At 45.7% G+C, this 982,006-nt stretch overlaps 1 protein-coding gene across 1 annotated transcript; it reads left to right on the top strand.

The window, feature by feature from the left end:
• The first annotated feature begins 175,623 nt into the window (after positions 1-175,623).
• LOC138285009 (uncharacterized) lies at positions 175,624-772,627 on the top strand. Its single transcript, XM_069224423.1, has 23 exons — positions 175,624-176,037; positions 203,520-203,626; positions 246,654-246,698; positions 269,059-269,212; positions 296,156-296,227; positions 345,792-345,880; positions 363,523-363,679; positions 368,439-368,516; positions 405,959-406,050; positions 413,805-413,910; positions 489,866-489,945; positions 512,267-512,335; positions 523,139-523,199; positions 532,779-532,795; positions 582,953-583,010; positions 626,675-626,767; positions 639,413-639,473; positions 663,369-663,482; positions 706,850-706,907; positions 711,945-712,013; positions 747,832-747,895; positions 771,847-771,918; positions 772,002-772,627. Exons 1-23 carry the CDS (start codon positions 175,981-175,983, stop codon positions 772,080-772,082), a joined length of 1,854 nt encoding a protein of 617 aa, XP_069080524.1. The 5' UTR covers positions 175,624-175,980; the 3' UTR covers positions 772,083-772,627.
• Positions 772,628-982,006: the final 209,379 nt, after the last annotated feature.

Raw genomic sequence — 982,006 nt, 5'->3', positions numbered from 1 at the left:
CTCTAAATTAAAGGAAACTATGAAGGGGGGTCAGCCTTCAGGGCTAACAGTCAGTACTCAAGAAGGAGAAGGGAAAATACTCCAATCGTTGGAACAAGAGGATACCCAGAGAGATAATGGAGATGTTGGTGAAAGATCCTCAGTAACCCCGCTTGGGGCATTCATCAGAGAATTTTTGGGGAAATATTTTAAAAAGTCTCATTACATGTCACATGTGTTAGAGGGAAATAATATTTTTGATTCTAACCAGAGAGAAATAGAACGATATATAAGGAATGACTTTCAGACCTCAGAATCACTGCAGATAAGGATATTTTCCTTTGGGGGGGGAGGGGCAGAGGAGGCTATTGGGGGGAAGGCTTTTCCAGAACCCAGGCAATCCTCATGTCCATGTCTCTCACCTCAAGTAAGGGATGGTATAGGCTGGAAGAGAGATCTGCGTCTTGCTCTGTCTCAGAGAGAAAGGAAGAGAGGGAGGACCTTGTGGGAGGTCTAGGGGAAGAGACAGAGGGGAAAGTAAAATGGATACATCTTTACCGCCCTCCCCGTTGGATAGACAGTCTGCATTTGCTTTAGACACCACTGCCATACCTGCCGAATCATTACTAGATGAAATGTTCCTAATGCAAAAAAGTTACTTGCAATTCTAGAGGTTCTAACGGCAAATAATAGTTTGGGAAAAACACATAAAAATCAATTACAGGGGATAACGGAGGAGTTGAAATACATCAATAGCAGCATGCCAGTACTGGTTCACCCTGTACCAGAAAAGAGGGATCAAGAAACATGTATCCCTGATCAAAGTATAGAAGGAGGGGCTGAAGGTGTAATAAAGACATCAAATCAGCCATCTGTATATGTTTCTAAGCAACCAGTACTGGTGATAAGAAGGAGCCAAGGATGGGGGAGGAAAAGATATAGACCCCATAGACTTGATCATAACCCGCAAAGAAGTGGAAAAAATAAGCAAAGAAACATTAGGAGCGAAACATCAGCAGAGAGAGGGAAAGGTAACCCAGGATAAGAAATTGAGGATAACCCAAGGACAAGGATGGGAAGCAGTAGTCCCAGACCGGGAGAGTACGCCACAAACGTTATCCATTGTACCTCTCAAAGAGGATAGCCAGCGAGTAAAACGAAAAAAGGATATCCAAAGACAGGTAAGAGACTGAAGAAGGGAAAGTAGGGGATTAGAGGGGGAGAACAATGTAAGGAGATTAGTAAAAAGTGGGGGAAGTGGAAAATTAGATAATTCAGTTGCCCAGTGAAGAGCAGGGTTTTGTTACCATCAAAGGGACCTGGGAAAGAGAGAAAAATGGATAGCCCCAAAGGAAGTATGAGTAGGTGGATATATTTGGAGCTGTGGGGAAGGGAGACAGGGAGAAAATGGCGGAGAAAGTTAAATCCCTTGAATCGGACGCACCTCCTAAAAGTAATGGCCTTGTGTCCAAGCCTATGTGAGATTGAGTCTGAAGAAATAAAGCAACTAGGATTCATCTTAAACTCGGAAGGGGCGGAGGTTACAAAAGCGCTCTTCCACTCTGAATGCGTTAAACAATCGGTATTGCAAGCAGAGGTGGAGTTAATGAAGGACGGCATAAGGTTGGTGCAATTAAGCGAGACAGAGGTTGAGGAAAGAAATAGTAGAGTCCTTAGGTGTTATGCAGGCCTGCACCCAAATCAAGTGCAGTGTAACTTGGTACGTAATAAAAATCAAAGATCGTGTGTGGATGGCAATAAGGGCAGATTAGGTGTAACTATAGTCACTGAGTACAATGATGCAAAGTTGAGGAACCGCTTTGAGCCTCTTGTAAATTCCTATGATAGTTATAGTGGGGGGGAATTGAGCGATGCGGACTAGGAACTAAGCTCTTCGCACAGCCATCGGGTTTTTTCCTGGAACTTAGGAGGCTATAAAAAACATTTTAAACAAGATTTATTTAAGGGAGGGTTGGGAAAATGGGATATAATGTGTTTCCAGAAAACGTGGTTGTGCAATGAACACGAACTAGTAGATAGTTTAATGAGGCTCTTTAGGGGAGCAACCCGGCAAGGTCCAGGCCGTCCGTCAGGGGGCCTAATAACTTTGGCCTCAACCCGAATAGTGAATAGGCTTACAGAGGTAAAAACTAAATGTCGCTGGCTATTGGCAGGTCAGGTAGATCTCTATAATATGATTGGAGGGACCAGATAGCTTATGATAATAAATGTCTACATAAAACCAGGGAATACATATGACTATGATATCCAGCGGGGTTTGTTTGAGGAAGACTTGGAATCACTATGTATAGGTACGGCAGTTCACCTGGTTTTAATGCTGGGAGATTTGAATCATAGACTTGACCCTAATAGCAGTGATAAATGCATAAGGAGCTGCTTGAAGCTGCCCAAATCCCATATAGCAACTTTCCAAATGTAGAATGTTCTGTACAGGATTTGTCCCTAGTAAGAAATCTAGGATCCCTAGGCATGGTTTGTATAAAATGACGTATGAATACGGATCGCCCAGCAAAACAGACCTTTCATACAGACAACCAGGCATACCCTTTTGACTATGCTTTTATAAGTACTTGGCATTTTGGAGACGTATTGGACTTCAGAGATGAGCACATAGAGGGCAGTAATCCTTGGCCCTTGCGGGTAACAATCCGGTCAACAAATAAAGCCCAAAAAGATAGAGAAAAGGCGCTGATAGTGCAGGTAGAGTACCCTCGTAGGACAACTACCCGAATCACAGAAAGCAGTTTAAAAGCGCTTAATGAAATGATAGTAAATTATACAAACATCAGAATGGAGAAGGAACCAAAAGACATGTTTAAGGGTTACAGCAGGGGAATTGTGCTAATAGTTGACTGTTTAAAAATAAAGTTAAAAACAACGCAAGAGGAAAAGATGAAGGGAAAAACATGTAAGATCAATAACAACATATGGTTTAATCAGGATTGTAGGAGACAGAAGCAGAAAGTGCAAAAATTTGAAAGGGAATATAAGAAAAGACCCTCTACTGATACAAAAGAAAAGCTCTGCCAAGCAAAGCAAATTTATAAAACAATTATAAGACAGAGGAAATGGGCATATATAAATAGGAATTGGGAGATAATGACTGAGGTGATAAGAACACAGAACATTAGGTGTTTTTGGCAGTTGATAAGGGAGGGGGAAACTACAGGAACCATGCGGTGCTTAGTTGGAGAAGAGGACTGGAATAAACATCTGTGTAATGTATATAAAGGAACTGAAGCTGAGGAAGAATACGGAGTTACTAGGAAGATAGGTAGTGACCTGAGATCAGCTTTTGCCCTACAAAATATAAAATAAACTATTGTAGCACTTAAATTAATCAAAGCTGCGGGCTCAGATACTCTACCAGCAATGATAATAAAAAATAATATTGACTGGTGGACTAAATTCTTTCACACTGCGTTTCATAAAATCCTTGATTATGGCTGTTTTCCTGAAGATTAGAAGGGTGCCATTATAAGACCAATTCATAAAAAGGATGACCTTACACAACCGAAAAACTATCACATAATACGTTTAATGGATGTAGGCGAAAAGGTATTTACAAAGTTATTACTGGGGTTAATTAAAATATGGGCAGAGGAAATGGATTTGATACCAATAGAACAAGGTGGCTTCAAAGATGGCCACTTGACAATTGACCACTGTTTCAGCCTGTGGTCATTAGCAATAACATGCTAAAACAGTTAGGGATTGATTCGGATTTATTATTTCTCCTTCAGCGTTTGCACTTATAAAACTGGGCCCAAGTCATTTTAGACATGAGGGGTTCACTCTCAAAAAAGTTCCCCATAAGGAATGGCTTACGCCAAGGGTGTGTTCTGGCTCCATTATTATTTACTATATTTTTGTCAGATTTACCAGGGTTGTTGAGGGAGGCTATGCCCAAAAATTAACAGGACACATATCTCCTGCTTATTACATGCGGACGATCTAGTGATAATGGATATGACGGACCTAGGGCTACAAAGAAAATTGGATGCGTTTAACTCTTATTGCCAAAGGAAAACAATGGTAGTAAATATGGATAAAATGAAAATAATGTCAATAGGGAAAAAGAAGAGTGTATTTTCCTACTATTTGGGAGGAGAAAAAGTAGAGAAGGTAAAAAAATATCAATATTTAGGTATGTGGTTTGATTCGTAGCTGAGATGGAAAGATCATATTGAAGCTCTAAAAAATAGAGCTCTAACATCGGTCTGGGGTTTGAAACAGTTTAGCTGCAAATATGGGGGACCCTCTCTTCGGCCGGTTATCCCTGCCTTTAACTCTATGTTACGTCCTCAATTTCAATATGGGATTGAAGTGTTAACACACTCTGGGAAATTAAATTGGGAGATAGAAGAAATCGCATGTGTAAAGCATAGGCTATCATTACCCCCTTCAATCACGATACAAGCTATAAGAGCAGAATGTCAGATGACGGCATGACCTACCAGGGACTGCAAGCTTCACTGAAATTTTGGTTAAGTATAAGAGATGAGGGAATCGCTAAGATTGCAAGAATGTGTAAAAAAGAAATAATAACAAGTGAATTACCCTGGGCATTACAAGTGAGAGGACAGTTAGAAAAGATTTGTGTCTTCTTAGGCGTATCTGGTAACCAGTGGTGTGGAGATCAAATTCCGAAGCAAACTTTACGTATAATGGTAATGGAGAGGGCAAGAGAAGTAGATTTGAAGTATTTGGAATGTAAAATCTCTACCCAGTTTATGGTATGTGAATGGAGGAATCCTGATAGGTTACCTTATAGAGAGGCCCTAACCAACCCTAGATTAAGGGACGCAGTGCTACAGTTTAGAATCGGGTTAAACCCAGGGTATAGGGACCGAAAAGCAGAAACTATTCTTAAGGATGCACAGGGCCTCTGCACAGGTGGCGTATTACAGAACTGCAGCACCCAACATATACTTTTGGATTGCCAGTGGTTTTTAGAAGTACGTAAAAAGTTTTTAAAACCAATTTTTAAGGAATATAATATTATAAATCAGGATCTAGTGCTTAAATTACTAGTAGACATGAGATTTTTTAATGTAATGTGTGCACTAGGCCGATTTTTTATTGGATAACAAGAGGTTTTAATTGGCCTTATAGGGTCCTGTAAAATGTAAAAAGTGAAGTGGAACAAAAGATGGCATTTTTTAGATGAACGAAGAGTCTATAAATTGATTGTTTTAAAAATTATATGTATTGATCGTAATATAGGACATTTGTTTTGTTATGAGGTTCAAAACAAAATGTGGTGTCACTCTATTTAGAATTTGCCCTCATGGAAATTATGAGAACTAAAGACTTATCAGAATTATAAGCGGGATTGTGAGTCTGCACGATTCACTTTGTAAAATTAGTAGGAAAATCAAATTTCAATTTGAGGTTAGAATAATTAATTGTATTATGTACGGAGGATATGGTAAATATGACCAGGAATGAACCAAGAATATTGTATGGGAATGTATTATGTAATAGATAATTTTATTGAATTATTGTACTGTTTATTGTGTTTTATACTTTTAAGGTTTTAAGCCAAATAAAGAAATTATATCATCAACAAAATAAAGCTAAAAAAAAGAAATCACACATGGACACCACATCATTTAAATTGAAATACTTTGCTAAAACCAAATGACACAAATACGGAACGGACAGTCATTAAAACATTAATCTGTGTCAGCACAAATAAGCAGCCCATTCTGAATCTTTAATTTACTCAAAGCACATAGTATTTCTTGAGCGGACCGCTGCACACAGTAACAGACTTACCCTATGGCAAGTCTCTTCATCCTGTAACTCTACCAAAACGTGACTGGTGCAGTACTGACATTTTCTTATTCTCAGGAATGGAACTTTTGTGTACAACTTATAATATCCACAAAAGAAAAGGAAGTGAATCATAGACTGTTAGGCGGAATTGTTACAAGAACATATTTTTATTTTAAATCGAGCGTGGTCTGATAACCCTTTGAGAAGCATAATACTGTATGATGCCTGCCCGAAAATGGAATAGCAATGGTGGTATGCCAAAGATAGCTTGCAATAGAATCCTTAGAAATATGTTGCAAATAGCTTGCAACAGACACTTTCTTTTCCTCCTCTCTCATTCTTTCAAACTGGGCATGATCGAGCAATACGGCCTGTACTTGTTTTTCCCAGGGAGAGGACAAGATGTAGTAACAGAATCGATATTCATAAAACAGATTTCTTCTAAGTATTTTTCACAAAGGCCAACTAAGGTAAAAAGAGGCCTCTGTTACACGCCAATCAGCCACTATACTTCTTGGTAAAGATGCCTCTTCTGTGCGTAAAAAAGACAGACACAAGAGAGGAGGGCCGATTCGAATATAGTCACTCAGATATGTTGAGGCCAATTTCTTATGACACATAAATGGGATTCTGATACCAGTGCACTTCTAAAAAAACGGTTCTCTTCTTTCTGTAAAAAGACTGGATCACCTATACCCCAAATTCTTCCCCATACCCCACAATAGGAGTGCACTGGGCTGAGTATACCCGGGAGCATTCCTGATCAAACCAACGGCAGGGCTGGCGTACCTGTTTATTAGGTGCGAGTAGTGCCTGATCTTTCAACAGAGCATCCCAAAGGAAGCCATCACACACTCTGTGCCATTATACTTTGCTAAACACTCCATGAATAGAGCTCTATTCTCAGCCACCAATTTATGCAAAAACAGCAGAGGGTCAGACAGTTTCCAACGCACTCTAAGATTATCTGCAGATGGCGTTAAATTGCTAAAACCAGGAATTCTCTCCCAGAATGGCGTTTGAAATATTATTTATAACGGGTTGTGGTCCCCAAAATTAGAATTAATAACAGAGCCATGTTTCAACAGACTCACCAAATTCCTAGAAAGGAAAATATAATCAACTGTTGTAGAGGTATTCCACCACCTATAGGTCGGGATAGTGCCCGCTTCCTTCTTCATCAGGTTATGCAAATCTGAACAAGCAACTAGTACCTCCAATTCCTTTCCTCTTACTTCTGATCTTGTTGGGGCCGCAAACCCATTCTCTGCACTATTAAGGGGCAAGCTCACATTAAAATCCTCTGCTAAACAGAGATACAAATGCTGACCTTGTTGAGATTTTTGCACCACCAAGCCTATTACAAAATCAAATAGGTCATGAAACTTCCGATTGGTTACGTTAATAAAATCGCTATTATAAAAATGTACTAACAGTAACGGCACTCCACCCTTAAACCAAAGAGCCTGGAAATTTTTAAACTGCGTTTTCATAGGTACAACACATCCCCTAAGCAATAAATTAACCCAAATAGAGGGCCCTCCCGATGCACGGTCATAGCTTGTTGGTAATGCCGATGAGCTATAATATGCAAAACCCTCAAATGCTATTGGATTAATTTCCCAAGTCTCTTGCAGCAGCGTAATGTCATATGATTTTATAAATGAAACCCAATCCGGTTTGGGTAGCTTAGAGCGAAGGCCGACAAATGCCCCAACTCAGGATTTTTAGCGTTGAAGTTCTAGCTGGGGGAAGCAGAGCTACAGATGTTACACTGGAGCAATGTGAGGCAGATACAATGTTGTTAAACACACCAACTAATGAGCTGCAAGGCACAGGGATGGTGCTAGAGCAGTCCAACTCTATTAGGTTCGTAGGGGCCACTTCACAAACAGAAGGAGCTGCCAATCCCTTTGGTATAACATCTAATTTAGCAAGTACTGGCAGTGGAGTCCCCACAGACAACCTTGGTACTGAAAGTCAACCAATATCATTTAAATCTGCAAGCACTGAGAACCTATTACTGCAAGGTACTCCCCACAGGAATCTAAGCTCTGGGTCAAAAGTAGATCGTTGCCGCAGGTATCTAGGTGGCTTACTAAAATGGATCAGGGGCACAGTCACAATTCTGGACCTGGCTGTAGTTTTGAGGACATGTGGCACCCACAAATCTCTAATGCTATATGATACCTAAAATTGATGACAACACAGTCTTCAGCTGTTTTTCCTAGAATGGCCAATCCAACGAACTCTCCGTACCATTCGAATTTTTTGACTTTTTTCAGATTTTAAATTCCTGTGTGTACTTAAGTCACTGTGGGCCAGACGTAGCAAAGGGTTTTTCCCATTCTTTGTCAATGGGAAAATGTGTTCGCACATATGACCCTTTGTTCCGTAGCACCACCTACGAATCCTCCTGGCTGCTTGGGGTCACACACGCCAGGATCAGAACATAAAGACGTGTACGGAATTTATGACACAGGTTTTTTTATTTTTTTATATCTTTTATTGCTTTAGAACTGTGTGACAACACATATACGATGGAACAACCCTACAAACTTGTGAAATCCCCCTCCCCCTACAGCACAGTCGATCAATTGCATGAAATTACGTTAGACCAATTCACAAATAAACAGCAGAATTATCACATTGTACAGCATCCTTGTAATATGTTACTTGGTTTGTGTCTCAGGTACTTTGTTCTGTGTTCCATATTCCATGTTCTCTATTCCACATTGCATCAGCGTGCTGGTGAGATTCCAGAATCAAAGTCAGTTTGACTCTGGCTCTGGACTTGTCAGGACTCTTCTTGCTGTTGTGGATCTTTATCTCAGAATAAAGAAGAATCTACAATTTGGACGTACGGTGTCTTTTCCGTTATTTTCCTGTACTCTGCACATCACCCACGCTAAAATCCTGCATGAGCAGCGTGGTGAATTATGCAGGGTCCGGCTCTGAGAGAGTATTTTCAGCATCAGAAGTAGGAGTGTCGGGTGCTCTCAAAGTGTCCAGTATCACATTCCACTGCTGAGCACTGTCTCTAGTTATTAGACCCCAAGAGCCTCCCTCAAAAGCACCGCCCCCTCGACCTCCGCCCATTTGATCAACGCATTTCTCCATCGGTTTATCTGGGGGCCTTTCGGATCTTTCCAATGCGAGGTTAATTCTCTCCTTGCTAATATCAGGCCCAGGCCTATGAACCGATTTGTAATTTTATGCTTGCTGGGGCGTGGTAAATCCCCCAAGGCCACTACAATGGCAGATCAGGGTAATGTTCTATCCGTACAGGAAGAGAGTGTTTTAAATATCTCCGTCCAGTAACCCCCAATCTGAGGGCAACTCCAGAGCATATGTAAAAGTTCCACTACCAGTTCTGCGCAACGAGGGCAAGTGGCATTTTTCACACCATAAATCTTTGATATCATATAGGGGGTTAAATAGGCCCTATGAAAGACATATAAATGTATTAATTTAAACCTGGCATTCCTGGAAACTGTGTAAATATGAGAGGTTATTCTAGTCCACTGTGCATCATCTAGAGTAGTGCCCAACTCCCCCTGCCATTTGGTTTTAAGTTTACTTAAGGGGAGACATGTGCTGGTTAACAGAGAGGTATATATCCCTGATATCAGCCCCCGCGGTCTCCCATAGTGCATAATAGGTCACAAGTGAGATGCATGGGGGGTTCCGCTAACCCCGTGCCCCATTGCTTACGAAGAGTTCTGACTATCGTATTATAGGCGAGGAACAGCCCCGGCGGGAGCTGGAACGTTTCTTGTAGTTCTGCATAGGTACATAGCTTCCCATTGTTTTATAGAGCCCCTATGGTGTAAATCTGAAATGATATGAGTCGGGCGATGCCCCCTATCGTATGATTTCCTGCGACAGACTTCAAGCAGGTCAGGGGGGCCTCTGGTGAGTATGGAGCCCTGGTGTGCGTTCTCTTTAGGTATTGCTCCCAGCAGTAACGTGAGGACTCCCATTCTAACGGCAGCGGCCAATTCTGTTTTTTGGGGTTTAGTAATATGCCCAGAATTCTATCTCGGGAACAGAGGGGCCCTCAGGGCCTCCACCACCGGAGGTTCTCTGAGGAATCGCGCCAGCCATTGGAGTTGACCCTCCCAGTAATAAAATTCGAAATCGGGAACGGCTAAACCACCCTCCGTCGTCGGTCTCTGGAGAGTGTGCAACGCAATACTATGTCTGCTGGGTCCCCAAGTAAATCATGTAATCAAGGACGTGATTGCTTTAAATACTACCCTCGGTATTATGAGTGGAATGGTTGAAAAGTAGTATAACATTCTAGGCAGCACTATCATCTTAAGTAGCGCAACCCTCCCAGTGACCGTTAGCGGAAGCGTCTGCCAGAATGTCATGCTGTTTCTGATGCCCCTAAGTGCGCTCTGTATATTCCCCTCTAGTAGATCTTCAGTGGAGTGATAGATATTAACCCCTAAATATTTGAATGTGAACGGGGACCACGGGATGCCCCGGCTGTCCGCGGGCTCTGCAATGCTCCTGGTAGCCGGAAAAATGGACGACTTCCCCCAATTAATCCGGAGCCCAGATGCAGCACCAAAGTTGTCTAACATTGTCATTGCTCCTGGTAAACCGGCTTCCACATTCTGAAGAAAAAGTAACATGTCATCCGCATATAGGGCAATATGATGTGTCCAGGTATTAACCGTGATACTTTCATAAAACCTCTGGGATCTAGCCGACTGGGCAAGAGGTTCAACCGCTAAGGCAAAGAGTAGAGGTGACAGCGGGCAGCTCTGTCTGGTGCCCCTACCTATGGCAAAAGAAGGGGATACTGTACGGCCTGTGCGCACTCGCGCCGTGGGATTTGTGTAAAGAAGCCTCGTCCATTTAACGAAACCTTCACCCAGTCCCAGCTGCAGCATAACTCGCTCTAGGTAGTCCCATCGCAGGCTATCAACATCTATCGAGATGATCACTGCCTTAGATGCGTCAGAGGGCAGGACATGGAGTAGCAAAAGCAGTCGTCTAATATTTTGGGCAGTGCTACGCTGTGGGATAAATCCCAATTGGTCCTGATGGATCAACGAGGACATGTGCGGTAGAAGTCTATTAGCCAGCACCCTACTGAGTATTTTATAATCTAAGTTCAACATAGATAGTGGGCGGTATGAACGAACATCCGTTGGGGGTTTGGTGGGTTTCAAAAGAGGGATCATTATAGCTTCCGTAGTGGAAAGAGGTAAGCTATTATTATTCTATGCCTCCGCATATAAGATGCTGAGTTGGGGAGCTAGTAAATCCTGGTACGTAAGGTAAAACTCCAGGGGGAGACCATCAGCCCCCGGGACCCTACCTTTGGCCATACTTTGAACTGCAGCTTTGATTTCTGCAAGTGATATGGGAGTCGCGAGGGCCATTCTGTCCTCAACTCCTAATGTAGGGAGGTTGAGGTTTCCCAGTTCTTGTAATTGAGCGTCGCTTAATATGGCGGTGGGAGGGGCATACAGCTCAGAATAATACTCATAGAAGGTAGCATTAATCTCTTTCTGTCCATACACTTTAGCACTCGGGGTGACCTCCAGCTCTACCACTATGGTTTGTTGCTGAGGCGGTTTAACTAACCAGGCCAGGAGGGCACTTGCCTTATCACCCTCCGTGTGCTGTCTATGTAAAAATTGCTTATAATCAAAACGGGACAGTCTAAAGTTAACTTCCGCTATTTTAGCCCTTGCCTCGTCCAGTTGTGCCGATAGGTCAGGCTGAACCGGGTATTTGCGTTCGAGATCCCTAAGAGAATCTTCGCTCAGTCTCCAACACCTTTCGGACTCCCACAGTCGTGCCAATACAATAGCCCCTAATCACTGTTTTAAAGGATTCCCATTCGATGGATCTAGACGAAGCAGTCTCAGTGTTATTCCTAAAATAGTCAGTGATATGCTTATACAGTAGAGCCCTAAAAGCTTCGTCCTCAAGGGATTCGGGCTCTCAGGCGCCAAGTGGGAATCAAAGGTCTCTCACTGCACCAGGTCAAAGAAATTAGCAAGGGGTTATGATCAGAGATGGTGCGGCCAAGATACTCGGCCTTCATCACCGCAGACTGCACATCAGGAGATGCCAAAAAGGTGTCAAGTCGGACGTGCAAATCGTGGACTGGCGAGTAAAAAGAATACTCTCTGCCAAGGGGGTTAAGTTTGGGCCAACAATCCTGTCTCTGCCACTGCAAAAAGTACGACGCAGTTTTATGGATTGGGGATTGCAACAATGGTGGGTACGATCTATCCATTGTAGCATCCATTACACAATTAAAGTCCCCACCCAGTAGTGTAGTGCTGGTGAGGAGTGTACTCATGTCCAGCGATAATCGATCCAAGAATTTCCCCTGGTCGTGATTTGGGGCGTAAAGTCCTGCAAGGGTTACTTCCCTCCCGTCCAATCTTCCAGAAATTACTACATATCTCCCCTCCGTATCAATCAAGGTATGGAGAGCCTGTAAAGGGACGCCTGAGCGGATCCATATCAACACTCCCCTTGCAAACGGCGAGTAAGCAGTGGCGAAGATTTGTCCCCTCCAACGCTTCTTCAGGGCTTTAACCTCCTGCTCTAATAAATGGGTTTCTTGTAAAATAGCTATGTGCACCCCCCGTCGCTTAAGAAAATTGTGGACCTTGTATCTTTTGGACATGTTATTTAGACCCCTAACATTCCATGTGAGTATCTTGTATTCTGTGGCCATGATCTAAGGAGGTACGCGGAGGTGATCGGCAAAAGCCGCCCCATTGCAACCCATGGATGTACATTTACAGAACAGTAAGCTGAGGTGGGAACTGTCTAGGCCGTGAAGTAGTTGTGCGTAATATACCCTTATAACAACAAAAACAAAAACAAAAACAAAACCCCTTTGCAACTCCCTCTCCCCAGGACCGGTACCTACAACTCTCCCTGTCCAAACCATTACACTCATTGTAATCATAATTAACAACCTATAGGAAGGAGGTGCGCCAGAGACCAAGAGGCAGTGCCCTGGACCAGTCCCCGGGCCCAACAACATGGAATGTACAGATCAGGAAGTGACACCCAGAGACATATCGCCACATGGTCGCGGGTGAGACCGCGCAAGGCCTCCGTAAAAAGTAAGACCATACTCAGATACCAACCCACTTGATTGCTTACTACTCCAGTGAGATCATATAAGCTCATCCACCGTCCTCGGGGTGATTGGCGGCAAGCTGATAAGAGTGTCTCGGGAGGACACTGAGGAATGTTCGCAGCTTGAATCGACATCCGATGCAGCATCCGGGGTCCGATGCGTATGGAAGTCCCCTTCACTCAACGCCGCTGCCGCTTCCACCGCATCTCGCATCGCCTGAAGTGATTGATGTCTCAATGGGGCCGCTTCTGTGGTCTTCCTCCGCGATCTACTGCATTTCCCCCCAGGGGTTCGAAAAGGTCGGTCGCGGACAGTTCTGCAGGAGATGTTCAGGGATTCCAGCCAGTCCACCGCCAATTGAGGGGTGAAGAAAAAATGGGTCTTATCATCATATTCCACTCGAAGTTTAGCCGGAAAGAGCATGGCATATTTTATACCATGCTCACGCATGGTGCGCTTAACTGCAAAGTACGATGCCCTCTGTGCTTGCGTCTCTTTTGTAAAATCAGGAAATATCATGATTTTTTGGCCATCCAACTGAATCTCCCCTTGCTGGCGAGACTGCAACAGTATGTAGTCCCTATCTTTATGGTGGAGCAATCTGGCGATTATCGGCTGCGGTCTGGTTTCCGGCGGGGGGAGCCTGCCGGGGACCCTGTGGGCTAGTTCCACTGCGAAAAATGCTGAGAGGCCCTCCGGGGCTACTGTGTCTCTGAGCCATTGTTCCAAGAACGTTTCCATATTAGCTGCGATGGACTCTGCTCCCTCCAGGACCCCCACCAGTCGAATGTTATTCCGTCGGGCCCGATTCTCTGCATCCTCCGCCCTCGCCTCCAGTGTGTTCAACCAGGTGGCCAAGTCTATAAGTTCTGAGGACAAGGCTTTCTGCACCGCGGAAACCACTGCCAGCGTACTCTCATGTGAACCCACTGTCTCCTTTAGTTTACAGTGGTCATCTCGCAAAAAGGAAAGGTCTGTGGTAAGGTTATCAATCTTGCGTTCCAATGCTTTGCGGGATTCTTTAATGGCATGCAGCACTGTATCCAGAGTTGTTTCGTGCTGCTCATGACCAGCTTGTAAGCCCTTGACGGAGGTTGGGAGTGGGTTCCCAGTGGGTGAGGAATCCTCCACCGGCGGCTTGTCACGTTTTTTGGGTTTTACCATTGTAACAGGAAAGCAACTCGCCGCAGGCAGGCGATGATCGTTCAAACTAGCAAACGGTGACACTGTCCGCCAACACCGTCCAACCTGGGTGTCGCGTTTCCGCAGTTCCTGCACCCACACAGGGGGAGCACTGAAAAAGAGCCGCTGTACCAGGTAGCCCGCCCACGAGGACGTCCCCCAGCAGGTAGGTATGTGCTGGTCACCGGGAGGAGTACTCGGAAAATGCAGTGACGCAGAGCAAAGATCCCGCCTCCAATAGGACATCGGTCAGCGAGACCCACACAAAGTTCCGGTAAACGAGGGAGGGTGCAGCTCCAGCAGCCCCGCTCCCCCCCTCCAACGGGGCAGCTACGGTGGAGGACTGTCATCTCCGGCGACAGAGGATCACCGGGATACATGAGGATGAGGCCCCAGACTCTCCTACATGTGCCGGCAGTAGCCCCCGCCCCGGCAGGCAGCCTCCATAATCTCGCCAGTCCCACGACAGCCGGAGAGCGGACCGCAGTGGAGCTACCCCTCTCCTTCCCGAAGTTCCAGGGGTTCCGCTCCTCCCCCACTCATCGCCGTGTCATTCAGGGTCCGCCGGCGCTCCACAACACACCACCACTCCCGCCGCCGAGAACAAAGGGCCCAGCCCCCTCGGGGCACCCTGATAGGCGGCGCGGAGGTCCTCAACACGGCGGGTCCGCCGCACGCCCCCAGCCGAGAGCTGCAGCCATTTTAGGTCGCGGCAGCCGCTGAGCAGTCAGGGCGATCCCGGGCAAAGCACACATTAAAGGAGAAGCGTGGCGGTCCCCACCGGGGCCGGATGTCCTCCGACCACCTCACCTCGATTTTTGGGACCTCCGAGCGCGGTTGCGACAGGATATATGCGTCGGGCCCAGTTCGTGGCCCAGGAGCGTCGCAGTATACGTGCCGCCCCATCGACCTCAGGCCACGCCCCGGAATTCATGACACAGGTGAGTTATAGATTTGTTCCTATACATAATTTCAATATGACGTTTTGTTGCCAACTAAAGTATTTTAGTAATGCCATGTTTAAAAATGTGAACATTTCTCACAAACCTTGACAGTGCTCTTTTTGTAAATCTCTTCATCATATGAAATTATATTTTTATCAGTGATCCAGTATAAGGGCAGGAAAAGGTCTAGGAGTATAGTCATATATTTTCCCTTTGTGACAAAATCTCTTTATTATTAGTTATTCAAGAGAGTGTTACAGTGAGGAACACTGCTTGTATGCTATCTGCATTGGTGGGTTGGTGAACTAGTCCCAGCCAGAACAAACGCAGCCATGCAGAATCTAAAAGCATCCGGATGACAAAACCATTAAAAAAAATAGCCAGAAATCAAGGTGAATGCTGGAGAAGGTGTATGGCAAAAATCCTGTTATGAAGAGTGAAGTCTGAATCCCCAGATGGAAGACTTGAATGGATGTGGACAGAATTTATGGCCAAGCCACCTGCTATGCCTTATGTGGTGCTGGAGACAATCAATATTAAAGTCCAAAGTAGAGGCACTCTAACTCAAAAGACCCTAATGCCTTAAGAAGTAATGCAGAGTAAGAGAAAGATAAGGCCTCAACATACAATCAGGGCTTGCAGCATGGCATTGTGTTCTACGCCGAGCCCCTGATTGGCTGGTATGAAAGCAGTGTTCCATAAACCACTGAAGAGATGACACCTTGGCCACCTAATGGAAAGAGGTGGCAGGCAATCATGCAACAATTAATTAAGAAACTCTTCATCATCTGAGTCATCTTCTTCTATCCAAGACCTCTTAGTCTCTTTAGGCTTATTAGAGTCCGTGTCTGTCTTACAGGTGGCTTTCTTCCCCTGTGTCTCGTCTTCTTGTGTTATTGCTGGGAACAATTTGAGTCTTTCAACTATTCCCCTTCTCCACATTTTGCTCTCATTGTCCCATCTAGCCTCAGCTAAAGTCTTTTCTGCCCTCTTCATTCTCCTCTCACATTTTTGCTGTCTTTGTCGTATGGCCATTAAATCCCAGACTGTTAATGCCTCGTACTGAGCTGGCCTCAGAGGTGGCTTTTGTACACTTGACATCCAAATTTTCTAAAATTCTCGTATTGAACGTTCCGTGTTCTGGAAACGCTAAACATCCCTCCTACTCTGTTAGTTTGCACCACTGTTTCATCCATAAGCAAGGCGCAACTCCCTTTTCCTCCATTACTATATAAGCTGGAGTACCCTCAGGCGGTGTAGGCTCCCCCTCACTCGCCAAAATGTATGCATCTCCTTTCAGAGCGCTCCTAAAAGCCTTGATAAAATTAATCTTTGCTTCTTTTCTTCTGTTTTGTTCTTAATCAGGAAGTGACTTTAATTCCCAGGACACTCTTCACCTGCCTTTCTCAACCTATTGCCTCTCACGGACAGCTGCCAATCGGTGCGCAACCCCTCTCGGTAACTGACCTATCCCAGCACGGCACTGCTGATGTCACACTCACACACTGCAGCTGACAAAGTCTTGCGGCTTGTCTTCCTCACACTGGATTCACACCAAACTAATGCAATATTGCGAGCACCTTTAACAACAACAACTCAAATTTGCTGGTTTACTACAGGAAGGGTACACAATCGCTTCAGAACTTTACAGAGATTTCACTTGAAGCCTCAGCCGCTAATCTCTCCTTCTCAGCTCCCACATTCGCAAGCAGAATTTGACCCGCAAATCCTACTCTCGACTTGTCAATGGTTTGTCCTAGAGAACTTTAGAACTTGCCAAATCTTTATCGAAGTTTTCCACATACAATTTGACTCAAACTCGACTTGTCAATCACGCCCGATTGACCTATTAAACCGCACAAATTACACCACAAACCCAAGTGTCTCCTACACTTGTCAATATACTCCGGAGTCTTAGACCACGACGGGTCCGTACATTACCAACCAACCACGTGGATAATTTTTTAGCATAAAGCGCAACACTCACATGAAGTACGCCGACTTCCCTACTCTCATACTGCGGAGTACACCCACTCCTGCTAAAACAACATTACCTGGCCTAAACACACACAAACTTCACAAAACACCTGCAAGAATTCATAAGCTGAGCAAGCGCAAATTCTACACCACATATGCTAAAACGCCGAGAACATTCCCAACTCACTTAGGCAGGCTCTGAGATCCCGGGAAAATCATGGGGAATTTAGAAACACATCATATCTCCAATTTGCATGATCTCAGAAAAGCTATTTAAACAGTAATTCTCCGTCCTAGGGTCCCAAAGGGCCAAACCGTCGCTCTGCTACCAGAACTGTTAACGCGTCCTTCTATGACAATTTATTACACATCATGACTCGTTTTAGGCCAATGAATCTTTTGAGCCAGTTGAGAGACACCTTAGGACGAGATAGCTAATCAATATGTCAATCAATACATCAATAATGTCATCAATATTTATTACAATAATGCATTTCACTCTAGTCAAAGACATTAATCAACACAAGACACCACCATGACCTTGCAGTCATGATTAACCACACCAGTTTAATAGAATTGTATAAGGTTTATTCCCTATTGATTACAATTCTAAGAGCAAGTGTGTTAATTTCAAAAGCAAAACACTCAGTAACATTGTCATGATTTGGCAACTCGAATAAGACTTAATCAAAGCAAGGAACGCAATTATTAGAACATAACACAGAGTCAACATAGATCAACTTCATCAGAGTGTCATTAACGCGTCAGTTCAACAAAGCAAAGATTCAGTAATTTTGTCTATTTGCGTCAGTATAGTGAACCCCTGTCCTAACCACTGATTACCATTAGCATGTTGGGCTTCATGCAAAACAATTTTGAACACCACTTTGGAAAACGTCTAACTATGGTCCCTGTCAAAAGTAAGCAGTTGGTATCTCTAAAGGAAAAGCAAACAGACAATCACAGTTTCATTGTCATATAGTTACCCTCCAAGGTTTGGGTCAGCACTCAGGTTCGGTCTTGGTCTTCAGGACATCAGTTGATTCGCCATCAGTCAGAGACTCAGCTCTCGGGAGAATAGGGGCACTTCCCTCATAAGGAGGTAAAGTGTAAATGGGCAATCTAAGGAAGAGGATGGTTTAAGTAAAACCATATAAGTCACCAAACAGAGTGACAAAGTTTCTGGATCAAATCGATAGCATTTCCCTACCCAATCTCAATGGCTACCAGTGTCATAGGTTTTTATCCCTTTTTCGTTGTACATTCCCCTAAAACTTGATTGGACAAATGTTGCACTCCACTATCTTTAGCCAATTAAAAACAGATTATGTCATTAAATCTTTCACCCCACATTAGTTCACAAGCAGTTTATTGGTCCATATGATTGAAGTCTTCAGAGGTAGCACGTCCGGTATGATTTCATCCTTCTGTAATTCTTTGCACATCTTTTGGTCAGTAGCTCCATTGTCTGTACCGGTTTGAACAACCTTGTATATTACACTAATCTACACTGTTGCATTTTAACTATTACATTTCTGCAAGCAATATGAATTTCATGGGAACGGATCTACTATAGTTACATTCAGCTTCTAGTTTGAAGGAAAACAAAAGTTCATGTCCTTTTGCAAGTCAGCACGCTGCATGTTTAGAAAAAACACATTTAATATGAGAGGCAGGCAGCTAGGCCGCGACTCATGCTAACTAAGGCCTACAAGATTTATTAGCAAAAGTTTTAATAACATAATCATTAATAATTAGTATAAAACCAGATCTAATATAAGAATTCATAAACATTAATCATTTCCATTAGTCCCCGTATACATTGGCGGCCACTCCCCGTGGTCACATTTCAAGTGCACATTTAGCAAAATATACTAGTACAGTTTCTATGCGGCATTATCACACATTAGTTCCTAAACATTTTTGTTAATATAGATTATATAAGCTACGCTCTCTCGGTCCTTTGGTGAATGCCAGTCCCTTATAGCTATGGTGTGACAATATTGAGTCTAACCAGCTGAAAGACACCAACCAGCACTTGTTTCATCTGCGCTGCTGCTAACTTTCACTTGAGTTGCTGGTGGCGAATCTTTACCTCCAACCCCAAAAGGTCTTCTCTGATCTGAAGAACCCAATAAGTGGTCTTGATCCACTAACATGAAGACATACAAACCCTGCAACAAACAGACAAATACTTGTGAGCAAAGAAGGGTCACGACTACATGACACATTCACAGCATGAGAACAAACAATATGCATTTGTACATAATTACTCCAAACCTTATCGAAAAAGGGTGTCCACGGAACCAATGAAATGCAATGTACTGGTGGTGGTGAAGGAGTTCAGTATGGCACAATGGAACAAAATGGACCTTGTGGTCACTGACCTTAAACTCCTAATTGTAGACTTTCACATCATGTGTATATGTGTTGCGGCACTGTAAAAACTACAAAAAAAGATTTCAGAAGATACAAAGATGTTAAAGGCAACAGTTACGGACTTCAGTCTATGTCACTGCAACAGGCAATAAAAGATAAAGAGATTGATGGATGGTGTAGACGCAAAAATATTCACGTTGTTGAGAGTCCACTAGAGGGTAGATGGGCAGAGCACTTAAATATTTCTTGAAGATCTAATCCTTAAACATCAGTACCCAGGGGGGCTGTCTAACATTTTTAATGTAGAAAGAACCCATTGGACTCCAGTACAGAAGCCTTTTTCCAGGAGATCGCCCAAGGGCATTTATCACATACATTTTCAACTACAGAGACTGAGACACAATTGTACAAGCGTCCAGAATGCAAGACCCATCAATACATGAAGGTGCCATAAGTTTTCCATTCCTACACTATATGCAAGCTGGACAAAAGCAAAGACGCAACTTCAAAGTAGTGAAGAAAAAACTCAGAAAGAGATAACTTAAATATATTATGCTTTTTCCTGTGTGGCCTATGCATCATTTCTGTGGGTAGAATATGTAGTTCCCTGAATCCAGGTGATGTTTTGGAGTGGTTGATGCCCTTGCCCATAGTGAAGCCTGGAAAGGCCAAGATGGAGAGGGAGGTGTAACCTATAAAATGTCAGGATGTGTACAATAATTCTCACATGCACATAGTGGACAGCGAGGGTGGGTCTGAAACCAAAACACAACAGGCCAGAATCAAACCAGGAACCAATACTGCGAATGGTAAACAACATGGATGTTTCAACGTACAATCTGAAAGAAGGTGAGGTGCAGCTACTCAGCAGAGGCCTGTCGTTTGTCCCCACGTAGAGGAATGAACTTTTCCGAAAGACACTTCAGCTTTTTTGTTTTTTTCGGAACAATTAAAATACTTCTCTGAAAAGGTTGGATTTAAGAATGATGATGCAGATGTTTCTGGATTATGACTCCCTTCTACATTTGTTTCCTGGCAACCATGAGTCGACAGAGAAAGCGTTTTCTTAACAAGGGTGAATGTCTTATTCAAGAAAGTGTGTTCCTAACAAAGGAGAATGTCTCGTTCAAGAAATAAAATAAGTTCAGTCGCTTAGTACAGGAATCTAGAAACATGAAGAGACTGGCCAATATAAGTGGGCTCATAATAAAAACCAGCCGATAACGGTGGAGATATGTTTTTCATCATAAGAACACTTATACATTTATCTATGGCAGTACAAGTCCCATCCAAAATAACTTTCTTTAATGGATGCAATATATTGATGATATTTTTATGATCCTAAATCATTCACATTGTTTTTTAATTGGTTAAATTCAAGATCTGATGAATTGAAGTTTATCACATCCAGTAAGGAAGAAATAATATGTTGGGATATATTGATCAAAGCAGATTCAGGGATCCATGACACTTGTGTACCTAGGAAAGAAACCGATCGAAATTCTTTGCTACACTGGAAAAGTGACCATCCTAGAAATGTATAAAATAATCTGTCTTTTGGTCAGTTTACGTATCAAAAGAAATTGTATAAAGTCAGCAGATTATTTTATGGAGGCACAGAACTTTTCTAACTGACTAGTTCACGCAGTTACCCTGAAAGACTAGTGAGGCAGGCTTTAGAAAGAACCTAGTATAATAACAGAGATAACCTGTTTGAAAGATAACATGAAAAGTTCAATTTCACGACAAGCATGTGTAACTACCTTTCGTAATCGAAGCAATTAAATAAGCCATATCAATGGAAAGAACTGGATTTTATTGTGTTCGGGGAACTTTAAACTCCCACTCCCCTTAGTACACATTTAAAAGATCAGAAAATATAAGAGATAAACTTGTAAGAGCATATTTTGAAGCCTCGCGAAGCACTGATAGCACTTAAAGACTTGGATTGGAGCAAATAGTTGGTCACTTCAGATGTTCATATTGTGCATCTTGAAGGACTACTCGCAATATCAAAGAATTCTCAGTTTCTAACATCAAGTAGAATTTATATAATTTCACATCTTGCCAGACACGAAATATGACATAAAGTAATGAGTGCCCATGTGGTCTGATGTGCGTCAGAAAGACAGAAGAACAAGTAAAAACACACATTTTGCAACGTCAGCCATGCGTTAGGTACTGGGTGATGAAGGCACCACTGGTTGAGTATTTAATGAAACTAGGCCATAGGCCCACAGAAGGATTTTAGTTTTTCATAGATTCCGTTTGCTTCTTCTAAGAAGGGATGTAACATAGAGAAAACGCTGGCCTTTAAAGAGAAAAAATGGTTGTGGAGATAGAATTTAGTGAAATGTGGCACTGGTGTGACATTATTTGTCAACTTTGTAATATATTCTGTAAATTAATGGCATCATTTGTCAGGTGCTGTGGCTAGACGCTACTTAACCTGCATGGGATGGACTCTTACTGCTCAGTGATCCAGATATACAGTTGATTACTGCACAGGATTTTTTATTTCTACTTTTCACATAATCATCTTATTCTAATCAAGATGTAAGAAAAACTTTGTTGTGCTTTCTTTTGAGGCATATTAGGACGAAATTGTCTTTTGTTTATCTCTGCTCAACACTCCTTGCCAATATGAATAGTTTCTAATTGACTTTGTACTGTATGAACTGCTATATTTTTCACCTCATTTTTAATTTAGAGTGGAGGGGATCATGTTTTGTGTAGCAGACTAATTTTGGTGGAGTGTGTACTTGTGTATTTGATCGTTTAGGCTGCTTTACCTACAGGCTAATCACCTTTCTGCTGAGTGTGGATCATGCAGAATGTCATTTTCTTTTGTGGAGTGTGGATGGTGTACTTCTTTAATATGGTCTTAGATATTTTATTTTGAAAATCGGACAACATATTGCACATCCTTTGAAATTCTTTGAATTATGTAATGTGTGAATGTTGTTCATCCATAAATAGTTTCTGAATATCTGCCTTGTTCAGCTTACGTCATTCAATAATTAAGGACCTTTGGAACGCTTTGGCCCAGTTGGTTTTAATAATACAAAATACAAGTTGCTGGTCTCTGACTGAAAGATTGAGTCATTTACAAACGAAGTGTAATTCTGTTTCGTTGCTACGTCTCCCTTTTTGCTTTTGTGTGCTACACCGTTGTTGATTTGTGCACCTAAATATGGCGCTATGGTGAGCCTTGTAGAGTGCCACCCAGCTTCTCATATATATTGTATTCTTTTCGCACCCGAGCGACGGTCGTGCACAGAGGGTATAAGCAAAGGTGCAGGGCGGTCGCCCAAGGCTACTCCTGCAGTATAATATGTGTGTGTGTGCAAATACTGAGCGATTATTGACACGCCACAAGGGCATAGCATCATGTCTGAGGCCTCCTAAATACTGGCAATGAGGAAGTTTGCACAACCCAAAGCCACCAGCATGAGGCTCGACCTGAACCACTGGCTATATGTCCTTGGACCACCACTGATTGCAGCATGGTGCAGCATGCAGCGGCAGCTCCTACCTGGTCCTGGGGCCCTTTGTTTCTGCTGTGGAGTGGACAGCCCATGCGGATTACCATGGTAAGTGAGCCCTGCCTGCCGGCATACCAGTGCAACGCCGGAACAAGCATCTGCCTCCAGGCGAAATTGTTGGGACCACAGAAGGCATACTGAAACCTCACATGAGCACCACGGGTAGCGAGCACCAGTGGCTGTGTATATGAGGCATCAGCACGCTGAGGAGTGCGCGTGCTGGGTGCTGTCCACCGTACAAGGGACATGGCCACATTGGACCATGCTGCAGGAGGATGGCAATAGGCCACAACTAGGTGTGCATGAGTGGCAGAGGATTGTAACATCCATTGCATGCAAAGAAACTGTTTTACTCATGACCACTGCCTTTAAGTACTATAAATATGCTTTCCAGAGATACCGAGTGCTCAAAGACTATTTGGCTCACCTCTGTTGCTCCAAGACATTGTGCCCGTCATTGCCTCAAGGCAATCCTGCATAAGGCACTGTTCAAGGATGTCCCCTGGGCTGTGTATTTGGGGACTTCAAGAAGGGAAGAGAGGTTGTTACCGACCAACACCATCCATGTGCTGAAGGGCATGCCAATAAGTTCCCCACATCGAAGACGGCACGCAGCGGCATGGGACAAGAAAGCGGAAGAGGGCCCCAGGTCATAGCATCTGCTAAACATGGCAGACCAACAACAGAACCAAGCAACGCAGCCACCACTCCCCTATGCCCACTCGTCAGTCACAATGCACCCTCCCTTCAACAAACTAATGGACCTAGCCACAGTGGCCCCGAGATGCCGCTCCTAGTTCTGATGACTTCAACACTACTTCAATACCACGTGTGATACTGATGGGGCAGTTAAAATATTGCTATTGCCATATTTTGGAGGGGTGGAACTGTTTGAGACACTGCCCAACACAGGAGGGGATGCTGACTTGGATGCCACCGTGGCAGCATTGAATCAAAACTTCAACGCACAGCTCAGTGCTGACTATAAGTGATTCAAAAAGCAGCAGGCCCAACAAGCATATGATGAGTCAGTCAACATGTTCTACATACGCCATAGGAAGCTGGGGAGCATGTACATCAACATCGATCAAAAGGAGGAGATCTCTGCCCATCTAATACACGGGGATAAATCAGCAGTGCTCAGACAGCTTATCCTGCGCCATCCAGGAATATACCTGGACGACAACCTGGTCTTTGCTAGGTCAAATGAGCTATCAAATAGCCAAGCAGACAACATGGAGATGGCTCTTCTGAGAGGTGAAAACCCTGCATCATCTACACGTGCCACACAGGTGAAAAAGGAACATATCAATGCCATCCAGCTCATGCATGACCCCTCAACATGCCAAGACAATCAGATGACAGGTGCAGCAACTGCAGACTTGAACACTGCACCCCAAATGTTTGCCCTGCTCAAGGAGATGCATGCTCCCGGTGCAGGCGAATAAGTGAGTGAGAGGCAGAATCCCAGGCTGGAAATCCAGGCAAGGACAACGGACGCACTACAACAACTGTCCCTTGATAAACGAGAGACAGAGGTCCTGTCAGAGAGCGGCACCCCGGAGAATACAATGACAACAAGGTGTTTGTAATCTCATTTGCAGGAAAAGGATGCACCCAAAGGAGGCTGCCCCCCATGGGCACCGCACAGATTGAAAGAACATCAATAGGAGCCCTGATAGACACAGGGGCATCAGTCAACATAAAGGACTCAGCCCAGTTACAGAAACGAACACTACACCTCAATTTGTCCCTTACCAAGTCAAGAACCTTCACATGCAGCGGGACGCAGCACCTGCCCCTGAGAGGGATGGTGGAGGTTGAAATAGGGAGTGAAGGATGATGGGGGTGCCCCTGATTTCAGGTCACCGAAGGGGACACAGGCACACTTCTAGGGTGACACATGGCAAAAGACCTAGGCCTCGTTTTCTTTGCCAGGCAGGTACATGAATCACATGCCACTGCCATCATGCAGGAGTTTTCTCAGCTGTTCAGAGGTCTGGGGTGTCCCAAGGGCAAGCAGGTCTGTTTCCATATTGACAAGACTGTAAGACGAACAGCGATACGGCACCAAAGAGTCCTTTTCACCTGTGGCCGGTGGAGAAAGAACAATGAGATCTTGAGCAGGAGGGGGTCATCAAAAAGGTCACTGGTCCCACGCTGGGGGTATCCCCACTGGTGATTGCACTGAAACCTAGACAGCAAGGGGCAATCAGGCTGTGCACAGACATGAGACTCGGAACAATGCCATCCGGCGGGAGCGATACATCACATCAACCATGGATGACATTGTGAAGGACCTGAATGGTGCACTATGGTTCTTGAAACTGGACCTCAACGCTGGTTACCACCAGCTGGAGCATGAGCACACCAGCCATTACATCACTACATTCCTGATCCACCTGAGTCTCCAAAGGTACCGGCGGCTCAACTTCAGCATCTCATTGGCCAATGGGTGGTTCAAAACACCAGAAGAGAGACCTTATCTGAGTTGATGGGAGTGCTGAATATAAGTGATGACATTCTGATCCTTTCAGAGACCCTTGAAGAACATCATGAGAGGCTGAGGGCCACTTTGAAGTGGCTAGCAGGTTGTGGGCTGACATTACCTAAACAGTAATGCTCATTCTCTACAAACTCTGTCAACTTCTTCAGCTACATGTTTTCGAGAGATGGTCTACAGAACAAGGTGGAAGACATTCGTAGTGCATTAGTTCCCCAAAATGCCATGAAAGTAAGGAGTTTCCTTGGTATGGCAACATACTGCGGCCTGTTTATCTCAAACCTGGCCACCTTGGCAGAGCCCCTGAAAGCCCTGAGGTGGGCCAAAGGTCCTTGGACCAGAGACTGATGAGCAGATGCTGCCTTCTGCCAAGGTAAAGGATACCTCCTTGTTGATGCAACAATGGTGTATTTCAACTCTCAGCATGGGACTGAGCTTCTGGTCGATGCCAGACATGTAGGCCTCTGGGATGTTCTTCTGCAATAGGAATCAAGGCTTGTGGGTGCCCACTGCCTATGCGAGCAGAGCACTCTTGGACAGCGAGACCTGGTATGCCCATGAGAGAACAAGAGCCCTAGCCATTCAGTGAGTGTGTCGTCATTTCCACTTGTACTTATGTGGTGTTATGAGCATCACGTCCCACCAAGTCCTTAGTGCCGCAACAGGGTTACACACGCCTTGCCATTAATGTGTCAGCAACATGTTATCTTTTTTTCAGTTGTGCCTTGGTGATAATTAAGACTCTACTCCTAGTTTTCCGTTTTTACTTATTTTTACAGATAAATACAGGCATAAAACAATGCATTTCCTGTCTACATTTATTTTTAAAGGTGGAAAAATGCAGAATATTGGGCTTCTTTTGAGTCACATTTCATACTATCTTTCCTCATTTCCAGCTGAGCAAATAGATGGTGTGAGGAGTTACCAAAGGGACGAGAGTTCCTTAAATAACAACACATGTCAACATCCATTTATAGTATAATGCTAATATCTACCCACAGGTGTATTGTTATGTTATATTTGGATGCTTAATTTGCTTAAACTCGATAGATGTCAAATTACGAGTGGAAGGTTAGGGACAGATGTAGCAAAGGTTTTTACCCCTTCTGTGTCTATGGGAAAAAGTGTTCGCACATATGGCCCTTTGTAGTTAAATAAATGTGGAAATATACCATTTTAGTACTTCATTTATTGACAGAACACAACATAAATATGATTAAATACTGATAAGATGGCAAAAAATGAATATGGATAAATACAGACTGAAATGTTAAAAAAATAAAAATAAAACTGGAAGCCCTAGTGATAATGGATGTCTCCATGCTCTTTAGTCTTATTTGTTCATGTGCCATAAGACTGGTGGCAGTAGTAGGCACCACTTTATGTTTATTCCTTGTATTCAATGAATATTACTGCATACTTTTGCTTCTAACCTGTTAAGGTGTTCATCGAAAAATGATTGACATTTCAACCACGGAACACTGTTTGCACGTGTATATGTGCAAACTGTTGATCGCCTAATTACTAGCAAATGGAAAAATCAGCAATGTGCCCAGTGCTTAATTTGCAAAGCAAAATACAAATGATGGACGGAATGCGGAGCCAATCAAACATTCACCCCAGTCATAGACGTGGGACCCTTGCTCACTGTGTCACTGGATTCAAGCTAGCCTGGCTGATGAAGGGTGAAACCCTGAAACCGGACCCAGAATGCTTGTTTCCGGTCCAGGGAGGACCTGGCTTGACAGTTTGGGCTGGACTGTTCCCATGAGGAACAGGGTCAGGACTGATTTGCATATGGCTGGGTCCAAACTGGGGTGGCATAGTGAGCAAAAGAACGATGGATTAAACCCAGATCTGTGACTGGGGGCGACTGTTTGCATTGTTCAGCACTCCGTCCATCATCCTTTTGTGCTGCTAAAGTTGCCCTAAGTGGGAAGGGTATGCCCAGACGTGGGTCCCTTGCTCACTGTGCCACTGGATTCAAGCTAGCCTGGCTGATGAAGGGTGAAACCCTGAAACTGGTCCCAGGATGCTTGTTTCCGGCCCAGAGAGGACCTGGCTTGGCAGTTCGGGCTGGACTGTTCCCATGAGGGAACAGGGTCAAGACTGATTTGCATATGGCTGGGTCCAAACTGGGGTGGCATGGTGAGCAAAAGAACAATGGATTAAACCCAGATCTGTGACTGGGGGCGAGGGTCCATCATCCTTTTCTGTTGCGAAAGTGCTTAATTTGAGCTGGTGGTTTCTGGGGCGGGGCACCGACACTTATTTTAGGGGGCCAGCACTTATTTTTCTACCTCAAGCATTTACTGTGAGCAAATGACACATTTGGGGAAGATGGAGGAAGAGAAAAACGAAAAAACATCAAAGGTAGAAAGCTGCAAGAATGAGCTGAAGGGACAGGGAATGACTGTAAATGGATTAAAGAGGCCCAAGATGGCTTCTGGATTACACTGCCTTAGTATTCCGTGCTCGCACATTTAATTGCAGCAGCCACATGTTTCAGAGGAGAGCTTGGGCACCGGCACAATTTCATTTACAAATTAGGCACTGAATGTGCCTGACTTTACACCATACTGGCAGCACATGCCACATGCCCCTCGCCCAACCCAGTTGCGATTATTTAAACTGCATTGTACAGAAACTCACCGCTTAGCATCCTTGGATCTTCAAGCGTCACTTACCTGATTCTCATCACCTACCTTCTAGCACAGCAGCAGCAGCATTCCTCTGCCTCCAGCCCATCTGACTCGGCTCTCCGCATCACTTCCGAAGGGCCTCATTCTGCAGCCTACCATGGTACCTGAAAGAAAAGCACTATTACCCAACTCATCTCAGACAGCTTTTCCCCCATTGCGCTCCTTGTGCTGTCGGACAGTTAGCTTTACATGTAAAATCATTATTTCCTATAATAGTCGCTCCAGCTAAGAACTGAGTATTGGACATTTGGCGGGTTATAAACATGACTATTAGTGAGCCTGCCATTCAGTTTGAACGTTTATTAGAGCATATCCTGTGCTTGACTGCTGGCCTGATTCCTGCTGATATACTGTTTTTCCCAACTTGTCAAATCTGTATAGTAATAGCCTCCAAGAAACCGAGTTGCTGCACACTTTACTCATTGATCAATAGACTTGTATGTTGATTGTGAAACCTGAAATATGTTTTGTGCTGAATTGTAAGCAAAACTTTCTCTAATAGATATATTTAACTGCAGAGTACAACGTACTGAATATAATCCTGCTCAATCCTAACATGTGGTGAACCTGTATCCAGTACCTAGAATTCCCACCCTCCTAACCTTGCAATATCTGAAATAGAGAAGCCTGACTCATCGAAGAATCAGTATTCTCTTTCTCTCTCTTTATCCCAACCCCGCTTCCCTTTGGGAACTTTCTGGGCACAATTTGTATTATATTGCTACTTGGTTAGTGCTCCTCTGGAGTTGGGGATTATAGTTGCCCCATCTGAACCACCTGGAGATTCAGGTGAGTGGCTCGCAACATGTGGGCATCAGTTTTGTGTGGTCACGGAACCATTGAGCCCTCAGTTCAAAGGAATAGTGCAGCTAGCACCCCCACAGATTGAGTCAAGGGCAGTGCATTTGCAGCCATAATAGATTGAAGTGATCTACTACCTCAGAGTGAACAATCCAGCAGACTACTTGTCCCAGCATCCCCAAACACCAGAGGGGGGAGAACAGACTGATGATGACGAGGGAGCCAAGGATTTTGTGTGGATGGTGGTGAACGAGTTGTGCCCTAAAGCATTGCAGATTGAAGAGAACAAGGAGGCTACCATGGCAGATAAAAGCCTAGTGAAAGCAAAAGAGGTGCTGTCCCGATAGCAATGCCGCAACTTCCTTGACGGCTTGAGGTTGCTGATGCTCTCAGAGCAAAAAACAAGAAGCCAGCTGTGGAGAGTAAGGGAAGAACGAAGCACCAGCGAAGAAGGGCTGCTGCTCTGGGGTCAGCAGATTGTGATGCCTAAATGTCTGTGGGCCAGAGTGGTCGGCCTGGCTCATCAATGTCACCATGGCCTAGTCAATACCAAAGCTTGACTGAAAGACAAGGTGTGGTTCCCCAGGAAGGATATCCAGGTGGAAGAGAAGATACGTGGGTGCATTCATGCGCCATCACCACCAGAGAACCCCTAACTGTACCAGTACTCAGGAGGAACCTAGTTTGAAACCTTGGTCAAAGGTCAGCATGGACTTCAGGAGCTTCCTTGAGGGCTCACTCAATGCAGTGCTGTTGGAACCTCACACAAAATTCCCAATTGTTGAAATTGTCTAGTCAACTGCATTTTCAAAATCGAAATTGATCCTGGATAAGGTGTTTTCCCTATTCAGCCTTCCTGAGGAAATCAAGATGGACAATGATCCGCCATTCCAAGGGCAAGAGTTTCAGGGCTATCTAGCTTCCCTCGCCATCAAACACAGGAGAGTAAATCTCCAATGGCCTCAGGCCTATAGCGAAATGGAACACTTCATGCAAACATTAAATCGAGCCCTCCACATAGGAGTGGTATAAGGCAAGGACTCTGAATGTTGCCTCTCATGACACTTGCATATTATCACTTTATGACAAAGACATTTCAGTGTCCAGTTTTTAATTTATGCTCTCAATTTTTTTATTTACTTTACTTTACCCAGATGATGGATGAACTGTTGACACTGTCATGCTTTTGTGACAACGACATTTCAGCTACGTGTTCTGTTTCCAGGTCACTGTTTAATTGGACTTGGTGTTTAGCTGGCACTATCATGTTTTGATTTGACTGGGGGTTAGAAGTCTGATTGATATTGTTATGCTTTTATGATTTTTTACCACCATTTTGTACGAGTTATAAGGGGATGTCAAACATATTAAATTTGTTTTATTTATGGGTATATTACCCTCCTTATATTGTTTAATGCTGTCTAACTCTCTAAGGAAACGGTATCATCCCACCGGTTTCCTGGGACCGCACAAAATGACCGACCAATTTTGAGCCAGGTATTCAGTCCTACCATTTTGTTTACCACTTCACACAGCAGGTATCTCTAAGGATTACAAGATCACACGATAATAATTCACTGATCTGGCGCCTCTTCTTTAGCTAGGTAAACATTATCAGACATTGTTGCATGTTTACTATGAATCAGGGGTTAAATAAGGGGGAGCACCATTCCTACCTGATTAACATTAGTCACTCACTGCACCTCGGTGAGCTCAATGGGTGATTATCTCACTAGTTGCACCAGTTCTGAATGACCGATTGATCTTTAGAATCACCCTAGCTTTGGGAAGCACTCTGCATATTTTGCTAAATACTCTGTTATCCTGAATTCCTGATGTAAAACCGCTCTGGGACCCTTTCTGATTTCCCATGACTTACACTGATTGACCATTGTGTGAACGCAATTCACCATCCACCATTAAATTGTTTACCTGAGCCTTCTTAAGATCAGTCTCAACTTTAAGATACCTCAAGTCTAATTTTCTACAAACCTTGGATGTTTAGTTCTGATTTTACGGGAGGTTTATGGAATTTTATTGGAGATTTTCTTAGTTTCTAGTGAAAGAAAGTCTTGATTTTATTAAAGACACGGAGGCGAGTATTATGCTATATTTTCTTGCCTTTATTTCAATTGCAGCCAAGATAAACTACAACTCCCAGCATCCTAGGCAGGAGAACTATAACATGTTGTCATAAAGGAAAAAACGACCAATCACATGAAAGTACTGTTATAAATGACTTGACTGGGAGAAAAAAGTCCTCTTTTCTTGCTTGAGTAGATAATAAAATTAAAACAAAGTAAAAATTAGGACAACAATATAAAAAGCCATAAGTATAGTGAAAAGGTTTATGAAAAAGTGTATAACTTGTATAGCCTTAAGGCTGAGGTCCAGGTTGGTAAAACCATCTTTGTGATTCTTCATGAACATGCTGGAGGAGACAGAAGAAAATAGACGGAAAAGGTGAAGAAGTGGGGAATGAAACTCCATCCTACAACGTCTGTTTAGGAGCAATGACCGTGCCTAAGAAAACAAAGGGAGGGTTAAAACATATGTGGTGGGATAATACTCGCCTCTGTGTCTTTAATAAAATCATGACTTTTTTTCACTAGAAGCTAAGAAAATCTCCATTTTATTACAAGACCCGGAGGCTCCTATTATGCTAGTTTAAAGCATAGAAACTACAGAATTGGCAACATGAGAAACAGGTTTACACTAAAAAGTCCTAAAAGTTGAGACATTTGACCAATCAGCTGATTTGATAATGTCATCTCGGCACAATCCAGACCAAAAGGCTTTAATGCCGTAGCACCTCTATTAGAATGGGCTCCGAAAACGGAGCTATTAATGCCAGCCAAATTCATGATCCATTTGACCCAACGGGCTAGAGTAGTGGAAGAAACAGAATTATGATGACTTTTAAAAGAGATGAGGAGTTGAGGTTCTGATGGCGTTCTCAAATCTTTTGCCTTTGAAATATACTCTATCAACTTCCAACAGACAGTTTTGGGAGTTCAGGAAAATAAGGATAAAACACTGACCTTAAATTTGTTTTAGTTGTTCTGCGAACCTGTTAACTGTTTAATAAGCTTTCCTTTGATCGGCTAAGGACGCTAATAAGATTAACAATTAATTGTATCTGCTGAAAAGGGACTGGCACCCCTGTCCATACACCAACTATTCCATATTTTCCAGGCCGATGTGTATGCTTTGGATGAACCAGGATCCCAGGCTTGGTGGATGAACTGAGCAGCTTCTTGCGAAATTCCTGTGGTTCTCCGGAAAGACCCAAACCATCCAAGTCAATAACCATAGAGATTGGTTGATAATTAGATTGTGAGGTACACCCTGGGGATTTTGAAGTAGAAAAACTGGGTAGTCTATTGATAACGCCAGAGCTGAAGGGAACCAAGGTTGACCTTGGCAAAAGGGGGTTGATCAATAGAACCCTCGCTCTTTGACGTCGAATCTGTGCCAGAACTGGTGGGACCAATCCTGAAGAGAGGCATCCGTGTCTAAAGCTTAGGGATCTAGTCTCCAACTGTAAAAAGTAAGAAGTTGGGTATTCAAACATGAAGCAAAAAGATCCACTGAGAAAGTTCCCAACTTGGAAGAAAGCTTTCTGAAAATTGTAGGGTGAAGACGCCAATCGCTGGAGTCTTGAAAATACCTAGAACACCAATCGGCTATTGTGTTAATGTATCCTGGAAGATATTCCGCTTGAAGAGATATTTTTTTTTGGAGACAGAATTCACACTGACTTTTGGCCAGTTCGGCTAGAGGTTTGGATCGTGTGCCTCCTAGCTTGTTTATGTAGTGAACCGCTGATAGATTGTCCATTCGAAGAAGTATGGAGCAACTTACTCTGTCCTTGGCAAAGGTTCGGATCGCAAAGGAACTTGCAAGAATCTCTAAACAGTTGATGTGAAACGATAAGTCCTCTTTTGACCATACGCTGCCAGTCCGGAAGTGACCTCATCTTGCGCCCCAACCAGTCTGACTTGCATCAGATTCTAAGGCAAGATCTGGTGCTGTAGAAAACATTGCTCTTCCGTCCTATGGTTCTAGGTGGTCTGACCACCATAGGAATTCCACTCGAGAATCTTGATTTAAGATAATGAGATCCCCATAACTGAGACCCTTTTGAAGATGTTGGATCTTTAGCCGTTCAAGAGCTTGATAATGAAGAGAGCTGGTAAAAATAGCCCGAATAGAGGAGGCCAGAAGCCCTATTGTATGAGCTAACATTCTGAGAGTTAGCGTTGATCCATTCAAAACCTGGAGTATTTCTTTCTTTATATTGGAACCTTTCTCCTTTGGGAGTTGAAGAATAGAATTGTCTGAATCTGTAATGAAACCCAGAAACTCCATCTGACGTGATGGAATCAAATCTGACTTTTCTTTGTTGGTTTGAAAACCAAAATTTTGGAGTAGAGATATGAAGTCTGACAGATGATTGGTTAGAACAAGCTTGTCTTGGCGTAGTAAGAGAAAAGTGTTTAGATAAGCTAATAATCTGACCCCTTGTTTTCTCATATAAGTTATGACTAGTTTCAGAACCTTGGTGAAGCACCAAGGAGCTGAAGACAGTCAAAAGGGACGGCTTTTGAACCGATAAAATGTGTCTTCCCACTGAAACTGTAGAAGCTTCCTGAAAGAATGGTGGATCATGATTGAAAGATATGTGTCTTGGAGATCTAGACATACCATACAATCCTTTTCCAATAAAGAATCTCTGAGATGGAGGATAGTCTCCATCTTGAATTGATAATACATGACATAGTTGTTGAATGATTTGAGGTTTATAACAGGATGGAATTTTTTGTTTTTCTTTTGGACTAAAAGTAAAGTGCTTATAAAACCTCAAGGATGAGGGGAACACAGTTCTATTGCCTGTTTGTGAAGGTGGGATTGGATCTCTCGTGTTAAGAGATGTTCCTGCTCCTTTCAAAAAGAGAGAGGTTTTGGAAGAGACTCCTGAACTGGAATCAAATAGAGTTCTACACAATAACTGGTTACAGTTTGCAGAACCCATGGATCTGATGTTATCTTTTTCCAGGCTGAGAGAAAGAAACGTGTTCGACCACCCACTAGACATAGGCCAGAACATGGAATGCTTACCTGAGTTCTGGGATCCTCTGCCTCTATATCCACGGTATTTGTGGTATTGGTTCCTCTGTGGATAGAACTGTGGTTTGTAGTCTTGTTGAGATCCAAAGGAGCCTCTGGTCTGATTGACCGTGCCTCTTAAGACATAGTGGCCAGCAAAGCGGCTCCTGCCTTTGTCGACTCTGCCAAAAACCCGACTGTTGAAGATCTTCTTTAAAGATGTCTGAGCCTTGTCAATATATGCAAAGGTGGCTACATATTTGCTGAGATCTTTTATAAATGCGTCTCCAAAAAGCAAACCATTAGCTTCTTGGAATGTCTTCTTTGTGGCAAAATCGCTCAATTTGGGATCGATCTTATGGCGTAAGCTTTTGCGTCTCTCTTGTGCTATAGCTGAGTTGGCATTCCCTAAGAGGCATATCGCTCTCTGCGCTCAATTAGATAAAACTACTGGATCAAAGTTGGTGCCCTCAATTCTAGCCTCTTCTGCTAAATCTAACATTCTCATGAGAGGACCAGAAAGGTCTAATAGTCTTCCCTGAGAAATGGTCCAGGCTCTGCCCACTCCTTTCTTGGGATCTTGCCCATATTTTGTGAAGAACAAAAGCATACTAGGATCTATTGACGGAGTGGCAGTGATATTATTAGGTAAAGCAGGTCTAGGACATTCAGAAAGAAGTCTGCTACGTGACAATTTGTCAAGAGGTTGTCTTAATTTATTTGAAACATACATAGCTACATGTTCACAAGGAGACCACTCCGTAGGATTGAGGTGACAGATAATCGTAGGATCAAACATTGGTTGACCTGTAAAATCCAAAATTGTGTCAGGTTTGTTTGTATTATTGTTTGATGACTCTCCAAATTCAACAAGAGAAGTTTTACGCCTATTTTCCATAGATCATTATGTCTGGATCATCCTTATCCTTATTGGAATCACCCATATTGTCATCTGTGTCTCTTAACTGTGTTATTTTAATAGGAAACTGTTGTTGACTCGAAGTGCCAGGCTGAGAAAAAGATTGTAGTGAAGGAGACTCATTGGGTGAAACCGGATTGTCTGCCACCCATTTCTTGGCCTTTTGTGAACTAGTAACAGAGGCTTTTTTGGCCAAAAATTGTTTCATAGAAGCTTCTAATGTCTTGGAAAAATCAGTCATAGAATGTGATACAGCTTTCTGGACAGAACCTTTAATAAATTAATCTAAATTATCCTTGAATAATTGTGCCTCTTCTTCCTCAGAAAGAATTTCCATTTTGATAAAAGTGATTATTCTTATAGTTCAATAATAATTGTTATTGTGAGAAATGAGGGCACCAAATTGTTAAAAGAATTACTTGAGGAGATTAAACCTGAGCCCAAGTATTAACTCTGTGGAAAATGAAGGAAAGAGACAGTCCACACGATGTGACACACAAAGAAGGCGTGTTCAATAAGGAATCCGGAACAACAAGATAGAGGAACTGGTTATCGTAGAAGAACACCGAGTAGGAAGTGTTGGTAAGAAGGTGTTGCGTTTGTGAAAAAAGGAAGAGAAATTCTTCACAGATAAGAACCGCATACTTTGAGGCGTAGGGAACGTCAACGGACTTTGAGGTGAGAAGGAGAGCAGTTTGCAGAGTGTGCTGTCAACCGACAGTGTCCTGACTAAAGTATTATGTTTGATATAAATGGCGAAAATAAGCCAAAATAAGCGAATAAATAACTATTAGGTGAGCATTAACAATAAAATAAACATAAAGTACACATAAATGTCGGTGCCAGATTAGACAAATAGTAAAATGTCATGAAATGATATTGAAAAGGTGTAGGAAAGTCCTCCTTTTTGCCTGATCACCCCCACTCTTTTTGGATAGGTACTGGTGGTTACTGACTCTTGGCTGTGCCCTGGGTACTGCTAACCAGTCCCAGGGCCTGTGCTCTGTGTAAAATGGATATGCAAATTAGGCTAATTATAATTGGCTAAGTCAACCTACCTATAAGTCCCTAGTATATGGTAGGGCATGTAGGTTTAGGGACCACAGCATAGGTGGTGCACACCTAGGTGCACTGCTGAGGTGCCCAGTGTCATTTTAAAAGCAAGCCTGCCTTGCTGGCTGCTTTTAAATTAAAGTTATATGCAAATTCGACTTTGGAATTAAAGGTACTTCCAAAGTCTTAAACTACCTTATTTTTACATATAAGTCACCCCTAAGGTGTGCCCTATGTGCCCCTAGGGCTGGGTGCCATGTAACTATAAGCAGGGACTTTATAAAAATAGATTTATAAGCCCTGGTGAGGTAAAAACAGCCAAATTCGTTTTTCCCTCATTGAAGTAAATGGCCTTCATAGGCTAGAATGGGCAGACTTTATTTTAAATTTTAAAGTCTCCTTAAATGTTACATACCAAGAATTTGGTATCAAATTAATTGTTGTAATAAATCCCACAACTTCCAGTTGTTGGATTTAATATAACTTGTTCAGGTAAAAAGTTTAGACTTTACCTAAAAAGTTGCCAATTTCAGCTCTGCATTGTTTTTGCTGCTGTGCTCTGATTGGCCAGCCTGCAGCAGCTTCTGCCATACTGCCTTGATGAGGTGTGAAGTGGCCTGGCTTCACACAAAGGAATGTGCTTGGGGGAGAGAATCTCCCCTCAGCAGATGGTGAGGCAGAAAGGGGGAGGGCTGCCAAACTGGTCTTCAAAGGCAGAGAAGGACATTTGCAGCACCCAGCAACACCCCCACATCCTGCAACCCCAGACAATTAGGTGCCCCCTTGATTAGATTAGGAGAGGGCAGGAGAGGGGTGTGTTTATGATTTTTAGCCACACCAGTGGGTGGGCTCAGCCAGATGTAACCTCCAAAAATCAGATTCATCCATGTTGGATTTTTGGAGACTGTTGCCTTCTGGGATGGATTTTTGCCACACTTCCCAGGAAGTGGTCATCACAGGGGGACAACCCTGTCCCTGATTGGAGAACCAGGGCCCCCCTGCTTTTCACCCAGGAGCAGGGATAAAACTGGCAGACCTGCACCCACACCTCAGATCCCCACCAAATTTCAAGAAGAAGGAACTAAAGGAGAAGAAGGACTGCCCTGCTGGACCCCTGGCCTGCACCTGGAACCTGCACTCAGAAGGACTGCACCAGCTGCACACTTGGGCTTCACCACAAGAAGGACTTTGCCTGGCTTCAACTGGTTCAAGGAGGGACTCCCTGTTTGCTACAGGTGAAAAATTGCTATCCAGAGTCCCCTGCACCAACTCCTGAAAAAGTGACCAGCTGACCACTGTCCAGTGGCCAAAAAGGAGTTTGCGCCAGGTGCATTCTGGGAGTTGAAGTCCGCACCCCCCAAGGACCATCACAGAACTTCTGGACCCTTGGGGTGAGCTGTGGACCCCAAAAGAACATCTGGGTGAAGCCCCAGAAGTTTGGAAAAGATTTGAGAATTTTTGAAAAAAAGCTCCAGAGAGGGACCGACCCGCCGCGGAAATTCTAGCCGGCTTGCCTCAGCCGCGACCCGGCCTGACTTCGTGGTTCGTCCCGGTAAAGAAAAACATCCGAAAAAGACACTAAGTCCGAAGGTAAAAAGTTGACCGGGACCTCCCAGCCATCGTATCCGAGAAGGGCTCCACGGACGTCGGATCAAGATCCAGGTTTACCCCGGTCGGAGGATTTTCATCTCGAAAAAACGACTAAGTCCGAAGGTAAAAATCACCACCGAGGAAACCCACATCGCGTATCCGGACAAGGGCTATAGGAGGTCGGATTCAACTGGCAGGTTCGTCCCGGTGAAGAAAAACTTCAAAATAAAGACTAAGTCAGAAGGTAACTTTTTAACCGAGGCCTCCCGCGACTTGTAGCCGAGCAGGGCTCCATCGCGATCGGCCTGAAACTTTGACTTTGCCCCGGTCCTGGTGCAACCAGATGACCCGATTGGCGCTTTTTGTTTCTAAGCGCTAGAAAAATAATAATTCTTTAAAAATTCATATCTCCGGTTCCCCTGAACCGATTTTAATCGTTTTTGTGTCATTTTAAAGATAAAAATATAAACTATTTTGTTTTGGATTTTTAAACTGTTTCCTGTGTTTTATTTAATTACTGTTTTGTGATATTTGAATGCTTTACACACTGTCTCCTAAGTTAACCCTTGACGCTCGTTGCCAAGCTACCAAGGGTTGAGCTGGGATTAATTTACTGAGACCTAACTGTACCTAGGTGGAGGTTAGTGGCTTGTTGCTGGGTGTAGGTACCTACCTGCCCTTACCAATAACCCATTTTCCAACATTTTTGGTGGCAGCGGTGGGATCCTGTACTTGTGTTCAGTATCACGTTACAGTTTTGAGTAAAACAAATTAAAAATCCTTTAAATTGTCTTAGTGCAAAAATTATTTTTTTTAATCTTAATTTTTTTTTGTTAATTTGGATTAATTTCAATTATTGAATTTTTGTAATTTTTCTAAATTCTTGTTTCCAATTTTTGCAAAAAGTTTTTGTTGACACAAAACTAGGGAACCATGGAGCTTGATCTGGCTAGCCTACCCACACTGACAGTAGTCCAGCTTAGGGGGTTGTGTATTGAAAGAGGGTTGCCTGCAACCACTGATCTCAGGAAGCAAATCCTGATTAAATCCCTGACAGCATGGGCTGAGGCCCAAGAGCTAGGCACAGAGGAAGCTCCAGAGGAGGAAGAAAAAGGGGAGGATTCTAACTCTAACCTCTCAGGGGAGGGAAGGCATCTGAGCCTAAGTGAGGATGAGGAAGAACGGTCCTCAGTAGATACAGTCACTAGGGGCAGACCCAAAGCTAGTGGTAGGAAGGGGGTCCCTTCAGGAGGAGAGAACCCATCCATCAGAGAAAGAGAGCTGGAGGCCCAGCTAGCATACATAGCTTTGGAAGCAGAGAAGCTGGCCCTAGAAAAGAAAAAGTGGGCAAGCAAAGAGAAAAGAGATGGTGGCAGCGATAAAGAGGCTGAGGTGTCCCTGGGTGGGGGTTTTGCCCCCAGATTACCCAAAGGGGTGGTTCCTGCCTATGTAGAAGGGGATGACATAGATAAGTGGCTGGGGGCCTTTGAAAGGGCCCTCCAGATGAGGAAAGTCAAGCCTCAGTACTGGGGTTCACTTCTTTGGGAGTTAGTTCCCAACTCTGGGAGGGATAGGCTCCTAACCATGAGTGGGAGGATGCAGACTCATACCCCAGTATGAAGTGTTGCTTGACTAAAAAGTTTGGTCTGACCCCAAAGCAGTATAGGCTCAAGTTTAGGGACACCCAAAAGACAAGCACCCAGTCCTGGGTGGACTTTGTGGACATTTCAGTAAAGGCATTGGAGGGCTGGATACAGGGCAACAGGGTAAGTACCTTTGAGGGGCTGTACAATTTGATTATGAGGGAGCACCTTCTAACTAACTGTGTCCAAGAGAGGCTCCGCCAGTATCTAGTAGACTCCAAGTTGACCAACCCCAGAGAGCTGGGGGAGGCAGCAGATGACTGGTTAAGAACTAGAGTTAACCAGAAACCCCCAGGGGGTGATCAGAAAAAGGGAGGACATGGTTCTTCTCAGGGGAAGAACCAGGGGAAAGATGATAAAAAGCCCAAAGAGTCCTCACAAGAGTCCCCAAAAACTTCTCAGGGAGGGGGAGCCCCGAGCCAATTCACTTTTAAAGGGAAAGGGTATCAGGGAAAGAATTATGATCCTGCTAAAGCAGGAAGGTTTCAGGAGCTTGCTAAGGCCGGCAAGTGTTTTGATTGTCATCAACCTGGACATAAAAGAGGAGATGCTATCTGCTCCAAGAAGCCCCCCACTGGTGGGCAATCCCAGGGGATTGCTAGTGTAGGGTTGGGGGTGGAAGTTGGCCCAGGGGTGGAATCAGGGTACACAGAGGTCACCTTACTATCCGTGGGTGGGGTGGACATTGCAACTATGGCCACCTTACCTCCCATCGTGGAGAGGTATAGGCAGAGGCCTAAAGTCAATGGGACTGAAGTGGAAGCTCTGAGAGATACAGGAGCCAGTGTGACAATGGTCACAGAAAAGCTGGTTTCTCCAGAGCAGGTCTTACCTGGTGTCTTCCACCAGGTGACTTATGCAGATAGCAGAACCAAACTCCATCCCATGGCTATGGTGAGTCTGGAATGGGGAGGTGTGACCGGCCCTAAAAAGGTAGCTGTAGCTCCTGCCCTCCCAGTAGAGTGTCTGCTGGGAAATGATCTTGAAGCATCTGAATGGTCAGAAGTGGATAGAAGGGTCCATGCACAGATGCTGGACCTCCCTGAATGGGTGTGTGCTGTGACCAGGTCACAGGCAGCACAACAGGGAAATGCTGGACACTTGGACCCTGGAACAATGGGCCAGGCCTCCAAGAAAAAGAGAAAGGGGATTGCCAGCCCCAACAAGTACAGAGGGTCAGGAAGAATCCAACCCTGAGGGGGAGGATCTGAACTCTGAGGGAGGGACACTTTCCCTGCAAACTATGCCTGATTTGGCAGAACTGCAAGGGGCAGGTGGGCCCACCAGAGAAGATTTGTGCCAGGGACAAAGAGAGTGTCCCACTCTTGAGGGCCTGAGGCAGACTGCTGCCAGGCAAGAACAAGGGGATACCAGTGGGTCCCACAAGGTTTACTGGGAGGATGGAGTTCTCTACACTGAGGCAAGGGCCCTCAAACCAGGGGCTACTAGGAGAGTAGTGGTCCCCCAGAAGGATAGAGAATTCCTCCTTACCTTAAGCCATGATATCCCCTTAGCTGGACATTTGGGACAGACCAAGACCTGGAACAGGCTGGTCAACCATTTTTATTGGCCCCAAATGTCAGAAAAAGTCAGGGAGTTTTGCAGCTCCTGTGTCACCTGTCAAGCCAGTGGCAAGACAGGAGGCAAACCAAAGGCTCCCCTGATACCACTGCCAGTGGTTGGGACTCCCTTTGAGCGGGTGGGGATTGACATTGTTGGTCCCCTAGACCCACCAACTGCTTCAGGTAACAGGTACATTGTGGTGGTAGTGGACCATGCCACCAGGTACCCTGAGGCAATACCCCTCCGGACAGTCACTGCTCCCACAGTGGCTAGGGCCCTACTTGGTGTGTTCACCAGAGTGGGATTCCCAAAGGAGGTGGTCTCAGATAGGGGCACAAACTTTATGTCAGCCTATCTGAAAGCCATGTGGGATGAGTGTGGTGTTACTTATAAGTTCACCACCCCCTACCACCCACAGACCAATGGTCTCGTGGAAAGATTTAATAAGACCCTGAAGGGCATGATCATGGGTTTGTCTGACAAACTCAGGAGGAGATGGGATGTCCTCCTCCCATGCCTGCTGTTTGCCTACAGAGAGGTGCCACAGAAGGGGGTTGGATTCAGCCCCTTTGAGTTACTGTTTGGGCACCCTGTAAGAGGCCCATTGTGCTTGGTGAGAGAGTCTTGGGAAAAGCCTCTCAAAGAATCCAAGGAGAATGTGCTAGATTATGTGCTAGGCCTGCGGTCACGCATGGCTGAGTATATGAAGAAGGCAAGCAGAAACCTGGAAGCCAGCCAGGAGCTCATGAAGCTCTGGCATGATCAAAAGGCTACCATGCCTGAGTATCACCCAGGACAGCTGGTGTGGGTTTTGGAGCCTATGGCTCCTAGGGCACTTCAGGCCAAATGGACTGGGCCCTATCCAATTCTGGAGAAAAAAGGTGAGGTCACCTACTTGGTGGACCTTGACACCCCCCAGGAATCCTCACAGGATCCTGCATGTAAACAGGATGAAACCCCACCAGGACAGGGCAGACATGACCATGCTAATGGTCACTGATGAAGGGAAGGAGGAGGAGGGTGAACCTCTGCCAGACCTCCTGTCCTCAAAGGCAAAAGATGGGTCAGTGGAGGGAGTGGTACTCTCTCCCAAATTGACAGACCAGCAACAAAAAGACTGTAAGCAAGTTTTGGGACAGTTTGCTAGTCTGTTCTCCCTGACCCCAGGACTCACCAATTGGTGTGTCCATGATGTTGACACTGGTGACAGCTTGCCTGTCAAGAACAAGCTGTACAGGCTGTCTGACCAGGTCAAGGCCAACATCAAAGCTGAAGTGGCTAAGATGTTGGACCTCAAGGTAATTGAGCCCTCTGATAGTCCTTGGTCCAGTCCAGTGGTACTGGTGCCCAAAGCTAATCCCCAAGGTGGGAAGAAAGAATTGAGATTCTGTGTGGACTACAGAGGTCTAAACGCAGTCACTAGGACTGATGCTCACCCCATACCTAGAGCTGATGAGCTCATTGACAGGTTGGGGGCTGCCAAATTCCTGAGCACATTTGATCTGACCTCAGGATATTGGCAGATTGCCTTAAGTCCAAGAGCTAAGGAGAGGTCAGCATTTTCCACACCAGAGGGCCACTTTCAGTTCAAGGTGATGCCCTTTGGCATGAAAAATGCTCCTGCCACCTTCCAACGGTTGGTGAACACAGTCCTATCTGGGTTGGAATCTTTCAGTGCAGCTTATCTGGATGATATAGCTGTATTTAGTTCCACCTGGAAGGACCACCTGGTCCACCTGAAGGAAGTGCTTCAGGCCCTGCTTCAAGCAGGCCTGACTATCAAGGCAAGCAAGTGCCAGATAGGGCAAAGCTCTGTTGTGTACCTGGGCCACCTTGTTGGTGGAGGCCATGTACAACCTCTCCAGCCCAAGATCCAGACTATTCTGGATTGGGAGGCTCCTAAAACCCAGACTCAGGTCAGGGCCTTTCTTGGCCTGACTGGGTACTACAGGAGGTTTGTTCAGAATTTTGGGACCATAGTGGCCCCTCTGACTGAACTTACCTCCAAGAAACAGCCCAAGAAGGTCATTTGGACCCCAGAGTGTCAGAAAGCTTTTGACACCCTAAAGCAGGCTATGTGTTCAGCACCAGTGTTACTGGCCCCTGACTATAGCAAGGAGTTTGTAGTACAAACAGATGCTTCAGAGGAAGGGATTGGGGCAGTGTTAGCACAAGTTAATGAAGAGGGCCATGATCACCCAGTTGCCTTCATCAGCAGGCGACTACTCCCTAGAGAGAAAAAATGGAGTGCCATTGAGAGGGAGGCCTTTGCTGTGGTCTGGTCCCTGAAGAAGTTGAGGCCTTACTTGTTTGGCACTCACTTCCGTGTACAAACCGACCACAGACCTCTCAGATGGTTGATGCAGATGAGGGGGGAAAACCCAAAACTGTTAAGGTGGTCCATTTCCCTACAGGGGATGGACTTCACAGTGGAGCACAGACCTGGGACTACCCATGCCAATGCAGATGGCCTTTCCAGGTTTTTCCACTTAGCTGATGAGGACTACCAGGGTGTAGGTTAGTACCCATCACCTTTCATCGGGGGGGGGGCAGTGTAGGAAAGTCCTCCTTTTTTGCCTGATCACCCCCACTCTTTTTGGATAGGTACTGGTGGTTACTGACTCTTGGCTGTGCCCTGGGTACTGCTAACCAGTCCCAGGGCCTGTGCTCTGTGTAAAATGGATATGCAAATTAGGCTAATTATAATTGGCTAAGTCAACCTACCTATAAGTCCCTAGTATATGGTAGGGCATGTAGGTTTAGGGACCACAGCATAGGTGGTGCACACCTAGGTGCACTGCTGAGGTGTCCAGTGTCATTTTAAAAGCAAGCCTGCCTTGCTGGCTGCTTTTAAATTAAAGTTATATGCAAATTCGACTTTGGAATTAAAGGTACTTCCAAAGTCTTAAACTACCTTATTTTTACATATAAGTCACCCCTAAGGTGTGCCCTATGTGCCCCTAGGGCTGGGTGCCATGTAACTATAAGCAGGGACTTTATAAAAATAGATTTATAAGCCCTGGTGAGGTAAAAACAGCCAAATTCGTTTTTCCCTCATTGAAGTAAATGGCCTTCATAGGCTAGAATGGGCAGACTTTATGTTAAATTTTAAAGTCTCCTTAAATGTTACATACCAAGAATTTGGTATCAAATTAATTGTTGTAATAAATCCCACAACTTCCAGTTGTGGGATTTAATATAACTTGTTCAGGTAAAAAGTTTAGACTTTACCTAAAAAGTTGCCAATTTCAGCTCTGCATTGTTTTTGCTGCTGTGCTCTGATTGGCCAGCCTGCAGCAGCTTCTGCCAGGCTGCCTTGATGAGGTGTGAAGTGGCCTGGCTTCACACAAAGGAATGTGCTTGGGGGAGAGAATCTCCCCTCAGCAGATGGTGAGGCAGGAAGGGGGAGGGCTGCCAAACTGGTCTTCAAAGGCAGAGAAGGACATTTGCAGCACCCAGCAACACCCCCACATCCTGCAACCCCAGACAATTAGGTGCCCCCTTGATTAGATTAGGAGAGGGCAGGAGAGGGGTGTGTTTATGATTTTTAGCCACACCAGTGGGTGGGCTCAGCCAGATGTAACCTCCAAAAATCAGATTCATCCATCAGGTGTGTGGAATTTATTAAAATATCTACTTGTCCAGGGGACAGGTTGCTTCTCAAATCTACTTGTCCTGTAAAAAGATCTACTTGTCCCTTTGGTGCCATGTAGTGTGGCGACAAATTATGGCAGCAATTAATAGCCTCTCTGATTATGCCAGGGCTACTACCATAGCAGGGCTTGAATACTTGGAGTTTCAATCCCTACTGTAGCAATTTCCTTATTTTGCCACCTTTCTGCAGATCTGCATACTGGGGCTGGAGGAAGCAGTAAGCAATAGTTCCAGGGCTGGAATGCCTTTGAGTCTGCAAACCTACTAACCTGCATGTTTTAAGGATTTTTACCAGCTTCTCTCTAATATTTTCCCATAATAAGAAAGGTTGGACATTTACTCCTGACCATGGCAGAATTAGAACTTCTTCCAGGGTTAGGAAGAAAGTGGCTGGAGGGAAAATGAACTTGCAAATGCTCAATAGATTTTCACATGAGCAAATCTACACATCGTATTTACCCACGCTAAAATACAGTTCACAAATATTTTATAGGGGTACGACATATACCATGGGTGCACTTTTGTGACTTTCTTTAAGAATTTGGGGCCACAAGTAGGTAGGTTCAGATTTGTGACCTGCAAATTGTGAGTCGCAAATCCGAATGTAGGATGGTGTTCTTGACACCATCTGTGATTCGCAAGGGCTTCGCAAATGCCCACATCATGAATAATCATGAGGTGGGTCGCAATTTGCGACCCCCTCACGAATGGTGGCCTGCTGGAGAGAGCAGGCCACCATGTCTGTGACTGCTTTTCAATAAAGCAGTTTTTTTTTGTTTTTTTTTGTAATGCAGCCCGTTTTCCTTAAAGGAAAACGAGATGCATAACAAAAACGAAAAATGAAACGTTTTCGTTTAATTTTTTCAGAGCAGGCAGTGGTCCGCAGGACCACTGCTTGCTCTGAAAAAATGTTTACAGTGACATTCACAATAGGAAAGGGGTCCCATGGGGATCCCTTCCCTTTTGCGAAAGTGTTAGCACCCATTTGAAATGGGTACAAACTGCGATTGGTTTGCGCCCGCGTTCTCGGTCACAAAACAATCCTACATTGCACTGCGAGTTGCAATTAGGAAGGGAACACCCCTTACTAATTGCGAGTCGCAAACCCGTTTTGTGATTCGGTAACCAGGTTACTGAATTGCAAAACTGGGTTTGTGCATCGCAATGTGCTTTTTGCACGTCGCAAACAGCGAAAGTCGCTGTTTGCAACATGCAAAAAGCTACCTACATGTGGGTCTTGGTCCCAAATTAGGTCTGGTGTTAACAAAGACATTTTGTTTTTATTAAACTTCTATTTCTCTCTCTTTCGGCTGGCTTTACTGTGAGTGATCGCATTCTGCTCTTCCACAAGGCGCATATTGCCACACAAAGTAGTTTTGTTCAGTGTCAGGAACTACAGTGGCAATCAGTGACGTAACGAAACTGGAGGGTGCCCATTTGCAAAGAACATGGAGGAGCCCCCTCTCCAGACTCACTCAGGGCAGGTGCTGTGCTGACGGGGCCCCCTGGAGGGCGGCTGCGGGGCCTTTGTTATGCCGCTGGTGGCAACGTGTGCTTTAAGAGTTCAAAAACGTTTTGGGGGGGTTTTGCCAATGTTTGTTATAATGTTGAGGTTCCTGGTAGCTCCCACAACAATAAAGTGTTACAAAAGCCATGTCAAAACAAGACACGCATTGATGAAACTAAAAGACTTATAAAAATATGTCAGATCAGTTGGCTTTGTCAGTGTTTGTTTATTTTCATGCTTCCCATAATCGTGTTGAAAATGGTTACATTGATTTTCCATTAGAAATATTTTTGGGAAATACTAGCATGCATCAACACATTTTACTAAATGACACTTCATTTGCATATAATCAGAGAGCATTCTGGGAGCATTATACTTAGCCTCTTAGCCTAAACTTTTCAAACATGTGTGTACACGTTTTTTTTTTTTTGTACTGGAACCAACGTCAGTAGTGAAGTGTGACCTTTAAACATTTATTTACAGCACGCACCCTAATAATGAAGGCTTTCAAATAATGAACCATAAATACAAGTTCGAACAGCATTATCTTTTGGAAACACATTACCTCAACTGCAGAGAGTTCAACTCTCTGTAAATAGGCAGCCAAAGGGTTTGTGCTGCAGGGGGTTGGGCCTACTTGTCCCAAGGACAAAGTAAACATAAAAACTTGTTGCCCTTGACCCCAAACAAGATGTCCCGGGCGTCGGGCGATAGGAATTCCACATCCCTGATCCATGTTGGATTTTTAGAGACTGTTGCCTTCTGGGATGGATTTTTGCCACACTTCCCAGGAAGTGGTCATCACAGGGGGACGACCCTGTCCCTGATTGGAGAACCAGGGCCCCCCTGCTTTTCACCCAGGAGCAGAGATAAAACTGGCAGACCTGCACCCACACCTCAGATCCCCACCAAATTTCAAGAAGAAGGAACTAAAGGAGAAGGACTGCCCTGCTGGACCCCTGGCCTGCACCTGGAACCTGCACTCAGAAGGACTGCACCAGCTGCACACTTGGGCTTCACCACAAGAAGGACTTTGCCTGGCTTCAACTGGTTCAAGGAGGGACTCCCTGTTTGCTACAGGTGAAAAATTGCTATCCAGAGTCCCCTGCACCAACTCCTGAAAAAGTGACCTGCTGACCACTGTCCAGTGGCCAAAAAGGAGTTTGCGCCAGGTGCATTCTGGGAGTTGAAGTCCGCACCCCCCAAGGACCATCACAGAACTTCTGGACCCTTGGGGTGAGCTGTGGACCCCAAAAGAACATCTGGGTGAAGCCCCAGAAGTTTGGAAAAGATTTGAGAATTTTTGAAAAAAAGCTCCAGAGAGGGACCGACCCGCCGCAGAAATTCTAGCCGGCTTGCCTCAACCGCGACCCGGCCTGACTTCGTGGTCCGTCCCGGTAAAGAAAAACATCCGAAAAAGAGACTAAGTCCGAAGGTAAAAAGTTGACCGGGACCTCCCAGCCATCGTATCCGAGAAGGGCTCCACGGACGTCGGATCAAGATCCAGGTTTACCCCGGTCGAAGGATTTTCATCTCGAAAAAACATCTAAGTCCGAAGGTAAAAATCACCACCGAGGAAACCCACATCGCGTATCCGGACAAGGGCTCCAGGAGGTCGGATTCAACTGGCAGGTTCGTCCCGGTGAAGAAAAACTTCAAAATAAAGACTAAGTCAGAAGGTAACTTTTTAACCGAGGCCTCCCGCGACTTGTAGCCGAGCAGGGCTCCATCGCGGTCGGCCTGAAACTTTGACTTTGCCCCGGTCCTGGTGCAACCAGATGACCAGATTGGCGCTTTTTGTTTCTAAGCGCTAGAAAAATAATAATTCTTTAAAAATTCATATCTCCGGTTCCCCTGAACCGATTTTAATTGTTTTTGTGTCATTTTAAAGATAAAAATATAAACAATTTTTATAAATTGGTTTTGGATTTTTAAACTGTTTCCTGTGTTTTATTTAATTACTGTTTTGTGATATTTGAATGCTTTACACACTGTCTCCTAAGTTAAGCCTTGACGCTCGTTGCCAAGCTACCAAGGGTTGAGCTGGGATTAATTTACTGAGACCTAACTGTACCTAGGTGGAGGTTAGTGGCTTGTTGCTGGGTGTAGGTACCTACCTGCCCTTACCAATAACCCATTTTCCAACAAAAGGTAATACTTATCTTGGCTGCGAGCAGCAAGAAAAGAGGACTTGTTGCTCCCAGTCAAGTCATTTATAATAGTACTTTCATGTGACTGGTTGTTTTTTCCTTTATGACAACATGTTGTAGTTCTCCAGCCTAGGATGCTGGGAGTTGTAGTTTATCTTGGCTGATATTGAAATAAAGGCAAGAAAAGATAGCATAATAGGAGCCTCCGGGTCTTGTAATAAAATTGTATTCACGCAAGGATGCGATTCACCATCCATACATAAGTTTTCACAAACTCGCACATAGTGGTGGTGCCCTTCATTGAAGAAATTTGACTTCTGTCGTCATGCATGTGGTTTAACCTGAACTTTTCACCTGAATATTTGAGATTGTTAATCATCCCGTTTGTGTATTTTCATTCCATAGGAAATTCTTGGCATGTCTATTTCATCTTCGCATGAACACAGCTCACCATAGGGCCATGGTCTTGTCATTGACTTGTTTACACCGGTTAAGCTAACTCATCACCCCATGTTTTGTTGGCATCACCTTTGAAACCCTGAGCACTCTATTCCTGTTTATTGGGGTAGAGGTCATTTACCCGACTTTACAATATCCCCTTTTTCATAGGACAAAACCTGGACACTTTCCTGCATCATTGTGGAACCTTTCCATTTTGTGGATCATTGTTTGTTATCTACCACTGAGTTTCATGGTTTTCAAAGATACACTTTAACCCAGGAGTATGCATAAGCATTCTTTTGAATAAGAAAATTCTCATGATTATCTTGTCAATTATCAAAAAGGGATTAACTGTTGCCATTATTATTTCTTTTATCCTGAAGAGAAAATTCACCTCCTGATGAAGGACCAGGGGTCAGAAAAGCATTTAGTTTTTTTTTTTTTTTTAAGTATAATTTTTGGATGTGAAGTTATGCACACGAAAAGAACTGTTGATTGAAATGCAAAGAACTAATTCCATATTCATATGAAATATGGCAATACAAACCACTTCAGGTAAAATATCTGAAGAAACATATTTCTTAAAGCATACATAACCTGCCTAAGGTACTGATAAGGTGTGCGGAGGGAGACATTGTTCCAGGTTGACATAGTGCTTACACTGAATTGGAGCCTACATTTTTGATTAGGGGATGATATCCCCCCAGCACCCTAAACATTTAAAGATTGAAAACATGCCAGAGAACCACAGTGTGCACTGAAACACATTAATTGCCTTCACAGGTTCCTCAGAGTCTATAGACAAACTCCTGATAGCGCCACCAATTGTGCTCCAGCACATATTTGTCACGGTTTCGGGCGGGTCTGATCAGGACTTTGGTTGGGACACCCCTTGAGGTCACCGAATATCCTAAAGAGGTAGTACACCGGGGCAGAGGAGCAGCTAAAGGCATACACGGAAAGGACAGCTATGGATAGGCACAGGAAACAGGAAAGTAAAAGCAGAGCAACCCTTGTGTGAACAAACAGGAAACGGATTACCAGTGGACAAACACGCTGGGGTTGTACACAGAGTAAGGCGCAGAACCTCCCACAGTGACAGGGAATCTCAATGCCTCTGTGCAGTTTGCTCTTACAGATAGTCACCCTGCCAGCCCCATAGAAAGGAGGCAGCAGAAGTGATTCTGTCTCTGGACCCTAGAGCACAAACAAGGATAGTACTTACATACACAGGACACGCTCTTGTGGGTCCAGCTGGAAACACAGTGGCGATTCCTGAGAAAACAGCAATAGCACACTGTCACTGTTAGGCACGAAATACAACGTATAACACTGGACAAGGATGGGGGCTGGAATTGCCTCCTGGAAACCAGGAGCCAACCCCAGTACACAGGAGGACACGTATACACTGGTGAAGACTGATAGAACACTTACCAGACACAAAGAACCAAGAAGAAACAGAAACAGAAGGGAACAAACAAAGAGGCAGAGGCAAGAACTAGGAACAGGCTCAGGCTGAAGCAAAGGTGGGTCTAGGACTTGAAAACAGGGCGCAAACGTCTGGCTGGGACAGACAGAGACAGGACTGGGAAACTGAGAACAGGCTCTGGCTGAAACAGGCAAGGACAGGACTGGAATACAGGGAGTAGGAAATGAGCAGTAAACAGGACTGGGAAACAGAGAGAAGGTTCAGGCTAAAACAAGGCAGGAGCAGGGCAGAGAAACAGGGAGCAGGCTTTGGAAGAAACAAACAGGTACAAGGCTAAGAAGTAGGGAGCAGACTCTGGCTGGAACAATCAGGAGCAGGGCAGAGAAACAGGAAACAGGATCAGGCTGGAACAGAACAGGAACAAAACTGGAACACCATCCGACAAGGAGTCGGAAACATAAAAGGAATTGAAGTCCGATGCACGACGGGGAGCTTGAGGAAATGGCTGCTTATAAGCAGTTCCAAGCTGGGCTGCACAGGAGAGGTTTCAGGTGTGTGTGGTTTCGGACACTTGCAAGTCCTGGAGGAGAGGATCCAGTGAAAAGGAGCAACTGGACTTCTCCCATTGAAAACAATGGGAAACAGAATCCGGGTTTTCCTGACTACCAAGCTGTGCATTATGGGATTTGCAGTCCCAAGAAGCAAATGTAGTCCTACACAAGTGTACCATGGAGAAAAGAGAAACAAACAGGAGTCAGCAAGGGACTCTAGATAGGTGTTCAAGGTGATTCCCAGGCTTCTGACAGTCCCCTTACAGCGCCCCCTGGAAATGGGACGACCAAGTCGTAACAGTATACCCCCTCCCACCAGTCTGCTCAAGAAGAGAAGGCGATCCTTTGGCTGAAAAAAGTTGAAGAGGAACAGCCACAGCAAGAAAATCCAACACCAACCTTGGTGGATAAGTTTACAGTCCTGCCATAGGTAAAACTTCCAATGAGCAAAGCATGTATTAATACCCATATGGGCTCCGATGTCTTTCCTCTCTATTGTTCGATTGATATGGGAGGAGTGCATGGAGTTGGTTTCTGGTGAAGTAGATTCAGGAGCAAGGAGATCTGGAATGGCATTACGGGCAGTTATCTTTATGACATTAGTTTCCTGTTCAATACTTTCCTCTTTGGAGGAGCTGATTGGTGTATTAGTAACTGTCAGGTCTGTAACACCTTCTGACAAGCAGGATTTGTCTGTTTCTGCAGCAGTATTTGCATCGATTGTGGTCTGAGGCTTGCAAAGCATAGAGACTTGGGAGACATGGGTAACTGGTGTTCTCAAGGTAAACATGAAAAAGTCAGAATTTTCTTTCATCTTGGATGACTTCGGAGTATCAATTTCAGGAGGAACAAGAGTTTTCATGTCTTTAGAAACTGGATTAACATCTGAAAATGTAGAAGTTCCACAAACTAATTCTTTAGGGTGATCTTCAGACAAGACTGGGATTTCTTCATTGCAAGTGCTCTGTGGCGTGTTCGTGGTATCAGAAACGGTTTCTTTGCAAGGTGTTTCTACTACAGGTAGTTGATCTTCAACTCTGTTAACATTGAAAGGTTGTTCTTTGGAAAGAAATAGAACTGGAGTCTCTTCAGAAATCACCTTTACACTGTTACCTAAATTTCCAGCTCTAGCCTTTGAATTGATGATGGTTTCTTGCAATAAAACACTAAGAACAGTACTTATCATCAGATCTTCGAATACAAGATTCAAATTCAAGTCTTTAGTTTTAGTGGGACATATTATATCTTTCAGTACTTGAGCTTCGGTTTCAGATTGCTGGTTTTCAGGAGTCTTTAATTTCAGAGACACAGCAGGTGGCATTGGTGTGGCTGATTTTACATCAAAATCAGATACCGGTAGATCAGAGATCTGTTCTTCACTAACCGTTGAACTGGAAACAGGAAACGCAGTTGCAGGGAACAGCAACTCAGAATCAGTGGTTGAGGCTGCAACTGTGTCCTGTTCTAGGAGAAGGCTCTCATTTCTTATGGCAGGCTGTTCAGTTTCAGATTGCTGGCTTTCTTCCTTGTCTGAAATCTCCACGGTTTGCTTTGACACAGAAGAGATTTTTAAACTTTCTGAGAAGTCCATTACATTCTTAGTAATTGCGGGTATTTCTTCACGGTCAGAAAAATCCATTAATTCACTTGAAACAGGAACTGTCTCTTCATTATCTGAAAATTCTATGATATTGTTTGAAAGGGCAGGAGTATCCCCACAATCTGAAAATTGTGGTGTGTGCGCCATTTGAACAGCACTATCTGCAGGTTTGTTCACGGCAAGGCAGGAACCACTGTCATCACTAGATTCAGATTCTTCAACACTGTTGCACAACTTGCCATTAATCTCCAGAAAAATCATATCTTGGTTTCTTAAGGTGCAGCTATTGGAGTCTGCATCAGAACTCTCTTCTTCCTTTGGCTTTATTTGTTCTGACAGAGGGGCTGAGACACTTCCTTCTGAAGACTCTGATCTATCCTTTGAATCAAGAGGTGTCAAATCTCTCAGAGATGTCAGAGATTCAGTCAACTGCACAGGGATATTCTCTGGAAAACTACAAGCTGAGAGAGAGTCTGAAGAAGAGGCTGATATATTTATAACTGGAGCAGTCTCTTGACATTCATTCATAGCAGGGAAAATCTGCTTTATAGCAGTCTTTGGAGAGGCACATGAGGTAGCATACTGTTCTTTAAGCGAAAGCTGGTGATCATTTTCTTTTTTCAGGTTTTCAAATTGCCTTGCAGTAGTTTCCATCAGCTGCTCTGTTACTTCTTCTACCTTACAGATAAACAGAATGTCTGGTTCTGCCAACAGTGAAATATGCATTGATGAAAAGAGCCCATGTGCAAGATTTCTTGTGTATGTTACAACATATTCATCATAGAAGTCTGATATCTGCCTTTTAATCTGCCAAAACTGCTCTTTTAGTGTGTGTATGTCCATATTGTTATCAAACCCACTCAGAATAGAAAAGGGGTTAGCAGAGCTTTTAGGGATTGAGACTGGTATATTATCATCCAGTTTGGGAAGAGCACAAGCTTTTTGAATTGAACTAAGGAATCCCACAGTCTTTACTGATCCCTTTGATACAGGTTCTATCCTGCTCACTTGAAAGCACTGAGGGACTGGTAGATCTTTACACGAGTCAGCACAACACTTAGGAATTGAGACTGATGTACTTTCATCCAATTTGGGAGGAGCACAAGCCATTTGAGTTGAACTAAGGAATCCCACAGTTTTTACTGATCCCTTAGATACAGGGTCTAGCCTGCTGATTTGAAAACTCTGAGGGACTGATAGGTCTTTATAAGAGTCAGCACTGCACTTTGAATTCTGAGAAACTGGCCTAGATGGGCTGAAGCACTCAACAGAAAACAAGGGAATCGGTAGTGTGGCTTCTTGAACAGTGTCAGGGTTCTTTGTTTTGGCAGAGTGCTGGAAGTGAACTTGGGATGCACTAGCATGAGGCAAGGAATTAACCCTCTTTTCTTGAGAGTAAATGTCTTGTGCAGAGGTAGCAAAAGCACTTCCACGGTTAAGAACATTCTTACTGGCTTCAGCTAATAGGTACTGCAAAAACTCATTACGTCCTTGTAATTCTTCTACAGACAGGGACTGGGGGTCATAGCCACAAATAACATAATAGTCTATCATTGAAAGATTAGCAAGCCACTCAGTGTAGTACTGAACTTGCAATCTTTGATTTTCTCTAACAAGTCTATCCTTTAAACTAAGGCCTTTTTTAGAGGTCTTCAGAGAATGTCTAGGTTTAGAAAGGGGTGTCCGAACATGACAGGAAAGCATTTTAGGTCTGTGTGTGCCTTTATTGCCTGGGGAGCTTGACATTTTTGGTTCGTGCATTCTGTCACGGTTTCGGGCGGGTCTGATCAGGACTTTGGTTGGGACACCCCTTGAGGTCACAGAATATCCTAAAGAGGTAGTACACCGGGGCAGAGGAGCAGCTAAAGGCATACACGGAAAGGACAGCTATGGATAGGCACAGGAAACAGGAAAGTAAAAGCAGAGCAAACCCTTGTGTGAACAAACAGGAAACGGATTACCAGTGGACAAACACGCTGGGGTTGTACACAGAGTAAGGTGCAGAACCTCCCACAGTGACAGGGAATCTCAATGCCTCTGTGCAGTTTGCTCTTACAGATAGTCACCCTGCCAGCCCCATAGAAAGGAGGCAGCAGAAGTGATTCTGTCTCTGGACCCTAGAGCACAAACAAGGATAGTACTTACATACACAGGACACGCTCTTGTGGGTCCAGCTGGAAACACAGTGGCGATTCCTGAGAAAACAGCAATAGCACACTGTTAGGCACGAAATACAACGTATAACACTGGACAAGGATGGGGGCTGGAATTGCCTCCTGGAAACCAGGAGCCAACCCCAGTACACAGGAGGACACGTATACACTGGTGAAGACTGATAGAACACTTACCAGACACAAAGAACCAAGAAGAAACAGAAGCAGAAGGGAACAAACAAAGAGGCAGAGGCAAGAACTAGGAACAGGCTCAGGCTGAAGCAAAGGCGGGTCTAGGACTTGAAAACAGGGTGCAAACGTCTGGCTGGGACAGACAGAGACAGGACTGGGAAACTGAGAACAGGCTCTGGCTGGAACAGGCAAGGACAGGACTGGAATACAGGGAGTAGGAAATGAGCAGTAAACATGACTGGGAAACAGAGAGAAGGTTCAGGCTGAAACAAGGCAGGGCAGAGAAACAGGGAGCAGGCTTTGGAAGAAACAAACAGGTACAAGGCTAAGAAGTAGGGAGCAGACTCTGGCTGGAACAATCAGGAGCAGGGCAGAGAAACAGAAAACAGGATCAGGCTGGAACAGAACAGGAACAAAACTGGAACACCATCCGACAAGGAGTCTGTAACACAAAGGAATTGAAGTCCGATGCACGACGGGGAGCTTGAGGAAATGGCTGCTTATAAGCAGTTCCAAGCTGGGCTGCACAGGAGAGGTTTCAGGTGTGTGTGGTTTCGGACACTTGCAAGTCCTGGAGGAGAGGATCCAGTGAAAAGGAGCAACTGGACTTCTCCCATTGAAAACAATGGGAAACAGAATCCGGGTTTTCCTGACTACCAAGCTGTGCATTATGGGATTTGCAGTCCCAAGAAGCAAATGTAGTCCTACACAAGTGTACCATGGAGAAAAGAGAAACAAACAGGAGTCAGCAAGGGACTCTAGATAGGTGTTCAAGGTGATTCCCAGGCTTCTGACAGTCCCCTTACAGCGCCCCCTGGAAATGGGACGACCGAGTCGTAACAATATTCTATTCCAGAGACTGACTCATGACAACATCCCAGTGGGTCCGGGTTGGCTACCTATGACTTGGATTTTGTGGCAGCGCAAGAGAAGAGAGAGCAACTAATCATCGCACAAGCTTGCACCAACGGGCAGTGATGCCAAGTCAAAGAGTGGGGGATCATATCATGTGGGATCGCCACCCCAGGTGGAAATTCTGTACTCCCTTTGGGAGAACCTTGGAAGTTGATAGAGATCCAAGGAACGATGATCACCGTCGAGCGTGGACTCACCAGGATAGCCAGAAATGTATCCTGGTTTAAGAGAGTGCCCGCCCTTGTTGGTGGACAGGACAGTGACTCCGTAGAAGGTGAAGGGGTGAGCCTGGGCAGCCTGGCAACACCAGACACTACCAGCCAGAGCACTCCAGTGCGTGTCAATTGCCAGAGTGTCTGGAACCCCAGTCAGGGACCTGCAGTGGCAAGTCCACCAACAAACGTAGGCGCCCCAATGTAGGCGGACAGCATCAGTATCATCCCAGCCAGCGGGAGTGAAGAAGGGATCCAGAGCCAGATGTATGGACTTCGCCCCACCTCCGCTCCAAGTCAGAAGTTATGTGACTATGGGGGGCATTCTGACCTCGCGCGTAAAAGGCGCTTACCGCCGGTCAGAAGACCGCCATAACACCGCCGCGGCCGCGGTAAACCACCACGGTCATTCTGACCCGCTACTTGAAAACCTCCAAAAACCCGACATCCACAAAAGTCCGCCACACCAAAGGTCAGCGAAAAAATGGCGATGACCAAACCTCCACCGTCACGCCAACAGAAATAAGCCCATGCCATTCCGACCCACCAATCCACGCAGCGGTCTTTCTACCGCGGTATTCCATTGGCGGTACACACCGCCGCGGTCAAAATACACACACCTTTACAAAACATCCCCACATTGGACAATTTGAAACACACACACCTGAGACAAATATACACACCACTCCCACACACCCAATACAAAATAAAACACACACCCACATCACCCACAACCCCCTACGACCACAATTGCGAATCAAGGACAGAGAGAGACAGCACTGCTTAGAGTAGACCATCACACAGAGGCAAATCACAACATCACCCACACAATTACCACGCACAAAACACCATACACCACCACACACATTACACTCCATAACACATACACCACCCCTCACCTCATCCACACCACCCCATTGCACCCCAAAGACACCCCAGGTTCTCTGACGCAGAACTCAGGGTCATGGTGGAGGAAATAGTCCGTGTAGAGCCCCAGCTATTCGGAGCACAGGTGCAGCACACCACAATAGCTAGGAAGATGGAGCTATGGCAAAGGATAGTGGACAGGGTCAACGCGGTGGGACAGCATCCACGCAATCGGGATGACATCAGGAAGCGATGGAACGACCTACGGGGGAAGGTGCGTTCCATGGTATCAAGGCACAACATAGCGGTGCAGAAGACTGGCGCCGGACCCCCACCTACTCCCCCAGAATTTACAGCATGGGAGGAGAAAGTCTTGCACATCCTGCCTCCTGAGGGCCTCGCAGGAGTATCTGGAGGAATGGACTCTGGTAAGTCAAATCTTAACTACTACTTCCCACCCCCACCCCACCTGCATGCCAGCACATACCCCCACCCTCACCCCCACCCCCATCACACCAACTCCTTGCAAAAGGCTCACCATCACAACCCACCCATCCCAACACCAAGCCCTGCATGCGACCACAAAGCATGGACACCCATCACCAAAGCATGGCCACTGCACACACACATCACCCCCACAAGCCACCCTCACAAAAGCCCCCACAAGGGAATACCTGCACTTGGGTACACGGACACCCACCCATCACACGAAATGCCACACACAGAAGCTATAACCATACCTTAATACCCCTGCAGGACCCGGACGCTACCACACCGCCACGGAGGGTCCAGAGATGTCCATCACACCCCCAGATGAGGCCCCCGGCAAAGACAGCAGCTCTGTCTCCCTGGAGCCAGACGACCAGCCCGGCCCATCGGGGACCTCTGGACAGTCGGTTCCCCACAGACAGCCACAGGCTACAGCAGACCTAACCCCCTCTGGGAACACCAGCACAGCTCCCACCCAGTGGGCCCATGCCTCTGTCTCCAGGACACGTCAATCAGCGGTGTGTCCGCCACTACAGGGCACTCAGGTTGACCCACCACCCCATCAACCACAGGGACCTGGGGGCAGTGGTAGTGGGCACACCGTCCAGGGGACAGAGGCCCAGGGAAACAGGGGAACTGGGAGGGCTGCTGTGCGACAGGGGGGGGACAGGCCCAGGGAACCCACTCTCCAAGAGGCCCTCTCCTCCATCATGGGAGCATACCACCACTCCCAGGAGACGATGGCGACGGCACTGGCCAGGTTCCAGGAGATCCAGGCACAGCAGGAGGAACGGTACATGGGGTTCAGAGAGGAACTGAGGAACATTGGTTCCGCAATGGGGACCATCGTCCTGGCCCTTAACCAGATAGTCACCACATTGCGGGACCATGTGGCACCACAAAGGGCCCCTGTCACTAGCCAGGACCAGGAACCGGCTACCACATCCACCGGCGCTAGTGGACAGGAGGCCCCCACACAACGACAAGCCACCAGAACCCCACCTCCTGCTGAAGAACAACCACCCCGCAAGCGGAACCTGAGATCTCACAAGAAGACAGAGTAGGATGCCAAGACCCCCGCCAGCATATGATATCCCCTGATGTCATCCCACTGTCCCACATTGTCACCCTGTCCAACCTTAAACTGCCCCTGCTCCATCCTTCCACAGGCATATGGACAATGCACCTATGAAACTGAGAACTGGACTCTGCCATGGACATTACTCCACCCCCACCCATCACCGTCTTACAATCATGTACCTATATGTAGCACTTGAAATAAATCACTCATTGCACCTAAAATAACAGGAGTCTGCTTGTATTTTTCACAAATGTATTACACATAACGGTGCAATTATGTTCAGTTACATTGTGATGACAACATACCAATGTCAATAAGCTTTAGTCCATGGGCAAACAAAGCAGTAGTCATGCAGTCGGTCATACAGCTCTGAAAAGGGAAGGGAAAGTCACAATTAACTTAAAAGGAACTGGGGGGAAACACAGACAGTAGAGACGCAGGAGGCCTTAAGTAAATGTGAAATGGCGTGGTTGATCCTTACCTGTGTGCTACTGAAAATATTGTTGTATCACTGTATCCCTGTTGTCTGTGTCGTCCCCGTCGTCTTCCTCCTCTTCACTCTCCACAGGCTCCACAGCTGATACAACACCACCATCTGGACCATCCTCCTGCACAAAAGGCACCTGGCGTCGCAAAGCAAGATTGTGAAGCATACAGCAGGCCACGATGATATGGCACACCTTCTTTGGTGAGTACATTAGGGATCCACCAGTCATATGTAGGCACCTAAACCTGGCTTTCAGGAGGCCGAAGGTCCTTTCTATGATCCTCCCAGTTCGCCCATGGGCCTCATTGTACCGTTCCTCTGCCCTGGTCCGGGGATTCCTCACTGGGGTCAATAGCCAGGAGAGGTTGGGGTAACCAGAGTCACCCAATAACCACACACAGTGTCTCTGTAGCTGTTCCATCATATAAGGGATGCTGCTATTTCTCATAACATACGCGTCATGCACTGACCCAGGGAACTTGCCATTTACATGGGAGATGTACTGGTCAGCCAAACAGACCACCTGGACATTCATCGAATGATAACTTTTTCTGTTTCTGTACACCTGCTCACTTCCACTGGGGGGAACCAAAGCCACATGGGTCCCATCAATGGCACCAATGATGTTGGGGATATGTCCAAGGGCATAGAAATCACCCTTCACTGTAGCCAATTCGCCCACCTCAGGGAAAATAATGTAGCTCCGCATGTATTTCAGCAGGGCAGACAACACTCTGGACAAAACCTTAGAAAACATAGGCTGAGACATCCCTGATGACATGGCCACTGTTGTCTGAAAAGACCCACTTGCCAAAAAATGGAGTACTGACAGAACCTGCACCAGAGGGGGAATCCCTGTGGGTTGGCGGATGGGGGACATCAGGTCTGGCTCCAGCTGGGCACACAGTTCATGTATAGTGGCTCTGTCAAGTCTGTATCTAAGTATAATATGTCGTTCTTCCATTGTCGACAGGTTCACCAGCGGTAGGTACACGGGAGGATTTATCCTTCTCCTCGCAAGTCCCAGCGGACGGTGCCTAGGAAGGACAACATGGAGCAGAAAGTCATGCAAACCACAGGTTCGTTCATACAGCTTGCACAGTAAAAGAATCGCAATGCATTGAAAGGCTTGTATGAGTGGCAATGCACGGCCTAGGCCTGTGTGACGCAGTTGAAATTATGCCATGTGGGCCCTGGAAATGGCGGCTGCCTGACCTGTGAAGTGTGACAGTGGGATGTGGGGTCAATGCGCTGGCGTGGCACACCGTGGCGGTCGAAGACCGCGGTGCGAAGCCGCATTGGTTAACATTGCACCCTATGGGTTTCATGAGCCAATGACGATGTGCGCCGGCGGTCGCGGTACGCACCGCCGCGGTACGCACCGCCGCTGGCGTGACCGCCATTTTCTATCTGATTAATCACTCGAGACCTGATCATCCACAGGAGAGGACCTATACTGCAAGTGCTGCTGTGACCTCGGTCTGGGAGATACTATGGCTACTGCGACTGGGGAAAGGGCCCCTGCCTTCACATCTGAGGAATTGGAGAAACTTGTTGATGGGGTCCTCCCCCAGTATGCGCTACTCTACGGTCCTCCAGACCAACAGGTTAGTACACAGGGTGCACGCTGAATGGGCTATGCCTGTGTTGAGTGGGGTGGATGTAAGATGGTGGGGAGGGGAGCGAATGAGGAGCGCAACGCACGACAGATGGGAACAGGTGCCACATGGCAAGGTTGGGGAGGGGGGGCCACTCACATCGACCATGCAGAAAAGTTATATTTCCTGTACATGTCAAATAGGTCAGCGCCCATCAGAAGATCGACATTTGGCGTGCCATCGCCAAGGACGTCCGGGCCCTGGGGGTCCACTACAGACGGGGCACTCACTGCTGAAAGAGGTGGGAGGACATCCCCCGCGGGACCAGAAAGACCGCTGAGTCTCTGCTGGGGATGGCCTCCCAACGTAGGAGGGGTGCCAGCCGCCAATTGACCCCCCTGATGTCCCGGATCCTGGCAGTGGCCTACCCCGATTTGGATGGGCGCGTGAGGACATCACAGCAGACACAAGGGGGTGAGTATCAGCACATTCTGCTATCTTTGCGCGCAGTGGAGGTGTCTGGGTTGGGGAGGAGGGCTGTGGGTAACTCAAGGCCAGGGCGCTTTCTGTAGGCTAGTCCCCTCCGTTAGGCATGGCCCTGTGCCCCCGCCCCCCACCTCTGTAGGGTGCCAAGTACAGCTATCCATGGTCCTGCATCACCCATGTGTGCATTTGTCGTCCATAGACCTGTAGGCCTAGTCACAAGAACTGAGTAGTGTACCCCGATTGCGCAGCGTAGTGCAGGGGGCTTCTGTGTCTGTCCTCTCCGACAACGGTGTTGCCAATGCATGCACTCAACCTGTCTTCATTTCTCCCCCCCACCCATTTTCTTTTCTTCCTGTGCATGTGTGCATTAGCATCATCAGGCGGAGGAGAATTGGCATCGGCGCACGAGGGAGCTGCATCTCACATGGCCCCGGAGGGCCATGCAACCGACTCCGAGTTCACCAGTGAGACGGAGGGCGAGGGGAGCTCCACAACGGGGACCCGTGGAGACGTCAGCGACACCGACACGTCCTCGGAAGGGAGCTCCCTTGCGGTGGCGGCAACATCCGTGCCCACCGCCACAACAGGTACAGCCGCCACCCAGCGCACCAGCCCCGCCCTCCCAGCAGCCCCTCAGCCTTTGCTCCGTGCCCGCTCACCCAGGAAGGTGGGCATCTCCTTCGCCCCAGGCACCTCAGGCCCTGCCCCAGTTACCCCTGCTGCCCTCAGTGAGGAGGTCATTGACCTCCTCCAGACCATCATTGTTGGGCAATCTACCCTTTTGAATGCCATCCAGGGTGTAGAAAGGGAGGTGCATCGGAGCAATGCATACCTGGAGGGCATTCATTCGGGTCAGGCTGCCCATCAGCGATCGTTCAACGCTCTGGCCTCAGCACTGACGGCAGCCATTGTCCCTGTCTCCAGCCTCCCTCTTCTAACTCCCTCCACCCAGGCCCAGTCTCCTGTTCCTCAGCCTATCCCATCCACACCATCAGACCAGCCTGCACACACCTCAACACCCAAGGGCAGGTCATCCAGACATAAGCACCACAGATCCCACAAGCATTCACACAATCAACATCCAGATGCAGACATGCCAACAGACACTACCACCTCTGTGTCCCCCTGCTCCTCGTCTCCCTCCTCCCTCCCTGTGACGTCTCCACTCACACCTGCATGCACACCACCATCAGCCAGTACTTCCATCGCCAGCACACCCTCCATTACAGTCCGCACACGTGCAGTCACCACCCCCACTGCCATTTACACGTCCCCTGTGTCCTCTCCCACTGTGTCTGTCACCTCCTCTTCCAAACCACACAAACGCAGGCAGCGACCCACCCAACAGCCATCCACCTCACGACAGCCTCCAGCACAAGCACCTGCACCCAAAGACAGCACACTTGACTCTCCTACAACCACATCCTCTTCCTCCACTCCCATACCCACTGCACCTACCCTTCCCATTGCTCCTAAAAAACGTTTCCTCTCCAAAATTAACCTCTATGCATCACCTGACCCACCCCCTCCATCTGGTAAGAGTCGAAAGAGCACCTCAGCCACCACCAGCCCTGCATCTAGTATCACCATAGTGCAGGGCTATTGGAGTCCACCAGCTCCTAGGGAAGGAACATCGCCCAGCAGCAAGGGGACAGCCAGCCCACCTCCTGGGAAGAGGACAAGAAAAATTAAGGGCCGGCACGAAAAGCCTGAGACGGCTGCCACCAAGGAGAGTGGCCTTGCCCCATCACCTGCCACATCATCTAAGGGAGGCAAGGGCCAGAGAGCTGCAGCGAAGGAGGGCAAGGGCAGCAGGGCGGAGAAGACATGCAGCAGGCGAGCGCACCAGGAGGGCCCCACCAGCCCCATACCGGGTGTGACGGACGACACCCAAGGGCCCAAGACTCCATCACAGGAGGGCCCCGCTACCGCAAGGTCGGAGGGTGACTAAGCGGGGAGTCTTGGCCAGGTCTGGCTCCCTTGAAAGACAGGACAAGCACCGCTGAACAGGGCCCGCCGTGAAGGGCACTGCTGAACAGGGCCCCGCCGTGAAGGGCACCGCTGAACAGGGCCCCGCCGTGAAGAGCACCGCTGAACAGGGCCCCGCCAAGACAGGCACCGCTGAACAGGGCCCCGCCGTGAAGGGCACCGCTGAACAGGGCCCCGCCGTGAAGAGCACCGCTGAACAGGGCCCCGCCGTGAAGAGCACCGCTGAACAGGGCCCCGCCAAGACAGGCACCGCTGAACAGGGCCCGCCGTGAAGAGCACCGCTGAACAGGGCCCCGCCGTGAAGAGCACCGCTGAACAGGGCCCCGCCGTCTCAAGCACCGCTCCGCTGGGCCCTTCTTGTCAAGCACCGCTCCGCTGGGCCCTTCATCTCAAGCACCGCTCCGCTGGGCCCTTCATCTCAAGCACCGCTCCGCTGGGCCCTTCATCTCAAGCACCGTTCCGCTGGGCCCCGCCGTCTCAAGCACCGCTCTGCTGGGCCCTTCATCTCAAGCACCGCTCCGCTGGGCCCTTCATCTCAAGCACCGCTCCGCTGGGCCCTGCCGTCTCAAGCACCGCTCCGCTGGGCCCTTCATCTCAAGCACCGCTCCGCTGGGCCCCGCCGTCTCAAGCACCGCTCCGCTGGGCCCTTCATCTCAAGCACCGCTCCGCTGGGCCCCGCCGTCTCAACACCGCTACGCTGGGCCCTTCATCTCAAGCACCGCTCCGCTGGGCACCGCCGTCTCAAGCACCGCTGGTCCATTGACAGTGCCGGTTCTGTGTCGAGCAGGTGTTCATGAAGCACTCTGGGCACCATGCCTCCTCCAATACCAGTGGAGTCGGTTATCCATCTGATGGACTGTGGCTTTGCACTCCCCAGGATTGAACAGTGAGCAACCCTCCCACTGTAGAGACTTGTGAGACTGTGGCTTTGCACTCCCCATGATGGTACAGTGGGCATGGAGGCCCCTCGTGGATCTGGCGTTGTGGACTCATGTGGCTGAGGTGCCCCCCTTTCCCTTCCCCCTGAGGTGCCTGTTGTTTTATCATCTGATGCCCCTGCAGTGTTCTCTCCAATGGTATCAGGTCTCCTGTGTGGGCTTTGCCCATGTGTTTGTACACATTGGCCCACGGACTATGGATATTTAACAAACTGTGCAGGACTTATTGACTATGTGTATACTTTGCACTATGTTCATTATTTCTTTTGTATATTTCATATAGCATATTTACCATGACTTCAATGAACCTATTTTATATATAAATTTAAAACTTCATTTTAATTATGTCTTTGCATTCTTCCGGGGGGTTTGGGGGTGTCACTCTGACTTGTTGCTCTGCAGGTATTGGGGGGGTGGGGTGGGGGGGTGGGTGTATCGCGTATGTGTGCGCACGTAACCTTTCCTCCTCCCCCTCCCCTGTGTCGTAGGTGCAGTACTCACCGTTGTCGTCTGCGCCGGCGTTCGTACTCGTGGTAGATGAACAGGTAGACAATAGCTGGTAGGATGTTTAATTCGGGTTCCATGCTGTCCAGATTCCTCGTGGAGTGTGTGGAGGTGAGCGTTTTCCCGTTCGTAGTCTGTTTCTGTCGTGTTTTTATCGGCGGGGCTCCCGCACCGGAAAAGGTGGCGGATTGGTGAGTTGTGATAGGGTGGGTGGTACATTGTCTGCCGCCTGCCTGTTGGCGGTGACCGCCGCGCTGTTTGTCTGTCCCGCCGTGGCGGTCGGAGTGTTAAAGTGGCGGTCTGTGTTGGCGGTTCCCGCCAGGGTCAGAATTGCATTTTTTGGACCGCCTGCCTGTTGGCGGGTTGGCCGCCGCTTTATCACCGACCGCCAGGGTTGGAATCACCCCCTATGTCTGTTCAGTAGGAAAACATAGACTGAAAAGTGCATTCAAGTAAAACTGTGATGTTGGGTGCCATCCACCCTTTACCCTTTACTATACATTGTATCCTTTTCGCATCCCAAGGGCCAGGTGCAGCTTGAGGGTATAGATGAAAAATGCAGCGCAACCGCTCAAGGCCACTCCTATAGTATAATGCAAAAGTGTGTGTGTTAATTTACTGAGCAATTATTGACACGCCACAAGAACCTAATATCGAGTCTGAGGCTGACTAGACAAGCACAGCTCAGGTCTTTGGTTGTCAGCAGCCCATATCGTGCACGGCCACAGGCAGGCACTTCCGCTCAGTTGCTTTTGCTGCTCATAATTAGAGGCGTGTTCGTGGGTAAGTCTTACGTATCTTGAACCTCCAATGAAAGTGAAATGGACTGGTTTTGCTACTGTTATCGGAGACTAAGGGCCTGATTTAGATCTTGGTGGTATTACTGCTGCCCCGCAGCAGACCAGAGTACTCCATCAAGTCGACGGTGTTCCAACTGCCCTATTTAGATCTATTGTGACTGAGCCGCTGAGCGCCTCGACGGAGGGCTCCTCTTGGCCGCCAGGCTGGCAGACTCCTGACAAACACATTTAGATGTTATAGTTCTACAGGTGGTGTACTGGTGAAGGATTGCTGATGGAGGGAGCACGTCACGGGACCCAATGTACATCATACAATGGCAATGGTTATGGAACAGTGGTAAGTTACACACACACGCACACACACTGTACCTTAGCCATATGTGTTCACCTGCACAACACACTACAAACACCCTATTAACCCTAGCCATTCCACCACAACACTACATGTACATGCCGAAAACAAACATTGCCATACAACATACACACACTGTTTATATCACACCCACATACAACAGAATCACAACAACCAATACAATTACACACGCAATTACAAAAACACACTTACACCAAAGCTCAACTATACATATCACAACAACGACCGCAACAAATCTACAACACTCACCTGAACGCTGCACACAGCAACACAACACAGTGATATGCATGTCCTGACTTGCATTCACAACTGGAAGCATCACATTACACTGACGGGCCCCTTTGTGACATGCACACATGGACACATTTTACAATGTGATGTACAGTGTATTTTGGTGCAAGCATTTATATGTTAATGAATATTTACACCAAAATAATATTTGTGTAATGCAGCAGATATTTGAAAGACAGGTGTATTTCCAATGATGTTTTGCATGACATATTCATGTCACCAGTTGCCAAGAAAAAATAACACTGTGTCATATATATGACTGCCCTTGTTCCGAGATGATGTCAAGTGCAAACAAAATGTTCACAAGTAATATGTAATGCTTAACTTCTAGTCCGGCGATTGCAGGGTGTTTCTTTCGTGGTCCAGTGGCAGCAGCAACGGCAGGTCTTGTCCAGCTGGAAACGGAAGTGGAAATGGGGAAAAAGTTATCTTTTTACCTCATTTCTTTTTCGATCCACCAACTCAAGTGTGGAGGTATTCCTGCCACAGTTTGCTTTGCGGGAAAGCACATCCAAATCTGCCCAGTGGGAAGACTGGCTAGAGTCCACCGTCAGCTATGGCACCATCAACGCAGTTGCGAAGTTCTGGCAGACTCAGAAGAACTCAGGCGGGTTATCGGCTACGGTCCCGACAAACATCTCAATAGGGAGGGCAGTCCGCCTAGTAGGCAGAGGGGTTTTCTGTTGGACAAAAAGATGGTGGCACTTAACGCCAAGATCTAAATCAGGCCCTTACTCTGATTTTGTTAAGCTTAGTGGCATGTTCGTGCGCATTAGTTTGAGGTTACCATGCACACACTGTGAGATCTGGCTCTCTTTTTGGCACTGAGGGTTCATTATTGGTTTCTGTTTAAACTGTGGGAAGTAGGATTTCAGTTAATGATACTTTTTGATTCAGAATACATAGGTTTTAGCTCTGACTTTAGTTAATGTTACTTTTTGATTCAGAATACAGAGGATTTAGCTTGCAAAATGCTTGACATTTCGGTTTATGAGTGAGCAGTCGTCTTCGGCGCTCAAGTGGGTCTCTGCTGCTTTCTTTTCATAGACTTCATACTGTAAGGACACATTCTTGAATATGAATCAGAACGCATCTAAAAGCTTACTGGTTAGCTATGGAAGAGGTTGAAAATATACCCTGGGCATAGTAATTGTGAATTATAAAAGAGACTGTTATCACTCTTTGAACCAGGTCATTTCTTTCACCATGTAGCAGTTTTCGCGATAAATCGGCACACAAATATTTTTCCCTACAACATAGGTGCTCTGTCTATTCTTTCTGCGTTCTCTTCACTTTCTTCCTATTGACATTGATGGTTTGTTTTGGAATATAAAAAAAAAAGATTCTGGGGCTTAAATATGTTAAGAATGTAATCGGGTGTATACAGAAATAAAACTACGTATGGCTGCAATCATAATGAATAAAGACAGTAATTGATGATCATAACTGTCTCTATTGTCGTAGTACCTACCTGAATAAATATGAAATTAATAATGTTATTGTTGAGAATGGTTGAACTATGAAGGAATGAAACTAGGCCAGGGCGAATTTAAAATTTTGCATGTGTAATTTGTTGAATTCCACATTATGGGGTTTATGTGAAAACATTCACTAGGTACGCAACTTCGGGTAATTACGCACCATTCTCTGTATTACAGACGGCACAATTTGCTATAAAACTTTACCACAAATGCACTGGAACAAAGGAACACAAGTGGCTGCTGTTCACAGTACCTCGATTTAATGCGTCCTTGCAGCAAAAATTGACACGGCGACACATTTTGTGCTAAAATGTTGCACAAAATGTGAGATTTGGATTGTGCGCAATTGAAAGTAAACCTTATTGACATGGCTGTTTTATGAAAAACAGCAACCTCTGTTCCTCTCTGGACTGTGCTATGAGGAACTCTGTTTAAGCCTCTCGTAGTTTGTTCTTTGGTTGTTTTTAAGCATTTGAGTTTATAAAATTGGTAAGTGCTATACGTTGACCAAACGCAGGTGGGGAATTTGGTGTCCACATTTTTTGAATGTATAAACCATATTATAAGATTATGACCATTACTAAATAAATTCCTCGCCCCTTGAGATATGTTTGATCAAATCAGGCCATAAGGGCCCTTTTAATTCCTTTTGATGCCTGTACACAGCAATTGAGAGCTGAAAGGTAACCCATTATTCTTTGCAAAGGTCCACTCTGTGGTACATTTGTTTAGTCGTTTTTAATCCATATGATTTTTTGTTGGAGTTACAGATTATGCAGCAATGGGTGTAATATGTGGCTAATCTTGTAGATCCACAATTGTGAAAAGATGCAGCTGCTGCAAAACCACAACATCGCCAGTGGGCATGCCGATTCTGGAGTTGATAGACATCAGGAACAACTGGTTATCAAAAAGCTAAACACATTTAAATGTTTATTGAGAATCCCACCCCATTCCCAAATGATAAGCAACACTTGCTGATGAATTGTTGACTGAAGCTTTAGGGGAGGAATTAAATGTATCCTATGGTTGAGGGGTTCCTCAACCTTTAAATCAAGTGTTAGTTGGCAATGCTTTGGCTTGGCTGCTATGAAGGTTTACTTCTGTGACTGACTGCCGTCACACAATGTGAATTCAAATTCTTTTTAGTTATGTTTTCTAGTTTACTACATCTTACACATGATTTAATTGATGTTTTTATACGTAATAAAACTACAGTCATTCCTGTTCAAACAAATGTAAGCAGTTGTTTTGCTTTCACTAATGACCGAGCTGACAAAAATCTCTGGAATGCATTTCTTAGTTCAGAGAAGACATTTATTATTACTTCACCACGAGGTTCCTACAAAGAGATTAGTAGGCCGAAAGCACATTTAAAAATAGTCACAGCATTGAAAGGAAAATATATCAAAATGATTCTCAACTGCAATGTACACAGCAAATATATGTTATTATATTATAGCATAATTGCAAAACAAAGAATAAAGTAAAAATTCATCACCGTAGGGCCTGCCAAGCTCTTCATCTTTCTTGTGCCAACAAGAAGATGACCCTGTTCAACCACGAGAATGAGATATCCACCCTCACGGCACAAGTGTCGGGCATTTGATGTCCAATCCTGACCGAGGTCTTGAAAATTCCCTCGCTACTGAGCAGGGCCACCTTTTTATAGCTTAAACAACAGAAGGCTCTCTCCTCTCAGATGGAAATATTCAAACATGCTGGCTACTGTAGGTCACAGTTGGAAGAAAAATTTTGAAAACTAGCCAGCATTTCAAGGCTGTCCTCCCAAGGCCACACCGTTCCTTGCACTGAAGAAAACAAAAAATATGTACTTTCATATCATGCTAACTAACTAACTGTTCGGTGAGAGAAAATACGAAAAACAGGCTCAGTTTACCATGTGGAAAAACACAGCTCAACTGCAGTGTCTCATCTGCAATGTCTAATGCCACGATAAAGCCAATAGGCAGCTAAACAGAACACACAGGGGGTCATTCTGACCTCGGCGGTAAAAGCCGCTTACCGCCGGTCAGAAGGCCGCCACAATACCGCCGCGGCCAGCCGCCACAGACATTCTGACCCACAACTGCAAAACCTCCGAAAATCCGCCCTCCACTGCAGTCCGCCACATCAGCGGCCAGCGGTAAACTGGAGAAGACCAAACCTCCACCGCCACGCCAACAGAAATACGCCCATCCCATTATGACCGGCAAATCGACGCGGCGGTCATTCAACCGCGGTATTCCATTGGCGGTAGACACCGCCGCGGTCAAAATACACACACCTTTACAAACCCCTACCACATTGGACAATTTGAAAGGCACACACCTGAAACACATACACACACCACTCCCACACATCCAATACCATATAAAACACACACCCACATCACCCACAAACCCCTACCAACAAAAACCAGAGACGAAGGAGAGAGAGACACATCAGAGAATAGATAGCCAGACACACAGAGGCACACCGCAACATCACACACACCACATAGAAGCACAAAGCACCACACACCAACACACACATCATCACATACACCACCCCACACCTCATACACACCACCCCATGGCACCACAAAGGCACCCACGCTTTTCGGACCAAGAACTCCGGGTCATGGTGGAGGAGATCATAAGAGTGGAACCCCAGCTCTTCGGCTCACAGGTCCAGCACACCACCATAGCAAGGAAGGCGGAGCTCTGGCAGCGGATCGTGGACAGGGTCAACGCGGTGGGACAGCATCCCAGAAATCGAGAAGACATCCGCAAACGATGGAACGACCTACGGGGGAAGGTGCGCTCAATGGTCTCGCAACACAACATTGCAGTGCAGAAGACTGGCGGGGGACCCCCACCCACTCCACCCGAATTCACAACATGGGAGCAAGAGGTACTCAACATCCTGCATCCTGATGGCCTCGCTGGAGTACACGGAGGAATGGACTCTGGTAAGTACAAGGCCAACCACTTCACCCCCCCCCAGCATGCTAACCCCCACCCTCACCCCCAACCCCCCAGCACACATCCTCCCTGAGAATGTCTCCCCAGCACAACCCACCCAACACCAACCCCTGCATGCCACCCCCAAACTATGGACACCCATCACCTAAGCATGACCACTGCACATACCCATCACCCCCCCCCCCCACAAAACACCCTCACAACACCTCCCCCAAGGGAATGCCAGCACTGGGGGACAAGGGCACCCATAAAACGCAAGCTAATGCACACACAGAAACAATAACCATACCCTCTTACCCCATGCAGGACCCGAACGACAACACACCGGTCAGGAGGGACCAGAAATGTCCATCCCACCCCCGGAACAGGCCACTAGTGATGACAGCAGCTCTGTCGACCTGGAACCTGACGACCAGCCCGGACCATCGGGGACCTCTGGGCAGTCGGTTCCCCTCACCCAGACAGAGGCCACTGCAGACCCAACCCCCTCTGGGAACAACCGCACAGCTCCCACCCAGCGGGCCCATGCCTCTGTCTCTAGGACAGGTCAAGCAGCGGTGTGTCTACCACTACAGGGCCCCCAGGGTAACCCACCAACCCAACAACAACAGGGACCTGGGGGCAGTGGTAGTGGGCACACCGTCCAGGGGACAGAGGCCCAGGGAAACAGGGCAACTCGGAGGGCTGCTGTGCGACAGGGGGGGGAGGAGAGGCCCAGGGAACCCACTCTCCAAGAGGCCCTCACCACCATCATGGCTGCCTACCACCACTCACAAGAGACGATGGCGACGGTACTAGCCAGGTTCCAGGAGATCCAGGCACAGCAGGAGCAACGCTACATGGGGTTCAGCGACCAACTCAGCAACATCTCAACCGCTATGGGGAGCATAGTCCAGGCCCTGAACCGCATAGAGGACACGTTTCGGGACCATGTGGCATCACACAGGGCCCCTGTCACTAGCCAGGAACAGGAACAGCCTACCACCTCCGCCGGCGCTAGTGGACAGGAGGCCCCACCACAACGACAGCCCACCAGAACCCCACCTCCTGCTGAACAACAACCGCCCCGCAAAAGGAGCCTGAGATAAAAAAAAACGACAGAGTAGGATGTCAAGTCCCCCGCCAGCATCACATACCCCCTGAAGTCCTCCCACTGTCCCACATTGCCACCCTGTCAAACCTTGAACTGCCCCTGCTCCATCCTGCCACAGGCATATGGACAATGCACCTGTGAGACTGAGAACTGGACTCCGCCATGGACATTACTCCACCCCCACCCATCACTGTTTCACTATCATGTACCAATATCTATGCACTAATAATAAATCACACATTGCACTGAAATCAATCAGGACTCAGCCTGTCTTATTTACAAATGTATGACACATTACATATCAATTACGTATTGTGAACATTGTGAATTACACATACCGAGGTAACTTAGCATTAGTCCATGGGCCAACCAAGCCGAGGTCACGCAGTGGCTCATACAGCACAGAAAAGGGAAGGGAAAATCAAACATCATGTTCATAGGTCTGGGGGGAAACCGACAAAGTTGAGATGCAGGAGGCTTTCAGGAAATGTAAAATGGCATGGGTGATTATTACCTGTGTGCTACTGGAAATACTGTGCTATTACTCTGTCCCTGTTGTCTGTGTCGTCCTCTGAGTCTTCCTCCTCTTCACTCTCCGCAGGCTCCACAGCTACTTCAACACCACCATCTGCACCATCCTCCTGCAGGAAAGGAACCTGACATCGCAATGCCAGATTGTGAAGCATACAGCAGGCCACGATGATGTGGCACACCTTCTTTGGTGAGTACATCAGGGATCCCCCAGTCATATGCAGGCACCTAAACCTGGCCTTCAGGAGGCCAAAGGTCCTTTCGATGATCCTCCTAGTTCGCCCATGGGCCTCATTGTACCGTTCCTCTGCCCTGGTCCGGGGATTCCTTACTGGGGTCAGTAGCCAAGGCAGGTTGGGGTAACCAGAGTCACCTATTAGCCACACACGTTGTCTCTGTAGCTGCTCCATCACATAGGGGATGCTGCTATTTCGCATCACATACGTCGCATCATGCACTGACCCTGGGAACTTGGCATTTACATGGGAGATGTACTGGTCAGCCAAACAGACCACCTGGACATTCATCGAATGATAACTTTTTCTGTTTCGGTACACCTGCTCATCGTCTTTTGGGGGTACCAAAGCCACATGGGTCCCATCAATGGCACCAATGATGTTGGGGATATGTCCAAGGGCATAGAAATCACCCTTCACTGTAGGCAAGTCACCCTCCTCTGGGAAAATGATGTAGCTCCGCATGAGTTTCATCAGGGCAGACAACACTCTACTCAAAATCTTTGAAAACATAGGCTGAGACATTCCAGATGACATGGCCACTGTGGTCTGGAATGACCCACTTGCCAAAAAATGGAGGACTGACAAAACCTGCACCAGAGGGGGAATCCCTGTGGGTTGGCGGATGGGGGACATCAGGGCTGGCTCCAGCTGGGCACACAGTTCATGGATAGTGGCACGGTCAAGTCTGTATCGAAGTATTATATGGCGTTCTTCCATTGTCGACAGGTCCCCAAGCGGTCAGTACACGCGAGGATTCCTCCTTCTCATCCCAAGTCCCAGCGGACGGTGCCTAGGAAGGACAACATGGAGCACAGAGTCAGCCAAACCACAGGTACGTACAGACAGCTTGCACAGTTAAAGAATGGCAATGGGTTGAAAGGCGTGTGTGTGTGGCAATGCAAGGCCTAGGCCTGTGTGTCGCAGTCAAAATTAAGCCATGTAGGCCCTTGAAATGGCGGCTGCCTGACCTGTGAAGTGGGACAATGGGATGTGAGGTCAATGCGCTGGCGGGGCACACCGTGGCGGTAGGCGGTCGAAGACCGCGGCGCAAAGCCGCATTGGTTAACATTGAAGCCTATGGGTTTCAGGAGCCAATGACGAAGTGCGCCGGCGGTCGCGGTACGCACTGCCGCGGTACGCACCGCCGCGGGCGTGACCGCCATTTTCTATCTGCTCAATCACTCGAGACCTGATCATCCACAGGAGAGGACCTATACTGCAAGTGCTGCTGTGACCTCGGTCTGGAAGATACAATGGCTGCTGCGACTGGGGAAAGGGCCCCTGCCTTCACGTCTGAAGAGTTGGAGAAGCTCGTGAATGGGGTCCTCCCCCAGTATGCGCTACTCTACGGTCCTCCAGACCAACAAGTGAGTACACCGGGTGCACATGGAATGGGCTATGCCTGTGTGGATTGGGGTGGATGTAAGTTGGTGGGGTGGGGGGCGAATGAGGAGTGCAACGCCCGACAGATGAGAGCATGTGCCATATGGCAAAGTTGGTGGGGGGGGCCAATCACATCTAACATGCAGGTCATTGATGATTTCCTCCTTTCCACCCTGTACATGTCAAATAGGTCAGCGCCCATCAGAAGATCGAGATTTGGCGTGCCATCGCCAAGGAAGTCCGGAACTTGGGGGTCCACAACAGACGGGAGAGGTGGGAGGACATCCGCCGCGGAACAAGGAAGACCGCAGAAACACTGCTGGGGATGGCCTCCCAACCTAGGAGGGGTGCCAGTCGCACCATGACCCCCCTGATGTCCCGGATCCTGGCGGTGGCCTACCCAGAATTGGATGGGCACTTTAAGACATCACAGCAGACACAAGGGGGTGAGTATCAGCACATTCTCCTATCTTTCTGCGCAGTGGAGGCATCTGGGTGGGGGAGGAGGGCTGTGGGTGACATTAGGCCAGGGCACTTTCTGTAGTGTAGTCCTCTCCCTTAGGCATGGCCCTGTGCCCCTGGCCCCCACCTCGGTAGGGTGACAAGTACAGCCATTGAAGGTCCAGCATCTCCCATGTGCGTGTTTGACGTCTCTTGGCCTGTTGTCCTAGTCAGTAGTACTGAGTAGTGTACCCCGAATGCGCGGCTTAGTGCATTAGGCTCCTGTGTCTGTCCTCTCCGCCAACGGTGTTGACATTGCATGCACTCAACCTGGTATTCTTTTTTCTCCCCCCACCCTTTCTCTTCATCTTCTTGTGCATGTGTGCATTAGCATCATCAGGTGGAGGAGATTTGGCATCGGAGCACGAGGGAGCTGCAGGACACAAGGCCCCGGTGGGCCCAGGAACAGACACCGAGGGCACCAGTGATCCGGAGGGCGAGGGGAGCACCACGACGGGGACCGCTGGTGAGAGCAGCGAAAGCGACACGTCCTCGGATGGGAGCTCCCTAGCGGTGGCGGCAACATCCGTGCCCCCCGCCTCTACAGGTACAGCCGCCACCCAGCGCACCAGCCCCGCCCTCCCAGCAGCCCCTCAGTCTTCGCTCCGTGCCCGTTCGTCCAGGAAGGCGCGCGTCTCCTTCGCCCCAGGCACCTCAGCCCCTGCCCCTGTTGCCCCTGCTGCCCTCAGTGCGGAGCTCATTGACCTGGTAAGGACGCTCATTGTTGGGCAGATGACCCTTTTAAATGCCATCCAGGGTGTGCAAAGGGAGGTGCAACAGAGCAATGCGTACCTGGAGGGCATTCATTCGGGTCAGGCTGCCCATCAACGAGCGTTCACTGCTCTGGCCTCAGCACTGACGGCAGCCATTGTCCCTGTTTCCAGCCTCCCTCTTCTTACTGCCTCCAGCCTTTCTCTGTCTCCTGTTCCTCAGCCTATCCCATCCACACCATCAGACCAGCCTGCACACACCTCAACACCCAAGAGCAGCTCATCCAAACACAAGCACCACAGATCCCACAAACACTCACCCAAGCAACACCCAGATGCAGACATGCCAACAGCCACTGCCACCCCTGTGTCCCCCTCCTCCTCGTCTCCCTCCTCCCTCCCTGTGACGTCTACACTCACACCTGCATGCACCCCAACATCAGCCAGTGCTTCCATCACCACCTCACCCTCCAGTACAGTCCACACTCGTGCAGTCACCACCCCCACTGCCATTTACACGTCCCCTGTGTCCTCTCCCACTGTGTCTGTCACCCCCTCTTCCAAGACACACAAACGCAGGCAGCCACCCACCCAACAGCCATCCACCTCACGACAGCCTACAGCACCAGCACCTTCACCCAATGACAGCACACCTGACTCTCCTACAACCACCTCCTCTACCTCCACTTCCATCTCCACTTCTCCTACCCTTTACCTTGGCCCTAAAAAACTTTTCATGGCTAACCTTGACCTCTTTCCCCCCGATGAGCTCCCCCATCCATCTTCAAAGAGTCCCAAGAGCACCGCAGCCACCACCAGCCCAGCTTCGGGTGTCACTGTTGTGCATGGGTTCTGGAGCCCACCCTTTGCCAGCAGTGACACATCGATCAGCAGCAAGGACACGTCCAGCCCCCCCCCCGGCAAGAGGACCCGCAAAAACAAGGGCCGCCGTGCGAGGACCGACAGGGCTGCCCCCAAGGAGCAATGTGCGGCCACTTCACCACCCACACCATCTAGGGGAGGCAAGGGCCCGAGAGCCCCATCAAAGGAGCGGAAGGGCAGCAGGAGCGCGGAGAAGGTGGACCCCACATGCCACATCCCAGCTGGGAAGGAGGACACTAAGGAGGCCAGGAGACCGTCCCCGAAGGGTCCAGAAACGTCATGGTCCGAGAGCGACTGAGCAGGGAGTCCAGGCCAGGTCTGGCTCCCTTGACCTGCTGGATGAGCACCGCTGAACAGGGCCCGCGGGGCAGAAGAGCACCGCTGAACAGGGCCCGCCGTGGTGAAGAGCACCGCTGAACAGGGCCCGCCGTGAAGATAGGCACCGCTGAACAGGGCCCGCCGTGGAGAAGAGCACCGCTGAACAGGGCCCGCCGTGGAGAAGAGCACTGCTGAACAGGGCCCGCCGTGAAGATAGGCACCGCTGAACAGGGCCCGCGGTGAAGAAGAGCACCGCTGAACAGGGCCCACCGTGGAGAAGAGCACCGTTGAACAGGGCCCGCCGTGGAGGAGAGCACCGCTGAACAGGGCCCGCGGTGCAGAAGAGCACCGCTGAACAGGGCCCGCCGTGGAGAAGAGCACTGCTGAACAGGGCCCGCCGTGAAGATAGGCACCGCTGAACAGGGCCCGCCGTGAAGATAGGCACCGCTGAACAGGGCCCGCGGTGAAGAAGAGCACCGCTGAACAGGGCCCGCCATGGAGAAGAGCACCGCTGAACAGGGCCCGCCGTGGAGGAGAGCACCGCTGAACAGGGCCCGCGGTGCAGAAGAGCACCGCTGAACAGGGCCCGCCGTCTCAAGCACCGCTCCGCTGGGCCCTTCTTCTCAAGCACCGCTCTGCTGGGCCCTTCTTCTCAAGCACCGCTCCGCTGGGCCCTTCATCTCAAGCACCGCTCCACTGGGCACCGCCGTCTCAAACACCGCTCCGCTGGGCCCTTCATCTCAAGCACCGCTCCGCTGGGCCCTTCTTCTCAAGCACAGCTCCGCTGGGCCCTTCTTCTCAAGCACCGCTCCGTGGGCCCTTCATCTCAAGCACCGCTCCGCTGGGCACCGCCGTCTCAAACACCGCTCCGCTGGGCCCTTCATCTCAAGCACCGCTCCGCTGGGCACCGCTGTCTCTCCACCTCTCCGCTGGGCCCTTCCTGTCAAGCACCGCTCCGCTGGGCACCGCTGTCTCTCCACCTCTCCGCTGGGCCCTTCCTGTCAAGCACCGCTCCGCTGGGCCCTTCCTGTCAAGCACCGCTCCGCTGGGCCCTTCCTGTCAAGCACCGCTCCGCTGGGCCCTTCTTCTCAAGCACCGCTCCGCTGGTCACCGCCGTCTCAAACACCGCTCCGCTGGGCCCTTCATCTCAAGCACCGCTCCGCTGGGCACCGCTGTCTCTCCACCTCTCCGCTGGGCCCTTCCTGTCAAGCACCGCTCCGCTGGGCCCTTCCTGTCAAGCACCCCTCCGCTGGGCCCTTCCTTCTCAAGCACCGCTCCGCTGGGCACCGCCGTCTCAAACACCGCTCCGCTGGGCCCTTCATCTCAAGCACCGCTCCGCTGGGCACCGCTGTCTCTCCACCTCTCCGCTGGGCCCTTCCTGTCAAGCACCGCTCCGCTGGGCACCGCTGTCTCTCCACCTCTCCGCTGGGCCCTTCCTGTCAAGCACCGCTCCGCTGGGCCCTTCCTGTCAAGCACCGCTCCGCTGGGCCCTTCTTCTCAAGCACCGCTCCGCTGGGCACCGCCGTCTCAAACACCGCTCCGCTGGGCCCTTCATCTCAAGCACCGCTCCGCTGGGCACCGCTGTCTCTCCACCTCTCCGCTGGGCCCTTCCTGTCAAGCACCGCTCCGCTGGGCACCGCTGTCTCTCCACCTCTCCGCTGGGCCCTTCCTGTCAAGCACCGCTCCGCTGGGCCCTTCTTCTCAAGCACCGCTCCGCTGGGCCCTTCTTCTCAAGCACCGCTCCGCTGGGCCATTCATCTCAAGCACCGCTCCGCTGGACCCCGCTGTCTCTCCACCTCTCCGCTAGGCCCTTCCTGTCAAGCACCGCTCCGCTGGGCCCTTCTTCTCAAGCACCGCTCCGCTGGGCACCGCCGTCTCAAACACCGCTCCGCTGGGCCCTTCATCTCAAGCACCGCTCCGCTGGGCACCGCTGTCTCTCCACCTCTCCGCTGGGCCCTTCCTGTCAAGCACCGCTCCGCTGGGCCCTTCCTGTCAAGCACCGCTCCGCTGGGCCCTTCTTCTCAAGCACCGCTCCGCTGGGCACCGCCGTCTCAAACACCTCTCCGCTGGGCCCTTCCTGTCAAGCACCGCTCCGCTGGGCACCGCCGTCTCAATCACTGTTTATGGTTCACTGTGCCCACCATGCCTCCTCCTTGACCAGTGGAGACTGTCATCCACCTGATGGACTGTGGCTTTGCACTCCCCAGGATGGTACAGTGGGCAGCCCACCCACTGTAGAGACATTGAGAGACTGTGGCTTTGCACTCCCCAGGATGGTACAGTGGGCAGCCCACCCACTGTAGAGACATTGAGAGACTGTGGCTTTGTACTCCCAGGATGGTACAGTGGGCATGGTGGCTCCTCGTGGATCTGGCGTCGTGGACTCATGTGGCTGTGGTGCCCCACCCTTCCCTTCCCCCTGAGGTGCCTGTAGTTTTTACATCTGATGCCCCTGCAGTGTTCTCTCCAAGGGACTCAGGTCTCCTGTGTGGGCTTTGCCCTTGTTTCTCAAAACTTTGGCCCACGGACATGATGAATTCGTAGGATGTGCAGGACTTGTTACTTCAGTTATACACTGATGTGTATGTCATTAGTTTTGTTGTGAATATCTTTCATGGTTGTACGATAATTTTCAGGAGCTTTTTGGTACATAAATATTTATTCCAAATTTGATTATGTCCTAGCATTTTTCTGGGGTGTTTGGGTGGTGTCACTGTGACTTGTTGCTCTGCATTGGTGTGTACATAGTTGGGGGGGCGCATATGTGTGTGCCCGTAACCTTTCGTCCTCCCCCTCCCCCCTCCTGTGTGTCGTAGGTGCAGTACTCACCGTTGTCGTCTGCGCCGGACTTCGTACTCGAGGTAGATGAGAAGGTAGACGAGAGCAGGTAGGATGTTTAATTCGGGTTCCATGCTGTCCTCCTTCCTCCTGGAGTGCGTAGTGGTGAGCATTTTCCCGTCCGTAGTCTGTTTCCGCCGTGTTTTTATCGGCGGTGCTCCCGCCCCGGAAAAGGTGGCGGATTGGTGAGTTGTGATAGTGTGGGCGGTACATTGTCTGCCGCCTGGCTGTTGGCGGTGACCGCCGCGCTGTTTGTTTGTACCGCCGTGGCGGTCGGAGTGTTAAAGTGGCTGTCTGTGTGGGCGGTTCCCGCCAGGGTCAGAATTCCATATTTTTTACCGCCAGCCTGTTGGCGGGTTGGCCGCCGCTTTAACACCGACCGCCAGGGTTAGAATCACCCCCACAATGTGATCTGCAACTGGTGAACACTGAACAACTAATATGCAAAGTGGTGCAACACAAAGTCAGTGGTCAAACATAGCTATTTTCAGTAAAGCAGTGTAGTCTCCATCTTTGAATGGTTGCAAGGGTGTTAGTGGCACAAATTCGGTGATGAAGGCACTTTCCTGCTACAAAATAGATTAAGCAACTTGTTGCATTGTATCAAACAGTCAACTACAAACCTTCTAGGAGACAATCCGGCTCACCTTGTGACAAAAATTTAGAGCCATTGTATGAGACGAAATAAAATAAACATGAGGAATTGGTCCTTTTCTATTCAGGATTTATAACACATTTTGATAAGAGAAATACCCAGACTCATTCAGGTATACAAACATGCCATCTTCCACCAATGCAAATAAATCCATACTACCTGACCAGGGGGTCAGTGGGAACCACACACTTATCAAATAAATTATGGTAAAATCAATATGTGTGGTTTAGGGAGCTAAAGCGTGGAAAAAGCATTTGTGCATGCCTGCATTTGTATGTGTAGCTCATTAAAGCTAGATCCTTTGGCTTTAGCAAAGTGTTTTTGTAACATGAAAAATAGATGACGATGAGGGGGGAACGCAATTACACATCTTTCTCTAATGCACATAGCTCATTCTCTAGGATTGACTACTTCCTCCTAGACAGGAGCTTGGGTCCCCAAATGCTGAATACCAACATAAGGACTAAGGTCTTAATGGATCACTCCAAGGTGACAATGCGCCTTTGCTTGACTCTCCTCCTGATGCTAAACACAAAATCCCAGGGCGATTAATGAAATGGCATTCCAAGATCTAGCCTTGCACAAATCCATCTGTGAAATGTTTGAGAACTATTTTATAGAAAACGGAAATGGGGAGGTCATGTGGAACACACTTTTGGATGCGGCCAAAGTGGTCATTTGAAGCAAGCTTCTCTGGCATACACCCCGTTTTAACCGAAATGCCACCTACAGTAGAAGAAAGCAGAACTTGAGGCCCAGATATGAGACTTGGAGAGTAGTCACAAACAAACCGTCTCCCAAATGAGTGTATAGAGAATTGTGAGCCACGCAGTAGGAGCTAGAACATCTCCTGATTAAGGCAACAGCAGAGAAAATGTTATATATTAACCAGAAGTAAAACAAAGCAGTCAAGCTCTTAGCAGATAAACTGCGTAAACACCAAACTATAAATGTTGTTTCATACATTATGGATGCCAGATGGGGTAGCACACAATGTGACACCTGACATATTGAAATTATTTCACTCCTATTATTCAGGCTTGTTCTCCTCTCTGCCCTTAACCTAGTCAACTCAAGACTCCTACTTGGTGTCCATAGCTCCCATAACAACGGACAAAGTCAGGAGTGCCATAAAATGGCTCAAGCCTAACAAAGCACAAGGCTGTGACGGCCTTCTCTTCAACATCCTTCTATAGGGCATATAGGGGGTCATTCCAACCCTGGCGGTCGGTGTTAAAGCGGCGGCCAACCCGCCAACAGGCAGGCGGTAAATAAAATGGAATTCTGACCCTGGCGGGAACCGCCAACACAGCCCGCCACTTTAACACTCCGACTGCCACGGCGGGACAAACAAACAGCGCGGCGGTCACCGCCAACAGACAGGCGGCAGACAATGTACCGCCCACCCTATCATGACCCACCAATCCGCCACCTTTTCCGGGGCGGGAGCCCCGCCGATAAAAACATGGCGGAAACAGAGCACGAACGGGAAAACGCTCACCTCTATACACTCCACGAGGAATCTGGACAGCATGGAACCCGAATTAAACATCCTACCAGCTATTGTCTACCTGCTCCTCTACCAGGAGCACGAACGCCGTCGCAGGAGACAACGGTGAGTACTGCACCTACGACACAGGGGAGGGGGAGGAGAAAAGGTTACGGGCACACACATACGCGACACCCCCCCCCCCCCCAAATCCCTACACACCAATGCAGAGCAACAAGTCAGAGTGACACCCCCCAAACCCCCCGGAATAATGCAAAGACAAAATAAAAAGATCATTAAAATTGAAGTATATTATAGCATATTTGAAGTTAAGTGAAATATGAAATCTATAAAATAAATATATTACAACATGAACAATATATATAATACATAGTCCAAAAGTCCGGCACATATTGGCAACATTCCATTGTTCATGGGCCAATGTGCATAAACACATGGGCAAAGCCCATACACGATACCCGATTCCATTGGAGAGAACACTGCTGGGGCATCAGATAATAAAACGACAGGCACCTCAGGGGGAAGGGAAGGGGGGGCACCTCAGCCACATGAGTCCACGACGCCAGATCCACAATGGGCCTCCATGCCCACTGTACCATCCTGGGGAGTGCAAAGCCACAGTCTCTCATGTCTCTACAGTGGGTGGATTGCCCACTGTACCATCCTGGGGAGTGCAAAGCCACAGTCCATCAGGTGGATTACAGACTCCACTGGTTATGGAGGAGGCATGTTGGCCAGAGTGCTTCGTGAAGCCCTGCCCGACACAGATCCGGCCCTGCCAATGGGCCAGCGGTGCTTGAGATGAAGGGCCCAGCGGAGCAGTTCAGAGACGGCGGTGCCCAGCGGAGCGGTGCTTGAGTTGAAGGGCAAGCGGAACGGTGCTTGAGATGAAGGGCCCAGCGGAGCGGTGCTTGACAGGAAGGGCCCAGCGGAGCAGTTCAGAGACAGCGGTGCCCAGCGGAGCGGTGCTTGAGTTGAAGGGCCCAGCGGAGCGGTGCTTGAGTTGAAGGGCCCAGCGGAGCGGTGCTTGAGATGAAGGGCCCACCGGAGCGGTGCTTGAGATGAAGGGCCCAGCGGAGCGGTGCTTGACAGGAAGGGCCCAGCGGAGCGATGCTTGAGATGAAGGGCCCAGCGGAGCGGTGCTTGAGATGAAGGGCCCAGCGGAGCGGTGCTTGAGATGAAGGGCCAGGCGGAGCGGTGCTTGACAGGAAGGGCCCAGCGGAGCGGTACTTGAGATGAAGGGCGCAGCGGAGCGGTGCTTGAGATGAAGGGCCCAGCGGAGCGGTGCTTGACAGGAAGGGCCCAGCGGAGCGGTGCTTGACAGGAAGGGCCCAGCGGAGCGGTGCTTGAGATGAAGGGCCCAGCGGAGCGGTGCTTGAGATGAAGGGCCCAGCGGAGCGGTGCTTGACAGGAAGGGCCTAGCGGAGCGGTGCTTGACAGGAAGGGCCCAGCGGAGCGGTGCTTGACAGGAAGGGTCCTGTTCAGCGGTGCTTCTCACGGCGGGGCCCTGTTCAGCGGTGCTTCTCACGGCGTGGCCCTGTTCAGCGTTGCTTTTCACTGCGGGGCCCTGTTCAGCGGTGCTTCTCACGGCAGGGCCCTGTTCAGCGGTGCTTGCCTTGGCGGGGCCCTGTTCAGCGGTGCTTCTCACGGCGTGGCCCTGTTCAGCGGTGCTTCTCACGGCGGGCCCCTGTTCAGCGGTGCTTCTCACAGCGTGGCCCTGTTCAGCGGTGCTTCTCACGGCGGGGCCCTGTTCAGCGGTGCTTCTCACGGCGGGCCCTGTTCAGCGGTGCTTCTCACGGCGGGGCCCTGTTCAGCGGTGCTTGTCTTGGCGGGGCCCTGTTCAGCGGTGCTTCTCACGGCGGGGCCCTGTTCAGCGGTGCTTCTCACGGCGGGGCCCTGTTCAGCGGTGCTTGTCTTGTGTTCCTAGGGAACCAGATCTGGCCAATAATTCCCGCTCAGTCGCCATCCGACCTTTCGCTTGCGGGGCCCTCCTGTGCTGGAGTCCTGGGCCCGTGGGTGTCCTCCGTCACACCCCAAATGGGGCTGGTGGGGCCCTCCTGGGCAGCTCGCCTGCTGCCGGACTTCTTCGCCCTGCTGCCCTTGCCCTCCTTGGCAGAATCTCTGGGGCCCTTGCCTCCCTTTGTGGATGGGCCAGGTGACGGTGCAAGGCTGGTGTCATTGGGGGCAGCCGTCTCAGGCCTGTCGCGCCGGCCCTTCTCTTTTTTGGTTCTTTTCCCAGGGGGTGGGCTGGCTGTCCCCTTGCTGCTGGGCGATGTTCCTGCCCTAGGAGCTGGTGGACTCCAATAGCCCTGAACGATGGTCCTAGTAGGTGCAGGGCTTGTGGTGGCTGAGGTGCTGATTGGAGGGGGTGGGTCAGTTGTTGGAAAGAGGTAAAGGTTGGAAAGGAAAATCAATTTAGAAAGACAGGGACGGGTAGTTGTAGTGGGTATGGGAGTGGAGGAAGAGGATGTGGTTGTAGGAGAGTGAAGTCTGGTGTCTTTGGGTGCAGGTGCTTGTGCTGGAGGCTGTCGTGAGATGGATGGCTGTTGGGTGGGTGGCTGCCTGCGTTTGTGTGGTTTGGAAGAGGGGGTGACAGACACACTGGGAGAGGACACAGGGGACGTGTAAATGGCAGTGGGGGTGGTGACTGCACGTGTGCGGACTGTTCTGGTGGGTGTGGTGGTGATGGACGTACTGGCTGATGGTGGTGTGCATGCAGGTGTGAGTGGAGACGTCACAGGGAGGGAGGAGGGAGACGAGGAGGAGGGGGACACAGAGGAGGCAGTGGCTGTTGGCATGTCTGCATGTGGATGTTGCTTGTGTGAATGCTTGTGTGATCTGTGGTACTTATGTCTGGATGAGCTGCCCTTGGGTGTTGAGGTGTGTGCAGGCTGGTCTGTAGGTGTGTCTGGGATAGGCATAGGAACAGGGGAGTGGGACTGGGTTGAGGAAGTTGGAGGGGGAGGCTAGACACAGGGACAATTGCTGCCGTCAGTGCTGAGGCCAGAGCGTTGAACGATCGCTGATGGGCAGCCTGACCCGAATGAATGCCCTCCAGGTATGCATTGCTCCGATGCACCTCCCTTTCTACCCCCTGGATGGCATTCAAAAGGGTAGACTGCCCAACAATGAGCGTCTGGAGGAGGTCAATGATCTCCGCACTGAGGGTAGCAGGGGTAACTGGGGCAGGACCTGAGGTGCCAGGGGCGAAGGAGATGGCCGGCTTCCTGGCCGAGCGGGCACGGGGCGAAAGCTGAGGGGCTGCTGGGAGGGCGGAGCTGGTGCGCTGGGTGGCGGCTGTACCTGTTGTTGCGGTGGGCACGGATGTTGCCGCCACCACAAGGGAGCTCCCTTCCGAGGACGTGTCGGTGTCGCTGACGTCTCCACGGGTCCCCGTTGTGGAGCTCCCCTCGCCCTCCGTCTCACTGGTTAAGTCCGAGTCGGTTGCAGGGCCCTCCAGGGCCATGTGATGCAGCTCCCTCGTGCGCCGATGCCACTTCTCCTCCGCCTGATGATGCTAATGCACACATGAACAGGAAAACCAAAAAAAAGGGGGAGGAGAAGAAAGAAAGACATGTTGAGTGCATGCATTGGCGGCACCGTTGGCGGAGAGGACAGACACAGAAGCCCCCTGCACTACGCCGCGCACTCGGGGTACACTACCCAATTATTGTGACTTGGCCTACAAGTCTATGGACGACAAATGCACACATAGGTGAGCCCGGACCATGGATAGCTGTACTTAGCACCCTACAGAGGTGGGGGGTGGGGGCACAGGGCCATGCCTAACAGAGGGGCCTAGCCTACAGAAACCGCACTGGCCTAGAGATAGCCACAGCCCTCCTCCCCCACCCAGACACCTCCACTGTGCGCTAATATAGCAGAATGTGCTGATACTCACCCCCTTGTGTCTGCTGTGATGTCCTCACGCACCCATCCAAATCGGGGTAGGCCACCGCCAGGATCCGGGACATCAGGGGGGTCAACTGACGACTGGCACCCCTCCTACGTTGGGAGGCCATCCCCAGCAGAGCCTCGGCGGTCTTTCTGCTCCCGCGGCGGATGTCCTCCCACCTCTTGCGGCAGTGGGTGCCCCGTCTGTTGTGGACCGCCAGGGCCCGGACGTACTTGGCGATGGCACGCCAAATGTCGATCTTCTGATGGGCGCTGACCTATGTGACATGTACAGGGTGGAAAAATAAATATCATCACTTTTCTGCATGGTCGATGTGAGTGGCCCCCCTCCCCAACCTTGCCATGTGGTACATGCTCTCATCTGTTGTGCGTTGCACTCCTCATTCGCTCCCCTCCCCACCATCTTACATCCACCCCACTCAACACAGGCATAGCCCATACTACGTGCTCCCTGTGTACTTACCTGTTGGTCTGGAGGACCGTAGAGTAGGGCATACTGGGGGAGGACCCCATCAACAAGTTTCTCCAATTCCTCAGATGTGAAGGCAGGGGCCCTTTCCCCAGTCGCAGCAGCCATTGTATCTTCCAGACCGAGGTCACAGCAGCACTTGCAGTATAGGTCCTCTCCTGTGGATGATCAGGTCTCGAGTGATTAAGCAGTTAGAAAATGGCGGTCACGCACGCGGCGGTGCGTACCGCGACCGCCGGCGCACATCGTCATTGGCTCCTGAGACCCATAGGGTTCAATGTTACCCAATGCTGCTTTGCGCCGCGGTCTTCGACCGCCTACCGCCACGGTGTGCCACGCCAGCGCATTGACCTCACATCCCATTGTCACACTTCACAGGTCAGGCAGCCGCCATTTCAAGGGCCCACATGGCTTAATTTCTACTGCGTCACACAGGCCTAGGCCTTGCATTGCCACTCATACAAGCCATTCAATGCATTGAGAATCGTGTACTGGGCAAGCTGTGGGAACGTACCTGTGGGTTGATTGACTCTGTGCTCCATGTTGTCCTTCCTAGGCACCGTCCGCTGGGACTTGCGAGGAGATGGAGGAATCCTCCCGTGTACAGACCGTTGGTGGACCTGTCGACAATGGAAGAAAGACATGTCATACTGACATACAGACTTGACCGAGCCACTATACAGGAACTGTGTGCCCAGCTGGAGCCAGACCTGATGTCCCCCATTCGCCAACCCACAGGGATTCCCCCTCTGGTGCAGGTTCTGTCAGTACTCCATTTTTTGGCTAGTGGATCATTCCAAACAACAGTGGCCATATCATCAGGGATGTCTCAGCCTATGTTTTCTAAGGTTTTGTCCAGAGTGTTGTCTGCCCTGATGAAATACATGCGGAGCTACATTGTTTTCCCTGAGCTGGGCGATTTGGCTACAGTGAAGGGTGATTTCTATGCCCTTGGCCATATCCCCAACATCATTGGTGCCATTGATGGGACCCATGTGGCTTTGGTTCCCCCCAGTGGAAGTGAGCAGGTGTACAGGAACAGAAAAAGTTATCATTCGATGAATGTCCAGGTGGTCTGTTTGGCTGACCAGTACATCTCCCATGTAAATGCCAAGTTCCCTGGGTCAGTGCATGACGCGTACATCATGCGAAATAGCAGCATCCCTTATGTGATGGAACAGCTACAGAGACACCGTGTGTGGCTAATAGGTGACTCTGGTTACCCCAACCTGTCGTGGCTACTTACCCCAGTGAGGAATCCCAGGACAAGGGCAGAGGAACGGTACAATGAGGCCCATGGGTGAACTAGGAGGATTATAGAAAGAACCTTCGGCCTCCTGAAGGCCAGGTTTAGGTGCCTGCATATGACAGGTGGATCCCTAATGTACTCACCAAAGAAGGTGTGCCATATCATCGTGGCCTGCTGTATGCTTCACAACCTGGCTTTGCGACGCCAGGTGCCTTTCCTGCAGGAGGATGGTCCAGATGGTGGTGTTGTAGCAGCTGTGCAGCCTGTGGAGAGTGAAGAGGAGGAAGACGACGGGGACGACACAGACAACAGGGACACAGTGATACAACAGTATTTTCAGTAGCACACAGGTACAAATCAACCACGCCATTTTACATTTACTTAAAGTCTCCTGCCTCTCTACTGTCTGAGTTCCCCCCCAGTTCCTGTTAACTGAGTTGTGACTTTCCCTTCCGTTTTCAGAGCTGTGGGCCCCACTGCGTGACCTCTGCTTTGTTTGCCCATGGACTACAGCTGTGTGACAGTGGTATGTTGTCATCACAATGTAACTGAACATTTCTGCACCGTTATGTCTAATACATTTGTTCAAAATACAAGCAGACTCCAGATTTTTTAAGTGCAATAAGTGATTTAATTAAAGTGCTACATTTAGGAACATGATTGTAAAACGGTGATGGGTGATGGTGGAGTAATGTCCATGGCAGAGTCCAGTTCTCAGTCTCACAGGTGCATTGTTCATATGCCTGTGGAAGGATGGAGCAGGGGCAGTTCAAGGTTGGACAGGGTGACAATGTGGGACAGTGGGATGACATCAGGGGGTATCATTTGCTGGCGGGGGTCTTGGCATCCAACTCTGTCTTCTTGTGAGATCTCAGGTTCCGCTTGCGGGGTGGTTCTTCTTCTGCAGGAGGTGGGGTTCTGGTGGCCTGTCGTTGTGTGGGGGCCTCCTGTCCACTAGCGCCGGCGGAGGTGGTAGGCTGTTCCTGGTCCAGGCTAGTGACAGGGGCCCTTTGTGGTGCCACATGGTCCCGCAATGTGGTGACTATCTGGTTAAGGGCCACGACGATGGTCCCCATTGCGGAACTAATTTTCCTCAGTTCCTCTCTGAACCCCATGTACTGTTCCTCCTGCAGTCTCCTGGAACCTGGCCAGTACCGTAGCCATCGTCTCCTGGGAGTGGTGGTATGCTCCCATGATGGAGGAGAGGGCCTCTCGGAGAGTCGGTTCCCTGGGCCTGTCCCCCCCCTGTCGCACAGCAGCCCTCCCAGTTCCCTTGTTTCTCTGGGCCTCTGTCCCCTGGACGGTGTGCCCACTACCACTGCCCCCAGGTCCCTGTTGTTGTTGGGGTGGTGGGTCAAGCTGGGTGCCCTGTAGTGGTGGACACACCGCTGATTGACGTGTCCTGGAGACAGAGGCATGGGCCCGCTGGGTGGGAGCTGTGCTGGTGTTCCCAGAGGGGGTTGGGTCTGGTGTAGCCTGTGGCTGTCTGTGGGAACCGACTGTCCCGAGGTCCCCGATGGGCCGGGCTGGTCATCTGGGTCCAGGGAGACAGAGCTGCTGTCATCACTGGGGGCCTCTTCTGGGGGTGGGATGGACATCTCTGGACCCTCCGTGGCGGTGTGGTGGCGTTCGGGTCCTGCAGGGGTATAAGAGTATGGTTATTGCTTCTGTGTGTGGCATTTCGTGTAATCGGTGGGTGGCCGTGTACCCCAGTGCTGGCATTCCCTTGTGGGGGCTTTTGTGACGGTGGCTTGTGGGGGTGATGGGTGTGTGCAGTGGGCATGCTTTGGGGATGGGTGTCCATGCTTTGGGGACGCATGCAGGGCTAGGTTTTGGGATGGGTGGGATGTGATGGTGAGCCATTTGCAAGGAGTTGGTGTGATGGGGGTGAGGGTGGGGGTATGATTTGGCATGCAGGTGGGGTGGGGGGAATGAAGTAGTGGAGATTTGACTTACCAGAGTCCATTCCTCCGCATACTCCTGCGAGGCCCTCAGGATGCAGGATGTGCAAGACTTCCTCCTCCCATGCTGTGAATTCTGGGGGAGTAGGTGGGGGTCTGCCGCCAGTCTTCTGCACCGCGATGTTGTGCCTTGATACCATGGAACGCACCTTCCCCCGTAGGTCGTTCCACCGCTTCCTGATGTTGTCCCGATTGCGTGGATGCTGTCCCACAGCGTTGACCCTGTCCACTATTCTTTGCCATAGCTCCATCTTCCTGGCAATGGTGGTGTGCTGCACCTGTGCCCCGAAGAGCTTGGGCTCTACACAAACTATTTCCTCCACCATGACCCTGAGTTCTGCGTCAGTGAACCTGGGGTGTCTTTGGGGTGCCATGGGGTGGTGTGGATGAGGTGAGGGGTGGTGTATGTGTTGTAGAGTGTGGTGAGTGTGGTGGTGTATGGTGTTTTGTGCGTGGAAATTGTGTGGGTGATGTTGTGATTTGCCTCTTTGTGATGGTCTACTCTATTCTGTGCTCTCTCTATCTGTCCTTCAGTCGCAATTGTGGTCGTAAGGGTTTCTGGGTGATGTGGGTGTGTGTTTTATATTTAATTGGGTGTGTGGGAGTGGTGTGTGTATGTGTCTCAGGTGTGTGTATTTTGATTTGTCCAATGTGGTAGTGTTTTGTAAAGGTGTGTGTATTTTGAGCGCGGCGGTGTGTACCGCCAATGGAATACCGCGGTTGAAAGACCGCTGCGGGGATTTGTGGGTCGGAATGGTATGGGCGTATTTCTGTTGGCGTGACGGTGGAAGTTTGGTCATCGCCAGTTTCCCGCTGACCTTTGGTGTGGCGGACTTTTGTTGTTGTCGGGTTTTTGGCGGTTTGCCAGTTGCGGGTCAGAATGACCGTGGAGGTTTACCGCGACCACGGCGGTGTTATGGCGGTCTTCTGGCCGGCGGTAAGCGCCTTTTACCGCCGAGGTCAGAATGAACCCCACAGTAACATAACAGCCCTCCCCCCACTAACAACACTAAATAACTCCTTCCTGCAAGCAGGAAGACTTAAGCCGACGATGACCAAATCCATCATAACCCTACTATTGAAGCCAGAGAAAGACCCACATCTTGCGGTTCCTATCGAAAGATAGCCTTACTGAATTTTGATGTGAAAATTTTCGCATTGATCTTGGTCACCCACATACATGACACTTAGCATGTAATAATATTACCAGAATAATCCAGCTTCATCAAAAGCCATCAAGCGATAGACAACACTAGGGCGGCATATAACATAATTAGTCCAGCAAGCAAACAAAACATGCAAAAGGTCGTTCTCTCTCTTGATGCTGAGTGGATTGAGGGTTTCTAAAAAAAAAAAAGTACTGACTGAGATGGGTTCTTCTAAAACTCATGACAAATTACATCAACCCCTCAGGGAAAACAAGATGGCTCTGTTTGCAGACAACGTGCTTTGCTTCATAGTAGACCTGGACACATCCATTCCAGCACTTGATTGCAAACTCAACCAATTTGAAAATGCTCTGCTCTGGGGGTTTCAGAACCCAACCACCATTCCAAACCAATTTTACAAGGACTTTAGTGAAGCGATAATTCGTTCCGGTATTTGGAATCACCCTGACAAATGACACTCAACACACTTATGAGGCTAAATTTCTGGTTTATATAGGTGAGGGAAGCTGGGAATATCTTAACTATTGCGTGTAACCAGTGTCAAGATGAATTTTCTCCCACAGCTTCTATATGTCCTTGTTAGAAATAGGGTCTTTGGTTGGCAGGCAGGTTACCCCCTGTCCAAGCAAGGACCCTCACTCTAGTCAGGGTAAGTCACACACAATCCAAATTATCCTGTGCCCACCCTCTGGTAGCTTGGCACTGAGCAGTCAGGCTTAACTTAGAAGGCAATGTGTAAAGTATTTGAGCAATAACTCATGCAATAAAACAGTATAACACCACAAAAGTACACCACACAGTGTTTAGAAAAATGTATAATATTTATCTGGTTAAATGCAGGTCAAAACGATCAAGATTCAATAAGTACACGTTGAAATATCACTTAGAAAATAATAAAAAAAGAGTCTTTAAAAAGCAACAAGTGTCTCTTGCAAGCACAAAGCATGTGGTTTGCGTTCAAATTCTCCGCAAAGGACCACAGAGGAGGAGATGTGTGGAAAATGGGGAGGTGTGCTTCGGTTTCTCCAGGCACACACGGATGATGTGTCGATAATTTTCCACTCGGGGAAGTCTTTGCGTCGATTTCCAGCGCGCGGACTTGGATTCTCTTCGGGTTGCGGGATTTTCGGATGCCCCCGGGGATGATGCGGAGTAATCCTGGGCGTGCAGGACGAAGTCACAGGAGCTGCGTTGATCCGGTGGACGATGCGTGGAAATTGCTATTGCATGGCAGGTGCTGCGTCAATTCTTCTTGCAGGAAGTCGGGCTGCGTTGTTCCGACTCAGCTTTGCGTCAGTCCAGTGGGCCGTGCATTGAAGTTCTGGTCGCAAAGCTGGCGCTGCATCTATTTCCTCTCGTGGAGCCGGGCTGCGTCGTTCCGGTTCGGCGTGCAGTGATTTTCTCACCACAATGCAAGCAGTGCGTCTAATTTTCTGCAGCACAAGGAGTTCTTTGCAGGAGAAAGACTATTTGATCCTGAGACTTCAAGGAACAGGAGGCAAGCTCTATCCAAGCTTTGGAGAGCACTTCTCAGCAGAGCCTGAGGGCAGCCAGGCAGCAGGGCAACAGCAGGACAGCAGTCCTTTGCAGAAAAGCAGTCAGGTGAGTCCTTTGGGCAGCCAGACAGTTCCTCTTGGCAGGTTGCAGGGTCTGGTTCAGTGTTTCTTCACCAGTAGTATCTTGTCCAGAAGTGTCTGAGTTGGTAGGGCCAGAGACCATGTTTAAATACCCAAATGTGCCTTTGAAGTGGGGGAGACTTCAAAGAGTGGCTTAGAGGTGCACCAGGTCCCCTTTCAGTTCCATCCTGTCTGCCAGGGTCCCTGTAGAAGGTTTGGCAGTACATTGTGTGAGGACAGGCCACTGTCCTTTCAAATTTAAGTGTTAGGACCTTCACCCTCCCAGCCCAGGAACACCCATTCAGTATGCAGATGTGTGCAGGTGTGACAGAGCATCCTGTGTTTGGGGTTGTCTGAGTGAAATGCACAAGGGAGCTGTCAAGTAACCTAGCCAGACGTGGATTGTAAGGCACAGAAGGATTTAAGTGCAGAGAAATGCTCACTTTCTAAAAGTGGCATTTCTAAAATAGTAATATTAAATCCAACTTCACCACTCAGCAGGATTTTGTATTACCATTCTGGCCATACTAAATATGACCTTGTTACTCCTTTCGGATCAGAATCTACCACTCAAACAGTATATGAGGGTAGCCCTAATGTTAGCCTATGAAAGAAGCAGACCTCACAATAGTGTAAAAACGATTTTAGACATTTTACACTACCAGGATGTATAAACTGCACAGGTACATGTCCTGCCTTTTATCTACATAGCACTCTGCCCTAGGGTTTACATAGGATCTACCTTAGGGGTGACATTTGTAGAAAAAGGGGAGTTTAAGGCTTGGCGAGTACTTTCAAATGCCAAGTCGAAGTGGCAGTGAAACTGCACACACAAGCCTTGCAATGGCAGGCCTGAGGCATGGTTAAAGGGCTACTTAGGTGGGTGGCACAATCAGTGATGCAGGCCCACTAGTAGCATTTAATCTACAGGCTCTGGGCACATGTATCACACTTTACTGAGGACTTACAAGAAGATTAAATAAGCCAATTGGGTATTAACCAATGTCACCATGTTTTAAGGGAGAGACATTATGCACTTTAGCACTGGTTAGCATTGGTAAAGTGCGCAGAGTCCCAAAACCAGCAAAAACAGTGTCCAAAAAGTGGAGGGAGGCAGGCAAAAGGTTAGGGGTGACCACCCTAAGGCTTTCAGGTCTAACTGTCCTCAAAGCACTCCCCCTTTGGTACCCTCCATCCATACTCCCAACAGATAAAAAACAAACTCCACCCTTTCCTTTCAGGTAACAAATCACCAAGGGTTTTGAGATTCATACTCTACAAGAAATCACCCGATGATGGAGTGGGACTCCCCAACACCGCTTGATATGTGCAAGCTGCACAGTTAGGGCCTGCATAAGACTGGCACCAAATCCACCACATCACACTTAGCACTGTAGTAGAACAACACGACATCATAACTTCTTTGTCTCAAATGCTTTGGCTGGCACTCAAAAACAGACCAAACTCAAACACTTTACTTCATTCTACAGCAATCCTTTTAGCCTACTGGGAGACTATTTCCTGAATGCATGGCCCTATTATCTTCCCATCACCAATGACCCCAGTCACTCACATTCCCAACTTCCCACCTGGCATGCCTGACCTGCACTCCTCCCGGTAGAATGAAAGGATCCCATTACAACTGTGCATTAGCTGACAGATACTTACATCGACCACTTTAATCTTTAACAATGCAACGAGTACAGATTGACCCAGCTATTACTCTGGTTAAGAGGCAGAGAAATCCAGTCTAAGGCACTAAGAGACAAGAAACCATTTGAGCTTCTACTTCACAAAAAAAAAAGCAAGGGAACTTATCTCTTACACACAACTCTCAATCAATCACATACTGTGCAACCCCTCACATACACTGTAACATGGAGTAGGGACCTGGGCCAAGAGATACCAGAGGACACGTGGGGAAAGGTGTGGACTAAATCAGCAAAGTCATCCATTTGTGTGTATAAAAAGATAATGCTTATAAACTGCTCACCAGATGGTACTTCACAAATACCCCATATAAAGCCATGAATAAAGGCTCAGACCGCTGCTGGAGGGGCTGTGGGGAAAGAGGTGACTTGCTGCACATACAGGGGCCCTGGACAATGGTCCACACTTACTCGTGGGAGGTGATCCAAAAGGTGGAAATGATCACTAGAGTGAAACTCCCAATGGAACCCCTCATTCTTTTGCTGGGAGCCCTGGGAGACAACTCGACATATCCACTGACAACCCTAACAGGTAGACTTATAACTCATTTACTTTTGGTCGCCCATTTAACTTTGGCATAGTTTTGGAAACAGGCTCAAACTCCCCCTTACCCATTTGGTGGATGAAGGTGTAGTGGGTACATGCCAATGAAAAATTAACTACCTTAATATATAACAAACTCCAATAAATTCAACATTACCTGGGGACTGTTCTGCACTTTAATGAAGACAGAAAGGAGATATAGAGGAGGCCCCGTTGGTAGACCAACCATCCTCCAACAATCAGGAGTGGATGGCATGTTATTTTTTTATGCAAAGGCATGATGTAAAGTATGTTGTACCCGACTAACCCACAATTGTAACTGCAATAGAAGGCTGTTGCTTTTGTGATGTGAGGGCAGTTGCACAGCAAACTAGAAGGGGATTATGGTGTAAAAGAGAAGCCAAGAGATGACTATTTAAAGGAGGTCAATATAAAGGGGTACGTATGTGAAGCATACCAGGTAGGCAATTGGCACTCTTCTGAACTTTTCATGGTCTTAACGGTTTAGTAATGTAAGAGAGATTATTGATTTCAGTATGTTTGGCTCTTTGAGCCCCCTCTAAGCACTTACAACTGGGGATGTTTTTATACTGCAAGGCATGGTACTGATAATTAGCGAATCCCACTGTGTGAAGGTGTTTGGCTTAGACTTGCTCTCCTTGGTTGAGTCAGGCCTTTTTGCGTGCAACTCATCTGTCTTGCTATCTTTTAAGTATTCACATGCATGTTCTAAGGTGTGGGACATTTAGATTTCACCTAAAGTGTTGAGAAATTTCTCTCATACAAAGTTTATTACCCTATCAGGAAATGTATTTGCAAAAAGTCTGTTTCTCCAAAATGTATTTTGAGAGACAGTTAAATGCAGGTTTTGAAAAATTGTAATCAACATTTTCAGGTCTCTTGAAGGCAGGGCCTGCACTGCCTCTATGAGGCATGATGCATCTCATCTGTGGGCTTAGAACACGCCTACCTTTTGTAATTTGTTCCGTTGCATGCCCTTTGAAATCCTTGCTTTTCTGTGGGCAGTTGCTTACATTTGTCTCTACTTTTGGTGCACTGCTCATTCCTGTAGAGACGGCACCTTCCAACACTGTATTTACATATAAATAAATACTCAACACACGTCGTTATGGGTTTTAGTGATCGTGGCCAAGGCGGTCTGGTAGCATGTATTCGGACGGACACGACCCGCTGTGCCACTCCGTATTGCCTGCCTCGCCTCCCTCGGACACGCCCTTTATTTTTATACTACCCCTGACGACATCAGGGCAAACCAACATAAGCAACAAAACGGGGAGGGGAAACACATTGGGGCATGTAATAATGAGACCCCTTACCACTCCCACTGATTGTAGTGTCAGAGCACCAGTTGCGTCACTGGTGCGCAACACTACATTCCTCAAAAAAATCAAACAAAAGAACAACACACACATTAAGGAGTCATCCATCGACAAGATGATCACACAGTCTTACAGAAGGAGTCGGGTTGCAGCGCAAATTGGATTTCATAGCATCTGACCTTCTGAGGACTGGGCTCTGACTGAGGTCACTACAGGAGACATCATCATGGACAGGAACCTTCCCTATACTGTCTGACACAGGCAAACAGGGATCACCACCAGCATCTACATCATGTATGGACTCCAAATCGTCATTCGCAATTGGGGAGCCTGGGTCTTGAGTGTCGCCGGCCGGAGGATAGAATCTCTTGAATAGAGATATGTTACAGGTGGCGACGTCAGCTCCCCGCTGCGCCATGACAGAGGATCCGTTCCGACGACCGATGGTCCAGGGAACTGTACCGAAAGACATTTGGAATTTACTGCCAGGCGATAGTTCCTTCAGCAGCACCTTATCACCAACCTTGAGGTCGGAACCCACAGCTCGTCTCCTGCGGCTTGCGTAGTTGTTTGTTGCCGACCGTCGCTCGAGGACTTGATCACGGTTTATACTTTGAGGGACCCAGGACCGGTGATGTGGGATGGAGTCAACCACTGCTCGTCTGAAAATCACATGTCCAGGAGCTCGGTTGGTGGTGGAATGAGGGATCTGGCGATAATTACGTAAAAATGAATAAATGGCATTGTCGCTGCTCTGACCACTTGTATGAGCGATGCGTATCACTTTGTTTAGGGTTCTCATAAAATGCTCCACTTCCCCATTGACTTGGGGCCACCAGGGCGTAATCCGACGATGTCGAATGCCAGTTTTCTTAAAGTACTCAGCCGTTTCACAACTCTGAAAGGGCGGGCCATTGTCGGTTTTAAACTCAGCGATGAGACCATGGGTGGCTACAATCTTCTTCATGCGAGATATCACCATTTTAGCTGTGAGAACAGGTATGATCTCCACCTCTGAATATTTGGAGAAATCGTTGATCACAAACATAGTGTGGCGACCATCCGGGAGGCTCCCAAAATCGAGACTGGCCGACACCCATGGTGTATCTGGGCTGAATTCAGTCTCAACTGGGACTGGGCGACTAGGCTCTCCAGAGGCTTGGCACCACACGCAGGATCTTACCACTTCCTCCACTTGCTCATCAATGAGAGGAAACCATACTTTAGATCTCAGGCAGCTCTTTGTCTTGACCACGCCCTGATGACCATTGTGAGCCAGCTGCACCACTCTTGTTGTGAGAGACGACGGTACGACCAACCTGCACCCTCTGAGCAGACATCCATCTGCATCCACGGTAAGTTCATCTTGAACATTGTACAAACTTCCGAGAACGAGCTGGGAATCAGAATTTAGACTTGGCAGTTGTTTCTTCACAACGTACCATTGATTTGTCCAGATAGCAGCTAATGCCTTTTGGAGGCACTCGTCACTTGCTGTAGCTTCGACTATCTCACTGACTGAGAGAGGCAATGGTCTCCATCGGTCTGAGACGTACTTGACGTACTCCTCCATTTCCTGGGCGTCACATACCTCTTCGCCTGAAACTGTTTGCGGGTGTCCGGATAGATAGTCTGCCGGATTCTCTGACTCAGGGCGATACTCCAACCGACACCTGTAGTCCTGTAATTGGAGCATCCACTTCTTTATCTGGGGAGGAGGTTTTGACGCACTGCCGTTGATCAATGGTAACAAGGGTTTGTGGTCAGTCGTTACCACGAAAGGGCGTCCATAGACGTAAATGTGAAAATGTCTACAACCCCAATGCACAGCAATTGCTTCTTTTTCTATCTGAGAATATCTTTGTTCAGTCTCAGTCAATGATCTGCTGGCATACGCTACTAGGGACCAGCTCCTGCTATCTTGTTCCTGGAATAACACAGCACCTAAACCTTTTGGACCCGCATCGACTGCAACCTTAGTCTCTTTACTGAGGTCAAAGTATCTCAGGGTGGTATCGCTGGACAAAGCGTCCTTGATGGCTTCAAACGCTGTCTGTTCAGCCGAGCCCCAAGTCCATGGCTCAGATACTTTGCTCAGATTCCAGAGTTGCTGGGTGAGAGTTGATAAGTCTTTGATGAATCGGCCACAATAATTCACCATTCCCAAAAAGCTTCTAACTTCAGTTACGCATGTGGGCGGAGGTGCATCTTTGACGTCACACACTTTTGCTGGGTCAGGTGCAATGCCATTGGCCGAGAAGATGTATCCAAAAAACTGTATTTTGTCTCTCAAGAATTCGCACTTACGGCTATGCAACGTCTTTGATTCTCTGTAATACGCCTCTGAGGCAGGAATGATGTTCTGCAATAGTAGGTGCGTGTATCAGAATGTCGTCACTGAAATGGAGTGTCCCTGGCAGATCATCTAATAGTTCATGTATCACATTTTGGAAGACTTCAGCGGCACTGGAGATTCCAAAATTTAAATGTTTGTACCTCCTCAGCCCTACACGGGTGGAAAAGGTCGTGATGTATCGTGACTCTTTTGACAATACCAGTTGATGGTACCCTGATTGTAGGTCAAGTTTTGAAAACCAGCACAACCTGCTAAGTTCACCAATGATGTCGTTGATCGTGGGTGTCAAATGCCATTCACGTTTAATGGCGGCGTTAGGGATGCGCATATTCACACAAATGCGGACTTCTCCAGGTTGCTTGGGTTTGCGGGCAACAACAATAGGCGAAACCCACGGAGTTGGCCCTGTCACTCTCTCTATAATCCCGCCTTCTCAAGGTGATCTAACTCTTTCTCTACTTGGGGTCGGAGGTGAAACGCAATGCATCTGTGGCAAAGGGCGACAGGTTGCGCTGTCTTGTCAATATGTAGTTGCACCTCTTTGGTCTTCAAACATCCAATCCCTTCAAATACTCCTCAATACTGGCTCAGAAGCTCTGTTATTTGACTCATGGTGTATGCTCAGTGCGAATGTTACTACCTCTAAGTCTTCAGCAGGTTTGCAGCCTAGTAACGCGTCCTTTTTCTGTCACATAAACCTTAGCTAGGATTGTCTTGGACTCATGGGTAATGGTAGTGTTGAACACTCCTTTCAGGGCAAGTGGCATGTTCTGTCCATAGGCATATACTTTGACTTTAGCTTTGGTCAGTACTGGAATCGGGGTCATTTTGCAGTGTTCTTCCACAGCTAGAATGTTGATTGAGGCTCCTGTGTCAACCACCGCCAGAACCTCAGGAGTGCCTAACTGGACTTGGCATTTCGGTAACTTTGTAGATAGACGAGAAGGGTTTCCAACAGTGAATACTGAATGAACAACATGCACTTCGGCTTCATCATCATCCATGTCGCTACCGTGTTCAGACTGGCCTGTCGTACGTTGATGTAAGTATTTCCGGTTCTAGTTTTGCTTGACCTACACACTTTTACAAAGTGGTTTAGCTTCCCACAGCTGGCACACTTCTTGCCCCTAGCTGGGTATTTGGACGGTCTGTGTGAGGGTCCGCCACAGTACCCACATTGCTTTGTCAGTGGTTTGTTTGCACAGTACCTCGTCTTGCTTGTGGTTGGTGGCTTCTTCCTATATTTGTCCCTGCAGGGCAGCTTCCATATGAGACGCTCAGACCTTGGATAATTTTGTGCGTCCCATTTGTAGAATGTCGGGTAGGGACCTTCCAGACCCCTCCAGGATACGTTCTCTAAGTTTTATTGACAAACACCCTTGATTAATTTGCCCTCTTATCTCTTCCGCTTCGTCAGCGAATCTGCACGTACTGGCCAGATCTCCTAGCCTCATGTGGAAAGAGTCTATTGATTCTTCTGCCTGTTGGCGGGCTTGCCTAAAAACAAACCACTCATAGTCCGTATTGGCCATGGGCTCGAAATGTCTATTTAGGGCCGCAATTAGAGAGGTGTGGGTTTTGGGGGCATCTTCAATTAGGTTTTTAGATATTTTGTAGATGTCTTTTCCTCCTAAATGTAGGATCAAGGCACGCTTCGGAACGTCTTCTACCTTGGTGGCCTCAAAATATAGTAGGACCCTCTCCACCCACTCTTACCACCTGGGGGCCTGGGCAGACGGGGCCCCATCCACGATGAATGGCTCAACGGGTGGTATGGTCGACATGACAGCGGTAGGTAAGTACACTTATAGTGTGCTGATGTAGTCTTGGAACCGAACCACTATCTCTAGTAGTCACTGGGCTGCTATCAGCACAGACAGCTTTGGAGGCAGTGGGGGTGCACAGTCACTGCTTGTGGCACTCACCAGGCGTCTGCAGACACAGGTGGGCGTGAGGCTGAGCTGGGACGTGGGTCCCACGTCGAGCCGTCGTGCTGTGGGCTGGAATTTTCACAGATGCCCCTTCACAGTGATGAGGAGTAGCTGGGGGCCAGCTGCTGCAGAGGAACCGGTCTTAGTCTGAAGCTTCTGGATGCAAAAAAAAAAAAAAAAGTATCAGGAGCAGCGCGAGGGCTGAGCAGGACGTGGTGGGCGGGGCAGCCGAAACAAGCCGTGCCACCGTCAGCGTGTTCAGGCCAAAGATACACAGGCTGCCCGTCACCAAAAAGAGAATTGCGAGGCCTCCGCGATCCTCAGCAGCGGCAGGGATCCTCTAGCGGGGCATGGCAGGAAGACAATGCCTCCACGCACCAGCCCACGCAGCACGAGCACCGCTACTGAAGCGGCCGCCACAGGGCAAGAGAGGGCGGCGGTTCGCACCACACACCCTCATCTCCAATGTAGTGTTGCCACTATCCGACACTGTATTTACATATAAATAAATACTCAACACACGTCGTTATGGGTTTTAGTGATCGTGGCCAAGGCAGTCTGGCAGCATGTATTCGGACTGACACGACCCACTGTGCCGCTCCGTACTGCCTGCTTCGCCTCCCTCAGACACACCCTTTATTTTTATACTAGCCCTGACGACATCAGGGCAAACCAACATTAGCAGCAAAACGGGGAGGGGAAACACAATAGGGCACGTAATAATGAGACCCCATACCACTCCCACTAATGGTAGTGTCCGAGCACCTGTTGCGTCACTGGTGCGCGACACTACATTTCCCACGGGGACTGCTCCTGTTACTTGTAGGCTTTCACGATTAGGCCATTTGACTTATGTTTGTGCACTATTTTTTTTTTTGCAGCTCAGCCTTGTGGAGCAGCAGAAGTAAGTGTTGTACAACCCTGCATGTGAGCCTCCCGTAGGCTCTCACTGCCTTGCGTCCCCTTTCAAATCGCACAAAGGCAACAATAAACAGCAGGCTTTCCCCATTGTTTTACAAAGTTTTTAAAACTCAATGTGTGTCTATTTTATGTTTGGAAGGCACAGAGAGCTAACGCCGAGATTCTCACCACGTTCCCCAGTTCCAAAGTCTGCAGCTCCGCATGTTATGCAACATCGTCTATCTGAGACAATCGTCTTCTTTAGGGGGATTTGTCAACATTTCCCTCAGTTACCTTCCCACCATGCACCCACTCTTAACCCATTCTTCCATTTTGCTTTTCTGAGTGCCTCTTTGAGCACGTGGGATGGGCGTTCCCTTCATTACACAGAAGTGTGCCGTTAGGAGGTGGACGCAAGCAATCATGAGGATAGCGCTTTGTTGCTTTTCAAGACTCCAAAGCAAAGAGAGCGCTTCCCTAAACAGAGTGCATCACTAAGTAAGAACTTCATAAATACAGTTTCATGTAGCAACTATTCCAGATAATAATCACATTGGAAAGGCACGGCTCTAGCACAGGACAAGCACATTCACTTAAAACTGACCGAGACTTGCATCCAGAGTCTCTCTCCAGGGCCGTTCTGTGCCTGCCATCACAACCTCCACACTGTGCATAGCTTATCTCCCTCACTTGGACCACAAATCTTCTCAGGCTTCTTGTTTGCCTTACTTTTATGTACTTTTACCACTGCTCCCACATTGGTGAACTGCTATGAAGCAGAAGCGTGGACATCGCGTGTGACACTCTGCTCCTGCAAGGAGCTAAAATGAGAGTGCTCCCGGCCAGCTCCAGAAAGGTATGTATGAGCACGTTACTCCATGAATTGAGCAGCAGACTGCCATTAATCAACGTAAAAAGGCAATATAGAAAAATAAATTAAAGCCTGTTTGGATTTCTTTTTTAGCGGCCCTGATGACAATAAATGCCCGTAAATGATTTAGCGGGAAAATACCAATTCATGAAATTGCTCAAAGCTGGAGGCTTGGTTTGTGGATGGCGCCACCAGTTTGAACTGTGGTTCAATGTGTGCCCCCCAAAAAATCAATTATGTATACACCACTGGTCGTAATTCCAGGTCCTCTGGTGGGTGAGAACACCTTACATGATCTGAACAACCTTGAAAATGCTGCTGTGCTTCCATTTGATAATTTCATCCTGCAAAACTGTGTTTAGTAAACCCTCTCAGTATTTATAAGGCCTATAAAAGCATAAAAGCATCATCCTATACGACACGTTGTGTGGCTAAAATTCGACTTGTTGCTTTGTTGTTTTCCTGAAGCCTTCCTGCCCTTTCCTTCTTAACTGGGAAACCAATCTGCCTTACCCCGCTGACGTGTGTAATTCTGCGCCTCATTCCCTGTGTTGCCCATCTCTAGGGTACTGTATTCCACTTGTCTCTCCTCAACACCGACCTAACTCGTTACCCTTGCCACATGCCTCCATGGTCTATGTCAGTCAGATCTTAGTGATTATGTCACATTCAGTGTACAGTACTTCAGCAGTTTATATTTGGTAAAGGATGTGAATCTATCCATATTTCTTTATTAAGGCAACAGAGATCAGCACAAATTCTCAACTTTCCATTCTGCTTATGAGTTACCACCAATGGCGACAATTACAACGATGAATCAATGGGTTCAATAATTCCTCATTTGCATAAAGAATCTAACTCTTTCTCAAGAGCATGTCGAAAACTGAAAGGAACATTTCTCATTTTGTGCTATACAGCTCTAGCTCCGTCTTTCACTTTTATTTTGTGTTTGTACTCTTTAGTCATCCCAGACAATACATGCAGAACTGTGTTCAAAATATTCTCGAAGTCTATATTATCTCTGACGCTTGCTCTTTTGTACCTGGTTTGAGAATAATGCCAAAAAGTAATTGGTGAAACCACCCTAAGATGTTCAATACGTTGTAGGCTACATACATTTTCCCAGCTATTCTCCTCCGTTTAAATTCTAATACAGTTTCAATATACCCACTTAAATCGATGTTGCTTCCTTCATAAGACACAGCTTTGTAATCAGGTGGCAACAATTGGTTAGTTGGTAACACACTGTCAAATAACTCCTGGGTTATCATAAAAATGCAGGCCTCCAGAATCCACTAACAATTTTAACATGTTGTGACAAAGCATAATCTCCACATAAAGGTCTATGCACATGTCAGGATCACCAGTTCTAATTTAATCACTTTTAACAACCAGGAACATGTCACTCAACTCTCTTCCTACTTTAAACTCATCCTCACTTTGCACACAATCCTCCACTATGCACTATGGCTGTTGTTTGTTTTTGGATGATTGACACACTTTTGCAAAATGTCCGGCTTTATAACAAAGTCTACAAGTTACATTTTTAGCAGGACATTGCTCACCTTTCATATGTGTGTGGTTACCACACCGAAAACATAGTTTGTTGTGAAAAAAATGACTTTGGTCTGTCAACCTGTTTGTATTCTCTTAAAGTTGTATTTTCATTTGTCTTAACCGCAGGAAATTAATTTGAACTTTTCCCCTCCAGTTCTTTAACTGACACTTAAGAGGTCTCAATGCTTAAGCTGTTTTAATAGTAACTTCTGAAGGATTACCCATTGAAATTAGTTTTTGTTTAATGGTTTTGTCATTGCAGTGACAAAAAAATTGGTCTCTCACTAACTGATCAAAGAAAACTTCAAACTGACTGTCAGACACTAGATTCCTCAATGCATTTATATAAGGTCTACATCTTGTCCTGGATTCTGAACCCTTTTAAAAAACTTGTGACGGGTTACAACCAAACGTGGTTGCACAACAAACCTAGTCTGTAGTTTCTTTCTATCTCCCGATATTCATCTAGCCCTCTATATTTTCTAACTCAGGCAAGTGTTTTAGTATGGCTCTGCCCTCAAAACCCAAGAAATGAAGTAGAAAATAGTTCTTCCTCTCAGGGCAGAACTGAAGCGCCTCTATGGCTCATAAATTAGTTTCAAATGCATTTGACCATAGTTTCTATCTTACTGGAGGATTACCTGGTGTTTCAAGAAAATGTGGTGGCAAGTTTACAGCCTGCATATTTGTTGATTAGTGACCTGTGATATAATATACTTAAGTAAGAATCCACAATACAATTTCTATATAAAGATATGTGCAATTTTGTATTTTCAAATTTGTGTAACAAACGTTGATGAACTATAAGAGAGATGACTATACACCTGAGCTGTTTATTTTGTTTATTTTTTTAGCTATGCAAATCAACGTGATTTTGTACAGATGAGTTGAAATGTCAAAGCAAAGTCCGAATCTGTTATGCAGATTAGTGTTGCAGCCAGTAAAATGTATTATTAAGTGCTGTGCGAATCAGCATGTTGATGAGTTGCACGTATAAGGATGAAGCTTTATAGTTGTACTGTGCCCATCAGCCTACAAGCACGATCTCGCAGTCTCCTGTAAAACAGAGACGACATCCAAAAGGTTTCTCATCCCCTAATAATATATACATATATATATATATATATATATGTATATATATATATATATATATATTATTTTTTTTCAAGCTGTGCGGATCAGCTTATGCGCGATTCGCACTCTGAGGAAAATCTGTTTGAAATACAATAATAGTTGTTCAGATCATAAATTAAATGTACTCATGAAATGGCTGTACACCCACTGAAATGCATATAACGCTTTGCGTTTCAATGAGATTAACGTCTGCACATACTCCTAAAATGGCCACTCAAACTCTGAAATGCATATGATGTATTACTTTTCAAAGACGCTGTGCGCTAGTGAAATTCTATTTCAGGACCGGAGGCAAGGATTATGCAGTCCTTTCTTCACTTTTATTATAATCAGCAAGTTCAAAGTTCAATCATAAACGTTCAAAACTTTAAGTCCCATGACGCTAAGCACATAACCATGACATCCGATAAACCAAGCCACTGTCCGTATTAATGTCCAGATGGGTAGACGGGAGCAGTCCTTCCTCTTTTTTCACTGCTGCCCGTCAGTGAAGTCCTCGCTCCTTCTCGTTCTTCACGGGGGTTGTCGGGGATTGCCTTGCAACGCGAGCGCTTATTGCCTTGTTATTTTCATTGTTTTAGTACTGTTCTGGTGTTACGCTGTTTGCTTGTTGACATTGTTGGCATTCCTGTTATTCCTGCTGTCAGCATACGCGTGGTAGGCTGCGGCCTAAGCGCGTGGTGCGGTGTCATTTTGCACCACCAGGGGTGCACTTGCGCACTGTTCTACCTTCTACGATTGTTAAGATTGCTTCAGCGCGTTGCATTCTACCAACATGTGTGGGCCTGTCAGAACCCGGCCCTCGGATTTTGATTTTCTTGGCTCCCCAACCCTCGCCAAAACCACGCTGTGGTAGGTGCAGGCTGAGCTTGCTTGACATTTTCCCTTTGGGAACCTTAAGGTTTATGGTGAAATGTACTTCTAGAGCACGGCGAGGGGGCTGGCCTTCATACCTTAGGCTTGGGCAATATAGGTGCTCTTACCCCTGTTCTTATTGACACTCCTCTGGGAGTACTCTATTGTTATATATATATTTTTGGGCTGGCCCTGCGGTACAACCCCAACTTTATATCCAAGAAGTCTGCTATACACACATATCATTTTTCTTTGCTTGCCCTTTATGTCCCTGAGTGCACCCTACATGGAGTCCTTTGAGGACCATGCCTATGCACCCTCTTAAGGGACAGAGGAAGTCTGGCCCCCTCAACGCCAACGTCCGGACGGAATGGATAAGCTCCTTTTGCAGGCAGTAGCTAAGGATTTAGCACCCCTGCAGGATAGGGTGGATAGATTAAGGGACCAGGTGTCCAAGACCCCTGGGATTTTTGGGGACCCAGATTCTTGGGCTGGTACCTCCAATTCATCCTCTTCCTCTAGGAAGCGTTACACTGGGCACCTGGAAGGTTTCACCAGGTTGAGGGAAGCTTTTCTAAAGAGTGCGCAGACGCTTGCACCCGTACCCTGCCGGGAGGATGTTACACCCGGAGAGCATGGCAGCACTGCTGCCCTGGAGATGGATCCCTTTTTGGGATCGCCCGTTCCGCGGGGGTGACACTGATGATGAGGGCTCATCAGATGAGGGCCGCATTTTGGGCAGACCTTGCCGCCCATCCGCAACCACCTCTTGCATGGAGGAGGAAGGAATGGATGATTTGGATACGTATGATCCGGAGGACATTTATCATCCTCAGTCCTCTGAGTGGATTCCTGCTCCCAAAGTTGCAGCTTACGTTGGCAAGGCGATTCGCCATCCTTTGGAGAAGGAGTTTAGAGCCCACCTTCTGGCGGAATGTCCCAGGCTGGCGCTTGAGGACAAGGTGGCAGTTACTCCTTCTTTAGATCCCAAACTGTGCACTTTTTTCTCTAAATATATGCGCAACCCCAAAAAATGGATCGATCACTCCTGGCAGGCTTGCCAGGATAAACTTTTGGGTGTCCTGGGGCCTTTGACAAAAATCATTGAACTGGCTGAGTCAGCCAGGGTATCAGGAGAGCCTTTGCCAACGGATTTGGTCACAGAGTGGGCTCAAACAGTGGTTTGTCTGCTTGGGAACGCGAATTGCACCATCTCTACGGAGAGGCGTTGTTCCCTCTTAATATGGATTGACCCCAAATTGGGGGAATTAGCTACCTTGGAGGCAAGTGGGGTCGCTCAAGGCAATCTCTTCGGGAACCCTTTTGTGAAAGATTTGGGGAGGTTCGTAGCTACTTTTCAGCTCTGGGCAAGGCACAATCATCTATGCATAAGATTTTTCCAGGAAAGCTTTTCTCCGGGACCAGAAGATGAAGGGGTCGCGCCTCCGGCCGTTCCCTGCATCCAGACCCCTCCAGATCCCAGGGGCACTGCAACAATGGCTGGAACGATGGGAGACAAGGTGTTTCTTTCCCCCAACAGAGGTTCCAATAGTGGCCGTCCCTCACGCTTCAACAGAGGAGGTTCCAATGCTCCTGGAGGAAGCAGCGGTGAGCACCCCCCGTTTATTCCCCTCAAAGTCTGGGAGGTAGAATCGAGCTATTCTTAGAGAATTTGGCACGGATCACTTCCGACCCTTGGGTTTTGGAGACAGTGGAAGGTTTCCACACATAATTCTATGGGACCCTAATACAGCCGGTGAGACCTCCTCCCAGGCGATTAAATTTTCAGGAATCTCAATTAAGAGACACAGAGATACAGCTTCTTCTGCTCAAAGGGGCCATTGCCCAGCTGAGCTTTCATCCGAGGGGTTTCTTAAGCAACATCTTTTGGTCCAGAAGAAGGACAAAGGTTTTCGTCCTCTGTTAAACCTCAAGGCATTCAACGAATGGGTGGTTTATCGCCATTTCAAGATGAAGGTATCCATCTCCTCAGAGATCTTCTTTATGAGGGGGACTGGTTGGTCCGTTTGGACCTCAAGGACGCTTACCTTACGGTTCCGATCTTCCCCCCTCACCGGCGCTTTCCACAATTTCAGTGGTGGGACCTAATTTACGAATTCAGGTGTCTGCCTTTAGGCCTGTCGTCAGCACCATGGTGCTTCACAAAGTTACTGAAACCGGTACTGGAGTACCTGAGGACCCAGGGTGTCAGACTAATTATTTACCTCGACATACTTTTGATGGATCAATCCCGGTCTCAACATTTGGTTTACGTGAACATGACTACTGTCTTGTTTCAGGATCTCGGATTTGTGATCAACGCAGAGAAGTCTATGCTTCCCCCGTCGCAATCCCCAACCTTCCTAGGATTTGTAGTGGACATTACATCGGCAAAACTGAAACTCCCAGAGAACAAGATATCCAAGATCAAGAAAGAAATATCCAAAGTGCTCAGGAGAGACAGGACTTCCTTCCACCAGATAGCCAGGATTGTGGGCCTTCTGTCTTCCAATATTCAGGCTATCTTTCCGGTCCTTTACACTACAGGGCCCTGCAAAGATTGAAGGCGTCCCATCTCAGGAAGGGACACACGTACTCTGCACTGTTGGAGCTTTCATCGGAAGCTCGTTGGGAGATGCAGTGGTGGTTGAACCACATGGAGGCATAGAACGGGAAGGCGATCTTTGGCACTCTCCCCGACCTGGTGATAGTCAGATGCCAGCAGACTGGGTTAGGGAGCCCGGTGCGGTCAAATTTCCATGGGGGGCCTTTGGGCATTGGAGGAGCTGAATCTTCATATCGCCTGCCTCAAACTCTTAGCGGGTTCTTTTGCGATACGATCCCTGACTCACGACAAGGTATCCTGTTGTGTCCTACTTCGTCTGGAAAACATCCCAGCCGTCCAGTACATAAATAGGTTGGGAGGCACTCAATCCAGAGTCCTGGCGGGACTGGCAAAGGATTTTTGGCTTTATTGCTTGCAGAGACAGATCGCGGTAACAGCGGAATATCTTCCGGAATTCAGAACAAGGTGGCCGACTGGAACTCCTGCTACCTCAGGGATTCCAGTGATTGGCAACTGGATCTTGCGATCCTTCGGTCTCTAATGGATCGTTGGTGTCCCAGTGGGGTAGGTCTGTTTGCCTCACGACTGAATGAGCAGCTTCCAATATACTTCAGCTGAGACCAGACCCGGGAGTGACATCGGTGGATGCTTTTCTGCAGGATTCGTCAGGAAGTCAGGGTTATGCTTTTCCTCTATTTCTGCTGATCCCCAGAGTGGTGGCACAGGTCAGACATCAAAGGGCGTCTTTGATTTTGATCACTCCAATCTGGAGGGCTCAAGCGTGGTTCCCCACACTTCTGGCATTGTCGTGGATGGCTCCTCTCAAACTTCTGCATTTCATGGGAATCCTTCGGGACCCAGCAGGACATCCACACCCGTTGTTGGTTCAGGGGCACCTCAACCTCATGGCTTGGTGGATTTCAGGGGACGTTGGGAAGACTTCCACCTTTCACGGGACGCTACTGCCCTTATCAGACAGTTGTGGGCTCCGGGTACGATCAAGCGATACAAGTCAGCCTGGAACAGGTGGGCTCGTTGTTGTCTGGAGAGGAAGGTGGATCCCGTGGGGGCCCCCGTTACTCTTCTAGTCAGCTTCCTAGCAGAACTGTATACTTCTGGGTTAGCATTTTGTACAATCAATTCTTTTTGTTCTGCTATTTCCGTGGGCCACAGCCAGGTTAGTAATTTACCGGTTGGGGAACACCCTTTGGTAAGTAAACTGCTCAAAGGTGTTTGTTTGTCTAGACCTACGGTACCTAGATGTTCTGGTTTATGGGGTGTCAATAAAGTTCTCAACTTTATTTCTTCTTGGGCGGGTAAACAGTTTTTATCCAGGAAACAGATCTCAGCTAAACTGGCGATGCTTTTATGTCTCATTTCCTGCAAGAGAGTTTTAGATGTGCGTGCTTTGGATATAGCAGAATGGGTTTACACTCCAGAGGGGGTTACATTTACCATTTCAAGAAGGACTAAAACGAGTGCCAGGTCGTTTTTGTATTCCAGTTTTGAGTCTCATCCTAATCTTTGTGTGGTCAGATGTCTTAAGACGTATGAAGGACTGACGGAGAAGTCGAAACCTCCGGGAGAGTGAGACAGTTACTGATTACTATTAAGAAGCCATTTAAGGTGGTGGCTTCTCCTACTATAGCCAAGTGGGTAAGATGGTTCATGTCAGAGGCAGGAATAGATGTTCAGCTCATTCTACCAGAGGGGCGATGGCTTAGAAGTCCATTCAGGTAGGTGGTAGATTAAAGGACATTATGAATGCGGCGGATTGGTCCTCTGAATCGGTTTTCAAGAGGTTCTCTTTTAAACCTATACATGAAGCTGCATCGTTGGTGATGAGTAAGCTTTGAACTTGCATAATTCTCGCCTCCGGTCCTGAAATAGAATGAAAAAATGTCCTACCTTACGTGAAGGAAACACACACAACCCACAATCCTTTACAACTCAAATAAATTGACAACAGAGAGAGAGAGAGGCATCAAGAGCACCCACAGAACCAGAGCCACAGAACACCATCACCCATACACCATCCATGCACCTTACAGTACACACCCCAACACATCACCCCACACACCCTCACACACACACCACGCACACTACACCCATGGCACCACAAAGACACTCAAGGTTCTCTGAGGAGGAGCTAAGGGTCATGGTGGAGGAAATCATCCGGGTAGAGCCACAGCTATTCGGATCACAGGTGCAGCAGACATTCATTGCTAGGAAGATGGAGCTATGGCGGAGAATCGCGGACATGGTCAACGCCGTGGAGCAGCACCCCAGAACAAAGGATGAATCAGGAAAAGGTATAACGACCTACGAGGGAAGGTATGTTCTGTGGTAGCAAGACACCAGATAGCTGTACAGAGGACTGGCAGTGGACCTCCACCTCCTCCCCCACAACTCACAACATGGGAGGAGCAAGTCTTGGCAATACCTCATCCTGAGGGCCTGGCAGGAGTAACAGGAGGACTGGAATCTGGTAAGTCAACTCTTTACTACTTTCAACCCCCCCTACCTGCATGCCATCACATACCCCACCCCTACCCTCACCCCCATCACTCCACCACCTCACATACACCTCACCATCACAACCCACCCATCCCAATAACAAGCCCTGTATACACCACCAATGCTTGGACATTACTCACAGCCCTGCATGGACACACATCACTAAAGCATGCACATTAGAGAGAATCACCTAGCCCACAAAACCACTACTCACACAAGACAAAGCTAACAGGGCAATCACAACCATACAGGGCAACACACCCAAGCACAAGATGTCACACACAGAAACAATAACACTGTATTTACATCCCCACAGGTCCCCCACCCAACGTCACAGGAGAGGCCACCAGCACCCCTCCCCCTGCAGAAGGAGAACCACCCCTCAAACGGTCCCTGCGATCCAGTCTGAAGCCAGAGACTATTGCCAAGACCCCCGCCAGGAAATAGGACACTCCTCATTGTCACCCTTGTGTCCCACGCTGTCACTCTGTCCACCTTGAACAGCCATTGCTCCACTTCCTATGCCCCCTTGGACAATGCACCTGTGATACAAATAGACTGGACTCTATGCTGGACTTTTCTCCACCATCACCCCAGCCCACTGCACATACTCCTCTACTTATTAGCACTTAAATAAACACCCTTTGAAAAAATACAAGTATGGAGTATGCCAAATGATTTAACTATATATTAATTTAACAAGTTTTAAACACTGCAATACAACTGTACAGTAATGTATACATAAGAATGACCTGTAGTTGGCTACAGTCAACACACCAGGTGCCAGAGTGGGGCACAGATATCTGAAAATAGAGATGCCAAAGGGTACAGTAAGTGTCCATAGAAGTGGGAGAATTTGCCTGCCATGTACAATGTCAAATACAAAACTGTCAATGTAAAGTGAAGTTACAGAGTCTTACCTGTGTGTCACTGGAAATACTGTTGTATAATAGCTGTTCTGTTGTCCTTATCCTCATCCTCTGCCTCCTCATTTTCACGGTCCACAGCGCCCACTGCTGCCACACGCCCATCTCCAGCCTCATCCTCCTGCAGAAAAGGCACCTGGCGACGTAAGGCAAGGTTATGCAACTTGCAGCATGCCACGATTATCTGGCACACCTTCTTGGGTGAGTAGTACAGGGAACCACCAGTTAGATGGAGGCATCGAAACCTGGCTTTCAGGAGGCCGAATGTCCTTTCTATGATTCTTCTTGTTCGCACATGTGCCTCATTGTAACGTTCCTCTGCCCTTGTCCTGGGATTCCTCAAAAGGGTCAGTAGCCATGGGAGGTTGTAGTAACCATAGTCACCTGCAATTATCAAGGGATACCTGTTAGCCAAACACTAACCTTTATGGCCAACACCGTACCCATGCACCAACACCAACTGGGTGTGAACCATGGGCTCACCTATTAGCCACACCTGGTGCCTCTGGAGTTGAGCCATCATCACAAATGGGATGCTGCTATTCTTCAGGATATAGGCATCATGCAAAGACCCAGGATGCTTAGCATTGACATGGGAGATGTACTAGTCTGCCAGGCACACTATCTGCACATTCATCGAGTGAAAGCTCTTTTGATTTCTGAACACCTGTTCATTTCTCCAGGAGGGGGTGGGGGAAGGGGAGGGGAGAACAAATGCAATATGTGTACCATCAATAGCCCCAATTATGTTGGGGATATGTCCCATTGCATAGAAGTCAGCTTCCACTGTGGCCAAATCCTCCAGCTGGGGGGAAACAATGTAGCTGCGCATGTGTTTAATCAGGGCAGCCAACACTATGTTCAGCACTATTGAGAACACTGGCTGAGACATTCCTGCTGCCAAGCCCACTGACACCTGGAAAGAGCCACTTGTCGAGAAACGGAGTAAAGATAAGACTTGCACAAGAGGGGGGATCCCAGTGGGGGGACGGATAGCAGATATCAGGTCTGTCTCCAATTGGGCACACAGCTCTGCGATTGTAGCCCTGTCCAGTCTATAGGTGAGGATAATGTGCCTGTCCTCCATTGTTGCCAAGTCCACCAGGGGTCTGTACACGGTGGATGTCTCCATCTCCAATTCATCCGCAGCAGTTATAATCTAGGGGGCAAAACGTTGAGCAGCTGGTCAGTATTCCACATTTCCAAACACTACACTGCATTGCATGTTGTGACTGTAACAGTATATTGTTGGATAGGCCCAAAAGGTGCCAAGGTGTACTGTGACACAGTTATGTGCCATGGCCTGCCCCCCACCCCCCTGTGAAATGGCGTCCGCCTGTCCTGTGTGGATGGACATGTGGACATGAGGTAATGCCGCTGACGTGCGCCACTGTGGGAGGCGGTAGAGTACCGCCGTGCAACTCCTCATTGCTGGTCATTGGACCCTACGGGTAACAGTGGCCAATGGTTATGGACGCTGGCTGTGACGGTACGCACCGCCGTGGACGTCGCTGTCATTTTCTATCTGTTCACTCACTTGCTACCTGACCTTCAACAAGAGAGGATCTACACTGCAAGTGCTGCTGTGACCTGTTTCTGGAACCGACCATGGCTTTTGTCACTGGGGAAAGGGCCCCTGCCTTCACTGCTGCGGAGTTGGAGAGACTGGCGGATGGGGTCCTACCCCAGTACTGAATGCTGTATTGGCCTCCAGACCAACAGGTGAGTACACTGTGAGCACGATGCAAGGGGCATGAATGCATGGAGTGCTGTGTGTGAGGGCCTTGGGTAGGGGGGGTTGGTGAAAGGGTTCTGGACAGCGTGCTGCATGTGTTTGGCCATGTCTGTGCGTAAGGGGAAGTGAGGGCTATGGTGGGTAATGAGTGTAACAGGCCAGATGGTATGACTGATACCTTTTTCTATGTTTCTTTTCCTGCAGGTCAGCGCCCATCAGAAAAAGGGTATATATCGTGCCATCGCCAAGGACGTGCGGCACTGGGGGTGTACGGTAGGCGGAGCACCCACTGTCGCAAACGGTGGGAGGACCTGAGACGCTGGGCAAGGAAGACAGTGGAGGCCCAGATGGGGATGGCCTCCCAACAAGGAAGGAGTGCCCGTTGAACCCTGACCCCCCTGATGGCCTGCATACTGGCGGTGGCCTATCCGGAACTAGATGGGCGCTTGAGGGCATCACAGCAGCCACAAGGGGGTGAGTACAGTGCCCATCATTACAACTTATACCTGGTGGGGTAGTATCTGGGTGGCAGATGTGTGTCTGGGGGCCCCTAGGCCAGGCCTGACATTGCAGTGTAGGTCCCATGTTGAGGAGGGATCTGATGTGATATTCCTCCTACCTAGCTTGTAGGCATCCACTACTGGGCAGGGCTGTGTGGGTCCCAGGTATGCTGTAGTTGGCGGTATGTGTCCCTCCCCATGCCCTGGCTGGTCCTCCCACCGATTGCGACAGTGGGTGCTCCGCCTGCTGTAGACCCCCAGAGTCCGCACCTCCTTGGCGAAGGCAAGCCATATACCTTTCTTTTGATGGGCGCTGACCTGCAGAGAAATACACACAGGTAAAGGTATTAGTCAAACAGTCCTGTCTGTTACACTTATGGCCCACCATACCCCTTCACATCGCCATTTGCATACACAGAGCCCAGCACACAAGCTGCATGCCGCCCAGGGGACATCCACCAACCCCCCCACCCCCACGAGGCGCAACGGCGCACGTCAGCGGAATTACCTCACTTCCAACTGTCCCTCCACACAGGACAGGCGGACGCCATTTCAGAGGTGGGGGGGTTAGGTCCTGGATTATAACTGCTTCACAGTTCACAATTGGACATACAGGACAAATGCCACTCATACATTTCAAATTAACATCATGCATTGTACTGTTGTGGCTACGATGTTCAGTTTGTGACCAGCTCCTCACTCTTTTAACCCATAGATTGCTAGCACTGCGGATGAATAGGAGATGGAGACATACCCCTGTGTACAGACCCCTGGTGGTCTTGGCCACAATGGAGGACAGGCACATTATCTTCACCTACAGACTTGACAGGGCCACAATCACGGGGCTGTGTGCCCAACTGGAGCCTGACCTGATATCTGCTATCTGACACCCACTGGCATCCCCCCTCTTGTGCAAGTTCTATCAGTGCTCCATTTCCTGGCAACTGGTTCTTTCAAAGTGACAGTGGGCTTGGCAGCAGGATTGTCACAGCCAATGTTCTCAATTGTGCTGACCAGAGTGTTGTCTGCCCTGATTAAGCACATGTGCAGGTACATTGTTTTTCCCCAGGTGAAAGATTTGGCCACTGTGAAGGCTGACTTCTATGCAATGGGACATATCCCCAACATAATTGGGGCAACGGATGGAACACATATTGCATTTGTCACCCCCCTTCCCCCCGGCAAAATGAACAGGTATTCAGAAATCAAGAGTTTTCATTCCATGAATGCCCAGATGGTGTGCCTGGCGGACCAGTACATCTCCTATGTCAATGCTAAGTATCCCGGGTATGTGCATGATGCCTTTATCCTGAGGAATAGCAGCATCCCAAATGTGATGGACCAACTACAGAGGCACAGGGTGTGGCTAATAGGTGAGCCCTGGTTCCCACCCAGTGGATGTTGGTTTATGGGATGGTGTAGGCCTAATGGGATAGTGTGTGCCTGAATGTTGTCCCTCCATATTTGCAGGTGACTCAGGTTACCCCAACCTATAATACTACAGACCCCTGTGAGGAATACCAGGACAAGGGCAGAAGAACGTTACAATGAGACACATGGGCGTATAAGAAGGATAATAGAACGTACCTTTGGCCTCCTGAAGGCCAGGTTTCAGTGCCTCCATCTAACTGGTGGATCCCTGTGCTACTCACCCAAGAAGGTCTGCCAGATAATCTTGGCATGCTGTATGTTGCACAACCTTGCCTTGAGATGCCATGTGCCTTTTCTGCAGGAGGAGGCTGGAGATGGCCGTGTGGCAGCAGTGGACCCTGTGGACAGTGAGGATGAGGAGGCAGAGGCTGAGGACAACATAACTGCAGTGATCAGACAATACTCCCAATGACACACAGGTAGAACAGTGTTACTTCATCTTTCATTGACATTTTCTTGTTTATTTTTGTCACTGGCATGCTGTTATTTCCCACTTCTATGCCCACTCACTGTACCCTTTGGTAACTCATTTGCAGATATTGGTGCTCCACTATCGCTCCTGGTGTGCTCACTGCAGCCAACTACATGTTTTGTTTTTCCAATGTGAACATTACTGTACAGTTGAATTGCAATGTTTGAACCTGGTTAAACAAATACATACTTAAATCATTTGACATACTCCATACGTATTTTTTCAAAGGGTGTTTATTTAAGTGCTAAGAAGTAGAGGGGCAAGTGCATTGGGCTGGGGTGATGTTGGAGGAAAGTCCAGGGTATAGTTCCGGTCTATTGGTAGCACAAGTGCATTGTACAAGGGGGCATAGGAAGGGGAGCAATGGCAGTTCAAGGTGGTCAGGGTGACTGTGTGGGGCACAAGGGTGACAATCAGGAGAGTCTCATTTCCTGGTGGGGGTCTTGGCAATAGTCTCTGGCTTCTGCCTGGATCACAGGGAACGTTTGCGGGGTGGTTCACCTTCTGCAGGGGAAGGGGTGCTGGTGGCCTGTTGGTCCTGTGGCTCTGCCTCCTGTCCACTAGCAGCAGAGGAGGTGGAGGGCAGTTCCGATGTCTGGCTAGTGGCAGGCGCCTGCTGTTGTGAGGCTGCCCCCCTCATAATGTTGGCCATGTCTGCCAGCACCCCTGCAATGGAGACCAAGGTGGTGTTAATGGCCTGCAAGTCTTCTCTGATCCCCTGGTATTGTCCCTTCTGCAGCTGCCTGTTCTCCGGCACGTTGGCAAGGATCTGGCCCTGTGTATCCTGGGAATGTTGGTATGCTCACAGGATCTTAGTGAGTGCCCCCTGGAGAGTCAGTTCCCTGGGCCTGTCCTCCCCCTGGCACACAGCACTCCTCCCAGTTTCCCTGTTGTCCTGTCCCCTTAACCGTGTGCCCACTGCCACTGACCCCAGGTGCGTGATTGTCTTGGGTATGAGGTGTGCCCTGGGTTCCTTGTAGTGGTGGGCACACTGCTGACTGACGTGTCCTGGGGACAGAGGTATGGTGATCAGTGTAGGGAAAGGTGCGGAAGACATTGTGACGCGAAGGGCTAATTAGTTTGAACAGTGTAGATGAGCGTGATGCCGCAGAAACCTGAAACAACGTGGAAAAGTCCACAATGTCGTTTTCAAGCTTGTTTTCCAACATTCCATAGAAAAAATTATCCGCAGCTGCATGTGTAAGAAGCAGCAAGTGTAGGAGAGAGACGTGAAGGTCGTTCTAACCCTGAGAAAGGGAGTACAGGAAAAGGACGGAAAAAACAATGGCTAGTGAACAGCAGAGCAGCCAAGGGACATGTGCTGATAACATAGCTAGAAAATGCAAGAAAGGGATAGAATTCAAGCTTCATGTTATTTAAGCACTGAACCACGGGTGAGGGGATTGAAGCTCGCAGATGGAGTTGTGCAAGCTGCCATCCCCCAGCCCACATCGCTGCCTCCCTGGTTGTGCTGTTCTTAGACCGTGACGCTCAAGGGGGAGGGAGGTCCGAGCAGGCGGTAGAGGGCTTCCCAGCATTTGTGGATAAAGTTAAGTTCCAACCAGGGATGAAAGGCCTTTGTTTCTCTGCTTTATTCTGATTGATGTTTATAATCTGAAGTATTCTGCTCCTTCATACTTTGCTTTTTTCCTGAACGTCTTAATGTGAACATGCTGCAGTAATTGAGATATGCGTTTCGTATACAGTTAACCAAATATATTTCTGTCGATGAACTCTTTGCTCATATATAAATAGATGCCCTTCATCGTGTGTTCATAGTTAGATAGATGCTCTTTATTGCTGGTTTTCATTCTACTTCGTTGATGTGCCAAATGCTTATATTTTACTGAAATTCTATTAAAGCTAAGTTGTGTTCATTATTGGTGTGTGGACCTTCATCGAGCGTCTTTATTGACTTATATCGAACAGATCAGGTGTCAAGCAATCACCTGGATAAGACATATGGGTACGCTGGGTGGGTCCTGTGGTGGTATTTCCTGAGGGGGGAGGCTCTGTGGTGGTGTGTGAGTGTGGCTGGGTTACCGACTGTCGAGAGGTTCCTGATGGGCCAGGTTGGTCATCCAAATCCAGACGACCAGAGTCGCTGTCATCACTGTGGGCCTCTTCTGTGGGGGGACTGGATATTGTTGGTACCTCTTCTCCGCTGACATTGGCTGGGGTACCTGTGGGGATGTAAATGCAGGGTTATTGTTTCTGTGTGTGACATATTGTGCATCGGTTGGATGCCGTCTTTGGTTGATTTCGCCCTGGCAGATTTCACTTGTGTGAGTTGGTATGTCGTGGGGTAGCTGATTCTCTCTAGTGTGCATGCTTTAGTGATAGGTGCCCATGCAGGGCTGTCAGTGGTGTCCATGCATTGGTGGTGCATGCAGGGCTTGGCACTTGGATGAGTGTGATGTGATGGTGGGGTGTGTGGGAGGTTGTGGAGTGATGGGAGTGAGGGTGAGGGTGGGGGTATGTGATGGCATGTAGGTAGGGGGGTAGTATTAGTAAAGAGTTGACTTACCAGAGTCCAGTCCTCCTGCTCCTCCTGCGAGGCTCTCAGGATGCATTATTGCCAAGACATGCTCCTCCCATGTTGTTAGTTGTGGGGGAGGAGGTGGGGGTCCACCGCCAGTCCTCTGTACAGCTACCTTGTGTTTTGCAACCACGGAACGCACCTTCCCCCATAGGTCATTCTACCTCTTCCTGATGTCATGCCTTGTTCTTGGATGCTGTCCCACGAAGTTGGCCCTGTCCACAATCCTCCGCCATAGCTCCATCTTCCTTGCAATGTACGTCTGCTGCACCTGTGATCCGAATAGCTGTGGCTCTACCTGGATGACTTCCTCCACCATGACCCTTAGCTCCTCCTCTGAAAGCCTGGGGTGTCTTTGGGATGCCATGGATGTGGTGTGAGTGATGTGTGAGGATGTGTTGTGGTGTGTGCTGTGGATGGTGTATTGGTGATGGTGTTCTGTGGCTCAGATTGTGTGGGTGCTTCTGGCTTGTGTCCCTCTCTGTTGGCAATCTTTTTTTGTTGTTGAAAGGGTTGTGGGTAACGTGGGTGTGTATTTTATAGTGGTCTGAGTGTGTGGGTGTGGTGTGTGTACGTGTATGTGTGTCAGGTGTGTGTAGTTTGAATTGTCCAATGTGGTGTAGTTTTGTAAGTGTGTGTGTATTTGAGCACGGCTGAAAGACCGCCGCGGTGATTCGTGGGTCCTGATACTGTGGGCGTATTCCTGTTGGCGGAACGGTTTGGTACCGCCAATTTATCAATGACCTTTGGTCTGGCGGACTTGTGTGGGTGTCTGTATTGTGGCGAATTTCTCAGTGTGGGTCATAATACCCGAAGTGGAATACCGCTGCGGTCACGGTATGTTGGCTGCTGTCAGCGCAGCGGCAGGCGGCATTTACCACCAGGGTTGTAATGAGGGCCTATGTTTTTTAAGTATATAGCACCATGAAACACTCTGCTGGTCTTCACACAGTGCCAACATGCGGTTAACTGCTATAATACATTGCCAGTATTTGTAAATAAGTGCTGGGCCGAATATCAGAAAACACCATCACAAATTAAGCACTGAATGCAATTGTATGTGGCTAAGGCAAACGTGGTATATAGTATTAAAAAGTCTGGGTTAAAGGTGTATTCAAAATATGTCATTATGCATTCAATGATAAGGAACATTATTTTCTATACAGACTTTACCACAAATATGCACCTATTTGGGCTTCAATCATTACCAAAAAGTAATTAGTGGCTTAGAGATTAAAAGAAAAAAAAAACAGTAGTACACTGGCCTGGCTGCGGCTATCACTAAGGCCTGGGCAGGGTTTCCACAGGAGCCAGAAAGGCGCATACTAAATCAATCCCTGCCGGACTTGGGGGAGAAGGCAAACTCATCACCTGCTTATATACATTTGTTACCGAAAACTGCAGACCGCATTCCAATGTTGAAATCGCAATGGAAAGGCAATCTAGGTGTGCAATTGTGGAATTGTGAATGGATGTCTATCTTGAGCAATTGCAGAAGGGTCACACGCAATGCTCATCTGAAGCTGATTCATTAGAAGTGTGTACATAGAATTATGTCACACTGCACTGGCTGCACAGACTGGACTCTCTTAAACCTGAGCACTGCCCCAAAGGCAAGATCGCAGTAGGGACTTATATTTAGATCTGGTATGTGTGCCCGGGGTGAGGGAATTCTGGGGCGCAATGGTCAAGACACTGGGGAACCTGACTGAGCTACAATTACAACCAACAATCATCACATTTACCTGTTAGGTCTGGTGACCCAGGCAAAACACTAAATCATACAATTTGGTTTGGCTGTAGCCAAGAAATGTATGGCTCTACGGTGCACTACCCACCTATAAACAATGGCTTTGGGAATGTGTGAGATTGGTGTGCGCTGAATGTGGCGTGTGTCACATTTTAGTGTACAGTGCAACAGGACAAGGGAATAGGATGGAATTGGACGTGGTAGAGATTTGTTTAAAGCAGGAAATGGAGTATCCTGCAGAGGAGCACTATGAAGAGCCTGTAGGGGGGTGACTGAATGATACAGGAACAGAACTAATGAGGTGAGGAACATTTTCGTGTTGAACCTACACACACACACATATCTACTGTCCGGATGCTATATACAACTAGATGGCGCTATGTGACAGCTGTGGCATTTCCTTCTCATGGTTGGGGATGTGTGGGGAATATGGGAAGTTGTACTGTTGTGTTCACGACAAACCCAATAAAAGAAATATGAAGAAAAAAAAACTGTAAACAGGCTAAGGATGTGCCAGTTTTATTGCGGAATTGGTACATCTATTGCTGCCTTCCAAGAAACTGCCCTCTGGCTTCTTTTTCTACCAGAGCTCTATGCTCCTCATTCTTAGAAGCACTTTGGGACTCCAGGTCTCCTGAAGGATGGTATATATTCAGCTTCTCCAGGTACCTAGGCTATTCCTTAATGGCCACTGCTCCCCTAATTTTCGCCTTCTTTATCCCTGAGATTTTGGATATATTCTCCTTCAATCAGGACCACTAGGTAAGACTCCCATAGGGATACAGCTGATTGAATTGGACCTATATTTACCTTAACCCCTTCTGTGCCCAGAACGTAATGGTTACGTCCTGAGGCACAGTGCTTGTGTGCCCAGGACGTAACCATTATGTCCTGGGCACACAGCCCAAAGGCAGGGATGGAAGGGGAAGCCCTTCCCCTTTCACCCCCGCCCCCCTGTAATGACGTCAGCACGCAATCGCGCACTGAGATCATTACACAGTGCCGTTCGCACTGGAAGCCATTTGCTTCCAGTGCGACGAAGGGAGAAACAGGCGAGTTTCTCCTCCGGAGGGTGGGGGGTTTGGGACAAAGAGGCACTGGGGGGGGGGAGGAAAGGCTTTTCCTTTCCCCCAGTGTCTCTTGGAACATTCCTGCTGCCCGATCGCATTGCGATCGGGCAGCAGGAATGCCCACTAGACGCCAGGGAGTTTCTTTTCTTGGTTGTACTTTGTTGTTTGTGCGTCGGGGAGCCGCCCCTTGGGCAAGGGTAGCTCCCGTTTGAGGGCATGTTTGTGTGGCCATTTCTGCGGCTAATTATTTTTAGGCCGATCTGCTCCCAAGGGGGGCAAAATCCACTAGATGCCAGGGAATTATTTTACATTTTTTTTTATATTTCCAATGTTTTGCGTTGGGGAGCGGCCCCTTGGGCAAGGGTCGCTCCCACTTGAGGGCATGTTTCTTGTGGCCATTTCTGCCCCCATTGGGGGCAGATCGGCCTATTATTTTTAGGCCGATCTGCAGAATCCACTAGACACTAAGGATTTTTTTTGTTTTTTTAATATTTCCAATGTTTTGCGTTGGGGATCGGCCCCTTGGGCAAGGGTCGCTCCCATTTGGGGGGCATGTTTCTTGTGGCCATTTCTGCCCCCCTTGGGGGCAGAACGGCCTATTATTATTAGGCCGATCTTCCCCCAAAGGGGGCAGAATCCACTAGACACCAGGGATTTTTTGTGTGTGTGTATAATTCTAATATTTTGCGTCGGGGAGCGGGCCCTTGGGCAAGGGTCGCTCCCATTTTGGGGGCATGTTACCTGTGGCCATTTCTGCCTCCCTTGGGGGCAGATCAGCCTATTATTTGTAGGCTGATCTGCCCCCCTTGGGGGCAGAAACCACTAGAAAGCCTGGGATTTTTTTGTGTATTTTTATATATGGGGGGGGGGGGGGGTCACCTTGGGCAAGGGGCGCCCCCCAAAGGGGGCATTGAGCTGTTGGCCATTTCTGCCCCCTAGGGGACAGATGGGACTATTTGTTTAGGCCCATCTGCCCCCAAGGGGGGCAAAAGCCACTTAAGACACCAGGGATAGTGTGTGTGTGTTAGGGGATGGCAGGGCAGCCCCTTGGTGCTTTGGGGGCACATGTATCAAGGGCCTTTCTGCCCCCCGGGGGGCAGATTGGCCTATTATTTTTAGGCCGCTCTGCCCCCAAGGGGGGCAGAAACCACTTGAACACCAGAGAATTTTTTTATATTTATTTATGTGGGGGGTGTCCCCTTGGGCAAGGGGGGCATTGAGCTGTTGCCCAATTTTGCCCCCCCCCCCCCCTTGGGGGCAGATGGGCCTATTTTTTTTTTAGGCCCATCTGCCCCCAAGGGGGGACAGAAGCCACTTAGGCACCAGGGATAGTGTGTGTGTTTTTTTTTTGTTTGTTTGGGGGGTGGCCCCTTGGGCAAGAGTCGCTCCCCATGGGGACACACTACTTAAAGTATTTTCTGCCCTCCTTGGGGAAGATAGGCCTATTTTTTAGTAGGCCCATCTGCCCTTATGGCAGAATCCACTTAGGCACCAATTTCTAAATGCTTGATGGTTGGGTGTTTGTCAATTGACGAAGTATTTGTATTTGTGATTTTAAAAAAAAATCTCTTTTTTTGCTCTAGTTCAAAGCTTTTGCTTTTTTTGCTGTGGCTCCTTACAGTTTTGGCGGTGGTTGACCTGCAGTTTGCATAGTTGCATGTTTTAGGTAAGGAAAAACAATTTACTCCGAAGGAGTATTGTTGCCATGCATGAAAGACATGTTTGTAGGTGGTGTACTAAATGCATGTTTGTGTGTGAAATTGTCCTTAGATTTGTGCAAAATGATATTTGTGTTGTCTTATTTCTAATTTGCTTTTCTTTCTTTCTTTTAAGTGGGAGATCATTGGTGATTGCTGTGTCTGTGCAGAGTAGTTGCTGGTGACTCAAGCTTTTTCAGGCAAGTGAGTGGTATAGTTTTTGAGTTTATAACTCTTACAGATAAAGCTACACTTTATTACTTATCTTACACAGGGCTGGTTGTTGGTGGTGCATTTGTCCAGTTAATTTTCGTAGGAAAGATCATGGCTAGCCGCACGATGACCGCTCAGCAGGTGGTTGGTATGCTTTTTGAGTTATTGTCTGATCATGATTATGAGACCGACTCTGCATCTGAGGCAGAGGAGGAAGTGAGAGATTCTGGCAGTGAAGTTTCTATCAGAGAGGAATTGTCTGATGAGGAAGCCACACTCAGTGCAGATGAAGGGCCTGTTTTAGAGGAGGACACTGATGTGCCATTAGTGCAGCAACCTCAGGTTGAAAGGTTTGCCGTTAGAAGACCTGAACTCTGGGTTGCCCCAAACATGGAGCAGCCAGAGTTGCCTGCCTTTACTGGTCTACCGGGGTGTAGAGTCAATACAGATAACTTTTTGCCTGTCAATTTCTTTGAGTTATTTGTGGATGATGTGTTTTTGGAAGAGATTGTAGAGCAGACTAATTTGTATGCGGAGCAATATTTGAGGGACAACGCTGCTAGACTTTGGCCACACTCTAGAGCTACCCAGTGTATTCCCACAAATTTGGAGGAGATGAAAAGGTTTTTGGGTTTGACTCTTTTAATGGGGTTGATAAGGAAGCCATCACTGGCTTCTTATTGGCCTACTAGTCCCTTGATGGCAACAGCTATATTTCCTGCAACCATGAGTCATAATCAGTATTTTTTTCTTCTTAGGATGCTGCATTTTATTGACAATGTATTAGACCTGCCACGAGATCACCCTGATTTTGACCGTCTTTTTAAGATTAGGCCTGTCCTTGATCATTTTGTAGATCGTTTTTCAGAGGTCTATGTTCCAGGCAAAGAAATAGCTGTGGACGAGACTTTGGTCCTCTTCAAGGGTCGTTTGGTTTTTAGGCAGTACATTCCTAGCAAGAGGGCACGATGTGGAATTAAATTGTATATGCTGTGTGAAAGTAGTACAGGATATGTGTATAATTTCCGTGTCTACACTGGTAGGGATTCCAGTATTGACCCCCCTGGTTGTCCTCTCACTTTTTGAGTGAGTGAGAAAGTTGTGTGGGAACTCGGTAGACGATTGCTCAACAAAGGTCACCATTTGTATGTAGATAACTTTTACACTGGAGTGCAGTTGTCCAAGGAATTGTTTAGAGTGGACACTGTTGCTTGTGGCACAATTCGTTGTAACCGGAAAGGCTATCCAAGGGAGCTTGTCTGTGAAAAACTTCAGAGGGGACAGTGCAGTGCCTTGCGGAATGATGAGCTGCTAGCTTTGAAGTTTTCAGACAGGAGGGATGTCTACATGCTAAGTACCATCCATGATGAGAGTACTTCCCCCTTGACTGTTTGGGGCCAGGTTGCTGAAGTGCGCAAACCTGTTTGCATTTTAGATTATAATAAGCACATGGGACATGCACATGGGAGGTGTAGATAGAGTTGATCAAAGGTTGGAACATTATACTACTATTCATAAGTCTTACGTTTGGTATAAGAAGTTAGCAATTCACCTCTTCCACTTAGCAACTTTTAATGCTTTTATTGTGATTAAGGATAGGTCTCCAGAGTCAAAAATGACATTTGTGAAATTTCAGGAGTCAGTGATAGAAAGCCTTATTGAGGTGGAACAGGCCAGAGTTCCTAGAGAAGCAGTGATGGAGGATGTAGCTAGATTGAAAGATCGCCACTTTGCTGAGCACATTCCTCCCACACCCAAAAAAGACTTTCCAGCTAAGAAATGTAGAGTGTGTTTTCGAAGAGTTATCCGGAGGGAGACTCGAATGTACAGCCCACATTGTCCATCAAAGCCTGGGCTGTGTGTGGGTGGTTGTTCCAAGAATTACGACACCCCGAAGAATTTCTGGGAACAACCATGAGTGTAAAATGCCTGTTTTGTATTTTCATGTGTTCAGTTTCATGGTTGGCATTTCTGTCATGTACTTAGTTAGAGCTTTTGTGTTTGTAGTTTTGTAAATATTTCTAATTAGTTAGTGGTTTCTTTGTTTAAAAATAAAAAATAAAGTGATGCCATTGTGTGTGGAGTGGGGCTTGGCTGACGGTGTTCATATTGACTTGCTGTTGGCTACTGCAACACACTGCCAGCCAAACACCAGTCCAAACACTCCCATCAGCTGGTGTGATTGCTGTATCAGGCATGTGGGCGTATGTAAGTGATGGGCCCTTGAGTGTCGCTGTCTGTCGATGCGACTGTTGTAATGTGCTGGGCCCGTCGCTGGCAGGCGTGAATGGTCTTGTGCATGTCATGTATGAAAGGTGTGTGAATAGACTGTAAAGCGGTTGGTGCCTTGCCGTGGCTTTACAGCTCACGAGCTGTGAGCCATTGGTTTAGTTTTTTGGTCTTTCAGTTATTAACAGTGCATTTCATTTTTGTGAAATATCTTGTTAATAAAATTTGATCCACTGAACCATCACTCACCCTCATGCCAAATAAAACCCGTATGTGTGGTAAAAATAACAAAACCTGCTCCGCTGTAATCAGGCGTCGCAGCACACCTGTGACACGCTAGGTGCTTCGGGTGGGACCCCGATGATGAAGCATGCCACCAACTTAGTTGGTGGGTGAGGGGTCTTTTTAACATACCCTAAGTGCGTTTCACAATTTTAGTGTTTGGAACATCACATAAGTATGTGGACACACCAAAATGATCTATTGTAAAACTACCTGTGTTTGGGATGGGGTGGGGGTTGGGTGGCACCTATGGTTTTGGTCCCGGGTGCGGCCTTCATCTAGGGAAACCTACCAAACCTAGACATGTTTAAAAAATAGACACCCCAAGGAGTCCAAGGAGTTGTGGCTTGCCTTGATCCCCCAACATTTTCTTACCCAGACTCCTCGGCAAACCTGAAAATTTGCATAAAAAAATCATATTTTTCTCACTTTTCTTTGTAGGATCACCGCTGCCGCACAAATTTCCTACCACCCAGCATTCCCCTCAGTCCCCCAAGTAAAATGATACCTCACTTGCATGGGACCCCAAAGCAGAGTCAGCCTAAAAGATGTATAAAAGAAAAATGTGTGCTTATCAACTCGCTGTGCTATCCCCTCAATCTCTACAAGTTTTTGGCCTTTTTCTATTGCAGGCACCTGGCCCACCCGCACAAGTGAGGTACCATTTTTATCGGGAGAGTTGGGGGAACGCTGGGTGGAAGGACATTTGTGGCTCCTGTCAGATTCCAGAACTTTCTGTCACCGAAATGAGAGGAAAAAGTGTTTTTTTGGGCCATATTTTCAGGTTTGCAAAGGATTCTGGGTAACAGAACCTGGTCAGAGGCCCAAAAGTCACCCCATCTTGGATTCCCCTAGGTATCTAGTTTTCAGAAATGCGCTGGTTTGCTAGGTTTCTCCAGGTGCCGGCTGAGCTAGAGGCCAAAATCCACAGGTAGGCACTTCGTAAAAAATACCTCTGTTTTCTGTGAAAAAATGTGATGTGTCCACGTTGTGTTTTGGGCCATTTCCTTTTGTGGGCGCTAGGCCTACCCACACAAGTGAAGTACCATTTTTTATTGGGAGACTTAGGGGAACGCTGGGTGGAAGAAAATTAGTGGCTCCTGTCAGATTCCAGAACTTTCTGTCACCAAAATGTGAGGAGAAAGTGTTTTTTTGGCCAAATTTTGAGGTTTGCAAAGGATTCTGGGTAACAGAACCTGGTCAGAGCCCCACAAGTCACCCCATCTTGGATTCCCCTAGGTGTCTAGTTTTAAAAAATGCACTGGTTTGCTAGGTTTCCCCAGGTGGCGGATGAGCTAGAGGCCAAAATCCACAGGCAGGCACTTTGTAAAAAACACCTCTGTTTTCTGTGAAAAAATGTGATGTGTCCACGTTGTGTTTTGGGCCATTTCTTTTCGTGGGTGCTAGGCCTACCCACGCAAGTGAGGTACCATTTTTGTCGGGAGACGTGGGGGAACACAGAATAGCAAAACAAGTGTTATTGCCCCTTGTCTTTCTCTAATTTTTTTCCTTCCAAATTTAAGGCAGTGTGTAAAAAAAAGACGTCTATTTGAGAAATAGACGTGCTAGCATGGGCACCCCGGAATTCAGAGATGTGCAAATAACCACTGCTTCTCAACACCATATCTTGTGGCCATTTTGGAAATACAAAGGTTTTCTTGATACCTATTTTTCACTTTTTATATTTCAGCAAATGAATTGCTGTATACCCGGTATAGAATAAAAAACCATTGCAAGGTGCAGCTCATTTATTGGCCATGGGTACCTAGAGTTCTTGATGAACCTACAATCTCTATATATCCCCGCAACCAGAAGAGTCCAGCTGATGTAACAGTATATTGCTTTAAAAAATCTGACATCGCAGGAAAAAGTTACAGAGTAAAACGTGGAGAAAAATTGCTGTTTTTTTTCACCTCAATTTCAATATTTTTTTATTTCAGCTGTTATTTTCTGTAGGAAACACTTGTAGGATCTACACAAATGACTCCTTGCTGAATTCAGAATTATTTTGTCTACTTTTCAGAAAGGTTTAGCTTTCTGGGATCCAGCATTGGTTTCTCACCCATTTTGGTTACTAACTGGAAGGAGGCTAAATGCACAAAAAATAGTAAAAATGGGGTATGTCCCAGTAAAATGTCAAAATTGTATTGAAAAATTGGGTTTTCCAGTTCAAGTCTGCCTGTTCCTGAAAGCTGGGAAGATGGTGATCTTGCTACCGCAAACCCTTTGTTGATGCCATTTTCAGGGGGGAAAAAACACGAGCTGCTTTCTGCAGCCCTTTTTTCCCATTTTTTTAAAAAAAAATAAAAATTCACTGTATTTTGGCTAATTTCTTGGTCTCCTCCAGGGCAACCCACAAAGTCTGGGTACCTCTAGAATCCCTAGGATGTTGGAAAAAAAGGACACAAATTTGGCGTGGTTAGCTTATGTGAACAAAATGTTATGAGGGCCTAAGCGTGAACTGCCCCAAATAGCCAAAAAAAGGCTCAGCTCAGGAGCGGGGAAAAGGTCTGGCAGCGAAGGGGTTAATAAACAATAGTAGGGACCAGGCTATGTACTACTTCCTTATCTCTCAATTCCCACATATCTAATCTACATTCATCCAGCCTATGATTCTTTCTGGTCACAAAGGTGGCAATAGTAGTAAAATGTCAGACATGCCCCTGGAAAGGAATGACACATCCCCAAAATCTTCCACAATGTTCTGCTGAAAAATGTCACCTCAGAAAAAAAGGAGAACTGGGACATGTTGTGGTGGTTTTCACTCCATGTATCTTACAGGCTTAGAACTTTGGTAAATCCACCTAATTAGAATACTTTTAAAAATTACTACCCACACATTCTTTCAGTATACTGTATTTCAGAACTACACATAGGGGGTCATTCTGACCTCGGCGGTAAAAGGCCCTTACCGCCGGCCAGAAGTCCGCCATTCTACCGCCGCGGCCGCGGTAAACCGCCACGGTCATTCTGACCACCAACTGTGCAACCGCCAAAAACCCGACATCCACGAAACTCAGCCTCATCAGCGGGCAGCGATAAACTGGAGATGACCAAACCTCCACCGCCACGCCAACACAATCACGCCCATGCCATTCTGACCCACGAATCCACGCGGCGGTCTTTCAACCGCGGTATTCCATTGGCGGTACACACCGCCGCGCTCAAAATACACACACAGCTCCAAAACACTGCCACATTGGACAATTCGAAATACACACACCTGATACACATACACACACCACTCCCACACACCCAATTAACTATAAAACACACACCCACTTCACCCACAAACCCCTACAACCACAAATATCTGAGAGAAGGCGCAATACACTGAGAGAGAGCACAGGGAACGCAAAGCACAACACACACAGGAACACAACATCCTCACACACACCACATCTACGCACACATCACCACACATCACCACGCACATCACCACAAACACCACCCCACACCTCATCCACACCACCCCATGGCACCCCAAAGACACCCCAGGTTCTCGGACCAAGAACTCAGGGTCATGGTGGAAGAAATTATAAGGGTAGAGCCCCAGCTCTTCGGCACACAGGCGCAGCACACCACTATAGCAAGGAAGGCTGAGCTATGGCAAAGGATCGTAGACAGGGTCAACGCTGTGGGACAGCATCCCAGAAATCGGGAAGATATCCGAAAGCGATGGAACGACCTACGGGGGAAGGTGCGCTCGATGGTGTCGCGACACAACATCGCTGTGCAGAAGACTGGCGGCGGACCCCCACCCACACCACCCCAATTCACAGCATGGGAGCAAGAGGTAGTAAACATCCTGCATCCTGATGGCCTCGCTGGAGTACACGGAGGAATGGACTCTGGTAAGTCGAATCTCAACTACTTCACCCCCCCCAACCACCAGCATGCCAACCCCCACCCCCACCCTCACCCCCAATCTCAACCCCCCAGCACACATCCTCCCTGCCAATGTCTCACCAGCACAACCCACCCTAAACAACACCAACCCCTGAATGCCAACACAACCCATAGACAGCCATCACCAAAGCATGACCATTGCACATACCCATACACCCCCCCCCACCCTCACAACACCTCCCACAAGGGAATGCCAGCACTGGGGGACAAGGGCACTCAAAATGCACGCCATGGCACACACAAAAACAATAACCATACTCTTTCACCCCTGCAGGGCCCGAACGCCAACACACCGCCACGGAGGGTCCAGATATGTCCATCCCACCCCCAGAACAGGCCCCCAGTGAGGACAGCAGCTCTGTCGACCTAGAACCTGATGACCAGCCCGGACCATCGGGGACCTCTGGACAGTCGGTTCCCCACACACAGACACAGGCCACAGCAGACCCAACCCCCTCTGGGAACACCAGCACAGCTCCCACCCAGCGGGCCCATGCCTCTGTCTCCAGGACGCGTCAATCAGCGGTGTGTCCGCCACTACAGGGCACCCAGGCTGACCCAACACCCCAACAACAACAGGGACCAGGGGGAAGTGGTAGTGGGCACACCGTCCAGGGGACAGAGGCCCGGGGAAACAGGGCAACTGGGAGGGCTGCTGTGCGACAGGGGGGGAGGACAGGCCCAGGGAACCGACTCTCCAAGAGGCCCTCACCACCATCATGGGAGCATACCATCACTCCCAGGAGACGATGGCGACGGTACTGGCCAGGTTCACCGAGATCCAGGCACAGCAGGAGGAACGGTACATGGGGTTCAGCAATGAACTCAGGAACATCGGTACCGCTATGGGGACCATAGTCCAGGCCCTCAACCGTATAGAAACCACATTGCGGGACCATGTGGCACCACAAAGGGCCCCTGTCACTAGCCAGGACCAGGAACAGCCTACCACCTCCGCCGGCGCTAGTGGACAGGAGGCCCCACCACAACGACAGGCCACCAGAACCCCACCTCCTGCTGAAGAACAACCACCCCGCAAGAGGAGCCTGAGATCCCAAAGGAAGACAGAGTAGGATGCCAAGACCCCCGCCAGCATAAGATACCCCCTGATGTCATCCCACTGTCCCACATTGTCACCCTGTCCAACCTTGAACTGCCCCTGCTCCATCCTTCCACAGGCATATGGACAATGCACCTGTGCGACTGAGAACTGGACTCTGCCATGGACATAACTCCACCCTCACCCATCACCGTTTTAATATCATGTACCAATATCTAGCACTAAAATAAATCACTCATTGCACTGAAATCATTCAGGAGTCAGCCTGTATTATTTACAAATGTATAACACATTATTGATCAATAATGTTCAGGTAATTTTGTGATGACAACATACCGATGTCAATAAGCATTAGTCCATGGGCTAACCAAGCTGAAGTCACGCAGTGGGTTATACAGCACTGAAAAGGGAAGGGAAAATCAAACATCATTTTAAAAGAACTGGGGGGAAATACACAAAGTAAAGATGCAGGAGGCTTTCAGCAAATGTTAAATGGCGTGGTTGATTCTTACCTGTGTGCTACTGAAAATACTGTTCGATAACTGTGTCCCTGTTGTCTGTGTCGTCCCCGTCGTCTTCCTCCTCTTCACTCTCCACAGGCTCCACAGCTGCCACAACACCACCATCTGGACCATCCTCCTGCAGGAAAGGCACCTGGCGTCGCAAAGCCAGGTTGTGAAGCATGCAGCAGGCCACGATGATCTGGCACACCTTCTTTGGTGAGTACATCAGGGATCCACCTGTCATATGCAGGCACCTAAACCTGGCCTTCAGGAGGCCAAAGGTTCTTTCTATGATCCTCCTAGTTCGCCCATGGGCCTCATTGTACCGTTCCTCTGCCCTGGTCCGGGGATTCCTCACTGGGGTCAATAGCCAAGGCAGGTTGGGGTAACCAGAGTCACCTATTAGCCACACACGTTGTCTCTGTAGCTGTTCCATCACATAAGGGATGCTGCTATTACGCATAACATACGCGTCATGCACTGACCCAGGGAACTTGGCATTTACATGGGAGATGTACTGGTCAGCCAAACAGACCACCTGGATATTCATAGAATGGTAACTTTTCCTGTTTCTGTACACCTGCTCATCGTCTTTTGAGGGTACTAAAGCCACATGGGTCCCATCAATGGCACCAATGATGTTGGGGATATGTCCAAGGGCATAGAAATCACCCTTCACAGTGGCCAAATCAACCTCCTCAGGGAAAACAATGTAGCTCCGCATGTGTTTCATCAGGGCAGACAACACTCTGGACAAAACCTTAGAAAACATAGGCTGAGACATTCCAGATGACATGGCCACTGTTGTCTGGAATGAGCCACTTGCCAAAAAATGGAGGACTGACAGAACCTGCACAAGAGGGGGAATTCCTGTGGGTTGGCGGATGGGGGACATCAGGGCTGGCTCCAGCTGGGCACACAGTTCATGTATAGTGGCTCGGTCAAGTCGGTATCGTAGTATGATATGGCGTTCTTCCATTGTCGACAGGTCCACCAGCGGTCGGTACACGCGAGGATTCATCCTTCTCCTCGCAAGTCCCAGCGGACGGTGCCTAGGAAGGACAACATGGAGCACAGAGTCAAGCAAATCACAGGTACGTTCACCACAGCTTGCATAGTACACGATTATCTATGCTTTGAAAGGCGTGTATGTGTGTCAATGCAGGGCCTAGGCCTGTGTGACGCAGTACAGATTAGGCCATGTGGGCCCTTGAAATGGCAGCTGCCTGACCTGTGAAGTGGGACAATGGGATGTGAGGTCAATGCGCTGGCGTGGCACACCGTGGCGGTAGGCGGTCGAAGACCGCTATACGAAGCCGCATTGGTTAACATTGAAGCCTATGGGTTTCAGGAGCCAATGACGAGGTGCGCCGGCGGTCGCGGTACGCACCGCCGCGGTACGCCCCGCCGCGGGCGTGACCGCCATTTTCTATCTGCTTAATCACTCGAGACCTGATCATCCACAGGAGAGGACCTATACTGCAAGTGCTGCTGTGACCTCGGTCTGGAAGAGACAATGGCTGCTGCGACTGGGGAAAGGGCCCCTGCCTTCACGTCTGAAGAGTTGGAGAAACTTGTGGATGGGGTCCTCCCCCAGTATGCGTTACTCTACGGTCCTCCAGACCAACAGGTAAGTACACTGGGTGCACATTGATTGGGCTATGCCTGTGTTGAGTGGGGTGGATGTAAGATGGTGGGGAGGGGAGCGAATGAGGAGTGCAACGCACGACAGATGAGAGCATGTGCCACATGGCAAAGTTGGGGAGGGGGGGGCAATCGCATCTAACATGCAGATAAATGATGAATTTTCCTTTCCCACCCTGTACATGTCAAATAGGTCAGCGCCCATCAGAAAGTCGACATTTGGCGTGCCATCGCCAAGGAAGTCCGGGCCCTGGGGGTCCACATCAGACGGGGCACCCACTGCCGCAAGAGGTGGGAGGACATCCGCCGCGGGACCAGGAAGACCGCCGAGTCACTGCTGGGGATGGCCTCCCAACCTAGGAGGGGTGCCAGTCGTACCCTGACCCCCCTGATGTCCCGGATCCTGGCGGTGGCCTACCCTGATTTGGATGGGCGCTTGAGGACATCACAGCAGACACAAGGCGGTGAGTATCAGCACATTCTGCTATCTTTATGCGCAGTGGAGGCGTCTGGGTGGGGGAGGAGGGTTGTGGGTGACATTAGGCCAGGGCGTTTCCTGTAGTGTAGTCCTCTCCTTTAGGCATGGCCCTGTGCCCCCGCCCCCCACCTCTGTAGGGTGCCAAGTACAGCTATCCATGGTCCTGCATCATCCAGGTGTGTATTTGTTGTGCATAGACCTGTAGGCCTGGTCACAAGTACTGCGTAGTATACCCCGATTGCGCAGCGTAGTGCATGAGGCTCCTGTGTCTGTCCTCTCCGCCAACGGTGTTGACATTGCATGCACTCAACCTGTTTTATTATTTCTCCCCCCCCCCTTTTTCTTAATCTGCTTGTGCATGTGTGCATTAGCATCATCAGGTGGAGGAGATTTGGCATCGGAGCGCGAGGGAGCTGCAAGTCACAAGGCCCCGGTGGGCCGTGGTACAGACACCGAGGGCACCAGTGATACGGAGGGCGAGGGGAGCACCACAACGGGGACCGGTGGTGACACCAGCGACACCGACATGTCCTCGGATGGGAGCTCCCTAGCGGTGGCGGCAACATCCGGGCCCCCCGCCTCTACAGGTGCAGCCGCCACCCAGCGCACCAGCCCCGCCCTCCCAGCAGCCCCTCAGCCTACGCTCCGTGCCCGCTCGCCCAAGAAGGCGGGCATCTCCTTCGCCCCAGGCACCTCAGCCCCTGCCCCTGTCACCCCTACTGCCCTCAGTGAGGAGGTCATTGACCTCCTTCAGACCATCATTGTTGGGCAGACTACCCTTTTGAATGCCATCCAGGGGGTAGAAAGGGAGGTGCATCGGAGCAATGCCTACCTGGAGGGCATTCATTCGGGTCAGGCTGCCCATCAACGATCGTTCAATGCTCTGGCCTCAGCACTGACGGCAGCCATTGTCCCTGTTTCCAGCCTCCCTCTTCTAACTGCCTCCACCCTGTCTCTGTCTCCTGTTCCTCTGCCTATCCCATCCACACCATCAGACCAGCCTGCACACACCTCAACACCCAAGGGCAGCTCATCCAGACACAAGCACCACAGATCCCACAAACACTCACCCAAGCAACACCCAGATGCAGACATGCCAACAGTCACTACAACCTCTGTGTCCCCCTCCTCCTCGTCTCCCTCCTCCCTCCCTGTGACGTCTACACTCACACCTGCATGCACACCACCATCAGCCAGTGCTTCCATCACCAGCACACCCTCCAGTCCAGTACGCATACGTGCAGTCACCACCCCCACTGCCATTTACACATCCCCTGTGTCCTCTCCCACTGTGTCTGTCACCCCCTCTTCCAAGACACACAAACGCAGGCAGCCACCCACCCAACAGCCATCCACCTCACGACAGCCTACGTCACAATCACCTGCACCCAAAGACAGCACACCTGATTCTCCTACAACCACATCCTCTTCCTCCACTCCCATCACCACTACTCCCACCCTTTACCTTGGTCCTAAAATGTTTTACCTCTCTAATCTTGACCTCTTTCCCTCCCCTGACCCACCCCCTCCATCTGCTAAGAGTCCCAAGAGCACCTCAGCCACCACCAGCCCAGCTTCGAGTGTCACTGTGGTGCATGGGTTCTGGAGCCCACCCTTTGGCAGCAGTGACACTTCCATCAGCAGCAAGGGGACAGCCAGCCCCCCCCAGGCAAGAGGACCCGGAAACTCAAGGGCCGCCGTGAGAGGAGTGCCACGGCTGCCCCCAAGGACCAAAGTTCGGCCACTTCACCTGCCACAACATCCAGGGGAGGCAAGGGCCAGAGAGCCTCTTCTAAGGAGCGAAAGGGCAGCAGGGCGGAGAAGTCAGCCAGCAGGTGCGCGGAGCAGGAGGGACCCACAAGCCCCATCCCGGCTGTAAGGGAGGACACCAAAGGGCCCAGGACTCAGTCACGAAGGGTCCAGCAACTGCACGGTCGGAGGGCGACTGAGCAGGGAGTCCAGGCCAGGTCTGGCTCCCGTGAATTACTGGACAAGCACCGCTGAACAGGGCCCCGGCGTGCAGAAGAGCACCGCTGAACAGGGCCCCGCCGTGCAGAAGAGCACCGCTGAACAGGGCCCCGGCGTGCAGAAGAGCACCGCTGAACAGGGCCCCGCCGTGCAGAAGAGCACCGCTGAACAGGGCCCCGCCGTGCAGAAGAGCACCGCTGAACAGGGCCCCGCCGTGCAGAAGAGCACTGCTGAACAGGGCCCCGCCTTCTCAAGCACCGCTCCGCTGGGCCCCGCCATCTCAAGCACCGCTCCGCTGGGCCCCGCCGTCTCAAGCACCGCTCCGCTGGGCCCTTCCTGTCAAGCACCGCTCCGCTGGGCCCCGCCGTCTCAAGCACCGCTCCGCTGGGCCCTTCCTGTCAAGCACCGCTCCGCTGGGCCCTTCCTGTCAAGCACCGCTCCGCTGGGCCCCGCCATCTCAAGCACCGCTCCGCTGGGCCCTTCCTGTCAAGCACCGCTCCGCTGGGCCCCGCCGTCTCAAGCACCGCTCCGCTGGGCCCCGCCGTCTCAAGCACCACTCCGCTGGGCCCTTCCTGTCAAGCACCGCTCCGCTGGGCCCCACCCTCTCAAGCACCACTGGCACAATGACAGTGCCGGATCTGTGTCGAGCGACTGTTCACGGTTCACTGTGCCCACCATGCCTCCTCCTTGACCAGTGGTGACTGTTATCCACCTGATGGACTGTGGCTTTGCACTCCCCAGGATGGCACAGTGGGCAACCCACCCACTGTAGAGACTTGAGAGACTGTGGCTTTGCACTCCCCAGGATGGCACAGTGGGCATGGTGGCCCCTTTGTGGATCTGGCGTCGTGGACTCATGTGGCTGTGGTGCCCCCCCCTTCCCTCCCCCCTGAGGTGCCTGTAGTTTTGTCATCAGATGCCCCTGCAGTGTTCTCTCCAAAGACTCAGGTCTCCTGTGTGGGCTTTGCCCTTGTGTTGATACACTTTGGCCCACGGACACTTGGAATTTCGTTAAATGTGCAGGACTAATTGCCTCGGTTTATCGATTGCACTAAATATTGAATTGAATTATTTAAATTTTTATTGCTATTTGACCATGACTTATCAGAGGCTATTTTTACATAAATTTTGATTCACAATTTAATTATGTCTTTGCATTTTTCAGCGGGGGTTTGGGTGGTGTCACTGTGACTTGTTGCTCTGCATTGGTGTGTACATAGTTTGGGGGGGGTGGGGGTCGCATATGTGTGTGCCGTAACCTCCTCCCCCCTCCCCTGTGTCGTAGGTGCGGTACTCACCGTTGTCGTCTGCGCCGCCGTTCGTACTCGTGGTAGATGAGCAGGTAGACGAGAGCAGGTAGTATGTTTAATTCGGGTTCCATGCTGTCCTCCTTCCTCGTGGAGTGCGTAGAGGTGAGCGTTTTCCCGTTCGTAGTCTGTTTCTGCCGTGTTTTCATCGGCGGTGATCCCGCCCCGGAAAAGGTGGCGGATTGGTGAGTTGTGATAGTGTGGGCGGTACATTGTTTGCCGCCTGTCTGTTGGCGGTGACCGCTGCGCTGTTTGTTTGTACCGCCGTGGCGGTCGGAGTGTTAAAGTGGTGGGCTGTGTTGGCGGTTCCCGCCAGGGTCAGAATTCAATTTTTTGGACCGCCGGCCTGTTGGCGGGTTGACCGCCGCTTTATCACCGACCGCCAGGGTTAGAATCATCCCCATAGTGTTTAATACGCTATCCAGTGTGTTGAAGTGTCTCTTCCATGACAGCTGTTCTCTGGGTCAAGTGCATATATTTCTGATATTAAACAGATTTTCATGAACTGAAAACCTTACTACTCCCACCCAAACTCCTCAAGAGATAAGCCTTGAATGCTCATCTAATAAAATGCAAGTGGCACCTATTACCCCAGTTTACCACCAATGATTACTTGACTCAAAACTGTGCCAAAATTAATCCTACATAATCATCTGTACTGATATCCAGGGGTGGTGGGGGGGTTACTCATCTTTTAATTAACCCAATGCGACCAAACTGAAGTCTTGGTCATGTAATGTCAGAAATTATCAGCATCCACCTATATTATTCAATGCAGTGAACCATCATTATTTTTCACATATACATCATCACTACAGCCTCGGATTTCTAGTTGTCGGCATTAGTTCCAGAAATTCTCAACAATTTGAAGATCCAGTTGAAGCTGGTTAATCCTGTTCTGCAGAGTTAATTCTAGTGTACACATTATACTGAGGCTGGAGCAATACACCTTAACTTGTTACTCTTACGTCATAAGTATGGAGTATAGACACAGGGGTGCCCTTTGTCACCCCTGTTATTTTCCCTGCCCATGGAGCCGTTGGCGTGCCATATGCAGCAGGTACTTCATGGCTGGGGGTTGACAATAGGAGCCACAACCCATGTGTCTCACTCTGCGCAGACAATGCCATGGTTTACATGTGCCGACCGGATATCTCAGCTCCCTTGATGCTAAATATCCTAGGGAAGTTCTCAGAGTTTTCCAGTCTGCGGATTAATGTTAAGTCAGTTCTTTTTCCACTAGGACACCTCAAAGATTTACTGTCAGAGCACCTTCCGGCTGCAGGCCTCCCCTGGCAAACAGGTAGAGTTAAATATTTTGGAATACATATAGCACACAGGGAACAACAAACATTTCAATTAAATTTTGGTTGGGTCATGGAGAACCTGCGCTCTTCAATTATCTTTTGGAACACGTTGAAACTTTCATTGATGAGAAAGATTGCCCTTATAATAATGTATATTTTACCCCATTGTTTATAAGCCAGGCAAGGGGGCTATGTATGAACTTCCATATCGAATATTCTGAGAGATTGACCACCTACTAGTAGGCCTACATTGGGATTGGAAAAGGTGCAAAGATGGGCTGCAGACCTTAAAGAGAGAATGGAAAAGGGGAGGTTCCCAATTTAGAGCTCTACCTGGCAGCCCATCTCCAACATGCTACATTGGCTAGATACGGATTCTAACTAGGAAAGATCATTGATGGAAGGTATTTATACGGGATATCAGCTGGGGGCTTTTTTTAAGGAGGGGAAAAAACTTGCCTACCTCCCTTCCGCATCTGATCCACCTTTTGGGTAGGCCATGGGAGAGGATGATTTATACGGTGATTGGACATGCACCCCGGACCTGGACCTCAGGACCATTCGCCCCTTCAACCACATGGCCCGCACAATGGGGACTGACAGATGGCAAGAAGGAGGATATCAATAACTTTCAGACTTATACCTGGGGGGAACATTCATCACAATACAAGTCGCCATGGAGACATTCACACTAGGCCAAGGACAGTTTCTCTAATATGCCAACATTTCTGCTTTAGCCTACCAGATCTGGCCCACATTCCCAGAGGAACCTGGACACACACAGACACTGGTGATAATACTCTCAATGGCGGGCGGTCGTAAACTTATAACCCATCTTTACCATGCTCTGAGAGCAGATAGACAATGTGCCCCCCTTCCAATTGAAGGCACCTGGCAAGAGGTGTGTGAGGAACTTGTTTCGACAAAGGACTGGCAAAAAAAACATTCAGGAGTGCGCACTGTGGTTTTGTGCGCGAGGTTTAAACTTGCTCATTATACACATATGATACACATGGTATATCTTTCACCAAAGTGACTTCATACTATATATCTTGATAGGTCCCAGGCTTGCACCTGCTGCAGGGCTCCAATAGCCAGATTTTACATATATGGTCTTGCAGTGCCCAATTATAAGGGACTACTGGATTGATATTTTAGACCTTATTGAACACTCATCAAGCTGAATCATTTCCCGCACAATTAAACAATGCATCCTGGTTCTTCTCCCGGATAATCCTAAAAAGTAGTTAAGCAGAAGATTTACCCTGCTAGGGTCAGGAGTGACCAAACAAGGAATATCCATTGGCTGGCTGAGTCCTAAAGCCCCCACATTAGCAGACTGGAGAAGGGACTTGTTGGGGTGCGCTGGTGCTGAGGACGTGCATATGCGGAGGCCTAGGAGAGACAAAAAGGTAGCTGATGACCTGATGGCCTGGGATGCTATGACACAGGCCCTGGTACGAAGAAGGAGAACACATAGCTTTGGAATCACAGTCCTCTCACATAGAAAGGAGGGGGAAGAGATGGCGCAGAGAAGTGAAAAGGTGTAAAATCCCACCTAGATACAGCTGAATCTTATCCCCAAGCTGGGGGCCCTCTGACACATAGTAATTTTTATGATAATTGTTAATCCACACCAATCTGCTAATGTACAGATATTTCACGCACACAAACTGGAGGCATTTAGGGGGGACTAGAAAAGGGAGTTTATAAACTGAGTTGGTGCTATTGTTGTGTTATAGGCACGAAGGACAAAAAAAGAAGAAATGAAACCACATGACTATCAACAGATAGCTATGTTTTTGTCTAGGCACAAAAGTTAATACATATATTTTGAGTATGGGGTATGGACTTCTTTGATCATTATCAGATACTCAGTGAGCTAAAAAGGTAATTGGTCTTATTACGACCTTGACGGAGGGGTTTCCTCCATCACAAATGTGAAGGATATCCCGTCCGCCAAATTACCGTCCGCCATATTACGATCTCCATTGAATATAATGGGATCTTAATAAGGTGGACGGAATATCCACCACATTTGTGATGGAGGAAAACCCCTCAGTCAAGGTCATAATAAGGCCCTACATATTTTGGATCACACTGGCAAATTGGGCACAGATTAAAATTCAGTCAAAAGCAGTATCAATACAGTTTTTTGATAGTTCTGACAATATGACTAAACCACCTGATCGACCAACTGAGCACCAGATAAAGGGCTGCCCACATAACAAGTTCCAATCTCAACTCCCCAGGTGAGTCTAACAAATGTCAAGCCTTTCTTAAACTGATGGGCAGAGAATCTATGGCTAACTAGGACCAACAGATATCATCAATATGAAATAAAAATTCATTATTACAACAACTTTTTAAGAGTACACAAGACGCTAGACAAGGGCAGCTTGATTTAAACAAGGGGATTCATTACATAGTGCTAAACTTGATGATGTTGACAGAAAAGTGGCTGCCTTTTCAAAACAACTGGATTAAATGTAAGTGAAAGTAAATGAGACTATCACTACATGTAAGAGCCAGCATGATGAGACTCTGATTGCTGTCATTAAACTCAAAAGGAAAAAACGAAGATCCTGAAAATAGATAACATTGTTATAATTGGAGGGTCACCAGCGTTCCAGAAAGAGTTGAGGGCCCAGCTACACTTATTACAGTGCTTAATAGTATGATCACTGAAACGGTTTTGGCAAATGAGGTTAAGCAGGATTTAACAATAATGTAAGTTCACCGAGTTCCTTTACAGCCAAAATCAAATAGTTTTTGAACACGTATGGTATTAGTATGCTTTTTGATAACTTAATGAAGGAAAACATTCTTGCTACAGCAAAAACCATGCACAATCTCAGAGCCAAGGCTGGGTTTACATTCACTATCTATCTGAAAACAGTTCATGTCTTTTAGTAAGCAAATTTGCAGACTAATCCCTCAGATTAAGGCGGTCATTATGAAATGGCGGTAACAGAATCCCGCCTGCCATATAATGAATGAAAAACCCAACCCCGCCAAAAATTCCCAGACCACCACTCCCAGCCATGACTCTGTTGGCGGGAATCCCAGCCCACCCCACCCCACCCCACCACCGCCAAGCATAACCACATCCCGCCCTCCAAATAATGATGCACAAATCACCTCTGCGGACAGTGGAGGCCGGACGACCATTGGCGGCTGCGACCGCCACGGGCGACAAGTGGACTCGACAGCAACAAGTGCACACATTGGATAGGCGTATGACCCACACACCTGACACATATCCAGATCCCCATAAAACACCCCCAGACACCCCCCCCACAATCCCTTGCAACGAAACCAGGACAAGAAGACGGAGAGCACCAGAGCCAGACAGCGAACGTCAGCATACAGGAGATGCACATCGACCCACAGAGGAACACCCGTACTCCGTCCCCAGTCCCGATGCCATCCACCAAACTCACTGTGTTCCCCCCCAAAAGAAATCCACGCTTCACCGAAAGGGAGCAAAGGACCATGGTGGACGAGATCCTGAAGGTGGAGCCACAAGTATTCGAGCCGAGGTGCAGCACACACCCATCGCCCGGAAATTGGAGCTGTGGCAGACCATTGTCAACAGGGGTGAATGCAGTGGGACACCATCCACGCACAAGGGACGACATCCGGAAGAGACAGAACGACCTGCGGGGGAAGGTCAGAGCCATGGCATCTAGGCACCACATCGCAGTGCAGAAGACTGGGGGAGGGACGCCACCAACACCACCCGACTACACCTACTCACTGGAGGAATGGACTCAGGTAAGTCATCTACAATTACCCTATATACACCACAGCTGCAATGCATGCACCACCACACCCCACCAACACCCACCTGGACCTACACCTCACCCAGCCATTACACACCACCATGCATTAACTACAACCCACTAACAGGCCCACATCACTTCCGAGGCACAGCCACCCACCCCTGAGCGTACCCACAAGGGAACAATACCCCCCACCACAATGCAACCCCACCACTGGCGCTAAATGCTATGTCAACCTCACAAAGGTACCCTGGAAGGCCACTGAAATTAACACCAGCACAAAATAGCACAGTCCTGTACAACTCAAACCTACATGCATATGTAACAGACATGTGTATGTCCCCCAACAGGCACCATTACCCATGCAACCCTAACAGACGGGATAAGGAGTGTCACTGCCCTCCAGGGAGACAGAGCCACCTAACAAGACCTCGGTGAAGGATCCCTGGACACTGATGAGCAGGCAGGCCCCTCACAGAGTCCTGGATTCTCACCATGCAGCAGCCCCACCCAGGAAACCACTGTCACCCCTAACACCCAGTCAAGACCAGCAGTCCAGGGGAGGCGTACCCACACCAGTGTACCCAGGGCACAGACTGGTGGAACCCAGCTACAGAGGCCACAGTCTCCCACTCCCAACATGCAGGAAGGTGAGGGCCCCAGTACAAGTGGCACTGCCAGACCTGTGCAGGGGACACAGGCACAGGGGGCTAGGGCAAGTTCAAGTGTCCCAGTGGGCCAGGGGGGAGGCCACAGGATGGATGCAGCAGCCTAGGACGTTATTTCAGATGTATTGGGGGCCTACCAACATACCCAAGACAGGTTGGCATAGATTGTGTCCACCATGGAGCAAAGTCAGAGGATGCAGCAGCAACAACACCAACAGGCCATGAAGCAGCGGAAAGAGCCCAATGACACAATGGCCACCATTGCTGGAGCACTGCTGCAGTTGGTAAAAAAACAGTCTAACACCCACACCGGACAAGAGGCCCCCACAACAGCCCTGGACAACCAGCATCTGATGACCCAAGCAGCAGAAAATCCAAGGAAATACCCTCCCAAGAAACCCAAGGGCCAACCATGCCACCCCAAGAAGTTCCACAGCAGGCGCCCAAACGTACTCTTAGGCCAAGATATGGCACTGGAAACCCAGCTAAGAACAAGGCCTCCTTCAACAATTGACTTTGCTACTAATGCAAAGCAACCATCCCACCCATTCACCAACAACACTTAGCAATATGAAGTACTGTTCGACAAAACTGACCCATCTAAACCATCCAACCAGGCTGCCACCACGTTGGTTTTGAGGACACCCAACCCTTACGACTCCCATCACTGTATATAGCACAATTCACTAAATTCTACCAATAAAACACATTTCACACCAGTAACACTGTCCCCTGTCTTAAATTGTGAACAAAGTGGAGTATGGATGCAACTGGCAGAGAACAACTTTATTGTCAATTTGTACTTGATGGTGGTACTGTGTGCCCAAATGGTGGCAAGGAGGGAATGCATATATATTGTCAGTACCATGCAGAAGTGGTCCATGTATCGCCTATCATGACCAACACCCCCTATATGACAGAGCACACTGACAGTATTAGTCACTAACCACAATGACCAGCTTAAGTCCTACACAGTTATTGGAAGTAGAGATATATCAGTTGGTTCCTGGGATGGACATCTTCCCCTTCCTCATCCTCACCATCACTCTCCTCACCTCTCTGAGGTAGCTGATCAGGACCTATAGCACCCTCCAGATCCAAGAGAGGGATAGAATGCCTCACTGCCACGTTGTGCAGCATGCAGCAGGCTGCCACTATTCTACACACCTTATCAGGCCCTTAGGCCAGGGAACCCCTGATATATGTAGACACCGGAATCTAGCCTTCAGGAGACCTATAGTACGCTCTATTACCCTCCTAGTATATCCATGGGCCTCACTGTATTTCCTCTCTGCATCTGTCCTGGGATTCCTCACGAGTGTCAGGAGCCAACACAAGTTTGGATAACCAGAATCACCTACAAAATGGTTCAATACAGACTCGTCCCTTAGTCAGACAGGCTGGTTTCCTGCAATGTGTGAGTTATTGACAGACAAACTTGCTTATGATCCACTCTCTTTCCTCTTGTAGTTGTTCCATCTTCTGTGGCACACTACTGTTCCTCAACACAAATGAATCATAGACTGAACCTGGAAACATGGCATTCACATGTGAAATGTAATTGTCTGCAGTACACACCAATTGGATGTTCATGGAGTGAAAGTTCTTCCTGTTTCTGTATACCTGTTCACTCACTCTTGGGGGAATGATGTGTGTGCCATTGATGGCACCTATGACATGGGGAATGTTTGAAGAGGCACAGAAGTCAGACTTGATGGCAGGGAGGTCAGTACTTTGGGGAAACCACACACAGGATTGCAGATGTTGTACAAATGCATTCAGAAATCTTATCAGTACCTAGCTGAACATTGGCTGTGAGAACACAGCACCCATGCCCACTGTCACTTGAAATGAGCCTGTGGCCAGGAAATGGAGTGCGGAGAGCACCTGCACCTCAGTTGGAATGGCATGCTGATTACAATTTCCCAGAGTTAGTGTAGGATGCAGTAATGCACAAAGGTCCTGAATAGTTGCACGTGTGAGTCTGTAAGTGATTATGATCTGACGCTCCACCATGGTCCCCATATCCACAAGTGGTCTGTACACCAATGATGCTCTTCCTCGCCACAAGCGTCGGTACCTACGAGGGGTTACAAAAAGGTGTGATGAAGACACATACATAGGCACACTTCTCATCATTTCTGCACTGCATTGTTCATTGTAGTGTCTCAACAGTAACTGCTACCCGACAGCTGTACATGTACATCATTAGGAGGGAACAGAGTAACTCATATGTGCTACTATACGGAATGGATAGAGGCCTAGGTGCTTCGTGTGGATAGTAGGCCCTGCATTGTGAGTAGTAGGAAATTCTAGATGCGTAGGTGATGGGAAAATGTCTGTCCACAGTAGAGCTGCCCCTTTGTTGTGGAAGGGACCTCATACCGCTAGCGGGTGACGTCACAGCGTAAGGCGGTGCTGACCGCTGTTCGCATCCTCTTGGCTAACATGGATGCCAATGGTGAATCCTGGCGTATCATGATCGCCGCCGGCAGTGACGGTGCATACCACCGCGGAAAGTACACGCATTCTTCATCGTTTGATCACTTGACTCCCTGATCTTGTGCGGACGAGTACTCCGCTCTGTGTACTGCTGTGGCCTGCCTCTGGCTATGTATGTGCCACGTGGTGCAGGTGAAAGGGCCCCAGCCTTCACCCAGGAAGAACTGGAGAAGGTAGTGGACGGGGTCCTGCCCCTGTACGGCAAACTCTACAGACATCCAGAGGTACAGGTGAGTCTGGGTTTGGAGGGCACTGTGTGTGTAATGGATGGTGTGGATTGGACATGTGTGCTCCTCTGAGCCTACATGGGCCATGGTGCATGGAATGCTGGGTGCGACTGTCCTGCATGTCTGAGAGTACTGTCCGTCCCATGTTGGACAATTTGCCAGCTGTTCCTATTGTGCAATTGCCTGACCTTTATGTTCCATTTCTGTGTTGCCCCTCTAGGTCAGCGCCCACCAGAAGAGGGCACATTGGCATGCCATCGCCAAGGAGGTGCGGACCCTGGGGGTCTACAACCGGCGGAGCACCCACTGTCGAAAGAGGTGGGAAGACCTGCGGCGCTGGGCACGAAAGATCAGTGAGGCCCAGCTGGGGAAGTCCTCCCAACGTGGAAGGGGTGCCCGTAGGGCACTGACCCCCCTCATGCGACGGATCCTGGCAGTGGCGTACCCAGAACTGGATGGGCGCTTGAAGGCTGCACAGCAGTCACAAGGGGGTGAGTACTCATTGACCATACTTTAGCCTGGAAGGATGTCTGGGTGTGCAATAGGGCACATACTGCTTAGAGGCAGGGAATTTGACTGCTGTCCATCTACTGTATGTTCCCCAAAGGGTGTAGGAGTGACCCTGTCAGGTTTCACCTACCTCAGCTCTAAAAGTATTTCAGGGGATGGGTGTAGAGCAGTATTCTGGTAAGTAGTCATGGCCATGGGCATAGTGTACGGTGCTGCCTGTTGGGTGTGTTTGCTGGGTGGGTGTATGTCTGGTCATTCTGTATCTGCATTCAGCTATTTACAAGTGTCTCTCCTGTTTTGTCTCCCCATCCCTGTTCTCTTGTGTTGGTTTGGTACAGCATCAACATCAGGCGAGGGAGCTGAGGCATCGGCAAGTGGGGAGGCAGCGGCCCACGGATCCTCCGAGGCAGAGACAACGGACGCCCAGGGGACCAGTGGGTAGGAGGGCGAGGGGACGTCCAAGGGGGAGGCTACTACCACAGGAGGTAGTGACTCTGAGACCTCCTCCGATGGGGGTCCCCCGGCGGTGGAGGACCCTAGTGCACACACCACTACTGTGAGATCTTCCGCCCCCCCCCATATCATCACTGCCCTCCCTTCTGCTCCCCACCGAGTCGCCTGTGCCCGCTCACCCATAAAGGTGGGAGTCTCCTTCACCCCAGGCACATCCTCCCCTGCCCCAGTCAGCCGTGCTGCCATCACAGAGGAGGCTATTGACCTCCTGAGAACCATCTCTATAGGGCAGACAACCATTGTCAGTCCAGGGGCTAGCATCAGAGGTGCAGCAGACAAATGCCTATATGGATGGCATTCATGGTGCCGTGTCTGCCCTACAGAGAACTTTTCAGGCTCTGGCCTCCTCTTGGACGGCAGCCAGTTTCGGTGGCCATTCCGTCCCCCCTCCAACCTCCTCTACCCCTTCCAGCACCCCACTCCCTTCACTACAAGCATTCATACAGCCAACAGACACCTGCACACACAACAACGTCCACTTCCCCCAATGTGCCCACCTCTTCCGCCTCCCTGTCTGTCCCCTCTACATCCACACCCTCATGCACTGCACCTTCACTCACTGTTACTGCTCCTCTTCCTGGACTTACCACAATCGCAGACAGCCATACATGCACCCCATACACCACACCTGCACTCACCACTTCTACTGTAGTTGACACATGCAGCACACTCACCAGATTTGCAGACACCCACACAACATACATCCACACTAGCTGTCTGTCTTCTCCCACTGTGTCCCACTTCTCCCACCTCTCAAGACACACAAACGCACAAAGACACCCACCCATCAGACATCCACCACACGACAGCATACTGAGCAGTCACCTGCACCCACTACAGGCACCCCTACACCCCATACATCCACTCCCACGCCTTCATCCACGGCCACCCCAATTGCTCCCAAGAAACTTTTCCTCACCTGTGCTGACCTCTTCCAACCCACTGGCCCACCCCGTCTTGTCCCCAAACGTGCCCACCTCCTTGCCCTTTCCGCTCCTTCCACATCACAGCCCACTCTGGTCCACCCTTCACATTCCCATCCCCCTTTCCCAGAGAAGAAGAAGGCCCGGTCAGAGCCTAGGCCATCCAGCTCCACCCGAGCCAAACAGCCTCCACCCCCTTCAAAGGAGATGCCCACCCCCCTCCACAAGAAAGTCAAAGGTCCACCCCCGTCGAAAGTCCCCACCCCCACCACCACCTGCCCCCCTTCTGTGAGGTGCCTGGATCCCAATATGGTGCCCCATTATGTGGAGTACCCAGCACTTGTGGGAGTCAGGTGGGGCCCATTGTGGCCCATGACAATTGGGATATTACGGACTGGCCATTGGCCCTGTTTGCACTGTTTGGCTCAGTGAACTTCTTATTAAAGTTTCTGTGTGGCCTGTGTTTGGGCTGCACGCCGTTACACCCTGGTGTTTGTTTTACTTTTTTATGGGTGTGGGGCTTTTGTATATACTATGGTCAAGTGACATTAGCCTTCGGTCAGCTACGTACCTCTTGGTGTGGGGTGTATGACTTGTGCTGCTGGGAAGGGTTGGGGGGCATTGCCTGATTGGTGGAGTGGGTGGGTATGTAACTGTGCCCTTTCCTCCCTTGTGTCGTAGATTGGGGTACTTACTGCCGTCGTCTTCGTCGGCGGTCTCGGTTGTGTTGGTATATGGCAAGGAGCAGGGCTGGCATGATCTGCATCTCTCTATCCATGGCTGCCGCTGCACGTTCTGTGGGATTACGGTACGTGGTTCCTTATATTTGTTTAATTTCTGCCTGCCTTTGTGTGGCGGTGGTTCCCGCCCCGGAACTGGCGGTGGAATGGTGGTTCATTATTTGATGGAAGGGTTGGGCCTTTCCAACGGCCTGTGGGCAGACTCTGCCGTCGGGACTCCTCTCCTGGCAGTGGGTGGTTCGGGAATGCGTGTTTCGTTTGGATCATTATTTGGCGGCCCGGACCGCTCCTCTGTTGGCGGTTTCTACCGCCGGCGTAGCAGAACGGACCACCATGTTCGTAATGAGGGCATAGGTCAATGTTGGGGTGAGAGGTGGGCTCAGATTGTGCAATTTCTAAATAGTGTTTACTATGGTTCAGTATGTGCACGAGGGACTAGTATAAATATATATATATATAAAATGAAAGAGAGTAAATTGTTAAAGTAGTTGTTGGAATCCTCAGCAGAGAGCCAAACAATTGTACCAACTCTCTGCCCATAGGATGTCTATCAACAAATAAATCCTTTAAGGGAAAGGGCACATTTGGCTCCTTGCTATTGAACAGGGAGGGAGACATAAACAGGGAGTAAAAATTGGTTTCAAGAAACACACATAATTTAAGCAGATGGAGCTTGTTTTAGGCATTTGATTGTGCACATAATAGCATGCACATCTCACACATTAACTCAGCGTGGAATACTCATTGGTATACCTGTGGGAAATATTAAGACAATTAAAACTCTGGCTGATAATAGTGACAGATGGACAGTCAAACAGATTAATGTAGTTAATCAACATTGTACCATGTGTTCAGTGTATGGTGCAAACACTTTTAACTGAGTGTTGTTTTAATTACCTCATCTTGGACCTTGCTAATTGGAAATAGCAATACATTTTTGAGGCAAATTGAACTGCATATCACTAACAACGCATGTCAAAGAAAGGTTACCCAAAGTTAGGGCAAGTTTGAAGAACTTGATAAGTGTTTTAGTCTTAACTGATATTTGGCTTACTCACCATAAATATATGGCCAGATTCACACATTATTCATATCCATACCACCTGTATTCTAGAAACTGATTATGCTTTATGTTTTACAGAACTATGAGCAGTTAGTAGTACTGACAGAAAGACTGAGTCAATAGTCATTAATTAGGCCAAAATGCACAACAGGACAACTTTTCCTTGAACATTAATCATTACTTAGGAACTATATCTAACACTATACAAGAGTTTACTTCTTTTAATGAATATTCCACTACAGCCTTAATTGTGTGGGACGCTATGAAGGGTACAACACATGGTGCTATCACTAGTTATCTCATTAAAAGAAACAAAAACAAAAAACTTTATCAGAAAAGATTACTCAACTTGAAAATATTCACATCTAGTACATCAGGAATCACTTGACAGCAAGGAACAATATATATTTAGATATTTTAGATATACCCAGGACATGGCTCAGATTAATAGGTGAGCTAAACTTACAATATCATACCGCCCCACATGAATACAGTGAAACTGCAGTTCGTATTTTGGTGTACAAGATCAAAGAGAAACAATCATAAAACATATTTAGGAGGATTATCGGGGAAGGCATAGGTGGTATAGAACTGGAGCACATTATTGATCAGTTTCCACTCTATTATAAGCAGCTCCACAGCCATGAATCTAATCATATGGACAAGATAGCTGTCTAAAAACAGTAGAGCTCTGGCAGTAGTCTCAAACGGACTTTCATGTGTTGGAAGTGCCAAAAACAAGAGACCAGGTTATCTTGGCTATACAATCAGGGCAGAAATGTAAGGCTGCAAGAGATGACTCCTATTAGCTGAGTTTTATAAGGCCTGTATAAATCAAATAATTTCACTATACATCAATGTACTGGACAATCTACATCTAGGCAGCCAGCTTCCCGGTACTTGGGAACATACCTTTTTTTTAAAAAAGGCAAAGCCTCCAAGAGAGAGAAGGTCTTACTGGCCCATTTCACTGATAATTGTGGATGTCAAACTATATGCCAAAGCTCTAGCCAGTTAATTCTCTGGTCTAAGGAGGTTGGTCTCTGATGAAAAACATGGCTTCATAACTGGGTGATATATAATATCCCATATTATTTTGGCTTTTGCTATTTTTGATGCAGCCAATACTCTGTCAGAATGGGTTGGTATGATCCTTGTCAATATGATAAAGGAATTCAGGACTTTTTGTTCCAAATTCCACATTAATGTTGAAAAAACTATGTAAGCCCAATCTGCTAAAATTGCAATTATGGGTAAAGTATCTTCTAGCATTAAAAGTCAAAGGGGTACACTGAGAGGGATGCCCGCTATCACCATTACTGTTTGCTTTATACTTAAGGACACACATACTACAATTGAGGCTAAACCCCAATGTATAACTGGTTTGGCTTAATTCTCATCAGTTAAAAATTGCTGTATATGCAAACAATGTTGCTATTTTAAAATCTCAGGTGCTATACCATGTCAAACCTACAGCGGCACCATTCAGTATGGTCGCAGGATATTGCACTAAATACAACAAAAACAGAGATACCAGCTATTTGAGTAACCACCCAGAGTATAAAACTTCAATAATGGTAAAGTATCTTGTCATTTGTATCTGCTCTAACACACTCGAGATATATAAATTAAACTATGAACCGCCATATCAGTGTAAGGCGGTAATGCAATACTAGGATAGGCGTCAAATGTCACTAACTGGCAGATGTATTACAGTTAAAATGAATTTGCTAAGTACATTTTGATATATCTATATTGCTCTTTTCCTGTGGATATTTCTGGTGCATTTTACAAATAACTGGAATCTGCGATCTTAGACTACTGTACAGATCACGTGAAGCACATATGATGTGCTCCAAAATGATTTTCTGTTGCCTAGTTGATACTTTTTTCATATATTTCCAATTAAGATTTTTTCTTTCTTAAAGCTAATATTCAAATAGATTGGATAGATTTACTTGAAATCATTAGTAAACCTGCTGTTGCCACTATAAATAAATATATATGTTGTAGGAAAGGACCTATTTTTGCATGGTCACCACTCCCCTCCAAGTTGTTGGACTGCTGCTGCTCGTTTTTCAACACTGGGCCCTGCTGCCCAGGCCTCAGAGCATGTGCTTTGACCCCTAAAGTATGTGTATATTTGGCTAACGCCTGATTGGCTTATAGGTCCCTAGTATATGTACAAGAGGAGCCCAAGGCTAGTAAATTAAATGTCACTAGTGAACTGAAGCACTTAATTATGCCACTACTGTAGTGACAAGGAGACAACATGACTCTGGCTCTGCCACTTTAGCCTAGTTGGGCAGTGTTAATGCTGTCATCTTAACAGAACAAACTAAATCCTTTTGCCAGGTCAAAATCTTCCTTTTTAATATTAATAATTGCCCCCAGGCAGACTGCTAAATTTTTAAAAGAAGAGCATGTTCCTTTTGTATTTAACATGCCCCGACAGAGAAACCACAAAATTGCCATTTTCACTGTAGAAAGGCAGTTCATCTCATTAGCTAACATGAAGTTTCACTAGCCACTATGCTAAGTGTTAACTTCCATTTGCCCCACCAAACATATTACTCCAAGGTATCTAAATAATCATTACAACAAACCTAACTTACTGCTGAAATTGGATTTAAGGTTACTTTTAACAGAAAGTTGACTTTAGAAACTGACCACTTTGGCTGCCCAAACCTCCGGTAGCCTTTCATGTTAATCTGCAGCAGTTGTCACCTTAGACAGCATGCTCCGCCCCTGCTAGGAAGTGTGGAGTGATCCTAAGAACAGGGAACAAAAAGAATTGCTGGTGGGAGATAATATAATAAAACCGATTTTCCAGGAGGAGAGGTTCATTATCAAGCTTCCAAAGAAAGGCAACAGTGGTGCATCAGTCGCACTTCTCTCTAAGTTCAAATGGTATTAGAATAATGGTGCTCAAACAATAAGGCACTCCCATAGCCAAGATGTGACTTGCAAGGTCAAATAAATCTCTGCCAAGACCCATCCATACAAAAATAGCAGAGCAGCCATATACCACGTCTTGTACAATTACTGCATCATAGTCCAGGAAAAACACCTTGGTACAATCATTACATTCAACAGTAGTAACTACTGTAAATCTTCAACTTCTTATAAAACAGAAAGAACACCAAATATTCCAGTAAAAAAATATTTCCTTTACCTTGTCCTGGTTCTTTTTACATATAAATCGTAAATATATCAACATGAGACATCCAATCATGTTGCATGACTAGTCTGATGATGTTCTTGGTCAATGGATGATTTCAGCCGACACGTGATTCATCCCTGCCTGAGGACTACTTCAAGGCTGATGTTAGGAAAAGGTCAGGCCATAAGTATACAATTCAATATACCATACCCCCAAAAAATGAAAATCTCTTATTTTATAGATACTAAACTACTAAAAAAAAACAGTAGGCACTCAAAACACGAGTGAAAAATAGACTGAAACCAGACCTTGAATTATTACTCACCTCTAGATATTTACCAAAACCTGGTGATGGAGTGAATGAAAATTAAAAACACCAAGTACACAGACAAAGGCATGCCCTGTGGAACAGGAAAAGGCTAAGTGACTACCACCTGGTCCTTAAAACAAGGTGAGTAGTTAACCCCCAGGTCCAGGACCCTTGGCAGGCATTAGTGAGGGATTCTCCTAAATAAGAAGGTGAAAATCCTGAAGTCTGGGCCCTTGTGTTTGCTTTTGTCACCATAAGTACATCGGGTATGCCCAGACGTGGGTCCCGAACTCACTATGCCACTGGATTCAAGCTAGCTTGGCTGATGAAGGGTGATACTCTGAAACCGGTCCCAGGATGCTTGTTTTCGGTCCAAGGAGGACCTGGCCTGGCAGTTCGGGCTAGACTGTTCCCATGGGGAACAGGGTCAAGACTGATTTGCACATGGCTGGGTCCAAGCTGGGGTGGCATGGCGAGCAAAAGAATTGATGGATTAAACCTAGATCTGTGAATGTGTGTGATTGGTTCTGCATTCTGTCCATCATCTGTGTTTGTTTGCTTTTGTCGCCATAAGTGTGCCAGGTATGCCCAGACGTGGGTGCCGGGCTCACTATGCCACTGGATTCAAGCTAGCCTGACGGATGAAGGGTGATACCTTAAAACCAGTCCCAGGATGCTTGTTTCCAGTGCAGGGAGGACCTGGTCTTGCAGTTCAGACTGGACTGTTCCCAAAGTGAAAAGGGTCAAGACTGATTTGCATATTGCTGGGTCCATAGTGGGAGGCAGGGTGAGGAAAAGCATTGATGAATTACATCCAGATCTGTGATTGGGGGTGAATGTTCTTGATTGGGTCTGCATTACGTCCATCATTTGTGTGTGTTTGCTTTTGTCGCCATAAGTGCGCCGGGTATGCCCAGACGTAGGTCCAGGGCTCACTATGCCACTGGATTCAAGCTAGCCTGTCTGATGAAGGGTGATACCCTGAAACCGGTCAAAGGATGCTTGTTTCCAGTCCAGAGAGGACCTGCCCTGGCAGTTCGGGCTGGACTGTTCCCATGGGAAACAGAGTCAAGACTGATTTTTATATGGCTGGGTTCAAACTGGGGAGGCATGGTGAGCAAAAGAATTGATGGATTAAATCCAGATCTGTGAACTCGGGTGAATGTTTTTGATTGGTTCTGCATTCCGTCCATCATTTGTGTTTGTTTGCTTTTGTCGCCATAAGTGTACCGCGTATGCCCAGATGTAGGTCCAGGGCTCACTATGCCACTGGATTCAAGCTAGTCTGGCTGATGAAGGGTGATACCCTGAAAACAGTCCCAGGATGGTTGTTTCCGGCCCAGGAGGACCTGGCCTGGCAGTTTGGCCTGGACTGTTCCCATGAAGAACAGGGTCAAGACTGATTTGCATATTGCTGGGTCCAAACTGGGGAGGCACGGTGATCAAAAGAATAGATGGATCAAACCCAGATCTGTGACTGGGGGTGAATGTTTTTGATTGGTTCTGCATTCTGTTAATCATTTGTGTTTGTTTGCTTTTGTCATTCAGGTGGCCACCGAATCCCCGGTATGCATTTCCCCCAATTCCTATGATTTCCGGGGTAGTTCAGAAAATCAGGGAAGACAAAACCATAGCACTGCTAATAGTTCTAGGATAGGAAAGACATCCTTGGTTTACCATTACTGCAGCTGGCCGTTCAGCTCTATTGGGTAATTCCCCTCCATTCTTGCCCTCTAGTAGGAAATCACCTTCCTCTCATAACGTTACAGTGATTTTGCCTACAGGCGTGGCTCTTAAAAGGTTACATTTGTTTGCTAAGGGCTGTTCTTCTGATGTGGTAAAGTTAATTCAGAACTTGAGATGCCTGGTTACTCCTAAAGCCAATCCAGGCATTAGAAGACCTCTGTAAACTAGTGTAAGGATAGGGGTTATGACGCTTTCTCTGTAGAACCTATCAAGGTCTTGCATTTTCTATCAGAAGGTTTTTTTACGTTGGGCCTTGCTACTTGCTTTCTGCCCGCCCAAATGGGGAGCAGTAAAGGCATTCTGGAGCCCTTAGTTAGATCACCTAGAGCATTTTGTGTCTGGACTAATTGAGTTCTTATCTTGAGAGACCAAAGCTTTTGTGTCCTACTCCTTCAGAAGATCTACCTTTAGTGTTAAAAGCTATCCACTTTTTGAAAATGGTTTTAAGTTCTCTTAAATTAACACTGTTTATTAATGATTGAAAGTTTTTTTTCAGTTCGCATGAACATTTCATGGTGATCATGTAGAGTTTTCTGATGTTATGAAGCTGATTTTTGCTTTGGCATCAGCGCATATAGTAATTACTGTGGCGAGGAAGACGGACAAGTAGGTAATGTCCTGGTTACTTACCTGCAACTTAATTATTCTGAGGTCAAGTCTTCCTCATCACTGTCCAGGTTTCCCATCTATCCCATCCCAGTATTGGGTCTTTGGCTTCATGCACTTTAGAAGGCTTGTTAAATAACAGGATAAGAAGAAGGGTTGACTTTATTTTGATGTAAATTAGGAGGAAGAAATGTGGGCCATCTTGGAGCAATAAAAAGCAAAAGTGCTAAATTTTGCTTGAAAATGTTCTGTTCACAGGAGCTACAGCTCATAGAGTAATGACCAGTAAACTCACCAGTAATCTTCATCACTCTTCCTCCTTCTAGTATTTGTCATAATTATTACAACTTGAGATGACTCTACCTCCCAGAAGAAAAAATGGAGGAGAATTCTCAGCAAGCTCTACCCACCCTCCTGGGCGCTATGTAGGGGTAGCTTATCCAGAGTCCTCCTGAAATATCTAAGCATAATCAAAGGCAAGAAAGGAGGGTGGGTGGGATTGTAATGACTGCGACGAGTAGGAGTAAGAGTAATGAAGACTACTGGTAAGTAATCAGAGCATTACCTCTACGTCACTCATCCTGGTCCCAGTCATTACACCTTGTGGTATACCAAATCATATGGCAAAATCAAAATAATCACAAGTATGCACAACCAATGATCATCTTTGATGCACACTAATGTGATAACAGAAATAATAAACCAAACAGAAATTAGATTATTGATTTGAGATGTCCTACACCAAAACTCACATCATAGTCAACTAAATTATGTAGTCTGCAATATTTGACAAGGGTAACATTTGAGGACCAGGTAGCAGCCCTACATATTTTCTACATAGATACCTCCTTGGAACTATGCCCAAGAGGTAGCAATGCCCCTTACGGATCTTCCCTGAACTAATCCAGGCTAAATGTATCCTTGCGCTGCCTGCAGAATAATAGCTTTTGGCAATCTGCTCAGAGTCGTTTTGGTTGCTTTCTTCCCTCTAGACTGAAAGTTACAAACAGGGTAGTCTGTTTTCCTGAAAGGTTGTGACCTGTTAAGATAAAGGAAAAGGGTTCTTTTAACATCCAAACAGTGCAAAGAAAGTTCCTTCTGAGAAGGCGGCAAGGGAAAAAAGAAGGAAAAGCAACCTCTTGAAATTTACGAAAGGAAGAATTGACTTTAGCAGAAAAGAATGATCTGGTGTGAGCATGACTCTATCCTCAAAAAAAAATTAAAAAGGAAGGGCGACAGAGAAATGATAGCTAACCAAGTCTACGAGCAAAAGTGATAGCAACCAGAAAAAACACCTTTTAAGAAAATATTCAAGTCTACTTCCTCTAAAGGTTCAAAAGGACTCGCCTTGAGATCGAGAAGCTCCTAAAAACCCCACTGATCGTATGACAGCCTCGCTGCCCTCACCCTTGCCCGCTTTGCCGCACGATCACACCACATTACTGTCAATCACTGCCACTGCCCTTACAGCTGCCTTTGCAACCACAGCCCCCTGGTGGCCTGCAGCTGACGTGAATATAGGGCCCTGCCTTTCCTTGCCCCTCTGGGTGAGAGTTGCAGTGACAGCGAGGGAGAAGCCAAGGAGTGAGTGAGGTGTGAGGGCCGTGGTAGCAGCTGGAGAAGGGTCAAGGTCTTGCAGCCTGAAGGTTGAACAGCCTGTCACAGATCATCGGGCTGCTGCTGAGGACTGAGCCAGGAGCAGGTGCATAGGCAGCCAGGCTAGGTCCTGGTGTGCCCTGCACCGTTGTCAGTTCCCCTCGACATTCCCCAATCTGGCTGGCACCATAGTACCATCAGTATCACCAGCACCAACAGTGCCAAACAGCGCCTACAGGAAAATCACCTAGTGGGAGACCCTGCTTCTTCTGGCTCAGCTGACACCTTTAGCACACATCTGGTGGGAGATACCAGCCCTGCGTAACATTTATTTACCACACCTAGGTGCACACAAGAGATAAAAGGACAACAGACAAGTGAACTGGGCAGGGAGGCAATCAAGTAAGCGATATTCTGGTATTGACAGGGGGCAAGGGCACTCCTGGGTATTCTAAGGTTACAAGTGTCTCTGATCTCTAACCGTTCTCCCTTTCCAGCCCCATCTTCCCACTCCATTTGACACCCCCATTATGAGATCAGGGAAGATAAGTGGGAACTTCAAGCCAGTCAGGAAAACTGGAGGTAAGGGGAAGGTGAAGCCTAATGACATCCCAGAGGCCCTCCTAGCATTTCGGGAGAGAATAAGCAAGAGGGACCCACCATCAACGGCAACCCACTTCATCACTTTACCGGGCACAAGAAAACTAAAACTTACGGGCTTGCTAAAACCAACCATTGCACCATTCCCCCTCGGCTGACAAAACCTCCAGGTTGAGCTCACTGCGAGTGCTACCATCAGGGCAGTAACAGGAGCATGTGCAGCAGGCCTTGAGCCCCTCCCAACTCTCACCTATGCCATTTACAGAAGACCACATGCAGACTCTGCTCATGGTTTAAGCCCAGGTACATGCAACAGAGCAGGTATCAAGCCACCAACAGCATCCAGTTGGAAGCTCCAGTACCCAGAATGCAGGGATGTCTAATAGCCACTTTGGGAGCTATCCCCTGTAAAGGGAAGCCAGTTGCAACCTCAAATGAGTCTAGTACGTTCACCCCTAAATAGCTTGGATAATTTAGATCATAAACTCAAGATTATTTAGATCTGTTCAGCTCATCCCTTACTGGAGGAAGTCCCTGAGGACTCAGTGTGGCAGGAGATGATCCCAGGCCTGTTCGACCAGCCCAATAAAAGAGCTATTGACCAGCTTAATACATGACGCATTTCCAGGCCAAGTCATGATTATAACACCTTGCTCTCACCTATCAAGTTGCCACTTGGAATCCAATCCCTCTAATAGAAATTAGTCCCTATAGACTCTCGTTCTGAGGTTCTGAAAACCCTCGGAAGGTCTCAGTGGCAAACCATTGTGACTTGAGAGTAGAAAGAGAAAGATTAGATTAAAAATCCTGCACCAAGAATTGTACAACTGCAAATAGGACAGGAAGGTGATGAACAATCATACAATGAACTCCACTTGTCAAAGGTTTCCCAATGCCGGTTTTCAAAGTAAAGAGTCTCCTCATATTCTGGACCTTCTCAACCAAACTATGAGGAAGCCTCTTACTGAATAAGTTTACTATCTCAACCTACAAACTGACTGAACCATATTTTGAGTAGGAGGGCAGGGTGTCCTAGAGAGTAAATAGCTAGACTCTTACAGGCTGGAAGCCATGACCGTCTTGACAAATAAGGAACTATCAGATTACATCTGCATTCTCTTGCTGTATCTTTGATAGGCTCTTTGTTATTAGAGAAAAATGCAGGAAAGCATAAAGTAGTTTCTGTGGCCATTTCATCAGCAAAGCATCCATTCCCCATACCCCCTTTTCCTGGACTCTTGAAAAGAACCTTTAAAATGCTGCACTGTCCTTCAGTGCAAAAAGGATTAAGAATGGAGTTCCACATTTCCTGCAGATCTGTTTGAAGATCCTCTGAGACACCGAGAGGTTCAGTGAGGAAAGGCAGGATCAGCTGATAAGATCCACCTGAAAATTGTCTTTTCCCTTGATAAGGACAGCTGAGAGACTCAGGAGGTCTGACTATGCGCAGAGTCCTACTGCTGTTACCATCTTGCCATCTGATTCAAGGATATGGACCTAGTGCTCTCCTGATGGCTGATGTATACTATGGAGAATGTGCTGTCTGATCTCATTAAAACATCCTTTTGAAGAATCAGATCTTGGAATCTGAGGAGAAATCTCTGGATTACTATAAATTCCCTCCAGTTTGATGATTTCTTCCGTTCCAAGACGGACCATTTCTGCTGACATAATTGGGCCAAAATTGTTTCTCCTCAACCAATCTGGCTGGCATTTGTGGTGAGAACCATCAGCTGTTGAGGATACATATGCATGCCTTTCAGAAGGTTGTCTGTGTTCAAACACTACCCTAGATCCAGTTTGACCTGAGTAGATAAGGGAGTAGGAAGGTCCAACGAGTGAACTTTTGGAGAACAGAAGGTGTGGAGGTGCCAAAGGAAGGGACGCAAATGAAGGCATGCCCATGGAACAATAAAGACACAAGACAATAAAGATCATGTTCTGTAGACAAGTGATCTTCTCTAAGGGAAGAAAGACCTTTCCCACGTTTTTCTTGAAGACAGATCCAATGAACTTGATCTCCTTTGATGGTATTGGCTGCAATTTTGGAATGTTGAGCTGAAGACCCAATCTGTTGATTACATTCATTGTGATCTTTATGATCTGGAATGTCTCTGGAATAGAAAGGGCATGGAGCAAACAGTAGACTGGCATCCCCAGTAAGTGAAGACGCACCTTTGTGAAAACTGTGGAAGTTAATTTGATCCTGAATGGAAGGACCATGAATTGCTTATGTTGACACCCCATAGTGAACTTCAGGAATTTCCAGTCCTTCTTTGCTATGGGAATGTGTAGACAGGCATCTATGAGATCTGGTATAATCATGCAACTTTGAGATGGGGTCAAAGGAGTGATTCTCTGTACAGTTTCCATTTTGAAATAGATGTCCAAAATAAAGTAGTTGAGGTTCTTTAGATCTATCACCCGGCAGTAACTGCAGATGCTTTCCTCACCAGGAAGACTACTGAGTAGAAGTGTGAACTTCCCTCCATTGTTGGTACAGGGCAGATAGCCCTCTTCTTCATCAGGAAAGTAATCTCTTCCATCAAAGCTTGATTCTTGTTGGGGTGCGTGGGGGTCAGTATTTGAATGGTACCTGGCAGAATAGGGGTAGAATGGAACTCAAATCTAGTATCCTGATTTGACAATGTTCAGAACCCATTTGTATATGTTCTTCCCCAAATCAGAGAAAAATCTGTTTATCTGACCTCCAGCCTATAATGGTGGGATGTACCCAGCATGGTCAGAAATTCTATGGTGTGGGTCCTGACTCCTGCTTCTGTTTCCAAAGTGACAGAAATGAAGAAGATGATTTCCTTTGAAACTCAGGTGTTTGGTTGTATGACTGTCTTCGTGACGGTTCTCCGAAGGATCTCTACGTCGAGGATCTAGAAGAGCCTGTAGTGTCTTTATTGAAGAAAGAATGTTTCCCTTCTTTGATTAACTTATGGAATGTATTCTCTAACTCTGCTCTGAAAGACTTGGATCCCTTTTCAGAGCACTGGATTTCTAAACTGTGTCAGTATTCCAATACTTCAGATATGAATTACGTAAAGCTGCAACTCTATTATATCCAGTGATTTGTAACAGTTGGTTTCATTTTGGGTAGCCTGGAACAAAGATTTAAAGTCTGAAATTAAAGACTACAACATATAGTCACCATAAATGCTCTCAAAGCACTATGGGACCCAGTGAACATCTTCTTTTAAAAAAAGAAAAAATCCACTTTCTTATTTTAGGAATCCTTCAATATGTTTTCTTCAGCCATTGATGATCTGCCAACCAGGCTGGCCACTCCTGAATCAACATCCACGTTGTCTGGATAATGCTCCATCATGAATTAGGAGAGACATTTTCTGTGGGTCTTTCCATTTCTGCCTGATGACCTCTAAAACATTCTGAAGTATGAATAATCCTGAGCGGAGAGTTTTCTGAAAATGGCAGAGCCTAGATCCCTGTGACGTAGAAGATTTTTTCACTGTAGAAAAACCCATGCTTTATATGACACAGGACAGGACCTCCTGCAACAGATCCTTGGAGATGTATTTGCCCTTGTGATCTGGAGGAGGGCAGGGATCCTTGCTATCATAAGAGATGTCTGAGGCACAAAGTGTTTCACCAGCTGACTTTTTCCCATTGTCCTCTAGGGAATTGTCTGTGAACGCCTTTAGGGTTTCCAGAAAAGTCCTGCGGATCCCCTCTTCATCTTACTCTCCACCTTTTTTATGTCTCTTAAGAGAGGGAAAGGAATCCCCACATGAATGAGAACAGGGTGGGGATCTGAAAGGAGAAAGATGCCTCAACTTGGAAGAATGTTTGCCTATTTCCTCCAAGCAAATAGGAAACACCCAAAGGCAGCAGAAAATCAAACCAATGTTAGAAATAAGAATCCATAAACAATGAGAACGCTTGCTTTTGGTGATCTGCTAGAAAGGCTTGTTTTCTCCTCACTGCCTAAATGAAAGCTTGCGCATACGCAGTGTTGACAGTGTGTATGTGCATGCGCAAACCTCTCTTCAGTGCCACTGGGGTGTCGCACACTTGGCCCCAACTCCCTGTGTGACTGTACTGCTGGTAGGGGAGGCAGGCAACTGGGACCGCCGCTCAGTGCTGTAAATCCTGCTGTTAATCCCGGAGGATTTATTCCCATTGTAAGGGGGAGAAGAGACACAGGAGCCCAGAAGGTGGACCGTCCTAATCCTCAAATCATTTTCTGTGTCCAGCGTTCCTTGTCCTAGAGGACAGGAAAAACTGAAGGAATCTGGGTAAGTTACCATTGTTTAGTACCCAGGAAGGTGGCTAGGGCTTACTGAGAATTGTGCTTTTTCTGTCCGGTCGATGGAGTCACCCCAAAGTGTAATGACTGAGACGAGGACAAAGGATTTAGAGCTAATGACTGTGGCAAGAAAGATTTAGAGTGATGAAAATTACTGGTAAGTAACTGGTGCATTATCTGTTAAAATGGCAAAAGCAACCACAGCATTGCAGAGCACTCCACCTAAAAGCATTTTAATCATAACATAACCTGGATAGTTTCTCAACATGAATAATCTTCATGCTGTCAAGAGTTCCCACTGCAACTAAGCTCTAGCTTGTTCACAGAGTTCTTGCAATTGCAAATTTGATAAATATTTGTTTAAAATATACAAACAGTCTCAGCTAACCATAAAGCAGTCACACTTTAGGGAGTTCTTCCCAATTTAACACACAAGGCATTGATGAACACTCAAATATGAACTTCTCAAATAGTTTCTACTCTATTGTTTCTTTCAGAACATAAACATTGTTCCTGAAAGGCAAAGGTGATGTGGTTTATTGGAAAAATAACATCTGGGCACTGTCAGAACCTGAAGTACTACAATAATTTATACCTTTTAGACATATGGCACATGAACGTGGGTGAGGCCAGACTGTTAACAGAGTAATTTAATTAAAATAGAGAAAAAAATAACATTTTTGGAGAGTAACACAAGCGGGTTTGGAGGGAGGGTGCCCTTGTAAAAGTCTTTGAGGCATGCTGTGTTTAAGGTGGCTGTATATTTAACCAGTTTACACCAGCCAAACGAGAGTAAGTTAATAGGTATGGCATTTAAAGACTGGACCATTTACTAAAGTGCTGAAACAGCCCCTCCAGGAAACATTCAAACCTAGTGTTCGAAGTGAATCAAAAAATATGGGAACCGTGACGCTGTGCACAAAGAAGGTGGGGTGAGTGAGCATAGGGGCAGGGTCAATGGCATGGCTAAAAACACAAAATATCTGTAACTTATTCAGTCTTTTATCGTCAGGCAATTACAGATAAAATAAGGCACAGCTTAAATGAAAAATAAACTCAACTTAAGTTAGTCAGTGGGAACTGCACTATTCTACATCATAAAAGCTCTATTGCTTAATGCACTGCAGAGGTCTGTGTTTGTAACCAGAGAGCCACAGAAGGGAATCTTGGTTTGTGCAGTGGAGAACAGTGACTTGTGTATGCTTAGTGCTACTAGGTCCCAGGATGTGACAGAAAGCACTGAGAATATGTAAGCCATTATTTTAAACTTGAATTACACACAGTATTAAGATAGGCTGCTATAAAATGCGCAAGAAGGTATAAGATAAAAGCGTGCTTCCAAAATATGGATTTTAGTAACACCTAGACTGTACATAATGCATTTTTTAACTGTTCTTCAAAAGCACAAACATCACAGCTTAGCTGGTAACTCCGTTCCATTACCATTCACAAATAAAAAATCTGTGCCATCAGGCAGATTCAAGTAATTCCAGCAATTAAAGCAAATACCGGCTTCCAAGCACCCTTCTGTTGCATATTGATGCTATGCGCACTAGGACTTTTGTAGTTCTGAGCGGACTACGAACAGGAACTACGTAATATGCGGGGAGGTGTCAAGGTGTGGTTCTAGGAAGTATGACGTAATGAGCAGTGTGTGTATGTACACTGGAGAATAAAGACAAGCTCAACCACAGCTCCAGTGTGTGGTGTAATCTATCTGCATGCTCCAGGGCTGGGGAAGACCCTGTAAATGGCGACGAATAGGGGGATTAAAACAAGACTGCTGTCCTGGAGAGTTTGCAACGGTACAGTAAATTGCTTACGCGTTCTGCGTGTTCCCACAATCGATGCGAAGCAGTTTGAGACCGGTACACTTGGAGTCAAAGCCCTGCTCCAGCCTATACACAGCCGCAGAAGCAATCGAAGGCACTGCGGAGGAGCATATTCACAACCCTTATCAGTACCGTTGGTGAGGCTGTCAGCAGACACGCTGCGCTGTGCCCCGAACATAGAGCAACTATTCAGTCAAAGCAAGAAAGCAATTATAATGCAAACAAGGTACAAGAAACAGAGAGCATACTCACATTCAGGGGCGATTGGAGCATACTGCGATGCGGGCCTCAGCACGCAACGGATGCTTGCAGAGGCTGTCTGCGTGCACAACAAAATAAGTTGACTGACACATGTTAATGCAAAGACGGCAGAAGGGAACGAGAAATACAGTGCAGTTGTGTGAAAGAAGCACTAAAGAAATGTTCACAGACTGACACAAAATTGTATCGAAAGGTGAAAGAAGAGCTGGAAGTCAAATTCAATCCATTGCCAAATGCTGATTATGAAAGGTATATCTTCAAGAAAGCACAACAGCAGACTGGTTAAACAATGGATGAGTTTGTTGAAAGACTTGACGAACTTTACATTGCACGTTCTGTGACTTTAGCGATGAAGAAGCCATGAGCATCAGAATCATCAAAGGCTGCCTTTCAGATTCTTTTAGAAGGCGCAAGTTGAGAGAGACAAAGCCTAGAGAAAATGCTGATGGCTGTGAGAGCAGAGGAACGAGCAGAACTAAATGCTGCTGACATGGAAGCAGGGATAGCGCACAAAGAATCAGCATTGACCATGAAGGCAAGCACAAGTGCAAAACATACACGTAAGTCGATGATGTTGAAGAAAACTAAACTATGCTTCTGATGTGGATTGTTGTTTCCCCTTGAAGGCAAATGTCCAGCCTTTGGAAACATCTGTAAGGGTTGTGGGAAAGAGAACCACTTCAGAACTGTGTGTTGAGCTTGAGTGCATCACAATGGAATGAAAGATGGATGGAAGAACATACCAGAAGCACTCTCACCACACCCACAGAACCAAAAAGCAACATCACCTATGACAAGTAGAGGACCAAGCAAAACCAATCGTCCTCAAGTCTGGCATGCAAAGGTTCTTCAAAGTTGCTATAAAGCACCAGCGAAGATGTTGAGTGAGTGCTGATGATGTCCACCAAAATATGGCATGCATATGTGGGGTTAGCTACGTTTGAAGAAGACCTAAGTTTGAAAACAACTCACCAAATAAAGCGCCGAAATTCTTTCAGACCCTGTCCTAGAATTACATTGAAGGTAAACGGTCACCCCATATGCTTCATCATCAACAGTAGGGCGTTGATTAATATGCCAGATGAAAAATCCAACATCCTCTCGCCAGTAGCACGCCTCACTCCTTCTGACACAAAGTTATACACCTGGGTGAATTCTAAATCTCTACAAAGCCAATGGTTGTTCACAGAGGCAACGCAACACAAAACAATATCGGTATGAGCCACCATTTATGTCCTACAAGGAACCTTGCCAGAAATAGTTTGCTCTGTTTTGCCACAGCAGCTGATATGGGGTTAATTTCTCTCAGCTACAACCTCTGTGCTCTGCCAGAGATTACAAGCCAATTTCTGTCGTCATTTGATGGTTTGGGAAAACTCAAGAAAATTAAAGTACAGCTTCATATCAACAAAGATGTGCGTCAGGTTGCCCAATGGCAACGTACAGTTGCTTTTCATATCTGCAAGAAGCTGCAGGGAAAGAGTTGGCAACACGTTTGAAACATTGCATCATTGAATGTTCCACAGGCCCCACGCCATGGGTTTCGCTCATAGTAGATGTACCAAAAAGGACAGTGGTGGAGCAATGCGCATTGGTATTGATATGCGCCAGCTGAACAGAGCCATTGAGAGGTACAGACACCCTGGTCCCCATATAGCGGACATGATCATGCAACTGAATAGAGCTAAAGTCTTTCTCGTCTTGACCTAAACAAAGGGTACAACCAACCCCACTTAGAAGAAAACTTCAGATATATTACCACTTATTACACTCATGTTGCTTTGTTCAGATACAAGAGACTGAGTTTTGGAGTATCTTCGGCTGCTGAGATATTTCAGGAAGTTATCCACTGAGTAATTCAACCTGTTGCACATACTTTCAATGACAACATACTGGTCTTTGGGAGAACCCTGAAAGAAGACAACAAGGGCCATATGTACAAACACTTTTTCCCATAGACACAGAATGGGTAAAAACCTTTGCTACATCTGGCCCCAAATCCCTTACTCAGGTGTGCCAGTTACTTGCGGATGCAGGTCTCACTTTGAATGCAGCTAAATGTGACTTTCACCAGACCAAACTTAAGTTGTTTGGGCACATATTCTTTGATGGGGGAATGACTCCAAATCCAGACATGGTGCAAGGACTGTCATCCACTTGCCCCCACCCCCAAGACATTACCATGAACCGGTTCTTTTTAGGCATGGTCAGTTACTGCTCAAGATACATTCACAATTTTGCCATAGTAAGTGCCCTATTGAGACGGTTGACAAAGCGGAATGTTATTTTTCAGTGGTCTCCTGAATGCCTTCAGAGCTTCAAAGAAATAAAACCCAATTGAGAATGCAACTGAAATGGTCTACTTCGATCTCAACCTCCAGACTAAGGTCACAGTAGATGTGAGCCTGGTGGGGCTGAAGGCAATCCTTGCTCAACAAAACTGCCATGCAAATGATCAGAGACACATTGTGGCCTATGCCAGTCGAAGCCTGTTTGAAACAGAATAAGCCTACTCTCAACCAGAGAAGGAGAGTCTGGTTGCCAGGTGGGCCTATGAAAATTTTCATGTATTCCTCTATAGGAAATGATTTACTGTCATCACAGACCACCAGGCGTTACTACTATTTTTGGAAACCCAAAGGTTATGATGCCTCCTCGCATCGAATGGTGGGTGTTAAGGCTGCAAGAGTATGACTATGAAATTGTACACAAACCGGGGAAGGATCAGAACCGAGCAGCTTACTTTTCACGAGTGCCGCTACATCATCCTAGTTCAACATCGAGGACAGTTGCAGAATATCTCAATTTTATTGTAAGGTACAGCACACCATCGGCTTCCTGTGGACCAAATCATTGTTGCCACCTAAACAGACCAAGACATTACTATTTTTAAAGAATTCACTAAGACACAGTCATTGAGATGACGCGCACAGCCTTCAGCTGATGATACTGAATTCCAAAAGTTCAAAAAGGTACAGGATGAGTTAGCCTTCACACGAGAAGGCAGAATACTGAGAGGCTTCAGAATTGTCATACCTCGGAGCCTAAGGCAACAGGTCATCAAGTTGGCCCATGGAAGGACATGGTGGAGTTGAACCCACAGAAAGAGCTTTGAGAGGCAGAGTGTGGTTCCCTCTACTAGATGAGTGAGCAGAAAATAAATTGAAAGCATGCCACATCTGCTATTACCTGTGCCCCAAGGTGATGCAGCACCCAGTGACTATGTCTGAACTTCCTGCCCATACCTAGGAGAGAGTCACAGTTGACTTCTTCGGACCATTAGAAGTTGGACACCATCTCATGGTGGTCTCAAATGAATATTCCTGTTTTCCTTTGGTGGAAACACTGCTCTCGACTGTAGGACGCTGGCTATCTATGCAGTGAACCAACGTAAGGGAACACCATTCATATTCTCGAGGGTGATCCTTATTGGCTGACAGGGGTTAAAATATTAACCCTAAAAGCTCTCTTTTGTGGTAGTGCGGGTGAGCAGTTAGGCTTATTAGAGAACAGTGTTAAGCTTTTATCGCACACACACAGCCAGTAAGCGAGACATGCACTAAATAAAGAAGTTTGACACCAATTTATATAAATAACACATACTTTTATATTAATTTAGACACGAAGATCAGAAACAGTATTTTTCAAGGTATCAATTTTTACAATTTTCAATGGTTGACAGTGCAATTTGGGGGTGTGGTTATGTTATCCTGCTGGGGATTTTTTTTTACTGCAATCGGGCACTTAACAGAAATTTACCAAACTGTTCTGCGGGAATTAAGGTGAGTAAGGGTCAAGGTCCAAGGCAACACCAACAGGTCACCCAAGGAGGCTCTGTGGCATCCAGGTGCAGAGGTGTGTTACTGCGTGGAGTATCCCATTCAATTCAATGGGGAACGGCCCAGTCACAAAGTTGCTGCAAGCTGGGTCTGGGGGGCTAGTCCTGCAAACCCACAGGGGAGCTCAGTTCTTGAGATTCTCTTGGACATAGGAACACCTTTGGTCCTCTCCTTCACGGGCCAGGGCGGCCGGATGCCGAGGTGTCCTGAGGTGTTGGGTTTCTGTCACTGGGGCACTTGCGGAGGAGGGGGCCTGGAGAAAAAGGCTACAGGCAGCAACTGGGAGTCCAGCCTTTCCAAATCCAAGGGTGGGCACCGCCAACTCCCTCGTACTCAGGCTGTGGGGCTCGGGTGCAGATGTGCTGAAGCTCTTGGTAAAGTCTGTCCAGTGACTGTCGAAGCACAAGCAGCCTGGCAGTATATGTGCCAATCTTTGGTGCAGGTCGTCTGTTCTTTTGCTTTCCTCAGTCTGTCTTCAGTCTTCCTCAGTTCCTAGTAGTCAAGCCTTAATATGGTCTTGATATCAGACTTCATCTGCTTTCTGGTGTTGCAGGATACCCCAAATACTCAATTTAGGGGTGTGAAGTGTAGTAGCCAATGGGCTACTTCCCCTTGGGGTCACTACACCCCCTAGATGACCACTTCCTATGGGGTGTGGCCATTGCCCTGTCCCAGAATTCCTAACTCCATCACACACAATATGTGGTAATTCCTAATTTTGGGTTCACAGCAGGCTGCCCCCCTGTAGGGGTGTGTCCAGCCTGCAAGTGCGACATGTCTCCTAACTAATTTCCCACCTGTCTTGGTGCAAGATGGGCCTCAGGGCAGGGGGTCACCTCTCCCTGGCCTGGGGAGGCTGAGGGCTGCATGCCAAAGGCAACAGGGCCTTTGGAGTCCCAGGCCTTGGTATGCAGGCCTGCTAGCCATCCTGTTGACAGAGGTGATAACAACTCATGCCAGAGCATGTATGGTTTCTGACCTCGTACAGGAGAGACTCTCACATCCAGGGGGTCAGAAACTTGTCTCTGGTGGCATGCTGCCTAAAACCAGCCAGTCAGCACACCAGTAGTTGATAGGTTGTCAGGGGCACCTCTAAGGTGCCCTCAGGGTGCATGCAACAATGAATCAAATACTGGCATCAGTAAGGATTTATTAAGACAAGGCGTTTGATACCAAACACCACTATTTTCTCTGCAGCCATCATGTAGCTGGGCCACTTGTGCTAACCAGTGTCCAGTATATGCTTTTAGATGGCTGCCCGGTCACTTGCAATATCTAGTAATAGAACTAGATATCACAGGGGCATATCTGCTCATGCAGATATGTTCTCATATGTATTATAAGGCACCCTTCATTAGGGCTCTTAAGGCCTGCTATAGGGGTGACTTACATATAATATATGCAGTGACTTTTGGCATGGCACACAAAGTGTGTGCCATGCTGTGTTTTTCACTCAGGGTTTGTGCCTTGATACGCAGGCTGCAAAGGCAGGTTGTGTGCAAGTTGTGTGTGGGGCCATTAGGGGGGGGATAAGTTATGCTGCAGCCATTATGGACCCTCTTTGGTAACCATGCCCTAGGTACCAAGGGTACAATTTTATAGGGACTCACAGAGGTGCTAAGGTCCTGTGCCAATTGTAAACAATTAGACATACTCTACTTTTAAGGGGGTGCACTGGCATGGAGAGCTGATTTGCAGGCCCCTGCCTACTGTATTAAAAATCAGCATCTACTAGTTCTAAAAAGGGGAAAAAAAGAGGGGGGCATCTCAAGGGAAGCCCAGTTTCCTACATCAACAACTCATGATAAAGTCATAGGAAAGCTTGATGACATCTTTACCACTTGGGGTATTCCTGAAATCCTCAAATCTGATAATGGCCCACCCTTTACAGCAAAGAGTTTCTTGTACGACTCAACATCAATACCAAAAGAATACACTCCTCTGGCCCCAAGCCAATGGCATAGTCGAAAGGTTTATGGCCACCCTCAAGAAGACAATTCAACAAGCATCCATGGAAGAAATCGATTTGAGCCAAGCTATGTGCTGGGCCCTCCGGGCCTATCGATCAACTTCTCATTCTACAACAGGTGAAAGCCCAGCTACCTTGTTGTCTGGGAGAGCAATCAGAACAAAACTACCTCAAAGGACATCAGATTGATCAGTGAATGCTGATAAACTTTGTGACCGCGAAGCTATTCATAAGAGCAAAATGAAAGCGTATGCAGATCAGCGCTGACACACCCAGATAACAGTCTTTGACAAAGGATACTGGTAAAGCAGAGGCAGAAACGATATAGACATCTCGAGATAGATCATTGACCTGTCACAGCACATCGTCCTGGGAAGTCCATCACTCGGGACACATCACACTTTAAACATTTACCTCAAAACTTGCCAGCTCCTTCGACTACGGTGGAGGTGACGACAGCTGCCGGTTTGGCTCTTGAGCTGCAGTTGTTTGACCTCGATCACCTGAGCCGGCAGATAAGTGCGGGCTCCTCGAAGACTGATTGAGGAGATGGGATTTCCAATGATGTCTGCCACCTTTTACTTAACAAAGGGGGATATTGGTGCTATATGCACTAGGACGCTTGCGGTTCTGGGCAGACTCTGAAGTTGAACTATGTCAGAGGTCTTCAAACTGGGGGGCGGGCCCCCCTTGGGGGGCCTCAAATGATCCCAGGGGGGGCGCCAAACTCTGGCCAAAAGAAATATTATAGAGATAACATGCCTTTGTTTTAAGCAGAAGCATGTTATTGCAATTTTAAAAAGGTAACAGTACTTAACTGTAATGTTTAAATAGGTTTAGACATATTTAAACACTGCCATCTTTCTAAAATAATTTTGAAAAATTCTGAGGGGGGGGGCCCAATGATTTTTATTTTTCAACTGGGGGGGCACGGCATTAGAAAGTTTTAAGACCACTGAACTATGTGATATGCGGGGGATGTGTCAGGGTGTGGTTCTGGGAAGTATGCTGTAATGAGCAGTGTGTGAATATGTGTTGGAGAATAAAGACACGCTCAACTGCAGCTCCTGTATGTGGTGTAATTCAAGGCCGGACGAGCAGTACCGGGCATTAAGCATTTCCCTGGGAGGCTGGAAGGGTAAGAGGCAGCTTTTGCTACTTAGTGGCTGGTTTTGTAGCAGTGCAGCAGTTTTAAAAGCATTGCAGAGTTCCTTGAATATTCAACAGTTTTCAGGCAACAATAAAGGTGCCAAGATAATTCTGATGACTACTGTACTTTCTGGAGAGACATCTAAGGTAGTACAGGGGGTTAATATGCCAGCTGCAAAGACCTTGTACTATGCATATCACGGAACAGTATTTTATGTGCAATGCTCAGTGGGATACTGCTTTTGTCACAGAGATCGTTTTGTAACTGTGCAGCTCATAAACAACAATCATAATTAGATGTACCAGTTTTATTATATATATTTTTTTAACATCTGCATCTATATTTATCTATATTTATTTTTGGGAGATTTTATTGGTGTTTATCCATATTTATTTCATGTTTTGAGAATAAATGGAGTCATAAAATTGTATATTTGCACATTCATTTAACTGATAAACATGCATCCATACTTTGATGCCTGTTGTGTTTTAGCAAGTGAAGCAACTTAACAAAACAATACCCCAACAGGTAACTATTAACATTATATACAACTATATGTTAATATATGCCTGTATTTAAGGGAATCCCATCCTGTTTTTAAATCCCCATTGTGTCTTGCTGCTTAGCAGTTGGACTGGAATTCACGAAGGACAACAATAAATGTCACTCATAAGAAGCACAATTTTCTGCATTTTTCCACTTTTAAAAGTAAACAGACAGGAAACAGATTATTTTCTGTCTGTATTTCTCTGTAAAAGTCAGTAAAAACAGAAAACTTGAAGCCTTAATCATAATATGGCACAGTGGGCTATGAACTGCCATCAAAGAGCTGCATGCAAACAACATGGTACAATTTGAAAATTGTTTTCCCCCAGTCTCTGATTGTCCTAATTTTGCTAAAAACCCTAACCATTGTGTTACATTCTGTATCCAGAATTTCTGCTTCCTCAGACAAAGCACGCTTACAAAATGCCTACCAGTATGGATGACATATGAATCCTACACCTTGTACTCCCCTTTGTCTTACATAACATTTTCTAAACACTGATTTACAAGTGTATAATTCATTGTGTATGAGATGTAAAGTAATCCAACTACTTACATTGGTAAGAGAGGCACTATAAACATACGAGAGAGGGGCTATGGAGAGATGAGAGGCACTGTTAGAGACCAATGTTGAGGGAATCACTGAAGATCCCCAAGAAAGATTTCTGTATCCTTTTGCAATGTAAGGTCATCATTTACTATGCTTTAAAGTCCAATAGAACTGATTACATAATGAGAAATGTGTGGTAGAATGCACCATTTTACCTGATTTTCTTTGGGGGTAGGGACCCCCCCCAAGCCGCATTGCAGTTGTCAGGCTCGCTCAATATGCACCCTTTAGGGGCTGGTCCGGCAAAATTTGCCAGGGCTCCTTCAGGTTCCCAGTCTGGCCCTGGCACGGGGTGTGGAATATTATAAAATATCTACTTGTCCATGGGATAGGTTGCTTTATAAATCTACTTGTCCTGTAAAAAAATCTATTTGTCCCTTTGGTGGCATGTAGTGTTGCGACAAATGATGGTAGCAATCTCATTATGTAAGAGTGCTGATAGCCTCTATGATTGAACCAGGGCTAATAATACAGTAAGGATTGTATATAGGCAATTTAATTATTTTGCCACCTTTCCGTAAATCTACATACCAGGGCTGGAATACCTTTTGGTCTGTGCAAACCTACTAAAATGCATGGTTTAAGGATTTTCACCTGCACTTCTCTAATCTTTTCCCCTTTGAGAAAGGTGGGAATTATACTCCTGGCAAGGGCAGAAGTAGAAGTTCTTCCAGGGTTGTGGGAAAAGTGGTTGGAGGGAAAATGCACTTGTAAACGCGCAACAGATTTTCACGAGCAAATCTACACATGCATATTTGCTCATGCTAAAATAAAGTTCACAAATATGTTCTAGGAGTAAGATTTCCTGGTCTACTTCTGTAAATTCTTGTGAATTCATGAAGGCCACTAATGCAAAGACATATACCATGGGTGCACTTTTATGACTTTCTTTAATAATTGGGCTACCAATTAGGTCTGGTGTTAACCAAGACATTTTGTTTTTATTAAAGTTCTATTTCTCTCTCTAGCCATCTCTATGCTGGCTTTACTGTGAGTGACACTACTCTGCTGTTCCACAAGGAGCATATTGGCACACAAAGTAGTTTTGTTCAGTGCCAGGAACTACTGTGGCAATGTGCTTTTTTAGACCATTTTTTTCTTTTTGTCAATGTTTTACAGTGGTGAGGGCCTGGCAGCTCGCACAACCGTAAAGTGTTACAAAAGCCATGTCAAAACAATACATGCATTGACAAAACTAAAAGGCTGACCACCAAAGTTGGATCAGTTGGCTTTGCAAGTGCTTGTTTTTTTTTAATATGTTTCCCATAATCTTATTGAAAATGGTTACACTGATTTTCCATTATGAATATTTTATGGAAATACTAGCATGCATCACAGTTTACTAAATGATGCATCGATTAAATACTGCCTAAAATTTCACAGTAATTTAACAAAACAGTTTTTCCTATATGCATTTTTTTCCTGAAAATTTTGCTTTGAAAGCAAATAATCAACAAACTTGCTTACAAGCTTCTGCAAGCATTTGCTTCTAATCCAAAAACATTCTGGGAGCATTATACATAGCCTCTTATTGTTAAACTTTTCAAATGTGTGCACACTTTTTTTTTTTACTGGAACTGTTGTCAGTAATGCAGTGTGGCCTTACATTTATTTTTATTGATCACTCTAATAATACAGGCTTCCATTAGTGAACCATAAATACAAGTTTGAACAGCATTATCATAGACACACATATCACCTTTCCTTCAGGCAGTTCCCTTCCCTGTAAACTGGTAGCAAAGGGTTTGTGCTGCAGCGGGTCGGCCCTGCTTCTCCCAAGGACAAAATAAACATAAAAATGTGTTGTCCTTGATCCCAAACAATATGTCCTTGGAGTCGGGCTATAGGAATTCCACACCCCTGCTGGCATAATCTATATGCATGCTCCAGTGCTGGGGAGAAACTACACTTTCTACTCGCAATTTAACCATGTGTGCATATTTACATTTTGTTCAGTCAAGCAGAAACACTGGCAAGAATCTTGTTTAGCTATCTGCCCCTCCCTCAGTTTCACAGCTCAGACGAGTCTGACACTTACCTCACATGAAGCATTTGGCTTTCGGAATTAACAGTCTCAAAACAGTTATTTTTTTCACTCAACTAGTAGGGGAACGTTTTTTCTTACATTAAAAAAAGTATGGACACGCCCTGTCCCTCACAGTGTTGCCAGATTGGGCGGTTTCCCGCACAAATGGGCGATATTTTTCCCATTTGTGCGGGAAAAAAACCCAATTGCGGGGACCCCGATTGTTGGGCTATTTTTAGCCCTGTGTGTGCTAAAATCGCGGCGGGGCGGCGCCGCCGGAGATACTGGTGCGAGGAGAGACGCAAAGACTCGCGCGCGCAGGAGGGACTGCAGCCGGCGGGGGCAGGAAGCAGCGTGTGCGCCGCCGCCGCGCCCGTGCAGTGTCTCAGGGGGCTGTCAATTGGTAGCGCTTTCGCGCGCTACTAGATTGACGGCTCTCTGCCCCACTGAGAGCTCGTGAGCTCTCAGTGGGGCAGAGGGCCGTCAATCTAGTAGCGCGCAAAAGCGCTACCAATTAGCCCCCTGGTGCGACACTGACTCCTGGCTCAGTGTACCGACAGCGGCTGAGTGAGTAGAGAGCGGAAGATGGGGAGGCAACAACACACGCCCAGGTGAATGCGGTCCCCACTACTCAGGAGGGCAGGGCAGGCATCTTCACAACCAGGCGGAGGACTCTAAAGTGACACCGCATGCTTGCAGACAGCTAAGACCTCAGCTGGTGTTTGGGTCGAAGGGCCATCAATCTAGTAGCGTGAAAAAGCGCTACCAATGAAGGCCCCAACATAAATATATTGGCCAGCCCACCCGCGCTTTAGATTATCCTCTTCAAGCCTCCACTCCAGAGGCATGGGACTACTTAACCTCCTTGTGGTACTGGCAGATAGTGTGCCATTACCCTGCAGTGCCAGTGACTAATGACGATTAGTGAGTGCTGTGGCAGGCAGTGCCCAACAGCCACAGCCAGCCAAGCCTGGCCTTACCCTTATACACCCAGCCCAACCCCAGAGCCACTCTCTTGAGCCTGTCTCCCAAGCCCATCAGCATTTCAACATCATTGTGCCGGATCCTGGGGCTCCAAAGGCTTCTCTCGAGGTCAGAGTAGGGCTGATAGCATCCAGAATTGAAACCTTGAGGATCTGGGACACTTTCACTGCAGGTAAGAGCGTACCCAGTCCCCAGTGAGTGTGTGCAGTAAGAATTACTCTGGTCCATGATTATAAAAACAAGACTGTGACCCTGTGTAATGTAAGTGATGCACATATAAAGCACTGCACCATCTTTAGGTACAGTTTGTACTATATAAAAATTGCAGAAAAATGCTCAGAGATAAAAAACAAAACCTTAGCATAAGGAAAGACAAATAGAAACACATTTACTGTCTGATTTGTACAAGGTGAAGCCAGAGATTCTGGATAAATCACGGCTTCCATGCTGAAACTGTGTGACCTTAGGCAAATATTTTATTACACCTAAACAAATTTTTCTTGATAATAGGGAATGAAAGCACTTTCAAATGTGTGTGTTCAGAATACCAGCTGTACAAAAACCTGTTGTTTTTGACTTCCTAGACTAAAATGTTGCTCTATAATAATTTGGGCTACATACAGGATTCACATGACAACTGCCTTGCCTCTTGGGTCACTAATGGCACTGTCAGCAGTGTGGGGACAGGGGCAGGAATGGTTCTAGTTCATGTTTAAAAACTATCACTTTCAGTATGTATTCCTATAATAAAACATATTAATGTCAAAGCATCTATATATTAAAGAAATGCACTTTTTTAAAATTTAGAACACCTTATCATATTCTATCATGATTGTGGCATCACTTACCTGGCTTTTAATTTCAGGACTTAACTCATGACCGGGATCTTCGAGCGAGGGCCATCCTTGGCTTGGATCTCCCTGATAACTCGCCCACCTCTGTCGTACAATGCACATGCTTAAGTATTTTAAGGCACTGTCATATGTGCTAGCCAGGTCATGAGAACATATGAGAGCCCCTTTGAAATGCATGTGATCAGTATATCTGCTGTATAAAAAAGATTCACTTGCATTGTGCACAGATTGTATGCACGCATTGTAAGGCTTGCAAGGCATTAAAGGGAAATGTCACTTTTTAAACTGTATTACAGATTATCATGGATGAAGCACATGGATTTACAAATTGCTTCAGGGGCAATGATTAATGGAGTAATTTTAAATGCATACTGTAACATAAAAAGGTTATTTGTAAAACAAACATTCACACCTTTGGTCATCGTAGCTGTTAAATAAGATGTTTGATGCTTGTAAGCTATGTTGTTCCAAGCAAGACTCCCTTTTAGGCACACTAAGTTATACCACCTCCAACTCTGATCTGTTTTGAGGCACCATGTTTGATGAAGAGATTAAGCGTGATGGCAGAGTACACAGCAGAGTAGGACAGTGTCTTACAAAGGAGCAGGGCATAGAAAATACAAAGAGAAAGTTGTATATCATTTATTTTTAATAAATGTATCAGTGTGTTACACACACGAAACCTAGAAGAGCGATGCTTAATGGAATAAATGTGGACTATTATTTGGGGAGCTTGTAGCCAACTCCCTACATATTATAGCAGCATGTTGTAGTCTCACTAAAAGGAATGTGTATCACGCAACAAAAGGGTGTAGACTTAGGCCCATATTTATACTTTTTTTGCACTGCATTTGCGTAATTGTTTGACTCAGAAGCTGCGCGAAAGTACAAAATGTATCTGTATTTTGTAAGTTTGCACCGCTTTTGCGTCAAAAAATGACGCAAATGTGGCACAAAAAAGTGTAAATATGGGCCTTAGTTTGAATAAAATGGTATTTCTTAGTGTTAATGGTTTAATAACTCTGAGTCCAAAAACCCTTCCACCTGTCTTTTTTTGGTTGTAATGTCCATGCTTATTCCAGGCTTGATTTTGTAGTGTGGATTGAAACAAAAAAATGTCTTGATCAGGATCACTGCATCAGCAAAGGAGAAAAGTGCAAAAATGTATTTTGCTGTTAGATCCTGTTGACTCTCATAATCCAGGGCAGATGTAGCTCACTAATACATGAGTGGGGCAGTGCCTCAGTAGGTGTAGAGGAGGCAGCATGAGGTGACTGACAGACTGGCCTGATGCCCTTTTATTGCCAAGTCTTTAAAGAAGAAGAACATCAGAACAGGCTATAGATATGCACTGGACATGCTAGATGGTCAGTTGCATTCCTATACATCCCAACATTTTAGACAAAGAAAGTTGCAGATTTAAAAAACAAATATTGTGAGAATGTATTTTCCCCATTGACTTCTACTGAAGCAGAGACATTTTCATGCGGGGTACAGCAAAAATAAAGCCATTTTTGGCTTTAGAAATCGTCAGCCTCCTGCCTGAATGGGGTCCACTGATGTGCATGTGTTTCACCCATATCTAGCATGCGTAGTGTGCATTTGAAAGGCAGTAAGAAAAGCAAGTTGTGCTTTGGATCCATTAGGTAGGGCTCTCGAATCTCACAGGTAAATGCTGTAGGTAACTAGCAAATGCTTGTCTTACATTTTGGCACTGACATTATATTGGGATTAACAGGACTACTAGTGTAAAAAGTAAAAGGAAAAACATGGAATTCTACATATTTCTTTAAAAGAGAAATTAGACTTACGCTTTAAAATGTTAGATTTATGATCCAAAAGGTTTCTTACAGCCTGTAATTGCATTTTTTTAGCGTTACAACTTTGGGCTTGTTTTGGGCTAGAGCTGGTTCATTTTGGGCTTGTTTTGGGCTAGAGCTGGTTCATTTTGGGCTTGCTTTGGGCTGGTAGTTGAACAGCTTTGGGCTGTATAAGGCTTTGAAAATCTGGCAACACTGGTCCCTCAGATACCGCCCACTTCAACCACTGTTCAAAGCATGCTTGTAGCACACAGAGGATATGCAAGACGTATGCTTCGTGCCTGGGAATTAACAAAAACTTCTGGCTGTTCTGATGAAAACACCCCTTGTGGAACTCAACCTGATATATTCTACGTTCATAAAAGTTTTGTGTAATACTGACCACGCCCGTTTCTTTCCTCCACGCCCCACATCAACCTCGAAAGACTAAAGTGAGAAATGTTAGCCTACAAATCCAATCCACCACTCCCTCCTTCATTCTCCTCCTCGGATTCTGTTTTTCAGACCCACAGCCTCAGCACTTTTCAGTGAACACCGGAGGTCGCGCAATGATCTGCATCCTGCTAGTGGCGGGACACGGAACCGTGCTCGAAAACCAGATTAAGGTGAGAAATAGCACAGGCAGGATGACATGTATAAAGCTTGAAATCACAGATTTTTGGGAAAAAAAATAGAAGGTAGACAAGAGAACTGAAGCCCCGCCTCTTCAGTGCGAGAAAGTGGGCAGGTCATTTTAGAATGAAACACACAACTTTACGAATGTGGTTAATACGACATTATCATCACGTTAGCGACGTCCCGCGTAATCTTCTACCAAACGGGCCTTTTGTTCCCCTCTGCCTTACAAGTCTGCTTTTGGATATGTTGTCAAAATATGATGCGGGTAGTAGTGTTGCTGCGACGCGCCAGTTATTTTCCATATTGTAGTCATAGATGGAGTCGTGAAAAAAATACAGCAAGAATGCTGTATATTAACCATGTTAATTAAAGTAGGCATCTAGATCACTTTATTTTCTATTTCCACTGAATGGTATTTTACTTGTTCAAAAATCAATTTTTACCTTTTACCATGCGGTATTGGAGCATGCTTCATTTCATGAGTGATCAAGGAACCAGCTTCAAGATGGCCGCTTTATTTACTTAAAACAAACTTCCGTTTGACTGGTTTTGTGGAATAGGTTGTAGGCCTATCCTCTCGCGTCAGCTTTTATTTGAATCTTTAGAAAGCACCCTTTGTGTGAATTTAACGTCTGCTTAGAAGCTGTTGGCGTTGTCACAATCTGTTTGATAGTAATTTGATTGAATACTGTGTTTAACTGCCCTATCAAAGTGTTCTTTTGTTCAGCTGATACATGGTTAACACATGCTCTATAACAAAAACGTTCCGAAGTGAAAGTATATGGTGTGTACATGGCAACATTTTAAAACTGGGAAGTAGCCCTGCCAAGTTCACTAGGTCGATTCGTGATGGCCTGAGCCAGCCCATTTTTCTTTGAATTCTCGGCCTTTTAATAGTCTTTATTTTAAAGCAAGACTACAAATCTCAGAAACTTAGAAAATGTGGACTGATGCAACACATTACTCATGGACCTGGGCAATTTAGCAACTAAGAGGAAGGTTTTGACAGAAAAAATGAGGGAATGCACTTTCCCATTGACTAATATTGAAGCAAAGGCAAATGTAGGGGGGCAGGACAGCTAAAAAAAACTTCAATTTTTGTTTTAAAAAATCGTGAGTGTTTCGTCTAAATCAAATCTGATATGTATGCACGGCGTAGCCCTGTGACTATTAAGATAGGAAGGGGTTTATATGGACTCTCTTGTGAGATGCGTACGAAGGTTTTACATTGTGCAACAGGAAGAGGTTATACAATATGCACTCTGAAAATATCACAGGGAGGTGTTTTAAATCGTGCATCGACTGATACACAAGAAGGGGTGTTGCGTTCTGAGCTGTATATCGAACACTGGCAAAGAGGGAAAAGAACATTTCTGGTATAACAGCAGCAGTACCCCGAGATGCGATTATGCAGTACATGTTCGTTTGAGACACTTTCAACTTCAAGTAGAAGAGCATGTCCACTAGTGCTGGCGCCGCCAGTTCTTGCATCTATGGAAACATGCGTTTCTTACTTCTTGTTTGTCTTTTCCAGAGAGTAGCAGGATGGTCTGTGGGCGCTTAACATTCTGCTTGTAATCTCCCCCACCCCAGTATTGTTAAAATAATCCTCCAGGATTGATTAGGATGACCATACTTAGGACACTGCACCTTACCAGTGTTGCCAGATTTTAAAAGCCTTCTATAGCCCAAAGCTGTTGAACGACCAGCCCAAAGTAAGCCCAAATGAACCGGTCCCAGCCCAAAAAGTAGCCCAAACTTTTAACACTGAACTAATGCAGTCGTAGGCTGAAGCAAACATTTTAAAGCATAAATCTAATTTCTAATGTAAGCAAATATGTGAAACTCACAGTGCCTAGATTATTCATTGCATTACACACGCCGGGCAAGTGCTTGGTTTCAGGGCAGACAATTGACTCTTTGGATTTGTCATGTTTTGAAATGAGGAATGAGCCAAAGGATGGCAACTCCCTCGTATTTAAGGTTAAATAAGAGGTATGCTCTAGCTTTCAAACTGGTTTTACAATAAAGCAACAACTCACCGATAACAGCAAAAAGTTATACATCTTAATGGACTACCCCTCATACTTACTCAACTTTTCATGCCAAACTCAAGTTTGTGGAAAGCAGACCCAATGCTGTTTTCCCTTTGCATTTTACAGTTCAAGTCCTGTTAATCCCAATATGTCAGCCCCAACATGCAAAGATAATATTTGCTACATTAGCTCAGTCATTAACCTATGATAATCAACACCCCCCAAATGGATTCAAAGCACAACCTTTGTTATTTTCACTGCCTTTCAGATGCACACGGTAGATAAATGTGAAATGCAAGTAGCCATCTAGCATTCCCAGTGTGTATCTGTAGTCTGCTCTACTACTGTTCTACTTTCTGGACTTTTCATTAAATGGGCAGCAGACCAACATTTCACTCATTTCCTGCCTCCTTCGGACGTACTCAGGCACTACCCCTACACTTGTTTTAGCGGGCTACCTCTACCCTGGACAGTGGAGGTCAACAGGGCCCCGCAGAAACATACATCCTTGTGTGAGGTGAAAAAGGCTGTTTGTGTGAGGCGATAAACACCCTTCTGCAAATTGCTACCAGAGGCCAGAACACAGTAACCCAAACTCCGTGAACTTGAACTTAAATTATTGGTAAAGGCTAGTGTTTTGTGTCAAATGCAAGCAATGGCTACGCTGAGCAGAGCATGACTACAAGTGATGTCAATAATTTAGGCACTAAGATCATGTACAGAACCATGCAGTGAGGCTGTGCACTGACCATGTACCCTCATTTCGCTTAGCTCAGCCAATGAGACCACATTTGTCCATCTCTCCAAATAGTGGCCACCCATTCGTAGATGCCACTTTCAGTTGAGGGTCAAATGGTGCGTCCTTGGTTAAGCATTTCAACTCTGCCAATACTATGTCCCCTTGACAAAACTGTGAGGATCTGGCTATTCTCCTGTCTTCCGATTCGTTTGTTTTGCTCTTTTTTGTGGAGATTACTCAGGGATACTTTGGTGTAATCCTGTTGGGAAATAAAGGTTACATATTTCAGAAATCAAGCTCAAGGAAGGTAATATGGCAAAGGCCTAGCTGGAGCAGGAGACTGTGGAGAATGGGACAGTGGAAACTGAAGAGACTGAACACTAAGCCGCTAATACACTTTTACATTCACTTTCTGCTTACTGGTACACTTCCGAAGCATAAGGAGTAAAGTCTTTTAGAGGCATAAGGGGGTAAGGTCATTCTGACGTGGAGTCCCTGTCTGGCAACATGTCGTTGGCTGTTGTGGCTCTCAACTTCACACAAGTTCACGTCCATTTACTTGTTTCCCACGTTTGTTATCTTTTGCCTTACCCGTTCCCTTGTATTCGCTCAAAAAGAAAACCGAATTTCACGAGAAAAAATGAGCCCAAATAGTCCTGAAGACAGGGGGCATATAGACCCGGTAGGCGGAGTGCCAGTTCAGTGGATCTTCCTTTTGTGTTGAGCTATGCCAGTCAGCCTTGAGGGGATCTCCCTGTGCTAAGTGCTACTGTGGGATACGTGGATGCAGAGCAGCGCTGAATGCCCAGGGATGGCCATGCTGCTGTCTGCTTGGTATTTGTTTCTAGTTGTTATAAACCCCCAAACTGGATGTTTGTGTTCAAAATAGAGAAAAACACTGGCCCTGGCACAGAGCTTTCTCTAGCAGAAAGCTAAAGGCATGGCTCTCAACTAACCCACCTTTGAGGGGTGATACCTATTCTGGAGAGGGGCGGTGGATCTCAAACCCACCCATTTCCCCTTTTCACCTGCCTTGCTGCTGTTTACTAGACATCCTCGCTGCAGTTCCGAATCTTTGACACTGGACAACCAGACTAACCGCTGAGTGTTTACATAGCCAGACGTTGACTGTGAAGCATAAGTTAGGCAATGTGTCAAAACAGTACTATTTTGTTAGAATCAATGTTTATTGAATATAAATATATAAACGATAAGAATGTTGATTAGCTCATCAATATCGTTATAAATATTTGTCAAAGATTCAGTTGTAACATGCGTTAAACATAGGGCTTCAGATATTAGTACACTTGTCTGCAGTTGCTTGCTGCTTTTACATATAGCTTGAGTGTTGCATGTTTTTTTATTGGTGTTGGGGTTCTAATTCATGGAAGCCCCCAATGACATTAAGAAAATGATGTGGCGGCTCATCTGTGATTACTTACTCCACTTGAGATGCGAAGTCATAATGCCTGGTGCCAAAGCCAGCACCCAAAACCTGTGACGTCCGTTAAATGGATTTTCGAACTAATCGTGGAGTTCCATGGCCTTATAAGGGAACTCTGTCTTCTACCCCATTGTTTTAAATGGTCACAGATCGCCTCTGTGACTTGCGATATCCGTAAAATGTACGGTTTGAGGTGCGTTATCTCATATACAATTATCAGTTGTTACATGGCGAGTGTAGACAGCACAGTAATGCTAATAATTACAAACTATGGATTTCAGAAAAAATATTGGAGTAGTTTAATTTTCACATTAGCTTGCACTGAAAGCATTGTGCAGTGTCCCGGCGTGTAATGCTTCCGCAGATGGTGTACAAGACTGAGTAGAATGCCGAGTGGTGTAGAAAACAATGAAGCTGAAGCTATCATACATAACATTTGGGAACAAAGGGAGAATTTGGAAACACACTGGGGGGGGGGAATATTATTTCGATTTAATAGCCCCCTTTTCCTCTTAAAAGATCGGGCGACCCCTACAAGCAATTGAGCTAGAAAGAGTGAGCTAAAAAGAATCCGATTGTGCCTAGAATTTGTTCAAACAAAATCTGGGCGTGATGCAGAGTAAGGTAGAGTGAATGTGACGTTTAGAACGTTGGCTTGCAGCAGCTGGGTCTGAGGTAGGTGGGCAGAATATGATGCTTGGAGTACTGGGACGTGACCCTGGCAGTTATTTACTATTGGACGGAGGATAATTTCATGGTAAACACCTGTGCAGTAGATGCTTCACTTTTGATCTTGTTATGAGCTACACTGCTGCCTGTCATCGGGTTTCTTGCGGGGACGGACACTTCCCTACCTATCTTCTAACAGTTCCACTTGCGGGTGACTCCTCTCTCCCCATATACCGAGAGCAAAACAAGAGGAGGATTACTCAGTACTTCCTAGAAATTGGCTCCGATGTGTCCAGCACATTAATGTGGCTAAGACCGACGACTACAATAAGGCCGACAAAAAGTAGTACTAAATACTAAAATATAAGCTTACCTTCTGCAAAAAGCTCAGCCTGTCCAACACCGCCATCACTAAATGCCGGGAAATCTTCCAATCAGAGAACGACATAGACAGGATCCTACCAATCAGAACACCTCACTAGCACCAGGAAATAATATTTTCCAGTTTCAAGAAATAAACATGACTGTGGCCAATCGCAGACAACGTTCTGACGTGGGAAAATGTAGCGTTCCAATCAAACCTTGGAAACTAGACAAGCACCTCGGTCAAGGCACAGTCATCCACCAGTATCTCCGGCGGCGCCGCCCCGCCGCGATTTTAGTGCACACAGGGCTAAAAATAGCCCAACAATCGGGGTCCCGCAATTGGGTTTTTTTCCCGCACAAATGGGAAAAATATCGCCCATTTGTGCGGGAAACCGCCCAATCTGGCAACACTGCACCTTACCCCCAAGTACCACTGGAAGGGCTCTGTATTGTTTAACCACGTGAGGCATTTTTCATGGTTGCCCGGATGAGCTATAGAACCTGGTTTTCACTGTGTACATTTGTAGTATTTTATCAACTCTTTGTTTGTGAATTAAAGTACTTTTTTTTTTTAGTAAAGTCTCTGGTAGGGCATTGATTTTTTTAAGTGTTTGCTAGAAATGGGGTCTCTAGTTGGCAGTCGGTTTACACCCTGTCCAAGTAGGGACCCTCACTCTAGTCAGGATAAGGGAGATACCCGCTCAGATAACCCCTGCTCACCCCCTTGGTAGCTTGGCACCAGCAGTCAGGCTTATCTCAGAAGCAATGTGTAAAGCATTTGAACATAACACACAGTAATAAGTGAAAACAGTACAAAAGGACACCACACCAGTTTTAGAAAAATAGCCAATATTTATCTATATAAAACAAGACCAAATACAACAAAAATCCAACATACAGTAATACAAATATGAATTCTGCAAGATTTACTTGAAAATGCAGTTCCTTGAAGTCGATAGCTCCACCTAGGGCTATCACGACATCGTATCAGCAAAACCAGTTCATGCAGGCCGCGCCGTTGCAGGCCAGCTGCGGTGTCAGGAAGACCCGCAAACAGTATCATGATTTGCAGGGCGTCATGATACTCGCGGTGAGCTCCGGTAAGCGACGTTTGGGTGTCAGTTCCGGAGTCGGTGCACGAGTAGTCAGGCCCTTGAGGTCACACGGGTTGCAGATCGAACTCCAGGCTGATGAAGTCAGGTGCGCTGGCGTGGATGGCATCGGGGCTGCAGTGCGAAGCGGGACGATGCGACGTGCGGTGCCCACAGGTCACGGTGCAGGCAGCGGCTCGGGGACCACATGCAGCGGCGTCGGTACTACCAGGGTTGTGGTGTGAAGCGGTCCGACGTGCGGTGTCTTCAGGTCACCGTGCAGGCAGTGGCGGCGTAGTTGCTGAAGCGCTGTCGTCGGTAGCCCCAAACCAGCAGTGCAAGATGGGACGGTGCTTCGTGACCCTCACGTGCGGTGTCCACAGGCCTCGGTGCAGGCAGGATGCCTGATGACAACACTTGAGTCGGTGGTGCTGGAACCAGTGTCAGCAGGAGCATGGGCTTCGGGGATGCCCAGGCTGCGGTGTGAGCAGGTGAGGTCGGAGTGCGGAGCCCACAGGTCGCGGTGCGAGCAGCAGCTTGGTGAAGTTGTCCGTTGATGGCATCGGGTAGACTAGGGTCACGGTGCGAAGCGGGGCAATGCGACTCCGTGTGGCGTCGGCAGGTCACTGTGCAGGCCAGCAGTGGCGTGGTGGTGGTTTCTCCTCTTGAACAGCACAAAACACACAGTTCCCAGTGCTGCAGGTCGAGTAAACTGAAGTCTTTGGTGTCCCTGAGACTTCCAGCAGGAGGCAAGCTCTACTCCAAGCCCTTGGAGATTTTTCTCAAGCAGGACACACAGCAAAATTCACCCTTTGCACTCTTTTCAGGCAGAAGCAGCAACTGTAGGCCAGACCAGCAAAGCAGCACATCAAAGGGACAGTACTCCTTCAGCTCTTCAGTTATTCTCCTTGCAGAGGTTCCTCTTGGTTCCAGAAAGATTCTAAAAGTGTGGGGTTTTGGGTCTTCCACTTATACCCAGTTCTGCCTTTTGAAGTTGGCAAACGTAAAAGCAAAGTCTCAAGTGTTTGCAAGATCATTCCTTGTCCAGGTCAGGCCCCAGACACTCACCAGGGGGTCGGAGACGGCATTGTGTGAGGGAAGGCACAGTCCTTTCAGGTGTGAGTGACCACTTCTCCCCTCCCCTCCAGCACAGATGGCTAATTAAGATATGCAGGCTACACCCCAGCCCCCTTTGTGTCTCCGTCTAGAGGAGAGGTGTGAACAGCCCAATTGTCAAACTGACCCAGACGGGGAATCCACAAACAGGCAGAGTCACAGAATGGATTAAGCAAGAAAATGCCTACTTTCTAAAAGTGGCATTTTCAAACTAACAATCTAAAAGCCAACTTCACTAAAAGATGTATTTTTACATTGTGAGCTGAGAGACCCTAAACTCCACATTTTTATCTGCTCTCAAGGAGAATCTGTGCTTTAAGGATATTTAAAGGCATCCCCCATGTTAACCTATGAGAGGGAAAGGCCTTGCACAGTGAAAACAGAATTTGGCAGTATTTCACTGTTAGGACATATAAAACACACTAGTATTTGTCCTACCTTAAACATACACTGCACCCTGCCCAGGGGCTACCTAGGGCCTAACTTAGGGGTGCCTGTAGGAGGCTGGACTGGCTTGTAGTGAGTACCAAGGGGTACTTGCACCTTGCACCAGGCCCAGTTATCCCTTATTAGTGTATAGGGTGTCTAGCAGCTTAGGCTGATAGATAATGGTAGCTTAGCAAAGCAGCTCAGGCTGAACTAGGAGACGTGTGAAGCTACTACAGTACCACTTAGTGTCATATGCACAATATCATAAGAAAACACAATACACAGTTATACTAAAAATAAAGGTACTTTATTTTTATGACAATATGCCAAAGTATCTTAGAGTGTACCCTCAGTGAGAGGATAGAAAATATACACAAGATATATATACACAATAGCAAAAATATGCAGTATAGTCTTAGAAAACAGTGCAAACAATGTATAGTTACAATAGGATGCAATGGGGAAACATAGGGATAGGGGCAACACAAACCATATACTCCAGAAGTGGAATGCGAACCACGAATGGACCCCAAACCTATGTGACCTTGTAGAGGGTCGCTGGGACTATTAGAAAATAGTGAGAGTTAGAAAAATAACCCTCCCCAAGACCCTGAAAAGTGAGTGCAAAGTGCACTGAAGTTCCCCTAAGGACAAAATAGTCGTGTTAGAGGGAAAATGCAAGGAAAACACAAATCAGCAATGCAACAACGATGGATTCCTGTCTGAGGGTACCTGTGGAACAAGGGGACCAAGTCCAAAAGTCACAAGCAGCTCGGAGATGGGCAGATGCCCAAGAAATGCCAGCGGTTGGTGCAAAGAAGCTCTTACTAGGCTGAAGAACTGTGAATACTGCAGGAACGACAAGGGCTAGAGACTTCCCCTTTGGAGGATGGATCCCCCACGCCTTGGAGAGTCGTGCAGAAGTGTTTTCCCGCCGGATGGACGCCAACAAGCCTTGCTACACGCAAATCGTGCGTTTGGCGTTTTTGGACGCTGCTGGGGCCCAGGAGGGACCAGGAGGTCGCAAATTGGACCTGCAGAGAGAGGGGACGTCGAGCAAGACAAGGAGCCCTCACTGAAGCAGGTAGCACCCGGAGAAGTGCCAGAAACAGGCACTACGAGGATGCGTGAAACGGTGCTCGCCGAAGTTGCACAAAGGAGTCCCACGTCGCCGGAGACCAACTTAGAAAGTCGTGCAATGCAGGTTAGAGTGCCGTGGACCCAGGCTTGGCTGTGCACACAGGATTTCCGCCGGAAGTGCACAGGGGCCGGAGAAGCTTGCAAAGTCGCGGTTCCCAGCAATGCAGCCCAGCGAGGTGAGGCAAGGACTTACCTCCACCAAACTTGGGCTGAAGAGTCACTGGACTGTGGGAGTCACTTGGACGGTGTCGCTGGATTCGAGGGACCTCGCTCGTCGTGCTGAGAGGAGACCCAAGGGACCGGAGATGCAGCTTTTTGGTGCCTGCGGTTGCAGGGGGAAGATTCCGTCGACCCACGGGAGATTTCTTCGGAGCTTCTGGTGCAGAGAGGAGGCAGACTACCCCCACAGCATGCACAAGCAGGAAAACAGTCGAGAAGGCGGCAGGATCAGCGTTACAGAGTTGCAGTAGTCGTCTTTGCTACTATGTTGCAGGTTTGCAGGCTTCCAGCGCGGTCAGCGGTCGATTCCTTATCAGAAGGTGAAGAGGGAGATGCAGAGGAACTCGGCTGAGCTCATGCATTCGTTATCTGAAGTTTCCCCAGAGACAGAGACCCTAAATAGCCAGAAAAGAGGGTTTGGCTACCTAGGAGAGAGGAAAGGCTACTAACACCTGAAGGAGCCTATCACAAGGAGTCTCTGACGTCACCTGGTGGCACTGGCCACTCAGAGAAGTCCAGTGTGCCAGCAGCACCTCTGTTTCCAAGATGGCAGAGGTCTGGAGCACACTGGAGGAGCTCTGGACACCTCCCAGGGGAGGTGCAGGTCAGGGGAGTGGTCACTCCCCTTTCCTTTGTCCAGTTTCGCGCCAGAGCAGGGGCTAAGGGGTCCCTGAACCGGTGTAGACTGGCTTATGCAGAATTGGGCACATCTGTGCCCAACAAAGCATTTCCAGAGGCTGGGGGAGGCTACTCCTCCCCTGCCTTCACACCATTTTCCAAAGGGAGAGGGTGTCACACCCTCTCTCAGAGGAAGTTCTTTGTTCTGCCATCCTGGGCCAGGCCTGGCTGGACCCCCGGAGGGTAGCTGCCTGTCTGAGGGGTTGGCAGCAGCAGCAGCTGCAGAGAAACCCCAGGAAGGGCAGTATGGCAGTACCAGGGTCTGTGCTACAGACCACTGGGATCATGGAATTGTACCAACAATGCCAGGATGGCATAGAGGGGCCAATTCCATGATCATAGACATGTTACATGGCCATATTCGGAGTTACCATGGTGAAGCTACATATAGGTAGTGACCTATATGTAGTGCACGCGTGTAATGGTGTCCCCGCACTCACAAAGTTCAGTGAATTGGCTCTGAACAATGTGGGGGCACCTTGGCTAGTGCCAGGGTGCCCTCACACTAAGTAACTTTGCACCTAACCTTTACCAGGTAAAGGTTAGACATATAGGTGACTTATAAGTTACTTAAGTGCAGTGTAAAATGGCTGTGAAATAACGTGGACGTTATTTCACTCAGGCTGCAGTGGCAGGCCTGTGTAAGAATTGTCAGAGCTCCCTATGGGTGGCAAAAGAAATGCTGCAGCCCATAGGGATCTCCTGGAACCCCAATACCCTGGGTACCTCAGTACCATATACTAGGGAATTATAAGGGTGTTCCAGTAAGCCAATGTAAATTGGTAAAAATGGTCACTAGCCTGTCAGTGACAATTTGGAAAGAAATGAGAGAGCATAACCACTGAGGTTCTGATTAGCAGAGCCTCAGTGAGACAGTTAGTCACTACACAGGTAACACATTCAGGCACACTTATGAGCACTGGGGCCCTGGGTTACCAGGGTCCCAGTGACACATACAACTAAAACAACATCTATACAGTGAAAAATGGGGGTAACATGCCAGGCAAGATGGTACTTTCCTACACAACCCCCCCCCAAACGAAGGACAATAAGACTAGCCATTACCTGATGAGTCTTCATTGTCTAAGTGGAAATATCTGGAGAGTCCATCTGCATTGGAGTGGCTACTCCCAGGTCTATGTTCCACTGTATAGTCCATTCCCTGTAGGGATATGGACCACCTCAACAATTTAGGATTTTCACCTTTCATTTGTTTTAGCCAAAGTAGAGGTTTGTGGTCTGTCTGAACAATGAAGTGAGTGCCAAACAGGTATGGCCTCAACTTCTTCAGAGCCCAGACCACAGCAAAGGCCTCCCTCTCAATGGCAGACCAACGCTTTTCTCTAGGGGTCAACCTTCTACTAATAAAAGCAACAGGTTGATCCTGGCCCTCAGAATTAAGTTGTGATAGGACTGCCCCTACTCCTAATTCAGATGCATCAGTTTGGACATAGAATTTTTTAGAGTAACAAGGGCTTTTCAGGACAGGTGCAGAGCACATGGCCTGCTTCAGCTCCTCAAAAGCTTTCTGACAGTTTGCTGTCCATAATACCTTTTTAGGCATTTTCTTGGATGTGAGGTCATTAAGAGGGGCTGCAATGGAGCCATAGTTCTTAATGAACCTCCTGTAATACCCAGTGAGGCCTAGGAAGGCTCTCACCTGAGTCTGAGTGGTAGGGGGAACCCAATCAATAATAGTTTTGATTTTCCCCTGAAGTGGTGCAATCTGTTCCCCACCAACAAGGTGTCCCAATTAAACCACCTTACCCTGCCCTATCTGGCACTTTGAAGCCTTGATAGTGAGGCCTGCCTTTTGCAGGGCCTCCAAAACTTTCCAAAGGTGGACCAGGTGATCATCCCAGCTGGAGCTAAAGACAGCTATATCATCCAAATATGCTGCACTGAAAGCTTCCAGCCCTTGCAGGACTGTGTTCACCAACATCTGAAAAGTGGCAGGTGCATTTTTCAAACCAAAAGGCATTACAGTAAACTGGTAATGTCCTCCAATGGTAGAAAATGCAGTTTTAGGTTTAGCATCTTCTGACATTTTGATCTGCCAATACCCTGCAGTCAAATCAAAAGTGCTTAGATACTTGGCAGATGCCAGTGTATCTATTAGCTCATCTGCCCTGGGTATAGGGTGAGCATCAGTTTTGGTTACCAAGTTGAGACCTCTATAGTCTACACAAAACCTCATTTCCTTCTTTCCATCTTTAGAATTGGGTTTTGGTACCAGTACCACAGGAGAAGCCCATGGACTGTCAGAGTGCTCAACCACTCCTAGTTCCAACATCTTCTGAACTTCTTGCTTTATGCAGTCCCTGACATGGTCAGGCTGCCTATAGATCTTACTTTTGACAGGTAAACTGTCTCCAGTATCTATAGTGTGCTCACACCAAGAAGTGGTGCCTGGCACAATGGAGAAGAGTTCTGAAAATTGTCCTAGGAGATTTATGCAATTATCTTTCTGCTCAGCAGTAAGACAATCAGCCAAAACTACACCTTCCACAAGAGCATCTTGTTCTGTGGAAGAGAAGAGATCAGGTAGAGGATCACTGTCTTCTTCCTGTCCCTCATCTGTTGCCATGAGCAGGGTGAGATCAGCCCTGTCATAGTAGGGTTTCAGGCGGTTGACATGGAGCACCCTAAGGGGACTCCTGGCAGTGCCTAAGTCAACCAAGTAGGTGACTTCACCCTTCTTTTCAACAATTGTGTGGGGTCCACTCCATTTATCTTGGAGTGCTCTTGGGGCCACAGGCTCCAAGACCCACACTTTCTGCCCTGGTTGGTACTGAACCAAAACAGCCTTCTGATCATGCCATTGCTTCTGGAGCTCTTGGCTGGCCTGAAGGTTTTTACTGGCCTTTTTCATGTACTCAGCCATCCTTGATCTGAGGCCAAGTACATAATCCACAATATCCTGCTTAGGAGCTTTTAAAGGTTGTTCCCAACCCTCCTTTACAAGTGTGAGTGGACCCCTAACAGGGTGTCCAAAAAGAAGTTCAAAGGGGCTGAAGCCCACTCCTTTCTGGGGTACCTCCCTGTAGGCAAAAAGGAGGCATGGTAGAAGGATATCCCATCTCCTGCGGAGTTTTTCAGGGAGTCCCATAATCATGCCTTTGAGAGTTTTATTAAATCTCTCCACCAGTCCATTTGTTTGTGGATGATAGGGTGTTGTGAACTTGTAAGTTACACCACACTCCTTCCACATGGCCTTTAAGTATGCAGACATGAAATTGCTTCCCCTGTCTGATACTACTTCCTTTGGGAAGCCCACCCTGGAAAATATTCCCAGGAGGGCCTTTGCCACTGCAGGAGCTGTAGTGGTCCTTAAAGGAATAGCTTCAGGATATCTTGTGGCATGGTCCACTACCACTAAGATAAACCTATTGCCTGAAGCAGTAGGAGGGTCAAGGGGGCCAACTATGTCAACCCCTACCCTTTCAAAGGGAACCCCAACCACAGGCAGTGGGATAAGGGGTGCCTTTGGAGTGCCACCTGTCTTGCCACTGGCTTGACAGGTTTCACAGGACTTACAAAATTATTTTGTGTCCTCAGACATCCTAGGCCAATGAAACAGTGGTACCAATCTGTCCCAAGTTTTCATTTGACCCAGGTGCCCAGCTAAGGGAATGTCATGTGCCAGTGTTAGGAGGAACTTTCTGTACTCCTGAGGAATCACTAATCTCCTGGCAGCTCCAGGTTTAGGATCCCTATGCTCAGTGTACAAGAGGTTGTCCTCCCAGTAAACTCTGTGTGAGTCACTGACATCCCCATTAGCCTGTTTGACAGCTTGCTGTCTGAGACCCTCTAATGTGGGACAGGTTTGCTGTGCCACACTCAGCTCCTCTCTGGCAGGCCCCCCTTCACCCAAAAGCTCAGCAGTGTCTGCTTCCAGCTCCTCTGGTGTAGGTTCTGCACAGGGAGGGAATTCTTCTTCCTCAGAAGTAGAATCCACTGTAGAGGGAGGGATAGTAGGAAGTGGTTTGCTTCTACTAGCCCTAGCTTTAGGGAGCACTTGGTCCATTGTTCCAGGATCCAAGCTTCCCTGTCCTTTTTGCTTTTTGGCCTGAGCCCTTGTCAAAGCAAAAATATGCCCTGGGATGCCCAGCATTGCTGCATGGGCCTCCAACTCCACATCTGACCAAGCTGATGTCTCCAAATCGTTCCCTAATAGACAGTCTACAGGTAAATCTGAAGCTACCACAACTTTCTTTGGACCAGATACCCCCCCCCAGTTGAGATTTACAACAGCCATGGGGTGGCTTTGTGTTATGTTGTGAGCATCGGTTACTTGGTACTGGTGTCCAAGTATGTGTTGTTCAGGGTGCACCAGTTTCTCAATCACCATTGTGACACTGGCACCTGTGTCCCTGTAGGCCTGGACCTCAACACCATTTATTAGGGTTAGTTGCTTGTACTTCTCCAAGTTATGGGGGCAAGCAACCAAAGTGGCTAAGTCAATAGCCCCTTCAGAGACTAAAGTAGCCTCTGTGGTCTCCCTAATCAGACCAACCCCAACTAAATTACCAAAAGTGAGCCCAGCTACTCCCTTGGATTGGCTATTAGTAGGTTTGCTCCCACCACCACTGCTATTAGTAGGGACACTAGGTGTAGCAGTAGGGGTTGTAGTGGTAGGAGCTGTGGTGCCTTTCTTTGGACAACTGGGATCTGTTGTCCAATGGCCTTTTATCTTACATAAATAGCACCATGGTTTCTTTTCCTTGTTCTGATTAAAGGAGAATTTGGGCCCACCACCCCCACCAGAGTGTTTTTGTGGGCCTGATGAAGACTCATTTTTAGATTTGTCCCCACCCTTGTCAGAAGACTTACCATCCTTCTTTTTGTTGCCATCTTTGTCACCCCCTGTATGAACTTTTCTGTTCACTCTTGTTCTGACCCATTTGTCTGCCTTCTTTCCCAATTCTTGGGGAGAGGTCAGATCAGAGTCCACCAAGTACTGGTGCAACAAATCAGACGCACAATTATTAAGAATATGCTCTCTCAGGATCAGGTTATACAGGCTGTCATAATCAGTAACTTTACTGCCATGTAACCACCCCTCCAAGGCCTTCACTGCCTGGTCAATGAAATCAACCCAGTCTTGTGAAGACTCCTTTTTGGTATCTCTGAACTTTATCCTGTACTGTTCAGTGGTTAAGCCATAACCATCCAGGAGTGCATTCTTAAGAACTTGGAAATTGTTAGCATCATTTTCTTTTACAGTAAGGAGCCTATCCCTACCTTTTCCAGTAAATGATAGCCATAGGATAGCAGCCCACTGCTTTTGAGGGACATCCTGTACAGCACAGGCCCTCTCAAGTGCAGCAAACCACTTGTTAATGTCATCCCCCTCCTTGTAAGGGGGAACTATCTTATGCAGATTCCTGGAATCATGCTCTTTTGCAGGATGACTATGGGGAATACTGCTGCTGCCACCATGGGTATCTAAACCCATCTTCTGTCTTTCCCTCTCTATTTCTAAAGACTGTCTATCCAAATCCAGCTGTTGCTTCTTGAGCTTCAGTCTGGTTTGCTCCACTCTCAATCTATTGAGCTCCCTTTCTAACAATCTGTCATCAGGGTGGGTGGGAGGGACATTTCTAGATACAGAGGTATGATGGGAATGAACAGAAGGAGACCTGTCCCTTACAGAGGGCACCCTAACAGCTTGGCTACCAGTATAATGTGAGAGCACATCATCAGTATGATGTGATTCAACCTCTGTACCAACTATGCTAGACTGTCTAGTAATGGGCAGGCTGAGAAGTTTCTTTCCTGAACCTTTTCCTGGGGGAGTCCCTGGATCAGATTGAGAACCATTAGCTACTTTTTCTACAGATTGGGCACTTATGGCCTTATCCTGTACTCTAAGCATATTAATTAACAGTTCTAAAGAAAGATTCTTCCCTACACTCAAACCTCTCTCTATGCAGAGACTCCTTGCTCCTTTCCAGCTAAGGTGATCATATGCAAGTTTGGACAGTTCAACTTTTTGGCCTGTGCCAGACATTTTTTAGAGAGAGTTAAAGTGATAGACAAAGAGAAAAAAAAGTTTTCAGAACTTTTTGGAAAGACAGAAAAAACTTTTTAAACTTTTAAGAACTTTTTGAAAGTTTAGAAGTACTTTTCAGCACTTAGAAAAGAGTGAAAAGAGGAAATGCAAAACTTTTTGGCTATGTGTATATACACTGACCTTGTTTTGTATATTTTTCTCTTATGAAAAGTACAATGACAAGAGTGGTAAGTAGTCTCAAAGCACTTATCCCACCGCTGCACAACCAATGTAGGAGGCTGGACTGGCTTGTAGTGAGTACCAAGGGGTACTTGCACCTTGCACCAGGCCCAGTTATCCCTTATTAGTGTATAGGGTGTCTAGCAGCTTAGGCTGATAGATAATGGTAGCTTAGCAAAGCAGCTCAGGCTGAACTAGGAGACGTGTGAAGCTACTACAGTACCACTTAGTGTCATATGCACAATATCATAAGAAAACACAATACACAGTTATACTAAAAATAAAGGTACTTTATTTTTATGACAATATGCCAAAGTATCTTAGAGTGTACCCTCAGTGAGAGGATAGAAAATATACACAAGATATATATACACAATAGCAAAAATATGCAGTATAGTCTTAGAAAACAGTGCAAACAATGTATAGTTACAATAGGATGCAATGGGGAAACATAGGGATAGGGGCAACACAAACCATATACTCCAGAAGTGGAATGCGAACCACGAATGGACCCCAAACCTATGTGACCTTGTAGAGGGTCGCTGGGACTATTAGAAAATAGTGAGAGTTAGAAAAATAACCCTCCCCAAGACCCTGAAAAGTGAGTGCAAAGTGCACTGAAGTTCCCCTAAGGACAAAATAGTCGTGTTAGAGGGAAAATGCAAGGAAAACACAAATCAGCAATGCAACAACGATGGATTCCTGTCTGAGGGTACCTGTGGAACAAGGGGACCAAGTCCAAAAGTCACAAGCAGCTCGGAGATGGGCAGATGCCCAAGAAATGCCAGCGGTTGGTGCAAAGAAGCTCTTACTAGGCTGAAGAACTGTGAATACTGCAGGAACGACAAGGGCTAGAGACTTCCCCTTTGGAGGATTGATCCCCCACGCCTTGGAGAGTCGTGCAGAAGTGTTTTCCCGCCGGATGGACGCCAACAAGCCTTGCTACACGCAAATCGTGCGTTTGGCGTTTTTGGACGCTGCTGGGGCCCAGGAGGGACCAGGAGGTCGCAAATTGGAGAAACAGAAACAGGCACTACGAGGATGCGTGAAACGGTGCTCGCCGAAGTTGCACAAAGGAGTCCCACGTCGCCGGAGACCAACTTAGAAAGTCGTGCAATGCAGGTTAGAGTGCCGTGGACCCAGGCTTGGCTGTGCACACAGGATTTCCGCCGGAAGTGCACAGGGGCCGGAGAAGCTTGCAAAGTCGCGGTTCCCAGCAATGCAGCCCAGCGAGGTGAGGCAAGGACTTACCTCCACCAAACTTGGGCTGAAGAGTCACTGGACTGTGGGAGTCACTTGGACGGTGTCGCTGGATTCGTGGGACCTCGCTCGTCGTGCTGAGAGGAGACCCAAGGGACCGGAGATGCAGCTTTTTGGTGCCTGCGGTTGCAGGGGGAAGATTCCGTCGACCCACGGGAGATTTCTTCGGAGCTTCTGGTGCAGAGAGGAGGCAGACTACCCCCACAGCATGCACAAGCAGGAAAACAGTCGAGAAGGCGGCAGGATCAGCGTTACAGAGTTGCAGTAGTCGTCTTTGCTACTATGTTGCAGGTTTGCAGGCTTCCAGCGCGGTCAGCGGTCGATTCCTTATCAGAAGGTGAAGAGGGAGATGCAGAGGAACTCGGCTGAGCTCATGCATTCGTTATCTGAAGTTTCCCCAGAGACAGAGACCCTAAATAGCCAGAAAAGAGGGTTTGGCTACCTAGGAGAGAGGAAAGGCTACTAACACCTGAAGGAGCCTATCACAAGGAGTCTCTGACGTCACCTGGTGGCACTGGCCACTCAGAGCAGTCCAGTGTACCAGCAGCACCTCTGTTTCCAAGATGGCAGAGGTCTGGAGCACACTGGAGGAGCTCTGGACACCTCCCAGGGGAGGTGCAGGTCAGGGGAGTGGTCACTCCCCTTTCCTTTGTCCAGTTTCGCGCCAGAGCAGGGGCTAAGGGGTCCCTGAACCGGTGTAGACTGGCTTATGCAGAATTGGGCACATCTGTGCCCAACAAAGCATTTCCAGAGGCTGGGGGAGGCTACTCCTCCCCTGCCTTCACACCATTTTCCAAAGGGAGAGGGTGTCACACCCTCTCTCAGAGGAAGTTCTTTGTTCTGCCATCCTGGGCCAGGCCTGGCTGGACCCCAGGAGGGCAGCTGCCTGTCTGAGGGGTTGGCAGCAGCAGCAGCTGCAGAGAAACCCCAGGAAGGGCAGTATGGCAGTACCAGGGTCTGTGCTACAGACCACTGGGATCATGGAATTGTACCAACAATGCCAGGATGGCATAGAGGGGCCAATTCCATGATCATAGACATGTTACATGGCCATATTCGGAGTTACCATGGTGAAGCTACATATAGGTAGTGACCTATATGTAGTGCACGCGTGTAATGGTGTCCCCGCACTCACAAAGTTCAGTGAATTGGCTCTGAACAATGTGGGGGCACCTTGGCTAGTGCCAGGGTGCCCTCACACTAAGTAACTTTGCACCTAACCTTTACCAGGTAAAGGTTAGACATATAGGTGACTTATAAGTTACTTAAGTGCAGTGTAAAATGGCTGTGAAATAACGTGGACGTTATTTCACTCAGGCTGCAGTGGCAGGCCTGTGTAAGAATTGTCAGAGCTCCCTATGGGTGGCAAAAGAAATGCTGCAGCCCATAGGGATCTCCTGGAACCCCAATACCCTGGGTACCTCAGTACCATATACTAGGGAATTATAAGGGTGTTCCAGTAAGCCAATGTAAATTGGTAAAAATGGTCACTAGCCTGTCAGTGACAATTTGGAAAGAAATGAGAGAGCATAACCACTGAGGTTCTGATTAGCAGAGCCTCAGTGAGACAGTTAGTCACTACACAGGTAACACATTCAGGCACACTTATGAGCACTGGGGCCCTGGGTTACCAGGGTCCCAGTGACACATACAACTAAAACAACATATATACAGTGAAAAATGGGGGTAACATGCCAGGCAAGATGGTACTTTCCTACAGTGCCTTGTATGTAGTAAAAAGGAAGGTTGAGGCCTGGCAAGTGAGTACACTTGCCAAGTCGAATTGGCAGTTTAAAACTACACACACAGACACTGCAATGGCAGGTCTGAGCCATGTTTACAGGGCTATTAATGTGGGTGGCACAACCAGTGCTGCAGGCACACTAGTAGCATTTGATTCACAGGCCCCGGGCACCTCTAGTGCACTTTACTGAGGACTTACCAGTAAATCGGATATGGCAAATCATGGATAAACCAATCAACAGTGCACTTTACACTGAGAGCATATGCACTTTAGCATTGGTTAGCAATGGTAAAGTGCCCAGAATCCTAAAGCCAACAAAACAGGTCAGAAAAAATAGGAGGAAGGAGGCAATACGGCGGCTCTCCTTTTTGTCAGTTACAGTGGATCCACTTTCAGTCAGTCCCCTTTGTCATGCTTTTCGGAGACAAACATTTTGCCAGTTTTCAATTGCAAGCTTCTGAATCCGTTCATGATTTTAAACTCACTTCTCGATTTTTGAGCTCCAAACTGTTTGGAGGTCACAATATCTTTTACTATGCACCAATAGACCCTATTCAGGTGGGAGACTCCTGATTTTAGAAACAAAAATTTATTTATTTTTTTGGCTGTCTACAGCCTTAAATTGCTTCTGCTTTAATAGAAGCCAGAAGGAGAAATACGTTATCCGAATTATTATTTTTAAAATCTCCTCTTTACCTCTTCTGGAATGTTGGCATGTATGCTTTTGAATTCGTAGTTGAGGCTCAAGGTGTCTGTCATTGTTTCCTCATTTAGGTTAAGACAAGTCTTGATGATGCAAAACATGTAAAAATGCTGGCAGATCACAATGCAATGACTCCTGTTCTATTACCCTTCCCCATAGCCTTTAATTGTCCTTCCCTCTATCATTCGTGGTTACTTTTGACTTTGTTTTGGAGTGTATTCAGAAGTAAGAGGGTACTGGGGAAAAAGCCATCATTCTGCTATGGTATGCATCCAGAGCCTGACCATCTGAATGCCTGTCAGATCTGACAGCCTTAGGGTGGTCTTCCCCAAAGTTTTTGCCCGCTTTGCTCACTTTTTGCTGATCTGCTGTTGTTGGCCTTAGTACTCTGGACACTTTACCACTGCTAACCAGTGCTAAAATGCATATGATCACTCCCCTAAAATATGGCAACATTGGTGTATCAATAATTGGCATATTTAATTTAGTCATAAGTCCTTAGTAAAGAGCACTATATGTGCCCAGGGCCTGTAAATTAAATGCTACTGATGGGCCTTGAGCGCTGATTGTGCCACCCACTTAAGTAGAACTTTAAACATGTCTTAGACCTGCAACTGCAGAGCCTGTATGTGCAGATTCACTGGCATGTCAGCTTGACATTTAAAACCCCTTTTCAATCATTAAACCACACTTTTATTACACATAAGACTCTCCTATGTTAGGACCTAGGTAGCCAATAGGGCAGAATGCTACATAGATCAAAGGCAGGACAAATACTTTTTAGTTTTACCTGTCCTGGTAGGGAAAAATTCCCAAAGTCGTTTTTCACTACTGTGAGGCTTATCCCTTTCATTGGGTAACATTGAGGCTTCCTTAATACAGTTATTAAATGTCATGTTTGGTACATATGGACTTGTAATAATAAATCCTTCTTAATGGTAAGGTGGATGTATGATTACAACTTTAAAATTGCCACGTTTAGAAAGTTGGCATTTTTCTGCTCTTAAGCCCTGAGTGCCTGCTGCCTGCCTAAAATACGTGTCTAGGTTGGGTGACAGCTGGACTGGAGTGTGTGTTTGGAGCCAGGGCACGTAATTGAGGACCTGTGTCCATTTCAAAGCCCCTCTTTGATGTCACCCCCACTTCAAAGGCACCACTGAGTATAAGAACTGGACTCCTGACCCTACCAACTCAGTTCACTTCTGGACCTAACAATACCCCTGCAGGAAGAAAAGCGGATGTGCTGCTGAAGGTGCTGTTAATCTGCTGGACTCTTGCTTTGCTGTGCCTCCTTACCTGGGAGTGAGAAGGACTGGACATGAATCTCTACAAGTCAAGTGAATCCAAGGGCTTGATGGCTTTCTTCCTGTTCTGCAGTCTCAGGGATGTCAAAGACTTCCTGCATCTCTCCTACAACTCATGGACTCTGCCACCTGTGAGTCCTGCCCTGCCAAGTTGTGCCAATCGAGTTTGGGGCCCTTAGAAGTGGGTTCTTTTGTGCTGCAACTCTGTTTTGCCGCTGCTGCGCCGATCAGAACTGCTGCATCCCTCCTTGACATCAATTCATTGCCACTGCCGCTGAGGACAAAGACCTTGCAGCAACAACTGGGTGGCTTGGAACCAGTGCATCTCCTTCACCCTGACTTACCACACTCACATAACCTGGCTTCACGGCTCGACGTTGACGCATCACCTTCGCAAAGGGGCCTGCCGCCACACCACTGTTCAAAGATCAATGACAGTGTGGCTTGATTATGACGCATCCCTTGAGTGATGACGCATCTCTTGACTGCGTAAATCGGAACCAACGCATTGTCTTCACATCGTCATCTCTGCCCCTTGCATCGGATCTTCAATGTCGACACAATCCTCCATACAAGGTACTATTTGAGCCGGACAAGGTTGGTCCCTGTAGCTGGCCCATGCTCCATCGCGGTCAGCCTGAACTTTGGGCTTACCCTGATCTAGCGTGACCTGAAAGCTCGGTTGACACTTTATGCTTCTAAACACTACTGTTACATTTAATCTTTAAAAATGAAGGTCTCAACTTTAACTTATTGGATTTTTGTTGTTGTGGTCTTGTTTTACTCATAAAAATATGATCTATTGTTCTGACTAGGCGTGGAGACTTTGGGCGGTGTTTTTACTGTGTTACTGTTTTAAGTGTTGCAGAAATACTTTGTACATTGCCTCCTAAGTTAAGCCTGCCTGCTCTGTGCCAAGCTACCAGAGGTGAGCACAGGTTAATTTATTGTGTGTAACTGACTTACCCAGACTAGGATTGTGGTCCCTACTTGGACAGGGTGCGTACGTCTGCGAACTAGTGACCTGATTTCTAAAATGCCCCAAACCACAGGTGAAGATACAGATTGATTCCCACATTCTGCCATTACTATGTTTTATCTGCTTGCATGTGAAATTTGCATTATAACAGGTACGAACTATATCTATTGTACTGTTTGCTTCCTTTCTGTTGGTCACTTTATTGTTATGTTATTATTGTCATTATCTTTTTGTTGCTCTTTTTGGGGAGTGTGTTACATCTTGAGTAGCTGATACCTGTTAAGGAATAACCCTCAAACTATTTCTTCTGAAACACCCATTCCTAAAAAGTTGGATTTCTCTTTGGGATGCCATTGACTTTATTCACACCCTGTTGCACAGTGTGTGGTGGTAAGCAAGTAGGGAGATTCTGAAAAGTAGTGTGTTTTCTAATGATTTTAGCTCCTCTCTCCACATTGTTTTTTCATATTCCTCTCTCTTTATCTTCTGGCAAGAATGGAAACTGTCATTATGCTTATTTTTCTTAAAGCTCTGGCAGCAGCCTTTGAAGCAATAAATCGGCCAATTTTTGTTAGGCCAATCTGCCCCCAAGGGGGGCAGAAACCACTAGGCACCGGGGATTTTTATTTTGCACCAATTTCACGCAAGGGGAGCGACCCCTTAGGCAAGGGTCACTCCCAGGGGGAGGGGATGGGGGGGATGGGCAAATTTATTTTAGGCCATTTCTGCCCCCCCTTCCCCCCCCCCAATATATTTGATGCTTCTGGATATAAAAATGTTTTTTGTCCTTTTACTTTAAAGCTTCAGTATCACTTTTCAAACCATCTGTAGCAAGGGTTCCAGATAAAACTCCTTAAAAATCATCTCAATAGATCCATTACTGACTTTTGAAATATCCATCAGACTGGATGCTGGCTGTAAAGCTTTAGAGTATATTGCACCTATGGTGAAGTCCACATCTACTACTGACAAGATTTCATAGGATATGTATGCTTCTATTGTTTTAATGTTTGCTCCTTTTTTTAAAAGAAAAATAAGCCCAACACTTGTCTCCCTGCACGTTTTGAAACATTAATAGTTTTCATTGCTTTTTGCATTTTTATGATTTCTAATCTGCACAGTTAAATTTTTTAGCATCACTGTGCTTCTTTGTGATGATTGTGCTTTTCTGTTACTAATCTGCACTTCCCACTTCTACTTCTCTACAATGTGAGTGTCCCAGAGTGGCTTTCCTTGGCTGTTCCTTGTGATTCCATGTCATATCATTTATTTATATATTCTGTAAAGTGCCAGTATGTCACCTTGCGGCCACATCAGAGCGCTGAAAAAAGTGTATGTAAAGTCCAGCTAATATGGGTTTTGACACTTCATTCACCATTAAGCAGTACCAGCTTTTGTCACAAGTGTTCAGAGGAATACCTAAAGATATTTGCCTGCAGGAGTCTTTTGAACCTGAGACAATTAGACTCTGCTCTTAGCCTTTGATTCACAGTGTCCAAGTTGGGCAATCAGATGTTACTTGCCCAGACATACAGTAGAGGTTTTGAGCTTCGGCTTTCCCTATATTCCTATAATTCTTGGGCTGGTGAAAAGTTGAACTGAAATCATTATTGTTTGTAAATGAGGCTGATACACGCAATGTATTTTGTAATATGTAAAGGAGAACTACAGTAGTATTACTCAATGCAATTCATTGCCTTCATTCCTTAGACTGGAGACCTGAACCTCAGCCTTTCCTATCTATTGTGTGCGGAGGTCTCCTCGCTCTTAAGAATACATTTTTGTAGTAAAAGTGCAGGGACAAAAAGAAATGGCATGAAAATGTGGAATACTTTCCATTAATTAGCATGGTTTTAGGGAAATGTAAAAGGGGTTTGGGAGCGACATGCTAATACAAAACACACACCCATGCAAGAGTAAGACTGTTTCACCTCATAAAATGCAGTTTTAAAGTTCTCAAAACAGATGTAAATCTACTCCAGCCCGGTCTTGGAGTAAGTCAAGAATTGCACAAACTCCAACCAATGGCATTGCAACACACTCCCATAGAATTCAGTAGAGGCAGAGGATTCAAATAATGCCCTAATTGGAACTTATGTTAAATTAAATTAGTTCAAAATTTAAAATTGTATATTTAATTTTTGAGTGATTAAAACGTGGTATATAACTGTATGATTTAAATTTAATAAAAAACTTAATTTAAGAATAAAATTACTTTATACTTCTGAACAGAAAAAAAATCAAAACACTTTTAAATTAACCTAATATATAACTTTAATCAACGTTATTAAATATTCAATTCAAACAATAATGAGGGTGTGTTTTTAAAATATTGTTTACAAATTAATGTTTAAGTTGTATGTCTTTAGGTCAAAGCCTACCAGACAGCATGAGCTGTCTGGTTGCTAAAGCATTCTCTCGGACATACGTAAAGCTGACCTAGGAATGCATTCAACCCATTGCTTTCCATTGGTTTGTGGTTTGTAACTCACACTTGCATGCTTTCTATCTGCTCGCTTTATTTCTATTAGGCTGTCCAGCATGTCTTTGTCCCTCCTGTGAAGCATAGCCAGTTTACTCTATACATCCACAAGTACTCGCTTTCTGTAAACAGGCCTTTAAACGGTGTTCTTATCTTATCACATTTGCTGTGCCTTCAAAGAGAGAGTTGAGATGTCATGTTCTGTCTTCCAGGGAGCTTAGTGTTTAATTTTCCATCACTGACATCAAAGTGAGAGGATTTAGCTGACGATTTGGGGGTGTGAAAGGAAAGGCTTTTTTCTAACACAGAACAAAATTGAAATGTCTGTAAATTAACTCTGCAAATATTTCAGAATATATCAGAATTAGGAAGGTACAAATGAAACACATTTTTAAAAAAATCCTGAAGTATGCTAATAACAAATATTTTATTATGATAAACACAAATCAATGCTCTAGGTGATGCTTTTTCCATACATTATTGTTTGTATACTGTATAGTTTTATCATTAAAACTATATGTGTACGTGTAATGATCAGTGCAGTTGAAAGTGTGGTGTCTGTAATGGCAGTGCACTAGCACACCATGCATACTCCACTCTACGGCACTGTACTCCATTATATGCTAGTCTACACCCCTCCTCTATACACCACTTCTCTCCAAGACACTCTACGCCTCTCCACCCTGTGACACCATGGTTTGTTCCACACTACGCCACTCTATGCCACTTGATTGTGTGCCGCTGTACTCCGTTCCATGCCTCTATTTCGCACTCCACACTATACTACTCCACTCTGCGACACACTACTCCACTCTACTGCACTGTACACCAGTTCTCTCTATTCCGCTGTATGCCACTCTGCGACACTCCACTTTATTTCACTACACTCTGCAGCACTCTGTGACACTCTACAGCACTCCACTCTATGACACTCCTCTCTATGCCAGTCCAGTCTACGTCACTTTACTCTAGGCCACTCTACTCCTCTCTACACACTCCACTATGCTCCAAGCCACTTTACTCTATTCTGTGACACTTCACGCTATGCCACTCCATGTCACTTTACTTCACTCTCCGCTGCACAGTTCCACTCTGCTCCACTCTACAGTACTCCACTCTATGCCACTCTACTCACTGACACTTTACTCCACTCAGTGTGACTCTGCTCTATGGCATTTTACACCACTGTACACCACTTAACTCTAGGCCACTGTAGTCCACTCAATGACTTCACTCCACAACTCTGCTCCATTCTGTGACACTCCAGTATGACACTCAACTCTACAACAGTCTAAGCTACTTTACTGCACTCTATGCTACATGACTCCACTCTGAGTTACGCTACTGCCCTCTACAGCACTTTACTCCACTCTTCGCTCTTCTACTCTATCGTATTCCATGCCCCTTTATGCCCCTCCACTCTGCTCCACACTCTATGCCCCTCTTCTCCAAGACACTCTGCTCCACTTTACAAAACTTTACGCCACTCCACTCTGACACTTAACTCTGCACTATGCCCCTCCACTCTGTGACCCTCTACTCAATGACTCTGCCCCCTCTACTCTACGACATGCCACTCTATGCCACCCTACTCTATTCCAGTCTACTCAGCTCTACACCAAGCTACTCTACGTTTCTTCTACTGTATGCCACACCACTCTAATCTACACCGCTCCACTGTATGCCACTCTACTGTTCGCCACTCTGTAACACTCTAAGACCCACCCACTCTACGACCCTCCATTCTATGACACACCACTCTACTCTATGACACGCTACCATAGGACACTCCACTCCAATCTACGACACTCTATGCCACTCCACTGCACTCTGTGGCACTCCACTCTGACACTCTCCTCCACTCCGTCTACCCCACTCCACACCGGTTTTCTACACTCCATTCTACTACTTCACTCTACAATACCATACTCTATCCCACTCTAAGCCACTCCACCCTATGACACTCTACTCTACGCCCCTCCACTCTGCACCACTCCACTCAACATCACTCCACAATACTCTACTCTACTCCACACCACTCTACTTCATGACACTCCACTCTAACACTCTGCAGCCCTCCACTATATGCCTTAACACTCTACGCTACTCCACTCTACTACATTCCACAACACTCTACTCCACTCCAGAACACTTGCATCTGCACCACTAATGTTTAGCAATGCTGAACAGCAGACATGGTAGTGTACAACATGGCTAAAACGCATCAGCAAAGCCAATAGCTCCTTCAACACTTATTGGCTTTGCCACTGCTTGTTTAAAGCGTATTTAGTTTGAGACGCTAATGAGCCTGACATTTTTATTTTATTATTTCCATGTTAGTAGTAAATATTGAAAATGTCATTGCCTATGCATAAAACATTAAAAGTATATTAAAATAAGAAACTTTATTCATTTTTCCTGTATTTTCCCATGGTGGAGGTATTTGCCCCAGTAGCAGATGTGTTTCAACTAGGTGGAGCATAAAATACGACGGCAGACTTACTAGCAGTAACAATATGGTCATAAATACTATTGCAGTAGGCAGCTTTTCAAAATAGCTACTTAGTATGTAATTGATTTCCATTCAGATTCACTGGAAAGTAAATTTATCTTATGTGGATGTCCAGAATATCAGACACTGATCCTTTCCTCCTAGACCAAGGCAAACCAGCCCTGCTGTAGAGCTCTGATAAAATGTGGGATATTTTTTTACCTTAGTGGGACATTGTAGGAATGTAGATGCAATTTGTACCAAACCTAGAAAAGTTCCACGTGTGACACTGTGTAAATCATCCCTTCTAAATATGTAATCTAATTATTGTCTACTTTTTTCAGAATGACTCTACAGGGCTCTATTCTTATTTAGAAGGGGTTCCTAAAGCACTGTTACCCGGAGTTGGAAGGAAGAAGATCCTAGATTTTTGGTGGAAAGTAGTGAACAAGTGAGTAATTATCTCATTGCAAATTGGTAAATGTAGCATCATGATTGCTTTTTCCTGTCCTGTCAGAGTCAGGAAATTGATTACATTGTGTTTCTGTGAATAAGGTAGCTTTCCTCCACAGTACTTGGTGTTGTCTTTTAGTTGGCAGGAAACCATTTGTTCGACTTGCATTAACCTGTAGTGGTCGTCACCCTTTTGCTTTCTCTTTTCTCCGTTGGTTATCTTTCTTGAAATTCTTCGCTCTTCAATGCTGACAACTTGATTTCAGATAGCTTCCTGTTTGCTCTCAGGAACTTCTTTGTAGTGATTCAACACTTTGCCCTGCCCTCCAGAGAGAACATCCATGATCAGAATGCAGGATGTTAAAACTCTTATAATGTTTTCCAAGCCATAGTGTCCCTTATCTGCAGCCTTTTTTTCCAGATTTGATCATGCTCGAACAGTGAAAGCTGCTACCAGTAGGATGCCAATCACTGTATCGATGAACACTTTTAATAATACCTATCAGGGTTACTAGAATAAACATACCTTAGGGGCACCCAAGTTTGCCTTTAATATTGGGTGCCCTTAGTGTGATTAATTTATTATCATTTTAAATATACCTCTGGGGTACCATAGTTCCCTTTAATGTTGGATGTACTTGTTATGATAATTTTTTTAATCATTTTAAAAGTACCTTGCGGACCCCACAGTTTGCCTTGAATATTGGGTACCATTGGTATGATGAATTATTATTCATACCAAGGGCACAACAATGTTAAAGGGAGACTGGGGTTCCCTTGAGGTATTTTTACTCTGGGAACCCAGTTAAGCATTATCAAAAGTGCTCACTGAAATATGGTCGAGCACATCCTGGTTTATAGGTTCCAGAATGAAATCTGAGGAAGAAGCAAGCCGCTAATAGAGTTAGTGTGCGTCTTAAAAACAACTAAAGTGAGTTTCCTCTGGGGTTCTTTTTGCATCACTTGTGGGAGTGAAATTAGGATTATAAAATGCATCTTCTTTTTATGGTATAATAGTACAGAAAGATTGGCTGACATTTGCTGATAAATTAGAAACATTTACTGTATCTATCCTCATGCGATTTAAATGGCATTCATGACCATAAATGTCCCATCAAGACCATGCTGATTTGTATTGTTTGTTGGATATCAGTTACCCATGCCTGCAGGATGAGCTCTGAAGAAGTTTCTGGAAGTCATTCAACTTACTTTCTTTTCCAGAAATCCCCCAAGCCATCAAACAAAGCCACACCAAAACCAAGATGGGGTAAGGTTGTCCCATCAGATTCCTTAATAAGGTCTGAATCAGAAGGAGCAATACTAAATGTGCACAAGTGAGTTCCAGAAATACCCAGAACCAAACATGAGATATCCACCACAGCATCACTTCATGATGTTTCACTTGCGTTGTGACCCTCAGGCTCATTATAAAGTGAGCAAAAGGATCATGTAGACCCAATGACCAATCTTGAAGAAAGGCGTTTTTGGCAGCTGTCTTTAGCTCCAGCCTCCAGCTGTAAAAGGTGGGAAGTTGGTGTGTCACAGATCCACAAGGAAAGGATCCCACCTAAGCATAAGATCCTTGAAAGTGTTGGATCCAGCTTCCACTCACTGGAATCCTTGAAATGTCTGGTGTTCCAATCTGCTATCCGATTATCTGATCCTGACATGTACTTGGCTGTAACCAGAATATAGTTATACAGGCAGTGATTCAGTCAAAGGTCTTTTGGTAGTTCCTCCTGGACTTTATATCCTGTGCGTCTCAAATGTTTTGTTTAATGTACTGCACATATGTTGTCCATTTCTAACAACCCACAGCTGTACTGTACTTTGCCAGGGGTATGGTGGCAAAGGATCCTACCAGCAACTCCAATACAATTTATGTGCATAGTCCATCACTGTTCCGACGATGTCCACATGGTAGAAAGGCTGCCATATCTGGACCCCACCTAGTTTTCTGGCATCTGACTATATCACCAGATCTGGGGGTCAACCCAGTTTTTCCTGTGGGACAGCCACTAGTGTATTTCTTGTCTGGCTTTTCACAATTGAGTGACTCATTTTGAATAGGCTAGACCTTTATTGAGAAGTAGGAACTTTAGTATTTGAATTGCCCAAAGTGGAGGGGACTCTAGAAGTTTGCTTTAATGGATGATGGCAGTAACCCCACTATCCCCACCAGTTTCTACAAGGAAATTGTGTCTTTGCCAAGGACTGCCTCCAATTTCTTCTTGATATTTTTCTGTTCAGTCTCCAAGAAGCTCAGGGTTGCTGATTGGGCATCTATCAGAAAACCCCAAACTAAGGGCCTGATTTATATATTGTTAGACAAGGTGCTCCATCACAATGGTGATGGATATCCTGTCCGCTGAAATCTAAATTTAATAAGATGTAGTGGGATTTAGACTTTGTAGGACGGTATATCCGTCCCCGTTGTGACAGAGTAACTTGTCTGCCAATTTCTAAATAAGGCCCTTAATTTGCTGATTCTGGGTCAAATCTGACTTTGGGCCATTGATTATGAAAACTAAACTGTGAAGAATACCTGTTGCCCTTACAAGTTGTTTCTGAAGTATCATGGTAACCTGATCCTTGACGATCATCTTGTCCAGGTAAATGTCAATGCACATTTTATGGATTGTGATGACTTCCATTACAGGTCTCATCAACTTGATGAAATTCCACAATGCTGAGGGCAGGCCACACACAAGGACTGAGAATTTGAATATTTGCCTCTTACATTGAAGTTGTAGAAACCTCTTGTGCAGGGTAAATATTGGAATAGTCAGATATGGGTGTTTCAAATTAGGATAAACCATTTAGACCTCTAACCTGAGAAATCAGATGGATGCCTTCTCTATTGAAGTAAACAGACACAACTGATGGATGGAATGCAGAACCAATCAAACATTCACCCCCATTTACAGATCTGGGTTTAATCCATCAATTCTTTTGCTCACCATGCCACCCCAGTTTGGATCCAGCCATGTGCAAATCAGTCTTGACCATGTTCCTCATGGGAACAGTCCAGCCCGAACTGCCAGGCCAGGCCCTTCCTGGACTGGAAACACGCATCCTGGGACTGGTTTCAGGGTATCTTCCTTCATCAGCCAGGTTAGCACATTTAACTGCATCTGAGTCTGATAGAACTTCAGTAAAAGCCATGTGTTGTTTACCGTACCCAAGTGGCAGAGTTAAATGAACCCAGTTGGAGAGAAATTGAGCAGCTCTCCCACACAGTCTTACTCAGACTGCATGAGCAAGATTGGCCTGTATGCTCTGGCCTATAGGTAGTAGTTCCACTTTGAGTGCCTCTGAATTGGCCTCTGTTGCAAAATCTTGAGGCTGAAGCATCAATCTAGCTTTGATCCCAGTTTTTTTTTTTTTTGCCTTGGAGGATCCTGAAACCGTATGCAGCTATTCCAATGCCCTCTACTTCATCCAGACCTTTCATAAAGACCTTAATTGATTATTTTATCCCGAGATAGCTGTACTTTGTCCAAAGTGGAGAAGGTAGTAACGATAACTCCTTATCATAAGGATTGCCAAATGATAGTCTGTCCACCACAACGCCCACTTCAAAAGAAGCCAAGTCATCCAATTTTAGGTCCAGGAGGATCTCAACAGCGAACAACATCTCTCCTCAGAGATGGCAAAGTTTGTTGTCCCAAGCGCGCAAATTGTCAGCCATTTAAGATATTGAGATGTCATGGAGCCTCATTGTCCATTAATGCTAAATCCAGAATTTTTTCTTAACCGACCAGTGAGGTCCAACAGTTCTCACTTTATGGAATGTTTGAAGAACTTACTTAAAATAGTGGCCATGTTCGGATCAATTTCGGGCATTTGTGCTACTTCCTTTCAGAGGTTGTTGGTGGGTTTTCTACTCGTAAACAATTATGCACATCTTTCTCTAAGGGGCATCAAAGCATAGTTTGACACATACTGCTGTTTTAATGAAGTTGTCCAGTCATAGGATTGTGGGTGCATAATGTTGTGGAAGCTTTTTCCAGATGCACAATTTTGAATACCAATGTTTTTTGGGGCAAACGTTGTTGTAACCAATGAATTATTAATGTTGCACTTGAAACGCTTTTCATTAGTCATTTAAAAGTGCGTATATTAATACAGTTAGGTTGTGCCACATTTTACAGAGGCACCAGTTTTATTTATTTATGGATGCTGTTTTGGTGTTATGTTCATCTTGATCCTGTTTATTACCCTTCCCAATCAATGTTCTCAGAGAGTCTTCTCGCCCCACAGTATTCATATAGTACAGGACACTGTGAAATAATTGATTATCTCCCTTAGAAAGTATGTATTGTGAGTGAAACTTCCTTCTTGTACTGAATGTTTCAATCCCAAGGACACTTCCACAAGAAGTTCTCATGTAGGTCTGTAAGAATAAACTGGTTTATGGGTCTTTGTTTGAAAAGTGTTTCATATTGTGTTGAGCATCTCCAGACAGTAACAGCGCAGAAGCTGCTGGAGTTCTCCTTAAAAATGGGTTAGCATTATGTACGTTATTGTGACGCTCTGTATTCTGATTTACCCAATTTGTGTTATCAATACTTATGCCATGCTGAATTTGCAGTATTTGCTTATTATCTGTTCATAAAATGTGTATAAAACCCCCCTTTGTTTGGGGGTGGGTGAGAACCTTCCCTTTTCACCTAGTGATGCTGTCTCTGTTCCTTTTGAAGCTGACAGATGATTAGAGATATTTTCCTGTTCATCTATAAGCTGGGGATGCTGTCCATTCTTTTTTAGATTTTTGTTCTTTGGAACTTAGAATAATTCTGATTTCTGACCATGTGCTGTGTGTCTGTGCCGTCTTGGCATATATTTTGTGTTTCTCTACATTGTGTGATTTTTGTAATAGAACCTAATAAAACCCTTAAACTTTTTCAGGATTTAGAACTCAGTTATTGGGTAGTCCCTGTTACTATTTTATTACTCTGATAAACTTATGTTGAGTCTGATGTTGAGGAGGGTGTTCTTTAATGTTAAATCAATACTGCACTGAGTGGAATCTCTGAATGTAAAGCTTTGGGGTGCCTTAAGAATTAGGGCTTGCAATTCCATTCCCACAAATAAAATGGTAGGAGAGGATGGTTGACTAAGAGCACCTCCTCTTTCGTAAGGGTTCCTCAGAAGATGTTTTCCTAGGATTTCCCAGTCCTTAATGCCCAGTCCGTTTGAGTCTAGAACTCTGACCAGTGACGGTTGGTGAAATTTGGAAGAGGTGGGGCAGCCCTTGTTTGCTTTTAACATGTGGGAGTTTGTCACTTTAGTACGTCACTGTATGTTACTATGTTAAGAGGTATATATTAAAACTGTTAATGAATGCCTCTGAATATAGTGAAATAAACTGTTCTACTAAAGTGAAAGGCTCTTGCATGTTAAAAGCATGCAAGAGACTAGAGCACTTTAAATATGTCAGTTCAGGGCGCACACCACATGTTGTACTCACATATTTAAACTTGCTCTCTTGTATGCTTTTAACATGCAGGAGTGTTACATCAGTTTATATTACTATATTGAGAGGCATTTATTGACAATTTTTATAAAAGCCTCTCAATATGGTGATATAGCTGGGTATACTAAAGTAAAACTCCCCTGCATGATAAAAGCACACAAAGGGAACACTTTTAAATATTTGAGCTCTAGGTGAGTGCTCTGCCAAGCCAGCCTGCAGTTTGCTTTAGATTTTTTTCAAAAACAGTAAAAACGAACCACAGGCTGGCAGGCATGATGGCAGGCCTCAATCCCCCCCACCCCTACTTAATTGAAAATCCTGCTCTGGAACAAGCACGGTGGCCCGCAGCATGGTGTGCTGCTGCTGATCCATTCCAGGATGTCAGGCTTGAGAGTGCCAAGCGTGCCCTCTTGGGCTCTGATGGCTTGAGATCACAGATTCTCATGACTGTGACCACGAGCCACATGCCTGCAATCCTTCACAGGTTCCAAGCAACACCCTTTCCTGACATGTCACAGGTGACGAGTTGGGAAACAGTGTTGCTTGCAGCCTGAGAAAGTGATTGACAGGCAGTCCTGGGAATACAGGGTTTATGTCCTAGACGTCCGGGACTGCTTGTAAATATGACGGTCATGTTCAGACCCCCGCGGAGTCAGTCCTTAGCCTACATAGGGATTTTTTTTAAAGGGAGATGCAGAGGGACACATGCTTACTTGAGCATGTGTCCCACTCGAAAGTGCCTGGCTGCCTGACTCATCAGAGCAAGTGCGAGAGGCAGCCAGGCACTTCATTAAACAACACCCGCCACAGGCTTTAAGCCCTTATTTAATTAAAGAAACAACTTATGTGGATGGTAATTGGTTATTGCAATTATCATCCACATAACTTGAAAAACAATGTGGGTGGGGCCCTGGTGCCCTCTAGTGTCAGCTGCTGCTGACTCTGACAATGAATATGATTTGAGGAATGTAAATTCTGTTTCTATTGCGAATTGTTTGGATATTGGGTTATGTTTTGGGGTTCAGTTGGTGGATTTATTGCTGTGGTGTTGATGTATTATTTTCTAGGTTGGGCGCCTCATTTGACTTAGTAGTTCTTGTTCTTGAGTGCACAGGAGCAAAAACACTGACTAGAGTGGATTGCCACTAGAAGGACGTCTGTCTAGTGTGATCTGTAGTTATGGGAGGGCAGGTCCTGTGAACTGCTTTCTGGTTTTCTGTTCTTTATTTGGAATGTAGTTCCTATTTCTGAAGGTTTGTGGCTTCCAATTGAATTGCCCTACTTGATTTACTGACTTTTCTTTCCAATGTAGGGTAAACTGAAAGAGATTATTTAGTTTATTATTTTAAAAGAGGTATTGCAATTGTTTTCCTGTTCACCGATGAGTAGTGCTGTCATTGGTTAGTAAGCCAGGGAGCCATGCTCGGATTGATGACACGTCCTTCACAAAATAGACACGGGTGGAGCAGACAAGATAACAGATGCCATCTCATCAGTGAACACTTGTCCAACTTGTTCAGTTATGGTGATTGTATCGAAAAAGGCAGAACTAAAAATTCTCTACAGCTCTGCTGCGTAACTAACTTCACAAAATAGGTTGAGGCCTGCCACAGCACAGCCTATCGGAAGGGAAAGTAAGATATTTCAATCAAGGGGTCCAAAGGATACACTCTCCCTATAGCATAAACACAGAACTTTGTGCATCCCTAGCCAAACTAAAGTAACTTCTATCCTGTATTAGTACCCAGTCTAGTAAAAAAAAAAAAAGTTTTATTTAGAACCCTCACCCACTCTAGTAGTGGTATGCTTCATGATCAGGTACCCTCTGGCCCCCTAAAAGCCAGGATGGGCTCAACCGTATTCCAGAGAGCACTTTTGATATTCTCACTACCTGGGAGACTATAAAGATAAACATACCTCAAGCAGGCCAAGGTATCCCTTTAATAGAGGTCTGCGTGGGTATGGGTTACAAATCACCTTAATGAGGGTCTCTAGAATATAATGGTCCTATGACTATAAGTTATACCATCAATATGTTTCAGCCCCTATCCTGTGGCCTAAATGGTCCAGGGCTTTCACCAGGGCGTGCATTTACTCCTAATCACACAAAAAGCATGCAATACTTACAGTTGCATGCAGGGAGAGTAGATACACTTGCCTTATGTTTTAAGGATCGTAGTCCCTGCAAGGACAAAACAAATGAGAGTGACAGTTCTTCTTTTTCTGCATGTTGTCGTATTCACGTCTTCTGGGAACTGCAATTGGGAAAGGAAAGAGTAAATAGATAGGGTTTCTGGTATTATAAATACACAAATAAATGGTATTAGTGACCATTGTTTCATGCATTGCCATTCCTTGCATGTTCTTTATGCAGAACAGTGTCATGCTCATTTGAAACTCTACACATACAGACAATGCCTCATGGATATTTTGTGTCGCAAATTTACAACACCTAGATTACAGTGGTCAAGTTGATTCTGTACCTGACATGGCTTGAAAGTAAACCATACGTCATGTGGAAATAAGCTGCATAAGGTGAGCTCACTCCACACACACCACACCTGTACTTACCCTAGTTGGGATGTTGGTCCTAGCACTCGGGTGCAGGAGGATGAGGGGGGCCAGGGGAGCATGTACCTGTAGTCACATGCTGTTCATCATACATATGTATGCCACCAAAAGATATAAAGAGCACCCTGGAGAACTGATTGGCTTGAGGTTGAGGATAATTCTCGACTCACATCATCAAGGGTTGCATGCTGCTGCTGCACCTACTAGTGCCTACTCTTTCAGACTGTCCTGAGAGTCATCGCATGGGAGCAGGCTTAAAAACATTAATCAGGCCGCGGCACAGTTGATGAACTTTATTAAGTCCGCTCCCACACCATGACCATGCAGCCCTTGATGACATGAAAAGGGGATTATCCCCAACTGCGAGCCAGTTCTTTTCATGTGCCATGGTTTCTCCAGGATGCTCTTTATATCTTTAGCCTAATACTTATAAAGCCTTCTTTTTTTTTCTCCAAATTTCCAAATCTTTTGGTGGCGTACATATGTATGATGAACAGTGTGTGACTATAGGGATATGCTCCATTATCCCTGAGTTGTAGGATTTATAGCCCAACTAGGTGAAGACACGTTTGGTGTTTGGGTGCTCATCTTATGTATGTTATTTCCACATGACGCTCAGTGTACTTTTAAGGCTTGTCAGTTACAGAAACAAGTTTGACTTCAGTGTAATCTAGGCGTTGTGAACTTGCAACACTGAATACCCACGGGACATTGTCTGTATGTAGGGTGTTTCAAATGAGCATGACACAGTCCCATTTACAGAACACGCATGGAATGGCACTGCCCGAAACGATGGCCACTAATACCATTCATTTATGTATTTATAATAACAAATCTTGTCTGTTTACTCCTTCTCGATCGCGGTTCCCAGGTGACGTGAATATCACATCATGCAGAAAAAGAAGCATTGTCTGTCTTGTTTGTTTTCTCTGTGCAGGAACTATGGGCCTCATTACAATTTTGGCGGTCCTTTTCTAGAACCACTGATGCCGCTGAAGGCAAAAGACCACCAGTCATAGAGGCCTTTTGCCGGCCATATTAGGAGTATTCCCCTGGGCCAGTGGGTGGAAAACAGGGTTTTCTCCCGCTGGTCCAGCGGAACACTCACCACAACATTTGTCATGGTGCATCAGGTGCGACAGCACCCGTCATGCATTTCACTGCCCGTAATTCAGGCAGTGAAATGTGAGATGGGGGCCGTTCATGGGGGCCCCTGCACTGCCCATGCCAAGTGCATGGGCAGTGCAGGGGCCCCCAGGCCCCCCTTCCGAAACCTTAATTCCGCCAGCCTTTCCATGGCGGTAATCACTGCCATGGAAAGGCTGGCGGATGGGGACTCGTAATCCCCAGGGCAGCACTGCTTGCAGTGCTACCCTGGCGGATTACAACCGCTGCGACCGGCAGGCTGCAGGCTGCAGGCTGGCTGCAGCCTGGCGGTGTCGGCGGTTTGACCGTGGCGGCTCCACCACGATCATAATGGGGCGGACGGACCGCCCTGTCTGCGGCGATCCGACCACCATCGCGAGTATGGTGGTCTTGGGACCGCCACACTCATAATGAAGGCCTGTGTTACTTTAAACAGAAGGTGAGTGAATCAACTCTCCTTGCATATAATTGTTAACATTGCATGCTTTTCATGTGATCAGGAATGAATGCACATTGACACTGGGGCAACTTGATTTCATAACATCCTGACAAAAACCCCGGACCATATAGGGCACAGGATAATGCTGAAACATGTTGACTGCATAACCTGGTGTCATAAAACCATTACATCCTAGAGACCCTTATTAAGGCAATTTTTTTACCCATTCCTACGGGGTACCTTTAATAAAGGGATACCTTGGCCTGCGAGAGGTATTTGTATCTTTAGTAGTCCCCCTGGTAATGGGAATATCAAAAGTGTTCCCTGGAGTATGGTTGAACCCATCCTGGCTGTTAGGGTCTGGGGTGGACCCAATGATGAAGCATGCCACTACTATAGTGGGTGAGGGTCATATATATAAAAATAAAAAAATTCTTTTTGAAATGAGGCTGGGGACCTATACAGGATACAAGTTACTTTAGTGTGGCTAGGGATACCCAAAGTGATGTATTAGTGAGACATTACCACAAAGCACAGCTTTGTGTGCTCTAATTGTGTGGGTGCTGGCGAGGCTGTGCTGTGAAAGGTTGACATTTGACAGAGCCATGCTGTGATTGGTTGTTGTTTGCTAGTTAGTCTTTTTATTTTTATTTTTTTAGATTTAAAAAAAAATCATTTTAAGTAGAAATAATGGGGATTGTGTTGAAAAAAGCCTACGGTTTCAGTTGTACCTGCTATAGATGGTCAGAAATTACCTGCAGAAAGAATGCCTGCATTTGAAAGGATGAGGGACATTGGGTTTTATAAATCTACTTGTATCTCTGAATGGAATGACTATACGGCTTCTGACAAAGATTTGTTGTTTCCTTTAGAGGGTTCTTCTAATGCGAAAAAGTTAGATGTTCTTCAACAGACTAGGTGTGACATAAAGCCAATGCTGGACATGATTGAATATCTAAAGACTTTTCCTGCTATCTAAGGAAGCAAATGATAAAGACAAGACACAGAATAAAGAGAAGCAGAATAATGATTCTGATGAGAAGAATATTTTTTTTTAATGAGCTTTAGAATTGTAGGCCTCCTCCATACACAGCAAGACAGCCGGGGACAAGCGAAATGAGCTCTGGGCCTGATATGGGTGGTGGGAGAGATGGAAGTCCAGTTGTACAGAGTTCTACTAAAGTGGTACAGTGGAAGCTTTTCCCAAAGTGCAAATTCATGACATATTATTTTTGTTAAGTTCAAATTTTTAGGTTACATATAGTGGCAACAGGTAAATTGATGATATTGCACGATAAACAATAGAAAAATATGGTTCAGAAGTGTATCTAAAACATTATTTATCATGTCATATTTTCGAGTGAGACACTATTAATGTTTGTAAAGCTGTTTATTCCTATTTGTCCAAAGTAAGCTAACTATGATCATGCATACTGAATTTGCAGTTTTACTAATTTCTTATGTTCGAAAAAAAGCTTTATCATTTCAGCTTTACACACCTAAGCCATACAGTAAAATCTAGATTTAATAGAGAAATTGAAAAAACTTGAGCGCTTTTATGATTGTTGGCCCACCCCACGGCTAACGTGTGGTGGTGCTAGACAGACTTAGTATAATTCATTTCCAGTCTTGCTATAAAATTATAGTGCCAATACAAAATTATTCTTTACTAAATTGTGATGTGGGTACGAAGAGCCCAAAAGCTTGATTTCAGGAGCTGAGAACTACTTCCAAGCCCCAGGACTGGAAAGGTGCTGCTTTGGGGGTAAGGTGCAGGCTGAAGATTGGTCCAGGAGCTGTAGCAGATGAGTTGGAAGTCTTTTGTGTCCCTGAAACTTCAGAAACCAGGGTGCAAGTCAGCAAGGCCTTGAGGCACTTTGGTTCTGGGATGTAGAGGTGCAGGTCTAGTCCTTCTCACTCCCAAGCAAGAGGGCAGCCAGCAGCAGGTCAGCTCAGCAAAGCAGTGGTCCAGCAAAGTAGCAACTCAGCAGAGTGGCAGTCCTTCTAGCAGCACAGCAGGCCATAAGTGTACTGAGTTGGTAGTGTCAGAGGTCTAGTACTTATACCCAGTTGTGCCTTTGAAGTGAGGGAGGCTTTAAAGAAAGGTATTTGAAGTGCACAGAGGTTCTTCCTTCCTGCCCTGGCTCCAGACGTACTATAGTGAGGTATGCAGCCCTATGTGTGGGCCAGGAAACTGCCCATTCAGAGGCTAAGTGTCAGCCCTTCATCAGGCTATGTATGGCCCATCAGTCGCACTGAAGCTCCCTTTGTGTTTGGCTGTCTAGATGGAATACACAAAACTGTCACCCCACCCCAGACATCTGTTGGCGACAGACAGTTGGCACCAAATGGCTAAAGTAAGAAAACACCAACTTTCTAAAAGTGGCATTTACAGAACTGCAGTTTAAAATTGGACCTCACTATAAGTTGTGATTTTAAATTGTGAGTGCCAAGACACCAAACTTGACAAACACATCTCTTCCAGATTGTGAATTGCACTTATAAGATTTAATAAGGCACTCCCAATGTTATCCTATGAGGGAGATCGGCCTTGCTGTAGTGAAAAAGGACTTTTGGAGTTTTTCACTACCAGGTCATGAAAGACTTAAAAGTACATGTCCTTCCTTCAAAACCATTGCATCCTGCCCTCTAAGTTGTCCAGGTGAGAAGCAGGGCATTTTCCTCTCCCTCCCCCTTATTCTTGTAAGTCAAGAGTGAACCTATAAAAGCATGCAAAGAGCTGGAGTGTTCATCTCTAGTATTTAATTCACTCCAGCGGGTACAAAATACCAATCTGTCTACAGCAGGCACACAGGCAAAATGACAACGAGATACAATTTTGCACGGCTTTTATATATGAAAAAACAAAAAAGCTTCAGTTGCACAAACCGGTTAAGGCAAGAGCTTGCAAGTTAAAGGATTCTGCCAGTAAACACATTCCAAGGACTGATCTGCAGTCAAAGGGTTATCTCTCAACAAATATTTTTCAACTAGTTTCTTGGAAATCACGCAAACTAGTCTTTCAAACTGGTCTATCTGAGCACGTACATGGAATTTTACCAGCAAGGCATCTTTAGCGCGGCTTCTCAAATGGATGCACTAATGTCAAACCACTTACAATCTAAAAAACATTTTTTTCATCATATTTTCATACAGGGTCTACCTTAGGGATGGCTTATATGTATAAAAAGTGAAGGTTTGGGCCTGGCAAAAGGGTTATTTTGCCAGGTTTACATGGCAGTGTAAAACTGTACACACAGACTCTGAAAAGGCAGGCCCGAGACATGGTTAGAGGGCTACGTAAGTGGGTGACACAATCAAGTAGCATTTAATTTACATGCCCTGGGCAAATGTAGTGCACTTTACTAGGGACAGATAAGTAAATTTAATTATGGCAATTTGGATTAAGCCAATGTTACCATGATTTAGGGGAGAAAGCACAAGCACCTTAGCACTGGTTAGCAGTGGTAAAGTGCACAGTCATAAAGCCAGCAACAATGAGGTCAGAAAATGGAGGGAGGCAGGAGGGCAATAAGTTGGGAGAGAAGACCATTCTAAGGCTATCAAGCCTAACATAGATTAATTAGAAGGCAAATATCGCTTGAAGCGATTGAGACGGAGCTTTGAACACATAATATTTGATGTTTTAGGGGCTATTGTTCTTTCTGTAGAAGTGGTAATGAATGATTTAAATATTACAGGATTGTCCACAGTAGTGGATAGATCTGCTATGTGTACAACAGGATTTGGTGAATGAGGAATTGTTGGCAATGAAAGTAAAGGCTATTCAAAATGCCCTTGCTTTAGCTATTCTTTTGGCAAAGGAGGAAGGAGTGTGCAAAGTGATTAAGGCTAAAAGATGTTGTACTTACTTACTGATCATTGTGAAGCTATTGATTCTCTCATTATTTTAATGACTAGTAACTAATTTGATTAAGTCCCTGGAAGAACCTGCTGTTTTGCTTTCACTAATGACTGATCTGATAAAAATCTCTGGAATGAACTTCTTAGTTTAAAGAAGACATTTATTATTACTTCACCACGAGGTTCCTAAAAAGAGATTAGTAGGTCTAAAGCACATGTTTAAAAATAGTCACAGCAATGAAAGGAAAATATATCAAAGTGATTCTCACCTGCAATGTACTCAGCAAATATATGTGATTTATGTTATAGCATAATTGCAAAGCAAAGAATAAAGTAAAAATTCATCACCATAGGGCCTGCCAAGCTCTTCATCTTTCTCATGCCAGCAAGAAGATGACCCCGTTCAACTTCCAGAAAGAGATATCCACCCTCACGGGACAAGTGACATACATTTGACATCCAATCCTGACCGATGTCTTGGAAATTCCCTCGCTATTGAGCAGGGCCACCTTTTTATAGCTTAAACAACCATGGAAAGGGCCTTCTAGAGGGCTCCCCCTCTCTCAGATGGAAATATTCAAACATGCTGGCTACTAAAGGGCAGAGTTGGAAGAAAAACGAAAATTGGCCAACCTTTCAAGGTTCTCCTCCCAAGGCCGCACCGTTCCCTGCACTTTCCTTTCATATCATGTTGACTGACTAACTGTTTGTGTTCGGTGAGAAAGAACCACGAAAAAAACAAGCTCAGTTTACCATGTGGAAAAACACAGCTCAACTGCAATGTCTTAATTGCAATGTCTAACGCCACAATAAAGTCAATAGGCACCTAAACTGAATACAAAATGTAACCTGCAACTGGTGAACATTGAACAACTAATATGCAAAGTGGTGCAACACAAAGTCAGTGATCAAAAACATCTATTTTCATTACACCTGCTTTATGCAAAGCTGTAGGAACCTGGGGCCAGATGTAGCAAAGTTTTGTGAGTTGCAAATGGCTCGAATCCCTATTTGCGACCTCGCAAAATCCGAAATGGGATGCAAAAATCCCATTTCCGAATAGCAAATAGCGATGCAACACAGCACCGACTCGCAAAAATTGTGACCTGATTTTGTGACCCGCAAACAGAAAGTCGCAAATTGCGAGTCGCGAACCATATGCAAAAGCCAGTCGCAAACTGCGACTAGTTGCAAAAAGGCCGTTTTGCACATCCAGATTACCACTGATTCAGAGCAGGTGGTAACCAGAACCAACGTATAAAAGGAGACCCATAAGGCATCTGGGTGACTCAAAATGGCTGAACTGTACATGATAGCATGGAGGAGGAGAGTCCAGGCCGCCCAGCAGAGGAGGAGGAGGCAGAGACTGGAGAGGATATACCGAACCAGGCAGACACTATTTCAACAAACTGAGGAGGAGATATATGACAAATATAGACTGAGCAGTGCTGTAATCTTAGAAATAATTGAACTACTCAATCCTCAGCTTGAACAACAGACCATGCACAGCAGCGCCATCCCTACACATGTGCAAGTGCTATGCTCACTGCACCTCTTGGCCTCGGGTAGCTATCAGGGGGTGATTGCTGTGGCAGGTGAGGTATCCCAAAGTGCACTCTCACGATTCTTCAGATGTGTCCTAGATGCCATACTCACACACTTGTCCAGATATATATACCTACCCAGGAATGAGGCAGAAATTAACAACACTAAGATGGACTTCTACATAATTGCTAACTTCCCCCATGTAATAGGGTGTGTGGACGGGACACATATACAAATTTGCCTACTTGCAAATCTGGAATATGTGTTCTGCAGTAGGAAATTTACCCACTCTCTAAACATCCAGGTGGTATGTGACGCCCATGATGTCATTACTGATATTGTAGCTAAATATCCAGGGAGTACACATGACTCATACATATTCAGGCACAGTGGGATACACCAACGCCTAGAACGTGGGGAGTTTGGAGACGGATATCTATTAGGTATTGCTGACTACACCCTGAAGCCATACATACAGGTCACTGTGTAACCCATTGATGCCCTGCTAAATTTGCCTTTTTTGTCAAACAGGTGACCGTGCATATGCCCTGAGACCATGGATACTCACCCTGTACCTAACACCTGGCAATCAGAACGAGAGGCAATATAACAGTGCATATCGGCGGACCAGAACTGTAGTGGAGAGGACCTTTGGCTTGTTAAAGGCAAGATTCAGATGCCTCCACAAAAGTGGAGGTGCACTCCAGTATGCCGCAGAAACAGCATGCAAGATAGTTGCCGCCTATGCCATCCTACACAACATTGCCACCAGACGTGGGCTACATCTCACCCCTGAAGACACAGACACGGAGGATGCGGAGCAAGTGCTACCACACCGACAGCCTGGGGATAGAAGCATCGCAAATGAGGGCAGACAGAGATTGAACCACATTGCAACCCAATACTTTGGCAGGTACGTGGCAACTGTGACCACACTCACTAATGTCAGACACACATAGCCCAGTTGTGTAGTCAAACAAACAAAACCTTTTTATTTCTAAACTATGAAAAAATTAGAATTGTGCTGTATGCCACAGTCTTGAATTGTCAAAAGTCATATCAGACACATCAATTGCATGTGCCTTATTAAGAGTACATTTTGGTGGCTCACAGCCTCCTCCGACTGCGGGCACCATGGCTCAATCCTGGTGGGTCCCCTGACCCCTGCCATGCACTGCTACTCCGCAGCACACAGGAATCGGTGGCAGACACACTGCTGATGGTCGAGCCCTCCTCGCTGTCCTGCGGGGTATCCCCTGTGCCCCTTGCAGCCTGCCTGGTCTCCATTATGTCTACCGCCTGCGAAATGACCTAGTTCAACCTGCAGGCTGACAGTACGCCTTGACAGGCATGTGGTGTTTGTAGGCAGCCGCCCAATGGATGCTTCTAGTCTGTCAAACCGGGCGGCAGTGTTGCTCTCCCTGCGCCGTGCCCTGTCTGCCACGAGTTCCCTGATCAAATGTTTGATGGCCTGTTTCAGGTTCCCCAGATGTTGGTTCATGTGTTGGAACTGACTGTCCACATTTGCCATCCCATGGGTCATAGTGGTCTGCAGTCTATTAAGGTTCCTATTTATTGATCGCAACTGTCTGTTTTGCAGGCGCTGACCCTGAACCAGTGATGCCTTCAGTCCCGCAAACTCTACGTCTGCGACATCATCCCTGTGCACAGACTGCACTCTGCGCCGGCGTCTGCGCACTGCTCCTGTTGATGGCTGTGTGTGCCTCTCTGTGGGGCTGGGCTCTGGTGCTACCCCTGCTGCCTCCATGTCCTGCGCAGGATCTTCCATGGACTCTGGTGGCATTTCCATGGGTGGTGGCGTCCTGCTGGGCCCTGCTGTGTCACTGGCAGCCTCCTGCTGTGGGTCTGGCCCATGTTCCTCTCCCTGCATGTGTTCGCTGATGGGGGTGCCTTGTGTGTGACCTGTGGGACATAGAGGATACACTGTCAGTCTCGCACATCTATTTTATGCCTCATAATAAACATTTGCCTATATTTGAACCACTGTACTACATTGCCCATAATTCACTATTCTAGAGGTTGCTAGACTGGAATGGAGCTAGCCTGGTGGTGCCTGCTGGTGTGTACTGGGATAGTGTGTAAACTGCATTTGTGGGTGTCAAAGCATATATCATGGTACTCTCTTTTGGATGTTCCAGAGGCTGAACTGTCCACTTCTCCTATGCCCAGTACAGCCTCCGGCTCCAGTGTCGTCTCCACAGTGGTTTCCAGGGCTGTAGGTGGTGGAACGGTGAATGGGCCTCCTCCGGTGCCCCTCATCTCCCTCATGCGCTCTGCAACCTGTCATACCACCTTTTCCGGATTTCCTCCAGGGTGCGGTGGCTTACCCCAATGGCATGGATTTTTTTCTTGAATTTCTAGCCAAATTCTTTTCTTCTGAGTGTCCGGGGCACTCATTGCTGCCTTGCCGAAGAGTTGGTCATGGTGCAGGCAGCACTCCTCCGTTAGGACCTCCAACTCCTTGTCTGAGAATTTTAGTTTTCTCCTCCTGCCAGCACTGCCTGTCTCCTACATGGTTGCTGCAGCTCCTCTCACCTGAGAGTTGCTCTGTAGTTTGGGCTGGGTGTGCTTCTCCCTTCTCCCAGTTCTATTTGGAGACTTCCTGGTTCTGATGTCATCACTAAGAGCCAGGAAGTGGGTTTCCCAACTGTTATGTTGGACCTGTAGGCAATTTGCGAGGCAGTCGCAATTTGCGATATCGGACCACACCCTTCGCGCAAATTGCGAGCTTGCTTTTAGCGAGGTCGCAAATTGCGACATCGCTAAAAACGGAGGTCGCCAAATGCGGTGCGACACATCTGCGACTCACAATTTGGTATCGTTAGTCTTTATTGCATTTGGTTTTGCGAGTCGGAAATAGCGATTCGCATAGAGTCGCTATTTCCGATTCGCAAATTTTTATCTACCTACATCTGGCCCCTGGTTTGGTGAGCTAGGGAAGAGTTTTGGTGCAATAGGTATGTGGCTAGATAATATTGGTGGAGGTGTTCTTAAGTCAGTTCTAACACCTGTGATACTCATAACGATCTTTGCTATTGCCCAATTGCTTTTGAATAAATTGCTAGGGTATATGTTTAAAGAAGAGAACTAAGAGAAGGTATAGGGTCAACTCGGAAAAGAGGAAAAGACTGGTGGATTTGGTAATGGAAGAATAAAAGGATAGAGTTTATCAACAACTATAGTGGAGAGTAATAACCTACCCAAAAGGTTGATGATGTCTACTAACTAAATGAGGGCTGATAAGAAAGATTATTTGGGTTTTTAGTGATTATTGAAAAATAATCATGGAGGAGGTCATGAAAGCTTTTTCTGGTGTGCAAACTTATGTGAAAAGTTTTTGTGAATCTCTTAATATTAGATTGCAAATCATGGTAGCAGGTGAACTGATTATAGTACGCAATTAAAAAATATGGTTCAGGAGTGTGTTTAAAACATAATTTAGTTATGGCTTAATTTTGAGTGACACACTATTTCTGTAGAAATTGATGCCATTTTCTGTTTACTCGTGTACCCTGCTCCTGCTTATTCCCCCTCCCTAACAAAGACCCGCTACAAGCTTTCTCTTCTCTCAGTTTCAGCAGACATGACAGGTATGACCTCAACTGTATCTTGGATTAGAAAGCATGTATTTTGAAGGAAACCTTCTTTGTGTTCCCTATGTATTATTTTGAAGGACATCCTCTGCAGGTTCTGATTTGATTCTTCCGAAGGCATCATTTTATAAAAAAGTTTTACAAGAAAACGTTTTTATATTGTATTTCCACATCTCCGGACTAATGTTGCTGAGGGAGCAAGGGGAGATTTACCTTACCTTAAGAAATGGGTTAGTACTAAGAGTTAATGTTTGTGATCCTGTTTATTCTAATTTGCCCAAAGTGAGCCAACTATGATTTTGCCATGCTGAATCTGCAGTTTTACTAATTACTTGTGCATACATTGTGTATAAGAATCCCTGATTGGAGGGCTCATGGGTGAATTCTCATTTTACTTTTGAAACCCTGTCTGATTTTATTGTGGTTTCCTTACTTACTCTTTATGAGTATGATGATTAAAGTTAGGAAAAATCATTTTGTATTTCTGTAATTGCGTTTTTATGATATTTCATATTCTGTTTTCTGTAATGCTTCATGAAATTTCATGTAATAAATATTTTAAATGTATTCCTGGCCAAGAACCCATTTAGTGAGTGGTCTCAGTCACTATTTCATCATGATGTTTATAGTATGCTAATTGGATGGGAGTAAGAAAGAGGATAGGGTCTGTAGCCACAAAATGAGTTACAGTGAAAGCTGAGCTACCAAGGTAAAATTGGGGGTGTCTAAAAATATTGGGGTGAGTTGATTATTCTGGTTCTGCACCCACAATACTGAGTGCACCAACAGAGACAGTGATGACCGCAGGGCCTAGCACAAGTGAAGATACACAATTCGGAGTACAGACTCAAGCTGCTGCAGCTGTAAGAACAGTGGTAGTTGAAGAAGCTAAAGAAATTAATATTGGATTTTTAAAAATTGAATTTAGTCAAATGTAATAGGTATTGACTTACAGTGCTGGTGAAATGAAATAGTTGATTTATGGAGTAGCCAGATATGCAATGAAGCACACAAAAATGGAAGAATAGCGCGAAGAATATGTGAAACACAATTACAAAGTGTATGTGATGCATTATGAAATTATAAAGATGGTTTAATCATGTTGAGAACTCTCATTAAAGATTTCATTTAGAAAACAAGGGATTGGAGTGATTTGAAGAAATATTGAGAACTGTGGAAGAGAGTGACAGCAAATAAGAGAATAAATGGAATTAAAGGTAGTCTTAGAGGTGTGACAAGTTGTGTTCAAATAGTATGAATGGAGTGAATTAAATGCGGGTGTACAGGTGGTTTTAGAGGTGATGGTATTAATATGAATGTTGAAATGATGAAAAACAGTACAGCTTGATTGGGCATTGGAATAGGGAGTGATAGCGGAATCCCAACAGGATTCATGGCCTCTTGAGGTCGTCTTGGGTCAACCTTGGTTCTCCATTTTAGGATAGTTTTCTATTATATATTTTACACATTTTAGGCTGAGATTGCTTTTTAGCAATTACATTTTACACACGTTAAACTTGCACAGTATTATTCTAAGAATACATTGTACATGCTGCTTGTTTTTAGTAAGTCTTTTTCGACATGTAATCTCTACACTCTGTTCAAGGCTAGGGAGAGAGAACAAGATATCTTATTGCATGCATTGCTCATTCGGAGACGGCTTCTAAGATCTAGACATATCATTTCATCAGAGTTGTGCCTCTAACACAGTGTGGTTTGGATTATATAAACCGTGCACTCCCCCTAAGGGGTCAGAGCAGCACTCTGACACTAATGTCCTGGAATGAACCCTGTGTTTGACATGTAGCTCTGCTAATGCTAATCTTCCATCTTGCAGAGAAGGATTGCCACTTTCACTCTAGACTGGCACCCTGACTGAGCTCTCCAGGTATGAGTTTCTCAGGCTATCCTCCTAGATTGGGCAGAGGCAGACGGTACATCCGCTATGCTCTCAGTTTGTAGATAGTGCTAGATAGGAAACTATAGATCTAAGATTACCATAGTTGGACTGTTTATTATTTTCCCCATGTTAGTAATGCTGGTTACAATGGTTTGTTTCATCTGCCTAATAATCACAGCTCATTATCTCTATGCAGGAATATAATTGTTTCAATAAGTGTTTGAAAACCTTTATATGTATCTTTCTTGTCTTTGCCCTGGGTGTGCATGATTAAAACAACGAAAGGGTAGAATCTGTCCTCTCATCCTGAAGTTCTGCAGCTCTAATACGCAGTCCTACCTTTTTAGTGGCAACCATGTAACAAGGGATATGTGGAACTCTACCCACAGGTGCAGCGATATATATGTGATGGACCAGAACATGCAGAATTATGAACAGGGTGTGCAGAGTCAGAACTCTTTTTGAGTATCAATGCCTTCAGACCCAGTAATGCAGCAAAACTTGAGGAATAAGATGCGCTATAGTACAGGCTACCAGCTGAATGCATTGAATTTGCATCATAATGACTGGGCCTAAGGAGTGGGGAAGATTGCTTACTCAGAGCAATGCTAAAATAATGATAGAAATATCTTTTAAGTGCAGTATCCCATTGGGATCCGATAGAGATATGAGGTTTGGGTTCTCTGAACTCACAATTTAAAAATACATATTTTAGTAGAGTTGGTTTTTAAATTGTCTGTTTGAAAATGCAACTTTTAGAAAGTGGACATTTTCTTACTTAACCATTCTGTACCTCTGCCTCCGTCGGAAACCATGTCTGGTTCAGAATGACAGTTGGGCTGTTTGTAAATTTTCTTTAGGCAGTTACACAAAGGGTGCTGAGGAGTGTCCTGCATATCCTGATGAGTCTCTTGGGCTAGAGTGGGGATGGAGGAGCTGACACTTAGGCCCTCATTAAAACCCTGGCGGTAAATCCCGCTTACCGCCGTGCTGACGGCCGTCAAGATACCATGGTCGTGGCGGAAATCCGCTACAGATATTACGTATGACCCACATCTTGTAATCTGCCACAATACAGACACCCACACAAGTCCGCCACACCAAAGGTCAGTGATAAACTGGCGATAGCAAAACCTACACCGTCACGCCAACAGGAATACGCCCACAATATCCCGACCCACGAATCAACGTGGCAGTCATTCAACCGTGGTAATCCATTGGCGGTACACACCGCCGCGCTCAAAATACACACACATTTACAAAACACAACCACATTGGACAATTCAAAATACACACACCAGATACACATACATACACCACACACTCACAACACTATAAAACACACACCTACATTACCCACAAACCCTTACAACAAATTTTTTGGAAGAAGCACAGAGAGAGAGAATAGCAAACACAACACCAGCATCCACAGGCACACAACACCATCACTCATACAACATCCACACACCTCAAACAACACATACCAACACAACAAATTACACATCACAACAAACAGCACTTCACACATGCCCCACACCACATTATGGCACCTCAGAGACACTCCAGGTTTTCTGAGGAGGAGCTCAGAGTCATGGTGGTGGAAATCATCCGGGTAGAGCCACAGCTTTTCGGATCACAGGTGCAGCAGACATCCATTACAAGGAAAATGGAGCTATGGCGGAGAATTGTCGACGGGGTCAACGCAGTGGGACAGCACCCCAGAACACGGGATGACATCAGGAAGAGGCGGAACGACCTACGGGGGAAGGTGTGTTCCGTGGTATCAAGACACCAGGTCGCAGTACAGAGGACTGGCGGTGGTACCCCACCTCCTCCCCTACAACTAACAACATGGGAGGAGCAAGTCTTGGCAATAATGCATCCTGAGGGCCTCGCAGGAGTAGCAGGAGGACTGGACTCTGGTAAGTCATATCTTTACTACTATAATCCCCCACCACCCTACCTGCATGCTAACACAAACTCCTAGCCCAACCCTCAGACCCATCACCCCAACACCCCACAGCTACCCCACTATCACAATCCACACATCCCAAAACCAAGCCCTGCATGTCTCACCAATGCATGGACACCCATCACCAAAGCATGTCTAGTACAGATACTCACACAAGGGCAAAGACAATAAGCCAAGCACAGGAGTAGAGGGTAACTCACACATTGCACAAGATGGCACACACAGATACAATAACTATGCATTTACACCCCAACAGGGCCCATACCCAACGTCACCGGACAGGAGGTGCCAGACAAATCCAGTCCCCCCACAGAAGAGGCCCACAGTGATGACAGCAGCTCTGCATGCCTGGATCAAGAGGACCAGCCCGGCCTATCAGGGACCTCTGGACAGTCGGTTCCCCTGCCACAGTCACAAACCACCACTGAACCTCCCCCCTCAGGAAACACCACCACAGCACCCACCCAGCAGGCCCATTCCTCTATCCCCAGGACACGTCAATCAGCAGTGTGTCCACCACTAAAGGAACCCCAGGCAAACCCACCAACCCAAGACAGTCAGGGACCTGGGGTCAGTGGCAGTGGGCACATGGTTCAGGGGACAGAGGCACAGGATAACAGGGAGGTCTGCTGTGCGACAGTGGGAGGACAGGCCCAGGGAACCCACTCTCCAAGAGACACTCTCCAACATCATGGGAACATGCCATCATTCCCAGGAGACCATGGGCACGGTACTGGCCAAGTTTCATGAGACCCAGCGGCTGCAGGAGGTACAGTACCTGGGGATCAGGGAGGACTTGAAGTCCATTAACACCACCCTGTTCACCATTGCAGGGGTGCTGGCAGACATGGCCTACACCATGAGGGACTCAGTGGCACACCAGCGGGTCCCTGACACTAGCCTGAATGATGAACAGCCCTCCGCTGGCGCTAGTGGACAGGAGGCCTCACCACAGGAACAACAGGCCACCCTCACCCCACCCCCCTGCAGAAGGAGAACCAGCCCGCAAGCGGTCCCTGAGATCCAGGAACAAGACAGAGAACATTGCCAAGACCCCAGCCAGGAAATACGACTCTCCTGATTGTCACCCTTCTGTCCCACTATGTCACCCTGACAACCTTGACCTGCCATTACTCCAGTTCCTATGTCCCCTTGGAGAATGCACCTGTGATACCAGTAGACTGGACTCTACCATGGACATTTCTCCACCATCACCCCAGCCCATTGCACAGCCCCCTCCACTTATTAGCACAGAAATAAATACCCTAGAATCACAAATCAACCTGGAGTCCGTATGTACTTTCACAAATGTGTAATTGCAACCTCTCAGAAAAATAGCAATGTCAATGTTCATTTTCACATACCGATGTTCGACATTTGTTGGGCATCAGTAAACATAGCAGAAGGCAGAAAGTAGTACCCAGATCTGTGAAATGGAATCCAAAGTGAAATATCAGGGTCCATACACAGAGGTAAAGAGTAAGAATCATGCAATGTCCTACAGTAGTATGATATGAGAGGAGCAGTGCCAGTCTCTTACCTGTGTCTCACTGAAGGTATTGCATGATGATGTTGTTTCGGTTGTCTATATCTTCTTCTTCTGCCTCCTCTACTTCACTGTCCACAGGCTCCACAGCTGCCACAAGACCAACATCAGGCCCATCCTCCTGCAGAAAAGGCACCTGGTGTCGCAAAGCCAGGTTGTGCAACATACAGCATGCCACGATGATCTGGCACACCTTCTTCAGTGAGTAGTATAGGAAGCCACCTGTCAGATGGAGGCACCGGAACCTGGCCTTCAGGAGGCCGAAAGTCCACTCTATTATCCTCCTAGTTCGCCCATGTGCCTCATTGTAGCGTTTCTCTGCCCTTGTTCTGGGATTTCTCACTGGGGTCAGTAGCCATGACAGATTGGGGTAACCAGAGTCACCTGCAAATATCGAGGGACAACTGTTAGACAGACACTAACTCTTAGGGACAACCCCATACCCAGACACCTATGTCAACTGTGTTGGGACCTTGGGCTCACCTATTAGCCACACACAGTGCCTCTGGAGTTGCCCCATCACATAAGGGATACTGCTATTTCTCAAAATGTAAGCGTCATGCACTGAGCCAGGATACTTGGCATTCACATGGGAGATGTACTGGTTTGCCAAACACACCATCGGCACATTCATGGAATGGTAGCTTTTGCGGTTTCTGTACACCTGTTCATTCCTGCTGCGGGGGACAAATGCCATATGTGTACTATCAAATGCACCAATGATGTTGGGGATATGCACCATATGCATAGAAGTCGCCTTTCACTGTGCGCAAATCCTCCACCTGAGGGAAAACGATGTAGCTGCGCATGTGTTTCAGCAGGGCGGACAACACTCTGGACAACACGTTAGAGAACATTGGCTGTGACATCCCTGATGCCATTGCCACTGTTGTCTGAAAGGACCCACTTGCCAGGAAATGGAGTACTGACAGGACCGGCACTAGAGGGGGGATTCCTGTGAGATGGCGGATAGCTGACATCAGGTCTGGCTCCAACTGGGCACACAGTTCTTGGATTGTGGCCCCATCAAGTCTTTAGGTGATAATGATGTGTCTGTCTTCCATTGTCGATAGGTCCACCAGGGGTCTGTATACCGGAGGATGACACCATATCATCATCTGCCCCAGCGAACGTGCCCTATGGAGGAGAAGGGTGAACAGAGGGTCATACACCACATAGCTTGCACAAGGGTGTTTAGAACAATTGTGATGTAATTTTGCGCTGTCCGTCCATGTTCCTGCCCAAAAGTGCTGTGACGCAGTTAGTTGCCCTGCCATGTGCCCCCCTGAAATGGCAGCTGCCTGACCTGTAAGGAGGGACAAGGGGAAATGAGGTAACTGCGCTGGCGTTGTACAGCATCGCTGTAAGCGGACGAAGACTGTGGCGCAAATCAGCATTGGTTATCATTGGGCCCTATGGGTTCCAGGAGCCAATGACGATGTACGCCGGCAGTGACGGTACACAACCGCCATTTTCTATCTGTTCACTCACTTGATACCTGACCTTCAACAGGAGAGGACCTACACTGCAAGTGCTGCTGTGACCTGAGTCAGGAAGCTATAATGGCTACAGTGTCTGGGGAAAGGGCCCCAGCCTTCACCTTTGAGAAGTTGGACAACCTGGTGGCTGGGGTCCTTCCCCAGTGCACGCTACTCTACGGTCCTCCAGACAAACAGGTGAGTACACTGTGAGCATGATGGATGGGACATGAATGTATGGAGTGGCGTGGATGGAAGATACAGGGGGGCAGAGGCCAGCATGTGAGGATGGTCAGTGTATGTGTTTCTGGGCCAGGGTGGGAGGTTAGGGGCCAATGAGTAAGAAGAACCGGACGGGGGAGTATAATCCATTCTTACTTAACTTTTCCTCTAGGTCAACGCCCACCAGAAGAAGGGTATTTGGCGTGCCATCGCCAAGGAAGTGCGGACCCTGGGAGTATATCATAGACGGAGCACCCAATGCCGCAAAAGATGGGAGGACCTGTGCTGCTGGAGCAAGAAGACGGCGGAGGCCCAGCTGGGGATGGCCTCCCAACGTGGAAGGGGTGCCCGTCGCACCATGACCCCCCCTGATGTACCAGATCCTGGGGGTGGAATATCCTTAGATGGATGGGTGCTTGAGGGCATCACAGCAGCCACAAGGAGGTGAGTACAGTCTCATTCAGCTGACTCTGTGTGCTTTATACGGTTTCTGGGTGGGGGAAGTGGGCTGTGGGTTCCCCTAGGCCAAGGCAGACGTGCCAGGGTAGATCCATTGTTAGGCAGGCTCAGTGGCACTCCAACCCCAAAAATTGTAGTGGCCCTCTACACCTAGTCAGGCTCCTGTGGGTTCCAGGTGTGCATCAAATGGGTCTAGGCACCGTCCTCCATGGGCATGTGATTTACCCGTGAACTGTTAGTGCATGGCCTAGTGCATAGGGCGGCTCCCTGTGTGTTGTGTCTGCCAACGGTGGTGTTATTGCAGGCACTGACCATGCGTCTCTTCTGTCTTTCCTCCCCTTTTTGTTTTGTCACCCTGTCCTGGTGTGCATTAGCATAATCTGGCGGAGGAGCATTGGCACCAGAGCAAGAGGGAGCTGCAACCCACATGGCCCAGGAGGGTGAATGTACGGAGTCTGAAGGTCCCAGTGGGACGGAGGGCGAGGGGAGCTCCACGACGGGGACAGGAGGAGACACCAGTAATAGTGACTCCTCCTCTGATGGGAGCTCCCTTCCGGTGGCTGGCACATCTGTGCCCACCGCATCAACAGGTACAGCCGCCACCCCCCCTACCAGCACTGCCCTCCCAGCAGCCCCTCAGCGTGTTTCCCGTGCCCGCTCACCCAGGAGGGTGGGCATCTCCTTTGCCCCAGGCACCTCAGGCCCTGCCCCAGTCAGCCCTGCTGCCCTCAGTGAGGAGGCTATTAACCTCCTGAGATCCCTCACTGTTGGGCAGTCAACCATTCAGAATGTCATTCAGGGTGTCGAGAGGCATTTGCAACAAACAAATGCATACCTGGAGAGCATTCATTCTGGCGTGGCAGCCCAACAGAGAGCATCTCAGGCTCTGGCCTCAGCAATGATGGCAGCCATTTCCCTGTGTCCAGCCCCCCCCCTCCAACTTCCACTACCCAGACCCAATCCCCTCTACCTCAGCCTATCCCAAGTACACCTTCAGACCAGCATGCACACTCATCAACACACAAGAGTGGACATGGCAAACATAAGCACCACACATCCTACAGGCACTCACACAAGCACCATCCCCATGCAGACACAACAACATCCACTGCCTCCACTGTGTCCCCTCCTCCACGTCCCTCCCAGTCTCGTCTCCACTCACACCTGCATGCACTACATCCTCAGCCACTGCCTCCATCACCAGCACACCCATCACCACACACCGCTCACGTGCAATCACCACCCCCACTACCATGCACACGTCCCCTGTGTCCTCTCCCAGTGTGTCTGTGAGCCCTCCTCCCACAGTACATAAACGACGGCACCCACCCACTCAACAGCCATCCACCTCACAACAGCCTCCAGCCCATGCACCCTCACCCAAACTCAGCAGACATACACCGCCTACAACCACTACCTCTTCCTCCACTCCCAAACCCCTTCCATCTTCCCATCCCAGTGTGTCTAAAAAACTTTTCCTGGCTAACATTGACCTCTTCCCTACACCCCCGTCCTTCCCCTAGGTCCAGTTTGTCCAGATCCCAGCCCAGCACCTCCTGCAATTCCATTAACATCGAAGGCGGCACCCATCAGGGCTGCCAGTGTGCCACCTAGTGAGGCCAAGGATCACCCTATTCCGCCACCTGTGAAGGTGAAGAAGGGGCCCACATGAAGTAGGGAAAAGCCGCACAAACCATCCAGAAAGCCATCATCCAAGACAAAAGAGAACAGTGCCAAGGTCCCAGCAGCGACTTCCAAAGTGGGGAAGGGACACAAGGCTAAAGGGAAGTCCGCTCACAGCACGGAGCCTCCGGGTGAGGGACTGATGTCACCCCTTCTGCAAGACAGAACAGTAACATGTACGGCGGTGGCCAACGCCGCAAACACCTCCACCTGCACCGCCACCTGCATGTCTGCTGCCTCCTCAACAGTCCCCAGCATCACCCCCAGTGGGCAGCCTTCCGAGGCTGCAGGATACGTCCTGCTGCCTCCCTCCACAGGTGCTGAAACATGCACCACCGCCATCATCTCCGCCACGGTCACCGCCGCAACCTCCGCCACCTGCTCCGTGACGTGCTCAGACAGTGCCACCACAGCCAACATGAACATCATTCCCAGTGGGCAGCCGTCCGAGGCTGCAGGAGACGTCCTGGACCCTGCACAGACTACATGAGGCACCAAAACCAGCAATGGCAGTACCAGCAGTTGGCAGGCAAAGTCGCCAGAGGGTGGAGTGTGTTGCTGCCTCCATGGAGTATCATGCTACCTGTTCCCAGAAAATCTTGTGGCTCAGACACCCAGGTGAGGGAATGGGAACTGCCACACACCATGTGCAGCACTCTGGGCACCAAGACCCCTCCAGAACCGGTGGAGAAAAGCATCCACTACCCAAGTCCATGGCAGGATGAAGCACTCTGGGCACCAAGCCCCGTCCAGAACAGTGGAGAAAAGCATCCACTACCCCAGTCCTTGGCAGGATGTGCCTGTTTATTTTCGACCTGATGCCCCTGCAGTGTTCTCTCCGTTTTGAGGCAGGTATCATGTGTGGGCTTTGTCCATGCATTTTGGGACCACTGGTCCACGGACAATGAATGGAACACCATCTGGACTTGTGTAGTTGCTGTACATTTTGTATATATTGCTCTTTTGCAAACCTGGGGCCAGATGTAGGTACAAACCATTTTGCGACTTGCAAATTGCGAGTTCTTCTGACTCGCAATTTGCAACTCGCAAACTGGTATGCAGAAAGGTGTCTCAGACACCTTTTGCGACTCGCTATGGGGTCGCTAAGACCCACCTCATGAATATTTATGAGGTGGGTCGCAGTTTGCGACCCCATAGCGAGTCTAGGCACTCACGGGGATGGTGGCCTGCTGGAGACAGCAGACCACCATGTCCGTGACTGCTTGCGAGGCGCAAAAGGCTACCTACATCTGGATCCTGTTTCTCTATCTGGATTTTCGATGATTACACTCGTTAAAATCATTTCATTTGGTCTTTGCGTTCTTCCAGGGGGTTACGGGGTGTAACTGTAATGTAGCTGCACGTATTTGTGTGTATGGTGCTGTGGGCGAGGGTGGGGGAAGGGGGTATTGCGTGTTGCGTGTGTGTGTCACTTTCTTTTTCCTCCCCCCTCCCCTGTTTGCTAGGTGCAGTACTCACCGTGGTCGTCTCCGCCGTCTTTGATGTTCCTGGTAGAAGAGGAGGTAAACCAACATTGGTAACACCTGTAGTTCGGGCTCCATGGTGTCCTGGTTCTTCATTGGGTGTCGAGAGGTTAGTGATTTCCCTTCTGTGTACTGTTTCTGCCGTGCTTTTGATGGTGTTGGTACCGCCCCGGAAAAGCTGGCAGATTGGTGCCTTGTAATACAGTGGGCGGTACATTGTCTTCCGCCTGTCTGTTGGCGGAGTGTTAAAGTGGCTGTCTATGTTGGCGGTTTCCGCCATGGTTGTGATCCCATTTTTTTTACCGCCGGCCTGTTGGCGGTATTACTGCCGCTTTAACACCGACCGCCAGGGTTGTAATGAGGGCCTTAGTCCTGAAGGAGCTGTGCCTGCCCTCACACAATGCAGTCTCAAACCTCCTGGTTTATGTCTGGGGCCAGGGCCTGGGCAAGGCAGGATCTTGTGAACAACAGAGACTTTCCTTTGAAGTTTGTCTACTTGCCATGCGATTCAGTCTTAGTACAGCATATTGATGACCTACTGGTCAGATCTAAGATAAAGGAGGACTGCAAACTTGACACAATTTCCTTGTTAAATCATCTAGCTGAAAATGGACGTACGCTTTTCCTGACTAAAATGCAGTATTGTAAGAAGGAAGCCATCTATCTTGGGCACCATATTAAAAAGGATGTGAGGAAAGTCTCAAAAAAAGCGTTGGTGCAGTTCTGAAGAGTCAGACATTCACCCATAGGTAGGTTTGGATGTTTCATGGTATTGTTGGGTAAAGTCAGTGGATTCCAAACTTTTCCTTGATTGCTAAACCTTTAATAAGGTTGACATGTAGTGATGTCCAAGATCCTGTACAGTTGGGACATAAAAGTCGTCTACCTGGTAATGGAATGGATGTGTACCCCTACCCTGTGTGCCCCTCTGTACTATTGTCTGGATCCCCAGTGCTGAGTTTTATTGTCATAGGCAAATATGGTTCATGTGTGTGTGCCATTGACATAGACCTGTCTCATGGATTGTGGTCTTGTTTGCTTGGGGGAGGCAACCAAATCGCTACCCTCACAATGGTGGAAAGCTCCCACCTTCATTAAGAGTTAAGCATCAGAAGCACAGTGGTGGAAGCATACCTTATAGTGATTAATAAGATTGAACTGGCCCTTTTTACCCGGTGTCACTGAAGTGAGGGCTACAGGCTAATTCACCTTTTTAAAAGTTCAGCTGCTGTGTGCTTAACCTACCCTTGGCCTATATCAGTTAGGTGTAGAGTTCTGTGCAGGGCAGGAGTGGTGACCTACTGGATAGAGCAGTACAGTGCAGTACAAGCATAGTTACTACATGTACTAAATGTATGTATAACTCTGAGAAATAGATTACATGAGAGATGTAGTGCTGTGCAGTGCATGTGCAATAAAAGCATGTGCTGGGTGTATGTGTGCTTCCGAGATGTGCAATACAAGAAGGCTGATGTGTGGTGATTGTGTTTGCTGGCAGTGTGTGTCTTGATAAATAGCACACCGTGGCACAATATGAAAAGGATACAGTACTGAGCAGTGCATGCAGTGATTTGTGTGCTGAATGTATGTACGCCTTGGTGGCTCAGTACATGGACATGAAAGTACTGGACAGTATGTGTACTGTGTAGGTACACTGAGTGCAAGTGTGCTTGCAATGATTTGTTACATAGAGAACCATGGGTTCCATTTTGGGAAGCCCAGGCCAGCCCAGTGAAGACATGAGGATTAGAGCAATCCTCCCAGAAATAATTGTGTATTGAGGCATTCTTGTGAGCTATGTGCAATACACTAGAGCAGTGGTTCCCAAACTTTTTCGATCCCCGGCTCCTTTGACCTATTGGCCGTGTTGGCCACGGCTCCCCATTATGTTACTTTTTTTTGGCGGGTGGGGGAACGTAATCCCAGCCTGTACCTGTACCTACAGTATTTACAGTTTGACTTCTTTATTCTCTCGTTCAGGTTCCTGAAAACCATTTATTTTAAACTATTTCTTTTCTTTTGTCATAGGGATATTATTAATGGTACTCTGGCGCCCTCCGCTGGTCACAATAATTAATGCAGGGGGTTTTGTTTCCAAAACCACGGTGAAAAGCTACCGATTAAAAGCACCTCCGAGTGGTTTCCAGACTGTGTGCGGCGCCCCTGGCTAATTTTGACGGCGCACCAAGGAGCCGCGGCGCACAGTTTGGGAACCACTGCACTAGAGGGAGGGAGAAAGTGACTACACTTCAAAAGAGTGCTTTTTGAATCAGTGATAAATCACAAGGAAGGGATCTGGACGCATCTTAGGAAGAAAATGGGGCTGTTAAAGGGAATAATAAAAAATACTGCTGAAAGTGCAGGATTAAATTTTTGATGCACCTATCACTGTGGCTAACATCCAGGTGTGAACTCATATAGGTCGTGGGTCTGTTAACTCCAGAGTCTTTTTTGCAGTGGCAGTCTTCCTTTCAAGAGGAAAGAAGAGAAAGAGGAGTGTGCACTTCAAAAGAAGCAGAACCCCAACATAAAACTTCAAATACTCAGACCCTAAATCACATTTGGTGTGAAAAGGATTAAAAGAAGGGGAGGATGAGACGTCGAAATTTGTCATCTGCAAAGCAGCCAGATGGGCTATGTGAGATGGGGAAGCTCTGCAAGACTTCTGTCTGACACCAGAACCGGGGGCCAAGGCCTGTTAGTCTCCCTGATGAATAAGTGCAGATCATCCAGGGAAACCAAGACCACTGCCCTGAAGCCTGGAGCACCAGCACCTGCCTTCTTGCCAGGACCAGTGTGCCCTGTGAGAAAGAGGAGAACATTGGAGGGAGCGAGGTCTATTGGGGAATCCTCCCTAGAGGACTTCCTATGTGAGGTGAGGAGATGGCTATACATGGATTGGCTTATTGCCCGTGTGCTGGAGTGATTTGGGGACCCATGTGTGCCAGGAGAAGGCCACTATGGACTGTGCAGGAAAAGCCAAACCCGTACTGCTTCATTGCAGTGACCCCTATGCTAGAGTGGGCTACAGCTGAAGTGATTGAGCTGACAAGATTGCCAAGACTCATGCATGCCTTGGTGGCAACCTCATATACCAGGAGGGGCTGCCATGGTGTGGATGATTGCACTGGAGAAGTCTTAGCTTTGCCTGCAAGTATCTTGACACCCGAATACCAGCAGGGGCTGCAGGAACTGAGTTTTGCCAAACGTTTGGGCCAGTGCTGGAGACAATAGAAGTTGCGACCTGTGGGTTGAGTCTGTGCATCGTTATCTCCCTGACCTACCCTGATGACTTTGGAGGATGCAGGGGAGGACGTTGCACCATTACTGGGATCCAGTCAGTAACCTGAAGATGAATTCCGGTTGAATGACCCCTGACCTGATTTAAGCCCAGGAACCACTCTGCGTGACGAGCAGCTCCACCTGACTGCCCTCGTGCTCCTGACCCCGCCCTCGCTGCTGCCGCGAGTTCGAGGCCCTCCACCACCCACAGGCACCCGCCTCATCCCTTGTGCCTAGTGGTAGGCGTAAGTATCGTTGGTCTTGTCAGTTTGTGTATTTTCTGTGCCTGTTGTGCTGTTTTTTTCTACTTTTGCCTTTTTGCTTTTTCTTTTGCCTTTTCTGCCTGTTTCTGCCTGGTTCTCGCTGCTGCATCCCCTGCGGCTTCGCCCCCCTCTCACCCCCATTCGACACTCTCCCAACTCCCAGCTGCTCCTCCCTTCCACCTCCCCTTCTTAATGGCGGCTGTGCCGCTGGCACACCGGAGGTGCGCCAGAGGCAAGCCCGTCTGCGCCCGGCCCGTGCCCAGTGCCCGTCCCCCTGGCCCGTGCATCCCCTGTGCCTCAAGACGCCTCTACACCCCCACAGAGCTCCACGCTCTCAACCCCGGCCGGCCCACCGCATGCACCCAGGCTGACCCCAGGCACACCCACGGACCCTTCGCCTGCCGCTCATACCTATTCTCCTGCAATCAAGCCACCAAGCACCACAACTACGCCAGACACCCCAACCATCTCGGCTGCATCCTCCTCAACACCCGCTCTGTCCACAATCATGCCATCTAGCTCTGGGACCTACTCACGACAGTCTACCCTGACATCGCCTTCCTCACTGAAACATGGATGAACCCCTCATCTGAACCAGACATCGTCAAAGCCATCCCGGAGGGATACAAGATCACCCGAAGAGACCGTATCAACAAACCAGGAGGAGGAATCGCCATAGTACACAGAAGTTCCATCAGGATCTCCACAAACAACACCCTGGATGCCGCAGAGCACCTACACTTTCAGATGCACATCAACGTCAACACCACCCTTAGAGGAACCCTCGTCTACAGACCACCAGGCCCCCGCCCCCAATTCTGCGACGCCATCAGCTCCCATGCCCTCGCCTCCACCTGTAGAGCACCAGCGACCGCCAAGAACAACCTTCACACCGGACTTCTCGCCATCGCTAACTGGATGACAGCTAGCCACCTCAAGCTGAACTCAGAAAAAAACAAAATCATCACCGTCAGACCCAACAAGTCAGCATGGGACGGCTCCTGGTGGCCAGCCATCCTGGTGCCTCCCCCGACACCCATCACCCACGCATGCAATCTCGGCTTATACTAGACTCTTCTCTCTCCATGACCCAGCAAGTCAACACCATATTGTCCTCATGCTTCAACACCCTTTGTATGCTCCGCAAGACCTTCAGGGGTATTCCCGTAGAAACCAGAAGAACGGTCACGCACACCCTTGTCAGCAGCAGACTGGACTACGGCAATGCCCTCAACGTGGGAACTACGGCCAAGCTCCAGAGAAAACTCCAGCGCATCCAGAACGCCTCAGCACTTCTAATCCTCAACCTCCCTCGCCACACACACATCTCCGCCCAGCTCAGATCTCTACACTGGCTACCTGTCAACTTAAGGATCGTCTTCAAAATCCTAATCCATGCTCACAAAGCCCTCCACGACACCGGACCAGCCAACCTCAACAATCAACTTAACTTCCACAGACCGACACGCCAGCCCTGCTTGCCGACCTCGCCCTTGCAACAGTCCCTCACATTCACCGAACCACATCTGACAGCAGGTCCTTCTCCCACCTCGCCGCCAAAACCTGAAACTCCCTCCCCACCAGCCTACACAAGACCCAGGACCTCCTGTCCTTCAGAAAACACCTCAAGACCTGGCTCTTCGAGCAGTAGTACCCCCCCCCACACTCCAACCCCAGCACGTTGAGACCCTACTAGGTGAGTAGCGCGCTCAACAGATTTACTGATTGATTGATTTCCCCACCCCTGTACGTGAAAGAAGTCTTACTGTACCTGTGGAGCATCTCTGATAACCAAGAAAGGTGACAGCCCCGTTCTGGAGTGAGCCAGCACCTGTGGGGTGTTGCCACGTGTACTGTGCTTATGTTGCCTTCTCAAACCAGGCCAAGAACACCCAAGTGCCCGCAGTCAGGGCAGCCCCTGAAACGCTGAATGCTTCCATGCTACAGGAGCGGGTAAGAGTTGAATCAGGTCTGTTTGGCTCAGGATATTCGCTGCCAAAGGTGCTTTTGCACCATAGACACTTTTGACTATTTCCCAAGACTCAAAGGGGGGCTTTTGGGTAAGGTCTGGTAGCGAGCATTCCCTGTATGCAGCCACCAGTAAATAGGAAATAACTCTAACCACATTGCAAGACAGAGGGTGAGTCATGGATTTGACCAACAAACACTAGCACCCGACCTCAAGGGGATTGTGTCATTGCTTACGAATGTTGTTATTTCTTTGAATACATGAAGTTAGAACTAAAATACTTGTTTTCCATTCAAAGCCAAGTATTTGATTGGACACTGATATATTGATATTGGTGAATTCACTTTGAGTTGTAAGTCATGTTTACTAACCTGTATCTGAATTGCCAAGGGAGCCTTTGACTGCTTGTCCGCAGGTACACTGAGAGTCAAGTGCAGCGGGGTACCAGGCCCAGTGCCCAGGTTCCATTGTAGATCGGGTACTGGGACATCAGGAGTAAAAGGCCTCAACCACCACGGTTGGCCCAGTAGCCCCTGTGTAGCACGTGGCCCTCTGATAGGGGTTCAGACAACTACCATTTGACAAATAATGCTGTGATGTATTTAAGAGACGGAAAGAGAGTTGGTGTCAGGTACCCTCACTCTGTATGCCTGATTACAATTTTATAATTTTATGTTTTTTCTGTTTTGACATGAGAGAAATGGATGTGCACTTTCGATTTTACTCAGAAGCATTGATGTTTAATGTGCCCAATGGCTTATCTTTCTGCTGTGTTGGTTCCAGTAATTGTAAATCTTCCGGTGCAGTTTGAAATCGGTTGCAGCTGTTTGTGTTAACATTGAACAATGTGGGGGAATTGTAGTGGGCCATACTTTAATTGTATATGTCCCACATTCAGCTGAAACTCTTTTTACCAGAACAAGAGCACAGTATATTAATAATGGCAGACTGATTGGTTATGAGAAGGTCATACTTGCAGGAGAGAGCATCTCTAGTAGGAGGTGTAATATTTTGAACCAAATATATTTCAGACAACAGGTGTGAAGAAAGGGAAAATTATAAGATTGATGTTGAACCAGACCAAAAATGTAAAGAGGTGACTGAGTTATGTTCAAATCCGAGACCAGAGATTAAAGAGACACTTTTGGAAATCCCAGGTCTGAAATTGTTTGGTGATGGTTCTTGCTTGAAGACTAATATGGAGCATTGAAAGCTGTCTATGCAGCATGTTCCATTTCTGAAAGTTCAGAATCATCTGCCAAAACTAACTTCAGTAGCAGAATTGGTTGCATTGATGAGAGATTGCTGCCTATCACAAAATATGGATGTGACAGTTTATACAGACAAACAGTATTATTTGGGAGTAGGACCCGACTATGGTTTATTATGGTCTCAAAGGGATTCTTTTTTTTTTTTTTTAGAACCAAATTTTTATTATTTTTATTAAATTTGAGAACAGTACACACCCAGTTGAGCTCCGAAAGCATCAATAATATGGTTACAAACCATAAGACACACACCATTGCTCGACAATCAGTGCTAAGTATTACATTACAATAAAACATCATGGTAGGCCCACCACTTCCCCCATATTTTGTCATGTTTTCTCGGGCACCCTCGAGCCTTATAGATCGTTTTTTCTTAATGTGCACACCCCGCCCTCCATCCTACCAACGACAGAGCCCCAGGAAGCTTCCACCTGTGAGCAATATCTCTCTTAGCAACAAGTCATGCAACACCTACGAATATCCGGTCGGCCCCCTAATTCCTCCAAAAGTCCCATTAATGCAACCTTGGGGCTTAAGTCTGTGGGACACCCCAGGATCTCCACCATTTCCTTGCCAACCCCCTCCCAAAAGGGTCGGAACTGGGGTTAGGTCCAAGTCATATGGAGGAAGTCTCCTCCCAGGAGACCACACCTAGCGCAGGTAGACCCCACTCCGCTGGACATCCTCAATATTATTGCAGCGGGTCAAGTAAGATGTGTGGAGTTAGTTGAACTGCACCATTCACTGCCTAGCCAATATGGGTAGCTCCCGGGGGCCCAATAGTGCCTCCCGACAGTCTTCGTCGTCCAGTTCCCCCATCCAGTTTCCCCACCTTTGTTGCAGGTGGTTAAACCCATCCTGGGCATTCGTGAGCAGAGATTTATAAACTCTGGACACTGCTTTCTTCCCCAGGCTCGCTTCCAATTAACAATTTTGCCTTGATCGTGCTACAGTCAGGGCTATAGTCCGGGAGCTGGGTATTCGCTGAAACGTGAGCTCCCAAGGTGTGGCGCAACTGCAGGTATCGGAAAAACTGCGTCTGGTGCATCCATAGTGTTCTCTCATGTCCTGGAATGAGATAAGGTTATCCCCTGTGTAAATGTCACCTGAATAAGTAACCCCCATTGAGTCCCAGTGCCGAATGCCCTTTAATGCGGTGAGTTGGTGCAGCCAGTCTCCGTACCACAGTGGTGTCATTCGAGTAAGACGCCGGTCCCATTCTATTAGTTTTAGGGCCGCCCTCCAGCAACCCACAGCTACCCGGGTGCAAGACGCAGTCTGGACAGGAATCTCGCTACCATAAACTGGGACCTGGGGACACCACTGTCGACTCTCCAGATCCTCCCCGACCGCAAGTAATGCAGACTTTTGGCCATTGACCCAGAGCCCGGACACCTCCCCAAATCGTTCCAACAGTTCCACGCATATGGGTCCCGATGCGAGCAGATCACTGAGAAACACCAGTATGTCATCCGCAAACAGCGCCACTCCATCTCCCCATCTACAGCCCCACATCAGAGGATCGCTCTGCAATAAGCATGCCAGGGGCTCAATCGCCAGCGTGAAGAGTAGCGGAGACAGGGGGCAACCCTGCTGCATTCCCCATTGAATTGGAACTGTCTGGGAGAGCACCCCATTTTCCCGAACCTGGGCTGTGTGGTGTTGATACAAGAGATGGATAAAGCAGCATTGGTCCGGATGATTGAGGTGGGTCGCAAGCCAGAACCTTGGCATGTATATTTATATCAGTGTTGATAAGGGAGATCGGCTGATATGACGCACACTGGTCTGGAGCCTTCCCCTCCTTGGGCAGGACCACGATAATGGCGCAGTCAAGTTCAGGGGAAAAAAGCCCCCACCAACAGGGCTGCACTGTAAAGATTCAGGAGATGAGGTACCAACAGTGAACAGAACTTTTTGTAGTACTCTATTGAATACCCACCAGGCAGGGCGGTTCTACCTCCACTAAGCTCCAAAATGGCGGCATCCACCTCTTCCACTGTTAGTGGCTGGTCCAAGTCATGGGCAAGAGTACATGGAATTTTTGGTACTGGGAGGTCCCAAACCGGGGAACCCTTCTCCATCAAATGCGGGAGGGTGTCCTTAGCATACAAGCCTTAGTAATAGGCTGCAAAGACCCGGGCAGTCGCTTCCAACTCCACCTGGGTGTTTCCCTCTCTATCTCGTATGGCAGGCACTATTCTGGCCACTGCCCCATGCGTCGCCAACCAACAGAGCAGTTTACCGGACCTATCCACAAAGGGATTTTATGACATCCTCAGGAGTCCATACAAAAATAGTGTTTACACATATAGCATTTTTTAAATGCCATACAAAAGCCAAAAGAAATAGCTGTTCTGAAATGCTTTGCCCATAAGGCTGAAAAAGACATGGTGATGCTTGAAAATGAGTATGTGGATCAAGTGGCAAAAAGTTGTGCATTACAGGATGAAACTGTTGTGCAAGGGGATGAAACCGAAAAATTGAGAATAAATTCAGTAAAAAATAGAGAAAATGTACATTGCTTCTTTATGAATTTGATGCAGATGTATTTGAGTAAACTGAGAGATTTGTAGGAGGATTCCTCAGCGGATGAGAAAAGAAAATGTAAGAGAGTAGATTGCAAGAGAAATTCATCAGGATTTGCTTGTGAATGCTGAGCATAAATATGTCCTGCCTAATTTCATGTTATATCCCACGTGCAAATGTTTGCATAACAGATTTCATGATGGTAGGGACAGTTCAGTTACAATGTTTAAAAAGTACTGGGAAAATACAGCATTTTGAAATGTTGCTGAAGATATTTGCAGTCAAAATATTAAACAAAAATACACTGTTCCAAAAATAATAGAAAAAGGAACATCGCCAGGCACTTCTATATATAGGAGCCAGAACCCTCACACATCTTATTAGATGTCATGCTTCCTCATAGGGTGGCTCCTCGTCAGACTGGTGCTGCAATATCTGACGGGCCAAGCAGGGGGGCTCTTTGCCCGAGATCTTAGCTGATGGAATGTGCCACGGTGAAAAGCAAGTAGGAGTAGACTCAGACCTATAAGCAAAGACCAAGAAACAAACAGGAGAGAAGAGACAGAAAAATTAAAATTACCTCAGGAACCTCCAAACCATGGTTTATTGAATATGGCAGGATCCTGGACAAGGTTAAAAAACAATGTAGAGCAAACAGGAATAATGTACCTACACTCTACTGAAAACAATGTGGAAGGAACTTGCTTCCACCAAGAAAGGTCAACATGTTTCGTGCCTCACACTAGTCCAATCGGGTCATATGGCGCTTCTTCAGGACCAAAAAACAACAATAACTTCTCCTGGATTTATTTATAAACTCTATGGAAATTATACCAAGTATTTCTCCTGTTTGTTTCTTGGTCTTTGCCTGTAGGTTAGAGTCTACTCCTACTTGCTCATATCTCAAATTCTGCTTATTGGATTTTTGTTGTTTAGTCTTGTTTTATTCATTAAATTAAGCTCTATTTTTCAAACAGGTGTTGTATCTTTTTGTGTGATGTTTTCACTGCTTTACTGTTTGAAGTGTTGCACAAATATGTTACATGGTTGTTGCCTCTAAAGTTCAGATGACTTCTGTGCATCAAACTACCAGGGGGCAAGCAAAGGTTAATTTAGGAGGTGCTTGTGACTTACCCTGATTAGGATTGTGGTTACTGTTGGGACAGGGTGCATACTTCTGCCAACCAGAACCCCAATTTCTAGCAGAAGGTGACAAATTTAGTCATAACCTATAACTTATTAATGTTGCACTTGAAACAATTTTCATTAGTTACTTAAAAGTGTGTTTTTAATGTTGTTTAGTTGGTCCAAATTCTTTACGGAGACACCATTTCTATTAATATGGCTGTTGTTTTCTGGTTATGTTCATCATGTTCCTGCTTATTACCACTCCCAATCAGTGTCCCCTGCTTGTTTCCCCCCCACCCCCAATCTTTGCAAAGCACAAGAGACTGTGATGTAACTGGTTATTTTTCTTAGAGAGCATGTATTGTGACTCAAACTTCCTTCATGTACTGAATATTTCAATCCGAAGGACACTTTCACAAGAAGTTCAGATGTAGACCTGTTAAAATACACTGGTGTATGGGTCCTTGTTTGAAAAATATTTCATATTGTGTTGTGCATTTCCATACAGCAACAGTGCAGAAGCTGCTAAAGAGGGTTAGTATTCTGTACTTTATTGGGACGATCTGTATTTTGATTTGCCCAATGTGTGTTATCACTAGTCATTCCATGCTGAATTTGCAGTTTTTGCTTATTACCTATTCATAAAATATATATAAAAAAACCCTTGGTTTTGGGGATGGGCCGGAGCTATTCCTATTTCTCCTAAAGATGCTGTTTGTGTTCCTTGTGAATTTGACTGATGATTAGAGAGATTTTCTTGATCATCTATTAGGTGGGGATGCCGTCCATTCTTCCTATGAATTTTGATTATTATGACTTAGAATAACTCCAGTTTCTGTCTTTATACCGTGCATCTGAGCCTTCAGGTCATATATTTTGCATTTCTCTGTATTTTGATATTTTTGTAGTAAAACCTTTTAAATTTTTCATGATTTAAAACTCAGTTATTGACTTGTCCCAGTTACTATTTTATCACTGTGCTAAATCAATGTTTGGTCCGATGTTTAAGTTGGTGTTCTTTAATACTAGATGGATACTCTGCAGAACAGAATCTCTGCTGGTCAAGTTTTGGGGTGCCTAAGCTTTGGGGTTCGGGATTCAGCTTCACAATCCTTAGGAAAAAACATCCCTTCAAAGATACACTTTGAGGCATCTGGCTCTGAGAAAGACTTCTCACTCTTGACTGGCTCAAGCTCTCTCTTACCTTTGCCCGAGAGGGGTCACCACGCTCTAACGCCTTGTATCTGGTAGTCTGTAAAATGGAGAGATTTCACACTGTAAACCTTATGGTAATCAGGAGGATCATCTTCCTGCACTATATGGAAGCCCTTGAGTTTGCTGGCTCCTCAGCGGGAAAAGGAATGGAACATGCCTTTCTGTATGCTAACCAGGTTTGTTAAATCTTCTCTAAAGGGTCATTTGATATATTTGACTTGGCCTTAGTCTCACTTGATAATCATGTGTTTTTTTTCTCAACATTATACAGTGGATCATTAGAGTGATTCCGTATTCATGCCTGTATTAGGTGAAAGGCCTTAGACAAGAACTGGCCCACTCTCTCTCTTGCATGCCCACACCAATCATGTGGGATAAATTATCCCCAAGCTTAAATGCAGCAATGGACGACTCCATAGAGGCAGGTTTCCCCTATCTAGATGGCATGTTGGACCATGGGGTAGACCCAGGAAATCGCTGGATCATCTTAGAGATACAATATAGAGATACAATAAATATAGATTGAATTTGTAGATTTGTTGTGTGTTAAAACACACTTGGTTGATTGGGTATCTCAGCAAAATCTGAAAACCACCTACAGCAGCAACGGTTTGTGAGCCTCGTGAGATCAACTCTGTATATATTAGGTGCTCACTGGTCCCACAAAGGTTGTGCTGTCTCAATCTTTTAAATCCTCCATGAGCAAGTTGCACAGTATTGCGCCTGGCCGGAGAAGTATCCTATCTGATAAGCAGTGGCTGCGTAGGCTCTGCGGAGGGCACGGCACAACCATAAACATTATTGCGGAGGTTCGGAAAGAGAGAGAGGAGACTGTTTCATGGAACCTCACCACTGGCCCTACGCTTCCCGAAAGTGTGGCTTCGGTATGAAGGGCAAGCTGAAAGAGAAAGTTGTACAATGCTGCCAAACCTCTTAATATGCGAGTAATAGTCAGTTACAAAATCATAATCATTCAGCAGAAAGTGGAATGTAACTTATCAGAGCTGCTGCAACACTGGAGCAAGTATGCAATGCAGCTACTTAAGACTTTATTGCCAGAGATATTGTTGATGGTTATTGGGGGGGGGGGTCACATGTTTTCTAGTTCTTTCTGATACTATTTGTAGTTTCTTTACTGTATAGGTGAGGCAATAAGCAGCTGTAATAAATAAATCAGATGGGAGTTGGACCAGTCAGATTTTTTTTAATGAAGATTAAGATTTGTTTAATACACTGTATTATAGATTATGTTTTATTCTTGTCTTCCATATTTACACCAATGATAATCTCAATGTGTGCTATTTACCACCCTGTCTCATCAAACTTGTACACTACAGTGATTTTTTTTAACAAAATGCTTAGGAAAAACAATGCGAGTGGCATTCTAAAATTCACTTGAAATTCAGCAAATTTGGCAAACTGCACAGTTTGTGAAGTTTGCTAAGTATCCCAGTTTTACTTGTGGGTAACGAATACCACAAAATTATTTCGTGAAAAACATATTTTTGCAAGTTAATTCCTTATTTTAACATGTTTTTTGCCTCTGCTTTTTTCCACAGCTATAATTTAACAATATTTTAGAATTTATTTTAACTTCTCAAACATTTTGGTGTTCAGAAAGACTGCATAGTTTTTGGAAGTTTTGTAGGAAGACCCTTCAGAAGCTGCGTTCCCCCTAAACTTGTTTTAAAATTAAACATAAATATGCCTTCCTGCGCTGGAAATGGTATCCATCTTAGTGACTGTCTCAGGTTGGTATGGTGACATGTTTCATGACAGTTTTTTTGTAACTTTTCCGGGCACTGTTTTGTGATTTAATTGCATATTAAATAATTGCTGAAGGGGTGTCCTGTAATCTTAAATCATCAGTGGGTAGTTTAACTTGTACAAACGTAGGTTATTTCTGCTTTCTGTGCCAGAATCTGAATTCTTTCTTATGATATTTATATTTTATGTTTTGTTTTTTTAGGAGGCGTCTCTTCAGCGAGGTCTACCTAGTTACAAATGCAGACAAGTAAGTTCTGTCAATGCAATATGTCTAACGAATTTATTAACGAATTTAATAAAGGAGCAAATTCATGTGTGTAGGCTAAGTAATGAACTATCTCTGGGAGTACCTTTTGAATTTTTTGTGCATTTTTAGATTGTGTCAAGGGAAAGTTTGCACGCCCTTGAAGAAGCAAAAAACAAGAGCATTTCCCCTTACTGTCTTGTGGGCAGGACTCCATTGTGTTCTTATGGAGAAGGCCAATTCATTTTTTATTAATTCAGTCTATTTCTCTTAATGATTTCATAAGGTTTAAAAGCTCACTAAAAGTGAACTGGTAAGACATGCCTTGAGCTATTATTTTAAAGGACATTGTGCAGCTGTCCATCTCGGATATCTGCAGGTAGTAGGGTTATATATATGGGGTTACATAATTCAATGTTTATTTCTTCCCTTTTCAACACAAATCATCTGATGTAACTAAGAGCGAAGTGGAACTGTAAGGTTTTAGGAAGCTTCTATGAACCCTTAATGCTTTAATGGAAAGGAAAGTATCCATAAATTGTACACCAAATTATAACCCCTACATACATTTAACAAATGTAAAAGTACATGGCCTTTCGTTTTGAATGATTGCACATTTAAAACATATTTGGTGGAAGCTTAACATCAATAGGACAAATATGCAGTAAAGTTCATAGGGAATCGTTATCCACAGCTGTGTGAAGTCCGGATGCATTTTGCTCTGAACTCCCTTAACAATATTTTACATGGGTTGTTATACATTTCAGTACATCTTGCTCAAGATACACAGCCAATCTGGGCATAACCCAGTGTTCCACATATCTTAATATTGTACCAATCATTTATAAGCCCCATACATTTGACCATATACTGATATAAGTGTATGACAACATAAAGTCAAGCAAAGCAGCAGTTTGTCACATACACTCTTGATTTCCTAATTTCTCGCATTCTTGCAGTGATTGCGAGTTCAGCATAGGCTAGAAAACTTTCGGATATTCTGCAAGCTCCTATTAAATTTCACTAAATAGAACCTGAAATCAAATGGATTGTTCATTCCCTCCTCACAAATGAGTCTCAGGCTCCAGATTGCCAAGCTCATGATATCCTTTGCTTCCACTGTCAAAGGGTCTTTCATGTGTTTTTTTTCTTCTTGTTTGATGAATAGGTTTCATTTCGACATAAGGTTTAAATCATTGCTTAGGAACTCAGGCCTAGTTAACAGGAGGTAAAATCCATTTGGTAACACTAAACAAATCAGGAATACCCACCCTCAAAAGTACTACCTCAAGAAGCTAGGTCCCTCAATCCCCAGCCAGGAGGTCACTGATTCCCACAATCCTCTGTGTATTTGATCTTTTGCTTTTTGTATAATGACATGGATCTTTCATATGGATTTGTGAGCCTTGGCACTATTAACAGAGATATAGGCACAACATTTTTATTTTACAACCTGGCAGTCTCATTCCTTCTCCCTCTTTTGCCAGTATTATGTCTAATGCCATCCTGTTCTCTATAGCAATCTTCCTATTAGCAATGATCTCATCTGTTAGCTTGCTAGGGCTGAAGAGGTCTGTCTTGCCAAATCATTTACTAACAGTGCTAACTTACTTATTCTGTTTTTTGCTATCCTTACTGGAGGAATTATAACTCCAAAAAATCCAGGGCCTCTTGACCCACGCACACATCATCTCATTCCTAGTGCGGCACACTCCCTGGCAATCTATGGGAGTGATACATTCTGGGTTGGAGGAAAGACCATTAACAATCCCCATCCATGCCTCAGGGAGGTAAAAATAGGTCTGCAGCTAACATATAAAGAAGACTCCTTTCTTTCCTATTTATACAGCGTGCAGGTTCGATCAGGACAAATGTTACGGGGGCACTAATTTCTCCTTACAAGTACTATTCCCCTACTTCTTTAGCATGTTCTCTGGTTACTGACACACATTGAACCTATTATATCATGCCCAGGGCCATTCTGAAGCACTACTGTGTTATAATTATGAAACCATGCCCTTTCTTTTAATAGAATATGCTGGTCACCTATGGTCTAATTCTGTGTTTTGCATGTATTTGATATTATGAGATGCTATGCTCTCTCTAATAAGGACCCAATGAGCCATCCATATGACCTTGTATGATCTAATATTTCCCACAAAAAGGCGCAACTTACAGATTTCATTAGGGGAACAACACTATCAGCCATATTTTCTTCAATATATGCTGAAAGATGTGCGCAAACAAAGTTTGGATACATTCACATTGTGTATATATATATGTGTGTGTGTAACAGCATGACATAATTATTATCCTTATACTTTTGCAGAAGATTGGCCCAGGCTCATGTTGAATCAGTGGTGGGCACCATAGGAATACCAGTTATTTCTGCTTTTGTCTCAGACTCCAGTGCTTGCAGATAGTTCTTGAAAACAATCAGCAGTGTTGTGATGATCAAAGCTGGTACAAAAAAGCACAATACAGCCATTATCCAGGGCCACTTCCTGGTATTTCTTGCTAGCGTCTCAGCCATCACACATGGAGAGGCCACTACTACTTAATGTGCTCCATTTTCCGCTTTTATCTGTCCACTGGTTGGATACCAGAAGGCTTCCTGGACCTTAGCTTCTAGCCTCTGTCTGTGGCAAACGGAACTAGTACCTCTTTCTACGAATTTGCTCTACTCCGTTGCTGGCCCACAGGAACTGTCTCCTTTCGGTATGAGATCCAGTTCATTTCACTACTGTACCTGCTCTCAGAAGCACTTGGAACAGGCCATTCCACTTAGGTGGAAGACAGTAACACCTGGTGTGTGCCTTCGTGTACACGCAATCAGCTGGCTGCAAAGTATGTCCTGATGCTTCTGACGGCTTCAAAAGGGCCTGCAGAAATTGGTCTCCAAAGTGCGGAATTAATTCATGAGACAACATTTTGCTACAGTCGATACATGACAGTTTCTCGCAGGGTATGCCTCTGTCTATTTGGGAGATATGCGAACAATCACCAGAACATATTTATACCTGTAGGTAGGTGGCATTTCAATAAAAATCCATCTGGATACAGTCAAAGGTTTCCCGTGGTGTAAGAAAATAGCTTGATTCTGTTGCTGTACTTTTGCCAATATTATACTGTGCACAAGTGCTGCAGCGTTTAGGCAGTTTTTCAGCTAATTTTCCAACGTGGGTGATGCCAGTATTGAGAAAAGAGTATAATCATGCCCTTTTGCCCTACATGAGAGGGTCCATGGAACAAAGGGTCTTTGAGGGCCACCGATTGAAGCAAATTCAGCAGTAAAACAAATCTCCCAATTGATCGTAGCCATATCTCCACCTCTGTTTTCGCACATTCACCTTGTATCCTCTTTTGTAATTATTCTTGTGTTACCTTTTGTTGCGCGTGGTGTGGATCAAAATATTTATCATCTGTCCAAGAATTTACCTTTGGAATCCGTACACATTCGTGCCAGATGTATCAAAGTACCGATTTGCATTTCCTAAATAGAGAATTTTAAGAAATCGCTATTTGAGGAATGCAAAATGGTATATAAGAAAATAGCGAATCCCTAATAGCGTTTTTTTTTTTTTTAATTCACAATCGCAATTAGGGAATCGCTGTTAGGGAATGGGACTCCATTCATCCCTATGGACCATAGGTGCGAATGGTTTTGCATTTCCTAATTTGCGAATTCCTTTTAGGAATTTGTAAATTGATTAATTCATATCCAAGGGCGCTTGGGGCCTAAAGCCCCCTTTGAACAACCCGTCCCCCCAAAACAATTGTGATCATGTAAAGCGCACATATGCCCCAGGGGCATGTGTGTGCTACTTGGCACACTGCGCTACATGGCACTTCTAAAAATGCATTTTTTAAATGCATTTTTAAAATACCACATGGTTACCACGAAATTGGATTTGGTGGTAATTGCATTTCCTAACTACCCAGTTCGCATTTAGAAAATGCATGTTACATGTGCATAGGAAATCACAAATAGGAATTCCCTAATTGCAATTTCCTATTTAGGGAATTTCAATTTGAGATTCCCTATTCAGAGTCGCAGTTGTAAAAATCGCTAAAAATTGTGATTCCCTAAAATTGCACTGTAATGCCTTTCATACATCGTGAAAGGCAATTTTGCATTCGCAAATGGTGGAATCTTGCAATTCGCACCATTAGCGAATGCAAAATATCTTGATACATCTGGCCCATCATCCTTAGAAGATGTCTGAGCTTGTTATATTATTATTGACACATTAGAGGGTAATAAAAGAGCTTGCGAAATTTATTTTGTCAGTGTGTGGAATCCTGGTAATGAAGCGTTGCCATCAATGTTTTTTTATTTTATCAATAATGGCAATAATTCAGAATCACCATTCATCAGTGAAAGGTACATTCGCAAAACAAGGTTGTTCCAAAACATGTTTCCACCATCCAAACTTCATAGAGAATCAGTCATGTTTATTTTCTGTATAGGAATGCTACATTGCTTGAATTGTTTCCTTTAAAAAAGGTAAAGACAATCTTTATCTCAGTCCAAGAGTCCTGAACAAAGATAAATTATTTCAAAAACATTTTGCAGGGAAAAAAATCAGTTTGTTTGGCGTTTGTTCAAAATAAACCTGGGTGGGGTAGTGTTCCCTCTTTTCCCTGTCTTCTCTACATTGTATGGGTGGGAGAGGGCGCAGGAACAACAGAGTACTGGAGAAAACATGGGATCATCCCATTTTTCACGTGAACCTTCCTGGTATATGCAAAGAAAATGTACATCTTGTGGCATCTTCTTCAACCTTGTTTTATGCGGTCCACTTGACCAGAGTCGACATATATGACAAATAAATGGCAGGGAGCAAGTTGGATACCCACATTCAATTCCCAATATGAGTGGCAGCTAATGCAGAATAACATTTGCAAGCCTAAAGTTGCCTAAAATCAGGAGCTACTTTTAATGGTGTAAAACAGAATCTGTGTAAATGTGTTACTTTTGTCTGTACCCAAAACACATGCTCTTATTAGGACAATCATTTCAGCAACCTATGCTGAGTAAATTATTTTCAAATCACTTTATTTCACATAGAACATACAATGTAAAATACATACAGACAAAAGCCATTTGTAAAGAAAAACACAATCACAGGTACACTGGTTATGCCTAGATGTGGGTACGGCAGTTGGAGCTGAACTGTTCTCATGAGGAGCAGGGTCAAGACGGATTTGCATATGGTTGGGTCCAAACTGAGGTGCCATGGTGGGCAAAAGAAAATGATGGATTGGGGTGCGGCGTGAGCGATTGCCAGTGGCTGAGATTTATTCAAGCGCTCCATCCATCACCTTTTTGTTTTTGCATTTATTGCCCTCAATGCATCAGGTTTGTGCAGACATGGGTCCCGGGCTCACTGTGCCACTGGCCCCAAGCTATACCTGACTGAAGGTCCCTCACTACGGCGATACCAGTCCTAGGTTGCTTTTGTTCCGGTTCAGGGAGGACCTGGAAGGCAGTTCGGGTTGAACTGTTCCCATGAGGAGCAGGGTCAAGACTGATTTGCATATGGCTGGGTCTAAACTCAGGTGACATGATGGGCAAAAAAACGATGGGTTGGGATGTGACCCAATTGATTGCCAGTGGCTGACATTAATTCAAGTATTCCATCCATCACCCTGTTGGTTTTGCGTTTGCTGTCCTAAGTGCGTCGGGTATGCCCTTATGTGGTTCCCAGGCTCACTGTGCCACTAGAACACTATATTTGGCTGAAGAGCCCCAGCTAGGGCCAAACTGGTCCTAAGTTGCATGTTTTCCGGGTCATGGAGGACCTGGCCTGGCATTTCAGAAAGGACTGCTCCCACAAGGAGCTGGGTCAAGACTGATTTGCATATAGCTGGGTCCAAATTAAGGTGGCATGTTGGCCAAAAAACTGATGGATTGGAATACGACTCAGAGCGAATGCCAGTGACTGAGGTTAATTCAAGTATTCTATCCATCACCTTGTTGTTTTTAAATTGTCGCCCACTTTAGTTTAGGCCCCTGCTGATGGTCCTAATCTGCCTAAAGTGGAGGGACATGTTATTCCACTGTGGGGAGGTGTGCAACTATGCAATCAGTTACAAAAAAGCAAGCCTGGGTCATCAGCAACAGTAGTATCTGAACAATACAGTGAAATCTTAGATGTTTCAGTAGTGTCCCCTCCTTTGCCGCATCAGGAGCCCGGTGCACAGCCAAACGCTATTTAGGGGGGCATCATTCCTCTGTTATGGCTGTCTCTGGGATTGTTATGTTGACTGTTTGGCTCCCTGCCTCCTCCCTCAACCGAGCCACCTCACTAGTATTCAGCAATAGTTCCTCAGTGCTAGAAGTAGGTGTCTCAGTCACTAGTATACCATCCTCATCCACAGTAATTCGTGCCCTCTGAGTGGGTGCCGGCAAGTCCCCCAGCACCATCTTATGGGGTGGGCCTGTCCATCTCTGTTGTCATCTTTGCTTTGCAGCAGTAGGGCTGGCTAGACCTCGTCTGGCCCTGTCTCACAATTCCAGCCTCTCCCACTCTTCCTTCAGCCTTTTGAAAAAGTGGCAGTGTCCATTGTAAATCACTCTCGGCTTGGCTGGGAACAGCAGCATGTTCCGCACCCCCATCGCTCTATGTTTGCTTAAGAGAGTCAAAGGATATGTACTGTTAATGCGCTATTTGGGTGTAATTGGGGGAAAAATTTGAATTGGGCAACTCTCACATTGTTTAGCTCCTCTTATTCACTCATGTTGCAATATGTCATCTCTGTCTTAAAAGTTCAGACTGTGATGTCGCTGGGTCGGGGGGTCAAGAGAGGTGCCGGAGCCAGTACCCTACAAGTGCCTTCCTCAGTAAGTACCTTGCATAATCCAGTAGAGAATAGTGTGTCTGTGATCAGCCTTCTCTGAAGCATTCCAGTGTTCCCCTCCACTCACTCAGGGAAACCAATTAATCAGAGGTTATTTCTATGAGATCTTCTCTCTGCATCCTCCAGTCTGTTGTCTAGTTGATGTGAGATATGTGCAAGTGATCTGACCATTGTTCTCAGTTCTGCTACTTCCGCTTGCAGTCCAGCGACTGTTTCTTCACTAGCTAATGTTCTGTTGTTGACTTTGCGCAGATCCGTGCACAGGAGGCTTATTTCTATGGATAGTGAGTCTATTTTATTTTCCAGTAGGTGCCTCATTTTTTCTATAGCAGCTAATATCACGGCACTATTGATGCTGGAGGCCATTAGGGTGCTATGTTGTGTATTCCTGTCAGTAGATGCATGTGTTCCCATGGCTTTATCAATGCACCTGTCCATCTTGGTTTGCTGAGAGGATAGTAGGGCCCATAATGGGGTTATATGATAATATGTTCTAAGTCAAGCCTGTGTTTAGTGTCTCAGTGAGGGATATACCTCTTCTATGTTCTCCTTGAGCTAACCTCTTTGTCTGGGTCTCTGCAGGGAACTTTTTACTGCTGTATCCCCGGAGGCAACTGGTAGTATCCCCCTGGTACCAAGTAGGTCTTTCCGCCTCTATCCTGATGTTGTCTATGTTGTCCAGGCGCCCAGATATTTCTGCTCCCCGGTCTTAGTATCCTGTGAGTGACAGTTTAAGCTCCCGAGGTAGCGTTTGCCCCAGTAATCGCTGCTGCACCCAGGGTCTCAGGACCTGTGATGGGATCAGCTGCCTCCTCTCTCACCACTGGTCCATGTCTTCTTCTTCAGTGTATGGAGGCATGCGTTCCAACCACTTAGTCTCAGTCCCTCTGTGCTCCTTAGCATGCTCATCCAGGTCTCCACAGGCAATGAGGCCTGCCCTTTGCCTTTCATCCGGAGATGCCAGACCTGGCAGTCCAGGCGCAGTGAGCCATCTCTGCTCCCTCTACCGTGAGGCTCAGCTGTGGTGGTTGTGTCCCTCCGTCCTCAGGCCTGCCACTCAGTTTCCGCTCCCCACCGGAGTCCCTTGCACCGGGGACACCGGCGGAAAGAGAACCTTCTCTTTACCTGCAATGTGGAGTGCCCAAGCTGGGCAGCCCCAAAGGAGCAGGTTGGCACTGCCTCCAACACCGCACGGCTCAGTCCTGTCAACCACGTCTCTGCGTCATAACAGTTGTCACCGCAGTGCACCAGTCACAGGTTGTCTATTTTTGGGATAAATGTCTGCACCAAAAGTGTCATCATCCACTTCCATCTATCAAAAAGGCAGCCTAGCTGCTTGCAGTGCACCAGTCACAGGTTGGCTATTTCGGGGATAATATCTGCACCAAAAGTGTCCATCATCAACGTCCATCTATCACATAGGCAGTCTAGCTGCGTGTAGGCTGTTTATATGTTGTAATTCTCAGGAAGTTGCAGGAGTTCTGCCAGTGTTGCCTAGAGCTCGCTTCTTATGCATGCCGTCTTCCATCTTACCAGACCACTCCCCCTTGAACTACACTTTTTAAAGTCTACAGGTGTTGAACATGTACTTTCAGTTGTGCTGCAGGCTGACAGTGGAACATCATTCTTATTCTACAAAGTGCCACTTAATCATTGCTTCTTTCTTACACGCATGCAGACACCATTTGTTAAAGGAAAGTCCCTTGTTTATATTGCAACCCTTTAAAATACCTAGCAGCCTTCAATGGTAGACAATAAATTATAATTTTTTAAAATCCTCAAATAAAACGAGAAATCTAGTAATGTGACATCCTTAGAAGATCCATGGGGCGTGAATTTGAGTTAAAACCTATAAAGCCCAATAGTGGGTAGCCCAAGCAGTGCCACTAGGTAAGATTGCTTGTGTTCTTTTCAATATCAGCCTCTTTAAATTTGCATGTCTCATCGATATGCTGTGCTAAATAATTTGTATTCTATTCACCATTATTTTGTAACCTCTCCTCCTCTTCAGTACTTTTAGAAATAAACTTTTCAGCTTGGATCTGTAGAGAAGTATTGGGAGAGCCCTCACCAAGGAGGAGATGTTCTTTCACCTATCGCTTCATGTAGGGCTTGACCTTGTCCCTTTTGTGTCTCCTTTTATAACATCCAATGCCGAAACTTTCTGCAGGCAATGTTGCCTGGGGCTGCAACTGGAACCACTGCCCCAGCAGGCAACTCAAGCCCAGAAGCTGGACTCCAACTTCTGAAGAGCACTTTTTAGTGCACCAGGATCCTGCAGGAGCAGGGATGCTGAAACCTGCCGCAGGTATCATTGCCATAGGCCGCATCAGGAACCACTGTCCCAGCAGGCAAAACAAGCCCAGGAGGAGGGCTCCAATGACCGAGGAGTGCTTTTTAGTGCACTGGACTCCTGCAGGCAGGTGCAGGATGTGCCCGGGTGGGTGCCTGGGTGAGTGCCTGGGTGAAGAATGGGCCAAGAGCGGGCCCATCTGCGCCTGTCTGAGGCCGAATGAGGCTGGGCTGGGCCCTTCTCTTCACTCTTCAACTTTGTTAGCACTTGGAAACTGCCTGCCCATGACTTTAAGGAACTAAGTTGGTCCCCTTACATCACTTCCGTATTGTGACTGGTTATTAATGGCTACCTGTCCCATTTAGGCTCATGGTATTTTGTATTGAGGGGCTCAGGTGCTTTCGATATTGGAGAAAAGGAAAGTTCTAAGCTCAAAAAGCCCTAGACCCCAAGAGCATGACCATAGACACCTTTTTTGCTCGGGTAGTGGGTATTACTACAAAGGGAATTGATCTGGCAGAAAGACGTCTGTCTTTAGACTTTGAAAGTTCCTCTGTTATTTCTGCACCCACAGATGCCAGCCTGTGGCTTCAGGGGAATCTGAACTACCTCATTATATTGAGAAAGCACTGCCCAACACTTCCGTCCCTGGCACTCTCCAGAATTTCCAGGACTTGTTGGCCCAGCAGATGCCCTTCAGCTGCTCCCAAGCTGCCAAGCTTAGGGCTAAATCTGTACCTCACAGGGCTGTGGATATGTGTGATAACATCCATGGTATTTCGACTACCCCAAACATAATTTTCCCTGATGCTTTTGATGGCCTTATGTGGGCCCCCCTTCTTCACTAAATTTACTGTTGCTCTTAATGATTGTTTTGCACCATTAAGGGAGAAATTGGACAAGCTTGATGCTAAATTTGAAACAATTTCCAAAGAGGACTTTCCCATGACGAAACACGTGTTGGCTCGGAGTGTATTTCCATGAAGGATGCTGTAAATTTGAAGATGTGATCCAATAAATTTCTGGATTGGATTGGACTTTATAAAAAATTGGCGTGAAATTTCAGATTGCGTTCTTTTGAACTTTACTCACTTGAGTTTTGACTTACTTGATTTGTGATTAGAAAACTTTGGGCGAGGGGGGCCTCACATTGTGTTAAATTATTGTTGGGTTCATTTTGAACCTTGAAGGGATGGGTGTTTTTTCCTTGTGTAGGCAACCCCTAATGTTATATTTGGCCAATTAGTTTCCTGAGCGCCATTAGTCCCCTGTTATTACACCCCATTTCACTTATTAACAATTTGAGGGGGGCAGCTTGGACACGGGCCTTAACACGTATACATTTGCGTCATGGACAGGACTAAATTAGCTGAGGAACTTTTTGAAAGCCTAGCCAAGGGAGGCACAATTCAGAACACATCACGTAATAGCTTAAATTTACAAAATGAAGGCTTAAGGAGCAAATTCATTAGATTGGAGAGACTAAAAAAGAGTGAACTATCTAAGTGGTGGGATGGGGCGACATTAAAACAGTATAAGAAATTAAATCGCATCCCCGAGGCTTAAGATCTCAGATCTTTCCTACCTTTGATGACTTGGATAGGGGTTTGTTAGTTATGTGGGATAACGAGCTGACTACCAGTTCGATGAAACTTATGGATATTTTAATTATCAATTCAGAGAGGAAAGTGACCCAGTTACAAAGAGAGATTGGGGTTGTAGAAAAGGAAATTGCTAATTTGAATCTTAAGGAAGCCACCGATAGAAACTACAAGATTCTGGAGGAAATATTACTTAAGTATCAGGAGGAAATCACACAAAGAAAAGCCCGTAAATTGAAACGTGATGAGAAGGATTATTTGACAGGGAGAATTTTCACGTTTTCCAGTAAATATGATCACTTAGTACACACCAATCTGGCCCCTAGGAGGTCTAGCGTCTCCAACATCTCTGACTCAACATCCATTAGTACCTCGGTCACTAGTGATAGCGAAGGAGAGGGTGGTCCAAGTACTCCTGCCCAGGCTAGTGACGCTTTGGAGGGCAGTACTTTTTTACAGGAGCTAATGAGAATGAAACGGGGCAAATTTATTCAGAACAAAGGAACACCCCATACAAAAAGACTAGGAGGGGTAACAGAGGATCAGGTGGTCAAAACAAAGGATCAGGAGGGTGTCCTAACAAGATCTCGGGACAAGAAGAATTAGATGTGGAGGAAGTTTCAACCATAAATGTGGTCAACTTGTCAAAAATTGAACTAACATCGGGGGCGAGTAGTCTTTTAGCTAAAGGACTACATTTCTGCCCTAAAACTTTTGGGGATCCTTGCAGATCCAAGATTGACCTATTTAGGTTTGTTCGTAAACTTAAAATAAAAAGGTATTTTCAGATGAATCAAATTGAGAATTTAGCTTCGGATGAGACGGTTTCTTCACTAAGTGCTTTGTCTATCGAGGAAGTGCAAGATACTGCACTCATACTTTCTTTAGCAGAACGGGATGAGGATCCGGACATTTTTTCTAGGGTATTACATGATTTAGATGTTGATTTCAGCAAAAGCATTTCCAGTGGCTTAAAAAAGAAATCATGTTGGACTCCGAAATCCTGTGGCATGAGTACTTTTGATAAGTTTTTTGACCTGGTCTGTCAAGACTATGATAAGTACATGGCAAAGAACAGATACAGACAATTTTCTAAAAACCTGAATCCGGATGAACTAGTTGCATTGGAAAAACTCAGACAAGATAAAGATGTTATTATTAGACAAGCTGACAAGGGTGGGAATGTTGTTCTCATTAATAAGGTAGACTATGATAATGAGATCTTGTCACAACTGAATGATTCGGCATGCTTTGAGAGTGTTACTGGTAACCCCATCCCCTACCTGGTAGATGTGATAAATAAAAAACTATGTGCATGGCAACAAGAAGGGTAACTGAATAGAGATGAATATTTATACTTAAAGGTTACTCATCCAAGATATCCATGTCTGTACACACTACCTAAGGTTAATAAAGGTCTGCCTTTTCCACCTGGAAGACCGATTGTCTCAGGTTTAGAAGGTCCAACGGAAAAACTTTCGGAATTCGTGGATTGTTTTTTACAACCAATAGTGTGTAATCTCCCATCTTTTATTAAGGATACTACCCATATTCTTAGTATTTTGAATGATGTAGAATGGGATAGGAATATGTTGTTAGTAACACTTGACGTAGTATCCCTGTACACTTGCATTAAACACGAGTTAGGACTAGAAGCCACTCGTTTTTTTCTAACCAAAAGATCAGCAAGTCTTTGGCAACATACTGTAATGGTAATGGAAATGATTGACTTAATTCTTGATATCAACTTCTTCCTATTTAATAATGGCTGGTTTAGACAAAAACGGGGTGTTGCAATGGGCTCCAAATTCTCTCCTTCCTATGCGAATCTATTCATGGGTTGGTTCGAACACAAATGGGTTTGGGGCTCTGAATCTAGCATAGCGTTTCCTTAGCATGGAAACGCCGTATCTGGATCGTCTATAATATAATAGCTTTGAACTATACAGCTTTCAAATACTGAGCATATAAGAACCAAGGAACTTGATAGCCCTGAAGAAGTCGTTGGGGACTAGAGGACTTTCCCATGACGAATCACGTGTTGGCTCGGAGTGTATTTCCATGAAGGATGCTGTAAATTTGAAGATGTGATCCAATAAATTTCTGGATTGGATTGGACTTTATAAAAAATTGGCGTGAAATTTCAGATCGCATTCTTTTGAACTTTACTCACTTGAGTTTTGACTTACTTGATTTGTGATTAGAAAACTTTGGGCGAGGGGGGCCTCACGTTGTGTTATATTATTGTTGGGTTCATTTTGAACCTTGAAGGGATGGGTGTTTTTCCCTTGTGTAGGCAACCCCTAATGTTATATTTGGCCAATTAGTTTCCTGAGCGCCATTAGTCCCCTGTTATTACACCCCATTTCACTTATCAAAAAGACTTCATTCCTGCAAAAGAACTCCTTGTGTGGCAAAAATTGACGCACAGCCTGCAACGCAGTGAGAAAATGACTGCATGCCGAACCAGATGGACGCAGCCCGACTTCCTGAAGAGAACGACGTAGCGCCAGCGTTGCGACTGTAAATTTGACACACGGCCCACTGGATCGATGCAAAGCCGAGCCGGAATGACGCAGCCCGACTTCCTGAGAGTAATCAACGCAGCGCCTGCTGTGCGGCAGAAATTTCCACGCATCGCCCACCGGATTGACGCAGCCCCTGTGACTTTTTCCTTCACTCCCAGGATTTCAACACATCGTCCCACAGGCGTCCGAAAAGCCCACAACCCGAAGAGGATCCCAGTCTACGCGCTGGAAAACTACGCAAAGCCTGACCTGTGTGAAAACTCCACAACTCATAGTCTGTGTGCGCTGGAAAAATTGACACACACCTCCCCGTTTTCCACGCAACTCCTCCTCTGCGGTCCCTTGCAGAGTATTTGAACACAAACTGGGTACTTTGTGCTTGCAAGAGACACTTGTTGCGTTGTAAAGACTAAAGACACCTTATTTCATTTTTATTATGATATTTCAATGTTTAGTTATTGATTCTTAATCATTTTGACCTGCATTTTACCAGATAAATATTATATATTTTTCTAAACACTGTGTGGTGTATTTTTGTGGTGTTATACTGTGTTATAGCATGATTTATTGCACAAATACTTTACACATTGCCTTCTAAGTTAAGCCTGACAGCTCAGTGCCAAGCTACCAGAGGGTGGGTACAGGATAATTTGGATTGTGTGTGACTTACCCTGACTAGAGTGAGGGCCCTTGCTTGGACAGGGGGTAACCTGACTGCCAACCAAAGAACCCATTTCTAACAGGCATCCATCTTTACCCAAGCCGCTTGACCCCCAACTCTTCCAGCAATACAGCTCTCCTCTCAGTTGGTAGCCCCCCTCGGGGCCTTACTGCTCTAGTAACTCCGGAAAGTATGTCCAATGTATCTGTACCGAATCGCCCTTTTCCTACCACCATCTCTGCTCCACGAGTTACACCACCCTTCCCTCTGATCAGCCTCCCCCCAAATGCTGCCCTTTTGTTGTAATCCTGGAAATGTCCTGCAATTTAAGGATTCCAGTACAGAGTCAGTTGTCCAACTCAAAAGTGTCACAGCTTTCTATCAATTTGAACTTTAACCCCCGGGACCATAAAAACATTCTGATGGCCTGAAGAGTGGCGTGGGGAGGGCCCACAGCAAAATCTTACAAGGGTATTGTATTATTATTAACTTTAGACACCTGTCCATTGCGAGGCGCATTCTGGATCACCATCTGTGGGCTCTGGCTTCGGTTAGTAACATCAGTGCCTTGCCCATTGGTTTCTTTTACAGACACCTGCAAAAGGGACAGAATCTGATTTTCACCTCTGGGACTGACTCAGCAGGGTATCTGTCATATCCCATGTACCAAACACTTCGCACTCATATCGGACCTTAATGAGATCGACTGACTCCTACAGTACCTGGGTGACTTGATTTGGGTGGAAGACCCTGAGCATCTTATAATGGATGGAGAAGTATGTAGCGCTATGTCCAGACCAATTAAGTTATTCCAACTGCTGTTGTAATTTCTCCTTCAAGGCGGTTTCAAGCGGTTGCATCCGCTATCAGCCTAGGCACCCCTAACACTCTTCTTAGCCTCTGTGGTGGTGATTTCCCAGGCTTCTGGCTGAATCTGGTGTGCTGGAATGTGTCTGGGCTGCAGTCGAAGCTGGGTGACGAAGACGGGCTTAACGATGTTAAAATGTTTGATGTGATTCTGCTTCAAGAAATCCGCTGTGTGGAAAAGCTAACATGGAATGGCTTTCAGAGTTTTTGCGTCTCTGCTGTTAAAGCGAGTAGGGGTAGAGCTAGTGGCGGCCTATGATGTTTGTTCGCACTATGTGTGGATATAGAACTCTTTCTGTGCCTGTGAAGCATGCGGGGATCCAGACCCTTTCGCTGGTACACCCTACCATTTTTACCTTCTGTAATTTTTATAGCACTGTTGCCCCCTCTCACGTCATCTCTAAAATTTGATAATTTGTTTATTTTATTGTGCAGTGTCTATGGAGAAGGTCTTTCTTATTGTTTAATAGTTTAAATAATGTAATTGGGAGTGACTTCAATGCGAAACTGGGGTTTAATGACACTGTTTATACCTTTTCAAGTTCTACAGGATAACGCTGTTTTTGGAGCCACAGTTTTTAGGGGAGAAAAGCTCTATAAGCAGACTCTTGAACTAGGGTTTGTGAATTTCATTGAACTCTTGGGTCAAGCTGATCATGTTATCTATACCTTTACAGGCAGGGGCCAGGGCTCTACCATTGACTACATATTTGTCTCCCCCACAATGGGAAGTTTTGCCCACTCTGTAGTTATTCCTACCAGTGCCTTTAGTGATCATAATTCCATTGAGATTTCCTTTTCCCTCCCATTGGCTGCTCAAGTTCCCACTCTAAGTGGAGTCACAGGTATTTCTCCACGTGATCAGGACTAAGGATCAGGTGGCAAAGTGCAGATTTTTCTGATCTCTGTAATATTATGATTAAATCCAATCCTCCGCTATTTATAGAGTCTCTCTTGTCACCAGACTAATTTAGTCATAAGGGGCGAGATGTATCATCTGATTTTGCACTCGCAAACAGCAAAATCGGCCGTTTGCGAGTGCAAAATCAGGATCTGCAATGCATCAAATGCATTCGCAGGCCAAAAACAGAAAATCGCAAAAATTGCAATTTTCTGCGTTGCGACCTGGATTTTGCGAATCGCAATTTGCGATTCGCAAAATCCAGGTCGCAATACAATTCTGCAAAAAATCGCAAGTTCGATTTTTCGCAGAATGGTGCAAAATACCATGACCTACAACCAGGTAACCTGGTGCAAAATTTAAAAATGCAGTAAAACTGCATTTTTACATTTGATATGTAAAGCACACATGCCCTTTTGGCATGTGTGTACTTTACATGTGGAAAAAAAAAATGGGGTGCAGGAGAGGGGATCTTAGGCCTCAGCACCCTGGCCCTTTGCTTTTCCCAAATTGCGATTTCTGTTTCAGAAATTGCAATTTGCGAAAATGCAAAAAATTCACAGCTATGGGCCAGCAGGCCCATAGCTGCGAATGGGGCCAGTATCGCAATTTGCGATTCGGTAATTGCATTTGCGATTTTTAAGAAATCGCAATTACCGAATCGCAAATGTGATACATGGCCCTTTGCGATTCGGTAATTGCGATTTCTTAAAAATCGCAATTACCGAATCGCACTGGGCCAGATTCATATATCTGGCCCTTAGTGGCTCCAGCTTTTTGCTCCTTGGATGCCAGCATAAAAAGCACTTTTTTTTCATCCTGCTTCCATGGGCACAGATCCTAACCCGAGCTGGTTTATTAGGGGATGCAGGGCAGCCAACGGTCGGCTGCATGCAGCCATTAAGGCTTTTCCTATGGGTAGGACTTACTTAGCCACTTGCCAGGCCGAACACAAAAAAGCCAGTCTTGCCAGAAAACGGGCTCTGTTAAACAGGAAATGTGGTACAAGTTAGTCTTAGCCATTACCAGAAAGAACACCGATGGGTTTCGGGAAAATCATTAATCAGCCAAACATTTCAGAGGCTTTAACAGATGAGACCGGGACGAATCTTAGTGCCGAGTCGATCACTAAAGTTATTTACTCATACTCGGATAACATAACCTGTGAATACGCTGAGCCACCTATTGTTTTTCTCTGAAAAATAGATTTGATCTTTCAGAGGTGTGTGATGAGGTAATTAGTGATACTGTCTAGGAAGGCACCTGGACCGGCCGAGTTCCTGATGGATCTTTACAAGCACAACATTGAATTTTAGGAACAAGTCATTAGTAACGTGGTGAACTGTGCTGTTATCAGCGGCCTTTCCAGTTCATGGCATACCGCTATGATCATTCCAAACTTTTTTACAAAAAGGGCTGTAGGCAACATCCTCGATGTTATAGACCTATTTCCTTGTTAGACTGTACAGTTAAAATCATCTGGTGCATTGTCCTCAATAGTACTGAGAAGTCAGCAAGACTTAACCAAGTGTTTTCTCCTGTGCAATATGGATTTAGAGAGGGACTTGGTACTGAGTAACTAGGCCTCAACCTTTATCTGTCACTATAGCCAAGGGGGGCATGCTGCTTCTCTCCTTTATGGACCTAATCAGCTCTTTTGGTAAAGTTAACCGCAGCAAACTATGGGCAACACTTCTGGAGTTAGGGTTAAACGAGGAGTTGGGAGTCTTCTTGCGGGCCCTGCACTGTGGAGTGAAAGCTCCTGTAAGGCATGGGCCAGGAGGAGAATGCACAGACACTTTCAGTCTTCCATGTGGTGTTCGCCGGTGCTGTGTCCTGTCACCTATCTTGGTTTTGCTTTATATTAATGGATTAAACGCCACCTTGCAGGCCTCAGGAAAGGATCTGCCTAAGATTAAGTCCACACCAGTACCGGCTCTGCTTTATGCAGATGATGCCGGTTTGATAGCACATACGCCCAATGGGATGAGGGCTCTAATTAGCAGCTTTGTTGCCATCATGGATAATCTAGACTTGAAAACAAATATTTCAAAAACTAAATGTATGATATGTGCACCAAAAGCCGCTAAACCAAGTTCCTTCTGGATTAAGGGTAAGCACATTGAGCAGGTCACTAACTTTTCTTATCTTGGAATTTTGTTTCATTCCAAAACCCACCCATGTATTGCGAACAGTTACATGCGTTTTAACAACTCATGGGGGCCTTGTTTGTTTTTGCCAAAAGAGTAGGCAACAAGCCAACTGAGCCTCTTATAAAGGTTTATATGCAGACGTGCTTGCCTGTGTTACTGCACGGCTCTGTTGTACGGGGCTACCAGGACGCCACTGAAGCCCAGGTGCTCTAAAGTGTCCTGCATAGCAATTGAAAAATTACTTTTGCAATTACAAATATGTTTCGAATAACTGGCGTGTGACCGCTTTACTCAAGTTATATGGAGAACTGAACATTTTTAATTAGTTACATTTGCCACGTGGATGAACTGAAGAAGACATTTTTGCTCCCTGAAAACGCACTACATGTGTGATGATTTCATGAGAAATTAATGTTAAAGCTTTCAAAAACAGCAGTACCAACGCTTCAGATATAACCCTCACCTCAAAAGAGCCATATTGACGCCGTGCCTGTCTGTGATGCTCCCGATGATTGCATCAAAGGAACAGCATTTTTTCACCCTGAGCTGAACCTCACTTCTCGAAGATGCTGAAAAGAGTTAATGAAATTTGCTTGCCCATATATGCATTTAAGGATGTTCTACTGATTTTTCATAAACCTTCCTTTAGACATTATAAAGTTTATCAATACCAAACAGACGCCCTATTGATGCCAAAGGGAAGGAAACCACAGGTACAGGCTGCTTTATAATTGAAAGAAGCAGAGCTGAGTTTACTCAAACAAACATATAATCAAACAATAGAGCATTTTATAAATCGTGTAGTCAGAGTAAGGATGGCTTACCTTTACAGGATAGTCTGCCACTGCACGTTCCAGCATAGCCGGAAATGCACACAGTTAAATAAACCCGGCCAGGGTTTTGATTCCTGCTGACTCTGCCTCTATACATATAATAGCTATACCCTGGGCAGGGTCATAATCTCAAGAGATAAGATGCCAAAATCAGTCACAGTAGCATTGGAAACGATATAATGAACATCTTCCAAGGGTGGATTGCCAGCTATGGACAAACTGGCCATGTTCTTGTCAGTGCCATTTTATTGACAATAAATTATGCTTATGAATTTCACACGTACTTTCTCATTAGAAAGCGAGCCGACGTTCCAATTTCTCAAAATGCACAGATGATGGATATTTTTTGTTCCACTTCCAGCTGAAACATCCAGCAGAATGTTTAACTCATTTACAAACTTGTAAGAACTCCCCTAATATTCAAACCCCTTCAGTCTGCCCCGCCTTCCCTGTTCTGCACCATCCCAGTTCTCTTTACTGTCATACACATCTTCTACCTATACTCTTGTTTTACTACATGACCTGTTAGAAATGCTTTTCCGAGCTTCTGCAACCCACTCCTACCATCTTGTAACCCTTGTGCTAGGTAAAGGTGATAAGAACCACAACTTTGCCTAGCGAGAGTCACATAATCTGTAAGGGGTGAGATCTTCAATCATCATTCATCATCACATCACATTGCCACAGGTTTCCATCCTGTTGGTGATGCCTTCAAATAGCATATGGACATCTCTCTTATGAATTACTCTATCAAAGATGAGGAGCAGATGTAGACAAACTCTGGTTCTGCATACATGTTTGGAAACTATTTTTATGAGTGGCAACATTTATGTTAATACCCTTCCAGATTTTTTCTGCATCTTTCAAGAAAGGATGTGTTCTTAAGCCTGCAGAAGGCTCACAGTGCAGGAAGGAATCATTTTAAAGAAATTATATCTCAGTCTTTAAGTATTGATACTATCAGGCCTCTGGATGAGTCAAGATCTCCCAGGCATCCTCCATCCCTGAATTACACAGCAAAGACAATATTATAAATTCCTAATTACCATTTGATTACATTTGAAGGCCGGTCTTTCTCTACACAGGTACCTTAATTATGGAATACACTACCACAGGAGATCAAGCTCTCAACCAACTTTCGGACCTTCAAAAAAGCTGAAGATCCTTCTTTTGACTGTTTTACTAGAGTTTAAAATAGAGCCAAGAGATATCCACAGGGTGGTGAGTGCTATGTAAATGATGTCACTTACTCATTCACTCAAAGGAGTGTGGAGCCATATATATTCGTCACTTACTCGTTCACTCAAAGGAGTGCAGATGCATATATTTGTGTTTTATAGAGAGCTCTATCACCCCTATTAGAACATCTTGACGCTAAAGCCAGAGATTCCGGAAAGGTTCCAAGTAAACACCAGATCCACAGAGGGTCATTTAATTTGGGGTAAAAGCTAGGTTTTCTACATCTTTCTCAAATTCATTAACTCAGGTTCAGAACAGAGATACAGAAGCAGCATTTTCCACCTGGCTGCTGCTGCAATTAAAAACGCTCCGTCATCCCTAGATTTTAGGCGAGATTTTGGGTTGTGAATAAATGGAGATTGGCAGATTTTATTACAGGAGTGGGGTAATACCACATGAAACAATTGAAAGATTGGAGAACTGTTAAAAGAGTGAAATGCTTTATGAACCAGACAGAGCGTCTTAAAGAATGTGCTCGTTCACAAGCAGCAAATGTAGCGAAGTTAAGACTGGAGAGATATAACCTGTGATGGAGCACACCAGTTTGGCTGAATAAATCTGAATCAACTGCAGTGTACGAATAAAAAATCCAGATAAATGACATTGCAGCAATGTAAACGAGAGGACACAAAAGCATTCACAATTTGAATCTTTTCGGTCCGGCTAAAAAGATAATGCATTACTTTAATAGTATGGACTTGAAAAAAACAAGATGTCACCACCTCTGAGAGTTGAGCGGTCGGAGTTAGAGCCGAGTGATTTTTTCCCCCCAGATTTTTCACCACTTTGACAAGGACGGGGTCTAAACACAGTGAGGAACTCCAGTATGAAAAATTTAGAAATTCTGGCGGTCTCTATGAACATAATATCTCTGTCTCTTTTCCATTCAGTTTGAATTTCTTTCTTTTATCCAACATTCCACGTTCATAAGGTAGCCGCAGTCAGTAGGATCCGTCACCTTGAAATTTGACAATGATTTGAGTATTGTCTTCATTCAAGAAGAAGTTAAAATCGAAAGACTCAAGGTGAGCTAAATAAATGTATAACATAATGATTAAAATGTAGTGGCACTCAGGGTTACTGTCTTTCCGAGGACTAGAAGGGGCCTAAGCCACCTGGAACAAACTTTGTGATAAAAAACCTTGCTATCCTGCATAACACCTGAGCAGTGATGCCCAGCTCGAAAAGTCTTCTCAGTAGAACACCCTGGTTGACCGTGTCAAATTCTGGTGTGAGATCTAGAAGCATCAATGAGGTTGGAATGCTAGCAAAAGCAGCAAATAATCAAGTACTGAAACAATCTGTACTGCAACCATTCTTAGCTTTTTTAGGCGCTCTGATACTCTGAAGGTCATATCTTGCTTTATAAAACACTATAAATAATTCAATACAATTGTCAATTCAGTCCTAGCTCGGAAAATACATTTTGGTCACAAAATTTGAAAGTTGTTTATTAACTGCCTTTTTCAATAATTTACTGAGTAACAGCAGTTGCGAATTAGGTGTATAGTTAGATAACTTCCCAGATTCAGAGAGGGTTTCTTCAGAAGAGGAATTACACGGGCCCTATTGAAGAAATCTGGGACATATCCTACTCTGTACTAGTGTACATATGCTCCTGGGGTGTTTGGGATCTGGACGTGTAGGCAGTGTTCATTTCACAAAGGAGACCAAACACTGGGCCTTAGATTAGATAAACCATTGTATACTGGCATGACATTCCTGTGTTAGGAGCGCTCTGGACCTAGCTTGTTAAGGGAGCAAGAAAGAAAGTGGTATGTTCAAGTTAGGTCAAAGAGGAGGGATTGGGTTTCAAGTGTGGTATATTGAGTGTATTAGAAAAAACTCATTGTATTTGCTGTGATTTTCTATTTCCGTCCCTTACAAAATGTATTGAATAAAATGTTATTTCTGAAAAAAAAACTAATTTTCGAGAGCTGTCTGGTACTCGAGGAACTACAGTTGTGCTAATTATTTTACATGTGTGTTTTTCATTCATCCAAACTGCAATTCAGTGTTTAAATTTAGGGGCCAGATAAAGTGGAGTGGAATCGGCATGTGGAATACTACCCTGCTCTGTTGCAGGTTGCCTTGGTGTGGACTTGCACCCAAGCAACTCTTCTCTGTTTCTGCATAGAAATTAGCAAAAATGGGCCTAGAATCAGTAAACGGCTGGGAAACGGCCAAATAACCTCGGGACTCACTTGGTAGTCCCCATTCCAAGCCGAAAACCTGTACTTGCGCAGAGCAGGTGTGGGAATACTGGCTTGTAATGGAAATCCTGGGCCCTGGTATTCCTTTGCTTCGTTAATCATACACCTTGTACACTGCCCCCTAATCTGTAAGGGACATGGCTAAATAATAAATAGCACTGCCTAACTATGTTCAAAAATGCAAATGTTTCTTCTTTTATGAATTTCCAGATACAAGCACTATGAACGCTGGGCGACGGCCAATGACTTTTCAGTGGAGAATATTATTAATGACGGAACTACCACCTACGAGGCCAGACTTGGGGCAGTTGCTGACTTGGAACTTGTGATAGCATGCAAGAGGTTGGATGATGATATTATGGTGGTGAGTTTCGATCTCTCTCTCAAAATCCACGTTCCCTCATAATAAAACACAATTCTTTCTCATTTTGTTGATTGCTGAGCAACAACGACAATATAGGAAATCTTTGGGAATCCTAGGTAAGATAGTGGAGTGGGCCACAGTCCATCGTTAAAGTTAGCACTATGCTGGGCAATTCGTCGTAAAATTTCCATTCACTGAAAAGTCCAAAACATTTTCAGTAGTTGACCAGTAAAACACTTGCACATTTTTACTAGTTAGATGATGCACATTTTGGTTTTGTACTGTTCGATTGGTGGATTATTTGGTGCAGAATTACCCTGCACCAATGCCAGTGTATGTAGTGTTGCCGCTGAAGTCCCCTGAATTCACAAGTTTCAGTCTTGTCAGAATCACCAAGGCCCTGATTGTGAGCAGGTCAGAACAGAGGGTGATATTTCTCGCACCATGTAGAAGCCATTACACCCCAGTGGAGTGTTTACCAGGTGCAGTAAACACCTATTCGAAGTTTGTCATGACAGTGAAAATAAATGTGTCACAGTAAGTATGTTGTTTGGAGAACGCATGGTGATAAATACATATTTAGGCATCTAATACTACAGCGTAAAGGTCAAATCTCATATTTTTACCATACTCGAGGGCACCCTCCTGAGTCATCATGCTCTTCATTGCAGGTTACAGTGCATTGCCCTTTAGAATTGTATAGTTCAATTCACCCATATGGTAGTAGAGTGCTTAAGATCAGCTATTCCCAGGGTTGAACGTGCCTATAGGGCAGTCTGGTAGTGCTAAAAGGGCTTGTCTGATAGGTCGGTGTTTGGACCCATTTTTGGCTGGTTTTGGCCTGTTTTATGATCTGCTGGGCTGGTTTCTTTGTTGATTCTCCCAATATTACCACCAACATTGCCTGTGCAAAGTACAAATGCCTGCAGTCTGCCATATCTTGCAAAACATGCCGGTGTGCCTTTACATTTTAAGAACCTGTACATTGTGCCTTTTCATGTTGAAAACTGCTTTAAATGTGGGCCACGTTTTTAGCTATCTAGTTCGCTAATGGTGGACACTCTTATATTTTGTTGTGCCCTAGCCTATGTTCTGTCCCAGTCCAATCCTGGCCATTGAGCTTAGACAGATGAAATTGTAAGACCTGGTTCAACCACTAATACTTTATCTTGAGAAAAAGAAAAGACTAGAGCTGCACAAAAATGGAAAGAAAGGCAATTCGCTAATTCACTCTGAATATTTGGAGAGATTGAACTGGAAATAATCAATGATATAATAAAAAACTGCTGATATGAGACAAATTTGGTGTATACAGTATAATTAAAATACATAGCCAGAGAATCCATGTTGGCTTCTTTTCTTAGTTAGCTTTATGGAAATTTGAACCCTACAAATATTAATAAAAAGGGTGAAAAATATGAAGCAGACTTGGGTGGTCATTATGACATTGGTGGTCATCTGACCGCCACGCCGGCGATGGCGGTAGTACCACTTCCTGGCCGGCGGTAAGGACCGCCAAATTATGACCATGGCAGTGATCCCTCCCATAGACAGCCAATGTACCGTTCCAACTGCCAGTGCGGTACGACCACTGAACCTGGCAGTAGCTATCTTCAGGCAGGCGGAAGACAAGGATCCGCCCACCATATTATGACATAGCAGACCACCAGGATTCCTGGCGCATTAGCAATGCCACCAAAAGCCTGGCGGAAACACATCATGTAAAAGGAGACACTCCCCTCCAGGGACACAGAGGAGTCTGTGGCCGCCATGGAACCTGAACTGGAAGTCTTCCCAATGCTGTACCATGCGATGGCAGTCCAAGAGCCCCAACGCCGACGAAGATGACGATGCTGAGTACAGCCGCCTAGCACACGAGGGAGGGAGGGGAGAGTGAGACACACACACGCACAGCACTCTTCATACAGACATACCACACACCCAGGACCATCTGCAGAGAAATCCCACACCACCATAATCCAGAAGGTAAGAGAGCCAGGACACATACCTTTGGTCTAACCACTGTAATACGTTGGGTATAGCGACCTCAAGATTGTAAATACAAATATTTACAGATAGGGCCATGGGCCAGTCCAAGTGAATCACAATGCCACAGGGCAACATCCAAGGCCCAATTTGACTCCTGACAGCCCAGTCACTCCACTGGGCAGGGGCATCATGGGTAACGGTAGGCAGGCATTGCAGGGGCTGGGAGGATTTCTTTGTCACAGGGGGGTCCTTGTTCTTGGGTTTGGGAGGGGGCGGGTCCTTGCCCTTCTGGCTTGGGGTGGAGGAGTGGCCTTGGGATGGGGGCCAGAGTGCCACCCTTCTTCAGCTTAGTGGCAGGAGTACACTTAGGGGGAGGAACAGTAGTTGGTTTCGCGCTGGAGGTACTGGCCTGGGAGGTGAGCCTTTCCTCTTACGGGCAGGACAGTGGGGGCGGGGAAGGGAAGAGGTCAAAGCGGGAAGGGAAAAGCTTCTTAGGACCAGTGGGGCGGGATGTGGGAGAAGGTACGGGACTCGAGGTAGAGGAAGTTGTTGGAGGAGGAGGTGTGATGGACTTGGGTGCAGGTGCATAGACAGTGTGCATGTGTGAGGTGGATAGCTGTTGGGGGTCTAAGTGGGAGCATTTTTGTGTCTTTGGAGGGGGGGCAGACAGGGTGGGGGAGGACAAACAGGACGTGTGGATGGATGTTGTGGTGGTGCCTGCAAGTGAGGTGGGTGTGCTGCATGAGGTGGTGATGGTGACCGCATGTGGGGTGTGGGGTGCATGTCTGCGGGCCTGCTGTTGTGATGACTGGGCAAGGCTGTGCAGGTGGCTGGATCGGGGACTGTTGATGCTGTGCATGCAGGTGTGAGTGCTGAGGTGACTGTGAGGAAGGAGGGGGAGACAGTGGAGGCAGTGGCTGATGATGTTTGTGCATCTGTATGTTGGCTGTGTGTGTGCTTGTGGACTGCAGGGCTGACTGGGGCAGGGCCTTAGGTGCCTGGGATGAAGGAGGCGTCCACCCTTCTGGGTAAGTGGGCACAGGCAACTTGGTGGGGGACTACTGGGAGGGCGGTGCTGGTTCGGGGGTGGCAGAAGATGAAGTTGCTGGGGTGGTCCCAGAGGGGTCCGCCACCACCAGGCAGCTTCCATCAGAGGAGGAATCAGAGCCAGTTGTATCAGCTCCTGTCTCCCCCACGGTGCTCCCTTCGCTCTCCATCTCACTGGTCCCCTCGGCGTCGGTGGACGCAACCTTTTGACCCTGCTCCTGCAGGCAGGTCGCTCCCCGCTCCGCCTTCCGCGCCACCTCCATCCCGTTCCTTTGCTGCCTCCTTTTTTTCCTTTTCCCCGCCACTGCGTCCCCTGCGGCCCCTCCCGCCTCCCCCCTCCCCCCTCCTTCTCACTGTTCCTTTGCTGCCTCCTTTTTTCCTTTTCCCCGCCACTGCGTCCCCTGCGGCCCCTCCCGCCTCCCCCTCCCCCCTCCTTCTCACTGTTCCTTTGCTGCCTCCTTTTTTCCTTTTCCCCGCCACTGCGTCCCCTGCGGCCCCTCCTGCCTCCCCCTCCTTCTCACTGTTTCCTTGCTGCCTCCTTTTTTCCTTTTCCCCGCCGCTGCGTCCCCTGCGGCCCCTCCCGCCTCCTCCCTCCTTCTCACCGTTTCCTTGCTGCCTCCTTTTTTCCTTTTCCCCACCGCTGCGTCCCCTGCGGCCCCTCCCGCCTCCTCCCTCCTTCTCACCGTTCCTTTGCTGCCTCCTTTTTTTCCTTTTCCCCGCGCTGCGTCCCCTGCGGCCTCTCCCGCCTCCCCCCTCCTTCTCACCGTTCCTTTGCTGCCTCCTTTTTTTCCTTTTCCCCGCCGCTGCGTCCCCTGCGGCCCCACCCCCCAGCCCTCTCATTCGCTAGGCCCTCCCGCCTCCCAGCTGCCACTCCCAGCCTCCCCTCCTCTTATGGCAGCCGCGGCACGGTAGCAGGGAGCAACCTTTGACCCTGCTCCTGCAGGCAGGTCGCTCCCCGATCCGCCTTCCGCGCCACTTCCATCCCGTTCCTTTGCTGCCTCCTGTTTTTCCTTTTCCCCGCCGCTGCATCCCTTGCGGCCCCTCCCGCCTCCTTCTCATCATTCCTTTGCTGCCTCCTTTCTTTCCTTTTCCCCGCCGCTGCGTCCCCTGCTGCCCCTCCCGCCTCCCCCCTCCTTCTCACCGTTTCCTCGCTGCCTCCTTTTTTCCTTTTTCCCGCCGCTGCGTCCCCTGCGTCCCCAGCCCTCTCATTCGCTAGGCCCTCCCGCCTCCCAGCTGCCACTCCCACCCTCCCCTCCTCTTATGGCAGCCGCCGCGCGGTAGCAGGGAGCAACCTTTGACCCTGCTCCTGCAGGCAGGTCGCTCCCCGCTCCGCCTTCCGCGCCACCTCCATCCCGTTCCTTTGCTGCCTCCTTTTTTTCCTTTTCCCCACCGCTGCGTCCCCTGCGGCCCCTCCCACCTCCCCCCTCCTCACCATTCCCTTGCTGGCTCCTTTTTTTTCCTTTTCCCCGCCGCTGCATCCCTTGCGGCCCCTCCCGCCTCCTTCTCACCATTCCTTTGCTGCCTCCTTTTTTTCCTTTTCCCCGCCGCTGCGTCCCCTGCTGCCCCTCCCGCCTCCCCCCTCCTTCTCACCGTTTCCTTGCTGCCTCCTTTTTTCCTTTTTCCCGCCGCTGCGTCCCCTGCGTCCCCAGCCCTCTCATTCGCTAGGCCCTCCCGCCTCCCAGCTGCCACTCCCATCCTCCCCTCCTCTTATGGCAGCCGCGGCGCGGTAGCAGGGAGCAACCTTTGTCCCTGCTCCTGCAGGCAGGTCGCTCCCCGCTCCGCCTTCCGCGCCACCTCCATCCCGTTCCTTTGCTGCCTCCTTTTTTTTCCTTTTCCCCACCGCTGCGTCCCCTGCGGCCCCTCCCACCTCCCCCCTCCTCACCATTCCCTTGCTGCCTCCTTTTTTTTCCTTTTCCCCGCCGCTGCATCCCCTGCGGCCCCTCCCCCCAGCCCTCTCATTCGCTAGGCCCTCCCGCCTCCCAGCTGCCACTCCGACCCTCCCCTCCTCTTATGGCAGGCGCGGGCGCGCCACTGGCGCGCAAAAAGGCAAGCCTGTCTTCGACCGTAGGCGCCTGGACCGTGCCCAGCGCCGGAACCTCTGGCCCCGGCAACAGCCACCCCATCAACATTCGCTATAATACCGACACCCTCCGCGCACTCAACACCAGCCGAGACACCACCTGCTTCCAGGCCTTTCCAAACAGCACGCACGGACCCTTCTCCTGCCACAACTGCAGCTTCACCTGCAACAGAGCCCACAAACCTCCTAGGATCAAGACCAACCACCTCCATTGCATACTCCTCAACACCCGCTCAGCACGCAAGCACACCATCGAAGTCTGGGACCTGCTCGACTCCACCTCCCCGGACGTGGCCTTTCTAACCAAAACTTGGTGGAACGACTCCTCAGCACCCGACATCGCCATAGCCACCCCGAACTGATACAAAGTCGCTTGTCGAGACCGCACCAACAGAACCGGAGGAGGCATAGCCATCGTCCACAAAGCCACCCTCGAAGTCAAAACCACCCTGGACGACTCCTTCAGCGCCGCCGAACTCCTCCACTTCCAAGTCCGCACTGACCCCAATACCACGCTCAGAGGAACACTCATCTATAGACCCCCAGGACCCAAAGCACCTTTCAGCAACTCCATCGCCGACCTGGCCAGCACCCACGCACTCGCCTCCACGGACTACATCCTCCTCGGGGACCTGAACTTTCACCTCGAAAACAACAATGAGACCAACTCCACCACCCTGACCGAAAACTTCGCCAACCTCGGCTTCACACAGCTCGTCAACACACCCACCCACACAGCCGGTCACACCCTTGACCCCATCTTCTCCACAAGCACCACGTCACCTCCAACCATACCAATGAAGCCGATGGGGCAAAGTCACAGAATTTCAACTAACCAACGCCCTAGCCCAGAAACCGCCCGCCAACCCCACCGACCCTGACATCGCGGCACACAACTTCAAGCTATGGATCAACGACTGCGCTGACCGCCTTGCTCCACTCAGAAAACCCTCCAACAACCACATCAACAAAAAAGCCACCTGGTTCACCGACGACCTCCAAGCCTCCAAACGCCACTGCCGAAAACTCAAGCAAATATGGCTACTCGAACGCACTCCAGACAACCACACGGAACTCAAGGATGCCACACGCAAACACCACCAACTCATCAGGCTAGCAAAAAGATCCTCCTTCACAACCCGCCTAGAAAACAACGCCCACGACTGCAAAGAACTTTTCAGCATCATAAAAGAACTCGCTAGCCCAAACGCCACCGTCAACGACATCACCCCCTCCCTAGAAACCGCCTTCCACCAAAAAATCACGGACATCCACAACAGCTTCAACTCCCCTCACACTCCGGACGCTCCTACCCCACCCACCACAAACTCCACCCGCTCCAGCTGACTGACCTCCTGGGCCAACATCAGCGACGACAAAACCTGCAAGACCATGAACTCCATCCACTTCGGATCACCATCAGACCCCTGCCCACACCACATCTTCAACAAAGCAGACACAGCCATCACACCACACCTACGCAAAGCCATCAACATCTCCTTCGAAACTGCAAGATTCCCGGAAAGCTGGAAACACGCCGAAATCAACGCCCTTCTCAAGAAACCAAAGGCGGACCCCAAGGACCTGAAAAACTTCCGGCCCATCTCTCTGCTCCCTTTTCTGGCAAAGGTCATCGAGAAAATCGTCAACACTCAGCTCACTCGGTACCTCGAAGACAACAACATCCTCGACCCCTCCCAGTCCGGCTTCAGATGCAACCACAGCACGGAAACCGCCCTCCTCGCCGCCACAGACGACATGAGAAGCCACCTCGACAATGGAGAAACATCTGCCCTCATCCTCCTAGACCTTTCAGCCGCCTTTGACACCGTCTGTCACCACACCCTAAAATCCCGCCTCCACGCAGCAGGAATCCAGGACCAGGCCCTCGAATGAACCACATCCTTCCTCGCCAGCAGAACCCAAAGAGTCCGCCTCCAAAGCCAATCCAAAGCCTTCAACATCATCTGCGGCGTTCCCCAGGGCTCATCCCTCAGCCAGACGCTATTCAACATCTACATGGCCCCCCTCGCACAAGTGGCCCGTCAGCACAACCTCAACATCATCTCCTACGCCGACGACACCCAACTCATCCTCTCCCTCACCAAGGACCCGCACACCGCCAAAACCAACCTCCACGAGGGACTAAAAGCCATCGCCGAATGGATGAGAGTCAGCCGGCTAAAACTGAACTCGGACAAAACAGAGGTCCTCATCCTCACCTATGCCTTCACTTATTGCAGGTGTTGGTGTGGTTACAACATTGTAATGCTGTGATGTGTACAGACTGCTGAGACACATGTAGGATGGATTAACACATTACAGGACATTTGGACAGGATCGTTCAATTCAATAAAGTTCAATACATTGTACATTTCTTTCTGATAAAGCACTATAACTCAAGTTGTGTCCAAGGGTGTTTATTTATAAATTAGATATACAATGCTAAGTGCAATAGGGTCGGGTGATAATTGAGAAAAGTCCAGTGTAGTAGGCCAGTCTGTTTGTAGCACATGTCCAGTGCCAAGGGGCCATAGGAAGAGGACCAGTGGCAGTTCAAAGTGAACAAGGTGACACACTGGAACACAAGGGGGGCATTCTGAAGAGGCTCATTTCATGGTGGTGTTCTTGGCCTTGGCAACTGTCTCTGGTGTCTGTCTGGGTCGCAGGAACGTTTGCGGGGTGGTTTAACCTTCTGCATGGTGAGGGGTGCTGGTGGCCTGTGAACCTGTGGCAGGACCTCCTGTCCACAAGCTGCAGCAGATGTGGAGGCCTGGTCAGTACATTGGATAGTGGTAGGGGCCTGCTGGTGTGCTGTGTACTCCTGCATGATGTTGGCCATGTCACCCAACACTCCTGCAATAGAGGCCATGGTTGTATTCATCGCTTGCAATTGTTGCTCGACCTCCTGGTGGTGTTCCCTCTGAAGCTGCTGGTTCTCCTGGATGATGTTGAGCACCTGACCCATCCTGTCCTGGGGTTGTTGGTATGCCCCCAGGACATTTGTGAGTGCCTCCTGGGCAGTGGGTTCCCCTGGGTCTGTCCTCCCTATGGCGCACAGCTGTCCTCTGACTGTCCCTGGCCCCCTGTGCCTGTGTCCCCTGAACGGTGTGCCCACTCCCACTGACACCAGGACCCTCACTGTCCAGCCTGTGTGGTGGGGACTTGGGTCCCTGTACAGGCAGCACATTACTGAGTGACGTGTCCTTGGGACAGAGGTCTGGGGGTGTTGGCTGGCTCCTGTTGTGTTATATTCGGGGGGGCTGTAGTTGACTGGCTGTGGGATGGGGTAGCCGACTGACCAGTGGTCCCAGATGGGCCAAGGAGTTCATCCAGATTCAGACCTCCTGAGTTGCTGTCATCACTGGGGGCATCTTCTGGTGGGGGACTGGGTAGCCGTGGCACCTCCTCGCCGCTGACATTGGCTGGGGAACCTTTGGGGATGTAAGTGATGTGTTAGGGTACTTGTCTATGACATATTCTGCATTTCTAGTTTTCCCAATGTTATTGGTGTTGTCCTCCCACCTTTGGTTGGGCATGGTGATGTGATGTGTGATTGGTAGTTCTCCATTCTGTTCAAGCGTTGGTGGTGGGTGTGCATGCAGTGCTGGAAGGAATGTGCTTGCTATGGGCATGGCATGCAGGGGTTGACATTTAGGTGTGGTAATTGGGGTGGAGCACTGTGTGGGATAGAGTGGGGTTAAGGGAGTCAGGGTGAGGGAGTGAGATAGCATGCAGGTATGGGGGGGATGATAGGTTGTTAATGGTGACTCATCAGTGTCCAGTCCTCCGGCTACTCCAGTGAGTACCTCAGGATGTAGTATTGCCAAGACTTGCTCCTCCCATGCTGTTAACTGTGGGGGAGTAGGTGGAGGTCCACCGCCAGTCCTCCTGATAGCGAGCTGGTGCCTTGCTGCAGTGGATTGCACCTTCCCCCGTAGGTTGTTCCACCTCTTCCGAATGCCGTCCCTTGTACGTGTATGTTGTCCCATGGCGGTCACCCTGTCCACGATTCTCTGCAATAGCTCCATCTTCCTGGCAATGGAGATCTGCTGTACCTGTGCTCCTAACAGCTGTTGCTCTGCCCTGACTATTACCTCCACCATGACCCACAACTCCTCATCAGTGAAACAGGGGTGTCTTTGTGGGGACATGGGTGTTGTGTGGTGTGTGTGTTGTGCAGAGGGTGACGTGTGTGGTGTGTGACGGATGTATGGTTAGTTGTGGTATGTGTCTGCAGTTGTCTCTGGGATTGGTGTGGCAGTATTCTCATGTTTGCAAAGCTTTTTGGGTATTGTGGGGGTGTTTTATAGTGTGTTGGTGGGTGTATGGGGTGTATGTATTTGTGTCAGTTTTTTTTTTGTTCTGGCCAATATTGTATTGTTTTGTATTTGGGTGGCCATTCCCACCTTGGCGGTGTGCACCACCAATGGTTTACTGCCGTTGAATGTCCGTAGTGGTGATTCGTGGGTCATTATTTGTAGTGCGTTGTTTTTATGGCGTAACGGTATGGGTGATAGTTCTGACAGTTTACCGTGTTCAGTGAGTCTGGCGGTTTTGTCATTGTGGCTGGTTTCTGTCGGGTTTGTGTGTATGTGTCATAGTCTGGCAGACGGATGTTCGCCTCTGGGGCGGTATTTTGGCGACAGTCACCACGGCGGTATTCGGAATTTACCGCCAGTGTCATAATGATGGCCTTAGTTTCAGTGGAGCTAATGAAAGAAGTGATAAGAAAAGTAATCTTGTCAATGAAACATTCTAGGGCAGGAGGTCTGGATTGTATCCTGGCAGTTGCAGTGGATGGCAATCCTGTATGGTGGCATTTGATGCTGTGTCCCTTCATTAGGTGGGTTACGGACCCCAAGAATATTTCAGATTCTTGGAGAGGTACCAAAATCAAACCTATACAACACGGAGGTAAATAGAGATACTCCATTAAATTATCAAGTGATGTCTCTTGAGACACCATAGCTAAAGAATAGGCTAGTGCTACATAAGTACTCCCACACTTGACAGCTTGTTCATCTGAAATTGATGTAGTTCCCTTTAAACAAGGAGGGTTTTCTGAAAATCATTCAGTGGTTGACCACTGTTTTGGTCTATGAGCCATTCACTGGCATAACAGGCCCCAGCAGCCCCAGAGCTCCAGGGGCCCCCTCAACATTGAACCCCGGCCTGAGAGCTTCTGACAGAATCAGCAGGGGGGCCTGCCATGTACTTTGCAGGGGTGCCCCCTCAGTTTTCGTTACACCACTGAAGCCATTGCCCAAAAATGTATTAAAGAAGCAGGCTACATATGCTGATTGTTCCTATATTTGTGGTCTGCTTTCATTCTAGCAGTTATAATAACCTGTGAGTGAGATACATTCTTGGAATATCACTTCATGACTTTTTCAGAGCTTACAAATGACACAAATAGATAATTGAGCCAGAGTGGAAATTGACTTAAAGGGAAACAAATGGTTTTGCTCTTGCTTCTTTTAGGCGGTAGTTTTGCTGATGTTTCACTGGTGTTGTGTGTTACGTAGTTATTTTTGCCCAAAATGAGTGCCCTCACATTTTTTGCACTTCCGAATTACTGCAATTCTAATAAGATAACTATTAATAGAAAACAAAATGTTAACTTTTGTTCATAGTAGGCAGAATTGTACATGGGCTTTTTGAAGAAGAGCTTGAACCTGTGGAGTCTTATAAATATTTGTGATTTTTTCATCCAACCTTAGCTGAGAAGAGCACATGTTGTCAATGACAATCATAGCTCTTGCTTCAGCAAATGAACGTCAACTCTTTGATAGAGAATATGAAGGACATTCTTCAGATCCACTGCTGGTTCCTTTTAAAGTGGAAGTAATCATTTAAGTGCTATATGATGCTGTACTGTTAGCCATAGACCCTAGAAATGACTGGCAAAAAATAGAGGCTTGATATTTAAAGCATTTCTGTTCCCTTCCTTCCAGTTCAAAGATGTGGGCCTATAAACTAGAACTAGGCCACACACTGTTATCTGTAATAGCCCATTCCCGTCGTCTAAAATATATCTATTCGCTGAGACTCTCCCCAGGTTGGAGTGTGGAAAAGCTTTGGAGGGCACCCTATTTCCATCTCAGGCGATATAGACAAGCATACTAAAGGCTGTTAGATTGGGCAGGATTGTCTTCAATGCAAGACAGTGTTTCAACAACCACTTTAAAATCTGTACTGCAGAATCAAAATGCAATCTACTGCAGGCAAAGTGGCTTGGAGTATCTGGGTAGGAAATTGCTAGTAGCGCATTCTCTGAGTTAATGATGGCATGGATTTGCCTTGTTGTATTTCAACAAACATTTCAGTTATAGGCCAAAAGGTCTGGCTTATAACTGAAAATGTAAGCCAATGCTTGTGTTTACAGTCAGTCAAATCGCTTTATTCGATTATAAAAAAAAATCATAAAAGAACACACATCACATATAATGTACAATCAGATAACAATATATAGACTAAATATAAATAAAAACACTGTAAAAATTCGCTGAGATGCGCAGATGCACTGCATTTTTAAGAAAAGCTACCACCATAAGACAGACTTACCATCTGCTGCCATCTGGAGAAAATAAAAAGCTGGCCTGCACTGACAAGAGTAAAGTGCAACAGTGTCTGAGGGGAGATATCATCACAAGGGCACATTTTGAATGGAACTGCTCCAATGGGAAAGAACGGTTACACCTGATTGAACCCAACCGGAACCTGGTCAGGAGTGACGCCTCCCATGCGTTGTTGATGCGTGAGAGGTAGGGCTCTATGTCCTGGCAGGTCTTAACCATAACAAAACCATTCACAAATGTTTTTTCCAGTTCCTTCGATTCTATAGCAGCCACTGCTAATCTCTGCAACTCCTTCTTTTCCCAACCCACCTCCCTTTTATTCAATAGTTGTGGGGAAGAAACTAGATCGGGTCGACCCAGACTGTTAGCCTTATTCCCAGATCACAGAACAAACAATCTAATATGATCTTCCTGATAAGCACTGCATTAGTGTTCCCCATATTGAAATCCAGAGGAGCATCGGAGCTAGCTTTCCCGGTCTTCCACAAAGTCGAAGCCAAATTCTTCGTGTATTGCGTAGCATGGACTATTGGGCCCAACTCCAAGTAAACGCCTACAGAAACAATTCTCTTCCTGCTATATTATATGGAAATTCCGATATCCCCAAGTGGGGGGGCCACAAAAGTTAGAGCAGGTAGGCATTTTTAGTTTATATACCTCCAACACGGACAAAATTGGCTTGTTGTCAACTTAAGATGCAAGTTCGAAAACAGCACCCACTGAGGCATTTAAACGAGCACACTGCTTCCATATACATGCTAACCAGTTTCCACTGCCATCAAAAGTTACTCCCAGGTAAGAGAACATGTGGACTCGGCTTATTATTTTTCCTTTAATTACCACTGGACTTGACTTGCTGTGGGGCTTCCCAAACACCATATAGGATGTTTTAGATATATTAACCTCTAAATCCAGGTAATTCCTATAAAGGCATCAACAGGTCCCGTCAGCCATTTAGCATTCAAGGACGCAGAACTGCGTCATCAGCATACAGCAGAGCCGGTATGCTTTTGCCATTCACAATTGGTAAGTCTTTACACTGGGAGACTAAAAAAGAACGCAAACCATTAATATATAAAGGTAATAAAATGGGAGCAAAACGCATCCTTATCGAACACCCTTAAAAAGGTTAAGAAATTCAGGGCCCTCACCCTCCATGCTATACCTGACTGAAGCTCTAACTCCTTCATGGAGCACCTATAAAAAATCCACTATAGGACAGGGGAAAACTTAGCTTGTGTAAAATCCCCAGAATTTAGTGAGAGTAACCTTATCAAATGTACTCCTGAAATCCATAATTGCAAGGCATAATGTCCCTTTCTTAGCAATTGTGTTCTTCCCAATTAACAGGTGCAACTTTAAAGATTGCTCTTTGATCCCTCAGACCTTCCCGAAACTCATATTGTACTGGACTCATAATGGCATTATCTTGAGCCCGCCTCTCTATTCAGACAACTCAGACTCTACCTGAATCTCCCCATAGGAATAAATCCGGCTAAAGTCATCATACCGGTCTGCAGTTGGTACATTAGACCCAGTCGCTCTGTGGTCCCAATTGTGGGGCTTCCTTCGTTCACAATGCTCCAGAACCTCATTGTGTCTTTCAATTTACATGCCTGGACTTAGTTCTCCAATAACTCTTTCTTATCTCCACCTTCCTATTTTCAATGGCTAGCTCATATTCCATTGTAGCCATTTTTACCATAGACCTATCTCTGTGCGTGCTACTGAGTGCCACACACAACCTTTTGTTTACAGCTCTGCATATGCTATGAAATCACCAGGGGTAGTGGTTCCTTGTAGATCTACCAGTACCATTGATCAGATCTGACACTGAAGTATTCAACTTAACAATGGCAACCAGGATCTAAGAGGGTGAGAAGTTAACCGCCAACAGGACATCCATAATCAGGCTTTGCTTACATTTCACCAGGGCTGAGAGACAAAGTGTAATATCAGCATTTTGCCATCTGACCCGAAGCCTGTTGTCCTTGATCCCGACTTTCCTAGGCCCCACAACTTCGTAAGAACGTCTGAGATTTGGTCAACCAAAAACGACCTCAATAGGGTTATGATCACTGTGCTCCTGATCTTTGACCCCTCCCCTAAGAACAAGCCAACTCAGCTCCCAGGAGACAAAACCATAATCAATTATTGTGCCTGCACCACAACCCACAAAAATCAGTACCTGCCAAGAAGGTTTAAACACCAGCTCAGATGTATTAACCAAACCAGAGCTTAAAATGGCTTCTAGGTATTTCTCCCCTCTGCAATCTACACCCTGACCAGCTGGGCAATAATATCCCTAACTTTAAAGGGATCTAACATGGTGGTATTTGTGCCAGGTTTTGCATTAAAATCCCCTACTTCTTTAATACAGAAGTAATTAAAAATAGTATTGGATCTCTGTTTCAAAATGGACATCACCAAAAATAAAGCATGAATTTGGCATCCAACTCCCAGACTGGGTTGTAGAAGTTGACTACAAAGAAGTCAAACTTATTTAAGAGGATAAATCACACAATCAGGAACCCATGATGGTTACAATCTATTCGGTTAGCCTGATAAATCTTGGCAATATGGATCTGAGTCACATCCCCCTCCCACTTGCTCTGTGACCAAGGACTTGAACAGCTGGCACAGAAAAGCTAACATACTCATCCCATTCCACATCCACTCGGGAGCAAGCGTCCTGCATCATCACAATGTCAAATTGAGAAATATACCCCACCTAGTCCCCGTCCTGAAGTTTTGGTTCATACCCTGCAATGATCCAGCAAACAAGCTTGAACAAGGAACATACCTTAGTGAGAATATCTGATGGTGGGCAATTTACCCTATCACTTTTTGTGGAAATCCCGTTTCCACCGAACGCTGTAGGGTTACAGGTGGATGATAGTCATTGCTCTCTAAGCCAGACAGCACAGAAAATCTGTTCTACAGCATCCCTCACGATAAGTGAAGGCTGTTAAATTGCCAGCTACCTCAGTGGCTGTAAATGCTTATAGAAAAACTCCAGAGGCACCAAGTTAAGCAGTTTAGGCAATGGGCTTTGCTGTCTACAAGAAGAGATCAGACGATGTGCCAACATTGGGTAATGGAAATCAATAACAGCACAATCCCCATCTATCTACTTAACTGAAGGCCAAATCCACCCTATTCTTCAACAAATAGGATGGACTTGTATTCCGCTGGGTGAAAATCGGAGTTCTTGCAGAGCCAAAAGCCCTGTTTTTCAGTTGTGCTGTGGATTCCTTCTTTTCAGCTAACAATGGTGGTACGTTACTTAATACAGCAACATAGGTGCAACACTCTGGGGAGAGGTATAGCTGTGAATAAATACTAGTAGACAGATCAGCCCCAGGCCTGCCTCCCTCAGGGACAGGTTGAATACCTTTATTGCCCTTCTTGAAGCTACCTTTCCCGTATCGCAGTGTTACGGAAGTATCCTCTTGTGGTGCAGGAGGAGTAGACCTGGATAGGTTAGTAGAATTGACTGGGTTAGAAGGACCAGCTATAATGGCCAACCTCATTTCCGGGAGATTGTCCGCCTCCCTGGGATGACCGTTAATAGAAACCATATTCACTGGGCCAGACCCAACTTCTTGTTGATCCACCAACTTAGAGACCATGGACTCCAAGGAACTCAGCTTTTCTTTCAGAGGGGCTGCACACATCTCAACCAGAACCTTAAGTTGCTCCAAGAGGTTATCTAGAATATTTTTGGGGCCATTTTCATTAAGAACCTCGGTGACCGAATGAACAGACTTTCCGGGGATATCATTAGCATTGCCAGGGTTCAAATCCCCCTTGTTCTTTTTATTACAAAGCCTTTTAGTTTAGCGCTTTCTTTTTGGTGGAGGTCTTTCTTCTCTTGATGGTGGATTAATGGAACAGTGGAGTTCAACCTCTGCCAAGGAACCATCCTGACCTTCAAAAGCTGGGCTGGTACCTGCCACTGAGCCCTCCATGGATATAGTGGGTCTCCCAGATGCCAGAGTAACTTGAGGACTTAAACCAGAGGAACCTTGCCATTCACTGAGCTCGAGAGCATTCTTCCACCCAGTAAATTTCTTTTGAAACTACCCCTACTGCTCTGGATAGAAAGGAGCCCAGGCTTGTACTAAGAGGTTCCCCGTGGGGCCCAACTGAATCCTTAGCCCCCAACAACTTTCTTTTCCCCATCCTAAAAGCTGGTTTGGTGTCTATGCCTTGAATAGAGACTGAGCCTAGGGAAGCTCTCACACAGGCAAAACCGTCACTGGAAAAGGAAGAGACGGAATTAACCACCCTGCAGTTCCCACTATGCACAAGGCAAGGATGGCACCACAATATACAGCTGGCCTTAAATAATACCCAATTGGCACTCTGAGGCTCCCTCTGCATCCTCCTGTTTTCTGTGGCACTCTGGGACTTGTAGTGCAGCCCCTCTGCAACTCATTCATTGTGCACCCATGAAGTGATAACGGCTGGCCCTAAAGGATGCCTGACCTGCACTCCGAGGCTCCCTCTCTGTCCTCCTGTCCTCTGTGGCACTCTGCAACTTGTATTGCAGCTCCTCTGCAATTCCTTCAGCCCGCCCCAGCGCCATGGTACACAGCTGGCCTTAAATGACACCCAGCCGGCACTCTGAGGCTCCCCCCACCTCCTCCTGTGATCTGTGGCACTCTGGGGCTTGCAGTGCAGCTCTCTGCAACTCCTTCATCACGCCTTACCATCTGCAACTTACCATCAGGCTGAGAGTACAGCCTGATGGTAAATAGACCTTCAAGGCTGATAGCTCTCTTGCCTCTGTGCCTGGGCCATTGGTGCTCTTTCTTTGGTTCAGCTACCACTGTCACCTCTCCACAAGGTGTTCTCTCTTCAGGCTAAGCTACCATGTTTCCTCAACACACACTCTCCCAGGCTGAACTTTGATCATCCCCATCCCTCCCTGCCGGCCTTTCAGCAAGCCCTACCTCACCTGTTCTGGATTCAGGTTCTTCCAGGTTGAGCTTTTGTCAATCCACATGCTGGATAGTGAAATCTCACTCCAACGATGAGCTATAACCTCTCCAGAACAAACTCCATAAGAGAATGGGATTTGTCCCTGTTAAAAAGAAAGCATAACACATAGATAAGCCCACGTCAAAACAGCGTTTAATGCAAAATAGCTAACACCGAAGCACAATATCTATAGAAAATTATTATTACAACAGACTAGGGTGCTAGCCCAACTACACAGCCATGAAACACCATAGCCATCTTCATGGATGGGTTCTGGGGCCACCATGTTCTGTGAAACCTTAACCAACCCCAGCAGAGTATGAGGTGTTGTCATCAATAGATCGATTTGGACGGAGAACAAAGCCAATCAATCACCAGAGACTAAAAATGAGCCCTTCTGCTCTTCATTATGATGATGAGGCGTTGCCTCAATCTATTTTCTACAAATCACATATCTTCCTAAGAATACTAACTAAAACCTGAGTTGCTTCTTTCTAATCTCCCATTCCTCCTCCTCCTTGTTTCATTCCAAAGAAGACAAGTCAGGGGACTATCTAGGTAGTTTCTGGCAAGGTTTCAGCAAGAGACAAACTGATATTATCCCAAAAGACTTTCAATTTGAGGCCCACCACAAACATACGAAGATCATCTGCCTTTGGCTGAGCACACTTTGTACATCTAGCTCCTGCCCACCAGATAACTTAGACAATTTCTGTGGTGTCCATTATACCTTGACCAATGTAAATAGATGATTCCTTTAAAAGGGACCCAGATTCACTGTCATACAGCATACCAAAGGACATGCACCAAACTTTCTCTGTGTCCACAGCAAGCAACCTTCCTTCCCACACCTTATAAGTTGGTTGTGTTTTTTTCTCCTCTGCTTGACATAGTGGCCCATACCAAATAGTAATCTCCCTGGTTATGCTATGAGACTGCAAAGTAAGTTCAATATTCTGCCTCTCTTTGAAATCAGCCCTGTTCTCCTATGCCCAAGAGAGCAATTGTAGATACTTAAATTCGGTTGTATGTCAAAACCACGCATACCAGAACAACGCATTCCTTAACCCGGTCGGAATCACGACTGTGTCTTTTCCATGAATGCCTTTACCACTCATGCCTTTACAACGAATTCTGTTGTAAGATCATGCTGAGTAAAGGCATATTTGGAAAAGGCATGCATGGGTCTGTCATACCTACCGGCCCTGAGGCACAAAACTACCCCTAATAAGTAAACTACCCAGGACACCCCTAGCCGCCATGAGCCCTAAAACCTTCCCCCACACCTAGTAAATAAACTACCCTGAAAAGCCCTAAGTAAAAAATACCCTGACCACCCACCCCGCCCCTAAAAATGAAACCACCCCAACACCCCGATCCACATTGAGCCCTAAAACCTTCCCCCACCCCTAATAAGTAAACTACCGACCCCCTCGACCCATCCTAAGCACTAACAAATAAACTACCCCAACCCCCCACCCACCTTAAGCCCTAAATCCACACCCACTACTTAAAATGCACCCCCAACCCCACTTACCTCACCACATCCTCTCCCGATACTTCCTCCTCTGCTCTCCTCCCTCCTCCTGCGTGTCCTTAAACCTTCCCTACCCCGAAAAAATAAACCACCCCACCTCCCAACCCTGCCCCTAAAAAATAAACTACCCCAACCTTCCACCCACTCTAAGTCCTAAAAAAAATAAAACTACCCTACTAGAAATTGGGTCTTTGTTTGGCAATGAGGCTATCCCCTGTCCAAGCAAGGACCCTCACTCTAGTGAGGGTAAAGGAGAATCACACTCCGTTAACCCCCGCTCAACTCTTTGGTAGCTTAGCATGAGCAGGCAGGTTTAACTCAGAGACAATGTGTTAAATATTTGTACAAACACACACATTAATACAGTGAACCACTATAAAATGACACAACACAGGTTTAGAAAAATAGTAAATATTTTATCTAAATAAACAAGACCAAATACAATAAAAATCCACAATATACAGTAAAAAATATGAATTTAGCACTTAAAAGCAAGAAAACCGTGCCTTGAGGCACAAATACTACAAGGTGGTATTATGCGGTGTTGTGACGGAGTCATTTCCTACGATGTGACGCCAATGGCCCCGTCTACAGAGTTGTTCAACCCCCCCCCATACAGTACATTAAGAAACAAGTGGAAAACAGGCTGGTGCACGGAGTAGGGGAAAGCAACTTTGCTGGGTCCAATGCGGCATCAGTTCCAGTTCCTTGGGGCAGAAGGACAGCAGCAGCATGCAGCGGTGCCGGGTCCTCACTACATGGCGGTGGAGGTGAAACGGAGTCAGATGTGAAGTCGGTCACTTGATTTCGTCAGATGCCAAGTCCGGCAGAGTCACGATGCTTTGGGACAACCTCCCGGGTCGCAATGATGTCAGTAGAATGGTTTAAGCAGGAAAATGTCTACTTTCGAAAAGTATAGCAACACAAAAGGATGATGGACAGAGTGCTGAACAATGCAAACACTCACCCCCAGTCACAGATCTGGGTTTAATCCATCGTTCTTCTGCTCACGTGCTCAATGGGGAACAGGGTCAAGACTGATTTGCATATGGCTGGGTCCATACTGGAATGGCATGGCAGGCAAAAAAAACTGATGGATTAAACCAAGATCTGTGACTGGGGGTTAATGCTTTATTTATCCTGCATTCCGTCCATCATCTGTTGTTTTTGCATTTGTCGCCCCAAGTGGGAAGGGTATGCCCAGATGTGGGTCCCGTGCTTGCTATGCCACCAGATTCAAGCTAGCCTGGTTGATGAAGGGTGATACCCTGAAACTGGTCCCAGGATGCTTAGGGAGGACCTGGCCTCGCAGTTCGTGCTGGACTGTTCCCATGTGTATTGTGGTCAAGCCTGATTTGCATATGGCTGGGTCCAAACTGGAATGGTATGGCAGGAAAAAAAACTGATGGATTAAATCATTAACTGGGGTGAATGTTTGATTTATTCTGCATTCCGTCCATCATCTGTTTTTACTTTCTAAAAGTAGCATTTTCAAACACACAATCTAAAAACCAATTTCACTAAAAGATGCATTTTTAAATTGTGAGCTCAGAGACCCTAAACTCCATATTTCTAACTGCTCGCAAAGGGAATCTACGCTTTAATAACATTTAAAGGCAGTCCCCATGTTAACCTATCAGAAAGACAGGCCTTGCATAGCGAAAAACAAATTTTGCAGTATTTCACTGTCACAACGTGTAAAAAACATAAGTATGTGTCCCACCTTTAACATACACTCCACCCTGCCCAAAAGGCTACCTAGGACCAACCTTAGGGGTGCCTTACATGTATAGAAAGGGAAGGCTTAAGCGTGGCAAGTAGGTATACCTGCCAAGTCAAATTGTCCGTGCAACTCTGCACACAGAGACACTGCAGTGGCAGGCCTGAGACATGTTTACAGGGCTACTTATGTGGGTGGCACAATCAGTGCTGCTGGCCCACTGGTAGCATTTGGTTTACAGGCCCTGGGCACCTCCAGTGCACTGTACTAGGGACTTACTAGTTAATCAAATATGCCAATCATGGAGAGCCAATTACATTTATATTTTACATAGGAGCACTTGCATTTTAGCACTGGACAGCAGTGGTAAAGTGCCCAGAGTAACAAAAACTGCAAAAACAGAGTCCAGCACACATCAACAACCTGGGAAACAGAAGCAAAAAGATAGGGGAGACCACACTAAGGATGCCAACCCCCACCCCCCAAAAAATAAACTACTCTGACCCCTCACTCACCCTAAGCTCTAAATCCAACTCCACTTACCTCATTGCGTCCTTTCCCGATCCTTCCTTCCTCTCCTCCTGCCCTTCCTTAAACCTTCCCCAACCCTAAAAAATAAACTACCCTGTCTCCCACCCTAAGCCCTAAAAAAAATACCCCAAGCCATCGATCCCACCTGTAAAAAAGAAATTACCCAGTAAACCCTAAAAACTAAACTTCCCGAAACCCCTCCACATGCCCTTAAAACAAAAACAAAAAAAGTCAGAACCCCACCCACCCTAAACGCTTAATCCGCTCTCACCCCTAAAAACTACCTCCCAACCATGCCCCAGCCGTACTTACCTCATTGCGTCCTCTCCCAAGCTCTCTGCCTTTTTCTCTGCCTTAACCACGCATATGCGTAGTTTGGCACATGCCAGTTTGGCACATGCGTGGTTAAGGCAGAGAAAAAGGCATGCGTCATTCCGGTAAGTATTGTTCCGCTTGCGTTAGGAAACGTCTGCGTTGTTGGCAATGCGTTGTTTAGAATGTTTCCCCTTAAATTCGGTTAACTTATCATTAGTGTCTTTCTTTAAGTCTTCCCATGACTTTATTACTGTGCTGTCTAACAAGTCACCCCATATTTCTATCCCTGCAACATAGAGCGCGGTGGAGTGTCTTCCCTTTAAACATTCCAGTGTACCCGGAGAGTCCCAAATTGGAGCAAATGTAGAATAATATGGGATTACCCATCTCTTTCTCAGGTTACACCACCAAAGGGGAGCTGTCTTAACACCTTTAGTTACACGTTTTTTAAATACCTCAGACCTCCAAACTTATAAAGTATTCCTTTCGTCACTCCCTGAGTCTCTAACATTACCTTGGACATCTAAGCTTTATCAGAGTCGTCCCCAGCCTCCTGGAAGTTCAACAAAAACCTAAGAGAAGAGCTGAAACTCCATGGAATACAATTGGAGATCTGGAAATTGCAGGCCACTTTTCATGAGCTTACCTGTTAATTTTTTTCCATGGTTTGCTATTCCCAGTAGAAGCCTGTATAAAGCTAATAATGCACCCCTGTATTTTTTGGGTGGCATTTTTATCAAACGTTTATTGGATACAATTAAACAAAAAGGACACTCTTTGTAGAATATTCATTTTTACCAAGTTCACTCTGCCGTAAGTAGTCAAAGGCAGATTTTGCCATCTTTTGAGTGTTGACGTAATCTCACTAGACACTAATTTCAAATAACTCTCAACAGTAACATCCCACATTGTGTATATCTTGACTCCCAGATACCTCATTTCTTTTTTCAGCAGGCTACTTTGGAAATCCTAATTCCATAGCATTATCTCAGCACTTGTCCTGATTGACTGTATACCCTGAAAATTCCCCAAACTCTTTAGCTAATACTTCAACGCTATGAAGGTATTCCTTTACCTACATTTTCTATTAAGACAAGTCAATGTAATGGGAGTATGTGATAGCAATTAGTTTGTTTCAGCAGAAACGTACCTATTGTATACAGGAGTCTGGATCATTGCTCCAAAGAAGAACAGGACTGCTATGGAGGGAAGGTGTTGGGACAGAAAAGACCTCTGCATGGTTAAACATGTGTACCCCTACCCTTAGTGCCTAACTTTACTGTTTTCTGGATCTCTAATGCTGATTTTTATCATAGGCAAACATGGATCATGTGTATATGCCATGTTATAGGCCTTCTTCATGGACTGTGATCTTGTTGGACCGGGAGGGGTGCCCAAATCTCTACCCTCATAGCGTTGGAAACCTAATGCCTTCACCAAGAGTTATGCAGCACAAGTGCAGTAGTGGCAGCAGACAGTGTAGTGATCAGTAGCAGTGAACAGGTCCTTTTTAACCTGTGCCACTGGAGTGAGGCCTACAGGCTCATTCACCTTTTTAAAACTTCCACTGCTGTTTGCTTAACTCTTCCTTTGCTTACATCAGGTAGACGGAGTGCTGCACTGCACAGGAGTAATGAATCTCCTCTGGATTTCTGTGTGCCTTGGAGGGATATATTACAGGGACAGAGCATTACTGTGTAGTACATGTGGGATTAGTGCATGTGCTGAGTGTATTTAGGCCTGTGAGGAATACATTACATGAAGGATGTAATGGCGTGCAGTGCCTCTGGATGGAAAGCTTGTGCTGGGTTTATATGTTCCTACATGAAGGGTGAACTGTTGTACAGTGTGCACATGGGGAGTGTGTGTGCTGACATTGTGTGTGTTTGCAAAAGCACATCCTGATACAATTTAAAAAAGCTACAGTACTAAGCAATGCTTGCAGACTGAATGTGTGTGCTGAATGTATGTGTGCCTGTAGTAGCACAATGCATGGAGGTAACAATACTGGACAATAAGTGTACGATGAATGTACACCGAGTGCAAGTGTGCTGCAATAGTACATTATATTGAGGGACCTGGTTCCCTTTTGGGAAGCCTAGGCCTGCTTGGGAAGGACATGATGCGGAGAAGAATCCCCCAAAAAGATTTGTGTATTGCTTCATTCCTGTGAGCTGGTGGGAAACACACTGGAGGAAGGGACTCCCCCTTTTCTCTTCAAAAGGTTGTTCTTTCATTCAGTAATAGATCACACGGAAGAAGCCTGGACACACGGGAAGGAGATGCGGCTGATAACAGAATCATAAAGTGTAGGGCTGGGAGCCTAGGATTAACCTTATGATGCACATATCACTGTCGCTGACATACAGACATGAACTCTGGTCACTCCCATGAACTGTGTTGTGTTGTGGGACAGTCAAATTAAGAGTTTTGCCTGCTGTGACAGACAGCCTTTCATAAGGAAAGAATAAAAGGAAAGGAGTACACATCAAGAAAAAAAGAAGCCCAACATAAAACTGCAAATACTCACACCCCAAATCAAACTTTTATTTCTAGAAATGGACTATAAGAAGGTGAGGTTGAGATCCCAAACTTTGCCCCCGTCTCTGCTGTTATAGATACAAACAGAAAATTAAGGAAAACGACTAACAAAAATGGCTATCCGCACACTTCAACATACACATGAAAGGAACAAACACTAGAAATCTTGTACATCATGAATTCAAGAATATGACAGAAATAAACCCTCTGAACACACAAATACTCCAGACGTGGAAGGCCAATACTTACAAAGTCACACTCCCCAAAACACACCTACTCCAGGTTACATCCCAAACACACAGTCTACAAGCACATCCTGACACAACAGACCCAAACTCCTGCACCACACCCACGTACCTTGCCATGGTGCAGGCATTGTATACCAGCAAGGACACTAAGGGTGGAGCTGGTAGGCGTCAAGTGGGGGATCAAATTGACTGGGGCGGCCCTTTGGACCAGATTCTGGAGACAGGAGGGACAATATGAAGAAACTAGGGAACGTGGAATTCAAGGGGAGGGTGAAGGAGAGAGGATGGGTGGAGGATACCAAGAGGGTGTTCTGTTAGCCTCACACATTGCATCAGACAATGCACACATCTGCCTCATTTTCAGCATCCTCCTATGTCAGAACCCACATTCCCATTGCACATAATGCAACTTATTTATTTCTATAATACAAATGCATGTCTCATACACACATACATACTGCATTTGATTCCTTACAACACAACACAACTGAAAGAACACACATAGTCCATCCCATCCCTTTTCATAATGCTGTACACTCCTACACTTGTGGGTAACTTATCATCCTGTTTCGAATACTAGCAGCAACATTTCGGCTTCTCATTTGACATTTGTATCTATGCTTTCCAGGGGGAGACAATCTACAGTCGGTGTTGCCCGGCAATCTCGTCAGTGCTACACTCAGGACAGCACAATTGACTTGCTCCCAGTGAACATTACTGAAGTGCCTCAGGCTGCCATCCACAAAGAAAGGCATGATGCTGTTAGATGCCTAGTGCATGGCGAGGGCGCAAGTTATAGTTACCTTAGGGCATAATTTATAACGATTTGAGATAACTATACAATAACTGGAGAATTTCTGTGTTTTGGTAGTTTACAACACTACCTTGTTACTGAACATGCCACCTAATTATGTTACTTTAACCTTTGGTTTTTCAGTGAATTTATTCTGTTACCATAGGTAAAGCCAACCCCTACAGGGGTGCGTGACAGGGAGCTGGTGCAGGGCCTGGCCTGGGACCGGGCCCTGCTGAAAGCCCCTCACAGGCAGCCAACCCCAATCTGCGAGGTTGAGTTAAGGCAGCCAAAGCTACACTACTCATCACACTTGGCCATGCACAGGGGGTGTTAGCCACTGGCCTGGCCTGTGGCCTAGCCCTGTGGTCAGTGTACCCAGAGGCAGCCAATCCAAAGCTGTGCATGGACTTTCCTTGTGTGTGGCGTGGGGTTAGCCTCTGGGCCTGGCCCTGCATTCAACTCCGTGGAAGCAGCCAACCCCACGTCATGCACGTCCTTTGGCAATGCGTGGGATTGGCCACTGGACCCAGCATGCAGCCAGGCTGGGGGTCAGCCACATGGCATGGCCTGCTGCAAGCCTCCCTGGCCACCTCCGGTAGAGTACCAACCCCAGGTCACCCACAGCATTTGATGTGCATGGCATAGGGTTGGCCTTTGGGTACAGGGGAAGCCATCCCCCAGGGCTAAAACATATATATTAAGGTTAAGGAGTGTGAAGCCACCCTCCCCTAGCCTTATTTGGCTATGGTGACACCATCCCCTGAGGCCAAATTCCCCCCTCCCTGATCCTTCATAGGCCCTGGGGACACCTTCCCCTGGGGCCAAATATGATAAAAAAGGAGAGAGGGGCCATGCAGCCCCAATCCATGAGCCTATTTTGGCTCCTGCGCCCCATCTCCCGGCTTCTGCATCAGTTATAGGTGGGTTCCCTTATGCCCACTAGGGGCACAAACGAAGCAACACATTTGGGGGTCGCGAGGGAGTCAGAGGGCCCTTTGGCCCCGTCCAGCTTCCCGCGTAGTGCGGGAACTAGCAATGATCCTGCCCGGAGGAAGCAGCTGTTTTTTGCTTGCTCCCTACTGATGGGAGCAATATCTGTTCTGTTCTGTTTCTGGGAAGTCGGGAAGCAGAACACAAGTTTGCTCCCAGTCAGTGGGAACATGTATAAATCTCCTGCCAGCTGGGGCAAACTTCTGTTTGCACCCATTTGGCAGGAGTTTTGAAAATGCTCCTGCCAGGCGGGAGCTAACGTATGTTTCTCTGCCCACGCTCCTGAAGGCAGGGAAACTATTGAGTCCCGAACGTCAGCTCACTGGGATGCAGTCACTGATCAAGCCACAGGGAATAAGATGCCGGGTCCTTTGAAGGCTCAGGAAGGAAAGCCTTGGGATCCCTGCCTCCCCCGCTTTAAAGTTTTTTTAGTCAATTCGGTTTATAGGATGGTTTCCCTGGGCTCTAGTCAGGCTCAGAGAGAGAGGGGATGCATGGCTATCCTCCCCTTTTGTAGTGGTTTAAGCCCTGGGTGATGGATCCCTGGGGCCTAAGCAAGCTTGGGGACGAGTGGCCGTGCAGGCCCCCTCACCATTTTTATTGATTTTGGCCCTGGGTGATGGGGTTTCTGGGGCCTATTCTGGCTTGGGGAGGTGGGTCATGTGCCCCCCTTAATTGACATACCCAGAACCTCAGGGTGGTTTTCCCAGGGCCCAAAATGGGCTCAGGTAGAAGGGCTTACTCACGCCTCCCCCATATATATATTTATTTAAAAAATGGTGTCAATTTAATTTTCTTTCTTTTTTTGCTGCAATCCCACGGGGTCACGTGAAAATGGAGCAACACTTCTGATTTATTGTTTAAATGTGTTCCCACATAGGGCCTAGGGTCCAGCGTATCCCTACCATGCCCCCTTATATTATTTAAAAAAAGGACAGGAGACTACGTCCCTGGGTTCCCTGATTGCTAGCAGCAACATGTTTCGGATGTTGCTGGAAAGGAATGAGAGTGCTTGGTCCAGCAGGAGTCTGACTCCCGCAGGAGTGAATTGGCACGCTGAAAAAAGCTCCCTGGGCCAATCAGAAAGCTCTGTTTTTTTTGTTTTTTTTTAATTGGGTTCGAAGTACTCTTGCAAGAGACTCTCAGACCCAAAGGTCCAGATATAGAATTATTTCTGAGCCTTAATTTCTCAACTCCTACTGAACGGATTTACACCAAATTACAAAAGCACAATCTGCTGACCAAGATCTAGCTTCCTGACAAATTTGGTGTCTTTCTTTTCAGCAGTTTATGCAGAAGCACTGCCTAAAGAAGTCTGAGGAAAAAGCATAATGAAATTTGCTTTTGGGACCTCCTTTTTTCTTGGCCCCTGCTTGATGGATCACCCTGAAACCTTTAGAAGAACAATCTGAGATGAATTCATTTTTGTAAAAAAAAATTGTGAAGATTCTGTAAAAGGTGCCAAAGTTATTAGCAAACCAAAAAAAACATTGTCTATGGAAAAACAAGCCACTGAGTAATCTATATATCTAATATACATGTATAGACTATGATGTAAACGTTTTCTCTTTTGTTTACCTAGATTGCTGCAGACATGCTGTGTGCGGATCAGAATTTTGATATAGCTCAAGTTCTCAAATTCTTTCAAGTGAAGGTAATTCTTGTTTTTGTTTTTGTTGACAAAGAAAGTTTATTCGCAATTAGTTGAGTGTCATGGATTTCACTTCCACAAAGCATGGTTTTAAATCTTAAGCACATGAAGAAAATGGTAGTTAATACTAAAATGAAGGCCTCAATTCATAATTTGGCCACAAGAAGCCTAAGCGTATCTTTGTGGAGGGAGCCTCCAAGATGCCTGATAGAGGCATGAAATTGACTTCTTTCTACAATTGTTCCCCATACAGAGTCTCTTTGCAGCACTTCTCCAAAACTGGTGCCATGTACTGGCGGTCGGAGTGGCTAGGAGTTGTCACTCGTCCACATCACTGTCACTAGTGGTTTGGTCCTCAGTGTTGTCATAAAAACTATAAATAAAGGATGCACACCTGTGTAGGGCAGTGCATGCACAGTGAGTAATCAAACCTGTGTGTCTGTCCGAATTTGTGTATCTGGAATGATAGGGGCCTCACTACAAAACAACAATGTAACAAAAAAAGAGTAGGACCCTCTACCCGCTACTGTCACACAGTGCTTTAATAAGTCTTCATCTAGCTGCCCAGCTGACCTCGTGGACCTTTTTCATCCTGCACGTATTTCTGCTTTCATGCAAGCACACAGGCATTTGATGCTGATGTGCTTACTCCTTCTGTCAGTGGATGCACTGCAGCTCTGCAGTCGTACTTCCATGAACTTGAGGTTGTGCATGAGCATGGGACCAGCACTTGAGGGGCATGTGAGCGTGCTGTGGCGCTTTCTTGAAGAAAAGTGACGAACCAGCATCAGTATAAACCTGGAGGTACCTATGAGCCTGCAGATGACCTGGTTTTTGGGAATAGAGAATTATTCCTAGATGCTGTGTGAAAGCAAAGCTGTGCACTCCACATAGCGATAGCCCCAAATCTTGGCAACATGAACTTGTCCCCCTCTCGTAGAGCAGTAGACTCAAACACCCAGCGGTCTTTTTTCTATGGATGTTTATGCCTCCATTGCAACTATGTGTGCTTTGCTTGCAGCTCATTTGGTGCTGCCCCCTGACGATGTTTCTGTGACTGAGCCCCTCTGTTGACATTCTTCATGCTGCACAGCTCAACAAATGCCATCCAACCTTTTGATATGCTGCCCTGTCGTCAATAGAGGCCAGATAGAATATGTGCGTCCACCAGGTTTGAAGACTACTTCCCTGCCAAAGCAGAAACTGACCCTGCAACAAAGACATCTGTTCTCCTTCATTTGGTGGATGAAGAAGGGGACAACATGTTTCTCACCTTTCCAGACACTGGCCAGCACAGTGACTGTGCCATGGCATTGAGGGTGCTGAATCTCCAACTGACTACACAGGTGAACCCGTGTTACGAATATGTTTTTTCCGAGGTTGGCGAAACAAGGACAAAATGATTACATAGATGCATTCTAAACTCACCTACATGGGCTGAAGAGCATGTACAAATTTGTTTACATTGTTGTAGGACTGCATGGCAAAATCATTCAATGGCATTACTTCTCAAATCTCTGAAAAGAGATTCTGAGGACAGCAAGGAGGGCCCTGGCCACTTCTTGGACGAGCGTTTGAACTCCCAAATGCAAGCGCTGTGTACATTGAATTATCACTAACGTCTAAAACCATCAAAATGGAACTGAACAAACCCAGTGGATAAGCCCATGCGATCTTTAAGAAACCGCATACTAGAAGGTAAGACCATCATTGCGACTACTGTGATGACCTTCAACACCAAGGACCCCAACGCCCAGCCAAAAGCAAGACCTGTTCCACCTGTTGCAAAGTGAACAACTCATTGGCTGACACGAGGACACCAGGAAAACTCAAGTTTTCAGTAAGCCACCTCAGAACCAGTGGCATTAGTGCACAGCCACCCCAGAGTCTCGGATGAGACAGAATAAGCTCATCGGTCATGGCCAATAACAATCCTGCCCCCCCTTGAAGAAGCTCACAGCTAACTTCTGAACTATACTTCATGGTCAGCCAAAGGCCAGGCTCATAGCCTCTGAAGCCACTGCTCATTTTATGTCAAAGACCAACTATGTAAAACTACACACCTCCCTGGTTCTGCAGCAGACCTCAACACAAATATACTCCTCTGGTAGAGAGTGGTCTGACCTTCCATTAGGAGATATGCGAGTTCCTTGTGAACAATATTGATTGTCTTTGGATACTGTTTTTTGAAAGAAGGCATTTCCACAGAACTAAAGAAAGTCCAAAATATCCAATCTGCATGCCTTCTGACCAACGCATCGAGGTACAGAGTTTATTGAGTATGGTCACCACTGTGGTAGGTTTATACTGAACTTGACTCTAACGAAACCCTTGAGAGATGTACTCAAATCATACACCCCGTGGACATGGTAGGAATGCCAACAACAAGAATTGAAAAACACTAAGGAAGCCCTGTCTGCAGACAACACCATGAAGTACTATAAATCTGAGAAACAAATTGAAGTCACCTTCAGTGCCAGACCGACGGGGCTTGAAGTCCTGTTGATGCAAAAATAACTTCAGGACATCTGGGTGCCCATTGCATGTGCCAGCTGAGCTCTGGCATAAATGTAGCAGAGATGTTCCCAAATAGACAAAGAGGCGATTGTGGTGCTATGTGCCCTGGGCACTTCCACCTCTACCTCTTCAGAAGTTTATTTCTAGCGTTCACAAACCACATAATTCTATTACAAGGATGAAAATCCAAACCGCAAGCTCAGAATGGGAAGTAGGTTTTGCAATTTCAGGAGTACTTCTTTGAAGTGGTGTACCATGTAGGATATGATAACCCTGCAGAATATTAGTCCAGCTCGACCGAGCTGCAACTATTGCTGAACAGGAACAAGCCAGGGACTCAAAGAAACGTGCAACTGGTGGTTGATTAGCTCCTGTACCAAGCCATTCACACGGGAAGAAAGTGGTCAAGCTTCCCTAGAAGATGAATGCCTCCAACATGTAAGAAGGACCCTTGAGACAAACAATTGGTGGCCCATTTTGATAGAACAGACTAAATCGAACTGCTGAAGCTTGCATGCAAATTCAACCAATGCATAACTGTCAGGAATTTTCAGTAGCTGAAGATGGTCTGCTGCTTTGAGGCAACTGCCTTATGATCCAATCATGTTTGATCTCTCAACTCACGCAGGCGGTTCACCAGACCCATCAGATGATAATGAAGACAAAAATGAGGTCCAGCAGAAGGTCTGGTTGCCGGACCTCGATGCACATGTTAAGAAAGCCGTTGCTAATCGCCTGTCTTAGAAAGGTAGGACAGCCAGACGGCCCAGGTTCTGTTATGTCTGAAGATTAACCTGTGGTGGCCTGGAACCGAATCAGTGCTGATTTGGCCACCCCAAAAGGGAGTATATATATATGTTGGTGAAAGTTGATGACTGTAACAAATATCCTGAAGTTGAACAGGTCTTATCAAAGTTGGCTGAAGTCCTGATACCAAAGTTCTAGAAGATATTTGTAACACATGACCTTCCACATGACAGTGGATCCCCCTTTCAAGCTCATGGACTGGTGGCGTACTTCAGTTATTTTAATATCAAGCAGTGAAAATATCACTGAGGTGACCCCAAGGAAATAGGGAATCTGAAAGATTAATCAGGACACTTAATAGAGTGATTGGGATTGCTGAACTAGACAAAGCCCATGTCGAGTGGGCCATCTACAAGTTTCTCTGCAACACCATACACACCTTTATGAAGACATCTCCTGTTGCCATGATCAATGGGCTCTTAACAAAAGAGATTATCCTGAAACACTCATCGTGGGTTTGTTGCCAATAAAGATGCTTTCCATGACCGAAGGCAGAAACACAATGATGCTGTGAGCCGTCGAAGGAATGCACGTTGGAGAACACTCATGGTTAATGATCCTGTGTTTCTGCCATCCTGTGAACATGGAGGAACATTTGGACCAGGGTTAGAGTCGCAACCATGGCGCGCTTAAGTTGTGAAGGGAACGATGGTGACCACTGTTCAAATAGATCCGATTGCCAGAAATATCTTGCATTTTAAAAGGAAATCCGAGCAGGCTGTGCGGCAAAATGTGCCTATCACTGACCATGAAGAAACAGTGGCCAAAAACACGTTTACTCCTTATGCCAGACGTGATACCTGACACCCCACCAGGAAGGTTTCTCTAGAATTATGTCCCTATCCCCGCCAACACTAGCTGATTCCGATGCCCATGCTGCTTGGCGTCAGTACTTAGTGACATCTCACTCACTGCATCTCAGCGCTACAAAGATTGAATTGTAAGCCAAAGCTGGTTGTGGATGGGTCAGAAGTCCTGCTGTGAGCTCCTAAAGGAGTTTGACATGGTGCCATCTATTGTCGATTGACATGTTTCTGTTTACCTTTCTCTCGGTGTCTCGCTATCTTATTGTTCCAGTCGAAAGGATGAGAGGACTGTAGCCCACTTGTCCTTGACATTAGTGGTTTCGGCCTCTGTGTCATCACATACATATAAATAAAAGACGCACGTCTGCGTAGCGCAATGCTTGCACAGTGAGTAACCGAACCTCTTCGTCTTCCTCCGTTTGTCTTCTGGGGCTGATGAGGGTCTCGCTACGAAACAACAGCGCCCCACATGGTGGCGGATACTATTTAATTTGTAAATGCAATTATATCATGCCCCCTCTCTGAGTTGCTTTTCCTTAGACTCCTGTGAATGCTTTCTGAATTATTGCGAATTACCTTTTTTTGGTAAATTAATGGTCGAGCAATTTTCCTATATCAAAAGGATTATCTTGACTAATCATTGAACCCATTAAGACATGCAACAAATCTCGGGCCATTTTTAAACAATCGGCGATTGATTTAACGTCTGAAATGGATTAAAGTTTTGTGGAGTTTAACAAAAAAAAATCAGTCTGAGTGGAACTTCGTTCTTTTGTTGCTGCTCTTGTGGCTGCGTCCCTTTTGTCGCTCTAAGCCGCTTGTTCGTGCAGTTAAAGGTCACATCTAAAGATTTCTTTATCAATTCGAGCAATCAATCGCTTAAAAGCAGAAGCACTTAGTGTTCGCTGTACATTATCAAGCAATTGGATTCAAGATGAACTCGAAATTTAAGCAAATGATTTCTAACCAGGCTTATTTTTAGTCTGGGGACGACGGAAACAGAATGGTTCGATACACCGTAAAGTGCCTTTTAACTTGTTACAACTCACTTTGTACAAATGGAGCCTCTGGGGAACATATGTGCGTCTTCTCGATGGTTTCCAAGCTGTAGTTGCTTCATTCATTTGCTTCGTTAACAATCAATTTTTAGCACTCAGTTATAGTGCGGGGAAAAGGGCTAATGGAAGTCTGGCTGAGCCTTCCATGCTCGTGACATTATTAGACAGTGACCGGCAGATTATGTGCCTTCCCAGGCAGCGGCTAATTCAACAGGACTCTCAGCCCTGCTTTCTCCCGGGCAGAACCCGTTTCTAAAAGAGAGCGGCAGTGGTCCTTCTAATGAAGCATTTCAGATTATCAATAGGGGGATGCTAAAACACTTTCTTTCCTTTTTTGTAATGTGTTCCTAATTAGTTCCTCCTGCAGTTTCTCTCAGTACAAGGTGCTTCAAACCAGAGGTAGAAGTTGAATGAATTGAATGGCAACAGTTGGAAATTACATTTGAGACATTACACAATTAAGCCTTTTTAAAGATTTTAGGGCCAGATGCAGGAAACGTTTAGCGACTCGCAAACGGCAAAAATTGCCATTTGTGAGTCGCTAAACGCGTTTCCCTATGCAGAAATGCATATTGCGAGTCGGTACCGACTCGCAATATGCATTTCAGAATCGCAAATAGGAAGGGGTGTTCCCTTCCTATTTGCGATTCGGAGTGGAATGCAATACCATTTGCGACCGCATATGCGGTCGCAAAGGGTATCGCAGTTACCGTCCACTTCAAGTGAATGGTAACCCACTCGCAAATTGGAAGGGGTCCCCACGGGACCCCTTCCAGTTTGTGAATGGACCCAAAACATTTTTTTCAGGGCAGGTAGTGGTCCAAGGGACCACTGCCTGCCCTGAAAAAAAAACGAAACTAAAGGTTTCGTTTTTTTTTTTAAGTGCAGCTCGTTTTCCTTTAAGGAAAACGGGCTACACTTAAAACAAAAAAAACTGCTTTATTGAAAGCAGTCACGAACATGGAGGTCTGCTGACGACAGCAGGCCTCCATGTTTGCGAGTGCCTAGACTCGCTATGGGGCCGCAATTAGCGACCCACCTCATTAATATTAATGAGGTGGGTCATTGCGACCCCATAGCGAGTTGCAGACGGTGTCCCAGACACCGTTCTGCATACCAATTTGCGAGTTGCAAATTGCGAGTCGGAATGACTCGCAATTTGCAACTCGCAAATTGGATTTTTCCTACATCTGGCCCTAAGTTATTTACTGTGTTATGCTATGTTAGTGGCATTTGTAAAGTTCGCACACTGTGCCCTAGTGGGCTTTTCTCACTCTGTTTTCGTCCAGTGGCAATATCTAATTCAGAAGATATGTGTGGGGTGCATGCTTTTTTGTTGTTGGAGACATATAGCCAGACTTAACCAGTCTCTTAAACATGTCTCAGGTTGCTAACTTTCCCATAGACCAGATATCCGAGGTATTCTAAATATAGAGTAGATCTTTTACAAGTAGGCATCTTATGAGGAGTATGTTTCCAATTAACCTCATTTTGGAAGAGTAATTTCTGACTGAATTTATATTTTCCCTGCAACACTTTTTAGTTTAATTTAAAAAAATGTTAAAGACAACATCAAGAAAATAAAATACAATAAACAGCCCTATTTTGTAATTACACATTTATCAACCAGTAGTGTCTGTTAGCAACACACACACACACACACACACTCACTCTCTCTCTCTCTCTCTCTCTCTCTCTCTCTCTCTCTCTCTCTCTCTCTCTCTCTCTCTCTCTTCTCTCTCTCTCTCTCTCGCTATGCTATGTCTTTCTCTCTCTATTCCCTGGCTCGTTTTCTACATGTATCGTCAAAGAGAAAACCAAAGTTAAGGCTAAGTTATAGATAGGAAAACGTTATTTTTTTGTATACAAAACGGACTTAAACTGCACAAGTTAAGAAATCTACAGTTATAGGTATAATTTAAACTTATAATTTCAGCCCCGGTCAAAGCGTACTACAACTGGCGCACCTCTGTACACAGTGTTGTCAACTTCTAGCCACACTACATGAACTATAACTCATCGTTCCCCATGTACAGCTTTAACCCTTTCATATTCTATCAATAATAGTATGTTAATGGTAACATATATACTGAAACATATAACATTTCAAACAACACAATTTATAAGAACACTGCATGGTAGCAGGCCGTGTCATAATTCATGTAGTGTGGCTACAGAGTTGGCAACACTGTGGGGAGGTTTGCGATTTATGCGAAAAAAAGAAATTATAAGCGTAAATTATAACTATAACTGTAGAGTGTGTAATGTTTGTGTAGTTTAAGTAGGTTTTGTATAGAAAAAAAATATTAAGTTTTCCTAACAATAACTTAGCCTTAACCTTTGTTTTTTTCCTTAAGTTCTAACGTTTTTCCCTAGAAAAATGTGTATCAAGTCATACAGTGTAGTGTTGTTGAGTGTGGAGTCGTCACATAGAGTGTCGTTGCGTGGAGTGTCGTAGAATGGAGTGTTGTCGCATGGTGTGTCAGTGAGTACAGTCATAAAGTGGAATAGATTGGAGTATAGTGTTGTAGAATGGAGTGTTGTTGAGTGGAATGTCACAGAGTGGAGGAGAGTGTTGTACAGTGTAGTCTTGTATAGTGGAGTGTTGTAGAGTATCGTAGATTGGCATAGAGTGCAGGGCGTACAGTGGAGTAGATTGTTGTACAATGGAGTGGCGTGTTCAGTTCAGTGGAGTGTGTAGAATGAAGTGGCACTGAGTGGAGTGTCGTTGAGTACAGTGGAGTGGATTAGTGTGACATAGGGTATAGTAGAGTGGATCAGAGTAGAGTGTTGTAGAGTGGTCTGTCTGAGTGGAGTGTCAAAGAGTAGAGTAGAGTGTCTTAGAATGTAGTGTCATACAGTGGCGTGGCGTATAGAATGTCATACAGTGTGATGGAGTGGATAGTGGTGTTGCATACCTTGGAGTATCCCACACTCTATGCCTCTCCGCTGCACGCCTCTCCACTTTATGCCACAACACTCCACTCCACAGCATTCTATGCCATGACACTCTACGACACCTCACTGTACTGCACTCCGCTCTATCCCACTCCACTGTGTCACACTCCACTCTATGACACTGCACTCTGATATTCTCCTCCATTGTACTCTACAACACCCCGTTCGACGGCAATCCACTCTAAGATTTGTAATACATTTTTATTTAAAAATAAAATAAAAATTCACATGAAAAAGCAAAAGTTGAGAAAGTTATAGTTGGAAACACGTTCTTAATAATTTGAATACAAAACCAACTTAAACTACACACTCATTTGAGATTCTAAAGTCATAGTTATAAATTAAAGTTGTAGTTTGCACCCCACTCAAAGCGTATTATGACTCATGCACCTCTGGACAGGATTGTGAACTCGCTAGCTACACTACATGAAATATAAATTTTATAATGCATATATTTTGAGCCTTAATTTCTCAAACTACTGAATGGATTTACACCCAATCACAAAGAGCACACCTTCTGGACCAATATTTAGTTTTCTGCCAAATTTGGTGTAATTTAATTAAACAGTTTTTGTGGTATTGCTGGTCATTTTTCCTATTAAAAATAAACGGTGAAAACACATATTGGAACACCCCGTTTGTGTTGGCCCCTGTAACCTTTCCAGGAGGGAGCTGATGTGGGTGAGCTTTTCTTTTTTGGGAAGGTTCATGAAGACTCCTCAAGCAGCACCCAAGTCTTTAGCAAACCAAAAAATGCATTACTACGGAAACGTGGTCCTAATTTCAACTACCCAGAGGTGACTGCCACAGGAATATATATCTATATATATCTCTATATATATCTATTACCTACTGGCGGTCGCCAATAGGTAGTTACAGTCAGGACCATCTTTCTATTGAAAAAACATTTTTAACTTGCCTATTTCTTTAGCTCCGTTTGATGAATTTTGAAGAAAAAAAAAAAAAAATGTGTTCCAGTGAATCTTGTAGTACAGAGAAGTTTCTGGATGATCCATCAAGCAGGGGCTGCGAAAAAGTGTAGAAGGGTGGGGGGGCTAAAAAAATATGTGTTTCTCATTATAATTCCCATAAGGATTTTAGACACACCTATAGCCCTTACCGCTGGACAGAATTATACTGAATTTGTCCGAAAGGTAGCTCTTGTTCCAGAAGAAGTGCCCTTTGTTATTTGGTGTAAATCTGTTCACTTTTTGAAATATTAAAAGAAAAGTAAATATAGATATCTAGAGGCTTGAAGGATTCACGATGATTACAAGCTTGTGCAGGGAAATACAGAGCTCTGATTGGCTACCAACACTTCAGCCAGGATGTGTTGGCAGCCATCTTTGGAGTCGGCTTCAGCCGAGTCCCACAAAAAAGATTTTAAAAAAAGATAAGGGGCATGTAGGGTCACCCTAACCCCTGAGGTCTGGTGCTGGGATTCCAGACGGACACCCCTATGGCAAAAAAGCATTTTTATTAAATGCTTGCAATGCATTCAAAGTGGAGTCGCAAATTTGTGGCAAATATTTTTAAATAAACAAGCGCATGCTCCTGCACTTGTTTTTATGAAGCCCTCGGGTGGGCCAGATCTCGAGGGCATTTTGAAATAAAGGCAGGTCTGCATGGGGCCCCCGTCCTGGGGCAGTTTGATGCCCCGGGGACCGCCACCTCCCCCAGACTTATTTATAATGAATGCGGGGGGGACCACCCCACAGCCCCGGGGACTGTCACCTCCCAAGGGCTGTAATCAAAATGCTGGGAGCTGTGCGGCCCCCGCAGCCCTGGAAACCACCACCTCCCCTGGGATGTAATCAAATAAAATATGTGAGGGCATGTGCCCCCCCCCCCCCCCAGCAGCCCTTGGGGCCGCCATCTCCACTGGGCAAATATACAATTTTGTGCCAGGGACGCGCGGCCTCCTCTGCAGACCAAGGGGCTAATTTACATTGGAAGAGTGCTGCGTGACCACCCTCGTGGAGCCAATGATGGCCCTTGGGACCACCACCCCGCAGGGCCGGTTCCTGCTATGTCCTGGGTTGCCCACCCCTGGAACGTAGCTGCTTGCTGTGACTTCGTGGGAGCGTTAACAGCTCCCGCCACATCAGAACAAACACTGCACTTTTTGCAAGTGAGACCTGTCAAATAGCTTTCACTTGCAGAAAGTGAAGTTTTCATCTGTATCCCGGCACGCAAATATGCTTGCAGGTAAACCGATGAAAACATTGATCCTACAAACAGTGAGCTGTTATTTATGTTTTCTCTGCGGGAGCAGTGCCGACTTCTGCAGGATATGGAGAACTGGCTAGGACCACTTGGCCCTGCAGTCCTCTCTCTCTCTCTCTCTCTCTCATCATCTCCCTCTCTCTCTTTGTCTCTACCATTCCATAAGGGTGTGGAAGAGAGAGAGATTGTTATTGCAGTGGTCTCGCCATACAATGACTTTAAAGAGTCAGACTAGCAAAAAGTTTGGTACGAATGTTACAGTTACGTATGGATGCAGAGCGGAACAGAGTCACTTCTGGCGTAACGGTCAAGGTCTTGTGCTGTCACTCAGTAGGCTGAAGGTTCAATTCCTAGCATCGCTTGGCAGTGTGTTTGTTTATTTACTACTATTTTCACTGTTAAACCTTCCTAGTGATGGAACATTCATGTTTCTTTCCAATCACATGTGTAGATTGACTGGCATAGGTATGTCTGGAAGCATCAGAGTAACTTTTCACCTGTGGCCTAAAGGTTAAGGTCACATACCCCCACACTGAAAGTTGAGGGTTCTACTTCAGGTATGCCCTTGGTCATTTTCCTTCTTTTATGTCTTTTAAACTTCAAAAGTTTAAGGTTCATACTGAAAGGTGATCTCACTCTTTTCTTTAATTGACAAAAACATTTTTCATTTTAGTATATCATTAATCAAAGCCCAAATTGCTTTCTCTCTCAATCTCTCACTTTCTCTCTCTCTCTTTCTCTCTCTCAGGGTTCGGTGGTTAGGGGGGTTGGCCGCGGGGACTGGTCACAGGCAAGGCCTTGCGGCCAACTCCACTGCACACAGCCTTTGGCCACGAGTGGCATAAGGGTTGCTGGTTATAGGGGATTGGTGACAGCCAGGCCCTGTGACCAACTGGCACCTTGCGTGGTAGTGGTTGGATTAACATATAGTAATTAAATTACTTTACATTAAAAAAACATTTAAGCAGACCGTGAACATGTCTGTGGAAGGAGCAAGGTCTTCTGAGTATCTCAATCACTTGTGTTCTCCTCTTCACACCACTCTGCTGCAGTCCCTTTGGTAGACATTTGCACTCCTTTTCTCCTCATATCTTTCTGAAACACTCAGGCCCTCATTATGATCTCCACTGTAAAGACCGCCGAGATCAGCACTGGCGGTCAACAGAAGACCACCATCGCGATGGGCCCCCGCTGGCCGTATAATGTTTTCCCTGCTGGGCTGGCGGGCGGAAACAGTGTTTCCACCCGTCGGCCCAGCAGGGAACAGGACCTTAACATTGGGAGCCGGCGCCAATGTTGGTGTGCGGCAGGTGCAGCAGCACCCGTTGCGAAGATCACCGCCCATAAATCGTGCAAGTGACCTGCGCAACAGGGCACTGCCCGGGGGCCCCGGAGCACCCCTTCCGCCAGCCTTTGCTTGGCGGGGGAACCCGCCAGGGAAAGACTGGGGGAAACAGGGTACATTATCTGGAGGGCAGCGCTGCTTGCAGCGCGACCCTGTCGGATAATGTAATCCACCATCGTCAGGCTGCCTGTCGGCGGCGGAGGACCACCTGTGGCGGTCTTCCCTTGTTATTTATATGCCGGTCAAGACCGTCATGCCGGTAATTACCGCCGCCGCTGGTGGCGTGGCGGTCGAGACCGCCATGTACATAATTAGAGCCTCAGTCTTCATATCTCATACCTGATCTTTTTTATCTTCAGGACTCTTTTTTTACTCTCTAATGTATGTACTTTCCTGCATCTCCTTCACTTCACCAATCCACCCACACACAACGCTCCCAGTCATCTGTACACATTGCATTTTCTTTAATAGTTTACCCTGTCAGTATTTTGATAGCTGTGTACTTCCATCACACACTTTTGCATACAATTACTATTACAATTGACATACTAGAACATTGATCGTGTCATAAGGAGAGAGGCCAATGTTTGGATGAGTATTCTGAACCACTTTATAACACTGACAGCATCTGTGAGAAATTCGCTCTGCATTTGTCCTGAACTCCACAGTTTGAAATCACACAGCAACTTAGGAGCAACTCTTTTCACACTGCCCAATATGCATGGCTAATATGTTGTATGAAAAGACTACAGAAAGACAAGAACCTGGAAAAAGCAAACACTGATAGGGAAAGCTAGATAAAGTGTAGGGTTCTCCCTTGCCTGGGTACTTGTAAATGAATATGCCACACACAGAGCTTAGTCGTACACTTCTTTATTCCTCTGCCGCAAACTCAACATTCTAAACATGGAATCCATTCCATTCGCCACACCCAAACAATTAAATCACAGTTCTACGAAGTCCATCAAGAGCCAAAAGGGTCCTGTCATTACTAACTCAGAGACATTACATCTCCTCCCTTGTTAAATAAAAAATTCAGTTTTTTAAATACATATACAGATTCACTGAATTTCCCCATTCATTTTTCCATAGGGATTTTGAACAGCCATATCGCCCGAACCACTATACAGAATTACACCAAATTTGGCAGAAAAGTAGGTCTTGGTCTAGAAAGAGACCTTTTTGTTATTTGGTGTAAATCGGTTATGTCATTTTTGAGAAATTAAACCAAATCCATATTTGTATATATAGGGATGCGAATGATTGGTGACCCCTCCCTATCTCATGCTGGGATCTGATCGGCTGCCAACACTTCAACAAGGAAGTGTTGGCATCCATTTTGGGACTCAACTTTAGCCGAGTCCCTAAAAAAGATGTAAATAAAAAAGAAAAGGGGCCAGGCTACAGTCACCCTGACCCCTTTGCTCTGGTGCTGGGATCTCAGAGGGATCCTCCCAGAGCTAAAAAGCATTTTTAAAATATTTTTCCTGTGATTCGGGCTGATCTGAGGATCTGACAAAAAAAAAAGAAACATGTGCAGGCTCCCACACTTGTTTTATAAACAGTCCCAAGGTGGGCCAGGTCCTGGGGCCATTGCCATTTTGATGCAAGGGGCTGCCTGGCCCCCTGCTGCCCTGGGGACAACCACCTCCCCTTGGCTACAAAAATTCTATGTGCAGGGGGCCACCCCCGCAGCCCGGGGGACCACCACCTCCTTAAGACTTTCAGCAATTAAATACACGGGGCACTCGCCCACCTTGTTGCCCCCACAGCCCCGGGGACCATAATCTCCCACGGCTTTCATCATATTTAGTACGGGCCCCAAAGCCCCCCTCACAGCCTCAGGGACCGCCATCTCCAGAGGCTTTAAACTAACTTGATGCGCGCGTCGTTCCTGCAGTCCCGGGAACCACCACCTCCACGGGACTGTTATCCAATTCAGTGTGGGGGAGCTGTGTGGCCCCCGCAGCCTTGAGGACCACCACCTCCCCGGGGCTATTATCAAATTTAATGCATGGGGTCTGCATGCCCCCCGCAGACCTGGGGACCAGCTCCTCCCCGGGGCTTTCAATGTATGTAGTGTGTGGGGTATGCAGCCCTGATAACCGCCCAGAGCTTTGATCCATTTCAATGCAGGGGTGTGTGCCAGTCCCCCCCCCCCACCAGCAGCGAGGACCACCTTCTCCCCAGGGTTATTATCAAATTTAATGGGGGGGACCCCCACCTCCACAGCCATGAGGACCGCCACCCCCAGGGGTACAATAAAAAAGTGACCCCCAAACCCTGGTGTCCACCACCTCCCTGGGGCAAAGGTCACTGGAGGGGGCCGCATAGACTCCCTCAAGAAGCCACAGATGGCCCTGGAGACTGCCACCCCAGGGCGATCGATCTCCTGCTATGTCCCAGGGTACCCACCACGTGGACATAGGTGTTTGCTTTTCTTTGGTGGCAGCTGACCGCTCCCACCAAGCAAAAGCAAACAAAGTCCGCTTTCTGCAAAAGAGAGCTATCAATCAGCTCTACCTTGCAGAAAGCAGAGTTGTCATCTATGTACCCTGCATGTAAATATGCGTGTGGGGAAGACAGTTGAAAGCATTGCTCCCGCAAGCAGGGAGCTGCTATTAAAAGCAGGTCCCTACTTGTGGGAGCAATGCTGACTTCCACAGGATGTGGGGAGGCCTTTCACTCTCTCTCTCTTGCTGTCTCTCTCTTTCTCTCTCTCTCTCTCTCTCTCTCTCTCTCTCTCTCTCTCTCTCTCTCTCTCTCTCTTTCACCCATAACAGACTGGGAGAGAGAGAGAGAGAGTCATTGCAATGGTCTCTCCATGCAATGACTTACAAAGCAAAATCACAATAAGGAGTCACCTCTGGCATAACGGCTAAGGCCACAGACCCTCACACTGAAAGTTGAGGGTTCTAGTCTAGGTGTGTCTGTGATACTTTTCCCTACTTTTCTTCTACTTCAAAAGTGTAAGGTTCATAATAAAAGGTGATCTCACTCTTTTTAATTGACAAATACATTTTTCTTTTTAATGTGAAATTCATTCTCATTCTAAGTATACCATTCATCAAAGCCTAAAAAACTCTCTATCTCTCGCACTTTCCTTCTCGTTCTCTCTCTTTCAATCTCTTCCTCTTTCTCCCACTCACAGACCCACTCAGAGCCTTGTGCACCCACTCACAGCTGCACTCAGACCCTCATGCACACACTCACGGAGGCACTCAGCCTCTCACACATCCACACAGACCCACTGAAATCCTCACGCACCCATTCACAGACCAACACTGACGTACCCACTCACAGACTAACTAAGACACTGATGCACCCACTCTCAAACCCAGACAGACACTCTTACAGCCACTCCCACACCCAGATACACCCTGTGACATATACCGTAACACCCAGACAGACAGGCCGCTGCCAACTCTCACTGTGCACGGCCAAAGGGCCGTGTGCAGAGTGGAGTTGGGTGGTTAGGAGGGTTGGCCGCAGGGTCTGGTCGTGGGTGGCTGTAGTTGGATTACCGTATAGTAATGAAAATGACTTTGTTATAAAAAATATAGAAATTCACTGAAAAAGCAAAGTTTACAGGGATGTTATTGTTAAGCTCACATTTTAAATGTACCAACCCATAGAAATTCACCAGTTATAGTTATCTCAAGTAACTATAACTCATGCCCTCACCATGCACTGCTAATTACCCACAAATTGCAGCACTCATGACATCTTTGACAACATCACTGATAATGTCACTGTAACAGCTGCAGTAAAATTATTGATCAGATAATTGCAGATGGTGGCAGAGCAGGTTGGCCATAGGGCCTGTCTCTGTCAGTAGATTTGTGAGTGGTGTCTGAGTGGGTGTGCGAGTGGGTGCCTGAGCCTCTTAGTGCAGGTGTGAGTGAATGAATTAGTGTATGAATGAGTCTGTGGTTTTTCTTTCATATTTTTCCATAATCACGAATGCTTTGTGGAAAATTGAAAATTCACAAATGTTTGCGAATATCCTGTGCTGTGATGCAAAATTATATTAAACGTATAATTTGCCACTAAAACACACCTATATCAACCCCCGGGGTCAGGGTGCCTTCACCCTGACCTCTTATGCCACTTCCAATTAGAATTTTCACCCTCGGGGACCATGTCTCATGAAATAAAATACCGATTGCAACTTTCTAATCAGGTTGCGGTCAGCCAACTGTAACGCTTCTTTCCATGGGCGTATTTGTGAAAATTAGCAAATTTCACGAATAATTTGTGGTCAGAGATATACAAATGTATTTGCCCTTAAATGTCTCCTAAGCCACTGAACTGATTTACAGCAAATAACAAAAATCACATTTAGCTTTCTGCCAAATTTGGTGTAATTCCGTCCAGTGGTTCGGGCTGTAAACATGTTGAAAGGTCCTATGGGAGTTAACATGGGAAACTCGTATGTTCGATGGCATCTGTCGCTGTAGATACGCATGTTCTGCAATAGCTCGCCATCTGGTGTTGGGCTGGAGTGTTACAAGTTGTTTTTCTTCGAAGAAGTCTTTCGAGTCACGGGACCGAGTGACTCCTCCTTTTGTCTCCATTGCGCATGGGCGTCGACTCCATCTTCGATTGTTTTTTTTCCGCCATCGGGTTCGGACGTGTTCCTGTCGCTCCGAGTTTCGGAACGGAAAATTAGCTAATTTCGGAAGATTTTCGTCGGTATTGTTGCGTTCGGGATCGGCGTACTTAGATTCCACACCGCATCGAAGATCGAAGAGCTCCGGTGCCCTTCGGGGTAGTTTTTCGATCCTCCGTCGGGGCCTGGTCGGCCCGACCGCGTGCTGAAGAACGCCGATGGAACGGACCCCGTTCCGTTTCTGCCCCAAATGGCACAATAAATACCCCTACACAGACCAACACTTGGTCTGCAACCTGTGCCTGTCACCTGAGCACAGCGAAGACACCTGCGAGGCCTGTCGTGCGTTCCGGTCCCGAAAAACACTCCGAGACCGTCGAGCCAGAAGACTTCAGATGGCGTCCGCACCGACAGCCCAACGGGAGTTCGAGGAACAGGAAGAGGAAGGTACCTTCTCGATCCAAGACTCAGACTCCGAAGGATTCGACGATACACAAACCGTGAGTAAGACGTCGAAATCCACTCAGAGGAACATTTACAAGGCCCAGGGGACGCCACTGCCACCAGGCCATGGCTCGACCCATAAATTCGGTGACCGACCGTCGGCACCGAAAAAGGCCCAAACAGTGCCGAGATCGTCCGACTCCGGTCGAGACACCGGCACGCAGCCTTCTCGGGACCGAGAAAGTGCTGGAGACAAGCCTCGACACCGAGATGCCGGTGTGGACACGGCTCGACGCCGAGACAGCGGCACCGAAACAGATCGACGCCGAGAGGTTTCGGCCCCGAAAAGGAAAAAAGTCACCTCGGAGCCGAAAAAACACGCAGACAAAGTTTCGATGCCGAAACAAACTGCAAGCGACCCAGCTTCAGGCTCTTATACAGAAGAGCACTCGCTAACCTCCCAAATGCAGAAGCATAGGTTTGAGGAAGAGCTACAAGCAACTGATGTGGACCATACGCAAAAGCGTATCTTCATTCAGCAGGGGACAGGAAAAATAAGCACCCTTCCCCCCATTAGGAGAAAGAGAAGGTTGGAGTTCCAGACGGAACAAACACCACAACCAAAAGTGGTGAAAAGAGTTACCCCACCACCCTCTCCTCCGCCCGTGATTAACGTTTCACCAGCACAAACTCCATCACACTCCCCAGCTCACACCACCATGAGCCAGGGTGACCAAGATCAGGACGCATGGGACCTATACGACGCCCCAGTGTCAGATAACAGTCCGGAGGCATACCCTACAAAGCCATCTCCACCAGAAGACAGCACCGCGTACTCTCAAGTGGTGGCTAGAGCAGCACAATTTCACAACGTAAGCCTACACTCAGAACAGGTGGAGGATGATTTCTTATTCAACACACTCTCCTCCACCCACAGCTCATACCAAAGCTTGCCTATGCTCCCTGGTATGCTCCGGCACGCAAAAGACATCTTTAAGGAGCCGGTCAAAAGTAGGGCAATCACACCAAGGGTGGAAAAAAAGTATAAGGCGCCTCCTACGGACCCGGTTTTCATCACTACACAGCTGCCACCAGACTCTGTCGTTGTAGGAGCAGCTATGAAAAGGGCCAACTCTCACACATCTGGAGATGCACCACCCCCAGATAAAGAAAGCCGCAAGTTCGATGCAGCTGGTAAAAGAGTCGCAGCACAAGCTGCAAACCAGTGGCGCATCGCGAACTCCCAGGCACTACTTGCGCGCTATGACAGAGCCCACTGGGACGAGATGCAACATCTCATTGAACATCTGCCCAAGGACTTACAAAATAGGGCAAAACAAGTGGTTGAGGAGGGACAGACCATCTCCAACAACCAGATACGCTCCTCCATGGACGCTGCAGATACAGCTGCACGGACAATTAATACATCTGTAACTATCAGAAGGCATGCATGGCTCCGAACGTCTGGATTTAAACCAGAGATTCAACAAGCAGTTCTCAATATGCCTTTTAATGAAAAAGAACTGTTCGGTCCAGAAGTGGACACAGCGATTGAGAAACTCAAAAAAGATACGGACACTGCCAAAGCCATGGGCGCACTCTACTCCCCGCAGAGCAGAGGGAATTACAGCACATTCCGTAAAACGCCCTTTCGAGGGGGGTTTCGGGGTCAAAGCACACAAGCCAGCACCTCACAAGCCACACCGTCCAGTTACCAGGGACAGTATAGAGGAGGTTTTCGGGGACAATATAGAGGAGGGCAATTCCCTAGAAATAGAGGAAGATTTCAAAGCCCCAAAACCCCTACTACTAAACAGTGACTCACATGTCACTCACCCCCTCCACACAACACCAGTGGGGGGAAGAATAGGTCATTATTACAAAGCATGGGAGAAAATCACTACAGACACTTGGGTTCTAGCAATTATCCAACATGGTTATTGCATAGAATTTCTACAATTCCCTCCAAACATACCACCAAAAGCACAAAATTTAACAACACACCATTCCAATCTCCTGGAGATAGAAGTGCAGGCACTATTGCAAAAGAATGCAATCGAATTAGTGCCAAACACACAAATAAACACAGGAGTTTACTCACTGTACTTTCTGATACCAAAGAAGGACAAAACACTGAGACCAATCCTAGACCTCAGAGTAGTGAACACTTTCATCAAATCAGACCACTTCCACATGGTCACACTACAAGAAGTATTGCCATTGCTAAAACTACACGACTACATGGCAACTTTAGACCTCAAGGATGCTTATTTCCATATACCAATACACCCATCGCACAGGAAATACCTAAGGTTTGTATTCAAAGGAATACATTACCAATTCAAGGTACTGCCTTTCGGATTAACAACCGCACCAAGAGTCTTTACCAAATGTCTAGCGGTAGTCGCTGCACACATAAGAAGGCAGCAAATACATGTGTTCCCATATTTGGACGACTGGCTAATAAAGGCCCATTCGTTCATACAGTGCTCAAATCACACAAATCAGATCATACAAACCCTCTTCAAACTCGGGTTCACCGTCAACTTTACAAAATCCAACACTCTGCCGCGCAAGGTACAACAATACCTAGGAGCCATAATAGACACATCAAAGGGAGTAGCCACTCCAAGTCCACAAAGAATTCTAAATTTCAACACCATCATACAACGCATGTATCCAACACAAAAGATACAGGCAAAGATGGTATTACAACTCCTAGGCATGATGTCTTCATGCATAGCCATTGTCCCAAACGCAAGACTGCACATGAGGCCCTTACAACAATGCCTAGCATCACAGTGGTCTCAAGCACAGGGTCACCTTCTAGATCTGGTGTTAATAGACCGCCAAACTTACCTCTTGCTTCTGTGGTGGAACAACATAAATTTAAACAAGGGGCGGCCTTTCCAAGACCCAGTGCCACAATACGTAATAACAACAGATGCTTCCATGACAGGGTGGGGAGCACACCTCGATCAACACAGCATACAAGGACAATGGAACGTACATCAAACAAAACTGCATATCAATCACCTAGAACTTCTAGCAGTTTTTCAAGCACTAAAAGCTTTCCAACCAATAATAGTTCACAAATACATTCTCGTCAAAACAGACAACATGACAACAATGTATTATCTAAACAAGCAGGGGGGGACGCACTCCACGCAGTTAAGCCTGCTAGCACAAAAAATTTGGCATTGGGCAATTCACAACCAAATTCGCCTAATAGCACAGTTTATACCAGGGATCCAAAATCAACTCGCAGACAATCTCTCTCGAGATCATCAACAGGTCCACGAATGGGAAATTCACCCCTAAATTCTGAACACTTATTTCAAACTCTGGGGAACACCTCAGATAGACTTGTTTGCGACAAGGGAGAACGCAAAATGCCAAAACTTCGCATCCAGATACCCACACAAACAATCCCAAGGCAATGCCCTATGGATGAACTGGTCAGGGATATTTGCTTACGCTTTTCCTCCTCTCCCTCTCCTTCCTTACCTGGTAAACAAACTCAGTCAAAGCAAACTCAAACTCATATTGATAGCACCAACTTGGGCAAGGCAACCCTGGTACACAACGCTGCTAGACCTATCAGTGGTACCCTGCATCAAATTGCCCAACAGGCCAGATCTGTTGACACAGCACAATCAAAAGATCAGACACCCAGATCCAGCATCGCTGAATCTAGCAATCTGGCTCCTGAAATCCTAGAATTCGGGCACTTACAACTTACCCAAGAATGTATGGAAGTCATAAAACAAGCCAGAAGGCCATCCACCAGGCACTGCTATGCAAGTAAATGGAAGAGGTTTGTTTGCTACTGCCATATTAATCAAATACAACCATTACACACAACTCCAGAACATGTAGTGGGTTACTTGCTTCACTTACAAAAATCTAACCTAGCTTTCTCTTCCATTAAAATACACCTTGCAGCAATATCTGCATACCTGCAGACTACCTATTCAACTTCCCTATATAAGATACCAGTCATTAAAGCATTCATGGAGGGCCTTAGGAGAATTATACCACCAAGAACACTACCTGTTCCTTCATGGAACCTAAATGTTGTCCTAACTAGACTTATGGGTCCACCTTTTGAACCCATGCACTCCTGCGACATACAGTTCCTAACCTGGAAGGTGGCATTTCTCATCGCCATTACTTCCCTAAGAAGAGTAAGCGAGATTCAGGCGTTTACAATACAGGAACCTTTTATACAACTACACAAAAATAAAGTCGTCCTAAGGACCAATCCTAAATTTTTGCCAAAGGTTATTTCACCGTTCCATCTAAATCAAACAGTGGAACTTCCAGTGTTCTTTCCACAGCCAGATACCGTAGCTGAAAGGGCACTACATACATTAGATGTCAAAAGAGCATTGATGTATTACATTGACAGAACAAAAAACATCAGAAAGACTAAACAACCCTTTATTGCATTTCAAAAACCTCATGCAGGAAACCCAATTTCAAAACAAGGTATAGCCAGATGGATAGTTAAATGCATCCAAATCTGCTACCTTAAAGCTAAACGACAGCTGCCCATTACACCAAGGGCACACTCAACCAGAAAGAAAGGTGCTACCATGGCCTTTCTAGGAAACATCCCAATGCAAGAAATATGTAAGGCAGCCACATGGTCTACGCCTCACACATTCACCAAGCACTACTGTGTAGACGTGTTATCCGCACAACAAGCCACAGTAGGTCAAGCTGTATTAAGAACATTATTTCAGACTACTTCCACTCCTACAGGCTGATCCACCGCTTTTGGGGAAATAACTGCTTACTAGTCTATGCAGAACATGCGTATCTACAGCGACAGATGCCATCGAACTGAAAATGTCACTTACCCAGTGTACATCTGTTCGTGGCATCAGTCGCAGTAGATTCGCATGTGCCCACCCGCCTCCCCGGGAGCCTGTAGCAGTTTGGAAGTTACCTTCAATTATTTATATATGTGTCATCTCAACCTTAAATAGGTGCATACTTAGTCACTCCATTGCATGGGCACTATTACTACAATTCAACTCCTACCTCACCCTCTGCGGGGAAAAACAATCGAAGATGGAGTCGACGCCCATGCGCAATGGAGACAAAAGGAGGAGTCACTCGGTCCCGTGACTCGAAAGACTTCTTCGAAGAAAAACAACTTGTAACACTCCGGCCCAACACCAGATGGCGAGCTATTGCAGAACATGCGAATCTACTGCGACTGATGCCACGAACAGATGTACACTGGGTAAGTGACATTTTCATTTTTGTTCCTTTTTCCTCGTCTCCCGCTTGACAGATCACCCCGAAAATTCCTGAGCGCTGCAAGAATCACTCTTTTTGACAAAATTTTGGGAAGATTCCTCAAACGTGCCAAAGATATAGGCAACTCAGAAAACGCTTTTCCTATTGAAACATGGTCCTAACTCTACCTACTGGCAAATAAAAAACAAATTATGACATATTATGCCATTTTAGCTCCCATGGGAAATTTGGCTTGCAGCTGCAGCAAAAAAAGATGATCTGATTTATGCCAAACTAGGCATTAAGTGGCAGTTTATTCAGGAAGACATGTTTTTTGGGTTGATATGAATCCACTCAATGGTCAATGATATATGTGCCTTACAACACCCGGGGCTCAGAACTCACAACCTCAATAGAACAAAGATTTGCTATGGGGCTTGAAGATCCCAAGTGAGTGTTTTGCAGACCTACAACCACTTTCCGATCTTTGCAGATCCTCCCTAGTGGACTGCGAACCAAATCAATGCCTTTTGGACCCTTGTTGGGCCCATTGCCATGAGTTCACAAACTCCATGGATGTCCATCAAGGCCACATGAGACTGCATGGCTGTAAAACCTGCCAAATAAATATGAGAACAGCCCCTGCTGCCTGCTCCACTAAGGTCATGTGTAAAGAGTTGTCTGTCTACCACATGTTGGGCGCAGGATCCAGCCTTGTGAGTAACCATCCCTGTAAGGGCTGTCATCTGTAATGGTTGGCCCTCGCTTAGAGTTGGTGTAGGGCTAACAGATGCTTTGCACGACCAAGGGCAGAATATGTACATGATTAGGGAAATGGAGTGCATCCTTAAATAAAGTATAGATATTCGCTGAAAAAAACAAAACTTCTTTTAAAGATTGGTTATGGTCCATCTGATTTCTTTTTTGTTGTTTGAATGTTTTATTAAGTTTTACTCTTACTGCAGCATCATGATACAATTTAACACACATTTTGTCATAATACAGGTACATTTCAAAATGGTCAGTTGCCAACTCTTACATGTTGCTTAGGGTTCAGGTGACACAACCTAGGTTTATGCCATATATTCTAGTATCTTGTGTTGTACAAAGGGCATTGTGCAGTGTGGACTTCATTGCTACATGTGTGTCATAGTGTGTGGGTGGGGTGATTGTAATCTGTTTGACAGGAGTAAGAGGCTTTAAGGTTAGGAAATGTCAGTTGTGCCCTGTAGTAGAAACATCTCAAACATTTTATAACTGTTGGAACTAAGGTTGGGATAAGTGTGGGTAGCAACCAATGATGCAACTAAATTTGGTAGCAGGCGATCCTTGGAAACATCTTCTTTGCAAATCAGTTTGAACCTGCCACTGGTGTTGATAGGGGGTATGGCAGTCCTGTGGGGAAGTGGCGAGTGTTACATTAATGTTACTTATGAATTATATTTAGCTGCCTGAGTAAGGTTGGTGGACTGAAAACATTGTCCATGGTCTCGGATGACAACCCATCAGCTTGTGTAGGTGTAGCTGGTATTGGTGTGTGCAAGTCAGCTAGCATTGTATCTCATTTGGTAGTTATTGGGTAATTACGGGGGCCAAGAGTGTCATCATGATGCAGGGCAACACTTTCCGCCTGTGCGCAGACTGTCACTGATTGGAGCCACAAGACTTGTGCGGTGGGTTGGGTGAACACCATTTACAAGTAATTAGTCTCTTAGCCAAGATAAGACCTAAATCTAAAAATTATGATGTGGCTTTGTGTTTTTTTTCTATGAAAGAGTACCAGAATGCATGCCTCACAGGTGTATGGTATTGTCCAGCCTATGCAGTGATGTAATGAATGTATCACTGCGGTCCAGTAGCAGTGTAAGTTTGAGCATGGCCATAACATGTGCAGTAAGTCTGCATCTAGGAGACAACAGTTCGGGCACACCACATATGTGAAACTGCAATATGTATTAATCTCAGCAGGCGTGGGATAGGCCCTTTAGGTAACATAATATTGTATCAGTCAAAATCTGTCATTTCACAATATCTGTGTGGGGCTCTCTAATAATTTGGACCACTATTTGTCTGTGTGTGGTACATCTCGATCTAGCTCCCATCAGTCTCAAAGTGGCTGTAGCGGCTGAGAAGTGTGTTGACGGAGCAAGTTTGTCAGCCAATGCACCAAGTGTACACTGTTACCAAATGTGTGTAAATATTGAAGAGTAAGGTGCATGGGCGGTTCCCAGGTTAAATCCCCCCACGATTGTCCCTGTGTTTCCATGAACGATGAAATAGAAAGATGCCCGGGGGTTGGCCAGATTCCTCCATTAGAGTTTCATACATAAATAAGGTGCCATTATAATATACGTCGCCCAAGGTGTGTATTCCTGCAGCATGCCATGTCGCTAATTCTGCCGTCATAGTCGTATGGGGGCCACATGGTGTCCCCAAAAGTGCAATGGCTGGGGCATAGTGGATCATTGCCCTAGTCTGGAATAAGCTCCTACGGTAGCATCGGTGTGCGACATTCAGCAGCTGAGGTTGGGGTTTGAGATGTTTAGCACAGGGATGAAATATCCACAGAATTTCTGAGGTGGTTCAAGACGGAGATATTGTGGCTGTGTCAGTCGAATAATGAGAAGCTAGCCATCGCAAAACCCATTGTAATTGGGCCACTAGATAGCAGTTCACAAAACTAGGGAGCTCCAAGCCTCCTTGGTTTTTTGCCCTGTATAATTTAGTGAGTGCTACCCTGCAACAGGAGTTGTTCCAAACAAATTCTAAAATGATGCGCTCTAGGGAGAGCAAATAAGGAGCAGATATATATACAATGGAAGATTAACAAAGGAGTAGAGTAGTCGAAGTAGAAGTGCCACTCGACCTGTCACTGATAAGTTGAGAGATCTCCAGAAATTCATTTAGGATTTAAGGGATTTTGTAGCACGCCCAATGGTTACCGTTGAATAAATCCTTATCTGTGTGGTAAATTTGAACACCTAGGTATTTGAAAGTGGCGGGTTGTCAGATTGGGGAAGGGGCGCTGAGAAATGAGCCTGGGTCGGGCATCGACAGTGTGAAAGGGAAAATGCAAAATTCAAACCAACTGACGTAATCCAGATAGTGACATGAAAGCGTTAAATGTGTCAGCGACGGACGTAGGAAAACGAGTAAGATCCCTTAATTAGATGAGTAGGTCGTCAGCATAAAGGGATACTGCATGCGTCCCATTCCACATTGATATGTCTTAGCCTTGGCTCTGCATGCTCAAGGCAATAGCTAGGGGTTCCATATCTAGGGCAAATATAAGGGGGTATAACGAGCATTCCTCACATGTGCCCCATTCGATGTTAATAGGGTCAGGTACCCGATGACCCGTTTTTATTCTGCCCATTAGCAAGGTGTATAATTTGTGTACCATTTGTGGGAATCTGGTTCCCAAACCTAGTCTCAATAGGGATTGGGGCGGAAATGGCCATTCCAGTAAATCAAATGCTTTTTTCCAAATCAAGCACTAAACAGCCTGCCTGGAGCCAATGGCAATGTGTGCTTTAGGATTCTCAAAAATCAGCATAGATAGTGACGTGGTACGGGTCGGTACGAAGTCATTTTGGTCTACATGTACCAGGGCAGGAGCCAAGCGACGTGACATCATTTTAGCCAGTTTTTTGTGTGGCTTAGGTAATGTTATTAGGAAGGTGTCTCACAGCTCATAGCGTGTTTGTAAAAGCTTCTTTATAGAGTTTAAGAAATCGAGCGGCAAGCAGTTGGCATATGCCTTATAAAATTCAGCTGGTAGTCCATCTGGAATGCGTTTTTTTCCTGTGGCAAGGGTTTTAATGGCGTAAGGTAATGGGCTTGTTTAACTTTGGTCGTTTTTGAAATGTAATCTGAGGAAGGGGGATTGCGGACAGAAAGTAGTCAATTTCGTTTAGAGAGGACGTTGTGTTCGATTGATACAGTGAGGTTTAATGTTGGTGTAGTTCATCCTGTATATGGCGCTGTGTGTAAAGAAGTGTTTCAGTCTTCGAATACAAGGCCTCTGTGGGGCGCTGGGGTTGATCTTACCTTATCAGCCAAGCAAGAAGGGAGCCTGCCAGGTCTGCAATGGCGTGTGAGATTGGTGGAGTGAGCGGCGTAGTTCAGACAGTGTAGTCTCTCTAGTAATTCAGAGTGTTCCTTCTGTGCCTTAACAAGTAGTGGACCATTGCGCTGATCTCGTGTCACCTCTTTTTCAAGGTGTAGTAACTGGCTCTCTTCTGCAGACACCTCCCCACTGAGTTGGGGGCTTGTATTCCAGGACAGCCCTAGGCAATGTCCATGAAGGGTTGTCTTATAGGCATCCCAATCCATGAATTGTGTGGCAGTTGAGCCATAATTACATTCACAGTAGTCCCTGAGCTTCTGCTTTACAGACGCAGGGAAAGCAGGGTCTTCCAACGCCTCAGGTTGCAGCCACCATTTTGGGACTGGGAGGGGAGGGCTGGCATCCCAGTCCAACTGCAAGAATTGGGGATTATGGTCCGAGTGGGTGCACCCTAGATAGTACCTGTTATGTATTGGGCAAGGTCTGCAGTGAAAACCAGCCTATCTGTGCGTTCATGGAGTCCATGTGTAATGAAGTAGAATGTGTAAACTCTGTTTGAGATGTTATGGATGTGCCGTATGTCAGATAAGTTCCAGCTGTGCAGCTAGCAGGCGATGGATAGTGCGTTAGTTAACCCCACAGTATTAGGCAGAGGGTGGAATGAGCAGTACACGGATATCTCCAACATACTGTTTGCCTCCCAGTAGCTATGGGATCCCACACCAGTTAGATCCAACAGCTTGTGTAAGAAGGGAGTCTGTTCGGTGTTGGGTGTGTATATACTACCAATTAGCACGTGTCTACTGTCTAGTCACCCTTTAACTAATACATAATGCTCTTCAGGAGCTATCACTTCATTATCCATCACAAATGGGACCCCAGCTCGAATCCATGTTAATGATAGTAGAATATATTTGACCACACCAGTGTCTTTTAAGTTTACCAGCTTCGAGCTGCGTCAGGTGGGATTCTTGCAATAATGCAATATAAGTGGTTTGGCATTGAAGATAGGAATAAATAGCATAGTGGCAGACGGGAGTGTGGATTCCGCACATGTTCCAAGTCACTATTTTAGTGTGGGCCAGGGGTCATGTCACCTGTACTTCTGAGATCACCTACCTGTACCCTCAGTGCGCGTAGCATCAGCACTGATGGAGATGTATTTGGTGTGCGTGAGAACAATTTCCGGTCTCCTGCAGGGAATCAATTTGGGAAAATCAGAACAATCATCAACATAAATAACCATTAACATAGTAAATACCAAAGGGCGGCACACAAGAACGAGTGGCTGTCCAAACCAAGTATGAGAGTAAGATCAAGTGGGAGGGTGGTTAGATAGTTTTCTAGTCTAGTATTAGCTGGCCCTACTCGCAAGGGGGGCTCCACCCCTGTGTGGAGAAATTGTGGGTGTCTACTTATTGTTTTCTGAATCATTTAGCCAGTGCGATCAAGGGTTGCCCTCTAACTTCCCAGTAAGGCTGCCTCTAAAGTTGGCAGTCATCAATTACTACCATGCTCAGTTTGTGAGTACTTGCCAATCACTGTGAGAGGTCATGCATTGGTTTGTCTGGGTTGGTTCCTGTGTGTATGCTTCATCAGGTCGATGTGTGATGCCAGAAAATTACCTGTGGGGGAGATCAGCAAATAGTATCTGCTGTCTGCGGAGTGATGTCAGGTGGGGGACTGGAGTCTTGTCCAGAAGGCCAGGTAGCGACAGATCCGACGCCATCAGACAAGTGGTATTCCTCAGATTTCGAGTTGAGGTCATGAGGTGTGTCTGTCAGGGCAGCAGTTTCTACCAGTGCACTGCTGCGTTCTGCTATTATTTGCTCCAGATTAGGAGCCGCCTGGGAAAATTGCCTTTTATTACATCTGTCTCCACTTTGCCTTCACTGTTTTCCCAAAGGTAGGGGGACGCTGTCATCAATCTTACGTTGTGGATTTGTATCCCGGAGGCCTGTTGCCTCCAGCCAGTTTCATGCATCTTCCGGGGTATTAAAGAAGTGTGTGTTTCCTTTGGCAACAACGCACATGTGCACTGGAAAAAGAAGGGAGTAGCGCAGTTACAATTCCGGCCACTGGCGCGTCACTGCAAGGAAGGAGCTACGTTGTCTTTGTACTGTGATGGTGTAGTGTGGAAAGAACATGATCTATGCATTTTTCACTCCTGGTAGTAGGTGGGTTTCTTTCATAACGGCATCTGTGATGCAGTAGTGGAAGAAACTAATAACCATACTGTGGCGGTTTGATCCAGGTGGGGGGCCTGCGCATCAGGACCCGGTGGACTCTCTCTATTGAGAAGAAGTGAGAGAGAACCGCTGGAGGGAGAAGTTCACATAACCAGTTCTTCATGTAGTTCACTGCATCCCTTCACTCAGCACCCTCCGATAGACCCACTTTCCGAATGTTATTTCTGCTGGACCTCTCCTGTGGATCTTCAGTGTGCCTCCCCAATGTTTGCACCTGTTCCGACAGTGATCACAGGGACATATCCAGATTGTGAACTTTTGGTTGCAGTATCTCAACTACATGTTCCGTTGTCTTCACTTTGTCAGCAGGTTTCCTGTGGTCTGTGTGCAGCAAGATAAGATTCACCGCAACCACATGAATTCTGGTTTCCAAGAAGGAGCTAGAGTGTTTGATGGCCACCAATACAGAATCTAGCTTGTCTTCCAGTGTGGGTGAACCTTCTGCGCGGTCACGTGTGTCCGATTGAGGTGGATGCTCCGTAGGTGAGATCCTGGAGTGGGAGGAGATTCGCCTGTCCATGGCACGCAGACATCCCGTGTTGGTTGTAGCAAATTTGTATTGTTCGAGGAGGTGAGTGTCAGGACCTGCTTGCCAGTGGCTGCACTTATAAAGCACACCGCAGCACAAGCAGTCCTATACGCAAGTTCTGTCAATATTTAGTCAGTAACACGAGTTGCAGTTGTACATTGACGTCCCTAGGGTGTCACTGTCCCATATTGCGTTGTAGTCACCAGACCTATTTTCCAGAGGTGGAGGGTAGTTTTCTAGTAGTCGCCTTGATGTTTCTCAGTAGGTAGTAGCTAGAGCCAACAATGAGAATGGAAGACATTCATAGATTGCAGCATGAGTGTGCTAGGTCCGATACTAATGCGCTGGCTGTGCTGGCCATTGATCAGATATCAGGCATGGGCCTCTCACTTCAGTAAAACTGTGGCCTCGCAGTCAGTGTCTCTTCCAGGTGGAAGCACCCTTGGTTTAAGACACCCAGTCATGGCATTAGTTGGCAGTCGTTACAGCAGTAGCAATAGCACTTTCCCGCTGCTAGGGTTAGGCCCCATGCTCGTACACAGTCAGGGGTTTTCTGGTGCAGCCAAGTGGGATAACTCACATGAGATTCTGATGTATCAGTGGTGTCTCCTTTAGCTCAGAAACTGAAGATCGGCTGCCGCAGTCTCTTGTGATCATGCCATAGGTGCCTTCGCTACCATCCTTCCCTGCCTCCGCTGTGTTCTTCGATCCCTGCTCTGTCTGTGTCCACCTGGTCCACTCTGCAATTCAGCTGGTGGCAATCAAGGGAGTGTGTCCCGGCTGGCGGTAGGCCTTCTCGGACGCATGCGGCCTCAGGTTAGCTTCATTTTACAGTTGTTTACAGTTCGCTCGGGGTTGTACTTTTACTGCTCAATAGTTTACAGGCTCAGGGGGTGGGGGCTGCATGTATCAGCTGGATGGCAGCCATAGCAAGTAGTGGAAACAGCTTGCAGTGGGAATGATGAAGAGCAGTTTTAAAATGCAACCGCAATGTTGGCTCGGTTAGCCGTACCCTGTTATGGTCCATCTGATAGAAATCTCTAAAATTGCTGAAGTTTGCTAGCTGTGGTATGGAATGAATTAATTTCAGGGGTTTTCCACTTTTTGTGTTTACTGAACCATAACTAACCACTAATATATATCTATATATATCTATATATATATATATATATATTGTAAAGAAATGGCTCCCTGTTACAGTTACCCCCCACTTTTTGCCTGATACTGATGCTGACTTGACTGAGAAGTGTGCTGGGACCCTGCTAACCAGGCCCCAGCACCAGTGTTCTTTCACCTAAAAATGTACCATTGTCTCCACAATTGGCACAACCCTAGCACCCAGGTAAGTCCCTTGTAACTGGTACCAAGGGCCCTGATGCCAGGGAAGGTCTCTAAGGGCTGCAGCATGTCTTATGCCACCCTAGGGACCCCTCACTCAGCACAGACACACTGCTTGCCAGCTTGTGTGTGCTAGTGGGGATACAATGACTAAGTCGACATGGCACTCCCCTCAGGGTGCCATGCCAACCTCACACTGCCTGTGGCATAGGTAAGTCACCCCTCTAGTAGGCCTTACAGCCCTAAGGCAGGGTGCACTATACCACAGGTGAGGGCATAGGTGCATGAGCACTATGCCCCTACAGTGTCTAAGCAAAACCTTAGACATTGTAAGTGCAGGGTTGCCATAAGAGAATATGGTCTGGGAGTCTGTCAAAAACGAACTCCACAGCTCCATAATGGCTACACTGAATACTGGGAACAGGGGTGTGGAATTTATTAAAATATCTACTTGTCCAGTGGACAGGTTGCTTCTCAAATCTACTTGTCCTGTAAAAAGATCTACTTGTCCCTTTGGTGCCATGTAGTGTGGCGACAAATTATGGCAGCAATCTCATTATGTAAGTGCTCTGATAATAGCCTCTCTGATTATGCCAGGGCTACTACCATAGTAGGGCTTAAATACTTGCAGTTTCAATCCCTACTGTAACAATTTCCTTATTTTGCCACCTTTCTGCAGATCTGCATACTGGGGCTGGAGGAAGCAGTAAGCAATAGTTCTAGGGCTGGAATGCCTTTGAGTCTGCAAACCTAACCTGCATGTTTTAAAGATTTTTACCAGCTTCTCTCTAATATTTTCCCATAATAAGAAAGGTTGGACATGTACTCCTGACAATGGCAGAATTAGAACTTCTTCCAGGGTTGGGAAGAAAGTGGCTGGAGGGAAAATGAACTTGCAAATGCTCAATAGATTTTTACATGAGCAAATCTACACATCGTATTTACCCATGCTAAAATACAGTTCACAAATATTTTATAGGGTACAACATATACCATGGTTGCACTTTTGTGACTTTCTTTAAGAATTTGGGGCCACATGTAGGTAGGTTCAGATTTGCGACCTGCAAATTGCGAGTCGCAAATCCGAATGTAGGATGGTGTCCCTGACACCATCTGTGATTCGCAAGGGCTTCGCAAATGCCCACCTCATGAATAATCATGAGGTGGGTCGCAATTTGCGACCCCCTCGCGAATGGCGGCCCTCACAGGGATGGTGGCCTGCTGGAGACAGCAGACCACCATGTCTGTGACTGCTTTTCAATAAAGCAGTTTTTTTTTTTGTAATACAGCCCGTTTTCCTTAAAGGAAAACGAGATGCATAACAAAAATGAAAAATGAAACGTTTTCGTTTCATTTTTTCAGAGCAGGCAGTGGTCCACAGGACCACTGCCTGCTCTGAAAAAATGTTTACAGTGACATTCACAATGGGGAAGGGGTCCCATGTGGATCCCTTCCCTTTTGCGAAAGTGTTAGCACCCATTTGAAATGGGTGCAAACTGCGATTGGTTTGCACCCGCGTTCGCGGTCACAAAACAATCCTACATTGCACTGCGAGTCGCAATTAGGAAGGGAACACCCCTTACTAATTGCGAGTGGCAAACCCGTTTTGCGATTCGGTAACCAGGTTACCGAATCGCAAAACTGGGTTTGTGCATCGCAGTGTGCTTTTTGCATGTCGCAAACAGCGAAAGTCGCTGTTTGCGACATGCAAAAAGCTACCTACATGTGGGTCTTGGTCCCTAATTAGGTCTGGTGTTAACAAAGACATTTTGTTTTTATTAAACTTCTATTTCTCTCTCTTTCGGCCGGCTTTACTGTGAGTGATCGCATTCTGCTCTTCCACAAGGAGCATATTGCCACACAAAGTAGTTTTGTTCAGTGTCAGGAACTACAGTGGCAATCAGTGACGTAACTAAACTGGAGGGTGCCCCTTTGTAAAGAACATGGAGGAGCCCCCTCTCCAGACTCACTCAGGGCAGGTGCTGTGCTGAAGGGGCCCCCTGGAGGGCGGCTGCGGGGCCTTTGTTATGCCGCTGGTGTGCTTTTAGAGAGTTCAAAAACTTTTTGGGGGGGGTTTGCCAGTGTTTGTTACAATGTTGAGGGCCTGGTAGCTCCCACAACAATAAAGTGTTACAAAAGCCATGTCAAAACAAGACACGCATTGATGAAACTAAAAGACTTATAAAAATATGTCAGATCAGTTGGCTTTGTCAGTGTTTGTTTATTTTCATGCTTCCCATAATCGTGTTGAAAATGGTTACACTGATTTTCCATTAGAAATATTTTTGGGAAATACTAGCATGCATCAACACATTTTACTAAATGACACTTCATTTGCAAATAACCTGAGAGCATTCTGGGAGCATTAAACTTAGCCTCATAGCCTAAACTTTTCAAACATGTGTATACACGTTTTTTTTTTTTTTGTACTGGAACCAACGTCAGTAGTGAAGTGTGACCTTAAAACATTTATTTACAGCACTCACCCTAATAATGAAGACTTTCAAATAATGAACCATAAATACAAGTTCGAACAGCATTAACTTTTGGAAACACATTAACTCAACTGCAGAGAGTTCCACTCTCTGTAATCAGGCAGCCAAAGGGTTTGTGCTGCAGGGGGTTGGGCCTACTTGTTCCAAGGACAAAGTAAACATAAAAACTTGTAGCCCTTGACCCCAAACAAGATGTCCAATAGGAATTCCACATCCCTGGGTTATTTCAAAATTCCTGCTGTATTGTCCCAAAGTATTGAAGAGATAGATTATGGATAAATATTAGTAATTTAACATGTTAATGTCCAGACACTATCAACAGAGATTGAATACTTTTTCAATTAAACAAGAATACAGCTGATATGACTGTAGTATGGGCGGCTTTTAAAGCTACAACTCAGTGCGCTTTGAGTGCTCTTTCTGCTGTGAGAGAAAAAAAGACCGGGACGAGCAGCATAGCTTACAGTCTGCAACTGGTAAGGTGTATGATAGAGCTCTTAAAGAACAATCAGATCATGCACATCAAAATTGTCTGGACAAAAAGAAGCTCTAAAAGAATTTTTGCTAAAGAAGGAGGTTCTTTAACAGCCAGACACATGAAGCGGTGGAGAAGATGACCATTCTTGGCATGGACAGCTAAAGGAAAGTGCAATCAAAATTTATTTACAGAGATTAGAAACTCTGATACTGGCACTTTTACAAAAGAACGCTCAGAAAATGAAAACATCTTTGTGTATTACTATTCCTCTTTGTATAAGGGTAAGGTGACCAGATCTTGAGCACCAAAAAGGGGACGTTTTGCTAAAATAGAAGGACTACATTTTTACATCAAGGGAGAGTCGCAGACTGACAGCTTTCATCAGCATTGGAATGCAGACGAGGCACGAAGAAAATAAATAACATGTAATTCTTTAAAACCAGCATCATACCTCTGAATTAAATTGCTTACTTATAACAACTGTCAAGTAGGCCTGCTTTGAAACACCTAAAGTAAATGCCTCTCACTATTTTGAGTCCAGCCCCTCTAAAAACTGACAAATGAGCCACATTTGATGAACTCTTCTAGGACAACTGGTGAAAAACTGGGACTGTCCTGGCAAATCCAGGACGCCTGGTCACCTTATATAAGAGTTAGTCTTTGATAAGTAGCGTGATTCCTGCATGAAGTTCAATTACCAGCACTAGAGGCTGGAGCTGCGGAGCATCTGGCGAGTCCCATCAACGAAGGTGATGTTAGTAAAATAATAAAGTAGTTGTCAAGGTCTAAAACACCAGGGGAGGATGGCACCGAATTTTACAAATGTATTGTCACACCATAAGACCTCCACAGGAGGAAATAGAAATAGACGACTTAGCCGAAGTTCCCGGATGGTCGCAACACCATCAGCATCTGCAAAGGGTAGGAACAGAATAGGTTTGGCTAAACACTGAGACATTTAGAGAAACAAAGGAAAGACTTTTCATTTTTTCAGGAGCCGGAGAAAAAACACAAAAGAGAAGAAGGGCAAGAAAAACTTCAAAAGGAAGAGACAGATAGGAGGCGGGGACACACAGAAGGAGAGAGAAGCATGGAATCTGAGGACACAATGGAGCTTGTAGAAAACGGAGAAAACTCAACAGATAGAGAGCAAGTGGGACCAACGGAAGGAAGGAGGACTGGGGGGCATAGCTCCCGAATGAGAAACACTTTCCCAGGGGTCAGCCTGACTCCAGACCCACAATGGCAACAGACACACCCACCAAGGCGCCAACCAAGGCCGGCTTTAGGGTGGTGTTGCAGCACCGGGTGCTGACCTCAGGGGGGCACTATGTTTAGCTGTAATGTATGAAACTTGTGATTTAAAAGCATCTGCTGAAATGTTTCCAGCCTTCAGGAAGCAAATAAAATGTCAAGATACTTCTTGTTATTAATGTTCTTGCTAGAGAGAGAGATCTCGGAGGTTTGTCTAGCAGTAGCCTTGACTCACCATAAAGTAGCGTAGAGGGTTAATATGCCTGCTGCAAAGAACACAATGATATTTTGTGTTGATTGCTGAGTGGATTAGTAAAGTCAGCCTTTACAACCGCTTTAAAACAAAGGAATGTATGTGAAAGGGGGGCTATGGAGAGATCAGGGGCACATTTACCGAGTGGTAGTGAGGGATCAGAGGAGGTGGTCATGGGGTGGGGGGATGCCAAAAAAAGACTGGCGCACAGGGGGCCACCAAGCTAAAGCCGGCCCTGGAGCCGACCACCTGGCATCCAAAGCTGAGGGCAGGCCCCACCGGAGAAGCTCACAAACCCGCCATACTCCAGGAGGGGCGTGGCTGTGCCATCTGTTAGCTTGGGTGTGGGGCTGGAAGAGGCAGCCCTAGGCAATAGGGTGAGAGAGTATGATTCCCATAAATAATTCAAAAGGGGCAAAAATGCTTGGAGATTTTATGAAGATAATCTCTGTACGACATGATGTTTATCATTCCTTATCTCGAATTTCATTTACTATATTTTCTTTTTGGTTCTGAGGTGTGAAACCGAGATTTATAGTGCAAAATAAAATTGTCAGAGCTTTGATATGTCTTTTAAAAGGGAAAGGTCCCTAAGAGATTTTTTTTTCACCTCTCCTATTGAAAGAAGACAGAGAATATGAAAGGGAACAAGAGGAAGTATAGCCTGAAGCAGTTGTTGAGCTATTCCTAATTTAAACCGTGAGAGAGGTCTATATAAAAAGAATTTTGTAAGGTCAAGAGAGAAGAGAGAAGAAAAGAAGTGAAGAGAATGTTTACCTAAATAAGAGAACAACTTACCTGTGGTTTTCTTTCTGCGGGCTATGGCTGGGAAAGAAAAGAAGTCTCCTAGAAAAAGGAAGGAAAGGAGAGAAAATTAAGTTTTTGGTGGTAATTTTCCTTCTATCAGTGTGGACTATGTTTTCACATAACCACTGAAGACATAAAATAATCTGTTTATTTTGAAACTTTACTTCCTCATAGATTGTACTGTGAAACAAATAAACGCTGAAAAGTAAAGACATTGCAACATCTTCAACTCCTCACTGTGCCCGTTCTTTGACGTTGACATAAACTGAGGGTACTCTACTTGTAGCCCCTTTAACAGTTATTTATTTGTTTTTTTCCAGGTGGATTGATCCCGCCATCTTTTAAAAAGGGAATGTTAATTAACTTTTTAAAGAAAGGGGAAGATAAAACCGAACCATTCTCTTTTCTGATCTTAAAACTCTTTAACAGAGATTATAAATTATTTACATGACTTTTAACCAACCGTATTAACGCTGTCATTAATAGTCTAATGCAGGGTTCTGCAAAGTCAGTCCTGGAGAGCCGGGTCCATTACAGATTTTTAGCATATCCACATTTAGAAACAAGATGTTTCAGAAATCTACATTTTTCTAAATGTGGATATGATAAAAATCTGGCATGGACCCGGCTCTTCAGGACCGACTTTGCAGAACCCTAATGCATCTTGACCAGAACTGTTTTATCTGTGGGGAAAGTTTGAGTGCTGACACACATTATTTATCTGAGTTTATTGATCTGGTTAAAACAAGTAATATCTCCGCAGCCTTATTGTTGCTGAATGCAGAGAAGGCGTTTGACCTCATGAGGTGAATCACGAGGTCTATCGCCCGGTTTAGGGAAAATACTTAGGGTCAAGTTATAATCAGTCATCTGTGTGCTTGCACCATATTTCCTAGTAGAGCCACTCGCCACAGCAGTCTCTAACCCCTATTTTGTTTGTTTTCATTATTGATCCTTTATCCCATCTCTTTCGTTCCCATGAAGCAATTCGACCTCCTTTGTAGGGTTGAGTTAAAATTATATGCTGGTGATGTTGCTCTCTTTTTGCTTTCTGACAGTCATAACATTAAGACACTGCTACAAGCTATGATGGAAGTGTAGTAAATTGGGGGGAGGTGAGCTACAAAATCAACAATTCTTACACCGAGTCACTTTAAATCAATACCACTCATTATATTTTACCATTTAAATTTAGGGCTAACTACAGCCGAAATTCAAAAAGGTATTAAGGAGTTTAATATTCGGATCTATTTGTAGACCCTTTTTAGCTTGAATTTCACTCCTTTCATAATCGAAATTAATTCTCTTTTTGCAGTCTGGAAATCTCTCCCGTTCTCCCTCATAGGCAGATTTTCTCTTGTTAAATGATCTGTTTTGCCCCTCCTTATCTTTGGAAATTTAAATGTTCCCTGTAAACTTGATGCATGTTTTTTTTGCTAAACTTGTTTGTGTTCTGACCTCATTTATATGGAACAACAAGACTTCCCCGTGCTCATCAAAAAATGTTACAATCACCAAAACCTGAGGGCGGCTTGCCATCCCTATAAGCAGTGAAACACGCAGCTGCTGCAATTAAATGTGCGAACACTGAATACAGAGGCAGCTAATCCTGAAGCCATCTCGGGCCTCTATATGTTGAATAAATACAGTATAATAGTTCGCCTGAGGCCATAAAGGAACCTAAGGTACCATAAAAGGTTAGGCACAGGGCCTTTCAAGAGCTATGAGCTAATTGGTGTCAGCTGTTTTTGAAGTTTAAATTCCTGCTATTCACGTGAAAACACCCTCTGGTAACTATCCCCCTGTCTATATGCTGGTACCATCAACAGGTGGCATAACATAAAAATCAGTAAGGGAGGAGATTTTTTAGATTTTTTTGATGGCACCAGATTTAAATCCCACAGGGAAATATGCGAGATGGACTCTCAGCACGGAGCTTTTTATAGCTTTGAATATAGGCAGATGGTCTCCTGTTTAACGGTTGACCTCACTAGATATAAATCAATCGACGATACAAGTCAAGAAACTGCATTCAGTAGATAAGGTTCATAACTCGTTACGTTTTTGGTGTAGGGAGTTCTGCCAATATAATATACTCAACTTATTGAGTCTATTGCTGCTAAATGGGGGTGTTGGATGGGCATTAATGTTGAAAGATATTCATGGCAGGGATATACCACCCAAGTACCCTTGGGTGGTTCTCTCTCCTTAGAGGGTCTGATTGCCAACGTTTGGTGGTTTTTAATAGCTGGATGATCTATTATACCACAGCCAAACTTCGGAGGGGCTCACCGCTCCACTCCTCACTCAATAGAGGACAAATTCAGTGTTATCCTGGCAGCTATTGGTTCAACATGGGACACCCTTGAGGGGAAAATCGATTGTCCGGTGGTGGACATGGGGCTCCTTAGAGATGATCACCACAAAATGACTGACTCCCTTTGTCAGATAGAATTTACCCTTTTAACACAGGGTCCTGTGTCTGTGGCTGAGATAGCTGACTTGGACTCCCTGAGGGGAAAGTTGAAAAACTTGGAGGCCTGGATTGAAGACCAAAAAGGGAGGGCCAGGAACAACATCAGGGTAATTGAAAGGATAATAATTAGGGGCCACTGTATAGCTATTGTAATTGTAGGGGCATAGTGCTCATGCACCTATGCCCTCACCTGTGGTATAGTGCACCCTGCCGTAGGGCTGTAAGGCCTACTAGAGGGGTGACTTACCTATGCCACAGGCAGTGTGAGGTTGGCATGGCACCCTGAGGGGAGTGCCATGTCGACTTAGTCATTGTATCCCCACTAGCACACACAAGCTGGCAAGCAGTGTGTCTGTGCTGAGTGAGGGGTCCCCAGGGTGGCTGGAAATGAAGTGCATGACTATGTTGGGCTTTATAATTTGTTTATGAAAGAACACATTTTAAGTAACTGCTTCAATGAAAAGTTGCATCAGTATCTGGTAGACCTAGGTCCAATTTCTCCCCAAGAATTGGGAAAGAAGGCAGACCACTGGGTCAAGACTAGGGTAACCAAAACTTCCACTGGGGGTGACCAAAAGAAAGGGGTTACAAAGCCTCCCCAGGAGAAAGTGGGTGACACTAGAAATAAAGAAAAAGAGTCCGCTGTAGGCCCCCAAAAACCAGACCAGGTGGGTGGGTCCCAAGACACAACCCAAAACAAAGGTGGGTACTAGGGTGAGAACTGGGATGCCACTAAGGCATGGTGCCATAATTGTAGACAGACAGGGCACCACACCAAGGACACTTCTTGTCCCAAAAACAAACCCCCTAGCAAAATCCCAGGGGTGACCAGTGTAGCCATTGGGGATGACTCCTCAGATGAGGAGGTCTTCATAGCCTTCAACTGGAAAAAGGGCCCCACAGGTGAGTTGGAGATTCCGGAGGGAAGTAGACACTTCCACCACCTACAGGTGAATGGAATCCCAGCCACTGCCCTGAGAGACACTTGTGCCAGTCACACTATTGTGCATGACAGGCTGGTGTTCTCAAACCAGTACATCCCAGGTGAGACTGCCAGTGTAAGAGTTAGCCCAGATAGGGTCACTGATAGGCCTGTGGCTTTTGTGCCCATAGAAGTGGGTGGGACTTTTAGCTGGAGAAGGGTGGTAGTCAGTACAGACCTCCCCCTTGATTGTCTCCTTGGAAATGACTACCCAGAGGTTAGTCAGAGCCCAAGAGAGGAACTGGTCCAGTGCCAGTCCTCTCCCAAGGATTCTGGAGGTCCTGCCTCTGCAGTAAATGCAAGTAGGCCCCAGAAGAAAAAGAAAAGAAAACAGTGTAGGAAGGGTGGACAACCTTTAGCCAAGGTTCCAGCAAGCCAAGGAGATTCTGCTCCAGTAGGGGAGAACTCCAAAAATGGCACTGTTAAAGTCCAACCTGACCCACAAGAAGTCCTGGCTAGTCAGGCAACTGTTAAGCCTGAGTGGGTGGCTCCTCAGCTAACAGAAGAAAGAGTGGAATTAGGTTGTTTACTACAAGATGTGGTAACCCCCCACTCTAATACAGCAGACAGGCACCCTGAACCCAAAGAAGCTTGTAACTTAGCCCCTTCCCTTGTAGGTGAAGAGCTAAAGGTGTGGTTCTGGGCACTGACAGCTGTCAGTGGTCTCTGCTGGGTGTTAGCCTTTATGGCTGCACTATCCTTGGCATGGTGGTCTGACCCCATGCCAAATAGCAAGTTAGGCCCCCTGACCCTGTTGGTCATGGTGGGGTTACTCCAGCTCTGGGTAACCTCTTTGGGTAAGCTAGGGGTAACCCTGGCTAAGATAAGATTAGCAGAGGTGGATACCTCTAACCCCAAAATAGAGAGAATGGGTGGAGACAATAAAGATACCGACAAGAGGCAATTCAGACTAGGTCCTATCACTGTGGAAGTGGGTCAGTTCCCCAGAGGGAATGACCTGAGCAGGAGGATGTAAGGCAGAGTAGGCCCTGCAACAAACCAGCCTATTTCCTCTACTCTTCCTCGCCTGACAGACTAGGAAGACTCTCCCAGCTTTGGCTGAGTCTCCTGGCCTGTGGGCTGGGGGGGGCTTGTGTAAAGAAATGGCTCCCTGTTGCAGTTACCCCCCACTTTTTGCCTGATACTGATGCTGACTTGACTGAGAAGTGTGCTGGGACCCTGCTAACCAGGCCCCAGCACCAGTGTTCTTTCACCTAAAAATGTACCATTGTCTCCACAATTGGCACAACCCTAGCACCCAGGTAAGTCCCTTGTAACTGGTACCCCTGGTACCAAGGGCCCTGATGCCAGGGAAGGTCTCTAAGGGCTGCAGCATGTCTTATGCCACCCTAGGGACCCCTCACTCAGCACAGACACACTGCTTGCCAGCTTGTGTGTGCTAGTGGGGATACAATGACTAAGTCGACATGGCACTCCCCTCAGCGTGCCATGCCAACCTCACACTGCCTGTGGCATAGGTAAGTCACCCCTCTAGTAGGCCTTACAGCCCTAAGGCAGGGTGCACTATACCACAGGTGAGGGCATAGGTGCATGAGCACTATGCCCCTACAGTGTCTAAGCAAAACCTTAGACATTGTAAGTGCAGGGTAGCCATAAGAGAATATGGTCTGGGAGTCTGTCAAAAACGAACTCCACAGCTCCATAATGGCTACACTGAATACTGGGAAGTTTGGTACCAAACTTCTCAGAATAATAAACCCACTCCGATGTCAGTGTTGGATTTATTAAAAAATGCACACAGAGGGCATCTTAGAGATACCCCCTGTATTTTACCCAATTGTTCAGTGCAGGACTGACTGGTCTGTGCCAGCCTGCTGCTGAGAGACGAGTTTCTGACCCCATGCGGTGAGAGCCTTTGTGCTCTCTGAGGACAGAAACAAAGCCTGCTCTGGGTGGAGGTGCTTCACACCTCCCCCCTGCAGGAACTGTAACACCTAGCAGTGAGCTTCAAAGGCTCAAGCTTCGTGTTACAATGCCCCAGGGCACTCCAGCTAGTGGAGATGCCCGCCCCCTGGACTCAGCCCCCACTTTTGGCGGCAAGTCCAGGAGAGATAATGAGAAAAACAAGGAGGAGTCACTGGCCAGTCAGGACAGCCCCTAAGGTGTCCTGAGCTGAGGTGACTCTGACTTTTAGAAATCCTCCATCTTGTAGAAGGAGGATTCCCCCAATAGGGATAGGAATGTGCCCCCCTCCCCTTGGGAGGAGGCACAAAGAGGGTGTACCCACCCTCAGGGCTAGTAGCCATTGGCTACTAACCCCCAGACCTAAACACGCCCTTAAATTTAGTATTTAAGGGCTCCCCTGAACCTAAGGATTTAGATTCCTGCAACTTACAAGAAGAAGAGGACTGCTGAGCTGAAAAACCCCTGCAGAAGAAGAAAGAAGACACTAACTGCTTTGGCCCCAGTCCTACCGGCCTGTCTCCTGCCTTCCAAAGAAACCTGCTCCAGCGACGCTTTCCCAAGGACCAGCGACCTCTGAATCCTCAGAGGACTGCCCTGCTTCAAGAAAGACAAGAAACTCCAGAGGACAGCCGCACTGCTCCAAAAGAACTGCAACTTTGTTACAGAGGAGCAGATTTAAAGACCCCTGCAAATCCCCGCAAGAAGCGTGAGACTTTCAACACTGCACCCGGCGACCCCGACTCGACTGGTGGAGAACCAACACCTCAGGGAGGACCCTCCGGCGACTCCGATACCGTGAGTAACCAAAGTTGTCACCCCTGAGCCCCCACAGCGACGCCTGCAGAGGGAATCCCGAGGCTCCCCCTGACCGCGACTGCCTGACTCTAAAATCCCGACGGCTGGAAAAGACCCTGCACCCGCAGCCCCCAGCACCTGAAGGAACGGAACTTCAGTGCAGGAGTGACCCCCAGGAGGCCCTCTCCCTTGCCTAGGTGGTGGCTACCCCGAGGAGCCCCCCCCTTGCCTGCCTGCACCGCTGAAGAGACCACTTGGTCTCCCATTGAAACCTACAGAGAACCCGACGCTTGTTTGCACACTGCACCCGGCCGCCCCCGCGCTGCTGAGGGTGTACTTTCTGTGTGGACTTGTGTCCCCCCCGGTGCCCTACAAAACCCCCCTGGTCTGCCCTCCGAAGACGCGGATACTTACCTGCTGGCAGACTGGAACCGGGGCACCCCCTTCTCTCCATTGAAGCCTATGTGTTTTGGGCACCTCTTTTACCTCTACACCTGACCGGCCCTGAGCAGCTGGTGTGGTAACTTTGGGGTTGCTCTGAACCCCCAACGGTGGGCTACCTTGGACCCAAAACTGAACCTTGTAGGTAATTTACTTACCTGCTAAAACTAACAATACTTTACTTCCCCCAGGAACTGTGAAAATTGCACTGTGTCCACTTTTAAAACAGCTATTTGTGTTTTATGTGAAAAGTATATATGCTACTGTAATTATTCAAAGTTCCTAAAGTACTTACCTGCAATACCTTTCAAATGAGATATTACATGTAGAATTTGAACCTGTGGTTCTTAAAATAAACTAAGAAAATATATTTTTCTATAACAAAACCTATTGGCTGGATTTGTCTCTGAGTGTGTGTTCCTCATTTATTGCCTGGGTGTATGTACAACAAATGCTTAACACTACTCATTGGATAAGCCTACTGCTCGACCACACTACCACAAAATAGAGCATTAGTATTATCTCTTTTTGCCACTATCTTACCTCTAAGGGGAACCCTTGGACTCTGTGCATGCTATTCCTTACTTTGAAATAGCACATACAGAGCCAACTTCCTACATATATATATATATATATATATATATATATATATACATATATATATATATATATATATATATATTACAGAGTAGTGGTCTCCACTGTGCAGGTATACTTAGGTCAGAGTTTCCAATGGAATAGTTTGTTTGTTTTACTAACAGCCTTGGTGCTTTCTTAGGAATCTTCACTTAATTTACACAGGGTTTTCATTTTTTTAATTTTTTTATATCGACCTCGGCTCCTTCCTGGAAAGTTTTGGGGTGATCTTTCAAGCCGAGGCAAAAAAGGGGACAGTCTCTAAACGTCCTTTTCTTATGTTTATTTCCACAGAAACGTTTGGGACGTGATGCAGTAAAAACAACTGAACAAATGTATTTGGCTGAAAATGTGAACTTTTCTCAGAAAGCATGCTTTTGAGAAATTTGCGTTTGAAGAGGTGCTCAAAGTGGTGTTAAAATTGTTAAAGTTTTAGTTATATCTGGACACCAAAGTCCTGGGGGAACCCTGTGGTACTGTAAATCTAAAAAAAGTTCCTCTGACTGCCAAAAGTGCTTTTTCTCTGATTGGCCTTTTTTGGTCTGCTGGACCAATACCGGTCTCGCAAGGGATCTGATTGACTGGCTGCAATTATAATAAAAACATTGCAGCTACCATTTTAGGACAAATCTGTCCTGCATCCTGAACTTCTTGTATGTGTATGTATGTATGTGTATGTATATATATATACACACACACACACACACATACAAGAAGTTCCGGATGCACATATATATATGTATAAAATTTGCAGAATAGGGACTCCTGACCCACTCGCACTCATGGGGGAACCCAGAGGGACATCCCAAGCATCACAAATAAATACAAATGTTTTCGTACCGCTATACTTCTTTAGGACTAAGCATTGCCCTCCTGTGGGATACTACGGTACGCCCATGAAAGCCATACTACAGGCTGAAAGTTGCATGGCCCTGCAGTACCATGGAGGTGACGCTTGGGCATCAGTACCACAAGAGTGCTGTGGTACTGTGAACAAAAAAATAACAAGAATTACACCTGGATGGTAGGAGTCTGTGAATTTATTGGTGGCCACAGGGGCATTTGACAGAGGGCCTGTAACCAAACCCTACTGTGCGTAGCTAGAGTTTCAGCTCCCATGGGGGTGTGTGCACGGGCCTGGCCCCAAGCAGCAACAGGGATGAGCGCCCACGGGAGTTGGACACAACCCAACACTTTTCCCAGCCAAAGGCAAAGCATGCCGGTGGAGTTTGGCACTTTGGGGGATTCGGTTGTGTGCCTGAAGGGGTTAGTTGTAGAACCTGTGGCCAGCCCCACACCCTTGCATGGTGGAGGGTTGGACGCTCACGGTAGTTGGGTGGAGGGCATAACTTAAGCCGTGATCAGTAGCAGAGGTCTGTGAATATGAAACAAAAAACTGGAATTCACTGAAAAAAGATTACAGTGATGTTATAGTTAGGTACAGTAATACAATTTCACCTTACACTGAAATATTTTTAGAAGTTCACTGGAAAAACAAAGTTATAATCACGTAATCGATAGCTGTTAAAATAAAAAAAAACGAATTTATAAAAAATCACAAGACCTCTGAAATTCGCCAGTTATGTCAGCTGACTGCCATTTGTGTCCCACTGTGCACTGCTTATTACCCTACATATTACATCACTCACGACAAGTGTTGTTAGACTCATTAGTTTCGATAATATGATGTCAATACCATGGGTAGCTTATTTATAAAACCCTTTTCAAAGCCTTGATTGCGGATATATTTTTTGACAACCCAGAACAGGTTTCCCAGACTCAAGATTAAAGCTAAAACAGTGGGAAAAATCTTACAGAGAGGAATCCAGACTTGTGGAAATTTTGGATATTCCCTAAGTCATAAGATTTGCAAATTAGCACTTCTTTGGGGATGGAACCATATCTGTCATGGCTCACCAATTCAAAACATAAGTTATATTTGACTAGATTAAGGCTGAATACAGTGCACTATTTAGTAGCGTTTCCTGTTGGTTGCTCTTCACACTTATCCCTTCCACCTTGCTGGTGTGATGGGAATACTGCCCAGTCCACCCCGCACTTTATGCTTTTTTTGCACATTATATACGTCACTCAGATTGTGTTTTCTAAGCCCCGTGTTATTGAAGAAGCACTTTAATTCTTATAAGGAGGGGCTGATTTATTTGCAGAGTCTGTCTTCTGTTGAAATTAGTTTTCTGTACTTAGCTATATAATTGGTGCTATGTCAATAAGGACATTTTATTCACTTTAATCTGATTTCCATTGTATTATCACAGGTAAACGAGTTTTTAGCAATTATGTGATATGCTGCTACGAATATATATATACTGGCTTATTTCTAAGGGTTTTAAGTGGATGAAGTATTGAGATATTTTATATTGTCTTTAATTGGATGATCTTCTTAATTTTGTGTACTTTTATGGGCTTTTATTGGCTGAATGAAGTTATTTAATGATTATATCATTGATTACATTACTGATTGCAGTCATACATTTATTATGACATTATCCTGTATGGTTTGTGGTCTTCAATCAATTCAACCCGCTATACCTGTGGACAATATTCTATTCATCCTCAAGAGATTACATGATTAAAGACTTCACATGACCTGCAATTTGAAGTCAGAAGGTTGACAGGTTTAGATTTACTACTGAAAAGACATCCTCCGTTAAGCCCAATGTCAACAATCCATAGTTTAGTCAAATACCCTACACACATTCCTCAGATGGGCACGGTTGCATAACACCAGTGTGAGATAAACCATGTCTAAGTGAGCCCCTTCTACATTGTATGTTGTTCTACAATTTAGCATAAATATAAATCTTCAGCAAAGTTATGTAAATAAATATCCAACCTTACAAATGTCCTCATTATATGCATGTGCGTATACCACTGTATTTCAACTATTTAACAAGACATATGGCTAGTTATCCACTGGTGCATAATCTGGTGTCAACTGCAGCTTTACATTTTCTCACAGGTTTTTTGGATCAATCTTTGGCTTTAAGCCACAACCTACTTTCAATCATAAATCCACAACCTGCATCAGATGCGCTCTGCTTTTACCTTGTTTAAGTTGGAGCATTACTTCCACCCCAAAGTTAAGTAATTTGTAAATCGAGCACCATATAACTTTCAACATGCACAATTAGAATTGCCTCCAATAGTTATGCCAGTGGTTCCCAACCTGTGGCCCAGAGAGCCCTGGGGGTCCGCAAACCCTCCTCAAGGGGTGCGTGACTGCTTACAAAAGATTAATAAAGTGTGTATAAAGTGGCTAAATGTACACTAGAACATTTTGAAACGTACTGCAAGTGTCAAGGAATTTGAAATTGAAGGCTAAAAATTTAATTAATATCCTCAAATTGATTTGTGGAAGCAGTTCAGGTGCATCAAACAGAATATAGTATGGACGATGTGTGGCTTCAGTTGAATTTAGAAAAGCTCCAACCTTCCTTTTCAATTTAAAATGTTTACATTTTTATTGTATTTGTTTGCAAAATAAATAAAATGTATTGTCATTTGTGTATGTTTTTGATAGAAAGCTTGTTTCTGTGTTTTTTTGTGTATTGTTTTGTGGTTCAAATCATCAACTATCTACAGGCCTGGGTCCCCGGCTTCTAGTAATGACTCAGTGGGGGGTCCCAGATTCCATTATTGGTTCACTGGGGGTCCCCAGGTTCCTGTAAGATAAAGTGGGGGTCCAAAGGAGCCAAAAGGTTGGGAACCATTGGTTTATGCTATTTCCATGCTATGGATCCACACAGTAACTCTATGGCATAAATGTTTATTGTTTCACCATTGATGTCATTAGTGATGTCACTAGTGATATGATTTGAGCGGTCTTTAGGGATGTCATCCAAGATTTAATTTAACATTTCATGAGTGATGTAATATTTGAGGTCATAAGCAGTGCGTGGAGGGGTGTAAATAATAATTAACTAGTGAACTGTTCAATTTTCTTTGGGGGGTGGGGTTTAAATGTTTTTGTGTTATTTTAACACACAACAGTAACATCACTTAAACATTTATTTTTTACATTAATAGATATATAGACACACACCCACACCCACACTTTTAAAGTCTCAACTTTATATTTATGTAGTGTCTTCTTTGAGTGCAGGCATGTGTTGATGTGTATTCACTACAAAAGTGTTTGTTTTTATTTCTTAGTTTATTTAATATGTTATTAACTTATAAATCTACTGTGTCAAAGACTCAAATGTATTTGTTATGGGAAAACAATGTTTAAAAAAAAGTTATTTTGCAAATTCTGGTACCACATGCTAAACTTTGCAGTAGCCTTACTTCTGAAGGGTTTTGCTGAAGTGTAAAAATGTTTTTTTAATCATGCAGCATAGGCTACTATTAACATTGTGAAATTGGAAGACTACAGATTTTTATTAAGAGAGGATAGGCTGGATGATGGATCAAAGACTTTTTAAGCATTCCACTCTTGATAGGACAGACAAACTTGGGCTAACCTTTCGACCCTCAATTGCATAAAGCAGGCAGGGGCGACTGCTCTGAAATGGCGAAGGAGAGCCTCCTCATTGGCTGAGCCAGCAGCTGAAAAATAACATGATATTTTAATATTGTTTTATTTTTCATCTGCTGGCTTAGCCATCATGCTCAGGGAGGGGCAGGGCTGTGTCCATAGGAGGGTGGAGGAGGAGTGGAGTCAGTGCACTAAGTGTGCTTGTCAGTTTGGCTGGCCAATTTAGGCTGGCCAAACTAACATTTGCACTTAGGTTTCTCCAACCCGGCTGTGCAACACAGCCGAGTTGGAGAAACTGCACATACCCCAGTGCACTGTCTGATCGGCAGACCAAGCTGTTCAGGCCAATCATGATGCTGCTCTCATGCTAGGTATAGCATGAGCAAACAAACACAAACGACTAACGTAATACGGAACCAGTCAAACATTCACCCAAGTCACAGATCTGGGTTTAATCCATCAATTATTTTGCTCACCACGCCACCCCAGTTTAAACGTATCCATATGCAAAACAGTCTTGACCCTGTTCCCAATGGGAACAATCAAGCCTGAATTGCCAGGTCAGGTCCTCCCTTGACCAGAAATAAGCATCCTGGGACCGGTTTCAGGGCACCTTTCATCAGCCAGACTAGCTTGAATCCACTGGCATAGTGAGCCTGGGACCCACGTCTGGGCATACCCGCCGCATTTAGGGCAACAAAAGAAACACAAATGATGGACGGAGTGTGAACCAATCAAACATTCACCCCCAGTCACAGATCTGGGTTAAATCCATCAATTATTTTGCTCACCACGCCACCTCAGTTTGGACCCAGCCATAAACAAGTCAGTCTTGACCCTTTTCCCCATGGCAACAGTCCAGCCCAAACTTCCAGGTCAGGTCCTCCGTGGATCAGAAACAAGCATTCTGGGTCCAAACTGGAGTGGCTTATTAAGCAAAAAAAACTGATGGATTAAACCCAGATCTGTGACTTTGGGCGAATGTTCGATTTGTTCCGCATTCCATCCATCATGTGTTGTTTTTGCAGGTATAACATGAGAGCAGCACCTTGATTGCATGGGCGAGCCTGTGCTGGTGTTATTATTTTATTTCCAACCCCCTCCATGCCCGTCCCCTCTGCCCCCCATCCTCCCCAACCCCCACCGCCCATTTTCTTGAGATTTGCGGCAGCCGCCGATGAAAAAAGATTTTAAACTTACAATTCAGTGAGAGCATTTCAAATGATTTAGGCCCTCATTATGATACTGGTGGTAAAAACCGCCTACCGCCGTGGCAACGGCCGCCAAAAGACCGGCGCCACGGCTACCAGCTGTCCGCTGTAATATGACCCCAGCCGGATTTCCACCAAAAGGATGGCGGACATCCGGCTGTGGCCATGCTAGCTAATGGCTGTAGGGTGGCATGCCAGTAGACCACTGCCAGCCGTATTATGAGAAGGAATACGGCCTGGCGGTGTTTTGCTGGTGGATGCTGCTGCTGGCAGCAGCGCCCGGTCCTGTCTCCTGCGGGAGGACCCCCTGCACACAGGTAAGTGGGTGCTCCGACAGGGGGGGGGGTAGAGGGTGTTGTGTGTGGGGGTGTGTTTGTATGTTTGAATGTGAGTGTATGCGGGTGTGTGTTGCATGTTGGATGCAAGTGTGCATGGATGAAGGTGTGAGTGCGTGTACGTTATGTTTTGTGAATGTGTGTTTGCGTGCATGTTTGAAAGTGTATGCGGGTGTGTGTGAGTAGAAGTATGCATGCGTGGATGTTTGTGGGAATCTGTGTATACGTGTGTGTGATTGTGAAGGGGGCGTGAATGTAGGGGGTGTGGAGGATGTTGGAGAGGCAGGGGGGTGAGGGAGGTAATTGGAAAGGAGGGAGACCCCTATCAGTGACAGGGAAGGAATTCCCTGTTACTGATAGTGCCTACCGCCATGGTTTTTGTGGCGGTAAAGAAGCCATGAATACCATGACGGTCGTCGGGGTCATAATCCCACTTCAGCCAACCTGCCAATGTTATATTATGGCGGTACGTACTGCCAGCCTGTCGACGGTACTTACCGCCATGTTTCCACCGACCGCCGGGGTCATAATGACCCCCTGAGATTGGACAGTATCTTATTCACATCAAACTGTTTCAAGAGAAATGTTTAAAAAATACATATTCACAGTGAACTGCACGTTGGTTGAAATCACTTATTTTGGACAACATGTTATTTGACCCAAATTATTTGAATTATTCATTACCAGGTTTGCACTGTCGGGTTTTTGATAGAGATTTGTTTTCACATTCCATAACCATGTATAACTGAAGTTCTCTGTTTATGTTTTATAGGAAGGTGACCTTGCTATTTATTATGAGATGGAAAAGGGAGAAATGACTTCTTCCAGGGGTATTGTTGAGGTGTGTCCTGACACTCACAGGTATGAAACAAATCAGTCATTGTAATCAATATGTGCTTATTGTTGTGTTAGTGGATGCATTCATATTGAATATAGTCCACACATCTTTTTTTTTTTTCTTAGTCAAGTTTTAGTAACATTAATACAAGGTTGATGGAATTCGGTTTGTTGTATTTCGAATATGTTGTACAGAAACCTCAACCTACCCATATGCTGAAAAACAGATTTACTCACCACCATATCCTAAAGGTAAGCATAGGTAGGTGTTATAATCCCCTTTTGTTCAGTTGCCAGTCAATCCTACAAATTGTTAAATCCAATAATTATGTTGTGTATAGCAATCTAGCCATTACATGTGATCAATCTATTAATGGTTGTGAATAATAGACTGCTCCATCTCTCCTTTTTATCTGATGATATAGTATGTTCCTTGAGTTTAGAATGTTGAGTGGGAGCTCACGTTAGAACGTTAGTTGTGAGAAGAGCAAGCTGTGTGAGGATGGAGCATTAGAGAAGAAGAATAAAAGCTCTCTCTCAGAAGAGTTACTCATGAACGTCTCTTCTTTTACAACCCCATTACAACACTGGCGACGAGGTGAAGTGCGTAGGGGGCACTTTCTTCTCTACCCCTTTCATTACTCCATCGACAGCTTAAAGGTACTGTGTATTCTTTAACTCTGTGCTCTCAAGCAGTGATTATTACAACTGTCAGCTCAAAGAAAACAATGCCCTGCCAGCCTGGAGCGAGTCAGTCCTTTGACAAGCTCCGCTGATTGTTTTGCCCTCAGAGAGCTGTCAACGGCACCCTCTCGGCGGCGTGTCGGTTTCGATTTGAGGCACTCAGCTAAGGGGGCAGCGCGTGGAGATTGTTATCTGCAGTAGACGAGCGTGCCCCGCGCCGGCTTCGCTGACAGGCACAGCTACTTTGATCTGCCTGTCAAGAATCCAGCGGCACGCAGGAATTTACTTCGTCTGCGTGCCAGCTTCGCTGACAGGCACAGCTATTTTGATCTGCCTGTCAAGAATCCAGCGGCACGCTGGAATTTGCTTCATCTTTATAAACATTTCATTTTGGAGGGGCACGCAGAAAGTAGTAGCGGCAGGGCAAGAGTTAATTCTCTATAACAGCTTGTGACGCGCCGTCCTCAATACACTTTGGCCTCTATCTCACTGACGGGCACAGCTGATTTTAACTGCCTGTCAGGAACATTCCACTGTACAACAGCACGTCAATAGGTTTTTCCTTGGTTGATTTTCGGCACTCCTTCCTGATATAGACACATTGTCAAGGTCTCGCTGATGGGCACAGCTTATTTTAACTGCCTGTCAGGAACATTCGACTGTGCAACAGCGCGTCAAAGGAGTTGTTCGGTGGCGCGAACACCTTTTTGAGAACCGAGTCAATCTTTTTAATCATTGCCTTTCTACGTGTCTCATCAGAATTTCAAGCTTATATTGTGCACAGTACTTATGCCTTTTGCACAGTAGTAATATGACAATTTTGCTTAACCTAACAATTGGTTCTAAGTGTCATATTGTGTCTGTGTTGAGATTGTGTGATCGAAACATACGTATTGAGCTGATGGTAAAAGGAAAGTTTTGTTACTGTAGTTCAGGTGAACTTTTAACATTTCAAACCTTATTTAAGGTAATCTCTTATTTTTCCATTCTATAACTGTAATACATAGTTAATTTAGTGAAAAATCCATTTTGCATAATCGTTACACTCTTTTATTTGTATCATGGCCGCAGCTAGCATGTCTCAACCCATTCCATTTCTCAACGAAATGGGAGAACCTAACATTCCTTGGAAGGACTGGATAAAAATTTTTGAATCCTATTTGATAGCTATTGGGGGGGACAAATTTAGTGCGGTCAAGAAACAACACATATTACTACATAACTTAGGTACTCATGGCAGAAAAATGTATGAAACTTTACCTGAACCAGAACCGGATGATGAACGTGACGAGTATGTCATCACGTATATTAAATTAGAAAAACAATTTGGTGATAGGATAAAAGTTGTATTAGAACGGCATAAATTCTTCTGTCGCACTCAAGGGAAGAATGAAAGTATAACCAATTAGGTAGCCACCTTGAGAGGTCTTAGCACATTATGCAACTTTGGAGACCTAAGTGATTCCCTGATTTGTGATCAATTATTACGCTGTACTAACAATCTTAAAATACAATAAAAACTGTTACAAAAACAACCCAATTTAAAAGAAGCGATTGAGATTGCCAAATCCATTGAACACACAGCTATGTGTTAACAGGAAATTAAAGGCCCAACTCCTCTTGAGCAAATTTCAGAAATAAATTAAATTAAGTCCGATGATAGTGTGCTCAAAATTAAAAGTAGTGAGAGATCTTGTTCCAATGTAAATCCACACCTTAAGTGCTTCCGTTGTGGGAGTAACAATCATCTGACTAATTCAAGTAATTGCCAAGCAAAGACAGCCACCTGCAGGAAATGTGGTAGAAAGGGCCACTTTGCAAGGGTCTGTAGAGACCCAATGAAAACTGACAGACCTAATGACAATAAAAGGGTGGAGGAAAACCTCCACGAAATAAAGAAGAATATTTTCCAAATCCAAGATGAGAACGCGGTTCACACCCAGTATCCAGAATGCACCATATACATTGGCAATAACCCTATCAAAGCTTTTGCAGACTCATGTTCTCCCTTCACCCTTTTAAACATTGCTGACTTTTATAAGATGAAAGATGCTCAAGCTTTAAAATTAGTCACACCAGATGTTTCCCCAAAAGGTTACAACAAAGATCCCATTCCCATCAGAAGTATGTTCAAGGCTTGCATATCATTAAAGGGTCGTTCCACGGTAGGGAAAATATATGTTGTACAGGAGGGTTCCATCTTATTGGGCTGGCAACACCAAAAAGAACTTGGAATCAAGTTAGATCCTAACAAACCAGAACAAGTTTTGATTATCAATGAACATACCTCCACGGCACGTATTTTCAATTAATTCCCAGAGATTTTTTCTGAGAAATTGGGTGTGCTCAAAGATTTTCAGAACAAAATAAAATTAAAACCTGGCTCTAAACCCGTGGTACACAAAACCCGGCCAGTTCTGTTTTTACTCAAGGACGCTCTTGCTAGAGAGTTACACAGACTTGAATCGCTTGGCATAATACAACCCATTGACAGCTCGGAATGGCTGGCCCCTATTGTCATAGCAAAGAAAAATCACTGTGTCGATATCAGAGTCTGCATTGATCTGAGAGATTTGAACAAGCACATCTGGGTTGATAGACACCCCCTTCCCAGGATTCAGGAAATGTTAAGCACTATGGGGGAGGCCGTATGCTTTTCGGTTCTGGACTTATCCAATGCCTATCACCAGGTGGAGCTACATCCTGACTCCAAATGGTTAACTGCTTTCACCACTCCACTGGGCTCTTACATGTTTAACAGGATGCCGTTTGGGTTAGTGTCAGCTACTGCGTTTTCAGAAAGTCATGCAACACATTCTCCATGATGCACAGAAAACCCTTCGTTTCCAGGTTGATATTCTCATTTACGGAGCCTCTATTAAAGAACATGACTCCAACTTAAGAGCTCCCACTCAAGTCTCCCCATTTTTGGCCTTAAAAGGTAGGAAACCTAGCTCGAAGTTGTTTCCCGCATGGTTAGGGGGAGGAGACAAAATGGGGCGTACCGTCCCTGATACCAATATCCAGATTTCCGTACATCAAGACAAGTACAAAAGGTTCTATGACCTCAAGCATGGCGTGGAAGAACGTGTGCGGAGAGTGGGTGATTGGGTGTTGGTCAAAAGACCGAAATTTAGTACAATGAAGGGTACGAATTTTATGGGACCTGTATGAATCAGCAAAGTTAAACACAATGTTGTGATATTAGATAATGGTCAGTGTTGGAGCATGGACAGAATAGTTAGAAATGATGCTCCTGTCAACCCGGGTAGTGAGAAGGAGTCGTCAAGTCATGATATGAAAACTGACCTCACCAATTCGACACACAAAAGACAAATCCGAACTCAAGACGTGGCATAAGGACTATGTTGTTAACATATAATGTACTCTTGTCATCTCCTTGGCATTGCACCACTGAAGGGATTGTATAAATCCTCTGTAAAACGTATAAGCTCTTACATTGGCTTATTCTCTTAATCCTTCTCCTTGTTGTGTTCTCCCATAGGGTTTCTCCTCCTTGTTCTCTATCCTGCTCAGCCCCCCGCCCTATTCTTTCCTTGCATTTCCTTTATTTATTTCTTTTGGGATGAAAGATGTGTTATAATCCAATTTTGTTCAGTTGCCAGTCAATCCTACAAATTGTTAAAGCCAATAATTATGTTGTGTATAGCAATCTAGCCATTATATGTGATCAATCTGTTAATGGTTGTGAATAATAGACTGCTCCATCTCCCCTTTTTATTTGATGATATAGTATGTTCCTTGAGTTTAGAATGTTGACTGGGAGCTCACGTTAGAACGTTAGTTGTGAGAAGAGCAAGCTGTGTGAGGATGGAGCATTAGAGAAGAAGAATAAAAGCTCTCTCTCAGAAGAGTAACTCGTGAACGTCTCTTCTTTTACAACCCCATTACAACAGTAGGGCAGTATAGATTTACTATTTGAGCTTCTTATCTGCTTATCTTGACGATATTGTGCAAGTTGATATAGTTGATTCAATAGATGCAGGACGATTTTTAAAAGTATTTCAATATTATATCATGAGTAAGGTCACATTGCTGAATCAGTGTTTAAAGTATTGTGGGCTTTCATTATGACATTGGCAGATTTTGCTGTGCAGATATTGGGGGCCAGAATCTCTGATTTATGTCACTATCCTTGAACCAAAATCTAGCAATTACGCGCTTTTCCCCTGAAATGACGAATATCCACATGTTTTTGCCTTTTTCTGGGTACCTATCTGGCATTGTTTTTTACCTGTTCCCTGGGACAAAGCTGGTGACATATCCCACCTACTCAGACCGCAGCAAAAATGTCAATGGGGCATAGGTGGAGGTTTGTGGTCAGGGAGGCTAGGGTTGTGCTCTACATCAGGGTGGGTGGAGGTGCACTCAGCCCTGGGCATCCGTGAATGATCCACCGCTCTCTTTCCTCAGAGGGATAGCCATCCGTTCTAGAGTTTGCCAATGGCCTGGGTCTTCCTCTGTTTGTCAGGTATGGACTCACACCTGACATCGCAGTTCAGCAAAGGAGTAGGGAAGGTGACAGGCAGTCTGTTCTCCCATGGAGTTGTTGGGGTAGATGGTGGACTTGTCTGGGCTGCAGCCTCTGGCTTGGGGCTCTGGATGTGGCTGGGTGTGCTTGCATCTGACCTTGCTGTTTGGGGGACTTAGCGGGGTAAGCCATGGCGTTGATTTATGGAGTATTGTATGCTACTCCTGTAGTGCTGCATGGCGCAGGCAGGAGCTGAGCTTTGCTCTTCCCTGCCCCATTCCTTCAATGTTTTACCAGGTGAGCACCCAGTAAAACCATTCCCAGTGTCTCCAGGACTTGAATTACCAAGCCAGGGGTTCAAACACCCAGTGACTATGGGCCCAGGGGCATTAGGCTACTCAGTACTTCGTTGGGGGGGTGTGACCCTGGGGATACCACTTCAGGCCATTCGTAATGATGGACATGGTGTTTTTTTTCTTTTTAAGATGAAGATATGTTCCATAACATTACACTTGTGGAGCTGAAGCAGCGCAAATGATGATGTCATGGCTGACCACAGTTCTGTTTTATTTTCAGTTTTTTAATGTATCTTATGATTAACTTATGAAATTTTACAACCACGTGCATTGTGCATGTATTATTATGAGGCACTAGAAGCATGTTTCTCAACATTGTATCCCATACTCCCATTCATATAAATGACCAAGATTATGCATTTACGGGCTCTTAATACGATTTTGAACCACACATGCAATCCATAAGCTACTTTTTGCTTTAAACTGCTGTATTTCCTCTGTATTGGGTCCACTTCCCCCAATTCTTTCTGTGTTTCTGAGGGCAGTCTCTAGTCTTGTATATTGGATGTTCAAGGATGCTACACATATCCAGATCAACTTTCCATTATGCACCACTGGGGGATACCAAGTTTCTCCAGTTCTGTGCAGTATCTCGTTTGACCAACACCAGACTATTTCCCCCACTTCCGTAATGTTTAACTGGGCTAGCTTGGGGTCTGATTTGATCAGGTGGCCAAGGACTGTCTGTAGTGTGTTAAACAGGTGTTCCAAGCACGATCTAGTGATACTGTGTGTAGAAACTCTGCTCCATCTGTTCTGCATCTTATGCAGTTGGGGTCCAGGCTATGCTGCATTATCCACAATCACTGTGGTGTTAAGACGTTCCTATGTAGGTATTTAAATTGCAGTATATGTATATAATTCATCTTCTCTCTGTGCCACCAAGGCAAACATCCATCCTTCATCTTCTTTGACTTCTATTTCTGCTTTCCTTGTTTTCTTTAATTTGTGGAAAATGGCTGGGTGTTAACATCTGGGGGTTTTATAAATCAGAAAGGTATGGCATCTCTGTGGTAATTGAGCCATTGTCATTTTTACGTTGATGGTGTAAAACATCATACATCTGCCTAATTTATCTGTCCATATATTGGTTATTCGGCTGGGGTAAGTTTCGAATAATTAGTATGACAACTCCTCTGTATCTTCTATGAAAGCGTGATTAGTAAGTAGATGTATAGTTTTTTCAGAAAAGGCATCAAAAGTTAAAACCTGTATACCTACAAGACAAAACATTTCCATCCACCCTCCCCATGTTTCTGAAACTGAAGCATCAATGAAATAAGCATACACTGTTTTTACTGCCTTTAGGAGGGACATCAGGTCGTGTACATGCCTCATCTCCTCCATGTTTAATTCCATTTAACTGAACTAATCATATTTCAAGGGTGTGTCCTGGTTCAAACCAAGTGCTGATCTTATCCTTACCTGTCACTTAAAAGTACCTGTAGGTTATATGCTGCGCATAAAAGTGGAGTAACTCTAAACACTGACTTCTTCAATTTCTCAGCCCTCCTCCTCTAAAATAAATGTGTGAAAGGTGTGCATCAAGGGCAGATGGGTGTTATTTTCTCGAGGGCGTTGTGTGCACAGGTGGTAAGGATTCTCTTAATATTGTTCTTTGGGCCAATGGGATTCTCCAGTCGGAGGCAGACTATGCTAATATACATCTTCATTTTGTTCTACTCTTTCTGGTGCCCATAATTTGGGCTCTATCTGTTCTTCATTTTCAGAGAGGATGAGTTTGGCATCCCCTGGACTCTTCAGTGAGCTGACTTGTTGTGGTTTCTTGTGCCGAGATCCATCATTGAATTGTAGTTTGAGAACTATATTTGATCTAGCAGTTATGGTCAGGCGGGTGACATGTCAGTCCAAGTGGCAAGTTTTTCTTGTATAGATCGTGAAGCTTGTAATCCACAGGGACTCATGCAGGATTGGGTTTTTTTCCTGGGATATTTTAAGGTCTTAATTTATGTCCTTATAATTCACAGTCATTAGGGTTTAGGCTTCTCAACCACTATTCCACTGTTTGAGTGCCACGCCCTGTCCTTTCTAGGAAACCTACAAAATGTAAGTCATTTCTTAAAACAAAACCTTACATATCTTCCACACAATCTTCCAGGAATTTGGATGTAGCAAACAAACTGTTGACTGTGCTTTGTTTAGGTTTCTCATTATCCTCCATTTCAGATACTCTATCTTTCGCTTTCTATGATCTTGGAAGAGAATGACCCCCACTCCCAAGTTGTGGCATCAAGGGCCCTCCCCAGTCTTCATTGGACTATGTTTTGTAGCATTTAAGTACTTTACAAAGTTGTCTAACCTTGATAATTTCTTGTTGTTGACATCCATGTCTTACCATCAGTGAATCATTTCCTCTGTTCACTGCTTTACTGCCTACAGGTTTTGCTCAGATAATGTTATAATATATGCCGTCAACATCACTGTAAAAAAGTGTGCTCTAAAATGAAGCTCTGAACTCATATTGTTAATGCATGCTTTGACACCAAGATTACATCATTGCAATCCACCAACCACCACTTGCTGCTAGCTCAAGCACAGTTTTCTGCAATCTCATAAATTTTCAAATTTTCCAAAATAAGGTGGCTGCAGAGTTCAAATCAGCGTCACTCCTCACTTTCTCTCTTTCTTATCATAAGATAACTTTGCACTGAAATACAGATGTCTCTGGGGGGCAAAATTGCGGAAATCAGAAACTCCATCCTCAAGAAGCCAGTCACATCACCCGAGGTACACATAATGTCTACTTCCTCTTCCTCTTCCTTGTCCTTCTAAGTCCAGAATGTCTCCTCCCTACATTCTCACAAACACTCCCAGTTGGAGATCAAAAAATATCACATATAGTTGTAATTCTATTTCTTGACAAAACCCCTGAATATATTGTTTCATACAAAATTCATTTATTGTCCACCTTGAGCCTCAGTGTGAGTTTCAACCTTCATACAGCAACAACATGTCATTATTTTCTGTGTTCGACGGTCTCACCCACCTAATGGAGTCCATTGTCTGAAACTTACTGTCCACTGTCAAAGTGTTACAAAAACAGCAAGATGAGGTTTGAAATGCTTAAAGTAATCTCAGCTGCTGTCAATTGCCAGGGCAGCATTCTAGTCCATACTTTTTTACCCCCATGCCACTGTAGCCAAAACCTCTCCTGCAAATCAATATTCACCCTGCTCCTCATGAGAACAGTCTGTCCCAAACTGCTAGCCCAAGCCAATTTCAGAAGGGACCTCAAGCAACTTCTGGCCAGTTATGACCTACTTAGGTCTCCATGAGTCCTGTGGCAAAGTGACCATGGGGCCCACATCTGGGCATACCCGTTGCACTTTGGGCGTCAACTGCTACAAAAATATGGTGATGGATGGAATGCTGGAATTAATCTCAGGCAATGACAATTGCTTGGGCTAAATTCCAGTCATCATTTTGTAACGACCATACCACTCTAGACAAAGCCCTACCTTATGCAAATTAGTACTAACCCTGCTGCTCATGGGGACAGTCTATTTTGAACTGCCAGAGAAGGTCCTCTCTAGAAGGGGCCACATTCAACCCCATATTAATTGCAACCTACTTAGGTCTCATCAGTGAGTGAGAGAAGAACACCGGTGGCACCATGAGCACCAGACCTGTCACATTTAGGGTGTAAACTGCAACAACCACAAACAAGGTGATGGATGGAATGCTCAAATTAATCTCACCCACTGACAACCGCTTCAGCATTCCAGCCCATCATTTCTTGCTCACCATGCTACCATAGAGAAAGGCCCGCCTTTTACAAGTTAGTCTCAATCCTGCATGACAACTGTCTGACCCAACCTGCCAGACATGGCCCCCTCTGGAAAGGTCAACAATAATTCCCATGCCAGTTTAAACCTACTTGGGTCTCACCAGTGAGGTATAAGTTCTACTTACTCCAGTATTGGAACTTTCATAGATTCACATGCTTGAATCATTCCCCGTCGTTGAGATGGGAGCCCCCCAGTGCATTTAACCAAGCACTGTTGACATAGATATAACCTAAGGACCCTAGGCCTCTTAATGTTATAGTCTATCAGAGTCATTTTAAGAAAAAGGACCAAACATGAGCATCCACCAATCAGAAGACACCACCATCTAGAACCCTCCTGAGAGTAGCTCCAGTACCTCAGATTTTCTACCGCACGTCATATTAGGGAGTCTCCTCAGAGCTCTGCTCTTTCTTCACACTTTTGGATTAGCTCTAAGCTGATTTTGTTCTGCTAAACTTGTTTTTACTGTTTGTGGGTAAGTCCTACAGCATGAATGACAAGGAAAAGAAGGGTTTATTCAGAGCCTGCAAGACCTGTGGCAAAAAGAGACTACATTCTGAAGGCCCTCATCAGGACTGCATAAACTGCCTCTGTCCAGACCACTCAGCTAAGGACTTTCAGGTTTTTCATACGTTTTCTTCCAAGACTCTGAAGGATAGAGAAGGCAGATTATTGATATGGCTGCAAAAACGTAAGTCCAGAGATAATCCAGTCTATGATTCAGATAGTGATGACTCCCCAACATCGTCCAAAAAGTCATCAAAAAGGACTAGATCACATTCAGGATCTTCTTCCGCGCAATGAAGAAAAGACCACCTCAGGGTCTTTCAAAGGTCGCAGCCCCTCCATTTTGCTTCATAGAGTCTCCAAAAAGGGGAAAGAGGTCATGCCAGCAGCTCTGAAAGGCACAAAAAGACATCTTCTGTGCCTTCATCTGTGTCTGCTGCCCCTTTCAAAAGGCCCCCATCTGCTCCTAGGGCAAAGACTATACCGTCAACAACAGTCTTATCGTCGACAATGACGTCGGTGAGTGCCTTTTCACAGTCGACGGCAATTTCCACTTTTTCAGTGACGACGGCAGTTCTGACGACGACGAGCATCCCACCGCCGACGATGACAGCGTCGACGAAGTCATCGTCAACGAGGATCTACACGCCATCATCGTCGACGGCAGTAACAATGGTGTCAGCATTGTCATCATCGACGACCTAGTCAATGGTAGATTCTTCAGTAAGGCCGTTGACGATTAAGATCTCTATGCGTTTGTCGTCGACAACTCCACCGTCGATGAACTATATATCTGCACAGTCGACGAGGGTAAAACAGCACAGAAGCCATGTAAAACTTACTCCATGGCATACTTCACCTAGTAAAGTAACCCCTCTCATGCCAGCACGTCTGCTGGAGGGGGATGAAGAATCAGACGAAGAGGGACCATTTGGAACAGCACATAGCCCCTCACAGTTAAATGTGAAATATCAAGAGGAGAAGGATGAGTATGGCAAGACCTATGACCCGCAGTACTATGTAGGGGATCAGGCATACCAGGAGGATGCATACATATCAAGCTCTTTGCTGTCTGATCTCAGAGCAATGCTTGCTGATTACAGTAAACTTTTTCCTCCTCAGGAACAGAGACAACCACAGCCTCCTTTGTCGTCCGATTCAGGGGTTACCACTCCAAGTCAGAGGCCAACCTCTTTGCCACTATTGAATGTGGCCACGCCGGATATGACCATACCACAGGACACTGATGTTTCGGAAGGTGATCAAGAAGAAGGAGAACTCCCTGACATTCAGTCGCAGTGGGACAAATATGTAATTCCAGCTCCTCCTTCCCCTTCTCAGTCGAAAGTGGATTCTCCACCAGATGAAATTGGGGGACTCCATAATCTCCTGGAGAGAGCGGCTAAACAGTTTGCTCTTCTAATGCCATCCAAGCAAACAGATTGCTTTTTATATGATTTTAAGGAGATGTTCCAGAAATCTGTATGTTCCATACCATTTGTCAACTTCTTATGGGAAGAGGGTTTGAAAGTCAGGCACAACCCTGCTACGGTCACGGCAGTGCTTCCTCAACTGGACAAAAAGTACAAGGCACCGGAGGATGCCCCAGCATGTCTGACTGGTCACCCTCATCCAGATTCAGTGGTCGCTCAGGCGGCACAGAGAAGGTCCAAAAATCCCTCTGCTTCAATTTCCGCACCTCCGGACAAGGAGGGTAGGCGGTTGGACAATATTGGAAAGAGGTTTTCAGCAATGTCTAGCCGTGTTATAAAAGCGGCTATCCCCCTGGTAGCGTTAGCCAGATATAACAGACAACTATGCGCAGACATCCCCCCGCATATTGACCAGTTGCCGAAGGATGTACTGTTGGAGGCAAAGAAGAAATTACATGAGGAATAGCGTACGTCAGCGGAACTGATAGATTGTGCTATGGATATAGCCACAACTGCGTTTCGTCAGCTCGCAGGGGCGACTGTCCTTCGGAGAAAAGGCTTCATCGTTCCGTCCTGAGGTCCAGAATAAAATCTTAGATCTTCCTTTCGATGGCCAGGCATTGTTTGGAAAACATATTGACGAGACGCTGCAGTAAATTAAATCCGACACAGATACGGCAAAATCGTTGGGAACTCTCCAGTTTCGGAAACCTTCCTTTCGAGCCACAAGAGGACATGGAATGACTTCATATAGGGAAGGCTACCAACAATACAGGTACTCAACGTATCCTTCCTCCTCTCAGCAGTTCCGTCAATGCTACACACAGAGGCAACCGCCACAAGCGGCTTACGGCAGATCTGGCTCTAGAGGACGCCCAACTCGCCTTGCTAAAGACTCAGCTTGCAGAGCGTGATACATCCAAGGCCTCGGCTTCATCCGACCATCCTCCTCCGGTTCTAGGCGGAAAGATATCCCTGTTTTTCCAACAATGGCCAGTCATAACATCAGACAAGTGGGTCTTACAATTAGTGAAGCATGGCCACACTCAAGAGTTTGTCCAAATACCTTCTCCCAATCCTCCTCGCAGAACTTCACCGAAGTATCTAGAACAACTCAAAATGGAGATCAACAAAATGCTCCTTAAAGGAGCAATAGAGAGTTGCTCCATCACAGCGAGGAAGAGGTTTTTACTCCAGGTTCTTTCTCATACGCAAAAAGTGGAAGGACTGGAGGCCGATCCTCGACCTCAGAGAATTAAACGCATACTTGAAAAAACAATCCTTCCGCATTGTAAGCTTACATGATGTCCTTCTGCGATTTTACCAGGAAAATTTGATGTCTACACTAGACCTAAAGGATGCATATTTCCATATCCCCCATTCACCCAGCCCACAGACAATACCTGAAATTCATGGTAGCCGGAAGTCATTTTTCAAATTGAGGTCCTCCCTTTTGGCCTAAAGTCAGCTCCCAGGACATTTACAAAGTGCCTAGCGCCGATTCCAGCCTTTCTGAGGAGAAGAAGACATTAGGTATTCCCATATCTAGATGATTGGCTGATAAAGGGAAACACCCATGCAGGAGAGCACAGGTCAACAAGAAAGTGCGTTTCCTTGCTCAGCAGCTTAGGCCTGATCCTCAACAGGGAGAAATCCAAACCCCTACCATCATGCAGGATCACCTTTTTAGGAGCAAAACTGGACACTATCCACCATGGCATGTCCTACTGTGAAGATTCAAAAAAAAAAATATTCGCTCTAGCTAAATTGATTTGGAGAAAGGACTACTTTTCAGTTCGACTCTTCAAATCTTTACTGGGCATGATGTCATTGTGCATACCTCTAGTTCCTCTCTGCAGGCTGAAGATGCACCCCTGCAAGAGCAGCTCAATCTACAATGGCTCCAGATTTCAGGAAGCTTTGAAGATCACATAAACATAACCCTAGCAATAGTCAAAGCTCTGGTATGGTGGTCTCAAAAACATCATCTGTCTGTCGGCCTATCGGTTCTCCATCGCCCAGCACCGTGGACTATCACCACAGATGCCTCCCTGGAAGGTTGGGGAGCTGTTTTACAAGACCTACAAGTAAGTGGCAAGTGGCCACTAGAGTTGAGGACAATGCACATCAATCTGCTGGAGCTCAAAGCAGTTTATCTGGCTTTAAAGGCTTTTCTCCCAAAGATTGCCGGTTCAGAGGTGGTAATAAGAACGGACAACACACTACGATGCATTACCTCAACAAACAGGGAGGCCCAAGATCTCTTCCTTTCTCCAGGGAAGCTCAAAGAATATGGAACTGGGCGTCGCAGAACGACATCAGGCTCACAGCGGTGCACCTTCCTTGTATGCAGAACAAGATAGCAGACTCGCTCAGTAGGCAAAAATCGATGTGTCACGAATGGGAACTGGACCCCTCCACAGTCAACCACATTTTGTCCCAGTGGGGAACGCCCAAATTTGACCTATTCGCCAGCGGGTTGAACGCCAAATGCCAATACTTCGCAGGCTGGCATCACCAAAAGATATCATGGGGGAATGCGTTTTCCATAGCTTGGTCAGGAATCTTTACATACGCTTTCCCTCCAATACCACTGATCCCGAGAGTCCTGACAAAGATGAAGAGGAAACCGTGCACTCTGATATTAATAGCTCTGTGCTGGCTTCGCCAACATTGGTTTGTAGAGCTTCTTCTTTTGTCATTGAAGCCTCACATCCCACTGAAACCATCCCCGCACTTGCTGACAATGAGCAGAGGGCAGATATTGCATCCGGATCCTCAGTCGATGCGATTATCAGCATGGCTCCTGAGCACAGGGAATTTGCACATTTAAATTTTCCACAGGAGTGCAGAGACATTCTATCCAAGGCCAGAGCAGCTAGCACAAATAAAGCTTACTCTTGTAAGTGGAAGTTTTGTTTGTGGTGTCACCAACAGCAAATTGATCCTCTTTCCTATTCGCCGGAGCAAATATTGCCTTACTTACTGGATTTAGCGCAATCGGGACTTGCGCATTCCTCTATAAATGGGCACATGGCAGCGATTGCATCGTACAGGCGTTCAGACTCTTCACCTTCGTTATGGTCCTCTAGATTGATAAAATGAAAGAACTTTTCAGAGTCTTTCCTCCATTTAAGGCCTCCTCCTCCCTTATGGAATCTGAATATTGACCTTGCGCAACTGATGAAGCAGCCTTTCGAGCCAATTCATCGAGCATCTCTGAAATTCCTCTCCTGGAGGGTTGCCTTACTTGTGGCTCTCACATCAGCCAGACAAGTCAGTGAGATACAAGCACTTTCCATACAAGAGCCGTTTTTACAGATTAAACAGGACAGACTAATCTTGCGCACTAACCCACATTTTATCTCAAAGGTCCCTTTGGATTTCATCTGAATGAGCCCTTAGTTTTCAAGACATTTTTCCAGATCTGTCAACTCCTACGGAGAGAGCTTTGCACTCTTTAGATATTAAAAGGTGTGTTAAATTCTATTTGGACAGGATTAAATCTTTTCGCAGGTCCAATGAACTGTTTGTGGCTTACAGTGCACCCAGGCAAGGTCAACTGCTCTCCAAACAGAGCATAGCTAGATGGATCTCCTCTGCAATTCAATTTTGCCAACAGGCAGCGGGCAAGCCACTACATTTGTCTGTCCGTGCACATTCCACGCGGGCAGTTTCTTCTTCAGCAGTGCTGTTTGCTGGGGTACCACTACAAGACATTTGTAGAGCAGCGACGTGGAAAAGCTGCCATACGTTTACAAGACATTACTGCTTGGAAGCACTATCTCAAGGAGAGGTAGCGGTGGGTCAAGCAGTCCTCAAGAACCTCCTCCAGTGAAGGTGAGCCACCTCTTTTATCCCACCATCCTGATATCAGGTATGCACATTGTTTATGACTAATAGTCTCAGATTCAGGTCCGATGCTTATAATGATGTGATTATAATGTGAGCAGACAGAATTTGATTTGAAATTTTGGTGTATATTAACATGTTTTCGCCATGTATCTTGAACAGACGACTAGGGTGTTACAATGTGCACAGGTACTGCTCGCTACTGATTCAAGCATGTGAATCTATGAAAGTTCCAATACTGGAGTAAGAAAATTAGTCACTTACCTGTAACTTTAATTCTCCAGTATTGGAATCTTTTGTAGATTCACATGCGACCCGCCCACCTCCCCGGAGAAGCTCACCTTCACCTCTCTTCTTTTTGCCATGTTATATGCACTTGTGCTCTAAAAATCTGAGATACTGGAGCTTCTCCCAGGAGGGTTCTAGAGGGTGGTGTCTTCTGATTGGTGGATGCTCAAGTTTGGTCCTTTTTCTTAAAATGACTCTGATAGACTGTTAAATTAAGAGACCTAGGGCCCATAGGTTATATCTATCTCATCACTGCTTGGTTAAATTTACAGAGGGCTCCCATCTCAACGACGGGGAATGATTCAAGCATGTGAATCTATGAAAGATTCCAATACTAGAGAACTAAAGTTACAGGTAAGTAACTAATTTTCTTATTTATTTTTACTTGAGAAGTTTCATATAGAGCAAACGCAACCCTTGCAGGTATCAGAGTGCTTTACAGTTGTTCAGAGAATCAAATCAAATCAATAATATCATGGTCAAGAAGAATACAGGATACAGCATCCACCAGATAAGGGAGGATACAACATGATGCCAGGACCGGTAAATCGAACACCATAGCATAGCAGGGGAAAGGTAGTCATGAGGATAATAGAGGTGTCGGGAAAGGGTACTAAGGAAGGAGATCTTAGGATCTAGCAGTACAGTCAGCAGGGGACACACATCTGGGTATACCCAACACTTTTAGGGTGTAAACTGCAATAACAACAAGGTGATGACTGAAATGCTCTAATCTCACCCACTGGCAGTCGCTTGGGCTGCACTCCAGTCCATCATTTTTCACCCTCCATGCCACTTTAGACAAAGCCCCACCTTTTCCAGATCATTACCAACCCTGATTCTCATGACTACAGTCCATCCTGAACTGCCAGGCATGGCCCCCTCCAGAAGAGAAAACAATCACCCCATACCAGTTTCGACCTACCTAGGTCTAATCACTGAGGTATAGCTTGAATCCTGTGGCACAGTGAGCTCGGAAAACCTAATATGTTGCACTTAAAGGCATAAACAGCAACAACAGCAAGGTGATGGGTGGAATGCTTGAATTGTTCTCAGCCACTGGCAGTCACTCGGGCGGCATTTCAATCCATTGTTTTTTCCCACCACGTCACTGTAGACAAAGACTCACTTATGCAAATCAGTTTTGACCCTTCTCATGGGAACAGTGCTTCTCAACTGCCAGGCAAGGCCATCTGTCACCTTTTAGTTATATTGTAGAATAGCAGACAGCTTTTTCTCACCTTGAAAAGTATTTCCTGCTGATAACTTGCAGAACTACACAGAACAAGTGTGATGTAAAACATAAGTAATTAGTTTTGGCTGGAACCTGATTCACTAAAACATGACGATTTTTAGTGACTAGAAATTAGCCTATCCTAGATCGGGGATTTTATTTTTAGTGATCCAGAAAGCCCTTCTCGTTTTCAGACACAGATCATGCAACTGTATACATCATAATTTAACAAGAGTACACCTGGAAATCGTACCTCTATCCTAGACAGGTTTTCAGTGAATTTTCCCCCTGTATTTTCATCATATTATAAATATGTTCTCTGTGAAGAAACCTCGTGTCAACACATTGGGTGTGTTCTTTGCTACTTATCAGTTCTGACACCACAGATACAAAATATCATATGCACTGTATATTTGCAGGTGTTTCCGTGGAAGCTGCCTGCACAAGATTTAGGAGTCTTCCAGATGTCTTAGTTTGTGGGAGTTCCATCACAATTTCCCAGTTTTATCTGTTTTTTCCAACTCTTACCTTACATGGTGTTTTCACGCTCATGAGTGAATTTCACATATTTTCAAAGCTTGTGAATTTTGCCTAATTGTATTAGTTTGAGGAATTAGTTTACTATGTGTCATCTCGTTTAAACCCTCTGCACATTATGAGCTGCCTATTGGACAATTGTGAGCTGTTTTGCTTTCTGCTTTAAAGCGAAAAAGACTGCCGTCATAAAAATGTGTGTCTGGAAATTCATAATACCCATACCAATAGGAAGATTTAGCTACATTATCGATATGGTTTTTGTTTGTTTTACTGAAAAGTGGTGAATGTTTGTTTTTTCTTGTTTTGTCTACCTGGTACATTAAATATAACTACAAATATTTTATTAATTTTCAGGATGTGGCTCATGAATATTTGTATATTTTTATTTTAAGCCTTCGCAAAAAAAAACAAAAATAGAACTTTTACAATTGGTTCAGTAAGGAATATAACTAACCAGTTTCGATGTTTTTACAGGATTACAAAATTCATTGAGAAACCCTCACCGGACATGACCAATTCTCGACTAGCCAGTGTTGTGTTTTACTGCCTGAAAAAACAGACACTTGGGACCCTTGGACAGTTTCTAAATATCCACGAAAATGTAGAAAACAGAGTTTTGGGAAAGTATATGGTATTACTTATTTTGTTTGACTTTTTGTGATTTGTATAGTGCTGTTACTTTAGCTGATGAAGTTCCATAGCTCTGCTATTGCGTTGAGGTGTAACCGAGATGTAGCCCAGATTCACAGGGGTCAGTCTGAGTAGATGTCTTACTTCTCACTTAGGCGTGACCTACTATTGAATTTCTAGGAGAAAAACACCTGTTGGAAAAAGAAGCGAGAAATAGGCTCTCTATGAGAACAGTGTGATTGCCACCCTGTAAGAGGTTTCGGTAATTCTCCATGCCATTGCTGATTAATTGTAACGTGTTACCCATTTCAAGAGATTTTTCCCCCACTTTTTGTTGACTCACTTACGGGTCCTGGTTAGCAGCCTGGGGCCTGAATTTTCTTCATCTTAACCTTTTCAACTAGGTGAATCACTGTTTTTAGGTTACTGGGGTATTCATTAAGCAACATTGGTTGGGCTCTCTCAGTTGTGAAGCAGACCTTCAGGGCAATTGGTCAAAGCCTTTGCAAGTAACCTTGTTACACCCATAATTGAGAAGTGCAAAGGTGTATGCTAAGTGCAAAGCTGAGGAGCTTTTGTGCCTTAGGAATGAGAGCGACATCAGTTTCAGGCATCAAAGAGATATAGGGGGTCATTCCGACCCTGGCGGTCCAAGACCGCCAGGGCCGGGGACCACGGAAGCACCGCCAACAGGCTGGCAGTGCTTCCAAGCCCATTCTGACCGCGGCGGTAAAGCCGCGGTCAGAAAAGGGAATCCGGCAGTTTCCCGCCGGATTTCCCCTGCATGGGCTGAATCTCCATGGCGGCGCTGCAAGCAGCACCGCCATGGAGATTCCGACCCCCTTCCCGCCATCCTGTTTCTGGCGGTTTTTCAATGCTGGCTTCATTGTTGCAGGGCCTTTCCCGCTGGGCCGGCGGGCGCTCTTTTGGCGGTCGCCCGCCGGCCCAGCTGGAAAGCCAGAATGGCATCCGCGATCTTCTGACAGCGGAGTGGCCATTTGGCGGTGACCGCATGGCGGGCGGCGACCGCCGCCCGCCGCGGTCAGAATGACCGCCATAGTGTCACCTAAGACAGTAATGTAACAAATTGCTTATTAAAGTACCTTCTCCCCACATCGCATCCCCTCCCCCCCCACCACCCAAGACACAGTCTTGATCTGGTGCTTTATTTATCTTAAGAAACCCTATTGCACTAGTAACTTTGTTTACCTGAATAGGTGTCTCAAGGTAGTTTAGAAGCTGAGAAAGCTGTAGAAGATCTGCATCCTCAATATATGAGGATTGAAGGCTCAGAGGATGTGGGTGTGCCGTATAAAACTATGCCTTTAAATCTCCATCAAGGTACACTTGTTGTCTTTGTGAAAAAGATGTCAACTTTGTTTTGTTTAGTCATAACACATGAAGGGATAGAGTTTTGGAACAGTCTATAGTGGAACACATAAGGTCTGTGCTTGAAAGGTATGTCTCCTGAAGACACAGGACATAAACCTTTAAGTCTGTGAGGTGCTAACTCTCGTTAAGCACCTGAAGCATGAACGCATTTTACATTTACCTAACTCACTTCTAAAATGCCCACAGTGTTTAAATGACCCTGTCATCAAACAGGAGCAAGCAGGGAAGATTCTATCCAACCCCCAACAACTTAATTCAGAGAAAAGCTGTCCAAATAAAGGAACAAGAAAATGAATAAGATGAATAAAAGGAAAATAGATCGAAAGAAGAGAGGATCTATTCCACCAGTAAAATGAAAAAGAGCCCAAGCTGGCCACCCCGTGGTGACCCAAAGGATAAGATTATTCCCCAAAGGCATGACGTCCAATTATGGAGGTTTCTTCTCCCCCAACAGGACTCAATGGGCATCAAGAACGAGGGCAAGATCTTGCAGAATATTGCCTGAACAGAAACTCCTCAGAAGAGACATCAGCAACATCAGTTGCTAAAGAACATAAATGGGATGCATGGGGTATTTTGACAGCTTCCTGTTCCCACTTCTCCAACAATGAATAGCAACCTGTGAATAATGGTTCCCTCTCAGGTAATCCATAATTTCTCTCCCTCTTCAAGAGTAGTCCTCTGTGCGTGCTGCATGTCTGTATTCTATCTAAACAGGTTAACCACCTAGGTGCTGTAGCCGTTTGTGAAGGGACAGTGGATTTGAGATCTGCACTGTGTCCTGCACTACTGAATTCCCAACAGAGGACCTTCGAATTCCTCTGTGCCCCATGGCATGAGTACCACAGATCTCTATTCTCAAAGCAGATTACATCTCCTAAAATGCAAAATTATCTGTTCTCCTATACAGAGCTGGTTCAATTTAGCCATGCAACGTGGTAGGCGGAGCCTCTGTTTTTCTCCAGTAAGGAAGACGTGGATGCCTGATCAGATCAGCATGCGGCACTGGGAGGTGCACAGTGTCATTTCTTGGGTCACCTGTCTTCAGATCCTGCAGATTGGAGAGGTAGGGGTGCAGGGTTCGTTCAAAAGAAATTGCGATGAGCACCCAGAAGAAGTGCATCCAAACTTCTGAATGCATGACTCTGCGTTCTGCTGTCAAGTTTTGATACAAACGTCCTGCCTGGTCATCTTACTGTTTTCAGTACATGCTTTAAGTAGCTGCCTTTTATGTTTTAAATATCTTATTGGTAGTATCAGAAACAGACACTGATAAAGTATCCTATCAAGAACACAATACAACCGTTTGTAAGTATTCTAACGCAAATGTCCCCAGAAAAGTAAAAACACAGGGTCCAATCCAGTAAAAAAGAGTAAAGGAAAGCTGAAAAATAAAACAAAAATGCACAGAGAGCAAGAGAAAGGTGAAATGAAATTTAAAACAAACATTTTTCAGCCATTACATTTGCTGAAAGTCTCCAACTAACTCTGTATAAAAGTCTCCCAACCATTAAGTGTCAACCGAGGAAATAAGGTGTCTTCCATCCGACCAACTTTCCTCTGCAGACTCCAAGTCCTACATGTCAGTTACGTCTCCTTCTGGCTCACATCACAAGTGTCCTCTGCACCTGCCTAGCCTTCTGACATTCCAGCACTCCCCAGTAGGACTCTAACAGTTCAGTCGGTCTTCAGTACAAGATGTTAGGATAAGGCATGAAGATACAGACAGTCATGTCAGCACAGTCCTTTCAGTGGGGCTTCCCCGTGACCCTTTCTATACCTCTGACTCTTGGGATGCCAGGCTTACTCAGGGTAGTACAGGACATCAAGGATAGACCAGGCTCACCAGAAACCAAAGAGGTAAGCAGCCATTTTGGGAGCCACCATGCTCCTTCCCCCAATATCTCTCTTTTGGAAGGCTTCCCTGTTTTTTTATGCAGCAGGTCAGTATTAATTAACCAGAATCTGGGATTGTGGAATAAAATCTTCAATAGAAAGGCTCTCATAGACTTGTCTGTGGAAAGTGTGAACATAATTGACCAATAAGTTTACAAAAGTAAAGATTTCTCTCCAGGCCACTTTATGATCAAAATGTAAGACTCTCTTTAAAATGGTTCCAAGTTTGATATTTACAAAGCCATAAACCAGTTTATTTGATAAACAAATTTATATGTATGAGATCACAACATCTGAGCCCTTTCTTCTGGGGTATTCATTTTTACCAGAGGACATAGGCACTATCAGAAAATGAAAATGTGGTGACTTTATTACATCAACTCAACTCACCCCCACCCACCCCAAAAGTGTCTCCTCCCGATTGATAAACCAACATCACCATTTCCCCAAAGCCAGTCTATTAATGATATTTCTGAATTCAGGATGACTGAAGTTTTCAAAGAAAGAAAATAAACATACAAATTGAAATATATCAATTCTTCACTAGAACAATAATATGTTTTAATTTATTTTAACTTAATATTTTCATTGTTGATGGTTAAGTGTGTCTAGTGTGGAGTAAAAATTAGGGTTAGGTATAAAGGGTTCCGATTCTTTTTGATTTAGTTCAGTTTAATGTGAATTTTATTTTTTTATGAAAAGGTTAGTTTTAGATAACAAATTGATTACGACCTTGGCGATGGGCTACTCTGTCACAAAAGTGACAGATATCCCGTCCCCATTATTAAAAGTTCCATTATAATCTATGGAACTTGTAAAACGACAGGCGGGTTATCCGTCACTTTTGTGACGGAGTAGCTCATCTGTCAAGGTCGTACTCAGGCTCTATGTCAGCTGTTAGGCATGCCCATATCACTGGGGGTTAGTGGTGACATATTTTTTGCGCATCAGAGCTCGGGACAGTGATGAGCTATTCAAAGCACTTGAATATGTTGATATGGATGAAATGTCAGTGAAAGGTCAATATACTAGTAGGTCAATGTCACGGTCATCAGAGTGTCGACATATATTCCAGAACATGCAGGGCTTTTACAATATATACTTTATACTGTATTAGGATGCTGTTTTACCCAGAGTACTTCACAGCATTCTGACTATCACAAACATATAAAACAAGCGATCACACCATTAATTCAGTCTTCTCCATTTGCATCTTTAAATTCTGGATCTTCCAATGTGTTTTATAAAATAGAAAGTACAAAAACAGAGGTGGTTCCTCCTGCTCCTTTCATTCACTCTTGCCAAATTTTCTTCAAAACCCAGACCTAGTTGCTTTATTAGTGCTATTATTTAGGTTGTTGTAAAAACCCCTCTTTAGTTGCTTTCTGTTCTTGGTTATTATTTTGTTTAGAAAACAAAAAAGTGTGTTTCTGCAATTGATAAATATATTGTCTTATTTTTTTTGTTATAAGGAGTGGCTCATCAATGTGATTGGTGTTCCTGTGTATGGAATGAAACTACCAACCGGTTTCCAGCTAATTGGGCAAGTGGTAAGAATAAAATGTTGTGGTTTTCGATGAAATACCATGCCAGTACTCATTATCATCATCAATAAGACTTTATTCGACTACTAAGAGTAATAAAAGCAAACAATCAGTACATCAGTAATTATGTATAACCCAAATTGCATGAAATGTTGAATAAGATTGAATAAAAACAAGAAAAAAGGCGAATTAAAAAAAGAATAAAAGCATGTTAAAAAACAATGGGAAAATTTGCAAACCCTTCCCCAAACCAGTATCTGATTATTTCTTAGGGGCAAAAACTTCCTAATCCTATGGCCCCGGTCAGAAAGATTGCAACATAAAAACAAATAAGAGGGCTATATAACATTTGTTAAAACATCAAAGCAGGTTTAACCTGAACAAATGAATATTCCCCAAGGAATGTGTAGGGCTTTGTCACGTGAACGGCAGTCCTTAATGATGGCTCGGTTGAGATCCAACACTGTGTTATACTATACCCTGATCCACCTAAGAGGAGCGAGAGCTAATTGATCAGAGATGTGCCCAAGTCTCAGCTCCTCATGTAGGATATATGACGGGACTGATTGTGGGTCCATCAACAGTTTCCTCAATAATTTATTCTCCACAGTCTGAATTTCCTTCATATTAAAAAAAAACATGTATCACTCCCATAAGTCGCGATTGGGACACATTTGCTATGCTAAACCTTGACGAGGGCCCAAATTGTTTTTGTGCCAAAATCCTTGACGACATCAAGCGTTGCTGCTGTTGCTCGTGAAAAGACCTTCCTTTTCAGCCTCAAATATTGACCCCATGACCCGTTTGCATCGAAAAGAACAGCCAAATATAAAAAAGGTGGCACCCTAACCAGCTCCCCAACCTCCCCGCCACCCCCAACCCCCCAAAAAAAGTCTTTCTCTGGGGTTTCCTGGTGCCAAAAATATTCATGTGGGACTTAGAGTAATTAGTACTCAAATCGAGATTACTCATAAATGCCACACATGAATCAACCAATTGTTGCAAACCATTCGCGGTCCTAGCAGTTAATAATGCATCATAATAGGGCAGGAATTAGTAGTGAGACAACCCTCTGAATGTCCTTTCATACTGCACTTAAATCATATCCCAACTTATTAATATATTAAATAAATAAGAAAGGAGCCAAGATGCAGCCTTGCCTAACCCCCTGTACAGACTTACAGGTTCTGATAAATGCCCTTCCTGATCATATCTCACATTAGCGGCCATGCCAGTACTCAATCCAGCCCTCAAAGTAATGATGTGAGAGAATGATTGGACTCCTGATTTCCATTTTAATAAGCTGTAAGGTGTCTGGGGCAGTGGATGTCCTTAATATTAGCTGTATGGCTCAGTGGACAAATTCATCAGAGGCTTGATGTACTTTTTCATCCAGTCCCGGAATCTATATTTGACTTCATGGTCTCAGGCTTAAACTGTGCAGGTCAACTCAGACTTTCATTTATCAAAGATCTATAAAATAAAATAAAACACTTTGATTTTCTGCAACATGATGCACCTAGGGGTGAACATATGTTTTACAATACCTCGTTATCTTATTAGTACATATGTTATTGATTGTTCCTATCCGAAAGCCACTCTTTGTGATCATTGGTATTAATATCTTAGTTTTTTTAATTATGTGTGTATTAATGAGGTCACTTATTCTCAATAATGGTCAGAGTCCTCACCTCTGTGTATTTAATAGAATTGACGCTTAAAGATTTGAATTCTGTAAAAATTACTTTTGATGAAATGAATAGAGGTGAGGATTATGCTGGTTTGGCGCTTAGATGCCACCTGTCAAATAAGCAAATGAGTATAAAATAGAATTTTGTGTAAATTGGTTCAGTTGACCAATCAACCATCTCCATAATAATAACAAACTTATGCCTTTTAGTAGTGACTTCAATGTTATTCCTTCCCTGATGAACTATTTCATTATGATGTCAATATCTATTCCTGAAAAGGCCATAATCTGATGTTCCCAAAAAGAAATAGAACCTGTGGACACTGGAATATAAGGTCTTACAAAATTGATTGAAGCTGATTTGCATCTTTTGGTCTGAACGTCTACTTCCTGCCCTCATATTCCTTGAAACAACAAACTACACAGAATGTTCTTCTCCTGGAAAATATACTGATCTAGTATAACTTTGTGATTTCACTATTACAGATGTCACTCCTTGAGAAGTAAATTCTTCCATCTCGTTATAAGACCTTATCATCCACAGTTCCCTTATAGGACAGCTTACACAACATCACCAACTTTGCTGGTAGTTGTTTTTGGGACATCTGCATTAGAATACTTGGAATATAAGAACCTCATTACCAGAGGTGCGAGTATTGTGATGCTGGAGCGATCCCCATGCGAATGCCCTGCATGAGCTTAGCAATCATGGCATATTCACACATCAGTTTATTGCCAATTGGTTGATTACCTGCAGAAGTGGCAGATCTGTAGGAACTGACAGATCTGCAGGCCATATGCAATGAGCCTATCTGCTCCAGGCAAACTGATATCTTTTTTTAGCAACCACGGCCCAATCTTGTTAGCTAATGACGGAAGAGTGTTTTGAAAGGCCTGGAACTTCCTATTGTGGACAGATATTTTCTAGGCCTTTCATCAGACCTGACGGAATAGAGTTAATTGGTGCATCTGGCCCTGAGAGTTGTGCAACAGGAAGATTGTATGGAATCTGGACCAGCCAAGCTACTGACAGAATCAATGACACCACAAACGAAATGAGTACACCATATAGGATTAATCAAAATAAGGTCCACACATGGTCTTTTCACTTCAGAAGTTACTTGAGGATTCATTATGAATGGAGGGAATGTATACTGAAGATCACCCGATCACTCTAGATGTAAACTTGATTAATTGAATGCTCTACCAGAATGCAAAGTATTCTATTTGCCTCGGACTACGAAGGCTGATCAATTTCAGAAAAGTCATCGGGTACAATCTCCAGTCTTTTAAGCCATTCAGAAATCTGGAGTTTGAGTCTGCCACTGCATTCTCTGCTTCCAGGAGGTACTCCACTGAGATCAATGTATTTTTATTGAGGCAATAGTGCCAAAAGATTTGACTAGCTCCACAAACATTGTGGAGCTTGTAACACCCAGTCTGTTTATATAATAAACTTCCAACATATTGTCCATCGTTAGAGGTTTACAGCAGTTTGAGCAGTCCTTGGTGACATTTGACTTGTACCTTGCAGTAATTCTAGGCAGTTGGTGTGAAGATTCCTTTCTGTTCTGACCACTTTCCCCTATGAAGAATGTTCAGCATCTTGTCCCACATTCTGACTTGCTGGCATCTGATTCTATGATCAGATCTGGGGCAATCTGAAAATTGATTTGCTTTTCCAGACCTCCATGTGGTTTAACCACCGCTTGAGTTTCTCTTTGCCATTCACAATAAGGGTACCTCGTTCACGTTTAACATCTCTCTCCTGAACTACATGACTTTTAGTCTCTGGAGGGCCCAGAGAAATTACCTTAATTGAGGCCGACAATAGACATACAATTTTCAGTAGCTGCAAAAAGATATGTGGTCTTGAGACAGAGGTTTTCATAGTTCTTGGTTGATTGCTTTGATTCTCATCTAAAGAAAGTGTAGAGACTCCAAAGCCAGGTCTATGCAAAAGCTCAGGAGGTCTGTGTTCATTGCCGGGGTATAGCCCGGACTTAGGACCACTGATGAGAAATCTAAATTCTGAAGCACGTTAACAGTCATAGCAAGCAGTCTTCGGAGAAGAGACCAAGCATCTGAGGTTAGTGCAAGTTGTGACAAGTCCCTTGTCTTGTCCCCCACGCTTCCTCGTTGCATATCAGCCATCTGGAATTCAATGCTGATGAAACAGAGATGTTTCTATTTGTACAAGTTAAAGAGCACTGGCTGTCCTCCTAATGGCAGTCTGGTCTCCCTCTCCACCCTCACCTATCACAGTTACCAGGAATCTTGGATTCAGACTGATAATAATTTCTCCTTTCACTCTCAGATTCTGTTGGTAATGGGGTTCTGCTTTGCCTTACTCCATACTATTAGAAAGTTACTTGATTTCCTCCCCAAGAGCGCATGTAGGAAAGTAGTCCATGCCTTGATAGCATCTAAACTGGACCATGGTGACAACGTTTACCTTGGCCTCCTTTTGGATAGATTGATCAGGATGCTCCAAGTGGTTCTGTATGCTGCTGCCAGCCTCATCTTGGGCATCCTCAAGAGGGTGACTGTATCCTATCACATCTGTGCTCTTCATTGGCTCCCTATTAGTGAAAATGATTCTTTTCAAAGCACTTACTATCATTCATAGGTCCTTTTACAACCATGGTCCGTGATATTAAATCAACGGACTGTGCCATGTTTTCTTTCCAGAGCTCCCTGATCATCCTCCGTTCTGCTAGTAATTGTGCTGAGATTTTGACAAGTGAGAAAGGTGGGAGTTATTTCTCGGTCATTATGAGTAAAGAGTGACATTTGCTTTTACTCTCATTGTTGGTCAGGATTTTGGATGCAGGAAGGCACGTAAAAGCTATCTTTCTGCATTGGGTTAGAGTGGCAGCATGTGGGTTCTCCCCTGCAGAATTAGCGCCGGCTATATTTCCACATTCCATCTGTCAAAGAATTGAGGAGGTTTGTGAAAATCTTCTCTGCCACAGATAAGACCATCTACTACTGGGCCAACCTCTGTTGTCACCTGGGGGTTTAGGGTTACAAATCAAAATTAGTTAGGTTTAGGACTAGGTTTCTATTGGGCAATATGGCTATTTAAGCCTAGGACTCAGGTCGTCACAGCCGGGGCATCAAGACTAAGGGCGGAGAGGAAAAGGGCATTTGCTTGTGTGGGCCTGTTAGGGCCAGGTGGGGCCTAGGACTAGAAATGCTGCCTAATTTCCCATTTACCAGAAAGGACATTACTCCCTACACATCCATCAACATGCAAACACATTATCGGCAAAGACATCCAACTCTTGAATCACAAATTGACCTAATGCAGATTGCAATGTCTCATCAACCAACAGAAAACCCCACATACCATACCTATACACATATCCACCACACCCACAACAGTAAAACACCTTCATTCTCACAGCAAATACTACTCTGCCCATTGCCACTAACACAACCTGCCATCACCCACACAACACAAAACCACATTATACATTACTTTCAGCCATCCAGATACACACTCCCTGTTCATACAAACCAATAGAACTATCCACTATTTGCTCCTGCCAGAACTCCTCTTATCAAGACAAAACCTAAACCCAGACTTCCTGCACACCATCTGCAAACACCCTTCTCATCTCTACACCAATTACACACAACCATACAATCCTAACACTCCACTCTGCCACACATATTACCTCTTCCAGTGATCAAAACTAACACAAACATACCTGACCTACATCCATCCTCTTACACACCTCATACACTCTTCTCCAAAACACATCAACACCCCCTGTAATATTCTAATACCACTCACCAGCACTAACTCACATACACATTCATTACAGAAAACCACTACATCAATATCTCCTCTCACTATTCCACAAAAACAAAACAGACCACACACATCAGCAAATCAAAATAACACAAACTTTCATAATGCTTTCCGTCACACCCACTCACACCCTCATGACTACACAAAGAGTACAGATCCTGTCCAATCTTTACTCCTACATTCTCACCCTTCACAAACATCTTCTTCAAGCACCCCAACACAACAACATTCATTCACCCGACTCTCATCCTTTGCACAATTTAGAGCGTTACATTATGATCCACATGCTCCTCCACCACCCCTAACCCATACTCCTTCCACACTAAACAGATGCAAACAAAATAAACAACATGCTACTCCTAACAACTTTGCATCCCTTTGTCTACTACACAATAAGGCTACTCTACAAAAAAAAGTATACTCTTCATGTCTCTCTCAGTCCACCACCAACACACACAGACCCAACAAAATGACTCCCAAGCCTGCTAGAAGAGGAACACTATATTGAAAAACAAGACTATTGTGACCCTCACATAGTTATCACAACTAACACACCTGCTACAAACTCAAAATATACTGCTCACCCTTCTCCAAAACAAAACAACACCGCCACAAACACACATTTTCTAAATTGCCTGCTCATAAATGCTCGATCATTTTAAAAAACAAGCACCACATCTACAACCTGCTCACAGACACACAACCTGACTTACTATTCATAAAGGAATCATGGTTAGGAGATGACATGGCCCCAGTGTTGCGTGAAGCCGTTCCTCTGCGCTATCAAACCTTCACACAAAACCGTATAGGCAAGAGAGGAGGTGGACTAGCTATTATATGCAAATAAGCAATAAATCTCAGTAAAACAGACAACATTTCATAAAAGGTTGTGCGGCCCTCCTCACCAAATGCAACCCTACACCAACTTCCTCCTGTAACTTTCTCCTCCTTTAAAGACCTCCACCTAACAACTCAACAGTCCCAGACACATTTCTAGATACAGTCTCAGACCTTATAACATTATACTAAAACCTTGTCAGAGTCACCAGATCCTCAGGGTCTGCGCACGTTCCCAACACGTCCACCACTGAACAGCTCCAAGACTCTGATAGATAAATCACAGAGGCTAAGAGAGTTCAAGAGTGGAAGAGGGGATTAGGAAGGAAACAGCTGGGAAGGAGACCTGTAGTAAGAAAAAGTTTAAAACACACAATATGAAAATTACATCTCATTAAATCAATACTAGACTATGACTCTAAGCCTAGTCATTCTGAAAACATGAACAACCTAAGAATTAGGCTTAAAATAACTAAATTTCAAGATGGCCGGATACCTGTAAGGGAATCAAGATGCATTAAATGAAACTTTCAAATTCAAGTACTTTCCTTTACATGAGAATCAGGAAAAAACATTCTGAATCATTTCTAAACCAGTCATATGAATCCTTTTTTTGAGAATGCATACTAGGACCATGCAATAGTGCATCTAGAAACTCTGGTCTTCTGTGTTCTCTTGAAATGTTTCAACACGAATTGCGCACATTGCAGATTTTCATAAATATATAGTAAACACCATAAAAGGATTGTGCACCATGAATCACACAATATGGATTCAGGAAACAAATCACACAACTTGTCAACTTGAATATTACCTAATAAATGTCTTAGAATAAATGGCATACAATGAACAACATGAATTAAGCTCGAAGAGAGAATCATGCGTCTTGCCGATTCGAGTGCCACCATGTAAAATGTCAAGAAATAGTAGCATGCAATGAATATCAAGGTTAAATCACCATTAAACGAATCGCGCGTCTTGCCGATTCGTAAGCCATGGTGTAAATGCCAAAAAATAAAACGCGCGCAATAAATAACAAGATTAAAGCACCATGAAACGAATTGCGCGTCTTTTGCCGATTCTTAAGCCACCATGTAAATGTCAAGAAATGGTAGCACGCAATGAATAACAAAGTCAAATCATCATGAAACGAATTGCGCGTCTTGCCGATTCGCAAGCCACCATACAAATGTCAAGAAATGGTAGCGCGCAATGAATAAAAAGATCAAACCAGCGTGAAACGAATCGCACGTCTTGCCGATTCGCAAGCCACCATTCAAATGTCAAGAAATGGTAGCGCGCAAAGTAATCTGTTAATCATTAAAAAATTAGGCCAAGAATATGAAAGTTCTCGATAACGGCATCGGGAGGTCAGCCCAACCACCGTCTTACCGCCCAGAACAAGGATCACCAATGAAGAATGAAGGGCAGAGGCCTGGAAGATCAAATAGGCCACCGGAACAGGAGCTCAGGAAGTAGTTGCATCTCTGCACCGGGACCTCTGAATAGTGAGCACTTGGAGCTGGGCTGCCTCCCTTTTATAGAGTCTTGGCCCAGCCCCCAACCACACCCAGGCATGCTGCAGGGAAAGTCTCTGGAAGGCCCTGGAAAGGGACCACACCCTAACACACTCTGAAAGCCTGCAGCAATACATTGCAAATGAAGAGTATTTGTAAACACTTACAAAATAAGTCTTCAGGATTAAACTCTGCAATGCAAAAGGTAAACAACAACATATCAGCACAATGCATAAGTTACTTTGTTTTGAGAGTGCTGGGTTTTTGCATTCTAGTTGCCAATAGAGCGCGCACTGCCCTGGTGTTGACAAACCTATGCATTCTTGGGAACCTAAACATTTGGTTTAACAAACCCAATATGCCCCATCCAAAAGTTATCACCACTGGCCTAGTCACATTGAACCTACATCAGATTGTATGCAATCCCACACACATCGCTGGAGCTATCCTAAATGTCATTTTTGCAGAGCCTTCCGTTCATAGCATCACGCCAATCACATGGTCAAACCACCATTTGATAACTTTCCGACATAAAATGCCACAAATCAACACACCCCATAGCATCTTGCATACATGCATCTATCGACCATAGAGCAAACTCAGTTTTGAAGACTTAGAAACACAACTAACAGTCAATACAGAACTAGAAACAATTCTGTTCCATAACTTTGAGTGGCTAAAGGACGCTTTCAATATCCTAATACCACTCAGAAAAACTAAACAAGACAAAAGAAAACCAACACCTTGGAGAAACATAGAACTTAAAAAGATAAAGCAACAAATCAGAAGGTTGCAACAGACCTGGCTCAAAACAAACAACATTCAAGACTAACGTCAGCTACACAAACTTAACAGAATATACAAATCATAATCAAAAAAGCTAAAAAAGGTATTACTCAGACAGAATTCTAAATGCTAAATCTGCAACTAGAGAATTTTATAAAATTCTGAATGAATTTCTAAAACTTAAATGCATGGAAGGAAGCCATCCCCCTACTCAACATTTCACAAACAAACTGGCAACTCATTATACAACCAAGGCAGACACATTGAACTCCTATTTTAAACAGACAAAAACCATTAGCACCAACCCCTTTCCTAAAATCCCCTCCAAGAATAAACCAACCCAGCCTCTGCACTCCTTCAAACAAATCTCACCAGGTGAGTTTATGGATTTGGTCAAAGCAAGCAGGCCTTCCAGTTGCCCTCCTAACCCTACTCCACCACACATCTTCAAGAACATTCTTTTATCTACTTCTTCTGCCTCACCTGTAAGAAGAATCATCAACAATTCTTTAACTACAGGAACTTTTCCTGAAGACCAGAAAAAGGCATACATATGTCCATTATTAAAGAACAAAACCTAAACCCATAGAACCCCAACAATTACAGACCAATCACAAATGGTCCTTTCCTGGGCAAAGTGATAGAAAGAGCAGCATTCGCTCAGATGCCACAGTTCATTGAAGACAATTCCATACTTTCAGACTACCAAACTGGTTTCCACCCAGGAAGAGGCAATGAATTGGCACTCATAGTAATCTGGGATGATCTTAAAAACACAGTCGACCACAATGGAGTTGCTGCACTACTTCTCTTGGACTTCTCAGCCGCCTTTGATAAAGTTGACCATGACACCCTAGTTCAAAGACTCTACGAAGCTGGCATAGAATGGACTGCTATTGACTGATTTACATCCTATCTTCAACACAGAACTAATATTATCTATTCTCCCCCCTTCTCGTCCAAACCTTACCTCACAAAAGCAGGGGTCCCCCAAGGATCAATCATCTCACTTATGCTTTCAACATCTACATGATGTAATTACCAAAAGTCATCAATGATTTTCAACTCTCATGCTACAACTATGCGGATGACACACAAATACTACTTCAGTTGAATTGCCCCAAAGATATTGAAAACTCACAAATATTCAGTTGCCTCAGAATCGTTGATCCGTGGATGACTTGGAGCCATCTCGAACTGAATGCTTCCAAAACAGAAATTCTCACATGTGGCGACTGGAAAAATTATGACTGACTGTGCACCTGGCCTGACGATCTGGGACCACCTCCTCAAGTATCCAAGGAAGTTCAAAACCTAGGCATTACCATGGACTCCAAGTTAACAATGAATGCCCAAGTGGACAAATTAGTACGATCAAGCTGCATCACCTTGAAGACTCTGCGACACATCTCCCCCACCTCGGATTTCCACACAATTTGCAGGCTATCTCTCTTGTACTATCGAAACTGGATTATGCCAATGGCCCCTACCACGGATCATCTGTATCTATTATGAAAAAACAACAACGTATTCAGAGCTCAGCTGCCAGGCTACTATTACATGTAAAGCCACAAGCCCACATCTCCTCTGCCTTGAAAGCACTACACGGTTTACCCATTGCCAGAAGATCCCCCTTCAATCTGCTTTGTATCACCACAAAACTATGCATGGAACAGGACCGCTTTTCATCAGAAACAAAATAACCAAATACATTCAACTAAGAAACCTCCGCTCAACATTGGCAACCCGCCTTAGAACACCGCCATACAAGAAAAAGACAATAGGTGGTACATCCTTCTCCGTTCAAGAAGCCAAACTATGGAATTCATAACCCCCAAATATAAGATCCACTGAAAACTCCCTTTTCTTCAGAAGACTACTCAAGAGTTGTCTCTTTCCTTCATAACCACCATATGCAAACAGCAACGGGCTGCATATGCCTGTATTGATAAATATTTATAATCTGATTATGTGTATATTTTAGATATGTTTTGTTCTTTAAGAAATATGTATTGTTACAATTTCATAATAATAAATTATACACATACTCTTTAAGCCTGTTTAACAAATGTATATTTAATCACGGTTAAATATATATATATATATATATATATATATATATATATATACAGGGAGTGCAGAATTATTAGGCAAGTTGTATTTTTGAGGATTAATTTTATTATTGAACAACAACCATGTTCTCAATGAACCCAAAAAACTCATCAATATCAAAGCTGAATATTTTTGGAAGTAGTTTTTAGTTTGTTTTTAGTTTTAGCTATGTTAGGGGGATATCTGTGTGTGCAGGTGACTATTACTGTGCATAATTATTAGGCAACTTAACAAAAAAAAATATATACCCATTTCAATTATTTATTATTACCAGTGAAACCAATATAACATCTCAACATTCACAAATATACATTTCTGACATTCAAAAACAAAACAAAAACAAATCAGTGACCAATATAGCCACCTTTCTTTGCAAGGACACTCAAAAGCCTGCCATCCATGGATTCTGTCAGTGTTTTGATCTGTTCACCATCAACATTGCGTGCAGCAGCAACCACAGCCTCCCAGACACTGTTCAGAGAGGTGTACTGTTTTCCCTCCTTGTAAATCTCACATTTGATGATGGACCACAGGTTCTCAATGGGGTTCAGATCAGGTGAACAAGGAGGCCATGTCATTAGATTTCCTTCTTTTATACCCTTTCTTGCCAGCCACGCTGTGGAGTACTTGGACGCGTGTGATGGAGCATTGTCCTGCATGAAAATCATGTTTTTCTTGAAGGATGCAGACTTCTTCCTGTACCACTGCTTGAAGAAGGTGTCTTCCAGGAACTGGCAGTAGGACTGGGAGTTGAGCTTGACTCCATCCTCAACCCGAAAAGGCCCCACAAGCTCATCTTTGATGATACCAGCCCAAACCAGTACTCCACCTCCACCTTGCTGGCGTCTGAGTCGGACTGGAGCTCTCTGCCCTTTACCAATCCAGCCATGGGCCCATCCATCTTGGCCATCAAGACTCACTCTCATTTCATCAGTCCATAAAACCTTAGAAAAATCAGTCTTGAGATATTTCTTGGCCCAGTCTTGACGTTTCAGCTTGTGTGTCTTGTTCAGTGGTGGTAGTCTTTCAGCCTTTCTTACCTTGGCCATGTCTCTGAGTATTGCACACCTTATGCTTTTGGGCACTCCAGTGATGTTGCAGCTCTGAAATATGGCCAAACTGGTGGCAAGTGGCATCGTGGCAGCTGCACGCTTGACTTTTCTCAGTACATGGGCAATTATTTTGCGCCTTGGTTTTTCCACACGCTTCTTGCGACCCTGTTGACTATTTTGAATGAAACACTTGATTGTTCGATGATCACGCTTCAGAAGCTTTGCAATTTTAAGAGTGCTGCATCCCTCTGCAAGATATCTCACTATTTTTGACTTTTCTGAGCCTGTCAAGTCCTTCTTTTGACCCATTTTGCCAAAGGAAAGGAAGTTGCCTAATAATTATGCACACCTGATATAGGGTGTTGATGTCATTAGACCACACCCCTTCTCAGTACAGAGATGCACATCACCTAATATGCTTAATTGGTAGTAGGCTTTCGAGCCTATACAGCTTGGAGTAAGACAACATGCATAAAGAGGATGATGTGGTCAAAATACTCATTTGCCTAATAATTCTGCACTCCCTATATATATATATATATAATTATATGTATATATGTGTGTGTATATATACATATATGTGTTTATATTATTCCATGCTTAACAGGTTCATAGGTCATTGCATAGCTCCTAGATAAATTATCTCTGCTTTCGCTTTTATATCACAATGATAAAATGTTTTATTATCTATTTAACAGCAAGCATTTCACTATTTAGAAATTGAGTAAAGATAAATGAATGTTAAAAAGTACACTTATTAATTAACTTCAAATATTACACATTTTGAAAGTCTGTGTTTATACAATACTACTTTTCTTCTCATATTATTATACCCATTACTATATTCCTTACACATATATTCCCTTACTATGTATTTACATATCTATTACTCTAGTCCTACTGTACTAGAGAAAAATTAAACACAAATAATACAATAAAATCTATAAATATAACTTCAAATTATAAATAAATTAAATTAATTTTTTAAAAAAAATATATATATATATATATATATATATATATATATATATATATGTGTGTATGTGCGTGTGTGTATATACATATATATATAAAATAATAATATACATTTACTCTCTTGTAAGCTTTACTCTGTCTCCCCATCACCCTGTCTCTGTCAATCTATCCTCCACCCCCACTCTGACTCATCCCAAAGCCATTCTACTACTTTCATCTCCAAAGTAAATCTGCTTAAGCTCTTCCATCATCTAACGCATCTAGCTCACCCCAGACCTCAGTTTACTACCATGATCTCCCAAGCAACCGTACTAAATTCTCCCTCATTTATCTCACATTTAACTCATCCAAAACTCCTCCTGCTACTATGATCTCCCTAATCCTTTCCACAGACTCATCCTATTACTACAGGGAGTGCAGAATTATTAGGCAAGTTGTATTTTTGAGGATTAATTTTATTATTGAACAACAACCATGTTCTCAATGAACCCAAAAAACTCATTAATATCAAAGCTGAAATTTTTGGAAGTAGTTTTTAGTTTGTTTTTAGTTTTAGCTATGTTAGGGGGATATCTGTGTGTGCAGGTGACTATTACTGTGCATAATTATTAGGCAACTTAACAAAAAAAAATATATACCCATTTCAATTATTTATTATTACCAGTGAAACCAATATAACATCTCAACATTCACAAATATACATTTCTGACATTCAAAAACAAAACAAAAACAAATCAGTGACCAATATAGCCACCTTTCTTTGCAAGGACACTCAAAAGCCTGCCATCCATGGATTCTGTCAGTGTTTTGATCTGTTCACCATCAACATTGCGTGCAGCAGCAACCACAGCCTCCCAGACACTGTTCAGAGAGGTGTACTGTTTTCCCTCCTTGTAAATCTCACATTTGATGATGGACCACAGGTTCTCAATGGGGTTCAGATCAGGTGAACAAGGAGGCCATGTCATTAGATTTCCTTCTTTTATACCCTTTCTTGCCAGCCACGCTGTGGAGTATTTGGACGCGTGTGATGGAGCATTGTCCTGCATGAAAATCATGTTTTTCTTGAAGGATGCAGACTTCTTCCTGTACCACTGCTTGAAGAAGGTGTCTTCCAGGAACTGGCAGTAGGACTGGGAGTTGAGCTTGACTCCATCCTCAACCCGAAAAGGCCCCACAAGCTCATCTTTGATGATACCAGCCCAAACCAGTACTCCACCTCCACCTTGCTGGCGTCTGAGTCGGACTGGAGCTCTCTGCCCTTTACTAATCCAGCCACGGGCCCATCCATCTGGCCCATCAAGACTCACTCTCATTTCATCAGTCCATAAAACCTTAGGAAAATCAGTCTTGAGATATTTCTTGGCCCAGTCTTGACGTTTCAGCTTGTGTGTCTTGTTCAGTGGTGGTCGTCTTTCAGCCTTTCTTACCTTGGCCATGTCTCTGAGTATTGCACACCTTGTGCTTTTGGGCACTCCAGTGATGTTGCAGCTCTAAAATATGGCCAAACTGGTGGCAAGTGGCATCATGGCAGCTGCACGCTTGACTTTTCTCAGTTCATGGGCAGTTAATTTGCGCCTTGGTTTTTCCACACGCTTCTTGCGACCCTGTTGACTATTTTGAATGAAACGATTGATTGTTCGATGATCACGCTTCAGAAGCTTTGCAATTTTAAGAGTGCTGCATCCCTCTGCAAGATATCTCACTATTTTTGACTTTTCTGAGCCTGTCAAGTCCTTCTTTTGACCCATTTTGCCAAAAGAAAGGAAGTTGCCTAATAATTATGCACACCTGATATAGGGTGTTGATGTCATTAGACCACACCCCTTCTCATTACAGAGATGCACATCACCTAATATGCTTAATTGGTAGTAGGCTTTCGAGCCTATACAGCTTGGAGTAAGACAACATGCATAAAGAGGATGATGTGGTCAAAATACTCATTTGCCTAATAATTCTGCACTCCCTGTATAAACTCCCAATTAACACTTCTGGGTTCTTCCCTCTTCTATCCCTCCATTACTCTAGTCAATCCAACTAACAAACTCACATATCCTGTGCTCAAATTAACCCATAATAATACTAATACTGTACTCATATTTCCCTATACTAATCCATCACTAATTCCTCTTGGGTTTTGGAGTAGCGTTCTACTCGCCGAAAAAGTGCTCCTACGCCTCGTCAGGGGTAGTAAGCACTATATAAATACAATTACAATTTCAATACCCCAACTTGAGTTGCACCTCTCCTTAAAAGTGTCCCAATTAGCATTGCCCAGCAAACTGATTGCTTTCTGAGCCCAGACAGGTGTATTTTTCTTTACCTTCAACATCAGCTCCAGAATTTTTGTCAGTGGGCCCGAGAAGTGGTATTGCATAGGTGCATTGGATCTATTGTTAGATCATTCATTGTCCACCATTGGGTTCAGATGTGTCGCTGTGAGCTCCGGTTCGATGCTGTACAGTGTCTTCACCCGGCCCTTGGATCTTTTCCCATGTTGGTTTTACAAAACAATTCTACTTTCCCCAGTTTCAACCACTGTGTTTTGTTCGACCCTCTGTCAGTTGTATACCTCTCATCTGCCACCATCTGGGTCGAGAATGTTTTTGTAATGGAAAGGACTCCATTTTGATTCTGTCCTACTGTCCACGTCAAGCACCCGAGATCCAACCTTCATGAAGTTTGCAATCTGTGTTTGTCTCCCAACCGCTGAGAAGACTCCTATTCAACGTGTTTGAGTCCATAACAAAAAGACTGTATGGACTCATGTGCTCGTCACCTAGCCTCGGCCACCATGGCACACAGACGAGAAGGAGGAGACACTCCAGACATCTTTGGAGAGTGTGAGGAGTGTGATATAGAAGAATCAGGTGCTCCTTTTGTCAAAATGGAACCAGCATTCTCGCTGGAGAGTGCAGATTCCGAGGCCTCCGCCTATCCAGCAGCAACAAAGGATTGCACTGAGTACTGATATTCCCCTCTACTCACAATAAAGAGGTGTCAACTTCAAGCCCCAACACTCATGAGGCATCTGGTGCAACACTGCCTTCTGAGCATTATCGACACCGGCATCCGAGACAGAAACCGTCACTTCCAACCTCTGTGTCAAAGTTCACCTCAAAGTATTAAGCCTCGTCCACCGCCTCAGAGCCGGATTGGAAGGATCACCATTGAACAATCTTGGTGCCGAAAGGGGTGGAGCTGAAGATTTCAGAACTGATACACCTTGCAGCGAAACATTCATGGTCGAAATTAGGTTCGCCATCAAAGCCTTCTGACCAGAAGCATTCGGCCCCGAAAACCAGCTTAGCCCCCACCTGTGGGTGACCATCCATCCCATTGAGGCCCCCTTCCATTGCTGCCTCCTCTGCAGCTTCTGAATATTTTGGGCAGCAGATCCGAGAGAGGCTTCAAGAACATCTGGACAATCAACAACGGAGCATGCATATTCAGCCTGGCACTGCGGGGATCTTGGCAAAACCTCTATTGTGCCGAAGGGCCCTACTCCTCATAAGAGGAAGTCGAGTTTTGAGGAGGCCATCAACCCACAACGCCTATTCCTCCCAAAAGGCATAAAAAGCACAACAGCTCCTCTGTCTCCTCCCTCTTCTCCTCCTGAACCTCCTGGGTTGCCTTTGGAGTCAATCAAACAAAGGGGGGACAGGGAGATTAACAAGGTCCAGTGTACGGCCTCCCTAACTATGTCAAAAATCAAAAAGGTACACTTTTCATGAGAGGAAAAACCAGGGCACAGGTGCTCAAGACACTTCTAAAATTAGAAGCAAGAGTCCTCGCACGTCAAATAGATGTGATGCTTCATCATAGGGATAGCTGCTCGTCAGACTGGCGATGCAATGTCTGACAGGCCCCACAAGGGGGCTCTTTGCTGGAGATCTTGAATCGAAACTGTGTGCTGTGATAGATACAGTAGGGATGAAGTAAACCTGTTTTGGTCCTGATGAAGCGCCACAACATTTACTTAAATGTATCTTTTGATGGTGAGCATCCCTTTGGGCCTCAGGTCGATGAGTTGCTCGAAAAAATAAAAAATGGCACAGAAACAGCAAAAGCAATGGACGCCCCCCAAGCACCACCCTCTCGAGGCTCCTTTCAGAGCTCACAGTTTCGGGGTGCACCTAAGACAACCACTCAAGAATCCTCTGCCACATTCACCAGGCCACTAAACCTGTCCTCCTCATGGAGTTACTACTGAGGTGTCTATTTGGGCAACAATAACAAGGGTAGAGGTAAAAGTGCAGCCCCAAAAAAGACCTACCCTCTCAAAACAGTGATACCCTTTGGCTCTCCCCCACCCCGACCACAAAACACCTGTTGTGGTAAGATTGCAGGGTTTTCTGACCTTTTGGTCAGAAATAACACCAGACTGTCAGGGTTCTGGGCATCATACCATGATATCCTAGAACTCATTCAAACACCAACAGACATTCCCCCTCGCCAATATAGATTGTCGGTAGAACACCTATGCCTCCTTCATGAAGAGGTACAAGCCTTCCTTGAGAAAGGGGCCATATATCCTGTTCCGCAAGAGTGGTATATACTCACACTGTTTTTTTTTGCCAAAGAGAGGCAGCTCTCTCAGGTCTCTCTCAGGTCTCTCAGCAAATTCATTCTGTCAGAGCACTTCCACATGGTGACTCTACAGAATGTTATACCACTATTTCAATACCACTATTTCAGAAAGGCAACTTCAAGACAGCTCTGGATCTGATGGATGCCTTCTTCCACATACCCATCTACCCTTCGCAGTAAAAATATTTCAGGTTTATGGTAAGTGGACAACATTATCTATTCAAAGTGCTATGTCTTGGAGTTCTTAATGCTCCAAGAGTCTTCAACGAATGTCTGGCTGTGGTGGCCTCTCATCTCAGAAGCAGAGGCATTCACGTGTTCCATTACTTAGATGACTGGCTGATCAAGGTAGTACCAAGCAGCTCTGTCTCGCCCACACCAAGACCACAACAGATACCTTGTGCAGTCTAGGTTTCACCATTAATTTGACCAAATTCCATCTTCATTTTCTACTTCTACATTCCTTTCCTGGAGCAATTTTAGATGCCCTTGGTAAAAAGGCTTACCTCAGTCCAGCCAGGGTTCATGACTTCCTAAACATGCTGCCTCTTTTTCATTTTTTCAGCCAGATCAGCAAGTAACAGTCAGAAATGTGATGCATCTGTTGGGCATGATGGTGTCTTGCGTAGGGATAGTCCCTCAGGCAAGGCTGCATATGCGCCTGTTACAAGAGTACCTAGCCGCACAGTGGTCTCAAGGTAAGAGTCATCTAGAGGATCTAGTGTTGGTGTGGGGCCACGCACATTGCTTTCTTAACCGGCCCACCCTTCCAATTCCGCAAGATAACATCACTACAGATGTATTGCTCACAGCTCATGGAGCACACCTGAATCATCTCACTGTTCAGGGACAGTGGACTCCTGCACATCAAATGCTTCATATCACTCACCTATCCAGCTTGCACTCCGAGATTTCCACCCTGACATTCAGAACAAAACAGTCCTGATAGGCACAGAAAACACACCTCTAATGTTTTACCTACAGAAGCAAGGGGGCACACATTCTCTGCAGTTGTCTAGTGCAGCCTAACTCAGATGGTAGTGGGCAATACATCACAAAGTCCATCTACTTATCAGATTCCCAGAGTAGACAGTGACCTTGTGGACTGGCTCAGCAGGACACATCAGCAAGTCCACAAGTGGGAACTCCACCCCCAAGTCCTTCCCAGATACTTTCACCTTTGAGGGTTCCCACAAATAAATCTGTTTGGCACTGCCAAAAATGAAAAATGCCCAAATTTTGCCACCAGACAACCACACCCACAGTCTCTGGGTAAATGCACTATGGATGAGATGATCTGGGATAGTTGCTCATGCTTTTCTGCCTCTCCCACTCCTCTTGTTGTTGGTAAGGAGGACACTCATTTTAGTAGCACTAACCTGGGCACACAAGCCATGGTACTCCGCCCTACTCAAATTCTCTTCAGTGCCCCACGAGAAGCTCCCCAAAAGAATGGATCTTCTCTCACAAAACCACAAGCTCAACTATGCAATATGGCACCTGGGGTTTTAGAATGTGGTTATAGTAACCTACCAAAAGATTATGGCCCTCATTATGACCCTGGCAGTAAATCCTGCTTACTGGCACGCTGACTGCCGTCATCTTACCGCCGCGTATATCCGTTCACCATATTATGACACACACACACCAATTCAGCCACAGACACAAATCCCTCAGACCAAAGGTCAGTGATAAACTGGTGGTATCAAAACCCACACCGTTATGCCATCATAACAACTCCCACCACATTATGACCCACGAGTCACCACGGTGGACATTCAACGGCTGTAAACCATTGGCGGTACATACCGCTGCGCTCACAATGGACACCCACAGACAAAACAACACCACATTGGACAGTTCAAACACACACCTGACACCCATACACACACCACACCCACACACCCACACCACTATAAAAGACACACCCACAGTACCCACAAACCCTTTACGAATAGAAATCATTGGCACGAGACTGACACAAAGACCACTGACACAACTACATATACACACCACATACACCCATACATCCATCACGCACCCCAGTTCACACACCCCAGCACATCACCCAACACACCCTCACCAACACACATCACATAACACCTATGGCACCCCCGTTTCACTGAGGAGGAGTTAAGGGTCATGGTGGAGGAAGTTGTCAGGGTAAAGCAACAGCTATTTGGAGCACAGGTGCAGCAAATATCAATAGCTAGGAAGATGGAGCTATGGCGTAGAATCGTGGACAGGGTCAGTGCCTTGGGACAGCACCCCAGAACAATGGATGACATCAGGAAGAGGTGGAACGACCTATGGGGAAGGTACGTTCCATTGCAGCTAGACACCAGGTCGCTATACAGTGGACCCCCACCTCCTCCCTCACAACTCACAGCATGGGAGGAGCAAGTCTTGCCAATGCTGCATCCTGAGGGCCTGGCCGGAGTCGGAGGAGGACTGGACTCTGGTAAGTCAACCTTCTACTATTGTAACCCCCCCCTACCTGCATGCCATCACATACCCTCACTCCCATTACTCCACTCCATCCCACACACTCTACCATCACATCTTTCTAATCCTAATGCCAAGTCCTGCATGCTGTACCAATACATTGGCACCCCTCACAGCCCTGCATGGACATTCTTCACTAAAGCATGCATAGAGAACTAACAATCCCACCATACACCAACATACACAAGTAAAAGCTGGCAGCGCAACACCAACCATAGAGGGGAAGCCAGGGATGTACAATATGTCATACACATTAACCATAACACATCATTTACATCCCCACCGGCACCCCAGCCGATGTCACCAGAGAGGAGATGCCAGCACTATCCAGTTTCCCAACTGAAGAGGCCCACAGTGATGACAGTAACTCTGGTCTTCAGGATCTGGATGATCTACCTGGCCCATCAGGGACCACTGGACAGCCGGTTACCCAGGCCCAGTCACAGACCACCACAGAGCCTCCCCCATCAGGAAACAATACTACAGCACCCAACCAGAGTCCACAAACCTCTGTCCCCAGGACACATCAATCAGCAGTGTGCCCACTTGCACAGGGACCCCAGACCACACCTCATACCCAAGACAATCAGGGACCTGGGGTCATTGGCAGTAGGTACACAGTTCAGGGGACAGAGGCAAAGGCCACCAGGGACACTGGGAGGTCTGCTGTGCACCAAGGAGAGGAGAGGAGCAGGGAACCGACTTTCCAGAAGGCACTCTCTGAGATCTTGGGAGCCTATCAACATTCCCAGGACACGATCAGCCAGATCCTAGACAACATGCAGGGGAACAGGCGGCTGCAGGAGGGACAGTATCAAGGGATCAGGGAAGACTTGCAGGCCATCAACAACACCCTGATCTCCAAAGCAGGGTGTGCTGGCAGACATGGCCAACATTATGAGGGAGGCAGTGCCACATCAGCGGGCCCCTGCCACTAGCCAGTCATTGGAACAGCCTTCCACTTCCACTGCTGCCAGTGGCCAGGAGGCCCTGCCACCGGACTCACAGGCCACCAGCACCCCTCCCCCTGCACAAGGTGTATCACCCCACAAACATTCCCTGCAATCCAGACTGAAGCCAGAGACACTTGCCAAGTCCCCCGCCAGGAAATGAGACTCTCCTGATTGCCCCCCTTGTGTCCCACTCAGTCACCCTGTCCACCTTGAACTGCCATTGCTCCCCTTCCTATGTCCCCTTGGATAATGCACCTGTGCTACAAACAGACTGGAACAATACCCTGGACTTTCCTCCATCATCACCCCATCCCATTGCACTTCCCCCTCTATATATTAGCACTACAATAAACACCCTTTGATATAAAAACGATTTTGAGTATGTCATGTACTTCAAATATGTATTGATTGAAACAGGTACAACCATTGCAAATCAACTGTACATAGAATGACCATAGAATCAATGACCTGTAGCTGGCTGTTGTGATCACACCAGGAGTACTTGTCAAATCACCAACATCTGCAAAATGAATAGCCAGAGGTAACAGTAAGTGGGCATAGAAGTGGGAAATACCAGCATGCCAATGCCACACAGAATACAACCAAAGTCATTGAAATGTAAAGTTGCACTGTCTCACCTGTGTGTCATTGGAAGTACAGATGGATTACAGTTGTTCTGTTGTCCACATCCTCATCCTCTGCCTTCTCATCCTTACTGTCCACAGGGACCCCTGCTGCCACAGGGGCATCTCCAGTCTCTTCCTCCTGCAGAAAAGGGACATGGCGTCTGAGGGCCAGGTTGTGCAACATGCAGCATGCCACCACTATCTGGCAGACCTTCTTGGGTGAGTAGCACAGGGATCCACCTATCAGATGGAGGCACCGGAATCTGGCCTTCCGGCGGCCAAAGGTCCTTTCAATTATCCTTCTGGTTCGCCCATGTGCCTCATTATAACGTTCTTCTACCCTTGTCCTGGCATTCCTGACGGGGGTCCGCAACCATGGTAGATTTGGGTAACCAGAGTCACCTGCAAATATTGAGGGACAACATTTAGCCACACGCTATCCCATATGGCCAACACCATAGGCATACACCAACATTTACTGGGTGGGAACCAGGGCTCACCTATTAGCCACACCCTGTGCCTCTGTAGTTGGGACATCACATTTGGGATGTTGCTATTCCTTAGGACAAAGGCATAATGCACCGACCTTGGATACTTAGCATTGACGTGGGAGATATACTGGTCCTCCAAGCACACCATCTGCACATTCATAGAGTGGAAACTTTTACGATTCCTGAACACCTGTTCATTCTGTTGGGGGGGACAAATGCAATATGTGTTCCATCAATTGCCCCAATGATATTGGGAAAATGTCCCATTGCATAAAACCCAGCCTTCACAGTGGCCAGACCCTCAACCTGGGGGAATGCAGTGTAGCTGCACATGGGTTTTATCAGGGCAGACAACACTCTTGTCAGCACTATTGAGAACATTGTCTGTGACATTCCTGCGGCCAAGCTCACTGTCACTTGGAAAGAACCAGTTGCCAGGAAATGGACAAATGATAGCACTTGCACAAGAGGGGGGATCCCAGTGGGGTGACGGATAGCAGATATCAGGTCAGGCTCCAATTGGGCACACAGCTCTGTGATTGTGGCCCTGTCTAGTCTATAGGTGAGGATAATGTGCCTGTCCTCCAGTGTAGCCAAGTCCACTGGGGGTCTATACACGGGGGTATGTCTCCATCTCCTATTCATCCACAGTGGTAGGTATCTAAGGGACAAAAGAGTGAGGAAGCTGTCACAAACAGTCCGCAATCTGTAAACATGTTATGGGACAGTGTGATTTGTCAAGTATGTGCCTATATCTCCTGTTACGCAGCATTATTCCATAGGCCTGTCCCCCCCCCTAAAATGGCGTCCGCCTGTCCTGTGTAGAGGGACAGGTGGAAGTGAGATAATGCCTCTGACGTTGTGCGTCGTGGTGGGAGGTGGTCGGCAACCGCAGCGCAATTCCTTATTGGTTAATATTGGGCCCTATGGGGTACAGTAGGCAATGGTGATCTACGCCGGCGGTGATGGTATGCACCGCCACGGACGTGACTGCCATTTTCTATCTTATTTCTCACTTGTTTTCTGACCTTACATAGGAGAGGACCTACACTGCATGTGCTGCTGTGACCTGTGTCCGGAACCTACCATGGCCCGAGTGACTGGAGAAGGGGCCCCAGCCTTCACTTCAGAGGAATTGGAGAGACTGGTGGATGGGGTCCTACCCCACTACGGACGGCTGTACGGGCCTCCAGACCAAGAGGTGAGTACACTGGGGGCACGTTACATGTGGCATGAATATATGGAGGTGTGTGTGTGAAGGCATTGTGTAAGGGGAAGGGATGCCCTCTTGGCTGGGTACACGTTGAGTGCTGGGCTATGTGTGTGCGAAGAGTGAGGGAAACGGGTATGGTGGGTCATTTGTGTAACAGGCTGGGCTGTTTGTCTAATGGTGTTCTCCTGTCTGTATTGCCTCTGCAGGTCAGCACTCATAAAAAGAAGGGTATATGGTGTGCCATTGCCAAGGACGTGCGGACACTGGGGGTCTGAGGCAGGCGGAGCACCCACTGTCCCAAACGGTGGGAGGACCTGAGATGCTGGGCATGGAAGACCGCGGAGGCCCAGTGGGGGATGGCCTCCCAACGAGGAAGGGGTGCCCGTCGAACCCTGACCCGCTTACTGGCAGTGGCCTATCCAGAGCTGGATGCTGCTTGAGGGCGTCACAGCAGCCACACTGGAGTGAGTACAGTGGCCATCATTGAAGGAAACGGCTGGAGGGGTGGTGTCTGGGTGGTGGTTGTGTGTCAGTTGGTGCCCCTAGGCCAGGCCAGACATAGCAGCGTAGGTCCTTTGGTGGCTAAGGGTCTGAAGGGGAAATACTGCCTACCTAGCTTGTTAGCATCCACTACTGGTCACGGCTGAGTGGGTCGCAGGTGTGCTGTAGTTGGTGGTGTGTGCTCCTCCTCATGCCTTGGTGGCTAGCAATATCACTGGTAGTGCAATGCATAGTGCGTAGGCCTGTCCCCTGTGTGTGAGGGTGCTGTGTACGCCAACAGTGGTTTTGGTGGAGTCACTGACCCAGTGTAGCCTTTGTCTCTCTCCCCCCTTTCTTGTTTTGTCATCCTGTCCTTATGTGCATCATCTGGCAGAGGAGCAGAGGCACCGGCGATGGAGGGAGCTTCATCCCACAGGACCCAGGAGGTAGAGTCCCCACCGACCCTGAGGGCACCAGTGGGACGGATGGCGAGGGGAGCACCACGGTGGAGAGTGAAGGGGACAATACAGACTCCGATATCTCCTCCAATGGGAGCTCCCTGGTGGTGGCGGACACTTCTATGACCACCCAAGCTACAGCTACAGCTGCCATCCCTCTGTACCAGCACCGCCCTCCCAGCAGCCCCTCAGCAAGTTGCACATTTCCGCTCACCCAGGAGGGTGGTCATCTCCTTCACCCCAGGCACCTCAGGCCCTGCCCCAGTGAGCCCTGCTGCCCTGAGTGAGGTGGCTATTGACCTCCTGAGATCCATCTCTGTAGGGCAATCAACCATTGTGAACGCCATCCAGGGGCTGGCAGCCCAGATGCAGCAAACTAATGCTTTCCTGAGGGCATTCACATTGCCCAACAGAGATTGATCTAGGCTCTGGCCTCCTCTCTGATGGCAGCCATGGTCCTGGTTTCAACCGTCCCCCTCCAACTTCCACCTCCCAGTCCCATTCTCCTCAACCCCAACCCATCCCAAGCATAAAGCCAGATGAGCATGCACACAGGACAACACCCAAGAGTGTCCCAGGCAAACACAAGCACCACACTTCATCCCACAGGCACTCACACAAACACCATTCAGTTGCAGACACAACAACATCCACTATTTCCACAGACTCCCCCTCCTCCTCCACCTCCCACCCAGTTACGTCCACACTTACACCTGCATGCACTACATCACCATCCACTACCAGCACCATCACCACATCAAGCAGAACACACACCTCACTGGCAGACACCTCCACAACATCCATGCACGCGTCCCCTATGTCCTCTCCCACCGGTCTGTCTCCCCCCCAAAGTACACAAACGCAAGCACTCAGACACCCAACAGCCATCCACCTCACAACGGCATACAACCCATGCATGTGCACCCAAATCCAGCAGTCAAACACCTCTAACAACCACTTCCTCATCCTCCACTCCCATTACTTCTCCCTCTTCCCGCCCCAATGTCCCTAAAAAGGTTTTCCTTTCCCAGATTGACCTCTTCCATACCCTTCCCCCAATCCTGCACGTATGGCCACGGTATCAAGGACCTCAGACAAACAGTCCACGGGCCCAGTTTCATCAGCACCTACTCGTGGTGTAAAAGATTTCCAGGCCACAAATACTGAAGGGGAAGGAGCCTGCACCAGCCAGCAAGAAGGAGAAGGAGCCTGCACCAGCCAGCAAGAAGGGGAAGGAGCCTGCAATAGCCAGCAAGAAGGGGAAGAAGCCTGCACCAGCCAGCAAGAAGGAGCCTGCACCAGCCAGCATAAGGGAAAAGGATCCTGCACCACCAGCTGTCACAGAGCCCCCACCGCAAGCCGTGGTTGTGCAGCCTTCAGTGAGTGCAGGGGCTGATCAGGAGCCTCCCACGACCACCACCACAGTGCAGCCATCGGAGGGTGCAGGGGCTGAGCAGGAGCCTCCCACAACCACCACCACACTGCAGCCATCGGAGGGTGCAGGGGCTGAGCAGGAGCCTCCCACAACCACCACCACAATGCAGCCATTGGGGGGTGCAGGGGCTGAGCAGGAGCCTCCCACAACAACTACCACCACCACAGTGCAGCTGTTACTGCCGTGGACGCCATATGATCCAGCCTCCATGGGCTGATGTGCGGCCTGCCACCACCAGAACCAGTGGGAAAGTCACCCACCTGAGACTGTGGCCTTCCTCCTCCCAGGACCAAGCACAGGGCATGTTGCCCCCTCCAGAACCAGTGGGCAAGTCAACCACCTGAAAGACTGTGGCCTTGCACACCCAAGGGCAGAGCATTGGGCATGTTGCCCCCTTCAGAACCAGTGGGCAAGTCACCCACCTGAGAGACTGTGGCCTTGCACACCCCAGGACAAGGCATTGGGCATGTTGCCCCCTCCAGAACCAGTGGGCAAGTCACCCACCTGAGAGACTGTGGCCTTGCACTCTCCTGGACAGAGCATTGGGCATGTTGCCCCCTTCAGAACTAGTGGGCAAGTCACCCACCTGAGAGACTGTGGCCTTGCACTCCCCAGGACCAAGCACAGGGCATGTTGTCCCCCTCCAGAACCAGTGGTCTTGTTTCCGTATCCGGATGAGGTCTCCCCCCCCCCATTCCCTCTGAGGTGCCTGCCTATTTGCTAACGGATGCCCCTGCAGTGTTCTCTTCGTATTGGTGCAGGGATCGAGTGGGGCCTTGGACTTTGCCCTGTGGCCATGTGCCCCCTGCGAACTGTGGACTGGGCAGTGTCCCTTTTTTGTACATTTGTACATATCTGTTGCATTGCCACATCGACTTATTATTTTTTATGTTGAGCTTATTACAATCACTTCAGTCAATTCCTGTTGTTCTTGCATTATTCAGCCAGCTGTCGGGGATCAATTGTTTTCTTGTGCAGCTGGTTGTGTGTATGGCGTGTGTGTGTGGGGTGTGTGTTGTGCATGTGTGTGTCACTGTCGTTTTCCTCCCCCCCTCCCTTGTGTGCTAGGCGGCTGTACCCACCGTCATCGTCTTCGCCGGCGTTGGTTTTTGTGGTGGGGCATGACGTAGAAGATCATCGGAAAGACTTGTAAAGAGTGAATATTAGGAAGAAACTTTGGCTAAAAGATGCTCCAGACCTATTGGAAGTGATTGAAATGGCCAATGATGGAGTAAAGAGGGTGCAGTGGGAGGAAGGTGTTTATTCGGAGTGGGGTCAGCACACAAGAGAGAAAGAAAACTGCTCTCATGCAGTGCCTAACGAGAAAGAAAAAACTAGTTCTCAAAATACCAGTAACTTTGCATACTTTTGGGCTCTGGGGGCGCTTTCCATTATAGGCAATGCAGTCGGCATTTTAACGCCTCGTTGCTTTCTTTTCTTCTCTGTGATCTGGGTGTGTGGGCCTGTTAGAGCCCTCCCCCTTACATTAGGGATACGCCATCTTGGGGTTTACAGGTTAGCAGTCTAGCTGCAAACCTGAGGTCATAGGGTGCTCGAACTGGCTGATATTTAATCTGATGAGATGCGGCCACACTGCGGATGCGCTGATGGCGTGCCTAAGGCAAGCCTGTCTGCGCACGTCCGTTGGGGGCCGGAGGTTATGCCTCTCCTTAGCTTCAGAAGAATCTTATCTCTTATTCACCTCATACTCTTCTTGCATTGGAAGAAAAGCAGAAGTGTAAGCAAAAGGAGAAGGTTTCCCCTAGAAATTTAGAAGGATGGAGATGTGAACACTGTCAATGGTCTGCTTGGCTACTATTTAACACCTGAATATAGGTACACTGTTCCAAATGATAATATATATAGACAGGATAAACCCGTAGTCTCAGGAGCGAGGACCCTCAAGCATCCATTGGATGACTGGCATCATCATCGGGAATTGCTCCTCACTAGGCTGGCGTTGCAACGCCTAGTGGGCACCCCGAAGTGGGGGCTCTCAGCCAACTTTTGAGACAGTGACTAAAAGAGTTCAACTATGCAGAATAAAGGTGCTATAAGTCACCATCAACAACAGAAAAAGAGGTCTAAAATTGGTTATTCATCCGTTAAACTCCATCATTTAATCAGTCTAATCTCCAAGGATGAAGACCAAGGTTAAAAACATAGTTATGAAAGTGCATAGGAGGATTATGCTCCAAAAGCCTTTCAAAAAGTGTAAGAAAAAAGTAGAGTATTCTAAATACTAAAAAGAACCTCTATAATATGGTCGACATGTTTCGCGTCTGTTGGTCCAGCCGGATCCATTGACGCTTCATCAGGACCTACAAAACTAAATAGCAAACCTCTTTGAAGTAAGTATCGTTGGTAAAGATACAGTAACACCGGCCACTTACTTAAGATGACTGGTACTACAGGTACCCTGAAATATAAGCAAAAGAAAAAAAGGCAAAACCATGTTGAAATAAAGCTCATGGTAATGATATATTTTGAATGTCAATGGTGTTAACCATAAACAAATTTAAATATGCAAAAACTGAATGGGACAGCGCACAGACATCAATGCTTACCACCCCCTATTTGAGAACAGGTACCATGGGTAGGGCGTCTCGGGGACTCAAGTAGACACTAGTTGTGAAAATAGTCAAATGAAATCAGTAATCAACAATAAGATTTGAAAAACATACATAGGCATAAGGTAACTCATCCATAAGGAAAAGTTTCTAAAGGTTACACTTGGTCATGAATAGATAAATACATGGTCTTATAATGTCACATGGACAAGGAAAACATTAGGTATAAGTCATGAAAGAGTTAAATTAGGCACACCTCCACGTAAAGGTGAAATATATACAGATCTCAACAGTTTGAAAAAAATGTGGCATTATGTATAAATATTAAATTTTAAATTTACGGGCCATCGGCATACATACATTAGCAACTAATTGTAATGCTTTGATTGTTATCAGTGAGCGAGGCAGAATGCACGTTTCACCAAGAAAAAACGGCGTTGCCCAAACATCGGTACAAACGCCTAATCAGCCAGATAAAGTAATAAATACAATGAGCCTGACAAGAAAAACGGCGTCCTCAAGAACGCTAGAGTGAGTACTTACAATTTGTGTTACTGGTCCTGAAATGGGACCTACCCTCGGAGACCGCCGCCCGGAAAACAACCGGGTCGGAAGGTCTCCGAGCTATAAATAGACGCGGCTCAACGCTGCGCGTCTAGTAGCGGAAATGAAGGAAGGACTCGAGCGAGTCCTCAGAGACAAAGATAACAAGGACGATCTCCGGCCCGTGTCTCTCGCGCTTCCCCTAGCCGATGGAAATAGAGAAAGGACTCATAAGAGTCCAATCGGGGATTAATTGTAACAGGCAGAAACTCAGAGGGGTAGCTATAAAATCATATACCCCTACGTCCTCAACTTGATCTAATGATCAAAGGAAAGCTGCTATCTTGAACTATTATGAAGAAAGGTAAATAAAACACCATAATGTAACACCAGCATATATTATATGGTTGTGGTATCTGTAGACAAGAACCAGAGATTATGATAGAGGACCAAGAGAACATTAAAAATTAAAAATAACTGAAAATTATGTGCAGATACACAAGTAAATAAGGAAAAAAGAAACTGTATAATGGTCAGGCTCTATGGTGAGAGGGAGAACCAAGGGATGTCGTCATTTAATCCCCGTAGGTGTGTCCCCAATTTGTACACCCATTTTTGTTCAATCTTGAATAGGGTTTTAGAGTCATCAGGGCGAATGGAAGGTGCTTCCACTACCACCCACCAAAGATCGTTCGGGGAGTGGTGAACCTCCAAAAAGTGAACACTCAATTTGGTAGTGAGTTTCTTGCACCTGATATTACTTCTGTGTTCGTTGATCCGAGTCTTAACTGGCCTGGATGTCATCCCAATATAATATAAGTCACAAGGACATGTGATCATGTAAATACAGTTCTTGGTATTACAATTAGTGTGTTTATTGAGATACCAAGGTCCAATCGAATCAAAGTCTAGTTTCTTTAAATGTCTGGTGAGGTTGCATACATTACAATTACCGCACGGGTAATGACCCACAACTGGTGGAAGATCCCATAGTGTCTTTTGGTTGGCAGGGTTATGTAAAGTGCGTGGGCTGTGTATGGACCACTAGGTCCTTTATATTAGCAGTCCGTTTAAATGCAAACTGGGGTTTTTGTAAGTTGTAACCTCCACTAGTGAGGATGGACCACCTCTTGTTAATCAATTTCTTAATCGAATTAGACAGTGGAGTGTAGGTTGAAACACACGTAAGCTTTACTTGAGATTGATGTTCTCTGGGCGCCAGTAAGGCTTCTCTGTTATTATTCCTGGCTCTCTTGCGTGCTTGAGTGATAATCTTTACTGGATAATTCCGCTCGCAGAGTTTATCTTGAAGGATATCTGCTTGTTGTTCAAATCCTTTTAGTGAGCTGCAATTACGACGCAGGCGTAGGAATTGTCCAAAGGGTAGATTGTCCCGTAAAGCCTTAGAATGGTGGCTTTTATATAGTAAGAGTGAGTTGCGGTCCGTAGGTTTATGGTACACATTGGTCTGCAATTTACCATAATCAATAGTGATCATCAAATCTAAAAAAGGTAGTTGATGAACAGACACGGTGGCTGTAAATCTCAAAAAGGGGTCAAGAGTGTTGATCCAGGTTACAAACTCATCTGCCTGAGTCGAGGATCCTTGCCAGATAATGAGAATATCGTCTATATAACGGCGCCATAGCCTGACAAAATTGAAAAACGGATTAGTTGGTCGGAGAATATGTTGTTTTTCAAAATCATGCTAGTAAAGACATGCTAGGCTAGGGGCAAAAGTGCTCCCCATAGAAGTACCTTGAATTTGATGGTAAAATTGATCCTCGAAGAGGAAAAAGTTTTCAGTCAAGGCTAATCTGGCACATTGTAAGATAAAGTCAACTGGGGAAGACAGGGTTGAAGACACTTCATGTAGGGCTGTTTCTATAACCTGTAAGGTGGCTTCTTGAGGAATGTTGGTATATAATGCCTCTACGTCTAGTGTAATGATCGCTTGTATGTTATCGCCCTCATTGATGATTTCTATCAGATTAAGTACCTCCTTAGTGTCTTTCAGGTAAGTCGAAGAGTTTCTTACTAGTGGTTGTAAAAAATGATCACAGAAAACCGAAAGTGGTTCCAAAATTGAACCCAAACCCGACACTATGGGGCGCCCAGGAGGGGGGGTTTTTTGCTTGTGAATTTTAGGCAAACAATAGAAATACGGTATCCGTGGATGGGAAGTGTCCAAGAATTCTGCTTCCCTAGGAGAGATCCATTGGTTATTTTTAGCTTCCTCAATCATAGATCTAATCTGTGTCTGTAATCTCTCTGTAGGATCATGATTAATTTCCGCATAGTAGGTACAATCACTCAGAAGGCGTAAACATTCCCTTCTATAGTCAACAGATCCATAACCACTATCGCTCCTCCCTTGTCAGCTGGTTTAATAGTTATCTCAGGGTCGGATGCTAAAGAGGTTAGGGCTGTCCTCTCTTTGGTTGTCATATTGATGTAAGCTTGTTTAGGATAGAGATTATTTAAATCAGATAGCACTGCTTTTTCAAAGGTCAGAATTTCGCTTGGCATCATGGTGAGAGAAGGGACAAATGTCGAAGGTCTTTTAAGACCAGAGTCAAAGGTCTGAGGTTCCTCTGTTTTATCTTTGAAAAAGATTACCCGTGCGGTAATTGTAATGTATGCAACCTCACCAGACATTTAAAGAAACTAGACTTTGATTCGATTGGACCTTGGTATCTCAATAAACACACTAATTGTAATACCAAGAACTGTATTTACATGATCACATGTCCTTGTGACTTACATTATATTGGGATGACATCCAGGCCAGTTAAGACTCGGATCAACGAACACAGAAGTAATATCAGGTGCAAGAAACTCACTACCAAATTGAGTGTTCACTTTTTGGAGGTTCACCACTCCCCGAACGATCTTTGGTGGGTGGTAGTGGAAGCACCTTCCATTCGCCCTGATGACTCTAAAACCCTATTCAAGATTGAACAAAAATGGGTGTACAAATTGGGGACACACCTACGGGGATTAAATGACGACATCCCTTGGTTCTCCCTCTCACCATAGAGCCTGACCATTATACAGTTTCTTTTTTCCTTATTTACTTGTGTTTCTGCACATAATTTTCAGTTATTTTTAATTTTTAATGTTCTCTTGGTCCTCTATCATAATCTCTGGTTCTTGTCTACAGATACCACAACCATATAATATATGCTGGTGTTACATTATGGTGTTTTATTTACCTTTCTTCATAATAGTTCAAGATAGCAGCTTTCCTTTGATCATTTGATCAAGTTGAGGACGTAGGGGTATATGATTTTATAGCTACCCCTCTGAGTTTCTGCCTGTTACAATTAATCCCCGATTGGACTCTTATGAGTCCTTTCTCTATTTCCATCGGCTAGGGGAAGCGCGAGAGACACGGGCCGGAGATCGTCCTTGTTATCTTTGTCTCTGAGGACTCGCTCGAGTCCTTCCTTCATTTCCGCTACTAGACGCGCAGCGTTGAGCCGCGTCTATTTATAGCTCGGAGACCTTCCGACACGGTTGTTTTCCGGGCGGCGGTCTCCGAGGGTAGGTCCCATTTCAGGACCAGTAACACAAATTGTAAGTACTCACTCTAGCGTTCTTGAGGACGCCGTTTTTCTTGTCAGGCTCATTGTATTTATTACTTTATCTGGCTGATTAGGCGTTTGTACCGATGTTTGGGCAACGCCGTTTTTTCTTGGTGAAACGTGCATTCTGCCTCGCTCAATGATAACAATCAAAGCATGACAACTAGTTGCTAATGTATGTATGCCGATGGCCCGTAAATTTAAAATTTAATATTTATACATAATGCCACATTTTTTTCAAACTGTTGAGATCTGTATATATTTCACCTTTACGTGGAGGTGTGCCTAATTTAACTCTTTCATGACTTATGCCTAATGTTTTCCTTGTCCATGTGACATTATAAGACCATGTATTTATCTATTCATGACCAAGTGTAACCTTTAGAAACTTTTCCTTATGGATGAGTTACCTTATGCCTATGTATGTTTTTCAAATCTTATTGTTGATTACTGATTTCATTTTACTATTTTCACAACTAGTGTCTACTTGAGTCCCCGAGACGCCCTACCCATGGTACCTGTTCTCAAATAGGGGGTGGTAAGCATTGATGTCTGTGCGCTGTCCCATTCAGTTTTTGCATATTTAAATTTGTTTATGGTTAACACCATTGACATTCAAAATATATCATTACCATGAGCTTTATTTCAACATGGTTTTGCCTTTTTTTCTTTTGCTTATATTTCAGGGTACCTGTAGTACCAGTCATCTTAAGTAAGTGGCCGGTGTTACTGTATCTTTACCAACGATACTTACTTCAAAGAGGTTTGCTATTTAGTTTTGTAGGTCCTGATGAAGCGTCAATGGATCCGGCTGGACCAACAGACGCGAAACATGTCGACCATATTATAGAGGTTCTTTTTAGTATTTAGAATACTCTACTTTTTTTTACACTTTTTGAAAGGCTTTTGGAGCATAATCCTCCTATGCACTTTCATAACTATGTTTTTAACCTTGGTCTTCATCCTTGGAGATTAGACTGATTAAATGATGGAGTTTAACGGATGAATAACCAATTTTAGACCTCTTTTTCTGTTGTTGATGGTGACTTATAGCACCTTTATTCTGCATAGTTGAACTCTTTTAGTCACTGTCTCAAAAGTTGGCTGAGAGCCCCCACTTCGGGGTGCCCACTAGGCGTTGCAGCGCCAGCCTAGTGAGGAGCAATTCCCGATGATGATGCCAGTCATCCAATGGATGCTTGAGGGTCCTCGCTCCTGAGACTACGGGTTTATCCTGTCTATATATATTATCATTTGGAACAGTGTACCTATATTCAGTTACTATTGTTGGGAGACTGTACACTGGACCATCAATACTCCCGTTCCTCTTCCTTGTTGTTAACATACTATTTAACACCACCTCCTCTCACCACTCCTTTTGTCCATCACAAGTGACACAAGGAAGGTATAAGGAAATAAAGTCTTCTGATATTAATACTATGACCTATGCTTTGATTAATGCGTGATCTTTGATTAAACATAAGATTGAAATTTTAGACTTCATCTATCAAGACAACTTGGACTGTTTGTTTGCCACAGAAACTTGGGCCAAGGCAAACTCATGCCCTGATTTTATTGCAGCAATAAAATGGAGGCTAGACCCTACTCCCATGGAAAAGGCAAAACTTAAAGCTATCCTTAGTTTGTATAAAAATGCCATTAATACTGCTAAATCTGAATATTACTTATGAAGAATTGAGGAAACTATTAATACTCCTGGAGAACTTTTTAGAGTAGTACGTTCTCTCACTACTTCTGACACACCTACAGATTTTGAGAATTCTCAAAAGTTTTGTAATAAGGTGGCAACCGTTTTTTTAAGTAAAATTTTAAATATTCAGGCAGATTTTTCTAAATTCACAGATACATGTGATTTATATGAATCTCCGGATAGTGTCATAAAGGATGACAGCCTTATATTAACACATTTTCAGCCACTTTTTCTATAGAAGATAAAGAAGCTTATGACAACTATTAAATCAGGCTCCCCTAGTTACCTCTGCCCACCTCATATTTTACAGCTTGCCCCTGATTTAGTTTCTACTGTTCTGGTACCTATATTTCAGGAGGTCCTGACCTTAGGTGTGTTTCCTTCCTCTTGAAAGGAAGCATTGGTGATTCCTTTGAAAAATATATTAGATGGCAAATCCAGTGACCTTAAAAATTTATGGTCTTTTGCTTTACTGCCTTTTCAATCTAAGATCTTTGAAAAACACATTAATGAGGAATTGGCCAAGTTTCTTCAAGACTCAGGTAAACTAGATTCCACGCAACATGGTTTTAGATAGAACCATAGTATGGAATCTGCCCTCATTACCACTTCGGATACCATCCGGAAATTAGTTGATGAGGGAGTTGGCACCATTCTGGTGCTCTTAGACTTGTCAACAGTGTTTGATACCATTTCTCCTCAAATCATGACATATCGCCTGCGTCAGGCAGGCATCAGAGGCACTGCTTTAGACTTACTGAAGTCTTTTTTTGAAAACAGATCTACCATAGTAACCTGTGGAGATTTTAAAGCACATGCATATCAGTTACCTTGTGGTGTACCTCAGGGTTCCTCGCTTAGTCCCCACCCTGTTTAATTTATATGTGGCCCCATTGGTCAGGCTGATTTGCTCCTTTGGCTTTTTGACCACTTCTTATGCGGATGATACTCAATTGATCATTCCTGTATCTGGAAATTGGGAAAAAGCTGCTGACCGATTCAACCAATGCATATGTCAGATCAATAGATGAATGGGTCTGAATTGGCTCAAAATGAACGGTGCCAATACTGAAATCCTTCTTTTTGGCCCTAGTAGAAATTTATGGAGCTCCCGCTGGTGGCCATCGGCGTGTGGAGACCTACCTGTGCCTGTTGTCTCTACTAAGAATTTGGGAGTCATTTTTGATACTGCTTTATCTTTTAAGTTACAAGTTAATTCTATCACTAAAACCTGTTTCTGGATATTGAAAACCCTGAAAAAAATATTCCCTTATTTACAAGAGAAGCTTATAATTACGGTTTCTCTTGATTTGTTAATCTCTAAAATAGATTACTGCAATGCATTACTGCTTAATATTGACAAGCTCTCACTTAGTAAACTTCAACTTATCCAGAACACGGCTGCTTGCTTAACACTCAATCTTCCTTGGTCCACTTTAGCCAGTGCTACTCTGAGGCAACTACACTGGTTACCTGTGAAGAAACGTATTGTCTTTAAGGCAATATGTTTAACACATAAAGCAGCCCTGAACATTTATCTTCTGGGCTTTACTGGTATACCCCTAGCCGTCAGCTCAGATCTAAAGACTCTAATTTGCCCTATGTACCCTGGACTCATAAGGCTAGATGGAGTGACAAGGCAATTACGGTGGCCACATCTAAACTCTGGAATATGCTCCCTCTTATGATGAGGAAAGAACACAATCTTTTGGCCTTCAGAAAGGAGCTAAAGACTTGGCTCTTTCCATAGTGAACGTGACTTGCTCCTCATTTGTTTTGTCTTTCGTGGCTCTCTCACTTTTTGTTCCTAGCGCTTCGATGCCTCGGCTGGAATGCACTTTATAAATATGAAATACAAATACAAATCATTGTAAAGGTAAACTTTATGTACCAAACATTTGGGAAAGCATTTCAAATTGGCAATACCAAGGAGAATTGAACATCTTACTGCATCAAGGTTCCCCATTCACCAAAAACCTTAGTGAGCACTACAATAGATAGGAAAAGTGCTGGTTGGGTGAGTAGAAGATGAAGCCAGATTTACTGTTGCATTTCCTGAAGTATTTATGGAAGAGTTTGGCTGTTTGGATGGCTTAGTTCATGGGATTCAACTCCAGCCAAGTTCCTGTAATCAGTAAGAGGAGGGCCATGCCAATTAGTTTGTGAGGGTCAGTGGAAGCCGATTTAGGAAAGTTGTTTGAGTGTGGAATAATTAAGATTAGTCCTTGTAGTAGTAGCACACAATTTTCCTGGTGTTATAAGGTTCTACATGGATTCAATGGCTATTAACAAACATTTAATGGTAGACAAGATTCCCTTGACCAAATTATTGGAGATAGTAGCATTCTTTGCCTGTGCGAGTTTCTTCACCACCTTTGACCTTGGTTTCAATATAGGTTGCTGACACACAAAAGGTCGCAACCAGTCTCTCGGGAAATGAAACTATTTTTGAAAAGTAGATGTATTGACCATTAGATGTGTGCATCATATCATCTGAAGAGAAATTGAGTCATGATGCCTTTTAATAAAACAAAGATGCAATTCAACTTACTAAAGGAATAGGAGAAGCATGGGCAGAGGAAGTAATTAAATTGTTGATGGATTACAGAATGATTACTCATCTTACAATCGAAAATATCACCTTTGAAATGTTAACAGGAAAAAAAGACACATTTCGTTTTATCTAATGCATGGACGAGGAGGCAGAAGGAGAGCTGTGTATTATAGAGCAAGGATGAGCTAAAACATTGAGAGGAAAGGAAAATAGTACAAAGAAAAATCAATATGATCTCTGCATTAATATTAACTTTATTGAACTTTAGAATGTGAGGGTCTGATGAAAGAGGAAGAAACTAAATGGTTTAATTAATCAGTTTTTTGCATCGTATATTCCAGTTACTTTTTTTGCTTAGATCCTTTGTTGTTTTATTAAAAGGGTGGTGTGGAATCCTGCCCGAGACTGGTGCGGTGAAAAACAGTCCTACTGTGCTATATTCAGATTTAGGCTCAACATTCCATTAAGGGTGCTGTGGTTTGAATAAGGAACTAGTGTGCCATCTGAGCCAGTATCTGTGGCTGAGGTGAGAATAAAGAAATTAAACAGTTAAAGCTGTACCTTTGAATTGCAAGTGTATTTATGAAAGATCTTACAGTGTACTGACCCATATTTGACTTTACTTTTATTTGACCCTTTATTGACCTTTAGTTAAGCAGGTCAGCCTTTCTGATTGTGATTTATTAAGTCCGTGTTTATTGGTGAACATGGTGCTCCACCTCTCTGTGGTCTAGATAACTCATATTTTGGGAAGCAAAAACAAATAATTGTTTGCAGTGTGAATCGCACAGATTTCCATATTGATATTTTTCATATTCCCTAGATAATGCTTTATAGCTACATAACACTGCCATTTTGTATAGTTTACTCAATGTCACTTGTAAAATAATCCTAAAATCAATTAATAGTGCGTTATGGTAATTACGTTATATTTTTCCCATAGGGTCTGTCTGACTATACAAAATGGTTAACACGTTATTCTGCCAAAAAGAATGTGACTGTTGTTAAAACCATTACCTGTCGATCCTATGCAAGGTATAGTATATCCTTGAATTATTGACAGATCAGGTAGAAGATGTATGTTTGAGGTGAAACTAAAGAATGATTATTTTTATTGGTGAATATATTCTTTCTAGAATAGCATTGTTAATTTATAAACATGTTGTTTGTCTATAATGTGAACACTGATTCAACAACGTTGTGCTTAATGTATGTAATGATACCTTCACAAATTAATATTTTTCCCATCACAAACCTATTTTTGTTGGTTTAAATTTATGCTTTTATGTGGTTTTTAGAATTTCCAATTTTTGATCAGCAATGAAATTGATTGTTAAGTATTGCATAGTTTTAAGGTAATAAGTTAGTTACCCATAGGAAACATTAGTGGTCTTATCCTATGAATAATATGGGCACAAACCATACTCTACCTTGTGCATATGGTGCACTTTAGTATTGCAGCAGGTCTGCAAGAGTTCTAGGTAAATATTCAGGGAGAGGTGAAAATATTGAAGGCAATGGGTCATATTGTGTTACGTTTGCACTTCAATTTTGTATCATTTTTTTCGTCCAGCACAATAGAGACAGTAGAAAATGAAGAAACCAGACTTTTTTACAAACCATGTTGGATAAAGATGATTTTATGCTATATACTAATATTACTTCTATTTAAAATGTGATGATAACTTTGCATTCTGGGAAAAAAAATCGATGTAAGTTTTTTACTAAAGCTGTTAACAAAATTTGGTACTAGAAAATTATAGTAAAAAAAAAAAATGGAGCGCATCTTTTTGTGCATATTTTGTTTTTCGCACAATCAAAAATGAGCAAATTATTATACCTTCTCTGGGGCCGCGTAGGAGCTCCCGTCATGCTCCGCGGCTAACCACAGGCTCAGAGGGAAGGATGCGTGTCAGGAATCGGACGCGTTTATGGCTACATCACGTTTTTTAGCGCTGAAAACAGTTTGGAGTCCACCAAGCCCTCCGAGGAGGCTCCTGCTCCCCCCCCTTTTTTCTTCATTTGGAGTGGATTTGGAACGCTGTCCCTCCGTTATTCGATTTAGTCGACTTCTGCCGCGGGTGGAATCTGCTTCTTGTGCTGAAGAGGCTCGGCAAGTGCTTGACTGGAATCCTGACCTGAGAAGAGGAGGACTGGTCTCTTTAAAGGAAAGGGAGGTGAGGCGGGGGCTACGGACTACAATATTCTTTGTCTGTGGGGGAAGTTTCGTCTTTTTTATTTTCTCTCAAGCTTTGCATCTGAACCAGTCATACTGCTGTGGGCACTGTTTGGTGATCTCCTGGTGCAGTGAGTTCTGGAAAATCGCTGGTTAAGAAGACACCTTCCCGGCATAATTTTAGTGCAAATTCAGCCTGTGGCCAGTATTTCTCATGAAAAAATCTAGAGTCAGCTGCACAGGAGGGGAGAGGAAGGGGGCTGCATGTCGCTTGTAAGGGCAAGGGCAAGGATGCCCCGATATCTGCATTATCTCCAGGGAAAAGGACGCCCTGCCTCTAGGGCTCCTACAGCAGCACGTACTGTTAAAACAAAGAGCCCAGCCCCATCCGACAATCACCTAAATATGGATCTATCTTTAAATATCGACCTTCCGCCGACCACTGACTTAGCTCTTAGCAATATTCCTCCTCACTGCTTACCGCCCTCTGTGACATGTTTGGTGGGTCGAAATCCTGGCTCTGACTCTCTGCTTGAAGAGGCTAGAAACCCGGACCCAGACTTGGACTTAAATTTGCAATCAGTTAATATAGTTAGTCCACCTCTGAACCAATCATCCTACAGTTGTAACTCGGAAGCTAATCACAGCTATTTTCTGGATATGGGCGCAGCTCCCAAGCTGTTATATTATTTGTTTGGTGGATTGGTGAAGGGTCAAAAGGATGTCGCTCCCCCACTGACTAGTGACTCTGTCTCTGTCTCTGCTCCTTAGGCAAACAGCTCCCTACTCGATTTATCCCGCAAGTCAATTTCTGCATCAGGGATAAGTACTGCAGCCGGGCCCCCTCCGAACTCCTCTGTTAATCGACCCTATGAACTGGCCCAAGATTAGGTAACCTTACAAGTGGTCTTTTTTTCTCATGCACTTAGAGACAAGGCAAGCACCGATATTCCTTCAGATCTTAACTGAGTTAAAAGCTCTGAAAATTTTGCAAAATGAGGCAAACCAGAGAACGGAACCACAATTGAATTTCAATTTCTAGTAATATACAGCAACTTAACTAACATATCAAGGAGTTTGAACAGCGAGTATCTGATCGGGAGGATGTCAACGTCACTTTGGAACTGTGAGTGGCGAAATGCCGATGCAGATTTGTTGGACTTAAAGATTCAGCTCGATGATGCGGAGAATTGCTCACGCAGATCTAATTTGAGATTTGCAGGAATTCCTGAAGGGTGCGAAAATGGGAAGACTGTCATAAATTTAATCATTGATCTTATCCTACAGCATGTTCTTTCAGAACCAGCGGATAAACATTTGGATCTTACCATCATGCAGGCCCATCGGGTCCCCGCAGTACAGCCACCCCATGCAAAGTATCCTTGAACTATTCTCGTAAATTTTGGTGAATTTCGTGTCAAGGAACACATGCTTCAGCAAGCGATTAAGAGTAAAATACATCATGTCCCTGGCGATTTTGTCTTCAAAATTTCCCAGATATGTCGGTGGCAGCTGCACATCAGAGGAAGGAAGTGAAAGGTATGATTCCGGCATTTCAAACAGTCAGTGCTCCGGCAGGACTTGTACAGCAATCCAAACTTAAAGTGTTTTTTCAGGGACATTCTAATCTAGTTCACACAGTTGATGCTGCTAAGACTTTGTTGCATTCAATTCAAAAGCAGTCAGGGCAGACTGGGGGGTATGAATAGGAGAGGGGGAGATGAGGACAGGTTATGCACTAAGAGAATGGTGTATTTCACAGAGTGTAAACCTAATGCGTCATTATAGCACTTATATTCCAGTCCCTTTTGAGTCTGTGGCATAGGGGGGCATGTCAAGGCACCTGATTTGGGAAGGATGGGGTCAGAGGGTGGCCTCGGATTGCCCAGACGGGAGGTCTCCAGGTGTCTGCTAACTGAGGGTTGGGGTGGGGTCTGGGGGGGGGTGCGGGATTTGTGGCAAGGGGTACAGGATCCATGTTTTCCATACTAAAACGTAGCTCTGCGCAATTCAGAATGATCAAGGTCACAAAGTGGGTGATATTATTTGGACCAGGCCAAGGCTCGAATTCTCTGGTGGGTTCAGATCACTTACTTCTTTGGCGATCTTTTATAAGAACTCAATGGCAAGGTTGAATTCCTCATTAAGAATAGTTTCCTGGAATGTCAATGGGTTAAATAATCGAAGAAGAAGGTCTGTAATTGAAGAGAGGGTAACTGCTCTAAATCCCTCGGTTATTTTATTACAAGAAACTCATATCCCAGCTAAAAAAGTATCGGGCTTCCACATGTTTAAAAAAATTGTTGATTTCAAGGTGGTTGCAGCAGCCCCAGCAGCTCATAGAGGCGTGGCGGTCTTTTTAGCTAGAGGCCTCAATGCTCGGGCACTAGATTTTCTTTGCGATCCCGAAGGACGATGGTGCTGGGTGCACTGTTTAATTCCCAAAGAAAGATTTATTTTTGTTAGTTTTTATGCACCCTTGCTAGATGACCCGACCCCTTATGTGGGACTGTTTAAATCCCTTTCGCAACTTTCAGGTAAAATTATTATTTGTGGGGATTTTAACTTTCTTCAGGATCCAGTTTTGAACACCACTGTTTAGGGGTTAGAAAGAACATAAACCTAGAGTTGCCAAAATCTTTAAAGACTATGCCAAAGTGCTGATGCTTTTTGATCCTTGGAGAATCAGTGCCCCAAACGAGAGAGAGTATACATGCATCCCAACCCGATTTAAAAGCGCCTTCTGTATTGATTTTTTATTTATATCTAAAACATAGCGTTTTAAGAACCAGTCGGTGAGGAACTGTGGCTTATTTGACAATGCCTCCTTGTTGCTGGAAGTGTCTCTTTTTTCAGAATTCTCCAAGCCTCAGCCTAGAAGGTGGGTGTTTAACCAGCAGCTCCTTCAAGACTAGGGATAGGTACAGCTCTATAAGGACGAAATAAGTGAATTTTTCAAACTCAATCAGGGATCTTCAGCTCCAGCTATAGTCTGGGATACGTTTAAAGCCTTTTTCAGGGGCTTGGTAATCGCCAAGGAAGCAGCAGATAAATCTTCTCAGAGACAACAAGCCAGGGCTCTAGAAGAAGCAGTGCAAAGGTGTTTATTTACCTACATGCCCCCATGGAAAACAATAGACAGTCTTTTGAATTACTGTCCAACAATCTTTTTAAGAAGGTTGACATAGGATATCAGACCCATAGACAAAAGGTATATGAAGAGAGTAATTTTACAGGCAACTTTCTGGCATGGCAAGCTCGAGATCGAATTGCTGGCAATATGATACATGCATTGAGATGCCCTGTCACCGGGGTTAGGCATACTGACCCCAGAGTTGTGAATGAAATCATGCTAGAACATTATAGGCGAATTTACAGCCATGCTCTGAATATTGACCTTGGGACCATTAAGGAATTCCTGGGGAAACTGGATATTCCTGGTCTTACAGAAGAAGACAGTGACGCTCTAATACAGCCATTCACGAAGTTAGAACTCCTTGAGGTTGTCAAGAACCTTCCCATGGGGAAGGCATGTGGACCTGATGGCTTTCCGGACACATTTTATAAAGGTTTCATCAAGGTATTTATTGACGACTTTTTGTCTTTAATTAATGGCCTGCTTAAGGGCGAGCAGATTCGCAATTCCTGGCACTCAGGGAATGTGGTTAGCTTTCCCAAAAAAGAATAAGGAGAGGGAAGACCCTAATGTATATCATCCGATTTCTTTGCTAAATATGGATTATAAAATTATCACGAAACTTCTGGCTAACAGGCCTAACAGGGTTGTTAATAAACTGGTGCATCCCGATCATAACAGGTTTATTGCTGGTCGGCCACTTGCAACCAATACGCACTATTTAGCCAAGGCTCTTGATTATTTTGCTTCTAATAAAATTTCTGCCATCATTCTTTTATTAGATGCGGAAAAAGCATTTGATTTTGTTGTGTGGGATACACTGTTTGCAATATTGTCTAGCTACAAGGTGCCCTTTCAAGTCTCTGCATTAATTCAAAAGCTGTAGTTAAACTCTGAAGCCAATATTATAATTAATTTTGCTTGTGTTGGTCAACTTCAAGTACAACGTGGGACTCGGCAAGGGTGCCCTCTAGCCCCTATACTCTTTGCTCTCTTCATTGAGCCTTTAGCAATTAAAATTAGACATACTAATCTGATTCATTCCACATTGAAGTCAATGGGGAAGATCAAACTGTATGCTGGTGATATCATTATGTTTTTAGATGAAGAGAGAACCTCCCAGGAAGCGGCTTTTAATGTGTTTGCCGAATTTGAGCTAATTGGTGGCTACAAGATTAATATGAGTAAGACCGATATTCTGTGTGGTACTTCTATTACACTGCTCCCCGAATTAAAACATTGTGTGAATACTAGGCCAAAGAGATACCTTGGGTTTAACTTTTCAGCTATCATAGGAGACCTGTATGATCTTAATTACGCTCCGTTACTCTTGAAAACCCAGGCTCTGCTTGGGCGATGGGGTCTCTCCCCCTCTCTATATTAGGCGGAATTGCATTGATCAAAATGTCAGTATTACCATTATTTAACTTTCTGTTCTCGGCCATCCCTTGTGTATTGACATCTATTTTTTTTTAAAGAAACTGGAGTCTGTTTCGCCCATTTATTTGACAACATCAGAAGGCACGGGCAGCATTAAGTATATTATACGCTGATAGAGAAAAGGGGGGTTTAGCACTACCCAATTTTAAAGATTATTACTTTGCCTTTTTCGCACATTATTTCACTAATTTTAAAGCAAATCAACCTATAGGCTGCTTATTCACTAAAGACTTTTGTGAATTAATATGCAGGGAGCACAATATTCTGAATCCACCACTTTTGGTGAAATCTCCCAAAAAAGTTTGCTATAAGATTCTTAAATGGCTCTTTAAAAGAAAATCCGATTTTTTTTTAGAAGATATTCAATCCCATATATGCATTTTCTTACTCCTCTCACACAGTTTACGCTACGATCTGGCCCTCAGCTCAATTCAGACTTAGTAAGGAGATGGGAGCATGCAGGATTTAGTAAAATTGGGGATTTTTGCATCAATGACAACTGGGAAACTCCCTTAAACATTCAGATGGTCGTCCAAAATGATTTTCTTTTGGTGGGATCCTATAATATTATGCATCACAGTTTAAGGGATTTGGATATCGATTTAATTATTAATACTCAGGTGTTAGTTGTCGAATTGGTCGACCCTCCTGGGATAAGGCGTGCGGGTGCATGGAGAAGGTTACTTCTAGAGCGGGATAAGGTCGATCTCTGGGCAAAGGCGGCAAGAAAATGGGCTCGCCAGGAGGGCCTCGACCTGTCAAGGGAGTGCTGGGAGAGGATTAATCATTTAAACTTCACAGTACTTAGAGGTGCAAATTGGCATCGGATGATATTTTTCAGTAAATGGCTATAGCTGTCCTAATCTTTGCTTTCGCTGTAAGGCAGTAGGGGTCGCTGGTTGGAAACATGTGATTGGGACATGTTGATTTATACAGGAGTACTGGGATGGAATATTCAAGATACTAACAACTATTGCTCAGGTTATTATAACTCACAGTATTTGGTTGATGTGTTTGGGCTTCGACCCAAAGGCAAGGCTCCCACCCAGGTGGGAAAAACTTGTTTTTATTGCCACTGTGGTTGCCAGATCTCTCCTGTTAAGAAACTGGCGATCTGATTTATCTCCCTCCCCTCAAGAATGGCTGAGTAAAATGATGCAAGTCAGAAATCAGGAAATGAGATATTCTAGGAGAGTGGGAAGTGGTAAAAAGTTTTCCCTGATTTGGGGAGAATTCTTTTTAGACAATGTTTGATAAATCTGCTTTAGGTTAAATCCCCTAATGAATTTGCGTAGCTACCTAGTCTGATTCTATGTATTTAGAGCTTTCTTTCTGGGAACCATTGGGAACGGTATTTAAGATAAAGTATGGAAATGTTATGTTTTTTTTTTTTGTTATCTTGGTGGAACCTGGTAAAAATTCAATAAAAAGAAAACATTAAAATATATATATATATATATATATATATATATATATATATATATATATATATATATATATATATATATATATTATACCTAAAACCTTGGCACATCTTTTACATTTAAAAAATGAATAAAAACGGTTTGATTTTGTGTTTTTTCAACACAACATAAATTGAGCATATGCTTAGCTCTATTTTTTTTTATCATGGTGCAAAGTTTTACATTAAAATAGAACTGGATGAACCTCTCATGCACAAACCGTGACTATGTAAGCCTCATACGCCTCACTAGGTATAATGGTAAGCCATTTTTCTCTAATTCTCCCTGGGCCTTAGGGATAATGCAGAAAAAGTGTAGTGTCCCACCTCCGAATGAAGTAACTGAGAAGGGTGGTCTATCATAAAGTGATCTTTTGATCAGCTATTTTCTGTTTGACAGCTGTTTTGTGTTTTCATCATGTTAATCAGCGCCTGATAAATGTACTTCACATATGTCACCACAACTAAAAATTAACTAGGTCCGGTAAAGCTGCAGGAAATACTAATGCTGTTACTGATTGATCATATTTTTGGTTCTCCGTCCAACTAAAATTCCATTGTTTGGCATTTTTTAGGATTGGAATAATTGGAAATCCTTCAGATGGCTACAATGGCAAAACAATAGCCATGACGATTGCGAACTTTTGGGCTGAGTCCACCATTTCAGAGAGCAAACAACTGGTGAGAAAGAAGTTATTGTGTCACACGTTGAGTGTCTGTTTGCTGCCAAATTTACCAGGGGTGTTAAGTGACCAGGGGTGCCTTTAAGTTCATTTCTCGAACCTTAAGCAAGCTGTACGACTCAGAAAGGAAGACGGTAAGAGAAAGTAGATAGAAGGTGAAAAAGAGAGACTGAAGGGCAAAGAGAGGAGGGCGACAGACTGAAAATGATAGGATGAGATAGACAAATGAAAAGAGAGAGAGGAGAGCGAGAGTACACGGAGAGAGTGAAAGGGTGAGATCGAGGAAGAGAGAGAGGGTACATCGAGTGTGAATGAAGGCAGAGAGTGACAGTGAAAGAGGATAATGCCCAAAGACGTAGAAAGTAACAGTGATGCGAGAGAGAGAGAGAAGACATCGGCATTATAGACAAAGTGAGAAAGGGTGATAAAGAGTGGCATAAGATAGAGAGACAAAGGAAAGAGAGTGACAAGAGGCAGAGAGGAGACTGACCAAAGAAGGAGAGAGAGACGTGACAGAAAGGAGAGGGACAAGAGACAGAGACATAGGGAGAATAAAAGAAAGAGAGCTTGAGAGAAAATAAGAATTACGAAGCATCGCTACCCCAATAGGGTTTTATGACAATTGCTATGGTGCATCAGAATATATGAAGACATCGCATATATTTGCAAATATTTGCATCTGTGCCTATAGCGAGCGTGTCTCACTAAATCTCCATGTGATTCCCAAAGGCATGTAGGCCTTGCTGTTTTATTTAACTTCACAGATGAGTGTATCGTAAGAAACCTGTAAAATAATACCATCCAGGATGAGTCACAGAAGAGTTAAAAGATTATGGGGGTCATTCCGACCTTGGAGGGCGGCTACCGCCGCCCGCCAGGCGGAAACCGCCATGCGGCCGCCAATGCGGGCGCACTCACGCGGCCTCCATTCCTCCATTCCCGCCGGCCCAGCGGGAATGAGGCCGCAACACAGGAGCCGGCTCCGAATGGAGCCGGCGGTGTTGCGGCCGTGCGACGGGTGCAGTTGCACCCGACGCGCTTTTCACTGTCTGCTATGCAGACAGTGAAAAGCTGGCCGGAGCCCTGTTAGGGGGCCCCTGCACTGCCCATGCTAGTGGCATGGGCAGTGCAGGGGCCCCCAGGACACCCCTTACCGCCAGCCTCTTCCTGGCAGTGAAAACCGCCAGAAACAGGCTGGCGGTAAGGGGGTCAAAATCACCAGGGCAGCGCTGCTTGCAGCGCTGCCCTGGCGGATTATCCCTGCCGGGGCAGAAACAGCGGAAAACTGCCGGCCCCGGCGGAGCGACCGCAGCTTTACCGCCGCGGTCAGAATAGGGAAGAAAGCACCGCCAGCCTGTTGGCGGTGCTTTCAGTCATTATAGCCCTGGCGGTCTCGGACCGCCAGGGTCAGAATGACCCCCTATGTCCGGTCATCTTGCTGTGAGCCACCGTTTACACCCTTCTGCTTCATTGGTGTGCATAGGCTTTCTCGGTCTAAGTCACCCATGTCTAAGAAACGAGTGTCATAAATCTTGGTTATATGACAGATTAGACAGACAAGATGGGAAGGTAGTTACCCTCTTACTCCTTGCAATAGTCTTACAGTGATTCATTTGCATATTTACTTTACATATGAATGTGCCTTCACTGGATTGTGTCGCTTTGGGAGCCATAAAATATGCTGCAATGGAATGGCAGGACAGCCTAATCTGGAGTCACCCAGGGTTTTACCTATTGGGTCCCATCCACTCGAGTGCTGCTGGCCGGATAAGAGACATCGGGGGAAGTCTGGAAATCCTAGGCCTCCCTCTGACTGTCTTTTGGTGAGGGTCAACTTGGAGACCAGAAGAGACTTGTTCTCCCAAACAAATTGCAGCAAATGAGATTGTATTTCTGGCAGGATATGCTTAGATAATTTCAGAGGAAGAGTTTGTTATAGTATACAAGGGTGACATTAATTTTAATGCTATTGAGTCAGCTAATCCAGAACAAGTCTAATTTGCTCCAACAATATAGGTCTTTAAATAAGATATCCAACAGGGCTGGCATGGTATTATCGTACAAAGCACTGCAGTTTGCCGTTATCCAAAGTCTAGATTTCGCATGTATCCCTCTGAGTATGTGAAGCCATTATCCAACAAATTACTCCATGTGCCGTGGGTGGCATAAGCCACTCCCATAGCTGCAGACTTTGTTTAGTTAACGTTGAATCCCAGTAAAATTCAGAAGGCTTCCATGTCCTTTGTAAGCACTGGGATGGAGGTTCCCAGGTTCACAAAAAAACAGAGGACATTGTCTGCTTAAAGGACAGCTTTGTACATCTTACCTTTGACCTCCACTTATATTACTGCTTGATTATCATTAGTCTTTTGTACGAGGGGTTCCATTGCAAGCACAAAAATGACAGGGTGTGGGAGGCACCTTTTCTTGTTCCTCTTCAGAGTCATATAAATGGCAATAGCTCCCCATTGCTTTCAATCTGGGTCGATGAGGCTGCATGATTGACTGCTCATTGTTGGGCTAATAGGGTTTTCTTCATATCTTTGAATGTGAATGTGTAGTCAACCCTTTTGAAGGCCCTCTCCACATTAAGGGAGTGAAGGGCCATCTGGGTTTTGTTTTTGGCGACTGAATCAATCAGATTGACCGTCAGCTTCTTATTGTGATAGGCATGCCAACCAAGGACAAACGCCGAAGGAAAGGGCGTACCACTATTGACCAGATTAGGTTTAGCCTCAAAACAAGGATTTTAGTGAAAATAATTGTGTCATTATTAAGAAGCATTACTGGGCAATAAGAGCCATTATGTAAAAGGTCTTTACCAGGCTTTAAACGGACTGTAATAATTGGTTCAGTCATGGGGTCCGAAACCTGCTGGACCCCTCCAATATAATTAAACAACGTTGCTAGCGTTTTAACATGAACATCTTGGTACACTTTGTAAAAGACATTCACAAACCTTCAGGACCTGTTGCCTTATTGCTCGACAATCCTTGAATAGCCTTTTCTACTTCTAGAGAGAGATAGGCGCTTTGAGTTCTTGTAGAGTATGTGGAGTAACCTGTTCTGATTTTTAATGCCTCCAATAGGCATTCTGTATGTCAGGATCTATGGTCTGGCCACAGTACAAGTCTATAGAAATTGAAGAAGACTCTCAGTGTGTCGTAGGAGAGGCTAAATATCAATCCATCAATGCTTTTGAATGTGGTTGCATGTATGTATGGCCTTACGTTTGAATGCCAGGATGCAGTCTCCATTGCCTACCTTTTCATGATACTTCAGCCTAGAGTAGAGCATTTTCCTGGCATCTCACGGAATAATAAATGGTCTAATTCCTCATGTACTTTTCTAACGGCACAAAATGTACTGTGTAAGCAGTCAATTGTATGTTGAAGCTCTAAGGTCAAGGTTTGGATCTTAAGCTCTTGGCCCTTTTCTCTAGATAGTGAAATCTAGATTTGTTTAAAATGGGTTCCCCTCTTAGGACCGCTTTTGCAACAAACCATATTGTTCTGGGAAAGAATGATGGCTACCTTTGACTATAGTGTTTTAGAGGGAGACGTCCCTGAGGGCTACTTCTGGCAGGGGCTTTCAGGCTAAAAGTTCTTGGTATAATGGTACAGGAGGAGGAGGGTTGGAATGTGAGCACATTCCTACCACTGTATCTAGAACCAGCTCAAATGTCTGGTGATCCTTATAAAGAAATTGATCCTGAAGTAGGTTTTTGTGCACGTGCAAGAATAATTTATAGTTCCTCTTGGTGTGCTTCAAATGCCATACCAACAAGGGACGTAAAGCCTCAATCCCCTCGGGCAGTGTCTTGGTGTTTTTACATAGCCTAATCTTGAGAATGACCGATTCAAGTTCTTGTTGAGAACCGTATTACAATTCCCCTGGGATTATCAGGAGGGCCCGGGCAAAAATCTTCATTTGAGCGAACAGTGATGAATAATAGTAATTGGACACATGCAATGAAAAAATTGTGATCTGCCCCTTTTGCTGCTTGTCTTGAATCACTAATATTCTCCCTATTTGTTTTTTAGGGAAGCATCAAAATGAAATGTTAGTCCACCTCTCAGTAACGTTGCTACTCCCGTTGTCTTACTCGGGTCTAGGAACGAAACTGACATGTGAACCAACAGGATCTGACTCTAATTAAATGTTGACTGAGTAAGTATGCCATAAAGATCTGCTGCTGTGAGACATGTAGAAGGTGCTTGCTTGTCCGGGGGCCTGACCTTCCTCCTATGCTAATTACCAGGGCATCATGCATCAATTTCCCCTGATAGCTTGCTAGGTATTCTTCGTTAACTCTGGGTAATCAATGGCAGGGCCATCTCAACAGCTCCCCTTTCTCACCCCCACAACCTCCCAATGCTGTATCATAGCAAAAACAAAGATCATTTCAAGAAAAACAGAAAAAAGTATAACATTGTGGCTCAACTGTAATGACCATTAAACTTGAATGAGCCATAAAAATTCCCTCTTTCTTGTGGAATGGTAGCATCTGAGACCAAGTAGAGAGCAAGGGTCTAAGCTAGTCCCCCGGTAGTGCATTTGAAGGGAAAGGGGCCAATGTGAATTATGTGGCATTTCATAGAGCTATGGATAGGAGAGAAGGGGAAAAGGAGAGGTTGAGAAGACAAAACTGAGTCTGTAATGAGTAATGCCGCTCTTCAAGAAACTTGGGCCGAGGCCACTGCAAGTTGAACTAGTTTCAGATTCTGTCTTATGCAGTCTGTTGTGCCGGGAGCTGCATGTTAGACTCACAGTCGGGAATATGATAGAAGATTTAAGTTGTGTCAGAGGAGGTATCAGTCTTCATCAGATACTGTGGAACACTCTACTTTCATCTTCACATTCAGGCTTTTCTACATTCTTTGGTTAACAATTGCCTGTTCAAGACATTTGATTGGTTGTCTTGGTCCTTGTCATTACTCCTGGATTCTGCCAGCTTGGTGGGATCTCATAGGCTCACATGCTTCTTGCAGGTTGTGTGTGATATATTCATTCCCCTTGTGCCCAATGAATAGTCTGACCGGGTTCCCCCTTCTGTATTTGATCGAGTTTCGTCCAGTCAAGCCATTACCTCACTAAAGGTTTTGCAGTTGAGGAGAGTTTGTGTGGCTGTTCAATTCAATTCAATTCAATTTATGGCATTTATAGGGCCCACAGCTGCTTCTGAGGAGGGGTCCCAGCACTAGCGAAAAGCTCACACTTAAAAGGAAAGAACTATTAGTCTACAGGCCCATTAGGGAGATGTCAATAAGTAGGGTTTAAAAATTAAGTCTAACAAACTATTTCAAGAGACTGCAATTCAAGCTAAGCGGCAATGCATTTCACAGTTTGGAGACCAGGTACTTGAAGGATCACCCGCCTCTTCTGGCTTTGTGTATGCAGGGAACTTGGAGCAGTTTGAGACTGTGAGATCTCAGTGGTCTGGACTGGAGGTGGGGCTTGAGCCTCCTCCTCCGATTAAGAGGACCTTTATGAGTGAAGGCTCGGAAGACAAAAGTGAGTGCCTTAGCTGGATCCTCTTGATGACATGGAGCCAGTGGAGATGTTGAAGGTGATGAGACACTGGCAAGTGTGGGGGTGATCCTGAAGATGAGGCCTGCAGCGGAGTTCTGGGTAATGTGGAGCCGCGGGTAAAAAAAAAAAAAAGGTCGGCCCAAATACAAACTGGTAATGTAATCTAGTTTGGCTGTAACTAGGGCATGGACAACTGTTTTTCATGAGTCCATAGGAATGAGGTGGGAAATAATATCGAAGGCCGAGAACAGAACCAAGAGCATGACCATCACTGGAGAACTCTGATCAAGCTTTTCGTTAATGAATTCTGGCACGTCAAGCAGGGCAGACTTGGTACTGTAACCCGCACAGAATTCCAACTGGGAGTCATGCAGAAGAAGGTTGAATTCTAAGAAGTGTGACAACTGCTTGTTCACCCTTTTCTCTAAAGTTTGGCAACAGTGGGAAGAAGAATAGGTCTATAGTTGCTGAGGACTTTAGGATCGGCCGACGGTTATTCAGCAGGGAGAGCAGTATCACGTTTCCAGCATGCAGGAACCAAACCGTATTCCAGAGAGTTATTCATCAGCATATTAAGGGCTGGGTTAACCATACCAGAGGCCAGATTTAAAACAGCCTGAGGGCAGGGGTCTACTATCCTGAAATAGCGAGATTGTGCACCATGAAGAGATCAGTCCTGCCGCCCTTGTTCCCACCATTATTTGTTCTTTCAACTTGAAAATGTGTACCATGGTCAGGCTGTCTGGGGGTAACTTTTGTCACATTTGGTAGGCAGAGACTCAATGTGTGCTGTTGAGGCTCAATTTCTGTGTCTTCTCCTGCTGGCAGAATGTGTCTCACATAAGAGTCTAAAAAAAGGGAGTGGGAAAGTTGGGTTTATTCCACATATTCAAATGTTGTTCCTTCACTGCTATTCTCACCGTTCTCAAGTCTCTAAAAAAAGTCACATATACTGGGTCTTATATGCTTCTGCCGTTTTCATGAGGGTGTCTTGTACATCTGTTTGCTCTGCTACTGCAATGTCGACCTGCTTTGGTCCACTCTTCACCTTCTGCAGATTTCTGTCCAGATCGGAGATTGATTTCTCCAAGACCACATTCAGGAAGGAGAATTATGTTATGGTTTCCACCACCACCCTTCTCCGGTCTCTCCATTTTTGCAGAAGGCATGCGCTAGCTTGATTTGTGCTGGCTTTCTCTCTATGCCTTCAGTTAGGAAAAGCACACAACTGACAAGTGGCTCAAAAGGTAGCTTATGTTAAGGTTATTCACTTGTAATAAATCAGTTACCATGCACAGGCATTCCTCTTAAGATCGCACTTTATGCCTTCAAGACAGTGCTCAGTAATAGAAAAGAGGGTCTAGGGGGCTATTCTTTCTGGTCCTGATGTAGTCACTCATTCCACAGCCCCCTTTGAATAAAATGCAAGTAAACTGAGAAGATGTGCACTCTCTTTGCGTTATTTACAGTACAGCAATTTAATTCATGAGTTTGTGTTCTGTTTAAAAAATTTAACAGGTGCAGTATGCTGTGCCATATAGAGGTTATTGAAATTAATGTAACCTGTAAGAATGTTTGAAATGTATGTGCTAGTGTGATTTGGGGGTATTACTGGAGATGACACATAATTACATGACAATTTTAGTGTTGTGTCACATTTATTACTAAAAAAAAAAAAAAAGCACCAAAAACACAAGTGGTGTGAAAAGTGGCTGCTTGCTTTTTGGTCTTTTGCATTTTTCCTGCGCTCTTGTGCTATGGTTTGGATGCAAAGTTGCCGTACTTAACACGATGTGGCATTATGATGTGATTTCCTAAATTTTAGTAACAAGCGTAATGAAAATTCTTGAAATTCCGTGACTTATGTTGGTGTAATTGAAATTTTGCCCACTCCTAGTAACAAGCTCGTTCTTTCAAACCTGAACACAGTGATAGAGAAACCTCCTGGAAAAAGTAACTTAGTAGGAGATTTTCTTAAACGGGGCAAACACAGTGCATGGAGTAGGCACAGAAAATGAATGTGAAATATACCTTCCCATTGACCAAGATAACTCAGATGATTGAAAATGAAGGAGTGCAGATTCATTCTGAAGTTATGCACTAGACTGCCATCTAAATTAAAGATGAAATTCTGTACAAGGCCTGAGAGAAATTGTAATTACTCCGGCGTAATTAAAGTCATTTCAGTAATTACACGTTAGTCTTGTGATGCAAAATTACTGAAATTACGCCAGCTTGAGTAACTAAGATTAATTTTGGGTAAAAATCCTACCGCAGGTACACAGGAACAATGTGCCCAGGTGTCAGACCGGAGCTGGACGATTTTTCATGAGCTGTACCCCTGTGTGCCGGGAGGTGGCATTGATCGGATACTTGTCCATCGTCAGAGCCAGAAATTCCTTTGCGGTTCTTATATAAGTGCCACCCCGGCATGCCGGCATCAGTTCTTTTCTATCTGATTAAGTCTTCTGCTGCAGATTCCTTATAATTGAATTCTTCCCTGGTGTCAGACTGGATCTGGAAGATTTTAAGTGAGCAGTACCCCTGCGTGCTGGTAGGTGGCGTTGATCTGCTCTGCGTTCGTCATCGGCTGCACTGAAATGATGTTGCCGTTCCTATGTAGGTGCCACGCTGGGGTGCAGATGTCACTTCATTTCTTTCCATGCCAACCAGCGCTGATAATAGAGTGAGCTACCCCTCAATCATTTTTTGACTGTCCTTTTTCTACTTCTTGTCAATTGTTTTTTGTTAGGTTTATTCCTTATGGTGTGTCGAGATGTCATCACAGGTTCTAAGCCCTGCAGACCCTGTCTTCGGGTGAAGTTGGTGACAGATCTGCACCTCGTCTGCTTGTGGTGACTGGAGTGCAACCACGACCTGAAGTCGTGCTCCGAGTGCGAGGTCATGTATCCGAAGGCTTTTAGGGAGCAGTCCTTAAAGCTGATAATGGCCTGGCACGCGATTCAGCTCAGGTCAAGGTCCCAGTCGAGAGGAAGATCCCAGGACTAATCGCCGAGCCCCAAGCCTTTGTCGTACCATTCCAAGTCTTTGGGACGATTGTGTAAGTCAAGGCACAGGAAGAAGAACAAGAAGTCGAAGTAGTCTTCGACTTCTCCTCATCCATCAGCTGACGTGACGAAGGAGTCCTAAACTTTCAGTTACTCTCAGCGCCAGTCAAGACTAATCTCTTGATAGAGGTGCTGCAACTGGAATCTTTCACATCCCAACCCCTGCTCCCTTTCAATGATGCCCTCACAGACATCCTCTTGGGTACCTGGCCCAAACCCAGCTCAGAGGCTCCTGTGAATAGGCCAATTCCCCACCATCATTGCCCTGCACCTGTGGACCCAATCTTCTTCACACAACACCCCACCCCTGAGAGCTTGGTGGTTCAAGCCTCAACTTTCCATAGCAGGTTCCCTCCTGCTCCCTCGGATATGGAATCCAAGAGGCTAGACTAATTTGGGAAGAAGATGTTTTCTTCCACCAGCCTGGTTTTGCAATCTGTGAACACTGTATGCCTTTTGGGCTGTTATTCCAACACTCTGTGGGTCACAGTTGTGAAGAGCTTCCTCAGGCCTGCTGGAGGAGATCTAGGCTATACTTTCTCAGGCTGCTGCCAACGGGCGAGATGCTGCAAAGTTCACAATCCATTGCGGACTGGACATGACCTCTCTAGACAGAGGGGTTTCAACAACAGTGGCCATGAGGTGGCACACCAGGCTGAGGATTTCTGGCTTTTCAGGGGGATGTCCAAGCTTCCCTTATGGACATGAACCTAGTGGCACAAATCTGTTTGCAGACAAGGCAGATTTGGGGCTCAAGCACTTCAAGGATTCTCGGGCTAAGACCAGGTCCTTGTGCCTCGTGGTGGCCCCTTGTCTCCCACCAATCTACCTTTTGCTCCTTTTGTTGCTACGGATGGGGCTTCCAATCACTCCATTTCCCATCCTGTCACCATGCCACACATGCTGCCTAGCCTCTGCATGGATGGGGTCGCAGGACCCACAGACCACTTGGGTCAGGTGGCCAGCAGTCTGGCCAGTCCATCATCACTCCCCCGGCACCTCCCACCCGCTTCAGCAGGCTTTAAACCCTCTTAGTCTGTGTCTCTCCCACCACAGGCACCCAGTTGGTGGCAGGATTCGCCATCACCTGCCCCACTGGCAGTCGATTACCTCAGACATGTGGGTTTTGCAGATCATCAGAAGGGGCTACTCCCTCCCCTTTGAGACTTCCCATCCTATAAGCCACCATCTCTTGACCAGTTGATGGAGGATCATCAGTCCCTTCTCCATGAGGAAGTTGCAACTCTTTTGGCCAAGGGAGCTGTAGAGAGGGTTGTGGTGCCAGAAGTAGGCTGTGGTTGTTATTCCCTCTACGTTCTGGTTCCCAAAAGGACAGGGGTCTTCACCCTTTCCTAGACCTACTCGCTCTCAATCTCTTCCTCAAAAAGGAGAAGTCCAAAATTATCACATGGGCTCAGGTCTTATCTGCCCTGGACCCAGGAGACTAGATGGTAGCGTTGGACATGCAGAACACTTATTTCTATATCCCCATCTTGCCTGCCTACAGACGTTACTTGCGGTTTAAGATGGGCCACGAGCACTTTCAGTTCTCCGTGCTTGTCTCCGTGTTTCCCTTTGGTCTTACCAGTGCCCCTTGAGTGTTCATAAAGGTGATGGCAGTGGTTGCAGCTCATTTGTCGAGATCAGGGGTGTCAGTTTTTCTCTGTCTTGAGGACAGGCTTTTTAAGATGGGCTCGCCCCTGGCTGTCATGTCCCGCCTCCAGCCTACGACAAACCTGCATTCACTGGGGTTCACTATAAACGTGCCAAAGTCACAGCTGACTCCCTCTCAGATGCTCCCTTTCATCAGAGCTGTTCTGAACACAGTGAAGTTTTGGACTTAACGTCCTGAGCGGCGTGTCCAGGATATTCAGGCTGTGAAAACCAATGTTTCAGCCTCTACCTTGGATTTCTGTGAGTCTGTATCTGAGGCTGTTGGGTCTCATGGCCTCCTGCTGGTAACACATGCCAGGTGGTGTATGTGGACTCCGCAGTGGAACCTGAAATTCCAGTGAGAGCAGCATCAGGGGAATCTCTCGGACATGGTCCAGATCTCGGAGGGAACGCAACAGATCTGCAGTGGTGGTTAACAAATCGCGATTGGGTCAGAGAGGCAGATCCCTGTCCCCTCCCCAACTGGATCTGACAGTAGTGACTGATGCATCACTCCTAGGATGGGGCGGCCATTAGGGAGAGGTGGAGATCAGCAGAAGCGAGACTCCACATCAACATGCTGGAGCTCCGAGGAATCCGACAGTCAATGAAAGCCTTTCTACCCTCAATCAAGGGAAAGATAGTGCAGGTGTTCATGGACAACACAACCACCATGTGGAACAGCAACAAACAGGGCAGGGTGGGATGGTGGACCCTTTGTCAAGAGACTCTATGACTCTGGACATGGCTGGAACAGCAAGGCATATCCTGGTGGTTCAACATCTGGCAAGCAGTCTAAATGCCAGACAGACAAACTCAGCCAAAAATGCATAGAATACTACCAGAAGTATTTACAATTTTAATCAGAATAGGACACACTCAGGATATATGATAAACTGGAATAAGTCTTGCCTTTATCCGATAGGGAGAAACTTAGAAGAACTGGACCTCCCATGTGGCCTTTATATAGGTAAAGGTGGATTCCAGTACCTGGGACTATATGTGACCTTAGACAGAGAGAGGGATCTGAACTGTAATATCAGACATGTTCTGACAGAGTTTAGCAAAGAGATGGAACGATGAAAGGCCCTACTTCTCGCATTACTAGGGAAAGCTGCAATGTACAAAATGATAACCCTGACAAAACTCCTTTACATCCTTCTAAACACCTATCACAAGGACCTCGAAGAGGTCTTTATTAAAATAAACAAAGGGGTAAGCCACCTAATATGAAGTGGGGGACACCCGAGATTAGCACTAACAACGCTGCTCCTAAACCAGTATAATGAGGGCATATCCCTAACAGACATACAGGCATACTATTGGGCTTCACACTTCATCATGATCAATGCCTGTGCCACGTACATGGAGACCACCCTGCTTATGTGCTGGAGTGGTTGCAGTTTCAGACTACCCCTTATTTGCATTACATGTGTGGAGGGAACTGCCAGCAACACAGATGACCATAGACACTTGAACTGGAGCAGGACGATACATAGGATGGGATAAGAGGATCACCTGAGAGACTCCCCTAGGGGTGGCGTCCTTTATGAGAGAAATATGGAAACTCAAGGGATTCGTGGCTTGGAACATGATTGGGATTTCTAAACTGGGTGACCTTATGACAGAAGGGACACTGATCTTGTTTGATGCCCTAAAGAAAGAATACCAGTGAAATAAGTTGCAGCATTTTAAATATATGAAGCTTAAACATGCATTGGAGGGTGGAGAAATTAGATGTCACAGATATACCTGAATATGCTCCACTGGAGAAGTGGAAGCCAAAGCGGTGTCATGGACTTACAAAACAATCAATAACAATGTGCCTGAAAACTTGACAAAATTAAGGGCAAGATGGAAAACTGAATAAGGAGAGCTGGACAACACAGACTGGGCAGCAGCCCTGATGCATTCTAGAGTGGTAATGATAAAAACAAGACTGAAGAGGATCGAATTCAAAATGCTACACAGGGTGTACTTCGATAGAGATCGACTACACTGAATGGGTAGGGCGTAATCTCCCAATTGTCTCTGATGCAGTTCGGAACAGGGATCTTTCCTGCATACCTTGTGGGACTGCACTAAAATACAAGTGTACTGGGCTGACATAATAGGTAAACTGAGTAAGACACTAGGGGAAAGTATCCAAGCAGCTCCCAATATATTGTATTAAGTATACCGACAGAAATAGACATACCCTGTGCCAAGCTTTTATTTAGCAACCTTGGTTTAATACTGGGCAAAAGATAGTTGTCTAAGTAATGGGGAGCCCCGGGGCTGCCAAGTCTTTGGGAATTGAAAACGGGATCGGAACTCTACATGGCAGCAGAGAAATCTGCCTATAAGGTTAGAGGATGCCTGTAGAAATTCTGTAAAATATGAGGTCCTTGGATGAGCTACTATGGTATAGACTTGGGAAGTGGAGATGGGAGCCCCCCTTCAACCTTGTCCAAATAATGTATATAACTTTCTATGTGCCATACTGTAAAGTGTAGTGATTATGTGTTGACCGTGATTGATTTGACAATATATTGCAGCTAGAGATAGTGCCTACCAGATAAGGTGTTCCCAAAGGTAAGTAACTTGTCCATCTTATAGAGACTTCTAGCTGCAGAATACTTACCTTTAAATAGACACACAAGCAATACCATCCCCAGACAAGTGTCTGCAAACTAATTTCAAATGAGAAAGTCCTGCAGAACCAAACAGGCATTGTGCCTGTCCCTACATACCTGACTGTCCAGGCTTATCTTTAAGTCCATACATTTCTCACCCTTGGTCCCTGAATTTATTTGTCCCTTAGTCTTTGCTCCTACTCAGATCCCTGAATGTTGTGTATGCCATCAGGTAATGAGTCAGAGAACCATGGACATCCTTGTGTCTGGAGGCTTCTGTTCACCTTCAAGGAACAAGGAGCCCTGCTCATCCTCAGGATTTGCTCCTCATTAGCTCCTGACACACCAGAAGGACCATTAAGCTAATTTCCATCCTTCACTTCCTTAATGGTCCTGCTCATACTGAGGACAAGGGGGGGCTTCTGCTCCCTCTCAGATGATTATGGAATTCAGTTCACCTGATTTCCCTGTTCATCCTTGCACCCTGTAGTTTGTGTTAACCCTTACTCTGAAGCTCACTCTTAGGTTACTGAGAACCATGTTCACCCGGCAATCTCTGATTCCTATGTTTATCCATAGGTGAAATCACCAGATGCTCTGCTCACCCTAAGGAACTGAGTCGCCTATTCACTCCCTGTTCCCACAGAGGACATTGAAGGGAGCAAGAGATCAAGAGTGTTGCTTACTTTAGATCCAGATTATCTTAATTTACCTGAAACTATTGCTCACTATCATACCCCAGATGCTCCTGTTGGTCCCCAGGCCTCTGCTCAGTTCCCCTGGGCTCCCTGTCACCCTCAGGTATGTAACGTTCCTGCTCACTTTTGTTTCCCTGAGGCTCTTGGCCCCTCTCAGGTCTCTCAGATGTTTATGCTCCGGACATATGCCCATGAAGGTCCTGCTCACATTAGGCACCAGAAACTCCTGATAATCCTCCTATCACAGAAGTTCTTTCTCACTTCACTTTCATGCCCCCAAATTTCCTTCTCATACATCAACCATTGATTTGCTTGGTCACCTTCGGGTCCTGTGTAACTGCCACCTACCCTACCTACCAGGTGACTGACCTAAGGGTAGGTGGCTGGCCTAGGAAGTTTCAGCAGGCATCCACCACAATTGTATACATCAGAGCTGGAAAAGGCTTCCTCTTTTGGTTGCCACCCAGGAGTCTCTCTGCAAGCGGTGCTTTAGGGATTGCATACCGCATGGTTTTGTCCTTTGTATTGTTGGTAGAGATATGATTTGAATATGGAAAAGCTGCAGCAATTCACTCTAAATGCAACTTATGAATTCATCTCCTAGATCAGTCCTCATCTGTCCTCTTGCCCTCTCTCACAGAAACACACATACATCCCTTCTGTCTAGCACTAATTTCTGCATTCTCTCATTTCACCTCCACTTTCACCATGTGCAACTATCTGTCTGATTCTCTAGCTCTCTGTATCTGTCTGTCCACCTATAATGCCAACATTCCTTTCTGCAAGAACAGGTCCTCCATTATAGTGAAGGATGGTCGCCCCTACCGAAAATGACTCCAGAAAAGCTCCCCAGAGATGAAAAATGGTAAAAAAGTTTATTTATTACCATTTTATTTGTCACCAACCTGCCTCGAACCTAGTGTGAGGACAGGGTGGGCCATTGTTGCTGAGTGGCAGCAGAGAGCTGTGTACTTAAGTTTAAAGTGCTCATGTCTCTTTGGCCGGCTGTTTTGCGGCTGCCAGCCACAAGTGCACATTTTAAACCTCTCCAATCCAGTTATCTTAGCAGGGTTAGAGAAAACACAGCCCCCCGGGACTCTTGAAAGTGCTGCAAGAGGCTGTCCCCTCAAAATTTTGTGTTTTTCTAATGCTGGAGCAGTGCCAGTATTTGTTAGGGTTGTTGAGGGTCCCACGCTGGAGGCAGAGCCAAGAAGAAGAAAAATGTACCGGAATGAGGAGGACGTTTGTGCAGGAAGGTAGGTGCCTATTTCTTTTCTTTATTTAATAAGTGTATGTATCACCCGCCACCCATTTGTCCGCCCCAACATTCTCTGGTCCTGCCAGTTGCCACTGCCTTTCTGTCTTCCCCCTCTGCCTCTCTTCCTGTTTCTCTCTATATCCGTTCATTTCTGATGGATACAACTACCTGTGGATTCCTCACCTAATGAATACCCCCATTGCGCCAGCACTCGACGGAAATCTTCTTCCTAGCTTCTGCACGTCGACGAGGACGTCACAGTTGCCCATGCGACGGCGGCTGAGGTCATACAGGCAATAAGAGGTCCTCACCGACGTCAGTTCCCTTTTTTCCGTGCCATTCGAAATGGTTATCTTCGAGGGAGCTACTGTTGCTGTTCGACAGTTACAGTGTGTTTTTTGGATCTATTTTTTCTTTGAGACTACAGTGTCGCAGAGAAAGTCAGGATTCAAGCCCTGCCGTGAGTGTGGGGGCAAAATGTCGGTAACGGTCCCACATTCTGACTGTTTGTGGTGTCTTAGTTCCGATCATGATGTTGACAAGTGCGATTCTTGTCAACATATGAATCCTAAGGCCCTGAAAGAGCGCGAGGCCAAGCTTTTTCTGGCGAAGTCGAAAAAGAAGGAAAAGAGACATCATCGAAAATCCTCGCCACCGAAGTTTCATCAGCGTCATCGGGACTCCCGGCGTCGTCGAGAATCACGGCGCCGGTCGAGTAGGGAGAGGTCTTGGTCGAGGTCACCATCAACTCGACGTCGGAAGACTTGGGAAGTCAGTCCCACTGTCACTCCCCAGCCGTCGACGCCGTTGCCTTCTCCAGCTTCACCGACTTCACCCATGTCATCGGGCCAACCACCTTCAGTGTTTGAGGTTCCGCAGCCTCAGATGTTTTCTCCGTCTTCGCAGATGTCGAGACTGGCGTCGGGGTCGCCTTCGAACCAGGCACCCCAGTACCCGGCTTTCCCGGCCCCTGGAACTGATAGTACCGCATTTTTAAATGCGATGTTTTCCATCTTCCAACTGATGGCTCCAGGTGATGGACCGGCTGGTCCTTCGGGCCCTTTGGCTTTCAACATGGGTGCTCCGGCTCCGCTTTGACCAGCACCCTTTATGCCCTTTCTCCCCTTGGGGAACGTGGGCTCGGCGCTGGTATCGGCTCCGGTGGCTCCTGAGACTTCGGGTCCGACAGCTTTGGCTCCGGCGGCTTCGATGTTTCAGCCGGTGACGCCGTCTAGACCTCCTACGACTCCGAGGCAGTCTTCACTCCATCCGGTTCCTCGTTTGGCGCCGAAGAGGCCTGTGGCGCCTGTAGACCCGGCGTCGGACGGATCCGAGGATCTGCGTCGTTCCTCGATGTCCACTGACGCCATGTCAACGACGGGAATAGAGGAGAGGCTGCACTCAAGGAGGCTTGCTCTCCGCCTACTTGAAGAGCAGGAGTACCAGAGACAAAACCTGGAGGAAGGAGAGATTGAGGACTCTCGTGAGGGTCTCCATGGGCTGGACACGGCTAGTGGCCTAGATACCTCCCCCGAATGGGACTTGTCATCTCCTGGGGAGTACACAGAAGAGGCGGACACTTTTCATTCTGTTATCAGGAAGGCAGCTGGCTTCCTGTACCTCCCTTTGCCGGTGACTGAAGCCAAGCAGAATTTGTTGACAGAGGTGTTGCACCCTGCCTCTACATCGGCAGAACCACTTTTGCCATTCAATGAAGCGCTACTGGACCCTATAATGGAAGTCTGGAAGAAGCCGGTATCTTCTTCAGCTGTCAATAGATCTGTGGCCAGGAGGTATCGGGTTGCACCGGCTGACCCAAGTTTTCTTACCAGGCATCCAACACCTGAAAGCTTGGTGGTCCAGGCTGCCTGCTCGGCAAGGTCTGCTCCTGGGTCTTTTCCAGCTGTGCCCTCGGATAGAGACTCCAAGAAGATGGACATGGCATCCAAAAAGGTGTTTTCTTCATGTAGCATGGCATTGAAGTACACCAATGCTACATGTATTTTAGGAAGGTACATTTATGCCCTGATGGACGAAATTGCATCAACGCATACGGAGGTTCCTCAGGGACTATTAAGTCTGGTATCAGACGCTCAGGCAGCTGCAACTCAGGTTATCCAATCTGGGTTGGATACAACTGACTCGGTTGCTAGAGCAATGGGCACTGCTGTAGTTACGAGGAGGCAGACTTGGCTTCGTAACTCAGGATTTTCCTCGGATGTGCACCCATTCCCACTCACTCCACTCCTGTAGGGGGGAGGTTACTGAGTTTTCTCCACAAGTGGGAGGTCATAACTTCAGACTCCTGGGTTACCAGTATTGTGAGAAACGGCTATACCCTTCCCTTTTGGGAGTTTCCGCCCCCCATCCCGCCCGCCCATCTTATTGTTCAGAAGAGCACCTCCTGTTGTTAGAACAGGAGGTTCAAGTCCTCCTTTCAAAGGGCGCGGTGGAGTTGGTCCCAGAGCAGGAAAGGGGTCAAGGTTGTTATTCGAGGTACTTCCTGATTTCCAAGAAGGATGGTCGGTTGAGACCAATCCTGGACCTAAGGATCTTGAATTGGTTCCTCAAACAGGAAAAGTTCAAGATGCTGACCCTAGCTCAGGTGCTTTTGGCGCTGAACAATGGAGATTGGATGGTGTCTGTCGACTTGCAGGATGCCTACTTTCATATCCCGATACTCAAGTTGCACAGGAAGTATCTCCGTTTTGTGGTGGGGTCGCAGCACTATCAGTTTGCAGTCCTCCCGTTTGGTCTTACTTCAGCACCTCGAGTCTTCACGAAGGTGATTTCGGTGGTTGCAGCAGAGCTCAGAAGGAAGGGGATAGCAGTATTTCCTTATCTAGAAGACTGGTTAATAAAAGCCAGGTCTCCGGAGCTCGTGTTGTTTCACCTGCAGTCGACAACCCAGTTGTTGTTCGACCTGGGCTTTTCGGTGAATGTGCCCAAATCTCACCTAGAGCCCTCTCAGCGTTCATAGGGGCAGTACTGGATACAACATTGAATCGAGCCTTTCCTCTGCCTCAGCGGGTTCAGGACATTCAGGCGTTGGTTCCAATGTTTCAAAGTGGAGCGGTCATTCCAGTCCTCAAGGTCCTACATCTGCTCGGTCTGTTTGCTTTTTGCATACTGTTGGTCACGCATGCTCGCTGGCACATGAGGGCTCTTCAGTGGTGCCTCCGAAGGCAGTGGTCTCAACACAAAAGGGATCTCGAAGGCTTGGTGAGAATCTCCAGAGATGCTGCCATGGATTTGAAATGGTGGATTGCAGACGGCAATCTTTCCCGAGGAAGGCCGTTCTCGCAAGCTCCGCCTGTGGCCACAGTAATAACGGATGCTTCCACTCTAGGGTGGGGAGCTCATCTGGGGGACCTGGAGATCAAGGGGCTTTGGTCTCCAGTGGAACAGGTGTTTCATATCAATCTGTTGGAGTTACGGGCTGTACGTCTGGCTCTCAAGGCCTTCCTCCCATCCCTTCACGGTCAGTCGGTTCAGGGCCTGACGGACAACACTACTGCGATGTGGTATATAAACAAACAGGGAGGGGTAGGGTTGTACCTTCTCTGCAGAGAAGTTCTTCGGCAATGGTCCTGGGCAAAGGACCATCAGATTTGCTTGGTAGCAAATCATCTGGCCGGAGTCTTGAACGTACGTGCGGACAGTCTCAGTCGCCATTTCTCGGCCGATCACGAGTGGCGTCTCCATCCAGATCAAGTCCGGCTAATCTTCCATATGTGGGGGTTTCCTCGGATAGATCTGTTTGCCACCCGGGAGAACTCGCACTGCCCGTTATTCTGCAGCCTCCAGTATCCGGTACAAGGAGCTTTGGGGGACGCGTTTCAGATAACCTGGTGCGACCAGTTGCTTTACGCGTTTCCTCCCATACCCTTGATTCCTCGAGTGTTGAGGAAAATTCGCCAAGACCGGACCAAAGTCATCTTAATAGCTCTGGATTGGCGAAGGAGGGTGTGGTACTCAGACCTTCTCCAACTCTCGCTGTGCCCTCCGCTCCGTCTCCCTCTCAGGGCAGATCTCCTCTCGCAGTCGCAGGGGCAGGTTTTACACCCCCACCTCCAGAGCTTGCACCTTCATGCCTGGAGATTGAACGGGGCAACCTGAGTTCCTTTTCTCTCCCGCCTGATGTAGTGGATGTTATCTTAGCAGCCAGGCGACACTCCACTAAATCTATCTACGCTAATAGGTGGTCTAAATTTGTGGTTTGGTGTGGAGGGAGGCAGATTGATCCCTTATGTGCTCATTTGTCAGATGTCTTATCTTTTGCTTTGTCTTTAGCACAGAGGGGTTGTGCAGTAGCTACTGTTAAGGGTTACTTGTCTGCCTTGTCAGCCTTTATTTGTCTTCCAGACCAGCCTTTTTTGTTTAAATCTCCAATAGTGCTTAGATTTTTGAAGGGCCTTATGAATAAATTCCCTCCATCTCCTTTTGTTATGCCTCAATGGGATTTGACCTTGGTTTTAACTTTCCTTATGGGGTCCCCCTTTGAGCCTATGCATTCTTGCCCCATAAGAATATTAGTTCTTAAAACAGTTTTCCTGGTTGCAATTACCTCTGCAAGGAGAGTGAGTGAGTTGCAGGCTCTATCTGTAAAACCCCCTTATACATCTTTTTATGGGGATAAGGTGGTGTTGAGGACCAAGGCTGCTTTCCTTCCGAAGGTTGTTTCACCCTTTCATTTGGTCCAGACAATTACTCTATCCACGTTTTATCCTCCGCCTCATCCTTCAAAGGAAGAAGAGAGACTCCACCGCTTGGACCCGAAGAGGGCGCTAAGCTTTTATATAGACAGAACAAAGGATTTCAGGTTGGAGGATCAGCTTTTCATCGGATACGTGGGAAAGAGGAGAGGAAAGGCAGTCCACAAGAGAACACTCTCCAGGTGGGTTGTTCTTTGCATTAAAATGTGTTACTCTTTAGCAAAGAAGGAACCCCCTGATGGTATGAGAGCTCATTCTACCAGAGCTAAGTCGGCCTCTTCGGCCTTGGCTAGGGGTGTTCCTGTGGTCGACATCTGCAAGGCCGCAACTTGGTCATCCCTTCATACTTTTGCGAAGCATTACTGCTTGGACTCTGAGGTCAGAAGGGATGGTCATTTTGCACGGTCGGTGCTGCAGGATTTCTTGGTTTGACCATTCAGGCACCCTCCACCGAGTGCGGTACTGCTATGGGACTCTATTCATTAGGTGAGGAATCCACAGGTAGTTGTATCCATCAGATGAACGAGTTACTTAACTTCGGTAACGACTTTTCTGGTGGATACATTAGCTACCTGTGGATTCCTCACGGTCCCACCTGCCTCCCCGTTGCCTGTCTGGTCTAACCAAGTAGTTCTTGAGTGTGCTCCTCTTGGTTTTGAGGACTTGTATATATTCTGTACATATGTTCATATTTATATATATATATTGTTCATATAATTATATATTTGTTTAAAAAAAAAAAAAAAAGAAGGTGGTCTGAATTCTCAGAATGATGTGTTTGTTTGGAATATCATTAAATATTTCTACTGTTCTTTCATCTCAATGGCCTATTATTCTCAGGCACGTAAAAAATGTTGGTACTGACATCGGCACGTCGGCGAGGACCTCTTATTGCCTGTATGACGTCAGACGGCGTCGCGTGGGCAACTGTGGCGTCCTCGTCGACGTGCAGAAGCTAGGAAGAAGATTTCCGTCGAGTGCTGGCGCAATGGGGGTATTCATTAGGTGAGGAATCCACAGGTAGCTAATGTATCCACCAGAAAAGTCGTTACCGAAGGTAAGTAACTCGTTCATTTGTATCCCATTCTTCCTATCACTTTTAGCCCCTCTTACTAGTTCTTCCTCTTTCTCTCACTTTCTACTTCTCCTCTTTTACCTTGCGTCTCTCATTCTACCTGTGTCCTTCACTCAGTCTCTCTCATTTTCCTTCTCTTTTCCTATCTTTCTCTCTCACTCTACAAATCCCCCTCTTGCAATCATTCCTGTATCTCCCCATTGGCTCTTTCTTCATCTCTTTTTATATCTCTTGTGCCTTTATTCCTACTCTCATTTTGTATCTCTCTTTGTTTTATTTTATTTTCAGGTCTACAAACCTTCCCTTTTCTCCAGTCATGTTCTCTCCTGTCAGTCCCTCCTACTTCCCTCTGCCCCTTGAAATCCTGTATGCCCTGTATTGCACTTAATGTAATATTCTGTTGCAGTAGTGGTGGTGATCTTTAAAAGTGGTGGGGCATTTTGTTTTCATAATGTGCCTTGAAAGTTGCCCACATGTTAAGTACCTTAATTGTGGCAATACCAGCATTTTTGTTATGGGCAGTCTCTATGCCAATAATTATATCCAATATTCCAGTACCTGAATTTTACTAATGGTATTGCCAATTTTCCATGGATGGCCCTATGTCAAAAATTACCTCTCAGAGCCAGAATTTTATCATGGTTTGCTTCCTCCAGTCTGACCGGTCGGCCAGTATTCAATGGCTGCCGTCTCTAAGGCAAAGAATTGTCTCTGGTATGCTAGCACCAGCATAGAGGGATCCCTTTATGTCAAGTATTTCTTCCAGTATTTCCAGAGCCTACATTTTGGACTGGGTGCCCTCTCTTGTGCTAAGAATTACCTCAGCAGTCCCAGCAAAAGTATTTTGCCACTGGTGCCCCTATGCCAAGAATTTCCACCAGTGTGCAAGCACCAGCATTTTTCCACATGGGTCATGGCAAAAATAACATTTAGTATGTCAGGGCCAACATTTTGCTGTGGGCCCTTTCATATGGCAACAATTATTTCCAGTCTGCTAGCAGAACCATGTAACCTTGGGTGCCGCCAAACGAGCACATAAACACACTGTTGCTTGTACTCTGTCACTCACACTCGTTCCCTCTCGCAATCACACTCTTCCCCTTCTCTCATTGTACCTCAATCACTCTCACTCATACTCACTGTAGGAAAGTACCATCTTGCCTGGCATGTTACCCCCATATTTCACTGTATATGTTGTTTTAGTCTATGTGTCACTGGGACCCTACCAGACAGGGCCACAGTGCTCATAATTATGTGCCCTGTATGTGTTCCCTGTGTGATGCCTAACTGTCTCACTGAAGCTCTGCTAACCAGAACCTCAGTGGTTATGCTCTCTCTGCTTTCCAAATTTGTCACTAACAGGCTAGTGACTAATTTTACCAATTCACATTGGCATACTGGTACACCCATACAATTACCTAGTATATGGTACTGAGGTACCCAGGGTATTGGGGTCCAGGAGATCCCTATGGGCTGCAGCATTTTTTTTGCCACCCATAGGGAGCTCTGACAATTCTAACACAGGCCTGCCAGTGCAGCCTGAGTGAAATAACGTCCACGTTATTTCACAGCCATTTACCACTGCACTTAAGTCACCTATATGTCTAACCTTCACCTGGTGATGGTTGGGTGCAAAGTTACTTAGTGTATGGGCACCCAGGCACTAGCCAAGGTGCCCCCACATCGTTCAGGGCAAATTCCCCGGACTTTGTGAGTGGGGGGACACCATTACACACGTGCACTGTACATAGGTCACAACCTATGTACAGCGTCACAATGGTAACTCCGAACATGGCCATGTAACGTCTAAGATCATGGAATTGTCACCCCAATGCCAGATGGCCATGTAACGTCTAAGATCATGGAATTGTCACCCCAATGCCATTCTGGCATTGGGAAGACAATTCCATGATCCCCCGGGTCTCTAGCACAGAACCCAGGTACTGCTAAACTGCCTTTCCGGGGTCTCCACTGCAGCTGCTGCTGCTGCCAACCCCTCAGACAGGTGTCTGCCCTCCTGGGGTCCAGGCAGCCCTGGCCCAGGAAGGCAGAACAAAGGACTTCCTCTGAGAGAGGGTGTAACACCCTCTCCCTTTGGAAATAGGTGTGAGGGCTGGGGAGGAGTAGCCTCCCCCAGCCTCTTGAAATGCTTTGATGGGCACAGATGGTGCCCATCTCTGCATAAGCCAGTCTACACCGGTTCAGGGATCCCCCACCCCTGCTCTGGCACGAAACTGGACAAAGGAAAGGGGAGTGACCACTCCCCTGACCTGCACCTCCCAGGGGAGGTGCCCAGAGCTCCTCCAGGGTGTCCCAGACCTCTGCCATCTTGGAAACAGAGGTGTTTGTGGCACACTGGACTGCTCTGAGTGGCCAGTGCCAGCAGGTGACGTCAGAGGCTCCTTCTGATAGGCTCTTACCTCTCTTGGTAGCCAGTCCTCCATCATAGGTAGCCAAACCTCCTTTTCTGGCTATTTAGGGTCTCTGCTTTGGGGATATCACCAGATAACGAATGCAAGAGCTCATCAGAGTTCCTCTGCATCTTCCTCTTCACCTTCTGCCAAAGGATCGACCGCTGACTGCTCAGGATGCCTGCAAAACTGCAACAAAGTAGCAAGACGACTACTAGCAACCTTGTATCGCTTCATTCTGCCGGCTTTCTCGACTGTTTCCAGGTGGTGCATGCTCTGGGGGTAGCCTGCTTCTGCACCAGGAGCTCTGAAGAAATCTCCCGTGGGTTGATGGAATCTTCCCCCTGCAACCGCAGGCACCAAAAGACTGCACCACTGGTCCTCTGGGTCCCCTCTCAGCACGACAAGCATGGTCCCTGGAACGCAGCAACTCTGTCCAAGTGACTCCCACAGTCCAGTGACTCTTCAGTCCAAGTTTGGTGGAGGTAAGTCCTTGCCTCCCCACGCTAGACTGCATTGCTGGGTACCGCGTGATTTGCAGCTGCTCCGGCTCCTGTGCACTCTTCCAGGGTTTCCTTCGTGCAAAGCCAAGCCTGGGTCCTCGACACTCCTTCCTGCAGTGCACAACCTTCTGAGTTGTCCTCCGGCGTCGTGGGACTCCCTTTTGTGACTTCGGTGGACTCCGGTTCACTTTTCTTCTAAGTGCCTGTTCAGGTACTTCGGCGGGTGCTGCTTGCTTCTGTGAGGGTTCCCTACATTGCTGGGTGCCCCCTCTGTCTCCTTCTCCAAGCAGCAACATCCTGGTCCCTCCTGGGCCACAGCAGCACCCAAAAACCCTAACTGCGACCCTTGCAGCTAGCATGGGAACACCTCTGCAAGCTTCATCGCGACGTGGGACATCCATCCTCCAAAGGGGAAGTTCCTAGTCCTCTACTTTCTTGCAGAACTCCAAGCTTCTTCCAACAGGTGGCAGCTTCCTTGTACCCTCAGCTGGCGTTTCCTGGGCTCCTGCCCACTCTCTACACTGTTGCGACTATTGGACTTGGTCCCCTTGTCTTACAGGTACTCAGGTCCGGAAATCCACTGTTGTTGCATTGCTGGTGTTTGTTCTTCCTGCAGAATCCCCCTATCACGACTTCTGTGCTCTCTGGGGGTAGTAGGTGCACTTTACACCTACCTTTCAGGGTCTTGGGGTGGGCTATTACTCTAACCCTCACTGTTTTCTTACAGTCCCAGCGACCCTCTACAAGCTCACATAGGTTTGGGGTCCATTCGTGGTTCGCATTCCACTTTTGGAGTATATGGTTTGTGTTGCCCCTATACCTATGTGCTCCTATTGCAATCTACTGTAACTTTACACTGCTTGCATTACTTTTCTTGCTATTACCTGCATAATTTTGGTTTGTGTACATATATCTTGTGTATATATCTTATCCTCATACTGAGGGTACTCACTGAGATGCTTTTGGCATACTGTCATAAAAATAAAGTACCTTTATTTTTAGTACTTCTGTGTATTGTGTTTTCTTATGATATCGTGCATATGACACCAGTGGTATAGTAGGAGCTTTACATGTCTCCTAGTTCAGCCTAAGCTGCTTTGCCACAGCTACCTTATATCAGCCTAAGCTGCTAGAAACACCTCTTCTACATTAATAAGGGGTAACTGGACCTGGCTCAAGTTGTAAGTACCTCTGTTACCCACTACAAGCCAGGCCAGCCTCCTACACTCACTCCCACCCAGTTATTCACACACAAACACACTCCTACTCACTGGTTTAGTAGCTCGCTTACAAACACACACACACCTTTAAACATTCAATGACTCTGGGACTCTGCCCTGGTGCAACTGCACCTGATGCTCCATTGATATCTCTACATCTAATGCCCTCCCACGCATTCCCACAATCTCCAATCACTCACTCCCTATAATGTATTCACATGCCTTCATCCATTTCCTCACACTAACTCATATTTATTAATTTTCTCCCTCAAACTCAGATTCCCACTCACTTTCACTCTCATTGACACTCTCAAATACATCACACACACTCTAACTCAATTTTAGGGCCTGATTATGATCTTGGCGGATGGGATACTCGATCACAAACGTGACGGGTATCTTGTTTGTTGTATTACAAGTTCCATAACATTCTATGGAATTTGTAATACAGCGGGTGGGATATCTCATTCGCCAAGATTGTAATCAGGCCTTTAGTCACTGTTAGTCACTCACATATCCACTCACACATACACACCCATGCACAGAGAAGCAACATTTCATTTTACTTACCTTGCTTCTTTACATGGCTACTTGGAGGTTCCTTGGCAGCAGCAGAGCAGGAATCTGGTGCTGGGCTTTAGTACCACAAGCCATGATTCCCAATGAGGAGGCAGACAGATCAGGGAGGCCAGGTTAAAAAGGGGGAAGAACCACTTCAATTTTTCTCCCAATGGCTTGATAGGACTGGAAGCTCAACCCTGTAACAATCCTGCACAGTGCTTGGAAGCCTGTTCCTAATACACTCTGTGACCACTCACTCTTCTCAGGGATGCACTTTTTGTGCCCCAAAACCACAGTTTAGCAGATATACTGTGCTGCCAGATGCATGTGCAGTGTTTCTGCTAAATAAAATTGATTTTGCCTGTGTAAGGGGTTCATTATTGAAGTACACCCCTCACATGCACAAACCAGACATCAATCTACAGTCCTATGTTTTAACAGCTCTGTATCTGCCTCAACCCCCTCAGCCACCCTTCTCCTCCAGTCATCAGGAGCCTGGAGAGAAGGCTAAGAGGGCTGACCAGAGCGCTGGTCGTGTTCTTGGAAATATGAAACATATGTTTTTATGAATGCTTCTCAGGTATATTTTTAGCAGCAGAGGCAAAGGGCAGAAAGTGGTGCCTGATAAAGAACTGCTGCTGTTCTGTTGTGTGTCATTTACTGCTTTGCTGCAGACAGTAATGGAATTACCTTCTGTGTCTAAACCAAAGTAGAATCTGCTGGTAGAATTTCCTTTACCAGTCTAACTCTTTGATGAAGGAAATTCCATTGGTAGATTGTACTCTACGTTTAGTATTATTGCTTGGAATGCCAGCACTCTCTAAATTAAGCCTTATAGTGAGGGAGAGAACCAGGAGATTGCACGTGGGGAAATGTTTGACATCTTCTTCTGCTTTCCTCTCCTCTCTTTCATTTTCTTCGTCATTCACTTTCTTGTGACCCTCCTCTCCACTTTTCATCTTTGACTGTTGTGGGAAAGTCACTCTTTATTTTGTCATGTTTACCTCTACTTTTTGCCTGTTTATCAGTGTACTTAGACTGGCTTCACTGGGACCCCGCCAACCAGGACCCCAATGATTGTGCTCTCTCCTCTAAATGTGGTTGCTATAGTACCGTTTACACTCCACAATTGGCACAGTGTTGTACCCCTGTAAGTCCCTAGTATATGGTACTTAGTTACCCAGGGCACTGGTATAACAAGGGTTCCTCATGGGCTGTAGCATGTATTATGCCACCCATGGAGCCCATGCAAACTATGTTTGAAGGCCTGCCATTGCAGCCCACGTGAAAAGATGCATGCACCTTTTCGCTGATGGTCACTGCACCAGGTCACTGTAATTCACCCCTAGGTTAGGCCCTCCTAGCCCAGAGGGCAGGGTGCAGGTTCCTGTGTGTGAAGGCACCCCTGCATGGGCATAGGTGCCCCTATGAACTTAAATTCCAATGCACTGGTCTTTGTAAGTGCGGGTAAGCCATTTTACCTGTGTACTGGCCAAAGGTCACCTGTGATCCAACTACATATTGGTAACTCTGAACCTAGGCATGTTTGGTATCAAACATTTCTGAGTCATACCTCAATACTAATGCCACTATTGGTGGCATGATTCCATGCACTCTGGGGTTTCCTTAAAGGACTCACAAGTATTGCTCCTTCCTGTCTTTCATGGTTTGCGGGCAGGCCGCACTGCTGCAGCCCCTCAGACAGATTTCTGCCCTCCTGCTGCTTGACCAGCTCAAGCAGGGGAAGGCAGAACAAAGGATTTCCTGTAGGAGAGGGAGGCAACACAAATAGGTGTTACATTGCTGGGGAGTGGTAGCCTCCAAACTCCACTGGCTTGCTTTGGAGGGAACATTTGGTTTCCTCCTTGCCACTAGCTTGCAATGAAGGGCACATTTGGTTCCCTCCTTGCATAATCTGTTTGCACCAGTCCAGGGACCCCCAGTCCCTGCTCTGGTGCGAAACCACACAAAGGAAAAGGGAGTGAACACTCCCCTGTCCATCACCACCCTAGGGGTGGTGCCCAAAGCTCCTCAAGGTGGCACTTGATTCTTCCATCTAGAAAACAAGATGTGCAGAGGCTCTTGAGAGCATCTGGATGGTCAGGACAGGTGACTGACATCAGTGCCCCCCCTGATGTGTGGTCATCTTGCAGAGTGACCAAGCCCCCTGTTAGGGCTATTTAGAAACTCCCTTGTAGGTGGGTTCCCAGATTCAGAGTGCAAGACTCCACCTCATCGACCTTTTGGCCACCAGAACCGCTGCTGGACTCTTCAGGAACCAAACAAGCCTGCAACTCCCAAGAAAACCTCGCCTTGCCGCATTGTTTCTTCAGCTCCTTCCAGCATTTGCATCATTTCCACAGCTGTGCATCCTCTGGAGTCGGCAAGACTTCAGCTGCACCAAAGAAGAAAGAAGGAATCTTCCTTGGAGTGAAGGAGTCACTCTTCTGCATCTGCATGCACCTAATGCAACAACGTCTGGCTGCTGGGATCTGCTCTCTTCTGGAGCTGTGTGGTTCCCTCAACACAGGTGGTGCTGCTGAGTAGTCCTCTTGGTCCTCTCTGTCTAACTTGGGAGATAGTGTGGCCTTGCCTTTCCTTTCAGGATAGTAGCCCATGTGCACTGTGACTCTTGCAGCAACCAAAGCTTGTTGGCTTCGGCTCCAAGGGATCTTCAAGCTCCAAGTATCCCTGGCTTCCAGCACTTCACCCTTGCAAGGAAAATCTCTTCTCTGCTGCTCCCAGCAACGTGGGACTCTTCTCCAGGTGTGCTGACTGGGCCTCACTGCAACTTACTGTGCCTGCTGCAAGTATGTTGCCTGTGGAGGCTGTGATTGCTTCTGCTGGCTCTCCTGACTGCTGAGGATCATCCCGGACTCCCCTCCAAGGGTCGAGTTCCCTGGTCCTTGCAGTCCTCTTCTCTGCAAATCTTCCTTTGCTCCAACTTGCATTTGCCAAGGCTTGTTGGTGGTCCTCGTGTTCAATAACCATCTGCAACCTTGCGACCAACTTTGGACATTATCTGTACGTCTCCAAGGACCTCTCTGCAGCTCCTGGGCTCCACAGCCCATCTTCATCTTCCCCTGTCAACCCAGATCTTCATCCACATTAAGGTGGGTAGTGGCTCCTGCCCCGTTTGGATACTCGTGTGTGGACTGGATGCTAACTCCGTCTTTTGCAGGTCCTCCTTTTCTGGAATCCACAGTTAGGTTCCACCAGACAGGTTATGGTCTTGAACACTTCTTTTTCCGAAACCCCTTGTTGGTCTTTGAGAAGACCAGGTAACTTACCTCTTCTCTCCTGGTCGCTGGGGGCCATCTAGGTACTCACCTTTGGGGGTTCTGAGTTTTCCCAGCTCCCTCCTAACTATTCCACATCTTTGGGTGGGGGACTTCACTTTGCATTCCACTATTTTAGTATATGGTTTGGCCTCCTACAGGGCCCTAGCGCTTTTTCACTAATTCTTGCCAATGCTTGATGTTCTATATGCTAATTCCTAATAATTACTGTGTATACATTTACATATATATTTTTATGTAGTGTGTACTTACCTCCAGTTGGGGGACTACCTATACGTAATGTAGTTTAGTGCTACTGTAATAAAGTACCTTTATTTTTTAACACTGTGTGGTTCCTTTCATGTGTGTTAAGTTGCTGTGTGACTGCTGTGGTATTGCAAGTGCTTTACCGACCTCCTAGATAAGTCTTGGCTGCTCACCACAGCTCTCACGAGAAAGCCCTGGCTTCCTAGACACTGTCTCACTCACTAATAGGGGTTGCTTGGACCGGGTATAAGGTGCAAGCGCCATAGGTGTCCACTACACACCAGGCCAGTTTCCTACAACTCTATCTCTACCTATATCAATTTCTGCCCTTCTCTGCACTGTCTTTTATCACTTCGGCTCAATAATCTCTTTCCGCTCCCACTCTAGCATTCTTATCCCCTTCATATACCTTCACTTTCTTCTCTTCCTTGATTTCCTTTTTCTCTTCCCCTCTTTTTGTCATTTTCTCCACTCCGCCTATCTCACGTCCCCTTTTGTCTCTCTCCACATTGCGCTCCTCATTCAATCCATTTTGCTACTCTGCAGACATGTCTACTCTCCCTTCTATTTGTCATGTTGCCCCTGGATTAATGTTTTTGACTGTAGCATTTTGTTTTCAAAACTATTTTAAATTTTTTCTCATTTTGGTTGTTTGCGTTATTTTTGTTTAATGGTGAACTCGCAGTTTTTAAGATGACAGGGTGGCAGCAGGCACCCTGGCTCGTATGTCTGCTGTTGGAGACAAAAGTAGAGCATATTAAATGGCCACCACTTGTAATCTGGCTCCCTGCAAAGCCCACTTTCAGCCCGCCCCGACGTGACATTAGTGCTACCTGTGATGCTCAAAACCAGCACCGCCTCTTCCTGAAGCCGCACTTTCACTCACAAACACCCAGAGCTGGAGGAGACCCACCTCATGCTGTGCCTGCTTAGTTTGCTCACTGTCTTACTACACAGGACAGTGAGCCAGGCAGGCTCTGTACTTGGTTATAGTCAGCACTGGCCTGTGCTCTAATGCTGCAGCAGCCTTTCTGGTTCAGCGCTAGCGTCCAAGCCATCCCAGGCAAATGTGATTTTAACTATAGCTGAAAGAACTGGTCCACCAGCTGGGCTTTGTCACAGGCCAGTTGCCCATACTCTCAATCCGACTCTGTGGACAGTGTGACACAGAGCCATCTGTTTCTGTGCCATTAATGACCTCAAATCCCGCCCCCTCCCACCCCCCATTAAGTGTATCCTTCCTGCTACACGATGCCTTATCAAGGGCCTGACGAAAATTGCCACATCAAACTCCACCATAATTGACATTACTGCCTGGCTCCCCTTACTAGCCCGCATCATCGTCAAAACCAGCTCTATCCTTTACAAAGCTTTCACTCCAGGTACGTCTGCCAATCTGGCGGACAGTGTCCGCTTTCGGCAGACCTCCATCTGTTCAGTCAAGATTCTGAATATTCCATTGTCCACCAGAATCTCCTCAACCCTGCTCCAATTTAGGGAAGAAAACACAAGAACACTGCATCATGACAAAGTAAGTCTACTTGCAGACTGCTGAGCCAAGCTACCCCTCTAATTTTCAGTTTACTGCATCTTTGCCTTTGACCCACTACTACATTACTGCCTTTCTACTAGGTTTGTACTGTAAAAATACTATGCCCATATACTCATGACAATATTTAAGTTGGCAAAAATGAGGAAAGAACTATGGGGGTCATTCCGACCCCGGTGGGCGCCGCCCGCCGGGCAGAAACCGCCCAAACACCGCCCCGCGGTCAGATGACCGCGGGGGGCATTCCGACTTTCCCGCTGGGCCGGCGGGCGATCTGCAAAAGATCGCCCGCCGGCCCAGCGGGAAAGCCCCAGCAAAGATGAAGCCGGCTCCGAATGGAGCCGGCGGATTTGCTGCGGTGCGACGGGTGCAGTGGCACCCGTCGCGATTTTCAGTGTCTGCCAAGCAGACACTGAAAATCTTGCTGGGGCCCTGTTAGGGGGCCCCACGACACCCGTTCCCGCCAGCCTCTTCCTGGCGGTGTAAACCAACAGAAACAGGCTGGCGGGAAGGGGGTCGGAATCCCCATGGCGGCGCTGCTTGCAGCACCGCCATGGAGGATTCCTTTGGCCAGGGGAAAACCAGCGGCAAACCGCCGGTTTCCCTTTTCTGACCGCGGCTTTACCGCCGCGGTCAGAATTGGCCAGGAAGCACCGCCAGCCTGTTGGCGGTGCTTCCGTGGTCGTTGGCCCTATCTTTGCAAAGAAAGCTTCGACGTTGTGCATTTATTCCTTCAAAAGTGGTTCTACTTGATAAGGTATGAAGCCTGCACTAGGTGTGAACATGTTGAGAATAGCACGGATTTTCAGGAGGAGATCTGTTTTTAGCTCCTACAAGGAGCAGCCCCCTCAAAAACACCAATAGATCCCCCTGACTTCACAGTGTTTTAAAAAAAAGAGAAATTCATTATGCCGGTGGTAAAATTCCGTGTATCATGACTGAATCATCATCTTACTGAATTTGACATTTCAAATTGCTTTTTTTTAACAGGTAGGTGACGCTTATATGCTAAAACAATTGTGAACGCGGCCCATGTCAGTAAAACATTGTTTTATTTCAGTTAAATATACTAGAAATAGAATCTAATGACAGAATCCATCAATATAGTTAGATGTGAGATTTTAGCAGGGGGCACACCACACAATCCATGCAATAATATTTTTCGGAACCCTGTGACATTCAATTTCCTATGTCATATTATTTTTATTATTGTTAATTGAGGCTTGTGAGGCGCACAAAATCGTTAATTACAGCTGCTTTGCAGCACCTTGACTGATTTGATTGTGTTGACTTGTGTTCGAAAAATTGCCCCTTTCTTTTGGCATAGTGGACATATGAAAAAATGCAAAAGGATGATTTTGCGGCTGGGCCACCACCCTTTAAAAGATCCACTTTCTTCTGAATAATAGTATCATAGACTTGGCGTGTATTTCCCTACTAGACTATCCCTTTTATTTTGATAATATAATAAAGATGAAGTATTGTGCCAAAGTTCCATCTCATCGGTGATCTTTCATTCAGGTTAACGGTCCATCAGTGAGCTTAATTATGTAATTGATGCAGAGTCCCTTTTGAAGACGAATTGCCAAATCCCTTGAAAGAGACTTCTCTTTGACCATGCTGCTAAATGTGCAAATCTGCATCTCCTTGGAAAGAAGATTAAGCCTGTGACAGTATAAAGCTTTAAAAGAGCCCAGGTCTCTGCAGGGGCTTTGGAATTAAATGTTTACAACGTATTGACCGTTTTGAAGAAGAGTGGCCAGGAGCTCCTTGCATTTAATATATAGATGGATTTTAGGTGTTTTGAAGATTACGGTTTACAATGAGTTCATCCCCAGCGCCCAAGGGGGTCGAAAATAATCCCCCTCTTTGGTTCTTAATCAGTACTGTTAGCTCAGGAGCATTCACTTTTGACAGTAAATGTCACCTACCTGTCAGACGCTTGTTTGTATTTTTTTTTTTATTATTATCATCCTTACAGAACTGTTCAAATTGATGCACTAAGTGTGGGGAGATGGTAAATGTTCTTTTGGGCAGTTCGGTGGATGGAGGAAGAGAACCGGCAATAGGATGTTTTCGTTTTCTGTTAAGGTCCTGATTACAGCCATAAATCTCCTTGCTTTTCTCTTATCCCTTTCTCTTCCTCCTCTTTCCCAGTCCTGTCTTCTCTTTATTGTGTTTTCTGCCTGGTTTTCATCTTCTGCAGTTATATGCAAATTTGTTTTTATTTCTTCTTCTTCCTGTTTCCTTTTCTCTCACCTTTCCACCTCTCTCTTCTTTCTTGTCCCGGAGCATGCTTCCCTTTACATTTGTCTTCTCCTCTTCCACTACTCTTATGTCCTTCTCGGGCTTATCTCATCTGTACTTTTCGTTTCAGTTGCTCTTCTTTCCGTTTATTTGTTTATCTGGTTTTCTGCAGTCTTCTTTTTGTGTTCCTTGAAAACTATAGTCTTCTACGATTTATATATTGTCAACCATGGATGCTATTGTTGAAACTTGGTTATTAAGAGCACTTTTCACTTCGAAAATGAATAAGTTTGTCCTTTATTTCCCTCCCCTACTCGCTTTTTTTTCCTTCTCCTAAACTTCCTTCTTCTTCTCATGTAAATTGCTCTTCCATTCTTCCCCCTCTTTTATTTCCTCCCGTTCCACATTTTTTTTTTCCTTTTGTATTATTTCCTTTTTTGCTTGATTTCCCTTGTTTTATTTCCGTTTCCCTAATTTCTTGTCTCTATCTTTCCTATGTAAAAATATCGTATTTAGACGTACGCTGTTTATTTGTCAGTCTTTTCCGTTCATTAGTCTTTATTTTCCCCTTATGTTCCACTGAATGCGTTTTATGGATCCATACCTACATATACAATTTTGAAGGCTGACAGACAATGCAGAATATCTTCTTTAAAAAATGAGTTAATGTTGGTACTTAGAAGTTCTGATAGGTGCCATATTTGCACCATATTCACATGCTTATTTATTTAGACGGTTTATACATCTGTTTACATAGGCATTTGGTTACTTCACAAAGAGAAGAGTATCGCAGGAGACCGCTGTAAGGCGTACAGGTAGGATCTAGACTCTGATCATATAGGTTTGAACCCATATCTGTTGTTTTTCATAATCCTTAAATAGTTAAATTGAAGGAATGGCTAAATTGATCAGTTTTCAAAGATTTCCTGATCCATTTTAGAATTGACTCAGCCCTCAGCTTTGGGGTAAAGGTGTTCCAGGGGCAGGGTCCTCGCAAACCCAGGGACCGAGCCCCTTGTTTGAAAGATTGTTTTGTAGCTGAGATAGACAGATACTAAACAGAGAGTCTTTGTTGGTGCATAGTGGAATCCTAATTTCTACATTCTGAGCCTTTCCTCAAGTATGGATGGTACATAGGACTTTAATTTTGATTCCCTTTTCCAGGATGCAGTCTTTATATTATGCCACTTTCGCTGTTTTTTTGGCTCTGTGGTATTCTGCGCTCTATAGTATGTCCTCTATGGCCTGTGATTTGTACCTTTGCAGTTCCCGTTTGCTTATAATGCATTTCAGCTCTGCTGGTACCCCATTGAACCACTTGTTGATTTCTGTAATCTCCATCTTTGGTTTTCTGGATTTGACAGGTGCTAAGATATCAAAAAGGGGTGATGCAGTTTGCTAAGGCTTACCCAGCTAGGTTTCATGATCTGCTACAATTGGTAGGTTACATTTGGCTGTAAGGCAAGCATATGAAAACCTCTGTGTCCTTATGTTTCTGACATTTCTACTACTGATGTAGGGCTAATGTTTCTGTTTTGATCGGTGTTTGTACATTTTGGTTGATCTCATTGATAGAAACAAATGAGAAGTCTGACCATAATTCTGCCTGGTTCACTGTACATGCCTGGGGAAACTAAAAGTATAGGTACTTGCATTGCGCTATTTGCAGTCTGTTGAAAGCTGAGATCATTCATGTTTGCATGGAGGTGTGTCGCATATTCTGAAATCTGGCCTGTGAACCCATAAATTGAAGACTTGCATGATTGGGACTTTGTTGTCCTGGAACAGTAAATAGAGAGTATGTTAAAAAATGTCATCTAAGAAATTTGGTGTATTGCCCTGGGTGTGATAACTTACATGATTAACTGTGGGTAGAAATGAAGGAGCTAGTACAGAAGATGGAGCAATTAAGGACACAAAGGAGGAATAGGACAAGTTGGAGGTAATAGGATAATTTGGAGATAAACTTGTGTCGGCCAGTTGTTTATATGTGGATGTGTGTGTGTATATATATATATATATATATATATATATCTCCACACTTCTCCTCTTCAACTTGTAATCAGGAGGCAGCACTCCAGAACATATATTCGAGATTTTTATTTAGACGCGACAGGGACGCATTTCGGCATTACTGCCTTCATCGGCCTGCCGGCCGCCATTTTTGTTCATTATTTATGTGCTTTCAACATGCTCATTTTTTTCTAAACAGTATATTCTGAAACTTTCAAAATTTCAAATCTCCCACATTTACTATATTCCACAATCATGATTTTTCATTACATTGTACACAAAATTATAAATTGCACTTGCCGTAACTGTTATGGCAGCCACACTTTCTTAACATGGAATCACCCAAATTCAAGACATAACGACGATGTATAGCTAGCAAACTGTGATGAAAGATTCCAAAGGTGTTTGGAAGTGTAAACAATGAAATAATGAGGTAACACTCTCTAAGAAATATGAGATCAATGCTATACAGGCAAAGAAAAGTTTTCGTTAGCTATTTTTAAGTACTCATTGATGTCTAGAGATACCAGCTAGTTATGATGTAAAGATTTTAACTTAGCGATCACACCTTTATGTTAAAATTTTGGGTGAAGTCACGGGTATTGTGGAGCGATTAACGTCGTTATGTCTTGAATTTGGGTGATTCCACGTTAAGAAAGTGTGGCTGCTATAACAGTTACGGCAAGTGCAATTTATAATTTTGTGTACAGTGTAATAAAGAATCATGATTGTGGAATATAGTAAATGTGGGAGGTTTGAAATTTTGAAAGTTTCAGAATATATTGTTTAGAAAAAATGAGCATGTTGAAAGCACATAAATAATGAACTAAAATGGCGGCCGGCAGCCCGATGAAGGCAGTAATGCCGAAACGCGTCCCTGTCGCGTCCAAATAAAAATCTTGAATATATGCTCTGGAGTGCTGCCTCCTGATTACAAGTTGAAGAGGAGAAGTGTGGTTGTATGAAACGCGATGGCGCGTGTTTAAATTTAAAGAGCAGCACCACCGGCGTCTTGGAGTGGAGTGATTAACGCCAAAATCTAGTGTCTATATATATATATCTATATCTATATATATATATATATATAGATATAGATATATATATATAGATATAGATAGATAGATAGATATCTAATAGATACTTCTGGTTGCAGATTCCTTACCTTTGAATTTCCCCCTAGCGTCAGTCTGGATCCGGAGATTTTTTCTTCAAGCAATACCTCTGCGCGCCGTCAGGTGGCGTTGTTCGACTCCACAGGCATCGTTGACGTGGTGGTCGCCGTGAAGACGTTGTGGTCGTATATAGGCACCATCCAGGCACGCTGATGACAGTCTTTTTCTTTCTGCACCAGCCTTCGCTCAGATCTGGAGAAAGAGCTACCTCATTCATTTTTTGACTACCAGCGACTTTTTTGTGGAACTTTTTGTGGCGAGATTGTGGATGCGTCGACCGGCTTCAAACCCTGTGACTCCTATCACCGAACTATGTCGGTGATGGATCCGCACCTCGTGTGTCTCTGTTGCTTGGAGCGCGACCATGACCCGAAGTTGTGCTCCGAGTGTTGGGCCGTGAATCCAAAAGCTTTGATGGAGCGGTCCCTAAAGCTGCTGGCGGCCCGACACTCGACTCTGCGTCGTTCCCAGTCTCGCTCGAGAGGGAGGTCTTGAGACCGCCCGTGGAGTCACCACCACTCTTCATCCTCGTAGTCTTCGGGGCATTCGGGTCACAAGAAAAAGAAATCGAAAAAGGATAAATGTTCTTTGACTTCACCCCATCGATCAGATGATCCGACGTGGGAAGAATGCCAGCGATTTTGACCTCTGTCATCGGAGCCTACATCTGGGTCCGCGTTGCGTTTCCCCGACTTCCTGGGAGCCGGCGCCACTCCTGCCCGACTGAAAGAATTCTATGAGGCCATGTGCCTCATTTTTGGGCAGACTGACCCACCCTCGGCACCCTCGTGCCCAGGTGATTCAGTAGGGGCCTCCTCGGGTTCCAAGTCGTCGGCTTCGGCCGACTCTGGTGGGTCCCTCCAGATCCGCTTCTGGATCCGTCCCGACATAGGTCGTACCAGCGTGACCTTCCCCGGCATCGGGTCAGACGTCAACACTCCTGACACCGATTGTGCCCAGAATCGACATCGATCCTGTACTTATACCCGACGACCCGGAGCCGGAACAGCGTCGATTAACGCCAATTGTGTTCCCCATGGGCTCTCCTGGGCCCAGGGTTGATCCAGACCGTTATACTCTTGGGTATGGATAAGCGGAGAGCGTAGAGAGGCCGCTGGACCCTTTGGAATACCAGCTTGACCCTACCATGGATTGGGTTAAGGAATTGGACGACGCCAGTGGTCTAGACACCTCCCCTAATGCTGGCATGCTCTCTCCCTCTTCCGTGGCTACGGAGAAGGAAGCTTTTTACTCTATGGCGGTAAGAAGGGCGGCTGAGGTCTTGGACTTTAAGCTTCCTTCTGTAGAGGTTAGGACTAATCTCCTAACCGAGGTGCTTCAACCGGGTTCTTCCTCTTCCGAACCTCTTCTCCCATTTAACGAAGTGCTGACGGACGTCCTCTTGGGTACCTGGTCGGACCTAGTACAGGGGCTCCAGTGTATAGGACGATTGCACGCTGCCATAGACCTGCACCATCAGACCCCAAATTCCTCACTCAGTGTCCCACGCCCGAGGGCCTTGTCATCCAGGCTTCATCTTCATCGGGCGCCTTCCCTACTGCACCGCCGGATAGGGAATCAAAAAGATTGGACAACTTGGGGAAGAAGATGTTTTCTTCCACCAGTCTAGCGCTGCGGTCCGTGAACACCGCAGGCATTTTGGGCTGCTATTCCCATACTCTCTGAGTTGCGGTCATGCAAGTGTTGCCTAGAGTTCCGGAGGAGGCCCAGACTGTCCTTTCCCAACTGTGACAGATGGGAGGGACGCAGCAAAGTTCATGATTCGTTGTGGGCTGGATATGACCGACTCTTTGGCCAATCGGTTGCATCGATGGTAGCATTGAGACGCCATGCCTGGCTGAGAACATCTGGCTTTTCAGGAGATGTCCAGCAATCTCTGCCTGGACATGCCCTTTGATGGCAGACATCTCTTTGGAGACAAGGCAGACTCAGCGCGGAGACAAGGCAGACTCAGCGCTCGAGCACTTCAAGGATTCCAAATCTATGGGCCGGACCCTTGGCCTCACTTCTGCTTCTAGACCCCATCTGTCCGCTTCTTGCCTCTTTTGTGGCTACAGAAGGGGCAACCAACCGCGTCCTTTCCCCCGAGCCATCGACCTGCGCATGCTGTACAGCCCCTACTCGAACGTGGGATCCCATTCTCCTGGGGATCAGGGAGCCAGCGGGTCACCCAGTCATCCCCTGCCCCCTCCTCAGCCCCCAAACCTTCCTAGTCCGCAGGCACACCAGGAACCAGTTGGTGGCAGGACTAGCCATCACATGCTCCAATGGTAATCCATTACCTCAGACAGGTGGGTCCTCCAGATTGTCCGAAGGGACTACTCCCTCCCCTTCGAGACATCTCCTCCAGCTGTGCCACCTTCATACATTCGCATAGCGGAGGATCATATGGCACTTCTCCACAAAGAAGTCCAAGCCCTTTTGGCCAAAGGAGCTACAGAGAGGGTCCCTCTGCCAGAAGTAGGTTGTGGTTGTTATTCCCGCTACTTTCTGGTGGCGAAAAAGGACAAGGGTATTCACCCTATATTAGATCGTCGGTACCACAGTCTCTTACTCAAGAAGGAGAAGTTCACAATGTTGACATTGGCTCAGGTCCTATCTGCCCTGGATCCAGGAGACTGGATTGTGACTTTGGACTTACAAGATGCATACTTCCACATCCCCATCTTGCCGGCCCACAGACATTACCTACGATTCGTGGTAGGTCACAAGCACTTTCGGTTCACTGTGCTCCCTTTTGGCCTTACCAGTGCCCCGCTGGTGTTCCAGAAAATGATTGTTGTGGTGGCAACTCACCTGCGCATTAGGGGTTCCATTCTTCCCCAACCTTGACGATTGGCTGTTGAAGGGCGACCTCGCCCCAGACAGTCGTCTCCCACCTCCAGACTACGGCAAACCTTTTTCATTTGCTGGGGTTCACTATCAACGTGCCAAAGTCACACCTGACTCCTTCTCAGATGCTCCCTTTCATTGGAGCTGTTCTGGATACGGTGCAGTTTGGGGCGTATCCTCCAGAAAAGCGAGTCCAGGATATTCTGGCTATGATACCGATGTTTCAGCCTCTATCCTGTATTTCGGTGAGAATTACTTTCAGCCTCTATCCTGTATTTCGGTGAGAATGACTCTGAGGCTGCTGGGCCTCATGGCCTCCTGCATCCTGCTAGTTCAAAAGGCCAGATGGCATATGCGGGCTCTGCAGTGGGACCTGAAATTCCAGTGGGCGCATCATCAGGGGAATCTCCCTGACAAGGTCCAGATCTTGGAAGGAACTGCAAGAGACCTGCAGTGGTGGTTAACAAATTAGTATTGGGTCAAAGGCAGATCCCTCTCCTTTTCCCAACCAGATCTTACAGTGGTGACAGATGCGTCACTCCTGGGATGGGGCTGCCACATGAGAGAGGCGGAGATCAGAGGCCTCTGGTCTCCAGCGGAAACCAGGCTCCACATCAACCTTCTGGAGCCCGGAGCGATTCGACTAGCATTAAAAGCATTTCTTCCCTCTTTCAAAGGGAAAGCAGTGCAGGGGGTTCACAGACAACACCACCACCATGTGGTACTGCAACAAACAAGGCGGAATGGGGTCGTGGACCCTTTGTCAAGAAGCTGTTCGCCTCTGGACTTGGCTGGAACATAAGGGTGTTTCCCTGGTGGCTCAACACCTGGTGGGCTCCCTGAACACCAGGGCAGACAAACTCAGCCGACGATGCATGGTCGATCACAAATGGCGTCTCCATCCGGAGGTAGCGCAAGGTCTCTTCCTTCAGTGGGGAGAACCTTGGTTAGATTTGTTCGCCTCCATAGAGAACGCACAATGTCAGCTGTTTTGCGCGTTGGCATTTCCAAGGCAGCACTCGCTTGGCAACACTTTTCGTCACAAGTGGAACTCAGGCCTCCTGTATGCCTTTCTGCCCATACCACTTCTGCCCAGAGTTCTGAAGAAGATCAGGTAAGACCGGGCCCAATTAATCCTAGTGGCTCCGGACTCGGCATGAAGAGTCTGATATCCCGAGCTCTTGAGCATGGCCATAGCACCTCCGATCAGACTGCCTCTTCGGGAGGATCTTCTGTCGCAGCAACAGGGGAGGGTCATCCACCCAAACCTGTCCACCCTCCACCTCCTTGCATGGAGATAGAGCGGCGACAGTTGACGTCTTTTGACCTGCCACCCGAAGTCTGTAACGTCATCTTGGCAGCCAGGCATCCCTCAACCAAAACTGTATATGCCTGTTGTTGGAAGAAATTTGTGGCATGGTGCATCGACAGATCTGTCGATCCTGTATCTGCTCCTCTCTCTCAAGTTCTCTTTATTCTTTCCCTTGCCCAACACGACTCTAACCAGGGCACCCTTAAGGGATATCTGTCTGCAATCTCTGCTTTCTTGAGGTTACCAGATCAACCTTTTTTACTCAAATTTCCCATTGTTGGTAGGTTTTTTAAAGGCCTCACACATCGTTTTCCTCCTATCCCATTCATCATGCCCCAATGGGATCTGAACCTAGTCTTAATATACCTTATGTGTTCTCCATTCAAGCCGCTTCGTAACTGCCCTTTCCGGCTCTTAACCATCAAAACTGTCTTCTTGGTTGCCATCACCTCTGCCCACAGAGTAAGTGAGCTCCAAGCTCTTTCATCTAAACCACCTTTCCTGGCAAAACACCCTGACAAAGTGGTACTTCGCCCAAGGGCTTCATTTCGACCTAAAGTAGTTACACCCTTCCAAGTTGGACAGTCCATCACTTTGCCTACCTTTTATGCACCCCCACGTCCCTCACAGGAAGAGGAGAGATTCCACCGCCTGGATCCAAAAAGAGCGTTGACGTTCTACTTTGATTGTACCACAGACTTCTGGGTGAACGATCAACTCTTTGTGGGATTAGTGGCTGCAAAGAAGGGGAAGGCGGTGCAGAAGAGGACCATTTCAAGATGGGTGCTCTTATGCATCACAATGTACTATGCTCTGGCTAAGAAGAAGCAACCCTGAAAGTTTAGCACTCCACCAGAGCTTTTGCTGCTACCCCAGAGCTAGCACAGTGCGTTCCAGTCCTGGACATCTGTCAGGCAGCAGCATTGGCATCTCTGCACACTTTTACCAGACACTACTGCCTAGACAGTCAGGTCCGCACGGATGGCTACTTTGGCCATTCGGTCCTGCAGGACATTTTGGTGTGATCTTGGTTCGCAGCCCACCACCGGGGATGGTATTGCTCGGGTATCTATTCAAAGGTAAGGAATCTGCAATTAGAAGTCTCTATCAGATGTACAAGTTACTTACCTTCGGTAACAATATATCTGGTAGAGACATATTGTAGTTGCAGAATCCTTACCAACCCGCTCATCCTCCACAGTACTGCGAACTGATTTCTAGGGACAGGAACTTCCCTTTAAGAGCCTTAGTTTTGGCACACCATTCTCAGTGTTCTTCATGGCTCTACGCTACTGGCGTGGAAAGTCGTGAAAACAAACTGACGTCAGCGCGCCAGGGTGGCACCTATATACAACCGCAATGTCATCACGGTGACCACGATGCCAACGACACCCGCGGAGTCGACCAATGCCACCTGAGGGCGCGCATAGGTACTGCTCAAAGAAAAAATCTCTGGATCCAGACTGACTCCTGGGGGAAATTCAAAGGTAAGGAGTCTGCAACTAAAATATGTCTCTACCAGAAATATTGTTACAGAAGGTAAGTAACTTGTACATACCTACTGGCGGTCACCAGTAGGTAGTTATAGTTAGGACCTAGTTTCCATAGGAAGAGCGTTATTTGTTTTGCCAATAACTGTGTTGCCGCTTGCCGAATTTTAATGACATTTTAAATACTTTGCTCAGTTTAGCTGCTATCTTGAAAGTTTCTGGGTGATGCATCAAGCAAGGTCTAAGAAAAAGCGGGGGTCCCAAAACATGTTTTCCGAATTCATTTTCCCATAGGGCCTTCAGACACACATACAGCCCAAACTGCTGAAAGGAATGACACCAAATTTGTCAGAAAGCTAGATGTTGGTACGCAGATTAGACTTTTGTGCTGTTGTCTAAATATGTTCAGAATTGTCTTAGCTATGAGAGTTAAAAAAAAAAGTATAGATATATAGGGACGCAGATCCGGACCTGCGGACCTGGGTCCAGATTCTTGAATCCGAGGGAAAAGCAAGGCCCTGATTGGCTAGCTGCAACCTGACAGAAAAGTTGCATCTTCCTCTTTATTTGTCACATCGGATGCGGGTGGGAAAGTAAGAGTGCAAATATACAAAAGGGTTCAGGATACAGCTATCGTGACCCCATAGGACACATAGAGGTCTCCCTTTGGGAACCCTTGTGGGCAAACATTTGGGCAATTATTTTTTTTTGCTGATCCGCGGATCTCCAGATCTGTGGGTGGATCCACTGAGCCATGGACCCACAGATCCACCTGTGTATTTGCTGATCCAGTGAAAAATTGAAAAAAAAAAAAACACCCACGTCATCCAGCCTCATGCCTCGCATGGCTGAAAGCTGTGTGCAGGTTGGGTTTGGGTGCATACAGGAGGGTTAGCCGCTGGGTCTGCCATTGGCCAGGCGCTTTGACCAACCCCCGCCACGCACAGCCAAAGGCAGTGCACAGTGATGATTATATTTACGTATGTGTGTGATAAAAAAATATAGAAATTCACTGAAAAAAACAAAGGTTACAGAGACGTTATAGTTAGGTTTTCAGTCTGCTCGCACAAAACTATTGAAATTCAACAGTTATAGCTGTGGTTAGCTCAAGTAACTATAGCTTGTGCCCTAAGGTAATAATAACTTTTGCAGCCAGGCCTTGCAGCCAAGCCTTTATACCCACCCAACCCCGCCCCAGTGCCTGTCTCTGTCAGTGGATGTGCGAGTGGGTGCGTGGTCCGTGAGTGAGTGGGACTGAAAGTGAGTGTGTGAGTTTGAGTGGGTCTGAGTGGGTGTACGAGTGGGCATATGAGCCTCTGAGTGCAAGTATGAGTGAATGAATTAGTGTATGAATGAGTCTGTGGTTTTCTTTCAAATTTGTCCATAATTGTGAATGTTTTGCAAATAAATCGCCGAAATTTGTGAAAATGTGTGAATTTTTGTGAGTATCGAGTGCCGTGACATAAAATTATCATAAACCTGTAATTTGCCCCTAGAACACACCTATATCACATCCGTTGGGTCAGGGTACCTTCACCCTGATCCCTTATGCCTCTTTAAATTTCCAATTTTACCACACAGGACCATGTTCCTGAAACAAAATGGCAGTTGCAACTTTCTAGTCCGATTGCGGTCAGCCATGTGCAGTGCTTCTTTTAATTTGCAAATTATGTGACTAATCGCGGCCAGAGATATACAACCGTATTTGCTCTTAAATATCTCATAAACTACAAAACAAATTTATACCAAACAACCAAAAGCACAGTCTGTGTACCGGCAGCTTGCTTTCTGCCAAATTTGGTGTAACACTTTGGTGCAGTGGTTCGGGCTGGCTGCAGATGTGTTGACAGGTTCTACGGGAATTAACATGGTAAAGGCAACATTTTCTTACCCCCTTTTTTCTCTGCTACTGCTTGTTAGATCACCCCTGAAACTTCCTGTGCGCAACAAGTATCACAGCCCACTTTTTTTGGGAACATTTTGTGAAGATTAGTCAAGCGGTGCCAAAGATATAGGCAAGTCAAAAAACATTTTTTCTATTGAAACAAGGTCCCAACTATAACTACCTACTGGCGACTGCCAGTAGGTAATATATATCCCAGTCGCGGTCGCCACTGGGTAGTTACAGTTAGGACTATATTTCCATAGGAGCTGGATTTTTTGGCTTGAGAATAACTTAAGTGCCATTTGATGAATCTTCACAAAACTTTAAAAAAATTCCTTGAAAGTTTTGGGGTGATCCACCAAGTGGGGACCAAGAAAGGGGGTTCCAAAACACTTTTTCCTAATGCAAATTTCTGTAGGAAAATTAAACAGTGCAGAGATACTGCACACATGGCTGAACAGAATTACACCAAATTTGGTAGAAAGCTGGATCATGATCCAGAAATCGTGCTTTTTGTATTTGTTGTAAATCTGCTCAGTTGGGTTTGAGAAATGATTGTTCAAGATTTATGTGTATTTCATTGCCAAGGAGGATTCATGGATCCTCCAGATCAAGAGATAATATCTGATTGACTGCCCCAATATCAACAAGGATGTTACAGCAGCCATTTTACAACTCAAGGACTCATTTTCCTCTCCTGGAAAAAGATTTTAAAAAACATACAAGTGGACAGGATAGGATTACCCTGACTTCCTTGGCTTAGTGGGAGGTCGTAGGGACAACCCCTGGGGTAAAAAACGGATTTTTATTTTTGACAGAACTGCAGATTGATAGAGGATCCATCCGCTTCTCTTATGCAGGTACAGGCTCCCAGCCTGCCTTGCGGTCAATCCGAACGCTGCTCAGAGCAGCGTTAGGATTGACTGGGAGTACTCAGCCAGGGCGCTCACATGCAGACTGGGAGCCTTTGCATGCTCTCTCCAGCCCGGCAACTGTGTTGCTGGGCTGGAGAAAGCCTACTGCGCATGTGTGTTTGGCTGAGACGGCTGGCCAAACAACATGCGCACTGAGGGGCTTGTCGCAGCCCATGGCCCCTGCTGGCAGGGGACGATGCTCCTCCACCCTAATGGAGGAGCCGCCTCTGTTTCTATCTCTTCTCACTATCCCTAAAATGTTCCAGTAGTATCATGCGGGTGCATTTTCGAGTCATTTGGTGGTTACAGGGGTGTGGAATTTATTAAAATATCTACTTGTCCAGTGGACAGGTTGCTTCTCAAATCTACTGGTCCTGTAAAAAGATCTACTTGTCCCTTTGGTGCCATGTAGTGTGGCGACAAATTATGGCAGCAATCTCATTATGTAAGTGCTCTGATAATAGCCTCTCTGATTATGCCAGGGCTACTACCATAGTAGGGCTTAAATACTTGCAGTTTCAATCCCTACTGTAACAATTTCCTTATTTTGCCACCTTTCTGCAGATCTGCATACTGGGGCTGGAGGAAGCAGTAAGCAATAGTTCTAGGGCTGGAATGCCTTTGAGTCTGCAAACCTACTAACCTGCATGTTTGAAAGATTTTTACCAGCTTCTCTCTAATATTTTCCCATAATAAGAAAGGTTGGACATTTACTCTTGACAATGGCAGAATTAGAACTTCTTCCAGGGTTGGGAAGAAAGTGGCTGGAGGGAAAATGAACTTGCAAATGCTCAATAGATTTTTACATGAGCAAATCTACACATCGTATTTACCCATGCTAAAATACAGTTCACAAATATTTTATAGGGTACAACATATACCATGGGTGCACTTTTGTGACTTTCTTAAGGAATTTGGGGCCACATGTAGCTAGGTTCAGATTTGCGACCTGCAAATTGCGAGTCGCAAATCCGAATGTAGGATGGTGTCCCTGACACCATCTGTGATTCGCAAGGGCTTCGCAAATGCCCACCTCATGAATAATCATGAGGTGGGTCGCAATTTGCGACCCCCTCGCGAATGGCGGCCCTCACAGGGATGGTGGCCTGCTGGAGACAGCAGACCACCATGTCTGTGACTGCTTTTCAATAAAGCAGTTTTTTTTTTTGTAATACAGCCCGTTTTCCTTAAAGGAAAACGAGATGCATAACAAAAATGAAAAATGAAACGTTTTTGTTTCATTTTTTCAGAGCAGGCAGTGGTCCACAGGACCACTGCCTGCTCTGAAAAAATGTTTACAGTGACATTCACAATGGGGAAGGGGTCCCATGTGGATCCCTTCCCTTTTGCGAAAGTGTTAGCACCCATTTGAAATGGGTGCAAACTGCGATTGGTTTGCACCCGCGTTCGCGGTCACAAAACAATCCTACATTGCACTGCGAGTCGCAATTAGGAAGGGAACACCCCTTACTAATTGCGAGTCGCAAACCCGTTTTGCGATTCGGTAACCAGGTTACCGAATCGCAAAACTGGGTTTGTGCATCGCAGTGTGCTTTTTGCATGTTGCAAACAGCGAAAGTCGCTGTTTGCGACATGCAAAAAGCTACCTACATGTGGGTCTTGGTCCCTAATTAGGTCTGGTGTTAACAAAGACATTTTGTTTTTATTAAACTTCTATTTCTCTCTCTTTCGGCCGGCTTTACTGTGAGTGATCGCATTCTGCTCTTCCACAAGGAGCATGTTGCCACACAAAGTAGTTTTGTTCAGTGTCAGGAACTACAGTGGCAATCAGTGACGTAACTAAACTGGAGGGTGCCCCTTTGTAAAGAACATGGAGGAGCCCCCTCTCCAGACTCACTCAGGGCAGGTGCTGTGCTGAAGGGGCCCCCTGGAGGGCAGCTGCGGGGCCTTTGTTATGCCGCTGGTGTGCTTTTAAAGAGTTCAAAAACTTTTTTTGGGGGGTTTGCCAGTGTTTGTTACAATGTTGAGGGCCTGGTAGCTCCCACAACAATAAAGTGTTACAAAAGCCATGTCAAAACAAGACACGCATTGATGAAACTAAAAGACTTATAAAAATATGTCAGATCAGTTGGCTTTGTCAGTGTTTGTTTATTTTCATGCTTCCCATAATCGTGTTGAAAATGGTTACACTGATTTTCCATTAGAAATATTTTTGGGAAATACTAGCATGCATCAACACATTTTACTAAATGACACTTCATTTGCATATAATCAGAGAGCATTCTGGGAGCATTAAACTTAGCCTCATAGCCTAAACTTTTCAAACATGTGTATACACGTTTTTTTTTTTTTTGTACTGGAACCAACGTCAGTAGTGAAGTGTGACCTTAAAACATTTATTTACAGCACTCACCCTAATAATGAAGACTTTCAAATAATGAACCATAAATACAAGTTCGAACAGCATTAACTTTTGGAAACACATTAACTCAACTGCAGAGAGTTCCACTCTCTGTAATCAGGCAGCCAAAGGGTTTGTGCTGCAGGGGGTTGGGCCTACTTGTCCCAAGGACAAAGTAAACATAAAAACTTGTAGCCCTTGACCCCAAACAAGATGTCCAATAGGAATTCCACATCCCTGGGTTATTTCAAAATTCCTGCTGTATTGTCCCAAAGTATTGAAGAGATAGATTATGGATAAATATTAGTAATTTAACATGTTAACGTCCAGACACTATCAACAGAGATTTAATACTTTTTCAATTAAACAAGAATACAGCTGATATGACTGTAGTATGGGCGGCTTTTAAAGCTACAACTGAGTGCGCTTTGAGTGCTCTTTCTGCTGTGAGAGAAAAAAAGACCGGGACGAGCAGCATAGCTTACAGTCTGCAACTGGTAAGGTGTATGATAGAGCTCTTAAAGAACAATCAGATCATGCACATCAAAATTGTCTGGACAAAAAGAAGCTCTAAAAGAATTTTTGCTAAAGAAGGAGGTTCTTTAACAGCCAGACACATGAAGCGGTTGAGAAGATGACAATTCTTGGCCTGGACAGCTAAAGGAAAGTGCAATCAAAATTTGATTACAGAGATTAGAAACTCTGATACTGGCACTTTTACAAAAGAACGCTCAGAAAATGAAAACATCTTTGTGCATTACTATTCCTCATTGTATAAGGGTAAGGTGACCAGATCTTGAGCACCAAAAAGGGGACGTTTTGCTAAAATAGAAGGACTACATTTTTACATCAAGGGAGAGTCGCAGACTGACAGCTTTCATCAGCATTGGAATGCAGACGAGGCACGAAGAAAATAAATAACATGTAATTCTTTAAAACCAGCATCATACCTCTGAATTAAATTGCTTACTTATAACAACTGTCAAGTAGGCCTGCTTTGAAACACCTAAAGTAAATGCCTCTCACTATTTTCAGTCCAGCCCCTCTAAAAACTGACAAATGAGCCACATTTGATGAACTCTTCTAGGACAACTGGTGAAAAACTGGGACTGTCCTGGCAAATCCAGGACGCCTGGTCACCTTATATAAGAGTTAGTCTTTGATAAGTAGCGTGATTCCTGCATGAAGTTCAATTACCAGCACTAGAGGCTGGAGCTGCGGAGCATCTGGCGAGTCCCATCAACGAAGGTGATGTTAGTAAAATAATAAAGTAGTTGTCAAGGTCTAAAACACCAGGGGAGGATGGCACCGAATTTTACAAATGTATTGTCACACCATAAGACCTCCACAGGAGGAAATAGAAATAGACGACTTAGCCGAAGTTCCCGGATGGTCGCAACACCATCAGCATCTGCAAAGGGTAGGAAAAGAATAGGTTTGGCTAAACACTGAGACATTTAGAGAAACAAAGGAAAGACTTTTCATTTTTTCAGGAGCCGGAGAAAAAACACAAAAGAGAAGAAGGGCAAGAAAAACTTCAAAAGGAAGAGACAGATAGGAGGCGGGGACACACAGAAGGAGAGAGAAGCATGGAATCTGAGGACACAATGGAGCTTGTAGAAAACGGAGAAAACTCAACAGATAGAGAGCAAGTGGGACCAATGGAAGGAAGGAGAACTGGGGGGCATAGCTCCCGAATGAGAAACACTTTCCCAGGGGTCAGCCTGACTCCAGACCCACAATGGCAACAGACACACCCACCAAGGCGCCAACCAAGGCCGGCTTTAGGGTGGTGTTGCAGCACCGGGTGCTGACCTCAGGGGGGCACTATGTTTAGCTGTAATTTATGAAACTTGTGATTTAAAAGCATCTGCTGAAATGTTTCCAGCCTTCAGGAAGCAAATAAAATGTCAAGATACTTCTTGTTATTAATGTTCTTGCTAGAGAGAGAGATCTCGGAGGTTTGTCTAGCAGTAGCCTTGACTCACCATAAAGTAGCGTAGAGGGTTAATATGCCAGCTGCAAAGAACACAATGATATTTTGTGTTGATTGCTGAGTGGATTAGTAAAGTCAGCCTTTACAACCGCTTTAAAACAAAGGAATGCATGTGAAAGGGGGGGCTATGGAGAGATGAGGGGCACATTTGCCGAGTGGTAGTGAGGGATCAGAGGAGGTGGTCATGGGGTGGGGGGATGCCAAAAAAAGACTGTCGCACAGGGGGCCACCAAGCTAAAGCCGGCCCTGGAGCCGACCACCTGGCATCCGAAGCTGAGGGCAGGCCCCACCGGAGAAGCTCACAAACCCGCCATACTCCAGGAGGGGCGTGGCTGTGCCATCTGTTAGCTTGGGTGTGGGGCTGGAAGAGGCAGCCCTCGGCAATAGGGTGAGAGAGTATGAGATTCCCATAAATAATTCAAAAGGGGCAAAAATGCTTGGAGATTTTATGAAGATAATCTCTGTGCGACATGATGTTTATCATTCCTTATCTCGAATTTCATTTACTATATTTTCTTTTTGGTTCTGAGGTGTGAAACCGAGATTTATAGTGCAAAATAAAATTGTCAGAGCTTTGATATGTCTTTTAAAAGGGAAAGGTCCCTAAGAGATTTTTTTTTCACCTCTCCTATTGAAAGAAGACAGAGAATATGAAAGGGAACAAGAGGAAGTATAGCCTGAAGCAGTTGTTGAGCTATTCCTAATTTAAACCGTGAGAGAGGTCTATATAAAAAGAATTTTGTAAGGTCAAGAGAGAAGAAAAGAAGTGAAGAGAATGTTTACCTAAATAAGAGAACAACTTACCTGTGGTTTTCTTTCTGCGGGCTATGGCTGGGAAAGAAAAGAAGTCTCCTAGAAAAAGGAAGGAAAGGAGAGAAAATTAAGTTTTTGGGAGTAATTTTCCTTCTATCAGTGTGGACTATGTTTTCACATAACCACTGAAGACATAAAATAATCTGTTTATTTTGAAACTTTACTTCCTCATAGATTGTACTGTGAAACAAATAAACGCTGAAAAGTAAAGACATTGCAACATCTTCAACTCCTCACTGTGCCCGTTCTTTGACGTTGACATAAACTGAGGGTACTCTACTTGTAGCCCCTTTAACAGTTATTTATTTGTTTTTTGCCAGGTGGATTGATCCCGCCATCTTTTAAAAAGGGAATGTTAATTAACTTTTTAAAGAAAGGGGAAGATAAAACCGAACCATTCTCTTTTCTGATCTTAAAACTCTTTAACAGAGATTATAAATTATTTACAAGACTTTTAACCAACCGTATTAACGCTGTCATTAATAGTCTAATGCAGGGTTCTGCAAAGTCAGTCCTGGAGAGCCGGGTCCATTACAGATTTTTAGCATATCCACATTTAGAAACAAGATGTTTCAGAAATCTACATTTTTCTAAATGTGGATATGATAAAAATCTGGCATGGACCCGGCTCTTCAGGACCGACTTTGCAGAACCCTAATGCATCTTGACCAGAACTGTTTTATCTGTGGGGAAAGTTTGAGTGCTGACACACATTATTTATCTGAGTTTATTGATCTGGTTAAAACAAGTAATATCTCCGCAGCCTTATTGTTGCTGAATGCAGAGAAGGCGTTTGACCTCATGAGGTGAATCACGAGGTCTATCGCCCGGTTTAGGGAAAATACTTAGGGTCAAGTTATAATCAGTCATCTGTGTGCTTGCACCATATTTCCTAGTAGAGCCACTCGCCACAGCAGTCTCTAACCCCTATTTTGTTTGTTTTCCTTATTGATCCTTTATCCCATCTCTTTCGTTCCCATGAAGCAATTCGACCTCCTTTGTAGGGTTGAGTTAAAATTATATGTTGGTGATGTTGCTCTCTTTTTGCTTTCTGACAGTCGTAACATTAAGACACTGCTACAAGCTATGATGGAAGTGTAGTAAATTGGGGGGAGGTGAGCTACAAAATCAACAATTCTTACACCGAGTCACTTTAAATCAATACCACTCATTATATTTTACCATTGAAATTTAGGGCTAACTACAGCCGAAATTCAAAAAGGTATTAAGGAGTTTAATATTCGGATCTATTTGTAGACCCTTTTTAGCTTGAATTTCACTCCTTTCATAATCGAAATTAATTCTCTTTTTGCAGTCTGGAAATCTCTCCCGTTCTCCCTCATAGGCAGATTTTCTCTAGTTAAATGATCTGTTTTGCCCCTCCTTATCTTTGGAAATTTAAATGTTCCCTGTAAACTTGATGCATGTTTTTTTTGCTAAACTTGTTTGTGTTCTGACCTCATTTATATGGAACAACAAGACTTCCCCGTGCTCATCAAAAAATGTTACAATCACCAAAACCTGAGGGCGGCTTGCCATCCCTATAAGCAGTGAAACACGCAGCTGCTGCAATTAAATGTGCGAACACTGAATACAGAGGCAGCGTAATCCTGAAGCCATCTCGGGCCTCTATATGTTGAATAAATACAGTATAATAGTTCGCCTGAGGCCATAAAGGAACCTAAGGTACCATAAAAGGTTAGGCACAGGGCCTTTCAAGAGCTATGAGCTAATTGGTGTCAGCTGTTTTTGAAGTTTAAATTCCTGCTATTCACGTGAAAACACCCTCTGGTAACTATCCCCCTGTCTATATGCTGGTACCATCAACAGGTGGCATAACATAAAAATCAGTAAGGGAGGAGATTTTTTAGATTTTTTTGATGGCACCAGATTTAAATCCCACAGGGAAATATGCGAGATGGACTCTCAGCACGGAGCTTTTTATAGCTTTGAATATAGGCGGATGGTCTCCTGTTTAACGGTTGACCTCACTAGATATAAATCAATCGACGATACAAGTCAAGAAACTGCATTCAGTAGATAAGGTTCATAACTCGTTACGTTTTTGGTGTAGGGAGTTCTGCCAATATAATATACTCAACTTATTGAGTCTATTGCTGCTAAATGGGGGCGTTGGATGGGCATTAATGTTGAAAGATATACATGGCAGGGATATACCACCCAAGTACCCTTGGGTGGTTCTCTCTCCTTAGAGGGTCTGATTGCCAACGTTTGGTGGTTTTTAATAGCTGGATGATCTGTTATGCCACAGCCAAACTTCGGAGGGGCTCACCGCCCCACTCCTCACTCAATAGAGGACAAATTCAGTGTTATCCTGGCAGCTATTGGTTCAACATGGGACACCCTTGAGGGGAAAATCGATTGTCCGGTGGTGGACATGGGGCTCCTTAGAGATGATCACCACAAAATGACTGACTCCCTTTGTCAGATAGAATTTACCCTTTTAACACAGGGTCCTGTGTCTGTGGCTGAGATAGCTGACTTGGACTCCCTGAGGGGAAAGTTGAAAAACTTGGAGGCCTGGATTGAAGACCAAAAAGGGAGGGCCAGGAAAAACAACATCAGGGTAATTGAAAGGATAATAATTAGGGGCCACTGTATAGCTATTGTAATTGTATTTATTTAGGGCTTACTACCCCTGATAAGGCGTCAAAACGTTTTTCGGCGAGTAGCATGCTACTCCGGAACCCAAACGATTTAGTGGTTGATCAGTATGGGGAAAAAAGAGCATAGTATTAGTATGGGGAAATATGAGTTGATGTGAGAGGTAGACATGTGAGTCTGTTTGGATTGTAAAGAATTATGGAGGGGTAGAAGAGGGAAGAATCTAGAATGTGTTAATTGGGAGATCATAATAGTCAGTTGAGGATTGAGATGAGTAAAGTAGAGCTGAAGGAGGGAAGAATCTGTAGAAAGGGATTAGGGAGATCATAGAAGTAAAATGAGGTTCAGGATGAGTCAAAGGGGAGATACATGAGGGAGAATTTAGTAGGGTTGTTTGGGAGATCATAGTAGTAAAGTGAGGTTTGGGGTGAGCCAGGAGGGATTGAGGAGGGAAGAATCTAGGAAAGGTTATTTTGGAAATCATAGGTTTGGGTTGAGTCAGAGAGTGGCGATAGAGGATAAATTGAGAGAGGTATATGGTGAGACATTGTTTTTCTCTTGTTCAGTAGGACTCAAGTAATAAATATACAGATACTTGTTTACATAGAACAGGAATATATGGTAATGTATTTGGGTAATTTATGTAACTTTTTAAAAATCTTTTCCTCAATATTCCCATAGTGAAATGCTTGTCGATAAATAGTTAAGATAATATTGACCTATTTTGATAGATAAAACTCATAAGCATCTAATCAAACAACACAGAGAAAACTTTCAATGCTCTATGAACATGTTCAGCATAGAATTTTATACAACATTGGCAGCAAAAACGATTTTCTTACTTTGAATTTGCCCATTGTGGGTTATGAACTGTGTTTTATTATTTTGTCTGGCTTCAGCAACCCACTTGGGATATAATTTTAAAATGTGCAGGACTACCTTTACCAGGATGCACTTTGCAGCTCATTTGAGATCCACTGGGACAAAACTGGTATTCAACTGATATCAGGTGCCTTCAATTAAATCTGCTGAGTAGCCAGGCAGTTGGCCTTTGAAAAAGGAAGGAAATGTTTGTTTCCTAGCTGATGAAGGGATTAACCCAGAAACACGTGTCCAGAGATGTTTGAAAATACAAGGCCTGAAATAATGAAAATGCCAAAGAATTGTTTGTAAGCTGCTGACTTTGCTAAACTCCATAATGACCAGTTGTGAGTGCGCTTTTGTTCAGGACAACACTCTCTTGTATGTATACATATATTGGCTGTCGCCAGTAGGCATTTATAATTAGGACCTTGTTTCCATAGAAAAAATGTTTTTTGATTTGCCTATATCTTTGGCACCCTTTGACGAATCTTCACAACATTTTCCAAAAAATAAAGTGCCCCAGTGATTCTTGATGTCCTCAGAAAGTTTCAGGGTGATCCGTCAAGCAGGGGCCGAGAGAAAAGGGAGATAAAAAAACATGCTTTTTCCATGTTAATGCCCATAGGAGTTTTGAATATTACTACAGCCCAAACCACTGGACGGAAATACACCAAATTTGGTAGAAAGGTAGGTTTCAGTATGCAGATTACGCTTTTCCATATTTGGTGTAAATCTGTTAAGTAGGTTTTGAGAAATTAAAGGGGAAATCAGTTTGTATATCTAGGTCCGCTGATCTTGCACAACGATCACGGCATATTTGTGAATGCGCATGCCTACAGGAATGCTGTGATTGGCTGGTCGCAACCTGACCAGAGATTTGTGGATGCCAATTTAGGTAACGGGACAGGGTCCCTGGGTCTGAAAAGTAAAATGAAAAGTGGCATAAGGGGACATGGTGGAGGTACCTTGACCCTAGAACTGTGATATAGGGGTCTGTGAGGGCGAAGTTATGCCCTAAAAAAAATATATATTTTTTCACACTGTGTGATATTTACGAGTACTTCACAAAACTCAGCACAGTCCCCTGTGTAACATCACAACGAATTCAGGAATATCGGTGACAACAACAAAAATTCAGTAATTCATACACTAAGGGGGTCATTTTGACCTCGGCGGTCTTTTTTAAAGACCGCAGAGGGACCGACGTGCGGAAGACTGCCAGTGGTGGCGGTTTGCCGCTCGGCCTATTATGACCGTTGGCAGCTCTCCATCCTTTTACGGACGGAGAGCCACCAACAGCCATACTGGCGGGAGTCGGGGAAGTGGAGGTTGCTCCACCTCCACCACTACGCCAACAGAACACCGCCCAGCGAATCACGTCCTGTGATTCGCCGTGGCGGTGTTCTGTTGGCGGTGTGGTGTCGGCGGAGCTGCCCCCATGGCTCTCATCCCCTCCCGGAGGATCGTCAGACCAGGTAAGTCGATCGTCCGTGAGGGGAGGGGGGTGGGGGGTGTTGTGTGCATGCATGGGGGTGTGCGTGTGTGTATGTAGAGGGGGTGTGTGAGTGCGTGTATGCTTGCGGGGGTGTTGTATGTATGGGAATGAGTGCGTGTATGTCTGTATGGATGTGTGCGTGTATGTTTGAATGTGGGTGTGCGTGTCTCACTGTGTGTGCGGATGTAGGCATGTATGTCGGCATGTGTGCATGTAAGTGTGTAGGTGGTGCCTGCGTGCGTGTCGTGTGTGAGTGAGTTATGTGATGTTGGGGGTCGGGGTGGGGAGGGGGGTCCTGCCACCTTTGGGGGTGGCAGGGGTGGTGGGGGGGTAAGGGAGGGAGTCGGGGAGACCCCTATCAGTGCCATGGAAGGAATTCCCTGGCACTGATAGTGCTTACCGCCATGGATTTCATGGTGGTTCAAACCGCTGAAAATCCACGGCGGTAAGCCGGGTCAAAATTCCGCCGGCGGTCTAGTGACGGCCACCGGGCTGAAGACCCAGGTCTCCAGCCTAGCTGTCGTCTCCGCCCTGGCGGGCGGAACGGAGAACCGGCGGATGACCATGGCGGTAACCGCCATGGTCATAAATCCACAAAGTAAGACCGACAGCCTGTTGGCGGTCTTACCGTCGGTTCTCCGCCTTCCGCCAGGGTCATAATGACCCCCTAATTCATTCACTCATAGTAGCACTTTCACAGACCTCCTCAGACCCTCAAGCATCCACTCACAGACCTGCTCAGACCCTCATGCACCCACTCAAACACTGACCCACCCACAGACCCTCTCAGACATGACACACCTACTCACAGACACACTTAAACCCTCAGGCACCCACTCAGACACTGACGCAGCCACGCACATTCCCACTCAGACTGTCACACAGTCATATATATCTAATATTATTTGAAAGCTTACATTAAAGACTTAGGTTGTTGTGGAGTGCCAGCTGATTTTTCTTTCCTCTTTGAATCTTTGATAATATGTATATGTATATAAAGTGTAAGTAATATATACATTTAAGCAGGCCTAAAGAGTATGGGTATATTTTAAGAAAAAAACATACTTATTATACATATTTTACAAGGAAATACACATATCTAGGTATGTACATATAATCAAATTGTAAATGTTTACATACACAGGGATATGCTGTACATTGAGTATGGTGTTTATGTAAGAAAGAGCCAACTCTTGAGTAGTCTTCTGAAGATAAGATAGTTATCCGTGGATCTTATATTTGGGGGTAATGAATTCCATAGTTTGTCCACCTGAACAGAGAAAGATATACCATCTATTGTCTTTTTCTTGTATGGTGGGGTCTTGAGGTGAGGTGCCAACCTTGAGCAGAGGTTTATTTGTTGAATGCATGTGGTGATTTTGTTCCTGATAAAAAGCTGTCCTGTTCCATTTATTGCTTTGTGGGTGATACAAATCAGCTTGAAGGTGAATCTTCTGGCAGCCGATAACTAGTGAGGGGCCCTCAAGGCAGGTGAGATGTGTGCTTGTGGCTTTACATGTAGTAGTCTGGCAGCAGAGTTCTGAATCTGTTGTAGTCTTTTCATAGTAGATAGAGATGGTCCATGGTAGAGGCCACTGGCGTAATCCAGTTTAGACCGTACAAGAAAGGTAGTAGCCTGGACCTTGTGCGGAAATCTCAGGTGAGGAAAGATGCGTCTCAGAGTTTTCATGGCGATGAAGCTTGGTCTTGTTAATTTGTCCACTTGGGCATTCATTGTTAACTTGGAGTCCATGGTAATTTCCAGGTTTCTTACTTTCTTAGATACTTTAGGAGGTGATTCCAAATTGTCAGACCATGCGCAGAGTGGGTCATAATTTTTCCAGTCGCCTCATGTGAGCATTTCCATTTCGGATTTATTCAGTTTGAGATTGCTTCATGTTATCAACTTATCAACAGGTCTCAGGCAACTGACGATTTGTGAGTTTCTAATGTCTTTGGGGCTTTTCGGGTTAAGGAGTATTTGTGTGTCATGTGCATAGTTATAGCATTTTAGTCATTGCCAGTAATGACTTTGTGTAGATGTTGAAAAGCATGGGTGAGATGATTGAGCCTTGAAGGACCCCTGCTTTTGTGAAGTACGATTTGGATGACAAAGGGGGAGTATGGATGACATTTGTCCTGTTTTGAAGGTAGGATGTGATCCAGTCGAGTGCAGTCCCTTCTATGGTGGCTTCTTAGAGTCTTTGTATTAGGGTATTATGGTCATCTGTGTCAAAGGCAGTTGAGCAGTCCAATAGAAGTAGTGCCGCAACTCAGTTTCGGGGATCCGGAGACAATCATTGCATGATGGTAGGCCTGAAAGCCTTACGGTGGTCATCCCCAAACTTGTTCCCTGTCTCACTCCACTTTCTGACACTGTTTTTGCTGGTTTTAGGACTCTGCGCACTTTACCACTGCTAAACAGTGCTAAAGTGCAAAGGCTCTCTCCCTTAAACATGGTTACATTGGTTCATTCAAATTGGCATATTTGATTTACTTGTACATCCCTAGTAAAGTGCACTACATGTGCCCAGGGCCTGTAAATTGGATGGTACTAGTGGACCGCAGCACTGATTGTGCCACCCACATAAGTAGCCTCTAACCATGTCTCAGGTCTGCCATTGCACGGCCTGTGTGTGCAGTTTCACTGCCACTTCTACTTGGCATTTAAAAATACTTGCCAAGACTTAAAGTCCCCCTTTTCTTTATATGTCACCCGTAAGGTAGGCCGTAGGTGACCCATAGGGCAGGGTGTTACGTAGGTAAAAGGCAGGCTATTTACATGTGTGTTTTATATGCCCTGGTTCTGGAAAACTGCTAAATTTGTTTTTCACTACTGTGAGGCCTGCTCTTTTCATAGACTTCCCTCATATACTGTTTGAATGGTAGATTCTGATCAGAAAGGGGTAACCAGGTCATATGTATTATGGCTAGAATGGTAATAGAGAATCCTGCTTATTTGTGAAGTTGAATTTTATATTACTATTTTAGAATGCCACTTTTAGGAAGTGATGATTTCTCTGCATTTAAAATCCATCTGTGCCTTACAACCTGTCTCCAGTCAACGTCTGGGCTGGGTTGGTTGAGAGCTTCCCTGTGCATTTCACCCAGACAACCACAAACACAGGGTGCTCAGTCACACCTGCACTCATCTGCATACTAAATGGGTCTTCCAGGACTGGAGGGGTGGAGCTACACTTACATTTCAAAGGCTAGTGCCTGCCCTCAAACAATGGACTGCCAAACCCCTACTGGGACCCTGGCAGACAGACCTGTTCTGAAAGGGGAACTTGGGCACTTCAAAACTACTCTTTGAAGTCTCGCCCTCTTCAAAGGTATTTTTGGGTATATAAACTGTATCTCTGACCCCACCATCTCAGACACTTCTGGGCCTGAACCTGCAACCTGTCAAGAGGAACTGCCTGGCTGCCCAAAGGACTCTTCTGGACTGCTTTGCTGAGAAGGACCGCTGCCCTGCTGTTGCCCTGCCGCCCTCTGACTCTGCTGAGAAGTGCTCTCCAAGGGCTTGGATTGAGCTTGCCTCCTGTTTTCTTTAGTCTCAGGGCCAAAAAGACTTCATCTCTTCAGGAAACTTCTTGTGTGCCGAAAATCAATGCACAGCCTGCCGGAAATGAAGCACAGCCTGCCTTGCAACTGGGAAATCGCTGCACAGCCAAACTGGAATGACGCAGCCCAACTCCCTGAGTGGAAATTCAACGCACAGCCCTACCAGATTGCGACAAAAAATTTGACACACAGCTATACTGATCGACACACAGCCGAACTGGAACGACGCAGCTGATTCCCTGAGTGGAAAATCGACGCAGTGCTTGCTGTGTGACAGAAAATTTGGCGCATCACCACACCAGACCGGCGCAATGCATGTGACTTTTTCCAGCGTGCCCAGGATTTCCCCGTATCGTCCATGGGCATCAAAGAGATCCCTGCATCGCAGTGAGGAACCAAGACTGCGTGCCAAAAAACGATGCAAGCCCCTTGCAGCATGGAAATAAATGACGCATTGTCCGTGCCACGTCAGAAAATCTGACGCACGTGTCATTTTTCCACGTATCTCCTCCTCTGCGGTCTCTGTGCGTGTTATTTTTGACACAAACCAGGTACTTTGTGTAATCAAGAAACAAATGTTGATTTCTAAGAATGCAAACTCTTTTTACACTTGCAAAAATGATATTTCAACTTGCGCTTTTTGAATTTTTACTGTTTTGACCTTATTTGATGCAGATACATATCTATTTTTCTAAACCTGTGTGGTGTATTTTTGTGGTGTTTTCACTGTGTTACTGTATGATTTATTGAACAAATACTTTACACATTGCCTTCAAAGTTAAGCCTGATTGCTCAGTGCCAAGCTACCAGAGGGTGGGCACAGGATAATTTGGATTGTGTGTGACTTACCCTGACTAGGATTGTGGTCCCTGCTTGAACAAGGGTGTATACATCTGCCAACTAGAGACCCCATTTCTAACACATGAGGTCACCCTATATGAGCGACTGCTTGATAGGTTGGACATGAAGGCCTTGCATGATCCTGTTAAGTGCCAACCGTTGCCGGCAGAGGAGGGGAAGTTGCCTGAGTAGTTGGAAAGGCTAAGGGATTATGATTACGGGCAGTTTATCTCTAAAGCCTACAGTGAACGGAACAAGACCTGCCACCTTCATGCTTGGCTTGCTATTCCCACCTGTGATAAAAGACAGATCCTGTCTCTGGTCCCCGCCCAAGGTACCCCCAGGTGTACTCCCAGGAGGACATTAATGTGGAGTTTTGGGACTAATATACCCGCCTCTTTGATTCTGCCCCAGGCCTTGGCCTCAAAGCATTACACCGGATGAGTAACAGTGTGGCGATGGAGATGAAGGGGGGGCCAAATCCAGATACAAGAGTTAATAGTGCCCATTAGGTCTCTTGCCCAGGGTAAGACCCCTGGAACAGATGTGTAGTGACATTCTGGCCCCCAGGATGGGCAATCTTTACAACTCAGCATGAGACTTTGGCACCTTACCTCTCCATAGGTGAGGTCCTACTGGGACAACTCTGAAAGAAGGAAAAGAGCAGTACCTCGCCTTATCTTACAAACCCCTCTTGATCCTTAATGTTGATTATAAAATCCTCAGCAAGATCCTGTTCACTAGATTGCTACCTCATCTCCAGGAATTGATGCATACAAATCAATTCAGGTTTGTTCCATCTCACAGTATGGCCCCTAACATTTGGTAACTATTACACGTCCTCCATCCCCCCTCCTTTCTAGGGACAGGGACTACCTTGCAGGGCCCTAGTTTTGATGCACTAGTGGTCAGTGTTCTTAATGGCTCTGTGGTTCTGGCATGGAAAGGCATGAAAAGAACCTGATGTGAGTGCACTAGGGTGACACCTACATAGGACCTGCAACGCCATATATGGTGCGAACAACATAAGCGGAGCAAATCAACGCCACCTAATGGCACGTGAGGGTACTGCATGAGAAAAATCTACATATCCAGACTAATGCCTAGGGAAATTCTAAGGTAAGTAATCTGCAACTAGATATTGTCTTTACCAGGTAAGGCGTTAATGAAGATAAGTAACTTGTCCACCAATAATTCCCTGGTGACCTCTGAAGAGTTTGTCAAGATTTTCTACATTGGTTGCGGCATGAATTCAGCTTGGCAAGAGCACTCGATTTATTGTTCGTTGCAGAGGCCATTGCTGACCCACAGCATCCCATTTGAAATCATTTGTGTGGCTAATATGCTCACAGAGCTCCTCCTAAAGAAACTTTGGAATTCTCAGGTGATGTCTGCCCATGACACACATGCTCCTTTTTGTATCCAGTGTGTTGACCACAGACCCTTATGTCTTCTTCACAGATTATGTCCTGCTGAGCCTCTCCTCCGTTTTGCAGCAGTGCTTAGCCAAGGGCTCTGTGCTTGGCCTTCCAACTCTGAAGCCTTTTCCAGTAATTTAGTGTCTGACCTTGATACTTCCAAAAAGCAGATTACTGCTAGTTGTTCCACTAAGCCTCTTCTCTGTTCAGGGAGGCAAAGCCTTTTTTCCCTTTCCGCATCACCGCTGACTCTCCACCGCCCCAGTCGTGCCTGACAGTGAGAAGGCGTTGACAGCCACTGCTGCTGTTGCTCTGCACCAATGGTGCCTTCTTCTGACTCCTGCTCTTCTCTGGGCCTCTTCTTGGAAGCTCAAGGCCACACAGCCACCATCTTTCCTCAGCTATCGTGAACCTTCCTCACTGGTGGCTCATAATTCAAAGCTGGCTCCGTGCCCCAATGAAAGGACTCATGCTCATGTTGTACTCCTCCTCTCTGAATGGCTAAATTTAAGAGGATTAGTGGCAGTGACTGTCAGCTGGTCGGGAGCCAGTTAGACCACGTCTTTCACATAGTCAGCCTGGTCCATACCCAGCACAGTATTTATATTTTAGAACACATTGAATTATATATTAGGTCGTCACCTGCACCCCATCCTGTAGAGTACTGAATTTGCATTTTGACAAGTCCTGTCCGTCTTAATTCATTCAATGTATACATGGGCTGTGATGTTCAATGCAGCCCCAATTGAATGTAGTTGGTGCATTATGTGACAGCCATGTGAAACCAAATAGCTCTGACCAAACCTATAGTAAACATAACTCTAAGAAAAGAAATGCACAAAAAGTCGACAAAGGTAGTGTGATATATCACTTGTCACTCACATCTTAGTTAATCCGAGGCCAGAGAGTGATCTGGTCAGAGAGTCTATGCCCTCCATCCCTTCTGCAATAAACTGAGAAGAAAAATTACATTTTGTAACAGTAATCTTTATGTTCATGGCATATGTAGCCGCAGCTACACATGCTGTGCATACTTCTGCCACCTTGAGTTAGGCTTGACGTGTGCAAATTATTTTCTTCGAAGAAGTCTTCGAGTCACAGGGTATGGGGACTCCACCTATGACCGGTAGGGCACATGCTCATCGACTCCACTGTCGGGATTCGATGTGGATCCTACGAGCTTGACGCCATGTACTGTTCATCACTGGTATCTCTCGGGTCTCTCTGTTCTTCTATTCTAATTTGAATGAACGAGGAAGGAATCCTTCTACTTCGACCGTGTCAACCTCTCTCGACCTCAGTGACTGAGTTCCATCTATCAGCCCCCTCGTGGCACTTCTTTTCGTCTTTCATCATGAATACAGACTCTGTGATATAAACACCCCTTTCCAGTAGTGTCTACAGGGCTATTCTAACTACCCCTGGACAGATCACCATCAAGTCTGTAATTTGTGTGTTTCACAGGAGCAGGATGAGACATCATGCTCAGCCTGCCCTGTTTCACATCAAAAACGGTACTGATGACATCAATACCTAGCTGGGAGTACAATGTGGCCTTGTCACACTGTCAGGAAGGCAGCATACCCAGCCTGTTCAAGGAACAAGATGTCCAGGTGGATCCAGAGACCCCAAGCCACCAGGCAGTTTTCTTCGGGCCAGGCTCTCACTGTGGGGCAAAGGGACTGCAACTTATCCAACAGAAGACATTGAGTGTGAACACAACAACCCCCTCCGCCACCACACCAGCACTAAAAGGCCAAGCGCCTTCATGAGGGTCGGGCATTGAGCACCAAAACCCAGGCTCAGACTTCTGGTCCACCACTGCCTGAAGGCCATGGTCGGTAGTGAAAGAAGGCCTTGGAAACGAGCCCAATCAAACCACCACCAATGAAGTCACTGCTCCAGACCTGGCCAGCGGTGCAGAATGCCTTTAATGCCAGCACTAAACCCTGCCTTAGCCTCCAAGTTTTTTTCTGTACTGAAAGGCAATTCGGTGCACAATGTGCAAAAACCACCTTTGGTGTTGAAGCATTCGGTTCCCTAAATCTCGTAGTTAACGGGGTCGGAGGACCAAGAGCAGCCCACCATTCTTCGACTCAAGAAGAAGCTTGATCCTTAACAGTGACGTCTCACCAACCACCATCCGATAGGGAGGATACACACTGAGCCTCCTCTAAAAGAGCAAGACTTTCTTTGCACACACGGAAAATTATTTTTGAAGAGGCACATGCTTGAGAACCTTCTCCTCCATCCAATTTGAGGAAGCATCATGAAATGGGTACTAGTTAAGCACCACTTAATCACCTTACTCTTCCTCACCCTACACTTCTTCACCCTGTTCCTCCTCCACCTCCTTGGCCACTCCCCCCTCTGACACTCATCAGGGATCACCACGCTCCTCTTATGGTGAGGGGGACCTTTGCAATCCCTTGTTCCATATGAAGCACCATTTTACTTGGTGCTAGGGACCGCCCATGGGATGATTATACCATCAACTCACCTACAGACACGGACCTCAGCTATGTAAAGCCCTACCTTCCCAATGATACTACCTTGCATCATGAGCTCATCAGCAGAGCTGCCACCTTCCATATGGTAGAGTTGCATAGGTTTTAAAAGGATGAGAACTTCCTTGTGGAAACTCTCTCCCCTACTCAAAGATCAGTGCAGTATCAGTGCTGAAAGGCATGCTAAGAAATGCTCTAGAAACCTTTAAAGACTCAGTATAAGCTAAGGTAGTGAACCCAAGGGTTGATTAAAAAGTAAAAAGCCTCCAACCTTTCTTACTACTGGGGCCACCTTCCTCAAGACTGTCTGGTGGTTCATAAGGCACGAATGCACCCAAATGCACAGGGCACTGACAACTCTGCTACGCCAAATAAAGAGAGCAGAAAAATGTATGCGGTAAACAAGTGTTTTGCTGTGTGATCAAGGAACCAATGTAGAATGGCAGACTCCATCTAGCTGCTCTCATGATGTGACTGAGCTCACTGGGATTAGATGGCAGAACATCTTCAACATCTCCCATATGAGTTCAAGATGCAAGGACACAAGCGTGTCTCAGGAAGTTAATGTCTAACTCCACTATCCATTTGCTGTGCCCTATATGCTGGTGACACTGCAGTGTGGCGCATTAGCTCCAGTTTCCTGATTCGACACCACGCCTAGCTACATGTCTCTGGATTTAAACCACAAGTGCGGAGTGTAAGGAAATGCCTCCTTGGCATGGTTGCCCCCTGACTTTTTGCCTTTGCTGATGCTATGTTTTCAATTGTAAACATAGCATCAGCAAAGGCAAAAAGTCAGGGGGCAACCATGCCAAGGAGGCATTTCCTTACACAACCCCCCCCCAAACGAAAGAGGATGAGACTAACCTTTCCCAAGAGAGTCTTCATTTTCTAAGTGGAAGAACCTGGAAAGGCCATCTGCATTGGCATGGGCAGTCCCAGGTCTGTGTTCCACTATAAAGTCCATTCCCTGTAGGGAGATGGACCACCTCAACAGTTTAGGATTTTCACCTTTCATTTGCATCAGCCATTTGAGAGGTCTGTGGTCAGTTTGAACTAGGAAGTGAGTCCCAAAGAGGTATGGTCTCAGCTTCTTCAGGGACCAAACCACAGCAAAGGCCTCCCTCTCAATGGCACTCCAACGCTGCTCCCTGGGGAGTAACCTCCTGCTAATGAAAGCAACAGGCTGGTCAAGGCCATCATCATTTGTTTGGGACAAAACTGCCCCTATCCCATGTTCAGAGGCATCAGTCTGCACAATGAACTGCTTAGAATAATCTGGAGCTTTGAGAACTGGTGCTGAGCACATTGCCTGTTTCAGGGTGTCAAAGGCCTGTTGGCATTCCACAGTCCAGTTCACTTTCTTGGGCATTTTCTTGGAGGTGAGTTCAGTGAGGGCTGTCACAATGGATCCATATCCCTTCACAAACCTCCTGTAGTACCCAGTCAAGCCAAGGAATGCCCTGACTTGAGTCTGGGTTTTTGGAGCTACCCAGTCCAGAATAGTCTGGATCTTGGGTTGGAGTGGCTGAACTTGGCCTCCACCTACAAGGTGGCCCAAGTAAACCACAGTTCCCTGCCCTATCTGGCATTTGGATGCCTTGATAGAGAGGCCTGCAGATTGCAGGGCCTTCAAAACCTTCTTCAGGTGGACCAGGTGATCCTGCCAGGTGGAGCTAAAGACAGCAATATCATCAAGATAAGCTGTGCTAAAGGACTCCAAGCCAGCAAGGACTTGATTCACCAACCTTTGGAAGGTGGCAGGGGCATTCTTTAAACCAAAGGGCATAACAGTAAACTGATAATGCCCATCAGGTGTGGAGAATGCTGTCTTTTCCTTTGCTCCAGGTGCCATTTTTATTTGCCAGTACCCTGCTGTCAAGTCAAAGGTACTTAGAAATTTGGCAGCACCTAATTTATCAATGAGCTCATCAGCTCTTGGAATTGGATGGGCATCTGTCTTGGTGACAGAATTGAGCCCTCTGTAGTCCACACAAAACCTCATCTCTTTCTTTCCATCTTTGGTGTGAGGTTTGGGGACTAAGACCACTGGGCTAGCCCAGGGGCTGTCAGAGCGCTCAATTACTCCCAATTCCAGCATCTTGTGGACTTCCACCTTGATGCTTTCTTTGACATGGTCAGATTGTCTAAAGATTTTGTTCTTGACAGGCATGCTGTCTCCTGTGTCCACATCATGGGTACACAGGTGTGTCTGACCAGGGGTCAAGGAGAAGAGTTCAGGAAACTGTTGTAGGACTCTCCTACAATCAGCTTGCTGTTGGCCAGAGAGGGTGTCTGAGTAGATCACTCCATCTACTGTGCCATCTTTTGGGTCTGATGACAGAAGATCAGGGAGAGGTTCACTCTCTGCCTCCTGATCCTCATCTGTTACCATCAACAGATTCACATCAGCCCTGTCATGGAAGAGCTTAAGGCGGTTCACATGGATCACCCTCTTGGGGCTCCTGCTTGTGCCCAGGTCCACCAGGTAGGTGACCTGACTCTTCCTTTCTAGTACTGGGTAAGGGCCACTCCATTTGTCCTGGAGTGCCCTGGGAGCCACAGGCTCCAGAACCCAGACTTTCTGCCCTGGTTGGAACTCAACCAGTGCAGCCTTTTGGTCATACCAAAACTTCTGGAGTTGTTGGCTGGCCTCAAGGTTTTTGGTTGCCTTTTCCATGTACTCTGCCATTCTAGAGCGAAGGCCAAGTACATAGTCCACTATGTCCTGTTTAGGCTCATGGAGAGGTCTCTCCCAGCCTTCTTTAACAAGGGCAAGTGGTCCCCTTACAGGATGGCCAAACAGAAGTTCAAAGGGTGAGAATCCTACTCCCTTCTGTGGCACCTCTCTGTAAGCGAAAAGCAGACATGGCAAGAGGACATCCCATCTCCTTTTGAGCTTTTCTGGGAGCCCCATGATCATGCCTTTTAATGTCTTGTTGAATCTCTCCACCAAGCCATTAGTTTGTGGGTGGTATGGTGTAGTGAATTTATAAGTCACTCCACACTCATTCCACATGTGCTTTAGGTATGCTGACATGAAGTTGGTACCTCTGTCAGACACCACCTCCTTAGGGAAACCCACTCTGGTAAAGATACCAATGAGGGCCTTGGCTACTGCAGGGGCAGTAGTCGACCTAAGGGGAATAGCTTCAGGATACCTGGTAGCATGATCCACTACTACCAGGATATACATATTTCCTGAGGCTGTGGGAGGTTCTAGTGGACCAACTATGTCCACACCCACTCTTTCAAAGGGAACCCCCACCACTGGAAGTGGAATGAGGGGGGCCTTTGGGTGCCCACCTGTCTTACCACTGGCTTGACAGGTGGGGCAGGAGAGGCAAAACTCCTTAACCATGTTGGACATATTGGGCCAGTAGAAGTGGTTGACTAACCTCTCCCACGTCTTGGTTTGTCCCAAATGTCCAGCAAGGGGAATGTCATGGGCCAATGTTAGGATGAACTCTCTGAACAGCTGAGGCACTACCACTCTCCTAGTGGCACCAGGTTTGGGGTCTCTGGCCTCAGTGTACAGGAGTCCATCTTCCCAATAGACCCTATGCGTTCCATTTTTCTTGCCTTTGGACTCTTCAGCAGCTTGCTGCCTAAGGCCTTCAAGAGAGGGACAGGTTTCTTGTCCCTTACACAGCTCCTCCCTTGAGGGTCCCCCTGGGCCTAAGAGCTCAACCTGATAAGGTTCAAGCTCCAAAGGCTCAGTTCCCTCAGAGGGCAGAACTTCTTCCTGAGAAGAGAGGTTCCCTTTCTTTTGCTGTGTTGCAGTTGGTTTCCCAACTGACTTTCCTTTCCTCTTGGTAGGCTGGGCCATTCTTCCAGACTCCAGCTCTACTTGTTCACCCTGTGCCTTGCACTGTGCTCTGGTTTTCACACACACCAGTTCAGGGATACCCAGCATTGCTGCATGGGTTTTTAGCTCTACCTCAGCCCATGCTGAGGACTCCAGGTCATTTCCAAGCAGACAGTCCACTGGGATATTTGAGGAGACCACCACCTGTTTCAGGCCATTGACCCCTCCCCATTCTAAAGTAACCATTGCCATGGGATGTACTTTTCTCTGATTGTCAGCGTTGGTGACTGTGTAAGTTTTTCCAGTCAGGTATTGGCCAGGGGAAACCAGTTTCTCTGTCACCATGGTGACACTGGCACCTGTATCCCTCAGGCCCTCTATTCTAGTCCCATTAATTAAGAGTTGCTGTCTGTATTTTTGCATGTTAGGCGGCCAGACAGCTAGTGTGGCTAAATCCACCCCACCCTCAGAAACTAGAGTAGCTTCAGTGTGGACCCTGATTTGCTCTGGGCACACTGTTGATCCCACTTGGAGACTAGCCATACCAGTGTTACCTGGATGGGAGTTTGGAGTGGAACCTTTCTTGGGACAGGCCTTGTCTCCAGTTTGGTGTCCATGCTGTTTATAGCTATGACACCAGGCCTTTTTGGGATCAAAGTTTTTACCCTTGTACCCATTGTTTTGTGAAGAGGCTCTGGGCCCACCCTCCTGTGCAGGTTTTTGGGGGCCTGTAGAAGACTCTTTACTATTTTTAGTTTTGGTTGTCTCATCACCCTTCCCCTGGGGAGTCTTTGTGACCCCTTTCTTTTGGTCACCCCCTGTTGAAGTCTTGGACACCCTTGTCTTGACCCAATGGTCCGCCTTCTTTCCCAATTCTTGGGGAGAAATTGGTCCTAGGTCTACCAGATGCTGGTGCTGTTTATCATTGAAACAATTACTTAACAGGTGTTCTTTCACAAATAAATTGTACAGCCCATCATAATTATTTACACCACTGCCTTGAATCCAACCATCTAGTGTTTTCACTGAGTAGTCTACAAAGTCAACCCAGGTCTGGCTCGAGGATTTTTGAGCCCCCCTGAATCTAATCCTATACTCCTCAGTGGAGAATCCAAAGCCCTCAATCAGGGTACCCTTCATGAGGTCATAAGATTCTGCATCTTGTCCAGAGAGTGTGAGGAGTCTATCCCTACACTTTCCTGTGAACATTTCCCAAAGGAGAGCACCCCAGTGAGATCTGTTCACTTTTCTGGTTACACAAGCCCTCTCAAAAGCTGTGAACCATTTGGTGATGTCATCACCATCTTCATATTTAGTTACAATCCCTTTGGGGATTTTCAACATGTCAGGAGAATCTCTGACCCTATTTATGTTGCTGCCACCATTGATGGGTCCTAGGCCCATCTCTTGTCTTTCCCTCTCTATGGCTAGGATCTGTCTTTCCAAAGCCAATCTTTTGGCCATCCTGGCTAACTGGATGTCCTCTTCACTGGGGCTATCCTCAGTGATTTCAGAGGTGTTGGTCTCTCCTGTGAGGGAACCAGCATCTCTGACTATTATTTTAGGAGTCAGGGTTTGAGGGACCCTGTTCTCCCTAGATAGGACTGGTAGGGGGGAATTTTCCTCCAAGTCACTATCCTCTTCCTCTGAGTTGCCACCCTCAGAGGGGTTGGCCTTTTCAAACTCTGCCAAAAGCTCCTGGAGCTGTATTTTGGTAGGTTTGGGGCCCATTGTTATTTTCTTTATTTTACAGAGTGACCTTAGCTCCCTCATCTTAAGATGGAGGTAAGGTGTGGTGTCGAGTTCCACCACAGTCACATCTGTGCTAGACATTTTGCTTCTAAAAGTTGGAATACTTTTTAAGAATCTACAACTGGTTCTAGAATCTAATTCAAACTTTTACAAACTTTTAAACTCTAAAAGAAATGCTAAACAGGATCTAACACAAGGCCCTAGCAGGTCTTTTAAGAATTTAGAAAACTTTTCAAATTGCAAAAATCAATTTCTAATGACAATTTTGGAATTTGTCGTGTGATCAGGTATTGGCTGAGTAGTCCAGCAAATGCAAAGTCTTGTACCCCACCGCTGATCCACCAATGTAGGAAGTTGGCTCTGTATGTGCTATTTCAAAGTAAGGAATAGCATGCACAGAGTCCAAGGGTTCCCCTTAGAGGTAAAATAGTGGTAAAAATAGATAATACTAATGCTCTATTTTGTGGTAGTGTGGTCGAGCAGTAGGCTTATCCAAGGAGTAGTGTTTAAGCATTTGTTGTACATACACATAGACAATAAATGAGGTACACACACTCAGAGACAAATCCAGCCAATAGGTTTTTATATAGAAAAATACCTTTTCTTAGTTTATTTTAAGAACCACAGGTTCAAATTCTACATGTAATATCTCATTTGAAAGGTATTGCAGGTAAGTACTTTAGGAACTTTAAATCATAAAAATTGCATGTATACTTTTCAAGTTATTGACAAATAGCTGTTTTAAAAGTGGACACTTAGTGCAATTTTCACAGTTCCTAGGGGAGGTAAGTTTTTGTTAGGTTAACCAGGTAAGTAAGACACTTACAGGGCTTAGTTCTTGGTCCAAGGTAGCCCACCGTTGGGGGTTCAGAGCAACCCCAAAGTCACCACACCAGCAGCTCAGGGCCGGTCAGGTGCAGAGTTCAAAGTGGTGCCCAAAACACATAGGCTAGAATGGAGAGAAGGGGGTGCCCCGGTTCCGGTCTGCTTGCAGGTAAGTACCCGCGTCTTCGGAGGGCAGACCAGGGGGGTTTTGTAGGGCACCGGGGGGGGACACAAGCCCACACAGAAATTTCACCCTCAGCAGCGCGGGGGCGGCCGGGTGCAGTGTAGAAACAGGCGTCGGGTTCGCAATGTTAGTCTATGAGAGATCTCGGGATCCCTTCAGCGCTGCAGGCAGGCAAGGGGGGGATTCCTCGGGGAAACCTCCACTTGGGCAAGGGAGAGGGACTCCTGGGGGTCACTTCTCCAGTGAAAGTCCGGTCCTTCAGGTCCTGGGGGCTGCGGGTGCAGGGTCTCTCCCAGGCGTCGGGACTTTAGGTTCAAAGAGTCGCGGTCAGGGGAAGCCTCGGGATTCCCTCTGCAGGCGGCGCTGTGGGGGCTCAGGGGGGACAGGTTTTGGTACTCACAGTATCAGAGTAGTCCTGGGGTCCCTCCTGAGGTGTTGGATCGCCACCAGCCGAGTCGGGGTCGCCGGGTGCAGTGTTGCAAGTCTCACGCTTCTTGCGGGGAGCTTGCAGGGTTCTTTAAAGGCTGCTGGAAACAAAGTTGCAGTCTTTCTTGGAGCAGGTCCGCTGTCCTCGGGAGTTTCTTGTCTTTTCGAAGCCGGGGCAGTCCTCAGAGGATGTCGAGGTCGCTGGTCCCTTTGGAAGGCGTCGCTGGAGCAGGATCTTTGGAAGGCAGGAGACAGGCCGGTGAGTTTCTGGAGCCAAGGCAGTTGTCGTCTTCTGGTCTTCCTCTGCAGGGGTTTTCAGCTAGGCAGTCCTTCTTCTTGTAGTTGCAGGAATCTAATTTTCTAGGGTTCAGGGTAGCCCTTAAATACTAAATTTAAGGGCGTGTTTAGGTCTGGGGGGTTAGTAGCCAATGGCTACTAGCCCTGAGGGTGGGTACACCCTCTTTGTGCCTCCTCCCAAGGGGAGGGGGTCACAATCCTAACCCTATTGGGGGAATCCTCCATCTGCAAGATGGAGGATTTCTAAAAGTCAGAGTCACCTCAGCTCAGGACACCTTAAGGGCTGTCCTGACTGGCCAGTGACTCCTCCTTGTTGCTTTCTTTGTTCCCTCCAGCCTTGCCGCCAAAAGTGGGGGCCGTGGCCGGAGGGGGCGGGCAACTCCACTAAGCTGGAGTGCCCTGCTGGGCTGTGACAAAGGGGTGAGCCTTTGAGGCTCACCGCCAGGTGTCACAGCTCCTGCCTGGGGGAGGTGTTAGCTTCTCCACCCAGTGCATGCTTTGTTACTGGCCTCAGAGTGACAAAGGCACTCTCCCCATGGGGCCAGCAACATGTCTCTAGTGTGGCAGGCTGCTGGAACCAGTCAGCCTACACAGATAGTTGGTTAAGTTTCAGGGGGCACCTCTAAGGTGCCCTCTGTGGTGTATTTTACAATAAAATGTACACTGGCATCAGTGTGCATTTATTGTGCTGAGAAGTTTGATACCAAACTTCCCAGTTTTCAGTGTAGCCATTATGGTGCTGTGGAGTTCGTGTTTGACAAACTCCCAGACCATATACTCTCATGGCTACCCTGCACTTACAATGTCTAAGGTTTTGTTTAGACACTGTAGGGGTACCATGCTCATGCACTGGTACCCTCACCTATGGTATAGTGCACCCTGCCTTAGGGCTGTAAGGCCTGCTAGAGGGGTGTCTTACCTATACTGCATAGGCAGTGAGAGGCTGGCATGGCACCCTGAGGGGAGTGCCATGTCAACTTACTCGTTTTGTCCTCACTAGCACACACAAGCTGGCAAGCAGTATGTCTGTGCTGAGTGAGAGGTCTCCAGGGTGGCATAAGACATGCTGCAGCCCTTAGAGACCTTCCTTGGCATCAGGGCCCTTGGTACTAGAAGTACCAGTTACAAGGGACTTATCTGGATGCCAGGGTCTGCCAATTGTGGATACAAAAGTACAGGTTAGGGAAAGAACACTGGTGCTGGGGCCTGGTTAGCAGGCCTCAGCACACTTTCAATTGTAAACATAGCATCAGCAAAGGCAAAAAGTCAGGGGGCAACCATGCCAAGGAGGCATTTCCTTACACGGAGCATCTCCTAAACCTGTCTTTTGATGGGGAGCACCTCTTTAGGCCAGAGGTTGATGAGATGCTGGAAACAATCAAAAAGGACACAAGACACCCCAAAAGTGATAGGAGCTCTCCAACGCCTTCTCCATGGGGTTCCTTTTGAAGGTCTTAATATAAATGGGGCTCAAAGACAACCTCTCCTGTGGCATCTACCAACTAGAGCAGCAGCACCAAAAAATGCCATCACAGGGCTACTCCAGTAAAGGTTATAAGGGCAGTGGCACAGGTAGAGTGGCAGTGGCTAAAGCAGCTGCCCCAGATAAACAGTGATTCCCTCTCCCATCCCTCTAATCACAGTACACCTGGTGGGGGAAGACTGCAGTGGTTTTGCACCTGCTGGTCGGAGATCACCTCCAATCAGTGGGTTCTTTCCATCATCAGGCAAGACTACTGCTTAGAACTCACTGCAACTTCCAGGAACACCAACACCTCTTTCAGGAGGAAGTAGAGGCACTAATTCACAAAGGGCCATAAACACTTTGTTGCTCCACCACAGTGTAATCCTTGTAGTTTTTCATGCACAAAAAGGCCAGGTCCCTCAGACTCATACTCGACCTCAGGCCTCTCAACAAATACATTCCATCAAGAGAACTTCCACATTTCTCATGACTGTGTTGACCTGAAGGAAGCCTCCTTTCACGTCCTGAGCCACACTGTACATCCCTGGTATCTCCAGTTTGTGTTTTGTGGCCAGCATTAACAGTTCAAAATGCTGCTCTTTGGGGGCACCACTGCCCTGATGCTGTTCACAAAGCATCTTGCTGTACTAGCCGCTCTTCTCAGGAGAAACGGCATCCACGTCTTCCCTTATTTGGATGAGTGGCTGATCAAGGGGGCAAGCGAATAACAGTGCTTTTCACGCACCCAATTCTCCATCAGCCTGTTACACAATCAGAGCTTTGCTATCAACATAGGCAAAGTTAATCCGTTTAGGTCATAGCTTTCCAATCATTGCTCCCCGTTTTTCAGCCAGATCGTCAAGTAGTGGTAAGGACGCTCAAATGTCTCCTTGGCATGATGGCCTCCTGCATTGCCATAGTTCTTCAAGTCAGGTTACACATGCACCCTTGACACGAGTGGCTAGCTGCACAGTGGTCACAAGCGGAGGTTTTCTGGTCAGATCTAATGTTCCAGAGTGTATGCACATCCTTACGGAGTTTGACAGGCCTACAAACAGTGTATGCTATACAGCTAAATGGAAGAGGTTTTTTACACTATTGAAGTCCCAGACACATCAACTTTCTCAAGGCAGCAGTTGAAGATATTGTGTGTTATCTGCTTCACTTGCAAAAGTCAAGCCTCATTTATGCTTCCATTAGACTTCACTTAGCCGTCATTGCTGGTTCCCTTCAAAACAGGCAACACACTTCACTCTTCAAAGTTGCAGTTATTAATGTCTTCATGGAAGGACTTACGAGTCATTCCACCAAGGCATTCATGCCTTCCCGCCCGCCTCATGTGAAATCTCAACATAGTTCTCATCAGACTTGTGGGGCCTCCTTTTGGGGCACTTCATTCATGCTCTTTTCACTACCTCTTGAGTGAGTGAGCTTCAGGCTCTTACCCCTGAAGAACCTTTCTTCCATGTTCACACCAATGGGATAGTCCTTAAGACAAACCTCAAATTTCTCCCCAAAGTTGTATCTTCTTTTCCCTTCAATCAAGCCATTGAACTCCCTGTGTTCTTCCCACATCCAGTCAGTGGCAGAGAGGGCTCTTCACACTACACACACTAGGTGTCAAAAGGACCATCATATGACATTGAGCGGACAAGACCCTTCTTTAAGGCACAGCATCTCTTTGTCTCCTTTTGGAAACTACACAAAGGCTGTGCTTTCTCTAAAGCAAATGTATCCAGACCTGTTACGCCACATCCAAACAATCTTTGCCTATCCCTCCCAGACCTCACTATCCACAAAACAAGGGCCTTTTGACTTTCTTAGGTAACATCCTTGTAGCTGACATCTGCAAAACAGCTACCTGGTCTACTCTACAGACTTTCACCAAGCCTTACTGTGTGGATGTCTTCACACGCCAACAAGTCAACATTTGCCAGGCTAATGTAAAGCCCCTACAGCCTGACTCCATCTTATGTAGGCCCTGACTCCATCTTAGGTATTGAAAGTTGCCATCTTCCCAGTCTTAGACAATGGAAGTCACCATCTTCCTTCAGTTATGCAGAATCATTGTCATGTCTGCCATTTGACACAGATGTCATCTGACCTTATCTTTCTGAGAACTGTGAAAGTGTCAAGTCATACGACTAATGACGCAGATATAACACCTGATGCAACATTAGTCTGCAACAAGTGTCTACTTTTCACCTCGTCAAGGTCAAAGAAGGACAAAATACAGACATACATACCCGAAAACGTGTAGTATGAATTTACGTCTTTTTACCTTATATGTTCAGTGCCTGGATACCCTCATGGGTGAAAAGCAGCTCTCTATAGTTCCACTTTACATTACATAAGGGGGTGTCTGGGATGCACTTCTTGATGCACTTAACCTATGTCAGACATTCCTAAACCTATGTCAGAAATTACAATTTCTGATAAGGTTTAGTATATATAAGGACTGCCACTTGATCACTTGTCAGGAGAGGTCCTTTACTCAGATTATCGCACAGAATTATTCCAGAGACAATCTCACCTACAGCCAGCGCACCACACAGATGTTACATCTTGTCTGAAGCTGATAAAGCTGAGTCGCAGAGGAAAATCGCTACCTTGTGTATTTGCGAATGTCTTCATGCCTCCGCTGATAAAGACAGTGTTTGATGTCCACAAGGTACGCAGTGCACCTCTTCTTCTTAGGACAATCTAGACTTCAAGTTGCTCTGCCTTCCACACTTTCTAAGTGTCGCATATAGCAGTACATACTAGGGTGTTAGATTCTAGATGACATTTTGACCATATTACAAATGTTCATGTTATTCTTGTTATTTATAATATTCTGTGGAGTTGTTTTAAAAGTATTGAGAAACAGGTTGTTCCTGTAGTAATAAATATTTTTACCTAAAAGTGTTCATTCTTCTTAGTGTACGTGTGTATGTGATATTGTGAGTAACCTTATAGGTTTATTACTGCTACCACAATTCCCCTGATCACTTCATAGGTGTTGTTAGTAACCCAGAAGCAATACCTCTACTTCAGTACCACATTGAGTAGTGTTCTGCAGGGTTACAATAATCTGTCTTTCACATTAATAAGTGGTGCATTGAACTGAGTTCACCTGTGTCACTCGTGGGTGGGAAAAAAATCCTTGCAGAACTATTCCAAAGTCGTAGTATACACAACAAACACTCTTCCAGCCCTGTGCAATATCATCCTGCCAACAGGCAGTTAGGAGAGAACTGCTTTTCAGTCTATGTACAGCATATGTATCTACTGCTACACATGCCACAAACGGGAAATGTTACCCTGTAAGCATATGTTCATAGCATGTTGATCAAAATATTCACAAGCGCCCACCCTCCTCCAGGAAGCCTTTGGGTGTTGCAGATGCCCTTCTTTCTTTATTTTTCTAATGCTCATCTTCTCCTGTGTCTCTGCCCTCCATTTCTATTCTCATCCTCCATGTGGAGAAACAATCTAACAATACAGACTATGCCCTTGGGCATTACCAGTCATAGGTGGAGTCACCATACCTTGTTACTCGAAGACTTCATGGAAGAAAAGCAAGTTGCCCGTGTCCAAGCCCAACACTAAATGGCAGAATTATGCACAGCATCTAAATCTACAGCTCTACATGCCATGAACAGATGCTTAGAGGGTAACATTTTCTTTACAATGCTTAGAAATAGCCAAAGTGCTATATGAAGTGTTGTAAAAAAACAAACAAATTATTATAGACATTTAGAACTCAAGGAGGTGAATATTAACATAGTCTTCTCATAACAGTACCCCTATCAGATGGCAAGGATTATTTAAAAAAGAAATCACCATATAATGATTGCAGATACCATGCTGATGTGCAGTTGCACACTGAATACCTTGAGATGAAATCTCATCATGTGATGGAGGTAACTTTAGGCAAGTTAAAATGGGACTTGACCAGTGTACCCTTTGTAATCCTAAACTATCTTCTCTACCCACTCACAGGACACACCTTTTTCTATCCAGGCACACCCATGCTTCCTCCAAATGGTTCCCTTCTCTGGGCCTCATTCACAAAGGTAAATTTACACTTTCCGGTAAATTTACAATTGTTTGCTATTCACAAAGGGATTTACGAGTAGTATCTTTACAAGTGCAGAGTATTGGCACATAAAAAGTTAGGTCCTATCTTTTTATGTGTGGAGACTTCGCACTCGTAAATATACAACTCATCCCTTTTTGAACAGCAATCAATTGTAAACTTAGATGAAAGTGTAAGTTTACGTTTGTGAATCAGGCCCTCTGTGTTTATTATAAAATGAAGGTGGTATTTCAAGGCTTCAAATCTTTCTCCAAAATTGAAAAAAATGTCAGTTGGTTTAAATTGCTGGGCATTGTTCATTCTATTTCTTATTCATGTTTGTTAATCCTTCTCCATCAGATTTTGCTTCCTCATCCTCTTAATGACCCCACAGAATTTGGAAGTCTTCAGGATCTATACCATATAAGCAGAAAAGAAGGGTGAGTGTAATTGAATATGAAGAGCATTGAATGATGTGAACTTAAATGCTGGGGAATCAAAGTGCATCCTTTCCATTTTGGATGAAGGCAGATAGGTTATGATGTCTTGCGAGACCCCGTAGTTGCATTTTGTTGTAATGAAGAGGCTATATAAAGTATTTTCAGGAATTGTTCATGCTTTCTAAAACAGTAGCTTGGTGGCACCATTTGACATGTAACCTCTTTCTGCACAAGTAAAGAAATATCCATTTAAATGCACAAACTCAGTTTTCTTTGTAATGTGAGTTCTTGATGTAATAATTATTTCATACAATTTACTGGAAAATGTCCAGTCATTTCATATGTGTAAAATCACATAAAAATTAGGTAATTTACCTAATGTTCTGTTCTAGAAAGAGGAGTCCCAAGGACAAAATCTAACTTTCAGTTTCTGTTAGATTCCAGATTATTGCTCATTCTCAGTTTTCTCTTTGAGTCACTGGCAGTACTAAGCATTTCATATCTATCCATGAATTTCAACGAAGCAGCCACTGCGCTTTAAGAAATAGATGCCCCATGCTGGTAGAGGAATCCACAGAAGATACATGTATAAACAAAAAATCTTAATGAAATTTATTTACATTGTCAGTGTTCATCCTGTAAGTTTGACATACACCTGAATCACCTATCTTTTGCATTGAAAACCTCAGTTTCAAGACATTTTTTGTAAGAAAATTGTATTTTGGGCTGAGTATTTTCATCAGTAAAAATACAACTTTTTATTAAACCCTAGTTCTGAAAGCATACATTGTAAATGTAAACCCTATTGAATGCTTTATTCATTGACCTATAATTTTTTCAGACAACCTCTTTTTGATTAGTAAGGCTCTGCAGTAGATGACACCAGGTTTTTTATTTTCCCTGCTTGTTTTCTTTGGTTACAGAAAACAAAAGCCTCTCATTGAATCTCACTACATCTGGGGAAATTGGGAATTAAAATAATTTTCACCATACCTACTTTTCTCATATTGGACACTCTTGTCCTTTGAGTTTCATCTTGTTGGAGATTTTGCTCTATGTGCCTCTTATTTCATAGAATCACACTTATCATATTCCATGGTGTGCAATACAGTATTCTGTCGGCTAACATCACCAAAGGATTCAGTAGCACAAAATCGGGACAACCTTTAATCAAAACCAAAATGTTATTTACTCGCAGACCATCAGACAGACCAAGCATCCTCCTTTCTCTGCCCCTCCATTTCAGTCAATGCTCTGATTTCAAAAAGCGTCTCTGTCTGAGTCCCAAAACAGAAGCCTATTCTCCCAATATATCTCCTTCATTTTTGCAAGTTTTTGTAGTTGTTCCCCATTTAATAGTGTGTAAAAGCTTTTATTAAACAATAAGTTCAAGGCATGTGTTGCTGTAGATACACATGCTGTGCATACACCTGCCATCTAGTGTTTGGCCCGGATGTGTGCAAGTTGTTTTTCTTCAAAGATGTCTTTCGAGTCACAAAGTTCGGTGACTCCTCCTCTTGGTTGGACTCTGCATGGGCATCGACTCCATTGTTAGATTGCTTTCTTTCCGCTGTCGGGTTTGGACTGTGGTCCAGTGCTCTAGATTGACACCATTGTGGTGGACTGTTTTCGGTTACACAGGTTGCTTCAGTTGTGTTTTCCTTTTCTCCTTCCGACATTTCAAGATGTCACGTAGGAGTGGAGATGACACCCTGTGTGTTCGATTTTGAGGACATTGAGGGAGAACACCATCCACAACCTTCGACTGCGGAGAAAGCGACTTCCTTCCTCAGAGACTGCTCCGATCTGGAAATTGAAGATCTTCCACCAGTGCAGCCAGCCGCGAGTACAGTACACCCCCCCCCCCTTGCCATCGAACGTATGCTGAGCAACACTTTTCTGAGGGTCATCCAGCTACGCTGGAACAACAGAGACAACTGCCCTTGGCCCATGGTCTGCCCTAAATGCCATCTTCAGACATAATGCCCAGCCCGGGAGCCATGTAGGCCAGCTGCTTCAGCACCGACCACTCATCTCATATCCGAGCTGACCATTGGTGCCAGCAACATCAGCACTGAAATCAAGATTGACATTGGATTTGAAACCTTCGGTGTCAACCAGCAGATCTAGTCATGGATAGAGCAGCGTTGAACCAATTATTTGCAAACTCCAGGAAGATATTGATGCCCGGCAGAAATCTTGTAATACATCCCCACACATACCAGATTCCCACCCGCCTTCTGGGATGTGCTGCTCAGCCTTCCAAATGTCAACTGTCCTTCGAGGAAGCCTTAGACAACCACCTCTACCAAAGCAGCGCAAGGAAGTGGACATGGTGACAAGCCATTTGCCTGTCACTCTCTCACTACCACCACTTCCAGCGCCACAACATTCACTGCCACCCCATCCCACTTCTCCAGACAATCCTATGCCTTACACACCTCAGGGGTCTCCTCAGTCAGGCCTGGGGGGACCTGGGTTAGGGGATACCTTTATCATTCCTCTACAAGGGGATCCTGGGACACTTATGATGCTGACCCACCAGGAGACTCAAATCCTGACCTGTACCCTGCCCAACCCTCTCCACCTGATGATTTCAACCCCTACCACAAAATTATTGGTAGGGCTGCCACCTTTCACAAGGTGGATCTTCATACTGAACTTTTGGAGGACTTTCATTTTTGAGACTCTCTCTTTCGCTCATCATTCTGCACAGTACCTAACCATGCTAAAAGGTATGCGCCGTCACACCCCAGACATTCTTTCACCACCATGTCCGTACCAGAGTGATTACTCAGAGGGTGGACAAAAAATATAAAGTGTCCCCAAACTGATCCTTTTTACATTCGAGGCCATCTTACCCCCAAATCTTTACTAGTAATTACTGTACGCAAAAAGGATAACTTTCAAACTACTGGTGATGCGCCCCCACAAGATAAAGAGAGCAAACATATAGATGGTGCAGGAAAAAGGGTGTCTGTGCAATCAGCCAACCATTGGCGATTACCATTTCTAACGGGCTGCTATCTAAATATATGACCGTACCCACTCAGATGTAATGGGGCTACTCCTCAAACCCTTCCAGGGGAGCACAAGAAAGGAAGATATCAGAGGTTATGCAATAGTCTCCAAGGGGAAACAGATCTCCAACACAACCATCTGTAGTGCATTAAATGCTGCAGGCAATGCCACAGTGGGAGTCAACTCCAGTGTCCGTCTGTGGAGAACCGCAGGTTTACCCAATGTTGGAAAAGATTTTTAAAAAAGACACAGAAACAGCTAAAACGATGCCCTTCAAATACCTACTCCTCACTGCTCCTTTTGCTGCACACCATATTGTGGCAATTCAAAGGCCACCTTCCCTGAAACCTCCACCCTTTACCAACTGCCACATGCACAACAGTCCTTTCCCAGAGGCTATTTTCAAGGGCTATTTTCAAGGGTCCTACAGAGGGAACAACTCAAAAGGCAAAGGTAATGGTAGCTCCCCTAAAGGGGCTGCCACCACCACTAAATCATGACTTACCATTCATTCCCCCATCATGTAACATCTGTTGGGTGTCATCTCCAACGGTTCTTTCCCGCTTGGCAGAACATCACCTCCAACTACTGGGTATTAGATCTTATCAAACATGGTTACTGTCTGGAGCTGAATTCCACACCTCCCAGCATATCACCTCAAAAACACAAACACTCCTTTCAACACTGAAGCTACTCAGGGAAGAAGATCAAGCCCTCTTCCACAAAGGAGCCATAAATCTTTCCCCCCATCACCAACAGTGTGAGGGAGTATTCTCGCTTTACTTCCTAATACCCAAAAAGGACAGGTTGCTTCAACCAATTTTAGACTTTAGTCTTTTAAATGAATGACTTTAGCATGGGTTCTCTTCAGGATGTCATTCTGCTATTACAACAAGGTGACTTCATGGTCACTCCATGGTCACATTAAGGGTGCCTATTTCCATTTTGCCATTCATCCAGCACATCGCTGATACCTCAGATTCGTAGTCAGTGGAAGACATTATCAGTTCAAAGTAATCCCCTTTGGAATCACCAACCCACCAAGGGACCTCACCAAATGCCTTGCGACAATGGCTGCTCACTTGCGCAGACAGGGTATTCACATCTTCCCCAAGCAGGGTGATTAGCTCGTAAAGAGTGCCACCCACTGGAAATGTCACAAACACACTCAGGTCACCAGCAACCTACTTGTTGAACTAGGGTTTACTAACAAATCAAATCCCATCTTCAACCCCTTCAGGTCCAACCCAAGGGCTATTCTCAAGTCAGAGGTCAGGATGGCCTACCCAAATGCTGCCAGGATACAGTCTTTTCAGACACTCCCACTTTTTCAACCAGGACCACAAGTCAGTCAGGTACCACCTCGGCTTGATGGCTTCTTGTATTGCCATAGGACCCCAGGCCAGGTTACACATGCATCCATTGTAGGAGTGCTTAGCGCACCAGTGGTCTCAAGCGGAGGATCATGGGGATGATCTAGTGCTGGTTAGGGGTCAAACTTGTTGCTCTCTGCAGTGGTGGAGCACCATCAACCTGTTACATGGATGGCCTTTTCTTGCCCTAGTTCTGCAGAGGACCATCACAATGGACACTTCACTCACAGGATGGGGAGCGCATTTATGGAACTTGACTTGGTGGAAACTCAGTAACTGGGGCCGCCACATAAATTACATGGAACTTCTAGCAGTTAATCTTGCATTGAAAGCTTTCCTTCGTCGTCTGATCCTCAAGATAGTCCTCTTCAGAACAGACAACTTGTCAGCAATCTATTGTTGGCAGAAGCATAGGAGCATCAGATCTCTTCAGTCCTCTCAACTATGCCAAAACCTCTGGAAGTAGGCCCTCTGACACAACATCCACCTGTTCGTGGAGTACTTGCGGGGAGTGGACAACGACTTGCCGACCTCCTCAGCAGAATGCCGCAACAAGTCCACTAGTGAGAACTCAACCCACAAGTCCTTCTGCAGTACTTCCAGCGTTGGGGACTTCCACAGATAAATCTTTTTGCTATCGCAGTAACCCCAAATGCCCAAACTTCACTTCCAGGTTCCCACAATCCAGGGGCAATGCACTTTGGATGAGCTCGTCAGTGATATTTGTGTACACTTGTTCTCTTATCCCACTACTGCTGTTTGTGCTTTGGAGGCTTCAGCAGACATCGCTCACCCTCCTACTCATGGCTCCCACCTGGGCATAGCAACCATGGTACACCACTCTCCTCTAACTATCATTGGATCTGTATAACAGACTCCCCAACAGGCTGAAACTTCTCACACACAGCCATGGAGAAATCAGGCACCTGGATTCAAAGTCTCAACATTTTGCGATCTGGCTCCTGAAGCCCTAAAATCTGGATACCTTAATCTACCACCTGAATGCATAAATATTCCTAAGGAGGCGTGTAGGCCTTTAATCGCACCTGTTATTCTGTCAGGTGGAAGAGATTTGTCTACTGTTGTCATTCCATAAGTATTGACCCTCTAGCAGTTAAAGAACAAGAGATTGTTTGCTACCTACTTATGGTTTGGTTTAGCTTGCACATCCATAAGACTACACCTAGCAGATGTAGCTGCTTACGATCAAAATAGGCAACATGTTTCCCTATTCAAAATTCCTGTCATTAAAACCTTCATGGTCCTCCTCAGGTCAAACCGGCCCCAGTTTGGAACCTTGACATTGACTTAACAAGGCTAATAGGCCCTTCTTTCAAACCCCTGCATTCCTGCCACTCCTGCGTCTTCCAGTTTCTGTCTTGGAAGGTAGCTTTTCTTGTTGCTATCACTTGCCTTGGGCATGTTAGTGAACGTCAACCATTTATGTTGGAAGAACCTTTTTTCCAAATACACCGAGACAGGGTTGTACTCCGCACCAACCCCAAGTTTCTCCAAAAGGTGGTCTCACAGTTCCACCTCAATCAATCTGTTGCACTTCCTATCTTTTTTCCCTCAACCAGGATCAGTTGCAGAACAAACTCACCCTCTAGTCCTTTTCTTACCAAACTTTCTGAAAATCACTGTTTACCTATTTGGGTCAAATATTCAACTCATTTCTGTAAATCTTTATTTTCATCTCAGGTGTTTTTTCTTCTTGTTTATCTCGAGCCATATGCTCCGTCAGTCTTGCACCACAAATATTTCAAGTGATTCCTTAGTTGACTGAACATGATGTAACAAGGTTCTGCCATCAGCACTTCTGGGGGAAAGCTAATTATCCTGACCTTTTTTATAAGTGTATTATACAACAGCATTTCTACTGTGTAAGTCAACATTACCGTTTATTTCAAGACAGCTTCTGCTTTCTTGCTTATGTTTGATATAGCTGGATAAAAATATCGCTGTTGTCTTTCCTGGTGCCTGACCGTTATTTTCTGATCCTCCGTGTCTGCTTTTAAAGTGACCACTCATAAGCAACACTTGTCTGGTCTGTAAGTATCAGTTGCCCATGATGAAAGTAACTTTTTCTCTCACCATGTTGTTTAAATTATAAATGTGGCACGAAAACCTGAAATTTACCCCCTCACTGTGACTCGCCTCTGTGCCACGGGTCTTGGTAACACCACTATCTAATTTCATATTCTCTTCCAATGTTCTTACAGGGACGCTGATTTTTTTTTTCTACTTTACCACTGGCGGGTTCGGTAGCAGGTCATCATCTTATCTTGCACTGCTTCCTTGTGTCCATTAACCGCACCTCCCCTCCCTTTCCATCGTAATCACTTTTTTTTCATTGTTTGCTTCAATGTTCATTTGAACCACCTCTGCTGCTCTGCCTATTTGGGCCTCTCTTTGCTACTTGTTATTTATTGTTCACCTGCCTTTCCCCATCTTCGCTTCTGTTCTACCACTGTAATGTCATCATTATCCTGCTAAAGGCAAGGGAGATACTTCCTCATTTTGTCCTCCCTTGATAAAAAACTCACGCCTGTAATTGGAGTCTTTTTAATTTGTATATACATTTGAGAATATGTTCTGAAAATATTATCTTTTTTATAACTGCTTCATACAGAGTTGCAAGCGAACATGTTTCCCCTTATTACCTCAATGCCACACTTCCCTTTTCCAGATGGTATTCTACAGTTTTTAGTGGTAAAAGGGAAAAAGATTAAGGTTACAAACGTGGTCCATTTGGAAGTCTGAATTAAGTTTGACCTAGGTTTGGTGTGAAAAATATTTTCCTATTTACATTGACAAACACTAATTGGGAATTAAGTTCAGCTCTATAAATATTGGGAAGGTGTATTTAGAAAATGTCTTTGTTATGTTACCAGATTCTTGTTTCTCTTGTGCTTTTATGTATTATCTTCAAACAATTTCTGAATTTCACATAACTATTTAGGTAGAACAAATGTGCCCTGTTTAACTTTATTATAATTTCACATTATTTTGAACTATTACACTAATAAATTTGTCTTAAGTTGCACCTTGCGCTTCTTAATGGTTCACATACAGAAGTAGGAAGATACTAGTTTTGCAAGGGGGAATAGGTCAGTCTCGCAAATATACATTTCCTTTTACATGACAAGGATCTGTGACTCCGGACGATTAATGTTGGGATTTCAGTTTTCCATTCGAGTGGTTAACTAACTATGCATAATACTATGTGCATCATATAGTAAAAAATGGCATGACCTAACCCACTTTGATTGACAGGCTTACTCTTTCAGGTGCTCTCCATCTTGGATACACACATGAGCCTGATCTAGGCTCATGAATCCTGAGTATCTGAGGTATGTGTTTGTGTCTATTGATATTGTACACAACCTGCTGACACAACACAGTGTTAAATGGTAGCCCTCTGTGATTGCTCATTGAGCAATCCAGTAGGTGCAAAAAACCATCAAACTGAAACACTGTGCATCATTGCAGTCTAATAGTAAGAATCAGTTGATAGCTCTGAAATTGCTTGCTGCCGAGCCTAACGTGGCGGTAGTCTCCAATAAGGGTTGTAATGTTGTCACTTGGGCACAGAGCAATATGTTGAAGAGGCTCATTGTTAGTTTAATGTCCTGGTATAGAAAACTGAATAATGACCCCCTACCTTACAATGTTCACAATGGAGGAATAATAAGATGCAGAGGTTAATTAGGAATACTTACTTTAGATAACAAGCGAAACAGCATCTAAATCCACAGATGACCAGCCTTTAACAGCCAGCTATCAAAATGTTTATCCCTTCCAGAATGCTGACTGCCTTGAAAGTGAATATATATATATATAATTTGACATTGACTTTTAGTTTTCAGAGAATAGAGCTTCTAGGTCTGAAAGTATATTTTAAATATAATGAGCTTCACAATTGACTCTTTGGTAAATTTACAGCTGCTAATACCATCTTGCATGCCAGGAGCATTCACCTTTTAAATTTAATGTCCTGTATTCTATGTGGTGAGGTTCTCAGGGCACTTTAGAATGCTCCAGTCTGAGGGGGTCATTACGAGTTGGTGGTCTATTAGCAAGACCGCTGCGGTTGCAGGTGCCAAAAGACCGCCAGTGTAGGCGGTATCCCATCTGCCGTATTAAGAGTCTACAAATAAATCTGCCTAAAAACAGCCACAAATCTGACACCGCCAGGACGACCGAGGGGGGGGACAAACAGAGGCGGTCCCAGCACTGCCACTCCGAACAAATTCTGCCCTCCATATTATGACCCACAAATCAGCAGAGTGGTCATTGCATTGTGGAAAATCATTGGCGGTGTGAACCACTGTGGTCAAAAACACACCTCAACTAGAACACCGCACCACATTGGACAAATCGAATACCCCACACCTGACACACATTAGACATACCACTTTAAAACATGCCACCACACAACCCACAACCCTTTGCAACCAAAACAACATACACCGACGAGGACCGCACAAACCAAAGACACTGCACTTGTACACCATACGCACTATCACACACAACACTCAGCACACACCACACAAATGCATCATTGACACTATACACACATCATCACAGCACACAAACAACCAGCACACACAACCAAGCACCCCCCACCCCACCAGGCACCCTACCCTTCACCCTTGCACACTACACTCCCCCCACTCACAACACAACCACCATGTCCCGTCAAAAACAACCACGCTTCACAGACGATGATTTGAGGGTCATGGTTGATGAAATCGTCAGGGTAGAGCCACCACTGTTTGGAGCACAGGTCCAGCAAACATCCATAGCCAGGAAAATGGAGTTCTGGCATTGAATCGTCGACAGGGTTAACTCAGTGGGCAATCATCCATGCACAAGGGAGGACGTCCGTAAGAGGTGGAACGACCTTAGGGGGAGGATGCGTTCCATGGCGTCCATGCACCAAACTACAGTGATGAAGACTGGCGGTGGGCCCCCACCTCCTCCCCTAGAGTTTGCACCATGGAAGGAGATGGTCTTGGACATCCTGCATCCTGAGGGCTTTACTGGAATACCCAGAGGACTGGACACTCCATCACCTAGAGCCCCTCCCCTGCATGCCACACCACCACTCAGCCACAGTGGCCAGACAGTCCCTGCCACTGCATGGATAGCACTGCCAATAACTATCACTACGACTCCCAAAATGCACCTGCACATCCACATGAAAAGCTGATCTGTCCACGTCACAGTGCAACACCTGCATGTACAACTATCGCACCTGCAACCCCAACAGGGTGCTATGACTGAGGACCTGTACATGGCAATGACAGAAATTCAATCATCATACATCAACCCTCGATGAAACATTCTACCCATTTCACTGTCCATTACCAACAAACAAGGTCTTTAATGCTGCATCTGTCATTGCCAGAACTGGGAATCAAGTTAAGCAACTAAATGCATCAGACACAGAGATCAACATTCACATCTCTACCATGAGATACTCTCCACTTAAGTACCCCTGCCACTGCCACCATGGAGAGGATGCTAGAGACAGCCAGCCCCTCCCGGATGAAGGCCCCAGTGAGGACAATGGCACAGGATATCTGGACATAGATGAATTACCTGGCCCATCTGGGACCCCGGGTTAGACCACCACTCCCAGCCTCTCCCTGCCCACATCCAACCCCCCAACCTGTGCCATCTACATCGCAGCCAAACCCTTGTCCCCAAACCTGTGTCCCAAGGACTGGTCAATCAGCAGTGTGCCCCACAGTACAGCGACCTGAGTCGACCCCTCACACCCAAGACAATGACGGTCCTGAGGTAACTGGGAGTGGGCACACCGTGCCAGAGGCACAGGCACAGGGGGTCAGGGGCCGTGGGATGACACCTGTGGGCCAGGGATGGGGCCTCCAAGGGACTCGACTGAACAGGAAACCATCTCCCAAGTCCTGGAAGCACACCTGCAATCCCAAGGCAAGATGGGCCAAATACTCACCATTCTGGAGGAAAACCAAAGGCTGCAGAGGCAATAATACCACCAGGAGGCCAGGCAGAAGTGGCAGGCCATTGCAGGGGTGCTCAAGGAGCTCACAACCATACTGCATGCTTCCTCCACCCACCAGCAGAGCAGGCCCCTTCCTCTAGCCAGATACCAACTGAGCCATCAATATCCACTTCAACTAGTGTAATGGAGGCCCGGCCAGAGGAAACAAAAGGCCCCTGGCACCCCACCCTCTGCAGCTGAGGTCCCCCCATGGAAACATGGTTGTCCATTCAGACATCCTGAAGGAGCAGATTCCAAGACTAAACCCGCTGCCAAGAACTGACCCTCTTCTGAAAATTCTTCCCTGTGTGCCACTGAGACACTCTGTTGGCTGTTCATATTCATTTCTCATTTTCACATGGCCCTTGGATTGTGGTCCTGTACTGCCTACAGCTAGGCCACCTACTCCGATGATTACTCCAACAATGACCCCACTCATCAACTCTTCCACACTTTGTGGACAATAAACACCATAGAACACAGGTACTGTTTTTGTCTCTTTATTGCCAAATGTACAATTGAAAATCCTACCGAAATGTGATGTGTGTTAATTCCCCTTCATCCAAAGTATGTCACATGGACAGCAGAGGGAGGCATTCCCGGCAGGTGACACCCTACACCAGACAGGGTCCAAATTCCAGTTGCAAGGGAGTCACTAGCCCAGCCACACACAGGAGCAGATCCACAAATCCAACCTGCAAATAGTCCAAGACAGGGACTCGAATCAGAATAGTAGGCATGGTGGAAGCCACAGCACATATGCAGTACATTGTTGTTGTGAACAGTATGGATTGGCAAAAACATAGGGGACAACAGAAGACAATGTCACACCCACAAGATCAGGAATCCCATGATGGAACATCCCGATGATATGGGTAAATAACTACACTTACTACTGTTAGGAAAGGACAGTGTCCATGAATGCCACAGCCAACAGTATTGATAGGGAGTGAGACACACTACTCAATCTTTAGTTGGGAAAACATCTGCACAGGAGATTGCAGGACAAATGACACACCATGCCTGAACATAAGAAATGCCAACCTACCAATCTGCAATCACCACAGTGAGATGACATCAGTAACACAGCTCCTGAAAGGCTATCTGTCTCCCACCACAAGTCCCAATGAGGGATAAGTACAATGAACATCTCCAATGATATATCTGACCAGGAGGAGCACTGTCATAAGACACCTGACAATACACATACAACATACCTGTATGTTACTGGAAGCAATGATTGATCAGCGCAGTCCTAGATTCAGCTGCACCTTCCTCATCAGCTCCCTCATCACTTTTCATGTCCCCATCATAATCCACTGGCCCAGGTGCCTCCTCCTCATTCGTCAGTAATGAAATCTGACATCTCAGGGCCAGATTGTATAGCATGCAGCAGGCAACTATGATCTGGCATACCTTTTGGGGAGTGTAGTGAAGGGCACCTCCAGAGATGTGGAGGCACCTGAATCTGGCCTTCAGGAGCCCAAATGTTCTTTCTATAAAATGCCTCATCGTACTGTGGGCCTCATTAAAACAGTGTTCCCTATCAGTGGTAGGGTACCTCACTGGGGCCAGCAGCCAGGGAAGGTTAGACTAGCCAGAGTTACCTGTGTGCATAAAGATAGGACCTGTCGCAATACCGGTAAAGGCACAGGGTTGAATGGGATGACAGTTGACATTACAGTGACACACATCCTATTGCAAATATACCAATGAACGAAGCTCTCTCTCTCTATGTAGTTGTGCCATAATGTGTGGGACTTTTCTGTTTCTAAGAATGAAGGAGTCATGCACAGATACTGGATACTTGGCCTTCACCTGGGAGATGTACAGGTCCACGAGACACAACAACTGTACATTGAAGGAGTAGTAGCTTTTCCTGTTCCTATAGACTTGTTCATTGGCCCTAGGAATGGACCAAAGCAATGTGGGTGCCATCTATGGCCCCTATTATGAGGGATGTGTCAAAGATGATAGAAGTCAGCCTTATCAGTAGGCAAATCCACACGTTGGGGAACATGATGTAGCTGTCCATGTGTTTCAGTAAAGCAGACAGTTCATCTATCAACACAAGACTGAACATGGGCTGTGACATCCCTGCTGCCAAACCCACTGTAATCTGGAAAGAGCAAGAAGCACGGATGTGTAGCACAGCCAAGACCTGTACTGTAGGAGGGATGGCATAAGGATTACGTATAGCAGACAATAGATCTGGCTCCAGCTGGGTACATAGCTCCATGATGGTGACACGATTCAGATGATAGGTCTGGAAGATGTGTCGATCCTCCAGGGTTGAAAGGTCAACTAGGAGGTGGTACACTGGGGTAAGTCTCATTCTCCCCATTACCTGGTATCTAGGAAAGAGAGGAGAGAATGTACAACTTGATGACCACTCAACATGTGCTAGCTAAGAAGATCCTTGTTGTACACAACAAACACTGTAGACTGGCCCCAAAAGTTCCCACATAGAGTTGCCACATGGTCATTTAGAGAGCCCATATAACCAACCTAGCTGACCGTTACAGACCCTGAACAACAGCATGTCACACACATCACATGGCTAATCGTCCATGTAAAAGCTGCACATTTGCCCAGCATGCCCCACATATGTACAAATGCCAGTGCCTAATATGGTTACACTGCCTATAAGGTACCGAGTGCTGGACATGCACTGGAATTGACATCTGCCCATCATACACCTCTGTGGCATGATTATCACATTTATGGGCCCAGCCATGATGGCAGAACATAGGTTTACCCAGCATTCCGTACATATGTCTAGCATGATGTGCTTCTTTTTCCTTTACAAACCATTAAATGTGTCCAAAATAGCAGCTGCCTGTCCTGCGTGCACCGGGCAGTTGTAAGTGACCTAATTCTGCCGGCGTGCAACTTCTCATTGGATCACATTGCTGCCTACGGAGGGCTGAGCCCATGATGATCACCGCTAGCGGTGACGGTCATGTATGCAGCGGCTGTGTGATGGGCCGACCACAGGGTCGGGTCTGCGGTACCCCAGGGGCAACGATGACTCCGATCGGCTTCACCCGGAAGCACTGTCGGCCCTTCCCAATCAGGGACGACTTCCAGGGCGCTCAGGCCTCCAAAGAGCAATCAGGAACGCATACTGGCGTCTGAGTGCGGAAGACAAAGAAGAAAGTCCAGGATTGCAGCAGGGCGGAGCTGAACAAGGGAATCCCTTCGAGAGATCGGACAACCCAGTTGGATACAGCGTACCGCACAGCAGGCACGCGAAGCGGCCCACGAGACACAGCAACAGTGGTGGCTTCGCGAACCCAGGACCGGAGAACCAGGAGGTGGAAAACCCAACAATCCGGCCATGCTCTGGGGAGAGCGTGGCCTTAGCAGGTACGGTCCCACAGTGGACAGCTCTACCTTGTGTACAGGATTAGGCGGGAGACGGGAGCTGTAAAGTACCTGTTGTGATTGGGAACCCCAGAGAAGCGACAGAAAGCAGGGGCTGCAGACAACCACATATATATATATTCAAGGAATAAAAAGGTATGAACTAAAAAGGGGAAAAGAAAACGCCAGACCACAGCGTGTTCAATTGAACATTTTTATTGGCCCAAAGACAACGGGCAAAACATAACCAAGTTGGTTGAAAGATTTGTATTTTTTATTTTGTTGTTTACTTTTTTACCTTTTTTCCCCATTTGATACGTTTATGAGCACATTTAAAGGAAAAGCAACCAAGGAACAGGTACGGAGACAGAAAAAAGAGAAGAACTCCTCAGAAGAGTAAAAAAGAGGGCCAGGAAGAAAACAAGAAAAGGTAGATCTATAAGGAAGAGAAAAGTTGTATGAGAGTAGAAGATAGCCACAAACAAAATGCCCTCAGATAGGATAGGACCCAGAGCAGGGAAGCAAGAGCCAAATAACTATAAACAAGAGAAGACAGAGGAATAGAGAAACCAGTATAGAAAACAAAACAATAAAAAAAAAGAATGAAAAAAGAATCTTACCATTTCTACAACAGTTGTTTTTTTCTTCTTTTCCCACATGTGCCTCCTGAGAATGCACCTGGAAGGAAGAAACCCAGAGAAGAGGAACACCTTGTGAATACCAGACAACAGACCACAGAAGTACATAAGACTACACCCTATGCTCCATTGATACCATCCAATAAAGAGACATTTTCATAGCATACTGCCGCCTACGAGCCATCCTTACGATATCCCCTGTCACAGGCTGTAACTGCCATTTTCCGCCGTCGTGGTCACTTGCTACTGACACTCGTGCAAGCAAGACCTCCAGTACGTGAGCTGCTGTGTACTGTCTCTGGGAGCCATAATGCCACGTCCTGCAGGTGATGAGGCCTCTGCTTTCACTCAGGAAGAGTTGGAGAAACTTGTGGACCGGGTCCTACCCTTGTATGGACAGCTCTATGGGGCACCAGAGGAGCAGGTGAGCCCAATTCCATTGTCCTGTGTGAGGCTGTAAGGCGTTGCCACACCGCACAGGGAGTGGATTCATGCAGGGTCCATGGAGTACATGCGTTTGTGCCGTGAAGACACGTTAGTGTGGGTATTTGATGTGTATGATGTGGGTAGTCATCTGCTTCTGATGTGGTGTCACTCTATATGAGTTTTTCCTTCTGTCTGTGTCACTCATTCAGGTCAGCGCCCATCAGAAGAAGGGGATATGGTGTGCCATCGCCAAGCAAGTTCGGACCCCGGGGGTTCATAGCTGTCGGAGCACCCACTGCAGAAAGCAGTGTGAGGATCTGAGACGCTGGGCCCGGAAGACTGCGGAGACCCAGCCTGGGACATCCTCCCAACGAGGGAGGGGTGGCTGTTGGACCCTGGCCCCACCTAATGGCCTGCATTTTGGCAGTGGCCTACCCTCAGGTGGATAAGCTGTTGAGGGCAGTACAGCAGCCACAAGGGGATAAGTACAGGCTCCCACTTCGCACATGATAGGCCTTGTTTGGGATTGGGTAGTTTACTTGTGGGCAGATGTGCATGTGATGAATTGTAGATGCACAGAGACAATGGGTATCAGTCACCCTGGCAGGCTCTGAATCGATTATGTGTGGCAATACAATGCTGTCAGTGTATATCCAAATGACATATTCAATGGTTGGGTGAAGGAGAAGGGGCACTGGCATGTGGATAAGCAGCAGCCCACGGGACCCAGGAGGCTGACACCAGCTGAGCCGAGGCAACCAGTGGGAAAGAGGGCGAGGGGAGTGCCACTGGGGAGATGGGATCATCTGCATGCATGCATGTGGATGCCCCCTGGTGGTGGCGGATCCATCTGAGACCAGCCCGGCACCATCCTTGTCTGCCACCCCCTTACCAGCAAGACCTTCCCCGTAGCGCCCGACCCAGTTACCCGTGCCCGCTCACCCAGAAGGGCATGCGTCTCCTTTGCCGCAGGCACCTCTGCTCCTGCCCCAGTCAGCCTTGCTGTTATCAGTGAGGGGGCTATTGACCTCCTAAGGTCCATCTCTGTGGGTCAGTCAACCATTGTGAATGCCACCCAGGGACTGGCAGCTCAGGTACAGCAGAGCAATGCCTACCTGTAAGGCATTCACGGTGCCCTGGCTGGCCTGCAGAAATCCTTTCAGGCTCTGGCCTCCTCGCTGACTGCAGCCAGTGTCCCTTTGTCTTCCGTCCCCCCTCCAGTTACCTCTGCCCAATCCCATACCCCTCTCCCCACACTCATCCAGAGCACACAGTCAGACCGCCAATCATCCACCTCAACAGCCACGATTCGCAGTGACAAACACAGCCATCACAAGACCTACCACCGGCTTGCACACAGACAACACCCATCTGCACACACAACAACATCCGCTCCTTACACTGACCCCAACACCACACCCTTCTTTACAGACACTACACCACTCACACCTGCTGGCATGACACCATCACTCCCTGATCCAGCCACAAATCCCAACATACCCACAGTTACCACACTTCCAGACCTACATACATCCACCCCATTCACCACATGCGCAGTCACCACAACTACCAACACCCCCACATGCAGCACATCCACCTTACCTGCAGGTACACTCCTACAGACAGTCACCCATCCACCATGGCATCTCCCTGCACCTCTTCCCCCCTCCTCCCAAAACACCTACACGCCCGCACTCACACACCTAGCAGACACCCAGCACACACATGCCTTCCACCCAAGCATCTGCACCCAAGACAAGTACACAAACACACCTCACAACCACTCCCTCTCCCTCCAATCCCAAACGCTTTTCCCATGACCGCCCTTGTTTCCCTTAGAAGAGACTCCTTTATGAGTTTTCCCTCTTCCCTACCTCTCTCCCACCCTGTGATTCCCGAAAGCATGCTGTGTCCCTCCCCTGAGCCCACCGCCTCCATCTCCCAGTCCTGCCTTATCCTCCCTCCCCCGGTGTTGTCCATTCTCCTCCACCTGCCAAAAATTCAACCCCCACCAAACCCAAGCCTAAAGACCCTCCACAATAACCCAAGCCCCCCAAACCCAAGGGCCCCCCTTCCAAACCCACCTCCTCCCCTCGACCACTACCCCATCACCCCTGAGGTGCTTGCCTGCCCGCTTGATGCCCCTACCAAGTAGAGGCCACTTTGCAGTCAGGATTCAAGTTGGGGCAATCACAAGTGCCATATGTGCCTGGGTTACTTGTCCTGCCTTTCCATCATTTGGTGTGTGTGTGTTATGTGTATGTGATGTGATTGTGTTGCAGCATGTGTTGTGGGGTTTACTTGTGCATTACACTTGGTGTGATGGTGTTGAGTGGCAATGTGTGGTTGTTGTGTGTGCGTGTGTATGATGACGGATTTGTCATTTACATTGTGCGTTGGGTGGACGTGCTGTGACATCTGACACATTGTATGGCAGTGCTTTGGTATTGATTGGTTGTGTGTGGTTGTTACCTGTTGCTATCAGTATATGTTTTCATGTGAAGGTGTGCAGTGTTCTTCCTTGCCAATGCCTTTGTGTGTTTGCCCTAGTAATGTTGTTGTGTTAGTCTGTGGTACTGTGTATGTTCGTGTTAGACAATGGTGATGATTTGTGTGTGCGGGGTGCTGTGTGGATGGCACGTGTATGTTGATTGTGCATGTTTGTGTATATTGGTGCCTGTGTGTGTGTTGGTGCTGGTGTTTGTTTGAGTGTGTGGCCGTTGCTAGTCATCCCGGATGTGTGTGTTGTGTGTCGGTGTGTACTAGTGCCTTACCTTTCAGTGTGTGCTAGGTTGGCTGTTGTCTTCGTCGCTGAATCTGGAGTCGTAGGATGATAAGGAGCAGTCAGAAGACTTCAAGTTCAGTTTCCATGGCGGCACCGGACATGTCTGTGTTCCTGAAGGTGAGTGTCTCCTTTTATACTGTTAGTTTCTGCCAGGATTTTGGTGGTGGCTTGACCTCCCTGAAAATCCTGGCGCTGTGCAACCTCGTAATATGCTCGACAGTAACAAGGTTCCGACTGGACTGGAAGATGCCTGCAGCCGGCCACTGCGGTCCGTCCGCACTGGCGATGTATTGGCTGTGTTCCGTTGAGAACACCACCATGGTCATAATATGGCAGTTTTCTCCACTGGTCCGGCGGCGGTGTGACTGCCACCATGGCGGTCCTCAGACTGCCAACTTGTAATCAGGGCATGAATGTTTATAACATTGAGGCAGAGCTATAAAGAAAGAGGTTCCTCACAAGAGATATAATGAAGTCTAGATCTACAGTTAGGACCTGTAGAAGACGAGATTTTTTTGGACCCCAAATTGAGAAAGAAAAACTGAGAATCTGTCATGTTTTAGATTTATCACCAAATGCAATGCAAACAATAAAAAAACACATAATTATCATGAAAAGATTGGAACCTTATTTCAAAGATTATATTTTGGACAATCGTATGATTGTATATAGAAGAGAGCAATTTGGCATTGTAACTAAAAGGCCTTTTCCAATGATAAATGGTAGAGAGTGGCTACTGTCTACCCTACAGGTTTTTTTGTTATAAGTAAATATGTATGTTTGTATGAAATCTATTCAAAAACATTGAGAATGCTATACATGGGAAGACCTTTCAGAGTCATAAACTGTCATAGTAAATATGCCATTGCTACCATTATTTGCCCCCGTAGGCTAATTTATATAGAAGCACTATTCAGTCTGTGATGATACAAATGTTGGGGTGTTTCTGTGTGATTATGAATGTGGATGCTCACTATTCAGCAACCAAGCATGTTACTGACAGACATCAATGTGATATAACAGGTTTAAAAGTAGTCGGTTCACGTGCAGTAGTTAGTGAACAATGTTTCTTATCTTAGTAGATTGGTGTCTTGTATCAGTTATCTCTGAAAGGTGAAAGAGGAATTGTGAGAACTTATCCTACGGTATCATATGTAATTTAAATTGTTCACTATGAGGATTATTATCTATAAGCTGAGAATGTTATTTTTCAGACATACATGGTGTTTCCATCCCTTGACCCATTGGGGCAGAATTGCATATTCTTTGACATTATGCTTTGGTGTAGATTTATACAGGGAGTGCAGAATTATTAGGCAAATGAGTATTTTGACCACATCATCCTCTTTATGCATGTTGTCTTACTCCAAGCTGTATAGGCTCGAAAGCCTACTACCAATTAAGCATATTAGGTGATGTGCATCTCTGTAATGAGAAGGGGTGTGGTCTAATGACATCAACACCCTATATCAGGTGTGCATAATTATTAGGCAACTTCCTTTCCTTTGGCAAAATAGGTCAAAAGAAGGACTTGACAGGCTCAGAAAAGTCAAAAATAGTGAGATATCTTGCAGAGGGATGCAGCACTCTTAAAATTGCAAAGCTTCTGAAGCGTGATCATCGAACAATCAAGCGTTTCATTCAAAATAGTCAACAGGGTCGCAAGAAGCGTGTGGAAAAACCAAGGCGCAAAATAACTGCCCATGAACTGAGAAAAGTCAAGCGTGCAGCTGCCACGATGCCACTTGCCACCAGTTTGGCCATATTTCAGAGCTGCAACATCACTGGAGTGCCCAAAAGCACAAGGTGTGCAATACTCAGAGACATGGCCAAGGTAAGAAAGGCTGAAAGACGACCACCACTGAACAAGACACACAAGCTGAAACGTCAAGACTGGGCCAAGAAATATCTCAAGACTGATTTTCTAAGGTTTTATGGACTGATGAAATGAGAGTGAGTCTTGATGGGCCAGATGGATGGGCCCGTGGCTGGATTGGTAAAGGGCAGAGAGCTCCAGTCCGACTCAGACGCCAGCAAGGTGGAGGTGGAGTACTGGTTTGGGCTGGTATCATCAAAGATGAGCTTGTGGGGCCTTTTCGGGTTGAGGATGGAGTCAAGCTCAACTCCCAGTCCTACTACCAGTTCCTGGTAGACACCTTCTTCAAGCAGTGGTACAGGAAGAAGTCTGCATCCTTCAAGAAAAACATGATTTTCATGCAGGACAATGCTCCATCACACGCGTCCAAGTACTCCACAGCGTGGCTGGCAAGAAAAGGTATAAAAGAAGGAAATCTAATGACATGGCCTCCTTGTTCACCTGATCTGAACCACATTGAGAACCTGTGGTCCCTCATCAAATGTGAGATTTACAAGGAGGGAAAACAGTACACCTCTCTGAACAGTGTCTGGGAGGCTGTGGTTTCTGCTGCACGCAATGTTGATGGTGAACAGATCAAAACACTGACAGAATCCATGGATGGCAGTCTTTTGAGTGTCCTTGCAAAGAAAGGTGGCTATATTGGTCACTGATTTGATTTTGTTTTGTTTTTGAATGTCAGAAATGTATATTTGTGAATGTTGAGATGTTATATTGGTTTCACTGGTAATAATAAATAATTGAAATGGGTATATATTTGTTTTTTGTTAAGTTGCCTAATAATTATGCACAGTAATAGTCACCTGCACACACAGATATCCCCCTAACATAGCTAAAACTAAAAACAAACTAAAAACTACTTCCAAAAATATTCAGCTTTGATATTAATGAGTTTTTTGGGTTCATTGAGAACATGGTTGTTGTTCAATAATAAAATTAATCCTCAAAAATACAACTTGCCTAATAATTCTGCACTCCCTGTAGATTGATTAACATAGTTTCTAAAAGGAATTATAACTGTAATTGAGAATAGATACACATAGAGATATGCATGTCTCTAGTTTGAATCCATTTTGTTTTCTGTGTTTAATTAGACTTGTGGAAAGCGTTTATAGGTGTATGTATTACTAATATGTATATAAAGAGATGAAAATGGCTACAGTGAGACTCTTTGCACTTTTTTAGAGGCAGAGATAAATACCAGTGTATGCTTCTTTTGGAGAAAAAGAGGACAAAGTGAAAACATGTTATATTTATTGTTCTAGAACTTCAGACATTACCCACGCATAGTACACCTTGATGCTGATGTTGCATTGGAGTTGGTGTTTTAAATTGTGTTATAGTTATCTACTCTAATGGAAGAGTCAAAACACGTTGATTTACTGGATTTATGGTTCTTGTTGTGTAATCTTCAATATTTTAAAATACATGTGTTCTTAATATTGTGTATCCAATAGAGAACCACTATAAGCAGCAACTGCTTACTCAAACAGACCCGCTTTAAAAACTTAATTAACCTAACTGGTAGTTATTTACATGATGGGTGGGCAGTCTGCATGTGGCATGAGACCGCCCCTCCCGACCTACATGGGCACCTCTGTTCTAAATAAAGAATTCAAGAAAACACCTAGACAGTCGCCCGAAATTGTCTAGATATGTTGTGATTATTTTGTGTAACTATCCTTGCAAATAATGAGAAGCTGTCAGAGACACGATTGCATTGTTTGTTTCATCTTCCTCATATTTAGTCCATCTACGGAATAGGTTGACAAAATGCACTTTATGGAGCATAGCAAACTCGATAGAGCAGAACACAATTATATTTTTTATATAGCTGATTCTATAATCGTTTGTTCTTGTAGTAGAATATATAAAGAACTGTACTACAAAAAAAATCTCATGGATTTCCACTATTTGTTATTCATTCCTAGAATCAGTACCTGCAACAGGTAGAGCTAATTGTATGCACCAAAGTCCATGATTAAATTATGATGGCTTTGCATAGTAGAATTTATCATGGGGGATAGGTTACCCTACCCACCCGTTATCATACAAGGGCAATGTCTGACTCAATATCAGTTGCATACAATTGACTTACTGTCTCCTAGAGTAGATGTGCTAGGTAGTTTGAAATATTTCTGACACAGATGACACCTTTCAGCCTTGTCTTGTCCGAGCACAATAATAGTGTCCCACAGGGTTCGATCTTCCAAATTCTTACTGTGACTTTTATGTAATGCATGCATGCTTTTCAGATTGTGTTTGTTACACCTGTTCGGATAAGCACTTTCCAGAAATATTTCTAATACACACATGATGTGTCATGAAATTATTGGTATTTTTGCATTAAATTAGTGTTTTCTGAAAACCAAAGTTCAAGGTCTCGTTTCATCGTTATCAAGCTATTTTAATTTAGGAATAGCTCAATGTAATCGCCATAATTGAGTGGTTTCTGTAGGATTAATATTCCACCCATTAGTAATTCTCTGGGTTTCTTTGATCTTTTTTAAATAGTTGTGCAGTCCACTTCAACATTCATACAATATATCGTTTACAGGGTTTTCTTTCCCTGCTTTCATTTTGCCATCCCATCAACTTTTTACTCATATGTTACTTCCTTCAGCTGCTTTTTGGATTTAACCAGCAAATCTTGACATCACTGTTTCAAAGCATTTATACATTATGCACTTTGCATTAATTCTAGAATTTAACGGGAAGTTGCATTCTGAATAATTAGATGATTTTGCATGCTGGAGTCTAAAACAATGCTCTTTTATCACTTAACTTGATTCATCTTGTTTTTAGGTATCTGGGAGGTTTAAGGCTGCTGCAAGCGACATGCAAGAAGTTTTATCATTACTGCTCTGAGAAAGGGTAATGTATATTTTGTAACATTGACATATTCAGAGCATACAGCTTTTACTGCATTTATTCTGTGGCAGATTCAAATTGTTATTTTAGTCACAATTACATTTCTGTTTTTTTAGGCGATGAATATCTGGTCGATATTTACTTTGGGTTTCAAACTCCTCTTTCATTTTAGCAGGTATATGCCCAATCCAAATTACATTGGACTGCCGGTAAATGCCCAACAAGGGGTGTAAAAGACATAATTAAATCATTAAAGTAATCTTTTGTGTAATTTATGATTCTGTAGCCCAGTAGCCACAGAGACCACCATCCACCCATCCCAGGAACTCTGTGACACCCTCTCAGACTACGTCCACAGTAAGATCACCACCATATGCAACACCTTCGACTACCAACCCTCCACCTTCAGCCTAGACAACATCTCTTAAACAACGAACACAAGCCACACGATAACCTCTTGGTCCCCGATTACCACATAGATCACCGCAGCCATGTCATCCATCCACTGCCCCCCACCGACTTTTCAACCTTGAAGCCAACACTATTAGCACCGCACTAACCCACATCCTCAACACCTCCATCTCTATGGCAACCTTCTCGGATGAAAGCATGCAGAGGTGAGACCCCTCCTTAAGAAACCCTCCGCTGACCCCAGCAACTTCATAAACTACAGACTGATCTCCCTGCTTAGCTTGCTGGCCAAAGTATTCTAGAAAGCCATCAACCAACAGCTCACCGACTACCTCAAACAAAACCACCTTCTCAACCCCTTCTCAACATCTCACAATCAGGATTCCGGGCCAACCACAGCATGGATACTTCACTGATGGCCGCCACAGATACCATAAACATTAATAAACCAACATGATGCAGAATAATAAAGCCCTCGGATAGGCACAAATAGAATACTTTAGTGCTGAATAAACATAAATCTACGAAGCAAACTGTCTGCAATGTAAGATGACATCAAAATAAAGCCCAAGTGGGCGTAACCTGTATTCGATTTAGTATCCCTTTACCACCTCCAGGCTCCAAACATATGGAATAAATCCCAAGTGAGCTAAAGATATCATAGCTCCTTTACGTCTTCCAAAAATTTACTTCCTCCATTCTGCAGAAAAAATAAATAAAGAGAATAAAATTACAAAAAAAAGAAACCAAGTTATCGCTTCCAACAGTTTACAAAACGAAGAGATATCAAGTTCAGAGGCAAATTCATTAAATATATACTACATATTTTTTTAAAACATATTTTAAAGGTTCAAAGAGTAAAATTAAAATGTAAATCTTCTCAGTGAAAGTGTAGTCCTAAAACAGACCCACACCCCCTGTTTGGATTAAAAAAACTGCTTAATGACAATGCGTACACCACTTTTCTCTAAACATGTACATGCAGTTATTCCCCTGAAGTCATTCCTACCGGTTCCTTACTATCAAAGGTCATTATATATTTTGATTCCATAATTCTTAGGGCTTTTTCTCTTTTCCTGCCCCTTATGTCTTTTTCACGCCATCTGTAACAGAATTTTTTTAGCTCTTCCAGTCTTCCTCCGTGAACTTCACTGATGTTCCTAACCATTGGATAAGTAGCTTTATTCTTAACTGCCCTGAAGTGTTCTACGATTCTCTTGTGAACCTGTAGTGTGGTGCATGTCAAAATGTATACTACATGGTCACTTTTACAATCAAATGGGCCAAGTTTCCAGTGTACAATTTTGTCTTTCAAGGAAACATTCTTGGCACTCTCTCCATTCTTGTATGTCTTACAATTACTGCACTTGTAAATTCTTTAACCTTTGACAACCATGTTTGTTCCCTCCTTTGTCTCACGTCACTCCTCACTATATAACCCCTAGTGGATTTTCCTCTGCGGAAATTCAGCATTGATCTATGAGGGAGACCTGTTCCTATTACTGGATCATTTCTTAAGAGCTTCTAGTGTTTCTTGAGTATGGCTCTCACTTTATGATGTACCTTAATATTTGTAGTGATAAATCTCTGTTGTATGTTATCTTTCATTTTCTTAGTTGAGGCTTTGAATAACAAATGTTTAAGTTTAACTCCCTCACCTGTCTTACACTTTTCCAATACTTTCCTTTTGTGTCCCCACATGTTTAGTCTTTGTAACACTCCTTGTTTCTCCTTTTCATCATCTTCATGTGTGCTACAATTTCATTTAATTCTTGAAAGTTCTCTGTAAGGTATACTTTCAATAAGAGGTAAAGGATGGGAGCTATGTGCATGAAGTCTGCTATTGCCTGCATTAAATTTTCTATATTGTGTGCTTTCAAGTCTCCAATTCCCCACGCACACCTTCACATCCAAAAATCCAATCTCCTTATCACTCAGCTGACTAGTAAACGTCAAGTTAAGTTCATTTTATTTGCTTTATGACACAAAGGTCTCTGCACGTTGTACATCCCCTCTCCAAATCACAAAAATGTAGTCTATGTAACACAGTCATAAAACTATGTTATCTTGCCACAAATCTAAGGGATGGGGTTGTTGAGAACCTGCTCCTCCCACCAACCCATATGCACATTTGCAAAGCAAGTCTCCATTTCAGTTCCCTGTTGTTTTTGGTGTTGTTCATAGATGGAATTGTCAAAGAAAAAAATGTGTTGCGTTCTAGACACCACATCATCATAGTGAGCATTTTGTTATGTTTAAACAATCCTATGGGTCTGGCTCTTAAAAAGTGCTTGGTGGCCCTAAGTCCATCTTCATGGTGGAACCTTGTGTACAGTGAGGCCACATCTAAAGTCATCAATAAAAATTGATCTTCCCATGCTACATCAAAAGTTCTCCTCTTAAAGTCTGTGCTAGCTTTTAAATAGAATGGGAGATTCTGAACAAAAAGTTAGAGAAAATAATTAATATACTGTGAAACATTCTTAAAAACTTTGTTGGGCTGCAATTATGGGTCTACCCAGGGGTTAGTAGGATTTGTATGAATTTTGGGTATAAGATAAAATACCGGACGTCTAGGGTTATCAACTTTAAGGAAACTATGTTCTTCAGCATGTAACATACCTTCTTTTCTCCACACTTTGAAAAGAGCAACAAATTCATTCATTACAGCATCAGAATGTGCATAATCAATCTCCTTATAACACGTTTCATCTGACAATTATGAGTACACTTCCTTCATGTACTCTTTAAGGGGCCAGATCACTACATTTCTCCCTTTATCTACATTACGCACTACTATTTCCGTGTTGGAGGCTAGCGTTTTTATAGTGTTAAGGTAACCCTTATCTCCAGTAAAATAAGACTTCTCTCCCACCTCCCTCAAAGTTTTTAAATCATTAATAACAGCATCAGAGAAAAGATCAATGTTATCACCTCCTTTCGGAGGAATGGTTGTAGATTTCGGTTTAAATGACGTGCACCACTCCTCTGAGAGACATACACCTTCTCTTTCAAGACGTTCTACTACTGTAGTCTCATCCAACTCACCAATGATTTCTGCTTCAGACCCCAACAATGGCCGCATCAAATAGACATCATCGATTAATACATTTCTTGAAATTCCCATTCTACTTGGCAGTGACAATCTGTTTTTCTTAATCAACTTATGGAACTACATTAACCTACATTTTCTGGCAAATAGAAATATATCAATTCTACTTTGAATGTAGTCAAAATGATTTTTGTTACAGAAAGATAACCCCAAATTAAGATATTTCACATCTTGTTCTGTCAAATCTACGTTGGAAAGGTTTACTACAATATTGCCCATTGTCAATATTGCCTGTTGCTCCAGATCACTTCCTCCTGAACTTTTCTCTCTAAGTCTTTATCCTTGGTCATCTAATTTTCTTTCTCCTCTGCCTTTGCCTCTTGGTTTTCCTCGCCAGGATCTGTTGTTTGAATGACTGTCTTCGCGTAAAAAAGTATAATTCTTCTTGGAACAATGTGTGGGTATCCATTCTCCCTGATTCATCCACATTGGTGTCTGAACTTACACTCACATCTGTATTCCCATCATTTTGTGGTGGCCGTATCTTTCCAGTACCTTCCATCTTCTGCCTCCTAACATTATCAAATTTCTTGGCAAAAGTATAGATTTGGTCATTCTCATAATCTCTTCGGTCTCTATTAAATTTCTGTGCATTCTTTTGGTTGATCTTGTCTTTCAATTTTCGGAGCCTTTCTTGCATGGATGTTTTCAGTAGTTCCACCACACTTTCATTGTCTAATTTGTTGATTTTGTCCATCAGTTTTGCAGTCTCTTTCATTAATTTCTTCCTATCAATTTGTGCATACTTGATCAAAATCTCAAGCATACCTGTCTATCATTTCCCATTGTACATATGCCACGCTTTCAACATATCAGGGTTAGGGTTTTCATATGTTTGTGTTATCATGATTCGTAGACCTCTAGGGGCTCTCTCAACCTCAAGGTATTGTTCGAAAGACTCCCTCTCCAACCATTTAAGTTAAGATTTTCTTAATTTCTCAAGGTTCTTCATTTAGTATATACATATTCTGCACCCTGTTGGTGTTGTTGACGCAAATCAATCATGTCTCTTGTACTCTGGACTTCATTATGAAAAATCACTGGGTCCTTCTGCTTGCGTTCTGAGAGGTCCGTCATAAAACCCTCTGCCATACCGTTATCCAAACGTAGCTAATTGCTCTTTACGGTTCACTGTTTCCGTTTAAATCCTCCCGCCTCTTAGAGTTACAAACTGCTCAGCAAATATCTAAGCAGCGCCTGACTCTGACAAGCCCAACAATAAATGTCTGACTCTGCCAAACGGGTCAGACTTGTCCCAGCATCATATCCTCGCACTTTCAGGGCATCAAGGACTTCATGGCAAAACGGCATTGACATGTAGCTGCCAAATTGTCAATGGTGCTGTCAAGACACTCCGGCAATGCCAGAAATATGAAAAAGATGTGATTGCAAGAAAGGAACATAAATTCCAAAGAGATGAAAATGATTATGAATGTGGAAGAATACTTACATTTGTACATAAATTTGATTCTAAGCATAGCATAAACAACTGGAGAGAGAAGAGACCCTTCAAGCTATGGATAGGAAGAAGGGTTATTCCAGCACCAGTCTGAGTTCTGATTTGGAATCAGTTGATGGCTCGTCAAGGGACTTAGGATCAAAGGTGTCTTTTTCCAAGGAGTGTCGTCTCCTCAGAAAGACTCACAAACAGTTATCACAAGATACATAATCAGGAAAAGGAAAAAGAAACAAACCCAAAAACGACTCCAAAGAAGGATCAAGCAAAGGGGATACCATAAGAACATAGGAGCGTGGTCAGAGGAGGACATAATGGATGGGAAAGATCAAACACACTAGTTAACAGTAATCAATTTGTCTTGTTAAACTTTAACTATTGTAGAGGAAATTAGGATTGTCCTGCCTGTGTGCCCCCGATAATCATTCAACAGAAGGAACAATCTAGCTTATCAAATAATGATACAGAGACCTTACGTTCTTTGAATGAATTAGGTCATCCCAAGGCTTGTGGCAGTAGTATTGAATCACTAACTCCTTTTGACCCAAGTTTGATTTTGACCTTGCAGGAGGAGTATGGTGTAGCCACAGATCTTTCTGCTGATACTCAGTTTAAACCAGCTTCCAAGTTTGTACCACAGATACCTAGAAATAATATTGATGTGTTTGGGGACTTGGTAGCCCAAGATTTGTGCAATCGAGGAAAGAGACAATACAACATGAGAACAGAGCAATGGGAAGCTGCTAAAAGCCTTCCAAATTATGACAAAATTGTAATCAAACTCTCCAATAAGGGAGGAAATGTAATCATGATAAGGACTGATCACATTGATAACGCATTACACCAGTTGGGTAACGAGAACTGTTATAGTAAGGTTACCATGTTGTTGTTTTTTGGAGTTTAAGACAAAGTCCTTTGATAAACTGAGAATGTGGTGGGAAGAGGAGTTGTTAACTTGGAAAAAGATGTAGTTTCTAAAAATAATATTCTCCTGTCCTTCTGACATTATATTTACTCTCAACTATTCATAAAAATCAAAACTACCACACCCAGTAGACCTATCATTTAATCTAAAAACAGTTTGTTTAAGCATACTTCCATTTATGTGGATCATTTCTTATCCCCATTTGTTCAAAACCTAGCATCATATTTAAAATACACTAAAGATTTCTTAAAGAGAATTAAAGAGAACTCATATTGTTTGGTGGAAAGAGTCCTACATCATGGCCTGCTTTGATGTTGAAGGCCTGTATACCAGTATTAGGCACCAAGATGGATTGCCAGCATGCAAATATTTTTTACGTGCCAGAGGGATTAATTTCCCAGCACACACATATGCTCTTGCACATGATTAAAAGTGTTTGATGGAAAACATCTTTTTGTTTGACACTGTGCTTTATAAACAGTTTCAAGGGAGAGGAATGGGCACCTGTTTCGCCCCCAGTTAGGCCTATTTATTGGTGGACTGGGGGGAGGAGCAGGTCCTGTGGGACCCTGAAATGGCACGTTGGACCGACCAAATTGTCATTTGGTTACAGTTTATTGATAATGTTTTCTGTATTTGAAATGAAAGATTTAGTGGAGTTCGCTGAGAAGATTAACATCAATAATGTGAATCTGAAATTCACCATGACTCACCGTAAGGAAATGCTTGAATTCTTGGATCTGAAAGTCAGAGTAAGTGAAGGATCTTTACATACAGCATTGTTTATAAACAAAACTGCTGGTAATTCTGTTCTACATGCTTGCAGTAGCCATCCCTCCAATTTCAGATGGATGGATTACAGTAAATTCCTTCGAGCCAAACAAATTGTAGCTCTGAGGTAACTTCTATTCTAACTTGTCAACAGATGATTAGGAGATTTATACCTGGGAGTACCAGAAAAGACATCTTGATATAGCTAAGAAAAGAGCTGATCTAAAGACTAGAGATCAGTTTCTGTTTGATAAGAACCCCATTCACACAACAGTTTCTAACCAAAATCCTATAAAGTTTATCACCAGATTTTCCGAGGGGTCATATTCTTTCAAGAGGATTTAAAAAAATACTTGTGATATTTTAACACGTGATCCCACCCTGAAGGACAGAATAGGCAGTCATCCTGCTATCACATTTCACAAAAGTGTCTCCTTTGGGGACATGTTAGTTCACAGAATCCTCAAACCAAAGATTATCAACTGGTTGGGTCAGATAAAATATTTCAGAATCTGTGGTCATTTCAAAACTTGCTGTTCTAGTGCAAATGTGCAACATGTAACCATAACATAGTCTTGTAAATTTTGAAAGATTAGCAAATTCATTATCCACAGTACTGATTGTGTGGTAAATGCCATTGTGTGCCCTTGCAATAAATGGTATGTCAGGGCCACAATTGTTCCAGTGAAGAAATGTATTTTGGAACATTGGCAATCAATAACAAATTGGGATTTTGCATATAGTATCGCCAAAGAGTACCATCTGAGTGATTGGAGACTTGCACAATATTTTGGCCTCAGTACAATACCCAAACACCTGAGAGGTGGGAATATCTCTGATATTAAGAAGATTGGAATCTAGGCAAATCTTGGAAGTTGGGAGTATGGCCCCAAATAGTATGGACTTGGATAAAGAGTTATCGATCCATTTAGGATGTGTAAAATGAATTTAGGGTTGTGTAATGAAATGGTTCAGTATCAGCATTTATATTCTGTGTGGCCACTTTTTCTCTTTTTCTTTCTTTTGCCTCTTTGCTTTCTTGAGATTTGTAAAGGAGCATTTGGTCTATAAGTTGATTGGGTTTTAGGCATTATAATGTATATTGATTATACTTTGTAAAGCGGTTTGTTTTCTTTTCTTTGCACCATTATTTTCTTTTCCTTTTATAGGTCTGGATGTAGATCATGGAAATTAGTGGAAATGTATTGTATTAGTTTGCATTACTGAAGCCTACTATAGGTTTATTGATTATACATTTTTTTTTAGAACAAGGAGAATCCCGAGTAGTGAAATAGGAATGTTTGGTCGATTGTATGAAGTAAATTTTGTTTTATCATTGAAACAAAATGCTTTTATAGTTTTTTTTTTTTTTTTGTCTACAATGATTTGGGAAATGTATTGTCTTCTTATAATGGAACTGTACATCGTCAGTGGAATTTTTATATTACTAATGGTGTCCTGAATTGGATATTGTGACTTATATATTAGTCAGGTACTGCACCCTGATTAAGTATCATATATTTTTCTAGCAACATGGCAACATGGTGAAATGAAGTGTATATTTTTATTTCAGTATTAATAATTTTGTTAAAGAAAAATATTGAGGTGGAATTGGTTAAAAGTAATTTTTAGACCAAGGTATGAGGTCCTTTTTTCAGTGTTCATTATATGGCGTAGTCTTTTTAAATTTTGATGGCATTATTGTTAATGGCCACGTGATCAAGACTTGGAGACGGTTGAAACACATTTTGTGTTCCTGAGTAAACGTTAATACAGACCTCGCTCGTGTGGCTCGTGTTTCAGACAAAGAACTGTTGTCTGAAACTGGAGTGATTTACTCAGTGGTAGGCACCCATCGTACAAGCCCCAACCTGGAAGCTGGGAGTCTCATGTACCATTGTGCTTGGATACATTTACATATATCTTCAATGGGGTTCACCCCTGGATAGTTATTGTTAGGAGCATGTTTCCATAGAAAAATTATTTATTGGTTTGTCAAGAATTTTGGTGCTGTTTAATGAATGGTCATGAGACTTTCCCAAAAAAGTTAATCCATCTCCTCTCTTTCCTGGAAAGTTTTGGTTTGATTCGTTACACGTAAAAAACGGCTGAACAGAATTACACCAAATTTGGTCCAGAAAACATAATTTTTGTGATTTGGTGTAAATATTTTCAGTAGTGTTTGAGGAATTAAAGTTCAAAAACATTGTATATTTCACATCTTGGCTGATCCATGGAGCTGACAGATCTTAAGATAAGATCCGATTGTCTGCCACCACATCCAGGATACAGCGGCAGCCATTTCAGGAATTTAGGGACCCACCCCTTGCCCCCAGGCCAAAAAACATAATTTTGTTTAAATCGGTATCGCAAATCAGCAGTGCCATGACATCATTGTATAACATAACTGCAACATCTGACCTAATGTCAACACAGTGGAGGTAGGGCTTTGAGTCATAGTTACTTCAGGGCATGAGTTATAGTTACTTGAGATAACTAGAACTGGTGATTTTAAGTGATTTTATGTGTTTAAAATGGTATGTTATAACTAATATTTGCCCCTAACTGTAACGTCTCTTTAATCTTTGTTTTTTTCATATATTGCAAGGAGGCCCTGCTAGTTCTACCTAAGACCCATTGTGTGCACCCTGTTAGAGCCACCACTTATTTTGGTCAGAAAACTTGAGTAAACATGGCTTTTGTGAGGACATACAGGCTAAGCCATTTTGGGCCGTAAATTTGTGGTAGTATAAAGTAGATCTTGGGCACAGAATGTGTCAAAGAGAAAATTACAATCAGTACAATAATCACACTTTATACACAAGGTCAATTTTATACAATAATTTTAATATTTGATATCCTATTGTTATATCGGAAGCTAATTATGAACATAAACACAACATTAATTTTGAATTTTAGCATTACCACCTGACTGCCAATGCAAAGACACCATTGGGCTAGTTCAAATCAAAGGCTTACATTTGTTACAAAAAGGATAAATAGAAAGAATTTAGCACCTTTTTCACTTTTTTTGATTCTGCTAAATGATTTGAAGAATTTCCCTATTTTCCCCTTTTAATGACAAAAAGAAACTGAAAATTGTTCCCACTACAAAATAGCACAACCCTGAACCCTTTCAAATGTTAAACATTTGACATGTGCATTCTTTTCTGTGTCTACTAGTGAGGAGAGGAATCGCAACAATGTGGAAAATGTCCCATCAATATGTTTAATCCCAAATTGCCTACATCCCAAGTGCAGCACAGATATGCCCCATCTACATCAGTTGCAAGAGTTTCAGGAAGATTACCCCATGTTTCTTAGCTACAAGCCTTCTGTGTTTGGTCAGGATTTCATTCATCATACTTAGGCTTCTAGTGTGAGATGTTAATATCTTGCTAGTCAAGTCTAGAACCTTTCCATTGCCAATTTCAAGGCAAAGAAAAGCATACAGAGACTCTCAATTTATCAGTAACCATTTCCTAAAAAACTCTTAAAGCATGGGCTGATATCTTCTTAGCTGGCAGAGAACATATGGCCTGATTTAGAGTGTGGTGAACAGTTATTCTGCACAAACATAGCAGAAATCCTGTTCGCCGCATGATAAGTGTCACAAACTATTATACACTTTTAATTATGCATACAGGATACTGCCACATTTGCGATGGCGTAACCTGTCTGCCAAACTCTAAATCAGGCCCCTTCTCATTCATAGTTGGAAGAACATCCCATAGACAAGGCAATGCACAGGAAACCGTCAGTCAAGACCAGAATGGTATAAAAAAGGTGTTTTTTGTCTTACAATTAAGAAGCAAGTATGCAGTACAGCGTACACAGAATATATACAACATTGTGCATATGTGTATTCAGTTTTTCACTATTTAACACTTTGAAGTAATCGGAGAGGTAGTGATTTGCCAGGAATCACACTATTTGTTTTTGGTGAAATGCCTATTCCAGGACTAGAGCCTAAGTAAGAATTATTTCAAATATCAGGAAACGTATAAATGCACACTTCAATTCTGTTATTTTTTTTTTGTGTATCTGTTTGTGTGTGGATATATATCTAATACTGAACAATGATCTGTAATCAACCTAACAAAATGACTGCCATTTTGCACTCTTTCTTAGAATTGCGCTACCAAAACAGAATTGTACGCTGAAGTACAATGTGAATATTCCAAGGCAGGTGGTAAGTCATCAGTTTAGTTTGATCTAGAAATGCATTTGATAAGGTTGTTTATTTCCTTAATTTTTAAAAAGTGAAGCTTTTTACCTAGTAAATAATCCTTGCAGTAGTAATCAAGTTATGCAGGTGATGAAGTTGCTTGAGTAAAAAAGCATATGTAGGTGTGTTTAGAGGTCTGGCCCATATATCGATTATTAATGCAGATGCCCAGAGTGTAGTATGCTATTTATTACCATTGTTGAGCAAAGGAATGCACCATGACTCATTAGAGGCAAAGTCTTGCGTGGGTCATGGTGCTTCTCTTCCCCTTCAACAATGGTAATAAAAATCATATTACAGTCCTGTATTCTTCATATCCGCATATATGAGGGTTATGTCTGTAGTCTGCCATAAATCAAATTTAAAATATTGTGATACAAGAATATTGTTTCAGATATATTTTCAATTTGAACCTATAGTGACAGTGCAGAATGTAAGAGTATATGTTTTTAATTATATAATATATTTGACATGATATTAGTATATCACAATATTTTTGTTGCCTATATTTTGTCATTTAACCTTTTGGGCAATTGCATGTTGTCATGTTTGTTTGATTGAAAAAACTATTATTAACGAAAACAATGATGCAAGGGGTCACATTTGTGCAGTAATGTAAAAGCACATTAAGAGGACTCTTGACCCTTAGGAGAAACATCATCACTTTGGAGCAAGGGGAAGGTTTCTCTTCTTTTTGGTTAAGTGAGCACTTGTTTTGTTACTAGTTCTGTCTAATCCGTGTCACTAAAATCATGATAGAGGTCAGCATATTGTGTTCATACACAAATTATATGTGAGAGTGTCCAGCTGCAGCTCAAGGTTTGAGTACTGAAGAAGGTCAAAGAGTGTCTCAAAACTCCACTTTCCCAAATGGATATTTAACAGGCAACCATTGAGTTGGACTAATTGGTGAAAATAAGACAAACAACTAGAATAGCATTAGTAGTAGGTATAGAGATAAGCATGAAATAAGATCAAAATTTGAATAGAATTTTTTAGAGTCACAACTTGCCTGTCCCCAATCCCCTTAGCCCACGCCACAGGTTCAGACAAAAAGGACTCCGCAGGAAGTACGACTGCAGCATATTATAAACAATATTTTTCCTCACAGGATTCCAAAATCTCTTCCAAGGATCCTTAAACTGTTGAGCAACCTCAAATATGACAAGGAGCACAGAACACACATGCCCTGTGCTGAGTACATTCTGGGTGATTGTAGACACAATGTAAGACTTAAGGTCATGACATGTGACGGGGGCAGTCAGAGGCCATGTTCAGTGATAGAAGGGGCAGGAAAACTGAGTGACCATGCCTTTAGCCCGGACCCAATCTGCATGGTCACAGTTTATGTTTTATCCTTTTGTGTTGCTATAGTTGCCCTAAGTGGGGAGGGTATGCCCGGACGTGGGTCCCGTGCTCACTGTGCCACTGGATTCAAGCTAGCCTGGCTGATGAAGGGTGATACCCTGAAACCAGTCCCAGGATGCTTGTTTCTGGTCCAGGTAAGACCTGGCTTGGCAGTTCGGGCTGGACTGTTCCCATGAGGAACAGGGTCAAGACTGATTTGCATATGGCTGGGTCCAAACTGGGGTGGCATAGTGAGCAAAAGAACAATGGATTAAACCCAGGTCTGTGACTGGGGGTGAGTGTTTGCATTGTTCAGCACTCCGTCCATCATCCTTTTGTGTTGCCACAGTTTATGCCCAGCAGGCAATAAAATAATGGTTAATGGGCACAGTGCATGGTGAAAGAGGTATCCAGGGCCTGTGGGAAACTAGTGCAGGCCAATGGGCACTGAGGGGAGGGTTTCAGGGAACAAATTGTACCTGAATGTTACACAGTGTTCCCAGCCCGATCATGACCAATGAACATCGGAGACAGAGTTAATAGGCACATGTCATACAGAAGGCTGTGCCATGTGACCCTGACTATACACAATAGGCACTTGACAGGAAACAAAATGTATCTTTACAAAACACATGAAATTGAGGCAAACATTATACTAAGATAACACATTTATTTTATGAAAATCATTCCCTTTAAATATCCATTTCTAGGGGTTTTCTGTACAATCCAAAACCTAGTAACCACAGAAATTCACCAGTTATAGTTAGTGATGGAACCAAAATGCCTATGCCCATCCATTCACTTCTTATAACTCCATAACCTTAGATCGGGTGCCTTGCCTTTGCTATACCCTCGTAGTATCTGTGATCTCCTTGTGCTGCTCACTTTTAATGTGTTTGATTTACCATTTTTTACCATTTTCTTTTGTCTTCTCTGCCTGTGTGCTTGAAGCATTTTGCTGTGTTTTTTAAAATTTGACTTTGGGGAGAGCTGGGGCTTTTTTAATTAAAATTTTTGTTCTGGACATCAGGCATGGTGATGAGGCCTTTTTTACCACTGACTCTCTTCTCTATTGGGACCACAGAGAATAGCATGTTGCAGTTGGTACTCCGAGTGCCTGCAGCAGCGGCCATCTTTCGGTTTCACTCGAGGATTCAAATTCTAGCTTCCAACCACAAGGACTTATCTAACATGGTTTGGGTGCGGATACGTGCAGCGTGCACGCTGATGGCGTGCCAAAGGCAAGCCCCTCTGCGCCTATCTGCATCTGGCTGTGGCCAGGGGCCAGAAACCCTGGTTACTTACAGTCAGACAAACTCTTCTATACTGCATCTGACTTTAAAACATTGCGGCCAGCCCTTAGAGGGAGTGGAAAATAATGAATCCCGGGGCTAACTCTCGGAGTTGTTTCACCTGCAATTTTGCCTGCTCCTCTGATAATAGGGATGCCAATTACATGTTGCTGCACTCTGGTTAACTTTGTTTGTACCCCAATCTTGTCACACAATCCAACATTTGTCAGGATGAGGGATCGGAGAGGACATTTCAATTTTTTTTAGCCTCAACCGTTGCTCCATCCCCAAGCATCAACAATATCTTTTTAGCTTTTTGTGTGATTTTAATCCTGATGCTGTTTTTTTTTAACTGAAACATGGCTACACTCTGAGTCCGTGCCCGATATAATTGCCTCTCTACCGACTGACTTTGCTCTAGTGAGGCTGGATAGACATGACAGAACGGGTGGCAGTATTTCCATCATTTTTTAAAAAGAGTTTACCTGTAGAATCGAAGAAATTCCTAACTTTTACTTTGAAGCCTTGATGTTTACTCTCTCCCTCACCCATCAGATTACGCTCTCTGGAGCCTTTATCTACCACCCCCGGATTATGCAGGAAAGTAGAGCAGCTTCTTACTCGATTTATAGGTGCCTTACATTTTAAAATTTGCCAATTTTATCTTACTTGTGGATCTTAATCTCCATTTCAGATATGCCCACAATAAGATGTGTATCTCCTTTATTGAGGACTTATGAGTGTCACGGTTTGCGCGCTTCTTACTGTTGTAGTCGGCCGGTCTCTGGGACCACCTGGTTTCTTGCTTGTTCTGGATTGACCAAGGTCACGGCAACCCTTTCCACACTGACAATGCGGTCGAGAAAACAGGTCTAGGCCCAAAAAGCAGCCCGCGGCAGGACCGGCTGCCTGAAACACAGACCGGTACTCTGACCACGGCCCCCGAGGGGGTCGCCGTGGGTCCCTGGGGCGTCGCAATGTGGCCTCCATCTTGTACTCCTAAACTTTGTGCCCACTCATGAAGCAGTGCATCTTCCTGATCCTATCTTTTCTAACATTAAGGATCTGCTAATTGACCCCCTGCTGCCACTCCGTTGGTCAGATCATTATGCCTTGCCTTTTAAATTTGTGGCCCGGTCTCCAACGTGGTCAACACGCCCTCATTCGAAGGGGAAATACAGAAACTGATCTAAACTAAATATCTTAACTTTGAATGAATAGTTACTCATTAATCAACCACTATTAGTGCACCAGGCAGAGTTGGACCAGCTATGATCCACTCAGGCACACTGAGGCCATTGATGTTTCTCTACCTATGACCACCAAACATGCTGGTAGAGTTTATCCTCCAGCGTCTTGGTTTGCTGACACTCTTAAAAGTGAAAAGAAATGCTGCCAACCAGTAGAAAGACGATGGAGAAAATCTTACACAGAGGAGGTGAAAAGCATATACCGAGAATCTTTGAAAGCTTATATTGCCCAGTGTAAACATGCTCATGCAACCTTTTATACGGAAAAAAAAAATGCCCAAAACTGCTTGTGAACGCTTTTTAAAGTGGTGAAAGAACTAGCAGACGTCAGTAATGGTTCTCCTGCTTCTATACTGTCATAAAGTCAGTGTGATGATTTAGCAGATTTTTTTATGCAAAAAGATGAAAAGATACGTGCACAGCTAACAAATGTGACTGTGAAACTAGACTCTGATCTGACTGTTGAAAGAGGAATTTTACTATGGGGGAACTTAGTCATGACATCTCGGGTAGTCATTTGGATACCAACCTGAAGGATTGCTCTCTTTTTGATCATACATCTTATTTTTTAAACTTTGCAAGCCATTACATCTGGATCTCCATTGCACCCTATACCTCCCAGCAAACTTAAATTGCTAGACTCAAAGTTTTTAACTTTGATAAGGGAGCTCCTTAACTCCCCTCTTCTGGATGGGGTGAAACCTCTGAGATGGAAACATGCTATGGTTTTACCTTTACTGAAAAAGCCGAATTTAGGTTATTCTAATTTAGCAAATTATCGTCCCATCTCTTTACTACTGGTCTTCTCTAAAGTACCAGAAAAACATGCCAATACCCATCTCACTTCTTTCATTGAGGTTAACAATTTTCTTCATCCGTCACAATTTGACTTTAGGGCCGGTCACAGCACTGAATCTGCCTTGCTGTGCGTCATATAACACCTGAGATTACATCTGGGCTGTAGTGTTACTGCTGCACTTATTCTACTAGATCTGAGTGTGGCTTTTGATACTGTATCATATTGCATTTTACAAGATGGATTGGAGGCCCTCTTGAAGGTTCAGCACTGATATAGCTGATTTATTTTGCGACGGCTAGACGTTTTCTCGACAGATACCAAATCCACACCTCTGGCCTTGACTTCAGGAGTCCCTCAAGGTTCGGTTTTAAGTACACTCCTATTTAAAATATGTGTTAGTCCTCTGGCAAGTTTAATACTGAGCTGTGGACTTAGTCTGTTTTCCCTATGCAGATGAAACGCAGATTGTCTTTTCTCTTTCTTTAGATCAGTGCCAAGACTCCTCTCCTCTGAATCATGGTTTGAACATAATCGCCAGTTGGATGAACAAGAATTGCCTTAAGCTTAATAGAGAAACAACGGTTATGATTTTGGGTAAGAACCCTGCTCTTTGGAGCCCTAGATATTGGCCGTATGATTTAGCAGCCTTACCATCTCCAGCTAAGAAAGTGAAAAATGTGGGCTTTTTATCGATGACACTCTGTCTATGAGACAACAGGCAACCAAGATCATGGCAACATGTTTTGCTGTTCTTAGGTGACTGAGAAAGATCATCTGACTTAACCCACTTGCAGCCTAGAGGACCATAGTCCAGGCCCTGATTTTATCCAGACTAGATTACAGTACCATACTTTATTTAAGCGCTGACAAGACAACCATCCATTGTCTTCAAATAGTTCAAAATCCAGCTGCCAGACTGCTTTTCCACTTGCCAAAATCGGTGTCAGTTTCCCACTTGTTTCGGGAATTGCTTTGGCTTAACGTCTCGAAACGTATTTAGTTCAAGGCATTATGCTACATGTTTAAAATCAAACAAGGCATGGGACCACAATATATTGAGGAATTGGTGGGCCTTTATTAGCCTTCATGGTTTCTTCACTCCTCTATTTATTTATGATACAGAGCTTCTGTCTTTCTGGCATGAAAGGACGTTCCTTCCCCTACCTCGGCCCTAAGTTAAGGAATACTCTTCCAGAAGCATAAAAAAATGTAAGCACATTGCTGGCCTTTTGTAAAGGCCTGAAGACTTGGCTGTTCTGAATCTTCCCCTCTTCCACCCTACCTGATTTGTGCTGTGCACTGGGAAATCCCACAGGGTAGCTGTGTGCATTATAAAACCAATAAATAAATGCCCTTGATGGCTTAACTAATGATCATGTATGGTGCTATTAATGGCCTCCTCAGTGCAGGGTCGGATTGGCAGGGCTAGCAATCGGGCGCTGGCCAAGGGGCCAGTGGCGGAGGCCACTTGGTGGGCTGTTTTTTCCGTCTGCTGATAAAGCAGCACCACTCACTAGGGCTGATTTCTCTAACAAATAGACTGCTACAGCTAACGTTGACATGTAGTCTGAGTAAGCTACATATTACGCCCATTAATTGTTATTTGCCGAATGACAATTGGGCAGCCACAGGACGCACATCATGTGGTTCCTTCTTCCATTATCGGGATCTAAAGGTTACAGTGAGCCTTTGAGAAGCACAATTAACAGGGATTTGGTGTGGGGAGGAGGCTTCTGCCCCCCACAGAAGGTCACAACGATTGGCTAAACAAGCCACAGGTGCCTGCTGCCACTTTTCTCTGCTTGAGATTGGGAGGTTCAACCAAATACTGTGCAATGGAATGAGAGAAAAACACACCAAGAACTACAGAACTTTAAAACAACCTTGCAATTGAAAAAAAATCTGAATAGAAACAGATAAAAATAAATTACTGTCTTGGCAGTGTTGCTGTTATACAACAAAAAAAATCTCATTCACCCTTGCTACAGCGCGGAGGAATCTTAACTATTATCTCAGATCAAATAGTGGATTTAGCGCCTTAGGCCGATGGACCGACCCGACATTTAATTGAGGGGATGTCAAATAACGTATGTCATAATTAGCATAATAAACAATAACAAATAAGGATCTGACAATCTAATTACACTACAATGTCCAGACCAGTTTATTAAGAAGTTTTGTAAGTTTATTTCCCTATATTAACAATGCTAAAGTCACAAAAATAATTCTCAAACACAAATGATATATTGAAAGAATTATCAATGGCTGGTTAGAACACCTTAAATATCTGAGTTTAATCAAGGTAAGTAAACAAATTAATTCCAGAGTTATAACACAAATTAATAGCACCAATATCTGTGCCATCGAGATGATACATTTGAAACAATAGATCAAAAAAGCGTGAACACGAATCCTGAGCATGTGAAGTCAGACTCCCTCTCTATCCACTAATTAGCATTAACATGCTGGGCTTCATGTAAAAGATTTAAAAACATAAATTTAGAAAACATAGTAACGCAGGTTACATGAAAAATAATATGCAGCAATTAGTTAAACGAGTTGCAGCTGGTACCTGAAAAAAAAAAGACACATAACAATTTACATTCTATACATTACCCATAAGACCAATGAATAACAACAGGAATCACTTCAGCAGCGAGACACCATCAGCCACCGGTAACAGGATACAAGGTATGGATAATAGTTTAGACTTTGGACTATAAGATATACTAAACCATTTGCATAGAAATGCATAAACAAAAGAATCTGAAAATCTCCCAAATTCTCCCTAAAAATCTCCTCTCAAAATCTCTACGAAATCTCTACCCACAGAATAAGCGACAGACTGTTATATTAATTCTCTCAAAACTCATGATTGATCAGGACATGGGGTGTTATACACTTCAACCAATAAAACTACTGTTAGATACTGAAAAGTTACACATTTCGTAGTACTCTAAAATATAATTAGTTAAAAGCTCATTGACGAAGACATTAACTAAGCACAATTTATAACAATTTCTTCTTCTCTTCCGTCTCGTCTGTGGATCCATTGTTCCATCACAACAAAACTTCATGCTCAGGAAGAAACTTCCAACAATGTTGCATCTACTTCCATCCTCAAGGAAAAACATGCATTAGTAACATTTTCTCAAACATTAAGACAGTCAAACTGTAGCAATGACCTAATAAATCTAACCTTGCAAGGTACAACAAAAAATTCCACTAGGGGTAGCTGTTTACACGTTTATGGACTATTAAACACACTTTTCTCGAGTAAGCTTTGAATAATGAAAAACAATTCAATTTTGAGCTAAAGTTGGCCTAAGTAGAAAACAAAATGAATTATGGTGGCCTTTTACAAAAGTCACCCGTATCTTTAGTATTTATTACAAATCGCACAGTTGTTCATCAAGATCAGTACATATTTAATTATAAATGTTATCAGTAAAATCTTTGCTTCTGCACCCTCCATCCTGGAGTGAAAAGGGAAAGGGGAGAGAAAAAGGAAATGAGAGAGAGGGAGTGGAGCGGAGAGACAAACAGAGTGGGGAAGAGCAAAGTTTGCATGGAGAAAAGCTATGAACGATAGATTGGTACAGGCAGAGAGTGAAAAATGGGAAACAAAAGTGAAGAGGAGTGAACAGTGAATGATGAAACAAAGGGTGGATGGAGACAGGCCCGGCCTTGGGCATGGGTGAGCTGGGCTGAGGCCCAGGTGGCTCAGATTTAGATGAGCGCACCTAATTATTATTATAATTATTTTTGTTATTTCAGCTGGCAGCTCCTGTTCATTAACTATGTAAACCTTAACATTCTCTTAAGTTCCTCCATTTCTTCCTCTCTTCTCACTCTTGCCCCCTCCCAAAACTTGTCACCTCCAATTTAGCATATAAACAGGTGATTCGGGCAAGTGGGGGGTGGGAAATGTGTGTTCAGAGGCTGGCCACTGCTAAGGTAATCAGCTAGAATGTGACTGACCAGTGAACACAAAACGCCCCATATTAAGATCATCTGCAGCAATAATGTTAAAGACAAGGTCAGGTGCATAGACTTTTCATAACCCAATAATGTTTCCTCTCCTATTCTTGGTCCAGAACATCCACTGTTGGGGATCTTTTGACAAAGGTAGTGTTAAATACACCACTAAGAAAAGGTAGAAATTAAATTGTGGTAGGAGGGTGGAAATCGAGGAGGAAGGAGGCCCAAATTTGATTTTGTCCAGGGTGCTTTTTGAGCAAAGGCCGGCCTTGGAGGGTGCTATATACTGGAATAACAGTTTCCAGTCTTGGATGATGCTACTGGTCTTCAAAACTTTAAAAAGAATAATTTACCACACATTTCACCCCTAAACAAGTCCCTGATGTTAATGACACACTGATTCATGAAAGGTGGTGATCCACAAATGCGGACTACTTTCTTTAGGGTGCCTGGGTCAATTTCTAGTTACAATCCGACCCTGCCTCAGTGACATCACTGAAGGGACAGTGATACACTGTTTAACGTGTTATGCTACAAGTGGAAATATGGCCTTTGTTTTACTTACAATCTCTGTGCCATTATCTAGTTGTTAACAGTGATATCGCAGCTTTAAAGTGCATTGCAAATCTGTACATAATCTATCACTTCTGAGTGCGGATGAATTTCAGTTTTGGCCCTTGAACAGATTATTATTCTGATTAACAATTTATTGTGTAATTCATCAAATAGTAAACCTTTTTAAACTGGTTAATAAATAATATTTATGCTAAAGAACAACTAGCAAAATTATGTTGACATAATACATTTAATATTTTGTAAATTATGAAGCAAATTTAACACTACTATCTTAAACATATGTATTTTTTTCATGCAGGGCCTGGCTGGAAGCAGGTCAGTACAGAAATATTCAGATTTATTCCTATCAGACTGTATATGTTCTTGGCATGTTTTCCACAAAATAAACTGCAAATGATTCTTAAATCTGATCCTTTAAAATATTCATACAGCAAATATGCATCGCACTGGCGATACTTTTAGGCCTATGGACTCCAAGGGGAGTCATAGTGCTTACAGCTCTCTTCTGTTGGCAGACTGTTGGCCTAATGGTGGTATAATATGTTCATTCCAGTCCTCGGGAGAACAGAAGCAATTCCATGTGACTGTTTTCATAAAATGACTGACCACAGTGTTTGCCAATCCAACTTTAGGTTTTAAAAACTAAATTAAACATGTTTTCCATACCTGCCATTTCTGGTGAATATTTATACTTGCAGATTATCCATCTTTTGAGTAACCAAGTGCCAGTCTGGATCAGGAAATTCTTCAGTAGCTCTCCTCATGCTGCTAGGGAGTGCTGGCTTCATTTGTGTGCTGCATGTGATGCCTCATGATGTTACTGGAGCCATAAAGTGCCCCTGTCACTGTGATGACATCAGTTCCCTTTTTCCGATCCCTTTGCTGCATTCTAGATCTTTCTTAATCTCCTCAGAAGTGTCAGTGTTGTTGATGAGTTTTCCCCCAAAAACCCATTTAGATACAGTTTTCCATCAAAATGTCAATGCCTAAGAGGTCAGGCTTTAAACCATGTTGGGACTGTGATCGGCAGGTTCCCATTACGGACCTTCACATCTGTCTGTGGTGGTTAGGATCTGAACATGATGTCCAGGCCTGTGTGGTGTGTCAAATGATGCACCCTGAACTGCTCAAAGAATGGGAGAAAGGGAGATGTTCATGGCTAGGCGAGAGAAGACCGATATGGGCACTGGAAGTCCCGACCAAGATCAAAGACAGCAGTCACTACATTTGTTAAAATGTTCTAGAAAGAAAGACAAGAAGAGGAGGCATGTATCTCAGTGCCACACGTCAAGAAGTAAGTTGCCATAACCTTCACCTTCACTTCCAGCATCGGATCCTGCACCTATTGATTCCATTTGACCTAGCGCCGGTTCCAAATACTCGACTGCCTTTCGGCATCATCGCCAGTGCCCCAGCCATTACAGCCATATACAGAGTTTCCAGTATCTAGGATGGATCCATCAGCCTTTCTGGTCACAATTGTTAGCATTTTCAGCAGGCCCATGATCCTATCTGGTGCACCTACTGATGCCATGAGTCCAATAGCATACTCCTTAGGAGCTTTGCCAACATCCTACTACTTGATGCCATTCACAACATTCTTACCATTGCCTGATGTGTTAAATGCACATCCAATACCACCCATGCCGGCTGAGTCGACTCCAAGACTAACGCCACTGCCCTTGATCATCCACTGTTCCTTATTCTGTGAGCCAGTATCTCATTAACAGTGCAGACAGCGCTGCAGATTATACCACCCGCGCCCCTACTCTGCCACCTTCACTGAAAATGGCACAGCTGAGGCCAAACCTAATTAAAATGCAGCCACAATCTCCACCCCTGCTGGCACCGCCACCAATGCCCCATCACTTCAGAAGAGAGGATGAGTGGCTCTTAGAAGAAGGCAGATATTTCTTTCCGGAGATGGACCCTCATGAAGATCTCAGTGCAGCTGATGAAGGGGACAGCTCACTGGACCCAGACTTTGGAGGTTTAAAGGATGCCAGTCGGCTTGATACCTCAAAGGAATAGGAACTACTGTCACTGATACACATTCTACCAACATAAGTGATCTATCACACAATAATTAGGAAAGCTGCATGCATTTAACCTGTAGTTCCCATCAATGGAGATCAAATCCAACATCCTCCTTGAGGTCATGTACTCCACCTTTCACACAGCAGAACCTTTGATTCCATTTAATGAGGCACAGGTAGAGCCCATACTGGCCATATGGGAGAAACCAATGACCTATAATGCGGTCTCAAGTCAGAATGCCTGGTGATATAAGCCAGCCCTTGCAGGTGTCAGCTTCTTATCCGCTCACCCATCTCTGGAGAGTTTAGTGGTGCAAGCCTCTTGTTCCTCTAAAATGACACCAGTTTCCTTTCCATCAACACAAGCTGACAGGAAATTGAAGAGGCCATACTCTTCGTTTTTAGCTGGGAGTACAGTTTTCAAATCCATAAATGCCTCCTACCTTCTAGATAGATATGTGCATGCCCTATTAGATTCTGATCAAGGTGCCATCCCCACACTTTCCGATAATCTGCGCACACAGTTCATAGAGCCCATTGGGGAGACTGCCACAAAACAGGTGATACCATCAGGCCAGGGCAACACGGGTTCCATGGCAAGACCCACAGGGACATTGATCTCCCTACACCATCACCCCTAGGTTATACACAAAAGCTTTTCACCAGATGTGAAGAATATGCTAATGGACCTCCCATGAGATGGACCTTGGCTCTTCGGTTCCAAAGCAGACTCTGCATTGGAGTGGTTCAAAGATAGTAAAGCCCAGTCAGATCCCAGGATCCTCAAACACAACCTAGAGACTACCATCAGTTTAGAAAGGTTTGTAGCTTTAGAAGGGGACTTTCATTTCGGCGGTGTCAGTAGTTCACAGCTCCACAACAGCAGACAATATAGCAGACAAGGCAAAGACGAAAACAAGTGGTCCTCCTTCATGCCTCCTCCTCTTCAGCAACTTTCCCAGCCATTGCAAGAAAGGAGCCTTAGTTCTGCCTTAACCGACCACATACAACCTGTTGGAGACAACCAGAAGTTCAATCCTTGCTCCTCAAGGGCACAGTGTAATGGGTTCTAGAGCAGGAAAGAGGAGTTCTTCTCCCAGTATTTCTTAGTCTCCAAACAGTAAGACGGCCTGAACTGGCTCCTCAAAAAGAAAAAGTTCAAAATGCCGTCCTTAGCTCAGGTTCTGCTTACGGTGGAAGTAGAACACTGGATGGTGTCTGGGAACCTGCAGGATGGCTTGTTCCATATCCCTATACTGCAGTCCCACAGGAAGTGTCTTCGCTTCATGGTCAGATCTGAATATTACTAGGTTGCACTTCTTCCATTTGATCTCACTTCAATCTGTCAATCAGTCAGCTAAACAAATACTTGTAAGATGCATTGCAGCCTGAAAGACATCCTGGTGCTGGCTAAACAGAACAGTAAAAGCAAAAAGGGAATGCACTACTAGGTGTAAATCCAGATTTTCAGCAGTTTCCTGAAGGCTAGATGGTCGATCATAGCCCAACGGGTGAGGGGCTGACTTTTCCATAGCTAAGCCACTTGGACCAAAAAGGCTCATCCACCAACCTGGGCATTATTAAACCAAAGTATCTTAAGCGGGTTAGCATTAGAGAAACAAAGGAGTCTATGAGAAACATAGTATCGCAATTTGATTGACAAGATACATGGTCCAACCCAATAAAAAGACTTGTGAACTATATATAAGGCTTTAAACAAGTTACTCTTGTTCACAGGGATTCAGTGGAGAACACCCAATGCTGCTGTAATGGAAGCTCTACGCGTTAAGGACAAGGTAGCTCAACTTCAGCTTACTGAATCTTAGTTAGCCTCCTGGTTGTTGGGACAGAAAAGTCCTTGTGTGATGATGGATGTGCACCCCTGCCCTGAGTGCGCCAATTGTACTGCTATCTGGCTCCCTAATGCTGATTTGTTATTTTCATGGGTGAACACGGATCATGCATGTGTACCTTGATATAGGCCTGCCTCACAGTCTTGTTGGACCGGTAGAGATGTCCTCAGCACTACCCTTGTAGTACTTAAAGGCTATTGCCTTTACCAGGAGTTAAGCAGCACAAGCACAGTGGTGGCAATAAACTGTATAGTCATCAGTAGAAGTGAACAGGTCCATTTTAACTGTGTCACTAGAGTGAGGCCTACATGTCACTTATTTAAAGTTCTGCTTCTCAGTGCTTAACTCTCTCTTGGCCTACATTGGTTTAGTGTGAAATGCTCCACAGTGCATGTGTGGTGTACATGTGCTAGGTGTAAGTGTACCTGTGAATGGTACAATAGAAGGCTAATTCAGCACTGTGCAGTGTATTTATGCTATATACATGTACTGGGTGTATGTGTGCCTGCAGGTGGTACAGTGCATCAAAGATGTAGTGCTTTTCAGCGTGTGCATTCAGTTTTTATGGTCTGATTGTATTATGTATATGAATGATACAATACATGATGGGTTCCATTTTGGGGGACTGAGGGTTGCTTGGTGAAACATCAGGAGAAGAGGTAGAGGAATTCCCTCAGGCAGATTTGCGTTTGGCTGCATTCCTGTAAGCTGGGTGGGGCACACCGGAGAACAGGAGAGCTGGGGTCTCCAGTACCCTTCAAAGGGGGCCCTTTGATTTAGAGAGAAGTATCAAGGAAGAGGCTTGGGCGCATCTGAGGAAGGAGATGGGGAATAAAAGAGAATCGCGAAGAGTATTGCTGAGACCCTGGGATAATTTTTTACCATACTTAGCTCTGTAACTGATTTCCAGGTGTGACATTCTAGTCACTCCCAGAGCCTGGGTTGTGGGGCTATCAGATTTGGAGTCACTGCTACTGTGATAGACTCCCTTCTGGAGAAAGAAAGGGCAGAGGAGGGGGCACTTCAAAAGGATGCAGGCCCTCATTATAAACTTCAAAGACTCAGACTCCAAATCATGTTTCGTTTTTGAAAATGGACTAAGAGAAGGGGAGCTTGAGACCCCAAAAATGGGCTGTGGGGGAGAAGAAGCTCTGCAAGACTTCTGTCTGTGACCAGGTCTGTTGGCAAAGACCTGCTGGTCTTCCAGCTGGCTGAGGGGACATCACCCAGGGAATCCAAGATGACCTGTCCTGGAGCCTGGTGCACCAGTGCCTGCCTTCTTGCCAAGACCAGCATGCCTTTTGAGGAAGAGGAGAGCATTGGAGTGAACAAGATCCTGGTGAGTGGATCCCCTTAGCGAGGTGTGAGGAGATGGCTGCTGCACCTATCGAGTACTTGCCTGTGGGCAGGGAAAGACAACACGCCTTGTATGGCAGAGCAGGGCTGCTGTGAAGTGAGCTGACTGTTGCTGCTCCAAAGGGGTCATCGCCCATGTGCAGGGTGAAATTGGAAATCCTGTATGCCAACATGGGCCACCAGGGTGACTCTAGCTTGTCTGCACTGTGACTGAGGACTAGCAGTAGGACCTTCGCAACCCAACTCTCCCAACTACCTGCGGGAACAGCTGAAGAACTTAACCCAACTTGGAGTAGCAACGAGAATCCCCCAGATGCTGCTGCTGCACAACCGCGTGTGAGGGACTTGAGCACAGCCAATCACAGCCCACCCAGGTTGCAGGGGAAATACTTACCGGAGACAGCTGGTGCAGCTCCAGCACCCAGGGAGGGTGTCCTCTCAGAGACTACGTCCCTCAGATCCTGCTGGTGCAGGTAAAGCTGATTAGGGGGCCAGCAGAGAAAACACTGTTGACTTAAATACAGAGTCTGAGTAGGTCTCCTGAGACTTAGACTAGTGGAGCTTAACCTGAATGCTGCCTATAGTAAATGGGGAATAACCAATACCACTAGCTGGCGGGAAATGAGACTCCGGGATCCCTCTATGAAACTCTAGAGTGCTGACCTCCGGGGTTCTGTGCATTGCTTGTGATTGTCGTATTTTACTTTGTGGTTGCATAAAGATACTAATGTTTTCATAAAAGAAAGTATTTGACTGGAACATACTTTATTGCAGCTCCTGCGTGCATTTTGAATTGTGAGCCTGTGTTCACCCTGCTGCGTCAACCTCCCTGAGTATCCTTGGACTGCTTGACCCTTGCTATCGCTGAGAGCCAAGTGGTAAAGATGTACCTGGCCCAGTTTCTCAGGATCCATAGTAGGTCGAACCCTAGGACATCTGGAGTGAAAGACTTCAGCCCCCTGGGTTGAGCCCAGTAACCCCTGTTTGCCCATTGACCCTTTGGCTGGATTCTGACAAAGGTAGAGAAGGGCTCCCAGAAAAAGGGTATTTCCATAGTCTCATCTACTCACTATGGACCGTTTGCCAGTGAGTGGGAAGAAGCATGTGGATTTTACATAAGATTCTCATCAGAGAAAATCAGGAAGTGGACTATTTGTTAACATGGAACACAAGCAAGAGATCACAATCCATTTGCACCCCAAGGTTCTGAACAGAGGTTGCTGCAACTGGGACAGCACTGACTTCTGAGGACCAAATGCCATGGGGCAAGAACTGCCCAAGTTTTCCTATATGGCATAGCAAGATTTCAGTTTTTGTGCTATTAGATTTAAGTGAATTGGCCCCTAATCATTGCAAGATGTCCCTCATACAGTTATGACAGGGAATTATGGACTTTGGGGTGGTGTGATCAAAAGTAATGATCAACTGTGTGTTGTCCGTATATTTAGGAAAATGTAAGTCACATGATCCTATTAGAAGAGCTAGTGGTCTAATATAGACATTGAACAACCTGGGCCTAAGGGCAGAACACTCCCCTCCCCCCAACCCGAGCCATCACAAATAAGATGGCGGTTGTTGAAGCCCATTTTAGACAGGCAAGAAGCCCCTTACTGGGTGTTTCCTTTTCCTTCATCCTATCTTCTCATAGCACTACCCCGTATTAACGGGTGCCAGTCGGTGGGAAGAAGCTTGCAGATTTTAACTAAGATCCTCATCAGAGAAAAGCAGGATGTGGATGATTTGTTAACATGGAACACAAGCAAGAGATCACAATTCATTTGTGCCTTCAGGTTCTGAACAGAGGTTGCTACAACTGGGACAGCACTGACTTCTGAGGGCGAAAAGCCATTGGGCAAGAACTGCCTAGGTTTTCCTATATGGCATAACAAGATTTCAGTTTTTGTGCTATTAAATTTAATTGCCCCCTAACCATTGCAAGTTGGCCCTCATACATCCCTCAACGTAAGCCATGTGATCTTATTAGAAGAGCTAGTGGTCATATATAAACATTGAACAACCTTAGTCAAAGAGCAGAACACTGAGTCTTCACAGTGAAGATGGCGGTTGTTTAGGCCTCTTTTAGAAAGGTTAGAAGCCCCTTACCGGGTGTTTCCGTAATCCCATCTACTCAATATAGCACTATGCACTATTAACTGGTGCCAGTGAGTGGGAAGAAGCATAAGGATTTTACATACGATTCTCATCAGTGAAAAGCAGGAAGTGGACTGTTTATTAATATGGGACAAAAGCATGAGATCACAATCCATTTGCAGCCCCAGGTTCTGAACAGAGGTTGCTACAAATGGGGCAGTACTGACTTCTGAGGGCCAAAAGCCATTGGAGAAGTACTGCCTACGTTTTCCTTTATGGCAGGGCATGACTTCAGTTTTTCTGCTAGTAAACTTAAGTGCATTGGCCTATAACCATTGCAAGATGTCCCTCATACAGTTGTGAGAGGGGATTATGGACTTTGTGGCTGTGGTTTGATCAAAGTAATGATCAACTATGTGTTGTCTGCATAACCTCAAAGAGTCATCTATTTGCAGATTCCTTACATTATAATTTTCCCAGGTGTCAGTCTGGATCGGGATATTTTTCTCAAGCAGTACCACTGCGCGACGGAGAACCTCCTGCATTTGCTGGGGTTCACTATAAATGTGCCGAAGTCACACCTGACTCGCTGTCAGATGCTCGCTTTCATCTGAGCTGTTCCTCCTGAGCTGTAAATCCAGTATATTCAGGCTATGACATGATGTTTCAGACTCTATTCTGGATTCCGCTGAGAATGCCCCTGAGGCTGCTGGACCTCATTGCTTCCTGCATCCTGATGATGACACATGCCAGACGGCATATGGAGGCTCGGCAGTGGGACCTCATGTTCGGGTGAGGGCAGCATCAGGGGAATGTCTCAGAAAATGGTCCAGATCTCGAAGGGTGGTGGCTAAGGAACCACGATTGGCTCAAAGGCAGATCCTTCTCCCTTCCCCAACCAGATCTCACAGTAATGACAGATGTGTCACTCGTGGGCTGGTGGAAATCAGAGGCATATGGTCTCCGGCAGAGTCCAGACTCCACATCAACCTTGTTGGAGCTCTGTGCGATCAGACTAGCATTGAAAGCATTTCTTCCCTCTTTGAAGGGAAAGGTAGTGCAGGTGTTCACAGACAACACCACTGCAGTGTGGTACTGCACCAAGCCGGAGACGGGGTGGAGTTGTGAACCATTTCCCTGGTGGTTCAACAGCTGGTGGGCGCTCTGAATGTCAGAGTGGACAAACTCAGCTGACTATGATTAATTGATCATGAATTACATCTCTGTCCGGAGATGGCAAAAGGTCTCTTTTAAGCAGTGGTGAGATCTGTTTGCCTCCACAGAAAATGTGCAATGTAGGCAGTGTTGCCCTTTTGAGCTTCCAAGGCAGCAATCGCTCACCACTGCTTTTTATCTCATGTGGAACTCAAACCTCCTGTACTCCTTTCTGCCGATGCCACTTCAGCCCAGGGTTATCAAGCAGATTAAGAATGGCTGGGGCCAAGTAATTCTTGTGGCTCCGGACTGTACACGAAGAGTATGTTATCTAGAGCTACTGACTGTGGCCAACGATTCTCCGTTCAGACTGCTCCTTTAGGAGGATCTTCTGTCGCAGTATCATGGTGGGGGGGGGTGTTCTCCACCAAAACCAGTCCAGTTTCATCTTTCATGCATGGAGATTGAGCGGCGGCTATTGACAGCTTTTGACCTTCTGCCCGAAGTTTGTAATGTAATCTTGGCAGCCAGGCATCTCTCCACCAAAAAGGTATGCGCCTGTTGTTGGAAAAAAATTGGGCATGGTGACAGACAAGCCTGTTGACCCCCTTTCTGCCCCTCTGTCTGAGGTCCTATTGTTTATCCTTTCTCTGACCCAGCAGGGCTCTGGTATGGCCACTCTCAAAGGTTATCTGTGTGCCATTTCTGCTTTTTTTGTGGTTGCCTGATCAATCTTCCTTGTTTAAGTCTCCTATTGTAAATAGGATCTTTAAATGCCTTAATCATATGTTTCCTTCATCTCCATTCATTGTGCCCCAATGAGATTTGAATATGATTTTGACATTCCTGATGTGCGCTCCCTTCGAGCCACAATTGCCCTCTTATGCTTCTCACTTTGAAAACAGCCTTCCTTGTGGCCATTTTATCTGCCCGCAGGGTGATTGAGCTGCAGGCATCGTCATCTAAGCTGCCCTACCTTTCCGTATATGCTGACAAAGTGGTACTTTGCACTATGGCCTCCTTTTTTGCCATAAGTGGTTACGCCCTTACATGTAGGCCATTCCATCACCTTGCCTTCTTTTTACACCCCCCCACATCCTTCTAAGGAAGAGGAGAGACTCCATCACCTTAACCCTAAATGAGCATTGGCATTCTACCCTGATTGTACAAAAGAGTTCCGGGTGGATGATCAAGTCTTTGTTGGTTCTGTGGGTGCAAAGAAAGGTCAGGCAGTGCAGAAGAGAAACATCTCCACATGGGTTGTTATCAGCATTAAAATGTGCTATGCACTGGCTAAGAAGCACCCCCTGAGGGTTTGTGTGCTCAATCTACCAGAGCTAATGCAGTGACTACTGTGAAGTCATGTGGAGGTCCAGTCCTTGAAATCTGTCAGGCGGCAGCGTGGGAATCTCTGCACATATTTACCAAACACTACTGCCTGGACAGTCAGGTCTGTAGGGATGGGCACTTTTCCCGTTCATTACTGCAGGACTTTCTAGTATGATCTTAGTTTGCAGACACACCTCCAGGGATGGTATTTAATGGATATCTATTTTAAGGTAAGAAATCTGCAACTAGATGTCCCTGTCAGATGGACAAGTTATTTACATTTGGTAATGCCATATCTGGTAGAGACAATTTATAGTTGCAGATTGCTTACCAATCCACCCATCCCCCCCATCCTGTGAACTGATTTCTAGGGACAGAGACCCCTTTCAGGGCCCTAGTTTTTATGCACCAGTGGTCAGTGTTATTCATGGCTATGTACTTCTGGCTTGGAAAGTATTAAAAAGAAACTGACGTCTGTGTGCTGGGACGGCGCCTATAGGGCTTTCAGCGTCCTATCTGGAAATTCTAAGGTAAGGAATCTGCAACTAGACAGTTTCTCTACCAGATTAGGCGTTACCGAAGGTAAGTAACTTGTCCATTAGTAAAACTTAAGCCATGTGATCTTATTAGAACGACTAGTGGTCTAATAGATACATTGAACAACCTGGGTCTGAGGGCAGAACCTCACCCCCCACCCGGAGTCTTCGCATTGGAGATGGTGGTTGTTGAAGCCCTATAATCCCTTACCTATACATCTCTCTCATGAAAACCAGCTCTCCATAGATAGTGGCCCCAGCCTGCAGGCAACAACCACAAATCTCATGCAGTGCCATCTCAATGCATCCTCGTCATAGGGACAATACTGGACACCACATCAGCTAAAGCCCTCCCTCCTCCCTCAGAGACTTCAAAATATATATATATATGATATTACAGAGTGAGGCAATCAATGCAGTCCTAATGGCCTTATAACTGCGTAGTCTGCTAGTCTCCTGCATTCTGTTGGTCACCCATGCATGCTGGCATATGAGGGCCCTCTAGTGGTGTCTTCGCAGGTACTGGTCCCAACAACCCAGTGATCGCCAAAGCTGTATCAAAATCCCCAGTGACACTGCAGCAGATCTATATTGGTGGAGTGTGTGCAGAATGTTATGCAAGGAAAGCCCTCCCACCTTCTTCCTCCGGTGACAACAGTGATCACGGACGCTTTCACTCTAGGGTAGGAAACCCATCTGGAGTAATTGGAGATCCTAGGTCTTTTGTTTCAAGAGGAACAGATGTTGCACATCAATTTGCTAGAATTGGTGGCAAAACATCTGGTGTTCCAGGCCTTTCTCTTTTCCCTTTGTCGCTAGTCTATCCAGAACATGATGGACAACACAGTCGCTATGTGGAACATCAACAATCAAGGGGAGTGGGCTCACATCTCCTCTGCCGAGAAGCTCTGCAGCTCAGGACCTGGGGTCAGGACCATCAGATCTGCTTAGTAGCAAATCATTTGGCCAGAGAGCTTAAAGTGTGAGTGGACAGTCTCAGCCGGAGCCATTGTTCCGACCACAAGTAGCAATTTCATCCAGAAGAAGTACAAGACATGTTTACAGTTTTGAGGGACTCCTCTGAAAGTCCTCTTTGCCACTAGCAAGTACACTCCCTAAAATTCTGTGCCCACCAGTGTCTGATGCAAGGAGCACTGGGGGATGTGGTCCTCTTAAGGTGAAACTATCCACTTCAATATGTACTTCCTCCCATACCCTTGATTCCTTGTGTTTTTGAGGAAGATTTGGCTCAAGTAATCATAGTTGCCCCAGGTTGACCACAAAGGATGTGGTATGAAGACCACATTCACTTCTCCCTAGGTCCTCTGTTCAATCTACGGGTAGACCTCCTATCACAGTTGCAGTGGTAGGTTTTTACACTCCATCCTCTAGAGCATATACTTACATGCCTGGAGATTGAATGGGGAAACCTTTCCTTGCCTCCTGAAGTTGTGGATGTTATATTATGTTCAGAAAGACAATCCGCCAAAACATTCTATTCAGAAGATTGAATACATTTGTCACATAGTGTTCTGATAACTCCATAGATCATCTTGAAGCACGCTTATCTGACATACTACGACTCATCCTCTCTCTTATTCGACAAGGCCTGTGCCATAGGCACTGTTAAAGGTTATTTATCTACCTTTCAATGTTTGCTTGATCAGCTTTCCTTAAAGGCTCCTTACTTTTAAGATGGGTCTCTCTGAGCACTATTACGTCAGCCAGACGTGTTAGTGAATTACAAGCCAAGCATTACCTGTGAATCCACCATTTACCTATTTTTTCCCAGCCACGCAGTTGTTGAGAATGAGGGCTGCCTTCCTGTGAAAGTTAGTTACTCTCCTCCACCTAGCCCACTCTATAACACTTCCATGGTTATATCTTCCTCTACATCAAATGAAGGGGGAAGAAAGGCTTCACTTTCTTGATCCCAAGTGAGTGGTCAGCCTCTATGTGGGCAGGGCATGTGAATTCAGACTGGATGACCAGCTTTTAGTGGCTATACAATTGAAAGATGAAGGTTAAGGCAGTTCATAAGAGGACGCTGTCACTCTGGATAATTTTGTGCATCAATATATGCTAGGTCATGGCACACAAGGAACCTCCAGAAGGAATTTGTGCTCACTCCACAAGAGCCAAGTCTTCCACATCTGCACGGGGCGTGTCAGTTGCAGACATTTGTAAAGGAGCAACTTGGGTGTCACTCAACACCTTTGCAAAGCATTATTGTTTAGACTCTGATGTAAGGAGGGAAGGTCACTTAACTCGCTCAGTGCTTCATGATTTCTTGGTATAAAGTTCCATGCACCCACCTCCAGGTGGATGGACTGTTTGGAGAGACCTATTCAAAAGGTGAGGAATCTGTTGGTATAAGTATTCATCAGAAAATGGTGTTACTTACCTTTGGTAACACTTTTTCTGGTGGATTCTATATTTACCTGCAGATTCCTCACTGACCCATTCACCACTCCGTTGCATGGCTGATTATACCACGTTCACTTGATGTGGCTTCAACATATTACAGAAACCTGCTCCTACTTTATGGATGTTGGTGTTTTCTGGTCGCCTCAAAGGTGCGTTAAAAAGAATGGATGCCAACTGATGTCATTATGTTGATGGGAGCACTTTATAGGAGTGACGTCATGTGGAATTGTGTGCGGCACCGATAAGGAACTCATGCCCCCTACCTGTGTCAGTTAGCTATTGAGGAGTTTCTGGATCCAGGCTGGTGCCGGGGTATTTAAAGGTGAGGCGGCAATAATGTTGCTTTCCCTATTACCCCTAAAACAAACACTGTACTGATACACGTACTTATTGCTTGATCTGGTTTTCGGGTGCCATGCCCTATTAACAGTACAAATTAATATTGATACATACAACGTCTCCATGTAGCCATGAAGAAAGCATTTTAGATTGCCTGTATCATTAAACATGTATGATGAATATGAATGAAACATTGTCAAGGGAAATATGTCACCTAAATTTGACTTTGTGAAGATATGTGTGGATTGGTCAAGGCGCCCAGCCCAAAGAGCACTACCGGAGGTCTTACTGAGCAGATTCTGGATGCCATGGTTTGGGAGCACACAGTGTGATAGAAGCTGAAGTTGAGAACCCTAGCCACGGGGCACGGCTGAATGCTAAATACTGTTGGTAGCAAGTAACCAATTCAGAACAGTTTACACGTATTGTACAAGTGTGATGCAGCAATATGAGCATGGCAAATAATGCAGACATTACGTACTCTTCTTGGAAAGGACTCTGGCTGCACCAATCAAATATTTACAACCCATTGATCTATCAATTATTAAAACACGTATTTTGAAAATGATAAGAAAACCACAAGTGCACTACTCATGCTACAGCTAATGAATCAAACCACACTTTGGGCTGTGGTTGTTTTTTTCCTCCATGGGGTTTGAAACTGTTCTTGTCTGTTCCCTCAGTAGTTGTGCTTTAAAAAATTGTTTGACATTGGATGGCTGACAACACAAAAGACTTCCAACACAGCATGGTGCGCGCCCTGTCAAACCATCTGGGACCAGATCGAGCCGATGAGCCAGGAATGTGATAAGAATAATTGATAGAAAATAATAAAATGTTTAAATTTTACTCCAGTTCTAATAGCAAATTCCTGGGGTTGTATTAACACTGGGTCTGTAACCTGCTTTTTACGAGGGAGCACATTGAAAGTGCTTGTTTGGTGTGCCAAACCTTTCAGTCAAAGAATGATTCCGCACTGAATGGACAGACCATCCTACAGCACCAAGAATCTCTTGAGCACACTGTCAGCACTTTTGCTGAATACGTTGAAGACTTCAAATTTCTTGTGTATCAGGGAAAAGTATCCAGTAGCTCAGAAGAAGAGGAGAGCGCACTGCGTCTTGATGAACTCCGACTCCAGAGATTAAGCTCCAGGGATGCCACTGCAGCTCACACACAGGAATAAAGCCTTTGCTTTCGGTTTCAGCACTCAAAATCAAAGGTTGGCATTGACAGCCCATTCTACTACAGAGGATCAGCCTAATGAGGTTCGATTTTGTATAGAGGCTCAACTTTACAGTTAGAACTTGTCTCATAATCAACTTACTACCTTATCCTTGAAAGAGGGTTTCATTTCCCCACTCAAAGTGAACACTGACATCTAATGTGGCCACTAAAGAGGGTTATCACAGGCATTCTCCCTTAGAGGAGGAGCCTCAACACCAAGGGATCACTGACAGAATATCAGAAACAGAAATATCGGGTGGACATAATGCTGTGTCAAAAATATCGAGGACCAAAATATCGAGAAGGTAAGTGCAAATAGGTAAGTATAGATTTACTATTCTTCACTCCACATCTACGTACCTTGAAGACATATTCATAGTCAAGGTAAATATATGTGGGGTTCAGTATAGTAAAACTTTGCATCACGATATTTGTGTCCTCGATATTCTTGATATGATATTTTTGGCCACAATATTTCCGATATTCTGTCTAAATACCAACACTAAGATAGGCCTGGGAGTTAAGACAATCCAAAAAAAGTAATTAGTCTCAAAAAAGACTTCAACAGCGAAAAGGATTTTCATAACCAAAACTAACACATAAAGAGGAGGAATTAGATCTGGTCATGGCACCTCTTCCAGATGCCACTAATGGATAATTTACATTGATCTACACACAGGTGTTATCACGAAACAGCCCCCACAAAATGCTTAGCTGCCACAACAACAAAAAATGCAAGTTGAAATTTGAGGAGGCTGTCTGTGCCGATATTGGGGCTTTTCCTATCCCTAAAACACAAGAGAGATTTGCTTCTAGTTTTGGCTTCTCTGAAACCAACTCGCCCCACAAAGAAAGAAATGTCCACTGACCTCCTATCTCCTTATAAGGAAATAAAAGAGGTAGAGGATGAAGATAATGCATGGCACTATTAAAGGGTTGACCCATAGGATGATGAGCCTTTAAAATCCTACCCTGTAAAAGAGTCCCTGTCTGATCAAACCTGAGTATATTAATTAATGTTTGTGACAGGACTTATATGATTTCAATTCATGTTGCATGCCAGGCAGGCCTGACTGCATGTAGACATTATTTCATTTATTATTAAAGAATGTGTGTTATATGCTAGGAAAAACAGACTAAGGGCTTGATTGCGAGTTAGGTGGGGCAGAATTAGGGTTTAACTGTTTAAATAGTAATGCTAAATAAAATATATCCTTAATTGTCATAGGCTTTATTTTTTTTTTAAAAGTCATGCTTCTGATACCGTTCAAGCTAAGATGAACGAGAAAGAAACTTTCCACTTCGCCTCAAAGGAAGATCACATTGTAGGCATACGTCCTGTAAAAAGCAAGGGGAAAGTAGCTTTAGGTTCCGTAAGCTTTTGCAGATGAGCCCATTTATGTAGCAAAACAGAAGTCAAGCATGAGTGACCATTTCTTGCTCCATAGGACATCATTGATGATAAAGGTATATGAGGTACAATTGCAGGGTTGGGACTAGACACATGGGTCAGTTGCTCTGGGGAGGTGCTGAATGGCTGAAGTCTGACTAATGACCTCATGACAGCAGAAGGTATACAGGGAGACTTCACCTGACTTGACTGCAAACAAAGACTACAGTCACATAAGTTAGATAGCTGTTAACATTTAGACAGTTTGGGTAGGAACTCGACTTAGTGGTTAGGGATTTATGATAAAGATATGACTGAGGCCTATCTAACATTTACAGTGATTTGTGTATTATCTGTTGACTTGTTAATGAATATTAATGATAATTCTGACAAACATGTTCATATAGACGAGTACTGCAAAATAAATAATAATATGACAGAGAAATTATAAATATGGCAAAGGTCTTCAGATTCTGGGGTGCACACCCTGGGTGTCTGTGGCTGTATTTCTATGAGGGTGCAAATGCATCTACAGGTACTTTTAAGTAAAGATGGTCTGGAAGCACCACCCTTTATTTGTTGTGTTTCCAGGCTATCTTCATTTCATAGGGGTTAAAATACATAAACAGGTATGGTACTAAAATTCCCAGTGCCATTGTGGGCGGTAGTCAACAAGTGTAGTTGTAGGTTCAGAGACATGACTACAAAGAACAAAATATTCTGTAAATATTTTGTTGTTTTTCAACTTCAAGTTACTCCCTATGAAATATCACACACACCTTAAATGAAAAATGAATGCTAGTTAAACTAATCATTGGATAATCCACTCTTATACATAATGAAGCCTCAGTTAGTTAATGTAGTCACTGCAGGTGTTTGTATGTGTGACCAGAGAGCCACAACGTTGCATCTAGGTCGGTGGAGCGGGAAATAGTTACTTGTGTATTTATAGTCCTACAGGGTCCCAGTGTGTGACAGAAAGCACTGTGAATATGTAAGTTATTATTTTAAAAGTGTATTACACACAGTATATGATGGCTGTCGCAAAATGATTCAAGGCTTAAGAACAAGTGCTTTCAAAATATATTTATATATATATTTTAGGAATACATAACCAGAATGTGCATAGTGCAAACATTTTTAGAAATGTCCATTAAAATGATGCATTGTAGAACTCAGCTGATAATCCCCTTGCATTACCTCTTAAAAAGTATAAATCTTTGTCACCATGAAGCTTTCACACAGAGACACCTAACAGTCTGCTTTAACCTTCCGGGGAAGGTTATTTGGTACCAAAAAAGTATGAGACATGTTTTTGTAAAATTAGGAAATGGGCATATCAGTCCCTATAGATCCCACTCACTTTGACCTCTGTTTATATACAGATGTTGTTTCAGGTGAACTAAAGTGTGGCAGGAAGTGGGCCAACAGGGTCTCATTCATATGCATAGCCCTGATTGTCGGGACCTGTGGGACTTCAGAGCAATGCTACAAGAGAAAGAGGAAAGGAGAAAGATCCATTCATGCCATCAAAGACGTGGCCCTGAGGAGGGAGTATTATGTGGAATCTAATTTTTAGGTCTTGCCTAGGGCACCACACGTTGTCCTTGTGCTTCCCTCGCACCTCCCTTGCAGCCTCTGTTGTCTGTATACATCCCGAGCCCATCCTCCATGGTCTTTGTGGTGCCCCCACCCCTTCCGCCCAGCCTCTGTTGTCCGTGTTCTTTTCCAAGTCCCTCCTGCCCCCACCCCCAGTGTCTGTGTGCCTGCTCCAGGCCCTTCCACTAACCCTGTGTCGTTCATGTGCTTGTCCCAGCGGTTCCTGCCCAACCTTCATTGTCCATATGCTCTCCATCCTTTCTCGCATGTCTTCTCCCCCACCCGTGTCCTTCTCTCCAGCCCTCCCACCATCAGTGTTCCTTTGTCCCCCAACCCACTCCCCCATTTGTCTGAAAGGGGAGTGGATTGTGGGTTGGGAAAACACAGAGGGTGGGAGAGCAGGAGAGAAGGACAAAGGTGGGGGAGACGAAAAGTGACAGGGACTGGAGGAGCACACAGCTAAAGATAATTTTAAAAAAGTGCTGCCAAAGCCAGGAGCTCTTACAGAGAAGGGCTCTGCCAATGCCTGTTCAGTTTGTTAATGACCAGAGATGATTACTACAGAGAGTTGGCCTGAAAAAGGGAGAGAGATGTGGTCGTTTGCTTTTTTTAAAGAGCCATCATTACCATTATTGCAGCAGGTGCAATTGCACTGGTGCCTGGAGTGTGAAGAGTTGTTGCACCCCATTTCTGACCACCAAAAAGTGGAATGGGGGGCCATTTTATTGCTAGTTTAAGGGCCCTCATCACCTCTGCTGTGCAGGGAACAGGGCCCAGTCGTCAATAGTGGACGAGATTTGAGCCTTTCCCTTTTTTTTTTTTACACATAGGGGCAGACAGCCTGCTTTGGGACTTAGGTGTAGGTGTCTAGGTTTGATTGTACAGTGGGCAGAGAAGCAAGGTAGTAGGTATTAGTGGTTCTGCAGGTGCAATGGAACCGGTCCCTAGTGGTGTGAAGAGCAAACTAAACCCCAGTTATCTTTGTGTTTCCATCCAGTCTTGCTTGCATTAATGCCACATGCACCCTTTCAGTGCCATTGTTGCACTGGCCCTCCACGCAGTGTCCAAGGAGTGTGTTGCACTCACTTCACTTCACCTCTGCTATGGGGAGCAGTGCTTTGCGGTCCATTTCTGCTTTTGCTGGATACATTTTTTTCTCCTTTATAGGTCTCACATTTAATATGGATTATGAGCAACAGCTAAAGTACCCCTCTTACTTTCCCCATTTAAATTGTATTTGTTTGATTAATTTACCCCTTTGCTGCCAGGCCTTTTCCCCCTCCTGTGCCAGGCTTTTTTTTGCATATTTGGAATAGTTCTCGCTTAGGCCCTCATAACTTTTTGTCCATATAAGCTACCCTCACCAAATTTGCGTCCTTTTTTTCCAACATCCTAGGGATTCTAGGGGTACCCAGACTTTGGGGGTTCCCTGAAGGAGACCAATAAATTAGCCAAAATACAGTGAAAATTTCGTTTTTTTTTTAAAAAAATGGAAAAAAGGGCTGCAGAACAAGGCTTGTGTTTTTTTCCCTGAGATTTGCATCAACAAAGGGTTTGCAGTGCTAGAATCACCAGCTTCCCAGCTTTCAGGAACAGGCAGACTTGAATCAGAAAACCCAATTTTTCAACACATTTTACTGAGACATACCCCATTTTTTCGTTTTTTGTGCTTTCAGCCTCCTTCCAGTCAGTGACAGAAATGGGTGTGAAACCAATGCTGGATCCCAGAAACCTAAACATTTCTGAAAAGTAAACAAAATTCTGAATTCAGCAATGGGTAATTTGTGTAGATCCTACAAGGGTTTCCTACAGAAAATAACAACTGAAATAAAAAAATATTGAAATTGAGGTGAAAAAAACAGCCATTTTTCTCTATGGTTTAGTCTGTAACTTTTTCCTGCGGTGTCAGATTTTTGAAAGCAATATACCGTTACGTCTGCTGGGCTCTTCTGGTTGCAGGGATATATTGGGCTTGTAGGTTCATCAAGAATCATAGGTACCCAGGGCTAATAAATGAGCTGCACCTTGCAGTGGGTTTTCATTCTATACCGGGCATACAGCAATTTATTTGCTGAAATATAAAGAGTCAAAAATAGGTATCAAGAAAACCTTTGTATTTCCAAAATGGGCACAAGATAAGCTGTTGAGAAGCAGCGGTTATTTGCACTTCTCTGAATTCTGGGGTGCCCATACTAGCATGTGAATTACAGGGCTTGATCCTACCCCACGTTTACAACGCATGGTTCGTGGGATGATAATTGAAGCATAATCAGCTGGTTGGATCACCCAGCATGAAGCAGAGTTCCTGGATGCAAAAAATCCCAGGATACCCTATTTCTACTGTCTCCCACAAGGGCACTCCTCCACCTGGTCGCCCGATAGTGTCTGGGATAGGATCTCTTCTAGAACCACTATCCAAATTTTGTGATTTTTTTTCTGCAACCAATTGTCCAAAAGACATCCACATTCTTGAAAGATACCAAGGATACCCTGATTCTACTTGAAGATATCAACAATGCAGGTACTACTGACATGCTGATATGTCTAGACGTGGAGGCTCTATACACCAATATACCACAGGAAGCAACTCTTGCCCAGTGGAAGACATACTCCAGGCAGATACATGGACTTACAATACCCCTATCAGTTTTATCATGCAATGTGCAAGTTTTGCTTGCAAAGAAAACTTCTTTCAATTTGAAGAACGCCTTTTCCATCAGATACAAGGTACCTCCATGGGGAGTACCTTTGCGCCCAGTCTTGCTTGTTTATATATGAATGCCTTTGAACAGCGCCATATACTTACTCCTACACAACCATTCTTTTCAAATAACAGATTGTGGCGCCGTTATATAGATGACTTCCTAGTGATCTGGAAAGGTGATGCAGAACAAGCGAAAGCCTTTACTCAGTGGATTAATACTTTAGATACTCACCTCCGCTTTAGCACTCACATCTCAGATATAGAGGTATCCTTCCCTGACGTGCGTATCACACTAAGAGAGGGGTACCTTCATTCCTCTGTGTTCCACAAACCCACTGACAGGAACAGCCTTTTACTCTACAACATTCACCATCCTAAAGCACAGAGAGATAACCTTCCCTTTGAACAGTTTTTAAGGATACAACGCAATTGTTCAGAAACAACTGACTTTCACACCCAAGCGGACACCCTGTGTTGCAAATTAATTGAACGGAACTACCCTATCTTGAATATTAGACGGGCTAAGAAAAGAGCCAGTAATATCCCCAGGGAGACTCTTTTGACCAACACCACATGTACTCAGCAATCCAGACTGACATGCGTGACCACATTCACCCCTCTGAGTAACCAGATCAAGAGTATTGTACACAGACATTGGCCTATCCTTAATAGTGCCGGGGAATCATTAGAACGTCCTCTATTCTCCTTCAAGAGATCACTGCACCAGGACACATTTCCTACCACCCAACGTTCCCCTCAGTTTCCCGGTAAAAATGATACCTCACTTGTGTAGGTGGGCCAAGTGTTTGTGACAGGGAAGAGCCAAGAACACGTCGAAATTGAGGGGGAACCAAAGTGGGTCCCAAAGGGCAGTTTGAAAAAAAAAAATTTTTAGGCTGACAAGTGCAGCAGAAATGTTATTGGTATAGATGAGACAATGCTGGGTGGTAGGAATTTTGTGGATTACTGCAGATTCCGGAAGGTTCCATCACAGAAATGTGGGAAAAATGTGTTGCAGATTTGCAGGGCATTGTGGGTAAGGAAATGGTGCAGGGTGCATGTGAAGCACACCACCCTGGAATCAACTAGATGTTTAGTTTTCAGATGTGTCTAGGTCTTGTGGATTTTTCTACATGGCAGCGTCCCAAAGTAAAAAAAAAAGTGCAGCCCTCACCATTCCAAGTGGGACGATTTTGAGAGTTACCAAGCTCTCATGGCCCAAATGTAAAACAAAAAACAAAAATAATCAAATGTCCTCTTGCTTGCCATGGGATAAGATGTTTTAGTGTGCGGAGGAGAGCTGAAAGACTGTTAGCCCCTTCAGCTCGGGTGGGGGCATAACCAGGCCCATACTGGTTGGTAGCCACTACCCCACTATTTTCTTTTCTTTTTTTTATTCCCTGGCACCTAGTAGACTTTCTGTCCCCCTGGGGTGTGGATCGGGGGTAATTGCCCAATCTGCCCACTGGTGGGCAGAACAACTTTTGGCTCCATTTATTTGGGATGGGGATATGGCCATACCCCCAACCTCTTATTTTGAAAAATAAATCTTCCCTGGTCTCTGGTGGGCTTTCTGCCCCCCTTTGGGGCAGATGGGCCTTCCAAAATAGGCCAATCTGCCTCCAAGGGGGGCAGGTATGGCCAACAGTAATGTGCCCCGATGGGGAGAGACCTTTGCCCAAGGGGCTGCCCCCTCCAAACAAAACACACACATGCACACACACCAATCCATGGTGTCTAGAGGTTTCTGCCCCCTTTGGGGGCAGATTGGCCTAACAGAAATAGGCTGATCTGCCCCCAAGGGGGGCAGAAATGTCCTAAATACAGTTGGCCCCCCAGGAGAGCAACCCTTGTCTAAGGGGTCGCTCCCCATACATAAAAACATAAAGTAGATACAAATATATATATATCCCTGGTGACTAGAGGTTTCTGCAGATTTCCAAACCCCCCCCCCCCCCCCAGGAGCGACCCTTGCCTAAGGGGTCCCTCCCCAAACATAAAAAAAGAAAAGTAATTATCCCTGGTGTCTAGTGGTTTTCTGCACCCCCCCCCCCCCGGGGGGCAGAAATGGCCTAGATATTATTTGCCCTCCGAGGAGCGGCCCTTGCCCAAGGGGCCGCTCCCCTTATTTGAAATAGCCCCCACAAAAAAATATTCCCTGGTGTCTAGTGGTTTCTGCCCCCCTGGGGGCAGATCGCAAGGCTGATATGCCCCCAGGGGTTGCAGAAATGGCCTAATAATTATTTCCCCCCCCCCCCCCAGAGCGACCCTTGCCCAAGGGGTCGCTCCCCAAACATAAAAAAATAAAAGTAAACAAAAAAAAATATTCCTGGTGTCTAGTGGTTTTATGCCCCAAGGGGGTGCAGAAATGCCAAGAAATAAATTGCCCCCCCCCCCCGAGGAGCGGCCCTTGCCCAAGGGGCCATTCCCCTTATTTAAAAATAACAAAACAAAAAAAATTCCCTGGTGTCAAGTGGCATTTCTGCTGCCCGATTGCATTGCGATCGGGCAGCAGAAATGCTCAGAGAAGCCTTTCCTCTCCTTTCAGGCTTCTCTGCCCCCGCCACGTGAACGGAGGAGAAATGCTTTGCATTTCTCCTTCGATCAGGCGCTGGAAGCTGAGCCAGCGCCCAGGGGAAGGCCTCTGATGAGGTCAGCATGGGAAAGCGCGCTGACGTCATCAGACGCCACGGGGAGGGTCACAGGGGGGTAGGGGTGGAAGGGGATGCGATTCCCCTTCCATCCCTGCCCAGGGGAGGGGGGTGCCTGGCCATCGGGGAGCAAAATCACCTCGTCCTGGGCACCCAAGGGGTTAAAATATTAACAAAAATCATAAAACTAAAACAAAACAAACATTCACAAAACCACATTAGGCAGTGACAGAGAGGACAGTTAGGTCCTTATGAAACATAAAACCATAGTGCAAATGTACATTAACTTCTGCTGGGAAGAGACTTAAGAGAGCTTACGTCTGGGATTTGGCAGCGTACCTAATTGCCTATATAGTTCACATAAAATACTTAACATTTATGAAGCTAACTATTGAAAAGCATATTGCATTTATAGGTAAAAATTGACATAAATAGATTATTGACATTACATAAAACATACATATAAGTGTGCCCCATAAAACATCTATTATACCAATAATACAAATATTGCAAGAAAAATCCAAAGACTAAGGGGGTCATTACAACCCTGGCGGACGGTGTAAAAGGTGGGGTAATACCGCAAACAGGCCGGCGGAAAAAAAAAGGGAATTACGACCCTGGCGGTAACTTCGCCCGCCATGACGGTACAGACAAACAGCGTGGCGGTCACCGCCAACAGACAGGTGGGAGACAAAGTACCGCCCACACTATTACAACACACCAATCCGCCACCTTTTCCGGGGCGGAGTCACCGTGGATAAAAACACGGCAGAAACAGCCTTTGCTATGGGAAAACGCTCACCTCAACACACTCCACGAGTAACGACGACTCCATGGAGCCGTAACTCCAAATACTACCTGCCCTTGTCTTTCTGCTCCTGTACGAACAACAGTGACGTAGGCGCAGAACATACCGGTGAGTACTGCATCTACGACACGGGGAGGGGGGAGGCAAAAGTTAGGGGGACACCCACCAAACACCCCCACCCCCACCCTTGCATATTACAACATACACACCAATGCAGTCACAAAAAGAACAGTAACAACCCACAATCCACCCGGAAGAATGCAAAGACAAAGCGAGATCCGTTCAAATATTGTAATGTGCCAATATACATGTCATATAAAAATATACTGAATCATATCTCGAAATCTGTCATATTTATATATACAATACAAGAAGTAGTGCAGATATGTACACAACAATGTCCGTGCACCAACAGTCCAAAAATGCATGGGCGAGGCCTACAATAGATACCTGACCAAAATCCGAGAGAACACTGCCGGGGCATCAGATTGAAACACTACAGGCACCTCAGGAGGAAGGGAAGGGGGGGCACCTCAGCCACATGACTGCAAAGCCAGATCCACGACGGGGCTCCATGCCCATTGATGTATCCTGGGGAGTGCAAAGCCACAGTCTCTCAAGTCTCTACATTGGATGGGTTGCCCACTGTGCCATCCTGGGGAGTGCAAAGCCACAGTCTCTCAAGTCTCTACAGTGGGTGGTTTGCCTACTGTGCCATCCTGGGGAGTGCAAAGCCACAGTCTCTCAAGTCTCTACAGTGGGTGGGTTGCCCACTGAACAATCCTGGGGAGTGCAAAGCCACAGTCTCTCAAGTCTCTACAGTGGGTGGTTTGCCCACTGTTCAATCCTGGGGAGTGCAAAGCCACAGTCTCTCAAGTCTCTACAGTGGGTGGGTTGACCACTGTTCAATCCTGGGGAGTGCAAAGCCACAGTCTCTCAGGTATTTACAGTGGGTGGGTTGCCCACTGGACCATCCTGGGGAGTGCAAAGCCACATTGACGCAAGTAGATGCAGTTCTCAACTGGTACTGGGTGGGACTGGTGGCCAGACTGGATGAGTCTCCCCGTGAAAGTTCCTGTCCTGTCACTGTCCCAGCTGCACATGGGAGAAGGATGCCTGATGTGGCGGCATATTCATACCCACACGGTGTTTGCCCTGATCAGCGGTCTTCACCATGGCGGTCTTGGCCTTGTTCAGCGGTGCTTTGCCATGGCTGGCTATGGACTGTTTGGCGGTAGCATGAGATGGCGGTTCAGATACTGACATTGGTGTGTGGCATGACGAACTCCACACTGGACATTGGGGTGTGGCATGACAAACTCCACACTGGACATTGGGGTGTGGCATGACGAACTCCACACTGGACATTGGGCTGTGGCATGATGTTCCATCATCGCCCAGCGGAGCTGTGGGATCCTGGTCCCTCCTGGGCACTGACTCTGGCAGTGGTCTCCTGACCAGTAACGATACTCGGCCCCTCCTGGGCACTGACTCTGGCGGTGGTGTCCTGACCAGTAACGATACTCGGGCCCTCCTGGGCAATGACTCTGGCGGTGGTTTCCTGACCAGTAACTATACTCGGGCCCTCCTGGGCTGTGACTCCGGCGGTGACGGTGGTCTCCTGACCAGTAACGATACTTGAGCCCTCCTGGGCTGTGACTCTGGCGGTGGTCTCTGGACCAGTGACGATACTTGGGCCCTCCTGGGCTGTGACTCTGGTGGTGGTCTCTGGACCAGTGACGATACTTGAGCCCTCCTGGGCTGTGACTCTGGCGGTGGTCTCTGGACCAGTGACGATACTTGAGCCCTCCTGGGCTGTGACTCTGGCGGTGGTCTCTGGACCAGTGACGATACTCGGGCCCTCCTGGGCTGTGACTCTGGCGGTGGTCTCTGGACCAGTGATGATACTCGGGCCCTCCTGGGCAATGACTCTGGCGGTGGTCTCCTGACCAGTAACGATACTTTGGCCCTCCTGGGCACTGACTCTGGCGGTGGTCTCCTGACCAGTAACGATACTTGGGCCCTCCTGGGCAATGACTCTGGCGGTGGTCTCCTGACCAGTAACGACGGTGCTGGCGGTTGTGTCTGGACCGCCGGAAATGATGGCGCACTTCTCCGCCGTGACACTCACAACAGGCTGGGCAGACTTCCTCAGAACCTTCCCCACCTTCTTTAGAGTTACAGCTGACTCACCAATCGCCTTGGATCCCATTTCACATGTTGTCCCACCAGGAGTCTTGACACGGTCCCGTCGTCCACTCTCCAATTTCGGTGCCTCTACAGGGGGTGGGCTGACAGTGCCTTGGCTCCGGGTCCTACTACCTGCCCTGGTGGACGGTGCACTCCAAAAACCTGGAACACGCTCCACTGGTACTGGAGGCTTTTTGGCTGAGGCGCTACGACAGGACTGATGAACTGGAGGGGGGGCGATGGGGGCAAACAGGTCAATTTGACAGAGGGACAGTTTCTGACGGACACTGGGATGGGTAGTTGGAGGGAGTCTGGGAGTGGAGGTAGAGGAGGTGGTTGTAGGAGGTGTCACTTTAGGTGTTTAGGGTGCAGGTGCAGTTACTGGAGTCTGTTGTGAGGTGGATGGATGTTGGGTGAGTGATTGCCGGCGTTTGTGTACTTTGGGAGGGGGCGTCACAGACACACTGGGAGAGGACACAGGGGACCTGTAAATGGCAGTGGAGGTGGTGAGTGCAGGTGAGCGGCTTGTGGTGCTGGGTGTCCTGGTGCGAGTCCTAGTGCCTGTAGATGTGGTGCATGCAGGTGTGTGTAGACGAGACTGGGAGGGAGGAGGGAGAAGAGGAGGAGGGTGACACAGTGGAGACAGTGGATGTTGCTGTGTCTGTATGGGTGTGATGCTTGTGTGAGTGCCTGTGGTGTGTGTGGTGCCTATGTTTGTTGAGCTACTTGTGTGTGTTGACTTGTGTGCCTGCTGGTCTGTAGGTGTGCTTGGGATGGTCTGGGGTACAGGGGATTGGGTCTGGGTGGAGGAGGTTGGAGGGGGGAGGCTGGACACTGGGACAATGGCTGCCATCAGTGCTGAAGCCAGAGATTGCAGGGTTCGCTGAAGGACAGCCTGACCAGAATGAATGCCTTCCAGGAATGCATTACCGTGTTTCAACTCTCGTTCTACTCCCTGGATGGCATTCACAATGGTAGACTGCCCAACAGTGAGTGACCTGTGGAGGTCAATGGCCTTCTCACTGAGGGCAGCAGGGGTGACTGGGGCAGGGCCTGAGGTGCCTGGGGCGAAGGTGATGCCCACCCTCCTGGGTGAGTGGGCACGGGACACACACTGAGGGGCTGCTAGGAGGGCGGTGCTGGTAGGGGAGATGGCGGCTGTACCTTTAGAAGTGGGGCGCACAGATGTTGCCGCCACCACAGGGGAGCTCCCATCGGCGGACGAGTCCGTGTCGCTGGATGGTGATCTGGTGGCCGACGTGAAGCTCCCCTCGCCCTCCGTCCCACTGGTGAATTCAGAGTCTGTGGTGTGGCCCTCCATGGCCATGTGGGATGCAGCTCCCTCGTGCTCCGGTGCCACTGTACCTCCGCCTGTTGATGCTGATGTACAAAAGGACAGGGAGAGCAGGAAAAGGGGGGAGACAGAAGAAAGAGAGTTTTAGTGCATGGCATACTGCTACCGTTGGCGGACAAGACAGACGCAGCAGCCCCATGCATTACGCTGTGCTCCTGACCTCTGCACATGCTATTTCTGGGAAATGGCCTACATGGCAATGGTAGTAATCTGCCCACATGGATGGCAAAGGGGCAACTATACATCAACTTCCCTCTGTTTTGAGCTGGGGTAGAGATGCCATATGGCCTACATAACGGAGGGGCCTTGCCTACCTAACTCGCCCTGGCCTAGGGACACCCACAACCCACCACCCCCACCCAGACACCTCCACTGCACGCAAAGTTCATATGATGAGGTAGTACTCACCCCCTTGTGTCTGCTGTGATGTCCTTAAGCGCCCATCCAACTCCGGGTAGGCCACCGTCAGGATCCGGAACATCAGAGGGGTCATGGTGCGACGGGCACCCCTCCCACGTTGGGAGGCCATCCCCAGCTGAGCCTCCGCCGTCTTCTTGCTGCAGCGGCGAATGTCCTCCCATCTCTTGCCGCAGTGGGTGCCCCATCTCTGGTGGGCCCCCAGGGTCCGGACTTCCTTGGCGATGGCACGCCAAATGTCCCTCTTCTGGTGGGCGCTGACCTACATGACATGCACAAGGAAAGAGGACAGTCATTACCTACTGTACCGTCATTGTTATTGGCCCCCTCCAAACTCTATCCCTGTGGCCCATTTATCCCCATGCATAACTGTTCTATGTACTCTGCCCCCTTCCCTCATCCACCCAGCCCTCTCCACCCAAGCCTAGCCCATCCAACGTGCTCCCTGTGTACTAACCTGTTGGTCTGGAGGACCATAGAGTAGCGTGTACTGGGGGAGGACCCCATCCACAAGTTTCTCCAACTCCTGTGCAGTGAAGGCAGGGGCCCTTTCCCCAGACGCAGCAGCCATCGTCGCTTCCAGACCGAGGTCACAGCAGCACTAGCAGTGTAGGTCCTCTCCTGTCGAAGGTCAGGTATCTAGTGATTGAAGAGATAGAAAATGGTGGTGACGTCCGCGGCGGTGCGCATCATCACCGGCGGTGCACCTGTTCATTGGCTCCTGGGACCCATAGGGTCCAATGTTAACCAATGCAGCATTGCGCCGCGCTCTACGACCGCCTACCGCGACGGTGTCCAACGCCAGCGCAGTTACCCCACAATCCCATTGTCCCAGTTTAGAGGTCAGGCAGCCGCCATTTCAGGGGCCCACATGGCTTCAATTACTACTGCGTCACACATACCGAGGCCTACACTCAAAACCTTTCCCGGATGGGTTAATTGTCTGTTGTAGTCTTGTGTGTGACTGTGGGTACATACCTGGAGGAATGGTGACAGTTTCTTCGCTGTTGTCCTTCTTAGGCACCGTCAGTTGGGACATATTGGAAGATGGCGGAATCTGCAGGTGTACCGACCGCTGGTGGACCTGTTGACAATGGAAGAGCGACATGTCATCGTGACCTACCGGTTTGACCGTGCCACAATCCAGGATCTATGTACCCAGTTGGAGCCAGACCTGATGTCACCAATCCGCCATCCGACTGGAATCCCCCCTGACGTGCAGGTGCTGTCAGTGCTGCATTTCCTTGTAAGTGGGTCTTTTCAGACAACAGTGGGCATGGCCTCAGGGATGTCCCAGCCTATGTTTTCCAACGTCTTGTCCAGAGTGTTGTCTGCCCTGCTGAAACACGTAAGGAGATACATCATTTTCCCTGAGGTGGAGGATTTGCCTACAATGAAAGGTGATTTCTATGCCCTTGGACATATCCCCAACGTCATAGGTGCCATTGATGGGACCCATGTAGCTCTGGTCCCCCTCGCAGGATTGAACAGGTGTACAGGAACAGGAAGAGTTATCATTCTATGAATGTACAGATGGTCTGTTTGGCAGACCAGTACATCTTGCAGGTAAATGTTATGTTCCCTGGCTCTGTGCATGACGCCTACATCCTGCAGAATAGCAGCATCCCTGATATGATGGGTCAACTCCAGAGGCACCGTGTATGGCTATTGGGGGACTCTAGTTACCCCAACCTGTCCTGGCTATTGACCCCAGTGAGGAATCCCAGGACCAGGGCAGAGGAACGGTACAATGATGCCCATGGGCGGACTAGGAGGGTAATCGAACGCACCTTCGGCCTCCTTAAGACCAGGTTCAGGTGCCTCCATATGACTGGTGGATTCCTATTCTACTCACCGAAGAAGGTGTGCGACATCATCATCGCCTGCTCCATGCTCCATAACTTGGCATTGCGACGCCAGGTGCCTTTTCTGCAGGAGGATGATCCAGATGACGGTGTTGTTGCAGCGGGGGAGCCTGTGGACAGTGATGAGGAGGAAGCTGATAAAGATGAAAACGACAACAGGGAGTCAGTCATACAGCAATATTTCCAGTGAGACACAGGTGAGTACATTTTCATGTTTCACATATTATTAACTTTCACACGTATACCTCTATCCTGTACCTACATTTCACTCCCTGTTTGTTAACTGAGTTGTCCCCTTCCATTTCAGTTTCACTATTGTGGTAACCTATGTGTCAACAGCTTGCACCCTTGAAAGACTTGTGATGTGTGACATTGGTATGTTGGCCTTCCAATGGGTAACCTTTTTTAACACTGTAATTGACAATACAAAGTTCACAATCATTGACTGACTCCAGTTTTATTAGTGTTTCAAGGGTGTTTATTTAAGTGCATAACAATGAAGGGGGGTTGTGAAATGGGGATGGGTGATGGTGGAGGAATGTCCATGGCAGAGTCCAGTCTATTAGTCTCACAGGTACATTGCACATCTGGCCATTGGAAGTGGAGCTGGGGCAGTTCCGATTTGGACAGGGTAACAAAGTGGGACAGTGGGAGGACGATCAGGGTGGTCTTATTTCCTGGCAGGGGTCTTGCCATCTTGCTCTGTCCTGTTCCCGGATCTCAGGGCCCGCTTGCATGGTGGTGGTCCGTCTGCAGGGGATGGGGTGCTGGTGTGTTGGTCCTGTGGCGGTGCCTCCTGTCCACTAGTGCCGGCGGAGGTGGTGGGCATTTCATCGTCATGGCTAGTGTCAGGGGCCCCTGGGGGTGCCACGGTGTCCCTCAAGGTCTTTTGAATGTCCGTCAGCACCCCTACAATGGTGCCCAGGGCGGAGCTGATGGTCCTGAGCACGCACCTCCCTGAACCCCCAAATTCTGTTCCTCCTGCAGACGCAGGGTCCCCATGCATCTTATCCAGTACCGTTGCCATCGTCTCCTGGGAGTGGTGGTATGCTCCCATGATGGAGGAGAGGGACTCGTTGAGAGTAGGTTCCCTTGGCCTGTCCTCCCTCTGTCGCACAGCAGCCCTCCCAGTTCCCCTGTGATCCTGTACCTCCGTCCCCTGGACCGTGTGCCCACTACCACTGCCCCCAGGTCCCTGGTGTTGTTGGGGTGGTGGGTTAGCCTGGGTGCCCTGTAGTGGTGGACACACCGCTGATTGACCTGTCCTGGGTAGGGAGGTTTGGGCCCGCTGGTTGGGTGCTGTGCTGGTGTTCCCAGAGGGTGGCAGTTCGGTGTTGGGCTGTGGCTGGGCAAGGTGAACCGACTGTCCTGAGGCCCACGATGGTCCGGGCTGGTCATCAAGATCCAGTGGGGCAGAGCTGCTGTCGTCACTGTGGGCCTCTTCTGGGGGTGGAGTGGTGTTGTCTGGACCCTCTGGTGTGGTGACGTTCCTTCGGGTTCCTGCGGGGGTATGAGTACATGATTATTGCATGTATGTGTTTCATGATGTGCAATGTTTGTGTGTGCGTGTACCCCAGTGCAGGCATTCCTGTGTGGGGGCTTGTGTGGTGATAGTTGGGGGGTGTTGTGGGTCTGTGCAGTGGACATGCTTTAGTGATGGGTATCCATGCTTAGTTAGGTCATGCAGGTTTTGGGGTTGGGATGGGTGGTTGGTGTCATGGGTAGATAGGTGAGGATTTGGAGTGATAGGGGAGGGTGTGAGGGTGGGGGTGTGTGATAGCATGCAGGTAGGGTGGGGGATATGATAGTTGAAATTTGACTTACCAGTGTCCGTTCCTCCAACGACTCCTGCGAGGCCCTCAGGATGCAAGATGGACAAGACTTGCTCCTCCCATGTTGTTAGTTGTGGGGGAGGAGGTGGGGGTCCGCCGCCAGTCCGCTGTACCGTGATGTGGTGCCTGGATACCGTGGAACGCACCTTCCCCCGTAGGTCGTTCCACCTCTTCCTGATGTCCTCCCTATTTCTTGGGTGCTGTCCCACAGCGTTGACCCTGTCGACTATTCTTTGCCATAGCTCCATCTTCCTGGCTATTGATGTGTGCTGTACCTGTGAGCCAAATAGCTGTGGCTCTACCCGTAGGATTTCCTCGACCATGACCCTGAGCTCCTCCTCGGAGAAGCGGGGGTGTCTTTGGCGTGCCATGGGGTGGTGTGTGTGATGTGCGGGGTGGTGTATGTGTTGATGAGTGTGGTGAGTGTAGTGGTATGTGGTGTTTTGTGCGTGGGTGTTGTGTGGGTGATGGTGTAGTGTGCCTCTGTGTGATGGGGTTCTCTATTCTGTGCTGTCTCTCTCTGGCCTTCTCTCAGAAATTGTGGTTGTAAGGGTTTGTGTGTGATGTGGGTGTGTGTTTTATATTGTGTTTGGTGTGTGGGAGTGGTGTGTGTATGTGTATCAGGTGTGTGTATTTGTAATTGTCCAATGTGGCGGTGTTTTGGAGATGTGTGTGTATTTTGAGCGCGGCGGTGTGTACTGCCAATGGAATACCGCGGCGAAGAAAGAGCAAAGCCGCCCTGCAATTGGTAAAGCTATAATTTCGTAACAGAGGTACCAAGTGCAATTTTTTAGAGGTGCATAGTATTTACAGAAGAACATAAAATGTAGCAGCGTTTGTGGGGAGTGCTCATAACAGGGGCAGATACAGATAGTACTGGATGAGAACTGTCTTTGAGGAAAGGACAGTAACCGGTGAAGGGACCCTAGTCTGAAGCGGGTTAATGGCAATCTCTCATACACATTATGTAAAAACAATAAATAAGGGGATGGGCCTGGGCACATTTGTACCACACAGTAATCTTTGACAGTTACCTTGACCACGCCATTTGATTCATGAGCCGCCCGCCTTAACTCAAGGAAGCGGTCACATATCCACGTTTTGTCTGTTTTGGTACTCAAATGCGGATTTTTAAACAAATTTTTAGACATCATTCAGAAGTCCTTTGATGTATTTCAGCCATGGGATTGAACAAGCGGTATCACTAAGAAGGCAATCCTGAATTATCAGCTGGTTGGGGCGGCTTCTTTATTAAGCCAAATTGCAGACCACAGCTCCAACGGGGTGACGCTAATTCTATCCTGTAAGTATTCAAGACCCAATTCCTGGAGGATAGAAAAATGGGGATTAGAGGGCGAGACACCCAACAACCGGCGACAAAATAGCTTTTTCTCTACCTGAAGGTTCAAACATCTTTATACCCCCACAACCTCATGCCATAGGTCACAGCGGGCAGACTTTCTCTTATAAACCTCCAATATGGGGGCAACCGGCTTCCACCTTATATTGGCGGCCAGGGAGTGGGTAATACCCACTGTACGCACCATGCGTAAAACCATGTTTTTTAAGCAGGGACGCCAACTACATGCTTCATCAAATTCTAGCCTCAGATACAAGAAGGAACCTACTTTTGTTAAAGTTTGTTCTCCTATCCGCATAGGGCACGTATTTTTAGGGCCACAAACCATTACAAAGGTCTTCGAGCAGTTGGTTTCCATGTCTAAATTTTTCATGAACTCAACAAAACTATCCACTAGCAGTTAGAACCCATTTGCAGTCCTCGCCAGAAAGACTGCATCATCCGCATAGAGTAGGTATGGAATAGCGTTATTGTGTATGCGGGGCACATCAGCTCCTGTAGAAACCAAAGTTCTCTCAGGTCATTACTGTATAAAAGAAATAGACTGGGGATGAGAACACACCCCCTGGCGAACACCCTGACTGACACCAAAATGGGAGGTCGTCTTGCCATTCAACCCATACCTTATTTTTATCCTCTGTCCCTGGTGAAGGAGTCTCAAGAGATCTACTAGGCCGTCATCAAGACCCATGTTTAGAAGAATTGCCCAGAGCTTTTCCCTATTAACATAATCAAATGCACGAGACAAGTCCATAAAGGCCTAGTGAATGGACCCACCTTTCACATACTTGTACTTGGCCATTAGAAGATAAAGGTTCAGGCATTGCTCAATAGTGCCCAGACCTTTCCTGAAAACATATTGGGCCCAAGAAAGAATTGTTTTTATTCCTGCACCCAAGAGATCAAATGTTCCAAAAGCACACTCCCCATTAATTTTGAGAGGTAGTCAAGCAGCAAGATTGGCCGATAACACCTAGGGTATTGCTTTTTTTTTAAATTGGAACCACTACAGAAGTTTGCCACGAATTAAGGGGTCCAACCCTGCACACCATATTAAATATATTAAAAATCCTGGCCAACAAAGGGATCCAAAACTCTGAGTATTTTAAGAAAATGTCCATCAGGATCCCATCCGGACTGGGGGCCTTATTTGGGATACTGTCACAAATCGCCTTTAGGACCTCACTCTCTAAAAAGAGGGAACCAGGGTTCAAGGGCAAAGTTATCTGTACAGATTGACCCCCTTACCTCGTTAGCCCCATAGCTACCTGAAAAATGGCCAACCCAAGCATCGGGGGGGATATGCGATGTAATTGCTTCTGCCAGTTTGCCATCTGAGAGGCCAGCCCGAACTACCCTCCAAAAAGCCTAGGAGTCCTTGTTTTTAGAGGCTTCTATTATATTTTCCCACTGCTGTATCTTAACTTCAGCCTTCCCCGGTTTTACAGCCTGGGCATGCCTTTCTACAAGCAATGACAGTGGCTTTGTCTCTAGGATTTTGGCTAAGTGCCTAGCGACATTTTTAATTTGTCTACTCATGAGTTCCCTAATATAAGTCGTGAGCTCAGCAAAACCTGTTAGGCAAACGGCAGGGTCCCCACTGCTTATTTGACTTAATGTTTGCAGTGATGGGGGGAGGTTTGCATCTGGTCCATAATAAACGCTGGATTTGCCGAGAGCCAAACCTCCCTCCTACCATTGTCCTTTGCCCCTAGTTTTAGTCTGGAACCAAGTTCTCTCGGTTTAGTCTAGGAGGGCACTTTAAGTTGGACCGCCAAAGGGCTATGGTCACTGAAAACTGTGTGAATCACTTCAAGCCTATTGGTCAGGGGTAAGAGATTCTGGTAAATGAATATGTAATCAATTGTGGAGCTACAGCCCCGGTCAATAAAAGTTGGTCCCACGGCGATATCTGGGCAGGATTTGGGGCTAAGCAAGTCCTGCGCCAGAAGGAGGGTATATAGGTGCCATCCCTTCAGGTTCAGTCCCGTTTGATCCACTTCCCTACTAGCGGGATCAAAGGGGGAAACTACTGAGGAGGGTATATCTCTAAGTTTGGCATTGAAATCCCCTGCCAAAAGTACATTAAAGGGCCCGCCACTCGCGTAAGCCCTATTAGCCAAACAACTGATAGCTAGCGAGAGGTCAAGAAAGGAAGAGTTGTTAGTAGATGCAAAGTTATTCACCAGATAAATTCTTAACTTACCACCCCAATGAACTTCAAACACTTGAATTCCATTTGAGTCATTGTTATTGGTAAGACCTTGTAACCAAGACTGACCTTAAACCAGGCCAGCAGGCCCCCTTTAGCGCGACCTGAAGGTAAGGGGGTGGCAAACTTACTAAAGCTAGTGTATCCGCAAATAACCAATTCTGAAACAGCCCAGGTTTCCTGCATAAAGATAATATCAAGATTTGATATAAATAGCCGCCAACCCTCGACCTCTAACTTTGAAGCCAAACCGGCCACATTCCAACTAAGGGGTTTCCAGTGTTGAGTTTTATCAGTTGATGGACACCTCTTGGATGGCAAAAGAGCCAGTTCCCCTGGAACATTTACAGGTGGATTAACTTCAGATAGAATCTTCTTGGTGACAATATGTCCCTTCTACTAGGCTCAATTTGGGCTGCCAGTGGTAGTCAATCCACCTCTTCCAGTTCATGATTACTAAGTGGAAGGTGGCTTGAAAAGGAGCGGCCCCCTGAGCCACATATAGGGGCTTGATGGAAAGTATGGGTGTTCACAGTGTTCTGAGCATCTCTTGTGGGGGCTAGATGTTTATAACAATGGTAGAATTCTAATCTGTTTCAGCCTCACCATACTGGCATCAGCAAGTGCTAAAATTTCCCTGGCAACATTCGGATCTCAGAAGTTGACAATCACAAGGTCTCCAAGTGATTGTCTACTCACTGAGCCTATACCACCCACCCGACGGACAAACAAGATCTCTTTAAAAAAGGTCCCACTTACAGCTTACTTTTGGATTTAACCAAAAAATAACTTTGTTTTTAAGGGCTGAGGTAGATTCCTTTATGGGACCTTGAAGCTTAGGGACATTATCCAGATGACCACATATGGGCAAGAGGCTAGTGCAGATTTATAACCTGGTACTGGGTAGGGAGTAGACAGTCTGCTGTTGTTCATGCTGGCTACCAAGAGATGGAGTACTATTTGCAATTTGAGGATTAAGCTCCTGTGTGTGTGAATTTATAGGAAGAGTGGCCAGCTGGTCAATTGAGCTATCTTCTCTAAACCCATTCTGTAAGCCTGTAGAGATTTGTGTGTCTACTCTAGGGAGGTGATTAGGTCTCAAAATCACCCCGCTAAAAGAGGGGCAATCGAGTGCCCCTGACTGAGATGTAACTGACCATGTTTGCAGGGGGTGCTTAACAGACATTGAGACAAAATTACCCAAACAAGATTATAGTGTTGCTAATCGAGTATGGATTAGCTGCAGCTTAGAGTCCAATAAATTGTTGAACCAAATCTTCAGCGAGGCCCAAGGGTCAACATTTGGGGCATGTGAAGGCACATAACTAATGAGAGTATCTTGAGTCAAGTGCTGTGACTTTGGGGCAGATTTAATTTTTAAATTTAGCAATCCTCCTTTGCCTTTTTGGTAATGGGCTGGAGTCAAAGGAACCCCACAGAACATCTGGCACACCGAAACAATCAACAGTACTCACATCTACATCCCCAACTATGTTATCCGAAACCACCTCTTCCAGGTCCATGCAAGGGGTTTGAGTAAAAGGGGCTGGGGTTGGAGTTTCATGCAGCATATTGTTTGCAGAACCAATGTTGCATATGACAGCAGGGCTCAAGGGCTTGCTAGGGAGCCAAGCTGGTGCTCTGCCAACTTAAATTCATTTGAAACCAAATCCATTACGCGTACCAGAAAGTTATCAATGGAGGACTGGGAATGAGGTTGCGAAGTGGACGTGGAACTTGTGGTCACCTTTCTTTTCCCCATTATACCACAGGTCACTAGAGAAAAGGCTACCAAGATCTAAAAATGCCTACGACAGTAATAACCCAAAAATATGCATCAAAAGTTAAGTTAAAGTCTAAAGGGTATGGGCCCAGCCTCTGCCGGTCTCTGATGGACCCGATTTGGCCTGGCCTTTGACCCCATAGCGTGCATTGGTCTGGTCAAATGGGTGGAGGTGCTGTGGAAAATGGCCGCCTCCTGGGGCCTCAAAGCAGTCTGGGAAATGTAGTCCCTTCAAAGATGCTAGCTCATCCCCAAGTCTAGATATTTGTTCGTACGCCCCACTCAGTGTTATCAGCCCTGCCCCGCCTGATTCCCCAGTCTTTGCCGTAAAGTTTTTGATGAAGGCCTGACTTCAGAACACTTTGCTTAGAGCGGCTCAGATTCAGGACTTCTGAACCATAGAGTGTGCGTATTGATTTAGTCATACAAGTTGGGACATGAGAGACACCTAACAGATCTCCTTTTCTCCTAAAAAATTTGTATTTCCTTTCGGGGTTAAGTGGATCTACTGGGTGTGACCTCAAAATATTGGGGTGAGCATGGTAATTTCAATCAGTCTTTTCACAGCAATGTATGAAAACATTTTTGTTGCAAATCGAGTAATAAGAAGATGACTTTCTCACAGAGATTCTCTTGAAAATGGAGAAGACTAAGATGTATTTCCCAATCTTTACAAATTTGTTAAAGATTTTCACTGAGAATTGTAAACGTACTGATAAGAGAAAGGTGGTCACACCAAGAGTAGCGAGAAGGTTTGCCCCACTTGACCTCCTATTCATCAGAAGATATGTTCCTGCAGATACCTTGGTATTTCACACAGCAAGAAACAAGTGATGGGCCAAACAAGCTACAGAAAGGAAGAACTTTGATGTAGCCACCATTTGGTGTCAGGGGTGTGGGCTTACAGCTAGATTTCTTAATGTCCTGGCCAGAGATGATGGCCACTAATGAAAAGAGATGGAAGAGCAGCACAATTTACCAGATGTCCAAAGGGAACGTGCTGGAGACATTGTTGAGGAGAGCAACGTCCTGTTTTAAGTCTAGTATTCTTTTCGCATTGGATACCACTGATCCTCACTCCCAGCAAGTTAACATGTGTCATTATGGGGGTTATTACAACTTTGGAGGAAGTGTTAATCCGTCCCAAAAGTGACGGTAAAGTGGCGGATATACCACCAGACGTATTACGAGTCCATTATATCCTATGGAACTCGTAATACGGCTGGTGGTATATCCGTCACATTTGGGACGGATTAACACCTCCTCCAAAGTTGTAATAACCCCCTATGTGTCTTACCTGGTTGTGCATTTCAGGGTTGTGTCCTGAGGTCCAACAACTTATTATTGATTTCCTGTTCCATGGTGAGCAACCTTTTGGTTCACAGGGGGTAACATTTTGGAAAACATATGTAAGGACACTGTGTTAGGAGGCAGATCCGGAGTGAGGATTTACCAATCATGAATCAGCAAGCATGAAGATGCTGCCCTACAAACCAGCTTCCATAGAGTTAATTCCCAAGGTGGAGAGGCTGCTGTGTCAGCACAGTGTGGCACATGGCTTCATCCATGTGGAAAATGCCAAGAATCCTTGAAATCTGATGAAGTAGAAAGATGATGCGGGCCATCTTAGCTTATTGGGTATAACTTTGCTCATGTCTCACAATATCCTTACTAGACAGTCTTTGTGTAATGTTGCTGTACTTAGGATTCGCTGCTCGCTTTTGGATGTTTAGTTCATGTTGGAAAAACATTTACTTCTTTGCAACGTGATAAAGTACATTTGGAATGCAGAAAAGTATTCTCAAAATGAAGTTGTGTTGGAAAATACACTATTTTTGAAAATTTGGATTAAGTAGTTAAGTACTAGGATTTATTGGATCGGGGTGTTTTTGGTGAAGGAACAGAAATATTTCCTGCACCAGTCTATCATTCAATATTGCATGTTTACATGCAAGTGTAGTTAGAATGCCATTGGTATTTAGAAGTGAATATATATTGCTAAGAATATGAATAGCGGGAATACTGCTTACATTACAGTTGCTCCAGAAACAAGTCAGACCATAAACCAGTCGGTATCAGAAGTCGCATATATATGAAAAATAAGATAGTTTTCTTGCTAATAGAGACGGAGGATTGTAAGGACTCAGGAAGTCGCTTATATCTTATCATGCTTTCGTTCCAGGAAGGTGAGGTATATCCTTTCATTTTTAAGGTTTAAGGTCTGTCATTCATCACAGATTATTAAAATAGCTTTTATTGCCCTTAGGAATCAGCTCTGTACTGCAAATGTCATTGCACAGCAGGGTGACGAGGCACAGTGAGACATGCAGTGTGTCTGTTTCCTCTCTTTTCCCATTCCCAATTTCTAATTTCTACTATTATTGTCAACCACATAATATATTGCGTGCGGTGAGTTTGGGATGCACTGGGGGAAAAAGCGTACATCACTTTCGTTGTACTCCGAGTTCAAAGTTAGTATTTTTTGACACACTGAGGCTGTCAAGGCTATGAGTAACTTAACCAAGCAGCAAAATACCCTTTTTTCGTCAGGACCACACAAGACCTCATATGAGCGGATTAGCCAGCCCACACCACGCCTTGGTATGCAATGGTCATTCGCTGCAGAGCCTCAGCAATAGGGGAATCTGTTTGAGGAAATGCCAGATTCAAACCCGAAAGTGCCCTAGGCAAACGCACCGCTGCAACAAAACAGTGAGTGCCCTTGTATGCACCGATTACAGGACACCAGTCGGAGAAGGCTGAGGTTTTAACCTTCCTCTATGGAGGACATAACCTCAGACAAGTCACCTGCTGAGGTGTTACAGTCAACAAACTGTTTTTCACCTTTGCTTGAAAAGGCCATAGAAACAGTCACTGCACAACAGTAAGCAAAGGGTGATACTCTGTGTATTTCCTCAAAATTAGAAGTTGCCGCTCGAGCCTCGATCTCAGCTACTCAACTGTTTCGTTATTGCCCCCACTTCAAGCTGACCACACTTCTTAAGGTCATCACAGACCTCCAGGAAGATGGTTACATGCCAACACTCGACCAATACACCTAGCTCTTCACCAGTACTTGATGTTTGTGTGGAATATTTTATCAGTTCAAAGTCCTTCCTTTTGGCATTAAGGCCCTCGTTAAAAGATTGGCAGTAAATGCTGCCTACCGCCACGGTCGACGGCCACCAACATGCCGTGGCTACCGACCGTCCATGGCATTATGACCGTAGCCGGATTTCCGCCAGAAGGCTGGTGGAAATCTGGCTACGGTCATGGCGGCGGACAGCGGCAAGGTGGCACAGCTGCCAGCAGCAGTGCCACGCCAGCAAAACATCGCCTACCATATCATGTTCCATGATACAGCCTGGCTGTGTTTTGCTGGAGTGTCCTGTCTCCCGCCAGAGGCCCCCCTGCAAGCAGGTAAGTCAGGTTCTCTGACAGGAGAGGGGGGTGTTGTGTGCATGTGTTGGGGGGTGTGTGACTGTGTTTGAATGCATGCGTGTGTAATGCGTGTGTGCATGAGTGGGTGTGTGTGTCCGTGCATGTTGTGTCGTGTGATTGCATGTGTGCCTGGATGTATGTTTGTGAATGTTGCTGTGAGTGTGTATGAATGTATGCATGCGTGGGTGAATGTGTGTATACGTGTGTGTGTGGGTCTGTCTGTATGTGTGTGTATATGCGATGGGGTGGGAGGGGGAGGGCAGGGGAGGACTCTGGGGAGGGGAATGGGGGTGGGGGAGACCCCTATCAGTGCCAGGGAAGGAATTCCCTGGCACTGATAGTTCCTACCGCCATGGTTTCCGTGGCGGTACAGAAACCATGGAAACCATGGCGGCGACCAGGGTCAAAATGCCATGGGCGGCCTAGTGACTGTAGTCTCCATCCCGGCGGTCGTTACCGCTGTGGCGGTCGGTGTGTTAACTTGACGGTTTGGCTTTGGGCAAACCACCAATGTCATAAAAGTGGAGGTATGTACCGCCAGCCTGTTGGCGGTAATACCTCCACTATTATACCTACTGCTGGGGTCATAATGACCCCCTATGTGTCTAGCCGTAGGAGCAGTAGTTCTCCAAGATCCTTTCCTGGATAATCAGCTGGAAAAGAGTACAACTGACTCACAGTGTATTACCAACACACCAAAAAATGTTTCCTTTCTCTACCGAATAGGTTTCATGATCCTGGTAAAACCATCTCACAGTAATCTACAACATGTGAAAGCATTTTGGGTTGTTACATTAAATTAATTGATGACCAAAGAGCTTCTCCGGTACCAGACACCGCCTGGCCTTTATCAGACGCTGTGCCCTCTAACAGTGATAATAATAGTAAAACTGATGGAAACTATGGTTTAAGCCTTTGCTATGGTTGCCAGTGTTCCACTACATATGTGCCCATTGCAGCTATATCTAGCCAAGTTATGGTCACAAGCCTCTAGAGAGTGGGAAGAACCCATTGTTTACTACAGATTGCAGTTGTGGAACAGATAAAAAGACTCTGCTGGTTTTCTTAACCCTAGACGCTGAGCCACAGGTGTCCATAGTGACAAATACATGCATCACAGGGTGAACAATGCTTATGAGGGGCTTGACAATTCAGAGCCAATAAACCCCTTAGGACGGTCTCCATTACATCAAAAAGTTGAAGCTAGAGATACAAGGTGCACTCAAAGGTTTTGTGATCAACCATCACTACAAGGTCGTCCTAGTTTGAACAGGCAACATGACCACTGTGTATTATATGCAGACACAGAGAGGCACACGCTTGCAACAGATTTCTGGCACAGTAAAGGTAATGCAGAACTGATCATTACAGAATCATGCACATTTTCTTGTGGTGAATTTGCCTGGAGTGCTCAGTAACGCTGCTGATCTCCTTAGCAGACACGATCAAGAAGCACACAAATGGGAGATCACCTTGCACATTACCAATACTTTTGCAGCTGAGCAACACCGGCAATAGATCAGTTCATTATATTTTTGTTTGCTTTTCCCCTCTCTGGTAATGATCCCTTTTGTGGTACATAATGTGAGTTAGTAGTCTATGAAACTAAGTCTCATCACACTAATTTGGGTACTTTACTTCAAATGTGGTACCCGCATTTATCCAAGGCTTATTTTATATCCATATATGCTCGGTCACCATCACTTGCAATTGCTGCTTTGTTCACCCCAATCCAATCTGCCTCACTCCAATCTGCCCCACCTCAATCCAAAATGATCTGCCCCATTCTAATCTGCCCCACTCCAGTCATAAACAATCTGCTCCACTTCAGTCTACTCCTCTCCAGTCAAAACCAATCTGCTCCACTACAATCTGCCCCACTACAATCCACCCCACTCCAGTCAAAACTACCTCACCCTAATCCACCCCACTCCATCTCAATTAACCCCCCTCTCCGATCAACCACAATCCACCCCACACCAATCCAACACAATGCAATCTACACCACTCCAATAAGATCTACCTCACCTCAATCCAGTCCACCCCCTGCAGTCCAATCCACTGCAGCCAACCCCATCCCACTCCGAAACAGTATGTCCCACTCCAATCCAAAACAATCTGTACCACTCCTACCCAGAACAATCTGCCCCACTCCCTTCCAAACAATCTGCCCCACTCTACTCCAAAACAATCTGCCACTCTCCAATCAAAAACAATTTCATCCAGTACAATTCAAAACAATCTGCCCCATTCCAATCCAAAACAATCTGCCCCATTGCATTCTAAAACAGTCTGCCTGACTCCAATCATCCTCACTCCAATAAAAACTATCTGCCTGGCAACAATCAGCTCCAATCTGTCCCACTACAATCCAAAACAATCTGTCCGACTCCAGTCTGCCCCACTCCTTACAAATCAATCTGCACTACTCCAATCTACACCACTCCAATCCAAAACAATCTGCCCCACTCCAGAGCACTCTGCCACACTCCAATCTGCCCGCTCCAATTTAGAACAATCTAACCCTCTCCAATCTGCACCACTCCAGTAAAATACAATCTGCCCTACTCCAATCCGCCTTGCTACAATCAACCCTACTCCTATCCAATGTACCTCACCTCAGTCCAATCCACCTCAATCCAAATTTGCCCCACTCCAGTCAACCACAATCCACTCCACGTTAATCCAGTCATCCCCACACCAATCTGAACCACCCCAATCCAGCCCAATGTAAACCATCCCACTTAAATTCAACCCACCTCAACCCAATCCACCCCTCACCCCATTCCAATCCAGAACAATCTGCCTCACTCCAGTTTGCCATACTCCAATCTGCCCCCCTCTAACCCAAAACAGTGTGCCCCCCTCCAATCTAAAACCGTCAGCCCCACTCCAAGCTAAAACAATCTGCTGATTCTCCAATCTAAAACAATCTGTCCCACTCCAGTTGAAAACAATCTCCCCCACTCCAATCCAAAACAATCTGCCCATTCTAATCCAAAAAAATCTGTCCCACTCATATTCAAAACAATCTACCCCACTCCAAAGGCCTCACTCCAATCCAAAGAAATCTAATCTGCCCCAATCCAATCCAAAACTATCTGACCAACTCCAATCTGCCCCACTCCAATCAACAACAGTCTACTCCACTCCAATCTGCCCCACTCCAATCCAAAACAATCTACCCCTCTCCAATCTGCCCTACTCCAATCCAAAACAATCTGCCCCATTCCAATCCACCCCACTTCAGTCTTCCCCACTCCAATCTGCCCCACTCAAGTGCAAAACAACCTGCCCAACTCCAATCAAAAACAATCTGCCCAGCTCCAATCTGCCTCACTCTAAACTGCCCCACTCTTATACAAAACAATCTGCTTCACTCCAGACTGCCCCCTCCAGTCTGCTCCACTCCAGTCTGCCCACTCCAATCTGCCCCGCTCCACCCCACTTCATCCCAATTCACCCTACTCCAATCCAGTCCACCCAGCCAACTCTGATCCATCCACTCCAATCCACCTTATCCACCCACTCCAGTCCACTTTAATCCACCACGCCCCAGTTCAATCCACCCCACACCAATCTAACCCACCTCATACCAATCAAATTCACCCCACTCCAATCCAGTGCACTCCAGTCAAATCCACCCCACTGAAATCCAGTCCACCCAACTTCAATCCATCCCACTCCACCCCACTCCATAAAAACCACCCATTCAAAAAACCACTGCCCACACCAGTCCACCCCACTCCACTCCATTTCAATCTACCTCACCTCACCCCACCGCAGTCCAATCCACTCCCTCTCAATTCACTCCAATCCAGTCCACCCACCCAACTGCAATCATCCCACTCCAATCCAGTCCACCTTAATCCACCCCACTCCAGTTCAATCCAGTCAACCTTAATCCACTCAATTCAAACCACCTTAATCCACCCCACTGCAATACACCCCACTCCACCCTACTTCCAAAAAAATGCACCTCACTCCTATCCAGTCCACCCATTACAAACCAATCCACACCAGTCCACCCCACCTCAATCCATACCACCTCTCCCCTACCCAATTCACCTCATTCCTATCCACCCCACCCCAATCTACCCTACTCCACCCTCCCTAATCCATTTCACCCCACCACAATCCTTCCCAATCCATCCATTCCACCCCACTCAAATCCACCCACATCTAATCCACCACATACCACTCCAATCCAGTCCATTCCACCACCATCCAGTCCATCTTACTCCAGTTCACTCCAATCCACCCAATTGAATCTATCCCACACAATCTAATCCAACCCACTCAATGCAGTCCACTGCACTCAATCCATTCCATCCACTCCAATCCATTCCACCTCACCTCAGTGCAATCCACCACACTCCAAACTGAAATCCACCCCACCCCAAACTCAAATCCACCCAAACCAACCCACCTCACTCTGTCCTATCCACCCCACTGAAATCCACTCTACCCCAATTCATTCCACCCCACCCACCACACTCCAATCCATTCCACCCCCTCAAGTCCACCACCACTCCAGTCTGCCCAAATCCAGTCCACCTCAATACAGTCCAACCCATCTAATGCACTCTACCCATCTAATCTACACCACCCAATCCAATTCACTCCACTCAATCAAATTTACTCTACACAGTGCAATTCACCCCACTCCAATCCATTTCACCCACCTCAACGCAATCCCCCCTCCCTAGTCCCAGCCACCCCAATCTACTCCAAACCTTTCCAGTCCACCCCACCATAATCCAACCCACCCCAGTTTATTTCATTCCTCCCCATTTCATTCCTGCCCACTCTGCTCCCTTCCAATCGATCCCACTCTAATTCACTCTACCCCACTCTACCCCAGTCCAATCAACCCCACCATAGTTCAATCCACCACACTCCAATTTAATCCAGCCCACCCCACCCCAATCCAATCCACCCCACCCAACTCCAGTCCAATCCACCCTACTCTATTTCACCCTATTCCATTTCACTCCACTACAAAACATCCCACTCCAATCCAGACCACTCCACCCTGCCCCTATACAGGCCACCCCAGCCTATCACTCCAGTCCAATCTAATCCACCCCAATCGAATCCAGTTACGGAAACCATGGCAGTAGGAACTATCAGTGTCAGGGAATTGCTTCCCTGGCACTGATAGGGATCTCCCCCGCCCCCATTCCCCTCCCCTGAGATCTCCCCTGCCCTCCCCCTCCCACCCCACCGCATATACACACATACACGCACATACAGACACACCCATACACACATGCATACATACATTCACCCAAGCATGCCTACATTCATACACACTCACAGCAACATTCACAAACATACATCCAGGCACACATGAAATCACACGACACAACTTGCACGGACACACACACACACACACCCACTCATGCACACACGCATTACACACCCATGCATTCAAACACAGTCACACACACACCCACACATGCACACAACACCCCCCACCCCCTCTCCTGTCGGAGAACCTGACTTACCTGCTTGCAGGGGGGCCTCTGCCAGGAGACCGGACGCGTCAGCAAAACACAGCCAGGCTGTATCATGGAACATGATACGGTAGGTGATGTTTTGCTGGCATGGCGCTGCTGCTGGCAGCAGTGCCACCTTACCGCCGTCTGCCGCCATGACCGTAGCCGGATTTACACCAGCCTTCTGGCGGAATTCCGGCTACGGTCATAATGCCATGGACGGTCGGTAGCCAGGACGATGGTATGTTGGCGGCCGTCGCCATGGCAGTAGGCGGCATTTGCCGCCAATCTTATAACGAGGGCCTTAATGCCAAAAGGAAGGACTTTGAACTGATAAAATATTCCACACAAACATCAAGTACTGGTGAAGAGCTAAGTGTACTGGTCAAGTGTTGTCATGTAACCATCTTCCTGGAGGACAGTGATGACCTTAAGAAGTGTGGTCAGCTGAAGTGGGGGCAATAACTAAACGGTTGAGTAGCTGAGATCGAGGCTCGAGCGGCAACTTCTAATTTTGAGGAAATACACAGAGTATCACCCTTTGCTTACTGTTGTGCAGGGACTGTTTCTATGGCCTTTTCAAGCAAAGGTGAAAAACAGTTTGTTGACTGTAACACCTCAGCAGGTGACTTGTCTGAGGTTATGTCCTTCATAGAGGAAGGTTAAAACCTCAGCCTTCTCTGACTGGTGTCCTGTAATCGGGGCATACAAGGGCACTCACTGTTTTGTTGCAGCGGTGCGTTTGCCTAAGGCACTTTCGGGTTTGAATCTGGCATTTCCTCAAACAGATTCCACTATTGCTGAGGCTCTGCAGCGATTGGCTGTTGCATATTATAGGCATGCATATTATAGGCATGGTGTGGGCTGGCTAATCCGCTCATATGAGGTCTTGTGTGGTCCTGACGAAAAAAGGGTATTTTGCTGCTTGGTTAAGTTATTTATAGCCTTGACAGTCTCAGTGTGTCAAAAAACCCTAACTTTGAACTCGGAGTACAACGAAAGTGATGTACGCTTTTTCCTCCAGTGCATCCCAAACTCACTGCACGCAATATAGTTATGTGGTTGACAATAATAGTAGAAATGAGAAATTTTGAATGGGAAAAGAGAGGAAACAGACACACTGCATGTCTCACTGTGCCTCGTTACCCTGCTGTGTAATGACATCTGCAGTACAGAGCTGATACCTAAGGGCAATAAAAGCTATTTTAATAATCTGTGATGAATGAAAGACTTTAAACCTTTAAAATGAAAGGATATACCTTAAAGGTATCGCTGTATAAAACACTCTTTGATCGTGTTATGAAACTCACCTTCCTGGAACGAAAGCATGATAAGATATAAGTGACTTTGTGAGTGCTTACAACCCTCCGTCTCTATTAGCAAGAAAACTATCTTATTTTTCATATATATGCGACTTCTGATACCGACTGGTTTATGGTCTGACTTGTTTCTGAAGCAAATGTAATGTAAGCTGTATTCCCGCTATTCATATTCTTAGCAATATATATTCACTTCCAAATACCACTGGCATTCTACCTACACTTGCATGTAAACATGCAATATTGAATGATAGATTGGTGCAGGAAATATTTCTGTTCCCTCACCAAAAACACCCCGATCCAATAAATCCTAGTACTTAACTACTTAATCAAAATTTTAAAAAATAGTGCATTTTCCAACACAACCTCATTTCGAGAAAACTTTTCTGCATTCCAAATGTTCTTTATCAAGTTGCAAAGAAGTAAATGTTTTTCCAACTTGATCTAAACATCCAAAAGCGAGCAGCGAGTCCTAAGTACAGCAACATTACACAAATACTGTCTAGTAAGGATATTGTGAGGCATGAGGAAAGTTATACCCAATAGCCTAAGATGGTCCGCATCATTTTTCTACTTCATCAGATTTCAAGGATTCTTGCCATTCGTCACATGGATGAAGCCATGTGCCACACTGCACTCAATCCATTCCAGCCCATTCCAATCCATTCCACCCCACCTCAGTGCAATCCACCACACTCCAAACTCAAATCCACCCCACCCCAAACTCAAATCCACCCACACCAACCCACCTCACTCTGTCTTATCCACCCCACTGCATTCCATTCTACCCCAATTCAGTCCACCCCACCCACCACACTCCAATCCATTCCACCCACTCAAGTCCACCACTCCAGTCTGCCCCAATCCAGTCCACCTCAATACAGTCCAACCCATCTAATGCACTCTACCCATCTAATCTACAACACTCATTCCAATTTACTCTACTCAGTGCAATTGACCCCGCTCCAATCCATTTCACCCACCTCAACACAATCCCCCCAGTCCCAGCCACCCCAATCTACTCCAAACCTTTCCAGTCCACCCCACCATAATCCAACCCACCCCAGTTTATTTCAATCCACCCCATTTCATTCCTGCCCACCCTGCTCCCTTCCAATCGATCCCACTCTAATCCAGTCTACCCCAGTCTAATCAACCCCACCCTAGTTCAGTCCACCACACTCCAATCTAATCCAGCCCACCCCACTCCAATCCACCCCAACCCACTCCAGTCCAATCCACCCTACTCTATTTCACCCCACTACAAAACATCCCACTCCAATCCAGTCCACTCCACCCTGCCCCTATACAGGCCACCCCAGCCTATCACTCCAGTTCAATCTAATCCACCCCAATCGAATCCAGTCCACTGTACCCCATTTCAATCCAATGTAATGCACCACATCTAGCTCACCCATTCCATTCCAATCTGCCCCACTCCTCTCTATCCACCCCACTCTACCCTAATCCAGTCAATTCCACTCTACTCCAATCCACTACCTCAAGCCACTCCAACCCACTCCACCCCACTCCACGACACTACATTCTACAACACTCTCTGCCACATAAACACTGAACTCTACTTAACTCTAAAACACTCTGCTCCAACAAATCAACTCTACGACACTCTACTCCCCCACTCCACTCTTCGACACCCAATGTCACTAACTTTTAGCCATGCTGAACAGCAGCCACACTGATGCACAACATTGTAAAAACACAATGACAAAGCAGATAGCTCTTGTATAGGCGAGACCAATTGGCTTTGCCAGTTCCTATTTCGCAGGTAGGTAAAATTTTCTACCCACAGCATTTGAGATGATTTTTCCTCTTTCTCCTTATTCCGCACTGTTCTGCATTGGTCATATTCTGTTTATGCCCTCTAACCCGGGCCAGCATGTTAAGACACAACTGAACAATTCTTTACATAAATGATACATCTAGCATTTCAGCAGAAATGCTTGATTATGTAGAGAGGTTTAATGGCAATTTTAACTACCGCTGTGGAGAAAACCAATATACTTCCTGAATACAACCATATTTATAAAAGACGATGAACGTGTAAAAAACATTGACATACTTAAGTATATGTGCACCGATTTTTGATGTCGCTGTCACAAAAAAATCTCTGGTGTTCAACCACTATCAAAAATCCCAGGATTTTTCTGAGACAAATACCAGGAATAAGAATATTTCCAAAGCCATTCAGAAAGGTCACTCTGCCAAGCATTTAGACGGAGAAATAGGACAAGCCCCAGCCTGTGAGCATCATTTACATTCAGAAAACAGTTTTACCACACACAGGCCTAGCTATCTAATTCCTAGCTGATAGTTGTAACGATCTACTACTGTTAAATATAGGACCTTTTGCATGTACGTGGTGTTCTCGATTTCTCATATGATAGTCATAAAACTGCTTTTTAAGCTCCTCAAAACAGAATTGGAAATCTGCTCCAGTAAGCTTACATCTATGTTTACATAATAATAAATCATCTACTTTTTATCGAACTGATAGTGTGTTCACTTAGTACTCCTGGGAAGCTGCTAGTTTTGCAGCTTTCCAGGAGTATTGAATTATTTGTCAATTTCAAGTTGCCCCCTTGAGAAAGGTAGTAAGTAGATATTTGAGCAAGCAGTAATGTGCCACCCAGTGCTTTTGCATTTATCACTTTTGTTTTGTTTCACTTCTACCAGGTGTAAATCTCAATTTGAATTTAGAGTAGGAATATGCCTGCAAACATTTTGTGAACACCCACAAATGACGTACAGGTTTGTTGGTGTGCACTTACTTATGGATCCATGCGCGCGCGGCAATGCCCCTTCTAACATTACACTGCGCTGTAAGTAAAAGTACCAAACGTATTTATACTCATAAACCGGAGTATTTTGCACACTTAGGGCCACATGTACAAAATTTAGGAATTGTGATTTCCTATTTGCGATTCTTACCGAATTCCTATTAGGAAATCGTAATTCCTAAAGTAAGAAAGCATTCAAGTTTCCAATAGCAATTCCAAATGGGTTGCAAATAGACATACCTCATAAATATTAATATAGTTGGTCGCTATTCACAACCCATTAGGAATAATATCCATTACAGGGTTGGTGGCCTGCTGGAGTCAGCAGACCACTATATCTGTGATTGCTTTTTAATAAAGCTAGCTTAAAAAAAAAAAAAATTCAACCCATTTTCCTTAAAGGAAAACGGGATGCGTTTAAAGAGAAAAAATTGAATTTTAAAGTTTCGCTTTTTAATTAAGAGTATGCAGTGGTCTGTGGGAACCACTGCCTGCTCTTAAATTAGTATTTTTTTTACATTCTGTAAGGAGAAGGGGGTCCCATGAGGGACCCCTTCACTTTTGTGAATGGTTACCACTAACTTTTAGTAGTTGGTAAAAAATGTATGTTTTGGAACCGTAATTGGGTCACCAAAAACATACATACATAGCGCTGCAATTCAGTATTTGGAAGGGACTCCCTAAATACCCCCTTCCAGATACTGAATCGCTAAACTAAATTGCGATGAAATGGTCCTACCATTACTTAGCAGTTAGATTTTGTGGGTAATTCATTTTCCAGATTGTTTTGCACCTGCTTTTAAAACTCTTTAAAAAGTGCCCAGATATTTAATTATTTATTCAAATCAACGTAGCTGATTATACCAATAAATATTTGTTTAATTTATTTTTGTTTACAGTGCCATTGTTTCTGCTACACTGAAATGTCTAATGCAGTTCTACAACCTGAAGGATGATGTGAGTAGTTTTAACAGAACGTTGGTGTGTGGTGCCATAAATTCACATATTTTCAAAGCATTAAAGATATGCAGTGTGATGTGTTAAGATGTGGTTTATATCACCGATTGTAACTGGAATTGAGCCATACTGTAATTAACAAATGTTTTGGAATTTACACGTGCAGACATTTAGACATGTCAGCATTGTTGTTACATCATTTAGTTCTCTTTAATTTAGTATTACTTCAAGTTGATCTTCTATTTGATTGGTGTTTTAGGTCACAAGCTCATCAAATAACTGCAAATTAACATACATACTTGCAGAAACAACCTTCCTATATCTTCCACATTGTTCATTTATACTGCTGATGGGATCTTCCCAGAGACCAGAAAAGGTCCCTGACCTAATGAAATTTTCCCTGGACATAAGAATTAACTGGAAGACCTCTTGCATGCAAATTACGTGATTGTCATCACCCTGGACCCACGGTCTCTCAATGAAATGGCATTTCCTACCTAGGTCTGTCTTAAACAAAATCCATTAAGCTATTCATTGCTTTAAAACAGTTTTTCATTTGTATATTGTGTACAGAAGTGGGGACTGCCTAATGTTTTCTTTTAATTTGGCTCATAATGATAAAAATGGAACCATTTTAGGAAGGTATTGTAATTTAGAATAATATTGATGTTTTTAGCTCCTCACCTTACCCACTCCTTTTGTCTGTCAATTACTTGTCTTGTTACATGCTGTATTAGAACTCCCTTTTACCCTTTCCTTGCTATCTCCCCATCACCCTGTTTCTTGGGACATTCCACCCAAAGAAATGACATTTGGAATCTTGGAGACCAGGTAGTGAGACTGCAGTCAGAGTGTGAGCATGGAGGTTCTCTGCCTTATCAATAAACCTATGGTCACTTCAAATTTTTTGTCTCTGCCTTTAGCAGGGTTTTGTTAGCTTTTTTTCTGCAGGTTACATGTTGCTTTGTGTTTTTGAAGAACATGGCCTTACTCCATTTCTGGGCTATTGGACAGTCAAAATGCAGGATGGCATTTGGATTGGCATCTGCAGCACTTGTATTACAAAGGACTATGCAGCGTATTTTAGGAAATCACAGTAATGTTCTGTCTTCCAGGCTGACATCCTTTTATATGGGTCATCAGAAACTGAGCATGGCAATACTTTAAGAAGGGTATTTACTGCACTTAAAAAGCTGCTATGACTATTAAACTGTGTCATATAGAGCAGGTTTGGTCTGTTACCTTAACCACATCATATCTAAATTGAGGTCAAATCGAATATTGATTTAGTTGTGTCAGTCCACCGTCTTCCAAAAAGGAACTCAAGTCTTTCCTTGGTCTAGCTGAATACATATCCAACTATATAATGCATTTTGCTGACCTAGTATTCCCTCTGAGGGTCCTTTTTTTTTTTTTTTGTTCTTTTTTTTTTTTTTTTTTAAAAGGGGGTTCCGTTCAGAAAGATTGGCAAAGGCCTTCAATGAAATTAGCAAGCCACGGTGACAGCTCACGTTGGGCCATATGTGCAAACACTTTTTCCCCTAGACACAGAATGGGTAAAAACCTTTGCTACATCTGGCCCTTTCTGAAGCATTTGATGTCAGTCGTAGACCCATAATAATTACCAACGCAAGCACCAAGGGGATAGGGCCCATACTTTACAAATTGTCAACTGAAAGCAATGAATAAGTACCTTTGAGATGCACACCTGACTCACTCCTAAAAGGATTCTGAGTGCAATTATTCCACTGTGGGCTATCCTATACTTTGGAATCTTCCTGTGCAGACTACCTTTCTCCTTAAGGTCAAACCATAAACCCCTAACATTTATTTTCACTTCGAAAGCTGTGTAGGGTAGTACTTCTCATATTGCTAAATGGGTCTAGGGCTTAGAGGGGTAAAACTTTAGGATTGAATATGTTCTTGGAGTGCATACCATGTATGTTCCATGGATTGCAAAAGATGAATGGGAAATGTGCAGCAAGATCAATGAGATCTTGATGCGTGTTAAGGAGACAACATTACTAGATTGGCCAGCTAAGCGCAGTTGGTTGCAGATGGACATTATGTGTTTCTGGGAGGTGAGGAATGAGTTAAGTATTAATGATGACATAATAATGAGACGTGACAATTTGGTGCCCCCCAAGGAGTTGTGGAGTAGGATTCCAGACTTAGCACAAGGGTCACTACGGCAGAAGCATAACAAAGAGTAAGGCAAGAGTGAAGTACTGCTTTCCAGGTATGTATGAATTCCTTCTTGAGAACAGCGTGAAAGATTGTGTAACCTGTGCTAATAGTGACAAAAATAAGACCACTAGGAAGGCCTCATTATGCCCTGTTGAAGTTGGAAACCACCTGTGGGATAAACTAGCCCCAGCTATTGTTGTGCCGTTCACACAATTCAAATAGGCTGGTAAACACACTCTAGTAATGGTAGATTACAACTTTCTCATTGGATACCAACAAGACTTGTGGACTGCATTGTTGCTAATGTTCTGATTATTATCTTGACTGAGACATTATTGGTGGAAGGAATTTCTAGTATGCTAGTGACAGATAGTAGAATTCAATTTAAGTCAAGAGAAATATAGGCATTTTCAACTGATATGTCCATCAGACTTTTGAGGACAGTGTTATATTTTATATTGTCCCAAAGCCAATGTACTGGCTGAGGAGGTGATGCACATGGGGGGGCTGGGGGTCTATGGAAACCCATGCCTACTGTTGGGACGGACATACTTATGACATTAGAGGTTGGGAACCAAGTATACCACTATGAAGGTCATTCTCATTGCCAAATTTGGGCTAACCCCTGAGAAGTGTCACCATAGAATCAGGGACAGCCAGGATCTCCCTAAACAATCCTGGGTAGATGTAGTGGGCTACTACAGTAGTCACTAAAATGTTGTGTGCGGGCAGCAAAGTTAATGATTATGTTGAGTTGTAAAATGTAATCGTGAGAGTGCACATGCTCAGGATCTCTTTTACAGAGCTGGTGCCATAACTTAGTTGAATTTAAGCTGACTAACCCCATGAAGCTTGCTGAGGAGGCGGACCTCTGTGCCACTACCAGGGTGTCCAAGAAAGTATCCAAGAGGAACTCCCACAAGGTGGTCATGGTTTGAACCAAATAAAAAAGGAGAGAGAAAAACTTACAAATAAGGAGTTCTTTAAAGGCCCCAAAATAGTTCCTAAGAGAGTAGTGGTTACCAGTCCCAGTCTGAGTGCCTCAAGTATAGCCACTCCAAGGGTGACTCCAAATGCCCCAAGAGGGCAGACTCAACCTCCACGGATGGGTAGACATCTGGGTTGCCTAGTGTAGCACCCAGGGAGGAGGTAGTCCCAGTTAGCTAAAGGGAGCAGACAGAAATGACCCTAGTTTCCCTGAGGAATAAGGAGATGTTGCCTAAAGCCCATATGCCTGCAAATACTTCAAAATATAGGCACTGGGTCACCATCAATAGTCAACAGGTGGAGGCTCCGCGAGACACAGGAGTCAGCATGACAACTGTCTGGTGCCAGTTGGTGCTTGTGGAGCAGGTCCTTCTAAACATATTCCACTAATTCATAGTCACCAACAATCACAAGGCCATCTACTGGTGGCTTTGGTTCCCTTTGAGTGGGTTGGGGGGGGTCTCAAGTTACCGCCAGTAGCGGTCAGCCCTGCCATACCTATAGTTTGTTTGCTAGGCAATGACCTGGAGCCCACTACCTGGAGGAAGGTAGAGCTCAGGTCTCACTTGGAAATGTTGGGATTGCCTGAGTGGATCTGTATGACCACACAGTCCATGGCTGCCCGAGAAGGGAGTCAAGGCATCTGAAGCCTGGAACAGTGGCCCAGATAACTGTCAAGGAGAGATCACTGGGCGTGGGAAGCTAGCTGATGAAGTTCCAATGGTGGAGATTGAGAAGGTCCCTGGGGAGGAGGCCCCTGAGGCAACCGGGGAGGATATTGCCACCCTAGGTGATCCACCTCAGCTTGCTGGCTGGCAAGATGAGGGTGGGCCTACCGGGGAGGAATTAAGGAGTATCCCTCTCTTGAGGGCTTGAAACGGCAGGCCTCAGACCATGCAGCATGTGAAGCTTCTGGGGGTCCCCTAATCCACAGGGTGAATAATCTCCTATATATCGAGCCTCAGACTGTTACTGATGCAGCCTGTGTGCTGGTGGTCCCTCCATACCACATGGCCTTCATACTGTGTTTGGCTCACGACATACCAATGGCAAGACATTTGGGGCAAAACAGTATTTTTGTCAGGGTTGTCTTACACTTCTATTGGCCCGAATGAGGACCACCTCAGATGCATTATGCAGGTCCTGTCCCACCTGCCAGACCAGTCAGAAGACACGTAAAATCAAAACACTCCCCTTCTCCCATTACCAGCCATTGGTACCCCCTTTGAAAGGGTGGGCATCAACATCATTGGGCCCTTGTATCCCAGGACAGCCTTAGGCAACAGGTTTGTCCTGGTCTTTGTGGGAATGCCACCTGCTACCCAGAGGCAGTATCACTGAGGTCAGTGACTGCACCTGTGGTGGCTAGACCTCTGATGGGGATATTTATCCGTATAGGGTTCCCCATGGAGATAGTATCTTACAGGGGCACTAACTTCATGTCTGCATGAATGAAGTGCATGTGGGATGAGTGTGGTGTAACCTACAAGTTCACCTCACTCTATCACCCACCAAAACTAGTTGTCTTGTAGAAATATTCAACAAGACCTTGAAGGACATGATTATGTGTCTACCTATACCTTTGAGGCACAAGTGGGATGTCCCCTTGCCATGCCTTCTCTTCACCTACAGGGAGATGCCACAGAAAGGAGTAGAGTTCTGTCCCTTTGAACTCCTGTATGGCCACCCTGTTAGGGGACCTCTGAACCTCCTTGTCAAGAGGGGTGGGAGGAAGTTCCCAGGAATCCCCCCAGAATGTGGTCAGCTTCATGCTGGCCCTCCACAGCCAGATGCATCATTTCTGTAAAAAGGCAAAAAGTAACCTTGAAGCCACCCAATAATTCATGAAACTCTGGTATGACCAGAAGGCCACTCTGATAGGGTTTCAGCCTGGCCAGAGGGTATGGGTCATGGAGCCAGTAGAGACCAGAGCTCTCCAAGACTGCTGCACCGGCACATACGAAGTTAAGGAGTGGGAGGGGGAGTCCACCTACTCGGTCGACCTCCAAACCCCTAGGAATCCCCTAAGGGCGTTCCATGTTAACAGATTGAAGCCTCACTTTGAGAGGTCTGAAGTGAGCATGCTCCTTGTGGCAGATGAGGGAGTGGAAGAGGAGAGTGAATTTCTGCCTGACCTTCTTTCTTCCCAAGAACACGATGGGTCAGTGGAAGTTGCCGACCTCTTACTCCCTGACCCCAGAGCAGCAGAGCGACTGTTACCAGTTACTAGGACAATTTGGCTCTCTGTTCTGTCTCACCCCTGGACTCACACACTTGAGTGTCCATGACATTGATACAGGAGACCGTCCCCTTGAAGAAAACAACATTTACAGGTTGTCGGATAAGGTAAGGGCCAATATCAAGAAGGAGGGCTCCAAGATGATGGCATTGGGGTAAGTGAGCACTGCAGTAGTCCCTGTCCACCCTATTGTGCTGGTACGTAAGGTGACCCCCACCCTGGGTGCCACTCCAGAACTCCAGTTCTGTGTGGACTTCCGAGGACTCAGTTCTGTCATCAAGACGGATGCACACCCCATTCCCTTAGCTGTTAAGCTCATTGACAGGCTGCTGGTGGCAAATTCTTCAGTGCTTTTGATTTGACATAAGGGTACTGGCATATTGCTCTAACTGAGGGAGCTAAAGAAAAGTCAACATTCTCAACCTCAGAGGGCCCCTTTCAGTTTTGGGTGATGCCTTTAGGTAAAAAAGAATACCCTTGCCACCTTCCAGAGGTTGATGAACAGGGTCCTGGCTGGCAAGGAGGCCTTTTGTGCTGCCTACCTAGACAGCATTGCTGTGTACAGTTCCAGTTGGGATGAACATCTACAGCACCTCAGTGAGGTGCTTCAGGCCCTGCAACAGGCAGGCCTGACCTTCAAGGCTAATGAGTGCGAGATTGGGCAAGGTTCTGTGGTGTCCCTGAGTCACCTGGTCGGTGTGGGCAAGGTGCAGCTCCCTCCAAGCCAAGATTAACAGTGTCATGGCCTGGAAGCCCCCTAAAACTCAAAAGGAAGTGAGCACCTTCCTGGACTTCACAGGATAGTATAGGAGATTTATTAAGTGATATGGCACCATTGTGGCCCACCTAACGGAGCTGACTTCGAAGAAGGAGCCCTGATTGGTGATCTGGACAGAGGTTTCCAAGAAAGCCTTAGAAACGTTCAAGTAGGTCATGTGTGTGTTGGAGGGGTGGGGGACACTAGAGAGCCTCCTGGAAGATGGCTGCCACTGCATGAGGCTCTGTTGGTCAGAGACTCTAATTGGACATTTATCTGCTTCTGACTTTGGCATCAGGATCTCCCTGGATGTGCCTGGATGCTGCTATTGATGGAGCTGCGGTGAAACCCCCAATTTTGAGGCGGAGGACAGAGGTGCGGCTACTTGCAGTGGAGTGGGTTTTGCATGGGCCTGCCTTGTGGGTGGCTCCCCTTTTCTGTCTCTGGCAGAGAGAAGACCGTGAGGGTATTGAAGGCAGTGGACCCCCTTTCTGGGTGTCTGGAGTGTTGCAGACCGCTGTGCAGCCCCCATCCCCAACAGGGCTGCTGACGGAGGGCCCAGTCTGTGAGCTGCATGACTGTGAGCAGTGTGGCTGAGAGACTACAGACTCGAGCTGCGGTGGAGGGCCTGCAGGACTTACGGTGAAAACGGGAGCGCTGCAAGATGAAAATGGCACTATGCCACTGCCCTGATGAGCATGGACACTGATTGATCCCAGCACTGGCTCTGAGGGAGTACTTGAAACTACTTATTAGTTTAGCGGTTTGCTGCCCGATGAGAAGGTCACCACCTGGCCCAACCCGCTGTGGCACTGCACCGACCTCCAGGGCAAGGTTAATCCGGTGGCTGGGGAGGCTCATCCAAGCACTCTGCACCCTCTTGGGCCCCACCTGAGTACTGGTCGCGTTGTCTACACTGCGTATTTTGGGGACTGGGGCTGCATGGCTACTTGCCCCAGAGATTTCACCACCACTGAAAGCATGAGTCAGAGATGCTGCAACTGGGAGAGCGGCGGTGAATGAGCAATGGCCAGTGACAGTCAACGGGCAAGGTAGGGTGGCAGTAATGCAGGGACATGGCCCCACTGCATAGCACTAACTTTTCCCGCTAGTGCTAGCCCCGGGGATGAGGCTCATGCATAGCTGGCTGTCTGGCGGACAGGTGAACTTCTGCCATTACTGTTTCGCCACAATATAGAGAAAGCCCCTTGAGCGGTGTGGCACCAGCTGAGACGGTGGCCCAGTGGGGAAATGGGGCACTCCCCGTGCTGCATGGGCCCCAGGCAAGCTATCAGTCCCGCAGTCACGTGGGAGCATGGTTGGGTGGATCTTGGACCACATATGAATATTTAGACAGCCCCTCTAGTTTTTATTCCGTAGACCATATATCCGTGAGGACGTTGGACTGTTGCAACTTCCATGCTGCTCTCCATCTAGGTACAGCATGGGGAGAGATGTGCGTTGCTGCCCACATGCTGCCCTCTGTCAGGGGGGTCGGCAGCCTGGCTGAAAATGGACTGGCAAACCTGTACCATGTTTTGTGGAGAGTCTTGGCCTGCTCATGCCTGGCAAGGCCTACCTGCACTCCTCTGGGATGCTGTTCGTCAGCATACACTTAGCGGCTCGCCAGTATCAAAATACACAGTGGGCCAGACAGATGACAACACAACCACCTTATATTGCGGGCCTGCGCGGGCCTCCCCGGTCTTCCTGGGCCAGGGATGTGACATGGCCCTGAAGGCATTGGCATCCTCCGAGCAACTCATTGAGTGCCTTGAGTGCCTTTGAGGCTCGTCCTTGGGACACCCATGAGGAAGGTGGATGTCAGGCAATCGAAACTCACATTTGACCACGGCAAACAGAAGAGCAGAGGACCCACTTCCCGATGACCTTCAGGCGAGTCAATCTATCGACACCAGCTCACACAGGAGTCAGACATCCGCACCATGTTAATGGACCTTAAACATAGCCTCACATCGATTGAAACCACAATTGATCTGCTGGCAGACAGATTTGACTGTCTGAAGGAAAAGTTTGAAAGCATGATGAATTATTAGATCAACTAGAGTGCCGCACCTCAGAGGTTGAGGAGGGCAAGCAATCAAGCAATCAATCAGAGTTTATAGAGCGCAGCTACTCACCCGTTAGGGTCTCAAGGCACTGGGGGGGGAGTGTAGCGTGTACCGGAGGTGGCTTAGAAAAGCCATGTCTTCAGTTCCTTCGTGAAGCTGGGGAGGGAGGTGGTTTGTCTGATGTGGATGGGTAGGGTGTTCCAGGTGGTGGTGGCGAGGTAGGAGAAGGAGCGTCCTCCTGTTCTGGTTTTCCTGATGTGGAGTACTTCAGCGAGAGAGAGCTGGGCTAAGAGCAGGGTCCTGTGGGGTACGTGGAATTTGAGTCGCTGGTTAAGGTAGGCAGGTCCGGTGTTGTTGAGGGCTTTGTGTGCGTAGATGAGGATTTTGAAAGTGATTATTTTTTCAATAGGAAGCCAGTGCAGTGTGCATAGGTGTTGTGACCACAAAGCCGGCGAAAAGCTACTTCAGATGGAAAAAGTACTGCAGGTAGTCTGTGCCAAGAATGAGCACCTGTAGGGGTGCTAGAGGAGAAACAACCTATGCATTGTCGGTGTGCCGGAATCCACAGAGATGGGCTGCATGGAAGACTGTGTTGAGGAATTGCTCTGCACGCTGTTTGGAAATCAGCCCTTTTGACCATAGAGTGAGTGCACAGGTCACTCAGACCACACACCCCTAATTCCCCCAGCACACCAACTCGACCGCTAATCGCTCCACTCCTGAATTACAGAAACCAGGAGATGACCTTGCGAGAGAACGGAAAACCCTCCACTCCAAAGGAAACGCCATATCCATCATCTCAGACTTCAGAATTGCAGTTAAGGCCATAAGGAAGGACTTCTTATTGATTAAACAATCTCTAATAAAAACTGACACCAAATATTCACTGATTTACCCTGCCAAACTGCAAATCCAATTTCAAGTAAAAACTCATTATTTCACTGACCTGAAAGCTGCAGCCAGGTTTGTCAAGAACATGAACAAGTCCTCTGCACGCTCATTTGCGGCGGCCCAGATGCAGAAATGGAGCAGCTTAGTGACAATGAATCAGATTCTTAAGGGTTCTTCTCAGCTGTTAGAACAGACTGCTAAATGACAATAAGTACTCCTGAACTGGCTCCAAATACAGGTTTTCGGTACTCTGCCAAGAAAATGACCGCTGTGACCCCTCTGTGGGAAGTGCTTGTAGGCTGCTTGGGGGAGCCCTAATTGCTTAGTTGTCGTATCCCTGACTACCCAGCTGCTTCAAGCTGGGAGTGTGTTGGGACGCTGGACTGCCCCATCTGAATGATTCTCTGGTTGTTTTCAGATTTGAAATTCGCCATCGGGCTATTTCACGGGTGGGATAACGTAATTTGGCCTGATTGGGAGGTCAAAGTGGAAGGTGGGGGGCTCTGTTGGTCAGTTGTGAATGTTTATGGTATTTGATTGTTTAAAAATGTGCCTGTCCTTTCTCCTTCCTAACACTCAGAACCATGCAAATTGCTCCTTAATTGAATGTCCTCCATGGGTGCGACAGAAGCGTATGCCTTCACTCCCAGACCATGACTAAGCAGACCAGATGTGTGACGTGGAATACCCACTGCCTTAATGATAGGAGTAAGGCACGCCACACGTTAGCCTACGTGCAGTGACACCAGATAGACATTTGCAGGCTGCAAGAGCTGCATCTTACTGAGGCACTAGATTGTGCTGCAAGCGGGCTGGATCAGAGAGTGCCATATGGCATGTTACTCCAGCTACGCCCGGGGAGTAGCTATTATCATTCTCAAAAGGCTTCCCTAGCTGTGTTTGCTAATGGTAGACAACCACTTGATTGGCCTCTGAAAAGCACACCACATTGGCACTACAGAAGGCACATAAATAACCACCTCACATAATGAGTGGCAGCACATAGACTACTGGCTGGCATTGCACGATTTAAAAGCATGGACCTCAAAGATTGAACACCTCCCACGGACATTATCCGATCATGCTCTGGTGCTCCTGGAACTACACCCGCTGGACTGTGCCACACGCGCTTTTACTTGGCGCCTCCCCTCTAGTGCTTTGCGAGGTAAGGTATTTTGAGAAGATATCTGATAAGCCGTAGTGAACTATTTTCAGCAAAACAAAGGGTCATTAGGGGCAAGTTGGGTGAATATGAAGAAGCAGCCAGCAGAGGGGCCAGACTCAAAGGCAGGGAGGCATCTGCGCAATGATATGGGAAGGCGAACATAGCTGTGAAGACCCCAACCCACCTCTTGCGCAAGTCATAGGCCAGTGATTGTATCATCAAATTAGATGCTGACGTCCAATGTGAGTGTGTGGGGACGGAGGCTTTACAGAGGGAAGTGGCTGTCTTCTACTCCATACTCTACGTGGTATCGCAGGATGCAACACCATTTCTACTCGTTGCAGTTGCTGTAGTTATATGAGGGCCACCAAAGGTACCTAGATAAGCCATTCACCTCTGAGGAGATTGTGCAGGTCATCTCCACACTCCTGAGCTGGATGGTCTTACTGCTGCCTTCTACAAGGAATATGTGGCGCTCCTAGCTTAGCATCTCCTCACTCTATAAGAGGAATACCTTTTAGCAGGCGTCTTACTGTTATGTGAGGCACTGATTGTCACGATACTCAAGCCGGGCAAAGATCCCCGATGGTGTGAGTCAAATGGCCCCCTTTCCATGATAAATGTGGATAACAAAATTCTTGCTGAACTGATTGCTTTGCGTCTACTCTCACTTTTACCTCAAATCACGTGCCCGGACCAGTCTGAGTTTGTGCCCGGCAGATTGACTGCGCACAATCTGCATACTTCTTTGCCCTGGTACAGATTATTGATCCTGCACACTGTGCGGCTGTGGTATTTTAGATGCTACTAAGACATTTGATTCCTAAGAATGGCCTTATCTGTTTGCATTGCTGTTGTCCCTAGGAATGAGCCCCAGATTTGTTAAGCTAATTGACCTGCTCTATGCAGGCCTGTCGCGTGAGTACGCATTAGTATCTCAATATTCTCCCTCCCGGTGTTGCGGGGCACTCAACAGATATGCCCCTTTTTCCCTATTTTGTTTAGCATTGCCATGGCACCCCTGGTGAAGAGACTTTGACAACACCACTCCCAAAGAGGCCTGGCTTTTACACCTTGTCACACCTTGGTGTCTATGTATGCTGATGATCTCACTCTATATGTTGAAAAAATCCGCAAGATAACTTTTACTCATGATACACAAATTTACTCAATTTGGTGGCCTATTGGGTATCCCCATCAATAGGCTGATTCAACCTTGTTTCTTCTGATGGATGTAACTGAGGAATTTGTCCTGGAATACACCCTCTATTGAGCCTGGGAGCCGGTGCGCTATCTTGGTGTCTGGCTGAGAAGAAAGCTTGATGACCTGTGGAGAGCCAACTATGGGTGTTTAATGACCTGGCTGTAGGAGCGAGTGGAGGGCTGGACAAGACATCCACTCTCACCTACTGGGCAACTAGCCATTGCTAACATGGTGGTCCTCCCCAAATTCCTCTCTTTATTTCTTAATCTGCCTCTACCACTGCCTCTGTGTCTCAATAAAGGGCTCCTAGCTCATCTGGTGACGTTCGCTTGGGTGGGAAAGCAACCTTGCATCTTGTGGTAGATGTTAATGATACCCTTCGAGCAAGAGGGACGGGAGCCCCAGATACGGACTAATATTACTTCTTTGCCCAGGTGCAATTTGTGCATTATTGGCTCTTCCTCAATCAATTTATGGCGCACACAGTGCTGGAATATGACCAGGTTGCACCATGGCCCCTCCAGATGGCCCTGTACTTACCCCCCCTCAATGGCTCTGGGCACCAATAGAAGCAATATCTGCCACAATTTGGGCATGGCATGAGCTGAAGCACCCCCAAACCCCCCTCCGAGTAGCCTTCCTCTGCTCCATCGATGCCTGCTATCGGCCACCCTTCTCTTCCAATAACGCATGATGCTGGCAATCGCACTCAACTGTGTTTGTTGCAGCTAACCACAATGGGTGCAGTATTTTTGGACAGTACATTTGTTACACCAAAGCAAGCACAGCAGGGCCCTACCGTGCCTTTCTTATACATGTTCACGTACTATCAGCCTCGAGCTGCGATCTGGGCGCTGCATTCTTCCTTCCCGGCTGCCCCATCTTTGCAGCCAGTACTGGAAGTATTCTTCATGTCGCCATCCCTGCGCAAGCTTGTAACACAACTTGTGTTGCCGGGATGCAGGAGACGGCGCCAGTTAGCATCCCCAACCCTCTTTGGGCATAGGAGACGGATTTGGGTGCACTTCTGACTGATGCCCAGTGGAAATGCTACAGCGCCCAGTCCTGCGCACTGTTGCCAATTATAGGCTCCTTCTGCTGCACTTCAAGTTCTTACATAGGCTATATCGCTTCCTGGAAATTCTGCATAAGGCTTGTCAAGTATCATGATGTATTAGCTGCGCACACTCTAATGCTGACTTCATGCACTTGGCATGGGATTGCACAACAGTTCGAGGTTTTTGAGTAGAGGCGTTTGCAAATATAGATGACATTCCCAGCCGGCGATGGAATATTCGCTGAAGGTCACGCTGTTGGGATATGTAAGGGATGTCCCTCAGGACTCATGTAAATTGATGGCTATGCTCCTCCTCCTGGTGAAACGGCAGCTGGCAATGCACTGGAGTAGGCATCAGACGATGAATAGGGCCGGATGGCTCAGTGATGCAGCCTATTGCCATGAACAACTCACAATGTATTGGGAGCTGATGCTAGTGTGATCTCGCCCCCATGAGATCTGGAACCCTTTAGAGCGCTACTTATACGCAAGGGCTTCTGGGGAGGAGGTAGGTGCTGCTGCGGGTCTAACGGGCGTATCTCAGCCAGAGGCAATGTCTCTGTGACTCTGGTTCCTAAGATGCCATTGCGCTGTTTATCCCTGCCGGTGGCTGCCTTGGTACACTGCGCAAGGGACATGCAATTTTTTGAACATTTGTGGTCCTTCCTCTGAGTGGTACATCCCCTTCTCACTCCCCCTCTTCCATGTTTACTTGTTCTTCAGAAACCCAAGTACAGCAACTGGTGAGGTTATTGCCTTGAACAGCTGTACCGTGCCAATGGCAAATTATATAACTGCTTGCTCTCAGTTTCTTGAATGAAAATTTCAATAAACCAAATATATATTTTAAAAAAGGAGGCCATGTGTACTGCATCTGTACTCAAGGCTCCTGTCTATTCCAAGGCATTCATCATGCAGACAGACACTTCAGAGCATGGCATGGGTGGTCTTAGCAGAGTTGAATGGAGAGATCCTAGACCAACCAGTAGCCTTCTTTAGCAGGAAGCTACTTTCACTGGAATAGAGGTGCAATGCGATTGAAAGAGAAGCTTTTTCCGTAGTCAGGGCACTGAAGAAGCTGAGACGATTCCTTTTCCAGATCCAAACAGACCACACGCCCCTCAGATGGTTCATGCAGAAGAGGGGTGACAATCCTAAACTGCTGAGGTGGTCCATCTTCCGAGAGGGAATAGACTTTATGGTGGAGCACTACCCAGGTTCAGACCATGCCACTGCTAATGGTCTCTCCACGTTCTTCTGCCCTATTGATGAGAACTCCCAAGAGATTGGGTAGCTATCTCCACTTTCAGCTGGGGGACACATGTTACACCTGACAGTCTTAGGGTGTTCTTCCCCCTTTTTGCCTACCTCCTCCACTTTTCTGACCTCTTTTTTTTGCTGGCTTTAGGATTCTGTTCACTTTACCACTGCTAATCAGTGCTAAAATGCTTGTGCTCGCTCTCCCAAACAAGGTAATATTAGCTTATCCTCAAATGGCATATTTAATTTATGTATAAGTCCCTAGTAAAATGCACTACATGTGCTCAGGGCCTATGAATTAATTGCTCCTTGTGGGCTTGCAGCACTGGTTGTGCCGGCCACTTAAGTAGCACTATATCCTGTATCAGGCCTGCCGCTGAATAGCCTGCATTGGGAGTATTATCCTGCCATGCTGACCTGGCAAAGTAATCCTTTTGCCTCTCCCAAACCTTCCCTTTTCATACATATGTCACACGTTCGGTAGGCCCTGGGCAACCCAGAGGGCAGGGTGCAATGTATTTAAAAGGGAGGGAATGTACTTTTAAGTTTAAAATATCCTGGTAGTGAAAAACTCCTAACACCATTTTTCACTACGGCAAGGCCTATCTCTCCCAAGGTATAACATTGGAGTTACCTTATTACATCTTATGAGTGTAATTCGCACTCTGGAAGGGATATACTTTTTGTGGTCGGTGTCTCTGGATTCACTATTTAAAATCACAACTTATTGGCTGTGTCATGTTCCCACACAAAGGACTGCATAACCCTCTGTAGTGAGTCTGGAGCCAGGGCTCGTAGCACGGGACCTCTGTGCACTTAATGCCTGTCTTTGAAATCTTCCCTACTTCAAAGACTCAAGTGTATATAAGTGCTGAACCTCTGACACCACCAACTCAGTACACATCTGGACCTATGAATACTTTACAGGAAGAAGGACTGCTGTGCGGGTGAAGGACTGCCATTTTGCTGGACTGCTGCTTTGCTGGCTCCTGTCTTGCTGTGCTGCCCTGCTGCCTAATGCCCCCCTGCCTGGTTGAGAAATACTGGACCTGCATCACTTGAACCCAGCATGACTCCAAGGGCTAGCTGTCCGGCCTCCTGATCTGAAGTCTCAGGGACATAAAAGACTTTCAACCACCCTGCTCCTGCAATTGGGCTCAGCCTTCTGTGAGTCTTCCCAGCCAAGTGGTGCCGCCTCAGTTCGGGACCCCTGAAAGTGCACCTAAGGTGTCTGCTTAGTCCCTGGGCTCCCTTCTCCCACCTGCCATGTGGCAAAGTGCCCTGGTTTGGTTCCCACAGGCCCGGGGAAGTCTCCCATGGTTGTCGGGTTCAAAAGCTCTGGCTAGCCCCCCGGTCAGAGCCCTAGCAGGCCTTGGGGTGAAACAACTTTGCCCATGGCTCCATTCCCTGCCCCGCTGTGTTGCAAAGTGCCTGGAAAATATGCCTGCTCTCTCGGGGAGGGGAGCATGACTCTGTGTGATAGGACCCGAAAGATACTGTACTATGCCTAAGCAGGGCAAAGCCAAAGGAAACTCTGGTGGGGGTCCATAGCAATCCTGACATGCAAATCAGCCATCCAACATGGGTATCGGAGCAAAATAACAATTGAACCATATAGTAACTGGTTCCCTACAAAGTTTCACTCCGGATAGCTGGTGCTCAGAAACCCCAGTTTTATCTGGTAATGCAAATGATTAGCAGTCTTGGGCCTAAAGGATCTCAACCTATTCTCAAAGTTTGAATGGGTACAAAGCTAGCTCACCGGCATGGAGTGCCATTGAATGTGAGTGCCAAGTGAGCCACCCTTTGGTAATCAGAACTGGAGCTGCGGCATGAACAGAATGCCGGGGTAAGGCGACTGATGCTGACACTCATCAGACCGCAGAAAAGGTGTTGGTTGATATAGGCTCCAGGGCGTGGCCATGAAAGTCAGAATCTGCTATGGAGCATGTAACTACTCACCAGCCAAATCAGCTACCCCTTAAAATGGATGGCGCTGGAGTGTCGGGCCCTTACCTGGCGTGGGTAGTGCTGGTAGCAGTAGGGGCCAAGCCATAACAAGAAGGGCCCCTTCCATGTGCATGGACGCCTCAGGCGAGGACCCTGGTGGAGCTGAGGCAGGTGCAGATCTTGAAGGTAGTAGAAAATATTCTAATAAGAACTTTGAACACCAAAGTGGAGAAGGGTTCCATGTGAACAGCAGTTGAACATGGGTGAGTGCCATTCGGAAGGGACCACAATGTCCTCAGTTGCCCTCAGTGATCAAAAGGGAGTACATAGCTGCCAAGCTGAGTGCTTATGTTTGAGTGTCATTCTACAGTAAAATGTGTGCCCTGATTTGGAAGGTCACGGACTGCTAATTAGTGAGTCCTTAAGCTAGCCTGACTGCAATGCAAGACATTACCTGCTGTCCGGTGATGCTCAATAGACCAAGCAAGCCTGAGCCAAATACTGCATGATTCTACCCTGAGGGCCTACCCACACTAAATTCCTGAGTCAGTTTGGCCCAGGCTGATAATCTAGTCTTTCTAGTTGCCATGCTGCCAGAAAATTGTAGTTCCCCAGGAATGCTACTTTGACTAACCTGTCTGTGCCAAGTCCCAGTGAGTGTAAATTTGAGTCCCCCAGTCAGTTAGCGTGACTGGACTGGACTGTATTGAACAGCACATTACTGTTTGCTATGTTCTGTTCATTTGAGACTCAGTAGAGCTCAGTAGAAGAGGCAAGCGAGGGAAGTTCATGTTGGGCAGCTCCAGTGCTGCTGATTACCACTCAGAGGATCATCAGACACTCCTCCAGCCAGCCTTGGTCCTCACTGTGCTGCACATCTTGCTACTGCTCACTTTGCACACTTGCCTCAGTACAATCAGCAAGCCTGAGCCTCTCACAAGGCAGCCGGGGGAAAAGGAGAATGCTGGAGGGGGAGCTGCCCCACAGTGCTGATAGTAGGTGGAGGCCTAGAGTGACTGGCCTTAGTCAGACTGGGTCAATGCTGTGTCCAGGACTTTATGAAAGGTGCTGTGAGTGCTGCTGCCTGCAGTGCTGCATTCAGAGGCTGCTGGGTTCCTGAAGCAGCACACCACGTTTAACTCCAAGTGTGTGCCCAGCAGGTACCTCTGATGCATAGACATGTAACAGATTGACTGCATGCCTGGTGCGGGAAAACAACAAAAGGTGCTGGAGTCACATGAGGCTGGATCCAGATTCTGGCTGCTTGTGTTTTCTGATGCAAGATGCCCACGTGGCTTGGAGAGATGACAGGCTCGAAATGGTGCTGATTTGTTGATTAGGGCCAAATGAAACTTAAACGCTGTGGAAGCCACAGTTTTAGCACTCCTTAGCACCTAGCAGTGTTCATTCCTCCCAGCCTGTGCGAGGATGGCAAATTTATGACGCTGAATAGCAATATCGTGGTTTCAAAGAACTGTCTTTTATTGGTTCTTGAAACAGTTTATACGATGAGTAATATGTACAAAGTTTATGAAATAGCAGTAGGTCCTCTTGGCTCGTCCTTCTTCTTCCTTCCCAGGCCTCGCGGGGAGCATGGAAACAAGAACATAAATAGATACGGTAAGTGGGGAGGTTTGTTAAGGCTTTAACTGTTCTCGTCTTTCCCTTTTCTCTCTCCCTCTCTTTGGCCCTGTCTCCGCTGTCTCCTTATTGTCTTACTTCTTTTCGCTTGTGTTGTCCCTCTTCTGATTCTCCTGCCAGACTTCCTTCCTGCCTGTTTCCTTGCGTCCTACGCTTCTTGCTTATGTACTGTTTTCCGTCCTTCTTCTTCTTTTTTCTCTCTCTCTCTTTCTCTCGTTTATTCGTTTTAGTGTATTTAATCGTAAATCTCTTCCTGTGTACGCTCTATCTTCTTGGTATCGTATTTCCTATATTTCTCTTCCCTTTCTTTTCTGTATCTGAATGCCTGCTATTGTTTTCTTGCCCCGTCCCCTTTCCCCCGCAGTGCTCACCATCACAAGTGCCCGTTCACCCTCTCCTTTTCTCCCTTCTTTCCCCTCCTCTTCCCCGCTCCTCTCACCTCCCGCCTCCCTTCCCCGCTTCCGTCTCCGTACCTGGAGAGGCCACACTTCTCCGGAAGCGTGGCGGCGTAGAAGCGGGCTCCCCGGGCCAGCTGTCTCCAAGTCTCCTCTGTGGTACTTCAGCTCCCTTCGGCTCCGTCTTCCGGCCGTCCTCCTCCTCGATGGTGGGTTCCTCGTCCTCTTGTTCCTCCTTTGTCACTTGTATGTCTCCACTCCCTCTCGCCTCCTCCACTCTCTTTGACGCTCCGCTTTTAACCCGCAGTTGGTCCCGCGGTTGCCATAAGCGACCAATCAAATCGCCGGGGTCTACAGTATGCACCAGGTCGTGTGTGGCAGAGTCAGCACAAGTAAGAGAACTGTGTGGGTCGGAATGGAGCGACCCATCACAGACACTCCCCCTAGAGAGCGTCTGTAGACGACGCTCATCCGAAGGACATCTGGAGAGAAAGTCAACATTGGCCATGAGACGTCCCGGAGAATGAAACACCTGAAACGAAAAGGGTTGTAAGGAAAGAAACCACCTCAGGACTCTAGGATTCGTATCCTTATGACGAGACAGCCAAGTGAGTGGGGCATGATCAGTCAGGAGGGTGAAAGGACGGCCACTGAGATAATACCGGAGAGACTCAATGGCCCACTTAATGGCGAGACATTCCTTCTCAATAGTGGGATATGGACGCTCACGGGGAAGAAGCTTTCTACTGATAAATAGAACAGGGTGAACCGACCCATCAGTTTGGGTTTGTGATAACACGGCCCCTAGACCAACGTCAGAAGCGTCGGTTTGTAAGATAAAAGGACGACCAAAATCCGGGCAGCACAATACAGGGTTGGTAGCCAAGGCCTCCTTAAGCCTCAAAAAACTGTGCATACCTTCTTCTGGTAAGGAGGAGAATGTTTTAGGAGACCCATTCTTTAGCAGATTCGTAAGAGGCTCAGCTATGGTCGAAAACCCAGGAATAAACAGCCTGTAGTAGCCGACGAGCCCAAGGAACGAGCGTATTTCTTTTTTTGACTTAGGTACTGGAATCTGTTTTATGGCTGCAACTTTTTCAATTTGAGGGTAGACTTTACCTTGTCCTAAGACATACCCCAGGTATTTGATTGATGTACAGCCTAACATACATTTTTCAGGATTGGCAGTTAAGTGGGCTTCCCTCAATGTCTGTAGCACTGTTGATAAATGTTGGAGGTGGTCAGTCCATGAGTCGCTAAATATTACAATGTCATCTAAGTAGGCTGAGGCATAGGAGCGATGGGGCCTTAAAATCATATCCATTAGCCGTTGAAAGGTAGCAGGGGCTCCGTGTAGTCCAAAAGGGAGAACTGTAAACTGATATAACCCAGAGGGTGCTGAAAATGCGGTCTTTTCCCTGTCTGTTTCTTTTAAGGGGATCTGCCAATATCCTTTTGTGAGATCTAAAGTAGACATGAACTTGGCATGCCCTATTCTCTCCAACAGTTCGTCGATGCGAGGCATAGGGTAAGCGTCAAAGTAGGTGAGCTCATTCACCTTCCGATAATCTACACAGAAGCGCGTGGTTCCATCTGGCTTGGGTACTAACACTATAGGGGAACACCAGGGACTACTGGATGGTTCAATAATCCCGGATTGTAACATTTTAGTAACCTCCTGTTCGATTACAGCTTTCTTGGCTTCCGGAATCCTATAGGGTCTTTGTCTTACAACTGCCTCGCTCTTGGTTCTGATACTATGTTCGGTTAAATTAGTGTGGCCAGGGTGTCGGGAGAATATATCTGCATAGGTGGTAAGTATTCGATAGAGAGAGGTTTGATAACTGTCAGCAAGAGAAGTATTGATCCGGGGTTTATCGTCTCCTTCATTGGGGAAAAAGGAAAGAGCGGGATAAGGAATGTCTTCTATCTGCTCTGTCACGATATGTTGGATTTTATGGCTATGCTCAGTCTCTTGCCATTTTTTTAACAAGTTTATATGATAGATTTGTTCTTTTTGCGGTCGATGGGGAAGAGCCAACCGGTATGTTGTTGGGTTGATTTGTTCTAACACTTCATATGGTCCTTGCCATCGGGCTAACAATTTATTCTCACTACTGGGGAGAAGGATTAGAGCCTTATCTCCAACCTTAAGAGTACGAAACACACTTTTGGCATCATAATTCTTCTTTTGCCTGTCTTGGGCTTCTCTTAAATTCTCATGGGCTCTATCCCATACAGCCTGTAGATTCTCTTTTAAGTCTTTAGTATAGGTCAGTAGATCCTTTATGTCCTCATCTCTTTCCTCCCATTGTTCTACCAACATATCAAGGAGGGTTCGAGGAGGTCTACCAAATAACATCTCAAAAGGACTATGTCCAAGGGAAGTCTGGATATGTGTACGTATGGCATATAATACGAGTGGTAGTTTTTTTTCCCAGTCTCTTCCGTCCTCTGCTACGCTCTTCCTAAGTAACGACTTAATGGTCCGATTATATCGTTCCACAAGTCCATCAGTTTGGGGATGGTAAACCGAGGTCCGGATTTGTTTTATCCCCAACGTGTCACTGACCTCCCTCATTAATCTAGACATGAAAGGAGTACCCTGATCAGTCAGAATTTCTTTAGGGAACCCGACCCTTGAAAAGAACTCGATCATAGCTTGGGCCACTACCTTTGTATGCATACTAGGAAGCGGGATTGCCTCGGGATACCTCGTGGCGTAGTCCACCAGGACTAATATATACTGTCTTCCTTTAGTAGATGGGGTGAGGGGACCAATAAGATCCATTCCTACACGAGAAAAAGGGGTTTCTATAATCGGGAGGGGTTGTAAAGGGGCAGGGGGTTGCATTCCTGGATTATAGAATTGACATTTCTGACAGGTTTGACAATACCGCCGTATATCCCCATATACCCCAGGCCAATAGAATCGCTGGAGGACCGCTGCCTCAGTCTTATCTCTTCCGAGATGCCCTTCCCCTGTCTCCCCATGGGCTAGTTGTAAGACCTGCTCTCGGTACCTCCCAGGGACTAATAATTGTCTCCGGTCCCTATTTCCGGACTGGGGCAGTCTATATAACAGTTCATTATGTATGTGAAATGTGGGTCCTACCCCTCCTTCCTCCCGATTAAGGGCCTTTTCCCAGGCATTCTTTAAGGATGGATCCTCTCTCTGTGTTTGTCTAAAATCCCCGGCAACGGTGTATACCTTTCCGGTGCTTTTGTGTGAGTTCTTGTTCCCTGGATTCTCCTCCCAATATTGCTGTCTCTGGACTCTTTTCTGTCTTTTGCTTACGTGGGGTTTTAGAGGGCGAGTCTCAGCTATTTCAATATCATAGGGTATTTCCTCCCACCATTTTCTCATCAGATGTTCTTCTCCGGCTTTGTGCAATAATTGTGGAAAGGCTACATAGTCGGTCCCAAAAATAATATCTTCTTCAAGATGTGGCAATACTCCAACCCTGAGGGTTTCTTCTTCACCCCTCCACTGAAAGCGAATGCTAGCTACTGGGTAATATGACTGATCACCATGGACACATGCTATCAATACCTGGGTATGGGGTATGGTGTGCCTTGCTTCTACTAGGTTTTGTCTAATGACGCTCTGACTGCAGCCAGAGTCAACTAAAGCTACTTTCTCTTGTCCATTTAGACAAATGGGAAGCGTATAGGTAGGCCTAGCCTCCCCAGCCCAGAAATCCCTGCCTTTGGTGACGCCAATTTCCATGGGTTCTTCTATGTCTTTTTTCTGTGGACAAAAGCGGGCGATATGACCCCATTCAGAACAATTATAACATTGAGGTCCGCTAGACGTATAAGAGGCTGGAGGTGGATGGGGACTACGTATTCTCTCTGGCTCATGGGAATTTGGTGGTCGTAAATGTGCTATTTTCCCTATATTGGGCCGTGCAGGAGATGGTCCAGGGTTCCGATAAGGGGTGGTTTTGAAATCTGGGCTCCTGTGGAAGGCACAGGCTAAGTCAATTGCTGTTTCGTTAGTTAATCCGGGGTGTTGCCGAACCCAATTTCTTGTGGTTGAGGGCAGTGCATCCAGGAATTGTTCTAATACAATCACATCGAACATTTCTTCCCGAGTCTTTTCGGTGGGCCTTAACCAACGTCCCGCCGCATTTTGGACCCGGTAATATAAGGCGCGAGGATTTTCTTGTAATCCCCATTTCATATGCCGGAATTTGCTCCGATAACTTTCGTGGTCTAGTCCTATCCTTTCTAGGACAGTCTTTTTGATCTCCTTGTATGGGAGTGTGCCCATGGGATTGATGGCTTGATATGTGGCCTGTAATTGTCCAGTCAATAATGGGGCTATATATTGGCCCCATTTGTCTTCGGGCCAGTTGGCTGTACTGGCCACCCTTTCAAAATTAAGAAAAAATGAATCCGGTTCTTCCTGATCCTGGTATTTTTGTAGAACACTGCTCGGCACATTCGGATGTACTTTGGTATGTGCAATGGTCTCTGTTAATTTACTCATGGCAGTTTCATGGACTAGTTGATTGTTGGCCATAATTGTGGCCTGACTTTTAAGGGCCGTCTGTAACGCTTCTCTCTCCTCTTTGGCGTCTTTCATTTGCTGCTCCCACATCAACTGTAGATGTCGTTGTCCTTCTGCGAGCTGAGCAATTACATCCGCCATGGTGGGTTTTTCTTCCATCGTCTTCTCCGCGTGTGTGTGGGGTTCAAATCCCACTTCTGACACCACTTGTGCGAGGATGGCAAATTTATGACGCTGAATAGCAATATCGTGGTTTCAAAGAACTGTCTTTTATTGGTTCTTGAAACAGTTTATACGATGAGTAATATGTACAAAGTTTATGAAATAGCAGTAGGTCCTCTTGGCTCGTCCTTCTTCTTCCTTCCCAGGCCTCGCGGGGAGCATGGAAACAAGAACATAAATAGATACGGTAAGTGGGGAGGTTTGTTAAGGCTTTAACTGTTCTCGTCTTTCCCTTTTCTCTCTCCCTCTCTTTGGCCCTGTCTCCGCTGTCTCCTTATTGTCTTACTTCTTTTCGCTTGTGTTGTCCCTCTTCTGATTCTCCTGCCAGACTTCCTTCCTGCCTGTTTCCTTGCGTCCTACGCTTCTTGCTTATGTACTGTTTTCCGTCCTTCTTCTTCTTTTTTCTCTCTCTCTCTTTCTCTCGTTTATTCGTTTTAGTGTATTTAATCGTAAATCTCTTCCTGTGTACGCTCTATCTTCTTGGTATCGTATTTCCTATATTTCTCTTCCCTTTCTTTTCTGTATCTGAATGCCTGCTATTGTTTTCTTGCCCCGTCCCCTTTCCCCCGCAGTGCTCACCATCACAAGTGCCCGTTCACCCTCTCCTTTTCTCCCTTCTTTCCCCTCCTCTTCCCCGCTCCTCTCACCTCCCGCCTCCCTTCCCCGCTTCCGTCTCCGTACCTGGAGAGGCCACACTTCTCCGGAAGCGTGGCGGCGTAGAAGCGGGCTCCCCGGGCCAGCTGTCTCCAAGTCTCCTCTGTGGTACTTCAGCTCCCTTCGGCTCCGTCTTCCGGCCGTCCTCCTCCTCGATGGTGGGTTCCTCGTCCTCTTGTTCCTCCTTTGTCACTTGTATGTCTCCACTCCCTCTCGCCTCCTCCACTCTCTTTGACGCTCCGCTTTTAACCCGCAGTTGGTCCCGCGGTTGCCATAAGCGACCAATCAAATCGCCGGGGTCTACAGTATGCACCAGGTCGTGTGTGGCAGAGTCAGCACAAGTAAAAGAACTGTGTGGGTCGGAATGGAGCGACCCATCACACAGCCCAAGTCAGTAAGGTCGTAATTGAAGATCTGGCCAGGAAGCAGCGCAGTGAGCTGACAGAGGCTTCATTTGTTATTATAATACGCAGTGCTTCATCGGACCTCCCAGGAGCTATAATATGAATGACTAATGCAGTTTAGTTTGGTGATGTGGACAGGAGCACTAAAATGCTGTAGTATAACCCCTGATGCGTGGTACTTGGCAGTTCTGGGAGCCTGGTTCGAATCCAAAACTCAGAGTGGGGAAGATTGGCCTCCTTGCGCCGTCCAGTGTAGTAACGCATCTGATCCCAGAGGAATCTGTGTGAGCCATTGGGAAAGTTTTCTCTTCTTTGTGAAGGCCAGGGCACCCTGGAATGGGTTCTCCCCAAGACAGGGGTCTGAGCCTTGGAAAGCATTGCGGTTCTGGTGGTGTACAGTGAGCTCTCTTCCTGGTCCTTAACAATCTGGGGTACATGGTGTAAATCATGTGTCAGGCCATACCCATATCCACAGCAGGGCTCCAAGGTGAGCAGCCTCTGGTATGTTGGAGCAGTGTAGGTAGAGGAAGTTAGCAAGTCAGATCCGTAACTTCTGGATGAGGACTGCTGCTAAGGGCTGGGCCGGATGGGCTGGAACGTGAAGCAGGACTGGGTGCGTGCCACCGGTGGACAAGGCATTGAGCTCTGTGGTGACAGTGACTCTGGATGCAAGCCAGACCCTTCCTGTGATTCCCACAGCTGTGGTAGTCATCCCTCCCTGTGCCCCTCACTCAGGGTTCAGGGGCTGGCATTTTGCCACGGGCAGAGCAGTTAACTTAAAACTGGTGTGGACCACTGGCATCTGACTGCCTAATTAAAACAAAGCAATGGCTGAAGTGCGAGTTAACACAATGTGATTTCTAACCAGTGCTGTGATTGTCAAAGTGAAGAAATTTTATGAAGCGCAGGTAAATGACGGGAGTAACTATGACTTTCTTCACCTCTTCTCAGTCGTAGTGGCCTTTACCTTCAAGTGTTCCTGCTGGTAACTGTCTCTATACCATTATACTCTTTGAGTAGTCTTTCTATAGACATAGGCCAAACAAGGTAATATCATGGCCCTGAGTATGATAGCAAGAAATGGCGAAGCCAATGATGTCAATGCCAGATGAGTTAGTTTCTGGCTATTGAAAGCCTCGCTAAGATGGCGAAGGTGCTGTCTTTTCCCAGATTGTTGACATCCTTACAAATATTTTCAACTGTACATGAAGATCTAACAACATAATAAATAACAGCCAGTTAGCTCTCATTGTATCACACTGTTTACCCTAGGTACTAATAGACCATGCCGTACCTTTAGACATCAGTGAATTTAATGTATAGCCTCATTAGCCAAGAGTGACACTATTGCATCAAGACTTGAAAACTCGTGGATGTTTATGAGGTCAAAGATAAACCCAATAACGAGCAAAGTAGTTTCACCAAAAGGTCACATACTGGGAATAGCAAATGAAAAATACAACCGTGATTTGTGTGGAGACCTAATGAGAACTTTCAAAGAACTTAGAAAACATGTCTTCAATTAACAAAGAGGATTCTGCCTAAAAATATACTGCATAAATTGCGACAAGGAAACTAAATTCCACAACATTACATGCCTCTATGAACAAGTAGAATAAAGAAAGGAGAGCTACAATATCTGTAGCTTCTGTAACCTCAGATGCAGAACAAAAATTGGAATGATGCAACATGCAAGACATACACATTCAAAAGCACAAAAACAATGCTAAACTCGCAGATCTAGCAAGCTTCAAACCATCCATAGTACCAAAGAACAGAAAAAAACAAAAAACTGGCAGAGGATGTGCAACAAGCATCCAACAACACTGAACGCAACTCCAACAATGAGACTTAAACATCAGTAGAAAAAACAAGAGAAAGACTTAAAGACTTATCAATAGAAAAAGATGGCCTAAAATCACTAACCTTTATGATCTAAATGATAGAATATCAGAAGTTGTAAAATATTTCACAAATCCACAGCATCATGAGGCTGCTATGGGCCTGATGGAAGAAGTTGTGATTTATATGTATGTGAAACAGTTGCTCACATATCAGGTACAGGGCCAGCTTTACTGCTGGTGGCGCCTGGTGCGACTATCTTTTTTGACTTCCTTTCCCCCATTATCTGCACTGATTCCGTCATTTATACCAGGCAAAAATGCCCCTCACCTCTCCATAGCCCATCCCTCTCATACATTTAATTTGTTTGAAAGCGCTAGTAAAGGCTGGCTTTACTAATCTACTCAGCTCTCCAGATAAATACAGATTTGTTCTTTGCGGCAGGCATTTTAACACACTGAACTACTTTATGGCAAATCAAAACTGCCACTAGACAAAACTCTGATCTCTCTCTCTCTCTCTCTAGCAGGAACATTATTCACGATAGTTATCTTGATATTTTTATTGCTCCTTTAAATAGCTGGATGCATATGGGCCTGTGAAGCAAGGGTTTTTAAATAGTAAGTTATTGCTTAACACAGCGCCCTCCTCCCTGGTCATTACCTCCTTTCCAGGTTAAGTCTGAGTGTGACTGCACCGGTTGCACTGCCCAAATGCCGGCCCTGATCAGGTGCATGTCCTAAACCAAAGGACATAAGGATCAAAAGACATAACTGAGTACTAGAAATTCTCATTGAATGGATGAAAAGGTGTGTTTGGATGACGTATAGGGAGCTTCATAATAAACATATTGAAGGTAAATTATGAAAACCTAATGCGGTGTTCACCAAAGACGGTACCGCTGTGGTGATTAATGTCTCAATTCAATATGAAAACTCACAGCATTTCCTTGAACAAGCATTTGAAAGTAAAGTAAACTACTATCAGGACTTATCGCCAGAAATTAAAAACTTCACAGACTGTTCAACAGTGAATTTTAATGGTTTTATTTTAGGATGCCCAGGTATTTGGCCTCAATCTAATGATGTTGCTCTAGATAATCTTGTAGTACAAATGTCTTTCTCATTTAAGAAGAATAAAAATGTGCCACATATTTGTAACTAATCGTTTCATTTCACATTCAAATGTACACTGTATCGTATAACGTATATTTCCTCTATTTTCCTGTAATGTTTTGGGAACATATGTTTGTTTAACACTTAAAAGTTTGTTATAATTAGCAATGTTTATAGTTGAATCTTAGTATTCGAAATAGCTAACTGTTTATACCTTTCATTTATTACTACAGTAGTTGAGTGAGTCAATTTAGATGTCCATGCATATATGTTGATACTTGATTTGTATGTAAGTTTAGGATAGATTTCTAGAAATTTCATACACATAATCAGTACAGATCACCTAAATGATACTTAATTACCTGCTAATACCATCTTGCTTTGCACACGACATATGTGTCCGAATGATCCAGAAGTGTGGTAAGACATAGACAATTCATAACGCTAGCGAGGTACTAAAGGGTATGTTGTCTCTATCTGATATGTGATTCATGTTCTTGTGAGGACAGCTTTCACTATAGCTGTACTCTGGAACAATTGTTATATTGTTAGAAGCCAGACCCATTTGACGCTGATGGGAAGAAATAATAACCCAAATTGAGCCACCACTTGGTGGTACAAGAATAGTGAAATGCCTTGTCATCTAAATAGTGACCACATGAATATATAAACCACTCTCCCTACCTACTATCTAGTAAAACTACAGCTAAGGGAACAGGCTTGGCAGACTCAGAGGGGATGAAAGTCCTCTTGACCTTGACTTTAAAATGGCTCTGTGAAGAGAAAGAGACATGAGAGATGTAGGGTAAGTGTGAGGTCTTCAGGCCTTTGGTGAAATACCACTACCCTTATTGTTTTTTCGCTAAGGCTAGGTTGGGGGGGATGTGTGGGGTATGCCACATGGAGCTCTCACTTCTGGCTTCAAGCACCTGCTGGGCGCAATCTGCTCCTGGGACAGTGGCTGGCGGGGAGTTGACTGGGGTAAAACACAAGTGTCCTATAACGAGCTCACGGAGGACAGAAACCTCCCATGGGGAAGGTCAAAAGCTTGCTTGATCTTGATTTTTAGTATGAATACAGATGGAGAAAGTGTGATCTAATGATTCTTCTAACTCTTTGAATTTCAAGCAGAAAATCTCAGAAGAGTTACCACAGGGATAACTGGTTTTTGGAGTCCAAGTGTTCATAGTGATGCTGCTTTTTGATCCTTCGATGTCGGCTCTGCCTATCCTTGTGAACCACAATTCACCATGCATTGGATTGTTCAGCCACTAATAGGAAACGTAATCTGGATTTAAAATGTTGTGAGGTAGGTTAGTTTTACCCTACTGATGATTTGTGGCAATAGTAATCCTGCTCAGTACCAGAGGAACCGCGGTTTCAGACATTTGGAGTATGTGCTTGGCTGAGGAGCCAATGGGGTGAAGATACCATCTGTGGCATTATGACTGAACATCTCTAAGTCAGAATCCCCCCTAATCCATAGTAATATTGCAGTGCCATGGAGCTTCAGTGGGCCTCTGGGCTGGTGTATAAAGCTGCTTACACGGGGAATGGAGCATGGGCGGCTGCCTCCATCGCTCTTACTGTACCTCATGTTCGTGGGGCACCTGGTGCTAAATCATTTGTAGACAAACTGATTCTTGGGCAGGGTTTCATGAGGAGCAGCAGAGCTACCTTGCTGCGATCTATTAAAAGTTATCCTCTGAGCCAAGCTTTTGTCACCATCCACAGGAGCCCATGCCCCCATGGAGTCCCTCTGCGGCCAAGCTGCTATGAGTAACATGGTGCAGTCCCTTGGGAGGCTGCCTCCATCACATGTAGTGCAGCATTGGGGCCTCCCACTACCACCATGCTCCCCCAGGTTCAGAGATGGCAGCACAATCCTTCACAGGTCAGCAGGGTGACCAGATGACCACAGCAGGCACCAGTGGAGTCCCCTAGAGCCAGGAAGTCAGTCGGTGGCTCATGCAAGGAGCCTCCTGGCTGCTGACCTTGTCGGTGACTGCTGCCTGGGCACTTTGGTCACCAGGCTGGCCTGAACCATCTGGTCACCAGGCTGGCGGATGGCCAACCAGATGACTGGTCTGTGGATAGCCGACCTTATGACCAGTGAGTCAGCTGGTGCAGCTAGATCTGACTATTGTACCCCTCCACCCCACAGTTCTGTAAGCCCCCATGTCCCAATGGCGGAAAAGAGTTGGTTGGGTGTTTAAATCTTCTTAGCTCGCCAGGATCGGGCACCAAGAAGGTGGAAGGCACCGACCCAGGGCATCCTTAACCGATGGACTGGGGTGACAGTCCCTACTTAGGGAATGGTGTCTGCAGACTGGGGATGACCCAGGTTGTATAGTGGAGTTGGGTCCCAATATGAAGGTCCAAGCAGATCCCGGGAAGAGGTGTTTGGGGGGTCCTGTGGCCTACACAGTCCCTGTAATCCCCAGTGGGAGGCCTGTAAAGCCATGGCTTTCACCTGGAAGACCAAGTTCTCACGGGCCAAGGCTCCAGGCGCCGGGCAGAGTCACCTTCCCTACTTGGTCCAGGTTGCCATTGGACAAAGGAGGAGTCTGGGATTCTGTGGGATTTACAGCTCCTGTAATCCCCCTATGGGAGGCTCGATCCCCTCAGGCCAGTAATACCAGCCAGCAGGCAGAGCCTCAGGTTGGTGACCCCCAAACACGTTTTTGCCAGGTTTAAAGGAGTCCACCAGTTTGCTTATCAGATTTGTGCTGGCAAAAAAGTGGCCAGTGATGATTCATTTTCAAGGCCGATTCAGCCAGTGAACCAGTATTGTTAAGCCAACTCAGTGAACAATGTCACAAACCTGGTTTTCCTAATTTAAATTATGCCCAGCCCTAGTTTGCAGGGCTATCTACATATTAAAGAACACAAAAGTGTTATATTCAAATGTTTTTATAAATAAGGTACTGGTCACAATTGAGGGTCATTCGCCAACTCCTTCCTGAATATTGGGCATTGTACGGGTGGTCTACCCCGCCACAGCATAGTACCTTATGAAACATTTACAATTTGGAATTACACCAGATTAATTTGTAGCCCTACATTCTAAGGCACCTAAACTTTGATGATGTAAGCATGCTTTCCTCTGCTTTTCTACACTCGTTGCCTGAGTACATTCAGGTGGAGTTGCTGTTGTGAGGGCCATTTGTAGCTGGCTAGTGTCTCCACGGCTAATGTCTCACTTTAAGTCAGACCTGACCTTTTAACATGCATCACATTGTATTCTGTGACTTTACATTTTGCTGTTACCATTTTAACTATGCACTCAAAAACACTAGTAATTCAGTGCAGTTGGGTAAAAAGCCATGATTAGCTGAAGGTATCATACACAACAATAGGGGACCTTGCAGATTTGCATTTTTTTGTTATGTGGAAAGTCTTGTGTCATATTTTTACCACTATCCCATGTGCATGGTCACAACTCTCTTTTCACAGTACCTGTCAATACTTCTTGAATTAAATGTTTAATGCCTGTGATATTTGTCAAATTACTTGCTGTCAATGCTAACTTGTTAGAAAAGGGGATGATATATCAGAGCAGAATTCTGTGTCTGTGGGTAAACGTGATAGTATATATTGGCTATTCTCATGAGCCAACCATTTCAACAGTCAGTGAAGGAAATCAACACTGCATAAAGATCAAATCTGATTTTAACATTTCCAGGTTCTCTACAGTGTATAAAGTAATTACAATAGACCTAAAATAGGATCCTATACCCAGCACCCTTAATCCAAGCACACATAACAGGAAGAAACAAAATGATAAGAAACAGTATTTTAGTGACATCCCTAGGCAACAAAACTGAAGCAGAATAATCTTATACCGGTCTTTCTTGCTGCTGCTTTGTATAACAAAGATACATTTTTGGTCCCTTCAGGTAGGAATAAAAATGACTCATTCTCTCTCACTTTCATTTCTTTGAATGCTATTGTAGGTTATGGTTGTTCAGGTTTTTATCAGTGTATACATATGTTCACACTCATGAGCGTTGTTTCCATTTCAGTTTTTTTTTTCCAGTTATTATAGGTTTAAACATAAAACAGGATAGCCAAACCAGGACGTAGATTCTTTTGGGAAATAGTGATCACAAGCATGATCTTTGAACAGGTCATTATACTCTAAGTTCCAAAATGATGTCTTCAAGGTACTGCAGCAGGCAGAATCAAAGGATATATTTTCTATGACACACGTTGCATACTTTCAATCCTTAAAGTTCTAATCTTAAAGTATTTCTTAAAGTTGTATTTCTTAAAGTTCAAATCTTTTTATTGGCAATTAACAAATACAGTAATAATGTACAAAACTTGCATTGAATGTATACATTGGTCATAAGTAGGTATATCGTGCCATTATAGTTCTTTAAATACATATTAAAGTTATCTGAAAACATCTCTCTCCTACGTTTATCTGTTAAGACGCCACGCAAAACACTCATACAAAATATTAAGTAATTAACAAAGCCCTCCGAGAATGCACCTTCATCCCCTTTTGTATTAGAAATCTGTTTATTTAAGTTTTTTTCCATAGAGCAAAGTAGAATACAACACTTGACACTGGTAGCATCAAGAAGCATCATTTACACTGCCACACATTGCAATGTAACAAAGTAGGTAACAGGTTACACGATAAACTGAAAGAGGACGAATCTACAGATTCATTGGGTGTTCAGCAAGAGAGTGCACAAGATGTGTCATCAGGGGCCAGAGGGTCAGCGCCACTGTGTGGATTTCTCCCTGTCTGTGGAACATCTAGACAAACAGTTGAAGTGCTCTGAGCCTGGGTAGCCTAAAGCAGAAGTATTCCAGGGGGGTGAATTAGTCAATCAATGGTTGCCAAATACGGGTGAATTTAGTGTTAGTATGTGCTATCTCATTGGATAGGATCTCATGGCCATGACATGCCAAAGATGCGTGAACAATTGAGCGATGGGAGGGGCAGAGGATTTCTTCCAATGAAGGACTGAGTTGCTTAGCAGCGCCCAGTCTGTGGAGAATGAGGCGCTAGTCAGTATGAGTCATTGCCTTCAGCTCTAGGGGGCAGATGCCCAGAATGACTGTGTTGTAGGAATTGGGAAGGGGGAAATCCATTGTGCCTTTGATACAGCCATGGAATTCCTTCGAATAGGTTGTGATTAGGGTGCATTGTCACCATATGTGGTGAAAGTCCCCAGGTGCTGCACTGCTTCACCAACAAAGGTCAGAAGTAGCCGGGTAAAGAGTATGAAGGCAAGCTGATGTATAGTACCACCTCTGTTTGTATGCTGCCTTGGGCTGTGGCATGGTTCTGTATGATTTTAGGATGTCCGTCAGATTATTTCCCATTGTTTCTGGGAGATGCCCTCTGCTGTGTCGCTTTCCCACTGCGATTGATACTTGTGTGGACTCAATGATGCAGAGTTTTGAAGTACCTGATATCAAACCCCTAATGCTGTCATAGGCCCTAGCTAGTGTTTCAAAGGAGGTGTAATCCTGCATTGCTCACTTAACATTGGAAGGGTGAAGCGCCCAGCAGCACAGCTAGCAGCAATGCAGCCAAGCTGTTTCAGGGACATGGAAGTCAGCTTTGCATTGTTTGAATGTCATGATGATCAAACCCCCAAACAAGTTGTGCAGGGTACGGCATTCACATGCTCCCCAGGTGGGGAATGAATGTGCCACAGGGCTTGATGTGAAGTCTGGTTTATGAGCAGTTGGGGTGTGTAAGAGGGGACCATGGAAAGGCCCTTTTTAAGGGCGATCCTGTCCCAGATCTTAAGGGCAGTCCTATTTGGGGTGGCTATATAGGCGCTTCTTTATCTAGCAAGTTTGGGGAGCCAGGCAAGGCCCTACATGGGGTGGCAATCCACATCCCAGTCCATATGGAACCAGTATTATTTGCTCTCATCGGCTGCCCATTTAGAAACGTGGTGGACATGCGCCACCCACTAGTATTCAAGTAAGTGAGGAAAGGCTAGGCCCATTCCCCATTCCCCCCTCTCCTATCTCCTCCCAGTCCCTGGGAAGCATTAACATGGCATTGGAGAGCATTGAATGTTTGCCTCCCCAATATAAATGTGCGTATCTTCTGCTGAGTATACAATATTATCATGTGGGATGGGAGGGGGCAGGGTCTAAAACAGATAAAGAACATTAGGGAGAATTGACATTTTGGCAGTGTTGAGCTGACCCAGTAATGACATGTGCAGTGATTTCCATCAGCTGAAGTCCTCTAAAATAGACTTCTGAAATCCCTACCAGTTGGCTTGCGTCCAGGAAGCCAAGTTGGGGGCCAGATTAAGACCTAGGTGTGGAACGACTGCTGGAGCCCATTGAAACCGGTAAAGACTATAAAGCAGGAATGTCTTGCTTGAGTATTGTGAGGCTCAGGATGAGTGATTTAGACATTATAACCTTGAAACCAGAGATCTGCTCAAAGGCGGTAAGTATGCAAACAACTGTCGGGAAGGAGGTGTTTGGTTGGGTGAGAGTTAGAAGGAGGTCATCTGCAAGGAGATATAGGGTCCGATTTAGATCTCGGCGGAGGGGTTACTCTGTTGCAACAGTGACGGATATCTCGTCCACCGAAATCTAAATACCATAGAAAACAGTGGTATTTAGATTTCGCAGACAGGATATCTGTCACAGTTGCCATGGAGTAACCCCTCTGCTAAGATCTAAATTAGGACCTTTGTGGGGGCACCCAACAAAAGAGATGCTCACAGTGGACTCCTGCCTGATACTGATGGCCGGAGATTCCACTGCCAAGGCAAACAGCAGTGGCGAACATGGGCACACCTGTTGAGTGCCTTTCGCCAGTGGATCGGTTTCCTAGATTGACCATTGGGGAGCCGTAGGACGCCATAAATTTAGCAATCATGTATGGGCTGAGGCAAATCTTTTTATGGACCGCCCGTAGGAACGTCCAGCTAACCCTATCAAAAGCTTTATCCGTGTTAAGCGAGAGAAGACAGGAGGGAACGTTATGACGGTGGTATTGTTCCTCCAGATGCGTGACGTGATGGATATTGTCTGCCCCTTGCCAGTTACGGATGAAGCCCACCTGGACCATGTCAATGAGGCCCGGGAGATATTGCTCCAATCAATTTGCCAGAATATTGGTGAAGATCTTGGTGTTTGTGTTCAAGAGTGCAGTTGGGCTGTAGAAGGTGCAGAAGTGGGATCTTTGCCATGTTTAGGAATGAGAGCAAAAAAACAGATGATGGACAGAATGCTGAACAATGCAAACATTCACCCCAGTCATTGAGATCTGTGTTTAATACATAATTTTTTTGCCCACTGTGCCACCCCAGTTTGGACCCAGCCATATGCAAAGTCAGTCTTGACTCTATTTCCCTTGGGAACGGTCCAGCCCGAACTGCCAGGCCAGGTCCTCCCTGGACCAGAAACAAGCATCCTGGGACCAGTTTCAGGGTATCACCCCTCATCAGCCAGGCTAGCTTGAATCCAGTGGTGCAGTGAGCACGGGACCCACGTCTGGACATACCCTTCCCACTTAAGTTGATAAAATCAAAAAGAACAGATGATGGACGGAATGCTGAACAATGCAAACATTCACCCCCAGTCACAGAGATCAGTTTAAAACATTGTTTTTTAGCCCACCATGCCACCCCAGTTTGGACAGAGCCATATGCAAATCAATCTTGACTCTATTCCCCATGGGAACGGTCCAGCCCAAACTGCCAGGCCAGGTCCTCCCTGGACCAGAAACAAGCATCCTGGGACCAGTTTCAGGGTATCACCCCTCATCAGACAGGCTTGCTTAAATCCAGAGGCGCAGTGAGCACGGGACACATGTCTGGACATACCCTTCCACTTTAGGTGATAAAATCAAAGAGAACAGATGATGTACGGAATTCTGAACAATGCAAACATTCACCCCCAGTCACAGAGATCGGTTTAATCCATTGTTTTTTTGCCCGCCATGCCACCCCAGTTTGGACCCAGCCATATGCAAATCAATCTTGACCCTGTTCCCCAGGGGAACAGTACATCCCAAACTGCCAGGCCAGGTCCTCCCTGGCCTTGAAACAAGAATCTTGGGACCAGTTCCAGGGTATCACCCCTTATCAGCCAGGCTAGCTTGAATCCAGTGGTGCACTGAGCACGGGACCCACTTCTGGACTTACCCTTCCCACTTAGGGCGACAAAATAAAAAAGAACAGATGATGGACGGAAAGCTGAACAATGCAAACATTCACACCCAGTCACAGAGATCTGGGTTTAATCCATTGTGTTTTTTTCCCCACTCCAGCTTTGAATTAGCCATATGCAGATAAGTCTTGACCCTGTTCCCCATGGGAACAGTTTAGCCTGAACTACGAGGCAAGTTCCTCCCTGACCCAAAAACAAGCATTGTGGGACCAGTTTCCGGGTATCACCTTTCATCAGCCAGGCTAGCTTGTCTCCAGTGACATGGGGAGCACAGGGCTCACGTCTGGGCATGCCTGTTCCACTTAAGACAACAAATGCAAAAAAAAAAAAAAACAAGTGATGGACAGAATGCTGAACAATGTCAAACATTCATCCCAGTACGGAGATCTGAGCCTTCATAAAGACTTTCATATCTTTAAAGCCACTGTAAATTGAGATCAGGGAACACCAATAACCTTCCACCTTGGAAACAAACTTGTTTTTTTAATGGCTTATTCCCACATTGTGTCCTCTCTTAGCACAACACAGCCATACCTCATTCCCTGCCCACCACTGTCTTGAACATCCTTTGTTGGTAGCCTTGTCACTTTTTCAACAGGCAGGGATCTGTCACCCAGTTCTGGGTCCACCTGTTCAGGTGAAAAGTCTCTATCAGCAGTATGATGTTCTTGGTATCATCCATCTCTGGCCACCCGAGAACTCATAGGTTCTGTGCACGTCTTGCATGCTCTATGCATTTCATTTTCTTTTCTAAGCCTGCCGCCACTAATAGTACACATTTTTGCACCTTTGTTTGCAGCGCAGTGAACTCTCCCAACCTTCTCAATTTTGTCTCTGCATTTTTCAGATTATCAGCATGTAACCTCTTTTCCAAAGCCATTGACTTTTTTCTCTAGTTGCATAACTCGAATACTGCAATCTACCTATCTCCATTGTCATATTTTGTATGTATTTTCTCCCTAGCAGCTGGAAGCACCCTTTCTCTCTTTGACATCTCAGCTGTGCACACCTCCTCACTCGGTTGTCCCTCTGCATCCATTAATCCATTAGGAACCTTTTTTTAAAGAAGTCTCTGGTGGAAGGGAACAGGGAACACCCTTCTAGGCTGTTTCAGCATAGCACTTGTGGTCAACTGGATTAGACCCTTCTGCTTTTTCCCCATATCTGTAATGTTCAGTATGCTTCCAGGTAAATTGCTCCTTCCAATGCAATGCACTCAAGAACACTGCTGAGACAGACACAAAGCGTCACGTAAATCTCCTTTGATTAATGTCACTAGTGTAAGGGCACGTAAATGAATGTTCAAGTCAAGGGAGTGATGTGTTCTCCCATTGCATACCTTGCGATCCAGGCTCCAGCTCCACCCCTCCCATTGCTGTTCTAATCAGAAGTACCACTATTCCCTACTGGCAAATAATCCCTCTTTTTCCTCTCACATACCCTGGTGGGGGTTTCCTTAAGTATCCATTGATGGTGACCTGGCCGCTATCTACACTCAGTGTCAGAAGGAAGGTGTCACACTGTTGGAATCCTTCAGCTTTGCTGTTGATTCTTGCTTTATTTCGGTTCAGTGGATGTTCCATCCTTCCACCAAGCCCTCAATCAGATATGAGGTGACACCATGTTTTAAGGCGGGTGAAGGCCCAGGGAAAACCGGCTTGCTTGCAGAGTTCCAGGGAATGCAACCAATGCAGCAACCCACACGGCCACGCCAAATCCACTTATTGTTTTTTTATTACTTTTTTTGCTACCTCTAGAAGTTGCAGTGATGACATTGGCAGCAGTTACGTAGATACGCTATCACAGGAGGAAACACATATTGGCTGAAATTCTTGTTACAAAACACAAGCAAACTTCTTCCTGTAGCAAGCATGAATATGAAATATTTGTGATAAAACATGGACATTGAATAATCAACTTTTGTCTACGTTGTTAACTCTTATCTGATGGAGACTTCTAGTTGCAGATTCCTTACCTAATAATTTTCCCCCAGGCATCAGATTGGCTCCGGAGATTTTTCTTCGAGCAATACCCGTGCATGTCAATAGGTGGTGTCGGTCGACTTAGCAGGCGTTGTTGGCATCTTAGATGCAGTGATGACATCAGGAGTAGTACATAGACCCCACCTCAGTGCAGTGAAGTCAGTTCTTTTCTTTCCATGCCACACGCTGATCCGGAGAGCTCCCCTAGTCATTTTTTGACTGCTTTGACCTTTTTGTTGAATTTTTGGTGAGGTTTTGGTGCGTCGAGATGTCCAGAGGACCGGCTTCAAACCTTGCATGATGTTGGTGACGGATCTGAATCTGGTCTGTTTGTGGTGCCTGGAGCACGACCACGACCCGAAGTCGTGCTCCAAGTGCTGGGCAATGCACACGAAGGCCTTGAGGAAGCGGTCCCTCAAGCTTATGGCAGCCTAGCACTTGACTCCACATTGTCCGGTCTCGCTCAAGAGGAGCCACCACCACTCGCCTTCCCAAAGTCTTCGGGTCAAGGTAAGAAGAATAATAAGAAGAAAAAGTGATCGAACAAATCTCTTTATCCTTCGACCGCACCCTGTCGCTCGGCTGATGCAACGCGCGAGGAGCGTCGGCGCTCTAGGCCTCCATTTTCGTAGTCTGCTTTTGGGTCCGCTCTGAGCCTCCCCGAGTTTTTGGGAGCCGAGTCGTCCTCTGCCCAATTAAAGGAATACTATGAGGCCATGTGCCTCATTTGTGGGCAGTCTGACCCCGTTACGGTGCCTTCGGGCTCTGGAGGTTCAGTTGGAGCGCCTTCAGGGTCCGCACCGGCAGCTCTGGTTGTCAAAGTCCACTCCAGATCCGCTCCCGGATCAGTACCAACCCCAGTCGTACCATCAAGACCTTCCCCGGCGCCCGTTCGAATGTCGACACTCCCACCATCGGTGATGCCCACTATCAACATTGACCAGATCCTGATCCCCGACGACTCAGAGTTGGAACGGCATCGGCCGACGCCGCCTCCTTCTTTGATGGGGCCTATTCACTCCAGTTTGGATTCTGACCCTTATTCTTGTGAGTTTGAACTGGAGGAAGGATTGGAGGGGTCCCTGGACCCTTATGAATACAAGGATGAATCTATCTTGGACTGGGCACAGGAGTTGGGTGAGGCCAGTGGTCTGGATACCTCTCCAGACGCTGACATGCGGTCTCCTACTGTGGCTACGGCGAAGGGAGCTACTTATTCCATGGTGGTTAGTATGGGAGCTGAGGTCCTTGGCTTGGAGCTGCCTTCTGTTCAGGTCAGGTCTAATCTCCTGACGGAGGTGCTTCAACCAGGGGCTTCCACCTCTGACCCTCTTCTTCCATTCAATTATCCCTCACCGATGTCCTTTTGGATACTTGGTCCAGACCCAACAAAGGGGCTCCTGTGAACAGTGCCATCGCACGCGCCATCGGTCCGCCCTGAACAACCCTAAATTCCTGTCCCAACACCCCATCCCTGAGAGCCTTGTTATCCAGGCATCCTCATCCTCTGGCGCAGTCCCTTCTGCAACCCTGGATAGGAAGTCAAAAAGGCTGGAACAATTTGGGAAGAAGATGTTTTCTTTCTTCAGTCTAGCGCTGCAGGCAGTGAACACTGCATGCCTTTAGAGCCTCTCTGTGGGATACGGTCGCTCAAGTCTTGCCGCAGATACTGGAGGAGGCCCATGCTGTTGTCTCCCAAGCTGTTACCGATGGGAGAGATGCAGTAAAGTTCACTATCGGACGTGGGCTGGACAAGACCGACTCTCTTGGTAGATCGGTTGCGACGACGGTGGCCTTGAGGCACCCCACCTGGTTACGAACATCTGGTTTCTCCGGGGATGTCCAACAGACCCTTATGGGCATGCCCTTTGATGGCTCCCGTCTCTTTGGGGACACAGTGGACTCGGCGCTGGAGATGTTCAAGGACTCCCGGGCTTTGGCTCGGTCCCTCAGCCTTTCAACTGCACCTCGTCTCTCGCCTCTTTAGTGGACACGAAGGGGGCTCCCTGTCACGGCCCTTTCCCAGCCATTGTGCCACTCATGCTGTTCAGTCGCTACGTAACCGGCGACGGGGAATCCCACATGGTCGTGGGGCAGGGAACCAGAGGTCTGCCCAGTCCACCTCCGACCTTGCTGCAGCCTCCAAACCCTCCTAGTCCATTCCCTCACTCTGGTCCAGTTGGCTGCAGGATTTGCCATCACTTGCCCCACTAGGAATCCATCACTACGGACAAGTGGGTTTTGCAGATGGTTCGGACGGGCTACTCCCTCCCCTTCGAGTCTGCCCGACCAGCCATCCCTCCATCATTCAGCCATATACCGGAGCATCATTTGGCACTTCTCTGCCAGGAAGCCGCAGTTCTCTTGGCCAAGGGAGCCATAGAGAGGGTCCCTGTGCCAGGAGTAGGCCGTGGTAGTTATTCCTGCTACTGTCTGGTGCCCAAAAAAGACAAGGGCTTATGTCCTATCCTAGATCTTCGGGCCCTCAATCTCTTCCTCAAGAAGGAGAAATTCAAAATGCTCACCCAGCTCAGGCCCTGTCTGCCTTGGACCCAATAGACTGGATGGTAGCATTGGACTTGCAGGATGCTTATTTCCATATTCCTATCCTGCCTGCCCACAGGCGTTACCTACGATTCATTGTAGGTCACGAGCAATTTCAATTTACTGTGCTACCCTTCATCCTTACCAGCGCCCCTTGGGTGTTCACGAAAGTGATGGCAGTGGTTGCAGCTCATCTGCGCAGGTTGGGGGTTTCAGTCCTCCCCTACCTCGGCGACTGGCTGTTGAAGGTGGACTTGCCCCCAGAGAGTCATCTCCTACCTTCAGACTACGGCGAACCTCCTGCACATGCTGGGGTTCACTATAAATGTGCCAAAGTTACACCTGACTCCCTCTCAGATGCTACCTTTCATCGGAGCTGTTGTGGACACAGTGCAGTTTCTGGCCTTTCCTCCTGAAAAGCGAGTTCTGGATATTCAGGCTATGATTCTGATCTTTCAGCCTCTATCTTGGGTTTCAGTGAGACTGACTCTGAGGCTGCTGGGCCTCTTCACCTCCTGCATCCTGCTAGTGACACAGGCCAGATGGCATATGCGGACTCCGCAGTGGGACTTGAAGTTCCAGTGGGCGCAGAATCAGGGAAATCTTTCTGACATGGTCCAGATCTCAGAGGGGACTGCGAAAGACCTGCAGAGGTGGCTTTCGAATCGGCATTGGGTCAACAGCAGATCCCTCTCCCTTCCCCAACCAGATCTATCCATATTGACGGATGCGTCAGTTCTGGGATGGAGCGGCCACATGGGAGAGGCAGAGATCAGAGGCCTCTAGTCTCTGGCGGAATCTGGACTCCATATCAGTCTTCTGGAGCTCCGGGTGATCGAGCTTGCGTTGAAGGCATTCCTTCCCTCTCTCAAAGGGAAAGTGGTGCAAGTGTTCACAGACAACACTACTGTCATGTGATACTGCAACAAACAGGGCAGAGTAGGATCCTGGACCATTTGTCAGGAGGCGCTATGCCTCTGGACATAGCTGGCACATCAGGACATCACCCTGGTGGTTTAACATCTGGTGGGCTCTCTGAACGTCAGAGCAGACAAACTCAGCCGTTGATGCATGACCGATCATGAGTGGCGTCTCCATCCGGAGGTGCCGCAAGGTCACTTTCAGCAGTATGGAGATCCTTGGTTTAGATCTGTTCACCTCCTCAGAGAACACGCAATGTCAGCTGTTTTGAGCTTTGGAGTTTCCAAGGCAGCACTCGCTTGGTGACGCTTTTAGTTTCGAGTGGGCCTCCGGCCTTCTGTACGCCTTTCCGCCTATACCATTTCTGTCCAGAGTTCTCAAGAAGATCAAGAACCACCAGGCCCAAGTAATCTTGGTGTCTCTGGACTTGGCACAGAGAGTATGGTTTCCATAGCTACTTAGCATGGCCACTGATCCTCCAATCAGACTGCCCCTCCGGAAGGCTCTTCTGTTACAGCAACAGGGGACGGTTCTCCACCTGAACCTGTCCAATCTCCGCCTTCATGGTGGAGATTGAGCGATGGCAGTTGACCGCTTTTGACCTTCTACCTGATGTCTGTGATGTAATCTTGGCAGCCAGGCATTCCTCCACCAAAACAGTATACGCCTGTCGTTGGCATAAGTTTGTGGCATGGTGTACCAACAAATCTGTTGATCCCCTCTCTGCTCCTCTTTCTGAGGTTCTTTTGTTCATTCTTTCTTTGGCCCAGCAGGGCTCTGCTTTGGGCACCCTTAAAGGCTATTTATCAGCTATATCAGCCTTTCTTAGGTTGCCTGATCAGCCTTCACTCTTTAAGTCTCCTATTGTTAGTAGATTATTTAAGGGCCTCACCCATTTGTTTCCTCCCACTCTGTTTATCATGCCTCAGTGGGACCTCAATCTTGTCCTTACTTACTTAATGTGTGCTCCCTTTGAGCCAATGCACAATTATCCCTTATGGCTCCTTACTTTCAAAACTGTTTTTCTTGTTGCCATCACTTCTGTTTGCAGAGTAAGTGAGCTTCAGGCTCTATCTTCTAAGCCCCCATTTTTGTCTGTGCGCCCTGACAAAGTGGTATTACGCACTAAGGCTTCCTCTCGTCCCAAAGTTGTTACACCTTTTCAAGTAGGCCAATCCATCACTTTGTATACTTTTTACGCACCTCCACATCCTTCTCATGAGGAGGAGAGACTCCACCGCCTGGATCCAAGAAGAGCATTGGTGTTCTATCTCAATCGTACTAAAAAATTCTGGGTGGACGATCATCTCTTTGTTGGATATGTGGTTGCGAAGAAAGGGAAGGCAGTGCAAAAACGTACCATCTCACGGTGGGTCCTTCTTTGCATCAAGATGTGCTACGCTTTGGCAAAGAAGCAGCCCCCTGAGGGCTTGCGCGCTCATTCCACCACAGCAACTGCTACTTCCACAGCGCTAGCACACGGAGTTCCTGTCCTGGATATCTGCCAGGCAGCAACATAGGCATCCCTGCACACATTTACTAAACATTGCTGCCTGGATAGTCGGGTCCGTAGGTACGGCTACATTGGTCGTTCAGTCCTGCAGGACTTTCTAGTATGATCTTGGTTTGCAGCCCACCTACAAGGATGGCATTGCTTGGGTATCTATTCTAAGGTAAGGAATCTGCAACTAGATGTCTCTATCACATGTACAGACTCTTACCTTCGGTAACGATATATCTGGTAGGGACATATTCTAGTTGCAGATTCCTTACTGACTCACCCATCCTCCCCACTTGCCAACTAACTTCTAGGGACAGAGCTTCCCCATTCAGGGCCTTAGCTCTTGCATACCAATATCAGTGTTCTTCACAGCTCTGTGCTTTGGCGTGGAAAGTTGTGAAAAGATACTGACGTCACTGCGCTGAGGCGGCGTCTGGTACTACTCCTGATGTCATCACAACACCTGCGTAGTTGACCGACGCCGCCTAATGACGTCCAAGGGTATTGAAGAAAAATATACAGATCCAGTCTGACGCCTGGGGGAAAATTCTAAGGTAAGGAATCTGCAACTAGAATATGTCTCTACCAGATATATCATTGCCGAAGGTAAGTAACTTGTACTTCCCTTGATATGTTTGATTAATCATTTACGTAATGTGGCAAATGCATTCTCAAACATTACAGAAAATTAGATGTCACTTGCTGTATAAATCATTAGGTAACCAAAAACATTTGGTGAAACGGTACGTTCGGTTGATACTGTCACCATCAGGTTGCCAGGCTTTACAATTTGACATTTCCAGTTTTTGACCACAACCGGTTTCTGCATTCATGTGATACCTATATTATTTATTGTAATGATTCTGAAAGTATTTCAAAACAATTGAGCACTATGTGGTTAATATAGCTCTGCATGTTTCTGGATGCGCACCAGCCATTGTCTGTGTCACCTGTCTAGTTAAAATTCACCACATGGTAACATATTACAAAGGTGTTTAAGTACTATCCATCTCAGTGGATCTGTTGTGTGATTACTTTCCACAAAGTGAGTCGTCAGTTTGGTCATAGGTTTTTATTTCCTGGTTATTGCTTCTGTGCTCTGATATCCTTACTTTTAGTTGGGTGAAATTGACTGGTTGTCATGGCCACGATGTTAAGACCACATGGATAGATAATATTCTTAGCGTTGTATGTTTTATGTTGGTTAAAGATCCATATATATCTTAGGCGAATATCAACGTTTTGGTTATACGTCAGGTGGTATTAACCTAAATTTATGCAAGAGTAATGACCTTTAATAGGGGAAAGGTCCCACAGTGTAGGCTCAGGCGAGGTCACTCTCTCATGAAGTCTAGTAGTATGCTTCTAATGTTGGCACTTTTTTTAACGAAAACAGGACAGGCAGTTTTAATTCAGAATGCACGAGTGCTTAGTTATATTTTTTTAGGGTGTTGGGTGGTGATTATGGTGCGCAAGGGCTGTTGTGTTTGGTTGATGTGGGAGGGACTAAATGTTTGTCTTGGTAAAGTGCAGTAGGTATATTCCTGACATTATAAATGCGCTTTTACCACCCCCATATTAAGTGCAAAGATATATGAATGAGGTCCCAACGTCACCAAACGATTGAGCACAACAATACACCATTGGTATAGATCCATGATTAGCAGTAGACAACCATACAGTGCCACTGAATAAATGTAATACATTTCTGAATGATATTCTTCATAGCGATAACTGAGCTGCAGGGCAGATAGGAGGGCATATTCATAAGAAAATTTAGACATTTTACCAAACAGTTATGAAAATTAATGCCATGGTGCCTGGCAGTGGCAGAGAATGATTGTGTCCTCCAGTGACTTTGAATGACTGGCAGTGACACTGTTGTAGCACATTAAATATAGCTTTCTTTCAAGTGTCCTAACTGTGTACAAACAGATGCAAAGATGCTGTTGTTTTTTCTGATATTTAATATGCCTTATGTTGCAGGATCTCCCAAAATCAATCCGCGCTAATTTTATTCTTGATGTAGAAACGGAAGAGCTGTTTATTGTAGCAGGGTTGCAGGATCGTGTGGTTCAGGTAATTATGTTGTTTATACGTGCTTGGAGTAGTTCCTCGTGGTTGGTGATCAATGGCTACTGGAAAGTGGAATATTTAAGTTCAGAACGGTTAGTAATAGAAGGTTTATAGCATGGTGACTCAAAGCTATAAAACTACACACATTTGATGAGCACACTGGAGATGAACCTTTTCCTATGTTAGGACACTAGTATTAACAGTGGGCATAGTGACAAGAAAGCAACATTGTGGTCCAGAATGTGGGCCTATGATTTACTAACTGCAAGGTCAAGAAAATGTATGATCTAATGGATTCACGGAAGACTGCATGTAACAATGCGGTGCTCTGCATTAAGTCTAAGTTGAATTGAACATGTTGCAGATAGGGGTGTGAGGTTAGAGTAGTTATCAAGGGGGAGTAGATAGACAGAGTAAAGAAGTTGATTGGAATGTATTTGATGGGGACATTTTGCTCTTAGCCATACTGTGGAAGGAGGGCACATCCTTTCTTTATTTGTAATGTATATTAACAGTTGTGGGAAAGTGCCTCATTTGCCATGGGTAGCCCCCCACTTTTTGCCTGGTATTTGATGTAGTTTCAAAGCTGTTAGTGCCCAATATCCCTGCTAACCAGATTCACTGGGCTAGATCTCTTTCCCAAGACTGTTGTGATGCATTGGTGTAGGAGGCTGGTCTGGTTTTTAGAGGGTACCTAAAGTACTTACATCTTATACCAGGTCCAGTTATCACCTTATTAGTGAAATGTAGTAGTGTTCTAGCAGCTTAGGCTGTCTAGGGGTAGCTGTAGCAGAGCAGCTTAGTCTGAACTAGGAGACATGCAAAGCTCCTACAATTCCTCTATAGTTACACAGTACTTATACACAATAAAAGACAATACTCAGTGTTACCAAAAATATCTTGGAGGCAATACTCCTTCTGATATTATACACATAATATACACTAGAGACCAAAATCAGGTAAGTAAATAGTCATTGAATAGTGCAAGCAGTAGAAAATACATTAGAATGCAATAGGCCTAGGGGCAACACAAACCCTATACTAAGAAAGTGGAATTCGAATCACAAATTCCCCCCCCTTGACAAGTGTAGTGTGTAGAGGGGCACTGGGAGTGTAAAATAACACCAAAGGTAAGGAAAATACCCCACATCAGAGCCCAGGAAAGTAGGTGTAAAGTACTGCATCTTTCCTCAGGACACACTGCAAGTCGTGATAAGAGATATTACAAGAACAAAGTAAGACTGCAATCAACAATTGGTGGATTCCTGGGCATGATTAGAGGAGACCAAGTCCAGAAGTCGCAAAAGATTCCAGGAAGGACAGTAGGCCCTGCCAACCTAGAAGATGGTGCAAAAGAGGATTCTCCGGTTAGAAGAAGTCTGCAGAAGAGCACCAAAGAAGATGGCTGCAGGTTCCTGCGTGGTGCAGTAGGTGTCCCATGTCGAGATGTTGGATGCAGGCTGTTAGCGTAGCTGTATTCGTCCAACAAGCCTTGGTTCACGCAAGGTCGCAGTTTGCCTCAAAATGGCACTGCCTGGACCCAGGAGGGGCCTGGGGTCCTCAACGCAGACTGAGGAGGCAGAGGGGGCTCCCCACACTGGAAAGAGCCGACAGATGACCAGGCAGCACCCACGGGAATCCCAGGACACGGGGTCAAAGAAGATGCAAAATGCGGTTGGTGCAGTACAACAAAAGAAGGTCCCACGCCGCCGGAGAACAACTCAGCAAGTTGTGCCTCACAGGATGGAGTGCTTGGGGCCTGGGCTACACTGTGCATGAAGGATTCTTGGAAGAAGTGCACAGAAGCCCAAGGAGCTGGGAATGACTCAGTGCACAGGGGTACTGTCGCAAATCGGGAAGGCAAGCTCTTACCTCCTCCAAATTTGGACACCTGGACCTTAGGACAGTCTGGGTCGTGTTGGTCCAACACCTGTGTTCCAGGGAGCACGCTCGTCATCAGGAGAGGAGTCCCAGCAACAGGTCGTTGTCGCAGAAGGTGCCTGCAGGAGCAGGCAAGTGACTCTGTCACTCCAGGGGAGATTCCTTCAGTTCTTCTGGTGCAGGGTGAAGACAGGGAGTCCTCAGAGCGAGCACACCTTGGAAACTGTTGCAAATGCTGCTGGAGCTGAAGTTGCAGGTCAGTGGAGTCATCCTGGATACTTTGTTGCAGTTACAGCGGTTCCTGGAGCAGTCTGCGGTTGATCGGACAGTCAGAAGCTGAAGCAGAGGATGCAGAGGATTCCTGGAGGAGTCTTGCAGGGACCCCAAATAGCCCTGAGAGGGGGATTGGCTACCTACCAAGGTATGCACCTATCAGTAGGGGTCTCTGACGTAACCTGCTGGCACTGGCCACTCGGAGATCTCCAGAGTGTCCCCACACCTTGGAAAACAAGATGGCTAATGCCAGGGACACACTGGAGGAGCTCTGGGCACCACCCTTAGGGTGGTGATGGACAGAGGAGTGGTCACTCCTCTTTCCTTTGTCTAGTTTTGTGCCAGTGCTGGGACTGGGGGTCTCTGAACCGGTGTAGACTGGCTTATGCAAGGAGGACACCACCTGTGCCCTTCAAAGCATTTCCAGAGGCTTTGGGAGGCCACCCCTTGCCTGTGACACCTATTTCCAAAGGGGGAGGGGGTAACACCTTTCTCCCAAAGGAAAGGCATTGTTCTGCCTTCCTGGGACTGAGCTTCTGAGTCCACAGGAGGGCAGAAACCTGTCTGTGAGGTGGCAGCAGCTGAAGCTGCAGTGCAAACCTCAGAGATCTGGTTTGGCAGTACTGGGGGTCTATGGTGGAGCCCCCAGGATGCATGGGATTGGCCTCCCAATATCATATTTGGAATGTGGGGGACAATTCCATGATCTTAGACACCTCACATGGCCATATTCGGAATTACCATTGTGAAGCTACATGTAGATATTGACCTATATGTAGTGCACGCGTATAATGGTATCTCCGCACTCACGAAGTCTGGGGAATTGGCCCTGGACAGTGTGGGGGCACCTTTGCTAGTGCAAGAGTGCCCTCACACTTAGTAACTTTGCACCTAGCCTTCAGTAAATGAAGGTTAGACATATAGGTGACTTATAAGTTACGTAAGTGCAGTGAAAATGGCTGTGAAATAGTGTGGGCACTATTTTACTCAGGCTGCATTGGCAGTCCTGAAAAAAGGTTTGTGTGAGCTCCTTATGGGTGGCAAATGAAATGCTGCAGCCCATAAGGATCTCCTGGAACCCCAATGTCTTGGGTACCTAGGTACCATATACTAAAGACTTATAATGGGAGGTCCAGTGTGTCAATTGGAATTGGAATATGAAGTCACTAAACTATAGTGGCTAATTTGGAAGTAGAGAGAGCATAAGCACTGGAGTTCTGGTTAACAGAACTTCAGTGACACAGTTAAGCACTACTGATAACACACACTTTAGGCCACAAACTATGAGCACTGGGGTCCTGGCTAGCGGGATCCCAGTGAGACAGGCAAAACATACTGACAAACAGGCAGAAATTGGGGATAACATGCCAAGAAAGATGGTACTTTGCTACAATTGGCACAATTGACAACACCGTTATCTCCCACTATAAATGATACTCAGGTACCCAGTACATGGGGTACTAAAGGTAGGCCCCTGAGGGCAGCAGCACAGATTGTGCCACCCTCAGGGACCATGCATCCAAGTGCACAGAACAATGCCATTGCAGGCTGTGTGTCCTGATGCAATCCTAAAATGCAAAACTAGCATGGCACACAGCTTGTGTGACCTGTCCTCTACACACTGCATGCAATATAGGTAAGTCACCCCTTTGGCAGGCATTTTAGCCCCAAGGCATGGTGCACTCTACTGCATGTGTGGGCCTAGATGCATGAGCGTTATGCCACTACTATGTCCTTGCCAAACCTGGAACATAGTAAGTGTGCAGAGCAGCCATTTTAAATGCATGTGCTGGACACTGGTCAGTAAGAGTTTCCCAGTTACATGATGGCCACTCTGAACCCTGGGTTGTTTTGGTATCAAACAACTCAGAACAATAAATACAAACTTGCACCAGTTTTGGATTTATTGCAAAATGTACCCAGGGGCCACCTTAGAGGTGATCCCGTCAAAAGCTAACTTACCCTGGCATGGTTGCTGGCCGATCACAAGCGTGCCATCACCCGACAAGATTTTGGAACCCTGGGGTGAGAGCTTGTGCTCGCTGAGTCCAGAAAACAAAGCCCTTCCTGGGAAGAGGTGTTACACCTCCTTGCCCAGGAATATGCAAAGCCCTGCCTGCGAGCTTCAAAGGGTTTATCGCCCTTGAAACTCAACCCAGCCCTGCGGCTAGCAGCAGATGACACCGGGATCGGAGAATCGAGATTTCCTCCATCTTGCATGGTAGAAAAATAGCCAATCAGTATTAAGTTGGCCTCCGTAGACTTACAGATCAGATTCAGATTCGGCAGACACAGGAAGTCCAGCAACAAAGAAGACCGAAAGTTCCAGAACCAAAGTCTTGCTGCACTAAGTAAAAGGTGCCAAACCCTGCCTGCTGCAACCAGGACTCCGTAATCGCCACTGAGGGGTTGACTGGACAGCGGATGGACTCTACAAAACCCCAGAGGACCTCCAACCTTCTGAAAATTGACACTGACCTCACCCCAGAGTGAAGGAATCACTCCCTGCTGCCATGAAGCAGAAACCAGTGTTCATTGACTGACTGTTGACCAAGGACCCAGACGTGGCAGCTGGACCAAATTTCACCTGATGGACCGAGAGGACAAATCCTGCAAGTGTGTTAAGTTTGGTGGCATGGCTGAACCGTGCAATGGCCAGGGGTACTGGAAAGCCCAAAGTTGGACACCCAGAAGAAAAGTCCGCTCCGGACCCTCCAAGGACCAGCCACAAGCACTAGTCGAGGGACTTCAGGACATGTAAGAACCCCCTACCAGAGCGGACCTGCAGTCCACCCTCAAAGTGACCTGCCTCCTGGTTCCAAGGGCACCTTTGCCGCAGCTTAGCTGACTCATCTGCTCTGCACCCAGCTTCCCTGGCCTCTGCACCGGAGAACCAGCTGTGCTCTAAGGGTCCCCCACCCCTTGCAAACTCTACACTCTAAGTGAACCCAACTGACTCACTTTGAAGTCCGCCTGTGAAGTGCATTTCTAAGTGGTCCCTCTTGCCTGTCCTGCACCAGCTCCAAGACTTTCAGCAGCTGCTCCTTCTTGAATAGGGTACTCTCCGAACTTCTCTGGCTGGCCCACAGGACCCCTCGATGACCTTGATCTAAAAACAGAAGGAGACATTGGTAAAAGTATTGCCTGGTTTTAGTTTTCTCCCATTGATTCCTATGGTACGTAATTACGCACAAAAAGACTATTTTTGCCAAACTTAGAAAAAAACATAACTTAAAAAGTACTTACCCAATTTTGATGATCTTGATCTTAAAAACAATTATAAAAAATGTAAGAATTTTGGTAAATTGATCTTGAGTTATTCTCATGAGTGTATGTCCACATTTATTGATACTGTGAGTACAACAAATGTTTAACACTTCTCCTAGATTAGCCTATCTGCGCGACCAAGCTACCACAAAAATTAGAGCATTAGGTGGTCTAGTTTTTACCTCTGCAAACCAAGGTGTGGTTGCTTGGACTCTCTGCACAGTGCACATAATTTTTGTTCACTATATAGAGAGGCAGTCACCTACTACAGTGAACAGTACCACTCTAGGTAAGAGAAAAGATTTAAGGACTCTTTGGCCTCAATAAAAGAATAATGCAAATGGACTCTTCAGGAAGCAGAGAGAGGAGAGTTGGACTTTTCGGGTGAAATGAGGGAGCATGACTGCAGACGAAGGAGGGAACATGCCTTCAGACTAAAGAGAAGACAGAAGGACTCTTCGACTTCAAGAGAGGCCATAGGGGACAGAGGGCAGGACAGGAGAAAAACAGATTTATAGAGAGGAGAGGACAAAAAGACTTCAGCTTCAGAAGAGTGAGGCACGTTGTGGGAACTTTGGTTTCGGGAGAGAGGAAAGGGCAGAACAACAATGGCTTTAGGAGAGGAGAGAGGATAGGAGATCTCACCAGGAGAGGGCAGAGACACTCCTCAGCTTCACTAGAGAGGACAAAATAGAAGAATTCCCATTTATCAGCGGTTGAACCTTTATTATTCAAACTCCATCACGTTGTCAACTGAAGAAATTTAAACCTAGAAATAGATCCCATTGTAGCCTCAGCCAATTCCTCCCATGGCTTTGAGCGCGATTTAGATGTCGGCGGAGGGGAATACTCTGTCACAAACGTGACGGATATGCAGTCCACTGTATTATGGTCCCATTATAACCTATGGGGATTGATATATAGTGGTTGGGATATCTGTCATGTCTATGATGGAGTATTCTCTCAGCCGACATCTAAATCAGGCCCTTTATTTGCAACTGATTTTGCAGCTAACCCCAATATACCAAGCCTGACTCTCCTAATGGGATGCTCAATTTATCTTCAGAGAAAACTGTTGTGCTAGGGGTATCCCACATAGGTTCATATGTTGCATAGTAATCAGTCTCCAAGATTTTTCTCATATTATACCAAAATTCTAAGACGCCTCAGAGCTTTGGTTTGGAGACCCAAAAAATAAAAAGCATGACTCAAACTTATGCAAAACAAATTGAATCCAAAGTGCCTAGTAAGGCTAAAAATACCTTTCCTCTACATAGATCATCTGGTCTACACAACAGCATTCCATATTTTCTAAATTGGAATGCTAGACGGTACATCCACACATCCGGAAAAGCCAAACCACCTTTCTTAAGCTTTCTTTTAAGTTTCTTCCAACTAAGCCTGTTTCCCTTATTTACCCATATGAAACTACTCACTATACTCTTGATCTTTGGAACAATAGCTTTCTGAAAAGCTATCAATAGGTTACTTTGGAAGGATTACCATTTTATTCAAGTTGGTATGCCTATATATTGTCAATGGAAGATTCCTCCATTATTAATTATATGTTTTATTTCTCTCATCACCCATTTAAGGTTAACGTCTGGCAGATCTTCAAGTTTATCTCTAACTCTAATACCCAGGTATCTAATGTCTCTTTGCCTCTACAGTTCGGCAGATTCCAACTCATAACCTTTGTTTTGACGATATTTATTACATACTATGAAAAGGCCCCAACATTTTGCTGTGATCTCCTCTATTATGGCAGCAGTTCATTCAGAATCTCTGGTATACAGCACAACGACGTCTGCATATAAAGCTATTTTACTTTGAAGTTCTTAGACTGAAATGTTTGTATCCCTTTATTCCCCTGAAGACTTGTGCCAGTGGCTCAATATATAGACCAAAAAGGACCGGTGAAAGTGGGTATCCCTGCTGTGTCCCTCTCGAAATATTACATTTGTGCGTTAATTTCCTGTTAACAAGGATCTTAGCTGATGGTGCCCTATATTACCTTATAATCCCTTCTACAAGGAGTAGGGGCAGTCCGAATGACTCCAAGCCCTCCCACGGTTAAGCCCAACATACCCTATCAAAGTCTTTTGCCACATCAATTGGAACTATTGCTAAGGGGGTCCCCTGTTGCAATAGCACAATGGATGTGTACATTAACAAATGTGTGGGATCATGCATTTACCTGCCTGAAAAGAAAACATTCTGATCTAGATGGATAATGTTTCCTACTACCTTTGCTAATCTTCTTTCTATTATCCCAGAATAGATTTTACAATCGTAACTAAAGTAATGAGATTGGGCGGTAAGATCTGCATTTTTTGTGTCCCTAATGGGTTGCAAAATCACAGTTATAGTTGCCTCCCTCATTCCAGCTAGGGGCCATCTCTACCTTTTTCTTTTGTAATGAATTAAACAATTCTACTCACACCGAAATTATTACTCCTTTCAAAGCTTTATAAAATTCTGCATCAGGGCCAGCTGCTTTCTCAAATTATTAAGCTGCACAAGTACATCCCCAACTGTTATTTCTCCTATTAAAGTCTCTCTATCTTTCCCTTCCAAAACTGGAAGATGTTTGTCTTTTAGCCATTCCTTTGAAGTGAAGAGATCTGGCTTTCTTGCCTCTGTGCATAATAAGTTCAATACTTTCAGAATACCTGCCTTAATTTCTACAAGGTCAACCGACATATTACCTACTTCATCAATGACTACCTTGCTTATGTAATTCTTTGCCAAACATATTACCTACTTCATCAATTACTACCTTGCTTATGTAATTCTTTGCCATATCTACTCTTACTTTCCATGCTAACAAATGACCACTTTTTCCCCATACTCATAACATGCTAACTGAGATACCTGCCACCTGCCATTGCCTTACCTTCCATTAAATCTTTAAAGGCTTCTTGTTCCTCATTTAGCTTACCTTGCCTACTTTGATCTTCCTCCTAGGAGCTAGTCTCTAGTATCACTTTCTCTAGCTTGACAATGTCCTTTTCTCTGACTTTCTCATGGAATTCTCTAGCCTGGATAGAGCTCATTTTACAGAGCATCCCCCTGCAGAGACGGAGGTCCTGACAATAATCTCAAACTACCACCTGCTCTGCTGTCTAAGCTCTTGCAGTACTACGGGGTCAGTTAACAGTGTTCTGTGTACTGTCCACCTTTGAAGGGGCTATCCATGTGGGATAAATTTAGACAACCTTCATGAAGAACTCATTCTGTTAATAAGCTTGTCCGCTTGTTCCACCTTCCTCATGCTAAACATTTCTCTACATCACCAGGAACATTAACTGAACTTTGGCCTCCAGTTTCTCAATCTTATCCTTCTGTGGCTTAACTCCCTATGACACTTTTCTGTAGTCTGCTGCTGTTAGTGATCTAGTCTTGATTGTGAGCCCCTAATCCTGCTCCTTAACAGTGTATGATAGAAAATTCAACAAGATTTTCCTGGGGTCCCTGTGAACGCTTTGGATCTCTTTTTCTAGGTCTACTTGTGGTTTATTAACTAAGAACGTCCTCTCTAAGTTACTTAATAAAAAATAAAAAAATTTAGATCACGGCCGCAGATCCTTCCGGAGCATTCAAAATTCTTACGTTTTGAAGGCGAGAGTTATTTTTTCAGCCTTTCAAGTTCATCTAAAAGTTTGTGCCTTTTCTGTACTAGAAACTCAAAAGGTTTTTTTTTTAAATCAGAGTTCATCATTCATTTTATCCACTTTCTATTCTAAAGATATAGTTCTCTCAGTAATGTCATTTTGCTAGTTGTTTCTTAGGGCTTGACACGCACCCTCAATGTCTCTTTGGTTTGATTCTGAGATCTCAAATCTTTTTTGGTCTCTGCCCCTAAATCGATCAGTGGACTCTCAGGATTTGCAGTACCAGTGCTCACAGATGGCTTATTTCCATCAGCATAATCACTATCCACACTGCCATGCATCTACCCCGGGTCCCTCGCTATCCTCTGCCAGAACTACCAATGGTGCATATCTGTTCCATAATCTGCACTCCTTAACCACCATTGATAGTAGCTTCCACATCATTTATAACAGCACCAGCACATGCTGTACCTATGTTCCCATGGGCCAAAGGGGGCAGCTCCTGATTAGCCGATATTTGCAAGGGCTACTCGGGGTTCAGAGTACCCTGGAGCAGTATACTCTTAGTAAAGGTACTTCTTTGCGTCATAACTCTAAAAAATGAATTAATTGAGGGTGTGAGTTTCACTGGGGAATTCGACCTTCTGCCTCCCCTTCTTCCCCCCTTCTAACCTTATGTTGGAGGTGTACTAGTGTGTTGTACTTGTTTCTTGAAATGGGATTTAAAGGCTAGTTCTGTTGATTTGACTGTATGTTGTTCGGGAGGCTTGAGATATCAGAACCATCTCACCTTGGTTAGTTGGATAATTGGATTCTTGCGATTCGGTTGTGCCCGAGCCCCTAGTGAATATCTTTCTTGATGGGTTTTTGCTTTCCCCACCCTTAGCCTGGAAGACTTTCTCCATGCTTCCGTGCAAACGGGCTGCTTGGGCCACATGGCTGCACCTTTATTGTGTAGGGGGCAGCATCCTTGTCTGACCTTCCATCCACATCACCTGCCTCAATGCCAAAAGTGCCACGGCAAAAACTATGAAGACGCGGGGATGCTGCAAGAAGGTGATTCTGCCTTAAGTAGCCCACAGCATGGTCCAAGCACAGGAACCTCTCCACAGAGCGACCGCAGCTGCTGCTGAACTCCAGCGCTTCAGTGCTATACCACCTTTCCCAAAATGCTATCATCCGCCGACTAAAGCTTCCTCCCTTTGTCTATATTATCAATGGCATGTGGCCAGACATGAAGCCAGGCCTCTTCTTCTCGCTGGTAAGTTAAACATACGGCCGCACTGATCTGTAAACTGCTTATTCAGGCAGCCGTCATGTTACCCCCAATCTCCAGGCCAGAGATTCGTTGTTGGTCACCTGAGTCGACGTGTGCACTATTGTAATTTTATAACTTTCAAAGAAACACTTACATTTATTTAGATATATATCTCTGAATTGTTTTATATTTGTTCCAGGTGACGACGACGGTGGACAGTTACCATAACTGATGTTGGTCACTGTCTATTTTTACCTTTACATACAACTGTAGATATTTACATACACATCAACCCACTTTGTCTGGTATAGTGACAGCATAAGAAATTGGTCCTGAAAAATGCCCAGAGCCCCTTTTTAAGGTCAGAAGTCAGGCAGAAACATGTTGGCCACGTACCTCTATTGGGTTGAAGTTTCACCCCTCTCTCAGTTTTAATCTTCACCTTGGGGACACCAGAATAAAGTTTTATCCCTTCCACCAAGGAGTAGTTTTATCCCTTCGTGTCACTTTTCCTTAATTCTGCATGCCTCATTCCTACATGCAGCTCAAATAGGGCCATTGAGATCCCAAAACAAAACACTCCGAGAGCTCCTCCCTTTCAGCAGGGAGGTGTAGCCGTCACCAGCAATCATTGTGGCTGGTGTGAGGAGTGACCCTATGATGAAGCATAAGGGTAGGTGAAGGTTTCCGTCCTAAAATAAGGAACTTGTTAAACTTACAGACTACTCCTGTAAGGCTGATCTAATGTGATCGGTTTTGTAGACCTTGTGCACCATGTTGTGTTTTTGAAAGAAAAGTGCTTTGCAATTTAGAAAGTCTGTTTGTATACAATGTCTAATTACCCCTTTAGTGTGCTTTGAATGCCAACAGGGCTGAGTGCTCACAGTGCAAAAGTGAAACATAATAAACAGTAAAGAAAAGTATGTACCTACAGTGAGGTTACTAAAGGGTTTCTGTCACAGTGTTGGCATTCATATTTTCCATGAACAGGCCTGATTGTGAATAAAAATCAATTTTCACAAATCATTTTGGGAAAAATGTAGAAACGTGCTTAAAATATATTGTGCATTTGTTTGTGAAGTGCAAGCGTAGTGAAAAAATAATGTTTAAAAAATTAATGTTGTGGTGTCTGAGAGCAAATGAGTTAAAACGTATGTGGTTGTCTCCCTTCACGTCTGTGGCTATAAATAGCACCCAGATTAGGAAAGAACAACTGGCTTTCTGGATGACAGTGCAGCTGCCTTTGGGAGCAGCAGATCGGAAGTAATGTAAACGCTTACCACTTAAAAAGGATGAGTCAACAAGGTAGATAAAGGAACAAATAACCCCCTTTAATGAGAACATCCCAGTGAGAATCACAGGAACAGGAACCTGTCCAAATCCAGAGCACACTCAGGTATTCTCCTGTGTCCGCAAAAGGGAAAACTGATTCCAGTACAGAGTGAGGGGGGTTTCTCTCATTTACATATGGATGTGCATAAAAGGGAATATTCGGCCTTTGATAGGAGAAAAGGCTACAACCATAATGAATGGGTGACTTTGAGAGTGTTTTTAGCAAAGGGAGAGAAAAAAAGCTGCAAAGAATGTGAAGATTTCAGAGGCGAATAAGTGAGAATACAGATGTAACATTTTTCACCTTGATGATGTGGTAGAGCTACTTCAGCAGCAATGTTCCCTCAGCAGCTGCAGAATCCAGCTTGGTCTCCTTCTGATGTTTTGGTCCCAAAACCGAAAACTCCATAGAGAGCGTGACACCAACTTTGGCATTTAGGAACCCTCGCCAGCTTCAGAATCCGGTCTTTCCCCACTTTAAGATTATGAGAACTAGAAAAGTAACCATGTCACCAAGTAAAAACTTGGACTTGTGTAACCTGGGAGGCATATCTGGACACTGCTCCACTGCAGTCAGCTTGAAATCACTCCGAAGTATCAGTCTACTGCAAACGTTGACTTTCATTAGACTTTTTAGTTTTCAACACTTTTTACCTTAAAACTTAATAAAATCATGCATTTTGTTTGCCTTATGATTTTTTTGTGTCTTTTTTTGCTTATTACGTGTTGCGAATTTTATGCTGTTTGTGTTCTTTATTGTAATATTGCTTGGTACTGCTTTAACATAACACAAATTTCTCCTGGGAGCTTTGCGCTGCTTGTGCTGTAGCTACCAGGTATTACTCAAAAGACACTTAGAACTGGTTTGTGACCTAACTTGATTGTGCTTGATAAGCTGGAAGAATACCCCTTCTCGAAATGAATATCCATTTTTCTGATGAATTGAAAAAACATGATTTTATAAAAAAAATGCCTTCTAGACTCCAGTTGAAAGTTGTTAATCAACATGTGCTCTGTGTGTAGGTGTACGAAGGGCTTATCTATATGGATTTCAGCAAAGACCTAATGGATAAACAAGGTTTTGGTAAGTATGCTTATTTTTATGGTATACTCATGAAATGTTCTATGCAATATTATAGTAAGGACATAAACGTGTTGTACTATACTAGCGTGTGTGAGAGAAAATATAACATGCCTAACTTAGATTCGTTTTTTGGTCTGCCCACTATTTTTGGCATTGAATCTCTCTATGAAACCTAATTTCAAGGAAAATCGTGTTAAATGTTTCCCTTTAGCCAATTGAACGAGAGAACACTTTGTAGTCTCAGCTGATTTATTGGTCAGAACGCATCCTTTATGCTTTTCATTTGATCTTAGAGTGTAAAAAAGTTAGCAATCCGAGCCATACTGGCCTGCATGGAGGTAGCAATGCCCACCTGTAATCTGGTCGGGCTTGAGAAGTCAGTTCTTCTAGCATTTCAGTCACCTTTCTAGAGTGAATACTGCTAGTTTTCATGTAGGTCTCTGTTTCTGGCACTGATCCATGGTCAGTTGTGAACTGTAGCAATATTAACACAATTCGTTAGTAGCACACCTGCTTACATTACTTAGAACCTTTTGCATTACCTTGGGTCTACAATACATGTTCTGAAAATACTCTTAACCCCCAAAGCAGAGAAGGTCTGGGACTGATAATTGAAACAGGACTGCAGGGAGTTTTACCTTTCAGGAATACATATGATTACTCTTTTGAAATAGTCCTGTGTGTGCAATCTTTCCGGCGCTTAATTTGTTAAATAAATAAATACGTTTACAAGCCTAACATCTTTCTATGCCGCTCAGCGCTAGTAGCTCTTTCTTCCACCACCCTACATGCTCTGTTTCCTTATCTCGGTCACGCAGGTTCTCCTTTCGTCCTTACCCTCTCCTTATGATGCTTTTGTCCTATCTTTCTTTCACCCTTAAGATGTCCCTCTCCATCCTTTCACTCTCTTGAAGTGGGTCGAAGTCAAATCATGAACCATAGTCCATTTTCCCAAAAAATAGAAGTGGTGCCCACCACCTGAAACCATTGGCATATATTAAGTAGTGTACCCATTGAATGAGCAGATATATTGGTCTACTTTGATTTCGACTCGAATCGACTGACTGACGCTGACTGACGCCGGTGCCGGGTGGCTCACGTCTTGGCTCCCGGTCGCGGAGGTGTTCCGTGGAGGTGTGCCGCTGCACTTTGTGGCGTTCTGGTCTGGTGGGCTGCTCCTGCTGCCGGTTTTTGCTGCACTCAGCCTGAAGCAGCCCCCGGCTCCCACGCCGGTTTCTGTGGATTCCTGCTGCTGCAGCGCTTTGTGGTGCTCTGCTGGCCAGGGGGGCTGCTCCTGCTCTGCCGGCCTGAGGCAGTCCCTGGCTCCCACGCTGGTTCCTGCCGTGCTGGTCCTGCTGTGCAGCACCGTGCTGCTTTGAGGTACTTGGCTGCACCCTGCCCCGCTCTAGCTCCAGTCCTGGTTTGGTCTCTGGCTGCTGGTGCTTGGCCACCACTTGCCTCGCCCTAGCCCCAACCCTCAGCCCCCAGCTCCAGCCTTGGTTGCTGGTGGTCCGGTTGTTGCTCGGTCCATGCGGTCCTTGAGCTTTGGAGGTGTAAGACGCTGTGAGGTACATCCTGAGGCGACGAGAGGCAGGAGAAGTGAAGAAGTGGAGCAGTGGAGAGGGGTGGTGACGCCAGACCCTGGTGGACGAGAGTGGATGCACAAACAGCGCAAGTAAGCGACTCTACCAACTTGCTATCAACATGTTAAGTCAGTTATAGACAGTTATAGACATTTGAGACGTGGAGCGAAGCGGCTGTCAAGGGGGGAAGAAAGGAAACAGGAGATTGATAAAGAGAAGAGTGGAGCAGATGTTAATGGTGCCGGAGGGATAGACCCCATCAGTGTACTGCGTTCTGTGCGACGCGTATTGAGTACCTCCGCAAAAGCAATTTTACTTCCGGAAAAACAATTTACTGAGACTGAGACTGAAACTGCTGGCACTGCTGGTACTGTCCTATAGGGCAAGAGTTCAAGCAAAAAAAATATATATATAATAAGACAATAACAACAATAATAAAAGTTACTCTCTAAAGACCCAGTAAGGAACTTAGAGGAAGACACAGTGAAGATGGTCGGAACAAGAGGAAAAACAAAGAGGGCCAGGGAGGCTAGGGAGGCCAACGAAGCACTAGTCCGCCCAACGAAATCCCAAAGACCAAAGCAGGAATCCGACAGTCTGCAAGATCCTGGGTTAGACCAGGATCAGGATGCCGGAATCACTCAGCTATCCCAAAGGGAATTTGTAAATCAAGGAGAGGTCACAGCAGAGGGTGTCCAATCCGGGAGCTCCGGCGACGAAAGTGAACCAGGAGAGGAGATGGGTGGCACACCCGAATTGGCTTTAGGACCTTTGCTGTTAGCCTGTACTGACCCCAATGACACAGGGCGTGTAATATTGAACGTAGGAGAAACTGCGGGGGGCCTTGCAAGTCCTCCGAGTAGGAGACAACAGCACACACCGATGCACCCGGGTCCAGGTGGGCAAGGAAAGCCAAACCAAAAGCAAACACCATTACTAACTACTATAACCATGTGAACTCAAACACTGATCGGCTGCAGATGCAAAGCTCTAAAGCTAGTGACTCCCCAGTATTGCCACCGGGGGAAATAGGTGGCAACAACGTGGGGGGGGGGGGTCAAACTGGAGCATTCTGAGACCGGGCAGCCGGATATTCCCCTATCCCAGCTACGATCTTCTCGATCATCTCGTCCAATGAATAACTCCTTTATAGATGGCGAAGTGGAGTTAAACAACTTCCCAGAGTGGGGCCATTCTTTGGGGGAGCAAAGAACAAGCCATGAGCTATTTAGAAATTACCACGGAGCCCACACAGGACTATTAAATCCCGGGAGCTCCTCACTAATATCCCCCCACAATGTGCCCAAGCAGAACTTATCGTAATACAAAATACAAAGGGGCCCGAAACAGAACAATTACTAATAAAGCAGACCCGTAAGCTTTCAGTGTCTCAGCTCCATCGCGAAAGCCAAACAGGAAAAACCAATTCAACACTGCGTAGACACGAAGTTAGTTCATTTAGTCTTGAGCTTTCCTCGCTCGACAACTCCGTAATTGGCAATATAGAGCCCCAATTAAATAGTATAACATTGGAAGATTTAAATTTCCTGGAAGGCAGACTAATTCAAGGCCATAAGGGAAAGGATGACAAGATCTTAGAAGGCCAAACAATTAATGAGCAAAATGGGCAAGCTTGGGGAAATAGAGAGAATTTCTCATTAGACCAACCAATTCTTAGTATTATGAAAGTTATATGTACAACATTGGACTCAATTGCAACAACAATCATGGCCCAGTCTCAAAAATTCGATGTTCAACTTGAGCTGACTAAACAATTTACAACTTCAATACAGACCATAGATTACAGAATGGCCTTAGTAGAGGGCGTTATAAGGGAAAATCTGTTGCATCAGGCAGTGGTCAACAAGATGGACATGCAAGCTTGTGGCCCACTGCTGGAAAACTATTGGAAGTCCCGAAAGTAATCAAAAACATAATCGAAGATTGTAAATACAGCCTCAAAAGCGCACAGGTGTGCAACCATGAGTCAATAGAAACAGAGTCCAGATCAATGGGAAGGCCAATAGACAGAGAAGGGCCCTTAGGCCCAGGACGAGAGGATTGCCCAGATGCGAACATCTGTATAGATAAGACAGAGGGAAAGAACGGAAGTCCTGTACCTGGAATCAAAGCTTTAAGTATAGCAGAAAAGAGGGTCCCGAGCAAAAGGCCACAATCAATAGGTAAATGGAAAAATAAGTGGAAAAAAGCCAGAGGAAATAAAAAATTATCAGTAAAAAAGCCACTAAATTTGTCACAACAGGCAAGCCCAGCGGGGCAAATTAGGAATATAAGTGACCAGCCTGCCCAACAGCAGTATAGAGATCAGAACATTAAGCCAGAGAGTCTCAAAAAATCAACAGATAAAGACAGTAATTTAAAAAATAAAAATCCCGGACTACTGTGCGACAAAAGCTGCACTTACCATTCCCACATAAATCGTATACCCACTGGCCTCAGGGGAAACCAAGCATCTGGGCATGACACAGATAATGGAAGGAGGTCGGAAAAAGATCCAGGTGCAAAGCTAGGGATAAGCGAGGTAAGCGACGCTCTAGTCAATGGAATATCCAAAAGGAGCCTAGAGACATCAAAATTAAGCACTGGCATGGACAAGTACCTCCCAGTTACAAAAATAGAACACCTAGCTCAGGTACATTACTCAAATACAGTGGGGAACCACAACTGAAAATGTCAGCAGCCTCCGAACTGTATTACTGAGGGGGCACCACAAGAAAACAGTAAAAGTTAAATCAGGAGGGCAAAGAGCCCCGAGCTCACAGGAAGTGAACAAAGTATAAGAACAACTATGTGCATGGAGAACTTATTAGCTCCGGTTCCCGCACCGCGGACAAAAGCAAAATACTGCTCTCAGGCTAGCCCAGGAAATCACAATTTCAGTAGCCAGCCTGGGTGGGTTATTGATTTGCCTACCTTATCGCACCCAGTGCTTGACCTGGAAATTAAAGAAAAAACAGAAAAAATTGGCCTCCAAAAAGGCAACCATATGAAGGATATAGGAATATAGAGTCACAATATGGAAGGATAAAAAGTCAGGAAGAACTAGCGTCGACCGGATGGGCAGTTACCACCTACAGTAAAGAAAAGGAAGATAATCAACTTCAAGGAAGATGGTCGCAGGGAGGTGGCGGGCATACCGAGATCCGCACTGAAACAAGCGAAGAGCTTGAAGACACGATTATGTTTATTTCTGAGTATTCCTCAAGAGGAAGCCAAGACATCCTAAATAGGTCCAATATTTTACATCTGGTTAACTCCCTGCCAGCCCTGCAGAACGTAACAACCAAAGATCTGCTCTCAGTAAGATTCATACAAAGAAAAGGATTAGAGAGTGGGTAATTAACAGAAACAGTCTGGGTTTCACCTTGGATAGTAAAACAGATCCTAAAATGTTCTAATTTGTTGAAGATCTGGGGAATATCTACTGCCATTCCGCAAAAGGAACCGTATCCAACAATATTTCTTGAAAAAGCTCCAAAGCAAAATGTGTCAGGTAGGCATGAGGTAAAAGGGAATTCTGGCTCGATACTGCAGGGAGCAATTAGCTCCAAACAACAACTACCTGAACGAACAAATCTGAGCAACATGAGGTTCTGCCTGTTGGTTAATTCCCCAAGAAACAGCATGGGTAACCCCCTCCAGTCGCAGATATATGAAGATCAGCCATGTAGAAGCCTGTAGCAAAAAATGGACTGCTTGAATATAAAAGACAGAACCAGCCCAACATTAAAAATCTTAAACTGGAATATTGCAGGCTTAAAAAGCAAAATGGAGGACAAGGATTGGGTAGAATTCATTAAAAAACAAGATATCAGCTGCTTCCAGGAAACCTGGTCTATCAATGCCATCGATCTAGATGGGTATTCTACTTTCCATCTACCTGCCACCAAACAAAAAAAAGGAAGACCATCAGGAGGCTTGATCATTTGGATCAGAATCTCACTGCTGGGAAACTGGGCAGTAACACATGCTGTATTAAGCAAGGAAATCCACACGCTTGTAGTAAAATACGAGGAGTGGTCACTCGAAATAGTAAATGTGTATTTCCCTCCTATTAGCTGGGTCCAATTCAAGCCAGGTCTGCGGCTCCTCAAGGAACATATCTTAAACAAAAGATCCAAAGGTTGGAGGAATCCAGCATTTGGTCACATGAACGACCGCCCCCCTCAGCTTTGTAAAACCTTTTTACTAATATGCGGTGATTTCAACATTAAACCCCATTCCATTCTCGGGGATGATCAAGTAGTAGAGGAAGATCACATTTGCAACATTCCAACACCCCTCATCCAACGTTGTCAAGACTCCAAGAAAGGAGAATTAATTTTTTAAGCTCTAATAGAAGGAGGAATCCGTACATTAAATGGAAGAACAAATTCAGATAGAGCCTTCAAACCCACCTTTTGAACTGGAAAAAGGCAAAGAATAATCGATTGCCTGGCAATAAACATCGAAGCCTGGCACTATGTCATCGACATGGAAATAAGGGACAGGATTGAGAGTGACCACGACCCATTGCTAATGGAGATGGCCCATCCGGACATGAGTTCAGGGAAAACTGAGTCTCCATATAACGGGAACAGCCTAACAATAACTATGAGACCAAATTGGAAAAACATAATATGGTCCAATGTGGACAAATCTTTCATGAGTGTACCTAGTCAAACCTGGTTGTTATCACTCAGCACGTTCCTTAATCTATCAGTTAATGAGGCCTTACCCCTCCTGCATAAACAAACAACAAAGGAAAGAACCAAGCATCTCCAAACTAATTAAAAAATGATGGAGGGCTGGTTTGATGGTGAGTGTTTAAAATTAAAAAGGGCGCTATCACAAGCATTAAAGAACCGGCATCTGAATGACCTTAATGAGCAACATTTTTACGAGTGCAGGCAACAGTACAAGAAATTACTGAGATACAAGAGGAAGACTTTCCCACACAAGCTTTGGAAAATTCTCCTGCAGGCAATTTCGGCAGGAAACTGTACAAAGTTTTGGGAGGTAATTAGGTGGGGATGTGAAGGCCCTCCGAAAAATCTAGAGCTGAACATCAACCCGCAACTCTGGGTAAAGCACTTCACCGCCCTGTACCAAGAAGAGGTCAAGATGGTACCCAGTAGCACCAATAACTCAAATAGTCTCAGTCAAGGGTTGGAAGGCAATAACCAAAGATCAAGTAAGGCATTTCCACTCCAAGAGACTTATGTGGCATCATTAAAATGGCCCATTGTGTCGGAAAATGAAACACAGGACGAATTAGTCCCTAATAAACTCCCTAGCACAAATTCCATGCAAGCAATTTATGCCGTTCCATGTGCAACGGAGTTAACACTGGAATTTAGTGAGAAAGAGATTAAACATGCAATTCTCCTCCAAAAGCCGTACAAGGCTGCAGGCCCAGATGGCATTCCTTCAGACGTTTATCGTAACCAACTAACGTTATGGCTACCTGATTTAGCTCGTCTATTCAATAGTGTTTGGCACCTCGAGGTAATCCCCACTTCTTGGAAGAAATCAATAATTGTTCCAATACACAAAAAAGGGCCACGGGATATGGTGTGTAATTACAGGCCAATCTCATTGCTTGATAGTGTTGGAAAATTTTTCGCCAAATTGATTCAGTCGCGTTTAGATCAATGGGGCTAGAGGATGGAGATTTATTATCGACACATCAAGCTGGTTTTAGGAGAGGCCAAAGCACAACTTATCAACTTTTTATGTTGAACATGATTTGCGCTAAATACGTCGCCCTAGAAAATTGTCTATTATGCCTGTTCTTTGTGGATCTTCAAACAGCTTTTGACAGCGTGAATTGCCGAACATTATGGCAGTTACTGTTGAAAATGGGATTACAGGGAAAAATCCTAAAGGCATTAATCCTACTGCATACAGGAAATACCACCAGGGTCAGATACAGTACGAGAAACGATTACACTGCAGAGATCCCAACCCAGCGAGGTGTAAAACAAGGCTGTGTCTTGGCTCCAACCTTATTTCATTGCTACATAAACTAAGTAAGTCAAGACCTGAGGAAATTAAATTTAGATTGTCCAAAACTAGCCATTGAAAATATACCTATCCTGCTTTTTGCAGATTACGCTGTATTACTGGCAAGAACGGAGATAGCAATGCATTGACTACTTGGGGGTTTTGAATCATTTTGTACCTCGAGGAGTATGGTAATTAATGAGGGGAAAACCAAGTTCATGATTCTTAAACCAAAAACAGAAGATGTGACTTTTAGGGTAAATAAAAAGCCTTTGGCCCAAGTGGCCACCTATGACTACCTGGGCTGTGGGCTGTGGGCTGGACGAAAAACTGACATGGAAACCGCAAATTTATAAAAGCAACATCTCCTTGGCCCAACAAGCTGGAGCTGTACTCAGATTCACAAAAGCTACAGGCAGTCACTCTGAGTTCTGCACTGCTTGCATATAAAACAAAAGCAAGGGCTGCAGCACTATATGGCGCAGAGATCTGGGGATTTAGAAAGACTCCATCAATACAAGTAACCGAGAAAAAAAAATTACGCCGATTACTTTGCTTAGGCAATGCCACATCGATGAACGCAATAAGAATAGATCTACAAATGAGGAAGATTGAGGATTACGTTGCATTGGCTCCAATAAGATACTGGATCCGTATTTGGGCAAAAGAGGAACTTAAACCATATACAGTAGAGATGCATTGATGGACATTATGAAGCTACAAAGTCATCGGAAATTGCCCTGGTTCAAACACATCTCAACCCTCCTGGCTGCTATAGGCCAGGAAGATCTCTGTCTCCATCCAGAAAAAATCAGAAGGCCTAGTCTATTTGTTATAAAAAAGGCATACTGGGACCAAAAGACACAGAGCATGTGTGAGACACTTAGGGCCAGATGTAGCAAAGGGTTTTTCCCATTCTGTGTCAATGGGAAAATGTGTTCGTACATATGACCCTTAGTCCTTTATTTAAGCGTTATATTTTGTTTAATCAAGAGCTCAAACCAGCTGTTTTTATAGATAGTATTTATCCGGAAGAAAAAAGGGTTCTCTATTTTAAATTTTGTAAGGGCACACTACCGGTGATAGCGGTGACCAATAGATGGCAACCCGTCCGGCTGGGTAGATTAGATTGCTGTCCATGTCTTCATGGTGGCCAAGAAACATTATCCCACTTCCTTTTATGATGTCACTTGACGCTCAAACTCCGCAAATTGTACTTACGTGCACTCTTTAGATCATACGGAGCCAGGAAGTGCAAAGAAGAGGAAGTGTTATGTATGCGATCAGATGAAAAACATATTGTGACGAAGGTCTCAACTTATATACTGGAGGCTTGGAAGTTACATTTATCAATGCACCTTTAGTTGGCACAAGTATAATTGCTTGCGTCGTCCCATAGCTGCAATCAGTTTGGGAAGCTGGTGCAGGTTGCTGTAAAATGGGGATAGGTCCTGGGTCGCAATCAAACTGGTGGTTGGCACCGTAAGGCCCCAAATGATTAGTGCCAGAATAAGTTATCTAATTTTTAGGTTTATAATGTCTTTTTAGAATATGTTAAGTGTGCTATGTAAATCATTGTTATAAATCATGTTCATGATAATGCAGGGTAAATTGGGTGCACTTTGGCACACGTCAAACCAAAGATGCCAAGTGTAGTTTTTATTGATATGTTTTATCTAAGGTGATTTTTACAGTGTTACGATGGATTGGTATTTATTGTGTGTAATTGTTATGGCCGGATAGGCTGACAACAAATAAAAATGGTAATGGAATGCTTGATTATTTTGATTTTGAGAGCTGGTTGCCCTTGATGAGGAGCTCGTTTTATTGGGGTCATTACCTCATGGTGCGTAGTAGTTAGTTCGTCTGTACATGGGATTCCTCAGCTCGAAAGACGTTAGCCTTTCTGCCTCCCACATGAGGGTGTCAGTGCTAGGACAAAGGCTGGAAGGATCCCATGCCCCGGTTTGTTCCGGATAAATGTCCGTGATCAAAGAACTTCGTATTTAAGCAGGGTATATTGCCAAAAATGATGCATCGTGCTAGATGTCAACTTGAAAATTTCCATTATTGTATTTTCATTATTGTATGAAATATGAGACATGTTGAGCGGATAGGTAATGTTAAGGAATCTGATTTTCCAAGTTGTGGAAATGGGGTATGACAGTTTTTGTTAATTTATTAAGTATGAAAAACTTGTAAAGTGTTCATTTCTGAGTACCAGTTGCCATTCTAAGCATTGCCTTGAAAAATGTACTATTTAGCAATTTTGATTTGTAGCAATGAACATATATCATTATGCTTTGTGAACAAGAGGGAGGTGTAAAAGCATAGTATTCATTCTTATCCTCTCAGACCTCTCTTATGTTTTCAAGGCCTATGAATGAGTACCTCATTCAGTCCAGGTTTTGCACTGAATTCTAGGACTGTTTTTATAATGTCATAAAAAGGGCTTCAAGTCGCAGAATGCAAACCAAAGATCTGACTTGATGAGCTACCCATATGTAGCTCTATGAGTCTTCAGAACAGGGCACTTTTCTTCACAAAGTACTCTGAAAAATATTTAGTACCATACGTTTCACTATCTGAATATATAAACGTTTCAGAGCTACTAATGATTCAAATGTCATCTTTTGCACCCTCAGCTACAAGGTGACTGCAACAGCCAATTTTCAGGTGCTGTTTAAATCATCTTACTTTCAGGAAGCATGGACAAATACAGAGCCTATGTCTAATACTCTGTATGTTTTTGTTTTTTGGATGTTAGTAAAACGTTGAGGGTCATGCACAGTGTTTTAATTTGTTTCAAGGTAAGAAGTAGTTAGTTCATTAGTGTAGTTATACCTGCTCTATATAGGGTTAGAAACAAAAGAAGGAGTGGGTTATTAGGCAACTGCTATGGCTCCTACCTCACTACTTTGTGTTGGTCAACATGTTTCAGCCCTGTAGTATGTACTTAATATATCAAAAGGGCTTTCTTCATCACCCTGGGCTCTTCCTAGCTTCCCTATGTGTTTTTACATAGTATGACGAAAAAGGGTTACAAATTCTGTATATATAAAATAGACATCCTCTGATGGTAGCCTAACTTCCTCTACTGGATTAATAGAGACAGAAACACAGACCAGCTGGCTGTAGGTCAGTAAACACGCAAACTTTGATGGGAGGAATGCTTGCAATCTGTTGTACCCATCGTTCTTTTGCCCACTATGCCACTTCAGATTAAACAGAGTTCTAGCAAATCAGTCTTGATCCGCCTATAGTGGGAACAGATCTGCCCGAACTGCCAAACAAGGTTCTCTCTGAACCAGAAAACTAGCAACTCAAGACTGGTTTCGGACAGATTGGGCCTCTTCAGTCACGTGCAGCTTGGTTCCAGTGACAAAGTGAGCAAGGGACCCATATCTGGGCATAAACTTGTCCACGTAAAAAAATAAGGAAATAACATATAGGGGGTTATTCTAACTTTGGAGGAGGTGTTAATCCGTCCCAAAAGTGACGGAAAAGTGACGGATTTACCACCAGCCGTATTACGAGTCCATTATATCCTATGGAACTCGTAATACGGCTGGTGGTATATCCGTCACTTTACCGTCACTTTTGGGACGGATTAACACTCCTCCAAAGTTAGAATAACCCCCATAGTCTTTAATGTATTACCTTTAGAAAATTGTCAAAAACACACATAATAAACCAAAATAATTGAAGCAATTAACAGAAGCTGAAATTATAAATTAGAATAAATGTATTATTTAAATAAAAATATTTCCTAAATAAAAATATAATCTCATAACACATGGGAGCTATCTCTTTCTAAAAGCCCATCTTTAAATTGCTTATTACAGGTATCTTGTGACGTCTCTAGTCGTGTGTAATAAATAAATGATGTAGCTGCTTAACTGCAATAAGTTATTTCAGTTAAGGTCTGATAGCACCATGCTGGCTCCCGGAGCCAGCAGACAAGATGAAAGACAGGTCAAAGAGCTTATAAAAAGCTGCAGCTTAAACAAGGAAAACGGTAAATGGTTTATTCTTCTTTTGATAACTTTTTCCTAAATTGAAAAGTGGTCAGAAGAAAGACAATATTTATGCACCAATCATTATTTTGTCCAGGCTATTTGTTATTGCTAAAAAGATAGAATCTCTGCATGTTTCTACACAGTCTGAGTCACAGTTCTTGTTAACCTGACTTACATTAAACTGATTCTGCTATAATTTTCAAAAATTACTAACTGATTTTAGTGTGTTTAATTTTGCAGTCTAGATTCTGGTATTATTCTCACTGGCTGCAATGAAAATGAAAGAGCAAGACAGCACTGATTGAAGCGGTTTGTGGGAAGGGTGATTATAGGGCCATGTATTATAAGGAATAAAGTAACCCCTGCTAGCTACACCAGCTAACAATTTGTTCTTTGTGGCATTAATATAAAGCTCCTCACTCCTAGATGGTTTTGTAGAACTTACCATTCACGTGCATGCTGTGTCTAAGAACATACTGATTATAGGATATATTTACTTGTGGTGTGTCAGTAGAGTAAAAACAAGCATTAGACTAACTTAAAAAAATCATGTCTTGCAGTCCGATCACGCAGTTTTTGGCTTGAATTGTTTTAAGACACACATGTTGGACCAGGTGTTCATACATGGTCTTGAAACCATCAATGTACTGACTTGTCATGGTGAGAGCATGCTCTTATTTTCCCCTACCTCTCAAATTTGTTCTACCATCTCCCCGTAAGCACCAGTCAGATGTTGCAACCCATGGCAGTTATGCACTAACATAAATGAGCGCGAAAGAGTTTATTTTTCGGACAACCTACAGTACAGTGAAGTCCATAGTTCCAGCCGCCTCTATTCCCAAAACCTTGTTGGAAATTCTTTATCATAAGATTTCATCCTCTGTAGAACAGCAAACTCCAATTAGAATCGAAAAATAGCAAAACAGATAGAAAACAGTTGGTACAAAAAAGAAACCACCTAAATGAAGCAAACCAACCTTTAACATCGAATGCCAATAGAGCAAACCAATGAAAGATGAAAAAGAGCAGATATAAGAGATTTAGGGTGATTTATCACAAAACTGTTAAAGGTCAAAAAGACTTATCCAGAGAGGGTTCAAACCTAACAATAGAGTTCTTCAAAATATACTAGTTCTGACAGATACCCTAATCACCGCTCCATGTGCAATTCATCACTTTTTTATCACTGTTTTTATTGTTAAAAAATAAAGACTTCATCTCTTGCAGTTTGGAATCCTTGTCTTTTCCTCCCATCATCAAACATCTTGTGCACTCCACGTTCATCATGTTACACCTAATGACCATAGAGCAATGGTTCCCAGGCTTTTGATTCTGGTGGACCCCCACATAATCATTACTGGAACCCAGGGACCCCAAATGAGTCATTACTTGAAGCAGGAGACCCCAGCCCAAGCATTTCCCATTATTTGAACCGCAAAAGAATACAAAAAATTCTGAAACAAACATTTATCGAATAAATATACAAAATATTTAATCATTTATTTAATTGTCAAAGAAATACAAAAAAATCAAAAATTTATTGGGAAGGTTGGACCTTTTCTAAATTCAATTGAGGTCACTAGTTGTCCATACTACATTCTGTTTGATGCACTTGCACTGCTTTCACTAATCAAAATAAGGGCACTAACATAATATTTAGCCCCCAATTTTGAATTCCTAACACATTTATATAACATTTTAAAATGTTCAGATTTACATTTTCCTTTTTTTTTTATTTAGATACCCTTTATTTATATTTTATTATCATTTAATTTGCTAAGCTGTCACTGACCTAGGCTTTGCGGATCCCCAGGGGTCCCCAGACCACAGATTGAAAACCATTGCCACAGAGGATTTGTCTAGTTTGGCCCAAAACATCTATGGCCTACTTCACAAATACAAGTTTGCATGTGCAAATCTACTCACATGTAGATGTTGTCATGACCCCCTCTTGTGTCCTCTGTACTGTGGGCTTTGCATACAAGATCTTGTTGTCATTCCCCTGTGGAACCTCGCAGGCTCCTGCAACCCATGGTCCCCCCTCCCAGAGCTCTTCACCTTCTTTAACCTCCTGTACCATTGTTCCCTCTGTTTGCACGCTTGTAAGAGAACCATGTGTTTACTGGTTAATTAACTCCATCTTCCATTACCTACTGACTGTAACCAGTTATGCTTATTTGTTCCACCTGCGTTGGTTATTGGCGCCAAGTGTTGTGACCTGTTGACTCCAGTCACAAATGTTCTTTGGTTCTGCCTGCCAAGGTTAATTGATTCCAACCGTCTCTTGCACCTGCCATCGGCAAAGGTCATATCCATTATTTAACTCGTGCTGTCTCCCACATATCCTTTGGAACTTTCCAGCCTTCCATGTGAGCCATGAGCCTTTCTGGAACAGTGTCTCCCATTGGGTAGAAAGACCTGTTTGAACTTGAGTCTGGCCTTGGCCTCGTTCCATTCCTGGCTAGCATCTTACCTGCACTCACCTTCTGAGTCGCCCAGAACCTTCAGCGATCAAGTCTTCCAAGCCTTCCTGTTGATCCCGTCTCCGTCGAGGTTTGTAGCATCTTTGCATCCAGAGCTACGATTCCACCTTTTGTGCTTCTTGCACCACAGCCTCCAGTCTTTCTCTGGATTCCAGTTGAAGATTTAAAGACAAGGCTAAATACTTGATCCTCAGGTTAGTGTGCATTAATTCATAGATAAGTTTGAGATTAAGCCAAGACTGAACTCTTTGAAAGTGAAAACTCCTTCTTGGAATTTGGATATTATTTGTTTCTACGTTTCTGAAAGTCCTAGCGCTCTGGACACTTTAACTCGTATGCGCTCCGAACTTTAATTGCATCAGAAGTGAAGGACTCAACGCCAGTATTTCTTGACCAGTTTTGTATAGAGAACTTGAAAATAGATTGTGTGATCTATACATTTGAGTTTAAACTGAACATTGTATTTAAAGACATTCTCGGGAGTGCCAGAAACTCTAGCTAACCTTTGAATTGTACCTGCTCTCAAGCATTATTTGTGACGAAGTCTGTAAGTGATAATATTGTAAATAACTGTTAAAACACTATGGGGGTCATTCTGACCCCCGCCGGCGGCGGAAGCCGCCCGCCTGGCGGGAACCGCCAGAAGACCGTACCGCGGTCAAAAGACCGCGGCGGTCATTCTGACTTTCCCACTGGGCTGGCGGGCGACCGCCAAAAGGCCGCCCGCCCGCCCAGCGGGAAAGCACCAGCAACGAGGAAGCCGGCTCCGAATGGAGCCGGCGGAGTTGCTGGTGTGCGACAGGTGCAGTTGCACCCGTCGCGATTTTCAGTGTCTGCTAGGCAGACACTGAAAATCAATGTGGGGCCCTGTTAGGGGGCCCCTGCAGTGCCCATGCCATTGGCATGGGCACTGCATGGGCCCCCAGGGGCCCCAACGACACCCGTTCCCGCCAGCCTGGTTCTGGCAGTGAAAACCGCCAGAACCAGGCTGGCGGGAAGTGGGTCGGAATCCCCATGGCGGCGCTGCTTGCAGCGCCGCCGTGGAGGATTCACAGGGGCAGGGGAAAACCGGCGGGAAACCGCCGGTTTCCCTTTTCTGACCGCGGCTTTACCGCCGCGGTCAGAATTGCCCTTGATGCACCGCCAGCCTGTTGGCGGTGCATCCTCCAACCCCTGCCCTGGCGGTCCATGACCGCCAGGGTCGGAATCACCCCCTATATGCCGAGAACTGTTAGTAAAGACCTCTTCTTCCTGTTTCTAGTGCACAGCACCCAAATCAATATTAAAAGGCCCTGCTGTGCAATGTTCGAAGGCAGCAGAGCAGACCCAATGATGCAAGTCTATTTTTCATGTTTTAATTAACCCCTGTTCCCTGTGAGAGCAGTGGATGATTTAAGGGTTTGCGCTTCCTTGATCATTAGCTGCCCTCCAGGGGGATAGGCGAGCCAGCTTAGTCTCTGCGGTTGGAACCAGGTGAGTATGTGGCACATGTACTCCTGAACAGCAGCACCCCCCCTCACCCCAATTAGGGCGGAGTAACATTGTGCCCGCCCCCACTGCCAGCGCAGAAAAAGTAAAAAGTAAAATAGTGCTAAAAAAAAAGATTTACCTTTTTATTTTAATTTTATTTTTTTGTTTTACTGCTCCCAGCCAAAGCAGTGTTTGGGGACGTGGTATTTCTGCTGTCTAGCAGCAGGGGAGTGTTGCTCAATCTACCAGTTTACACTGCGCATGTCAGTTTGGCTGTCTGTCTCACAACGGCGAGCCAGACATGCGTAGTGTTAACCTCTCCACCCAGCTGTTTAAGACACCTGGGTGGAGAGTAGCACCCCTGTGCCTGCTGGAGCATTGAGGAAGCCCTCTCCAGCTAATCCTGGTGCTGCTGTCATGCTGCTCATCTGCAGCATTAGAGCAGTGTCGGGAGGGAGCTGGCTGAGGCTCAATGAGGTGCCATCGCGCTGACTGCAGTAAAGAGGTTTTTTCTTTATATGTTTATCTTTTTGACCCAATGACAGGCACTGTGAGAAACTCTCAATGCCTTCAGCCTTAATTCCAGAGCTCTTAGTCACGGGTCGTTATAATAATGAGCCCTGATTAAGAGCTTTGGAATGTGTGTCTAAATGCATTGTGATTTATTACAGTGCCTGCCACTGTACTGGCACTCGTCAACGACCCTCCACTATTGAGGGTCACCTCCCACCACTGTTCCTGAACATAGGTGTTTCTGCTATTTACCATTTCCAAGTAGGGATTTAAACTTGGGTGTAGACTAAGGATTCACTGTACAATTTAATTTGGTAAAGTAGTTAATGACTTTCCACCTGCCGCAGGCCCCTTAATAGGAAAATATAGGAGATTAAGGGCCAGATGTATCAAACATTTTTACATTCGCAAACGGTGCAAATCGAAAAAATTCAGCCGTTCGCACATGCAAAAATGCCTTTCAAGATGTATGAAAGGCATTCGTAGTGCAATTTAAGGAATCGCAAAAAAAGCGATTCCTTAAAATTGCGACCCCATTTAGAGAATCGCAAATTGCGATTCTCTAAATAGGAAATCGCAAATAGGGAATTCCTATTTGCGATTTCCAAAGCACATGTATCAAGCATTTCCTAAATGTGAATTTGGCATTTAGGCAATGCAAATACCACAAACTCAAGTTGGGTGGTAAGCATGTGTAGTTTTTAAAAATGCATTATAAGTGCATTTTTAAAAATGAAATGTAGCGCACACATGCCCCTAGGGCATGTGTATGCTTCACATGTCTGCAAATATTTTTTTGGGGTGCATCAGCGAGGGGACCTTAGGCCCCCAGCACCCTGGTGTTTGTATTATCTAATTTGCAAATTCCTAACTGGAATTTGCAAATTGGGAAATGCAAAATCATTCGCACCTGTGGGCCTACTGGCCCATCGGGATGAACGGAGTCGCATTCTCTAATTGCGATTCGGCAATAGCGATTGCGAATTTTAAGAAATCACTATTACCAAATCGCAAATTTCGTACATCCCATTTTGAATTTCTTAAATAGCGATTTCTTAAAATTCACTATTTAAGAAATGCAAAACGGGTCTTTGATACGTCTGGCCCTTAATTTATTTGATTATTTAAAAATTAAATAAAGTTAATTTAATGTAAAGTAACTTAGGAAAAAAAATAACATAGGACCACTTAAAGAAAAATATACAACACACTGCCTCCTAAACTTAACTTTGTATTACATTGTAAAATAATTAAAATATATTAATGACTTATTTAAAAAATAATTTTAACAATACTTTGAAATTAAAATCACCCACCCTTACTAACATTTTTATTTATTTATTAACAAACTTGATTATGTTATGTTTTTAATTAATTTTGAGACTTTTTAAACTAAGTTTAAAATCTAATTTAATCTATTTTAAGTGTAAATGTACTATTAAATTAAAAAATAGCATTAATTATATGTATGTTTTTTAAAGTTTTAAATCAATATACACATTTTAAATTTAAAATGTATTTATTTTACATCATTTCCTATGGGTCGTCAATGATGTACGCACATTCATTGTTTTCTCCGGGATTATGTTGCAGTAACAGTAGTTCGCAATTTGTGGTGCTTGACTTACTCCAAGGTTAGGCTGGAGTACATTAAAGTCTCTTTAACACTAATAGAGATGTAGATATTGTATAACTGTATTTTGTGAATTGCAATGATATGCCCCTCCTTAAATTTCCCTCTACCCCACCAATTTTGTAGTCATTATTTCTAGAAAATCCCCACTTCTCCCCCCCCCCCGACCCTCTGACATTTACTACTCAATCCTATAGTTACATTTACCTAGAGCTCTGGCCTTAGGTTTGTGAACTGCATTTTGTTCTACATGAAGAAGTGATGCTTTTGACGTACTTCTTTACATACTACAGATGCCTTTTGTGAATCAGCCTTGTAAGTCTAGTACACGAGTCATGTGCAACCATGTATTTAAAATTGCTCACCACACTATAGTAACTTTCATGATCAATGCCTCCTTTCTCATCTGAGTCATTCATGGGCTCTGTACTAGGTATCACTCATCATCCAGTTCATCCTGCCACAGCAAGAGCATCAGAAAGGAGTCCAAAAGACAGCTTTAACAGTTTGTGGCATTTTCTTGCTGCCCCCTTGGACAGCAATCTGCCCCTAGTGTACTAACAGATAATCCTACAGATCTATGCATATGATACTGAAATACGCTTTGACGGGCTGGGCTACACTTACCACTTGCTTGGACCACATTTTCACTGAATGAAGCTGATTTTGGCATGCCCAGACAACCTCTGAGAACTTGGTGTTGGGAGAATAGAATCCATTACAGCACTCTCTGAGTGGTATCACAATGTAATCACCCTTCTTGCTTAAATTGTAGAAAACTGAATGGTATATGTAATGTTGAGATCGCCTTTCTATAGAGTGGATTTGTGGAGAGTCTTCTACCTTCACCTTTTCTATTTTCAACATGAGCTTACAAATCTTAGTGCCTGATTTTGGTCTTGGTGGGGGCTGAATATCCTGTTCTCCTTATTACGATCCCATGATATGCTATGGAGATCGTAATAAGGCGGACGGGATATCCGTCATGTTAATGACTAAGTATTTCCTCCACCAAGACCTAAATCAGGCCTTAAGTTTTCATAGAACATCTGGCTAAAAAAACGGGGGTTGTTTGAAAGTCACAATCATATTATGTGAGTCGAGCTTCCAGCTATCTCACCAGGTCCTACCAAAATAGATCTTGCATCCTTTTTGCTTTAGTCATTATCTGATAGAGACTTCTAGTTGCAGATTCCTTACCTTAGAATTTCCTCCAGGCGTCAGTCTGGATCTGGAGATGTTTCTCGACAGGACCCCTGTGTGCCGTTAGGGGGTGTTGGCCAACTCTGCGGCCATCGTCGGCATCATGCACGCCGGATATGATGTTGCAGGACCTATATAGGCGCCACCCCGGCACGCTGAGGTCAGTTCTCTTCTTTCCTCGGCAGCCAAGCTCAGATCCGAAGAAGAGCTATTCCTCAGTCACTTTTTGACTGGTCTTATCTGATAAAGTCTTCTAGTTGCAGATTCTGAATCTTAGAACTTCCGCCAGGTGCCTGTCTGGATTCTGAGATTTTTCTCGAGTAATACCCCTGCGCACCGTGAGGTGGTGTTGGTTGGTGCCCCGTCCATCGTCGGCATGTGTGCGCTGGACAGGATGTTGCTGGACCTATATAGGTGCCACCCTGGCGCGCTGATGTCAGTTCTTTTCTTTCCGTGCAGCCAAGCGCAGATCCGAAGAAGAGCTGCCCGTAAGTCACTTTTTTACTCGTCTTGTTATGACATTTTGTCCAAGAGTTTGCATTGAGGATCTTTTCACACAAGACCGGGTTCAGGCCCTGTGGATCCTGTCATCGGGTGATGTGCGTGACGGAGCTGCCACTTGTGTGCTTGTGGTGTTTGGGGCATGACCACCACCTGTAGTCAAGCTCTGAGTGCCGGCACATGAATCTGAAAGCTCTGAGGGAGAGGTCCCTAAAGCTCATTGTGGCCCGGTGCTCGCACTCCGCATCACTCCTAATCTCAGTCAAGAGGACGGTCCTGGTAAAGGTCACGCAGCCCCCACTCTTCATCGCTCCACTCCAAATCCTCAGGATCGTTGGGTAGGTCAAGGCACAAAAAGAAGTCAAATTCACCCTGTCTATCAGCCAATGTGATGAGGGAAAAGGAGCGTTGTTGTTCCAGGCCTCTGTCCTCAGAGCCTGCGTCTGGGTTGACTCCATGCCTCTCTGAGTTTCTTTTAGCCTAAGCAACCCCTGCCCAGCTCTTTGAGTTCTGTGAATACATGAACATCATATTTGGGCAATCTGACTCCGCTGGAGAGTCTTTGGGCCCCACGGAGTCAGCAGGGCCCTCTCGGGCTCTGCACAGGCAGTTTCGGCCTCAGCTACGGGGGCACCCATGGATCCGTTCCTGGATCTGAACTGGCTTCGGTCGTACCAGCTCGACCTTCCTCGAACGTTAATGCTCCTGACACCGCTCATGCCCACAGTCGGCGTCGACCCCATCCTTATTGCTGACTCCTAAACGGAGCCGGACCTGCGTCGTGCAATGCCAATTCCGACTTGGACGGGGGCCTTGCTTCCTAGGTCAGATCCTGATAATTATTCTCTTGGTTTGGGGTACGGTGAGGATTTGGGAGGGGTCACTAGACCCTTTTGAAAACCAGCTAGAAAATGCCATGCACTGGCGGACGAACTTGGGTGAAGCCAGTGGTCTGGACACTTCCACTGACACTGGTGTGCTTTCTCCCCCTACCATGGCAAAGGAGGAGGGAGTGCCCTCCTCCATGGTGGTGCGGAAAGCGGCCAAACTCCTGGGCCTCGAGTTGCCTTTGGTGGCAGTCAGGACTAACCTCCTGATAGAGGTGCTTCAGCCTTGAGCTTCTACTTCTGAATCCCTTTTGACCTTTAATGAAACCATCACTGATGTCCTGCTGGGGACATTGTCTAAACTCAGCACAGGGGCTCCTGTTAACAGGAAAATTGCCCACCTCTGTATACCAGCTCGAAATGACCCAGTGTTCCTAATGCAGCACTGACCCCTGAGAGCTTGGTTATCCAAGCCTCCACTTCCCCGGATGCATTCTCTTCCGCACCCCCCGGATAGGGAATCAAAGAGGCTGGATCACCTTGGGAAGAAGCTGTTTTCTTCCTCCAGCCTGGCATTGTGGTCTGTGCACACTGCTTGCCTTTTGGGCCAATACACCCATACTTAATGGGACACGATTGCGCAGGTGCTGCCACAGGTCCTGAAGGAGGGCCGGCCATTCTCTCATAAGCTTTTGCTGACGGAAGAGATGCAGCAAAGTTCACAGTATATTGTGGGCTGGATATGACCGTCTCACTAGGCAGATCTGTTGCATCGACGGTGGCCTTCAGGCACCACACCTGGTTAAGGATGTCTGGCTTTTCGGGGGATGTCCAATCCACCCCTATCGACATTCCCTTTGATGGCACCCATCTCTTTGGAGACAAATCAGACGGCGCTTGATCGCTTTAAGGAGTCCTGGACCATGGCCTGATCCTTAGGCCCTATCTTAGACCTCCGGTCCCTCAATCTCTTCCTCAGGAAGGAAAAGTTCAAAATACTCACCCTGGCTCAGATTCTATCTGCCCTGGACCCAGGAGACTGGATGGTAGTGTTAGACTTACAGGACCCCTATTTGCATATTCCTGTTTTACTTGCCTACAGACGTTACTTGTGATTCACGGTAGACCACAAACATTTTCAGTCTACCGTGCTCCCCTTTGGCCATACCAGCGCCCCTCAGGTGTTCACCAAGGTGATGGTGGTGGTTGCAGCTCATCTGTGCAGATCAGGGATTTCAGTCTTCCACGACTGGCTGTTGAAGGCTGGCCCGCCCCAGGGTGTCGTCTTCCACCTCCAGACTACAGCAGATGTCCTGCATTCATTTAGGTTCACTATAAACATGCTGAAGTCACACCTGACTCTCTCTTGGACTTTCCCTTTCATCAGAGCTGTTCTGGAAACAGTGCATTTGCAGTTGTCACGCCCTTTAATGTAGGCCAGTCCATCACGTTGCTTCTTTTTACGCATTCCCTCATCTTTCTAAGGAAGAGGAGAGACTCTACTGCCTGGACCCAAAAAGAGCGTTGGCGTTGTACCTTGACTGTACTAAAGGGTGAATGACCAACTCTTTGTTGGGTGTGTGGGTCCAAAGAAAGGTCGGGCAGTGCAGAAAAAAAACATCTCTAGATGGGTTGTTCGGTGCATTAAAATGTGCTACGCATTCGCTAAAAAACAACCCCCGAAGGGTTTGCATGCTCATTCTACCGATCGACAGCTTCAACCACTGCATTAGCACTTTGAGTTCCAGTCCTGGACATCTGTCAGGCACCAACGTGGGCATTTCTGCACACGTTCACCAAACACTACTAACTGGACAGTCCAGTCCGGAGCATCGGGTACTTAGACCGTTCAGTCCTGCCGTACTTCCTAGTATGATCTTAGTTTGCAAACCCACCTCTGGGGATGGTATTACTTGGATACCTGTTGTAAGGTAAGGAATATGCAACTAGAAGTCTCTATCAGATGAACAAGTTACTTAACGTTGGTAATGCATTAGCTGGTAACGACGTACCCTAGTTGAAGATTTCTTACCGACACCCCCCCCCCATCCTTCCCACTCTGTGAACTGATTTCTAGGGACAGGGACTTCCTTTTCAGGGCCCTAGTTCTGACGAACCAGTGGTCAGTGTTCTTCATGGCTCTGCTCTTCTGGCATGGAAAGTGGTGAGTAGAAACTGACAACAGTGCACCTGGGTAGCGCCTATATGGGTCTTGTGATGTCATATCTGGCATGCACTACGCCCTTGACGGATACGGAGCCAATGCTACCTAATGGCACACTGGGTTACTGCTCTAGAAATATCTCTGGATCCAGACTGCCACCTTGGGGAAATTCTAAGGTAAGGAATCAGCAACTAGAATATGTCTCTACCAGATAATGCGTTACCAAAGGTAAGTAACTTGTTCTTCCTGTCTCGGTGTACACCTTTATAGAGTTGCTTGGGCGCATGATGCCGAACATTAATGTTAGCAAACTATTTATATTTTCTGTTAGATATTTGGGTAAATATGGTTGTGATGTATTTGTGAGAGAGAGTCATTGTGACACACTTTGAATGGGAACAGAGAGAAGAGGAAATTGAAGATCATGGATAGACAGTGGGGGATGCAGAGGTATATTGTGTAGAACGTTGGGTACTTTGCTGCGTCTTTGATTGATTGTCAAATATGTACAGACCAACATTTCATATTGTTTATGGGTCTTGAGATGAACAAGGCATGGGTTTAGGCCAGAGATGGGAAGGACAAGGGGCTGCGACCTTCAAAAATAGCACAAAATGTGTAATTAATGCTGAAGCGTTAATTAAATTAAGTGTGTTTTATTGCTGGGAGAAATTAAAATTCCGCATACAAAGTTTCGACAATTTGATACATTTCATACGAAGGTTTGCGAAGAATGCGCTTGCAATCGCATTTTTAGTATGAGAATCTCGCTAAAAATGCGCTTTATAGCAGAAGCTTTCTCCCGTTGTTTACTTTTGTAAATGATTAGCAAAATTCATTCATTTGCAAACTTGAAAGTTTAAGAAACACTTATAGGAAAACATAAAAACGTACGCAACTTAACGCACATTTAATGTTCAGGGTATGCTAAGCCCTTAATTACAACTGACCCAAAAATTCCGATAGCTCCAGTAATGGTAATTCTGAGGGAGGATGTTTCAGGGATTAATTCTGTTAACATATAAAAGCCTGAAAATAACGTGAATAATATCAATCTGTTTGAGAAAGAAGTTGGCATGCTGTGCCTTAATAATGGTATTCCTTTCTCGCATTAGTCAGAATCCCTCACATACAGCCCCCTAAGTGTGTTCAGTTAAATAACACCAGCCTTTCTGTTGGTCACTGTGCGCCTAGGAGTTTAATTTAAGAAATGATGTCGAATTCATTTTAGCTAACTTTTTTAAATATAATCTAAAATCACTGTGAAAAGTGTTTTTTTCTAGAGCAGGAGCTTATGCGAAAATAAATTGCTTTTTTCCAGTTATAATTTAGTTGCTAAAATAGCAGAAACACAGATTAGCTTAACTTGGTTCTCCTTCAGACTTCTAAATCATTTTTAATTTCTCGTAATAAGAATATTTCAATCTACCATTATGGATGTAGTTTGAACAATTACAATAGTGCAAATAATCACTTTGAATTATTTAATGCAGGACAATACGAATACATGGACCCCAGCCACCTACCTCCTTTTTGGCTGGCGTACCTTCGGGACCCGAGTGACTCAGGCGTGATTCACAGCGACGTACGTCAGAGGTGGTTGAGTGGTACGTACCGCAGTTAAAACCAGGGTTGAACGGCTGCACTTTGTGATGAGTTTGTGTCCAGGTGCACCTGATGTCTTGACCTCTTTTCAGGCGGACGTCCGTCTAGCAGCACATGAAGCATGCATTGTAAACCTAATTCACGTTGTCTCTCTGCTATTCTCCACTTGTCACACCACTACCACTCATGAAGGACAGATGTAGCAGTAGGCAGTAAAGAAGAGTCTTGCGGGTAGATTCTTTCCTAGGTTCACTGCATGAAGTGTCTAGTTTTGCTCTATTTTTTCATCCCAGAGCAATATGCATAACAATACACTCATATGAACAGATTAACATTTTTGTATCAACCTTGTTCACATTTACAGTTGTTTAAGCCTCATCAGAAACCTTTCTCACTTTTTTTAAATCCCTTACTTGTGGCTCCATACAGCTATTAGCCTGACAGTCATTGCTGGCAGCAGTTGGAATCGCTTATAAAACAACCTAATGTCCACTTGTGTCCTTATTAAAAATAAGTATAAACAGGAAAATATAACTTTTTGGTTTTGGGTTTATCTGAAAAAAATCAGTGAAAACGGAAAACTGGGAGCATCATATGTATATGCTAATAATATACGTCCTATGATAACACAAAGAGTTAAATGCACTCAGTTGTCTGACTTTCCATTGGCCAAACCGATTAATGAATTATGTAATATCAGTACTAACATTCATAAATAGCACTGGCCGAGGGCTTGAGGGCAGGAGCGCACCTTTCATAATAAAAAGATGTACATTATGTGGTGCAGTGATAAATGACATAGGCCTTGTTTGGGTACGGGGCTCATTGGGTTGTTCACATATTTTAGTCCTAATTGACAAAACTATTTTTCCTCAGTGTACATTCTTTACAGAAACTTTGTGGTAAGGCACATATAAGTCATGGGTGTGCTGTGACTATGCATAGAAAAATGTTTGTGAATCCACTTCACTACATATAGAAGTTTGGTGGGTTACATAACATGGATTGGCTAAACATATGTTTAGGGAAGGCCAGTTATATATTGCTGTGGGTAACGAGGTTCAATTGGTAAATCTGGGTGGCGGGTTAGGGCACGAAGGGAGAAGGGAATATTAAAGTCGATACATGATCCAGTTAGTAAAGCATTGAAAGTTTACATGAAGCAGGCACTGAGGGTACAGGTATGTTACTTATCTTGAATCAACCTGGGGGGAGGGGTATGAAGTTAGTGGGTGTTGTGGTTGATGTAGATTGCAGAGGTACTGAGGAAAGGGTTTAATGGCTTTTGAAATTCCAAATTAAAGGAACCCGCTCGGGTACAGGTTTTAGAACGCAAACCTTTGTACCATAAAGGTCTACTTTGGAGGCAGCAATAGAAGAAATGCATGTAATCTTGAAAGAGAATATATTGAACATTGAAATGTTTGCATTATTTTTGTTTACCTAGTACACGGCATGACAAGCATCTTACATAAAAATCATTTAGTACGAATACCTTATTTGTATTAAGGAATCTTAGTTTTTTCTGATTTAAATATTCGAGGCAGTGGAAACAACTGTAAATAAAATCTTTAAAGGCCGCATCATGGTATGGTGAGCTCATTGCACTGTGGACCTTTATCAACCAGACTTGTTCAACAATACAAACAGACCATGTTTCAATTGAAATAAAGTACTCACTTTTTTAATTACATGTTTCTTTTAGCATGACAAGCGCAAACACTGTGTATACAAGTAGACCAAATGAATTGTTAGTATCATGACAAAACTTTAAAATATATATATATTTTTTTTTACAAAAAATTAGCAATAAATTATATCTGCTAAGGTAGGATTTTTAACCGCCTTCATGTTAGCGGAATTCTAAGAGTCCATCTTATTAGTAATAATATTTATCATTGATTCACTCAAAAAGATATTTTCTAACAAAGAATTCCTCATGTTCAAGGGAACAGTACCAAGAATATACTGTGTGTCACACCTAAAAGTCTGTGGTCTACAGCCAACCCATTCATGGCATGGACTGCCTGTTAATACTCCTGATTATCTGTACCGTATGAGTGTGATGGGAAAGGCTGTGCCAAAGTGTCTAGTTGAACGTCTGGAAGGAGTGCCTGGTTTTGTTCAGAGAATAAATTCTGTTTCCTGATGCAATAGTTTATTCCCTGCTACAAGTGGTGCATCTAGAGATTTCAACCTGTGTATTCCACCCAAGCAAACACCTCCAAGGGCAGCTGCTGGCATTGACAACGCTAATAAGCTACACAAATCTCTTAGGCTAGTTATACGAAATATGTCTCTTTCCCATGTTCACTGGGATTATTATTACAGCGTGGTATTGTACATGAAATATTCCTATATTATGGCTGATTCATGATATTGACATTCCCAACGTCAAATAATCAAATTCACCAACTTTTATTTCTGCTTGTGGCGTACATAAAGACAAAAGGAAAAACAGAACAATAGTACTCTTACAGATTGAATTTGTGTCCAACCTTCAAAACGTGACATGTTTTTAAACGTGCCATATTTTTTTCCTCAAAAAACACAATCCACATGGATACCAATTCAACAACTTGTAGTCTCTGGCAGTGGACAGTCCCTCACCTTAACCATAAAAACATACTTTTTTGACCCACACCAATGAGACCTGCTTCACAACATAATTTCGGGTAACATTGAACAGATTTAACCATCACATCACCCTTTAATTATGGTTAACCCCTCTGGAAAGGACGACTCAAGGGCATTTAGAGTAATTTAAAGTATATTTCAGAAGACAATATCCAATTATTTGATGACGACATGTTACATATTTTTATTTACCTTCCATATGATCCCACACGCTCCTTTTGAAACTATAACTTGCATCTAATTAGGAGATCATCCATGTTTAATACAAAAATATTTTTGGGATAGCCCCACTCTGGAGCTTTGTAATGTATGGGACACTATTAAAAGACGAGAAGAGAGGTCAAACCATTACCTAAAGCTAGGGTAATTTGAGTGATTCAGCATATGGTGATTGGTGTGCCAGTGCTACTTTTTACTGGAGTTATTGTCCAGCAGACATACATATTTTACAACCCGCTCCCAATTGGTGGCCTTGGGAGTCAATGTCTGCATTTGTGTGCTCTGCCTAAGAAAACCAGATTGAATAACCACTTCTTTTTATCACTATGGTAAATATAGCTGGACGAAATTGAATATTTATTCTTGTGAAATTCCATAAAAAATGGATTGAATATATATTTTTTTACTGAAATGTGATTTGCTTGTTTCTCCCATCAATTATTTTTCCAAGTGCACACTTTGTGTGAAAAGGTTTTCTGAGATACTGACTGGAGTGGTTCAACTAGAACATGTCTCTCAGAAAGACACTCAAACCAGTCTTTGGCTTGGTCTTATAAGACTTTTCAAAGTGAGCTGTGTGCATAGGTAAAACTAAAAACACTAAATAGTGTAATGCGTAATTTTGAGACATTTCCCACAATACAACATTTGTTAATTTCACAAATTTTTCGATGTGTTCATCATTTCACGCAGTCCTATTAATTCCTTGACAAGGCAAAGATGACTAAATAATTGCTCCTCTGAATTTCTTCACATTTTGGAAATACTGAAACTTACACATAGGGCTGGGCCATGCAAAAATATGTGACTATCACTGTTATTTTTTGTATTATATTCCTGAGAAAATATCACTTGACTCATTCTAAATTTTGTGAGCTTCTGATGAGTCCATAACAGCAAGTGTCTGGAGCAATAAAGTAGTTCCTCTTGCATAGTGCATTTTTAACAACTGCATATAGAAGATCAGTAGTGTCTGCAAATATCTTGGATAGCCGGGATTGGTAAGAACCCTTTCCAGAACTTCTCTGCTGCTTCATGTCTTTTTCTTCAATGTCTTGCAATAAATTGTAGAAAGTGGCAACCTCTTTAAATTGATGGCGTGATGATCTAAATTTCCATTTCGTTTACTTCATTGCTCACTTTATAGATTTTCTATTTGAGTGCAGCGACTAATAGTAAAGATGTAATCTATTGTAAAGAGCAGAACATATTCAAATCTAAGAAGATGTTCCTATGCTCTGCAGAGTATGTCCTGTGAGCGTATTTCCTTATCATACGTATGTTGCTCAAAGCCACATAACCTTTTGAATAGATATGAGCACTAAGAACATCAAACAACCATTCAGAGGTACAAGGAAAGTAGCATTGGTTTATTTATTTCAAACCAGTTACCAGTTACCAGTTACCCTTCTAGTACCATTGCAATGCCTTACTACAGCATAAAACATCTTCAGACATGTTTATAAAGAATTTTGGAACCAAATACTTAACCATCATATGTTCACAGCAAAGCTGTTGCTAATGGCTCTGTCCCACTTTTCTGAAAAGTCCCGATTGTCTGAAGTTCTTAAGTTGATTGCCAAACAATACTGGTGCAAACTCAGTAGTGCAAGCCCACTTTCCAAAAAGACCACCTCCATTTTTTAATTGAAAGGCATATACTCATTGAGCCCAAAAAACCTTTTAAACATTTCTTTTTTTGTGCGATTTCTGTCTTACTGAAATCTACGATGATATCTTCAAACAAGAAACTACATTGTGGGAGAGTGGTCATTGCTGACAGGTTAACTGCCAAAAATAGTGAGGGCAAGATTAATCCAACATTTTAGGAATAGCTGTATGCTGATGGTGACTTTCTTGCCATTAACATAAACCAAAGCTTATAGTTCTTGAGTTATCCGGGTTTGAATAGACATTCCAAATCATGATATCAGGTTAATTGTTCTTTACCAACTACTTAGATACTAGTTCAAATTCATTTGTTGACCCATGCAATGATATGGGTGTCACAGCAGGTTCAAACTGTTAAATTATTGGCAAATAACACAAATTTACTTTAATAAATCATGCATCTAAATGGAACTCTTGATGTTCTGTCTTCATTTTTGTTCTAAGGTCTCAGCATAAAGGTCAGCGAGGGTTAAGGATAAGCTCACACCTACTTTGTACCCCTAACTCTAGGAAATTGCAATATCAAGCGCCAAATTTATTGATAATGTTGACTGATGGAATAGTATGGATGGTTACCTAAGTTTAAACCATTAGGTCATTGGCAAATAACTCAATCTAGATAGGTCAACTCTAGTGCCCTGTCTGATTGTTTGCGCCTAGGTCTCAACATAAAGGTCAACCAGGTTCATGGATTGTTGCTGCCCCTTGCTTTTGGCCTTAATAATGGGAAATCGTACTGTAAAAATGTTAGTTCACGGAATTTTATGCAGTACAGGTACTGTAGACTACATTTTCTCTACTAACCTAAAATGAATTAATATAGTCCTGGGGAATTACCAATTAATTTTGTCAAATGCCTTGGTGGCATCCAAAGAGGATATCCCTAGAGCAAATGACTGTGAGGCTGCCAAATCGATGGCACGTATTAGTCTGTATGCTAACTACCTAGGTTGCCAAGAAGGGATAAAACCTTTTTGATCGTCATACACTTGAATTTTTATTTTTTTTATTTAGTCTACCTTCCAAGATACCTGAGAAACATTTTTAATCATTATTAAGTGGTGTGATGGGTCGATACCCAGCATTGCTAGATAAATCATTATCCGGTTCTAAGATTTAGGTTTTAGTTGGTTAGGCCAAGGTGTAAGGTAGATTTCCACCTGACAAAATAAGATAAAAACGTTTCACTAAGATGTGAGCACCTGATCTCCAAAAGTTTTAAAAGACTTGGAAAAAATACCATTGTGCCTGGAAGTTTTGCTAAGTTTTAATTTCTGTATACTGTCTCTAACACCTTCCTTCGCAATAAGTGCCTCTAATTCCAGCTGTTAGTCAAAGGTTAATTGTGATATACAGGCTGCCCAACCAGTTAGTGACTTTCTGCCTGTAAACACACATAACCTCCTGAAAGGTAGTCAAAAAGTATTGAAGAAAGTTTGCTTTGATCTGATCTCTAGCCTCTGTTTTGGTGGCTACAACTCAGTTCCCCATAATCAGAGCTGTGGATTTCTTGTCTCCCATTTTTGCTGTTCAAATAAGCTAAATTGTGATTAAATGAGATTTGATGGTTGATTTCTCTCTTTTCTTCTGGCTAAACTGGACAGAGCCTGTCGATGCTGCAATTAGCATAGCACGTGCTTCCTGAATCTGCTTTATTATATTCATCTATTCTTTATATCATTAATATTGACTGTTGCATCAAAATCCATCTTTGCTAGGTTTAAGGTGACCACCCCCCTCCATGTTCTCATGGACACTGGTCCTGTCACTGGAAACAATCCAGTCCAGTTTGTAAATTAGCTTAGTGCATGCTTAGTGTTGTAGTGTAGTTTGGCTTTCATTGACCTTATTAGATTAACACACCTGAAATCAATGAAGTGAACAGTTCTGCACTTGCAACACATTCAATAATGAACTGGAATGAGGTGGTCACCTTGGGTAGGCTTTTCTGGAGCTCCACACTACTTTCATAGTTTGTGTCTATGTTGCACTGAAATAAGCCAATTGTGCATACCTTACATTTACCTCCATGGTAACGCGAAACAATAGAGAAAACGAATAAAATGACACACAGCATTTTCAGCCGTACTTAATCTGATAGGTGAATGGGATCATGGACAAGTTTCCCAACATGCCACCCAAGGAATTCTGAATTAGAAAGCAACCCAGTCTTCATAAATGTCTGTATATTTTAGAATGGGAGGCGTAGTCCAGATGTTGGCATTTTTTAATCTCTAGTAATCTATAACAGCAAGCACTTTGACAAAATTATGCAATAAAGTCTGTGACCTACTCTTTCCATTATGTAGCAGAGAGTTTTTTATTTATTTATTTATTTATGCTTTTAGTAACAGACAAAAGATACCCTTCAGCCCTTATAACATCAATGCAGACATAGCCACATCCTGTTACATCTCCGTCAGCTCACAGTAAGGAGGATCTCGGGAAAATCCCACTCAGTTCTGATAGACAAAGTCCAAATGTAATAGTAAATGTCTGTCCTCAAAGAGCGTATAGCCGGGCTGGCCACAATAAACGCCTTGGCTTGAAGGGTGAAGTACAGAATAACAATCAACAGAAATAGAGCAAGGAAGCCGGGGAAGGGAGCAGGCAGCGCCATCATCAAACTTCACTGCCAGCAACAGCACACAGGAGCTGTGACACAAAGTAACCCCCACAAGCATACCCCATCAGCAAGAGCACCCCTTAGTTATGAACAGACTCCATGTTAGAGCGCAGGGGCACCCAAATATCTTGATGTAGCAGAGAGTTGGAGTGATTTACTCATGATGATATCAAAGGCCCCTGCAGTCACAATCAGTGCTAGAAAGTATATTAAGTCATTAGGAAGCCTCTGAAAGCTGTTAAGTTGTTCACTATTTGGACCATAAAAGGTAGCTAGGGTAAACTGGCCCTTATAAACTTTGGTACTTTGGCAAGAGCTATAACCCTCTACCCCTATTGTTAGTTTTGGTCTGGATCACCACAAACCTACATAGTGTTGTTATTAAAGTAGCAACATACTTGGTGTTACAGAATTGGTTAGAGCATAGAATGCCTTTGAACAAAATACATGAAAAGTATTTATTTATCTTAAGCATCATGATTTCATAATATGCATCTCTTGGGCAGTTTAATAAAAAAATGTTTTTTACTATTCGTACTTAAACAAAATAAATTCCTATGTACCATTTATGTTTCATTATCAAGTTTAATAGACTTATTGCCATTTCATTCACCAACTTGTAGTAACTTGATCACAAAGATCCAAAGATCTTCACATCATTGCTGTCTGCAGCTTCTGGACATTTAATATATGTAACTGTGTTTTTTTTGCCTGGCCTGATTTACATTTATCTCCATTCCCTCATAAACTGCTTTATCATTGACCAAAATTCACATGTAGCTCCTTTTGATATTTTTTAGAGACCCTGAACTTACTTATCATAACTTTGTACAAACCTTGTCAACTGCTCAGCAGATCTTTTAAACAGCTGTCTGCAAAATATTGGGCTTGGGGGCCTGTTTTTCCTCCCACGAATTCTAAGCCCACGTGCCTATCACTCCATCGCCTTTTAAGGCCCCTTCTATGTTTAGTGCCAGAGACACAGCTCTGGGCCTGTTGCCCACAACCAAAATGAGGTCCAGACCTTATCCAGCATGATTGTCACTGTTATGGGAGCAGCTGGATGAAGTGGTGCTTCACTGTTAGTCATATTATGTAGCACTGAGGGCCAAACAAAAGTGGACAGCACTGAGGACCACTCAAATTGAAAGCTGGAGAAGTACATGCACTCCCTTTGTAATCTTGAAAAAGGATTTAACTGAAGGTGTGTGCTTAATTTGGGATATGCTACCACTATGTCTCTCCCTCACCCCAGGGTTTTCTACTGATCTCCTGCCCCTTCCAAGCTGACCTCCATACCTTTTGAAAACTTACCAGCTCCTCTGTTTCTGTGATGTCACTCTTTGTCAGACTCCACGGCAGAGTCGGGTATATGTAAAAAGATTCTTGATTTCTTTGTGTTTGGTTTGGGTCTTTGAGGTATTGCCCTGTATGATGTAACTCTACACATGGTTTCATTGAGGAAGTAGGTTCTATTATTAATCATAAAAAGACTCTTAATATACATTTAAGCAAAACCAAGCACCGCTTGATAAATTATTTGAACAAAAACTCCTGTCTACCCATTTTCGAAAAATGTACACATCATTGTTAGCCTTAGAAGTACCACCAGAACTAATTGAGCTAAAGGGAAAGGATTGGCATCAGCTATATTCTACAGCTACTTGTGTCCTTTGTGAAGCACATGTTTTTGTAAATACAGACTTACTCCAGTGGCAGTGGATGAGGGTAGTTTTATACTTACAGAACTGAAGACTTATGCAAAGATCCTAGACACTAGATCAGAAGACACAATGCTCGGATTTATAACGAGTTACAGGAAGAAGTACAAGATTTTAAAGCTGTGTTTGCCGTGCGGCAAGATGGCAGCTTGCTCTTGAACTCCGGCGAGCCCTCTGCGTGAGACCAGAATAAAAAGCAACTAACGTTCCTGCACAAACCCGCAATATACCTTCGCTTAAGAGGAGGCTTGAATTAGACCAACCTTGGACCCCCCGACACCCGGATTCCCCACATGAGCTACACCGTGGATCTCGAGCCAGTCAAAGATAGCGGACTTGACCAGAACAACACCGCTCAGCGAACCAAAGTGAACCAGAAAGAGACAATTCTCACTCACCTTTGGGAGTAGAGGAGCAGGTATTAAGTGATATATCTGACGTCATGCTAATGATTGTCTAGAATGACAATAGGCACTGTTCTCTCCCCCTTGCATACCACACGGTCTGTTTATACATCTGGCTTGGCCCTGCAGTAGCGCGAGCCTCCGAACTGAAACCTGCAAAGTCAACTCATTAACTAAGCACTCCACGGCTCCCCTGCCTCACCAGGGGCATCAAAGCTGATCTGTAAGTACAATTATAGAACAATGAAGAGTGCGCTGGAAACCAGACCCAAGGCATACTCTCATATCCCATGGAGTCACTCCCTAAATACCTAGAACCGCTCTGAATACACCTACATTCTCTCACTAACCTCAATTCCAGGTCTCCCTTCTACACTGTGCATAGGTACCTTTGCACAGCATGCAATCGGCCAAACTTAGGCTATTGCGCTGTTATCACCTACATTTCTGTTTTCACGACTTAGGCATAATGCTCACAGATATGCACATGAAAAAGGGGAGCCCCAAGAGCACTCTACTAGTTCCAGAGCTTGAATCCTAATCAAGTGTCCTCTTGTACTTGCGCAGCACGTCATTGATGAGGTTTAGCAGCTGTTCTCCACTCTCCCTCCCCAGCCAAGACCCTGCAGAAATATCTTCCTAGGTTATAATAAAGGTCTCGAGCGAACACGGCTCCATGCTGTGTTCCTCCTCATTTCCTTTCCCCCCCCACAACACGTCTCCTGCATACTCCCCATGGTGGGAATGGGCTCAACAGCAGCCCATATGGCATCAAAAGCTGGCTGTTGTATTAATTGTTGTTTGGCCCCGTTGGCTCTTGCCTATTTCCCCATACCCTTCCAACCCAATCTCCTGCAGTGGAGAAATCCACTCAATGGCATTCTCACCTATTGTCTGGGTTGACTTCGTCCCTCCTCTAAAGATCCAGACCTGGCCCACTACCAACTACTACAACATATACTCATGACATCCATTAATGTGATATCCTTAAATACTAAATAGCTAAACCGTCCTGTGAAAAGAACGAAGATATTGGACTACTGAAAGAGCCTGTCAGTTGACAATGTGCTTCTTCCAGAAACAAAATTTGGCTATCGAGAAGCATTATCTATGAGAAGATGGTGGGAAGCGGATGTGGTTTGCTTAGCTTTTGGAACGCAAAATGGGTCGTTCACTCTTATCTTGAAGAACTCAGGCTTACCAGTGATTTCCTCCGAACACGATACCCTGAGTAGTTGGCTATTCACTAGGCTGAGTGGTGGTATCCAAAATTTATATATAAGGAACATTAATAATGATAATAACTAATACTAATGATGCTGTATTCTGGACCTATATTAATAAGAAACTAACAGAAATACCGCCAAACTCCATCTTAATTGTAGGAGGAGACTTTAATCTCCCATTAGACCCAAATTTCGATTGCAACTCAGCATTTCAAATCAGAAACCCCAAATCACATCAACAAATGATTTATCTCTGCAACGCACATTGCCTTAGGGGTGTCTGGAAGATTCACAATCCCACCAGTAATGATTTTACCTTTTTCTTGCCTCCACACACTAGTTTCTTCTGCATTGACTAGATCCTTGTATCTGAACCTCTTCTTGAATCTATCTCTATGTCTACAATTCACCCCTTTTTGATGTCAGATCACTCCACAGTTTCCATGTTTATTCAAATGACACCCTCTGAAGGGAATTGTTGGCTGTGGTGCCTGAACGAAGAAATATTAGACAAATCAGAAGATATAACAGACCTTAACAAAGAGATTGCTCTCTTCTATAAAGAAAACATAAACTCGATCTCCTTGCCCGTTGCCTGTGGGATGTGTTCAAATGCTTGGTAAGAGGCCAAATAATCAAACTCATGTCCAATAAAGATCATGAGATTAAGGAGACCCTTAAAAAGCTAGCTATTAATATCAAAAATAAGGAATCCATCTTCAGACAATCAAAGAACAAAGACACTCTTAACGAGATGAAACAACTGAAATATAAATACAATACCATCGTCAGTAGAAGACCCCACCTGTGGGTACATGCTCAAAAGTCCAAACAACTTTTATTTCTTGATAGGGTCAAGAAAACTAACGGACACTCTCAAATTTAGAAACACACAATAACATCTCCCACATTAAAGCTCGGAATGGAACTCTGAAATACAAATCTAAAGAGATTTTAGATATCTTTAGCTTATTCTACGCTAAACTGTATACCCCTGGAGCCACCTGCCAGAAGTCTGAATGTGAGATATTCTTACGCTCACTACATATTCAAAATATTTCCTAAACTTATAAATCTCAGCTGAATAAATCCATTGAGGCTGCAGAAATTCTATTTGCCATTAACTCCATCAGATTTGGGAAGGCTCCGGGTCCGGATTGCTTTCCCATTAATTTCTATAAAGCGTTTCAACCCTCACTGATCAACCATCTCAAGAACACACTAGACTGTTTCGCTCAACAAAGTAAGGTATCAGGCACTGCTGCAGAAGCCACAATAGTGGTAATTTCCAAAGAAGATAAGGACCACTCAGACCCTAAAAATTACCGCCCCATCTCTTTGCTCAATATCGAGTCAAACATATTTGTTAAAATACTAGCAAAAAAAATAGAAACCTTTATTCCAAAACTGATCCATAACTCTCAAACAGGATTTGTCAAGGGTAGAATGGTTAGAGATAACACTTGCCTCTTTTGTCATATCCTAGAGAAAGCAAGACTTTCATCACTTCCTGTGGCAGCAATTGAGCTTGTCGCAGAAAAAGCCTTCCTTAAGCTAAATAGGATTTTCTCCATGCAGTTCTAGAAGCCCATGACCTAGGGGAACCCTTTATCAACATGGCAATGGCTCTTTCACCGACCGTATTGTAAATATTAGAATAAATTGAGAACTCTCTCCTCCTTTAACTTACATCAGGGCACAAGGCAAGGATGCCGCCTATCTCCTCCCCTCTTCCTACTAGTGATCAACCTATTACTCCTCTTAATCGATTCCTCATCTATAATAAAGGGCTTTCAATTCGGTTCCAAAATGACTTCAGCATATAATGATAACTTACTCATCTTCTCTGAAGATACAGAACCAATGATCACTGCATTAAATGGCATAATTGAGGGCTTCTCACGGGTCTCAGGCTACATCCTTAATAATGATAAAACAAAAGTATTCCCGCTCAACCCTCTCTGTTTCGCTGCACATCTAGGGGACTCTGGGCTCAAATGGCAACCAAATCAGTTTAAATACTTAGGTATCTGGTTTGCTAATGACTTATTGGAGACTCTTCAAATAAACAAATCCAAAATCATTAAAAAGGTTAAAAACTTGCTCTCCTCTTTGTCTCCCAATCATATCTCCTGATGGGGCAGACTCCAAACCCTAAAAATGATTATTACCCAATCATACATTTCACCACCTCCATGCTGCCACTGAAGCGTTCTCACTCCTTTTTCCATACTATACATAAACTGACATCAAACTTCCTATGGAGCGGTAAGAGCGCCAGAATCTCCTACAAAGCTGTAAGACTGAACTTCTCAGAGGGGGGATGCAAACTCCTAAACTGGGTTTTGTACCAACCACTTTCCACACAGCACAGGGTTCATGCTGGCTACTCCCAGATCAAAATGAACCTCCTCGTTGGCTTGATATTGAAACACCATATGTTCTCCCTTCAGTACCAGTGCATATCTCACTATGTCAAAGTTCAAACCACTGCACTCCCAGAGGATCCTTGCTGACACTGTCTCTGCTCTCAAGACTGTGGATAGACAACTACAAGTTCCAAACCACACGTCTCTAGTGGCATCGCTCTGGAATAACCCCAAGCTCAAAATAGACTTCTCCAGTAACATGGCTCACTCATGGGCCGCAAAACGTATTCATATAATTTAAGACCTATATGATTAGAACAAAAAAAAACTCTCCGCTGCGGCTCTGACACCCTAACAATTGACTTTTATAGCTTTCTAAAACTTAGTCAAGCTAACCAAACTTTTACGTACCATAGATACAATCTTCATTCACCGGTTGAAATCAAGCCAATCCTCATGCCATCTGGGCTCCAAAATTTATACAGCACTAGCTTTCCCCTTGACACATACAAAGCCGTTCCTAAATGGATTAAACAGCTTGTCTCAGAGGGCCTGTCCCATATTTTAAAAGTGGACTGGTGAATAGTGTATAAATACGCTTTCTGTAATAAAATAGCACCCGCGCTGATTTAGTTCAAATTCTTCTCAATAAACGCCTACACTGGACCCTAGCAAAACTACACAAGTTGAACCTAAGATACAATGATAAATGCTGGAGTTGCAACTCGGCTCCTGGTTCATATGAAAATGTGCTGTTTCTGACCCCATTCTGTTCCTCCATTCTGAACCAACTTAATTCCTTGTTTGGGATAACTTTTACCTTAAGCTTCCCATTGGTAGTGCTAGGGCAGTGGAGCTATCCAGATATATTTAAACTGAACAAAAATGACATGGCACTACCTGATCTCCTTCTATCAGTTGCAATAAAATTGATCTTTTCAGAGTGGAAGTCTTTCGATCATGTATCCTATCACACATAGTAGGCATGAGTAGGCATGTCGTAGATCTGCACACAATCTAAGTGAAACTACACATCTCACACCCAGGATGTCTAATACAATTTGGCACACTTTAGACCAATTCATAAAACATGATGAGAATGCTCCCACCCAGACAGACACTCAGAGTACACCTGCACTCCCATAGGGCTTAATCCTCATGTCTATTACATTTCTCACTGCGACCCCCTCCCTCTCCTCTTTCTCCACCCCCTACAACCACAGTTGTTTGTTATGCTCTCCCCTTATGTTCTAGTTATCGGCAACACACGAAGATATTGGTTGTGTGGTCTGACTCTCCAGAGGGTTACACTAGCCACATAAGGACAGGCCACAGATCTAATATGTTTATCTGTATTAAAGCTCCGGCTACTTACTATATCATTTAGTGGTGTAACATCGAGATAGAGATAGAGACTGCCACGTATGCCTTTTGCGAATGAACAAATGTATCGATGTACGTTAATTATGTACCTTGGGTGTTTCACTCTCGATGTACCATTTTTTGCTACAAAATAACCTAATAAAAATCATTTGAACAAAAAAGAGAGTTAAAAACTATGATATTTGCCTAACAACCCAGTTAACCAAGGGGAGCACTTTTGTAGAAAATGGCACCGTTGAGTGCCATCAGAGTGACAGTTAGTAATGATATTTACAAAATACAATCTGCTGCTCAGATAGAAAGCACAGTGTTTGGTGGGCTTTTGGATCATAGCCTAAAAATTTATGAAATATAATATTGTAAGTCAACAAATGGCCAGAGCAGAAAGGCTCCCCTCAGGAGAGATATCCCACACATTCGGGTGCTCTTTGGTTGATGGTAGGGAGCTAAGATGTAGCAAGGCCATGGTCATACAGAGCAGTAGAGAGGGTCACTCAGTGCTGGAGCATTTAACTTGGATCCCCACATCATGTTGGCCTGAAAAGCAGTTTTACTACTTCCAGTAAAACAAAACGTGGCTTTGTATTTCTAAGTAACGTTCCCAAACTGTCAAACCTTGCAGGAGATAAAAAAGACATTGATTAACAAATCTATGCACGGAATAAGAAGTGTTCAACATTGGCATTGGGTAATAGGGTCTCACCTTTTGAGAGCAAAATGACACTCTTCATCATGGTAAATTTGATTGCATTTAGTTAATGTTAATTGATGGAAAGCTTGTAGACTGCCTGGTGGGCCTAGACCTTCGCACATCCCTCAGTGGGAATAACTCTCTCTAGTTTAAATATGCCCATCCGGCAAGGGAGTCACTATTTACCAGCTAAGGTTTACCGCTGTATTCCCCACTCATCTTTGCAGGACAGGGTCTCGGTATAGACTGACAGTGTGGTGAAGTGTTTTGTAACCCACGCGCACTTATGATAAAATCAGGGAATTAGGAACGAATTACAGACTCTCAAGATGCATCAGGTAGCCCTGTTAACAATATTATTTTTACACCCGCTGCACAAAATGGATTTTTTAACAATGACCTTACAGTGAGCATATTATCCTATGACAAAGCTGGGTTGCTGCTTAAGCCAATCAACATTGACTGGAGCGAGTTCATAAAGGAATTTGCATTTCTTAGCGGACCGAATTGCAATTTCAGTCCGTTAAGAAATGCAATACTGCCTTTCCACATGTACAAAGGCCTAAACCTGTTGTCAAAATATGATTTCTACACAGTAGAAAACGTATTTTGAAATTCCATAAATAGGAAATTGCAAATAGGGATTTCCTATTCGCAATTTCCTAAGTACACGTACAAAGCATTTGCTAAATGCGAAATGGAAGTTTAGGAAATGCTCTTACCATTGACTCCAGTTCGATATTAACCCTGTGCAAAACTTAAAAAATGCACCCGAGATGCATTTTTTAAAGTCCCATGTGCCCCTATAAGGCATATGTGTGCTTTATATGTGGGTCACTTTTTTGGGGTGGGGTTGCATCAAGGGAGTCCGAAGGCCCAGGGTACCCTCGGTTTTGACTGACTAATTTGTGTTTGTGCAGCAAGTTTGCAAAAATGATTTCAGTGCTAATGCTATTGTTACTGCCCATAAAGAGTTTTTCAGTACCTCAAAATCACTTCTCTAAAGGAACGAGTCCAAACTTAAATAATTCTAAAAATACGCCCTTGTTTACTAAGGATTGTTCCCGCAATTAGAATAATGGGCTGCAATACCATTAGTCCTGCAAGTGATGCTTACAAGAAATCACTAATCTTAGCAAAGAAGTAGTGGGATGATACAAAATAGCTAGCTCTCACCAAGCCCGTAAGTGAAAAGGACAGAAAAGTGTCCTGGCACATAATGACACTTGGGAGTCACCATGACTAGTCTACTGTAGAGTATTTTATAAAACCACTCTTCTGAGTCAATCACTTTTCTGTCTTGTATTTCTTAACTATATCTCAAGAAGACCCCGTACAAGCCATTAAAGGTACTAATGTCAAGAAAGTGCCAGGGCCCAAGAAAATACCTTTTTGCTATAAGAGCCACACATTTGGGGCCCTATGTTCATACAATTTCTAGTGCTATCTTAATGGGCTCCAAATACCTTCTTCTCGGGCAGGTTCATGATAATGCCTATTCATTAAAAGGAACAAGGGGAAGCGTAAGCAGTTACCAGACGATTAGCCTCATTGTTATCCTTCAAAATCTTTTTGTCATCCATTCCTAGATAAACTTCAAAAGTGGATGGAGGAAAATTATATTTTATATTACTTGCAAGTGGATTTTAAGAAAAAGTTAGTACAGTCAATCAAGTATTCAGGTTAATTTTAATTGACCAGAAAAGTGTTTTATTGGATAAAGGACAACTGTATGTTGCTGCTGCGGACCTTAGGTCCGCTTTTGGCCTGATTCCCCAAAATAAGCTTTGAATGGTCCTGAAAGGAATGAGAGTTCCAGAAAATATGCTGTCTATCCTAACAAATTGCACACTAGTATGTATGCTCAAGTGAGATGGCAGGGGGCAATGGAGAGTTACAGATCGCATCCCAGTAAAGAAAGGGGTTAGGCAGGGATGCTCATTGGCCCCAACACTATTTCCACTATATTTAAATAGGCTCTTGCAGAAATGAATCGTCTAAATTACTTACATTTGGGGTGTGAACTGATAACGCGTCCCTTACTAGGTAATTTATTCACTCTGGGACTCGTTTTAGGCCAATGAATCTTTTGACCCTGATTAAAGACACCTTAAGACGAGATAACTAATCAACATGTCAATCAATAAGTCAATAACGTCATCAATATTCACCATAACTTTCAATCATGAATAACCACACCAGTTTAGTACGATTTTATGATGTTTATTTCCTATTGATTACAATTCTACCAGTAAGTATATTAGTCTCAAAACCATGAAACACATCAACATTGTCATAATAAGGCAACTCGAATAAGATTTCATCAAAGCAAAGATCATAAACATTAGAACATAGCACGACGACAACATGGGTTAACCTCAGCAGAGTATCATTAGCACAATATTCAACAAAGCATAGAATCAGTCATTTGTCTATTTGCGTCCGTCTAGTGAATTCCTCACCTAACCTCAAATTAGCATTAGCATGTTGGGCTTCATGCAAAACGTTTTGGCAACATAAATTTAGAAAACATCTAACTAAGATCTCTGTCAAAAGAAGCAGTTGGTACCTAGAAAGGAAAGGCAAACAGACAATTACAATTTCATCATTATATAGTTACCCTCCGTAATGGGTCAGCATACAGAGTCAATCTTCGTCCTCAGGACATCAGTTGATTCGCCATCAGCCAGGAAACTCAGCAAGATGGGGTAAGAAGGAATACTTCCCTCATAAGGAGAAGAAGTATAGAACGGGCAAGGAAAGGGTGAGGATGGTTTGAAGAGTCAAACAGCAAAGTCTTTAGGCAGAGTGACAAAGTGGCTGGGTAATAGCAAGAATAGTTCGCAATTCTTAGTTTGGCAGACGCTTGGCGCTATAAACACCAAGAAGAGCATGACTATTCTTTCTATTTGAATGTGCACAGATCTTACGCATCAACCATGTTTTCTTGTCTCTCTCAATGTTAGATACCTTAAACAAGTCAAGCATGTCGGAGATCATCATTTCTGATCATACCCACATTGTATTAACACAATGGGGAGGCCCCCACGTCCTCAAAGAAATCCAGCGCTGGCATTTGCCCCTGAAACTTTTTTATGAGACCCGGTAGATGTGGCCGAGTTCCTTAAAGGGATTACCTAGTACTTTACACTGAATGCTCTTCCAGACACCTTGCTCCATTTGCTGTGGGACGGCTTCAAAGCAACTATAAGGGGTGTAATCTTCACCATACCAATAGCTAGAGGGTGGGAAACATGTTTAGTGGAAGAGTCTTCGACCGCTGAGATTAAGGAATTGAAGAGACATGACCAGATCACCTCCACTAGACCTAACAGAGGCTGGCCGTTCTTCGCAGTCAAATTTTAACACATAGGGCCAACAGAGTGGAAAGGTCCCTCTTAGCTCTAAAAAAAAAAAAACAAAAAAAAAATGTACAAGGGGAGTAATAACGTGGGCTCCTTACTGGCCCACAGCCTTTGTGTAGCGCAGGCCAGGGCACACACTGCTAAGCTACATAATGGGGTTGGGGGTGGGCGATCTCTGAACAGGGCAAGCAACAGCCATTCTATGATTATTATCAGACACTCTGTAAGAGCACAAACGTCTCCCCCTTAAGTAGAGGCATACCTGAACATCTGCGACTGGGACCCCATTGACTCCTATTATGCGGAACTCCTTTATGTGCTAATTGACCTTGCTGAGCTGCACTGGGGAGTACAGGCCTCCCGACTAAGCAACCCCCTGGGCTCTGATGGGCTCCCAGGCCTTTTTTACAAAATGTTTCTCCCTAACATACAGGTCCATCTGCTAAAATTGTTTAACTCCTTTACTCACGACACAGGCCTTCTCATCATTGATGCTAAAATATTTACGAAGATACTGGCCACTAGGCTGGAGCACTACCTCCCTGGTTTTATTGATCGGGACCAGGTAGGGTTTATACACAACCCGCAATGGACCCCTACCACGATCAGATATTTTGGCCTTAATCTGACTCCTTCCTTAGCCTCCTTGATGCAGGCCAGCTAGCCGTAACTACAAAGGTCCATCTTGGAAGACCTCAGGTGCCCCTACATATCTCCCACGTTTAAAAAACAAATGGTATAAAGATGAATGTCCTGCCATGGGCCTTGTATGTTTTTCAGTCCTTGCCTACCCCAAGGATCGCCAACTCCTTTCAGATGGAGCCTTGCAAAAAGGGTGGATTAGCCTGCTCCTCCCTTCTCAAGTACTATCGGACGGCACACCAGCAACACTGATTCTAAAATATATACAAAGATACTGGCCACTAGGCTGGAGTGCTACCTTTCTTGCCTCATTGACTAGGACCAGGTAGAGTTTATTTGCAACCGGCAAGGGGCATACAACGTGCGTTGGGTGGTCCACTGGGTATAAAAGGCCCACCATCACAACATCCTGGCCTGCCTTGTATTGCTTGATGCGGAGAAGGCCTTTGAAAGGGTGTATTGGTCATTCCTTCCAACAGTCCTGGAGAAGATTAGTCTAGGTGCAGGCATGATTTCTAAAATTATGGCCTCGTATGTGGCTCCGACAGCCACCGTCTATGTTAACGGCCAGCAAACGGCCGCTATCACCATCCTTAGGGGTGCCCGCTATCCCTCTTACTTTTTGTCCTAACTCTAGAACCCTTAACCATCGCCAGCCGTCAAACTGCAGCCATAGCAGGCATCCCTTTTGGGGGGCCGGGAACATAAGAACAGTCTATTTGCGGATGATCTCCTACTTACTTTCACCCATCCTGCCAGCTCCCTACCGGCTATTGTCAACTGCTTGGCCATGTTCGAATCCGTGTCTAGCTTCAAAATCAATTAAAGTATATCACAAGCGGGCAATCTCACAATACCGAGATGGGATCTCTATGCGTTGCAAACACTGGTTACAATCCAATGGGCCCCTCCCACGATCAGATATCTTGGCCTTAATCTGACTCCCACCTTGGCCTCCTGGTGGCAGGCCAACTGGCCGCAACTACGAAGGTCCATCTTGGTAGACCTCAGTTGATAGAAGCCCTTACATATCTCCTGGCTTGGATGCATTAATGTTATAAATATCAATGTCCTGCCATGTGCCTTGTATCTCTTACAGTCCTTGCCTATCCCGATCCCGCAGCACGCAACATCTGATCTTTCATTTGGAATTGAAAAGCAACAGAGAATTGCCAACTCCTTAATGATGCAGCCTCATGAGAGGGGTGGATTAGCATGCCCCACCCTTCTCGAGTACTATTGGGCGGCGCACTTTCGATATCTCTCTGAAAACGTGAACGGAGAAACATGGTTCCATATGGTGGTGGCCTGCTGCCCTCTCTGGGATCTAGCCTGGCTTCCTAAACACGCCTGGTTGTGCAAAGCACCCCACCAAAACGGCACTGGACATTGGGAGGGACTAGCACTCAGAAAGGGGTTCACCACCTTTCCTTTCCTCAACATGCCAATTGCCCGCAAACCTGACTTTACACCTGCATTGCCACCCCGATATATCCCTCGTTGCTCAGCCAAAGACTGTAGGACTCTCCAGGACCTTTTCATAAGTACTTCAGTAAAATCCTTCAGTGCAAGGCTGACTTCCACCTCCCTGAAACTGTGAGACTTCAGTATTGCCAATTGCATCTCCCCTCCAACGACTTTGCTGCTATCAGGCCCTACACACCTTTTTAAAAACTGGTGTGTGCATACACTGGCTCCAAAGGGCTATTTTCTAACACCTGTAGGACCCTTCAACTCTCTCCACCCCCTAGAACCCATATGTATCAATCTCACTGTCTGGTTGAGGTAGCAGGGTCCATTTCCTCTAAGCAGAGGGACACTCTTTGACTCAACATACCAAAAACCTACTGAAGCCTCTCACATCAGGAGTCAGCATACCAAGTTATGTTTAATTGGACCACACACCATCCGGCCTCTCCCCTAAATATCCCTCCACATCCTCTCTTTATGTTCTTTTTCATTTCCTCCTTGTTATAGGCGACACAGCGAGCTACAGGAAACACTTAGCACATGTGCCTGACTGACTGCTTTGCTTCTTCGTATTTGTAACACCTAGCTTTGATATAGGCTTCTTTTTTATAGAGTGAATGTTTTTAATTGTTTTCTCCTCAGGACCTAAGCATCAGCAGTAATTTGAGTGAGTCAGTCATTATCTGTGTCATGCTCTACTGACAACTGGCATAGGGAGCCATCAAGGGCAACCCTCCCCTCTGTATCTTCCTTAAGAAACGGCACAGGGACTGGTTTGCTGATCAGGGTGTCCCAAGAGGAAGGTGTGGCAATCTGGGACATCAGCATTGCGATCTGCCGGTGCTATTTCTGCATTGATGCATTCTACAAAGCTGGTGTCAGCAACATACTTCCATTCTGTAGGGAAATGGTGGGTCTGACGCATCATGGAGGTGTTGAAACCCATGATGAGCAGGACTTCCATTATGTGGTGCAGGGACTCTACAAGACGTAATTACACCAATACCTTCGTAAAGACATCACAGTGGACATAGGGTCACAAGATTGCGATACAAGGATATTGGTTGTGGATGGACCCTGAAGCTTCCAACAAGCTTGTCAGGCTGCTACCAGTTTCCTCCTTACTGAAATCTTATTAGATTGAATTTGCTTCCCAGCAACCAAGCATTACACACATTATTGGTGTCAAACTTTATTTTGCCAAAGCAGTTCATACAAAGATTACAAAAGAAACATAGTAAGGCCTGGTAGTGAAGGGTTTCTTGTCCCACTCTTACCCAGGGAAGTTGGTCCAACACTTCAAAACATAGCTTGATTGTGTCTCTTTTTGACAACATAATTCCTTGCAAAATAGAAGAGCTAGTCCGACCACTATATTCTTCATTGATGATTATAAAGTGGAAATCGTTGTCATTTTGAATTATGTGTACTGTATTCAGACAAAGCATCTAACTAGATGATGATGACATGTAACAACAATTTATCAGTGAAACAACATTTACACATGGCTTTATTTATGATCGTCAGTTAGGTATACATCAGTATCTCTACAAAGCAAATTGCTGTAGTGAGACAGTACATTTCTCCAAAGATTTGCAAGACAGGGAATAATCCTCTGAGTTGTTCCAATGTGTCACTGTAGGATTCTTCACTGAAATAAATTGAAAATACATTTTATGTAATACCTTTCTGCAAATCATCGAAAGCCCGTCTTTTCAAATAATGTTGATGAAAAATTAGTAATAACACATGCCTAATCAGATAAAAGACTCTCATTGTCTCTCCTTTTGTGCTCTTTCTTTGCTGTTTCTGTTTAGCAGTATTGTTAACGTGGTTATTGTGCAGTGATCTAGCATGTCTTGGTATGCTTGCAATTAAAAATACTTTTAAAAATACAGAAAAATAATTTGAAGTTCACCCAGTATCTCAGAATGGGCTTATAATGTCTGTCACTAAAGACAAGTTATGTAGATTAAATGATCCTCCACAGTGTAACCTTTGCATAGTGGTCACAGTTACTGTGCTGTCATTTTAAATTTATGTAACAATAAACATGGTTAACATATCCTAGAATAGATTTATTGTATAAGTATAGATCATCCTTTATGCACATACAAAAGGAAGCAGCTAGATATGGTAGTATTTGTGTTACCTAACGTTAGCTTTCACTTTAACTTTGGCTTCTTTTCCTGCAACCCAGGGGAGAGTCATGGGATTAGTATTCACTCTCCCCATGCCAATATACCCACGTACTGTAGAAGCATTTCCACTATAAACTTGATAACATTTGACTACCAATTCCAGATAATATTGTTTTGATTTGATTTCTAAATGACAGTACCCATATGTGAAGATCTGGGTGTACTATATGATAACAGTCACAAACAGTTAGGAGCGCACCTGCCTGACATCCCAGCAATTAATCTGCCCCATTGCATCATGGTAGATGTAGTATCTTCAAAAAACGAACTCCATTAATTTTTAAATATTTCACCTTTAAGTAGGTACAGCCTTTACTGTGCATCTCTGGACACATGTGTTTCTGGGTTAGTCCCTTCTTCAGCAGAGAACATATTTGCGGGGTGCTGGGAATGCTGCCATAAATCCCCCGGTTTCAGTACCTCTTTCCTGGCATGCTGGTGCCTGCTCCAGAGCTCGTCAGCCCAGTAGCTCAAGGGAGCCTTTAAAGTCACAAACAGTTAGGAGCGCACCTGCCTGACATCCCAGCAATTAATCTGCCCCATTGCATCATGGTAGATGTAGTATCTTCAAAAAACGAACTCCATTAATTTTTAAATATTTCACCTTTAAGTAGGTACAGCCTTTACTGTGCATCTCTGGACACATGTGTTTCTGGGTTAGTCCCTTCTTCAGCAGAGAACATATTTGCGGGGTGCTGGGAATGCTGCCATAAATCCCCCGGTTTCAGTACCTCTTTCCTGGCATGCTGGTGCCTGCTCCAGAGCTCGTCAGCCCAGTAGCTCAAGGGAGCCTTTAAAGTCACAAACAGTTAGGAGCGCACCTGCCTGACATCCCAGCAATTAATCTGCCCCATTGCATCATGGTAGATGTAGTATCTTCAAAAAACGAACTCCATTAATTTTTAAATATTTCACCTTTAAGTAGGTACAGCCTTTACTGTGCATCTCTGGACACATGTGTTTCTGGGTTAGTCCCTTCTTCAGCAGAGAACATATTTGCGGGGTGCTGGGAATGCTGCCATAAATCCCCCGGTTTCAGTACCTCTTTCCTGGCATGCTGGTGCCTGCTCCAGAGCTCGTCAGCCCAGTAGCTCAAGGGAGCCTTTAAAGTCACAAACAGTTAGGAGCGCACCTGCCTGACATCCCAGCAATTAATCTGCCCCATTGCATCATGGTAGATGTAGTATCTTCAAAAAACGAACTCCATTAATTTTTAAATATTTCACCTTTAAGTAGGTACAGCCTTTACTGTGCATCTCTGGACACATGTGTTTCTGGGTTAGTCCCTTCTTCAGCAGAGAACATATTTGCGGGGTGCTGGGAATGCTGCCATAAATCCCCCGGTTTCAGTACCTCTTTCCTGGCATGCTGGTGCCTGCTCCAGAGCTCCTCAGCCCAGTAGCTCAAGGGAGCCTTTAAAGTCACAAACAGTTAGGAGCGCACCTGCCTGACATCCCAGCAATTAATCTGCCCCATTGCATCATGGTAGATGTAGTATCTTCAAAAAACGAACTCCATTAATTTTTAAATATTTCACCTTTAAGTAGGTACAGCCTTTACTGTGCATCTCTGGACACATGTGTTTCTGGGTTAGTCCCTTCTTCAGCAGAGAACATATTTGCGGGGTGCTGGGAATGCTGCCATAAATCCCCCGGTTTCAGTACCTCTTTCCTGGCATGCTGGTGCCTGCTCCAGAGCTCGTCTAACCCAGAAACACATGTGTCCAGAGATGCACAGTAAAGGCTGTACCTACTTAAAGGTGAAATATTTAAAAATTAATGGAGTTCGTTTTTTGAAGATACTACATCTACCATGATGCAATGGGGCAGATTAATTGCTGGGATGTCAGGCAGGTGCGCTCCTAACTGTTTGTGACTTTAAAGGCTCCCTTGAGCTATTGGGCTGACGAGCTCTGGAGCAGGCACCAGCAGGCCAGGGAAGAGGTACTGAAACCGGGTGATTTATGGCAGCATTCCCAGCACCCCGCAAATATGTTCTCTGCTGAAGAAGGGACTAACCCAGAAACACATGTGTCCAGAGATGCACAGTAAAGGCTGTACCTACTTAAAGGTGAAATATTTAAAAATTAATGGAGTTCGTTTTTTGAAGATACTACATCTACCATGATGCAATGGGGCAGATTAATTGCTGGGATGTCAGGCAGGTGCGCTCCTAACTGTTTGTGACTTTAAAGGCTCCCTTGAGCTATTGGGCTGACGAGCTCTGGAGCAGGCACCAGCAGGCCAGGGAAGAGGTACTGAAACCGGGTGATTTATGGCAGCATTCCCAGCACCCCGCAAATATGTTCTCTGCTGAAGAAGGGACTAACCCAGAAACACATGTGTCCAGAGATGCACAGTAAAGGCTGTACCTACTTAAAGGTGAAATATTTAAAAATTAATGGAGTTCGTTTTTTGAAGATACTACATCTACCATGATGCAATGGGGCAGATTAATTGCTGGGATGTCAGGCAGGTGCGCTCCTAACTGTTTGTTACTATATGATAACAGCACCATACAACGACATCACAAGGTCACACGACATGAAAGAAACAGGACACCAATTTATAAAAATAGAGTTTATTTAGAAGAATCTTTACAGACCTTAATCATCAAAATCCACAGAAGGGTTCCAGAGATATACGGATTTTAGCAATAAATAACTTTTCAATCAACTACAAGCAAGCATTGGGCAACAAAAAATTTGGAAATTTTTGAAAAGTTTGAGCTATTTTGTTTGACAACTCTGGTATGAGTTGGGTGACCAGGTCTGATAAGACAGAGGTCAAGGGGGGCAGAAAGGATACTTTAGACAGTTACCTTGCCACCAGGCTTAAAGATGCTCCAGGATGTTCCTAATGCTGTGCGGTCCATGGGGGTAAAATCCAGTCTAGTCCTCGGTCCGTAGTGAGTGAAGGCTACTCTGTCCACGGATCTCGGCATACATAAAAAAAATCATAAAAACATTACTAAACCTGCAGGTCAAGTAACTTGAATAATCTAATTGACCTAACTGTAATGCACTGTACCCATAAAGGGGTCTCAAATTGTGTGATCCTAGGCAAATATTTTACTTTACAAAGTCAGCTTTTTCTTCATTCTCACATATGAGTGCACCTTCAGGTATGTGAGTTCAGCATTTCTGCTGTACAAAAAACTATTTTGTTTCATTAAATAGACTAAGGGCCTCATTATAACAACCGCCTCCCGCCAAGTTGTAACCGCTGTGCGGCCGCCAATGCGGCCGCTCTCCCGCAGTGCCCATTATGACATCCCCGCTGGGCCGCAACAAGGGAGCCACCTCCAAATGGAGCCGGCGGTGTTGCGGCCGTGCAATGGGTGCAGTTGCACCCGTCGCGCTTTTCACTGTCTGCATAGCAGACAGTGAAAAGCCGCATGGGGCCCTGTCAGGGGCCCCTGCACTGCCCATGCCAGCGGCATGGGCAGTGCAGGGGCCCCCAGGGGCCCACGACTCCCCGTACCGCCAGCCTTTTCCTGGCACTTCAAACCGCCAGGGAAAGGCTGGCGGTAGGGGGACTCGTAATCCCCTGGGCAGCGCTGCTAGTAGCCCTGCCCTGGTGGATTACTACCCTCAGGGCCTTTGTGGCAGGAAACCGCTGGCCCCGGTGGTGCGACCGTGGCGCTTCCGCCACGGTCATAATGACCCTGGAAGCACCGCCAGCCTCTTGGCGGTGCTTCCGTCATTTCAGCCCTGGCGGTCCTGTGCCGCCAGGGTTGAAATGACCCCCTAAATGTTTGCTTTATGTATAATAATAAGAATCCAGACCACATATAGGGTACACATGATCCTTGACTTGCTCCTTAGAATACTGATAGCATTGCCTTAAGGGCAGGGGTGTTTCTCAGTTTGTTTAAACACTCACTTTTAATAAATATATTACTAAAGCATGATGTGGTAGCACATTGTCATTTACAGACAATACATTTCCAAGAAATGTCCAAAAACCTTACCACCAACTTGCAGCTTTACTGATAAAACTATATAGGCCCTCATTATGACTTGGGCGGTCTTTCCATAAGACCGCTGAAGCCACAGGTGCCAGGAGACCGCCAGTGCTGGCGGTCTTCCGCCCGCTATATTATGGGTACTGCCGGATTCCCCCAACACTTTAGGTGAAAATCCGTCAGTATCCATGCTGGTGGTCGGAGGCACGTGGGCGGTGCTATCATCGGCACCACCACACCAGAAGGTCGCTTACAGCCAAATAATGACCGTTAATACGCCCTGGCGGTGTCCTGCGGTAGCAGCGCCCCTTCCTGATCCTTGCCGTACGACCCCCTCGCCAGACAAGGTAAGTTGGGTGTCCGACAGGGGAGGGGGGTGCAAGGGTGTTGTGTGTGAGTGTGTGTATGAATGTGTGTGCGTGTGTGAATGCTTCTATGAGTGTTATGGTGTCTGTGTGACTATATGCATGTGAGTGAATGCATGTATGAATGTTGCAGTGAGTACATGTCTGCATGTCAGTGTGTATGGTTGTGAGCATGTTGGTGTTGATGCGTGCCTGAATGCGTGTGAGTATGTGTGAGTGAATGTGTGTATGGATGTGTGTGAGTGGATGCGTGTCTGGAAGTGGAGGTGAATGGGTGTATACGTGGTGCGTTTGGGTGTGCATGTATGCGGGGAGGTGGGTGAGGAATGGGGGTGCTGTGACTGTAGGGTGGTGGGGGTGCTGTGACTGTAGGGGTGGGGGTGCTGTGACTGTGGTGGGGTGAGGGGTGGGGGTTAGGTGATTGCTGGGTGGGGTGGGGGAGCCATCTACCGGTAACAGGGAAAGGATTCCATGTCACCGGTAGCCATACCCCCGTGGTTTTTGTGGTGGTGCTACTATCGCGGAAACCATGGTGGTAGGCCGGCTCATAATGCTGCCGGCGGTCTTGTGTGGGCTGCTGGGTTGGAGCTGAACATCTCCGGACCGGCGGTTCATACCGCCATGGCGGAATGAGTGGTGATGTGGCGGGTTGGCAGCGGCCAATCCACCACACTCATAATGTGGCAGTATACACTGCAAGCCTGTTGGTGGTGATACCGCCACATTAACCCTGGCTTTCAAATGACCGCCAGGGTCAAAATGAGGGCCATAGTGTATTAACAATAATCTGTGAATATTTGCTTTCAGAATACTAAGTTATCATTTGCACATTACTAAGTAAAGTATTCTGATTAGTTTTCACCCTATTAAAATATGTTTTCATCCCACAGAAGTACAAAACATGAGCTTTCACAACCACTGCAGTATATTTTGAAAAGTTTGTACAGTTGACTTAGTTATTTAAATGCTGTGTGTTAGGAAAAACCTGACATCCTACAACCTACATTTCACACACTTTGTACTGCAGGTTAGACAGTTCACCTTACAAAATCCTGGAACTCTGCAGTCAGAAGGACAAATAATTGTAAGAAGATAAACTGACTTTTGACCTCTGTCTCTTAAGTCAGAGCAAATGGGACAAGAACAAGATTTAAAGGTGTCTTTATTGCTCCTTTACTTTTTGACTGAACTGAACACCTGCTCTTTGTCAAATCACCAGAAAGGGCGAGTAGGCCCTAAAAATAGCTTGACCTAGTAAAATATGACTCGACTCAAATGAGCAAGTGGGCAAGTAGATTTTTCGAGGTCTGCTCGGGATCCCACAAATTCCTATTTGCAAGTTTCAAGGGCTGCCCTGGCAGACTTTGCGTTATTGCAACACTGCAGTCATGGTGCAAACCTTTGGTGGAGGCTGGTGTCCGTCTTGGTTGACGAATCTGATCACAACCAACACTCATGAGTCCAGTACACACGGGTGCACCTTTTGGCTATCTCCGAACTGTCCTTTGGGGTGCCCGCATCTGGTAGCGGCAAAACTTCTGCAGTGACTACAAGAGAAGCATCTTGGGCTCTGTCAGCTTTAATATCCCCAGTGCCATTCTGAGGGGCCAGCCAACTGACCTGTGGAGTCTCTGCTTCGGACTGGGAATCAACTTTTCCCCAAGCCAGGCATGCAAGACCAAAGTGCAGCAGGTGCAGTCACTTCAGCATTGCAGCCTCTCTGTGACCCTCCAGTGGGTGCAGTGTGGTCTTCTTCCAGTACTCCTGCAAAGCTCAGCAACAAACCAGGGTCAGCATACCAGGGGTGCCATATTTATCTCAGGAAAGGGCTCTTTTGGGACTACGTGGTCACTAGCCAATGGGCCTCCTCCTAAATAGTGACAAAGTTTCTGTGGTGTGTGGCATTTGGCTATCCCAGAATGCACGTTCTTGCTGCCTTCAAGATGGCACTGCCCTTCCTCAGTAATGAGACGCAAGGTAGCATACCCTAAAGGTGTGGCTACCTGAGGACAACATGCCTACGGTGAAACTGGTTTGAGGGTGAGTTTCTCCTCTGTGGTCCTGTCTCCAACCTGTGAATTGGAACAAAAGGCATCCTGCTCAGGGGTGCTAGGGTGGGTGGCCTATCAAAGGCAGGAAGACCACCTCTGGGCTAACCCCATGAGTGGCCACCCTGGCAGAGAAGGTGACACTTCACTGCTGCAACACTGTCCTTTGTTACTGGGCCAGGATTCATTCACACTTCTCCCCAGGTGCTCCGAAACCTGTCTGAGTGTGTATGCTTTTGTGAGGCTGATGGACGTTCAGAGCACAGAGGGGCAACTTTCTAAAAGCTGACCATTATTAATTGTGACAATACTTTTGACCTGGGCATTAGGTCGTTATTAATGCCATGATTAATTTGATACCTTGCACAACCCAGTTTGGTAGTCCCAGTCCAAAATTAATCGGGTGGGGATGCCACTGGGTAACCCTATATTAGCCAATGGAGATATCAACTTTACCTGCAGCGAAACGACAATTTGGAAGTGTTGCTGCTAAGACATATCGTAAAACATATGTCTTATTTAGCAAAATATAGCCCCTTCTATAGACTTGATACCCTCCTTAGGGGAGGCTTACATATAATGTTAAGAGACAAGGTGGCTTTGCCTTAGGTTTAGATGTCAAAGTCCACCTGACCGTGCAAACAATGCCCTTCTAGTCTGCAGTGGCAGGCTGGGAGACATTTTGTATGTTGTCACACGAAGGGTGGCACAAACAGTGCTGCAGCCCTGAGTGGACACTCTGTCTCACATTCCCTGGGTACCATATACTAGGGCCTATAAGTAGGTTGGGCCTTGCCAATTGGGTGTATCCTACTTGATGTGCAATTTGTATGGGTTTAAAACACTGGTAATGAGGTCTGGCCACTCACAGAGTCAAACAACCAGCACCATCAGTTCAAAAATGTGATGGTGAATGTGCAAAAAAAAGGCTTTTCCTTGCAACATAACATTAGCATTAAAGTGTAATGTGGTGCCAAACAGTTTACACGTTGAACCTGGGAAATGTGATTAATGGTAATAATATTGGTAAATGTTTAATTTAGCTTATTGTAAACCTTGTGCAAAATGTTTTGTTCTGCAGATCGCACATTCATTGAAATCTAAGTACAGTATCTTTCTGAGTGGGCCACTCTTTATTGGATTGGAATTTGGGTCTGTGTTCACTGATACTGCCATTTGGTGTTACAGTGCCTCTGCTGGGTCCCCCTAAATATGACAAAAAAATTGATGATATGCAATTTGCTTATTATGAATAATTATTATAAATAATAGTGTAAGTCACTCTGTCAAAAGTCTAGTTCAGTAGCGAAATTAGGTTTTTGATATCTGTAGTAGAAAGGTAATACTTAAAAATCTTACTTTGTGATTCCTGAAAGCTTAGTAATAATAACCCTGTTCTGTTGGCTTCTCCTTCTCTCCGGTAGCAGTAATTTCCAACCCTATAAGGTAGGAATAGATGAGCTGTCACAATATACTACACCATCTTCTAAAGGCAGAAAAAGTGTCTTAAAGTAATCACTGAACATTTGGCTAATAGGAGCAGTTTGGGAGGGGACCATACAGATGTTAACACAAGCAGTTTTAGAGCAGTGGCTTGAGTTTGACATTGCGATGTCAGAAGGAGGTCAGGTCACAAAAGCTTTTCATTGAGAGTCCACTTGGACATCTATTTTTGCCCACAGAAAGCAAGAAAGGGTTCTCCGATCAGGAAGAGGTACTGGTTTCTTATTTACAGTGAGCTAATCTGTGAAGGAACTTAGAAGATCCTTTCTTCTGCCATTTGGAATGTGGGCCTCTTATTTCCATCGCACTTTGCGGCTACTGTTAGATCACCATCAAGTATTATCTCATTTAATAGAGCCCTCTTCATCTACAGCCTCTTGCCTTACTCCACTGGAAAAATCTCATAATCAAAACAAGAATAAGTCTGAGCACAGAAATCGACACTAAGGTGAGGTGACACATTCAGCCCTGTGGTGAATCACTCTTGTTTGCTATGAAGGCCATTTTGTTTAGCCTTTTGTGCCAAAAGTGAAGGCTTCAGCTGGAGTTTGATGACAGCATGTCTAACTTTAAGGGAACTCTAGGTTTGAGCATCCTGAATTGTCCTGATGAAAGAAATTAGGAATAAAAAGTGTAACAAATTTGTAAGGTAAAGCCTTTGACCTGAGTGACTAGGCTTTCCTGACATTCTCTCTATCATAGTCTACTAGAAATCCTGCCTGGGTCCTGGTCTACTGTGAACATTGACTTTGATTTGAGATTTGCCATTTCCTGATCCTGTTTGCCTAAAAACCTTCAAAATCAATACCTATGTTTTCCTTAATCTGTTTTTTACCTTTTTTGTGTCATTTTGCTCAGTAAATTGTTCTTGATTCGTATTAATTGGTTTGGTCATTGTATTGTACTGTGTTCTTGAATTTAATCTTGATTGGTGCTGCTTGAACTATCAAGCATTTCTTTGAGGAAACATTCTGCATGTGTTATTTCTGTTGGGGTGACTAGAGTTTCCCTGCAAAATGTGTCATAACTTAGAAAGATTGTGTTTTATTAAGTTGACAGGGTCATCCTTCCCAAATTAGTAACACAGATACAATGATTTCAGGGCTATTTTTGATATATGATTTTACAGGATGGTTTGGAGGTTATTGAACTTAAGTCTGGTTGATATCTATTTATTGAACCAGTTTTAAATACTAAACAATTTGTTGCACTACACAGTAATCTGTCTTTCAGCAAGACTGCTTTTAAACAAATAAACATACTTTTTACTAGTGAAGAATATTATAATACTATTGTGGCTGTGTAGAAATAACATGCACATAATTGACCAACCTAAGAGATCTGTTCTGTTCTACTTTTGTATTTTAATAAAGCAATGATTAGTAGACAAAACTGTTTTGTTTTTGAAAATCAATAATGGCTCAAAATGGACATTTGCCGTATGTCAGGTCAAGTATTTTGCCAATTGCTATCTGAATATAGCACTGATACACTTATTAATGGTTAAACACATTTGTACTGAACATCTGACTTTGACATCTAATCTACTGTGCACATTCAGGAACTACGAAACAATCTTGAATATGCAGTTAAAATACGACATATGAATGGCAATGGGTCACTTTACACATTTATTTTTATGAAATCAGCAAAGGCTGTTCACATCATTTTGTATGCTACTAAATACTGTCCCCGAATCCTGACCTCCTGAAAAGTGATATGGGTTGAAATATATAAAATGCACAATGTACAAATCACTAAACCTCATTTGAAATGTCCATAGTAATTAATTTGTGAAAGGGGTTTTATTTTAAAAAAAAGTACATTAAATAAAATCTTATATTTGTCCCTCCGTGTGAATAGATTGTCTTATATCTTTACAAAGACTGAATGTAGATACTGTTACGAATATATCAGTGCCTGATAGCAAACACCGCCACCTACATTGAGCGATGCCTTTCTCATTTCGTTACCAAAACCGGGAAGCAACACAGTGATGATGGAATCTTACAGGCCCCTCGCTCTGTTAAATACTGACTATAAAAAACTGGCAAAGATCCTGGCAGATTTACTGCCACCCTTGGTTCTGCAACTGGTGCACCCTTACCAGAATGATTTATATCTGTTAGAAACACCACTCTGAATCTGCTCCAATTATTTTGGGTACTGGAAAATGCCCCCCAGATGCACCCTCTGTTGGGTTGCCTGGTACTAGATCTGCATAAGGCATTTGATTCTCTTGAATGGCCCTACTTATTCTAGGTCTCCCCATGCTATGTAATGGGACCTCGTTCCCTCCGATTGGCCAGATTGTTACTGAGAGTCCTACTGCCAGGATTAAAATAGGATGCCATATATCAGACCATATTCGAATACAGAGAGGCACCTGACGACGCTGCCCATTGTTCCCTTTCCTTTTCTCACTGGCATTGGAACCTCTAGCGCACCTTCTGCGTGCCCAGGGCCAGCAATGTTGTACATCTCTTGGAGAGGGTAGGCATTCTATCTCCCTTTATGCAGACAACATGGCTCTCTATCTTAATAATATCCAGATCATTCCTCTGCCCACCACTGAACTACTGCTAACTAAATTTGCCATTGTATCGGGTCTTAGAGGAAATTGGACCAAGTCTTATCTTTTCCCTCTTAAAGCTGACACTCCTGAGCCAATGCTTTACTTGTGTGGCATCCATCTTAATTGGCAGCCATCCACACTCAGATACCTGTGCATATGCATTTACCATACACCCGAGGACATTATGGAGGGCAACTTAGGCCATGGGGTAACTGTGTTACAGGTGCAGACATTATTCTGGCAAAATCTGCCAATATTGGTAGCTGGAAGAGGTGCCCTAATGAAAGTGGTGTATTACTTTTCCATCCTTCCCTTATACCTACTCAAGCCCTTTGTTCACTTTTTGGAATACTTGGTAGACGGTCTTACATGGCACAACATTTGACGCAGAATTGCACTTATGAAGCTCTACCTCCCGGCAGACTGCGGTGGGCCCAGTGTCCCCAACTTCAAACACTATTACCTAGCCTTGCAGCTAAAGTGGGTGGCATGCTGCTGTGCTGGCTGTCATTTGAAGGACACAGCGACTCTCCTCCCTCAACGGGATCCGGAATGGCAGCTTAATATTTTTCACCCCCTAACCAGGGTGCCACTGCGCCAGGCCCGCTCCTCCTTCGGGTCGCATGTCGTTGCTTTTGCAGGTTCCTATTTCTCACGTGAACAGTGACGCCTTACGGCCCCACACTTCCACTACTTAGTATTCCACAGAGATGCTCGTCTTCCCACAGGGAACCAGGGCCCTGGCATAAGTTGGGCCTACACACATTGGGTGACCTGTATCAAGATGGACCCCTCCTTCCCTTAGAAGAACTATTGGCTTAGTCTGAGCTTTCACTGTGTCAGTTTCTCCCTCACGCTTCCATTGTTTGAGCACCGAATCAGTACTAGGGAGACATATAGCAGGACCCCTACAATACCTTACTTTGCAGTACCTGCATATAATGGAATGGATAGCTATGTGACATTAATTAAAGGTGTAGCAAGATATACTGAGAGTATACCACTCATTAACCGACTAGCCCAAACTGTCAAGGAGTTCTTTTGCCTTAACATCTGACGTGAAAAAGTGGGTTCCATCATAATCAATAACTTTAAGCTTAGCAGGGTTTATTAGATATGCTTGAGCTCCCTTCTCTTGGAATGGTTGAATCATTTGTCTAAGAGGTCACCTTCTCTAAATGGTGAAGTGACAGGAGTCAGACCTTAAGTAGAAAGTGCAGCATTCAAATGTTCACTTCCAGTCCGGACGAGCGAGGTCAAAAAAGTGCCTGACGGCGCAAAATATTATCAAGATATATTAGAACTGCCTTTCGTTTCCCTCTGTCCTGCATAGCTGGGGAGTTCTGCTTAAAAAGAAACCTATAGGCTCACTGGACCTCTGCATCCCAATTCCACTCGTAGAGTTCCAGAAAACCCCATTAAATAGTCCAACAATATACTTGCGGGTGATCCCCTTTCCATCACTTCAGGTATACCCAAAACTCTGAGTTTGTTCCGTCAAAGTATATTTCCACTGAGTATCCGACATTTGAGCCTCAAATGAATCAGCTGTTATCCTTTGAGTCACCGTCTCACTCTCAAGAGTTACAATCCTACTCTCTACCTTCACCATCCTCTCAGCGAATGCTGAACAAGTCTTAGCCAACCAGCATATGGTGCTTTGCAGTTTGCGTTTTCCGATTGTCTGCCCACGACTCCTCTCGATGAGCCATAATGCCCTGATAGATTGCCTCCAGTGAGACTGAGTCCGGATGGCTTGATGCCAAAGAGTCACCACCCAGAGTATCTCCCTCTAGACGGGATGGTACTGAGTAACCACATATCATTTGGCGGTTCTTTACAGCCTCCTTTCTATTTTCTTACGAAGGAGCTCCCCTTCTTCTCTCAGCGCCAGATACGTGTGAGTGTATCTCAGGGGGGAACAGAGCACGTCTTACCTCCATACTGCTCAGATCACTTAAAGTACTGCCCAATGAATTCTCTCTGTGGTGCCTGCCAGGTGTCTCTACCTCCTACTCTGACCATTCTGACTGGTCTGAGAGAGAGAAAAAATGCTCTCCCGGATCCATTTCCATACAAGGCTTTAAATGTGAGCATGCAGGTGTCTTTGCAAGAAGCAAATTTATAGCTGCTTTACCATCTATGGCCAGTAAAATATCTTGAGGACCCTCCCCTCCTGACCCCTGTCCAGATTCTGCTGTCGACCCCCCCGTTGTGCTATCTGGAGGATCTCCCAGCATCACTGCCCCTGTCATTATACCTGTTGGATGGTAGCAGCATCAGCAAGCCAATCCGTGTGTGCCATACTTACAGCTTCCTCAAAGCCCATCCTGCCCTTTGTATGCTGCACAGCCCCAACAGAAGCAGAAACAGTAGCTGTGATAACTGAAGCAGCAGCTGCCATATCCCCCGTGGTAACAGTAGCAGGAACTGTAGCACCTGAAGCAATTGTAACAGCCGAGGTAACTGTAGCAGCCTTAGTATGTGCAACAGTTACAGCAAAAGCTGCCCACACCCGCCAGTGAGACATGCTGAAACACTTCAGCTGTCATGCTTCTGTGCTGCCTCTGTGTCTGGTAGCTGACTGGGCTTCTTACACAAATCCTCCACTCATCCCGTAGTCACTGCTAATCGTGAAGGGTTGCAGGCTCCTGTCTTCGGGCCCCATCTTAGGGCTGATTTTTTTCCGGGCTTGCATCTCTGAACTCCACTGTCCAGGCTCTTTTCCAGCTGACAGCAGACTGCCATTGTGTGTTTTGGAGCCTTCTATCGCCTTCTGAGCCATAGCCGACGTACTGTGTGGTCCACAGGGTCCACAGCATCTCAGCTTGAGCCAAACAGTTGGCCAGCAAGCCAATTGATGAATTCTGAGCCCTAGTGCCTGGACTTGCACCACAGCAGTGCCTCTTCCACCAGTAAGCAGCCAAACAGCTAGTGGTTTACTAGCTAACAATGTCTCTGTCCTCATTCCAATCAGGGAGTAGCTACGGGAGCTAAGTGCTTTTAGGCTCAGCTAGAGGAGGATCGCCTGGCTGCCTACACATGACCACCATCTTGCATCTCTTCCCCGTTATGGATTGGTGTTCAGTACTTGCCTCATTTGTTAATGATTGGTATTCTTTCAGTATAACTCACTGAACCTTTAATTGATGTCAAGCACTCAGTGGGTTGTTTTTGAGTTTTTTGGCAGTAGTGGGTTCTGGATGGTTTTAGCCTGCCTGGCTTAATGGCTCTAATAGGTGATATATATATATTACAATCCACAATTGCAGGTTGTTACACCTTCTGTATCAAGTAAGCTGATGGGTATGGGGGGTTGGATACACTTTGACCTCAGAGAGAGAGAAATTTGTGGGAGTGTGACAAAGGTTGCTTATTAAGATGTCCCTGTGTGTGGCTAGTCTAACCGGTAGGGGAGGGAGCAACATGATTGATCTTATTTTTCTATAATATTCTATTCAGGGAACAACATGGTTTATTTTTGTTGTGTTTGTTTGGCTCAGGATGGAGAGAGGGCACTCAACATCAACGGACTTGGGGGGTCCAATTGCTTCTAGCAGGTGATGGGTGGAAGGAAGAGGGTGGGGCGATGTAGGGGGGACATGGGCGAGGGTGAGGGGGTGTTGGGGTGAAGAGGCTAGGGAGAAACGGGTAAAAGGGGTAAGGTCAACTGGTATATGCTATAGCAGACACGAACAGTCAATGAGGATAAGGGGTAACACAAGGAGAAGCTGGGCTGTGGTAGAATGGGGGGCAGAAGCAGACAGCTCTTTGGACTGGCAGGGGCAGACTTGCCTGGTATATTCCCCCTCACTTTTTTTTTTGTTGTCTTTGATCCCTCTCGAGTTGAGCTGGTATTTTTTCATTTTTTTGGGATGTTTTTGAGGGTTGATTTGTATGTGGCAAAGTGGCAGGGCATAGGCTGCATATTTATTTGCTTAATCTTCGTGGTTGTGATCAATGGGTTATCGCAGAGTGTTGTGTGGGGGAGGTGCGATTTACAGTATATATACTGTATATGGCTCTAATATGGATGAGGCTGATGTTCTTGACCTGCTCAATGTAGAGCAGGCCTCATGGTCCTTCCCCATTATTTTATGTGGAAATTGAAATATCCACTTTGCTGTTAAAAGCGATCAAGCTCGGAGTCAAGTATATTTAGGGCGGAAGCCGGTGGTATATAGGGCTTTCAATGTTTTGTCAAGGATCATGGCTTTACAGATGTATGGGATAAGTGCAAGGCCTCAGACTTTACGCTTTATTCCGCTATGCATGGCAAACTGGTGCTGTTAGATTATTTTTTTGTTTCTACCACTTTGGTCAGTCAGGTCAAGATAGAGATATTTCCTAGTGGGCTTTCAGATCATAACCCACTGGTTCTGGAAGTCCCAGTAATAGGTATTCTGAGACCAGGGGGATCGTGGACTTTTGACAGGAAGTTGTTGCTCGATGTGGTATACGTGGATCATATGTGCGATTGGAAAAGGCGATTTTTGGAAATTAACAGAAAGGCTGCCTCAATTGGCCTTGTTTTGGATGGCTTAAAGGCAGGAATTAGGGGGAAACCCTGAGTTTTAGCCTGTATCAACAGAAAGTAAGACAGGTCGAGATACGCAGGTTATACAATTAGCTTTCTCTATCAGAAGAGACGCTGATGCAGAAACTGACTAAGGGGATGGAGTTTCAGCAGGAAATATCTATTTTAAAATCAAAGATCAGCCAGATTTCAGTAGGGAGGTGGCTTTAAAGTTTAATCTGTCTTGATCGCAATGTTATGATATGGGGTGTCTACTAGGAGATTGTTAGCAAAACAGATCAGGCAGATGGAGGATGGCATAGCAGCTATTTCTGATCAGGAAGGGTTGATCTTTGAATATCTGCCTGATAATGTTAGGGTGTATAGGGATTTTTATCAGGCCCTGTATATGGAAAAACTTGAAGCCCCAAAGGGTGGATATGAAGATTTTCAGAGGGGTGTCAACACAGCTAGATAAGGTGAAGATGATAAAGGGATTTTAGATGCCCCATTAACAGGTGAGATTTCTGAGGAGAAAAAGTTGCTAGCCACAAGGAAAGCTACAGTATCGGACAATCTACCGCTGGGATTTCTTCAGACCTTGTTGCAGGCTCAGGTGGGATGAATTCCACCTTCGTGGGAACTTACCAATACAATTGTTTTTAAGAAAAAAGGCAAAACACCTCTCCTCCGTGGTTCATACAGGCCGATCTCTTTAAAAAATGCAGATGGGAAAATCTATGCTAAGGTATTAGTGAATCGGTTAGGTAGGATTATCTCGCCATTAGTATTACTCTGGCGACATGGCTTTATTCCGGGGTGGGGCACAGTAGATTACTTAAGAAGGGTGATAGCCTTTTTTGAAGTGGCCGAAGTTTCAAAGGCACCACTGAGTTTAGTTTTAGTGGATGCCGAAAAGGCGTTTGACCGTGTGTCGTGGGAGTTCTTGTGGTAAGTAGTAGAGTGGAAGGGGTTTGGTTGGAGCTTTATTAAGGCTATTAAGACTCTGTATGAGGCCAGAAGGGCTATATTACAAATAATGGGGCTTGAGTCAGATTATCTACAAATTTCAAGAGGTACTCTGCAGGGCTTCTCATGTTGGCCTCTATTATTTGCTTTATATGTCGACCCCTTTATAATAAAGCTCGAGAGCAACCCTGATGTCAAACCAGTTATTGTTCGTGAAGTTGAGTATAAAGTGCTTGCATGTGCAGATGATATTGCGGTGGTCACTCCAGATCGTTTTGTGGTGCTACCTGAAATAGAACCTCAAGTCAGGCATTTTGGGGCATGCTCAGAATATAGACTCAACCAGGGTAAAACTCAAGTGCTGTGTACTAAAAGAACCTGATTCAGGGGTCAATGTATTGTGTGGATGCTGTATACCTAGGTGTTAGAATCACACCAGCACTGGACGAGTTGGTTGAATTGAATATGGTACTTTTATTGCATAATATCAAACATGATCTTGAGAGAATTGACCATCTGCATCTTTCGCTATTTGGGAGATGTATTGACAATGACTAGTCTGCCAAAGGTGTTATACATCTTTAGGACCATTCTGCTCGAAATTAGCAAATATTGGTTGGCTAAACTGAAGAGCGCCTATTTTAGCTTTTATGGGGGTATCGGAGACCAAGGAGGGTGGCCAGATATATAACCTTGCCACGATCATGGGACGGGTGATCGGTCCCAAATTTCACTTTTTATTATTGGGCATGCATGTTGCAACACATGGGAGTTTTTATTGCAAATGGGCCAGCTGTTATGAATGTAGTAGAATCTCCATCTATTTATGAGTTGATTTTGGGAGCTGAAGCTAGGGCATGCCAGGTCAAAAATATAGAACCTAACTATTACAAAAAGACCAGGTTTAAGATCTTAAGAGCAGCATGCAAGGTCTGGAGTCAGATTAAGTGGCGATTAGGTGTCTTTAAGATTAATTTTTATATGCCAATGTCTGCGTTGTTGATTTTCCCACTGTTTTTCCAGGACATGATTAAGGATAGATGGGCACAGAAAGGAACCACAGTTCTAGGAGATTTATGCTACAGTGGTCAACTCCACTCTTTCACTGAATAACAGAAGGCTTTTGGATTGGCTAAAAGGGATTTCTTTAAATTTCACCAAATGCGAGTTTTTCTTCTTAAAAGGAACTCAGACCTAAAGTCAGTGGCAAAGAGCCCCTTGATTGAGGCAGTGAGACGGCGGGATAGAATTGGGTCAATCTATGAATTGCTGATAAGAAGACAGTGAGATGTCCTGGAAATGCAGAACTATAGTTGGGAAGCCAAGTTTGGTTCAGAGGGGCTCTTTCTTCAGGAACTACTGGACCTGGGCAATGGGGTGTTATTAACAGCAGGCCTGAGAAATCAACATTATAAGACAATTTTTTTACCTCTATCACACGTCTGCTGGAGGAGCTAAATGGGGAGGGGGAGATTTGGTGGCATGCACAGTAGATGGAATCGGCATGGTATAGAGCAGGCTGAAATTATTCATATGTTCTTTTCATGCCCCAAACTAGAACCACTGAAACAGGATATTATGAGGTTTTTGGGTTTGATCATCAGTGGGCAGGTTCGGATTTCTCCGGCAGTGATGATTCTCGGCGTGAGAGAGAGATCGGAAGACAGCTTGGTTTTAAGAAAAGAGGTATACTTATTACGTATTCGTATGGCGATTGCCCGTCTGTGCATTGCTCGGAACGGATACACTCTGACACCCCAACTTCTGCATTGTGAAGATCAAAACTGTTGCAGTGTATAGCGTGTAAATTAACCTGTGGAAATGTGAAGGATGAAAGAAGCAGCGGCGGGGGACCAGAATTTGGGCTGCAGTTACTAATTGGATGGAACGACTGATGCCCCAGGAATGAGCCCGGGGGATGGTAATGAAGGTAGTAAGTTATGTTCTAGCTACAGTCTGGGAAGCTTCCTCTTTTCTCCTCTACTTATTTTATGCTCCAGTGTGTTGGTGCAATGTGGCTATTTACATCATTGCTTAGCTGCTTTCCTAATGATCATGTACTTGCACTTTACGGACTATGTGGTTGGTTGGGGGCTCATTACATTGCTGCTTTGGGAATTTCTAAATTGTTGTTATTTATCTTCTATTCCTGTCGGGTGGGTTGCTGTCTTGCGGGGAAAAAATCAATTGGTTTCAGGGTATGTATCTGCTTTCTTGATTTCTGCCCTTCATTCATTCATTTGTTTTTTCATCCCTCCAATAGGAGTGTATGTCGTTGTTGTTCATAAGGGTTTTATATCATTGATGAAAAGATTTTAGTATTTTGTCTTTGGAAGAGTGTCTGCTGTGTATTATGATGTATTTGCTGGGTAGGGTAGCCACCTGACTTGTTGGCCGGCTAGCTCCCTGCGCGTGCACAGAGCTATCCCTATATCTGTGCTGCGCTGACATTGGGATGCACACCTGGAGTGCAACTGCACAGACAAGGAATGGCAGGCAATTTTAGCCAGTCCTACTCTAGTGTCCTGCAATGCTCGATTTAAGATATTACAATACTGTATACTGCATAGAGCCTATCTAACTCCCTGCAACACACCAATACAGCCTTTCCCCACTGCCTTACTCCGGATGTGAAAGTCATACATATGCTTTCATCCTGCCTGTTGTTGTCAGACTACTGAAGGGGTGTCACCGCACATCTGACAAGCTTCACGAGTCCCACTGTGGAATACACTTAGGAGAGGTGTTTGTTGGGTCTCGACTCCCGTGCTAAAAAAAAGAGTTCTGGTATGGTTTACGGACCTGTCTCTCATCTTGGCTAAGTGGCTGATCACCCATAAATGGAAGGCAGCGGGACCCCCTTCCACCTCCTCATGGGTACTATCCATGATACCCTGAGCGCAAGCGGAGAGTGCAGCACTGCATAGAGAGGAGATCAAAGGCCTCCGCAAATACCCAGTTTCTGATACCTGGGAAGCATTCCTGACGATGCTCCGTGACGGTGTGCAATACACAGATCAACCCCATTGAGACTCCCATTGAATTCCCCTCTCCATATTATAAAGCATTCACATGTCGGAAGCTAAGAACTTGCCATTGTATATGAATTAACTTTAAAACCCTGGGGATGTAATCCTTGGCTGCAGCCTCATGCCACTACCTCTGTGAAATTGAGCGAGTGCAATGTCTTCATCTTTATCACCTGCAGTTGTAAGCAGTCTTGATATATGGCACTTCATTTTGTTTGCAGCAAATTGTCATTGCCTGTACCCAAACTAATTCCCTACTGTAGCCGCAAGTGCTGTCAGGGACATTCTTCGTTATAACTCTAGTCCATACAGTTTAAGATGTTGTACGCTGTTGTGTTATGAAATCACATTGTCCTGGATATGTAATATAATTTACAGGATGTACACAATGAGGTTGGAAAAAGAAAAATGCCAATAAAAATCAGTAAAAAGGTGCCTGTTGGCAAATATATTCATCTAGTTAGAACTGTGCATTGTGCTAGCTATGATCTTGAGAAAATTTGTTGACGCATTGTTTCATTGGTTTTGATCTATATCTGACACCTTCTTCAGGACTAGCGATTTCATGGATTGAGGGCAACACTCCAGTGATATTTTCCAAGCAAGATTTGCAATAGCTGAAAAGGATACGTATACCACACTTGGTATAATTTGTGTTAAAACAGGTGCATTATCTCCACAAAAACGATTTCACACGTCAGTCTAAATTGGAGTGTACTCAAAAACCATTGTAAAACACATCCAGATGTAGTGGAACTCCTCCAATGTACTGTATATCAATTATATAAGCTTTTTTTTTAGTTCTCTGCATTAAAACAGGACACCACTTTATTTTCGTCTAACCAGGTACCTCAACTACAGTCTTGCAATATGAATACCAAGGTTTCATTTAATTTATTTTTGGTATAAAAACACTTTTAATAATAATTACACTGAAACTTTAAATGAAGTTTGATGAATTGTGCATTGCATATGTTTCCAACCCATATACATTTTTAGCAATTCCTGGTTTGGGGACAACATTTTGGTCGCTTGGTGGTTTCCCCCATCCCTGTAGTGATCGAAGGGTAGCTCTTTTGTTGTTTTATACTACTTCATTTCTTATAACGTGGCTCCTGCTTGGTGCTGAGGTACTGTATGTGGCTCCTTATACCTCAGAGAATAAAAAAAATGAAAGAAATTAAATTAAATCAAAATAATCATCTTCAACATGAATGTTGCTAGTTTGAAAGATACTAAAGAGCGATCATGATCATACTGAAAGTGTTACTTTAAATTCTGAATGGATTTGTTAAGCAGTGTGACAATACACAAAATAATATTAGAGAATCTCCTTATTTAATTGAGACTTTAGATCCCTCCTGACATTTCGAAGTTAATGAGTTAAGTTTCGCCGATCTGTCAAAATACTGGTACCCCAGAAATCCTTTTTTTCAGTATCAGTATTAGCCACCCTTTATGAGTTTTTCACTTAGGAATCAGAAAAAAACGGAAAAAAAACCCTGAACTTGATCACTTCTGCATTTCTCCCAAAATACAAGGTACTCCTCCTCTTTTATATTTTATCAAGTTTTTTGGCAGAATATGAACTTGTAAGCCTACTAAACTTGTAATCCTTGTTAGAGTGGAAATCTCTTGCTTATACCCAAATTAGGATTTACTCCCAATACATAATGAAGACTTTTTCATGAAACTATGCATTCTCGTAAATGTTTGTAATATATGACTAATTGTAGAACTCAATTGTAACTCTTGTTTTGCTTTGTTTTGAAGGAGATCCCACAGTTCTGGAAACAATGAAGAAATTTGCTGATCTCACAGATGAAGCTAAGTATGTCTTGATTTCACCGTCTATGTTGAGTGTAAGAACTAAGGGCCTGATTTAGATGTCGGTGGAGGGAAAACTCTCGTTTGCGTCAGAGTATTCCCCTCTGCTGAGATCTAAATCAGTCCCTCAGTTGTAACCTCGCCATCTAGTACAAAGAACTATTCTGTCAAATATTTTCCTTTGTGTTTTTGGCATGAATTAAAGTGTTAAAGTTTGCACTCCAACATGAATATATTACCTTTTCCTTCTGTATTTCTCTTTTAAATCACAAATCGTCATAGTTTCAGTTAATTATGTTGATGGTGAGTAACCATGAACTGGAGGCGTCAGTTCCAAGGTGTAAATGAGAAGAATCATAGTTAATCTTCTTTACTCTTTGGAAAACACACATTCTAATTCCATCAAATCAAATTCAGCTCTATCAATTATAAACAAAATTTACTTTTGAAATCAAGTCAGTCCGTTTGAATTCACATTTTAATAAATTCCTTGTGTTAACATAAAGAAATAGTCATTTGATTTACAGTTTCTTTGACTCTGTAAGACTGTCCAGAGTTAAAGGCCATCCAAACAATAAACAAACCGAGACAATTTTGAGAAGGACATGATATATTTCTTATTTAGGTTCAGTATGAATAATCAGTCAAACAAATATTAAACAATTTGAGCAGCGCCCTAAATGCTGCCCGACAAGAGGTGAGCAGAGTAGTAGAATTACTTCACACAAGTGATCATTCACTCTCTTGCACTACATTTGATTTTGATTTTTATCCTTCATGAGAGTACTGACAAGGCATCTGTATTTTGTCTTGTAAGAAAAATGGATGGCTAGATGCATAGTAAAAGGAGCACTGGAAAATCCTCAAAGTCCAATGTGACCGAACAAAGCAATACATTTAATAATACAAGTGGCCATGAACGCCGTTAGTGCGAAAGACATTTACACTTTGTCTTCTGCACTATGTTTACAGTGCAGAGGACATAAAAGCCATGTCCTCGCACCTAAAGCAGACTGTAAATCAAATGCTACTAGTAGGCCTGCAGCACCGGTTGTGCCACCCACACAAGTAGCTCTCTAATCATGTCTCAGACCTGCCTCTGCAGTGCCTGTGTGTGCAGTTTTAACTATAAATTCAACTTGGCAAGTGTACCCATTTGCCAGGCCTAATACTTCCCTTTTCTTACATGTAAGGCACCCCTAAGGTAGGCCCTAGGTAGCCCCAAGGGCAGGGTGCAGTGTATAGTTAAGGTAGGACATATAGTAATGTGTTTTATATGTCTTGACAGTGAAATATTGCTAAATTTGTTTTTCACTGTTGCAAGGCCTGTCCCTCCCATAGGTTAACATGGGGGCTACCTTTAAACCTGATTAAAGTGTTGATTCCCTTTGGGAGCGGATGGACATGTGGAGTTTGGGGTCTCTGAGCTCACAATTAAAAAATACATATTTTAGTAAAGTTGATTTTAAGATTGTGTGTTTGAAAATGCAACTTGCTTATACCATTTCTGTGACTCTGCCTGTTTGTGGATTCCCTGTCTGTGTCAGTTTGACAGTTGGGCTGGTTGCACCTCACACTAGACAGTGACACAAAGGGAGCTGGGGTGTAGTCTGCATTTCCGGACGAGCCATCTGTGCTAGGAGGGTGGGAAGGAGTGGTCACTTACACCTGATAGGGCTGTGCCTGTCCTCACACAATGCAGTCTCCGATCCCCTGGTGAGTGTCTGGGGGCTGGCCTGGGCAAGGCAGGATTTCACATTCAAAAGAGACTTTACTTTGAAGTAGGCCTACTTCAAAGGAGAAATTGGGTATAAGAAGGGCACCCAAAACCACAGACTTTAGAACACTTCTGGAAACAAGAGGAACCTCTGCCTGGAGAAGAGCTGCCCTGCCTGTGACTGTGCTTTGTGGAGCTATCCTGCAGTTGCTGCTTCTGCCAGAGTAAAAGGGCAAAGACTGGACTTTGTGTGCCTTCCATCATGTAAAGAAATCTCCAAGGGCTTTATTTAGAGCTTGCATCCTGTTGTTTGAAGTCTCCGGGACAGCAAAGACTTCTTTCTGCCAGCAACTGGAGTGTCTGGAGAGACTCCTGCTCTGACAAGTGGTGCCCCATCCAGTCCCTGGACTCCTGAAAGGAAAGCTGGTGGAAATCGACTTCGGATGACTTCAGACCGACGCCGCTGCTGAATCCGGTGACGGCGCCTGCAACCGACTCCGTGATCTTTGCTGGAACGCGACAACCTTCGCAGGCCCGACACCTCTGTAGCCCTGCTGAAGTCCGCGACTCCGTGGAAGTTGCCGCACCACATTGTGACCGATGCCGCTCGAAGTGCGCGGATTCAACGTTTCGCACAGACGGCGCGATCCCCGACTTCGCGCATCGGCTTGTTTTCACTCTTCACCAAAGGTACTGTACTTGGGGGTCTACGCGACACAATTTCCGGCGCCGCTGGTGTCGGCTTGTTGGGAACGACTCCGTCATGACGCCGTGTTAACACCTCATCGAAGCATTTTGTGTTTCTAAGTGCTATTCTTGAGTTCAATCTTTAAAAAATCATAACTTGACTTGTGTATGTTGGATTTTTGCCGTTTTACTCTTGTTTTGTTTAGATAAATATTTCCTATTTTTCTAAGCTGGTGTTGTGTCATTTTGTATTGTTTTAATTGAGTTATTGTGTGTGTTGGTACAAATACTTCACACCTAGCACTCTGAAGTTAAGCCTACTACTCTGCCAAGCTACCAAGGGGGTAAGCAGGGGTTACCTGAGGGTGATTCTCTTTTACCCTGACTAGAGTGAGGGTCCTTGCTTGAACAGGGGTTAACCTGACTGTCAACCAAAGACCCCATTTCTATCACAGACCATCACCTCAAGCTGATGGGAAGAGCTTCCTTTGCATGCTGACACTTTTTTTCCTAAATAAAGATCAGCGTGCACGGTATTGTGACATTATCACAACTGAAACTGAGAGTAGAAGCTTTTCGGTGCCTTATGTTTGTGACCTATGTGGTGCTTGAAGGCAGATCTCAGCCCCATCAACACTAATCGCAAGGGTAGTGCTATTATTGAAATTACGACACTTCTCTTTCCAGTGGTACTTATTTCTAGCAGATTCCTGCTTGGGGATCACCACAAGTGGACAATATTCAAATAGGGCTGCATCAGCTGGACAACTTGGTATCTAACACGGGTTCCCACATGGTAGGTGGCAGGGCCCACCACTGTTACAGTGCTATTGGTCTTTCTGTCCCACTGGGGGACTAGACTGGGGTGTTACCCTTAATCCTCCCACCCTAGTGTGGGTTATCTGGCCACTTGACATCAGACAAGCTTTTTACAAAAAAAGGAATGCAGTGTTTTCCTGTTTCTCCTTAAACTAGGCCACCCCTCTCCACCATGCCATAGACAGTTTTCTGCCACCATGTGGAGTACATATTGCATTGTTTACTCCCCACAGTACACCTCTAGAGGTTTTCAGAAAGCCTGGGAAAGTACTTGAAAAAAGAAAGGAGTAGAGGTTCGTCGGTCGTGGCTCAGGGCCACCCTACCTACTTCTACACATTCTTTCTGCCCCCTTGACAGAAAGATTGAGGAGTTTATTCATGATCTGCCTGTTACTTATGGACGGAAAGTCCATTAGACACAGGGGGAAACATTTTAAAACAAGGATAGGGGGTGGTGGTGTCTCGCCTTTACTAGATCTGACTGCCCTCTCCAAACATGACCTGAGCAGTCTTCCTACCCACCCTAGCATGTAGAAAGACCTTTAACTGACCAGGGTAAAATAGTTTTTAAATAAGAATGATGTGGGGTGAGGGCTTGTCCTGGCAAAAGGCTGTAGACCCCACCCAGACAGTGTTTCTGCCATATTGCGGGCAGCAGATTGTGGGCATACTCAATCTGCCCATACCACGGGGAACCATAAAGCCCAGTAAACACCAGTGATAGTTGATCCGTCCTGCGGTGGACCTGCACCCTCCCACCCACGGGCATCAGAAAGTACTGTGGGGAAGCAGATTAAAAGATTTACCCACCGTACCCACTCCAGGAGTGTTTCAGTTGTGGTCACAGACCATTGATACATTTCATGGAGACTCCATTAAGAGGGGATGCACCTTTTAAGCCACTTTTCCCTACAATTTGCTGTAAGTCAAAAAAAGGCGTTTTGTCAGTTGAAAGCCGTTTGATACATTGCATATTTGCATTTTACAGTTACAAAGCCAATGCGTTTGCGATTCCCAGAATTTGCAACCACGAAAGGTAGTGATGCATTGGACCCCAGCCCCTGCTCGTTAAAGCTCTAGCAACATTTGTGATGGAAACCCAATGCTACCTTGCTTTGTATTCCACCAGTCCATTTAGTTTACTAATATTTTCGAATCTAAAAGGCAAAATATTTTTCTGACTCTGTTAGTGAACAAATTGAGTGATGTTTGAAGACTGTAGATATTTCGGCTTTCTATCAAGTTTTACTAGCGAGGTAAATTAAGGAAGGCATTTCTATTCGTTTGATTGGTTGCCATGGAGACTCTGTGTTCCATTTCGTAAAATCTGAACAGGCACAAGTCCCACCTGGAAATGAAATGACCCTTGGTTTTATTGTGGATGAAGAAGCTCAATTTGTATTTGCTGCCATTTACAAAAATACTTTATTTTGTACATTTGTATAGAAGGTAACACATGAGGGATAGCTACATAGATACCTGCCATAAACATCACCATGGCTTAATTGTGAATTGGAATGCTGATGTATGTGTGGCTCCCCTGAGTCCGAGAACAGCGGGATAACCATGTAGCCGAATTATTATACCAGATCTGGCCTTCTTCATTCATGTTTGATGTATTTTGGCTCGACAGGTCTTATTAACGCATTTTGCATAATTCTACATCCAGTTAGACTGAGCTATAAATAATGAGATTGAAAATGTATGCATTTCTTATGGCACTTGAAACCCTTTTTGAAAAAATGTCTTGCTTTGAACGTGATGTGTATACCAATTGCCATTCATACTCCTTATCGGTGTTTTATTTTTGTTAACTAGACGAGCAATGGAGTCTCGCAACTGGACTGAATTGGCAGACCTTATGAGCTTAAACTTTGAGCTAAGGAGGTAAGTGCTACTTTAACTTTGTTTAAGAAACAAAACACAGTAATATGTGGTTTCTGAGAAAAAAATAGTGTCTTCTGTTTTGAAAAACCGGAGTCTGAAATTCAAACAACGGAGAAAAAAAAATGTAAAACTATCATAAAGAAAAGGCTAAAAAAAGATGCACTTGAATCCAATTCTGGGCCTGGATGATTATATTTAAAAAAACAAGCAATGATTGTATTACAATCACATGCCTAAACCACAAGAGAGCATGGACTGCAGACATGGGCTCATGGAAGGAAGTAAGAAAGGCACCGGCAAAGTCACTAGGTCTGGCTTCAACATACTGACATATGCAGACACCAGCATTCACAGTTGTTTAGATCACATGTTGTGTGCACAAATGATGTTCAGCACGTTAAAACCAGCCCTCATGGATTTGTTCCCCAGTGCAAAAAAGTAGCAAAAATTTATTGGCATCAATATGGAATTCATACGGAAATAAAGATTAAATGTGAAAACATGTAATTATTGATCATCTTCTTATATATAAAATAACCCCTCAGGCATTCCAGTGGAAGCTCTTCCTAGAAGGTGGAATGATATACCAAACAGCCAGTAGCGTGTGGTGAGAGGTAAATGCTCTCATGAGCCAAAACCTACTCTATGTATATTTTAAGGTATTGGTAACAGTAGGTCTAAAAGACAGCTCTGCCAACTAGCCAGATCTAAAAGACAGTAGGGGAGGACTAACAATGGGACAGAGAATTACAAAAGAAGGCACACTTTAGTGAAAAGGGCCTCTTTTAGTTAAATAAATGGATACGTGCTAAGACGAAATGTAGAAAGGCAAAGGAAAAAGGAGGTAGGCACATGGTCAAGTGTGGGACATTGTGTGGTATCCCTGCCGAACGAAAAATAAAATTCAAAACAAGCATTGGCAATGTTAATAGGTCTCAACTTTCTTAAACTTCGCTTTCTTAAACACTGTGCATGGCTATCCAAAGGTGTCTGAGTAGACGTACCCTGCTGCAGCCCCTGACATGGAGGACAGAATCCTGGCTTACACTTTCTAAAATTATCATGTTCCCTAGACATTTCTACTTTTTTGTATATCTTACGGTGAAAATGCCAGGTTCTTGGTTCCGGACACTTAATGCATTTCTTCGTGACCTGAGTTGCATTGGCTACCCTTGAGGGGGGCCTGGGAGTCCCGGACATTGAATTGTACTTTCTAGCAGCTCAATTTGCGTGGATCGTGAAATAGCTTGATGGGGTGAGCCTGGCAGATCATGGTCTGGTGGTCAGTGAACCCAACGAGGGACTCCTGTTGGCAAAACTGTTACTTCCGGTAATCAGGATTCCACCCCCAGGTATTCTTTTGTTTACTGCCCTGAACTTCTGGCAGTGTGGGCTGCGAAACCCTGGTACAGTGTCCCCATATGCCCATGAGCTCCCATTGGCGAGCCATTGTTTATCTTTAGTTCAAGACAGATGGACTTCTGGATGGATGTAGGGTTGGTGACCCTATGGGGACTATTTCCAAATGAACACTTTAATTTCCATTGGTGAGCTAGTGGAACAGTCATGCTTGCCAACGGGACAATTCAATACTTATGAAGCCCTTACTTGTGCTACACAGGATTTGTGGGGGGATACAAGAGTGGAACCTCCAATGCATGAGGTCCTTCAGTTACTGCTGGCCCTGGGATCAAGATCTCATTTGGCCTTGTGGCTCTATAAGGCCCTAAATGGGCTGGTAATTAAACTTTTGGGTGCTCTCCAGGCTCGTTGGTCTGCTGATTTAGAAAGGGATATGACAAGGGCTGAATGGGGGAGAGGGTACTTGCGTATCCACAGGATGTTTCTCACAACTCACATCTTAAATACATTCAGTTTAATTGTATCCATAGCACACATCTTACTCCTCAGAGGATCCAGTCAATTTATGATGGAGAGCTATGGGGGTCGCCCTCGCTATGCAACTTTAGGAGCAGAATTTGTACACATGACCTGGGGCTGTCCTGGATTAGTAGGGTTCTGGGGGCTGGTAATTTTACATCTTAATAAGACCCTGTCTAGATCATTCACTAATACACTTGCTGTTTGTTTACTTGGCCTCTTCTGTGGGCCCTGCCCCAAGAAGGTGGTGAATAGATTTGTGGACTTGGCCCTGGCTTTGGAGAGGCGGCTTATGGACATGGCCTGGAAATCACCCAGAGGACCTAGTGTGGTGACATGGGTGTCTGATGTTAATCGTTGGGCACAAACTGAAGAAAGAGCAGAGGGGGGGAGCAACGGGCGTACAGCGCATACCTATTGCTTTTCTCTGTAGGGACATGGTTGATGAATGTAAGTCCCATGGGCATGTAGGACCAGTTGACACTGAGGAAGGGTAGGCTGTAGGGAGGTGCCCTGGTGGGTGGTGAGTAGATGCTGCTGTAGATAGATTGGATTACCTACCCCTGCCCCCCCTCCCCTTCACGGACCTGCATCAATTGATGATGTTCTGACATCCTATATTAAGTCTTAGAGACGCATAGACACAGTTAATGTATATATTATGTTATGTATATTTTAAATGTGTATTAATATTACTGTATGGCATTTAGAGCTCCTGAAAAAAACACCATCCCTGGCAGTTTTTTTTTTAAATCTTTGCTGGTAGTGTGTGGGCACATAATTGTAGATCTAAAAACTGGTTCAGTGTTTATTACTAATAGCTGTAATCCAAGAAATCAGACTCAAAGATTATTCTGTACTGCATTGTAATATTTTTGAAAATGCCAATAAACGAAAGTGTTAAATAAATCCTGTGGCACTGCAAAAGCATAGTTTGTGCGAAGCAGAGAGTTGCACTCTGATTTTGCTTGCGGGCTGCACCCCGCACCCCCTGGGGGCGCGACTGTGGAGAGCTCCTGAGATGGGGGCAGATTGCAGCCTATGATGGTGTAGCACTCCCAGGGGGTGCGTTACCTGGGAGCTGTCTTCACTACCTTGCTACTGGAGGCTTGTATCAAGAGCCTGACAGAGACCCCCAGATGAATTTGGGACCCACTGGACTGCCGGGGAACAGAGCAATGGTGAGGAGGCAGCACACAATACCAGGGAAGCTGAGGAGGCGGCCCTAATGGGGAGTGAACATGCAAAGCATCGACATGAGACTGTGGCACTCTGGGCCCTAGTAGTATGCCTGGCCTGGATGGGACAGCCCTGCACTTGGGGGCAGTGGCGTAGCCCCCCAGGCACATATTGCACGGGAAGCGGTTATCACTCCTGTCACCACCTATTAAACATTTTGCAGCCTCGCTGCGGGATGAGGCTGCTGCGGCCACGGTTCCGCGAAGTCTGTGTTTATGAGCATGGAGGCCTCCTTAACAGGAATACTGCCAGCAGTGTATTCTGGCAGGCACCACTAACATGGACAGCAGTGAGGGCCTGTGGCCGTCAGACTTTAGCCCTGGCTGGGGCTGTGAAATGGATATATTCTGGGAAGGGGCCTAAAGCTCTCCTTGAATGGAACTGCGGCTGGGCCTGCCATGTGTGACCCGGCTCTGAATAAAGCAGAGTGGCCTAGACACCTTGGATGATCTTACCTATATAAACCATGCCCTGGGTAGTACATCTGGACTGGTTCTCCCCCGGTGACCCAGACAGTTGAGTGACAGGGACTGCTCCCCAGGGAGGATCAGTGACATATGCTAATGCCCCATTTATGCAGCCGGGAGGAAATGAGTTGCCCTGAAGGCGATCTTCTCCCCTGGCAAGGAACATGTTGCCAGTGTAATGGCCCACCCTGTTCCTGTGAAGCTGGTGGGGACTAGAACCTTATATGTGCACAACTTGCACAGTAGGAGTGCACTTGAAAAACTGAAAAAGTGCCCAAACCAGAGCTAGACTGGCCTCAGGAGTGAACACCCAAGCGTACAGAATTTGCGATGGTGAAAGATAAAGGCTCAAAATCAGCACAAACCAACACTATAACATTGCATAGTGTAACCAGCCCACAGAAAAAAGGACAGGGAACCAAGATGGCTAAGAAACCCGAGGAACATACACCAGACACGGGCAAAATACTATCTGCTATACAGGACTCCAGACAAGCACTGGAATCCAAAATGGATTTGACTGTTTCTTTATCCACTTGAAAGCTATACATAGGGTGGTACGTGGGCTCTACCTAGCCCGCTACATATTGGATCACTCACCCCTGTCACTTAGATACTTACTGAAGAGGCACAGGTGCTGAGGGTACAATTTTGAAGACTCCATGCTGACCAGGGGTTTCGAGATATGCTTTAAGAAATCCTGATCAACTATTTTGAGCATAATTGGGAAAGTACAGGTAGCAGGGTGGGACTCCATGGAAGTAGTAATTTGTGGGGTGTGCATGGTGCCTATGGTTGGTATACGCTGCACACTAGAAGGTGTGTTGATGGGATAGGAGACTGCACTAAAGGCATTTGAGTTGGCGCTGCCCAGTAATCCAACTGCCTTGCAGGACTGGGACAGGTAACAATATAGGGTCTGTAAACACTGGGACCGCCTCTAGAAACATATTCAAAATACTGGACGAAGGAGGTGGCATTTGGAGGGTGACAAAATGGGCTGCCGCTTCATGCACCTAATTAGATGTGAAACTGCGACACAGCCAATTTTTGCATTTGGAGATGGGCTGGGACATATGGTGCACACCCAACAAACAACAAATTAAATCTTTGCTGCTCATTTGAGCAACATATATACCAATCCGGGAGGGGGGGGGGGACAGAAGCGCACCTGCTTCCAGAATATCTGGCAGGGCTGCCATACCTCCCTGTGGAGGACTGCTACTACCTGGGGGCAGTGGATGCCTTGAAAACAGCCAAATCGTGCTGGGGAGACGGGTTCCTGGCAACATTTTATAAGGCCTTCTCGGGGACTCCCATGAACAGATTTTTACCGGTAAATGCTGAGGTGTTAGACGGGGGTGCCTCTCGATGAGGGAAGCGCTTATAGGGCCACATGTACAAATATTTGGATTTGCGATTACCTAATTGCGATTCCATGCAAATCGCAATTAGGGAATCGCAAATCTAAATGTAAGAACTCCATTGAGTTTCTTTTGCGATTCCCGGTGGATCGCAAATAGACCTACCTCAATAATATTATTGAGGTAGGTCGCAATTTGCGACCCACCTTGAATCGCAAAAATCACAGGGATGGTGGCCTGCTGGTGTCAGCAGACCATCATGTCTGTGATTGCTTTTAAATAAAGTAATCTTTCTTTTTTAACACAGACTGTTTTCCTTAAAGAAAAACAGGCTGTGTTTAAAAAGAAAGAAAATTTAACGTTTCAGTTTCATTTTTGAAGAGTAGACAGTGGTCTGTGGGACCACTACAACCTCTTCATAAACGTTTTTGCATGCATTCACAAAGGGGAAAAGGTCCCTTTGGGAACCCTTCTCCCTTGCAAATGGGTTAGCACCAATTTGAAATTGGTGCTAACTGCGATTGGTATGCGACTGCATTCACGGTCACAGAATGATCATACATACCATTTAGATTCGGTAGTAGGAAGGGACACCCTGAAAACGCCCCTTCCTAATACCAAATCGCAAAACCCAAATTGCGATTCGGTAACAAGTTACCAAATCACAGTTTGGGCCTTGTACATCCCAAAAAGCATTTTTCTAGTCGCAAACTGGCCGATTCTGTGAATTGGCCCATTTGCGACTAGAAAAATGCTTTGTACATATAGCCCATAGTCTTAATACCAAAACCCGGCTGGGCCCCCTTGAGACATGCTCTTACCATCCAATTTTCATGCTGAATGTGGATCAGAAACTCCTTAGTCATGTTTTGGCACCCAGGCTGTTGTCCTGTCTCCCCTTCTTGGTCCATATGGACCAATCAGGATTCATACTACATTGGAATACATTATAGAACCTGTGTGAGTTGTCGCATAGCTTACAAGCACCTGAATTAGAAGATGACCCCCACGCACTTGCATTTTTAGATGTAGAACAAGCTTTCGACTCAGTAGGACTGGACCATACATGGTAAGTCTTGGACAAACTGGGACTGGGTCCAAATTTCATCCACTGGGTTAAGCTGCTTTATAACGGCCTGACGGCAAGCGTGCAAACTGGACATTATGGGCGTGATTCTGACCACGGCGGACGGCGGTCGCCGCCCGCCAAGCGGTTCCCGCCGAAAGACCGCTCTGCGGTCAAAAGACCGCAGCGGTCATTCTGGCTTTCCCACTGGGCTGGCGGGCGACCGCCGAAAGTCCGCCCGCCAGCCCAGCGGGAAACACCCTTCCCACGAGGAAGCCGGCTCAGAATGGAGCCGGCGGAGTGGGAAGGTGCGACGGGTGCAGTTGCACCCGTCGCGAATTTCAGTGTCTGCAAAGCAGACACTGAAATTCTTTGTGGGGCCCTCTTACGGGGGCCCCTGCAGTGCCCATGCCATTAGCATGGGCACAGCAGGGGCCCCCAGGGGCCCCACGACACCCCATACCGCCATCCTACCCGCAACAGGATGGCGGTATGGGCTGTCAGAATCCCTGCTGCGCCGCCATGGCGGATTCCCATGGGCAGCGGAAAGTCGGCGGTACACCGCCGGCTTTCCGCTTCTGGCCGCGGCTGTACCGCCGCGGTCAGAATGCCCGGCGGAGCACCGCCAGCCTGTTGGCGGTGCTACCGCCGACCTCCGCCATGGCGGTAATTACCGCCAGGGTCAGAATGACCCCCTATGTGCCGGCAGAGATCTTGTTACGAGGGGTACATTCCAAGGGTGCCCATTGTCTCCCTTGATCTGCACTCTAGCGATGGAGCCACTGGCTTGTCGCCTCCGGCAGGCATTACACGGCTCGAGGGGTTCAGGTTGGCTGCACAGTGCATGTGGTGTCACTGTATGCAGATGATGCCATAGTTTATCTGTGCCAGCCTGTCGGGCCCGCTCGTGCTCAATGTCCTACGTGAGTTCTCTGAACTCTCGGGACTATGGGTTTACAGTGCCAAATCTATCCCCTCTTCCCACTGGTGCAAATGAAGGGTTTGTCAAAATACCGCTTATCTGAAGCAGGACTGCTGTGGAAGAAAGATAGCGTAAAAAACCTCAGTATATATATCACCCAGGGGGGAACAAAGAGCGTACAAACTGAATATGTGATCTCTAATCTGCGCCCCTCCATTGATTTCGTCGAACAGGCTGAAGTTATCACTTATGGGGAAGATTGTACTTATGAAAATGTGAAAATGATGGTGTTGGCTCAATGTTCATACGTTATGCAAGGAGCCATGTACGAGATCCCAGACAGTGTTCCATGACCTTGACCGCTTGATGGTAGAACAACTTTGGGAGAGGAAACGCTTTAAAATTAGTCTACCAACCCTTAAGAGGGAATGGGACAGGGGCGGGATGGGAGGTTAAGGACCTGGAACTTTATGACTTAGTGGCACACCTGCAGCATGCCATACAATGGCTAGATGGGGAGCCTAACAGGGAGCCCTATTGATGGGCGGAAGGGATATACCCAATACATTTTCACACCTGATATGCCTTCTGGGTCGTCGCTGGTAAAAACTGGTTCGGAGGGTGATTGGGCGTTTACCATATGGCCTGGATTTAGACCTTTGGATAGTGAGACCCTATGAACAAAAAGCTTGGACAATGGCGATTGACAGGTGGCCGGTAGGGGCTGTATTTTATGTTATGTTAGAGTGTTTTGTATAGCGCAAACTGCCCGGAGGCCTCATAGCGCAAATCGGCCTAAATATTACTCAAGCTAGAGGGATAGTGTATCCTCAACATGGATTGAAGTGCTGCCCTGCAATTAAAATAACCATGTTTTAATGGCCTTCCGAAATTCCGACTCCTGTCTCATCAAACTCATATGAAGCGGCAATGAGTTCCAGAGTCTTGCTTCCTGATACTTCAGAGATCTGCCTCCCCGAGTTACTCTTTTTATTTTGGGGAGCACAGCCAAGGCTTTAGAAGAAGATCTTAAAACTCTTGTGGGTTCATAGAATGAAACTAATGTTTTTAGTAGATGAGGACCCCCTTTATTTAGAGCTCTATGCAAAATACACAGAGCCTTAAACTTAAATATTTTCCTCAGTGGAAGCCAATGCAAAGCAATCAAAGCTTTCTTCGCCGACGTATACCTAGGTATATTAAACAATAACCTAGCAGCCGCATTCTGGACTATTTGCAGTTTATTGACCACATACTCTGGGGAACCCAATAGGAGACTGTTCCCATAGTCCAGCCTAGATAAGATGAGGGCCTGTACTGTCAGTCTTTTAGCCAAGGGAGGAAGAAAACCAATTACCTTGTGAAGTAACTATAGTATTCCAAAACAGGTGGCTGAGAGTCTCCTGGCCTGATAGTCTAAAGCCAGTTTGGCATCTAACCAGACTCCTAATGCTTTAGTATGGTCTTTCGGAGACAGTAAAAATTCTAGATGTATTGCTGGCAAAATATTTTCCGCCAGGTTAGATATCCTTCCTAAAAGCATTATTTCAGTCTTTTCTTCATTAAGCTGCAGCCTACTCTGTCATCCACGCGGACACAGCTTGCAAACAGGCCGGTAGCACTGCATTATCAGCATCCTCACCAGAGGAAAAGGAGACTTTTAACTGCTTATCATCTGCGTGGGATACCAAAGTTACCCCAAAAGGTTCCACAACTTCTGCCAGGGAAGCCATATAGATATTAAAAAGGGTCGGACTCAAAGAAGAATCCTGTGGTACTCCACATTTAAATTTAAACTGATCTGAAAAGAAGGAACGGTCTAAAACCTGAAAAGATCTATTTTGCAAACAGGAACTCAGCCAATTAAGCGCTTGGCCTTTAATACCACTGTTTTCCATTCTTTGATTCAATAGTCCATGATTGACTGTATCAAAGGCGGCACTTAGGTCCAACATTATTACAGCAGTCACCAGTCCTAGATCCATCCGTTTTCTGGCCTCTTCTGTGACCGATATCAAAGCTGATTCAGTACTGTGGGCAGGTCTAAAACCCATTTGCGTAAAGTGCAAAATGTTATGTTCTTCCAGGAATCCCGATATCTGTGTGTTAACATACTTGTCAATTAATGTTGCCTTAATAGGCAGAAGAGAGATTGGCCTGTAATTCTTTAGTTCGGCACCATCTAGATTAGGTTTCTTTAGCAGTGGCCTCACTATTGCATGCTTCCATGATTCTGGTACAATACCGCTTTGTAAGGAGCTATTCAACAATTCCATTATCACTGATATTATGGCTGATCCTCCCTGCCTAATTATATGAGGAGGCGCGGGATCTAAGGGGAAGCCCAATTTCAATTTACTAAGAAGTAAGGAGGTACCTTCCTCAGAGATAGAGGGAAAGCTCTGCAGAGTAGGCTCATATTCCTTATCCTCACCGGACTGAACAGAACTTATCAGATCTTTACCTGGAAAGTTCTTATAAATTTCCTCAATCTTCTTTAAGAAGAATGAGGCTAAATTGTTACTGTGTTCCACTGAAGCTATCGTTGCTTCCGGGCGATTAGGGATGTAAAGCAACTCCTTCAAAACCCGAAAAATGTATTTAGGAGAGCCCGCCGCCCGCTCAATTTTGTTGCCATAGTATGTAGCTTGAGCTAGTCTTATCTCATTATGATAGAGCCTGATCGAACCTCTATACTCTTCCCTGTCTGCCTGATGTAATGATTTCCTCCATTTTCTTTCAAGCCTCCTACAATTCCTCTTCAATGTTGTTAGGTGCGTGGAAAACCAGGGGGACTTGTCTCCACTCCTCTGCCCAGAAGGTGACTTGTAAGGCAGGAAAATATCCAAACTGTTGGAGATCCAGTCTTTGAAAAGAATTGGGTCCATCTGGTAGTCCCTCCTAAAAAATTTTTTACTCCTAAGAAGCAGATTAATCCATTCTTCCACATTAAGACTACGCCATTTTCTTACCTTTCTGTTTAAAGGCTGATAAGAGCTGTGGACCTTGGACAACTTGATTTTTAATGTGCTTAAAAAATGATCAGACTATGCTACAGGGGCAGGGGGCAGAGCACTTAGCGAAGAAAGATTGCTAAATACCAAGTCTATCGTGTGTCCTCTCTCCTGTGTTGGACCCTGAATTAATTGATGTAGACCCAACGCTTCCAGATCATTCACCAAACGCTTAGCTGCCGTAAGTTCTAAATTATCCACTTAGATATTAAAATCTCCTAACACAGTTAGATTGGGTTTCCTGCAGATTAATTCCGCTATCTGATCCGGTAATATGTTAAGGAATTCTTCATAGGGCCCTGGTGGTCGATACAATAAAACTCCAGGAAGTGTGAACATTGGATTCAATGTTAAGGAAAAGCTCGTACCTTCACACCCTACGAGGTCCAAAGAGGTGCAGCTAAAAAGAAGGCCTTGTTGAAAAATAACCGCTATACCCCCTCCTTTACCTTTTACTCTGTCTAATCTTGCAATAGCATACCCTTTAGGAAGAGCAAGAGCAAGCTCTGAACCAGAACCCTCATGGAGCCAGGTTTCAGTCAAAAAAAGGGTGGCTGGTGACTGCTTGCTCAAGAGAAGATTTATGTTTAACATATGTGCCGGCAGTGAGCAGCAGTTTATCAATTGAAGAACCAAACTTTGTGTAGGTTGTCCTAACTCTGAGCTACTCGGTTCTTCCAAAGTCAATTCACAAGAGGGACAGGACCAGGCCCCCAACCCCAGGTTAGGACAGATGCGGCAGCCATCCCCGGGCTATTCATAAATGCCCTAAACTCCCCCAAGGTATACGAAGTAACAGATCTTACCATTTTTCAGGGACTAAAGGGGATGGCCCCTAGCCCCGTCCAGGACGCTGGGTCCGGTTTTCACTGTTCCGGGTTGCGGTCACCTAGACCGTCAACCCACCAAAATGGCAGACCTCCAAACAGCCGCTTGTGCAAGGGAAAAATGGCTACTCCCTTCACTAAAGCCGACCAAGTGAAAAAGCGCTAATATTTAAAAATGTCCTTAAAAATTTTAAAAGATTAAAAGATGAAGGCTGCCCAAAATACCACTGGTCCAGCCAAAAGTGTATACTGCCCTCTGAGTCCTCCCAACAGTGCTTATTTCCACTTATTTCCACTTCCGAACTCCCCCACCTTTCTGCCTTTAAGCAATTTCCAGTGATGCTATTAAAACATTAAAATTACCCTTCCCCACCAGATTCACATAAAAAAAATCACAATTCGTCTAACTTGCATCATATAAGGTTCCGAATGTATCATGTTGTCAGCCTCTTTTTAACGCTGCAGGACACGATAGTGACATGTGGGCTGGGGAAAGGACAGTTTCTCCAATATGTCAAGGTAGCGTCAACAGCGAGACAGTTATGGCAATGCTTTCTGAAAGCCCCTGAACCCACACAGACACTAGTGACCATGTTCTCAATGGCGGGTGGCCACAAGTTTATGAGGCACATATAGCGAGCATTGCACACTGATAGATGACTGACTCCACTAAAAATAGAGGACACTTTGGCAGCGGGTGTGCGAAGAGCTCCTTACACCAAGGGACTGGCTTAGAATACATGCAGGAGTGCGCATGTTGTACTATATGGTACGCATAGCATATCTCTCTCTTAAAAGGCTCCACACCATCTATTCCGACAGATCCCAGAGCTGCGCCAGGTGCAATGCACTGGTGGCAGACACTCTGCACATAGTATGGCACTGTCCGGGCACAGCGGTCCACTGGAAGGCTATATTGCAACTCATTAAACACACAACAGGTTGGGAGGTTGAGTGCACGAATAAACAGTGCGTGTTGGGACTCCTTCCAGATAACTAAAAGAGGAAACTCAGGTGCTTTTTGATGTTAGAGCTTATAGTGGCCAAACGTCCGATTACGATAGGTTGGCCGAGTGCTAAACCCCTGCACGGAAAGACTGGAGAAGGGACATGCTGGAGTGGGTTGGTGCTGAGGACGCATATATGCAGAGAACCCGCAGGGACAAGAGAGTGACGGATGACTTGTTAGCCTGGAGCACTGTGACACAGGTGTTAGTGGAGTCAACTGAGGGAAACCAGACCACGACTATTGAATAACTGCGTAACAGGAAAGGGGGGTCACGAGAGGAGTGTAGGGGGACAAACACAATCCAGGAACTTTCCGTGCTATAAGAGATGATATAGAGCGCTAGACAGTTCCTACTACTGTATATTACATTTCGACCTGGTGAGTGATTGGAAGCTGAGGGGGCTGGGAATGTCAATCATGTTAGATATGGAGTTGTCCAGTAATGTGATGCTGATTTCCTCCGATCCTATAGGGATGGACTGAACAGAACTGCTGCATATATCAGTTGTATTGATGATTGTTGTAACCCACCAGATGGGGCGGAACTAAGTGTCACACTTTGGACTAGATAGCCAAGATCTATGAAATGTATACTGGGACTGTGTGGATAGGAATGTTGAGCTTCTATATTGTACAATGCAGTTGTCACAACATGCCGAACACTGTTAGTCATTTGAAATGGTAATAAAGAATTTCTAAATAAAACATTCAGTGACAAAGCTAATATGCCTAGCTTTTGTTATAGGAAAGGTTGAGTATGTTGCTCTCAGCTGTCCTGGAAAGAAAATACTATAAAAAAGGAGCCTCTTGGTCTACAACAATGGGGCAGCTGAGTGTGGAAACCTTTTGTTGAACTGATTGCATTAGCAGATTTAAGCTGTAACCTTGAAGAATTCTATAAAATGAGATAGAAGAGTACATTTAATTTGGACATGGTGAATTTAAAAGTATAAACAGCAAAGTATTGCATAATCAATACTTTTCAGGTTTGTCGGTGTAGCTATGCAAAAGATTATTAGTGTGAATGCCTTTACTTTGGTCAATGTCGTCAGATCGTACGGACTAAACATCATGTCCTATGTTGACGAGACACAGCTCATCTTCTCACTGTCAGAAGACTCCTCCGCCACACTGACCAGCTTCCGCAGGTGGATGACGAGCATCACTGACTGGATGAGACAACTGCCTTAAACTCAACACAGGAAAGACAGAAGTGCTGATATTTGGGAACAACACTTCCCCATGCAGCAACGCTTGGTGCCCACCCCCCAACTAGGGCCCTCAACCACTCTGGCCACGCCCACAACCTTGGCACCATCCCAGACAGTAAGATCACTGTGAAAAGACTGATCAACTCAGTTTTGTCTGCCTGCTTCTTCACCCTTCGCGTGCTCTGTAAGATCTGGGCTACTGGTAAGTCTGCACCATGGTTGGGGCGAAATCCTTAGGTAGGGGTTGTGTCCCTTAGGTGTGAAAAATTCAGACTTGGATAGCACTCCAGGGTCAGACTTTTAGCTGTCTCGGATTTGTACTCTTGGGTACCCGGCGACTGGTAGCGGCAAAACTTATGCAGTGGTTACCAACTTGTCAATTTGGGCAACTTCAGCTTTTGTGTGATCCTTGGAGTCACTGCTGCAGGTCTGGGCTGAGAATCAACTTTTTCCCCAACAAGGAGTCGCAGACACAGACCAACTTTGCTAGCCCAAAGTGCAGCAAGTGCAGTCCTTCCGACAATGCAGCCTCTCTTGTGTGTGTCCAAGGGCACCTGGGAAGTCCTTCTTCAGTCCTTTATGATTCCAGCGTCATCTGAGAGTCAAAGTGCCAGAGGTGCCATATTTATCCCAGGAAAATGATCTGAGGGGACCACATAGTCAGTTGCCAATGGACTACTGGGTCACCTCCTACCTAGTGATGAAACTCCTGTGATGTGCTGCATCTGGCTATCGAGAGTGCCACTTTCTTGCCCTTTTCAAGATGGCATAACCCTTTTGTAGTTGTTAGGAGCTTGGTAGCCCAGCCTAGAGGTGTGGATACAAAGAGAGCTTTGTGCTCAAAGTAGAACCGGTTTGGGGGCGAGTTTTCCCTCGACCCTGTCTCCACTTTGAAGGAAAAAAGGCATTCTGCTCAGGGATATTGGTGCTACTTCCCTCACAAAGGCTGCTTCACCTTTGAAGGAGGCCTTTTGTAGTAACACGCTGAGTGGCCAATCTGGGGGACAAGGTGACACCTCTCCCTTCTGCAACTGCCTTTGTTCCTGTGTTGTGGAGTTGTTCACAGATCTTCCCAGATGGTCAGAAATCTGTCCCTTATAAGGCCTCTGGGCTAGCTGGAGCACAGAATGGCAACTTTATAAAAGTTGCCTACCTTTAATAGTGATATTAAATTTGTCCTGGGCATCAGGTTGTGTTTAATGTCGCAATTAATTTGATACCTTACAATACCCAGTTAGATAGTCCCGTTCAGGAGTTAACCTGGTTGGGATGCTAACTGGTAACCCTGTGTTAACCAATAGGGTTATTAATTTTATCCTCAGCAAAATGACAATTCAGAAGTGTTGCTGTTAAAATATGTCAAAAATGTATATCTTGCTTAACAAAATGCAGCTCCCTGCCATAGGGCTCTATAGGCCTTCCTTCAGGGGAGACTTGCATTTCGTGTTACGGAATAGGGTGGCTTTGTCATTTTTTAAATGATAAATTCAGACTTGCAGTGAAAACACTGTCCTTCCAGTCTACAGTGACAGACTGAGAGCCAATTATTTTGGTAAAGTAGTTTTTATTGGGTTTTGAGACTATGAGTGTGCAACAAAGATGGTGAGTATGATATGACAAATAATAGTCATGAGCGACACCCGCCGGCAAACAGTGGAAGGAATATAGCATATTGCACTCCCCTGAGCCCGAAATGCTTGCACCAAATTTTCCATATTTTGCTAGGTTTCAGGGGCACCCACATATACTGATTCTTCCATTTCTGAGCACCAGTACATGGAGAGCTGTCGGGCTTGCAAGTGAGGTACCTTTGATGAGGCTCAGTGTCAGGCAATTTCACCTTTCCCCAACGGGGTGCCCAGTCCCAGCAGGCATCTCTCAGACATCCGTCCCCCCAGCTCTTCCAGAAAACTAAGAAATTCGAGCTGGGGTAAACAGTCAATTGACCTACCCAGCACCGCAGACAAGATCCCCCATAGCTTAGACCAGGATTGATAAATGACAGATCACATCCAAATCATATTATAAAAGTCTTCATTATCCGCTCCACAGCAAGCGGGTGTCTGTAGCATTCCTGCCCTCTAGAGACATAAGGTCATGTGGAGGACATTCACCTGAATCAATCGTAGCCAGGAGGAGGTGGCCAATCCTCAAGGAGCCATGAGCGCCTCCCTCTATTCCTCTTCTCTCAGTGCACCTATCCAGGACTCACAGCAAGGGCAGAGGGCTGGAAATAACTTATGGGAGTTAATGACAACAAACGACGACAGGTTCAATTGCCACAATAAGGTAGTGAGACGAGAGGTGTAGATGCCGAGATAAAGGAAGCTGAGGCATGGAGTGGTATGAGACCCCCGCAAATCATGATCCTGCAAGGGGACTTTTAATAGAATTAGTAGGGATTTGGAGTGGTTAATTTACAGACCGGATATCTGGCCATAGAGAGCGAGCATGTCCAAGGCCCGGGGCCCAGAAACCGCTGGGTCATGGAGGAAGAGCACCACATCATCAGCATACAGCGCATTGAGGTCCTCTTCCTCAACCCTCCCCCACCAGAAGCCTCATAACTGAGCACTGCAATGGACCAATGCCGCCAGAGGTTCCATGGCAAGGACGAACATAAGGGAACACAGGGTACAACCCTGTCTGTTACCTCGCTGAATCGGGAACACTCGGAGAGTGCCCTGTTTATTCGAATCCTCCCAGTGGCGTCAGCATACAAGCTGCGAACAAAGCCAACAAACTGGGTGTATTAATGGCTAGTCTTCTTATATGTTTTCCAAGTATGTTTAAGAGCATTTCATCCAGACTCTTCCTTACATCAGTTCAGCTCCAACTGCCCTCAAGGACCTGGCAATGTCCAGAACCCCTTTACATTCTACATTCTAAATTTCCTTAGAGAAGAGTCTTATTTAATACAACAAGCACTAGAACAACTAAAACATTTACACTTCATTTGACATATACCACACCGGGGTCCTAAGCCCATGTGAGGCAATAGATCCCAGAGGAAGTCCCAGTCAATAGAATCAAATACTTTCTCAAAATCGAGAAGGAGAAAGGCATCAGAACCTGGTAATAGGTGACGGTATGCCTCTACTGCCTGAACCCTTTGAATGCACTGACAGGTCCCTCGGTGTGGCTTAAACCCTCACTCATCCAAGTGAACCAGCGTGGGGACAACACAAAGAAGGTGGTTCGCCAGAACCTAGGCATAGAATTTTGGGTTCAATGTCAATCAGTCAATCATCCGGGATTTATAAAGCACGGCTAATCACCCAATAGGGTATCCAGGTGCTTGCAGATCCTAGAGGCTTCTTCGAACAGCCAGGTCTTGAGGGGTATACGGAATTCCGGAAGTGAGGTGATGGTCCGGAGGTGCGTGGGGAGGCTGTTCCAGGTTTTTGCTGCTATGTGAGGGAAGGAGCATTCCCCACTTCTGCTTCAGTAGATGTGGGAGTACGGACAAGTTAAAGGGAGGTAGAGCGTAGTCTTCACGACAGTTAGTGGAAGTTCAGGTGGTAGTTAATGTACGGATGTCCTGGGTTGTGTGCATCGATCAGCAGCTTGAATTGGCATCTCTTCTGTACGGAAAGCCAGTGGAGTTGGCTAAATTTGGGTGTGATGTGGGTTCGTCGGGGAAGGCAAATAATGAGTCTGGCTGCAGCATTCTGTACGGTCTGAAGTCTCTGTAGGAGGTGTGCAGTGATTCCTAAGTACAGGGCGTTGCCATTATCCAGTCAGCTGGTAATGAGGTCCTGTGTCATAGTGCATCTCGTGTGTAGGGGTAGTCACTTGAAGATCTTACGTAGCAGTGTGTAGGGATATCCACTTGAAGATCTTACGTAGCATCATTAATAAGTGAGATCAGCCACTAGGACACGCAGAACTCCACAGGGCGCTCCGCCTTATGGAGCACCACAATAGTGACCTTGTGCAGTTCTGACAGAAACCAGTCATTGTGTATGGCCTCAGTATACATAGCCAATAAATGCGCCAGGAGCGATGTCTGAAGCTGAAGTATTCCATGGGTAAGCTGTTAGGCCCTGGCATCTTGCCCAAATTGATGTCTGAGAGGGCAGAGGGAACCTCCGCAAGGGAAAAGGGCTCCTCTAGAGCTGTTGCATCATCCATGGCAAGTAAGCATAATGGAAGGTCAGTAATTGGGGAAGTTTCATGCTGAGGTTGCGTGTGGTGAGCATACAACTCACCATAGTAGAACTTGAAGGCAGCTGTGATATCATGAGTCTGCATAACCAAGCCTCAAGAGGCCAGCCAGTAAAGGAGCTTGCTGGATTTGCCGCCCTAGCCATTGACTGGGCTCTAGGAGGCAAAACAGCATTGTTGCGCTTTATCAAGACATAGCTGACGCAGGGACAGCCGATCTAGGGCTAGTTGATAGGACTGAGCCTCTGTCGCAGAGGATTCCATCACCCAAGTGACACAGATTTCAAGCCCCTCAATCTTCGACTGCCTCGCTTCGTCATGGTTTTGTAAATGTGTACAGACTAAACCATTCATGTATGCCTTACCGGAGGCCCAGAGCATGCCCAGAGACTTAATTGAGACAATGTTAAGTTTCAAGAAAGCCTGTAGTTTCTGCATCATGTGCTCAACCATTGCTGCATCCATCAGGCGCTAAGCATTAATACGCCAAATGGGGCATTTCCCCTGGTCCTCATGGCCCAATTGGATGGTCATAGCCACATGGTCGGAGATACTCCTGGATAAGATCCTTTTGTCGGCAGTAGGAAACATATCCGTGATGTGCATAAAGATGTATTCTATACGATAAGTGCTTTTGTGGGCAGCAGAGGTGTGAGTATATGACCCGTTAGTGGGATGCCACATGCGCCAAACATCAGATATGACAAGGTCTGATAACCAATCTGCTAAGCGAGAGGTCAAAGGTGGGGAGCTTGCCCAGTCCTTCGAACTGTCGACAGCGGAAGACATCACCATATTAAATTCTCCCACTACAATGGGAATCCCTTGTGGTTTACACACCTTCTGTATTGCTTCAAGCGTTGGACCAGGGAGATGAGGAGGGACAAAGACACTCGGCCGGACCGTTAATCAACCTCTCCATTGTGATGTAGCTACCCTGCAGGTCTGAGATACTCTTGGTGACTACCATGGGAAGACACTTGTGGATCAGAACAGCCACCTGGTGGGAAGCCCTAGAATAGCAAGAGTGATACCCCCTATAGTAACCATACCGGGCAAAGAAGGGCCCAGGAGATGTGTCTCCTGCAGCAGGAGAATATCAGGTGGATAGCGTTAAACAAACCCCAGGACTGTGCTGCTCTTAATACGGTCATTAAGACTGTTGACATTCTGTGTCATTAATTTAGAAACTGGAATGGGAAGAAAATGATAACAGCACCTGAGTGAGGACCACATCTACAACCCATGGAGATGAGAAGGGAGGAAGTCGTAACTAACCTAAACTAAAACCAACAACAAAAGGCCAAACAGGCCGAACCACTCCACATTTTTTCCCCAAGATACTTCCCTTCCTACCCCATAATTCCCCCAGAAGCATATGTCACCCCCAAAACAAAGTTGCAAACAAAAGGAAACCACAACTTGGGGAACACATACACTGCCACGTTCCTCCATCAGAGGTATTTAGAGATGAAATGATACAATGCTGCTGATACAGGAGTCTAGTGAAGTCTGGTTGAGTCAAAGAAACCCTTTTTAGGGAGCCAGTTCACAGGAAGTCTACCCCAGTCTAAACAACAGATGTCGGACCATCCAAGATCACGGGGCATCAGGATCATTCATAGCCAACGCCCTTTGGCAGAGTCCCATGTAGGACTGACTGCCTTTGTGGCGGAGGAGGTGAGGGGCCCCTCTGCTCACCTGCTGTGTTTGCCAGGGTGATGTTTCCAACCCTGGTTGCGGTGCTGGGCTTCACCCACAGTGTGCTTGTCGGGGGCAGTTGTCCCAGGGAGTGATGTGGTGCCACGTAGGTGTCGACATCAGCACCTACCTCCCCGATTCTGGACTCCATTGTGGAGTGGGAGCACTGGATGGCCAGGAGAATGTTGGTGGTGTTTGATGGGCCATCTGCCTGAGTGAGTGTAGGAGGATTGGCTGCATCATGTTGGGTCGTAGGTGCCTGGGGTTCACATATTTATCAACCGTGATCTGCGTTTGAGTAGATGGGGGACGCACTTTCCCCATGATGCTTTCGAGTTGTCGATCAGCCTCCAGCTAGTAGAAGGTAAATCCCCTGGGGTCTATTGTGCAGCCGAGATCCTCCACCAAAGAGCCATCCAGTAATGCTCTTCAGCATGCCGAGAGACGGAGAAAGAGAAGCAGATATAAGAGGGGGAACCTACTGGATGGCTGTTTTGCACAGGGTTGTCCCCGTTCTGGTAGCATGAGCAGTCAAGTCCCACCGGTCTTCACAGCAGGGAGCCGATGGTCAGCTGCGTCATATGACCTCCTCCAGGACCCCATCGCATCACAGAACAAGGGAGTCCCAAGAGCAGACCTGCATATGTCTGAGCTGCCTCCTCTCACCTGCAGGCCCTCCTGTCCCAATAACCTCCTTCCACGAGGCCTATAAGTGAAGTGACAGTCAGTAAGGATCTCTCAGTGGCAACAATGGCTGAGGTTGCTCCTCTTCAGCCCTGCCGCAGCATCCGTCCAGTTGCCACAGCTAGTCACGCGGTCCCGGCACAGCGCCAGTGGGCGCCGGGGACCCTCAGGCTTGATGCGCCAGGATGCACCAACTGCCACCCCATCACGCAGTAGGCCCGCTGCAGATGCCGTGGCACTCCAGCTGCGCAGCAGTCCCAGCGCGCCTGACAACCTCCTACAGTACTGTGGCCCAGTGAGAGCCAGGGCCTCTATGCAGCCTGGCCGCCTTACAGGCTCCTTACTGCGCTGCTCCTTCGAGCCATTTACAGGTATACATTTAATGGAAGCACCCCGGGGGTCAGGAGTAGGAGCAGGGAGCATTTGGCCCCAACGGAGAACAAAGGACGGGCATCAGCAGCAGGATGGCGATGGAATCACCTCCGGGGAGCAGAGGAACGTCCGCCATCTTGGTCAGTCAGGCCACACCCCCCTGGGAGCCATTTTGTACTTTAAGATACATAGAGTGGCACAAACAGTGCTGCAGCCCTGAGTGGACACCCTATGTTACATACCCTGGGTACCATATACTAGGTACTTATAAGTAAGTCAGTCCTTACCAATTGGCTGTATCCAGTTCGACATGCAATTTATATAAGGTCAGATCACTGGCACTGGGGTCTGGTTAGCAGACCTCAGTGCACTCTTGGAGTGAAAACACCAGCAGCATCAGTCGACAAATGTAGGAGTGACCATGCAAAAAAAGGCATTTTCTTACACTCGTAGTTGTTAAACATTCATATGTAATAGAGGCTTTAGGGTTGAACCGTAATGCATGAGATTTTTACCTGTATCAGTATTTGAGTATTTTACATCCAGTTTTAAATAGTTGCCTATAATATCTTTTATAATGGCACCCCCTTTATTTTAAAGGAAGGACACTGTCATATTTTATTTGAAAGTCACAAAAAGATAAAAGAGCAGAATACTAAAAAAAATTGAGGAATCTACATTATTCCTCTGTCTTGCCAAGAATGCCAAAATATAGATTTCCCCTTAAGTTGAATACATTTGTAATGCCAAATTTGTGTTTGAAGATAAGGTTCCCTTTGCGAATTTCCAGTAAATAGATAAGATTTAAGACTTTTTCAAGCGTATTTGAAAAGTAGAATTGATAATCTAGGTTGTTTAGCTGAGAAAGTAACAAATTATTTAAAAGAAAGGATATATATAGGATTTTCTGTATCAACCCACAATAAGAAGAAAGTTATTTTCTTTTAATAATGAATAGCAAGTCTGTCTTAAAGAAAAAGCTGTATGATGTACAAACAGAACTCTGTATATGTCACCCTTCCATCCTGCTACCCAATTTTGAATTTGGCTAAAGGTAATATTGACTTTTTATTATTCCATACCAATTTGGAAAGAATTGGATCAATTTTCTTTAAATAAGGTGGATGAAATACTTAGTGGTATGATAGAAATGGTGCAAAGGGAGACAACATCATTTTTATGAAATCTAATTGCCCATTAGAGGATTAGTTTCTCTGAGTATTAAATATTTCACCTAGTTACAAGAGACTCTAGTTTTAGAAGAAGTTCCTTGAAATGAGTATTGACTGTTTCTCTAATGGAAGTAGTAGACAATATACCTAAGTATTTTATGTTAAAAGGAGCCCAAGAAAAATCTGTGGAATTAAACGTGTTTAGTACCGATTTTGTTTAGAGGAAGAATTTCAGTTTTATCAGAATTTTATATCCTGAAACCACAGAAGAGGGACAAATTTCATACGCAGCAGCTAGGAGAGAGGTTTCAGAATTAGAAACAAAAAGAAAAACATCATCAGCATATGCTGCTAATTTTAAATCATTCAGACACATCTTTGAAACCAGAAATAGTATGGGTTTGGATGAAAAATGTTCCAGTGCCAAACAACAGTGTGGATAAAGACCATCCACGGCATACTCCCTATTCAAGAGGAAATAGTTTAAAGTTAAACCGTTAACACAATCACAAGTTTTAGGTGAGCTGTAAAGAAAATAAACCACAGATTTTTTTTTATAACAATCTTTATTGAGCTTGGTAGATAGCAAAACATTGCAGTGACAAGCATGAAAAGGCCCTACGTAGGGTCATCCCAGGATGTACATTATCAACAGAGTCTTTAAAATTCAAGTGATACATCGCATAAGTCAACATAGCCAGCTATAATCATTATATATATATATATATATATATATATATATATATATATATATATATATATATATATATATATATATATATAAACAATGCGGCCGATTCAAAATGACGTGCTCAAATGGCTGGTGCTGGTGCCGAAGTTTAGACCGATCCCTCTGTTGGTTATGTACAACAAAAAGAATTGCACCGCACTCCGTGAACGTTAATATTCCTTTATTCTTCTTAGCAGTGCAACAACCCAACGCTTTTCGACCAAAACGGTCTTTGTCAAAGTTAGTGAGTCCTTTCACTCTGTTGCTTTTTATTCTCAAATATCACAATCACCATTAAGAAGCATTATGGGACTAGTAGTATATTAGTTTTTTTTTAAAACCTGATTTTAAACACAATTTTTTTTTTAAAATAAAATATATATATATATATATATATATATATATATATATATATATATATATATATATATATATATATACACACACAAAAATCTTTTCTAGAATGCTCACATTTATACTCATATCTGCCAATTATAATTCAAGATCATATATTGTTCCAATTTTCTTTGTTTATAGTGACCTTCTATAGTGGCCTATATTTTTGTATTTTCTGTTTAATACTTAGTCACTCATAATTTGCTGAATATGGTATCTCTCAAATTTAATGATAAACCAATTAAGGTATAGTACCCCACTGAAGTATCATTAGATTGATCTAATATGATTTTAAATAAATATTGTCATTTCTATCCATGCTACATTCACGTTTAGATTCTTTTATAAATGTACGTAAAGCTCCTCATCATTGTTCAAACCCCAAGGGGTATTAGTTCTTAAGTGAATGATGTATTTAGACTCCAACTGTCTCAATTTTCTTACCCTATCTCCACCCCTCCCATGTTCAGGAATATGATTTATCCCATAAATTCTCAGTTGTTTTCCAACTATTAATTTCATGTGTTTTTAAATGTTTAGCAACTGAATAAGTAAAATCATTATGCATAATTGCTCTTATATGCTCCAAAATTATTTTTTTAAGCATACAGAGAGTACTCCCGATATAGTTTAAACCACAATGGCATTCAATCACATATACCGTATATTTTGTATTACAAGTAATCCTATGCTTAATATGAATTTCAGTGTTGTTACGCATCAAAACCATCTTTGTAGATTTTCCAATTTTACAAGCTTTGCAACTATTACATTTTATAAATCCTTTTTGTTGTTCTACTACCCAATTTTTATCAGACCTTTGTGAAAAATGACTCCTCACCAAAATGTCCTGAATAGAAGGTGCCCTAGGGTATGTCACTAAAGGTGTGGAACCCACTTTGGGACCTAAATCTGGGTCTTTGCAGATCACATTCCAGTGTTTGCGGAAAATATTTTTTATGGTACCAGTTTCTTTGCTATAATTTATTATCGTTCTCAGATGATTCTGTTCCTGTGTCTTTTCTTTTTCAAATCTTTTTGGAAACAACACATCATTACTATTAATGTTTCTCATCTTCTCCAAATTCATATTTAAAATGCCTTGTCCACAAGCTCTCCTTTTAAATCTTTGAATTGTATCTTTAAATTTGATTTGTACTTCTCATTTGAACAATTTCTCTGCATTCTTATAAGTTCTCCATATGGTATACCTTTCAACAATGGCTTAGGATGAAAACGTTAGCCATGTAATATGTTATTTGTTAATGTTTTCTTCCAATATAATGTTGTTTCTATTCTGTCATATTGAATATAAATTGTCAAATCCAAGAAATTAATAGAATTTTGACTTGTTTCACATGTGAATTGTAATTCAACATCATTAGAGTTCAAAACTGAAAAATACGCCAGCAATTATTTTTGTGATCCATGCCAAATAATAAATAGGTCATCAATGAACCTCACTCACAATGCACTTTTCTCCACATATAGCTCATTGGTCATTCTCCAGGCTATTTCTCTTTCCCACCACCCCATTACTAGGCATAGTTTAGAGAAAAAGATATGCCCATTGTTGTTCCGCACATTTGCTGAAAAATCTCATGATTAAATAAAAATATATTATTTTGAGACGTAACTTATTCATAGAGAGTAACATCTTAGAGTGTTCTAATTCTCCAATACTTCTTTGCATCAGAAAATATTCACAGGCTTTCAACCCTATTTCATGTTTGATTGGTGTGTATAAAGATACTACATCAATTGTTAACAAAAGATACTCATCACTCGAATTAATATTTGTTAGGATTCTCAATAAGTCCCCTGAGTCTTTTATATAGGAACTCAAGGTCATTACAATAGGTGGCAAATATTGATCTACATAATCAAATATTCCTTCATAAAGTGAATCACATGCCAATACAATTGTTCTTCCTGAGGGATTTATTAATGGTTTATGCATTTTTGGTAGAAAATATATAGTAGGAATAGTTGGAGTCTCTTTCTTCAAAAAATTATATTCATTATTGTTAAGTAGCAGTTGCTGATGCCAATTATCTAATTTTGAATGTATTTGATGAATCATCCCATTAATTGGATTATGACTGAGTCTTTTATAGTTGTATTCATTGTTTAATTGTCTGTAGGCTTCTTTAATATAATCTCGTGTACTGAGAATCACAATGTTACCTCCATTATCAGCTGATTTTATTATAATCTTATCATTGTTGGCCAGATCCTTTAATGCCAAAAGTTCTTTCATAGTTAGATTCTCCCGTATTCCATGATGTCTTGATTTTTTTCAATTTTTCGAGATCTCCCACTATGAGTTCTGAAAAAATATCAATCTTACTTCCTGATGACAAAGCTGGGCAAAATTTAGATTTCTCTTTAAATTTGCTGTATTTATGTTGATTGGTATCAATTTTCAATTGCTGTAGAACTTCTATTTCAGTAAATCATCATTCTTTAAATCATGATACAGTTCAAAAATAGTTTTCAAATCTGAAATTTGATCAATGCATAATTCTATGTCTGCCAATTTGTTACAATTTTCTTCACTTTCATTAGTTTTTAACTCCTGCGACTGGGTTGCATGACATTTCATTCATTTCAATTTCCTAACAAATTTGTAAATGTCTATCCTGGCATCAAAATAGTTCAAATGGACTTCTGGACAAAAGGAAAGTCCTTTGTTTAATACTCGCTGTTCTGCTGTTGTTAGTTCAATGTCAGATAGATTAACTATAAGATTTGATGTCGCTATTGTTTCTTCTGACTCCTGAGAGGATATTGTTTCTTTTCGCTCTTCTAGTTTTTCTTTTCTTTTTACCAGTCGGTCCGAATTTTGCACTAACACTCAACCTCTTTTCATTCTTCTTCCTCTTGATAAACGTTGATCCAAATATAGCACTTTCATATACTCCCTATTCACTTTTATCTTCATTATTTTGCAATTTCTCTTCTATTTCTTTAATCTTGTCATGTGTTACTTTAAAATCCAAATGTGCATATTTACTACGAATTCCCATCATATCCAATGAGCATTGGGAAAGTCCTCCTTTTTACCATGGTCACCCCCTCACTTTTTGGACAGGTACTGGTGGTTACTGACTCTTGGCCGTGCCCTGGGTACTGCTTACCAGTCCCAGGGCCAGTGCTCTGTGTAAAGTGGATATGCAAATTAGGCTAATTATAATTGACAAAGTTAACCTACATATAAGTTCCTAGTATATGGTAGGGCATGGAGGTTTAGGGACCCCAGCATAGGTAGTGCCCCCATAGGTGCACTGCTGAGGTGCCCAGCGTCATTTTAAAGGCAGGCCTGCCTTGCTGGCAGTTTTTAAATTAAAGTTACATGCAAATTCGACTTTGGAATTAAAAGTAGTTCCAAAGTCCTAAACTACCTTTTTTATACATATAAGTCACCCCTAAGGTGTGCCCTATGTGCCCCTAGGACTGGGTGCAATGTAAGTATAAGCAGCGACCTTATACAAATTGTTTTATAAGCCCTGGTGAGGTTAAACAGCCAAATTCATTTTTCCCTCATTGTGGTGAATGGCCTCCATAGGCTAGAATGGGGAGACTTTATTGTAATTTTAAAAGTCCCCCTAAGTAACAGATACCAAGAGTTTAGTATCAAAACTTCCAGTTGTTGGATTTAATATAACTTGTTCAGGTAAAGAGTTTTAATCTTTACCTGAAAAGTTGCCAACTTCAGCCCTGCATTGTTTTTGCTGCTGTGCTCTGATTGGCCAGCCTCTGGCAGCCTGGCCAGGCTGCCTTGATTAGGTGTGAAGTGGCCTGGCTTAACACAAAGAGATGTGCCTGTGGGAGGAGATCTCCCCTCACCAGATGGTGAGGCAGGAAGGGGGAGGGCTGCCAAACTGGTCTTCAAAGGCACAGAAGGGCATTTGGAGCAACCCAGCAACACCCCCACATCCTGCAAACCCAGACAATTAGGTGCCCCCTTGATTAGATTAGGAGAGGGCAGGAGAGGGGTGTGTTTAGGATTTTTAGCCACACCAGTGGGTGGGCTCAGCCAGATGTAACCTCCAAAAATCACTTTCAGCCATGATGGATTTTTGAGGAATGTTGCTCCCTGGGATTGATTTTTGCCACACTTCCAGGAAGTGGTCATCACAGGGGGAAGGGCCCTGCCCCTGATTGGAGAACCATGACCCCCCTGTTTTTCACCCAGGAGCAGGGTTAAAACTGGCAGACCTGCACTCACACCTCAGATCCCCATAAGATTCCAACAAGGAAGAACTACAGGAGAAGAAGGACTGCCCTGCTGGACCCCTGGCCTGCACCTGGACCCCGCACTTCAACCTGGCTTCAACCGGTTCAAGGAGGGACTCCCTGTTCGCTACAGGTGAAAAATTGCTAACCAGAGTCATCTACACCAACTCCTGAAGAAACCGACCAGCTGACCACTGTCCAGTGGCCAAAAAGGAGTTTGCGCCAGGTGCATTCTGGGAGTTGTAGTCCACAGCCCTAAGGATCATCTCAGAGCTTCTGGAACCTTGGGGTGAGCTGTGAACCCCAAAAGAACCTTAAAGGAACATCTGGAAGAAGATCCAGAAGTTTGGAGAACTTTGGAGAACTTTTGGAAAAAAGCTCCATAGAGGGACCGACCTGCCGAGGCAATCTAGCCGGCTAGCCTCAACCGCGACCCGGCCTGACTTGCAGGTTCGTCCCGGTGAAGAAAATCTCCAAAAAAAGAGACTAAGTCCGAATGTAGGAAGTTGACCAGGACCTCCCACCCAGCGTATCAGTGGAGGGCTCCAAGGACGTCGGATCAAGATCCAGGTTTGCTCCGGTCGAAGGGTTTTCACCTCGAAAAAACGTCTAAGTCCGAAGGTAAAAATCTCCACTGAGGGCTCCCGCGGCGCGTATCCGAGGAAGTGTTCCAGGAGGTCAGATTGGACTGGCAGGTTCGTCCTGCTGAAGAAAATCTTCAGAAAAACGACTAAGTCCAAAGGTAAATTTTTGACCGAGGCGTCCCGCGGGCTGTAACCGAGCCGGGCTCCATTGCGGTCGGCCTTAAACTTTGACTTTGCCCCGGTCGAGGTGCGACCAGATGACCAGATTGGCGCTTTTTGTTTCTAGGGGATAGAAAACAATAATTATTTTAAAATTCATATCTCAGGTTCCCCTTATCTGATTTTATTAGTTTTTGTGTCATTTTAAAGATAAAAATATAATCTATTTTTATAAATTGGTTTTGGATTTTTAAACTGTTTCCTGTGTTTTATTTAATTACTGTTTTGTGATATTTAAATGCTTTACACTCTGTCTTCTAAGTTAAGCCTTGTCGCTCGTTGCCAAGCTACCAGGGGTTGAGCTAGGTTTTATTTACTGAGACCTAGCTGGACCTAAGTGGAGGTTGGTGGCCTATTGCTAAGTGTAGGTACTTACCTGCCCTTACCAATAACCCATTTCCCAACAATATCCAATGAACATTGTTTTCTCCTCAGTCTTTAAACAATTCTGGTTTTACACCTGTATATGTTGGTATAGTAAAAATACATAAGTCTCTTGGTATCCTTTTAACTTCAATGTATTTTTCCAGTGAAATCACTTCCCAACTCTTATTGATCTCTTTTTTTATACAACTTTTCCAAATGAATAAATTGATATTTAAGAGAAACATCTTTTTGTTCATTTTCTCGTGATGTCTGAATGTCCGAATGTTCATGATTTCTTTCAACAAACAACATTGTTGCCGTAGTTGAACGTTTATATATATATATATATAGATATCAAATGTATCATAGTGTAACCAGGAGAGTAACAACTCGAACATACCAGTTACAAGCAAAGAGCTCCCACCCTGTAGGAGGCTGGACTGGCTTGTAGTGAGTACCAAGGGGTACTTACACCTTGCACCAGGCCCATGTATCCCTTATTAGTGTATAGGGTGTCTAGCAGCTTAGGCTGATAGATAATGGTAGCTTAGCAGAGCAGCTTAGGCTGAACTAGGAGACGAGTGAAGCTCCTACAGTACCACTAGTGTCACTTGCACAATATCATAAGAAAACACAATACACAGATATACTAAAAATAAAGGTACTTTATTTTTATGACAATTTGCCAAAGTATCTCAGAGTGTACCCTCAGTATGAGGATAGCAAATATACACAAGATATATGTACACAATACCAAAAATATGCAGTGTAGTCTTAGAAAACAGTGCAAACAATGTATAGTTACAATAGGATGCAATGGGGACACATAGGGATAGGGGCAACACAAACCATATACTCCAAAAGTGGAATGCGAACCACGAATGGACCCCAAACCTATGTGACCTTGTAGAGGGTCGCTGGGACTATTAGAAAATAGTAAGGGTTAGAAAAATAGCCCACCCCAAGACCCTGAAAAGTGAGTGCAAAGTGCACTAAAGTTCCCCAAAGGACATAGAAGTCGTGATAGGGGAATTCTGCAGGAAAGACACAAAGCAGCAATGCAACAACAATGGATTTCCAGTCGAGGGTACCTGTGGAACAAGGGGACCAAGTCCAATAGTCACAAGCAAGTCGGAGATGGGCAGATGCCCAGGAAATGCCAGCTGAGGGTGCAAAGAAGCTGCTACTGGACAGTAGAAGCTGAGGATTCTGCAGGAACGACAAGGGCTAGAGACTTCCCCTTTGGAGGATGGATCCCCCACGCCGTGGAGAGTCGTGCAGTTCCTGAAGAAAGACCGCCAACAAGCCTTGCAAGCTGCAAATCGTGCGGTTAAAGTTTTTGGATGCTGCTGTGGCCCAGGAGGGACCAGGATGTCGCCAATAGCGTCTGGGGACAGAGGGGGCGTCGAGCAAGACAAGGAGCCCTCTGAGAAGCAGGCAACACCTGTAGAAGTGCCGGAACAGGCACTACGAAGAGGAGTGAAACGGTGCTCACCCGAAGTTGCACAAAGAAGTCCCACGTCGCCGGAGGGCCACTTAGAAAGTCGTGCAATGAAGATTATAGTGCCGTGGACCCAGGCTTGGCTGTGCACAAAGGATTTCCTCCGGAAGTGCACAGAGGCCAGAGTAGCTGCAAAAGTCGCGGTTCCCTGCAATGCAGTCTGGCGTGGGGAGGCAAGGACTTACCTCCACCAAACTTGGACTGAAGAGTCACTGGACTGTGGGAGTCACTTGGACACAGTTGCTGGATTCCAGGGACCTCGCTCGTCGTGCTGAGAGGAGACCCAGGGGACCGGTGATGCAGTTCTTTGGTGCCTGCGGTAGCAGGGGGAAGATTCCGTCGACCCACGGGAGATTTCTTCGGAGCTTCTAGTGCAGAGAGGAGGCAGACTACCCCCACAGCATGCACCACCAGGAAAACAGTCGAGAAGGCGGCAGGATCAGCGTTACAGAGTTGCAGTAGTCGTCTTAGCTACTTTGTTGCAGTTTTGCAGGCTTCCAGCGCGGTCAGCAGTCGATTCCTTGGCAGAAGGTGAAGAGAGAGATGCAGAGGAACTCTGATGAGCTCTTGCATTCGTTATCTAAGGAATTCCCCAAAGCAGAGACCCTAAATAGCCAGAAAAGAGGGTTTGGCTACTTAGGAGAGAGGATAGGCTAGCAACACCTGAAGGAGCCTATCAGAAGGAGTCTCTGACGTCACCTGCTGGCCCTGGCCACTCAGAGTAGTCCAGTGTGCCAGCAGCACCTCTGTTTCCAAGATGGCAGAGGTCTGGAGCACACTGGAGGAGCTCTGGACACCTCCCAGGGGAGGTGCAGGTCAGTTGAGTGGTCACTCCCCTTTCCTTTGTCCAGTTTCGCGCCAGAGCAGGGCTGAGGGGTCCCTGAACCGGTGTAGACTGGCTTATGCAGAAATGGGCACCATCTGTGCCCATGAAAGCATTTCCAGAGGCTGGGGGAGGCTACTCCTCCCCTGCCTTAACACCTTTTTCCAAAGGGAGAGGGTGTAACACCCTCTCTCTGAGGAAGTCCTTTGTTCTGCCATCCTGGGCCAAGCCTGGCTGGACCCCAGGAGGGCAGAAACCTGTCTGAGGGGTTGGCAGCAGCAGCAGCAGCTGCAGTGAAACCCCTGAAAAGGCAGTTTGGCAGTACCCGGGTCTGAGCTACAGACCCGTGGGATCATGGGATTGTGCCAACAATGCCAGGATGGCATAGAGGGGGCAATTCCATGATCTTAGACATGTTACATGGCCATATTCGGAGTTACCATTGTGAAGCTACACATAGGTATTGACCTATGTGTAGTGCACGCGTGTAATGGTGTCCCCGCACTCACAAAGTCCGGGGAATTTGCCCTGAACAATGTGGGGGCACCTTGGCTAGTGCCAGGGTGCCCACACACTAAGTAACTTTGCACCTAACCTTTACCAGGTAAAGGTTAGACATATAGGTGACTTATAAGTTACTTAAGTGCAGTGAAAATGGCTGTGAAATAATGTGTGCATTATTTCACTCAGGCTGCAGTGGCAGGCCTTTGTAGTATTTGTCAGAGCTCCCTATGGGTGGCAAAAGAAATGCTGCAGCCCTTAGGGATCTCCTGGAACCCCAATACCCTGGGTACCTCAGTACCATATACTAGGGACTTATAAGGGTGTTCCAGTATGCCAATGTGAATTGGTAAAATTGGTCACTAGCCTGTTAGTGACAATTTGGAAAGAAATGAGAGAGCATAACCACTGAGGTTCTGGATAGCAGAGCCTCAGTGAGACAGTTAGTCATAACACAGGTAACACATTCATGTACACTTATGAGCACTGGGGCCCTGGCTGGCAGGGTCCCAGTGACACATACAACTAAAACAACATATATACAGTGAAAAATGGGGGTAACATGCCAGGCAAGATGGTACTTTCCTACACACCCTAACCCCAACTAGTCTTCTGTATGTAGACCCTCTTAATTATTAATAGCCACGTGTGGTGCTTAGGGTTGAAGGGGAGGATAACTGTAGACAAGGTCACTCCAGGTAATGTCTGAATAGATAGGAACATAGTTGTCTCTATCCATAAATTTGGCTACGGAGGGGTGTAGGTTACGGGGAAAGGAGAACTGTATCCATTGAATTAACAATCCTGCTCATCCATTACCCATTACTCAATGTCCGCCTGAGATTTAAATGCTTCCATCCCATAGCCATCCCATACTGAAGCAATAGGCCGCTTATGGAGTCCCCGATACTCTTCTCTGTACAGAGCTTAACCCTCTGCAGTGCCCTAGTGTAGAACTTCCTTGCCCCAGCTGGCCTCAACGGGGGCTATGGAGGACTTCCAGCACCAGGTGGTTTGACGCCTGACTGGTAGGAGCCCCAGGTCCACAAAAACGTGGCAAAGGCTTGGAGGTTTTAGGGCATGGATAAATACCCAATAGGCAGTGTTCCAGTGAGGGACCTCTGCCAAGTCCACCAGGGCTGCGTGAACAGCTGCCCAATAAGATGTAGTAAGCTTGTGGGTTCTGCATGACATCTGGGTCAGTGCGGCAGAGCAGTGGGAAACAGCTTATGCAATTTCTGGAGAGTGAGTTACACCCTCTGAATCAGCGAGAACTGGATGACTTTGAATCGGGGGTTGCATGGGATCAGGCTGTGGTATTCCAGAAGAAAACGCCATTCCCTGGCATGTAGAACACAGCCGATATCCTGCTCTCACTGAGTACGTAGGGACACCAATGAGACTTGCAAGTGTGTGTATAAACCCTTAAATAAACATTTTACTAAGTGTCTACCTGTGCCCATTTTGTATGCTCACTGGATAAATGAGTGTGCATTGGGTTCCTATCCCCTTGGTGCCCAATGTGTTCAAATATATTGGCAGATGTTAGCATAGATCAGAAATAAGGAGTCAGAGAGCGCTTGCTTCATTATGAAGTCTTGATGTGGCATGAGTTCCCCATCTGCAAACATATCACCCAATGTATGTGCACCAGCGGACTCCCAAGGTTCTAAGTGGCCAGCTGTGGGAGGGCTCAATGGGTTAGGCATACCTTCGAGTAGTATATTGGTGTGGTGTATTGGCTTTGCATGTGTTAGCGGACATGTATTTGAGGGCCTGCTTCCAATATATAAGCGCATTAGCCAGTAATAATGGTAATTTAGAGGGGTGGTGTGGTCCCGGCAGTAGTAGGATATGTAGTTTACCCGATCATATCATTTGAGGTGCTTAATCAGTCTCTGTTAAGTGAAATCCAGCTAACCAACAAGATAACAACTGTAGTTGACCCCGCATGACAATATGCCTGAAGAGATCATTGGACCAAAAAAAACTACTTCAAAAATAAAAAAATAAAATGTCATCCTACTCTTTAACAGGCATTGCCAGAGGAACTTCAAAATTACTAGATTTACTTAAGACATAAAAATAGTCTTGTATTATCCTAGGACAATCTCCCTTTTCCAAACCTGGATTGCTCTCAGTCCATAAGTTTAGGCAATAAAGATTCCCCGCGTAATGTAAGATTTTATCAAAAATCTTATAATCAATTTTCACTAGAGAACTACGTCTACAATTTTTTGTCATAAAGTGGGATCATTACCTTCTTTTGGAATAAGGCACATTACAATATCTTTAAAGGAGGTATTTACAGAACCAATGGGTGTGAAATAATTGTACAATTCAAATAATTTAGGAGACAGAACAGTGTAAAAGTGATAATAACATTTTATTGAAAAGTTGTCCCAGCCTACTGCTTTGATTATTTCATCAACTGACATTTTGTTTTTAATACAGAGACATTGAATTCTTCTCCAGAAGGTTTCTGAGTTGAATTGAGATAGGATATGAATTGAGCATTCATAGCTCCAAGGCTGGCCACAGGTCCAAATTTATATTTATTCGATTTGTTGTTGCTTTAGACACATCTCATTGTTTCCTAACAAGACAAATTGCTTATTAACTTTTGCCACATTTCATATTTTAAAATAATATCTGGTATATAAAAAGATCATACATTTTAGCAAATTAATTTACAACATCTTAATCTTTATAAATATAAGCTACATGACTATTCAGCAATGATTCCACTTTCCTTAGCTCCTTTCTAGTTGTAAGACAATTTGCATTTTATTTCAACACCATCAAATCTTACACTACTACTAAGAGGAAAAATACAAGCACTATCAGCAGAGACAATGTTGAAATGCAGTTTTGCTTTAACCAAATCCTTTAGTACTTCCTTAGAATTTGATGTATTAAATTGATGTTTTAACTTCTTGATGTTATTCAAAGCTGTTTAAATTCATAGAATACATTTATTATAAAGCCACAAGCAGCTGCATTCAAGGTATCCAAAAATGTTATGGGTTGAATAATTCGTTTTTTTTTAAAATAAGGAGATAAAATTAGAATCATTTATTAGCAAATTGTTAATTCTTCAGTCATTAGAATATTATTAAAAAGGGATTAAATGAGTATCTGTGATCATTAGAGCATGATCTAATATCAAAACAGATTCTGTTTCCGAGTTTACTAAGGGAGCTAACTAGGATAAATAATAATCTAGTCGGGATTGATAGTAGTGAGCAGGAGAAATAAATAAATATTCTCTTAATCTTGGATTACAGCGCCACCACGAATCAGCAAACAGTTTTTGATTAATGGTTGAACCAAACTATTTTTGCATCTTATTAGGTATAAACTTAACTTTGTAATTTCTATCTGTGAATAGATCTATAATTTGACTGCAGTCACCTCCCAGGACAAAGTAATGATCATCAAATTATGAAATTTCTTAGACATGTCAGGCCAAAGATGATAACTAATTTGATCGGAGTCATCTAAATTAAAAACACTAATTATAATTTTATTAATAATAAGCTCAGTAACAATCCCTCTAATAACAGTATCTATTTACTGTGATTCAAATGTAACATTTAAATACACAAAAAAACAGTTAAATTTTTCTTATTTAAAGCAGGGGAAACAAGAGCGTTACCAACCCAACAACACTGAATTTTCTGTGCTACTATATCTGACTTGTGAGTTTCTTGTAGTAAAACAAAGTCTTATTTAAAATTTTCAAGGTGAGAAATGACCCTATTTCTTTTTCTTGGAATATGTTATATTATTAAGATTTATGTAGAATAACATATTCATAAACAACAAAGTATCAACAGGAAAGATACTGTCAAGGACGAAGGTGTCTAAAAGTGAACTGGAAATAAGAAATAAACCAAGGAATGAGAGCCTGAAAGGGTATAGAATGAGGTAATGCATATAATCAGTAGCAGAAATGTCATTAAAGAGAAAAGAAACAGTACATACCAAAAGAATGATGACTTAAAAGCATAGCTTTACTGGAATATGTGGATGAGAAGTGAAGAAAGCACATTACTAAGGAGACACGTCCAAAGGCCCACAGGTGTGGTGATGAAAGAACAATATGATACAGTAGGACAGCAGACAGACATAGTGATGAGACCTGAAAGAAGAAGAAACGAGAAAATATCAGAATTTCAGCATTCTCATATATAATGTATAAATAAACAAACATAAATTATTCTGAAACACATTAGGAAGAGTTTGATCTCTATTGTCGCTGCTCCCCAATCAGAAATGAGTTGTTTAACTTTGATATGATCGTCATATGTTGACTTTTATTCATATGAGACATGTTGGAGTAGCAAGGTTCCATTAAGCCGTAGTGAGCATTCATAGCTCCAAGGCTTGTCACAGGTCCAAAAATGTATTTCTTCGATTTGTTGTTGCTTTAGCCACATCTTGTTGTTTCCTAACAAGATAAATTGCTTTTTAACTTTTGCCACATTGATGATTTTAAATAAGTCAGTATTTTCCAAAAATAGGATAACTATACTTCTTGGTTTGAAAAGAGTAGAGGAAAACATATTATTTCTTAGACCTGGTCTATGAGCTGCTTAGATATTTAACTTTGTGGAATCTGGCTTGTTGGGCAGCTTGGGTGTAAAGGTAACCATATGGTAAAAATTTGCTGTTGGGTAAACATAAGGGTTCTTGTTACCAGAGTACACCATGTCTAGAAAGGCACTTGTGTGTGCTTGGTATTCTGCAATGAAGCTAAATGGACTCCGCTCCATATTTACAGTGATTTGTAAAAGGAAACCCTAGTGGAACGTGTAGTTAGTGACCCAGTCATTTGTAAACATTTGGTCCTTCATAAGAGGATGACGCTAAGTTGTACTTCAATATTTCCAAAAAAGACTTGAAATGTGAAATTTTAAGATCAATGTAGCCCCTTTCCTAACTTACACAATACAAATGTTTCAAAATTATTAGGCAGCCTCCTGGCCCACAATACGTTAAGTCCACTGTAGACAGATGCTTTACATCCCAAATACAAGATGCTGCAAGCAAGCATCAGATTGTAACAATGCTCTTGGTGCTTGGGGAAGCAAATCATCCAAATAACTGACTGTTAATCGACATAGAACTTCTTAAATTCCTGCCCCCGAACTTCATAATATGTACTGGATATGAATACAGATGTGTTTTTATCAGAGTATCCATATCAAACCAGTATGCACTGATTGTTCGTAACATCTGCTCTGTGTCATTTTCACCCATTTGAAATATTGCCTACATTCCAGTGATTTCTCAAAAAGGTTAGTAAAATAATTATACATTGATTCTCAGTTTCTGAATGTGCTGTGTTATTCTTCCAGATCTCTTTTCACAGATGCAAGCCTGGGCACAGGGAACTTGAAAATGATTGAAATAGCCAAACAGGTAATTCTGGTGCTTTATGTATTCATCTTGTTCAATGGCAATTACACATAATGATTTTATTTCCTTTTCTTGTTGATCAAACATACCAATTAAGAGGATACTATTGGATTAAGCAATAGAATATGTTCGTGCCACCTGTTAGCTCTGGTGCATCCAAACCCATGGCTAACTCAATGGATTGTTTAAACCCTGATGGGGGCCCACCACATCAGTGGAGCATATGGCCTCCATGTCCTTCGTGGTGGACCATTACCAAATATACAGATCCTGCAAGCAGGGAGGATTATTTGTGCAGTGTCTTCACTAAGGCCACTGAACTTTGCTGAGCAGGTGCTGAGTTTGTTGCGCCCAATCAGCTAAGGTGTATTGTTTCAAAGAGTCGAAGTCTCGTAGTAGGAGTTTGTTTCTTGAACAGAAAAAGCAAGGACCCTGTTGCAGGTGAAGATGTCTCACTATTTGATATCCTTGCCTGAGACCACCATTCCTCACATGGCAGTCCTTGGCAGGGAAATTTAGTGACAGTGGTTGCTTTTTTTTATTCACTTTTCCAAGCCCCCTTTTTTAACATTTGCATCCAATCCATGAATAATAAATGCTTGTTGAATCCAGTTTAAAAAAAAAAATACTTTTGTTAGATTTTTGAAAATACCAACGAGCACCAACATGTACCTATGATAAACAAATTAACATTGCAGGTGAGAGTAATCTAGGCAACAATCATTCTTCTTTCCAGCAATAGTACAATGGGAGCAGATAAAGATTTGACAATCGATAGGCCTTTAAAGTCAACGTGGGCACACCAAGCATCACACCTGTGTGGAGAGAGACCCAAATACCCATCTGAAACCTCGAGATTGTGGTATACACCACATCCCTCTCCAGACGTTTAGGAACTTACGTGAACACCCTCTAGCGTCATAGGTACTTTCTAGGCGGCCATGTAGAGGTCCGTTTCCCATGCCCATTCCAACAGAGTTGCTCACATCTCTCTGTGCTACTACCAGATTACAGAAAAGTAGCTTCGCTCTGGTAATATCAACATTAGGGTCTTCAGGGAGTATCCCTCTTACAACCATACCTAGTTCATATTTCACTTTCTCCCACTAAGCATGTATGATCAGCAAGTCCTCACGGTATGTAGGAAGTTTCCCCTCAGCCCTTTACACCTCAGACATTCTGGGAACATTGCCCCTCTGATTTTTTTAAGTCGCACACAATCAAAATATACCCAGTGAAGGATATTAAATTGATTACCTTTCAATCTCGACTTGATCGCTTTTCTTTCGGGTGCATTAAGGCTGACTCCCAAATCTAGATCATCCAAATCTCCCAGTTCCAATTCCCAGTTAGTCCTCAGCTTTTTAAGGCTGTCCGATACATTATTATTGATGGTTTTATAGACCGAGCAAACAGCTTTCTCGGTCAGTACTCCCATCAGGAGCCTACCCTCCAGAGATGCATATTCTGGTACATATGAAGCTATACTGCGTGCCCTTCATGCCTGTCTAAGATGTAAGTATCTGTAACCTTGCAAGTGATTGAGTTAATAATCCCTCTGAAGAGACTAAAAGGAGATAAAGCCTCAATCCTCAATGAGGTCACCCACTTTGGAAATACCAAATAAGTCCAAGGTATTAAAGCCCAGAAGATTCCCCATTTTCCTAAATTCAGTTTTTATGCATTTTACATTGAGGGGGTCATTACGAGTTTTGTGGTCTCAGGAGCGCCATATTGGCGGTGGCAGTCATACCACCGACGACCCAGCAGTGAAGACCACCAAATTATGACCATGGCAGTGTTCCCAACAGAATGCAGCCAAACTACCTCCAATGTGGTCAGGTTGCCGCAGATGGCGGTAGGCACCTTCAGACCGGCGGGGTCCATGTTTCCACTGGACACATTACGAGGCTGCTCACCGCCAAGGTTTCTGCTGCGATTGCACCACCATTAAAACCCTGGCGGAAACCAACAGAATAGGAGACCCTCACCTTCAGGAAGCCATACCTGTTCTGAGCTGCCATGGAACCAGAACTCAAAGTCCTCCCACTGCTCCTGCTCGCACAACGAATCGGGAACCAGCGACGAAGACAACAACCATAAGCACATCCACCTAGCACACACTGGAGGGAAAGCCATTAGTGCACATGCACACACAACATACACAACCGGGACTGCTTGCGACAACCACACACACATGTACCCACACACCCATACGAATACACACCCACCCACCTACATACACATACTCACACATATACTACACACACACAAACTAAACACACCACGGTCAACACAAATGTGCCGTACACACACAAGCCCGCACACATACATCACCGCTACTGTCTAACAAAATCATACACAACACCACCGAGTCACACAACGACATCACAGCTGCAACTACACAAACACGTCAGCAAGCAATTTCACTGCACACCTACACATGACAACACATACTGACAACAACACGTAACAACACCACACAACCAATCAACACTATCACACTACCATACAACGTTCCATATGTCACACCACACCCACACAATGCATATGACATAGCCATCACCACACACACGGACGCACACAAAATAACCATCAAGGCACACACCACCACCATAAAACATGGCAACACAAATAATACACAATTCAGCTACACACATGCATGTACCAAACACAAACATATCCTACACAGAATACACAGCAATGACAGCGGGACTAATGGCAGGGCCACACACACACACACACACACACACATACACATACAAGCAGCCCAGGCACAACAGCTAGCACAACCAACACCCACCCACACACACACACAAACACACAAACCAAAGCCCACAAACACTAAACAGCCATGTAGAAAGAAAAGTAGGACAAGTATGTTTCCATCTAATCCAACACCAACTTGGCCCAGATATATTATTTGCAATCATAAGGCCATTGGCCAGTCAAATGTACATGCTGCCAGAGGCACAAATGGCACTTCACTGTGCCCCTACTTGACTCCTTGGGTTTGGGAGGGGGGGTCCTTGAGCTTGGGCTTCGGAGGGGTACCCTTCTTGGCAGGGGAATGGGCATTTCCAGGGGAGGCGGAAGGGCTAGAACTAGGGAGGGACACAGCGCTTTGGGGTATCTCTGGGTAGAAGAGGGGTATGGAACAGGAAAAACTCAGAGAGGAAATAGAGGAAATGCTTCTTAGACACACGGGGGCAGTCATGGCAAAAGGATTTGAGAGTGGAGGGAGTGGTTGTAAGATATGTCTTCGTGGTTGTCGGGTGCTTGTGGGTGCTGGGTGTCTGTTGGGTGGGTGAGTGCGGGTGTTTTGGGAAGAGAGAGGGTAAGGAGGTGCTGGGAGATGCCATGGTGGATGGATGGCTGTCTGTTGGGGTGGTGTCTGCAGGTCAGGTACATGTGCTGCATGTGGGGGTGTCGGTAGTTGTGGTGGCTGCGGATGTGGTGACTGTGGTGGATGTCTGCGGGTCTGCTATTGTGCTGACTGTGGGTAAGATAGGACTGGTGGCTGGATCCATGAATGATGGTGTGGTGGCTACAGGTGTGTCTGGTGTAGTGTCTGTGAAGGAGGGGGTGGTGGGGGAGTCAGTGCAGGGAGTGCATGTTGGTGTATCTGCAGGCGGCTGTTGCTTGTGTGCATGCCGGTTGTGGGTCTTGTGGTGCTTGTGTTTGTCTGAGAAGCCCTTGTCTTTATGGGTGGATGCATGCCTGTGTGTAGGTGTGCTTAGGATGGGTATGGGGAGGGGGGTTCGGGATTAAGAAGTGGTAGGTGGAGGGGGACGGGAGACAAAGGGACACTGGCTGCCATCGGAGTGGAGGCCAGAGCCCGAAAGGATCTCTTTAGGCCAGCCATGACTCTGTGAATGTCCTCCAGGAACGCATTGCTCTGTTGTACTTGAGCTGCCATCCCTGGATGTCATTCACGACGGTCGACTGATCCACAGAGATGGACCTTAGGAGGTCAACAGCCTCCTCACTGAGGGCAGCAGTGCTGACTGGGGCAAGGGCAGAGGTGCCTGCAGCAAAGGAGACACCCACCCTCTTGGGTGAGTGGGTATGGGTAACTGGGTGGGGAGCTACAGGGAGGATGGTGTTAGTAAGGCGGTGGCGTACGAAGATGGTGCTAGGGTGGTCCCAGATGGGTACACCACCACCAGGGAGTGTCCACCGGAGGAGGATTTTGAAGAAGAGGTGGTACATCCGGTCTTCCCCGTGGTACTCCCCTAGGCGCCCGTCCAACTGGGTCCCTCGTCCTCGCTGGTTTCAGCTTCCTGGGTCACGTGGGCTGCTGCTTCCCCACTCACCTGTTCCCTTTCTACTTCTCCTTCGCCAGAAGATACTGATGCACACAAAGAGGGGGGGGAGAGAGACAGATGGGGGGAAGGGTCAACATATACCTCATCTGTGACAATACATATCATGGCCAGGCAGTTGTCCGTCTCCCCTGTAATATGTCAATTACAGTGAAGACAACTCCACTCACAGACCACACACCACCTACCTGTCATATTACGTGGATGGCCACTCAGTACAGTGAGGCCATTATGGAGAACAACTTGGATTTAGCCAATACAAGTCAGACACCCAAACAGTTCACATTTGATGTATACTCTGTGAATCTGTGGTATAGCCATGTGATCATTCAGATCCTATCACATAGCCAGAGCAGCTGACACCCAACACATATATAACTACTTAGCATTCTGCTAAGTGCATCCACATTGGGCCATATGTCACATACTACACATCCACTGAGTGCGGTGTCACAACAGATGTACCTCTGGAACACACATATCACTTCATGGATCACTTCCAGTGCCACAATACATGCAGCTACACCTGTTGGACTATGCACCATGACAACTCCAGCCTCACACACACACACACCATTCCACAAATGGAAAAACGTGTCACTGAGCCTAGACAACACACATCTCAGAGGGGAAATATTTGCATACATGAGGCACAAATGGACAAGCATCACTTGCTATACTCCTAGTACACATTCCACTACCACATAAGGCAGCCTAAGGCGACTGAATACAAAATGTAAATCACATCAACAAGCCATGTGTCATGCTATACAAAAACCACTCCTAATCTGCCACTACCTATTACCCAAGTCAAGCTGTAATAGTCACAGGGCACCAGATGTGCCCCAAAATTCCAATATGACATTATGTAGGCAGTTACTCAGCATTGTAGCATAGGAATTGCTAGGACTTTGTCATGCATGCCATATACACACAATGGTGACAAATTAGGGATCTCCAAGGACACTTACCACCTCTAGTACCATCCCATAGGTTTAAAAGCCAAATCCCTACAAGTAAAGCTCCCAGGAATGCAGTATCTGTGCAGTGAGGCCTCATAAATTCTACATGTATCAGTATCCCAGGTTGGCTACCTACACATTCCGTACTGTTAGTTGATCACCTATAAATGCCTAGTCAGCCATCGTCCATACTGGATGCTTTATTGAAACACCTAGACAGCTACATCAGATTCCCGCTACATGTGGATTTGACCTCTTTGAAGGCAGACTTCTATGATGTGGGACACATCCCTCATGTGATAGGGGCCATAGATGGCATCCATATAGCTTTGGTCCCTGAAAGTGCCAATGAAAAGGTGTATAGGAGCAGGAAAAACTACCACTCCATCAATGTTCAGGTGGTGTGTGTGGCAGCCAAGTTTCCAGGATCTGTGCATGAGTCCTACATCTTGAGGAACATGCATGTCCCCCACATGATGGCATAACTACACAGAGAGAAGGCTTGGCTCATTGTTATGTATGCAGTTGGACGTGTGTGTTTCTGTTATGGCCCCTGTCATCACTATTCTTCCCTGTGTCTGTACCTGTATTGCAACCGGTCCTACCTCTATACACACAGATGATTCTGGCTATAATAACCTTCCCTAGCTGAGCCCCTGGCACGGTGTGCCCACTCCCAGTGTCACCAGGACCTTCGTTGTCTAGGGTGTGAGGGGCAACTCAGGTCCCTGTAATGTGGGGCACACTATTGATTGAACTGTCTTTGGGACACAGGTTTGGGACGAAGGGTTGGCTGTGATGTTGGTGCCATAGGGTGGGGGGTTGATGTGGGCTGGGTGAGGCAGGGAATGGTAGACTGACCAGGGGTCCCAGATTGGCCAGGTTGGTTTTTCACTGTCCAGGCATCCAGCAGCATTGTCCTCACTGGGGCCTCCATCCCGAGGAGGGCTGGCAGTCTCTGGTATCCTCTCCATGGTGGCACTGGCAGGAGTACCTGTGGATGGAATGAGAGAGGTTTAAATGGTGGAGGCATGAATAGTTGTCTCTTTGACTGATGCATACAGTGACTTGACTTGATTCCTAGCAATGGCAATGACAGAACTGCTAACATAGTTTGTGGATAGTGGATTATGACATATGTACCAAGCTCCATAGGGGTTGTGGTCGATCAGGGTTGGTAACTTTTGCCCGGTGGGTGGGTTGTGCTCCTATGTGATAATTGATATTACAGGTGTGCCCTGGTAGCAGGTGGCGATTCAGGCTTGCTAGATGTGATTGGGTATTTATGTCCATTGTAGCATGGGGTCCAAGTGGGAGGAGGATATATGTAAATGCAGGATTGCTTGTCCTGACTGTGCATGTTGTGCAAGGAGTATACCGTCTTAGTTTCAAGCCCATGATCAGTCCATTTCAGGGGTGTTAATCTGGATAACTTGGCCCCTAGGTTTGGTGACAGTGCTGTGCCATGTAGTGGTCCTCAGTCGAAGCATTGAGTTGGTGTCACTGGTGCAATAGTCAGATATGCAAGAGATCGGATGTGCATATTGCAGGTTTTGGTGGTGATGGGCAGGTGCAATGTGGGAGTAGTAGTGATTGTGGTTGGCAGTGCTATCCGTGCACTTGGCAGGGACTGTGTGGATATTGGGGCTGGGTGGTGGTGTGGCATGCATGAGAGGGGCATTAGGTGATTAGGTGGGAGGTGTTGTCGAAGTTAGGGTGAATTGGGTAGTGAGGAGGCAAGCTGGACCGGACGATTTGTGCCAGGGGAGTGTTAGTCACTTACCAGAGTCCAGTCCTCTGGGTATTCCAGTCAGGTCCTCTGGATGCAGGATGTCCAAGAACTTCTCCTCCCACAAAGTGAACTCTGGGGGAGGAGGTGGGGGCCCACCGCCCGTCTTCAGCATGGCAATTTGGTGTCTGAACGTCATTGAGCACACCTTCTCCCGTAGGTCATTCCACCTCTTCCTGTTGTTCTCCCTTGTGCGTGGATGGTTGCCCACTGAATTGACCCTGTCGACTATTCTCTGCCATAACTCCATTTTCCTGGCAATTAATGTTTGCTGGATCTGTGCTACAAACAGGTGTGGCTCTACCCTGACGATTATTTCATCGACCATGATCTTCAACTCATTATCTGTGAAGCGTGGGTGCTTTTGATGGGATATGGTGGTTGTGTTGTGGGTGTGGGTTGAGGCTGTCTGTGCTGGTTGGTTGTGGTGTTTGTGTGCAGCAGTGATGTGTGTATAGTGTTGATCGTGCAGTTGTGTGGTGTGTGCTGAGTGTGAAGTGTATTGGTGCCTATGGTGTATAAGTGCTGAGTAATAAGTTTGTGGTTCCTCGCTGTCTCTGCATGGGGTTTTTGTCACAAAGGATTGTGGGTTGCATGGGGGAGGTGTTATACAGTGCACTGAGTAGGTGTGTCTGGTGTGTCTATGTGTGTCAGGTGTGGGGTATTTGTGCTGTCCAATGTGGGGTTGTGTTCTGTCTGAGGTGAGTTTTGGAGAGAAGAGGTTGGGACTGCCAATGGTTTTCTGCCATAGAAGAACTGCTGTGCTGATTTGTGGGTCTTAACCTGGTGGGTGCAAGGTTGTCGGGCTGGCGGTGCTTGTGGTGGATCCATCTCTTTCCTGCAGTGTCCTGGCGATATCGGATTTGTGGCTGTTTTTTGGCAGCCTTCAGTGTTTGACTCTTAATACAGCGGTTGGAATACCGCCAACATGGCGGTCTTTCGGCGGCCGCCACGACAGCGGTCTTGCGAAAAGACCGCCAAAGTTGTAATTATGCCCTAAGAGTATATTCATTATTGGTTTACATGAAAAGTGACACTTTGTCACTGGCTGAATTCTCCATTTCCTCTATCCCCGTTTAAGCCTCATGATCTTATTGGGTCCTCCTTGGGTCTGTGTCAAACCAAATGACTTTCCTGATTCTCTTCTTTATTTCCATGAAAATTAAAGACGGAGTAGAAGGCATAGCAGTCAAAGAGCTTCATGATCTCCTGTCTTACCATCTGGGAAGAACAGGAAGAGTAGGAATGATGGAACGTGAAATTCATTCTGACATTTGTTGGAAATTTTATAACATAAAATCCATTTACAAATGTATTAGAGTATAGACAAAGGATGTTTAGAGAGGGAGCCAAATAGGACTCTATGCTAGTGCTAACGTGCCACAGAATCCTAGCTATTATCAATACTGGATAGTAGATTCAGTGCTAGAGGACGATGGATTGAAGGGCCATACATTTGAGGGGATGTCACCAATGGGAGGTGTGAGGACCATCAATAACAACAACAATCAATATTATAAGTTTCAGTCAATAACTACACAGTTTAGTAATTAAATGGATTTATTTCCTTATATTAACAATGCTAGTGTCACAGAAAAACAAATGATAAGCATATAAGATCAATAGCGGCTGGTTAAAAAGACGTATATATCTCAACCTAACTATTAGAATTAAACAAATCATCTCTAAAAGAATCACACTTATTAATAATACGAAAACTGGTAATAATGGCAAAGTACACATTAGTTCAGCATCAAATGATCTCAGGTCAAATCATGAGCATCTCAAGATTAATTCCTAACTAACCACAAATTAGCATTACATGTTGGGCTCCATGTAAAACAAATTTAGTAACATTAATTTAGAAAACTCTTAACTTGATTATGATATATAAAAATTATTAATGTGCAGTAATAAAATCATTAGTTGCAGCTGGTACCTGGAAAGCAAGAGAGACACAATTCACATTTAATAACATACATTACCACAATAGTAGTAACAGCAAACGATCAGCTTCAGCTTGAGGACACCATCAGAAGATTTGGGCCTAACGACAGCTAGTCTTGAACCTTGTCTACTCTAGAATAATAGCATTGGATGACGAATGACGAACCACGAACCCACACACTAATGAACTAACTCCTAATCATTCTACACAGGAAGTTATACTAAAATCAAATCAACTCCTGATTTGTCTGCCTATGGGGTGGTTTCATTTCAGCCAATCAAAAACTAAATTGATTACCTAAACCTAACAAATCTACGCTAACTATAACATTTTCTTTTCAATGTATTTTTACTTCTTCCATCTCGTCTGTAACTCCATTGTCTCATCGCCTCTTGAATATCTTGTTCTCAGGAAGAACCTTTTACTGGAACCTACTTCATCCTCGAGGAATGACCAGATATTAGTAACATATCCAAACAATAGAACATTTCAACTTATGCAATGCTCAGTTAATACACAACCTTGTAAGAGATAACACTGCAACCCCTAAAGGTAGCTGTGGATACGTCTACACAAGCTTTCAAAACACTTATTATGAAAGCTTTGAATTGTGGAAAATAACCACAGCATTTGAATATAATTTCGCTTAGCCAAGAACAGAAAAACAGATATTTCAAACGTTTCTTGTTTTGCACATTAGTTCATTACACATTTTAATATGAAAATCATTAATAAACATATTAGAAAATGCACACTCTCACACTAGTCTGGTTATTGAAAGAAGAAATCTCCCACACACATATGTTGAGATTGCAAAGAAAAGCTGGAAGGTATAACATTTCCTGGCCAGAAATGAACAACGCAAGCAGGAGATAATTGGCAGCAGGATACACTCAAACAAAAGTGGTACCTAGAAAGGAACTATTAGACTACCTGTCAGAGATAATTAAGGTCGAACTATCAGGAGGGCAGTGAGCCCATCTTGAGGCCCTGTGTTGTTAGGATCAGCTTGAGGAAGCTCTCTCTTCCTTGCCAAAACATAAGGTGCAAAGAATTAATGGTATGCCTGCTGATTTATACCAGGTCATACCCAAGTCCTTCCTGGAGACAATACTGAGGGTCTCTGAGGAACCCAAAGGGTTGGGGAAACTTCCCACCATTCCCCAGGGAGGCCCTGATCACTATGAGCACTAATGCAGATAAAAGCCCTATCCAATTGAAATATTTTTAGCTTTTGTCTATGCCAAATGTAAATGTGAAACTCCTTAATAAGGCCCTAGTGATGGGAATGTCATCAGTGTTAGACCTTTCAGCCTGTCTGCAACTCTGCTGCTTTTGCTGTTGGACTCTTCCATTTGTGAGTCCTACCCTTGCCTGAGGTGCCAAGCTAGTCCCGGGTCTATTTTTCTAAGCCTGTGTGGATTCTTTTTGTGGCATTTTCATTGTGTTACTCTGTGTGTCAGTGTATGTGTGTGTGTGTGTGTGTGTGCACTGCAAAAATACTTGTACACATTGCTGCAGACTGCTCTGTGCCAAGCTTCCAGAGGATGAGCACAGGTTATCTCGAAGTGTGTGCCTAGCTTACCCTAACTAGAAGTGGTGATTCTTGCTTGTACAGGGTACATAGTCTAACAACCAGAAACTACCTCAGTTCTAACAATCAGTGATTGGTCCTTTCGGATCAGTCAGGATTAATCCTGAGGAGAAGCATCCACTCACGCCCTCCGCCAACTAACGCATGTCTTGACATCTCTAGCTCGTTTGGGTGATGAGTATGCTGTGACGTACTTGCCACTGAGCGAGCCTTTGATATGGTGAAATGAGAGTATCTCTGAAGAGTCATTTAGACTATGGGCTTCGGTCTTAGTTTCCATGGTTGGGCTGGGCTTCTGTGCACAGAACCTGTTACAAGAGTTCGAACTGAAGGATAGATATCAGATAAGGGGGATATGACAAAGATTTATTTTGTCTGCCATGTTGTTCGGCATGGCCATAGTGCCAAAGGCATGCATGCCACGGGCAGCCACGGCAGTTTGGGGAATCTAGGTGGGTCTTATAAATAATGTTATATTGCTTTATGCAGATGACACTTTAGTCTTTTTGAGATATCCAGCACACTCAGTCCTGCCTCTACTTGCAGAGCTTGGGAAAGAACAAATTAGAGTAAATTGAAATGTTTACCTTTTAGGTTTCGGGACTGGGAAGGGCAGAACCTGACACTTTTCCAGACTTAGGGCTGATCTGGGCAAACAGCAGCTTTAGATAACCGGGGATACAGGTTACCATGGACACAACAAGCTCAGTGTACTCTCTACAGTGGAAGGGAAGGGTGTTGGAGGGGCTCAGATGACTGAAGGAGTTTTGGAAGATGCTACCGTTAATAAATCATGGGAAGAATATCCCTGATGAAAATGATTTTGTAGCTGAAATGCCTTTGTGTCCTACAAACTTCAGGGTGCCCCGTACCATGTGGGTTTTTTAAGAAATGGATAGATTAATTTTCCTATTGGTTTGGGTAGGAAAACATAGTAGAGTGAAGCTGGCAACGTGGAAGCTCCCATGCCTGACTAGTGGTGTGGGGCGCCCTCATCTTTTCCTGTACTATGCAGCTCCCCAGCTGCAACATGTGACGCATCGATTCGCTGAATGAGACTAATGGGGAAAAAGCCTTCTGGTGGGTTTAATCCCACCAGATATCCTGTTTCATAAGATTACGATATGAGGCAACTTCCTTAATGATGTTCTATATTTGGTCCAGCAAGTGGGTAACATATTGGAAAGAATGGCACCACTCTCGGGAGGGCTTCTTGACCCCTCATTATCCCTCTTTGGTCCCTTAAGCCCTCCAGAGATACTAGCAAATTTGGCTATGGCTAATTGAAAGGAGTGTGGCTGCCAAACAGTGGGTGATTTATACCTTAATGGGTTTTTTAACATTTGAAGAAGCCAAGCAAACTTTTGGAGTTGGTCTTGGTCAGTTCCTACACCATGTGAGCCTGGCAGGCATCACTAGTGTTAGCGCGTCTGACCTTAATAAGTAAACTTACAAGGGGACACAAATAGGTTGATTAACTTTTTGACTCTCATTTAAGATGTTCTTACCATAGTTCCAGTACATAATCATTAGCCAATACACAATAGTCAATAATCAACATTAATCAATAATATCAATAATCACTGGAGTCAGTAATTGTCATGCACCATGACCTTTCAGTCAAGAGTAACCACACCTAGTAAAAGTTAGAATATTTATTTCCCTATATTAACAATGCTAAGGTCATGTAGACTAATCTCAATATCAAAGGAAACACGTACAAAAGCAATACTTGCTGTCCAAAGCGGCAGAAGAAACGTAATCTAATCAAAGCTTGAACTACAACACATTCTAAGTTATGGTGCGAATCAGTAACAAAGTCAACTGCGTTGAAGTAAATTCATACATTAAGTTTAGCAGATAAATTCATCAAGCATTAATCCCTGTTATCATGATTTTGTTAGTTAGGATCCTTAACTAACACCAGATTAGCATCAGCATGTTGGGCTTCATGCAAAAAGGTTTAGTAACACAAATTTGGAAAAAATATCTAACTATGGCTCTATCAAAATAGTACAGTGCCACCAGTCTGAGTCATAAGTTCAGAAAGCACAAAGGGGGTCATTCTGACCTCGGCGGTAAAATGCCCTTACCGCCGGTCATAAGACCGCCATAACACCGCCGCGGCCGCGGTCAACCGCCACGGTCATTCTGACCCACAACGGCCAAACCTCCAAAAATCCGTCCTCCACTGCAGCCCGCCACATCGGCGGGCAGCGATAAACTGGAGATGACCAAACCTCCACCGTCACGCCAACAGAAATACGCCCATGCCATTACGACCCACGAATCCACACGGCGGTCATTCAAACGCGGTATTTCATTGGCGGTACACACCGCCGCGGTCAGAATACACACACATCACCAAAACACAGCCACATTGGACAATTTGAAATACACACACCTGATACACATACACACACCACTCCCACACAATCAACCAACTATAAAACACACACCCACATCACCCACAAACCCCTGCGACCCTAATTACTGAGAGAAGGAGAGAGAGACACAGCAGACAATCCATAGCAAGACACACTGAGGCACACTACACCATCACACACACCACATAGTAGCACAAAGCACCACTCACCAACACACTCCTCATCACATACACCACCCCACACCTCACCCACACCACCCCATGGCACCCCAAAGGCACCCACGCTTTTCGGACCAAGAACTCCGGGTCATGGTGGAGGAAATCCTAAGAGTGGAACCCCAGCTCTTCGGCTCGCAGGTGCAGCACACCAGTATAGCCAGGAAGGCGGAGCTATGGCAGCGGATCGTGGACAGGGTCAACGCGGTGGGACAGCATCCCAGGAATAGGGAGGACATCCGCAAAAGATGGAACGACCTACGGGGGAAGGTCCGATCGATGGTCTCCAGGCACAACATCGCGGTCCAGAAGACTGGCGGCGGACCACCACCCACCCCTCCCGAATTTACATCGTGGGAGCAAGAGGTCTTGACCATCCTGCATCCTCAGGGCCTCGCAGGAGTAGCCGGAGGAATGGACTCTGGTAAGTCCAATCTCAACTACTATATCCCCCCCACCCCACCAGCATGCCAACCCACACCCCCACCCTCACCCCCAACCCCCCAGCACACATCCTCCCTGACAATGTCTCACCAGCACAACCCACCCATCCCAACACCAACTCCTGCATGCCAACACAAATCATGGGCACCCATCACCTAAGCATGACCACTGCACTAACCCCTCCCCCCCACTAAATACCCTCACAACACCTCCCTCCAGGGAATGCCTGCACTGGGGGACAAGGGCACCCACAACACGCATGCTATTGCACACACAGAAATAATAACCAAACTCTCTTACCCCATGCAGGACCCGAACGACAACACACCAGCCAGGAGGGTCCAGAAGTGTCCATCCCACCACCGGAACAGGCCCACACTGAGGATAGCAGCTCTGTCGACAGTGAACCTGATGACCAGCCCGGACCATCGGGGACCTCTGGGCAGTCGGTTCCCCTCAGGCAGCCACAGGCCACACCAGACCCGACCCCCTCTTCCGACACCAGCACAGCTCCCACCCAGCGGGCCCATGCCTCTGTCTCTAGGACAGCTCAATCAGCGGTGTGTCTGCCACTACAGGGCACCCAGGCTAACCCAACACCCCAACAACAACAGGGACCTGGGGGCAGTGGTGGCGGGCACACCGTCCAGGGGACAGAGGCCGGGGGAAACCGGGCAGCTCGGAGGGCTGCTGTGCGACAGGGGGGGGAGGAGAGGCCCAGGGAACCCACTCTCCAAGAGGCCCTCACCACCATCATGGGGGCATACCACCACTCCCAAGAAACGATGGCGACGGTACTGGCCAGGTTCACTGAGATCCAGGCACAGCAGGAGGAACGCTACATGGGTTTCAGGGAGGAGCTGAGAATCATCGGGACCGCAATGGGGACCATCGTCCTGGCCCTCCACAGGATAGAGGACGCGTTGCGGGACCATGGTGCACCACACAGGGCCCCTGTCACTAGCCCGGACCAGGAACAGCCTACCACCTCCGCCGGCGCTAGTGGACAGGAGGTCCCAACACCTCGACAGCCCCCCAGAACCCCACCTCCTGCTGAAGAACAACCACCCCGTAAGAGGAGCCTGAGACCAAAGAAAAAGACAGAGTAGGATGTCAAGACCCCCGCCTGCAGGACATACCCCCTCAAGTCTTCCCACTGTCCCACATTGCCACCCTGTCCAACCATGAACTGCCTATGCTCCATCCTTCCACAGGCAAAAGGACAATGCACCTGTGAGACTGAGAACTGGACTCTGCCATGGATATTCCTCCACCCCCACCCATCACCCTAAGAATCACATGTACAGATATCTAGCACTGTAAATAAATCACATTTTGCACACAAATCTGTTTTGAGTCATGCTGTATTATTGACAAATGTATTACATATTACTGTTCGATTTCTGTTCTGTCAATTAGTCATGACAACATACCAATGTCAATACGCTGTATTTCATGGGCGAACCAAGCAGAAGTCAGGTACTGAGTCAGACAGCACTGAGAAGGGAAGGGAAAGGCAAAAATCAATGAAAAACATCTGTGGGGAACTACAGAAAGTACAGATGCAGGAGGCTATAAGCAATTGTGAAATGGCGTGGGTGATTCTTACCTGGGTGTTACTGGAAATACTGTTGTATCACTCTGTCCCTATTGTCTGTGTCGTCCTCTGAGTCTTCCTCCTCTTCACTCTCCACAGGCTCCACGGCTTCTACAACACCACCATCTGGACCATCCTCCTGCAGGAAAGGCACCTGGCGTCGCAAAGCCAGGTTGTGAAGCATACATCACGCCACGATGATATGGCACACCTTCTTTGGTGAGTACATTAGGGATCCACCTGTCATATGCAGGCACCTAAACCTGGCCTTCAGGAGGCCAAAGGTTCGCTCAATCACCCTCCTAGTACGCCCATGGGCCTCATTGTAGCGTTCCTCTGCCCTTGTCCGGGGATTCCTTACTGGGGTCAGTAGCCACGGCAGGTTGGGGTAACCAGAGTCACCTATTAGCCACACACGTTGTCTCTGTAGCTGCTCCATCACATAGGGGATGCTGCTATTTCGCATCACATACGCGTCATGCACTGACCCTGGGAACTTGGCATTTACATGGGAGATGTACTGGTCAGCCAAACAGACCACCTGGACATTCATCAAATGATAATTTTTTCTGTTTCGGTACACCTGCTCATCGTCTTTTGGGGGTACCAAAGCCACATGGGTCCCATCAATGGCACCAATGATGTTGGGGATATGTCCAAGGGCATAGAAATCACCCTTCACTGTAGGCAAGTCACCCTCCTCGGGGAAAATGATGTAGCTCCGCATGAGTTTCATCAGGGCAGACAACACTCTGCTCAAAATCTTAGAAAACATAGGCTGAGACATTCCAGATGACATGGCCACTGTGGTCTGGAATGACCCACTGGCCAAAAAATGGAGGACTGACAAAACCTGCACCAGAGGGGGAATCCCTGTGGGTTGGTGGATGGGGGACATCAGGGCTGGCTCCAGCTGGGCACACAGTTCATGGATAGTGGCACAGTCAAGTCTGTATCGAAGTATTATATGGCGTTCTTCCATTGTCGACAGGTCCACCAGCGGTCGGTACACGCGAGGATTCCTCCTTCTCATCGCAAGTCCCAGCGGACGGTGCCTAGGAAGGACAACATGGAGCACAGAGTCAGCCAAACCACAGGTACGTACAGACAGCTTGCACAGTTAAAGAATGGCAATGGGTTGAAAGGCGTGTATGTGTGGCAATGCAAGGCCTAGGCCTGTGTGTCGCAGTCAAAATTAAGCCATGTGGGCCCTTGAAATGGCGGCTGCCTGACCTGTGAAGTGGGACAATGGGATGTGAGGTCAATGCGCTGGCGGGGCACACCGTGGCGGTAGGCGGTCGAAGACCGCGGCGCAAAGCTGCATTGGTTAACATTGAAGCCTATGTGTTTCAGGAGCCAATGACGAAGTGCGCCGGCGGTCGCGGTACGCACCGCCATTTTCTATCAGCTTAATCACTCGAAACCTGATCATCCACAGGAGAGGACCTATACTGCAAGTGCTGCTGTGACCTCGGTCTGGAAGATACAATGGCTGCTGCGACTGGGGAAAGGGCCCCTGCCTTCACGTCTGAAGAGTTGGAGAAGCTCGTGGATGGGGTCCTCCCCCAGTATGCGCTACTCTACGGTCCTCCAGACCAACAAGTGAGTACACCGGGTGCTAATGGAATGGGCTATGCCTGTGTGGATTGGGGTGGATGTAAGTTGGTGGGGTGGGTGGCGAATGAGGAGTGCAACGCCCGACAGATGAGAGCATGTGCCATATGGCAAAGTGGGTGGGTGGGGGCCAATTACATCTAACATGCAGGTCATTGATGATTTCCTCCTTTCCACCCTGTACATGTCTAATAGGTCAGCGCCCATCAGAAGATCGAGATTTGGCGTGCCATCGCCAAGGAAGTCCGGACCTTGGGGGTCCACAACAGACGGGGCACCCACTGCCGCAAGAGGTGGGAGGACATCCGCCGCGGAACAAGGAAGACCGCAGAAACACTGCTGGGGATGGCCTCCCAACCTAGGAGGGGTGCCAGTCGCACCATGACCCCCCTGATGTCCCGGATCCTGGCGGTGGCCTACCCTGAATTGGATGGGCGCTTTAAGACATCACAGCAGACACAAGGGGGTGAGTATCAGCACATTCTCCTATCTTTCTGCGCAGTGGAGGCGTCTGGGTGGGGGAGGAGGGCTGTGGGTGACATTAGGCCAGGGCGCTTTCTGTAGTGTAGTCCTCTCCCTTAGGCATGGCCCTGTGCCCCCGGCCCCCACCTCTGTAGGGTGACAAGTACAGCCATTGAAGGTCCAGCATCTCCCATGTGCGCGTTTGACGTCTCTTGGCCTGTTGTCTTAGTCAGTAGTACTGAGTAGTGTACCCCGAATGCGCGGCTTAGTGCATTAGGCACCTGTGTCTGTCCTCTCCGCCAACGGTGTTGACATTGCATGCACTCAACCTGGTCTTCTTTTTTCTCCCCTCACCCTTTCTCTTCATCTTCTTGTGCATGTGTGCATTAGCATCATCAGGCGGAGGAGATATGGCATCGGAGCACGAGGGAGCTGCAGGACACAAGGCCCCGGTGGGCCCAGGAACAGACACCGAGGGCACCAGTGATCCGGAGGGCGAGGGGAGCACCACGACGGGGACCGCTGGTGAGAGCAGCGAAAGCGACACGTCCTCGGATGGGAGCTCCCTAGGGGTGGCGGCAACATCCGTGCCCCCCGCCTCTACAGGTACAGCCGCCACCCAGCGCACCAGCCCCGCCCTCCCAGCAGCCCCTCAGTCTTCGCTCCGTGCCGGTTCGCCCAGGAAGGCGCGCGTCTCCTTCGCCCCAGGCACCTCAGCCCCTGCCCCTGTTGCCCCTGCTGCCCTCAGTGCGGAGCTCATTGACCTGGTAAGGACGCTCATTGTTGGGCAGACGACCCTTTTGAATGCCATCCAGGGTGTGCAAAGGGAGGTGCAACAGAGCAATGCGTACCTGGAGGGCATTCATTCGGGTCAGGCTGCCCATCAACGAGCGTTCACTGCTCTGGCCTCAGCACTGACGGCAGCCATTGTCCCTGTTTCCAGCCTCCCTCTTCTGACTGCCTCCAGCCTGTCTCTGTCTCCTGTTCCTCAGCCTATCCCATCCACACCATCAGACCAGCCTGCACACACCTCAACACCCAAGAGCAGCTCATCCAAACACAAGCACCACAGATCCCGCAAACACTCACCCGAGCAACACCCAGATGCAGACATGCCAACAGCCACTGCCACCCCTGTGTCCCCCTCCTCCTCGTCTCCCTCCTCCCTCCCTGTGAAGTCTACACTCACACCTGCATGCACCCCAACATCAGCCAGTGCTTCCATCACCACCTCACCCTCCAGTACAGTCCACACTCGTGCAGTCACCACCCCCACTGCCATGTACACGTCCCCTGTGTCCTCTCCCACTGTGTCTGTCACCCCCTCTTCCAAGACACAAAAACGCAGGCAGTCACCCACCCAACAGCCATCCACCTCACGACAGCCTACAGCACCAGCACCTTCACCCAATGACAGCACACCTGACTCTCCTACAACCACCTCCTCTACCTCCACTTCCATCTCCACTTCTCCTACCCTTTACCTTGGCCCTAAAAAACTTTTCCTGGCTAACCTTAACCTCTTTCCCCCCGATGACCTCCCCCATCCATCTTCAAAGAGTCCCAAGAGCACCGCAGCCACCACCAGCCCAGCTTCGGGTGTCACTGTTGTGTCTGGGTTCTGGAGCCCACCCTTTGCCAGCAGTGACACATCGATCAGCAGCAAGGACACGATAGGCACCGCTGAACAGGGCCCGCGGTGCAGAAGAGCACCGCTGAACAGGGCCCCGCCGTGGAGAAGAGCACCCCTGAACAGGGCCCGCGGTGCAGAAGAGCACCGCTGAACAGGGCCCCGCCGTGGAGAAGAGCACCGCTGAACAGGGCCCGCGGTGCAGAAGAGCACCGCTGAACAGGGCCCGCGGTGCAGAAGAGCACCGCTGAACAGGGCCCCGCCGTGGAGAAGAGCACCGCTGAACAGGGCCCCGCCGTGGAGAAGAGCACCGCTGAACAGGGCCCCGCCGTGGAGATAGGCACCGCTGAACAGGGCCCGCGGTGCAGAAGAGCACCGCTGAACAGGGCCCCGCCGTGGAGAAGAGCACCGCTGAACAGGGCCCGCGGTGCAGAAGAGCACCGCTGAACAGGGCCCCGCCGTGGAGATAGGCACCGCTGAACAGGGCCCGCCGTGGGGAAGAGCACCGCTGAACAGGGCCCCGCCGTCTCAAGCACCGCTCCGCTGGGCCCTTCCTGTCAAGCACCGCTCCGCTGGGCCCCGCCGTCTCAAGCACTGCTCCGCTGGGCCCTTCCTCTCAAGCACCGCTTCGCTGGGCCCTTCCTCTCAAGCACCGCTCCGCTGGGCCCTTCCTCTGAGGCACCGCTCCGCTGGGCCCTTCCTCTCAAGCACCGCTCCGCTGGGCCCTTCCTCTCAAGCACCGCTCCGCTGGGCCCTTCCTCTGAGGCACCGCTCCGCTGGGCCCTTCCTCTCAAGCACCGCTCCGCTGGGCCCTTCCTCTCAAGCACTGCTCCGCTGGGCCCTTCCTCTGAGGCACCGCTCCGCTGGGCCCTTCCTCTCAAGCACCGCTCCGCTGGGCCCCGCCGTCTCAAGCACCGCTCCGCTGGGCCCCGCCGTCTCAAGCACCGCTCCGCTGGGCCCTTCCTCTCAAGCACCGCTCCGCTGGGCCCTTCCTCTGAGGCACCGCTCCGCTGGGCCCTTCCTCTCAAGCACCGCTCCGCTGGGCACCGCCGTCTCAAGCACCGCTCCGCTGGGCCCTTCCTCTGAGGCACCGCTCCGCTGGGCCCCGCCGTCTCAAGCACCGCTCCGCTGGGCACCGCCGTCTCAAGCACCGCTCCGCTGGGCCCTTCCTCTCAAGCACCGCTCCGCTGGGCCCTTCCTCTCAAGCACCGCTCCGCTGGGCACCGCCGTCTCAAGCACCGCTCCGCTGGGCCCTTCCTCTGAGGCACCGCTCCGCTGGGCCCCGCCGTCTCAAGCACCGCTCCGCTGGGCACCGCCGTCTCAAGCACCGCTCCGCTGGGCCCTTCCTCTCAAGCACCGCTCCGCTGGGCCCTTCCTCTCAAGCACCGCTCCGCTGGGCACCGCCGTCTCAAGCACCGCTCCGCTGGGCCCTTCGTCTGAGGCACCGCTCCGCTGGGCCCCGCCGTCTCAAGCACCGCTCCGCTGGGCCCCGCCGTCTCAAGCACCGCTCCGCTGGGCCCTTCCTCTCAAGCACCGCTCCGCTGGGCCCTTCCTCTCAAGCACCGCTCCGCTGGGCCCTTCCTCTCAAGCACCGCTCCGCTGGGCCCCGCCGTCTCAAGCACCGCTCCGCTGGGCACCGCCGTCTCAAGCACCGTTTATGGTTCACTGTGCCCACCATGCCTCCTCCTTGACCAGTGGAGACTGTCATCCACCTGATGGACTGTGGCTTTGCACTCCCCAGGATGGTCCAGTGGGCAGCCCACCCACTGTAGAGACTTGAGAGACTGTGGCTTTGCACTCCCCAGGATGGTCCAGTGGGCAGCCCACCCACTGTAGAGACTTGAGAGACTGTGGCTTTGCACTCCCCAGGATGGTCCAGTGGGCAGCCCACCCACTGTAGAGACTTGAGAGACTGTGGCTTTGCACTCCCCAGGATGGTCCAGTGGGCAGCCCACCCACTGTATAGACTTGAGAGACTGTGGCTTTGCACTCCCCAGGATGGTCCAGTGGGCAGCCCACCCACTGTAGAGACATTGAGAGACTGTGGCTTTGCACTCCCCAGGATGGTCCAGTGGGCAGCCCACCCACTGTAGAGACTTGAGAGACTGTGGCTTTGCACTCCCCAGGATGGTCCAGTGGGCAGCCCACCCACTGTAGAGACATTGAGAGACTGTGGCTTTGCACTCCCCAGGATGGTCCAGTGGGCAGCCCACCCACTGTAGAGACATTGAGAGACTGTGGCTTTGCACTCCCCAGGATGGTCCAGTGGGCATGGTGGCTCCTCGTGGATCTGGCGTCGTGGACTCATGTGGCTGTGGTGCCCCCCCCTTCCCTTCCCCCTAAAGTGCCTGTAGTTTTTACATCTGATGCCCCTGCAGTGTTCTCTCCAAAGGACTCAGGTCTCCTGTGTGGGCTTTGCCCTTGTTTCTCAAGACTTTGGCCCACGGACATGCTGAATTCGTAGGATGTGCAGGACTTGTTACTTCAGTTATACACTGATGTGTATGTCATTAGTTTTGTTGTGGATATCTTTCATGTTTGTACGCTAATTTTCTGGAGCTTTTTGGTACATAAATATTTATTCCAAATATGATTACGTCCTGGCATTTTTCAGGGGTGTTTGGGTGGTGTCACTGTGACTTGGTGCTCTGCATTGGTGAGTACATAGTTGGGGGGGGGTCGCATATGTGTGTGCCCGTGACCTTTCGTCCTCCCCCTCCCGTGTGTCGTAGATGCAGTACTCAGCGTTGTCGTCTGCGCCGGACTTCGTACTCGTGGTAGATGAGAAGGTAGACGAGAGCAGGTAGGATGTTTAATTCGGGTTCCATGCTGTCCTCCTTCCTCCTGGAGTGCGTAGTGGTGAGCGTTTTCCCGTCCGTAGTCTGTTTCCGCTGTGTTTTTATCGGCGGTGCTCCCGCCCCGGAAAAGGTGGCGTATTGGTGAGTTGGAATAGTGTGGGCGGTACATTGTCTCCCGCCTGTCTGTTGGCGGGGACCGCCGCGCTGTTTGTTTGTACCGCCGTGGCGGGCGGAGTGTTAAGGTGGCTGTCTGTGTTGGCGGTTCCCGCCAGGCTCAGAATCCCATTTTTTTTACCGCCAGCCTGTTGGCGGGTTGGCCGCCGCTTTAACACCGACCGCCAGGGTTAGAATCACCCCCAAAGTCTTTAAGCATTAAGTTAAGCATGCCTTTTGTCAAGACGCATAAGAAATATTGGCCTTATGGCCAGCAAGAAAATGGGCAATTAACTGTCTTCTCTCAGTGTAGTATTGTTATATTAAAATTAGTAAACCTACTTCCCAAATCCCTATTGGTCTGTTAATCACATGTTCACACTTTGTCCAATAAAACTAAAATTCCAAATCTTTGAATTCTACTATTACTCCGTTCACATGTCGTTGATTGGGTTGTCTTGCAATGTCTTCATCATCCGGCTTGTCAGGTAACAATATTGTTGCAGCTTCCACTCTAGTCAGTATCTCCATTGTTCACTTCCTGAGAAAGTCAGTCTCACACACATTACACACAAAATGTTAAATCTACGAGGAACATCATCTTCTAGCAGTCGGTTCTCATGAGAAAGCTTCCGTTATGAGCACATTTAAACAATACAGTAGAAATCTCAATTTCGCTCTCTAGGACAGCCGTTTTATTAAACGTTAAGAAATACAGCTTTGACATGAGGCCTGGAAAGTAGGCCATGACCCTCGCTATGTTAAGGCCTACAATTAATAAATCTAAAGCTTACTACATAACCATTATTATGACATATTACTACATTAATCTAACAAATGCTCAATATTTCATATTATTAAATCATTGATTGGTACATTTCGTTAACATTGGTGGCCCTTCTTCGTAATGACATTTTCAGATGCATGCATTATTTTTCTACGTTATTACATTTTCTACTCAAACGTATTATTCAGAATACATGAACACTCATTAATAATTTTTATTAATACACCTGCGTTAGCACTAGGGGGATATGTACGACCTTCTCTGAGGGATCCCCGCTCCCTGTAAAAAGCTTATGACCAATATTCTTGTCCTTTCGGAGATCGGCAATTATTCACTAATCTGTGTTGTGATTTAGTGCAGGATAAAGGAGGAGATACAAACGTAACGAGAGAGAGGTGGTTACTAGAGTGCCCTGAGCCCCTTGTGGAGTCTTCGTGGAGCAAAGCATGCAAACATGCATGTGGCAGATGTCAATCAGGGAGACTGGCTTTTGTCATATGGTTTAGATATGTCATAAACTAGCTGATTTCTGGAACAAGGTAGTTAAAAGATTGTATTGACTCATGGATTGGGTGCCTACTAAGTACATTAAGCAATGTTTGTTGGGTATATTTCCCATAAAAAAAGAATCACAAAATAAAAAAGAGGATGGCGTTGTTCGGTAAGGGCTTTGCCAAGTGACCCATAACTGTTAATTGGGTGAGCTTTTTTGCCCCTAAGATTGAACTTGGGAGACATGACTTATTTGATTGGGCTTTGGTGGATGAGCAACGTAAGAAAGTCACAACAAGGGGCGATAAATTGAAAGAAGACTAGGAGTGTGGTCGGTGATACTAGTCAGGCTGGTGAACTATCTCAATAACTAGGCACCATCAAAAGATGAAGATTTAGTTATCTGAAAACGTACATCGTCAGGATCTTAATGACCATGATATGTAATCTTATAGTGGATATCATAAGCTGTGTAAGTGGCCCAGAAAGAGATGCTTGTGTTTGTTGGTATAAATGTATGTCCTGTATTAGACCGTACCTGTAACTTGTGTATTGTTATAGTAAAAAGTCAATAAAAATAGAATGTTAAAAAAACAAATGTATCCGAGATCTCCGATATACTTTAATCTTAGCAAGAAGTTTCTTACAGTAGCTTTTCTATGGCGGTTTTAGCTCTTTTAGCTGACTTCAACAGGAGTAAAGGTTAAAATAGATATCTTGTTGTCTTGACTGATGTTTTTTTAACTTTCTGCTTCAGCATGGCTCAGCTGCTAAACTACCTGGGAGTGGCGGAGCTGTGGTTGGATTGTGCCTCGATCCCGAAAAACTGGTATGTTTTCTCGGTCTGCTCGGAATTTTGGCAGGAAAGTTGTTTTGCACCAGTGACTAATCCATGTTTTCCTTTGTTTTCAGGTTCCATTAAAGAAGACGTTCCAGGAGGCAGGGTTTGTCTTTTGCCATGTCATTCCATACTGCCCTGGCCACAACTCTTAGCTCACAAACTGTCACTTTACGGAAGCAACTGTATTCTCATGGAGCTATCTTTAAGGTGCCCTTTCATCAACAGAACCGCCATATATCAGCATTTTCTATAGATATCTACCAGTGAGAAAGACAAGCGTGGTTTCTATTCCTTCCTCTCTGGTCCACAGCACTGGGCAGTACATTGAAGGAGTATTGTATTTTGCCAGTTAACTTAGAGTAACTGAATGACAAGGAATTGTAGATTTTTAAGTGCCAAATTTTGTAGCTACTGTGCGGGCTGAGGTTGGAACATCATAGTAGTGGTAATAATTGCCACCCTCAATTGCGCCCTGTGCTTTGCTGCATGTTACTAGATGCCTGATCAAGAATATGATATTGAACATGCTGTACATTTTAGTAGAAAATGAGCAGAGAAATAGGCACCAGAGTCAATGTTTACCCCTGATTAGACTGCTTTATCTGAAAATAATGGTAGTCTTTTTTTACTAGGACACTAAGGGGGTATTACAACTTTGGAGGTGGTGTTAATCCGTCCCAAAAGTGACGGTAAAGTGACGGATATACCACCAGCCGTATTACGAGTCCATTATATCCTATGGAACTCGTAATACGGCTGGTGGTATATCCGTCACTTTACCGTCACTTTTGAGACGGATTAACACCTCCTCCAAAGTTGTAATAACCCCCTAAGTAAGCTAAAACGTATGGTACTACAACAATAATTATTTAACGTGCTGCAAACAGACTTTTAAAACGATATCAGCAAGCTTTGGATTTAAGAGGAGAAATAACTATAAAAGTTGTGAGCTTCTTTTCAGAGGCAACACTTGATCACCTGTTAAAAGAGTAACCAGAAGTTTCAGCAAAATGTATTTTCAATAAAGATTAATTTGGCAAAAGAGGACCTTCGCTTGTTCTGACAATTATGTATTTGAAGTCAGTAATACCTCTAATATATTAGCATAAGTGATAAGGTGAGTTCTTGATATCAAGTCATTGTGTTTTTGTAGGCTGTGGGGACAAATGCAAATAATTCATCAGAAATCTAAAAAAAATCATTCTATTGAGTATTTCAGTTTGGCTATTCAACTTATGTGATGTATTGATGCCCAGTTTTAATTATTTGTGCTGTTAATGGGAGGTTCTTGGGAAGAGGTTAGCGTAGTGGTGACATTGCTGCACAAGGGAACTGATGGGGAAAATACTTTCAGAAGTTTTAAAAAAATACTGACAATTTTGTAATTGATTTGGCTTGATCATGACCAATCAAAGTAATAGTATTTATCTTGATTAAGAACAGCAAAATGCAGAGGACCAAATACTAATTTAAGGCAGGTCTGTGCCACAGTTTTGTGTTGACTGGTGTCTTAAATAGTTGAGGAGCTGGCGCAGTGCTATTTTGTCACCTTAGGCAATGGTAAAGGATGCTTGTCACAAGAACTTTAAGGGCATGGGGTGCATTTCGCTGAAACAGACAGCATTTTTGACATATCTAAAGTAAATAATAGCAAATAAAAGCAGCATAACAACACAATTAAAACATCACACGGCACAACAAAACAGTTAAAATGTGAACACAATAGAACTGCCACAGTAAAACACAACAAAATCAGTTTGCAATAATGCAGCACAAACGTACAATAGAGGAAAAACAGCACAACAAATCGCCCCAAAACTAAGTGCCAGATAACAATAGCAATCATCCTTTTCACAATCTACTACATCGAGAAATCTACTTGCACAAGTCTTTGGTAAGAGATGTTTGCACCAAATGATCTTTACATATTTACAACAACATCGAGTAGTGCCACTCAAAGATGTGTTATGATGTAGCCCCTGATCTTTCTGTCAGACAAATATTTGGTGCTCACCCAGCCTTGAAAACCTATTGATATCCTGTGCCTCACTCAGCCTTACACAATGACAGAGGCCTGGAAGTAGGAAGGCACTTAGCTGCCGTAAAGCATGTGATTTGCTAAATTTCTTTTTGTTTAAATGTATAAAAACAGCATCATATTTTAATTATTCTTCAAGGTTCATAGACGCAATTGTTGAGTGAGATGCAAGGGTGTAGAAAAACCTCATCCTCCATCACACATTGTTTAAGTGCTATCCTAAATTAGGTCGTTGGGTTGAATACTTTTCGAAACTGGTATAGTTCTATACGTTTCCTACATTGTGGGTAGATTGCTTTTGCATTCAATAATATCTTAGGTGTATTCCAAAGTTTACAAGACTGTACTGCCAATGAATGAGTACCATACTTGTTCTGTCTCGACGAACATTGGTGAATCTGGTGACGGGTTCAAACACCACTTGATGGGAATGCAATGTGGTGCTAGTTATTGTATATTTCTGGGTTATTTGACCCATTCTGCCATGTGACTAATGCATAGGGTTCCAAACATGATCCTGAACTTCACTGGGAGCTAGTGAAGGACTTTTGGCTTTCAGGGTGCGATCAGTTGTTCATACTGTGCTACAATTTTGGAATAAAATATGGATCTTAACATTTAGTTTTTGAATTTGTACAGTCGGTGCTGATGTAATTTTTTAATGTCTCTGTCAGGGAATATTGATTAAAAAAATACAGTGGCAGCCTGGTCTCTGTTCAAATAAAGTATGACAAAAGACTTTTTGAACTTAGTTCTGAATTTCTTCTATGAGAAAGTCCATTCAGATTTCTGTGCCTCTATATTATGCCATCTCTGAAGTCCGCAAGTTAATTTGCAAGGTGCAGTCAACCTTGTCTTATTTGAAAGAATTTATATCAAGGTTACACCTTCAAAATAACTTTAACAACGTTGTGCTAGGAATCATCGGCAAAGAGCTTGCCGCACATCTGCTTCCCTACTCTGTCTCTTTGGTGAAATCTTTACTTATGCAGGGTTCTTCCCCGACTGTCTATGTCTAAAAATTAGCCCTGTTTTTTTCGTACTTGAAAAAACATCAGCTGTTGCCAGTGTCCTAAATACATTTTTGACCTGTCTCCTCGTTTCCCTCCGGGAGGAAGGTAATTAAAAGCTGTGTAGACTCCGAAATCTCTTGTCATATCCGAGCAAACAACCTTCTGAATGATCTCCTATCTGGCTTTTCAGGCAGGAGTACAGTACCAAAACTGCAATTATTCATGTGGTTGACAGCACTCCCCGCTTCCTCAACTCAGACAACTCATGCCTATTCATCCTTCGTCACCTCTTGGTAGCATTCAGTACAGTCAATTGCAGTGCTGTGGTTGACATACTGAAGAATCGCATGGTACTTAGCTGATTCAATATGTATCTTTTGAACTGCTTTCAAGCGGTAAAGTAGGGAACACCATATCGCGAAAGGTCAGCCTTCAACAAAAGGTTCCACAAGGCTTTATTTTTGTCACCTACCCTTTTTAGCATCTCTCTGGAGACATATGGAAAGACCCTTAAAAGCTCATGCATACTCTATTATCAATATGTGGATGGCTCCCAGATTTACCCAAAGATCTCTCCAAATTACATTTGCTTTCACAATAAAACCCTGAAATCTAATTCAGAAGTTGATGCCCAACCGCTACCTAAAACTAAACCCAACTAAAATGGAATTCTACAAATTTCTATAAAAAAACTTCCTCCTTCACAATCAAGGAGAATAGTAAATCCTCAGGAATCATCAACGACAACAGGCTTAACAGACAAAAGCAAATATCTGCAATGGCCAAGAATACAAGATACCAACTCAGACTTCTTTGGGTCTATTAAAAATGGGGATTCTGGTGGTTATGGTAGCCACCTCAGCCAGGCAGAACCCACCACTCTAGTCAGGGTAAGGGAGTTACACACCCAGGATAACTCCTGCTCACCCCTCTGGTAGCCAGAGCAGTCAGGCTTAACCCTGAGGCAATGTGTAAAGCATTTGCCCAACTCACACATGCCAGTGACACAATAAATACACCACAAAAGAGATTCCACACAGGATAATATAAATATATGGTATATATTGTATATAAATCACAAACAGAACCTGAATACTAAATTACCTTGCCCATTGGGCAATTGTCAAACTATCACAGTTAGTGCCATAATGAAACAACTGTTATATTGCAGAACATCATGAAAGAAAAACTACTGTGCATATTATACTGCCCCTGAGAAAGTACTTGTTATCCTGACCAGTATAAGGCATAAAAACAACATAATCCATATCGGAGCATGAACTGCAGCATGTAATGACTAAGGTACCGAAATCACCAACTTTCATCTTCAACATGAAGCCCAAAGCACATCTGTGCGCCTTTTACTGGTTATATGGTAAATAGACCCAAAATGTCGGGCACAGGAACTCCTGCGCTCCTACAACAGTTAGTACGGTAATTTCCAATGCACATTGGTTGTGAATACAGCCCTGTGTTGGTCTCCGGGCCTCTCCTGAGGTTTCACCCCAAAATGTAGGTTACACGCCCCGAAGTCCCTCATCCCCCTCAGTCTGCCTTTTATCCCTTTCGTTGCTATGGAAAGGGTCTCCAACCCCATCCTTTCCCAGGCAGCCAACGTGCAATATATGCTACCCAGCCTCTGCATGGCCAGGGGCGTGGGATTCACCGACCTCGTGGATGAGCGAGCCAGTGGTCTGGCCAGTCCGCCTCTCCCCACCTACAGCAGCCTCTAAGCATTCCTAGTCTGACTCCTAACCAAGGGCCATTCGGAGGCATGATTCGCTATCACCTGCTCCGCTGGCAATCCATCAAGTCAGACAGGTGGGTTTTGCAGATAGTCCAAAGAGACTTCTCCCTCCCCTTCGAGACTGCCCCACCATCCAGGCCACCATCCTACGAATGGATGATTGAGGATCACTTATCCTTTTGATGAGAGGAAGTTATAGCTCGCTTGGCTAAGGGAGCAATAGAGAGGGTTTCCGTGCCAGAAGTAAGTTGTGGTTGCTATTCCCACTACATTCTGGTACCCAAAAAGAACAAGGGCCTTCGTGCGATCCTAGACTTTCGATCCCTCAATCTCTTCCTCAAGAAGAAGAAGTTCAAGATGCTCACCTTGGCTCAGGTTCTATCTGCCCTGGACCCAGGAGACTGGATAGTAGTGCTGGACTTGCAGGACTCCTATTCTCATCCTGCCTGCCCACAGACATTACTTGCAGTTCATGGTAGGCCACAAGCACTTTCAGTTCACTATGCTCCACTTTGACATTACTAGTGCCCCTTGGATGTTCACCAAGGTGATGGCGGTGGTTGCAGCTAATCTGCGAAGATCAGGGGAATCAGTCTTCCCCTGTCTCAGAAACTGTCTGTTGAAGGCAGGCTCCTCCAGGCTGTCATCCACCACCTCCAGATTATGGTGGACCTTCTGCATTTGCTGGGGTTCACTATAAACGTGCCGAATTCACACCTGACTCCCTCTCAGATGCTCCCTTTCATCTGAGCTGCGAGTCCAAGATATTCCAGGCTATGATAGTGATGTTTCAGCCTCTGTCTTAGATTTTGCTGAGAATGGCTCTGAGGCTGCTCAAGAGGTTTTGCGCCTCTGGATGTGGAATGAACATCAGGGCATACCCCTTGTGGTTCAACATATGGCAGGCTCTTTGAACGCCAGATCCAACAAACTCAGATGAAAAGGCCTAGCAAATCACAAATGGCATCTCCATTCGGAGGTGGTGCAAGGTCTCTTTCAACAGTGGGGAGTGCCTTGGTGAGATCTGTTTGCGACCGGCAGAGAACGCGCAATGCAATGTCATCAGTTCTGTGCGTTAGAGTTTCCAAGGCGGGAATCGCTTGGAGAGATCTCGGGGGACATTACAACCCTGGCGGTACAAGACCGGCAGGGCTGTAATGACAGAAGCACAGCCAACAGGCTGGCGGTGCTTCCCTGGTCATTGCGACCACGGCGGAAGCACCGCGGTCGCACCACCAGGGCCGCCGGTTTCCCGCCACATTGGCCCCGGCGGTAGTAATCCACCAGGCAGCGCTGCTAGCAGCGCTGCCCAGGGGATTACGAGTCCCCCTACCGCCAGCCTTTTTCTGGCGGCTTGACCCGCCAGGAAAAGGCTGGCGGTAAGGGGAGTCACAGGGCCCCTGGGGGCCCCTGCACTGCCCATGCCGTTGGCATGGGCAGTGCAGGGGCCCCATGCAGCTTTTCACTGTCTGCTACCCGACGGGTGCCACTGCACCCGTCGCACGGCCGCAATGCCGCCGGCTCCAATCGGAGCCGGCTCCTGTGTTGCGGCCGAGATCCCCGGCGGGCGGAAACTAAGTTTTCGCCCAGCGGGCGGAAACTAAGTTTTCGCCCACCGGCCCAGCGGGGATCTCCAAATGGCTGCGGCGGCGGTCCAATCTTGCCAGGCGGCTTCAGCCGCCTGCCAAGGTCGTAATGAGGGCCTTCATGTCTGCAGTGGAACTCAGGCCTCCTGTGTGCCTTTCTGCTCATACCACTTCTGCCAAGAGTTCTCAAGAATTTCAAGAATGACCAAGTAATCCTTGTGGCTCCGGACTGGGCACAGAAAGTCTGGTATCCCGAACTGCTGAGCATGTCCATCGAGCCTCCGATCAGATTGCCCCCTTGTGAGGATCGTCTGTCGCATCAGCATGGGGAGAGTTCTGCACCCGAACCTGTCAAAGCTCTGCCTTCTTGCGTGGAGAGTGAGTGGTGACAGTTGACAGCTTATGACCTTCTGCCCGAAGTCTTTAACATAGTCTTGGCAGCCAGGCATACCTCCATCAAAACGGTATACACCTGTCATTGGAAGAAATTTCTGTCATGGTGCACAGACAAGTCTGTTGGCCCCCTTTTTGTCCCTCTCTCTGAGGTCCTATTGTTTATCCTTTCTCTGGCCCAGCATGGCTCTGCTATGGGTACTCTCAAAGGTTATTTATCTGCTATTTCTGCATTTTTGAGGTTGCCTGATCAACCTTTTTTGTTTAAGTGTCCTATTGTTAATAGGTTCCTTAAAGTTCATACACATCTCTTTCTGTCATCCCCGTTCATTATGCTCCAATAGGATTTGACTTTGGCTTTCAACTTTCTGGTGTGTGCTCCCTTCAAGACTCTCTACAATTGTCCTCTCAGACGTCTCACTTTGAAAACAGCCTTTGTGGTAGCTATTGCATCTGCCCACAGGGTGAGTGAGCTGCAGGCATTGCCATCTAAGCCGCCCTACCTTTCTGTCTATCCTGACAAAGTGGTGCTTCGCACTAGGTCCCCCTTTCTTCCAAATGTGGTTACACTCTTTCATGTAGGCCAAGCCACCACATTGCCTACTTTTTACGCACCGCCCACATCCTTCTAAGGAAGAGGAGAGAGTCCACTGCCTGCACCCAAAAAGAGTGTTGGCGTGCCACTCTGATCATACAAAAGGGCTCTGAGTGGATGATCAACTCTTTGTGGGTTATGTGGGTGCAAGGAAAGGTCAGTCAGTGCAGATGTGGACCATCTCCAGATGGGCCCTACTCTGCAATAAGATCAGCTACACACTGGTCAAAAAGCAACCACTTGAAGGTTTATGTGCTCATTTTACATGAGCTACAGCCACGACCACTGCGTAAGCATATGAAGTTCCAGTCCCTGACATCTGTCAGGTGGCAACTTGGGCTTCCCTGCACATGTTTACCATATACTACTGCCTGGACAGTCAGGTCTGTAGTGATAGGTACTTTGTCCATTCAGACCAGGTGGACTTCCTAGTATGATCTTTTGCATACTTACCTCCAGGGGTGACATTGCTTGGATATCTATTCAAATGTGAGGAATCTGCAACTAGAAGTCTCTATCAAGATGAAGAAGTTACTTACCTTCTGTAACACTGTATCTGTTAGAGACAATAACTAGTTATAGTCTGTAAACCAGGCAATTGTTCTCTCCAGACTAGATTACAGAAACTCTCTTCCAGCCAGACTCACAAAACTTCATGTGAACCCTTGAAGCTGTGCTCCATGCAGCATCCAGCTTTTTTTCTGGATGCAAGATATTAGATTACATATCTCATATCCTTTTAACTCTTCAGTGGCTACCCATGGAGGCAAGAGTGTATCACTCATATTGCCCAGCATAACTCAACACCTGCCTATCACGCTGATAAACTGAATATCTCTGGTGTCTATCAGGGGTCGAGGAACACAATCTCTCCCTCTTGATCCTCCCCAATTCAAGCATGAGTAGTTGTGAGCAGATGGTCCACCCTGTTTTTTCACTTTTTGATCACATGGTTTTTGACCTTTTACTGTGACCTAGCCTCCTGGTCAGGGACTCAGCCACAGTAAACTCATGGTAAATTGGACTGCACATGTTTACCTCCGGTGCTGCCTTGCTAAGGAAAGGCTGCTGTGGTGCAAGAGTAGAAGCCCAGGGCTAGTTACACGTGATCATGTGTGCACCCATATGAGGGCTGCATGGGGAGGATTCCTGGTGTGCGTAGTCCAAGAACTGCGCTTAGCTAGCCTGGCACAGAAGGAACTATGCAGGATGGGTGTACACATGTGAGGGATAGTGTGCTTACTGTATTTGCATTGTACGGACACTCCATCAAATGTCAATGGGAAAGGATGGCCTAGGGTGCAACTCCAGTCCTCTGGGATTCAACGAGACCAGAGTCACACCAATGTACACTGTAACTTGCAGTAGGTTACAAAAGCATAGTTGTACAATTTATGGGTCATCCAGGAATGTCATCTTTCTCTGACTTAGATCAGGATTAGGGCCAATCTCTGCTCTGTCCAGCTGCCTGAGCAGGACCTTGCATCAATCAGTCAGCTGTCATTCCATGCCAGGAACAGGCTGGAGAGGCCCTAAGAGGAATGTCCGGTAGGAGGGGCTAAGACTTTCAGAGCACAGGGGGCAACTAACTCTTGGCCAATGCCATTTTGAGTTGTCCCAGAAGACTGTGAAGGAAGGAGGGGACAGGGGCACGGAATAATGTGGCACATCTGGATAGACCAGCGGTGCAGGCCTGCTGGACACTTCCGCCCCCATTTAAAAATCCTGCACAGGTGAGAGGTCTCTCTCTTGGCTGTACTTCACTGCTGGACACTGGGAATGCTGACGGACGTCATGGGCAACTGGAAGGAAGAACCCCATGACTTCCCCCTAGGGCAGGGACTCTGCGCCTGAAAGGCTTCAGGCCCAGCGAGGCGCATTCCAGGGACAGGTAAGCTGGCCCCCTTAAATTCCCACCCCAAGGCCTAGTTGGGGGAAAGACTGGGCTGGTGCAAGAAGAGCACGCTGCCCAGAAGAAAAAGAGAGCCCCCTAGAATCTGGGACCCTTCTAGGCCAGGAAGCCTAATGAAAGTGCACAGCCTCTACCCACTGCAGTTTGTGTCCTCACACTAGGTTGGGTGGGATAAAAGAATTGTAACCACCCCACCCGCACAACCCCAAGGTGAAGCACAAGCTTCTTGGGACTTTTGTTCTTTCCTTGTGGGACTACACCCTCTGTGGGTGTATGATGGTATTAAACAATGTAAATCAAGAGTAATTCCATCAATTTGTGTATATTTGTAAATTGTTGCATGGTATTGAGTATTGTGTGTGTAATAAATGTACTTTTCCTTTGTCAAAAGAAAAAGCATGGACTGGACAATCATTTATTGAGTGTCATGCTTGTGTGCTCCTGAATGGGAATTACTAGCCCAAACCACCTTCCTTGAGTAAGCCTTGAACTGCTCTGCAACGCTACCCTATAAGAGTCAAGCGCTACAATGGGGTGTTTGGTTCCCAGTGGTGGTTGTGTGCTGACCCATTACTTGTGCAGGCCACACAACTAATGACCCACAATCCAACAGTAGTATATAAAGCTCTCCTCGGGCAGTGCAACAGCAATCTAAGTCTCTCCCTCTTTCTCTCCACACCAGTCCATTTCTTGCTACTTTTAAAAAGGAACTCATTTCCCACCTATTTGAAACTTTTTACTTAATGTCTGTTCTAAGTTGTATCTCCTATTCTTCATTGCGTTGTATTGACTGTATTCAATTTTTTTTTGTTTATGTCTGGTTGTCTCTTGTTGTGAATTGTCATTCTCTTGTTAAGCCTTGCACTGCCCTTGGGCCACATTTGCTCTATACAGAACTGCAAAATGAAAATAAAAAATCAAACTTTTAAATTTCACTAAAAGTTTCAACCCCTCCTCTGCCATTTCCATTCTCTCTTCAAAGTCACGAGTGGAACAACGCCCTCACATCTATTTGTAATGCTTGTAAATATAACAAGCTGGGTCTTCGGCTGTGATGGCATGTCCAGTGTGGAAAGCATGTTTGGAAAAAGTCAGGCCCATATTTATACTTTTTAGCGCTACATTTGGGCCGCTTTTTGACGCAAAACGGCGCAAACGTGCAAAATACAATTGTATTTTGAAAGTTTGCGCTACTTTTGCGTCAAAAAATGACGCAAATGCGGAGCTAAAAAAGTATAAATATGGGCCTCAATGCGTACATTTTAAAACAAGCCTGTTAAACGGTTCAGTGAGTTCAATTCTCTGCCTGAGTGTTCACCTGTGCAGGCCCCATCATCCAATGAAATCAGAACAGATGGAAAAGACAGGGTATATGCCTAGGAGGGTTTTAAAGTGCACTGAAATTCAGATAGTGTGCTGCAGGTTGAAAAAAAGCAGATAAAAAAAGGAATATTATTGATTGTTCTTTTTCAAAAGGAAGTCTAGGCTGAAGTCTGTCACTCTACAACCTTTGTGGCAATGGTGAGGCAGGTTCGTCATACTATTCTCTTTAAGATGTTTTTAACATTTATACAACCACAAATGGAAGATGTTCATAGCAGTAACCAGTTTAGAAGCACAATCAACCTTTTCCGGTATTAAGCAAATCGAAAGTTTATATCTTTTGGCTGGTTGAAACTCATTTTATCAGTGATGCACTGAAGAAATAAATGGATCATGGGCGGAGATGCTTCAAATTAAGGTCAATAAAAATTATTGAAAATCCCCCAAATCATTGTAGGAGGCTGGACTGGCTTGTAGTGAGTACCAAGGGGTACTTGCACCTTTCACCAGGCCCAGTTATCCCTTATTAGTGTATAGGGTGTCTAGCAGCTTAGGCTGATAGAGAATGGTAGCTTAGCAGAGCAGCTTAGGCTGAACTAGGAGACGTGTGAAGCTACTACAGTACCACAAGTGTACCCTCAGTGAGAGGATAGGAAATATACACAAGATATATATACACAATAGCAAAAATATGCAGTATAGTCTTAGAAAACAGTGCAAACAATGTATAGTTACAATAGGATGCAATGGGGACACATAGGGATAGGGGCAACACAAACCATATACTCCAAAAGTGGAATGCGAACCACGAATGGACCCCAAACCTATGTGACCTTGTAGAGGGTCGCTGGGACTATTAGAAAATAGTGAGAGTTAGAAAAATAACCCTCCCCAAGACCCTGAAAAGTGAGTGCAAAGTGCACTAAAGTTCCCCTAAGGATAAAGAAGTCGTGTTAGAGGAATAATGCAGGAAAGACACAAACCACCAATGCAACAACGATGGATTTCCAACCTAGGGTACCTGTGGAACAAGGGGACCAAGTCCAAAAGTCACAAGCAAGTCGGAGATGGGCATATGCCCAGGAAATGCCAGCTGTGGATACAAAGAAGCTTCTACTGGACAGAAGAAGCTGAGGTTTCTGCAGGAATGAAAAGGGCTAGAGACTTCCCCTTTGGTGGACGGATCCCTCTCGCCGTGGAGAGTCGTGCAGAAGTGTTTTCCCGCTGAAAGAACGCCAACAAGCCTTGCTAGCTGCAAATCGTGCGGTTAGCGTTTTTGGATGCTGCTGTGGCCCAGGAGGGACCAGGAGGTCGCAAATTGGACCAGGAGGTAGAGGGGACGTCGAGCAAGACAAGGAGCCCTCTTAGCAGCAGGTAGCACCCGGAGAAGTGCCAGAAACAGGCACTACGAGGATGCGTGAAACGGTGCTCACCCGAAGTTACACAAAGGAGTCGCCGGAGACCAACTTAGAAAGTCGTGCAATGCAGGTTAGAGTGCCGTGGACCCAGGCTTGGCTGTGCAGAAAGGATTTCCGCCGGAAGTGCACAGGGGCCGGAGTAGCTGCAAAAGTCACGGTTCCCAGCAATGCAGTCTAGCGAGGTGAGGCAAGGACTTACCTCCACCAAACTTGGACTGGAGAGTCACTGGACTGTGGGAGTCACTTGGACAGAGTTGCTGGATTCGAGGGACCTCGCTCGTCGTGCTGAGAGGAGACCCAAGGGACCGGTAATGCAGCTTTTTGGTGCCTGCGGTTGCAGGGGGAAGATTCCGTCGACCCACGGGAGATTTCTTCAGAGCTTCTAGTGCAGAGAGGAGGCAGACTACCCCCACAGCATGCACCACCAGGAAAACAGTCGAGAAGGCGGCAGGATCAGCGTTACAGAGTTGCAGTAGTCGTCTTTGCTACTATGTTGCAGTTTTGCAGGCTTCCAGCGTGGTCAGCAGTCGATTCATTGGCAGAAGGTGAAGAGAGAGATGCAGAGGAACTCGGATGAGCTCTTGCATTCGTTATCTAAAGTTTCCCCAGAGACAGAGACCCTAAATAGCCAGAAAAGAGGGTTTGGCTACTTAGGAGAGAGGATAGGCTAGCAACACCTGAAGGAGCCTATCAGAAGGAGTCTCTGACGTCACCTGGTGGCACTGGCCACTCAGAGCAGTCCAGTGTGCCAGCAGCACCTCTGTTTCCAAGATGGCAGAGGTCTGGAGCACACTGGAGGACCTCTGGACACCTCCCAGGGGAGGTGCAGGTCAGGGGAGTGGTCACTCCCCTTTCCTTTGTCCAGTTTCACGCCAGAGCAGGGCTAAGGGGTCCCCTGAACCGGTGTAGACTGGCTTATGCAGAATTGGGCACATCTGTTCCCAAGAAAGCATTTCCAGAGGCTGGGGGAGGCTACTCCTCCCCTGCCTTCACACCATTTTCCAAAGGGAGAGGGTGTAACACCCTCTCTCAGAGGAAGTTCTTTGTTCTGCCATCCTGGGCCAGGCCTGGCTGGACCCCAGGAGGGCAGATGCCTGTCTGAGGGGTTGGCAGCAGCAGCAGCTGCAGTGAAACCCCAGGAAGGGCAGTTTGGCAGTACCAGGGTCTGTGCTACAGACCACTGGGATCATGGGATTGTGCCAACTATGCCAGGATGGCATAGAGGGGGCAATTCCATGATCATAGACATGTTACATGGCCATATTCGGAGTTACCATTGTGAAGCTACATATAGGTAGTGACCTATATGTAGTGCACGCGTGTAATGGTGTCCCCGCACTCACAAAGTCCGGGGAATTGGCCCTGAACAATGTGGGGGCACCTTGGCTAGTGCCAGGGTGCCCTCACACTAAGTAACTTTGCACCTAACCTTTACCAGGTAAAGGTTAGACATATAGGTGACTTATAAGTTACTTAAGTGCAGTGTAAAATGGCTGTGAAATAACGTGGACGTTATTTCACTCAGGCTGCAGTGGCAGGCCTGTGTAAGAATTGTCAGAGCTCCCTGTGGGTGGCAAAAGAAATGCTGCAGCCCATAGGGATCTCTTGGAACCCCAATACCCTGGGTACCTCAGTACCATATACTAGGGAATTATAAGGGTGTTCCAGTAAGCCAATGTAAATTGGTAAAATTGGTCACTAGCCTGTTAGTGACAATTTAGAAAGAAATGAGAGAGCATAACCACTGAGGTTCTGATTAGCAGAGCCTTAGTGAGAAAGTTAGTCACTACACAGGTAACACATTCAGGCACACTTATGAGCACTGGGGCCCTGGTGAACAGGGTCCCAGTGACACATACAACTAAAACAACATCTATACAGTGAAAAATGGGGGTAACATGCCAGGCAAGATGGTACTTTCCTACACAACCCCCCCCCAAACGAAGGACAATAAGACTAGCCATGACCTGATGAGTCTTCATTGTCTAAGTGGAAATATCTGGAGAGTCCATCTGCATTGGAGTGGCTACTCCCAGGTCTATGTTCCACTGTATAGTCCATTCCCTGTAGGGATATGAACCACCTCAATAATTTAGGATTTTCACCTTTCATTTGTTTTAGCCAAAGTAGAGGTTTGTGGTCTGTCTGAACAATGAAGTGAGTGCCAAACAGGTATGGCCTCAATTTCTTCAGAGCCCAGACCACAGCAAAGGCCTCCCTCTCTATGGCAGACCAACGCTTTTCTCTAGGGGTCAACCTCCTACTAATAAAAGCAACAGGTTGATCCTGGCCCTCAGAATTAAGTTGTGATAGGACTGCCCCTACTCCTAATTCAGATGCATCAGTTTGGACATAGAATTTTTTAGAGTAACAAGGGCTTTTCAGGACAGGTGCAGAGCACATGGCCTGCTTCAGCTCCTCAAAAGCTTTCTGACAGTTTGCTGTCCATAATACCTTTTTAGGCATTTTCTTGGATGTGAGGTCATTAAGAGGGGCTGCAATGGAACCATAGTTCTTAATGAACCTCCTGTAATACCCAGTGAGGCCTAGAAAGGCTCTCACCTGAGTCTGAGTGGTAGGGGGAACCCAATCAATAATTGTTTGGATTTTCCCCTGAAGTGGTGCAATCTGTTCCCCACCAACAAGGTGTCCCAGATAAACCACCTTACTCTGCCCTATCTGGCACTTTGAAGCCTTGATAGTGAGGCCTGCCTTTTGCAGGGCCTCCAAAACTTTCCATAGGTGGACCAGGTGATCATCCCAGCTGGAGCTAAAGACAGCTATATCGTCCAAATATGCTGCACTGAAAGCTTCCAGCCCTTGCAGGACTGTATTCACCAACCTCTGAAAAGTGAAAGGTGCAGTTTTCAAACCAAAAGGCATTACAGTAAACTGGTAATGGCCTCCAATGGTTGAAAATGCAGTTTTAGGTTTAGCATCTTCTGACAATTTGATCTGCCAATACCCTGCAGTCAAATCAAAAGTGCTTAGATACTTGGCAGATGCCAGTGTATCTATGAGCTCATCTGCCCTGGGTATAGGGTGAGCATCTGTTTTGGTTACTAGGTTGAGACCTCTATAGTCTACACAAAACCGCATTTCTTTCTTTCCATCTTTGGAATGGGGTTTTGGTACAAGTACCACAGGAGAAGCCCATGGACTTTCAGAGTGCTCAACCACTCCTAGTTCTAACATTTTCTGCACCTCTTGCTTTATGCAGTCCCTGACATGGTCAGGCTGTCTATAGATCTTACTTTTGACAGGTAAACTGTCTCCAGTATCTATAGTGTGCTCACACCAAGAAGTGGTACCTGGCACAGTAGAGAAGAGTTCAGAGAATTGATCTAGGAGATTTATGCAATGGTCTTTCTGCTCAGCAGTAAGACAATCAGCCAAAACTACACCTTCCACAAGAGCATCTTGTTCTGTGGAAGAGAAGAGATCAGCTAGAGGATCACTGTCTTCTTCCTGTCCCTCATCAGTTGCCATGAGCAGGGTGAGATCAGCCCTGTCATAGTAGGGTTTCAGGCGGTTTACATGGAGTACCCTAAGGGGACTCCTGGCAGTGCCTAAGTCAACTAAGTAGGTGACTTCACCCTTTTTCTCAACAATTGTGTGGGGACCACTCCATTTATCTTGGAGTGCTCTTGGGGCCACAGGCTCCAAGACCCACACTTTCTGCCCTGGTTGGTACTGAACCAAAACAGCCTTCTGATCATGCCATTGCTTCTGGAGCTCTTGGCTGGCCTGAAGGTTTTTACTGGCCTTTTTCATATACTCAGCCATCCTTGATCTGAGGCCAAGTACATAATCCACAATATCCTGCTTAGGAGCTTTTAAAGGTTGTTCCCAACCCTCCTTTACAAGTGTGAGTGGACCCCTAACAGGGTGTCCAAAAAGAAGTTCAAAGGGGCTGAAGCCCACTCCTTTCTGGGGTACCTCCCTGTAGGCAAAAAGGAGGCATGGTAACAGGATATCCCATCTCCTGCGGAGTTTTTCAGGGAGACCCATAATCATGCCTTTGAGAGTTTTGTTAAATATCTCCACCAGTCCATTTGTTTGTGGATGATAGGGTGTAGTGAACTTGTAAGTTACACCACACTCCTTCCACATGGCCTTTAAGTATGCAGACATGAAATTGCTTCCCCTGTCTGATACTACTTCCTTTGGGAAGCCCACCCTGGAAAATATTCCCAGGAGGGCCTTTGCCACTGCAGGAGCTGTAGTGGTCCTTAAAGGAATAGCTTCAGGATATCTTGTGGCATGGTCCACTACCACCAAGATGAATCTATTGCCTGAAGCAGTAGGAGGGTCAAGGGGGCCAACTATGTCAACCGCTACCCTTTCAAAGGGAACCCCAACCACAGGCAGTGGAATAAGGGGTGCCTTTGGGGTGCCACCTGTCTTGCCACTGGCTTGACAGGTTTCACAGGACTTTAAAAAAAAATGTTTGTGTCCTCAGACATTCTAGGCCAATGAAACAAGGGAACAAGTCTGTCCCAAGTTTTCATTTGTCCCAGATGCCCAGCTAGGGGAATGTTGTGGGCAAGAGTTAGGAGGAACTTTCTGTACTCCTGAGGAATCACTAATCTCCTGGCAGCTCCAGGTTTAGGATCCCTATGCTCAGTGTACAAGAGGTTGTCCTCCCAGTAAACTCTGTGAGAGTCACTGACATCCCCATTAGCCTGTTTTAGACCCTCTAATGTGGGACAGGTTTGCTGTGCCACACTCAGCTCCTCCCTGGCACGCCCCCCTTCACCCAAAAGCTCAGCAGTATCTGCTTCCAGCTCCTCTGGTGTAGGTTCTGCACATGGAGGGAATTCTTCTTCCTCAGAAGTTGAATCCACTGTAGAGGGAGGGATAGTAGGAAGTGGTTTGCTTCTACTAGCCCTAGCTTTAGGGAGCACTTGGTCCATTGTTCCAGGATCCAAGCTTCCCTGTCCTTTTTGCTTTTTGGCCTGAGCCCTGGTTAAAGCAAAAATATGTCCTGGGATGCCCAGCATTGCTGCATGGGCCTCCAACTCCACATCTGACCAAGCTGATGTCTCCAAATCATTTCCTAGTAGACAGTCTACAGGTAAATCTGTGGCTACCACAACTTTCTTTGGACCAGTAACCCCCCCCCCCAGTTGAGATTAACAACAGCCATGGGGTGGCTAAGTGTGTTGTTGTGAGCATCGGTTACTTGGTACTGGTGACCAAGTAGGTGTTGTTCAGGGTGGACCAGTTTCTCTATGACCATAGTCACACTGGCACCAGTGTCCCTGTAGGCCTGAACCTCAACACCATTTATTAGGGGTAGCTGCTTTTACTTATCCATATTAAGGGGACAAGCAACTAAGGTGGCTAAATCAATAGCCCCCTCAGAGACTAACACAGCCTCTGTGGCCTCCCTAACAAGGCCAACCCCAACTAAGTTACCAATAGTGAGCCCAGCTACTCCCTTGGATTGGCTATTAGTAGGTTTGCTCCCACCACCACTGCTATTAGTAGGGACACTAGGTGTAGCAGTAGGGGTTGTAGTGGTAGGAGGCTTGGTGCTTTTCTTTGGACAACTGGTATCTGTTGTCCAATGGCCTTTTACTTTACATAAATAGCACCATGGTTTATTTTCTTTGTTTTGATTAAAGGATGATTTGGACCCACCACCCCCACCAGAGTGTTTTTGTGGGCCTGATGAAGACTCATTTTTAGATTTGTCCCCACCCTTTTCAGAAGACTTACCATCCTTCTTTTTGTTGCCATCTTTGTCACCCCCTGTATGAACTTTTCTGTTCACCCTTGTTCTGACCCATTTGTCTGCCTTCTTTCCCAATTCTTGGGGAGAGGTCAGATCAGAGTCCACCAAGTACTGGTGCAACAAATCAGACACACAATTATTAAGAATATGCTCTCTCAGGATCAAGTTATACAGGCTGTCATAATCAGTAACTTTACTGCCATGTAACCACCCCTCCAAGGCCTTCACTGAATGGTCAATGAAATCAACCCAGTCTTGTGAAGACTCCTTTTTGGTCTCTCTGAACTTTATCCTGTACTGTTCAGTGGTTAAGCCATAACCATCCAGGAGTGCATTCTTAAGTACTGTAAAATTATTGGCATCATTTTCTTTCACAGTAAGGAGCCTATCCCTACCTTTTCCACTAAATGATAGCCATAGGATAGCAGCCCACTGCCTTTGAGGGACATCCTGTACAACACAGGCCCTCTTAAGTGCAGCAAACCACTTGTTAATGTCATCCCCCTCCTTATAAGGGGGAACTATCTTATGCAGATTCCTGGAATCATGCTCTTTTGCAGGATGACTATGGGGAATACTGCTGCTGCCACCATGGGTTTCTAAACCCAACTTCTGTCTTCCCTTCTCTAATTCTAAAGACTGTCTATCCAAATCCAGCTGTTGCTTTTTAAGCTTCAGTCTGGTTTGTTCCACCCTCAACTTATTGAGTTCCCTTTCTAACAATCTGTCATCAGGGTTGGTGGGAGGGACATTTCTAGATACAGAGGTATGATGGGAATGAACAGAAGGAGACCTGTCCCTTACAGAGGGCACCCTAACAGCTTGGCTGACAGTGTAATGTGAGAGCACATCATCTGTATGATGTGACTCCACCTCAGTACCAACTATGCTAGACTGTCTTGTAATGGGAAGGCTAAGAAGTTTCTTTCCTGAACCTTTACCTGGGGGAGTCCCTGGATCAGATTGAGAACCATTAGCTACTTTTTCACCAGATGGGGCACTTTTATCCTTATCTTGTTCTCTAAGCATGTTAAGTAACAGTTCCAAGGAAGGATTCTTCCCTACACTCAAACCTCTCTCTATGCAGAGACTCCTTGCTCCTTTCCAGCTAAGGTGATCATATGCAATCTTAGACAGGTCAACATTTTGGCCTGTGCCAGACATTTTTAGAGAGAGTTAAAGTGATAGAAAAAGAGAAAAAAGTTTGTCAGAGCTTTTAGAAAGACAGAGAAAAAAACTTTTAAAACTTTTTAGAACTTTTTAGAAAGTTTAGAAGTACTTTTCAGCACTTAGAAAAGAGTGAAAAGAGGAAATGCAAAACTTTTTGGCTATGTGTATATACACTGACCTTGTTTTGTAAATTTTTCTCTTATGAAAAGTACAATGACAAGAGTGGTAAGTAGTCTCAAAGCACTTATCCCACCGCTGCACAACCAATGTAGGAGGCTGGACTGGCTTGTAGTGAGTACCAAGGGGTACTTGCACCTTGCACCAGGCCCAGTTATCCCTTATTAGTGTATAGGGTGTCTAGCAGCTTAGGCTGATAGATAATGGTAGCTTAGCAGAGCAGCTTAGGCTGAACTAGGAGACGTGTGAAGCTACTACAGTACCACAAGTGTCACTTGCACAATATCATAAGAAAACACAATACACAGTTATACTAAAAATAAAGGTACTTTATTTTTATGACAATATGCCAAAGTATCTTAGAGTGTACCCTCAGTGAGAGGATAGGAAATATACACAAGATATATATACACAATAGCAAAAATATGCAGTATAGTCTTAGAAAACAGTGCAAACAATGTATAGTTACAATAGGATGCAATGGGGACACATAGGGATAGGGGCAACACAAACCATATACTCCAAAAGTGGAATGCGAACCACGAATGGACCCCAAACCTATGTGACCTTGTAGAGGGTCGCTGGGACTATTAGAAAATAGTGAGAGTTAGAAAAATAACCCTCCCCAAGACCCTGAAAAGTGAGTGCAAAGTGCACTAAAGTTCCCCTAAGGATAAAGAAGTCGTGTTAGAGGAATAATGCAGGAAAGACACAAACCACCAATGCAACAACGATGGATTTCCAACCTAGGGTACCTGTGGAACAAGGGGACCAAGTCCAAAAGTCACAAGCAAGTCGGAGATGGGCATATGCCCAGGAAATGCCAGCTGTGGATGCAAAGAAGCTTCTACTGGACAGAAGAAGCTGAGGTTTCTGCAGGAATGAAAAGGGCTAGAGACTTCCCCTTTGGTGGACGGATCCCTCTCGCCGTGGAGAGTCGTGCAGAAGTGTTTTCCCGCCGAAAGAACGCCAACAAGCCTTGCTAGCTGCAAATCGTGCGGTTAGCGTTTTTGGATGCTGCTGTGGCCCAGGAGGGACCAGGAGGTCGCAAATTGGACCAGGAGGTAGAGGGGACGTCGAGCAAGACAAGGAGCCCTCTTAGCAGCAGGTAGCACCCGGAGAAGTGCCAGAAACAGGCACTACGAGGATGCGTGAAATGGTGCTCACCCGAAGTTACACAAAGGAGTCGCCGGAGACCAACTTAGAAAGTCGTGCAATGCAGGTTAGAGTGCCGTGGACCCAGGCTTGGCTGTGCAGAAAGGATTTCCGCCGGAAGTGCACAGGGGCCGGAGTAGCTGCAAAAGTCGCGGTTCCCAGCAATGCAGTCTAGCGAGGTGAGGCAAGGACTTACCTCCACCAAACTTGGACTGGAGAGTCACTGGACTGTGGGAGTCACTTGGACAGAGTTGCTGGATTCGAGGGACCTCGCTCGTCGTGCTGAGAGGAGACCCAAGGGACCGGTAATGCAGCTTTTTGGTGCCTGCGGTTGCAGGGGGAAGATTCCGTCGACCCACGGGAGATTTCTTCGGAGCTTCTAGTGCAGAGAGGAGGCAGACTACCCCCACAGCATGCACCACCAGGAAAACAGTCGAGAAGGCGGCAGGATCAGCGTTACAGAGTTGCAGTAGTCGTCTTTGCTACTATGTTGCAGTTTTGCAGGCTTCCAGCGTGGTCAGCAGTCGATTCATTGGCAGAAGGTGAAGAGAGAGATGCAGAGGAACTCGGATGAGCTCTTGCATTCGTTATCTAAAGTTTCCCCAGAGACAGAGACCCTAAATAGCCAGAAAAGAGGGTTTGGCTACTTAGGAGAGAGGATAGGCTAGCAACACCTGAAGGAGCCTATCAGAAGGAGTCTCTGACGTCACCTGGTGGCACTGGCCACTCAGAGCAGTCCAGTGTGCCAGCAGCACCTCTGTTTCCAAGATGGCAGAGGTCTGGAGCACACTGGAGGACCTCTGGACACCTCCCAGGGGAGGTGCAGGTCAGGGGAGTGGTCACTCCCCTTTCCTTTGTCCAGTTTCGCGCCAGAGCAGGGCTAAGGGGTCCCCTGAACCGGTGTAGACTGGCTTATGCAGAATTGGGCACATCTGTTCCCAAGAAAGCATTTCCAGAGGCTGGGGGAGGCTACTCCTCCCCTGCCTTCACACCATTTTCCAAAGGGAGAGGGTGTAACACCCTCTCTCAGAGGAAGTTCTTTGTTCTGCCATCCTGGGCCAGGCCTGGCTGGACCCCAGGAGGGCAGATGCCTGTCTGAGGGGTTGGCAGCAGCAGCAGCTGCAGTGAAACCCCAGGAAGGGCAGTTTGGCAGTACCAGGGTCTGTGCTACAGACCACTGGGATCATGGGATTGTGCCAACTATGCCAGGATGGCATAGAGGGGGCAATTCCATGATCATAGACATGTTACATGGCCATATTCGGAGTTACCATTGTGAAGCTACATATAGGTAGTGACCTATATGTAGTGCACGCGTGTAATGGTGTCCCCGCACTCACAAAGTCCGGGGAATTGGCCCTGAACAATGTGGGGGCACCTTGGCTAGTGCCAGGGTGCCCTCACACTAAGTAACTTTGCACCTAACCTTTACCAGGTAAAGGTTAGACATATAGGTGACTTATAAGTTACTTAAGTGCAGTGTAAAATGGCTGTGAAATAACGTGGACGTTATTTCACTCAGGCTGCAGTGGCAGGCCTGTGTAAGAATTGTCAGAGCTCCCTGTGGGTGGCAAAAGAAATGCTGCAGCCCATAGGGATCTCTTGGAACCCCAATACCCTGGGTACCTCAGTACCATATACTAGGGAATTATAAGGGTGTTCCAGTAAGCCAATGTAAATTGGTAAAATTGGTCACTAGCCTGTTAGTGACAATTTAGAAAGAAATGAGAGAGCATAACCACTGAGGTTCTGATTAGCAGAGCCTTAGTGAGAAAGTTAGTCACTACACAGGTAACACATTCAGGCACACTTATGAGCACTGGGGCCCTGGTGAACAGGGTCCCAGTGACACATACAACTAAAACAACATCTATACAGTGAAAAATGGGGGTAACATGCCAGGCAAGATGGTACTTTCCTACACAACCCCCCCCCCAAACGAAGGACAATAAGACTAGCCATGACCTGATGAGTCTTCATTGTCTAAGTGGAAATATCTGGAGAGTCCATCTGCATTGGAGTGGCTACTCCCAGGTCTATGTTCCACTGTATAGTCCATTCCCTGTAGGGATATGAACCACCTCAATAATTTAGGATTTTCACCTTTCATTTGTTTTAGCCAAAGTAGAGGTTTGTGGTCTGTCTGAACAATGAAGTGAGTGCCAAACAGGTATGGCCTCAATTTCTTCAGAGCCCAGACCACAGCAAAGGCCTCCCTCTCTATGGCAGACCAACGCTTTTCTCTAGGGGTCAACCTCCTACTAATAAAAGCAACAGGTTGATCCTGGCCCTCAGAATTAAGTTGTGATAGGACTGCCCCTACTCCTAATTCAGATGCATCAGTTTGGACATAGAATTTTTTAGAGTAACAAGGGCTTTTCAGGACAGGTGCAGAGCACATGGCCTGCTTCAGCTCCTCAAAAGCTTTCTGACAGTTTGCTGTCCATAATACCTTTTTAGGCATTTTCTTGGATGTGAGGTCATTAAGAGGGGCTGCAATGGAACCATAGTTCTTAATGAACCTCCTGTAATACCCAGTGAGGCCTAGAAAGGCTCTCACCTGAGTCTGAGTGGTAGGGGGAACCCAATCAATAATTGTTTGGATTTTCCCCTGAAGTGGTGCAATCTGTTCCCCACCAACAAGGTGTCCCAGATAAACCACCTTACTCTGCCCTATCTGGCACTTTGAAGCCTTGATAGTGAGGCCTGCCTTTTGCAGGGCCTCCAAAACTTTCCATAGGTGGACCAGGTGATCATCCCAGCTGGAGCTAAAGACAGCTATATCGTCCAAATATGCTGCACTGAAAGCTTCCAGCCCTTGCAGGACTGTATTCACCAACCTCTGAAAAGTGAAAGGTGCAGTTTTCAAACCAAAAGGCATTACAGTAAACTGGTAATGGCCTCCAATGGTTGAAAATGCAGTTTTAGGTTTAGCATCTTCTGACAATTTGATCTGCCAATACCCTGCAGTCAAATCAAAAGTGCTTAGATACTTGGCAGATGCCAGTGTATCTATGAGCTCATCTGCCCTGGGTATAGGGTGAGCATCTGTTTTGGTTACTAGGTTGAGACCTCTATAGTCTACACAAAACCGCATTTCTTTCTTTCCATCTTTGGAATGGGGTTTTGGTACAAGTACCACAGGAGAAGCCCATGGACTTTCAGAGTGCTCAACCACTCCTAGTTCTAACATTTTCTGCACCTCTTGCTTTATGCAGTCCCTGACATGGTCAGGCTGTCTATAGATCTTACTTTTGACAGGTAAACTGTCTCCAGTATCTATAGTGTGCTCACACCAAGAAGTGGTACCTGGCACAGTAGAGAAGAGTTCAGAGAATTGATCTAGGAGATTTATGCAATGGTCTTTCTGCTCAGCAGTAAGACAATCAGCCAAAACTACACCTTCCACAAGAGCATCTTGTTCTGTGGAAGAGAAGAGATCAGCTAGAGGATCACTGTCTTCTTCCTGTCCCTCATCAGTTGCCATGAGCAGGGTGAGATCAGCCCTGTCATAGTAGGGTTTCAGGCGGTTTACATGGAGTACCCTAAGGGGACTCCTGGCAGTGCCTAAGTCAACTAAGTAGGTGACTTCACCCTTTTTCTCAACAATTGTGTGCGGACCACTCCATTTATCTTGGAGTGCTCTTGGGGCCACAGGCTCCAAGACCCACACTTTCTGCCCTGGTTGGTACTGAACCAAAACAGCCTTCTGATCATGCCATTGCTTCTGGAGCTCTTGGCTGGCCTGAAGGTTTTTACTGGCCTTTTTCATATACTCAGCCATCCTTGATCTGAGGCCAAGTACATAGTCCACAATATCCTGCTTAGGAGCTTTTAAAGGTTGTTCCCAACCCTCCTTTACAAGTGTGAGTGGACCCCTAACAGGGTGTCCAAAAAGAAGTTCAAAGGGGCTGAAGCCCACTCCTTTCTGGGGTACCTCCCTGTAGGCAAAAAGGAGGCATGGTAACAGGATATCCCATCTCCTGCGGAGTTTTTCAGGGAGACCCATAATCATGCCTTTGAGAGTTTTGTTAAATATCTCCACCAGTCCATTTGTTTGTGGATGATAGGGTGTAGTGAACTTGTAAGTTACACCACACTCCTTCCACATGGCCTTTAAGTATGCAGACATGAAATTGCTTCCCCTGTCTGATACTACTTCCTTTGGGAAGCCCACCCTGGAAAATATTCCCAGGAGGGCCTTTGCCACTGCAGGAGCTGTAGTGGTCCTTAAAGGAATAGCTTCAGGATATCTTGTGGCATGGTCCACTACCACCAAGATGAATCTATTGCCTGAAGCAGTAGGAGGGTCAAGGGGGCCAACTATGTCAACCGCTACCCTTTCAAAGGGAACCCCAACCACAGGCAGTGGAATAAGGGGTGCCTTTGGGGTGCCACCTGTCTTGCCACTGGCTTGACAGGTTTCACAGGACTTTAAAAAAAAATGTTTGTGTCCTCAGACATTCTAGGCCAATGAAACAAGGGAACAAGTCTGTCCCAAGTTTTCATTTGTCCCAGATGCCCAGCTAGGGGAATGTCGTGGGCAAGAGTTAGGAGGAACTTTCTGTACTCCTGAGGAATCACTAATCTCCTGGCAGCTCCAGGTTTAGGATCCCTATGCTCAGTGTACAAGAGGTTGTCCTCCCAGTAAACTCTGTGAGAGTCACTGACATCCCCATTAGCCTGTTTTAGACCCTCTAATGTGGGACAGGTTTGCTGTGCCACACTCAGCTCCTCCCTGGCACGCCCCCCTTCACCCAAAAGCTCAGCAGTATCTGCTTCCAGCTCCTCTGGTGTAGGTTCTGCACATGGAGGGAATTCTTCTTCCTCAGAAGTTGAATCCACTGTAGAGGGAGGGATAGTAGGAAGTGGTTTGCTTCTACTAGCCCTAGCTTTAGGGAGCACTTGGTCCATTGTTCCAGGATCCAAGCTTCCCTGTCCTTTTTGCTTTTTGGCCTGAGCCCTGGTTAAAGCAAAAATATGTCCTGGGATGCCCAGCATTGCTGCATGGGCCTCCAACTCCACATCTGACCAAGCTGATGTCTCCAAATCATTTCCTAGTAGACAGTCTACAGGTAAATCTGTGGCTACCACAACTTTCTTTGGACCAGTAACCCCCCCCCCAGTTGAGATTAACAACAGCCATGGGGTGGCTAAGTGTGTTGTTGTGAGCATCGGTTACTTGGTACTGGTGACCAAGTAGGTGTTGTTCAGGGTGGACCAGTTTCTCTATGACCATAGTCACACTGGCACCAGTGTCCCTGTAGGCCTGAACCTCAACACCATTTATTAGGGGTAGCTGCTTTTACTTATCCATATTAAGGGGACAAGCAACTAAGGTGGCTAAATCAATAGCCCCCTCAGAGACTAACACAGCCTCTGTGGCCTCCCTAACAAGGCCAACCCCAACTAAGTTACCAATAGTGAGCCCAGCTACTCCCTTGGATTGGCTATTAGTAGGTTTGCTCCCACCACCACTGCTATTAGTAGGGACACTAGGTGTAGCAGTAGGGGTTGTAGTGGTAGGAGGCTTGGTGCTTTTCTTTGGACAACTGGTATCTGTTGTCCAATGGCCTTTTACTTTACATAAATAGCACCATGGTTTATTTTCTTTGTTTTGATTAAAGGATGATTTGGACCCACCACCCCCACCAGAGTGCTTTTGTGGGCCTGATGAAGACTCATTTTTAGATTTGTCCCCACCCTTTTCAGAAGACTTACCATCCTTCTTTTTGTTGCCATCTTTGTCACCCCCTGTATGAACTTTTCTGTTCACCCTTGTTCTGACCCATTTGTCTGCCTTCTTTCCCAATTCTTGGGGAGAGGTCAGATCAGAGTCCACCAAGTACTGGTGCAACAAATCAGACACACAATTATTAAGAATATGCTCTCTCAGGATCAAGTTATACAGGCTGTCATAATCAGTAACTTTACTGCCATGTAACCACCCCTCCAAGGCCTTCACTGAATGGTCAATGAAATCAACCCAGTCTTGTGAAGACTCCTTTTTGGTCTCTCTGAACTTTATCCTGTACTGTTCAGTGGTTAAGCCATAACCATCCAGGAGTGCATTCTTAAGTACTGTAAAATTATTGGCATCATTTTCTTTCACAGTAAGGAGCCTATCCCTACCTTTTCCACTAAATGATAGCCATAGGATAGCAGCCCACTGCCTTTGAGGGACATCCTGTACAACACAGGCCCTCTTAAGTGCAGCAAACCACTTGTTAATGTCATCCCCCTCCTTATAAGGGGGAACTATCTTATGCAGATTCCTGGAATCATGCTCTTTTGCAGGATGACTATGGGGAATACTGCTGCTGCCACCATGGGTTTCTAAACCCAACTTCTGTCTTCCCTTCTCTAATTCTAAAGACTGTCTATCCAAATCCAGCTGTTGCTTTTTAAGCTTCAGTCTGGTTTGTTCCACCCTCAACTTATTGAGTTCCCTTTCTAACAATCTGTCATCAGGGTTGGTGGGAGGGACATTTCTAGATACAGAGGTATGATGGGAATGAACAGAAGGAGACCTGTCCCTTACAGAGGGCACCCTAACAGCTTGGCTGACAGTGTAATGTGAGAGCACATCATCTGTATGATGTGACTCCACCTCAGTACCAACTATGCTAGACTGTCTTGTAATGGGAAGGCTAAGAAGTTTCTTTCCTGAACCTTTACCTGGGGGAGTCCCTGGATCAGATTGAGAACCATTAGCTACTTTTTCACCAGATGGGGCACTTTTATCCTTATCTTGTTCTCTAAGCATGTTAAGTAACAGTTCCAAGGAAGGATTCTTCCCTACACTCAAACCTCTCTCTATGCAGAGACTCCTTGCTCCTTTCCAGCTAAGGTGATCATATGCAATCTTAGACAGGTCAACATTTTGGCCTGTGCCAGACATTTTTAGAGAGAGTTAAAGTGATAGAAAAAGAGAAAAAAGTTTGTCAGAGCTTTTAGAAAGACAGAGAAAAAAACTTTTTAAACTTTTTAGAACTTTTTAGAAAGTTTAGAAGTACTTTTCAGCACTTAGAAAAGAGTGAAAAGAGGAAATGCAAAACTTTTTGGCTATGTGTATATACACTGACCTTGTTTTGTAAATTTTTCTCTTATGAAAAGTACAATGACAAGAGTGGTAAGTAGTCTCAAAGCACTTATCCCACCGCTGCACAACCAATGTAGGAGGCTGGACTGGCTTGTAGTGAGTACCAAGGGGTACTTGCACCTTGCACCAGGCCCAGTTATCCCTTATTAGTGTATAGGGTGTCTAGCAGCTTAGGCTGATAGATAATGGTAGCTTAGCAGAGCAGCTTAGGCTGAACTAGGAGACGTGTGAAGCTACTACAGTACCACAAGTGTCACTTGCACAATATCATAAGAAAACACAATACACAGTTATACTAAAAATAAAGGTACTTTATTTTTATGACAATATGCCAAAGTATCTTAGAGTGTACCCTCAGTGAGAGGATAGGAAATATACACAAGATATATATACACAATAGCAAAAATATGCAGTATAGTCTTAGAAAACAGTGCAAACAATGTATAGTTACAATAGGATGCAATGGGGACACATAGGGATAGGGGCAACACAAACCATATACTCCAAAAGTGGAATGCGAACCACAAATGGATCCCAAACCTATGTGACCTTGTAGAGGGTCGCTGGGACTATTAGAAAATAGTGAGAGTTAGAAAAATAACCCTCCCGAAGACCCTGAAAAGTAAGTGCAAAGTGCACTAAAGTTCCCCTAAGGATAAAGAAGTTGTGTTAGAGGAATAATGCAGGAAAGACACAAACCACCAATGCAACAACAATGGATTTCCAATCTAGGGTACCTGTGGAACAAGGGGACCAAGTCCAAAAGTCACAAGCAAGTCGGAGATGGGCATATGCCCAGGAAATGCCAGCTGTGGATGCAAAGAAGCTTCTACTGGACAGAAGAAGCTGAGGTTTCTGCAGGAACGAAAAGGGCTAGAGACTTCCCCTTTGGTGGACGGATCCCTCTCGCCGTGGAGAGTCGTGCAGAAGTGTTTTCCCGCCGAAAGAACGCCAACAAGCCTTGCTAGCTGCAAATCGTGCGGTTAGCGTTTTTGGATGCTGCTGTGGCCCAGGAGGGACCAGGAGGGTAGAGGGGACGTCGAGCAAGACAAGGAGCCCTCTTAGCAGCAGGTAGCACCCGGAGAAGTGCCAGAAACAGGCACTACGAGGATGCGTGAAACGGTGCTCACCCGAAGTTACACAAAGGAGTCCCACGTCGCCGGAGACCAACTTAGAAAGTCGTGCAATGCAGGTTAGAGTGCCGTGGACCCAGGCTTGGCTGTGCACAAAGGATTTCCGCCGGAAGTGCACAGGGGCCGGAGTAGCTGCAAAAGTCGCGGTTCCCAGCAATGCAGTCTAGCGAGGTGAGGCAAGGACTTACCTCCACCAAACTTGGACTGGAGAGTCACTGGACTGTGGGAGTCACTTGGACAGAGTTTCTGGATTCGAGGGACCTCGCTCGTCGTGCTGAGAGGAGACCCAAGGGACCGGTAATGCAGCTTTTTGGTGCCTGCGGTTGCAGGGGGAAGCTTCCGTCGACCCACGGGAGATTTCTTCGGAGCTTCTAGTGCAGAGAGGAGGCAGACTACCCCCACAGCATGCACCACCAGGAAAACAGTCGAGAAGGCGGCAGGATCAGCGTTACAGAGTTGCAGTAGTCGTCTTTGCTACTATGTTGCAGTTTTGCAGGCTTCCAGCGTGGTCAGCAGTCGATTCCTTGGCAGAAGGTGAAGAGAGAGATGCAGAGGAACTCGGATGAGCTCTTGCATTCGTTATCTAAAGTTTCCCCAGAGACAGAGACCCTAAATAGCCAGAAAAGAGGGTTTGGCTACTTAGGAGAGAGGATAGGCTAGCAACACCTGAAGGAGCCTATCAGAAGGAGTCTCTGACGTCACCTGGTGGCACTGGCCACTCAGAGCAGTCCAGTGTGCCAGCAGCACCTCTGTTTCCAAGATGGCAGAGGTCTGGAGCACACTGGAGGAGCTCTGGACACCTCCCAGGGGAGGTGCAGGTCAGGGGAGTGGTCACTCCCCTTTCCTTTGTCCAGTTTCGCGCCAGAGCAGGGCTAAGGGGTCCCCTGAACCAGTGTAGACTGGCTTATGCAGAATTGGGCACATCTGTGCCCAAGAAAGCATTTCCAGAGGCTGGGGGAGGCTACTCCTCCCCTGCCTTCACACCATTTTCCAAAGGGAGAGGGTGTAACACCCTCTCTCAGAGGAAGTTCTTTGTTCTGCCATCCTGGGCCAGGCCTGGCTGGACCCCATGAGGGCAGATGCCTGTCTGAGGGGTTGGCAGCAGCAGCAGCTGCAGTGAAACCCCAGGAAGGGCAGTTTGGCAGTACCAGGGTCTGTGCTACAGACCACTGGGATCATGGGATTGTGCCAACTATGCCAGGATGGCATAGAGGGGGCAATTCCATGATCATAGACATGTTACATGGCCATATTCGGAGTTACCATTGTGAAGCTACATATAGGTAGTGACCTATATTTAGTGCACACGTGTAATGGTGTCCCCGCACTCACAAAGTCCGGGGAATTGGCCCTGAACAATGTGGGGGCACCTTGGCTAGTGCCAGGGTGCCCTCACACTAAGTAACTTTGCACCTAACCTTTACCAGGTAAAGGTTAGACATATAGGTGACTTATAAGTTACTTAAGTGCAGTGTAAAATGGCTGTGAAATAACGTGGACGTTATTTCACTCAGGCTACAGTGGCAGGCCTGTGTAAGAATTGTCAGAGGTCCCTATGGGTGGCAAAAGAAATGCTGCAGCCCATAGGGATCTCTTGGAACCCCAATACCCTGGGTACCTCAGTACCATATACTAGGGAATTCTAAGGGTGTTCCAGTAAGCCAATGTAAATTGGTAAAATTGGTCACTAGCCTGTTAGTGACAATTTAGAAAGAAATGAGAGAGCATAACCACTGAGGTTCTGATTAGCAGAGCCTTAGTGAGACAGTTAGTCACTACACAGGTAACACATTCAGGCACACTTATGAGCACTGGGGCCCTGGTGAACAGGGTCCCAGTGACACATACAACTAAAACAACATCTATACAGTGAAAAATGGGGGTAACATGCCAGGCAAGATGGTACTTTCCTACAATCATCAAGCAACGTTTCATTCGAAGAGTATATCATCTTTCTATAACTACCTGTTCTTCCATGTCCTTGCCTGGGAGGATCAGAAAACATTTTTGTCTGGCGCTGTTTCATGTCCTTGGGAATCACTTAAGGCAGTGCTACTACACTAAGGGCCAGATGTAACAAAGGGTTTTACCCATTCTGTGTCTATGGGAAAATGTGTTCGTACATATGGCCCCAAGCAACGTTTACCACCACATTATGAAAGCAGGTGTGTGGAGGTGGTAATTTGTGGCAAGAATGTTAGTGAATTTTTGTAGTATAGCATTTTGCTGTTCCTGTCAATGGAGTAGCAAGGACAAAAGAATTATCCTCCATTATAGAACATAGTCCTCACAAACGAGCAGCGTGAGCAATCCTGATTTTACACTAGACGAAAGGGTTGTGATTGGGTCTGCTGGGTGGTTGACTTCTAACATGGTTTCAGTAGAGATTCTGATGTACCCAGCAGGTCATGCCTACTAATCCTGGCGGAATTGTGGAATCTACTTCTAATCCAATGATCTGCCTCTTCCCGATAAGGTTTACGTTTGAGTCCTTACAATTTTAACCAAATCTTGTGTTTTCTAAAGCCAATAAAATGTGTACCATTGAGTTGAATAGTATTTGACACCTATTAAGAGTCACAAAACAATTTTGCTTTATGTGCAACAGATGTGGATGTTAGTGAAAATGTAGTCATAGCCATTACTGAAAGTGAGGTATTGAAGCTGGGCACAGGTGGCGGCGATAACGGAGGCTGACACTGGCTATGCAGTTACATATGTCCCACTGCATACACCACACAGAGAACTAAATAATTACATAACAAGAGCGACGCCTGAGCCAAACTAGGGACTTTCTCATCACTAACAAGCAAAGCTCAAGATGAATAATTTGAGGCCCATAGAGTAAATCACACAACAAATACCATGTTAGAATATTAAAACATCACCTAAATGTAACTAACAAAATGCTGTTTGCGCTGTGCATTTCAGTTTAATATGTTACTTTAGAGTGTTGAGCTCGGTAGCAAATATTAATCAATCAATCAGTAATTTGTTACGCGCGCTACTCACCCGGAAGGGTCTCAAGGCGTGGGGGTGCTACTGCTCGAAGAGCAAGGTCTTGAGACACTTCCTGAAGGTCAGGAGGTCCCGGGTCATACGTAGGTTGGCAGGTTGGGAGTTCCAGGTTTTGGCGGCAAGGTGGGAGAAGGATCTGCCGTCGGTTGTGGTACGGTGTATGCGGGAGACTGTTGCTAGGGCGAGGTTGGCGAAGCGGAGCTGGCGTGTTGGGTTGTGGAAGGTGAGATGATCGTTGAGGTAGGCCGGTCCGGTGTCGTGGAGAGCTCTGTGGGTGTGGATTAGGAGTTTGAAGATGATCCTTTTGTTGACGGGTAGCCAGTGGAGGTCTCTGAGGTGGGCTGAGATGTGTTCGTGGTGAGGGAGGTTGAGGATGAGATGTGCTGAGGCATTCTGGATGCGCTGGAGTTTTTTCTGGAGCTTGGCCATTGTTCCAGCGTAGAGGGAGCTGCCGTAGTCCAGTCTGCTGCTGACGAGGGCGTGGGTGACCGTTCTTCTGGTTTCCACTGGAATCCACCTGAAGGCCTTGCGGAGCATTCAAAGGGTGTTGAAGCACGAGGACGAGATGGCATTGACTTGCTGGGTCATGGTGAGCGAAGAGTCAAGTATGAAGCCGAGGTTACGTGCATAGGTGGTGGGTGTGACCCCAGAGTGGCAGGCCAATAGGAGTCGTCCGATGCTGACCTTTTGGGGCCGAAGATGATGATCTCTGACTTTTCTGAATTCAGCTTGAGGCAGCTTGTTTTCATCCAGTTGGCGATGGCGTGGAGTCCGGTGTGGAGGTTGTTCTTGGCGGTTGCTGGGTCCTTCGTGAGAGAAAGGATGAGCTGAGTGTCGTCTGCGTAGGAGACAATATTGAGGCCGTGGGATCGGACGATGTTGGCGAGCGGAACCATGTAGACATTAAAGTGGGTGGGGCTGAGTGAGGATCCCTGGGGGACTCCACAGATTGTCTTCGTGGCCTTTGACCGGAATGAGGGGAGGCAAACTCTTTGTGGTCTTCCACAGAGGAAGAAGGTGAGCCAGTCCAGGGCTCTGTGGCGAATTCTGGCATCGAAGAGGCGTGTGCGAAGGGTGTGGTGACAGACGGTGTCGAAGGCTGCGGAAAGGTCAAGGAGGATGAGGGCAACGGTTTCACCTTTGTCGAGCCTGGTCCTGATGTCGGTGCAGGCAATAAGGGCGGCCTCGGTGCTGTGGTTTTTGTGGAATCCAGACTGGGAGGCATTGAGTAGGCTGTTGTCCTCCAGGAAGTGGGAAAGTTGGTTGTTGACTATCTTCTCGATGACCTTTGCAGGGAAGGGCAGTAGGGAGATAGATCTGTAGTTTTTGAGGTCTTCGGAGTTGGCTTTGGGCTTTTTGAGCAAGGCATTGACTTTGGCGTGTTTCCAGCTCTCCGGGATGATGGTGGTCTCGAAGGAGCTGTTGATGATGGTCCAGAGCTGGGGAGTGATGATTTGGCTGGCCTTATTGAAGACTTGGTGAGGGCAGGGGTCAGCGGGAGAGCCGGAGTGGATAGCGCTCATGGTTTTGGTGGTTTCCTCATCGTTGGTGGGGGTTCAGGCGCTCAGTACATTGGTGCAGCAGGGTGCGATGGGGTCCACCTTGGCAGTGGTGGTGGTGGGGGACGGCGTTGCGAAGCTTCCATGTATGTCTGTGACCTTGCGGTGAAAGAAGGTGGCGAGGGAGTCGCAGAGGTCTTGTGAGTGGGGTGGGTCGGTGGAGCAGTACTTGGGGATGGTGAGTTCCTTGATGATGTTGAATAGCTCCTTGCTGTTGAGTGCGTTGTTGTTAATTTGTTCTTTGTAGATAGATCTTTTTGTGGTCCAAATGAGCTGGTGGTGTTTGCGCATGGCTGATTTGAGGGCGGTGAAGTTGCTCTCTGATTGTTCTTGGCACTAGATGTTCTCAGCTTTCTGGCATTCTCGTTTGGAGGCCTGAAAGTCTGCGGTGAACCAGGGAGCTTTCTTGATGGTGGGTGATGGTGGGTGTTGGTGGTTTTCTTGAGTGGAGTGAGGGTGTTGGTGCAGTCGTCGAGCCATTGTTTGAGATTGAGGGCGGCAGTGTTGGGGTCTTTGGTTTGGGTGGTAGGGTTTGGGTGAGGTTGGAGATCAATTGGTCCTTGGAGATCTTGTTCCACTTGAGGTGAGGGATCCGATGCTGTTGGAGGTGGGTGGTGGGCTTCAGGAAGGAAAAATGAACGCACAGTGGTCGGTCCAACGGAGTTCAGTGGCATGAGTGAAGGTGATGTGGCTGCTGGAGGAGAAGATGGCGTTGAGTGTTTGCCCGGCTGAGTGGGTGGACGAGGTGACCAGTTGCTTGAGGCCGAGGTTGGCAAGGTTGTCCAGTAGCGCAGAGGAGTTGCAGTCGCTGGTGTTCTCCAGGTGGAAATTCAGGTTGCCGAGGAGCATATAGTCCGTGGAGGCAAGGGTGTGGGAGCTGTTCGTGTCGGCAATGGCATCGCAGAATTGAGGGCGGGGGCCTGGCGGTCTGTAGACGATGGTTCCTCTCAGGGTGGTGTTGGCATTGATGTGTATCTGAAAGTGCAGGTGTTCTGCAGCATCTAGGGCATCATGGGTGTCAGTTGAGATCCTGATGGAGCCTCTGTGGACTATGGCGATTCCTCTTCCTGGTTTGTTGGTACAGTCTCTTCGGGTGATCTTCTAGCCCTCAGGGATGGCTATGGCGATGTCTGGTTCTGATGAGGGGTTCATACATGTTTCGGTGAGGAAGGCGATGTCAGGGGAGACTGATGTGAGCAGGTCCCAGAGTTCAATGGCGTGCTTGTGGACGGAGCGGGTGTTGAGGGGATGCAGCTGAGATGGTTGGGGTGGCTGGCGTTGTTGTGGTGCTTGGTGGCTTGATCGCAGGTGAAGCGGGGGGTGCTTGGTGGCTTGATCGCAGGTGAAGCGGCACGAGTGGCAGGCAAAAGGTCCGTGGGTGTGCCTGGGGAGGCCTGGACGCAGGCGGTGGGGCGGCCGGGGTTGAGCACGAGGAGTTCTGAGGTGGCGTAGTGGCGTCTGGTGGCGTGGGAGGTGCGAGGGGCAGGGGGACAGGCGCTGGGCGCAGTCCAGGCACAGACGGGCGCAGACGGGCTTGCCTCTGGCGCACCACCAGCGCGGCAGCGGCTGCTCAGTGGCTGCCATTAAGAAGGGGAGGTGGGGGGGAGGAGCAGCTGGGAGGTAGTGGCGAATGAGGGGGGTGGGGCCACAGGGGCTGCAGCGGCGGGACCAGGGAGATTGGAGCGGCAAAACAGGCAAGAGCAGACAGTAAACAGTAAAACGGACAGAAACAAAGGAAAAGGCACTAAAAACAAAAAGACATAGAAAAACGGCACAGAAAGCAATAAAACAGAGAACAAGACTCACAGTTATACTTATGGCAAACCACTAGACACCAGGGATGAGGTGCAGGCGGGGTGCCTGCAGGTGGTCGAGGGCCTCGAACTCACGGCAGCAGCGAGGGCAGTGTTGGGGACAGGAGTGCAGTTTGGTGGAGCTGCTCAGCGTGCAGAGTGGTGCCTGGCCTTCAGGCAGGTCAGGGGTCAATCCATAGTGTCTGTAGGTTTTAGAAACATTAAATATAAAAAGTCGTGATAACTTCATCATGAATGATTAAAGCAAAATTAACATTTTGTGGTACATTGCGTAAATTATTAAACCCTGTGTACTGTAACACTCCACTCTCCTAAACTATATGTAGGGCGATCATTGGGCAGACTTTCCGAACCCTTGAAGTCAAGGATAGTCTTGGACTGTGATGTACATACATTTGTTTGTCAAGGATTACACAGTTTGTTGTAGTGTGGAAGCCTTAATTTCACTTTAGCTTTTCTGCTCATAGTTAATGTAAAAAATCCCTTTTACCAGTCGGAAAAAAAGTTCCGACTCCGAAAAGTTTTTTTCTAGTACTTTCCGAATAGCAAACCAAAGAGCCCATAAAGGGGCGCCCCCTCTGTACTTTTGATTCAGAACGAATGCATGGTGCTTTGTAACGACAGTTGTGGCTGGAATTCATTGATGAGTTAGCACCAGCCCCCTAGTTGTAAAGGTAGCTGATTCGCAAAGGGCAATATCTTCCCCTTTGTGAAACATGCGCATCCTTGGAGGAGCAGAGGTGCATGTATATGTTAGTGTAAATACCACTGGACTTTCCTGACTTCACAATGGAGTTTATTTCAAAGGAATCCACAACCCTAAATCTGTCAGTAAAAACGGTAACAAAATATTATTAGGACCCTATTGGCTTCAGTCTGATTGACATATTTTAATTTTCTTCTCTTACGTTTAATTGGAATCGCAAAGCCGACGATTTATGTAAATCGTGCCTCGTGTGTGAAGGACTGGGCAGTTTGTATTGTGAAATCGAAGGTGTCTGAACAGGAAGACGCAGATAAAACCTTACATGACCAGTCATCGCTGTAGCTGCAATGCCAGTGGTCGCAGTGCCGACTCAGCATGCCACCAGAAATTGGCTCGCCTCCTCCCCACGCCCACACGACCAAATTCCACTTCTTTACTAAGATGTACTCTCTATCTAAATGCCAACATGACATACTCACTGCTGCTGAGCCCCCATAAATCACCAAACTGCACCTGCCTATGAAAGCAGCCTTGGACTCTGCGCCCCGGTAAATGTAGTACTAAAGGCGCCTGCTGCCCACAAGAACATTAGGCCTAATGGACTACAATCAGTGGTCGACATGTATTTCTTGTTTTAAAAAGTGCAAGCACTCTGATCCTGAGCAGATCTTGATCAGATGCTCAGGAGTATAGGAAGGGCACTGGGGCTGTGGTCAGTGGAAGCGATGTCAAACGCATGGCTAATGAACTAAATGTGAACTATTTAGTTGCCTTTGATTAACCGGAAACTGCAAATAAAAAGTTTGGTCCAACTATACACTTTGCTGACAAACATGTTTTCGTTTGATAGCAAAAGCATAGATTGTTTTTTTTTTTTAACCACATCCACAAACTGTGATCATATTTAGATTTGTAGTTATTGTTAATGGTTGCACTTTGCACTCGTGGGAAACAGTCATATTCTAGGATTTAAACCTGCACCATACAAGTTAGGCAGATATCTGTGCAGTAGGTGCATCATTCTTCAGATCTATCTCGCTGTTGGGATGGAAAAGTCATATGCATGGTAATGGACCTGTACCCCTGCCTTTGGTGTCCAACTGTACTGTTGTCTGGAGCCCTAATGCTGCCATTGCGCTACCTGCATAGTGGTGGGAAGCTACTGAGCGCAGTAGTGACAGCATACCGTGTAGTGATCAGTAGAAGCAAACTGGCCCTTTTAAACCTGTGTCACTGCCGTGGGGCCTACCCGCTCACTTACCTTTTTGAAGTTTATCTTACCCTTTGCCTACATCACTCAGATGTGAAGTGCTACACAGCGCAGAAGTAGTGACTGCCATGGTTGTATATGTGCATGGGAAGAGTACAGTACAGGGACAGAGGACTACTGTGCAGGGTGTGCTTGATGATTACATGTTCTAGTGTGTGTGTACCTGGGAGGAGTACATCACGTGAGAGATGTAGTGCTGTTCAGCGCATGCATGATGAATGCATGCACTATGTTTATGCATACCTGCCAGAAGTACAAAACATGAAGGGTGTAGTGTTGTGCAGCAAGTGGATGGTGAAGATGTGTGCTTGCAGTGTGTGTGCTTGCAAGTGGCACGCACACCATGGCACAATAGAGAAAGGCTACAGTACTGAGCAGTGCATGCAGAGTAAATGTGTTTGCTGAATGTATGTGTTCCTGGGGTGGCACAATACATGGAGATAGCAGTACTGGTTAGTGCGTGTGTGTGTAATGATATGTGAGTTTTGACCACTGACTCCATGCTGCACTTAGCCTAGCAGCACACCATCACATTAGTGACCATCAGGTTCATTTTTCCTAATTACTTTATTTTAGCATTAGACACTGCCACGTTAAAAGCTGCAAGTATTTTTCCACATTGTACAATGTGCACATGTTTTTATTTTTTGTATTCTTTCCCACCAAGTCTTAGTCTGATGATAATGTACTAAGACGGCAGGGAACGGTCTTGTTTTGAATTGGCACCTTGGTATTATGGCCATGTCCCGAGGTGTTATTTTCAAAGCTGGCCTAAAGCAATCAGCATTTTTTGAATAAATAAACTTCTGCAGTGAGAGGGAAGTTCTAAAATTTTGCTCTCTTGTTTGTTCAAAGTATAAGAGGTGAAGACCAGATGGACCGGGGACAGAGAGTGCTTGCTGATCTCAGGCATATCCAGGATGCTGGAGTGTGTCCTCCTTCCCGTGAGGATAATTGATCTCTCTCTCCTCGATCGATTCTGGGATCTGGCGGTCTGATGCTGAATAGGAGGGAGATGAAGCAGTTGTGCCCTTTCCTCATGGTGATGCATATTTTTTAATTCATTATTTGCTTTGCATTATAATATAGATGCATATATTTGCTGTGTATTTTGCAGTGGAGAATCATTTGTACATGTTTTCATTTCATTGCTGTGACCATTTTTAAACATGTGCTTTCAGAATGCTACTCTCCTTTTAGGAGCCTTGCGAAGTGTAGTAATAAATGTCTTCTTTAGACTAAGAAGCGCATTCCAGAGATTTTTGTCAGTGCATTAGTGTTTCAGCTTAGTCATTAGTGAAAAAAACAGTGTGCTGCATGCATACACTGAGTGCAAGTGTGCCTGTTATGGTACATTACATGGAGAACATTGGGTTCCGTTTTAGGAAGCCCAGTGGGTACGGTTTTGGGAAGCCCAGGCTTGCATGGTGAAGACCATCAGTGGTAGAGGAATCACCCCCAAACACATTTTTGTATTGCTGCTTTTTTATGAACTGGGTGGGACACACTAGAGAAATGAGAGAGAGACTCACCTTGCACACTTCAAGGGTGCTCTTTGATTCAGTGAGAATCACAAGGGAATGGCCTGGACACATCTCAGGAACAAGATAGGGCTGGTTAGGAAATCATAAAGAGGAGGGCTGGGAGCCCAGGATTATCCTTCTGATGCACATATCACTGTGGCTGACACCCAGGTGTGAACTTTAGTCTCTTCCATGGCCTGTGTTGTGGAAGTATCAGCTTCAGAGCCTCTTCTGTTGTGACAGGTAGCCTTTTAAGAGGTAGGGAGAAAAGTGTGCATTTCAAAAGAAGCAGAACTTCAACAAAAATCTTTAATAGCATAGACCCTAAATCATGTTTGTTGTCCGGAAACCGACTATAAATAAAAAAGGGACGTTGAGACTCTCAGTTACATGACCCTAGCATTACCTAAGGGTTGAAGTTGACTAAGGTGAAGAAAATGCCTACTAGTGAGCATTTCCTGGATGCGGCCACTGGTGAATGGGGAAACACCCCTACCACATTACGAAGAGCGGGTGGGAGAGGTATTTGCCAGAGAAATTCTACAGCCCTGACCTCAAGGGGAAATGTGTTAGTGTTTAGATATTTTGTAACTTTGCTTTGCATGCGTAGATTTAGAAATAAAATACTTATTTTATTATTAAAATATTGATTTTACTTGACATTGATTTATGGACACCGTGGTGCTCATTTTGAGTTATGATTTTTGCTCACTAACCTGTTTTCACTCCCTTCCTCCGCAAGAAGCCTTTGACGTCTCGTCCACAGCTACCACTGAGTGTCAAGTGCAGGGCACTTGGCCCAATTGCTCAGGCTCCATAGTAGATTGGGTCCTGGGATATCAGGAGTAAAATGCCTCCACCAGCAAGGTTGGTCCCAGTAACCCCTGGATGCCCCCTAGCCCTCTAAAAAGGGATCCTGATACTCACTGTTATTGAAACGTGTCACCAGATCCTTGCATGCAAATGTCTTTAATAGGGGAATTAATTTCCTGATCTTTCTCATTGGAATCCAATTCTCTGGCCTCCAGGTTACATGAGGACCTGTGCAGCAGATGAACATACCCACTTAGGTTTTCTGACCGAGATTAGAATCTGAGCTGCAGCCTACACATAGTGCTCTGCACCCAATCTGTTCACCACTGATCTCTCACAAACAATACTTTGGACTTCTTGAGTCGCAGCAGATCGTGTTACCTGTTTTGTGAAAACTTTGATTATTTAGGCTCTCGCTTATGAAGCGTGGAATATGTAGGCTCTGGCTTTTGAAACGTGGAATATGTATGGTGAATAACAATAGGGCTAAACGATGTACCCTAACCATTTAAAACATTTCATTAATTATCAGTACACCTTTGATTCCCCCTATTGGCATGGTATTTCCTCTAGGATGTAATCCAAAACCTATTTCAGCCGCTCTTTTTGCAGTGCTTGCCACCCATCATGCAAACGTGCACTGACAATGATGTCCAAAGTTGCCAGTGAGACCTTATATCTCTCAATCTATGGCAACGATAACTAAGTTATATCAGTGTCTGGCTTGACCTTTCTTCCTCTCCACTGCTGGGAGAGTCCATGGCCTTTTGAAATGTTCTCTGCTGCCCACCCTTACTGTGCAGTTGCAGGTTGATTCAACACTGGATGGAGTTGTGATTAGTTACAAAAGATACTCTTACATCTCCTGCAAGTAGCCCCACTAATAGCGAATTGATGCAAGGACCACATAGGTGTGGTCAGCTGAGGACTACTTTCTTGCTAATCCATCTTGTTGTTAGAGAAGGCCCTGGAGACCACTAGTGACTGGTCCGGAAAGCTTTGCTAATCACACTACGTAATGTATTTGCACCACTATTAAAAGGTTGGTACCCTGGCGAGGAAGGTTATTGCTGCATATAGATGGTTGTGCGCGAGAATTTCCAAATGCCCTTCATGGCAAATATCAAACAATGTGTCCCTGAGGCTTTCTTGTGATGCAAGCCTGCCTCTGCCTAGCATCACATTATTTTCTACAGACAGTTCTTGTTTCAACTCCCAAAATATGTGTAAATTACCTTCCAAGTCATTTTTGTTGGGCCATCATTTAACAATCAAAGAATGTACCCTTAACAACATGTAATCTACCTTTGTTGCAGTGGACCATTCCTCCTTTGAAATTCCTTGAATCCCACCCATAATTTCTGCCACACAATCAGCTTCCATCTCATCATTCTCACCATCTGTTGCTTTTTGTGTACGCACAGGTAAGCTACTCAAAAAATTTGCAAAAACGTTTTTTACTCCTGGAATATATTGTACTTCATACTTATAGTCTATGAGTTTTATAGACAACCCTGCTATGCGTGGAGAAGCATTAAACAATCCACTTCCAGCAGTTAATAACATCACACCACGACATTCAGTCATGATTAACCACAACTCAATATACGTTTTATCAGTTTTATTTCCCTATTAGTTACTGTTGGAAAATGGGTTATTGGTAAGGGCAGGTAAGGACCTACACTTAGCAATAGGCCACTAACCTCCACTTAGGTCTCAGTAAATTAAACCTAGCTCAACCCTTGGTAGCTTGGCAACGAGCGACAAGGCTTAACTTAGGAGACAAAGCGTAAAGCATTCAAATATCACAAAACAGTAATTAAATAAAACAAAGGAAACAGTTTAGAAATCCAAAATCAATTTATAAAAATAGGAAATATTTTTTAGCATTAAAATTACACCAAAATGAATAAAATTGGGTAGGGTGAACCAGAGATATTAATTTTTAAAGAATTAATGCTTTGTAGCACATAGAAACAAAAAGCGTCAATCTGGTCATCTGGTCGCACCTCGACCAGTGCAAAGTCAAAGTTTAAGGCCAACCGCGATGGAGCCCAGCTCGGCTACAACCTGCTGGAGACCTCGGTCAAAAGTTTACCTTAGGACTTAGTTGTTTTTCTGGAGATTTTCTTCAGCGAGATGAACCTGCCAGTCCAATCCGACCTCCTGGAACTCCTTCTCGGATACGCGTCGCGGGAGCCTTTGGTGGAGATTTTTACCTTCGGACTTAGTCGTTTTTTTAAGGTGAAAATCCTTCGACAGGGCAAACCTGAATCTTGATCCAACGTCCTCGGAGCCCTTTTCGGATACACTGCCTGGGGGGTCCCGGTCAACTTCCTACGTTCGTACTTAGTCACTTTTTTGGAGATTTTCTTCACCGGGACGAACCTGGAAGTCAGGCCGGGTTGCAGTTGAGGCAAGCCAGCTAGAGTTGCTACAGTGGGTCGGTCTCTCTATGGAGCTTTTTTCCAAAAGTTCTCCAAACTTCACCAAACTTCTGGATCTTCTTCCAGATATTCTTTTAAGGTTCTTTTTAGGTCCACAGTTCACCCCAAGGTTCCAGAAGCTCTGAGATGCTCCTTCAGGGTATCTACTACAACTCACAGAAAGCACCTGGCGCAAACTCCTTTTTGGCCACTGGACAGTGGTCAGCTGGTTGGTTTCTTCAGGAGTTGGTGCAGGGGACTCTGGTTAGCAGGTTTTCACCTGTAGCAAACAGGGAGTCCCTCCTTGAACCAGTTGAAGCCAGGCAAAGTCCTTCTTGTGGTGAAGCACAAGTGTGCAGCTGGTGCAGTCCTCCAGAGTGCAGTGTCCAGGTGCAGGCCAGGGGTCCAGCAGGGCAATCCTTCTTCTTCTGTAGTTCTTCCTTGTTGGAATCTCATAGGGATCTGGTAGGGAACTGAGGTGTGGGTGCAAATCTGCCAGTTTTATCCTAGCTCCTGGGTGAAAAACAGGGGGATCCTGGTTCTCCAATCAGGGGCAGGGCCCTTCCCGGTGTGATGACCACTTCCTGGGAAGTGTGGCCAAAATCAATCCCAGGGAGCAGCATTCCTCAAAAATCCATCATGGCTGAAAGTGATTTTTAGAGGTTACATCTGGCTGAGCCCACCCACTGGAGTGGCTAAAAATCCTAAACACACCCCTCTCCTGCCCTCTTCTAATCTAATCAAGGGGACACCTAATTGTCTGGGTTTGCAGGATGTGAGGGTGTTACTGGATTGCTCCAAATGTCCTTCCCTGCTTTTGAAGACTAGTTTGGCAGCCCTCCCCCTTCCTGCTTCCCCATCTGCTGAGGGAAGATCTCATCCCCCAGGCACCTCTCTTTGTGTTGAGCCAGGCCAAATCACACTTCATCAAGGCAGCTTGGCCAGGCTGCTAGAGGCTGGCCAATCAGAGCAAAGCAGCAAAAACGCTGCAGGGCTGAAGTTGGCAACTTTTCAGGTAAAGTTTAAAACTTCTTACCTGAATAAGTTATATTAAATCCAACAACTGGAAGTTGTGGGAGTTATTAGAACAATTAATTTGATACCTAACTTGTGGTATCTGTTCCTTAAGGGGACTTTTAAAATTAAAATAAAGTCTCCCCATTCTAGCCTATGGAGGCTATTCTCTACAATGAGGGAAAAACAAATTTGGCGGTTTTACCTCACCAGGGCTTATAAAACTATTTTTATAAGGTCCCTGCTTATAGTTACATTGCACCCAGCCCCGGGGGCACATAGGGAACACCTTAGGGGTGACTTATATGTAAAAATAAGGTAGTTTAAAGCTTTGGAACTACCTTTAATTCCACAGTCGGATTAAGGCCGGTCTGCCTTTAAAATGACACTGGGCACCTCAGCAGATGCACCTATGGGTGCACTACCAATGCTGGGGTCCCTAAACCTACATGTTCTACCATATAGAAGGGACTTATAGGTAGGTTGACTTAGCCAATTATAATTAGCCTAATTTGTATACTGATTTTACACAGAGGACAGGCCCTGGGACTGGTTAGCTAGCAGTACCCAGGGCTACATCAGAGTCAGGAAAACACCAGCAAAAAGTGAAAAATGGGTGCAAAAATTTAGGGGTCATCTTCAATCAGCCCTGTTTTCTCACAGTTAGAATACTAAGTCATGGGGTTAATTCAAACTTTATTCAAAGCAAATCCATATAAATTAATTAGAAGGCGCCAAAAACATAATCTAATCAAAACTTGCATCAGAGTACATTCTAAAGCAATAGCATAAGTCAAGAACTGAATCAGTAATGAATAAGTCAACATGAATAACGAAGTTCAGCAAATCAGTTCGTCTATCATTTGTCTCTGTGTTTGTCAGTGTCTTAAGGTAGGGACCTCACCTAACCCAGATTAGCATTTGCATGTGGGACTTCATGCGAGAACAATTTAGAACATGAATTTGGAAAAACATCTAGCTAAAAGAAGCTCTTAAACAGCGCAGTTGGTACCTAGAAAGGAAAGGCACAAAAGATAATTCCGTCACATTGTCATAGCTACCTATCCACGATATGGATCAGCAACAAAGTCAGTCTTCATCTTCAGGTCATCAATCGATCAGCATCTCATCAGGCTCTCAAGAGAATAAGTCCAATGACGGAATCTTGAATCTCTTCGAACAGCCACGCCTAACCTCTAACATTTGAAGTTTTCTCCCTTTGTCACGGCATTATATCAAAATCTCCCAGACTATCCCCCAATTCCTGATTGGTCAATTAATCACCAGTTATGACCCTGTCCAATTACATATTTACTCCAAATCTATACATTTTAATATTGTACAGTTCTCAGATTGTTGATTGGTCTACTTCGCGATGTCCTCATCATCCAGCTCATCAGGTATCGAAAATGTTGCATCTTCTTCTCCAGTCAGTATCTCCATTGTTTGAGTCCTGGGAAAGTACATCCCGTATGCTTTACACTGGTTTGGATACAAGTAATAGCTCTATCCGCAGCCAATTCAGTATCTATCAAGAGTATTGCCCCTGTAAAATTTGTGAACATGTTATCCACAATAGTAGACAACTTTCGTATCTTGATCGAGTTCAGGATGACTCCCAGTGAAGGAATCACTGCACCAAATATATCTCCCACAACTGCAGAAGAGTATTCCCTCCTCTGTCGCTTATGATGTAATTCAGTCAATTTTGGAAACTTCTTTGTCTTCTATCTGATGAATCTTTGGGAAAACTATCCCTAAATAACATGTCCCATACCGTCAATTGGAAAATGGTAATAAGCATTAAGTCCACAGAAACGATAGATACCAGGAATTGCAGGGCCCTGACCATTCAGCATAAAAGTCCATTTACTCTGAAACAAAAACACATGCCTACATTCACTCGTTCCCACAAATAAAGTGTCAGTGTGTGATTTTGGTCTATATATACACAAAGCTTCCCTACATTTAATGCATCTAAAGCTAATTTCCCTTGAGTCTTAATTGCAGTGTAAGCATAATCATTCTTGTAAATCCTTTTCTCTAAGCCATTTTCTAATTTGTCTTTTAATGCTTTTCTCCTATCATCGGTATGTCCTAAAAAGCTTTTCTCTAAAGGTGTAAGCAAGCATGAGAGATTATTCCTATGCGCATAAGCAGTTCCAAATGTTAGTGTAGGCTCAAAGAATCCTCTAACTAATACTATATCATGATCTTTAGCTACTCTACTCAAATATCTAATAATAAGAATAAATGTGAATACCAAGTCATAATTAGAATAAAAATACTGTATATACTCTTGATTATAGAACCTGGTTAGTAGCAGACTACAGCTTATTCTGTAGGTTAGTGGAAGACTGTGGTACATAACTCCTTCCTTTAGTGACAAAGGAATTTGCGTACACAAGACAATCCCTTGCATCCATAGTCTCAACATATTCACTTAACAAGCGATAGAAGACATTAGAAGAAAGCTCTCCTTGAGCATTAGTATAGTCATGCAAATACTTCTCATCTAACTTAAACTTCTCTAAAGCCGTTAGTGTAGTAGACTCAGGAGCAGAAGTATGATTGGCTCCCCTTGCATCAAGAACGGACATTCCCACAATCACTACTATATAAACAAAGTCCCACACATAATCGCCAATCCAATGTTCATTTATTTACAGCGCCTAGCATTCCTAACTTGGTTATTCAACTCAGCCATGATCTGTAAATAATCAGAAAGCAGAAGCAACTCTTATATAAGTGCAGCAAAAAAACACAAATATGGGAAAAGTTCTCCACTCACAGTTCAGTCTCACATTCAGGAACCCTTTTTCTTTGTGACAGTTTATGTCTGAATTTCCCCAAATGATTTAACAGGGCAATCAAGTCGTACTTACACTCATCCCTTATTTTGGATGCAATCAGTAAGTCGTCAATGTACTGCACCAGAGTAGATTAGTATGGCAATTCCAATGACTCCAAATTCTTTTTCAAAATCTGAATGAACAAAGACAGTGACTTCATGGACCCTTGAGGATGCCTGCACCAGCTGTGGACTCTCTTTAGGAATTTGAAACTAAAAAGAAACTGACTATCCTCATGAAGAGGCACAGAAAAGAAAGCTTGGGATAAATCAACTACTGTGAACCATTCTGCATCGCATGGAATCTGAAACAAAATTACCACTGGGTTTGGCACCACAGGACAACACTTGACTACCATGTCATTCACATTTTGCAAGTCTTGCACAATTCGTACTTTCCCACGAGGCTTCTTCAAGCCCATTATCGGTGAATTACCTTGAATGCTCAACACTTCTTTCAAAACCCCTTGTTTCAGAAAATCTCCAGTTATCTGCGCCACTTTCATCAGAATATCTTGTGGTAAGTTATACTATGGAAGCTGCGGGAACACTACATTCGACTTTAAAGTGATCGTAATCGGTTCCACTCTCATGATCAAACCCACTTCTTTACCTGTCAGGTCCCACATATTTTCCTGCACTGTTCCTTGCAAGTCTGCATGCAATTCTTTCACAGTAAACATCGGTAAAAACTCAGTCAATGGGTAATCGGTGATAAAGTGGTAGTAATACCGCCAACAGGCCAGCAGTAAAAAAAAATGGAATAATCACCACGGCGGAAACTGCCAACACAGACAGCCACTTTAACACTCTGACTACCACGGCGGTAGCAACAAGCACCACAGCGGTAACCACCAACAGTCAGGCGGGAGACAATGTACCACCCACCATATTACAACAAACCAATCCGCCAGCTTTTCCGGGGCGGTACCAACGCCATCAAAAGCACGGCAGAAACAGTACACAGAAGGGAAATGACTGACCTCTGGACACTTAAGGAAGAACCACGACACCATGGAGCCCAAACTACATGTGTTACCCATGCTGGTTTACCTCCTCCTACACGAATGGCAGCGAAGACGACCACGGTGAGTACCGCACGTTAGCACACATGGGAGGGGGGGAGGAAATAGAGAGTGACACACACACGCAACACCCCCATCCCCAACACCATACACACAAACAGATGCAACAACATTATATATACACCCCATACCCCTCACGAATAACGCAAGGACAAAAGGAAGTGAGTAAAGTCAGTGTAATAATATAAAGTTCTAGAAATACGTCCTCAAAGCACAAAACAGTATCTACAATATACACAAATGTAGGTACACTGCCCAGTCCATAATTTCCGTGGGCCACAGGGCCATATCACATAGTCCAAGACCCCACTTGACTCCTGCCTCAATACGGAGAGAACACTGCTGGGGCATCAGGTCGAAAATACACAGGCACTTCAAGGGGAAGGGGAAGAGGGCCACCTCAGCCGGAAGATGGTACAACGCCACTGCTCCTGGAGGGGGCCACATGCCCTGTGCGTTGTCCTGGGGAGTGCAAAGCCACAGTCTCTCTAGTGGGTGGTCTGCCCACTGCTTGGTCCTGGGGAGTGCAAAGCCACAGTCTCTCTAGTGAGTGGTATGCCCACTGCTTGGTCCTGGGGTGTGCAAAGCCACAGTCTCTCTAGTGGGTTGTCTGTCCATTGCCTGGTCCTGGGGAGTATAAGGCTACAGTCTCTCAAGTGGATGCCTTCTTCCACTAGTTCTGGAGAGGGCGGTGCTGCCAGTGGTGGGGAGAGGCTCCAGCCCTTGCCTTGCAGCCTCGGAAGTCTGCCCACTGGGGCTGCTGGCAATGATGCTGGTGGCGGTGTTGCCAGTGGTGGGGGGAGGCTCCAGCCCTTCCCCTGCACCTCGGACAGCTGCCCTCTGGGGCTGCTGCTGCTGGAAGTGGTGCTGGTGGCGGTGCAGGTGGCGGTGCTGGCGGCGGTGCTGGCGGCGGTGCTGCCAGCGGTGCTGGCGGTAGTGCTGCCTGTGGTGGGGGAGGCTCCAGCCCTTCCCCTGCAGCCTCAGACAGATGAAGTGCCATGGCTGGTGTTGTTTGCTCAGATGCTGCTCCAGCACCAGGCTCCATATCCATCCTGCCTGCGGCATCTGTGCCTTTGTCATTGTCCTTGGCAGCTGGTGGTCCCTCCTTGCTTTTGGCAGCTGGTGGTTCCTCCTTGCCTTTGCCAGCTGGTGCTCCCTTTTTGCCCTTGGCAGCTGGTGCAGGCACACTGGCTGTGTGGACGGGTGTCTTCTCGGATCCTCTCACAACTGCAGTAGCTGCAGAAACAACAGTGGCCGTGGACTGGGTGGCTGAGATGCCAGCCTGGGTCCTGACCACCCTGGCCCGAAGTGAAGGACGGGAGAGGGTGGGGCCAGGGAATAGGTCAAGGGTGGAGAAGAAAAGCTTTGTAGGGACACTGTGGGTGGAAGAGGGTGAAGGTTTGGGAGTGGAGGAAGAGGGAGTGGTGGTAGGAGTTGTCTGCTGTGTTTGAGTTCAGGTGCATGGGCTGGATGCTGTCGTGAGGTATATGGCTGTTGGGTGTCTGAATGCTTGCGTTTGTGTACTTTGGGAGGAGGGGTCACAGTGGGAGAGGACACAGGGGACATGTGCATGGATGTGGGGTTGGTGACTGCCAGTGAGGGACGTGATGGTAACAGGGGTAGTGGATGAGGATGTAGTGCATGCAGGTGTGAGTGGAGAAGCTATTGGGAGGGAGGTGGACAACGAGGAGGAGGGGGGGGACACAGGTAGAGTCGTTGGATGTTGGTGTGTCTGCATCTGGATGGTGCTAGTGTGAGTGCCTGTGGGATGAAGTGTGGTGCTTGTGTTTGCCTGAGCCACTTCTGTGTGTTGATTTGGGTACATGCTGGTCTGATGGTGTCACTGGGATAGGCTGGGGTTGAGGGGAATGGGACTGGGTGGAGGAAGTTGGAGGGGGAAGGCTCGAGCCAGGGACAATGGCTGCCATCAGGGAGTTGGCCAGAGCCTGGCATGATCTCTGTTGGGCGCCACGCCTGAGTGAATGCCCTCCAGGAATGCATTTGTTTGTTGCAAATGCCCTGCCAGACCCTGGATGGCATTCACTATGGTTGACTGCCCAACAGAGATGGATCGCAGGAGGGCAATCGACTCCTCATGGAAGGCAGCAGGGCTGACTGGGGCAGGGCCTGAGGTGCCTGGGGCGACGGAGATGCTCACCCTCCTGGGTGAGCAGGCACAGGAAACACGCTGAGGGGCTGCTGTTAGGACGGTGCTGGTACGGGGATGGCGGCTGTTCCTATAGGTGGAGTGGCCACAGAGGTGTCCACCACCACCAAGGAGTCAGAACTGTCCCCTCCAGTCTCCGCCGTGGTGCTTCCCTTCGTCCCACTGGTGCCCTCACCGTCAGTGGATTCGGCCTCATGGGCCATGTGGGATACAGCTCCCTCAGTCGCCGGTGCCTCTGCTCCTCTGCCAGATGATGCTAATGCACACAAGGACAGGGTGACAAAACAAAAAGGCGGGGAGAGACAGAGGATACACTTGGTCAATGCCAGCAACAACACCACAGTTGGCGTATACAACATACAGGGAACAGCCCTATGCACTAGGCAATGCACTACCAGTTACAATGCTAGTCACCAGGCCATGGAGTACAATGCCTAACACCAATAGCAGCACACCTGAAACCCACAGCACCCTGCCCAGTAGTAGATGCCCACTAGCATATTTGGGGCTGGAGTGCATCAGACCCTGCCCAACATGGAACCTACCCTGCCATGTTCATCCTAGCCTAGGGGCACCCACAGGTCCACATCCCCCACCCAGATAACACCTTCCCACCTGCAATTATCTCATTCTGAAACTGTATTCACCCCCTTGTGGCTGCTGTGATGCCTTCAAGCACCGATCCAACTCCGGATAGGCCATCTCCAATATGCGGAACATCGGGGGGTGAAGGTTCAATGGGCACCCCTTCCTCGTTGGAAGGCCATCCCCAGCTGGGCCTCCCCCATCTTCCTTGCCCAGCAGCGCAGGTCCTTCCACCGTTTGGGACATTGGGTGCTCCGCCTGTCAAAGACCCACAGGGTCCGCACGTCCGTGGCGATGGTACGCCAAATACCCTTTTTCTGATGGGCGCTGACCTGCAGACAATGATACATAGGAAATGGGATCAGCCATCCCGCCGGCCTGTTACACTCATTGCCCACCATATAACTCCCATCCCCTTACGCACAGACATTGACCACAATACATGCAGAACTCTGCACAGGACCCCTCATCCACACCCCCTTACACGAGGCTTACACACACAGCACTCCATGCATTCATGCCCTGTGCTCACAGTGTACTCACCTGTTGGTCTGGAGGACCATAAAGTAAACGGTACTGGGGTAGGACCCCATCCACTATTCTCTCCAACTCCTCCGAAGTGAAGGCATGGGCCCTTTCCCCAGACACTCAAGCCATGGTCGCTTCCAGACACAGGTCACAGCAGCACTTGCAGTGTAGGTCCTCTCCTGTTGAAGGTCAGGTAGCAAGTGAGTGAACAGATCGAAAATAGCGGTCACATCTGCGGCGGTGCGTACCGTCACCGCCGGCGTGTACCGTCACCGCCGGTGTGTACATCACCATTGGCTACTGGAACCTATATGGCCCAATGATAACCAATGAGATGTTGCATGGCGGTCCTCGAATGCCTCCCGCAATGGTGCACAACATCAGTGGAATTATCTCATTTCCACTTGTCCCTCCACACAGGTCAGGTGGCCACCATTTCAAGGGGGAACAGGCCATGTCACCTAACTGCGTCACAGCAGACATAGGCACATTTACGGGACTACACATTAACATACTGTTTCTGTCACAACGTGCAAGGCATTTTACTCTGAGGATATGTTTGAATATGACCATCTGGTCACCGTTTTTCACCCTAGACTTCAATCACTGAGGATGAATAGGAGATGGAGACATACCCTTGTGTACAGACCCCTGGTGGACCTGGCAACAATGGAGGACAGGCACATTATCCTCACTTACAGACTTGATAGGGCGACAATCCAAGAGCTGTGTGCCCAATTGAAGCCAGACCTGATCTCAGCTATCCGTCACCCCGCTGGGATCCCCCCTCTTGTGCAAGTCCTATCAGTGCTCCATTTATTGGCAAGTGGCTCCTTCCAAGTGACAGTGGCCATTGCAGCAGGGATGTCACAGCCTATGTTCTCAAACGTGCTGACCAGAGTGTTGTCTGCCCTGATGAAACACATGCGCAGGTACATCGTTTTCCCCCAGGTGGAGGATTTGGCGACATTGAAGGCTGACTTCTATGCAATGGGGCATATCCCCCACATCATTGGTGCTATTGATGGTACACATATTGCCTTTGTCCCCCCCAGAGAAATGAACAGGTGTTCAGAAATCGAAAGAGCTTTCACTCTATGAATGTGCAGATAGTGTGCCTGGCGGACCAGTACATCTCCCATGTGAATGCAAAGTCTCCTGGGTCTGTGCATGATGCCTTTATCTTGAGGAATAGCCGCTTCCCATATGTGATGGCTCAACTCCAGAGGCACCGAGTGTGGCTAATAGGTGAGCCAAAGGTCCCCACCCAATGTATGTTGGTATATGAGTGTGGGGTTGGCCCTAAGGGTGAGTGTCTGGCTAACAGGTATCCCTCGATATTTGCAGGTGACTCTGGTTATCCCAACCTCTCATGGCTACTGACCCCAGTGAGGAATCCCAGGACAAGGGCAGAGGAACGTTACAATTAGGCACATGGGCGAACAAGGAGAATCATTGAGCGCAGGTGCCTCCATCTGACAGGTGGATCCCTGAAGGTCTGCCAAATCATCGTTGCATGTTGCATAACCTAGCCTTGAGACGCCAGGTGCCTTTTCTGCAGGAGGATGAGGCTGAAGATGGTTGTGTGGGAGCGGTGGAGCCTGTGGATAGTGACAAAGAGGAGGCAGAGGAGGAGGATGTAGACAACAGTACAACTATAATATAACAGTACTTCCAGTGACACACAGGTAAGACACTGTAACCTCACCTTCCATTGCTATGTTGTTAAGTGAATTTTCTATGGCAGGCTGCTGTTCCCACTACAAAGAACACTTATTGTACCCTTTAACATGTCTATTTGCAGATATTTGTGCCCTCCTGTGGCTCCTGGTGTACTGACTGCAGCACATTACAGGTCATAACTATGTATACATCACTGTACAGTCTATTTGCAATGTCTACAGTTTGTTAAAAAACGACATCCTTAAATCATTTGACATACTCCATACTTGTTTTTTCCAGTGCTGAGAAGTAAATGGGGATGTGCAATGGGCTTGGGTGATGTTGGAGGAAGGTACAGGATAGAGTCCAGTCTACTGGTATCACTGGTGCATTGTCCAAGGGGGAATAGGAAGGGGAGCAATGACAGTTCAAGGTGGACAGGCTGGAAGAGTGGGGCACAAGGGTGACAATCATCAGAGTCTTATTTCCTGGCGGGGGTCTTGGCAATGTTCTCTGGCTTCTGCCTGGATCACAGGGACCGTTTGCGGGGTGGTTCTCCTTCTGCAGGGGGTGAGGTGCTGGTGGCCTTTTGTTCCTGTGGGGGGGGCCTCCTGTCCACTAGAGTCAGCAGAGGTGGACGGCTGTTCATCGGTTTGGCTAGTGTCAGGAGCCTGTTGGTGTGCCACTGCCTCCCTCATGGTGTTGGCCATGTCTGTCAGCACCCCGGCAATGGTGACCAGGGTGGTGTGGATGTCCCTCAGGTCCTCCCTGATCCGCACGTAATGTCCCTCCTGCAGCCGCTGGGCCTCCTGCAACTTGGCCAGTATCTGGCCAATGGTCTCCTGGGAATGGTGGTATGCTCCCACGATGTTGGTGAGCGCCTCGTGGAGAGTCGGTTCCCTGGGCCTGTCCTCCCCCTGTAGCACAGCAGTCCTCCCAGCTTCCCTGTTGTCCAGTGCCTCTGTCCCCTGAACCGTGTGCCCACTGCCACTGACCCCAGGTCCCTGATTGTCCTGTGTTTGTGGGGTTGCCTGGGGTCCCTGTAGTGGTGAACACACTTGTAGGAGGCTGGCCTGGCTTGTAGTGGGTACCAAGAGGTACTTACACCTTGCACCAGGTCCAGGTATCCCTTATTAGTGTAGAGGGGTGTCTAGCAGCTTAGGATGATAGAAAAGGTAGCTTAGCAGAGCAGCTTAGGCTGAACTAGGAGACGAGTGAAGCTCCTACAGTACCACTAGTGTCATATGCACAATATCATAAGAAAACACAATACACAGATATACTAAAAATAAAGGTACTTTATTTTTATGACAATATGCCAAAGTATCTCAGTGAGTACCCTCAGTATGAGGATAGCAAATATACACAAGATATATGTACACAATAACAAAATATGCAGTAATAGCAATAGAAAACAGTGCAGACAATGTATAGTCACAATAGAATGCAATGGGGGCACATAGGGATGGGGCAACACAAACCATATACTCTAGAAGTGGAATGCGAACCACGAATGGACCCCAAACCTATGTGACCTTGTAGAGGGTCGCTGGGACTGTTAGAAAACAGTGAGGGTTAGAAAAATAGCCCACCCCAAGACCCTAAAAAGGGGACCAAGTCCAAGAGTTACGATCAAGTCGGGAGTGGGCAGATGTCCAGGAAATGCCAGCTGTGGGTGCAAAGAAGCTGCCACCGGATGGTAGAAGCTGTGGATTCTGCAAGAACGACAAGGGCTAGAAACTTCCCCTTTGGAGGATGGATGTCGCACGTCGTGAAGAGTCGTGCAGAGGTGTTTCCGTGCAGAAGGACCGCAAACAAGCCTTGCTAGCTGTAAGGGTTGCGGTTAGGGTTTTTGGATGCTGCTGTGGCCCAGGAGGGACCAGGATGTCGCCAATTGCGTGAGGAGACAGAGGGGGCGCCCAGCAAGACGAGGAGCCCTCTCAGAAGCAAGCAGCACCCGCAGAATTGCCAGAACAGGCACTACAAAGTGGAGTGAACCGGAGCTCACCCGAAGTCACAAAAGAGGGTCCCACGACGCCGGAGGACAACTCAGGAGGTCGTGCACTGCAGGTTAGAGTGCAGGTTACCCAGGCTTGGCTGTGCACAAAGGAAATCCTGGAAGAGTGCACAGGAGCCGGAGTAGTTGCAAAACACGCGGTTCCCAGCAATGCAGTCTAGCATGGGGAGGCAAGGACTTACCTCCACCAAACTTGGACTGAAGAGTCACTGGACTGTGGGAGTCACTTGGACAGAGTTGCTGAGTTCAAGGGACCTCGCTCGTTGTGCTGAGAGGAGACCCAGAGGACCGGTGATGCAGTTCTTTGGTGCCTGCGGTTGCAGGGGGAAGATTCGGTCGACCCACGGGAGATTTCTTCGGAGCTTCTAGTGCAGAGAGGAGGCAGACTACCCCCACAGCATGCACCGCCAGGAAAACAGTCGAGAAGGCGGCAGGATCAGCGTTACAAGGTCGCAGTAGTCGTCTTTGCTACTTTGTTGCAGTTTTGCAGGCTTCCAGCGCGGTCAGCAGTCGATTCCTTGGCAGAAGGTGAAGAGAGAGATGCAGAGGAACTCTGATGAGCTCTTGCAGTCGTTATCTAAAGAATTCCCCAAAGCAGAGACCCTAAATAGCCAGAAAAGGAGGTTTGGCTACTTAGGAGAGAGGATAGGCTAGCAACACCTGAAGGAGCCTATCAGAAGGAGTCTCTGACGTCACCTGCTGGCACTGGCCACTCAGAGCAGTCCAGTGTGCCAGCAGCACCTCTGTTTCCAAGATGGCAGAGGTCTGGAGCACACTGGAGGAGCTCTGGGCACCTCCCGGGGGAGGTGCAGGTCAGGGGAGTGGTCACTCCCCTTTCCTTTGTCCAGTTTCATGCCAGAGCAGGGCTGGGGGATCCCTGAACCGGTGTAGACTGGCTTATGCAGAAATGGGCACCATCTGTGCCCATGAAAGCATTTCCAGAGGCTGGGGGAGGCTACTCCTCCCCAGCCCTAACACCTTTTTCCAAAGTGAGAGGGTGTAACACCCTCTCTCTGAGGAAGTCCTTTGTTCTGCCTTCCTGGGCCAAGCCTGGCTGGACCCAAGGAGGGCAGAAACCTGCCTGAGGGGTTAGCAGCAGCAGCAGCTGCAGTGAAACCCCGGGAAAGGTAGTTTGGCAGTACCCGGGTCTGTGCTAGAGACTCAGGGGATCATGGAATTGTCTCCCCCATGCCAGAATGGCATTGGGGTGACAATTCCATGATCTTAGACATGTTACATGGCCATGTTCGGAGTTACCATTGTGACGCTATACATATGTCGTGACATATGTATAGTTCACGCGTGTAATGGTGTCCCCGCACTCACAAAGTCCGGGGAATTTGCCCTGAACAATGTGGGGGCACCTTGGCTAGTACCAGGGTGCCCACACACTAAGTAACTTAGCACCCAACCTTTACCAGGTAAAGGTTAGACATATAGGTGACTTATAAGTTACTTAAGTGCAGTGGTAAATGGCTGTGAAATAACGTGGACGTTATTTCACTCAGGCTGCAAGGGCAGGCCTGTGTAAGAATTGTCAGAGCTCCCTATGGGTGGCAAAAGAAATGCTGCAGCCCATAGGGATCTCCTGGAACCCCAATACCCTGGGTACCTCAGTACCATATACTAGGGAATTATAACTGTGTTCCAGTATGCCAATGTGAATTGGTGAAATTGGTCACTAGCCTGTTAGTGACAATTTGGAAAGCAAATGAGAGAGCATAACCACTGAGGTTCTGGATAGCAGAGCCTCAGTGAGACAGTTAGTCATAACACAGGTAACACATACAGGGCACACTTATGAGCACTGGGGCCCTGGATGGCAGGGTCCCAGTGACACATAGAACTAAAACAACATATATACAGTGAAATATGGGGGTAACATGCCAGGCAAGATGGTACTTTCCTACAACACTGCTGATTGGCATGTCCTGGGGACAGAGGGATGGGCCCACTGGGTGGGTGCTGTGCTGGTGTTTTCCTGAGGGGGGAGGGAGCTCTGTGGTGGAATGGGACTGTGGCTGGGTAACTGACTGTTTTTAGGTCCCTGAAGGCCAGGCTGGTCATCCTGATCCAGGCGTGCAGAGCTGCTGTCATCACTGTGGGCCTCTTCTGGAGGAGGACTGGATGTTGCTGGCACCTCCTTTCCGGTGATGTTGTGTGGGGGTCCCTAGGGGATGTAAATGCAGTGTTATTGTTTCTGCGTGTGACATCTTGTGCATGGGTATGTTTCCCGCTATGGTTGTTATTACGAAGGCAGCTTTGGCTTGCGTGAGTTGTTATTTGGTTGGCTAAGTGATTGTCACTACTGTGCATGCTGTGGTGATGGGTGTCTATACAGGGCTGTGAGTGGTGTCCATGCATTGTTGTTACATGCAGGGCTGGGAACTGGGATGGGTGGGTTGTGATGAGAGAGAGGGTGAGGGTATGTGATGGCATGCAGGTGAGGAGGTGATAGTAGTATAGAGTTGACTTACCAGAGTCCATTCCTCCTCCTACTCCTGCCAGGCCCTCAGGATGCAGTATTGCCAAGACTTGCTCCTCCCATGTTGTTAGTTGTGGGGGAGGGAGTCCACCGCCAGTCCTCTGTACTACTATCTGGTGTCTTGCAACCACGAATGCACCTTCCCCCGTAGGTCGCTCCACCTCTTCCTGATGTCATCCCTTCTTCTGGGGTGCTGTCACACGGAGTTGACCCTAACCACGATTCTCCGCCATAGCTCCATCTTCCTTGCAATGGACGTCTGCTGCACCTGTGATCCGAATAGCGGTGGCTCTACCCGGATGATTTCCTCCACCATGACCCTTAGCTCCTCCTCTGAGAACCTGGGGTGTCTTTGTGGTGCCATGGGCGTAGTGTGTGTGAGTGTGTGTGGAGTGATGTCTTAAGGTGTGTTCTGTGAGGTGCGTGGATGGTGTATGGGTGATGGTGTTCTGTGTCTCTGGTTGTGTGGGTGCTCCTGGGGTGTCCCTCTCTCTGTTGTAAATTGTTTGTAGTGGTAAACGGCTGTGGGTAATGTGGGTATGTGTTTTATAGTGGGGTGTGGGTGTGGTGTGTGTAGTTGGTATTGACCAATCTGGTGTTGTTTTGTTAGTGTGTGTGTATTTACCACGTGTGAATGTCCACCGTGGTGATTCGTGGGTCATAATGTGGTGGGCGTATTTCTGTTGGTGCAACGGTGTGGGTTTTGGTACCGCCAGTTTATCACTGACTTTTGGTGTGGCGGACTTCTGTGTGTGTCTGTATAGTGGTGGATTTCTAGGTGTGGGTCATAATATGCATAGCGGAATACCGCCGCTGTATGTTGGCAGCAGTCAGCATGGCGGTAAGCGGCACTTACCACCAATGTCATAATGAGGACCTAAGTTTCTTCCCAGTAGGGATACTGAACCTGAATCGCAGACTACAAACTTATGCAGTCCTTGAAAATTACCAATCTCAACCTCTATTGGATCTGTGATCGGATTTATCAACTGTCTATTCGCTACCCCTACAACCTGAACTGTTCTGCCTGAAAGAGGTAAATTCATAACTTCTGCACTTCTTACTGTAGAGCGCGTAGGTCCTGTGTCTACTAGAAATGAGACCCTATGACCTTTCCTCTCACAAAAGGTCCTCTCTGATCTCCCTCTAGGGATGCTGCAAGCATGCATGGCTCCTCATCCGAGCTATCACACATCCATTCATCGTTTATTTTCATTCTCACTATGTAATGGGAATTGGTGCACTGGGTCACTACTTCTGTCTTGTCTCTAACCTGTGACCTGCTGAGTAAGCATCATCTGTTGCTGTTCCATTGGGGCTTGAGGTATCTACTATGCTGTCTATGTGCCATAGGAACCTGCTGCTACATTGGTTGCAACTGTGCCATTTGTGCACGAGGCATTTGCACCTGCTGCATAGGTTGAAAATTCTGCGCTTGATTCATGTTATTCTGAAAATTCGAATTAAGTCCTCTAATTTTACGGACTTTTACAGTTTGAAACATATTAACAACACCACTTTTCTGAACAACACCATCCTGCCCCATCATCGGACACTCCTGCTTCCAGTGTCCTGCGTTTCAGCAAAGATGACACAGTAACATATTCATCCCTTGCACAACATTTTGAACCACTACCGTATTCAAATCTGGACCACGATTCATATTGACTCCGCGTCCTCTACCTCTCACCTGGGGTTGGAACATAACAGTCCCCTGCTGCTGTGGTATCTGCTGCACTAAAGCTCTCTGCACTCCTGTTTGAGCTGCATCACCATTGCTTTTTCCTTCAACTTCTTCTGTTTTAACTCAATTTCATCACTACAGTATTTTGCATACTGCAACACCTCATCAATCAGCTTCACTTGCAGACAAATTAAATGACTCTTAATCATCTGACCTACTTCAGGTCTCAATCCTTCCACAAACCTGAACACAAAGTGTAGCATGTCTTTCAGCTCAATCGCTTCCTTACTGTTGTTCTCCATGAAAGCCTTCAACAATCTTTCATTGTATGTATGTATCTGTAGACTCCTTTACTTCCAGTACTGTCCTGTCAATTCTCTGCAAATCAATGTTTTTAGGTGAGATTCTCGTCTTCAGGAATTCAATCACCTTATAATAACGTTTCATCACTTTGGGTGATGGTGCACCTGTAACTCTATCTCTTTCCAGTTCACTCGTCGGCCAATCTACTGCTCTCTTTCATTCAACCCACAAATCAGCTGACACTACTGTCTCCATCAGAGTATTCAGGTCTGCCCACAGCCATTTTGAAAGCTTCACAAATCTATCTGTCTGCTGGTACCATGCAACTGGTTTCTCCCTCAGCTTTGAATAATCATTTATGAATGACAGAATATCACTTCTGTGCCATGGAAAATGACCAAATTGTCCTCCTGGAATTTCCCTCATTGGTAAATTATTTACTGGATCCTTTTCTTTCTGAACACTTTCAGAGCCTTCTTGTGAATCTCGTTTTCATTTATCTTTCTTCTTTGCCCATCTGCCTTCCCACTTCTCTAATGTTCCCCAGATCTGAGCACTCTGCAATAGTTCTTTAAGATGCGCTTTCATCCCAGCTGATCTCATATGTTCAAAATCCTTTGCTTCAAAATCTAACCTATAACTCCTTTTCAAATGCTTTGTTTTCTCAATTTCTACGTCATGCTTCTCTGCCAATTTCTGATGTATCTTGCCCACTTCTCTCATGATTCTCGGACACAAGTATCTCAGCTCTTCTTCAGTATAGGATTCAAACCTATTTACTCCCATTGATCCCTCAACCAGTTCAGTCATTTCCGTAGCCAGCCTTACGCGATCAATTTGCTCTTAACCCTTGGACGTGTTTAGTTGGATATTCAGACTATCTAACCACTCATTTAACTGCTGTGCTGTCAATCCCTGTAATGAAACATTACTTGTGTTCGGCAATGGTACCTGTTGTACCACTGTACCTGGAGATTGCGGTGTCAAAAGCTTCAAGCTCTGACTTACACTCGGGCCATTTATGGCATCTGGAAGGGGACTAAGGTCCATTAATGGCCTAGATCCATCAAAGGTCTGACCCATAGATGAAACCACCTGCACAAGCTCTCTCACCCCCTCCTTACAAGGCTTTGTGACATTTCTACCTGTTCTCCTGCAATCAGAATTTTCTACGTAAATAATGGTACCGCTGGACCAACTGTAATTGGCAGTGATATTGCATCTGGTGCCACTCTGACAGCTGCATTTTGTGTAAGGGCTACTCCCATGCTCTGATTAATTACTGATGTCACATCTGACTGTGTCCCTGTCATTGGTGTGAACTTCGGCAAACCATGTGGCTTTGCCTGAGGCATCAGCATTGGAGTCGGCTCAGTCTGAACTAGCATTGGCCTCGGAATCACTTGCTCCTTATGTACCACTAAGTTCGAGGTTGTCTCGAGAATCGGTATCTCGGGATAAATTGCTTGTATCGGTGGTGGGTGCATCTGCGCCTGGACTACCAAAGTAGTCACTGCATTAGGAGTACTCTGTACTACCCCTTGTACCTGTACATTATTTGTTTGCACTGGTCCCGCTGTCCCTGACACTTGAGCTGGGGCAGTTGGAGCAGAACTAATACTTGGACCCCCCTCATGCATCCCATATGGTGGAGGTCGGTCCCTCAACATCTGAGTAATAAGATTCTCGACATCCGAGTCTTCTTTCACTATGTAAGACTTTTTCTTCTTTTTACTCCCTGACAAATGTTATCACTTTTGCTAGTCTCCTCTTTCCCTTCCGACTCATTTTTGTCTGTGATAGCAGGAAACAAATTAACATCCTGCAATGTCGCTGTTCTCCATCTCTTCTGTTCCCAATCCCATCTCGCCTCTGCTAGGGACTACTCTACCTTCCTTATTTTCCTCTGGAATTTGATTTCTTGTTGCTGTCTCGATATTTGCTCCCAAACTGCGCTGGTCTCGGGAGAGGATTTGTCTCATACAATGTCATTCACAACTGATCCAAAATTCTCAAGTTAAACGTTCCATGCTCTGGAAATGCCAAAGCTCCCTGTTTCTCCGTCAATTTGCACCACTGCTTTAACCAAAGACATGGCACTACACCTCTCACCTCCATCACAATATTAGCCGTAGACTTTTCCGGTGGGGTAGACTCCCCTACTTTGGCCTTAATGTATGTATCACCTTTCATGGCACTCCTAAACGCTTTGAAAAACGTCATCTTTCTCTTTTGTTTTTATTTGATTCAATAAGGAAATTACTTTTACTCCCAGGCTTCCCTTCACCTGCCTTCTCAACCAATTGTCTCTCACAGACGGCTGCCAATCCTCTCGCTTACCTTCTTACTGACTATACTATCCCAGCGCGGCTCACTCTGATGTCACACTCACACACTGCGGATGACAAAGTCTTGCTGCTTGTCCTCCTAAACTTCAACATAAAACTAATGCAAATTGTTATGAGCTCTAACCAAAAACCAATAACCAAAAACAAACCTGCTGGTTTACTACAGGAAGGTACACAATAGCTTCAGAGACCGTACAGATTTTCACTGATGGCCCTTTCACTCATGCAGCTATTCCTCTTTCTCAGTCTCCCATATTCGCAAGCAAACTTCGACCCGCAAATTTTACTCTCAATTGATCAATGGGTCTGTCCTGGTGCACATATGATTCGACAAATCTCAGTTGAAATTTTCACTTACTCACTTAACTCACTCACCGACTTGTTGACCACGGCTGATCAACCTACTAAACCAGACAGATTACAACATATAACCAAGTGCCTTCTACACTTGTCAATATACCCCGGAGTCTTATACCACGCAGGGTCCATACATCACCAATAACCACGTGGACAATGTTTGAGCACAAAGCGCCACACATGTGATGTTTGACGACTTCCCTATTCTCATACTGCGGAGTACGCACACTCTTACTAAACCTCAACTGGAGTATGCAGACTCCCTACTTCCCTCACATATGTCACAATTCAACTGCGATTTGCATAAGCCTTTGCAAGCGCAATCTACCGCTTTCACACTATCACTAAAACGCAGAGCACATACCCAACTCTACTTTCAGGATCCAGGATCAGGGAAAGTCATTTCTGGGCTTAAGGGGACATCATTCTTGCTACAATTGCCATTCCAGAACACAAAATTCAATCTCATAAAAATGAATAACTAACCCTAATTCAAACTACCACCACAACCATCGATCACCACATAACTAGTTCTCCAAGGAAACTAACCATCAAGCTGCTGCCAAAAACTGCTTGCAGGCCTGGTCCTTAATAAGTAAACGTATAAGGGGATGCGTATAGGTCGATGAACCTTTTGATTCGCATGGAGTATCCTAGCTACCGTTTAACCAATGTTTATCAATAATACACAAATAACCATTTTAAAAACACTAATCAGCAGTTAATAACATCACACCATGACGTTCAGTCATGAATAACCACAACTCAATATACGTTTTATCAATTTTATTTCCCTATTAGTTACAATACTAAGTCATGGGGTTAATTCAAACTTTATTCAAAGCAAATCCATATCAATTCATTAGAAGGCACCAAAAACAATATCTAATCAAAACTTGCATCACAGTACATTCACATTCAATAAGTGAATCAGGAATGAATAAGTCAACATGAATAGCGCAGTTCAGCAAATCAGTTCGTCAATCATTTGTCTCTTCATTTGTGAATGTGATAAGGTAGGTTTTAGACTATACGCGGACACGCCTTTTGAAACACTTGCTGATTTCAGACCCCATAACGAGATGTTGATTACGATACGAAACAAATTACGTTCGAGGTGTGCTTAAAATTACAGTGTATAAGGATACTACTTCACATTGGAGATATATGAGGAGGTGGTGCAAATTAAGGCAATAATGGGTCCTGAAAACCCTTGAATAGCCTTGAAAAAGTCAAAGCAAGTTTTGTTTGCATGAAGAAACACGTGTTGGCTGAATGAACTGGATTGATTGAAATTGAAGAAGACATCCAATAAAAATAAGTGTATTGACTGAACACAGAGATATGGACTACGGTCTCATTCATTCAACATGAGTGCTTTGGACTGTTTATTGACGTTTTCCTTCCGGAATTTTGTGGGGGAGTAGAGTGGGTCCTCCTTCTAGGAGCACAGTGTAGACACTTTTATATCTTAAGATATTGGGGTGGAAGAATTGTGAGCGCCATTCCTCTCAACACACTCTGTCGGTTTTCTATACTAATGTCATAAGGTAGGGACCTCACCTAACCCAGATTAGCATTTGCATGTGGGACTTCATGCAAAAACAATTTAGAACATGAATTCGGAAAAACATCTAGTTAAACGAAACTCTTAAACAGTGCGATTGGTAACTAGAAAGGAAAGGCACAAAAGATAATTCAGTCACATTGTCATAGCTACCTATCCACGATATGGATCAGCAACAAAGTCAGTCTTCATCTTAAGGCCATCAATTGATCAGCATCTCATCAGGCTCTCAAGAGAATAAGCCCAATGTCGGAATCTTGAATCTCTTTGAACATCCATGCCTAACCTCTAACATCTAAAGTTTTCTCCCTTTGTCACGGCATTATATCAAAGTCGACCAGACTATCCCCCAATTCCTGATTGGTCAGTTTATCACCAGTTATGACTCTGTCCAATTACATATTTACTCCAAATCTATACATTTTAATATTGTACAGTTCTCAGATTGTTGATTGTTCCACTTCGCGATGTCCTCATCGTCTGGCTCGTTAGGTATCGAAAGTATTGCATCTTCTTCTTCAGTCAGTGTCTCCATTGTTCAAGTCCTGGGAAAGTACATCCAGTATGCTTTACACTGGTTTGGATACAAACTTTTATTCCGTCATCTCCTGATCGTGGTTCACGCACAGGACCTTAGCTGAGCAGATTTTATTAAACAATGAGCGGTTCATGGTCAGTCCAGTACATTAGCTTTTTCTACATTGTGCGTTAAAATTCGACTTCTGTACAAGGCCTGGCAAACTAGGCCGCAACTTCGGCTAAGTTAGCTCTACAGTATAATGGAAAACATATGTTATATATCTCAATATGACATACTACTACATTATTTTCTATGCATTTTCAACATTTCACATGTTAAGTCACTTTAAAAAAAATATAATTTGTGAGCGGTTGCAGCCACTCTTCGAAGGCACATTTTCAAACGTACACCTTAATTACTCAAACTACTTAAACATTCATTAATAAGTTCTAATTAGTATATCTGCGTTATCAGTTCGAATACCATCTTGTTTTACACAATTGCCTGATGGGATAAGTCTTACTTGCAAAATGTTGTACATACTTAGCCTAAAAATCTGCCAAACCTAAAAAAGCCCTCACTTCATCCTTATTAGTTGGGACAGGTGCATTTCTTACAGCCTCAACCAATTCTTTTTTGGTTCTACACCTCTCACACTTATCTCATGACCCAAATATGTAACTTTTTTTTCACAATGTTTAATTATATTAGTGACCTGGAATAGATGTAGCCATTGAGAGGAAAGTGAGGGATTGTGTTTTATGCAATGAATCAGAAAACAATGGTTGACATTTAAACCACCATTGTGCCCGTTAACATGTCCGGATATACCATGGGACAGAGTGGGTTTAGATATTGCCATACCAATTTATGACAATGGGGAGTGGAATGGAATTTTGGTATTAATGGATCATTTTTTTAAATGGCCAGAAGTGAGGATCTCAACAAGAACTGATACCCCATCTACAGTGAAATGTTTGGATAATATTTGTGAGAGAGGGGTTACCAAAGATTGTCCTGACGGGTAATGGACCTCAATTTTTGTCTGGGAGGTTTAAGACATATCTGGAAAGGAATGGTATAATACACAAAACTACATCAGTGTATCACCCGGTTGGTAATGGTCTGGTGGAGCGCTTTAATAGAGTTCTATAAATGCTATTCAACTAGCCAATAGTGTGAGTTTACCATGGGAGAAAGAAGTGTGGAGGACAGTATGGTCATACATAATCACTCCTAGTGATATCACAGGCTGCAGTCCTTTTGAAATAATGAGGGGCAGGATTCCATTAGGTAAGGGTAATGTAGGCTGGATGGCTAAAACTAGAAGAATTGATTGGTCCACAGAGGTGATCAAAAAGAATATGTGTCAAACAGAGTCATACGAAAGAAGTGTATGATGCAAAACACAAATGTAAGGTAGTCGAGATACATGCAGAAGATTTGGTTAGAGTTAAGATTCCTGGTTTAAAAGGAAAGGATGCAAGAAGATTTTATCCACCTGTAAGGGTTGAAAACGTTTTGTTTAACTCTGTGTTACTTAGTGATGGGAAAGTATGGCACGTAAGCAGAGTTGCGCCATATAAGGGTGGAAAAAGGGAAGGTGAGCGTGATAATACTTGGATGAGGGATGAAATGATTAATGAGAAAACACAAGAGATACAAAGGTTGGATAAGGAAGGAGTCTCGCAAGAGAACATGAGTCTGCAGGAATCTGCATGTCAGAGATGGGTATATGGAGCTGGGAGTCAAGCTTCTAGCATTGTGGGGTTGGAATCAGGAGCTTGTGGCGATGTTAGTAAATATGGTCAGATAAGGATGAGATCTAAAAGACTAAAGGATTACGAATGCAATGTTTACAGGTTCACCTGTATATTATTTTCTGGCTGCTTATATTTTTGTGTGTAGATTGCTATCTGCCAAAGATTAATTGTGCTTAAGCACTTGTTATTGTAATACCTAAGATGTTTATGAGAAATGTAATTTTGTTATTATAAGGGGGGGATGTGTTGCATATAGATAGTTGGGTGCAAGAGTTGGATTATGTGGAATGTTAGAATGTGAAGACAGGAGAGTTTGGAATGAGAGAAGTGAGAGCGGTGAGCGACGAGCATGAAAACGGGTGGAGTCAGAACCGAATGCGGTTGGGGCTGTATCGTTTTACTCCATGTACACTCAAATAAAATGATAAAAGGACTCTATGATACCCTCGTCTTATTTAACAGCTATTCCTTCAACTGGTTGCTTCACTGGTCTGTCTGCTGGATTCTGCATACAGTGCATCTGCTTCAGTTCAAACCATGATTAAGAGTTCAAGAAAAGTTGTTTCTTCAGGAACAATGTAGGAACACTTTGTATACAAAAACAAAAAAGTTTGGCAACATTGTTCAAAGCAGATCCCATCCACTTCAACTTCTAACTAGAACCTTCATGAATGAGAGCTGCTCTGTGATCTGCCTCATGTGAACTGAGCTGGTGCTTTCCTGTCCTTTAGCTTTGACAATATACCAATCTGTTTCCCTCTAACACTGTGGAGCATCTCGCCAGCCCCAAGAGACTGAGAGGGTCATTCTGGGTTTGGTGGGTGTAAGAGGCCGCCCGCCAAACCCAACCCGCCACCTGACCGCTGGTGCCGCCAGGACACCGCTGGCCCTATTCCGACTTCACCGCAGGGTCGGTGAGCGGAAACAGTGTTTTCACCCGCCGGCCCCACGGTAAAAAGGGCCTTAACATTGATGACAGCTCGGAATCGAGCTGGCGCCAATGTGGCGGTGCAGCGGGTGCAGCAGACCTGTCGCGCATTTCACTGCCCGTAATTCGGGCAATGAAATGCACAACAGGGCTGTGCATGGGGACCCCTGCACTGGCCATGCTAAGTGCATGGGAAGTGCAGGGGGCCCCCGGCACACTCATTCCGCCATCTTTTCCACAGCGGTGTGAACCGCCATGGAAAGGCTGGCGGAATCGAACTTGTAATCCGGCGGGCAGCGCTGCTTGCAGCGCTGCCCTGGTGGATTACAACCACTGGGACCACCAGGGTGGAGGCTGTCTCCAGCCTGGCGGTGTCGGCAGCATTACTGCTGCATTGCGGCCGCATTTGGAATTTGGCGGATCGGCCACCACTACCGCGGCGGTCCGATGGCCACCCGAGTCTGGCAGTCTCAAGAACGCAATACTCAGAATGACTCCCTCATTGTCATCTTCCACCCCACTCCAGCTGAAAAGTGGGGTGTTCTTGAAACTGCTAATAGCAGTGATGTGTCCTGTTTTTGTGTTGTAGTGTTTTTTGTTGCTTTATTGAAGTGTGATGTTTTGTTATCCATTGGTTCAGGTGTTGCTTACTGTTTTATGACCATTGATTCACCAAAGTTTGAGGGGTAGCAAAAGTGACGTGCTGTTTTGGCTGTGATAATATCAAATTGTTTGTGACATCACCTAGCTAGTAGCTTGGTGGCATTATAGGAAATTATGTTGCATGACCTCTGACTCATGTAATCACAGGAAGTGACATTACCAACACTTAAAAAATCTCCCAATAAGTGTAAAATTAAACTATAAGTTCATGATTAATAAAACAACAAAAAAGTGGCTAGGGCTGGTAAAAGTCTAATTTAGTTTCTACATATATACTAGATTGTCGCCTTAAAACAGATATGTATCCATTAAGTGACGAGGGCTGCTATTACATGCCGCTGTCAAATTAGACTTAAAAGCCAATTATAGCCCACAAACCCAAGCAAACCCTGTAAGGAACATCATAACTACAACTACAAGGCTCTGTCAGGGACACATCATTAATCGCATGGGCTGTGACATTAACACACAGGGCACAGCGGAGACAACTGAAGTAGATGCTTTCCTCTCTCCACAGAACATTAGTGCAAGCATTCCTGAGAGCCTAGGCTACAAGTAGTCTTTTGCCATTCATGAACAGTAGATAATGTTACAAATAGTAGCTGACAACCCTGAGGGAATAGCAACAAACTGCTTTGGATGACATGTTTTGGAGATAGTTAACACCTTTCCAACGTATAATGTTGTTAAAATCATATTATACAGAACTATGGCCCTCATTACAACCCTGGCAGTTGGTGTTAAAGCGGCGGTAATACCGGCAACAGACCGGCGGAAATAAAATTGAATCACGACCATGGCGGAAACCACCAACATAGACAACCACTTTAACACTCTGACCGCCACGGCGGTAGAAACAAACAGCTTGGTGGTCACCGCCAACAGACTGGTGGAAGACAATGTACTGCCCACACTATTATGAGGCCAATCTGCCACCTTTTCCAGGGCGGAAACAACACAAACAAAAACACGGCGGAAACAGGACTTGGAAGGGAAAACACTCACCTCCCCACACCCCACGAAGAACCAGGACGCCATGGATCCAGAACTCCAAATACTCCCTGCGATGGTATTCCTGCTCCTCTATCAGGAGCAACAAAGATGGTGGCGACGACCACGGTGAGTAGTGCACCTACAACACGGGGGAGGGGGGAGGGAAAAGAGAGTGACACACACCCGCAACACCCCCACCCTCACCCACTACAACATACACACAAATACTTGCTGCAACATTACATTTACAAGCCCCCCCCCCTTCAAGAACACAAGGACAAAAGGAAATTAGTTGAACGATTGTAATCATGAAAAAAACAGTAGTCAAAACTCTAAATGCAGCATATACATTTATGTACACCAACTACACAAGTCTGGATAGTGCACAAATTATTGTCCGTAGACCACTGGGCCCAAAATGCATGAACGAGGCCCACACTCGATACCAGACTTCAAACGGAGAGAACAATGCAGGGGCATCAGATCAAAAAGAAACAGGCACCTCAGGGGGAAGGGAAGAGGGGCACCTCAGCCAGATGAGTGCACAACGCCACTGCTCCACGAGGTGGCTCCATGCCCATTGATGTATCCTGGGGAGTGCAAAGCCACAGTCTCCAAAGTCTCTCCAGTGGGTGGTTTGCCCACTGCTGTATCCTGGGGAGTGCAATGCCACAGTCTCTCAAGTCTCTGCAGTGGGTTGGTTGCCCACAGCTTTATCCTGGGGAGTGCAAAGCCACAGTCTCTCAAGTCTCTCCGGAGGGTGGGTTGCCCACTGCTTTATCCTGGGGAGTGCAAAGCCACATTCCCTCAAGTCTTTTCAGTGGGTGGTTTGCCCACTGCTGTATCCTGGGGAATGCAAAGCCACAGTCTCTCAGGTGGATGCCTTTCTCCACTGGTTCTGGAGGGGGCTTTGTGCCCAGAGTGCTTCATCCTGCCAAGGACTGAGGTAGTGGATGCCTTTCTCCACTGGTTCTGGAGGGGGCTTTGTGCCCAGAGTGCTTCATCCTGCCAAGGACTGAGGTAGTGGATGTGATACGCCACTGGTTCTGGAGGGGGCTTGGTGCCCAGAGTGCCTCATCCTGCCAAGGACTGAGGTAGTGGATGATTTTCTCAACTGAAGGTGGTGCATCGTGGAAGCTGCCCAGGCTCCTGGAACTGACCACAAGGCTCGGTCGACTGACCACTGGGGATGGGAGCCATGTCTGCGGTGGTGCCACTGGCTCAGGAAGTCGCAGGGGCGCTGGCGGTGCTTGCGGCGGCCTCTGTGGAACCGGTGCTGGCGGCGGCCTCTGTGGAACCGGTGCTGGCGGCGGACTCTGGGGCAGCGGTGCTGGTGGCGGACTCTGTGGCAGCAGTGCTGGTGGCGGACTCTGTGGCAGCGGTGCTGGTGGCGGGCTCAGAGACTGCGGTGCTGGTGGCGGGCTCAGTGACTGCGGTGCTGGTGGCGGTGCAGGTGGCGGTCTTCTCCGCCGTACCGGTTGGCTTCAACATGGACAGAAGGTGTGACACTGGTCCCATAGTCGGTGCTACCATGCTCTCTCCTGATCTGCCCTTGATTTTCTGGCCCTTCCCCACCTTGGATGGTGGCGCAGCTGTCTTGCCACCATCCCCTTTTGTTTTCTCTGAGCCCTTGGTGGCAGGTATTTTCACCTTCTCCCTCTGGGATGTGGGCAACTTTTTTACTTTCGCAGGTGGCGGAATGTCCTTGCCCTCGCTACGTGGCACACTGGCTGCCCTGGTGGTTGGCGCACTCCAAAAGCTTGCTGTTGCTGGGACCACTGTGCCCGGTGATGTGGTGGCTGAGGTGCTGGGTTGGGACCTGGAAAGCCTGGGCCTAGGGGACGGACGGGGGGGAGGTGTAGGGAAGAGGTCAATGTTAGACAGGAAATGTTTTTTAGACACACTGGGACAGGTAGATGGAGGGGGTTTGGGGGTGGAGGAAGAGGTAGTGGTTGTAGGAAGTGTACGAATGCTGTATTTGGGTGAAGGTGCATGGGCTGGAGTCTGTTGTGAGGTGGATGGCTGTTGGGTGGATGTGTGCCTGCGTTTGTGTACTTTGGGAGGTGGGCTCACAGACACACTGGGAGAGGACACAGGGGATGTATAAATGGTAGTGGGGGTGGTGAGTGCACATGAGCGGTGTGTGCTGATGGGCGTGCTGGTGATGGAGGTAGTGGCTGAGGATGTAGTGCATGCAGGTGTGAGTGGAGACAAGACTGGAAGGGAGGAGGACGACGTGGAGGAGGGGGACACAGTGGAGGCAGTGGATGTTGGTATGTCTGCATGGGAATGATGCTTGTGTGAGTGCCTGTGGGATGTGTGGTGCTTATGTTTGCCTGAGCCACCCGTGTGTGATGAGGTGTGTGCATGCTGGTCTGATGGTGTGCTTGGGATAGGCTGAGGTACAGGGGGTTGGGTCTGGGTGGAGGAAGTTAGAGGGGGGAGGCTGGACACAGGGCCAATGGCTGGCATCAGTGCTGAGGCCAGAGCCTGAAATGCTCTCTGTTGGGCTGCCTGGCCAGAATGAATGCCCTCCAGGTATGCATTTGTTTGTTGCAAATGCCTCTCGACACCCTGGATGGCATTCAGAATGGTAGATTGCCCAGCAGTGAGGGAACTCAGGAGGTCAATAGCCTCCTCACTGAGGGCAGCAGGGCTGACTAGGGCAGGGCTTGAGGTGTCTGGGGCGAAGGAGATGCCCACCCTACTGGGTGAGCGGCCATGGGACACATGCTGAGGGGCTGCTGGGAGGGCGCTGCTGGTAGAGGGGGTGGCAGCTGTACCTGTTGATGCGGGGGGCACAGAGGGGCCCGCCACCGCAAGGGAGCTGCCATCAGAGGAGTTGCTGTCGCTGAAGTCACCTTTTGTCCCCGCCGTAGAGCTCCCCTCGCCCTCCGTCCCACTGGTGGCTTCAGACTCCGTTGTCTTGCCCTCCAGGGCCAAGTGGGATGCAGCTCCGTCCTGCTCCGGTGCCACTGCTCCTCCGCCTGATGATGCTATTGCACACAAGAACAGGGAGACCACAAAAAGGGTGGGGGAAAGACAGAAGAAAGACGTGTCCAGTGCATGCAATACCACTACCGTTGGCGGACACTACAAACACAGCAGCCCTCTGCACTACGCCATGCATTTAGAGTTCCTAGAGTAATCACATGCCCATGGGGTACAAGGCCTATGCCCAATTGCTGCACACATGGAAATCACAGGAGCCTGACTAGGTGTAGATGGCTCTTACCACTGGTGGGGTTGGGGTGCCACATAGCCTGCCTCACAAAGGGTCCTTGCCTACAAAGCTCGCCCTGGCCTAGGGTAAGCCACTGCCCACCTCCCCCACCCAGACACCTCGTAATGCACGCAGAGTCAGATGGATATGAGGGTACTCCCCCCCTTGTGGCTGCTGTGATGCCCTCAAGCGCCCATCCAACTCCGGATACGCCACCGCCAGGATCTGGAACATCAGGGGGGTCATGGTGCGACGGGCACCCCTCCCACATTAGGAGGCCATCCCCAGCTGGGCCTCTGCCGTCTTCTTGCTCCAGCGGCGAAGGTCCTCCCATCTTTTCCAGTAGTGGGTGCTCCGTCTGTGGTGGACTCCCAGGGTCCGGACGTCCTTGGCGATGGCACGCCAAATATCCTTCTTCTGGTGGGCGCTGACCTAGAGGAATAGTACAGGGGAAAAGGAAAAACATTAACCGTCCAGACGGTCACAGTCATTGGCCCACGTTCCCACCCTTGCCCTGACGCACATACACTCACCGTCCGCAAATGCAGGCCTCAGTCCCCCCCCATGTATCTTCCATCCACACTACTCCAAACAGGCATTGCCCATGCAGCATGCTCACAGTGTACTCATCTGTTTGTCTGGAGGACCGTACAGTTGTGTGTACTGGGGGAGGACCCCATCCACTAACTTCTGCAACTCCTCCGAAGTGAAGGCAGTGGCCCTTTCCCTAGACACATGAGCCATCCAGACTGAGGTCACAGCTGCACTTGCAGTGTAGGTCCTCTCCTGTCGAAGGTCAGGTATCAAGTGAGTGAACAGAGAGAAAATGGCGGTCACGTCTGCGGTGGTGCGTACCGTCACCTCCGGCGTACATCGTCATTGGCTCATGGGACCCATAGGGTCCAATGTTAACCAATGCAGGATTGCGCTGTGGTCTTCGATCACCTACCGCGATGGTGTAGAAAGCCAGTGCAGTTACCTCATATCCTCTTGTCCCACCTTACAGGTCAGGCAGCCGCCATTTCAGGGGGCCACATGGCATTAATAATAACTGCGTCACACCTATCTAGGCCTTTCATACACACAGTAACAGGCACATTGCAGATTTACTACTGATATTTAGTTATACCTCAGTGTTGGCTGACTCTCTGCTCGCTGTTCTCCTCCATAGGGCACGTCCGCTGGGGCAGGTGGTGAGATGGCGGCATCCTCCGGTGTACAGACCGCTGGTGGACCTATCGACAATGGAAGAGAGTCACGTAATAGTCACCTACAGACTTGATCATGCAACAATTCAGGAACTGTGTACCCAGTTGGAGCCAGACCTGATGTCAGCAATCCGCCATCCCACAGGAATCCCCCCTCTAGTGCAGGTCCTGTCAGTACTCCATTTCCTGGCAAGTGGGTCTTTTCAAACAACAGTGGCCATTGCATCAGGGATGTTCCAGCCTATTATCTCAAACGTGTTGTCCAGAGTGTTGTCTGCCCTGCTGAAACACATGTGCAGCTACATTGTTTTCCCTCAAGTGGATGATATGCCAACAGTGAAAGGTGACTTCTATGCCCTGGGACATATACCCAACATCATAGGTGCCATTGATGGGACACATGTGGCCTTGGTACCCCCAACAGGAGTGAACAGGTGTACAGAAACCGGAAGAGCTACCATTCAATGAATGTGCAGATGGTGTGTTTGGTTGACCAGTACATTTCCCATGTGAATGCCAAGTTTCCTGGCTCAGTGCATGACGCTTACATTCTGAGGAATAGCAGCATCCCTTATGTGATGGGGCAACTCCAGAGGCACCGTGTGTGGCTAATAGGTGAGGACAAGGATCGTATACCCTGTGAATAGTTGTCTGGGTCTGGGGTTGTCCCTAAGGTATAGTGTGTGTCTAACTGTTGTCCCTTGACATTTGCAGGTGACTCTAGTTACCCCAACCTGTCATGGCTACTGACCCCAGTGAGAAATCCCAGGACAAATGCAGAGGAATGCTACAATGAGGCACATGGGCAAACTAGGAGAGTGATTGAAAGGACCTTCGGCCTCCTGAAGGCCAGGTTCCGGTGCCTCCATATGACAGGTGGTTCTTTCTACTACTCACCAAAGAAGGTGTGCCAGATCATCTTGGCCTGCTGTATGCTGCACAACCTGGCATTGTGACGACAGGTGCCTTTTCTGCAAGAGGATGGTCCAGAAGGAGGTCTTGTGGCAGCTGTGGAGCCTGTGGACAGTGAAGAAGAGGAGGCAGAAGAAGAGGATATCGACAGCAGAAACAACGTTATCCAGCAATACTTCCAGTGAGACACAGGTAAGAAGATGTCACTGCCTCACACCTCTCATACAATTGTTAGACCAATCATATGTCAGTCACTTTCACCCAGTGTATGGACCTTGACTTGTCACTTTGCCTTTCCATTTCACAGATGTGGGTCCCACTGTGTGACCTCTGCTATATTACCTCATGGACTAGAGATGTGTTACATTGGTATGTTGACAATACAATCGACATTGCTATATTCCATAGTTATTGCAAATACACATTTGTGAAAGCACAGACTGACTCCAGCTTGTTTTGTGATTCAAGGGAGTTTATTTCAGTGTAAAATAGTGGAGGGGGTTGTAAAATGGGCAGGGGTGATGTGGAGGAATGTCCATGGCAGAGTCCAGTCTATTTGTTTCACAGGTGCATTGTCCAAAGAGGCATAGGAAGTGGAGCTAGGGCAGTTGATGGAAAGACAGGGTGACGAAGTGGGACAGAAGGATAACATTCAGGGGGGTCTCATTTCCTGATGGAGGTCTTGGCATTGTTCTCTGTCTTTGTCCTGGATCTCTGGGACCGTTTGCGCAGTGGTTCTCCTTCTGCAGGTGGTGGGGTGCTGGTGTCGTGGTCCTGTGGCGGTGCCTCCTGTCCACCAGCTCCGGCAGAGGTGGTGGGCTGTTCATCATCCAGGCTAGTGTCAGGGGCCCCTTGTTGTGCCATAGTGTCCCTCCTGGTGTTCACAAGGTCCTTAAGCACCCCTACAATGGTGACCAGGGTGGTGTTGATAGACCTAAGTTCCTCCCTGATCCCCAGATACTGTTTCTCCTGCAGCCGCTGGGTCACCTGAAACTTGGCCAGTAATGTTGCCATCGTCTCCTGGGAATGATGGTACGCTCCCATGATGTTGGAGAGGGCCTTGTGAAGAGTAGGTTCCCTGGGCCTGTCTTCCCCCTGTCGCACAGAAGTCCTCCTAGTTCCCCTGTTTTCCTGTGCCTCTGTCCCCTGAACCGTGTGCCCACTTCCACTGCCCCCAGGTCCCTGATTTTTTTGGGTTGGTGGGTTTGCCTGGGTTCCCTGTAGTGGTGGACACACTGCTGCTTGACGTGTCCTAGGGACAGAGGGATGGGCCCGCTGGATGGGTGCTGTGCTGGTGTTTCCTGAGGGGGGAGGCTCTGTGGTGGCTTGTGCCAGTGTCAGGGGAACCAACTGTCCTGAGGTCCGGGCTGGTCATCTTGATCCAGTTGGACAGAGCTGCTGTCATCACTGTGGGCCTCTTTTGTGGGGGGAGTGGAAATGTCTGGAACCTCCTGTCCGGTGACGTTGGGTAGGGGTTCTGCAGGGGTGTAAAGGCATGATTATTGCATCTGTGTGTGCCATTGTGTGCAATGGATGGGTGACCCTGTACTCCAGTGCTTGCTTTCTTGTGTAGGTCCTTGTGTGATAATTGGTTTGGGGATCTGTGTGGGTATCTGTAGTGGACATGCTTTGGTGATGGGTGTCCATGCTTTGGTGTTGCATGCAGGGCTTGGTGTTGAGATGTGTGGGTTGTGATAGTGGGACATTTGTGAGGTGTTGGAGTGATGGGGGTGAGGGTGAGGGTGGGGTATGTGATAGCATGCAGGTAGGGTGGGGGATGTAATAGTTAAGATTTGACTTACCAGAGTCCATTACTCCTGCTACTCCTGCAAGGCCCTCAGGATGCAGTATAGCCAAGACCTGCTCCTCCCATGTTGTTAGTTGTGGGGGAGGAGGTGGGGGTCTGCCGCCAGTCCTCTGAACTGCAATCTGGTGTCTTGAGACCACGGAATGCACCTTCCCCCGTAGGTTGTTCCACCGCTTTCTGATGGCATCCCTAGTTCTTGGATGCTGTCCCACTGCGTTGACCCTGTCTACGATTCTGCATCATAGCTCCATCTTCCTAGATATGGAGGTGTGCTGCGCCTGTGATCCGAATAGCTGTGGCTCTACCCGGATGATTTCCTCCACCATGACCCTGAGCTCTTCCTCAGAGAACCTGGGGTGTCTTTGCAGTGCCATGGTGTGGTGTGGGTGATGTGTGAGGTGGCGTGTGTTGTGATGTGTGAGGGGATGTTTTTGTGTGTGTTGTCTGAGGTGCGTGGATGTTTCGTGAGTGATGGTGTTGTGTGCCTGTGGATGCTAGTATTGTTGATGGTGGTGTCTCTCTCTGGGCTTCTTTCTCAATTTTTGTCGTGGGGTTTGTGGGTGATGTGGGTGTGTGTTTTATATTGTATTGAGTGTGTGGGAGTGGTGTATGTATGTGTATCAGGTGTGTGTATTTTGAATTGTCCAATGTGGTTGTGTTTTTTAAATGTGTGTGTATTTTGAGCGCAGCGGTGTGTACCGCTAATGGAATACCGCAGTTGAAAGACCGCTGCGTGGATTCGTGGGTCGTGGTAGTGTGGGCGCATTCCTGTTGGTGTGACGGTGTCGGTTTTGTTTTCGCCAGTTTATCACTGACCTTTGGTGTGGCAGACTTGTGTGGGTGTCTGGATTTTGGCGGATTCCGGCCTGTGGGTCGTAATAGCTGTAGCGGAATTCCGCCACCCCAGCAGTGTGTTGGCGGTCTTCTGCACGGTGGTAAGCGGGATTTACCACCAATGTTGTAATGAGGGCCTATGTGTTTACACAAGAGTGATGTATAAGTATTATTTGGCATTTAAAATAATTTCAGGGTGGTGTTCAAACATTTCTTGGTCCTGCTGTTAATATAATGCTCAACATACCTTCAGCCAGCAGTGTGGCGCACATACAGAGGTGCTCCACATAAAGTACAAGTTTATCAGTTTCCTTGGGCTAGTTAGGCACATATTTTTATGACAGAATAACAATGTCCCACTTAAGCTCATATTTCTATGACAAAATGATAGTACACTAATAAGGTGTGCCCCAATGCCTTTTTATGTGTTTTGGTTGGTGAGAATATAAATGTGTGAGTACAAGCTGAATGGAAGTGTCTGTCATAGTGGTGGCAAATGCTTATTCACACAGTAATTGTGAGCACAGTGGTGGCTTCAGTTGTGTTTAAAACGTGCTATTGCTGGAGGGTGATGGTGTGTTGTTCTTTGGGATGGAATCACATGGCGAGGCACTGCCATCGCCATATTTAGAAATGCAGAGTTCCACCCTCAGCTATTTGGTTAGGCGGAAGACTAAAATTGAATAAGTAATTAACCTGGCATTGCTTTTCGCCCTTCTGATAGTGCGCAGAGACCGGCACCGGAGTGGAAGTACCCCGGGGGCAATTCGCTGAGCAAGCATGCTGTGATGGAAGTGGCGGAACCACAGGGGAGCAGAAGCCACCAGGCAAACGCAGAAATGGTGGGGGTTTTAAGCCCATTCAGTAATGGCAAAAGACGTCCGACAGGAGAGGAAGTGAACTGAGGGGCCGCGGCGTGTAAAGACAAACAAGCACAGGACAAGGACGAAACCCTGGAGGCGCAAGGAGAAGAAGGTCCGGAGGAGGACGGCGGCACAGAGGTTTCATTCGACTAGGGCGGGAGAAGACGCGCAGAGGCAGGCCATGTTCTGGGAAGAATGTGGCCAGTTCAGGTACGGAGTTCTTCATCAACAGGATACAGGGAGGAGGGCTAGAAAGAGATAAGGGGGGGGAGAAAAAATGAAGCACAAATTATTGTAAAACAAATTTGAGAACCGGGCGCGTTAAAATGGAAGTTACAATCGGAGGTCATAGAAAGTAAGAAAGGTATGGGGAAGGAGGGAGTAAGACAAGGAAGTATTCTTCTTTACGAATAAATAAAGGCAATGGATAAGGAGACAGAAACAAAAGCAGACCGCAGAGAAAGGAAAGGGCTATATCAAACCATAACCCAGAGCAGGAAAGAAAGGAGAGAGACCTCAGGCAAGAAAGAAGAGTAAAGAAAAGAATTCTAAAACAGACCAGAAAAAGAGAGCAGGGAGACAGGAGAAAGAGGAGACTTAAGAGAGAGAGACAGAAAAGGAAAAGAGGACAGAAAAAAAAAATACAAAGACAAAAGAGAGGATAAAAGTACATTCTAAACGGCTTCTTCTTTACTTCTTCTCACACATAACCTCTGTGGCTGAACTCTGAGATGCCCACCTGAAACAAAAGAAAGAAGAAGTAAAAGTCAAGAACCAGAAAAGACCCAGAAAGAGTTCCAGACAATAAGTCACAGAATAACAAAATAAACAAGAAGGAAAACAAAGTGTGGAAAGAAAGCAATAAAATAAACTGTGTTAAGCCCATACAATACGCCTGCAAGCCTCCATTATTACTTAACCTGTTGCAGGTTTGACTGTAATGTATTGAAGTCAGGGAAATCCCTAATGTAGGACCAACATTCCAGTCAGAGGACCAGCGACTCCCAAAGTGCAGATTCTCTGTAGCTCTCCTGTCTCTCTCATCTCTTTAGTGATGTATTTTTGTGTTGAGGATGGTCATAATGAATGAAAATGTGCATGTATGCAGATATTTGAGGTTGACATGGTTAGGCTGGAAATACAAGAGTTTGTTGTATATCTGGGTGAAAGAAGCCCTATCAATCTGCCTCATGGCAATCTTTGACTCAGCAGTGCTATCACCCAGGAAGTCTGGGACAGTGCCCCCTTTAAGCCCTGTGACCCCGGAGGAGAGGTTCAGTGCCACCTACATCAGGCTAAGAGGAAAGATATTGACCCATTATTCCTACAGGATTTCTTACTTCAGCATCAAATAGCAATGTGTCATGGATACCTCATATTCTGACATGTTGTGTGCCATAAAAGGAACATAATTTTGTGATTGATCCACATTGTGATTTTCTTTTTGGCGTACCAATTATTTGCTTTCATTTTCATATTCGATATTTATTGACCTTTATGTATTCTGTTAGGTTCCTCAAAGGTCTGTCCGTTTGGCTTTCTTTACATCTCTCAGTCCTGAAGATGATCTTGCGGGCTCTTTAGAAAATTGAGACTGAAACATCGAAAGTACATCTTCTCTGACATCCATCTTCTGACTTCAATCATTTTCAACTAAATGTTCAGTTTTGAATGGTGTGTGGTCAGATAGTCTGTGATGTGTCAGTTAGATATATCAATCTCTTTTAACCACTAGCAGATATACTACAAATTGGATTTTGTGATTATTGTGGGTCGGCGGTGCTTTTCATATTGTTACATCTTGGACCCTGATTGAAAAAGGATTGTATATAATCTTTATGAGTATTAATACTCAATACCAAATTTCCAGGAGGTAGTTATAGTTAGGACTTAATTTCCGTAGGAAGAATTTTTTTTGTTTTGCCAATAACTTTAGTGCCACTTGACGAATTTTAACTAAATTTATAAGACTTATACTTCAGTGGGTTCAGCTGCTGTCTTGAAAACTTTAGGGTGATCTATGAAGCAGGGGCAAAAACAAGGTGGGGGTCCCAAAACGTGTTTTTTCCGTGCATTTTCCCCATGGGGATACTGAACACGACTACAGCCCGAACCGCAGGACGGAATTACACCAAATTTGGCAGACGGCTAGCTCTTGGTCCACAAAGCACACTTTTTGTGATTTGGTATAAATCTGTTCAGTTGTTTTGGAGACATTAAAGGGTAAAAAATATAGATATATAGGGACGTAGATCCTCTGTAGATCCAACTGTCCCCTTGCGGATATCTAATTGGCTGCTAACACTTCAACAAGGAAGTGATAGCAGCCATCTTGAGATCCGGCTTCAGCCGATTCCACAAAGTTGTAAACAAAGGAAAGGGGCCAGGGTAGGGGCCAGGGTAGGGTTACCCTGAGACCTTAGTCTTGATCTAGGGGTCCTTCAGGGACCCTGCCAGGGCTAAAAAAAAAGCATTTAAAAAAAATCTTAGAAAAATCTGCAGATCTGCTGATTTTTCAGATATTTTTTTTTTTTTTTTTAAAAGGTGGTCTCCCACACTTTTTTTTTCTTTTGCTCCCAGGTGGGTCAGGTCTCAGGGGCATTGGGGGATTGCAAAAAGGGGGGGTCACAGGGTCCCCCTCCTATGGCTTATATTAGCCTTGGGGACTACCACCTCCCTGGGGCAATTATGTTGCAATGTGCGGGTGGTGCGCAGGCACCCTGCACCCCAGGGACCACTACATCCTCAGGGCTAAATATAGAATTTGTGCGGCCACGGCCCGCGCACCCCGCCCCCCCCCCCATTGCCCTGGGGACCACTACCTCTCCGGGGCAATTTGCTCTAATGAAGGGAGTGTTGCGCAGCCCTGGGGACCACCACCTCCCTGGGGCTATTTGCTCTAATGAAGGGGGAGCCACCCTGCTGCCCTGAGGACTGCCACATCCCAGGGGCTGAAAAAAGATAATGAAGCCCACCTCCTCAAGGCAACCAGTTACCCTGTATGGCTGCACACTGAGTTTGAAATGTAACCATCCCCAACTTATACGTCATCATCACCGACCAAGGGCTCTCATTTTAGGATGACTGTTTTATGTGCCTGAAAGGGCCCTGTTGTACCTCATAATCCTGAAAGTAGACAGATGGGAAGCTGCAGAGCAAAGATTATGCAGGACTCTCATCCAAGCACACTGCAGAGCATCCACTTTTCTGCACCACCGACTTGTACCCCCGGCTCATACTCACAATGTATTACACCGTGTACTGTATTGCCCCCCTCAAATGCACAATCTGCTGCCAGCATAATTTCAGCCCTTCTACTCAGCAAGACATCTGACATACATTCCCCACTCAGCTCCCCACAACCGTGTTTGATGGTTTAACACTCTGGAAAAACAAACTGTGCTAAAATGTGTACAACCCTATAATTCCCAAGATACCTGTCTGCGCTTCAGGAATGTTAAAAAAGCCCACTGAGAACGTGGAACCAAGTATATGATGGAACTTGTTTTTATGTATGGGTATTTGTATGTGTGGGGATTTGTGCACTGCTACTTTTCACGCTACCATTGTGGCTGCTAACTAAAAGCAACAAGTAGGGACTACCACAAAGATACTGTTGCTAGACATAGCTGCAATCAAACATGATAGGGATCTGATTAGAGCTAAGGTCTCCTTGATTAGTCTAGAAATGGCTTTTTTATTTCTAGAATCACTGCTAGTGAACCATGGATTAGTGATTTAGAAGATGAGAATATAGCACCTTATCCTAGTTCTACTGTGCTATAGAGTCATGGGTATCATTATAAATTGCACATATTTGACAAGAAAGCGGAGAGTAATAAGTGTGATACATTTTGGAGCAGCTAAATCCTATGATTCATAACTTGATAAAGCCTCGCTTTCAATTGAAGGAGCTGTCACAAAGCAGGGGAGGGCAAATTAATCTGAAAATTGGGGGTGGCTCCAAATGTATGTGGGTGAGGGGCAGATGCAGAGCCCAGAAAGGGAGCCCAGATATTAATGAAACAAGCACTGGTAAAGACATTAGGTTTTGTTACTTTTGGACATATTGGTTTTGCCAATGCCACTTAGGCATGCTATACAGCATCGGCAAGATGCTGCGCAGCGTGACAACAAAGTAAAAAAAACAATTACGCAGCAGTGTCATGTATCGGCGCATGCGTGCCCTTCAAAATTACGCTGTAACTTATTTATTATCTACTGATCCGAGATGGATCAGGAAATTAAAATAATTGAAATCAAAGTTATGCAAAGGTATGGGAGAAGCATAAGGGCAAGAGAGAGCCACACAGTGAATGGTGAGGCTGGAAAAGAGAGTACACGAACAAGAGAGCTGGAAAATAATTGCACTCTCGTGGAGTGTGTGACCCAAAAGAAAAACATAGGGCCTGATTTAGATTTTGCAAGACAGGTTACTATGTCACAACGGTGACTGATGTCCCATCCACCAAAATTTAAATCCCATGATGTCCTATGGTATTTAGATTTTGGCGGACGGGCTATCCATCATCGTTGTGACAAAGTAACCATCCACCAGTATCTAAATCAGGCCCATATTGTACAAAAAGTAAACAGTGGAAGGACACAAGCAAAGAGTCTATGCTCCGGGGTGGGTGGGGGCGGCAATAAGCACAAGAAAAGGAAGGAAAGCCAACACAATCTAATGAATAAACAAACTTTGGCAAAGCCAGTAGGTCTTGCCTATATGATTTAGCCATGTTGTCCACCAGCCTGGCAGCTGTTCAGTATGGCTAAAAGTGGCATAATGGAGACTGGCATGGAGTGAAGTGTCATTAATTTGTGTGTCATGGAATAGAGTGGGGTGTTATGGAGTGGCTTAGAGTGGTGTGAAGTTGTGTAAAGTGGAATGGAGTGTCATAGATTGGAGGGGCACAGTGTTGTGGAGAGAGTAGAGTGTCATAGAGTGAGAGAGTATAGAGTGTTGTAGAGTTGAGTGGTGCGGCATGGAGTTTTGCTGAGTGGTATAGAGTGGTGTGGAGTAGAGTGCTGTTGAGTGGAGTAGAATGCTGTAGAGTAGGACAGAGTGGAGTAGTGTAGTAGAGTGGAAAGGCATAAAGTGGCTGTAACAGAACCACCATTACAACGGGCAGAGACCTGCAAAAACAGGAAACCATAGACAAGTCCCCCGGGGGCACCCTGAGGAAGGAAACACCTGATGTGTTACCCAGGGGCACTATTGGGAGAACCTTCTCCCAGGACGACGACTGTTTCCATGATCACGACCTGAAAAGGCTGGCCAAGCCGGGAGAAGTGCAAGGGAGACGAGGAGGAGACACGCACCAAGCCGCAACGAGAGGGGAAGCCATCGCTGCTGAATTCAGAGTAGACGCGGGACCCACTTCGGAGAGGCTTGGAACGCATCGACAGGAGACAGAGAGACGAGGAGAACAACCACAGCCGGACTCAGGAGCTGAGAGGACATTCTCACTGCCGGGCAGCCGTGCCACGTTCCTGGAGGGACGTAGCTGCACAAGGTACTGCGATTGTTCAAGGAGAGAAGGTCCTTTCTTAAGAAGGGTGAGAGGAGGAAGAGAGAGACAATAAAGGGGAATTAGGACTCCCTCGTAGTGCCACTTCCTTAGAATATACAAACCTGATTGGTGGTGGAAGAAGCCTGATAAGTGCACATATTTGCATGAGAAACACTATTTCTCAGTTGTGAAGCACCTTGATTATATATATACCCCACGGACCTCCACTTACACCTCCCTGGTGACCCCAACCCCATTGTACATGTTAGAAACACCTACCTGAAGCCAGTCCCTGTTCTTTCTTCCGAGGGATATCCACTGTGGTTCTGACCCGGAAGAAGGTGTCATGCCCTGCAGCACTCCTTCGAAGGCTTGCGGACTCCAGATCAGACCTAAAGAGAGGAACGAGAAGAATGCAGGATAAAAAGTTACTTTGCACCACCTAGACACATGAAATAAAGACAAATAACATGTGAAAAACCTTGGTAGGACTGTGTTATTCCTACCTAACCCATTATAATGGTGTCAGAAGTGGGATAGAAAGATTCTCACTGAGCCAGGAGGTCTTACCTATTGTTGGGATGGGTTCAGATACCACCATGGATGATCTCATTCGTCAGCTAGTGGACGGACAGAGACATCTACAGTTGATATTCGAGGAACAAGTGAGGGCTGCCCGAAAAGATAGAGAACAACTACAAGAAGCTGTAGTAGAACCACCACTCCAGGAATGATGAACACAGGAGAATTTGAAATAGAAGATATACTATTTATTGGATGAATCTTAAGAAAGGGAAACTCCACCCACACCTGCACGCACCTCTCTGCTCCAACTGTCTAATAAGAACCTTGGAGCATTCCAGATCACACCACAGAGAGCAAGCGCAGGAGGGGAGAACAGAACATATCACTTAAGTATAATACCACAACAATTATGTAACAGTGAGTAATTATACATTGAAATAGGAACATAAAAATAGAAACTAGATATACATGCTACACTATCTTCCCCCTCAAAATAACAAAAAACTAAATAACAAGACAGGAATAATAAAGTTCAAGAAGTTCATTCAATTTTGACAATTCTGTTCAAATTCCAAATTCGACCATCATCAACTTTAACAGTGACCTTGAAAACTTTAAGGTCAATAATGTGATTGACCACTTCCAGCTTTACCCGGTGTAGGAAGCTGGTCTGGCTTACAGTGGGTACCTGATGGTACTTACACCTTGTGCCAGGTCCAGTTATCCCTTATTAGTAGATTAGTAGTGTTCTAGCAGCTTAGGCTGATTGAGATAGCTATGGCAGAGCAGCTTAGGCTGAACTAGGAGACATGCAAAGCTCCTACTATACCACTTATATCATATAGCACTATATCATAAGATTCACAATACTCGAGTTACTAAAAATAAAGGTACTTTATTTTAGTGACAATGTACCAAAAATATCTCAGAGGATATACTCCCTTAGGAGGTAAGTAAAATACACAAAATATACACACAAACCAAAATAAGTAAACAGTTAGCAAAGTACTGCAAACAATGTAGAATACAATAGGATGCAATAGGCCTAGTGGCATCACAAACCATATATTAAGAAAGTGGAATGCGAACCACTTAGGGACCCCAGGCCTAGTGTAGTGTGTAGAGGGTCACTGGGAGTGTAAGAAAGCAGTAAGGGTGTCCAAGATACCCCACCTAAAGACCCTGAAAAGTAGAAGTAAAGTGACCCTACTTCCCCAGAAACACACTAAAGTCGTGATAGGAGATTCTGCAAAGACCACAACTGACTGCAAAGCACTGAAGACTGATTCCTGGACCTGAGGACCTGCCAAGGAATGGGACCAAACCAAGAGTCACAAAAGTGTGCAGGGGGGCAGGAGCCCATTAAACCCCGGATGAAGGTGCAAAATGGCTGCCTCCGGGTGGAAGATGCTGAAGATTCTGCAACAATGGAAGATGCCAGGAACTTCTCCTTTGCACAGAAGATATCCAACAGAATGCTGGAGGATGCAGAGTTGTTTCTTTGGAGAAAGACCGCAAACAAGCCTTGCTAGCTGCAAAGGTTGCGGTTGAAGAAAATGGGTGCAGCCCGGGCCCAGGAAGGACCGGGAGGTTACCACTTGGAAGAGGAGGCAGAGGGGGCACTCAGCAACACAGAGAGCCCATGCACAAGAAGGCAGCACCTGCAGAAGTATTTGAACGCGAGTTCAAGAAAACTGAGCACAGCAGTCGTCTCAACACTACAAAAGAGGGTCCCACAAAGCCGGAGGTCAACTCAGCGAGTTGAGCAATGCAGGATGGAGTGATGGGGACCTGGGCTGTGCTGTGCAAAGGGATCCTTGCAAAAGTGCAAAGAAGCCCTAGGAGATTTCTTCTTAGCTTCCAGTGCAGGGTGAAGGCAGACAGCCCCCAGAGCATGCACCACCAGGAAACAGTCGAGAAAGCCTGCAGGATTAGGCGCTACAATGTCGCTGGTAGTCTCCTTGCTACCTTGTTGCAGTTTTGCAGGCGTCCTGGAGTCAGTGGTCGATCATTGGCAGAAGTCGAAGAGGGTAATGCAGAGGAACTCTGATGAGCTCTTACATTCGTTATCTGAAGAGAAGCCCACAGGAGAAACCCTAAATAGCTCTCAGAGGAGGATTGGCCACCTAGTCAGGTAAGCACATATCAGGAGGGGTCTCTGACGTCACCTGCTGGCACTGGCCACTCAGAGGCCTCCATTGTGCCCTCACACCTCTGGATTCAAGATGGCAGAGGTCTGGGACACACTTGAGGAGCTCTGGGCACCAACCCTGGGGTGGTGATGGACAGGAGAGTGGTCACTCCCCTTTCCTTTGTCCAGCTTCATGCCACAGCAGGGCTGGGGGTTCCCTGAACCGGTGTAGACTGGTTTATGCAAGGAGGGCACCATCTGTGCCCTTCAAAGCATTTTCAGAGGCCAGGAGAGGCAACTCCTCTCAGGCCCTTAACACCTATTTCCAAGGGGAAAGGGTGTAACACCCTCTCTCAGAGGAAATCCTTTGTCCTGCCTTCCTGGGACTGGCCAGCCCAGGCACCAGGAGGGCAGAAGTCATTCTGTGGGTTGGCAGCAGCAGTAGCTGCAGTGAAAACCCAAGAGAGCTGGTTTGGCAGTAGCCGGGGTCCATGCTGGAGCCCCGCGGATGCATGGGATTGGCACCCCAATACCAGATTTGGCATGGGGGGACAATTCCATGATCTTAGACATGTTACCTGGCCATATTCGGAGTTACCATTGGGAAGCTACATATAGGTATTGACCTATATATGTAGTGCACGTGTGTAATGGTGTCCCCGCACTCACAAAGTCTGGGGAAATTGCCCTGAACTATGTGGGGGGCCTTTGGCTAGTGCCAGGGTGCCCTCACACTTAATAACTTTGCACATAACCTTCACAAGTGAGGGTTAGACATATAGGTGACTTATAAGTTACTTAAGCGCAGTGTAAATTGGCTGTGAAATAGCGTGGACGTTATTTCACTCAGGCTGCAGTTGCAGTCCTGTGTAAGAATTGTCTGAGCTCCCTATGGGTGGCAAAAGAAATGCTGAAGCCCATAGAGATCTCCTGGAACCCCAATACGCTGGGTACCATATACTAGGGAATTATAAGGATGTTCCAGTGTGCCAGTTAGAATTAGTGAAAATGGTCGCTAGCCTGTAGTGACAATTTTAAAGGCAGAGAGAGCATAAGCACTGAGGTTCTGATTAGCAGCGCCTCAGTGACACAGTTAGTCACTACATAGGGACACACATTCAGGCCACAAACTATGAGCACTGGGGTCCTGGCTAGCAGGATCCCAGTGAGACAGACAAAAACAAACAGACATACAAGTAAAAATGGGGGTAACATGCCAGGCATGATTGTACTTTCCTACACCCGGCAATTTAATCTTGACAGTATCACCCACTCCCACATATTTTTTGCAGACTTACGAACATCATAAGCCTGTTTCCTCTTATTCTGTATATTCAATTCTTTTTCTAGGGCACTATTCTTCTGTTTCTCATAATCAAACTGCTCATTAACATATTCTTCAATCCATGGAGGATTCATTTTGGTGTGGGGAACTTGTTTCCTAAATATAACAAAAGGAGATTGACTGGTGCTTGAATGTGGAGTAAATCTGTAATCCTCAACTTTAGACTTTATCAATATCTCCCAATTCACTCCCATCCGTTTTGCTAATTGGATAGTTTATTTTAAAGTTCTGTTAAAACGTTCAACCATACCATTGGTTTCTGGATGATACAAAGCACATTTTTTATGAGTTATGCCTCTAGACATCAAAAAATCACTCATTAACTTTGATGTAAATTGAACTCCATTATCTGTCATGATATACTTCGGATTTCCCTCTCGTCCAAACACATCCGACAGAAAATTCACAACAGTCATTTAAGTAATTTCAGGAGTAATCAAAATCCCAGGCCAACATGATAATACATCCATAACCACAAATACATATTTAGAGACAGCCCACAACATAGAGGTTCCATAATGTCAATGGACACTTCTTCCCACACCTCTTTAGGAATTTCTTTCAACACCATGGGTTGCGTCCTAAGTTTCAAAGATTTATCGGCCAGTTTACACTCTACACAGTCTCTGACTTTCCTCTCTAAAGCCAAATCCATACCTGGTCACCAATACGCACTTCTCATTCTTTCTTTTGTTTTACAAATCCCATGAGGACCAGAATGTGCAAGACCAATAAGACACTCACGTAAACTAGAAGGGAATATTAACCCGCAACCTCTTAATATCAATCCGTTCTGTACAGAAAGTTCATGCCAAACTTTCTTAAACTGCAAATCGACTTCATTACAGTTCCTCAAAAACTCCCCTGAATTCAACAAGTCTTTGATCTTCTGTAATTCATCATCATTGCTTAACTCCTGTAACCACTCAATTTCTGAGATACAACCATCAGTAATACTTCAAACCTTAACATCTTCATCATCCCACCAGGAAACTTCATCTTCATCAAAATCTTGAAGACCAACAATCCATTTACAAATACAAGAAGAAATGTTGTCTAATCCTTTTTTTTCAAACACTTCCGGTAAAGGTTTATGATCAGTTTGCACTTCAAAGCACGTTCCCCAAAGAAACTGGTTAAGCTTCTTGATAGCCCAAAATATAGCTAAAGCTTCTTTTTCAATTGTGGAATAATTAAATTCTGCCCCAGTTAAGCCATGTGTGGCAAACACAATCACATTAACTTCACCATTATTCAATTGCTTTAGAACACAACCCAAACCTAACACAGCAAGGAACACTAGGTTGGAAGCTGCTGAGAGACTGAGCTGAAGAGAAAGCTTGTTTCAAATCCTCAAATTCCTTTTGACATTCAACAGACCAAACAAAATCAGTCCCTTTTCTAAGCAGATTTCGAATGGAACTAGATCTCTTAGCAAAGTTAGGCACAAACCTAGCATTTAATTCTTCCACCCCCAAAAAAACTTGAACATCCTCCTTTTTATCAAGAGGAAACACATTCACTATGGCTTCCACTAAATCACTTTTAGGTTTAACTCCATCACCAGATATGGTGTGACCCAAATACATAATTTCTGGCCTGAAAAACCTGCATTTATCACTTCTTAACGTAATGTCTTTTGACGGAAATATCTGTAAAACTTCCCTGACTCACTCCTTGTGTTGTTCAAGAGTGTCTGTGTATATAAGAATGTCATCCTGAAAAAACTTAACACACCTTTAATGCCACCCAGAATACTATTCATAAGCCTTTGAAAGGCAGATGCTGCAGAACAAAGGCTAAATGTCATCCTATTGAACTTGTAAACACCAAAGGGTGTAATGAAAGAAGTAGGCAGTTTAGATTCCTCACATAATTGCACCTGATGGTAAGCGGAGCTTAAATCCAAAGTGGTAAAGTACTTAGCATAGCCTAGGAAACTAGCCATCTCAGTTATATTTGGTAAGGGAAACCTATCCACAATTACGTCCTTGTTGAGATTTCGTAAGTCGACACACAACCTGATGTCCCCTGATCTCTTAGTAGTGACAACAGTAGGAACAATCGATTGAGCAGCTTCCACCTTCTCGATAATGCCTTGCGATTGCAACTTCTGAAGTTCTACTTTTACTTTGTCCTGTAAACCAAAAGGAATGCTTCTAACTTTACAAGCAACAGGTATTGCATTCTCTTTCAAGACAATGCGATGTTTGTATCCCTTAATACAGCCTACTTTATTGTTGAAAACCTCTGGAAACTCGCACAATAATTCCTCACCTAAATTACAAATCTTCTGTACTTGAACCTGTGGCACAGAATTGGGATTCAAAAAAATTCCTAAAATTTTTTGATGCGGCCAGCTCAGTATAGTGTCACCCACCACCGGAACATATACTTTACCAAGTATTCTGTTACCCTTGAATACAATAGTTGCGTCAAAATAACCTCTTAATTCAATAGGTTTTCCACCATAAGTGTATGGTGTAACGTCAGGATCCAGAAGAGTTACTTTCCCTTGAAAGTTCTTTCCATAATCAACTTGAGATACCAACGTTAACTTCACTCCTGAGTCCATCATCATAGGGATATTGATGCCGTTCACCTCCACCAGATCTGAAGGATAATCACATCAAATACTAGATATACAGTTCACATCGTTAACGATTTGCAGAATAAAATCATGTTCAACATCAGCATCACACTCGATTTCATTCACTTTCATCTTTGCTTTTCCCATGAATTTACAACATTTGGCAAAATGACCCCTCTTCCCACACTTGTTACAAGAGGCATTAAGAGTAGGACATTCCTTGCTATTACCTAAGTGTGATGCTGAACCATACCTAAAACATAACAATTTAGACTTCATGTTGACACTTGCTTTGCTTTTGGTTTTGGTATCTAAGGACTGAACCGTGTTAACAATACCTTAGATTTTTTTAAATTTTCAATTGAAGACTCAGAGTGTTCAATTTGTTTAGCAATCATCAAAAGTTCATCTAACGTAGGATCACCCTTTGACCATAGAGCTTCCCTAATTTTGTCACTCTTACATTCCAGCAGGAACTGATTGTGAATGCGTTAATCCACATTTTCACCAAATCTGCACTGTGCCGCTAATTTACGTAAATTTGTCACAAAGTCCTCAACAATTTCCGTGTCATTTTGTTTACATTTGCCAAAATAAAATCTTTGAAGTATGATGGAAACCTTAGGTAAATAATGTCTATCCAGCTTACGCAAAATTATCTCAAATTCATTTAGAGAAGAGTCTCCTTCAGCACCATCAGGGGAATTGACCACAGGTAAAGTTTTCAAGACTTCCTGTCCTTCCGCTCCCAGACAATGTTGAATTACAGAAGCTTTCCTGTCTGCTGGTAAATTGCTGCCACACACTCGGATGTACGTTAAGAAAACTTTTTTCCATTTGTGCCATGGAATAGGAGGATCTCCAGGTGCAGACAAGAAAAATGGATGTGGCATTATGTTCTGCATGGTTCACCAAGTAAGTTGTAAAGTTCAGAAAGTTTCAAATTTTATGTAGGGAAAAAAAAACTGGTAAAGAAGTAATGTTTCCCAAAAGATAAAAAATAAATGTATGTATACTCATGAAAACACACGTATAAAACAAGACTAAAAATGTATGTTAGATGCTGCACTTAAACTCAGTAACTATTGCAAGGTATGCAAAGACAATGAAAAAGTTAATCTTCCTCGAAGCGCTGACCGGCAACAACACATCACAGAAGATCCACAGCCATCCATTTTTGCAGAAAAGAAGCACACAATAATTGCCTCGTTCAATTAAACAATATAATGAAAGGCACCTGAACGGCTCCGTAACAAGTTGAAAAAAAAAAAACAACAGTTACAAATGGAAGAGTAAATAAGTGCCCCTTATCTTCTACAAAGAAGAAGAAAATATCACGGAGCTGGAGTTTAGAAACACATTGCACGATAATTAGAGCATGCAAAGAGCGTCTCTTAACATGTTGTCAATGGCAACAGTTTCCAATACAGAGAGAGTAAACACAGAGAGCATGTGTTTACACAGAGAGCGTACCAGCATGTGAGACGCCATCTCCTAGCTACAGAGCAACGTTGCAGAGTGAAAAAAACACACAGACGTGAACGATTGGTTCAGCATATGAGACGCCATCTCGTAGTTACCGAGCGACGCTGCAAACTGAGAAAAAACACAGACGCTATTGGTCGCGTGCGGGCAAATATAGAAATAATGAGTATACAAAAAACGGCAAAAATAAAACGGATTAAAAACGAAGAAGTGAAGAAGTCACACAAAAAAAAAAAAACATACAAAGATCCAGGGAGGTGAAATAATGTGAAATAACAGTACCTCCGAAAAGGATCAGTGGTGAGTTGAACCTTCCAAGGTAATCCAATAGGGTCCGTGGTCCAAAACGTCGCCAAAATGTAGTAGAACCACCGCTCCAGGAATGATAAACACAGGAGAATTTGAAATAGAAAACATCCAATTCCTTAGATGAATTTTAAGAAAGAGAAACTCCAACCACACCTGCATGCAGCTCTCTGCTCCAACTGTCTAATAAGAACCTTGGAGCATTCCAGATCACACCACAGAGAGCAAGCGCAGGAGGTGAAAACAGAACATACCACTTAAGTAAAATACCACAACAATTATGTAACAACGAGTAATTATACAGTGAAATAGGAACATAAAAATAGAAACTAGATATACATACTACACTAGCCCTGAAGAATCAGGCAACGATAACCGCCAACAACCAATTAGTCCACGAAACAGGCCTACAGAAATTAACCGAAACAATTGCGACTTCCAAGGTCCACCCAAATGTACCAAGTTCAGTTTTGCAAAAATATCTGGCGAGGTAGGACCCTGAGTCTTTCTTCACCAATTTTGAAAGGGTAGCTCTCTCTGCCACATGGCCCAAGGAAAGATGGAGACAGTATATTGCCCCTTTGTTAACTGGCAAATTACAAACAGCTTATAACGAACAATATATAGTAAAATTCAGACGGGAGAAGTGGGGTCACAGCGATACTCCCAAGACTTATATTACCAAATAAAAGACGTAGGATTAAGATGGCTAAAACTTAAAGAGGCTATCTAGGAAGAGTAAGTACAGAAGATCGTATTGGAACATACTTAGAGGCTCTTCCCAGTTCAACTTGACATTGGATCTGACAACATCCTAAAGAATCCATAACAGATGCTATTGAGTTAGCCAGTCCTTACCAGCATACTATAGATGTGAGAATTATCCTCCCAAGGGAAATAGAGCTCTTATTCCTGGGGAGAAGTTCCCTAGTGAAAGAAATCCTCTAAGAGGTATCCTCGACATTAGTAGGCCTTCCCGACCTCTGGGAAAAGAGATGGTGTCCCAAACACAGTACCATAACTGTGCTGAATGGGGCAACATAGCCTATAATTGTTCTTGATGGGTTCGGAATCCCGAACCCATGAAATAGATTTTGCGAAAGGGAGGGTCCTCTGCACAAGGGGTAGAAGCACTAAATACGTCATAGAAATGACAGTGAACGGGCAGCCCACCCAAGTACTGATTGATTCGGGGTGCCATCATTCTGTGATCAATGCCGAGAGGGTGGAACCTTACCAATGGGAAAAGGGAGATAAGACAGCAATAGCATGTGCACATGGGGAGACCAGAGTCTACCCCCTTGCTCAGGTAACAATTGATTGGAGTTGAATGATAGAAGTACTTAAGGTGGGAGGCATCCCTGATTTAATAGAGGACCTTCCCTGTGTTAATTGAGGACCTTATAATAGGTACAGACTACCACAACTTCCTGTTATTACTGAATAAAGCTATCAGCCAAGAGAAGACACAACAATGGTTGTCAGAGGCTCCTTTTTATGGGTATGTGTTAGAGGGAGGTAAGGAAAAGACCAAGTTGAGCCGACAAGCAAAGAAAGAAAATAACAACACATTTGCCTCCCCTGTCCTATCTCACATGTTTTCTTCTCTTCCACAGTACACCCTGGAGATCCTCAGCCGGGAAGCTTCCATGTAAGTCAGAGGAAGACCCTACCCTTAGAATCGTCTGGGAGCAGGTCATTCCAGAGACACAGGATAAAGTAGGAGTCTTTTTTCATAAGAAAGGGTTTGTTATATAGAAAAGTAAAAACACAGACAAAACCCAAACCCAGCTACTAGTACCGAAGCCCTTTAGACCCCAAGTTTTGCACTTGGCACATAGCCAAACCGGTGGGGGACATTATGGTCAAGAGAAAACTGAATCCTATCTGCTCCAACGGTTCTATTGGCCTGGGGTACACTCACACATAAGGAAGTTTTGTGCCTCTTGTCCCAGATGTCAGTTTACCAACCCACCTCAACAACCCAAAGCACCCTTACAACCATTACCCATTATCAAAACCCTGTTTACCCGAGTGGGTATGGACTTGGTTGGTGTGTGCATTTTTGTCTTAGTGTCTGTCAAACTTCTTGGTGAAATCCGCCAGACACATCACCATACCCGACTCAAATAACCTGTACCCAACTATATACTAGAAAATACGTTTATTAGGGAAGTATAACACCCCAAACCCCCCATGAAGCTACGCCACAGCCAGGCAGGCCATCTCTCTATGGACAAATTAGTTACACTCCCAACAAGTATTGGCAAAGCCAATTGGACTTCGCAACCCCAGAGTTAGCATTGCGAATGTAACTGTCTTTTAGCCAGGTTTTGCCATATCCCCTCTAACAGTTAACCTTTGGACTATGTTTCAAGCTGCTCAAACAAGGAGAGGTTATGAAACAGTAAGTGCTTAAGTGACTTAAAAATTAATTGTGCAGATAGATGGATAGATAGATAGATAGATAGATAGATAGATAGATAGATAGATAGATAGATAGATAGATAGATAGATAGATAGATAGATAGATAGATAGCTCAATCTGCCCCCCATGCCTGCTTAAAGGGCTGTTCCAGTCATTTGTTGTCTGCTAAATTTGTGTATCTGCCATCCAATTCCATACATAATGTAGCAAAGCAGAACTACTCGGAAAACCAATGAGATGTTCATTTGGCTTTTGGGAAAGCATTAAGGGCCAGATGTAGGAAGCCAAAAAATTGTGAGTCGGAAATTGCGAGTCTTTGCGACTCGTAAAATGGGATCCAACAAAAAAAAGCGACTTCATTTTGCGACTCGCAAATGAAGTGGCACCGCAGATTGCGAGTCCACTGTTAGCGAGGTCGCTGTTTGCGACCTCGTTAAAAATGAACGCGCAAATTGCGAGTGGGTATCGCAAATTGCGACTGTGCCGCAAATTGCATGCAGGTGCAGCAAAACAGTTTGAAAAACACTTCCTGGCTCTTGCTGGTGACATCAGAGCCAGGAAGACATCAAATACTCCTGGGAGGAGGGAGGACCACACCCTTTTCTAACTGCTGAGCAACCACCTGGAGGAACAGCAGCAACAATGGAAGACTCAGGCAGTGCAGGCAGGAAGAGAAAATTGAAATTCTCTGAAAAGGAACTTGAGGTGCTGACAGAGGAATGCTGCCAGCACCATGACCAGCTGTTTGGAAAGGCTGCCCTGAGTGTTCCAGACACTGAAAAGAGGAGAATCTGGCAAGACATCCAGGAGAGGGTCAACGCCATAGGGGTGAGCCACAGAAGCATAGAGGAAATCAAAAAACGGTGGTATGACCTGTGCTCCAGGACAAAGGAGAGGGTGGCAGAGAGCCTCAGAGACATGAGGGGCACAGGAGGAGGCCCATCCACCATCCCACCACCCACAGCCATGGAGGAACTGGTTGAACAGACCCTGGAGCCTGAGGCAGTGTCAGGAATGGGAGTACTGGACACGTCAGCGCCAGGGACATCAAAAAGTGAGTACCATGAAACATGCATGTACACCCATAAATGCTATACCCCTACCCACCCAGTACACAGCAGCATGCACAACCAAACTACCTCCATTCCAGACTAGCAACCACCAGAATGGTGCATTATGGGCAATGTAGTGCAGTAGTCAGCTTATAGGCAACTGTTTATTAGGAGGCATACAACAGATGTTAGATACTGACAGTGTGTTCCCTATGTCCCACAGGTCTCACACAAGACACCCCCACCAGCCACACCATCCAGGGTGAAGAAAGCAGCCCACAGGCAGGCAGGAGGCTGCAGCAGCCACTACAGGGCCCAGCACCACACCACCACAGTTCCCTCCAGCTGAACAAGTGGACATGGTGGAAAGAGACACCGCACCTGGTCCCAGCCACAGTGTGAGACAGCAGGACCCCGAAGCACCACCGCGTCACAGACGCAGAATCCATGTCCAAGCAGTGTCCCAGGAGGATATAGGTGACGCATCCATATCTGCAGCTGAGGAATCCCTCATATCTGGTCAGCTCGTGCAAACAAGGCAGTTGAGAATAATTTCTGGGGCAATGCAACGGATGGAGCACAATTTCACAAATGGGCTGGCAGAAGTGAACACACAGTTCACATGTTTGAACGACAATGTCAGTGACCTTGCACTATCCATACGGCAACTGGTGACGGAACTGGTGTCAGAGAGACAGAGTGCAAGGCCGTGAGCGCCAACTGGTACAGAGATTGGACCGCATGGCTGCATCCATCGTCCGTCTCGCAGTGAACACCACAGGGCTGTCACGACGTACTGTGAGCTTGCAGCTGGACTTGGGCCACTTTACAGGGGATGTGGCTCGGGACTGGGTCGCATTAGCCACTCTGTGGACATGCTGGTGGCTAGACAGGTGGCTAGGGGCATGGCAGAGACACCTCAGGACAGTGAGGAGGGGCCCACCATCAGCAGTGCATCTGCCACAGACACACGTGTCTTGCGGAGTGGCAGTGCAAGTCAGGGGTCTGCTGACACACCTAGCACAAGCCATGCTGGGCGTCCCAGGCGGAGGTGTTAGGCCCAAGCACTGCAGGACACATGAGGCACATGGAGTGAATGTGTCCTCATTGGGGGTGGACATTTACAGCCCCTTAACAAAAGTTCAGTTATTTTGTTATTAGGTTCACTTATTAAAAAGTATTGTTTGATCCACTTCACAACTGGGCTCTTTGTGTGTGACATTAGTGTGTGTGGTGACAGTTACCACGTACCTTCCAAAGTATTGGTTTGCAATGTGGTCCCGTCTTTGTCTGCCTTGATTTGCAATGCTTGTATCCCCAGGCTGGTGATGTGGTAGCTCTTGCTCATCATCCTCCGAATCTGGGTCTTCAGGGGTAAGATGTAGCCCACGTCTGGTGGCAATGTTGTGCAGTATAGCGCATGCGCCAACTATCTTGAAAGCTGTTATTGGGGCATACTGGAGCGCACCTCCACTTCTGGGGAGGCATCGAAATCTTACCTTTAACAGTCCAAAGGTCCTCTCTATGACATTTCTGGTCCTCCTATGTGCACTGTTATATCGCCTCTCATTCTCATTGCTGGGTGTTAGGTACGGGGTAAGTATCCATGGTCATAGCGCATATGCAATGTCACCTGTGTAGCAAAAATGAACAATGTTAGCAGGGCATGGATGGTTTCTACAGTGACCTGTGTGTATGGCTTCAGGGTGTCTGCAGCAATACCTAATAGATATCCGTCTCCAAACTCCCCACGTTCTAGGCGTTGGTGTATCCCACTGTGCCTGAAAATGTAAGAGTCATGTGTACTCCCTGGAAATTTGGCTACCATGTCAGTGATGACATAATGGGCGTCACATACCACCTGGATGTTCAGTGAGTGAGTACACATCCGGTTGCGGAACAGATGTTTCAGATTTGCAGGAGGGCATATTTGTATGTGTGTCCCGTCCACACACCCTATTACATGTGGGAAGTTGGCAATTCTGTAGAATTCCAACTTGGTGCTGTTGATTTCTGCCTCATTCCTGGGTAGGTATATGTATCTGGACATGTGTGTGAGTATGGCATCTAAGAAACAACTGAAGAACCGTGAGAGTGCACTTTGGGATACCCCACCTGCCACTGCAATCACCCACTGATAGCTACCCGAGGCCAAGAGGTGCAGTGAGCATAGCACTTGCACATGTGTGGGGATGGCGCTGCCGCGCACAGTCTGTCGTTGAAGCTGCGGATTGAGTAGATCAATTAATTCTAATATTGCTGCACTGCTGAGTCTGTATTTATCATACCTCCTCAGTTTGCTGGAAAAGTGTCTGCCTGGTTCTGTATATCCTCTCCTGTCTCTAGCTCCTCCTCCTCCTCTGCTGGGCAGCGTGGACTCTCCTCCTACTTGCTATCACATATATTTCAGCCATTTTGAGTAACCCAGATGCCTTCTGGGTCTCCTTTTATACTTTGGTTATGGTTACCACCTGCTCTGGGTTAGTGGTAATTTGGGTGTGCAAAATGGGCTTTTTGCGACTAGTCGCAATTTGCGATTGGCTTTTTCATATGGTTTGCGACTCGCAAATTTCTTTTCCCTATTTGCGAGTCGCACAATGGGCTCGCAAAATTTGCGAGTCGGTAATGGCTCACGTCGCAATTTGCGATTTGGAAATGGGATTTTTGCATCCCATTTCCAATTTTGCGGTGTCGCAAATTGCGATTCAGGCCATTTGCGACTCGCAAATTTTTGCTACATCCGGCCATAAGTCCTTTTTATTTTACTAAAAGACTCAGGCCCTCATTCCGACTTTGGTGGTCAGCTGACTGCCACACTGGCAGTGGCGGTAGTACCGCCGCCAGGCTGGCGGTGAAGACCACCATTTTATGACCACAGCAGTGATGCTTCCCGCATACAGCCAGTGCTCCACCAGAACTGCCAGTACGGTCCGGCCTCTGACTACGGCGGTTACCATCTTCAGGCCAGCGTAAGACCATTCACTGCCCAGCATAATACGACTTAGCAGAACACCAGTATTTCTGGGGCAGGACCACTGCTGCGAAAAGTCTGACAAAAACGAGTCCTATAAAAGGAGACACTCACCTCCAGGGACACAGAGGAGTCCGTGGCCACCATGGAACCTGAACTGGAAGTCTTCCCAATGCTGTACCACGTGATGGAAGTCCAGTAGCAGCAACGTCGACGAAGACGACAACCGTGAGTACAGCCGCCTAGCACACAAGGGAGGGAGGGGAGAGTGGCACACCTACACGCACAACACACACCTTACACACATACCACACACCTGGAGAACAATCTGCTGTAAAGTACAACAATTACATGAGCCATAAGAAAAGAAAGGCAGGACAAATACCACTGTATTGTGGTGGGAATAGCGCCGAAAATAAAACAGAAACTATAAACAAAGGGCCATTTTCCAGTCCAATTGTCCATACTAACTCAGAGGGCAGCGAAATATGCCCAACTTGACTCCTGAAAGACTAATTGACTCCACTGGGCAGGGACATCCATGTGGAAGGCAGGCACCTCAGGGGGTGGGTTGCGGAGTGTTTTCCTTTTGGAAGGGGGGACCTTGGACTTTGGTTTGGGAGGGGGTGGGGTTTTGGTTTTCTCTTTAGGGGGTGGGGGAGTGGCTCTGCAGCAGGGGTGGGAGAAGCTACCTTGTGGTCCATAGAGGGAGGTTTTTAGCTGGGGGAGGGACTTTTGAAACACTAGGGGGCCATGGGAGAACTGGGAGGTGGAGGGGCTGGGGGAGAGGAAACTTACGTTTAGGGACAACACAGGGTTGGTCAGGAGTAGGGAAGAGGTCAAGGTGGGAAAGGAAAAGATTTTAAGGTACAGTGAGGTGGACTGTGGGAGCAGGTTTGGCAGAGGAGGTAGAAGGAGTGGTTGTAGGCTGCATAGGTATGCTGGACTGGCTTGTATGTGTATGCAAAGTGTTCTTGTGTGAGGTTGATGACTGCTGAATGTCTGAGTGGGAGCGTTTATGTGTTTTGAGAGGAGGAAAAGAGGGAGAGAGAGGGCAACAGGTTGTGTGAATTTATGTTGGGGTGGTGTCTGCATGTAAGGTGGGTGTGCTGCATGTAGTTGTGATGGTGGTGGTGACTGCATATGTGGTGAATGGGGTGCTAGTTTGCGTGTCTGCTGTTGTGGTGACTGTGGGCAAGGCTGAACAGGTGGCAGGATCAGGGACTGATGATGCAGTGCTTGGAGGTGTGAGTGCTGATGTGACTGTGAGGGAGGAGATGTAGGGGGAGACAGTGGAGTCAGTGGCTGTTGTGTGTGTGCTAATGTGTGTTGGCTGAGTGTATGCTTGTGGTGTGATCTGTGGTGCTTGTGCTTGTCTTTACGAGTTGTTTTGGATGCATGCTCGTCTGATTGTGTGCTTGGGATGGGTGGGGAAAGAGGTCTGGGATTGGGTACAGGTAGTTGGAGGGGGGAAGGAAGAACCAGGCACACTGGCTGCCGTCAAAGAGGAGGCCAGAGCCTGAAATGACCTCTGTAGGCCAGCCAAGCCAACGTGAATGCCCTCCAGGTAGGCATTGCATTGCTGCATCTGGGATGCCTGCCCCTGGATGGCATTCACTATGGTTGACTGCCCTACAGAGATGGACCTCAGGAGGTCAGTAGCCTCCTTAGTGAAGGCAGCAGGGCTACTGGGAGAGTGGTGCCAGAACGGGGGGTGGCTGAAGATGATGTTGCTGGTGTGCTTCCACAGGGGTGTGCCACAACCAGGGAACTCCCATCGAGAAGGAATCTGAGTCCGTTGTAACAGCTCCTGTCTCCCCCATGGTGCTTCCCTTGCCCTCCAACCCACTGGAACCCTTGGCATCGGTGGAGGCTGCCTCCTGGTTCTCGTAGGCTGCAGCTCCCCCACTCACCAGTGCCCCTGCTCCTTTGCCAAATGATGCTAATGCATACAAGGACAGATGAAGAAAAGGAGGGAGGGTGGGAGAGAGCGAAAGGGAGCGCAGGTTCAATTACAGCAATAACAGCACATATGGTATATACATCACAATGACTCACTAGTAATTTACATTATGCAGTGACAACCACAGTACCGCATCATTGCCTGGGAACAACAGCTGAAAATGAAATCTGAAGAAACTACCATCTGCACACCTATTAAGACTCACTTATCCATGTCTGCCTGTTGACAAAGGTACAGCTTCACTTACTCAATTACAGCGTCTGTAGAACTTGCAATTGCCAGGACATACTACTTAGACAGTGGTCATCAGAGTATCACTCCTACACTGATGAGTCAGGATGTAGGCCCTTACTTATGCCGAAATCCCAGCAAATAACTAATACCTATTGTACACACCACTCACCATGGCAATGCAGAACTATACAACATTACCAACAATGGCATACTGAGGCATACACTGACTATTACCTTGGTATCCAAAGACCATGCCAGTCATAAGGAAACAAAAGAACACTGTGAATACTCACCCCCTTGTGGCTGCTGTGCTGCCCTCAAGAGCCCATCCAACTCTGGGTTGGCCACCACCAGTATGTGGGCCATTAGGGGGGTCAGTGTCCAACGGGTACCCCTCCCTCGTTGGGAGGACGTCCCCAGCTGGGCCTCTGCGGTCTCCCGTGCCCAGCATCCCAGGTCCTCCCACCGGATTCTGCAGTGGGTTCTCCACCGGCTACAGATCCCCAGGGTCCGCACGTCTTTGGCTATGGCACACCATAACCCTTTCAATCAGTTACAGTAATGGACTACATACTGCATAGATCGCACAATCATCATACACATCACTCATACCTCTGTGTACATTCTGCCGGCAGCAGACAATACTACCTAAAGGACACACTGAATGCACACACATTCATCCACATACAGCCGTGTTGCATCTAGAATACCAAAAAGGTGCTCACTTGTTGATCTGGAGCACCATCCATCTGTCCATACAAGGGTAGGACCCCATCCACAAGCTTCTCGAGTTCATCGGATGTGAAGGCTGAGGCCCTATCCTCCATAGCATAGGCTGTTGTGGCTTCCAGACACAGGACACAGCAGCTCACACAGTGGAGGTCTTGATAGGGGGAGAGTCAGGAGGCAAGTGAAATGTGCTTCTGAAAATGACGGTTACGTCCGCGCCGGTAGTCACCGTCACCACCGGCGGTGATCATCATTTGCCCCTGTTCTCCATACACATCAATGTTAACCAATGAGGAGTTACACAGCGGTTCTGACCGCCCTCCACCATGACGACTAACACCAGTGGTGTAAGGTCACTTCCACCTGTCCTCTGCATGCAGGACAGGCAGATGCCATTTTCTGATGATAGTTATCATTGTATCAATGATATGTGCGTCATAGGTACTTGTGGTACACACCAAGGCAATTCCTAAATGTCTACATTGCATATTTGGTGGCAGATATCTGTCTTACAAATTAGTGCTCATACCAGTGCACTGCTTGAATGGGAGCAGTTGACGAACATTGCAAATGTAATGATACAAACAGGCCCTCTTTACAACCCTGGCGGTCGGTGATAAAGTGGCAGTAGTACCACCAACAGGCTGGCGGTAAATACCACCAAATTATGACCATAGCGGAAAGAGTGCAGACAGACAGACACTTTACCACACTGACCACCAGGGTGGAAACAACAGGCACTACAGCGGTAACCGCATACAGCCAGGCGGAATGTTCCGCCCACCATATTAAGACACATCACTCCGCCACCTTTTCCGGGGTGGTACCAATGACATCAAAAGCCTGGCGGAAACACTGCACAGAAGGGAAACGACTCACCTGTGGAGACTCACGAAAGAATCACGCCGCCATGGAGCCTGAACTGCATATATTCCCAATGCTGTTCTACGTCTTGCTCCACGAAGACGACCACGGTGAGTACAGCCGCCAAGCACACATGGGAGGGGAGAAGGAAAAAGTGACACACACACGCACAACACACACCCCCCACAAACATACCATACACACAAGCGGATGCAGTAATAAAACATATACACCCAGTTCCCCTCAGGAAAAATGCAAGGACAACATGAATAGATACAAGTGAGTGTAATAAGATAAATAAAGTAGTAATATGTGCATCCAATCTAAAAGTATATACATATTTATAAATCAAGGGACACTGCCCAGTCCTCAATGTTCGTGGGCCACGTCACAAAGCCCAAGGCCCCACTTGACTCCTGCAACAACACGGAGAGAACACTGCAGGGGCATCAGTTGGAAAATAGGCAGGCACCTCAGGGGGACAGGGAATGGGGGGGTACCTCAGCTGGCAGGTGGAACAACACCACTGGTCCTGAAGGGGGCAACATGCCTTGTGCTTGGTCCTGGGGAGTGCAAGCCCACAGTCTCTTGAGTGGGTGACTTTCCCACATGCTCTGGAGGGGGCAACATGCCTTTTGCTTGGTCCAGGTGAGTGCAAGGCCACAGTCTCTCCGGTGGATGGCTTCTCCACTGGTTCTGGAGGGGGCATTGTGCCCTGTGATCTTCATTCTGGGGAGGATGGGGTGAGTGGATGGCTTCTCCACTGGCTTCTCCACTGGTTCTGGAGGGGGCATTGTGCCCTCTGATCTTCATCCTGGGGAGGATGGGGTGAGTGAATGGCCTCTCCACTGGTTCTGGAGGGGACATTATGCCCTGTGATGCAGGTCTTGGGGAGTGCAAGGTCACAGTCTCTCAGCTGGGTGTCAATCCCACAGGATTTGCAGGGGCAGCCCACACAACAGCCCATGGATGCAGGACTACACACTGTCCGCCAGCGGTGTCAGCTACTCAGTGGAGATGATGGTGATGGTGATGTTGCTGCTGGTGGTGCGGAGAAGCTCCTGCCCAAACCCTGCAGCCTCTGACGGCTGTCCACTGCTGGTGGTGGTGCTGGTGCTGCTGCTGCTGGTGGTAGTGCTGGTGCTGCTGCTACTGATGGTGGTTGTAGGGGGAAGCTCCTGGCCATCCCCTACAGCCTCTGATGGCTGCCCACTGGTGCTGCTGCTGGTGGTGGTTGTGGGGGGGAAGCTCCTGCCCATCCCCTGCAGCCTCGGATGGCTGCACTGCCATGGTTGGTGGTGGGGGCTCCGACTGAGTCCCAGCAGCAGGCCCCTTCTCCTTCCTGCCTGCAGGTGCAGGGCCCTTGCCCTTCCTGGAAGCAGCAGCTGGGGATGGCTCCTAGCTCCTCTTGACAGCAGCTGGGGGTGGCACCTTTACCTTCACTATTGCAGCTGGGGGTGGCACCTTTACCTTCACGGTAGCAGCTGGGGGTGGCACCTTGGCCTTCCTGGCAGCACTTGGGGCAGGCACTCTTTCCGTTTGGATGCCTGGTGCCCGGGATCCCTTCCCACCATGAGTTACTGGGGACACTACTGGGCCCCTGGACTGGGTGGCTGAGGTGCTTGCCTGTGTTTTACACATCCTGGCCAGACGTGAAGGATGGGGTTGGGGGTAGGGAAGAGGTCAATGGTTGAGAGGCAAAGCTGCTTAGGGACATTGAGGCAGGAAGAGGGAGAAGGTCTGGGAGTGGAGGAAGAGGGAGTGGTTGCAGGAGGTGTCTGTCTGCTGTGTTTGGGTGCACGTGCATGGGCTGGATGCTGTTGTGAGGTGGATGGCTGTTGGGTGTCTGAGTGCCTGTGTTTGTGTGCTTTGGGATTAGGGGCACAGACACAGTAGGAGAGGACACAGGGGACGTGTGCATGGCTGTTGGGGTGGTGACTGCCAGTGAGGTGTGTGTTTTGATAGGTTTGCTGGTGATGGATGTAGTGGATGAGGATGTAGTGCATGCAGATGTGAGTGTCGATGCAACTGGGAGAGAGGTGGAGGAGGAGGGGGCCGCAGTGGATGTTGGAATGTCTGCATCTGGATGTTGTTTGTGCGAGTGGGATGAAGTGTAGTGCTTGTGTTTGCCTGTGCCACTCTTGTGTGTTGTCTTGTGTGCATGCTCGTCTGCCTGTGTGTTTGGGATAGGTTGGTTTGAGGGGAATGGGATTGGGTAGAGGAGGTTGGAGGGGAGAGGGTGGAAACAGGGACAGTGGCTGCCATCAGAGAAGAGGCCAGGGCCTGGATTGATCTCTGTTGGGCCACGAAGCCAGTGTGAATGCCCTCCATAAATGCATTGGACTGTTGCATTTGGGCTGCCAGCCCCTGGATGGCATTCACAATGGTTGACTGCCCAACAGAGATGGATTGCGGTAGGTCCATAGCCTCCTCACTCAGGGCAGCAGGGCTAACTGGGCAGGGCCTGAGGTGCCTGGGGCGAAGGAGATGCCCACCCTCCTGGGTGAGCGGGTACAGGCAACTCGATGAGAGGCTGCTGGGAGGGCAGTGCTGGTACTGGGGTGGTGGCTGTACCTGTATCAGGGGTGGGCACAGAGGTGTCCACCACCACCAGGGACCTTTCATCAGAGGAGATATCCGTGTCCAAACTGTCCCCTCAAGTGTCCGCCATGGTGATCCCCTCGCCCTCTATCCCAGTGACGCCCTCATCGTCGGTGGACTCTGCCTCCTGGGTCCTGTGGGATGCAGCTCCCTCTGTCGCCGGTGCCTCTGCTCCTCCGCCAGATGATGCTAATGCGCATAAGGACAGGATGACAAAACAAAAGGGGTGGGAGAGACAAAGGATACACTTGGTCAATGGCTGCACCAACACCACCGTTAATGTACACTGCACCCTCACACACAGTGAACAGCCCTATGCACTATGCAATGTACTACCAGTAACAATGCTAGTCACCATGGCATGGGGAGGGACACATTCCGCACACTGCAGCATACCTGGGACCCACACACCCCTGCCCAGTAGTGTATGCCTACTAGCTAGGTTGGAGAAATATCACATCAGAACCCTGCCCAACATGGGACCTACACTGCAGTGTCAGCCCTGGCCTATGGGACCCACAGGCACACTTCCCCCACCTGGATACCACCCCACCAGGCTTAAGAAGTAATGATGGGCACTGTACTCACCCCCTTGTTGCTGTTGTGATGGCCATGTTGTCAGTAAACCAATACCTCCTCTACAACACCTAGTCCAGGCCTAGCTAAACTCGTGGTATCTTGTCTAAGGCCCTTACAAAAGTTGTGTCTTGTCACTACTAGTGTTTGGAGTTAATTGCAGTGCAAAACATTAAATTGATGTGACCAGATGAATGTAGGCTGTTATGCCACAGGGGCTCATGTTGCTTTACTTCCCTATACTTCTAATTTGACTGTCACTCATGGAATGCCTACAGACTGCTTTCACACAGTTTGGTGGATGGTACTTGTGGCAAGCACTTACACTGGTAATGTGTTCCCCAAGCTGACTGTACATTAGATTGATTCACACTTTACATAACATTTGTACAGGAAAATAAATGTCAAGACATTGCATATGCATGCAATAAATGCACAAATCCTTCTGTTATGTTTAAGTGTGTTTATTTAAATTACAAAAAGGGAGGGATAGTGCTATAGAGTGAGGTGATGGTGGACGAAACCTTCGTTGTAGTGGGCCAGTTAGTTTGTAGCACAGATCAGTATCCATGGGGCCATAGGAAAAAGAAGCAATGGCTGTCCAAAGTGAACAAGGTGTCTCAGTGGCACACAAGGGAGACATGTAGGAGAGGCTCACTTCCTGGCAGTGGTTTTGGTCTTGACTACAGTCTCTGTAGGATGTCAGGCTCGCAGGGAACAATGGCGGGGTGGTTCTTCTGCTACAGAGGAAGGGGTGCTGGTGGTCTGTGAGTCCTGTGGCAGGGCTTCTAGTCCACTAGCTGCCACAGATGTAGAGGGCAGGTCAGTACTCTGGCTAGTGGAAGGGGCCTGCTGGTGTGTTGAGGACTCACACATGATGGTGGCAATTTCACTGAGCATCCCTGCAATGGAGGACATGTTGGCATTCTGGGCCTGCAACTGCTGCATGACCTCCTGGTGGTGTTCCCTCTGCATCCTCTGGTTATCCTGCAAAGTGGTGAGTACCTGGACCATCCTGTATTGGTATTTCTGGTATGCTCCCAGGACTTGTGACAGTGCCTCCTGGGCAGTCGGTTCCCTGGGTTGGCCCATCCCTTTGCGCAGAGATATCCTCCCACTGACCCTGGCCCCCTGTGCCTGTGTCCCCTGAACTGCGTGCCCACTCCCACTTACACCAGGAACGTCTTCGTCTTGCCTTGGAGGTGTTGACTCCGGTCTCTGTACAGGTGGGCACACTGTAGATTGAAGTGTCCTGGGGACAGAGGTTTGGGAACGTTGGGTGGCTGCTGTTGTAGTGGAGTCTGATGTGGGGTGCTCTGGGGTGGGCTGGGTGATGCTTGTGGTGTCTGACTGACCAGTGGTACCAGATGAGCCAGGGAGATCTTCTAGATCAAAGACATTCAGAATAGCTGTCATCACTAGGGCCTTCTTTTGGTGGAGGACTGGTTAGACATGGCACATGCTGCCGGCTGACATTAGCGGGGGTACCTGTGGACATGTATGATAGTTGTTCATATCATCCTCAGATTTTAATATGGCTAAGGCAGGGAATTTGTGTAGGGTGCTTGCTCTCCAGGTATGGCATTGGCAGTTGATGAAGAATTTTTATTTTATTGCTGAAAGCATTTTTATATGAATATTTTTCTTAAAAAGGGTCATGTTGCAAATATGTATTTAGCAGTAAATCTCAATACCATATCCTGGTTTGCAGGTGTTCTACGTGTATACATGTTCAGCATTGATGGGTTTCCATATGGGATGGGTGTCGTGTTTCAGCATTTGGTTTGTGTATGGTGATGCATTGTGGGATTGGTAGTGCTTCATGCTAAACCATGCACTACTTATGTGTGTGAATGATGACGTCGGAGAGGTGTAATTTTAGTGAGTTGGGCATGCAAGGGAAAGTTAATAAGGTTGGTTATGGGGGTGAGTATGAGTTTTAGATGGAGTGGGCTGAAGGGGGATAGGGTGCCCAGTAGACATGCCATGCAGGTGTACATGGTGGTAGAGAAGTATGGGTGACTACCAGTGTCCATCCCTCCAGTTATTCCAGTGAGGTTCTCGGGATGCAGGACAGCCAAGATCTTCTCCTCCCATGTTGTCAACTGTGGGGTAGGGGGTGGTGGTTCACCACCAGTCTTCATGACGGCAACGTGATGCCTGGATGCCATTGCACGCACCTTCCCCCATAGGTTGTTCCACCTCTTCATTATGTCATCCCTTGTGCGTGGATAGGTTCCTCCAATGGATATCTGCTGGACTTGTGAACTGAACAGCTTTGGCTCTACCCTGGTGATTTCGTCTACCATGACCTGCAACTCCTCATCATTGAAACGGGGGTGCTTTTGTTGGGACATGCCGATTGTGTAGTGGGTGTAGTGTGTGTGTTGTGCAGAGGGTGGGCAGTTTGGTGGAGGTGCAAGGTGTGTGACTATGTGGGATGCTGAAGTAGTGATTGAGTGCAGTGGTGTGTGTGTTTGGTGTAGAAGTAAGATGTGTCTTGTGTGATGCGTAAAGGGTGTATAGGGGCTGTGGTTTGTGTGTGCAATTCTAGGGATATGTGGGCTGGCAACGTGTAGCAGAATTTGTGATTTTGCAAGGAATTGTGGGTTGTGTATTATAGTGCTGTTGGTGGGTGTTTACGGTGAGTGTATGTGTATTAGGTGTGGGTTTTTCAATCTGGCCAATGTTGGCTTCTGTTGTTGTGGAGTGGCAAAATTGACTGCGGTGGTCCGCACTGCCAATGGATTACCGCCGTTGATGGACCACTGTGATGATCTGTGGGTCGTAATTTGAATTGCGGTTTGTTGTTGGCAGGGGGGATAACCCAGAAGGAGAGGACGGAGGGAATCCGGAAATCCGGGTTCACTCGGAAACAGAAGACGGACCCCAGAGGTGGTCTGAGTCGGAGAAGGATGCGGAAGCAGGAGAAAGACGCAGCGCGCACCAACAAAGGAGAAGGGAAGACCGGGAAACCGCCAGGGAGAAGAACTTCCAGACAAAGGACAAGGAAGCCCAAAGACGCGCAGTAACCACCACGTCCCTGGAGGGGTGTGGCTCCAGCAGGTACGGTCCTACATTCACAACGGGTACAAAGCCCTGCTGGGGAGGGAAGAGGGAGCGGGAGGTGAGAGGAGAAAGAGGGAGGAAGGGGAAACAAGCTAAATAAAGTATAGAGTTGGAAAAGCAGAAAGCCCTACTTTGACTCCATATACAGGGGTTGTGTTTAAAATTCTCTTGTATTTTTTTTCCCCTTTCTCTGGGCATGTATATATATATATATATATATATATATATATATATATATATTTGTTTAAACGTGATGGACTGAACCCCTATTCCTCAACTAAACTGACAGACCCTAATGCCAATAATTACTTTTCCTCCACGTACTATTCAGGGATAACTAAAGGGCGTGGGCAGGGATATATACATTTCATGAGAGCCCAAGACCAGCGTAAAAGTCTACACTAACAAGTAATTCACACTTCGGGTTATGGTACATCCCAGATTTCCTACCACCTCACCGCACCCCCTCAAATCCCCCCCCTACTAACATGATCCCCAGAATCCAGATTAAAGATTTACCTTGCCTTCCTTCTTTTCCCGGTTCCTCTGCTGACATCACCCCACCACGAGGCCTCCAACTGGTTGAAGAGAACCTACCAAGGAAAAAGAAAGAAAGGAGTTATACCCACTGGAAAAGAGACCTGTAGTGAAAATAAACACGAACCTTAAAAATCAATACAAATCCGATTTGTCTTATTTGTCTTTTCCCGCTACGCCCACCCTTACACCTCGATTATACAGCACCTCATATTTTTGTAGGAAGATTGACAAGCTAATTCCGATGTATATTGCGTTTTATTTATATAACTGAAGGTGCCATCAATATGCACAGTGCTATGCGGTGCCTCATGCCATTGACACTTTCAAGAGTGCTCAGATGTAGAACACATCGTATTTTTATGAAGAGCTGGAACAGTCATAGTACGTGCGATATGCACTCAAATTTGCACAGAACTGTGGACATCTCAATACCATGTCCAGTAAGCATACAACAACTCCTCTGATGTTCCTAAAACACATGTCCTGTTTGTATAAAGCGCTTAGAGTACATTCTGTGATGGTATACACATTATGCCCAACTGTACATGCAGTTGGTACCACATCATGTGCTGCAGCATGAGGCAAAGAGTGCTCTATGGGCACTAAGATACACAGCATACCGCTACTGTTAAGAATGTCATTGTGCAGAGAGTAGAGAGCAACCGCTCTGTGATCTGATTACTCTCCCTGGCTGTTGCTGCAATTAGAAGAGCTCAGAGGGTGAGAAAAACAAGCCATGTGCTTGGCCACAGAGGGATAGGAAGATGTTGTCATGTTTAGCAGCTCGCACGATCCTAAATAAAAACCTGACACAGAGCACCAGTGCAGTCCCTTTTGGATCCTACTGCTGTGTATAAGGCAATCTGACGGTCAGAGATAAAAACAAGATTTACAGGTCTGTTTACAGAATCAGAGCAGAGCTCAAAGCGACAGGACTGATCGTGTAAATTTGTTTTCAAGAAAGAAGAAAGTAGTCCCTGAAGAGATGGTAAAATAGTGACCAGTGTATTTATATTCTACTTGGTCCGTGCTCTCGGGGAGGGCTAAACACAGCAAGAGGCATGACAAAACCGTGCAATGGGCAAATGAAGAGAAAGAATAGGAGAGAGATGACCGTGCCAGCCAATTTGAAGCTATTGGCAGGCTGATGCCCACAAAGTATACACAACATGTCTTGAAGAGACAGTGCAAGTGCTGTCTAGCCGGGACAGCAAAACCTTCACTGAGTAACTCCCCCAGGCCCTGCAATCACCCAGACTCCACTGGTCTAAAGTGGGAGAGAACCAGCCCCTTCAGCAGAAGAGGAGGTTGTGGGAAATGGTCTGATAGGAGACAAAATGGACAGCCAGTAATGGTCATAAGAACAGGCCTCATACCCACCACCACTGTCGTGGCTGAAATGCCCCTTTGTGTGAAGACTCATATCACCCATTTCCCCTCAGTACTCCATGGGTCCAGCATCCACCTCGGCTCTTCCCTATAACCCTAAAGAAAACTACCCCTGCTCTTAACTCAATACTATCCCCACCACCCCAGAACTAGGGTCAACATGTGACTTAAAACAAAAACTAGGTTTAAGTCCCAACCAAGTCAAAATGACATATCCCTATGCAGTGTTTTTTATTTGATCCCACACACTTTCACTTATCACTTCAGTAATGTTTGTCTTGTTCACCAAAAAAGAATAAAAGTCTGAGTTGGCCACAACAAGATTGCAATCTGTAAACCTTAAGTTACTGTACGTTTTCCAAAGTAGGAATATTAACCAGTAAGTTACCTTACCAGCTATACTTGCTAGCAAAGTTTATCTCCTGAAATATTGCTTGAAGGGTTTAGCGTTTCTGATCAAGGAGTACAAAGCAAATCTTAAAGTACAATGTAGGCAAGCTAGATCATGTGGTTAATGCACTTGCTCCAGAGTTATGTGTAAACAGTTTGCTGACCACTTAATTGAACTTTTTTAGAGTGGTAATGGGTGGCAGTACAATGTATGTAAACCGCAGGTCACATGTTTTTATTCTGATACCATACTACAGTAGATTCTAGCATTTTTCCCTGTTCATTTTTCCCTGATCTGGTGTGTAGAGTAATGTTTTGGTTATGGGCTGCAAGCATCTACAAGTAACCAGCAAGGCATTTGTTTGAATCAATGCAAGTCCAACTGAAACTTACAGTTTCCTGAGGTTGAGAAAATGACTGGTATTATGTCTGATAGCCGTTTCCATCTATTAAGTGGCAACAATAAGGGCCTGATTCAGAACTTGTGGATGGGTTACTCCATCACAACGGGGATGGATATCCTGTCTGCTGAAATTTAAATCTCATAGAATATAATGGGATTTAGATTTTGGTGGACAGGATATCCTTCACCGTTTTGACGGAGTAACCCATCTGCCGAGTTTTAAATCAGGCCCTAAATCCATTTCCTTTTAGTGTTGTAGAAATTGTCATTTTTTCATAATTTTATAGGGAAAAAGTCCCCAAATTTCAGCGCATTGTGGCCTCGCTAGGGGATATGAGGCGCTATACAAATATTTCAATACTATTCATACAGCACATTACATTGAATAACCATGTTCATTTCCCTGCTCTTATTAAAAACAGGATGTGGCATTTCTGGTAGCAAGGAACTACTGCTTCCTCTCCTTACCTTTATGGTAGCACCACATGATTTTCTATAGAAGCTATTTGTATATTTCATGGAAGCTAGAACCTTTTATCTTTACCCAAACTAACAGGGTGAGTGTATACCCTCCAATGGACTGCTGTTGAAGTGTGCGATAGTCTAGATGCGTAGCTATTAATAGAGCAGCAAGTGTAGTGACACCAAAACTCAAGGGTGTCAGAGGCCCCATAGGCCACACATTTGGCTGTAGGTTGCAATCATGACAGAATACTTACGTGGTAACACAGCCCCAGGGGGACCAAATGTAACTAATGAACCACAAATCTTCCTCGAAGACAAGGAGCTCAGAAAGGACTGGTCTTTAACTGCGTGGAAAGGCACCCAAGATTGGCTAGCCCATATCATAAAAACAGCTAAGAGGTTGTCCGAGGCCCTAGTGGTGCAAATTAAGACAAGCGAGACTAACTTGAAGTCAGGTCTGAGTACGACAGCCTTTAAGAAAAAACTGGAGGTGTTAAATAAGTTTAAGTAGTACCTCACTCACAAAAAACAGCTAAATTTCAAAAAGATTGAAAGAAATTTGCACATAAGAAGGTATATCCTTATTCAAAATACGACAATTTCCTGAAATCGACTTCCAACTTGGATGCTTCCTCAGGAAGCAGTTCTGCTTCTGACTCAGACACCATCTCCCGCTCACATGGATGTCAGAGGAGAGGGAAAAGGTGGAACCAACTGAGATTTTGCCCCCCCTACCCATGTTTGGTCCACCCCCATCTCAGAATGAGCATCCTTGGGATTGGGCACTGAACTACGGGGTTCCTTCTCATTGTGGACCACCTACTTTTTTGCCTACCCAAATCACGCCATGGTTCTATGCCAACAACCCTTTTTTAGAGAGGGACCATGGAGAAGGAAGAGGGAAAAAGAAGGTAGTAACTTGGCAGAACAAAGATGACGAACAGGAAACGTGCACCAAAGGAGGTAACTCCAGCAAAGCCTTAATACCCCAAGATACATTGTAATTAATTAAAGCACACCAAACCTAGATAAGGCTTAAACAACTGTGCTCAACAAGGGGTTATGTATGTTCCCACTTCGAAAGAATACATGTTTCAGCTTTAACTGGAAGTACCTGAGTTCCTACGGAAAATCATATTGAAAGTCTTTTTCCTGAGTCACCCTACCATTATGGAAGAGAAGGAAAGAAAAACAGGGCTGCGCCTGAAATCCACCAACCTTTGAAATACCGCCGGAAGTTCTGGCCTTTGAAAAGGCAATTGAGAAATTAGGCGAAAACCATTGCTATACCTTTTGCAACATAAGTAAAGAGAAAATGAGGGCTCTCAAAAGCCAGGCACATAACAAAACAATTGTGGTTAAGCGTGTTGATGAAGGCAGCGCCATGGTGGTACTATCAGCAAAAATGTAAAGAGATGAATGCTTGAGGTTACCTCATAATGCCTGCAATTACAAACGCTTAACAACAGACCCAACTGCTAATATACTGGAAGAAGTTGCCTTCATTGTATCAAAAGGTTTAGACAGCAGGTGGATTACGAAACATGAGGCTGAGTTCTTAACATAAAAACAACCAAAAATGTCTTATTTTTATAGTCTCCCTAAAATGCTTAAGAACAAGTTTCCTCTTTCCAGGAGACCCATAGTCACAGGGATTGGTTCTGCTCTGGAACCTATTTGGCGATGTGTTTTTCGACCTTTGGTGAGGAAGATGCCCATTTTCCTTCAAGACACCAAAGATGACCTTAAGTTACTAAAAGAGTTGTCTTTTTATAGTGAGAAGGAACTCTTCATCAGCCTAGACGTTTAATCATTGTATACCAGCATTCCCCAAGATGCCACCCTGGAGGTAGTAGAAACAATCTTGAATGAAACCAAATGGGAATCCATTACTTCTGCGAGTTTATACTTGACCTAGCACGTCTGGCACTTCCACGTAACTGCTTTGAGTTTGAAGGTGAGTATTTCCTCCAGGTACATGGGGCATCAATAGGAGCACTTTCACTCCCAGCCTGGCTTGCCTCTACATTCATTCTTTTGAGTCAGAGTACGTCCTGCACTCTTCAGATCCCTCTGGGACAAGATAAGACTATGGAAACATTACATAGATGACGTGTTGCTGGTCTGGCAGGTACTAAAAATGAGGCCCTTGAATTTAGCAATTAGTTGAATGTGCGAAACCCCTTTCTGTGCTTCACAACCACTATAGGAGGCATCAAATTACCATTCCTTGATCTTCTCATTAAGGCAAAGAATGGGTACCCGCAGATTGAGGTTGTCTATAAATCAACTGATCATTAACCTCTTACAGTTGGTGAGTTTCCATCCCTGAGCTCTACAGGAAAACCTACCATATGAACATTTTCTGCATCTTAGATGCAAATGTTCGGAGGTAAAATATTACAAAATAGATGCGTTTAAACTTCCTGTAAAATTGGCAGAGAAGAACTATCCCTCATCTGATATGAAGGGCTACTAAAACTGCCCTCAACAACAGTAGAGAGACCAAAGACCTGGGCCTTATAGCTACCTGGAAACTAAAGAGTTTAACAAACTATAACAGCAAGAACTTTGTAAGTATGATAAAATGCCCATGCAATTTGATGTACATTGGAATGACAACTAGATGCATACGGATTCTTATTTCTGAACACATGAGCACTATTAGATGCAGACAGGACTCAACTAGACTTACCAATCACTATATTGAGAAAGGATATAGGCCCTCATTACAACCCTGGCGGACGGTGGTAAAGCAGCAATAATACCGCTAACATGCCGGCGAAAATAAATGGAATCACGACCATGGCGGAAACCGCCAACATAGGCAGCCACTTTAACACTCCGACTGCCACGGCGGTAGAAACAAACACCACGGCGGTAACCGCCAACAGACAGGCGGAGGACAAAGTACCGCCCAATGTATAACAGGCCTATCTGCCACCTTTTCTGGGGTGGGACCAATGCTATCAAAAGCACGGCGGAAACAGTACGTAGAAGGGAATTCACTCACCTCTCGACACCCAACGAGGAACCAGGACGCCATGGAGCCCGAGTTACACGTACTGCCTATGCTGGTCTTCCTCCTGCTGTATCAGGAGCAGGACAGACGTCGTCGACGCCCACGGTGAGTACTGCACCTACAACACAGGGGAGGGGAGAGAGTGACACACACACACATACTCAACACGCAATACCCCCACCCCCACCCTCACCCACAACACCATACACACAAATACATGCAGTAACATTACATATACAACCCCCGACCCCCTGGAAGAACGCAAGGACAAAATTAAATGATTGTAACAATTGTAATCATGAAAAATCAGATAGTGAAAGTTAAAAAATCAGTATATACAAATATGTACACCAATTACACAAGTCCGGATAGTGGTACCAATCATTGTCCGTGGACCAGTGGTCCAAAAATGCATGGGCGAAGCCCACACAAGATACCTGACTCGAAACGGAGAGAACACTACAGGGACCTCAGATCGAAAATAAACAGGCACCTCAGGGGGAAGGGGCACCTCAGCCAGATGAATGCACAACGCCACTGCTGCACGAGGGGGCTCCATGCCCATTGCTGTATCCTGGGGAGTGCAAACCACAGTCTCTCAAGTCTTTCAAGTTGGTGGTTTGCCCACTGCTTTATCCTGGGAGTGCAAAGCCACAGTCTCTCAAGTCTTTCCAGTGGGTGGTTTGCCCACTGCTTTATCATCCTGCCAAGGACTGAGGTAGTGGATGTGATTCTCACTGGTTCTGGAGGGGGCATTGTGCCCAGAGTGCTTCATCCTGCTAAGGACTGAGGTAGTGGATGCAATTCTCCACTGATTCTGGAGGGGGCCTTGTGCCCAGAGAGCCTCATCCTGCCAAGGACCGAGGTAGTGGATGCCTTTCTCCACTGGTTCTGAAGGGGGCATTGTGCCCAGAGTGCTCCACATGCAGTGTGGCCGGTCCCATTCCCTCACCTGGGTGTGTGTGCCACAAGAATGCCTAGGAACAGGTAGCATGATACGCAATGGAGGCAGAGACATACCCCACCCTGCTGTGGCTTCGCCTTCCACCTGCAGGTGAAAACAGTGATAAAAGTCATGCCTCATGGAAGCTGGGCAGGGTCCAGGAAGCCTCCTCCAGCCTTGGACAGCACCACTGGGGATGATAGCCATGTCAGCAGTGGTGCCACTGTCCGAGCACGTCGCTTGGCTGGTGGCTGTGCTTGCGGCAGTGTCTGTGGCGGCGGTGCTGGCAGTGGTGAATGTGTCAGCACCTGTTGAGGGACACAGCAGGATGTCTCCTGCAGCCTCGGACAGCTGCCCACTGGGGAAGATGCTGGGGACTGTTGCTGAGGCTGCAGACGTGCAGGTGGCAGTGCATGTGGCGGTGCTGGTGGCGGTGCAGGTGGCAGTGCTGGTGGCAGTGCAGGTGGCGGGGCTGGTGGTGGGGCAGGTTGCGGTGTTCGCCGCCATACAGGTTGGTGTAGCCATTGACAGAAGGGGTGACACTAGTCCCTCAGTCGGTGCCACCGTGCCCTGTCCTGACCTGCTCTTCTGCTTTTGTCCCTTCCCCACCTTTGATGGTGCCGCAGGTGTCTTGCCACTGTCCCCTTTTGTTTTGGCGGAGCCCTTGGTGGCTGGTAGGTGCGACTTCTCCCTCCGGGATGTGGGCAACTTCTTCACCTTGGCAGGTGGCGGAATGTCCTTGGCCTCGCAAGGTGGCACACTGGCAGTCCTGATGGATGGCGCACTCGATGACCCTCAGTTGCCGGCACCACTGTGCTTGGGGATTTGGTGGCTGAGGTGCTGGACTGGGACCTGGAAAGCCTGGCCCTAGGGGAAGGCCGGGGGGTGGGGGAGGTGAAGGGAAGAGGTCAAAGTTTGCCGTGAAAAGTTTTTTAGACACACTGGGACAGGAAGATGGAGGGGGTTTGGGAGTGGAGGAAGAGGTAGCGGTTGTAGGAGGTGTACGTTTGCTGAATTTGGGTGAAGGTTCATGGGCCGGAGGCTGTTGTGAGGTGGATGGCTGTTGGGTGGGTGTGTGCCTGCGTTTGTGTACTTTGGGAGGAGGGCCCACAGACACACTGGGAGAGGACACTGGGGATGTGTGCATGGTAGTGGGGGTGGTGATTGCACGTGAGCGGTGAGTAGCGATGGGCGTGCTGGTGATGGAGGTAGTGGCTGAGGATGTAGTGCATGCAGGTATGAGAGGAGACAAGACAGGGAGGGAGGAGGAGGACGTGGAGGAGCGGGGGACACATTGGAGGCAGTAGATGTCGCTGTGTCTGCATGGGGATGGTGCTTGTGTGAGTGCTTGTGGGATGTGTGGTGCTTATGTTTGCCATGTCAACTCTCGTGTGTTGATGAGTGTGCATGCTGGTCTGATGGTGTGCTTGGGATAGGCTGAGGTACAGGGGATTGGGTCTGGTTGAAGGAAGTTGGAGGGGGGAGGGGAGAGGCTGGACACAGGGACAATGGCTGCCATCAGTGTTGAGGCCAGAGCCTGAAATGCTCTCTGTGGGGCCGCCTGCCCAGAATGAATGCCCTCCAGGTATGCATTTGTTTGTTGCAAATGCCTCTCAACACCCTGGATGGCATTCAAAATGGTAGATTGCTCAACAGTGAGGGATCTCAGGAGGTTAATAGCCTCCTCACTGAGGGCAGCAGGGCTGACTGGGGCAGGGCCTGAGGTGCCTGGAGCAAAGGAGATGCCCACCCTCCTGGGTGAGGAGGCACAGGACAAACGCTGAGGCGCTGCTGGGAGGGCGGTGCTGGTAGGGGGGGGTGGTGGAGGTACCTGTTGATGCGGTGGGCACAGAGGTGCCCGCCACCGCAAGGGATCTCCCATCAGAGGATGAGTCGCTGTCGCTAGTGTATGCTCCTGTCCCCGTCGTGGAGCTCCCCTCTCCCTCCGTCCCACTGGTGGCTTCAGACTCCGTTGCTTCACCCTCCAGGGCCAAGTGGGTTGCAGCTCCCTCCTGCTCCGGTGCCACTGCTCCTCCACCAGATGATGCAATTGCACGCAAGAACAGGGAAACAAAGCAAAAAGGGGGGGGAGACAGAAGAAACACATGTTCAGTGCATGCAACACCACTACCGTTGGCGGACAAAACACACAGAGATCAGCCCTCTGCACTAAGCCATGCACTAACAGTTCCTAGCAAATTCACATGTCCATGGGGGACGTGGCATAAGCCCAATTGCTGCACACCTGGAAGTCACAGGAGCCTGATTAGGTGTAGATGGCTATTACCAGTAGTGGGGTTGGTGTGCCACAGAGCCTGCCTAACAAGGGACCTTGCGTACCAAGTTTGCCCTGGCCTAGGGGAACCCACAGCCCACCTCCCCCACCCAGACACCTCGTAATGCGCGCAGTCAGCTGAATTACAGTGTACTCACCCCCTTGTGGCTGCTGTGATGCCCTCAAGGGCCCATCCCACTCCGGATAGGCCACCACCAGGATCCGGTACATCAGGGGGGTCATGGTGCGACAGGCACTCCTTCCATGTTGGGAGGCCATCCCCAGCTGGGCCTCCGCCGTTTTCTAGCTTCAGTGGCGCAGGTCCTCCCATCTTTTACGGCAGTGGGTGCTCCGTCTATGGTAGACCCCCAGGGTCTGGACGTCCTTGGCGATGGCATGCCAAATACCCTTCTTCTGGTGGGCGCGACTGAAGGGAAAAGTGAAGTAAAAATGGATGTTTCTAGCCTGTACATTTAATCTCACGCATTGCCAAACACCTCCCACACCTGCCCTGCCATACATACACACACAGTCCTGACATGCTGGCCTGTCCCCCTCCCCACTCTCTTCCATCCACGACACTCCATACACTCAGGTGCCATCCACCATGCTCACAGTGTACTCACCTGTTTGTCTGGAGGACCGTACAGCTTTGTGTACTGGGGGAGGACCCTATCCACCAGTTTCTCCAACTCCTCCGAATTGAAGGCAGCGGCCCTTTCCCCAGACACTGTAGCCATTGTCGCTTCCAGACACAAGTCACAGCAGCACCTGCAGTGTAGGTCCTCTCATGCTGAAGGTCAGGTAACAAGTGAGTGAACAGTAAGAAAATGTCGGTCACGTCCACGGCGGTGGGTACCGTCACCACCGGCGTACATTGTCATTGGCTCCTGGGACCCATGGGGCCCCATGTTAACAAATGCTGAATTGCACCGCGGTCTTCGACAGCCCACCGCGACGGTGTACAACGCCTGGGCAGTTACCTCATTCCCCCTTGTCCCACCTTGCAGGTCAGGCAGCCGCCATTTCACGTGGCCACATGAGATGGAAAAAACACTGCGTCACACCTATCTCGGCCTGGAATACAGACAGATACTGGCACATTACGATTTTCCAAAGTTTTAGCAAATAAAACATTGTGATACCTAAGTGTTGGATGACCCTCTGCTCGCTGTTCTCCTCCATAGGGCACGTCTGCTGGGGCAGGTGATGAGATGGCTGTATCCTCCGGTGTACAGACCCCTGGTGGACCTGTCGACAATGGAAGAGAGACACATCATTATCACATACAGACTTGATCATGCAACAATCCTGAAACTGTGTGCCCAGTTGGAGCCAGACCTGATTTCAGCTATCTGCCATCCCACAGGAATCCCTCCTCTAGTGCAGGTTCTGTCTGTACTCCATTTCCTGGCCAGTGGGTCTTTTCAAACAACAGTGGCCATTGCATCAGGGATGTCCCAGCCAATGTTCTCTAACGTGTTGTCCAGAGTGTTATTTGCCCTGCTGAAACACATGTGCAGCTACATTGTTTTCCCTCAAGTGGAGGATTTGCCCACAATGAAAGGTGCCCTGGGACATATCCCCAACTTCATTGGTGCCATTGATTGTACACATGTGGCATTTGTCCCCCCCGCAGGAATAAACCGGTGTACAGAAACCGGAAAGGCTTGAATTCGATGAATGTGCAGATGGTGTGTTTGGCAGACCGGTACATCTCCCATGTGAATACCAAGTATCCTGGCTCTGTGCATGACGCTTACATTTTGAGGAATAGCAGCATCCCTTATATGATGGGGCAACTCCTGAGGCACCGTGTGTGGCTAATAGGTGAGGTCAAGGTCGCAACACAGTTGACATAGGTGTCTGGGTATGGGGTAGCCCTAAGGGTTAGAGTGGGTCTAACAGTTGTCCCTCGACATTTGCAGGTGACTCTGGTTACCCCAACCTGTCATGGCTACTGACTCCAGTGAGGAATCCCAGGACAAGGACAGAGGAACGCTACGATGAGGCACATGGGCGAACTAGGAGATTAGAGAACGCACCTTCGGCCTCCTGAAGGCTAGATTCTGGTGCCTCCATCTGACAGGTGGCTCCCTATACTACTCACCGAAGAAGGTGTGCCAGATAATCGTGGCATGCTGTATGCTGCACAACCTGGCTTTGCGACACCAGGATCTTTTTCTGCAGGAGGATTGGCCAGATGTTGGTCTTGTGGCAGCTGTGGAGCCTGTGGACAGTGAAGAAGAGGAGGCAGAAGAAGAAGATGTCGACAACCGAAACAACATCATCATGCAATGCTTCCGGTGAGACACAGGTAAGAAGATGTAACTGCTTCCCACATCTCATACTATTGTTGGAGCTAAAATACGTCTGTCGTTTTCACTCAGTGTATGGACCCTGACTTGTTACTTTGGCTTTCCATTTCACAGATATGGGTTCCACTTTGTGCCCTCTGCTATGTTTACTGCTGGCCTACAGCTGTGTTATCTTGGTATGTGAACAAGTACATTGACATTGCTGTATTCCAGAGGTTTTGCAATTACACATTAGTGAAAGCATAGACAGGCTCCAGATTGTTTTGTGATTCAAGTGTGTTTATTTCTGTGCAAATAAGTGGAGGGGTGTGTGAAATGGGCTGGGGTGATGCTGGAGGAATGTCCATGGCAGAGTCCAGTCCATTTGTTTCACAGGTGCATTGTCCAGTGGGGCATAGGAAGTGGAGCAATGGCAGTTTAAGGTGGACAGGGTGACAAAGTGGGACAGAAGGGTGACATTCAGGGGGTCTTATTTCCTGGCGGGGGTCTTGGCAATGTTCTCTGTCTTGTTCCTGGATCTCAGTGACCGTTTGTCCTGGTGGTTGTCCTTCTGCAGGGGGTGGGGTGTTGGTGGTCTGTTGTTCCTGTGGCAGTGCCTCCTGTCCACTAGTGCCGGCGGAGGTGGAGGGCTGTTCATCGTCCAGGCTAGTGTGAGGGGCCCATTGGTGTGCCACTGTGTCCCTCCTGGTGTTGAGAAGGTCTGCCAGCACCCCTGCAATGATGACTAGGGTGGTGTTGATGGACTTCAAGTTCTCCCTGATCCCCAGGTAGTGTTCCTCCTGCAGCCACTGGGTCTCCTGAAACTTGACCAGTACCGTGCCTATGGTCTCCTGGGAATGGTGGTAAGCTCCCATGATGTTGGAGATTGCCTCTTGGAGAGTGGGTTCCCTGGGCCTGTCCTCCCCCTGTCGCACAGCAGTCCTCCCAGCTTCCCGGTTATCCTGTGCCTCTGTCCCCTGAACCGTGTGCCCACTGCCACTGCCCCCAGGTCCCTGATCGTCCTGTGTTAGTGGGGTTGCCCGGGTTCCCTTTAGTGGTGGACACACTGCTGATTGATGAGTCCTGGGGACAGACGGATGGGTCTGCTGGGTGGGTGCTGTGGTGGTGTTTTCTGAGGGGGGAGGTTCAGTGGTGGTTTGTGACTGTGGCAGGGGAACCGGCTGTCCCGAGGTCCCTGATGGGCCGGGCTGGTCATCTTGATCCAAGCATGCAGAGATGCTGTTGTCCCTGTGGACCTCTTCTGTGGGGGGACTGGATATGTCTGGCACCTCCTATCCGAGGACGTTGGGTATGGGTCCTGTTGGGGTGTAAATGCATAGTTATTGTATCTGTGTGTGCCATCTTGAGCAATGGGTGAGTTACCCTCCACTCCTGTGCTTGCATTTTTTCCGTGGCCCTTGTGTGATTGGTGATTTTGGGGCATGAGTGAGTCTCTCTACTGGACATGCTTTGGTGATGGGTGTCCATGCATTGGTGTTACATGCAGGGCTTGATTTTGGGATGTGTGGGTTGTGTTAGTGGGGTATCTGTGGGTTATTGGTGTGATGGGTGTGAGGGTGAGGGTGAGGGTGGTAGTATGTGATGCCATGCAGGTGGTGGTGGGATGAAGTAGTAAAGATTTGCCTTACCAGAGTCCAGTCCTCCTGCTACTCCTGTGAGGCCCTCAGGATGCATGATCGCCAAGACGTGCTCCTCCCATGTTGTTAGTTGTGGGGGAGGAGGTGGGGGTCCACCGCCAGTCCTCTGTACAGCAATCTGCTATCTGGATACCACAGAACGTACCTTCCCCCGTAGGTCGTTCCACCTCTTTCTGATGTCATCCCGTGTTCTTGGATGCTGTCCCACTGCGTTGACTCTGTCAACAATTCTCCGCCTTAGCTCCATCTTCCTTGCAATGGAGGTCTGCTGCACCTGTGATCCGAATAAGTGTGGCTCTACCTGGACGATTTCCTCCACCATGACCCTGAGCTCCTCCTCAGAGAACCTGGGGTGTCTTTGAGGTGCCATGATGTGGTGTGGGTGATGTGTGAGGTGGTGTCTGTTGTGATGTGTGAGGGGATGTGTTGGTGTGTGTTGTTTGAGGTGCGTGGATGTTGTATGGGTGATGGTGTTGTGTGTCTGTGGATGCTGGTGTTGTTAGGTAGTCTCTCTTTCTGGCATTCTTTCAGAATTCTGGTTGTAAGGGTTTGTGGGTTATGTGGGTGTGTGCTTTATATTACATTGGGTGTGTGGGTGTGGTGTGTGTATGTGTGTCAGGTGTGTGTATTTTGGATTGTCCAATGTGGTTGTGTTTTGTAAATGTGTGTGTATTTTGAGCGCGGCGGTGTGTACCGCCAATGGAATACCGCGGTTGAAAGACCACTGCGTTGATTCGTGGATCGTGATACTGTAGGCGTATTCCTGTTGGTGTGACGCTGTAGGTTTTGGTATCACCAGTTTATCACTGACCTTTGGCGGACTTCTGTATTATGGCGGATTCCGAGCTGTGAGCCGTAATACCTGCAGCGGAATTCCGCTGCTGCAGCGGTATATCGGCGGTCTTCTGCACGGTGGAAAGTGGGATTTACCACCAGGGTTGTAATGAGGGCCATTGTGAGGATGAAATGGAGTGGTATGTGATTTAGAAATTAACACAGACATGTAGAGAAATGACGCAACCACTTTTAATCTTTGAACAAAGATGGATTTGGAGGCTTCATACTGATCTATATGGCATGCAAAAATGTAATACTGTGGGGGACCACTAACAAATGACAGATTAAATATGCAGGTATCAAGCAGTACGTGGGATGATCCATATTTTATTTTGTCCTAACACATTATGTCACAAACATATATGTATCAGCTCTTAGATATAAAAGTAATACAACTTTGCCTCACATAGACCACTTTGGGACACTCCTAAAAAACCATGGATCGTCATTTTCTCCTTTTTGACCTTTTACTTCAAGTAATTAAAAACCAATGAACATGGTCATATTTATCATTTATACACGTTATGATGTAAATTTGTTTATTCTAGTGTGGCGCCCCTACTTCAGGTCATCGGGGTTATTTGAAAAAGAATGCTTCTCCAAATAAGCCCTATGGGAAGAAGGGTCTAATAAATATATAGATGTCATAACTGTTTGCATCATTTAGACATTGAAACATTTGGCAAAACCACTGTTCTTCCCCCGATCTCCACACATCAGTGAGGAGAGGACAACATTTCCCAGTGCCACTAGCTACGGCATTGGGTGAAGACTGGATTATGGGCCTCCAGAGGCATTTCGCCTCCCGTAATCTCCACAGATATGTGAAGAGGGAGCTATTATTCTCAGCACCACTATCCCCGATGCTGTTGTGTGCCGTGTTTGTATGCCATCTCAGGCACAAGAATTTGGCACACCTGAGGCTTTATAATTCACTCGCTCACACCAGCCAGCTGTACCAGTGACTGGGAGCAGGTTTGCCTAGGTGAATTAACACAGTGGGCCCTTTCGCGACATGAGTATTAATGCTGGTGGGGTGCTCTTTGGCCCAAAAACATGTCCACGCAACCACATGAGGACCCGAGTGTAAGAGTACGAGCCCACACTACCTTCCTGGTACGGGTCACGACCAGTGGCCGACACCAGGGAGGGGGTAAAAAATTCTTGGGTGCGTTATTTGAAAATATCCCAGGAGAAACTAAAGATCTTCTGTGTCTTCCCCCATCCACCCCAGCCATTTGTGACATCAGCACGCCGCGTCACTGTTTGTTTTCTCCATCGGAAGAGAAAGCATCTGCTTCCTGCTCCGATGAGGAAAATGGCTCCAGAACGGCCTTCCTGATGTTGGGGAAGGCCTTGTTTGAAAGGGGGGACTCTCCTCTTTTAAATGAGGCCTTCCTGAACAGGTTTCCTGGCCCGTGCTGCGATTTCATGTAAATAGCTGAGTCCATTAGTAAAGTCAGCCATTACCTGCGCTATAATACAAATGAAATGTATGTGCAGGGGCTATGGAGAGATGAAGGGTACTTTTGCTGGGTGGTAGTGAGAGAATCCGAGGAAGAGGTCATGGGAGCACCAATAATGATTGTTCGACTGGGCGCTAGAGGTGCTAAAGACTGGTATGTATGTGACAAGGTGAAGTAATAGTGTGTCTTTTTTTTACTGTCTTGAAAGAACATACTGATTGAAGGAAGAAGCGAAGGTAAGGTGACCTCTACTGTTGCACGTATCACACACACACACCCACCAGCAATTTTGTAACTGTGTACATAGGCTAGTGTTTTATAGCAACAGTTTAGCCAGTAGCAGAGATGGCATCTCGTTGGATGACTGCCGCTCAAGACCTCACTCGGGTTATAGAGGACAGCTCTGACATAGGGTCAGAGACTGAGACAGCATCTGAGGGATAGGAAAATGGCACTGACTCTGGGAGTGTTTTTTCAGTCAGAGGAGTACCATTCGATAACTCCTCTTCCAGTGATTATGTCCCTTCGCAAGCACAGTCTTTGCAAAGGGACAATATTGGGTTAGCCCAACCCAGAGAGCAGCTGCATGTGGCAGCAAGCAAATAGAGAGTGCTCTCTTGGGAGCTCCCCAGTTCAGTCCAGCCCCAAATTCCACCACCCAAATCGTATTGTGGAGACATCAAAATTATCTATCACAAAACAAATTGGTTTTGTAAGGCAGGCACCTGTGTTTTTGGTCCTGAGCTTGGTGGAAATATAGGGAAACATAACAAACCCAGACATTTCTGGAAACTTGACATCCAGGGGAGTCAACAGAGGTGTGACTTGTGTGGATTCCCCAAAGTTTTCTTACCCAGAATACACTGAAAAGCTGGAACATTGAATAAAAACTAAATTTTTTCTTGCATTTCTGTCACACAAACTACAGGAATATGCTGGGATCCACAAAATTCCTACCACCCAGTGTTTCCCCACCTGTCCTGATAAAAACACTACCCCTCTTGAGTACCAGTACCTTGTGCCTGCATCAGGAATGGATCACCCCAGGGTGAACAATTGCCCTCATGTAAGGACCAACATTGACTGTTGTGTGATCTATTCCTGTTGCGGGCACTAGGCCTACCCACACAAGTGAGGTACCATTTTTATCGGAAGACTTGGGGGAATGCTGGCTGGAAGGAAAATCGTGGCTCCTCTGACATTCCAGAACTTTCTGTCATCTAAATTTGAGGATAAATTGTTTTTTGGGCCACATCTTGAGGTTTACACAGGATTCTGGGTAATAGAACCTGGTGAGAGCCCCACAGGTCACCCAATCTTGGATTCCCCTAGGTGTCTAGTTTTCAAAAATACACAGGTTTGATAGGTTTCCCTAGGTGCCGGCTGAGCTAGAAGCTAAAATCCACAGCAAGGCACTTTCCAAAAAACACGTCCGTTTTCAATGTAAAAATGTGATGTGTCCATGTTGCGTTTCCTGTCGGAGGCATTAGGCCTACCCACGCAACAGAGATACCATTTTTATCTAGAGACTTGGGGGCATGCAGAATAGCAGAACAAATGTTATTGCCCAGTGTGTTTCTCTACATTTTTTCCTTCCAAATGTAAGCCAGTGTGTTAAAAATACATCTATTTGAGAAATACCCTGTAATAAACATGCTAGTATGGGCACCCTGGAATTGGGAGATGTGCAAATAACCACTGTTTCTCAACACCTTATCCTGTGCCTATTTTGAAAATACAAAGGTTTTATTGATACCTATTTTTATTTTGTACTTCTCATACACATTCTTGTAGGCCCAGACGAAGTCATTCTCCTCAAATTGGGGGGCAGGTTCTTCATGTTGTAGGTGACCATGATGGTTGGCGCTCTCCTTGAAGGGCGTCTCTCGTAGGTGGATGCACATTTCTCATAGCCACTCAAACCCCTATTATCATAAGTTTTCATCCCTCATTTACCCACTCCGGCTCCCAAACAAGTCACTCACTAAACTATTTATGTATATACATCATACAATAGCAAATTCCACAGAAACTATAAAATCACCAAAATAAAAAATTAAATTATAGATAATACACAAACTGTTGACATTGCAATGTCAAATTCATATTCAGACGTGACTCGCCACTTTATGCAACTTGCTTCTCCATTCAATATAACAGATGTTACACAAGAATCTCTATACCTGTGATGTCTTAAAACTACATTTTAAGGTTATCTAAAGTCCATGTCTCGCTAACATAACAATGAGGCCATTAAACAGGATGTCATTTTTTGCAAAAAAAGCAATCAATAATAATATGCAGAACTGTTTGAGTTGTAACCCCACACAAACAGGCAGACAACACAAGCTGTTTTCAGGAAATTTAATTTTACTTTTTAATGCTGCTATCTGTTAGAGACTTCTAACTGCAGACTCCTTACCTTTGAATTCACCCCAGGCGTCAGACTGGATCCCAAAGATTTTTGACAGCAGTTACCCTGTGTGCCGTTGGAAGGCGTCGAACTGCTCTGTGTCTGTCTTTGTCTGCGCTCGATATGGCATTGCAAGACCTATATAGGCGTTACCTCAGCGCACTGACAGTTCTTTTCTTTCCGCACCAGTTAAGAACTTCTCTGAAGAAAGCTACCCTTCCGTTGATTTTTTACTGCCTTTTTTCATCTTTTTGTCGAGTATTTTTCAAGTTTACTTCTGGTGTGTGGAGGATGTCTTATAGAAAGACAGGATTCATGCCCTGCAGGTCCTTTCATTGGGTGATGTCTGTGATGGATCAACACCTTGCGTGTCTTGGTTCCTGGAGCTTGACCATGACCCGAATGCTAGGCCATGCATCTGAAGGCTTTGAGGGAGTGGTCCCTGAAGCTGATAGTGGCCTGGAAATCAACACCATGTACGTCAAGATCCTGGTTGAGAGGAAGGCCCCAAGGTCGGTCACGGAGTCCGAATTTGTAGTCGTCCCACTCCAAGTCCTCGAGACGATCGGGTAAGATGATGCACAAGAAAAAAGCTAAGGAGTCTAAGTACTCTTCAACTTCTCCTTGTCCGTCAGCTGACAAGGCAAAGGACCGTCAACGCTCTAGGCCTTGTTCTGAGGAACCTGCACGTAGACCAACTCCCTATTCCCTTAGTTTCTGGAAGCCCTGCTCAACTCCCCGAGGTCTATAAGGCCATGCGTCTCCTTTTTGGGCACCCCAACCTTGCTGGAGCACCTTCTGGCCCTGTGAAGTCAGAGGTTTCTGACTGCTCTGAGTTTTTTTCGGGTTCTGGGACAGAGGCTTCGGCCTCAGCAGCTCCTAGGGAAAAAATGGCATGAAGACTTGGGTGAAACCAGCGGAGTGGATCGTTCTCCAGATACTGACATGCTTTCTCCCCTTACCGTAGCTACAGAGGAGGGAGCTTCCTATGCTATGGTGGTGAGAAGGGAGGCTGAGGTCCGGGACCTTCATCTGCCCTCTGTGGCTATCAAGACTAATCTCTTGACAGAGGTGCTGCAACCGGGAGCTTCCACCTCAGAACCTCTGCTTCCATTCAATAAGGCCCTCACTGACATCTGACTGGGTACCTAGTCCAAACCCAGCAGAGGTGCTTCTGTGAACAGGACGACTACCCACTGCCAATACACCGCACCTGGGAATAAAAGTTTCTTGACGCACCACCCCACCCATGAGAGCTTGGTGGTACAAGCCTCTACATCCCAGGGAGCACTCTCTTCAGCTCACACAGATTGGGAATCCAAAAGGCTGGACTCACTTGGGAAAAAGATGTTTTCTTCTGCCAGCCTAGCATTCAGCCCCTGAACACTGCATGCCTTTTGGGCCATCATTCCCTCACACTGTGAGATACGGTTGTGCAAGTGCTGCCACAGGTCCAGGAAGAGGACCGGGCTGCAATCCCTCAGGCTGTTGCCAATGGGAGAGATGTAGCAAAGTTCACAATTCATTGTGGACTGGACACAAGTGACTTGCTAGGCAGAGCAGTTTAATCAATAGTGGCCCTGAGGTGCCACACCTGGCTGAGGTCATTTGGATTTTCAGGGAATGTCCAAGCTCTTTTGACGGACATATCCTTTGATGGCACCGGTTTGTTTGGAGACAAGCGAGAGTCGGTGCTCATGCACTTCAAGGATCTTTAGTCAACTGCCAGGTCCTTGGCCTTTTGATGGCCCCACATCCTGTCAGTCCGCCACCCCCCTTCACCCCCACAGCAACCTCTAAACCTTCCTAGTGTGACTCACCCCCACCTTGGGCCAGTTGGCAGTAGGATTTGCCATCACCTGCTTCACTGGCAATCCATTACGTCAGACAGGTGGGTTTTGCAAATAGTCTAAAAGGGCTACTCCCTCTCCTGTAGTGATATTTGTGTTTTGACCACTGATTCCACGTTGCACTTAGCCTAGCAGCACACTGTCACATTAGTGAGCACGAGCTTCATTTTGCCTATTGACTTTATTTTAGCATTAGCCACCGCCACGTTAAAAGCTGCAAGTAATTTTCTATGTTGTACAATATGCTCATGTTTTTATTTTTCGTGTTCTTTCCCACCAAGGGCTTAGGCTGATAAGAATGTACTAGGATGGCAGGGAATGGTTTTGTTTTGATCCAGGGCACCTTAGGATTGTGGCCAAGTCCCAACGTGTTCTTTTCAAAGCTGGTCTAATGTAATCAGCATTTTTTGAATAATAAACTTCTGCAGTGAGAGGGAGGTTCTAGAATTTTCCTCTCTTGTTTGTTCAAAGTATAAGAGGCTCAGACCAGATGGACCGGGGACCCAGAGTGATTCAGATCTCAGACATGCCCAGGACGCTGGGGTGTGTCATCCTTCCTGTGAGGATAATTGACCTCTCTTTCTCCTCGAACGATTCTGGGATCTGGTGATCTGATGCTGATAGGAGGGATATGATGCAGATGTGCCTGTTCATCATGGTGATGCATACATTTTAGTTCTTGTTATCTGCTTTGCATTGTGATATATATATATAGATATAGATATAGATATATAGATAGATACATATATTTGCTGGGTATATTGCGGTGGAGAATCACTTGTACATGTTTTCATTTAATTGCTGTGATCATTTTTAAATGTGTGCTTTCAGCATGCTGACCTTCCTTTACGAACCTTGCAAAGTGAAATAATAAATGTCTTCTTTAGACTAAGAAGTGCATTCCAGAGATTTTTGTCAGTGCCTGAGTGTTTCAGCTTGGTCATTAGTGAAGCAAAACATCCCCTTCAAGAATACCCCTCTATCCATGCCACCATCCTGTGATTGGATGATCATGTGTCCCTTCTCCGCGAAGAAATTGTGGCTCTTTTGGGCAAGGGAACAATAGAGAGGATTTCTGTGCGAGAAGTAGGCTGTGGTTGCTGTTCCTGCTACTTTCTGGTTGTCAAAAAGGACAAAGGTCATCTCCCTACCCTAGACCTTCAGACTCTTGATCTCTTCCTCAAGAACAAGAAGTTCAAAATGCTCACTTTGGCTCAGGTTCTATCTGCCCTGGACCTAGGAGACTGTATGGTAGCTTTGGACTTGCATGACTCTTATTTCCATATCCCTGTCCTGCCTGCCCACAGACGTCACCTGCAATTCACGGAAAGCTACAAGCTGTTTCAATTCACCACGCTCCCCTTTGGCCTTACCAGCGCCCCTCAGGTGTTCAACAAGGTGATGGCAGGGATCAGGGGTTTCAGTCTTCCCTTATCTTGACAACCAGCTGTTAAAGGCAAGCTTGCCCCAGGCTGTCGACTCCCGCCTCCAGACTACAGCAGGCCTTCTGCATTTTCTGGGGTTCACTGTAAACGTGCTGAAGTCACACCTGACTCCCTCTCAGATGCTCCCTTTCGTCAAAGACATTCTGGGCAAAGTGCATTTTCTAGCCCACCCTCCCAATTGGCAGGTCCAGGTCATTCAGGCTATGATACCCATGTTTCAGCCTCTGTCCTAGATTTCGGTGAGAATGACTCTGAAGCTGCTGTGCCTCATGGTCTCCTGCATTTTGCTGGTGACACATGCCAGATGGCATATGCGGGCTCTCCAGTGGGACCTGATGTTCCAGTGGGCACAGCCTCAGGGGAATCTGTTGGACAAGGTTCAGATCTCGGAGGGAACTAAGAAACATCTGCAGTGGTGGTTAATGAACTGCGACTGAGTCAGCAGCAGATCCCTCTCCCTTCCCTAACTAGATCTGACAATAGTGACAGATGCGTCATTCCTGGGATGGGGCGGCGACGTGGGAGAGCTGTAGTTCAGAGACATCTGGTCTCCGGTGGAAATGGGCCACCACATCAACCTTTTGGATCTCCATGCAATCCTGCTGACAGTAAAAGCCTTTCTTTCCTCTATCAATGGAAAGATGGTGCAGGCATTTACAGACAATGATACCACTATGAGGTCCTTCAAGAACCAGGGCGGGGTGGGGTCATGGACCCTTTGTCAAGAGACTCTACACTTTTGGACATGGCTTTAACAGCAGGGCATGTCCCTTGTGGTTTAATATCTGGCAGGCTCTCAGAACGTTAGAGCCGACAAACTCAGCCGACAATGCTTAGTGGATCAAAAATAGCATCTTCATCTGGATGTGGTACAAAGCCTCTTACAGCAGTGGGGAAGTCTTGGTTAGATCTGTTCGCCTCCTCAGAGAATGCGCAATGTCAGCAGTTTTGCGTGTTAGAGCTTCCAAGACGGCAATCGTATCGTTTGGAGATGCTTTTCGTCATGGGTGGAGGTCAGGCCTCCTGTACACCTTTCTGCCCAAACCACTCCTATCCAGACTTCTCAAAAAGAGCAGGAATGACCAGTCCCAAGTAATCCTTGTGGCTCCAGATTGGGCATGGACATTTTTGTATCCTGATCTGCTGAGCATGTCCATCGACCCTCCGATCAGACTGCCCCTTCGGGAGGCTTTTGTGTTGTAGCAGCAGGGGAGGATTCTGCACCCAAACCTGTCCACACTCCGCCTTCTTGTGTGGAGATTGAGCTGCAGCAGTTCACAGCTTTTAACCTTCTTCCCAAAGTCTGTAACATCATCATGGCAGGCAGGCATCCCTCCACCAAAATGGTACACAGCTGTCAGAAGAAATTTGTGGCCTGGAGCACAGACAAGTGTGTTGACCCCTTCCTGTCCCTCTCTCTAAGGTCTGTTTATTCTTTCCCTTGCTCGGCCGGGCTCTGCTCTGGGCACTCTTAAACGGTATTTGTCTGCTATTTCTGCTTTTTTAGGGTTACTTGATCAGCCTTCTTTGTTTAAATCTCCTACTGTGCATAGGTTCCTCAAAGGTCTTACACATCTTTTTCCTCCATCCCCATTCATTATGCCCTAATGGGATCTGATTTTAGTTTTGACTTTTTGATGTGCGCTACTTTCGGGCCACTTCACAATTGTCAACTCAGGCTTCTTACTTTGAAAACTGCCTTGCTTGTGGCGATCATGTCTGCCTGCAGGGTGAGAGAGATACCCCCTTAAAAAGTGTAGGCGACAATTGCACTACCTATTTGGCCTTTATGTAATTTTGATTACCGTGATAAATGTGGACACATTTTTGCTAAGGAATACATCCTGGTATCCCATTCATATTTTGAAAATAGCCATCAGCAATTACCCACATATGTGTACAATTATGAGTAATATCCATTCTGACCAATCATTACTATTGCACTGTGAATACCTTCAATACATCCTATAAGGGACATTTGCCATAGCTAACCCCAAATGTGTATCACTTAGCACCGTTTGGTCATGACAAAATTCATTTCACAATTTGACAAATGAAAGACATATTTGTCATAATGTGTCATATTTCCACGCATACAGCTTGTGCGTCATAAATTTTGACGCACAGGAGTGCAGATAATGCAGAGTCAAAAAATTATTACAAAAATAGATATCATAATATCCTGCATAATATGGCCTCCATTTATTTCCATAATGCGTCATATTTCCACGCATACAGCTTGTGCGTCATAATTTTTGACGCACAGGAGTGCAGAAAATGCTGAGTCAAAAATATTTTTCATAGTTAGATATCATATTTTCCAGCGGCTTAATTTTCAACTCTAGAACTGTAAAATAAGCCTCAAACAAATATAATAGACCAATTAAGAAAACAAATTTGACTCTGCATTATGTGCACTCCTATGCGTCAAAAAATATGACACGCAAGCTGTATGCGTGAAAAAATGACGCACAGCGGAAAAAAACGGCGGCCATTTTATGCAGGATGTGATGTAATAGGATATCCTGTTTACAGAATCTTTACAGTGGGTGTACTTTCACTTTCACTTTCACTTTGCAGTCTCAGATTATTCTAGACTGTGTGGCTGTGTGGAAAGTGTTGTCCTGTGTATTAGTGCTTTTGTGTCCAGTGTACCTTCTCAATTGTGCTTTTGTCATCATTGTCTTGTTGTTGAATACTGTCTGAGTCTGTGTTGTATTCTTTTGTCAAGTCCAGTGTTTTATTTATTGTCTGTGGGAGTCTGTTGTGGGTAATGTAATAAAGGGGTTAGTTGGGCACTTCTTCTTAAGTTTTCTTTGTATTTCACCACTCTACCTTTCCCCATTTCCCCCTTTTCCTTTTTCTACAACTTTTTCCCCTTTGTCAGTGCTGACATGTCTGGTAGGCCACGGCTTCCCAGGATGGGTGAGGAGGAATTGGGGGGATTTATATGGCTTGTTTGCCATTTCCTCCCATTCATGCTGGAGGCTGGGGGTAGGGTGATACAGGGGTATCACACGGAGGCCCGTAAAGTCCGGTGGGGGAAGGTGCGCCATCACTTGGTCCGTGTATATGGTAGCCTAAGGAATGAACATCATCTGAAGCACCGCAGGGCTGATCTGATATCCAGGGAGCAAGATCTGCTGGACCACCTGGGAATCAGGATTGGTGGCCATGTTGTTGAGTACAGATCAATTACATGTGCACAATTTAAAGCTGTGTGGCGACATGTGATGATTGTTACCCAATCTGCCAGATAAGTAGCTGACTGTGTGTAATGTTAGGGATACCTACTGGGTAATTGATGCACAATGTGAAGGAAGACAAATGCTAGCAGTCAGGTAGCGCATGTTTTCTACACATACCGGTTGCCTGTAGCAGTATGTAATGTAGTGCTGCCTTTGTGTCAGACACGCAACACATTAATGACTCAATTAGGACTGTACAGGTCACAATAGCCAGTGAAAAATGGATGTTGAAACATCATACCTACATATGTAGACGCCATAGCTAGACTGACATTTGTAAACCCTACATGATGCTATAAATGAGTGCTGCCTTCACGTCAATTGAAGTTAGCTATGTTGTCCACACATATGTCACATGTGTGTCTGGTTGGTGTGTATGGAAAATGACCACATAGGCTGTTTGAGTTTGAGAGGTCATGCAGTCCTCAAGTAACCAGCTTTTGGATGTCTCTCTTGGATGCACATGATTAGATGAATTCACCCCTATATTGTTGGGGCATACTAATGGAGGTGCATCTTTGCCACCACATGACTGTCTAGGCCACTGCATGTGTGTAGTAGGGTGTGTAACTGTAGCAGGAGACTCATCCAATGTAAATGTTGCTCATGAATAATTCCATGCAGTATGAGCATGTGTGAAAGTGTTTCATTACTCATGTCATATTCTCACATTGTCTTTGTAATTGCATTTGTTTGTCAGTGCACGGATTCTGAGTATATTCTTCCTTCCATGCTTTACAGGTGGACCTGCACCGTACACAGTGGGAGAGGTGGCTCATTTTGAGGACCCCGACACCTACAGTGAGTGTTGCATGTGTGCTATTTTTAATGTTTGCTGGTGATGCATGATGGACTACTGTGTGTTCAACAGAATTCAAGGTTTGATGCGCTGCCCATTCATTAGTATTGTTCCATTAGTGGGATTTCAGTTATCACTTCATTTTGAGTTGACCTATGCTTATCCAGTTCTCAGATTTTGGGTCTGTAGGCCATTCCAGTAGGGCCCGCTATGGGGAATGGGGTGAGTCATGTGGAATACACTGGTTAATGTAAGAGTTGCTCTGGGACTTGTCTCGGACTGAGTCTGCATTTCAGACTGACATTCTCCCAGATAGCTTCTGCAAAAGGCTTGTCTGAAATCTGCTGCTTCCCTAGTTAACGATGGACTGAGTACACTGTAGGTTCGATCTTCTGGGGGCATGTACTTCCACAAGTTGTACTAGAAGTGTGTGGGACTAGAATGCAACGGCCCAGGTGTACATTCTACTCATGATCATGGATGCTCTTGCTCCTCTGTGTCTGTGGAAAAATATGCCTCACTGGTAGTATGTGATGTTGGCCTAAGTCAGTACATTTTGACATGTGTGGACCTTGGATAGGACAAGGTTTAGCTGACTCCAATTTGTTGATAGCCCTTCACTGGTGGTGTGTGTGTGGAGGCAAAAACTTGTTGAGCTTTCTATACACTCCTTGGTGTGCATTGATTATGGGATTGTTGGATGTTCTTCCCACCCCCCCTCAAAGACTGCTATGTGTTTGGGAATAGGGTACCTAGGACTGTAGCAACCAGTATGTTACACATACTTGTGACCATTTGAACTTTGTTTTGAACCTAGTGTACACACTCGGTTATGGCACATGAGTTCTATACTAGCAAATCCAATTACAAATCGCAGATATTGAGGGTTGTGATTGTTATCACATACACTGACATATGTAGTCAAGGCAATAGGCGGAGGAGGTGCAGCCATAATGTCAGCTGCATTACTAATTATTTTGATGAGAAGTTTAGGCTGATGTCACCCATCATGTATAGACATGTATATGCTAGGTGTGAGATGCCCTTTGTATGTAGGCTTCCCATGTACTTCCTCTGAGACTTTCAATGATCTATGTGGTGATATGAGCTGTTACAACTACAGTAAAAGTAATTTCCAATTGACCCATTGTGCTATTCCACCCAATGCATTTCCTATGGTAAATAGTTGCCCTTTCTCTTCACAGCTGCAAACATGAGTGCCCCACAGAGGCATGATTTTGAAAGGTGGGCCATGAGATACCGGCACATCCTGCAGGTGCAGTTGGGGTTCCGACGGATGGCCCGAAAATACCAGGCGGATCGGGCCTCCGGAGCATGGTGGGCCTCACCACAGGGTGGCCCAACGTTGCCCACTACAGCCACCACCACCACAACCACCAGTTCTCCCCAAGTGGCCCCAGCAACGGTGGGGACAGTTGTCCCTGCCTCTGCAGCACGACCTGGACCCAGCAATATCAGAGCTGCTGGACAGTCCAGTGGGCTACAAACAACTCCCACACAGAGCACCTCTGCCAGCACACAGACAGCAGCAGCACCTCCAATTGACCCTGCGGCATTCCAGGCTTTAGACCGCAAAGTGGACAAGTTCATTCGGAAGGTGGACAAGCTGAGCCAGGATGTGGCATACATAAAGAAGTGGGTCAGGTCCATCAGGCGGACCCTACGGAGGGCCAACCTCTAGGACTTATATGGTCTATTTTATTTTTCTCTCTCCTCTTTCCTTTTTATCATGATAGGTGGGTTTTGGGGATTAGTGTTAGGTTAGTATAGGTTGTTAGCTTAGTTAGTGTTAGGGAGGAGGGTGGGGGGTCCTTATTCTTTCTATTTTTCATTTTTGAGTGTGTGGGTGGGTGGGGGACAATGTTGGGATTCCTGTCTGTTTAGAAAAAAAAAAAAAAATATATATATATATATATATATATAAAAATATATTAAAAAAACAAAAAAATATATGATTGTTTAGGATAGTACAGTATGTGTGTAGGTTAGTATGTGTTGTCCTGCATGTGTCCTGTCTCATAATGGTGGGTGGGGGGTTGATGTTTAGATCGATTCGTTATATGTGTAGAGTAAGTTTAGCTTAGGTTAGTTAGGGACAGTTGTGGGTTAGGAGTAGTCAGATTAGATTAGTGTAGGTATGACTTTTCCCTTAATTGCCTCTGGTGTGAATACTTATGAATAAATATATAGTTAACCCTTTGCATTATGTGTTAACTGCTACTTGATCATGGCCTTGCCATCAGTGTAGGTGATTGTTGTTCTATGACATTTGTGTCCTATGCTACACACCGAAGAAAAAAGAGGTTTAAAATGGCAGCTACCCCTGTGCTAACTTGGTAAGTATCCACCATTTGATAGAACCACCATTTGTAGTTTACATGGATCACAAAGGATTTGTGTTGATGAGTATGTTTTCTACATCACAAAGTTTGCTTCCAGACTTGGTATTGTGGGTAATTTATTAGGTCGGACTGCAGTGTGATGTTCAGGGACATCTTTGTAGATGAGGTGTTGTTAACACTCTTGTCTTCTTGTCTTCATTACTGACATAGATCATGTGTGCAAAAATTCAGCATGACTTCCCTTCATGGAAGTATACTCAGAAAGGGTGATTGATGCTGTGTTTAGTTGTGTTTGCTTAGATTAGACTACATAATTTAATGTTTTAGTATTGCATGGTTCCCACATTTATCAGCCACCATTAGTTGACTTTGATTGCTATTGATGGAGCATTATTCTGTCCAACACAGCATGATTGTGTGTGGTTTGTCCCTTCATCAGTTATTCTCTCTTTAGGATGGCCAGGCTATGATGCAATCCTGGCCACTGCACAGATGTATCAGACTACATGATGTCAGGACAGTTGTATTGACAAGCTACATGGTTGTCACACAGGCACTTTTGAGTTATCTACTGCACAGTTGATGTGTCAAATTACACGGAGACATATTAGGTGTGCAAGTGCTATTTATTGATAGGTGCTGTAGTGCAAAATGTACATTGTCCATGTTTGCTGAGTCCGTTCTAGTGCATTCTTACATGGTGATCCTACAGAAGGGGTGTGGATGATGCTCCTGACATGCTGGGGTGATGTTACAGACAGTGCAGAGGGACAGGATTTGCCGATTAGTAGGAGAGAGACATTCACTGGCAATGCTGACAAGTCATACAGTGGTTAGCAGAACAGTCATTGAGTATAGTTGTAGTGAGACTGGCATTTGACAAAACGTAGGACCTTGGTCAAAGTAGGCCATGGTGCAGGGACTAGTGCTTCCGGGTACTCTTCCGTGTGAATGTGATCTGTTCCATGTCTTCTTCTGATGTGTGTGTTGCCTGCTTTGTCCTTGTTGTTGTTGGTTGTGAAGGGGCAACACACACCTCAGTGTTAGAAGACGTGGAGTCAGACATCCCGGTGGCTGTTCCCTGTGAAGTTCTTAAGGGCAGTACTGCAGCAAGGAGGGCCTGCTGGTTTTTGAGAATAGCAGCTACGTCACGATGGTAGGCAGCCAGGTCGGCCCTGAGGGAGTCATGATTGCATTCGTGCATGCAGTGGAAAGTTTGGGGTGCGAGGTGTTGTGGCAACTCCCTAACTGCAGTGGTGAATTCCTTTATAGTTTCTTGTAGTCCTTGCAGTATGGATGTTAGGGCTTGCATAGCTGCTGCCTGATCTGCAAATGACATCATGCACGAGCGCACCCCCTCAAGGCTGGCTGCCATATTTTGCATCCCCACCCGCACCTCCTTGGCCAGCTCTCGTTGTACTCCAACTACAGTTCTTTCAAAGCTGGTGCCAGTGTCGTCAGAGTCCTCAGCTGTGTAGGAGCTGGCAGGTCTTGCAATTGGGGTGGTGGGTGGTTCTTCTGTGATGGCTGCTTGTTCTGTGCTCCTCCTTGTGACTGAAGGTGGGGTCTGGAGGGTTTCAAGGACCTTTTGGATGGTCTCCTGGGGAATGTTTATGGGCTCGTCATCCATGTCATCAGGGAAATCTGGGACAGGCATATCGGCAGGAGATCCACGTTCCTCTGCAATGAAACAGGGTACAATTAGTGTGTCTGTGTTGTGACAATTTTGACGTAACATGCCAGCCTTTTGATGAATTTACTTTGTGATCTTGTTTGGTATTGGTATCTGCTGTCCTTCATATGGGCATTGTTATAGGCCTATGGCCCACTTGTGTGTCACATGTATGATATAGAGTTATCTGCGTGTCTGCCTAATCGCCTCTAGGTGTTGCTTTGTACCAAATAGGGAATAGCCATCTTTTTGTCCTACTCGTCCCTCCGTGTATATCTATTCTTATGGTGAGACCTTTCACTGGCTGTGGGTGTTCTGATTGCCCTGGCAGCACACTTGCCTCTCAGGACTTGCCCCAATCCCTGATTGTTCACATTGACTTAATTGTAATTGACATGTGGCATATCCTATGCATGGCAATGTTATGATGTGATATGGATGTAGACATTGTTAATGTGTCCTGCTGATGTGGGGTAATGTGTGTTACATTGGAATGCCCTGTTTATCGTATCAATGTCCTATTTGGTCCTCTGACTGTGCAGGTGTATTTAAGTGACCAGTTGCATGTGTCCCCTCCTCAATGCTGTTGTCTGAGCAGTATGACATTTGTGATGTTGCCTTGTTAGCCAGGCACGGGAAGTACCCTGACATATGCAGCATGGGTGTGTCCTTAGTGCTGTGTCGCTCCTTTTGTTGTTTACTTTGGCTGATGTATGTGACAACTATGGGCATTGACATATGAGTGTACTGGGGCCTTTGTCTTGTTTCAGGAGATTGTTGCAGATGTCATCCTCACCCCCTAATTTAGGTATGTATGTTCCATGGGGAGGTTACTGCCATTGGCTACTATAGCTGCACAGAGATCAGAGGTGTTAGTGTCAACTGTTGTTGCAGTTACATTGCAGTTGTTGTTTTGGCTAGTGGATTGCTGATAGGGCCCTAGTTAATGTAGGAGATATTTTGGCTGACGAGTGCCAGGATGTAAGTTTGACGTAGTGGCCTTCCCTCCTGTCGAGGCTTTCCCTTAGCTCCATTGTTGTCATGACAGGATGCCCCCATGGGACTGTTGTTGGTGTTGTGTTATGTTGTGCCCCAGCTTCTGTATGTGCAGGGCATGCCCCCCTGCTGTGCCCCTTTACCCATGCCACTCCATGTATATGCTGACTTACATGCAATGTGTAGTAGGTATTTCCCCCCCTGCTTACAGTCAACATTATTGCATTATAATTCCCCATGCGACTTACCCTGCATGTGCGTTGTCTCGTGGTAGTCTGCACTGTCTTGTCCTTGAATCCCTGTGACGATCTCCTCAGGGATGACGGCTGCGACCATCTCCTCCATGTGGTCCAGGGCCTCCTGGTGTGCTGGACTCCCCCCTCCAGTCTGCAGTGCTGCCTTCCTGTTCCTGGCCATTTTTTCCTTTGTCCTACGTTTGCAGTCATGCCAGCGTTTCTTACACTCGTGACTGTCCTGCGTACTTCAGCCACACTGTTGATCTTGTCAACAATTTATTGCCATATGGCCTCTCTCCTACTGGTTGGCAACTTAGAGGTGATGAACAGTTGGTGCTGGTGTTCCGTCACCTCTTTAACCAGGATTTCCTGCTCCTCTGCACTGAAGCAACACTTTCTTTTTTTTCTATATATGTCCTGGTTCCTGTATGAATCATCCTGGCTGGTTCCTGGTCTGCTGTCATCTTCCTGGGGTCTGTAGTGGCATCTGGGATCCATTTTGGCTCTCCTCTGCTGAAAGGCCAGTGTTCGCGGGTATTTTTGCCGCTATTGCGTCAAAAACAATTTCGCTTTCCGGGTTGCGCTGTCGTAAATCGACCCACAGTCATTTACGTCACGTTAACGTCATTTTCCTTTATGACTTGACACCACGATGTGCGTAAAAAAAATGACTCCCATCTGTTGATTGCGCCGCCGTGCGTCAAAGTATAAATTTGACACCCGCACGGCGCATCGAAATGGTGTTAGCCGGCGGTAAAAAAGTTTACGCAAAACTGCGGCGGCGCAGCTTTGCGTCAAAAAGTATAAATATGGCCCTAATTATCCAGCGAGGACAAAGGCTTAGCACAAGACTTCCTCCAGAAGTGCGCTACCTTGTAGCCTCCCAATACACTGACAAAGTTGCAATCCCTATTGGGGTTTTTAAACTTTGGATGTACTTTTTTGCCTCACTACTTGGAGAGAGTGAAGCATCCGTATGACCTGGTTGCTCCCACGTTTTCCTCTAAAAAGTGGCTGAGCATGCATACTGGTATCGTATGTGTTGTACAAGCAAACATGCTTGAGATGTAATATTTGCAAACTAGGAGCAATAAACTAACCTACTTGTTAGTCATACCCAGTCATTATGGCTACACCTATGTGCCCTACCATGAAGGACAGGCTGTCCCAATTGCTTACAAATCACACATGTATTCTCTGCCTGAAGCATTATTTCTCTTTCTGGGTGATTTATCCTAGACAATGTTGGTACCCTAATTTTAGCCAGCTGATAAAAATAGATATTAGTAGCTGTTGATTCATGTTCCCAATTGATATGGGTTTAGCCATGAAGAAATGCAACCGCTTCAGCATTTGTAAAAGATTTGCAGTGTCTTGTGTGAGTAAGGGTAGTTCATTTGTTTCATTCAGATAGTGGTCCTGTGTTTGCCTCTTAGGCAAGTAAAAACAAATCATTATTGTTTCTCTGGCACCTGCACTAGAAGCGGCCACTAAGGCAAGCATTTCTAATGCTCACGGCCTACACCCCAGAAAGGAACAGTGGGTCTTTTCATTAGGACAGTGGATGTGAAATTGCAATATGATCCCTCTCCTTACACAAGCATTTCTGCAATATGAATAGGAGATTGTTGTGACTCACAATACTTTATCTGTCGAGTGTTACCAGAGCATTTTATATACAGATGCCTTCTGCCCAATCTGCAGTGGGAACCAAAAGTAAGTACTCCGCAGCCTGCGCAGCAGTACAAGGTGTAAAGAACAAAGGTGACTTAATTGAACAATGCACCCATACACAACATTTGGGTGACAGCAGTCATAGCACGCAAAATTACATGCCCTGCTCCTTGCATTAAAGAAGGCTGATTCATCAGTTCCCACACTTATAGTGTTAGATTCAGTTTTCTGTGTGCAAGGTTACAATATTGACTTACAACACTGGTGATTGAATAGATTCAAGAATTCAAAGGGAAAGCCTGTAAAAAATAAACAACGCTGGGGAAAGGTAACTGTTCTCCAATACAAGCTTCCATTTGTCTACTTTAGACCATCAGCATAGTGGCATACATGCTGAAGGGAACTATGCAGCTGACCAAGTGGCTAAAGCTGCAATTCAGACTACCAGAGAAGCAGTCCTAACCCAATCTCAAACAAAGATGAACACAGAAATATTAACAGCCATAAATGAAGCTAAGCAAGCTGGGAAACCTCCAGTAGGTTTTCCTTCCAATTACTCATACACCCTTAATTCAGAAAATGTTTTGGTAGTTACCATTCCAGGAATAAGAGACAGAATATTGTGTAATATTCTGCCCCAAATATACTTAATAAAATAATCACATGAGGGGCTGGTTTCTGAACATGCAGGAAATAATACAGCTGTAGCAATGGTACAGCAACGCTATTGAGGGCCTAATCTATGCACAATGGGACTATGTTAGACTGTGATATTTGTCAGCAAATTAAGCCCTCCATGGGCAGCCTAATTTCATCCAGCCGATGAAAAAAGATATTGGTAGCTGTTGATTCATGTTCCCAATTCCTATGGGTTTAGCCATGAAGAAAAGCAACCGCTTCAGCAGTTGTAAAAGATTTGCAGTGTCTTGTGTCAGTAAGGGTAGTTCATTTGTTTCATTCAGATAATGGTCCGGTGTTTGCCTCTTAGGCTTACAGGGATTTAATATCTGCTCTGGGAGTTTGTCTGCGGTTCAAAGCTGAATCGAACAGCATTGTAAATAGGACCAATGGCATAATTTAACAAGTGTTAAGTGCTAAGGTGTTAAGTTCAGGTCTTGGTTGGTACTATAATCTGTATGGAGTTCAGAGAACATTGAATAACTTGCCTAGATTAGTATTGGAAGGATACACTCCATAGGAGGTACTCTTCAGAGAATGGATGCACATGCTTGGCTTAGATAATTCTGGGTAGGTGGTGGATGAAGAAAAATGTAACTTGGAGAAATGCTTGAATGGTTTCCAGAGGATCCAGGACATCAGAGACAAGCTATTAAACACAAAAGACTCTGACACCATCACCTGTGAAGAGAAGGTTATCACTGCTGCCAACGGATGGGTTCCCAAAGTTTGGGACCTAGTCCGGGAGAAAATACATGGCAGGCAAGCTTTTGAGCCCTCCTATAGGCCTCCCATTGCTTTTTTAGGGTTAAAAGGCAACATAAGTGTTATCCTGCCTCCTCTGCCTGGATAACACCATTGTATTCAGCCCTTATCTTTTCTAAAAAAAAAAACATTATATCATCTGGCTCTTTGATCAGTGACTGATACCGACTCTAAGGTGACATACAACTGGTTCAAATTTTGGTTCCTCCTTAAGTCAAGAATACATAACAAACGATAGAGATATTGGGTCAAAGAAGTGTAGTCTGAATTGCTGTCCTTTTCAACTACATGCCCATAACACCGACTTCAAAAGTATATACTTTGAGGTCCACAATTTAGCCCGCACATTCCTATCTCTGATTAAGATTTAGACCCATATTTAAAAGAAAATGACGGAGCGCGACGCTGTGCCAAAATTGGCAGCGCCGCGCTCCATCATTTTCACAACGCAGGGATGCGCCTTATTTAATTGAAAACGGTGCACCCTTGTGTTGTCTCCTGCACTGGCGCTAAATTCAGCAGCTTGGACGCACGCAGGCATACTTGCACCATCGTGCAAGGATGTCTGCGTTGCAGGGGTGATTAATTATGTGTGGGACGTTGTCCCTTCCGGCACATAAACAATCAGTAATGGTGATTTGGACTTGCATGTGTGCTGCAGAATGCAGCACACACAGAAGTGCAAAAGCGTTATTTTGAAATGATTGTTTATGTGCAGGAAGGGACCCATTCCAGCACATAAACAATCATGTCGGCATTTTGCTCTTTCTACGCGTGCGGCAGAATGCAGCACGCATAGAAAAAGCAAAAAATGAGGAGAAGTAAAAGCATTCCCATCCCTTGCTAACCCCTCCCCTGTGTTAGATTTTGGTGCTGCCTTAGGTATACCAAATCTCTTAAATCTGAGGCAGTGTCAAAATACAATGGGTGTTGCGCTGGGACGCCCACAGCAATACCCATTGCACGCCCCTTCCACAGAAAGGGCTGCATGTGAAGGGGCTGTATTTACAAGGTGGCCTTAAGCCACAAAAAGTGGCTTAAGGCCACCTTTTAAATACGGCACAGGGCATAGCGTTACCAGAGCATCACTAAAAGTGGCACTCCAGTGGTGGTAGGGGCTCTTAAATATGATTGAAAAAACAAAACAAAATGGCAGTTCGGAATCATTTATTTATTATATAATGAAATGAGGGATATGTTATGAATTTTAATTTCCGGTTTAAATGTATTACAAGATTTATGGATACCCAGTTGAATCATGAATTATAAAATGGATTTCTTTTGATTATATTGAATATAAGATTACCCACTTGGGCAGGTCAACCCACATGGGCTTGATGGGTTTTCAAAAAGTGTGAAGAACATGAAATGCATTATATAAGAAAAGAAGTGATTAACAGGCTAGGTTTATGTTTATGTATTTATAATTTAACTGGTGCATGAAATAAGGAGATATTTATTATTGATTGATTTACAAAAGTCAATAGAGATTTATATGATTAGGGATTATCACACCATTCTAAGATGGCCACCATTGTGAGGGTGTTAACACTGAGATGTGGACGTAAGTCCGTTTTTTATGTCTGGTGTTATTTATAGATGTGTTTGCATACCCACTCCACCTGTGACCAAGGCTATGGCTGAAACGCGTTGGAAGAGAGTTTTTTATCCACAATAAACCTTATTTATAGTGACAACATTTTGGATGTGTCCTGGCCTTCCTTGAAGTAAACAGGACATTTGGACAGATATATGGGAGTTCCAGAGCCCGGCTGGGACCACTGCGATACTGCTTCCACATTCCGGACTCTGTTTGTAATATATAGATATACATATATATAGACACATACACTGAAAAAAAACTAAAAGGTTAAAGTGATGTTATAGTTGGTGAAACTTTCAGTGACAGCCTAACGTATTAGACTAAAAAAACCCATTAAAATTCACCATTTATAGTTATCTCAAGTAACTAGAACTCAAACACACCTTGGTGTAGTAAGTGGGTAATGGTTTGAAGTAAAACCTTCAGCTGTGAATTTTGACTAGCATGGGTGACAATCCTTTCCTTTCCCATGGACAGTGTGACTACAGGGATTCCTGAGGATCTTTCTCTGTGGGGTCCAGTAACCCTGTATTAGGGTAAGAGTGTGTGAGCTGGTTCTCACAGCATGACACTACACAATATTGTGTGGGTGTGATACATAATCGCAATGTCACGTTTACGCAGCATGAAATGTTCCTAATATAAGATTGAAGGACTATAGGCCCTGCTTTGTTAGTGAGTAGATATTTTTGTAACATGTTATTATTGCTTTACGTGGATGTGCACCTGTCTTGAAGAATGCCATGGACTCTGTTGAGTCGCTATGCAGAAACATGTTGACATCATAGTGGGGTTGGGGCACTGATTCCCTGATTCTCCACATCTAAGTTTTAATACCAAGTGGTACCCTACATAGTAAAACCCAGACGGGAATATCACTTTGATTTTAATCTATTTCACAGATCCATTGGCTCGAATCAAGTGCCTCCTTGATTTCAGGGTGTAGGCCCGCTCTCCATCAAACCAACGTTTTTGGAGACTGTGGGGATATCCTATGATGAAGCATGAAGCCTTGTTGGTGTGTGTGGCTGTCCCGTCAAACCTACTTTACACATATGTTAGGAATCAGCTGGTAATCATGCAATATAAAAATGTTGTAAAACTGTAAAATCACATCATTTCACTCAGGTGGCTTTTTTGCATGAGATAGGAGTTGATTGGAGGCCAGCTCAGCTTTGAGGCCCTAGAGCCAGTAGCTCCCCACTGTGGAGATTGTTCATGTTTCTTGTGGTTTTATGAGGGACTGCACTCTCCACCTAGACCTCATCTTAGATGATGGGTGTGCATAGTAGGTTGTGTGAAGCGCTGGCCTTTCTGCTGAGACCTCTCTCTTGGATGAGAGGTATGTGTACTAGGGTGTAGAGAGATTACTAACCTCTCCGCTGACGCATCTCTCTTTAATGATGGGTGTGTTTAGTAGGGTGTGAATAGAGACTAGCCCCCCCCCCCCACTGAGACCTCTTTCTAGGGTTACAGATGTGTGTAATAGAGTGTGTGGGATACTAGCCACTCTGCTGACAGCTTTCCCCAGTGTGACTGGCGTACATAGTAGGGCGTGGGAGGGGGTCCACACTGTGATAAGCATTGGTCCCCCTGCTGAGACCCCTCTCTTGGATAATGGGTGTGTATAGTATTGTGTGGGGAGAGACTGGCCTCTCTACTGAGACCTCTCCCCAATGTTACAGATGTGCATAGTAGGGTGTAGAGAGGGAGTGACCTTTAATAGGAGCTCTCTCTGTTGGATGACATGTGCATTGTATCATGTGGAGAGGGACTAGCCTCTCTGCTGTTTTTTCTCTCTTGGATGACAGATGTCCATAGTAGGGTGTGTGCAGATTGTAGCCTTTCTACTGTCAGTTTTCCCCAAGGTGTTGGTTGTACGTAGTAGGGTGTGGCTCAGAATTCTCCCCAAGTTGATGGCAGTGAATACTAAGCTTTGATAAACAACTACCATCTCCAGTAAGACTGCTTTCTACAGTGACAAGGGTGCATACCAGATTATACTCAGAGATTGCCTACTCCTTTCTACTTTTCACGATCCACCAGAAGTACATCAACATCCCCAGATTTAAGAAAAAAATATAATTTATATTTTATTCATCACAGTCCTTATGCCTTACAGACCTCCTCTCAATAACTACAAGGAGACTATGCATTTCTTCTGCTAGAGTGGATTAAGAACTCACTCTCTCCTTCTTATTTTTCCCGCAAGAGTCTCACAAGATCGCAACAATTTCAAAAAAAGAATTTACATTTGTTGCAATCACAATATTTATGTCTTACTGACCTCCTTTCAGAACAGAGGGGATAGGATGCTGTGTTTCTGCCCACTTATATAGCTTTTTTAGTTTGTTCTACTAACACCTCAAATTTTTTGCGGTAAACAGTAATGGTGGTCATTTCATTTCTAAGCCTCCAATAGCCAGGCAATCAGATTGCTCACCCCAGTGGGACTTGTGGGAGAGAGAATGCTGACGGGAAACGTGGACCTCTTTGAATTTGTGGTCTTGCAGACCTAACCCTCCAGATATACAAATATTTTTGTATCCTAATTTCTCAAAAACTACTGAAGAGATTTACACCAAATCACTAAAAGTCACAATCTCCAGACCAAGATCTAGCTTCCAGCAAAATTTGTTGTAATTCCGTTTAGCAGTTTTTGCTGTGGCCCTGCATACAGAAGTCATAGAAAAATGCATGGGGATTTTGGGTCCCCTTTTGTCTCAGCCCTCACTTGATGGCTCACCCCAAAACGTTCCATGCACAAACTATGCCAAAACAAGCCTTTTTTGGAGTGTTTTGTGGAGATTCATCAAACAATGTCAGAATTATTAGCATTTTCTACAGGAATGCTAACTTGTATGTATATATACATTTATTTATATGTATATATATTACTTAATGGGGCTCACCACTAGGTAGTTATAGTCAGGACCGAGGGGCATATTTATACTCTGCACTGAATTAGTGTCATTTTTTTACGCTAATTCAGTGCAAACTTAATGCCATAAATTTTGACCCTAGACCCATCAAGGGTCAAAATATTGGAGTTAGCGTCATTTTTTGTATGCGTAAAACCCCCTTGCATCAATGAGATTTAGGGTAGGAGTTCCCGTCCAAAAAATGACTCTAATCCCCTAGCGCTATATTTATCCACCTGGGCAAAAAAGACGCAAGGGTGGGAGGTGGACACAAAAAATGACGTTAACTCAGATTTGCGTCAAAATTTAATGACTGGGTCAGCCCAGGCGTTAAAATGAGGCAAACTCATTACTACTTAAGGAAAACACACAGAAGCAATCAATAGGAGAAGATGGAGGTGCTTTTGATCCAGCTTGCGAGATAACGCAGAGGACAGCAACAACTACAGTTATCACCACCACCACAATGCGGCCCACAAAGGCAATGCAGAAGACAGGAGAGGGTTTTCAGAACCAGGACAGTCGTCCTTGGCCTAAGGGACCAGGACATCATAAGGACCTACAGACTGAACCAGCAAGCTATACAACACCTGCTGCACCACATTGAGCCACTAATCACAGCCATCCTGCAGACCCCACACAACATACCACCTGCAACAAAGCTGCAAGCTGTCCTGCACATGCTGGCAAGTGTCTCATTCCAAACAACGGGTGCCGTGGTTGCTGGTGTCTCACAACCTTCAGTCTCGGTGTTTCTGCCAAAGGTTTAAGATGCTATAATCTCCCTGACACCCACCATATTAGCTTCCCCAACACCCAACAAAAGAAGCAAATCCATGGTTTCCGCATGCGCTCGGTGCAATTGACTGCACCCATGTCCAGCTCGTTCCACTCGCAGCAACAGAGCACTTATACTGGAATCGCAAGCACACGCATTCCATTAATGTGCAGGGCATAGTGGACCACCGGGGACTATTCATAAACATTTTGGCCAAGTATCCTGGGAGTGTCCATGACGCCTTCGTATTCAGGCACAGCAGGATCAATGAACACTTCCAGGATAGACAAAATGGAAATTACCTACTTGTAGGTAAGTCAACAAACCTAGCATCATACACACAACACACCAACCCTGTAGGGCACAGAAGACATACACCACTACGTAAACACATGACCAGGATAACAAGGATGTGCAGATAACAACACATATGCAGCATGCTGCAGTACAGCACAATCAGCGCACACCACAAACACGTACACCCACATGTACGTAACACTCCCACAACTTGACAGGCACACCACGTGAAGGACAGGTGCAGATATGTACCCTTTGCTAACAGAAGAACTACACAGTACACAGACCACTGCAATTGCCCACAGGCTGCCTACTACGTACACTTCACACACAGTACACCAAACAAAGAATAGCACAGCCATGTCAGTGGCATACACCATGCTCATGTTATGTAAGTCTCAGATAGGCACAGATCCTACAAATCATGCCGTGCAAGTCACTGCCAGAACAAACATCAAATGCCAGACAACTGCTGCCAATACCAACTACCTCTCCGCAAAACATACCTGACTTACCTGTACTGTGCATAGACATCTGCCTGACACATTGGGTCACAGACATAGGAATACAAAATCAATGCCCATCAAATACCATGTGGCAGATTTGTGATAAGTGGCATCACACCTACTGTAGTGCCACCTCACATGTGCCACATACTGACCCACAACACCATTATGTCAGTACCATAAACAATAAATGGCCCACCATGGAGCAGAGTCACTGTTAGACAGTGCAGATCATGGATGCCATAGTGGGACCCTATAGGAGAATACAGTACATCACTGACCTCATATGCACTGTGCCAAGGGACACACTTGCTAAGTAGCTGAGCTGCATCCCATAGGCTGCACTGTGCATGTGTTGTCAGTATAAATGCTGAATCATGTGTTGGAAGATAGGAGAGACACTGGTAGTGATGCTGATCATCCTGAAACAATGGGATACACACCCTTGGACACCTGATGGCTGCCACAAATATTAACTGCCACTCAGGATCACCAAGGGACCTATGTAAAAGCCCCCAGTGCCATTGTCATGGCCTGCAATGTATGTACACCTTGGCAGATGACCACTCTTTTGTGATTTGAAGCCACATTATAAATTGGCCACCCTCCCATGCAGTATGTTGCAAGGAAGGGACATGTAATGTGTGTTGCTCTAAGTCAGTCACCACAAGATACACAGCATGATGATGCTGACTGAGATGTAGGTGTCACCTAAAACCTGAGGAAGTGCCAACATCAAACACCACCCCAGGAGTGCCGTTTGCAGGTTGCAATAAGGAAGTAGACTGTGCTTTAAACTCATATGAATATGCCACCAATGCATGGGGCATACTGCTGCATACACATAAACAGCCAATTGTCCATCAAAACAGCAAATGTATAGGGTAGTGTCAGTTCCTGCACAGATACATCCACCTTCACAGGGCAGCTAGCTAAGCACCCTGGTGCAAGGTAGGTAGTGTAGGTGCACAGCTGTATATTTGACACTGGCGCAGGGGACAACAAAGGGTTGCCTAGTAACATGTCACAAATGGGGCATTCTTGTATAGTTAAAATGTTGCAGGACAGTGCTGCCAATTTTGGAAATGTGTTGTGCATTGTCACTTACCCATTTCAATGGGCCTACATGTCGCACATCGTCTGTAATGACACATGTCAAAATAGATGGGATGTCCGGGCTCTGTAGTGCTACCATGTTGTCACCACATCTGACCCCATTCTGTTGTGAGGATGTATCATGTCCCCTGTAGTGATAGCACACTGATACAAAGGTGCCCTAAACAACGCATCGTACATACATACCGACCATCAGTTAGGATTCCTAATCATATGTCCCAGGTCCTACAACACTGTGCTGAGAAAACCTTGCACAAGGCCAGCAACTCACACCATACCACAAACACATATGAGTCACAACCACCTCAAAACATCAACCCTCATGCTACATGACAAACCTGAGCAACCTTTAACAAAAACGTACTCCTTTTATCTTTTGCAGCGGATCAGGGTAATGGCTTACAGCCATGGATTATGACCCCATTTGCCAACCCAAGCAAAGCAGCAGGGCGAGCATATAATGAGGAACATCGGAAGACGCGGAATATTGTGGTGAGGACACTTGGCATCTTGAAGTCAAGATTCAGGTGCCTGGACCTCACAGGAGGAAGCCTCCTATATGCCTCACACATTGTCTGCAAAATCATAATGACATGTGGTATCCTGCACAACATATGTGTGCAGATGTACGTCCCCTTGTATGAGCAGGTTTATGACCTGCCTGAGGAGGAGGAGGATGGTGGTGAAGAAATGGAGGGGGAACAGCACAACACAACTGCTGGCATACGATGGAGACAGCACATGGTTGATGACTTCTTCACTTACAAATCCCTTAACTCACCTTGTACATTTCGTAAATAAACACCTCACTTATTCAAACAATCCTGCTTTGGTCTCTTCAATCTCCACGACATATACCTTAGGATTGTGAGTCTAACCCCAGGGAGCATGTGATAAGCTGTCAAATGATCAGATATCAAAGTAGGTTGGATGGCGACATTGTGTCCCATTTAAAGGTTCCCCTATGCACCACCAGAGGGTCATACCGTGTGAGGCTTGTGGTGCTCAATGGGCGGCATTGTGTAAACGAGGTGATGACAAGCCACATGTAGGGCCATATGTGACTAAGAAGTGCAACGCTGTGAGGATATTGGGGCACTCCGTCATTCTCACAACAAAGGGATGCACCATTTTGAACCCAATTTTGTGTATCCCTGTATTGTAATGAATATGGAGAACTGGGCTGCCAATTGTCCCCCAGCATGGCGCTCTGTATTTGCCACTCCATGTACGTAACGCTTATGTTGAATGTAATAGGCGTGCACACGGGTCAAGGCCAAATGTCTGCCGGCATGGATACAGGTGTGTAAGGAATAGTATTGGCAGATCAAGTATTGATGGGTGTCTACGCTTGGATACATGACTGTAGATGTGATAGACCTATGGATACCAGCTTCCTGGTTGGCTGCCCTCCTAACATATGGTCCACTATTGAGGTGTTGGGTGGGGCATCTGAGATGGCTGCTACAATATTACTCCTCCTTGAAACTGGAGGTGGTGTCTGGAGCGATATGAGGTCTTCTTGTAGGGTCTCTTAGCTGATGGTTGTCCAGGTCTTCGGGGTACTCCAGGACTGGCAGATCAGCAGGTGAGCCATCATTCTCTGCAATGAGATTGTTCAACATCAATATTTCTGTGTTGGGGCAGTTTATATGTCACATCACTGACTTGCTAATGGTGGCTCATTGTTGTCTTAGTTCCCAAACATTGTTCCTGTATTTCATGGTTGCAGTCTATCCACCCTTTGCCCCACCTGAGTGTCACATGAGGGGAAGCTCAGGTGAGGCAATTTGCTGCATCATATCTAGTAGGTATGTTTTATATCCTTTATGTGGCTTGACACCATGTTATCATTCTCAACCCTCCCTATGCATCCATTTGCATGGTGAGACCTTGCAATGGGTGTTGCAGTGCTCAAGCCACAGCACCACACATGTCAACATGCCACTGTCCCAGTTTTACATGTTTCACTTAAACTCATGCAGTACTGTAACCTTGCACCACCCCAGGGTTGGCATTGACAGGACACTGTGCTCTTGCTACCACTGATAGGTCCTCATATTGATGTATGTGTATGTGTGCTACATTGCAGAGCACACATGGACCTAGCTGAGTTCAATTTAATCTTCTGTCTGTGCAAGTAGGTGTGCCTTCCTACACACCTATTATCTCCCCCTCAATGCAGCCATCCTTGCACCATGATCCGTGAGTGCAGCATGGTGGCAGTGGAGCTAATTTGACACAGGCACAGGGGTAGACCCAGGGATGGCCAGCATGGGTATAATATTTTAGCTGTGTATATCATTATGTATGTGACAGTGCCTGATGGTAAATGAGTTTATGGACATGGGCAGTTAACTGGAGTTGAACTTAGGTCAGGGCCCTCATTTCAAGTGCGGCAGCCCTATGACCACCTGACGGCCATTGTCTATATGACTAGCCCCAACAGCGAGGTGGTAATGGCAACTGTTTCAATGGGGAATTCCCCATGGGCCAATGGCCTATCACTGGCAGGTTTCCAGTATCTCACAGAATGGCAATGACACCTGTCTTGTGACACCAGACCAGTATTACATTCAATGCTACACTCCAGGTCTGTTCCCGCATTTCCGCCAGCCTTTGCATGGTGGTGAAACTCCCATCCAAAGGTTGGTGGTGATGTGGTGTGGTGTGATAGTGGGTGCTCCTGCACAGCCCATGCACCTGGCATGGGCAGTGCAAGGGGTCCCATGCCCTGCCCCTTTGCTCTTTTCACTGCCTGATTTGCAGAGCTAAGTGCAGCATGTCCTGTCACACCCAATGCACCCAAAGGCTGGCACTGACTCAATTTGATCCATCAACAATGTTGTGCTAAGTGCCCCACATAGCTACCATGGGCAGACAGATTTCCATCCGCCATCCCAACGTGTGTCTTATCATGCCAACTGCATAGGGTACACTGCACTGGCAGTCTTACCAACACCAGAGTTATCCATGCACCATCCCCCACCCGTCAATGTGGAATTATACAGCATTATGTTCACAGTCATACCCCATGTGTTGTATGTGTATGTTTATTTCCCCATTCGTATGTGTCTCACATGGTTGTGTTAGAGTAGTTGTGGGCTCAGCCTGTAAATGTTGTGACCTACAGTTTGCTATCTGTGGTACATATTTTCTGTAGTGGAACATTTCTGTTCAGCATCAAGATGGGTCGTTCCACACTACACCAGTTTTGTTGGTCTGGGTGGTGGCATGTTTCTAGTGATACAGGGCCACCCTGTTAATCCCCAGCACCTGCTCTGATTATTGTTCCCTGCACCCAGGGTGCATCCTCACTGAATGATGGCTGCCTTATGCGGATATGTTGTCAATGTGCTGAGTGGCACATGTCTGGGACAGGTGCAATGAATTGTGTGCTGTAAGATACAGCATACAAGTGTTTGGGCAAGAAGGCAAAGCAGTTGCAAGGTGTTATTGCAAGGAACACCACCCTTACGTGACCCCAGGTATGGCATTGACTGACTACCTAGTCTCTGAAGTCTTGGCCATGTTAGTAGGGTTAATATGACTATATGCAAGGGATGTTGTGATGACACAACCAGAGACACAGTCATTATATGTGCCATCCATCCCATGTGCTGCATATGTACATGTAGGTATTTAGGTCTGGTGATTGACATATGTCCAGATTGTGTATGTTTTATGGTGCATGGCACTACCAAGGCACAGATACATGTGTAGCTTATGTCAGCATGGTGCAACTTGCTAAATGTGCAATGTGTCCCTCTGTGCTCCTTTGACATGCATTGTGTGAGTCCTATGTGCCTCCCCTTCTAGCACTTGACAATTTGACATTAATTTCCCCCAGGCAACATACCCTGCATTTGTGGTGTCTCCTGGTATTCTGCGCTGTCCTGTCCTGCAATTCCAGGGACCAGTTCCTCCAGGATGACCGCTGCAACTATCTCCTCGATCTCGTCCAAGTCCTGTTGTGGTGCTGGACTACCACCTCCAATTTCAAGTGCTGCCTTCTTGTTCCTTGTCATTTTTTCCTTTGTCCTTCGCTTACAATCATGCCATTGTTTCTTCCACTCTGTTACAGTTCTCCTGACCTCTGCCTCACTGTTAATCTTGTCTACTATCTGCTGCCAAATTGCCTCTCTCCTGCCAATTGTCAATTTAGAGGTGACGAAGAGTTAATGTTGATGCTCCGTCACCTCTATCACCAGTATTTCATGCTCTTCCACACTGAAACAACACTTTCTCTTTTTCTTCTCCCTCCCCTGGGTCTTTTCTGTGTCCTCCTGACTTGTTCCTTGTTGATTGGGGTCCCCCTGGGGTGGGTCTCTCCTGGCTTTCTGGCTCCATTTTGCCTATCCTTTGCACTGTTTTCTCCATTAGCGTCTGTATTTGACGCTAATGCGGGTAAAAATGGTGTATTTCCATTTTGCAACATGTTTACGTGTTGTAAAACGAGTTAGAGTCATTTTTCCAGCATTAACGTCATTTTACCTTATAACAAGGTGCAATGGTTAACATCAAAAAAATTGACTCTAACCTATTTTTAGCGCCTCCCAGCGCCATAGTATAAATATGATGCCCGGGTGGCGTTAAAAAATGGCGCTAGTCATTGCTAAACTTTTTGACACAAAACTGTGTTAGCACAGTTTTGCGTCAAACAGTATGAATCTGGGCCCTAGTTTCTATATAAAAAGCTTTTTTTTTTAGTTGCCTATATCTTTGGCGCCACTTGACGAATCTTCATGAAACGTAACAAAAAAAATTGGCAGTCCCATCAGCTGCTTCCTGGAAAGTTTTAGGGTGATCCTTCTGGGGCCCTGAGTAAAAAGGGGGATCCCAAAACACATTTTCCCCATTAATTTTTTCCATAGGTATTTTGAACAGCAATAGCACAATTACTGGACGGAATTATACCAAATTTGGCAAGAAGGGAGATCCTGGTCTAGAAAGAGTGTTTTTTGTTTTGGTGTAATTCCGTTCAGTAGTTCAGCAGAGATCTGATTGGATGATAATACTTCAATAACAGAAGTTGTTGAAGTGTTGTCAGCTATCTTCGGACTCGGTTGAAGCTGAGTCCCAAAAAGAAGTAAAAAATAAAGAAACAGGGCCAGGGTACGAACCCCCGATACCTTAGCTCTGGTGGTGGGGTCCCAAAGAGACCGCTCCAGGGCTAAAAAGCATTTTTTATTTATTTTACGAGTGGAGAGCGGGGAATCCGCGGATCCCCTCATAAAATAGAAAAAAACTAAGCATGGTCTCCCGTGGTTCGGTAGTCTAATGCCCCAGGTGGGCCAAGTCCCTAAGGCTTTTTTTAAAAATAAAGTGTGGGGGGGCACCTAGCCCCCTCCCAATGCCCCTGGCACAACCACCTCCCCAGGGCTTTCATATAATATGTGTGGAGGCCGTCTGCTCCTCCAGGGACTACCCCCAAGGGCAAAATGCAATGTATTTGTTGTGGGCCATGCCCTACACCATCCCAGGGACCACCACCCCAAGGCAACACTGTATTCTTATTGAGGGCTGCACGACACCCCCAGCCCTGGGGACCACCACACTCTGGAGCTATGTCCTTGTTGGAGGGGACATGAGGCCCCCCTCTTAGAGCCGCAGATGGCCCTGGGGACTGCCACCCCCCAGGGCCGGCTTCTGCTGTGTTGGGGATACCCACCCCCAGGATGTAGCTGTTTGCAGCCAAGCCACAGCAAACATTTCCCTGTTTGACAGCGGGACCTTTAAAGCAGGTCCCGCTGTCAAATAGCAGAGCTTTCATCAAAGCAGCTTGTGCTTGCTGAAGCAATGGGACTGCAGGGGAAGCCTTAAGGCTTCCCTGCAGTGTCAGATAGACGGTAAACAGCATTTTATTTACTAAACAAATAAATAAATACATAAATAAATAAGGAGGGTCAGCGAGGGAGCCTTAAGGGCTCCCTCGTTGTCCCAGATAGCCCATAAAGTGCTAAAAAAAAACAAAAAAACACCATAGTTCAGTGTGAAAGTTGCAGACCGTCACACTGAGCTTTAGTGGTTTGAGTCCATCTCATTTCAATTTTTTTTTTTTTAAATAAAAAAAATTATTATATTTAAAACAAATTACATTTTTGATTTTGAATTTGAAACAAATAACTTGTTCTAAGTATATCAGACATCAAAGACTAAAAAACTCTCCCTCCCTCTCACTTTCTTTTGCGCTCTCTGTCTCTCTTTCAATCAACTCTCTTACTCACCCACCCTCCCACTCAGACACCTACACACCCACTCACAGTCCCACTCAGACACTCACGCACCCACCCACAGACCCACTCAGACACTCACACACCCACTCACAGACCCACTCAGACCCTCATGTACTCAATCACAGCCCCAGTCAGAACCTCATGCAGATACTCAGACCCACTCAGTTACACACCCAGTCAGACGTCACACACCCACTCATAGACCCACTGACACTCCTGATGCATCCACTCACAGACCCACGCACATAATTATGCATCCACTAAAACACTCATGTATGCACTCTCACACCCAGACATATACTCTGACAGCCACTCTTACCCCTAGATACAGCCTCTCACACCTATTCTCACACCAAGAGAGGCTGCGTACAACTTCTGCAGTGCATGTGCAAAGGGCCATAAACAGCATCAGGTTTGATGGTTAGGGGGGTTGGCAGCAGGAACTGGCTGCAGGTCAGCCCTTGTGGGCAACCTCTACTGTGCACGGGAGAAGTTCTGTGCACAATGCAAGGTTGGGTGCTTATAAGGGGTTGGCCTCAGGGCCCGATGCCAAGCACGACCAAAGGCCGTGCGCAACCGTGATTGGATTAACATATAGTAATGAAAATTATTATACATTTAAAAAAACATTGAAATTCACTGAAAAAAATTAAAGATTACAGGGACTTTATAGTTAGGTTCTGAATTTACTCGTACAAAACCATAGAAATTTAGCAGTTATAGTTTGAGTTCTTTCAAGCAACTATAAGTCACACCCTAAGGTAACTATGACTCACGTCTTCGCCATGCACATTTAATTACTCCACATATTATATCATTGATGACATCTTCTATCCCACCTTTCATTTTATCACTGCAACATTTGCAATAAAACAATTGATCAGACAACGGTGCATGGTGATGCCGCGAGTTATAATTACCTTATGGCGCGAGTTATAGTAACATGAAAGAACTCTAACGATAACTGCTGAATTTCTATGGTTTTCTATGACTAAATTCAGAACCTAACTATAACACCCCTGTAACCTTTGTTTTTTTCAGTGAATATATATGTATAAATATATATATATATATGTATATATATATATATATATATATTATCTATGGCACTCGCCACTAGGTGTTATAGTTAGGACCATGTTTCCATAGAAAAAGCGTTTTTTGACTTGTCTTGGTCTTTGCCACTGTTAGACCTGACAGCCTTAGGGTAGTCACCCCTAACTTTTTGCCTGCCTCCCTCCATTTTTTTGGACACCGTTTTTGCTGGTTTATAGACTCTGCGCACTTTACCACTGCTAACCAGTGCTAAAGTGCATATGCTCTCTCCCTTAAAACATGGTAACCTGGAATCATACCTGATTGGACTATTAATTTACTTATAAGTCCCTAGTAAGGTGCACTTTATGTGCATAGGGCTGGTAAATTAAATGCTACTAGTGGGCCTGCAGCACTGGTTGTGCCACCCACTTAAGTAGCCCCTTTTTCCTTGTCTCAGGCCTGCCATTGCAAGGCCTGTGTGTGCAGTTTCACTGCCACCTCGACTTGGCATTTAAAAGTACTTGCCAAGCCTAGAACTCCCCTTTTTCTACATATAAGTCACCCTTAAGGTGTGCCCTAGGTAACCCCTAGGGCAGGGTGCTGTGTAGGTAAAAGGCAGGACATGTACCTGTGTAGTTATATGTCCTGGTAGTGTAAAACTCCTAAATTCGTTTTCACACTACTGAGAGGCCTGCTCCCTTCATAGGCTAACATTAGGGCTGCCCTCATACACTGTTGAAGTGGCAGCTGCTGATCTGAAAGGAGCAGGGAGGTCATATTTAGTATGGCCAGAATGGTAATACAAAGTCCTACTGACTGGTGAAGTCGGATTTAATATTACTATTCTAGAAATGCCACTTTTAGAAAGTGAGCATTTCTTTGCACTTAAATCCTTCTGTGCCTTACAATCCACGTCTGGCTGGGCTTGGTTGACAGCTCTTTGTGCATTCACTCAGACACACCCCAAACACAGGGTACTCAGCCTCACTTGCATACATCTGCATTTTGAATGGGTCTTCCTGGGCTGGGAGGGTGGAGGGCCTGCTCTCACACAAAGGACTGCCACACCCCCTACTGGGACCCTGGCAGACAGGAGTAAACTGAAAGGGGACCTGGTGCACTTCTTAGCCACTCTTTGAAGTCTCCCCCACTTCAAAGGCACATTTGGGTATAAAACAGGGCCTCTGCCCTACCTCATCAGACACTTGCTGGAGAAGAACCCTGAACCAGAAACTACATCCTGCCAAGAAGAACTGCCTGGCTGCTCAAAGGACTCACCTGTCTGCTTTCTACAAAGGACTGCTGCCTTGCTGTTGCCCTGCTGCCTTGCTGAACTCTTGACTGGCTGTGAAAGTGCTCTCCAAGGGCTTGGATAGAGCTTGCCTCCTGTTCCCTGAAGTCTCAGGACCAAAAAGACTTCTCTCTTTTACTTGGACGCTCCGTGCGCCGAAAATTTCGACGCACAGCTTGTTTCGCGGCGAGAAAAACGCCGCACACCGACGCTGATCGACGCGACGCTCTTGGGACGATCGAAGATCCAACGCACGGCCTCGCAAGGACAACGCCGCCCGACCTCTAGAGGAGAAATCGACGCGACGCCTGCTGTGAGATCGTAATTTCAACGCGCAGCCCCGCAGATCGAAGTCTAGAGGAGAAATTGACGCGACGCCTGCCGTGAGTTCGTAAATTCGACGCGCAGCCCCGCAGATCGACGCACAGCCGGAGAACAAGCAGGAGAATCCACGCACAGACCCGGGACATCTGGTAATCCCCGCGATCCACAGAAAGAGACTGTCCACGCTCCGGAAAACGACGCCCGACTTCCCCGCGTGGAAAATAACGACGCAAGTCCGTGTGTGCTGGGGAGAAATCGACGCACACACCCCTTTTTCCACGCACCTCTTCTCTTGTGGCCCTCCGAGGAGATTTTTCCACTCCTAACCAGGTACTTGTGCTTGAAAGAGACTTTTGTTACATTCTAAAGACTTAAGACACTTTATATCACTTCCCTGTGATATTTCTACAATTTTCCATTGCAACTTTATTCTTTTTGACCTACAATTATCCTGATAAATATTATATATTTTTCTAAACACTGTGTGGTGTATTTTTGTGGTGCTATATGGTGGTATTGTATGATTTATTGCACAAATACTTTACACATTGCCTTCTAAGTTAAGCCTGACTGCTCGTGCCAAGCTACCAGAGGGTGGGCACAGGATAATCTTGGATAGTGTGTGACTTACCCTGACTAGAGTGAGGGCTTTTGCTTGGACAGAGGGTAACCTGACTGCCAACCAAAAACCCCATTTCTAACTTGGTGATCAGCGGTGAGGATAGGACTTGTATTTGTGCAGTGACATACAGTAGCTAAGTATTTCACTACCTACCCACAGTTGAAGGTCAACTTGGTTTTTATCTCTTTTTGAAAATCCGTTTTTTCCTGACAATTTTCAAAAACTAAATCCTCACTCAACATGTCTCTGACTGGGTCTCAGACAGGGGACTTTGACCTAGTCCAGTTGAATACATACACGGTCAAACAACTAAGAGGATTCTGCAGGGCATTAAGGGTACCCACCCAAGGGGCCTCCAGAAAGGAGGACTTTCAAGTGGCGCTGAGGGCCTGGGCAGAAGCCCATTTAGAGGATGATGAGGAAGGGGAGCCAGAAAATGGCCCCTCAGAAGGATTTTCACTATCCTATGGATGGTGTTACCACTGCAATTGTGCACCCTTCCAGACCAGGGAGCAGTGTCTCCATGCAAAGCCTGACCGCAGAGGAAAGGAGAGAGGAAAGGAAGTTCCAATTGCAAATGGCAAAACTGAAAATTGAGGCGCAACAGGAGGAGAGGAGGGCAGAAAGAGAAGCCAAACAAGCTGAGGCTGAAAGAGCAGCCAAACAGATTGAAGCTGAAAGGACAGCCAAACAGATTCAAGCAGAAGCTGAAAGGGCAGCCAAACAAGCAGAAGCTGAAAAAGCAGCCAAACAAGTGGAAGCTGAAAGAGCTTTGGCTGAAAAGAAACTATTGTTGGCTCATGAACTGAGTCTCAAGGAGCTGGAGATCAAGGCAAGACAGTCTGAATCCAGCAATAATGGTGGCAGCATACAGACAGGACCTGCTGGAGAAAAGAAGGTTCGTATACCCAAAAATGTGGTGCCCAGTTTTGTGGTGGGAGATGACATAGATAAATGGTTAGCTGCTTATGAAGTTGCACTAAGGGCTCATGAGGTTCCTGAAGGGCAATGGGGGGTAGCTATGTGGGGTTATGTGCCGCCATTGGGGAGGGACACACTTCTCACATTGGATCCACCGGATCAAAACACATACCCACTCCAGAAAGCCATTTTACTTGCCAAGTTTGGGCTGACCCCTGAGGGATACCGTCAGAGGTTCAGGGACAGCACCAAACAAACCACACAAACATGGGTAGATTTCTTTGATTTCTCTAGTAAGGCACTGAATGGATGGGTGCGGGGCAACAAAGTAGCAGATTATAAAGGTTTATATGACTTGATCCTGAGAGAGCATATGCTTAATGTTACTTATACAGATTTGCGCCAGCACCTAGTGGATAGTAAGCTGACTGATCCCAGGAAGCTTGCTGAGGAGGCGGACCTCTGGGTTAGCACCAGAGTGTCCAAAAAGGTACCTGGGGGGGACTCCCACAAAGGTGGTCAGGGTTCCCAACAGAAGAAAGAGGGGGGAGATAAACTTACAGATAAGGAACTCTCTAAAGGCCCCCAAAAGAATTCCCAGGGAGGGGGTGGCAACCCTTCCTTTTCCAAATTTTGGAAAAAGCCAGGGACATTTGACAAGTCAGGAAAATCTAGTCCCAAATGCATGGAGTGTTACCAATATGGTCACTACAAAGGCGATCCACAGTGCCCCAAGAGGGCACCGTCCACTACCGGACAGGCACCTGGGTTGACTAGTGTAGCACTCGGGGGGGAGATGGACCCAACTAGCTTTGGGGAGCAGGTAGAGATTTCCCTAGTGTCCCTGGGAGAAGGAGAAATGGTGTCCAAGGCCCACATGCCCAGAAATACTTCCAAGTACCGGCAGTGGGTCACCATTGATGGGCAGAGGGTGGAGGCTCTGCGTGACACAGGAGCCAGTATGACTACTATCAAGAGTCAGCTGGTGTCAGCAGAGCAGATAGTACCTAATACATTCCACCAGGTCAGAGTCGCTGACAATCGCGAGAGTCACCTACCGGTGGCTCTGGTTCCCTTTGAGTGGGGGGGGTCTCTGGTACTCTGAAAGTAGCTGTGAGTCCTGCCATGCCTGTAGATTGTCTGTTAGGCAATGACCTTGAGCACACTGCTTGGAAAGAAGTGGAGCTCAGGTCTCACCTGGAGATGTTAGGGTTACCTGAGTGGGTCTGCATGACCACACGGTCCATGGCTGACCGAGAGGGAAGTCAAGGGCATCTGGAGCCTGGAACGATGGCCCAGAGAGCTGCCAGGAGGAGGGACCAGGGGTGCGGGAAACCGGCCCCAGCTGTTCCCACAGTGGCTGACAGGGCTCCTGAGGAGGAGGCTTCCGAGCCAACTGGGGAAGACATTGCCGCCCTAGGTGACTTACCTGAGCTTGCTGGCTGGCAAGTTGAGGGTGGACCCACCAGGGAGGAATTCTGCAAGGCGCAGAAAGAGTGTCCCACTCTAGAAGGTTTGAGGAAACAAGCCTCAAACCAGGCAGCCGGCGACGCCTCTGGCGATCACCACCTATATTGGGAGAATGATCTCCTCTACAGTGAGCCTAAGGTTCCGGGCTTTGGGGCAGCATGTATGCTGGTGGTCCCCCAATGTTACCGGACCTTCCTACTGGGTCTGGCTCACGACATTCCCCTGGCAGGACATTTGGGGCAGGGCAAGACCTTTAACAGGCTTGTCACCCACTTTTATTGGCCCAAAATGAGGACACACTCAGACAAGTTCTGCAGATCCTGTCCTACCTGCCAGGCCAGTGGTAAAGCAGGAAAAAGGGTTAAAACCCCCCTGATTCCACTTCCTGTCGTTGGCACCCCCTTTGAAAGGGTGGGCATCGACATTGTTGGTCCCTTGGACCCCAAAACTGCCTTAGGCAACAGGTTCATCCTGGTTTTGGTGGACCATGCCACCCGTTACCCAGAGGCAATCCCTCTGAGGACAGTAACTGCACCGGTGGTGGCCAGAACTCTGATGGGGATATTTACCCGTGTGGGATTCCCCAAGGAAATAGTGTCTGACAGAGGCACTAACTTCATGTCTGCATACATGAAGTCTCTGTGGGATGCGTGTGGTGTAACTTACAAGTTCACCACACCCTATCACCCCCAGTCGAATGGTCTTGTGGAGAGATTCAACAAGACCCTGAAAGCATGATTGGTGGCCTCCCTGAGGCCATGAGGCGTAAGTGGGACGTCCTCTTACCATGCCTTCTCTTTGCTTACAGAGAGGTCCCCCAGAGAGGGGTAGGGTTCAGTCCCTTTGAAGTTCTCTATGGGTACCCTGTCAGGGGACCCTTAAGCATTGTCCAGGAGGGATTGGAGAAAGCTCCAAAGACACCCCCTCAGGATGTGGTCAGCTATATGTTGGCCCTCCGCAACCAGATGACCCGCTTCTGGAAAGAAGCCCAAGATAACCTTGAGGCCAGTCAAGAGGTGATGAAACAATGGTATGACCAGAAGGCCACCCTGGTAGAGTTTCAACCTGGAGACAAAGTGTGGGTAATGGAGCCAGTAGAGCCCAGAGCTCTCCAGGACTGCTGGTCTGGCCCATTTGAAATAAAGGAGCGGAAAGGGGAGGCCACTTACCTAGTGGACCTCAAAACCCCTAGGAATCCCCTAAGGGTGCTCCATGTGAACCGACTAAAAGCTCATTTTGAGAGGTCGGAGATCAACATGCTTCTGGTCACAGATGAAGGAACGGAAGAGGAGAGTGAACCTCTCCCCGACCTCCTCTCTGCCCAAGAAGGTGATGGGTCAGTAAGCGGGGTCATTCTGTCTGACTCCCTGACTCTAAATCAGAAAGGAGACTGTTATGAGCTGTTGGAGCAGTTCTCCCCCCTGTTCTCCCTTACTCCTGGGCTGACCCACCTCTGTGTTCATGATATTGACACCGGTGACAGTCTCCCTGTGAAAAACAGAATTTACAGGTTGTCGGATAAGGTGAAGGCCAGCATCAAGGAGGAGGTCTCCAAGATGTTGACTCTAGGGGTCATTGAGAAATCCAGTAGTCCCTGGGCCAGCCCAGTGGTATTGGTCCCTAAGGCTACTGCCCCAGGTGCGAAGCCAGAACTCCGGTTCTGTGTGGACTACCGGGGTCTCAACTCAGTCACACGGACTGATGCTCACCCCATCCCCCGAGCTGATGAGCTCGTGGACAGGCTAGGCGCTGCCAAGTTCCTGAGTACGTTTGATCTTACTTCAGGGTACTGGCAGATCGGCCTAACTGAGGGGGCCAAGGAAAGATCCGCATTTTCAACCCCGGATGGCCATTACCAGTTCCGGGTGATGCCGTTTGGGTTGAAAAATGCCCCCGCTACCTTCCAACGGTTGGTTAACGGGGTCCTAGCTGGCAAGGATGCCTTCTGTGCAGCCTACCTGGATGACATAGCTGTCTACAGTTCCAGCTGGGAGGAACACCTGCTTCACCTCAAGGAGGTGCTTCAGGCCCTGCAACAGGCAGGCCTGACCATCAAGGCCAGTAAGTGCCAGATTGGGCAGGGTTCCGTGGTGTACTTAGGACACCTAGTGGGTGGTGGCAAGGTGCAGCCACTCCAGGCCAAGATTGAAACTATCAAGGCCTGGCAACCACCCCGAACACAGACGGAGGTGAGAGCCTTTCTAGGCCTCACAGGATACTACCGCCGATTTGTCAAGGGCTATGGTACCATTGTAACACCCTTGACAGAACTCACTTCCAAGAAGCAACCTAGGTTGGTGAATTGGACAGAGGCTTGTCAGAAAGCCTTTGACACCCTGAAGGAAGCCATGTGCACGGCCCCCGTACTCATGGCCCCTGACTACTCCCAGGAATGTATCGTGCAGACAGACGCTTCAGAGCATGGCATAGGGGCAGTCCTAGCACAGCTGAATGAGGAGGGCAGAGATCAACCGGTAGTCTTTATTAGCAGAAGGCTATTACCACGGGAACAGAGGTGGAGTGCTATTGAACGAAAAGCTTTTGCTGTGGTCTGGGCACTGAAGAAGCTAAGACCCTACCTGTTTGGGACTCACTTCCGGGTTCAGACAGACCACAGGCCCCTCAGATGGCTCATGCAGATGAGGGGTGAGAATCCAAAACTCTTGAGGTGGTCCATTTCCCTACAGGGGATGGACTTTACGGTGGAACATCGCCCAGGGGTTGACCACGCCAATGCTGATGGTCTCTCCAGGTACTTCCGCCTTAGCGATGAGAGCTCCCAGGAGGTCGGGTAGCTCTCCCCACTTTCAGCTGGGGGGGACACATGTTAGACCTGACAGCCTTAGGGTAGTCACCCCTAACTTTTTGCCTGCCTCCCTCCATTTTTTTGGACACTGTTTTTGCTGGTTTATAGACTCTGCGCACTTTACCACTGCTAACCAGTGCTAAAGTGCATATGCTCTCTCCCTTAAAACATGGTAACCTGGAATCATACCTGATTGGACTATTAATTTACTTATAAGTCCCTAGTAAGGTGCACTTTATGTGCATAGGGCTGGTAAATTAAATGCTACTAGTGGGCCTGCAGCACTGGTTGTGCCACCCACTTAAGTAGCCCCTTTTTCCTTGTCTCAGGCCTGCCATTGCAAGGCCTGTGTGTGCAGTTTCACTGCCACCTCGACTTGGCATTTAAAAGTACTTGCCAAGCCTAGAACTCCCCTTTTTCTACATATAAGTCACCCTTAAGGTGTGCCCTAAGTAACCCCTAGGGCAGGGTGCTGTGTAGGTAAAAGGCAGGACATGTACCTGTGTAGTTATATGTCCTGGTAGTGTAAAACTCCTAAATTCGTTTTCACACTACTGAGAGGCCTGCTCCCTTCATAGGCTAACCTTAGGGCTGCCCTCATACACTGTTGAAGTGGCAGCTGCTGATCTGAAAGGAGCAGGGAGGTCATATTTAGTATGGCCAGAATGGTAATACAAAGTCCTACTGACTGGTGAAGTCGGATTTAATATTACTCTTCTAGAAATGCCACTTTTAGAAAGTGAGCATTTCTTTGCACTTAAATCCTTCTGTGCCTTACAATCCACGTCTGGCTGGGCTTGGTTGACAGCTCCTTGTGCATTCACTCAGACACACCCCAAACACAGGGTACTCAGCCTCACTTGCATACATCTGCATTTTGAATGGGCCTTCCTGGGCTGGGAGGGTGGAGGGCCCGCTCTCACACAAAGGACTGCCACACCCCCTACTGGGACCCTGGCAGACAGGAGTAAACTGAAAGGGGACCTGGTGCACTTCTTAGCCACTCTTTGAAGTCTCCCCCACTTCAAAGGCACATTTGGGTATAAAACAGGGCCTCTGCCCTACCTCATCAGACACTTGCTGGAGAAGAACCCTGAACCAGAAACTACATCCTGCCAAGAAGAACTGCCTGGCTGCTCAAAGGACTCACCTGTCTGCTTTCTACAAAGGACGGCTGCCTTGCTGTTGCCCTGCTGCCTTGCTGAACTCTTGACTGGCTGTGAAAGTGCTCTCCAAGGGCTTGGATAGAGCTTGCCTCCTGTTCCCTGAAGTCTCAGGACCAAAAAGACTTCTCTCTTTTACTTGGACGCTCCGTGCGCCGAAAATTTCGACGCACAGCTTGTTTCGCGGCGAGAAAAACGCCGCACACCGACGCTGATCGACGCGACGCTCTTGGGACGATCGAAGATCCGACACACGGCCTCGCAAGGACAACGCCGCCCGACCTCTAGAGGAGAAATCAACGCGACGCCTGCCGTGAGATCGTAATTTCAACGCGCAGCCCCGCAGATCGAAGTCTAGAGGAGAAATCGACGCGACGCCTGCCGTGAGTTCGTAAATTCGACGCGCAGCCCCGCAGATCGACGCACAGCCGGAGAACAAGCAGGAGAATCCACGCACAGACCCGGGACATCTGGTAATCTCCGCGATCCACAGAAAGAGACTGTCCACGCGCCGGAAAACGACGCCCGACTTCCCCGCATGGAAAATAACGACGCAAGTCTGTGTGTGCTGGGGAGAAATCTACGCACACACCCCTTTTTCCACGCACCTCTTCTCTTGTGGCCCTCCGAGGAGATTTTTCCACTCCTAACCAGGTACTTGTGCTTGAAAGAGACTTTTGTTACATTCTAAAGACTTAAGACACTTTATATCACTTCCCTGTGATATTTCTACAATTTTCCATTGCAACTTTATTCTTTTTGACCTACAATTATCCTGATAAATATTATATATTTTTCTAAACACTGTGTGGTGTATTTTTGTGGTGCTATATGGTGGTATTGTATGATTTATTGCACAAATACTTTACACATTGCCTTCTAAGTTAAGCCTGGCTGCTCGTGCCAAGCTACCAGAGGGTGGGCACAGGATAATCTTGGATAGTGTGTGACTTACCCTGACTAGAGTGAGGGCTTTTGCTTGGACAGAGGGTAACCTGACTGCCAACCAAAAAACCCATTTCTAACAGCCACCATTTGACGAATCATCACAAAGTTTTCCAAAAAAAGTGTCCCAGTGATTCTTGGTGAGCAGGGAAAGTTTGGGGTTGATCTGTCAAGCGGAAGCCGAGAAAAAGGGGTCTTAACAAACATTGTGTTTCCCATGTTAATTCGCATAGGAACTGTCAATATGTCTACAGCCGAACTGATTGACGGAATTACACCAAATTTGGGAGAAAGCTAACTGTTGGTGCACAGATTGTGCTTTTTGTTAGTTGGTGTCAATCCGTTCAGTAGCTTTTTAGAAATTTAGGGAAATTCTAATTTGTATATCTGGCCGCAAAGTATTCACGAACAAAGGTGAGCCCGTGCAGGGAAATGCACAGCTCTGAGTGGCTGCCAACACTTCAAACCAGAAAGTATTGGCAACCATCTTGGGCTCATTCCCAGAAAAAAAAAGAAAAAAAAAAGTTGCTAGGGTAGAGATACACTGACCCCTTAGCACTGGTAGGTGGTCCAAGAGAGAACCCTCCCAGAGCAAAAAAAATGTTTTTAAATAATTTTTTGCTGGAAGTTTGTGAGATTCGCGAATTTGCAGCAACGTTTTTTTTAAAAAAACAAGCGTGGGCTCCTGCACTTGTTTTTCATAGTCCCTGGGAGCATTAAAAATTCAGTGTGGAGGACCTTCTGTACAACAGCTCTCACTTGCAGAAGATGAAGTTTTCATCTGTTTCCCTGCATGCAAATATGGGTGCAAGGAAACAGATGTTATTTTCTAGTGTTTATACTGTTAAACATTCCTAGTGATGGAACACTGAAGTCTTTTTACCCTTAAAATCTGTGGCTTGAATGTCATAGCTAAGGCTGGAGACTGGACAGTTAGGAGTCACCTCTGGGCGAGTGGTTAAGGTCTCAAACATGCACATTAATGGTTAAGGGTTCTCGACTAGTTGAGCCTGTGATCATTTCCTGCTTTAGTTTCTTTACAACTATAAATATTTAAGTTACATACTAAAAGGTGATCTCACTATTTTTAATTAACAAAAACACTTTTCTTTTTAATTTTACCGGAAATTTCTCATTCTAAGTATATAATTTATCAAAGCCTAAATCGCTCTCTCTCTCTCTCTCTCTCTCAGTTTCAATCTCTCACTTTCTCTCTCTCTCGCTCCCAGTTGGTTGGGTGGTTAGGGGGTTGGCCGCCAGCACTCGCTGTAGGCCAGACCCTGCGGCCAACCACTGCTGCATATGGCAAAGGTTACAGAGATGTTCTAGTTAGGCTCACATTTTAAACGTGGAAAAACATAGAAATTCACCTGTTATAGTTATCTCAAGTAACTATAACTCGTACCCTAAGGTAACTATAACTCGCACCCTCGCCATGCACTGCTAACTACCCCACAAATTACTGAACTCATGACATATTTGATAACATCATTGATAGTATCAATGTAATATTTGTAGTGACATTTTTGACAAAAAAATTGTGCCTGGCGGGGGTGCGAGTTATAGTTACCTTAGGGCACAAGTTAGTGGCGGTAAAATGTGTTCCACTATCTGTGACAATTGCATTTGGTGCCCACTCGATTTAAATAAAAAAATCTCCAAAACTTTGATAACAGCATCAGTACTTGGAATAGGTGTGAAGTCAAAATATACTAAATTTGAAAAGTAGTCAAAAAGAACTAGCCCATACCTTTTGTTAATGGGAAGAAATTCAAACAGGCCTCCAAAATTCAGTTTACTTTTTGCCACACTTCCTCCGGTAATGGGCCATATGAAGGATAGTTTTGCTATCCTCCAATGGTTGTCTGAAATTAAACATGTGGTGCACCCATCAATAAAACTAGCTATTTGTGACTGCATGGAAGGCCACCAATAGTACTGTTTTAGATTTTGTTCAAGTGACATTTACACACAAATAGCATTGGTGAGTTTCTTTATTCAAAGGCTCTGTGACAGCTGTGGGGGGAACACACAAATCATGCTGTAACAAAACATAATTCATAAAGGATAGTTCATCAGCTACTTGCAGAAAAGGCCTGAGAGAAGGTTCAACATTTCTCTTCTTAGGCCAGCCTTCCTTAATTTAGCAAAAAACAAATTGGAGCACTTTCTTCTGTTTGGAGACTGGTAGACAGAATGGCAACCTTCAGGTCTTTGCTCTCATTCAGGAAAGAGATGCTTTCTTAAGAGATTTCCAGCTCATTTCTGTCTCTGTTATAGACCCAAGACTGCCAATAGCAGATTGATACTTTGTCCTGGTCTGTACCAGCTGGCAAAAAGCCTCCACTTGTCAAATCTGCATGTATATGTTTTTCCCTTTTTCTTAATGTGTTAGCCTGTTAGATATATCGGTATTATGTTTCATTATGTTTCTGACAATATTTTGGAATATAAAACACCTCATTCACAGATGCCTATGTAGTCTCTGCCTGTTTGCCATGGCTGGCCAGTCCTTGTCCAATGAGAGTCAGACATCCTTCTCCGAATGCCTGAATGTCATATATTGCACCTCCTTAAGGGGCATAATTAAGAAAAGTTGTGCTGCTCACGTTGCAACGCCACATTACTTGCACCCTTTAGTGCCTCCCTACCGTCACCATATGTGCGCCATGGCTCAGGGTAGGTGGCAATAGCGTAATTTGGTGCTACTTCTGCAGAGTACATAGGGGCCCATTGTATTCAGTGGCATGCCCCCTTTTAATGCCTGCTCTGAGCAGGCATTAAAAGTGCAGGCAAAAATAATGCAAGGAAATCTTTTAGATTTCCTTGCTCCATTTTTTCTGACTCCCTAACAGGGGATTGCCCCCTTTGCATACATGCCTGCCACAGGCATAATGTAGCCCATAATGTAGCGCAAAGGGTTACAAAGTGGCACAATGCATGCATTGCACCACTTGTGGCACTGTGTTTGGCCTTCTAACGCCACATTAGTGTAAATAAAATGACTCTAATGTGGCGTTAGAATTGGGCTAGCAGCTCTTAAATATGCCCCCACGTGTTTTGAGCTTCTTGTTGCTCATCCTGGTGAGTTTTTTTTATACTTATCTGGTAGTCAACCAATGACTGGTGGACCACATAAAGACAGAAGTGCAAGTGCTAATTTAGGAAGTGATCTCTGACCTGTTTTGGGGTCACTGGTATATTAAATAGTTTAAAATCTGAAGCACCGGAACTTCAAGCAGGACACAGCAAAGCATTGAAAACAGAACAAAATATCCATGATACAACACAACATCATATTGCAGTAATGCACCAGAAAAAAAAGCAGCAGAACAAACAAAAACAGAACACATAACTATCACAACAAAATACTTCGCAATAAATGTGCAGAAACAATGTTGTCACACATTGCCAACTCCAGAATCCTGCCTACAAAATATGGTGGTAGAAATTGACTGGACAAGCTCTTCCTTAACTTACAACCACGGATATGAAATACCGCAGTCAAAAATGTTTTGTGATCTGGCCGTCAACTCTAAACTTAGTTGCTTTCCCACCGCCTCTTGTTCCTGCTTAATCTGTTTCAAAAGCCTTTGTTAATTTAAAGTGTTTAGCTGGCATCTCACATTGTGTCAACTCTTTGTTCAGGAAGGCTGGCAGACTTCGGTCCTTTTATGGGTTCGGGTGTTAATGTATTTTAAGAATGGAGCAGAGGTATTGTGTATTGCATCATATAATTAAACATAATGATAATTGTAAATCCACTTTCATAAATCTTACTCCCTTTTACTCTCATACAGGTTGGGATGGGCCAACTCTCCTGCCAACGCTCATCCAAATTTTCAGTATTTAATTAATTTGCTGTCTCTTTTAAACATGCTGAAGATGTTTAAAAATGGATTACCATGAATCTATCAAGAAAATGTAACTTTATCCTAAAGATTGTTCCTTTAGGGTCACTGGACAGTAGCAAAGGTGGCTTAATTTGCATGTCACGCTTGTAAACACACCCACAATTTCAGCTTGATTTCCTTCATTCTTCCCTGACGGCATCTCTCTTATTGACACCTAAAAGAGATCAGGTTCTGAGGCTAGCACACAAAAGTCTACATGAGTTTCATACAAAAAAGCAGCCAGCAAGCTATCATAACAAGCAAGGAAGTTGACTAATCAGTGGACGCAAGCTTCACCCCTAACCAGGTGCAGCATGTAGTGCTAAAATCCATATATTTTAGTGCTTACATTTATACACTTGTTCTCAATGTAAGTGAACCAAAGTGGGCAAACATGACGGACCGAAACCTACAGATAGGAGGTTTAAGGAAAGGTGTCGGGCTCTTCTTGTGGGAATATTTCCAGAAGCCCTTGGGATACATGTCCAGGTTATCTTCTAGCAAAATCTGGCTGCTATTTTCTGCAGTCCCCCTTCACTGTTCTAACTTCAGGATTACTAAAGCAGTTAGGATACAATGTGCTGTATACAGCACAGGATAACAGATGGAAACGTGTTTGAAAAACATGTCAGTATGCAATAGTGTTGAGGATTTAGCTAGCGTCAAGCCGGTAGAAAACCAACAAGATTGCAACTGTTTAATACATATCAGCACATGGTAAGGCACATATGTGGATTTGCATTCTCATAGTATATATATGAATTCACATTCTCTCTTTGCTTGCTCTTCTTTATTTTTGTCTCCAATCCACTAGAGACAATGAGTTCCAGCTATACACTTCTTTCCACTCCATTTCACTTTTTTAAATTTAAACACTGAGTAAGCATGTTGATGTGTTAAATTATATCTTCTTATCTGTCAGTGTTTACACTTTTAAAATGTATTTATGTAAAAGAGAATACCTTTCCCAGCTGTTGCTTTTTCCAAAGCACAACACCTACTCTTAAGTAGAAGTGTTCTTTATAAAAAAATAAAGCACAAATATATTACAGTTTGCCCTCGAGCCATTTAACGCTATGCTAATATCATAGTACGTTCTGTTCACCACACTAACCCCACCTAGTTATGCTAACCCGTGTCTAGGCGTAATCCTGAGCACCTCCCTTGGTCATGTGATCAGGCTCTGCAGCGATGTTTACAATAATGAATTCTTCGTCGTTGTGGTCATACTGAGCTATGTATATTTTCTGATCATTTTGAATATAGAGAGATAATTGGTATACATCCCTTAGCCAAATAGCAAAGCTAGTTAGATATATAGCTGGAGTAATGGAAATAATGTACCCTGTGCTATTGTGTGCCCTTTGCTGTGGCTGTCTGCATAAGGTCTAATTTTAAGAATTACAGTAAGGCATGGTGCAAACACTTTCTATTTAAAAACACATTTACAGAATTGTTTTGTTTTATCCACACGATTGTTAGAGTGAGTAGTGGTAAGAACATCTTTTTTTGCAACCATTTTTGTGTGTGCTGTTAACCATACTGTGATGCTTTAACAACCCAATTAACCCCAAGCAGGATCCCGAGGAAATTGCTCAAGCATAAACTGAAAATGAACTTTGGTTTCCAAGCCGATGATATTGTGCGAAATCAGTAATAACAGTATAATCAGTTGATCCGATTGCACCTCTAAAGATTTTTTGACTGGAAACTGGAAACTCTTTGCAACTCAACAAAGACGTTGCTACTCCTTTTTCAGTGAACAGAACCGCAAAATGTCTTTTTCTGATATTCTTGCAAAATTATTGATTTTATCCATTTGCCGAGTTGTTTTAAATGTTACCTTACCTTTCCCCCATTTGTCCCTAAGTCAAAAACCAATGATCGGGTTTTCTGTACTCACGGCGTCATGATAAATCAACAGCAGCCTTTTAACAACCATAGTATCAAATGTTGTTCTTCCACCGAATAAGGAGATAGATTGAAAGAATGAAGACCCACCTGCACCATGTAGGGGTTTATCATGGCTAACCCAACACTTCACTTTTAACTTTGTTTCGAACTGTACCTGACTCCACACTATAGAGGTTCCCTTACATGCTGCCGGACCCTCTCAGACGTCGACTGCTCTTGGATACATAACATTCAATTCCATGTCTACGCACCACTTGTGGACTTTCATTTAGCTCCAGCCTTGAAAAATGTGTCTAAGATGAACACCTGTCAGCTGTTTTCTGCTTTTAAAGTTCAATTTGATGTCGGATCACTGAATTCTTTAGAATCACCAATAAACTGACCTGCTCCCTGAAGCAGACTGTCAAATAATTTTGTTGTGCTGTGGGTGTAATCTATATACACATACTTTGCTCACTACTTTGGTACCATAGGGGCATATTTATACTCTGTTTGCGCCGAATGTGCGTCAAACATTTTGACGCACATTCGGCGCAAGCCGTGCACTTTATTTAAGCTTTGACGCCCGAGCCTGCGGACGTCAACATTCCTCCGTGTGTGTCATTTTGTGGATGCTTGAAACTGCTTTGTGTTAATGACATGCAAGGTAGGCGTTCCCGCCCAAAAAATGACTTTAAGGCCTGTGCACCTTATTTATACTCCAGCGTCATTTTGACACACAGGAGGGGGGCGGGCCTTAAAAAACTACACACAGCCTGATGTGCACCGTTTTTTAACGCCTGGGTCAGGGCAGGCGTTAAGGGACCTGTGGGCTCATGTCCATGGTATCTGACCATGGAAGGAGTCCAGAGGTGCCCTTCCCTGCCCCCAGGGACACCTCCTGCCAAGCTCGCCCACCCCTGGAGGACACCCATGGATGGGGGGGACCCATCTCAGGTAAGTACAGGTAAGTATTTTTTTGTATTTTTTTAAAGTGGCATAGGGGGGCCTAATTTGGGCCCCCCTACATGCCACTGTGCCCAATGGCCATGCCCAGGGGACAGAAGTCCCCTGGGCATGGCCATTGGGCAAGGGGGCATGACTCCTGTCTTTGCTAAGACAGGAGTCATTTCAATGGGGGTTGTGCATAACAAAATGCGCAAGTCCGGTTTGAGGTATGATTTGCGCCTCAAACCTGACTTGCATCATTTTTTGACGCACAACCCCCATTTTCCCCTACGACGGCACAGCCTAGTTTGAGTAATTTTTTTTTACTCAGACCAGTCCGCAGCACCGGCTAACGTCATTCCTTAAATAAGGCGCCCACATGGCGCGTAGGAATGGCGTTAGCCGGCAGTAAAGTTTTGACGCAAGCCGGCGCTGGTTTGCGTAAAAATGTATAAATATGGGCCTTAGGGCCAGATGTAGCAAAGGTTTTTACCCATTCTGTGTCTATGGGAAAAAGTGTTCGTACATATGGCCCTTAGTGTCTATCCCCTATTGAGCCCACCTTACTGTGTACTATTTTGATGTACCCTGTTCTGTGGGAGGTGCAGAATATCCCTTAATACCACTGCTATCAGTATCCTTGTTTCTCTCACATTAATTACTTCATCAAGGACTTCTTACTCCAAATACCCACTTATGAATGTGATAGTCCATACATGATAAATCATCTCGAAGATATGGACTTTAAGCCCCATTCTAACATTTTGGTGATCCTGTACACTGAGCCCCTCTATACGAATATCCTCAACTTTATAGTAGAGAAGTCCTTAGCAAGGTCCTGCACAATAGACCATTTGCAACACAGGTCCCCACCGAGTTCATCATACAACTAGAGTTTGAATTGTAGAGGGAGAGAACTCTGGCTAGGCCAGTTGCATTCTAGAAGATTTTCTATAAGTGCCTAGGCCCTGGTCCCCTATCACTTTCCTAGGACTGGTCCTCTAACCAGTTTAGGCCCTTTCGCACCCAGCCATGCACCTCAGGGCCCCAGCCTCGCTGCTCCTGCATCCTCCTCTCTTACTTACTCGCTCTCCTCTCACTCTTTCTCTCATAAGTGTTTTCAACTTCCGTGCCTTCTCTCTTCAGGGCCCCTTTTCTGTTTTGCCTCTTTTTTGTGCCTTCGACCCTCTTCCTAATGTTTTTTCTCACTCGCTGCTCTCTTTTTCTCGAGTTTCTCCTCTCTTGTTTTATTTCCTCTCTATTCTTGTCTCCTAAGTGCCTTCTGCTCTTTTCTTCTCTTCCCCGTTCCCTCCACTCTTGTGCCCCTCTTTGGGCCTTTTACCCCTTGTGCGCCTTTCTTTCATTTTCTACTTTCAGCCTCAATTTCCTATTGTGCCGCTACTCTGCTCTCAGCCACTTGCCCCTTCTGGCCACCTCAGCCCTCTCACTCCCCTCCCACGTGTTTTCTCCCTTCCGCCTTCCCCCAGTCTTTTCCTGCTTCCTATGCCTTCTTGCTTGTTCTTGCCCATTATAGCCCTGCCCACAACCCCCTTCCACTCGTCTCTACCCCCAGGCCCTTCTCAAGGGTGGCTATTGCCAAGGACAAGCCCGTCTCCATGCATGGACAACACCCAGCATCACAACCACTGGACTGGTCAGTCCCCGCTGCTCCACAGCAGCTACCCACTGTTCACTCGAACCGAGACGCCAAACCACTCGCTGCTGCCAAACCATTTCACACAGCATGGTAGGACATTTCTGCTGCTTCCACTGCCACTTCCCTTGCAACAACACACATGCACAGGCCCCCATACATCCACACCCGCACCACCCACCCAGACTATGACCACACTACATGCCGCCCTAGTATCTCTGCAAACACTTGGGTGCATGCTCCTTGACACTCGTTCGCTCAGCAAACACACCATGAAAATATGCGATGTCCTCCGCGACAGCAAGCCAGACCACCTCCTCCTCACAACAACCTGGTTAAACCCAACATTGACTCCCAATACCACTGTGGCCATCCCAGCAGGCTACAGCATTGCATGCCAGGACCGTATTGAGAAACCAGGTGAAGGATTTTAAATTATCTAAAAAGACACCATCAAATGTACCACAACCACAGACTCAGACACTCCTTTCATGGAATACATGCACTTCAGCCTACAAACAGCCTTCCCCTAGAAGGAACCCTAGCATACAAACCCCCTGAACCACGAACCATCATGGCTTCCCTCACTATTAATTACAAGGATTTTATACTACTTGGTGACCTCAATTTCCACTGGAGGACCCCACAGATCCATGCATCACGGACTTCCTAGAAAGCAAGAACAACATTGTATTGTCCCCGCTCTCCTAGCTCATCACAGACCCAACACACATCACAGCACACACTCTGGATCCAGTCTTCACCACTAGAAACAAAATTAAATACATCTCTGCCTCACTACTCAAATGGACCGACCACAGAACAACATACCAGAAGCTAAGTGGTGTAACCAAGGCTGTGCTGGCCATACCAGGCATCAGTCGTTTCCCTGGGCGGCTAGAAGGGTGGGGGCCACTGTTGATATTAGGGGCTGGTTTTGTAGCAGTGCAACAAGTTTAAAAGCACTGTAGGTTTCTTTGTATATCCAACAGTTTTCAGGCAACAATAAATGTAGCAATTTAACTCTGGAGAATAATGTACATGTTGGAAATAGATCACAGTTTTTTTCAGTGGCAGTTGTGACTCATCTAAGATAGCACAGAGGGCTCATATGCCTTCTGCAAACAACGTGTATTATGCAGATCACAGAACAATATTTTATGTGCAGTGCTCGGTGGGATACTGCTTTTGTGACAGAGCTCCTTTTGTTACTGTGCATTTCATAAGTTATAATCATGAGCTAGCACAGTGAGCTATGAACTGCCATCAAAGAGCTGAATGCAAACTGCATGGCACAGGTTACAACGTTATGCTTTTCCCCAGTCTTTGATTATACTAATTTTGGTAAAAAGGGTTTGTTGTATATTATATATTATGAATTGTTATTAGTAAAGTAAACCTTAATCACTGTGTTCTGAGAACCCGCGTTTATGCTTTCCCGGACCGAGCAGTCTTAAAAAATGCCTACCAGTATAGATGACATGTTGATTCTATACCTTGTAGTCCCTTTTGTCTTGTGTAATATTTTCTATACACTGATTTACACATGTATGATTCATTGTCGCTGTATGTGTGTGTGATGTAAAGTGCTGCAACACTAAGAGAGGTGCTATAAAATACATGAGAGCCAGAGGCTCTGGAAAGATGAAAGGCGCTGTTAGAGGTTGATAATGGGGGAATCATTAAAGAGCCCCAATAAAAATTGTAGTACCCTGGTGTAGTGTAAGGTCATCATTTACTATACTTCAAACACTAATGCAGTTGAGTGTATAATGAAAAATGTGTTGTAGAATGCCCGGTTTTGTGATTTGTTCCCAAAATTTGTTCAAGGGCAGGGCCTCCCAAGCCCCATTGTATTGGTGAGGTTTGCTCATTAGGCTCCCTATGGGGGCTGGACTGACATAATTTGCCAGAGCTGCTTTGAGCTCCCAGTCCAGCCTTGGGTGAAATGCACTTGAAACTGACTAACCCAACACCACTGACACCCTAGACAATGATATTACCAACTTCAACCTATGCATGAAGAACTGTGCACTCATTCACATCCATCAAACTTTACAGACACTATAGAACAAAATACCAGGCTAACTGGTACACAGAGGACCTCCAGGAATCGAAACAACACTGCAAACAGCTAGAAGAAAAATGGAAGTCAAACCATCAAGCTAACACTAGAACCACCTTTCTGGCTGCAGTCAGCACTACAACCTTCTCCTGAGAGACACGAGAGCTATTATAGCACAGAGTGATGGTGAAGCCAGTCAGGGGAAAAGGAATTAGGGAAGGAAACAGCAGGGAGAGAGATCTGTAAAGTAAAAGTTAGAACAATATGTATTTACTCATTCATAGAAAAAAACAAATATTAATAGACTCTTGACTAAATGTGCCTACAAGATATGAGGTAGAGACCTTTTTCTGAAAAGCGGACAAAGCCCCCAGTAAAACACGACCTCAGATTCAAGAGATGGCAAGAACATTGAACTATGATTTTACACAGAATATCAATCCTGTAACATTTATGTATTCACAACATAAACCTTTGATCCTGACTTACTTAATCACACCAGGAAGCACTTTTACTCAAGTAGTCTAAATCACTTAGATCATTGTGCCAAGAACCTTTTACTTCTGTGAATTGAAGTGCTTTATATCTATGAATGGAAACACCTTGAATTATGTGTGCACTGAGCGCGTTATCTGTGTGAACTGAAACGCTTTGAATCACTGAGCCAAAAGAGCGCTTTAAATCTGTGAACGGAAACACCATGAATTGCATGTGCACAAAGCGCGTTATCTCTGTGAACTGAAAAGTTTGAATCACTGAGCCAAAAGAGCGCTTTACATCTGTGAACGGAAACACCATGAATTGCATGTGCACTGAGCGTGTTATCTCTGTGAACTGAAACGCTTTAAATCACTGAGCCAAAAGAGCGCTTTACATCTATGAACGGAAACACCATGAATTACATGTGCACTGAGCATGTTATCTCTGTGAATTGAAACGCTTTGAATCACTGAGCCAAAAGAGCGCTTTACATCTATGAACGGAAACAGCTTGAATTACGTGTGCACAAAGCGCGTTACCTCTTGGAAGTAATAACTTCCTCCAAACTTGGATTCAGCAAGGCCTTACCGCTACGAGTACGACCTACTCGTTTTTGAATGCACCATGGACTTCGGTTAGACGATACTCTGCCATTTAGAAACTCTGGACTCTTCCAGAGAAACCTCCACGAGGTCTGACTGCATCAAAGTCTTCAAAACAGTGAGCAACTTGCTTGGGTGTGGCTGGGCTTTGTAGGCCTGCCACACCCCAAGACGGCCACCGCCTCTAAAAACATGGGAAATGTAATCCCTTCATAGGATAGCACTGATAATTGCATCTTGTCCACCAATGCCCTGATCCTGCAGCTATGTGAGCTTTACCACAGGTCAGACGACACTGATGGCCATTCTTGGACCAAGCGGGATGACCAATGGTGCTCATAAAGCGCCGCAGAGTTGCGCAGAGGAATTTTGGGCAAGACCTGGACCGCGCCTGGCCTTATTCCTGACACCACGGCATGAAAACAAGACTCATTGCAGCCATGGATGAAATCTGCACAAGACTGGACCAAGGAGAATATGCTGCCCTCATTTTACTCAACTTCTCAGCAATGTTTCATACAGTATCGTACTTCATCCTCATCAGGTACAAGGCATTCAAGGATCGGCCTCAACTGGATATGTTCTTTCTTCACAGGAAAAACCAGCGAGTCAGACTACCACCCTACACATTGGAACCCAGGATGCAGATCTGTGGATCCCCCTGCATCATTTGCAGCAGAGCAGACTGACTGCATGATGTGGCATGCATTGCATCTATATCCCTCTGTTTGTGACTGTCAATATACTGTTTATAAATCATCACTGTTAGCATGTTGATGTGTCCACTATTTCAGCCAAAATCTTATTTTAAATACATTCCTCAATATTTTCAACTATCACTCAGCCCAACTCTTTTTTTTGTTTTCTTTGTTGGTATTTAGTATGGCTACTGTAGTGATATCAATTTAAGTACATGCTACAAGACATATCCTTGATACATCATTTGCAGCAGAGCAGGTGGTATGATGTGGCATGCATTGCAACTATACCCCTCTGTTTGTGATTGTCAATATACTGTTTATAAATCATCACTGTTAGTACGTTCATGTGTCCACTATTTCAGCCAAAATCTAAATTTACATACATTCCTCCATATTTTCTACTATCACCCAGCCTAACCCTGTTCAACATTTACATGACTCTGCTCACCCACATAATCAGAGCACATGTCATCTCCATAATTTCCTACGCCGATGACCCTGAACTCATCCTATCAATGTCCGACAAGTCAATACCACCAGAACCAACTTTTCCAACTACATGGTCAATGTAGCAGAGTGGATGGAAGCCAATTACCTGAAACTCAACTCCAACTAGACAGAAGTGTTGATTTTTTGGGAACAGGAACTCCCTCTGGGACTCTACCTGGTGGCCTTCAGAGCTTTGTCACACACAAATAAAGCATGCAGGAAACCTGGGAATCTTCCTCGATGACAAACTCAACACGACAGCGCAGGTCAATGCAATCAGCTCTACCTGGTTCCATATGCTTTGCAAGATCATCAAATGAATACCCTGGAATACCAGACATACCATCACACAAGCCTGCATCACAGACCTAAGGTGTGTATTTATGCTCAAAGTCCAAATGCTTACACTATTTTTTTAATAAATATTTTTATTTGGTTTTCAGATAGGGCAATAAATGACCATATATAAGTCACAGAATAGTGCACCAATATATGTACAGTGCCTGAGGTAGAAGAATAAAAATAAAAAAAGAACCACAACCACACTGCATTCCCAGAACAACCCACAGACACACAATCATGAGAACAAATACAGTTACAAGCAGTATATGACTCCACCATCGATCATCCCAAGCCATATGTTCACCAGTGTTTCTCCTTCCACCCTCATCAATGTGTTGCAATAGTCCGTGGGCCATATTTATACTTTTTGACACAAAACTGCGTCGATGCAGGTTTGCGTAAAAAATATTACCGCCGGCTTACGCCATTTCTTTGCTCCATGCAGGGGTCAAATGTATACTTTGACACACGGCGGCGCAAACCACAGGTGTGAGTCATTTTTTTTTACTCAAACCAATGCGTCACTTCGTAAAGGAAAACAACGTTAATGTGGAGAAAATTACTGTGAGCCGGTTTACGACGTTGCAAACCGGATACGCGCAGTTTTTTGACACAATTGTGTCAAAAAGCGGCACAAACACAGCAAAATGTGCATAGGAGAGCCAAAATGGATCCCAGATGCTTGCACAGACCCCAGGAAGATGACAACAGACCAGGAACCAGCCAGGAGGACCCACAGAAGACCTAGGACAGGGAGAAGAAAAGAAAGTGTTGCTTCAGTGCAGAGTAGCAGGAAATTCTGGGTAAAGAGGTGACGGAATACCAGCACCAACTGTTCGTCACCTCAAAGTTGCCAATCAGTAGGAGAGAGGCAATATGGCAACAAATTGTTGACAAGATCAACAGTGTGGCAGAAGTACGGAGAACAGTCATCGAGTGCAAGAAACGCTGGCATGACTGCAAGCGCAGAACCAAGGAAAAGATGGCCAGGAACAGGAAGGCAGCACTGCAGACTGGAGGTGGGAGTCCAGCACAGCAGGAGGCCCTGGACCACATGGAGGAGATGGTCGCAGCCGTCATCCCTGAGGAGATCGTCAGAGGGATTCAAGGACATGACAGCGCAGACTACCGGGAGACAACACACATGCAGGCTAAGTCGCATGGGAAATTAAATTGCACAAATGTTAACTGTAAGCAGGGGGAGTACATACCTACTACACAATGCCTGTACGTCATGATATTCAGGGAGTGGAATGGGTAAAGGGGCACAGCACGGGGACATGGCCCGTTCAGAGGAAACCCGGGCCACACTACTACACAACACCAACAACCTTTGCATGGGGTTATGCTGCCATGCAAAGTATGTTGCAAAGGTAAAGCCAGGCAAGGAGGGCAGGGTACAATGTAAAACTGGCAGCCCGTTACACGTCAGCCAGTATTCTCCTTATAGTAACTAGGGCCCAATTATCAACCTCTGGACATACCTGCGAGTGGAATGTATCATTGACAACAGTTGCCACTACCACCTCTGCTGTGTGTGCAGGTCAAGTAGCTAATGGCAGTAACGTCCCCATGGATCAAACACACCCGAATTCGAGGGTTCAGGATGACAACGTTATCAATCCCCTGAAATCAATACAAATGTTCCAATCCAGTCAAATGTGATTGTCCAAGGTTGCTACAAACATCAGCCATTGCCATTAACATTAGGAGGTACACAGCACTAATGCCATAGCCACGCTGCATATGTCAGGGTCCACCCTGTGCCTTGGTCACAATAGCTCCAATGACACCATGCAACATCTCAAATGTCATACTGCTCAGACAACAGCATTGAGGGGGAGGACACATGCAACTGGTTACAGAAATACACCTGCACAGTCAGAGGATGAAATGGAACACTGCTAGGACTATCAGTGCAACCCAATGTACCACACATTCCCCAACATCAGCAGTACACATTATCAATGCTGACATCCATATTGTGCCATAACAAAGCTATACATAGTATATGCTAGATCTCAACTACATATAGGTGGATGTGAAAGATCAGAGACTGGGGCTGGTCTAGATTGTTAAGTGTGGTGCTAGTGCCATCAGAGCACCCACAGTCAGTGAAAGGCCACAATATGAGAATGGAAGCAGACGGAGGGTTGAGTAGGACAAGAAGGTGGCAATTCACAATTTGGCCAACACCTAGAGGATGTGATGCTGACAAGTCCACAAACTGACCACAATACATGTGACATGCAGGTGGGGCATAGGCCATGGGAGAATGCTAATATGAAAGACAGGAACAATGGACACAAATGTGAAAGATCACAATGTGAAAATAATTGGAAGACAGGCATGTCACATTACAAAGCCCACCACACAGACACACTATTTGTACCATATCTCATTGCAGAGGACGATGGCTCTCCTGCGGATTTGCCTGTCTAGGACTACCCTGATGACATGGATGACGAGCTGACAAACATCAGCCAGCAGACCATCCAAGATGTCCTTGGAACCCTCCAGACCCCACCTTCAGTCACAAGCACAGAACTAGCAGCCATCACAGAGGACCCGCCCACCACCCCAATTGTACAACCTGCCAGCTCCAACACAGCTGAGGACTCTGATGACCCTGGCACCAGCTTTGAGAGAACTGTAGTTGGAGTATAGCGAGAGCTGGCCAAGGAGGTGCGGGTGGGGATGCAAACTATGGCAGCCAGCCTAGAGGGGGTGCGTTTGTGCATGATGTCAACTGAAGAACAGGCAGCAGCTATGCAAGGGCGAACAAAAATCTTGCAGGAACTTGAAAAAAGGTTGAAGGAAATCAGCACAGCTGTAATAGAGTTGATACAACACCTACATCAACAATCCTGTCAACCTGCGCACAAATGCAATATTGAACCCCTCAGGGCCGACCTGGCTGCCTACCACCATGATGTGGTTGCTATTCTTTAGAACCAGCAGCTCCTCCTTGCTGCAGTACTGCTCTTAAGACCCACACAGTTAGCAGCTACTGGGATGTCGGACTCCACATTTTCAAACACTGAGGTGTGTGTTGCCCCTTCACAACCACCACCACCAAGGGCACAGGAGACACACATCAGAAGATGAAGACGTGGAACAGATCACCTTCACCCGTAAGAGTACCCGGTAGCACTAGTCCCTGCCACATGGCCACCTATTACCAAGGTCCTGTGCTTTGTAACATGCCAATCTTGCAACGACTGTACTCAAGCACTGTTCTTCAACCCACTGTTTATCTTGTCAGCCTGCCCTGTGATTGTCTCTCACTAACTCATTGGCAAATCCTGTCTCTCTGCACTGTCCGACACTTCACCCCAGCATGTCCAATGACATGTTCTTTTGCACTTGTGTAGGATCACAATGGAAGATGTCACACTAATGGACTCACAATCATGGACATTGTACATATAGCACTAAAGCACTTTTAAATAAATAGCACTTACACAACAACTTTGTCTCTGTGTAATGTGACACATCAACCATGATGGCCATCAGTGATGTTACCCTCAGGTCAATGATCACTGATTGTCTATACACCTGACCTGAACAAATCTTGGCTGATAACTCTGCACAGTGGCCTGGATTGTACCATTATCTGCCCTCCCTGGGGGTTATTTCAGAGGAAAATATAAACTATACACCAAAATGCTGTGTTGTACAGAATAACGCTTCCTCAAGGGATGTCTAAGCCAGAAAATAGTGCCTTCAATTTTTTACTGAAAGTCAGAACTTACGTATGTGACATTTGCCCCAATTGTTAGCTAACACACACCAAACAGCATGAATGGATGTGTATGAGTTTCCATACAAATAAGTAACCGGGCTGAACATTGTAACAAATGATAGGTGTGAGTTATGTATACCATACTACATGAGAGCATACTACCACTCACCTTATAAGGGTTCGCTTGGACATCAGGCTGCAGGCAGACTTAACACAGTGTCCCCAATACCAAATCTGTTAGCAAAGTATGTGACATTGAAAACATACTTCACAAAATAACCACACTTCCATAGTAACCGTGAGTGGTGGGTGCAATGGATGGCCGAATCTTAGCTAAGTAGCTTTGGTGTAGCTGCCAATGTAACAGCTTAGTTGGGATATGGTTGCAGCATGGGACACAAAAGCTAATACAAAATAGACACTGTTCATTCATGCCAAGGCCCTGATCTACAAGCATTTGACACATATGGTAAAGGGTTACCTAGATATTTATTAAACAGTAAAAACAGAAGCTAAAACCAGGGGAAACACCTTACCTAACCTAAACTACTCTAACTACACATTACCCACAACTGTCCCTAACTAACCTAAGCGAAACTTACTTATCACATTTAACGAAACGATCTAAACAACAACCCCCACCCCCTTATAAGACGGGACACATGGAGGACAACATATACTAACCTAAACACATACTATCTTATACTAAACAAATATGTATTTTTTTTTATTTTTATTTTTTTATAACACCAAAACCCCATCGTCTATAATAATAAAAAACAGTTGTAAAAAGTATGATACCCCCACCTCCCCACCCGATACCACTAACTAAACCAACAGCCTATACTAACCTAACACTAAGCCCCCTAAACCCACTAATTTAAAGAACCAGGAAAGAGGAGGGAGGGGAGGGAATCATGGCTAAGTATAAGCCTACAAGTTGGCCCTCCGCAGGGTCTTTTTGATGGCACTCACCCTCCAATTCACTTGTGCCACCTCCTGCTGCAGTCTGGTCATTTTACGGAACACACAGTCCAAGTTCCGTTGCATCTGGTTAAAAGCTGCAGGGTCTATGACTGCAGCAGGGGTGGTCAGTGGAGGAAGTATGGGCCCTTGTTGGTGCCATGTCCGTAGGCTGAGGTGCATGTGGTGCTGTTACAGGTCCTGGAGCTATCATGTTGATGGTCCAGCAAAGGTCCCTGCAATTGTTGGTGCCACCTGGGTGGTAGTGGTGGTGCTGGTGGTGGTGGCTGTGGTGGACACGGAAGGGCCCCCTTGGGCAAATGCCCTCCACACTCCGGAGGCTCTTTCATGGTGATAACGTCTTGCCATGTTGCGGTACCCAGACTCCACATCCAGAATGTGGTGGTAATGCATTGCCCTGCGCTGAAACTCTAAAATCTGGATGGGAGCCATATTGGCAGCTGTTAAGACAAATAGAAAACTAAACATTAGGTACTTCATTGTATGAAATTGCTCAAGAAGTAAATCAGACAATACATCTAATGTACCTGAAACAGCCCATATCATCATACAGATCACTGATTGTCCCTGAGGAAGTATATGCCAAGCCAGGCTACACATGTCCTATCATCAAACACCACATCAAAACCCTAAAAGATGGGTAACAACTGGAATGACTTTGGCATCATTGTTCAGCCACAAAATCATGCTGCACATCCTCCACCACTGACAGGCAAACAAATTGCTATGTTCTTGATGGCAATCTAGGGCCACAAGAGCTACAAGTTGTAAATGGAATTGCCAGTATAGAATGCAGGTGCTAATCATGAGTGGGTATCCTAGATTTGGACAAGTGATTTACAGATTTACATATCTGTGTACGAAACTTGGATCATCAGTCCTAGGTACACTATTCACAACCCTACGCCTGTGCCTGGAGGGTGGGGGGGGGGAACAGGACAAGCAACTAATAAGTTCTAACAACAAGGACACCCAGGAAGCTTTGGAAAGCTGCATATGGGTTTAGCCAGCACACCACAGGTAAGGAGGAACTCCAAACCATTGTCAACATCATTTTCTACAAGTCACCCATTACTTGCAACAAACAGATAGATGCAAGAACACCTCTGGCCATGAACTGCATGCACACCTAGGCCATTGTACTCAAGTGCCTCATACTCGTAGCACAAGATGTGGAGCAACATGCTGCTAGGAAGTTAAACATACATTCAAACATGTTCATTAGTGAATAGGGAAGCTGAAGTCTGTGGGTAAGACTTTGGCATCCCTATTCTGGGAGAATCAGGGTCTGACTGGCTGACTCAATCACTAATATGGTCCACTGCTACATTTTCTGATTTCAAGTTTTAACCACATAACTCATCCCTATTCACATTGCCGTGCCTACAGGACTGACCTAGAATCCCAAAGTATGACAATACGATAAGGATGGGCGAACTCAAAGATGGGGAAAAAATGATACTCCATTTAAGGAACAAAACAGATCATTGACCAGCACATCACAGCTTGCTATGTGTCCAACACACAGGAGTCAATCACACATCATCAGCAAACACAACACAGAACAGAAATATCAACACTTACTGGAGATGTCTGGGTCCGCAAATCGAGCCACCTCTCCGATAGTGTAGGGTGCAGGTCCACCTGTAAGGCGTGGAAGAAAGAAATGTGCTCAATGTCTGTGCACTGTACAACACTTCAAAATACAAATACTATGTGTAATATTAACTCAGAAAGACAAGCCTCTCAGACATGATGATACTGCATCCTACATACCACTGCAAACATGTACAGTCCCGGGGACTCCAGCGAGTGATACACACATATCTGCACACATGCAGTGGCCCTAACTATCATGTGGTGGCAAACATGCTCCTTCATTAGTGCAGTGCTTAATTTGTACTTTTTGTTGCTGGTGCTGAGCACCAGCACTTATTTCTGAGGGCCGGGGCTTAGTTTTTTGTCTCAAGCATTTACTGTGAGCAAAAGACACGTGGGAAAGACGGAGGAAGAGAAAAACAAAAAAAGCGTCAGAAAGGGGAAAAGCAGGAAGCTACAAGAGTGAGCTGAAGGGGTACGGGATGGCTGTAAATGGATTGAAGAGGCCCGAGGTGGCTTCAGGTTTATGCTGCCTCAGTATAGTGTGCTCGCACTTTTAATTGCAACTTGTTTAAAAGGTGAGCTTTGAGCACCGGCACCTTTCTATTTACAAATTAAGCACTGATGGAGTGTATTCCTCTCATCATGTGTATCCATGAGAGACATGCAAAGCCACTTTTCGAGAGGACTGCAATACCAGTCACCCAGACATTGTGACTAAGACCAATTTTAGACACACAGGTACAATGTACAGAGGGCCAGGGACAGTTTTTAGCCCTCAATTTGTATCATTTTCTTCATTTGATGTGCCATAGATATGGTGAGTTGCCCCAACCATAGAGATATGAACCAGTGTGCATACCTTTTTGCCAGCCATCCCTAATTTAAATGTGGCACTACAAACTCAAAATATTAGTCTAAGATGTTACCTGAGGTAAGCTATAACTTGTTACTTATGTGTCAGAATCCAGTTCAGACATGTATCCGAAAACAATTGAGGGACACATTATTTCTTGAAAACTTCTGGATTTCCAAGATATGTTTCCTGATACACTCACAGACCACACATGAAACATATGTTTGAGCCACATTGCCATCATCAATTGACGTGAAGGCAGCACTAATTTACAGGCTCCTGTTGTGTTTTGAAAGTTAGTCTAGCTGTTGCATCAACAAATGACGGTAATGTGTAGGAAATATTGTATGCCTCACAGGCAACCTTGGCCCATATCTATACATATTGTGGACCGCATTAGTATTGCTGTTTGACACAAAGGCGGCGTAAACTTACAAAATACAATTGAATTTTGTAAGTTTGCGCCGCTCTTGCTTCAAAACGGATCGCAATTGCGGTGCTAACAAAGTAGAAATATGGCCCTGTATGTTTCACTAGCATTCCGCGTGTTCAAAAACATTTCCGGCAGCATATGAACAAATCAGCTACTGTCACTACAGAGCATTTAAATGTGCACATTACTCTGATTTGTACTCACCAACAGGGCCACCGATCACAATCCCCAGGTGGTGCAGCAGGTCTTGCTCCCTGGCAACATGATCAGCCCAGCGGTGCTTCAGCTGGTGGTCATTGCGTGGTGTGTTGTATATTCTCTGCAGATGGTACAACACCTTTGCCCACCGGAGCCTCCTTGCCTCTGTGTGATAGCTTTGGATCACACGACCACCTGCCTCTATCATTAGGGGTAGGAAGTGGCACACCAGCCAAATAAACCCACCCAGCTCCTCCTCTCCCATCCTGCCAAGACGAGGCCTACCCAACATTACTGCACCAAAAAAAAAGAATGGATGAATGGGTACAAAGGAGAATAGAGGGAAAGTAGGACAGGAAAATGCAAAATACCTAAGAACATAGCCCAACTATACCCAAACTACCACTACCCACAACAGACTCCCAACACAACAAAGACAAATGTTAACAGCACAAATGACCAAAAAAACACTCAGACAGGATACCACAGGCAGTTATTAAACACAAAAAGACAATTTAGAGACCACACTGGAGACAAAATCACAAAATGCACAGAGAGACAAGTCTAAACACAGCCACACAGTCAGGAAATATCACAGACTGCAAAGTGAAAGTGAAAGTACACCCACTATACCAATTATGTAAACAGGACATCCTATTACATCACTTCCTGCCTCAAATGCAGTGCATTTTTCTTGTTATGCATCAAAATATTATGACGCTTTCAGTCTGTGCATCATTTCTTTTTAACGCACATGATTAGAAATAACCTCGCATCCATATTGTTAAATATATTTCATACTTAACCAATTTCCGGGGGTACAGTGTGGGAATTACCGCTCAGGGCCGATGGATGTTTCCTGGCAATGTGCGTCAAATTTCGACGCATATGCATCATTTTTTGACGCATGTGCGTCTTTTTTTGACGCGTATGTGTCAACATTTCTGTCATTAACTGGGTTTGGGTCATTCCTCATTTGTAATGGTACATGACAGTTGTGACAATACAGAGATAGGCTGATTGCACCCACATTGGTCATTACGGTGTATGGGCACATGTAACAGATCATACTACTGCGGACCATGATCCTCTACTTGTTGTACCAGATTTTCACTCTTCACTGATGCAATAGATGGCCAAACGTGTGGGATACAATTATATATTACCCAGTTTGGGCATGTTTTGCGTCAAGAGAGGATAGCAAAGCGATGCAACTCAATACAGTAACTCAATGCCTATGGGTCAATGTGTGTGATTTGGCTACTACTATTGTTGTTGTCCCACTGTGTGACCATCACAAGATGCATTTTTGCAAATCTGCTTGTATGCATGTGTAGTTAATGAGTCCAACCCTCAGATGTCAGTGTGAAAATGAGAGAGGTCATGTGTTAGTCATACACATAGCAACAACTGCTGTGTGCACTTCCTAGGTTTTTTTGGAACATAAACACCACCAATGGCAAAGCATTCACTGGATAGATAGCAGACGGTTTTTCATGGCAATGTTCTAAAACTTAGCAATCACATGTCCTGGAATGTTGGATACTACTTCCTAGGCACTTGTTTGTTTACCCACCATGAGTCAGGCATGGGATCATACTATGTGGGCACCGTGTTTGTGACATGGAGTCCCAATGATAATACACAACTGTAATGTTACGCCACAGTTGGAGTTGGAGTCATATAACTGAGCCATGTCTCTCCTGTGGCAGTGGAGGACCAGCAGACCAAGCAGCACGTGTTCACATATTTCCAGTGGTAAAATGCACAGAGGTGTCTGGTTCATGTGTTGGGCCAATGTTTAGCCTGTATTATTATTGGGGTCTATGTTGTCACAGTTACGTGCAGGTCTAGTCATGAGTCTGTCGAGCCATTTCCAGTATCTACAAAGTATCCTTTGCAGATCAATAGAAGGAAAGCCAATGAGGAATTGAGAACACACATGGGGATGGTCCAACCCTATCACTGCAGATGTGTTATGAGACTGTCAACAGGGCAACCTTGGTGTGCTGACAAAGTTAATGTCTCAAGATTCTTATACCAGCAGGTGTCTTCACAACATTTGTACACAGGTTGGCCTCTGAAATTCCCACTGCATCTGGGAACATCAGTGCTTCTGTGCTGATCAATCTCACAGCTATTTACCACACAAGCCCCATCAATATGTTGGGAGCATTGTGAATCAGCGTGTGGACTGTCAGGGTCCTAATGTGACGTTGTTTGTTGTGCTGGAGGCACCATACCCAATCCATGCATACGGCCATGGTACACTGTCACTATTTGTCACTCATGCATACATGAACCCCAGACAATGGATAGGACATGATTCGGCTATTTGGAGACAAGTTACCCCCCATGGTACGATAAATAAACTGATTATGCTATACAATGTATTTGAGTATGCATTGTAGACCCACCTGACACAATACCCCATGAAGAATATGAGGGTTGGGAAAGCAAATTTGATACAAATGTAGGCACAAGGAACCTTTAGGGTAACACAAAGGCAGGAGCCAGTCAGGCTAACAGGATGCAGGGTCAATCAGGATCACAAGGTAAATACACAGTGGTCAGACTGAGACTGGTCAAAGGTGGAACAAGACTGTGGAAACAGAAAACTGTGTTTGTCCTGTGTGTTGGAACGTAACACATTAACCCAAGGGCTGTGTTACACAGCTGATTTATATGGCAATGCATAATAGTGTTATAAATAAATTGGCTGCTTCTATGCTGTTCCAAGCAGCTGCAAGGGCAGTGCATGTTGTAATGGCTGGTCTGCATGGAGGTGCTCACAGGTGTGTGCAGCATCTGTCTCTCACAAGTCCTGTAGGTGAGATTCAAGTTCAAAGGGTCAACAGTACCATTCAAATGGGAAGCAATGTACAGGTGATTTCAGGTCTTGCAGACTACAAGCCAGTGCATTATTTAACCTGACGTCCATGCAGACAGAAGAACAATGAATATGGCATCCCATACTAAAGAGGGAAGCACACTGGATTTACATTGTGAGTCTGGGTGTGTGTAGAGGAGGGATTATCTCAGGACACATATTCCCATTCCAGGGACCTCTGAAGAAGGGTGGGCTGAGACAGGGAACATGGGTGTGGCTGGACTTAGGATATGGGCTGCCATGTGCAGGGGATGTCACGTGAGCGTTGGTAGTCATACCTGGGGAACTTGTGCTATAAGTTTGCTGCTTATATGGAAATCTTGTCACACATAGTCCTTGCAAAGATAGTTGATGTAAGACTTACTGCTGTCAATGGTCTGGTCATATATTCCTGTTACCAATGCAATAGCACATCCACTGCCTCATGCATGAGGCATTTTTTTCCCTTATTGACTGATGGTGTCTTAGTTGTGTGCCATATGCTGCGATGAACCATGTTGCCAACATGTATGTGTGAAATAGGTGAGGTCCTCTGCTATTGCCCTTCAAATGTGAAATGTACAGGATATATGTCATTTACAGTGTGAGTGAATGTGGCTGTACATTCATACACATCAAACTAGTTTCGGAATTTCCTGTGTCCTTATCTGTATTTCAGCAATGCTCTAAGAGGCTACACTCTGATTCTGATGGTTAGAGATAAAGTTATGCAAAAATGATTATCCAGACCATGATATAGTGATTAGTATAGGTGTTTATTTACATATGGTAAGACAGTGGTGATGGATGAGTAGAGTTAAAAGAAATTTTGGACAATATGTTGTCTCCGACGCAATCCTGCAGCTGTGTTTGGATGGTCCCCCTCATGTTGATGGACAGCATCCTCCTCTTCCTCCTCTTCCTCCTCTTCAGGCATTTCTGGGTCAGATTCATATAGGGGAATGTTCCTTCTTACACATATGTTGTGCAGGATGGCACAGGTCAAAATTATTTTGCACACCATTTCAGGTGAGTATAGGAGGCTGCCTCCGGTGATGTTGAGGCACCTGAATCTTGACTTCAGGATGCCAAAGGTCCTCTCGACTATGGTGTGTGTCTTCCTATGTGCCTCATTATAGACAGCCTCTGTTGCAGTGCTTGGGTTTGCAAATGGGGTCATGATCCATGGCTGGATCCCATACTCCTGATCAGCTCAAAGAGAAAATGAGTGTGAACATGTTGATATACCTTGCACCATAAATATCACTTTGCATGGCAGTTGTTCTCTTGTGTTGTCTGTGACTCATCGGTGTTTGTGTTATTGTGTGAAATCCTAGGCTTCTAGGATGTACCATCAGCATTGGGTTGTTTCCTTATCTGAACGGGTGTTTGGCTGTTGACCGGATGTCAGCAGTATTTTTGTAGAGTTGCAGTACAGTGTGTACTCCCTTGCATTGTGACCTGTGAAATAGGTGTCCCTGTGTCTTAACTGGGGGTGAAATCATACTTCCATACAATTTGACAGTGGTGGTAATACGGTTGCATCTATATACCCTGGACATCCCATACAATTTCACATATGCAATAAAATTATTTAACCATCAGTGAGACCCTTAGATTTTGCAAGGTGACAATGTGCAAAACATCTCCGTACGTTGTGAGCACTGACGTGTTAACAATTGACTATGCACTAATTTCACATGTGTGACAAGTTCACTGCAGACCTATTTCTCTGCCCTTGCCAAGTCGACTCAGGTTGTAACGTGTACCTATACTACTGAACATGTTCTAGTTCAGATGGCTAACTTGGTTGTGAGGTTGTCATTTAGAGTTTCAGAAGGTCTGTTTGCCAGTACATCTGTTGTGTGTGTGTTAATTTGTTGCAATGCGTATGTGTAGGAATGTGCACTTTCAATATTGTCCCATCAATATGTGTTCTTGGCACAGTCCACTTGCTTATTGGTAGTGGGCAATGTGAGAGCAGGAGTGATGTGAGATATTGGTACAGCCTCAGTGATTGCACGTGACCTTCACTGGAGTCATCATCATGCTATGTGTGTCATGGTGTTTGACCTGCAGCAAAAAACATTACACACCCCTTACACAGTACGTATTGGCTGGAAGGGTGTTTTGAGTGTTATTGATGTGATATCGAAAGATTAATCTTCCAAATTGTACTGCCAGTTAGGGCCATGTCTTTGTCATTGTGTTGTTTTAAATTGTCCCCTTGTGTCTGTGGAGTGGCATCTGTTGTTATTTGGAACTGTCATTTGTCCCTAGGTGTGTCTTCCATTGGGTGAGGATATCAAACATGCCTAGCGGTGTCACAACCTCAGTGTGTTCCTGTCGATGTGTTGATGTTGTGGTGTATGTGCTGTGTGTCCTAGAGGGTTGCTGTGCAGTATATAACTGGGTTTCTGTACTTACCAACAAGTAGTCCATTTCCATATCGTCCATCCTGGAAGTGTTGATTGATGGTGCAGTGACCGAAGATGAATAAATCATGTACACTCCCAGGATACTTTGCCACGATGTTGGTGATCAAACCCCGGTGATCGACAGTGGCCTGCACATTGATGGAGTGTGTGTGCTTCCTGTTGCGATATAGATGTTTGGTTGCAGCAGGTGGCACAATGCGGACATGTGTGCAGTCAATGGCACCAAGGACGTCCGGGAAGCAATTAATTTGGTAAAACCCCTGTTTTGTCTCCTGCTGCTTCGCCTGTGTATTGGGGAAGCTGATGTATCGGGTGTGAGGGAGATGATGGCATCCAGTACTTTGGGTAGGAAGGTGGAGAATGATGGCTATGAGATCCCAGCAACCAGGGCACCAGTGGTTTGAAAGGAGCCACTTGCCAACATGTGGAGTACAGCTAGCAGCTTGGTTACTGGTTGAATGGTGCGGGGTGTCTGCAAGCTGGGTGCCAACTGTGGCTCAATGTTGCGTAGAAGCTGCTGAATGGCTTGCCAGTTAAGCCTGTACCTCTGAATGATGTTTTGTTGCTAGAGTCCCAGAAGGGTTGTCCTGGTGCGGAATATACTCCCCTGCTGGTGTTGTGAAAGCTGCTGTTGTTGGTCCTGTGCTCTGCATCTGCGTGCATGCTGGATGAAAAGCACCTCCATGTCTTCCTTTTGGAGCTCTGCTGTTGCTTCTGTGTGTTTTCATTAAGTACAGGTGCGTTTGCCCCTTTTTAATGCCTGCCCTTACCCAGGTGTTATTTTTTTACGCAAATCGGACTGTGTCTCATTTTTCGACTCCGCATCCGGGCCGTGAGTCATTTTTGCGCTGTAGCATAAATAAGGGTGTTTAAGTAATTTTTTGGACGGGAACGCCTACCTTGCATGTCATTAGCGCAAGGCGGTTTCCCGCATCCAGAAAATGCTGCACACAACAGATTTTTGGCATTCGCGGGCTCTGGCTCTGTCGTCAAAGTTTAAATATGGTGCACAGTTTGCGCCGAATGGGCGTCAACATTTTTGACGCACATTCAGCGCAAACAGAGTATAAATATGCCCCCGTGTTTCCCCACTAGTCAGTACATCTATAGAATAAAACTCCATCCAGCCCGCAAACTTTCCGAAATTTCCAGGGACAGCCCCTACTGTTAAATTTGGCCTTATCTGCCATCATTAACACGTCCAGTCCTCTCCTCCAGATTTTCAACGTTGGACACACCTCAGAACTCGATAAACGGGCAATGTCCCTTCTGGTAACCACCAGTCCAAGACCACCGAACTGAAGCTTAGCTCGGGGTAAAGCCATATCGTTAGGACTGACCCATTGTTTTTTTCTGTACTTTTTTTCTCTTACTGTCTTACCACAGTGTATGTGATCTGAATGGCCCTCTGCCTGCTATAGTTGTCTCTTGTTTATAGTCTCATACATAGGTTATTGAATACCATCGCTTCCAAACACGCAGTACGCATCTACCTGTTCACCTTCTTTCCCTGGCGTGTTTCCCGCAAACCATCTTTGAACCTTCACAGTAATTGATCTGTTCCCGGCACTGTCAACTTTTGACATTACTCATGTGACTTTAAATGCATTCCACCGGATTCATACACTGCTAGTGATTAACATGACGGACACCCTTTGTTTGACGGCAGAAATGTAACTTGTCATTGCAGACAGCACTGTTGTCCTCTCATGCATAACTACTTTATGTATCCTCATGATTTTCATCTCCATGGACGTGGCAAGAGGGGAGCTTCCCTTATTAGGTATGCACTTCAGCGTCTGTCGCCGGACCTCTCTTCTTGAAAGCTTGCTGGATCGGCTCACGCGTTAGGGCTGATGCTCCGTTCCGTTCCACTATTAACGCCTGAAGTGTTTATGCATTTCCTACCCCACTCACTCCCCTATGTTGAATGCTGCTCATTTACATGTGCGAACTCTATTATTATCTTCTGACGCTGCAATGGCTCGGGTCCTAGTCGCCGTTGATTTACCTTCCTCTATCCTTTTCCTTGTCTTTCCCCCTTTGCCGTGGAAAGAGGGCCTGGCGTGTTCCTGACATTTTCAGCAATACGGGTCAACTCACAGGTAAATTCCTGTTGATGATATATATGGTCCTGCGAATAAATATATATCAGTGGACGTGACTAGTGACTTTGCCATTGCAATCCATCTGCTGTACGTTCTACTCTTGGAATGCAATGGCTTGGGTCGCTCTCTACGTCATTTTACCGTCCTCTATTCTTTTCCCTGCCTTGTTTTTGTTTTTCCCCTCCTGTCATCGAAAGATGACCTCAAAATTTGCCATATTAACAGCTCGGCTGATGACGCACAGTATGACAGGCAGGCGCGTATCCTGCCGCGCCGCATCAGGAGTAAAGGTCGTTCCAGAATAGGACAAGTGTGCACCGACACTGACCGGCGTTGCCCTCCACACTTGTGTTGGACTGGTCCTTCATGCGCAGCTCACCATGCACTCAATTGCAGGCACAACAGGCCTGTTGTTGACATTTTCACCACGACCACATCTCACGGGAAAATTCCTGGGGCGGGTATGATGCAGAGAATACAATCATATCACTGGACGAGAGTAATGCCTTTGCCCGCTGTCCTTTTGACATTGACACCCACCTACTCCAAGTTCTGTCGTTGGACTTCCGTCAGTCCCTTCAAAGCCTATAGATAGTTAAGCTCTCTCACCAGCCTCGTGTTTCCAAAAAATAATAAAACATACACCCACCTCATACATACAGGGGGTGTCGTTCAAACTCTTCCTCCATCGCTCTGGTCATGTTTTATATACGTCTAGCTTCCAGACACCGCAGCATGGGGCGATGGATCTGCCCTCTTAATTCATTAGCAATCTTGCAACGTGAGTAAAGGCGCTTTGCCAGATAACGTGCAAATGCGCCTTTATTACCAGGGCTAGTGTGCCTTAATTGCTGGACTTTTCCTTTATGTTTCATATTTGTTTTCTAGGTTTCAAAATCCGACAAGCATACAACCAGCTGTCTGAATGCAGCTCAGAGTTCACCTTTGTAAAATAATGTCTCCGCAGGTAGCTGGGTTTGACATTGTTGCGGTTTCTAGAGAAGGCAACACCCAAACTATTCCTTAAATCTGTTCTTACGTTCAGCAGATTATGCTGCTGTGTTATGCTAGTCACAGCTGGGAGATTGGTAGGATAACTGGGTAGTAGATCGGTGCCCAGGCAGACCTGCCAAGTGCTGAGGTGTGACATTCCGGATAGTTTCATATGCCATTCTGTTAGTATTAACAATTGCCATCAGATTTTTATATTTCCTTGAAACACACTAAAGCCTTAGCATTATTCTACATTTCGATGGATTTTGAATGCACTTCCCTTCGTACGCCCACATTTAGCCTATCTGTTCTTTTAGTAAACTGCTCTCGTTCTGAAGTTAACACCGTGAGGCAACAACTGCAGAATTTATGGAAGTCAACCTGAGCTTTTTGGAACCAATTTTCAATTCCTTCTGGCATTTTTGCCATGGGAACAGACAGGCTCCTGCTCATTAGTGTCTATCTGTAATTTCTACTTCACCACATGATATTTTTGCAATTGTTATGCATTGAGTAAAATTGTATAAATGCAGCACGAAAAAATATAGGGCCTGATTTAAGAAAAGTGGTGCTGCACCCAGTGCAGCGCCACTTTCCTTGCACCCCTTAGCGCTGCCCCCCCCCCAAGGCAACCATGTGTGTGCTGTATAGAAGATACCATGGTAGTAGTTAGGAAACTATTGTAAATATGTTTGGCACTAGTTCAGAGCTTTGTAGGATTAGCGTAAAAAATGTTGACGCTAGTCCTGCAAAGTCCATTGAGGCCCACTGTAAACAATGTCGTGCCTCCTTTTAACGCCTGCTCTGAGTAGGCGTTAAAAGTGGCAAAAAAAAATGACACAAAGAAATCTCATAGAATCCTTTGCTCCATTTTTTGGCTCCCCTAATGGGGAACGCCCCGTTAGCATACATTGTGACTGGCGCAGGCATAGCTCTAACAGTTACAAAGTGGCACAATACATACATTGCACCACTTTGTAAATTTGTCGCGGCGATTTTGGCCTCGTTCGGCCACATTAGAGTAAAATAAAATGACACTAATGTGGCACTAGGGGCTCTTGAGTCTGTCTCATAGATTTTATCATTACATGCTCCAAGAGACGAGGTGGTGGTAGTCTAGTCGGCTGACATTGTGACCTGCATTTAAGATTATTTTTGATACTTTCTGGCTATTTTGCATTAAACGTAAGTCATATTTCCATGACCTATCCCACGTGTCTGTTTCGTTCACGATTTTTAATATTCAGATGTGGTACATTCCCATGCATGCATTATTATGTGTAGCCATTCCATGCTTGCGTCATCTTTCGTATTGAATTTCCACATTTGCAATGTTCAGATTCGCCTCATTCCAGTGTATGCTGTCTTCTGATGTGCGACGTTCCTATGGCTGCAGTATGATTATGTTCAACGTGTTGGTGTTTGCAGGAGGGTGATGTGCGGCATTCCTGTTTCAAGTCCCTTCTGTTCAACCTGCCATTTTTTGCAGGATGCTGATGTGTGGTGCTCCTATATTTACAATACGCTAATGTTCAACATGGCAGTACTTGCAGGATCCTGAGGAGCTGCATTCCTATGTTTTCTTACTCTTATGTTCAACATGCCAGTAGATTTTGGCCCGTTCCGTATTTGTTACATGGTGGTGTAGTGAGTACCTTTGTCTTTAGTATGTTGATATGAAACACTTCTGCATTATCATCATGCTGGTGTGAGCTATTGTTATGTTTAGAGTAAGCTGATTTACAATATTCCCATGTCATGCTTTGCTTTTATGACGTGCAACATACTCATGTCTTCGGTGAGCTGATGTGCAAAATCCTCGTCTGCTGTTTGACATTTTAAGCAGTATGGGGTAACATTCCCATGTTTTCTTTTTACTGATTATTTCAATGTCTATGTTTGTACATGCTGACATGCACAATTTTGAAAGTAGGACACCGATATGCAACATTTTGTCCATGCAGTACTGTGGTTTGTACTATTTCTACGTTTGCAGGATGCGTACTGGCTGACTTGGCATGTTTGCGGTGTGCTGATGGAAACATTTTCATGTCTACAAGACGCAGATGGGTGGCATCTGAACTACATATCGAGCTGTTGTGAAACAATTTGACATTTGCTCAAGCTGATAGGGGGCTGCCCCATGCCTGCTGAAAGGCAAGGTTCCCATTCTTACATTACGCAACAGGTAACATCTTCAAATTTAGATGTTGCCGATTTTAATAGAACCCTGATGTTTGCAGAACTTTGAATGGTGACATTCCAATATTTCCATATTTCCAGTATGACACGTTCCACTATTTCCAGTGTAATGGAGGGACAGTCCCTTACATCAGTATGTTAATACCTGCCTTTGCAGTATTCTGACATTACCATGTTTACAGCACGCCTAAATGTAGAATTATCCGGTTAGCAATATTTGGATGTGTAGCGTTCCCTCATTTTCAGAATGCTGTTTTGGTAGTCACACAGTTGCAGTGTGCTGTTCAGTGACATTCGTATATTTGCAGTATGCTGATGTGTGACATCTCTATTTCCTAAGTGTTATGAGAAAAATGACTATATGTACACATAATTAAACTTTAGTAGACAAGCACCAGGCTTTTTTACTAAAGGTAATTATGTGCACATATAGAAATAATGCGTAATTATGTGTGTATATATATAGTAACAATTTAGCTCCAGACAATATCCGTGCCTGATGATATCTAACACCCGGTGATCTGATGTTATCTCTAGCCACAACTGATGGAACTGTTGTAGGATTCCCCTTACAGGTGATTTTTGAGTGGGGTGGGGAGTGTTGTAGAGTCATTGTTTGGTGGTAGAGGCACAGCTCCTTTGAAGGGTGTGCCTCTACCCTTTCCTCTGGATCTTTAGCCACCTCTTTATTAACCTCGCCCTGTTTGTTGATGGTATCGTTGTTGTTGTCATTGATAGGTAGGGCTGTCTGTGGTGGTAGCTTTTGAGGCACCTCTCCATTGGTAGCGGCAAAAGGGCTGTTGTTTTTGCAGTGCAGATTGCAAAGCACCATTTGATTTTGCTGTTTGTGTCTTTTTATACTTTTTATAATTGGGTGTCTACCTCTGGGCTAAAGAGATGTTCTCCAACGAAAGGAATGTGAGGAGAACTGGGGGCACCCCTGACGCTATCTGAAGTGCAGGGTAGTATACACGCTTTGTCCGCAGGCAAAACTCCAGGCCCAGATGGCCTCCTGTCTGACTTTTATAAGGCCTTCTCTGCAGCACTCGCACCTCGCCTTCTCTATCTCCATGAGGAGGCACTGCGGACAGCGTCCCTGCCTGTATCGTAACAAGAGGCGCTACTGGTGTCGCTCCCCAAGCCTGGCAAGGATTCGTTGGAGCTAGGCTCCTACAGACCACTGGTGATGCTCACTACTGACTATAAAATCCTGGCCAAGGCCTTGGCAATGTGATTGACGCCCCTGGTCCCTCAGCTGGTTCATCTGGACAAGAACGCTTTGTACCAGCACATGACACCTCCCACAACATTAGAATCCTATTTCGAGTCATGAGATATTCGACGGGGGATTGGCCTCAAGCAGGATGTCTGGTATTCAATTTGGAGAAAGCCTTTGACTCTTTGGAATGGTCTTATCTGTTCGAGTCGCTACAGCGATTTGGTCTCGGCCCCCATTTCCTACGCATGGTGAAACTGTTGTATACACGGCCCCAGTTCAGGGTCGGCACAATCATTTCTGAGCCAGGTGAGGTAGACAGGGGTACTCAACACGGCTGCCTCCTCTCTCTGCTAATGTTTTCTCTGGCAATAGAGTCCCTGGCTGTTGAGCTTTGCAGGAGGGAGAAGCATGGAGCATCCTATTGGGCAAGGCCCACATACCATATCTTTATATGCAGATAATCTTCTTTTGTACTTCAGAGACATTGATAACGTTCCTCCTGAAATTGCGGTCATTCTGCAACAATATGTCACCCTATCTGGCTTGTGTGTTAACTGGGTGAAATCATGCCTCTTCCCTTCATTCAAGATCTGCCAGACCCGGGCTTGCATCTCTCCGGAGTTTGTGTTCCTTTGCAACCCAGGCCGTTCAGATACCTGGGTATACACATATTCCACAGGGAGTAGGATCTTCATGATGGAAATCTCAGAAAGGCAGAATCATCTGTTTGCTTCCAAATTACCTTTTGGTAAACACTGCCACTCTCAGTGGCAGGAAGAATCGCCCTCCTGAAGATAGTAGTGCTTCCTCGCTTATTATATTTCTTCTCCAACTTACCCTACTATGTCCCGGACAGTCAGAGAGTTCGAACCCAGAATTAGGGAATTTATCTGGAACAAAGGCCGATGCAGAGTGGCGTTGAAAAAACTCTACTTGCCTTTGACCCACGGCAGCCTCTCGGTGCCAAATATGGAACAGTACTACTTGACCTCAGCTTCAGTGGGTGGCACGATGGATGGCGGGCCTTCAACTATCTGACAAGGCAACTAATTCCCCACCCTGGACGCTTACGCAGATCCTGCACCTCTTCCACCCCCTCACGGCCGCGAAACCACCTGTAGAGCTTTTATTAAATATGGCTCATAGTTGCTACCTCAGGTGTCTGCGCCTCACAAGTGAAATCATTCTCTAAGCCCCAGCACTGCTGGGTGGGTTCACAGCGCACTACACAGCTCACGACCACTACTGGACTGGGGCCTTCGCATGCTGCCGATCTATACACACTGGGCGACCTCTACAACGAAAATAGGCTCACTCCATTTAATGAACTGACAGCAGAGACGGGTCTCCCAGCAGGACAATTTCTGCTAAACAATTCATTGGTGATGGCAATATCGCGCTGGTGGGGGGATATGACAACTGAACCCCCAACACACCTACTAGTGTAATACATACAGGTTAAGGGTCAAGGCATAAGGTGGTTCACTGATGTGCTTAGAATGTACACACTATATACCCAGACAGCGCTGTGAACTAGCTGGGAGGGCCACTTGACCATGAAAAAGCATGGGAAGTGGCATTATCCAGCCACACTAACATCTCCTGCAACTCCAGATTCCGCCTTATCCAATTTTATATTATTCACAGAGCATACCTCACCCCAGCCCGCATTAACAAATACCTCAACCGTGTGGACTCTGCTTGCCCCAGATGTAGACTAATAGGGGCGGATATCTTTCACATACTGTGGTCCTGCCCCTCCTTAAACCTTTATTGGCACAGAATAACATCATGCCTATCGACATGCACATTACGCCCACTATTAACCACTTGAGAATCCTGTATCCTTGGCCACTTCCCGAGAGATAGAAAGCATGAAGCCTCAACGAGATTCCCGGACTTCTGATGGCCAAGCGCCTCGTCACAAAGAGATAGAAAGCCACTGAGCCTCCATCTGCACTGGTGTGGGAGAACTCTTTTCTGGTGTGGGCGGAAGCTGAGGGAGTAGTGCTAAGACGCAAAGACGCTTAGGGCATGCGTAAATATTCCCTATCTGCTAGCTGGGATGCGATGCTGACCCATCTACGCGAACCGGAACATGATATGGACAGTGGTGATGCAGACGCACACAACACAGAATTAGCACTGGAATAGGCAATCCATATTCTAAGATTGATAACTGAACCCTTAATGGCATAATGTCACTTACGGTCAGGACAAACCACTAACAAACTACTCTAATGATGAACCTTGGGTACGGGCAGAGTGACAGTTATGCAGTTATACTAGGGGGCCCTTGGGCCGAGGGTTGGGGGCATTTAGACCAGACTCCAAGTTCTGTTTATTGTTTCTTATGCTTTACATTGTTCTGTTTACTGTCAATGCTGAATATACAAGCTTATCAGTGGCTCTATGAACACGTAATTTATTTTGTAGCTAACTTGAGAGGGCACCTGCTTCATGAAGAAATATTCACCAAATTGAGTAAGCTGAAATTAATCAAGACCTGACCTCAACTGCATTTGTTCTATACGTCAACCCCAGTCCCATTTTGTGGCTAACCGCTATCATTGTTCATATATGCTACAAATAATCTTCTGTTAGCTCTTCTGCAATGAGTTAAAATGTATGGATAATGTACCTAGAGTATGTGACTATATAGCGAATTCACATACCGAAATTGTATTAAGAAAACTTAAATGAATAAATAATATTAAGATTCAAGCAAAAAAATACCCAGAAGAATTAATGATAAAAATGTTACCGCCGGCTAACGCCATTCCAACGCACCATGCAGGTGCCTTATTTATGGAATGACGTTAGCCTGCGCTGCGGACTGGTCTGAGTAAAAAAAAAATGACTCACACCAGGCAGCGTTGGCATGTGGTAAAATGGGGGTTGTGCGTCAAAAAATGGTGCAAGTCAGGTCTGAGGCAAAAATCAGGCCTCAAACCGGACTTGCGCCATTCTTTTTGACGCACAACCCCCATTGACATGACTCCTGTCTTAGCAAAGACAGGAGTCATGCCCCCTTGCCCAATGGCCATGCCCAGGGGACTTATGTCCCCAGGGCATGGTCATTGGGCATAGTGGCGTGTGGGGGGGCCCAAAATAGGCCCCCGTATGCCACTTAATAAAAAAGTTAAAAAATACTTACCTTTACTTTGCTGGGATGGGTCCCCCCATCCATGGGTGTCCTCCAGTGGGGGGCGAGGGTGGCAGGGGGTGTCCCTGGGGGCAGGGGAGGACACCTCTGGGCTCCTTCCGAGCCCACAGATACCTTAACGTCTGCCCTGACTCAGGCATTAAAAAACGGCGCACAACAGGCTGTGCGCCGTTTTTTAAGGCCCACCCCCTCCTGTGCGTCAAAATGACGCTGGGGTATAAATAAGGCGCACAGGCCTTAAAGTCATTTTTTTGGAAGGGAACGCCTACCTTGCATATCATTATCACAAGGCAGTTTCCCCCTTCCAAAAAATGACGCACATGGTGGAATTTTGAAGTCTGCGGGGTCGGGCGTCAAAGTATAAATATGGGGCAGGGTTTGCGCCGAATGTGCGTCAAAAATTTCTGACGCACATTCGGCGCAAACAGAGTATAAATATGCTCCTTGTTTTCCTCAACCACTAAATCTTCTCCTGTCTTTCTATATTTTTCGGGGAGATGCTGTATTAAGTCTTGCATTACATTCCAAGTAGCTCTGTTGTAGTGAGACAGTAGTCCTAACGATTTTGTGATACGATTTTGTGATTCGCCTGTGGCTGGCATGTCCTGTAGCCAGCCTTTTACCTGCATTGTTGATGCGCTTACTCTCCTTGTCAGGAGGTGATGCTTCCCCAATGCCCTGGGATGCTGTTCTTCTCCTTGCTGTTGTGACCACAAGGGAGTCTGCTATATGGTGACCCCTGATATATATATTGGATCTGAAGGTGAAGGGTCATGTTTTCTTTCAATTCGTGGTGTAAGCACCCTAAATATCAAGTGGATGCTTAAAGATGTCCTTTGATACATTTAATATAGAACCAGTCATAGGAATATAGTGCACTGTACGCTAAGTGAGCAAAAGTGTCTCCACCAAGAAACCTGTTTCTTCCTCTGTGGTCTGCCTGGGGAGTCTATGATATTCTGCAGCCCTCTGTATGATACTATGATAAAATGAAGTATCATTAGGTGGTGAGGCTTTTGTAGGAACTAGTGGTTCTATTTCGGTGTCAGGCACAACCACGTCATAATCTTAGCATGGGTTTGGGCTGAGGTGGGTCTCCCCCTGTGAATCTGAGTCATAGTCCTTCTGAGGGTATCCCTGCCCCCTCTTCCTGTGTAGGTTAAGGCGATCTTGATTGTGGGGATTGCGGTTGGCTGAATGTCATGGGGCTTCTGCCCATGTTGGACAGCCACTTTCTTTGGGGGAGGTGGCGTATCCTGCTTCTCTTGCACCACTGGTATGGCTGAGGAAGGCGCCTTTGCTTTTGCCTTGGTAGGCACATGGGTTTTCTTTGGCGTTAAGGAGACCTTGTTCCTTCTCTTTTATCAGTGCTGATGACTGTCTGGATTTCAAGTAGCTCGATGTCGAGCATTTGTTCGGATCTGATGACTTCTCTGGTGTTGAAATCAGGTTTGCCTATTTTGGCGCTGAAGGATGTGTTGATGACAGCGTGTGCTATGGTAGCTGGTGTCTGTGCCATCCCCCATGTTTTGGCCTTGATGCCTGATAAGGATTGAGAACAGTCTCGTCCTTTCGCAGGTACAAGGCTTGCTTGCCATGTCGGCCAGAGCCCAGGGGGTGGGGTGCCCTGTAGTGTGGAGTGGAAGGTGTATGTAATATTTTCTTTACTTGGGGTGGGTCGATTGTACTCATGGCCCTCGGTGTTGTCTTCGTTTTGGGTCCCGACCCAGGGACAGGAGTCTTCTGCATTGGTTCCTCGACCTGCACCTCCAACTCTTCTTCCTCACTGGATTTGTCAGTGGCCACACAGTGGATGCTGGTGATGATAACCCCACCTTGAAATAGTATCTCAACGTTGATCTCACCTTTGCTGTTTGATTCTTCGTGCAAGAACTTTGCCTTAGTTGCCATTTTCTAAATAAGCTTTCTTTTTTCATCTCCATTACCCGGCATAAACATTCTTGAAGGGTGTGGATGTCAATGATGTGTAAGTCTGATGCTTTTGCTCGATCTGCACACAGTTCCAACATGTATTTTGCTGTGTGTTGTTCTCCGTTGTCTGTCTTCGATCTTGTGGATCTCTTTTTCGTCTGTAGAACTCCGATGCAGTCCGTCTGTGCCAGATGGCGGAAAAACATAGGCCCATATTTATACTTTTTGACGCAAAACTGCGCCAACGCAGTTTTGCGTCAAAAAAATTAGCGCCGGCTAACGCCATTCTGAAGCACCATGCGGGCGCCGTATTTATTGAATGACGTTAGCCGGCGTTAGCCGCCGGCGCTGTCTGGTGTGCGTTAAAAAAAAACCACGTACACCAGGCAGCGCCGGCGTAGGGGGAAAATGGCGTATGGGCGTCCAAAAATGGTGCAAGTCAGGCTGAGGCAAAAAAATCGCCTCAACCCGATTTGCGCCATTTTTTTTCACTCCCAACCCCCATTGAAATGACTCCTGTCTTAGCAAAGACAGGAGTCATGCCCCCTTGCCCAATGGCCATGCCCAGGGGACTTCTGTCCCCTGGGCATGGTCATTGGGCATAGTGGCATGTAGGGGGGCACAAATCAGGCCCCCCTATGCCACAAAAAAATACTTACCTGAACTTACCTTAATGTCCCTGGGATGGGTCCCTCCTGCCTTGGGTGTCCTCCTGGGGTGGGCATGGGTGACAGGGGGTGTCCCTGGGGGCATGGGGGGGCACCTCTGGGCTCCTTCAGAGCCCACAGGTCCCTTAACGCCTGCCCTGACCCAGGCGTTAAAATCCGGCGCTAATGCGGGTTTTTTAGACCCGCCCACTCCCGGGCGTGATTTTTGCCCGGGAGTATAAATACGACGCATATGCATCGGAGTCATTTTTTAAGACGGGAACGCCTACCTTGCATATCATTAACGCAAGGAAGGTGTTCACGCCAAAAAATGACGCTAACTCCATGAACTTTGGCGCTAGACGCGTCTAATGCCAAAGTATAAATATGGAGTTAGTTTTGCGTCGAATTTGCGTCGAAAAAAACGACGCAAATTCGGCGCAAACGGAGTATAAATATGCCCCATAATCTTACAAAGGAGCTGTTGGACATGCTCAATATCTCGAGGAGGTGGAGGAAATACAATATACAATGTCGACCATAAAACTTCCTTGAGAAAAACAACTTGCAGAGTCCGGGTCCAAACACTAGTTGGCAGGAGTGTGCATAGCATGGGTCTCTGCAGCCAACACATACTACGAATACAGTATTCCTTTTTGCTCCATTTCACATTTACCTTAGGTTGGTGAAGCTGCTCATAAGTGCCTAATGAGAAGTACAATTCAATAGATCCACCCTTTAATTAGAGAATCCTAGTACGCACAGTTAATTTAAAAAAAAAAAATCACATTTATGAAGTATGTATCTACAAATGGTAGGACCCAAACCTAAGGCATTCAAATGCCAATACATACTCTCCTGAATATTAAATGGAGATAAAAAACACAAAACATTTTTTCCAGGATCTGGTATTTTCTCACAATTTGCTTAACATTGTTTTACTATAAGTGGTCTACTTATACATAGGCATAACATGTTTTTAATGATCTGTTTAATGTATTTACAGTATAACATTTTGCTAAACCCCATTTTGAAAATATACATCACCAACATAGAGATGGTAAAGTGAAAGCGTTGCACTTGCGTTACAATGATATTGCCTTTACAAGTTGAATTTTTGTACAACAAACATTCCATTTGAAATAAATATATTTAAAGCATTTAATAGAATATAGATATACTGTGAAAAAATAATATTTTTTAATCAAAACAGTATTTTATTGAAAATAACAAGAATAAGATTTGTTTCACCGGCAGAAATAATTTTAGTGGCAAAACAAGGTACACAAATTCATACAATTTTGAATATATTTCTGTATTGATAATCTCTATCATCTTGACTGTTAATTAAAACTAAAGGAGGCATTCTACATTATAGCGGAGCATCCATGGAAATACTGTAAAGTTAGAATTTAAATTTAGCTGTACTATCTATATAGATAACAGAAATCTATTTGCATTAACAGATGCTTTTCAGAAATGCTTAGTTCTACAGGACAGTGCTGTGCAGTTGTACAAAGACACACATGCACCCCTTCCCCCACACACACACACAGTCACACACACACACACACACACACACACACAGCCACACACACACACACACACATATTTATCTCTCTCATTCTCTGACTCTGTGTATTAAACTTAGATGGGTAAAAGCTTTCAACATTACAGTAATAAAATTGCTCTTAAGTGACATCCTTATTTAGTGCACATGTACCCCCTTCAAAGATTATTTTGAATTTACTTGTACAGCAGATCACTTTCCTGCTTCCATGGCTCTTTAGTTTGGAACCCCCTCAGATACTCAGTATGTGCTTTGGTACATATCAGATTCCATTGAGGGTGTGGAGTTGCAAGGGGCAAGTATGTATTTGGTGACAAGTGCAGCAGGGTCTGAGGGCAGGCAGCAATATAAGAGTTCCTAGTAGAACAATGTTTTATGTGCCCTTTGCAAGTATTATTATGGAATAACGAGCTGTTTTGAGCGTTTTGCTATTGTTTGGTTACCTCGCCATCATGAAGAGGGGGGTCCCTGTAAAGCTCTTAGTATGCCTCACCGCTGGAGGAAAAATAAGAGTTAAGTAGTGATTATGGCATTTTACCCTATGTTTTTCTTATTTTTACCCTATGTGTTTACATTCCCGATGTATAGATATTTGCTGCATTTTTCCATACCAGGAAACACTGGACATGTGTAGCCCTATTGTGTGGTTTTATATAAGGAAGTGATAAAGTGCAGACATTTGTAACATTGTTTCTAGACCCCCAAATCTCCATGGTTCCTTAGGGGTCACTCAGAAGCAGGTGGAAGAAATCCCCTTCCAGTACGACAGAAATGGCTGAGGTATGTTAATGCACAGAGCCCTTAAATGTGTTTTCTTGTTACTTACAGATATGGCAAAACTAGTATTAATAACCTACTAGCATGGAGGAAGAAAAAGGTATTTTACTATGACATATCATATCCATAAACTGATAGCTGGTGTGGGTTTTTGTTATGTCCCCTTGTCTGATTGATTGTGTAATGCTATGTTTTGTGTCAATGCTATGAATGGTTTCATAACCTCGTCACAATGCAGCCACAGAAGGCTAAATCTCCCATTCCTAAAGCGGAGCCCAATTAGGACTTTAAGAACTTTGATTATATACATGCCAATGCCACCCTAGGCTAAATATGCTAAATAATTTTAAGTCAACCATCTAACCTTAACCTTGAGCCTTTTCCGTCCCCATCTCAGTTGGTCAGCTACATTCACTGTTGGAAGAGTGCTACAACTGATCAGAGGTAAGCTTCCACAATGAGAGTTCAGCAGTAGAAACATAGGAAGGAATGAACCAGAAAGCACCCTAGTGGAGTGTGCTGGTAGCAGTAAGTTGATTATAACTCGAGAGCTGCCAACTGGAACACATCAGGAATTTCCAAGTCTAATGTAAATGTATTGGAGCTATTTTGCTTATGCTAAGGTTGAGAAATACCACTGGCAGTATACATAGCATTCTTTCTGTAATGAAGAGACTGATCTATTACATTTTATGGTGTTATTTTGGGAAGTTTAAAGCACATTTTAAATATGAAAACATTTACTACTTCCACTTTCAGTATATTTCTACTTAGTTATGTAAGCATGCATTTAAACATATTTCAGAATAGATTACTTCTATTCTGCGTCTTTCGTTGTGAACCCCGGAAGCATGCCACTAATTAGTGGACACTGACGTCAGGTAAATTAATGTAAACACAAGTGAACAGAACAATACAACGTAAACGTCCAAAGAAGCCACTGTATCAAAAACATGGCAGTTCAGTTTGAAACTGCCAGAGGAATTACACTTTAATCCAACTCTGAAAAAGCTCTAAATTTAAATTGGAAGCAAAACTCAAGACCAATGAATCGTTTAAAAATATCAGATCAGAACAAGGGAAAGAGTTTTGTGTGAGCAATAGGAACAACTAATATCTGATCTCTGAAACTTCCACCAAATAGTTTGACACATTTACAATGTCCTAATACAGTGTAGGACTTGAACAAAAATATTAACAGATGCAGACTATTTGCAGAAAGTTAAAAACAGCAGTATTTGTCCACCTGTTAAGTTTGAAAGTTCATCTATTGAAAAAATGTGGGATCCGAATTTCTTGGCAGAAATGGCCCTTTTTGAACATATTTCCTCATTGCCTGAATATGTCCTCTAACTGTGCTTACTTGTGCATGGTAGAATGTATGCTAGTAATGCTACTAATGAAAGGCACTGTGTTAATTACTAGTTAATTGTTTATGTTATAATTAATTTCAACTGATATTTTTTATATGCAATTATTTTGCTATTTAAGTATCCATGAGGTTTATTCCACACTGTTGTTTCAAAGAAATTGTAAACAATTATAGCTTATAATGGCGATGGAATTATGTACAGAATTTAAACAAACCTATAATCTACATGATGATTTTTTAAACGCTGTTGCATTAGTATCTGCACAGAGTGCAACCTGTCTAAAGTGAAACTGAGAAATTTCCTAATAGGCCAGTGTCGACATACAATCTAACCCTCCTGGTCTCGGAGGCGCCATTTAAAACTTCAGAGCGTGGACATCTTTCGATTTTCCTACAAGCCCGTCTGGATTTAAGCCCAACCTAGTAGAAACTGCATTTAATGGAAACCTTTAGTTACTGATGATTCATTTAATTCACATGAAACTTAACGTATGTTGACCATCTACATGATAGAAATTGGTTCTCCCAGCTCACTTTGAATTTCTAAATCGTGAATAACATTTGGCTAGTGCTGAACTTAATTTAATTTAAATGAAATAGTCATTATTTCTAGTCTGGTGTCTCTGACTATGCCTCTGCTGCTGAAAGTATTAACTGGCACCATTATGTGTTCTATGTAACATTTAATGCTGCCTCAGTGGCATGAGAGGTGGAACTGACCAGCATTTTCTTTTGCATATAAAAACCATCCAGTTGATATGATCACTCTCAAGAGCATGAGGTGTTATGGTTCTTTGTAAAATACACCAGAGAGATAAAGACATCAAATCAAGACAGCTGAACATTAAAAAACAATTAAAATGTATTTTTATACACAAGGTAAAAATAGAAAAAAAAGTTTGAAATAATGTTTTTTGCACATAATTTAAAGCAACCCAAGACTACAAAATGTTTCTTGTCCTTCTATATATTAGAGAGTGAACAAATAATAATGGGGGATAACCCAATACATTTTTTTAATTTACATTTTGGAAAATACAAAAATAACCTGGGTCAAGTTGAAACCCCAAGTGTCCTTTTGTAACTTAAAGAGTTGTTTTCATTAAAAGGAAATTTCAGTCGTATAACACTTCCATTAAAAAGACCCATAGCGCTCCCTTCGTTTAGTGATACCATTAATATTTTAAAACATAAAAACGTTTGTTTAAATAACACCATGAAAATGTATACTTTTTCATAGTTAATGAACTTTTTTCAGATTTCTATAGTTTTGTTCCATTATTGTTTTATTTTGTGTTCTAGGATATTATTACGTTATATAATTGTTGGGGTATTACTATGTTGATTGTGAAGAGTCCGAAATATGAACCAAGGCATGCAGCTGCATGTTAAGAGTGTTTTTGGATTTCGGGGAGCCACAAGAAAAACCAGGGAAAGATGCATGAAATGTACTACTGATTGAGTACACAGCAGACATTAAGGATCATCCTTTCAGATGTCTCAGATCCCTTTACTGTTGCACTGTTGACACTACAATGTGATGATTTACAGAGAGTCATACTAACAATTCAAAAACAAGAGCAACCTTTTATAATAAAATCACTTTTTTGGTCTGATTGTCAATTTTAAATGAAATGTTTGCACCTATGTGGTGGGGCAAAACAGTTAAACACTTTCAATAATTTAATTAAATTGCCAAAAACATTTTTCTCGAAGTTAACTACCATTACTGCAAGAATATTGCTGCAGTTATACTGCTGTTGTACACATTACATCCCTGACATTGATATATATATCTTTGATATGATCAGTGTGCATAATTACAGTATATGGAAGGCCTGTATAACATATACATAGTATACATTTAAAAACAATTCATCATACTCTAATATTCTAATTCTTAAAGACATATTGCACAAAATAGATTTCTGATGACAAAAGATTTAGGTCAGACTGAGGTGACATCAAAGTATCAACCTTAATTGTTATTTTGATTCTTTCAGAGGCAGATTTAACCAGCAGTTTTGTGATTTACCTATGTACACAAGACATGATATTGTTTAATTGTAATAACCTGTGGTGCATTTTCCTCTTCCACCTGTGAGCAATGGGAACAATCATCTGTAAAGCACAATTACTTCATATACTCTGATAACATTGCAGATTTTGTCACAGAAAAAAAGTTACAAGCTACATTTCAACATCTGGATAGATTGCATGTGTCTTGGTTAGAGATGTCCAACATAGGTTCGGGAGGGCCAGATGATTTACCTGTTTTCAGGATATCCAAAGAAGATAAAACTGCACAGTATATCCAAACAGAACTGTTTTACATTGCCAGTTGTTATCCTAAAAATCTGGAATGACTCTAGGACTCCTGCACCTAACTTGGACACTTCTTGACCGCATCAGCAAAAATGTATTGTTTCTGCAGTCCGTGTCTTTCAGAAGACAGAGATGCTTGCCTTCACATATAAGCATGTATATTTCTGATTGCCCATGATAATTACTCTTCTCACTTATGATTCCAATAATATTAATATGAATATCTGTTTTATAAAGCACTTGGTACTATTGCTTTGACATTTATAGTTGGTTTAAAATCCGGGTTGTTACCCTATTTATTCATACCCGGTTTCTCAAACCCAGAGGATGAAAGGTTGAGTGTACTTAGTCCAAGACACACCTAATTGACACAATAACAATTCACATGCCTCTCCAGAATTTAAAATGCTCTTCTACAGACTTGGGCAGTCATTAGGAACATGGCGGTCTGGGCCGTCATGTCGGCGGTGGCGGTAATTACCGCCACCGGCATGACGACACAGACTGACATATAATAGACGTGGCAGAACCGCCACTTTTGTAACTCCACCAGTGCCAGGCTTCCTCCACCAGGCAGCCTGGTGGTGGCAGAGTTACATATCCGACAGTGCAACTCTGCAAGCAGTGCTGCCTGCCGGATAATGTGTCAGGTTCCACCAGCCTTTCCCTGGTGGTTTACCTCGCCAGGGAAAGGCTGGAAGAATGGGTGACTCGGGGCCCCTGCACTGCCCATGCACTGTGTTGACAGTTTTGTTGACCGCCGGCGCCAAACTCGGAGGGCTTTCCCGCTGAATTCGTAATGAGGGCCTAAGTCACAGACTTATCAATCATGTTCAAAACCTCACTAAGAAACACTGTTTGGTCACTAGGTGCATTGAATGGGGTGCTTAATATGAGCAAGGGGTTCATTTTCAAGACCAGCATTTATTTGTCTTCATTAGACTTTGACCCTTGACCCAGAGCAGGAGACAGAAAAACAGAAAAGGGGTAAAGAAGGAAGAAGTGGAAGAAGGAAAAAGAGTGACAAATGGAGAAAGAAGGGGTACAAATGGTAAAAGGAGCCTTAAAAGGTGAGATAAAGGGGCAGGGAGTGTCTGGTAGTGAATGAAAGACGACTGACATGGAATCAGAACTAGGCAGTCTCGGTTTTCTGAACCTCCCACATTCAATAGTGCTGATAGGGGGCTTCTAAGCAAAACCTGCCAAAAACGCTGATTGGTTACATTATTGAGATGCTTAATTGATATTACAGTTTGCTTTTCAAATGATCAGTTATAGGTTATGCATAGAGTACAATAGTCATTTTGACGTTCTGCAAAGGCAGTACTTATTTTT

This window comes from Pleurodeles waltl, chromosome 3_1 (assembly GCF_031143425.1).
Source record: "Pleurodeles waltl isolate 20211129_DDA chromosome 3_1, aPleWal1.hap1.20221129, whole genome shotgun sequence".
Taxonomy (NCBI): domain Eukaryota; kingdom Metazoa; phylum Chordata; class Amphibia; order Caudata; family Salamandridae; genus Pleurodeles; species Pleurodeles waltl.
The sequence above is the reverse complement of the archived record's forward strand: the minus strand, read 5'-3'. Positions and strand labels throughout refer to the sequence as shown.

What these genes read in the sequence shown, in the direction of transcription:
- LOC138285009 (XM_069224423.1), top strand. Translation starts at nt 175,981, where the DNA reads ATGATCTGCATCCTGCTAGTGGCGGGACACGGAACCGTGCTCGAAAAC. An exon ending in GAGTTTTGGGAAAGTATATG is followed by an intron (nt 363,680 to 368,438) that starts GTATTACTTATT and finishes TTTTGTTATAAG; the next exon opens with GAGTGGCTCATCAATGTGAT. An exon ending in AATGGATAAACAAGGTTTTG is followed by an intron (nt 639,474 to 663,368) that starts GTAAGTATGCTT and finishes TATTTAATGCAG; the next exon opens with GACAATACGAATACATGGAC.